This window comes from Macaca fascicularis, chromosome 5, assembly GCF_037993035.2.
Source record: "Macaca fascicularis isolate 582-1 chromosome 5, T2T-MFA8v1.1".
Lineage (NCBI taxonomy): Eukaryota > Metazoa > Chordata > Mammalia > Primates > Cercopithecidae > Macaca > Macaca fascicularis.
In genome coordinates this window covers 114030264-115171732 of record NC_088379.1, presented here as the reverse complement: position 1 = coordinate 115171732, position 1141469 = coordinate 114030264, and the positions used below count along the sequence as shown (strand labels likewise).

Genomic DNA, 1141469 nt, shown 5'->3' with positions numbered 1-1141469 from the left:
TCCTAACTCTGAACATAATTACCTACCAGCTTTTGATAACAAATAGGAGACAGGCTAGAGAAACAGTCATCTTCCATTCTATTAGAATTTTTCTGGTTCCATAGGAAGTGCATGTAACAGGCATTTTCTATTGTTACTATGCAAGTCATAAGAACTAAGCCCCAAAGAAGCACAATTTGAAAGAAATCGACTACAGGGGAAAAAGATCCATAAAAACTTTCATTAAAAATGGGAAAAAGTCCTCCTAACTGGTATAATGTTTTACAGATTTCCCAAGGGTCACTGTGAAATGACTCCACTATAAGAAAGGCTAATAAGCTTTTCCAGTTTTTCAATTAAATTAAATGTGTTTCTGCCATGTATCCTGTCTTGGGAAGAGTACCTGGGGATATGTGAAGTGGGATAAGAAGTTTAAAGAAAATCCAAAATACAATCCCTGCTCTAAAGCAAATTCCTAAGTAATAAAGACTTGAGAGGAACATATAGAAATTGCTTGTTTATTTTTAAAGAGAATGAGCTTAAACATACGATTTAATATTATAAAACAATATCCTATTAAGTTAAAAAGAACCCAGTTATAATATGGCAGTTGGCTTAATTCTATATACAAGTTATTTAAATTAGCACATATTCACTGGCTACATCATCGAAATGTTATAAGCAATATAGAGGGGTATTTATTTTTAGCAATGAAAGCATATTATTCTACCAAAAATATTTAAAACTCAGTTATAGAAAACTAGAAAAATATAGTGAAATATGCATATATACATCATTATACACAAATCAAATAATCTATAGCAATCTCAATGGTTATCAAGCTAAAATAATACATATCTGAAATGCAAAAATAGCAGAAAAACCATGAATACCTCCCAACAGGATGATACATTCATAAGAAAATGCTTGAGTACTGACCGTAGGATAGTTTCTGTCAGTTGTCTGACCTGCTGTGTGACAACACCTGTATAAACACTTTTGTGCATTATTGCAAAATTATAAACCTTGTACAGGAACCAGGCATCTTATAAGTAGAGTCCTAAAAACTCTAATAAAACATTGATTTTCATTTGTGGAAACACATTTTAGTGGTCTTTAGTAATTTACTTATTAGTAAGTAATAACATTACTAGTAAGTAATTACTTTTAAGTAATGCTCATTGGTCCAAAAATGAAAATCCACAGAACTGTGCATTGTTTACTAAAGGAAACAAAAAAAAATTTTAATTTTTGGATCTGCCCATGTCTAATCTGAAGGCAATGAATACATTAATAGCTTCTATGTCCCCTGATTATGATTACCTTCTCCACTTAAACCAAGTACACATACATACTTCCCACCCACTTGTTTTATATTAAGTACTAGTTCTTACAGTTATTATAACAATGCAGGTGGGAGGAGGATACCAATTTTCTGGTTGATACAGAGCCTGTCTCTAAATTCAGAGGCAAAAGATGAATGAATTATGTAGTATCTCCTATTTTTGTTTTTCAGGTTTCACGTGCCAAAGCTTGAGTGTTCTTAATTTTTTCTTTAAAAATTTGTTTTTTTTTTCCTTTGAGACAAGAGTCTTGCTCTGTCATCCAGGCTGGATTACAATGGTGCAACTGTAGCTCACTGCAGCCTCAAACTCCTGGGCTCAAGTAATCCTCTCACCTCAGGCTCCCAGGCAGCTTGGACTACAGGCACATACCACCACAACTGGCTAATTTTTTATTTTTATTTTTTATGGAGATGGGGTCTTGCTATGCCGCCAAGGATGGTCTCAAACTCCTGGCCTCAAGAGATCCTCCCACCTCGACCTGCCAAAGTGTTGGGATTACAAGCATGAGCCATCACACCCGGCTGAGTGTTCATTTTTTTCATAACTCGTCTTCTTTCAGTAAGTTTTAGTTTTCTCTAGATAACGTCTGCAATGTTCTTTTCAACTTTGTTGTGAGTTTTCATCTTTTCCTATGTCTTCAAAAGTATTTTAGTGAGAAGATATTTAGAAGAGGAGGGCTCACGGTTTATTTAATATAACACTTTGCTAATATGTGCATTTCCTAGCCTCACAAGTTGAATACGTAACAGTCAAATCCCCAAATAGCTATCAAATAGCATTTGCCACACACATATACACATATTAATGTATGAATACTTTTAATAATTAATATATGCATTTTAATGTATCTCTCGCCAGGTCCCTAATCAGGTAGTGAATATGAACTGAGGTATCCAAAAAGCTCTCCCAGGAAATTCTGATCTGATCCCTACCACTAACACTAAGAACCACTATCTGTTTTTAGTTAGTTGAAAAAGCAGCTCACAGAATTCCTGACAATCTTACCCCTTGATCTCACCCAACACTCCCTGCCTCACAAAGCAAATGGCCAAAAGACGGCAATGAGAATGAATTATCCACTTCCCATCAGGATTACTCTTCTCATGACTATATTTTGGTTTATGTCAGTCTCCACACACGCTAACTGAAACCTGGCTGTCTTGAGATATTATCTTCCTCCAAACCTGTCAAAGGATGGCTGTGTTTGATGCTAAACCCCGGGCAGGCATCCCTCAACTCCTCTGTAGGCATCTGGATTATTCTTCCTCCTTGCCTACCTCACGCCCTCAGCATATCCCCTTGCCACTCCTCCTTATTGCAATCATTTACAGTCCCCATGTCCCCAGGATTATTCCTGTCATTTTTGGGGGGAAAATTTTAATAATCAAATAGATGATCCATTTGAAACCCTGAGCTCTAAGTTCTCACATCCCTACCTCTAGTTATCTTTAATAACATCTCAACCACTTATTCCCCTTAGTCTTGTCGTTATCTAAACTTCCCCCAAATCTCAATTCCAAGCTTTTCATATCCTAACCACTACATCTTATCTTGCCAACTCATTCTTTCTGACATCTATACTCTTAAAAGCTCTTTAACCTCAATGGGACCTCCAAACAACTAAGCCCGCTACCCATCACTACCCATCTCTATCCAGCACCCATTTTGTGCTCTTGTAGCTTAAATGAGAGTCACTCCCTTGTATACATTCTAAATTCCCTTGCTCCTCCTCTATTCCTTGTATCCAACTGTGGTTAAACCCAACTTTCTACCAAGCAATGAATATAGCTAGAGGAAAGAGGTACAGTTATGCTTATTAGTTTCATTTTAAAGTTCGACTCACAGCCCAAGATGGGCCCTCACAATCCTACTACATACCACTGGTAAATTCAACATCTTACTCTCCTAGACTATTTTGCAAAACCTCTAACCCTCTTACCCCTTTTCAGCTGATAATTCTGCTGCTTCTTTCACAGAGAAAAGAGCAATCAGAAGGTAACTTCTGCATTCATCTACCACAAAGTTCTCCTATTTGGACAGCTCTTGTTCCAGGTATCTATGTGGCTTCAGCTCTCTGCTCAACTCTCATCTTCTTAAAAGAGCCTTTCCTGGTCACTATCAAAAACAGTATTTTCCATCTCCTTTCTGAGCTTTATTTTTCTTCATAACATTCATCATACTTACATAGAATTATATATCACACTTACAAATTATATAAAATGATTTTTGCCTCTCCCCAGTCTTCTATGTTCTCACTTTAGAGTATAAGCTTTGTGGAAGTGAGGATTTTATTTTGTGCCTGGAACAATATCTGGCAAGCACTAAATGCTTATAAAGATTATTGAATGAGTGACAAAATATTCAAAGACAAAAGATTTTTGTCTTTTATAAAGAAGAATTATACTTTTTAGGGTGAAATTGAAGTACTTAGTTGCCCTTACAGTACTATAGTTTCTCTTTTTTTTTTTGAGTTGGAGTCTGGCTCTCGCCCGGCTGGAGTACAGTGGTACAATCTCGGCTCACTGCAACCTCTGCCTCCCAGGTTCAAGTGATTCTTCTGCCTCAGCCTCCCGAATAGGTGGGACTGCAGGCAGGCACCACCATGCCTGGGTTAGTTTCTCTTAATGTTCAGATTCTCTCTTGCTGGAGGCAGCATGGTATAGGGACAAGTATGGACCTGTGGGTGGGGGGTGGGGTGGGAGTAGGTTGTGGGTAGGGAGAACATTTGGATTTTTACTATTAACATTGTCACTAATTAGTAAGTAAAGTCATTTAGGGTGAGTCATTTAACCTCTAACTTCCATCAGGGAATGTGAGAGTACTTTTTTTTTCCCAAAGAAATGAGATCCACGAAAGCACAAAACCAGTAAAAATAAACCACTACACACACAGCAAGTCTTTCTCTTTTCTTTTTTTGAAAGATTCCTTTTTTTTTTTTTTTTTTGAGACAGGGCCTCACTCTATTGCCCAGACTGAGTGTGGTGGTGTGGTCAGAGTTCACTGCAGCCTTGACCTCCTCAGCTCAGGATGTCCTCCTACCTTAGCCTCCTGAGTAGGTGGGACTACAGGTGCACACGATCCCTGGCTAATTTTTTTGTATTTTTGTAGAGACACGGTTTCCCCCATGTTGCCCAGGCTGGTCTCTAACCCCTGGGCTCAAGTCATCCGCTCACTTTGGCCCCTCAAAGTGCTAGGATTATAGGCATGAGCCACCAAGCCTGGCAAAGTCTTTTTCCTTCCAAAGTTTGTTGATGGGGACTTTCATAGTGTACAGAATAAAATTTACATCACATAATCTAATGGATCCTTAACAGTTTTTTATAGCAAAGAAGTTGACACTGAATGAAAGGTTTCTGGATCAGACGAAAATCACTTTCAAAATTCAAGATGGCAATCTTAAAGTCAATTAAATAAATGGGATAGTCACATGTGTTACTAAAATTTTCTTGCTGTAAGTGTGCAGGCAAAAACATCTAATATAAATGAGAAAGACAATTTAAGATTATACTTACTAATTAAGAGTATTTTTGAAAGTAGCACCATTTGTTTTAGAATACAAACAGAATAAGTACTTGGTAATGTCCACAGACTAATGAAAATGTATTGATTCATATGTATTACTTTTTTCTTTCTTTTTGATACGGAGTCTCACTCTGTTGCCCAGGCTGGAGTGCAGTGGCGTGATCTTGGCTCACCGCAACCTCAGCCTCCAGGTTCAACCGATTCTCCTGCTTCACTCAGGGGAGTAGCTAGGATTACAGGTGCCTGCCACCACATTTGGCTAATTTTGGTATTTTTAGCAGAGATGGGGTTTCACCATGTTGGCCAGGCAGGTTATGAACTCCTGACCTCAAGTGATCTGCACGCCTTGGCCTCCCAAAGTGCTGGGATTACAGGCATAAGCCACCATGCCTGGCCTGATTCACATATATTACTAACTGAAATGCAGTATCACTGCACTTCCCCAATTAGTAAATTCAATACATTCTGTATATAAAAAAATCCACCAATCCCCACAAAAAACCAACCAAACAAAAACCCCAAAAAACCACCAAACCATACTGTCAAGCGAAATAGTTTTAATTAGTAGGCTGATCATAAATAAATCCACATAAAAGATTTAACAGAATTACAAATAGTTTTGTGTTCCTTTGTGGACTCAATTCATAATACGCATTAGTCAACCTCATTCTCTAACTGTGACAAAAAGAGTTGTCATCCAACAATGCAGCACAGTTTAAGCAATTCATATTCTATAGTTACATTTTTACATTTTTTTTACAAATGTAACATTTATGTACATTATATATAGATTTTTTCTATAGTTCATGTACTGAAACTCTATTGTTTTTACAGGGAAAATGTTGAATTCATTTAATGAATAAGAAACATTCCTTGTTAAAAAGTAATTCATATAAACAAATAACATGGTACCACTGCCTTTTGGCATCTCTTGCCAGAGTTCGAGTCCAGAAATGTTATATTAATTATAAGAAAAAAGAATTTATCTAATTTTACATTATGACATATCATTCCACATAGCTACATAAATTTGCCAGCTTGCAATGAACAGAGCACTGTACTGCCATACTACTGGAAATGTGTAGAAACCAATTCAAAATATACTTGGTGAAACAGCATCATCGTTACCATTAATTTGAGTTGAAAAAGATCTGTCAAGTTCTTTCTTCCCCTTTACTTTTTACCAAAGCCTCAGACAGAGTGCTGTGCGTTGCATCTTGTATTAACAAATGCCTTCATTCCAAATTTCCCATGTGCTTCTCTGACAGATTATGCTTTACCTAGGTTATAGATCTTTTTCTTATTCAATTTTATTCTACTTCACTTACAAATCTGCTGTTGAACATGAAGCAAAAATTCATAGTAAGAAAATGCAGCTTCTGTCCGGTCTTCAATCAAATGCTGAAAAAATTCTGCTTTGGCAGGACTCTCATCTCTGGAAGAAAGAAAAGGGCATTTGTCTAAACCTATTTAAAAGCCCTGATTTCACCACTTTGCAATCTATCTCATAAAATTACACTTGTATCTTGTATATTTATACAAATAAAATAAAAGTGCATATTTCTAAAAAGAGTAACTGTATATTTTAAAAATTACTGGGCTGGGTATGGTAGCTCACACCTATAATCGCAGCACTTTAAGAGGCTAAGGTGGGAGGACTGCTTGAGCCTAGGAGTTCAAGACCAGACTGGGCAAAATAGAAAGAGCCCCACCACTAAAAAAAAAAAAAAAAAAAAAAAAAAATTAAAAATTGGCTGGGTGTGGTATCTCACGCCTGTAATCCCAGCACTTTGAGAGGCTGAGGCGGGTGGATGACCTGAGGTGAGGAGTTCGAGACCAGCCTGGTGAAACCCTGGTCATGGTGTTTCACCAATGGTGAAACCCTATCTCTACTAACCAACATGGTGAAACCCTGTCTCTACTAAAAATACAAAAATTAGCTGGGCGTGGTGGTGGCTGCCTGTAATCCCAGCTACTTGGGAGGTTGAGGCAGGAGAATCGCTTGAATACAGGACACAGAGGTTGCAGTAGGCTGAGATCACGCCATTGCACTCCAGCCCGGATGACAAGAGTGAAACTTCGTCTCAAAAAAATAAAAAAGAAAAATGAACAATTAGCCAGGTGTGGAGGGAAGTGCCTGCAGTCCCAGCTACTTGGGAGTCTGAGTTGGGAGGATTACTCGAGCATGGGAGGTCCAGGCTGCAGTGAACCGTGATGGTAGCAGCCCTGCACTCCAGCCTGAGTGACAGAGACTCTATCTCAAATTAAATAAAAATTAAAAATTACTAATATATGGAGATGTCAGAAAATGGAATACAGGGGATATAAATCAAGTAACAACATTTTACCACCAGAATATATTTCGATACTATTTAAAGTTTGTTTTGAAGACAAGCAATTCCACAGACTACATAGGAAAGACAACTTCACAATTAAGTTACAGAAGTACTTACTTTACTATGTGAAGGATTGGACTTAATGGTCTGCTGTCTCTAAGCCAAGTTATGAAGGATCTGGCTCTTTCCGATGAAAGTGTATCTAGCTCTGGAAGATGTGTCTGGTAAAAGAAATACAATTAGGAAACTATTTCCTTTCTCATAGACTTCAGCAGTATTAGAACAAAATCATGATTCCTACTATCACCCCCAACTGCCAGCACTCTATTTCTTGGCTTCAACAGCAGCAACTACACAAATTATTTAAACTGTTGAAAAATCTGTTTATATTTTTCTGGATAAGTCAATAAAATATGTGCAATGATACGTCACTGACATTTTAACTGACTATATTTTCTTGCTAAGTCAATAAAACATAAATGATTCGCATGTCACCAGTATTGTGTGGCGCCTTTATGCTTCTTCCAGAGGACATGTTCAAATGAAGGGGGATACCATTAAATTCCAAATTCCCTTAGCAATTATATATTATATCCTATTCTAAAATTAGCCATTCTGGGAGAATTTCACGTTTCCTTTAATTTAAAGGCAAAGAATTTTAAAGTACAGTGTGGATATGTAAATATATTTTAAAACTATATGCAAGACTATTTTAAAAGGACCTAAAAGTCTATTTTTTTATACACATACATACATAAGAAGGTAAGATTTACTTTTCTTTTTCAAAGTCAACTGTAAATTAAATAGTAAATTAACAGTAAATTAAATAATTCAAGAATGTAGTATATAACAATTAAAATAGACAAGTTTGGAATAATTATGTTTGTAATTCCTGTCAATATTTTAAAAACCATTTCCATTTTGATGCGAATTTTTTCAGCTGTTTTCTAAATTATTACTAAGTATACAAACACAGTTTTGAAAATACAAATGGGGATCATATCATGAATACTATTCACTTCAGGCTGTATCCTTCTTCTTCTTTTTCTTTTTAAGAGATGGGGTCTTGCTACGTCACCCAGACTGGAGTGCAATGGCTGTACACAAGTGCAGTCATAGTACACTACAGCTTTGAACTCCTGGGCTCAAGCAATCCTCCTGCCTCAGCCTCCTAGCCTCCCAAGTAGCTGGGACCACAGGTGCATGGCACAGTGCGCCAGACTGTATTCTTTTTAATAAATGCACAGCTATTATTTAATACTACAGCATGTGTGTATATATGCCTATTTCCATGAATACATCTACAGGATATATTCTTTGCAGAATAATTTACTGTGTCATAAAGAACATGATTTTAACAGACATTGTCAAATTGCCCTCTAAAAAGGTTACATAAGTACTATATATTCCAGTCAATAGTGCTCAACAGGGTCCATTGCCCTGTGCTGTCTACATGATTGTCTATTATCAAATTTTAAAATTTCTGACAATCTGGTAAATGAAAGAAATGCTATATTACTATTTTTTCCCTAATTATGAGTGAGATTATTGTTTCATATGACCTCTACTTTATTTTTCCTTTATGAATTTCCTGTTAAAATCCTGTACCCAGTTTTCTTTGGAGGAGGTCGAAAGGAAGGAAGTAGGTCTTCTTAAAGATTTGTAAGAGAACTTTTCATAGAGAAGTTAGCCCTTTTTCAGTCTTATGAGTTACAGATAATCTTAAGATTTTGTTGTTTGTATTTTGGCTTTATTTATTTATTGTTACCAAATAGAAATGTTTTATATTTGTGCTTTCAGATGTATTTATCTTTTGAATCACCGACTTACAAAGGCCTTGCCCATTTTAATATTATTAAAAAAAAAAAATTCGGCAGGTGCAGTGGCTCATGCCTGTAATCCTAGCACTTTGGGAGGCTAAGGCTGGGGGATCACAAGGTGAGGAGATTGAGACCATCCTTGCTAATACCGTGAAACCCCAACTCTACTAAAAATAAAAACAGCCGGGCATGGTGGCGGGCGCCTGTAGTCCCAGCTACTGGGGAGGCTGAGGCAGGAGAATGGCGTGAACCCGAGAGGCGGAGCTTGCAGTGAGCTGAGATTGCGCCACTGCACAACAGCCTGAGCGACAGAGCAAGACTCCATCTCCAAAACAAAACAAAACAAAACAAAAATTCACAAATATTTCTTCTAGTGATCTGCATGGTTTCCTTTTTTACATTTAAATGTTTCATCCATTTGAAAGTCATTTTGATATAAGGAATAAAGTAAATATCGTCTTGTTTTTTCCTTAATGACTAATCAGTGGTCCCAAGATTATTTTTCTAATATTCCATTTCCCCACAGTAATTTAAATTCAATCTTTACCACACTGTATTTTTCATTAATTAGACCTGTTTCTGAACTCTATTCTGTTCCACTGATCTGTTTACTGTGCCAGTATCATGGTACTTAAATAACTACAGCTTTAGAATAAGGTTTACTATTTTACTTAGAATTTATTTTTCATATATTTCCCCCTTTGCTGACATTATTCTCCCTTTTCGTTTCCTTATTATCCTCGTTTGTTGAGTTTCAACAATGAACTCTTGGATTATTTGTCAATTTAAAAAAAAAATCAAACAATGACAGACTGTAATAAGGATTACACTGAATTTATATTAATTTCAGGAAAAAGGATATATTTACATTATCTAACAATAAGGTAGGCCAGCTTTCCCTTTCAATTAATTAATTATACAAATCTGTTTTCAGAATCATATTTCCTTAGTATTGGTTAGCATACATTCAGTAAAATCCTACTGAAAAATTTGTGTTTAGTATAAGCAAAGTAACTTTTTTTTTTTTTTTTTTTTTTCTGAGACAGAATCTCGCTCTGTCGCCCAGGCTGGAGTGCAGTGGTGCGATCTCGGCTTACTGCAAGCTCCGCCTCCCGTGTTCAGGCCATTCTCCTGCCTCAGCTTCCCTAAGAGCTGGGACTACAGGCACCTGCCACCACGCCCGGCTTTTTTTTTTTTGTATTTTTAGTAGAGATGGGGTTTTACTGTGTTAGCCAGGATGGTCTCGATCTCCTGACCTCGTGATCTGCCTGCCTCAGCCTCCCAAAGTGCTGGGATTACAGACATGAGCCACCGCACCCAACCACTTTTTTTTTTTTTTCCCAGACGGAGTCTTGCTCTGTCGCTAAGGCTGGAGTGCAGTGGTGCAATCTCGGCTCATTGCAACCTCTGCCTCCCGGGTTCAAGTGGTTCTCCTACCTCAGCCTCCCAAGTAGCTGGGACTACTGGCACCCACCACCACACTCGGCTAATTTTTTTTGTATTTTTTAATAGAAAAGGGGTTTCACCATGTTGGCCAGGATGGTCTCGATCTCTTGACCTCGTGATCCACCCGCCTTGGCTTCCCAAAGTGCTGGGATTACAGGTGTGAGCCACCGTGTCCGGCCCAGCAAAATAATTTAAATCCAAAGTTAAAGTTGTTGGAAAACAGTTTGGCAGTTCCTCAAAGAGTTAAACATAGAGTTATCATGTGACCCAGTAATTCTAATCCTAGGGATATGCCCAAGAGAACTGAAAACATATGTTCACACAAAAACTCGTACACAAGCATTCATAGTAGCCCTATTCACAATAGCCCCAAAGTAGAAACAACTGAAATATCCATCAATGGATGAGTGGATGATCAAAATGTGGTATGTCCATACAATGGACTATTTTTCAGCCATAAAAAAGAACACACTGGTCAAGCACTGTGGCTCACACCTGTAATCCCAGCACTCTGGGAAGCCAAGGCAGGAGGACTGCTTGAGCCCAGGAGTTCAAGACCAGCCTGGGCAACACAGGGATACCCCATCTCTACAAAAAAAAGTTTTAAAATTAGCCAAGTGTGGTGGCACACTCCCGTGGTCCTGGCTACTCAGGAGGCTGAGGTAAGAGAACTTTTTATAGAGAAGTTAGCCCGTTTTCAGTCTTATGAGTTACAGATAATCTTAAGATTTTGTTGTTTGCATTTTGGCGTTATTTATTTATTTTTACCAAATAGAAATGTTTTGTATTTGTGCTTTCAGATTTATTGATCTTTTGAATCACTGACTCACACATAAAGGCCTTACCCATTTTAATTTTTTTTTTTTTCAGATGGAGTCTTGTTCTGTCGCCCAGGCTGGACTGCAGTGGCGCGATCTTGGCTCACTGCAAGCTCCGCCTCCCGAGTTCACGCCATTCTCCTGCCTCGGCCTCCCGAGTAGCTGGGACTACACGCGCCTGCCACCATGCCCGGCTAATTTTTTTGTATTTTTAGTAGAGACAGGGTTTCACCGTGTTAGCCAGGATGGTCTCTATCTCCTGCCCTTGTGATCTGCCAGCCTCAGCCTCCCAAAGTGCTGGGATTACAGGCATGAGCCACCGTGCCCGGCCTGTTTTAATACTATCAAAAACAATTTTCACAAATATTTCTCCTAGTGATCTGCATGGTTTCCTTTTTTACGTTTAAATGTTTGATCCATCTGAAAGTTATTTTGATATAAGTACTATTGATTCCTACTCAGGAGGCTGAAGTGGGAGGACCACTTAAGTCTGGGAGGTCGAGGCTGTAGTGAGCCATTATTGAGCCACTGCACTACAATCTGGGTGACAAAGCAAGACTCTGTCTAGAAAAATAAATAAATAAACAAACAAACAAACTACTAATACAAGATACAACATGAATGAATCTTAAAAACATTACAGAAACTGAAATAAGTCAAATACAAAAGGCCACGTATTACCATTTATGTAATAGATCCAGAACAGGCAAACCCAGAGATAGAAAGTAGGTTACTAGTTGCCTGGGGACAAGGATAGGGAAGAACTGGGAGATATGGGGTTCTTTTAGGGTGATAGAAATGTTTTGAAATTAAATAACGGTAATGGTTGTAAAACACTGTGTAATACCAAAAACCACTGAACTGTACATTTTTAAATGGTGAATATTACATGAATTTTACATCAATGAAAAAAAAAATGAGCAAACAAAAAGTTATAGGTGTATAAAATCTACTGACCATTTTCTGTGGTATTGATGCAAAATTAGGATATCCAAGCACATCCTCTATGAAGTTATTGTCACAGCCTTTCCCAACCCAAATGTAGAAAACCTAAAAACAAAAAGCAACAAAATATTAAAACTCCCTAATAGTCAAGAGAATTCATTTTAGCTAATGTTCTCAAACCTATCACCTCAAATAAGGTAGGAACAAACAAGAGTAAAAAGGAAATCTATAACTGTTACATTGTGCATCTGTATGTAAGAATCCAGAGTGGTTCACATCTTCTTTGATTAAATGTTAAGGCTTCCCATAAAATATATTTTACCTTTTGCAGTTATTTTCCCAATAGAAATATAATCCTTTAATCAGTATAACTGACTCACTGTATTTCCCATCCACTATTTCATTACTGTCTGTGTATTTTCACTCATGCATTTCTCCCTCTTCTGTGGCTATCCAAATCCTTCTTCTGCTCATAAGGTATCATTTTGCAGCCATCTTAACCATTCTGACAACCTTCAACAACTACCCCTGCCCAGTGATTTCTCTTGAACTCCTAATCATTAATTAGGTTTCTGACAATGGATGTAAGTTGAACTAGATAAACTCTTGAAATACTTTTAAATTCTAGACTCTAGACGGCAAAGTTCCTGAAGATAGGAATTTACCTGATTAGTTCTCTTCATCAAGTATACATAATTCATGATGGTAAATTATATTAAAATGTATTACTCTATCAGTATTATTAATACAAGTATCAACATCAGTATAAAATGAAGTCCAAATAGAAAAGTTTAAAGTAAATTGACCTCTAGTGCCAGTTACCAATTTCAGCTCCTAATCCTAATGCACCTTTCACTGCCTGCTCTGTGATAACAGCTGGACCCTAGAAGTGTTTCTTTATTTTTGGTCAGCTCAAACAGTGTTAAGCTTTGCCAGTAGAGGGTGCTTACAGAGCCACAGTCCATAAGGAAAGCACCTTCTCTTGTCAGCTTCTCTGCAGACAATTTTTGAAGAGGTGGCTGTGGTACAACCCTGTCATTAACATGTATTGCACCCTGAAAAGAAAAAGACAGAATGTGAATGAGATTACATTACTATCATCGCAGTTTGGGGGCCAATGGTCACTAACCCTTTATGAAGCACTGGAAAATAACACTTCTGAGTTTGCATGATATAAAAAATACTGATTATATGCTACCACCTTGGCTGTAGAATCAACACACTCAAATGTATTCAAATTTAAAAAGTAAAAACATGAATACATAAAATGATCAGTCACATTCCCTTCCCTTTTAAGGTGGGGTCATAATATATTACAAGTATGACTATTGGCTCTGATGCATAGCCAGCTACTTTTTAACATTTCTTTGGCAACATAACATTATGTTTGGAATTAATACTAATTCCAAAGAATACAGTTTTCACACGGGGAAGATAAAAGACATTACATATTTGCACATTAAAATTATTATTGGATACCAGATTTGGTTTACTATATAATCACAATTGCAAATGATCTGATCAAAAGCAGTCAGTATTGGCCAGGCACGGTGGCTCATGCCTGTAAACCCAGCACTTTGGGAGGCCGAGACGGGCAGATCACTTGAGGTCAGGAGTTTGAGACCACCCTGGCCAATATGGTAAAACCCTGACTCTACTAAATGTACAAAAATTAGCCAGGCGTGGTGGCATGTGCCTGTAATCCCAGCTACTTAGGAGGCTGAAGCAGGAGAACTGCTTGAACCTGGAAGGCAGGAGCTGCAGTGAGCCGAGATTGCACCACTGCACTCCAGCCTGGGCAACAGAGCAAGTTTCTGTCTTTAAAATAAAATTTAAAAAAAAGGAAAAAAAGAGAAGCGGTCAACATCTACCAAATATAAATGGAAATGTCCACTCTACAACTTAGGTTTGTAATACATATTATAACCAAACCTACAAGACAAATTACTTCCAATGTGAAACTATTTTTTAAAACTCCTTAACCACTGATGGTATCTGAGAGTCCTGCCTTCCAATCAGATCCACAGCCAGTGTCCTTCTTTAATGTATTACTAGAAGGGGGAAAAGAGTTAAAAAGAAAAACCAGTTGATAGTATATTGTCATCTTAGCTGTAGAACAACACACTCAAATATATTCAAATTGAAAAATTTCAAATGCACTAAAATGCATACCTCATCTGTCAATCTGTCTATCCTGTATAAGTTGGGATGAATCATTCTCATTAGATGAACAAGTGGCTGAGACTTTATCTGACACATGGCGTATACACGATCATCCAGCCGTGTGCTTGTACCCGTTCTAAATGCTTTCTACAAGGAAAAAGATAAATGTTTTCAAGTAAAATACAAATATGGTAGACAAATATAAAAACAAATATACACTATCAATCATGGAAAAAGCATGACCTTTAAATCAGACAGACCTGGATTCAATTCTCAGCTCTGACATTTAACAGGTATGTGATGCTGGAGCAAGTTACCTAGCTCCCTTGAGATATATTGTCATCATGAGAAAAACAGGGAAAATAATATCTCTTTAGGTTGTTGAAAGGATTAAATAAAATGATGCATTGACACCTTTTATGGTGCCAGAGACATGGAAAGATGCTTGATAAATATTAGTTCCTGTCCTTAAAGAGTCTCTTTCCAGAAGGACATATTAAGAGTGAGCTATGACTGCACCGTTATGCAAACTGCTCACACACATTAAAGAAGAGAAAATATGGTTTCACTAAAGTCATCATGTATTTGTATATCTTCATTTTCCACTGATCTTTTTCTTTTTCTTTTTTTTTTTTTTCAGTCGCCCAGGCTAGAGTGCAGTGGCGTGATCTTGGCTCACTGCAACCTCTGCCTCCTAGGTTCGAGCAATTCTCCTGCCTCAGCCTCCAGAGTAGCTGGGATTACAGGCACGTGCCACCACGCCCAGCTAATTTTTGTATTTTGGGTAGAGAAGGGGTTTGACTATGTTGGCCAGGCTGGTTGCAAACTCCTGACATCAGCTGATCCGCACACCTTGGCCTCCCAAAGTGCTGGGATTAGAGGCGTGAGCCACTATGCATGGCCCCATTGATCTTTTTCTATTCTTCAAAACCCTTTCAATGCCAAAGTGAATAATCCTCTAGTTTATTAGAAAACGACAACCTAGATTTCCTTTCTTCATATAAATATCTGAGAATTTTAAAAAACAATATTAAATATACCAATGTATAAAAAAGCTACCTGTTTGAGAAGGGCCAAAACATAGAGAGGAAACAACTTGAGGGAGCTGGGCGCCATCAATGCAGAGTGCTGTAAATTTGAGACAGTTGAGCCATATGCAGACAATGAGTCCACTACAGCATTCACTAAGGCATCTCTTGCATCTGATAGACTTGATGAAATGGACCGATCCACAGCTATAAAGCAACCAAAGTGAAAGGTATTTTAACCATTAGACTCCAATGGGCACTATAAGAGAGAAAACTGATATGCATTATTTAAGAAACAAAATTCAGCTAAGTTTTTAGGATAGAAAAATGTATTTCATCTGCTCCCTCATTTCAAGTGTTTTCTTATACATCTTTTTCTGAAATAAATGTGACAATCAGAACAAGTCTAGATTCTTTTGGACATTTTTGTTTTAATCTCTTAAGTCTAAAAACATTTAGCCAGCCTGGGCATGGTGGCTCATGCCTATAATCCAAGCACTTTGGGAGGCCAAGGTGGGAGGATCACTTGAGACCAGGAGTTCAAGACCAGATTAGGCAACATAGTGAGACCTTGTCTCTACAAAAAATAAAAAAATTAGCTGGGCACAGTGGCATGTGCCTGCAGTCCCAGCTATTTGGGAGGCTGAAGTAGGAGGATTGCTTGAGCCTGGGAGGTCAAAGCTGCAGTAACCTGTGATTGTGGCATTGCACTCCAGCATGGGCAACAGAGCAAGGCCCTGTCTAAAAACAAAACAAAACAAAAAAACCCCAAAACATGTAGCCCCTGTTGACATTAATGAAATATATATTTACCATTTACTTATGAAAAAGTCTTGGAAAGGTTTCCATTACTCAAATGCCAAGTCACATGTATCATTTTTTTCTGCTCAACCAATGTAATTTCTGCAATCTGAATTATACCTTGTGATCCTCTACAATTTTTGTAAAGCATTCCAAGCCAACGAATTTTGTGAAAGGGAAAAATAAACACAAGTTTTCATGCAGCCACTGAAGAGACAGATAATGTGAAACTTATTTTTCTACAATAATATATTCTATTAAAATAGGGATAACCTATAAAATATATGCCCAACCACTAAAATTAAAATTATATTAAAAAACAATTGGTTATGGCATAATTAATTCAAAATCCATATATAAAATTATACTTTAAAAATATGAATCCTGAGGTTTGGGGTACAAATTATCCCATCGTAACAAACCTGCATATCCCTGAATCAAAAACAAAAGTTAAAATTAAGAAAGAAATCTGATATACAAGCTTTTGATTTTAGTTAAATATTTAAGAGAATCTGATTAAATCCTTCTTCCCCCCCAGCCACCAAGACAGAGTCTCCCTTTGTTTCCCAGGCTGGAGTGCAGTGGTGCGATCTTGGCTCATTGCAACCTCTGCCTCCTGGGTTCAACAGATTCTCCTGCCTCAGCCTCCTGAGTAGCTAGGACCACATGTGTGCACCACCATACCCAGCTAATTTTTGTATTTTTAATACAGACAGGGTCTCACCCCATTGACCAGTCTGGTCTTGAACTCCTGAAGTCAAGTGATCCTACTGCTTCAGCCTCCCAAAGTGCTGGGATTACAGGCATGAGCCACTACGCCCGGACTGATTAAATGCTTCTGTTATTTAAAAAAATTTGGATCCTTTAGTAAATGCTATAATTTTTCCCAAATTAGTATTAATGACTCTCTTTCCCTAGGACTGCATGGGAAATAGCAAGGCTTGTTTCATGTCTGAGTTCATCTACAAAGCAAATTCATTGAAAACATTTAAGTGCTATGTTAATTCTCAAAAGGATTTTTTTAGACTTACATATAATTAAGTACCGTTCTGTAGTGGTTATGTGTCAAATGCGTAGCCATGTAATCTCTGCCACAATCAGGATACACAATAGTTCCATCACTCCAAAATTATCCCCTTACACTTGCCCCTTTGTAGTAAAACCCTCCCTCGGCCTCAACCCCGATTATTCACCATTTGCTAATTTTCCCTTTTCTTGAATGTCATATATATGGAATCATTTGTATGCAGCTTTTTTTTTTTTTTTTTTTTTTAGATGGAGTCTCACTCTGTCACTGAGGCAGGAGTACGGTGGCGCGACCTCGGCTCACTGCAACCTCCACCTCCTGGGTTCAAGGGATTTTCCTGCCTCAGCCTCCTCCAGCATAGCTGGATTACAGGCGTGCAGCACCACACCCAGCTAATATTTTTCTTGTATTTTTTTTTTTTTTTTTTTTTTTTGAGACAGAGTCTCGCTCTGTCGCCCAGGCTGGAGTGCAGTGGCGCGATCTCGGCTCACTGCAAGCTCCGCCTCCTGGGTTCCCGCCATTCTCCTGCCTCAGCCTCCTGAGTAGCTGGGACTACAGGCGCCCGCCACCGCGCCCGGCTAATTTTTTGTATTTTTAGTAGAGACGGGGTTTCACCGTGGTCTCGATCTCCTGACCTTGTGATCCGCCCGCCTCGGCCTCCCAAAGTGCTGGGATTACAGGCGTGAGCCACCGCGCCCGGCCATTTTTTTTTCTTGTATTTTTAGTAGAGACAGGGTGTCGCCACGCCTCCTCCAGCATAGCTGGATTACAGGCGTGCAGCACCACACCCAGCTAATATTTTTCTTGTATTTTTAGTAGAGACAGGGTGTCACCATGTTGGCCAGGCTGGTCTTGAACTCCTGACCTCAAGTGATCTGCCCACCTCGGCTTCCCAAAGTGTTGGGATTACAGGCGTGAGCCACCACACCCGGCCTATGCAGCTTTTTGAGTCCAGCTTCTTTCATTCAGCACAATGTCTCTGAGATGCATCCATGTTTGTTTAAGTACTGACAGTTCATTCCTTTTTATTGCTGAATTATATTTGATTGTATGATTGTACAGTGGTTTGTGCATACATTATTTGAAAGACATTTCAGTTTTTTACCACATTTTTAGAGATTATGAATTCTCTCAAAGATTCTGAAAGTAAGATTAAGCAAGAAATGTGAGGACAGTCCGATTCACATTGCAGTAAATAAAAATGTAAAACATATGCTTTTTAAGTAAGAGAAAACCCTAGCTTCAGTTTCTTTCTTTCTTTCTTTCTTTTTTTTTTTTTGAGATAGAGTCTCACTCTGTTGCCCAGGCTGGAGTGGAGTGACGCGGTCTTGGCTCACTGCAACTTCCGCCTCCCTGGTTCAACGAATTCTCCTGTCTCAGTCTCCTAAGAAGTTGGGATTACAGGCACCTGTCACCACGCCCGGCTAATTTTTCGTATTTTTAATAGAGACAGGGCTTCACCATGTTGGCCAGGCTGGTCTCAAACTCCTGACCTCATGATCTGCCCGCCTCGGCCTCCCAAAATATTGGGATTACAGGCGTGAGGCCACTGCCCCCAGCCAAGCTTCAGTTTTCAAGACAGAAAAATACATTTCACCTGTTCCTTCAATTTTTACTCACCCATGTTTGCCAGAAGGCAGATGGCAGCTTGTACATCCACTCCCGCATATACATCTGCTAGTGAACTTACCACTGGCAAACAAAGTGTATGTACTCTAATTCTCCGCTCACCTAAAAAAAAAGTCATTGAAAATACATTAGATCAAAAAGGAAATAAAGCAAACAAGTCGAATATTTTCTTTTTTTTTTTTTTTTGAGACAGAGTCTTGCTCTGTCTCTTAGGCTGGAGTGCAATGCTGTGATCGCAGCTCACTGCAACCTGTCTCCCGGGTTCAAGTGATTCTCCTGCCTCAGCCTCCCAAGTAGCTGGGATTACAGGTGCCCGCCACCATGCCCAGCTAATTTTTGTATTTTTAGTAGAGACGGGGTTTCACCAGTTGGCCGGGTTGGACTTGAACTCCTGACCTCAGGTGATCCACCCACCTTGGCCTACCAAAGTTCTGGGATTACAGGCGTGAACCACAGCCATGCCCGGCCACAAGTCGAATTTTTATTCAAGTTATTGTTTTGGCTAGATTATGTCACCAACAGGATTTTGAGATGTAAAAACAAAGTTTTACAATTAACATTTTTAAAAGAAAATTAAACACCCTCCAAATCTGCAGAGTATGAACATACGCTATATCACTCATTCTAAATTATATCCCAGAGTAAAATATCAGAAAACTTAACTGTCAAGTAACAAATGAAGACCTTAATTGCTAAACAGTTTTTTACTTTATGGAGCAAGAAATAATACAAAGAATGGCATAGCTGGATTTAACATGAATTGTTTTGAAACAAGATTCTAGGAATACAAGTCTTCCATAAATTAAAAAAGTGTACTATTTAAAGACTCAAAAGTGAGAGTAAAAAAAGAAAGAAAATAACAACATATGTTTGATTAATACAAATTCCATTACTTCCCACTGTGTATTCTTTCTTTTTCCCCACTCCACCAAAGGCCATGTGAAAGGAGGGGAGAATTACTGCTGCAGACTATATTTCATTTCTGTTAACATTACCTTTGCTTGATGTATATAATAGGGCTGTTTGAAAACATACTAAGGAAGTATCTGTTAAACTTTCTTCAATTGACAACTGCACTGCAAATCCAGCATCAGGATTGATGTTGGCAAGGGATAACAAATCAGTAGAACGGACAAAGAAGTTACCGTGAAAAGTGTGCATTGAAAGACCTAAAAAAGAGAAAATGATACAAAAAAATGAAGTTAACAATAATATCTTCACCTCAACCTAAAGTTACTTTTTAAAGTCAAAGATGTTTATGATTTTGAATCAAAGGATAACTGGGGAGTAAGGTTCAAGTGTAGACAGAGTTTCTAAAATATCAATTCAAAAAAACCAGTGGACATTATATAAAAGGCAGACTATACATTTCAGTTGTATTGACACCTAACCTTATTTACATTTTCTCACATGTGACTTGAAGTCAGACATAATCTGACTAAACATTGTTTAATTTGCAAAATTAAACAAATGAGGGTTTAATTTGTAAAACAAATGAGGGTTTTACAAAACAAATTTTGTAAATTAAACAAATGAGGGTTACTATATAACTCAGCCTAGGTTTAAAATAAAGGATTAAAACAAATATTCACATAAAACCAAGGAAGTGTACATTAAATGATTATGAAGGCAAAGACCCTTCATTTGACAATTCTTATTTAAGATCTTCCCTATTCCTCTAATTCTCCTTCTAAAATCATTTCTAATATACGCTTTCCCTTAGGTTCTTCTGAGTAAACCAAACATTACTTTTGTCTACTTATTCAAGTTATTTTTAAAAATTGGGCAAGGATTATTCAATAACTATTATCTATTTAAAACATGGTATGGCTAACCAGATCAAACAGTCTTCCGTAATGAACAGTCAGAGGTAGTCAATACATGGAATGTTCACTGACTTTGATACAAGTATTTAATATAAAGTGTAAGTTTTACAACTTCATACCTTTAGTACACCTTATTCTCATAACAGCTTCAAACCCAATTTTTCTTGTGAGATACCGTTTTAGGTCTTTTTGTAACTTTTCTGCTTGTGAAGGATTGTGAGTATAGTGGAATGATGGATAATAATAGATGCACCCTGCAGAATACTTGGACATGCAAGCTTTAGAGAGAAATACAAGAAGTATTAGTCACAGAAATAATATTCTACTTGTCCAACAGTAGTACAGATTCACATTATGAAGAAATCTAAGTCACGAGAAAACCTAAGACATCAAAATAGGAACATACAAATCTGAGAAAACAGTAATATTTATAAAATATATGATAAAGTTTACTGTTGAGCAGAATGGTAAGGGAATCATGCTATATAAACAAAATACTAGTGACATTTTATATTTGTATAGTGCTTTAAAATTTACTGGTAGTTTTCATAGATATTGTCTATCTAATGCACATGTCTTTCTCCCTAAAATATTGAGAATGCTTACTGAAGAGTTTAGATTTAAGTATGCATTAAAAACGTTTATTTAAACAAATGTACACATGATGACTTTCCTTACCTAGCGAAGCAAGATCAGAATACTGTGAACTTAAAAGGAACAAATCCACTGCAGTTTGCTGTCCTGAGCAATCTAATGCAAGCTTCTTATAAAAATCAGTTGCGGGGCCAAGATGTTGTACCACCTAAGTCAACAGATCATAAAGTAAGAGCTAGAAATCTTTATGCTCATGTTTTCATGTCACTTTTATAATAAAAAGGATGTCCTCTGCCTCCCTACCAAACTAAGGAGTTTTTTAAATGTCTAGGCATTTGGTGCAGATTTCCTATGATAATAACAATGATAGATAATCTTTATAAAAAACACTTATGTGCCACCACTAAGATGTTTCACACAAATTAAATAATTTTCATAACACATCTCATATGGTTTTTATTATCTACATTTTCAGATGAAGAAACTGAGGCGATAACTAATTAAGTAACTTGACCAAGATTATATAGATATAGAGGGGTGGATATTGGAATATAAACCCAAGAAATCTGGCTGCAGAATGAGTGCTGTTAACCATTATTAAATATTGTTACATAACTTAAGAGTAAAAGATTAAGGAAGGTGTTTCTTTTTGGTATAAGAAGACTTGAGCTGAGAAGGTGACACTAGAGAGAGTCTCCAAGTTCTTAATCACCATGCAATATTTCCTAACAAAATGTTTCAATCCTCTTAACTATACTGCATGATGATTATATTAGAGCTTACTCTAATATAAGGAATTAAGGATATGAAGGAATATGTAAACCAGAACAGATACTGAAACTTTAGCGTCCCACGCAGGCAGGCAGAGAATATTTTTGAAAGTTAAATGAGAAAACAAAACAAAACTCTATCAAAGGATTCAGTAAATATATAACAGCTTCCTGTGTTCAAAACACCACAGTAATTTATAACGGATTGTAATGGGTCAACGAACTAAATGCCAGCTAAACTTGTTAATGAGTTTAAAATATACAATTATTTTAAAATTAGCTTCCTTCTCAAATGCAATTTTAAAATACAATTTCTATAAAAAGTGAAATATGCTGCCTTTTTTCTCTAGCATATTGGTGAAGAATTAAAAAAGCAACACTACTTAATGGAGGTTACAGGATGAGAGTCCTTAAGAAGAGAGGTTGATTAAAAAACCCGAAAAACAAAACATTCTTTAATAACTTAAAGATTATGCCCTTTAACCCAATAATTTCACTTCTAACAATTTATCCTAAGGCAAAACTGGATATGTGGCTAAAGATTTATGACACTATTAAAACTGTTTAATTCGTACTTATAACTACTTATCATGACATGTTCTCAAATATATGTTGAGGCCAGACAGAACTTACACAAAAGAAAAATGACTACTGTAGTTCATTTATTATTTGAAATAAGGGTTTAAAAATGCCCTGACCAAATATTCACATAAAACTCAAGTAATGTCCAGCTTCATATATTCCTTTCATTATTATTATTATTATTATTTTTTTTTGAGACAGGGTCTCGCTCTGTTGCCCAGGCTGGAGTGCAGTGGCAGTGATCACAGCTCACTGCAACCTCTGCCTCCCTGGTTCAAGCGATTCTCCTGCCTCAGCCACCCAAGCAGCTGGGATTACAGGCATGCACCACTGCACCCAGATAATTTTTGTATTTTTTGGAGAGATGGGGTTTTGCAATGTTGACCAGACTGGTCTCAAACTCCTGGACTCAAGTGATCCACCCTCCTTTGCCTCCCAAAGTGCTGGGATTATAGGTGTGAGCCACTGCACCTGGCCATTATTGTTATTTAAGATGGGGTCTCGTTACATTGTTCAAGCTGGTTTAGAACTCCTAAGCTCAAATGATCCGCTAGCCTCAGCCTCTTGAGTAGCTAAGGTTACAGGCAGGTGCTACCACACCTAGCCCTTTTTTAAAAAAACAGTGCAAATACAGCTCTGGCTCACATCTGCAATCCCAGCACTTTGCGGGACTGAGGCAGCGGTATTGCTTGATCTCGGCAGTTTGAGGCCAGCCTGGGCAACACAGCAAGATGTTGTCTCTACTTTTAAAAAACAAAAGAAAAAAATTCTGAAGACAACTATTTAATAGCTGAAAAGCAATCAATTAATTGGTTATTTTCACATTTACTTTCTCTCTGACTTCACAGAATGCTCACAATATATTCTCCAATGAAAAAGGTCAGTTAACATACACACACACACACACACATATATACACACACACGTGTGATGCCCAATTATGCTCATTTGTATGTTTGTATAACTAAATGCTAGTATCGTTAGATTATTGGTGATTTATGCTTTTCTCCACTTTCCAAGTGTTATACAATGATCTGTGTTATCTTTATAATTAAAACATTTATTAGTATGAGCATGTTGAATTACAATAGATACATTTAGTAAGTTTTACCACTTACGTAATAGAAAATAACACTGGAGTCAGAAAGTCAAGTCGCACTACCATTACCATTAAATAGTTATTTAACCTTTACCTAGATACTCTACTTCCTCATCTATAAAATGAAAGGGTTATACTAAATGATTTATAAATTTCTATGACTTACAAAGTAATAAAAAGAACATACTGTGACACAAAACCAAAAAGATAATTTGAGTTTAAAAACTCTCGCCAGGCGTGGTGGTTCACGCCTGTAATACCAGCACTTTGGAAGGCTGAGGTGGGTGGATCATGAGGTCAAGAGATTGAGACCATACTGGCTAACACTGTGAAACCCCATCTCTAATAAAAATACAAAAAAATTAGCGGGTCGTGGTGGCAGGCACCTGTAGTCCCAGCTACTCCAGAGGCTGAGGCAGGAGAATGGCGTGAACCCGGGAGGCAGAGCTTGCAGTGAGCCGAGATCGCGCCACTGCACTCCAGCATGGGCGACAGAGCAAGACTCTGTTTCAAAAAACAAACACACACACACACACAAACAAAAACAAACAAAAACTCTCTGGCGGCCAGGCGCAGTGGCTCATGCCTGTAATTCCAGCACTTTGGTAGGTTGAGGCAGGCGGATCACAAGGTCAGGAGTTCGAGACCAGCCTGACGAACACAGTGAAACCCCCGTCTCTACTAAAAATACAAAAATTAGCCAGGTATGGTGGCGCACACCTGTAATCCCAGCTACTCAGGAGGCTGACGCAGGAGAATCGCTTGAACTCAGGAAGCAGAGGTTGCAGTGAGACAAGATCGTGCCACTGCACTCCAGCCTGGGCGACAGTGTGAGACCACGTTTCAAACAACAAAACAAAAAAACAAACAAAAAACCCCAACTCTCTTGCCAGTTTTTTATTATTAATGAATTAGAAAAGTAGAATAAACAAATAATTACACAATCTTGAACATGACAAAAAGCTAAATATAAAATACCTTTGTACTTGATCTCTGATTAGGATCTTCTCTGGATTGCAGAAGTCCTGCACCCAAGGAAGGTAACTGTGTCTGAAATACAGACACACGGCCACCTGTTGGAGACATTAATTTAAAGGCAGCCTGAAGTGCAGGACCAAGGGCACTGTGTGTTTCTCTTGTATTGGTGAACATATTTGGTAATGCATTCAGTAAGTCTTTTATAAGCTGAGAAAACAAAGATCAAAAATTGAATTACTGAGAAGGCAAAGGAATAATCTTCTTTTAAAACATTCCATAGTGTATCATGCGTCACTGTATTTCTGGGGACTGGAACTGAGAAGTCAATAAATATGCCATTTACATTGTCTATTATTTGTAATATTAATATATCAAGTAAATAAATGTTAAACATTTTAGTTACCAGTCACAATATATTTTTATACTTTAAGAAAATAAATCAACCTTACCTCTTTACTTTCATATAGATTCACAAGTAAACTATCCGGTGTAGGTAGAAAAACATCTATAGGGAAAACATATATTTTAATCAACAAATCGAATCAAAAGAATACATTAGAAAATCCTAAAGTTTTTATCAGGTCACACATGTAATGTGTACTATAATTTTGCTTTATTTTACTTATTTTATTTTTTTGAGATGGAGTTTCGCTCTTGTTGCCCAGGCTGGAGTGCAATGGTGCAATGGTGTGATCTCAGCTCACTGCAACCTCCACCTCCCGGTTCAAGCAATTCTCCTGTCTCAGCCTCCTGAGTAGCTGAGATTATGCGCAAGCGCCACAATGCCTGGCTAATTTTGCATTTTTAGCACAGACAGGGTTTCTCCATGTTGGTCAGGCTGGTCTTGAACTCCCGATCTCAGGTGATCCGCCCACCTCGGCCTCCCAAAGTGCTGGGATTACAGGCGTGAGCCAGCGCACCCACATAATATTGCTTTATTAAATATACACACTCTGTATATATTATACATACATGTGTATAATACATACACAGGCATAAATAACTTAGAATCAAGTATTTCCAGAAAAACAATTATTTTGAACAAATACTAAAGTGCATGACATTATCCTCACAGCATATAGCAAGATGTATATTAAAATAAAGTAGCCCCCATTTCAAAGTCCATAGTCAGAAAGGTTTTTATTTTACTGACTGCTTACCATCTATATCAGACACAATCAACATTTGAGGCTGTGATAATCCTTCTTGTAAATTGTAGAAATGAATAGTGCTATCAAAGGTCATGAATCCTATTCTTGTTCGTGAATCTCCAGGAAGCCTAAAGATAAAAATGACAATTTTAAATTCAGAGTGCTCAGTAACATATTTCATTTCAGAAAATAATGAAATAGTAATTTAAGTCCAAGGATAATTACACATATGCTTTTCTACAGAGGACAGAAAAATTATCCCTATCTAAACAAATATATATCAGAGAAGACGACCAAGGTGACAACTTACTTCCAGTTCCAATATTAGAACAATAGTATATCTTGCTTAAGCATTTTAAGGGCAGAATGAGAAATGAGTACTTTCCAAGAAAAGACTGAATATACTGCAAATCAGATTTTAATGTGTAAAATTTTACACAAAAACCACATTTATGAACACTGAAACATTTTATCTATCATTAATCTTTTAAAATGTTGTTAGAGCTGTTTTCAAAAGTCGATGCCACAGTATAAAAGAATTACCATTTCACTGCCTGTCAAGCTTTATTAATAAGATAGATGTCTCATCTTACAGAAGCACATTACTAAGTTCTACCAACTATGTTAACTTGAGTTATGTAATTTATTGTTTTAACAATGCCTTTAAAATATCTTTGGATATTATAGGATGCCAAAATAGAATATGCATCAAAGCAGGAAGCATTATCACTGCTATGGATGACTAATCAGGGTATTCAGATATAGTCTGCAAGGTGGGTCAAGAGCATTTCAGAGCACAGAATGCCACAAGTTACATGGATGTTCAGCTTACCAATATGGTCAATATTTATGATGTTTCCACACACTAATCTTCACTCCTGTGAGACTTCTAAGATCACTGAGGGGTGGGGTCATTTATTACTGGTTAGAGAAGACTACTGACCTACTCCAAGCTAAAAATAAACGAAGTTGAGCTGAAACTGCTCCAGCATCAAACTCTTCTTTCTCAAAGAAGTTTCCTTCCAGAGCCCTTTCCAAAAACATATTATACATTTGTTGCTATTCTATCACTTTCTTTTTCTTTTACTTTCCCAATGCTTCTATTTCCTGCTGTAATCAAATTGAAACATTTTAAAAACATTTTCCATTCCCAGTTTTACACTTTTGGTTTTGCAGTCTATTTAATTTACAAGTTGTCAATCATCTCTCTCAGTGTGGCTCCTATTTCATACTTTTCCATGCAAGGCTAATAGATTAAATGGATTTCTGGAGCATAGTGACGCAATAGGAGCTTACTCCATCCACTCTATGCATCAACCTGGTATTTTAGTACCTCCAAGAATGGTGTACCCTCTTGGGGGATTAAAACTTGGCATTTAAAAACAAAAACAGGCCAGGTGCAGTGGCTATAATCCCAGCACTTTGGGAGGCTGAGGTGGGTGGATCGCTTGAGCTCAGGAGTTCGAGATCAGCCTGGGCAACATGGCAAAACACAGTCTCTACCAAATATACAAAAATTAGCCGAGCGTGATGGTGTGCGCTTGTAGTCCCAGCTACTCAGGAGGCTGAAGTGGGAGGATCACTTGAGCCTGGGAGGTCAAGGCTGTGGCGAGCAGAGATCACACCACTGCACTCCAGCTTGGGGAACAGAGCAGGCCTCTGTCTCAAAAAAAAAAAAAAAAAAGACAGAAACATCAACAACAAACCAACAACAAGCCAACCAATCATCTCTGTAGAGTAGTCTTCCATTGCCACTCACTGTTAAAGCTATTTTTGAAGCAATTGTGACTAAAGTAGGGGCAAATACTTCAAGGGTTAAAACATGAAGCAACAAACACTAAAAGCAAACCTCTCAATATCTCTGAATTTTTAAAATCTTGAACATCTTAATGTCATCAGTTTCCTTTCAGGCCAAGATCAGTGATATGAAGACTATGGTGACTAGAAGTAGCATTCAACAGGGCAAGGACTCTTCAAGCTCATATGGTAGAGGAGAACCTTTTGGAACCACCAAAGTACTTGGGACAGAGTACTCACATATAACAAGCCCCACACCTCTACACATGTTGAGAACCACTGCAGTGGTGAACCACTCTCACTAACAACCTGAAGTCACATCTCTTATGGGTGTTGGAGTGAAACAGAAATGTGCAAACAACTGTATTTTCCAGAGATTTGGACAGTTCATTTTTAAAGCTAGATGAGGGGCTCCTTCATGACTAATCTTGGTAGACACAGAGGAGGGAATTAGATCCAGGTATAAGCCACATATCTTATACTCGCTATTTCCATTTCCACAATCCAGCTCATTACTAATGTGCCAAAATGCTCAGTTTCTTAGCCTGGTGTGGTGGTGGGTGCCTGTAATCCCAGCTACTTGGGAGGCTGAGGCAGGAGAATTGCTTGAATTCACAAAGCGGAGGCTGTAGTGAGCTGAGATTGCACTACTGCACTCCAGCCTGGGCAACAGAGTGAGACTCTGTCTCAAAAAAAATAAATAAAATAAAAATAAATAAACAAAATGCTCAGTTTCTGGCTTCCTAACATATTAAGCACAAAATCAGTTTCCTCCTTCCCTTTAAACCAGCTCATTCTGTCATCAGTGCAATTAAAACAAGTTCATGAAAAAAATTCCTTGCTCAGGCATAAATTACAGCCAGATTTCTCTCATCCAGATTCTTTTTTAAAAAATCCTTTTATCTTTTTAAATGTTATTTAAACTGACAGATAAAATTGTACGTATATATCATGTAAAACATGTTGTTTTGAAATATATATATATATATATATCTACACACACACTGTGGAATGGCTAAATCTAGCTAATGAATATATGCATTGCCTCACAAAGTTATTATTTTTGTAGTGAGAATACAACAATTCTAATCTCTTAGCATTTTTCCAAGAATACAATATACTGCTATTAACTACAGGCACCATGTTGTACAACAGATCTCTTGAACTTATTCCTCCTATCTTTTACACTTTGGCTAGCATCTCTCGAAACCTCCCACCCTATCCCTGGTAACAACCACTGTACTCTCTACTTTTATGAGATTTACCTTTTTAGTTCCCACAAATGACTGAGAACATGCAATGTCTGTTCTTATCTCGCTTAACATGATGACCTCCAGGTTTATCCATGGTATCATAAATGAGAAAAATTTTCTTTTTAAAGGATGGATAGTATTCCATTTGCACATATACTGGCTTCTTTATCCATCCATCTGTTGATGGATACTTAGTCTGATTATGTATCCTGGCTCTTGTGAATAATGCTACAATAAACATAGGAGTGCAGATATATCTTCCACACACTGATTTTTCTTTGGATATGTTCCAAGTAGTGGGATTGCTGGATCATACAACAATTGTTTTAAATTTTCTGAGGGACCTTTATACTGTTTTCCATAATAGCTGTACTAATTTATATTCCCCGAAGTGTAGTTGCCCTTTTCTCCACATCCTCACCAACATGTTATCTTTTGTCTTTTTGATAGTCTCATCCAGATTCCCGATACACAGGCTAACTCAAGATTTCTGGCCCCGTGTTCAGACTGGCTAAGTCAGACAGTTAGATAAGATCTAAATTCCTGACTAAATACTAGATTTTTACGATTCTATAATTCAGATACCAAGTCATAAATCATAACTCGAGTATCTAGATCCTTATTCTATGGTACATAAGTAGTACTCTTTTTAGTTGATAAATATAAACCAAACCCAATCCCACAAACTGTGAACACTTCATATTTATATCCATTTATATATATAACATACACACATGTATAGTATGAATTAAAAGTATTCTTACTTGTCTAGATTTTCTAAGAGTGACTGGCACAAAATTGTCAAATATCCAGCTTCCACTGCATTATGAGACACATCTAAAACAAACAAGTAAACTGCAGGTTGAGGAGGACGCAGCTGAAAGGAATAAAAATAAAGTAATTTATTGGGAATTTATTCTTTTTATTCTTTATATATAATTTATTCTTTTTATATATCACTATTACTACTGGATATTTACTGAATATATTAATACAAAAAATACACAAATAGGATTGCTGTTTTGTAATATGTGCTCATGAAAATGATACGCTTTTAATTTTTTTTTCTATTCAGTTGGTTGTGGACTAAGCATGACAAGGCAGTTGACACACAGCCACAGTTAAATAGATGGGTTAAATGTTTTTCTGATAAGGAGTGTTGGCTAAGCGCTCTAGATGTACATCCCTTCCCCTTTCCTAAATACAAAATTTAAACCCAACAACTTGCCATTAGTACCAGCTATTGGGTTACCTGGAGGTGACTGAATCCTAATGTTTAAGTGCTATGTGTAAAGTCAGTCCTTGTGATGGTATTGTAAATACTTTTTTTTTTTCTTGGAGACAGAGTCTCACTATGTCATCCAGGCTGGAATGCAGCGGCATGATCTTGGCTCACTGCAATCTCTGCCTCCCAGGTTTAAGCGATTCTCCTGCCTCAGCCTCCTGAGTAGCTGGGACTACAGGCACATGCCACCACGCACAGCTAATTTTTGTATTTGGTAGAGACCGGGAAGTTTCACTGTATTGGCCAGGCTGGTTGCGAACTCCTGATGTCAGCTGATCCACCCGCCTCAGCCTCCCAAAGTGCTGGGATTACAGGTGTTAGCCACCATGCCTGGCCTGTAAATACATTCTTTGAAAAGTCTTTATGGTTGATAATTGTTGAAGCTTGGTGATGGGCAAAGGATGGTTCACTATACTGTTTTCTTTGGAGTACGCTTGAAAACTGCTGTTATATAAAATTGAAATAGGCCAGGTGCAGTGGCTCATGCCTGTAATCCCAGCACTTTTGGGAAGCCAAAGTAGGTAGACTGCTTGGGCCCAGGAGTTTGAGACCAGCCTGAGCAACATGGTAAAACCCTGTCTTTAGCTTGGGTGACAGAGTGAAACTCTGTCTCAAGTAAAAATCAAATAAATAAATAAGTTAAAATAAAAGAATATATGAAATCTTTTCTGAAAAATATGCTAACTGGGCCGGGAGCGGTGGCTCACGCCTGTAATCCCAGCACTGTGGGAGGCTAAGGCGGGCAGATCATGAGGTCAGGAGATCGAGACCATCCTGGCTAACAAGGTGAAACCCCGTCCCTACTAAAAAATACAAAAAATTAGCCGGGTAGGGTGGCGGGTGCCTGTAGTCCCAGCTACTCGGGAGGCTGAGGCAGGAGAATGGCGTGAACCCGGGAGGTGGAGCTTGCAGTGAGCCAGGATCATGCCACTGCACTCCAGCCTGGGTGACAGAGCGTGACTCCATCTCAAAAATAAATAAATAAATAAATAAATAAATAAATAAACTATGCTAACCAAGGGCCATATGAATCATATGGCAAAACTTGAAAGATCATTTTTTGCTTTACCACTTCAATTAGATTAAGATTCCTAAGAACCCAGAATGGAGTGGGAAAATAATCATAAAGAAGGTAGAGCTTAAGAGTAAAAGTGATCAAGAAAGTTTATTATAGTTAATACAGAAACAAACATGAAAATGGAAGTTAGGTGGGCATATGCCAAATCAGACACAAAAGAATACAAAAATTACAAAAATAAAGATGAACCAGGTGCCAAAAATTTAATGCACATCAGTTACTCCTTTTCACTAGCAGCAGTTTAAGTTTTGCAGACAAGGATTAGAGATGCAGCTACAGAAGATACAGTTTTTTGGGTTCGTTTGTTTTTGAGACGGAATCTCGCCCTGTTGCCCAGGCTGTGTGCCATGGCGCGATCTTGGCTCACTGCAACCTTCCCCTCCCACGGTCAAGTGATTATCTTGCCTCAGCCTCCCTAGTAACTGGGATTACAGTCGTGCGCCACCACGCCCAGCTAATTTTTGTATTTTAAGTAGAGACAGGGTTTCACCATGTTGGCCAGGCTGATCTTAAATTCCTGACCTCAGGTGATCAACCAGCTCAGCCTCCCAAAGTGTTGGGATTACAGGCATAAGCCACCATGCCCAGCCAACACAGTTTTTATAAATATGTTAAAAAGAGAAGATATGATAAGATGAGCAAAACTTAGGGTCAATAATTCGTTTCTGAAGTGAAAAGAAGAATGAGATCTTAGAGTTCATATAATTAAAGAATAGATAGAATTTCCTAATTGGAACAGAAGAAAAAATTAGAGAGAAGTCCATATCCACTTATCTTGATATCTGTACTTGGCGGAAAAACTTACGTTTTGGGCAAAAACGTGCATTTCTCTGTTTTGAGAGTCTTAAATGTTAAATGGTAAAAGGGTACCTATATCCATTCCATGCAAGGAAATAAAAATGGCAACAAATCATAGATGCTAGTGCCCATCATCAGACAGACAGAACTAACATCTCTTATTCATAGAAAGCCTTCTAGGAGATCAAATAACCTTTAGAAAGATTTTCTCTTTGTTAAATATAAACTTTCAGCATTAATTTGTTTTTAAAAATTATGAGTATAAACAATTTCAAAATCTCAATAAGAATTCACTTAACAGAAAATTACAAATGATCAATATGTGTTCCACAACAAATCTTAACACTGAATAGTTACCATGTAATCCGAAGAAGCAATGAACTCCACAGTTGAATTCTGAACTTCCGGTCGTTTATGAGGCTCTCCATAAGATCGGGTAAGGGGGTTATACATAAATTCTTCAGGAACTAGATAAGAGGTCCCAGTACAAATTTAGAGACACAATTTGTAACTAAACACATATATACACACCTAAATATAAATATCTATTATCAATATTTACATGAGGTTTAGCAACAGTTCTGTGAACATTTAATGGTTCAATCCCTTAAGCCTTCCTTAAAAAATAGATCAGGGCGGTGGCTCACGCCTGTAATCCCAGCACTTTGGTAGGCCACGGCAGGCGGACCACGAGCTCAGGAGTTCGACACCAGCCTGACCAGCGTGGTGAAACCCCGTCTCTACTAAAAAAACAAAAATTAGTCAGGTATAGTGGTGTGCGCCTGTAATCCCAGCTACTCAGGAGGCTGAGGCAGGAGAATCGCTTGAACCTGGGAGGCAGAGGTTGCAGTGAGCTGAGATTGCACCACTGCACTCCAGCCTACGCGACAGAGTGAGATTCTGTCTCAGAAAAAAAAAAAAAAATCAGGGGGCCAGGCGCAGTGGCTCACACCTGCAATCCCAGCATTTTGGGAGGCCGAGGCAGGGGGCAGATCATCAGATCATCAGGTCAGGAATTCAAGACCAGCCTGGCCAATATGGTGAAACCCCATCTCTACTAAAAAATACAAAAATTATCCAGACGTGGTGGTCGACACCTGTAGTCCCAGCTACTCGGGAGGCTGAGGCAGAAGAATTGCTTGAACCCGGGAGGCGGAGCTTGCAGTGAGCCGAGATTGCGCCACTGCACTCCAACCTGGGTGACAGAGCGAGACTTCATCTCAAAAAAAAAAAAAAAAAAAAAAGATCAGGGTTGGGCGCAGTGGCTCATGTCTGTAATCCCAGCTCTTGGGAGACTGAAGCCTGAGGCGGATGGATCACATGAGCCCAGGAGTTCAGGACTAGCCTGGCCAACATAGCAGGAACCCATTTCTACTAAAAATACAAAAACTAGCCAGGAGTGGTGGTGCAAGCCTGTAGTCTCAGCTACTTGGGAGTCTGAGGCATGATTAGAACTTATAGCTTGAACCTGGAAAGCAGGGATTGCAGTGAGCCATATCACACGACTGCACTCCAGCCTAGGTGACAGAGCAAGACCCCATCTCCAAAAAAAAAAAAAAAAAAAACCTACAAAAAAAAATTAACAATAGATCAGAAGGATAAAAAAACTTATGTTCTGAAATCAGGTGAGAAAACCAGGATGCAAGTAACCTTCCTTCTTAGACTTGTATCCTAGTTATTAAATCAAATGACACGGAAAAAAATCAGACAGAGAAACAAAAATTTGAAAGCAACTCTAGTAAGGGAACCAAAGAAATAAATAAAGGGAACAAGAGACAGACACATATACATGCATGCATCTAGATACACTGGCAAAGTTCTACCTGAGTTGAATGAACCAAACAGACAAATGTAAGACAATCTTACTGTCAGGGGCAAGCATAACTAGTCTGCATAAGCTCACCTGCATGAGTGTCACTGTTTCTATTTTTTTTACTTTGTCCTCATTGTTACTCTCCTCATTGTCAATTTTCCCTTGGTTAGCCAAAATGAAGAATCCCTAGTCCTTGCCTTAGCCTATATTCCCTCTACTAAAGATTGCATGAAAATTCTTTTTAAAGCAATGAAGAGAGAAACCAGGAAATGATAAAATGTAAAAAAAATGTTGAAAAGAGGATTAAAACACATTTAAGAATCTAAAACTCACCATCATTAACTCTATAGCACAAATTGCATTTCCATCTACGTTGATCAATGAAGGATACAAAGGGGTTAATGTATGTTCGACAGGATCGGCACCTCACAATGGTATTTGATGTTATCACTGGTAATTGCTAGGAAATAAAATAAAGAAGTTGTAGCAGAAAAAGGCACCCCAAGGAAAAAGAGAATGTATACTGCTCTGTTCCATATATAGAACATAAACCTTAACTTGAACCTGGAAAGCAGAGATTGCAGTGGTTTTTGTGTGGTTTTATATGGAAGCATATTAACAAAATCCAGGGACATGCTGAGCAACACATGTAGCCATCAAGTTTTCTCCCTCTTGTCACAAATCATAACACTAAAATAAAGTCATACCAAACACTGGCCAAGAAAATAATGTAAATGAGATCTTATCAGCTGACCTTTAGAAATAACAGTGAGAGAGAAATATACCATATACAAATACCTTTGTCTTTGTTGACTGCACCTAGTACTAGACTATTAGGCACTGCTCATTAGACTGCCACAGCAATTTCTGACAGAAGCTGAGGCCAGAAGCAGTCAAACACAATGTGCCTTTTTAAAAAATTACATCTCTATGCTTAGTTTGGGAAAGGAATTTTATATTCAAGTAGAAAATTTAGAAAATATGAAAAAAGATTAAGAGATCACATATTATTCTATGTCCCTGAATTAACCTGCTATCATTTTAGTATATTTCATTCTGTTTTTTGTTCTATCTGCACATGAACATTCTGATCTTCGTATTTAATTTTTTCACATATGATTATTGTTATGCAAATAACCACATTATCTGTTGTAAAAAAAACAATCAGGAAATACAGTTAACTAAGAATGAGAAAATTAAAAATTACAGAATTCTACATCACAGAGGATGTCACTGTAAACAATTTAGTATATATGCTTCCAGAAGGTATTTGTATGATACTCATATTTACAGAAAAACTTTCACATATATATGTGTGTGTGTGTATATATATATATGAAATTAACTGTCTTGGTTTACAGATAAGGTTTTAAGAGTATTATAGGTGATTAAAAATATTTACTGAATAAATTCATGTACTTATTATATATTACAATTTTTTTATTTTCTATTCATTTTGATCTTTCCTATACTTCCTAGTAGGAAAATAAACTTCACAGGAAAGCTTTTTAACCTTTGTATCTCCAGCTTCCAACGTGAAGGTAGTCAATCAATATTTTTTGGATGAATGAGAGCAAAAGAAAACTCAGAACCAGTAAGAAGGGTAGTAAACAACAGTAGTAAAAAAAGTTTGAGAGAGAAATGCAACTTATGAAGTACAAATAAAACAGCCCTGAATAAAATTATTTTTGAAGTTTTCAAAATTTAAAAGTTTTAAAACTTTAAAGGTTTAAAAATCCCTACTGTTACAAAGTTTTTTGTTTTAATTAACAAATCTGTTTAATTTGTTAAGGAACAGACAGTTTTCCTGTCTAAGTGGACATCATTGTTGGTGTTTCCTTTGTGTTTAACGAAGAACTCCTAAAGTGTATCTACCTTCCATGGCCATTCCACCTTCCAAAACTACTAATCTTTCAAAATCCAGGTCAGACTTCATCACTTATAGAAAACTTTGGCTATTGTATCCACAGGGAATCACTTCTCATACTGTACTCACTACCTAAGTATCTCATAGAATTTGATTAATTACATGTATTAATTATCCTGCACTGTAATTATTTTTACATCTTTGTCCCCTGTTAGATAAGAACTTTTTGGAGGCAACTTCAATGACTTGATCATCTCTGTACTAACAGTGCTTAGCTTAGAGCTTGTCACAAAGTAGGTGTTCAAAAGACATTTGCCAAGTTGAATGTTATGGAAATGATTATTTCTAACTTCAAATAAAAGAAGATAAAGAAAATTCTAAGGAAATATAAAATTTAAGTACCTTGTACATAAGCATACATGTCAGTACCCATAAATAATATAAAATGTTACTTTACCGTTAGGTCTCTGAAGGGATGTAACAATAATCCTAAAGGAAGCTTAGCTTTATTCAGTAAAGCCTGTGTCTGTGGAATATTTGTCAAAGTACACCGAAATGAACTGCAAAAAACATAAACAACATGAAGGATATTAGCTATCAGAGAAAAATACACTGAAGTAGATAATTAAGAGCATTTAAGGACACAAGTGAAAATCATTTGGGCATGTTGCTATAACTGTAAGCAAGAAGGTCCTGATTAATTAGGCATGTATGTAATATATGCCAAAAGATCTAAATTAAAGAGTCAACACTTTCATGGTGGAAAAGTAGTACACATTCAGGGAAGACCAATTACTCCATTATGATTAGCCTGGAGTAGATGAATAGGAGCACATAGAAAACATGAGTGAAAAGGCCTATTTCTTTAATTATTCTGTTCCTGCTTTACTGCCCCCTTTGCACCTGTCAAACTCCCACTCTTACTACAAGACTCATGAAGGTTATCGCTCGTAACCACCCTCACCCCTAACGCCCCAAGTTAGAAGGAATGACTTCTTTCTCTGTGCTCTGAGATATGTGTATGCTTCTATGATATCAATTAGTCTGATTTACTTTAATTGGTTGTTTTTCTTGTCTGTCTTCGCCACTTGAGATCAGAGATAATTTTGTCTTTGTATCACCCTAGCCCAGTTTCTCTCATTGAGAAAGCGCTTATAACTTAGGAAGGTTTTTTTTTTTTTTTTTTTTTTTTGAGATGGAGTCTTGCTCTGTTGCCCAGGCTGGAGTGCAGTGGTGTGATCTCGGCTCACTGCAAGCTCCGCCTCCCGGGTTCACGCCATTCTCCTGCTTCAGCCTCCCAAGTAGCTGGGACTACAGGCGCCCACCACCACGCCTGGTTAATTATTTGTATTTTTAGCAGAGACAGGGTTTCACCGTGTTAGCCAGGATGGTCTCAATCTCCTGACCTTGTGATCGGCCTTCCAAAGTGCTAGGATTACAGGTGTGAGCCACTGCGCCTGGCCAAATAACTCATGAAGTTTTAAGGTCCATAAACAAAGAATGAATAAAGGAGAGGCCAAAGAAGTAAAAAGCAGAAGTACTGAAAGCCAGGCAAGAAATTTTAAGAAGAGTCATTAATATCACGTACAGATATAGAGATATCTATTTATTCCAGCCTTAGTGTTGTTCCTTGAACACAAAAAGCTTGTTCCTGCTTCAGGACCTCCACATTTGCTATTCATGCAGCTTGGAACCCTTTTATTCCCAGAGGAGTCATATGGCTTACTCTCTCACTTCACCCAGATCTCCACTCAAATGTTAAAAGTCTTTGGGTAAACCTGTCCAGACTCTTTTATTTACAAGAGTCACCCTCCACCCGTACTCCTTATTCTGATTTATTTTTCTTCACTGTAATACCCTGAACATTACATTATATATTTACTAGTTTGACTGTTCATAGAATATAAGTTCTGTGATTCCATAGAGATCAGGAACTGTGTTTTGTTTACAACTTTATCCCCAGCACATAGAAAACAGTGCTTTGCATTTAACTTACAAGGCATTTGATAAATATTTATTGAATTAATGATTTATCTTAGTATGTTGATACTATTATTATTCCTGTTTTACAGTTGACAAAACTGAGACTTTGAGAGGTTAAGTAAACTGTACAGTTTCATAGCCACTTAGGTCTGCTCAACTCTAAAGCCTGTACTCCTAATTATTTATTTTGATAAAAGAGACATTTTCTCAAAACACACATAAATGGGTAGGAAAATGTATGCCTTCCCCTTACCTATGGGTTCTCTTATACATATGCAACATACTTTCTTTTTTTTTAAATAATTTTTTATTTTTTGGAGACAGGGTCTCGCTCTGTTACCCAGACTGGAGTACAGTGGTGTGATCTCGGATCGCCGCAACTTCCACCTCTTGGGCTCAAGGGATCCTCCTACTTCAGCCTCCAGAGTAGCTGGGACCACAGGTGCATGGCACTATGCTCAGCTAATTTTTTTGTTTTTTGGTAAAGAAGGGGTTTCACTATGTTGTCCAGGCTGGTCACAAACTTCTGGGCTCAAGTGATCCACCTGCCTTAGCTTCCCAAAGTGCTGGGATTATAGATGTGAGTTACTATGCATGGCCCATACACTACATTTACCTACGTAGGGGGTGCCTAACCTTTTATACTACAAGGTCATAATTTACAAACTTATCAACCTGATAGCAACTTATATTCAGAAGGATGGGCAGCTGTTTTCAACCTATAATCCATGATGCCCTATGCTTTTAAGGAAACGATCTTGGCAGTACCTGAGGCACTGATGGTATGTGGATGGTAGAGTACAGTAGAAGAGGGGAAATTCTCAAAGCAGCTCCACTTCTTATTTTCTATATTGGAATTCTATATAATATTTTGGTTGAAAGAGTGGTTTGCAGCTTTTTTTTAAAAAGCTGGAAAACTACTGCTTTAAGAAAAGGGAAATAGGCTGGGCACGGTGGCTCACGCCTGTAATTCCAGCACTTTGGGAGGCCGAGGCAGGCGGATCTCCTGAGCTCCGGAGTTCAAGACCAGCCTGACCAACATGTCTCTACTAAAAATACAAAATTAGCTGGCTGTGGTGGCATACGCCTTTAATCCCAGGTACTCAGGAGGCTAAGGCAGGAGAATCGCTTGAACCTGGGAGGTAGAGGTTGCAGTGAGCCGAGACGGTGTTATTGCACTCCAGCCTGGGCAACAAGAGTGAAACTCCATCTCAAAAATAAAAAAAGAAAGAAAAAAAGAAAAACAAAAAAAGAAAAGGGAAATATTGGCTCTAAACAATACTAATTCTCCTAACGCAAGAAAGAAGACAATGTCGGCCAAGTGCGGTGGATCACGCCTATAATCCTAGCACTTTGGATTATAGGCGTGTCCAAAGGCCAAGGCGGGCAGGTCACCTGAAATCAGGAGTTCGAGAACAGCCTGCCCAACATGGTGAAACCCCATCTCTACTAAAAATACAAAAATTAGGCATCATGGTGCACACCTGTAATCTCAGCTACTTGGGGGCTGAGGCATGAGAATCACTTGAACCTGGGAGGCAGAGGTTGCAGTCAGCCAAGATTGGGCCACTGCACTCCAGCCTGGGTAACAGAATGAGACCCTATCAAACAAACAAACAACAACAACAACAACAAGAAAGACAATGTTGTTCTGTGAAACAGTGTTTACTTTATGAGGAGGAGAAATTCCAGGAGCGGGAGGATGTCTTCAAAAAAAAAAAAAAAAAAAAAAAAAACAGGCCGGGCGCGGTGGCTCAAGCCTGTAATCCCAGCACTTTGGGAGGCCGAGACGGGCGGATCACAAGGTCAGGAGATCGAGACCATCCTGGCTAACATGGTGAAACCCCGTCTCTACTAAAAATACAAAAAATTAGCCGGGCGAGGTGGCGGGCGCCTGTAGTCCCAGCTACTCGGGAGGCTGAGGCAGGAGAATGGCGGGAACCCGGGAGGCGGAGCTTGCAGTGAGCTGAGATCCGGCCACTGCACTCCAGCCTGGGCGACAGAGCGAGACACCATCTCAAAAAAAAAAAAAGAAAAAAAAACAAACGAAAACCAGGGGGATATCCTATTCATAGGATACAGAAGAACTAAAAGCATACAAGAACAAAGACATGAGGCACTGTGAAGTGAGTAACAGAGCTCATTCACACAAAGGTACACCAGGGCTTGGTGGCTGCCAGTGCAGTCTACCAGCTAAACTTCTCTATTAAAGGAAATCCGATCTAGATTCAGACTGGATTAGTAAGCCTGGGAGTCTACTGAGTGGGAAAAGAAAATTCTGAGATAAACCATTTATCTAAACCTGTTCTTGAGATTACGTAAGTGAGGTCTATGTTCTTTTCAAGCAAAGCCTGAAATTTTAAATATTTGTCCTTATTTAAAAGATTATTATTATTGAAAAGTGAGGAAAAAGACTTACGAAATAATAAATATAGTTAGATTTGGGTTCCTGAAACCCTTCATTCAAATAGAAATAATTTCCCTAACATTAGGTGATGGGGGAAGGGACTGGATTGAGACAGAGATGGGAACAAAAACAGATTATCTAAATCACATTTTACATCTATACAAACTAAAATAGAAAAGTCAACATTAACAAAACTTCCAACCGAAGAAATAACATACTACTTTTACTATTTTTGAAAGTCACACAATGTTTTCATCACTTAAGAAAGATTATAAAATAAATAAATACCTACTCTGGGCTACAGTTTAATTTTTTGAGGTCTGCATTCAAGTTAGGTACAGGAGCCCAAACAGGAGTCATGGGTAAAATATTCCTCTCCTGAGTGAGGTTTACAGGTCTCAGGCTTTCTGGTTGTGGAGAACTCTGAAGACTCAATCCTCCTAGACTGGAGGACAGCTGGTTTACACCAGGATACTGCTGAAAGAGCAATTCAAAACAAAAGAACAATAAAACATAAATAAATATTCTTATACTATATATACTACATATCTCAACATACAGAAAAAGCATAAAGGTAAGAAAATTTAAATCTGGCTTGGTAATAGAATGACTTAGTATGCAGTCAATCTTAAAGTACACTTGAAAAAAACTCAAAGCAAAAATACTGAATAAATTTGAATCTTATTAGCAAGGTTAACCCTCGCAATGAAATTTCAGCAACAATGCTTTTCAACATTAGCAATTTGGTTTCCCTGAATACAGTTTATACTTGAAAAACAGAATAAATGCCCCAATAGTCTCAAGGTTCCCCTCCCCCACCCCCAATTATCAAGTTTCACAATGAGTTGATACCACAGAAATGTACAATGGTGTTCAACAGGTTTTGCCTTATTTTTTTGTTTCCTATATTTTTACTATGATCATGAATTCATGGCTTTTTGTTAACTCAAACTGATGTAATGAATTATAGTCATTATTCTTATGTTCAAACTACCCAATCTTTAGCCAGTGAAAGCCCTTTCAAGATGGCCCCAGTATCCTTTTATATGAACCTAACTAGCCTTTGTTAGTTTCCCTGCTTTCTTACACAATATTTTATACTCTTTTACTTCAAACCTAGAATTGTTTGTCTAAAAAGGAATCTTGGCTCCTTTTCAGTAGAGATGATATCTAAAAACCATAATCTGGATTACAAAGGTGCTTATTACTAGTGTGCTATTATTACTTCCAGATACTTGCAATAGGTAAAGACGGAAAATATAGAGGTTAAAGTAGAAGCAAATAATGAATCCATGTTGACAGTTCCAATTCAAATTTAAGATGATGGGGTATTTACTTAAGTTCTTTGATTTTATACTGGTATCTCTGTTCTCTTTTGCTACAAATCTTGATTTCTAACGGTAACAGCATTATTTTTTCCTATAATATACATTTATAACACTATCATGTCAGATTATTAAATTTTTCATAGTTCTTTTTGTCCTTACATTATATCCCACTGAGATGTATAAAATACTAGGTTTTAAGATCAGATGAACAGTACTTTTCCTGACATTAGAATGTATCCAACTTGATAAACAGGTTTTTTTAAATTTTATTTTTTCATATTTAAGAATCATTTTTAACCTTTTTGGTTTTTGAGTAAACATGACATTTACATAATTCTAATGTCAAAAAAATTATAATAAGGTAGTAATACAGTAAGGTATTCAGATATATCTTATTTCACTCTTAGTCACCTCTGCCTATCGTTAACTATTTTTATCAGCTTATGGTTTAATCCTTCCATTGTTTCTATTTATATAAGCTAAACATACATGCTGTTTTAAATATAGCCCCTTTTTCAACTAAAAAAATGTCCTGGCAATAACTCTATGCTTATACCTTCTGCATTTCTTTTTGCAGCCACTGAGCACTCCATTATGTTAATGTGCTATAGAATTCCAGCTAATATATGGATAATGATACATTCAGAAAAATCACTATTTTAACAATCCATACTGAAATAAATGATTCAGGTAGTGGTCACTTGTAATGGAAGACCACAGATATCAACAGATGATAAAGCCACTGGGTGAAAGCTTAACGAGGAACTTCACAATTAAAGGATCAGGATGTCACCATATGAGGTACTAATCAAGCCTAGCACTGGTATAAGTTAAATAAACAGATATTATTTTGAAGTGTATATCTCCAAAATATATATTAGGACCTAAATAAACAAATAATTGAAGTAATACACCTAAATATAATCAACCATTAGATCTAACTCCCAATCCACAGAAAATGAAACAAAAATAAGTTAAATGATACCACAAAGAAGTAAACAGCTAAATTCGGAATGCGGGACATTCTACAGAACAACAGACTCAGTTATTTTACCAAATCAAAGGCATTAAAAAGAAGAGAGGTGGGGCTTGTTTTAAATTAAAACAAGAATTAAGAGACATAAGCAAATGAAATTAGTAAACTATTATTTGGGTTTTAATGTGAACAAAGTATACAAAGGCATTTTTGAAGTAGTCTGGAAAATGTGAATATAGACTGAATTTTAAATGACATTTAGAAGTTATTAATTTTGTTGGCTATGATAGTAGTATTGTGATTATGTAAGAAATGCTGTCTACCTCCCTAATTTTAAAATCCTCAGCAAGAAAAGTGGTGGTGGGGTGGGGGCAGTGTAGACCCATATGAAACAAATATAGCAAAATGTTGACAGTAACTGAAGGTGGTGCTGTTAAGGAAAAAAACTGGATAATAAAAAGGATTCTCTGAGTTTTCTGTAGAGCTGTAAAGAATCAGAAAAAAGATCACATGAATTAACAGTAGTATATAACAGAAAACCGCCCAAAAGACCCAGTTTTCTAAGAATTTAGGACATAAAATAAAGGTGGGATATTTAATGAGAGAGAGAAGACAGATTACCTAATAAGTGATAGTGAACTAAGGGTAAACCATTTTGCAGGTGAAGGGGAGAGAATGAGACTTCTTATTTACATTATGTACCAAAATAAAACCTTAGACGGATTAATGATGCAAAACCAAAATCATCAAATAACTAAAAAAAAAAAATAGCTAGAATATTTTCCTAATCTTAAGGCTGAAAAGACCTTTTAAAGGATACAAACAAAGGTAAAAACAACAAAAGAAATTATAAAATGAGGCCAGGTGCAGTGGCCCACGCCTGCAATCCCAGCACTCTGGGAGGCCGAGGTGGGCGTGTCACTTGACTTCAGGAGTTCCAGGCCAGTTTGGTCAACATATTGAAATCCCATCTCTACTAAAAATACAAAAATTAGATCGGGCGCAGTGGCTCATGCCTGTAATCCCAGCACTTTGGGAGGCTGAGGTGGGTGGATCACGAGGTCAGGAGTTCAAGACCAGCCTGGCCAACATGGTTAAACCCCGTCTCTACTAAAAATTGAAAAATTAGCTGGGCATGGTGTGGCAGGTGCCTGTAATCCCAGCTACTCGGGAGGCTGAGGCAGGAGAATTGCTTGAAACCTGAAAGCAGAGGTTGCAGTGAGCCGAGATTGTGCCACTGTACTCCAACCAGGCAACAAGAGTGAAACTCCATCTCAGGAAAAAAAAAAAAAAAAAAAAAAGAAAAGTTAGCTGGGTGTGGTGCCACATGCCTGTAGTCCCAGCTACTTGGAGTCTGAGACAGGAGAACTAGTTCAACTTGTCTTACTTCACAGCACTTGTAACTACCTGAAATAAACTATTTGTTTACTTATTTATTATCTTATTAATCCTGACCTCCCACCAACCTTCTTAAGAGCAGGAACTGTTTTGCTCACTGAGCCTCCTCTCGTATTCTCAGTGCCTAGAATAGTACTGACACAGAGTAGGAACAAACTTCTATTTAGTAGAGAGAAATTCCAAAGTCTTAAAAGAATTAAATGCTGGCCGGATGTGATGGCTCGCGCCTGTAATCCCAGCACTCTGGGAGGCCACAGCAGGTAGATCATCTGAGGTGAGGAGTTTGAGACCAGTCTGGCCAACATGGTAAAGCCCCACCTCTATTAAAAACACAAAAATTAAGCTGGACTTGGTGGCACGTGCCTATAATCCCAGTTACTCGGGAAGCTGAGGCAAGAGAATCACTTGAACCTGGGAGGCAGAGGTTGTAGTGAGCCGCGATCGTGCCACTGAACTCCAGCTTGGGACCCAGAGTGAGACTCCATTTCAAAACAAAAAACAAAAAACAATACCCATTAAATAAATGTTTTGATTCTGTAATTCCACTTAAGGAAATAGTTAAGACAAATGCACAAATGTGTGTGTGTAGTCACGTCGCTTAGTGATGAGGACATGTTCTGAGAAATGTGTCATTAGGCGATTTTGTCCTTGTGTAAACATCACAGAGTGTACGCACAAACCTAGATGGTATAGCCTACTACACACCTGGGCTATATGATATAGCCTCTTGCTCCTAGGCTACAAACCTGCACAGCACTGTTACTGTGTTGAATACTGTAGGCAACTGCACACAATGATGTTTGTATATCTAAACACAGAAACTACAGGAATAATATAGTATAAAATATACAAGATGGTACACTTGCATAGGGTACTTAGTATGAATGGAGCTTACAGGACTGGAAGTTGCTCTGAGTGAGTCAGTGAGTGGTGAGTGAAGGTGAAAGCCCAGGACACCAGTGTACTGTAGACTTTAAAAACACTGCACATTTAGGCTTTATCAAACCTATAAAAACACAGTTTTTGGCCAGGCATGGTGGCTCACGTCTGTAATCCCAGCACTTTGGGAGACCTAGGCAGGTGGATCACTTGAGGTCCAGAGTTTGAGACAAGCCTGGACGACATGGTGAAACCCAGTTTCTACTAAAAATACAGAAATTAGCCAGTTACGTGCTGGCAGGTGCCTGTAATCTTCCAGCTACTTTGGGAGGCTGAGGCACGAGAATCGTTTGAACCTGGGAGGTGGAGGTTGCAGTGAGAGCTGAGATCGTGCCACTGCACTCTAGCCTGAGTGACAGACGAGACTCTGTGGGAAAAAAAAAGTTTTTCTTTCTCCTATAATACATTAGTTTACTGTAACTTCTTTACCTCATAAACTACTTATTTTAATAGGTTGGTGCAAATATAACTGTGGGTTTTGTCATTACTTTTTTTTTTTTTTTTAAGACGGAATCTTGCTCTTGCTGCCCAGGCTGGTGTGCACTGGTGCAATTTTGGCTCACTGCAACCTCTGCCTCCCGGGTTCAAGCAATCCTCCTGCCTCAGCCTCCCTAGTAGCTGGGATTACAGGCGCCCGCCACCAAGCACAGCTAATTTTTGTATTTTTAGTAGAGACAGGGTTTCACCATGTTGGCCAGGCTGATCTCAAACTCCTGACCTCAGGAGATCCACCCGCCTCAGCCTCCCAAAGTGCTGGGATTACAGGCGTGAGCCACTGCGCCTGGCCTGTCATTACTTTCAATGGCAAGAACCACAATGGCTTTTGCACCAATCTAAATAACTTTTTGACTTTTGCAAAAACAGTGTAAAACACACATTGTACAGCTGTACAAAAAATTTTCTTCCTTTTACAGCCTTATTCTATAAGCTTTTTTCTATTTTAAACTGTTTTCTTTTTAAACTGTTTTGTTGAAAAATAAATACACAAACACATACATTTGCTTAGTCCTACACAGGATCAGGATCAATAATCACTGTCTTCTACCTCCACATCTTGTCCCACTGGAAGGTCTTAAGGTGTAAAAACATGTAAGGAGCTGTCATTTCCTGTGATAACAATGCCTTCTTCTGGATACTTCCTGGAAGACCTGTGTGAGGCTGCTTTACAGTTAACTTTTATTTTTTATAAATAGAAACAGTACACTCTAAAATAATGATAAAAAGTTTAGTATAAGTAAATACATAAACCAGTAGTCATTTATTTTTGTTATCAAGTATTATGCACTGTGCATAACTGTGCTACGACATTAGCACAGCTACGAAGTCAATAGGTGACAGGAATTTTTCAGCTCCATTATAATCTTATGGGACCACCATCATATATGTGGGTCCATCATTGACTAAAATGTCATTATGAAGCACATGACTGTATGTATGTGCATTTATGTATGATAAAGTGTGTGTGTGTGTGTATGTGTGTGTATACACATACAAGGATTTTTTTCTTTTGTCACAGGTTCTTGCTATGTTGCCCAGGTTGGTCTCAAACTCCTCAGCTCAAGTGATTCTCCTGTCTTAACTGGGATCACAGAAGCACACCAAGCTTAAAAGGATGCTGATTTTGAAACTGAGTTATGCCCCGCAAATGGGAGACTCATTATAAAACATACAAGTACCAAAATGATGAAAGATATTATAAGAAAGGTTTCTTCTTATACTGTTAAATAAATTTAAACATTTTCCAAAGTGATATTTGTATTTTTCAACTTCTTTTGTTTGTTTAAGCAAGTCATCTAGACAATCAGCTTCTTTCCTGGCTTCCCTAGCAAGGTGTAGTGAAAGAAACCTGGAAAGACAGACTCCAAGCATTGCTGTCTACAACCTGGTAGAAATATTGGTTAACATTTATTAATATTTTACCTTTTGTTTATCTGCATTTTCTCTAATTGATCTCACTAAATTTGTAATTTTAAAAAGCTATGTAGTATCTATATCTGGTTTTTCATGTATTCACTGAAAATATTTTTCTAATTTTCATTTTTGTTTTTAAGCATCAGCCTTTTTCCTGTTTTTCAACCCTATAAAACAAATTTTAAGGTGTTTTTTTTCCTTCAAAAACCAACTGTTAGGGTTTCCCACTACTTAATAAAAGTCATCTCAAATTTATCAATACAAAGAAAAGCCCTTACACAGAGCTCTTTCATTGCACTACATTAAGTACAACATTTAAAGCCATTTCAACTTTATTATGACTGTTAAGACTGTTTAAAGCTAAGCTAAGATATTCTTACCCTACCTGGAACTTCGAAATTAAATGGGCCAGGCGTGGTGGCTCACGCCTGTGATCCCAGCACTTTGGGAAGCCAAGGTGGGCAGATCACGAGGTCAGGAGATCCAGACCATCTTGGCTAACACAGCGAAACCCCGTCTCTACTAAAAATGCAAAAAACTAGCTGGGCGTGGTGGCACATGCCTGTAGTCCCAGCTACTTGGGAGGCTGAGGCAGGAGAATCGCTTGAACCTGGAAGGCGGAGGTGGCAGTGAGCCATGATCCGAGATTATGCCAATGCACTCCAGCCTGGGCGACAGAGCGAGACTCTGTCTCAAAAAAAAAAAAGGCTTCTTTTAAAAAAGTTTGATAATTTTAATCTTCGATGAAAATTTATCATCTTTTTTTAATAGATAAGAATTTAAATGTAGGTCCTAGCTGTATACCTAAATCATTACTGTTCACTGACCCTAAAACAGTAGTGTTCAAAAAATGGTTTTAAATTCGGATCAGACAAAAATAAATAGCTGCTTGTAATCTTCCTTGGAAAGATCCATATATCCATATATCTACAGTAAAAAGTCTGAGTATGACTTTTTACTGTACAAATCCTTATCAGTTAAAGAGAAAAAAAGTGCTTAATTCTGAACTGCAAGGTCTTTTGCATTCTTAGAACCAAGCGTGGTACTGGACAGGTGATTTCACTTATTTGAGTTTCTATTTCCTAACAAAATGAAAGGAAGGTGACTATTTAAAATTTAAGAAGTCAGGCCGGGCGCGGTGGCTCAAGCCTGTAATCCCAGCACTTTGGGAGGCCGAGACGGGCGGATCACGAGGTCAGGAGATCGAGACCATCCTGGCTAACACGGTGAAACCCCATCTCTAATAAAAAATACAAAAAACTAGCCGGGCGAGGTGGCGGGCGCCTGTAGTCCCAGCTACTCGGGAGGCTGAGGCAGGAGAATGGCGTGAACCCGGGAGGCGGAGCTTGCAGTGAGCTGAGATCCGGCCACTGCACTCCAGCCTGGGCGGCAGAGCGAGACTCCGTCTCAAAAAAATAAATAAATAAAATAAAAAATAAAAAAAATAAAATAAAATTTAAGAAGTCAAAATTCCAAGTGTTGACAAGAATGTGAAGCAACTGTACTCTCACATGCTGCTATTGAGGTATAAATCAGAACATCACTTTGGCAAACTGTCTAGCTTTAACTGCTAAAGTTGAAAAATGAATATCTAATGGCCCAGCAATTCCATTCCTAGATATATACACTCACTAAAAGACAGGGACAGAAATGTTCACAATAGCATCATTCATAATGGCCCCACACTGGAAAGTTACCCCAATGCCCATCAACAATAGAACAAATAAGCAAACTGGTCTATTCACATGATTGAGTACCACAGAACAATGAAAACGAATGAATTACAATCACACAATAAGCATAATGTTGAGCAAAAGAATCTAGACACAAGTACATATGGTATGCTTCCAATTATGTAAAAGAAAAGAAAGGTGGGAATGGTTCCTTTCTAACAGTCTACTTCTAAATATTTTGGCTTTATGATGCTCACTTAAGTGTGACTGATAACCCAGGTTACTTTTTAGTATATCTTTGTCCCCTTTATCCAAACTTTTCTAAAACTTGTACTAGACCCAGAATATAAAAAGGATTGTGATTATGGAATAAAATGATGTTGTATTTTTTAATTCCAGTAGAATATTTTTACTCTTATCCCAAAGTTAATTTCTTGACACTTCTAAAATAACCTCCCAAATAAAATACGAAATAAAAAATACTTCCTATACTCCTTTGTCAGGGGTCAGCAAACTTTTTCAGTGGATAGTCAGATGGTCAGTATTTTAAAGCTTTGAGAGCCACATGATCTCTTTTGCAACTACTCAACTGTACTACTGCAGCGCAAAAGCAGCCATAGACAATAACATAAAAGAATGGGCATGGCTGTATTCCAATAAAACTTTATTTACAAACAGGCAGTGGGCTCGATTTGGCCAGAGGGCCATGGTTTGCGGACTATTATCCTAAGTCATTATTTAAGACCACTTACTATTTCAAAATAATTATTTTTCTCCTTGCTCAACACTTCCAAGAATCAACCTTTTCTTTGAACCTGGTTTTCTTGTCATAAAAATTCTAAGTAAATAATATGTTGCAACCCCAAATAGGAACTTGCCTAAAAGTACAAAAGTCAAACAAGACAGACTTAAAAATTGTTTCACATGGCATAACAGAGCCATAAATAAAATCCAGCAAATGGGAGGCAGAGAAATCTGTACTAACCAACCATATTCCTCTCATGTCTCTCTCAGTTTTCTTCCTCCCTTTTTCCTCTGTACTTTAATTCTAAGGTTAAATTCCAAAAACAAATAATTTTCCTTTTTCTTTTGCCCCACCCCCACTCACGATGGCTTCCTGGTATGTCACCTAGGCTAGATTCAAACTCCTGAGCTCAAGCAATCCTTCTACTTTAGTCTTGAGTAGCTGGAACTACATGAGTGAGCCACTGCTCCTCACTGATTATCCTATTTCTCATTTTCATTCTTACTTCACCATAAAATTTCTATAAGGTTAGTCAACTGAGAACAGTTTTCTGTAAGTAGCAATACTCTTGTCATTAAAATTGTTTCCTGGCCAGGCGCGGTGGCTCACTCCTGTAATCCCAGCACTTTGGGAGGCCGAGGCAGGCGGATCACTTGAGGTCAGGAGTTCGAGCCAGCCTGGCCAAAATGGTGAAACCCCATCTCTACTAAAAATACAAAAATTAGCCGGGCATGGTGGTGGGCACCTGTAATCACAGCTACTTGGAAGGCTGAGGCAGGAGAATCGCTTGAACCTGGGAGGCAGAGGTTGTAGTGTGAGCCGAGATTGCGCCACTGTACTCCAGCCTAGGCGGTAAAGTGAGACGCCGTCTCAAAAAAAAAAAATTTGTTTCCCTGTATTTTATTTTCTTCTCAAGAAATACAGATGTGAATGAAATACTGTCAAGTATTTCACTGTATAAATATCGTATCAGTTGTTAAACTGCTAGGTTTACAAGATGGCTCCAGAAAAGGTCATGTCAGAATGGGTCCTAGCAGCAGTGATAGGAGTTAAGAAGAAATAACTTAGGCAGATAGTGAGGGTATGTGAATCCTCAGTTAAGGCTTTTCTTTTTAATGAAAAGCAGCCCCAAACCATTCTCTAAGGAAGAGCAGCCTGTAAAGTGGAGCTGCAGACATAGACAAGCAAGCTGGCGGCCTCCAAGGGTGAATGCTGGCAGGAACTAGGGGCCAGACATGTTCAAGATGGCAGCTCCATCATTCCCTTCTCTGCCAGTCACGTGTACAGTAAAGAGCAGACAAGATGGTGCTGGCCAAGGATAATTTATTTGCATAAGAAGATTAGGGTAGGGCAACCAGCCTCTCCCCCAACGCCTTATGTAAAGGTAACAACTAATTGAACCGATCTGTGAGCCCTAAGTAAATAAGACATTGCCTCCTCAAGATGGACTATAAGATTTGGTGCATCCACCTCCAGCCAGTGTTTTCCACTTGGAGGCCCCTCTTGAGAAAGCTGTTTCTCTTTCTCCTCTCTTCTGCCTATTAAACTTCCACCCATAAACTCCTCATGTGTGTCCGCGTCCTAAATTTTCTTGGCTGCAAGATGACGAACCACGGGTTTTTACCCCAGAAAATGTAGCCACTTCAGCAGTAAATAAGCATGTGAACCTATGAGCATATTTATGTGTGTGGAGGCTCTCATCAAGATGAGTTATGTGTCATAAAGTTCTTTAAATGCACGGTAGGGACCAAATCACATTTTACCTGTCATTTTCTAAGGAGAATGCCAGCTTGATAATACAAAATTTTTTTAAAAACTTAACATTTACTTAAATTTTCTGATTATAAAATTAATACTTGCAATTGCAGAGTGAAAAATAAAGATACAATGAAGAAAAATAAAATCATAGCTAATATCTTGATCTAGATTTAACCTTTTTAAAAATGTGATATTTATATTTCATTTAATCTCTTTCTACATATATACACACAAAAAAGCTGAGATCAAATTCTATGTATGTTTGATCTAGGCTGACATGTAATTCCCACCAGGAATTTGTCAGAATTAAGTTTTATAACTGTTACAATGTGTGTATACAACTGAATACATACTTGAGGATACTGCTGGAATCCAGAATATACCGGGTTACTGGGCTGTACTCCAGAAGTAAGTGGTGCTGTAGCATTCTGATAACCAGGCTGAAGTGTTGGATAGCCATAGCCAAAAGGCTTAGCCATTTTTGAAGGCTGAGGGATGACAGGAGCTGCAGCTGAAGCTGGAGCTGAAGCAGAAGCAGGATCAGGTTCAGGGGCGGGATCAGGAGCAGGACTGCTTGCTGATGAAGAAAGCATATCTAAAAAATGGAAACACATGGTGTTAACAACTGAAAATCAAGACTCCACAAAGACTGGACTCCTGATCCAGTCCATAACCCCTGACATGTCCTTTTTTCTTTTTATTCTAAGAAATTTTGAACACACGCAAAGTAGGGAGAATGATGAACCCCATATACTTATCACTAAGCTTCAATAATTATCAATATTTTGCTAATCTTGTTTTACATGTTGTCATACGACATCTTTTTTTTTTCCTTTTTACAGGAGTATTTACGAGAAAACTCTACCCCATATTTTACATAATTTCACCATCTTCTTTTTAAATAGAGATAGGGTCTCCCATGTTGCCTAGGCTAGTCTTGAACACCTGTGCTCAAGAGATTTTTCTACCTTGGCCTCCCAAAGTGCGGAGCATATAGGCGTGAGCCCCTTGAGATGATAATTCTAACAGATAAGAATATATTTGTATAATACACACACACACACACACACACACAAAGTTAATACAGTTTTAAAAAATGCTCTCAGCAGACACTAAGCACCACAAAACAAAGCAAGCAATAAAAAGGGTGCCAACTACTCTTTTCTCCAATTTTCTTTATCTAACCCTACCATCTATATAGAAACTAACTCTATGGAAGGAGTAGCATGTTTCCATAATCCTCTATAAATGTGCATTATTTGCAGTAGCAAAACTGTTAGTCAAGCATGAAAGATAGTGTCTAGAGGCTGGGCGCAGTGGCTCACTCCTGTAATCCCAGCACTGTGGGAGACTGAGATGGGTGGATCATGAGGTCAGGAGTTCGAGGCCAGCCTAGCAAATATGGCAAAACCCATCTCTACTAAAAACACAAAAATTAGCTGGGCGTGGTGGCGGGTGTCTGTAGCTCCAGCTACTCAGGAGGCTAAGGTTGCAGTGAGCTGAGATTGCGCCATTGCACTCCAGCCTGGGCCACAGGGTGAGACTCTGTATCAAAAAAAAAAAAAAAGATACTGTCTAGAATAGCGTCCTGCTCCTAGAACAATGTTTAGTATGCAATAAATGTCAAGTAAAATGTATTTAATAAATAAATGCCCTTATTTAAATTTAAAACAAAGTGGAATTAAAACAAAAAAACTGGAGAAAACTTAAATATCATATACAAAAACAATAATAACAAAAAGAAGCTCTAAAAGTTACTCTACACATAACCATTATTAACAGTTTGGCATATTGACTGTTTAGTCCTATTATGAAGTCAAATCTACAATGTGCATTCATTTTAGTTCATAAGATATCCTTCACCAGCAGCATTTGGATTCTGCAAAAATATATTCTTAGAAACTTTAACTGAATCAATCTTTTTTTTTTTTTTCCTTGAGGAATCACATCTCCTTATTGGGTCTAATTCTGAAGATACATTCCTAGACATTCTGCTATCATCTTGTGCTGACTAGGCAGGGATCAGCTTACTGGCTTTCTGGTAACCTCCCAGACTTCTTAAGAGGGTAAGACCTTCAATACGGTGTCATAATCCTTAGATCTCTTGCTTGTCTCTCCTCATGGTGATGGAAACATAAGCAGAAAGTTCTTGTAACATGACAATTTATCAGCTTAAGAAATAAAAAAAATGGGGCTGGGTGCAATGAATGGCTCATGCCTATTATCCCAACACTTTGGAAGGCCGAGGTGGAAGGACTGTTTGAAGCCAGATGTTTGATACCAGCCTGGACAACAAAGTGAGACCCCATCTCTACGAAAAGAAAAAAAAAAAAAAAAAAAAAAGCTGGATATGGTGGTGTGCACCTGTAGTCCCAACTACTTGGGAGGCCGAGGAGGGAGGATGGCTTTAGCCCAGTAGTACCAGGCTGCAGTGAACCATGATCACACCACTGCACTCCAGCCTGGGTGACAGAATGAGACCTTGTCTCAAAAAAAAAAAAAAAAGGAAAGAGAAGGAGAAGGAGGAGGAGGAGGAGAAGAGGAGGAAGGGGAGGAAGAAGAAGGAGGAGGGAGGAGGGGGAGGAGGAGGAGGAGGAGGAGGAGGAAAGAAAACTGGAGTTATAAACATGAAGGTCTAAATCTTCTCCCCTTCTTCAGGAAAGAATTCTACAGATCTATCCTAGTACCTGACATATAGTAGGCCTACAGTTCATTTAACATTACTGCTACAGATGCTCACATAGTTCTTTAATTTTGGTGCAGTGTAATAGGAAGAAAACTTGTCCAAGGTTACTGAAATACTTTCAACACATAGGATTACAAGATTAGAATTTGTTGACTGAATGAATACAAAGAAACCAAAGTCTGACTGCAGGGCCAGAATCTTTCAACTATACTACACTAGACATTTTTCGTTTCACATTAATTTAGAGTTCATGGGATACTATATGGTTGTTGATCTTTTAGTGAATTAAGCAACTCTTCTAGACTATCTTGACAAGAGATTGTTTTTGGAATGGTTTACAACTTCTTACACACACACACACACAAACAAAATTCCTAGGGGCAAAAATCCTTAACTACAAAAAGCTGAGTCATTTATTCAAGTAGTTTAAAAAAATTTTTTTTTTTTTGAGACGGAGTCTCGCTCTGTCGCCCAGGCTGGAGTGCAGTGGCGAGATCTCGGCTCACTGCAAGCTCTGCCTCCCGGGTTCACGCCATTCTGCCACCTCAAGCCTCCCGAGCAGCTGGGACTACAGGTGCCCGCCACCATGCCCAGCTAACTTTTTGTATTTTTAGTAGAGACGGGGTTTCACCATCTTAGCCAGGATGGTCTTGATCTCCTGACCTTGTGATCCGCCCACCTCGGCCTACCAAAGTGCTGGGATTACAGGTGTGAGCCACCACACCTAGCAGTATTTTTAAAATATTACAAGGTAATTCCATACTGAGCTGAAAAGATTGAAGTTTTCTACTGATTCACAGAATAGTGATAGCAAGACAGTATTTTCTTTTTTTTAAGTATAGAACATTCCCACTTCAATTAAACTTCATCCTGGATCATCAACAAAGAGATAAGAAATAAAGAGAAGGGCAAAACTGCTTTTTCTGTTAGTTTTGAAGCTTGGAATCATTAGAAAAAGAGAGACAGAGGTCAGGTACAGTTGTCAGGTTGTCAGTGATAGGAGACAGGAGAGCAAGAAAAATCACAGTGTAAGATATTAAAATGAAATGATAGTTTTTTCTTTCAATACTATCCACTCCTGTACTTGAATGTAATGGCTAAAGTGATTTCAGATATGGTTAAAAGTGATGTTCCAAAACCCACCCCCAAGTTGGGGGTAGCATCTATTTACCTACTAGAGGCAGCCAGAAGCCACTGAGGGAGCAAAGAGTCAAAGACTATATTCAGAGGCTGGTTGAAAAGAATTCAAAGACCTAAGCATGAGATTAGAAATATAAAATTTATTTAAGGAGCAGTTATTCTTTAAAAAGAAGGGGAAAGAAGAGAAAAGCTATTGACAATCTTTTAGAAAAAGAGTATGATAACAACAAAAAATAATAGCCCCAGAAACAACCTTCATAGTTGTTAGTGACAATTAATGCTATTAAGTTGCGGCTGAGAAGTGCCAGAAAAATGTTCTTTTTTTTCTTGTTAAAAATATAGCCTGCTATTTTGTGTAATACATGTTCACATTTGAAGGCAATTGATGGTCAATAACTTTTAAAATGAAGAACAAGCAAGCACAAAACAACAAATTACCTGGGTAACTGCCTCCTTCCAGGGCATCATAACTGTTGGGCATTGGAGAAGCACTGCTTGTGGTAGAAGAGCTGTCAACACCTAAAAAGAAAACCAAAACATCTACTAGGTTTAAAATGACAAAGTATCTTAAAGCAGCCTTTGGCAATTTTGAAAAAGATGTTTTTGCTGAACTAGGAAAATTCCTGATTCTAGTAAAAAAGTGAAATGATTGATGTCTAGAGACATTTTAAAAACCAATGAATTTCTGTTAAGAATAGAAGATGAGAGTGGAGAGAAAATGAAGCCGATGAGTGGGATAAAATTCAGTTAAACATGTAAGGCATCTTAGAGAAGAACAGATATTAAACTATTAAAAGTAGTCAAACATATATATAAAAATTTTAGGTTGATAGAAATGTTAATATAGTCACATCTTAAGGATTACATCTACCAAATATATTTTATCATTAATGATAAATACTAAATACATTTTATCAATCTTAGGGTATATTAAGGTAATTAAATTTTAATGACTTTTATTTATATCATAGCGCACTGTTTGAGACATTGATAAATGAGGAGTCTGTAGCTTAGGTTGCTATCTGGCATGCTACTAAGCTTTTCTGTGTCTTTTCTATAGCTGCAGAATAGAGATTAAATAATACCTGCCATATTTAATAAGGTAATATAAATGAAAGGCACACTAATTTATATAAATGTTAGACTACAAGAATTTTTATTATGTGTGCTCATTCAAAACCTGTTAAGATGAGAATTCAGTAGCAATTTATGATGAAATCTGGTCACAGGTCACATGAATAGAACAAACAATATACTTCTTCCATTCATTCAACACATATTTTGAGACCTACAATTATCCTAGGTACATATGCTAGAGTATATTATGATGAAGAAAACAAAAAATCTGCATGATCCCTCTATTATGTTACAGATCTTGCTCTGTTTCACAGTAAGACAAAATTCTGTGCTACAGAAGTTATCCTTTGCTCTTAATACCAATATTATAACTGGTATTTAAACGACATTTAGGTTAATTTTCAACTGTGATAGGAAAAGAACAGGTATGTATAATTATCTTTCATTGAATAATTTTAGATAAACATGAGAATTAGGTATACTGACTCAGGGCATAACAGCTAATGCTTTTTGTGTAGGAATATTTTCTTATTAGCAAAGAACATGATTTGGAGGCAAAGACTGCAGTTACCTCAACTCCATCATTTACTTGCTATATAACCTTGTGGCTTTTTTCTCCTGAGAATAAGTGAAGGTAACTTGCTATATAACTCTTCTGCAAAATGCTAACGATTTTTTAAATGTCCTATGTGTGGTTTTTTATGTTCTTACAAGGTCTAAATGAGACAGTGGATATGAAGACACCCATAAAATAAGTAATAGGTAGAAGACACTAATATTTACGAAGTGCCTTCTTCGTGATAAGTAGAACAATTTTGCACATATATTTTTCCTCTTAATAAATTAATGGAAAATAACGCCCTTTCCTTTTTGTTCCTTTTATTTGTGAATTTTAAACTAAAGCAGAATGCTGATATATCAGGTCAAAAGTCTCTAAATATTCATCAACAGATGAATGAATAAACAAAATATGGTATATCTATAAAATGGGATATTTAGCCATAAAAATGAAGTATAGATGCACCCTACAATGTGAATGAAACCTGAAAATTTGCCTAAGTGAAATAAATCAGACAGAAAAGATCATATATATTATATAATTCTATTTATATGACATATCCAGAATAGGTAAATCCATAGAGACAGAAAGTAGATGGTTGTTGCCAGGGGCTGGGGGGAGGGGAAAATGGGGAGTGACTGAGTGTAGGATTTTCTTTTGGGATGATGAAAATGTCTAGTACTTCACAAAGTTAGATTGAGCTAAATAGAAGTAGGGATTACACAACACTGTACATGTATTAAATGCCACTGAATTATACACTTTAAAACAGTTAATTTTATGTTATATATATTTTTACCTTAATAAAACTAAACAATTTACCATGACATTTCAATGGGGAAATAATATTCTTTTCAGCAAATGGTGCTGGAACAACCAGGCATATCCACATGCAGAAGAACAAAGCTGGACCCCTTCCTTACACCTTACACTACAACTAACTCAAAATGGATCACAGACATAAAATGTAAGTGCTAAAACTACAAAACTCTTAGAATATAGGAATAAATCTTCATGACTAAATGAATTTTAAGATATGACATCAAAGGTACAAGCAACAAAAGAAAAAAAATAACTTGGACTTCATCAAAATTAAGAACTTTGTGCTCTAAAGGTTACCATATCTTCAAGAAGTAAAAAGACAACCCACAGTATGAGTAAATATTTGCAAATCATATATCTGATAAGGGGTTAATGTTCAGAATATGTAACAAATTCTTACAACTCAACAATAAAACAACAAATAACCAAATTTAAAATGGGCAAAAGATATTTATCCAAAGAAGATAAAACAAATGACCAATAAACACATGAAAAGACACTCAACATCACTATCCATTAGGAAAATGAAAATCAAAACAACGAGATACCACTTTACATCCACTAGGATGGTTATAACCAATCCAATGAGGATTCCAATTTTTCCACATCTTTGCCAAAACTTATTACCAAAGATGTGGAGAAATCAGAATCCTCACTGGATTGTAAAATGGTGCAGTTACTTTGGAAAACAGTTTGGCAGTTTCTCAAAAGTTAAATACAGAGTTCTGACCCAGCAATTCTACTCAAGAGAAATGAAAACAGAAACCCACACAAAAACTTGTCGACAAATGTTCACAGCAGGATTATTCGTAACAGCCAAAAAGTAGAAACAACCCAAATGTCCATCAACTCATGAATGGATAAATAAAATGTGATATATTCACATATGGAATTTTTTTGGCAACAAAAAATCATAAAGTACTGACATATGCCATAATGTGGATGAACCTAGAAAATATTATGGTAAGAGAAAGATGCAAGTAACAACCACATATTATATGATCTCTACATATAAAATGTTCAAAATAGACAAATCTATAGAGACAGAGGATTAATGGTTGCCTAGAGCTTTGTGTGGCTGTGCGGGGAGGGCAGAATGGGAAGAATGCTAAAACGTATGAAGTTTCTATTTTGGGGTGAAGAAAATGTTCCGGAACTACATAGTAGTGATGATTGCTACTTTGTGAAAATGCTAAAAACTGCAGAACAGCACAACTTAAATAGGTGAATTTTATGGTATGTGAATTATTTCCCAAAACTGCTATTAAAAATATCATGGGAATTCTAAGAAAAACTTTTAAATGTATATATCAAGAAATAACCACTCTTGAAAAAAAATAAAGTCCAAAGATAAAAGATTACTTATACATCCACTTATTCCAAAGAACATACTATTACTCAATTATGCTGTTTAGCTTCTTTCATGTCAAATCAACTGCTAATATTTTAAAGATTGTTCATTTTAATAATGCTATAAGCTTTAAAGTATTAATTTTTTTATTCTATTTTGTTTACTAGTTTGAAATCTGCTAGTTCACTTTAAATTCACTTTCAGAAGAAAAAATAACCGCAAATCTCTATTTTTGAACTTGTCAAAAATAGCAAAGCAATGTTACAAACCCAAATAAATCAGTAAGATAAACAGACTCATGACATTTTGCTATTTAGATTAATGCATTCTAATTAATGCATTAATTAGAGGTCATGCCATTACTGGCAAAAAAATCAAAAAGGTATTTTTAAAAAACAGTACCTTATTGAAAACTTGTATGTTAACATTCTGAACATGCTTAAAAACAACCTTCACTAATTTCCCCACCATCTTAGTGAATAAGGTCTAAATGCCTTCACATTGTCATAAAACAAACTTCAAAAATTTGGCTTCTACTTGTCCTTTTCACCTGCATCTCTCACCTGTCCCTTTACCATCCTCCTTGTTTTACCTTATGATGCAGTTACACCCAACTTCTGACTCTTGACCCAATACTACATTTTCTTCTGTTTATGCATGATGCATGTTGGTCTGTTAGCCATAATTTCCTTTCTCCACATGACAAATTACTAATCATCCTTCAAATTTCAAATCCTTTGTCAAACTTTTCCTGTATGCCCACAGAAAATCATTTCCTCTCCTATGCAGGGGCACATTCTCAACCCTGAATTAATACACTTTTCTTTTCTCTTTTTTTCTTGAGACAGAGTCTCACTCTTGTCACTCAGGCTGGAGTGCAGTGGCGTGATCTCGGCTCATTGCAACCTCTGTCTCCCAGGTTCAAGTGATTCTCCTGCCTCAGCCTCCAAAGCAGCTGGGATTACAGGCGCCGGCCACCACGCCCGGCTAATCTTTGTATTTTTAGTAGACATGGGGTTTCACTATGTTGGCCAGGCTGGTCTCAAACTCCTGACCTCAGGTGATCCGCCCATCTCGGCCTCCCAAAGTGCTAGGATTACAGGCGTGAGCCACCATGCCCGCTTACACCTTTCAAGTTGTACTGTAATCATATGGTATCTGTTTCCCTATCATGTAAGTATTTGATGGCCATAGCTACGCTAATATATTGATCTTTGGAATCCTGATAGCAAGCAAAATACTGCTTTCAGCATACAAACTGGTTTCCACTCAATCAATAGCTTTGGTACTTGTCCCATGCTTAATGCCTAGATAGTATCGATTTGCCTCAGTCACTTCACATTGCAATTAGTGATATTAAGTATTCTGAGATCAAATGGGGGTCAAGTATGAAACGCAGTAGTTGGAAGCAATTTTCTCTCATTCTTTTACTGGCTCTACATTACAGCTTGAAAGAAGAAAAAAGGAAAGAGAAAAAGAGAGGGAGCTGAAATCTAAAGAAGTAACGAGGAGAACAGATAAGAATAGCTCAGAATCCTTGAAGCTAAGGAAGAGTATCAGAAAGCAATTAAGCCTTCAAAAAAAAAAGGCTTAAGCTGTTCTCTCTCTCTAAAAGACAAGCAATATGGGTCAACAAAGGTAATATACTTACTAGTATTGCTAAACTTTTTGAAATTAACCAGATAATCTGAGATTTCCTCATGTCCACTCCCTACCAGTTGAGGGAAAATAGACACCTGACATCTCTGAGCTACTCATTAGTAACAACAGATCTCATAATAACACCTACTCCACAGGGCTACAATTACAACTTAACAGATATCACAGGTGTAACAGATATTAGCAAGAGACTCAGGAAATGTTCTTCCTGTTCTCTTTTCCCTCAATCTCCAAACAGTGCTACAGAGTGGGAAAAAACAAAACAAGACAAATACTTCCTGATAGATTTTCCAATTGTTTTTTTTCCTCAGCTTTCAGCCAAACTTTCCTCAATACTTAACACTGCTAACACAATGCCTTCTGATTCTCCAATCTGCTGGTTGATTTTTCATCACAGTTCAATGAAATTTTTTCAAAGTTGGAGAACAATCCCACATAAACTAAACACACAAAAATCTCACAAATAAAGGGAATAAATGTCACTGAAATGCTTAAGAAGTAAAGCACTCCAAATCGCTACTTTATTAGACACTTACATGTAATCCCCACACCAATTTCAGCCACTTTCTTTTACCTCTGTACATATGAAAAAAATTATTGTAACTGGGCAGGGTTTAAAAAAATAAAATTCCTTTTAAAGCTAGACTTTCTTCCCATCCCACCACTGAGAATGTTTCTTTAATTTGCAACCAACAAAGATATTATTTTATAAAACCATGAATACAGAACACCAAGACTATAGTAAAAACATCAATAATATAGTCTTATTTTGTGAAACAGAAAAAAACACAGGAGTAAGATAACATCTAAGTTTAATACTGTAGTGACTACCGTCACGTGCCCTTTACTTCCCACCTACTCTGGCGGTTTATGTTCTCTCACTGGATAGGAAGACACCTTCTTTTTCATACTTTCCTGCAGAGAGACCTCAGTTTGAATCCCTACTCTGCCTACTGAGCAGCTGTGTGACCACAGACAAATGTTACTTGACCTGTTCAGGCTGCAGTTAATTCATCTGTAAAATACAGTTGATTATTTCTGCCTTGCAGAATTGTTGAGAAGAACAGACAAGAAAACAATTTCAATGCTGGTAACGACAGCTAATCTTTCTGAGTGTTCACCATTTGCCACACGCTGTTCTAAGCTCTTTACAAACAACATCTTCAATCCTTAAAACAACTATATGTAATTGTTAGCATCATTATCACAAAGCTAGAAAGTGACAAAGTCGGGATGTGAGTCTAGAAAAACTGACACAAAAGCTCTGTACTGCTATGACAGGCATTCAGTAAATGCTAAAAATGTTAGGTATTATTAAAATCCAAATGTCATAAAAACTCAAGAATTTTAAATTTATAATATACTCAAGAAAAATAATAAACAAGACATTAGAAAAAAGCCATAAATGCTAAAAATTTTTTTTTTCTTTGTGAGACAGAGTCTCACTCTGCCACCCAGGCTGGAGGGCAGTGGCGTGATCTTGGCTCCCTGCAACCTCTGCCTCCCAGATTCAAGCGATTCTCCTGCCTCAGCCTCCAGAGTAGTGGGGACTATGGGCGTGCGTCACCACACCTGGCTAATTTTTGTATTTTTAGTAGAGATAGAGTTTCACCATTTTGGCCACACTGGTCTCCAACTCCTGATCTCAGGTGATCTACCTGCCTCGGCCTTCCAAAGTGCTTGGATTACAAGCATGAGCCACTGCACCCAATCGCCAAATCTTTCTGATCTCTTTTTTTTTTTTTCTTTTTTGGAGAACAGAACATTTACATAGTCTCAAAGAATCTCCCCACAAATTACTTATTAATTTTAACAGGGAAAAATAGTAACTTTATGGTGGAGAAACCTGGCAGATACCACCTTATTCAAATAATAGAAGTTAACCTCATCAATATGAGAACAAATTGACACCATGTGCCTCAAATAGGATGCACTGAGAACACAACATTGCTTTAGTGATAATCCTCAGAAAAATGCATGATCTGAATTGTAATCACGAGGAAACCTCAGATAAACCCACATAAGGGAACATTTTACAAAATAACTGGTCTGTACTCTTTGAAAATGTTAAGGCAAGGAAAGAGAAAGGCTAACGAACTGTTGGAGACTGAAGAACTCTAACATGAACATGACAACTAAATTCAATGCATGATCCAGATTGGATCCTGGACCATGAAAATAGCTATAAAAGATCTACTTGAGACAACTGAGATTTGACAATGAACTGTGTTATCAGCTATTATTGCATCAATGCTCAATTTCTTGATAACTGTATTTTGGCTATGTAAGACACCTACCTTATGATTAGGAAATATAAATAAAGTATTAGCGGTAAAGTTCATGATGTCTCCAATTTACTTGCAAATGGTATAGAAAAAAATACATTGATAAAGAATTATAGGCCGGGCGCGGTGGCTCAAGCCTGTAATCCCAGCACTTTGGGAGGCCGAGACGGGCGGATCACGAGGTCAGGAGATCGAGACCATCCTGGCTGACACGGTGAAACCCCGTCTCTACTAAAAAAATAAAAAAAAAACTAGCCGGGCGAGGTGGCGGGCGCCTGTAGTCCCAGCTACTCAGGAGGCTGAGGCAGGAGAATGGCGTGAACCCGGGAGGCAGAGCTTGCAGTGAGCCGAGATCTGGCCACTGCACTCCAGCCTGGGTGGCAGAGCGTCTCCCGTCTCAAAAAAAAAAAAAAAAAAAAAAAAGAATTATAAAGCAAGTGTGGCAAAAATGGTTTATCTGGGTAAAGTGTACATGAGGGGTTCTTTTACACTTCTGTGAGTTTGAAATTTTGTTAAAATTTAAAATTACAAAAAAAATTTCAGAAACATAGATGGGTACTTACATATCTAGAGCAAGAAAAATTATTTCCCAGCACTCCCAATTTGTATCCCCTCAAGTCGCATATAATAATTTACATATTTTTAAATGCACAGGAAATAGAAATTTTTTGTTAAAATGATTGTAGAACAGATCTTCCCATTTAGAACAGGAGAATTATGGTCACATATAATTACTTGAAAGATCATCACTTATTGGTTCAGTCTTAAACTATAGGTTGAGCATCCCTAATGTGAAAATCCAAAATCTTAAAATGCTCCAAAATCCAAAATTTTATGAGGGCTGACGTGACACCACAAGTGGAAAATTCCACACCTGACCTCATACGACAAGTCGCAGGCAAAACTCTGTATCATGTACAAAATTATTAAAAATGTTGTACAAGACCGGGCCCTGTGGCTCACGCCTGTACTCCCAGCACTTTGGGAGGTAGAGGCGGGCAGATTATGAGGTCAGGAGATCAAGACCATCCTGGCTAACACAGTGAAACCCTATCTCTACTAAAAACACAAAAAATTAGCCAGGCGTGATGGCAGGCGCCTGTAGTCCCAGCTACTCGGGAGGCTGAGGCAGGAGAATGGTGTGAACCCAGGAGGCGGAGCTTGCAGGGAGCCGAGATTGCTCCACTGCACTCCAGCCTGGGCAACAGAGCAAGACTCCATCTCAAAAAAAAAAAAATATATATATATATAGTACAAGCCTGGTGAGGTAGCTCATGCCTGTAATCCCAGCACTTTGGGAGGTTGAGGTGGGTGGATTCCCTGTGTGCAGGAGTTCGAGACCAGTGTGGGCAACATGATGAAACCCCATCTCTACAAAAACTACAAACATTAACTGTGTAGGGTGACCTGTAGTCCCAGTAGTCCCAGTTACATGGGAGTTGAGACAGGAGGATGGTTTGAGCCTGGGAGGCGGAGGTTGGCGTGAGCCATGATTGTGCCACTGCACTCCAGCCTAGGGGACAGAGTGAGATTCTGTCTCAAAAATAAAAAACAAAACAAAAAACAAAAAATACATATAGTACAAAATTACCTTTAGTTTATATGCATAGGTGTATATGAAACATAAATGAATTTAGTATTTAGACTTGAGTCCCATCCTCAAGCTATCTATGTATTTGCAGCAAATATTCTGAAATCTCAAAAAATCTGAAATTTGAAACACTTCTGGCCCCAAGCATTTCAGATAAAGGATATTCAACCTGTATTAGAATTAATGGAGGAACTGAACTGCTTAATTTTTAGCAGTGTTCTACCTATCAAAGGCAGAAAAAGATATTAAACAGTTTGCAACACATAACCATATGCACAACTTCTTCAACTAGCAAGATATGTACTACTTCATGAAGCAGGAAAATAACTACAAATTCTGGGCCTTCCAAATACATGACAAGAAGAGCCAAAAGGACCTCACTAAAACACTGTCCTATTTCTCTATCCCTATTATAAAATCCGCATGGCTTATTTTGATTAGACTAAAGTAGCATGCAAAGCAGAAAATGAAGCATTATTCCTAAAATGATGCTAGAGCAATCATCAGCCAAAAGCTTCAGTCAGGATTCATTATTTTGCATGTGACATGGAAGGAAACGCATTTCTGAAAGAAGAATGCACTCTACTATCATGAAAGAGGTATTCTGATTCTATTATTTACAATATGGCAAAGATGCCTAAAGGAGGAAAAACAAAACAAACACACACCTCATTTTATGTGACACACCTTCTATAATGCAAACCTCGTAAGTTCATCATGCTAAATCTTCAAAGACTCTTTTTTAAAAGGCTAAGAAAGACTGTAGAAATAAAAAGAAAACTTGAGCAGGAAAAGATCAAGAACTGGTGTAAAGCTAAAGCAGACCTGCTTCCTCATCCTCCTCCTCCTCTTCCTCATCATCGGAAGTTGATGACAAGGGAGTTGGTGCGGAGCTAGCTTGGTTATTAACATATTCACCATACTGCATGCCTGTAAAGTGGAAAGCACAAACATAAGAGTCAAACCAACAGGAAAGATGAGAAATAAAATTTTGACATTGCATTAAAAGTGAGAAAGAATTCTGACATTCCAAAGAACATCCCAACATGCATATTAATATTAGCAAATTTATTATCAAAACTAGAACCATTAGAAAATCTCTGCAAAGCAGTTTAGTAAAAGCAGCTTTAATATGAACTGGCTTAAGTGTGAAAAGGTATCTATCATGTATTGTCCAATACAGTTAGTATTTAGGAAGCTGCAATAATATTCTCTGAAAAGTTTACTGAACTCTATACATGTTTATTTTCTTTGACCTTATGGCCCTGTGATATATTTCCTTTGGGACTGTGCATTTTCGGTGGGCAGTGATCATTATAGTGAACTGATTTTGTACAGCATACAAAACACATACTTGGTACCTTCCTTCTGCTAATGTTACCTTGATGGTAAACTCAGTTCCCATAACAGAAAAAGAATGACAGTTAAAGAAAAAAACTGTATTCGGCATAGTTCTCTGCTAACAGTAGATACTCTGGGAGTGGGGGGTCGACGGGGCAGGGGGGCTGGGAGACTTATTAACTGTGACCATACAAGTGTGAGAATTACAGAAAACTGAATTTTCTGAGACAGCCAGTCATGTCAGTGTCATCCTATTGCCTACATGTGAGTCTGAAGCAGGTGATTAAGACTGATCCTTTGTGAAATACACCAAGAGAAGGCAGATTCTGTGGAAAAGGGCATAATAAACTGATAATGGTAACTGTATACTACCTCCCTTTAAAAAAATGTAATTGGGTATTTCTATTATTTGATCTGGTAGAATCAGGACTTTAAAAATTAACATCTATACAATTTTTAACAGGGAAAATAAAATAATCTTAATAGAAAAAGAAGGCTGGGTGCAGTGGCTCACGCCTGTAATCCCAGCAGTTGGGAAGCTGAGGCGGGTGGATCATGAGGTTAAGAGATTGAGACCATCCTGGTGAAACCCCATCTCTACTAAAAATACAAAAATTAGCTGGCCGTGGTGGCGCACGCCTGTAGTCCCAGCTACTCGGGAGGCTGAGGCAGGAGAATCGCCTCTCCCGGGAGGCAGAGGTAGCAGTGAGCAGAAATTGTGCCACTGTACTCCAGCCTAGTGACAGAGCGAGACTCCATCTCAAAAAAAAAGAAAAAGAAAACACTTCATAAATAAGAATAAACATCCTTGTACGGAAAATCTCACAGCTCTACTTTGAAAAAAAAGAAAAAAGAAAGCCCAAAAACATAGTGGGGATTTTCAAGAACATTTCCTAATATTGGGGGTACAACGAAGCCCTGCCTCGCCAAAATCACATGCATGGTAGTGCTTTAACGCTTTCTTTATTTTTTTTTCAGGTGACTAGCATACTTGATTAGCATGGGTAAACAACTCTTCTCTAGAGTAAGAAAAAAGCTATTAAGAAAAAAATTTGAGTTGGTAGAAGCAAAGGTTAAACTGTAGATGAATGAAGCTTTGATCTTTCAACAATGACTAAAAAGTCATGGAAAAATCTGCTAGCTTTGCTGAAACATCTTTTAAAATTGGTAAAATAGCAGCATCACAAATTCATCTGGGAAAATAAAAATCAACGTAAAATAGGTTCAGGTAATACAAGAAACAAACTTAATACCAAAAACAAATTCAGAGTGGCACATTCTTCTGACAAAAAAAGCCCAATTAAAATAAAAATTTGAGCCAAGCACAATGGCTCATGTCTATAATTTGAGCACTTAGGGAGGCTCAGGCAGGGGTATCACTTGAAGCTGGGAGTTCAAGACCAGCCTGGGCAACATATTGAGACCCCCCATCTCTGTAAAAAGTAAAAAACAAATTAGCCAGGCAAGGCACCCTGCTCTAGGTTGGGTATAGCACATATGGACTACAACAAATGGGGAGCTACAGCCGGCAAGGGGTTGACAGCCAAGTCAACTATTCTAGGATACGTGAATGCTTCCTGAAGTGCCTCTAATTCAGATTCTCTCTAAGAGCCAAACTCTATGTATGAGATACAAAGCTCAAATATATAAGGTGGTAAAATACGACATCCTTTCCCAGAGCTCAGCCTGAAACTCACTGTAGAAATGTATGTACACTGAGTATCTACTCTACCACCACCAAATGGAAAAGAAATGTTATATCATAATTTATTCTATCTTAACCAGAGCTTCCAAGGTATAAATCTACTAAACCAAGAAACATGAAACACTTTATAGACTCTAACATGACGTAGCACTCTGTTATTCAAAGGGTCCCAATATTTTCAAAAAGACATTTAGTTTAAATTACCTACCATTAAAGTACCCTCAGGCAAACCTTTCCAGGAGAACATATCGTTGGTGCTGCTTAATATTCTTCAGTGTTCCCTAGATACAGCTATACCGGGAATAAATCAAACTAATCTTAACAGAACAAATCTCTTGTGGAGATTAGCTTTTTTAAATTCAGGAGTTCAGACTTTTGAGTAGCTGCTCTCTTTCCTGAACTGGAAACCAGGTGTACACACTAGAAGACTTTTCAAGGGTCCCCACAAAAGAATGGTTTTAAGGAAATCAATTTTCAGATGTCGATTCCCATAAATACTCTCTTTCCTCAAACTTATCCACCTAAAAAAGTGCCCGTGTTAATGACAGCCTTTCTTTTACTTTACAAAGGAAACACATGACCTTAGTTTATCCTAATTCTTACTATGACACATTGCTCTAATGTATACAAGCCTCTTATATAAAGTACACAGTAGGAAATACTGAACAGAGAAAGAGCATGACATTGTGGATAAAGATGGGGACTCTGGGTTCAACTCCAGGTTCTATCACTTACTACTGGTATGTCCTTGAGCAAGTTACTAACCTCTGTTCTTCACTTACATTATCTATAAAATGGGGTAAAACTTCAAATGGTTGTGGTAAGGATTAAATGAGTTAATATATTTCAAATGCTTAGAATGGTGCATGACACATACTAAATATGAAATAAATGTGAGCTATATCACTAACTTCAAAAACATCTTTTTGTATATATTGAATTAAAATTATTTTCAGCTGTTCTTTTTAGGACACATTGTTAGAAAAAAAAAAACCTTCCACTAACCTGACTGGCGCACTCAGTCCTACTAATTATTTTACTTATTTGTTATTTTTATTTTTATTTTTATTTTTGAGACGGAGTCTTGCTCTGTCGCCCAGGCTGGAGTGCAGTGGCATGATCTCAGCTCACTGCAACCTCTGCCTCCCCAGTTCAAGCGATTCTCCTGCCTCAGCCTCCCAAGTAGCTGGGATTACAGGCGTGTGCCACCATGCCCAGCTATTTTTTTTATATTTTTAGTAGAGACGGGGTTTCACCATGTTGGCCAGGCTGGTCTCGAACTCCTGACGTCAAATGATCCACCCACCTTCGCCTCCCAAAGTGCTGGGATTACAGGCGTGAGCCACCATGCCTGGTTGGAATTATTTTAAAAACAAATGGAGTACTTCCTAGGACTACCAAGTGTTTTTAAGACATACTAAAACTCACAGATAAAAATTCTGTGATTTCAGAGTCAATGTGACATGTGCAATAAAATATTTTACAACCTTTTCATGATAAAATATAGTCAATTCTTAATTTTTATATTTTATAAAATATTTAACACTTTCTACATCTTTTTAACAAAAAAATATTTACCAACAAGTGCATCTGTTAGTACTTAGTAGTATATGCTTTGTTATGTTTTGAGGACTGCTTCTGCCAATCAGGTTATACGGAGATATCATCCATAAAATAAATGGCCTGTATCACAGCTTGTTTTTGATAAAAACACATTTATAGGGTATGGTAGCCAGGCACAGTGGCTCACACCTGTAATCTCAGCACTTTGGGAGGCCAAGGCAGGAGAATCACTTGAGCCTGGGAGTTCAAGACCAGCCTGGGCAATGCAGTAAGACCTCATCTCTACAAATAATTTGTTAAAAAATTAGTCAGATGTGGTGGTGTGTGCCTGTGGCCTTAGCTACTCAGGAGGCTGAGGTGGGAATATCGCTTGAGCCCCAGTAGGCTCAAAGGTCAAGGCTGCAGTGAGCTGAGTCACTGCACTCCAGCCCAGGCAAGAGAACAAGACCCTGTCTCAAAATAAATAAATAAATAAACAGTATGGTAAGATATATTGGCCATGGTAGAAGAAAATTCAAAATATTTTGAATAACTGCTGATAGACTAAAACAAGTACTGAGTTTGAAGGCAAAAGGTGTGCAATGGGCCTGGGTACCTCTCCTACCAACTCTGCAGGTCTTTAGGTAAGACATGTAACCTCTCTAAACTTAAATTTCCTCACTTATAAAAGGAAGATAACATATGACATGCTTGTTCCATCTGATGAGACAATAATACAGATAGAAAAAGTTAAAGGGATTTGCAAATTACAAACTGCTATATGAAATAATAATGTTAACTATCACCTGGAAAATAAAATCTAACAAACAATAATTTCTGACATGTAACTCAGAAGGGTAAAAAGAGTAAAAGCAAAATTAAGTAAAACAGAATGATACTGCTTTAGCAGAACTCTTCCAATATAATTCTAATCTACTTTATGTGAACAATGCTTCTCAGCAATTATGTGCATGAAAATAAAAACTAAGAATGAAACTTATCTGAACATTATCATATTCTAACAATGAATCATATTCAACTCAGATACAAAGCTATAGTGGGGAGAGGAGAAAGCCCATTCATTTCACTTAAAGATGTATTTCCGATAAAAATGTACTTTACATAAATACCAAAATTCATGATGTTTACGTTGTTTTGACCAATTTTATGCCAACAGTAAAAGTTGTAGTGATTGGCCAGGCACAATGGTCACACCTGTAATCCCAGCACTTTGGGAGGCCTAGGCAAGCAGATCACTTGAGGCCAGGAGTTTGAGACCAGCCTGGTCAACATGGTGAAACCCCATCTCTACTAAAAATACAAAAATTAGCCAGGCATGTTGGCGCATGCATGTAATCCCAGCTACTCAGGAAGCTGAGACATAAAAATCACTTGCATCTGGGAGGTAGAGGTTGCAGTGACCCAAGATCATGCCACTGCACTCCAGCCTGGGTGACAGAGTGAGTCTGTTTCAAAAAAAAAAGAGAGAGAGAGAAAAAGTTGTAATGATTGATGGCTTCATTCAAAAGAAAAAATACTATTTAGAGACTTAAAGTCATAGATAATGAAACACATTTTAACATTTCAATTTATACATTATTGTCATGGAAAAGCACAATAGAGTGATAAAAGAGTTTCTAGTATAAGAATATATTTTATTATTTCATTAAGGAAAGGAGATATGCCATCAAAGAGAAAAACGAAAAATCTAAACTTTTCAAATGTTAAAGAAGGGCTATTCGTGTTTTTTGCAAAAGGATGGTAGGTATCATTCCAAAGGGTACATTTGAAAGAATAATGTAACATCTCTGTTTTAAAAGTCAGCCAGCATATACATTAAAAATTACATAACTACAAGTATTTAAATTTTTGATGAAAAAATTTAGGTATCAATCTAAAAAAGGTTCAAGTACGTAGTTTATGAAAAAAATTTTAGGGGCTACTCAAACAAAAATTTGATGTCTCCCCTAAAAACAGATAAAAAATGCTTAGTCTTGGGAGAACAACTAAGCAACGGTGTCTTTGTAGCTGGAAGAAAAAAAGCTAATCTCTTTTTAAGTATTAACCACTTTAGTAGGTTATATCAGGCCCACAGTAAACACTATGCAGATGATACACTGCACAATTCAAAGAAGCTTCATATATGCAAATGACAATTTACACTACCACATGTGGTAGCCCTGACTCAATTAGGTTGTGTAGCCCAGATGTATCCAAAGACAAAGAAGTCACTAACAGGCCATTCTCCTACTTATGAAAACGGAACAATAAAAACTACAATTCAGATGTCTCCAGTATGATATTTTCTGTTACTTAAGCAAGAAACTTACCTTAGGTAAATCAAGAGTTAGTTTGTCAACAGCCAATGACAACAAAAATTCAGCCTTATTTTATAGAAAGAATAAAAGACAGAGAGACCTGAGTTAAAAATCTTTCGCTTTGCTACTTATTAACTTGTAGTCTTGGGCAAGTTACCTAACCTCTGTCAATTTCACTTTTCTCATCTGTAAAAAAGGAAGAATATCTATGTCATAAGATTAATATTTGAATTAATGAGATATAAAATACCTGATATATTGTATGTGCTCAATAAATGGCAGTTTATTCTACTTTAAAAATATATTTTAATAGAAAAAAGAAGAAACATAATTGTCATTGTTTAGTGGGCAAACCATTTACAAAATAATATTTATAAAAAGACGGTAGGATGGTATTTACAGTAAGACGGTCAAAAAGAAAATATGATAGGGGCCGGGCGTGGTGGCTCACACCTGTAATCCCAGCACTTTGGGAGGCTAAGGCAGGCCGATCACCCTAGGTCAAAAGTTTGAGACCAGCCTGGCCAACATGGTAAAACCCCATCTCTACCAAAAATACAAAAATTAGCAGGGTGTGGTGGCGTGTGCCTGTAATCCCAGCTACCCAGGAGGCTGAGGCAGGAGAATCGCTGGAACTCAGGAGGTAGAGACTGCAGTGAGCCAAGATCGTGCCACTGCACTCCACCCCGGGCAACAGAGCAAGACTCCGCCTCCAAAAAAAAAAAAAAGAAAATATGATAGGAAGAAATAAATCAGCAGGGGCAATGTAATAGGCCAAAAAAAGCAAAACATTTAAGAAATGGAAGGCAGTCACCAATGTAGAGGAAAAACAAGACACCATTTATTTAGTCAGGGCTTTGATCTATCCTAAAAACTTTTTTGATTCATGATAAACAAAACTACTACTGCCCTTCCCTTTGAAGGCAAATACTTTTAAGAACTAAATTCAATTTCCAGTATACCCACTGGTTTGTTGAGAATCGACAGACACTCTTTGGTGCTGCAGTTCCTTTTCCTAAAAAACTAAGTAAGAAAATGTGTACTGTATCATCTGATCAATTGACAGAAAGGTCTCTGTTGATCACATAGACACTCAACAGATACAAGCAATGAGATCACCCTAGGAATTTTCATGCTTTTTTACTTTTCTCAGTTTCAGACCTATAAGAAGGTTCTTCACACTCAAGGTTAGGAGCTGTCATTACATAGTGAGTATAGTCCCTAAAATAATACAGTGGTTGCTCTGGAAATATAAACTATAGATTCTTGAAAACAGTTCAATCATCTCTGATCAAATAAAAAATGCCATATATTAACCTGAAACATCAATACTTTGGAATTTTAGCCAGACAGAAAAAAAAAAACTGCCAAAAGAAACAATGTGGGGAAGCAGGGTCAAAACAACACATTTTATTACCTTTTACTTACTTAACACATGGAGAATATTAAACAAACAATAAATCATATAGTTCTTCAATGACGCAAGAGTATGGGTTACAATTTCATTTTCACCCCCTTTCATTTGCAAAATCGTGTCAAAGCTTACTTTCTACTATCAATAACAAAAAGCACAGAAATAATCAACTAGGATATGGAGAGTCACTAAATAATAAAGTCTTGGCTACTTCATCCTAAAAGAAACTATAATAACCTTTAAAAAATAAGAAATAAATGTCCCATGACAAAGGAATGAAATAAACCATTACACATTGACACAATGAATAATAAGCCATAAAAAGAGCTATAAAGACTCAATAGATACATGAAAACTATGTGTAATAAACAGAAAAGCAAAATACAAAATGGTATGTAATTATGTAAAACATATATGAGACACTGTAAGTTAATATTCCAAAAATTGTGTTTGGATTGAGATTATAAATAACTTTTTTTCATATCTTCTATAAATTAGGATCCTACAGTTTTAACTTTTTGAAGTCAGCTATTCAAATACGTATGTGCGTCTGTGTGTGTATACGATAATAAATATCTCAAATACCTTTTTGTTGTAATAGCTCTGATGGCTGTGTAACTGAGGTCACAGGCTCAACAGGGTGATTTGCAGTGGGAGGTGTTCTTGTTGATGAGGATCCTGATAAAACGGTGGATACTACTGGGCTGGACTTGGGAGGCTGAACATTTTGCATCACAGGACAGGATAAAGAATCTGCAATTGAAGAGAAGAAACTATTTCATCCACAGAGACTTGAAGTATATTAATATATATTACTCCATATATTATATATAATGTATAAAATATAATATGTAATTATATAACATATAATATATATTACTAACAAAATACAGTTTATCTGAAGTTCTTGTAGAAACTTCAATAGTATCACATTTACCTAGTATATCCTGAAAAGAAGGTGGTACAAATGATTTTTTAAAAACTGAAAAATTACTCATCAAATGTTTTAATAAACTTTAACGACAATTTTCCTAAAATATTTCACAATCTTCCTTACCTTCTTAAAATGAACTCAACTTTTATTTACTAATGATCTCTATGAATACAAATTATTGAACAGATTATTGTACTATGCAATGGTGACTCAGGTAAGGAGAAGAGGAAGAGGTTTTTGACTCTGCAATAATGTGGTCTCTGACACTTCTAGTAATCAGTTCAGATCTCATTTTGCACTGTAAACTGCTACTTCTCATTTGCTGTTTCTAACCAGATGCCTTATTTCACATGTAACTAAGTAAGGGCCTAACCATAACACAAGGTTGAACTTCTGGAATAAAGTGCACACAACTCATCGTGGGTCTTTGTGATAGCTCAAAATACCAAATGTCTCCTAGAAGGCAAAATCGTCCCTGGTTGAGAAATACTGGGTAAGTTATTGAAGATAATCTTCAAGACTATCTAACCAAGAGATAACTGAAAAACCTATGGCAAAAGACTACTGGTGAGCAGTCATGATATGCTGAATAAATTTACATACTTATACCTGCACATATACATGTGTGTGTCTCTGTATACTGTGTGTGTATATACGTAAACAATCTTAGTTCTGGGACTGAAACAAATAGGAACATGGTGACAAAACAAAATGTGCTATATGTCCTAATAGTATAAAAACAACATAAGCACGTATGAGGAACAGGGAAAGAAGGTAGTCTAAATACGCTGATTGCTTCATCATTTTTAGTAGGAAGACAAACTATCACTGTGGAAGATTGAAAACATCATCACAATATTTTACAGTTCCTTTCATCAATATGGAGTCTATTTTACCACCCTCTGAATCAGAACAAACCCTGTGACTGGCTTTAGATCAACAGTATGGGGCAGAAATAAAAGTGTACAAGTCCCAGACCTCAAGTCTCGAGGTGACACTGCAGCTTACACCTTTCCACTCTGATATGCTGCATGGATCATCATGTAGGGAAGCTGGTATAGTCACATACAGAAAAACCTAGGCACCCCAGCGAAGAGTCTGCACCAACTGCTAAACATGTGAGTGAAGCCATCTTAGAATCTTCTAGTCCCGCAAACCTCCAGCAAAATGAATTCACATGAGTGAATTCAAGAAAAACCTGCAGAACTACCCAGCAAACCCACAGAATCAAGAAAAATAAATCATTGTTATTTTAAACCAGCAATAGATAACTGATATTATCACTAAAACTGCCAACATAAAACAGTGATTAAGAATATTTAACAGTATCCAAGTAAAAACTGAGAAAGATATAATTATCTAAAATTAGGGTCAGGCATGGTTGCTCATACCTATAATTCCAGCACTTTAGGAGGTCAAGGTGGGCAGATTGCTTGAGCCCAGGAGTTTAAGACCAGCCTGGGCAACAAGGCAAAACCCCATCTCCACTGAAAAATTGATCTGTGGTCCTCAGCTACTGGTGAGGCTGAGGTGGGAGCACAGCTTGAGCCCAGGAGGAGAAGGTTGCAGTGAGCCAAGATCATGCCACTGCACTCCAGCCTGGGTGAAAGCGGGAGATCCTGTCTCAAAAACATACAAGGAAATCGTATCAGGTGTATGTGTATGTACTATATGTATTGATACACATGTGTATATATATAAAGCATAATAAAATACCCATGAACTCAGCATCCAATTTTGAAAATAAAACATTTTCAATACCGTTGAAGCTCTAATATGCTCCTCACAGAAGGCACTCCCCTGCCGGCTCCTGAGTCATGTTTATTATCCTTTTGCTTTTGTTTTCAAATAGTTTACCACACATATAAGTATCCCAAGGCATTATTTTTGCTCATTTTGTAAACTTTATAACAGTAACATACTGCAGGTATTCTTCCGTATTTCCTGTGCTACATTCCTGGGATCAGTCATGTTAATGAGTGCAGCTCTACTTCATTTTCACTGCTGTTCAGAAGTCTGATGGAAGAATATAATTTATTTATTCATTCTGCTATTAATGGACTTTTAGGTTATTTCCAATTTTTTGTTTTCACAAACAGTACGGCTATGAATACTCATGCACTTGTCCCTGGTATAGACATGCAACTTTCCCTAGGGCAGAGCTTCTACACATAGGTGCCACAGCTCAAATATGTGGAGGTGTGCAGGAGGGATATCGAATCCCTCAGCCCTGGGGACAGCTCTGTAGGAAATGAGCCTAGAGAGCAGACTAGTCTCTTTGTCCAATAGCTCAAACAAAAATCATTTGCCATAAGAGGCATCCATCTAAAACAGGAAGTGGTGTTTCATGGCCCTCATATTCAAAGTGTAGTCTACAGACTATCAACACCTTATGTGGAAGCTTGTTAGAAAGGAGAGTCTTAGGCCAAGTCATAAAAGACCTGGAGAATTAGAACCTACATTTTAAATGAGATCCCAGGTGACACATATGTACAGGAGGCATATATGACACATATGAGAAGAACTTCTCTAGAGTATAGAGAAGAGGGATAGCTGTGTTGTGGGGTGTGGTTATTTTCAATCCACTAATGCCAAATTTTCCTAAAACACGAATGAATATACCCTCCTACCAAGAGTGTCTAAGAGTTTCCTGTTATTCCACATCCTCACCATTCCTTGGTATTGTTAGACTTTCTAGTTTTTACCCATCTGTTACTAGGTATAAGATGATATCCCATTCTAGTTTTAATTTGCTTTTCACTGTTTATTAATGAGATTATGTTTTCATTTAATCTTCTGCGCAATGCCTATTCAAGTATTTTTCTTTTGGTTGTTGGTCTTTATTAATTTCTATGTAGTACTTGTATATTCTGGGTAAACACTGTTAAGTATATACATTTTTTCCCAGTTTGCAGCTTGTGTTTTTCTTTTCTGCATGTTGTGTTTCAATAAAGAAAAGTTTTAAATTAGAAATGAGTCGAGTTTATCATGTTTATCCTTTATGGCTAGCATTATGTGCGTTGTGCTTAAAAATTCCTTCCCTACCCCAAGTTTCTAGAGTTAGTTTCCTGTATTTTCTCTGAAAAGTTTTAAAGTTCTGCCTTTTTGCATTTACACATTTACCTCACCTGCAATTAATTTTATACATGGAGACTTTATCCTTCAGATTACAGCTAAAGTATTACCTCCTTAGGGAAGACTTCCCTAGGCTTCATGACTAACAGGCTAAATGCACCTAAAGTAATGCTACCAAGTACCATATACGGTTGCTTCATGATGCTTAAATAATAATAGGAATGTTACATTCATTTGTGTTTATTTGGATATTTGCTTCTCTAAGTGAACTGCAAACTTTATGAGGATAGCATTAACTGTTTTTACTCACTATTTTATCTCCCAACACTAGAACAACTTGTGGAACATAGTTAGCTTTCACGTATTTGTTGGATGAACGGAGACAAGGCCTATCAACATTAAGGACCAGAGAAACATGCCAACCAAGAAGCTGCTCCTTTCACAAAGGGAATTTGACAAAAGAAACAACACATAAAACTGGACTATGCAAAATTCATTGTTGCTCTGTTTAGTTTCTGAGGTGTGATTTCTGAGAGGATATCACGATTCAAGAATAAATATTTTCTTCTTTTGATGATTATGGCAGTTCCTCAGTTAATTTTTTACTTTTACTCCTGGGCTCAAGTGATCCTTCTGCCTCGGCCTCCCAAAGTGCTGGGATTACAGGATGAGCCACCATGCCGGGCCTTTAGTTAGTTCTTAGTAGCTCCTTAGTTCCCTGTTAGTTGCTTAGAATTCACTTCTTCATGCATAACACACCTGAGGATTAGGTATGTAGATGGCCTCTGAAAGGAATACTCCTTTATTAATATAATCCTGTAAAAGTAAGCATTATCTTAAGTAATCGTGCAAAAAGTTCTTTAGAAACTAGGAGAGATTAAATAAATTCTCATTTAATAGTATCACTATCCACTCAAGTTGTTCAAGCTAGAAATTTTAAGTAATCTTGTATTTTTCTTTTTCCTTCATAAACTATATCAACAAATCCTTCAAGTCATCTCTGTCATCTGTCTTCTGTATAAATGAATCCAGTCCGAGTTATCCTTCACCTAATAATTGTAATAATTCCTTTCTAGCTGGTTTTCCTGTTCTAGGTTCTTCCTTCTCCAGTTATCTACTACACTGTTCACAGAAGAAAGTTCTGAAACACAAATCTGATAGTGCCACCACTTTGCTTATAAACTTTTAATGACTGCTGATTACATATACGACAAGGCGTGTGTTTTCCTTTCATTAATTCCTCTCACCTATCCAAATGCCACAGTCCAGCAGAAATTGAGGCTGATACTCTGGAGAGGGGGTAACAGCTAAAGCCAGAATCTGAAATAAGTGAACACAAAGATGAACATCTCCTCTTCTCAGCTTGTAAGGGAGAACACGTAGAAAAATTTACAAGTAGTGGGCACAAAGTTGAAAAAAGATGAAAAAAGGTTCAAGACTATCTTTAGAAAAACTGAAGGAGTAAGTATGTGAGGGAGTAAAATTACGCTATTCCCATAACTCTGTAATCACACAAGTTTCCAAAACTAAAAATAGTCTCTTGTACTGCACTACTTGTATTTTGTACGAGCGTTTTATTTTTCCAGTGCGGTTGTCTAATTTATTCCTTACTTATATTTCTATGCCCAAATAATCTTGTCCTACAAGGTATTTGCTTCTGCTTTTCCTCAAGCACATTACCAACCAGAGATGACAGATAAAATATTAACTTATCAGTGACTTTTTAACTTATCAGTGACTATATCTTAGTGTCATGTGTGTAGTGGACTTTTATTCAAGAATTATACACTGTTTCTGGGTCTTCTGACTAAGATCAACTGTGAAGAATTATATAAATGCTTATTATTTTTACTCAAGTAGCTTTTTAAATGCTTTTGTATAAAACTGAGCATCAGAAAACAGCATTAATCAGACACTACTGTTTTATAATATGCTATCAAGATGTGGTTCTTATTAAGCAATAAATATTCAAAATAATTTTAATCAAAATAATTTTTCTGGCAAAATTCTACATATTGGCAACAAGACTTATCTTGCTAATTTTTAAAAGTATGTACTTTGTAAAACAAAGAGACACTAAAGACAAATTAAGAAAATTGTTTTAAATGAATCTACAGAGTTTTGGTATTCATCTTGCTGTCAAAAATGGGCACCTTTACATCCCCAAGTCACACTCAAGCAACTTCACCTCAAACTAAAAAAGAGCTCCTGTACTTATTATTACAATTCTATACTAGGTTACTTGACTATACTAGAGATTCACCTACAGTGAGAGTTTAAAAATTTTTAAATGGCCTAATGAAATGACACCTTTTAAACACTAGCCAGAAGTGCAACCTAAGTTAACAACTAATGCAACACTCAAAACATACATACTTGGAGTGGGCTTTTTGAGACGGAGTCTCGCTCTGTCCCCCAGGCTGGAGTGCAGTGGCGCGATCTCGGCTCACTGCAAGCTCCGCCTCCCGGGTTCACGCCATTCTCCTGCCTCAGCCTCCCGAGAAGCTGGGACTACAGGCGCCCGCCACCTTGCCCAGCTAATTTTTTGTATATTTAGTAGAGACGGGGTTTCACCGTGTTTGCCAGGATGGTCTCGATCTCCTGACCTCATGATCTGCCTGCCTTAGCCTCCCAAAGTGCTGGGATTACAGGCGTGAGCCACCATGCCCAGCCCGGAGTGGACTTTTTAATAAAATAATTGAAGTTCTAGTACTGAATTATAATGTACTAATAGGCTTTTCTAAAATAAAGCAAATGAGATAATATTTAAAGGTCTCCTTTAGTCTATGTTTTGAATATTAATTCATTAGCTGCCTAAAAGTAACAGTATGTATCCATCTGTCATATTTTTGATATTCACTTAACTCAGCTTTATGCTTTTGCATCTCCAACTCTATAAAATGACTGAGGACTTTTAGTATATCTGAAAATGAAAATAGTGTAATCAAATAGTAAAGAAGGTAATCATTTTTGTCAATTATTCAAAGGTTGAATTTAACACAAAACTATGTTTAATACCTAAGATTTTCATTTTAATGTGAAAATACAATTTGAGTGTTGAAAGCAATTATGTTGCCAGACTTTCTAGAACATTAAACGCAATATTCCCATACCCTGTACCCAGCACAAGGTACTTTTACCTAGGCTCCCCAAGGCACTGCAACAAATTCGTAAGTTTCCAAGGAATATTTTAAATTGTCAAGAAAAACAGTGATTCGTGTCAAATACCTTATGAACTACTACTAAGTTACATGGGGCACTTGAAAAATATTGAAATATATCAACTGAGAAAGTCTGGGAACTTTGGCAATATTTAATTTTAAAGTAGATTTTTTAAATAACCTCTATTTTTTTTGAAACGGTGAAGCACGTTTGTCATATTAACATGAGATAATATTTAATTTGTCAACCTCTGAACTTCAATTGAAAAGTAATTTACCAATCTAAAGGCAGGAAAAAAACCCCACTTCTGAACACAAATTCTAAAATATATTCATTATGGCACTCACAGTACAGTACTAAGATTAAAAGAATGAAAATATATCCTGCCTCTCTGCCTACAGGACTCATTACAGCAGTTATTCAAACAGAGAATAGTTTTACAATTATTCTCCTTCTTTATTCAATCTTTTCTTAATGACAGGCCTTTCCCAATTACTTGTTCTGTTCATTAGCCAAGTGACCCCATATTTCCCTGACACATTTCAATATAAATTGGTTCCATCCAGGGTGCTATTCCCACCTCAGAACTAAGATAGGAATTACCTGTATTTATTTTGTCATGAAAGTCAGAAAATCCTTAAGTTGGAAGGACTTTAGGATAAGTGGATCTGCAAATGCAATGTTGAAAGAAGAGAGAGGAAAACAGAATTTTTAGAGGACAGAAAGCCCTGGTTCTGAGGGAGACAGAAAAAACTGACCTCCAGGCCAAGCTCTGTTTCTACCATTAATGACCACAGGCCAATTCAACTTGGATAACTTTCTTCATTTGTAAAACAAAAGGACTACAGTAAAATTTAGATCTGTTTCACAGCATCACTGAAGATCCAGTTAGAAATAGATTCTCAAGAGTACCCTGGAGATTCTATTCTAGCTCAGTAAATTGTAGTTGAAAATCGCAATCTGTGCAAGTGATTCTGGTAGACAGCCAGATTTCGGAACTGTGACAGACACTTTGAGTTGACTCACCCAAGTCAGTGCTAACTCCCTTTTTTCTTGTTTGCCTCTACTATGGATGCTAAAAAAAAAGGCTTAATATTCATTTTCCAGCTTTCCCTGAAGCTAGGAATGGTCTTTTAAATAGCTATGGCAAGTGATCCGTAAAATGAAGTCTGTCAATGCCACTAACCAGTCCCCTTTCCTCTCCCTTCTTCCTGCTTTTAATTCTGACTTAATGTCTATAGGTACAGAAAGTATCTCGTTTCTATAACCTACATGCTACGGGTGGCAGAGTGGAAAGAGAAAAAAGGATACCAAGAACAGCTGGATCCACTGCATCCACCTAGACTTGTGTTGTGAGGAAAATACCCCCTTTTTGTTTAAACTACTATTAGCTGCTTGTAGCTGAAAGCATTTCTAAACGACATAGCAATGAAAGAGTAGATGATCTCAAATGAACAGCTCGGGTCTGATATTAAAGTTCTAATTTTAAATAATCTAATTGTCCAGAGAAGGATATCTTTCCACAGCATCTTTGACACATGGCTATCCAGACAATGATACACAGCTAAAGATATCATTCCAAAAGTTACCACAGTTTTACCAATTTCCATTTTTTACATACATTTTCAGTTGCTTCAAGAGCAGATTCTGTTAAATTCAAGTTCGCAAACTGAATTAAAATGAATATATCCTATGGAAACACTGTACTTAAAAAGCCACACTGGGCCAGGCGCGGTAGCTCGTGAGTTCAAGACCAGCTTGGGCAAAGTGGCAAAATCCCATCTCTACAAAAATAGCTGGGTGTGGTGGCATATGCCTGGTAGTCCCAGCTACTTGTGGGGCTGAGATGGGAGGATCACTTGAGCCCAGGAGGTCGAGGCTGCTGTGAGCCAAGATCATGCCCAGCCTGGGTGATAAAGTGAGACCTTGTGTCAAAAAAAAAAAAAAAAAAGAAAGCAAGCCACGTCTTACATACATAATTTTTAAACGAATAAATTTAACAACACTTTGGTTTAGGAAGGTCAGAAGGGCTAAATACCAGGGTATTCTTCACGCATCTTCCTTTCCCTTCCCCATCTTTCAGCCCAACTTACTAATCTGAAAATGAGAAACACTGTTTATGTGCAGGAAAGATGTCTTCTGCAAAAGTCACTAACAGGGGCTAACTTGGGGAAACCAGTGCACTGCTGCAAATCATCCTCTTTTCTAAGTAAGTGGGGCTCTGGCTAGTAAAACAACTGTCCTAAGGTTGAACTAGTATAAAAGAGAAAATAGTGGCCAACATATCCTCAAAACAGACCCTTCCATTTTGCCCTGTATCTAATTCACATTAAAGACAACTATTGCAGATGTATAAAATAGATCAATAAATGCTGACTGATCATGGCAAGGAAACAAGCTAGACAAGGCAGATGGTTGGGTGGCTAACTGGGAATGGATGAGAAGAAAGGGTTCAAAGAGGTGCTGCAAAAAACCACAATAAATTGAACAAACTTCCAGTTTTTCTATCAGGTAATATCACCTTTAACCTTCATGTAAATAATAACTTAATTGGGAATGAACTGATTTTCAAACATGTTTTGGTGAACTTTTCATTCAACCTACCAGTAATTGTTGGGTTGTTGTTCGCTACAGCCAGGGATCCTGTGTGGTTTCGGATGAGATTGTCTTGAGTCGATGGAAGGCCTAGAGCTGACCACGTTAGAGTATTGTATCCTGAAAGACTTTGCTGCTGCTGGTGCTGTTGTGATGGTGGAGGTGGAAGTGGCAATGGATGGCTGATAGCTGTATTTTGACCAGAGAATGAATTATCTTTAACTGGCCTAATAGTTGGAGCACTCTGTGAGGTAAACATTTGCCCATATGTATCACCAGCAGGCAGAGAGGGATATGAAACACTAGGATATGCAGCATTAGAAACAGTTGACATAGCATAATGACCACAAGTAGAGGGAAATCCCTGAGACGCAACAGAAGAGTTGGCAGAGTACATGGCTGGACTATTGTAGTGATTCACAAAAGAGGAGTATGGTTGGGAGGCACTCGTATGCAAATGGGATGCTGATGATGCAGCACCTTGGAAAGATCCTAGAGTGGATCCCACAATATGAGGGGCAGGAGGACCCCTGCTGTACATCTGCTGTGCTCCTGGTTGCTGGTTCACTGTGTTAACAGTCACATTTTGTGTTGGTACTGTATAGAGAGCAGAGTAGTAATCACCACACTGAGTATCCAATGGCAATGAGGTCATTTTCCCAGGTCCTTGAGAGTAATGTCCTGAGGGAGCAATATAGTTTTGATGATGCAATCCATATCCAGATGGAACCTGCATTTGATTCTGGGCTGGACCTGAAAAAGAAATGCAAGTATTTACAGGTATTGGTAAACACATAACTAATTTTTTAAAATAGTCCCCATTTAAATGTTGACCCAATTAACTTTCTTTTCCATAATCTCAACTTATTACAAAAGGCATACACTGTTATAGACCCATTATGGTAGCCAGCCTCCAACATGGCCCCCAGTGATCCCCAATCCTCCTGTTATCCACACCCTTGTGTAGTCCTCCTCCCTCACAATGTACCAGAACTGGTCTGTATGAACAACAGCATACGGCAGAGGTGATGATATGTCACTTCCATGTTAGGTGAGTCTTGAGCTCTGGCTCTCTTTCTCTCAGATACCTGAGTCTGAAAGAAGACAAGCTGCCAAGTCGTGAACAGTCCTATGAAGAAGCCCATGCAAGGAGGAACTTAACTCTGGCCAACAGCCAAAGAGAAACTAAGATCTGCCAACAACCACGACTGAGCTTTCATGCAGATCCTCCAAACTCAGTAGAATCTTGAGATAACTATATAACCCAGCTAACAGCTTATCTCATGAGACACCCCGAGCCAGAACCACCTAGCTAGGCTGCTCCCAAGTTTATATTCCTGAGAAACTGTGAAATAAATAGTAGTTGTTTTAAGTTGTTAAGTTTGGGGGGTATTTTGTTATACAGCTATCAGCAAGTAATATACTCAGCCTGGAAGAAGTTTAAACTTTGAGACAGGCCGGGCGCGGTGGCTCAAGCCTGTAATCCCAGCACTTTGGGAGGCCAAGACGGGCGGATCACGAGGTCAGGAGATCGAGACCATCCTGGCGAACACGGTGAAACCCCGTCTCTACTAAAAAAATACAAAAAATTAGCCGGGCGAGGTGGCGGGCGCCTGTAGTCCCAGCTACTCGGGAGGCTGAGGCAGGAGAATGGCATAAACCCAGGGGGCAGAGCTTGCAGTGAGCTGAGATCCAGCCACTGCACTCTAGCCTGGGCAACAGAGCCAGACTCCGTCTCAAAAAAAAAAAAAAAAAAAAAAAAAACAACTTTGAGACAGGGTCTCGCTGTGATCCCAGGCTAGAGTGTGGTAGCATGGTCATGGTTCACTATAGCCTTGTTCTCCTGGGCTCAAGCAATCTTCTCACCTCAGCTGTCCGAGTAGCTGGGACCACAGGTGTGTACCATGGTGACCAGCTAATTTTTACTTATTTATTTTTTACAGAGATGGGCTCTCACTATGTTGCCCAGGCTGGTCTCCCATACACCACTGCCCAGTTAATGTTTTTAAATTTATTTTTTTGTAGAGACAGGGTCTCACTGTGTGCCCAGGCTGGTCTTAAACTCCTAGACTCAAGTGACTCTCCTCCCTTAACCTCTCAAAATGCTGGGATTATAGGCATGAGCCACTGCACAGAGCCAAAAATTTTTTCTCACTTTTTATTTTTCCTAACTATAAAAGCAACAATATACCCACTATAGAAAAAAATTCAAACAATGAAGAGTATAAGGTAAAAATCTCTGTCTAGTAGCTTATATCCTATTTCCCAGATATAGTTACAGTTAATGATTATGCATCCTTTGTATATCCATGTTATCTATGTAATGCATATGTAAGCACGTATATAATTTACTTGATTTTTTAAACACACAAAAGGATATTAGTTCTGCAACTTGCTTTTTACTTAATATATGCTGAATATCCTTCTGTATTAGCATATATAAATCCTCATTATTCTTTTAAAAATTTACATATAGTACTTCATTGTAGAGATATAACATTATTTACCAAATCTCCATTGATGAATATCTTGGGGATGAACCAATTTATATTTATGAGGTCAACATTTGTGATGAAGCTATAAGACAAATTTCTAAAAGTCAAACTGGAAGTTCAAAAGGTTTATGTTTTTAAAATTGACATTATTGGCAAATATCTCTTAAAAGGGCTATCTATTTATACCTCCCATCAATAATGCTTCAGATTGCCTCATCATCCCAACACTGACTATATTTTAATCTTTGCCAATCTGAAAAGTGAGAAACACTTTAGTTTACAGTAGTTAACTTTGAATGATGCCGAGACTCTCATTTGGGTGTCTTCCTCTGCTGTTTGCTTTTTCTATAGCATTGTGATTTCCTTAATGATTTCTAACTGTTCTCACACAGTAGAAAATTCGCCTAATGTTATGTACTATAAGTATTTCCCCCAGGTTACTGTTATGTTTTGACTTTATTCATGGTATCTTTTGCTATCGTTTCTTGATTACGTAGTAAAATTCTTTTTTTATGCTTGACAAATTTTTAAATCATACTTAGTAGTGGTTTCTTCATTTCAAGATTGTAAAACTATAAAACCATGTTTTACTCTAATGTTCTATACCTTCATTTTTATGTATCTTTGATAAGTATAGCATATATTTTATCAATACCAACAAAACATTAATCCTAATGTTAATCTTATTAATATTACTACATTAAATATATTATATTATATGCCACTCACTGTTCTAAATGCTTTACATATATTAACTTCTTTAATCTTCTAAAGTACATAGTATTATTATACCCATTTATCAATAAATGAGCCACAAAAGTTAAGATGTTTAACACAGTTACATGCTTAGGAACTAACTGGGCTAGAATTTGAATCAGGCAGTCTGGTTCAAGTTCATGCTGTTAACCAATGATCTGCTGTCCTTTGCTACAAATGGCCAATTGTCCCAACAACAAAATTCTAGTTTTAGTTCCAATTACTTTTCTTTGGGTTTTGGGCAAATCTTAATTATCTTGGAATCTAGTTTTTCTGTCTTGTGGAAGAAAAGAGATTATCTGTGCCATATCTCAAATGAAAGGATAAGTTAACAGAAAATTGACAAGATGTTTCAGCTCCACTGACACAAGTACACAAAGGAAGTACCACTATACTCCTTGCCATAATAATGTATTAAAATACTTGTTTATAAAAGAGATAAGAATAAAGTTTACATTTTCCAATTGTTTTCAATTTCTTTTAAGTAATGTAATGGAATCTTCATTTCTGTTCATGTAATATAGATACTACGGCCAGCATAAAAATAACTTACACAGTCAAGCTGTAAGGGAAAAATATCATCTACATTCCTCCTATAATTCCAAGAAGTATACAGAGAACAAAAATACTGATAACACTATTTTACTAGGTGGATAATTGACTTTTCTTTCAGATTATTTTAGATGGTAATAATCCATCTGAGAGAATTGATTTACTTAAGGAAATAAAGTCTGTTAGGAATCTTTCATTAACACGACAAAAGTAAAATGTTGTCCTCCTTTCTCCTATTTAAATATATTAAAAGATGGATTTGCTAACTTTCACTGTAGTCTCAGAAAAGTCTGCACTAGTAGAATTTATCAATGAAGAGCCAAGTCAGATTTAGAGAAATCTGTTCAAATTATCTACCCACTTAGTGATTGATTTGGCATATCCATGCTACATGATCTGAAAAGAGAAATCATCATTATGTCCTAACTATTCAAATGTCATTCTTTTAAAAATAACAGGAATGTTCTATCTGCTGAAATTTATCAGAAGTGAGTTGCCCACCAGAATAAGTCTATTTACTTTCTAGCTTATCAAAGAAAGGTACTACTCTGGGAAAACATGGGGGTGGGAATATCTAATATATCTAATTATATGTAGATGCTTACCATTCCATACTTTATATCAAGATCTAAATGTTCCCAATCTATAAAAAAGTATCTGAAAGTAATTAAAGTTAATAAAAAAGATGAATGTACATCATTTTTAACATGTATTCAGTATTTTTAAATTACTGAGATATTTTGCTTTTTTGTACTATTTCTTCAAAAACCATTATGTATTTTACACTTATAGCACTTCTCAATCTGATCAACCATATGTCAAGTACTCAACAGCCATGTATAGCTAGTGGTGACCACACTGGATGGTGAAAGTCTACAGCATATGTCTATGATTCCAGTTGTTTCTGCCTCTCATGATAATTAAATTTTCAGCCCTCAGTGTTTTTCCCCCTATTCTTTTCTCATGTACCTGTTCAATTTTTTTCCCATATTTATTTAAGCTCTATGGCTTCCAAATACTATATTCCAAGAAAGAACTATTTTACTATTTTTTCTTTTTCTTTTTCTTTTTTTGAGACGGAGTCTCGCTCTGTTACCCAGGCTGGAGTGCAGTGGCGCGATCTCAGCTCACTGCAAGCTCCACCGCCTCCCGGGTTCACGCCATTCTCCTTGCCTCAGCCTCCCGAGAAGCTGGGACTACAGGTGCCCGCCACCACGCCCGGCTAATTTTTTTGTATTTTTAGTAGAGACGGGGTTTCACCATGTTCGCCAGGATGGTCTCGATCTCCTGACCTCGTGATCCGCCCGTCTCAGCCTCCCAAAGTGCTGGGATTACAGGCATGAGCCACTGTGCCTGGCCCGAACTATTTTTTCTAAGATTAGAGCAACACTGTGCATTATGTACATATATACACATATTATGTTTAACTTATCTGAATACAAAACTCTTGTAGTAATTATTCATCTGTGATATTTATTGGGATTCAAAATGATCCTGCAGCATGTATGAAAAGACTGCTGGTATTTTAATACTTCTAAAATAGACATAAAAGTTGTGGAGGAGAAATTTATGTGGAGGAGAAAAGAAATTTGTTATGTCAAATTTCTGAAAAATAACTTCAGAAGTACTTCTCTTATCACAAATGTGATAGTCATTGTAAAAAAAAAAATACAGAAAGTGATCAAATAAAAATCATCTGTAATCTTCCTGAGATAACCTGTTAACATTCTTATGTATACAAACCCTGTATTTTCTTTTGGCATATATATGCATAATTTAGGTAAGCAAAAGTGGGATTATAATATATCTTTTAAATAATTTCTTCATTTAGCATGATTTGAATATCTTTCCATCATTATTTTTAACGTCTGAATAGTACTCCGTTACATGAATTTACCATATTTTAATCTATTTTCTATTTGCCATTTAGGTTTTCTTTTTTTTTAACATAAACTACATAATAAACAGATCTGTAGGTAAATTTTTGTGTTCATTCACTTTACTAATAATAACTTCCTACCTGTTGCAATTATTGGGTCAAGTCCCTAGTTGGCAGTTTAACTGTGCAGAAATGGGAGATGTCAGGATGCCCACCAAAAACGGAGGTAGAGACCGGAATCAAAGTGGGCCCAGAAGCTAAATCTGGCAGAGACTTCAAAGTCTTTATAAATATATTCCAAAAACGAAAAGAAAATATATTCCAAAAATTGGGGGAAAATGTTGCCAGCAAATGCAGAGACAAGGGATATCAAGAGAAATGAAAACTATTCTAAAAATATTCAAAAGAAATAAATATGCTAAATGGTCTCTACAGCATGGCAGAAGACTTAATGAACCTTGATTAAGTTGATCAACCTTGAAGACTGGTCAAGAAAATGATCTCATCTAAGAAACTTAGAGAAAAAAAAAAGACTGAAGAAAAATGAACAAAATTCGAGAGACCTATGGGACAACACAAAGCAGTCTAACACTTGTATAATCAGTAAGCGTGTAGTGGGCTAAAGAGTGGCCCCCTAAAAGATTATGTACACATCCTAATTCCTCCAATCCTGTGAAAATTATATGGAAAAGAGTGATTATTGCCTTAAATGATGAAAGACATGCTTAGGTTAAAGATCTTGAGGAGTCTCTCCTGGATTATTTGAGTGGGTCCTAAATGCAATCACATGTATCCTTATAAAATATACATACAGAAGAGAAGACATACACATAAATAGAGAGAAGTTAATGTGAAGTTGGAGCACAGAGTGATGTAGCCACAAGTGAAGGAATGCCAACAGTCAAGGACAAGTGGGAAGAGTCAATGAACGTATTACTCCCCTAGGAGCCTACAGAGGGAGCATGACCGCTGTGGTTTAAATGCTTGCTCCTCCAAAATTCATGCTGAAATTTCATCACCATTGTAATGGTATTAAGAGGCTGTGCCCTTATGAATGCATTAATGCCACTATCACAGAAGTGAGATTGGTATAAAAGGGCAAGTCTGGTCCCCTTTTCTCTGCCCCCACCTTTGCCCTTCTGCCACGTGATGTTTTCTGCCATGTTATGACACAGCAAGAAGGCCCTAACCAGATGCTGGCACCTTGCTCTTGGATTTCCCAGCCTCCAGAATTGTGAGAAGTAAATTTTTGTTCATTATAAACTAGCCGGTGTCAGGCATTCTGTCATAGTAGCACAAAATAGACTAAGAAGTAGTCCTGCCAACATCTTAATTTCAGACTTCTGGACTTCATAACTGCAGAAAAATACATTTATGTTCTTTTAAGCCACCTAGTTTATGGCCATTTGTTTCAGCAGTCCTAAGACATTAATAAAGATATAGAACAGAAATTCTCAAAGTGTAGCATACAAAACCCTAGCAGTGCCAGAAACTCTTTGGGGAAAATCCATGAGTAAAAACTATTTTCATAATAGTACTAAGATGATATTTGCCTTTTTCACTGTGTTGACAATTATACTAATGATACAAAAGCAACGATGGCTGCAATGTGAACCCTGGGGCACAAACTGAAGCAGTGGCACCAAGCAATACTAGCAGTTACTATATTCTTCACTACCATGCACTCACATATATTTTTAAGCCAGTTTCCCTTAAGAAAGTCTTAAATAAAGCAGTAAAAATTAACCTTATTACATTAAAAACAATAGTCTCTGTGAAACATAAAGCACTTTTATTGCACACTGAAATATAAATGTTATCTTCAGGAAAAGTACTTGTTTAACTTAGCTGTGAGTTCTATCATTGAACAAAACTTCAGCAAATAGAATACAACAATATATTAAAAGTAAAATACATCATGACCAAATGGGGTTCATATTAGGAATACAAGGTTGTTTGACCATTTGAAATACATTCAATGTGATTCAACATATTAACAGACTTAAGGAAACACCACATAATCATATCAATAGATACAGAAAATGCATTAGATAAAACTTGGCATCCATTCATGATAAAAACTCTCAATAAACTAGGAAGAGAAAGAAACTTTCTTAACCTGATAAGCACTATCTACTAAAAACCAATAGCAAACCATACTTAATGGTAAGGAACAGACAGACTGCTTTTATCCTAACGTTAATTACATGCAAGGCAAGATGTCCTCTCTCATCACTCCTATTCAATAATGTACAACATGTAAGCCCCTTCAGTGAGGCAAGAAAAATAAATAAATAGTAGATAGACTGGAAGGGAGTTTAAAAAAAAAAAACTGTCTTTATTTGCAGAATGACATAACTGTCTAGGTAGAAAATCCCAAAAAAATCTTCCAAAAAATGCCTGGAACTAATAAGTGAGTTTATCAAGGTCACAGAATATAAGGTCAATATATAAGAATCAATTATGTCTCTAAAGATCAGTTATAAACAAGGGGAATTAAGATTTTAAAAAACAATAGCATTTATAATAGCACAAAAAAAGAAGTACTTAGATATGTAAGTCTAATGAAATATGTTCAGAACCTATATAAAGAAAACTACAAAACACTAATGAAAGGAATCAAGGATTTAAAGAAATGGAACGACATACCGTGTTCATGGATTAGAAGACTTGATATTATGATGTAACTTATCTCAGTTTTGATCTTTAGATTCAATGCAATCATAATAAACAACACCAGCAGGCTTTTTTTTGTAGATATCAACAAGCTGATTCTAAAATTTCTATGGAAATGCAAAGTTACTAAAAACAAACAAAAACTGAAAAGGAACAAAGCTGGAAGACTCACATTACCCAATTTTAAGGTGTACTTTATAGGTTACAACAATTTAAAAAGTGTGGTATTGGTGAAAGGACAGATAGACAGAATGCAACATAGTCTAGAAACAGACCCACAAAAATACAGTCAACTGATTATTGACAAAGGTGCCAAGGCAATGCAATTGAGGAAAGATAGTTCTTTCAACAAATGGTGCTGGAATAACTAGATATTCACATGTGAAAAAAAGAAAAGAACTTCAACATATATTAAACAAAAATTAAGTCAAAATGAATCATAGACCGGGTGTGGTGGCTCATGCCTGTAATCCCAGCATTTTGGGAGGCCTAGGCGGGCAGATTACCTGAGGTCAGGAGTTAGAGACCAGCCTAGCTAACATGGTGAAACCCCAACTCTACTAAGACTACAAAATGAGCTGGACATGGTGGTGCATGCCTGAAATCCCAGCTACTCGGGAGGGCTGAGACAGGAGACTTCACTTGAACCCGGGAGGCGGAGGTTGGAGTTAGCCAAGATAGCACTACCGCACACCAGCCTGGGTGACAAAGTGAAACTCCCATCTCAAAAAATAAAATAAAAAATAAAAAGAATCCTAAATCTCATTGTAAATTAAACATTTAAGAGAAAATATAGATTTCTGAAGGGAATCGGGGATTGACAATGAATTCGTACTATAGAGGTGAAAGGGGCAGCTCCCCTTGGCCCTCTGAAGGTGTGCTGAAAACTCAACTTGCAAAAGGCAGATTAACAGGAGAAAAGACATACAAATTTATTTAATATGTAATACATGGGGGCTTTCAGAATGAGACCCAAAGATAGAGGAAATTGTCCACCTTTATGCTTAGGTTCAACCAAGTATGGACAGCCATGCAAAAGTATAATTGGATAAAAAGGCTATAATCTAATGTAAACAGACTGAATGGGGAAACCCAGGAAGGCCTATCTGTTTAGTTTCTTCTTGGCCTGAGCACACATTCTTTCCTCCTGCTTATGGGGCAGGACCCTCTCTGGAATGGGTTTTATGACCTACAGTCAAACAAGGTAGGTGAGATAATTACAGCCAGTTTTTACAGATAGGACAGAGGGAAAGTTAGAGTAATATTTTTAGGTTTTATGGCTTGCTTTGGGGAAAAAAGGTTCCAGTTTCTATGACCTGCTTTGGGGAAGAGGGAATCTGGTTTCTAAGGCTAGCCTCAGGGGAGAACAGGACTGAGAGACAGGCGGCAACAGAAAGTTAGAGAAAAACTTTTGCTTCTGAGGCCTTCATTTTGGAGTTTTGTTCTTTCTTTCTTCTCTTTCTTCCCTCTCTCTCTCTCTCTCTCTCTCTCTTCCCTTCTTTCTTGAGACAGAGTCTTGCTCTGTCACCCAAGCTGGAGTGCAGTAGGGCAATCTCAGTTCACTCCAACCTCCACCTGAGGGTTCAAGTGATTCTCCTGCCTTACTTTCCCTAGTAGCTGGGATTACAGGCACCCACCACCATACCTGGCTAATTTTTGCATGTTTAGTAGAGACCACAGGGTTTCATCATGTTGGCCAGGCTGGTTTTGAACTCCTGGGCTCAGGGAATCCTCCTGCCTCAGCCTCCCAAAGTGCTGGGATTATAGGTGAGAGCCACTGCACCCAGCCTGAGGTTTTGTTTTCTGAGCCTCAACATCACCTATGATACTCAGCAACATAAAATATTGATAAAGTTGACTTTACCAAAATGAAAAAAAAGTATGCTCTGTGAAAGGAGCTAAGGGGGATTAAAGATAGATAAGACACAGTTGGCCAGGTGTGCCTGAGGTCAGGAGTTCGAGACCAGCCTGGACAACATGGAGAAACCCTGTCTCTACTAAAAATACAAAAATTAACTGGGTGTGGTGGTGCATGCCTGTAATCCCAGCTATTCGGGAGGCTGAGGCAGAAGAATCACTTGAACCCGGGAGGCGGAGGTTGCAGTGAGCTGAGATCACGCCATTGCACTCTAGCCTGGGGGACAAGAGCAAAACTCCGTCTAAATAAAATAAAATAAAATAAAAAGACACAGTCATGAAAACGTTTAGGAAAATTAAAAGAATAACACAGAAAGAAAATGTCTGCAAATCAGACACTTAATAAAAAACTTGTACCCAGAATACACTAAGAACTCTTAAAACTCAACTAGTAAAAAAATAGACAACCCAATCAAAAATCGGTAAAAGATCTGAAAAGGTCATCACCAAAAAAGTTATAAGAATGTAAAATATACACATGAGAAGATGCTTATCATTAGTTATTAGGAAAATATAAATTAAATTACAACAAGACACTATCAAAAACATCAAATGCTGGCAAAGATGTGGTGCAAGAGAAACATTCACTCATTGTTGGAGGGAATACACACCAGTACAGCCACCCTGAAAAATAATTTTGCAATTTGTTATAAACTTAAGTATATATTTACTACGTGACCCAACAGTCCCACTCTAGTTATTTACCTAAGTGAGCTGCAAACTTGCGTCCACACAAAAGCCAGTACATGAATGTTTATGGTAGCTTTTTTTTATAACTATCCAACACTGGAAACAACCAAGATGTCTGATAACAGAGGAAGGGACAAATAATCATGGTACACACATAAACAGAATACTACTTAGCAATAACAAGGAACAGAATATGAATTTGTACAGCAGCATGGATGAATGTAGCTAAGCGAAAGGAGCCAGACCCAAAGGGCTACATATTACATGGTTCCGTTTATATGACATTCAGAAAAACAAGGATAGAGAACAGAGCAATGGCTGCCAGGGGCTGGTGAGAGGCACTGACTACAAGAACATTTTTTTTTTTCATGGTGATGGAACTGTTTCAGATGGTACTGCACTGGCATAATACATACATGATTACATGTGTTTATCTAAACCTGTAGAGCTGTATTATACAAAGAATAAAAGGAAATATACTATACGTAAATTTTCTTTAATAAATCAACCAGGATGTCAAGAAAACCTAGGCTAGAATACAGACTGTGACAGATCAGTCTAATTGTATTACAAATGTATGATAACCTAACTGAATGATGTTTAGGTAATACAGATACAGATAGACAGACACAAAAATAATTATAGATGAGTTAGCATATACATATACATACTCACATTTCCCAGCTCTGTCCACTTTCAGAGCCTGAAGCAGTGACACCACCGTAGTAATAAGCATATCCAACATCTAGTTCTTGGTTTCTAAATATCATCCTCCAATAAAAGAAACCAGAGTCCCTTGGACATAGGGTTGATTTTGGTACTGGGATAAGGCAAGTACAAGATAGAGTAACTTGTAGTGTCAGAAAGTAAGGAAGTGCCCAAACAACAAAAGGATTGGGGGAAAGGGATACAGAAGCCAACATAAAAGAGCTCCCAATGGCCACAGCTGGAATAATCTGAGCAACAAAAGTAAGTATCAATAGTATTGGCACTTTGGGAGTCAAGGTAGGAGGATTGCTTGAGGGCAGGAGTTTGAGACCAGCCTGGGCAACATAGCAAGACCCCGTCTCTTTAAAAAAAAAAAAAGAAAAAATTAGCTAGGCAGATGGCACCAGCTACTTGAGAGGATTGCTTGAGCCCAGCAGGTTAGGGCTGCGGCAAGCCATGACTGTATCACTGCACTCCAGGCTAGACAATGGAGCAAGACCCTGTCTCCTTCTCTATATACAGCATTGGATTATACCTCAAAGAATAAAGTAAACATTTTTGAGTTTATAATAACATACACAAATGATTGAATAAATTTTAAAATGGGATTAAACGGGGAAATCTCCGTTATACGAAACAGGGAAAGAGAAAATTACCATTAGAAATCCATAGTAGCTGGTGCTGTGGCAAATATCTGTAGTCCCAGCTACTGGAAAGGCTGAAGAGAGAGGATCCCTTAAACCCAGGAGTTCTGGGCTGTCATGTGTTACGCTGATTGGGTGTCTACACTAAGTATGACATCAATATGGTAATCTCCCAGGAGCAGGGAGGGGACCACCAGGTTGCCTAAGGAGGGGTGAACCGGCAGAAGTAGGAAATTAAGGATATAAAAAATCCCATGCTGATCAGCAGTGGGACTACAACTGTGAATAGCCACCGTACTCCAGCCTGAGCAAGAGGAAGACTCTGGCTCTTTAAAAAAAAAAAAAAATTGCACAGTAATAATTGAGGCAGGTGAGAGTAAGCAAAATTCATTAGTGAAATGCTAAAATGAGTGAGTAATTTTTTTTTTGAGACGAGTCTCATTCTGTCACCCAGGTTGGAATGCAGTGGCGCAATACTGGCTCTCTGAAACCTCTGCCCCCCACCCCGGGTTCAAGCTATTCTCCTGCCTCAGCCTCCCAAGTAGCTGGGATTACAGGTGCCTGCCACCACGTCCAGTTAATTTTTGTATTTTTAGTAGAGATGGGGTTTCACCATCCTGGCCAGGCTGGTCTTGAACTTCTGCCCTGGTGATCCACCCACCTTGGCCTCCCAAAGTGCTGGGATTACAGGTGTGAGCCACTGCACCCGGCTGTGAGTGAAATTTTAAGAAGAAACAGAATGGTAGACTAACTTCAAAGTATCTCCCAAGGAATATTTATTAATTACTGTGGTGATCTGAACATAAGCCCACAAATCATTTGGTACACCTCATTGCAGAAGGCAGAGTTTAATTCCCTTTTTTTCCTACATTTTTAAGAGACAGGGTCTTGCTCTGTCACCCAGTCTGGACTACAAAGGTGTGATCATAGCTCACTGTAACCTTGAAGCCCTGGACTCAAGGGAACCTCCCATCTCAGCCTCCAGAGTAGGTGGGACTACAGGCAAGTGCAACCACACCGTGGTAATAATTTTACTTTGTTTGTAGAAACAAGGTCTATGTTAGCCAGGCTGGTCTCAAACTCCTGGCCTCAAGTAATCTTCCTGCTTCAGCCTCCCAAAGTGCTGAGATTACAGGTGTAAGCCACTGCATCCAGCTTCTCTTTCTTTTGAGAGTAGGCTAGAGTTAAGTGAATCACTCCTAATAAACATACCATGAAAAGGAAAAAATAACTTTACAGAGGAAGAACCTCATAGACATCCCTCTATTATAGACTCAATGTTTATGTCCCCCCAAAACTATGCTGAGGCCCAATTTGATGGTGTTAGGAGGTGGGGCCTTTGGGAGGTAATCAGGTTTACATTAGGTCATGAAGGCAGGACCACCATGAGAGAAGGAGTGCCCTTATAAAAAGAAGAGAGAGATCTCTCTATGTGCACATACCAAGAAAAGGCCATGTGAGCACACAGTGACAAGGTGGATAGAGGGTCCTCACTAGAATATGACCATACTGACAATCTGATCTCAAACTTCCAGCCTCCAGAATTGTTGTAAAAATAAATGTCTGGGCGCAGTGGCTCATGCCTGTAATCCCAGCAACTTGGGAGGCCAAGGCAGGCAGATTGCTTGGATCCAGGAGTTTAAGACTAGCTTGGGCAACATGGTGAAACCCTGTCTCTACAAAAAAAAAAAAAAAAAAAAGAAAAAGAAAAATTAGCCAGGCATGGTGTCACATGCCTGTAGTCCCAGCTACTTGGGAGGCTGAGGTGGCAGGACTGCTTGAGCCTGGGAGGTCAAGGCTTCAGTGAACCATGATTGAGCCACTATACTCCAACCCAGGTGACAGTGAGACACTGCCTTAAAGAAAGAAAAGAAATATCTGTTGTTTAAGCCTCAGTCAATGGTGTTTCAATATAGCAGCCTGAGCTAAGACAACCCTCTTAACCAAGTCAAGTGCCCAAGGTTAACATGATCAGTAATAAAACAAGCTGGTACCATGCAAACCCTGAAATGACTCAGTAAGAAGCATACTTCACCACTGTGGTATTCTTATGAAAAACTCATACACACAATCTAATAATGAGAAAGCATCAGCAAACTCAAAGTGAGGAACTGTCTACAAAATACCTAATCAGTACTCTTTAAAAGCAAGGAAGTCATTAAAAAAAAAAAAAAAAGACAAGACTAAAAAACTGTCAGACTACAGGCTAAGGAGACATGACAAGTAAATGCAAAATGATATTCTGAATTAAATCCTGAGACAGAAAAAAAGACATTGGTGTAAAAACTGGTGAAACATCAATACAATTTGTAATTTTATTTCACCAATGTTAATTTCCTGGTTTTGATAAATGTACCAAAATTTTGGAAGATGGGCTGGGCACAGTGGCTCATACCTGTAAATCCCAGCACTTTGGGAGGCTGAGGTAGGCAGGTCAGGAGTTCAAGAACAGCCTGGCCAACATGGTGAAACACCGTCTCTACTAAAAATACAAAAACACAAAAATTAGCCAGGCATGGTGGCAAGTGCCTGTAGTCTCCGCTACTCGGGAGGCTGAGGCAGGAGAATCGCTTGAACCTGGGAGGCCGAGGTTGTAGTGAGCAGAGATCACATCACTGCACTCCAGCCTGGGCAACAGAGTGAGACTCTGTCTTAAAAAAAAAAAAAGTTTCATAAGTTATCGTTAGAGGAAGCTGACTGAAGGGTACTGCACTTTCTATACTATCTTTGCAACACTTCTGTAAGTCTAAAATTATTGCAAAATAAAGTTTTTAATATATCAGTAGAAAAAGGTGCTGGAAATGACCTATTAAATTGTATGACACACCAAACATAGCCAGAGTGATTTACCTAAAAAGCAGATCTGATATTGTTACTCCCTGTTTTGATGCCTTCTAATGGTTTCTCTTGCCACCAAAAAAAAAAAAAAAATTCAAATTATTTAACATGACCAATAAAACATACGTCCATATCCTAATCTCTGAACTTGTGAATATGTTAGATTACCTGGCAAAGGGGAATTAAGGTTGCACTTGGTATTAAGAATGTTTATCAGCTGACCTTGAAACAGATTCTTGATTACCCAGGTGAGACCAATATAATCACAAGCATCCTTAAGAGCAGAACAAGAGGGGTAGAAGAGTCAGAGGGAGATGTGACTACAGAAGAATTCTCAGAGAGATGCAATGTTGCTGGCTTTGAACATGGAGAAAGTGGGCCATGAGCCAAGGAATGTGGGCAGCATCTAGAAGCTATCTGACAAAGGCAAGAAATTAATTCTCCCTTAGATTCTCTAGAAGAGAATGCAGCCCCGTAAATGCCTTGATTTTAGCTCAGGTGGACTTCTAACCTATAGGTGATAAATTCATGTTGTTTGAAGCCACTAATTTGTGGTCATTTGTTACAGCAGTAAATAGAAAACAATGCGAAGACTCTCCATAATCTGACCCCTGCTTATCACTCCTGTTTTATCACTCACCACCTCTTCATACAATAATTTTAAAGAGGTATGCCTTAATATACTAGTACACTGCAAGTCTTCCACATGCCTCTGCCGACATTTGATCAATAAATAAAATTTAATTTTGCTACACTTAAGATACTTACTGATATGGTGAAGTCAAATAGAATGTTGAGCTGGTGGGAAAAAATACTGTTTGCCACAAAAAAGCAAAGAAGCCACAGAAGAACACCAAGTAAGATTGTATGCTTGAGTTTTGCCTCAAGAGGCCCTAAAAGAGGTTCATCAAGGCAGAAGACAGTTTTACTTTAAGCTGTCTTATAGAGGCTTCTGAAGGGGATCAAGTGAGTATGTGATACTTTTTTTGAAACTTTTATTTTAATACAAGTGTTCAAAGTGTAATTCCTTTAAGAACGCCACCAAAAATTTTAGCACTGAAGTAGCCATGAGTATGAAAAGGCTGAGAATCACTGTTCTGCACATATCCTTATCATGCTAAATTTTTTTCAAGCCATGCTTCCTCACCTCTCAATCTTCAGATAGGCTTTTCACTCTACATGGAACCTTCCAAAATACTCTCTTCTGTTTCACCTGACCAATTCTTTTTTTTTTTTTTTTTGAGACGGAGTCTCGCTCTGTCACCCAGGCTGGAGTGCAGTGGCCGGATCTCAGCTCACTGCAAGCTCCGCCTCCCGGGTTTACGCCATTCTCCGGCCTCAGCCTCCCGAGTAGCTGGGACTACAGGCGCCCGCCACCTCGCCCGGCTAGTTTTTTGTATTTCTTAATAGAGACGGGGTTTCACTGTGTTAGCCAGGATGGTCTCGATCTCCTGACCTAGTGATCTGCCCGTCTCGGCCTCCCAAAGTGCTGGGATTACAGGCTTGAGCCACCGCGCCCGGCCTCACCTGACCAATTCTTAACTTATTCTTCAGATCTCAGCTCAGCTCTTCCTCCAGGAGAACATTCTCTAATCCTACAAGTGAATGCATGCCATTACATAATATTGCTTCCACTTCACATTTATTTTGCTGCCGGCTCTGACTTCTCCTGTGTCTCTCTAATAAGAACCACTGTGATTATGTCAGGCCTACCAAGTTCCAGGAAAACCCCATCTCAAGAGCCTTAATTTAATCACAGCTGCAAAGGTTTCAGGGATTAGGACATGGACATAGCTGGTGGACCCATTATTCAGTCTACTACATCAGGTATCAATGGCAGATTTTCATACAACTATATTACGACTTGACTTTATGGAAAGCAAGTTTAGAATTCCACTGATTCCAAAATGCACCCCAATTTCAGAGGTAAAAAATGTTAAAAAAAAAAAAAAAAAAAAAAGGATTCTTAGAATAAATTAACTTGATTATTACACACACCAAATTGCCCAATACAGTGCCTTACAAATAAGCATCAAATAATCATCGAAAAACTAAACAATGGGCTGGGTGTGGTGGCTCATGCCTGTGATTGCAGCACTTTGGGAGGCTGAGGCAGGGGGACTGCTTGAGTCCAGGAGTTTGAGACCAGCCCAGGCAACATAGTGAGACTTCATCCCTACAAAAATGAAATTAAAAATTACACAGGTATGGTGGTTTGTGCCTGTAGTCCCAGATACGTGGGAGGCGGAGGTGCTAGGCTTGCTTCAGCCCAGGAGGTCGAGGCTGCATTGAGCCAAGATTGTACCACTGCACTCCAGCCTGGATGAGAGAGAGAGATCCTGTCTCAAAAAAATAAATAAAATAATAAAAATAACAGGCTGGGCACAGTGGCTCATGCCTGTAATCCCAGCACTTTGGGAGGCTGAGACAGGCAAATCACAAGGTCAGGAGATCGAGACCATACTGGCTAATATGGTGAAACGCCATCTCTACTAAAAATACAAAAAAAAAAAAAAAAAAAAAAAATTAGCTGGACATGGTGGCGGGCACCTGTTCTCCCAGCTACTCGGGAGGCTGAGTCAGGAGAATGGCATGAACCCAGGTGGTGGAGCTTGCAGTGAGCCAAGACTGTGCCACTGCACTCCAGCCTGGGCAACAGAGCAAGACTCTGTCTCAAAAGAAAAAAAAAAAAAAAGAAAGAAAGAAAGAAACAAACAAAAACAAACTAAAAAATGGTCGCATGTGCTTGTAATCCCAGCACTTTGGGAGGCTGAGGCAGTAGACTGCTTGAGTCCAGGGGTTCAAGACCAGCCTGGACAACAGACCAAAACTCCATCTCTACAAAAATTACATAAAATTAGGCAGATGTAGTGGTGCACACCTGTAGTCCCAGCTACTCAAGAGGCTGAGGTGGATCACCTGACCCCAGGAGATCAAGGTTGCAGTGAGCAGTGATCACGCCACTATACTCCAGCTTGGGTGACACAGTGAGACCCTGTGTCAAAACAACAAATAAACAAAACTAAAAAAATTCCGTTTTTATATAATCTCTGAAAGAATTTTATATTCTTAGCTTCAAGTGAACTATGTCAAATAAAAGAGGGAAACAGATGATTCTAACACATTATCTACTCACTGGTACTGAATGAAGATCTGTATCTGAATCTGAATGAATAAATAAAAGATTTTTAACAAATGGTCTATAATCTTTTCAATGGAGCTTATCAGCTGGTCAGCCTGACTGATACTATCAGGTACCAGCAAGATACAGTCTATGATTTTCTATAAGCATATGTATGCCCTCCTGAGCAAGACTAAATTATCACAAGATCTACCCCCAGTACGTATCTGTCTCGGTAGCATAATCTCCTTTCAGACACTAGATTCTCACAAAAGGAAAACTGATTATCTTCCTGCTTTAAGAAAACTTAACACGAAAACTAAAATTTATAAAACAAGTATTTCATGCAAGTCTAGTCCCTGTACCAAAAAAAAAAAACAAAAAACAAAAAAACAAAAACAAACAAACAAAAAAAACACCATAGGATCTCTTTAGGGCATATGAAATAGGATTTGGTTTGAAAAAATTCCCTAAATGACTTCCCTTTACTCCACTTTCACTTCCCTCTAATTCATTACTAACACTACCAGAGTACTTTTTAACATTCCTTACCATACAATCTTTAGTGGCTCTTGATCCAAATGAAGTCTAAACTTCTTAGGACAATTTCCAGGAACCTCCATTAACAGCCCCAACGTAATTGTAAAAACTATTCTTTTTTTTTTTTTTTTTGAGACAGAGTTTAGCGCTTGTTGCCCAGACTGGAGTGCAATGGTGCGATTGCAGTTCACTGCAACCTCCGCCTCCCGGGTTCCAACAATTCTCCTGCCTCAGCCTCTGAAGTAGCTGGGATTACAGGCACTCGCCACTACACCCAGCTAGTTTTTTATTTTTAGTAGAGATGGGTTTTTTACCATGTTGGCTAGGCTGTTCTCAAACTCCTGACCTCAGGTGATCCACCCACCTCAGCCTCCCAAAGTGCTGGGATTACAGGCATGAGCCACCATACCGGGCCCAGACTATTCTTTCATTACTCTCTCTCCCTTGTACCCCTGCACTGCTCAGAGTACGTTTTTTAAATTCGTTACCTTTGATTCATGCATTTACCTGACAATTCAAAATATGTCCGCCATTTTAGATACAGCTGAAGTTCTATCTAACTTCTTCTGTTAAGATTCTCTACTACTCTAACCAAAAAGAATTGTTTCCTCTTCAGAACTCTGGGCACCCTTCTCACAGACCTTATGAAGGAAAGAGATGTTTTATGAAGGAAAGAGATGTTCAGTGCTAACAGTCCTTTCCTCTTTTACTGAGGGGTAGAGAACTCCTGGAGTGCAGAGAACATTCACATTTGTATGCCCAGAGTATTAGCACAAAATGTTATATAAAGAGGAGCTAAATAAATATTTGCTAGAAATTGTGAATTAAATTTATAGGCCAGGCTTGGTGGCTCATGCCTGTAATCCCAGCACTTGAGCCCAGGAGTTCGAGACCATCCCAGGCAACACAGTGAGCTCTCGTCTCTAAAATAAAAGTTATACATAACTGTCAGGATTACATATGCATTGCATAAAATAAGGTTCAGGTGTTTAAGATCAAAATTGATGGTAAATGAGATAATCGCAGAGACAAAGTTCTTAAAAGAGAGGGAACAGAATTCTGTACCCAAATAATCTGAATTTGTCTCACATAAGGCAAGAATAATAATATGCAGGAAGACAGATTTGGTGGCAGAAGATTAATACTTTACCTTCAGATTGTCAGACTGCTTTCAATTTCTTAGTAAAATAAGTAAGGTCATCATTGGAAAGGGAGGCAGAGAGGGAGGATATTGAGAATTTGAGGGAAAAGGGGAAAAATGTGACACTGGGAATGGAGCAGGGAAATACCACAGGACTAACTGGTACTGAGGGCTCGCTTAAGAGATATTATCATAAAGTTAAGGAAACTTCAAGGAAAATAAAGCATCAAAATAGGATTACTCCAACATTACAAAACAGCCATTTTATAGGAAAAAAACATCTGACATAAAAAGGTTACCAGCCCTAATATAAACGTGCAAAATTGATAAATGAGTAATATAAACATACAGGAAAACACAAAAATAAAGCAAGTTACCTGAATAAGATTGTAACACTCACGATTTCCACCATACAACAATTATTGTTTAAAAAGAAAAAAATGAAGACAGAAAATAAAAACCGTATCTCTAATTCAACTACTCCTAAGATTTCCATAATAGCATGATCATTCGCCCTCCCTGACACATTTTAATATTAAAAATATTTGTTTCATGAACATTTTCCTGAACTGAATTCCAACTTTTTTTTTTCAGTCAGATCAAAGTCAGATTTCACTTTCCATTATCTGAACACAAACATCAAGGTCAGCAAAGTACAAGCTCCTCTATCTTACTAAGATAAATTCATATTAACTTCAAGTAGAATCACATCGAAGAATTTAATCACTGAATTCATTCACCACTTAATTATGAAGAAACAGGCCAATACTCAGTCAGTATGCACCCAGATATGCATTTTAACAATTATCTTTATTAAAATAGTAAAATAGCTCTGAATCAGTTGGTAATGAGTCATAGCCGTGGTCCTATTCCCCTGCTTTACCCCACCGTGCTGGCCCAAACCTCATAATCCAGCAGCTGAAGGACTAATGCCTGGCACAGCTGGAAGCTTATAGGATCCTGCTCTGGTATGAAGGATGGAATCCATTTAGCGGTCAGTATATGCAGTACTGATTACTGAATATTTTAATATACTCTCCCTGCCAATAAGGTATCACTAGCAATGCCAAAATACAGATTTTTAATGAGCATAAAAATGTGCACACTAGGCCGGGCGCGGTGGCTCAAGCCTGTAATCCCAGCACTTTGGGAGGCCGAGATGGGCGGATCACGAGGTCAGGAGATCGAGACCACCCTGGCTAACACGGTGAAACCCCGCCTCTACTAAAAAATACAAAAAACTAGCCGGGCGCGGTGGCGGGCGCCTGTAGTCCCAGCTGCTCCGGAGGCTGAGGCAGGAGAATGGCATGAACCCGGGAGGCGGAGCTTGCAGTGAGCTGAGATCCGGCCACTGCACTCCAGCCTGGGCGGCAGAGCGAGACTCCGTCTCAAAAAAAAAAAAAAAAAAAAGTGCACACTTGCACACCCACACACCCCTAAGGAAACAGGCAATTAGAAACCTTGGTGATTTCAAAAATGAGGAGTCTCAGATTGCATCTGGATATCCTAGATTATTATAACGCAAGGCTAACAGTTATAGAGCTTCCCAAGCTCTGAGAGAAATGTTTTCTTGTGTTCTTTCTCTCCTACATTCCATAAACTGCAAATATACCTGAGGATGAAGGTAACTGTTCCAGTCACTGCTGGCGGACAGAGCCTACAGACACAGGCTATGTAAACAATTAGATTACATCTCACTGCATTAAGTATAGATTATTTCTGCTACAACATCATTTATACTTATTGGATACCATGACAATGAGTGCTATGTGTGAGGCGCCAAAAGAAAACCAAGGCCACACACGGTGGCTCACGCCTGTAATCCCAGCCCTCTGGGGGGCTGAGGTGGGAGAATCACTTGAGCCTGGGCAACGTGGTGAAACTCCGTCTCTACAAAAAATACAAAAATTAGCTGGGCATAGTGGCATGCCCCTGTAGTCCTAGCTACTCAGGAGGCTGAAGTGAGAGAATCACCTTAACCCGGGGAGGTCAAGACTGCAGTGAGCTGTGATCATATCACTGCACTCCAGCCTGGGTGACAAAGTGAGGCCCTGTCTCAAAAAAAAGAAAGAAAAGAAAACCAATATTGGTTCAGAATCTACCACATGCCAGATATCTTGCTTTTCTACATATAATCTGATATGCTTCTCAAACAATTCTGTGAAGTATCACTATCATCCTTTATTTGCAAATAAACAGGGCCACGAAAGCTCACTAATTCATATGAATTCAAATTGTTGATAAGTAGTAAAGAAGCCAGGCATTGCTGGTTCCAAAGCCAGGCTTATAGCTCATTTCACAATACCCATTAATCAGAAATCCTAAGGAAAACAAGTTAAGACTTGGCTATTGGCTAGGCAAGACATGATTTTTACCACTCCCTCTCGATACTTCATCCTGCTTTTCCTCAGTTCCTGTTACAAATGACTTTTGGCACACAATTTTAGAAAACTTAAAACCCATTAAACTTACCTTTCCATAAGCAAACTAGCTAAGGTAGATGGCCTACTACCAGAAACCTTCCAAGAATACATTTGTGGACGTAAGGGATGGAGGACTGGAAAGCAGAAAAAATAAAGATAAGACTGAAATAGTGATTGAGCCTTAAATACAAAAAAGGGGAGAGGGAGCTGGTACACAGACTCCTGTCAGTGGCCAGTCTTCAAAAGCAATAATGAATAGGAAGCTAAGTTTACTTAATTGAGTGCCTATTATAAGCTGCTACTACTGGGCATATGATGAACAAAACCCATACGGTTTCTGCTACCTGAAGAATTTATAAAATGGTGTTCTGAAGAAAATGGAAGGGAGGGACTCTAATTGCTAAGCCCCTTCTAGGGCTAAGTACTTTAAAAATAGTACCTCATTTAATGTAATTCTCTCAACAACTCTGTAAGAAAGGTATCATTACACCCTGAAGCATGTTAAGTAAGTTTCTCCACAAAAATTTGGGCTGTATCAAAGCCTATAACCTTTTCACTAGTCCACACCTTCTGGACAAGTCTGAGTATGCTTAGCCTATTGAAAATAGTGGCTTCTCCAGAGCTGAATATATATAACATGATCTTTTCTAATAATGCTGACAATGAAGAGGCCTCATTTCTAGGAAAGAAAATTATTCTATTTTAATACCTTTAGTATAAAATACTTCACGGATTACAAATGAATTGGAAAGATAAAGTAACATGAAATACTAGTGATGGCAATGAATATGGTTTACAAAATTAATTACTGCTACAATCCCAGAAACCCGGGGGAAGGGGGAGTAAAAAGACACTGCAAACAACTAAAGCAATATATATAGCAATTAAAAATAAAAACTAAACCCAGATATAAGACACTTGCTTACATATGGAGTGAATACTTTAAGATCTTTTTTTTTTGAGACGAAGTCTCGCTCTTGTGCCCCAGGCTGGAGTGTGATGGCATGATCTCGGCTCACCACAACCTCCGCCTCCCGGGTTCAAGCAATTCTCCTGCTTCGGCCTCCTGAGTAGCCCGGATTACAGGCGCCTGCCACCATGCCCGGCTAATTTTTGTATTTTTAGTAGAGACGGGATTTCATCATGTTGGCCAGGCTGGTCTCGAACTCCCGACCTCAGGTGATCTGCCCGCCTCAGCCTCCCAAAGTGCTGGGATTAAAAGGCGTGAGCCACCACACCCAGCCTACTTTAAGATCTTTGAGATATCTATTAATCAGTTTAGAGCTGGGCGCGGTGACTCACGCCTGTAATCCCAGTACTTTGGGAGGCTGAGGTCAGGAGTTTCAGACCAGCCTGACCAACATGGAGAAACCCTGTCTCTACTAAAAATACAAAATTAGCCAGGCATGGTGGTGCATGCCTGCAATCCCAGCTACTTGGGAGGCTGAGGCAGGAGAATCCCTTGAACCGGGAGGCAGAGGTTGCGGTCTGCTGAGATTGCGCCATTGCACTCCAGCCTGGTCAACAAGACTGAAACTCAATCTCAAAAAAAAAAAAAAAAAAAAAATCAGCTTAGAAGGAAATTATGTATTCAGACACAGTCACTTTAATACCATAGGGGTATATTCATGAGAGGACCTGATGCTTCCGGTTAGCTATAAATGAAGACGAGAAACCTGAGACACTGATGTGCCTCTGATCAAAAGTAACTTATTTGAGATACACTAGGGAGAATTTACATCATTTCAAATGTTGCATGTGTCCTCAAAGTTTAAGGGTTTCCTGTGACTGACCCGATAGTACTGCTGTATGAATGTTTATTTACATCTTCCACAGTGAATTCTAGTAATTCCCATTACTATCTCATCTTTCTTGCATTATTGACAATTAAAGTGATAAAACTGTAGTTTCATTCTGGAAAAGGGCATATGGAAGGATTAAAATATGCTTTCATTTGAAAATAGGCACCATTTGCTTCCTAAAAGTAAAATTAAAAACCAGCAGCTTATTATTAAATCTGACTGCCCCCCACCCCCGACCTCCCAACAAGATCATTACCAGGGTATTATTTTAGTCAGTCTTCCTATGTTTGAGGACTCAGCTTTGGAAGGAATCCCAAAAGGCAAAGTAAAAGGTAAGAAATATTCAATTAATGCTTGGTATGGAAATACAAATCGTTCTAAAAATCCATACATTGCGCAATGAAAAATGAAGGCTAGAAATACAACACCAAGGAAGGAAGTTTAAGAGAAAGATTTAACAGACTCAATCAAGTCAAGCTGTATCTTCGAATAAGCGGAGGAAACACGCTAGCAGTTACACCTAGAAAACAAGTAAAAGTGATCATGAAGACTTGCTTTTCTGCCTCTCTATTCCTTACTCTTCTCAAACATCAAAGTTTCTAAAAAGACTTTTCTTAGAGTCTGTTAATAGAAAGAAATCTTTAGGCTGGGCACGGTGGCTCATGCCTGTAATCCCAGCACTTTGGAAGGTCCAGATGGAAGGATCACTTGAAGCCAGGAGTTTGAGATCAGTCTCTACAATTTTTTTTTGAAAGTTAGCTGTGTATGGTGGCACACACCTATACTCCCAGCTACTCAGGAGGCCGTGGCAGGAAGACAGATTGAGCCCAGGAGTTCAAGGGTGCAGTGAGCTATGACGGCAACACTGTACTCCAGCCTGGGTGACAGAGTGAGATTCTGTCTCTAAAACAAATAAATAAAAATTTTAAAAAAGAGACCTGGAGTTGGAATTAGGAGAAACAAAATAGACTTCATTTAATACACGTCTAATGAATACCTGTAACTTGCCTATACTGTTATAAGCTCTCATTATACGACATGAACAAGAGACAGAAAAAACTGCTACCCTCACAAAGCTTTCACAGAATTGGTAGAAAATGTACCTACTTAACCTTTCTGAATCTTCATTTCATCTGTAAAATTAGGGAACTGAACTCTTGTGTTTTTCAAACTGTGCTTAAAAACAACTGAACCTCTACTTCTATTTTAACCACAACCACTTTGCTTTTTTCTGATTTCTCTATCAGGGATCTATATACAACGCCCTTTGGAAAAACAAATCTTTAAAAAAAAAAGTTTGTGGGCCAGGCTCCGAGGCTCACGTCTGTAATCCGAGCACTTTGGGAGGCCGAGGCGGGTGGATCGCGAGGTCAGGAGATGGAGACCATCCTGGCCAACATAGTGAAACTCCATCTCAACATGGTGAAATTAGCCAGGAGTGGTGGCATGCGCCTGTAGTCCCCGCTACTCAGGAGGCTGAGGCAGGAGAATCGCTTGAACCCAGGAGGTGGAGGTTGCAGTGAGCTGAGATTGCGCCACTGCACTCCAGCCTGGTGACAGAGTGAGACTCCGTCTCAAACAAACAAAAAACCTTTGCCATTTGCTAACCACTTGCAAAAGAAAAAACAGGGCCCAGCCTAGGGGCTCACGCCTGTAATCCCAAGACCTTGGTAGGTCTAGACAGGAGGATCGCTTTAGGCCAGCAGTTTGAGAACAACCTGGGCTACATGGTGAGACTCAGTCTCTATAAAAATAAAAATAATTAGCCAAGAGTGGTGATGCATACCTGTAGTCCTAGTCACTTGGGAAGCTGAGGCAGGAGGATCACTTCAGCCCAGGAGATTGAGGCTCCACTTAGCTATGATATAGCCACTGACTATAGCCTAGGTGGCAGAGAGACACCGTCTCTAAAACAAACAATAAAAACCAAAAAACTTTTTTCACTCTACTCTCATTCCGCACAGACCACTTCCGTGACCAGATGTGTGCATTTTTGTTTTTATTTTTCCCCAGCAGATACCAACTGGGTGTCCTCCAATTCAATTCAATTCTGACCTGAAGTTAGCCTCAGATCCCTGAGTCAGATACCTACCTGAAGTTAGACTCAGATCTAACTCAGTTAAGGGTTCAGTCCCACAAGACTGCTCCCCATGTCAGATGCCTATCACAAGTATCATAAGTAGCAGGTTGCCATCTGTACTTCTGAGGAACCAGCTACAAACTGGAGCTTCTACTACCCCCTCCTTAGGTTCAATCACTTTGGTAGAAGGGCTTGTGGAACTCAGGAAAACACTTATATTGTTTATTATAAAGGATACAGATGAACAGCCAAATGAAAGAGATGTACAGGGCAAAGGATGGGGGCAGGTGTCGCCACCCTCCCAGCATCTCCACATGCTCAGCAACCCAGGTCACTAAATCTTACTAGTTTTTATAAAGCTTCATCTCCAGCCTATCCACTTCCCTTCAAAGGGGATGATGGGTGGGGACTGAAAGTCCCAACTCTGTAATCACTTGGTCTTTCTGGTGACCAGCTCCAGCCTGAGGCTGTCTAGGAGACCCATCCTAAGTCATTTCATTAGTATAAACTCAAATGTAATCAAAAGAGGCTCCTTGTGAGTAACAAGCGACACTCCTATCACTCAGGAAATTACAAGAGTTTTAGGAGCTGTTTCAGGAACCCAGGACAAAGGTCAAATGTATTTCATATTACACCACAACACTGAAGTAAGTGATCTCTGGGTACCATTCCAGTTTTGCAATTCTGTCTGTTTTATGCTCATATTTCTGACCTATTTCTTTTTCACCATGTCTGGAATTCCACAGAGCTATATTAAAAGGCTAACTACTTTATGTAGGGCTGAAAAATAAATGAGAAACCCAAGTGACTGCTTACTAGATGCTGATACCATGTAGCAAACTTTTTTTTTTTTTGAGATCAGCAAACAAAACAAAAAGAGATTTAATCTGATTTCTCTACTTATACTAATCCCTTCCACAAAAACAAAAATCCTTCTGGAGGATGAGGTGTGAGGATCACTTGAGCCCAGCAGACCAGCCTGGGCAATACAGGGAGACCTTGTCTCTACCTGACCCTAGTTCTTATACTTTACCATAACTTTCAAATTTCCTAGCATAACATTTAAGGCCTTTCTGCAACATGGCCCCTTTTAACCTGTTCCTTTCAGCTTCAATGCCTTGGCTTCCCATGCCACCGAGCACCCTCTACACCTCTTGACTCCTTTCACTTTCCAAGCCTGCCCTGCACTTTCATATTTCCAAACTTTAGTTCATGCTGTAACCTCCGCTACCGACAACCTTTCCCTCCCACCCCAACCTGTCCAGTCCCTCAAGGCTAGCCAGAACCAATTCAAACATTATCAAATACAGGGCAAGTTAGGAGAGAGGCAGGGACTCTGTCTCATCTACTACCCTAACCTTGAGTACCCAACTGGTAAGCACGCAAAAAATGTTGAAATGATTATTGCAACATTAAAGGAAAGTAGTGATTATAAACAGGAGAACTCAAGCATCATCTGTATTTGGCATCCAAACATTGATTTGTTCTTACAGATTTTAACATCCTGATTACACTTGGCTGAGTACATATCCTGGCATTCTTGAGTGTTCACAAAATTTATAAGGTTGAAATAAACATTTGCCACTTTAAAAACTGTTCACTAAGATGATAATGCATATTCAAAAAATCAAGGAAAGACACAATCCTTGAATCACTGGTAAACATGAGTCTACAATGTTCTAAAAGACTTGGGCTCTTTTACTAAATTATCGTCTTCTAGTTCCCTCATAAAGATATTTTAAAAACAAACAAAAACAAGAACTTATATTAAGGTTACAACAACAAACACTGCTCACAAATAATATTTTTACATTTGTTCAGGTGTACACCACCAATAACCCTGGTCATATCCAAAAGCGATTATAGTAAACAATGACTACTGAGAGTACAGCATGTAATATTGATAGGTAAGGCTGATCCAAAGAATATTGAGGCTAAAGTATCACTTTTGTTTATAAAAAAAATCAACCTCTGCTTCTCAGGACAAACGATACACTTCATATTTGAAAAGCATCAGTTGTAAAACTTAGATGTTGGTTAAACTAATTCATAAAGTTCAGCAGATTTTCACTAGGAAATTAGGTAAAACAGGTCAATCATTTGGAGAGTACTAATGTAGTTTGGTTCTCGTACCAACACAGGACAGAGGTATTTTTCTAAATTCAGTCAATTACTTTCCAAGGTTCTCATCTGACATATTATCAAGCCTATAAGGAGAATTCCCCCACCCTTGGCCCCATCCTCGAACATTCCAAATCTCAGCATTAGGGAATGCATATCCTAGAGACGATCATTTTGCAGCCTACTAAAAACCCACGACCTTAATATGAAAGCGGCTTTCGTGTTGCATTTGGCTGCTGCCTGTATGAAGGCCTTGCCTCAAAGCAGGGCCAACTCTGGCACGTTTTTCCATCTCTGAAAGTGGAGCTAGGAAAAACACCCAGATCTAAAGATGTTCGTTTAAATCCGTTTACACCTGCTCCCTTTCAAACACTACAAGCAAACTCCAAAAGCTCGAGCAGCAGCCGCAGCGGCAATGACAGATCTTGAGGCCGAACTGGGTCAGGGTTACAGTTACACTTACATAGCATATTTACACCCTTTTGTCTACAAACTTGAGTGCAAACTTAAGTTTCCTCAAGGCAGCGTGTTCGCTGGGCCTCAGTAACCGAAGCAATTTTCCTGAGGCAGGAAGGGCACAATCCACCCTGCTGGGTGGCTGCACCAGCCTTCCCCAGACCACGCACTCTGCGGCCTCGGCTTCTGGCCCGCTCCCGCAGCCAAGGGGTCGCTCGGGGCAACTCGCCTGCGCCCAGGCTGGGTAACTGGGTTTTACTACATGGGTTCCCAGCTTTTCAGTCGCCCCTACTCGCCCCCGGCGGTTTCGGGCCCAGGGTCGCATTACATAAACACCCCCGGCCCCAGCTTTCCCACGCCGACCCCGGCCCCACGCCAGGGGCGTCCAACCCCCGCGCGCCCCGCGCCGCGCCTTCCCTGCCCCCTACCCGCGCCCAGCGCGGACCCCGCAGCCTCCGCACCGCGCCCGCTCCCCTCCCTCGGGCCGGGCCTGGCCCCGGACTCCCTTCCCGGCCAGCCCCGCCCCGATGTGGCCGCGCAGGCCGCCCAGCCGGTGTTAGGCCCCGCGCTCCGCCCGGGCCGCCCGCCTCACCGTTCTGCTGGTGCGGCGCCGGGGCCGGGCCCGCGGGCGCTGCGGCTCCTGAGGCGGCCGCTCCGCCGAACTTGGGCGGGATCCGGGCGCTGGCGGCCGGGTGAGGGGACCCGGCGGGGGCCGACATGACGGCGCTGCTGGCGACGGCGGCTCCGCTTCGGAGAGGTGGGCGGAGGGAAGAGAAGGCGGGGCCGGAGAGGCGAGAGGAAGAGGAAGGAACGCGCCTGGCGTCACTGAGGGTGTAACCCGGCACCGCGGCTCAGGTGCTCACGCTCCTCCGCAAGCCCAGCGCTGCCGCTCGGCGGCCCCCGCGGGCGCCGGGATCCTGAGTCGCTTCGCCTTGCCCCACGCGCCCCACGCCGCGGGACTTACACCTGGGGTCGCTTCCCGCACGCGCGGACCTCGCGCCGGTGCCGCCGCAGCGCCCCCTGCAGGCCGGAGCCGAGCTGGCCCAGGCCTGAGGTTGGCCCGGGGTTCCACGGCCACAGTGCCCGCCCCGCGACTGCTGCTCCGGCCCGGCCAAGCTACCTTAGTGTTGAGGCGGGAGGCCTGGGCCTCAGTGGGTGAAGGGACCGGGTGGCCCGCTCCCACCTTGGGCAGAGGCTCGACCGACCGCGGCGAGGCTGGGCCCGGCATTACTGGGAGGCGAACTTGAGAGCTGCGGGTTAATGTACGGAGCTCAGGCAACGCCAGATCCGACTGACCCACCCACCCTTCCTCGAAGAGAAACAGTGACTTGGGTTTGGTTTTTAATTTTTGATTCCCCCACCTCCCCTTTCTTAATTCCAAAGGAAATAAAGCATTCAAGCTCCAAGTCTGTTGGGAATATATAATTCCTTGATAAAGAAAGAGGAAACATTTCTCTGATAAACACAAGAATCTCAGTAAGAATTGCATTATTGAGAACTTTTCCCACTGATAAAGTAGGGAAGAGGAAGGGGAAAATAGGGTAAGGGAATGCTGGAAGACAAACTTTATCTTCTTTTTTTTTTTTGTCAAGTGTTGGCGCATCCTGTTGGTGTTCGGAGAAGTTGTGGCTCAGCTCGCTTTATCTGCATTAGTGGAATCTTTTAAGTCTTTCTGGTCTGTCTCAGCATACTCACTGGCAGGCCCTAGACTACATTACCCAAGTCATTTTGCCGTCTTGGAATCCTGAGTATGTCATCATTGTGTATCGGAGATGAGATTGCTCGGAAACGCTGGATTCAGAATGGTATCTAGCAAGATGGTATTTCTGGAGCACTAAGTCATTTCCTGAATCATTATGCAAAGCATAAATTGCATTGTAGTCCTAGAATAATACAAAGCTTCCCTTTAGTTGTTACCGTAAATTAATAACTGGCATTTTAATGCACTACAAATAGGATTTTAGTAGTTAGATTTATACCTTTGACTTCTAGGAATTTCAACTACATTAGAGTCCATATACACAAAAGGGTCAAGCTCTTTTTTCCACAGCGTTTCCAGCTTCTCCACAGAAACCTAGCCCCACACCAGCAAAAGATCACACTCTGTGCTTCATCAAAGAGATTACACAATTACAGATTCCAGCATCTCTCAGGAGTCCTTTGAATTTGGATTAAGGTCTATAATTACGTGGGTAAGGGAATAACTAGGTAATTGGCTTTCTGCACCTGGAATGTATTCTCCTGGGTATAAGAGGCTCATTTTAATCAGAAGTATATGGGATGAAAGTGAACCCTGTCTCTTAAGGGGAGACTCCTTAAGAGGAGGATTGGAGCCCTATGTTTTAATAGATCTTCTCCACAATCTTTAATACCTAAGCTGCTTCCCCTTGTCCACTAATTTGCTGTAGAATTTTTCTAGCACGTTTATGATGGTGTTCAGGGCACACTACCCCAAAATATAACACCTTAGCATACTGAATATTTTAAGCTGATGACATTTGAGAAATGGCAGGTGTGAGGACTCTGACCTTCCCGTGAAGCAGGTCTAAGACCCTCATGTGAGAGATGCCATCCCTATACCTGGAGAAAATAAGCAATCTTTTCTGTGAAGACAGAGCCAAGAGGAATCTAAATGAGTAGGCCTTGGTAGGTTTCCCCCAGTTTACTGCCATTAGCTCACCTTTTTGTCTTACCACATTTTTCCATAAGAGTCTACTTTTCATCAAACCTAGTATAAAACGCTCAGGTTTCTTCAGGTCTTCATTTCCTTATGAAGGCTCCAATGCCATGTAAAACTTACGTTAAGTATTATACATTCATTTGCCTTTCTTTCCTTACAGGCACCCCACATGGACCTTGAGCTGTCGCTGCCATGGCACCCCTTCTAGAAGGTAGATATTTTTCCTCCCAACAAACCCTACAACCTTTATGAAAATATTTCACTCTTTTGCTTTAATTTCCATTACTGCTATAAGTGAAAAAAGGATGAAGGATTGAACGAACAGGATTGAACCATCTACTAGGCACTCTGCTTGTAACTTTAGGTATGTATTTTTTTCTATTTATTCCTAACAATAACTCCACGGGATATTTTTCTTATCCTTATTTTATCTGTGAAGAAACTAATGCTTATAGAGCTCAAATAAACTTAGTAAAAATCATAAACCAATAATTAGCAGAACCAGAGATAAAACCGAGGTTTATTTAGCTCCAGACCATTGCTTTACTATAAACTATACTGCGTTAATGTACATTTTTCTTCATAAAGCTATGCTAGTTATGATTTACTATCTTGCTGTCAAAAGATTTTCGGTTTTTCATATTTAGAATTTGTTCCAGTATACTTTATAATGGTAGATCTCAGAGTTTTTGAAATGCAGATTTATGGGCCCAAATCCTGGACCTACTGATTCAGAAGCCTTGGAGATAGGGCCCTACAGCAAGCTCTCCAGGCAATTCTGATGCTTGGGAAAGTTTGAGGACCACTGCTTTTGAATAGCAGAGTTAAGCTGAATTGATTCATTCTCTTACTTTGGAAGATGATGGTCCTTTCTTTCAGGACATCTCTTCAATCTTTTACAGACCAATGAAAGTGGTATTTTGTGGATTTGTGATCACAGTGTCACAAATGGCAATTATGATGTTTCCTGTGTCAACTCAGATTCTTTGAGGTGTAGTGTTGATACAGATGCTGAGGCTAAGTCTGTGTTCAGTGAGAAAGAGTGGGTAATTGAATTAATCTCTGCTGCATATATGCAAGTGAAATAACACGTGTGTTACTATTTGTCATCCCCAACTTATGACTCTATTCTGTGTAACAGAAGTGGGAGCCTTGGACAACTGAACACCTATCAAGAAATGTCAGCTCTTTTTTTTTTTTCTTTTTTGAGACTGTCACCCAGTCTGGAGTGCAGTGGCACCATCTTGGCTCTCTGTAACCTCCACCTCCTGGGCTCAAGAGATTCTCCTGCCTCAGCCTCCTGAGTAGCTGGGACTACAGGTATACACCATCACTCCTGGCTAGTTGTTGTATTTTTAGTAGATAATGGGGTTTTACCATGTTGGCCAGGGTAGTCTTGAACTCCTGACCTCAGGTGATCTGCCTGCCTCGGCCTCCCAAAGTGCTGGGATTACCATGCCCGGCCAAGAAATGTCAATTCTTTATTGTAGCCTGGCTTTCCATATTCCTCCACCAGGCTTTTTATTCTCTAGTTTTTAAATCACATTTGGCATTTGTAGATCACTCCTTCCCTTTTAGTGGCATTCTCTATGAGGTGTACCTCTCCTAATATGAAGAAACAATTTTCTTCTTTCTCCTCCTTTATCTGATCCATTTACAGATGTATTACATTTGTAATAGGCTAGGTATTAGGGATACAAAAATGAATAAGATATGGTCTGTTCTCAAAGGTATGCAGAAACTTTTCTATATGTTCCCATTGACTTGTATTTATATTTCTTGAATTTAAAAAAAAACTGGCTGTGGTTTTTCTTGTTTGTTTTTTGCTCTTAGTGAATCTTTGTTCTTTTCATTATGGCTTTCCAATTTGAGTTTCACTACTCATTATCATGAGAATAAATAATTTTACTGACTTTAATAATATTTGATCACTTATATTGATGTCATTTAACTCTCATTTACATTTCAGTGGTCTAAAACACAACTAAGATACTAAAAGAAAAATAAAAGATGAGATTATTAGGCAAATAATTACCGCATAGTCAACTCATGAACAATACTGCATGCGCTTACAGGAAATCTCTGTCACATAAACTATTTGGCTATTATTTCAGATACGCTGTAATTTCTGTAGTTACACACTTATCTAGCCCACGGCAGATTAGAAACTATGAATCACAAGACAAGGGAAGGAAATGCTGTTAATATAGGTAGCTTGAGAGGAGCAGTCACTATTAGTTGGCAGAATAAGCACAGGAAAAACAAAAAAATTAGAAAAATGAATTTAAAATGCATGGTAGTCTGACACAATTAGTTACATTGAACAACCCTATTTATTCCACTGGAAATATGATAAACATAGTCCACAAGTTTCTGCCATCTGAGAAATTTCTAACCTAATATACTGATGGAAATAAAGTGAATGGAACTGTCATATACCAAACACCTGCTTTATAACTTGAAAGTGCTTTGTGACATCACCATGTCTCAGGACCAAAACAGATATTCATAGCTTTGGCCCTCAATTACAAAGAAAAATTAAATTATGCTCTGTACTCTGTTTCAGAAGATTAGAGGAATATAGAACCCATTTTGGAACTTTGGAAACTCTTTTACATATGAACAGGTTAGGTTCCAAAATTTCAATTGTTCATAAGTCCCAGTACTCCCAAGTTCAGAGTAAGCCACATGTGCATTTCCAGAAAACAGAAAAGTGAGCCAGTCCTTTGCAACTTTAGAACCAAGCTTACTCTTCTCCTTTTTACTGATATAAGTTGTATATGGTGCACTCCAAACTAAGGCACGTATGAATCTCTTGATGATCATGTTAAAATGAAGATGCTTATTGGGTAGGGTTAGGATGACATGAGAATCTACATTTCTAGCAAGCTCCCAGGTGATGCGAATTCTGCTGATCCATGGACCACACTTTGAGTAGCAAGGTTCTAAAGGGCATTTTTTTGTTGAATTTACATTTGAAGTCCCTTAAGGAAGGAAATTCCCCTCCTTGATGATCCTAAAGGAACTTCTTAGCAGCTGCAGTATATTCACACCTGCTACCACTCATGTTGATGTTGTACAGATTAAAATGGGCCTAGCACCCTTGCTTTCCATAATTTTACTTTCTTAGGCCTTTAAGATACTTGAACCATCTCCTAATGGGTTAATGGGCACCCAAGTTTGACAGTGATCTTCTCATCACATAGTCAACAGTGTGTACATTTTGCCAATTACTTTTCTTCTTACTGATTATTGTTTATTATAGAAAAATGGTGAATTAGTCTGCTTTGGCCACCTTAACAAAATACCTTAAACAAGGTGGCTTAAACAACAGAAATGTTTTCCCACAATTCTGGAAGCTGAAAGTCTCAGATGAGAGTGCCAGCATGATCAGGTTCTGGTAAAGGTTCTCCTCCTGGCTTGTAGATGGCCACCTTCTCTCGCTGGTCCATACATGACACGCAGAGATGGGGAGAGAGCAAGCTGTCTGGTGTCTCTTGGTATAAGGGCACCAGTTCTATTGGACAAGGCTCTGCCTTTATGACTGCATTTAACCTTAATCACCTCCTTAAAGGCCCTCTCTTGAATACAGTTACATGGAGGGTTAGGGCTTCAACATTTGGATTTTGGGGGTATGGAATTCAGTCCATAGCAAATGGAGATTTCATACAGCATGAGTCACTCTTTGCTTTTCAGAATTGTTCCTAATTTCAACTGGGTCATACTACTTTATTGTATATTTATTATTATGAATTTTCATTTTTAAATCTCTGCTTTTTAAATCTTCACGTCACTCTTACTACCACCTTCAAAATTCTCACTTCTTTCTCACTGACATCGATGTTGGGATTAATATTTATAAAGCACAGTTTTAAAACATAAACTCATAATAGGCCCCAAATTAATAAAAAGATGACCTACATCAGGGCACCACTATACCAGGGCACACTGAATGAGTGCAATTCATTATAAGATGTACCAAGATATTAAACCTCTTCAGACGCTGGGACAGCTAAGGGGTACTCAAGTGATCCTCAGGCTAGTCTTCTTTGGCTGCAAGCATCCTTGTCTTTTACCCAACAAAAATATCCTTATTTTCTAGCTGTGTTATGACATGAAGAGGCTGGGAAGCACTGCCCTAGACTAAAATTACTGTGCACAATCTTCAGTGCCATCTGCTGGAAGGAGACAAAGTTGCTATATTATGGCTCTAGAAGGTAGATTTATATATTCATTCATTCATTTGAGATAGGGTTTCACTCTGCTGCCCAGGCTGGAATGCAGTGGCGCAATCACAGCTCACTACAGTTTCAACCTCCTAGGCTCAAGTGATCCTCAGCCTCCCAAGCAGCTGGGATTACAGGAGTGCACCACCACACTGGGCTAATTTTTAAAATTTTTTAATAGAGATGTCTCTATTGTCTCGCTGTGTTGCCCAGGCTGGTCTCTCAAGTGATCCTCCAGCCTTGGCCTCCCAGAGTGCTGGGATTACGGGTGTGAGCCACCATGCCCAGCCTAGATTTATTGTTATGTGTAAAATTAAGTTAAAAGATCATAAGGAAGTATTTATGAGTTACAAAGGATTGGTTTAAAAACTTTTTTTACTAGTTAAAAGAATAAACTTCAATTACATGAAAAATGTAAAACACAGCTGTTTCTTAAAAAATAATAATAATAATGCCAGACAAAAAATGTTGTTGGGGCAGACCCAGTGGCTCACGCCTGTAATCCCAACAGTTTTGGTGGCCAAGGTGGGAGGATCACTTAAGCCCAGGAATTTGAGACCAGCCTGGGCAACAGAGTGAGACCTTGTCTGTACAAAAAGTTAAAAAATTAGCCAGGTATGATGGCGTGTACCTGTGGTCGTAGCTACTCAGCAGGCTGAGGCAGGAGGATCACTTGAGCCTAGGAGATCGAGCCTGCAGTGAGCCATAATTGAGCCACTTGCACACTCCAGCCTGGGCAGCAGAGACTCTGTCTCTAAATAAATAAATAAATAGTTGAACATACTAATTCAGTTAAAAAGGACACACTTTTAAAAAAGAATATTGATAAGTCAGAGCACCACTATGATGGCAGAGTGTTTACAAAGTTTGTGGTATACCATATACAAAAATCAACTCAAAATGGACGAAAGACTTAAAGACCTGGAGCTATAAAGCTAATGGAAGAAAACATAGGGGAGAAGCTCCATGATATTTGTCTGGGCAAAGATTTCTTGAATATGAAAATCACGGGCAACAAAAGCAAAAATTAACAAATGAGATTGTATCAAACTAAAAACCTTTTGCACAAGAAAGGAAACAATAAAGAGACAACCTACAGATTGGGAGTAAAAACTATTTGCAAAGCATACATCTGAGAAAGGGATAATATTCAAAATATATAAGGAACTTAAACAATTCAATAGCAAGAAAACATATAACCCAATCAAAAAATGGGCAAAGAATCTAAACAGACATTTCTCAAAAGACATAAGAATGGCCAACAGATATGTGAAAAGATGCTCATCATCACTAATCATCAGGGAAATGCAAATTCAAACCACAATGAGATATCACCACATACCTGTCAGAATGGCTTTTATCAAAAAGACAAAAGATAGTGTTGGTGAAGGTGTGGAGAAAAGGGAACTCATGCACTGTTGGTAGGAATCATGGAAAACTATGGAGTTTCTACAAAAAACTAAAAGTTGAATTGCTGTGTGATCCAACGATCTCACTTCTGGGTATGTCTCCAAAGGAATGAAAATCAATATGTCCAGGAGATATCTGCATTGCTATATTCATTGTAGCACTGTTCACAATAAATAACATACGGAACCAATCTTGGTGAATCAGATAAATAGATAAAGAAAATGTGGGCCAGGGAAAGGTGGCTCACACATGTAATTCCAGCACTTTGGGAGGCTGAGGTGGGAGGATTCCTTGAGCACAGCAGTTTAAGGATGCAGTGAGCTAGGATTGCACCATTGCACTCCAGCTTGGGCAACAGAGTGAGATCCTGTCTCTTAAAAAAAACAAATACAAAAACAAAAAGAAAGAAAAAAAGAAAATGTGAAATATACACACTTCCCAGTCTGGAGTGTGGTTGTGCTATCCTAGCTGACTATAGCCTGGAACTCATGGGGTCAAGTGATCTCCCCACCTCAGCCTCCAGAGTAGCTGGGACTACAGGTGTATGCCACCTCCCCTGACTAATTTTTAAGAATATTTTTGTAGAAATGGGATCTCACTAAGTTGCCCAGGCTGGAATGGGAAGATGTTGATCCAAAAGTACAAAGTTTCAGTTAGGAGGAATAAGCTTTAGTAATCTATTGCACAGAATTATGACTATAATAAATAATAACACATTTTATATTTCAAAATTGTAAAACAGTAGATTTTAAATGTTTTCACCACACAAAAAAGTAAGTATGTGAAATAATGGATTTGTTCATTAATTTAACCATTCCAAAATGTAAACAGATATCAAAACATCATATTGTACCCCATAAATATATCCAATTATCTGTCTATTAAAAATAAATTTTTGTTAATTTTTGAATTGATACATCCTATTTGATCATATATCAAATTGAGCATACATATTTCTGGGGTATGTGTACTATTTTGATGTATGCATGCAATGTTTAGTGATCAAATCAGGGTAATTGGGATATTAATCATCTCAAACATTTATCATTTCTTTGCGTTGGGAACATTCCAAATCTTTCTTCTAGCTTCTTAAATATACAATAAATTATTTTTAACTATTTTGCACTCTGCTGTGCCATCAAACACTAGAACCTATTCCTATCAAAATGTATTTTTGTGCCCATTAAAAATACAATTAAAAAATGCTTGTGATGTAAGAAATATTAAGGAATTGGGGGATTTGGGTTAGAGAAAAGATCATGAAAAATGATAAATTTCTTAAAATATTTTATAAAGTTACCTACTGAAGATTGGTCAAGGCTGTTGCTTCAGATGGCAGAACAAGGAAACACTAGTTGAATTTTGATATATGAGATATGTTCAAGCACAGGTGGATATACTTGTGCTGGGATTTCTGGAAAAACTATTCCCACATTGGGAGGAAAATTCCACTATATGCTCCCTAAGCTTTCCCCCAACTCCAGATTCTATATCTAATCTGTGATTCTATTTGATACTTGGATCTCATGTAGTTTGATATGTTCCATAATTATAAAAACTTGTATTAATGTCCTTAAAGCTTTTAAAGCCACATCCAACTTTAACTCTGGTATAAGCACCCTTCCTGTGGGGTTCTTCCTTTTCTCTGTATTGTATCCAAGGATTGAAGTTTATTTTCTTTATTTTGTTGATTCATGATCTCGTTCAAAAAGGTTTTTCCTGCCGGGCGCAGTGGCTTACGCCTGTAATCCCAGCACTTTGGGAGGCCGAGGCGGGTGGATCACAAGGTCTAGAGATCGAGACCATCCTGTCCAACATGGTGAAACCCCGTCTCTACTAAAAATACAAAAATTAGCTGGGAGTGGTGGCACGCCTGTAGTCCCAGCTACTCGGGAAGCTGAGGCAGGAGAATTGCTTGAACCCAGGAGGCAGAAGTTGCAGTGAGCTGAGATTGTGCCACTGCACTCCAGCGTAGCAACAGAGTGAGAGTTCATCTCAAAAAAAACAAAAAACATAATGTTTTTTCCTTATAACAACTTTCTTCTTCACTGATGAAAAGTAGAAATCTAGTATAGTCCTGTAGACAGTTTCTATGTAATAGATTAAAACAAATTAAAACAGGAATTTCTCCCATAAGATTCTCTCCTTCTAAATACAACAGAGTAGAAGGGGCAGGTGTGGTGGCTCATGCCTATAATCCCAGGACTTTGGGAGGCCAAGGCAGAAGGATCATTTGAGTCCAGGAGTTTGAGATCAGCCTGGGCAGCATAGAGAGATCTCATCTCTACAAAAAATTTAGAAATTAGCCAGGCATGGTGACACAGCCTTGTAGTCCTAGCTGCTCAGGAAGCTGAGGTGGGAGGAGTGCTTGAGCCTAGGTGGTCGAGGCTGCAATGAACCAGATATGTGTGTGTGTATATATATATATATATGGCTTTATATATACATCTTTTTTTTTTTTTTTTGAGACGGAGTTTCACGCTTGTTGCCTAGGCTGGAATGCAATGGTGCAATCTCAGCTCACCGCAACCTCTGCCTCCCAGGTTCAAGCAATTCTCCTGTCTCAGCCTCCCGAGTAGCTGGGATTATAGGCACGCACCACCACGCCTGGCTAATTTTTTGTATTTTTAGTAGAGACGGGGATTCTCTACGTTGAGGCTGATCTCGAACTCTTGACCTCAGGTGATCCGCTTGCCTCGGCCTCCCAAAGTGCTGGGATTACAGGTGTGAGCCACCACGCCCAGCACATCCTTGTTATATATATGTTATATACTCTGTTTTGTATACATAAAACAAAGTAGAGAATGTTAGTCCCCAGAATTTCTCTGTAAGAAAATGTCTCATGCAAAAAACATTCAGGAGGAGAGAAATACACTTTGTAGGAGATGCCACATGCTTCTTGCCAAGAAGAGAGAGAGAACTGGGAGGCCTTTAGCTGTCCTCTATGTATGGTTGGTGCAGGGGTACAAGAAAAACTTCTCACTTTTACACCATGTGGGAAGAAGGTAGTAAACAGGAGAGAAAGAAAACTGTTACATAACAACATGGAAGGATTGGGAGATTGAAAGAGGAGAGGGAGGATTTTAGCAGCTGTCATGAGTAGGGAACTTTGGAGAGAGGAGAGAGATAGAGAAGTATTGTAGGAAGTTTTACTTTCTATTTTTCTGGGAGAGACCCTTGTGTTACACCTTTAAGGAAACTCAATAAAAATCTCGATTGTTTATTAACATCAGTCTCATTATCTTGGAATGAGAATCCCCACAGAAATGATATCACATGGCACCTGAGTTGTAAATTGTGCAAACTGCCTAGCTGTTCTTTTTCCTGAATCTAGGCGATTTATGTCATGTGAGTGTCTACTTTCCAAAACTGAAAGCTCCTCACTTGGTCTTCCACAGAACTCCAGTGGAGCTCTAAATTGTATAGCTGAAAACAGGTCATAGAATTCATACACTTTCACCATAATTCAGGGCAGGGAGGGAAAGTCACTGGTTGTGGTATCTATGAGTTTTCCCTGTTAACTGACATTTGGAAAATATGTGCTCTGAGATGCTCACACTCTAGGTTTACATAACATTTCTTCTCTCGGTGTCTGTGTTTCATGTTGTTGTTGTAATTGGCCAATAGCACTGTAGTTGCTGCCAATATATGAGTTTGTTGTAGATACAAAATATGGACATTTTGATAGTTAATGTGCACACACACACATAACACTATGCAATCAGAATTTTGTTACATGATCATTTAGCACAAATGAAAAAACTGTATACAAGTTACTATAATTAATGCCCTATAGTTTCTTTTTTCTTTTTCCTTTTTCTTCTTTTTGAAATAGAGTTTTGCTCTTATAGCCCAGGCTGGAGTGCAATGGCTTGATCTCAGCTCACCGCAACCTCCACTTCCCGGGTTCAAGTGATTCTCCTGCCTCAGCCTCAGAAATAGCTGGGATTACAGGTATGCACTATGCCCAGCTAATTTTGTATTTTTAGTAGAGTAGGGTCCAGTCCTACAGGGCCTATGGCTTTTTTCTTTGGGTGCAGAGACGAGACAGAGTAGAAAAATAAAGACACGAGACAAAGAGATAGAAGGAAACACAGCTGGGCCCAGGGGACCACTACCACCAGTGCTCAGAGTCTGGTAGTGGCCCCCAATGCCTGCAGGCGCTGCTATTTATCGTATACAAGGCAAGGGGGCAGGGTAAGGAGTGTGAGTCATCTCAAATGATTGATAAGGTCTAGCAAGTCACGTGTCCACGTGATGGGGCCTTTCCCTTTGTGACAGCCGAAACAGAGAGGGAGGACAGTATACGTCAGCATTTCTTCTGTGCACTTATCAGAAAGATCGAAGACTTTAATACTTTCACTGATTTTGTTACTGCTATCTTTTAAGAACTTAAAAGGAGGTGCCAGGTGTGCAGGCGGAACATGAAAGTGGACAAGGAGCGTGACCACTGAAGCACAGCACCACAGGGAGACGTTTAAGCCCCCGGATGACTGCAGGCAGGCCTGGTAATGTCAGGCCTCCCACAAGAGTTGGTGGAGCAGAGTGTTCTCTAACTCCCCCGGGGAAAGGGAGACTCCCTTTCCCGGTCTGCTAAGTAACGAGTGCCTTCCCAGGCACTGACGTTACCGCTAGACCAAGGAGCCCTCAAGTAGCCCTTATCCCGGCGTGACAGAGGGCTCACACTCTTGTCTTTTGGTCACTTCTCACAATGTCCCTTCAGCTCCTGACTCTATGGCCTGGTGTTTTCTAGGATATGATTATAAAACAGAAATTATGATAATAATAAAACAAAGAGCAACACTACCAACTAATGATTGATAATATTCATATATAATCATATCTATATCTTATTTTTTACTATAACTTTTTGTATTCTAATTATTTTTGTTTTAGTATACTGGAACAGTTTGTGCCTTCAGTCTCTTGCCTCGGCACCTGGGTGGCTTTCCACCCACAAGTAGAGACAGGGTTTCTCCATGTTGGTCAGGCTGGTCTCGAACTCCCGACCTTAGGTGATCTGCCCGCCTCGGCCTCTCAAAGTGCTGAGATTACAGGCATAAGCCACCATGCCCAGCCTGCTTACTTTCAAAATAAGGTAAAAGTCTGAGGAGAAAATAATAATTGTTCCCATTTTTGGAGCATTTAGCCTGTGCCAGACATTGTTCTATGTATGTTCATATATTATTTCCTCAAAAAAGTAGACACTTTAATTCCACAGATGAGAAATCTGAAGCTCAAAGAGATTGAGAATCTCCTCCACACACATGATTATCCCAATCTGGTGAGTTGAATGAGAAACAGAAGTCAAAGGGGAAGAAGGGAGGGTTGCCTGAAAGACTCCAGAATCTGGATATAAAGGTGCATTCTCCAGCAGCTGCTGATGGCCACTGACAGGATTTTCTCTTATATATCTTAGTTGGGCATGAAGAGCATGAGAGATTTCAAGCATACTGAGGAATGACACTTTCAATTGCTTCCCCAGCCAAGTACCTTCAATGGACAGATTACCCAGAATTTAAAATTTAAACAAAAAATATAATCTAATTAGATACTAAAATTACATTGTCATGCCATATCTTTCTAATAATTAAAAAAAATGGAGGTTTAAAAAAAGCATCGTGTCTGAGGCTCTAACATCCAACAGTCCTCTTCATTTTAATGATTAGTTTTGTCTGTTTTTGTTTTGAGACGGAGTCTCACTCTGTCGCCCAGGCTGGAGTGCAGTGGTGCAATCTCAGCTCCCTGCAACCTCCGCCTCCCTGGTTCAAGCAGTTCTCCTGCCTCAGCCTCCCAAAATGATTAGTTTTAAACACAGACCAGAGGCCGGGTGCAGTGGCTCATGCCTGTAATCCCAGCATTTTGGGAGGCCAAGGTGGGTGGATCACAAGGTCAGGAGTTTGAGACCAACCTGGTCAATATGGTGAAACCCCTGTGTCTACTAAAAATACAAAAATAAGCCAGGGGTGGTGGCGGGAGCCTGTAGTCCCAGCTACTCGGGAGGCTGAGGCAGAAGAATCGCTTGAACCTGGGAAGTGGAGGTTGCAGTGAGCCAGGATCTCACTGCTGCACTCCAGCCTGGGCGACAGAGAGAAACTCCGTCTTAAAAATTTAACGACGACGACGACAACAACAACAACAAAAATACCCAACAAACAAACAAATAAAAAAACAAAACAAAACAAACCAGACCAGAAAGCCCCAACCCGCTTTTCCATCTGGACACTTCCTACGTGGTCTACAATGTCGGTGGGCTTCCACCGCCATCTGGTGGACAATGTGTAGATGTGCTCTGACTTGAGGAGACTTCACTGGCATGGAGAGGAGTGTGATTAATGAGAAGAGTTTTCCGTTCATGCAATTGATTTGAAAGCAATGCATAGGAATCTAAAAACTGAATAGATAAAAGTGCTTACTTCTAGGCAATCAAAAAGGGGGACAATTTATATATGTTGACTTATTGACTAGGATGAGATGAAACCAAATAAATTAACATTTTCTTTAATGCTGCTAGAATCCTTCAACTCCTTGCTCCATAGCATGTAACACTTTTTGAACAGTCCCAGCATCATGGACCTGCTTAAGTAAAGCTGTTTATTGCAGTCGTCTCATTTGAGAGTACAGGAAGCTCTCTATCTACATCCATTTCTGTTTATCCTTATAATCAATCCCCTTGTCCTACACCTAAAATTTCAACATTAAGAATCTGCTTTCTCACTGGGGCCTGTCAGGGGTGTGGGGGGAGGGAGAGCATAAGAAAAATAGCTAATGTATGCTGGACTTAGTACCTAGATGATGGGTTGATAGGTGCAGCAAACCACCATGGCACATGTTTACCTATGTAAAAAACCTGCACATCCCATACATGTACCATGGAACTTAAAATCATAAAATAAAATAAAAAGAATCTACTTTCTGAGCTGGCTCACATCTGTAATCCCACCACTTTGGGAGGCTAAACTGGGAGGATCACTTGATCTCAGTGGTCCAAGACCAGCCTGGGCAACAGAATAAGATCCCATCTTTATTACAAAAAGAATCTACTCTGTTCTGATAACACTGTACTATTTGTTTTTATTTTAAAATTCAGGTAAAGTTTTATCTGCATTTTAACCTTAAAGTGTTAGGGTGGGACATGGCGGGGGAAAGTGCGTGGCAGAGAATAAGCATTGGTACTGCAGCTACCATGTTGTCCTAGCATTCCACCGTCGGCACATGACTGCATTGCACGTGGTGATTAGGTTGGACCACGGGACCAGTTCTGGTCAGTGAGTTATGTGTTAATATTTTAAAAATCTATATGATCCTAGGCAAGTAGTTACCATGTGACAATAAGGCAGCAGAGTAGATCTCATAATGTTCAGTAATTTGGGGGGTTAATTTCCTTTGTATCCTCTTAGTTTGTAAAACAAATGAGACATTAAGTATACACCATGCTCAATGTCATCTTCTCCTACCATAAATATAGGACAAATGGTATGAATTGTGATACAATATAATGAAGTTAATTTTCTTCATACTTCTCAGAACATAGCCACATAAATAAATGCTGTCTTTCAAAGCAATCAGCTTGGGTAGTGATATGCTTATTTTAGCGATGTGCATGATAGGGTTTGGCTCAATGTTCCCACCCAAATCTCATGTTGAATTGTAATCTCCAGTGTTGGAGAGGACCTGGTGGGAGGTGATTGGATCATGGGGGCACATTTCCACCTTGCTGTTCTCATAATAGTGAGTGAGTTCTCATGAGATCTGGTTGTTTGAAAATGTGGAGCACTTCCTCCTTCACTCTCTGTCTCTCCTGCTCTGCCATGTGAAGATATGCCTCCTTCCCCTTCACCTTCCACCATAATTGTAAGTTTCCTGAGTCCACCCCAGAAGCAGACACTAGTACAGTCCACAGAACCATGAGCCAATTAAACTTCTTTTCTTTATAAATACCAAGTCTCAGGTTTGTGTTTATAGCAGTGTGAGAATGGACTAATACAGTGCTAGTACTCGAAATAAAATCATAAGCTTCAATATTTTCTTAGTTCTGCCTGCTCATGCCTGTAATCCCAGCACTTTGAGAAGCCAAGGTGGGTGGATCACCTGAGGTCAGGAGTTCGAAACAAGCCTGGCCAACATGGCAAAACCCCGTCACTACTAAAAATACAAAAATTAGCTGGGTGTGGTGGTGGACACCTGTAATCACAGCTACGCAAGAGGCTGAGGCAGGGAGAACTGCTTGAACCCAGGAGGCAGAGGTTGCAGTGAGCTGAGATTGCACCACTGCATTCCGGCCTGGGCAACAGACTGACACTCCATCTCAAAAAAAAAAAACAAAAATAATTTTTTTTTTCTTAGTCCCAATACCTTTAAAGTTGTCTGGGCTCAATCAATAGATAAGCTACTACTAAGCAAGCTATATAAGGAGCCTCAGCCCCATTGGTGGTTGTATCTAATATGTACACAAATGACACCTAAGCCCTTTGTGTCGGCCAAAACACATCAAATCTGACTCTGCTCTACCTACATTGAATTGCCTACTACCAAATTTAGGGTCAGCCCTATAGTTGTATAGGTTCCTGGAAGACTTAGTTTCTTCCTTTTAACCTCTGACCCAGGTGGCTTGGTGTAGTGGATAACTTATTAGGATACTGTAACCAGACACAGATTTGGCTGCTCATGGCTGAAAAGCCAGACACGAGAGGCGAGGGTTGGTGGAAGGAAAAGCAGGTTTAATTGGAGAGCCAGCAAACCTTGCCATCTTAAATTGTAAAATTTATCATAGAGTTTTTAAAGGGAAATTTGGTATGGGAGACATGGGGGAGTGGTGCAGGATGTGGGGTCTGTGTGTCTTTGTTCAGATGGCTAGGTTGCATAATTCTCTCTGGAGGTCTGCTTGGCGTCATCTTTACTCCAGCCTGGTGGTGGTGGACTAATTGTTTGTGACCCCTGCTAAGTGGGAGGATGCTGCAGTTGGGACTCCACACCTAGTTTGTTTCAAAATTAGCCTCTGGAATTTCTTAAGTAGGAACATAATTAGATAAGCTTGCATTGCTGGAGGGGAGTGTCTAGAGAGGGAAGGAATGAAGAGGTAAGAGAGGAAGGAAGGAGGAAAGGGAGAAAAAGAGAATGGGTGATTAAAAAATATTTTTAAAACTGAGATCCTGGGTTCCAATTCTTCTGTCTAGTTCCACTGAATTTTCCTTCCTCCCTATTCCCATCTACTCCCTGGTTCTCATAGTTACAGCCATTCTTTCCCTACGGACCCTGCTTGGACCCTTGTTGCTTGGACTAGGAGTAGACACTTGACAAAAACAAAATTTTGATTTTTAAAAAGGTAAATAAGAGTTCCTTCGCTCTCAATTCGGGAGTGAGAATAAAATAATCCAGTCTTAGTTTGGAATCTGTCTTAAATGGAGGAGCTGTAAATTCTTGAGTTGTAGGGGTCCATCTTCAACCAGACAGAATGCTTACCAAGGCATGTCCCTCCTCCACCTTGTCATTCCATTCATTGATATCAGTGAAGAAAAGGAGGAAAAGGATGAAAGACTGAATGAAGTATCACTGTGAGTGGAGGACTTGCAGAAAGGAATGACAAAGAGTACTGCTGCCAGTGATGAAGGGCCTGATTCCAGGCCATTCCAGAGTCTTGGCTGTAGTCCTACTCCTTATAGTAAGAAACGCTCCTTCCTTTCTATTTAAACTGCAGGTTGAGTATCCCCAGTACAAAAGTTTCAAATCCGAAATGCTACACTGAGCATTTCCTTAGAGTCATGTTGATGCTCAAAAAGTTTTGGATTTTGGAGGATTTGGGATTTTCAAGTTATGAATACTCAGCCTGTAACTTGATAGAGTTTCTGTTTCCTGCAGCCAAATGAGTATAAACCAATACTCCAAGATTCTTGCATGCCTTCTGATAAAATTATTTTAAAAATATCTTCAGAGCCAGTTTATATGCCAACCACAAAATCAGTTTTACAACATTATAATTACCTTTTATGAGTTTGGTGACATTTAATACAGCAAATAATCAGTAAATGCTTACTTTGTGCAATGCACAGTGCTTGTCAATCAAAGGAATCCAAAGATTAGTACAAGCTAACAGTTTTTGTGGGACAGAAAACAATTTACAAAAATAGTAATACCTAATAAGTTCCCTGACAAAAGTACAAGTAAAAAGGCTAAGGGACAGAGAAAAGAGTGATTTATTCAGATTTTTAAAAATTATCAAATGTTGAAATACTAGCAATGTGCTGAGGAGTATATTATGATCCAGAGACAGAATGCAGAGTAGAACATAGTCTCTTACTTCAAGGATTTTATCACAAGGGTAAACACAAGGGTGTTTGGCAGCCAAAGGAGCACTAACCATGTGTTGGGGCTGGGGGCAGATTTGAGAAGGTGTCCAGAAGAGACAATGAGACAATATCTAGGCAGATATGGAAAGATAAAAGGTTAAATAAAATTAAATGAAGATGGGCTAGAAGAAAGAAATCTCAAATACAAAAGACTGATAATTTCTTTTCTTTTCTTTTCTTTTCTTTCTTTCTTTCTTTCTTTCTTTCTTTCTTTCTTTCTTTCTTTCTTTCTTTCTTTCCTTCCTTCCTTCCTTCCTTCCTTCCTTCCTTCCTTCCTTCCTTCCTTCCTTCCTTCCTTCCTTCCTTCCTTCCTTCCTTCCTTCCTTCCTTCCTTCCTTCCTTCCTTCCTTCCTTCCTTCCTTCTTTTTTTAGACTGAGTCTCGCTCTGTCGCCCAGGCTGGAGTGCAATGGAACAATCTCGGCTCACTGCAACCTCCACTTCCTGGGTTCAAGCAATTCCTCTGCCTCAGCCTCCCGAGTAGCTGAGACTACAGGCACCCACCACCACACCTGGCTAATTTTTGTATTTTTAGTAGAGACAGGGTTTCACCATATTGGTCAGGCTGGTCTCAAACTCCTGACCTTGTGATCACCTGCCTTGGCCTCCCAAAGTGCTGGGATTACAGTTATGAGCCACCACACCCAGCCAATAATTCTTTTAGCAGCATTAAATGCCCAACTCTCAGATTCCAATACTCCCCACTTTTCTGTTTTTCCTCTTACCCATTTGGCTCCTTTTCCGTCTTCTTCGCTCTAGGTTCCCTCCTCTTTCCCCTCCCCTCTCCTCTCCTGCTTGGAGTGTTTTTAACTAAGCAGTTCAAATCTTGAGACCAGAGCTGTGGTCAGTGAGTCCTGTTAACCTCCTGAGATCTGTGCCCTTCACCAAGTTCCTCTGTCACCTAGGGGTAGGCTGCTGGGTTCCCATCCTCCAGAAGTTTCCATGCCACCAGCAGGCTGAATGTTTCTGTGGCAGTCATACCTCTTCTGAGAGGCCTCTCAGCCTTAGTGGGGAAGATGCCCCTTCTAAATTTTTTATTTTTAGTTTTATTTATTTTTTGAGACAAGGTCTCACTCTGTCACCCAGTCTGGAGTGCAGTGGCGCGATCATGGCTCACTGCAGGCTCGACCTCCTGGGTTCAAGCGGTCCTCCCACCCAGTCTCCCAAAGAGCGGGGAATACAAGAGTGAGCCACTGTGCCTGGCCTGCCCCCTCTAAATTTTCACATTTTCTTCTTCGTGCATTCTCCATTGGCTTTAGAGGTAGTAGCTGCCATCTGCAGTTGCTATTTCTATACCCCTTAGAGTCTTCTTTATCTCTTTTAGTAGTTCGCCATATTTACTACTTAATAATTATTTATATTAAACTTTTCTGTTGATATAACTGGCATGTTTTTAGTCTCCTTATTCATCCCTGGTTGACATAATGAGGCAGAGAGGTGACTTGGGAATGACTCCACAAAAAAGCACAAACCAGCTGGGCACAGTGGCTTATGCCTATAATCCCAGCACTTTGGAGGCTGAGGTGGGAGGATCACTTCAGCTCAGGAGTTCAAGACCAGCCTGGGCAGCATAGTGGGACCTTGTCTCTGCCAAAAACAAAAAACAAAAATAGCCAGGCATGGTGGTACACACCCGTGGTCCCAGCTACTCAGGAGGCTGAGGTGGGAAGATCTCTTGGGCCCAGGAATTTGAGGCTGCAGTGAGCTGCGATCGTCCCACTGCACTCCAGCCTGGGTGACAGAGTGAGATCCTGTCTTAAAAAAAAGAAAAAAGAAAACCACAAACCATAATATAGAAGAACTGAATAATTTGACTTTATGAAAATTAAAGACATCTATTCTTTAAGTGATACTTTTCAGAAAATAAGCCAAGTAGGTTCAGTAGAAAATATTTGCAATATATATATCTGACAAAGACTTGTGTATGGAATACGCAAAGTATCTAAAAACTAAGAAGACTGTTAATTTGCTAGGGCTGTCATAACAAAATACCACAGTCTGGGTGGCTTAAACAACCCAGATTTATTTTCTCATGGTTCTGGAGGTTAGAAGTTCTAGATCAAGGTGTCGGCAGATTTGATTTCTTCTGAGGCCTCTCTCCTTGGCTTGCAGATAGCCCTCCATCTATCAGAAGCTTGTCTTCCCATGGTGGTGTCCTCACATGCTCTTTCCTCTGTGCATGCACATGTCTGTGTGCTAATCTCCTTATAAAGACCAACGAGAAACTTGCAGGTTGCATGATCCGAGTGTTCTCCCTATTGCCATAGTCCTACTCCTCCCACTGTAGTAACCATTGTGAATCAAGTCTCTCCTTACCCAAATCCACATTTGGTTTTATTTGCCATTTCCATCTTGCTTACCATGTGTTCAGCAGTGGCAGCCTCGTGGTAATTGAGTAAATAAATAGCCAACTACAACCTAGGAAGGTATGTATTGTGCAGGGCCTGTTGCATCATCTTCATGTAAGACGAAAATGCTGAATGCCTTATTCAAAAGAGAAAGGCAAAAGTGCCACTAACGTACTAAAATACGTTTTTCCTTTTCTTCTACAGTCTCTCTCAACTTGTTACGGTGTCTCTTTTAATTTAGTGTCATTGTAAATAAATAAAAATTAAAAGTTTTATTAGCATGAATTTACTGTTTATCATTATATTGTGCAATGTCAGTTAAATATATGTGTGGCCAGGTGTGGTGGCTCATGCCTGTAATCTCTGCACTTTGGGAGGCTGAAGTGGGAGGATTGCTTGAGCCCAGGAGTTCAAGACCAGCCTGGGCAAAAGAATGAGAGCCCTCTCTCTACAAAAAAACAAAAACAAAAAAGCTAGTTGGGCATGGTGGCACATGCCTGTGGTTCCAGCTACTTGGGAGGCTGAGGTAGGAAGATCTTTGAGCACAGGTGGTTAAGGCTATAGTGAGCCATGATCACATCACTGCACTCCAGCATGGGTAGCAGAGCAAGACCCTGTCTCTAAAAATTACATAAATAATAACCAAGCAAATAAATGCAAATATAAAAGCACTTAACCCATATGTGGAATTACCAAAATTACACAATTCATACATGCATATGCATTTTGTTTCCGAAAGAAGAGTGGAAATGCCTCACAAAATTAATTATTTTTTTCACTTCTTGATAGATGCACATTTTATGAACACTCTACTTTTAACTTGCTGAAAAATAAGGAAGGGTTGAAAGTAAAAGAACTATGAGTTCTTCCATATTTCCCTTTCCTTCTGCGTCATTTTTAGCATAGGTGGTTGGCCAATACTGGGAAGTAACATGCATAAGAAAGGATATGGTAAGCTTCCTTGATTGTTCGTGTTTCTTACAGTGCCATTCATTGTCTTCCTTTTTCATTCAAAGCAAATTCTTGTTTGAATGAAAAATGTGGCTTTTGGGGCTGTGTGCCAACTCTACAGTCATAGACCTAACATGCTTACCTTACGCTCCCTTAGAGTTTTTCATCTCCTCCACCATCACCACCATCCTCGTACAAGCTGCCGTCCTCTATCACTTGGACTACAGAAATAATTTACTGAGTAGTCTATCTGCATCCTGTAATCCATTCTACATAAATGCAGCCAGAGGGCTCTTCTCAGTGCCAAATCTGATCGTGTTATCCTCAGCTAAAAAAACCCTTTAAAGCTTTGAGATTAAAGATAAAACTCCTGTAGACGCCTGCACATTTTGCTCCTACATTTTCCCCCTAGTTTCAGTTTGTAGCAGGCTCCATATCAGTGCTCTCCATTCTTGAACACTGGCCTAGCAGCACCTTGATTAGCCCATTTATTTAGACTCTTTTCTAGAGAACTCTTCCCCACCTCCATCCAGCCCCTTGTGGAGGAAAAGGTAAATATTAAATTTGAACTCAATCGAACATAGACACAAACAATGGTCACCAAGTCCTGGAACAGGTTGCATGAGCCCCTTGAGGCATTCGTCCAGCACTGTTTCACAGAAATCTCTATTTCAGTCTAGTCCTATATGTTAGTTGTTGAAAAACAACAGACAATCGCAAAAACAAGTTGACCTTTTTGTGTTCCTTGAGTCCAGTCGCGAAGGGCCCTCGTGACTGGGCCTCATGCCAAACAACTCGTTACAAAACGAGCTATGGTCCCAGACCACACCAGAGCTTCATAAGACCTCTCCTCGTCTGTGCATGGACAAGTGTCCGACTCTGGAGCCCAGGCTGTTGCTTCCCAGTCTGGTGGTGAATCGTTCACAGTCTGGTGACTGTAAATATATATATCTTTTCCCTTCTCCTCTCCCCATTGCAATTTGCTTATTACATCCATTTGCTTATTATATCATTTGCTTATTATAGCTGCATTGCCATTTACGTGGGATAAAGGTTGTTTGCCCTTAAAGGTATTGTGTGTGTGTCTTTTCTTCTCCCCTCACGTGTTTCCAGCACAGAACACCCCCTTTTCGCCTAATGAAATTCCACTTATTCTGTAGATGAAAGTTCAAATATCCCTTCCTCAAGGAAGCCATCCCTTACCTTGCTGACAAGGCCAAATATTCTGATTATTTCTCATAGAACCATCTACTTCGCCTTGTAGCACTCATCACATTTGCACTTGTGTATTTATTTTTGTTATTTGATTATTATCCATCTTTTCTAACATGTGCATAGAAGAAAAAGAAGAAACCCCCTTCCTACATATATATTTTTTGTTTTCTTAACACTTGTTGTAGATGGTGATTGATCATTTATACAGGAGATTGCCTAAATAATGTATCTTTTGGAACAGACCTTTTTTTATTGTTCATTATTATTCTGCGCCACCTTCCATACTTGGAACTTTTCCTGATACACACTAGAAGCTTAACAATTAATCATCAAAGGAAATGATAGCCAAGTTGATTAGACTTTTCCTTCTTAATTTTAAAGAATTGCTGATTTCAGTGAGTGCCTAAGTAGCACTGGAAATAACACGTCAGGATGTCTGAACCCTTCCTTTCTCCTTTGTCTTCCAGCTTTATCTTAGTCTCTTTCAAAATCTCAATTGCAGGATGGGTATTCTCCTAGCACTTTGAGGTGGAGAGCTTAAGGATTCCCATGAATCTTTATCTGCTTATCCCTCTTCATGTCCACTCACCTATGGGCCCTTTCCTTTTCTGTCTGTCACCTACAAAGCTCATGTTCAAATCCCCACCTCTCCTCTTCTTAGGCCAGTCTCATAATGTTTCCAACATCTGGAATGGTTTAAAGGAACTCTTGCCTGGAAATAGAAGTTCTTTCCAGACCATGATATAAATTTCTAGTAAAAGCAAATGAATGAATATATAGCAAGAAACAACAATTCACAAGGAAGTTGCCCTCGAAGTGGGCTGTTGTAGTAAAAGGAGGCATTTGCCTGTTACTGAGTCCCAATAGCCTGGTCACTCTTGCCCAATAAGGAACGTTCTGTCATATTGTGCAGTTTGCCATTGCAGTGCTCAGCAGACTGAGGATTACAGTATGTGCATTGGCACTTGTTATACAGCAAGTGCAAACAGCTGGGTTTCTTGCTGTTCATCAGTGCCAAGATATTATTCCTCATAAAACTTTTTAACTGCTTTTGCAGTTAGTAACATCAGTGACTGGGAAATCAAACATTTTATCTAGTGGTTTGTTAACTTAATACTATTTTCCAGATGTTTTTTAGGGCTGTTCCTCCAATGTTGATTTGTGGTGGCATTGATATTTTCTTTCTATAGCATTTTATTATTTTTGAGCAGTGATATTTAATTTAGTTTGGGGAAATGTCTTTTCCAAACTTCTGTTTCTGATGACACACAGTTATTCTGAATCTTGTATCAATCCCACAAACTATAAGACTTGGCCTGATCATAGACATGACTAGACGAAAGAAGCTCTAGAAGAGCTGTCACACCAGACTTTCACTTTTATTGAGGTTACCAGGTACACTGAGAGATTACAGGCCCACGGCATTTTAGAGTCAGAGACATTCTTTACTCAGATCCCCTCTTTATTCACAACAAAATAACTGGAACTCATAGATGTCAAATAATTTTACCTTGGCCCACACAGCTAGCTGTTAGTAAAATCAGAACTACGACCAGGTCTCCGAGGTACAGGGGAGAGGAAGCCTTTTTTCCATGCCTCTCACCTGGAGGTGTATGTGTGAATCCACTTACCCCCTTTGGTGGCCCAGGGATTCATTCATTGGCAAAGAAGTCTCCTGACAGCGTTTTGAAGAGGCAGAACAAACTCCTGCTGCCAGTCTACAGGAGCCATCACTCTTTCCCAGTGAGCAGCTGGCATGTGGCCAGCCTTCCCTTCCTGCAGCTTGGACTGCTAAGGTATCACGTGGATGGAGCAGCTCTGTGCAAAGCCACTTTGCCAGAACTGTTTCCATGTCTCCACTCCCCAATCCATACTTCTCCCCACAAGCTCTCTCCTACCACACAAACCCACCAAGGGCCTCTTAAAGCTTTCTCCATCCACAGTGAGAGAGAGAGGGGGAGAGAATCAAGTTTGGTATGCTAGAACATACACGTGAGGCAGAAAAGTTCTGAAAGTTTGACAGCAGCTTATAAATAATTCAAGGTAGATGTTGCCGATGATAGGAAGTATATATGGGAAACACCATCATTAAAAAACGTATTCCTTGAAAAATGAAGGATGACAGCATACAGACTAAACTCCCAAAAGCTTAACAGAAATTCTCATAAAGCTGTAGGTAGGCTTACTTTATATTACACAAATTTTAAACTCTGGATCTGGGCCGAAAACCTCACCTGCTTTAGGTCTTCAAATAGACACTTAAGAGCTGTGGAATAATACAATTGACCGGGAAAACACTTTAAGATTTGGTTGTAATCTACAGACTGTCAGCTTAGGGGTAACTGGTAAAGTAATTTGTGGTCTCCTTTTGTCTGTTTTAATTGATGATATTCCTCTGCAGCAAGCCTTACAGGAGAAATCGAAACACAGCTGCTACACTGTAAGTCCACAAAGTGAAATAAGCAGTGTCCAGTGGATAACAAGAAGGCTCCCAGAATAGCTCCTCAAAAAATCTGCCTTCTTCCTTTACTACCAAGAATCCTAACTTGCAGGCTCAAAGATGATTGACGGCAGTAGTACTTGGGATTCAAAGGCACGTTGGCCCAGAAAGGAGCCCACAGCATGCTGTTGGCAATTTGACCAGGTGAGTCAACAATAGCAAAGGCCTGGAATATGAGCTTTGAAATCCGAGTGCAAAGTCACCCCTATGAGAATATACTTGATTTATCTTATTTGATTATATTGACACTTTTGCTATTTGTCATCCTTTCAGCATGCATGCACTTAGATTTGTTAGTCCCACTCTCCTGTAACATCTCCCAATCCAGAACACATTAATGATCAGTAGACGGTGGCTGTCCAGTTTGGTGTCATCTTTAAGGGGCTCCTCTCTCCACGTAGGCCAGGCAAGACTTCACTGCACATTTACAGAACAAGGACCTACTGTCTCAGATGCCTGAGTCACCAGCTCCACTGCCCTGCGTTCCGTTCTCCCACACTCTTGGCTTCCAGTGTTGTTGCCAGTGGTTTGGGTCCTCACCCTACTCTTTCAACTCAGTGCTTAATATAGCCATGTTTGGCTTTTGAATTTGCTTTTCCCCTCAACTACATTTTCATCTCTCCACCTTGGCTTGAAGTAATCACAATCTCGGGACAACAAAGTCATTCTATGCTTGACTTTGGTAAGTCCTTAGAATTTACCAAGTCACAGCCAGGCATGGTGGCTCACGCCTGTAGTCCCAGCACTTTGAGAGGCCAAGGCAGGCCGACCACAAGGTCAGGAGTTCAAGACCAGCCTGGCCAACATGATGAAACTCCGTCTCTACTAAAAATAAAAAAATTAGCCGGGCATGGTGGCGGGCACCTGTAATCCCAGCTACTCTGGAGGCTGAGGCAGGGGAATCACTTGAACCCAGGATGCGGAGCTTGCAGTGAGCTGAGATCGCACCACTGTACTCCAGCCTGAGCGACAGAGCGAGACTCCATCTCAAAAAAAAAAAAAAAAAAGAATTTACCAAGTCACTTCCTGCCCTTTATTATGGACTCACCACCAATCTGTCCCAGCAAGGCCCAGATACTGTTTAAGGAGTGATGATAGTAAGTAGCATTTAAAAAAATTTATTCAAGGAGGTTGAAATAAAGAGGTTAGACATGTAAATGGGGAGTGAAACAATGGTTAAACTCACCTGTTCAGATTATTCAGCTATACAAAAAAAGAATACATGCCTTAAGTGCTCCAAAGGAATACAATTTGATGGCATCAACATGTTGCTTTTTAAAAATGTCCTGTATTCATTTGGTATATATATTCCGTTTGCCTATTAAACTCTTAACTCCTCAAGGGCAGAGATTGGAACTTCCCTTCTTTCCCTTCTTTCCCCTGCTGAATAGACACTCAATTTTAGTTTTAATTTTTTAATTTTACAAAAATTGAGATAGTGTCTCGCTCTGTCATCCAGGTTGGAGTGCAGAGGCACCATCATAGCTCACTGCAGCCTTGACCTCCTGGGCTAAAGTGATCCTCTGTCCTAGCTCCCTGAGTAGCTAGGACTACAGTTGAGATCACCATGCCCAGCTAATTTTTAAAAAAATTTTATAGAGATGGGGTTTCACTATGTTGCCTAGGCTCGTCTTGAACTTCTCACCTCAAGTGATCCTCCTGCCTCCGTCTGCCAAAGTGCTGGGATGACAAGCGTGAGCCACCACGCCTGGCCTATAGTCCATATTTTAAAGTGACAGATTCATTAAACCAAGGCCTATCTGTCTGAAGTGTGAGTTGTTGATTTGGATACAGATGTTGCAACCCATGTAGAGGGCAATTCCTGTGGATTGTAAACATGGTAAATCATGGTGTGTGGCATTGTTTTCCCCACCTCTCCACTCAACCTCAAAACACTGACGTTTTTATTCAGGTGAAATTCCATTAAAGTAAATTTGACTTTATCAAGATAACCAATGTTGGGCTCTTCAGTCAGTAAAACTGATGTCCATACATGTGTGTACCCGTGTGCATGTGTTTATGCATGGTAGTGTGGTGGCACAAGGCTGGGGAAAAAGTAGCGACAATTATCAAAAGAAGACAACATTTAGCCTTTATGGGGGGGTCTGAGGAAGCGGGGTGGGGGGGTTGTCATTGCCAGGCCACTTACCTTTTCCTTCTTGCATTACTTAGTAGTAGCTTTGGTAGGTGGAGACCTTAACAATACATTTTCCTCTCTAGCATGCTGTTTTCACTGTCTCTACTCTAGTTCAGGTCTTCATCATCTCAGACCTGGATTATTGTTAATAGCCTACTCATTTATTTTCCTGTCTCCAGTTCTTTTAATCCATCCAAAACACCCTTGTAAGATTAACCTCCCCATAGCACAGGGCTGATTACGTCAACTGTTTAGTCATAAATGTCCAGTCACTTTCATTTATTTAAATTCCCCATTTTTCCTTAATTCAGCACCATCCACAGTCTAGCTCTAACCGAGGTTTCCTACTCATCTCCCAGTAGTATCTTCCTGTACCTTCTCTTTCTGCTAAGTGGGGGGCTCGCTGCTCCCCAACACCCTCGATGCTTCTGCCCCTAGGCTGTTCCAAAGCTGGCTGCCCTTCCCTGCAGTGTCAGGCATCTGAATCACTCTCATCTTCCAAGGCCCAACTTAAAAACTACCATGGTCCAAGGATCTTCCCTGAACAGCCCTCTGGAAGTGTTATCTGCCACCTCTGTTTTGCTGTAGTATATTGTAGTTTTATATTTCTCTACTCTTTTTTTCGTTCTTATTTATGTACCTGAACTGAGTGGTTAAGTGCTGTGGGCTAGATGGCCTAGATTTTAATCCCAGATTTGGTCATTTACATGATCTTATTTGTTAGCCTTTTTAAGTCTTGGGTTATTCATTGTTAAATTGATAATAATTATAACTACCTCATACTTTCTTTGGTGAAGATTAATATGGTATACTTACCCCAATTCTATTTTAATTAATTAATTAATTTTTTTTTTTTTTGAGATAGAGTCTCGCTCTGTCCCCAAGCTAGAGTGCAGTGGTACGATCTTGGCTCACTGCAACCTCTGCCTCCCAGGTTCAAGCAATTCTCCTGCCTCAGTCTCCTGAGCAGCTGGGACTACAGGTGCAGGCCACCAAGCCTGGCTACTTTTTGTATTTTTAGTAGAGACAGGGTTTCACCATGTTGGCCAAGATGGTCTCGATCTCCTGACTTTGTGATCTACCCACCTTGGCCTCCCAAAGTGCTGGGATTACAGGCGTGAGCCACTGTGCCCAGACTAATTAATTAATTTTTTTAAGAGACAGGGTCTAGCTCTGTCAACCAGGCTGGAGTGCAGTGGTGCATTCATAGCCCAGTGCAGCATCAAAATCTTGGGTTCAAGTGACTTTCCTGCCTCAGCTTCCCAAGTATCTAGGACTACAGGTATGTGTCACCACTTATGATTAATTTTTATTCGGTATTTTTTGTACAAATGGGGTCTTGTTATATTGCCCAGGCTAGTCTCAAACTCCTGGGCTCAAGCAATGCTCCCGCCTGGGCCTTCCAAAGTGCTGAGATGACAGGTATCACCCATCACAACCAGCCTTAACCCAGTTCTGAACACACAGTAAATGACTGAAAGTTATAAGTTATTGAGTTTGTTCTATTGTTATTGTTTTAGTATCCTTTCCAGACTCTAACTTTATTGAGTGTTAAATCTCTGTCAATGGCAGGGGTCAGCAAACTTTTTCTGTAAAAGACAAGATAGTCAGTATTTTAGGTTTTGCTGGCAAAATATCTCAGTCACATACTCTTTATTCTCTCTCTCTCCTTTTTAAACAAGCTTTTAAAATGTAAATTCTGGCCGGGCGCGGTGGCTCACACCTGTAATCCCAGCACTTTGGGAGGCCGAGGCGGGCGGATCACAAGGTCAGGAGATCGAGACCACGGTGAAACCCCGTCTCTACTAAAAATACAAAAAAAAATGAGCCGGGCGCAGTGACGGGTGCCTGTAGTCCCAGCTACTCGGGAGGCTGGGGCAGGAGAATGGAGTGAACCCAGGAGGCGGAGCTTGCAGTGAGCCAGGATCGCGCCACTGCACTCCAGCTTGGGCGACAGAGCAAGACTCCGTCTCAAAAAAAAAAAAAAAAGTAAATTCATCCCCAGCTCACAGGCTGTAGAAAACCAGGCCACATACTAGTTGCGGTTTGCCAACTCCTGCTATATAGTCCATAGTGCCTGGATCAGTGCTTTGTATGTAGACGTTAACTGAGAAATGTCTGGTTAATTCAACAAGTAATTGCATGATTGAACTCTGTGGAAGTGACTGTGTTTTTTATCTTTTGCAAATGACTCCATTTCCTCCTTTTCACCTTGCACCATTCTAAGTCCTGAATATTTCCAGTGAGTCTGATTCTATGAACAAACTGGGTGAAGCCCCTAAAGCATGCGGCTGGGGGTAAGCTGCCCCTTCTATACAATGCTTCCTCTCTGGGTTGTCAATTTGTTTCTGATCCAATCTAACCAGGGAGTTGTACTCTGAGTCAGGGAGGATAAATTATTCTGGGACAAAAAGTGGTGTGAGTCTTAAAACAATAGTAAATACTGTATTATTGCATTTAGATGGCAGCTCTTTATGTTTCTCCATGAATGTGCAAAATCCATGCTCCCATGCTGATTTTAATTGATGTCTGACAAATCCAAACTTACTGTGGCAAAAGAAAATGAGAATGTTAATATTAGCATAACTTTTCTCTTTGTTAACTGGATTTACATATCAACTCCTGGGATAGCATACATGATTATTTTTTTCTTTGTGCCTTGATTTAATCGCAACAGCAATAATTACCTCTATTAGGCATCTTTCTATAGATATGTAGGAATGTGGATGAGGATGAATGGCTTACTCTGAGAATTATTATTACTAAAAATCTAAGCATTAGTTTTGCTTCCCTTACAAAGTCTACTTTAGGATATAATTAGTATTACATAGTAAATTAGAAACACAGACTTATGTGTATCTTCACACTTATTTTAAAATACTTCTCTTTTATCTTTTCACAATAATTGTGAGGCTGAATATTATTCTTATATTAGGTAAAATCTGTAACTTCACATTTGCTCACCAGAGCAATATTAAGAGAGATAATCGTCAGCAATATCCACACAAATTGCATTCCTTAAAGCAAACCAATTTCCTACTTTGAAGGTAAGTGAAATGATTCTTCACAGAGAAGTACCAAAATGTCCACTATGTGGTGCTGCTGTACCTGAATTACACAAAAGAGGGTAAAGAAGTACATTGTACCCTGAATTATACAAAAGAGGGTAAAGAAGGACAAAGTAATAATAATCCCACCCACAAATTCATTATCATCATTGTTCAAGCAATTGTTATTGGGAAGACAAAGAAGAATATATATGATACTTAACTTATTACTATATGATGTAAAATAAGCTATTTTTTTCAACTTTGTTTCATATATGGAAAGAAAACTATCTTAGGAGAGAAGCTAATAAGTCAATGTGGGTGTTAATTTTTTGGAAAAACAATCAGAAAGAATACATAAACAGAAATTTTAGGGCATGCAAAAATTATAAATAAAGTCTGTGTGCATCTATATATACATACACACACAGAGAGAGAGACTTTAGACAATGCTATGTTTTAACAATGTTGAAAAAGTTTTGGCTAAGATAACAATTATTAATCTGGGAATTTGGTAAAAAACTTTTAGCAAGCAGAATTTTACCAAAAATTTTTCAGAAATTTTTCTGTAGAAATCAGAATTATGTAGCAAGCCAAGTCATAAAAGAAAAAGAAAACCTTAATTTTGATTTTGACTCAAAATTCAAGCCCTATTTATTTTACTTTCAGACCTATGGAGTACCAATGGTTGCCAAAATACTAAGCATAAGCTGTAAATTTTATGGACCATGCTTTCATTTACTTTTTAGGATTGAGATGTTGGAAGCTTTATAATGTTGATTATGATGATACCCAAGACTCAAGTTTAAGAAGAAAGGAGGCAATAAGATCACGCCTGCTATTAGTATAGTCATCACAGTTATTGTGCAAAGGTAATGTGAAATAATGCAGAATATTTATGTTTTAATAGTTTCCTTTTTATGCAACCTGTGGGGAATGTGAGTTATCTAAGCTGTGGACTGTGCCCCTCTTCCCTCCAAAGCAGCAAAGCCCGCGATGAGAACATTACTGCTGCTCTGGTACTTCCCTCTTATGGAACGAATTTGCAAAGTCTGTGGCAGTGATTCATAGTTCAGGAAAGACACACCTTTCAGAAGCAAAGACGAAGAAAGAAGGATATTATATGTTTAGTCTTTGCTATTTTTACCCTCTGGTTTTCAGTTAAATTGTGACTTACAATTATTTGGTTATGGTGACCCATTAATTCACCAAACAGAAGCTCCATTTGAGTCAAAGACTCCTTTTTTTCAAACTTAAAAGAAAATGAATCTGTATGTTCTTATACTTTCCCTGTAACATGTTCTGTCATTTTACTAATGCTGAACGTCTATCCAATAGACCTGGACTCATCACAAGTAAAAATTCAGAGTTTCACAGAAATGGGTAAGGAGTAATTAGTATTTTCATTAAAAATTAACAAATATAAAGTTCAAATTAGGGTTTTTCTTTCGTGGCCCGTGTATATAATATGCACTAAAAATTACTGTTGTACTTAGGAAGTATTTTTAACATTGAAGTTGACCTCAATTGTACTGAAATACTTGAACCTTCTGGTTGGGTCATACGGCAGGGACTCTGTGCCACATAAAAGTGCCTTTTATGTATTAAGTGTGCCTATATTTCTTTAGCATCTGCCTCTCTCATTGAACTACAGACACCACAAAGACTGTTTTATGTCAACAGTGTCTATACAAATAGGTGCTTAAAATTTTTTGTAGAATCAACTGGCAAATGAATAAATGATGATAAACATTGCTGAATTAAATAAATGATATATAAGCCATGGCTAAATTCAACCTTAGTAAAAAAATTTGTGAACTGTGAGCCAGTCAGACTATTCCTAAGACTGAGTGTAGAAGTCCATTGGTAGGAGAAACATTAAAGATGCTAAGGAACTTACCATCTCGGTTGTTTCCTAAACTTTCTAGATCCTTAACTCCTACTGCAGAATACAGTTTTCAGCACTTTTCTTTCTTTCTCTTTCCTTCTTTCCTTCCTTCCTTCCTTCCTTCCTTCCTTCCTTCCTTCCTTCCTTCCTTCCTTCCTTCCTTTCCTCCTTCTTTCCCTCCCTCCCTCCTTCCTTCCTTCTTTCCTTCCTTCCTTCTTTTCTCTTTCTTTCCTTCCTTCCTTCTTCCTCTTTCTTCTTTCTCCTTCCTTCCTTCCCTCCCTCCCTCCCTCCCTCTCTCTTTCTTTCTTTCTTTCTTTCTTTCTTTCTTTCTTTCTTTCTTTCTTTCTTTCTTTCTTTCTTTCTTTCTTTCTTTCTTTCTTTCCTTCCTTCCTTCCTTCCTTCCTTCCTTCCTTCCTTCCTTCCTTCCTTCCTTCCTTCCTTCCTTCCTTCTCTCTCTCTCTCTCTTTCTTCTTTTTTCTTTTCTTTTTTCTGGAGTCTTGCTCTGTCACCCAGGCTGGAGTGCAGTGGCGAGACCTTGGCTCATCGCAACCTCTGCCTCCCACGTTCAAGCAATTCTCCTGCCTCAGCCTCCTGAGTAGCTGGGATTACAGGCATGTGCCACCATGCCTGGCTAATTTTTGTATTTTTAGTAGAGATGGAGTTTCGCCATGTTGGCCAGGCTGGTCTCAAATTCCTGACCACAAGTGATTCGCCAGTCTCGGTCTCCCAGAGTTTTGGGATTACAGATGTGAGCCAACACACCTGGCCAGCATCTTGTTTCTTGACTCTGCTGTTTTATGACAATAAAACCAACACTCAGATTACAAATAACTGCATAATACTTTCTAATTTCATCTATGATCTCTAGTCACACTAGATATGCCAGGTCCGTGCCAATAAGCATTATTGTTGCCCAGGCTGGAGTGCAGTGGCATGATCACAGCTCACTGCAGCCTTGACTGCTGGGGCTCAAGCGATCCTCCTGCCTCAGCCTCTTGAGCAGCTAGGACCACAGGCACATGCCACCACACCCAGCTAGTTTTTTAAAAAATATATATTTGTAGAGATGAGGTTTTGCTATCTTGCTAAGGCTGGTATCGAACTCCTGGCCTCAAGTGGTCCTCCTGCCTTGGCCTCCCAAAGTGCTGGGATTACAGGCGTGAACCACGGGGCCCAGCCTTGTGTTTGGTTCTGTGCTAGTATTCTATATACATCATGATGATTCATTCCTTTGTGCCTTTATTAATGGTGATTTCACCACCTTGAATCCTTTTTCTTTCCTTCTTTACTTGTGTAACTACTACACATTCTTTAAGGCTCATCTCAGGCATTACTTGCTCCATAAATCCTTTCTTGAGCCACAAAGCTGGAGTCCCATAAGCTGCTAGACATAGCTCTACTGGAGAACTTAGTATATTTTGTTTTGGTACACATAAACATTACCTGTTTATACGTCCATATGCTCCATTAGATTATGAGCTCCTCAAAGTAAAGCGATCAGAAGCACATTAAAGAGAAATACCTCCTATTTCCATTATCAAATATACAGACCTACTTGTTTCAGTATCCAAATACTCTGTCGTGCTTCCAAGAGAAATGGATGGACAGCCATTGATTCAGCTAAGGCCAATTCATCTACTTGGGCACTTCCCTTGCACTTGATTTACAGTTTGTCTCGGTATAGAATTCTACTTTGGAAATAGTAGAATTTTTCTTTCAGGATTTTGAAGCCATTGCTTCATTGTCTTCTTGCTTCCAGTGTTGCTAAGAAATCGAAATCATTCCTATCATTCCTTCTTTGTTTATAAAAAGAAATCTGTATTATAGAAAATTTAAAATATGTTCAAAGAGAATTATATGATGAATATATAATATAATGAATTTCCATGTACCCATCACTCCACAATTGTCAACTTATAGCCAATTGCATTGCCTCTACAGCATATCCCCCACTTCTGACCTTTTAATTATTTTATTTTATTTATTTATTTACTTCCTTTTTTGAGGCAGGGTCTGGCTCTGTCACTCAGGCTGGAGTGTAGTGGTGCGATCATGGTTCATTGCAGCTTTGAACTCCTGGCCTCAAGGGATCCTCCCACCTCAGACTCCTGAGTAGTCGGGATTACAGTTGTGCACCACCACGCCTGGCTAATTTTCTGTAGAGATGGGGTTTCACCAGGTGGCCCATGCTGGTCTCAAACTCCTGGGCTAAAGTGATCTGCCCACCTCGGGCTGCCAAAGTGTTGGGATTATGGGTGTGAGCCACCATGCATGGCCAACTTTTAATTATTTTAAATCAAAATTCAGAATTACTCTGTTTTATTGTAAATATTCAGTGTTTGTCTCTAAAAAAGATAAAGGATCATATTTCCAATCCTTTGCATGTAATTTGTTTTATTCTCTCTGAAAGTTTAGGAGATTATTTTTCTTCTTAGAGTTTTGAAATTTTATGATATGTCCGTTGTGCCTGTTTTTCTGTGGAACTTTTCTATCTGTAATCTCATGTTCTTTGCTTCTAAGAAGTGTTCTTGAATTGTTTCATTGATGATTTCTTTGCCCCATTACTCAGATGTTGGACCTCTTAGAATGGTGCTCTAACTTTCTTTCCTTTCTGTTTTTCATCACTTTGATTTTTTGTTCCACTTTCCTGACAGATATTCTCAACTTTCTCTTCCTATCCACCTATAACAGTTTCCATTTCTGTTATTATATTTTAATGTCTTAGAGTACATTTCTAATTCTCTGAATGTTTCTTTTTTATGGCATCTTGTTTTTGTTTCATGGATGCAATATATTCTCTCTTTTTCTTTTTGATAACATATTTTTGAAGCTTCTCTCTCCTCCAAAGTTGCCTTTTTTCGTTTGCTTATTTTGGGTTCCATCTTGTTGAAAGAGGCTTTCTTCACTGGGCTTCTAATTCCTTTGCTCTCTGCTCATGATCAGTAAAGTGTGAGACTGAAAAACTGACGGGCACACTGAGCCTGTGGGAAAGACTTAACCTGGAGCTTCACCGAAGTGGAATCTGGGTGGGCCATTTGTAGAGGAACCTCTGCAGTTAGTATCCAGGTCTTGCTCTTGAGCAGGTCAGATTCTGCAGAAAAGAGGTTTACTCTTTCCCTTCTGGAGGATAAAGGTCTGGCTGCCAGCATTCTGGGAGTCGGATCGGGGAAGAAGACTCGTGCTGCCTGCATTTAGCACTAGACGTGGGATCACCAGATGCCTAGTCTCAAGATATCCCTCCTCTGTTTCCTCTAGGTTGGGGTCGGGGATTTGGGAATCTAACTGCTTCTCAAACAACTTTACCCACATCTCCTTATTTAGAAACCTGCTTTTACACTCAGTTTTAGATTTTTCCGGTGTTGCCAGTTTCTGATCATTTTGAGGACTATGGTGCAAATTATGTTGGTTTTGAACTTTCCTTGTTGCCAGCTAGGGATGTGGATTTCTCAGGAGTGTTAAATCAGTTATCACACATTGGTTAGCTTGCCAACTTCCAAAATTTTGTTGCTGCTGTATCCTTTACTATTTTCCTTACACTAGTAGGTTTAGGTATAAAACAAAACTCATTTATTATACTTCTGTGGGTTTTTAGGAAGGAGAAAAATAGGTGTCTATGTTCACATCATCTTAACTTGAAAGAGTCCCTCCTTTCCCCTTTTTTTAAACTTAAAATCCCACAATCATTGTTTAATATAAAAGTGAACCCTGTTTCCCTGTTTCTCATGGAGGGCTTATTGGTAAGATTTCTGGTGGCCAACACAGCCACCGGGGCCTCTGAATTTCTTGGATTTGCAATGAGGGGAGTCAGCTGGCAGTAGGGGCTGATCGTACTGGGTGAGGATATCTTCAATCGCCTTCTTGAAAGCCTCATCCATGTTTTTCTGGTAATAGGCTTTGGAGATCAGCTGGCAGATTTTATAAATCTAGGTTATTTGACCCATGGGCATACCAGTGAATTGGTCTTTGTCCAGAAGCAGAACAGATTCTGCTTCTGTTGCAGTGTGCTTGGCTCAGTCATTTCCAGAGTCATCCATTCACCTTGTTGAAAGTGTTGGCCCGTTTGCGGTGCACCAAGACCCACACAGACTGCAGAGGGCCCTTGGACAGCAAGGCTGCTGGTGAGGACAAGAGTGCCTACTGTGCAGCTCTGCAACCAGAAAAGGAAGGGTCCCTTTTTGAAAATAACCTTCTTCCCTTGAAATCTGGGATTCCACACTTGTCTAGTTTTTTTGTTTGTTTGTTTTGTTTTGTTTTTCTTACCTCACTGGCCATCCAATCAAAAATAATTATTTGAGAAATATTTTTTGAAGTGTTTTCTAGATGCTAGGAGCCATTTAAAATAAAGGCAAAATAGTCTGTTTTGTCTGTGATCAAAGCAGACAAGTTTCTCTCTCATGGGCCACATATTTTCTCTTTTCTTTGTTGGGTTCTTATTGTTTTTCTGGCCTCTAAATTATGTCGGGCCCCGAGGTATGGTCCCTATGTGTTTCCTTTTCTTCCTAAGTGATTTCCTTCAGTTTCATAGCTTAAAAACATCTATAAGATGATAACTCCAAATTTACATATTTACAACTCAGATCACTTTCCTGAATTCTAATCTCATATACCTCATTGTCTACTCAACATAATCACTTTACATCTGTAATGGCCTGAATGGTGGTGCCAAAGAAGATATTCTACTTTCTAATCCCCAGATCCTATGACTGCTAAGTTATTTGAAAAAAAAAAGGGGGTCTTTGCATATTTAATTAAAGATGTTGACATTAGATTATCCTGGATTATCCAGATGGAGACCAAACCCAATGACAGGTATCCTTATAAGAGATATGCAGAGGAGAAGACAGACACAGGAGAAAAGTCATTGTGAATGTGGAGGCAAAGATTGGAGTGATGTGGCTACAAGCCAAAGAATGCCAGGGAATGGTAACAGCCACCAGATGCTTTATTTAAAATGAAGATTGGCAATAATCTAAATGCCTGTCCATAGGACATTGGTTAAATAATTATAGTTCAGCCATTAAATGGAGTGCTGTGAATTGGTTAAAAAGTAAAAAAGAACAGGAAAGTTCGGTTTGTGTAAGAATGAAATCATTTCATTTTGAGTAGAAAAAAGCAAGGTGCAGAATAGTATGCTACCACATGGATTTTAAGTCTACAAATGCATAGTTGCAATTATAAACATAGACTCTTTGTAACTATACACAAGAAACTGGTAACAACGCTTGACTTTGGTGGGGGGTGGGAGGGTTTGAGGAAAGGTTTGAGAATAAATCTTTTCTCTCCTGCTGAAGTTTTAGCTCACACACTTATTTGTTCTCTTTTATGTTTCTCTCTGTACCGCCTCCCCACTTCCTCTGACTCTTGTTCCTTCTCTCCTCCCACTCCCTCCCTCTTTCTCTTCTCCTCCTCCTCCTCATTCTTCTTTTCCCCAGCATTTTAAAAAGAAGTTTATTTTATTTTTATTTTTATTATTTTTTTTTTTTGAGACGGAGTCTCGCTCTGTCGCCCAGGCTGGAGTGTAGTGGCCGGATCTCAGCTCACTGCAAGCTCCGCCTCCCGGGTTCGGGCCATTTTCCTGTCTCAGCCTCCTGAGTAGCTGGGACTACAGGCGCCCGCCACCTCGCCCGGCTAGTTTTTTGTATTTTTTAGTAGAGACGGGGTTTCACCGTGTTAGGCAGGATGGTCTCGATCTCCTGACCTAGTGATCCACCCGTCTCGGCCTCCCAAAGTGCTGGGATTACAGGCTTGAGCCACCGCGCCCGGCCAAGAAGTTTATTTTAAATACCACATTTTGGTTGTTTTCCAGGAGGAAGAATTTGAGGTTACAAAGTCCACAATATTTATAGATATTGAAGTCATTATTTTTTAAACATATTTCGCAAGTGGAAACTGGGTAAAAAGGTCTGATCTTGTTAAAAAAAATTTTTGGAAGCATATTGCCAAATTGCTCCTTAGAAGATTATACCAATTTGCATTCTCACCTGCAGTTAATGGAAATGCCCCCTTCCTTGAACTCTCATTGGCATTTGGGCTATCATTTTTTAAAATGCCAATTTGATGGGCTAAATTCATATCTCATTATTTTAATTTGCACTTTTAAATTATAATGAGTTGAATGTTTTTTCAAAGTTATATTGGTCATCTGATTTCTCTTTTTATCTTTTTTTAAAAATAAAAATTTACACAAGAAAGGCATTGATCGCATTCTCACCATGTGTGATTGAAATCACAGGGGAAATACACAAATATAGGATAACGTGGTATTAGGTAAGGAATCTAACTTTTTTTCAGAATTAACAAAATTTTAAACCAGTTATTTATTGAAAATCTACCTTTTCTCTATTGATTAAAAAAGCACTTGACTAATTTTAAATTTGTATGTATTTTGGATGTGTCACTGGATTTGGAATCTTTTTCATTGATCTGTCTAGTATCATGCCAGAATTAAGTTGTCTACATATTTTGTCTAATAGTTTAAATTCTTCTATTTATTCTTTTGTTACATAATTTTGGAGTTAAAATTTTGAATGGAATTATATTACATTTATAAATGAAATTTGGAAGATTTGAAATTTTAAAACATCAATTATTTTCATCTGAGAACAAGGTATTTTGCTCCATTTATTTAGAACTTCTTTTAAATTATCCAATAAAATTTATATTTTTCTTTATGTCAGCACTGCATATTTCTTGTTAAGTTTACTCCAAGCTATTTGGAATTTATAGCCCCTTCCCCAGTGGTTAGGTTACTTTATTGTGTTCTTTGTGTCATATTATATGACTCAGTATCACTGTAGCTCCTGGCAGTACCCCTGCTGTCAGAATAGTCGATGTGAGCTTTGAATACCAAAGGTCTGGTGGATATTATTTATTCTTCTTGTGCTTGAATGTGGCCACTTCTTATTCTTTTTACTCTTTTTGTTATGGAGAGTTTGTGTGGAGCGTTTACAGTGACCTACTGCTGGACCAAGAACCAGAATCGGTAGTAGCCTTCCTTATTTACATAAACAGTTAACAGGTTGGCTGCCAGTTTTTATAGTGCCACCCCGCAGCGCGGAGAATACACCACTTGTGCTTGTGATCTCTGTTTGCATATCTAATTTCAGGTACTTCCTTTCTCACAGGACTTGTCCCCACCCAGGGCCCCCTGAAGAACCCTAGAAAAAACTTAATTGCTTGCTTTTATTTGAACCCAGAGGCTTGCTACTATATTTGTTAAATAGCTACCTGATATTATAGGACATATAAACTGCCTTATCCTGAATCAGAACATTTCAAAAACAAAGAGAAAAACAATAGCTTTTTTCTACCGAAGCTCTTTATGCCATAAGTGGGGAGTTGATTTTGTTTGAAGGTAAAATAAAATCTTATTAAAAAATTGTTTTCGGCCGGGCGCGGTGGCTCAAGCCTGTAATCCCAGCACTTTGGGAGGCCGAGATGGGCGGATCACGAGGTCAGGAGATCGAGACCATCCTGGCTAACACGGTGAAACCCCGTCTCTACTAAGAAATACAAAAAATAGCCGGGCGAGGTGGCAGCGCCTGTAGTCCCAGCTACTCGGGAGGCTGAGGCCGGAGAATGGCGTGAACCCGGGAGGCGGAGCTTGCAGTGAGCTGAGATCCGGCCACTGCACTCCAGCCTGGGCTACAGAGCGAGACTCCGTCTCAAAAAAAAAAAAAAAAAAAAAAAAAAAAAAAAAAAAAAAATTGTTTTCCATTTTTTTCTTTTTTATTGTGGTAAAATACACATAAAATTGACCATCTTAGCCATTTTTATGTGTATAATTCAATAGTGTTAAGTATAGATACATCATTATGCAACTAATCTCCAGAATTTTTCATCTTGTAAAACACATCTCTGCCCATTAAACAATAGCTTTCTATTCCCTGTCCCCTGACAACTACCATTCTCTTTTCTATCTGTGAGTTTGACTATTGTAGGTAACTTTTTGTAAGTGAAGTCATATAGTATTTGTCTTTTTGTGACTGGCTTATTTAATTTAGCAGAATGTTCTCAAGTTTCATCTATGCTGTAGCATGCATCAGAATTTCCTTCTTCTTTTTTTTTTTTCCTGGAGTGCTGTGGCGTGATCTTGGCTCACTGAAACATCTACCTCCTGGGTTCAAGTGATTCTCCTGCCTCAGCCTCCCAAGTAGTTGGGATTACAGGCATGTGCCACCACGCCCAGCTAATTTTTGTATTTTTAGTAGAGACAGGGTTTCACCATGTTGGCCAGGCTGGTCTTGAACTCTTTACCTCAAGTGATCCATCTGCTTCAGCCTCTCAAATGTTGGGATTACAGGCAAGAGCCAGTGTGCCTGGCCAAGAGAAATCTCACCATTTCTGTGGGGTTTTGCTTGTTTGTTTTTTAGAGATAGGGTCTCACTATGTTGACCAGCCTGGTTTTGAACTCCTGGCCTCACGCAATCCTCCCATCTCAGCCTCCCAAAGTGCTGGGATTACAGGCATGAGCCACCCCACTCAGCCTCCTTCCTTTTTAGGACTGAACAATATTTCATCCTATGTGTATACCACATACATTCTTTTTTTAAATCCATTTATCTGTTGATAAACATTGAGTTGCTTCCACTTTTGGCTATTGTGAATAATGCTGCTATGAATACGGGTGTATAAATATTTCTTCAAGATCCTGTTTTCAAATACTTTCTAAGTGTTTTACTAGATGTATCTTATTTGATCCTTACTACAACTTTATAAATCAAAGTACTCTTAAGATTCCAGTTTTATTGATGTGGAAACTGAGGCGTATAGAGGGTGAGTTATTGTGATTCTAAAACTCCTGTGTTTAACACCTCTCTATACTGTTTTCCAACAGAAACTCTAGATATCTTGCACCAAGAAATGGAAAATAAAGAAGAGAAATGAGAACCAAGTTTGCACTGGCTGTCTATAAAATAAGAGGTTGGCATTAACTTTTATCATTCACTATATTCAAAGAATAATATAGTAAAAATTATATTCAGATTATATCTCTTCTGACAGAATGAATTCCAACAGACCCCAACCTTTTTGGCACCAGGGACCAGTTTCGCTGAAGACAATTTTTCCGTGGGGAGGGTGTGTGGGGCGTGGTGTTTCAGGATGAAACTGTTCCGCCTCAGATCATCAGGCATTAGTTAGATTCTTATAAGGAGCTCGCAGCGTAGATCCCCGCATGTGCAAGTTCACAATAGGGTCCGTGCTCCTGTGAGAATCTAATGCCGCCACTGATCTGACAGGAGGCGGAACTCAGGCCGTCATACTGCCCCGCCCGCTGCTCACCTCCTGCTGTGCCGCCCGGTTCCTAACAGGTCAGGTACTAGCACTGGTCCGTGGCTCGGGGGTTGGGGACCACTGAATTACAAATTTGAGCGCTTTCGAGATAATTCAGGAAAACAACTTGCTTTTGAGTTGCCTTTCAAAATAAATTTTATTCAGATGATTGCTTTGATATAAGTAATCTAGTAAGGCTATTCCGTATTTTCAAAATTAAACTCTCAATTTCCTGTTTGTGTAAATACAGCCATAATGAAATAGATAAGAAGCAAATTAAAAAGGAAAGAGAATGACTGGTCTGTGAAAACCTCATGAAACAGAGTTTCTTATTTAAACTGTTACTATCCACAATTATTGCTTTTAGGGTATTTCTTATATACTAAAATATCCTGTATAATCATTTGAAATATTATTCTAGGAAGGAAAAATGAGCCTGAACAATAGACTCTTCATTGTTAAATAGCCCCTGTGGGAAATACGGAGAACCTGGTGATGACTGTCACCGCATGGCGTGCATTCCTGTGCTATTGATGCGACTGTGTCTTAACTTGCATATATTCCACATATGCTTTTGCAGCACAAATTTCAAAATCTCATGAGAAATGTAAAAATGTGTGCTGGGGACTGTTTCTTAATGGGTTGTCTATAAAGTGAGTGTGTGTGTTGCGTATATCTTGATATTTTTTCTTTTTCACTTTTTTCAACTTAGCTGCACATTAAAATCATCCATCTTCCTTGGTCTCAAAACACGGCTGTATTTTCAGGATCAGGAAATAAACATGTTTTTGTTTCCTGCCCCCAAAATAAATTATTTGAGTTGTTTTTCTAGGCTGAATTGTATTTCACTTCCTTTTAGTTTTCTTTTACCACCAGACATTTTTTCAGTCAGTGTAAAATTTATACCCAGTAAACACATTTCTTTCAAAAATGTCAAGTCCTTTCTAAAAACAGATACTATTTAATACTTCTTCCACAAAATTATCCTCAAGATAGATGGAGAATGTTTTACCAAGTCTGATTAGTTTTGGTTGTAAAAAGATATATGTAGCCGTGGATAAATAAAGAACATATCTGAGGCAATTTAAAAATGGTCCCAACTTAAAAATAAGTAAAAGAAAACCTTGCTACTGAGAAAAATATGGAGGTTAGAGGTGAAGTTTTTATAATTGTTACTCTATACTGATCATATTTATACGATGGGGTTTTAGGGTGACAGTACTGGAATCTCATCACAGGGATGTCGATGACAATATCTTAAGTTTAATACATTGCTTTTGGTTATGTGACAGGAACTCAACTCAAATTTGTTGAGCTATGAAGGTGATTTTATTTACTCACTGATTCCAAGAAAAGGTTGAACAGGCAAAGCTGTGGCTTGGGCCTCAAGAAAAATTGGAACCAGGTTTTCAATTGCTGTCAGCACCTTGGTCTTTGTTTCTTTCTCTGCAAGTCTCCTTCCCTGTCACTGTAGACCAGATTCCTCCATGTGGCAGGAAGCATGGCCCACTGACAATTGCCCGAATCCTCCACTGCTAACCACTGTTCCAGACACTGCTGCTGCCCTAAACATGTGCCCTCGGCCCATCTCTGAGGTTACTTGCTGTTGGACAATTGTTCATCTATGGGTCCCAGGCCTCCTACCTCAAGCACCTACATCTTTCTGCCTGAGGATGTTCTCTGACTGGGGGCTGGGGGAAATGGGCTGGGTTGGTAGGACAAAAGTGGCAGGTGATTAATAGGCCCAGGAGTAACACTCAGCCACAGATGATGGGAATGTGTGCATAAATATGTTTCCTTACACTGCAGGGAGAGCATTGTGAGTTTTGTTCTATAGGCCTCTTAGAGGGTGCTCAGCAGGACTGAATATCTTTTATTATTGCTTTCTCCTTTCCCTTTCTCACTTCCACACTCTCTTACCATGCTTCCTGGGATCAGCTCCCAACTAAACTGATGGAATCCAAATCCTTGTCTCAGAGTGAGATTTTGAGACAATCCAGACAAGGACAACCACCAAAGAATAACAGGTTTGGGTTTCCTTTGTAACCCAGTGTAAAATCATGGAGAGATTGTTAGATTGGCTCATCTTAGGTCGAGTGTTTACCCACAGGCCAAGCAGCTGTAGCCATGTCTTGTAAGGACATGTCATTCACATGGTTAGAATAGGGGATAAAGTATTCTGAGTTCGAGATAAAGGGAGGAAGAGAAGGAGCAGGTTAAAAACACAGGAGGATATTATTCACAGAAGATAGGATATATTGGGATGGTGCATTGGTTGGGCATGTAGGACAATAGATATTTACCCATAAAGTAGTTAATAGCATAGTTTATAAAAAGTTTGTTCTGAGTCAATGTTTTTTGATAATTTTATTTTAAATTAATTTCGAACTTACTAAAAAGCTACAAGCATAGTCAAGGAACTCTCATACACCTATTGCCCAGATTTATCAATAATTTATGTTTTGTCTAATTTGTTTTTATAATTTTCTCTCTCTCTCTGTAAATGTATATATACATCTATACACACATATTATATATATAAAAATAACTTCATAGGTACAAATATATATTCATATGTATTTTTTCCTGAACCATTTCAGAGCATGTTATTTCATCTTATTTTATTTTATTTTAAGAGACAGGATCTCACTGTGCTGCTCAGGCTGGTCTTGAACTCCTATCCTCAAGCAGTCTTCCTGCCTTGGCCTCACAAAGTGCTGGGATTATAGCACCCAGTCTGAGAGTACATTACAGATATCATGCTGCTTTACCCCTAAATACTTCAGTGTGTATTTACTAAGCACAAGGAGTTCTTACATAATTTAAGTGCAGCAGAAAATGCTCAGGAAATTTATCATTGATTTTATGTTATTATTTAACCTACCATCCATATTTAAATTTTTTCAAATTATTAACAGTGTACTTTGTATGTTTTATATTGCTATTTTCCTGCAGTCCAGGATTCAATCCAGCAGCATATGTTCCATTTAATTATCAAGTTTCTCTATTCTCCTTTATCTGCAATAGTTTCTTTAACCTTTCTTTTAAAAAAAAAATTTTCAAATTTATTTAAATTCGGGAGGGTGGTATATGTGCAGGTTTGTCACATGGGCATGTTGTGTGACATTGAGGTTTGGGGTACAAGTGATCCCGTCACCCAGGTAGTGAGCAGAGTACCCGGTAGGTAACTTTTCTGCCGTTCCCTCTCTCCCTCTCTCCTGCCTTAGTAGTTTACCATCTTATGTCCATGTGTACCCAGTGCTTAGCTCCCACTTATAAATGAGAACATGTGGTATTAGGTTTTCTGTTTCTGTATTAATCTGCTTAGCCTCTAGTTGCATCCATGTTGTTGCAAAGGACATGATTTTGTTCTTCCTTGTGGCTGTATAATATTCCCTCATGCATATGTACTACATTTTCTTTATCCAGTCCTCCATTGATGAGCATCTAGGTTGACTCCATATCTCTTCTATTGTGAATAGTGCTGTGATGATGAACATACAAGTACACATGTCTTTTTTGGTAGAACGATTTATTTTCCTTTGTGTATATATGCAGTAATGAAATTACTGGGTTGAATGGTAGTTCTGTTTTAAGTTCTTTGAGAAATCCCTAAACTGCTTTCCATAGTGGCTGAACTAATTTACTTTCCCACCAACGGTTTGTAAGTGTTCAAAGAACATTTTGAAGTTAATTGAGGAAATCTGAATTTGTGCTGTGCATCAGATGAAATGAACATTTACCAAAAAAAGGTAAAGATAATTGCCAGAGCCACTGGGGCCAACAATGCAGGTGAACCTCCTGAAGGGGCTGATGGCCTGGCAGCCCTGCCATGACTTGAAGTTCTCCACTAGGAACAGCTCCAGGAGACCCATGGTTGCATCCTTTGCACCTCAGCTATGTTCTCTTTTTTTTGACTTTGACATTTTTGAAGAGTACAAGCCAGGTACTTTATAGAATGCCCCTTAATTATGAAGCCAATATATTTTTCACTGGTGGGTATGTGGGAAGTAGAAAGAGAGGTAGCAGTGAGCAGGGTCTCCACAGATAGCCTTGACAGTTAGTTCATTAATTTTGAAGTGGCTTCTATTCCACCTGAAATGGTTTGGCTGTGTCCCCACCCAAATCTCATCTTGAACTGTAACTCCCATAATTCCCTCATGTTGTGGGAGGGACCCAATAATGGGAGATACTTGAATCATGTGGGCAGTTTCCCCATACTGTTCTTGTGGTCGTAAATAACTCACGAGGTCGGATGGTTTTATGAGGAGAAACCCCTTGCATGGTTCTCATTCTCTTTTTTTGCCTACTGCCATCCATGTAAGATGTGACTTGCTTTTCCTTGCCTTCCACCATGATTGTGAGGTCTCCTCAACCATGTGGAACTGTAAGTCCATTAAACCTTTTTTCCTGTGTAAATTACCCAGTCTCAGGTATGTCTTTATTAGCAGTGTGAAAACAGATTAATATGGTAAATTGGTACCAGCAGAGTGGGGCACTGCTGAAAAGATACCCCAAAATGTGGAAGTGACTTTGGAACTGGGCAACAGGCAGAGGTTGGGACAGTTTGGAGGGCTAAGAAGAAGACAGGAAAATGTGGAAAAGTGTGGAACTTCCTAGAGACTTATTGAATGGCTTTGACCAAAATGTTGATAGTGATATGGACAATGAAATCCAGGCTGGGGTGGTCTCATCTGGAGATGAGGAACTTGTTGGGAACTGGAGCAAAGGTGACTCTTGTTATATTTCAGCAAAGAGACTGGCAGCATTTTGCCTCTGCCCTAGAGATTTGTGGAACTTTGAACTTGAGAGAGATGATTTAGGGTATCTGATAGAAGAAATTTCTAAGCAGCAAAGCATTCAAGAGGAGACTTGGGTGCTGTAAAACCATTCAGTTTTAAAAGAGAAACAGCATAAAAGTTCAGAAAATTTGCAGCCTGACAATGCAATAGAAAAGAAAATCCCATTTTCTGAGGAGAAATTCAAGCTGGCTGCAGATATTTGCATAAGTAACAAGGAGCCAAATTAATCCCCAAGACAATGGGGAAAATGTCTCCGGGGCATGTCAGATGTCTTCACTGCAGCCCCTCCCATTACAGGCCCAGAGATCTAGGAGGAAAAAATGGTTTTGTGGGCTGGGCCAGGGTCCCTCTGCTGTGTGCAGGCTAGGGACTTGGTGCCCTGTGTCCCAGCTGGCCCAGCTAGGACTGAAAGGGACCAAGGTGAATAACTAGGGCTGTGGTTTCAGAAGGTGCAAGCCCCCAAGCCTTGGCAGCTTCCACGTGGTATTGAGTCTGAGGGTGCACAGAAGTCAAGAATTGAGGTTTGGGAACCTCTGCCTAGATTTCAGAGGATGTATGGAAATGCCTGGATGCCCAGGCAGAAGTTTGCTGCAGGGGCAGGGCCCTCATGGAGAACCTCTGCTAGGGCAGTGTGGAAGGAAAATGTGGGGTTGGAGCCCCCACACAGAATCCCTACTGTGGCACTGCCTAGTGGAGCTGTGAGAAGAGGGCCACTGTCTTCCAGACCCTAGAATGGTAGATCCATGGACAGCTTGCATTGTGCACCTGGAAAAGCCACAGATAGTCAATGCCAGCCAGTGAAAATAGCCAGGCTATACCCTGCAAAGCCACAGGGGTGGAGCTGCCCAAGACAATGGGAACCCACCTCTTACATCAACACGACCTGTATGTGAGACATGGAGTCAAAGGAGATCATTTTGGAAGATTTTGCCCTGCTGGATTTTGGACTTGCATAGGGCCTGTAGCCCCTTTGTTTTGGCCAATTTCTCCCATTTGGGATGGCTGTATTTACCCAATGCCTGTACTCCACTTGTATCTAGGAAGTAACAAACTTGCTTTTGATTTTACAGGCTCATAGGCAGAAGGGACTTGCCTTGTCTTAGATGAGACATTGGACTGTGGACTTTTGAGTTACTGCTGAAATAAGTTAAGACTTTGGGAGACTGTTGGGAAGGCATGATTGGTTTTGAAATGTTAGGACAGAATGATATGGTTTGGCTGTGTCCCTACCAAAATCTCATCTTGAATTGTAACTCCCATAATTCCCTCATGCTGTGGGAGGGACCCAATGGGAGATAATCAAATCATGGGAGTGGTTCTTCCATACTGTTCTTGTGGTAGTGAATACGTCTCATGAGATCTGATGGTTTTATATGGAGAAACTCCTTTTGCTTGGTTCTCATTCTCTTTTTTTGCCTGCTGCCATCTATGTCTAAGATGTGACTTGCCTCTCCTTGCCTTCCACCATGATTGTAAGGCCTCCCCAGCCATGTGGAACTGTAAGTCTACCTTATATTATGTCTAGCTCTGAGTAGACTAACACATGAAAGAGAATGTTCATTGATTTAACCTAGACAATACAGTATCAATGGAACATCTGGATGTAATCAAAATATCAGTGATGACTTTTTCAAATCATTCTTTTTAAAAAAATAATACTATTCAAAGGTGGTCTATAACCAAAACTTCTATACAGTACATGGATATGTTGAATATATCATAGGTATTTACAGCTAGGTGGAACTAGAGATTATTTAGTGCATTGTACAGAACAAAAACTGTAGATATACTGAACTTAGGAAATTTGACTATGGTAGTCCACAGAAAGTCAAGAGTAGATCCCACATCCTCCTGATATTCTGATCCCTTGCCCAGTGTGCTCTTTCTATTCTTCCCCAAGTCATCAAAACTATGGTACCCTCTGAAGCTGTCATCTAGATTCCTATCTGTGATTTGGTGGTAATGCCATTTTCAGTGTAGTTGATTAATCTCATTATCAAATGAAGCTTTACCTGGAAAGTTTTTACTTTAAGGGCTACTAACAAATGACACTAAAAATTAAACAGCTCTTCTGTACCTCAAAACATTCTGCCAATAGAAAGCCCTCCATATCTCAATGAACAACTGTTTTAATACATTAATCTCTGATGTTTAGATTATTATATTTTAGTTATTATTTTTAATTAGAAAAAGAAAGGAGTCTCTACTCCTTATATTAATTTAAGAGCAATGCACTTCGAAGGAATGCAGACCCATTCCTCTCAGTCGTGACAAAACAAGGGAGAGCAGAGCTCTCTCTTTAAAAGGAAGACGTGGCCGAAAGGCCTTCTGGTGTAGTGGGAAGCACAAGTGCTTTAGAGTCACTCAAATGGAGTTTCAAATTCTGTATCAGTCAATATTTGCAGTATGGCTTGGGCACATTAAGCAACCATTCTGAACTTCAGTTTCCTTATCTGTGTAATAGGATATAGTAATAATATCAATTATTTAACTCTCTCTGGTGCTGTAAGCGCTTACCCTTCTGGATGACAGAAAATGTATTTTAAAGTCTCTGATGTGTTGTTAATGCTCAATGGACTATCTTAGCAATAATTTTCAACTGGGTAATTGTCCACGACCTGTGCTATGAGTAGGTAGTCAGAAGCATCATTATAGGGTGAGGAAGCTGATCCTCTCAGCTGGTGCTAAAAATCATTCAAGACTGTTATAAACAGTCCATACAGTTAGTTATCTTTTAAATTTGCTTTGCTCCAGGTTTGGGACTAGCAGTTAGCAAGAGTTCCCCTTTTCTCCCCGACTTTTGTGACTGGTTAGTTGCATTAAAAACAGGCCGGGCGTGGTGGCTCACGCCTGTAATCCCAGCACTTTGGGAGGCCGAGGTAGGCGGGTCACGAGGTCAGGAGATCGAGACCATCCTGGCTAACACAGTGAAACCCTGTCTCTACTAAATATTCAAAAAAATTAGCAGGCATGGTGGCGGGTGCCTGTAGTCCCAGCTACTCGGGAGGCTGAGGCAGGAGAATGGCGTGAACCCGGGAGGCGGAGCTTGCAGTGAGCCGAGATGGCACCACTGGACTCCAGCCTGGGTGACAGAGCGAGACTCCATCTCAAAAAAAAAAAAAAAAAAAAAAAAATTTCTTCACTTTTCAAAGTTGTCCTAGATTTTTTATTTTCATAGGTTTCACCAGCATAAGAATGTTTTGGGTTAGGGAGTCCTTACAACAAGACTTGTTCTGCACTCCCCTTCGGTGGCCAATGCTGTGATTATGTACCTTTTTCCTTTCTTAATTGAAAATGTGACTTAAGTGTCACATTTGGTATGTTAGTGAAACTAGACATGGTAAAGAGGCTTCTTGAAATGTAAAAACATCTTTATGTTTTTTGCTTTTGTATTAGTTTTCTCACCTCTAAAGCAAATTAATAAAATAAATTTCACAGTTTTTCATAGAAACATTTCTTCCCAGATTAAAGTCAGTAACGTTAAGTTAGGCATGAATTACAAAGCTCTGAACATGGGACCTGTAATGAAAACTGCAACTCAGCCATGTAAACACAGCTTTGCACATGTGAACCTATGATACAGACTCAGTCGCTGCCTGAATAGATTTCTCTACTTTCAAGTCCCATGGAATTGTTCCTCTCTATCCTTCTCTTCCTGTCTAAACAGAAAATATACCAATTGTATTAGCAGTTATCAGTATGAATCAGCTGCTTTTGAGCTTGATAATTTTCTTGGAAAAATGTTTTAATAGCAATTTGCCCAGCACAGGACAATCACAGAATTGCTAATTTGGGAAGAACAGGGAAGGTCACCAGTCCAACCTTCCAGTTGCAGTAGGCATTCCCTATTCAGTTTCTGATAGATGGCTAACTAGGCTCTAGCTCATTCAAAAGATAAAATAAGTCATTCTAAGGAAAAAGGTAAGTTTCTGTATGTTGGGCTTTACAATCCTTTCTACCTCATTTCAATCATCATTTTCCAGAAACAGAAAATACAAAACGAAAGCAAACTGGACGTTGTATTATAAACATGCACATGGGCACGCACAACCGCACAGATGCTTAAAATATTAATTAAAAGTCTAGTGGTGAGACTGCTGAGCCTGATAATGAGGACTGGACATTTTACAAACAGCAGTCATGTGCTAGATGCAATGGTGTCTCACAGCAAGGTGTGATTTGTGTGCTCTAGCAGGGAGCTCTCAATCATAAGCCACACGGAGGTTCAGTCTCCTGGTATCTTTATTTCAGAAAGAGCCAGCAGGTGACGGGAAAGCTGTAACAGCTGAAAATAGAACCAGATATGATAGAAAGTACAAGTAGATTTTCTGTGGCATATTGTAAGCTTTATTTCTTGGTAGTCTTATATAGTAGGAAATTTTGTTTTCTGCCTGTCTTTTTATCTCTTCCTTGGGGAGATACTTTGATGATCAGTCCTGGTCTGATATTGAGCCTTCCAGCCAAAGACTACTGCTCATGTTGGGCTGCAGTTCCTGCTGGTGCCTCATTTCACACATGGATTGGTGTGTGAGGTGGAGGAATGACCACGGAGAGCTGGGAGGGAACAGCTGTCTGTCACATAGCAAACAGGGACGGCTGCAGATCAAGGCCAAGCTGAAACACATGGCGGGCTGCAAGGCTTTCAGAGTTGCTGAAAATTGAATCCTTCCTTCTAACTCCTGACCCTATCAAATCACAATGCAGGAGTTATTCTTAAGAAATTAGAGTTCCTAATTTTTATTTTACTCCACATATTTGCTTCTGATTTTACTCATGGTAACCAAAAGAAGACTTAAAAAGCAAAGAGATTAATATTTCGAGAGGTTGAGAGCATATGTCTCTATTGAAACCTCACTTGTGCTAACCAATAGGCACTCACAGAATTCAGTTCTGTTTTCCACAGCTTGAGTCTCTCGGTGCCAACCTTTTGAATGAATGCTCTTACGCTATCTATTACCAACCATTGAGCCTACCTTATGGTTACTGTTTATTATATACCGGTGGGTCACAAAATGAAAGATTAAGGTCACTATATGTTTATTTGCTATTGGAGATGACTTTAAAAAACAAACTCAGTGGCTGCAGAAATGAAATGTTTAGTCATTCCTGAACACTGATGTGGCCAGAGCAGCCTGTTTACCAGGTTTCAGACACTGACTACTTTCAGGACTCAAGAAATTCTAGCAATTAATGCTTGTTTAGGGTTGTTCCACCTACTTAGCATGGTGACTCTACCCAGCAGCCACGGTTTATTGACAATCCTTTATGTGCCAAGCACTCTACTAGGGGCTTCGGAGAATTACAAAAGAAGAAAGCACACATTAAATTGTAAACTCCTCAAGAGCAATTCAACCAGAGAAACATAAATAAATAGATACCTGTAAATGTAAGTGACAAAATAAAAATCAGTTCTATTCCCTTGAGTGTACTTGGTGCCCTTCGTAATAGATGTGCTACTCCCACGCCATAGGCACTAGGAACAGATACTTTCAGGGGTTCAGGAAATAAAAATCTTGTTAGTGTTTTTTTCTCTCTTGTCCCCAAAATGGTAACTGGAGTGCCATAGTTTCACAGTTCCTAATTAGTAAAGTATGCAACACAGTTTTGACTGAAAAACAGCAATGTTCTCAAGTATCAGAAATGATGCTTGAATTTGGCAAAGTAGTCAGTCCCAATTATGTAGTGAACATGCTCTTTTTTGGAACTAAATGGCCAGGATAGCATGTGTGGGATTCTGAGGATAGACTTTGTGATGCCATGGATCTAAACTAGGCTTGTCAATTTAGTTAATTCACTTAAGAAACACTGATTGAATGCCAACTACCTGCTCAATTCTGTTTTAGATTTGCGAGATTTAAAAATGAATAGCAGAGAGGACTTTTTCTCAATGAGTTCATAGTATATGGGTGAAGGGGAGAAGCTTGGGTGGAGTGCAAGTAAGCAGAAAACTGTATTATCTTATGGCAATTGCTATAGTGATTTTTATTTCCTACTTTGATTTTGTAGTGGCGTTCAGAAGGTTGGCAGCTGGCTTTTGGATTAACATCTCTAGTAAAGTAAAGAAAAATCTACAGATACTTAAAAGTCATGTCAAAATTATTGACAGGTTCAGGGAAAATGCCGGCTTCAGCCCTGAGTGGCTACAGTCCCTCTTTATTAAATTCCAGTCTTCTTTAAGGAATTGGTCAACCCCTTTATTAAGCCCTCTCTTGCTTATATGTCTTGTATTGATATTTGGACCCTGTATACACAATACTATACCTCGAATTGTTTCTTCTTGCCTAGAAGCAAACTCCAAATGGTGCTGTAAACTACACACGGACATGCCATTCTTCGGAGGACCCTTAGATCCACCCCAAGAGGCGCCCTAGCTGCTGTTCCCCATTCGAGGCCCCTTTTCAGCAGGAAGCAGCCAGAAGGAGTCATCGCCCAAAACCCCCTAACAGCAGTTAGTGTGGCATCTCCACATGGGGGAATGTTGTGGGAGTTATTAAGAAATTATTTTAGGCAGATAGACAGGAAAAGGGGTCCTTGGGAAGTTTTCTTTCTTTTTTTTCTTTTTCTTTTTTTTGAGATGGAGTTTCGCTTTTGTTGCCCAGGTTGGAGTGCAATGACACAATCTTGGCTCACCACAACCTCTGCCTCCCAGGTTCAAGCGATTCTCTTCCCTCAGCCTCCCGAGTAGCTGGGATTACAGGCATGCACCACACCCGGCTAATTTTGCATTTTCAGTAGAGACGGGGTTTCTCCATGTTGGTCAGGCTGGTCTTGAACTCCCGACCTCAGGTGATCCGCCTGCCTCGGCCTCCCAAAGTGCTGGGATTACAGGCGTGAGCCACCGTGCCCCGCCCGAAGTCTTCCTTTTATTAAAGCATCTCCGCAAAACTTTCTTGTAAAGCCCCGGCTCTTATAGCCAGGACGGCAACCTTTGATATGCAAATACAAGCCATTAGAAACTGGGTCCACCCAAACATGGCGATTCCAGCGGCCTTCTTGCCGTTTGCCACATGTTTCTGGCAACATGGCCGCCCCCACGTAACCCCAGGTGTGTAGAAAGTCTTGGTGCCCTGCATTTGTATTTTAAAAGGCTTGGGTGGGAGGGCCAGCTTTTTCGCCGGCTATGTGAATGACATGCCTAGTCAAACCAATCCCCTGGGCCCTATGCAAATCTGACACCGCCTCCTGCAGCCTCTGTATATATACCTAGCTGGTATCTGTGGCAGGCGGGGTTCCCTCTCTCGGCTTTGGTCTCTGTACAGGGACGCTTCTTTCTTCTCCCTGCCTTCTTGCCCCTCCTTGCCTGTTAAATTCGCCTCTCATTAGAAAAAAAAAAAAAAAAAAAAAGAGGTTGGCAGCTATGCTGCTACTAACGTTTCTGAGGGTGGGGAGGATTTGGAGAGATGGTTCTGTGGCTGTGGATAAGTGTTGTGGGTCACAGACTTAAGGAACAAAATAGAGTGATGCTGTCTCCTGGAATTCTAAAATTCTGGGGCAGTGAATTATCAGGCATGACCATAAGGTGGAAGAGAGTCTGTAATAATCACTGTCAGTGCCTGAGCCTATTTTCTCTCTGCCTTGTCATTGTAGTTCACTATTATCGCTAACTTCTGACAACCTGATCAAGGTATTCTCTGGCAACATGGGCAGGCTGGGTAAGCCAGGAATCTAATGACCCCTTCCCAGACCTCCAGCCCCACCCATAACTGATGGGAGGAGGTGTATGTATCCCAGTTCTTTCACTTGTCTGGTAGAATAACTGAGACTTGACATGCAGAGTTCCAGAGAGCAATTAAGTTCCAGTTGCCCAGAGTGGGTAACACAGCCAGAGTGAAAACACATCTTAATTAGCTGATTTTTTCCCCCTCATGTCTCATTTCTTTATTCCTTCATTGGGATGACATCTATATCAACTGCAGCACTCAAAACTTTGTTTCAGAATCTGCTCTAAGGGAACCCCCGTCTTTGCAAACAATTGTTCACTGACATCCTGGCTGAAAACTAACTCAGCTGGTGGAAGTTTTTGGATGATCCTAGACAGCTGGTAAGGGTGGTCTTTATCAACTTCTCTTCTCAACCAACCCAGTTTTTTTCCTCTCCTGGGTCTAAATAAGATAAAGAATGTCCAAAGGTGAATGGCTGTAGATAAATATTCATGTTCTCAGCCTTACCCATAGACTCCTGCTGACCTAGGCTGATTTTCAGATTTGTTATGTGTAACTGGGTAAATTCCATAATGTGTAAGCTTGCTTTCTTGGCTATAATATAAATAGGTCTGGAGTGGGCCAGTCTATGAGTTGACTTACACGAGGCATTCATTCATTCATTCATTCATTCATTCATTCAAAAAATACTTATTGTGTGCCAAGCAGTATACTAGGCATTGTGAATGTAGCATTAAATAAGGTAGATTTAAACTCATCCTTTATTAGGCTTTGAATGCAAAGCTTACAGAGATGGCAAGAATGAAATTGTTACACGATTCTTGGGGTGTCACTTCACCAGCTGGAAACCTCTGTGGCCAGCTGTGCCTTTGCCTGAGATTTGCTCAGGCCTGCTGGGCCCACTCAGCCTGGAAGGCTGTATTTGCCTCATGTTACTGGCCTGGATCCCATGCCTGCCAAGGATGACTGGAGTGGTGAGGGGTATGTGAGGCAGCAAGTGTGGTGTCTGGCCACTGCACACAGCCAGGCATACTGGCTGTGGTGGGGCGGGTAGCTTCAGGTGCCAGCATGAGCGCTGGCTCCCTGCGAGGCTGTGGCTGGACCGGGTATCCTGCAAGCAGCTTCCATGGCTGGCACGGGGGAACATGGTGGCGCCTGGAAGGTTGGGCGAGGCTGTGGCTGGACCGGGCATCCTGCAAGCAGCTTCCATGGCTGGCATGGGGGAACACGGTGGTGCCTGGAAGGTTGGAGATGTCAGGAACTGCAGAGCCCCAAAAAGAGTGTCACAGCCCTGGCTCAGGGAGCTCCTAGGTCTGGGCTTTCTGAAGGGCTGCAGCTTTTCTCTTTTTTTGTCACCTGCAATATGGTGAGCAAGGGGCATGTTTCAGCCCTGTCTGTGTTATAGCTCTTTCATCCCTGCCATTCGGTGGGTCTCTCATTCTTGTCTTGCACCCAGGAAGAATGAGGTATGTGGACAAGTGGAGGGTGAGCAAGGTGAAGAGGAGCTTTATTGACCAATAGAACAGCTCAGAGGAGACTCACAGTGGGTAGCTCCTCTCTGTAGCGGGGTGTCCTGACTAGTGTTCAGCCCTCAGCAGAGAGGAAACCCTGGAGAGGGCAGCTCCTCTCTGCATCTGGCTATCCCAATGTCTTCTGATTCTGGGGTTTTTATGGGCTTCATCAGGGAGGAAGTGCATGTTGATTCGTCCATGGGTGGTCATGGGCAGGCCAGAAAAAGCACTATAAGTTCCCATTTCTGTCCTTGGGCTGGCAGCCTGGCCCCCAAGCTTCAGGCCTTCCCTGGCTTCACTGGGGACCCACCTCTTTTCATCCAGGAGCCTGTCTGCTTCCTGCCGCTGTTCATGGTGCCCAGGCTGTTCATGCCGAGGGGTGCCTGCAGGCCCGTGCCAAGCTGCCCTTACCCCTGACTCAGTCTGCCTCTCATGCTCATTGGTGCCCAAAGTCCAGAGTGGGCTGAGGTGGAAGGAAGCTGGCATGTCAGTGCTGCTCCAAGCGTGCACACACACTGCGGAGAGATTGTCCAGATTGTCACAGCGTCCAGGCTCAGCCTCAACTTTGCTCTGAGATTGAAGTGGGTGCTGGGAGCAGGGAGAGGCCAGGCAGCAGGAGCAGGCATTTCTGAGCCTGTGGGGGCAGGGGGTCTTCCTGGGCCCCCAACAGTGCAGAGATGCCCAGGTCTGCAGCCATGGCTTGGGTGGCTATAGCTGCATCTGGGAGGGCAGGGTTCCTGCCTGTTCCCAGACTCCAAGAGCACAGGGAGACCTTAGTCTGAAGCCATGGCTGCGAGGCTGCAGCTGTGCCTGGGGAGGGTGAAGCTCCGCCCTGCCAACACGGAAGGGGGTGGGGCTTCCACCTGTTCCCAGCTCCCACCGGTTCCATGAAGCGCACAGCCCCAGCTGTACTTCCCACACTGCAGCCAGTGTCATGACAGTGGCCATTCTAGACGGGCTGCTGCTGCCATCAAAATGGTGCCAGAAACTGGGAGGTATACAATAGTTACATTACACGGAAATACAGAAGCTATGAGAAAAGGAGAGTAGAGACCATTTGGTAGTAGAAGGAGAAGCTGAGAGAGACATATTAATAGAAGCAGAGATGAAGACTTGCAAGGTCATGGTAATGTTACAACACTAGATTTTTGGGACCCGTGAGCCTGCTGATGAGATGGCAGCAAAGTAACTGGGTTGTAAACGCTTCACTAGGTTCCAAGGATAACCCAGTTTTCAAACTCCATTCTGTGAGCTGCCTCTGCTTTAGGTCCTGTTCATCCATGTCTTTGGGATCTGAGATTCTGGTTTCTTATTTTCTGATATATTATAATTGTTATTATTTTTACAACAGAACTTCATTAGTTAAGGAACCTGTGAGTTCTTTTTCATTTTATAGCTGATTAACACAGAACTGTGAACATGAAATTTAATTCTCACTTTTAACAGATAATGAAACTGAAGCCCAATGAGGCAAAGTGATTTTCTGTTGAAGTAAAAACTCCGACTCCAAATTCACAGCATTTTAGATCTATCAGAACAAATAATAGTAACCTCACTTACTGTGAAGAGGCCCAGAAACAAGGCAATCTGTAGAATAGCCAGCATCCTAAAACTGGCATTTCATATAATTTTCAGGCCCAGAAACAAGGCGATCTGTAGAATAGCCAGCATCCTAAAACTGGCATTTCATATAGTTTTCAGAGGCTCATAAAAATCCTGTACATTTCACTAAATTTTCACTGGTCCAATTCACATTTATCAGTGCAATCCTCCAATCTTCCTTTTTGTTTTTGGTTTGTTTTGTGTTACCCCATATACATCTAAGTCAGTAGTATCAGGTTCACCTGGGAAATTGTCAGAGATGAAAATTAACAGACCCCATCCCGAACCTACTAAATCAGAAATTCAAGGTTTGGAGTTGAGCAGTTTGTTTTGATGAGCTCTCCAGGTAATTCCGATGGCATGCTAAAGTTTGAGAATCTTTGCTTTAGGCTAAGAAAATATCTGGATCCACTTATAGCAAATATTTTCCTATAGAAAAATTTTTAAAGAAGAAACAGTATGTTATCTTAAAAATTAATCCCTCTGATGCTTTTTAGGTGTAGTTTTGCTGTTTCTATTGTTGTTGTTGATGATGATGATGATGCGTGTTTGTATCTGTGTGTTTTTCAGTTCTAGGTACATGAAATCCAGTGGTGTGCTGGTAAATGTTTAATAACCAGTTCTCTGGAAAGGAGAAAGGTAAATATCCCATTTATACATTTGCTCATTTCGGTGGTGTAAATACTCTGAAAATAGCTGATTTCGAGCTATCAATATGACATTACTGAAGATGGAGCTGGGAAGAGGTGAGCATAAGTGACACTCAAAAGTCAGTACTGGCTGTACTCATTACTTTGGATTCCATAAATTTAAGCATAAAGTTAGAGATCTAGTTGTTATACTTAAATGTTAACTGAATGAATTGTGGAAGAGTAAACTAAGACTATGGGACTGGAATTTTATTTTTTGGGTAGGGAAAAATTTAGTGTGAATAAAGACTTTAACATATCAGAGTATTCTTCCTGGATTTTAGTGAGTGTCACAAAAGTAACAACAGAAAGAAAATTAAGAATGCATTTATTTAGAATATATTCTTTAAATAGCACTCTTTATTACATACTGTAACAAATCAGGCTATTTAAACACAGGCTGTTTTCAGCATAGCACTTTATGGCAATAAAACACTTTGCAAATCAATTTTATTGTTCCTCTCTGCAACCTCAGGAGGTAATAGATATGAGTTCCCTATTTTTACAGATGAAGAAAGTAAGGCACAAAGAGATCTTCAAACTTTCACATAGTGTGTTAATAGAAAAACTGGGATTACGACTTGAGCCCTGGAATTTCCCAGTCATAGTTTATTAGGTTATGTTTTCTGAAATGTGCATAATTTAATATGAGACTTTAATTGGCTTTCGTCTGCAGGGGTGGCTACGCTTTCTGTTGGTACAGTGTTGCAGACCTGAGCTACATTATGATGCTTGTTCTGTCCCTTCTTGCCAGCCTTGATCTGTCCAGAGTCTTTGCTGAGAAGGGCCCTTAGAGGGCCATGATTTCTATGGGATTCCTAAAATCATTCATCCCCCAAACCACAGCTGCTTGGATTAGAGGTGAACGCCAGACCCAGGGGTGACCGATCAATAGATTGGCCCGTGGCCTAAACATAACAGGACTACCATACTCTTCTCCAGAATTTGGGATAACAAAGAATGAGAAAATCAGTGTGGGAGCTGAAAGGTAAAAATCATGATGTAAAGATATGTTGGAAAGGGCAGGGTGAACTGTGGTTAACTAAAATCATGAGAGCAGAAATTACTAGTAAGTAGAAAGTTTGACTCAGAGAACAGATAGAATGATTAGATAAGAAAGCAAGTCGTTAGAGTAAGAAAAATAAATAAATATTCAGGAAAAATAAAATAGACATCATGAGAGACAAACCATGTAGCAACTGGGAGCTGGGGGAGACAGAGCAGTCAGTTCTTAGGGCTGCTCCTGTGACTGGCAGCTTTCCAGCTTCTATCCATGTATATATGTACAAGTTCTGCTGCACAGTCAGGAACTCTGCATTAGTGACTTCGCCCAAAGGGGGTTTGTAGTCTTCACATAACAAGAAGTCTGCAGGCAGGCAGCTCAGGGCTGCAGCAGCAGCCCCACAACATCAACAACACACCAAGCTGAGCTAGCTTTCCACTTCACCATCCTGGACAAGCAACTTTTCTCCTCATATTTGCCATCTCACAGCCTCCAGCTTCACATCTATTTCCACGAGAGAAGAAATGATGAAGAGAAATGTGTTTTCCATGTATAAGTATCCGGAATGCAAAACTTCCCCCAAAGATCCTGCTTTTTTTCTCATTACCTAAACAGTGACGTGGACTCTTCGCAAGAAAAACTTTTTTTTTTTTTTTTTTTTTTTTTTAGACAGAGTCTCAGTCTGTTGCCAGGGCTGGAGTGCAGTGGCATGATCTCGACTCATTGCAACCTCCACTTCCTGGGTTCAAGCGATTCTCCTGCCTCAGCTTCCCGAGTAGCTGGGATTACAGGCGTCTGCCATTACGCCCAGCTAATTTTTTGTATTTTTAGTAGAGACGGGGTTTCGCTATATTGGCCAGGCTGCTCTTGAACTCCTGACCTCGTGATTCACCCGCCTCGGCCTCCCAAAGTGCTGGGATTACAGGTGTGAGCCACCGCACCTGGCCAAGAAAACTTCAAGAAATATAAACCCCTTCTCCTTTTTCTGTTTTTAGTTTAGCACATTGTTGCCCAGGACAAAAATGGGAGTCCAGGGCTGGGTGCAGTGGCTCACGCCTGTAATCTCAGCACTTTGGGAGGCCAAGGCAGGTGGATCATGAGGTCAGGAGTTCAAGACCAGCCTGGCCAAGACAGTGAAACCCTGTCTCTACTAAAAATATAAAAATTAGCCAGGCATGGTGATGTGTGCCTGTAGTCACAGCTACTCAGGAGGCTGAGGCAGGAGAATTGCTTGAACTCGGGAGGCAGAGGTTGCAGTGAACTGAGATCCCACCACTGTACTCCAGCCTGGGCAACAGAGTGAGACTCCATCTCAGAAAAAAAAAAGAAAGAAAGAAAGAAAGAAAATTGGGAGTCCAGTTAGTAAGAAGAAGGGAAAGATTGGTGAAGCAACTAGCACTGCCTTCCCAGCATACTTATACCTAGACCCCCATTACTTGAGGAACTCGTGTGAATCTTGAAATAAATTAGAACCAGCTTGGAGGTAAGAGGTATGTGGTTGTTCCAGGAAAGGTAGTCTGGTCATCAGTCATCATAATTCTGCCATCTCCGACTTTGAGCAAATATAGCTAGCCCACCCAGAAGAGTGCTATCTTGTTTTAAAGTACTTGGGGGAAAAAATCCAAAACATTAACTGCTAATAGCAAATATGGATTTGTTAACAAGTTGTGCCACACTAACTTTATAAAACATTTAAAAAAATTACAGAGAGGTGGGGAAATGCTGTAGATACAGAATGTTTTGGTTTTGGCAAGGCAATTAATAAACCCTCTTGGTGTCGCTGAAAAAAGATGGAGATATTTAATTTGATGATGGTAGAATTATCTAAACAAAAAGCTAGTTACATGTATTTACCAAGCTTGATGTTGACAAATAAATTGCTAATCCAACGAGAAGTCTGTAGAGGTGAACCAAGAGAACCTGCCCTTGACTCTGTCCTGTTCAATGTTTCTGGTGGTGACTAGGAAGAAGAGAGAGTTCACTGATCCACAGTTGGAAGAATAGCTTTTAATGATGAGTGATGGAATAAAAATATATGAGCAGAATGGCCATAGGTTGAAAGACTCAGTGACACAAATACAGCAGAGAGAGGATCTGGTTTAATAACAGTTCAAGGGAGAAAAAATAAAAAGGACTCCATTCAAAGTCAACTGTGATGATGCATGGCTTGCTTGCCCCTCTCTCCCTTTATCTTACTCACTTAGCAAATCCCCAACCCAGGTGAAATCCAATCCTTACCATCCCACACCTGCATTTGAGCAGCTGCAAATGGCAGGAGAAAAACACAACCGCATGGGAAGTCCTCACTTTAGATTTATGACCAAATAGGCCCTTAATGCTGCCACTCGTAGAAACATATAAATGTTCCTGGTTGCTTTAGGACTTTTCCTCATTTTACTCTCCTAAGTGAATATTTCACACATCCTCCTCTCTCCTCAATTCCTCAGCATCTCCTCCATTATCCTCCTTCTAAGCTGATGCTCCTGCTTTCTGCTTAACTGAGAAAACTGAGGTGATCATAAGAGAAGTTGCACGGTTCCCGCATCACCACTGCGTCTGCTCACCACTCAGCATCTCCACCCACAGGTACCACTTTCTTGTCTGTGACAGAACTATCTCAAGCACATACCTTTCTTTGTGGAGGCACCTTTCTTGTCCCCACAGAGACATTGCTTGAGCAATTCTCCCCTTCCTCTCCTACATCATCAGTTGTTCCCTCTCTGTTGAATAATTCCCATTAGCATTGAAACATGCAGTTCTTACTCCTTGAATTATTTCCAGTCCTGTGTGACTCTGGGAATTATTTCTCGCTTCTTTTCTGTGTTTCTTTCCTGGGCCTTGGGGAGTTTCTTCAGTTGAAGCCCCTCTAGAGGGAACCCCTGCAGGCCTCCAGAGCTTTTTCTTTGAGCAGTCCTCTTTGCTGTGCTATTCTGCTCTGTAAATTCTTGCACTGCCTTGTTCTCCCTGAATTCTCAACTCTGTCCCTCACCTCGGGGCACTCTGTTTGGTGTCCCCCACTGCGCAATGTGGCCGGAATCTCTATGGAGTTCGCTGGGCAGTCATATGGAGCACCTCATTTGTGTCCCGGCTCTCAGGGATCACTGTCCTGTGCTGTGTGTTTTCCACTGACTGAAAATTCTTTGTTTCATGAATTTTGTCCAGTTTTTCAGGCGTTTAAGGTGGGAGGGTAAATTCAGTCTCTGGTGCCTCATCATGACTGGACACAGTCTTTTCATTCTTCTTAAGCCCACTTTGGTGAGATTTTTTTTGCATCCGGCGCGTCCTCAAAATTTCTCTTGTCTGGGTTAGCCCTGATTTTTGGTGGTTTAATCTAATGCTCAGTCCTCACTTTATTGGCCCTGCTAGCCACATTTGATACATTTGATTGTGGTTTTGTACTACCTACGTTTTCTTCATGTGGCTTTCGAGGCCCATTTCTTTAGACCCAGAATCGTACCATTGCTCGTCCCCTCCACCGCCACCACCCTGGTCTAGTCGCCGTCGTCTTTCTACTACAATATGGCAAGAATCTACCTTGCTTTCCCCTCAGCCTGAAGGAGGTGGGGAGAGGAAAGATATTCAAGTCTTTTCTCAAACTAGCATCCTGAGTGATCCATTTAAAATACAAATCAGATCATTCCCTTCCTTATTCAAATCCCTGCAAGGGCTGTAGATTTCCCTCCGATAGAAACCCACCAGCTCCGAGGGTCTGTCGCTCACCTTTCTGATTTCCTCTTACTGCTCCCCCACCCACTCACTGGGCTCCAGTCACAATGGACTCTTTTTGTTCCCATAACATGCCACGTGGGTCCCACCATAGCATCTGTGCACTGCTGAAACATTCTTTTACTTGGAGTCCCTGTAGTTAACTCCCTTGCTTCAAATCATTGCTCAGATATCACCTTCTCATTGAGGACTACCCTGATGAATTGATTTAATACAGCACCTTTCCTAACCCTCCAAGTCACCCATCCCTCTACATACTCACAGCAGGAACATGATAGATACTTGTTGAATAGAAGAATAAACAAGGGCTGGAAAGAAAAATCAAATATAATTTTAGATTCCTTTAGTAGAATCACAGTTTCCAAGCAAGAAATGTATAGTCTACTGCACTCTGGAGTAATGGTAATAGTTAAAAATTTTCAATAATTACTATGTGCTCTCTATATATCATTATCCCATTAAATATTCACAGCTATATGATAAGGTAGGTTTTCTGTTTTGTTGGTGAAGAAAATGAGACAGAAAGGTTTCATAAATTTCCCCATATGCACAGCTAAGAATTGGTAGAACCACAATTCAAACCCAGACAATTGACTCCAGAACCCAAATCTACTATTTTAAGCGACTACTTCTCTGTCACAAGAAGTTTATGCAGAACTCAGATGACCACCTCTTGGGTATAAAGGTCTTCAGGTGGAAGTTTAGACTTGCATTCTACCTGGCAGATTCTGTGATTCACATGCCCTTTACCTGGCGGCCCATTTAGATGCCAAGGGAAGTACAAGGAAGGGACATCTGAGACCAGAACTGCTCACCAGTGTGGGACAGAGAAGTAGCCCACTCCCATTCCCACCCCCTCCATTTTACAGATACCCTGGAGATGGGGGTATCATTTCTATTTCCTAAATGGGTGTGTTCCTGATAGGAATGCAGTGAGATTAAACACACAGCACGTTGTATTTTGCCTTAGTTGGAAGTAGGGCATATATTAACTGGACTCATGGAAAACTTGTCGTTGCTCAAACTGGAGGAAGTCTGATGAGATAAATCATGTAGCTTTATTTGAAAAGAACTCAAGGAAACACATCTGACTAAATGCATCAAAAGAGGGTATCTCTGGGCGGGTGCGGTGGCTCATACCTGTAATCCAAGCACTTTAGGGAGGCCTAGGCGGGCAGATCACTTGAGGTTAGGAGTTCAAGACCAACCTGGCCAACATGGTGAAACCCTGTTTCTACAAAAAATACAAAGATTAGCCAGGTGTGGTGGCCCACACCTGTAGTCGCAGCTACTCAGGAGTCTGAGGCATGAGAATAGTTTGAACCTGGGAGGCGGAGGTTGCAGTGAGCTGAGATTGCGCCACTGCACTCCAGCCTGGGTGAAAGAGCAAGACTCCACCAAAAAAAAAAAAAAAAAAAAAAAAGACATGTCTGTAGGGTGAGTGGGTAGGAAAGGACTTGAGGATGGTGGTGGTACAAGACTGGAAGCTGAGAAAAGCAAACTCCAAGTTTGCCCATTTCACACATTTTCCAGAGCCCTGGAACTGTTTTATTCCTTATTCTTGGTCTGAGTGGCTCCTTGGAAGTGGGAGGCGTCATGTCACAGCCTGCAGTCTGTTTGGACACCTGTCCGATCCCCATTCACATCCTGTCTATTCCACTTACTATCTGTGAGACTGTGAAATAGACAGTTCAGCACATCGATTAACTCCTGCCTTAAAGGGCTGTCTGTAGGATCACATGGACAAAGCCAAGGAGACATTGTTTCTCAAAAGTGTTAGCTCCCTTCCTTCTTTCAATCCAGGGAAGATAATCTTCTAAGGTCACACCACTCAAAAGGCGATTTGCCCATCAGGCACGGTGGCTCACACCTGTAATCCCAGCACTTTGGGAAGACAAGGCGGGCAGATCACTTGAGGTCAGGAGTTTGTGACCAGCCTGGCTAACATGGTGAAACCCTTTCTCTACTGAAAATACAAAAATACAAAAATTAACTGGGCGTGGTGGCAGGTGCCTGTAATCCCAGCTACTCAGGAGGCTGAGGCAGGAGAATCTCTTGAACCCAGGAGGCAGAGGTTGCAGTGAGCTGAGATTGCACCACTGCACTCCAGACTGGGTGACAGCAGAGTGAGACTCTCTCAAAAAAATAAAAAAGGCAATTTGCAGACTGTTGCTAGTCCAAGAACCGTTACTGGTTGAAGATGAGATAAGCAACTTGAGCCAAGCTGTAAACAGGCACACTACTTCTTTCATGTATAAAATCCACCAAAATGATGATGATGATGATAATAATAATAATAATTATTATTATAATTATAATAATGTCAGCTTATCTGTACGGTGTGTTTAGTGACCTAGTTGTTACATTCTGGTTGCAAGCACCTTATCTCATTGTAGACCAGTAATGAACATTCCATGAACAAGCACTTTGAGTAGCACTGTATCTAGATATGCTGTAATAAAGACTAAGGACACAGCAACTAGCTCCTGAAGACAGAACTGTCTAGGTTCAGATGCTGATTCCACTGCTTAGTAATTCTGGGCAAGTTATTTACCTCCCTGTGCCTCAGTAACCTCATCTGTAGTGTGAACATAATAATAGTGTACCTCGAGTTAATATATATGACACCTTTAGAACAGAGCCTGGCGTAAAGCATGTGCCATTAAAATGATGCCATTATTATTATTATTATGGACCTTTAAAGGGTTTGGGCTTATAGGGACTGAGGCAGTTTGCTTTCACTCTATTATAGATTGCGAACACGTTTGTGGATCTTTATTTTTTTGTGTCCTTCTCTTGCCTTCCATTCCTTCCCTTTCCCTTCTCCTTCTCTCCTTCCTTCCCCTTCCCTTCTCCTTCTCTTCTTCCTTCCTTCCTTCCTTCCTTCCTTCCTTCCTTCCTTCCTTCCTTCCTTTCTTCCTTCCTTCCTTCTTCTTCTTCCTCCTCCTCTCCTACCCCTCTCTTTCTCCTCTTGAAATAAGTGACATCATGACTTTTCTGGTATTTTACTACCACTAAGGTTATAGTGAGCCCTTGGTGAATTCACTCATCAATGTTAACATTTTGGAAACTTGGCTTGTAGTGGATTGTGACTTAAAGTATAAGTTCTAGGTATGAAGATCTCTACATCAATTTTTCAGAGGAGGGCTGGCAAGGTGGCTCATACCTGTAATCCCAGCAATTTGAGAGGCCAAGGTGGAAGGATAGCTTGAGGCCATGAGGTCAACACCAGCCTTGGCAGCAAAGTGAACCTGTCTCATAAAAAAATAAAAATAAAAAACTCAAAAAACAAAATTAGCTGCTCATGGTGGTGTGCACCTGTAGTCCCAGCTACCTGGGAAGCTGAGGCAGAAGGGTCACTTGAGCTTGAGGAGGTTGAGGCTGCGGTGAGCCAAGATTGTGCCACCACACTCCAGCATGGGTGACATAGTGAGACCTTGTCTCAAAAAATTTGTATTTTCTGAACTGTAGTGAATGAAGTGCACAACAGCACCCTGTTGATTAGAATGGTGATCTCTGTTCTGTTGATGCAGCTCATCTTGACACTTGCTCTTTCTACCCACATAAAAACCACCAGAGTCGATCTTTTGTGACTTGGTTCTAAGAATAATTGATGTCACATTTGTGAAATGATAACATAGGAATAAAAGGTTAAGCACTTCTGTTAAAAAGTATATAATACAAGGATAAGTTTAATCCTGTAGTGTTTCAGGGCAGTGAGAACACATAGCCATTTGTGCCTGTGTACATTTCTGCTAGATATTTCAACTTGCTAATTCCATACTCTATTACATTCAAGGTCAGCTTTGAATAATACCCATTTGTTTTCCCAGATAGTCAGTTTCTTAGACAATCTGTTTTTATATAGTGTCCTCTTGAAACAGCACTTCAACTACTTACTTGGTTTGGTTTGTTTTTTTCTATGTGTGTGCCACTTGGATGACACTGTTCTAAATTTTAATTCTTTCTTGTTTGCACCGAGTAAATACATGAAGAATCAGTATTGCACTGTCAGTAGAATTATTTGTAGAATAAGAGAAAACATTAACCATCTAGATGTCTTCTCTCCACATACATCCTTTTTATCTCATATAAGACAGAGACTTAATTTTGGGGAGTTTCCAAAGTATGTAGATTCTTATAATGATATCACTAGCAACGATAATAGACATCATCAAGTCATCTTCACGGTGGCTTTTTATATATTTTTAGAAAAGGTAGAATACTCACTTCATAAAATAGGTACCTTATGCTATTGACGAATGTGCATTGTAGGGTTGTGTCCAATCTTGCCCTTCACACTGATCCTTTACTGGTCTTATAGGTCTGACTCTCAAGTTTTAGAAGTAGACAGAAAGTTATTGGAATAGAGTTTACTGGTTTTTGAAATAGGCTCTGCTGGCTTCTCATCAATTTTAGCTTTTATGATGCTATAAGCATAATTACTAAGCAACTAAATAAATTTTGAGAGTCTGCTTATTGGACTCCAAAATCGTATATTTTTAGGATTTCTGGTAATATTCCCAAATTAACAGAACCTACAGTGCTTGAGAAGCAAAACAACAATTTGAATGATAAAGTAGTAGAGTGTTAGGAAAACAAACTCATTTGGAAACCAGGTCTCAATTTCTATTCACGGTCCTCAGAAAAGATTCAGATGAAGCCAAGGAACGAAGTACCAATATTCCTTTTGTGTAAACTATGCTTTTTTTCTTTTTCTTTTTTTTTTGGGACAGAGTCTTGCTCTGTCGCGCAGGCTGGAGTGCAGTGGCGCGATCTCTGCTCACTGCAAGCTCCACCTCCCGGGTTCATGCCATTCTCCTGCCTCAGCCTCCCAAGTAGCTGGGACTACAGGCACCCAGCACCACACCCAGCTAATTTTTTGTATTTTTAGTAGAGACGGGGTTTCACCGTGTTAGACAGGATGGTCTTGATCTCCTGACCTCGTGATCTGCCCACCTCGGCCACCCAAAGTGCTGGGATTACAGGCGTGAGGCACTGTGCCCGGCACTATGTTTTTTTTCTATGTGTGAAATGAAGGTAGTGCTTGCTTACTAATTGGAAAGTGCTTTGAGTCTTTCTTTTTTTTTTTTTTTTTTTGAGACGGAGTCTTGCTCTGTCACCCAGGCTGGAGTGCAGTGGCCGGATCTCAGCTCACTGCAAGCTCCGCCTCCCGGGTTCACGCCATTCTCCGGCCTCAGCCTCCCGAGTAGCTGGGACTACAGGCACCCGCCACTTCGCCCGGCTAGTTTTTTGTATTTTTTAGTAGAGACGGGGTTTCACCGTATTAGCCAGGATGGTCTCGATCTCCTGACCTCATGATCCGCCCATCTCGGCCTCCCAAAGTGCTGGGATTACAGGCTTGAGCCACCGCGCCCGGCCTTGAGTCTTTCTTATTGTAGGTATCCTAGGTGTACATATCATCCACATGGAGAACTAAGATAATTGAAGCATGATGGTAAAGATAATAATAAAGTAAACAATAAAGAAAATATTGGTTGTGTTCCCAGGGGAATAATCTGGCTTGGCTCTCCACCACAATTACACCTACAGGGCAATTGTTGAGACCTTGATTCCTTTCTCTCCTATATGTCTCCAAGCATGTTCAATCTGTCTTCCAGTCCTATGACGTCACCACATCCATTTTCTTGAATACATTCCCTTTGTTCCTCCTCACTTTTGCACCTTGGTCTAGGTCATCATTATCTCCAGCCTGGATTCATGGGCAATGGCTCCTAACTGGTCTCTCTGACTACTCCTTGCTCCATATTGAGGAAAGAGGACTCTTACAAAATGCAAATCTGATGGTGATACTGCCTTGCTTACATCCCCTCAGCCCCTTCTCGTTGTCTTCAGGGTAAAGCCCAAATTCCTTAATGCGCTTAAAGTGCCCTCCCTGACCTTGCCACTGCCCGTTCCTCCAGTATCACCATTAACCACTTTTCCCCTTCCCCTCAAGTTCTTTTTACCTTTTCAAAGCAACCACACATTTTAATGTGCTGTTTCCTCTCACAAGAACATTCTGCTCCCACTTTTCACCTGCTATACTATCTCTCAGGTCGCAAAGATGCTGCTTTATCAGTGTCAAGACCTTGGGTTGGTTAGATTCCTTGCTATAATGTTTTTTAAATGTTTGTTTTCTTTACTAGACTATAAGCTTCATGAGGAACAGGCTATGTTTGTCCTTTTAGCTTCTATGTTCTTAATATCTAATCCAGTGTCTGACACATCAGAGGTGTTCAATAAATATTTGTTAAACAAATGAGTGAAGTGATTAGCACATTGCCTGGCATAGAGTGAGCATTTAATGAATGGCAGCTATCTGCATCTACATCTATTGATTCATACATACACACACGTGGCACAGTCAACATTAAGAAAATAATCTTGTTGTATATAACAGAAGTACAATGAAGACTGTGATAGGAAGGATATAGCCTACTTGTTTATTGAAATTATTGAAAGTGTATAAATTGGCTCTCCACCCAAACTGGAAAATAACATTATAAATAAACATGTTTCAGTGCTCCTGAGACTTAAAGTTGAATGAGCTTTCTGTGCAGTAGAGGTGGTAGAAAAGTACATGCGTAGTGAAATTTTAGTAGCCCATATTATTTGAACATATGCCGAGGTTATGGTGAGCAAATGTTGAAGTTATTACTGTTTGACACGTATGTTTGGTGCTGAGTGCTCACGTTGTGCCTGGGTACGGTGTATATTTTAAAAGTAGATGTGGTGCCTTGCCAAGTGGAGCTGCACATTCTGATTTAGAAAGGGCTACCACAGGCTTAGGTTTTATATTGGAACTTCATGGCATTAAAGGTGAAGGAGACGGTGAAGTGAGAGGCATGAGGAGTGTGAAGTTAGGGGAGTAACTGAAAGGAAGGAACCTTCAGCTGCTGGCTTCCAGTTGCTCCTTCCTCTCCAAAGGAAACAGTAGCAGGCATGAGGGAAAGCAAATTAGGGAGTTAGGAAATCACAGCCTGTGACATTTGCGTCACCTTCCATGATTGAAATTTTGAGATAGGAAAGTGACTTTCCTAACTGATTTCTCATTGATAAGCTCTGTTTCAAGAATAGCTAAGCTATACTGAACCAATGAAGGTAATTGCTTTCACTTACTATTTTCTGATTTCAGTGTCGGCAGGACAAGATACATGCTCAGGAGGCTCTGTAAGTCTGCAGTGTTTTCCCTAAGGCATATCCACTTTTAAGCTCTCAAATATAGAAATGTATGTTTTATTTCTTAAAAGTTAAAATCAGAAATATCTTGAAAGATCAGCATATATACAGATTGGATAAATATCATTATTCAGCCATTCTCTCTAGCTCAATCAAAATCTGTTAAGTGGATACCATCTTTAAAGATTTCACTCTACACAGGGGAGCATGGTTGACTGGGCTCTGTTAAATATCTGTTTCCCATAACTCTGTGTAATATTAATTCTGTGTTAATGTGTGTGATATATATTCCTGTAGTCTCTCTTTTGACTCTTTTTTTTTTTTTTTTTGAGACAGAGTCTCACTCTGTCTCCCAGGCTGGAGTGCAGAGGCATGAACACAGCTCACTGTAGCCTCAACCTCCTGGGCTCAAGTGATCCTCCTACTTAGCCTTCTAAGTAACTGGGACTATAGGTGCATGTCGACACGCCCAGCTAATTTTTAAATTTTTTTGAAGAGATAAGGACTTGGGTATTGCTATGTTGCCCAGGCTGGTCTCAAAATCCTGAGCTCAAGTGATCGGCCCGCCTTGGCCTCTCAAAGTGCTAGAATTACAGGCATGAGCCACTGTGTCTGTCTTTTGGCTCTCACTGTTCTCTTTTATTTTATTCACTCCAGTGGCATGGTGCACTATCTTTTTTATATCTGGATTGAGCATTTTCAATCTGTATGAAAAAGATGTCCATTAGGAAATCCATTTATGGCTGGATATGGTGGCTCATGCCTGTAATCCCAGCACTTTGGGAGGTTGAAGTGAGTGGATTACCTGAGGTCAGGAGTTTGAGACCAGGATAGCCAACATAGCAAAACCCCCACTCTACTAAAAATAGGAAAATTAGCCGGGTGTGGTGGCAGGTGCCTGTAATCTCAGGATTACACGAGGCTGAGACAGAATAATTGCTTGAACCTGGGAGGTGGAGGTTGTAGTGAGCCGAGATCATGTCACTGAACTCCAGCCTGGGTGACAGAGCGCGACTCCACCTCAAAAAAAAAAAAAAAAAAAAAAAAAAAAAGAAATCTCTTTATGTATGAACATAATTAATAAAGTTAATATACAAAATGCCTCACTTGATGTCCCCCTTCTGATTCCTAAATAAGAGCCATGTGGCCCTAGGAAGTACAGAATTCAATTTTCTTTCTCTTTTTCTTTTGAATTCTTCATTGAAAGGATTTGAACAGGTAACTATTTTTGTAAAGCTGTTAAAAATCCCATACAAACAATATTTGCTTGCAACAAAGGCAGTCATGGAACAAGAAAAGTACTCCAAAATATGTAAAAGACTATAGCTCACCATACCCCAACCTTGGCCCAGTTGCAAACTCAAATTGCCCTGTCCTGTTTGCTGCAAAGCAGCAATGCATATTCATCCAGAGCTGGAGCCAGACTAACTCTTTTCCCCACAGTGACACTTTTCAGATCCCAAAGGAAGTTTGCTGTATGTGTTTAGTTACATTCTTTTTTGATTTTAGACACAACATTCGAGATTACATTAGACATCTTTGCAATACTTTTCTTCCAAATAAAGTTTTAAAAATATATGTCATAATCATGTCTTCCTATTAATGATCTGATGAAAAGATAGACATGCTCTTTATATATAATTTCCAAATTGAAGCAAAATCCATTAAGGATTTATATATTTTCAAAACATATTAGGAATTAATGGCATATTGACATGCGTATTATATAGCAGCATTGTCTTTCCTACCATAGAAAAAGAGCCCATACTTATATAATTATATATTAGCTTTTTATTCATGAGAAGTAGGAAATTTTTTGACATGATTTTGTATAAATTATAGCTGTGAACATCCCTTCTTTTATTATTCTTTCTGTCTTTTTTGGTTTACTGGAAAAATAAAATCCACACTCAGTGATTTGAATAAGCAAACAATTTCTAAGAATATCTGTCATGGCTGTTCATAGTACTGCACAGCTGTTATTTTATTTAAATATCACAATTTTTAAGAGACACCGTCATTGTGGGACATATGATGCATGCATGGTATATAGCTGTTCTAGAAAGAGTCAAGGCAAATCCCATTTTTATGGCTTTAGTTTTTAAATCCCAGGAAGACTTTATAGAAAGAGACTGACAAGAGGGACAGGTGGATATTGGCTCCAACTTGGTGACAAGTTTTCAACCTCAGCTGCATTCTTACGACAGGGGAGTGAAGAGCAGCTGGCAGCCTGGGAGCCTCTGTTCTACAGATGGAATTCTTGTGGTGGAGAGAAGAATGTTCTATCTGGCTCCTCATGCTTAATGAACAAAGAGCACAACTTAAGAGATTGAAGCTACTGTTTGATCTAAACAGTGGAGCCCCACTCCCCCTTCCTTGTCACATCTTTTGTATTACAGTTCTAGTGATTTATGTTTAGAAAAGAATATAAAGTTTCCCAAATTACTATTAGTTACTGATGTCTTGAACTCAATATATTCTTTTAAAGGCCATTCTTTACAATTGTGAGATTTGGGGCAAGAATATAAATAGAGGCCTACAAATCATATATCGAAATATTTCCAAGTTATAAATCAAGTGAACAAATTGTTCAGTAAGAGATGCTCTTTCTCCTAACCTGGTGTTTCCTACCAGAGCGCGGAGGCATGGGAAGAGCCAGGCCCTGTCTCCTCCATGGCTGGCTGCTTCTTACATGGCAAGGGACTTCCTGTGTATGTGTGGACACCCCAATTCGCATACCCACGTGCCAACCACACTTCCTTGCTGACAGCTGCCACTTGATCACCCTTAGGTCTAGAAACTCTGGAAGCAGGTTGAGGATTATCTGGGCAAGGAATTCTGGGGTCTTGGAATTCAGAAATGGTCCCAAAGGGTGGGGGGTGTAACCTCTGAGTGGGCACAGGAGAATACTTGCAACATGGGGAAGAGTGGGGCCCTCTACAGCATGGGGCTTAGGACAAGGGTCCATTCACCTGGGTCTAAGAATGATACTTTTCTTTTTAAACCTCAATGTATATAATATTGTTCCCTCCATAGCCAGGTAGGAAGGAGAACTTTGTGGTCAACTTCTAAGTTCTCCATTTAATTAAAAATTATTAAAGCCAGTATTATTTACCTGGTGTTTATGGTCCATCTGCTCTTAAACTGGGAATGGTTTCAGTAACCACCAGGTACAGCCTTACTGCTGCATTTAAAGTATGCAACCTGGGGGTCTGACGTGACGACCACTCTTCCCCTGCATTTCTATAGCATTTGGAAGGGTAACTGCAACTGTGGAATGACCTCCTTCTAGTTGTATTTGAAAGAACTTTGGTCTGAAAGGTAAATGGCAACCATTATTCTAATCCTATAAATAAGGTAACTTGGCAAATCTTTTCGCTTTATGGTTACTTCAAATACACAATAAACTAGGAAAGGAGCCAGCAACAGATGAAAGAGTTCTACCTGTGCTTATAAACCAGTGAAATATGAGTTGAGGTAGAACATGAAAGATCTGAATAATAGTGCCTTTTGGTCCATCTCACAGAGATTCAAATGAAAGCGCACAGGAAGGAATCCCTATTTGCATTATTCACAGTATCCCCTGTAAATTAGTGGCATGATGTAGGTGGAACCCATATAGTGTAAGTAGGAAAGCTAATGTTACATAGGTTTTTACTTTACGGTCCAAAGGGACTCAGCCAAGTGGAAAAATAGCAGAGTTATGGTGGAAACCAGTCACCTTGTTAAAACTGAATAACCAGGTGTTTAGGAAAAGAATGGTATGAGAGACTGGTTTCTTTCCTGCTGAACACAGTCATTCAGTGTGAACACAGAGAGAAGGAATCTTTGTTACAAGCGTAGAGGAAGATAAAAATGTGTGTATTTCAATGTTTGAAAACTAACCTGTGTCACAAGTCCATTTTGGGTTTCATAATATAATCAAGGAGAGCTACATTTTGAGCTATAATTATGCTATATTTCCTGGACGAATCTTATTTGGGGTGTTTCAACACATGGTCTATAGCAATTCAAACTGGAATGCATTTGTGCATAGGTGCAGGATATATTCATTTTTTCTATGTGATTTTCATTTTAAAGAAAAGTGAATTTTAGAAACTAGGGTACATGGATCATTCTCATTTCAAAATTAAAAGTTTTGGTGAGTATGTTGTGATAATGGATGAGAGAAGTTCAGGGTAATATTCTTGGCTTTAAAAAACCAGTGTTACCAAAAACAGTCATAAAATTTGACCTGAAAATATAAAGAATTATATTCATAAATACAAAATACAAAAAACTCTTCAGTGGCTTCCTATTGATTTTAAGATAAAACCCGGCGTGATCTGGCCCCTCTCTGCCTATCCAGCCTCATTTACCAGATGAGGGAAACTTCTTTCTCCCTGCTCTGCCCTGACCACGTTGACCGTCTTGTTCCGCCAGTGCCGTGCTCTTTTCTATCTCCTTCATGTCCTCTTCTTCCCTCTCTCCACTAACTGCTTCTTCTTCCAGTCTCAACTTAAATGTTATTTTCCCACGGATTTTTCTCTATTTTTACCAGACTGGCTGGGCTTTCCTGTTGAATGCTTCTATTAAACCCTGTAGTTTTCCTTCTGCACAGTAATAAAAATTAATATCAGAGAATATCCCTGGCCTTTTTCTCTCAACTTGGAAAAGTGTGCTGCTTTGTTTATTCCATTCTTACACCTCCAAGGAGGATTTGGGGATATTGTTGGGGAAGGGAGTGGAATGGGAATGGCGAAGAAACCAGGGAAGTGGAAAATGGGAAACAAACAGAAATTAAGAGACCAGTGTGGCCTCAGGATAGGGAATGAGAAGTTTTGTGGCTCTGAGGCGTCAGGCAAGTAAGAGAGGAGAGGGAATTTTTGGAAGTGTCGGTGAAGGAGAAATATTTTCTTCCCATTGTTTTTTTTTTTTTTTTTTTTGAGATGGAGTCTGGCTCTGTCGCCCAGGCTGGAGTGCAGTGGCCGGATCTCAGCTCACTGCAAGCTCCGCCTCCCGGGTTTACACCATTCTCCTGCCTCAGCCTCCGGAGTAGCTGGGACTACAGGCGCCCGCCACCTCGCCCGGCTAGTTTTTTTGTATTTTTTAGTAGAGACGGGGTTTCACCGTGTTCGCCAGGATGGTCTCGATCTCCTGACCTCGTGATCCGCCCGCCTCGGCCTCCCAAAGTGCTGGGATTACAGGCTTGAGCCACCGCGCCCGGCCTTCTTCCCATTGTTACACTGGAATTACTCGTTAGTTCTAGACTTACTGGAGTTACTTATTAGTTCCTGGAATTAGTCATTAGTTCCTGAAATAATTACTCATTATTTCTTTGAAAGAATGCTGAGACTGCATCACTTGTGTCTTGATGTAACACTTCTTGAGGTGTACCATTTTTTATAATTATGCAGTTGTTTGTGCAATTGTTTTATGCTTTTATTTTCTTCCTCTCCTCCCGAGACCACAAGGCAGGGACCATACATATGTTGTTCACAGCTAAATTCCCAGGGCATTGGACAGAATCTGGCCTTTAGTGTATTCTCAACAAGTGATGAATGAATGAATGAATGTGTCAATCCATTGTGATTAGATGTTATCAACCTGGGGCTCAGTGACAAAATTATGCTTTCCTTAATGAAAGGTCTCTAGAAGAAGATGTTTTGAGCTAATTTCCAAATTACTGTAATTAGAAATCTTTAAAATAGTTTTTGTTTGTTTTCCCTGACACATTTCTCTGATGTTAAGAAGTGTAGAGATTGACAAGTTGTGTATTGCAGCACTATTTACAATAGCAAAGACTTGGAACCAACCCAAATGTCCATCAATGATAGACTGGATAAAGAAAATATGGCACATATACACCATGGAATACTATGCAGCCATAAAAAAGAATGAGTTCATGTCCTATACAGGGACATAGATGAAGCAGGAAAACATCATTCTCAGCAGACTAACACAGGAACAGAAAACCAAACACCACATATTCTCACTCATAAGTGGGAGTTGAACAATGAGAACACATGGACACAGGGACGGGAACATCACACACCAGGATCTATCAGGAAGAGGGGGGCAAGGGGAGGGAAAGCATTAGGACAAATATGCGGGGCTTAAAACCTAGATGACAGGTTGATGGGTGCAGCAAACCACCATGGCACACGTACACCTATGTAACAAACCTGCATGTTCTGCACATGTATCCCAGAACTTAAAGTAAAAAAAAAAAAAAAAAAAGAAGTGTAGAGATTGAGTATTGACATGATTATTGTAATTGAGATGAAACGCACTAAGTACTTATGTTCTTTTCAAAGTATATTAAGATATTTGCTAAAATAATCACATCTTGGTATACATATAAGCTAAGGATTACTTTTCTACTGAAGAGAAAGACAAAACCTGGGATTATGTATTTATTGCTGCTTACTGAAAACTGACTATATGCCTAGCAATATGGTATTTGTCATACACATACTACATTTAACTACATTTAAACACATAAACAATATTTTGAGGTAGGTATTAGTTCCTGATTTTATCAATTAAAAAAACAATCAATTAAAAAAACTGATGCCTGTAATCCCAGCACTTTGGGAGGCCAAGGCAGGCAGATCACTTGAGGTCAGGAGTTCGAGACCAACATGGCCAACAAGGTGAAACCCCGTCTCTACTAAAAATACCAAAATTAGCCGGGCGTGGTAGTGTGTGCTGGTAGTCCCAGCTACTTGGGAAGCTGAGGCAGGAGAATTGCTTGAACCCAGGAGGTGGAGGTTGCAGTTTGCCAAGATTACACTACTGCATTCCAGCCTGGGTGACAGAGCGAGACTCTGCCTCAAACAAACAAACGAACAAACAAACAAAAAAGAAAACCAAGACTGATTGACTTGCCCAGGACCTCTAAATTAGGAAATAGTGGAGCTGAGATTCACACCTAGGTCTGTTGATTCCAGAGCCAATGCTGGTGAACAACAAAATTCTCTTTTTAATTTTGAGGAATACATCACCTACTTTATTAAGAGTTTTATTTAATATATAACTATAAGAGGAAATAATGAGTTCACAGTTCTGGTCTGCCTTCTCTTCTCCAGGGATCACCCCAACTCACACTGCCTCTAGTTTACACTGTCAAGTCTAGAACCTGACTCCTATCCACTACAGGGCTAGATATAGACAACTTGCATTGTTAATGTACTTCCCATGTAGTCTTATGTTAGTTGAGTAACTTGTCAGAAGTTTAAAATAAGACAAACACTTACATTCAGGAATTCCTGGTTGTCACTTCAGCCCACCAGCTAATCCTCTGGATCAACTACCTGTTGATTTTTTTTTGTTGTGGTTAACTAAAAATTCGCTTTGGCTTTTGCAATTTCAAGCTTTGTGTTATTAGCCCTCCAAGTCCATCTAGAAATTTTTCTCCCCATGGAAAGGATCACCAAATCCTCCTCTTAAAGATTCATGTAACAAAAATATAAATTGAAGCTAGCCACAAATTGGTCCTAGGAAATAAAGTACTTTGTAATTAATTAATTAATTAATTTTTTTTTTTTTTTTTGAGATGGAATCTTGCTCTGTGGCCCAGGCTGGAGTGCAGAGGCACAATCTCGGCTCACAGCAACCTCCACCTCCTGGGTTCAAGCAATTCTCCTGCCTCAGCCTCCGAGGTAGCTGGGACTACAGGGTGAGCCACCACACCTGGCTAACTTTTCTATATTTAGTAGAGAGGGGGTTTTGCCATGTTGGCCAGGCTGGTCTCAAACTCCTGACCTCAAGTGATCTACCCACCTCGGCCTCCCAAAGTGCTGGGATTACAGGTGTGAGCCACCACACTTGGCCTAGAAAGTACTTATTGTTTTATGTACACATACACGCACACGCACATGCACGCACACACATGCACAGTCAATTCTCATTATTTTTAGTAGTTTATATTCTATAAAGTTACTGCTAATTCTGGATTAGTCAATACTGAAGCTAGGGGAAATACAGGGTTATATTTCTGTGAGTCTCTAATCATAACATGTTTGTCAATTGATCAATACATAGCCTGTTTTATGTGTATTTCTGTACCTTATTTAATATACATTGTGGATTTACTAACATTGAACGCATGGCCAACAGAATTGTAATGCATGAGTGAACAAAGTTTACCTTTCATAGGTATTGCCTCTGTGAGGTGCATGACAGCCTTCTTGCGCTTACTGGACAGCACTTCAGCAGTACAGTTGGGGATGATTTTAAACAGTGAAGTCACCAACAAAAAGCACAAAAATGTAAACACTAAATAGACTGAGGAAAGGTCACTTGTTTACAGTATGAGAGTTGAAAAATGGAAAGTGTCACCTTGTTCAACTCAGTGGGGAATGTGAGCATTGGGCGACGCAAAATTTTCACTGCTCTATGAATGACCACAGAAGCCCATAAGCATTGATTGTTGGGGTTCAAATACGTTTTAGTGAGTAGACGAATTTGCAAACACAGAATGTGCGAATAATGAGGGTCAGCTGTTATATGTACTTACTGCTAGTTAATATTTGTTGAGTGCTTGCTAATGCCAGTATTTATTTTAGGTTTTAGAAATATATCAATGTAGTTAATTCTTATAAAAGCTCTATTAGGTAGGTATTGATATTTTCTCTATTTACATATTACGAGGAAAAGTTAAGTGAAGTTTTCCAACCCACAGCTGGTAAGTATCCGAGTAAGGATTGGAGCCAGGCAGAGTGGTTCCAGAGCCCACACATTTATCCATAGTGCTATGCTTCCTTGTTTTAAAAGTCTTTCTATGATTATTGTTCACATTTGGAGAATATTATCCTATCAATGATCTTTTTCAAGGGGGTGTTTTTATGGATCATTCATTTATTCACTTAATTAGAGAAATGATTTCATGTGTGCCTACTTTGTGCTGGCACTGTGAGGGTTTAGCAGTGAAGAAATACATGACTTCTGCCCTCACACAATTTCATTTAGCTTACAATTAGGTAAGATAATATACATTACATAGCTTAGGATTACAATTAGCATTATATGATTTTAAAAATACAAATTAAGAGTGAGTTAAACATGATAGAAATTGATTTTTCTTTTACATGAATGGAGTCTGGAGGTAGGTTGCTCAGGGCTGGTAGGAAAACTCCACCATCGTCAGTGACCCAGCATCAGTGACCCAGGCTGCTTCTATGTTGCTGCTCTGCCATCCGCATGCTACTTGTGGTTCACAACATCTGGTCTAAGCTCCAAGCATCCTGCCTACACTGCAGCCAACAAAAAGGAGGGAAAGGGAAGAAGAGCACTTCTCTTAAGGTGACTTGCTGTATGTTCCAGTCACCTCACTAGATCTCATTTGTCAGAACTCAGCTACCTGGCTACAACTAACTGCAGAGGAGGCTGGGGAATGTAGTCTGTTAGTTTGGTGGCTATATGCTCAACTAAAACCCAGACTTCTACTTCTGTTCCCAAGGCAAAGGGGAAGAACTGTACATGGGAGGCAATTAGCAAACCTCTACATATATGGAAACATTTTCTAAACTGCAGGGACCTTTATAAAATTAAAGATCTATTAAATAATGGGATAATGGCTGCATTTATTTGATATTACATCTATTATCTAATGGTTTTCAGTCTTCCCTTGTAGTAATTATTTTTCATTTAGGATCTAGAGTTTTCATTTGATTTCTTCAGCAACTCCAGCATCCCTGAACTTATGCTGATCTTTTTGCTGTGCTTTGGAAAAAAGAAAGCTACATGACTTCATATATATTTTAGCAAATATATTTGGGGGATGCCCAAACCTGGGAGTGAGCCAGGGACTTGTTACATGAAAATTATAATGTTTGGCATTATACATTACACAAAAATCTTTCAAAATACCTCCAAGAGGTGAATAATCTTTGGAGGATAGTTAAATAATTAATATTATAATAAAGATTTTAAAAAGAACCTGTATAAAAAAAACTGGGGAAAATGAAGACACTGTTTTGAATGGAGTTGATTCTTGCACTGTCCACATGGAAAAGGATGAAGCATTGAAATACTTTAATTATGTAAAAATCTCAGATAAAAGTCGTTTTATGTTTTCTTTTACATCTGTGTAACCTAGAAATTTCTTCAATTCTCCATTTTATCGTTTGTGCATGTATCATTCAGTATCCTTGCAGGAAGCAGATAATACAATTAAAGGGGTCAATTGAAATGAGTTTGATGGAGCGACTATTCAAAATGGCTGGGCATGGTTATGAGAAGCAACAAGAAGCAGTGACTACCTAAGGACTAGCGTCAGTGGGAAGCTGTTAGAACTGTGAGGCCTGAAGTGGCAAGTGGAGAGGAAATGACTTTACTGAAAGCTGATGAGAACTGCAGCCATGCCACAAGGCCCATCCAACATGATCTCTGACCCTACATAGAGTCACACAGTCATTGTCAAACCAGACCCTGGCACAGAGAAAGAGGGAGTTGGACAGGAAAGGATGCAGAACATATCCCCCAATTTCTCCATCCTCCAGCTTTCTCTGATCTCCTGATGGTTCCCTGTCATAGAATAGATCTATATGACAAATAAAGAATAACCAGCCACTGGGCGCGGTGGCTCACTCCTGTAATCCCAGTACTTTGGGAGGCTGAGGCGGGCGGATCACGAGGTCAAGAGATAGAGACCATCCTGGCCAACACGGTGAAACCCCATCTCTACTAAAAATACAAAAATTATCTGGGCGTGGTGGTGTGTGCCTTTAGTCCCAGCTACTTGGGAGGCTGATGCAGGAGAATTGCTTGAACCCGGGAGGTGGAGGTTGCAGTGACCCGAGATTGCGCCACTGCACTCCAACCTGGTGACAGAGCAAGACTGCGTCTCAAAAAAAAGAAAGAAAGAAAAAAAAAAGAATAACCAGCACAACTTGTAAAGGTGATTGCAGTCATTTGAACAGACCCTATCTCTCAGTCGTTATCACTGATTAAACAATGCCTGCTGACATCAGTATTATGCATTAATATTCCCAGTCTTGCTGCAGATTAGCTTTTCAAGTGAAAACTTCACACACATACTTTTTATTTCATTTTATTTTTTTGAAACGGAGTCTCACTCTGTTGCCCAGGCTGGAGTGCAGTGGGGCAACCTTGGCTCACTGCAACTTCTGCCTCCTGGGTTCAAGCCATTCTCCTGCCTCAGCTTCCCGAGTAGCTGGGACTACAGGCACACACCACCATGCCCGGCTAATTTTTGTATTTTTAGTAGAGATGGGGTTTCAACACCATGTTGACCAGGCTGGTCTCGAACTCCTGACCTCAAGTGATCTGCCTGCCTTGGCCTTCCAAAGTGCTGGGATTACAGGCGTGAGCCACTGTGCCCAACTGAGAGACACATTTGTAATTTTACAACATGTTATCTATTTTTGTTCTTTTGATTTTGACTATACCTGTCTCTGAAAATGGCCATAGTTTTAGAAAATCACGCTATATAAAGATGTTAGACATAGAACAAGCGCACCTGCACTACTTGAGTTGACTACCAGGATCCATCAGTTGGGTTTTCGCTCTGAATCCTTGTTCTATCACTTCAGTGTTAACTACGAGCTGATGGAATCAGTCATGGATGGCTTAGGGGGGGGTTCAGGAAACTCCAAAATTCTCTCTGTTCTCAAATGGTTCTTCCATCTATTTTTTGCCGTCACATTCTACCTGATGTGATATTCCTGCCATTAGATACCACTCTTCTAGACCAGAAAAATGTAGGGCCTTCTTTGTAAAAGGAAGCCCACCAGGCAAACTAGAAGGAGAGTGAGAGCCATTTACCTTTTTCTATTAGCCAAGAGGTTTTTATGTTTTATGTTTTTCAGATTACTTGGTTTTCTTTTGACATGTTCAATGAAACAAATGTTGAGGAATCTTGGACAGGCAAGATTTAATGTTTGGGACAGAGAGAACAAGCAAATAACTAGGCCAAAATGAGCTGGCAGTGCGAGTGGCCTGCAGACTTAGAGGAAGGAGGTCTGAGAAGGAGGTTTTCACATGTATTGTCAAACTTTTCTTATTTGAGCCTCATCATCAGCCAGTGGCTTACACACAAAATACAGTATTTCTTTTTTAAAAAGTTAAAGCTTATAAAACAAAACAAAAAAAAAACAAACTGAAACCCAGATAAGCTTAAGTAACTTACCAAGAAAAATGGCTCAGCAGGCCAGGCCAACAACAGGAAACCGTAGATCTTCCCCGTAATTGTCGTGTGGCTAAGGGCAGACCACTTTGCTATTCGTGGTTCATTTCCTTTTCCTCCTTGCGGTATAAAAGAGTCTTTGAGAAACACACAGTGAAAAGTTCTAGAAATTCTTTAAAAAAACACCTTGCATAAAATATTAGTAACCTGGCTTTTTAGTCCTTTGACTTAAGCCATCTAAGGCTTATTTTTCTTTCCCTCACTTAGCCTAGGCAAAAACAATGGGAAAAGCAGGAAGAGAACTGGGAGAGACTGCCATTGAGGAGAGCTGGAGCCTGGGCTGAGGGGTGGGGGTTCAGGTACAGCCTCACACTCTTCCAAGAACCTCTGCTCCTTCTGATGCCTGGATTGCATTAGTCAGTTCTCCAAAGAAACAGAACTAATAGCATATATAGAGAGATATATAAGAGGGGATTTATTATGGGAATTGGTTCGCATGATTATGGATGCTGAGAAGTCCCATGGTATGCCATCTGCAAGCTGGAGACCCAGTGGGGTAATTCAGTCTGAGTCCAAAGGCCTGAGAACCAGGGGAGCCAACAATGGAACTCCCAGTCTGAGGCCAAAGGATTGGAAACTAGAGGGTGCTGCTGTAAGTCCTGGAGTCCTTTAAGGCCCAAGAACCAGGAGCTGTGATATGCAAGGGCAGGAGAAGATAGATGTCTCAAGAACAGAGAGAAAATTTACCCTTTCTTTCTCCAACTTTCTATTCTATTTGGGCCCCGAATAGATTGGATGGTGCCCATGCCCACCCATCTTAGTGAGGACAGATTTTCTTTACTCATCTCCTGATTCAAATGCTAATCGCTTCTAGAAGCAACCTTACAGACACACTCAGAAATAATGTTTTACCAGGTATCCAGGTATCTTTAGTCCAGTCAAGTTGACACATAAAATTAACTATCACTCTGGACCGACTAGCGGGGTCATTAACCTCCCTGATTTGCCCAGGACTGAGGAGCTTCTCAGGATATGGGACTCTTAGTGCTAAAACTAGGAAACTCCTGAGCAAACCAGGACAAATTGGTGACCCTATGCCTGTATTCTCTATCTCTCTCTCTCTTTGTTTTTTCCACCAAGACAGAGTCTCGCTCTGTTGCCCAGGCTGGAAGGCAGTGGTGCAATCTCAGCCCACTGCAACCTCCACCTCCCAGGTTCAAGCAATTCTCTTGCCTCAGCCTCCTGAGTAGCTGGGATTACAGGCACGTACCACCACAGCCAGCTATTTTTTGTATTTTTAGTACAAACAGGGTTTCACCATGTTGGCCAGGCTGATCTCCAACTCCTGACCTCAAGGGATCTCCCTAACTTGTCCTCCCAAAGTGCTGGGATTACAGGTGTGAGCCACTGTGCCTTGCCTCTTTTTTTTTTTACACAAGTTAATTTTCAGTTTCCCGTCTAGCTTTAGAAATGATCAGTGTGTTTCCTCATTAAGAACCCCATGTATTTTGGTTTGCATTTAGGGGCTATAGGTACGAAAAACATTTTTTAAAAAATAATAGACTCATGCTCAATAAGGTGAGATGCTCATAGTATAAAAGCATATCAGGAACAGAATATATCCTATGAAATAGCAGACTCAACTCCAGCTGGAGCTTACACAGGGTTATAAATTCACTGAGAAGAATGGCCATGGAACTGCAAGCATTGTTGATATTGTTATTTATCTTTTCACTACCCAATACTCCTTGCTCCACAGGCATGTAAAATTAAATTCACAGAAATTAAATCCCTCCACTGATGAAAAAGGCATCAGGGTGTAAAAAGAAGATTAATCTAGCAATCAAAGACCTCGATGAATGTGCAGAGTGGCTTGGAAGTGAGCAGTAGTTAAAAACAAATGTAACAAAACATAAGATGGAATACTTTACATCACAGTTTTGGCTGAGGCTCCGAAGACTGAGAATGAATCAGTATCTGCCCAATCACCGCTGTGTCCCAAAGGAGGTGCTGGATTGCCTCTTCAGGACATGCTACATGGATGGAGAGAAGATTCCTTGGGGAGATTTGGGGTGTGGGTAACCAATCCTTCCAGCACTGGAGAAAGGAGGAGGCCTGCACAGGTTGTACACGATTCTGTTCACCTGGAAACTTGAAACATGTGCCCTGGAGTTGAGGATGTTAGTTTAATGATACTGACCTACAATTGAGAAGACAAAAAAGGCGAGCCATACCTTCACGCAAGGAGGATGCGTGAGTTTTCCTGCCAAGCAAGTGAGATCACTGGAGTATGGTATGGGGGAGTGGACTCTTGGGGCCAACTTAAAAGTCATCTGGCTGATGGGTGTGGTGGCTCACGCCTGTAATCCCACCACTTTGGGAGCCCGAGGCGGGCGGATCACGAGGTCAGGAGATCGACTCCACGGTTAAATCCCGTCTCTACTAAAAATACAAAAAATTAGCCGGGCGCGGTGGCGGGCGCCTGTAGTCCCAGGCGGGAAGCAGAGGCAGGAGAATGGTGTGAAACCGGGAGGCTAAGGTTGCAGTGAGCCGAGACAGCACCACTGCACTCCAGCCTGCGTGACAGAGCCAGACTCTGTCTCGAAAAAAAAAAAAAAAGTCATCCGGGTGAGAGGGCTGTTTGGACGGCGACGGAACCCCAGTAGAGAGAGGCTGGGGTGGACTGCCAAATGCCCGGGAGATTAGAGTTGAGGTAATTAGTGACCAGCCAGAGAAAAACGACCCCTTCCTTTAAAAAATGTAAACTTCTGAGAAAACTTTCGAAGCACTCTGCTAGGAAAAGTACCAGCTCCAATCAAGTCCCAAGCTCAGAGTGCTCCCATAATACCCGCTTCTCCCGGGGCAGGCTTTGGAAGGGTCAGGAGTGCTGACAAGGATGCTAGGAGAGGGGGTAAAGCTAGTTGGTGAGAAGGAGGGAGAGCAAAAGCTGACCCTTCACATCCCCTCTCGTCCCAGCCAATGCACAAAGCCTTCCAGGTATAAACGGGTTCAAGCTGGGACAGAGGAAAATCTCTACAGTAGATAAAAGTTGGAAATTTTAGTGATTTAATACTACTGGATGTTTTAATTATTCAAATATAACTTATTGGGATAGAAGATGATTGGAGTAATCTTGAAAATTGTGGAAAAGTTATAGGATCAGTCCAATATTTCATCCAAGGAAGAAACAAGATCTTATAATGGATTTAAAGGGACTCATGTGAGAGTGTGTGTGCGGGGTGGGGAAGAGGAAGTGCACCTATTGAGTTCAGCCTGTTTAATAACAGCTGGTATTTACAAAACGCCTACTGCATGCCTGGTACTGTTCTGTTACATGTGATAAGTCATTTAATGTTCACAGAAAATCTGTGAAACAGGCATTATAATTACCCTCATTTAACAGGTGATGAAATTGAGACTGAGAGGTCTCAATTTGGCAAAAAAATTGGCAAAAACATTTGCCAAGTCCACACACTTAATAAGTGGAGAATCTGAGGTTTAAATCTAGGGGTGTATAGCTCAGGAGTTCATACTCCTAATCACACTGTGCTTTGCTTATTGGCTGAGAAAATGGCTACATAAAGATGCTGTGGGACTCAACAGAAAAGGGATTTTTGAATGAGCAAGTTAGAACAATGGTCTAGAAGCAGCAATGGGAGGATCTAAGCACCAGCACTTTGGATCTCCAACTGGAACTTGGGTTCAAAATTATTCTGGGGCTGCAGTGAGTTTTCACCCCCAGCGAGCTCTCAGTTGACCTGGCATGGTGGGCTTCCACTTCTGAATAACAGAGAAGACATTCTCAAAGGTGGGCCCATTTAGGGTTTTTTGTTTTAAACATTACCTAATCTGTTTCATCGTTGTGGTTTTGAATTATTTTGTTTCTGCTCTGGCCCCACTATCTGGGTGACTTTCTTTCCTGAGTCAGCAAGGGGCTAATGATAAAAGCCATCATAATTATTTAATCATGATCCCCTTTTAACTCCAAAATGACACTGCGCTGAACTGAAAAGCTTTTCTGATTAAGTGTCTACTAAATACCATATTTCATTTATAATGCTCACCTTTGTATGCAAGGAAAGTAGATGTCACAGCTCCAGAATGGGCTCAAAACCATTTTATCTGATTAGTTATTCTGATAAAGACTTGATTCCCATAATAAATTGGACATAATGGAGAATACATTCATGAAAAGAGTGGGTAGATACATTTTTGCACAGAGTTTAATTTTCCAATTGTGAAAGTCAGAGAATACAAAGTAAGTTTTCATAAACTGTATTACTTTCTCATGCTTTTTACATTCCTATGATATAGTGAAAGTTATTTTATTGCATGAATGCAAAATTAATGTCAAAATAATGAGGTTGCATTGAGGCTTACAGCAGGAAAACTAAGGAACTCAAATGATTTTTTCCTATCCTGTTAATTCTGGCCATAGCACCTGAAGTGCCCCATACCCTCCTGCCAGTCAGCTGTGAGAAAAAGGTGGCTGGAAATAGTGAGGAATCAGAGAAAAAAAGGTAAGATTGTGAAGTCAAGTTAAAGTTACCTAAGAGTATCATGAGTTCCCCTCCTCTCTCACTATCACCTTTACCTTCCAACTTGGAGTTAAATGCTTAAAAGAATAAAATTTTGATAAGTTCAATAGGAAATTCAAGTTTTTCATATTAATTTTTTTATCATATTAATATTTGCATGTAGTTAAAATGCAAATGATATAAAGCCTCATATAGCAGTCTAAATTGGGTCAAAAATTTCAATTGGGTAGAATATAGGGTTGCAGTATTGTAAACTTAACATAATTGGGGTGAATCTAGTTCAGAACCCATCACCAATTTCTTCGGTTATACTGAAATTCATAATATTGTGAGGTGTATGGTCAAGGGGTTTTCCTGAAGTTCTAAATGTCATAATTAAAAGTGGAAATTTCCCTCTCACCTTTTCATACTTCCCCAGCCATAATCTGCTTCAATATTTTGAACTCTTCCTACTGGTATTGACATTTTTAGATAATAATTCAGATAATTCTAATAGACTTATAGGGATCTGCAAGAGAGGCATTTAATTTTGATTAATGGCATAATGTATAGATAGTTTGTATTTTTAGATAATATTTTGGAATAACTAAAGAGAGTTATCTGGTTGTGATATCTGAATATTATTTGCTGAACAGTTAAGTAGTATACTATAATTATGGTTTCTTTCTTGTATAATTTTTAATTAAATTTACTTATTCAGTTTTTCATATGTTTATCCTCAATTCTTTCCACACACACCATTGGATCTTTCATATATCAATTTATTTTCCAAATGCTCAAATATATCAGAATATCATCTATCTATAATGTAAATTCAAGCTTACCTTTAGTAGCAATTAATTAATATTAGATTTGCTGTACTCTGTTGTTATAACTCCTCCCGCCCCCAAACTGAATCAGAAAACAACAGGGACTAGTCAATTTTAGAGTTTTATTCCATTAAATGACTGGGAAAAGTTCATTGCTTAATGTGTATTTTAACTACCTTAGACTATTATTTTAATTTTTGAAATTAGAATAAAAATAAAATTTTACTCTTGAAAGAGACTTCATTCATTCACTTATTTATTTTTTTAACAGATGTATTCAACAGATTTTTAAAACACTTATTCAACAGCTTTTCATTTAGCAAAATGGCAGTTTCATGTGATTCAAATTAATGCTGTGAGTCTGGCACTCTGCTAGGCACTTGGTCATAACAGTTTTATTCAGTCTCTCACTTTACATAGGGGAAGGAAAAACAAAGCTGTCTATTGATAAAGATTATATTAAGAACAATAAAGGGTAATGCATTTCTAAGAGCTAAACAAAAATACGATTGTTAGTGTACGCATTAGAGGTTTACTTTCTGCAGCGTTATAGTTCCAAAGGCATTTCCTGATACTTTACTGTTCTAAATTTGAGCATGTTGCTGAAGTCCTATGTGATAGGTACTTAAGAGATGAAAAGAAAAAAAAAAAAAAACAACCTCCCTAAAGTATAAACAAATAAAAACATTATAGTGAGAGAGTCTGAAATCATGCCTATTTATTTGCATGTTAACGTGGAAAAGTCTTTAGCCTCCTGGGTAAATTCATTATCTTAATTGGCTCCTGACTAGTTAAGTCTTCAGGAGGATTAAAAAAAAAAAAAAAAAAAAAAAAAAAAAAAAAAAACTACCCTGTGGGTTAAATATATTTGCCGGAAAGTAAGAACTGGAATGAAAGCAACATCTGAATTTCACTCTGAAACCAGAAAATCTAATACAGTAGTAATGATTTAGTCATGCTGCTTTTTCCAGGAATGATCAATAAAAGAGGGGAAGTCGAGTCCTACCTTGAGCCCTGGAATTCAATAAAAAATAAAGCATAAGAGCTGAAAAAGAAATCAGAACTATATTATTTGGAAGCACAGATTGGCAAGAGAAAGTCCAAACAGAGGAGTGTGAAGAGGAATGGAAAGAAACAAAACTGTTCCATTAAAAAGGTGTTTAAGGGGCTTATTCTCCCTCAGTGTGCATGCATATAAATTCCATTAGTGTTAATAGGACCTAAATGCATGACTCAAGAGGAGAATAGAGTGACTTGTGTACATATGGTTACATGAAGTCTAGGAAAAGTCTATTAAAGACGACAAAGGGCAGTTTAGGAGTCTAATAGACTTATAGGTATCTGCAAGAGAGGCATTTAATTTTAATTAATGGCATAATGCATTTTTCTTTTACTAAGGCCAAGAAAAAAAAAAACCTCATGAAAATGACAAAGGGAAAATAATTTTAAATAAGCCCAAACTTAGCTCTCAAAATCATAGCTTAATGCTAAGGAATATATTCTTGCACTCCAGGTGGTAAAATTGATCCCTTGTGCAAGGTTTGTAATTTACATTCAAATTGGAATATTGAGTTGTACAGAGAATTCAGCTCATTATTCCCAGCTTTCACTGTGAGTGTGTGTGTGTGTGTGTGTGTGAGAGAGAGAGAGAGAGATGGGAGAGAGAGAGAGAGAGAGAGAGGTTGATTTCCATAGAAACTAAACTCTAGTCTTTGGTTATTTACAAAAGGGAGCATAATCAAGTCAGATTTTAAAAAATACATAATGGTGCACAAAGTAATAGATGGAAATCTCTTAACTGAGGGAGAAATCTGTTTCTAGGAGAATAATTTGAGATTTCTTTGCTGTAGTTAATACAGTTTCAAGTAAACAATAAAGTTATTTACCCAAAAGAGATAGAAAACTAAGGATGTCTTTCTTTATAGAGAAAATCTGGGGGTTACAAATAAAAAAAATTAAAGAATATTTATTTCATGTAAGCCATAAGAACGTTGAAACCAGGAACATTATAATCCTCCACTTTATTCTTCATAATGCTATGTGTATTAAATAGGTGCTCAAACACTTATGTAAAGAAGAATGCATGAACATGAGGGTGGATTTGAAGAAAATGCAATGTCTTACCTGAAGTGCTTTCTTTGAAGTGTCTCATCTATCCTCTGCATTTGGAAAAAGTTGAATTTAGCACTGAGAAATGCTTTAGCGGGAAATTGAATGCCTAGGCATTTATAGGATCTCTTTTCTAGTAAAAAGAACTACATTTAGGAAGAAGAACATGAGTGAATGCTCTTTTGGGTAAATTTAATAAGAAGCAGATCTTAGAGGGACTCAATATCATACACTTGCATTGCACTTTAATCTTCACTCTATGATGTTTCCAATATTACGGCACTGAAGTCATACTTCTTGCTGTGAACAAGTAATTCTCTAATATTGCTATGTTATTCCCATTCACTTTGTTTTTAGTCATTTTAAAGGGTTCTTTATATTTTAGGATCTAATACAGCATGATTTTTTTTGAAATATAAGGTGTATAAAATTTGTACATTCACCTACTAGCACCAAGGGTGTGTGTGTGTGTGTGTGTGTGTTTGTGTGTGTGTGTGGCTGTGACTATATATCTATGATTGTTACTACCAAATAGCTCCAAGTTAAGAAAAGTTAACTATGAGAAGTCTAAGGAGACTATACAGTGTGTAGTGCCATTTCTTTACTGACGATAGTGCATATCAGGTAGTACCAGAGGGGTGAATTTAAGTTTAGTGTAAATACTTATTAGCACAGGGAATGTAGGGATAGAAGGTGGGGATGGGAAGCCAAAAACTCTCAATACAGTGGGAGGCAGGTGAGCTGTATAGCATAAATGAGGAAATTTATTATGAGGAATTGTATTTATTTGCCATTACTTTTAATGGCAGAAACTGCAATTACTTTTGCACCAACCTAATAAAAGGGCTCTGCAATACCAAGTGTGGTAGGTACATTGTTGCAATCGCTTTGAAAAACTGGGTGGCAATATTTATTAAAGCTGAACATTTGCAAATCATATGAACCAGCCATCTCACTTCTAGGTACTTAAGCAACAGAAATGTTTAGATATTTGCCAAAAGACTCAGGCAAGTGTGTTATAACAACATTTCTAATAACCAAAAAACTAGACTCAACCCCAATAGTCATTAATAATAAGATGAGTAAATAAATTGTGTTATATCAAGTAAATAAATACATATGGGAACAGAAATAAATGAACTACAGCCATCTGCAAAAATATGAATGAATCTCACAAACATAGTATTGAGCAAAGAAGTCAGATAAAGACAAGTCAGTATTGTTTAATTTTATTTATGGAAAGTTAATAAAAAGCAGATCAAATTAAACTAGTAGGTCTCCAATGGGAAAAAGGAGAGGGATTGCGACTGTTTCTTAACCTGGGTACAGGTTACACGGGAGTGTTCATTTTGTGAAAAGCTATAAAGCTGTACACTTACATTTTGTACAGTGTTCTGTTTTTGTATGTGTGTTAACCTTCAATAAAAAATTTACTCTCCTTCTCAAATAAGTATAGATTTTGTAGATTCTTGAAAACTACCTATAAAGGCAGAACTTTAGGAAAACAAGGTGACGCAGAGCTTCAAATAGGAAGAAAAGTTGGGGGAAGTGTGCAGCCAATGCCTCCAATCTGAAATCACTTAGGGGGATAGAATTTGTATTTGGGTAAAACCTTAGGTCATGACAAATCACAATATAGACTGATATCCAAAAGATCTGAGGAGACTTAAGCTTGAGTCAGAATAGATACAAATAAGCATCTGGTAATTTGTCTGATAATGGATATCAAATAAGACCAAAGGCAGGGACAGGCTGGAATGCCAGAGTTTAAAAACTAAAGTTTTGAGGTAGGAGCAGTTTGTCACACAGTAGCTTGGAATTGTCTGCCAAACTCTGCTTGGGTTTAAATGACTCTTGTCCAGGAGTGAGAGTGTGGCAACTTTATATGGGTTATAATTATGTAAAAGGCTAGAGAAAAAAACTACATGATGTAACATTTTATTTATAAGTCATTTACTCATATATAGTCATGCCTTGTATGTGAAAATCTCATTTTTCAAACTATGCTGGGACTTCTACATGTAAAACATGGTGTAACAAACACACCAGCTTTTATTTACTCATTTAATTCTTAGTCTCCCATCAATGTAGGGTTATAATTAAGACTGACGAAGACCCAAAATAAAATTCTTACTGATTTATGGATTCTTTGTGCCTTAGTCCATTCAGGCTGCTATGACAAAAATACCATAGGCTGGGTGGCTTAAACAGCATTTATTTCTCACAGTTCTGAAGGCTGGGGAGTTCTAGATCAAGATGCTGGCAGATTCGGTGTCTGGTAAGGGCCTGCTTCCTAGTTCGCAGACTGCTGTCTTCTCCCTGTGTCCTCACATGGTGGAAGGGGTAAGGGAGCTCTCCGAGGTCTCTCTTATAAGAGCACTAATCTCATTCATGAGGGCTGCATCCTCATGGTGTAATCACCTCCCAAAGGCCCCAGTGTCTATCATCATCACACTGCGGGCTAGGATTTCAACATATGCATTTTGAAGAGCTACAAATATTCAATCCATAACACTATATAAAGAGAAGCAATAATAAAAGCTAACAATTATGGAGTAGTTGCTACATACCAGGCATTGTTCTCAATACTTTACATATATTATTTAATCTTCACGGCTACTTTGAAACTTAGAGGAAAAGGCACATAGTAGTAAAGGACAGAGCCGGGGTTCAAGGCCAGGTTAGTCTGACTTCAATCTTTCTGCTGTGTTATTCTGTCAACTATATTTAGCTATCAGGCTTAAAAATGCTTTGAAATCTCAATGAACATGCCTGTAGGTTTCCCTTAGTTCAGCCCTCAGCAAAAAGAGGTTACCCTTATACCCTACGAGGCCTCTTTTCAATTATGAGAGCTGGAGCATATCCACAGAGAGTAGGCAGAGGTAGATGCATAGGGCAGTGGGAGATTTTTCACTCCAGGAAAGACTAGGTGACCAGCTGTCAAAGACAATATAGTACACAGCTCTCACACACTTGAATAGTGCCCCTTTCTAGATTCTTTCTCTGTGCTGCCAGGTTTCAGCTCTTTCCACTCCTGAAAGGTAAGCTCCAGTTTCCCCTTTTGTCATTCTTGGTGCAAGCTCCAGTAGCTTAATTTATTTCCCCAGTAGTCCATAAAAATAGAGCCCAAAGTTTTCCTCTTTTTGGGAGAACAAAGAAGGGTGAGTCTTTGTGTGTGTGTGTGTGTGTGAGACGGAGTCTTGCTCTGTCACCTAGGCTGGAGTCCAATGACATGGTCTCGGCTCACTGCAAGCTCTGCCTCCCGGGTTCAAATGATTCTCCCGTCTCAGCCTCCTGAGTAGCTGGGACTACAGGCATGTGCCACAACGCCCAGCTAATTTTTGTATTTTTAGTAGAGACAGGGTTTCACCATATTGGCCATGCTGGTCTCGAACTCCTGACCTCATGATCCGCCCACCTTGGCCTCCCAAAGTGTTGGGATTACAGGCGTGAGCCACCACGCCTGGCCGAGGGGTGAGTTTTTAAACACAATTTCTTCTTCTCTACTTTTCAGGAAAGTTTAAAAATTCACGGTTGCGCAGTAGCACTAGTGGCTTCGTGGTTTGGTCCTCAGACCTGGCAGCCGCCACTGGTGGTGAGCTGCTAGGAAGCCTCTGTTGGTGAGCTTGTTGGAGCTTGAACCCATTGTCACCCCTTGACTCACTGGCAAAAAAACAAACAAACAAAAAAGTTGAAGCAGATCGCCCAGGAAAGGTCTTCGTTGGTAGACTTAGTACGGAAACAAATAAGAAAGCTCTTGAAGCAGTATTTGGCAAATATGGACGAATAGTGGAAGCACTCTTGAGGAAAGACCATGAAACCAACAAATCAAGAGGATTTGCTTTTGTCACCTCTGAAAGCCCAGCAGACGCTAAGGATGCAGCCAGAGACATGAATGGAAAGTCATTAGATGGAAAAGCGATCAAGGTGGAACAAGCCACCAAACCATCATTTGAAAGTGGTAGACGTGGACTGCCTCCACCTCCAAGAAGTAGAGGCCCTCCAAGAGGTCTTAGAGGTGGAAGAGGAGGAAGTGGAGGAACCAGGGGAACCCTCACGGGGAAGACACATGGATGACGGTGGATATTCCATGAATTTTAACATGAGTTCTTCCAGGGGACCACTCCCAGTAAAAAGAGGATCACCACTAAGAAGTGGGAGTCCTCCTCCTAAGACATCTGCACCTTCAGGACCAGTTCGCAGCAGCAGTGGAATGGGAGGAAGAGCTCCTGTGTCACGTGGAAGAGATAGTTATGGAGATCCACCTCGAAGGGAACAGCTACCCTCTGGTAGAGATGTTTATTTGTCCCCAAGAGATGATGGGTATTCTACAAAAGACAGCTATCCAAGCAGAGATTACCCAAGTTCTTGTGATACAAGAGATTATGCACCACCACCACGAGATTATACTTACTGTGATTATGGTCATTTCAGTTCACATGGTGACTATCCATCAAGAGGCTATAGCGATAGAGATGGATATAGTCGTGATTGTGACTATTCAGATTATCCAATGGAGGTTCCTACAGAGATTCACATGAAAGTTATGGTAACTCAGGGAGTGCTCCACCTACACGAGGACCCCCGCCATCTTATGGGGAAGCTGTGGCTACGATGATTACAGCAGCTCACCTGACAGATATGGTGGAAGTTGAGACAGTTATTCAAGCAGCCAAAGTGATCTCTACTCAAGTGGTGGTGATCAAGTTGGCAGACAAGAAAGAGGGCTTCACCCTTCTGTGGAAATCCTCAACGTGATTCCTACCGCAATTCAAGCTGTGGAGCACTAAGAGGTGGTGGCCATGGAGGAAGCCAATCTGATAGAGGGGGAGGCAGAAGCAGATACTAGAAACAAACAAAACTTTTGACCAAAATCCCAGTTCAAAGAAACAAACAAAAAGTGCAAACTATTCTGTCATAACTACCCAAGGACTACTTAAAGGCAAAATTGTGTTGCCTTTTTAAAATTCCCTGTTAAGTTCCCCTCCATCATTTTTATGTTCTTGTGAGGAAAAAAGTAAAACATGTTTAATTTTTTTAACCTTATTTATTTATTTATTGTACTTTAAGTTCTAGGGTACATGTGCACAACGTGCAGCTTTGTTACATAGGTATACATGTGCCATGTTGGTTTGCTGCACCCATCAACTCGTCACTTACATTAGGTATTTCTCCTAATGCTGTCCCTCCCCCAGCCCTCCACCCCCTGACAGGCCCTGGGGTGTGATGTTCCCCGCTCTGTGTCTAAGTATTCTCATTGTTCAATTCCCACCTATGAGTGAGAACATGCGGTGTTTGGTTTTCTGCCCTGGTGATAGTTTGCTCAGAATGATGGTTTCCAGCTACATCCATGTATCTGCAAAGGACACGAACTCATGCTTTTTTATGGCTGCATAGTATTCCATGGTGTACATGTGCCACATTTTCTTAATCCAGTCTATCATTGATGGACATTTGGGTTGGTTCCAAGTCTTTGCTATTGTGAATAATGCCACAACAAACATATGTGTGCATGTGTCTTTATAGTAGCATGATTTATAATCCTTTGGGTATATACCCAATAATGGGATCACTGGATCAAATGGTATTTCTAGTTCTAGATCTTTGAGGAATCGCCACACTGCCTTCCACAATAGTTGAACTAGTTTACACTCCCACCAACAGTGTAAAAGTGTTCCTATTTCTCCACATCCTCTCCAGCACCTGTTGTTTCCTGACTTTTTAGTGATCGCTATTCTAACTGGCATGAGATGGTATCTCATTGTGGTTTTGATTTGCATTTCTCTGATGACCAGTGATGATGTACATTTTTTCATGTGTCTGTTGGCTGCATAAATGTCTTCTTTTCAGAAGTGTCTGTTCATATCCTTTGCCCACTTTTTGATGGGGTTGTTTGTTTTTTTCTTGTAAATTTGTTTAAGTTCTTTGTAGATTCTGGATGTTAGCTCTTTGTCAGATGAATAGATTGCAAAAATTTTCTCCCATTCTGTAGGTTGCCTGTTCACTCTGATGGTAGTTTCTTTTGCTATGCAGAAGCTCTTTAGTTTAATTAGATCCCATTTGCCTATTTTGGCTTTTGTTGCCATCGGTTTTGGTGTTTTAGTCATGAAGTCCTTGCCCATGCCTATGTCCTGAATAGTATTGCCTAGGTTTTCTTCTAGGGTTTTTATGGTTTTAGGTCTAACATTTAAGTCTTTCATCCATCTTGAATTAATTTTTGTATAAGGTGTAAGGAAATGATTCAGTTTCAGCTTTCTACATATGGCTAGCCAGTTTTCCCAGCACCATTTATTAAATAGGGAATCCTTTCCCCATTTCTTGTTTCTGTCAGATTTGTCAAAGATCAGATGGTTGTAGATGTGTGGTGTCATTTCTGAGGCCTCTGTTCTGTTCCATTGGTCTATATCTCTGTTTTGGTACCAGTACCATGCTGTTTTGGTTACTGTAGCCTTGTAGTATAGTTTGAAGTCAGGGAGCATGATGCCTCCAGCTTTGTTCTTTTGGCTTAGGATTGTCTTGGCAATGCAGGCTCTTTTTTAGTTCCATATGAACTTTAAAGTAGTCTTTTCCAATTCTGTGAAGAAAGTCATTGCTGGCTTGACGGGGATGGTATTGAATCTATAAATTACCTTGGGCAGTATGGTCATTTTCACGATATTGATTCTTCCTATTCATGAGCATGGAATGTTCTTCAATTTGTTTGTGTCCTCTCTTATTTAGTTGAGCAGTGGTTTGTAGTTCTCCTTGAAGAGGTCCTTGACATCCCTTGTAAGTTGGATTCCTAGGTATTTTATTCTCTTTGTAGCAATTGTGAGTGGGAGTTCACTCATGATTTGGCTCTCTGTTCTTGATATATAGGAATGCTTGTGATATTTGCGCATTGATTTTGTATCCTGAGACTTTGCCAAAGTTGCTTATCAGTTTAAGGAGATTTTGGGCTGAGACGATGGGGTTTTCTAAATATACAATGATGTCATCTGCAAACAGGGACAATTTGACTTCCACTTTTCCTAATTGAATACTCTTTATTTCTTTCTCTTGCCTGATTGCCCTGGCCAGAACTTCCAACACCATGTTGAATAAGAGTGGTGAGAGAGGGCATCCCTGTCTTGTGCCAGTTTTCAAAGGGAATCCTTCCAGGTTTTGTCCATTGAGTATGATATTGGCTGTGGGTTTGTCTTAAATAGCTCTTATTATTTTGAGATACATTCCATCAATACCTAGTTTATTGAGAGTTTTTAGCATGAAGGGCTGTTGAATTTTGTTAAAGGCCTTTTCTGCATCTGTTGAGATAATCATATGATTTTTGCCATTAGTTCTGTTTATGTGATGGATTACGTTTATTGATTTGTGTATGTTGAGCCAGCCTTTCATCCCAGGGATGAAGCTGACTTGATTATGGTGGATAAGCTTTCTGATATGCTGCTGGATTTGGTTTGCCAATATTTTATTGAGAATTTTTACACTGATGTTCATCAGGGATATTGGTCTAAAATTCTCTTTTTTGTGTGTGTGTCTCTGCCAGGCTTTGGTGTCAGGATGATGCTGGCCTCATAAAATGAATTAGGGAGGATTCCCTATTTTTCTATTGATTGGTATAGTTTCAGAAGGAATGGCATCAGCTCCTTTTGTACCTCTGGTAGAATTCGGCTGTGAATCCTTCTGGTCCTGGACTTTTTTTGGTTGGTAGGCTATTAATTATTGCCTCAATTTCAGAGTCTGTTATTGGTCTATTCAGGGATTCAACTTCTTCCTGGTTTAGTCTTGGGAGGGTGTATGTGTCCAGGAATTTATCAATTTCTTCTAGATTCTTTAGTTTATTTGCATAGAGGTGTTTATAGTATTCTCTGATGGTAGTTTGTGTTACTGTGGGATCGATGGTGGTATCCCCTTTATCATTTTTTTATTGCATCTATTTGATTCTTAGCTTTTTTCTACTTTATTAGTCTTGCTCACAATCTGTCAGTTTTGTTGATCCTTTCAAAAAACCAGCTCCTGGATTCACGGATTTTTTGAAGGTTTTTTTTGTTTGTGTTTCTATCTCCTTCAGTTCTGCTCTGATCTTAGTTTTTTCTTGCCTTCTGGTAGCTTTTGAATGTGTTTGCTCTTGCTTCTCTAATTCTTTTAATTGTGATGTTAGGGTGTTGATTTTAGATCTTTTCTGCTTTCTTTTGTGGGCATTTAATGCTATAAATTTCCCTCTACACACGGCTTTAAATGTGTCCCAGAGATTCTGGCACGTTGTGTCTTTGTTCTCATTGGTTTCAAAGGACATCTTTATTTCTGCCTTCATTTCGTTATTTACCCAGTAGTTATTCAGGAGCAGATGTTCAGTTTCCATGTAATTGTGTGGTTTTGCATGAGTTTCTTAATCTTGAGTTCTAATTTGATTGCACTGTGGTCTGAGAGACAGTTTGTTGTGATTTCTGTTCTTTTACATTTTCTGAGGAGTGCATTACTTCCAACTGTATGGTCAATTTTGGAATAAGTGTGACGTAGTGCTGAGAAGAATGTGTATTCTGTTGATTTGGAGTGTAGAGTTTTGTAGATGTCTATTAGGTCTGCTTGGTGCAGAGTTGTATTCAAGTCCTGGATATCCTTATTAACCTTGTGTCTCATTGATCTGTCTAATATTGACAGCGGGGTGTTAAAATCTCCCATTATTATTGTGTGGGAATCTAAGTCTCTTTGTAGGTCTCTAAGGACTTGCTTTATGAATCTGGGTGCTCCCGTATTGGGTGCATATGTATTTAGGATAGTGAGCTCTTCTAGTTGAACTGATCCCTTTACCATTATGTCATGGCTTTCTTTGTCTCTTTTGATCTTTGTTTGTTTAAAGTCTGTTTTATCAGAGAGTAGGATTGCAAATACTGCTTTTTTTGCTTTCCATTTGCTTGGTAGATCTTCCTCCATCCCTTTTTTTTTTTGAGCCTATGCGTGTCTCTGCACGTGAGATGGGTCCCCTGAATACAGCACATTGATGGGTCTTGACTCTGTATCCAATTTGCCAGTCTGTGTCTTTTAATTGGGGCATTTAGCCCATTTACATTTAAGGTTAATATTGTTATGTGTGAATTTGATCCTGTCATTATGATGTTAGCTGGTTATTTTGCCCTTTAGTTGATGTAGTTTCTTCCTAGCATTGATGATCTTTACAATTCGGCATATTTTTACAGTGCTGGTACTGGTTGTTCCTTTCCATGTTTAGTGCTTCTTTCAGGAGCTCTTGTAAGGCAGGCCTGGTGGTGACAAAATCTTTCAGCATTTGCTTGTGTGTAAAGGATTTTATTTCTCCTTCATGTATGAAGCTTAGTTTGGCTGGATATGAAATTGTGGGTTGAAAATTCTTTCCTTTAAGAATGTTGAATATTGGCCCCCACTCTCTTCAGGCTTGTAGAGTTTTTTCTGCCGAGATATCCACTGTTAGTCTCATGGGCTTCCCTTTGTGGGTAACCCAACCTATCTCTCTGGCTGCCCTTAATATTTTTTCCTTCATTTCAACCTTGGTGATTCTGACAATTATGTGTCTTGGGGTTGTTCTTCTCGATGAGTATCTGTGTGGTGTTCTCTGTATTTCCTGAATTTGATTGTTGGCCTGCCTTGCTAGTTTGGGGAAGTTCTCCTAGATAGTGTCCTGAATAGTGTTTTCCAACTTGGTTCCATTCTCTCCATCACTTTCGGATACACCAATCAAACATAGATTTGGTCTTTTCACAGAGTCCCATATTTCTTCGAGGCTTTTTTTTTTACTCTTTTTTTTCTAAACTTCTCTTCTCACTTTATTTTATTCATTTGGTCTTCAATCACTGATACCCTTTCTTCCACTTGATCGAATTTGCTACTGAAGCTTGTGCGTGAGGCATGTAGTTCTCATGCCATGATTTTCAGCTCCATCAGGTCATTTAAGGTCCTCTCTACACCGTTTATTCTAGTTAGCCATTCGTCTTGATCTTTTTTCAAGGTTTTTAACTTCCTTGCGATGGGTTTGAACATCCTCCTTTAGCTCAGAGAAGTTTGTTATTACCGACCTTCTGAAGCCTACTTCTGTCAGTTTGTCAAAGTTATTCTCCATCCAGCTTTGTTCCGTTGCTGGCAATGAGCTGTGATTCTTTGGAGGAGAAGAGGCACTCTGGTTTTTAGAATTTTCAGCTTTTCTGCTCTGGCTTCTCCACATCTTTTTGGTTTTACCTACCTTTGGTCTTTGATGTTGGTGACCTACAGATGGGGTTTTGGTGTGGATGTCCTTTTTGTTGATGTTGATGCTATTCCTTTCTGTTTGTTAGTTTTCCTTCTAATAGTCAGATCCCTCAGCTGCAGGTCTGTTGGAGTTTGCTGGAGGTCCACTCCAGACCCTGTTTACCTGGGTATCAGCAGCAGAGGCTGCAGTATAGCAAATATTGCAGAACAGCAAATATTGCTGCCTGATCCTTCCTCTGGAAGCTTCGTCCCAGAGTGGCACCTGCCTGTACGAGGTGTCAGTAGACCCCTACTGGGATATGTCTCCCAATTAGGCTATACAGGGATCAGGGACCCACTTGAGCAGCAGGCAGTCTGTCTGTTCTCTGAGCTCAAACACCATGCCGAGAGAACCACTGCTCTCTTCAGAGCTGTCAGACAGGGACGTTTAAGATTGCAGAAGTTTCTGCTGCCTTTTGTTCAGCTATGCCCTGCCCCCAGATGTGGAGACTACAGAAATAGCTGACCTTGCTGAGCTGTGGTGGGCTCCACCTAGTTAGAGCTTCCCTGGCCACTTTGTTTATCTACTCAAGCCTCAGCAATGGCAGACGCCCCTCCCCCTGCCAGGCTGCTGCCTTGCAGGTCAATCTCAGACTGCTGCACTAGCAGTAAGCAAGGCTCTGCGGGCATAGGACCCCCCAAGCCAGGCACAGGATATAATCTCCTGCTGTGCCATTTGCTAAGACCATTGGAAAAGTGCAGTATTTGGTTGGGAGTGTCTTGTTTTTCCAGGTATAGTCTGTCATGGCTTCCCTTGGCTAGGAAAGGGAAATTCCTTGACCCCTTGTGCTTCCCAGGTGAGGCGATGCTCTGCCCTGCTTTGGCTCTCACTCCGTGGGCTGGACCCACTGTCCAACCAGACCTAATGAGATGAACCAGGTACCTCAGTTGGAAATGCAGAAATCATGTGTCTTCTGTGTTGATCACGCTGGGAGCTGCAGACTGGAGCTGTTCCTATTTGGCCATCTTGGAACAGAATCCAGAACATGTTTAATTTTATTTGATTTTATGACATTGCTTTCCAACAAGCAAATATTAAATGTGTTAAGACTTGTTGCACTAGTGTAACTTTCCAAGTAAAAGTGTCCCTAAAGGCCACTTCTGTCTGATTTTTCACAGTAAATGAGACAAACAGTTCTGAGATCTTCTACAAAGCATCTAGCCATGTAAAATGGAGACATGAATCATTCTGCCTATACAAACAAGCTAGCTATTAGAGGGTGGTTGGGGTATGCTACTCATAAGATTTCAGTGTGTCTTCCAACTGAAATCTCAATGTTCCCAGTATGAAAAACCTGAAATCAGATACCTATGTAAGGAAAGTGCTATTAACCCAGTAAACCCAAAAAAGCAAATGGATAATGCTGGCCCTTTTGCCTTTCTGACATTTCCTTAGGAATCTGCAAGAACCTCCTCTTTCCCCTCCCCCAACAAGACCATTTAAGTGTGTGTCAAGTAACTAGATAATACTAAATAAAAAGTTTGGCCAAAAGAAGAAATTCACATTTCATATAGGCTAGGAGTAAGGTAAAGCCACTCATTTTCCATGTGTTAAGTCAGTCCTCCTAATGAAACAAAACAAAAGGGGAAATATCAGTTTAGCTTCATAATAAAACAAGTTAAATATTTACATCCTGCTAATATAGTATTAATCCAAAAGATTAAGAAGAAGAGGAAAAAAAGTATAAGTACAAATGTGATAAATAGTAAACAAATAGCAAGACGACAGGTAAAAATCCAACTATATCAATAATTACGATATACATAAAGTATATAAATGTTCCAATGAAAATACAGATTTCTCTGACTGAATAAAAAAGCAAGACCCAACAACAATAACAAAATTCACATACACACACACACACACACACAATTGTACTTTAAATAAAAAGAGACAGGTTAAGAATAAAAGGATGGAAAAAGATATACTATGTAAACATTAAGAACAATAAATAGATAAAATAGCTGTATTAATATAATATAAATTAGACTTGAGAGCATGAAATATTATTAGGCATAAAGAGAATCTTTTCATAATTATAGAGAGGTGAATTCATCAGGAAAATATGATCGTAAATGTTTATGCACCCCAAAACAATGCTTCAAAGTACACAAAATAAAAAAGACCTGAAAAAAGAAGAGACCAGAACCCTCTTCAATTACATTGGAAGATTCTATGGCTCATGTCTCCATCATTGATGGGAAAAAATAGACAAATCACTAAGGATAATAGAAGACTTGAGTAACACTATCAAACCAACCACCTAATTGATGTTTTAAAACACTTCACCTAACAATAGCAGAATACAAATTTTTTAACTTCATGTGAACCATTCATCAAATTGGATGATATGGTGTCCATAAAACATGTATCAACAAATCTATTTTAAAAATGGTTCTATTTTATTTATTTATTTTTTTTAGGGAAAGGATATTGCTATGTTGCCCAGGCTGGTCTTGAACTCCTGGCCTCAGGTGATCCTCCTGCCTTGGTCTCCCAAAGTGCTGGGATTATAGGTGTGAGTCACTGCACCCAGACGATCAACAAATTTTAAAGGACAAAAATCATAGAAATGATATTCTATGACTGTTATGAAATTAAATTAGAAACAAACACAAAAAGTTAATCTGTCAAATCTGAAGTTTTGGAAATTAGACACGACAGTTCTAAATAAACTATAAGTAAAAGAAGAAATTATAAGAAATATTACAAAATAACTTGAACTAAATGAAAATAAAAACAAAACAAATTAACATTTGTGGGATACAGTAAAGCAATGCTTAGAGGGGAATGTATGGCTTTAAATGCTTTTATTAGAAAAATCTAAAATCTGTGGTGTAAACTTCACCTTTAGAAAGTAGAAAAAGGAAAAGCCAAAAAGAAACAAACAAAAATGAACACAAAATAATTATAAACAAGAATATTTTAAAGATAAGAGCAAAAGTCAATGAAAAGAAAATAGACAAATAATAGAGACAAACTACAAATATTGTGGTCAACTTGTGCCAGCATATTTACTAATTTAAATAAAATGGACAAATTCCTTTAAAGACATATATTACAGCATTTACTGAAGTCATATGAATAGCCTTTATCTATTAAATAAATTGAATTAGTTATTAAAGCCTTCTCCAGAAAAAAACGCTAGGCCCAGATGGCTTCTTATTTAAGGAGAAATATTACCAATTTCACATATACTCTTTCAGAAAAATGAGGAGAAAACATGTATCAACTTACTTTTCAAGGCCAGTATTACCTCAATACCCAAACCAGACCAAGACAGTATAGGAAATGAAAATCAAATTTAATCCCCAATACTAAATAAAAGGACCAGGAATCTAAGGTTGGTTTAACATTCAAAATCAATCAATGTAATTAATCATACAGACTAAAAATGAAAGACCATATGATCATCTTAGTAAATGTTGAAAAAGTTTTTTACAAAATCGAGCATATATTCATATTTTTTTTAAAAAGACAACTTCTCAACCAATTAGGGATAGAATGAAATTTCCTAAATCTGATCTAAGTCATTTACAGAAAACTGGAAAATAATATCATACATATTATCAGAAAGCTGAATGTTTTTTCCCTATCATCTGGAACAAGGCTAGGATGCTTACTCCTACTATTCATACTCTACTATCTATTAGAATTTCTAGTCAGTGCAACAAAGCAGGGAATAGAAGTAAAAGGCATATATACATCTATATACGCAAACAACATGATTGTGTATGCAGAAAATCCTAAGAAATCTACCAAAAACTCCTTACCAGATTAATGATTAAGTTTAATGAAGTCACTTGGTACAAGGGTAATATTAAAAAATCAATTGTTCTTCTAAATATTTTCAATGTTTAATTGGAATTGAAATGGGAAAAGCCAGATTACTTTCAATTACATAGAAAATATAAAATACTTATGGATAAATTTAACAAAATATAAGCAAGACCTATACAAAGAAAATTACAAAAATGTTGCTTTGACCTTAAAGAAGATCTAATAAATGGAGAGATACACTATGTTCATGGACTAGAGATTTCATATGGTTGAGATGTCAATTCTTTCAAAGTCAGATCCAATACAATAAGTACCAAAATCCCAATAGGTTTTTCTGTAGAAATTGACAAGTTGATTTTTAAAATTTATATGGAAAGACAAAAGAACTAGAATAGCTAAAAAGATTTTTCAAAAACAAGAATGAAGTTGGAGAGTTATACTACCTAGTTTCCAACTTACAGAGTTACAGATTTCAAGATAGTGTGGTATTGGCATTAAGATACAAATCTAGATCAATGGACCAGGATAGAGAGTCCAGAAGTTGGCCCACACATATTATTGGTTGATTTTTTACAAAGATTATTAATGCCATAAGAAGAAATGACAGTCTTTTCAACAAAGGTGCTGGAACCACTGAATATTCATATGGAAAAAAAGGACTCTTGATCCTTATTTCGTACCATACATAAAATTAATTAAAATAAATCATCGACCAAAATATTTACAAAACCAAAACTATAACATTTCTAGAGATAAATATTCATAACCTTGGGTTAAGCAGATTCCATAGAACACCGAAAGCGTAAACCATAAAGGAAAACATCGATAAATTGGATTTCATTGAATTAAAATTATTTAACAAAAGATATTGTTAAATAATTAAAAGGCAAGTTATAGACGGAGAGAAAAACACTTGAAGTACATGTCTCACAAAGGACTTAGATCCAGAACATATAAAGAACTCTTTTAAAATATTAGTTTGGTCAAAGTCTTAGTTTGGACCTCAGTGGCATGCATCCAATCCCTCCCCACTTTAAGGTGTTCACTTCCACAGCGGGCTGCCCACCCTTCAAGTCAGTTTGGACAGTGCTTGTCTTCAGTGCTAAGCTTTCCTACCTGACTCTGTTCCACTGGAATCTGCTCTGTGTACTTCCTTTAGCACACTATTATTTGCCCTTTATGGATACCTTAAATTTCTGGCCACTGTGCTTCTGGCTCCTCATTTCCTCTTTATAGAGCCAGATCTTAGAAATTCATGTTATTCTCACCTAACCCCCGCCCTATTAGATGACAACCTTACTCATCAACTAGATTTAGTTATATTTTTCCTGATTAGCCAGCTGAAAGGGACACCTCTTGATGGACCACAGCGAGAGCTTTGACTGGAGGCTCTTGACAGAGAAAACAACAGGGAGTTTACTGACAGAATCAAACAAGCTTTCACAAGGCCTACAAGAAATAGGGCTGTTATTAATAATGATCACAAATTACCAATGTCTATCCAGAAACTTGTTCCTCCTTAGAATTTCACCAGTTAGCTCAAGTTGCAGGAGCCTTCTCAACGCTAGGAATCTGGTGTGAAGGTAGAGCCAGGATCCCTGGTCCCCTACAGATGAGTTTCTATTCCTCCTGCATCTCTGAGCTGGACTACAAATTTTCCTCTAGTTCAGAATGATTAGATGATTAAATATGCCCTAAAGGCTCATGGAAGAATAGTAGAATCTGATACTCAGACTTCAACTTATACGTAATAGGACACAATCCCTAAATCCTATTCTGAAACAGAACTCTTAGGGGGGGCTTCTCCTCTAAAGCCTCTGGCAGTAAAACTGCTGGGAAGGAACTTTCATGGACTTGCTCTCCCACGGATTATGCTGCAGGGACAGGATCAACACACAGAGGTCATAAACTTAAGTGCCTACAGGAAGGATATTTCAATGACTGACAGTGGTGGTGAGTCCTTGTGGTCTAGATTTTCTATATAGAAAAATGGGGTTAACAATGTGTGTGTGTGTGTGTGTGTGTGTGTGTGTGTAGAGGGGGTGAGGGGGTTGGGGGATGAAATTGAAGGCCTAAAATTGGCTTTCTGATTACTAGAAGAAGGACTGGAAGCTTCATTTATGTAGCACTTTTCATTAGGTGGAGAAGGTGAACTGTGCAGGGTGTGAAGGCTGATGGCAGGGGACTGATGGGAAATGTGGTGACTGGAAGAAATGAGGCCCTCTCCAAGGAGGCAGCTTCCACTCGGCTCCAGCTGACGCTTGCCAGTTGGCAATGAGGACAGTTGCCAGATATACTGAGTTTTCAGAAGATGGAAATACAGATTTTTTTAAAATGGGAAATCTCTTATTTTTAAAACACGATGTGGGCCAAACCAAACACGTTTGTGGGCTGAATTCAGTCTGTGGCCTACCATTTTGAGACCTTTGATTTATAGTCCTCACAAAACATGACATTTCTGTTCCAATTTGTAATCTCGAGGCGTGTTACTTCCAGACTCAGTTCATTCTCTGCACTTCACCTTCCTCCTTCACTCCTTTATTATTTATACCTATGTCTGACTCCCCCTCAAGATTATACATTCTTTTAACGGCACAACTTACACTGTTTTCATTTTTGTATCTTCTCTGTGGTTTACTATAGTGCCTTAAAGAGGGTAACACTCAGTAAGTGCTGGTTAAAGAAGTGTTTGTTAAATAACGCATTTTCAAAGCTAATCTAAGGAAACTTGAAGCTCTACTTGGGGTCCATTCACTGAAACACAGTTTGCCAAAAACCAACTATCTGAAAGCCAATTGGGGATTTCCACTTCCAGTAACAGTCAACTATAATTCAGTCCAACCTTCTTACAAAATAAATTACAAAATATATCCAGAAAAAATATAGAAAACATCTTGTTATTAGCATGAAATACCTAAGAAAACTGGGAAGAATTGCCTTGAGAGAATAGAGTGATTGTAAGAGCAGAAATTGGTGAACTGGTAAATGTTTTATCCTGGGGGTGTTTGCCATCCTTAGGAGGTGACAGAAACAAGGGGATTGATAAATGGGGCAGGCTGGAGAACAAGACAGAGACCCTGGAGACCTACCCACCTTTCTTCCTATGTCCTTGGGGCTCTCCTTCTCCAACTTTAGATCTTTGACCTATTTGGGGAAACCGAGCAGTCCTTTGGGGTTTTCAGTGGCAGGAATAGAAGCTCAGAAACATCTGAGCTCAGAAACTGCTGTGACATATACCCTTTCCCTGGGACAGGCGGGTGGCCTGGGTTTCCTTATTCAGCTTCCTTTTCTTGTAACTCACTTGATAAGGCTAGTGCTAAGTGAAATGACTCCCGAATCTATGGTTAATGCAGCTGTGTAAAGCTATGCAAAGTGTGCTGAGCATTCGTCTGAGGCAGTACCACCCTTGTTCTCCAGGCCTGTCCTTTCCAGAGTCCCTGTTTAGACCCTCGTCCGGCAATTCTCCTCCTCACAGAGTGAAGAATCCACTGGGCCAAGGACATATGCCCACCCAGTTCCACTGCTATACTCTCTTCCCAACCCCAGCCGTGCTCAACATACTGGACAGTGGAATTCCCTATCAAATAGTGCCAAGCCCCATTTCATAGGCCTCCACCTTCTTCTTCAGACTCATCCTCCAAAGGGTGTAACTTACCATTGGGGTGTGCATCCCTTGGCCCCAGAGGGCGCTACAGAGCAGGCTGTGTGTGTTTGTGTGAAATGGGGGTAGAGAGGTGTGGACAAAGTTTGCCTATGAGGTTGAGTACCCACAAGACCCCACATGGTGTTTGATTACAGGACCCAAAACAGGTTACTGAAAAGAAGCAAACTATCAGTCATCCTGGGAGTGTTATGAACCTGGGGCTGTGTAAGGTTCTCTGCATGCGATTTGTTACTATGATAATACCAGAGTAGCCAAGTCATGATGACAAAATTGTACCTAACACCAGTCCTATTGTAAGGTTTGGATTCCCAAATCAGAGAAAGTTCTTTTTTCAGGTGCCAGTTGTGTAATAGATGCCTTTATAATAGGTGGCCTGGAAGACTTAATTAATGAGGCAATTCAAATATATAGCCTGTCTGGATCTCTGCCTATATGACTCTTTTTATATGATATATCCAGAATAGGCAAATCTGGCATTGTACCCACTGCCAGGCCCCTCCTGATGCCATGCTCCATCCAGTACCAGAGATTTCCATGCAGTACTTATTTCTAGGAATTTACTTAATCACATCTTAGATCCAGACACATTAGTGACAAGAGTAATAACACGGACACTATGTTAGCAATGAGCTAAATATACTATTATATATATTAATATACTATTAATTATAGTAAGTGGTGTCTCAAAAAGTGAGACCTCAAATATCCTTTGAGATGGTAACATGCTCCAGAAAAAGCTTTTTGCTTTTCACAAACAAGCACTTCTGTCTTTAACACTTGTTTTAGGGATGTTGGGACCTCATGCCAAACACATTGTGTTGGGAGAAAATTTTGTTTTTTAAAAATTTTTCCTCTGAAAAACTACAAACTCTAACTGCATATTATATTCTATTTCAATTTGTATGTGGCAGATATGCTGCATGGGTGAGATGCTTAATCTTGATGTCTGTTTAATGTTTTAATTCTGTTGAATACTTGGTACTGTGTCTGGAATTGGTGGGTTCTACAATCCTTTAGCTAGATACAGAGTGCTAGTCAGAAAAGTTCTCCAAGTCCCCACTAGATTAGCTAGATACAGAGTGCTGATTGGTGCCTTTACAATCCCTGAGCTAGACAAAGAGTGCAGATTGGTGCGTTTACAATCCTTTAGCTAGACACAGAGTGCTAGACAGAAGAGTTCTCCAAGTCCCCACTAGATTAGCTAGATACAGAGTACCAATTGGTGCATTTACAAACCCTGAGCTAGACACAGAGTGCTGATTGGTGCATCTACAATCCTCCAGCTAGACATAAAAGTTCTCCAAGTCCCCACCGGACTCAGGAGCCCAGCCGGCCTCACCCGGTGGAGCTTGCGCTGGGGCCACGGACCGAGCTGTCCGTCAGTCCCGCGCCGCGCGCCTGCACTCCTCAGCCCCTGGGCGGCTCATGGGACCGAGCGCTGCGGAACAGCGGGGCGGCGCTCATAGGGGAGGATCGGGCCGCGCAGGAGCCCACGGCCAGGGGGAGGCTCGGGCATGGCGGGTTGCAGGTCCTGAGCCCTGCCCCACGGGGAGGCAGCTGAGGCCCTGGGAGAATTCGAGCGCAGCGCTGGCAGGCCGGCAGTGCTGGGGGACCTGGCACACCCTCCGTAGCTGCTGGCCTGGGTGCTAAGCCCCTGATTGCCAGGCGCCTGCGGCGCCGGCCGGCCGCTCGGAGTGCAGCCGAGCCCGCGCCCACCCGGAACTCGCGCTGGCCAGTGACCGCCGCGCGCAGCCCCGGTTCCCGCCGGCGCCTCTCCCACCACACCTACCCGTAAGCAGAGGGAGCCGGCTCCGGCCTCGGCCAGCCCAGAGAGGGGATCCCCCAGTGCCGTGGCGGGCTGAAGCGCTCCTCAAGCGCTGCCAGAGTGGACATCAAGGCCGAGGAGGCGCCCAGAGCAAGGGCTGCTAGCGTGTTGTCACCTCTCAGTATAAATGGAAAGAAGTTTAATGCACAAGTTTTTAAAATTAAAATTCACATAACATATAATTAACGATGATAAAGTATGCAGCTCCGTGTCATTTAGTGTAGTCACATGCAATGTCGGGCAACCACTACCTCTCTCTAGCTTCAAAACTTGTTCATCTCCCCAGAGAAACACCCTCATACCCATTGAGTAATCACTGTCTCTTCCCTGGTCACCCGGTAAGCAAGATCTACTTTCTGACTCTCTGGATTTGCCTGTTCTGGATATATCATATAAAAAGAATCATACAATATGTGACTTTTTTTTCCCGTCTGGCTTCTTTCACTTAATGTACTGTTTTTGAGGTTCATCCAACTTATAGCATTTATAAGTATTTTGTTCTTTTTTATGTCTGAATAATTTTCCATTCATGCATATATCACAGTTTATCCATTCACCCACTGATGGACTTTTGGATTGTTTCTTCCTTTTGGTGGGACATTTGTGTCCAAGTTTCTGCATGGACATGTTTTTATTTCTCTTGAGTATATACCTAGGAGTAGTACTGCTGGATAATTGGTAATATGGTAATTCTACATTTAACTTTTTGAGGGACTGCCAAAATATAATCAAGTTTTGTACATTCTGATTATCTCTGAATTTTAAACATGTTGCATCTTTTCTCATAAATGGTTTTATTGAGATAGCATTCACCTATCCTAAAATGCACCCATTTAAGGTCTTCTATTCAATGGTTTTAGTATACTCACAGGGTTATGTAACTATGACTACAATTTAAAACTATTTTTGTAAATGACGAGTTGATGGGTGCTGACGAGTTGATGGGTGCAGCACACCAACATGGCACAAATATACATATGTAACAAACCTGCACGTTATGCACATGTACCCTAGAACTTAAAGTATAATAATAATAATAACAAAACAAAACAAAAACAAAAACAAAACCTATTTTTGTCATGTCAAAAACAAACATTGTACTCTTTAGCAGTCACCACCACCCCACCACCATTCCCCTTATCACCTCCAAGCCTCCAGGCAACCACTAATCTACTTTTTCTCTCAATAGATTTACTTTTTCTAGAAATTTTAGGTGTTTCATATAAATATAATCATGCAATATGTGGTCTTTTGTGACTGGCATCTTTCAATCATCATAATGTTTTCAAAGTCCATTCATGCTGTAGAGGTATAAAGTACTTCATTCGTCTTTATGGCTCAATAATATTCTATTGTAAGAATATGCCTGCTATGTCTTATGTATTCATTCATCAGTTAATGGCCATTGTAGTTATTTCCACTTATTGGTTATTGTAAATATTGCTGCTATAAACATACATGTGCAAGTTTTTGCATAGACATGTTTTTAATTCTAGTAGGTATATGCCTAGAAGTGGAATTGCTGGGTTATATGGTAACTATGTTTAACCTTTTGAGAAACTGCTCAAGGTGATGGTATATGGAGGTGAGGCTTTTGGGGAGGTGATGAGGTACTCTAGTTAAAAAAATCCCAGAGAGATTCCCCCACCTCTTCTACTATGTGAGGTTATAGTGAGAAAATGGTTGTCTATGAAGAACTGTTCTTTATAAGCCACTCAGTCTATGATATTTTGTTATAGCAGACCAAGACACTAACACTTGTTATTATTCATGGTTTTATTATGACCATCTTAGTGGTGTGAAGTAGTATTTCACTGCAGTTTTGATTTGCATTTCCTTGAAAGTTATTGGTGTGCGTTTTTGTATGCACTTGTTGGCCATTTGTATATCTTCTTTAGAAGAAATATCTATTCAGATCCTTTGTCTGTTCTTTAATTGGGTTATTTGCTTTTTTATTATTGAGATTTAAGAGTTCTTTGTATTTTTTAGATGCAAGTCTCTTATCAGATAGACGATTTGCAAATTTCTTTCCCATTTTGTGGGGTGTCTTTTCTCATTCTTGATGGTGATCTTGGAAAAGTTTTTAATTTTGAGGAAGCCCAATTTATTTGTTTTTTCTAATGTTGCTTGTGTTGTTGGTGACGTATCTGATGAGATTGGACACAATCAGGGTGGTATGGCCATAGATTATAGGTGTTGTGTCTAAGAAATTGTTGCCTACACCAGAGCCATAAATATTTACCCGTATGCTTTTTCTAAGAGCTTATTTTTGTTTTTGTTTTGAGACAGAGTCTTGCTCTGTCGCCCAGACTGGAGTGTAATGGCATGATCTCTGCTCACCACAACCTCCGCCTCCTGGGTTCAAGCGATTCTCCTGCCTCAGCCTTCCAAGTAACTGGGATTACAGGCGTGCGCCACCACGCCCGGCAAATTTTTTGTATTTTTAGTAGAAACGGGGGTTTTACCATGTTGGCCAGGCTGGTCTCGAACTCCTGACCTCGTGATCCGTCCGCTTCGGCCTCCCAAAGTGCTGGGATTACAGATGTGAGCCACCGCGCCTGGCCCTTCTAAGTGCTTTTTATTTTTAGCTCTCACATTTAGATCTTTGATTATTTTGGGTTAATTTTTGTATGTTTTGAAGTGGGATCCAATTTCATTCTTTAGCACATAGATATGCAGTTATCCCTGCCATATTATGTCTTTATATTATTTATATTATTTTGTCTAAAAATCTGAACACCTCCCCTACAAATAAATATCTCTGCCATATTTCCCCATTTCTGCCCATAGTATCATCATTTTTCCATAAAATGGAAACCTGGAATTACTGATCCTCTTTCCTTGAATCTTTCAGTCCTAAACTTCTCATTCTTTATCATTCCTCCTTTCATATTTTTTTTGTGTGAAATTTCAGTGTTCAGGCAGGTGATTATTTCAATCGCCTTGTGATAGTTTTTTGTTTAATTTTTTTGTTCCAAATGATTTTGTCCTGCAGCTCATCTCAGCCATTCCCCTTAAGGTCATATTCTAAATCAGTGGTTCTTAATTTGAATTAGAATTAGCTCTCAAGTAGAATTATCCAAGGACCTTTAAACTAATGCCAGTGACAGCCCCACTCCAGTCTAATTATATCAAAATCTTATGGCATATGGGATATATTTCTAACACCACACCAGGGTTGAGAAACACTGCCCTAGACGTTGCCATCACCAGTGACTTTAATCCTTTCCTTCTATCAAGGATTCTACTCTCCAGTTGCCACACCTATTTTCCCATCTCATTGCTTTGAGTGTCCTAACTCCAACAAATCTACTGGGATCTAGAATCCATTTCTTTGCACATCTTGTCATTGTCCCTCACATCCCTGGTGCCTATACTTCCCTTATGTGGTAGTTTCTTATATGAGTAGTTTCCAGGCAATCAGGCCTCCCTGCATTCATGTTTATCTTTAGTCTCCTCTTGAAATGATGTTAGCCATATTACTTGTTTTAACCACTAACATTCAGTGGAAATGACATTGTTCTATGAGAAGAAGCCCAATTACCCTGATGAAGAAATGGTGTGAAAAGACCACAGAAAAAGGCCACGTGGAGAAGCAGTGGCCCCGAGGAAACATGTAGTAGATTCAGAGAAGGCAAATTACAGTGCGAATTCATGGTTCAGACAGTCCAGGTGATTCCAATGTGCAGCAAAAGTTGAGAACTACTGATTTCTATATGGATGAATCCTAAATATCTCTACTGTCCAATGGTACTTTCTGTGAAGCTCTATAAGGTTCTCGATGATGTACTCTCCACCTTGTTATCCCTCTAAATTTATCCCTACTTCCCCTTGCTTACTGTACTCCTGCTAGGCTGCCCTTGCTTTTCCTCAGACACACCCAGTATGCACCCATTTCTGAGCCTCGGCCTGTTCCCACTTTCTGCAGTGATCTTTTTTCAGATAGTCATATAATCCATGTCTCACTCCATCATCATTTTCTGGTCTTTTCTCAATGCAGTATAATAAGTGCTGCAATTGAGTTAATTTTGCTAGTCTTGTTGAAGTGTCAACTAGCGCAGATTTATTAAAATATGTAAAGCTAAGAAAATAATAAAAAATGTTACAAATGCCAGTTGGTGAGGATGTGGAAAAAGAGAAACTGTTATCTATTGCTAGTAGGTGTATAAATTGGTACAACATTTTTGGAGTATAATTTGGCATTATCTAACAAAATTAATGATGCATATATTCTTTTTTTAAATTTTAATTTTAATTTGAAGTTCCAGGGTACATGTGCAGGATGTGCAGGTTTGTTACACAGGCAAATGTATGCCATGGTGGTTTGCTGCACCTGTCAACCCATCACCTAGGTATTAAGCCCAGCGTGCATTACCTATTTTTCCTAATGCTCTCCCTCCCCTGGCCCCACCCTCTGACAGGCCCCAGTGTGTGTTATTCCCCTCCCTGTGTCCATGTGTTCTCATTGTTCAGCTCCCACTTATAAGTGAGCACATGCAGTATTTGGTTTTCTGCTCCTGTATGAGTTTGCTGAGGATAATGGCTTCCAGCTCCAGATGATGCATATATTCTATCAACTAGGGACACAGCTGTGGTGGTTTTAAAATAAGTCTGGAAATTATGTGATAGGTGGGGCTTAATCCCCTCAGCTTGAATAGGGACTAGATTTAGTGACTCACTTCTAATGAATGAAATATGGTGGAAATGACAGTGTATGACTTCCATGAATAGGTCATAAAGGCATCATAGCTTCTTTCTTACTTTGTCTCAGATCACTTGCTGTGTGGGAGAAGCCAGCTGCCATGTCATAAGAACACCCAAGCAGACTTTTGGAGAGACCTAAGTGACAAGGAACTGAAGTCTCCTGACAACAGCCAGGGAGATACTAAGGCTTCTCACCAACAGCCATGTGAGTGATCCATTTTGAAAGATCCTTCAACTCCAATGAAGCCTTCAGATGACTACAGCCCCAGCTGACATCTTGACTGCAACTTCATGATAGGCCTTAAGGGGCACCATTCTCAAATTTCTGTTCCACAGAAAGTGTGAAATAATTAAGTTTTGTTGTTTTAAGCTGCTATGTCTTGGGATAATTTGTTACACAGCAAAAATAGCGAGAGAAACTCTCGCATATCTGTAAAAGGAGATGTGTGTGTGGAATTCTTTTTTTTTTTTTTTTTTTTTTTGAGACGGAGTCTCGCTCTGTCGCCCAAGCCAGAGTGCAGTGGCGGGATCTCAGCTCACTGCAAGCTCTGCCTCCTGGGTTCACACCATTTTCCTGCCTCAGCCTCCCGAGTAGCTGGGACTACAGGCGCCCGCCAACTCGCCCGGCTAATTTTTTGTATGTTTGGTAGAGACGGAGTTTCACCATCTTAGCCAGGATGGTCTCAATCTCCTGACCTTGTGATCCACCTGCCTTGGCCTCTGAAAGTGCTGGGATTACAGGCGTGAGCCACCGCGCCTGGCTGTGTGGAAGAATTCTTCTGGCAGCATTGCTTGGGGAGGGGGGAAGGAAACAGAGACAACTCAAAGGCCCATTAACAAGATAATGGATACATTGTGGTATAGTCATACAGTGGTATATTTACAGCAGTAAAAATGTTTAAACAGTTACAACTTAAACAGATCCCTCAAATACAATACTGAGAAAAAAAGGAGTACATTATATGAAGTTAAAAAAGCTATATAAAGCTAAATAATACATTGCCTATGAATATATATGTGGAAAAATAAATGAAGGAAAATTAATAATCATATTCAGGATATGTTATATTTGTTATCTATTGCTTCATAATAAATGGTCACCAACATGAAGTGGCTTATAACAATAAACATTTACCTCATAGTTTTTGTAGGTCAGTAATTTGGGAGCAGATTACCTAGGTATTTCTGACTCTAGTTTTCTTACGAGATTTCATTTAAAATATTGGTTGGCACTACTGTCATCTGAAGGCCTGAATGGGGCAGGAGGATCCATTTCATCCACATACTTGGTAAATTGGTGCTGGCTATTAATAGAAGGCTTCAGTTCTTCACCACACGGGCTTCCTCTTAGGCTGGTTGAAAGTCTTCATGACATGGAAACTTGCTTGTCTTAGAGAAAGCAATCCAGGGGGAAGCAAACTTTACTCCTTCTCTCCCAAAACCTCCCCAGATCTCATCACATTGCAGCATCAATTTGAAATGTATCATGTTCAGGGCTCCTTAGTGGTCCTAGTTAACCAGCTTCCCCAGGAGCAATTTCCCTTTGGTCCAATTTGTATCAAAGATGAGTCTTAGAAACTGTCTGATAGTCAAGCAGTTTATTCATTCTGGCATCATTCTTACAAGATGGATAGCAAGAGCAGACTGTAGCATGGGCCAGATACAGTTGGGAGTCAGATGACTCCCTGACCAGGAGGGTCTTCCTCTGAAGACCATTCTCAGAGTTTGGGAGATTCTTCCCCATTTTTCATACTTGTATTCATTCTGGGTCAGTTACCAGGTCCTTGTTTTTGTTTGTTTGTTTGTTTGTTTGTTTGAGACAGGGCCTCCAGCCCAGGCTGGAATGCACTGGTGAGATCACATAGCTGCAGCCTCAAACTCCTGGGCTCAAGTAATCCTCCCACTTCAAGCTTCTTGAGTAACTAGAACTACGGGCACACATCACCATGCCCAATTAATTAAAAAAATTTTTTTGTACAGACGGGATCTTGCTATAATTGCTTAGGCTCATCTTGAACTCCTGGTCTCAAGGAATCTTCCTGTGTCAGCTTCCCAAAGTGCTGGGATTATAGGCATGAGCCACCATGTCCAGTCTCAGATGTTTCTTTCAAAAAGACAGGTTAAGCTATTCTTTTAACAGTAAGCAATGTTTTAAGGTTTATGAGTTGCATTGTGTTGAGGTGATTTTATCTCCTGGAAGTCTCTGGGCCAGGGTTAGAAATCCCCAGGCCAGGCTGCATGCAGCATCATGCTGCTAAGTGACACATAGTGTTGGCTCTCTGAGAAGTTTGTGTGGGCCTTATGGCTATCATAGGCACACTACGTCTCTCACTATATCACAGGCCTTATGGCTATCATTGGCACACTATATACTGTATCTGTCATAGTATACAACAAAATCAAAGATCTCATCATCTGATCAGACCCAGGTGTGAATGAAGCTCTTCAGATGTGGTTTCTTGATTAGGAACCTCAAGTTCCTCTCCTCAAGTATAGTTACTCTGCGTATGAGGACCTGTGAACTAAAGAGACAAGTTGTGTGCCCCACATCTACCAAGCATACGATAGTGAGACTGACGTAAGATAAATGCTATAGTTACTTCTCTTTAAAAGTGGGAGAAAAAAGACCACAGGAATAACCAATCCACAGAACTTCTGAAATTCAGCTAGAATTTGGAATGTTTGAGGTTCTTTGATTAAGACTGAGGCCTCTTCCTTTCCAGGAATGATTTTTTTTGTGGCTATTGGCTCTGCATTCTGGCTCCTTTTTCCTGCTTTTAAGGTATTTTTCCTTTCTATAAAAGGTAGCTTGTGTTTGCAGCTCTACAATTTTCTCAGCCTGCTTCCTGCCTATAGAGATTTTGGGGTCCAAAGGCCTCTTTTCCTTTTTTACTGTTTCTGTTCATTTCAGTCTAAGTAGATGTTTTTGAAATTATTATTTTCTTTAAACATCTGTTGGTCTCCTATAAATATTATTGGCATTGACTCTACCTTGAGTTTCTGCTGAGCCTACTGAGGAACAGCATCCTTAAACTTTTAAGAAGCTCCATTGTTTGACTAAGTGTTCTGAGGTATTTCTAAAGTCTTAAAAGATTTTTATAACCATACTCTCAGCTTTTCTGTGAGTGTCTTGATTCGACTTTCTTCAATAGTCATTTATTAATATTAGTATCAGTTATCATCTGGAGAGGCTGAGAATTTTTAATCCCTACAATTCCTAGCTTCTTTGATTTAACTGTCATTAGCTTATCTACCTTCTTTTATATTTTACCATACACAACCAGAAGAAATCTGTTGGCATCTTCAAAACTCTAAATGGAATCTACTCAGGTAGGTCACATAGTCATTAAGTACATTTTTTATACTCTTTATGTTATTGCAGGCAACAATGTTGTAGCATCAGACTCTACATAGTACAAATCTCTTTCATTATAGTTTCCAATGACACTTCCTCACTATCCTTTAAGCTGTCATCTGAAGTCTCTGGTAAGGCAATTAGGCATTGATATGTTGTGGCTGTGTATCCCCACCCAAATCTCATCTAGAATTGTAATCCCTATGTATTAGGGAGTGACTTGATGGGAGGTGATTAGATCATGGGAGTGGTTTTCCCCATGCTGTTCTCATGACAGCGAGTGAATTGTCATGAGATCTGATGGTTTAAAAGTGTGGCATTTCCTCCTCCTCTCTCTTTCTCCTGCCACCATGTAAGATGTGTCTTGCCTTCCCCTTTGCCTTCTGCCATAATTGTAAGCTTCCTGAGGCCTCCCAAGCCACACAGAACTGTGAGTCAATTAAACCTCTTTTCTTTATAAATTACCCAGTCTCAGGTAGTTCTTTGTAGCAGTGTGAAAACTAATACAGAAAACTGGTACCAAGAGTGGGATACTGCTATAAAGATAGCCTGAAAATGTGGAAGTGACTTTGGAACTGGGTAAGAGGCAGAGGTTGGAACAACTTAGAGGGCTCAGAAAAAGAAAGATATGAGAAAGTTTGTAACTTCCTAGAGGCTTGAATGGTTTTGTCCAAAATGCTGATAGTGATATGGAAATGAAATTCAGGGTGAGGTAGTCTCAGATGGAGATGAGGAACTTATTAGGAACTAGAGCAAAGGTTGGATTTGCTATGCTTTAGCAAAGAGACTGGCAGCATTTGGCCCCTGCCCTAGAGATCTATGGAGCTATGAACTTGAGAGAGATAATTTAGGGTATCTGGCACAATAAATCTCTAGGCAGCAAAGCATTCAAGAGTTGACCTGGCTTTTTCTGAAAGTGTACAGTCATATGCATTCACAAAGAAATGATCTGAAATTGGAACTTATGCTTAAAAGGGAAGTAGAACATTAAAGTTTGGAAAATTTGTAGCCTGACCATGTAGTAGAAAGAAAAACCTGGGGAGAAATTCAAGCTGGCTGCATACATTTGCATAAGTAACAAGGAGCCAAATGTGAATAGCCAAGAAAATAGGAAAAATGTCTCCAGGGCATTTCAGGGATCTTCACAGCATCCCCTCCCATCACAGGCCTGGGGACCTAGGAAGGAAAAAATGATTTCATGGACCAGGCCAAGGGCCCTGTTGCTCTGTGCAGCCTCAGGACATGGCACCCTATATCCCAACCACTCCACCTCCAGTCACGGCTAAAGGGGGCCAAAGTACAGCTCAGGCCATTGCTTCAGAGGGTGCAAGCCCGAAGCCTTGGTGGCTTCCACATAGTGTTGGGCCTACAGGTGCACAGAAGACAGGAGTTGAGCTTTGTGAACCTCTGCCTAGATTTAAGAGGATGTATGGAAATGTCTGGATGTCCAGGCAGAAGTCTGCTGCAGGGGCAGAGCCCTCATGGAGAACCTCTACTAGGGCAATGCAGAGGGGAAATGTGGGGTTGAAGCCCCCACACTGAGTCCCCACTGGGGCACTGCCTAGTGGAGCTGTGAGAATCCTCCACACCCCAGACTGGTAGATCTATCAACAGCTTGCACTGCACATCTGGAAAAGCTGCAGGAACTGAATGCCAGCCCGTGAAAGCAGCCAAGGGGGCTGTACCCTGCAGAACCACAAGGGCAGAGCTGCCTAAGGCCTTGTGAGCCCACTTCTTGCATCAGCATGCCCTGGTTGTGAGGCATAGAGCAAAAAATTATTTTGGCACTTTAAGATTTAATGGCATCCCTGTTGGGTTTTGGACTTGCATGTGGCCTGTAACCCCTTTTTTTGGCCAATTCCTCCCATTTGGAATGGAAGTATTTACCTAATGCCTGTATCCTCATTTTATCTTGGAAGAAACTAACTTGCTTTTATTTTATGGGCTCATAGGTGAAAGGGACTTGTCTTGTCTCAGATGAGACTTTGAACTTGGACTTTTAGGCTAATGCTGGAATGAGTTAAGACACTGGGGGACTATTGGGAAGACATGATTGTGTTTTGAAATGTGAGAAGAAAATAAGATTTGGGAGGGTCCAGGGGTAGTATGATATGGTTTGGCTCTGTGTTCCCACTCAAATCTCATCTCGAACTGTAATCCCCACATATTAGGGAGGGACCTGGTGGGAGGTGACTGAATCATGGCAGCGGTTTTCCCCATGCTGTTCTCATGATAGTAAGTGAGTTATCATGAGATCTGATGGTTTTAAAGTGTGGCACTTCCTCTCTCCTGCTGCTGTGTAAGATGTGCCTTGCTCCCCCTTTGCCTTCTGCCATGATTGTAAGTTTCCTGAGGTGTCCCCAGCCACACAGAACTGTGAGTCAATTAAACCTCTTTTTTTTTTTTTTATAAATTACCCAGTCTCAGGTAGTTCTTTATAGCAGTTTTAAAGTGGACTAATACAGGCATCTACTAACACAGTTTTCTAGGCTTTCAGACTTTTTCTATTACTCTCTTCAAGGTCCTTCCATAAAGTGTTCACATGTGTTCAATTTTACAGATAGTGACAGTTTTCTGAAGTACTTGTGCAAATTTACATTACAACCAGCAGTGTGTGAGTTCCAGTTGCTCTACATTCTTGTTTAAATTTTTTATTGTTTATCTCTTTCATTTTAACCATTGTGATAGGTGAACAGTGGTATCATATGGTGTTTCAATGTGCATTTTTTCTTATAGGGTTGAGCACATTTAAGAATGTTTATTCTCCAAACAACCTCATTAAAAAGTGGGCAAAGGACATGAATAGGTACTTTTCAAAAGAAGACATCTATGTGACAACAATCATATGAAAAAAATCTCAACATCACTGATCATTAGAGAAATGCAAATCAAAACCACAATGAGATAGCATCTCACACCAGTCAGAATGGCTATTATTAAAAAGTCAAAAAATAACAGATGCTGATGTTGCAGCTTCTTTACTCCCACAGTTCAGTGAGCAGGAGGGAGTGATGCCCAGTGGCTTCTTCATTCCTGTAGTTTAGTGAGGAGGAGGGAGTGTTATGGCTCTTTCACTCCCGCAGTTTGGCAGGTTCCAGGTTCTTGTCTCATGACCAAGTGGAATGAGGTACAGAGACACTGCAAAGTGAATAAGACAGAGTAGCATTTTATTGACTGACAGAAAGAAAGTTCTCAGCAGCAAAGAGAACCTGAAAGTGGGTTGCCATCTGTGAGGCTGAGTCCAGGGTTTTTATTGGGTTAGAAATGGGGGTATATATGCTTATTGCTTAAGAGTGGGCTTGGAAAAGGCATCATTCAGAAAGAACTGAGAGAGTGTGGGTACAATGGGGATGGAAGTTCTCACTCAGGTCCATGGATTCTATCCAAAACTGGTAGCTTGGTTTTTAGGCGTTAGACTGTCATTGGCTTGAAGGTCAAGTTTCACCAGGGACTTGTCCCTGTCTGCCCAGGAATTTGTCTGTCTCCTGTCCCTATCAATTCCCCCTCTGAAGAGGTATATCTAGCTGCCATTAGGATAGGGATAATGACTACTGTACCTGCTTCATGCTGACAAGGGGTATTGTTTTGGGAAAATGGCAGTCAGATCTCTCTCAGAGGCCTATTTAAGGGTCCCTGGTATAAAGGAGGCTGTCATTCAAGGCTCCATTTGCATGACCATCTATTGTTCGATGACCTCTAGGTGAGAAGAAATAAATTTTACAAGGAGGTTAAGTATTCATGGACCAATTACGAGATTATACAAAGAGGAGCTAAAAGGGAAAAATCCACGCCAGTGCGAGAGATAACAGAAATAAGAAGTAAAATAAACTAGCCAGTTTGAAAACAACGTTGTGACCAGAGCTGTTTCACTCTTGTGAAATAAATAAAATCTTATATAGGGGAGGGCAGTTACATTTTAGAAGAGATAGCAGTTTAGGAGAGTAGATAATCTCATGGGTGTTCAGAATTAAGAGGTCCTTGGCAAATATGCTTTATGGTGAGGAACAGAACAAAGGCAAGAACAGCAAGTACAAGCAAGACTATAAAGAGGATATCCATGGAAGGTTAATTATTGACACTTATCTTTTATGATCTTCAGCTCGAGGTCTCTCTTCACATTGGTACTTTGGGTGCTGTTCTGGGTCAACAGAAGTAATTCTGTCAGTTCCTCAGGCCTTTACTTCAGTATATGAATCCAAGAATCTATTCAAGTGACCTTTACTGCTGAAAGAGTAGAAAGAAGTGCAGTCTAAGTTCCCTCCAAATCCAGGCCTAGAGAGGAAGAAAGAGAAGGAAGAGCCTTTACCAGTACTAGGTCCCCTGGGTTGAATAAAGGTGGCCCCCTAGTTCATGGGATTGGGCCTCCAAGTTGTTTCAGTTCCTGTTGGAAATGGGCCAAAGAAGTTACATGTTTAATCAAATAAGAGGTTTCTTGGTCTAGCAAGAAATCATTGGTGAGAAAAGGCTGTCCATCCATCATTTTCAAGGGACTTCAAAGGGGTGTTTTTAACACATAGTAGGGTCATAGGAAGAAGAGTAATCCAGGGGAGATGAGTCTCCTGAGACAGTTTTCTGAGGTGCCTTTTGATAATATCATTTGTCTTTTCTACCTTTCCCGAGGATTGTAGTCTGCAAGCACGATGAAGATGGTATTGTATGCCTAATGCCTTTGAGACCCCCTCGGTGATAGCTTCCTTGAATGAGGGGCCATTATCGCTCTGGAGGTACTTAGGGCATCCAAAGTGAGGAACTGTCTCATTAATTAGTACTTTTATCACCTCATTGGCTTTCTCTGTTCAACATGGAAATGCTTCTACCCAGTTAGTGAAGACATCTACTCAAATCAGGAGGTATTGGATGCCCCTTATCTTTGGCATATGGGTGAAATCTATATGCTAGTCTTTTCCTGGGTAGCCTCACACTCTTTGGGTTCTTGCAGGGAGAAGCCGTTGATTGAGGGGATTATTTTTAAGGCAAGTCTCACAAGCATTAATGAGCTGTTTGGTCATTTTTTAGCAGATTTTTACCTGAGAACAACCTTTGGGCCAATTAATAGGTTTTATCCTTTCCTAGGTGGAAGGCTTGGTGAAGAATTTTAAGAACTTTCCATTGGCTGGAAGCTGGTAGATGAAGTTTGCCAACCTCATTGTAGCCACTCTAAGGGCTAAAAGGTGTATCCCCCAAGAGGTGGCCCATTCTATTTCTGCAGGAGAATATTGAGGTTTTTATTTCTGTTACGGAGCCCTCCTATATCAGAGGGGCTTCAAGTGGATCAGAAATCTGGGGCCCTCTCATTGCCGATTTAATTGCTTGGTCTGCCAGTTTATTTCCCTCAGCTATCTCATCCATCCCCTATGGGGGCTTTTACAATGTATTACTGTCACTTCCCATGGAAGGAAAACTGAGGATAATAGTCTATTAATTTATTGACAGTATTTAATGGCAGACCCATTAGCTGTGAGGAAGTCTCTCTTTGCAGATAGTGGGATGGGCATGAAGGACTAGGAAAGCATGCTTATAATCAGTATAAATGCCAACTGCTTTCCTTCTGCTTAATTCAAGCACCCTCAAGCTCAGCTAGTTGAGAAACTGTGCCCGAAGAGAGGTGCACTCTCAGTAGTGTCATTCAGGGTGACTACTGCATACCCTGCTTCATGGATCCCTTGTTCTACAAAAGAACTTCCATCCATAAAGAGAATCCAGTCTGGGTTCTCTAAGGAGATTTCCTTGAGGTCCTCTCTGGCTGCTTAGGTTTTTCTCTGCTATCTGTTTGCAGTCATGTTCAGTCTCCTCAGGTTCCTCTGGGAGGAATGTGGCTGGGTTTAGACAGAGACAGGTTCTTTTTTTTTTTTTTTTTTTTTTTTTTGAGATGGAGTCTCGCCCTGTCACCCAGGCTGGAGTGCAGTGGCACAATCTCGGCTCACTGCAATCTCCACCTCCTGGGTTCACGCCATTGTCCTGCCTCAGCCTCATGAGTAGCTGGGACTACAGGTGCCCGCCACCACGCCTGGCTAATTTTTTGTATTTTTAGTAGAGACGGGGGTTTCACTGTGTTAGCCAGGACAGGTTCTTAACTGAACTGTAGATCCCTCCAATAGCAGAGCCTGATATTTGAGGAGGCAGTTGTCTGTTAGCTAGAGACTCCCTTTAGAAGGCAGCAGTCCTGCCACATTATGTTGTTGTTCTCCATGGTTAACTTAGTGGACTCTGGCACTAGCAAAGCTACCACTGCAACTGCCTGGAGGCAGGCTGGCCATCCTTTAGCTACCAAATCAAGCTCCTTGCTTAGGTAGCTTACAGGCTGCTGGGCTGGACCTCAGGCCTGGGTTAGAACTCCCAGGGCCATTCCCTTCCTTTTTGATACATAAAGATCAAACAACTTCCCTATGGGAAGACTAAGGGCTGGTGCCCCAAGCAAGGCTTATTTCAACTGGTCAAAGGCCCTTCTGGCCTCTGGTTCACAAATTCAGGAGGGAGTCTTAGCTGCCTGAGTTTCTTTTATTAGGTGATATAAGGGATGAGCTATCTCATCCTACCCAGGTATCCATAATCTGCAGAATCCTGTCATGCCCAAGAATCCCTTCAGTTGTTTGAGGGTTTGGGGGAAGGGAAAGCAAGAGAAAGGCTTAATCCTTTCTTCACCCAGTGCCCTGGTCCCCTCTGACAAGTCTAGACCTAAGTACTTCACTGAAGTCTGACAGAGCTGAGCCTTAGATTTTGAGACTCTGTTAGCTAGGAAATTAAGAAGAGCCTTAGTGTCTTCCTGAGAGATTTCCTCAGTTGGGGCACAAAGGGGAATGTCATTTACATTTTGTAAAACTTTAACCTGAGGATGAAAGAACCCAGAGAGATCTTTTGAGAATGCCTGCCCAAATGGGTGAGGACTATCCCAGAATCCTTGGAGTAGCACCATCCAGGTTAACTGGGTGGTCTAGTTGGAGAGACCTTGAATGCAAACAAATACTGGGAGTCGGGATATAGTGGTATGCAGAAAAATATGTCCGTTAGGTCCAGGACTGTGAGCCATAGTTCCCTCAGGTATTTGAGTTATGAAGGTATAGGGATTGGGAAACACTGGATGAATTGGAAACACAGCCATTAATGTGGCAGAAGTCCTGGACCAGTCTCCATTCCCCATTGGGTTTCTGTACTCCCAATATTGGGGCACTATAAGGGCTGTTGCAGGGTTTGAGGAGGCCCTGCATCCTCAAGTTATCAATGATGGCTTCCAGCCCTTTCCTAGCTTCTAGTTTTAGAGCATATTTTCTCTGGTTAGGGAAGGAGGTGAGATCCTTAAGGTGCATCCAGATCAGTATGGTGGTTGTGGCTCAGTCAGTTTTCCCTTGAGTTACCCAAATTTCTGGATTGATATCAGTCTCCACCAGGGAGAGGCAAGGAGTCTGTCCTGGAGCCATAGGATAGTGGTTCACATACGAGCTAAAATATCCCTGCCTCACAGAGAAGTTGGGCTTTCAGGCATGATTAAAAAGACATGAGTAAACACGACTTCACCCCAACTACAACTAAGGGGTTGGGAAAATTATCAGGTTAAAAGCTTTCCTGAGACATCCCTCATAGTCATGCTAAGGGAAGAAGGGAGGCCTGGATTGCAGAGGAGACTAGAAATGGCTGCTCTGTTATCCAGGAAGAAGTTCACCTTCCTCCCTTCGACCTCCAGAATCATTCAGGGCTCCTGGATGGTAATGGAAGTCTGAGCTGTCAGAGCCAGGGAGAGGAGCCCTGGGACCCATCAGTCCTGCTGGACCACTTGTGAGACTGGCTTTGGATCTGGTGACCTGCATCTCTGGGGACAGTCTACCCTCCAGTGGTCCCCACCATAGATTGGACAGGGTCAAGGTGGCTTCCTCATGCTGCCTGGGAAGTCCTTTTTAACATCCCTGGTTTGCCACATTTGTTGCAGTTAACAGGTACATCTTTGGGATTCTGGGGTTTGTAAGCCTGCAGGTGACCAATAGATCTCAATACCTAGTACTGATGCCATGGATGGGCTCATGGCGTTTACACCATGGATGTGAACATGACCTCTACCCACGAAGTGGGAAGACCTAATTGGCAGGGATAGGCACTGTGCTGTGCCCTAGTCTTCTGCTGTTGACTGCCTCTTGGTCCCTCAAATCTAGTTTTCTTTATAGGGCTTCAAATCGAAGCTTGGAAAATACAATGGAGTAATGCTAAGGTGAAGCTGTGGAACCAGATCCTCCTCAAACAAAGGAAAGAAAAGGAATCCTGGGAATTGGGGACCTGGTCTAATAAGATGCCTTCCAAAAGGAAAACATTGATTCCTTGCATAGAAAAGCTCCTTGTATTTGCAGAATTATGTTGACTCTTGACAGGGTGGCAAAAAACAATTTAAATGCAGAGGAGGGAAGGTACCTGGGTGAAATAGCCTCTTGTTCTGTGGTAATGAGTTTCTTCAACAGGGGAAAGAAAACTATTTTAATTGTTACATCCGTCTATTTCTAAGAATAGACAGAAGCAACATTGTTCTGGATTACACTCCTGATGACTAAGCCAGTACTCATTCTATCCAGTAATAGTATCTCTTTTGGTTGCAAAAACACCCGTAACATTATCTATAAAGGGGATAGCAGTCAGGACACTTTTGAAAGAAAGAAAATGAGATAGGAAGGACTCAAAGCCATGGCCCAGCACCTGAATGGGCTGTGGGGGATTGGAGCTGATCCAGGAGCCTTCAGGTAACACCAAGGTGTGCCTTGGCTAGATACCTTCAGTTGTCCCAGGACCTTTTTCCAATCCCATGTGATGGCTAGACTTCCATGAAAGGAAAGTGGAGTGGAACAAGGCCAACATTCCCCACACTCGAGGATGAAGGGGGACTGACAATGTCCTCCTGAGCAAGCCTGTCCTCTGAGTCTTGTAGATTGGCAGTTGCTCTATTCACCCTTAACTGTCTGACAGAGACTTGGTGTTTTATCTGTTTTCAAAAAAAATGTGAGGATGAAAACCCTCAGAAACGAAAGTAAAGGGTCACAGGTCTGATCTTACCCTTCTGAAGACCTGGATGAGCCTCCAGAAGGGTTGCAGCTTCTTTACTCCCGTAGTTCGGTGAGTGAGAGGGAGCGACTCCCAGTGGCTTCTTCACTCCTGTAGTTCAGCAAGAGGGAGAGAGTGGTGCCAAGCAACTTCTTTACTCCCATAGTTCAGTGAGTGGGAGGGAGTGTTACTGCTCTTTCACTCCTGCAGTTTGGTGAGTTCCGAGTTCTTGTCTCATGACCAAGAGGAATGAGGTACATGGACATTGGAGAGTGAGTAAGGCAGAGTTGAATTTTACTGAGTGACAGAAAGAAAGCTTTCAGCAGCAAGAGGCGACCCAAAAGTAGACTGCCATCAGTGAGGCTGAGTCCAGGGTTTTTATGGGCTTAGAATGGGGGAACATGTGCTGATTGGTTTATGGGTGGGCTTGGAAAAGACACCATTCAATTGGTTAAAAGGCATCATTCAGTAAGAACCTATATATAGAGAAAGTGGATAAGGCGGGGATGGAAGTTCTCACTCAGATCTGTGGATTCTATCCTGAATTAGTAGCTCAGTTTTCAGGCTTTAGACTGTCTGGCTTGAAGGTCGAGTTTCACCAAGGAACCATCCTGCCTGCCTAGAAATTTGTCTATCTTCTGTGGCTATCACAGCCAAGGTTGTGAAGAAAAAGGAACATTAATACACTGTTGTTGGGAGTGTAAATTAGTTCAACCATTGTGGGAGACAGTGTGGTGATTCCTCAAATACCTAAAGACAGAAATACCATTTGACCCAGTAATCCCATTACTGGGTATATAGCTACAGAAATATAAATTGTTCTATTATAAAAAACATGTGTATATTAATTGCAGCACTATTCACAATAGCAAAGACATGGAATCAACCTAAATGCCCATCAGTGATAGACTGGATAAAGAAAACATGATACAAATACACCATGGAATACTATTCAGCCATTAAAAAAAGGTGAGATCATGTCCTTTGCAGGGACATGGATGGAGTTGGATGCTTAACCTTAGTAAACTAATATGGGAACAAAAAATCAAATGCTGCCTGTTCTCACTCATAACTGGGAGCTAAATCATGAGAGTATAGGACACATAGTGGGGAACAACACACATTGAGGCCTACTAGAGGGTGAAGGGTGGGATGAAGGAGAGGATTTGGAGAAATACTAATGGATATTAGGCTTAATACCTGGGTGATGAAATAATCTTTACAGCAAACTCCTATAAGTTTACCTATGTAACAAACCTGCACATGTACGAACTTAAAAGTTAAAAATGTTTATTGGCTGTTTTTTGTTTTTCATTTGTAAAAGTGCTTATTTAAGCTTCTGCTAATTTTTTTTATTAGGTTGGTGCTTTTTTGTACTGATTTGCAAGAATTCTTATACATTCTAGATAACAGTCTTTTTTCATTTCTATATTTTGCAAATATCTTTTCTCATTCTGTATCTTGTATTTTAATCATTTTAATAAACAGAAGATCTTGATTTAATATATTCCAATTTATCAATCATTTCCTCTGTGGCTAGCTCTTTATGTGTATTATTTAGAAAACCCTGCCTTAATCCAAGGTCATGATTACATTCTCCTTTATTATATTTTAAATGCTTTATGCAAGAGATCTTCAAAAAGTTCATGGAAAAATGGAATTAAAAGGTAAAAATAAAAAATATAAACTTTATTTCTCAAATTAAGCTCCATCAAGTTCTAGGCACTTTTGTCATCAATCATCTCAACCTTTATTTAGTGCATTCCTAAAGAACTGAGGGTCTTGGGAATTTAACAATGTTAATGCAGTCTTTTTTAACATTATTACCTAAAGAAAAATGAATGTCCCTTAAAGATTTTTTTAACATTAGGAAACAAAGAGAAGTCAGAAGGAGACAAATCAGGACTGTAGAAACTCTACCCAATTTCTGGGCATCTTTCTGCTAAAGCTTTGGCTAAGTTTCTCAAAACATTCTCATAATAAGTAGATATTATAATTCTTTGACCCTCTAGAAAGTCAACAAGCAAAATGCCTTGAGCATCCCCAAAATTTGTTGCCATGACCTTTGCTTTTGACTGGGCTGCTTTTGCTTTGACTGGACCATGTCCACCTCTTGGTAGCCATTGCTTCGATTGTGCTTTGTCTTCAGGAGCATACTGGTAAAGCCATGTTTCATCCCTGTTACAGTTCTTCAAAGAAATGCTTCGGGATCTTGATCCCACTTGTTTAACATTTTCATTGAAAGCTTTACTATTGTTGGCAGTTAATCTGGGTGCAATGGTTTTGGCACTCACTGAGTGGAAAGTTTTCTCAACTTTAATTTTACAGTCAGATTGTGTAAGCCAAACCAATCGCAATGTCTATGATGTTGGCTATTGTCTCTGTTCTTAATTGTTGGTCCTTTCCAATTAGGGGATGAACACAATTATTTTTTTTCTCATGTCAACGAAACGAGTAAAACTCTGTAAAATATATGAAGAGTTTTATTCTGCACCAAATATGAGTGACTAATAGCGTGGGGCACAGTCCCAAGGAGTCCTGGGAACATGCGCCTGAGATGGTCAGGCTATAGCTTAGATTTACATACTTTAGGGAGACATAAGACATCAATCAGTACATGTAAGATGTACATTGGTTTGGTCTGAAAAGGTGAGACAACTCAAAGCAGGTGCTTCCAGGTCATAGGTGAATTCAACGATTTTCTGACTGCCAATTGGGTGAAAGAGTTGAATTACTGTCTAAAGACCTAGAATCAATAGAAAGGAATGTCTGGGCTAAGATAAGGGGTTGTGATGACCAAGGTTTCCATTATGCAGATGAAGTCTCCAGGGAATAGGCTTTAGAGAGAACAGGTTGCAAATGTTTCTTTTCAGACTTAAAAAAGTGCCAGACTCCCAGTTGATTCTCTCCTGGATCAGGAAAAATGCCTGAAAAGGGAAGGGGATTCTCTACAAAATGTAGATTTTCCCCACGAGACAACTTTGCAGGGCTATTTCAAGATATGGCAAAGAAACATATTTTGGGGTAAAATACTTTGGTTTCTAACAGCCCTTGCTATCTGTCACGTTGGTATCTTCTTGCTATAAAAAGACTGTTCTATCAGTCTTACGGTCTCATTTTAATGTTAATGCTGGTCAGCTGTGCCTGAATTTTAATGGGAGAAAGGTATAATGAGGCATGTCCGACCACCCATTCCCATCATAGCCTGAACTACTGTTTCAGGTTTACCTTAGAATGCCCTTGGCTGAGAGGAGGGGTCCATGCAATTGGATGGGGGAGCTTAGAATTTTTGGTTTACACTCACAAATACATCAATTTGTGAATGTAAACTGTGATGATAAACTGGAGCTTTATCTTCAAAATCATCTTGTCCCTTCTAAAAATGAGTTATCCATTTGCAAATTGGTGATTTCTTTGTGGACACTGTCTCCTTAAGCTTTTTGTAAAACATCAGTGATTTCACCATTGTGCCACCTAGCTTCACCATAAATTCCATAAATTTGGTATCTTTTCTTGCTTCAATTTTAGGAGAACTCCTGTTGTTCTGATGGGGACTTTTTTTCAAACTGATGTTTTATCCTTAATACCTCAAACTAGATCCTATTAAGATATGGTCTAACAAATTAGTATGAGTTTATTTTGGTGCAAAACATTTTGAAATCCATGCATAGTTTTTTCATAACATGCATCTTCCATGAACTTTTTGAAGATCCCTCATATTATCACCTTTTATATTTAGGTTTATAAACCATCTCCCTTTAAGTTTTGTGAATTCTCTGCAGAAAAATTTAATTTTTTCTGTCTGAATATATAGCAAAATTGATTGAAAAGTTCACCTTTTCCTTACCCCTCTGCAGTGTTATTTCATTTTCATTTTCAGTACCTATATATATGTGGGTCTTTATTCTACTTCTTTGGTTTAATTTCTGTCCCTGAAGCAATGCTAAACTGGCTTAATTACTATATCTTTATAATATATTTTACTATCTGATAGAACCACATTCTCTTTTCTGTTCTTTATAAAAAGTATCTTAGTTAATCATCATCTCTAAGTGAAATGAAATTGTTCTCTTTGTTTTTGAAATACACAAAATAAAAAGTTGTTTATAAGTGTTCATAGTAGTTTTATTTATACAGCAAAAAAATGGACCAAGTGAACAGATGAACAAGTCATGGTGTATTCTAACAGTGGAATATTACATCATAATAAAAATGAACAAAATATAACACTATAGACAAATCTCAAAAACATGTTGAGCAAAAGATGCTAGGCACATAAGAATATCTATGACTGGGCAGAGTGGCTCATATCTGTAATGCCAAAAATTTGAGAAGCTGAGGTGGGAGGATCACTTGAGCCCAGGAGTTTAATACCAGCCTGGGCAACATAGTGAGACCCCATCTCTAAAAAAAAAAAAATTGCTGGGCATGGTGGCATCTGCCTGTAGTTCTAACTACTACTCAGGAGGCTGAGGTGGGAGGATCACATGAACCCAGGAGTTTAAGGCTACGGTGAGCTGTGATGATGCCACTGCACTCCAGCCTGGGAGACAGAGTGAGACCCTGTGTCAAATAAAACAAAAAAACCCCAAAACACCCACCAAAAACAAATAACAAAAATATATACTGTATGCTTCTATTTATATGAAGCTCTAAAACAGGCAAAACTAACCTAAAATGATATCAAATACATTAATGGTTGCCTGTTGTAGGGACTTTTCCAAATTATCCAGTAGCTGAAATGTTGCCCTGACGCTGTTTTATACTTGTAAACTGAAATAGGACTAAAATCACGATTAGGATATACCGTTGCCCCAGAGCATAATCGTATGGATTGTTCTTGCTTTTCAGTGTCAATGGGTCAATAAACGGACACTTTTAAAGTAATAATAATAATAGCAACAACAAGAGGTAAATGTATATTGCACTTAATATCTACCAGGCATTGTAATGCCTTCACAAACCATTCCAGCAAAAGATCCTAATGGTTAAGTATTATCATTCTTCTTTTATAGATGGCCCAGAAAAATGAAGCACAGAAAAGTGAAGTAATTTACCCAATGTCCCATAGCTATTAAATGGCAGAGCTGGATAATGAATGCAGGCAGACTGGCCTTGGGTTCTGTGTTCTTAATCATGAGCTGACTCAATGATATGAACATGTTCAGTGTATGTAGCATTATAAGAAAAAGTTGATTTGGAAGTTCAATGAAAAGTTGCCTCTTGTTTGAGTTAGCAATATAATTGGTGACTTTTGGGGAAGAACCCATTAAGTGGGGCTATTACCTTGTTATTTAAGATTTGAGGAAAAAAATTACCTCCTCCTTCCAAATAAAACAAAACAAGAACAAACAGCAAACATAAAACTGACTCTGCATAGAGGATTGATATTTTGGAGGGCTTGTATTATCTAGATTATTGCATTCATACAGCTGTAAGCCCCTTGCTTAACCAGGCTTGTATAAATGGGATCAGTTCCTTGATCTGTTTGAAAAAGAATTTTTCAGCCTGTCACTAAGAGCTAAATCCTTCTTTTCTGCTCTTCTGCTCCTAAAGATATTTATAATTTGTTTATGATTTATTGAAATTTGCCTGGCTGTGGGAGAACTGCATCTTTTAAGTTTCAGTTCACTTAACTCTTTGCTGCCTTCTCCATTCCCTTTAGGAAACTTTGTCTTCTTAAAAGATGTTTCCATGAGCTCACATTCTCATCTGAAGAATATAAAATAACATGCTTAATACTGTACACAATGTATTCTCCCATTTTCTTTATTAAGGTACTGAGTGGACGCAACGGGTGGTTGTGGGTATATAAAGACGGCCACAGGCCGGGTGTGGTGGCTCACGCCTGTAATCCCAGCACTTTGGGAGGCTGAGGCAGGCGGATCCCCTGAGGTCGGGAGTCTGAGACCAGCCTGACCCACATGGAGAAACCCCGTCTCTACTAAAAATACAATATTAGCCGGGTGTGGTAGTGCATGCCTGTAATCCCAGCTACTGAGGCAGGAGAATTACTTGAACCCGGGGGGGCAGAGCTTGCAGTGAGCCGAGATCGTGCCATTGCACTCCAGCCTGGGCAACAAGAGTGAAACTCAGTGTCCAAAAAAAAAAAAAAAAAAAAAAAAAAAAAGGCCACAAATCTTTTCATACATTCGCTTCTGCTTGATAGCTTTGTTGGTGAACTTAGGTGAAAACTGTGATTATAAAAACCTTAGCCTCAAAAACCAATGATGCTAAAATATATTTTCTAATAAAACTAAATTTTTTTTTGCAATGTAGTTAATATCTAAAAAGAGCATACCACGATTATCTCAGCTATTTACTTTGGGCAGATAATCTTTCTAAATACACATAAACCATCAGAAATTTTAGTATATGTTAGTTTCTCACTTCTATGCTTTATGTCCTTTAAAGATTAGCCTCCTAGAGGTATATAGGAGTGGATTATGTCTTTTTCTTTTTAAAAAAACACTTTTACCCACTTAAAAAGCTCCTTTCTTCTGTCTCAGTTTTCCCCTTTATCTTTTCTTGCTCTTTCTCCAGGTGCTTTCTTTCTTACTTTAACTTCCTGATATGCCTCTCTGTCATTAATCTTTATTTCATTTTTTTCTGTCATGGAGATTGGTAACAATAGTACTAGCAGTGGGCCGGGTGCGGTGGCTCATGCCTGTAATCCCAGCACTTTTGGAAGCCAAGGCAGGAGGATCACTTGAGCCCCGGAGTTTGAGGACAGCCTGGACAACACAGAGAGACTCCATCTCTACAAAAAATAAAAAATTAGCCTGGTGATTACCTGTGGTCCCAGCTGCTCAGGAGGCTGAGGTGGGAGGATCATTTGAGCCCAGGTGGTCTGGGCTCAGGAGGCTGGAGTGAGCCATGATCATGCCACTGGGCTCCAGCCTGGGCAACAGAGTGAGACACACTCTCAAAAACAAAGCAGAAAACAGTAGCAATGCTGAGTCCTGGGTCAGGATTCTGGCTAGGCTAGCATTAGTAGGGAGGAGAGATGAAAGTGACTATACAGCTTGGATGATTTATTGTTTTTGAGTTGCATTAATGGGAGGCATCAAAGAAACAACTTATTTTATTCAGTTTAATATGTCTTCATAAAGGGCATCTTAATTTTATATGACATGAGAGAGGGCATATCTCTCTGATCCTTTCCCAGTGGGCATGTCAATGAAATAGAAATGTATAAACATTTGACAGACAGCGCTTTGTTACTACAGGGTCTGCTTGAGTTGTAGGGCATTATGGTGGTTCCAATATCACTTATGATGCTGTAGCAGATGAACATTGATTTCTTGTGATCGTGATGATATTGGTTTCCTTTGCTCTTGTAACAAATTATCACAAATTAGTGGTTTAAAACAACACAAACTTATTAATTATAGTTCTGATAGCCAGAGGTCTTAAAATCAAGGTGTTGGCAGGGCTGTGTTCTTTCTGTAGGATCTAGGGGAGAACTTGTTCCTTATCTTTTGCAGCTTCTGGAAGTTGCTTATATTCCTTGATTTGTGACCCCCTTCCATCTTCTATGCCAGTATTCACATCACTCTCACCTCTGCTTTTATTGTTACATTGCCTCTCACTCTGAGACCCTGCCTTCCCCTTAGAAGGACCCTTGTGCTACACTGGGCCCACCCACATAATTGAAGAAAATCTCCCCACCTCAAGATCTTTAACTGAATCATATCTGCCAATCTGTTTTTGCATGCAAGGCAGCACATTCACTGTTTTGGAGATTAGGACATGGACATGTTTGGGTGTCCATTATTCTTCCCACTGCATACCTGTCCTATAGCCCGCTGTTTGCATTTTACTATTAATAACTATTGATATTAGTCAGGCAAATTGGAGTCAGCTGGACTACAGCATTTTTAGTGCTATTTTTACTTTTTTGAAGCCTCCACATTGGAACCAAAATAACAACTGTGCTTTGATGAATATACAGAACAACATGCGTTCAAACCCTCAGAGCTTTGTTGATCCACACGTTCTCTGTGCTTAATGCAGAGAATCTACTGGGTTTTGAAATCTTAGCACTAATGGCTGGTATATTTCTGAGGTATTGTGCCCACCAAAGACATAAAGCAAATCTAATCCTTTGGATAAAGATCTCAAAGCCACAAAATTCCAACTCTATCTCTCTACTAAGATCTAATAGTGCTGAGGGCTTGCAAGAGTTGTTAATGTACCTTCTCATGGCCGATTTACACAAAGCATGCTATAAGAACATTGCATCATCCAAATTAAATGTGTAACCTACTGTAGGCATCAGTCAAGACAGAAAATGGCTTTTCTAATGAAATTTTAAGAGCGGTGTGTTGTCCAAAAGAAAAAGCTCTTTATTCCCATTGTTTCCACACTTCAGAGAAGTTGATGTGGAGAGTCTGAGAGGAAGAATGAGCAATGAGGCTGTTGAGATGGTAGACAAGGGGGTTTGTTGTGGGGGTTGAAAGATGTAAGATCTTTGACCTAAGGACAACCGGAAGTATTGAAGGACTCTAAATAGATGAGGAGAGGAGGGCAAGGGAGAAGTCAGGGCCGGCTACTGGGTATTTTGGCTTGGGGAGACTGGATGGATGGCAACTCCATTGGCTGAGATGGGAAACAGAGAAAGCAGAGTAGAGTTTGGAGGTAAGCTGCAGGTTAAAGAGTGAGACATCCAAATGGAGATGGCAAAGAGGCAACTGGCTACATGGATCTAAGGTTCAGGAGAGAGGTTTGGGCTTTCGATATGAATTTATGACTCATCAGTGTAATGATGGCCACTGGGAACTCTACTGGAGAGAGTATACAGAGAAGAGAAGATGGAATAGACAGAGGCCCAGGGAGCACCAACTTTCAGAGAAATGACAGGGAAAGCCTGCAGAGGAGACTAAGGAATAGTTAGAGGTTACGGAAAGAGTTGGTACATTAAAACATTTGTTCCCATTATTTGGGTCATTATTGGAAACATGTTTAATCACAATTAAATGTGACTTGAAATTTATCTCTTTAAAATTTACTTAAAAATTTTATTTATATTTAAAAGAGGAACAGTAATTCCTCACGTCGCAGGGTTATGAGGTTCAAAAAAGTATTTGAAAATATTTTGGAAAGTATTATACCAGTGGTTCTTAAACTTTAGTAGTATATATCAAAATCATTTGGAGGGCTTGTTAAAACACATTGCTGTTTTTTTTTTTTTTTTTTCCAGTAGTGGTAGTAGCTAGCATTTCTGATTCAGATCTGTGGTAGGAACCTAGAATTTAAATGTTGGCTAAGTTCTCAGGTGATGCTGATGTTATTGGTCTAGGACCATCCTTTCAGAACCACTGTGTAATATAAATGAATTATGGTTTTCACTTTATAGCAAAATTCATTGAGTTTTCCTCCAATGTTAGTCTCTTTCTTCCTCTAATGCTGTTATTTCCTTACCTTGCTTCATACCAAGCAATATCCGTTCACACGTGTGAAAGACCAACTAAGTGTAAGTATTTTGTTGATTACAGTCAACAACGTTACAACAAGCAACGACCTCAGGTTAGCTTGATCAAGGAGAATAGGAAAAATATATGTGTTTTTTTTTTTTTTTTTTTTTTTTTTTTTTTTTATAGGGAGATAAGAAGGAACTCTTTGAAATAAGAGGTGGGATTTCTGTTTTCCCCAAAGTCAATTAGATGTCAAATGCTACTTGTTACCAACTTTCCAAAATCCCATTAGAGACCCTGTAATTTGTTCCAGCGGGAACAGCATGAGGAGAGTCAGGTAAGAGGAAAAACTGACTTCATTCTTCATTCCTTTCCTAAATCCTGAGAAATGCGTATACTTCAACACTCCCTTTTACAATCCCGCAAACCAGGGAATCAGGAAAACACATTAGCATCCTAGTACAGACTAGGAATACAGAGCTGGGAGGAGACTCTGCCGTCAAGACAAGGAAACTGGGGGAGGGGAGAGAAAACTTCCCCTCGTTGGAGAATCTGCGGGCGGCATTGGGAAGAGAAGGGAAGTGGGGAAATGTACCTCAGACGTCCGCCAGACACTTTGCCTCCGGGCATGTGGGAAAGTGAGGGAGGAGGGAAAAACGCTGCACCAGAGCGAGACAGCAAGAGCTCCTGCGGCTGCTTTTGAGTGAAGATCGGGAGAGATAGAGCGTTCTGCTTCACATCTTCCTCCCGGAGGCCATTTCTCCATTTTTAAGTGGGATAAAGAGGGGGCGCTGGACTGAGTCAGTATAAGCCAAAGTTGCCGCCTCTTGCGCAGCAGACCCCGCTTCGGCCTCTGGCCCAGGCCAGAGAGGTGGCCTTCGGGGACGCTGAAGTTACTCTGCGCAGGGGGAGGGGTCGCCAGGCTCCTCTCCAATCACGGTGGCCGCTCCAGCTATTTGCATGCATTATGCTAATAACAGACCTCCTGCCCCGCTCCCACCCAAGCTTCCCGCCCCCCTGGGGGGTTCCCTGGGCCGGCCCGCGGGCTGGGCCAAGGTGAATACATTATGATAATAAGGCGGGTTCCTGCTTTGGCTTCGGAAGGGGGGCGCGCAGCAGCGGCAGCAGCGGGAGCCGCGGGCCGGACGCCGGGCGCCGGGAGGGGGTCGGGGGAGGGACGTCGTGCTCGGAGCGCGCGCGCACTCACACTCACACACACACACTCACACGAGCATCCCGAAGGGTATTTAAGGATCGCGCACGCGGGGTTGCGGAGATCCTTCGGGCAGCCGCGACTTCGGCTTCGCGACTAGCATTGGCTCCTTGGGTTTATTTGGTTTTCCTGTCTTCTCCCCCTTAGCCGCCCCTTTCGCGCTGCGCTCTAGCGTGCTCTCCCAGCCTTTTTGCCTTGAACTGAATGCAGGTGGGAAACAGGTCGGCGTGCTGAAAGACACCGAGTAGGTAGAAATAAGGCAAACTCACAGAGGCGCAACAGGTTCGGTCCTCCGTGGCCAGGGCGAGCCGCGGCCCCGCGCCGTGCCTCGGTAGCCGTCCCTCGGACCCTGAGCGACCGCTGTCGGGGACCTCGGAAGAGGTGTCTGTCCTCTGGGAGTCGGAAGAGCTCTCTGGGTGGGCTTCGTCTTGCTTTTTACCCCACCACCACCCGGTCCCCGGTCTGAGGGTGCTTTTCACTTCCAGCTGGGAGGAGAGAAGAAAGCGGGGATAGTGCACGCCTGCGGGTCTGGACGCTGAGCAAGGCAGGGGTCCATCTCCGCTCGCGGGCTTGACTCCACCAGCTAGTTGTGCAACCACAGGGACTGAACTTTGGAGGAATCGAGCTTTTTCTTTCCTTTTAGGATTATTTAAGGTGTAGAGGGTGGGAAGCGAAGCCGAGACGGCCGACCCCGCCACGATGCTGCTGAAGAAGCACGCAGGAAAAGGAGGGGCCCGGGAGCCCGGATCCGAGGACTCGAGCCCTGCCGAGCAGCATTGTGCCCGGACCATGTCACCGTGCGCCTTCCTGGCGGCTCTTCTGTCAGTGGTAGCCGTGGTGTCTTGCCTGTACCTGGGTGTGAAAACCAACAACCTCCAGGCGAGGATCGCCGCTCTCGAATCCGCCAAAGGGGCCCCTTCCATTCATCTGCTGCCTGATACCCTGGATCAGCTCAAGGCTATGGTGCAAGAGAAAGTGGAGCGACTTCTGGCTCAGGTGTGAGAGGCTGGGGTATTTTGCATCTTGTACAAGCGTGACTCTGTGTGCATGACTAGCCGCTACCCTTACTGTACGCAAACTTGGTGTGGCTGTGTGTGTGCGTGCGCGTGCGTGTGTTAGGCAAGGATCTATGCTCACTGTAGCATATATTTACATGTGCACATCCCTTGATATCCCCATCCCTATTTCTAATCTTCCCTCACTGTCTCTTAATGTTTGCATATTAAACATATAGGAAGTTCTAAAAGGGGGAAAGGGCATTTTACCTCTTTTTAGTTATCCTAAGTCACATGTGAGGCTTTCCCAATTGTGGAGAGAATATTTCTTGCAGAAATAGCATCTGTTAAATCTTTTACATGTTATAAGATGGTTACGGTCATAGATATTAATATACAAAAAAGGTAATCACTCTTAAATGTAAAATAATCTCATGTATAATGTAAAGTCAATAATTTCACACCTTCAATCTTTTCATATTAAAAGTTTAAACGTTTTTTTAAAAGTAGCTTTATTTTTGGTAAAGGTTGCAGTGCCGGAGTATTTACGAATGCAGAGCCCTTGGAGTTGAGAGTTGAAAGGAATCTATGTTATGTTTAAGGGCAACTTTAGACTAGAGTAAGGGGGTTTTCTGGAACCTTACCCTAGCGGGGAGCCTATTTGGCAGTTGTTGCAGCCTAGCATGATAAAGCAGTTGACCTTCATGTATAAAATATTGGCTGTTATTGGTAAGCCACAGCTTACCTAGTACTGCAACATTTTAGTGCTAGGTTTTTACATTGACTGCATATGAGGGAGAGAGTGGTGGTAGGGAAGAATGGAGAAAGATGTTACACAAGTCCAGCAATGTTGATACCCTATCAGTGGTCATTGTCTTTTTTTAGGGCTTAGGCATGGTTACTTTCTTGACTAGAGTCCAAGTACTTATGTAAATGTTAATTATGCAGGTTATGAAATGCCGGTAAATCAGGCGTATGGCCAGAGTCCCTAAAGACTCCATGTCTCTACAGTGCTACTGATGATTGTTAATAACTCTTCTTTTCCTACAGAAATCCTATGAACATATGGCTAAAATAAGAATCACAAGAGAAGCACCTTCAGAATGTAACTGCCCAGCAGGTAAAATGGAACTTCTTTAACAAGGTTTCCTCCAGAGCAGAGCATTTTAAGACAAAGGTCTTGTGTCTGTCAAGTCTACCTGTAATAATAGTAAAGAAAGAATGCAGACTGCAACTTGCTTTAATAAAATCAACATGTCTCATTCAGAAGGATGGAAAATAAAGCCCCAAATATTATTTTAAGCAGCATACCAAGGCCTGTTGTGGGAAAGCAAAGGAGATAGAGATAATCACCAAAGAAAATATAGGCAAGGTGATGTACAAAAACAAACATCTTAGATTCACAAATTGAAAAATATTCTTCAATTAAATTGTCTTAATGTCCACAGTGAAAAGGACTGTAGAACTGTTAGATTCTGAATTCCTGGCTCGCTCATATTGCGTTAGTGCAGATTTTTTTTTTTTTTGGTTTATTCCCTTTGGCATACGATTATGTTAGTAAACCACCTTCACTTCCTTTCCTGCTGTTTCTATTCTCTTAAAAAGATTCCATCTCCTATTCTATAGCTAGAGATGATGACTGAAAGAAAATCAGTTCTTTATCTTGAGCTTCCCATTACAAACTCTTGCATTCTCAATGACTTTTGAAGAAGAGGCTCTTATACTTTTACCTTTTTTTTCTGTGTAGCTTCAGGGAACTATATTAAAGACAGCATATTAGTAGAAGGACAGGGAAGAAGGACATAATGAATAAGACCCCCTGGGTAATCATTAAGTCTTCCTTCATGTACCTTTGATGGCTTGGTAGTTATCTCAGACCTGACAATTTAGAAGCCCTTGGAATATGGCCATTGGAAACATCTAGTGGATTCAACTCATATAAGTCATGGAAAACTCCCATGAGTTGAGATGTTTATTTCAGATAAACATTGTTAACACATTTGTGAATATGATAGTTTCTTTTATCATCACTCATGGAAAGTGAGTCTCTTAAAATTTCTTTAGTATTAAGGAACATGATACTTAGGTACTTATATATGAAAAGGCAAGTTCTTGTTTTTTTCATATTCTGAAACCTTTTCCCCCTCATGATAACTTGTTTTGGCACAGCTAAACAAGGCACCACATTTAGAAATTTTAAATGTCAACTCCAGGTTGTACATTATACAAATTTTACTATTTATATTCTGTTAAATTTTTGAACATAAGGGAGTTATATTTTTTAAATGAAGCCCTTTTGAGTGAGAAGACATATACGTTAGGTACCAGAAAAACAAAGAGTTAACCTTTGACAGTGTAGGTCTCATTCTTAGTTGTTTTAAGTTGGAAAATATCTCAGAAGTCAAATATTCAAGGAAGGCACTTTTCTTGTGCGGGAATTAACTCACAACCACCTCATCAGCCTGTAGGGATTATTTAAATTCCCAGGACAGTTGGTACAGAACTTCACTGATCATACCACTTAGAGTCCAGCATTTTTTCGTATACGGTATTCTTACTAGCTCTGTGAACAATAGCTAGTGCTTAATTAATATGATTCTTAATGAACTTAGTAAAATTAGAAAAATGACAACCACAGCATTGAGTTCTATTTTTTGAGAAGATATAATTGTTTCAGGATGTTTAATGTAGGCTAGCTACGAAGTCTAACTTGTAATCTAAAAGAAATATATTACATTTAAAATTTACTGTATATTATCTTGGATTATTTTGGACCATTTTTCATCTTAGCATGTTAATGTAATAATAAATGGAGATTTCCTAGGCTTTTTTGTTGGCTCCCACTAATAGCTGCTTTACCTCTTGCCACCACTAGAGCTCCACATTACATCAATTTTTACCTGGCAACTTTCGAGGTAAACATTTGAAGGTGTGCATTCTAATATGCAGAATCAAGCAGGTTTCTTGCTGACAAACTGCTATGATGGAAACACTACCTTTGGCTTGAGGAATAATCAGACATCATCAAAATAAGGACATTATGTTGAAAATAATATCCTGGGGAAAACTCGTTATTTCGAATTATGGTCTGTGAAGAATTGTTTTAGGGAATGAACGGGCTGACCAAGAGGATTAGAAAAGAGATTCAGCACTTCCACCTGGTTTGGCTCTAACCCTGGTTTGCAGTGACTAAGAGATGTCACCTAGACATCTGTTTGTAGGGCAGAGTGAGACAAGTCTGTGACCTCAGCTCAGTTCCTGTGGACAGATGCCTACCCCTTGAAGTTGACACTCTTGTTGACAGTTTCAGTCACAGAGCCAAGGACTGATAGCAAAGAAGCAATGCTGTGTTGTTTGCGTTCACTCTAATTGCTCTTGATAGAACTCAATCCCAGTGAGGTTTATTCAGGTAGGCTCTAAGGTAATCATAGAATTTATAGATATATTTTTATGCACAAGAAGGAACCTCTGTGAGGGAGAGATGAAAAAGACAGTTTTTAAAAAATGGCTTCTAATGGCAGGGGATGTACTCTCTAATTTAATTTTCACAAGGACCCTGAGTTAAGTATTAGTAATCTCATTTTACAGATGAGGAAACTGAGATTCAGAGAAGATGATTAATTTAACATAGTAAAGGCAAGGTCAGGATTCATGCCCACATCTGATAGAACCAAAAGCCCATTCTACCAAGGAATAGAGAATAAGTATAGGTTTTGAACCTGGATAATTCTGGATTGGAATCTTGGATCTGGTACTAAATAACTGTGTGACATTGGTAAAACTAATGAACTTTCCTATGTTCTAATTTCCTCATCTGCAAAACAAACAAACAAACAAACAAAAAAACAAGGAAAAAAAGACTAATAATACCTTCCTTAGGGTAAGCGTTTACCTAAATAGTCTGGCATATTAGTGGCTATCCATTAGACAATAGCAATTACTATTCTTTTTAGTATATTATATGCTACTTAGCTCTACTGTGATCTACAGAGACATAAGAAATAGGTGGGAAAACTGAGACCTGGAGATATTGTATAATTTGCTAAAAACCCAGTGGCTAACTAATGGCAGGTTTGGACTAGAACACTATACTTAATTAAATAAATATATCTGTAGATTATTCATGCAGATAACCATACTGGTCAGTATTTCTTGGTGCTATATAAATATTGGTTCTTTTTTGATATTTATATAAGTCTCCTAAATTATTCTTACAAAAATTGCAGGGAAAACTTTTGACCTTTTAGGTAAACCATGGTTGAAGTGGATAGGACCTGGGCTTAAAAGACCATGGGGATATTAAAGAATATCTTTACAGTTTTAATACCAGATGTTTACAGAAAGAAATAGCTTAATTGTGTGACTCCTTTTCATTTTTTAACAGCCTATTGCAGTAAAATTTATAATATTTACCTATTTTAAGATTTTAAAAACAGATTTATAGAGTTGGGCAGCCATCACCACAATCCCGTTTTAGATCATCTTGTCACCCTGGGAAACTTGCATTTATTTCTTTCATGCACTCAGAAAAACTCTATTTTAAAAAATATTTGGTTTAAAGAAACCCAAAATAATTTAAAAAATAATAATTTTTAAATTTCCATACAAATTGAAGCTTTATTTAACAGAATATTTGTTTTAGCAGTAGCCGAACCAGAGAAATTCAGCTGGAATCTGTGGCTTGGCCTCTGTAAAATTCAACTCTAATTGGAGAGAATAAGTTGGCTCTTTGCTATGGCTGTAGAATTTAGTTTTGGGTTCTGTTCTTGGAATCTTACATAAAGTATGCATAAACCAGGCATATCTATGAGAAGGTTTTTATGTTCCAGCTGATGAAGAACACTGGGAGCCAGGCAGCCAACCAAAAGATGTGTAGATCACAAAGCTTTCCGTATTTTACTCATCAGTAGTGTTGCCTGCCCAGGATGTTAGGTATAAGAACCTCTTTGGTATAGTGGAGGAAGAATGAGGATGCGGAATAAAGAATCCAAAGTTCTAATCCTGGCTTTGTCATTAACTTGTTATGTAATTTTGGGAAGTCATTTCCAAGAACACCTCTCACAGTTTCTATTTTCATATCTCCAAAATAGGAGTGCTGCACAAGAATGATTTTGAAGGGCATTTGTCAGTTCTTCAGGTTAAATGAAAAGGCTGCTGTATGCCAAATACTGTACTAGACATTGGGAAAATGTTGGTGTACAAGGCAGACTTGGTATCTTCCCTCATGAAGCTTACATTTTGATGAGGATGACAGACAATTCTTTAAAAATGACATGAATATACAGGTATGACAAATGCAACCAGGAAAAAGTATAGTGGGCTTTGGGGCAGATGACTAAAATCTCTTCCATTTTTGTAAACCCAAAGATTTTATTTTTCTTTTCTCTGGGGAAAATAGAGAAAAAAGTATAATTCTCTTCTAGAAGTTCACAATAGGAGAAAATCTGGTTTCTGATGAAAATAAAAGTTCTAGCAATGGATAAAAAGCTGATTTGCCTTTTAGCTCTCCAAGAATTTATGAACAGATAGAGGTGTACTGATACCTGGTATACTTACCCCATGTGAAACAAAAAAGTCACTTTTAATATGTAAAGGGTTGTTGTAGACAGGAGGAGGATGGCTTATTCTTCTACTTTTCTCCTGAAAATAGGGAGAGTTAGGTTGAATAAGGAGAGAAACTTCATGTCTGGCTTACTGAACAGTACCACTGGACCTGGCTCCTGTACATTCGTGATCATCATTCCATGTAACACAGCTAGTCATTTGCTTAGAGAATTTAACTAGACATAAAAAACATACAGTAGATAACTTCTGAGGTCTCTCTGTACACTCCAAGTCCATAAAAATGATGGTGTACAAAATAAGAATACAGGTAGGCAAGCAATTCACATAGGCAAGCAAGATTCATAAATGCAAACAATATTGCCCCTGGTGACTGACCTCGTTGTCTGTGTTCTCAGTTTTGGGTGGAAATAAATGTTAACTGTAGCTTGATGGTTGTGTACTCTTTCCCATTGTATAAGAAGAACCTTTAAATTACCTTTCTAACATAAATTTACTTTCTCACATAAAACTTGTGTTTCTTACTATACATGGTTTTTCACTTAGGCTGTATGTTTTTATCCTAACACGCTGCACAGTGAATGGAAAGAGTGCATCAAGTAAGGGAGTAATAATAGATTTTCAATTATGTAAGGTAAAGAATAGTCAGAAACAGTTTGCAGAAAGAAATCAAATTAAAATGCTATAAATTTTATTTAAATGAGAATAGCAGGCATTCCTCTCTTCTTATAAGGCCAAACAATACAATGTGATATCCGAGTGCCTTCAGGCATCCATGTTAAATTGTTTCAGTCCTAATGAGTACAACAGTTTGGATGTAACACTTTTAGTTGGTCCAGGAGTGACAGCTGGTAAAAATGCCCAGTCACCCAAAGGGCAAATGACAAATTGTCTCTTGAAGCAATGTTCTTGTTTCTTGGCTTCTCTTGTCTACAAGTTATTAGGAAGCTAATTCTTAAACTACTCGTTTCTCTTTCTTGCCTTAATAATTCTATTTTTTTCATTAGCTGGGAATTACTTAAGAAAAGGGTACAAATTCTGCATAGAGTTTCATTCATTCCAGCTCATTCAAATTATACGTAGACATAAGAAGCCTTTCAGGGCCATAATATCCTACCATGCTTCTGATTGCTTTGTAATTGTACAAAATCAACTATGTGATGTTAATGAAAATAGTATCTGAATGTCAGGCTTAGGTCTAGGGATGAGAAGGGGCATCCTCTTAACAACAGGATTAGGTAAATGGAGAGCTGATGAGGAAATACGTCAGAATCAGGACTGCTTTGCAGCCCAGGGGGGCATTTCCTGTTGCAGGGAACCTCACAAGACATTTATCCAAATAACATCAATCTATGTTATCTCTAGTGGAAACCGTCCAAAACCTATCATGAAAAAGGTTTTTATTTCATACTATCACTTTATAAACAATTACTTGGTGGTTTGAAGGAAGCTGAGAATGTGAAAACAATGTATGAGTCAATCTGGGCTGCGGCTATAGCCTAGTATGTGATGGTTAAATATAGATGCATCCCCAGCCTCCCTGGTTTGCCAATATGGGTGAAGTTCCATGTGGTGGTTTAACACACCATGATATTTAACACTGTTTCCCCGGTTTGTTTTAAAAAATTACTGTGGTGTGCCTGCATACTAAATTCTTAGACATGGATAGTTACTGCTTCATTTGGGATTTATTCAGAAATCTTGCAATTAAGAAATATTATTTTAAAATTGACTGTTTTAAATAAGTATAGAAGAGTGAGAAGCAGAAGCAAGTGGAAATCACCTACAAATTAAAATTGAGCACTTTTCATTGGCATCATGTATTCCTCCAAATGACTATTCTGTGTCATTTAAACGAAAGGAGCCCTTGAGGAAATGACACCAGATGGCAGGTACCTCCCCTTTGTGACCACTAGGAGGAGGAACTGAGCTGAATAGCAGGACTTCCTCTCTTCTGCCTCCTCCTTCCCAGTTAAATCTATAGCTGACTTCTATCTTTTGACTTCTGTTTGCAATGAAAAAGATTCATGGAGGCAGCAAGGAATTTCTTCCACCTATATTTGAAAACTCTAGTGTCCTATCAGCTTTAAGATATTTAGAATAATCTAGTAAATTTCACATTTATATTAGTCAAAATGTTCATTTAGTAGATAAACTCACAGATATGAAGTTTAAGCTACTATCCCAGCAGATAGAATAAATGAACTAAATGTAATTGAACTTACCTGTTGAGGCTTTTGTACTTACATTTTGGAATTTCTCAAAATCCAGAATCATTTGGAATCACTGTCATGCTTTTGACATAATTTCATCTAGAGTCTTCATTTCAACTTTAAGTTGCTACATAATATGAGAGTTGAAATGCATTTTTTATTTTTCTTCATATTGTATTCTTTAGTCTTATTGCTAAATTCATCTTTTTGCTATAAAGGCATATTTAGTAGACATACACCTTATTTGTCATGAATGCCAAGTCTATGTCTGTTCATTTGGATGTTAATTATTTAAATTTTAGGAACTCTAGTTTCCTGGATTATGTACACAATATTTTTATTCTTGTATTTGAAATGTGGTCAGCACATTTTAAAACACAATTTTCGCATTTAGGCTAAGTGGCTGAGTAAATTGTATGAATTGTAGCCAGCTCTAGTTTGTACATTATGGTAGTATTGAGAGTCAGAATGCGTCTAACTAAAAGTAGCTGATCAGGGAAGGGGTAAAGTCTATTGTTTTCCCTTCTTTACCAAAGAGTTCACATGTAAGGAGAGTAAAAGAGGGGAGGAAAAAGCCTCTTATATTTCCTAGTCTCTCAGAGTCATGTTTCTCTATCATCATATTTAGAAAACTTGATATTTTAGAGTTCTTATTGTTATATAATTCTGGACAATAGTTAGGGAGTCAGAGGAATTCTCCATTATAGCTTTGTATTATACCTCCATTTTTGATCTTTAAGATGCTACAGTGAAATATGTCAGGAAAATTGATCCATTTCTTACTCAGCATTCTGATGTCTTAGGTCAATGCTGGGAGCTATCAAAGGTAAGTTGTTTGTATTACCCTTCTAGGAATTATGAAACCCCAATGTGTCATCTCAGAGACTCCAGATTCCAGCCAGCATTTTAAGATAATATATGATACGATCATAAGATGAAAGTGATTTCCACAAACCACTCAAAAACCAACGCTTTTACTTTAAAGTCATGCCAGAAATGCTAGCCAGTTCTAGGGCTCCTAAGTGAACTTTGGAACACTAAAAATCATTTTTTACTGAAAGAATTAGGGCACAAGGTCAGAGCAGATGACGTTCAAATGGAAAAATGCTTCTTAAATAACTGCTTTTCTCAGGATGGTTATCAACTTGATTGGGAATCAAGTGGGTTAAATGGGTCAAGGACCAAGTGACTTTTGTGGGCAGATCCTGACACATGCTAACTGGTAGGTGGTCTCATGGTATAACTATTCTACTACCAATGTCATTTATGGGCTCACCGCATCCCCTAAACTTCCCTCCAAACCCCTGTAGAAATACTGACAGTCTCTTCCCAGATAAGCGATCTCATGGTACAGCTGTATTCCACTACCAATCTCACTCGTGAGCTCCTTGGCAGGGACTCTGGGTTGTATCTGTGTATCTCTAGGACTCATCATAAAGCTCTCTATAGAAGGTTCTCTATAAAATGGCAAGATGTTTATAACGAAGATCTGAAAATGTGGGTTGAGGCTTTTAATGTGGTGCATCACTTTCCATGCATTACTATTCTCATCCCCATGCCTTTTAAACCTTTTCTCTGAGAACTTTGTGAGCCATAACATATTAAAACTAATATAAATCTTGGAGATTAAGTAGTACAGGGATTTTATAACATTTATTTAAAAGGCTGAACCTTTTTAAAAAATGAAATTATATGAGAAACCCCAGCATATGAAATTGCACACAATGTTAGCTACACTGATTGACATCAGAGACTAGAGTGGGCAGAAGCCAATAGCCTCCATGCTCTTTCTTTCTGCTGCCCACCTCTCTCCCCGATGCTGGCCCCTGAGGCATCTCCAAAGAACCTTAGGACTCTGTAGGACACTATTAGAAAATTGTTGAAATTGCAAGCCCCAGAGGACTTACACTTGTCAACACAGAAGTGATCTTTGAAATACTGTACTAGAAGCATGACTAGAAATGATGGTAGTAAAATTATTTATTCAAATTAAAGTCTGAAAATGACTATTGTTGTAATATCATCTCTTTAATGGGTTGGAGTATTCTAGCAAGGAAGCTGATGTAATAATAGTATCACAGGAAAGCTGGGTAAATGCACTGTGTAACTGAGCATGGTACTGTTCACTAGAAAATCTACATCTCACCTCATCCTTTTTCTTAAAGTCTCTTATTTTTTAAGACTTCAAGTCACAATATTGTTCTTGTTCTTCTAATGACAATTTTCTGTTTTTTCAAATTTCTTCCCTTATGTTTTTACTTATTTTTTGATTCTAGATATTCACACAGAGCTTTATTACCAAGTTACAGCAGTTCATTCTTTTAAAATGTATTTACTTAAAGCAGTTGATTTTTTGATAAATAGTTAATATTTAGTCCACGAGGTAGTATATGAAAAATAACTCTTCCCTAAATTATATTATTTATAGAAAATATGTGTTATAAGACTTCTAAGATCTTCTAAAGATATTTCTAAGATCTCTGAGACTTTCTTACTTGATTTGATTTTTGGTTGTGTATGAAAATGATGATGTTTGCATATTGAAATTTAAGTTGATGGCACAATGAGAATACATGAATTGCACATAAATAGTAATAGGAAATATCTCTAGGAATTAACAGGATTTTAGCCAATAGTGAGATATGCAATACATTTCACATAGAAAGTATAAATCTGGCTACAATCATACTGTAATAAGTACTGCAAAAGAAAAGTTGAAAGACAATACTCTCCCTCACATTGAAATGAATGCCCACTGTCATCAGCAGCACTATTTACTGTATGAGTAGCTAGCTGTGGACAGTTGTTTGGCTAAGTGAAGCACCTTCGTCACTTGTCTGGTAGGACACAGAATGACACAGCAGTTATACAAGTTATCAAGCTTTGGTGAGCAATTTATTTTCTCTTTAATACACAGTCTCAAACTGTGGACTTCAAGGAAGACTGGAAGAGAAAATGACTTCTTTTTTAACTGGTTACTTTGTCTTCTGCAAAAAGACTATCAGTAAAGCAACAAAAATAGGAAAGTTGAACAAGTAATAAAGGCTGGAAAGACCATATAGGCCAAGCTTGTCCAACCCATGTCCCTGCAGGCTGCATGTGGCCCAGGATGGCTTTGAATGTAGTGCAACACAAGTTCGTAAACTTTCTTAAGACATTATGAGTTTTTTTGCAATTTTTTTTTCTCATTGACTATCGTTAATGTGTGGTCCAAGACAATTCTTCCAATGTGACCCAGGGAAGCCAAAAGATTGGACGCCCCTGATACATGCCAACCAAAGCTATTATAAACTACAAAAAAAGAGATTTAACTAAACTGTATTCCTTAAATTTCCTTCCCAACCCCTATAGATATACTGACAGTTTCCCAGGATTTTAAGCAGCAAGTCTGACAAGTTTGACTTAGTACTACCATACATGTTAAGCATCTGGAAGTTTTTAATTTGAAAAACCCCAAACCTCTAGCATTGAGAAATTACATCCGTAAAGAGACCAGGACTTTTATGTTCTTGCATATAATTTCCTCTGTACAAAATTATTTAATGCTCCAAGTTTTAGCTACTTCTGGGGATACTTTCCTGAATATTGGGTTGGTTCTGCAACCAAGTTCTGTATGAGGAATGCTGTATATTGGTGGTAAAATTTATGTTACCATTTTTGGTATATTTAAAAAAGGTTCATTTATTTTTATAACAAAAAATGCCTTGAATGGAGAAGTTTCAGGTATACATTCTGTATTCTGTGGGTGAGCGCATGGCGTATTAGATTCAGAATGTCTTTTTTTTTTTTCTTTTTTTTCTTTTTTTTTTTGTTGAGACAGAGTCTCGCTTTGTCGCCCAGACTGGAGTGCAGTGGCCGGATCTCAGCTCACTGCAAGCTCCGCCTCCCGGGTTCACGCCATTCTCCTGCCTCAGCCTCCCGAGTAGCTGGGACTACAGACACCCGCCACCTCGCCCGGCTAGGTTTTTGTATTTTTTAGTAGAGACGGGGTTTCACCGTGTTAGCCAGGATGGTCTCGATCTCCTGACCTTGTGATCCGCCCGTCTCGGCCTCCCAAAGTGCTGGGATTACAGGCTTGAGCCACCGCGCCCGGCCCAGAATGTCTTTTATTCTTTTAAGCTTTCATCTTTTTGAGCAGAAAACCCTTGCTTCTATCATCAATCCTCAAGAAGAAATCTCAGACAGAGGAATTTTATAATCAGTAACATGTATCCCCTGTATATATGTATCATACATCATTTTTTTCTCATCATTTTCAAGTTATTACATCCATACTTTTGTTTATTTGTAATCATATACTGCTAGCATTTTAAACATTCACACTGTTTCACATTTATAGGATGTGATGAGATTAATAATGTTAATTGGATTCCTAAAGCACCAAGAGTAAATACAGCAAACAGGCCCTCAATCAACAAGCATTGCCCTAATGTGATCCGCGGTTGGCAAGCAGAGTGGACAGAAATGTCTTTGGGAGGTAGCCATATAGCTATGAAACTACAAAAACAGAGGATGTTCTATGTCCCTACATAAGAACCCCATTCTACTCAGGGGGATCTCCTATCTTCCCTCCCCTTCTCTAGCATGGATAGAACCCCTATTTTGCCTCCATTCTGTTGATGACACTTTACCTGGATTACTGTCAGCTTCTGATTTGGAGCTTCATCACCCTTGGGTCCTAAAACCTCTAGACCTTTCCTGGGTGATAGCTATATTCATGATTCAATTTAGCAGCATAACTGAGAAAACATCAATGGCAAATATCAATATTTCTCCCACATTTCAAAAAGTAGCTGATTGTTTTCTCAAAAATTACTATTAAAATACAAATTTCAAGAAATAAAATTATGAGTTTCATACAGGTGTAAAATTAACAAGTGTTAAAGATTTTACTTAAATCATTAAAGAAGGAACTAGTAAGGTATTATAACCACTTCAAAGGAGAGTTTAAAGACATACATATTTTTAGTTCAGGAATGTTGAAATTGATGTACGAAGGGAGGCAAAACGGACTTTTTCACAGTGGGAAGTCGGTTATACTCAGATAGAGTTTGTATGTCTATAGACAAAAGTGATTTTGTGATATTGTCTACAACTTACACAGTTATAAAATAGCTCTCAAAGAATCAGAATCAGATACATAGGAAAGATGTGCTATAGACAATGCATAGTTTTCCATAGGAGCACACATTTTTCCCTATATGACTAAAGCAACTACATAGGAAACAGTTCTTTAGGTAAGCAAAAAATTTTGTGTATATATGTGTGTGTGTGTGTGTGTAATTTAGTATTCCTGGTAGTAATGATTATTTATTATTCTGTTTCCTTTCATATTCCTAACCTATGGATTTGGGAGACTAAATGGTTTCATTTCTGTTAAAATTAGTTATTTAAAAGACAGTTCCTCTGAGTTTGGGCTTTATATACTTTATCTGCTAGGCCCATGGGGGTGGTGCTAATTGTTATGCTATTGCATTACTGGTATGATTTACATCAGTGTAAAATGGAAAATTGTAACACTGACAATTTGTTTGAGTTGGACACCACTTTGGAAGACTCTGCTTCCTATATTTAGGTACCAATGAATAGTTCCACTAATGTTGAAGAAGGAGTTGCTGACCTCGTCTTTGTGTTTTGGGAAATTATGTACAGGCAGTTACATTAGCCTTTCTCCCTTTTCTGTACTTTCAGGGAACCACCCTATTAATAATAGTGCCTATTGTAAATATTTAATATAAAAAACCTGAAAAGTAAGATATACAAAGGGGTTAAAGATCATCTTTCATCATAACGGATTTTGCAGGGAACCACATTGTGATTAGAAAAGAAAATGTTTGTGAGTAAATCAATTCCATGTTCCTGTCTTATATTTTTCACTGTGTGTATTTAGCAACAGAGCAAACAGAGCATGTTATACTAACCCCATTACTGTATTTAAAATTTTGAGCTCATAAATGACATTTGTTTCGTAATCTACAAAAATGTCTAGCCTTTTACTCTAGCAAGGGGTGTAGAGGAGGAAATCCTTAGTTATTCCTGAGCCTGAATAAGGCTGAGGAAGGGGAAGGACTGAAGGACCTTTTTGAATGGAGAAACCATTCATCTGTAGACTGCATTTGCTTGATATGAGCATATGGTTGCCTCTGGGATTTTATACTGCTATTTTGGCCCTCCTGGCTTTGACTTCAGATATCTCATCTCCTAGTTTGTTTTTTTCTTGGATACTTCCAGCCAGTTCCCATCTTACTCATGCATGTGTTGTTGCTTCAGACAACGTTGTTTTTAATCCATGCTTTGAAAAATTTGTCTATTCTTGGCCCATATGTCTCCCATTGGCCTGCCTTGTTTGATCTTGCTTTACCTCTTCTACCCACATGCAGCATTCACTTTATCAGCTCCTCAAACAGCTCGGCCTTCAGCTTCCTCGGTATGTGGATGCTCTCCTCTGCTCTTGCTTGTCTCAGTTGCTGCCACCTCAGCAACTTGGATTTTGGCAGAAAAATGGCTGAAGCTAGATGATGGCCTTGCCTATACATTCTAGGAAGAAAGTATGTCAGAATGGGGGCTATGGGTGAGGGGAATCCATTGAAACTACAGGTGGATTGGTGGGTTTAGTAGGGAAATACTTATCTTCATTTAAAAGCAAGTTACATTCTGGTTGTCTCATATTACTAGGTAGAGGAGGGATTAATTATAAATATTAAACATTTTAGATATTAGTATTTAAAAATGATATATTGTGGTTGATAACTGACCTCTGGTATTACCTAACGCCAGTAGACTCAGACAAAGGTGAAAGATCATGTGTATAGCAGTCTTTAAAAATTTTTTTAATTAACTAATAAAATGTTTATTGTGACTTACCATGGGTGAGACCCTGTGCCAAATGCCTGACTGTTTAGGGAAATAAGTAGGCTGCTAAACCCTTGTGAAGAGCTAATGGTGTCAGATAAGCAGACTGAAGACTGCAATAGAATTAATAGTTACACAAGTATGGCCTGTAGCCAACCGTATACAATTTTAATGGATTTAAACCTACAATGATCAATGATAATTGGTATTTGAACTCATAATTCCAGTTTACTTTTCATAACTTCAAAAATAGTAACGTGTTATCAGAGAAATTGGTATTTGGATTTTTTTTGTGTGTGTGTATTATGATACTTTGCAGAAATGCTGCTAACACACCAATGAGATGGTTTTTCTGAAGATAAATGATCTCTGCCAGTTGTTAGGACAACTTTCACATTTTTAACCCTTCTCCAAGATGCCTTCCATGGCAGTTATTGGAGCCTTGCTGGCTCTCCTAAATGTTGGATCAGACTCCATGGTCATGTTTTCTAGCGAAGGCGGCATCTCTGGGTCTTGGTTAGACTCCCTTGGGTTGTAAGAACAGAGATGGAATTAGGTGGCCTTCAGTAACAGTGATATACAGATTTTCAACCTTCCCATTACTGATATTTTGGATTGGTTAATTCTTTATTGTTGGGGGCTGGTCTGTGCATCATAGGATGCTTAGCAGCATCCTTTGTTTCTATCCACTAGATGCCAGTTGCACTCCTTGGCTTCCATAACCAAAACTGTTTCCAGATCTTACCAAATGTCCCAGAGGAAGCAAAAATCATTCCCAGTCGAGAATCATTCTTTACTTATTCCCAGTGAATGAAAAAGGCAAGAATATATACTCTGCAGCTAGTTCTCTTAGAAGAACAGGAAATGAAGGGTAGTCAGAACAGTCAGGATATATGATCATCTTCTCACCAGGAGGCATCCATTTATAGTACCTGCTGGGGCCTAAGAATTTTTATTTCTATTTCTATTGTTTTGTCAAAGCTGTTCTTTCCTCTGCATTGTAGCTGCTTCTGTTGCCTTATGCTCAAGGTGTACCTCAAGGTTGAACTCTTTCTTCGTGTTTGATGATAGTATTGTTATTATTAAATGATCCATGCATATAACAAAAATGCAAATATTTGAATTAAAAGTGGTACACAATATACCATCTCTGTTCAGAGGTGTCTGTTGCTATAGTTTGTTGCCTGTTTTCCTAACACAAATTGATTTACATCATTCTTTTCGAAGGCTATACACTATTGTATAATTATACCACAGTTTAATAGGATGACAGATAACTTTTGAAAGTTCAGATACTATTTCCTGTTTCTAATTTTTCTGTTTCCTGAGGAAGATTACTTTGATTCCTACTTCTCTTCCACCAGCCTCAAGCTGTATATGTGGGAGCCCAGTTAATTCTTCTTGGCTAAGATATTACTGATGTGGTATGCTGCTAATAAATGCTTAAGCACTTAAAAAAAAAAAAACCCGACAAAAAACAACACAACTCTGATTTGTAGCATTTGCAAGTTTTTCGGTTGTAAATATCCTACCAGTGTTGCTTTCAAGTTAACAAAGTAACATTAGGAAGTGATATTTGAGTGTTTATTAGCTTTGCTTTTAGGGTAATTTTTAAATGGTAAGTTTATAAAATTTGTTTTAATAATCGCTGTGTTTAACAGTGGGCTTGCAAAATCCTGAAAGTTGAACCATCAGCTCTCTTGAGTCAGCATTCAGCTTCTCACACCCACTGGCACTGATAATCCCTTTTTTAGATTGTGTGAATTGCATTATTCCTGATAATGTTCTCTCCAAGGGACAATGCTGCCTTGGCTAGTATTTTAGAATCTCAGTGTTGGAGAGAGTGTGTTTGAAGGTTATCTAGACATACATTACATTTGATACTTGAATTCCCTTGATGACATTCTGGCTATAATGGTTGGTGACATAAGTCATTCAATTTATGATTATCATTTGAAATAGTACTTTCAATTTTGGACAAGTTTGTTAGAAAACTTCATCTTTTTGTTAGATTGAGATTCTTCTCTTTATATAGCATGGATCATTTGACTCTACATACCATTCTCGCTCTACATCATAAAAAACAAGTTGAGTACCTCGGTACTATGATAACTCTTCAAGTATTTAAAGTGACCTATTATATTTCCTATTGATGGTTTTATTTTTAGAATAAATTCCCTTAATTCATTCAGAGGTTCAAGCTCATCTATTTCTTTCTTAAATTTGTGCAATTGATTCTCAATGAAGCTCCAGATGTGGCCTGATGCATATGCAGGAATGGGAGAGAAAAAAACTTCCCTAGTTCTAGAAACTAGACTGCTAAGTAAGGCAGACTAAAATTATAATAACTTTCTTGCTGGTCTCATAATTCTATTGGTTGATACTGAATTTAGCACTGATGAAAATCCTTAAGTATTTTTTATATATGCTGTTAAGTCCTGTCTTCCTCACTCTTTATTGTATAGGATTTTTTTTTCCTGGGTGGGGCATAGGGGGGGCAAATTCAAGACTATGTATGTATTTTTACTAAATATTTATCTATGTTTATAAAACCTAAATCCAGCCTTATCAGAATTTGTTGGAATAATTATTCTTTCAATAAATTTCTAGCTTCCTTTGCCTTCATGTGACTTGGAAATTTGATGAAAACTGACTAATGGTGTTCTCTTCTGATTTTGTAATAAAATACTTAAGCATGAGAGAGTTCAGCACAAAGCCCCATGGTTTTCTGGTAGTTTTTCTCTTTTAGTTGCCAATAATCTATTTATGAGCACCTTTGGAATTGCTTTTTTACAATGATCCATTTACTTGTCTTCTGTGCTTTGCAGTGCTTTCGACTGTGTTCCTCAGAGAACTACTGCTCTTTCTTTTCCCTTTGTTTCTTTTCTTTTCTTTTCTTTTCTTTCTTTCTTTCTTTCTTTCTTTCTTTCTTTCTTTCTTTCTTTCTTTCTTTCTTTCTTTCTTTCTTTCTTTCTTTCTTTCTTTCTTTCTTTCTTTCTTTCTTTCTTTCTTTCTTTCTTTCTTTCTTTCTCTCTCTCTCTTTCCTTCCTTCCTTCCTTCCTTCCTTCCTTCCTTCCTTCCTTCCTTCCTTTTTCTTCCTTTCCTTCCTTTCTTCCTTTCTTTTCTTTCTTTTCTTTCTCCTTCCTTCCTTCCTTCCTTCCTTCCTTCCTTCCTTCCTTCCTTCCTTCCTTCCTTTCTTTCTTTCTTTCTTTCTTTCTTTCTTTCTTTCTTTCTTTCTTTCTTTCTTTCTTTCTTTCTTTCTTTCTTTCTTTCTGTCTCTCTATTTTTTTTTTTTTTTTTGACAGTCTCTGTCATTTAGGCCAGGCTGGAGTGCACTGGTGTGATCTTGGCTCACTGCAACCTCCACCTCCTGGGTTCAAGTATTTCTCCTACCTCAGTCTCCTGAGTAGCTGGGATTACAGGCACGTGCCACCATGCCTGGCTAATTTTTGTGTTTTTAGTAGAGATGGGGTTTTGCCATGTTGGCCAGACTGGTCTTGAACACCCGACCTCAGGTGATCTGCCCGCCTCGGCCTCCCAAAGTGCTGGGATTACAGGTGTGAGCCACAGCACCTGGTCCCATTTCCACTTTATTGTTAACAAATATTGTAAGGAAGAAGATATCAAGATCAAATAAATCAGAGATACATTAAATTAAACACATACATGCAGATTTATTTACTGTAGGTTTTGTGCCTCGTGAATCTCCAAACTGGAGCATGTAATATAGCTGGAGCATGTAATATAGAATTTCCAAACGTTTTTGGTTATAGAACACTGTTTTTTTTCGCATATAGATAAAATAATATAACTAAGAGTAAGCTGTTCTGTGGATTGATAGATGTTTTCCCCCAAGGGTATTTGGAGGGAAGTAGTTTGGAGGTTTGCAGAACTTTAGCTGAGATAGTCTAAGGTTAATAAAGAAAGTGTTTCTCAACTTGCAGAAGTAGGGCTTGATGAGTTTCTAGAAAGCAGGAAGAAACGGAAGAGAGGGGGAACAAATGTTAGTATAAATGAAGATACTCTGGGTCAGACTAAAGTCTAAAGCCAGATGGCAAACTCAAATGTCAGACAAGTAACACACTTGTGTGAAGTTTGTTAGACTAGGCTATCTTGCCAGCAGATTGGATTGTAAGACCTACCTAAAAGCATTCAAGTAATTTTTAAAAACACGTTGCCAGCTGATGGGTCTCACGCCTGTAGTCCTAGCACTTTGGGATGCCAAAGTGGGAGGATCACTTAAGCACAGGAGTTTGAGACCAGCCTGGGCAACATGGTGAGACCCTTTCTTGAAAAAAAAAAAAAAAAAAAAGAAAGAAAAATTAGCTTGGTATGGTGGCACATGCCTGTAATCCCAGCTACCTGGTGGGCTGAGCCAGGAGGATTGCTTGAGCCCAGAAGTTTGAGGCTGTACGAGCCATGGCCACGCCACTGCAGTCCAGCCTATACAGTAGAGTGAAACCCTTTTTGTTTAGTGAGGTCTAAAGCCTGAACTTCTGCTTTTCGTTCAGTGACCCAACTCAGCTATAGCAGCTATCTAATTCAAATACGCGGAGATATTTTCAGTTTTGGAGAAAAAAAGAAGTAATTTATATTTTATATAAATTTCTCCTTTTCAGCTCAATTATCCTCTCTACTTAATGCTGCTTAGTTTTTGTGTGTGACACATTTCAGAGTATATAGCTAGTTCTTATGTTCATTAAGAATATTATAGTATTTTTCTTTCCTTAAAAATATGATCTTTATCCTTTTTTTCTTCAGTGCTCTACAATGCATAGAACAATAATAATAAAGTTTAGGTAGTAACTAGTCATAATTAGGTACAATAAATATTTTCGTTTCATCAAAGCCTTTTATGTATAGCCTGAATCAAGTAACCTTTTTTTTTTTTTTTTTTTGAGACAGAGTCTCGCTCTGTCGCCCAGGCTGGAGTGCAGTGGCGCAATCTCGGCTCACTGCAAGCTCCGCCTCCCGGGTTCACGCCATTCTCCTGCCTCAGCCTCCTGAGTAGCTGGGACTACAGGCGCCCGCCACCGCGCCCGGCTAATTTTTTGTATTTTTAGTAGAAACGGGGTTTCACCGTGGTCTCGATCTCCTGACCTTGTGATCCGCCCGCCTCGGCCTCCCAAAGTGCTGGGATTACAGGCGTGAGCCACCGCGCCCGGCGAATCAAGTAACCTTAATACGACGTAGCTTAAGTGAGTGTTCTCAAGACTTCACATCTAGAACACAGCAAACTTAATATATCTGTGTGCATTGTTGATAATTACCTATAGGTGGAATTACTGATTCTAATTTTATGAACCCGTAATGTGAACAGCTAAATGGCACATTAGCCAGGGAAAGAAAATTCTGATCTCCAGGTATCCCCACCAGCATTGTGGTGAACTCTCAAAGGCAGGGTGATATAACCATAGTATAAATGATTAGCAAATGATATTGAAGAATATCTTTAGCAGTTCTTGACTCTATAAATAGTTAAATGACACCTTCTCAGAATTCCTTCCAAAATCCCTGCTCATTTTTCCACTGTACCACACATCAGTGATGTTTTATTGGGTTCAGCTTTGTCTTTTTTATTATTTTTTCTCATTTTTGTGCAACACCTTTTAGTTCTTTTCCACTTCTGCTACTGGCTCCATTTTTGTGCCTTAGAGGGGAAAACATTATAGTTATCTAAGATCAAAGGAGTATTTTTGTTAATAATAATCACTCTTGACGTTTTGTCCTGAAGATTTTGCAGGAACTTTCGTTTCTGTTGTTCTTACTCTTTGGGGAGCTGGATTTAAAACCCAGCCAGAAATCCATCAACATTTTACTGTGTTTTTTAGAGTAGCTGAAAAATTGCTTAGTATGAATGTCAGTGTTCATATTAAAAAAATGATTTCGTTGAGAGATGAACTAGCTTTAAAAACAAACTTGAAGCAAAAGTATATAATTTAACTGTGCAAATCATCATTTTTCCCATTGAGTTGGTTTTCTGCTGCCTGCAGCATGGCATAATGACATACCCCCTTAGGCTCAGCTAGGAGAATTTATGCTTATATTAAAAATAGCACATTCGACTGTGACTTAGAAAGAGCACTCACTGTTCTTGGGGGCAAGTGTTTCTAAGGAAGAAAGTTTAGTAGTATAACAAACAAAAGTGCTTATATTGCTCTAAAATGAATGTATAGTTTTAAAAAGAAAACATCCTCTTGTAGTTTTCTTTGCTTAGCATTACTCCTTATTAACTAGATGGGTATAATCTTTTAGACCAGTTTCCTTCAAAATGATTAGATTAATAACCATGGAATAAACATTTAAGAACTTAGAAGTTGCTTTTTCTGTTATTAAATATTTGTTATCAAATATGTTGCTTTGTGCATATAAAATATAGTTTTGAGTAGATTATTAGTAGTTAACACATTGTTATCCCTTTAGGTCACAAGCAGCTCATATCCAGGTACCTTCTAGAAGGGACTGTCTGATCACCTAAACATTCCTAAGGTGGTTTGAGTGGTGGAGTGCTAGTAGAAATTAAAATTTCTACTGTTTGATTAAAAAGGAGCCTAAAACATCAAAATAACTGTTATTTCCATTCCTCCCACTTAAAAAAATACCATATTTATTTGGAATTTAGTTTTTTTTTTTTTGCTATTGTAAGAAAAACATAGGAGCTGATGTGGAAATTTGTTCAAGAAAACAGTTTTTGGAGAATGACTTTAAGTCAATTTATAACAACCTTTGCACTGTATGGTTACTTGATTACATGCTGGATAATCAAGAAAAGTTAAGCAATCCCTGATCAGCTTTAGTTTAATTGTAATTTTATTCTCTGAAAACTAGTGAATGGTAACTAGTATATATATTGCTTGTAGTTAACTACACTTATTTAGAGGAGCCCTTTGCATACTGTTTTGTAAAGTGTTTTCTTGTACTCTCCCAATTAATTAATTAATTTCTTTTCTTATTTAATATTAAAGTCTAACATTTTAAGATGTGCTTTGTCTACCTACATATTTATATTTCTTATATCTATAGCTACATGTGTATGTAAACACATACATTTTGTTGAACCATTTGAATGTAAGCTGTAGATATTATGACACTTTACCATTAAGTATTTCAGCCACTTTGGGAGGCTGAGGTGGGCGGATCACGAGGTCAGGAGTTTGAGACCAGCCTGGCCAACATGGTGAAACCCCATCTCTACTAAAAATACAAAAAATTAGTCAGGTGTGGTGGTGCGTGCCTATAGTCCCAGCTACTTGGGAGGCTGAGGCAGGAGAATCGCTTGAACCCAGTAGGTGGAGGTTGCAGTGAGCGGAGATCTTGCCATTGCACTCCAGCCTGGGTGACAGAGCAAGACTCTGTCTCAGAAAAAAAAATTTCAGCATGAATTTTATAAAGATATAACCACAATACTCTAATCATACCTAAGAAAATAATTTCCTAATGTCATCTAATATTCAGTATACGTTCAGGTTTCTAGCACTGTCTCATGAATGTCTTTATAGCTAACTTTACTCCCCCAGACTAAGATCTACTCAAGATTTATGCATTGTATTTGTTAGAACGTTCTATGTTCTCAATTTATTTGTTTATGCATGGTGTTATTTCACTTGTCTGCTATTTCTTATGTACCTGTAAACTTGATAAGATTCAGGTTAAACATTTTTGGCAAGAGTATTTTATAGATTATGCTGTCTCATCTTTTGCTGCTTTAATATCTAGTAGAATTCTATTGAATGGATGTGTAATTTCTAAAATACTCTGAATTGATGGATATTTGAGGTGTTTCTTGTCTCTAAACTTCTTTTGAACATATAGTAATGCACGATGGTGATCAAGAGAAAGTAAGCCTCCACATTTAATTATGTTGTCATTTTCATTGGTCAGTCCTGTGAAGTGTTTAACATTTTAAATTTTTATGTTTGTTTCTATAGCAGACCCAGATAGACCAGTCCAGGTAGTGCAGACCAAACTTGTGGAAAAGCTCTAGGAACTCTAGTTTCCTCAGAAAACAATGTAAACCCTTTGCTAGATCTTAGACCCTGCCTCATCTTTCAGTATCCTGAGGATCATCAGATTGAGAATTCTTTATTAGAGCAGACTGTTCATGTTGGTACCCCAAATGTAGAATTTTCAGAACTGATTTGGTCTGCAGAAAACAAATGTAAGATAAGAAAGTAAAGTTCCAGGATGCTGGAGAAAGAGGAAATGTAGATACGTAGTAGAATAAAGAGCAAATGTTCACACGGTTGTTGTGGATATGGCTCATTAACAAAAAATGATTAATGCAATTGATAAAAGCTTTTCAACACGTGTGTGTGCGCCTGTGTATACATTTATCTTTTATATTGGTTTACTTTTATAAACATTTTACTTTTCAAAAACTCACAGTTTATTTCCAATTATGAGAGAGGTGTATTTTTTATTTTAATTGATTGAGACAGGGTCTTGCTCTGTCACCCAAGCTCACAGTCAGGGCTCACTATCGCCTCAAAATCCTGGACCCAAGCAATTCTCAGCTCAGCTTCTGGAGCAGCTGGGACTGAGGTGTGCGCCACCAGACCTGGCTCATCTTTTAGTTTTTTGTAGAGATGGAGTCTTATTATTTTGCCCAGGATGGTCTCAACCTCCCAAAGCACAGGGATTACTGGCGTGAGTCACTGCACCCAGCCAGAGAGGTATATTTTTAAAAAATCCTAAAATTCCCTTCTTACTGGCCAAACATGAAATCTGTGTCCTTGACTATGTGCTTTCTTTGACTTGGAAATCTTACAGGAAGCCATATCATTAATGCAGGAATTAAAACAGAATTGTGAACTTGGTCCTTGACTATGTTCTTGACTATGAAAATCTTACAGTAAGCCATATAATTAATGCAGAAATTAAAATAGAATTGTGAACCAGTTACAACAAATTAGAGGATTAATTTATTTTTTGATGTGGTCTGGGTGTCTGTGTCTCCCCCGCCCCCTGCCCAAAAGTCATACGTTAAAAATGAATCTCCAGTGTGATAGAATTAAGAGGTAGGTCTTTTGAGAGGTAAGGAGTTCATGAGGACAGAGGTCAGATAAATTGGATTAGTGCCCACATAAAAAGGTCCGTAGGGAGTTGACATGCCCCTTCCACCAAGTGTGAACACAGCTAGAAGGTGCCATTCAAGAGGAAGCGGGCCCTCCCCAGGTACTGAATCTTCTGGCACCTTTATTTTCGACTTCCCAGCCTCCAGAACTGTGGGAAATAAATGTTAGTTTTATAAGCTACCTATTTTATGGTATTTTTGTTAGAACAGTCTAAAGGACTAAGAAGCTCTTCTTAAAAAAGAATCATTTGTCAAGAGAGAGTCCTTTAAGGGAAGTGAACGTTATGCCAACTCACCAAATTCCTTATAAACAGAATTGTAACTAGAAGGTGTTCCATGGGGACAATATTTTTGTTTTAACTACATCATTAACAGAAGGCCATTTCCTGCAATTAGCCAGACCTAAGTACTCAGTGTATTGTATTGTAAATTTTCATAAGAATACATTTCATATATATTTGGTAGTGTATTTAGTTTTTCAGAATACTCAAGGAGCTGGCCAATGGACCTTCAGCTCTACAAATATAATTTTCACAGGAAAAACATATAAAACATTTCCCAAAGAATTATAGGACTAAATTCAATACAAATTAATAGTTTAAGGCATCCAACCTTTTTCTTTGATGAAACTGCCAAATATTTTTTTGTAAGATACCATTTCAACATATAAGAAATATGAATGCCAGACAAAGGATATAATCACTGAACATTTATAAAGCTACATAGCTGCATGTTCTCTGACAAGTAGATTATGTTGGATTTGAAATTATATAGATCAAGTTCTAGTTCTGTGCTGTAGAGAGGTGACCTGAGTAGATATGCTGAGTCAGGTCAAGCTCATTAAAATAATAGCACTTTCTTTTTTTTTTTTTTGAGACAGAGTCTCGCTGTGTTGCCCAGACTGGCGTGCAGTGTTGTGATCTCGGCTCACTGCAACTTCCGCCTCCCGGGTTCAAGTGATTCTTCTGCCTCAGCCTCCCGAGTAACTGGGACTACAGACATATGCCACCATGCCCGGCTGATTTTTTGTATTTTTAGTAGAGATGGGGTTTCACGGTGTTAGCCAGGATAGTCTTGATCTCCTGACCTCGTGATCCACCCGCCTTGGCCTCCCAAAGTGCTGGGATTAGAGGCATGAGCCACCGCGCCTGGCCAATAATAACACATTTTGTTTGCAGTTCTAGAAATGGGGAATTATATTAACATGGAAGTCATGGTATAACATAATAATAAAATGTATTAGTTGGGCCAGAAAACTCAAATATTGGACAGTAGAATCAAAAATGGATACATGGAAATGCTATATAATCTAAGTTCTCTGGAAGATTCCAAGGGTATTTACTATTAAGTGAAATTTTTCTGTGATTTATGTGTTGGTATTTTCAACAAAGACTCTTATTTGTTGTTTGAAGTATATGAAAATACAGGTTCTCTGGGGATGTTGTTCTGACATTTTCACATAGGACAAATCTAATTTAGTTGCTAGATACTTTCAGAAGAGAACATTTTTGAAAAATCTATTTCAAAACTGAAGAATTAGTTAAGATTTTTCCTCCCCCACTCTTCAGCTCCCACCCTAGCCCCACTCTTCTTTCTGTCTTTCAACCAGACTAATTACTTGAAGCAACTGCTTGTAATCTGTGGCTTTTAACAAAAGCTCTAAATTAGTATGAATGTATGGATAATAATGGACTTTATACACGAGTTTCTCTCTGTTTGGTTAAATACATGGTCATTGAGGAAACAGAATTTCTAAATTCTATTGAAGTTTTTAATCATCCCTTTCAGAAGCAAGGAGAGAGGGATACCAAGGAGAAGGCTAAAGGGGAATAATTAATGCAATATTAATAACAATATTGTTCCTGGAACAAAGTAAATAGTAGTTCTATTACATGATGCACAGTTTGAATCATGCATGCAGTATTTAGTTTCATTTAGAAGGAAATGGTTACAAATTAGAGCGGTTGCAGGCCGGAGCAATGAAGATGAAAGCATCTAAAATGTATCTTGTAGGAATAACAGCAGAAGAGAATGGAAACATTTACCTTGCAAAGGACAAGAACTAGAAGTGGTTGGTGGTAGTGATGTTAAGGAAAGCGTAATGGTTGTCTTCCAATGTGTGGTGGGCTATTTCTACTACAGGGCAGAACTTGGGTCCCAGGGTGGAAATGAACAGGGAGCACATTTCTGTTGAAAATAAGAGAACTTTTCCCCTCTAACAAGATTGTTTAAAAAATGGCTTTCTTTTCATGTGGTGGGCTCACCATCATTGAGAGAATTCAAGAATTCAGTATAGAGCAATTCCTGCCTAGGCCACACTGACTAACTTCTACCCTGAAACTACTCTATGACTGGACACCAGCCGCTAAAACCCTGAATGTTTCCTTCCCTAACCTCTTCTACCCTTTTGGAGATCCTGCTAAGACTTCTTCAAGGTGATGCTCTCTTCTGCTCAGTAAGTTGAATAAAACCCAGTTTTGTAAGATTTCCCCCAAAAGTATTGTACTATAAATAGTTATTAAGCACCTACTATGGCAAGTACTGTGTTAGATGTATAAAAAATAAGATTTTTTTTTTTTGAGACAGAGTCTTGGTCTGTCACCCAAGCTGGAGTGCAATGGTGTGATCTCGGCTCACTGCAACCTCTGCCTTCTGGGTTCAAGTGATTCTCCTGCCTCAGCCTCCCGAGTAGCTGGGATTACAGGCACCCACCACCATGCCTGGCTAATTTTTTGTAGTTTTAGTAGAGATGAAGTTTCACCATGTTAGCCAGGATGGTCTTGATCTCCTGACCTCAGGTGATCCACCCGCCTCAGCCTCCCAAAGTGCTGGGATTATAGGCTTGAGCCACCACGCCCGGCTAAGAAATAAGACAATCTTTATCCTTGAGGGCTTATCATCCAGTAAGAACATGTAATGACAATTAAATGTTATCAGTTCTATGACAGCAGTATATATGGAGGAGAAGAATGAGCAGGGAAGTCTATAGAAAAGATTGTCTTTGAGTTGAATGCTGAATAATGGGTAGGTGTTTGCCCAGTGGATTGAGAAGCAGGGGTGGTGGAGGGAGGCTGTGAGGAAGGAAAATGCCCACACGACTTTCTCTGAAAATGCTGTAGAAGGCCTCTTGCCATTTTGGCATCAGGGTGGTGGCTAGACAAACCCTAGGGACTGTGACAATTCAACAACCCTACCAAGTGATTGCCTTCTAAAAAAAACTTTACAGAGAGAAACCTAATATTGCACTCCAGTTTTAAGTTTGCCTGGGGTTGAATAGGAATTGTCATTTGTATGAATATTTCTTGGAGAAACAGTGAAGGAGACAAGATCAGTACAACTCTTTGAGAGAATGCTTGTTAGCATTAAAGAGCACTTGTTTCCAAATGAAGACAGAAGCCCTTAGCCATCCTCATTTCTTTTCCCCCAGGCGCCTTTGCATATTCTGTAGTTGACTACATTCACTGTTCTCCATTCTGTATGGCGAGTGGGTCACACATCTCTGTCTCACTTTATGCTGGGACACACTAATCTTTTTGTTAGGACATGGTTGGTCACCTTAGCCTAAACCCTATGAAACCTCTGGGGAAAAATAGCTAGAGATGAACTTTTTGTGACAGATAGCCATCAGTTCAAAGCCTGTTTAGTGTCAGGGTTGAAGGAAACTATAATGACTCGTGAGAAGAGGCTCACAGGGGGTCCTTTTTCAGGGCAAAAGGACAGATGGTTTTCTCTACTTGAGATCATACACAATACACAATAGACCCAGTACTTGCTTCCCAGCCATGCTACGTGCACGCGGGAACATACACTTTTTGTAGACCCAGCGGGGGGACATTTACTCATTGCTACTGTTCTTTTCAGCTGTTTTGTTGGTAGGCTCAGAGTGCCCTTTTGTAGAGTGACAAAAAGGGGTTTTAATAAAACATTGGCTTCATAAAGAGGGCCATTGTGTATACATGTACCTCTGTCTAAAAACTAATTTTATATTTTAAGTACAATGAAAGGGAAGTTCAATAACCAAAAACTCTGGGTCTCAATTATTTGAGGTAGTATATGATCAATGGTTTCACTGTGCCGACACATACTGAGAATTTTCATAGAGAGAGTTAATTATTCGCGTGTTATATAAGAAGATTCACAGTATAATATTCCTAGACAATATGTATTATAGACATATGTTTTGTACCAGGTTATTAAATAACCATTGTGCCAGTTTAGCTTGCTGAATTTTGTAATTATTTTCTAGTTATATATAAAATATCGCTTTCCAATTAATATTTTCAGGGGTCTTAAGTACTTAGTTTAATTTTAAAAAGGAAAAGAGAGCGGTGCATATTTCTATGAATTCTTAAATTATTTGTTTTAACAAAAATTAATTGGCAAGATAATTTTTAGCATTTTAAAATGTCTGCCTCTTTTCTTTAGGATGTTTTGACATATGTTCCAGATATTCAACAATGTTAATATAAAATATTAGATGAAAGACTCTTTATTAGCTATTCATTATACGGAAATAAATAATCTTTCCATAGTTGTTAACTAATGTGAGGAAATCATCTCTCTCTGTAAACCAGTCTAAAGCTAAAAAGAATAGCTGTTGATTTATTAGAATCTTATAAAATGATATATTTTTGTTTTCATCTGTTTTTGTTATGTCCATCCTTATGACTTAGAAATTTGAGATGAAAGTAATTTGTACACAGGAATTAGGGTATGTTTAATTAGGGAATTGGAAGAGTAGACTTTGAACTTTTGATTATCAATTTTTTAATCAAAAAGGTAAATAGAACATTTGATTGAAAGGAAAATAAAAGATACTTTGAAAAATTCAAAATGGTGTAACGTATATACAAAGGAATATGACACCATCCAAGGTTGATTTTCAAGTGAGTGATACTGTGTGTGCTATCAATTCTGAGGAAAGATGATTAGTAGTTCCGATTTTTGCCACCTGTACCCATTACATGAGGGAATTGGATTAAATGATTTCCAACAAGTATTCCTGCTTTAAAATTTGGCTATGAAAGGGTAGTAACAACTTGGTGTATTTAAAAGATTCCTTAATTTGTTTTCATTTTTTTTTTTTTACAGTTTATAATTGATCTCACATTAATTGTCTTATTTGATTCCAAGCAATAACTTGGACAGTAGATCTGACAGGCATTACTGTCACAATTTGCATATAAGAAAACTGAGACCCAGGGGTAAGGCTGTTTGCCCGAGGTGGAGGTGTTAGTGTCTTATTTTTCTAATTATAAGGATGGGTTTTCTGGTGATGCACAGAGTGATTATTAGCTTTACAACAGGATTGCTGTTGAACAGAGAAAGGTTGTCTTTAGTACTTTTGATAATATTGGAAACCACTGGGTCAAATATAATTGCTTTCAACCAACTAATTATATGTATTCAAAAGTAATAATCATATGAGAACATATTGTTTTGACAAGTTGGCATTTTGTCGTTTTCTAATAAGCAAGAAATATAAAGGTTATGTTACTTTTCTCTGTATTGATGATTATTTAACAGCCTAATTTACTGATGTAGTTCAGTGCCAATTTGTTCCTTCCATAGGACTGTATAAGACTCTGCATGGCACTTAGTAATTTGAGCTAAATTAAAATGTTCAATTGTTAGCATCTAGTTAAATAAACAATTGGGGATATATTTTTTACACAATTAATTTTTAATTTAAAGATCCATTATCTTTTATTGGAAGATTTCTTCTTAGTAACGAGGACAATTACTATAATCTTTGTTTTTTTAATCAATTGAGAATCTGGTAAGAATGAAGTATCTTAGTGAGCCTATGGCTATAGTGGATTACAAAGAAAGTAACACCATGCGTGGCATCTGACCTCTTTTCATCCCTTTTGTCTTTATTTCATATATCCTCTGTCCCCTTTCCCATCCTCCTTTCCCCCGTTGATTTTTCACGGGGCATATATTGGGACATTTCTAAAATGCAAATCTTATATCATGCTTAAATACCTCCATTCCTTCACCATTGCTTTTTGGATGAAGCCCAAATTGACCCTAACTTTCCTTTTCTGTCCTACTTGATATTGTACTTAATACCCAGCCATGGAGGCCTTCACTCCCTCAGACCTGCTCTATTCCTGCTGTGTGACTTTGTCTTCCCTGCCTGGAATGTTCAGCACTCTCAATGTCTGCCTGGTAAATGCCTACCTATACTTCATGACATGCTCAAATGTCAGTTCAGATGATAAGGCTCCCTGCAGATCTTCCAAGTATGGTTGGAAGCTTTATTAGGCCTTGATCCATTGCTTTTTGTAGTAATACCACTTTGCATCTCAATTATTTATTTCTGGGCCTAACTCCCATAGTACCTTGTCCATAGTACATACTTAGCTTCCATTTGGTGGAAAAGCTCTGCTTTCAAAGAACTTTATGAACAGTTGGGAAACGAATACAAACACCAATGAACACATATTACAAAGGAGATTATTTGGCTAATCTTAGCTAATACTCTCATAATTCCCTCTGTTCTATACCCATTACATGAGGGTATTGGATTAAATGATTTCCAACGTGTATTCCTGCTTTAAAATTTGGCTCTGAAAGGGCAGTAACAAGCTGGTGTATTTAAATAATCTCATGTAGCCAGTGGTAGTTCATTTATACAGTGTGGCACACATTAATGAACACTTTCATCCTACTCTATAATTTTGTTGTAATATAACTGAAAAGAGATATAACTTTGATTTTTATTTGATTTATTTTTGAGACAGGGTCTCATTGTGTTGTCCAGGCTAGAGTGCAGTGGTGATCATGGCTCACTGCAGCCTTGACCTCTTGGGCTCAGGAGACTCTCCTACCTCAGCCTCCTGAGTGGCAGGAACTACAGGCACACACCACCATGACTGGTTAATTTTGTATTTATTGTAGAGATGGGGCTTCACGTTGCCCGGGCTGGTCTTGAACTCCTGGGCTCAAGCAATCCACCTGCCTCAGCCTCTCAAAGTGCTAGGATTACAGGCGTGAGCCACCATGCCCACCTTTTATTTTTAACTTTAAAAAAATTTACAAAAATACACTGTATACCAAGTTGAATGAGAATTTACTGAAAATACCACTTAGAATAAAAACATTATTCGAATTCTGAGAGGATTTTTTTTCCTGCAAATTCTTTGAAAAAGTTTAGTGTGGGTACTATAAAATTATATACTTTTTCCTCAGGTTCTTAACCCCTATCTTAAAATTTGAAGTAAGAAGGAAATCATTGGTATGAAAAATCACTGTGGTGTTCAGGGTTGAAGTTTCTGATGTAAAGAACTCCCTGGAAAGATGCTGGTCAAATTTCTCTTCTGCATAGTTCATAGCATGTGACTGACACTCAATAATGTTTAATATAATGAATTACACAGACTTTGAAAATGTAGGCCTCCAAAGAGCAAATCCAAGATGGTAGATGGGATTTTCACATTACGGCGAAGACAGGGGTGGGTGTTGACATAGTTGGTCTTCTGGGAGTGCTTCATTACCTAAGTGAAAGAACCATATTCACCTAATTTATTTGACCAAGGGAAAGACTATTTATTCTCTTTATTAGCTGCTTATTTAAGGTCAAAGAGAAAAGAAGGCCAAAGGAAATATGTAATATAGTTTTCAGCTGGGTGAATTGGAATTTAGTACACTATAAAATTGGGCATTTTCTCTTCCAACTTCCTTTAACCAAGAACCTTATTTTATTGGCCTTCATTAAATTTACATTTTAGTTTTGCTTTTCTATGTTACTAGGAAATTTGCACCTAAGTGATTTTGTGTAACAATAATAATAAAAAAAGAAAAATAGCATTATATTCAAAACTGATGCAAAAAGAATCTTGGTTATTTTCCACTGAGGCAGCAGTAGTATAGCCAGTGGAAGGGGCTCAGCCTTTGGAACCAGATAGACCTGTCCCTAATTCTGGCTCAGCTATTTACCCACTATCCGGGCTTGGCAAATAACTAAAATCCTTCCAGTCTCAGTTTCCTCATCCATAAAATTGAAATATTAATATCTGTCAAGAATTAGAAATAATGTATAGTAGGCATTTAGTACATTGCTGGCTCAGAGGAGGGTATTCAATAAGTGAGTTTTGGTAATTATACTGGCAAGGTATTAGATAATTATGATCTTTAGATTCTAATTTTTATTGAAATAATTATATGCCATAGGTTTTCCAGGTGCCCAACACAGGACCTGACACATAGTATAGTCTCAAAAAATATTTACTGAGTAAATAAATGGGTTTAATTTTGTGCAAAAGGGGCTTGGTTGCATATACCATTAGTGTCACATGGTAAAATATGAGATCGGAGTAATTGAGGAACTCAAAAGTGGAGAAGTAACCAAGTGTGCCAGAATCCTTGAGATGTCATGAAGCAGTGCTGGACTGTATTCTCCAGGAGAAGGCTGTAGGAGAGGGACCTGCCCTTTAAGACTTTGCATCTTTATAGGGATGGGTGGAGGGATGGTAACAGTGAGGTAACCATGACCGTGGGAGCCACAGGAAGCCTCCTAGTTGAGGAAGCGGTCTCCTTAGAAAGAGGGAGCCTTTGGTCTCACAAGCTGGGAAGCTTGTTCTTCTGTTGAGCCAGCTCACACCGTTGGGGCTGGCTTTGCTGTGCCTCAAGGCATCTGGATTTGTTTCCTTTGAGCAGTGAAAGAAATATTCTTTAGAGATTACTTCTTCTGGTTTATACATTTTAGGTTATCATGATTGACATGTAATCTGTTTCATAAATGATAGTTTTAAATTTGCACATGTCTTTGGCTCTATATGTTTAATTTTAGAATATTTTGTTGTTTTTAAAAGGGTTACACAGGTTCATTGTATAGGAACAGAAAGGTGAAAGAGTTGTTACCCCACCCCTGAGCCAAACTGCTCATCTACCCAGAAGAAATCACAGTAACTGATAACTTGTCTATTTTTCTAGAGGTGTCCTATGCATGCAAGTAGCTATGTTCCATATCCTTTATAAACTTGAGCAGTGGTCGTCATTTTCTCACCTCACAGCAACAATAATTTACAGCATTAAATGGATATAAGAATCATGAAAAAATAGACATAAATGTTTATCTAATTTTAATAGTCTCCTGAAAAGAAAGCAAAGAAAAAGGAAAATGTTCAGATTATTGCAGACATTTTTCAGTCACCCAAATCTCTTTATTTTTTATTTTTTTATTATACTTTAAGTTCTAGGGTACATGTGCACAATGTGCAGGTTTATTACATATGTATACATGTGCCAGTTGGTGTGCTGCACCCATTAACTCATCATTTACATTAGGTATATCTCCTAATGCTATCCCTTCCCCCTCCTCCCACCCCAAAACAGGCCTGGTGTGTGATGTTCCCCTTCCTCAGTCACCCAAATCTCTTAATGCCTATGCCATTACCTGTGACAAAAGTAATTGTGCTTTGATAAAACAATACGCTCTTTATAATATATTGCAGATATTCACACCTCATTTTAACATGTTCAAAAGTGAGTTTTCAATCAGTAAAATGATGTACTTGCAGTGAAGATTTTATGGTTAATTTAGCTTGACATTTTAAAGTTTTGGATTTCTCCCCAAATTATTTCTCCTACAATGCACATTTTTTTTTTGTAATAATGAAGCGATCTTGACTGATGTATGTCATAACCAAGGAAAGAAGACAATATAGACTAGATCCAAACGTCAGATGGAGTCAGATTTGATTAAAGCTCTTTTAGGCTGTTTTATATAGGTCGAGTATCTTTCATCTGAGATGCTTGGGACCTGAAATATTTTAGATTTCAGACTTTTTTTTAAGTTAGAAATATTTGCATTATATACTTACAGTTGAGCATCCCTAATCTGGACAATCCAAAATCTTAAATGCTCCAGAGTGTTTCTTTTGGACATCATGTTGGTGCTCAAAAAGTTTGGAATTTTGGAGCTCTTCAGAGTTCAGATTTTTCGATTAGGGATGATTCAACATGTATGATGTTATCCATAAAGGAGATATACTATACTGACTAAAGAAGAAACTGAAGAGTTAAAATACCTTGTTTGATTATAACACCAAAAACTTACAATGGAAATGCATTTAGTTTGATGGGAGACATTGAAGATTTTCTTTTAATTGGGTTCTTTTCTAGTTTCTTTGATTTGTTTTTCTTTTTTAGATTTCTGGATCTTTACAAATACAATTGAATAGGAGAGAACATTTAATGTTTTGAATTGAAAATGTGTTTTGTTTACCATGACTTTAGAAAGCTTTTATTCAAATAACAGGTAAATACAAGATTTAACCTGATTTATTGGGCTTTCTACATTTTGCCAGTTATGGGAATGAGAATTTGCAGTATTATTTGTCACTAGTGCTCGATGAATGCGAGTTTCTGATACCATATTTATACCATTTTTCATAAACCCACAGAAAACTCAGTGGACTTTTCCTATCTGGTTTTAAGAGCTATAGGTCGGCATTTGGGTTCATTAGCCTCTCTATCAGAGAAAGGACTGCATGCTGACATCACTTGGTTGCAGTTTCTATTGCTTAAAAAAATGCACACCAGTAAAATTTGTTACATTCTTTCTGTTTTCTTTCCTTGATTTTCTGAGTGCTTATTCTCTTAATGTTGCCTGTTTTAAATTGCCATTTAGCAGGCAGATTTAGGATGATCTCAGATTCAAGTGATGCAGTTTAATCTAATTAAGACATAAAGCAGAATAACTTGGAGTGCAATAGCGAAGGCTCCCAGAGGAGTCCCAAAAAATCTAACAGCACAAAAGTCATAGGTTCAGTTTATAACTATAATTCTACTTAGTTTTTGCTTGAAGAAAATGTAATTCAAATGTACAGAAAAAGATTTGTATCCACGTTTTCATGTCACTTTTTCTATGGTTGAGAGTAATCTTTATCTTCTCTTCCTACAATGAATACTATTTTTTTTTTTTAATCGTAGTGATGGATGTAAACATTACAGACTGAGGTCATGCCGACTGGTCAGGAGGCAACCATTTATTTATGAAAGCCTGTCCTAGATTATTAGTATATCCTCCCTGACCCCCCATATCTTCATAGGGTTAGTGCCAACAACATAAACAATCCACAAAGTCTATTTTAGGGTCAATGGAGCCTTTAAAAAATTCTGTTACACTGCTTAAGGCATGAGATTGATATTGGCGTTCCTTCTTCAAATCGCTCCATTGTCATGTGAAGATATCTGAAGGTCATTCGTCTTCACCTCATCATTTCCAGAGAATAATTATAGCTTGTTCACTTCCTCAGCTGTTCATCCATAGCCTGCCAAGCAAATTAGAAAAATAATAGCTGACATTCATTATTCTGACTACCAAGCACTGTTTTAAGATCTTTTTCATGTATTATCTTAGTTAATTTTTACAATAACTTGTTATCCTAATTTAATAGACAGGATAAATGAGCCCTGAAGAAGTTAAAAAACTTTCATGTGTCATGTAACTTTTAAGTAGCAGAAGTTAGCTATGTCTTATTCAAGTTCAAGGTTTTAACTCTTTAACGGTTGCATCTGTTACTTCTCAAGAGAAGACCCTGTTTTAAAAAAGCTTTAGCACAGGAAATGTTTGGAGATAGTATTGGTAGCAGGAAGAAAAGTACCTGAGAGAAGAGAAGAGCTATGGAAAAGCACTAGGTTAATCTGAGAGGAATCCAGAGAAAGGGCTGTATGCTGACATGACTTGGTTGTAGTTTCTATTGCTTAAAAAATGTATGCCAGTAAAATTTGTTACATTCTTTCCATTTTCTTTGGTTGCTTTTGTGAGCGCTTATCCTCTTAATGTTGCCTGTTTTAAATTACCATGTAGCAGGCAGATAATGAGAGAAAGCAGATTAACAATTTGAAAGTAACATTTAGGAAGGTCTGATGTTGTGCAGCACAGGACCGCAACAGTGGCTGTTCTGGAGGAGAATCCTGACATCACTGGTATTCTCCAGTTGTGGTATCTTGAATTCTTTATATAGTTCAAATGACATAAAAACACAAACACTTCCTGCTCCTCCTTAACACACACACACACACACACACACACACACACACACACGTACTGTTATTACTGTAAGAAAACACATGCAAGAATAGGTATTTCTTGCCTTAATTATAACTTTAGTTTGATGGAAAAAATATAAGGAAAATGTTACTGTTAATTGGAAAGAGATACTAAAGAGAAAGCATAGTTGATTTATTTAAAGGAACCAGGGCTGTTTAAATTGTCCTTTGGCCTTCAGTGCAGAGTATTTATTGCCTATGTGATCATGAATTCAAAGCTGTAGCTCATGCTGAATACTGTGCAGTGTTTCAGCTCCCGAATGTTAATAGATAGGTTAATAGAATAGCAGAGTTAAGACAGATATAGCTTGTGGTTTGCCCTGAAAACTTGAGGATTTTCTAATTAAATACTGGATGATCAGTGAACTTTGCTCGGCTTACTAAATCATGAATTTTTCCATCTTAGTGACATGGCTAAAATTGGAAATGTCAAATATGTCTGAACAAGAGCATGATTCATGAACTTGGACCTGAACTTACTTTCCATTTTCTTTATATAAAAAAAGGCATTATAAATAGATTAACTAGAAATTATACTAAAAGAAGTTAACCTTTCTTTTAGCAAGACTGTGTTTCTAAGTTGGAAAACATTTCCTTCCTTCAACAAAGGTGATGTTGATCTTTATAAAATATAATGAAATTAATTAATTATTTAACATTAGAGTCAAAACCACGTGGTCCTCATTGGTGGGAATGAGTGGGAATGCTGAAGATACTTGTAAACCAGGGAGTGCCAATGATACCACATGTTGCTGGATTTCATTTGAAATTGCCTTGGGGGAATTTGATCAGTGGGCCTGATCTGTAGTTGGGCATCTCCAATTAAAAATGGCTCAGACTGAATCTATCATTCCCCATTCCGCACTGAATCTGCTCTTCGCCCAGGCTTTTCTCAGTGAATCATGCTCATTGTTGGCACTAGACACTTGAGAACTACTCTTGACTTTCCTGGCACCACCCATAATTTTTCATTCACCATGTCCTGTCTATTTTCCTCGCGATTTTCTCAAGTTTGTCCATTTCTCTCTGTTCCTTGTGTGACTCCTTTAGTTCTGCCAACCAGTATTGTTCCTTGTGTGATGGTAACAGCTACCAGTGGGTTTCCCCCACTCCATTATCGCTCTCCTCCGTGTGTTCTGCACACCATACCCAGAGTGTTCCTTCTAAAGTGAAATCCGTGCAATCCCTAATAAAACTCAACCATGCCAGCATGGCTAACAGGCTGAAGTTTTCATTATCCTGCTTAGCTGAGTCTTTCACCCTTCCCTCTCCTGGTCGCACCATTTTCTGTTGTTTTCTTTTTTCAACTTTTTGGCCTTCACCCAAGATGTTATTGGAGAGCCTTCACCCTCCTTAGCCTTTAATTCTAAGCTTAAGCTTCTCTTCCTTTTTGAAGCTTAAGTTATCTTGCTTATATGCTTTCACAGAAATCTGAATTTCATAGAATTTTGTTTGTGTCTTAAAAATAATTTGTACTTAAAATCCTTTTTTGTTACTTCTTCTTATACAGTTTTTCTGGTCCATTAGGCTCTAAGTGACATGAGTGAAACGGCTGTCTTGCTCACCATTGTATGCTGAGAGCTTCTCATGGTTTCTCGTGATGCTTGGTCCATAGAGGACATTTAACAAGTATTAATGAATGAACGTTTGAGGAGGTGTGCTGTTTTGTTTTTCCTTCTTGGTAGAGCACAGTATCTTTTATGTCATATTGCTAAATGCCTTCTCAAGGCAGTAGGAGAGAAGAATATTTAGTAAAAGTAAGTAGTAGAGAGCAGAGGGCCCAGTGTTCAGTGACAGAAAGCAAGGCAGCAATACAGTATGAAATTCCGAGGCAGAGAGGGCTTTGTTTTAAACAATGTTCAGTTTATCGTTCTGTCCATCAATTTCCTAGCAATTTCCAAGGGAACAGAGCTATAGTTTTCCATGGCAATTGATTGTAGAAACCAATAAACTTTAGGGAATTCTTTTTAATATCTAACCTAAATTTCTCTGCTTTAATATAAACTCATTTCTGATTTTTCGTCGGTGAAATCGAGAGCCCAATACACTTATATCATTGCCAAGTTTTCCGTGTTTCCCTCCACTATCCAATTTCTCCCCTTACATATAACTCTTGTTTTCTAATATTTTAATTATTTTTCTTACTAGTATTTGCAGCTTTTTGAGTATGCCACCCTCTGTCATTAACGGGGATAATAAAAATCTGTTTAGCACTGAATTCAGTGAAAGGACTACTGCTCTTTAAAGGCCCATTATTGTGTTCTTTTAAAATATATTGCCAGAAACTCCCCAACATGATATATTGTAAAAGACTTCATAATTTACAATTTAAAAATATTGCTCTTAGTTTGAAAGTTTTCTTCTTGTTGTTGTTGTTTTGAGACGGAGTCTTTCTCTGTCACCCAGGCTGGAGTGCAATGGTGCAATCTTGGCTCACTGCAACCTCAGTTTCCTGGGTTCAAGTGATTCTCCTGCCTCAGCCTCCCAAGTGGTTGGAATTACAGGCATCCACCATCACGTCCAGCTAATTTTTATGCTTTTAGTAGAGTTGGGGTTTCGCCATGTTGGTCAGGCTAGTCTGGAGCTCCTGACCTCAGGTGATCCACCCACCTCGGCCTCCCAAAGTGCTTTTTTCATCAATGCAAGAATAAGTGGTAAGGAACATGCCTTCATGGGCCAGCATCATCTTGATTTCTAACCTGTTCATTTAAGAGCATTTCCCCATCCTCCCACACATTTATTTACCTACCGTATTTTTAAATGACCCATCTCGCCCAGCCTGAAAGATTTTGATAGATAAATTGCCAGAGATTTATTTTCTCTAATAAAATACTATTGTGCTTAACTTAAAATCACCTTGTATGATTTTTGGGGATGTTAACATGTGTAACTATTTCAGTGTTTTGTCTATATTGTGACTCTTATTACAGAAATTCTAAAGAAATAAATATGCATTTTGCAAAGTGGATGAAATTTTGCTTCTGAAATTAATAACTTTTACTGATGAACTGAAAGGAATGGTTCTTTCCCACCTACAGTGGTTATAAACATATAGTATGATGCTTACCCTAAACTTTTTTGTTAATAGGTAAACTTGGTTATGACTAATGTAGGAGGATTTTTTTTTTTTTTGACAAGAGTCTTACTCTGTCGCCCAGGCTGGAGTGCAGTGGTGCGATCTCTGCTCACCGTAACCTCCGCCTCCTGGGTTCAAGCGATTCTTCTGCCTCAGCTTCTCAAGTAGCTGGGACTACAGGTGCATGCCACCATGCCCGGCTAATTTTTGTATTTTTAGTAGAGACAGGGTTTCGCCATGTTGGCCAAGCTGGTCTTGAACTCCTGACCCCAGATGATCCACCAGCCTCGGCCTCCCAAAGTGCTGAGATTACAGGTGAGTCACTGGACCTGGCCTGTAGGAGGCTTTTAGAGCTTGCATTATTTCATGCATTTAAAAATATAGTAGGTAAATAAATGTGTGGGAAGATGGGGAAATGCTCTCAAATGAACAGGTTAGAAATCAAGATGATGCTGGCCCATGAAGGCATGTTCTCTTACCACTTATTCTTGTATTGATGAAAAGTGCCCTACTTTAGGGGAATGAAAGGGAAACAACATGGAACAAGGATGTTTGAAATTATTGTATATCAAAATATTACTTGCCTATACTATTATTACCTGTGTAAGTCAATAATAATCTACTACGGGAGCATCATAACAGATACTTGCAGCGATGCTCAAGGGAACAAACGTTGCCTACTAAAGGGAAACAAAATGAATTTCTTTACATTTCTTCATTTTACAGACAGAGTCTTGCTTTGTTGCCAATGCTGGAGTGCCATGGCACAATTTTGACTCATTGCAACCTCTGCTCCCCTACACCCACCTGGTTTCAAGTGATTCTTGTGTCTCAACCTCCCAGATAACTGGGTCTACAGGCATGCTCTACCACACCTGGCTAATTTTTGTATTTTTAGTAGAGATGAGGTTTCGCGATGTTGACCAGGCTGGTTTTGAACTCCTGACCTCAAGTGACCCACTCGCCTCCCGAAGGGCTGGGATTACAGGAATAAGCTACCGTGCCTGGTATAATTTCTTTATATTTAAAAGCTTGTTTCAATTAAATACATAATTATCACTTATAATGCCTAGAGTTAAACTGTGTAATGTGAGGAATGCTCTTTTTGATTTTAAGACTAAAGATAATAAAATCTCAAGGAAATATATTTTGAAATACAATAATTTGAAGTAAGGCTGCTTAAGCAATTCTATGGCTTTTACCTCCCAGTTTTTATCAGAAATATCGCTTGTTGCTTTATTTTGAAAAATGGTAATAACAATAACAATAATTTATATCATTCTTGTAATTTACAGATTACTTTTACATATAGAAATAAATTGGGCTAGTCCTTTCATCTTGATATTTCATCTGAAACTAACTTTTGAAAATCTTTTTTCTTTTGTAATGTTGTTTTTTTTCCCTCCTGATTGCAAAATTAATATAAACTTTTTGGGAGAAAATGTAGCAAATAGAACTTATAGGAAAAATAGTCCTACTCACATATGGTGACAACCGTTAATGTTTTAGCATGTGTCCTTTTACTTTGTTTAATGTAAAATACATTTTTTCATAGTTGAGATATGCCATGTTTTATTTTACTTTTTCATTTAATATAATTTAAACATTTTTCATGTAGTTAAAAATCTTCATAAACATTTTTCTTAATATTTACATGATAAAGATATGCCATAATTTACATAATATGGCTACCTATTTCATATACCTTAATTTGTCTTGTAGTACAGCTTAAGAGAACAAACAAACAAAAACCAGTATATGGCTAGGCACGGTGGCTCACGCCTGTAATCCCAGCACTTTGGGAGGCCAAGGCAGGCAGATCTCTTGAGGTCAGGAATTTGAGACCAGCCTGGCCAACATGGTGAAACCCCCATCTCTATTAAAAATACAAAAATTAGCCAGGTGTGGTGGTATGTACCTGTAGTCTCAGCTACTCAAGAGACTGAGGCGGGAGAATGGCTTGAACCCGGGAGGCGGAGCTTGCAGTGAGGCGAGATTGTGCCACTGCACTCCAGCCTGGGTGACACAGTGAGACTCTGCCTCAAAAAAACAAACGAAAAAACCAACAAAACAAACAAACAAAAATCCTAAACAAACAGTATGCTTTCAAGATAAGACTTTGAGAGGGGGGATAAGATATATTAAAACAATAATGGTTACTTGTATGAGTAGAGATGTGTATTCCCTGTTTAAGTTCCAAAATCGTTACTCCTTCCCCCTTGTACCCAATTTAAAAAAAAATTTGACCCACTCTTTTCCCTGTTACTTTTCTATGTAGCTCTCTCCAAATAAAGAACTCAGCTTATTATGAGAATATTTCTTCTCTTGCTTGCTGTTGACCAATACCTATTGAATAAAAAGATATTTCAAAGAACTTACAATATGATATCTAGCAAAGAAAACATTGCCAAAATATTGATGTGGAAAATGGAGGCAGCTTTGAATCAGGAACTGGGTTAAACTAAGGACAGTTTTTTACCTGTTCTACTTTGTACCTGGTACAGTTGCTCCTTGACTCATAAGTGGGAATTCTAGCTCTCCAGTAAAAATTTGAGAAAGAGTTCATGCATCTCCTGTTAGTCGTAAACTAAATCACTATTTTCAAGACTCTTCCCGCAAAGCATACAATGCATGGATGATAGGGCAGCCTTTGGTTACACTGCTTGTGTCTTTTCCTTTATGTTTTTCTATTGTTTTGAAACTGGCATTGCTTTAATGGGATGCCAGAGAAAGGTATAGATGCCAGAGATAGGTATAAAAAATGGAAATAGTAGCTATCTGCCTGCACACCCATCAAAGGTTGTTTATGTGAATGCAAATACTTAGAAGCATAAACATGAATATATATTACATGTTTAAATTGATGCTTTGGGTAATTCTAACTATAATCTTTGAAGGTAGCCACAAGTCTTGGTAAGACTGTGCTGTTGAAGTTTAATGTGGCATTCCTACTGCAGCAGAACTAGGGTAATGCCTTGTGTAATGGAAATTAATCAAGCTTGCCTTTGGGCTTTATATATTAAATCAAAATAAAGATGTAGGAAAGGAAAATGCCATTAGTCACAGTGACAGAATTGTAGTTCCTGTCTACAGACTTATTCTTCCAGTCACCATGGCAATGAAACCCCATTTTTCTAGTGATTAAGAAGTACCAACAATATATTTGGAAAAAACAGGTGGTAGTTTGCAGCAACAGACATTTTAAATGAAAATGGATTCTTTTAAAGTTGAAAAGCCACTTCTTAAAGAAAAATGAGATTTAGTATCTGAAAACCTCGATTGAATTTTTTTTCCTCATTGTGAAAAGTAGTTTGGTTACCTTTTTCAACCACTCTATTGAAACTACTTGCATGTGAGAGATCAATAATCTCCGCACAGGAATCTGTACAGGCCTCCTTTATGTAAGGTGCAGTACTAAGGGACAGTGACGTTACATAGAGGTGTAATTCACAGTCCCTGCCCTCAGGGGCTTTACACAGAGAAAGCAAACATAAGGAGTTATCACTTATAAAAATATATCACATATATTTAAAAGTGATTTGTAAACTTTGACATAATATGAAAATATAGTGGGTTAAAATTTACTAACAATAAATTATTAAGTGCCACATAAAATGAAGATGAAAGTGTAAATGGAATTCAAAATTGTTAGACCATGACTTTTAGCTGGAAAAAAGATGTCTTAAAAGGGGTAGTAATTGGGCTGGATTTTTAATGATTATATTTAAGAATTTGATAATTTGAGAATGAGAGGATCCTTTAGATATAGAAAATAGCAAGAACAAATGCTTGGAATTATATTTAATGACACTAATCAGATAATTTTTAATGGGATTATAGCATAGTGGTTAAAAGCATAACTTTAAAGCCATATTACTTGTGTTTAAATCTTGGTGCCAACACTGCTATCATTATTATTGTTAATAACATTTATGTTGAGGTGTTATACAGTATTTGGCCAAAAAAGCAATAGCAATTATAATTGCATTATTTTATTATAAACTTAATAATGTAACAATGATAGTGATTACTGATATTTTAAAAGAACTTTCTGCCTGCACTGTTCCAAGTATTTTACATATTTTATTCTCAAAATAATTATGAGAGGTACATACTGTTATTTATTCCCATTTTACAGATGATATAGTGAGGTACAGATAGAATAATTAACTCACAGCAGGTCAAACAGCTAGTAAAATGGTTATAGAGCCCACAGGTTGACTAGGGCAATATTGGGATTCAGCTTTAATGTGAAAATGCATATGGGCAGTAGAAAAGACTGTAAGGATGAATACCGTATGGTTAGTGGAAAACCATTTTGATTTCTGCACAGAAGTGTAATATGGTCAAAACAGTGTTTTAGGAATATTAAGCTGGAAAATATGAAGTGTAGATGGACCAGGGCACAAACTGGAGACCACGCCAGTACATTTGTTCAGCTGTGAAATGATGAGTCTGAGATTGGGTGGGAGCAGGAAGAATGGAAAGGAAGGGCTGGAACTCAACTGGGCTCTGTTAACTGGTAAGGGAGAAGGTGGCATCATGATTTATAGGTGTCTCATTAGGTTAATGGGGATATCACTAACAGGTGGTCAGTGTGTTCTCATATTTTACCAACTTCCTAATGCTTAACATTTCCCACCATCCTTCCTTTGAAATTCTCTTTCCTTCTTCATGTTGGTGACCATTGTTAAGTTTTGGTTCTCCTCTTAATTACTTCTTCACAGTTCTTTTCTGGAGTGTACAGTCTATGACGTCTCAATCTGGGACTAATTTCTCTTTCCTTTACATGCCCACTTCATCATACACTGCATATTCTGTCCCATTACCTTTAATCTGGAGGCAGCATAACCTCATCGAGGGAGACCACGCTGGGCCTGAATTCCAACTACACCATGCTTAGTTGTGGAATAACAATGTCTTTGATATTGGTTTACTCGTTTATAGATGGAAACAGCCTGTCTAATGGAGTTACTATGAGCACTAAAGTCTATGGAAGGATAGAACACAGTAGCCCCCTGACAAGTTTCATTTGCTCCTTCTGTTCCTTTTCTTCCTATCCAAATATTTCTCTATAGTTCAAGTTGCTTTCCTGATGGGGACTCTTCCTACATTAAGAGAAGTAGTCATGATTTTCTTTTGCTTACCAGATGTTAAACTGTACGTGATCATCTTTCATAGATGAATAGCACAGTAATTGTCTTTCTGTTGTAAGCATGGAATGAGTTAATACTCTAAAAATATAAGAAAGGAACTACAAAGAGATGTAATAATAAACTGGTTTTATGTGAAATTACATTTCAGACTGTGGGTGAAAATTTATCTTCACATTGGATTCTTAAGTGCAGCATGAAGACAAGTTGTGGGAACATGATATATGAAATATAAAATCTTCCAAACTCCTTACATATCTAGAAATTTTATTTGTACAGATGTTACGAATGATATAATGATCTTTTATGTAGCAATTAGACTAGGAATTTCATTTGATTGAACAGATGCTATTGTGAAAAGTACTTATCTCAGCAAAATACTGACTCATACGGAATGATATAAACCACTTTTTTCTGTAGATAGATGAGCCTAGATAAAATTGCTAAGAGAAACTTGTCAGTGTGGTCAAGTTAGTTAAGTTCTTGTTAGGGGATTGGAAGTGACCCAGAGAAGACTTTTCCCTGATTCAGTTAACCTTCTTAGATTCCAGTTATCTCAAAGATAAAATATTAAAAATAATCACAGAATATAGACCAGAAAGAGGTTTCGGTATGATCTAGAACAACCACCTTGTTTCACAGAGGAAGAAACTCAGACATAAAGACTTAAAAGAACTTGCCAAGGCATCCTATAATGATAGTGGCGAGTCAGAGGTCAACTTAGGTCTTTTTAATACCTAGTATTTTCACTGTTTTGCCACAAAAGCTCCAGGAGTGTTAACATTATGTCAGCCAAACACTGGTCTAAAAATGAGGCTTCTGTGAAATTGGAAAAATGTGAGTAATAAGACTTGGAACTAAAACTTGTTCAATCATTATCCCTGATTACCTTTTCTACTCTTATTTTTTAAAAAATAAATTAAAAAACTGTTTGAGATCACAAAAATTCGGTTACCTCTCAAATATTCATGTGAAATGGCTGTGTTAGGAGCCTGTACCATGTTGGCACCCTGTGCACTTTCATTCTGCTGATGGACATATACCCAGTTTGAGAAGATGCCTTAAAGATCGCTTATGGCTAGGCTATTTGCAATTGTATGTATTCACCCAAGGTGAATTTGATCTGAAGAAAAATTTATTTAACTGTCCATACATTTTCTGAATGAAAAAAATCTTACCATTTAACTATTGATCAAGTTTAGTTTTGCAAAATATCAGACATATAGCACCAGAAGGCTACTTTAAAACAATATGGTAAACTCTTTTGCTCTTCTCTCTAGGTTAAATTTGTACTCACACACACACACAGACACACACACACACACACACATACAAACAATGCTTAACATGTTCATATCCACAAGTAGTTTCTCCATGTGGCTACTTTAGGAAAGGTTTCAGGTTCATGTGGGATGAGGTGAGATTAGCATTGATGAGCAGATGATGTGGGAACTAGGTATGCTCTGTTCTAAACCCTATTTGTGACTTCTGGACTGTCACTTGAAATCTTCTGTAAAATACTCATTTTACTTAACTTACTAAAGGTGCAAGAGCAGAATGGAATTGCAATGTTCTAAACTCAAAGCAAGTTTTGATGGAGCATATAACAGATGTAGTATTCATTGCGAGGTAAATATAGAGGAGACTGTCAGAAAGCATCAATATTATGAAATTACCAAGCATTTTAATGAGAGGAATTTATTTGTTGTTGCTATTTTCATTTTTCTATCAGCTTCTGACTTTTCTTCTGGCTCAGGGGAAAACCAGAAAAGGTAAAGAGGTTTTTAAAAAGAGTCTAGTGCATAATAATGCTTGTTTGAATGAATGAATGAGCAGTTTCTCATTTGGGAGATGGGGTAGTTGTGAGGAGGGAAGGGGTTTCTTTAAGGATTCTCTAGGTAGTCTGTCCGACTACAGATATTCATCCTCTTTCCCATTCAGAGACACTCTACTTAGGGGAGAGCTGTGGCTTTAGAGCAGCAGTTGAAATACATTTGGAAAACACCCAAACCACAAGCCCTGTGAGCTTTGCACCAAATTTTCAACTTCAGTGGGGTCTGGGTTTGTTTTAGCAATGTGGCATTTTTTGGGTTTTGTGATTTAAGTTTTATTTTTTAAATTAATTTGGAATATAAGATGAAGTTATCCTTGAAATATATGAGTTTAAATATTACAAAGGTACTATTTTATGGGCAAAATAATTTTTCATTATGGCTCAGCTCAGAATTTTTGATAAATTACAAAAGTCATATTCATATTGTCCCCAATGGCAGAGATCTCCCATCAAGTAAACTTTCATTGAGAAAAGGCATTTTCCCACCCAAACGGGATACTTATTTTTAATAATAGTTCAATTGCCAGCTTTCACTTAATAGAAGACAGGATTTTCCTTGCCCAGTGACTCCAATTCATCCCTGAAAGGTGAGATTTTGTTAGCCTTGTATTTGCATTAGTGCTTTTTGGAACTAAAATAATTCTGTGAAAGCACTTAGCACAGTGCCTGGTGCATGATAGAAGCTCAATAAATGCTAATTTTCTCTTTTTCCTTTTTTTTTTTTCTTTTGGAGATATATCTAGAGACATACAGAAGTCTTTTAAAAGAATATATTTACTGGTTTGAAAACCCTGTCAAAAATCTAGAAGAATCTCTTTGCTGGGCAATGTGTCTTATTTTTAAGCATATTGATCAAAACATAGTAATAGTCAAGCTTATTAAAGGAATTTCTTTAAATTCAGTTCAATTTAACTAAAATTTATTTACTATGTACTGTATGCAAGGCACTTGTGTAAACATTGTTGGAGACAGAAAGATGAGTACAACATTATTCCTATGTTTAAGGAGTTGATAATCCAGGGTTGGTGAAAATGAGGGGGCATATATTAAATATATTACACATGAACAGATATATATGTATATACACACATACTAATATATATATAAATATATGGCTATGTGTACATAGCACCCTGTTGTTGCTATTATGTGAGTGCAGACCACAGGAAACTGCTCAATAGCTTTCCCAGGCTTGTGACCTTGGGTAAGTGATTTAAACCCCCTTCAGCCTCAATGTCTTTGGCAAATGAAATGAACAATAATAATAGTAATAATGTTACTCTACCTTCCTCATAGGATTGCTTCGAGAATCAAATTGAGTACTGAGACAAAGGCAAATTTAAACTACAAATTCCCTTACAAATATTAATTATGATAGTGATTAAGACATGCAATACATAGTCTTTTCTGGCTATGGTGACATATAATGATCTATACCACAACTTGTTGGTGGGATTCATCAGGGTTTTTGCTTCGTTTCTTCTTTAAACAATTCTTTTAAAAATTTTTTACTTTTAAAAATCCTGTAAAAAGAAATACTTTATTTTTCTAACATTGTTATTATTTGGCGTTGGTCAAAAAGTGGATTTTAGAGTGATTCTAGGTGGAAAAAACACCTAGATTTTTTGAGTAAAAAGTTAGATTAAAGTAAATGTTTATGAGTTTTTAAACTAGGGTATGATAGTTAATTTTGTGTGTCAACTTGGCTGGGCTGTATGGTACTTAAATATTTGGTTAAACATTTTTCTGGATGTGTCTATTAGGATGTTTCTGGATGAGATAAACAGTTAATTCCATAGACTGAGTAAAGCAGGTGGCCTTCCCCAGTGTGGGTGGGCCCGAATAGAACGAAAAAGCAGGGTAAGGGAAAATTTGCTCTCCCTGCCCGTCTTCAAGCTAGGGCATAGGTCTTCTCCTGCCTTTCTTTTTTTTTTTTTTTTGAGACGGAGCCTTGCTCTGCCGCCCAGGCTGGATGGAGTGCAGTGGCACGATCTCGGCTCACTGCAAGCTCCGCCTCCTGGGTTCACGCCATTCTCCTGCCTCAGCCTCCCGAGTAGCTGGGACTACAGGCACCCGCCACTTAGCCCGGCTAGTTTTTGTAGTTTTTAGTAGAGATGGGATTTCACCGTGTCAGCCAGGATGATCTCGATCTCCTGACCTCGTGATCCGCCCGTCTCGGCCTCCCAAAGTGTTGGGATTACAGGCGTGAGCCACCGCGCCCGGCCTTTCCTGCCTTTCAACTCAGACTTGGACTGGGCCTTATACCTTTGGCTTTCCTGGTTCTCAGGCCTTAGGACTCAGGTTGGAATTATACTTCCAACTCTCCTGGGTCTCTACTTTGCTGGCTGAAGATCTTGGAATCTTTCAGCCTCCATAATCATCTGCACAAATTCCTTATCATAAATCTCCTTACACCATCATATTGTCTCTGTTTCTCAGGAGAATCCTGCGTAATATAGATTTTGGTACCAAGAGTGGTTCTAGAGGAACAGAACCTTTAGTTTGAGTTTTCTGAATTGGTTATGGGGTTTCTGGAATTGGCTTTCTCATTTGATTAGATTTAAAAAGCTAACTGACTCAATTTCCAGTAGGAAAGAGAAGACACAAGTAAGTTACACGAGGAAGCAGTCCAGAAACCTATGATCGCAACTCCCTCTGCCTTGCCTTCTTTCTCCTAGCCTGTGCCTATGGCCTCACAGAAAGTTTGCTATGATCAGTTGAGAGAGGAGGAAAGACCTGGGCCAGCTTTACAGATGTTTCCACAGGCACTATGTGAAAGTGGACAGCAATAACACTATAATCTTTTTCTGGGATACCCCTGAAGGACAGTGGTAAAGGTAAACTCACCTGGTGGGCAGAGTTCAAGCTGTGCACCTGGTTGTAAACTTTGCTTGGAAGGAGAAATGACCAGACATGCGATTATATACTGATTCATGGGTTGTATCCAGTGATTTCTCTGGACAGTCAGGGACTTGGAAGGAACTGATTGGAACATTGGTGACAAGGAAATTTGGAGAAGAGGTATATGGATAGACCCACCTGAGTGGGCAAAAACTATGAAGATGTTTGTGCTCTATGTAAATGCTCACCAAAGGGTGACCTCAGTAGAAGAGGATTTTAATAATCAAGTAGATAGGGTGACAGTTTTTGTGGATACCAGTGAGCCTCTTGCCCCAGCCACACCTGTTCTCACCCAGTTGGCTCATAAACTAGCCACCGTGGCAGGGATAAAGGTTTTACATGGGCTCAGCAGTGTGGACTTCCACTCACAAAAGATGATCTGGATACAGCCACTGCTGAGTGCCCATTCTGACAGCAGCAGAGACCAGCACTTAGTCCCTGATATGGCACTATTGGCCAGGGTGATCAGCCAGCTACCTGGTGGCAGGTTGATTTCATTGGACCTCGTCCATCATAGAAGGGGCAGCATTTTGTTCTTACTGGAATAGACACTGTAGATATGGATTTGCCTTCCCTATATGTAATGTTTTTGCTAAACTACCATCCATGGACTCATAGAATGTCTTATCTACCCTAGCAGCATACACACAACATTGCTTCTGATCAGAACTCACTTTACAGCTAAAGAAGTGGGGCAAAAGTCCCATGCTCGTGGAATTCATTGGCCTTACAGTGTTCCCCAACATTCTGAAGCTGCTGGCTTGAAAGACTGTGGAAAGGCCTTTTGAAGCCTCAGTTACAGTGCCACTTCAGGTGGCAGTACCTTGCAAGGCTGAGGCAAGATTCTCCAAAAGACTATATATCCTCTGAATCAGTGTTAAATATATGGTGCTATTTCTCTCATAGCCAGAATTTATGGGTCTAAGAATCAAGGGTAAAAATGGGAGTGGCACCACTCACTATTACCCTTAGTGACCAACTAGCAAAATTTTTGCTTCCTGTTCCCATGACCTTATGCTCTGCTGGTCTAGAGGTCTCAGTTCCCAAAGGAAGAATGCTTCTATCAGGAGACACAACAATGATTCCATTGAAATGAAAGTTAAGATTGCTCCCTGGCCACTGTGGATTCCTCATGCCTCTGAACCAGCAGGCAAAGAAGGGAGTTACTGTGCTGGCTGGGGTGACTGGTCCTGACTAGCAAGGGGAAATTGGACGGCTATTCTACCATGAAGATAAGGAGGAGTATGTGTGGTATATAGGGGATCTCCTAGGGTGTCTCTTAGTCTACCATGCCCTGTGATTCATGTCAATGGAAAACTAAAACAACCCAATCCAGACAGCACTGCTAACAGCCTAGATCCTTCAGGAATGAAAGTTTGAGTCACTCTATCAGGTAAGGAAACATAGTCAACGGATGTGATTGCTGGAGGCAAAGGGAATACAGAATGGGTGGTAGAAGAAGGTAGTTATCAATACCATCTATGACCACATGACCAGCTACAAAAACAAGAATTATAGTTATCCTGAGTATTTCCTCTTTATTTTGTTATGAATATGTTTTTTTGTGTGTGTGTAAATATATGTGCGTGTAAATATATGTAAATATATTAAGCAAAAATCTGTTTTCTTCCCTGATTCCCTTATTATGTAACATAAGATGTATCACTTTCATATCATAGTATTAAGTAGTATTAATTTTACATCATAGTATTAAAATTATGGGATATCAAGAAAAAGATATAAACATAACTCAAGCACTTTACATCCTCTTCTGGGGAAAGGGTTAATGTGTTTTTGGTTGTATGCAGAATTGTTGTATCATGTTAGGCAGAGTTATAATCTTGTTATTGTCTTTAATTGGAGATTAAGTATGGTTTAAGAGGATGTATATGGGTTAACAAGGGTGAACTTCTGGTGGCTAGTGTTATGTGACAACTTGACTGATCTACAGAGTGCCCAGATATTTGGTTAAATATTATTCTGGGTGTGTTTGTGAAGCTGTTTCTGGATGTGATTAACATTTACATTGGTATATTCAGTAAAGTAGATTGCCCACCCCAATATGGGAAAACCTCTTCCAAGCCACTGAAAGACCTGAATAGAACAAAAAGGTAGAATAAGGGAGAATTTGCTTTCTCTATCACCAAGCTGGGGCACAGACTTCTACCTTTGGGATCAGACTTGGACTGGAACTCACACCGTCGGCTCTCCTGGTTCTCAGGTCTTAAGACTTGAACCAAAACTACACCATTGGCTCTTTTGGTTCTCCAGCTTGCCAGCTGTAAATCTTGGGACTTGAACTTCTCATCTTCCATAATCATGTGAAGTAATTCTTTACATTCTCTCTCTCTCCCCATACGTGTGTGTGTGTGTGTGTGTGTGTGTATGTGTCTCTGTGTGTATATCTCCTATTTGTTCAATATCCGTGGAAAACTCTAATACATATGGTTAGTAAGTTTGTCTCCCCCCAGATATTTATGCCTTAAAACCCTTATGTTGTTTGGACAATACTAATTCTCTATGATATATCTTGGAGACAATTCAGAGTGAGACTATTGTTGTTTTATAGCAAATCTATCAAGCTGACATTTTTAGAAAAGTGAACAGACCCGGAAAGTTTAAATTTCTTGCCCCAGAACAAAGAGCTTATCATACCAGCATGGGGCCTAGAATCTAGGTCTTCAAACTCTTAAGCTGTTACTCTTTCCACTGTAACATGCCCCCAATACTACTGGTTGTCCGTCTCCTCCACAAAAAAAGTGGGTTTTGATTCCTACCTTTCATTTACTTAGTCAATGTAGCCCTTAAGGTCTTCAGTATCCTCCACACATTAAGATTTCTCTCTTGAAATTAGAGCATTTGAAGCAAGTGGGGGGTGAATTTGCAAAGTATAATTATATAGATTATTTATAAGTAAGTATAACTTTAAAATTATCTCAAGTACGTACAGTTACCCAACTTCCTTGCTAACAAATGTTTTGTTGATAGAGGAAAGTAGGAATGTTATTTGGCCTCTTTCAATGAATATGTAAGATTTTAGTATAATTGATGTTTTAAAAATACCTAAAAACAGTTCATCTAGAAAGCTTAAGTAGGTCATAAATATTTAATAAGTTTTTCTTTTTTTTAATTTTTGAGATGGACTCTCGCTGTGTCGCCCAGGCTGGAGTGCAGTGGCGTGATCTCTGCTCACTGCAACCTCCGCCTCCCGGGTTCACACCATTCTCCTGCCTCAGCCTCTTGGTAGCTGGGACTACAGGAGCCTGCCACCATGCCCGGCTAATTTTTTGTATTTTTAGTAGAAATGGGGTTTCACCGTGTTTGCCAGGATGGTTTCGATCTCCTGACCTTGTGATCCTCCTGCCTCGGCCTCCCAAAGTGCTGGGATTACAGGCATGAGCCACCGCCCCTGGCCAAGTTTTTCTTTTTAGTAAATCCTTTCTTTAATAGATGTAAAGGTGACATTAAAACCTATCTTAATCAAAATGTGCTACGTTCAGTATTATTGACATTGGAATTATGATTATTTACTGTATTATACTGATATATAAAAACATTTTTGTTGTTTATTTTGTCTCTCTATTTAAATTTTTAAATTGATTTTAGCTGTAGAGAATAGACGATTCCCTCCCCACCCCACCCCCAAGCATCTAACTGTGTTGGGCCAAAGTGGACAGCAGGTAGTTTATTAATTCATTAATTATGCAAAGAACTACATTATGTTCTGGGGAATATGAAGATATTAGAGATATGAGATATGAAGATCACATGAATCTTGGCTTCAAGTTACTTATTGTCTATTAGGAGATGATACATATAAGGAATTAAAATGTGGAATGTTCATCACGTTCCATAACAGAGGTCCAGATAGAGTGCTGTGAGATTTTAGAGAAAAGTCGTTACTTTTGCCTATGGAGACTCAGAGAAACCTTCCTAGAGGAGCTGGTATTTGAGTTGGGCTTTTAAAGGCTGGACTAGATTTGAAGAAAAGAAGACATTCCTGGACAGTGTCTACCATGTATGTAAGTTAGTTAAGTTGATAAAATATCTAGTCTTTATTATAATGTCTGGCACCTAGTGGATATACATTAAGTATATGCTGAATAAGTCCATGAACCACAGAGTTAATTGTATACCACTAGCTGACTGTCTTCCTTATATGAGGGAGGTCAGAAAAGCAATTGGAAAATTTTTGGCCAGGAGATGACTTGAGCAGTGCTTATCAAGGACTTTAACTGCTGTTTCCTTACATTCATCTTCCCATAGACATTAACCATCATGCTTTGTCCCTGAAAAATGGTGCAGCTGCTTGGTGGCTATTTCACCCACCCCTCACTGATCAGCTGTTCACCAGAGGGCTGGACTGATGTCTGACAAACTTGATCCCCTGCAGGGCATGAGAGGAGGAGCCTGGCAGCTGGGAGGTACTAGTGGTTTGGCTTGGCTTTACTGCATGGCATGGGTGGAGATAGATGGATGCTTATTTTCATGTCATTTATGAAGATAGGAAGATGCTGATTCTTTTTGTGGAGGTACTTCTGAAATGCTGTGTCCGTGGAGGCAAGCAGAGTGTAGAGCCGAGTACAATGCGGCTCTGGATTCCTTGTCTTCACTGCTGCTAGTCGAATGGGTGGTTGGAGCAGGGGACTTTGTCAACACAACTGCCCTGATAACCAGTGAAGATTTCAACCTTCTTCTAGAGTCAAGATATATTCTGGACACACTTGTTAGTAAAATAAATCTTTGCCATAGTTGAATATATGCATATTTATTGATGAAAAGTTTGAGAGTGTAAAAAAAGGAAATATTAATTTTCTTGAATACTTAGAATTCTGAATAAGCTAAATGAAGAATAAAAGGTTTCAAATTACTCTGGCTAAGGACTAGAGAATGATAGTTAAAATTGTAGCAATACATTTATATAGGTATGTGTAGAAGGTAAAATATTCTCATATATTATCTTGACTTGGGACAATATGAGTTTTTCAACTCTTTTAGCAATTAACTCTGTTGACTATACCTCCTTCTGCGAACTTTGTTTCCCTTGACTTTCATGACATTAAGCTCTCTTGATTCTCTTCTTTCTCGTATCTCTCTCCCATCTTGACCCGTTTCTTGCCTTTGCTGGCTAAAAGCATCCCTTGATGTTTTACTTGGATCTTGTCTCTTATGTTTCTATATTCTTCCTCTTGGTGTCATCTGTTCTGATGAATCTCAGATCTTTGCTTTGGGTTTTGATCTTCTGAGTTGAAGACACATGTTTTTAACTACCTGGTAGTTATCCCATGTAGAATGCCTTAGTTTTTCTTCCCACCTAGCATGTTCAAGACTAACTTCATTTGCTAAATATGCTCCTCCTCTATCTATCTATTTACTGTTTTTTCAGTGTTAACTTCCTCCAGGTCTTCCTTTCCTATGATTCTTACATTCATTGGTGTTAAAGCCTTTGCATTGTACCTAAGCAATATTACATGTTCCCTAATTTAGGCCCACGTGACTGTCTGTAGGCTTGTCTAATAGTTTGAACTGGTCTTAATTGCTGTTTTGCTACATAAAAGCGTTAACTGGCTTCCTTTCTTTCACTTGTCCTTACCTGACATTCAAGCCTTCCATGATGGGCTCCTTTCCACATTTTCAATCCTCCCTCCCTCCCTTCCTTTTTTTTTCAATCTCGCTGTGTCACCCAGGCTGGAGTGCAGTGGTTCCATCTCTGCTCACTGCAAACTCCACCTCCTGGGTTCAAGCCATTCTCCTGCTTCACTCAGCTTCCTGAGTAGCTTGGATTACAGGACCATGCCCGGCTAATTTTTGTATTTTTAGTAGAGACGGGGTTTTACCATGTTGGCCAGGCTGGTCTTGAATTCCTGACCTCAGGTGATCTGCCTGCCTCAGCCTCCCAAAGTGCTGGGATTACAGGTGTGAGCCACCACACTTGGCCTCAAGCTTATCTTTCTTTACTTCCTTTTCCTATGTTCCAGCAGATCTGGAATACTTTACATTTCTCACATGCACAAACATCAAGCCTTTTGTTTTTTAGGTCTTTTATTACATTCTTCCCCCTTTAAATCCCAGTTCAGATGTAAGTTTCCTATATAGAAATAATTTGTTCATCTTCTGAACCTACCTTGCATTCCAGGGCATATTTTGTGCATTTTCCACCTAAGCTTGAAGATAGGACTCATGTTTGGTTTCATCCTTGTGTCCCTTACAAACCCTAAAACAGAGGCCTCCTTAATGATTTAACAAGTTTGTACAGTAGATAAATAAATTAATGAAGAAGTTTAACACAGAGTAGGTAAGAGAGAGAGAATAGAATCATATACAGGAGAAAAATGAGCATAGTAGTGTCAATTTTGTAGAAGAATTAAATTGGAATATAATTTAATTCTAAAGTATTTATACAATTTTAAGATTTGTTGAATGCCTACTCAGATTTTTAAAAATTTATAAAGATATAGATGTACTAATTATCAGAAACTTGGTAGGAAAGTGGATATGGTAAGATATCAAATAACTTTTGAGAAAACAAGAATTCCTTGAGATTTGGTGGAGTACTCACTCATCAATTAGAATACCATTTAATGTCTTTACCCTATTTGACTATCCAAGGTCAGAATTTCATTGATGTAGATGAAAATGATGTACTCTCTAGAGCTTACTTTTACTTTAATTATTTGTTTATGGCTAGAACTAGTAGTTTTCTAGCTCTACCAATTTACTGATTTGTCATTTGCATTTAATATCTCTGCTTAATTTTATGTTAAGATATTGGCATTTGCATGTCATACCTGGAGGACAATTTGAATATTAATCATTATAATCGTCATTGTTTTAAAATGTTGCATGTGAGCAGTCTTAGGAATTTGAAGTATCTGCTATGATAGTATCTATTTTCGTGCTTAAATATTTTTTCCTACTTTAGGTATCCTTATTGCTGTTAATGTTTTCATTTTATGTATTGTTTATGCTTTTTAATTTTTTTTTTGCTTTTTAACAAAAAAGCAACTAGAGTTTCTTCTACTGAAAAACTAGTTTTTAGGCCTGGCCTCTGCATGTCTCTCCTCCCCATGGGCAAGGCACCCGGGTCTTCCATCAGCCGGCCTAACCCTGATCCTGATCACCGGGACAACTTCCTATCATGTGGCGTAAATTTGCCTGTCTTTAATCATTGAGTCGTTTTTTTGCTGCTACCTTTGGGGTGTAGTTGTATTAACTGAAGCTCTATCCTATTTCTGTTCCATGATTATTAACATAGGACTTCTATCTTTTTCTTTCAGATTTAATCCTTACTTTGTGCTGTAGTTTTTGTAAACAATCATCTGCTTTGTTTTTAGCTGATACCCTCTGTTGGTAGCTACTGCTGTACTCATGAACCCAAGGTTAAGGTAGACTTTGGTTCACAGCAGGTATTCATATAATGCTTATAGGTAATTGGATGATTAGATTCAATTCCAAGGGCTTACTGATTCTTTCCCTGCTTGTCTGGTACTCTGAAATGTTCCTGCATTTTCTTCTCGCATCACCATGCTCCACACATACCTTTTTTATTTCAAGTTTGGTTTCCATCATTGCTGACTTCTCCAGACTGGCTTTTGATAGATGCTTTGACCTCCAAAATAAACTTCCTTTCTGCACCTTCATACCAGTTAATTACCTCCTGTATACCAGTCCCAACCCAGAGGACCAAGTTCCTGGAGACCTTGCAGATTCCTATATTTGGCTATAACAAACTAGACTGTATTGGTCTATAATAAGGATGTTCATATTTTCTAGGTTTGCCTGGGAAAGTTAGGTTTTTTTTTTTTTCCTATTCTGGTGTAATTATCAATGGGGCCTCCTTTACTCTCAAAGTATCTAGGTTTAGATAATCAATTATATAATATGGTCACTGAAACCCTTCCTAAGATATGGCAGAAGCTGAACTCTTAAATTTTGTCTTAACTGTGTCAATTGTAGTGCCATATTGAGAAAGTTGGAGGTTTACTTTTAAAAATCAGATAATATTAGTTATCCAGTGTGTTAAGTGACTTTTAGTTTATGGCTCTTTGAATAGAGATTATAAAAATATAGAGATACGAAGACACAAAATATTTTTCTAGCGATCTGCATATTTATCGGGCACTATATTATCATAGTATTAAGAGTTTCTGGGGAGCAAATTTTAAAAGATTTGCTTCGTGCCCTTCATCAAATATTCTGTGAGGCAACGCACTACCCAGACACTTAATTTGAAGCCTCTGTGATTGTATGTGTTTGGTTATGTAAGCTCTTTTGAGGACTGCAGTGCAAGTGCTGCAGTTATTGAATCGCTCAAGTGAAGAATGATAATTCTGAAAATACTTCATCTTGGGTATTTTTTAAAAAAGTGATCGGATGCCTTTCATGTGCAACATAGCAGAAAATAACTAGGCCCTCGTAATTATTCTCAGGGCTGCTTTGTGAATTAAAGCTTAAATGCCTTGAATTGCAGATGCTTCAACTCCTTTTTATTCACTTTGCAAAGTTGCTTAAAATTGTTGCAAATTACTGCAATAGAAGGGGAAGAGTGGGATCTTCTAAGTACTTTTAAATGAGGCATAATCATAGGAAGGCCTACAAAGTGACACTTTTCCTGATATAGTCTGTGAATTTAAGGATATTATCTCCTGCTTTTTTTAGTATGTCAGTGGATACTAAAATATTGGAAAGCGGAAAAAGATAATTCACAGTGTAGACACTGTTTTTCTATTGCGCGTAACTTAGGGAATTCAATGCCTGTTTTTCAGCTATTTTTCATGATGAAAAAAATAAACGTGCTTTTTTTTTTCTTTCTATTTCTCTTTACTTCTTCCAGGATAGGTAAAGAGGATAGTGTTTGTGTATGACTGTGAGATCAGCAAAGGTAGGGGTTTACTGTAGTCTAGAGCTGCTTTATGTAGGTCTGAGAATCCTCTACATAGAAAAGAACCTTTATCTACTGGACCGTTTTAATCTTTGATGGTCAACTTCACTGCCTTCAGTACTTTCTTACACAAGTAATTCTACATGCTCAATAGATGCAAAAGAAATTGACTCAAAAAACATAGATTTTATAGGTATAGAAGGGACAATGAAAGAATTTATCCTCTGACCTTCCGTTAGTACCACAACTCTCTTCTACAGGAAGATGGTAATCTATGTCAGATATAAAGACTTCAGAGTGGCTATTTCATTCCAATATTAAAAACCTCACTCTCAGAGAAATTTTTCTTAGATCTAATCTACATTTTTCATATTGGAATTTAAGGCTATTTCTTTTGGTTCTGTCTTCATTGTAGATAGAGAACAGCTGGTCACTGGAATAACTGATCAAATACGTTTAGAATGTTTTTAAATCACCCATCAGTCTTCCCTTCACCAGGTGAAATAATCCTAGTTTCTTTATTCTTTCCCAATAGATACTACCTACCAACCCTTTAATCATCTTTGTGGCTCTTCTCTAGTTGAGTTAAATTCGAACCCTCCAACTTAGGTACGGATTTTAAATAATTATTTCTTTTAGAATAAAGAGTAACTATCTGGTCCTACAGAGCTCTTGGCTTAATTACAGCTGCTCCAAAGGCCCCTCTCATCTCACAAGCAAAACTGGTTCATAGACCTTTTCCTTCCAAGTTCACAGAACCATTTCTTCTTTGTGTACTAATGGCATGAAGATGCCTGGAGTCGCAAAGAGATAAAGACTCAACTTGAAGGTTATACTCTTTTTAACTCCTATTCACTCACTCATTCCACATTGAAAAATTGTATTTAGTTTATGAATAGAACTATTAGTTGAAGATTTAAATAGTTTTAATATTAAGATATGAAAGTTTTCAGAGATACTGAAATCTACCTAGAAAAAGCTTTTTAAAAATTTTATAAAAGAAATACAAGGGAGATGTCGGTCAAAGGGTATAAAGTTGCAGATATGTAGGATGACTAAGTCTGGAGATACAATATCCAGCATGAAAACCTTAGTTACTAACATTGTATTTATATTAGAAATTGCTAAAAGAGTAGATTTTAGGTATTCTTAATACATATACACACACAAGATAACTATGTGAGATGATGGATGTCTTAAGTGGCTTGACTGTGGTAATCACTTGTGTATATCAAAACATCAATCATGTTGTATACCTTAAATATATACAATAAAAGATAAAAGAAAAGAAATATATTTGCTAAGTTCGTAATGAACAATTGTTACGCCTAAGGAACTTCCCAAACTCTGGAAATAAAAGAATTAAGAAAACTTCGGTGAAATAAAAAGCCAGTCACTTCTATCTATTTTAGAAAAGCGTTGGTGTCTAAATGCAAATAATGTCAATATCAAGCCACCTTTTACACAGAATGTGAGTTTTAAGGAATAGGTAAGAATCATCCAGAATAGTAGGTGGCTTATGGTCTCCTGGGATTATACCATAAGCCTTGTCCAGTTCAAGCTCTATCTTAAGAACACTAGTGTTGGCTAGTCTCCCAGACCATAAAACAACCATTCTTAATTTGACCTTCAGCCTCATCCCCTCACCTCTTGAAAAACTTTGACAAATTGAGTGTTGGTGTGTGTGTTTATTGCAAAGAGTGAAGTGAAGTGCAGGTGGGTTAAGGACGTTCATTATTCCAAGGTTAGTATTTGCCTTTAAAAAATGGGACTAAATACTTTTGAGCAGAATAGGCTGTTAGAAAAATTGTTAGTGGAATTGACTGTTTCTTAAATACATGATGTGAAGCAGGGGAAATGTCAATGTGAAACAGCAGCTATTAGAGCGTTTGTAGAAAAAGCTGGATGGCAAGAAGATAAGTGTAGCATTCCATTTTACAAAGCCTCAGGACACTAATGTCACAGAGAATGTGACATATATGAAAGGTGAAGCCCATCAGCCATTAATATTCCAGACCCAGGGCACTTGGTCTTTGTAGTCAGCTCCCACTACAAGGTTGACACAACTCAAGGACACAAAGTGGAAAGAAGTCAAGTCTCGATATGGTGACTTTCAACCTTTTTTAAAAAAGTGCAATAGAAGGATATTTTACTTGTAATAAAAAAGACTTATGAATACATCAGGAATCTGTACAAATGAATTAAAGTCATGGAGGTAGTTGTCTGGGGGTGAGATTGGGGTTACTAGGTTCCACTAACTCTACTTCTACAACAAATTCTAAATGTTTCCTGTGTTGTAAATTAGAAACTACTTGTGTTTAATTAAGACCATCTGTAAGCTCAAAAGGACATGGGGACTAACAGAGTGCCAAGGTGAAAACTGGTGGTGTCTACCCGAGTCATTTATTCCTCAAGCAATTTTTTTTTTCTTGGCTAGACAAATGTTTCATAGATTTGACTTAGCACATGACTTGTTTCCTCCACAGGTCCCCCATTAAGTGGCTACCAGGTGATTTAATGAGGCTGTATTCAGAAACCATCTAGAAAACAGACCACCCTCCCTGGTGTATATATGACTTAGTAGAATTTTTAGCAATAGATCTTGATTATTAAAACAAGGTTTCTATTATTTTAAAGATTGCACAAAGAAGGTGAAAGTGAAGAGACAAGACACTCTAGAAAATACAAACCATATTAGATGACATTTTGGAAAGAAAGAGGTCATTTAAGGGAGAATGTTGGCAAAGCTAAAAAGGAGTAGCTTCAAAACAGAGGAAAAATTATTTGACTCTAATGGACATTACAGGTTTCTAGAATGTGAGAATTAAAAGATACCTTAGAGATTCTGTAGCCCACTCGTTTGCATTTGTAGATTAAAAAAGGAAAAACAAAACCAAACAAAAAACCTCTTACATCCAAGAAAAGGCTTCCTTTCTTTTGTTTCTGTATTCTTCTACTGATAGGCTGATGGGATGAATGCTAAGGTAATGAACAGTAGTTCAACAAATAGATGTGAGAGGCATTGTGTAGTGTTCTGGAAGAATTAATCTCTGTTCAAATTAAAAAATAATAACAAATTGGCTTTAGGAAAAGCAAATAAGTACCCTCAAAAAATTATTTGTACTCTCTATTGTTTCTGATAGGATTTATACTATCATATGGGATAAAAAGATGTACAAGTGATCACAGTAACAATTGTTGAACTTAATGAACTCCCAGACTCCTGGACAGACAACTTAAATGTACTATTTCATTTAATTCTTTCAGTGACCTATAAGGTCACTTAAGAAGATGAAGTACAGAGATATTAAATCACTAACCCAAGTGACTGCATCAGGGTTTGAACTCAGGTCTTTCTGTCAGTGGGGTCTCTTTATGACTGTGATGTTACTGTGTCGCTGATTATAAAGGCAAAATACTAACATACTGCCAGAAAGATGTAAATGGACGTGTGAATTCAATAAGTGATGAAAACCATTTGGGCCATTGGAGCACAGGGCTGGAGGTGCATCTGAGTTGGTGGTCCTGGTAATGGCTTTTGAAGGATGGAAGATTTTAGACATATATGAATGAGAACTATGTTCCTGAAAGTTTAAGGATGCCACATTACAGTTTTGCACTGCATGACAATGCTTAGAACAGTGATGAACTGCATATATGACCTTGGTCCCATCAGATTTTAATAGAGCGGAAAAACTGTCACCTAATAATGTCATAGCTGTTGTGATGTCATGGCACAATGCATTACTCACATGTTTTTGGTGATGCTGGTGTAAACAAACCTACTGCACTTCCAGTCATACAAAAGTATAGCACATAGTTATGCACAGTATATAATACTTGGTAATGATAATAAACAACTATGTTACTGGTTTATGTATTTACTGTGCTATACTATTTATCGTTATTTTAGACTGCTCTCCTATTTATTAAAAAAATTTTTAACTGTAAAATAGCCTTAGGCTATTTTACATCAGGAGGCATCCTGAAAAAAGCATTGCTATCACAGGAGATGACAACTCCGTGTGTGTCACTGTCCCTGAAGACCTTCCAATGAGACAAGATGTGGAGGTGGAAAGACAGTGATATTGATGATCCTGACCCTGAGTAGGCCTTGGCTAAAGTGTGTGTTTGTGTTTTAGTTTTTTAACAAAATGTTTTAAAAAGTAAAACCAAAAAAATGTAAAAATTGGAACTGTCTATAAAGAAAGTGTACAATGTGTTTGTGTTATAAGGTAAGATTTATTACAAGATAGTCAAAAAATTAAAAACACAATAAAGTTTGTAAAGTAAATAGCTAAGGTTAATTTACTGTTGAAGAGAAAATTTTTAAAAATAATTTTACTGTAGTCTAAGTATACTGTGTTTATAAGGTCTACAGTGGTGTACAGTAATGTCCTAGGCTTTCCCATTCACTCACCACTCACTCGCTGACTCACCCAGAGCAACTTCCAGTCCTGCAAGCTCCATTCATGGTAAGTGACTTATACAAGTACCATTTAAAAAATCTTTTATACTATATTTTTACTGTAACGTTCCTATGTTAAGGCATACAAATACCATTGTGTTACAATTGCCTACCTGCTGTACAGGTTTATAGCCTACAAGCAATAGAATATAAATAATAAATAAATATACATATATAGACACAGACATATATACACACATATATATAATATAGCTACATTATACAATATAAATATTATGATATTACTATAATATAAATATAATATTACTACAATATACCTATTGTACATAGTGTAGCTGTATTATATAGCCTAGGTGTATAGTAGGCTATACCATGTAGGTTTGTTTAAGTACACTCTATGATGCTTGCACAATGACAAAATTGCCTAATGACGCAATTCTCAGAATGTATCCCCATCATTAAACAAAAGATGACCGTATTCCTTTAGCAATGATGGGATGGATTTAAGAGTAGTTGGTTCAAAGATCGCCATCAGCAGAAACCTAGTTGACTTGAGTAGATGTCATTGCCCTTATTGGGCCTCTCCTCAGGAGTTACTGGTTAGCCTATGAATGGGTTCCCCTTGGGTTGATAACACTGCTTCCATCCAGAAAGTGGCTATCTCTACTCTCCTACCCTCACCACTCTGCATGCAGGAGCCGTTATCATCGAAAGGGATTTCCATGGCCTGCTCTGTACCAGAGAAGTGCTGGGCTTCATAAATATTGGTAATGGATGCCTGAATGGGGTGCAAGTTGGCAGACCCTCTGGAATCTGGACCAAGGATATACAGAGAATGGGCTAGGAATGGGGAAAACAAGGAGTAGTCCCAAGGAGAAGCAGAGCTGCTGTGAGAGGCAGACAGCAGCCCATTCATGGTTCTCTGACCACACACCTTCTAGTTCCAAGGTGGTCAGAGGGATCTCTGTTTGTAAATGAATGAGCACAAAACACAGGACCATTCATTTGGCAGAAAATTGAGATCAAAGCTCCAAAATGCGTGATAGTGATACCTGGTACTGCAAGGACAAAAGGAAAGTTCATTAATACTTAGTCTACAGAGCCTCACATGCAGTAAGCCCTCAAGCACTTGGTCGATGATTGAACAAAAATTGCAAGCAGAGATAACAAAACTTTGAGATAGTTGCCTGACATAACCTTTCTTTGAATTCACATATTCAGTACATGGTTGTTACTGAGATTCTCATAATGGGCCAAAACTCTGCCTAAAGTCTGTGGCAATACTTAAAAAGTATGTGTTTCTCTATTCTCTCCCTAAAGCTGCTTGGTAAAAAAACTTGATTAGGAAAAAGAAATCTAAGCCCAATAATAAAAATGTACCAAAATATTAAAAACAGAATTACCATAAGATCCAGCAATTCCACTTACGGGTATGTACCTCAAAAGAAATGAAAACAGGATCTCAAAGAGATAGTTGTATACCCACATTCACAGCAACATATTAACAATAGTCAAAATGTAGAAGCAACACAAGTATCCATTGACAGATGAATAGATAAACAAAATGTAGTATGTATATACAGTGGAATATCATATAGGCTTGAAAAGAAAAGATATTCTGACACATGCTATGACATGAATGATCCTTGAAGATATTATGTTAAGTGAAAGAAGGTAGGAACAAAAGGACAAAAACTATATTATTTTACTTAATGAGATACTTAGAGTAGTCAAATTCAGAGACAAAGTAGAATAGTGATTGCCAAGGGCTGGGATGGGGGCCTAGAAGAGGCAATTATTGTTTAACGGGCACAGAGTTTCAGTTTTGCAGGTGAAAAATGTTCTGTGGATGGGAGATAGTGATGGTTGTATAACAGTATGTGTATACTTAATGCCCCTGAACTGTACAATTAAAAATGTTAAAAGGTAGTTTTTCCATTATGCATATTTTATCACAAAAATACATAATTTTTTAAAGCAAAAAAAAAAAAAAAGATTGCCATCAAACCATTCCTTTACCAGTATACATTCTGTGCATTAATACCAGTGGAAACTTGCTAATTGTGGCTTTAAATAAGCCTTATGGCAACTCTCTTATTTATTCATGTAATTTTTATTTCTCTTTTTACTGCCCTGGTTGAAGGTTTATGCCCTTGTAAATTTTTCATTTGAAAAGTTCCATCTGGGTGAACCCTAATTTTCCCCCAAAATAGGTTGAGCTCTGAAAGATAATTTTTCTAAATACCTCATGTATGAGATGTTTTATTCATCTCCACTTATGAATGGAGACGAATTGCCCTTCCTTTCTATTTCCCTAACTGTACCATTTATTTGAGCAGTTATGCCTTAGCACTTATTTTTTGTAGTGTGAAGATCACATTAGAAATGTTTTTCTGTTTCCTCTCTGCTTTCCCATGAAGGAGAGAAAAGTACTGCTGCTGGGATCCTGGGATGATACCTAGTGTTTTTATAAAATAAGGCATACTGTAAATGCTATCTCTTGTAAATAAGTGATTCAGATCACTTGGCTTTTTAGCATGTTCAACTAACTGGTAGTATAATTTTTTAAAATTTTTAGGAATCAGATTTTAATTAAACATGCTTATGAGATATTTTGATGTATTTCCTTCATTTTCAGTGACCATTCTACATAATGTGAAACTATGTTACAATGTTCCTATAAATTTTTTTTTTGTACACTTAAACAATTTTTTTAGAGGAGCAAAAAGAGTCTACTCTAATCTGGCTATTTTCTGTATCAATTCCTATTGAGAACTAAATATAATAAAGACTCATATTCAGTATCCATAGCTTTTAACATAGTTTGTAAGTGATATTGAAATAATGTAAGTCATTGGAGAGAAAGATTGCATCAAAAATGTTCTTAAAACAAATAAGATTGTCATATTTTAAAGTGTGTAGGACAATAAATAAAAAGCCATTTCTAGAAGAAATTAGTTTTTGGAGGAGACTCAGAATGAAAATAGTTTTCTTGGATAAGGATGACTTTTAAAAATATAAACAGTATTTAGCAATCAACTAAATTTTGTGCCAGGCTTATAGATTGAACATAGTATATTCATTTCCTGAAGTACTGAATGGAAAAGTGACCATTTGTGGTTGTACTCTTAAGTTTTATGAGAGCTTTTAAGAATGAGCCAGAGGAGTTACAGGTGTTTGGGGAATGGCTTTGTGTTTCATTCAATTCAGGACTAATGTTCTCTGTCAGGTTCTGTTGCCTCTGATACCTAGCAAACCAGAAAATTCAAAATAGCTCTTATTTAGAGGAAATAAATCTTGGTTTCTTTTTTTTTTTTTTTTTTTTTTTTTGAGACGGAGTCTCGCTCTGTCGCCCAGGCTGCAGTGCAGTGTCCGGATCTCAGCTCACTGCAAGCTCCGCCTCCCGGGTTCACGCCATTCTCCTGCCTCAGCCTCCCGAGTAGCCGGGACTACAGGCACCCGCCACCTCGCCCGGCTAGTTTTTTTTTTTTTTTTTTTTGTATTTTTTAGTAGAGACGGGGTTTCACAGGGTTAGCCAGGATGGTCTCGATCTCCTGATCTCGTGATCCGCCCGTCTCGGCCTCCCAAAGTGCTGGGATTACAGGCTTGAGCCACCGCTCCCGGCCAAATCTTGGTTTCTTATATCTTCCTTTATCTGGCAAATATATTCTTGAAAAATAGTGTATAACATAAAGTTTAATAATGTTTTAAGTGCATATGGGAGCTTCTAATTTAAAGAGATATTATAAAAGTGAAGAAATCTTTTGTAAAATGAATCACTTCTCTGGAGTTATATTTTTAAAAATCTAAGTATTTGTTTCTTGGTGGTTTCTTGAGCTGTTATTATTTTACAATGGGATATAACTTTTTATCCTTAATTTTATGAATATGAATGAAATAACAACAAAATATAAGCAATGTATAAGAAATCAGTATTACGTATTAAACTCCTACAGTGTATTCAGTCCTGTGCCTAATTACTGTGGGGTGTGGAGAAGTGTAGAAGAATCTGTGTCACAGGGAGATTCCACCTGGAGCTAACTGCCCAATCTGTGCTTTTGAGAAGGTTATTCTTAGAAATAACTGCTATAAATAAATAATGAATATCTTCACCATAGAAGAAATTACACCTGAATGTAACTGCAAAATCTGTGTCACACAAGAGATTACACTTAGCCCTAATTGTACAATCTATGCCCATAGATTGAGTTTTACCTGCACCTTGCTGTTTGTTTTATGACTTTACTGGATGAATTCTTTCCTCTTTGTTATGTATTGCCACAGAAGTATTTGCTCATTGAATTTAGTGGTCGGCCAATAATTAGACTGAGATGTCCTTAAATTTCTTGAATCAGTAAGTCTCCCATTCTTAGCGAAGGGGCTGTGTGTGTGTGTATGTTTGTGTGTGGGTGTATGTTTGTTGGGGGCATACCTTCAGTGCTCCAGCAGTTTACAATTCTGTCTTAGCTTTTATGTATTGCTTGTGCATCACCTTAAGGTCAATCAGAAATGAAAGATGAACTACTCGGGAGGCTGAGGCAGGAGAATGGTGTGAACCCAGGAGGTGGAGCTTGCAGTGAGCCGAGATTGCACCACTGCACTCCAGCCTGGGCGACAAAGCAAGACTCCATCTCAAAAAAAAAAAAAAAGGAATGAGAGATGAGGATCTTCTCAGTTCTTCCCTGGATAGGCACACAGCCCTGCACGTGCAAGTGCCTATTTAGATCCTTTAGATCCCCCAGGAATATATTGGAGCTTTTCAAAGCCTGTTATGAATGTCTTATTAACCAGATTTTGCTTACAATTTTTTTGTGAGTCTCTTGTTAGCCCTAACTGGTATCACTGACTCTGGCCACTGAGATCTTAAAAAATTGCTGCTGATTGTTTTTAACAAACACTCTGGGGATAGGTATTTTCTCACTTAGCAATCTCTGAGTGGGGTCAAAAATTTATTCCTCAGAATAGAGCTTATCACAGGTCAAATTGTGACAAGTCTCTGGGATGGAGCTTTTGGGAGGAGCTCCAAACCTGTTCTGACCAAACAGTGACTGCTGAGTTTCACAGCTTCCATGGTTTTGAGGCTACTGGTATTTAAGGTTGGGAAGAAGGGGATGGGAATAGGCTAAGTTAAAATTCCACAGCCTGCTGTTCTTATAGACAGTCAACTGTTTTTCTTGAAAAAAATTCCTCAGATTGTTGTAGGCCTTTGGTTAATTTCCAGAGTTCTGGAAAATATGATTGTGACCATTTTTGCTGGTGTTCTTATTGTCTTCAGGGAGGAGTGAATTTTGGGAGGTCCTTATTTTGCCAATCTGGAAATGATTCTCTGGTGGCTTTATATTGAGGCAAGTTTTTTGTTATCTAAGATGGCTGGCAGCAGCAACTTTGACATGTTTCCTGATTCTTATCACGCAGCGGGAGGGGAGAGAGAAAGAGAGCAGGATTAGCTTTTTTCCCCCAGAAGCCCTGAGCAAACCAAATTGACATAGACCTATTCTTTTCTGAAACTAATATTAACAATTGTCAACACAGAAGAAATTGCCATAGTTGGCTTAATTTAAACATTTAGGAGTAGAGTAGATGTTGGAGAGTCTATCACACTGCTAACAGGCTTATTTCTGGAGAATAATGTTAGAAAAGGGGAAGGCACAGTCTTGAAGGAGAAAAACAGTTCAGAAAAAAGGAGAGTGGAGATGATTGTGAATTCTTGCCCAAGCCTTATCTTTAGTGCTTGGCCTTTATTTATTCAAAGAGATGTTTTGATGTGGGAAGAATATTTACTTTAGTTATACCATGGAAAAAATTAATTTGTCCACATAGGCTTCTACCATTATTTTTTCCATAATGTGATAATGCAGTGAGATTGAATAAGGCTACTTCAAGAAATAGTGTGGGGCAGTGGATTGACCATTGAGAACAAGTTTCTATGGAGTAAATAGGTAGGAAAGCAGAATATTTGAAGCTGAAAAGTATTGTGTTGCACTTCTGTTGCTCAAGTTGTGGACCTTGTTAACAGTGCAGTATTATGTTTGGAAGCAGTAGCTATGATCTGAAGACCATGAAATTATTCAGTAGATGGAAAAGGTGACAGAGTTGTACCTATCAAGCAGTATTAAGTGTGGTACATTATGTACTAATGCCCCTAGAAGCCTATAATTACCCACCACAGAACATTGCAGCATGAGTAATGGGGCTTCATGCACTATATGGTAATGTCAGAGGTCTCATTTATTAGTCATTCTTCAGAATATCTTTGTGAAGTATGTCAGTATTATTATAATCTTACCTGTCTCATGTGTGATGAATAAATTGAATCTCAGGAATGTGGATCACATTACCAAAGCTTGAACATATAGCTTATAACTGCATTTTTGAATCTGTTCTTCCAGTGCTTATTCAATGCTCAGTGAGCTTTCTCAAACAGATGAAATTAGATGTGACTTTCTCCAATAGCCACAAAAAAGAAAAAAATCCACATACTCACTATCTTTCAATATCTCTGTTTCCTGATGTTCATAAGGTAAGATAGTTTTGTACCAGTTGGATCAGAATGAATATGACAGTCGGAGTACTATGGAAAGAAACCCAAGTGTAATTAACATGTAGGGACAAAGAAAGAACAAGACAAAGAGAACATGGATTTAGCAGCCTCAAAATAAAATAATACATTTATTAAGTAGTTGATTATAAAAGTAATTATGTTTTCATTAGACAGTACATTCCTCTGTCCTGCTAAGTGAATTGGAATGCTATACAGATGATAAGCATTAAAAAGCTGTGTCTGCCTTTAAGAAATAAAAACAACCCCAGGTCCTTACATTCTTAATATGCAGGTGAAAGCCATATTTGGAAGGAAGGAAAGAAGAAGGAAGAATTCATAAGTAACCCCAAAATAGTTTTTGCTAACATTTGGTCCAATTCTAACATTTTGGACTTCCTCTTTTCCACTGAAGATAGCAGTTATCACTTTTTAATGTGGCTTTGAAATTTTAGAACAGAATCCTTGTGAAGTGCATCAAACATTCTTGAACTGTTTTCAGAACATTCTTTTCATGAAGCCATGGAACCAGCTGCTCTTCTGCTTTAGTCAGTTAGTGTTTTGTCATTGATGCTTTTAAGAATGTGGGTATAATAAAACAGCCTCTGAGACATTGATCCAGTTGTAGCTATTTTAAGGAGGCAATTATAGCAAAATGAGACACTGATTTATAATGTATTGTTCTTTCTGGTCTAGACCAAATTACATGATTTGTCACAGAGGTTACTTACATATATCTCAGAAAGAAAAATTCTATGGATGTAATTGCAGACCAATTGAATAGATATATTTTGTGTGGTAAAGGAGAATGCAGCTTACATTAGGAAATTATTACTGGCTAACATTCTTGATCAAGTCTTTCCTGGTAGCTACACAAGTGCATTTAATCGATGACACAGCTATTAGGATAATTCGGTCTAAAATCTTTCTGTTGAAGACAATGACTCTGTATGTTATAAAGGTGAATCAAAATTTCAACCACAATTTATAGGAGTGTTACTTAACATCAGTATTTTCTCATTCAATATCTAAAGTCATCTTGTAATTTTTATGGACTGAAATAGTAATATGAACTATCTTCTTTTTCAATGTGCCATATTAGAAAATCAATTCATATGATGAATTCTAAGTATATTGTGCCAAAGACTTAGAGGGAAAAATTGTCAGTATGGATTATGATATGTTCTCTTGTTCATAGTGTGGCTTTATTGACAAAGTATTGATTTTTGTACTTACGATTTAAAGGTACATTTTTCTCTTCCCGTCTGCTTACTCTGCAAATTGGTTATATTAAGAACTGGGTGACTTCTGAATTCAGCAACAATCATATTTGGATTTTTGGTAACATCTGGGCTAACCCAAGAAATTGAGATGATGACTTCAGAATTTTTTGACATTATCCAGGGCCAAAGAACTATCATATGTTGAGTAATTGTATGTAACTAAAGTTCTGTGTTAGATATTCTTTATAGTTTAAGCTGTTTTGTTTTCAAAACACTACCATTTTGTGTAAGATTTTAATTTCCTTCTTCTGCACATAAAAAAACAAGTTCAGCAAGTTTCTAACTTGTCTAAAATCACACATTTCGTAACAGAGTGCTGAGGTTTAGACCAGGTCTGCCTGAATTGCAAGGTCGCACATTTCCATTCTTCCATGTTGCCTCTCAGCAATAAAGAAACATCTTTTACAATAAACCTTAATAAACCTGTTTAGAAAATCCCATTTAGTTTGGATGGTCAGGACAGAATTTAGAGTAGCTTAAAAAAATAAAGTAAGCAGAGCTACAGTGCTGAATCAAATGGTCTTGTTTGACTTCATCCCTGACCACACACCTCATGTCATGTAAAAAGAGCCACTGCCTCCCTGCAGTTGTCTTTCCTGGATTTCTCTGTGAATTTTTGCCTTCTTTGATATATAATACACACCACAAACAAGAATGTGCTGCAGCTTGAGATTACTGTAAACTGAGCTGGTGGTCACTAATATGTAAAATGAGGAAGTTGAACTAAATAATAGCTAAATCTTAGAAATTCTACATGGTAGAATTCTAAAATGTGTAGATTAGTTTGTCATGTAACATGAAGCTTGACTATGAGTATTTAGTGGGTTTGGAATACTGGAATGTAATAATTGTTACGAGTCACAATCATATTGAGTACCTCTCACTGGCCATGAATAATTTTATTGATTAACTTTAATGTAAATAATTTTTTAAAATTAATTTATTATTATTATTATATTTTTTATTTTTTTGAGATGGAGTCTTGCTTCTGTTCCCAGGCTGGAGTGCAGTGGCGCCCTATCTCGGCTCACTGCAACCTCTGCCTTCTGGGATCAAGTGATTCTCCTGCCTCAGACTCCTGAGTACCTGGTACTACAGGCGCTTGCCACCATGCCCGGCTAATTTTAGTGTATTTAGTAGAGATGGGGTTTCACCATGTTGGCCAGGATGGTCTTGATCTCTTGACCTTGTGATTTGCCCGCCTCAGCCTCCCAAAATATTGGGATTACAGGCATGAGCCACCGTGCCCAGCCTTACATTTATTTTTTACCTCTAATCAACACCTTGCAGATTGATTTAAATTTTTATCAACATTTTTGAGTTTGTGTTTTAGGTCATAGATACCTGTTTCTTTGTCACCTACTTCCATTTCTTCTCTGTACTGCTAATTCAAATGTCTGTTTGAATGTGCTTTTTTATTATTGTAATTTTTGATTAAGCATTTTTGAAATAGAACCTTTGGATTGGCATTCTGACATTGGCATAGATGTTCCCCTTTTTTTTTTTTTTTTTTTTTTTTTGAGACGGAGTCTTGCTCTGTCGCCCAGGCTGGGGTGCAGTGGCCGGATCTCAGCTCACTGCAAGCTCCACCTCCCGGGTTTACGCCATTCTCCTGCCTCAGCCTCCTGAGTAGCTGGGACTACAGGCGCCCGCCACCTCGCCCGGCTAGTTTTTTGTATTTTTTAGTAGAGATGGGGTTTCACCGTGTTAGCCAGGATGGTCTCGATCTCCTGACCTCGTGATCCACCCGTCTCGGCCTCCCAAAGTGCTGGGATTACAGGCTTGAGCCACCGCACCCGGCCAGATGTTCCCCTTTTGACAATTTAAACAATTTTATGTGGCTGTTAACATCATTGTTAAGTTTTTAATAAAATTTTTAATAAAATACAGTGACTGTTGGTTGTCACAAGGCAAGAGTGATTTAAATAATTGAAATTGTTAAAAATAACACTGTTTATGGTACAATAATATATTTTGTTGCAGCATTACATCACTGAAAAAGGACCTTAGAAAATGCTGCTCTGTATGTATCAAATCTAAAATAGGGACTTCCCCTTGATGGTATGGCTTTATTGACCATGATGATGAGAGTATAGTTGATCCTTATTATTCATTGATTCTGTATTTGCAATTCACCTACTTTCAAAAATTTGTTTGTAACCCCTTGATATAGTTTGAATATTTGTCCCCACCTAAATCCCATGTTGAACTCTAATCCCTAATGCTGGAGGTGGGGGCTGGTGGGAGGTGTTTGGGTCATGGAGGCGGATCCCTCATGGCTTGATGGTGTCTTTGTGATAGTGAGTTTTCACGAAGTCTGGTTGTTTAAAAGTGTGTGGCACCTCCCCACCCCTTGCTCCTGTTTTGCCATGTGAAGTTCCTGCTCCTGCTTCACCTTCCACCGTGAGTAAAAGCTCCCTGAGGGAGGTCCCCCAGAAGCAGATGTCCCTACACTTCCTGTACAGCCTGCAGAACCATGAACCAGTTAAACCTCTTTTTTTTTTATAAGTTATTCTGTGTCAAATATTTCTTTATAGCAATGCAAGAACAGCCCAACATACCCCCGAAATCAATACTCATGGCACTTGCACAGCCATTGTCAGACATGTGCAGAGGGCTGAAAAATTTGAGTTGCCCAACACTCTAACAAGGGGATGTCCTGTCTTCTTGGTTCAGCTCTTATAGTGTAACCAAGTGTCATTTTCAGAATTTATTTAGTGCCACATATAAACAAGTTTTGTGATTTCTGTTGGTGGTTTTGCTGTTGAAAATGGTCCCCAAACACAGTGCTGAACTGCTGTCCAGCGTTCCTAAATGCAAGAAGGCTATAATGTGTCTTATGGAGAAATTATGTGTGTTAGGTAGGCTTTGTTCAAGCATGAGTTAAATATGCTGTTGGCAGTGAGTTCAATGTTAATGAATCAACAATACATATTAAATAAGATATCTTTAAACAAAAACGTACATGAAGCAAGGTTATATATTAAATGGTTGCTGAAAATATTGTAACCAGAAGCTTGCAGGAATCTAACCCTGTATTTCCCCTAGGAGCAATGGTTCAGAATTTGTGAATTCAGTGTTTGCGGCAATCTTATACACCATAACTTTTGCAAATAACAAGAATAAGTTTGTCATGTTGGGGTCATGTGACAAAATGCCTCTGGAATAATCAGGGAGACCTTACACATGTAGCTATTTAGAAATTCAATTTTTTTAAGGGAGAGGGGCACCCCAGAGCTTAAAACTATTTTATGTTTTTAGCAGATGCCTCTCTGGGGGTTTTCTTTAAGACATTAAAATGTCTCTTGTGAATTTTTGTTCATTCTTATTTCCAAATTTTGCTACTTCTCTAGATCTGTACTGTAAGTTACCATATGATGGTATAAAAATGAACATTTCAGTCAGTTATGCAGTTGGGCATTTAAAAATAGATTTTGTTTAAAGAATGATGTAAATAACTCTAAGATAGGCTATTTATAAACTAACAGAGATGGAAAACTTTTCCTACATCTTAGCCACCATACTATCTGGAATTCCACAGTAATACAAAAAACTTTAGTGGGTTCTGCAAATCCAGGGATGGTGGTGCTAGCATATTTGGTCTCTGGTCAAGAAAGGGATCTAGAGAGACCTATATCAAGTTTTCATATTGTAGGAAAAGCCTTGGTAAAATTCATTTTTGCTTGCTCTTACAGCCTAAGAAAGCAGTGCCTGTCATAATCCTGAGACACAACCGTGAACACCATAATCCCAAATGTTGAGATTCCAACAGATCAAAACCTCTAAGGATCTTTTGATCCTTAACATTTAAAATTTGTAACATCTAAAATTCTGAAAATAACAATTCTAAAAGGTTAAAATCCTGAGTGTTGAAATCCAAGAAGCCAAATTCTGGGGAAAGGGATTAGTGTATATCTGGCTGTGTGAAGGATAGTTACATCATGTCAGTTGCATCATGTTAGGTAGAACTATTACCTCATTATTGTCTTTATTTGGAAATTAAGTAGGGTTTAAAGTGATGTGTGTGGGTGCCAAGTAGACAAGGGGTGGACTTGTGGACTTAATTTTACTCTGACTGGATTTTAACCTGACTGGATTAAAGAGTACCTAGGAACCTGGTAGAGTATTATTTTAGGTGTGTGAGGGTGTTTCCAGAGGAGATGAGTGTGAGTCTGAGTGAACTAGATGGGGAAGATCTGCTCTCAACGTCAGTGGATACTATCTGAATGGATGGCAGGGGTCCTAGAAAGAACAAAATAAAGCAGGCAAATTGGTCTCTCTGAGAACTGAGACAGACTTTTCTTCTGCTCCTGGGGACATCAGAACTTCAGGCTTCCTGCCCTTTGGACTCCAGGATTTAACACCAGTGGTGCCTCAGGTCCCAAGGCTTTTGGCCTCGGCCTGAGAGTTATACCATTGTCTTCCCTAGTTCTGAGGTGTTCAAATGTGAACTGAGCCACCATTACTAGCATCCCAGAGTCTCTGGCTTATAGATGACCTGTCTTGGGACTTCTCAGCCATCATAATTGAATGAATCAATTCCCCTAGTAAATCCCTTCTCATGTATCTATATATGTGTCATATTGGTTCTGTCTCCGGAGAGCCCTGAGTAACACAGATTTGCTATCAGGGAAGCCGAATATCATTTTTTCTTATTATCTTCCTTATAACACAGTGGAAGAGAGCTGGAAAATTGTCCCCTTGCAGAAAGGCTGTGATAGGGTATGAGGCTACTTAATGGTGAAAGATAAAAATTTAAAAGCTAATTAATTGATGCTGTCAAAGCAGAAGATCACTAATTGCAATGGCTGAGCAATAACTAGACTTTCAAGTGGACAGCTTATAGTTACAAAATTTGTAGACTATAACCACTTTCCAAATACAAGTGCAGCAAGTGTTTAGAAGATTATAGAAAAGTGGAAATGCCAGCAAAAATTACAAGAAGTCTCCTCTGCCAAGTTATTCAATCATGTATGACAATTGCTCCTTCACGCATAGTAACAATTCATTATGCTATGTATTTCATCTTCATATCATTTTTAATACTGGAGGTGTAAATTGTGTAAATAATTTTAGATAGTTCTAATTTGTTTTATGCATTTTTTTTTTTTTTGCTGCGAAGTTGACTCCATTAAAGTGCCTTATCACAATGTTGACTCTGTGGCTAAGAATTGTGTTTGTACATAAAAACATTGAAACCACCCCAAAAGATGAAGAAATGTCCTTTTTGTGTATCTACACTTGTGAAGGATGAAATTTCTCAAGATCTTGACTCTTACTGCGTATGTAGTGGTGACCTATCATAGTTTGTGATCAATCTTGTTAAAAGACTTAGGTTATTCATCATGGTATTTCAGATAACTGCAATTATATAGCTGGGTGCCCACAATTACCAACCATAGTGATATATGTTTATGCATTTCACGTTTTGACCTATTTCTTTATGAATCTGGTTCATCTACTCACAACTGCTGTACTCATGCAACTATTGTTACCATACCTGAGTGTTTGTGCTTGCAAAAATATGTATATTATTGTTGCCTATTTTATCATATTAACATAAGGTGGCCTGTCAAGTGTTCTGCCATGTTTTTATGTTTCCCAAATAAATCCCCCTTAAACATGTAAATAAATGTCTTTAAAATATTTTTTATTTTTTTCCCCCAGAATTATGTTTTTGAGATTTTGATCTTTTAAAATTGTGATTTTAGGGATTTTAGACTTCAGGGATTTTGATGTTTCAGAGTCTCAGCATTCAGGATTCGGTCTTTTAGGATTGTGTGTCTCAGGATTATTGCCCACACCCCTAACAAAGAGGGGAAACCTGAGATGTTTTTCCTTGGGATTGATAAGAGATAAGCCTTGATTGGTATTGAACATATGTAGGGATTGAATGCTGCTTTTCATAAATCTCTGCCATTTTTCAGTGAGAAAGTTAATATGAAACATTTACTGAGAAAAATTATTTTTTTCTTTTTAAAAAATAGAAAAATAGGGTACAAGTGCAGTTTTGTCACATGGATATATTGTAGAGTGGTAAAGTCTGAGCTTTTAGTGCCACCATCACCCAAATAGTGTACACTGTACTCATTAAGTAATTTCTCATGTCTCACCCTCACTCCTACCTCGCATTCTTCTGAGCCTCCAGTGTCTTATTATTCCACACTCCATATCCATGTACACATATTATTTAGCTCCCACTTACGAGTGAAAACATGTGGTTTTTGACTTTCTGTTTCTAACTTACTTAACTTAAAGCAATGGTCTCCAGTTCCACCCATGTGAATGCAAAAGACATGATTTCATTCTTATTTTATGGCTGAATAGTATTCTGTTGTGTGTGTGTGTGTATTACAAACGCAACGGAATACTATTGTGTTCCATTACAATAGTATGTATATATTTATATACATACAAACTAGTGTGTAACAAGTATGTATACATATTTATATAAATATATTTGTATACTATTGTATTGGAATACAATAGTATTCCATTTTATATACATGTAAATATGTACACACAATGAAATTGTATGTGTGTATATATGTATATATATAAATAGATAAGTAAATTGTACACGCACATACAACAGTTTCTTTATCCAGTCATTCATTGCTGGACACAGGTTGATTTCGTATCTCTGCTTTTGTGAATAGTGCTGTGATGTACATACAAATGCAGGTCTCTTTTTGATATGATTTCTTTTCTTTGGGGTATATACCCAGTAGTAGAATTGCTGTATCACCATCTCATACCAGTTAGAATGGTGATCATTAAAAAATCAGGAAACAACAGGTGCTGGAGAGGATGTGGAGATACAGGAACACTTTTACACTGTTGGTGGGACTGTAAACTAGTTCAACCATTGTGGGAGACAGTGTGGTGATTCCTCAAGGATCTAGAACTAGAAATACCATTTGACCCAGCCATCCCATTACTGGGCATATACCCAAAGGATTATAAATCATGCTGCTATAAAGACACATGCACACATATGTTTATAGTAGCACTATTCACGATAGCAAAGACTTGGAACGAACCCAAATGTCCATCAATGATAGACTGGATTAAGAAAATGTGGCACACAAATGACATGGAATACTATGCAGCCATAAAAAGGATGAGTTCATGTCCTTTGTAGGGACATGGATGAAGCTAGAAACCCTCATTCTGAGCAAACTATCGCAAGGACAGAAAACCAAACACCGCATGTTCTCACTCATAGGTGGGAATTGAACAATGAGAACACTTGGACATGGGAAGGGGAGCATCACACACTGGGGCCTGTTGTGGGGAGGGGGTAGGGAGGAGGGATAGCATTAGGAGATATACCTAATGTAAATGACGAGTTAATGGGTGCAGCACACCAACATGGCACATGTATACATATGTAACAAACCTGCACGTTGTGCACATGTACCCTAGAACTTAAAGTATATAATAATAATAAATTTAAAAAAAGGAAAAAAAAAAGAAAAAAAAGAATTGCTGTATCAAATGGTAGTTTTATTTTTAGTTCTTTGAGAAATTTCCATACTGTTTTCCATAGAGGTGGTACTAATTTTCCCACCAAATGTGTAAGTGTTCCGTTTTCTTTGCATCCTCGTCAACATCTGTTATTTTTTGTCTTTTTAATAATAGCTATTCTGACTAGAGTAAGATGGTATCTCATTGTGGTTTTAATTTGCATTTCTCTGATGGTTGGTGATGTTGATCCATTTTTATATCTTCTTTTGAAAATTGTCTATTCGTGTCTTTTGCCCACTTTTAACGGAGTTATTTGTTCTCTTTGTTGTTTGAATTCCTTGTAGATTCTCAGTGTAAGTTTTTTGTCAGATGCATACTTTGCAAATATTTTATTTTACTGAGAAGAGTTCTTTGTGGATTATTTTTCAAAGTTGTCAGATATACCTACTGAAGTGATAATTTAATTGGAAAGTCTACTCCTCATGAGAGCTGAGTGCTCTGTTTCTTAAAGTGTGGTACCAAGCCCACCCCTATCATAATCAGCTGGGGAGTTAACATTGCAGATTCCCTAGGGACTTACTCTAGGCTGGTTAAGTCAGATTTTCTGGGAGTGTGACTCAGGTATTTGCATGCATGTATGTAGGATGTATGTATGTATTTATTTATTTTGAGACGGAATTTTGCTCTTGTTGCCCAGGCTGGAGTGCAATGGCTCAATCTCGGCTCACAGCAACTTCCGCCTCCCAGGTTCAAGCGATTCTTCTGCCTCAGCCTCCTGAGTAGCTGGAATTACAGGCACCTGCCACCACGCCTGGCTAATTTTTATATTTTTAGTAGAGATGGGATTTCTCCATGTTGGTCAGGCTGATCTCAAACTCTCGACCTCAGTTGATCCACCCACCTTGGCCTCCCAAAGTGCTGAGATTACAGGCATGAGCCACTGTGCCCGGCCAGGTATTCGTATTTCTAACAAATATCCAAGGTACACTACAGTTTGAGAATCACTGTTCTTCTGAGTTGGTAGAAACAAGAATTTCTATCATATTTTAGTCAAGTAATTTACATTATTTGACTGAAATAGATTTGATTTTTTTTTTTAAACTTTAAGGAGTACAGATGTAGCCCGAGTTAAGTAAACATAATACATGAAAATATAGACAAACTCCCGGGTGAGATTTTAAGTTAAGATGACTGATATTTAAACATATATGCCCGAACTTAGAAGGACAAATAATCTTGTTCCTTTTAATGCAGTCACTCAAAGGACCTCCTCATGTGGTTTCTCTCCAAGGCCTTAAAGGGTTCTACCCATATATTAGTGGGCAATTTCAATGACCTTTTTTTGATATTTCCTTTCAGAGTTTTTCAGAACCTTGTTGACCAAATCCCGATACCAATTTGATTACTTTTTTCTCCTCCTTCTTCTTCTTTTTAAACACAAATGATACTATTTATTATGTTTATCACTGTTATCACAAGTCCTAGCTCCGAAAAACCTGTGTTTCTAAAAATCGTGTGTACTCTTAAAAGATAAAAAAGCATTGAGGATGTTAAAAAACATTAAAAATGCCAAGACAGTAGTTCAGAGCATATTTGAAGCAATGAAGTAAATTTCAGTATAGCACTTTAAGGTGTTTACTTGGAAGAAGATGACATAAATTCTGAGATACATATTTCAAAATTGGTAGATAGGTATACTTCTTAGATACGTAATTCATAAATGTCTGGGATATCAGTATCTTACACTCAGCACTTGTCACACACTAGTTTGTGTGCTATGCCTGGTTCTAAAAGACATTATTTAGTAATAGAAATAAAGGATCTCATCATTTAACCCCTTTACTGATCCCTATTATACAAGATGTTTTGTTAAATAATCGGCTGATTATTAAGACCTAACTGGTAAATGCAGCAGATAGGGCATACTTTCCTGTACTCCAAGGAGTTCTGACTCTACTAAGAAGCTTAGAGTAATTTAGGAAGGGAATTATCTTTATCCAAATGCAGGTCATTTCCCTAACTGTTAGGGTCAAGGTGGGGGTGGGGGAGATGTCCCCACTCACTTTCTTTCAGATCTCTTTTCTGACTTGGTTTTGGGTGCTGCCAGCTGCTAGCAGCTGTCAGCAACTAATTCTGCATACCCTGAAACTTTGGGGATATTGGATTCTAAAGTCAATATTTAAGACATAGAACTATCATTAGTGCAGTTTTTTTTTTGGAAAATGTGGGATATAGTAACAATTTCCAGTGTTTTCATGTAAAAATGCATCCCAAATTTCTAAGAGCGCACTTAACAATAAGATTGAGGCCTGCCTGGTTACAATAGATGCGTTAGAATTGTAATGTTTATTTTTGGGTAAGGCCACATTGGTGACCTGATTAATAGGCTGAAATAGATTGGAAAGATATAAATACCTACAATAATAGAACATTTAAATTTTCATTTCTCTAAATGCCAGGAAATTACAAATTAAATTGTGACATGAGGAGATGGAAGCTGACAATTCCTTAAAGAAACGTTTCCTAAGAGTGTATATATCTAAAGCATCCTTCAGGAATTAATTCTTGGTCTGTTTGAGTTGGTATATATGTGATATAGCTGGAGGCGAGAGGATCAGCTTCTGTGATGCTGTTCAGGTCTCTGAATACAGAATGTTTATATACCCATAACTGCTCACACTTATTGTTAGGAAATCAATTTGATTTGGATAATTTTTAAAAAATTAATAAAACTAATCACATTTCTTTCCAGATATATACAAGACAGAGTTATTTAAACAATAAAGTGGATTTGTAGAGACTCTGTTTTGTCTGGGAGTTATTTAAAACAATGCAGTTTTTTCATTCAGCAATATAGATTTACTGAATCTTGAGCCCAAAATGGACAGCCCCCTTTGGGAATACGTCTGGTTTATAGCTGTAGAGACAACATGACTTTTTAAACTCTCTTGGGTCACTGAGGAAATAGTTGACTAGGTGTGGGAAGTAAGCATTCTAAATCCTACATTTAGCAAGTAAAAGATGATGGAATTTATGAGTTAAACATATTAAAATGTTTACGTAGTAATTATTACAGTTGATTACTAAAATTAAATAGCTTAATATTAATTCTTGAGAACATAAATTCTTATAAATACTTACTAGGGGCCTAAGAGATTATAGAGTTGAGCTTTTAGTTAAGCAAGTTTCTCTGAAAATCAGTTTTTTAAAAATATAATTGTTCAAATGTTAAGAAGTGTTAGAATTGAGGTTAAAGAATAAAAAGTTGGCTGTGGATCATGCCTGTAATCCCAGCACTTTGGGAGCCCGAGGCGGGTGGATCACAAGGTCAGGAGATCGAGACCATCCTGGCCAACATGGTGAAACTCCGGCTCTACTAAAAATACAAAAATTAGCTGGACGTGGTGGCGCATGCCTGTAATCTTAGCTACTTGGGAGGCTGAGGCAGGAGAATCACTTGAACTGGGGAGTTGGAGGTTGCGGTGAGCCCGGATTGTGCCGCTGCACTGGCAACAGAGTGAGATTCTGTCTCAAAATAAATAAATAAATAAATAAATAAAATAAGTAAAAAATAAAAAGTTATTTGGAGCATTATGCTTAAATTACAGAATATGATAAGTACAATTATAAAAAGTGACTTAATAGTTGATGTTATTTTAAAATTTTATTAGTTTCTCTGAAAGAATATGCCTATTTTGCGGAGACTTGTGACTGCTTTATTCTTTTTTGTTGTTGTTTTTGAGACGGAGTCTTGCTCTGTCACCCAGGTTAGACTGCAGTGGCGCGATCTCAGCTCACTGCCAGCTCCACCACCCAAGTTCACGCCATTCTCCTGCCTCAGTCTCCTGAGTAGCTGGGACTACAGGCGCCTGCCACCACGCCCAGCTAATTTTTTGTATTTTTAGTGGAGACAGGGTTTCACCGTGTTAGCCAGGATGGTCTCAATCTCTTGACCTCATGATCCGCCCACCTCGGCCTCCCAAAGTGCTGGGATTACAGGCATGAGCCACCGCGCCTGGCCGACTACTTTATTCTTTAACTTCCTTTCATAGGAGTTACTACAACAGCAGCATTGACCCATAATTGTGTCTTTATCAAAATTGGAGTACTTTATTTATTTATTTATTTAGGCATGAAAAGTCTTTAACATGTATAATAACACTGAAGAAGACCAACATATAGGAACATTAAGATGTAGATACTAAATAGCGAAGTCTTTTCATTTCTGATATGATCATAGGTCCCTGCATTTTATAGGTTGATCAGTGAAAGGAAGGCCAAGATAGCTAGGTTTTTAGTAACACTGGTTAAGAGCCCATAACACAGAAGGTGTAAATTGGGTCACTTAACTGTTAACAGCACTGCAGTGATTTCACAATCTGATACTCAGAAGTAGTATTGGTTAAAATAATAGAAGTGTTAAAGAGTTATTTTCTGTCTATGTCTCAATTGCCTTTTAATCCCATTTTCTTGTTATAACAGGTATGCATACATGTTTTAAGTATTAGAAATGAAGTACTTATATCATATATTTTAAGGTCAGCAAAAACATGCTAGGTTCAGATGTGTTTCTGCATACTCTTGGAAACAGTAACTGTGGTTTCATCCGTTACTATTTCAAACAAGTTTAATGACTGGATGTAATTCCTACAGGTATAGATTTTTAAAGCACAGCATGCACTTTAAGAACTCATTGGAGAAATTTGCATGAACTTTCATTCTACTCTGATTTAAAGGTTATAGGCAAATTTGAAAAATTTTGAAATCGCTTTATTTTTCAGTGAAAATTTGTTCACACAAAGAGTAATGTAGGGCTATTTTTTTTTTGCTATAGAATTTTATCAATTACTCATCCCGTATTATTTAGTACTTAATATGCATAAGATATTAATATGCATAAGATATTAAGTACTAAATAATACGGGATGAGTAATTGATAAAATTGTGCAGGGTTGGGAAACTCTTGCTTCCTGGAAATTTTTGGCTCTAAAGACTTATCCTCACATTCAGTGTCCACATTATTCAGTCTCGGTTCTACATTTCACCCATAAAATTTTCTGGAAAAATATCCACATATAACAGTAAAATAGTTGTCTACTTATATGCTTTTCAGAGGAATTATAAATGCAGAAACCTCATAAGCAAGGTGATGTTGAAAACAGTGAAATAACAATATTATAGGGAATAAATCATATTATTTTTGAGTACTAAAAGGAAAGAAAATTGTTTCCATGTGCTCTAAAGGAATTTGAATTTAGTTTCCAGAATTTGGATTTCAATGAAGTACTTTTGAACTTTTTTCTATGATTAGAATCTTAGTGACATTATCCTCATGAGGTTTGATTTGATTTTAATAGCAAAATACATTTCTATATGCTTATCGAATAATTCTACTATTAAAATACTGCTATGTGTGCAATATTAAACATATCATTACCATAGTTGATACATGATAGAATGAGTCCGGTCTTCAGATCTTCATTAAATAATGTTATTAAAATTCTCTGCATTCCATGGGGGAACCACAGGGTGTCTGGTGTAAAACCTTTTGGATAGTCTTTGTGTCTAGTTTGAATTTCTTTTGTTCATAAAATTCTGCTATGTAGAGTTATTTCTGAATATCTCATCAGTTGAGATAAACCACAAGTACCTGAAGTGAAATGGATGTCTGCGCAATCTCAAGAAATCTGCAGGTTCAGAAATATGGGATCACTGAAGAGCAAAATCAGTTAATCTTTAAAATAAAATGTAATGAACCAATAAAAGAACCACAGTTCAGATGGCTGACATCATACTAAATGTCTTCCAGAAAACAGAGATTTTTCTCATAGTGTGTTTTTTGGATGAATTTTTCCCTTATAGAATATACAAAGAGTTGATTGAGAACTCAAAGCAATTGGTGGCTCTGATATGGGTTTATTGCCTCTATTAGATTAGAAGTAAGACTATAAGTGACAGATGGTATCTTCTAGCCTGCTTTCTGATTAGAAAACAAATAATACTTATGGGTTTTCCTTCTCATTATTGAACACAGATACAAATAAAAATGACTTATTTTTCAGAAAATTGTAATAGTATAGAGATAAAAAGTGTACAACTATTTTTATTTTAACATGGATTTCTGTTTAGTAGGATAACAAAAGAAGTTTATTTTTCAGAAGTTAAATTGGCACTTTGTAATTTTATATTGTCATATAGAAGGTGATCTCAAGAAGAAACTAAAATTGTAGCTATAACTTGGCCACAGGAAGTAATAGCTTTTTCCTTCAGGCATTAGTCAACAAAGTCATAGGAGGCTGCTTGTGCTAGGATGTATAATTTCCTCTTGAGTTTATGGAAAATAATAGAGAGGAATTATGGAAAATAATGGTGTGGCTATAGGAGGGGTTAAAAAAAAAGTAACAGAACTCATGCCCAGCTTTGTTTCTTTTGTAGGGGGTGACACAGAGAGTGGGAGTGTGGTAGGCAGGGTGGGACTGAGGAGGTGAGAGCCAGAGGAAGAAGCAGGGAACCTAGGGTGGAGACAAAAAGTAAAAACTGATATTTAAACGAATTATTTGTTCTCAGTCTTTCTTTGTACCTTAAAAAAAAAAAAAAAAAAGACTCATTCTCTGTGTGACTATTGGCAGGAACTACCTCAGAATACCAGGTTCTGAGAAACAAGAAACAGTATGAAGCAGTGGAGAGTACACTGGGCTAGAAACCTAGTCATGTGTAAAGTCAGTGTCTTCCACGGCCTCAATTTTATCACCTGTAAAATAATGAGTTTATAGATTATCTGCACAGTTCCTTCTAGTTTTATTTTATTGTGATTTGGTAATTTAATAAATAAAGCCTTCTGGACTTACTGACTTGCTTTTATGCTTGCAGAATTCCAACTGAGGATCACAGAGAACCTTCCCAGGGAAAGTTTATACTAACTCATTAATATAAACTTAAATGGGTTTGCTCTAATGCCTAGAAATTTAAAAGTGGCTGATCAAATTCTCCCTATAACTAGTTTGACATCATTGAAACCTCTCATTACACATTTTAAGTCCAGAAAGCAGAAGTTTTGTGAGCCATTAAGAGTCTTGTGGAGGTATTCTAACTACCAACCTATTTTGGCAGCAAATTTTATAGAGGAGAAAGAATTATCACTTTAATCCTAAACGCAAATCTATTTTAGATTTGAGTTCAGTGTAATCTCATTAGATAAAAAACTCTCATGAGAACGGCGGCTGAAGATTTGGTTAGAGGGCTTACATATTCAGGGACATGTGATGTGTTCAAAAGGTGAATTTTATGTTTTTTGAAGTGAAGAGGATACAAATTAGTGATATATAATATTAGATGCAAACCAATAAGTGTTCAAAAGCAGTTCATTGGGTGAGAATATTTACCCAACATATTCCTGAAGTTAGGAGACTCATGTGGTTTTTGGCATAAGAGCTGAGAGAGTACATACTGCAGTATTTGAACAAGGACATGGCAGATTGACAAATTACATCAAATCTGAGATGGGTGGAGGCACATCTAAACAGAGGATGGATTGTCCTGGGTTTGGATAGAGTTTAAAACTTTCATGGGACTTCTCTTTTTAAGCTGCCATGGAGAGTAAGTTTAGTTCAAAAGCCAAAAAAAAAAAAAAAAAAAAAAGCAGCAATTGATTCTGCAGAATTTTAGTATTTAGTAACACTTTCCATTAATGGTACATTAATAAGTCATGTCTCCTAATGTACAAAGTCTTGTGAACCTTCCAAATCGTATCTTGTCAAACGTAATAAACCATATTACAGGATTCATCCGAAAGGTGAGTGTTCATTTTCACCATTACTGGCAACTGAGAAATGATTTTATTATATGACTTGTAGTACTGTCAGTATGAGTGAGCCAACTTCAGGAAAAACACATATCTCCATAAAAAAGACATGACTATAGAATAGTGCATAAAGGTGTAGCCAGATTGCCTGAGCACAAACCTGGCTCCACAACTTACTAGCTATGGGAATATAGACGGATTACATATGACTTGTATATACAGTCAGCCTCCATTTCTGTGGGTTTAGTATCCTTGGTTTCAACCAACTGTGATTTGAAAATATTCAGGGAGGAGAAAAGGATGGTTGTGTCTATACTGAACATGTACAAACTTTTTTTCCTGTTGTTATTGACTAAACTCTATAGTATAACAGCTACTTACATAGCATTTGCATTGTATTATTATAAGTAATACCTAATGTGTGTAGTTTATATGCAAAATACTACACCATTTAATATAAGGGACTCAAACATAATCTGCAAAGGACTCCGTGGATTATGATGTCCTTGGGAGGTCGTGGAACTAGTCCCCCACAATTACTGAGAAATGATTATAACTAGATATCTGGCTTGTCAGAGCCTACCTGTAACCAAGGTGAAATACTAGAGACACATTGCATTATACATTTCAAAGCTTCAGTGTTTCCACCTGCTAAATTATTAATAGGTTATTAATTGCATTTCTCTTAGAGTTATTTAGACTTAAAAGACTAATCTACAAAAGAGTTTATAAGTATGTCTAACACATAGTGTTTAAAAATGATAGCTCTGAGATTATTACTATTATTGTCTGTTTTGTATTTCAAATATATTAATGGTTAGATGGCCAAAGGAATAAACAGAATTTGCTTTAAAATAGGGTCAAAACAAAATAATTAAATATTAAATATAAAATTTAAAATACCTCCAGTAAAATTAATAGAATTATAAAAGTAACAAAATTGCATATCTGCCATCTGAAAAGTTGCAGTTTGGCATCTGAGGTAAAATATTAGCCCATTGGTAAGAGATTGAACTTTATTGTCAGATTTGTCTATTTCTTAAGTTGTTAGGCATCCCAAAGATAGTATTTGTTAGGCAAACTTGCATTAAAAATTAAGAAAAGAGGCTGGGCACAGTGGCTCATGCCTGTAATCCCAGCACTTGGAGAGGCCAAGGCGGGCGGATCACCTGAGGTCAGGAGTTCGAGACCAGCCTGACCAGAGACATGGAGTCTCTTTAGTAGAGACATGGAGAAACCCTGTCTCTACTAAAAATACAAAATTAGCTGGGTGTGGTGGTGCATGCCTGCAATCCCAGCTACTCGGGAGGCTGAAGCAGGAGAATAGCTTGAACCCGGGAGGCGGAGGTTGCAAGTGAGCCAAGATTGCACCATTGCACTCCAGCCTGGGCAACAAGAGCAAAACTCTGTCTCAAAAAAAAAAAAAAAAAAAAAAAAATTAAGAAAAGACAGATTAAGTACTAAACTAAGAAAAATAATTAGGTTTTTAAAAAGAATAATGTAACCTATTGCTCTAAGAATTTCCTTTTTAAAATTCCTAGTACATCTTTTATTTATTCATTGTTCTACAACCAGCTTTGGTTGAATATTGCAGGAAATGTTTTAGTTAGGCAAAGTTTGTCTTTCTATAATCTTCCACTCTGGTTTTTGAGACCCTTCCCTTAATATACCCTTCTTTTATTGTGCCCAGTTGTATTAGTTTTCTAGGGCTGTTGTAATAAAGTATCATAAACTGTGGCTTAAAATAATAGAAATTTATTCTCTCCCAATTCTTGAGACTTGGAAGTCGAGATGTTGGCAGGACCATGCTCCCTCTGAAGCCTCTAGAGGAGGACCCTTCCTTGCCTCTTACAGTTTATGATAGTACCGGGCATTTCTTGGCTTGTGGCAGAAGAACTCCAATCTCTGCCTGTCTTCACATGGCCGTCCTCCTTTTGAGTGTATCTGAATCTCTTTTCTTTTTATAAGGACAGCAGCCATATTGGATTAGGACCTACTCTAATCTAGTATGACGTCGTATTAATTTGATTATATCTACAAAGACCATTTCCAAATAAGGTCATATACATAGGTATTGTAGGTTAGAACTTGAGCATATCTCTTTGAAGAAACACAATTCAACCCGTAAGCATTTTTACCATGGCAGCCCACTGAGTTTCTTCTTTCCCTCCCTCCCTCCCTCCCTCCCTCCCTCCCTCCCTTCCTTCCTTCCTATCCATCCATTACATAAAATGAACATCTGCTGTGTGCCAGACATTTTCCTAGGCAATAGAAACACTGGATAAAGCAAAATAAAGTTCCTGACCTCATGTACTTATATTCTATTAGAAGTCAATAGACAAGTGACATGAAATTTATAGAACATCTCTGAGGATAATTTTTACAAAGATCAATAAAACAAGGAAAGGGGATCAAGAGATATGGGGGCAAAGGGGGATGGCATGTGGGTGAGAGGTACATTTCAGACTGGATGGTCAGTGCCAGCAAGCTGCCCTACTACCCCTATCTATCTGAACCCAATGTGTTGACTCACACATGTAATGTATTAAAAAGGTCTTTCTAAAAATAATTTTTTAAGGCAGAAGAGGGGTGCTAATATAGATTTGATTTTAGAATGTAGAAAAGATGGCTTTGAGGAGGGTCTCATGCTGTATTCATCCTCCCAATATGTGCTAAGTACTTACTGGGTGCTGGGAGCTGTGTTAGGTCAGAGGATGCAATGGTGAGCAAGAAAAGGTGGCCTCTGCCCTCGTGGGACTTTCTCTCAAATTCTGATACAATGTGGAAGACATTCTTAGATAACAAAGAACTAGATAGAACTAGCAGCTGATTGGTATATGGGGAGGAGTTAATTCAGATTTGACGTTACTTACGTCTTTCCTCCTGATTTCCAGGCAAAATAGCTGAATATAATCTAATTAGTTGTTTTAAAGACATATTCTACATACTTACATCTTAGTGACTAAAGGTCAGGTATCAAAATTATAGGGAGGTAAGAAAATTTTTGGTGTAAGTGTTGGTGGCTGACCTCCAAATAAACTATATTGTTTTCTTTGGATTTAATATGTTCTAGGATGATTTTTACAGAAATATTATGGTGGAAAATATTGTTGTGAGCTACATAGCCCAGATGTGAGTCATGAAAGCTGGTATAAACCAGATTTTATTTGATGATTTGTTTATTGACTTTTAGAATAGAGAATAAAAATAAATTATGTACTTTCATTTAAGAAAACAAATCTTCATTTTGTGAAGGACAAATCAAAATTTGCTAAGTAGCTCACCTAAAAAATGACCTAACTTGTTACCCTGATTTCCTGTAGACTGTGTGTATCTGCCAGCTATTGTTTTACTAGGATGAGTGAATCTCTGCCAAAGGATTTAAAAGCTCTTCTAGAACTAGAAAATTCCTTAGTGTACAGAAATAAGATTTGCTGAGATAAATGTTCATCAAAAGGCAATGCATCAAGCTAAGGGAAAAATCTCCAGGCACACAGGCAGATTGTACATTTAGATTTTCTTCTGTATCATGTTAAAAATTATTAAATGAATCTGTTGCTAATCTGGGCACCAGACTAAACCAGAATGAAACCTGTCAAGATCTGTCTCACTAGCGCTATGCCAGCCGTGGTGAGATCAAAGGGTAACCATGGCTTTCACGGAGCACTTCCTAAGGTCCTTTTGGCATCTTTGACTCAGACTAACATCAGCAGTTCTGATCTCTTCTGCTTGCTTGAAGCACAGGGTAGATGGTTCCTTACTTCCCTTTTGTTTTATGTTTTGTCTTGCATTGATACTTTTTTCTCCACTTGGTCCTTGTCCAACACAAACAAGTTACATATATTATATATATAAATATATATATCCAAATGGAGATGTTCAAAGTACTGTTGCAGGAAACTAAAAAATATATATTTAAGTAATTTTAAAGCAACGATTAGTGTTTCTAACGAAGTTCGTAATCTAGGACTTTCCTCAGTGTTACTGGTTACTATTGTTACTAGTGTTTCTTAGTGTTACTATACATGAACAATGTAGATTGACTTGGTGACTACTTCCAGGTTTCCATCGACTACGTATATAAAATATTAATTATAAAGTTAAGGTATAACACTGTCTATACGGCCTCTAAATGTTTTTGGTCCACTACAGTGGAGCCTCATTTTAATGCTATTGTATGAAACAACCTAATTGATTTTACGAAGTTTTCAATATGTTTTCTGTTACTTTTTTTATTCGTTTGAGGTTAAATGGTCAAAACGGAGCACGTATGAGGCTGAGGACACAGATTTAGTCCCTACGAGCCTGAAGTTTTATTCCCTTTCATAATCACATATCATACTGTCTTTAAAGCACAAATCATTAATCTCACCAATAGATGTCATTGGTTACAGGGAGAAATCAGTCAAAAGGCTGAGGATGGGTTGAGGCGAATCTATGATGACTATGGGGGCCTCTACCTTCTGATGTGTGATAGCAAGGTCACGTTCAGAGATGAAGGTGATCATGTGGGGGGCACTATTTTTACTATTTATGTGATAGCACGTCACATTATAGCTTAGATCTGTTGCATTACTCACCATAAAATGTGATGGTAGATTCTTATGTTAGATGAAGCTCATTATCTTTAATTTATTGGGGAAAGGCAATATTAAACTTACAATTTGAACAGCTAAGGTTAGGACATTGCATTGTATAATCAGCCACCCTAAAACTTGGTGGTTTCTAGCAGCAATAATCATTTAATTTGCTTACAAACCTGCAATTTGGATAGGATTTGACTTTGTTTCGTGTGGCGTCAACTGGGATAGCTCAACTGGGGCTGCAGGATCCATTTCTAAGATGACTCACTTACATAGCTGGTAAGTTGGTGCTGTTAACTGGGAGATTAAATGGGCTGTTGACCAGGGTTCTCAGTTCCTCCCCACATGGTCCTCCCCATTGGGCTGTTTGGGCTCCCTCAACAGCATGCAGCTGGTTTCCAAGAACAAGTATCACAAAAAGACAGAAAGTGAAAGCTGCCAGCATCCTAAGGCCCAGAAACTGGTTCAACATCTCTTGTGCCACATTCTGTTAGTCAATTAGTCACAGAGCCCACGATTTAAGGGGGAGTAATGTGGATCTCATCCTTTAGTGGGAGGAGTGTTACATACTTTGCAGCTGTCTATAATCTACCACATACATTTCTTATGGTGAGTATTATCTCAGTAAAAATACAGATACTCAGGCACTTCTGTCATCTTAGATTAGATTCTGCTAGTCATATTCCAGAACAATAGAAGCAAGTCAACAGATACCATGATTTAATAATTAGTATTCTAGAAATCATTCTAGCTTTTTTAGTCTTTTTCTGTTTCTAAGCACATACTGATGCATGAATCCGTTGACTTGAAGTCATCCCCACGTCTGGGCAGAAACGGGACACCCTGTCAGTGGTCTCCAAATATTATAGGTTACAGATCTCTATTATTACTTATAAAAAGCAAATATTTCTCCTATATATGTGGTAAAAAACAAGTGGGGACCTGTGTCACTAATTCTTATATGCTCTTACTGTGTAAGAAGAATACTTACTGCAGCAGAAGACAGATAATTTCTTGCCTTCATTCCTGTTACTGATTTTTTTGGAGCATGTACCATCCATGTACCACAGTACTACTATTTTATTTACTTTATACAACAATTAGAAATTTTAAAAGCCAAAGATAAAAAATTTAAGAACTTGTAATTTTATCCTCATGTGCATCTCATTTGAGGGAACTCACGGGTACTATTTTTCCCTCTTCCTTGGCTTCCCGCTTTCCTCCACAGTCATTTGTGATAGATAGTCTATAAACAGTTGGTTCTCTTCTGACATGACATATTGTCTTCATATCATGAAATGGAGTTTAATTTCCCTCTCCTTTAATCTGAGCTTGCCTTGATTTCTTAACCAATAAAGTGTGGCAGAAGTGATGTTATGCACTAACTTCTATGAAGGCTTTCAGCCTGCCAATAGGCCTTTTAGAATGCTTGCTTTTGGAGGGCTCCCTTTTGGAACTCAGCCTCTATATTGTAACAATGCCAAGCCACATAGACAGTCTGTATGTAGGTGGTTTGGTTGTCAGGTCAGCTGAACACTTAGCTGATAGCCAGCATTAGCTGCTGGCCAGGTGCGTAGCCATCTTGGATGTCCAGCCCAGGTAAGGCTTCAAATGACTTAAATCTTAGCCATCATCTGTAACCATATCAGAGAACTACCCAGATGAGACTACACAAACATAGGATAATAATGAATTATTCCTTTAAATTACTAAGTTTATAGGTGGTTTTCTATGAGCAATGAATAACCAGATCATCATTCCTCTGCATTCTGTGTAATTGGTGTTCCAATTATTAATGCCTTTCTATGAGTCAAGACTAGAGAATTATCATCTAAAATATTAAAATAACACATTGTTTTATAGATGAGGAAACTGAGACTCAGAGTTAGTCACTCCAAGGGCAATCAGGAAATAAAGGGCCGGAAATTCAAAATACAGGTCTTATGACTGTGAAAGCCCACATTCTTTCTCCTGCTATAGCATTCTTCAGGTCGAGGCATTGTGAAATAATATTAGACATTGGTCAGCATGGTTGCCTGGAATTCTGAACAGACCATAGCAGATGGAAGCTCCAGTTGGATCTTTGGGTTCCTTAGGGTTGGGAAAGAGGTTAAGCAAACAACCAGATTAGAAACATATTTGGCAGGGGCAAAGGATCTCCAGCAATGGAATGTCTCTAAAATCCTTCATAGGCACCCTGCTAATGAAGGAGCTTTTCTTTCTCTCAACATCTTTAATTTTTTTTTTATTTTTTAAGTATTTTTTCTGAATATCTTCCAGGTTCATAGAATGGGATGCCCACTGATGACAATGCCAGGTAATTTGAGTAAGAACATCTTGCTCCCCATACCTCTTCTCCCTCATTATCACTCCCCATCTCTTAATATCATTCAGAAGGCTCAGAATGAACAGCTAGCAAACAGGATGGGAGACGATCAGAAAGGAAAAGTGTCAGTGTCACTCATGCCCTTCCTAAGTGGGAGGCTTTAAAAAAAACTTTTTGTATTTTTTAATTGTTATATATATATACACACACACACACTCACACAACATATATATATGTATTAAAATATTTTCTTTTTTCTTTTCAACTTTTATGTTAGGTTCATATGCAGTGCAGGTTTGTTACATTGGTAGATGGTGTGTCATGGGGATTTGGTGTAAACATAATTTTGTCACCTATATAATAAGCATAGTACCCAATATGTACTTTTTCAGTCCTCATCCACCCTCCTCTCACCGTTCACTCTCAAGTAGGCCCCAGTGTCTGTGGTTCCCTTCTTTGTGCCCATGTGTACTCAATGTTTAGCTCCCACTTATAATTGAGAACATACGGTATTTGGTTTTCTGTTCCTGTGTTAACTCGCTTAGGATAATGGCCTCCAGCAACATCCGTGTTGCTGCAAAGGGAATAATTTATTCTTTTTTATGGCTGTGTAGGATTCCATGTTGTATATATATACCACATTTGCTTTATCCATTTCCAGGTGGGAGGCTTTATCCAGGAATAGGGGGAACAGCTGGTACATGGAGTGATGTTGGCATCACTTAATTATAGCAGGAGACTGACTTTCTGGGGGTCAGACTGAGACTGCATTTTGCAACCTAAAGAAAATATAGGCATTTTATTACCTAAGAGTTATCAAAAAGGTCACGATTGTATGATTTTTGAGCCATGGTAGGGGAAGAACTTGTCCCACTGTGTACATGCTAAAAACGGTGGGAGGCAAAATAAGATTACATTGCAATTTTGTCTGTTGGAATATGCTGGCTCAACTTGCCTGCCAGTATCTTGTAAGGTATCTTACAGGTAGACTGCATTCTGCAGTGTTTTGTAAGGTGGGCAGAAACCTAGCAGAGTGACTGTTTTAAACTTAGACCATTATCTCTTTTGGATAAGAAGTGAATTTTAAAATTTTAAGTAGAAGAGGAGAAACACTCAGAAGTTTTACACAATTTTATTAAAATTGTGAAAATTTCAATATAAAACATTACAGTTATTCAATATAAAATGGAGTTTTCCGACAACCATATTATGTGGCTTGCAATTTGTTTTGATACTAGTAGGAGCCTTTTACCTCTTAGTGATTTTTTTTTGAGGCTTATCTCCTTTATGTTGCACCCTCCCGTTTCCCTTCCCAAATTGGTTCATCACAGAACTATAATGAATAACAAGAACCATATACTGTATTTTAATATTTACTTTTTTTTTTTTTTTTGAGATGAAGTTTCGCTCTGTTGCCCAGTCTGGAGTGCAGTGGTGCTAATTTGGCTCACTGCAACCTCTGCCTCCTGGGTTCAAGCAATTCTCCTGCCTCAGCCTCTGGAGTAGCTGAGACTACAGGCACCCACCATCACACTGGGCTAATTTTTGTATTTTTAGTAGATGGGTTTTCACCATGTTGGCCAGGCTGGTCTCGAATTTCTGACCTCAAGTGATCCGCCCAGCTGAGCCTCCCAAAGTGCTGAGATTACAGGCGTGAGCCACCTCTCCCAGCTTAAGGTTTACTCTTGAGAGCAAGTGTTTCCATTGAAAACAGAAGATACAGTAGTAAAGAGTGGGGATATCATATACTCCTTTCTGTGAGATATATACATTATGTAGAAATGCTCATAGTCTGTATTACAAAGATAATAATTATTTACTGAAGGTTTTTGAAAATAAAGTGAGGGAAATTTTATTAATGTTGTTACTAGTATGTTACTAATTATGGATCTCATGAATATCCCCAAAGATACTAAAATTTACTGCTATGTGTCTGGAAAGAAATAGAGTTTATTGGTTAATCTTTCTTGTTTTATTTTACGTTTTAATGTTGCCTGTATTTTTATTAGGAGAAACCCTCATTGATTTGGATAACATTTCATCTCTGAAGGAGTTCACTGGGTTATTCAGACATATATGAACATATTAGCAACTCTCATTTTTTTCTGGCATTATCTCCTATCTAGTTGTTTGGAATAAAACTGAAATCTTTACCATTCAGCATTGTTATGTGATTAGTTTCACCTGCTTTTGGAAATAGAAATAGATACTAGCTTATTCTGAATATGTACAGAGCAGTGTTCACCTTAACCCATTGTTTTGTCGCCATTCTTTGTTGCATGTAACTCTCACCTAGGCTGTTAAATTTACTTGAAAATATTAATTGACGGCCATCTTGCTTTACCAATATATCTAGTGGAAGAGGACCTGCAAAAGAAATGCCCCTCATTCTTTGTCATGTAAATGGAAGAAATATTCAGTGAATATAATGAAAAGCACAATAATAAAACATTTCATTCAATTAACTACTGTTTATTATGTACTCCCTATTTTCTCAGCGCAGTGCTAAAAGCAGGAGGTAGATAAGTGTTAAGAAGTAGTTTGGTTTATGTGTCTGAGTGTAAATGAGAATAGAGAAAATGCAGTGGAAAATGATCCTCTTCAGGGCACTTTGTATTCTATGTAAGATGGTTCTGTCACATCCTACTGTTCTCTGTAGCTTAGTATAAAATAATTCAACTTGGTAAGATATAGGAAAGCTGTGTGGACTCATGTATATGTGTGCCTCCTCTCTAAAATGGAAACAAAATCATTTATTTGAGTTATCACTTTCTTTCGTAATGTGGTTCTTTGTAGTTTCTTCACTGAAGCTAATAATCCTTTCTATAAAACAGTATATTAAAATTTTTAAAAAATCTGAAATCACTATGTAGATAAAATTGTGAGAAAAATTCCTGCTTTTAAACTATCTGAATGAGATCTAATAATTTGTTGTTTTCATTTTATTAACTAGTATCTTCTTTCTTGGAAAAAAAATTTTCCCTGCAGGGTTCTCCACATTCTGAAGTGCAGAGTGAGGTGGAGGCTGCATCCTTAGGGTGTGGAACAGTGTCTGCTAAAAAGAGACTCCTCAGTGTATGTTTGTTGAATGGATGAGTGAATGTGGATGGAAAGAATACGATAAATGACTTCTTTATTTTTGGTGTGTTGGATTGCTTGGATTCAGAAGCATAAGAGCTACCTCGTAGATGGAACTCACTCCTTAAGTCAAAGTAGTTTTGCCCAGACTGATGCATAGTAGAAAGCGCAAGACTCATTTCAGAGTTGTTAATTATATTTTAGCTGTTCCTGTGCTGTGATTTTCATATTGCATGGTGTGTTGGAATTAGCAGAGGGTATACAGAATGAGTATATATGCGTGTCTCTTTCTATAATGCTCTGTTAAACTGCAGGACAACCTAGTTTATGATCACTAGGAAAAATGCTGATTACATTGAGCCTACTTTAGAAAGACTAGAAGAGCTCTTTCAATGATTTTGGAAAAAGTTTAAGAGTGTCTTGGCAACCATTTTCAAAGTATCACATTGAGAAGCAATTCTTTAATAGAGTATACTTTATTGCTAGCACTGTGTAGGTAGGATTGACTTATAAAACATAACTTTAAGTATTTGGTGTATTATAAATTGAATGTTTACTTTCTTTTGTTTCTGACTTTTCAGCATCCTACATATTTTTTAATGATCAATTACAGGTATGGTCATAGTCACTAAGTTGTAAATAGAAGTTGGACACATTTTGAATTATGGGGCAATGTATAGTGCTTATTTCAAAACAATAGTTAACTTGTCATTTCTGTTTTCTTTAACACTTATCTAAACAGAGAAGCAGTGTTTTCTTGCTAACATTGGCTTAAGGGAAAACCATGCACTAGAAAATTAGCATTTTGAGAAATTTCAATGAAAAGTGACATTCAACACCTGAGCTATATCTTAAGTGTTTTGTCAGTGATAGAAACCTCAGGGACAAGCCATCAGGAGTGAGAGGAGAACTGTATTGAAGACCTCAGTGATCCTCTTGCAAATCACTCCAGCTCTAATATTACCTTACATCACTGTAACTACGCTCCAGGAAGACTGCCAAGATGTTAAAACTCCCCCGCCCCCACATCACCCACAGCTAATTGATGATCTGATATGGGATGCTTTGACTCAGCTGTATCACATATACACACAGTGAGGTACAGAGGCAGCTGGCACACTCCTCATTTCTTTGTTTGGCAACTTTCTAAAACAGCATGGGGTGTGCAGAAACATTTGGCACTTCACCTAAAAGCGAAGAAATCTGTTAGTAACCCCAGCACAAGGTAAATAGGAAGTTAACCAGAGTCATTAAAGTGTTGGATATTAGGGTAAGGACTGTAATTTATGAGTCAGATCATACAATTTTGGCTTTTGAATTTACCACCGTAGTTCTTATTTCTAACTTCTCTGCTGAAGCTATGTACCTAAAGCAGATTTCTGTACGTAATGGAGGAATGCCAACTAAAAGATCTTCCTTTGGTTGAGTTGGAGACCAGACTCAGCTGACTGGTTGGGTCCTCAGAGGTCGCTGATGTATTACAGCAGACAGTAGACGTGAGGGAGTTGTCAGACTGCCACCAGGGCTTTCTTTTTCCCACTCATCCCCGCCCTGGTTCTTGCCAAATCTGCTTTGCATTTGAAGTTGACTGAAATGGGTTTCACTGTTAACCTGTCAACTGAAACCCCTGTGATTTAGAGAGCTTTTTGTTCACTTCAGTTGTTGCAAGGCATTGAAGTAAAAAATCTGGATTCTTTTAGAGCGCTGAAGATGGCCAAATAGAGCAGCATCTGGACTTACCCCTAATTAATTGAAAAGTGTTGTCAGGTGCGAGAGATGAAACTTTTGTTAGAAAGGTGGTCCTTCAGTACCAAAAGTTTGTTGTGGGTGATGACCTCTCTGGGGCTGTTCAGCAAATCCCTGGAAAACATTATAAAGAGTTAGACCATCTTGGATTTAAGGTGGATTTATTCTTCCTAAGAGCACAAAATGCTTTCGTATATAGGTTATTTCATTTATCTTCATAACATCAGCACGAAATAGTTTGTGGCAGGTATAATTATCCCATTTTTATGGAGAGAGAAGACAGGGTGCCAGGGGAAACCTTAGAGCCACAGAATGTTTACGTTTTATAGTGTTTTTCTCTCTGAATAGATAAAAGTACTTTATAAATATCGGAATCTGTCTTTAGTATATGAGAAAGCTATTTGTTGCGGGTAAGTTGTGTACAGTAGAAGGATATTAACCATTTTGTGCCATGAGGTAACGTTAGAGAAAAGCCGTAAGTTGCTGTCTATTAATCTTATATATTAAGTGTGTTTTTGGTGAATTGTAAGGATTGTAAATGAAAAAGATTTTTTCTGAAAAATGAATTAAAATAATCTTGTTCTTGGTCCCTAAAAACTGGGAATTTAGTTTGCCTGGGAGTATGAAACAGAACCAGATGTTGTTTCCCAGGGCAGAAAGCAGCCTGACGTGAGCACTTGGGTCATGGAATCTGGGGGTTAGGTCAATCTTAAAGCATTGTTATTGTATTACATCAGAGACACTGTGAAGAAAAATGATGTAAAATTATGGAAAGGGAATTGGACTCTTTGGAAAAAAGGTGTCTGGCAAATTTAGTATGTTGTCAAGAGCCCCTGAATTATATTTCAGGAAAGTGTTAGGTGAAACTTTATTAGATAGGATACAGATTTTTCTGAAGTAACGGAGAGTCTAAAAATACAATGACAATCAAGATAGAAGTTTATATCCCCTCTTGTAAGTCTGGGTAAGTGATCAGGGGTGGCCTGGAAGCTTGACAGTATCAGGAACCCAGGATCCTAATGTCTTCTGTATTTGATCTGAGGCTTTCATTTTATTGTCTAAGATGACTGTTTTTATTTTCCAATCTGTGGGGACTTCAAAACAAGCAGTGGGAAACCTGCTCTTTACTTTTGAGTGCACAAACCAGAAGTCCTATCTGTCAATCTGTCCACAATCCATTGGCCAAAATTAGTCCCATGTCCACATCCAACTTCAGAGAGGCTGGGAAATGTAGTCTTTAGCTAGGCAGCCATATTCCCAACTAAAATGTGAAGGGCTAATTACTGAAGCAAGCAAGAAAGAATGGATATTGAAAAACTAGCATTCTCCAGCACAGAAACAAATTGTGGAAAATATTTCATCTATTTTAAGATATATATCAACTCTATGATTGTTTTAGAGCTCAGTGTTATTCAGCGTGCTTTCTGGATAATATTGCAGATGAATGCATGTTCTCTAACTGATTTTCCATAATTCAGTGGAGACGCATGATGTAGCTGAACCATTAGGATAATGAATTATGTATTTCTTATAAGGGCAAAGATAAGTTCAACACTTTTTGCCACACTCCTTAATATTTTATATTGGAACAATCATACTGTGGTAACACACACACTAAGATAGTAAAGTTTTGTGGAAGCACTGACAATTTACTTATCTACTCTATATTTCAAAATCAAATTTATCAGTCACAGTAGAATCAGAACTGCCATTTAGCTGCAAGACAGAGTAATGAAAAAAATCCCACTGGGAATTTTCCCAGAGTACTAAGAATAATTTTTAGAGTCCCAGGTGTGTATTTTCCATTTTTTTGTCTTTTATTTGGTAGATATTATAACACCTTTAACAGGAAGTTTCTTTCAAATACCTTAAAAAATGTTTTCATTTACAGGACAGACAATATCAAATATCTTCCTGCTTGCTGTTGTTGAAACAAAGTAGTCATGCTGTGTCTGTAAGCAGATTGTTTCTGTAAAACAAAAGTTCCTTATGGTTTCTCTTTCTTTAAATGGCATAATTGGTCATTTAATCTTAATGTAGTATTTAAATTATTATCTGAATACACTATTGCTGGTGGTAGTTGTTTTTGTTTTGTTAATAACTGTTACTGTATTTTGGTTTTCTGGTTGTAATAAAAGAGTGTGCCTATTATATAGGCCATTTTTTCCTAATCATTCCTAAGCCATGGGTGGGGGTGGAAAGAGCTTTCTGGTTGTGGCATTTTGCTGATTCCTTCATACAATGTCTTTCAGAATTATTATCTCAAATTATAATGCAAAACTGATAACCTATATAAAAATGTCAAATTCCAAGTTGGAGTAATCCAGCCCCTTTGGGATCCTTTAGGATAAAATATTTTCCTTTGAAATTTTAAATATTATTAATACAGGTGTATAGTTTAAAAAATCATCATGATTATGGTAAAAGAGCGTTTTTCTACCCCACCTTCCCTCCACCCTCAATTTCTGTTTTATAGAAGCAACAACTTGAAATCATTTAGCTGCTGTTTCTGTTATTTACCTTCCTATTTCTAATAATAAGCTTGCAGGACTACTTTTTTATTTTAAAAAGTGTGTATTGTAAGTTTTCCATTGATAATTAGCTTTTATAGATGAAGATTTTATTCTGTTATTTCTGTAGCTGCTCCACTCAAAACACACGTGGATCTTCCCCTACCGTTTCAGTCTAGCTGTAATCATAGAACAATATGGCCCAACTGTGACAACTTTCTATTTAATCACAATAAAATATACACTGACATTTACCAAACCACAAATAATTATTTGATTTTATTATGATTAAGTAGAAATTTGTCACAGTTGGGCTGTATTGTTCTATGATTAAAATTTTCCCTTGGAATTAAACATTGCTTTACTTTTATTTATTTTCTTACTTTTCTATGCATGCTTTACTATTTATTTCACCTTAAGATACTCTGCTAAAGCTATCAAATTCATCACTATGGTAAAATCAGACAACCTGTAGGATTCTTTTTGTTTTCTTGGTGGCATCCTGCGGGAGTTCTCAGTTCTCCCTCTGGACTGGTGGTCTCTGGCCTGAGAAATTGCTTTCCTGAAGCTTCCCTCAGCATCATCCTGTGAATTCCTTTTGTTTCCCGTTCCTCCTTCCTGGGTCCCATTTCTTCTTCTTCGGGGGCGGCTCTGGGTTTGGTGGACTCCATCAGATCTTAATTACCGGGAAAGGGCAGATGAGAGGTAAAGTTTTTGAGAACTTTCATTTCCCAAAATGTCTTTGTTTGGTTGATATATCTGATTTTTAGTCTAGTTAGTAAATAATTGTACTTTGGAAATCATTCTAGTTTTAAAATTTGAAGGTATGGCTCGTCTTGTCTTCTGCTTTCCATTGTTATAGTTGAGAATTCTGATGCCATCCTGATTGTCCCTCATATGTTTCCTGTTTTCTAATTTTGTGAAGCTTCCTTTAACTATGATTTTCTGATATTTCAGTGTGATATGGTTTTGTGTGAGTCTTTATTTAGTCATGAAGGTGGGACCTGAGGCCAGGGACTTTTCCATCTACAACATCCTCTAGTTCTAGGACTTTTAGGGGAAGAAGGTATTATTTCTTTGATTTTTTTTACACCTTTTTACTGCTATTATTCATTCTCATTCTCTCTTTTCTCCTGCTTCTCTCTTTATCCCCCATGGCTGCCTCCCTAACATATCCATATATCTGTACAGATGTAGATATCTCTCTCGCCACTTATCTTATCTCTATAAGATATAGATGTCTATGTATGTACAAAAGTATTATATCTCCATATAGCTAGATATCACTATAGATACAGGTATACACACATATGTAAAATATAGATATGTATCTGTAGATAGATTGATCAGTTGATCAATAGATAATCTATTTTGTATCTTATGGCACAAAGTGGTTAATATCCTTCTACTGTACACAACTAACCCACAACAAATGTATATTTTGTAAATATTTTTCCCAGTTTGTGGCTTGTCCCTTCATTCTCTTAACAACATCTTTTGTGAATACTGACAACAAATTTACTTACTATTTTATGAAGTCCAAGTTTTTGGTTTTTTCTTTTATGGATAGTGCTTTTGGTTTTATATCTCACAATTCATGACCAAGTCCAAGATCACATGGATTTTCTCCTGTGTTATTTTCTAGGAATTATATAGTGTTGTGTTTTACATTTAGGTCAGTTATCCATTTTGAGTTAGACTTTGTGAAAGGTGTAAGGACTGTGTTTGGATTCTTTTTTTTTTTTTTTTTTTTGCATATGGATATCCAGTCATACCAGCACTATTTGTTGAAAAAATATTCTCCATTGAGTTGCCATTGCTCCTTTGTCAGTGATCAGTTGGTTCTATTTGTGTGGGCCTGTTTCTAGGCTATTTTCCTTTGGCCCATTTGTCTATTCTTTTGCCAGTACCACATTGTCTTGATAACTCTGGCTTTATAGTAAGTTTTGAAGTCGGGTAGCATCAGTCCTCTGATTTTGTTCTTCATTATTGTGTTGACTATTCTGGGTCTTTGGCCCTTTCATCTAAACTTCAGAATTAGTTTGTCAGTATTCACAAAATGACTTGCTGGCAAGTTGATTGGGATTGCACTGAACCTATAGATCAAGTTGGGAAGAACTGACTTCTTAAGGATATTGAGTTTTCTGTCCAGGAGCATGAAATATCTCTCCATTTATTTGGTTCTTTGATGTCTTTCACCAGAGTTTGGTAGCTTCTCTGACATAGACTTTGTACATATTTTATTAGATTTGTACCTTTCTTTTTAATTTGTGGTAACATAAGTGGTTTTTATTTTTAATTTCAAATTCCAATTGTTCATTGCTGGTATACAAGAAAGCAGTTGACATTGTATATTAACTTCATATCCTGGAACCTTGCCATAATTGCTTATTAGTTCCAAGAGTTTTTGTTGATTTTTCAGATTTTCTTTGTTAACAATTTTGTCATCTGTGGAAAAGACAGTTGTAAGTTTTCCTTCCTAGTCTATATGCCTCTTTCCTTGTCTTACTGTATTAGTTAGGGTTTCCAGTGATATTGAATAGAAGTGGTGAGAAGGGACATTCTTGCCTTGCCCCTGAGTTTAGAGAAAGAGCTTCTTAATTTCTCACCATTAAGTGTGATGTTAATGGTTTGTTGTTTGTAGGTGTTTTTTCTCTGGTTGAGAAAGTTACCCTCTATTCTTAGTTTGCTGTGTGTTTTTATAATGAATAGGTGTTGGATTTTGTCAAATATTGTTTCTGCATCTATTTATATGACTGTATTATTTTTCTTTCTTAGCCTGTTGATGTGTGGTGGATTTCATTAATTGATTTTTAAATGTCGAATTGGTCTTTTATACCTGGCATAAATCCCACTTGGTTGTGGTGTATAATTCTTTTAATATATTATTGGATTAGATTTTCTATTAAACTCTATTCTTTATCATAAATTACTGGACCAAGTGCATACCAACAGAAAAGATAGCTTTCTTCATATTTTCATAGCAGTCTTGTGTTAAGTTAGCACTGAACACAGATAGGATTTGGGAACTGATTGAATGTGGTTAGTGAGGAAGATAAGATTATTGAAAATGACATTGATGTATTGAGACTTGTTGAGAATGTCAGTGAAGAAAGGACAGGAGGGAAATAAATATTCCAAAATATAAGTTGACTTTTGTGGTTCTAGTGATATGGGTAGGATATATATATATATATATATATATATATGTGTGTGTGTGTGTGTGTGTGTGTGTGTGTGTGCGTGTGTGTGTGTGTGTCAAGTAACCTAATATGCAGGAAACAAATTTAGGATAGAGGGTTTTGGGAATCATATGTACATGACAGTGAGGGCTGAAGCTGTACAAGTGAATGAGATTATTGGGGAGAAATGAAAAAGAGATGAAAGATCTGAAAAAGACCTCAAGGCATACTTACACATAGAGAAATAAGAACCAACAAAGGAGACTTGGAAGATTCATGTTAGGAGAGGCCAGGTGCGGTGGCTCACGCCTTGTAATGCCAGCACTTTGGGAGGCCGAGGGGGGTGGATCACTCAGCCTGGCCAACCTGGTGAAACCCCATCTCTACTAAAAATATGAAAAATTAGCTGGGCATGGTGGTGCACACATGCAGTCCCAGCTAGGCTGAGACAGGAGAATTGCTTGAACCCAGAAGGCGGAGGTTGCAGTGAACCAAGATTGTGCCATTGCACTCCAGCCTGGGTGACAGAGAGAGACCCTGTCTCTAAAAAACCCACAAAAGATACATGTTAGGAGAGAACCAAAATGATACCATATCAGAAATAAAAGAAAGAAAAATTGAAAAGATGGAAAAAAAGCAAAGAGCTGTGGATTTGATGATTCAAAGTTCTTTAATGTAATTGCCAGAATGCATGAGGTAAAATGGAAGTGAAGCAATGATTGTAGACTATGCTTTCAGAAATGCTGGCAGTGAAAAGCAGTTAACTCCCAGGCTTGGCAAGATTCAAGGAGGTGTCTCACCAGCAGTGAGGCTTGAGCACATCTGATTGTTGTGTGAAAGGAGCAACTGGAGAAGGACTTCGATGATGGAAGATGGAAAGTGAATAATAGAAGGAAGTTACCATTTCATTTATTGCTGCCTGAAAATAAGCCAATGTGTGATTGGTTACTTAATGATTTAGCTGCCTCTTACAAAGCTTCATACTTTAATATAGAAGGTCTGTGTCAGTTAGTTTAAGCTAGGTTACTCTGTGATAACCCATAGTCCCGAAATCTCAGCAGTTCAAAATAACTAAGGTGTATTTCTTGCTGACAGTCTGTGTATATTATGTAATAGGTCAGCTGGTGCTTTTGCTGCAGTTTATTCTTAACTCTAGTACCCATGCTAATAGAGCAGGCTTTTTCTTGAGCATTTCCAGTCACTCTGGCAGAGGACAAGAGTCATGGTAAATTACACACTACCTTTTAATGCTTCCAATCCCAAGTGACTTTTAGTTACTCTAACACATTTCGTTGACCAGATGAAGTCCCATGACCATGCTGGCTTCTAAGGGCTAGGGAAATACAATCCTAACCCAGGCTAGGAAGGGGAGCTAACCAGAGTGTTTGTAAATATCTCTAATGGCAACTATAAATATATACTTATTTGGATTACTGTATTCATGTATTGTTATAAAAATCTTTGTATTCATTTCTATAAAAAGTTAGTCATTAGTTTTTTCTTCTGGGAAATAATCCCATATCTTAACTTTGCTTCTCAGGGGCAAATAAGATTAAATATATCTCATTTTTATTTACAGTGCCATTTTCAGAAATGTAATTCCAGTTTTGACTGGGCACGGTGGCTCATGCCTATAATCTCAACATTTTGAAAGGCCGAGGCGGGCAGATGGCTTGAGCCCAGAGTTTGAGACCAACTTGTGCAACATGGTAAAATCCCACCTCTAGAAAAAGAAAAACAAAAGAGATGTAATTCCAATTCTGTACTGGAAGTACATATCATGGTGGAAAGACATGACAGGGATCCATTAGATTTGGCCAATTATCACTTTAAAATTAAAGTCAGAAATAATGAAATGTGTTAAGTAAAATTATAAAACATTTTTCTTTGAATCAGTTGACTAAAGATCCTTTGCATTCTTTAAAAATTCTGGATAATTCTTATAAAAAAAAGTCAAGCGCTTTTAGGAGGGAAATAGAAAGTGAAGAAAAGATCTGAACTTGGCTACACCCATCAAATCTCAAACTAACAGTTTATCTCGTTCTACCTGCGCACTCCCATGTTAAAACATTCCCTGCTGTCCCAACAGGGTCTTATTTAGATTCAGTAACCAATTGCAATTTGTAAATGCTGTACAGGGAAGTGTTTAGTGTTCAGAGAAAGAGCTGTGCTGTATTATCCTGGCTTCAAGCACAAGATTAATCTCATGAATCTGACAGATTATTCACAAATGTACATATTAGAAGTCTTCCCTTCCCAGGCATTTGTAGCATTATTAAGGATTTAAATTGTAAACCATTTTAAGTTTGGGTATGACAGAAGTAGCAATTTTATGGATTTTGAAATATTTTTCTCATCACAGCTGAAACAGATTTTTCATTAACACTTTTGCTGTGTCTGTTCAGAAGGGAGGCTCTAGAGCTAGCGTAGAATGCAATCAGGGTGTTACTGCTGTTGTGTGACTTCCATTTCCTTGATGTCCTCTGCAGACTTTTCAAGAGGCTTTCTCTAGGATTTGATTGTTCAATGACTTTTACTTGGTTATCAGTGAATTTAAGAGAGTAAAAGGAGTCTTTCTCTACAATATTAATAAAGTTTCTTTGGAACACTTAAAAAGAGTTGAAATCAGATGTTGAGAAGCCTGCCAGAGAGAGAAAATGGAATGTGTTTTGAACATTAGTTTCTCTTGATTAATGCATAGTATTAATAGCTACATATCAGTTTGTGTGTGTGTGTGTTTGTGTGTGTGTGTGTGTGTGTATGAATATGCAGAGTCTGATGCGGTTATTAAGGTGACTTTACTGTTTAAGGAGCTAAGAAAAGATGAGTTATTTCTAAAGAGGGACCTCCTGTCCTGTCTTGTGTTGGGTTAACAAGTCCACGAAAGAAGGAATCATTGGCCAGAGCCACACACTCATTTTTGAGACGACTGGGGTAAGATACAATAAAAAACGTTCAAAGTAAAAGCAAACAATTGATATAAAAGTACAAGAAAAATTATTTTTAAGACATGAACAATCAAAAATATCTTGCTGTTATAAAGAAGCAGAGTTTGTTTGATATGTCTTTTTATGAATGACAAAATGCGTTGAATGAATGTAATATTGACAACATAGTAAAGTTTCATTTATATTATTCATCTCAGTTTACACTAGTATGCATTCCACTGGTACTTGTTAGTTACTTAATTTTATTGAATATAACATGTTTTGATAGGATGAATAACTTATCTGTTGAATCAGTCACCTTCAATCTGTAGTAGTCAGGTATACATGCATATTGTCAAGTATTGAGTCTTACAAATTATAAGTTGATTTCAGAGACTCCGGATTAAGGTGTTGCCTGATATGTTAAGTGAAATAAGGGTTTAGAAACAGCCTGTATAATGTTAGTGCTATGAAAATAAGTTACAGGCTTTTAAATTTATATGATTCCCAATGAGAGCACGCAAATTTTTAATGTGAAATTTTAAGAAGATTGTCCTATGACTCTATTTATTTATTAATTTAATTTATTTATTTATGCTTGAGACAGGGTGTTTCTCTGTTGCCCAGGCTGAAGGCAGTGGTGTGATCATAGCTCACTGCACCTTCAGCCTCATGGGCTCAAATGATCCTCCTGCCTCAGCCTTCTGAGTAGCTGGGATTAGAGGCATGCAGCACCACACCTGGCTAATTCTTTTTATTTTTTATTTTTAGTGGAGATGAGGCCTCACTATGTTCCTCAGGCAGGTCTCAAGCTCCTGAGCTCAAGTGATCTTCCCACCTCAGCCTCCCAAAATGCTGGGATTATTGGTGTGAGCCACTGTGCCTGGCCCTGTCCTGTGACTTTACATATTTACTGTTGAACATATGGTTTGATAATTATATGTTTGTGGAATATATACTTGGTAAACAGATTCTAAGTGGACCATGAGTAACAAGAAAGAGCAATACTATTTGTCTGAAAGTCTTTGAATTTTGACATTACTTGATAATTGTGTTAAAGACTAGCCTCTCTAAAGTAATTCTGACACCTTTCAGTATTTTCACATTGATAATTAACATGTCTCTGCAGGTGATTGATTTTTCTGTGTTGCTCAGGAGCACTGTAGCTTTCTTGTTAAATCCACTACAGAGGTAGTGTGAGAGTGTAATGTATGTACGGTAAAGTACAGTCTCTGTTCTTACTTCTGTACACACAGAATAATGTTTTGAAATGACTTCTCTTTACCCTGAGCTGCACTAAGTTTTAGCTGGACAAATGAAAAATAAAACCTTTCTTTGAAAAGATTTGAAGTGGAGAATGCTGTCAGATTGTTGTATGGAATTCTGGTAGACATATGGTTGAGGATACATGATTTATGTCTGTGCTTACAGCTATATTAGAGTAAATGCATTTAACATATACTCTATATAAACGTATATGTTTACAAACATTTATATATACATATATACACATATATACACACAGTCACATATATACATATGTTACAATACATATATTTTTATAGTTATTCTTTCATACACTACAAACTATGTGAGAAACTTTCTCCTTTTTTACCAAACTTTAAATAAGCATCCAAACTGTGTACAAATCTGTAAATGTTACTTTGGACTTAAAGAGGAAAGGAAGGCTGTCTGATTGTATTTCCTTTCAACACTGCAGTGGTGATTGCCTGAGGTCTCGTCTCCCTGTAATGGATGTACATTATCTTTATTTGGCTCATCCCAGCCACTTGTGTATAGTGCACAGAGATCTTTGCATTAGGCATGGAGCATGAGTCCAAGACCACTACACTAGAAAAGTACAACATTTACTCTTTGGTCAATTACCTTCTTTGCTTCTGTTGCTATTTCAGGGGCAGGACAAAGGGTAACACAGGGCTCTGTAAATATGAAATTAGAAAGAATAGTTGGAAGTCCCTATACTGGGAGCCAAGTATACTTACCACATTCACTTCCATCATAGAATACAGGAAAATGAAAAACATATGGGTTGACTTGTTGAGTTAATTTTTGTTCTGTACTCTATTCTTGTTACGGATTCGTTTCCAGAATCAAACATTTTGACTGCTTCTTGGTGGATGCATGTGGGTTTGAAAATATCACAGCATGTGGGACACAGTAAAACATGAATTTTGTTTTCTTTGGCTTCTGTATGTCATGATCTGTTCAATATGACAGTCTGGGAAAGAGTACATTTTAGTAAGGTCTTAGGGCTGAGTTGTGGACTTTACTTCGGTGAGTCTAGTAATGAGAAGTTGACTCATGTTCAACTTGGTTCTCCCATTTGTACAATTCATATTTTTGGGTTTTATAGTTTCTTACATTTTTGAAATTAGAACTTCTAATTATATGTCCAGGCTCATCCTACTATGATGTTTTACAACATGTGAAGTGCCTATTCATGTCTGTTAAATGAACAGAACACTAAGATCTATTAAGATAAGTCTATATAAAGTTGTATCCAGTCAGTTGTTGCTATAATAATGCAACATAACAAGCAACCACAGTATTTCAATGAAATAAAAACCGTTTATGAAGCTCATGTGTCTGTGGGTCAGCTGGAGGTCAGCAGATCTAGATTGGGCTCATCTACGGCAACTGGCTGGGGCTGCTCTGCTCCATGTGCTTCTCCTTATCCTCCTGGTACCAGTGGACTAGGCCTCGCCATGCTAGAAATGTAAGAAGGCAAGCCAGTTACACATGTGCACATCAATTTTTTTTGTCTATTTAAATATTAATTTTTTATTTTTAATTTTTGTGGGTACCTAGAAGGTGTATTTATTTATGGGGTACATGAGATGTTTTGATACAGGCATGCAATATGAAATAAGCACATCATAAATAATGGGGTATCTATCCCCTCAAGCATTTATCCATTGAGTTGCAAACAATCCAATTACATCTTTATTTTAAAATGTACAGTTCTTATTATTGACTGTAGCCACCCTGTTGTGCTATCAAAACACATCAATGTTTTGATGGGAGGGTGTCACATTATACTTACATGTTAGCATGTCACATGGATCAATCTGAAGTCAAGGAGCAGAGAAATATTCTTTCTCTTTACTAGGAGGAATTGCAAAGTCACATGGTGTAAAGTGCATGGATACTGGTAGTGGTGAAGAACTGGGGCCATTAATATAATCTACCACGAGGTTATAGCTTATTTTCATATTCTTCCTTTTGATGAGAACAAAGCATATATCTAGAATGGACTGATGGAATCAAAGAAGCAGTTTACAGAGTTACCCACCCCAATCTATTGCCTGATTTGGTATATAATTTCCTAATTATGTATCTTTCTCCTCCGCTCACTCCTTCTATATACTCCATGGGGTAAGGATGACATCTGCTTTATTCATCAGGGTATACCAAGGTCTAGAATAGTTCTCAGCATGGAAGCTCAGTAAATATTTTTGCAATGAATTAGTGAACTTTATCTAACACTAGGCTTCTCTCAAAATCAATTGAGATAACAGGCTAATAGATTTGTAAAGTTTTTCTGGGCACTTAGATATACATGACACCATGATGAACACTGTGTGGAATATGACATTGTAAAAGGAGTAACCGCTGACCTGAAAAGGAGGAGATAAAATATGCCTGCAAATATTCATTTTTTACATTAGCCTTTGCCACCACAATCTTCTCTTCACAGTTCATGAAAATGTCGAATAGGATAAGGATCGCTGGGTTTATTGTTATCAAATCCATTCCTTCTTGCCCAGATGTTTGAGATCTTGTCATTAAGGAGTCTGAGTTAGACCTACCAAAAATGCTTTAACAAGTTTGTATGCTCATGTTAGTGCTTAAAACAAATTGCTTGTTTCCCACAGTCTAATTTTTAAATAAAGAGAATAGTATTAGTCAAAGACCTTGCTCATCAATTAATACCTTTATCCCTTAACTCTTTCTTCTCTCCCTTTTCAGTGGTTTGTTCCTCTCGATACCATAAAGGCTCAAGTTGATTATGCAGTATCCTAAGATTTTGGTCTATGACTTTCTGTTGGGACTATAGCAGGGCTGGTTCTACAAGTTCTGAGTAAGAACCTGGTAGAAGACGTCTTTTCCTGATTTTTGTCCATGTTGTGTATTTAGTGACTCTTGGACCTCATCTGTGTTACTCAGGAGCAGCAGGGGACCCCTTCTCAGCATCCTGTCACCCCAAAGGCAATGAAATATCAGGGGTCTCTGACTGAAGTTGGTGCAGCAGGAGAACAGAGTAAAAGAAGAGGTGGTGATGAAATCACCTCTGTATTTTTTTTTAAAATTTATTTATTATTATTGTACTTTAAGTTGTAGGGTACATGTGCATAACGTGCAGGTTTGTTACATATGTATACTTGTGCCATGTTGGTGTGCTGCACCCATCAACTCATCATTTACATCAGGTATGACTCCCAATGCAATCCCTCCCCCCTCCCCCCTCCCCATGATAGGCCCCTGTGTGTGATGTTCCCCTTCCTGAGTCCAAGTGATCTCATTGTTCAGTTCCCACCTATGAGTGAGAACATGCAGTGTTTGGTTTTCTGTTCTTGTGATAGTTTGCTAAGAATGATGGTTTCCAGCTGCATCCATGTCCCTACAAAGGATGCAAACTCATCCTTTTTGATGGCTGCATAGTATTCCATGGTGTATATGTGCCACATTTTCTTAATCCAGTCTGTCACTGATGGACATTTGGGTTGATTCCAAGTCTTTGCTATAGTGAATAGTGCTGCAATAAACATACGTGTGCATGTGTCTTTATAGCAGCATAATTTATAATCCTTTGGGTATATACCCAGTAATGGGATGGCTGGGTCATATGGTACATCTAGTTCTAGATCCTTGAGGAATCGCCATACTGTTTTCCATAATGGTTGAACTAGTTTACAATCCCACCAACAGTGTAAAAGTGTTCCTATTTCTCCACATCCTCTCCAGCACCTGTTGTTTCCTGACTTTTTAATGATCGCCATTCTAACTGGTGTGAGATGGTATCTCATTGTGGTTTTGATTTGCATTTCTCTGATGGCCAGTGATGATGAGCATTTTTTCATGTGTCTGTTGGCTGTATGAATGTCTTCTTTTGAGAAATGTCTGTTCATATCCTTTGCCTACTTTTTGATGGGGTTGTTTGTTTTTTTCTTGTAAATTTGTTTGAGTTCTTTGTAGGTTCTGGATATTAGCCCTTTGTCAGATGAGTAGATTGCAAAAATTTTCTCCCATTCTGTAGGTTGCCTGTTCACTCTGATGGTAGTTTCTTTTGCTGTGCAGAAGCTCTTTAATTTAATGAGATCCCATTTGTCAATTTTGGCTTTTGCTGCCGTTGCTTTTGGTGTTTTAGACATGAAGTCTTTGCCCATGCCTATGTCCTGAATGGTACTACCTAGGTTTTCCTCTAGGATTTTTATGGTATTAGGTCTAACATTTAAGTCTCTAATCCATCTTGAATTAATTTTCGTATAAGGAGTAAGGAAAGGATCCAGTTTCAGCTTTCTACTTATGGCTAGCCAATTTTCCCAGCACCATTTATTAAATAGGGAATCCTTTCCCCATTTCTTGTTTCTCTCAGGTTTGTCAAAGATCAGATGGCTGTAGATGTGTGGTATTATTTCTGAGGACTCTGTTCTGTTCCATTGGTCTATATCTCTGTTTTGGTACCAGTACCATGCTGTTTTGGTTACTGTAGCCTTGTAGTATAGTTTGAAGTCAGGTAGCGTGATGCCTCCAGCTTTGTTCTTTTGAATTAGGATTGTCTTGGAGATGCGGGCTCTTTTTTGGTTCCATATGAACTTTAAAGCAGTTTTTTCCAATTCTGTGAAGAAACTCATTGGTAGCTTGATGGGGATGGCATTGAATCTATAAATTACCTTGGGCAGTATGGCCATTTTCACGATATTGATTCTTCCTATCCATGAGCATGGTATGTTCTTCCATTTGTTTGTGTCCTCTTTTATTTCACTGAGCAGTGGTTTGTAGTTCTCCTTGAAGAGGTCCTTTACATCCCTTGTAAGTTGGATTCCTAGGTATTTTATTCTCTTTGAAGCAATTGTGAATGGAAGTTCATTCCTGATTTGGCTCTCTGTTTGTCTGTTACTGGTGTATAAGAATGCTTGTGATTTTTGCACATGAATTTTGTATCCTGAGACTTTGCTGAAGTTGCTTATCACCTTAAGGAGATTTTGGGCTGAGACAATGGGGTTTTCTAAATATACAATCATGTCATCTGCAAACAGGGACAGTTTGACTTCTTCTTTTCCTAACTGAATACCCTTGATTTCTTTGTCTTGCCTAATTGCCCTAGCCAGAACTTCCAACACTATGTTGAATAGGAGTGGTGAGAGAGGGCATCCCTGTCTTGTGCCAGTTTTCAAAGGGAATTTTTCCAGTTTTTGCCCATTCAGTATGATATTGGCTGTGGGTTTGTCATAAATAGCTGTTATTATTTTGAGGTACGTTCCATCAATACTGAATTTATTGAGCGTTTTTAGCATGAAGGGCTGTTGAATTTTGTCAAAAGCCTTTTCTGCATCTATTGAGATAATCATGTGGTTCTTGTCTTTGGTTCTGTTTATATGCTGGATTATGTTTATTGATTTGCGAATGTTGAACCAGCCTTGCATCCCAGGGATGAAGCCCACTTGATCATGGTGGATAAGCTTTTTGATGTGTTGCTGAATCCGGTTTGCCAGTATTTTATTGAGGATTTTTGCATCGATGTTCATCAGGGATATTGGTCTAAAATTCTCTTTTTTTGTTGTGTCTCTGCCAGGCTTTGGTATCAGGATGATGTTGGCCTCATAAAATAAGTTAGGGAGGATTCCCTCTTTTTCTATTGATTGGAATAGTTTCAGAAGGAATGGTACCAACTCCTCCTTGTACCTCTGGTAGAATTCAGCTGTGAATCCATCTGGTCCTGGACTTTTTTTGGTTGGTAGGCTATTAATTATTGCCTCAATTTCAGAGCCTGCTATTGGTCTATTCAGGGATTCAACTTCTTCCTGGTTTAGTCTTGGAAGAGTGTAAGTGTCAAGGAAATTATCCATTTCTTCTAGATTTTCCAGTTTATTTGCGTAGATGTGTTTATAGTATTCTCTGATGGTAGTTTGTATTTCTGTGGGGTCAGTGGTGATATCCCCTTTATCATTTTTAATTGCGTCGATTTGATTCTTCTCTCTTTTCTTCTTTATTAGTCTTGCTAGTGGTCTGTCAATTTTGTTGATCTTTTCAAAAAACCAACTCCTGGATTCACTGATTTTTTGGAGAGTTTTTTGTGTCTCTATCTCCTTCAGTTCTGCTCTGATCTTAGTTATATTTCTTGCCTTCTGCTAGCTTTCGAATGTGTTTGCTCTTGCTTCTCTAGTTCTTTTAATTGCGATGTTAGAGTGTCAATTTTAGATCTTTCCTGCTTTCTTTTGTGGGCATTTAGTGCTATAAATTTCCCTCTACACACTGCTTTAAATGTGTCCCAGAGATTCTGGTATGTTGTATCTTTGTTCTCATTGGTTTCAAAGAACATCTTTATTTCTGCCTTCATTTCATTATGTACCCAGTAGTCATTCAGGAGCAGGTTGTTCAGTTTCCATGTAGTTGAGCGGTTTTGATTGAGTTTCTTAGTCCTGAGTTCTAGTTTGATTGCACTGTGGTCTGAGAGACAGTTTGTTATAATTTCTGTTCTTGTACATTTGCTGAGGAGTGCTTTACTTCCAATTACATGGTCGATTTTGGAGTAAGTACGATGTGGTGCTGAGAAGAATGTATATTCTGTTGATTTGGGGTGGAGAGTTCTATAGATGTCTATTAGGTCTGCTTGCTGCAGAGATGAGTTCAATTCCTGGATATCCTTGTTAACTTTCTGTCTCGTTGATCTGTCTAATGTTGACAGTGGAGTGTTGAAGTCTCCCATTATTATTGTATGGGAGTCTAAGTCTCTTTGTAAGTGTCTAAGGACTTGCTTTATGAATCTGGGTGCTCCTGTATTGGGTGCATATATATTTAGGATAGTTAGCTCTTCCTGTTGAATTGATCCCTTTACCATTATGTAATGGCCTTCTTTGTCTCTTTTGATCTTTGATGGTTTAAAGTCTGTTTTATCAGAGACTAGTATTGCAACCCCTGCTTTTTTTTGTTCTCCATTTGCTTGGTAAATCTTCCTCCATCCCTTTATTTTGAGCCTATGTATGTCTCTGCATGTGAGATGGGTCTCCTGAATACAGCAGACTGATGGGTCTTGACTCTTTATCCAATTTGCCAGTCTGTGTCTTTTAATTGGAGTATTTAGTCCATTTACATTTAAGGTTAAGATTGTTATGTGTGAACTTGATCCTGCCATTATGATATTAACTGGTTATTTTGCTCGTTAGTTGATGCAGTTTCTTCCTAGCCTCGATGGTCTTTACATTTTGGCATGTTTTTGCAATGGCTGGTACCGGTTGTTCCTTTCCATGTTTAGTGCTTCCTTCAGGGTCTCTTGTAAGGCAGGCCTAGTGGTGACAAAATCTCTAAGCATTTGCTTATCTGTAAAGGATTTTATTTCCCCTTCACTTATGAAACTTAGTTTGGCTGGATATGAAATTCTGGGTTTAAAATTCTTTTCTTTAAGAATGTTGAATATTGGCCCCCACTCTCTTCTGGCTTGTAGAGTTTCTGCCGAGAGATCTGCTGTTAGTCTGATGGGCTTCCCTTTGTGGGTAACCCGACCTTTCTCTCTGGCTGCTCTTAAGATTTTTTCCTTCATTTCAACTTTGGTGAATCTGGCAATTATGTGTCTTGGAGTTGCTCTTCTCGAGGAGTATCTTTGTGGCGTTCTCTGTATTTCCTGGATTTGAATGTTGGCCTGCCCTACTAGGTTGGGGAAGTTCTTCTGGATGATATCCTGTAGAGTGTTTTCCAACTTGGTTCCATTTTCCCCCTCACTTTCAGGCACCCCAATCAGACGTAGATTTGGTCTTTTTACATATCCCATACTTCTTGCAGGCTTTGTTCATTTCTTTTTGTTCCTTTTTCTTTTGGTTTCTCTTCTCGCTTCATTTCATTCATTTGATCCTCAATCGCTGATACTCTTTCTTCCAGTTGATCGAGTCGGTTACTGAAGCTTGTGCATTTGTCACGTATTTCTCGTGTCATGGTTTTCATCTCTTTCATTTCGTTTATGACCTTCTCTGCATTAATTACTCTAGCCATCAATTCTTCCACTTTTTTTTCAAGATTTTTAGTTTCTTTGCGCTGGGTACGTAATTCCTCCTTTAGCTCTGAGAAATTTGATGGGCTGAAGCCTTCTTCTCTCATCTCGTCAAAGTCATTCTCCGTCCAGCTTTGATCCGTTGCTGGCGATGAGCTGCGCTCCTTTGCCGGGGGGAGATGCGCTCTCATTTTTTGAATTTCCAGCTTTTCTGCCCTGCTTTTTCCCCATCTTTGTGGTTTTATCTGCCTCTGGTCTTTGATGATGGTGATGTACTGATGGGGTTTTGGTGTAGGTGTCCTTCCTGTTTGATAGTTTTCCTTCTAACAGTCAGGACCCTCAGCTGTAGGTCTGTTGGAGATTGCTTGAGGTCCACTCCAGACCCTGTTTGCCTGGGTATCAGCAGCAGAGGCTGCAGAAGATAGAATATTTCTGAACAGCGAGTGTACCTGTCTGATTCTTGCTTTGGAAGCTTCCTCTCAGGGGTGTACTCCACCCTGTGAGGTGTGGGGTGTCAGACTGCCCCTAGTGGGGGATGTCTCCCAGTTAGGCCACTCAGGGGTCAGGGACCCACTTGAGCAGGGAGTCTGTCCCTTCTCAGATCTCAACCTCCGTGTTGGGAGATCCACCGCTCTCTTCAAAGCTGTCAGACAGAGTCGTTTGCGTCTGCAGAGGTTTCGGCTGTGTTTGTTATTGCCCTGTCCCCAGAGGTGGAGTCTACAGAGACAGGCAGGTTTCCTTGAGCTGCTGTGAGCTCCACCCAGTTCGAGCTTCCCAGCAGCTTTGTTTACCTACTTAAGCCTCAGCAATGGCGGGCGCCCCTCCCCCAGCCTCGCTGCTGCCTTGCGGGTAGATCACAGACTGCTGTGCTAGCAATGAGGGAGGCTCCGTGGGTGTGGGACCCTCCCGGCCAGGTGTGGGATATGATCTCCTGGTGTGCCTGTTTGCTTAAAGCGCAGTATTGGGGTGGGAGTTACCCGATTTTCCAGGTGTTGTGTGTCTCAGTTCCCCTGGCTAGGAAAAGGGATTCCCTTCCCCCTTGCGCTTCCCAGGTGAGGCAATGCCTCGCCCTGCTTCAGCTCTCGCTGGTCGGGCTGCAGCAGCTGACCAGCACCGATCGTCCGGCACTCCCCAGTGAGATGAACCCAGTACCTCAGTTGAAAATGCAGAAATCACCGGTCTTCTGTGTCGCTCGCGCTGGGAGTTGGAGACTGGAGCTGTTCCTATTCGGCCATCTTGCTCCGCCCTCCCACCTCTGTATTTTGCTGTGGTGAAACCACATGGTTTCTGTGGTCATTGACCACTCCTTTCTCAGTCTCTGTCTCTTCATTTGCCTGCAAGCTTTAGGTGTTCCTCCAAGTGTGTCTTCACATTTTTATTCTTATTCCTCATTATCTTCTTGAACAACCTTGCCTATTCCTATAGACAAGGATTTCCTCATCTTCAACCGCTATCAAGAAGACCACAAAATTTAGCTCATTCCTGAAGTATTGCCACATTAACAATTACTTAATTTACATTTTTACATGGATTGGATGTCTTGTCAGAACTCCAACTTAAAATTTTTCAAATTGAAATTTTTTTTTTTTTCCCTTAAACCAGCTTCTTCTAGTTGGCTGAATTGCCACTGTTTATAACATTTCCTGGTTGCTTGAATTTAAGTCTTGTTAACTTTTACTCTTTCTAATTTTTCTCTGTCTGGTTGTAGCTGGTTGCTCTGAATTAATCCTTTTCTAAATCGCTTACATCTGTCCATTCCTGCATTACAGAATCTCCTTTCCTACTTTTACTAGTTTGCAAGGGCTGCCTTAACAAAGTATTACATAACAATATAGAAATGTATTTTCTCACCATTCTGGAGGTTAGAAGTCCAAGATCAGGATGTCAGCAGGGTTGGTTTCTTCTGATATCTTTTTCATTGCCTTGTGGATGGCCATGCTCTCTCTATGTCTTCACATGGACCTCTCTCTGTATGTGTCTGTGTCCAGCTCCCTTTTCTTTTCTTTCTTTTTTTTTTTGAGACCGAGTCTCGCTCTGTCGCCCAGGCTGGAGTGCAGTGGCACGATCTTGGCTCACTGCAAGCTCTGTCTCCTGCCATTCTCCTGCCTCAGCCTCCTGAGTAGCTGAGACTACAGGTGCGTGCCACCATGCCCGACTAATTTTTTTTTTTTTTTTTTGGGACAGAGTCTCGCTCTGTTGCCCAGGCTGGAGTGCAGTGGTGCGATCTTGGCTCACTGCAACCTCCGCCGCTCCAGGTTTAAGCAATTCTCTGCCTTAGCCTCTGGAGTAGCTGGGATTACAGGCACGTGCCACCACGCCTGGCTAATTTTTTTGTATTTTTAGTATTTTTAGTAGAGATGGGGTTTCACCATCTTGGCCAGGCTGGTCTTGAACTCCTGACCTTGTGATCCACCCGCCTCGGCCTCCCAAAGTGCTGGAATTACAGGCATGAGCCACCGCGCCTGGCCACCCAGCTAATTTTTTGTATTTTCAGTAGAGACGGGGTTTTGCTGTGTTAGCCAGGATGGTCTCAATCTCCTGACGTCATGATCCGCCCTCCTTGATCTCCCAAAGTGCTGGGATTACAGGCATGAGCCACTGCGCCCGGCCCACCTTCCCTTTTCTTATAAGGACACCACTCCAGTTAGATTAAAACCCACCCTCATGACATCACTTTAACTTAATTACCTTTTTAAAGACTCTGTCTTTAAAAACAGTGACATTTTGAGGTCCTGAGGGTTAGAACTTCAATATACGAGTTGGGGAGGGGCACAGCTCAGCGTGTAACACTGCCTGTTCCCTGTGATCACTGTAGTCAGTTCATCACTTTTATCTAGACTGTTGCAGACCCCCACCCCCAATTCTCTGCCTTTTTTCTTTCACCACTTTGCTGTACACCATTACTGGATTAATCTCTTTAATGCCAAGATCTTTTTTCCTTAGTGACACCTTAATCACTCTTAGCTTAACATACATGGTCATCCATTACCAGGTTGCCTCTGCCTTTCCAGGATTGGCTGCCACTGCTCCTCCACATACCCTGTATTCTAGACAAATGGAATCACTGTTGTATCCCAAGCAGATTCTGTATTTCCCTTGGCTGTTGCTCTCTATTTCTAATGCTACCTGCCCTTCAAGACTCAGCTCAAATGGCTATTTAACCTAGGAAGATCTCTCTGACACTTCTTGTTGGAATTAATTTCCCTGTGACCACTATTCCTGTTGCACTTAATTTCATTTCTTTTAGAGAAGTTGCCACATTCTCCTTTGATTACAGTAATTTAGATGGCTCTTATCTCTGGCACCAGTGTGTAAAATCTCTCCTAGCATAGAGATTGAATCTTGTGTTTCTCCGCAGTGCTTTCATACACTTGGTACAATAGAAACTCACATGTATGGGGTACTTAGATACCTCTTCTGTGCTACCTTAGGGATTCAATAATTTGTGACATAAATTTTAAAAAACAGAGTATTGCTGTATATATAAGTGCTTCTCACAGTTCTTATCACTATCAGCATTCAATAAAGGATTTCAACTATAATCATTGTTTTGGGGGCAATAAATATTAGGTCTATTAACCTAAAATGTATGGAGACTCTTAAGGCCGAATGCACTCCTTACGGAAAACAGGAGAGTCCTCAAAGCTGACAGTGGCTGGCCGAGGTGAAAGGCTTTCAGGGAACGTGGCTGGAAACAGTGGGCTGCTAAGCCCTCAATCTTTTGAGCAGCTGCCGAGCTCCCTGTGTTTCATGTGTCCCTCTTTTGTGGGTGACAAGTACCAAATCTCTATGGCACACAAGGGAATGAAAATGAGAGTTTGGGGTTCCTGGTCTCAGCTGCTTGAATTTGTCACCCTGGTCAAATAGCACGAATTCCCTCCTGTCTCATGTATTGTCCTTCTTGATTTCCCACAAGAACGTGTTTTTCCCAACCTGACAGGCAAATACATAATTTATTTCATCACTAAATTTACTGTGAAGCTAATTGTTTTCCTAATATGTGAAACCAATGTAAACAAAACCAAGAAGCATGGTTTGTGGCTTATTTAAAATCCTGCTTTCCGTGTACTACTCTAGCAAGCTGTTTGCTTCGGAATAGTGATCTGGTATGTATTAGCAACCTTGCAGGAAAATGCTGAAGCAATTTGCCATCTTCCCTTAAAAGTAACATGACTATAGACCAGAAGGGTGATAGGCTTTATGCCACAGATCTAAAATAATTTCAGACCTCGTAAATTAAAGCCATTCTCAAAGTCTTATTTTAGATGATCATTTTCCCTCCTTATGTGAAACAGCAGATGAAAAGATGCCACTCTGCAGCTCTGAATGTCAGCTTTGATGAGTGTCCCCAAGTTTGTTAGTTAGCTTTAAAATCCGCGGGCTTATATAAAGAGGAGATATGGATTATGATGTAATAATGAAATTGCAAGCTTTAGAATTTTTAGCCTCTTCTATGTAACTGATCAGTTCTTATTGCATCCATCCACTCCATATTTTCTTCAAGAAGAAATTAAATCAGTGATTAAGCAGTTTCAGGCCTGTAAAAACTTCATTACATAAAACTGTTCCATTTTATCCATTCATACTGACTTTCTCTTAGACACTGACCAACTTACTGTCTTATTTTACAACCTCAATCTCTCACCTGCTCCTGCCAAAGTTGGATTGTTTATGTTCCAGAAAGAGTCTGATGATCCCCACAATGGGATTGCATAGGAGTGTGGATCTATGTTTGCCACCGATGTATCTTTCCTCCCTTCCACCTTCTCCTTCCCTGCCTTCTTACCTCCTTCCTTCCTCAATCTGAATGTTTTGTAAATATTTTCCTTATTCTTGTGATTAAAATATTTGTCAATATGTTTCTGGGCATTGGTCTCTTTCCATAAATTTTGCTTAAAATGTGATGAGCCTATCACATTTGTATATCCATGATTTTTTTTTTCAATCTAAGGAAGTTCTTCTTTGATTATGTCTTCTATTATTTTCATTCCAATTACTTTGGAATAAATACCAAAATAATAGACTGGCTCTGCATTCTTTGGTCCACAAACATGTTATCTTGTCTCATTTATTTTTCATCTGCTTGCTTGCTTCTGCATTTTAAGAGAACATCTCATACTTTTCTTTCATATCACTGACTATATTTTCTTAAACATATATTTTACTCTTTATTGCCTCTGCCCATTTATTTCTCTCTCTGCTTTGTTAGTTTTTTTAAAACATAAAATTGTAAATTAACATTTAGAAAAATACCACAAATGAAAGGAAAGGCAAAGGACAAATATTTGGTGGGGAAAAAAATCCCACCAATAGTAAAAGTCATTAAACTTAATGTAAAAAATGTAAACTTAATGTAAAAAAAAAAAGAGTAAAAAAGCTCTTTCAATTAAAAAAGAATATCAATGCCTTAAGAGGCAAAAATGGCAGAGAGAATTACAAGCTATTCAGAGAAGACAAAAAAATAGGCAAATACAGGAAAAGTGCTTGACCTAATTAGTACAGTTTTTAAGTCAACATAATACTTTGAAATATGGAGCATTAAGATAAAAAGTAGATACAGTGCTGAGGTGGACTTTGTGAAATGGATAGTCACAAATATTGCTGATAAGAGCACAAACAAACTTCAACAAACTTTCTTGAAACCCACTTTTTTTTTTTTTTTTTTTTGAGACGGAGTCTCGCTCTGTCGCCCAGGCTGGAGTGCAGTGCTGTGGTGGTGCGATCTCAGCTCACTTCAAGCTCTGCCTCCTGGGTTCATGCCATTCTCCGGCCTCAGCCTCCCGAGTAGCTGGGATTACAGGTGCATGCAAGCATGCTGAGCTAATTTTTGTATTTTTAGTAGAGATGGGCTTTTACCATGTTGGCCAGGCTGGTCTTGAACTCCTGACCTCAAGTGATCCACCGCCTCGGGCTCCCAAAGTGGTGGGATTACAGGCGAGAGCCACCATGCCCAGCCCGAAAAATCTTAAATAGGAGAAAATTCATTGACACCTCAATCTTATTTGTGGGAATATATCTTAAAGAAATAATCAAAGATGTTATGAAAATTGTAAGCACAAAGGTGCCCAGTATTATTTAAAATTGGAAAATATAAAAACCTAAATACCTAATAGTAAGAGAATTATACATGATAGAATATGCACTATGAAATATTATCCATCTTTTTAAAAATCCTGTTTTAAAAGAAAATGTAATGGCTTGAAGAAAACATTCATTTTAGTGTTAACTGAAAAAATAATTTAAAAAACCTGTATGATCTTCATTAACTAAACTACCTTCCCTGCCCCTGCCGCCACCACCGACACACAGAGAATCTTCATATATTTAACATTATTACTATTTACTTTGTCCCATGGTGTTTTAATCATACTCTGTTCTCTTCTTCTGGATTCCCTTTTCATGAAAGGCCTGCTGTCTTGCATTTTATGGAGGATTTCCATGGCAGATAATGTTTAGATGTTTCCTCATTCTTCTGATTGACAGTCTCCTTACTTTGTTTGTAGGATTCTTTTCCTTTTACACATTTGATTTTTCTTTACTCAGTCTTGAGATAAGTGATAGAACTATAGATGATGATTGCCAGTGGCTTGCCGTTGTCCCCATTCTTGGGACCCTTAGGTACGATTCCATTCTCAAAGCTACAGTTTCCTGAAGTTTGACACATGTATCTTTTAGCTCAGTTTTTCACATCTGATAGGCTTTTATCCAGTGTAGCTTAGTTGGATTGAAATGGTATCTTCTCTTGTGTTTGATTCCCCCACCCCACGTTTCTCTGATACTCTGAACATATGAAATCATGAAAAACTGCAAGGTGAAGTGTATTGCTTTCCGAAAGCTTCCTGGGTCCACTCTCAGTTACAGGATCCAAAGCACCATCACGTGTTCCCAGCCTTCTCTTCCTAAATTTTTTGTCCAATTGTTTCCTTCTAGCTCGGTCTCCTTGGAAGGAGAGTTAGTGAGGAAAGAACTGGATAGGGCATGAGGAGCATCCAGGAGAGGGGTGGCTGCCCAGTTGGATATTTGTTGTAGCCCCTGTATGTATGAATCAAAAAGAGATGGTAAGGGAGGAACGTCAAAACATCGGGTCTCCAGTCCCACTTTAGAGTTGACATTGCAATTATGATCTCTTATTGTGTTTTTCGATTAGTTTCATTGGCCTTGTAATTAGTGGGAAATTCTTCCATGTTCTTGTCACGGGTCTGTCTCCCTTACTCTCACTTTTCATTATTGTGACTTATCTCTTTTTGGAGGGTGCCTTCATAGGTGTTTTTTCAAGACGTTGGAAAAGCTGGTTTGCTTTAGGAGCTGCTTAACAATATGTAATTTTAAGTAGGAAGAATGAGGAAAGGTTTTTTTTTTTTTTTCTCCCTTAAACCATTTTTCTTTAGTTGATGCCCTTGCATTGCTATAGTATGAGAGAAGTCATCACATCCTTGTACCTTGGGCAAGGGGAAAGCTGATTTTAACAAAATTACCACATTTCTCCATTGCAGCCTGCATATGACACTACAATCAAATGAAGCCACTAATCACAGAGGACTGAGAAAAAAAATAATTTTTCAAAACTGTGTATTAGCTTCATTTTGAAGCTGCAATATGCTCCATAAGTATGAATTAATAATACCAAGTTCTGTAGCTTTTATAGTGTGCCAGCTACTGTTTTTAGCATTTTGCATTTATTAACTTATTTAATTCCCCCGCCAACCCTAGGAGGCAAGTATTTGTTTTGAAATCTTACAAATGAGGAAACTGAAGCAGAGGGCAGTCAAATAACTTGCCATAGGTTCTATAGGTGGTAAGTGTCAGCTGGGATTTGCAATCAGGCAGTGTAGCTCCATTATCTATGTTTTTAATTATGCTAGACTAGCAAAGGCCAAATGACTGAACATCCATCTTAAAATGCTTGATAAAGGTATTTCTGAATCTACTTAATTTAAATAAAAGTAAAGAAACCTGGAGAAGTCTTTGAGAAGAAGAAAAGGTGGAAAAGTTAATTATATGTGTGTGTGTAGAGAGCAAGAGAATACACACACACAAAACACATAACTCTGTGTCACTATTAAAAAAAAAAGGTAGCATCACATAACAATAATTTCTATAGATTCTCCTTTCTTCTTTCAAGTATTAATATTTTGAAAATAATTTAAATCATTTGCCTTCTTTTATAGAGAAATAATGATTACCCCAAATCATACCCCTAAAGGTTGTTCCCTGTAACAATGATCAGATTGCATTAGCTCGTTATTTATGTTCTCATACCACTTTCCATAGACCATCAATAGTTTGAATTTGTGAGCTAGATGAACAGTTTGTAGTCCAGTTTTCGGTCACAGAAGAGAGCAAAGCATTTGCTGATGTTGAATGCATGACCTTGGACCTCCTCAGAAACATTCTCTAATCAAATGAACTCCTGGGAGCAGATTATTTACATCTGGAAGGCAAACATTATGAAAATGTTTATTCTTCTCACGTTTGTTTAGAGGGACTCAGAATTATCCCCAGGTGGGGAAATCTACATTTTGTTGTCTCTTTTTGTAGTGATCCTGTCCCATTTGTCAGACTGTGTAATGGTCCCCTTCTGGAGGGGACCACTTGAAAGGCAATCGCAGAAGGGCTTCCAATGTCTTCAGTGACCTTTATGGATTTTCAAGAATTCCTGAAACTGCTAGAACATTCTTAGATTTTTCGAGACGCTTTAAAAAAAGTTGTGTTGGGATGCTTTTATAGGCAGCATACAATAATGTAATTGATGAGGTCACAAGCAAAATTAACTCTAAAGCTAGAGATCTCTTTTCTGAAAAATTACTATCATTTATATAATTTTTCTTCTAATTTGTTTACATTAAAAATCCAGAGAATACAAATATCTGAGAAAAAGAGAAAATGGAAAAAAATATGCAAAAAAAGATGAGAAAGAAAGATTAGAAAAAGTTTTGTTTTCATGCAGATGCAGATGGGATAATAGAGTGTTAGAACTGAGATTTCTCAATTTACCAAGAAGACAGTCAACCGAGAATTGGAGTGGTTTCTCTAAAGCACAGCAGTCAGCAAGTGGTCCACGGGAAGGAGATTTCCATGTGCTTCTCTTTCATCTCATTTATTCCCAACTGGAAGGTTGGAAGAATGACGAAAGGTCCTGGCAAGAGAGATGCTCATTGCCATTCTTTTCTCATATATTTGGTAGGTTTTAGCAAATGATAGAAAGATTTTAAATTAGTTTGCCCAGGCTGCCACAACAAAATACTTATTTATGTATTATGACTGGGTGGCTTAAAACAACAGAAATTTATTTTCTCACAGTTCTGGAGGCTGGAAGTCCTCCAGATCTAGGTCCTGTGGGGTCTCTGAGGAGGCCTCTCTTTCTGGCTTACAGATGTCTGGCTTCTTGCTGTGTGCTCTGGTGATGGGGAGAGGGAGAGAGAGGAGGAAAGGCAGAGAGGGAGAGGGAGGAGGAAGTGGGACAGGGAAAGGGAGAGGGAGAGAGAATGCACTCTTATAAGGACACTAATCCTGTTAGATCAGGGCCACACCCTTATGACCTCATTTAACCATAATTACTGCCTTAGAAGCCCTATCTCCAAATGCAGCCACACTGGGGGTTAGGGCTTTAGCATTTGAATGGGGAGGGCACCAATATTCCATCCTTAACAGACCTGTAGTACCTTCTAATTTTAAAGAGGATTGACAGTGCTATAGAAATTCTTTCCAAAAAATAGACAAGAGGTTTTGAAAAGCAGAATAAATTTAGCTTAGGAATCAGACAGATCTGAATTTCAACCTGTGGCTCATCTACTGACTACCCATTGAGAAGTTATTTACTCTTCCTGAGTCTTAGTTTTCTCCTTTGTACCACGGAGACAGTAATGCTTCAGCTATTGCCTAAGAGCACTGAACACAATATTGTTTATAAGGATAAGTGCTCAATGTATGAAAATGATTATTATTATTATCCCAGAGATTAGGTGTATCCCAAGGACTCAATTTACCTAATCCAGGTAAAACTATCATAAACAAGTATTTCCTCATCCTTGACTGCCTTATGAATAATTTTAGGGGTAGTAAAGCTATGATTATGAAATACATAATTAGGGAAAAAGCAAAGCTAGCCATACCTTTTTTAAGCCTTCAAAACTGCCTTTCTTCAACCCTGACAATATTCTTGACTGCTCACAACACTTTCTTCTTTTCTATACATCTTTGAATTTCAAAACAACATACCAGTTTTATGCTGGTGAAGCTTTTCCACCGACTCATCTTGTTCTGGGGGCCCTAGAGGCCAGAATCAGGTTCAAGAGATGCGATTCCCCAGGAGAAAGATTTAATCTCTACTAAAGCAGGAACTTTGCAATAGTTTGAGCTGTTGAATAAGGAATGAGTTTCCTCACAAGGTGGTGAGTTCCTCATCTCTGAATGGGAGCCACTTGGCAGGAATATTGTGGTAGCATTTCAAGTAATGGACAGGAAACTGCTATATGTGACCTCGGAGAGCTCTTCTGCCCTGAAATTTTGTGATTCCAGAATGTCACTTTCAGGAAGTCTCTCACTTTAGAAAAGGATGTACAAATGGAAATTACCTCAGTGTCTGGCTTAGGACCTGGAAAACAGAACTCTGATTAACTTGTTCAGGCAGCCCTGGAACTTGAAGTTCTTTCAGACTGTGCTTTAAATCCTAGGGCTACTGACCATGACTTTGGAGCTAAATATAGTCTAAAAGTACCATTGTGTATCCGAAGCTAGGAACCAGTGCAGCCGACTTGCTTCTTACCTTGGTGTCTAACACTTCATTAGGCCCTGGACATGATCCTTTTGTTAGATGCCAGCACAAGCATTTCATTACAGATTCAGGAAATGATGAAGAGATAAATGTTAGAAAGAATGTTTCCAAGGAAGATATTAATGGAGTGTTAATGCATCTCACTCTCTTCCCAGAGCAGAATCCTCTAGAGGGATTTTAGATTTATGGGAATGAGAGTTAATCTATGCCAACAGAATCTTTACCTTCATTTAGCAACAAAGTAAATATGAATGTTAATTAAAGTGCCTGGTTTAGCACTTCCTTGTAAGCAAAATTTCTTGAAAACTGCTATCTGGAACAAAGCCATATCCTTGCTCAGTCATGGAACCCTAGAGCCAAGGAAACTAATGTATGCTTTTCCTACCTCTGAAGTGGAAGACAATAACAACATTATATTCTCCAAGCTGAAAAATTTTAGACAACAGCGTTTTCTTCGTGAAGTGGCCTTCAAAGAGAGTTGTGAAAGGACCTTTGAAAGGGTTTCTGGAGCCCAGTCTTTTTTTTTTTTTTTTGAAGCTGCTGTGTGTTTTAAAGGTATTAGTAATATAGGCTTCATAAATATTTTAAGTTTAAACATCAATTTATTCTTTACCTTTCGACTTGCACACTGGAAATCATGATGCTATTATCAATATTTTAGCTATTATTAAAAGCCAGCCAGGGAAATGCACATATGGGCATATGTGTTGTGCCTCCCTCATAAAGTTTGCCTTTAGGTTTAGCATTTACTTCTAATGACAAAGAATGCTTTACAGTTAGTATCATTTTTTTTTCACATTAATAGTTTCTAATGTTTTCAAGATGCCCCAGAAATCTGAAATACCTCGTTATAGTTCTTGATCTATACAAAGATAAAATACTACACTTGCTACGTCTACAAATCATTTTAAAAATTACCTTCTAGATTTGAAATCACTTAGAGTATGGGAAGAAGAAAGAAAAAGCACAGATAAGTCAGACAAGCTTGTAAAATGAAATAAAAGTCTTTGCATTTTTCTCATAAATCACAAAAATGCTTGTTGTTTGCTCCTGAGGCTTGAGGTGTGGTAATCTATTAAATTGTTATCTGTTCATCATTTGGTATGGGTCCAAACTTTTTGTCATCAGTTTTTCTCTGTTTTCATTGTCTTCTCTTTTTTCTTTTTTGTAGATTTTTGGCAGGTGGGTATGGGAGCAAAGCATCAGAGTCTTTGATATTACATCATCAGGATGCTGGTTGGGTTAATTTAATTTAAAACTTCCTTTAATATGTTTGTGGGCACGGGTGGGGTGGGAGGCTTCTCTCTCTGACACTGTATTACTGAGGTTAATGTCATATATGGCTAATACATTATAGTTCTGAGGGTTACATTTAACTAAAGTAACGAGGCTAATCCTAGTTTAAAATATTTCTGATGCCTAGGTATAAAGATTGCAAGAATAATGAGCAATGAAGTGGGAACAAAAAGGATTTTGATAAAGCGAAGCTGATTCTTTTGTGTGTGTGTGTGCTATGACCTCTATTGTTCTCAGAAAAGCAGCTTGAAGCTTGAAAGGTGAATAGGAAATCTTTTTTCCCCTTATATTATAGCATCAAAAGTTCTCAGGCTGCAAGTGTAATTTATCCTAACACCTGCTGGGGTAGACACCAGGACTCTATATGTGCCTCTAATTCTAATGGTCTTGTGGTGTGACCTCAGTCACTTACCCATAAAGTGAGGGAATGTTAAATGTCTGTCATTGCAGTTTTGTTTAATAGGAAGATTATATAAATTTTATGTAGTGAATGAATTTTGTTTTCAGCTCTTACCTGGGCATTCGTGGCTCTTTAGTACTCTTTTGGAACAGATGTGAGATGTCAAGAGTACCTATTCACCAGAAGATTGCCCAAATCTTTACCATGTTTACTAAATGTTATACTTTTAAACACATATTTTAAAATGAAGGATATCTTATTCAAATACTATTATGTAGCTGAGGGGATCAATATAATCATACTATAGTTTACCCTTTGCCTTCCTTAGTGATGAACAGACTCTTTTGCACATGCTTCCTGCTCTGTTCTTTACACAGTTAAAACTAATAACAAACAGCCATGAAAATGGTACAGCATTGGTGGCAATATAAATTATGGCATTATGGAAAACAGCCATGGTGGAAAACAGTGTGGAGTTTCCTCAAAAAATTAAGTTGAACTACCACATGATTCAGCAATCCCACTGCTGAGTGCACCACAAAGGAAAGAAAATCATACCTCGTAAAGATATCTGCATTTCCATGTTCATCTCAGCATTACTTGCAATAGCCAAGATACGGAATCAACTTAAGTGTCTGTCAATGGATGAATAGATAAGGAAAATGTGGCCTATATACACAATGAGATTCTATTCAGCCTTTAAAAAGAGGGAAATTCAGTATTTGTGGCAATATAAATGAACCTGAAGAACATTATGTTAAGTGAAATAACACAGGCACAGAAAGACAAATACCTTGTGATCTCACTTACATGTCAAATCTAAAAAAGTTGAACTCATAGAAACAGAGAGAAGGATGGTAGTTATCAAGGGCTAGGGGCAGGAGGGGATTGGGGAGATGTTGGTCAAAGGGTATACGATTTCAGTTAGATGGGAGGAAAAGTTCAAGGGATATATTGTACAACATGGTGACTATAGTTAATAACAATGTATTATATACCTGAAAATTGCTGAGAGTAGATTTTAAGTGTTTTCCTCACAGAAAAATAAGTATGTGAGGTAATACGTATGTTAATTACTAGCTCAATTTAGCCATTCCATAGTGTATTCACATTTCAAAACATCATTTGTACATCAAAACATTTGTATAATTTTTATTTGTCAATTTGAAAAATGTAAAAAGTAATACAGTATATTCTGTTTGGAAATTTAGCTATTGTTCTTTACTTTCAAAAGATACATAGCAATATTTTAAAATATGTATAATAATATAATCTGATATTTTTACATAGAAATTAAATCTGTATTAATTCATCTGTATTTCATATGGGCAAATGATGTTTTACTGAAATATTAGATTTAATTTCAGGGTAAAAGCAAATAGTTGCCATTTAGAATAGGGAGTTCTATGGATGGAACTCTGGTCCATGAAGTCCCTGAAGTTCAGTGTAAAAGATACGTGTAGGTGAATTTTCAGGGGAGATGATCCATAGCTTTTTCAGATCCTCAAAGGAGTCTTCTCCACCCCACCCCAATCACATACATATAATATTCAAGAACCAGAGGATTAACATAAAGTAGAATGGGCTGTCAGAAACTTGGCGGGCTTGGGCAAAGCTTTAAAAATGTGTTTTTAGGAGTGCTGTGATTTAATAACACTGAAGCTTCGTGAGAAAGTGCTTCCTGATGGACAGAGCCCACTTTGCTCAATGCAGACCTCCAGAAATGTCTTCATGGAAACTTGCATTGCATAGATGGTATTAGTGTTAGGAATTATGACATTATATATTTGATTCTACCTCTCCTTCTGAAAAAAGATGTATCTCTAGAAATGTCACAAACATGTATCAAATCATGTTTTAATATTATGTTTTACAAATGCTAAATAGTCAATGAATATTTAATCTTTTCATTGAAAATATGAGTAACTTGCAAAAGCTGCTTTTATTTTCTAAAGTTGCAGCCCTTTCTGACATTGTTTCAGTGTAATCTTCCTTCAAGCCTCAAAACTATAGGTTTGAAGCTTGTTTTATAAACTTCTTAATAGAAATCTTCTTAATATAAGTTTTTGGTTTTTAAAAAATATATTTGAATTCTGAAAGCCCCGTATATAATCATCATCATTATCACCACCATCACCATCTGTAACAGGTGCTATTCTAAGTGCTTTTTATCCATTAATTCATTTAATTACTACAGCAATCCTATGCAGTAGAACAACTTTTAGCCCCATTTTACAGACTAGAAAACAGAAGCAAAGAGAGGTTAAGTAACTTGTGCAACTCTCTCTCTATAATAATATTTAAATGAATAAATACATAAATGAATGAACTTTACTATCCTTTAGAGTTTCAAAATAACTAGTTGTCAGAGCTGGAGAAATAAAAACCTGAATTTTTATGCATTTAACTCGTTATCTGCAGTTCAGAGTCAAAATTATTTCAGTAATCAGCTTTGTATTTTGAGGCTACTTTGGCAGTGTTGCCAGAGGTCTTATGTTATGGTCATTTATGTGTATTTACTAATTAACTTGACCTCTACAAGCAGTTTATTTACATTTTAATCTTCCTAAATTTCTTCTTCTCCAAATAAACTCTGAGAGCAAGATAATAAACACATGCACCAAAATGAAGGCTTCACTCTAACCAGACGTATTTCCATTTTAACATATTTATGCTTCTAACAACATTTATATATACTAAAAGCAGAGCGTTAACATTTTACCCAAACCACATGGTGCTTACTGCACTGAGGCATCTATTTGACAAACGTCCTAGAACACAATAATTAAAATATGCAAATCTCTTCATAATAGGCTGATTTTACAGTCTTTGCTCATGGAAAATCCCTATTGATTTCAGATGTGAAGCATTTTGTCATTAAGTTTTAATTGTTGATTAAATAACAAGAAACATACACAGAACTCTCTAAACCTCTATTTAAAAATAAAGCAACATTTTGATGAACCCTTCTAGTAAGTTTCCAAGTTTCCAAACTGTACAGAAGACCACATTAAGAAAAATACAGCTTCAAGAAGTTCAAGTTTGGTTTTGTGGAAGATCTGAAAAAAGACAGGTTTATAACACAAAGTTATAAGTGTTACATCAATAAGACAGGTGTTTAAGTGTTTTGTAACTGGTTATTTCAAATGATAAGATTTTTAAAACAAATTGAGATAGATGATTATATATTCACATGGGAATTACCTTTCTCTGTCCTAACATGCAAGGTTTCTAACAGGGGGTTTGGTTTCTGAAATCCAAAAAAATTGAATGAGGAGCAAGTGTTTAGGATCACGAATGCATATTAGAAGTCTCAGATGACCACGGCGTAACAGGATGGGATGGACATGCATAGTTGAACGGTACAGGGCTTTGAAATCAGCAGCTCTGGTGGGAGCTGCCCAAACAGCTGTTGTGTCAGGTGCAGTGGGGGGAGGTGAGGGCAGTTAAGGCAGGTTGCAGGGAAGGCTGGGACTCAATAGTGGGTGTGCTTCTCTTGCCAGCTTGGAGGCATCTCAGAGATGTTGATTTAATAGAGAGGAACACAGGTGGTGACTGTCACCTTGAAGCTCCTCCTGTCATTGCTGTGCCTCCAGACTAGGAAGTTGAGGATAAGATTTCCTGAATTCATGTCCCTGGTGGCAGATGAAACTTGGAAAAACATTTTAGGACAACTTTTTTTTTTTTTTTTCATTTTAAAAATGCTAGTCTAACATTTGCTTTAATGAGTATATTCCTTAGTGTTACTTGTTTGAATGATTAATATTCTACAGTCCTATTGAGGCTTTATGTCACAAAGGCACTTTTATATACACTGTTCCATTTGGTTAGAGTCTCAAAATTCATGTGAAGCAGATTGGCTAGGTGATGTGAAATCCATTTTTTTCTTTTCTTTTCTTTTTTTTTTTTTTTTGAGATGGAGTCTCGCTCTGTCGCCCAGACTGGAGTGCAGTGGCACAATCTCGGCTCACTGCAAGCTCCGCCTCCCAGGTTCACGCCATTCTCCTGCCTCAGCCTCCTGAGTAGCTGGGACTACAGGCGCCCGCCACCACGCCCGGCTAATTTTTTTTTTTTTTTATATTTTTAGTAGAGACGGGGTTTCACTGTGTTAGCCAGGATGGTCTCGATTTCCTGACCTTGTGATCCGCCCGCCTCGGCCTCCCAAAGTGTTGGGATTACAGGCGTGAGCTACCGTGCCTGGCTGAAATCCATTTTTCAGATGAGAAAACTGAGGCTTAGAGAGAGCAGATAGTTTACCCTCAGCCTCATTGAAGCTAACAAATTCAAGGTCAAATGTATACCTGCATCATTTGGCTCCACATTTAGTTCAAGTGCTCTTTCTGTACCAGGCTCCCACTAGATGGAAAAATCTGGTTATTATTATTTTTCTCTTAACTCTCCAATGTTTCGGCTAAAAGGACAATGTTTTGAAAAAGTATGGGCCCATACTTAAATCCTTACCCAACATAGTTGAAAACGTTTTCAGCATTTTGATTCTTTAGGAGAAACATATTTGGCAATTCCCTCTTTTAAGGAATGCTTCAGATGTTTGTTATACCTTATTTGAATGATCAGCATGAGGATGTATATAGGAGGGGCCATAAACTGCCAGAAAAGGAAAAATAAACTTATTTAAACTTATTTAAGTAGATAAGTGAATTAGGGCAAGAAATTAAAGTCAATTCCCCAGACATGGTATCAGTTTGTACTTAAACCTATTATAATGGATGAAAATAGATATTCTACTCATGTTTAATTCTCTTATTCATTTAGAAGTATTGCATTTGAAACACTTTACCTTCACTGTCTTCCCTCATAAGATTAACATGTCTCTCTGCTGTTTTGCAATATTTATATGGTTAACTTTGCTAATAGGCAGTTTGCAGTCAACTGATGTTTGCTATAGAGGCACCCCTCAACGCAAATTTACCTGGAACTGTAATTACACAATGAATCACATTACCTGGCAATTTATGCTTTCGTTTTAAATTATTCAAAAATGTTTTTGTTGGGAGCACTGGCACATCCTCATTAGCATGGAGCTGGTCAGCCAGGCTGCATCAATCATGCAGGGAGAATTCGTGTCCTGCCAGGCTTGTCACCTCCTGTTAACTCACAAGATAAACTTGGCCTGGAGCTCATCTTGGCTGGGAAGAGTAGAGGCTGTATTGATAGCAGATGGTGCCCACTGTATTTAGTCTAAAAGTTCAGCATCAAAATGGAGGAATGGGGTCTGGGATGGGGGTTGGTTCAAGGAGGAGACCTGTCAGAATAAAAGTTTTGTAGCTCACTTTGGTCCCCGGAGTAACACAAGATATTCCATTTTAATGTTTTTAAGTAGAGCTTTTTACCAACATTCCCCAAATGCAGTGATGGGTGGGTGGTTCTGTAGGCTGTTGTTCAGGTTTTGTTTACACTACGTTTTAACTCTCAACTTACTCTTCCTCGGTCCCCCTCACTCTACAGATAAAGAAATTGAGACTCTGAGAGGAGGGTGTCCAATGATGCAACTAGGCAACGACAGATGGGGCTTCTGATCTAGGCCAATACAGACTCCACTATGTTCCGTCTTTTTTGTCTTCAGAGATGAGAATATTATTTTCCAATTTAGAAACTACATTTTGTGTGTTTGCATATTCCTTCCTGCCATTCATTCCTAGACCAGGAAATCCCTCTCAGGTACCCCACCTATATTAGATTCCTAGGGCTTCTGTAACAAATTACTGCAAACTTGGTGCCTTAACACAAATTCAACGTATCCTTTCACAATTCTGGAGGCCAGCAGTCTACAGTCGAGGTGTCAGCAGCACCACGTTCCCTCTGAACTCTGGGGGAGAATCTGGCCTTGGGTTTTCCAGCTTCTTGTAGCTCCAGGTGATCCTTGATCTCGTGGAGCTCCTGCCTCTGCCTCTCTCTTCATGTGGCCTTCTCCCCTATGTTCCTCCTCTTCTGTCTGTGTCTTTTCCTTGTATTTTAAAGAAACTTGTCATTGAATTTGGAGCACCTGGTTAATCCAGAATGATCTCATCTTGAGATCTTTCACTTAATTACGTCTGCAAAGACCCTTTTTTTAATGAAGTCATACTCACAGGTAGTGGGGACTAGGGCTTGGACATATCTTTTTGGGGACCACAGTTCTACCCAATATACCACCCTTAGGTTATCTTAACTCACTCAACACTCTATTCTTTTTCTTGGAGCTTTCTCATTTTCGCTGTTTCTTTTCACCCTAACCTGTATTTGCTGACCCTTTCTAGTTTTTGGGAGAAGCATCAATTATCAGTGTTTTCCCTGGATTCTATCCTCCACTCTTTTAAGCCAAGTCTCCTCTCTACCTTTTTTTTTTTTTTTTTTTTTTTTGAGACAGAGTCTTGCTCTGTTGCCAGGCTGGAGTGCGGTGGCACAATCTTGGCTCACTCCTATCCCTGCCTCCCAGGTTCAAGCAATTCCCTTGCCTCAGCCTCCCGAGTAGCTGGGACTACAGGTATGCACCACCACGCCTGGCTAATTTTTTCTATTTTAGTAGAGACAGAGTTTCACCATGTTGGCCAGGATGGTTTTGATCTCCTGACATCGTGATCTGTCCACCTCAGCCTCCCAAACTGCCCTCTCTAGCTTTTATGTGAGCTCCTTGAGGACAGGGATTGTATAGTTTATCTTTGTGGCATCGATGGGTGGCCCTGGTAGGTGTCCAATAAATGTGTGCTGAATAGATGAATGACTGTATGGCAATTAGAACTTTTTGAACATTTATAGTCTACTATACAATTCTTTAATGCAGTTGTATCAAACAACATTCTTCACTATAAGTTAAGGTTTAACTCTTACTGGAAAAGACATTTGGTAGGTCATAAAGTATAAGCTAAAAATAATTTTAAATGAACTAGAAAATACCAATACCATAGGCCTTATAAAGATGTAGGAAAAAACTTACTAGTTACGACTAGACATCTGTATGTCTTCATTAGACAGGACTTGACCTGTGTTTTCAACTCTACTATGGCATTTTGTGTGGTTTAGACGTACTATTGGATGGCTAAAAGTTCAATAGATATTGAAATATTTTATTCCCTGAACAATTAAAACTATTCCTAAAAATTAAATTTTTGGGAAAGATGAATAAATAAAATCTCATGTTTTATGAATATTTGAGTAAATGGACTTAATGTACCAGTAGAGAAACATTTAATCATGAAAACGATGAGGGGGAAAAGTAACATGTTTTTAAGACATTATCACAATTGTGTTTTATATGAAGAACTCTTACTGGAATGCTGGGAATGCTGTGTAGTTCCCCAATATTGTGGTTCAGTGGAACAAGATTCCTCAGAACCTATGCTAATGTACACTACTTAAAGTTGGTTAATAATGATTACTTTGTGGAATATTCATTGAGTGGTATAGATTCACTTTCAGGGCCCCCATGTTCAAATCAAAATATATTAGCTGCATAAAAACCCAGGTTTGAGTTTGGCACAAACTATTTGCTTTGTAATGCTAGAAACTCAATGTGATTTTTTATGACCTTGGCCATGAGTCGAAGCCCCTAGAAACTTCCATATCCTTTTCTGGCAGTAGAGCTAAACACTCAACTGAAATGATGGTCTATAACAGAGGTCCCCAACCTTTTTGACACCAGGGACCAGTTTCATGAAAGACAACTTTTACACAGATGGGAGTGGGTGAGAGATGGTTTGGGGATGAAACTATTCCACCTCAGATCACCAGGGGTTAGTTAGGTTCTTATAAGGAGTGCACAACCTAGATCCCTCACAAGCGCAGTTCACAATAGGGTTCATGTTTCTATGAGAATCTAATGCCACTGCTGATCTGACAGAAGACAGGGCTCAGGTGGTAATGCTCACTCACCTGCTGCTCACTTCCTGCTGCGAGGTCCAGTTCCTAACAGGCCATGGACCAGTAGTGGTCTTCAGCCTTGGCTTTGAGGACCCCTAGTCTATAAGAACAAAAGGTGAGTGTTTAATTTTGCATTCAATAGCCAATAAAGTTGCTGTTTTAATTGCCTCCCTTTTACCCCACTGATGAAGGAGAGATTCCTGCCCTAGAGTTCTGGGGATGGTGGAATACACAATACTCAACATGGACAGGTGATATTGACAGCAGTTTCCTAGTCATTTATTCTCATGGCTGGGGGAGGAGGGCTCCACATGCCCTGTAGTGCCACAGACGGGTTGTACCCAGGAGCAGTGTCAATGAGCAAAGGCTGTAAGAGGTGGGCTTTGTAGTGTCAAGAGGGTGGAGTACCCCCTGGTTCCTATGGGAGGTTGTGATTGGCTTGCTTGAAAAACTCTGTGGATTGGTGGGGAACTGAAATCTGCTGCTCAGGAATAAGCAGGAGCTGTGTCTGGTCCCTGTGATAAAAAGGGATGTTTAGCTAGGGGACTTTGTCTGTCAGGACAGAATGGGGAGGCGGAGCTGCAGTTTGGCCATTTGAGGCCCTCCCGGTTTCATCACATGTCAAGGCAACATTTAAAATAGGGCTTTATTTTAGTCCTTACACCACAGTTGCTACTTGTATTCACAGACTTTTAGTGTTTTTAGGTATAAAGCTGAATTCATTTCTCATAAATGTCAAAGATTCTGAAGGTGATACCTTTTTACTTGTAGTCTATGGACAGAATTTAGAAAGCAATCTTAAGGTTATAGTTTCCATGGGCTAGCACCTGTCTCAGTATTTAGCTTTTAATACTCATAAAATTAAAAAATATAGCCATATGGATTGAGCATCCCAAATCCAAAAATCCAAAATCCTAAGTGCTCTAAAATCCAAAATGTTTCAAGTGCTGACATGATGATGCTCAAAGGAAATACTCATTGGAGTATTGCAGATTTTGGAGTTTTGAATTTGGGATGCTCAACTGGTAAATATAATGCAAATATTCTCAAATCCAAAAAAAACAAATCCAAATCCTCACTTGTGGTCTCAAGCGTTTTGGATAAGATAATACTCAACCTGTACTGAATATATAAGAATTATATCTGACAATAATTATGTTTTTGAGTTTATGGATGATTTATTTTAAACCGAATGTAATTATTGACATATAACCAACTGAGTTCTTATTCTGTGAAAATTTCTGTAATTAAATTTCTTTTACACTAGTATTATTGCCAGTTCAGATTTGCCATTTGGTGGCTCATAGAAAAGCAATACTCATAGAGAAGCTCGTAGAAAAGTAATCAATTTCATAGTAAAAAAAGAGTATTACTTTGCATATTCTCATATACTGTAAAATTGTATGCTTCTTTAATGCAATGCAATTTAATACACTCAAAATAAGATTTCCCATAATATATCAGTCAGGAATCTAACTGAAGGACATTTAATTAATCAAGAAATATCTTGGATATCAGAATTCCTTGGCCTGTGATCCAAGCACTTTGGGAGGCTGAGGCTGGGGGATTGTTTGAGCCCAGGTGTTTGAGACCAGCCTGGATAATATAGTGAGACCTCATCTCTACTATATATATATTTTTTTAATTAGCTGGATGTGGTGGTGTGTGCCTGTAGTCCTCGCTATTCAGGGGGCTGAAAGAGAATGATCACTTGAGCCCAGGAGTTGGAGGTTGCAGTGAGTTATGATTGCACCGCTGCACTCCAACCTGCATGACAGAGTGAGGCCCTGTCTCACACACACACACAAACCTCGCACCTTAAAGTATGGTTTCTATAATGTCCAATTTTAAGAAGTACCCTGGCAACTTCTAATGGTACTTTTCTAAAGATCAAACTTCTTTACATTGCAAGCTACTAGATAGAATGTCATCAATCCTAAGATGTTTGAAATGCTTAAAGATGACATTTTAAATAGTATTTGTATAATATCTCATGTTTGTTGACCAGCCAGTCATGTTACTGCATACACCTTGATGCACCTTCTATTATGTGGATTTAATTTGTTTTCACATTAAACTTAGATACAGTGACGGCTTGACAGAATGAGGAGTGGCTGTTTTAAAGGTACACGGAACATTGTATTGCCACTCTCAGACTTAAGAGACTTTAGAATGCTGTTTATTCAACCGAATTGCATTAGAGAAACTTTCAAACTTAGGCCTCTGAGAGGGATTCCAGATTTTAGCATCCTAACAGGACGAAAGAGAGTTCAGTTATTACAGAACTGAAATGGTTTGTGGCAAAGTGGTATAATCAAGATGGATTATAATCAAGATGGATTATGGTACTACAGGCAGGACACTTAGACCCACAGGAGGCAAGAAGGATCGGATTGTGGTCAGGACGTGGACTTGTAGAGAGGCTTAAATCAATTAAATTCATCTTCAGGTCCCAACTTAGACATTACTGCCTCAGGGATACCTTTTCTGCCTCCCACTCCCACCACCTTGGGATTCTCTTCTTGAGAAATACCTTATTCTTCCACGATTATATCTTATCACATTTTTTGTATCTGCTTGGTTAAATATCTGTTTCTCCTGCTTGGCAGTGCATTTTGTAAGGACAAAGACTATAACTGCATTATTTATTTTTCTTATCCCCATCCCTTAGCACAGTGCCTGGTGCAATAAATATTTTGGAACAGTGGATGGAGGGAGAAGCAAAAAGAGGCTTAAGTAGAAGGAAATGTTCTTAGTGAGCTCAGCAAGCAAATTGCTCCTGCCTCATCTCAGACTTCCAGTGCTGATGGTTCAGGTGGCCCTGCAGGACGTATACCCCTTAAAATGCCTGGAATGATTATATCAGATCCTAACCCCTTGAAGGGGAAACACTTTATTAAATTTTCTCATTAGGCCTTATTCCCTGGGATATCTCTGTCTCTGTGTCAACACAGAGACCCATATCCTCTGTGGAGACTGGTCTTTAAACAAAGGCGTGGACTTCACATCACTGATACCTTAGGGAGCACAGTCAGGGGACTAGAGGGCTCATGTGAGAGGTGTCCTGGATATTCATCATCTGTAGGAAACAGATTATCTTATTTGCATGCATTTCAAGGTATGTAGCCGTCATTTGTTCTACAAATATATGTTGAACACCAATTACATGTCAGGAGTTACATCAAAGTAGTGGCTATTCAAAGATGAATAAAATACAGCACTTACCTTGGAAGAGCTCAGAGAAAGACAAATAACTATGATAGAGGAGTTTTTAATATTTCTCATCTTATTTTCACTTTTTATTTCACACCATTCACTTTCTATTTTGATAAGAGAAAATGTGTCTTAGCCTGAGTTGCTGTAACAAAATGCCATAATCTGGATGGTTTAAGCAACAAACACTTATTTCTCAGAGTTAAAGAGCTAGCTAGTTCTTTGGCCTCTTCTTATAAGGGCACTATTCCCATTCATGTGAATTCCACCCTCATGACCTAAATACCTCCCAAAGGCCCCATCTTCAAATACTATCAGACTGGGATTAGGCTTTCAACATGTGGATTTGGGAATATGGGGAGGTGAGTCAGAAGTATTGCATTGTCTGTTTTACTCAATCTTTGTCAGTCAATGAAGTGAGGCAAGAAATGAGAACTTTGGGGTAAGAGTCCCAGCACTCTTAGTTGGCAAGACTCTGGCTGGAGCCTCTGGGATGCCTCCTTCTGCTCCTTTTTAGTCATCCGGTTCTGTCCATGTGACCTTCCACTGGATAGAAGGGCTAGGATACAATGGGTAATAGGTCTTGGTGGTAGGGTTCACATTCATTCATTCCATCAGTAGTAATGTACCGGGCAGCAGGGGACCAGAGATACAGAAGTGAAAAAGATAAAAAACAGTTCTTTCCCTCATGCAGCTTGCATCCTCTGGGAAGTGCCTGTACACATTTGCAGTTGATAGAGGAACTGGAAAGCAACAGACAGTACCCACAGGAACTACCACTGTGTGAAATGGTCATAGAAGCACAATGTGGGTCAGTTAGGTCTACATGTCACACCTGGACAACGGGATTGAGGGAGAATATGTTCTGATTCATTGTTTAAAAACTTTGGATGACACTTAAGCTATTTCTGCAAAGGATTGTTTACAAGTAAATATACCACTATGTGTTATTCATTTTAAGGAATCTTACTGAGTTCAAGTAAGAAAATGAATTTATTTCTCCTTCTATTCCTTCCCCTCCACCTGCCCATCTCATGATCTCCTTACCCAGCCATGCATTTGGGGGCATACCATGGACATGTGTACTCTGAATTGAGTTAGAATAAGTTCAGATTTTCTTTGCTACCCAGGAGTCAGGTTTTTTGTTTATTTGTTTTTGTTTTTTGTTTTTCAATCAGAAGATCATTTAGGCATTCATAGACAGTAAGAGTTCACACTGAATATTGGTGTTCAAACTCCTGAAACGATGTGTGAATTGTACGGCCTGCACCGAACAGGAGTAAATCCAGTTTGCTATTTGAATAAACAGAAGAGGTGAAAGCTGCTTATCATAAAATGTTTTTAGAAGGACCTGGTATGGATTTCCTGTTTCAAGAATTATACTTTTTTAGCATATAAATAAAATTGTATCAGTAATTGTCATCTTCCCTATTAGGGAATTATCTCTTCTCCTTAGTAAATAAATTATCAGAAAAATAAACGTAGAATACTGTTTAATTTTCTCCTTGCTTGCATTTTCCCTATAGAAAATATTGATTCAGTAAAATTTATGGAACATGTCCTCAAGTCAGAATAGTTCTATGACATATTTTTATATGAACCAATATTCATAGCTAGAAACACTAAACCTTTTAATATTTATTTTCTTGACTTGTACAATTAATATGAATGTTTATTCATTTATTATATATTATACATTTTCACATAAATATATGAAATAATACAGTTTTCAATAAGTATGGAATTTTAAATATTGAATTTTGTAACTCTGGGGGCTAATTAGACAATACCAGTATAATAATATGTTGCAAAGATGCAGGCTGTATAATAAGACAATTTTAAATATTTTCATTTATTTCTTTTGCTCTTTTCCCTTTTGAAGGAAAAATATATATTCCTGTGACTTTAGGTAAACTTTTAAATATAAATCCAAGTAAATTAGTTGAAGAAGAGGTATGGTATAATTCACCATATTATAATGGAAATTAGTTGTTTTATAGATTCATTTGGACTATTTTGTCAAACTAAAATTTCTACAGCTGCAATAGAGGCTGATCATTTTAGCCTAAATGCTTCAATTCAGTCTGAATATGTCTTAAGAAAAATCATTTATCTAGTTGTCATTGAGCACTTATATAAAGCATTTGACAGGTGATAGAGATATAGATATATGCAAACACGCAAGGATAATCAAGACATGGTCTTTGCCATCAGAGATTATGTAAGCTACAGCAAGTGAAGGAAAAGGGAATACAGACAAATATGAGTCATATCATAAGGCACACAAGTAAGTGTCAACACTGATGAGCAAATTACCATGACAACTTTGTTAACCATTCCTGGCTACGTTAGAGAAGCTAGATTAGGGAGTTTGCCAGGCAGAGAATGGAAGAGTAGATAATTTTAAGCAAAGTAAATTGTATATACAGAAGGATTTAGCAAGGAGCACATATGGGCAGAAAGGACGTATTGCATATGTGGCAGGACACACTGAGTGAATGAAGTGGAACGGTAGCTGAGGCTAGAGAGGTAGTTTGGGGATGTATTTATATAAGGACACTTCTACCAAGTTAAATAATTAAAATGTATGCCGTTGAGTGTGGGGTGCATGGAGAAGCTTTTAGACAAGAGGATATTATCAGGTTTTTAACAAGAATTATCTGCATGGTGTGGAGGAGGGAGATGTTGTGGAGAGTAGCCTAGAGGCACACACAGTAGTACAGGTGAGAGATGCCCAGAGAGAGGCTAAGCTGCTCCATATGTGGATGCAGAATGGCAAATATGGATGTTCCAATGAATTCACATCAAGAGATACAAAAAGATCCTAAGAAATTTGGTTTAAAAACATCTTATTCTCTCTAGGGTAAATCTTAGGATTTATATGCCTATGATACTTTCTGAATCCCATTCTGAAGTAGTTTGAGTCACAGCTTGGTTTAGTTTTGTCTGGTTCCAGGTTAAACTTTTGGCATAGCCCTGAAAGGACATCTCTGCAAGGACACTTTAATACGATATATAGTAGCTCCTGAGAGTCATATATGTCAATTGAAACTGGAACTCCATCGGTATATTTTGAGTTTAGAAAAGAATATACTATAAATAATAATAGAAATTTGTGAATCTTCTATGACTGAGTGTTCTAAGGATTGTTTATGTGTTTGTTTCTGTGTAAAATGCATACAATAAAATTAGTTGGAATAATTATATTTCCTATTTTAAGTCAAAGGAAGAATCATAAGTTATGGTGAAACTCTAAAGCAAGAGAAAGTCGTTGAATTTACAAAGTGTACTAGCTAATACCCCCACTCTTTTGCTGGTAGTTGTTTTTGATCTCCATATTTATTCAGTAATATTTCTTCAGTCCATGATGGTGAGTATGCTCTAATAAATTCACTTAAACTTATCAGGATTTTAAAGCCAGAATAGAAAGCAAGAATGTAGGATTTCCGTGGAGTAAGAGTTCAGAGGGATGTACTAAAATTTCACATAACTTTGAAAACAATCCTAGCCAAGGAATTGCCATGGCTCCATTTAATTTTTCATGAAGATGCAGAACCTTGTTCAGAAGAAACAATGAGCCATTGTGAGAGATATGGATTCTCAAGTTTTAGTTCATCATTCTTTCTTAGGAGCCTCATAAATGGCAACTTAAAAAACCAACTAGTTAAGGTTATCCATGCCCTTTCTACCCAAATTGACTGGGTTGCAGAATTAAGGAAATACATGAATGGAGGCCAAGATAAACAGTTTTGATAAAATTGTTTCTCTAGTTCCATGAAATCATTAATTGGCCGACCTCCCTTCATTGATCTGAAATTACAGATAAGTTTTTTGTGTCACTCTAGATTGTCTTCTGTTATTTGTCCCCAAAACATTGGTACCTCTCCATTTTTTTCCTTTTACTTGTTCAATGCTAGTCTTTTCTTCTAGACTGTAAGAGACTCATTCATCTTGTCAGTGGGGTATATCCAGAGCTTAACACAGCGTTCAGCCCCAAGTTAATGTACGTGAAGTAACTCAAAAGCAAGGGAGAGTGAAGTAAGCAGGGGGAGTGGGGAAGAAGAGAAGCTGATTTTAGAAAAATGGAGAACTGGGTGAAATCTTATCACTTCAATTACAGTTACAAATGTAATTATCCTAAGGTTGTTCCTAAAATGATAGAAATGTCATAATGATACATTTTAAGAATAATGCCTGACACAATAAGTATTTATTTTTCCTAGATGTTCTCAAACTTATGTTCATTCATTCAGGAGGCCATAGAAAAAAAAGCTTTATTTCTTCATTTTGTATTACACACATGGAATTAGAGACCAAAATACAGAGGAGTTATAGGGCATAACTCAGAAAGAACTTGGCTTTACTCTTGATGTGTCCCTTGCCTCACTTTGCAGCCATATATTGCCTAGGATTTGCACACATGTTATCCTGAATGGGACTCCTGAGAGAGAAAGATGAGTTTTATAAAATGTACTTCTGGTTCAACTTCAAGGATTATTTAAACCTACTTAAGATGTTACACAAATTCCTATAGGATTTTTGTTTAATACCCTCACGAACATTTGTCTAACAGGGCACCGTTCTCATTTTCATTTCATTTTGTAAGATTCAAGAAAAGCAAATTTGTTAAACAAAGACCTCATTGATCATATTCATTTTCTAGAAACTTTATTAAAATTAACTCCCCAACTTCAAAGGCACGGTATTTACATGAATCTTTCCCACTACCTATAAGTACTTTCCTCTTGCAGATTTTCCAGTCACTAACTAGAATGAAAGAAACTCTCATAGAAATACCAAATTCAGTAGAAATGTCTATTACTCAGCAATTACAAAAAGGAATTTCATGCTTCTTGAAAAACCCATTAGTCACAAGCTCTAATTTGTATATTAGATTCACACTCAATGAATGCATTATTTGGCATTATTTTCCAGAGAGAAACACAATGGCACAGTGCAACATTTAGAACCCTCCTAAGGCTTGTGTGCTCACAGTGCCAGGAAGTCTTTTCATTGTAAATATGTGTTGTTGTTAGCTATGACTTTACACAGATCAGTGCAGTACAAATCCCATTTCACAAATACTTTAATGTTTAGGCCTTAGGAAGACAGAGCACCTGTTCCAACTCCAAATACAGTAGAGTCACAGTAGATGGCTTGTTTTTGTTTGGGAGGCAAAAGTAATAGGGAAAATTAGAATTCTATGCACCAGATTTGTTGGAAAACTGATTCAGTTGAATTCTCAGCCAAAATAAAAGCAGGAAAACAACACTTATTTGATTGAGGACATAAAAGAAGGAAAAGTGACAGAATAATAGATTGGCAGAAAGAAGCTGTATCCCAGCTGTATTTACAGGAAAAGCTTTAAGGATGTTTAAGCATAAGTGGTGATGGAAGGAAAGAGATTGAGACAATTGATCTACTAGACATGCCAAATGAAATACGTTTGTTATTCAGTAGGAAATCTGGAATATGCCATGGAATACTTTTAGCTCATCTTATAAGTTGCAACTAAAAATACACACACTTTCACCCACTCATAGACAACTTACACTGATTTGAATCCTTCTGATTCGAAATTCAGGCACTACAGTATGTATATGACTTTTAAGTTGAAAAATTGAACTAATTTTATTCTTAGTGCAAGTTATTTTAAAAAGGAAAAATGGAAATCTCAACTAAAAAAGTCATTTTTTTAAAGCAAGATCTTAAAGAATTGGAATTTTTAAATGTTGTATTTCCAGATGTTTTTGATGCTAAAGATGTATCAGCTCAATAAACATTTATATTGAACAACTGTTTACGTACAAGCTTTCTTCTAGTTAGAGACTGTGCTTAATGCAATTTTAAAATTACACTTAATTTACTTAAAAAGTTCTTAATATTATGGAGATAGCATACACTTAACGTGAACTATACTTTTTCTCACTAGTATACACCATCATGACTACTAATTCTTTATTATCTTTTTTGAGACAGTCTTATTCTGTCACTCAGGCTGGAGTGCAGTGGCATGATCATGGCTCACTGCAGCCTCAGTCTCCCAGGCTCAAGTGATCCTCCTGCTTCAGCCTCCCAAGTAGCTGGGATTACAGGTGTGCCCCACCATACACAGCAAATTTTTAAATTTTTTTGTAGAGACGGGGTTCAGTATGTTGCCCAGGCTGGTCTGAAACTCGTGGTCTCCAGTGAGCCTCCTGACTCGGCCTCCCAAAGTGCTGGGATTACAGGCATGAGCCACCATAGCTGGCCCTTCATTATTTTTTAAACGATGGACAGTGTCCAAAATTCCCTTTAAAGATCTTTGTATATGTATGCTTTAATTTTACCTATTTCCTTTTTTTTTTTTTTGGAAATTATTAGAGATGACCCTGATAACTGATTTTAGGTCTTTGCTGTTAGCTAAGAAGTTTTTTTCTTAGCCTACATGCATGAGGACTTTGTGACCACTGTCTGTATTCTGCCTGAAAGCTATAAAACTTAAAAAAAATTTAAATTGCCCTTTCCTGCTTATGACCTAAATTTGAGTTAATATATATGCTTGAATTCTTATTTCTGATAACTCAGAGAATACGCAGTCTAGTTCTATGTGCAAAGGATGTTACATGACTATTATCATATGTTGTTTTTCTATTTGGAAGTAACAGTTTTTGTTGCAAACGTTTGGAAGACATCTCGGAATTCAGGTATGGAGTCTAAAACCACAGAATGAAGTAGAGCTCAGTGGTTTCGGAAACATATTTCTGCGAGACATCCAACCAGACTTAGTAATAAGCAAATTATTGAAAAGCAAGAAAGTGGTGGTGTTTCTAACTAGATATAATTGTGATTATTGAGATAGACTGGGCTGGAAATTTCATATTGCTAATTAATATCATAAAGCAAATTGTTGTGGAAATGCTTAAAATATTTAAAAGAACAAAAAGCATCCTCATGTAACATAGAAGAACCATTTGATAAAATGAATTCACATAATTTTATTTGGTACTATCCATTTATAAAGCATGCACCCTAGAGGACTTTTGAACAGATTAACACATGAGATAAATGATTCTTATTATTTAAATGATTAAATGAATGTTGCTAACCTAGTTTGAATTACAGACTTGCACCAGTTGGAGTAACCAACAATGTTTACACCAACAATTTCCTCAAATCCTGTCTATTAACATTAAAAAACAAAACCAACCAACCAACAGACAAACAAATGTCTTTCTTGGTTAGGTCAAACTCCAATCTCCAACGTGGGAGATGGAAGTCTGGGGGTAGAGGAGATGTCTCTGCTCTGTATTCTTTTAGGGATCCAGGATTCTTTCACTGTTTGACTATGCTAAATTCCTTTCAGGGCTGTGTCTTCCTCTCTTATCAAGCAGTGAATAGGAAAAGGAAAAAATCATAGAGGATTTGCATACTAGGTTTCTTGCACAAGCCAGGCCTACTTCTGCCTACATTCCATTGTGTGCCCAAGAGAAAAAGCAAGCGGAGTTTGGTGAATACATAGCATTCTCTTCTGTAAGCATTTCTTAAAAAGAAAAAAAAAAAAACCTTTGTAATTCATAATTTTCACTAATTAAAACTGAGCCCTACCACTCGTTAATTTATATCACTCAGGTTTTACTACTTGGATTAAGTAATTACTTAGCAGAAGTGTTGAAGCAATTTACAATTCTGTGATCATCAACATAGACCAATTTCACATTGGCTGAAGGCTGAAGGATCAGGAAATCCTTATGAATTATTTATTTTACTTTTGTAAATAAAAATGACTCTTTGGTGCATTGCAACAGATCAGAACCAGAAACCAGCAGGATTTGATGAGCAGAGACACAGGTGGCTTCTCATAATGAACCTGATATGAGGAATTGGGAGTAGTTCAAGAGCTGAGCTGACTTCCAGGTGTTCTTGTTCCCAAAGTCAGACTTCAGTTACCTGCCAAAGAAGTAAAACCTCATTCATCAGAAAACACCTTTAGCCATTTATGCTGTTTAGGCTTCCAAAATCTGCCACGCAGCCTGTGCAGCAGGAGTTCCTGCTGGGGGGAAATGGTTGATCTTCTGCAATTAGTCTGCTTCCATTTCCCTGTTGCTTCTTTTCTCTGTGTTGCTAGCCTACCTCTCTTTTGTCCTCAGTTCCTTCATACCTCACCTTGCATATTCTCTAGTCGTATAGGCCAAAAAACTCTGGTCAGTTTTTACATGGCTGCAGCAAAGGCCATTGTATCTGGTGGAAACAATTTTGGGCAGATGAACTGGCAATGTAAAGCCTGTGCCACACACTTAGTAACACTGTACACATCTCTAAACCTTGCTGGATTTGACCACATAGATTGAAAATCAGCACACTGAGTACTTGGGCTGAGTTTCATTTAGTAGGTAGGATAGCTTTTGTCTTTGCCTGGGATGCCCAGAAAACATGGCCTGAGTCAGAAGCTTAACATCCTGGCACTTTACTGGGGAGTGCAAACCTAGGGAAGCAGAAGTGAGTGGGAAACGGAGCAGAGCAGGGGAGGTGAAAGGTAGGTGAACAAATATAAGGAGGTGAACTTCACCAGGCTGCAGCTTCACAAGAAGCGCCCCAAAGATGGCTCAGTCTCACAGCACATCATCAGAGAGGACATAGGAACTAATGCATGTCAGAACATTGCCTCAAGGGGAGAAAGAGAGAACGACTTATCCATTGGCTCCCTTTTTAAGAAATTGGATAAAATTCACATTAGTTAAAATGAATTCACTCCCTGGAGAGGAGGTCATTAACTCTTCTCCATGTTCAGGCAGCTGCTGGGATGCCAGTTCCCCACATGTTCAGTGAGGCTGGTCTCTGTCAGACAGTGCCTCTCAGGCCACATCTGTAGCATAGCAGGTAAATCAGCTGTTACAGTCTAGTAAACTTTGACTGTTTCCATCTAATTCATGTTAGTCACACTCATTCTTATTTCTATAGCTCCCATACTATCCACCTCATTTTAAAGTGCTCTAATTGACTCTAGACATTCCTCCTGGCAACCCAAACTCAGTGCATGGAACTTGCATTGTAATTAAGGAGACCAAGAAAAGCCAAGTAGGTAAATAAAAATGATTTTAGGGAGTCACAACTGCTATGTAGGAAGCAAAACAAGCTGATGGACAGTAGTTGCAGGTGTCTTGAGAATCCATACAGCCTGGCACTTGGATGATTTCACCACTTCTTTTCCCTTTTCTGCATTAGACTGCTGACCTTAACAAATTAATTTCTGAGCACTCTCCAGTATGATCTGCCTGCTCCAGTCACTTAACAGCTACTTGCAGTTCTCTGACTTTGATTTTCTAATTTCTATTTTTGGGCCTTTGCATGTACCAAAAATGCCCTATACCTCTTTCTAGCCAGTCTTTCGCCTCTTCTTCCTTCAAAATTTGATGCAAAACCTTCTACAGGAAGCCTTTCCTGATATATTTCTCCTGCTATATCTTCAATTGCCTGCATTTATGTCAACTGTACCATATTATGCTAATTTGAATTGAATTCTATATTATCTTAAAAATGTCCTCATGTTCTTTTCTATAGTCTTGATTCTACATTACTTTCCTGGCCCCATAAGCAGAGCATTGGATATGATGTTGGAATGACTGACAGAGACCACACAGGAAGTTCAGGGTGCTGCAGAATGATTCACTAGATGTTACCTGTTGCCTGAGGTTTGGAATGAACTACTTCTTCATACCTTACTCGAGTAAACACACGGTCCCTGGTGAAGTCACTAACTGGTCCGGGAATCTCAGGCACTTCTCATCTTATTTCTCACCTATAAGAAAGTTTTACAAATGAACTCCAAAGTCTTTTCCATCTGCAGTATAATTTTAAAGTATTAATATAGGAACTGGAATGTTACCTGTTTCTGTTTTTCTGAATTGTTTAAGAAAATACAATATAAATTCCAGAGTTTAAACATGGAAAAACAAACACTTTGTTATATAAAGCCAAGAAGATATTTGGCTTCCACAATTCAGAGTGCAGCAGAAAGAGTACAGGGCTGGATATCAATGTAAATTCCCTTGTCTCTCTCCTAACAATTCAGATTCATCATCAGGGGTTCAGAAAGCTTATATTTAAACAATCAATCCAGGTAATTATAGGAACAATATTATGTTACTTGATGTAGATATTTAGGGATAAGAAAGAAAGAACTGATTTACTAGATTATAAAGCAAATCAATAAGATGAACCAATTCAGGTTTCTATCAACTAGAACAACCTTGGCACTATTGGCATTTCAGACCAGATAATTCTTTGTTTTGTGTGGCTGTCCCATACACTATAGAATATTTAGCAGTATCCTTGACTTTTACCCAGTAGATGCCTGTCACACCTTCTAGTTGCAAGAATCAATGTATCCAGGGATTGTCAAATATCTCCTGGGTGCAAAATTTCCCCTGGTTCTAGTTCCCCAACTAGATCATGGTGTAGTTGAAATTCATATAAAATAGTTGAGGCCATGTGTGTAATCCCCGCATTTTGAGAGGTGAAGGTGGGAGGATCACTTGAGGCCAGGAGTTCACAATTAACCTGGACAACATAGTGAGAGCCCTGTCTCAAAAGAGAATTAGAAAAATACTTATAATATGTAAATTATTATAAATTTTCCTATATGGATTATATAAGAGGTACAGAGTCTAACAAAATTCAAAATTTAAAAATAAAATACTGTACTGTTGTAATGAAAGGAAATAAGCCAATTACATAATAAGTAGGTTGGTAAAGGGATTTTAGGATATGCTCATTTAAAAACTTTATTTTTTGAGTTAAAAAAAAGAGTGAATCCTAATGAGAATTTTTAGTTCTTTCCTCACTTACAGGTCAGACCAGCAGGTCACTGGCCATCCCTTGGGGTCAGTGCGTGGGTCATACAGCTCTTCCTGCTGACCTCAGGCTCACTGACTGTTTGAGGGGCCAACAATAGGCCAGTCTTGTAGTAATTAGTGCAAATATGCTAAACTGTGCACATGGACAGAGCCTGTTCCCAAGGCGTCTTGTAGGTAGTAGTGGCTTATCCATGACAGGTTGAAGCGGGGCGAACTTAGGTATAAAAATATAAAATAAGTAGAAATCTCCTCTGCTTTTCTTTACCTTCATTTAAAAACAAAAACTTGCAATAATATTTATTACTTGGGGTTAAGTATGGCCAATTTCCAAGGCAATTTTACTTTCTGTTAATAGTTTGCTCTATTTATAAACATAAGTTAACATTTTTGTTTGATTTTATTTTGCTAATTCAGACATTAAAAATGAACAAAAGAGATATTCTTTTCCTCAACATTACACATATGTTCAACTTTAAGGAGTGATTGTGTTTTTTCTCAGACCTTTATTTACTCATGGATATATCTTGACTCTCAGTTAAGAAAAGCAATACAAATTTCTATGATAGAATATAAATTAGAAAAAACAATGTAAATTTTGGCCCTGGTGTTTAAACTTCGGTCATAGCTTTATTACCCTATTCCCTTCCAAGCATGGTATCTTTTATAGTTTTTCTATTTACCTATTATAAGAGAAACTGGTTTTGTCACAATTATAAACTTTTGTTATTTTACACTCTGACCTCTTTGAAAGTACATGATTTTAAATATTGATTTTGTGTCATTTGTTCTGTGGTAATCAGTTTTATTTCCTACCTCACTAGCATTCTTTGTTTGGATTGCCTCTATATTATATGTAGATTGTTCTATTTGTTTATCATGCTGACAAGCTTGCTTGCTTTCACATTTTTGATCCTCTCTGCTAGCTCATGAATATTTCTTCTGTTCCTGTGGATTTCACTCTTCTGCCTCCAAAATGCTAGAAATGGTGTAATATTGATAATACTTTCTAAATCCACTATTTTAGCTACATAGTGAGAACCCTGTCTTGTGAGTTTAGAATACCTCAAATTGGAGCCTTTTCCTTACAGTTTTCTTCATGATTAATGTTCTTCATAGCTCTTTCTTTTTACTTTTCTTCATTCTATATTGTGAACCATACTTCATACTATCAAATTACTCAACTGCTGGCCATTGTAGTTATTTGGAAGAAATCCTGAGGGAGCCAGTGCTGGAGAGGCAAAGATCTAGCAAAGGATGGTGGGACAGGGGTGGTGCTAGAAAGCGTGGGGTGCGGAGGATTCCCTGTCATGTGTATTCTTGTGCGTGTCTCTAGTAGTGAAGAGAAGTGACAACTGCCCATGTACATTATCTTTCTATTTCATTAAAAAATTGTCACCAGACTCACCACTATAAGCATAGCGAACATTAGGTTAGCTCATAACCCAGTTACCCACTTAAGTAATGTATTCAATTATCTGAGACAGTAATTTTAGATTTAATTAAAGCCTTGTACTGGAGCATATTTTTAAAGGTATTCTTGCCATTTTCTTTTTTCCATCTAGAATGCATGTTATATTTTCTTTTATTTTGTTTCCTGTTTCTTTTCTTCTTCTCTACTTTGAAGCATTATAAAAAATTTTTTAGCATGTTTAGTAAAAAGAGAATTTTACTTGATATATACTAACATTGGAAGTCTGTTTTTATGGATTGCTCTACTTACTACAGAGTGGCTTTTAGTCATAAAAAAATACGTACTACGTAAATACATAATAAAATGCAATATAATCATGAGAATGTCATTGGCAAGCAAAGCCTTTATTAATCAGGGAAACAATATTAGAGTGTTATAAGAGACTCTTGTGTTAACATTGGATGCTTAAGGGAGAGCAAGGTAACTATGGACAGGTGTTACAAGGAAAGTGTTCAACGTATAACCATTTCTTCCTTCTGATTTTTTGAAGCAGGTGACTGTTTAAAATATAGTGTTAAAACTTTATAACTTAGGGTATTTTCTTTAAAATTCTCAAGTTTGTTCCCTGCAAAACCTTCTGTAAACCACTGAGGCACAGTACCATGTACATAGCTCTCTAGATCCATGAATCACATTTAATTCCAGTAATTGCCCATGATCTCTGTCCCTTTTATGGATAGTCTTGAGGGCAGGGCCACGACTTAGTCTTCTTTTTATCTCTGGAGCCCAGATTTGCTCCTAGAATATTGTAGATACTTAGTAGGTTTTTTATAAGTGGATTAACATCTTGTCTTTTATGTTTATTTCCACCTTGCTTTACTACCGTTATGCCTGCATATTTAACATGTTCTGAATAAAAGAATATACTACATAGGAGAATACAGGTTTTTAATAGTATTTCCTAGAAGGGTTTTAGTTGGGGAGAGTTGGAGGCATTGTTGGGAAAATGTTTAATCTGGTTTTTTTTTTTTTTTTTTTTTTTATCTTTAAAACATCGGCATTCACAGGAAGACACACAGATTGGTAAACATTTTAACAAAGGTATTCCTTCACAACCCTAAAGCATTTTGCATTTTGATAAACTAAAATGTAAAATTTTCTTTTTTTGTTTTTTAATTTAAATTGTCATAACTCTCCATAGGCTGGATATTGCAAAGCATTTAAAGTAGAATATATGCATAAAAAATTCAAAGAACCATTTTTACAGAAATACACAGGGAAAAGTGGTCTTATAGGGGCACAATTTATTTTTTTTCTTTAGTTTAACAGGTGGTTTGTCAACATTCATGTAATTTTATATAGAAGTATTCAGAGGCTTTAGTGCTGGCTCCACATCTAGAGCTCTAGATGGTGGCATGCCAGTTATGCCCGTGCCTTTGATCCTGCGTGTGCTTTAGCGCCAGGAATGGCACAGTGCCCCACACTGTGCTCTGCAGCAGTGGCTGTATGGACACGTGCTAGGTGCCAATGGCCTAGTGTCTCGTTTCAGCGACTGCTCCCCTGGGCATAAGCAGGGAGCTATACTTGCAAAAGATGTATTTTTTATATATAGATGGTTGTCTGTTACCAATAACCTATCAAAATCCTTGTAAGACAGGATTGGTGATTTATAAATAAATATGAAATAAAACTGTGCCAACCTTTAAATTTTACTTTAGCAAGAGTATTAACATGCTTTTGAATGTTAAGAGAGGTGATTATCATTCTCTTTAGGAGAAATGATTACCATGTTTCTTTATGTACACATTGAACATGTTGTCTTCTAGGTTCGCTTGAGGAATTATGAAATAGTACAGGTGAATATATTGGAAAAACCCTACAGGAAGCACCTAAAGTTATTCTGTTGACTAAATTATGGAACAACTTGCCTCTGCACTGTACTGAGGAGGTCATCTACCAGGAAATTTCCTATGCTGAGTTAATTGAAAATGGTTAAGATCTTACTGGAGTATGCTCTTTGGATTTTAGTTGTCTTAACTCGAGTTTTTCAATGAGACGTAATCTTGAAGAGATGAGATTTTAAAAAATCCCAGTAATTTTTGTTGAGTCAAAATTCATTTTGTGAACTTTTATTTCAATTTCTTCATTAATTGAGAATATCCAAAATACACAGTTCTTCTCTTCCTTCAGTCACTGTGTCCTTCCTGGGAATGCCTTGTAAGTTGTTCAATTTCAGGAGCTACATGGGAGGCAATTGACTATCAGTTAAAAATTTGAATGTAGGCGTATGACCTTGCCCTAGGTCTTGTGCACTTCTTTGCTGTGATACTTTTGCTTTTGTCAAGCTTAGGTTGAAAATGAAAGAGGTGCTTTAGATACTATAGATAGAATACACCTGCAAATTCACATAAATCTGGAAAAGTGGCTCTTGAGTTTTGTTGGGTCACAGACATCTTTGAGAATCTAATGAAAGGTATAGTACCTATACACAGAAAAATGTACATTTGCAAAACCTTAACTGATTAAACGACTCACTGGAGTGCAAATAAGAACCTTTAATCTACAGTTCACTGAAAACAAAAACTGGATGGAATAGAGTGCATTTTTGCTTTGTTTCATGCTATTTTCTTGTATCCGTGTGATTTATAGTTGAAATCCTAAATTATCCCTTTTTTCCCATACTCTTTCACCCTTATATCTTCAAACAGGCCTTAGTTTTTGTATCTCAGCATATGAGTTTGCTTTGTAGTTGATGTAGCAAAAGCAATATAGTGTAGACTTGGGGCAATTCCAAAAGGAATCAGCGGTGATGGCAAATTGAGACAGGAAGCCAAATTTAAAATCACTAACAGATGAATACCTTTCATAGTTTGCTGTTTGACCACTAAGAATTAAACATTCTTAACTAGCTAATTTTGCTAGAATATGGCATATAGCTTGTTATGTTACTCCTCTGTTTTCACAAAGTACACCATCAGACTTTGGGGGAAAAAAATCAAGCCGGCTTTCAGTATTTGAGGCATCCTCATTTTAGTTCAGGGAAGCCTGCTTCAAAAGCTGGGTCTAAAAGGTCTTTAGCTTTTATCTAGAAAAGACAACGTGCTTGAGAAAGTTCCTTTAGTTTTTTGTTTCAGTTGACATTGACACACTGGGTCAGACTTGTCCCAAAGCACCATGTCTAAATGGCTTCCTTTATGTGGTTCTAATTGGGATTCTTTCTCAGGAGGTCAAATTAGAGCTCCTGCAGTTGGAGCTACAGCACCGGCAGTTGACAGCATCAGCTCGGTTCTGCCTCTTGAGACATGTAAGACAGCCACTTAGAGTTTGTTCCTACAGACCTTTGACAAATGGCCCTACTCTGACTGTGTACCTAATAGACAGTTTTTGTTTTTCTTATGGATCTGTGCCAAAACCAGGGTTTTTCCTTAAGCACCTTACTTCTGCTTTGTTCTCTTTGCTTTGCCTTTTGTTTGCTATGATTCAGTTTGTCCAAAAGCTTTGGCTAATTTTCTTGTTTATGAATCATACCTGGCGTACTTACATAATGGTGCCTGGTTTAACCAGTTTCATTCTATGTGAGTGAACAAAACAGAACTTTGGACATCTGAATTGCTCTGTTGGTCCATGGATGAAGATAATGCATGATAGATTAGTCTGTGATAATTTATTTTGAACATCATAGCAATAAAAATTAGTTGATTAGCTGTGACAGGATATGATCTAAGATTCATTCATTCATTGATTACTTTCTGTGTAGCGAGACCTCTGAAGAGATATGTTTAGTGCGTTACTTTTAACCTTATCTCTCTAGCATTTTGTTATACAGGCTTTCTAGGATACCATTTTGGGTAGCTTTGAAACAGGGAGCTTTTATAAAGATTTTAAATTGCCTCATACATCTGAGTTTAGTTACTGGAATTTAAGTACCTTACAGTGTCCTTTAAAAACCCTGTTGTTTTAAAGCCTGAGAAGTAATTTATGACTGTGAAAATAGGAGTGATAAATTGGAGACCAAAATATGTATTGCTTTTTCCCAACAGCCTGGGGGATAACAGAGGAGGTCAGACAACTTAAGTCTGTTTCTCTTTCTTGGGTCTGTAGTGTTCTTGTAGAAGAAGGAGAGGAATTGTTTCTGAATAGTAGAAGCAATAGTGCCAAATGACTTATCCTTAAGTGCTGTAAAGTTTGGTTAGCTCTATGCTGCCTTAACCAGAGTTGCTTAAAAAGGGAATATTTAATCTTATGAATATACTTAACACTATTAACATCATCCCTGCCTTGCTTTGAAATACTTTTAAGTGATATCAGAGCTTCCTTTGTAGTCAGAAAGATCCAAATATATGGGAGGGGAAAATGGGAAGGAGGGAAGCTAGGGAGGGTATAATATGATCATTTTCCCCCTTGCTATAATAGCTAAAGATATATTTGCCAAGCCCTTCTCCCTTGTCTACTAAGGAAAGAAGATGACGTATCTTAATGATAGAAAGGATTGCTTTGGATTGAAATCTCAAGAGTAGGGAAGTTAAATTAAAAGAAGAGAAAGACTTTCTTTTGTATTAATTGCTTCAGTTGACACGCATGGGATTTTAATTCCTTGGGGAAAATGCTTTCTCGTTTTCCACCAAGGATTTCAATTTCTTATTTGCATAAGCTTATTGATGATGATTGTGAATGTTTTCTGACTCACTCATGTTAGGCAGTGTCTTCATATTCTTGCTGATGAGGCAGCTGCCTCAGGAGAGGAACAACTGTCCTGCCAATGTCTTCAAGTCTGTATGTGCCCCACAGACATGACCCAATAGTCACACCATGCAGTCCCTAACTTTTTCAGACCCACCTACCTCGGCAAACCACTCTTCCCTTGAACTTTGGAAATAACTCGTTTGTTTTTGTGCTTGTGTGTGTTTGTGTGTGAGAAAGAGAGATTTTAAGACAGCTCCTGAGTGGCAGAGGACTTCAAGAAATGACCTTAGATAACACTGTACATAAATTGTAGAAGACAGATGGTTGTTTTTGTCTGTTCTGAATTCTTAAAGATTCTAATACATAGAAATTCCATCATCTCCCTGGGTAGCTTTTAATTGCTACTCATTATTTAGAATATAAAATATATTTAACCTAGATTTGACTTATTATAAAGGTGAAAGTCATAAAATATGTTTAACCTAGATTTGACTTACCATAAAGATGATAATCATAAAGGATATTTAGCCTCCATTTGATTTACTATAAAAGCAATAGTCAAAAATCCCTGAATTATTTCTAATTTGCAAATAGATTGTTTTTTAATTTTCTTGCTACTACTTTAAATTTTCATTTGCTTAAGTATATTGGTTTCTAATTGCTCAGGGGCAAGGGCCATGTGTTGGTAGTACAGTCCGGCAGGCCCCCCTCAAACTGTGTGTGCTGCTCAGCAAGCTGCTTAGTCCTGGAGCTTCAGCTTCCTCATCTGAAAAGGGGCATAACACTGACCTTATGGGATTGTAGTACACAGCAATTGAACTAAAGTATATATGGTGTTTGGTACACATTAAGACACTTAATAAAAAGTCTTCTTAATAAAAAGTCTTATTTTTTTTTAAGTTCCCTAGAACTCATAACCATGATGAACATAGAAAAGTCAGTGTTAGTTGAGTAATCACTGGTTGATAAAAATAATTAAATATGTATAAATTCTACTGAACCAGTATAAACTCCCTTTTCTAGTATATTCAAATATTACATATCTTCGCAAAAATCATTCAAGGTGTATGTTGTTGGTGACTACTAAGTTTCATTGAGAAGTTGAGTGGTAAAATATGTGGCTCTTCTTTGGAGGCATCAGCATTATAATGAAAAGGAATAGAGCCCTGTTGCGAAATATTTCCCTTTGGTTTAGCACCTAGTTGTGCAGGTGCTGTTACTCTTCTTTTTCTTTCCTTTTTGGTTATTAAAAAAGCACATACAGAGTATTTTTTTTTTTTTTTTTTTTTTTTTGAGATGGAGCTTCGCTCTTGTTGCCCAGGCTGGAGTGCAATGGTGCGATCTTGGCTCACCACAACCTCCGCCTCCCGGGTTCAAGTGATTCTCCTGCTTCAGCCTCCCGAGTAGCTGAGATTACAGGCATGTCCCACCATGCCCAGCTAATTTTGTATTTTTGGTAGAGATGGGGTTTCTCCATGCTGTTCAGGCTGGTGTCGAAAGCCCGGCCTCAGGTGATCCGCCCACTTTGGCCTCCCAAAGTGCTGGGATTACAGGTGTGAGCCACTGCGCCCGGTCCAGAGTACTTCTTTTTTAGCATTTAAAAGTACTTTAAATCTTTAAAATTGCGGTATAATATATTAATACATGATATAATATATAACATATATCTCTTTAACCACTTAAATGTGTAGTTTTGCGGTACATTCAGGTTGTCATGCAACCATCACCATCATCCATCTCCAGAATTTTTGTGTCTTCCCCAACTGAATCTCTACCCATTAAACCCCATTTTCCACCTCTCTCCACTCCCCCGATTCCTTTCCCTGCCTCTGGCAACCACCATTCTATTTTCTGTCTCTATGAAGTTTACTACTGTAGGTACTTCATATAAGTAAAATCATACAATATTTGTCTTTTTGTGATTGGCTTATGTTACTTAGCAGTATGTCTTTAAGTTTCGTTTATGTTGTAGCATGTGTCAGAAATTCCTTTTTTTAAGGCCAAATTACATTCCATTGTACTTATATACTGCGTTTTGTTTTTCTATTGATTCATCCTTGGGTGCTTAGGTTGCTTTTACCTTTTGGCTTTTGTGAATAATGCTATTTGTTTTGTTTTTTAAATACCATAATTAGGTACCATTTAAAGTAAACATTTGCTTCGCTATATGACAATTAAATGTATAATACCACTAATGTGGAAATACTGGTATTTTTAATGTTATCAGAGGAGAATAAGTTTTAGGGAAAAATGTGCAGAATAGCTCTATTACTTTACAGTGTAGGATACCTTCTTTCTCTTAGGTGCTATTTCCGAATTTTGCTTAGCCAGCTACAATTAAATATATGCTAATGAATTTGTGTAATGTAAACCCATCAGAATTCAAGTATAATTTTTGAACTCCACTTATTGTATTCTGCTAAGTTAAATTTTGTCCCATTGATATTTTATCACAATAAATATTAAGGATTATTTGTCTTCTTTGGGGCTCATTATTGAGTTTTTTTTTTTTTTTTTCCCAGTAATACAGACACTTGAAAGTAAGAGTCTCTCTTCCCCTTTTAGTGTAAGGTAAATGCCACTTTTTTTTTTTATTAAAAAGTCATGCTTTCTATTGAAAATTACCTGTTCATATAGAGAATTTGAAGAATTGAAGTTGTACTTCTAAACACATACATTTCATCTAGGAACATCATTAGGAAATATTGGACTAGATCTAATCAAGCATCCAATTAAGTAGAAGTTTATCAATCAGCTTAAAACTCTAAGCACAGATGATTCATTGTAATGGATACCTTTTTATGGAAGCTAAGTTAGCTTTATTAACTGGTTAGTAACAATTTCTTTATTCTTGGCATATAGTGCCAGATGCAATCAGATCAGATAAAAGTTGGTCATATATTCAGATAAACTTTAGAAACATGGAAGACTCTATTTTTAGAGTCAAAGGAGATTAGCCAGCTTTGGAGGAATTGAAAAGTCAGAAAGTGGTAGTTTGTATATACCAACAGTGTGAAATTTTACTTTCAATATTTCTAGGATTCCTTGGGACAGCTTGGAGGGATTCCTATAACCAGTTGATACAAAGTAAAGAATTTTTAATGCTGCTGCTGAACTTTAAATTTTGTTTTTCAGGAAAATCAAGAATTTCTTTTTTTTTAAAATGAGGTTACTGGCATTATATATGCCTTACGTAGATCATTTTTCTCCCAAGGAATTTTAATAAAACACTAATGCGGAAAATTGAATAGACATAAGGCTCTGTGCTTATTTTGTGGTTAATGCGATTACATCACTATGGGAGAGTTAAGAGAAAGCTAAGTCTAGTGTGTCTTAGAAGAGATACCAAATGGTCAGCTATCTCAGGAGGTTCTCCAGTTAGGAAGACATCATACATTGGAACGTTTGCTAATTTGTAGGTAACTTGCAGCAGGATAGAAACGGTCTCTATTAGCATCCATACGTTTTTTTGAGGGGAAATTCATATAAGATAAAATTAATCATTTTAAAGCATGCAATTCAGGTGTATTTTATACATCCACAATGTATATACTGTTTTTTACTATGTGATAAATACTATTAATATCTGTGGCATTTTTAGAATTTACTTTTACGCAATTGAAGACCTTTTAAAAACATCTCAAATTTCTCTTTTTGCAGGTTATAACTAATTAATTTTCAACAAACCAAAATAAAAGTCCAGTAAACAGAAATGTAAACAGACACAGTAATAATTATTTACACCTGCATTAACAAGTTTGGAAATACTAAGTTAAAAAATGAATTGAGAACATAATCTATTTTTTAAAAGTTTAAATGAAGGAATGTAATTCAAGAGTAAACAGATTCTTTAAAATGAAATTCAATGATAATTTGGTGTACACATCGTCTTGACATCTAAAATTATTGTCCTGATGGCAAAATTGTAAAAAATATAAGTGTGTATTTAATATTTTCCAGCACTGAAATTTGTCATTAGACATAAACATCCCAATGTCAAGTTTAATTCTCATAGAAAAAGTTGTTTTTCCCACTTTAATTCTACATACAGTTTTCCTATCTTATATTCTGCTGATTATATTAATGATAATTATTTTTGAAACACACTGTTAAAATAAATTAGATAGCTGCAAGAAACTTTTCGCCACATCTTGATATTTTGCCTTTTTACCTCCAGACTGAAATAAAAGTTCTTGCTACGGAACATCCCTGGGGTTTATCCAATGTATAAATTCCCATTTTCTTGACAGTCTAGAAATTATGACCCCAGTTTTCACTCATCTCAGAAGTACCCTTAGGAGGCATTACCTGATTAACTAGACAGGAGAGAACTGCCAACAACCTTAGAAGCTTAAGAAACCTAATAGATTCTCCTTTTAAAAATCACAGTGGGGCTCGACAGCTTTTAGAGAAATCATAGAAAAAGAGATCAGAATGTGATCACTCATAGTATTTGATGGCCTATTTGATTTGTTTTCTGTGTCTCAAACTAATAGCAACCAGTCTGTTCGCAGTAGCTTAGATAAGTTAGAGACAATACAGTTTATCACATGTTCACATACACACACATGCTGACATACAAACGCACACATACACACACACACAACTACACATACATACTAACACATACACGTACACACATACCTACACACACACATACATACACATACACATACACATACACACACATACACACACCCACATATACACACATGCACACACATATACATACAGGTACACACACATACACATACACACACACACACATACATACACACACGCATGCACACAAAATTATTTCCAAAAAACTACCAATCCAGAAAATTTAATTAGGTTTGAACCTAGAAATGGCCTCTGGATCATTTATATATGTCTACATTATCATTCATCTAATCCTGTAGAACAACTAGCTATTTATGCTTCACATCATTTTTCACATATATATATATATATGCATATTTTAAACACCAATTTAAAACATTCCAATTGTTTAAGAAAGAAGCTGCAAATAAAATACAAGTAGCACTGTGCCAGATATTTCACTATAATCACAACTCAGCATCCATAGAGATGTCTGATTTGTTGTGATTTGTAGACTCTTACATGTCGCAACCTCTCACCTCAGTGACATAACATATATTATCCTTATGGCTATAGCCAATGCCATAAATTTTTAGATTGTAAATTCTCATGGGCAGAGGTTATATTTTATTAATATTGTTTAAAATCACCTCAGTACACAGCACTGTTATGTATTTGAGTAGGCTCAATCAATATTCACTGATGCCAACCAGCCTGGGCAGCACAGTGAGACCCCCATCTTAAAAAAATTCATTGTTGAACATTGATGAATAGTGTAGTTTTTATATATTTCAATATTTAATTGCTGAAGTTGAATGTTATTAAATGATTTAATATTTTTCAACTTTTCTTTAATCATGACAAATGATCCAATAGGAAACCGTTTCTGAAATGGCTCATGATCATTGTCCATTGGCAATCATAAATTCATTGCCAAAGTGATTTGACTCCACAAATGTTTATAGAGTACTTACTTCTAATACGTTGGAAAGTAAGGCTACAGAAATCAGCATACAGCTCATAATTTACCGGTGTATGCAAAAGTTGAGATTAGGGATATCTGGAAGAGAAGTGTATGATAATGCAATTGAAGGATGTTGTGATAATAAGCTTGTGGAAGAGCAATTTACTTGTGTGTTTTTGAAGAAAGACTTCAAAGGGAAGGAGAAGTGAAGATGTGTGAAAATATGCAAAATAGAGAGAGGAGGAAGACAAGAAGGGAAGTGGGTGGGAAGAAGATTCCAAAAACAGTGAGAAGCATTAGCCAAGCCAAGGAGAAGGAACATTTGGGGAAAGGTGAGAAGGCTGGGCAGCTACACTGTAAGATCTGGATGGAGGAGGGGCAGCAGGGGAAAATGGCCAGAGGTTAAAGTCAGAGTGGGAAAGGCCATGGAAACACGCTGAAGGGTGGCGATAAGGAGCCACCAGAGCATGAAAAGCAAGAGAGTGACAGGGTCAAAATTGTAAATGAGAAATAGAATTATTGCAACAGTATGGAGGATGGATTGGAATCGAGCAAGACTAGTGGCAGTGAGATAGGTGATCAGTTCCTGGAATAGAGCAGGGCAGTGTGAAGGGAGACCAGGAAACAGACTCTGGAGACTAAACGTGGTGACAGATGAGCAGGCAGCCACGGAAGTGTTTCCAGTTTCTAATTTGGGTACCTGGTGGGATGGTAGAATGAATATTTGTTTTTGATAAATTGACGTGAGGTTCCTTTGTAAAGGTAAGAACAGGCAATATATTCTTTTTGCGTGTTAGGTAACCCTTGGAATTCATTGCAAACTATGTATAAGTAGAATTGACATCTGTTCCTATTTTTAAAATATATCATTTTTTATCGATTTTTTATATCTGAAAAGTTGTGTGGCAAGTGTTTAAGAATTAAATAGTCACTAAGATTTGCTCAAGTTCTAGATGCTATGACTATAAATTTCTGTTGATCTAATTATTTGAACTGAAACATTCCCGTAGAACAAAAAGAGACAATAGTAATGAAATTCTAGTCCTTTATACTTATTGATACGTTCTCTCTATAGTATTTATTTTCACTTTAATTTGCACTCCCTGGGCCTTTTTAAAACTGTGTAGAAAGTGAGGGAACCCCGCCCTAACAACCAGTCTAAAAGGGACTATTCTCTCCTGGACTCTTAGCTTAGTGATCCTGACCTTCTGCTATCTCCTATGGTAAAAGCAGTATCTTCTCTCAACTGGCTGACCTTACAAGCACTCCATTCATACAGGCAATACATTCTCATTTAAAAATATTTAAGTAGAAATACTCTAATACTTTTTTTTGTTTGAGACAGAGTCTCTCTGGGTCACCCAGGCTGGAGTGCAGTGGCACAATCTCAGCTCACTGCAAACTCCATCTCCTGGGTTCAAGCAATTCTTGTGCCTCAGCCTCCTGAGTAGCCAGGACTACAGGTGTGTGCCACCACATCCAGCTAATTTTTGTATTTTGACTAGAGACAGGGTTTCACCACATTGGCCAGGCTGGTCTCGAACTCCTGACCTCAAGCGATCTGCCCTCCTTGGCCTCCCAAAGTGCTGGGATTACAGACGTGAGCCACCATGCCCAGCTCTAATACATTTTCTTTTTATTATTATTATTTTTAATTATACCTTAAGTTCTAGGGTACATGTGCACAACGTGCAAGTTTGTTACATATGTATACATGTGCCATGTTGGTGTGCTGCACCCATTAACTCATCATTTACATTAGGTATATCTCCAAATGCTATCCCTCTCCCCTCCCCCTACCCCACGACAGGCCCTGGTGTGTGATGTTCCCCTTCCTGTGTCCAAGTGTTCTCATTGTTCAATTCCCACCTAAGAGTGAGAACATGCAGTATTTGGTTTTTGGTCCTTGTGATAGTTTGCTGAGAATGATGGTTTCCAGCTGCATCCATGTCCCTACAAAGGATATGAACTCTTCCTTTTTTTATGGCTGCATATTATTCCATGGTGTATATGTGCCACATTTTCTTAATCCAGTCCATTATTGATGGACATTTGGGTTGTTTCCAAGTCTTTGCTGTTGTGAATAGTGCCACAATAAACATATGTGTGCATGTGTCTTTATAGCAGCATGACTTATAATCCTTTGGGTATATACCCAGTAATGGGATTCCTGGGTCAAATGGTATTTCTAGTTCTAGATCCTTGAGGAATGGCCACACTGTCTTCCACAATGGTTGAACTAGTTTACAGTCCTACCAACAGTATGAAAGTGTTCCTTTTTCTCCACATCCTTTCCAGCACCTTTTGTTTCCTGACTTTTTAATGATCACCATTCTAACTGGTGTGAGATGGTATCTCATTGTGGTTTTGAATGCATTTCTCAGATGGCCAGTGATGATGAATATTTTTTCATGTGTCTGTTGGCTGCATAAATGTCTTCTTTTGAGAAGTGTCTGTTCATATCCTTTGCCCACTTTTTGATGGGGTTGTTTTTTTTTTTCTTATAAAATTGTTTGAGTTCTTTGTAGATTCTGGATATTAGCCCTTTGTCAGATGAGTAGATTGCAAAAATTTTCTCCCATTCTGTAGGTTGCCTGTTCACTCTGATGGTAGTTTCTTTTGCTGTGCAGAAGCTCTTCAGTTTAATTAGATCTCATTTGTCCATTTTGGCTTTTGTTGCCATTGCTTTTGGTGCTTTAGACATGAAGTCCTTGCCCATGCCTATGTCCTGAATGGTATTACCTAGGTTTTCTTCTAGGATTTTTATGGTTTAGATCTAACATTTAAGTCTTTAATCCATCTTGAATTAATTTTTGTGTAAGGTGTAAGGAAGGGATCCAGTTTCAGCTTTCTCCATATGGCTAGCCAGTTTTCCCAGCACCATTTATTAAATAGGGAATCCTTTCCCCATTGCTTGTTTGTGTCAGGTTTGTCAAAGATCAAATGGTTGTAGATGTGTGGTATTATTTCTGAGGGCTCTGTTCTGTTCCATTGGTCTGTGTCTCTGTTTTGGTACCAGTACCATGCTGTTTTGGTTACTGTAGCCTTGTAGTATAGTTTGAAGTCAGGTAGTGTGATGCCTCCAGCTTTGTTCTTTTGGCTTAGGATTGTCTTGGCAACGCAGGCTCTTTTTTGGTTCCATATGAACTTTAAAGTTGTCTTTTCCAATTCTGTGAAGAAAGTCATTGGTAGCTTGATGGGGATGGTGTTGAATTGATAAATTACCTTGGGCAGTATGGCCATTTTCACTATACTGAGTCTTCCTATCCATGAGTATGGGATGTTCTTCCATTTTATTTCGTTGTCCTCTTCTATTTCCTTGAGCAGTGGTTTGTCATTCTCCTTGAAGAGGTCCTTCACATCCCTTGTAAGTTCGATTCCTAGGTATTTTATTCTCTTTGAAGCAACTGTGAATGGGAGTTTACTCATGATTTGGCTCTCTGTCTATTATTGGTGTATAAGAATGCTTGTGATTTTTGCACATTGATTTTGTATCCTGAGGCTTTGCTGACGTTGCTTATCAGCTTAAGGAGATTTTGGACTGAGACAGTCAGGTTTTCTAAATATACAATCATGTCATCTGCAAGAAGGGACAATTTGACTTCCTCTTTTCCTAATTGAATACCGTTTATTTCTTTCTCCTGCCCGATTGCCCTGGCCAGAACTTCAAACACTATGTTGAGTAGGAGTGGTCAGAGAGGGCATCCCTGTCTTGTGCCAGTTTTCAAAGGGAATGCTTCCAGTTTTTGCCCATTCAGTATGATATTGGCTGTGGGTTTGTCATAAATAGCTCTTATGATTTTGAGATACGTTCCATCAGTACCTCTAATACATTTTCAATGGATTATCAGTATAGACCCAGAATAAAATGAATTTTTAAAAAACCTGTTTAATAATACTTTTTGAAAGTAAATATTTGACAGGCAGTTCCTTCTTAACTGATTCTCCTGTTCTAGGGTTCAGAAGAGTGAACGATTCCCTTAGGGTTGTCCACGTGAGCAAAGTGAAGCCTCCTTTTTTAGTGCCAGTGGGTGGTTGATGGGGAAGCCCAGAGACTCTTTCTTGTTTCCTTGGGTTAGAAGGGAGGAACTGATTTCACTGATTTTGTGTTAATCTGTAAATGTGTTTGCAATTTAGAAGCATACATTTAAATTGTGTTAATCATTGGGAATTTTAAATTGAATAACAAGCTGAGAAGCAAACTCAGGTTACAATTAGGGAAATACAGGTGAGAAATGCAAATGTTGCCAATGGTCTTTAACTGCTGGCGATTTTACCCTTTCTCTTGCCACAGCCTGCTGTCATGGAGAATACTTTGATCCTCTCTAGGTCCACGCAGTTTTGTGTTTTTTGAGTTTTACACAGTTTTGGTGGTCCTTGTTCCACTTTGTGTCAGGTAGCTATTAAATGTTTTTTTCCAGTGTGTGTACACACACACATATACAGATTGGGTCCGAAGATGTTTGCAGAATCCAAGAACACACTGACGCAACATTCTTAAGCCCAGTAGTTATCCAAGTGTAAAATTTGGAGGTCATTAATTGAAATAAATAATGGGAAATGAGGAAAGGAAACTTCATATTCTGCAAGAGTGTAAACCTCCTTCTCTGTCTTTAAGGGAAATTGCTGCTGGGGGACATGGAATGCATCACGGCTGCCTCTTGACAGGTTCACCTTAGAGAGACACAAATTAAATCCTTTCAGTTGCTGTTTTGAAGCTAAAAGTGTTTGACCATTTCAGCCCCTGAATGGTGTTTAAAGAATAAAGAGAAAAGAGCAGGAAGTTCTAATTGGCAAATTACTCCTTGTTATTTAGTTTGGCTTCCAAGTTGGAAATTCCAATAATGAAGAGCTTTGTGGGACTTGCCCTAAAGCAGAACCAGGGGGCTTTTTGTTCAATTACTGTTTAATGTGAAGATATTCAAGAAACATATTGTAACATTTAAGCCATCACTTTCTATTAAACATTGTCATATAATGATTTTTAAATCTTTCTTCATGGATGCTTTTATGATTCTGAACCATCTAAGTGAAGTGTAAATTGCAAATAAGATGTAAATAGACTTTTCTTATTACACAGTAATTATGAGGGGTGTTAGTACTTAATGAGAGCTTCTCAAAATGTTAGAAAATACATTTTTACTTAACAGTTACTTCTTAATCATAGTTATTCTAATTCTGATTTAAAAAAAAACCTCAAAAGCTTTTAAAAATCATTCCAAACTGAATTTACAGCAAGATGAATATTTCTTTTGATACTAGTATTTGAAAATGTTAATGAAGAATTTATTTGATTGTTTATATTGTTACAGAAGAGCTTTTTCACATTAAGTTTGATTTACACATTTAAATTAGAAAGAAATAGGCTTCAATTTGCACAATTACCCTACACATTAATTAATATTACTGTAGCATGGAGATAATATAAAATATTTGAATATTTGGAGATATATCCAAGTAGTAAAGAAGAGTATTTTATACTTTCGCTCTTTTTAAAAAAATTTTTATTTTATTTTATTTTTTGAGACAGACTTTAGCTCTTGTTGCCCAGGCTGGAGTACGATGGCGTGATCTTGGCTCACTGCAACCTCTGCCTCCCAGGTTCAAGTGATTCTTCTGCCTCAGCCTCCTGAGTAGCTGGGATTAGAGGCACCTACCACCACGCCTGGTTAAATTTTTGTATTTTTAGTAGAGACAGAGTTTCACCATGTTGTCCAGGCTGGTTTCAAACTCCTGACCTCAGGTGATTCACCCACTTCGGCCTCTCAAAGTGTTGGGATTACAGGCGTGAGCTGTTGCGCCCCGCTTGTACTTTCTCTCTTAATGGTAACACTGAACTTTACTATTTGACCTTGTCAAAAATTATAAAAGGAATGAAATAAAGAATTACAGTTTTGCTCAATGAAAGGCAATTTTAAGGATGAATGATTACAGTATGTGTAAGTTTTCATTGAACTTCTCAGAACGTAGCTATGTCATTTAGATAAAAGCTGAGGTTTCAGTTGAAAAATTCTGCTTACTTTCATTTCATAGAGTCACTGGATTTTATAGGAGTTAAAGATCTTTCCTGTCTTGATTATTAGAACTTTCCATAGTCACTTAACAGTTTGTTTCTTGGCTAAAGGATTTTATGACATCAATATTACTTGAAACAATTGTGCAGTTGAAATGACTGTGAATTAATTACTAGTTTCCTTTTTACAAATAAATGTCTCACATAGGAACAATTTGTATAATGCTTTTGGAAATGCTAATGGCTCCTAAGGTCCTAATCTTACCTTGTTTCTGAGTAGTTACACAATTGTGTCTCCCTGAGTGGGCCATGGACTTAGACATTACTGTGAAATGCTACACAGAGGTGTTAAGTTGGTAAATGGAATAGTTTTCTGATGAGATGTGAGTCTGAAGTTCTTCCCCAAATATGTTTGGCTTCACTGAACAAGAAGAATGAAATTTCTTGGGCAGGGCATCTCTGAAAGAAAGGCAGTAGCCCCAGTCAGGGGCTTGTAGATAAAACTCCCATCTCCCTTGGACAGAACACCTGGGGGAGGGAGCGGCTGTGGGCTCAACTTTAGCAGACTTAGAGGTTCCTCCCTGCTGACTCTAAAGAGAACAGCAGATCTCCCGGCACAGCGCTGAAGCTCTGCTAAGGGACAGACTGCCTCCTCAAGTAGGTCCCTGACACCCATGCCTCCTGACTGGGAGACATCTCCTAGCAGGGGTCAACAGAGAAATCATACAGGAGAGCTCCAACTGGCATCTGGCAGATGCCCTCTGGGACGAGGCTTCCAGAGGAAGGAACAGGCAGCAATGTTTGCTGTTCTGCAGCCTCCGCTGGTGATACCAGGGCAAACAGGGTCTAGAGTGGACCTCCAGCAAACTCTAGCAGACCTGCAGCAGAGGGGCCTGACTGTTAGAAGGAAAACTAAGGAACAGAAAAAAAACCATCAACATCAACAAAAAGGACATCCCCTCAAAAACCCCATCCAAAGGTCACCCACATGAAAGACCAAAGGTAGATAAATCCACAAAGATGTGGAAAAACCAGCTCAAAAAGGCTGAAAATTCCAAAAACCAGAACACCTCTTCTCCTTCAAAGGATCACAACTCCTGCCAGCAAGGGAACAAAACTAGACAGAGAATGAGTTTGATGAATTGACAGAAGTAGGCTTCAGAAGGTGGGTAATAGTAAACTCCTCCGAGCTAAAGGAGCATGCTGTAACCCAATGCAAGGAAGCTAAGAACCTTGAAGAAAGGTTAGAGGAATTGCTAACTGGAATAACCAGTTTAGAGAAGAACATAAATGACCTGATGGAGCTGAAAAACACAGCACAAGAACTTTGTGAAGCATACACAAGTATCAATAGCTGAATCAATCAAGTGAAAGAAAGTATATCAGAGATTGAAGATCAACTTAATGAAATAAAGCATGAAGACAAGATTAGAGAAAAAAGAATGAAAAGGAGTGAACAAAGCCTCCAAAAATATGGGACTATGTGAAAAGACCAAACCTATGTTTGATTGGTGTACCTGAAAGTGATGAGGAGAATGGAATCAAGTTGGAAAACACTCTTCAGGATATTATCCAGGAGAACTTCCCCAACCTAGCAAGACAGGCCAACATTCAAATTCAAGAAATACAGAGAACACCACAAAGACACTCCTCAAGAAGAGCAACTCCAAGACACATAATCATCAGATTCACCAAGGTTAAAATGAAGGAAAAAATGTTAAGGGCAGCCAGAAAGAAAGGTCAGGTTACCCACAAAGGGAAGCCCATCAGACTAACAGCAGATCTCTCTGCAGAAACCCTACAAGCCAGAAGAGAGTGGAGGCCAATATTCAACATTCTTAAAGAAAAGAATTTTCAACCCAGAATTTCATATCCAGCTAAACTAAGTTTCATAAGCAAAGGAGAGATAAATTCCTTGACAGACAAGCAAATGCTGAGAGATTTTGACACCACCAGGCTTGCCTTACAAGAGCTCCTGAAGTAAGCACTAAATGTGGAAAGGAAAAACCAGTACCAGCCACTGCAAAAACATGCCAAATTGTAAAGACCATCGACACTATGAAGAAACTGCATCAACTAATGGGCAAAATAACCAGCTAGCATCATAATGACAGGATCAGATTCACACGTAACAATATTAACCTTAAATGTAAATGGGCTATATGCCCGAGTTAAAAGACACAGACTGGCAAATTGGATAAAGAGTTAAGACCCATTGGTGTGCTGTTTTCAGGAGACCCATGTCACATGCAAAGACACACATAGGCTCAAAATAAAGGGATGGATGAAGATTTACCAAGAAAATGGAAAGCAAAAAAAAAGCAGGGGTTGCAATCCTAGTCTCTGATAAAACAGACTTTAAGCCAACAAAGATCAAAAAAAGACAAAGAAGGCCATTACATAATGGTAAAGGGATCAATGCAACATGAAGAGCTAACCTAAATATATATGCAACCAATACAAGAGCACCCAGAGCCATAAAGCAAGTTCTTAGAGACCTACAAAGAGACTTAGACTCCCACACAATAATAGTGGGAGACTTTAACACTCCACTGTCAATATTAGATCAACGAGACAGAAAATTAACAAGGATATTCAGGACTTGAACACAGCTCTGCACCAAGCAGACCTAATAGATATCTACAGAACTCTCCACCCCAAATCAACAGAATATACATTTTTCTCAGTACCACATCACACTTATTCTAAAATTGACCACGTAATTGGAAGTAAAACACTCCTCAGCAAATGCAAAAGAAGGGATATCATAACAGTGTCTCAGACTGCAATCAAATTAGAACTCAGGATGAAGAGACTCACTCAAAACTGCACAACTACATGGAAACTGAACAACCTGCTCCTGAATGACTACTGGGTAGATAACAAAATTGAGGCAGAAATAAATAAGTTCTTTGAAACCAATGAGAACAAAGACACAATGTACCAGAATCTCTGAGACACAGCGAAAGCAGTGTTTAGAGGGAAACTGATAGCACTAAATGCCCACAGGAGAAAGCGGGAAAGATCTAAAATTGATGCCCTGACATCACAATGAAAAGAACTAGAGAAGCAAGAGCAAACAAATTCAAAAGCTAGCAGAAGACAAGAAATTACTAAGATCGGAGCAGAACTGAAGGAGTTAGAGACACGGAAAACTCTTCAAAAAATCAATGAATCCAGGAGCTGGTTTTTTGAAAAGATTAATAGAGACCACTAGCCAGACTACTAGAGAAGAAAAGCAGAAGAATGAAACAGATACAATAAAAAATGATAAAGGGGATATCATCACAGATCCCACAGAAATGCAAACAACCATCAGAGAATACTATAAACACCTCTATGCAAATAAACTAGAAAATCCAGGAGAAATGGATAAATTCCTGGACACATATACCCTCCCAAGGCTGAACCAGGAAGAAGTCAAATCCCTGAATAGACCAACAACAAGTTCTGAAATTGAAGCAGTAATTAATAGCCTACCAACCAAAAAAAACCCAGGACCAGATAGATTCATAGCCAAATTCTCCCAGAGATACAAAGAGGAGCTGGTACCATTCCTTCTTTAACTATTCCAAACAACAGAAAAAGAAGGAATCCTCCCTAACTCATTTTATGATGCCAGCATCATCCTGATCCCCAAACCTGGCAGAGACACAACAAAAAAAGAAAATTTCTGGCCAATATCCCTGATGAACGTCAGTGCGAAAATCTTCAATAAAATACTGGCAAACCAAACCCAGCAGCACATCAAAAAGGTTATCCACCACGATCAAGTTGGCTTCATCTCTGGGATGCAAGGCTGGTTCAGCATATGCAAATCAATAAACATAATTCATCACATGAACAGAACCAATGACAAAAACCACATAATTATCTCAATAGATGTAGAAAAGGCTTTCAATAAAAATCAACACCCCTTCATGCTAAAAACGCTGAATAAACTAGGTATTGATGGAATGTATCTCAAAATAATAAGAACTATTTATGAGAAACCCACAGCCAATATCATACTGAATGGGCAAAAGCTGGAAGCATTCACTTTGAAAACTGGCAGAAGATAAGGATGCCCTCTCTCGCCACTCCTATTCAACATAGTATTGGAAGTTCTGGCCAGGGCAATCAGGCAAGAGAAAGAAATAAAGGGTATTCCCATAGGAGGAGAGGAAGTCAGATTGTCTCTGTTTGCAGATGACCTGATTGCATATTTAGAAAACCCCATCATCTCAGCCCTAAATCTCCTTAAGCTGATAAGCAACATCAGCAAAGTCTCAGGATACAAAATCAATGTGCAGAAATCACAAGCATTCCTATACACCAATAATAGACAAACAGAGAGCCAAATCATGAGTGAACTCCCATTCACAATTGCTAGAAAGAGAATAAAATACCTATAAATACAACTTATAAGGGATGTGAAGGACCTCTTCAAGGAGAACTACAAACCACTGCTCAAGGGAATAAGAGAGGACACAAACAAATGGAAACATTCCATGCTTATGGATAGGAAGAATCAATATTGTGAAAATGGCCACACTGCCTAAAGTGATTTATAGATTCAGTGCCATCCCCATCAAGCTACCATTGACTTTCTTCACATAATTAGAAAAAAAACAACTTTAAGTTTCATATGGAACCAAAAATGAGCCTGTATAGCCAAGACAATCCTAAGCAAAAAAGACAAAGCTGGAGGCATCACGTTACCTGACTTCAAACTATACTGCAAGGCTGCAGTAACCAAAAGAGCATGGTACTGGTACCAAAACAGATACATAGACCAATGTAACAGAACAGAGGCCTTAGAAATAATGCCACACATCTACAACCATCTGATCTTTGACAAACCTTACAAAAACAAGTAATGGGGAAAAGATTCCCTATTTAACAAATGGTGTTGGGAAAACTGGCTAGCCATATGCAGAAAACTGAAGCTGGACTTATTCCTTACACCTCATACAAAAATTAACTCAAGATGGATGAAAGACTTAAACGTAAAAACCATAAAAACCCTAGAAGAAAACCTAGGCAATAGCATTCAGGATATAGGCATGGGCAAAGACTGCATGACTAAAACACCAAAAACAATGGCAACAAAAGCCAAAATGTTCAAATGGGATCTAATTAAACTAAAGAGCTTCTGCACAGCAAAAGAAGTTATCATCAGAGTGAACAGACAACGTACAGAATGGAAGAAAATTTTTGCATTCTATCCATCTGACAAAGGGCTAATATCCAGAATCTACAAGGAACTTAAACAAATTTACAAGAAAAAAGCAACCCGATCACAATGTGGGCAAAGGATATGAACAGACACTTCTCAAAAGAAGACATTTATGCGGCCAACAGACATATGAAAAAAAGTTCATCATCACTTGTCATTAGAGAAATGCAAATGAAAACCACAATGAGATACCATCTCATGCTAGTTAGAAAGGGCTGGGTGCGGTGGCTCACACGTGTAATCCCAGCACTTTGGGAGGCTGAGGTGGGCAGATCACAAGGTCAGGAGATCAAGACCATCCTGGCTAACACAGTGAAACCCTATCTCTACTAAAAATACGAAAAATTAGCCAAGCGTGGTGGTGGGTGCCTGTAGTCCCAGGTACTCAGGAGGCTGAGGCAGGAGAATGGCATGAATCCAGGATGCGGAGCTTGCATGAGCTGAGATCACGCCACTGCACTCCAGCCTGGGCCACAGAGAGAGACTCTGTCTCAAACAAAACAAAACAAAAAACAAAACAAAACAAAGCAAAACAAAACAAAACGTCAGGAAATGACAGATGCTGGAGAGGATGTGGAGAAATAGGAATGCTTTTATACTGTTGGTGTGAGTGTAAATTAGTTCAACCATTGTGGAAGATAGTGTGGTGATTCCTCAAGCATCTAGAACCAGAAATACCATTTGACTTAGCAATCCCATTACTGGGTATATATCCAAAGGATTATAAATTATTCTGTTATAAAGACACATGCACATGGCCGGGCACGGTGGCTCAAGCCTGTAATCCCAGCACTTTGGGAGGCCGAGACGGGCGGATCACGAGGTCAGGAGATCGAGACCATCCTGGCTAACACGGTGAAACCCCGTCTCTACTAAAAAAAAAATACAAAAAACTAGCCGGGCGAGGTGGCGGGCGCTTGTAGTCCCAGCTACTCCTGAGGCTGAGGCAGGAGAATGGAGTAAACCCAGGAGGCAGAGCTTGCAGCGAGCTGAGATCTGGCCACTGCACTCCAGCCTGGGCGACAGAGGAAGACTCTGTCTCAAAAAAAAAAAAAAAAAAAGACACATGCACACTTATGTTTATTGTGGCACTATTCACAATAGCAAAGACTTGGAACCAACCCAAATGCCCATCAATGATAGACTGGATAAAGAAAATGTGGCACATATTCACCATGGAATAATATGCAGCCATAAAAAAGGATGAGTTCATGTCCTTAGCAGGGACATGGATGAAGCTGGAAACCATCACTCTCAGCAAACTAACACAGGAACAGAAAACCAAACACCACATGTTGTCATTCATACGTGGGAGTTGAACACAGGGAGGGGAACATCACACACCAGGGCCTGTTGGGGGGAGGGAGGCAAAGGGAGGGATAGCAGTGGGAGAAATACCTAATGTTGATGACGGGTTGATGGGTGCAGCAAACCACCATGGTACGTGTATACCTATGTAGCAAACCTGCACATTTTGCACATGTATCTCAGAACTTAAAGTATATATATATATATTTAAAAAAGAATGAAATTTCTGTTTTCTCCCTACTTTCTTAATTTCTCTAAATTAGAGCATGTATTTGAAAGGGGTGATAATAACCAAACATGCTTCAACTTCATGGCTTCTTCTTTGAGATGCATTAGGATACCTTACTCATTGGTTAATAAGTTCAGATTCCTTTAACCTGATGAGGTATTATACCAACCACTCCACAGATGTTTTCTGAGCTCTTACTAAATTTGGGTCCTTGTACTCAGTCAAAATTGTGATTTGAGAGATGATGGGAATAAATAGGAAGTAAATATATGATTTGTATAGCAGCTTATATTGTTTTCCATAATCTAATGAGATATATACTTAGCTTTGCTTTTATTAGGATAATCTTAGTACAGTTTGGGGGTAGATGGGAAGGACACCAGACTCTAGGTGGGGAAATGATTAAGGGGTTGTTGCCAGTGGTCCAGGTTGGAGATGATAGAGGCCTTAATTAAGGCAGTGGTCCAGTGGATCTTAAGTGGAGAGGGGAGCATCTACAATGTTTCAAAAGTTAATTTGATTGTTGACTGATTAATTTGAGGAGTGAGGTACAAGTTTTATACAGGATATTGAACTTTAGAACTAGAATTTTGTAGCAGAAAGTATTGTTTGCTTAAGTTTTTATTTTCATTGATAGTTCCAGATTTTTATTTCAAGCTTACTTTGACAGTTTTACTCAATGTCTAAAATTGCAAATAGGAACATTTCATCTTTATTCCTGCTTAAAACTCTTCAGCAAATTCTCATTCTTTTAGGTTAATGCTCAACCCAATACTTTAACATGGTATATTAGCAATCTATTGCTGTATTAACAGATTACCCCAAAGCTCAGTGACTGGAAACAACTCACATTTGTTACCTCACAGTTTCTGTGGGTCAGGTATCTAGGAATGGGTGTTCTGACTCCGGGTCTCTCACAAAGCTTCTATCAAGGTGTCAGCCAGTGCTGCAGTCATCTCAAGGGAAAATCTGCTTCGAAGCTTACCCATGTCGGCTCAAAGAACATGTGGGCCTCTTCAAAGGAAGATGTGGCAGTTGGCTTCCCCTAGAGTGAGAGATCCATGGAAGAGTGAGGGCACCTGAGACAGAAGCCCTATATCTTGGAAGTGACATCCTAACAATTTTGCTATATACTGTGTGTTAGAGGTGGGGCTGTGATCCACATGCAAGGGCTGATGACTGCACCAGCTGGGGGTCACTGAGGCCTTCTCAGGGGCTGCCCGCCACACATGGCTTACATCATCTACACCCTAACTACCCATCTCTCCAGTTGGTGCCTTGCCAGTTTTCCATTCACACCAGACTCCAGACAAACAAACCTTTTCAGTTCCTCAAATGCTTCATGCAATGGGACATTCTTCCTTCTCCTCTTCATTTGACTGACTCACATGTGTACTAAAGACTTCAGTTTGAGTATTACTTCCTCAGGATGCATTTCCTGACTAATCTCTCCCAATTTTCCACATTTGAGTAGGAGCTCTTGCTCTTTCTTCAATTATAGCATATATTGGACTTTAAGATTATGATTATGATTATGATTATTTTTATTATTATTTTGAGACAGAGTTTTGCTCTTTTTACCCAGGCTGGAGTGCAATGTCTCAATCTTGGCTCACTGCAACCTCTGCCTCCTGGGCTTAAGCGATTCTCGTGCCTTAGCCTCCTGAGTAGCTGGGACTACAGGCGCATGCCACCACACCTGGCTAATTTTTTTGTATTTTTAGTAGAGATGGGGTTTCACCATGTTGGCCAGGCTGGTCTCGAACTCCTGACCTCAGGTGATCCACCCGCCTTGGCTTCCCAAAGTGTTGGGATTACAGGCGTGAGCCACCGCACCTGTCCTATTATTATTTTTAATTGTGTGCCCTTTATGCTAACTGTAAGCTGTATCCCTGCCACCGGGGCTTTCTGCCTGGTACGATACTAAGCACATAGTAATATTTGTTGAATGAATGGATAAATGAATACCAAGATGCTTATGCCATATATGTGAGACCATGTGCTTGTTGATTACATTAACTGTGTCTCACACTCTAAGCTGTGTACAGTCTGTACAGTGAATGTGACCAACAAGCTTATGCTCTCTCTATATGGGTCTATCAGAGAGCTACCACATATGAGTTCCTCTCAACACATTTTATTGAGTCAGGTCTGAAGTCTGTGGCTTTGGGAAAAAAACAAACCCAGATTTCTGTTTTATATAACTTCATTCTATTTTTTATTCTCATGTTTTATGACTTTATGACTTAATAAGTAGATGTGTGTTGCAGATTGAATTTGGAGTTTAGAGAATAAGATTAAGAAAAAAAGAAAGAGCTCCATTTAAGTGAAACTTCAATTGTTTGGGAGAAACCAGTCCCTGTTTTGACTTAAGCTGTCCTCACTTGTGTTGAAAGTTGATAGCACATTCAGAAGGATCAAGGGAATTTGGTTTGAGTATAGTATATTTGCTTCTAATCTAGGTGGAGTTTAGTTTCCTACTCACTCTTTAGTTTGATCTAACCTGTCTTCTGCCTCCCTATTTTCATGGAACATCTGACAAAGCTCAGTAAGACCAGCTTACTACCAAAAGCAAGAGGGTCCAAGTCCTGATCTTATTGGACTTTTCTACCCCAGTTCACTCTTGATCACCACCTTTTTTCCAAAACTCTCTCTACTTGGGTGTTTCTGGATGGCATTCTCTTTGTTGTTGTTGTTGTTGTTCTTCTTCTTCTTTTTTTTTTTTTGACAGAAAAGTTTACTTTTTGGGAATTTCTTTTCTGTTATCTTCTTGAGTTCCTCTTTGCCCACTCCCTCAGGAGAACTCTCCAGGTTCTGTTTTGACCCTCTGTTTCTTCTTGATCTATAAGCAATTTCCTTACTTGCATTTTATCCATCATCTATATTCTGATGACTTTAAATCTCTAGCTCAGAATTTTTCTCCAAGTCTGACTTGTATTTCTAATTCCTGTTGACCTTTCCACGTAGTTGTTTGCAGGCATCTCAGACTTCAAACTTGCTCCTTCTCTGCGCCTTCCTCCCAATCTCGGTTAATGGCTTCACCATCCGTCTAGTTCATACAATAATCGTGGATTCCTGTTTCCCCATCACTCACTCCTTTGTGTGATTATCTAATAACCAAGTCCGGGTGATTTTCTTCTTAGTTTTTTCTTCCCCAGACACCTGAGGGCTATGCCATGCTTATAGGTATCATAAAGGGTTACAATGTTAGTGACTCTCATTGGAAATGGGGAATGCGCTTCTTTGCCAAAATCTTTAGAGGGAGTGGAGGGGCCCTGGGTAGATTGAAACAGGGTCCCACATGGTACCAATAGACTCCAGAGATTGAGAATTGCCATCCTAAGTATTGTGTAAATCAGATGCTCCTTTCCTTGCAGATGCTACTGTATTAGTTCAAGCCCTTATCAGTTCTCTCCTTGACTCCTAGAACACCATTCCACCTTATGTCTAATCTGTCTTCTACATTGTTGCCAGAGCAATTATGTAATATAAAAACCTATCATCTCCTACTTAAGACTCTTAAAGATTCCTCATTACCTATAAGAAAAAAAAAAAAAGCAAAAACCAACTGCTACAATCTGGTCCCTGTCTTCCTTTCTAACTCTGCCTTTCATTTAATCTATAGCCATGTGGAACTTGTCATTTTTGAAGACACCTTTTTTTTCTCATCTTCATGCTTCCCTCTGTCTGAGGTGTTTTCTTTGATTCTTATCTGGCTGTTTTTCATCATTTAATACTAATTTCTTTCAAGAAACATTTCCTGACTGCCATCCCTCTCCCTGTAGTTCTTCTAGGATGTGTTCAATGTGTTTACATAGAATTTTGTGAAAATCTCAGTCAGTATACTTGACATATTTCAGTTTTATTATCTATTCTTTTCTATCTCTCCTAATAGACTGAGAGTTTTTTGAGGTTATGGATCATATTTTATTCATCTTTATTTCCAATATTTAGTAGAGTGTTTCTATATGTTCATAAATGTCAGAGAAAAAGGTGAATTAATAGACTTAAGCAGTTATCCATTCCTTTACTTTGAAAATATTTGTTGAGTGCCTACTTTGTGCCAGTCACCATTCTGCACACAGAGTGTTGCAGTAATAATTGAAGGCCATACATTTCTGCTGCTATATATCTTACATTCTACTGCTAATACATATTAACATAATAACTGTTGATATTTACAAGAATATTTTCATACGGCAAGGAGACTTTCCTAACAAACATTGAGCAAATTTGTCCCTTTCTTGGTGAACAACTGAATCTCTGCTTGTTGTTTTCTTAATTTGTACTGTGGATTTTTTTTTCCTTCAATGTCTTCATAGGCAGGTACTTATTAGGTAGAGTTTTGGGGAAAATAACCCAACAATGACCCTATAGGTCATAATGGTAAATATTAGACAATGCCAGATAATAATGAAATATACTATTACAATAAGATCTAGTGTTTTCATAAAATGTTACTTCTATTACTTGGGTCATAGCAGTAAACCAAATGTATTCTTTCTTCAATACTTAACAGAAACTAAAATTGTTAAATATGTTTCCTTATAGCTATTTCATTCTAAATGATATGTCAAGGAAGAAAAGAATTATATTCTATCTGAAAACCAGTGTACAATAGACCTAGTAACAGACCCATAACTGCATTCTAATGTAGTAGATGATGTTCTAATTAATATTATAAATTAATTCTATGTTGAAAGTTTTTTCTCTAAACAAGAATGAATATAGTTATTTTCAGGAGGAAAAAGTCAGGTCCACAAATTAAATATTTCATTATGAAAAATGTAAATGAATACATAGGTCTCGTACACCCATTTTTGTGCCACATTATATCACCATGAATTAATCCTCACAGCTCTAATACTGCTATTCAGTATTTGCAAGTAGAAAAATCAAAGCAGAACATATTTCCACAAAGTAATATGGAAATCTAGAAGGTTTATAGAATTGTATTATTAGAAGTGGCTTTGAAAATTATTCTTTCCAATCTTTTATCCCCTGAAAATAAAAAATCTATGTCATTACTTATTACTTTCTTACCTTCAGAGAAGGATAATGCATAATGCAGAAAACACATTCCAATATGTCAAAGCTCATATTATAATTTAATTTGTTTTCTTAATAGCTAATCAAAATTTCTCCTTTTACTTAAATTGATTCTATGATTATTTAGTTAATGTCATAGAATTCATTTAAAATGTAGTTTACAGAATCAAATTACGAAATAGTCTTTTGAAATTTTTAAATTAAAATTCTTTTATATATTGTCAGGATTAAAGTCAATAAAAGCAAATCTGAGATAAGGCCCTTATTTTATGTCTCTCAATAATAGCTGATATGTTAGTATTGGGTTCAAGGAAAGTAAGTTCTAGAAAGGGTGTAGGAAGCAGCCTCTTTGAAAACTTTTCTTAAGAATCTGGGAGTGAAATTATAATAAACAAAAAATAAAAACAAATCATATAAATATATTTGTGTGTGTGTATGTATATGTGTATTATGTATATTGTAAAGGTCTAGACTATAGACTATTTAACGTCTAATGGCTTTCCCTCTCTGAGGCTTTGTTGGATGGGCACCGACCATTCCCTCTTTGTGACACTCTTACTGATGCATTTGTGACTGTCTCTGCCCAATTCTTTTTGCTTTTACTAATCTAATATTTTTCATTTTAAAACCTCATTGGCACTTCTCAGCACCATGACTCTCTAAGTCTAGTTAGGATGAAGTTACTGAGGGGCCCTTATCTCTAGCAGAGAATGGTCCTCCTTTCTGTTTGAGTCCCTGGTAGTATGAAGAGAGAGCTGAGGATCACTCAGCCTCCCCACATCCATTAGATGATATCAGTGATGAATGTGCTGACACCGTCCAGCAACAGCGCATGCTTCTCCTTCTTGGCACTGCGGGGTTTCTCACAATGCAGTGCCACTGTTCAGGGGCACCATCTGGGTTCCTGGTGAATGGAGAGGTGAGGAGGACTTGCGCCTATGATGGGCTGGCCTCAGTATGTGCTGCCCTGCCTTTTTGTGAGTGTCACACTCCTCCTCTCCTGAATATAGGTTGCATCTGGATAATGAGATATGAGAGGGAAGATTTTACTGCTCTGGATGGTGATATCTTGATCACACAGCTTTCATCTCCCTATACCCCGATCATGAACTCCCCCTCACCTTTTTTTCCTTGTATATTCCCACTGAATAGCTATAAAATATGTGGTATTAAATAACAAAATGCATACCCTACCAAAGATGATCTGATTGAGTAAGGCAGTGAGTACAGCAGTATGTTTAAAACAACATTCAGAATTATCTGGCATTCCATCATCTTTTATATTTCAGCCACATCAGTATAGAGGGCAATACCGTCCAATGGAAATACAATGTGAACCACATACGTAATTTTAAATTTTCTAATAGTCACACTTTTAAAAGTAAAAAGAAATCAGTAAAATTAAATTTAATAGTACTTTAATAGTAAATTAAATACATTAAATTTAATAGTACTTTTATTAAGCTAGTGTTTCCAAAATATTATCTTTTCAATAAGCAACCAACAAAAACATTACTGCTGAGATTTTAAAATTATTTTTATCTTCTCTTTAGAGTTCTTTGTCATATAAGGCTAATCATGATTGTCTAACCATATCTTATTGCCAAATTATTTGCAATTAGCCAAAAGAGTGTTTGAAATATTAAGTTTCATTCACTATCATTATGCTGAACCTTGATGGTATAAAACTATCATGATTAGCAAGATATTTAAAATTATTTTTCATTTCTTATATCATTCCTTTAAATTTTCTGTTTTTGGTATATGAATTATAAACAAATGATTTAATAATATGCAATATAAATAAATATGTATTTTTAATGCAGGTTCAATATTGAAAGGGTTACATGATCAAAAATGTTTAATGACCAGTGGCATATAGGATAAAGTACAAATATTTCAGATTAGTTTTTCAGGTCCCTCTTTCTTGCCAGATATTGACCCTATTGAAACTACCAATGCTTTTGCTCATGCTTCCTCTAAATCAAGGCCATCAACTAAAAGCCAGATTTTTTTCTCTTTGTTTGCTTGGACCCGACATACTTATTTACTTCTCATTTCTATGATTTTGTTCAAGTTTATTTTCTAGTTTGCTTCTCTCCTTTCCCTTTTTACTGATAAAAATATTCATCTTTGATGATTCAGAACAATTTCTATCACCTGGAAATCATCCTTGATCACACCATTCTGTATTCCTGTCTTTCTAACTGAATTCTTATGTTATTTTTTTTCAGTGCCATTCTTTGGGACATCTATTTATGTACTACCTTCTATTACTATTTATAATTTTTTAATGTGTAGGCATTTACAACTAAATTTTGAGTATTTTGAAAGTATTTTGTGTGAGCATTTACTGTCTGTTATAAGGTAGAGCACTATGTAATATTGTGCATATAAACACTAGTGGAAGCAGAAATTTAAACTTTCCTGTCGTTTTGACTTTAATCATCGTCATAAGTATGGCCTATTTTAATCTCCACAGTCTAGAGGGATTTTACTGATTAATGTATGTATGTGTATGTATGTATATTCTGTGGAAAGATGGATTTAATAAATTATTAATTGCTTTGTTAAGCCAAGGAATTTTCATCTGTTATCCTACCTCAAAAGTTCACAATTCTTTTATTCTTAAACAACTTTGCAAGAGAGAGAGACAACTTAGAGACTTTCCTTCAAGGGCTTATTAAACTTGGCCAAATCTATATAATCTATAACTTCGTAGTTTACTATGACAGTCCAGCAGGAATGAAAATATGGTATGGCTGCCACATTGATTGCCAAAAAGATAACATTTAACATCTGTCGAGGGAATAGAACAAATTTTACAAATCAAAGACTAGCCTGGCCCAGGATTCAGTTTTATCACACCATATAGTCATCACTTAATTCATATTTTGCCTATGTTGTTCATAAATTGTCCACTCTAAACATTTTTGTGGTATCTCTTTATTTTTATTACTTTTGAGGAAAATTATATTACTTTATAATATAATTAGATTTGAGCACAATGATTGGGATTCAAGTGAAAAACTACAGAAAAATTATAGAAATTATTTGACAAAGGGCCAGGAGTGGTGGCTCATGCCTGTAATCCCAGTACTTTGGGACGCTTAGGTGGGTGGATCACTGAGGTCAGGAGTTCGAGACCAGCCTGACCAACATTGAGAAACCTCTTCTCTACTAAAAATACAAAATTAGCCAGGCATGGTGGTGCAGGCCTGTAATCCCAGCTACTGGGGAGGCTGAGGCAAGAGAATTGCTTGAACCTGGGAGGTGGAGGTTGCAGTGAGCTGAGATCACGCCATTGCACTCCAGCCTGGGCAACAAGAGTGAAACTCCGTCTCAAAAAAAGAAAAGAAAAAAAATTATTTGATAAAGTAAGGTCAACTAAGTAAAAGCATGAATTATTCACTGATTCTCAAGCCTGGTTGTACATCAGAATCACCTGAAGAGCTTTCATAAAATGCACATATCCAGGCTCTCCTTAGACATGTTACATCAGACTTTCCAGCCTGGGAATCTGTGTTTTAAAATCTCCTTTGTTTAGAAATTCCTGACTTTTTCTGTTCCCTGGTTCACGTATTGTTATAACACAACATACTTCATACCATAGCTTGAGTTCTACAAGTAAGACTGGTCAGTGGTCAGACAAGCCAGAAGGAACCTTAGATACCAGCTTCTCTCATTTGCTTATCTAATGCTCTTATCCAAAGGAGACTTTGGTGATTAAATAGCAGAAAATTCCCTGAAGTCACCATTGCAAGGTTTCTTCCAGTACACCATGGGCCCCTGTTTTAGTCTTACATTAGTGTCAAGTCACTGTCCTACTCTGGGATACACAGAAAAGGAAGGTGTTTATTTGCAGGGCACCAAACAAGGACAATCTGGGCAGCTCATGCTTGAGACTTGAGCTCCCTGATGTCTTGCAGGTAAGAGTTTTTAAAGGCAGGAGTAAATTTCAGGAAAGAAGTTATAGAGAAGAGTCATAAATCAATACATAGAGGCTATACATTGGTTTAACCTAAAAAGGAGGAAGAGCTCGAAGCAGGGACCCACAGGTCATAGGTGGATTGTAAGATTTTCTGATTTGTGATAGGTTCAGGAAGCAAAGCTTTGTCTAAAAATTTGAGATCGGCAGAAAAGAATGTTAGCTCTGGCTCATGAGCATCACCTCCTCTAGGCTCCTCTGGAAGAAATTTTGAATAAGGAATGGTGGCCAGAGTTTAGTCCTCAGCTTCCTCTTATCTAAGGTATATGTGCCAGCAGATCTGTTTGGTGGGGGTTTGGGTTTCCGAAAAACAACTCAGGGACATATACTGTTTTAGTTTTTACAAAGGAACCAAACATCTCCTGACTCTAACTTCCTTGGTTATTGTTTTAGGCTACTATTGTAGCAGGATGAGCCATGGACAAAACCCCACAGACACAGAGATGGTGAAGGAAGTAGCTTTTAATCAGCTGGAAGCATCGGCAGACTAGCGTCTCAAAATCCGAGCTTGTTGATTGCACAATTTCTGTCCCTTTTAAGGGCTCACAACACTAAAGATTTTACATGACAGGATCGTAATTGATTGAGCAATCTAGGGGATATGTGACAAGGGCTGCATGCACCAGTAATCAGAGTGAGACGGAACAGAACAAGAAGTTTCATAATGTCCTTCCATACAATGTCTGGAATCTATGGATAACATCGGTTGCTAGGTCATGGGTTGAATTTTAACTATCAGGCTAAGGTCAGGCAGGCCCAGCCTGGTTTTGGGTCTGGTGCCTGGCGCCGGGCTGCCTACCTTTGGTTTTACTTCCTTTTTTTTTTTTTCTCAAATCAAGTAATGAGCATAAAACAATATAGAACAATATGGGGGAGTCTCCTTCTCTTTTCTCTCATTTCCCCCCTTTGAGACTCTCACTCATTTTATTAGAAGGAGTTCTCACTTTCATTTTCACTATTTATGTCTTCCTGTGCAACAGATTGATAGTGATTCATGTAATATACTTGTGCTGAAGCATTCTGGTGAACTCAGGTAGTGATGAAGCTTTTTATCATTTGAAGAAGTACAGGTAGCAAACAAGGGAGTAGTAAACAGGTTCCTATTACTATTACAACTCCTATTATACTGGCCTGGCATTCGCCCTCCTTACGACTTTCTCGGGGGCTTGTTGCATCTCTATTTACAAATACTTGATTAGCTATCTCCAGTAATTGCGAGGTATTCATCACTGCAAAACCAGCCTGTTTTTGCAATTTCCTCCGGATATCTTCCATGCTTTGACTAACTAAGGCCACGTTAATCATACACTGATTTTCGGGACTATCCGGATCGAAAGGAGTGTACATATGATAGGCCTCACTCTTTCACTATTACCTTCTTGCTTATCAAGCTGCTTATTTACTTCTCAAGGCCAGCTAGGTGCTTGGAATTTCCCTTGAAGGAACTCAAGGTTTTCCTTTATTTCTATTCTTGGGAGACTGCAGGGCCTTAAAAAGATAGTCCCTGTTCTGCCTCAATTTCAAAGAATAACTGTCATTTCTCATTAGTTTTGACAATTTAGGTTCTATTTAAGTTTATTTTATGCAAGATTTAAAAATCACTTAAGCTGAATGATACATAAACTGTGAGCGGTGCTGTACCTCTCCTTTTGTCTACTCATGAAGTGGCGTCCTTGGCTGGGGTAAATACCCGAGGTTTGTTGTCTCACAGCCAGGAAATCAGGTATGCAGACACACAAGAAGTGGGTTTAGGAGCGGAGATTTAATAAGCAAAAGAAAAGAAAGAGAAAGAAGAATAACACTCTCCTGTGAGAGAGAGGGGCCCCCGAGTGGGACGTCCCCCAGCCGCAGAGTGCACAGGGTTTTATAGATAGGCTTGACAAGGCGGTGTCTGATTTATATAGGGTCCAAAGATTAGTTGAACAAGGTGTGACGTTTACACAACCTGAAACCTGGCACTCCACCCTAATCTTGTTATGCAAATTGAGTCTTTGCCTGGCCTTCCCCTTGTTGTCTGCTCCAGATTGCACATGTAATTGTCAAGGAGAAGGGAAGATGGAGCCACCGTTTTGAACATGCCTGGTCCCCAGGTAGCTCTTGTCCTATTGGCACAACTGCTGGCATTCACCCGTGCAAGCTTCTAGCTTGCCTTGCTATGTCTGCACCTTAATTACACAGGCTGCCCTTTGTTAGAAAAGAAAATGATTGGCGGCTGCTTTTCATTGAAAGGAAAACCTTATCAAGGCCCTCCTTACCCTCACTATCTGCCTAAATCATTTCTTTTTAACTCCTATATCACTCATATGTCTGGGAATTGTGATTAGGTTTGTAGTATATGCAGGACCAATTTTTTTCCCCTTTAAAAATGGGTATAAATTTAAGGATACAAAAGTGCAGTTTTGTTTCATGGACATATTGCATAATGGTGAAATCTGGGCTTTTAGTATACTCATCACCTGAATAGTGTACATTGCATCCATTACATAATTTCTCATTCCTCAGCCCCTCCCACCCTCCCACCCTTCCGAGGCTCCAGTGAGTATTATTCCACCTTGTGTGTCCATATATACACTTTATTTAGTTCCCACTTATCAGTGAGAGCATGTGGATTTTGACTTTGTGATTCTGAGTTGTTTCACTTAAGATAATGGCTTCCGTTTGCAATCATGTTGTTGCAAAAGACATGATTTAATTTTTTTTTTTTTTATGGCCAAATAGTATTCTACTGTGGAGGCTGAATAGTATTCTGTTGTGGATATATATATCGCAATTTCTTTATCCACTCATCCATTGACGGACATTTAGATTGATTCCATGACTTTGCTGTTATGAATAGTGCTGCTGTGAACATTCAAATGCAGGTATTACAGGGCCAGTATTATATATACTGTTCCACATTCAAATGATAATTATGACCATCACATCACCATCACATTCAGTAATATTTCTTTACTAATTAGATACATATTGTACACAGATACAGAATATAAAGACAATATCTCAAATGAAAGAAGCTAATGTTTACTGCCTATTAAGTACCAACTAATTTTTAGCCCGTTTAGCCCCTCGAGGTTGGTTTTTCTTCTCTTTTTTTCTCTTTTACTAATGTGGAAACTAAAGCTCAGAAAGTAACTTGTTTGGCCAGATGTGGTAGCTCACACTTGTAATCCTAACACTTTGGGAGGCCGAGGTGGGAAGATTGCTTGATCCCAGGAGTTCGAGACCAGCCTGGGCAACATAGACCCTGTATCTATTTAAAAATAAAAATAAAAATAAAAATAGATTAAATAAATAAATAAAAGAAAGTAACTTGTCTGAGGGCACCCAACTAATAACCACTAGAGCTGTGTTTATGTGCGTCACATGTATGAAACAAAAATCAGTGATTTTTCTACTTTGGCATACTGTTGCATACTGTTGCAACTAGAAGTTGATAATTAATCTCTTCCTTAAGTATTGGAAAGAATAATGGATCAAATTATGACCAAGCAGTGTTGAGGTTCTATTATGCCTTGTAAATGTTTAATTAAAGTAGCACACACTAAGGAATGAAGGTGTGGTCCTCATACTCAAATGTATCATAGCACTTTGGAATATTTTATTGCCAAGAAATAATACACTGTGCCAGTGTAATGTTCTGTCAGATTATGAATCATTCTTTTCTTTAAACTTTTTAAAACTAACGTCCTTGAGCCATATGATTATGAGTAATTCTTATTCACTATTCTGAAGCTTTTATCTCTTTCCCCATTTCTGTTATTGTTCCCATCTGTTATTGTTCTTTCACTGAATGAAAAACCAAAAATTGGGAAAATAAGAATGTAAAAGGGAAGTGAAGAAGTGAAGAGAGAAGTTTCTTGAGAGGTAGCATCTCAAAGCTCTTCAAAATGAAAAGTTATCAGGTTATCTAATATAAGACAAAGTTGGGGGAAACAAAAATTGGGAAAATAAGACTGTAAAAGGGAAGAGAAGAAGTGAAGAGAGAAGTTTCTTAAGAGGTAGTATCTCAAAGCTTTTCAAAATGAAAGTTATCAGGTTATCTAATATTTGGAATAAATACAATAGACATTGTGTAAGCCTGTAGTATCTGTTACAATCTGGCTTCTTTTGTCCTTAAAATAAGAAGAGCTGTTATAACTTTAGAACATTATTTAAATGTGCGATGTTTTGAGTTTATATTATATCCTAATATCATTGTGCTTTGTTTTTACTGTCAGTATATGACGTAGTGATATGGTAATGAAATTTTCCCAAATTCTTGATCTCAAGTCAAAGCAGACCGGGTTTGGAAGCTTTGTTCTACATTCTTATCTTTAGAGTTGGATTTAGGTTTGATTCACATTGTTTGCAAATACATTCTTATTCCTTGAAAGTCTCCATTGAAAAGAAGTTATATACAAAATGAAGTAAATTAACCTCTGATGACTCAGTTTGTCTTTTTAGAAAAAATGTCAACATTTATCAAGAAAGTATGTTTTTCATTTGCATGCTTTACTTTTCTTTTTTACCACGAGGATTATTAAAAAAACATTCGGGATTTTAAAAAAACCTCTTTCCATTTCAAGTAGCAAAATAATAAAATTTTCTTACCTACATGTTTTCTTCCTATAAAAATTATTACGGCACAGCAAAGCACATAGGAAATAATTACAGAGCTTGGTGAACTCATAAAAAGCTTTGTGGCTTAGTAATATGAATTGGAGTTATTATGTGTATCTCTTCCCACCTTTTTGTTTCCTTCAAAAGAACAACGGTAACTATTAGTAGATAGTATTTTTTAAGGTCCCCAAATATTGCTTATTTAATAATTTTACAAGAAAAATGGCAATGTTTGTGTTTACTTGATGTTGGAATCATGTTACGCATTCTTTCTGTGTTTGTATCTGATCAGCTCCCTGGGGCTTCCACTGTGGGGAAACTGTTAGCTCTTTTCTCAGGAGTTGTGCCAGTATCCAGTTTACTCTTCAGTATCTATAGGCCACTGATTCCATGTGGAATGAAAATTGATTCCATGAAAATTGATCACCATTGCAACAATAATGATGTTAAAATACCTGTTCCATCAACTGCTAGTTCTTCTCAGCCAGTGACCACAGGCACACAAACCTTAGGAATAATTTTATAGAGAAATGAAGCAAAGAAATGTTGACAGTTTGTATTCTAGAAATACTAGGTTTAAGAAGATGCATTAACATTGCCTATTTTAGTCTCACTTTTTGAAGACTCCTTCAGAGCTGCTTCAGTGTGAGCATGAAAATATACCCATTGAAAGAAATCGGGTGTTCGGTACCCTGCCAGCTGTATTTAGCACATGGTTCCTGTAATTTAGAAGTGTTACTTCCTGAGAAGGCTATTTTCCCTGTCACTAGAGATAAATTTACATATTGAAGAAACTACCTAGGTTGCAGTAACTGCCTTCCAAAAAGTCCTTTTCATCATTTGTGAAGTAATACTGTCAGGATTAGTTCTTTAAGGGATAGCCATCTACTACCTGCCTTCTCTCCACATACACATTGTAGTAATAGATAGAGTTTAACTGTATACGTCCCTTTGATAACTCAGTTTCCTGTCTGTAGACGTAGATTCTATCAGAAATAGAGTCTTTTTAGGTGGAGTAAAATCTTAAGACACTTCTGCCTACCTTTGTTGTTGTTATTCTAGGCGAAAAGTTTTGGGGGGTGGTGTTGCTTTGTTTTCTGTTTTTAAATTCTATAATATTAAAGCAACTATGTCAAATATATTATTTCAAACTTTCAGGACATTTGGTCAGTATCAAACACAGTTAAATATATTCATTGGCAAATTCCTAGTTTAAGTTAAGGGGGAGATAATATATACACATATTTTTTATATCTTGCTATATATTGTTCTACCCAAAGGAAAAAGGTAAATGTGTGATTTTTTAAAGAATGAATTAGTAGAACTGCATTATTTGGCTATATAATTCTCTGTTTTACTCATTTGATTTTGGGTAGAAATCCTTTCTAGGAATTAGGACAATTTAAGGTGAGAGATGGAGCATTTTGCATTTATTGTTGCACATCTGCTGTAGAGGGTAAACTTAATTATTTAATTAAGTTTAATTAAATACACACATTTATTTTAAAGCCATGATAACCATTCTCTACTAGCAATGAAAGATTAGAAGCTGGAAAAAAAAATTTTAATTCTTCAGTCTTTGTGAGTTGATGTTTTTTATGTGACATTCTTTTGTTTTTAGACTAGAAAAATAAAATTAAAAGTTTGTGTATTAGTAAGGAGAGGTTGTAGCCAGAATGGAAAATTTCACAAAATCATATATTTGAAACTTTTATTTTAGAAAGTGATTATAGCTAATAATGTCTAGCCTTCTCTGAGTAATTCGCCCACATAATTGCATAGGATAACTTAAAATTACATTTTAGGACGTTAATTAAAACCTTGAATTTAAGTCAGAATAAACTGCTGAAAAATACGTGGCAGAGGAAAGCTGAATAACCATCTTACTGCATAAAATTAAAGAGGTATAGGGAGCAGGGATTGTCAAAAATACCATTTGCATAAAGTAAAATGCTGATTTTGCAAATTTTAGTCAATGTCACTGCCTGAAACAGAATAGTAAAATAATAGAAAGTAGAGTATTTCCTTGTGTATTTCTAGTTTTACATTTTGTGAAAATTTTTTGTGTGAATGAAACATATTCTGAACTTTTAATGCAAAGTCATTAGTGAAAAGTTTGGGACTGGGCAAAATAGGTTGAAGTAGCATGTAGATTTTATGTATCTGTTCCTCAACTTGTATAAACTTACCTTGTTTGTTTCCATTTGTGTGTCAGAGGCACACAAATCAGGATCAGGAGATACAGGGGTTTCAAGATGAAGGAGAAATTCTGTAGATGTCTGTTAGGTCCGCTTGTCGCAGAGCTGAGTTCAATTCCTGGATATCCTTGTTAACTTTCTGCCTCGTTGATCTGTCTAATGTTGACAGTGGGGTGTTAAAGTCTCCCACTATTATTGTGTGGGAGTCTAAGTCTCCTTGTATGTCTCTAAGGACTTGCTTTATGAATCTGGGTGCTCCTGTATTGGGTGCATATATATTTAGGATAGTTAGCTCTTCTTGTTGAATTAATCCCTTTACCATTATGTAATGGCCTTCTTTGTCTCTTTTGATCTTTGATAGTTTAAAGTCTGTTTTATCAGAGACTAGAATTGCAACCCCTGCCTTTTTTTTTTGTTTTCCATTTGCTTGGTAGATCTTCTGGGTTGTAGAGTTTCTGCTGAGAGATTAGCTGTTAGTCTGATGGGCTTCCCTTTGTGGGTAACACAATCTTTCTGTCTGGCTGCTCTTAACATTTTTTCCTTCATTTCAACCTTGGTGACTCTGACAATTATGTCTTGGAGTTGCTCTTCTTGAGGAGTATCTTTGTGGCGTTCTCTGTATTTCCTGAATTTGAATGTTGGCCTGCCTTGCTAGGTTGGGGAAGTTCTCCTGGATAATATCCTGAATAGTGTTTTCCAACTTGGTTCCATTCTCCCCATCACTTTCAGGTATACCAATCAGACGTAGATTTGTTCTTTTCACATAGTCCCATATTTATTGGAGGCTTTGTTGATTTCTTTTTATTCTTTTTTCTCTAAACTTCTCTTCTCGCTTCATTTCATTCATTTGATCTTCCATCTCTGATATCCTTTCATCCAGTTGATCAAAACAGCTAAAGCTTGTGCATTCATCACATAGTCCTCATGCCATGGTTTTCAGCTCCATCAGGTCCTTTAAGGACTTCTCTGCATTGGTTATTCTAGTTAGCCATTCGTCTAATCTTTCTCAAGGTTTTTAACTTCTTTGCCATGGGTTCGAACTTCCTCCTTTAGCTTGGAGAAGTTTATCTGAAGCCTTCATCTCTCAACTCGTCAAAGTAATTCTTCATCTAGCTTTGTTCTGTTGCTGGTGAGGAGCTGCATTCCTTTGGAGGGGGAGAGGCGCTCTGATTTTTAGAATTTTCAGCTTTTCTGCTGTTTTTTCCCCGTCTTTGTGGTTTTATCTACCTTTGGTCTTTGATTATGATGATGTATAGATGGGGTTTTGGTGTGGATGTCCTTTCTGTTTGTTAGTGTTTTCCTTCTAACAGTCAGGACCCTCAGCTGTAGGTCTGTTGGAGTTTGCTGGAGGTCCACTCCAGACCCTGTTTGGCTGGGTATCAACAACGGAGGCTGCAGAACAGCGAATATTGCTGAACAGCAAATGTTGCTGCCTGATCATTCTTCTGGAAGTTTTGTCTCAGAGGGGTACCTGGCTGTGTGAAGGGTTAGTCTGCCCGTACTGGGGGGTGCCTCCCAGTTAGGCTACTTGGGGGTCAGCGACCCACTTGAGGAGGCAGTCTGTCCATTCTCAGATGTCAAGCTGCGTGTTGGGAGAACCACTACTCTCTTCAAAGCTGTCAGACAGGGACATTTCAGTCTGCAGAGGTTTCTGCTGCCTTTTGTTCGGCTATGCCCTGCCCCCAGAGGTGGAGTCTACAGAGGCAGGCAGGCCTCCTTGAACTGCGGTGGGCTCCACCCAGTTTGAGCTTCCTGGCTGCTTTGTTTACCTACTCTAGCCTCAGCAATGGCGGGTGCCCCCCAACCCCCAGCCTTGCTGCTGCCTTGCAGTTTAATCTCAGACTGCTGTGCTAGCAATGAGTGAGGCTCTGTGGGCATGGAACCCTCTGAGCCAGGTGTGAGATATAATCTTCTGGTGTGCTGTTCGCTAAGGCCATTGGAAAAGCGCAGTATCAGGGTGGGAGTGACCTGATTTTCCAGGTGCCATCTGTCATTGCTTTGCTTGGCTAGGAAAGGGAATTCCCTGACCTCTTGTGCTTCCCAGGTGAGGCAATGCCTCACACTGCTTTGGCTCATGCTTGGTGCACTGCACCCACTGTCCTCCACCCACTGTCTGACAAGCCCCAGTGAGATGAACCTGGCACCTCAGTTAGAAATGCAGAAATCACCCGTCTTCTGCGTGGCTTACGCTAGGAGCTGTAGACTGGGGCTCTTCTTATTCAGCCATCTTTGAAGGAGAAATTTTAAAGAGGGAGGATTAATCCATGATGGCTGTAGAACCAAGGCCTATGTCCAAGAGCAGCATCTAGCCTCATTGAGCACTTTAGAATAATTGCAAATATATCATGAATCTTTATATAAATGTGGAAATAATTTCATTTTTCAATTCCAGTATTATCAATAGAATATTATTTCTTTGTAATTGTGAAATGCCTTACTTCTTAATCTTTGGTTCAAATATAAACATATTACTCCATACATATTTTCTTAGGGAGAAGTTCAGTTTACTTTATGATTTGTATTTCCATGTAGTTATTAATTTACCTAAACTCTATTTTTGCCAGAACTTAATCATATCAACTTACATTTATTTATCCCTTTAGCTCACATTATTAATATGGGCTAGGCTTAATATACATCAGATTGTGAAAATAATTAAAATAAGGTTTCATTTAGAGGGACATATTTAATAGAATGATATGATTTTGTTTTGGTAAGCGAAGGTTTATAGATTATATTTAAAGAAAAAACAACCTGTTTTTTTTTTTTTAGGCAGTTGCTCTAGTATCACTGGCATTGGATCCTTATTTTTATGGCTGCTGTTCATTTACTGGGGAGGGAAGACATCCTTATTAAAGTTCTTGTTGTCAGAGAAAATTTGATAAACATGTCACAACTCAGCTATTTATGTGAATATTCTGCCCTACACTTGAAAGGTATCAAATAGATATCTTTGGGAAGAAATTTCAAATCCCTTAAATAGTGGGATTAATTTGCAGGATATTTGATTCTTCTTGTATAGCTTTTGTGGGTCTGCACATTTGAGCTTCTTTTATTAAATAAGCAAACTGCAGATAACTAGGTATGTCATCTGGCATGATTACTGGTGAACAGCACATTCCTCCTCAAGTCTTGGTTGTCTTTACACTTGTTTGCTCTATGGTCATTCCTTGGCATTGGCTTATTTCTGAGGACTGTCAAAGTGTGTGAATAACTCAGTAAGTATATTTCTCTAATTTCGTGGTTCACATATTTTCCTGGAAAGTTATTGCTTAATAGACTTACTGTCAAATATACTTTTGGATATATCTAAAAACTATGCTTACGTGTCTCTTTCTGTCCTTGACAACATTCACAGCTCCAAATGTCCTTCCATTAGAATTATGACTTCTTTCCCTTAGAAAGTTCACTGGGAATTCATCACAGTCCCATAATCAAAGTTGCTATAAGGTATAACTTACATGTTACAACATATAAGTAATGTCTTCCTTTCCTAATTCCTATAGCACTTTCTTTGTGGGCATCTTGGTCATAACTCACATTCTATCTACTTTTGCTGCCAAATTTATGGCAGATTTCCCTTCCTCTGCCCTCGATTCCCCTCATTTCCTTCCTTCCTTCTAATAAACTTAAATTTTTAGAGTAGTTTTAGGTTTATAGCAAAACTGAATGGAAAGCACAGAGAGTTCCCATGTATCTGCCCCCTCTTCACCTTCCTGTGCTATCAACATCCCAGGCCATTGTGGTACCTTCGTTACAATCAATAAGCCTACTCTGACCCATTGTTATCACCCAGGGCCCATAGTTTACATTAGGGTTCCCTCTTGGCACTGGACATTCTGTGGGTTTGAGCAAATGTATAGTGACAGGTAGCCAACATTGCAGTATCATATAGAACAGTTTCACCATCCTAAAATCCTCTGTGCTCAGACTGTTCATCCCTCCCTCTCCTCTAACCCTTGGCAGCCACTAATCTTTTTGCCATCTCCATAGTTTTGCCTTTTTCAGAATATCATATAGCTGGAATCATATAATATGTAGCCTTTCCAGATTGGTTTCATTCACTCATTAGTATGCATCTAAGTTTCCTCCATCTCTGTTCATGGCTTGATAGCTCATCTCTTTTTAGCACTGAATGATATTCCATTGTCTGGATGTATCACAGTTTATCCATTCACCTATTGAAGGACATCTTTATTATTTACAAGTTTTGACAATTATGAATAATGCTGTTTTAAACATCTGAGTGAAGATTTTTGTGTGGATATAAGTTTTTAGTTCCTCTGGGTAAATATCAGGGAGCACTATTGTTGAATCATGTGGTAAAAGTATGTTTCATTTTGTAAGAAAATGCCAAAATTTCTTCTAAAGTGGCTGTATCATTTGGCATTCCCACAAGCAATGAATGAGAGTTCCTTCTGCTCCACATCTTTGCAATTTGTTGTTGTCAGGGTTTTAGATTTTGGTCATTCTAATAGGTGTGTAGTAGTATCTTATTGTTGTTTTAATTTGCAATTCCCTAATGACATATGTCATTGAAATTTTCTTAGGTTTACTTGTCGTTTGTATATTTTCTTTGGTGAGCTACCTATTTAGATCTTCGGTCTGCTTTTTAATTAGGTTGTTAGTTTTCTTATAGTTGAGTTTTAGGAGTTCTTTGTATCTTTGAGATAATCACCCTTTATCAGATGCCTCTTGCAAATATTTTCTCCCAGTCTGTCTTTTTCTCTTTACATTGTTTTTCACAGAGTAGATTTTAATTTTAATGAGGTCCAGTTATTTTTTCATGGTTTGTCACTTTGGGGTCTTATCTAAAATGTCATCACAAAACCCAAGTTTATCTATGATTTCTCCTGTATTATCTATCATATAGGAGTTTTTATACTTTTGTTAGTCCTTCAGATTTGTTCTTCAGTATTGAGTTAGCTATTCTGGATCTTTTGCCTCTCTATGTAAACTTTAGAATCAGTTTGTTGACATCCACAAAGTAACTCTCTGGGATTTTGATTGGGATTGCATTGAATCTATAGATTAAGATGGGAAAAATTGATGTCTTGACAATATTGAGTATTCCTGTCCATGAATATGGAATGTCTATTTATTTAGTTATTTCTTTGATGTCTTTCATCATAATTTTGTAGTTTTCCTCCTATAGATCTTTCACTTTTTTTTAGATTTATACCTAATTATTTTATTGTTTTGAGTGCTAATGTAAATGATAATTGTTTTTGAATTTTTTGTTTTTTTCTTTCGTTGAGATAGAGTCTCACTCTGATGCCCATGCTGGAGTGCACTGGCACAATCATAGCTCACTGCAGCTTCCACCCCCTGGCCCAATTGATCCTTCCACTTCAGCCTCTTAAGTAGCTGAGACAATGGGTGCATGCCATCACACCAAGCTAATTTTTGTTTTTTTTGTAAAGATGAAGTTTTGCCATGTTGCCCAGGCTGGTCTCAAACTCCTGGGCTCAAGCAGTCCGCTCGCCTTGGCCTCCCAAAATGCTGGGATTATAGGTGTGAGCAACCACACCTGGCCTGGTAATGTGTTTTCAATTTCAAATTCCTCCTATTTATTGTTGGTATATAAAAAAGCAATTGAGTTTGTATATTAACCTTTTATCCTGAAATCTTGTTATAATTGCTTATTAAATTCAAGAGAGTTGTTTTTTTATTTTTTCCAATTTTCTACATAGATAATCATGTCATCTACAAAAAAAAGGGGCAGTTTTATTTTTTCCTTCCTAATCTGTATACCTTTTAATTTCCTCTTCTTGTCTTATTACATTAGCTAGACTTCCAATACGATGTTGAAAAGCAGTGGTGAGAAGAGACATCTTGCCTTGTTCCTGATCTAAATGGGAAAGCTTTGAGTTTTGTTTTTTTTTTTTTTGAGAGGGAGTCTCGCTCTGTCGCCCAGCCCAGGCTGGAGTGCAGTGGCCGGATCTCAGCTCACTGCAAGCTCCGCCTCCCGGGTTCATGCCATTCTCCTGCCTCAGCCTCCCGAGTAGCTGGGACTACAGGCGCCCACAACCGCGCCCGGCTAATTTTTTGTATTTTTCGTAGAGACGGGGTTTCACCGTGGTCTCGATCTCCTGACCTTGTGATCCGCCCGCCTCGGCCTCCCAAAGTGCTGGGATTACAGGCGTGAGCCACCGCGCCCGGCCGAGTTTCTCACTCTTAAGTATGATGTTTGCTGTAGGTTTTTGTCAATGTTCTTTATCTGGTAGAGGCTCCTCTCTATTAGTTTGCTGAGAGTTTTTATCATTAATGGGTGTTAGATTTTGTCACATTTTTTTCTGAATCTATAGATGCAGACCATGTGATTTTTCGTTTTTAGGCTTATGCTGTGATGGATTGCCTTAATGAATTTTTAAATATGGAGCCAGCCTTGCATACTGGAGATAAATTCCACTTGGTTTTGGCGTATCATTATTTTTATACATTGTTGAATTTTATTTGCTAGTATTTTGTTGAAGATGTTTGCATCTGTATTTATGAGAGATATTGATTGATAGGTTTTCTTTTCTTCTAATGTCTTTAACTGGTTTTGGTGTTAGGATAATGCTGGCCTTATAGAATAAGTCAGGAAGTACTTCCTCCGTTTCTATCTTCTTGTAGAGCTTTTTAGAGAATTGATATACTTTCTTTTTTTAAATGTTTGGTAGAATTCACTGAATCTATCTTGGTTTGGTGCTGTTTTGGAAGAGTGTTAATTATTAATTCATTAATAGGCCTACTCAGATCTGTGTAAGTGAGTTTGGGCAGATGGTGTGTTTCAAGGAGTTGGTCTATTCAATCTATGGGCATAGAGCTGTTCATAGAATTCTTTTGTTATCCTTTTAATGTCCATGGGATCTGTAGTGATGTTCCTACTCTCATATCCTTTATTGGTAATTTGTGTGTTCTCTAGAGGTTTATCAATTTTATTGATTTTTTCCAAAGAACCAGTTTTGAGTTTTGCTGATTTTCTCTATTAATTTCTTATTCCTTTACTTTCTGCTCTAATTTTTATTATTTCTTTTATTCTGCTTATTCTGGATTTAATTTGTTCTTTTTTTAGTTTCCTAATGTGGAAGCTTAGATTACTAATTTTAGATATTTCTTCTTTTCTAATACATGTATCCAATGCTATAAATTTTCCTCTAAGCACTGCTTTCACTATATCCCACAAATTTTGGTAAGGTCTATTTTTATTTTCATTTAGTTCAAAATATTTTAATAGTTCTCTTGAGATTTCTTCTTTGACCTATGTGTTATTTAGAAGTATATTGTTTAATCTCTAAGTATTTTGGGATGTTTTAGCTATCTTTCTGTTTTTGATTTCTGGTTTCGTTCCACTGTTATCTGCCAGCAAACATTTTATAGTTTCTATTCTTTTAAGTTTGTTAAGGCATGTTTTAGCCCAAAAATGTGGGGTATCTTGGTGAAAGTTCCATGTGAAATTGAGAAGAATGTGTAGTCTGCTGTTGGTTGATGAAGTAGTCTATATATGTCAGTTATATCCAGTTGATTGATGGTTCTGTTGAGTTCATTGATTTTCTGCATGGTGGATCTGTCCATTTCTGACAGAGGGGTGTAAGTGCCCAACTGTAGTAATGGATTAATCTATTTCTCCTTGCAATTATATCAGTTTTTGGCTTTCATAATTTGATGCCCTTTTCTTAGGCATATACACATTAAGGCTTTTTTGTCTTCTTGAAATGTTAACCCCTTTATTATTATGTAAAACCCTCTTTATTCCTGGTAACTTTTCTTTCTCTGAAGGCTGCTTTGTCTGAGATTGATATAGTTACTCCAGCTTTCTTTTGATTAGTGTTCCCATGGTACATCTTTCTCAATACCTTTATTTTTACTTTATTTACTTACATTTTTAATTGACAATTATTATATGTATTTATGAGGTACAACATGATGTTGTGTTATATGTGTATGTCATAGAAAGAGTAAATCAGGCTAATTAACATACCCATCACTTCACTGTGTTATTTTTTGTGTGGTGCGAATGTTTAAAATGCATTATTTTAGCAATTTTGAAATATTCAATACATTATTATTAACCGGGGTCACTATGCAGTGTAATAGATCACTAAAACTCATTCCTCAAGTCTAACTGAAACTTTGTACCCTTTGATCAACATCTCCCCTTTCTCTATTAATACTTTTAGTCTATATGTCTTTATATTTTAAATGGATTTCTTGGAGACAAAATATATTAATTATTGTTTTTTATTTACTCTGATAATTTCTGTATCTTAATTGCTGTATTTCGACCACTGATGTTTAAAGTGATTATGCCGTATTTGGTACTGTTTTCTGTTTGTTGTCCTTGTTCTTTTGTTCCTATTTTATATTCTGCATTTTTTTCTGCCTTTTTGGTTTTAATTGAGTATTTTATATCATTCCATTTTCCTCCTTTTTTTAGCACATCAGTTATACTTCTTTTTTATTTTTATCTTTTTAAAAACACTGGTTTTAAGTAGTTACTCCAGAGTTTGCAATACACTTTGCAAGTAATGTAAGTCCACTTTGTAAATACACTGTACCACTTCACAGATAGTGCAAATAATTTATAATATCAAAATATTTCTAATATTCCTAATGTCTCTCTTCCATCTCTTGTATCATTGCTGTCATTCCTCTTATGCATAAGTATATATAAGCGTATATATAATATACATGAGCACACATAACTGAATACATCGTTGCTATTATTTTGAATAAAGTGGCATTTGTTAGACCAACTAAGAATAAGGGAAATAACAGTTTTCATTTTCCTTTCACTTAGTCATTCTCTGATGCACTTTCATTATGTAGATCTGAGTTTCTAACCTAATAATTTTTCTCCTGTCTGAAGAACTTCTAACATTTCTTGCAAGGTGGTTCAACTGGCAGCAAATTCTCTCAAGTTTTGTTTGAGAAAGTTTTGATTTCTTCCTTATTTATAAAGAATAATTTCACAGAGTACAGAATTTATTTTGATGGTCCTTTTCCTCTCAACACTTTAAATGTTTCTACTTTCTTCTTGTTTACATGGGTTCTGAGAAGAAATTGGATGTAATTCTTGTTCTATTTAGATTGTTCCTCAATAGGTAAGTTGTTTTTTTCCCCTCTGGTCTCTTTCAAGATTTTTGTTTATAACTGATTTCTGAAGTTTGAATATGATATGTATGCCTAGGCATAGTTTGGGGGCATTTATCCTGCTTGGTATTCATGTGTTGCTTGGGATCTGACATTTATTTTGGAAAATTCTCAGTCATCATTGTTACAAATATTACTTCTGTTTTTTTCTTCTCTTTCTTCTCCTTCTGATATTCCTATTACACACGTTACACTTCCTAGTTTTCTCACAGTTCTTAAATATTTTGTTTTTTTCTTTTCTGTTACTTTTCTCTTTAGTTTTCAGTTTTGAAAGTTTCCATTGTCACATTCTCAAGTTCAGAGATTCTTTTCCTCAGCCATGTCCAGTCTACTAATGAGTCCATCAAGGCATTCTTCATTTGTGTTACAGTGTTTTCAATCCCTAGCACTCCTTTTTAAATGCTTTTTTAGAATTTCTGTCTCTTTGCTTACATTAATCATCTCTCCTTGCATATTATATTCTTTTACCATTAAAGCCCTTAGCATATTAATTACAGTTAAAAAAAAACCCTGGTTTGATAATTCCAACATTCTTACCATATCTGACTCTGGTTCTGATGCTTGTTCAGTCTCGGAAACCATGTTTTGCTTTTTAGTATGCCTTGTAATCACTTTTGAGAGGCGGGCATGATATACTGGATAAAAGGAACTGTGGTAAAAAGGCCTTTAATAATGTGGTAAGGTGTGGGGAGAGGAGGAGAGCTCTATAGTTCTATGAGTAGGTCTCAGGTTTTGGTAAGCTGTACCCTTAAGCTGTGAACCTCAGCAGTGCTTATTTCCCCTTTCCCTGAAGTAGGATAACATAGTTAGAGGAAGATTTTCCTAATCTTCAGGTAGATTAGGCTCTGATAAAACCACAACAGGCTACGCTCTGTGAAAATAGATTCTCCTGATGGAGGCCTTGTTGACAAGAATAAAATGCTGTTGTTATTTCAAAATGGTTTATTTCCCCTCCTTCACCTGAAAACTCGATGTTCACTGCCTTTTTCTCCAGTATTCACTGTGAGCCCCTGGCAGAGCTCCTAGAGGTAAAACTCACGAAAATGTGGGGGCCCTGTGACTGTGTTCCTCTGGAGTTTTTGATTCTCATTGTTGTCCCTGCTGAATCTCCAGCAGTTCATCAACTACAGTTCGGGTTTTCCTATCCTGGCACTGGTTTCTGCTGAGTTCCAGTAAGTTTTGATTCTCGGTATCTGCCTGTCTGTCTCTCCAATTTTTGGAGCTGTGATCTGTCCTGTTCCCTCACTTCTCTGATAGATTTAAGAAGATCAGCATCTTATCTGTTATGTATGTAACCCAGGGGTCACCTTTAGGATACATGGTAGGTGTAGGGGTTGTTTCATGTGCACTATTGAGATGTCATCTTGGCGGCAGCTTCTCTCTGTCTCGTGCTCCTTTTATATATCTCAGTGCTGCTTGGACTCCTTTTCACATTGATACTTTGGGAACTAGTATTCGTTAACTATTGCTTTCTTGATGCATCTATCTGTACCCAGGCCTCTGGAGAGCGGGGTATTAGAAAAGCTACAGTTCTTTTTTATTGCCTAATATTTTAGTCTTCTCCTGAAGGTACCTCCTTAACATCTCCACACAACTTCCTGTGGTTTTAAACATGTTTGCCCAAGGAATGGGGATGATTGGTGGATGTTAAAACATAGAAGAAGAAAGATACAAAACTGATGTTGTGACCGTCCCCTTAGTTCAAATGAAAGGAGCTAAAAATATTTAAGCCCTACCCTTTCCATTGTGTAGCTTTGTTCCCTGACTTAACGTCGGCCCTTCAACTTTTGACAGAGCTCTTCAAAAACCTACATTTTGACTCTTTACCTGCTCCCACCAAATTTTACCCTATAGGATTTGGTCTCCCTAGAATTCATATTCTTTTCAACACAAGAAAGTCTTTGAGGTGCATTAATCCTATAGCAGTTCCCACTGCCTGTAGTGTCACCTAAAATAATATCTGGAAGTAGAGAAGAGAAAAATAAAAGTATTCGTTTTCTTTGTGTTTAGGCAAATCCCCTAAGTATCAGGTGTGGGGTTATTTTTTTTCAGCTGCTGTTTATGTTAATTATAACTACTATTACAAGAATGTTATACCTTATTTTGACTCTTATTTAACATGTGAATTTGATTTGGGGCCAAAAGCATTTTAATGTATTTTGTTTCTGTTTTACAAGTATTTCACTGAATGCCTATGTTCATAAATTTTTAATAACATCCTGCTTCCTACTGTTCTAGCAATTAGTGGTGCAGTCATCTAATTTGACTGTAGTTTGATTTTGCTTGAACAAATACTTTACTGAAGCTGTTCTTTACTATGCTGGTAATTTTCTTGTGCCTTAAATAGATAGCCACTCCTTCTTTTGGAAGACCAAAAGTTGGGTGGTCCTGATTATGTAGTACTACCACAATTTAAGTGTAACAGTAATTTTGGCATCCACATTGCCATTTTTAGTTGCTGCCAGTATTGTACATGCCCTTCATAAGGAAAAGACCCCATTCTCAAGGGTTGGCAACATCTTACTCTGGTACCTGCCAAAAATGAAATTCCTGTATGTCACATTGATTTTCTTGGTAAGTGTGTTGGGTCCTACGCTCCAGCCTTCCTGAAGTATTTATAATCCCCAGGATGCACCGGGCTTTCTTATGTCTTCATGACTTTCACATGCAGCATGCAGCTCCCTGGTCCTACATGGCACATTCCACCTCTCAACTCCATTCTACATCACTTTCTGCACCTGGATGATTCCTGATGTTTCAAAGCTCAGCTCTGATGTCAGATCCTTTGAGAAGGCTCTTTGTGATTCTGTCATCTCCCTCAAGTCTGGATTGAATGTTCACCTACATTCGTACTTACTCATAGTCATCTGTCTTTGCAAGTATACAGTTTTGTAAACCCCTATCCTAAATTGTAATCCTGTTGATCTCAGGAACTATGCCGTTTATGTTGATATTGCCAGCACATAATTAAAGGTTAGTTGTCATTTAATGAACTGATGGAATATTACTTGTAAATAATTAATTGAGTGTTAATTCTAGATTTTCTGTTGTTCTTGGATGATGTATGCAGAGTTTATCCTTATACAGAACTACTCATAAATCCTATAGGAAGGATGTTTCACTTCTTAATATCTTTGTATCTTGTTCTAGAACTATTATCATCGTGGTTGTTTTTATTTTTTGATGATAATGGACATTGGCAATTATTGGTCATCTTATTACATGCAAGACCTTCAGCTAGGTGCTTAATATATTTTCTCATTTAGTGCTTTTGGTGATTCTTTAAGATTTGTTTCTTTATCTTCATTATATAATTGAGGAACTGGACACTTGGGGATGCTAAGTTACTTAGTCAATTTCATATCTGCTCAGTGGCAGAGCTAGGATTTGTATTCTAAGTCTATTACTTAGAGCTCATGCTTTTTGTACTACATATGTTGCCTTTCTTCAGCTGCGTATGGAAATGCTTATGAAAATATGTAGTGCTCATGAAGTGCTTATGAAGGGTTACCATAAGGACAGTCTCTTTTATGGAAATAGCATCACTGGAGTGATTCATAGAATGGTTAGTTCAGTCAGCAAGCTTTCTTTATTGCCCAGTTTACCATAAACAGCTATTTAGTTTTAAATGTATTTGATGTTAAATGTATCCAGTAACATTTTAACATTAACAACAGAATTAATATTTTCAAAAACTATATTGATATAAAAATAAAGTCTCCTGGATACATGAGAATTACAGCAAATGTAATAATATTTAAACTAAAAACAAAATTACATTTGAGATCACACACACACAAAATCCATATATGTTAAGCCATCAAGACAGAATTTTGTGTTAAAAATTCTCTTGTGTTATTAGAGGATCACTTTGGAATTCCCTAAAAATGTGGTATTGCAGCTCTGCACAATGTCCAGGATACAGGGTCTGGTTTGCACATTGGTGACAAATCTCTTCCCAGAGCTGCAAAACAATTTGTTTCTGTCATCAGGGGGTTAAAGAACCAGTTTTCTTCCTGTGCTGTTAAGAGACATTTTTTTCCCAAAGAGATCAGGGAAATACATCAGAAGAAGAGATTATTCACATTTGCCCCAGTGCTACTAAAACAGTTGTTTGTTTTTCTTCTCTCCGGTGTAGGAGCCTTTCCTATTCTCCACTTATCAAAGAAATTGAAGAACTAAACCTATGTACTGCCACCGCTGCTGATTCAGTTCTTTGGTTTTCTGCCCTTATCAATCAGAGTTAAACTTGACTGTGCAGGGGTCTTTAGTTGAAAGCTCAGCTGAATTTGGTGGTCCTTCTGAAAGTCTTTATGGATGTTTGCCAATTTTGTAAAACTACTACAGGGTTCAACAGACTTTTTCGTTCTTGGCAAGGTTTCACCTCTGAGAGATCTGGGGTAAGAACAGAAAGAATGCTGCACAGAGAAATAGAAAAACCTTTGTGGAAATGTGATGAAGTAGTTTATATTATATACTTGTTCACTTTTCTCTGCTCTGTAATTATACGAATTTTTCAGGTTGTCTTAAACATAAAATTTACTTTCTTTGGGACTAGTGTCATTTTTCTTTCTTTTTTGAGGATAAGTTTCCTTAATAAGGAAATATGTGCATATTAGTTTTACTTGAACATTTAATATAAACTGAGGACATATATTGAAAAAATAAAAAATGAAATCTGCTTTTTAATAAATACCATGGTAGAATAGAAACATTTTTTTCTAATATTTTATAAAATCATATATTTTAAAAAGCAAATAAGCATAATTCTTAACCAAAGAGGAATTTGGGGTAAAGAAAATTTTCATTCCATAATCCACCATATTTATTACGGTCAGACAAGCATTAGCTTGGGAAGAACACATGTGCCTTTATTTACTTTAAGAAAAATAGACTGTGCTCACTGTCTTTCATTCCATCTGCTTCCCAGGAGAAGAAGTAAATCACCTCAGAATGTTGGGTGGTTGAGTGGGGGAGGAATCTTAGGCCCCATTTAAATATCCTGTAGATCTCCTATAACAACAGAGTTTATTAACCATGTTTATTGATAGGAAAATGAAAATATAGCAAGGGAATTTAATTAATACTACTAAATCAATTCAGTCATTCATTTACTGTTTTTTTTTTAATTCCCTCAATAAACATTTACTTAATACAAATAAAAACAAGAAGATAAAGCAACCAAGACTAAGAAAAACAGGCAAACAAAAACTAGGAGTAGCTAGGAACAATAACTTAGATTAAATGTGAGATTCTTCAAATGTATTGGTACATGAATTTCTTTAGTCTTAAGGGCTTATTCACTGGAAAAAAATGCTATTGAACTAGCATTTTATTTCCCTTCAATCATTATGTATTAAGCATCTACTATATTCCTGACATTGTCTGGTATTGTGGATATAACATAAATACTACAGTCTTCCTTTAAAGAGCCTATAGCCTAATGGGAGAGAAAAGTAAACACATATTAATTACAGGATGAAAGCCGCGTAATGGAAATTTATCCAAAGCCTAAAAATTAATGACTCTGGGAAGGGTAGGGGAGGCTTCACAGAGAAGTATACTGTTTGAGCTGAGACTTAAAAGCTGAGATGAATTTTACCAGAAGGTCCAGCCATTATCCACTGTCTGAGGCCAAATCTAGACCAGAAGCACTGGGCTGTGTCCAAGGAATCCTTGAGAGAACTTCCAGAGGAAGGATTCCGAAGGCAAGACAGTGAGGGCATATTATTGGTTTATTTGCACTGGGCCAGATAAACAAACAGGTTGTGACATAAGACGTGAGATGATGGGTTGTGAGTGGAAGACTTTGTAAAGCAAATAATCCACCATAGATACAGGACTACATATAAGGGGAAGCCAGGAGGATATATTGGCACTTCCAGTCTAGAGGAGGCTAAGAACAACTGAGGAATGACTGTGGGATAGGGTCAGGCCAGGGCACGTTTTCCTGGACTGGATTCTGGCCCTCACGGTTGTTGTAAAGCTGTCAATTCCTGCTGGATACAGAGAAATGGAAGAGAAGACCTTTCCTACAGAAAGAACAGTCATTGCAAAAACACCACATAGTAAATCAAAGAAACACAATTTATGGCAGAATAAAGACTCCATGTGCAGGGAGGAGGTAGAGAAAAATCTGGAACAGTGGCCAGAGAAAGATTTTGAAGGGCCTCATGTGCCACACGGGGTTTTAAATTGATCCTGTAGACAATGAAAAATGCTTGAAGGGTAAATGTTGTCAGCTTTGAATTTTACATCACTCTGGAACTGCTTTGGAGGAAAATTTCAGAAAGTTGGAATTGAAATCATGGAGCCTGAGTAGGATGCTATTGCAATAGTGCCGACAAAAATAGATGAAGAACCAGACTAAGATGGTGGTAGACATGGAAAGAGGAAAGGGAAATGTATATTCTCCAGAGCTGATGGGCTTTGGATACTTATTCATTGTGTGGGGTGACGCAGAAGTCAAGGAGAAACTCCGATTTCTGGGTAGACAATTGTACCATAACTCTTGACTGAAATTAGAGAATGAAGAGGAGCAGGAAAAGTTTTAGCAGGAAAAATGGGGAGGAGAGAAGGAACAATGTGAACATTTCATTTCTTACATTTGAGGGGTCTGGAGATTTTGCTCACGTGAAATTGGTAATATTGACCTGGAGATCAGGAGTGATATAAGACCTAAAACTACAGATTTGGGAATCATTCATATTTAATTGGAGCCATAGAAGTAGGTAAGCCCCTGCAAGAAAAACAGCTAACAGAGAAGAGGGTAAAGGACATGAGCTTTGAGAAACACTAACATTCCAGGGACAGTGAGAGGAAACAGGGTCTATACATAACAGAATGGCATTATGGGAAGCAAAAGGAAAGTTTCAAGGAGATGCTAAAAACATAAACACTCCAGAGAATAAATGAGGCTTCCTGGGTGAATACCAGCTGAAGATCAACTCTGGGTACAGATCACAAATCACTGATTTGGTACCTTTTTGGGATCATGTGGTTGTCTCAAGCCCAGTGATTCAAAACTATTAATATAAGAAGAAACTATATTTGCTCTTGATGCTAATTTTTGAACGTCCCTTCTGTACTAGATGTAGACTGAAACCATACAGAATGAAACACAAAGAATCCCAGACCTCTAGGCTCTGAATATAGAGGCATGAAAACACAAATTCTTACAATCCTGGTGTTCGTATTTTTGTGAGAAAAGAAACGTGGTGAAGGAATGGCCACACTTCCGTTTATAAGATGGAAATAAGGGATTTAAAGGAAGTGGATGATGACCTGTGAGATAATAAGAAAGCTGATACGTGTGTCTATCTTCTCTGTGAGGGTTGGAGCGTCAGTGAGGATGCCATCACTGATCATCTCTGTTTCCATGTCTAATACATCTTCAACACTGGTTCTGGAACTGCTCAGATGTGGATGTAGACATTAGGGAGCAAGATAACCAGTCCTGCATTTTTGTGATTAGCAGTCCAAAAACAGTGCTAGATATGGGGTTAAGAGCATTTCAGATGGGTAAACTGGACATATACATCCTCAGACACAGAGCACCTCGTGACAACCATGAACCGTGAAAGGGAGCCACTGAAGCAGAGGAAAGCAGGGAGAGTTCACATTTCATTAGTTGTTTTAGGTAACAGCTTGTTAGTATAAAGATGAGTTTATGCCGGGCGCAGTGGCTCCTGCCACCTGTAATCCCAGCACTTTTGGAGGCTGTGGCGGGCAGATCACTTGAGGCCAGGAGTTTGAGACCAGCCTGGCCAACATGGCAAAAACCCATCTGTACTAAAAATACAAAGATGGTGGTAGACATGGAAAGAGGAAAGGGAAATGTATATTCTCCAGAAATGATGGGCTTTGGAAACTTATTTGTTGTGTGGGGTGACACAGAAGTCAAGGAGAAACTCCAATTTCTGGGTAGACAATTGTACCATAACTCTTGACACAGCCAGGTGTGGTGGTGCACATCTGTAATCGCAGCTACTTGGAAGGCTGAGGCACTGGAATAGCTTGAACCCAGGAGGAGGAGGTTGTAGTGAGGAGAGATTGTGCCACTGCAATCCAGCCTGGTTGATAGAGCAAGTCTTTGTCAAAAAAAAAAAAAAAAAAAAAAAAGAAAAGAAAGAAGGAAAAAAAAGATGAATTTATTGGCATCTTCATTTTTTGAAAGGAATAATTATTTGCCAGTTTTTGAAAGTGTATATAAAGTATTTTGGAGTTTTCTTTCTTTCTTTACCTGATTGTACAGGCATACCTGTACAATGGACTCAGTTACAGACCACCACAATAAAGCAGATATTTCAATAAAGCAGATATCACAATAAAGCAAGTCACAGAAATGTTTTGGTTTCCAAGTGCATGCAAAAATTATTTTTACACTATATTATAGTCTAAGAAGTATCCAATAGCATGTCTAAAAATGTACATAAATATTGCTAAAAAAGTACAAAATACTTTATTGCTAAAAAAATTTAAAAAACCATAATGAGTACCATTTAAATTTATTTTTTAAAAAAATCACCTTAATGATGGATTGGAGGAAGAGAGAGGGGTTATTAATAAGGTAACAGAAAGATCTAAAATTAAAGCTAACGATTTTTGGTGAACAAAAAATAAGTGGTGAGTAACGATAGGTTATTAGCAAAAATGGAGGAGTAAAAAGAAGTGATGCTCACTGGTGTCTCTGAGTGCTCTGTAACAGGGTATTTGGTGCTCGGTTCTTCATGACTGGGTTACCAAGCATCCCGAATAGCATGCGTGCATCATTGAGTTGTAGACCAAGGACTTTCTGCTGATCTTTGCCTTAAAGGAAACAATGTGGTGTAACTGGAGGGATAAGAAATACTGAAGATGTGGATGTAATGCTGACCTTTACACTTGTGACGATCAGTAGCTACTCCCCTCTTCCACCCTGAATGATGATTAATTCATGCAAACATTTAAAAGAAAAGCTCTCCTCGGAAATAATTTGTCCCTGGAATTTATGGCACACACTCAACCTCTTGTATTTTTTTGTAATATTTCAAGGTATGGCTATACTAGGAATAAATATTTGGGCTTTTTAATACTATATGTGTATATACAAATGCTCCTCTAATTTATGTATGTGTATGTTTTGTAGATTAGACTGTGCATTGAAGCAAATATAACCTAAACACAGTATTTGATTTCTCTATCCACAGACAAAAGTTGTCATTTTTAACCTAAAATGTAAAATTTTTACAAATGTTTTCTACCAGATGCTATAAATATCTATCTATATTCTTACTTAAGATGTAGGTATTATAAAAATTGGCCATGTACATCAATAGGTTTTTAAGGTATGTAGAAAGTTTACACTGATAGTTTTCAGATGAAAAGAAAAAGAATTGGAGGAGTTGATCACATGGAATTAGAAGTTAAATGGAATTTTTAAAATGCTGTTGCACATTCATGCCATCCTCTGTTCAGTGGTAAGCTGTGTATACATGAGGTGCCCACAGTGAGGAAAAGAACAAAAAGCTTGGATTTATTTTTCAGTATTTTTTATTTGTTTTGGTAGTCACATTGGTGGTCCTCTTTTGTGTAAAGGCTATCAGTTCTGGTATTTGTTAGTATGACTTTACAGGTGTCAGTAATATTCTAGATGCTGTTTACCTTTTAAATAAAGGCTGGCATCTCTCTTTAATTTCTCGGTCTATTTTAGGTAAAATCACGTGATGAAAGGGGAGCAATACTTGCTCCTCATCTCTTCTTTTTTCCGTTGGACTTTTCTTCTTCTCACCTCTAGCATTTCCAACTTTCACTCGTCAATGATGAAAAACATGTTATTATCTTACTAAAGTGGTTAGTTTCCTTTTCTCAGCAAAAATGGATGAAAAATGTTTTATCACAGCTCAAAAAATCTATAATACATATTACTCCTGAATTGTTACACTGAGGTATGTAAACTTCAAAATATGTAGTCATCTTTGAGGTTGAAATAGGAAAAATAAAATCTGTAAATACAGACTTTGTGGAAAATAACTCCTGAAGACTATCGTTGAAGTCCATTTAGAAACCTAGAATATAATTTTTCCTAGAAAATAATTTTCCCTTAGGTATTTTGTAGAGACAGGGTAAAAAAGCTGTTCTCAGTAACTACCTAATTTTCTTTAATATTACTTTTTGTCTAAATTGCTTCATTGGAACTTATGGTGGATACTGAATTTATCATTATGATTTACACTAAACTCAGTTTTAAAAATTTTTCGAAGCACTTATTAAATTTTAAATGGACCAGTCGTGTGGCTCATGCCTGTAATCCCAACACTTTGGGAGGCCGAGGAGGAAGAGTTGCTTGAGCCCAGGAGTTCAAGACTAGCTTAGGCAACATAGTGAGCCCCCATCTCTACAAGAAATAGAAAAAATTTAGCAAAGCGAGGTAGCCTGCACCTGTAGTCCCAGCTACTCTGGAAGCTGAGGTGGGAGGATCACTTGAGCCTGGGAAGTCAAGGCTGCAGGGAACCATGATTGTGCCACTGCACTTCATGCTGGGCAACAGAGTGAGACCCTGCCCACTCCCACCCCCCACAAAAATTTTTTTTAAATGGATATTGAGAATTACACATGCATATAGTCTCAAAGTGATTGGTAGGGCTGAAATTCTGCTCCATTTTGGCAAGAACTTTTCATTCCTGTTTTTATAGCTAATATTCTCTGCCCAGTGTTAGAAAGATACAGGCACAAGTTCTCCTAGCTATACTTTTCCAGAATAACACTCCTCACATTGAGTTTTTTTTGGTTTCTCAGATAGCTGAATACCTCTTCCAGTGTCATGAATAATTCTATAAGGTAGCTGTGGATGAGCATAACAGTCTCAATCACAAATCTGTCTTGTAAAGTATACAATATGAGAATTTCCCAGGTTTTTTATTTTGGGTGGGGAGAAGGGGGCAAACTTTAAGGTAAAAACTCATTGAACTATCAAAGTAAATACAAATGCCAATGTATTGATTTTAAGTCAGTATAGTGTGTGGGAAAGTTGACAATTTAGGAGGAGTTGGAACAGAAATTTCACTGTTCATCACTCCCAAATTTTAAGAAATGATGCCTGTGGCTGGTGTCATAGGTCACTGTCACAATCATCTACTGTAGACAATTGTGGGATAGGAGTAGGGAGGCAAAAAGAGAAAGATAATTTGTGTAACTCATCAGTATGTTTAGAATTTATGTTTATTATAAAGAGACCAACAATGTTCTTTTTCCTGTGTTATCATCCTGATTATGTGAACGAGATCCCTCATACTGAAAATGTAGAAAGCACAGTATTCATTCACTAAATGTAATAGAGGATGGTGTCTGACATCCTTAATAATAAGATATTCTTGAGTAAAATTGATAATTAAGATTGTCATAGAGTAAAGTAGTTTTGACAGAAAACTTTACAGCTTCTAGAAACTAACCATATTCAATAAATGGAAATAAAATTGATAGGTTTCATAAAAGAAGTTGAAGTGTATTTAAAAGGAAAAGCTGCTGCTTGGTACATTAAAGTTTGCAGAAGAGGATGTGGGGTTTCATTTAATATCTTTACCTTCTGTTTCCTTGGGAGAACCATCCTTAAGGGCAAGTGCCAGAGCTCTTCCTAGGGTCATTTTACATTCTTTAAAACCAGGAAAATGGCATGTTTCCAAGTGGTGAAGCCTTATTTATCCACCTTTTCATAGCTCTCCATTTTCTTTCTGTTATTTCCATTACATATCATGAAATTATCACCAATAAGATTATTTAATGAACTTATTCCAATTTCTTTGTCATTTAGTTTAAATGCAATGAGAGAGCAGAATTCAGTTTTTAGAATTTTGTTTGTTTGTTTGAGATGGAGCCTCTCACTGTGTATCCCAGGCTGGAGTGCAGTGGCACAATCTCGGCTCACTGCAACCTCCGCCTCCTGGGTTCAAGTGATTCTCCTGCCTCAGCCTCCTAAGTAGCTAGGATTACAGGTATGTGCCACCACGCCCAGCTAATTTTTGTATTTTTAGTAGAGATAAAGTTTCACCATGTTGGCCAGATTGGTCTCGAACTCCTGACCTCAAGTGATCCACCTGCCTCGGCCTCCCAAAGTGCTGGCATTATAGGTGTGAGCTGCTGTGCCCAGCCTAGAATATTTTTATTATAGAAAATTATAAAAACAAATGTAATAGTATTGAGAATAGCTTCACAAAATAATTTATCCCCAACCAGCCTCCGCAGTGATCAGCATATGGCCCCTATTCCTACCCACTTCCCTCTATCACCAGGATTATCTTGAAGAAAATCCAAGGTAGAATATCATTTCATATGCAGGCATTTCAATATTTGTCTGTAAGAATTAGGACTTTATTTACCATAACCACAATACTATTACTGCACCTAATAAATAGCAATTTTTATTAAATCAATAGCATTATTGCATCTAATAAATAGCAATTTCTTATTATCACTAGATATCCAGTGTTTTCTTCTTTCTGATTGTGTTATTAATATTTAGCAGTTATTTTATTTGAATTAGAATTCAAGCATCATCTTACAGCTGGTTGAGATGTTTAAGTTTCCTTTAATTTATAGGTTGCCTCTCTTTTTTTTTTTTTTTTGCTGTTTTTGAAGAAATTAGGTAATTTATCGTGTAGTTTCCCAGATTCCAGATTTTGTTGTTGCATTCCTAAAGGTGTCTTTTAATGTGTTCCTCTGTTCCTTGTATTTCCTTTTAATTGGTAGTTAGAGTTAGAACTTAGGCAAAACTAAGTTCATGTTTTGGCAAACCCATGTCATAATGGGAATTTTGAGCTTGTGTTAGGAGATACATCATGTCTGATTTTTGCTCTCTCTTGCTCTCCTTTATCTGGCTTTAATAAACATTGATTGGAACTCTGAATTCATTACAGATTGCAAAAAAAAAAAAAAAAAAAAAGAATGATTTCCTATTTATTTATTTATTTATTTTGAGGTAGGGTCTTCCTCTGTCACCCAGGCTGGAGTGTAGTGGCACAGTCACAGCTCACTGTAACCTCAAACTCTTGGGCCCAAGGGATTCTCCCACGTCAGCATCCCAAGTAGCTAGGACTATGGCCATGTGCCAACATAACCAGCTAATTTTTCATTTTTTAAATGAGACAGGGTCTCGCTATGTTGCTAGGGCTTGTTTCAGACTCCTGGCCTCAAGCAATCCTCCCACCTCGGCTTCCCAAAGTGTTGCAACTACAAGCATGAGCTACTGAACCTGGCTAAAAAGAGTGATTTTCTAATTCTAGTATTCCTTTTGCATTTGTAGTTGGAATATTTCTATAATAAATTTTCTGTTAAAATGTCTGAAATCATTGTCTGTTGAGTTATGTTGAGCCATAGTTTCTATAGAAAAGAAATGATTCCCACTTAAGTCTTTATCCGTATTCAAAATAATGAAGTCATTTTCTAGCATCTTCCAAAAATGACCAATGTGTATACTTTTGAAACATTAAAAACTCATGGATTCAATGTGTCAACACTTTGTGTTATTAACCTTATTCGTGATCAAATTGCACCATCTTTTATCCAAGTTGGCTCTGAGCCCTTTGACAGAACACTAGTGGTTGTGATAGCTTCCATAATAAGATGCTGCAGGTTCAGTTTGTTCATCTTCCATTGTAAACATGAGTTCAGACACTTCTCCAAAGAATCTTAATTTCTTTCAGTGAGAAATGGTATTTTAATACCACAATTCTGGGTATTTTTGTGTTTTTTGAAGAAAAAACTTACTTTGAAACTTGTTCGACAATTTAAGAGAAAGTACATACTTGGTTATATGGGCAAATAAAAAATTGGTGACTTATAAGCATGACCCCATGGCTTTAGGTATGATCCTAAAAGTAGGTGGGAAATGAATTTTTATTTTAATGATGGAATAATTGACTAACACAGATAGTGCACAATAAGGGGTGAGGCAGAAAACAAAAGTATTTAGTAATACTACCAAAAGGAGCATAGATTGCAGAGTCTCACTGAATTTGTCTAGAGAGTTAACATTTAGCAAGATTTGATTTGTGAAATTATTATTTTAGAAATGTAATTTGGTGCAAAGAAAAAGAATAATGAACTTTCTATGAAAACATTGAATTTTTATTATGGTCTCTTATTTGTTTTGCATAGTGATGTATGAGTTTATTTGAAGTTAATGAAATAAGATCTCTTTGTAGCATCAGCTAAGGACAAGAATGTGTGTTTCAGAACATCAATGTGTTGTTGTGACTCTTAAAGGTTTCTGTGTTAAGAGATCTTTCGTTTCTTGAAGGGTAGTGCAATTACCAAACTAATGAGATACTTATAGTACTTACATGATTTATAAATACACAGCAAGATAGAAGATTTAAATTTAAACATAATAATAATTGCATTAAATGTAAATAGTCTACACACCCCCAATTAAAAGTCAGAGATTTTTCAGATTGGATAAAGAGCAACTCTATGCTATCTGCCAGAAACTGACTGTAAGCATAAAGTAAGCTGAAGTGGCTATATTAATATCAAAGTAGATTTTATAACAAGGAAGATTATGAAAAATACATAGGGATACTTTATAATGACAAATGGGTCATTTCATCAAGGGGACATAACAATCCTAAATGTATATGTAACTAATAACAGAGCTTATAAGTATATGAAGCAAACATTAACAGAACTGACAAGAGAAAATAGAAAAATCCCACGATTTTAGTCAGAGATCTCAACATCCTTTTCTCAGAAATTGATAGAATAAATAGAAAATTAGTTATGAAATAGAATACCTGAAAAACATTATTAACCAACTTGATTTAATTGACATTTGTAGAACATTCCACCTAACAACAGAACAGTCTGTTTAAGTGCACATGGAACATTCACCAGCAAGACTGTATTTCTGGACCATTAAAAAAGTCTCAATAAATTTAAGAGGATTGAAACCATATAGGAAATATCTGACGATAATGAAAGTAATTCAGAAATCAATAGCAAAAAGATATCTGAAAATTATAAAACCACCTATAAATTACACAAAGGTTAAGGGAAAAACTCACAAGAGTAATTAAATATATCTTTATCTACCTGTATAAAATTTACAGTTTTACACATTGTATTTTACTTGTAAAATACATGTGCATGCATAAAAAGTTGAGTTTCAAACATATTTGAGTTTCTGTGAAGTTAGTAGAATTAGAATAATTGAAAGCAATTGATTTCTATAAGGTGAACATGATAATGTTTATGCTCTGTATGTAAAAAAAGTGCTCTTCATAAAGATTTTATATCCTAAGGGAAACAAAATATCACAGAAACATACATGTGATGTATTTCATATTAAACTTTTATAAAATTGATAATCTGGATAATGTGTAATGGGCTATTTATTTATGGAATGGGGTTCATTGAACTCTTGGTTGTGAGTTTTCATGGGGGACAGGGAAGATCATTTCATCCGTAGCTCAGTAAGTTCAGGGTGTGTGAAAGGCGGGCCCAAGAGAAGCATTGAAAGGGTGTTTGCTTTCTGAGACAGCCAGATGTCAGCCTGAAGAGTGGGCTTTGTCTACTTCCATGCTGAGTAGAGAGCGTTTCATGAAGGAGATAATAAACACATGGAATAAATTACTGGGAAAAGCAATTGGAGGAGCATAGATGAGTTCAAGAGACACCTACACTTGTTTCTGGAGAAAAGGAATTGGTGAATATTATGGGAAAGCAGGAGGATTGGATTAGCTTCTGCAAACACAGTAGTGATACTGAGATTTTTTTTCTTACATACATTTTGTACGTTTTTGCATATTTTGAAATCTCGATTTTAAGAACTATTCCCCTCTTCTCCCAAATTACCCTGATCTTTTAACAATTCTTTTGCAACTTTATCTTCCACAAGGTCAGATAGGCTTAGGTTTGGGATACCAGGGGCATTTTACTGAGCTTATTTAGCAAGCTTTACTGCTACTGACTGCCGCTTTTCTCCACTGTCCTCACTCTTTCCTCACCTGCAGTCACGGAGGGCTCAGCCTTACCTGTGCATTCCTCCCCGGCTTCTACCTCTCTCATCACTGTCATGGTGAAATCACACAGTGTTTGGTGAAACACATTGAGTCTTGTGGTTCTTCATCACTGTCATGGTGAAATCACACAGTGTTTGGTGAAACACGTTGAGTCTTGTGGTTCTTCTTTACTCCCTTGGAATTCTATTTTGAAGTATTTTTAAATTGACCAAGACAATTCTGTGACATCAACAATAATACTGTCATCACACTATAAAGGGGAAGTTTTGAGTTGTGTCCTATTCCTGTTATTTTCCAGTTCGATCTAAGGCCCCTTTGAAGTAGCCACTTAAAATTTTCCTATGATGGCTCTAGAATTCTTAGACCAGAAATAGCTAGCTAGTAAACTTTTATTAAATTGGTCAGAGAAAACCAACCTGAGTGTGGGTGAGGTCATCTTTTCAGAACCATCACTGCCTGAACGTCTACCTGTCAGTTCTGAAGTCTGATTATGAAGCAGTTGGAATTGGGAGTATTTCACTGTCTCTGGGATTGCGGTGTATAGCATACCTCCTTCTCCAGTGTCATATTCCCAACCATGAACTCTGTAAAACAAATATTTCCAGGTTATTTTTATGGAAATTCATAATTAACAGTACTTACTAGAGGTTAACATTTTTCTCTGGAGAAGATAAGCTTGGTGTTAAAGGTGTTAAAGAAGAGATTTTTATTCTTTACGTATAGAAATGCTATAGGGAAAATATGTATAACTTTTGTGGTCAAAAATTTAGATAATATGAATAAGATTAAAAAACAAACAAGTAAATGAAAAATGAATTCTCCTAATTTCAATCACCCACAGACAGCAGGAGACCCACCTACTATTAACTTGTGGGTGTATGTTTTCAGCCTTTTTTTTTTTTTTAAACAAAAATGGGCTTATATTTTATCCAGTTTATATAGTTTTTGTCATTGGTTTTGATTTTATTTAAAAGTATTTTGAAAATGTTTTTAATATCTAATTGACATTCTACCTTTATGATTTTTAATGAGGGCTACCATTCTTTGATAATTTACTTAATGATCCTTCATTGCTGAAAATGACTGCATGTTTTACAGTGAACAAACCCTTGAGTGCCTCCGTGCTTATTTCCTTAAGTTAAATTACTAGAAGTAGTGTACCAAATAATATGCTTAAATTACTAAACTGCCCTTCAGAAAAATTGCACTATTTCCACTCCTACAGCAGTGTATGGATGTGCCCGATTTCTTGTGAATTTGTCATTCTTTTCAGTAGACTTAATATTTTTAGAGTAGTTTTGGGCTTACAGAAGAATTGAGAGGAGGGTAGAGATTTCCCACATGCTGTCCCCACACATGATGCTATTATTTTTAATCTGCCAATTTGGAGATGAAAAAATAATATCGCTGCTGTTTTAATTTGATTGAAAGATGGCTTTCCAAATATTGGCAGTTCAAATAGTTTTAAAAATATGTCTATTGGCCTTTTTTGTGTGTTTCTGTGTTTTGTTTTTTTTTCTTTCAAATTAACTATTTTTGCCTTCATGTTTTCATCGGAATTTTTTATACATTAGTTATGCATATGTATTTATTTTTTCTCCTATTTACCTTTCAGACTAATTTATGGTGTTTTAGGATATGTAAAAGACTTGACTTTCATGTATTCAAATGTATTATTTATTTTTCTTTTTTTTTAACTCTGGAAGAACCTATTTTTAAAAGACTTCTCATCTTGTTTTATGTCTAATATTCAATTATTGGTTCTAGAAGTTCCATAATTTCTTGGATTTTTTTTTCTATTTATTTTTGACATTACATATGAATATTTCATTTGTAATATAGGCAAAGGATCACTTTCATGGAAGTTAAAGAGAACTTTTGGTAAGAATGGAATATTGTATTTTTGTATTAAAAAAGTTTTTATATTAAAAAAGTTTTTTTTATATTAAAAAAGTTGTATGTCATTAAAATATACTGCCTCTTGTCTAGATATGCAAAAATTTCGATTGGAAATCTGTGCAATGGTGGCTTTTCCAAGTCAGTTTAAGAAAACTTTTATGTCGGTGTAGATTTCTCATTTCTTATTTGTTATTACATCTACCTTTTCCCAAGCAAGACAATCATTCATCTGATTATTTGCTTACAAAATTCTGCAAAAGGTTCGGGTTGGTAGTTTTGATTTTGCTAATTTTTCCTATCACACACAAAACTTCTTAAAGGAAAGCATCTTATTAACAATATTTAGATCATTAGACAATAGTATAAAATAATAGTAGAGCTAACCTTCACTGTGCATTTGCTGTGTGTCCCACATGCCCTGAATGCTTTACATAGATAACCTCCTGTGAAGTAGCTATTTTGTAGATAAGGAGACTGAGCTTTTACAGATTGATATCCAAGCTCATAAACTGCTAAGTACTGGAGCCAGAAATGAATTAAGGCAGTCTGATTTCAAAATCCATACTTTTAATTATTACCCAATATAACTGCTACTTTATTTCACTCTGTTGTCTAATCTTTCAAAGTTTGCAATTAACGGTTGTTGTAGAGGAAACATCCTGTGCTTAAAGTAGGTCGGGGAATAGGAGTCATTTTGTACTTTATCTTCTTGATGAATTATATTCTTGCTATCAGGTAAAATTATTCGACCTAGACAGTACATGAGTAAAGAATACTAATGTGAATAAAGAAGATTGATGAAGGCTTCAGTGATCTAAGATGAAAATTTTGTTTTGTTTCTGAGCATAAGAAGATTTAATTATCATCCAGAGAGTGAAAATGATGCATAATATTGACAATAATTGAATTATACTTAAACTGTATCTATGACACAGGCAGATATTTACTGTAATATGAGCACTTGCTTTATCTTATCCAAAGTCTTACATCTACATGGATTATGGGTCTCCTCGATTAAAGCAGGTGCTGGTATCATGAACAGAAAGAACCACTTGTCCAGAGGTGAGGATTCTTGGGTCCCCAGTTTCCTATATTTCAGAACACTTCTAAGTAACCATCGCTTACATGTCCCATTACCCAAAGCCTTCCCTTGGCCCACAGACACTTTGGCAAGACAGTATGGGTCTTAGAAACTGGGTGTCAGCTTAAACAATTTAGCACTTCTGTGTCTGCCTAAAGAAAAGTAGCATACTGTAAAATGAGAAAGTAGATGATATTGATGAAGGGTCGTACAAGTGTTGTCTGGAGCAACAAAAAGGCTTCATGTAATGTGCATTCACAGAATAATAACAATAGTCTCCTGAAGCAGAGGCCTTTATGAAATTGATATACCATCTATCCCTAGAGAATGTCATTGCTCCATCATTTAAATGGTTTTAATTTGCATCTTAAAAAATGAAATTTGGGCCAGGTGCCAGTGGCTCATGCCTGCAATCCCAGCACTTTCAGAGGCCGAGGTGGGCGGATCACGAGGTAAAGAGATTGAGACCATCCTGGCCAACGCTGTGAAACCCCATGGTGGCACATGCCTGTGGTCTGAGCTACTCGGGAGGCTGAGGCAGGAGAATCACCTGAACCCAGGAGGCAGAGGTTGCAGTGAGCCAAGGTCACGCCACTGCACTCTAGCCTGGGTGACAGTGCGAGACTCTGTCTCAAAAAAAAAAAAAAATTATGTTTACCTAAGATAACATAATTTTATTTATTTATATATTTATTTTTGAGATAAGGTCTTGCTTTTTTCACCCAGGCTGGAGTGCCATGGTGCCATCCTCCCACCTCACCCTCCCAGGTAGCTGGGACTACAGGTGCGTGTGACCAAGCCTGGCTAATTTTCGTGGTGTTTTTTTGTTTTCTTTGTTTTTTGTTTTTTGTTTTTTTGAGATAGGGTTTCTCCATGTTGCCCAGGCTCGTCTCAAACTCCTGGGCTCTAGTGATCCTCCTGCCTTGGCCCCCCAAAGTGCTGTGATTACAGGCACAGGCCGCTGTACTCGGCCAGATAACGTAATTTTAATTAGCATGACTCACTTGTAAGTGTTAAACGAAAATTATGAGAGGACATTGTTTTGAACTGAGCTCTTGCACTTGGCCCAAACAGACCAGACCAAACCAAAATGGAGTCAGTCATGCTAAATGCCACATAATCAAACTGAAACTTTAAAGAAGCAGATAGATTCTAAACGGGCCAATTTTTCCTGCAAACAGGGGATTTCAATCTACTTGAGCCAGCATAACACGAAGTTCCTTCTGCTTTTAACCCTTACAAAGAAAGTAACCTAAAGTAACCTGATGTTAACTAGTCAACTTTTTTCCTGTTGTTCTGTTTCCTTGTTGCTACCTTTTACCGCTCATTATTATACCATTGCCCAGTGGGAGCTCTCATTCTATTTTGTAGAATGGAGGATGCCCCGATTCATGAATCATGAATTAAAGCCAATTAAATCTGTAACTAAATTTGTCATGGTATTGTCTTTCGACATCAGCAACTGGTGCCATAATCAGGGAGGGGGAATAGCTATTTGTCAAGAACTGCAGCTGAGTGCCGTTCTATGACAGGCCTGTTTTTTGGTTGATTTATTATACAAAATTAAAAATAGAAGAAATTGAACTTATGAAAAGTTTTTATTAAGCTAACGCTTTGACAAATGGCATTTTAAATCTATATAACTTTTAATAATAATATAATTACGAGTTACTTAATGATGGGGATATGTTCTGAGAAACACATCCTTAGGCAATTTTGTCCTTGTGTGGACATGACAGAGTGGATTTACACACACTTAGTGGTATAGCCTACTGTATACCTAGGCTGTGTGGCATAGCCTGTTGCTTCTAGGGTACAAACCTGTACAGCGTGTTACTGTACTGAATATTCTAGGCAATTGTAACACAGTGGTCGGTATTTGTGTATCTAAACATAGAAAAGCTTGTTGTGCTATGACATTACATAGGCTACATCACTAGGCAATAAGAATTTTTCAGCTCCATTATAATCATATGAGACCACCATCATAAATGCAGTCCATCATTGACCAAAGTGTCATTATGTGGTGCATGACAGTAATCATATTACTAAAGAAAGTCCCTTAGTAGTGAACTGTAGAAGAAAAGTTTTATTATCTACTGAAAAAATGATAATAGGGCAAAGTTTGTTTACATTCAATACATTATTTTGCTATGCATGAAGAAAACATGCATTAAATGGTTAAGTGATAATGACAATATTCATTTGGCTATCATGTCACCAACCCATTGTTTTCTATAGCTGTCTAACCCTTCATCCTGATTCCAGACACTTTCGCTCCACTTCAGTTTCCTAACCCTTTACTCAGTTAGTGAATTCATCTTCAACTTGTGCACAAATTCCAGTCTTTGAGTGTGCAAAGACCAAATTTCTATTCTTGGTAAAAAATTTCTCTTGCTACTCTTATGTGATGAATTTTGTGCTGTGGACATGCCCTTTAGGGGTTGCCAGGCATCATATGACAGCTGATCCCCTCTCTCACTTTTCCACGTAAGAGCCTCTAGTAAGTAAGAAGATCAAGTTGTTAATCCAACTAGGCCTTGTTTTACAAATACCCTTGTCTCCTACTCCATTACTCTTTATTTTACTGCTATCTAATTGAAAATAATTCTTCAAAGGGTTTTCAGAAGGGCAGCTGATTTTCAGAACTGGTTGCAGAAGGTTTACTTTAACTTTCCCAGGGGACAAATGAGTTGTGCATGCATTGTCTCTGCATGATCTCTTGGTGTGAAACCTTTGGGCCCTGACATATTGGCTGCGTGTGGGCTGCACACCAGTAACGTGCACTTAAGCAGGCAAGTCAAAAGAGAACCACAGTCCCCATTCATTTCTGGCACTTTGGTTCTGCATCATTATGCCCTCTTCCCAATGAAAAATAATGGAATGAGTTTCCCAAAGCATGTCTGAACACCAAATTTTTACTATTCCTAGGTTTTTAAAAAAAACAGTATATTTTGATAAGAGAATCACATTTATTATCTACTTTGTTCTAACAGAGGCTGAGTACTTACAAGCTGAGCGTCTTTGGTGTTCTGACAGACAACATGGAATGAATTCTTATTGCATCCTAGAGTCATTTATTAGTTGGTAGCAAGATAATGATATGTCAATTTACTGTCATTGAAAGAGTTAGCATCTGAGGAATTTCTGAAATTTTAACTCATTACTTTAAATATTGAAGTAACTGATTTTGTTACATGTGCTTGAAATTTTCAGTGTATTGCAACATTATTCAGTGAACACAGTTTATTTGGGATGATGTTTTACCACATTAGCAACTGATGGTGGTTGGTTATATGGGAGTAGAATAAAGTGAATTGTATTCTTTGAAAGGTTGTAATAATTAGAGAAGGGAGAAATGTAGACCAATTATTCAAATGCATGATTAGTATATATTTAAACTGATCTTTTCTTGTCTAATCATTAGAAGGCTTTGCTTTACTTTTTGTAGTTTTGGAAGAATCTGTTTTCAAGTATAGTCTTTGTAATTCATCAGATGACTTAAAGATAGACTTATTTTGATTTTTGGGGAGAGCATTTGTAAACTAATCATCAACAATCTACATTTCCACTGATGATTGTCTGAAATTCTGAAGTTTTCAGACATGTGGAATAGTGTATTACCAAAATGTAGTATCTTAATGCTGCGTGATTTAAATGATTTGATTAAGTTGATAGTCAGCTACCAAACATGAGAACCTTATGTCAAGGACTAGGTATGAATGTGAATTAAGCTAAGTCCAAAAGAAAGTTGTAGTTATAAGAAGGGAGTAGAAGATTCCTAAGTTAGCAAATATAAAAACCACACATTCTCTTTGAGGAATCATTTTTAATTTTTTTTTAAGAAAGGAAAGTTAAAAAGTATTATGGTACACAGTGAACTTGAATGTTCAAGAGGATTGCAGTGATATATTTAATGGTTCTCTTCTGATGGGGCTAAGTGTCTGCAAAGCAAATGTAATGGAAAGGAGGAAAATTAAATTCAAGGGTTTGCCTTGTGAAATCTTAGTTCTTCTGGCAGGATCTGAATGAATATTTGTTTGACTAGTCAACTCTAAATACTTTTATCCGTCATGTGCCTGTGGTTTGGATGGGTTTCCTTTTGTATTTTTATGCAACTGACAATGGAGAAAGGAAGAACCAACTCTCTTTCACTGGAAGGATATTTCATGTATGTAGAAAGGTTTTACAAAACCTTGGGAGACAAACTTATCATTTATTCACTCATTCATTTATTGTTTCCTTCATTCAGTACATATTTATTGAAGCTCTGTTGTTTTTTAGGCACTGTGCTGTATTTGACTAGTCATATAATATTAATAAACAGGGCTTGTGAAATTATAATGTCTTTGATTTGGTATGGATATTTTCCAACTAAAGTTCTAAATGGTTAAAAACTTTTTTTTTTGCAGTGAGAAATACTAAGTTGCTATAAATTTAGAAAAAGGAAAAGGCTTTTGATGATAAATTTGAAGTTAACAAAATGTTGTCATCCAAATTGCATTGAGAATTAGTGCAAAACATGCTTTTAAAAATGTTAATTTCATGTTTGGCCTCATATATTATTTTACAGGATTGCTGTTAGTTCTGAAAATTTTTCTTAGTCCTTGAACTATAGTATTTTACTTTAAAATCCATATTTTGGCTGTGTGTATTTTTTTTTTTTCTGTTAAGAGATATGGTCTCGCTTTGTCACCCAGGCTGGAATGCAGTGGTATGATTACAGCTCATTGCAGCCAGCCTCAAACTGCTGGGCTCAGGCAATACTCTCACCTCAGCCTCCCAGGTAGCTGGGACTACAGACATGCACCACCAGAGTCAGCTAATTTAAAAAGGGTTTTTTTTTGTTTTTGTTTTTGTTTTTTTTTCATAGAGATGGAGTCTTACTGTATTGCTTAGGCTGGTCTCAAACTCCTGGCCTCAAGTGACCCTTTCACTTCAGCCTCCCAAATTGCTGAGATGATAGGCGTGAGCCACTGCACCCAGCCTGTATGCATTTTTTAAGAGGAAGGATTAAATTAGTTGAGATATCAAATGGTTTTTAGTTGCATTCTGTAAGAGGGTTAGGAACTTCATCTTAGACTAAATAGGGGGGCAAAGAGAATGTGATTTTTAGTTTTAGTTTGTATTTTCCAAAGCCTTATTAAAGTCATGTCTCATAGTTCCCTTTTATCATTTGAACTGCACATGTGCTTGGAAGATCTTGGGGTTTAAGACTTCTTGTTTTGTTCTGGCCTGGAGTAGGAAATCTGACCAATGTTCAGCATAATCTTTCCCAGTGAGGATAAAAAAAAGTGACTGTAATTTTACTTGATTTTGTAAAGCAGTTGGCAGAGGTAAATGTTTTTTTTTCTTTTTTTTTTCTGGCAGTAGTACATTTAACCTTCAGTCTTCACAATCTCCTATGAATATAGGTTATTTTTACCCCAATTCTATAGGAAAGGAGCCTGAGGTTCACACAGATTGAGTGAGTTGCTTGAGGTCCGAGACTCAAGTTGGATCTTCTCATGCCAAGTTACATGCTCTTTTTCACTCCGTTACAGCAAACTGTAAGAAATCTTAGAAAGTAAGGTAAATATGCATATAGGGACACTAGACAATGTCTTGTAGACATTGTGCCTTCACAGTTACCAAAATCACTTTTTTAAGTTGGCAGTAAGAGGGACAAGTTTAAGCAGTTTTGTCAAATCCATAATTTAGTACAGGTACCTTAGAATTCAAGATAACTTCTAAGAGAGTAAGAAGGTAAGGGAGTGGACCTTGAGGGTTGCCCCAGAGGAATTTTATTCTTTGTGGAAAGTGATGGCTGTGTGTGATGTGGGTGGCGTGGTGTGTGCACGCATGTGTGCATCTCGCTCTGTTACCCGGGCTGGAATGCAGTGGCGCGACCATAGCTCACTGCAGCCAGCCTCAGACTCCTGGGCTCAAGCAATCCTCTCACCTCAGCCTCCCAGGTAGCTGGGACTACCTGAGACTGCACACCACCACACCCAGCTAATTTTTTTAAAAAAGAATTTTTGTAGAGACAGAGTATTGCTATATTGCCCAGGCTGGTCTCGAATTCCTGGCCTCAAGCAATCCTTCGACCTCAGCCTCCCAAAGTGCTGAGATTACAGATTACTCAACTTCTTTTTAGGCTTTGTGCCTCTGTCTCAGATCTCCCTGTGGACTTGTGGTAGTGGCCCTTGTCTTATGGTCACTTTCCCTGGGTCGCAGATAGCTTTCTTTATTGCATTAGGGTGCTATAAATCTCTCATGATCCCAAACGGAGTTTTAACCAGTCACCTCAAGGTGAAAAGCTCAGTATCACATTACTGTTTCCTTGGGCTGTCATCCATTGCTCCTGACCAACATGTCATAAATGTTTTAAGAGTCTGCGTCTTTCGGCTTTTGGCTTGCTGCTAATCTGAGGCATACATCGCTGGCTCACATCTCAATGAATCTTGGAAAACTGCTCCTGCACTTGTGTGTTTATGCAGAGCAGCCAGACCCTTCAAAATAAGTGGTGATGTGTCCTGGCCTATTTCAGATTAAAATGGATTCCCTCTGAGTCTGGTGTTAAGGATTGCAGTATTGTACAGGGCTTTTTTTTTTTTTTTTTTTTTTTTCCATCTAAAGAGTTATTAGTCAGATATCTGAGCCACTATTTTACTAGTAAGCAGAAAGGAAAGAACTGTCTTGGAAATGTTTTAGCTGACTTCTAAAAGAACTCTCAGGAAGTGATATATGCTCTTGAGAACTCTATTGCTGTGCATGGTGAACTATGTGTTAGGTGTTGTGGGTTTGTATAAAAGTATAGGCTAGACAGGCAGACACGCACACACACACAGACAATTTGGATGAAAATAACGGTTTAAATAACAACATAGGACATCTCAGAAAGAAATGCATGATTACTGAGTATTAAATTATCTAGATAATTGCTGTAGTGGTTTTGAGTGTAAAGGAAATTCTTTGGACTGAGAAAGACTTGGTAAAATGAGTTTGAGTTGCATCTGAAATAGTAATGGGACTTAGAGAGACGAAAAGGGGAGAAGAGGGTATTCATGAGCACAAACACAGAGAGAAAAAGCAAACACCTTTTGGAGGTATAGGGAGAGACCAGTCTAACTGTAGTTAAGGAGTTACAGAAGGAGAATCAAAGCAACAAATTAGAAATGAAGGTTGTAGTCAGAGTATTGAAGCCTTTAGATGTCAGTCTGTTGACTAGACTTTATTCTGAAGCATTTCAAAAACTGCTTCCTTGAACTGCCTTTTCAGCCACTTATATGATTCTTTTTCTTCCAGGAGATGTTGCCAAATTTGTGTTTTGCCTTTCACAGTTGGGGAAAAAAGAAGGAAGCCAGGAAATTTAATGTCTATTCCTGTACATAAATATATAAGCTGTCCTGAGGAGAGGTCTTCCCTCAAAACATTTCATTTGAAAATTTTCCCTTTGTTCAACCCAGGCTATAAATGTTAGCAGCTTTGATTTAACTTTGATGATGCACACTCATCCCTTGAAGATGTCAGTCACTAATGCTGAGTCCAATAGACTGTTTCCTAAGTAGCTACATCACACTGGGCTGCTCACTGTAGTTCTCAATGATGTTAATTCAGAAAATAAACTTTCAAATGGAATTTTAAACTGATAATATTCCACTTGGCATTCTGACCAAGAAGTAAGTGGGTGACTAAGTAGTAAAGAAGGTTTTTGCTTTTTTAAAAAATAGCACTCATTTATAAGTATATTATCTTTATAAGACATTTAGACACAGCATAACTACATTTCAGCACTTGCAAGCAGTATATTTAGTTCTAGTTGCTATAAGTTCTAAAACTGTATATTTTAATTTTAAATTCTGAAAGCACTTGCATAGTTTCCTAACAGCCTCTTGACTTTTTGATAAATGCAACAGAATGACTGATGACAGATACTCTCCTCTATGTTTAATTAAGATGAAAAGTCATTTACCAAAGTGAAAAAATTTTCATGTGAAGGTAAGAGGTAGAAGAAAAATAAAGAAAACCTACTAACAAGGAAATCATAGGGGACAAAAATTCAGATTAAACATTCATGAATAAATTAGCAAAGGTTTGCTAAATAGAAACATCTTACAAGTTTCTATTACATGTAAGTATTACATATTTCTATTACATTTTACATGTTTATATTATATATGCACTATATTCTTAATTAGAAGTGTTTTACATTTATTTTTTTTCATTTTTATTTATTTATTTATTTTTAATTAATTATTATTATTATACTTTAAGTTCTAGGGTACATGTGCATAATGTGCAGGTTTCTTACATATGTATACTTGTGCCATGTTGGTGTGCTGCACCCATCAACTCGTCATTTACATCAGGTATAACTCCCAATGCAATCCCTCCCCCCTCCCCCCTCCCCATGATAGGCCCCGGTGTGTGATGTTCCCCTTCCCGAGTCCAAGTGATCTCATTGTTCAGTTCCCACCTATGAGTGAGAACATGCAGTGTTTGGTTTTCTGTTCTTGTGATAGTTTGCTAAGAATCATGGTTTCCAGCTGCATCCATGTCCCTACAAAGGACACAAACTCATCCTTTTTTATGGATGCGTAGTATTCCATGGTGTATATGTGCCACATTTTCTTAATCCAGTCTGTCACTGATGGACATTTGGGTTGATTCCAAGTCTTTGCTATTGTGAATAGTGCTGCAATAAACATACATGTGCATGTGTCTTTATAGCAGCATGATTTATAATCCTTTGGGTATATACCCAGTAACGGGATGGCTGGGTCATATGGTACATCTAGTTCTAGATCCTTGAGGAATCACCATACTGTTTTCCATAATGGTTGAACTAGTTTACATTCCCACCAACAGTGTAAAAGTGTTCCTATTTCTCCACATCCTCTCCAGCACCTGTTGTTTCCTGACTTTTTAATGATTGCCATTCTGACTGGTGTGAGATGGTATCTCATTGTGGTTTTGATTTGCATTTCTCTGATGGCTAGTGATGATGAGCATTTTTTCATGTGTCTGTTGGCTGTATGAATGTCTTCTTTTGAGAAATGTCTGTTCATATCCTTTGCCCACTTTTTGATGGGATTGTTTGTTTTTTTCTTGTAAATTTGTTTGAGTTCTTTGTAGGTTCTGGATATTAGCCCTTTGTCAGATGAGTAGATTGCAAAAATTTTCTCCCATTCTGTAGGTTGCCTGTTCACTCTGATGGTAGTTTCTTTTGCTGTGCAGAAGCTCTTTAGTTTAATGAGATCCCATTTGTCAATTTTGGCTTTTGCTGCCGTTGCTTTTGGTGTTTTAGACATGAAGTCTTTGCCCATGCCTATGTCCTGAATGGTACTACCTAGGTTTTCTTCTAGGGTTTTTATGGTATTAGGTCTAACATTTAAGTCTCTAATCCATCTTGAATTAATTTTCGTATAAGGAGTAAGGAAAGGATCCAGTTTCAGCTTTCTACTTATGGCTAGCCAATTTTCCCAGCACCATTTATTAAATAGGGAATCCTTTCCCCATTTCTTGTTTCTCTCAGGTTTGTCAAAGATCAGATGGCTGTAGATGTGTGGTATTATTTCTGAGGACTCTGTTCTGTTCCATTGGTCTATATCTCTGTTTTGGTACCAGTACCATGCTGTTTTGGTTACTGTAGCCTTGTAGTATAGTTTGAAGTCAGGTAGCGTGATGCCTCCAGCTTTGTTCTTTTGACTTAGGATTGTCTTGGCAATGCGGGCTCTTTTTTGGTTCCATATGAACTTTAGAGCAGTTTATATATACTGAATTTGGTAAACTCAGACTTCCTGCAGAATTATAATACTTCATATTTATGTGACTTTAATTGAATTTTTGAAAAAAAAACAAAAAAACCTATGCAGCACTTATACTTCTAAAATACAGCTGGGCGTGGTGACTCACACCTGTAATCCCAGTACTTTTGGAAACTGAGGCAGGCAGATTGCTTGAGTGCAGAGTTCAAGACCAATCTGGGCAACATGGCAAAACCCCGTCTCTACTACAAATATAAAAATTAGCCGGGCATGGTGGTGCATGCATATAGTCCCAGCTACTTGGGAGGCTTAACTGGAGAATCACTTGAGTTCAGCAGGCAGAGGTTTCAGTGAGCCGAGATCATGCCATTGCAGTCCAGCCAGAGTGACAGAGCAAGACCTTGTCTCAAAAAAAAATTAAAAAAAAAAAATATATTCAAGTGAAATAATAGATGTAACTGTCCTATATGCTTCAAGTAGATCTGATCTCGTAATTTGTAATCATTCAAACCGGAACTGAAATGATGTTGACCTTTGTGGTTTTTATGAAAAAAAACCAGAGTAAATAAAATGAGTACAGGTTTTATATAAGAAATTACTGTCAAGCACTTTTTAATTATCCACTTAGCAGAAGAGAAGCTATTATTTATTAAATGCAGGAGCTGCTATATGCCTTCTTCACGTCCTGTGAGGTAGGTATTCTAGTAAAGGAATGAAAGATGAGAGATTGAACTGACCTGCCCAAAATGAATTAATGTAATTTCATTGGAAATAACCTGATTGTTTTGCCAGGATGATTAAATGGTCCTTTCTCTGTAAGGTAATGAGGTTATATCTCTATTTTGATTGTTCCGTGTCATCTTTTTCCCACAATGTGATGGCTTTTCCACTTCGTGTCTTCTTTCGTTTAATATTTCCTTGAATTACTCTTTCCAAATGTCCCACTGTGCTTGTCCAGCCCTCCTCTTCATGTGCTGGTCATGGGCAGGTGAAGCTCCTTTTTCACTTCTCTCTGAAAATTTTTTTAATAAAAGAGTGAACAAGTCAGGCAAAGATGCCATTTTTGTTTCTGCTTCTTTCTCTCTGCTGTATGTGGTTGATTTCTGAGAAGAGGGTACCACAGTATTAAAACTGGAATTCTCCCAGAGGAAAACTGCTTGAAAGAGTTCTCTGTAATCACTGTCTTCATTCTCCGGCTCAGCTGGATTCTATCCCCATTATCCATTCTCTTGTCCAAATCACTAGTAATCTGATGTTGCCAACTTCAATGGTTACATGTAGCCCCACAGAGAAGAGTATATCTTCTATTCAAATGTAAATCCCCTGAAAGGAGGGAAACTGTCTCAGTTACTGCTATAAATTCAGTGCCTGGAACACTACCTGGTTCTTAACAAATATTGCTAATTGTGTAGTTATCATTCATTCATTCATCAGTTTTGAATGTCTACTTCACAGGCACTGTGTTAAGCTTCATGGGAGCAAGTTGAATGGGATAAGTTCCTGTTTCTAGACATTTATAGATTTATGGTGGAGGCAGACACATCAACCATTTTAGTACAGTATGACTCATGAATTATAATGTCACCCCATAAATTTATACAATTATAAGTTGTCAATTTACAATTAAAAATAAAATTACCTATTTGAAAACAAAACAAAAGATCTCAGAACCACTGATCTGAGCCTCAGTTCAGTTTTGCCACAGGTGGCCTCAGAACCTTAAACCATGCCCCATACCTGCTCCTCATTGTGGAGCCACAATTACTCTAATTTTTTACAGATTCAGACTCATAAAGCTGAGAAAATTAAAGTTGTTTTTGACACTCAACACAGCCTCTAAACTGTATCAACTTCTTCTCAAGTGCTAGACAAGATTGATAAAATTAAAACTTACAAATCATCTGTCAATAAGAGCAGCATAAAATATACTATGTGTGTTGATTAATTCTGAAATCTTATTTCAGATTTTAATATATATATTAAATATACATATTTAAAATGTATTTTCAATAAAAAAGGAAACTTAGAGTCCATTCATTACCACAGATGCTTCAGAGTATTAAATAACTCCTGTACTAACTTTTTGGATGCCAGTCAAGTTGTGTGTTGTTTTTAAAATATAATGATATGAATAGTGTATAGAATGAGGTTTAAATAATAATCACAGAACAATGTATATCTCAGTCCACTGCAGCTATTTGACCCAATTTCTAACTATTATGGGAATTCTAATTATTCAAGAAAAAATACAGGTGAGATTTTATATGCAAAAAGCAATAAACTTTTGAAGAATATATTTCCTAATGTAAGTATTTGAATGTCTATATTTAATAACAGAGTTTATTAAAATAAAGGAAGCAAAGTAAAAGTAGTATGACTTTCACAGCATATAGTAAACAGATCAGTCAGTAGTATATTAAATGTTTCTAATAAACCTGAAGTGTAGTTCAATAGAGTAGAGGACCACTGAATATGCAAGAAGGGTCATCAATGTATTTCTTGATGTGTGCATGTAACTTTAGAAAGACCACTTCTATTTTCAGGCAAGTGTGGCACATGGATCACTTCAGAGAAGGCACCTGCATTTCAAGGCATGAGTTAGGCAGTGGCATTTCTATGTCTGGTGTCATTTAGGTATGGTGCAGTGGGGATGGGTAGTGCAGTTAAATTTCTGTGTTTTAGGTGCAGACTCCTCTATTGTTTTGTTCAGTTAAAAAGTTTTATGCAATCTTAAGGTTTCTTGTCTATGCTGCTTCCCTCAAAGAGAAGCTTTTGGTTTTTATTTTTTTTAATTTATTATTTATTTATTTATTTATTTATTTATTTTTTACTGAAAGAAAGAATAATGCCACAGCATGGATGCTAACGGTCACATTGTTGAGGGCTGGGGTCCAGCCATGGCTCTTGGATTACTTCAATGTTGCTTCTCTCCTAGCTGCTTGGAACATTTTGCCATTTTGCCCACACACTGGGTGGTTGATAGGCCTGTCCATATTCAGCCCTTTATACTCATACTTGCATTCTGAGTAGGAGGGATCCCACACAGACTAGGTGACAGCAAGTGTCCCATTGTTCACTGTCTTTTGACTCTTTTCTTGTCACCCTCAACCTCCACGGGGCCATATGAGACAGCACTCCATGTCAGCAGTCCTATCAGTGAACGTATCTGTGGTACTTTGATAATGCTATGGGCACTAGCATGTGATGTTCAACTAACTCCTGTAAAGGTGTGTAAGGGGAGCCCGCTACATTGCAAAACAGCTTTCCTAGGCCCCTCTGAGTAAAAACAGACTCTTCCAAGAAGAGTTAGCCAGAGTTTTTATTTGAATAGCCAGGCATGAGTGATGGATAATTATTAATAGTCAAAGAGCAATTCCCAACAGTCAAGCATAAACAGGGAATAACACTGATTTCTTATTTAGATGCATTAAGAGTCCTACTTACTTATTATAGTGACAGAACCAGGAAGGCTGATTAAAGAATAGACTATAGAGCTTTTCTACTTATTTTTGAATATATTAAATGTCATGTGGTTCAAATTCTACTATAAAGATCTCATCACAAAACGTATCTCAAAGCAAAAATAGGAGATGATAAATTATCTGGAAAATAATCATTTAAGGGAGGATTTTCCTCACTGTTCTCCCAACTTCATCATCATTACTAGACAAATTGGCATCTCTTCCTTCAATTTATGGATGTTAAGAATAAAACATGCAACATATGTTTTAATTTACCAAGTAAGATTCCTTTTCTCTGTTGGTACCAGAATGTTTTTGAGCTGAACACTCAGCATCCTTTGGCCAGTGTGTTAATTATGCTTTATTCATAGTGAAAGGTTTAAATTTGTTATGCTGCAACTGTTCAGCCCTTGACAAATGACTCTGATAGGTGACACTCCTTTTTAAGTAAATAAAGAACAGCAGGAACTGAATTTCTTCTAAAAAAAAAAAATGTGTAGTACTGGGAGCTTCTTTGGCAAGTTACCATTCATCCTCTTACTTTAAGTCTAAAAAGTCATGTGCTTTCCAACGGAGCTAATAATATTTCAGAGGGGGAGTGTCCTCCTGGGGCTTCCTTAGTAGCTTCCACTCCCATTCCTCCTTTGGCTGGTTCTACTCTTTGGATTTAGTGAACTTTATAGTAACTTCTACCTCATCCTTATAAAATATACTGGATGTTAGTTTCAGGGTAAAAGATTCTTACAGGCTATCATTTATTCTTTTAACAAATATTTATTGAGCACTTTTATGGGCTAGGCAGTGTTCTTGGTGCTAGCAGTGCTAAGATAAACATCTTCACTTGGAGTATGCACAAAGATTTAGTATGTCGGTTTTGCTGAGATGCCAAATCCCTAAAGGGAGGAGAAGTAAATAGGTTGGAAAAGTGGTAGATATGGTAGATATTGCAGGGAACATTGAATGCTAGACAAAAGTTTTTGCGTTCTATCCCTTTATGGCTTTTTGTGCAATGGAAATAAATAACTAGATATGTCCTTAAAGAAGCTTAACATAAGAGCAGTATGTTTAATGCATTGGAGAGGGGAAAGACTAGAAACTAGTTCACTTGAAATTTTGTAGTTGTCCAGGTGAATGAAATTGACCTACATTGAGATGGAGTCAGTGGAATCAGAAGAACGAACGAGTGCAAGATATATTGCAGAATAGAAAAGAGAGAAAGGGAGTAAACTTTTAAATAAAATCAGAACCTGAGAGACAAGGAATATGCTATACTTCATCTGAAGGGAACATGCATTCTGTTTCAAAATGTTGAATTTGCAGAGTCTGAAGGTTCTGGGGACATGGAAGACAATTACAAATGCAGACTGGCCTCTTGTATGGGGCTCAGCTGACTCTTTAGATGCAGGACTCAGTCAGGTAGAGGTAACGGAGCCCTGATTTCAATGGATGAGAGAGTAGATAAAGAAGACAGTGGCACAAAACCTTGGAGAACAGGTACACTGATGTCACAAAGCACATGAGAACCAGGATCATTTGGTGTCACAGAAACCAAAAGGAGGAGAAGTGCCAAATTCTGCTGTGACATCTAGACACGGAGGCTGATAAAAGAAAAAGGTCATTGAATTTGAAAAGTTATTGGTGACTTTTGAGAGGGCTCTATTGGAATTGTAGGGATAAAAATTAAAATGCAGGAAAGAATAAGGCATTTGTTAAAATGTAACTTAGGTTGCCATTTGAAAAAAACAAAAACAAAGGAGCACGAGACAGTATACTGCAGAAAACAAAATAAAATGAAATGCCACAACCTGAAAACTAACCAGGCAGCTCTCAGATGTGAAAACTACTGATTTATGCAAAATGAGAGATTGGTTTTGCATTCTAAATGAATCATCCTGGGCCCACAGAATACAATGTAATATGGGCTTCAACATAGGGCGTAAAAACCTGGTGTGTGGTTCTTGCTATAGCGTTGCTTGTATAATAACATACAAGAATAAATTCTCGGGGAATTCAATGTAATATAATTCAATGTAATATAATTCAGTGTAACACTACAGGCTCCCCTGTAGTGTTAGAGATTAAGTATGTGATATGAAAATAAACATACTTCAGTCATCTGGGTTACCAGAAATGATCCTATCTTGTGAATTTGCGGTGAGCAGTGTGTTCTTTCTACTGTATGTTGCTGATTTTTTTTTTCATTTTGAGAGCTAACTTATAAGCAGCTTCCTTCATTACAGTTTTAGTTTTTAAATTTCAACTCTGTGAGGATAGTATTAATACTGTGGCCTTAATTAAGGCAAGGCATACCTATAACTTACTCATTTTTGTCTTTCAACACGTTAGTTAGGGAAGTCCCTTTCAAATTCTGTACTGTTTACCTAGAAATCCAAGGGAATATGTGTCCTTTGCCCTCAAGGAACTTCCAGTCCTACAGTCAAAACAGATGGAACAAATTAATACAGTCATCTGTTTTATTCTCTCAGACAGATGTATATGATTGGAAAGGGACTCAAAATGAGGAAGCTCTAAGTTCTGCTTCAGGACAAGGTCCTCAGGAAAAAGCTTTGTAGAGTTTGTGACACAAAATGAGTCTTGTGTAGTGGATTGTTCTCTTTTCTTGAAACAAAACAAAATGCCACATGTTGTCTTTTTCTTTTAATTTAAATTGTTGTTGTATTGTATGATAGATAAGAATACAGGAGAGAGAGAGAGATAAAAATATGAAAGGCAAACTGACATGAAAAACTAGGGAGATAAAAGCTATTCCTTTTTTGTTCTCTTTATATCTTTCTTTGTGGAAGATTATTACAGAAACTTGCCTACTCTCTGTAGTTTTATATGTATAAAATATTGTATTTAGTGTAAAAGTTATTGGTGTGTCTGTAATTTGGTCATACTAAATAGCAGTTAAAGAAGAAATAAAGCAGTCTGGAATGTATGGAGTAATAAAATTGTTATGCTTCCCTTTAGAAATTTTTTTTTCATTTTTTTTTAGGCTTTCCTTTTTTAGCCTTTCACAATATCACTTTTTGATGTTTAGAAACAACTAAACAAACTAATTTACATCAGTAAATCACATTGATGACTATTATGGAGTTAAAAATATCAGACATTTTTAAACCAGACATAGGCAAATACTTAGATTTGTTTCTCAGAAGGTCCTGAAATAGATGAATGCTTCTTTGTTTGGAAGTCCTATTAAATTTTCATTACAATATCAGATTTTTAAAGCTGCTTGTGCCCTTTACAAAGTCTTATTTTAGAAATGGCTGTATCAAACTTATTTTATATGCTACAGTTTTCATAAATATCCTTCTCATCATATTATATTTCTCATCTAATAATTTTTAATGAGGCTCTTTTTAGGAAAAGAGGGCATTATTTTGTTCAAAATATCAGTTTCTGTTAACTCTTGGGTATTAGGCTTAGTACCTGGGTGATGAAATAATCTGTACAACAAACCCCCATGCCAGTAGTTTACCTATATAACAAACTTGCAAATGTACCCATGAACCTAAAATAAAAGTTTTTTAAAAAAGAAAAAAAGTGAAAAGGCAACCCACAGAATAGGGAAAAATATTTGCAAATCATATATCCCACAAGGCACGTGTATGTAGAATATAAAAAGAACTCTTACAACTCAGAAATAAAAAGACAAACCAATTTAAAAATGGCCAAAAGATCTGAATAGACATTTCTCTAAAGAACATAAACAAATGGCCCATAAGCATATAAAAAGATGCTCAATTTCATCAGTAATCAGGAAAATGCAAATGAAAACCCCAATGAAATCCTACCTCACATGCACTAGGACGGCTCCAATAAAAAAGCCAGATGGTAACAAATGTTGGTGAGGACATAGAACCGTCACGCATGCTGATGGGAATGTAAATGGTACAGCCTCTTTGGAAAACAGTCTGGCAGTGTCTCAAATAGTTAAAGATCGAGTTTACTAAATGACCAGTAATTCCACTTTGGTCTGTACCTAAGAGAAATGAAAACATATGTCTATGCAAAAACTTGTACAGAAATGTTCATAGCAGCATTATTTTTTAACAGCTAACCAGTATAAACAGCTCAGATGTCCATCAGCTGATGAATGGATGAAGAAAATTTGTATTTCCATACAATGGAATAGTACTCAGCTATAAAATTGAATGTAGTACTGGTACATGCTACAACATGGATGAATCTTGAAACATTATGCTAGTCGCACAGGACCACATAGTATATGATTCTATTTATATGAAATGTACAGAAAAGACAAATCTGTAGAGATAGAAAAGAGATTAGTGGGCCAGGTGCGGTGGCTCACAGCTGTATCCCAGCACTTTTGGGAGGCCGAGATGGGTGGATTATGTAAGGTCAGGAGTTCAAGATCAGCCTGGCTAACATGGTGAAACCCCATCTCTACTAAAAATACAAAAATTAGCTGGGCGTGTAATCCCAGCTACTCAAGAGGGTGAGGCAGGAGAATTGCTTGATCCGGGGAGATGGAGGTTGCAGTGAGCCGAGATTGTGCCACTGCACTCCATCCTGGCTGACAGAGTGAAAAAAAGAAAATAGATTAGTGCTTGCCTGTTTTGAGAAGATAAAAGTGTTCTGAAACTTACTGTGGTGATGGTCGCATGTATCTATGAATATACTAATTATCATTCAGTTGTGCACTCTAAATGGATAAACTGTATGGTATGTGAATTACATAGAAATAAAGCTATTACCAAAAAACACACCAAAATATCAGTTTCTGAAAAAATAGTATAGTCAGTTCAGTTTTGGTTCATTACTAATGTTTATTAAATATTACAACTGTAAGAAATGAAAGCAAGTAGAATTAATATTCTATCTAATCTAAAGAGATTTTCTTAAATTTTTGTATATCCCTTGCCCTTTTTTTCTGAATAGATGATCTAGAGCCTGTTTTTTGATATGAGACAAAAAACTGTAGTAGGTGATAGAGTATTGAAAGCTGAGCCGTAATGGTATATTAGATTGGAAGGACCTTGTACATTGTTCCGGTCAAGCATAAAACATACATTAATCAATTCATATGTGTGAGGCAGAGGAGATGTACAGTAAATTACGATGGTAACTTGGGGGAAATATTGACCATGCATGAAATGCTTCTGAATTCTCCCAGTAACCCTACTCACCAGCAATGTGACCTTGAGCAGGTTATTTAATCTCTGAAACTTTTTCTTACCTGTTCAATGTGGATACTACTACTCTGCTCAGAACTTTTATAAGGCTCAAATTAGATAAGTATATTATGCATCTAGCACAATGCTTGGCATATCATATGAGCTCAGTAATTTGAGTTGATTGCAACAACTGAAGTAGGAGATAGCTGAAAATAAAACAGTTTCATTGAGGGTGGAAAGGAAGGAATATATCTAGGAAATATTCATAAAATTTAGGTGGTAAAATCTAATTATGTACAGTTGTGAAAGAATAGTAATAAATAGGATGCCGTTTAAGTCTGATATATCTAAATAACATAAAAAACGGAGGGTTCCCGTGTAATACTCATTAGAACTCTGGGTTCAACATCTTTTGATAGTTACATAAAAATATCACTGCGCATCATTGTTCTTAAGGTAATTAGTGAATTATGTGTTTTAAAATTAGTCCTATATGTTGGGTTATTTAGGTGAGAAAAATAGAAGAGTTTTTGGAAAAGAACTTGTCAAATTTTGCAGTAGAACACCTTTGGGTAAGGGTATCACAGACTTACAGTGTCCTACAGGTGATTTATCCCTTGCTTCTTATGTATAAATTTAATATTTTTTTCTATTAGGATTAACTCTCTTAGGTAAATATTGTATTACTGCATTTATTATTATTATAGTTTTAAAATCCATAGAGAAACAGTTTAGTATAATGGTTAAGACCTAAGACTCTAGAGCCAGACTTCCTAGCTCTACTACTTAATAATTAGTTAAGAAATTATTTAACTTCACTATGCCTCAGTTTTCTTACCTATAAAATGGGAATAACAGTGGTACTTATCATATAAAGTTGAGGTAAGGATTACAGGAGTGATTAATATCTATAATAGCACAGTACCTGGCACATGCCTCATGCTACGTATGTGTTAGTTGTTAATGGTGATGTGGTGGTGGTAATGATAATGACAGCACAATTTGGTGATGACAGTTTGCAAACAGAAGCTGGTACAGCCCAGTTCCTTGAGTAAAGCACTCAACTGATATTAGTATAAACACCTCTGTACTGACTGGAAAGAAAGCCATTGACCCACTTCCTATTTCTATTACTTTTGTAATCTGAGTTTAAATTACGTATCAATGGTTCCTATTCCATATTGCCCCTGTAGTCTCTAATTGTTTCAGTAGATATGATGAAATTCTCAAAACAGCACCAGTTTTAACTCACTTCTAAGAGTTTTAACTCATTTCTAAGACTTTTCAGGAAGACTGGAAACCTGTGACACAAAAGTGTGCTTGTCAGCTCCAGAATGCTGGAAAACTACTCTAAATCGATAGAATATTTTTTCTTAAGTTTTGCAGTGAAGAGTCTCAATTTTCTCAGCTGCTGTCTCCTATAAGCCAGAATTAACTCCTTTTATTGTGTGCACTTTTTAGCTATCTGAGCTTGAATTTATTCTAGCTCGTATCATAGGTGTTTGCATATCTCTCTGTACATACTGAAATCCTCACAAGGGTAAGGGCGATGTGTTATTTTTCAGCTTTTCATGTCAGGACTTAGAACAATGCCTAACCCATAAAATGACAACATTTTTTGTTGTTGAATAAATGAATGTATGAGTCAATTCAGAAGGATTGCTCAAATGACTATAAAAAAATTTTCAGTTATACTAAACACTATGCTACACAGTTAAAGTGGATTGATTAATGGTAAATAGTGGAGAATATTCTTCAATAGAACAATGAGAGCATTCAGCTGTCCAGCTGGAAATCTATCTGGACACTGAAAACAAATGGAAATCTTGGGTAGAAAAAAAAATCCACCTAATAGATTGCCGAAGCTTTACTTTAGTTCAGTCTGAATCTTGCGATTATTATGAAACTGTATTTCAGAATGATCTGTCTTATTTAACACCATTCTTTCATTCACCTCCTGAAAAAGCACAGTAACCTAGATCATCAATCTGTTTCCAGGAGCATCAGCAGAAATTGCAAGATTCTTTTGACCACAAGACTCTGTAGGCTTGCCAGTGAAAACATGGATTTTTTTTTTCCTTGCCTTTTGCACTTGGCATTCCATGTAGTAAGCAGAAACAAAAATCTGGATTCAAAATCTCTGTAGGCTGCTCTTTCCCCAGAACTCACATTCAGAAATGCATCTTTGGAAGCCAGTGTGCTGTAGCTGCTAATCATAGCAGGCAGGTGTTCAGGATTACAAGGGCAGGTAGGAAGTCTGCCCATGCTGCGGATTTGTGGGCACTTTACAGTGTTGGTACTTCTGTCACAACATAGTCCGTGCTAGACTTCTGCCTTGCAATTCATCTAGTTTTTCCCCTATGGATTTTAACATTTCACCTAGAAATAACTTTCCTACATATTATAAGCCCTATTTAAACATTTGGGTGGGCTTTTGTGTAAATAGTGTCTTTTTTTCCAGATTCCATTTTAATAAATGTGAATTCTTAATCTGATGCCAGAAAGAACTGTGAAAAGCAGCTTTATGATAAATATTGTTTAAATGTGCTTTTCTAAACTTTTATTTTTGAGAAAAGCCTGCATGACAGTTTTGATGATGCAAATGCTGTGCCATTTATTTTATTTAGTTTAAAGAAAAATGCATATTCGAGAATATCTGGCAATTTATGATAAATAGATAACCTCAAAAATTACATACAGTACTGCTGAAATTCACATGGTTAACTTAATTACACTGTGGTAAATACTCAGAGGGAGCATCATGAGTGTCAGAGGTTACTTTTAAATAGTACCAAAATCCCTGACTCTAATTTAAAAAGCAAAGCAAAACAAAAACCTTCAACACATTCTAGGAAATGAGTTATGGGTGATGTTATTCCAGTGTTGTTTTGAGTTTAGGAAGGTATAGGAAAATTATCAGAAAATGAGAATTTAATAGAGAAACCCAGACACTGCAAAAATCTTCTTAAAAGACAAACAAGTCAAGAGGCTATCTGGACAGAGCTGGGTAATGGGTGACATCGTAAGATCAACCGAGAAAAGATAAGAAAACGCCCCTACTGCTACGACCAGACCACTTGCATCCTCTCTTCCCCCCAGAATTATCCTTTATGGGTGATGGCGAAAGAACTGAATACCTATATCTCAAACTACTCGAAATGTGAACATTTCAGTCATCCAAAAAGCAGCAAGTAGGGAGACTACCCTTGTCAGAGTTATAAATGACCTCCTCACATTGCAGATTTTACTTTCTCCTGCACTAAGATCCTTCCGCACTTGATCTTAGCACAGATTTCAACACCATCTATTATGGCATAGCTTGAAAATGCTTGAGGGTGTTTGCCTTTCTGTCTGTTTCCGTTTTAAAATGGTTTCATTCTTACCCTTCAGATGGTTGACATCATGTATCAATGGCTGCCCATTGCTCTGGGGCTAAAATGTTTGAAGCTGGTATTCATTGGGCTTCTAATACAGATTCAGCTATTTAAATTTTTTAGGCTGCCTTTAGGCCTAGTGCCTGCTAGACAGAATAGTGGCTGTCAGTGTTAGCTGAAGAAAATAATGTTGTAAGGCCGGGCGCGGTGGCTCAAGCCTGTAATCCCAGCACTTTGGGAGGCGGAGACCGGCGGATCACGAGGTCAGGAGATCGAGAGACTATCCCGGCTAACACGGTGAAACCCCGTCTCTACTAAAAAATACAAAAAAAAAAAGCCGGGCGAGGTGGCGGGCGCCTGTAGTCCCAGCTACTCGGGAGGCTGAGGCAGGAGAATGGCGTAAACCCGGGAGGCGGAGCTTGCAGTGAGCTGAGATCCGGCCACTGCACTCCAGCCTGGGTGACAGAGCAAGACTCCGTCTCAAAAAAAAAAAAAAAAAAAAAAAAAAGAAAATAATGTTTAAAATAATGCTGCCACTTTCGTTCCTTAGCAGGAGTGGGGGAAGAGGCAGTAGGTGGAAGGCTAGTTTTGTTTTTATTGACATTATGGAAATAGAGATCTGAAAGAAATTCCACAAGCTGATAGTTCATCCCATGTTCCCTAGAGCAGTGCTTGGCCTTGTGCTTAAGTATTGCAGTATAGGTATGGATTCCACAGTCTCTCATTTTCTGCTGTTTCCGTTCTAAAAGTTTATTGTTTTAAAAAATTTTCCTTTATATGACTTTAATGCATCCTGATTTGGTTTTCCATTTTCATTTAGACCATGGTGGTCACTTATCAAAACCTTTACTTACTGTTTGGTACTGTGCCAATTAGCTCATCTGATAATTTGCTTTAAACACAGCAAGAGCAATCATTGCAGGACCCTTTACTGCAGAGGTCCCCAGTCCCTTCAGAGTTCGGGTATCAGTCCATGGCCTGTTAGAAACTAGGCCTCACAGCAAAGGAGGGGAGCAGCAGGCAGGCAAGCCAGTGAAGCTTCATCTGTATTTGTAGCCACTCCCCATCGCTTGCATTACTGCCTGAGTGCCACCTCCTGTCAAATCAGCAATGGCATTAGGTTCTCATAGGAGCGTGAATCCTATTGCAAACTGTGCATGTGAGGGATTTAGGTTTCGTGTCCTTATGAGAATCTAATGCCTGATGATCTGTCACTGTTTCCCATCACCCCCAGATGGGACTGTCTAGTTGCAGGAAAACAAACTCAGGGCTCCCACTGATTCTACATTATGGTGAGTTGTATAATTATTTCATTATATATCACCATGTAATAATAATAGAAATAAAGTGCACAATAAATGTAATGCCCTTGAATCATCCCCAAACCACCCCTAACCACTGGGTCCATGGAAAAATTCTCTTCCACAAAACCAGTCTCTGGTACCAAAAAGGTTGGGACCACTGCTCTACTGTACTTATTAGTGTAGCAGATATTCTTATTAGGAATGATATGCAAAATGTTCTTCATTGTTGTCTCAGGAATCAGCAGAACACCAGGGTTAGCACATAAAAAGCACTCGATAAGTGATAAATTGATGAATATATTAGTAAGCTACTAGGGTTAATAAAAGTTGAAAGTGGGACAAAGAGCAAATTCCCTCTTAAACAGAGAGATCATTTTACTGTGAAGCACAAAGCAGATATTGCTGATATAGTTTAAAACACCTAAAAAATCATATTAATGTGACCCTTAAGAATTCTGATGAATGTAGATACATAGTTGTTCCTTGGTGTCAGTGGCAAACTGGTTCCAGGACCTCCCATGGATACCAAAATCCATGGATGCTCAAGTCTCTGATACAAAATGGAGTAATATTTGCATATAAGCTATGCATATCCTCCCTTACACATTACATCATCTCTGGATTACTTATAATACCAAATACAACATAAGTGTTATGTAAATAATTGTTATACTGTAGTGTTTAGGGAATAATGATAAGAAAGAAAAGTCTGCACATGTTCACTACAGATGCAACTCTTTTCCCAAATATTTTCTATCTGTCATTGGTTGAATCTGCGATACAGAATGCATGGATACTGAGGGTTGACTGAATTTATTGTTAATGCTTAAACATTTGAAATTTGCATTGTCAGTTAGAATTCTCAGGAAATACTCGATGTTTTGGTATTTATATGGGCTTTTAAGTGCATACATAAGATCATATCGATTGTTAATTTGGCTAAGTCTGTGTGGACTGTATGGTGGGTAAAATATACAAAGGAAGTGAAAGACATAAAATTCTTAATATATTTTCATTACATATTGTGTTAACTTTTTTCCTTTGGGGCTACATTTTTTTTCAATGTTAATAGATGTCTTTGGGGAAAGAAAGTATAATTTAAAAGTGTGTACTCTCCCACAATTTTATGAGAAGATCTAATAGGTAAAAAATAAGGTTTTAATATACTTTGATATTTCATCTATTTTGTCATTCTATTTTATTCATATCATATAATATCAATTCTTATGATCATTTCCCCCTTCAAACATGATTCTAGTCATGTCTTGTCTTTAATTCCAAGTATATAGAATAACTTAAAATTCTTCTCTGTTCGTATGTACATCTAGCTCTATTAATAAAACACTCCCAATTTTAAAGTATACGTATTTAGATAACTAATTTAGTAATTATTTTATTATAATAGGAAAAAAGTGCCTACAAATCACTTGAAAATTATTTAAAAGAACAAAATAATGGGGCTAACAGTGGTATTCTGTTCTGGTGTTAAAACTTCCACCATAGATTCTAGCAACTCAGTGAATGCTGGTGTTTCCTGGATTTTGAATTGGTACTTAACTGTCATATTCTCATCATAAAACTGTGAGATGATGCCATCGGGGCAATATTGTCTACTTTTAGAGGACTTGTGTTACTGAGAAAGTTAATAACCTATTTTGGTGAAATGACCTTTTTTTGTTGTTTTGCTTCTTTGTTAGGGATACATGCAATACAGAGCTCACCTCATTTTAGCATTATGTTTCAGGGGACCTATTTTGTGTACAAATGTGTGAATTTATGTTACCAATTCTTCTTAAGTCATGCACATACTTCTTACAGTCTTACTAAGAAACTTAATGTTTTACCGGGGTCTGAGTGATATCAATGGCATTCTAGTAACTAAAAATTTGTTGAAACAAGCTCTGTTTTCTTAAGTGAAACATCTATGATTTTCTTAGCTATATGGTTCCATTGAATGCCTGAATGGTGGCATTATTGTAAATGTGTAAATCATTTAATCGTATTCTCATAACTAATGAGAATAATACACAGAACTCCCTTTGGATAGTATGTTAATTTCATTACTTAAACTAAGTCACATCATCAGGAATCCAACTGCCTTTAGATTAAATTTGATATTGTTTAAGTAGCTTGGGAGAACTCTTTGGATTTTACACATTAGCTAACCCTGTTTAGCATTTCATATAATTTGGCATGACTATGTTGTACATTTATTTCATATTCTATGACAATGGGAATTTTCAAGAGTAGTTGCTTATTCTTTCTTCAAAGCAAAGAAAGCCAATAATACTCTGAGGGGTAGGACTAGAATTGTTTATTTTTTCTGGTGCCACTTTTATTTATTTCTCAACTAGTCCAAACAGCTACATAAATATTGAGTCTGCCTATGTCAGGGGTCCCCAATCCTTGGGCCACTGACTGGTCCTGTTCCTTGGCCTGTTAGCAGCCGGGCTGCACAACAGAAGGCAAGCAGTAGGTGAGTAAGCATTACCACCTGAGCCCCACCTCCTGTCACATCAGTGGTGGCATTAGATTCTTATGGGAGCGGGAACCCTACTGTGGAACTGCGCATGTGAGGGATCTAGGTTGCGTACTCCTTATGAGAATCTAATGCCTGATGATCTGAGGTGGAACAGTTTGATCCCAAAACCACAGCCACCCACCCTTGTCTAAAAATCGTCTTCCATGAAACTGGTCCCTGGTGCCAAAAATGTTGGGGACCACTGGTCTAAATAATCTACATCTTTTTGTGAGTTGAATGATTAGGGTCTGGGCAAAAGGACATTGTTTTTGTTTTCTATTTATTAATCTATTATTTTCAGTTGTGGCATTGTATCATGGAAATGACATTGAGAAATTAGTAGAATCCAACTAGTGAAATGACAGAAAAGTAGTAGGCAGAAATAGTGAAATTAGTAGAATTTGGCAAAATAATAGAGACCTGAAGATATGATCTATGAGAAGATATTAAATGCAGTGCTTTAAGCCTCTAGGGAAAGCAGCCAGGAACGATACGATAGCATCTCAAAGTATGTAAATTATTCCTACAATGAGTAGAGGAACATTGATTATCAGTAGACCACACAAGCAGATGAAGCTACAATATTCCAAAGGATACATTTTGTTGTGGTTCAGAGATAAACCTTAAATATCTAGCAATCAATAATGAAATGCTATATTATGAAGCCAAAATTCCAGGGGGCACTTATTAAAGAAGATCTGCAGCAATTGTGTTATTATTTTTGAGTAAATACACACCAGGTGGAGGAGCCAGCTCAAAGGATGAACATGAGTTTTGTGCTTTTGGAATCTCTGGTCTAATGGGTCTCTGCATTCTCATGATGCCCATCATGGAGGTTATTTCTAGAGTTATTTCCAAATCCTAGAGTGATTTTAAAGGAAGATTAGCAGCCGAAGTTACATTCAGGAGTTGAAAGGTGTTTGAAGTGCTCATTTATTCTGAGGTGAGAGGCCAAGGTCTTGGTTTCTCTCCCTCCACCACTCCTCCCCTCCTCCCCTCCTGAGAACCACCAAACACCCATGCACATGTGCCCCCCGACACACACACACATATAATCAGTATCAGAGGTTCTCTGAAATAGGCCAGATTGTGTGTATAACAGTATAGTGATCCCATCTGGAAACTGAGGGAATAATGGTAAATCTGTCCTCAGAGAAAAGCCTCGACCAGATAAAACTTGATTTCAGGGACCAGCCCAGAACACAGTGCAGGAATGGAATAAGCCATTAAATCCTACACTGTGCTGCAGAATCAGGGCAACTCATGTTGGAGGTTGGAATGGGGTGGTGGGGAGCAGTATAAAGTTTTATGTGGGCCCCCTGTAGAGTTATGCACTGATTTAACACATCTGGGCAAGGAATAGCTTGGCAGCTGTAGTGCTGATTGCAAAATTTATGATTGAGTAGTAAGACGTCTTGGTGAGAGTGGGGATGCGTAGTGGTCATGGTGTTGTCATCTCAGAGCCTTCAAAAGGTTTCAGAAAGAAAACAGAAATCTACAAGCTAAGAATGTAGGTGAGTCTGTGTTACAGAACTCAGAAAGGACAGAAGTGATGAAATCACTATTAGCCACCAGATTTGGAAGACCCATATTGATTCTATAATTACGGGGAGAACAGAATTCTAAAATCTGGGGTCCCTGTGCTATGACTGGGTTACGTTTTACATAAGAAAGAAAACATCAATGATGATAATAACCACAATACCAAATTTCAAAATAACGCAGAGATTTCTCATTGTTTGACTCTCTCAAAACTCATCCATACAAAATACATAAACTGAGTTTATGAAAGAGGAAATGTAACTATTAAATAAAAAATGTTCAGCCTAATTAGGAAAGAGGAAAATGTGAGTTAAATTAAGGTAACACCGTTCATCTGTTAACAGAAATTTGAAAATTAATGACATTATCCAGTGGTGACATAGGTATGGAGACTCAAAGTATTATATATTTCAATACATAATAGTCATTATGAATTAGTATATATATTTTGGGAAGCAATTAGGCAGTATGTGTCAATTTCCACAAAATGGATTTTCGACTCCTGTTAGCCCAGGAGTTGTATTTCTGATACTTCATCCCAAGGAAACAATCCCTATTATGAAAAAAAACAAAAAAACAAAAAACCGTATCTGCATGAAAATGGTCTTCATGTTAAGAGTAGCCAAAATGTGTGGGCAACCAAAATGTTCAACAGTAAAATCAGGATCATGGATTATGTAATTATTCTAAAATGAAACATCAACTTAACCAAATATGATTAAAGATTGTGAATATGAAGATTGACATAACATGGAAAAGACTTATGATGTGGGATTAAGTAGAAAAATAAGATTTAAAAATGTTATGCACATGAAATAAACTTATCAAATACATGCTCATAAAAGTACAGTGGCGCCAAACAATGGTTGTGTCAGCAAAGTGAGAGGGTTTGTTTTTTTGTTTTTTGAGATAGAGTCTTGCTCTATCTCCCAGGCTGGAGTGCAATGACATGATCTCGACTCTCTGCAACCTCCACCTCCCGGGTTCATGCCATTCTCCTGCCTCAGCTTCCCAAGTAGCTGGGACTACAGGAGCCTGCCACCATGCCCAGCAAATTTTTTTGTATTTTTAGTAGAGACGGGGTTTCACCATGTTGGCCAGGCTGGTTTCGATCTCCTGACCTTGTGATCTGCCCAGCTTGGCCTCCCAAAGTGCTGGGATTACAGGTGAGAGGGTTTAAAAAAAAAAAAAAAATATATATATATATAAAATTTTCTTAATTTCTGAAATGTCCTGTTATATAGTTATCTTGCTTTTATTTTCAAAAATTGTATATTTTAATATTTAGCTATTTAAGGTAAGTAGCATATGCTTATTTCATATATGAATAAATAAAGTGAGTTTTCAAATGTTTAGACGCCAGCAGCTTCCACATTTCCTGGACAATTCCAGTTCTCATGATTTTCTCCAGGAAAAGAAAATAGCGCCATAGAGGGATATGAAGATTTCATTTACAGAGAGCCCAAAAAGTGTTCTTGTCTTGGCCTGCACTAAACGTCCCAATTCTTTATTATTCCACCTTCCTTTTAGATGTAGTCACAAATGTTTGCCATTCAGCTTTCGACTTCAGCATACTTAGACTGCTGGGATTGGCCTAAATGATCATGGTCCCCGATGCTCTACATTTAAGCAGTAGTTAAAAGTTGACGTGAAATTCCACATACTTTAAAGCTAATTAGGGGCTGGGCATGGTGGCTTTCACCCAGCACTTTGGGAGACTGAGGTGAGAGGATTGCTTGAGGCCACGAGTTTGAGACCAACATGGGCAGCGTAGCAAGACACCTTGTCTACTAAAAATAAAAATAAATCAGCTGGGTGTGGTGGTGCATGCCTGCTGTCCCAACTACTGGGGAGGCTCAGGCGAGAGAATTCATTGAGCCAGGGAGGTCGAGGCTGCGGTAAGCCATGATCATGCCACTATACTCCAGCTTGGGTGACAGAATGAAATCCTGTCTCTTAAAAAAAAATTTAAAAAAGAAAACTAATTAGGTATTGTTAGTTTTAAATTGCCTTTTTGGCAAGTCTGCAAGAGTTTTCTGCTAAGCCCAAAAATATTTTAATAGTTTAAAATATTTGTATTTTGTAGAGTGGTTAAATTATAAAGTGAAGAAATTCATCTTTCTTGAGGGCTTAATATGTGTCATAGCCTCTGCTATTCATATCTCACCTCATTCTTCATCATGATTATTTCCTCTTATAGGGCTTGACTATGTCTTTCATAGGACTAATCTCAGCATGTAAATATGTGATATATTTCTTGGTTTCCTTATCTCCTGTCTCCTCTGTTTGTATGTAAGCTCCATTGTAAAGACTCCGTGCATCTTTTCTCTGTTTTAACTATACCACCGAACCCAGAGCCAGGCAATAGTAAGGTCTCTAATTATTTTTGAATAAGTAAATACTTCATGAGGTCATATTTATTATTTCCATTTTATAGATGAGAAAACTGAGAGCCACACCCGTTGTCACATTTAGAGAATAACATATTTAGTGGTGATAGGATTATAATACAGACCTGTAAGCACCAAAACCTATTATCTTTTCATTTGGCCATGCTGCTGGTTTTATATTTTAAACTACTATATAGGATTATCAGATTTATCATAGGAGATTCAGAAGTAAACTTCCTTTGACAAACTGACAATTTTAAAAATCCTGAGTTTGTTTGCTTTCCCTCCCATTTTGCTCTTTCTCTTCTCTCCTTTTCCCTACCTCCCTCCTCTTCCCTGCCTCCCTCCCTCCCTCACTCCCTCCCTCCCTTCCTTCCTTCCTTTTTTCCTTCCTTCTTCTGTCCCTCCCTTTCAGTCTGGCTGTCAAAAATTGTAAATCTGTTGCGTGTGCACCAGGTCCTTAGACTAAATATCCTGCTTACTCATTACTCATGTTTCTTTGTTGCTTTTATCTTTCCATTCAACTGTAATAATCCAATGTTGTGTTGAGTTTGGGGAGCCTTTAATATGTCATTAGGAAGACTTTGATAAAAGAAAAGGGCAGGTGGCCCACCTGTGAAAAAGCAATAATACAGGGGATTAGTTTCCCAAGTCCAGCATGGGGCTTACTGCACTGGCCAGCTTCCAAGCTACTGAAGATATGCACAGCTGGCCTTGGAGGAACCACCGAAAGCAATGGCACGCACCCCAGTAGACTTCTGGTTATTGTGTAATGAGAACTGAACTTAGAAGACAAACTTGGTTTTCGATTATTGTTGCATCTGTGACGTTCCTTTGGTGAATCATAATACCCAGTATGGAATCGTAATACCCAGTACGCATTACCCAATGAAGGCACTGTCTCACTGACTTCGGTTCTGAGATCTGACCCTCACAATTTCCCAACACATACTTTAATTGTGTTGAATTCTATTGAGAAAACTGTTCATTTCTCTAATCCCTTTTCTTCTATCTTTTCCTCCTATTCCATTTTGCTTCTTTTCCTCCTTAAATCATTACCATAGTCTTGGCCTGAAAAAAATCAGCATAAGCCAAAGGCAGTCTCTTGAGGGAGATATTACTTTCATGTGTGGCCTAAACTTAGTACATAAACTACTCCCTGGAAAAGAAAACAAAAACTGTTCACCAGGAGATGGAGAGTATATTCTTCTGTAAAGAAATTTTTCCACTGTGCTTCCTGATATCCTAAATGTTCCCCAACACGATGAAACAAAATTTAGGTTCCTGTCTGGCACCAAAATATTGTCCAATGGAAATATTTTTAAAAACACTCTGTGACTGTAATTTTTAAACGCAGTGAAGACAAAACTACTTTCAGTGTTATTTTTTTCCCGTAGACATCAAAGAGTTTCACTGTGTTTAGATTAAAAGTGCTGGGGTAGGGGACCCCGGTGCTCAATGGAGTCTTAACCATTATATATGTTCAAAAAGTATGGGTATTTGAAGAATATAAGTTCTTGAGATTATTTCTATAGTGAGTCAGATGAAAGTATTTTTTCTTAATGTTGATATTTTTATATCCATAGGATGTTCCTTTATAAAGTTTATTATGCTTCCAGAGGACAGTGGCAGGTGTAAGACACGAAGCACAACTAACTCAAAAAGAGTTCCTTCTTGGGACTGTTAGTTCACCATTGCTATCTTCATATGTGAAAGCCAAAAAAAAAACCTTGAAGACCACATGTGTCTATATGAAAAGCCTTATAAGAAGTTGCAAATATTGTGTAAGAATGAGAATAATTTTATCTGAAAGTATTATATGATCAAGGTGACATGGTGAAATTTGATTTTGGGGCTGGATGTAGTCGCTCACACCTGTAATCTCAGCATTTTGGGAGGATTGTTTGAGGCCAGGATCACTAGAGAGTAGCCTGGGCAACATAGTGAGACTCCATCTTTACTAAAAGATAACAATAAAAAAATTAGCCAGGTGTGGTGTCATGCACCTGTAATCCTAGCTACATGGGTGAGTGAGGCAGGAGGATCCATTTAACCCAGGATTTTGAGGCTGCAGTGAGCTATGATCGTGCCATGGCATTCCAGCCTGGGAGTGCTGGAGACAGAGCAAGATCCTGTCTCAAAAAAAGGAAGAAAGGAATTTGATTATTTTAGAAGTCATTCATCCATAGGTTCACCAAGGATCTATTTATACTCTACCATCCTAGGCACTAGAGTTCAAGATGAATTAGACTGGTTCTCTGTTTTTTAGTGCTTGAGAATAGTAGATGAATGCTAACTTATAAAGAAAGAACTGCAATACAACATGATATGTGCTGTATTGATGATGGAGATAGGCAGGGTAGTATTCAAAGTATTTATCAATTTGCCTTTCAGCAAATAATAATGGATGCTAGTCTCAATGCTGGAACCAAGTTTGGGAGACCTCCTGCTGGGCCAGGGGTTTTCTTCCTTGAGTACCCATTTTGTGTGGCATTCCAGGGGCTCTGGGGAAGGGGCTAGGATGGTCAGGTATTAGGAAAAGAGGCACTTGGGGTGAGTGGTGCTTCTAAAACTGACCAACAGCCAGTGTGATAGTGCTGATGTGTACCAGCTGCAAATCAGCTCTGGATTTGGGGTGATCATTTCATTCATTTAAATATGAATGTCCAGATATTTCCATCACTATTATTCTAGATTGCTGTCTATTTTAGCTTCACTGAGTACATTTCTGCAGCTGTCACTAAGCTTTGCTTTAAATGATGTATGCACCGCCCCAGGGCAGGTGGGGCATGTAAGGAAGACTTTGATGGGGCTCTGCTCAGCTCCAGGTTATGGATTTAAATGACCGATAGCATGTGTGGGTTCACCAAAGACATTACTACTACAAAAGGGTAGTTATGTGCTACCTTTAATCTGACCATATTGCATTTCATCATTGGTTGCTGCAGTGAAATAAAAAACCTTGCCATACAGTGAATACTTTAATCTGTCATCACAAGGAAGGTCTTGTCAATTGTGGCTCAAAATCTAGGCCTAATGACCAAAGATAGTCATAGGACTGGCATAGTCTTTAAATAAAAACAGAGTTGTTCAGTAGGTTCTCTTTGCAAGACTTCCTCTAAATTAATATTAGATATTTTTGGTTGTTTCATCCAATGGAATAAAAATAAGGGATAGCATTAAGGGAGAAAAAATTTATTTCTTAAACACACATGCATGCACCTGCGTGCGCGCGCGCACACACACACACACAGAGCACCAAAAAGGTATTTGCAAGCCATTTGGTGGTGTTTGGATTGCTGCATCAACATTTTCTAGCACAACAAACACAACATGTTTCTGTCAGGTAACTAAAGAAAACAGTTCCCTACATTCTTCTGGAATGTACAACTGATCTGGCCAGATTATAATTGACATGGCTGGACAAGGACTGGCTATTGATTTATCACAATTTGTGATGCAACTGAATGGGAGTGTTCCTACTTCTAAACAGTCCTCCCTCTCCCTCACAAGAAAGACAGAGTGTGTAGCCAGATCAAACAACTGTGCTTCATGATTGCGTGTACTTGGGCAGAATGATTAGGACTCCAGAGGGATTTGTGTGCCTGCATCATGCCCTGGGCACTTCCCCTCCTCAATCCCTTTGGAATTTCTCAGCTGTAGCCATCAGTCCAGTCCGAGGGGCTAGATGAGCCCGAAAGGAGCAGAGCACATTGCTCTCATTCATTACCACTCGTGAGTTCTTGCCACAGTTCTGGAAAGCCAATAGAATTCTGCAGGCTGACTGCCCTCCTTAGCGGTGCGTTGGATACACCATGCTCTACTTCTACCCTGTACCTCCTCAAGGTGGTGCTTCCTATGATACTCACATAATGATCTGCATGCCTATTGGAAGTGAAATCAATTGACTTGGCTGGCATTCTTGTATTTACTTTGGTGGACCTAGGGTTAGGGCTTTTGTAGGTACTGGAGACCAGGTGTGGTCATTTAGTTAGAAAAAAAAAATGATTTTCTTTTGCTTCTCATAGAATCATATTGTTGGAAGGAAACATGGAGCTCCAGTACAGTCCTTTCATGTTATAGATAAGAAGTCTAATATTCTGTAGAACTTAATGACAATGCATGGGAGGTCTCTGGCTCTCTAGCCACTGTTCCTGCTGTCTTCCTAGTTCAGGAATGATTCAAATCAATATTCAACTGACGGAAATTCTGAATTAAATCACTGTATTTGAGTGAAAATATCAGAGTGGATTTTACAGATTTTAAGGGAATCAATAGAAAGATACAAACAACCTTAGTAGGTTTGGCCTCCGTTTGTTGATTTGTTGGTAAGTATTCTGTAATGTTAACATCAACTTATTATCCATTTACTTGTAGAACTTTGTAATTACTTCTACAAAACTAACCTTGCATACTGTGGATGCCCAAATACAAGAACAAATGTTTTCCAATTTTTGGGGCAAATCTTCAAGTGTAAAGGTCTGTGCGTATCGTGTTAAAAGAAGAAAGGTAGACTCCACAGAGGATCTAATTCATATAAATATGCCAATATTCTGAAACTGTTTCCAAGGCCTAAGCTTGACATCTGACTATCATGTTAATGGCAGAGGGATCTTTTGTTTAATCTATCCGATATATGTAAACAGTACCACCAATTTTCTATTCTATAAGGCTCAAATCCTTGGAGACCGTCTTTGAGTTTCAGCCTGTTGTATTCAGCTCCTAAATCCAATTAATCCTCCAACTTTGACTCTTTTTGTCAAGTATTACTTTCAGTTTCTGTTTTTTGTCCCCATTTGTCACTAGTCCCTTTATCACTGTACCTTAGCTTCTGTAAGAGACTCATAATTGTGTTCTCTAATTCCTGCCAGGTTAGTCCTCGCAAAACACCATTTTCTTCATGTCATTATCTTACTACTCAATCTATATTTGATTCCTGTTATGTATTGGAGAATTTCTTAACTTTTTCTCCTGCCACTTGAGGACTTTAATAATCTGGACTGGACTTACTTATCCAATCTTATTTCAAACAAAAATTCCAGTGAATGTTGTCTCATGGTGAGCGGCAGTGCATGTGGCTAGCTGTGTTTATGCCGTATTATTATTATTAGAGACAAGGTCCCACTGTGTTGCCCAGGCTGGTCTCGAACTGGGTTCGAGCGATCCTTCCGCCTCCACTTCCCAAGGTATTGGGATTACAGATGTGAACCACTGCACTGGAGCTGTGCCTCATTTTTTTTTTTTAAATCTTTCCTTATCCTCTTTTATCCATTTTTTTTTTTTTTTGAGACAGAGTCTTACTCTGTTGCCCAGGCTGGAGTGCAGTGGTGTGATCTTGGCTCACTGCAACTTCTGCCTCCCAGGTTCAAGCAATTCTCCTGCCTCAGCCTCCTGAGTAGCTGGGATTATAGGCACGTGCCACCAAGCCTGGCTAATTTTTGTATTTTTAGTAGAGACGGAGTTTTATCTTGTTGGCCAGGCTGGTCTCAAACTCCTGACCTCAGGTGATCCACATGCCTTGGCCTCCCAAAGTGCTGGGATTATAGGCATGAGCCACCACACCCAGCCTTTTATCGACTTTTTAAAGTTAAATTAAAATTTCTCTTTTCCGACAACCTTTTCTCAACTCTCTTCTCTGAGCAACTGTGGCATAATCAATGCCATTTGCAGTGTAATACTGTATTGTATATTGGCTGACAGTGTTCTTTATTTTTATTTTGTTTTTGTTTTAGGCCTTGCATCTCTCACAAATTCATGAGACCTTTTCAGAAGGAAACCGAACATACTCATAAAGTGTTGATGGCATAGGCACTCATGGCTGTTTTTGACTTAAAATATTTTAATAGTCAAGAACTGTTTTAGTTGCGTCCATTTTTATCTCAGCATAAAATATTCAGAGAACAATCTAATTCAATCAGGTGTCTTGGGGATTTATGTTATTTATAGTAATCCTTTTTCATGTTGTATATTAACAACTAACTTCAAAGCTTACCAGTAGAATTCAAGAATTTCTTAATAATAATTGTTTAATGAAGAGGCTGAATATGAGGAATGATTAAACCTGATTAAGTCATGCATATTCATAAATATGCATGTGGATGGAATATAGGTTGTGTCAAAGTGGATTAAGATCCTAATTTCCTCATTTTTGTTCTTAAATATAGATATGAGTATCACTACTAGTGAAAATTTATTCTGTTGAATATATTTTACACAAAGCTTTGTGTACAAAATTTATTTTACTTATATTGTACAATTGTCTTATTCAAGACATCTTTTGTGTCATTTTACTAAGGTGCATAAAATAGACTTCATAGTATCCATTCTATTTGTGATTATTACAATTCTTCTATATTTACTACAGTTAATTTTTTCCTTCAAGGTTTTTCCTCTCATGTTACTTGATATCATAATAAAATGCCATATTTTAAAACTGTCCTATTTTATGAAAAGCCCTTATGATAGTCAAGTTGCAAAATAAAAGAACTCAAATTCTACTTTGAAATTACCTTCTCCCTCATAACCTAAAGTTGTAACCCTTGAGCTTTCACCTCTGATAGTTAGCTCCTGAGCTCTTGATCTACTTGATCAAGGACCTTTCATAAGTCTTTTAAGTTGATTGGCACTTGTAGGTAGACCTCTGACACTCATCCAAACCTCAGCATGCTTTGAAGCTTCCCATCTTCATTAGTACGAAAGACGCCAGATGGAAAGCCAATAAAATTTTGGTGTATGTTTTCTTTATTACCTAAGGGCAAAAGAGTGTCTGTATATCAAGGCTTTTGATATTTTAAAAAATTCTGTGTTAGTTACTATGCAACATAGGAAAGAAACTCAGCCTCAGAAGTTAAAATCATGTCTTGGATTGGCCCATCTGTAGTTTCATTGGAAAAGTTTTACTTGCCATGTGATAGATATAGCAGCATTAAAGTGCTAGAATTATTATGAAATCATATGGGGAAACATTTTATTCATAGAAATCTACTCATGATGTTTTTGTATGCTAGGGAATTTGCCTGTCAGTATGAATCTGAAATTTAACTGTAGGGAAATAACTGTGTTTATTCTGAAGGAGGCAATGAAACTCAGTAGGGGAGGCTAGGAGATTTTAAGTATCTTTTTAAATGGTTAAATGGGATTTGATTTTCTGGTGAAGATCACCTATGTTAGCATTTTCTATGGGAGGCCAACTGTAATCCTAACCTACACTGCACTGTGTTCTCAGTTAGTTTAGCAAGATAATTTGGCATTTTGTAGAGCACTTTTTACATGCATGACATTTCCAAATACATCATAGCATTGAACAAATTAATTCCTTAAATAGACAAAATAGCAGCTCCTCCTTAAACTATAGTTTGAAGTATGAAATCTATTCCTATTCCTATTTAGGTAACTGGAGTAAAATTTTAAAAATGTTGTGCTTTTACTTAACGACTCTATTAAAATTGAACTGTATTAACCTGGTAGTGATAGTGAAGAAGGCAGAATTTCTATCCCAACAAGAATCAATTCATGGGTATGCTGGAAAAAATACTAGAGGAGAAAAATGGGCCAAATACATGGCAAAGGAGAAAGGATTGTCAGTCCTCAATTATGTCTTTTAGAAATTAAATTTAAGTAAGGAGAGCACAAGAGTGATGAAAGACCAAGGATTAGGCAAGACAGACTCTTTTAGGTAGTATGGAGACTTGGGTTGGATTTGTTAGATAGGAGAAAACCTTGTGTGTTGGACCAATGTGTAAGTACTTCCTCCCTTATGTAGCGTGAAAACTTATTGATCTGGAGAATTGCATGATGAAAATAGGTTAAAATGATTACCCTAGTAGTTTATGCAGGTGGATTTGAGACAGACCAGTAAGCAGTAAGCATTTAGAGTTGAAAAGTATGGGCCCAAACTATAGCATCAGCATTGGGAATGAAAACAAAGGGACAGTCAAGAGTTGTTTCAAGGAAAAATATTGATGAAACACTAAATTTCCCAAGAATGCGAGGGAAGGACTAAAAAATTACCTTGATATTTTAAGCTTGGGTGAATGAAAAATTGTGTCATGACAGCCCAAATTCTGAAAGCCATGAACTCATTTTGCCAAGAAGGTAATGGTTTTTTTTGTTTTTGTTTTTTTGGAATATTTAGTCTAAGTTGGTACTGAGCACCCAACGTGTGGAAGGTACCATCTGCAAAGGACTTCCTAGACAAATGAAAAACATTCAGAGATGTGAAAAGTCATTACAATTGGTAACATCTAAAGAATGTTTACTCTGTGCCAGACGTGTATGCAAATGGACCAACTGCTAACATGTTCACAAAAACGAAATAGATGCTATGATTTACCTCATCTGCCAGAGTTCATGTCCATTATCATTACGCTATGTGATACTGTTAGGGTCTGACATGGCAAGGGGGCAATGAAGGGGGGTTAAGGGGGCCATGGAAGGATTGTAAGAAGAGACAGGTCACTTTGGGAACCTTGTGAGGGCTGGATTGTAGGCTGAAGAGGATTAGAGGTTGCTCTTTCCTCCCCGATTATCTAATTCATCAAAGTCAAGTCCCCTAACCTAAATATCTCCTAAGTAGCACTTGCCTTTATGGGCACAGATGCTGTGTCTCCACAGCTGCTATGTGCTCAGTACCTCACAAGTAAAATATCTCACTTGACAATCAGAACAAGTCTGAGATAGGTATTATTGACATTTTGTAGATGAAGACAAGAGTTCTAAGAGGTTAGTTTGTCCAAAGTCACATAGCTAAATTGTTGAAGAGACAGGTTCAAACACAGGCGCTTATGGCTGATTTCAGAAGTTGTGCTCTGCCATTTGTTTTGTTTTGTTTTGTTTTTAACTAGCAGAAATACTACTTTAAAAAGGGTCATCTATTTAACATTTAATTATGTGCCAAGTACTGAGAATACAATAATGAATAAGACAGGCAATATCCCTCCTTTCTAAAAGATCAATATTTTTCTTATTTCTGTCACTTTAAATACTTATATATAACAGACTGGGCAAAAACTGCTGTGCATGCTGTAAGAGCATATTAACTGAGCTTAAATATAAATAGGTGTTAATCACATTCCCTTAGGCTAGCCATGAGTGTTCTCAGTGTATGAAGAGAGAACACTGTCTTTTTAACTTTGTAAAATAGAAGTTTATTAACTGTTGGCCAGTGATTTCTCATGATTATTTTTCCTTTAAAATGAAAAGCTAAAAATAAGCCTATAAACAAAGATTTTAAATAAAGGGCTTCAGAAATACTCATGAACGTATTTTTTCTAAGTTGACTTAAATCTCCTATTTTCTTTTGGGCAGTTGTGTGTTTTTGTATCAGAAAATACAGTGATCTATAGTGTGTTTAATAAGTGACCAAATTGTTAGTTTCAGCATTTGTAATCAACGTGTCAGGCTGTCTTGATATACATCCCTAATCCACTGTTTACTACCTATGTGCTGTTGAGCAAATCTTTTAACCTCTCTATATCGTCACTTTCCAAAATTGTATTGAGATCACACAACTAGTAAAAATAAATGAGACCAAGCATGTACAGTGCTTAGCCCAGTGCAAGGTGTGTGATGGCACTCATAAATGTTAGTCATCATCATTGTCCCTTGTATTATTTCCTAGTATTTTGTGCTTTTCCCCCACATGATACAGGGGCTCACTAGGTTCTCTGGCTTCCACAGACAGATCTTACTCTATCATTCCTGCACTGATTGTTTTAGTATGCCCGTGCCTTCATGCTTATTTCACTGGGTCCAGACTTCCATGTTACCCTCTCTCTCTGAACTACTCCTACTCTTACTCGAATGGCTTTGTCTTGCCTTTCTGTTTTTTCATTTTCCATCACTCATTTGGAGTGTTAAACCAGTTCTGTATTATTATTCTATGAGTCTTTTTACTACTAGGTGGAAATTTTGGCATCATGCTAAATGATTAATTTAGCACCCGCTTAAATATCTGGGCTATTTACATATGCGTAATGGTGTGTGTGGTGCTGCTGTGTTTAGTTCATCCATCGGAAATTTGGCAAAAGCTTGTGGTGTCACAAAGCCATTAATAAAAACAAATCCTAGTTTCTATTAGCCCACTTTTTAAATTTTCCATGAAGATTATTTCAATCTTTGATAAATAAAAATTAACATAATTTTATTTATTGAATATTTGAAAAACTACATTGAACTGTTGATCTTATTTTTTTGTGTTAGTTTAACATTTTTGTTTATCTTTAAAAGAGGTATCTACCACTCTCAATTCCATTAGAAACATGTAATCTGCAAAGCTAATTTAAAATATTTTTCTGAAAGCTTGGAAACTGTTTTTCATGTTAATATATTACATTGTATAGATAATAGTCACTCTTGTTACATAGCATGTAATCTCACAAAGAATCATATCTTTCCTATTTCCCAACCCCTACTCTCTGACATTTTGCAGCCCCCATCCCCACAAGTAGAAATAAAAAAAGCTGTCATGATAAATCCCCTGTAGGATCCTGGGGTAAAACATTCTAGTGCCATAATAATGAAACACTTTATGTGTGGGAAAAGAATGATAGAAATAACAACTGTGCCACATCAGACCTCATTAAAGTCAATGAACTGCAACATCAGGCTGTTTGTAGTCTTGAACAGTTTCTATGGAATATTCTACTATATTTATTATCTAGATATTAAAAACAGCAACAAAGATAACCCCTCATTTTCTGGAATTCCATTTCTGGAAACAAAGCATTGATATAAAGCCCAGAAAACATTGCACTCAGTTTGGAAATCCATTTCTTTTATGGTTTAAGTGCAGTAGTATTTTCCAGTATGTCCTTGTGAGAGTCTCCGGTTATCTCATGAATGTGATCAGTTTTTCCTACTTATGAAATTAATAAATATCAACGAATTCTCAGTTAAACTTGACATACTTCATTTAATCCTGGCACCACAAAGAACTAAACTTACACTGCGATAACTGGGAATAAGTTTTAGAAGGTAATTTTGGTTTATTGACCTCTCTCCACAGGAGTAGAAACTCAACCAATTTAAAAATAACTCTAATGATCACATAATGTTGAGAATTAGATTTACCACAATTCTGATGTAATCTATTTGTATTTATTTAAAATATCTTAATGGCAATTGTGAAAATTTTCACTTTATTTCAAATTGAGGCCAGGCACAGTGGCTCATGCCTGTAATCCCAGCACTTCTGGAGGCAGAGGCAGGTGGATCACATGAATTCAGGAGTTTGAGACCAGCCTGGCCAACATGACAAAACCCCATCTCTACTAAAAATATGAAAAAAAAAAAAAAAATTAACTAGGCGTAGTGGTCCCAGCTACTCGTGAGGCTGAGGCAGGAGAATCATTTGAACTCAGGAGGTGGAGGTTGCAGTGAGCCAAGATCACACCACTGCACTCAAGCCTGGGTGACAGAGTAAGACTCTGTCTCAATAAGTAAATAAATAAAATTGAAAAAAATATAGAAACAAATAAGAGTCCTGCTCTCAGTGCATTTCACGAGAAAGATAACATGCTTTTCCAGAAGGGCATACCTTGCTGCTTAATAACTCTCTTAGGCCAGGCACGATGGCTCACACTTTTAATTCTAACTCTTTGGGAATCCAAGGCAGGAGGATAGCTTGAGGCCAGGAGTTTGAGACCAGTCTGGGCAACAGAGTGAGACCTTGTCTCTACAAAAAAATAAAAGACTTAGCTGGTCGTGCTGGTGTGTGCCCACAGCCCAAGCTGTTCAGGAGACTGAGACAGGAGAATTGCTTGAGCCCAGGAGTTTGAGGTTACAGTGAGCTATTATCACCACTGCACTCTAAGTAGCGATGTTCAACACCACTTACACTGTCACCAGCCTCAGTGACAGAGTAAGACTGTGTCAAACAAAAAATTTTCCACATGAGAAGTATATTCTGGAATAACTCGCCCATTTTCTTCTAAAGCACTGACTACTACACCAAGGAATATTACATTTTACATTTAAACCAGTACACACATACATATCCTCTCAGTTGGTTTTAGGTGGTCTAATGTATATACTGATAATGCACCCACATTTATTAGCCACTTGAAGAGAGTTTTTTTTTTAAATCTTTTTGTACCTCCCATGGGCTTTATTGTGTTTTAACTTCATTCAGTGAACATAGTTTCTGCATATTCTTTATGTTTTATAATTTTATGTGGAACTATCATGAATCCCTTGGTATAAAAGCTTGAAAATAAGCATATTTATGAAAGGACTATTCATAAAATGAAATATTTGTTATTTTTATTTGATTTAAAAAATATCCTCTAGGAATTTCGCAAAACAAACCTAATTACTTTAGGGGAACAGTATATTACAAATATTCATAACTTTATTAAAATTATGTTGCTCTGATTAGGTTATACAAATAAAAATTTGGCAACTTAATTTTTGTTGTTTCTAACTAAAATACTGTAAAAATCTTACTAGCAAAGAATTAATTTAAATACGTTTATTACTTTAATAATGTGTAAGGAAATAGTCCCTCAAACATTTGTTAGTATATCTTTTGTATTGTTAAAAATAAGGGAGAGAGACTTTTCCAAAGTTTCAACTCATTATCTTTAAAATGATTACTGTATATCTGAATAATACTCTGTAGTGAGAGTTATGGAACTTGGCTATTGCAAGCTGAAATTATTTCCTATTATTTATTATGATTAACTTCGTTTATAAACTGACATTCCACAGAAATTAAAACTTGAGGAAATTTGAAACAAAAATACACACATAAAAGATATTTAAAACAAACAACCCTGTATTATGTATAGTAGAGTACATGCTGATTGAGAAAATCTTGGGAAATAAATCTCCTGAATAAAAAAAAGTCATTCCTTCTAAAAAATTAATGTATTAGGTTGGTGCAAAAGTAATTGTGGTTTTTGCCATAAGAGTATGAAATAACGTTGGTGTGCATCAAATAGCTCATAGGCGGTGCTCCTTTAAAGTTTTCTGAGTGGTCAGCCTCATGCCTGCTGCTGGAGATACAAGGATGAACAAGAGAATTTCTCCCTTCATGAGCTTACAGTCTAGTGGAAGGCTGTCACAAGGATTAATAATACATCTGTCTAAGTAGCGATGTTCGAAAAATACAAGGTGGGCCATTGATAAAGTACTTTGGAAAGTTCGGGCTGGCTGTGGCCAGCTGTGTCTGTGGAATGTGAATTCGAAACTGACAGGCAGCGTGATGAGCTACTTTATTAAAATTATGTTTCTCTGATTAGGTTATAAAAAATAAAAATTTGGCAACAATTTTTGTTGTTTCTAACTAAAATACAGTAAAAATCTTACCAGCAAACAATTAATTTAAATACATTTATTAGTTTCATAATGTGTAAGAAAATAGTCCCTCAAACATTTACTGGTTTGGAATCAGGAAGCTGGGATCTGCTGTGTGGGACTGTGGGCAGGTTTTTCACCTCTGTTAGGCTCAGTTTTACATTTGCAGAAATGTGAATCATTTATAAACTTGTTTTAGCCATGGAGGTTTTACTTTAAATGGTTGCAATTCAGTATGGCAATTTGGAGCTGCTCTGATGGTCCAGGTTCTAAGCAGAGCATGAAAACCTTTGGCTCATATGACCTCGTGGGTCTGTTGTAGTACAGACATTTTATGAGTATGGAGAGAATAAATTTTAGTTAGTGTTCTACTTCTACCAGGCATTGCCATTTAAGCCTTTTACTTCTAATTGTGGAATGAAAGGCTTTGGTCCATCTTGAAGGAATTTCAGGCATTAAGCAAGCAAACAGGTGGGAGGACTTTGGGGAGAGCTCTGAAATTAATCTGTGCCTGCTTGTAAGGTTAATCCAGAGGACCTGAAGGTAAACCTGGTTTAGTCTCTGAACGTAGCTGGAGGATGGGGGAGGTTGGTTGAGAAAGGATGATCCGCTGTCTCCTCTGCCCAGACAGGTTCCTCCCTCCCAAGAGCCAGCTGCAGCTGTTGGCGACCTGTTCAGGGGTCCTTTGGGGTGGAGGAGCATCTTGGGTTTGCACACATTTGTCCTCCAGACTTCCCTACCCCAGCGTGCGTCCATCAAGAGGGCTGCTCCATCTGCAAAGAGCTTCATCCTCACTCTGTCCCTCCCAGACCACAAGTTCAGTTTCCTGTCCTTTCCTTTGCCGTAACATCTCCATTTTCTGCCTCGAAAACTCTGAATAAGAGTATTTTTTTGGAATATTTTCTACTGTTTGAGGTATTTTATGATTTTTTTAATCTAATGTACTTAAAGTTCCCTGTGCTTCTGGGGATGAAGCTTCTAAGTTTCAGCTTTTTATTAGAATGTGTCAAAATCTTACTATTTTAGCAATCTTACTATGTTTAAAAACGTTACTATTCTTATTGATGAATATGACGGTAATATAGCACGGAAATGGTTTATAAGCTTCAACACATGAATGAAAAATGAAAGAAACACTTGTTTAGTATAATGTAATAGCAGTTTACAGTTTCATCCTCACAATAATCATACAGATGGGGCAGAATGAGTATTATTTACCAGATAGCAGATTAAAATCAAAGAGATTAGTTGAAAGTCAGCTCAATTCACACAGCAGTGAAAAATCCATAGGTTTTTAACTCTGTGCTCCATGTTGTCTTTAGTATACTAAATTGCCTCTTTGAATAGTATAATTATAAGGTGATATTAATCTCTTGCAATCTTGTTCACACACATAGTCAACTTTTATAAAATTATCAAGTAGAATCACAATGGACTAAAAAGAAAATATAAATAAAGTAAAAGAGGGAGCTGATATTTATTGAACACCTAGTGTGTGTCTTTATATTCATTAATTACCTCCTCCATTCAGTCAGGAATTTATCGTCCAATGGACCTGTGTCAGTGGCGATGACCGCTAAGCCATTCTTGTAATGAGCTAGCCATCTTCTCCCTATTCTCAGGTGTTTATGACAACACACACCTAAGCACAATCACCCAGGGCGTGAGCCTTCCCTTTGCTTTTTATCCACATGATACCTGCTCTCCAAAAGCAGATCCAGCCAGAAATGTGTGTTGAAATAGAAAACAAGAGGTCAAAACACCTAACCAATGATGAATTCTGAAACTTTTCTCTAAATACTTCCTGTGTGTTTGTTGTAAGTGTTTATAAAAGGTAAAAATATTTTCAAAGAGAAATAACATCACTGTGAAAAAATCTCTTACTGGAGTGCCAAGAAAGATTACGTTTAAACTCAGCCTTGAAATATTATACGCTTAGGAGTGGAGAAGAGTGAACAGATCCAGGTAATATGGGTAGAATTGACAGGTTTTGGTAATTCATCTGATGAGCCAGGGAAGAGTATTCCAGCTACTTCCAGTAACCACCCACCCTCACGATCATATGAGGGCCCATAGAGTGGCTTATGTTTCCTTCTAGGTACATATCTAACTTTAGAGAAGAGCCTTATCAAGGGGGTACATCATTAGTGAGGAACTGGAATGGTTTAGGAAGCTTTCCTTTGTTAATTGATGAACTGGGTCTGTCTGAACTTGGGTTTATAGTCACTGGTTTTTAAATAATTACCATGATGGCAAATTTTTACTAATTCTATCTCAGGCTGACAGTTTGCATCTATTTTTGAAAGTTAGCAAGAACTCTTTCTGAAGCATGAATAGTACCAATTGTCCTGAATTTTCTAACACTGAAGAGCAATCTGGTTTTGTCATCTCTCTTTGTTTTCTGTAATTCATTCTTCATTGAATGAATTTTCTGCTTGTAAGTTTTCACTTCCTCTGTTGCTGATAGCTTCTGTTTTTTCTCTTCCCATTCATATTCTTGAGCCAGTTTCTTTTGCAGAGTCATGTCTTTCTGCTGATAGAATTTACTGAGAATTTCTGTTGCAAAGATCTGGCCAAGTTTAGTGAATGAGAACCATGTTCCAACTTCTGTATGTGTTCATACAGCTCATGCCTGGCTGACAATTCATTACTCAGTTTGGAATGGAAATGGCCGCTATCTTTTGTGACAATTGTTAACATCAGTTTTGTCTGATTTCTCTTTTCTGATTTGTTATCTTCTCAGTCTGTTCTGCCAGCTATCCATTGCCAAATTCGTCTCATCCATTTCATTTTTATTATTCTTTTTGTCTTTAAATTCAGAAGCAAGATCAAATTATTTGATCTGCACAGTAGACTTCTTCAAACATCAGATTATTCTCTTTGTAAGTAAGATCTTCACCTAGACTTTTCTGAGAGTTTTGTATAATTTATTAGTTCACCAAGCTCAGTATAATGCTCCCTGCAGTTTTCTGATTCCGATAATAATTATAACCTGCTTTTCTTAAATCCAGTATTTTCTTTGTAAATTCATTAGTTTATATTCCATCTTCTCATAACTTAGTTTAAATTCATTTTCTCTGTCAAATATTATGACATTCTTTGTAAAACCCTACCATATTCAATAGATATCTGTCTTGCCAAATGCCATTTCAGTTTGCTTGCATCCTGTTCTTCAATTCTCAATATGACAAGCAGATTTACCACAGCATTTGATTCATTTCTTTAAACCTTCTGATTGAATATTTAATTCAGATATGTTCAGAAATATTCGTATTTTGGTTTTTGATTTCTTCAAAAGATGTGAGTGCTTCTTTAATCATTTTTTTCATAATCTTCTCTCTGTTAAATAAAATAAAAATTTATTCAAGTTATTTCTTAAACATTTGTGCAATCTATTGTTTTTATTTGATGAAATCTACTGTTGAAAGACACATTCTTCAGGGGGAAAATGGCAAAGAAGCTAATTCCCAATAAATAAGTAATAATTAGAGGCCTCTAAGACATGTTGTAAAAATCAGGGCTGGGCCTTTCTGGCACCTTTGTTGTAGGTGAGACAACAGTCAGTCAAAGTACTTTCCATTATAATTTCCCTCTGGTATTTCCTAACATTTTTTTTTTGTCTTTGAATATTCCTAAGTTTCTCCTTCCACATAGTTAGGGTGAACTATTTTTACATGCCACTTGAAATATAAGTTAAATCATAGGACTACTATATTCAGTTTTGGAAAATTCTCATCTGTCATCTCTTCCACAATGGCTTCTAATGGTCCTACCATGTGAACCACAGACATTTTAAGTATATAGTGGTTGCTAGAGAGTTTTTAGTTTAAGTGATGTTGTACTAGAAAAAGTATAATTCTTAGTCTTAAGGAAGTTTTATATATCAGATTATGTCTCTATGTGTAGTGTGTGTGTGTGTGTGTGTGTTTGAGACTTACTCTGTGTAAGGGATTGGGAGGAAACTAACTGCCCCACTGATGTTTTTATTTCTCATGATAGTGTTTCCATGTGGGAGCCGGTAGCTCAGGATCACATTGAAAGTCTCCTGGATACTAAGGCCTGTGCTGCTTGTGTCTTGAACTTTCTAAAGTTTGGAAGTCATCAGTCCTACTTAGCAGCTCATTCTTTAAAATCAGGCAGTTCTGTATTTTCCTTGGCCTTCTTCTCCTGGCAAATATTATAAGACCTCAATTCTCATTGTGGGCTAATTATTCTCTTCTATTTGCCTGAACCATAATTCAGTGCAAGGCTACTCCTGACCAAGGAAATGAGGACAGAAATTATATAATTGAGAATAATGGCTTGAAAGCCATGAACGTCTAGAATCTTGTGCTAAGTCTGATACATACTAGCTTGGTGGTCTTTACCGGTAACTCACCGGGGAAAAAAAAAAAAAGAAGTTTTATTTCTCTGCTTTTAAAATGGGATCATCATAAAGGCTAACTATTTATTGAATGACAATAATGACCTTGCCCTTGTAGAAAAATCAGATCTATAATTACTACCTAAATACTGCCCTATTAAAAAGGTTGTGATTTTATTCAGGTGGTTGTTGATCGGTGAAATTCCAATATATTCACACTTAATGAGATATAAATATTTGTAAGGATTATCTTCCATTACTAATGTATACATTTAACTAACTGCCAACTAAACATTTTCAGAATATTATGATGGACCTGACTGAAAAGAAACTATAAATCATTTGGACTTAGTACTTTTAAATTATTAATCAGTACTTTAATTATTCATATACTGAAAAGAAATATTCCTTAGAAACATAAAACTCAACACTAACAATTTTCTTAGCAAACTCTTTCTTTACTGATCATATTAAAGCAGGATGAACAAAAATTCCGAATCATTGGTGTTAAGTAACCCTAGATGATCATGTATCTAGAGTAGCTTTTATAATTAAATGAACCTTAAGAGTTTTGCTGAAACACGAAAGACAGTACTGACCTTTACAAATAGCTGGTCTCTTTCTTGAAATTGGTAGATAAAAACAATGAGAAAATATATATAAATTATTTACTAGACATTTTGGTGGAACCAGGAAAAAAAGTTAAACTACACTCAAAACATTATCCTTTGTATTTCAGGCCCTCCAGGGAAACGAGGTAAGAGAGGCCGAAGAGGAGAATCTGGTAAGTCTCTCTTTCAGCTGCTCTATGTCACTCATGTTCTGGTTAAGTTCCGGCATCTGTTCTTCCTAATTAATGATAATATTGTCTTGTTGGAGGTTGTATGTGTGCATTTAAATCTTCTCTGCTAGACCTAGTTTTTGTTTTTTTTTTTTTTTAATCTTTTTATTTCTATCAAACTGCAGAAAGGGGAAGTTTGCAAAGTATTGTTAATTGCAGTTTAGTAACAATTGGTACCCATTTGGGGCTTATTTACTGGGTCAAGTTAAGTCTGTCCTTTCTGTGTACAATGGAGGGTTTCTCAGCTGCACACAGTGTGATAGCATCAGCCACGTTTCCATCTATGTAGGTGGTCAGTAAATGTAGGTCCTTTGCAAAAACATCTGCCTTGGGACAATAGGGCACGTGTCTTAGAAAGCTGTGTTGCTATTTTATCCAGTTGGCACAATTTTGTCATGCTTTTACTCCCATTGTTTTCAAAATTTGAGAATGTGTTATCCTTCTTGTACAACCATGGAATTTTATTAATGACAGGAGCCTTAGTAATCAATCCAGAATTTCCATTTTGTAGCTGAGGAAATGGAGGCCCATAGCAGTCAGGTGATTTGGCCAAGGCAGAACTTGAAACAGAACCAATTGTCCCGATTCCTACTTCAGGACATTCTTGCTTTCAGGTCAAATCCCTGTATGTAAAACAAATCTCCAATGTAAAACAGAAAAGTGAAGTAAAATTTCTTTTGAAACTGAGGTGATCTGTATAAATGAGTTCACTTACTGTTTTTCTTTTTTTTTGGAAAGTGACCACATAAAGTCTTATGAGGCCATTAATTCTTCCATGCAAGATAAAGTAATTTAAGATTTGACTCTAGCATGCCGTAAATTATTTTTCAGTATTTTCTCTAAATATTTATCAATATTAAAAATAATCAATTACTAAGTATTGAAACAGAAACATTAACCTATCAAGAAGAGCTGATAGCAGATTGATGTGTGGGTTTTTTTCTTGCCTCATGTCCTCTTCCATTTTAAGAAAGATGTAAAAGTAAAAAGTGTTTATGAAAATTTATTAATTTGAGCAGTGTAGTTGCTTATTTTTTTTTAAAGAGTGTTATCAAAAGCTACCTTTAAAGCTCATTGAATCTAAATAATTGGAAACTTGTGTAGGTATTGCTTCATAAAGTATAAAGTTTTCTAATAAAGGATACTTTGTAAATTTGTTTTGAGGAAAAAGAAATGATAAAACATTAGTGGAATCAGATAATCATAGAAATGATCTTTGATTGTTGTCAAAAGAAAGAGGATTGTGGGGAAAAAGTGAAAAATGTATGCTTATACAAAGTTTCTTAGAAAATAAAAGCCAATTTCCAACTTCCTAGCTACTTAGAACTGGTATTTTAATTGAGCATAATGGTATGTGAAATATTTAAAATTGTCTCAGACTTTGCCTGTTTTGATGGTTTTAAAGAAATTTATATAAACATGAGGAACTAGACTTTTATATATTTATAATAGTGTCGAATAAAAAATTCTAAGGACAAATAATAGGTACATTTCTCATTTGGCTGTTTTATCAAACTCAAGAAGTTATATATCAATTCCCTATAACTGGTCTATTATAAATTACCAAATATTCTCATAATTCATACTTATCTAAACTTTTATAAATTAGTCTTTACTTAAGATATATGAACCTCTCAGTAATTCATAGACAGGCTTTAGGCAATCTAAAAATCACTTGAAATTTTATGTAAAATTTTGTGTACAATTATAAATTTTTCTGAAATGGTCTCAGAGGTTCCATGGCCTAAAAACGGTTAAGAATCAGTGAATTTTTAAAAACTTCCATGTCTGTTATATCATGCTGATTATGCTCATATCTTTTGTTTGATCTTAATATTTTGCATATTCACTAACTCATCTCTCTCCCTCTTCTTCTCTCTCTACCTGCTCCCCCAATAGGTCCTCCTGTAAGTACGTTTGCTGCACTTTGGCTTGTTTGCATTTATCAGGATCACGTATGTTAAAACTTTGTTAAAACACCAAAATATAGCCTATATGTCTATTAGAAAAATGTTACTGACCTTTTAAGAGTATACTTAAAGTTTGGAAAATTATTTTTTAAATACACAGTTTTGTGATCATGTGATATGTTAGAATGCAGTGTATGTCCATTTAAATTTGTTTTAAATTTTTTTATTTCCATAGGTTATTGGGGAACAGGTGGTATTTGGTTACATGAGTAAGTTCTTTAGCAGTGATTTGTGAGATTTTGGTGCACCCATCACCTGAGCAGTATACACTTTACCCTATTTGTGGTCGTTTATCCCTCACCCCCTTCCCACCTTTTCCCCTGAGTTCCCAAAGTCCATTGTGTCATTCTTATGCCTTTGCATCCTCATAGCTTAGCTCCCACTTATGAGTGAGAACATACGATGAAAAACATTTATTTCTGATATGATCACACACCAATACCCTCATGAGATTTTTGGATAACTTATGAAGCTTCTGATTTTAAATGCTTTTCCTGGAATTCTGAGGTTTCTTTTGCAAGCAAATCTCCAAGCTATTTCACACTTCTTTTTTCATCTGTTTAAACTTGTATCTGAAATATTTGCATTTGCCAGTCTACCAAATGTAGATGGCAACATGATCATGGAAATGATACCCCCAGTGAGCTTGGACCAGTCCTCCCTCCTTAGGCAACACTTCTTTTGAAGTCTGTTGGAGTTTTGCCTGCATAAAGAACATGAGATGGAGCCCTTGGAGAGTTTCACTTTCTTTTTTCTTTCCTTGAGTAGGTCATAGCTGCAGCATTCCAGTCTGCTTTGCACTCACAGGAACAGATTATCTTGTCAGCTCTGAGCTAGATGTGTTTTTGAGTAATATGCTGGATAACTGTATCTGACCCCAGTGTTTATACGGTGCACTGTGCATTTACGGTAGCAATGATCATTGGCCTTGAGATATTTTCTCATCCTGGATAGCCAGTTTGCTCCAGGGTTTGCAGACTCCACATTGGCAACTTATCTAACAGGCCAGCGTGGTCCAGGGAGAGGGGCTTAGCGTATACTCGTTTACTTTATTCAGAGGAAACATTGGCTTCCAAATATCTTTTGCAGTCTTCCTGCCACGTTCAAGGATGGAACATTAATCATCTTAGAAATGACTTTGCTTCTGTAACTGACTTTCAGCTCTTGCTTAATGCTAGGCAGATGGCATGCCCTAGGTCTAAGAGTCTTTACTTTTTGGCTTCATACTTAAGTCTCTTCATGTTAAATAAATAACAAACCACTACTACCCAGAGGAAACTCCTGAGGTTATGGCTGGAGTAGAGTGTTCAAGGCTTCTTTTTGTGGCATCCACATTAGCTATGCCAAGAGGTAGTTAAATCTCATTTCTGCCTTATGAATTCTTCAGAATTCTAGTACTTCCTCTTTGATTCCTCGAAAATTCAAGCAACCATATAGTTGTCGCTTTCTTGAGGCCGTTAGTCCAAATTTTCTACCTAAAGATGTCAATTGTTCCTCCTTTTCTTATTATATATAAATAATTAGCATTAAGCCCCTTATGTAAGGCAAGCAGTATTCTAGGCACGTTGCATGTATAATATCATTTTGTTCTCACACCAACCCTCTGATGTTACCATTCCTATTGTTCAGTGAGGAAACAGGCTCATAGAGGTTAATTACCAAAGGTTGCACAGCTAAAGGATTTGCAAAGTTGAAATTCAATTAGATATGTCTGATTTCAGATCGATTCAGCTTACCACTTTATTCCATTCCTTATGAATTATAGTTGTGTTATAACATGGATCATTGTTACATGGGTTTGTCAGGCCATGGGTGAAATAATATTCTTTCATTAAAATAATCACATATAATATAAAATTATGGCCAAAAATGCAAAATGGCTAATCTATAAAACATGTATTGATACTGTCCCACCTTGACTACATTTTAAAGAAGTTAAAATATGTTTGGCAAACAGCATCAAATCCAATAAATAAAGTATAATCATGAGTTTCCATACTGACTGGAAGATAATTCAAGTTGCTTATATTTGATAAGATGAAAAAACATTGATTGTACAAAAGAGAAAAAACATTGATTATGCTATCTTTACCAATAAAATAGAAGCCTACCATAGTACTTAGGACCCAATATCATGGGCTTCCTTGTGGGTAAAATACATTACGATGAAATCCTCTTGAGTCTCCAATTCCTAAATCTCCACATATAATATCTAAAAAGTATCTGCCTTCCATCACATTTTGCTTTAGAATAGGTGGCTTTATAACAAATTTCTGGCATGTTTTTATATCGGAGTAAATATTAATGAACAATGGGATTATTGCAATTAGATAACTTTATCAGCAATATGTTTATTTAGAGACAATACCCAATTACTGACAATTTGAATTTCTAGGAACTATTCCTATTTTTACATCACCTTAATTTAATGTACAGTTAACCCTTGAACAGTGTGAGGGTGAGGGGCACCAACCCTCTGCTCAGTGAGAAATCCACAGATAACTTTTGACTCCCCAGAACTTTACTACCAATGTTGTAAAGTTGATAGAAAACCTTACCGATAACACAAACAGTTAATTAATATACATTTTGTATTTTGTATGTATTACATACTGCATTCTTACAATAAGCTGGAGAAAAGATGTTATTTAGAAAATCACAATGAAGAGAAAAATACATTTACTATTCATTAAGTAGAAGTGGATCATCACAAAACTCTTCATCCTCACCATGTTCACATTGAATAGTCTGAGGAGGAGAAGGACCAAAAGGGGTTTGTCTTGTTATCAGCAGAGAAGGAAAACTGGCATATAAGTGGACCAATGTGGTTCAAACCCATGCTGTTTAAAGTCAACTGTTTATTTTTTCCTTTCACTTCTTTTGCCTGAACTAAAATCTGACACTTTCCGTAATTTTATTTTTAGAGAAATGTATTGTCCTACTTTATATATTTTAAAACATTATTCAACTATCTCCACAAGTAAGCTATCGAGGGATATATTGTCATATTAATCACAGTTGCCCTAGCCTCCATTCTGCACTCTAAATATAAAGCACAAAATTGGTCTGAGAAGTTAGTCTTGCTTCTGGTGAGCAATCCTTGGCACAAAATCTACGTCAAGTAAATTTCTCAAACTTCTTTCTGGCCTGCAGTTCCCATGGTGCTGTGGCTTCATGTGTACAGACAGATTAGAAAGTGTAACCTGGGGTCTTGATGTGTATTTTGCTGTCATTCACTTTCACTTCATTATGGAATGTGCTCCAACAGTGCAAGAGACATTTGGGCACTAATTCAGACAAACAAACAAATGAACGAACAAATAAAAAATTAGATGGCCCAGGGGATAATGGCAGATCTCCCTGTAAGATTAAAAGAAACAAAAAAGTATTAATGATAACATTTAATTTAGCAACCATATATTTACAACTTTACTTAGAATGTTTTGGAAAACTTGGATACATTCCACTAGAATTATGTGTGGATATGTAACTATGTGTTTCTTTTGTCAGTTTTTGTAGTCTTGCATATTGAGATCATTTATAATTTAAACTTGAAATACAACTTGAACTAGATCCCGTGTATCAATTTACTCTCTAGGAAGCTTTCAGGTTATTACTCAGCCTTATCTATTTTGATACACACACACACACACACACACAGACACACACAATCAGAGGAGTCTGCTAAAAATGGCTGCAACAGAGCAATTTTGTGTTAATGTATGTAATTTGTTTTTAAGTGAACATCAGATACTTTTTTCTATTTTCTTTCTCATAAAGGTAACACATACTGGAATATTGTTCTAATGGACTCTATGCATGTGCTTTGAGCATCTAGCTCAGATATCACAACTGTATTTGCTAGAATGATTTGTCAGTCCATTGTATTATATGACTGTCAAATGGTACCTTCTGTTTTGGATCATTTAAAAATAAGTTTCTACTTTAATAGGAGGCAGAGAGAGTTTGATCAAAATTTACAAAATGACTTTAGGGTTTTTAAATGGAGCAAATTTTACACATAGTTTTGATCTTTTTCAGAGTCAATAGTGGGTACAGTCTCTCTGTCTCTTTGTCCCAAAAAGAAGTGTTATTCTAAAATTCACAGGTCACAGAATCAAGCAAGTCCTGTAACTATAGCCAGAAAAGAGCCAGGAGACCTTTTTTTAACTGGCTGTTTTATTTGTATCAGTCTATCAAGCCCTACAATGATGCTTGACTGACAGGGATATGATGTTATTGTTGGTCGTGTAGAACCCTCTGAGGTGTGAAATATGACTCTGTTGTGCAGCCTGCTCTGTCCTGTCCACCTTTAACAATTGTCAACTCGGTTTGAACCCTAGAATCTTGTTGACAGATGAATGAAGCAGACTTGGCCAAGTTAAGCTTACAATGCTATTTCTGCCAATGTGGTAGATGAATTAGGACAAGAAATCTCAGTAGAACTTTTAGATAAAAACCTCTGATACCTTTACTGCATATTGAAAAAATGATAAGATTTTTAAGTCAAATTATGTCTTTTCCTGATATACTAATAACTACAATTTATAGCAGCTACCTACCATGTGTCACTTTACATACCAGTTCTCAGACCACCCTGTGACCTAGGAGTTACTATACCTATTTTACAGAGGAGAAAGCTGAGGATTGGACCAGTCAAATCATATACCCAAGGGTGCATGCACATCTAGCAGGAGGCAGAACTGAAATATGAACCCAGGTCTGTTCCTCTTCAAAGTCCCCCATATTTCTATAAGATGTTTTTCAGGCAAGTAAGGTTTAAGTGATACCACCTTCTTTGTAAGCATCTTCTTTGTTGTATCTTATCCTATCCTCATCCTGTATGGTTCATATTAAGCTCTTAGTTATTTGTAGATCTTACATCTTATGCCTGCTCTTTTAAATTGCCAGTTACTCAAAACAAACTCGTAAATCATCTCATTATCATTTAACAGAAGCAAATCATGTGGAGGTATGAGCTTTGCCTCTTTGAGTTAAGAAAACTAGGTATAAAATTTTCTTGAAGTTTTTTAGCAAATATTCCTTTAATTACTCCTTTGTTATATTCCTACTTAATTATTATAATATTTAAACATTTATATTTGGACTCAAAGAGTGTGCTTTTCAATGTGCAGTAACTGTTATTTTTTCCTATAATAACAGGGTGTTATGATTATTGATGGAGGGAACAAACTGTTATCTTGTAGGAGGCAGTATGGGTGTAAAATACCAGCATAGCCAGATCAATTCAGTCATTATAACAGTCACCATAACAAACCAAAGAAGCAAAACCGAGAGAATTAATTTGCCCTGAAAGGCTGTTTGGGGGTAGAGTTTTAATAGAATGATCTCAGGCTGTCACTTGTCAAATGAACAACTCAGGTTGTTCATTTTGAGACCCTGCACACTGATTTGTCTTCTAGGCCAGAAAGCAGAAAAAGAAAAAAAATATAACTATGAATGTGTACATAGAAGAGTTTCTCTAGTGTCTTTTCCTGTCTTCTGTATTGAGTGGTTTGGGCTTCCGTGTTTGTAGAGGGCACTGTGTCTAGTGGCAGTCTGTTTTAATGCTTCCTCTGCTATTGTTTCTGTAGATGTAGTGCCAGGTTAAGCAGAATTTTGGAATTCTGGAAGTGACAACATTAAGGGGCAAAGAGCTGCAAACTGAGCTTAAGTAAGGCTGTTAAAGTAAAAAAAAATTAAAAATAAAATTTTAAAAAGGAACAAGGAAGAAGAAATAGACATACAAAAATATTGACAATTTTTTTCAACATTATTTTTTTCTTATAGTCTATTTCTGAATACCATCTGTTTTAGAATAACTTTAGCTGTTGTAACAGACGGACCTTAAGATGTTAGTGGCTTACCACAGTAAAAATTCATTTTTTATGCATAGTGATGGGCAAGGCTCCTTGCAGGAGCCCAGACTGCTGGAGACTCTGCCATCTTTAACACGTGTGTTCCAAGGCTATCTTGGGCATGGATGCACCGCCATAGATAAGGAAAGAGCGGTGGGTCAGATGGGAGGATTCTTTTGATCATTATTGGAAGTTTAGGATTTTATGATTTATATCTCTTCTGACCACATTCCTTTGGCAAGAGTCAAGTCACATGTTCATACCTAACTGCAAGAGAGGGAGAGAAATGTAGCTGTGGGCTCAGAAGGAAAAGTAAACAAATTTGGTGAACAGCCAGTCTCCACAGACCTGAGTCTCCACAGCCCGACTGGAAATAATTCCTGAAGAAATAAAAAGAACCAGAAATCATCACTTGGGAATAATGTGGTCTCAGTCTTGTAACATTTTAGAGAAGAACATTCATTAAAACTATTATCACTAGAAACCTAGAACAGAAAAAAAATTAAAGGAACAGAATTTAAAAAAAAAGTGTGACGTAAAAGTTAAAGGGTGGTCTGTAAAAAGAGAAAGGTATTCATGGCAGGTCATGAGACCCAGGCCTTCCAGATTACTTCATAATCTCATTGATAATGAGGACTTTTTATCTTTCAGCATTTCTCAAATCTGTAAGCACTTGTATTCATTGTTACGGCCTTCTCTTTCCTTGTACCGTTTCTCTTGCCATGGAGTGGCTTAGATCTATAACAGCATTGGGTCCAGGGTAACCTCCTCAACTAGGCACAATTCTGGTTATCTGTCTGGTTTCATATTCCCAATTGTTTCAGGATAAAGTTTAATTTCAAGCAATACTTCTGTGAAAAAAAAGTGACTAACACTTTTAGAGTCAGTTTCATGAGGCTTGAAGAGTGAGCCACTGCCATTCTTATGGTAGGAAACGGTAACATTTTAAAAGTGAGAGTTTAGGACTGAATCCTTTCTCTCTCCAGGATACTTGATAGGTAAAATTAACTTTGCTTCTTTTCAAATTAAAAAATAAAAACCAAAACAGACAGTACAAGGCAGTCAAAATTTCTAAAAGGAAAATTTAAAAGGAATGCCTCAGTTTTAAAGTCTTTGCTGTTAGCTGATGATTGGACACCTGTGTACCTTTCTAATGTGCAGAGTCCGAACAAATAGGGTGTCATGTCACTGCTTCCTGTTTTGCTTTCTTATGACCAAATACTTAGTCATGTTGCTGAATTCCTAGGGCTGTCTGCCTAATGCAGACCTGTAAATATCTTATGGGACTAATTAGGGAAGTGATTATATGACTCTTGCAGGTTTGTGAGGCAATAACTAGCTATATTCAAGAAAGTCACTTGAAAATAAAGCGCTGTTACAAAGCAGCTTAAACACATTTTGAATGTTAATATTTTGAACAAGGTCAAATGAGTGAATGATTATTGTTTCCTCATGAATGGCTAAACATTTAATAATCTTTGGCAGCATGTGATCAGAGAAGGGCTCAATGTTCCCATTCTTCCAAACTAGCTATGTGAAATGCTGTGATTCCTCTTATACAAAGGGTGGCTTCTGTGTAATTCTAATTATGTGGACACCATGAAGCTGGCCTACATTTGGTCTAAGTTAACTAAGTGCTGTGTTTGGTCTTAACTGGGTCATGGACTATAATGTGGAAAGAATCCCCTTCTTTAGTCATTAAATAAGTTTTTGTTTCTGTTTTGGTGGAATTAAAAAGACATCAGGATGTGGAATCTAAAGTGTTCCAGGTTACCTAGATGTTCTTAAGTTTTTAAAAATTGATGATATTTTTATTACACTTTTTGAAACAAGTTCTCATGCATCCTTAAGATTTGCATAGGGTTAAATGAAATAAAACATGCATCTTTTGTTACTTGCTAATATCTTTGGCCTCAAAGATATACACACACACAAGCAAATATGGACACATATCTCTAGTTCTTATTTCTGCATACTTTTGAAAGAAGGTATTTCTGTATGGTCAAGGAGAGATAAAAGGATGGAATATAGAATTTAGAGACAGGGGAGACTTTAAAGGATTGTTAATAATTAGTTCATGGAGTTATTTAAAAGATAATGCATATTCTCACACTGATTCATTCATCAAACTAATACTGAGTGCTTAATACGTACCACACCCTCTGCTATATGATGAGGATAAATGGCAAATAAGACATGGCTTTTGCCTTCAAGGACCTTATCATCTAGAGAGGAACAAAACAAAACAAAAACATAGCAATCTTGTGAGAGAAGTATGCTCGGGATATGCCAAGGTGCAGTGGGAAGAGAGTAGAGAATACAATCCAGATTTAGATGTGGAGAGGATCAGGAATGCCTGTGGATCTGAGATCAGTGAAGGACTTGTCAGGGTGAAAAATCAAAGTAGTGTGTATTTTCCAAGAGGTTAGCATTTTCAAAGCCTTTGGAACCCAAGAAAAAAAAAACTGGCATTTTTTGAAGTGGTGTATGAAATAAAGCTGAAATGTAAAGTTCAAGAAAGAGATTAGGAAGTAACTAGTAAAATCAGAGATTGGAGCAGGATGAGGCTATGGAGAACTTTGCATGCCATTCCAAGTGGTTACCCTAAAAGTATGCAGTCTTAGAAGGGCTAAAGGAGCAGGGTGGCAAGGTCAGAGGAACATTTGAGAAGGCCATTCTGCTAAAGGACAAGGAGGAGGACAAATGGGAAGAGAGAGATGATTAGGGTATTGTTGCAGCTAATCGGGGGGACATAAAACGATCTGGAAAGAATGGTAGCAGGGGAGATGTAGAGACTGGGGAAGATTTAGGTGGCATTAATGAGGTAGGAATGAAAGATGTGTGATGATGTAGGAATGAAGAGGAGATAGAAGTGGAGGTGGCTCTCAGTCCTCATTCTGGCAAATCATAGTGAGGCCACTGAGATGGAGAATACAGACAGAAAAGCAGACTTGGGTAGGGGTTGATGGTGAGGGCTTTCTCTGAGAAACTGTTTCATGAAAGAACTATAAGGTTGCTGCAGTAGACACGAGCAGTCACCCAGAGGAAGAAGGGAAGGATGAATCTCCAGTAGGGATAGAGGGGGACACTGCAGGAACAGCAACTCAAGAAAAGAAGCCTGTTATGGGAAGCAAAGATTTCTGGTTTGAACATTTGAGTTTGAGCTATTGGTAAGACAGCTAAGTGGAGATATTTATTGACTTTGAGAGCCACCAAACTCTTCTCATTGTGTCCAAAAGTGCTCATTTGCTCAGGACTTTATTGTCTGTATACTGTATTGCTGGAATGATTGGAATGCACATGTTCCTGCAAAATGGCAAATAAGATAAAGACTAAAAAGAATCCAATGGGTTTACCAATAGAAACAGCCTTGATGATTGTATCACTTGGGGTGCTCCAGAGAAACAGAACCACAGGGCACCTATAGAGGTATGGGGATTTATTTTATGGAAGTGGCTCATGCCGTTGTAGGAACTGGTAAGTCTGAAATCTGTAGGGCAGACCTGAAGGCTGGAACTGAGGCAAGATTTCTATGTTAAATCTTGAGATAGAATTCTTTCTTCTCCGGGAAACTTCAGTTTTTGTTCTTAAGGCCTTCAAATGATTAAATGAAGCCCTCCCACATTATTGAGGGAAATCTGCTTTACTTAGTGAACTGATGGTAAACATTAGTCATATCCACAGCAACATCTAGACTAGTATTTGTCCAAACAACTGGGCATCGCAGCCTAGCCAACTTGACACATCAAATTAACCATCACAGTAAGGTTGTAAACAGACACCTCTTCAAGTTCTTTTTCAGATCCTTACTGAACATGCACAGATGTACCCTCACACTTGTCTTTCATGGCTTTCTTCTCCTCTCTCCGTAATTCCTTCCTCCTCCTTCTTTTGTCCATTTCCTTGATTCAGCTTTCATATTCCATGTGCATAACCTTGTAACTTGGCAGTGTTATGTAGATATGCATGCCTGATTTGATAAGCTTTCCTGACTAATAATAATACAATACATTTAATTGAAAGTAAGTCATCAAAAGCCCGTTCAGATAGGTCATTTGATGCTATGACCCCATGAAGAAGGCAGGACTGATAAAATTGTGCTATTTTACTTTATAACTGTCAGCAAGGGCTCAGAGAAGGAGAGTGACAGACTTAGGGCACACATGGCTCAGAAGTGACATGTGGGCCAGCTCTAAGCTGTGGAAGTCTTACATTTTATTTTTCTGTAGCAAATAAATACAGACCCACACACTTTTAGAGAAAAGTTACAAAAGAGTCTCTCTGCTACTGACACATGCGAGGATGAAATATTCCTGGAAAACTGGCATTCGGAACCTATGTAAAAGACATTGATTGGTGCCAGCATTTCTGCTGCCCAGCAGAGGGGCTGGTGAAGGATTGCTGGTAGCAGAGGGGCTGGTGAAGGATTGCTGGTAGCACTAGTCAGGAGTGTTTTGAGAGCCAGCCAGAGTAGGCTGCGCTGCAGACCATGCCAGACAGCCTCACTGTGTGCTCCCCTCATCCTGGCTTTGGATCCATCATACCTCACTGTGTTCTATGGAGGAAGAGGAGAGTGGAGATAGAAGAGCTAAAGAATCCATACAAAGTGGCCAAGTCACCACTTCCATTAATAAATGAAATCCACATTTTTGCAGCTAACCCATGAGAAAGAAGGAGAGTATTTGGCAGGCAGAGTAGAAACCCAATCTGGAAACTACAAATTTAAAAACAATTATTTTATATTTTATATCACAAGCTTCCTTTTGGAGGCCTTTGTTAGCTCCGTCTATGTTATGATGTTCTTCTGGGAGAAAAAAATGGAAGCATTCTAAGAGCTTTGTGCTGCCCAGAGCACAAGGATTTTATAGGACACATGAAAGCGTACTTCAGTCCTGTACTGCAGACATAGTCTTTTATTCTGATATATAATTCCATTCAACTGTAGTAGACACACATACTTTGTCTCTTGATTTGCAGTTTGGGGAACAATTTCAACTTGCTCCCTTCCAGACAGCATTATTAACAACCAATTGGCATACAGTTCAGGCTTTTTCACAGGTGAGAGTGAAAATTGAAAGAGTGGATTAGAGAGTTCTCTGCAGGCATGCTGGATAATTTATCACCCTTCTGTGGTAATGGCTGAATATATATCTTTCACCATATGTAGCCTTCCATTTAGACTTCTAATCAATGGTGAAGAATAACAACTGGTTTTTAAAAACCATCCCTTGGAGTGGAACTAATCAGCTTGTGGTTTCCTTTCAGGTAGTCTGACCATTATTCAATATGCCCTGTGTATATCCTTGGATAGGAAATGACCTAAACTTCCACTTCCAGTTATGTGGATTATTTATCCTGATGCCCTCTCCACATCCACCCAACCCTCTACTTTGCATATGAAAGTTAAGCCTCTAATCATTGAATCTTCATGTCTGGAAAGCTGATCTGGAGTTGCCATTACATACAAACTTACTTTATACATTATATGGCATGAGTTGAAAAGAAAATGTTATAGAATTCTTGTATTGTTTGCTAGTTTGAAAGTCGCGTGAAAGATGAGAATTTATTCCTTTGTCTCACTAGATCCCCTGTGTTTTATTTGTTAAGAAGGTTATTTTCCTATAGGCATTAGCTCATTTGTTTAGAGGAAAAAAAAATCCTTTTTAAATCTTTAGTTTGGGCCGGGCGAGGTAGCTCACGCCTGTAATACCAGCACTTTGGGAGGTCGAGGTGGGCGAGTCATGAAGTCAGGAGATCAAGACCATCCTGGCTAGCACGGTGAAACCCTGTCTCTACTAAAAATACAAAAAATTAGCCGGGCGTGGTGGTGGGCGCCTGTAGTCCCAGCTGCTCGGGAGGCTGAGGCAGGAGAATGGCATGAACCTGGGAGGCGGAGCTTGCAGTGATCTGAGATCACGCCACTGCACTCCAGCCTGGGCGACAGAGCGAGACTCCGTCTCAAAAAAATAAAATAAAATAAACATAAAAAATAAAAATAAAAATCAAATAACATAAAAATCTTCAGTTTGGTGATATTAGTAGAGTTTAGGAGAAGAGAGTTTGAAGAGCATAAACAAACTGATGGCAATTTTAGATCTTTGGAACATTTTAAACAAAATGAAACATTGCTTGACCTTGTAACAAGTATCGTAATTTATAAGAAATTCACTACAAAAATTGTATATTTCCTATAATATGAAGTTTCCTATGTGTAGATTTTAATCAAAACCACAAGGCAAATGAATTTGGATTGGGAAACCTCTTCCTATTCATCATTGAGAAAGAGAAGCTTTTATTTTGTCATTAAAAAGTATCCTTAAAAAGTAGGAAATTTCTTTCATCCCTGTTCATTTCTAGAACTTCCAATACTATCTAGAAATTCCAATAACTAAAGTACCCTGGTCATTTCTAGGTTTCTGTTCTGTTAAAAGTAAATTTAAATAGAAAGTTTTTATTCTTATAAATTATTATTGGAAATTGATCTGTCTCCTCTCTCTTTATACTACCTGGAGCCCAAACTATTGCTCTAAAGTACTGTGATTATGAGGATGTAACATACTTTAATACTTCCAATGATTTATAATACACTTATTATTTTGTCAGTAAATTAGACTCCATGGACAATATAAGCATTCATTTTAGGAAGAGTTTGGTAACAGTTAATCGATGGTTTACATTAGAAGATTTCTTGCTTAGGGACTGGAAGTCAGCATCATTTCAGATGTGCCTTTGTTGGCTGATAGTAGCCATGGCAGGTAGCATACTACTAAAATCAATATGATAAATCTCTTGAAAAAGGATACTTATTCTGTTATTCTGTTACTATATGTTCTCACCTTGTCTCACCCTACGCTGGATATGCTTTTAAATCCTTTAGGATACTAAAAATGGTATCCTACATTACAGGCCTTCAAACTTCTTACTTTTAAACTATAACCAAAATTAGCTAAATGTTGTTTGACTTTATCTATCAAGGCATCATATGAATCCCAGTAATATGAATATGTGTCCTTATATAAGATTTCAGCTCCGTGTCTAAACATCCAAATACAGAGCCCCATAGTGGAGTGTTACATTTTAATATTTGGTATTTATAAGCTTTTAATTTCAACAAATTTCAAAGTGATGCATATATAGAAATTGACCAAGATTATTGACTTGTCTTGTTGGAACTGTCTTGTAGCTCAAACTTTTCTGCTAACTAGATAAAAAGAATCTTTCAGAAAGATATTTTCCTGAAATTTTTATCTTCAAACCATGAAAAGTTTCAGAGTACATAAAACTTATAGAATTGATAAGAGTTAATGGGAAAGTTAGAGATTGGATCCAAGCTAGGTCTTCATTTTTTAAGTTAATGAATTGAAAGTGAAGCCCAAATAGGTATTTGAAGAGGGATCTTGTCACATGGACAGAACCACTCTGCAGTGATGAAAGTGGACACAATGAATTATGGTATACTGTATGTTGTTGTATCTAAATTAATTCATTTCTAAGGGAATATCTTTTTTAATGCTCCATATATTTAAAAGTTCAATTCATCAAAGTCATCATGCCATATCTGTTAAAAAGATTCATTTCTTGCTGAACTATAGCCAACAAATTTTCCAGAAATGACATTTTTCATAGTTTATTGTGTCCTCATTATGAAGGCAAAAACCACATCAAATGTGTTTCTTGAGTGACACTCAAGATGAATGAGAATGTGCATTCTGTTTCTGTATGTGGAGCTTTCAGTTTCTTAAGTATAATGAGAACTTTTAGGTAAAGATGTTTTTCAAGTTTCAATACTACTACATTTTTGTTATTTAAATATTTGAGTGGTTAAGGAATAGAATAGCACTACCAAGGGAATCTATTTTCTATTCTTTAAGTACTATAATATTATTCTTTAATTACTTGAGTTAAACCTCAAAACTTTGTTAATCTTTAATTGCTTGTGTTTCACCTTAATTTAAATGTCCATAGAATTGAGAGGAAGTTTGGGAATCTGTTTTTTAATTAAAATATTTAAATAATTTGCCATTATTTGTTAACTTTGATTTTATTATTCCTTTTGGATTATTATTGTTAATGTTTGTGCAAGTATAAGAATAAAAATTTATTATGTAATGATGTAAGATTAATGATGTTTGGTGTAAAAGATATTACTGTCAAAATAAATTAGCTTTTTTTTTTCCTGCAAAGATTAGAGGAAAAGTTGATTTTATAGCATTAATAAATGGGCTAATATTCTTCATTATTCTTTACCTGCTATGTGTTCTTCATGAAAGGGAGATGTTAAAGACAATTTAGAAACCTGGAAATTTTCTACACCAAAAATTAGGCAGGTTAAAATTCCATTCCCCAGATCCACAAAAGCAAAGAGGTTCCCAATGTTTTGTTTCCTTTCAAAATGTGAAAAATCTGAGCCATAGTTTGGTTGTATTACTTGACCTTTCTCATCTGATGGGGACTGCCTTTCACTGTTCCTGCTATCACAACATGACTGTGCAAACAAGGGGGCCAGATTTCACTGTGCTGTGGATTGTTCACGTGGAGCACGATACATAGGAGCTAAAGGAGCCCGGAACTGTTGTGCGCCTGCCCTCTGACATTGCTGAAAAATGCTCCCATGCCTAATGGCACAACCAGGTCCCTTGACTACCTCTGTGAATAAGGATAGTGCTACATAACTCTCATGTCCTGGTTCATGCTTCATACACCTATACATTCTTTGTGTGTATGTGAATCTGTACATGTGTTGTGTGTGAACTGAACTGAAACTTTTCCCTGAGCTTTCCTTTCAATGAGGAAAAATAAATGACTGAGGTTTGCAATTTGTCAAAAGCTTTGAAAAGATTGCTTTAGCAGACTTTATTTCTAAAGGTTCCTACTGCCTTTCCATCCTTTATGGAGGACCTGGTGGGATAGCCTAATTTACTTCGTGCACCAATTATTAATACAAATGTCTACCTTGGCCTACTTCCTTTCATTTATACAATTTCAGGGATGGCTAGTCAGCCATGCTCCAGGCGGGACGTAGACCCATTCATGCATGGGGCAAGTGCTTTATTGTCTCCCCAGTAGACTCAGAGCATGCTGTGGCTACAGCCTATGGAACACTTTCTTTCATCCCTCTGCAGTTATTTAGAATCGTTCAGAAAGAACCTGCCGAGCCTCATCAATAGAGGTAATTTAGCCAGTGGCTCTAAAAATGCTAAGCTACATTCCTGTCTCAATGGAGAACATTTATGCTGTAAAAGAAAAGAAATGTATTCAGATACTCTTGATTATAACATTACAGTATCTGACTTAATCTCAGCATCGCTAATTGTATAATGTTATCTGTTAAAATAAATTAAGGCGATTGATTTCTCGTTACAAAACATTTTATTGCAGTGAGCAGAGAGGACTTTAGTTTCCACAACTTGAGGCTCTGTCAAAAGATTTTTCAATTGCTTGGCAAGTATGAGAATAAAGAATGGGAATCTTAAAGTGCACTAACCTTTTTGTGTTTCTTGTGACCATAAGTTCCCCTGTTGAAGAGTTTAGGACTTATTTTCCTTGTTTCTCTCGCATCACTGCAGTGCCTGGCTTAATAAAGGTGGGCTGAATCAAAATTCATATAAGAATGAATTTTTAAAAAATCAAATGTTTATGGCATGCCTTCCACTGTGGAAGGACTATGTGGTGTAACATCATGGTTAAAAACCTAGGCTCAGGAATCTGGCAGACCCGAATGTATGTCTCAGTATTTCCACTTACTAGTGGTGTGATCTTAGACAAGTCACTCAACATTTCCTGGTCTCGGTTTCCACAGCTGTAAAATGGGGCTAATAATGGTACCTACTGATGTCTGCAAAACCAACATCACAGTACCTGACATATTGTAACAACACTATAAGTGTTAGCTGTTCAAGGAGCATGCAGTTTAATAGAAGACACAGGCTATCAATACCTGTATTTTAAGGCAGAATGTAATGTTATAAAAGAATTGAGACAATGATCTGTGTATATTTAGAAGAAATAAAGTTCCCATCTGCTATAGGAAAGCAGACAAAGCTTTGGGAAGAGGTGAAAGCCTCAGAGCATGGAAGTGAATGAGCGGGAGGACGCACCAGGTGGTGGGTACAGCAGGAACAAGAGTGTGCCAGGAGTCAGGAGCTTATAGCAGTTGGAGGGAGGTCATGGGGCTAAGGGCCTCTACAGATGCTGGAGCCAAGGGTTTTGACTGCCAGGTCTAACTATGCCTTGATTTGGTCAAAATGAGATGTCATTTTCTTTGATGGAGTAAAAGTAAAGCTTTAAAATGTGATCAGTACATCTCGCTGGAACTGCTTGAGTGCTCCAAGTGCCATTGCTCTCCCTCTGGTATTTCAGCAGCACTCGGTTTACCCAGCTCTTGTCATCCTTAAGGTTTTGTGACCTGGTGGGTGAAGTTTATTTGGTCTCGCTACAGAAAATGTAGGAATGGTGATTTCCGTCAATTCTTTTTTTAAAGTATGGTAACACGTCCGGGCACGGTGGCTCACGCTTGTAATCCCAGCACTTTGGGAGGCCGAGGTGGGCGGATCACGAGGTCAGGAGATGGAAACCATCCTGGCTAACAGGGTGAAATCCGCATCTCTACTGAAAATACAAAAACAAAATTAGCCGGGCGTGGTGGCGGGTGCCTGTAGTCCCAGCTACTCGGGAGGCTGGGGCAGGAGAATGGCGTGAACCCAAGAGGCGGAGCTTGCAGTGAGGCGACATCGCGCCACTGGCACTCCAGCCTGGGCGACAGGTATTGTAACACTTTAATATATGCATATAGTTACTGAAAGTTGCTTGGCATAAGAAAACAGGTCTGCTTAGTAGTTATCCTGATACACGCTGCATAAAATGGAGTTTTGGCCAGGTACAGTGGCTCATCCCTATAGTCCCAATACTTTGGGAGGCTGAGGCAGGTGGATCACTTGAGCCCAGTTCAAGACCAGCCTCAGCAATATGGCAAAACTCTGTCTCTACAAACAAATACAAAACATTAGCCAGGCATGTGAACCCAGCTACTTGGGAGGCTGAGGTGGGAGAATCGCTTGAGCCAAGGAGATGGAGGTTACGGTGAGCTGTGATGGCGCCACTGCACTCCAGCTTGGGTGACAGAGCGAGACGCAAAGCAACAACAACAACAACGACAAAATGAAGTTTTACCCTTTTAAAAAATTTTAACAGGCATTGCACTATGGTACACATGGAAGCCTGACTTTAATATGTCCATGTCAATGTGAAGAAGAATGACTACACAGGCCTCTGACCTACCTCAAAGCTCCCATACAGACCAGAGAGTCTACATGAATCTTGGCTGAGTCTTTGCAACATTGATAATTCACTACATTAGCCACTTATTCAAGGGTCTTTCTCAGACATAATCCTCTTTTGTCTTCACAACTATTGAGTTTGTGCTGTGGGTCCTTGATGGTTCCCTTCCTCTTAGACCTGTCACCCAAAGCACAGCTCATTCCTTGCCCCTGCCTGTCTTCTCTGGAGATGCACTACAGGCTATTCCACTTGAACTCTGTGGCCAGTGCTGAGCCAAAGTGTGCCCAGTGGTGGAGCGTAGGATGGGAATGATGGGGTAGCTGCCTCTCTCATAGTTCAGGTGTGGGGATTCATGAATTCTAAAGACCAGAGGGGCAGGGAATCTGGCAGCAGCTTCTTCCTTCTGTTGCTATTTCTTTCATAGCCTATCTTGTTGCTTTCTGGGAAATAATGACCCAGGCACCACCTCTCTGGAGGGATGTGATACTCTGACCTGCCTTCTGCTGCTTGTGTCTCAATTGACCTGTTCATGAGGCTTGGCCATCTATTTTCATCCTGAGGAAGTAAAGAATAGAGCATCCGAACTCTGAGGAGCAGGAGGTATGGAGAAAGGGTGCATTAATGTCCGTAGCAGGTATCAGCTGTGCAAGGAAAATATTGAAAGCAGGGAGTAGATGTAGGTTCTTTATCTATGAGGTGCCTGGATGCCTCTGATTTCCTGTTTTCAGAGTAAATTCTGTAATAGCTCATCATGAATAATATATAAAGACAATAATGTCTAAGAATTGTAAGGAAATTAAGAATATTGTAGGCAGGAAATTACAAATTTGTATGAGTACTCTGTATTTCTGAGTTTTTGAGTTCTTATTGAATAAATATAGACAATATTATCTATATTATTTTTACATAGTAGTTCCTTCTTGTCCAAGGGGATATGTTCCAAGACCCTCAGTGGATGCCTCAAACTGCAGATAGCACCAAATCCTATATATACTATGTTTCTTCCTATAAATATGTATACACACATACCACACATACACCTATATAAAGTCTAACTTATAAATTAGCCAAAGTAAGAGATTAACAACAACAATAATAAAATAGAACAATTGTAACTATATACTACCATAAAAGTTATATAAATGTGGTCTCTCAGCATATTTTATTGTGCTGTACTCACCCTTCCTGTGATCATGTGAGATGACAGAATGCCTACATGGTGAGAGGAAGTGAGGTGAATGGTGTAGGCATTGTTGACATAGCATTAGGCTACTATTGACCTTCTGCAGGTGGTGTATACAGCATAGTTACATTAGACAAAGAGGTGATTCATGTATTGGGCGGGATGGAGTGGGATGGCATGAGATTTCATCCCGCTACTCAGAATGGTGTGCAATTTAAAACTTAGGAATTGCCTCCCTCCTGTATCATTGATTTTTCCTCTCTTCTGGATAATTTCATTAGCATAGAATTATTCCATAATATCTTTTGTCCTTAAAACGAAACTTCCTTGACCCCATATGTTTCCCAGATGCTGTTCCATTTCTTTATGGCTCCCACTCCCTTTTACAATGCGACTCTGGAAAGAGTTGGCCACACTCATCAAATATTGTTTCCCCACTCTCTCTAATCTAACATGGCCTCCATCGCTACCACTGTACTGAAAACATTCTTCTTAAGTACACTAGTTACCTTTAATATGACAAATTTAGTGGTCAGAATTCAGTTCCAACTTTGCTGGACCACATTCAACACAGTGAATTGGTCTCTTCTTGAAATACTTTCCTTGTTTATCTCCTAGCTAGTCCTTTCTTTCTTTCTTTCTTTCTTTCTTTCTTTCTTTCTTTCTTTCTTTCTTGCTTTCTTGCTTTCTTGCTTTCTTGCTTTCTTGCTTTCTCTCTTTCTCGCTTTCTCTCTTTTCTTTCTTTTTTGATAGAGTCTTGCTCTGTTGCCAGGCTGGAGAGCTGTGGTACAATCTCGGCCCCCTGCAACCTCTGCCTCCTGGGTTCAAGTGATTCTCCTGCCTCAGCCTCCCAAGTAGCTGGAACTACAGGCGCGCGCCTCCATGCCCAGCTAATTTTTGTATTTTTAGTAGAGATGGGGTTTCACCCTGTTGGCCAGGATGGTCTCGATCACTTGACCTTGTGATCCGCCCACTTTGCCTCCCAAAGTGCTGGAATTACAGACATGAGCCACCAGGCCTGGCCCCTTTTTCTTCTTCATGGTTTCTACATGTTGGAATGGGCAGGGCATGGTGGCTCATGCTTGTAATCCCAGCACACTGGGAGGCCAAGACAGGAGGATTGCTTGAGCCCAGGAGTTCTAGACCAGCCTGGGAAGCATAGCAAGAACCTGTCTCTACAAAAAAATAGAAAATTAGCTGAGTGTGGTGGTACGTGGCTGTAGTCCTAGCTACTGGGGAGACTGAACTGGGAGGAGTGTGAGACTGCAGTGAGCTCTGATCGCACCACTGCACTCTGGTCTGGGTGACAAAGTGAGACCCTGTCTCAATAAACGAATGAATGAATGAATAAATGAATTTTGAAATGCCTGATGGCTCAGAACTTAGACCTTTTTTCTTCCTTATTTACATTGCCTCATTAGGCGATCTCATATAATCTCATGGCTTTAACTATTATCTATATGTCAAAGTCTCCCAAATGTATATCTCCAGTCTGAACTCTCTGAATTTTGGACTTGTATATCCAACTATCTATTCAATGTTTGCACGCGGATATCTCCTAGAAATCTCAAACTTAACATGTTCAAAATCAAATGCTGGAATTCCACCCTTACTCTCCAAAGCTGCTCCTCTTCTAAATCTTCCACACATCACTAAAGAGCAGTTCCACTGCTCTAATTGCTCTGGTCAACCTTTCGAGTCATTTTTCACTCCTCTTTTTTCTCACACCCCACTTTCAATCTATCTGCAAGTCTTACACCAGAAACTGACCACTTTTTACCTCGTTGGTTATTATTACCCTGGCCCATCCCATCCTTTATCTTTCACTTAGAATGTTACAAAAGCCCCCAACATCTCTCCTTGTGTATACCCCTGCCTTTCTACTGCCTTTTCCCCATAATAGACATGATCTTTTTCAAATATAATTCAGATTGTGCCCTTTCTCTGTGCAGAACCTCCTCGCCATGGCTTTCTATTTCATCCAGATTAAAAGCCAAGTTCTTACCATGACCTGCAAAGTCCTGTCTGATCTGCTCCCTCCCTCTCTGTAACTTTCCTCCTTACTCTTTTTCCTCACTCACTCTAGTCCAGACACACTGTCAGTTGCTGGACACACTAAGCATATCTCCGTCTTACAGAGCATTACCACTTGCTGTTTGTTTTTCCTCCTTTTTTCCGTTCAAGGCCTCCCATGACCACCCTGTAAAATAGCACCCTCCCATTGAGTTGTTCTCTAGCCTCCTTATCCTCATGTGCTTTCCTGCTGAGTCCTTATCGCTGCCACATTATTCATAAACATTCTCTTAAAGCCTGCTTCCCCCACAAAAGTGATAGCGGGGCTTTGTTTCAGCTACCATATTTACTATATTCCTAGTACCTGAAGAATGCCTGCACACTGTAGGTGCTCAACAAATATTATGCAAATGAATAAATAATCAATTTTATTCCTCTCACACCTGCCCCATCCCTAGCAGACTTCTATTTCAGAGTCCTCTGAGATTTAAGGAATGGAATACGTCCATTTTCTGCCTCTGTACAGCAAATTGATCTGTATTTATTCTCACTTTCTTTCTTCTCATCTTATACAAGATGGTGTATTTTTCCCCACATTCTTCTCTGACTCCACTTCCTTTTGTGTTCTGTTGCATGCTGATACTGCTCTGCAAGCCATTTCTTTTCTCTATGTCCTGTCCATTTGTAAACATTTTCAAGTACCTCCCACCTTATCACAAAAACAAGCAAGAAAACTTTTCCTTAACCCTATATGCCTTTTAGCTACGCTCCTATTTCCTTTCTTCTCTTCATGCACAGTTACTAAAAAGAGGTGTCTACTCAGGCTAGCAAATCGTCGGCACACATGTTTTCCATTATTGCTATCTGTAGACATTCCCTATCAATCCCACACCCTTTTCCAAAGTCTATAACTGGCCTCCAAACTTTCTAAACATGTTATTCCAGGCAGTTGTTAATAACCAGAGTTGACACTTCATATGACACCTGCTTGCCATCTATGGAGCTTATTCTTGTCTTAATTTGCTCACCTCACTGCTCAATCAATTACAATACAAATTCCAACTTTCTACTTGTTAAATGCAATGGACTCTCCTTGTTTTAATCAATTTCCCTTCTTGAAATTCTCTCCAATCTTGATTTCTGTAACTCTAATTTGTTGCCATTGTTTTTAGGTTTTTTTCATCCTCAGTTTCCATTTTGGAACACTTTTCCTCTCCCGCTCCTGAAATGTTTACATGACATTACCCTTAGTCAGGGGTTCTGAACCCAAGTGAATTATTTCCTAGAGAATCCACTAACTTAAGAGTCTGTGTGTGTGTGTGTGTGCAGTGTTTTATATGTGGATATTTCTAACTACTGCATCTATAGCTTTTATCCAGTTCCTAAGAGGGCTAAGAATCACTGCTACTTTCTTTCTCTGGGTAATCTCACCCAAGCCCATGGGCAACCAGCATGACACAAGTGAGAGCTCAAAAGGGTCCAAGTCAAATAAACCCATGTTCATAGTTTGAACTTCCCTTTTAGAAGCTGTTTGACTAAGGAAACGTTACTTAACCTTTCTGAAACTTGGTTTGTTCAACTGCAAAATGGTGGAAATGACCCCTAATTTGCAGGGTTATTGTAACAAAGAGAGATGTCATTTGTAAAGCTCTTCGTGTTGTGTAGTGGTCAGTAGGTGGTAGCTATTACGATTCAGCCACAAACATCTGGGTCTTTCAAGAACATAAGCTTGTCAGCTTGCAGAGCCTCTCCTCCCTCATTTTAAAACAGGCTTCATTTTTAGGATTCTGCCTTAGTGAAGCAGTGAGGATGATGTGACTCATGCATTATAAATTAATTGACTCTCTGGGTGTTAGAAATCTGCTAGCATGCATTTATTAATGCAAAACATCTAGGACAGCTGCAGAGAGCACTGTCAAGTCCATCTTTGTGCACAATATTTGGAAAATCAGAATTGGGCACATATAAATTTAATCAGACTGAAAGATGTTTATAAATTGGCTTCCAGTATTTATCTGGAGCAATCAAAATAGCACACATTAAGAATGTTATTAAACATAGCAGAAACCAAATTACTCAATATATACAGTGTAATAAAAATTGGTAGGGCAGTAAAAATTGCCTGGGTATATGTTTTTAAAGCAATGGAAGCTGAGCAGGTCTCTTTTCAGAAGTATTCCGTATTTGTTTATTGTATCCTACTAAACATGTCTGTAAAACTGATCATTTACTTACACCTTGATTGCCAATCCTAATTCCATACCGGCTGGTGAAAAGGCTTGGAGAAGCATGATATTTTAGACACTTGACAAACATTTATAGTCAAAAGTGTAAGTTATCTATACAACTCCGTAAAATAATGCAGTTAAATTACAACCCAGATATTTTGGTTTGCAAAACAGCAAAGGATCCAAGGAACTCTGTGCCTAGCAGGGATCCCCAGTTGATGTGGAGCCATGACCTCTTCTCGTTGGTATTTAACTGTATAACTCTTATAACTCTCCTGCCCCTTTCTCTACTCCTACTTCCAAGTGATATGTGGCATACAGAAAGGTACATTTAAAACCCTTACTTACTGAATTTTTGAGAGCATATCTTAAGCATTTTGCAACATTCTTCCAAGTAATTAAAAACACCCTGATTGGGAGAAAGTTAGAAACTGGAATTCAAAATCATTGACCTAGATCTTTGAGTAAATGACTAATATGGAAAAAAATTAACAAATTATGAGTTTAAAAGTTTTCTGCAGTTAATTAGTTATCATGTGACAATATATGGAAGCTAGTAAAATTTAGAGAAGCATTAAAAACTAAAATAATAAAAATGTTTACTTATAATCCTGTCATCCATAGGTAACCATTATTTTTGTACATGTTTTCTTTCTTCCTCTCTCCCTCTTCATCTCTTCTTTTCTTTTCCTTCTCTTTCTTTTTTTAGATTGATTTCTAACTATATATCTGAATAAATATGTATATATGCAAAAATTATATCCTAGAAAATATATAACCTGTATTTTGTATACTACAATGTAAATAAACATAATATATAAATATATATGAACTTAATAATTGGAATAACACTGTATTTTTGTGTTATAAAGAAATAATCAGAAATATAGTCAGATATTTACAGATGCTTCTCAATTTATGATGGGGTTATGTCCCAATAAACCCAGAGTAAGTTGAAAATGTTGTAAGTAGAAAATGCATTTAATACACCTAACCTACTGCCCATCATAGTTTAGCCTAGCCTACTTTAAATGTTCTCAGAACACTTACATTAGCCTACAGTAGGGTAAAATCATCTAATGCAAAGCCTATTTTATAATAAAGTGTTGGCTATCTCATGTAATTTATTGAATACCATACTGAAAGTGAAAAACAGGATGGTTGTATGGGTACTCACCATGAAGTAACATACACAGAAGAATGCCCGCTGGTGAAGAATGTTTGAAGCATTGAACTAAAAATAATTGCTGTATGATGGAGATGCTGCACCAACAGGGTTATCAATCTCTCTCTCTTCTGAAAGGCTTGAGAATAGCAGGTAGAAGGGCATTGACACTTGTTGATGGTTTAGCAGGCACAGTGTTCTTCCAGAAGATAGCAAGTTTTGACTGTATGATTTGTTTCTTCTTTTCATCATATATTTCTCTTTATCGCAAACAAGAGCATCCTGTATCTGCCATCAGTGCTTGTGAATCTCCTGTAATTGACATCTGTTCCTCTGACTTCCAAAAGCCATTGCTAATAGTAGTAGCAAATATTTCTGCCAGTTTCTTTGCTGTGAACTTTCTTGGTGCCTTGGACATCACTTCTGTTTTCTCTGCCTCAACTTCTTTACTTCTTTCTTCCTCCAATTCAGTCAGCTCCTTGTTGGAAAGTTCTTCAGCCTCGATGCCAACAAGCTCATAAATTTTCTCTTTATCAATGTCCAATTCTAGTGATTTCCTAAGCACTAGTATATTGTTACTCTTTCATCAACAGCAGAATCTTTGTTAAAGCCTTTGAATGTGTTCACATATGTCTTCATAACTTTCTTCCAAATGCCGTTCATGCATTGCCGTGTGACTTCTTCCCTTGTTGCGGCCATGTTCTGGATAGAATTTAGAATGCAGCCAGATTTAGTCGCTCCAACAGCCTGCGCAAACGTCTGGCGTATCAATGTGCTTTGAACGCAGCTCTTGTGCCTTGGTGCATGGGTTGAATGAAAGCATTTGTGTTCAGCAGCAGATTCACAACATTTACATCAAGATGCATGTCACCGATATTCTGTGGAAGCCCTGGAGCATTGTCTAAGATTAGAAGAATCTTGAATGGAATGTTATTTTTCCTACAATATTCTCTTGCCTATGGAATAAAACAGTTCAAAAACCAGTCATCAAACAATGCTGATATCCAGGCTTTTTCTTTATGGTGTACAGTTGCTCACATTCTTGAATGCTCTTGGGTTCTCTGAGTGGTAGATTAGGAAAGGCTTTAATTTGAACCCTGCAACACTTCTACCCCAGAGCAACATTTCCACCTCAAATTAAAGCCTTTCCTATAACACCCCAAAGCAGTGTTACACAGCCTTTGAATGCCTTAGACCCTGACATTGGACTCTTGGTGAATGTATATATGCTCTGGCGTATACTTGCAGAATAAGCTCATTTCATTGACTTTAAATATTTGTGCTGGTAAACACTTGTCATCCACACTTACCCTATGCAGCTCTTCCCAAAAGCTTTGGTACCTTCAATATCGGCACTTGCTGTCTCACCACAGATCTTCATATTATGAAAATTATGATGCATTTCGAAGTGTTGGAACTGGCCATGTCTTGCTATAAACATTTGTATATATGTAGGATCACTGGTATACTTTTTGACCTTACAGAACAGACTTCTTACCCTAGCCTGAATCATCGGTAGGCTAAGTAGTATGCACCTCTGTATCTGGTTTTCCATCCACATGACAAGTAATTTTTCCATATTATCAATCAGCCCAGCTCTTTTCTTTGTGATGATAGTGGATTTAACCAATGCTGATGATTTCACTGCCTCACTGATTCACATCTTATCCTTTAAGGTGGTTGATATCATGGATCATGAAAGTCCGAACTCTCTTGCAATGGCCATTACTGGCTTGCGCCTTCATACTGGGCAGTTATCTTGAGTTTCATCTCAAGAGTAATTGCCTTCCTCTTCTTCTCACCAGAAACAGGAGATGGATGAGTGTTTTGCAGACATGATAGGACACAAAAACACAGAACACAATATCCAAAACATGCCAGCAACGCAGCACACAGTAGAGTATTGGTTGTTTACCTATGTGACTGAGTGGCTGACTGGGAGCTGTGGCATGCTGCTGCTGCCCAACATAAAGAGAGTATTGCACCAGGTATCGCTAACCTGGGAAAACAGCAAAATTCAAAAACTTCTACTGAATGCGTATTGTGACTGCACCATTGTGAAGTCAAAAAGTTGTAAACTGGACCATCATAAGGTGAGGACCATCTGTATATAGAAAGGCATAAACGTTATTTATAATAGTAAAAATCTGAATAAACCTCAGTGGAATATTAGGTATCCAATAAAATTTAATAATGCAAATTAATGAATGAGTCATTTTCTTTTTTATGTTCTGTATGTAAAATTTTTATAACAAAAATGCATGTGATAAAATTTTTTACTTATGTTCCACATATGAACATGTTAGTCATAAGAGAGAAAAAATAAATATGGTATTGTGTTAGAAAATATAATATTTTAAAATTAATGTGGCAACTTGTTGACCTGTTTAAACATGAGTAGATTTTTAAATACAATTATATATTTATGAAAAGCAAATATCATGGAAGAAATCTTCCAAGTTTTGAATCTTTTCTTTTTATATTGAACCCCCCATAATAATCTCCATGCTCATTCTTACTCTCTGTCTCTTTCAAATTTTTAAAAAAGAAATATCCATCAGGTTTTAGATGAGCCACTTATTTTCCTCTGGAGTAGAATATGGCTTTTGCTTTCCAGCGTTAAAACCGTTGAGAATTGTTTTCCAAAAGAAAACCTTAAATTGAAAGATTATTGTCTAAGTAATATTATTTGACTGCAGCTAACTTGCAGAATTATTAATATCTATGCTGTAGGATAGCACAACAGGCAATATAAATTATGAATAATGTTTATCTCAGTCAAGTGTATAAGAATCCTTGGAAGCAAGAGCAGCTTGTAGACATTGGGAGATTATGCAGTCTTTGCAAAGCCACTTTAAAATTAATATACATAATCCATAATGCTTTATGTTTTCAATTGCTTCTCTCTCTAGTATATCATTTACATATTAATTAGTTTTAAAAATTAGTTCATGCTTTATCTAAATTTGAATGAAATGAAGTGTTAGAATCAGATATATAAACTATTTTAAACCTCCATGCAACACTTACAGAGCATAATTTACAAAGTAGTTTGATATAATATTTTCATATTAATTGGATATGGAGACCAAATCAAACTAGAAAGTAATTTTTCTTCAAGATGGAACTCTCTTTTGTATTGGTAGGTGTATACATAGGCTCCTCTGGCCTTTGGCTGCCTCAGTTTTCTTTATTATCTGAATAAAATTCCACTGAGTGTGCATTATATGGTTTGGCTCTGTGTCCCCACCCAAACCTCATCTCCAGTTGTAATCCCCATAATCCTCACATGGCAAGGGAGGGACCAGGTGGGAGGTAACTGCATTATGGGGGCAGTTTCCCTTGTGCTGTTCTCATGATAGTGAATGAGTTCTCATGAGATTCAATGGTTTTATGAGGCAGTTTTCCCTGCTCTTGCTCACTCTCTCTTGCCTGCCACCATGTACGACGTGCCAGCTTCCCCTTCTACCTTGATTGTAAGTTTTCTGAGGCCTCCCAAGCTATGTGGAACTGTGAGCTAATTAAACCTTTTTTCTTTATAAATTACCCAGTCTTGGTATATTGGGGTCTGGGACAGAACTAATAGGATATATATATATGAGTTTATTAAATATTAACTTACATGATCACAAGGTCACACTGTCTGCAAGCTGAGGAGCAAGGACAGCCAGTCTCAGTCCCCAAACTGAAGAACGTGGAGTCTGATTTTTGAGGGCAGGAAGCATCCAGTGCGGGAGACTAGGCCGATTTCTCCTTTTCATGTTTTTCTACCTGCTTTTTGTTCACTGGAAGCTAATTAGCTTGTGTTCACCAGATTAAGGGTGGATCTGCCTTCCCCAGCCCACTGACTCAAATGTTACTTTCTTTTGGCAACACCCACACAGACACAGCCAGGATGAGTACTTTGTATCCCTCAATCCAGTCAAGTTGACACTCAGAATTAACCATCACACTTGGGTATGTCTTTATAGCAGTGTAAAAATGGACTAATACAGTAAGACTTCCTTTTCAACATTGATGCATTTATTCTGCAGTGAACAGAAGCCAAGAGAATACTTTCTGGAACATTAGATTGAGAACTTACATTTTGAAAATATACCACTGTAATGTAAGGAGAGTAAGCATTCTACTGGTTCTTTAAAAATATTATTGTCTACCCTCTTTGGGCTAGTCAAAATAGGCTCACATTTCAGCAGTTCAACAATTGTTTCAGATGCACCTTATAGCTTGGGGTCTGAGATATTGGAGAAGAAAATGCAAACACATTCACAGAGTTGAGGATGGGCAAGATCCCTACTCCCTGGTGCTGCAAGTGTAGAATACATCTGTTCCACTAACTGGCACAGACTGTAGGTCAAACTGCAACTCTTGTAAGGCTAAGGGTCCCATTGAGAGGACAGGACCAGGCACAGTGGCTCACGCCTGTAGTCCCAGCACTTTGGGAGGCCAAGGTGGGTGGATTACCTGAGATCAGGAGTTTGAGACCAGCCTGACCAACATGGTGAAACCCCGTCTCTACTAAATACAAAAAATTAGCTGGGAGTGGTGGTGTGCACCTGTAATCCCAGCTACTTGGGAGGCTGAGGCAGGAGAATTGCTGGAACATGGGAGGTGGAGTTTGCAGTAAGCTGAGATTGCACCATTACACTCCAGCCTGGGCAACAAGAGCAAAACTCCATCTCAAAATAAAAGAAAGAGGATGGGATGAGGGACCAGGAGAGGGTTCCATGACAGGACTCCTATTGGCCCTCAAGACCTCCTGCCACCAGAACAATCCTGCAGCTACTCAGAGTCTTTTTGAGGTGGTTCTAAAGCTTTATCTGGATGCCTACTACAGGTCTTATTTTACAGGTGCTTTTCCTTTCACCTGAAAAGAAAAATAAACTTGACATCTCAGTGTGTAAATTTGAGAATTTTAAAGATAATGAAATTATAGTAATCATTTCAAATGATTGTTTTAGATGGCAAGGAATCTAACAATTCAAATCAACATCCAAATATGAGTGTACTAAAATAAAAGTAGTAGTCAAGCTTGGGTTTCTTAATGATGAGTTTCTGAGTTATTGAGACAATTTCTTTCTAATTATCTTGAAACAGAGGTAGTACCTTTTAGAGTTGCATGAACAATACTAATATTTCCTCGAGTTTTTGTAGATGGACGTTTTGAATTTAAAATCGATCACAGTAAAGATGTATGTGGATCTGTTATCCTAATCAATATTTCAAAATAATAGTGTACTTTAAAACTACAACCTTTCTGTGCCTATCTGTGAGTGTGTTAAATGGGAGAGCAGCATTTGTCCTGTCTGAAAAGGAAAGACACAGATTTATGATGTATAAAAAAAGTATCATGTAGTGAAACTAATTGCCTCAGTCAGAGATCCAAATGAGTTTGTCAATTCAGAGAATTGTGTTAGCACTTACTAGCAACTATAATTGTGACAATGTTACAGGATCCTTTGGGTGTCACTTTTCCAGCTGGAAACCTTTGTGGCCAGTGGCGCCTTTGCTTGAGTTTTGTTCAGACCCACTGGGCTCATTCTGCCCACTTGGCCTGGCAGGCTGTGCTTGGCTTGTGCTACCGGCCTGGGTCCTATACATGCCAAGGGTGAGCCAGATGCCAGATGGTGAAGGGTGTGTGAATGAGTGCAGGGTGCGGCCACTGCACACAGCCAAGGTGCACTGGCTGCTGCAGTGGGGCGGGCAGCTCCAGGCGCTGTCACAGGTGCCAGCTCCATGCAAACCTGTGGCTGGATAAGACGCACTGCAAGTGGCTTCTGCTGCAGGCACCCATGTCTGGGCAAGGGGAATGTGGTGGCACCCAGAAACTTGGAGACACCAGAAACCACAAAGCCCCGAAGAGGGAGTCACAGCCCTGGCTCAGGGAGGCCCTAGGTCTGGGCTCCCTGAAGGGCCACAGCTCTTCTTTTTTACTGATGCTCGCAGCATGGCGAGTGAGGGGCAGGTGTTTAAGCTCTGTTTGTGTTACAGCTCTTTCAGTCTTGCCATTTGGTGGGTCTTGAGTTCTTTTCCTACATTCAGGAAGAATGAGGTACATGGACAACTGGAGGATGAGCAGGACGGAAAGGAGACTTATTAAGCAACAGAACAGCTCTCAGGAGACCCAAAGTGGGTAGCTCCTTTCTGCAGGCAGGTCATCCTGATGAGTGTCCAGCTCTCAGCAGAGAGGAGACCCAGAGTGGTGGCCCCTTTCTGCAGGTGGTAGTCCCCATGTCCGTGTGAGTCTGTCTGAGTCTGGGGTTTTTATGGGCTTCAGAAGGAAGAAAGTGAGTGCTGATTTATCCATGGGCAGCCATGGGCAGGCCTGGACCCAGAACTGGCAGTCTGGTCCCCAGGCTTCAGGCCTTTCCTGGCTTGAAGGAGGGGTTTCACCAGGGACCCACCCCTTTCTGCCTAGGAACCTGTCTGCCTCCCACCATCATCAACATGTCTTCCATGGCACCTTGGCTGTTCATGCCAAGGGGCACCTGCAGGCCTGCACTGCGCTACCCTTAGCCCCACTGGCCTCCATTCTGTTCTCATTGGCACTTAAAGTCTGGAGGTGGCTGAGGCATTGGGGGGCTGCTATATCAGCACCGCCCTGATTATGCAGACACCCAGCTTGGTTGTGACAGTGTCTGGGCTCAGCCACAACTTTGCTCCACCCTGGAGCCGGCACTGGAAGTGGGGAGAGGCCAGAGAGTGGGAGCAGGCACTTCTAAGTCTACAGGGGCAGGAGGGGCTTCCCAGGCTCCCTAAATGCAGGGAATGCCAGGGTCTGGAGCCATGGCTGGGCAGCTGCAGCTGCCCCCAGAACTGCAGGGCACCCGTCCCACCAACTCAGTAGGGGGCAGGGATCCTGCCTGTTCCTGCCCCCGCTGGCTTCATGGAGCACACAGTCCTGGCTGCATCTCCTCTGCTGCAGCCAGCATCTTCTCAGCAGCCACTCCAGATGGGCCGCTGCTGCCATCAACAACAGTCCAAAAAAGAATAGTTAATATTGCTCTTTAGTTGCCTAAAGTAATGCATACTCCTGTGACAGGTCATCTCATTTATCATGTTCCATTGTGGCTTACTTGCCTCGCCAAACTTTCAACCTCCTTTGAATACTTTCCTGTAAAACATCAGCTACTGGCTGATTGTTTTCCACTTTGCTGTTCTTATGACCAGTTTTTAAGATCAGCTCCTCCTGCTGTTTCTTCTTTTTCCTGCTGGTACCTAAGCTGCCCTGAGAGCATTGCATTTAACTGTTGATGTACAGTGAGTCAGTGACCCGGAGCACTCAGTATTCTCCACTTTCTCATGTATGTTCCTAACTTCAGTATGTCTGTGACTTAACTGTTTCACTTGGCATGGCTTTTGCGTTTAATAGATTCAGGTTTTTATTTATGAAGCATTTTGGTGATTTGCTTGGGAAAAACGATCTTTTCAGGAATTCTATTTTTAAAAAGGCAACTTACAGTAGTTATAAATTATAAATCGTAATTTATAACTACTCATTCAGGGTGTCCTTTAGAAAAAGTTAACCTTCCCAGTTAATTATCAATAGTGGTCACTACCTTTAAATTACAATTAACTAGAAAAATACTCAGTAGTGAATGAAAATATTTGTATTAATAAAACTACTCAGAAGCAGCTTAAGGAAATTCTGAGATGTTTCTTTTTGATTAGTCTGGGCAAAGTCTTTATCACCACATGCTGTCAGTCACTACGAAGTTTCTGAGACACTCTCCTGCTCTCCCTCTATTCCACGGCTCCTGCTCAGAGCAGATACCATTACCATATCCCCAGAAACCTCTCCTCTGATCATGGCCCTGGTTTTGCCAGATGGCTCTATTATGATGACTGCAAGACTTGCGCTGTCAGATTGTCTTTTTGCAGGTAGGTGCCTGCTAGTGAATAGATTGTTACATCCTAGTGAGTGAGAGGACCTGGTGTAGGCAGTCCTGGAATCTCCTAGAAGAGTGGTAAGGCCTGTGTTGTGTATTCCAAGTTTTAGATCAGAGTTACTGAATTCGTTACATTGTATGCTTTGTTTCTGTGGGAAGCTTCTCTATCAACCACTTCCTCTTTTCTCTCCTTTTTTCTGTTCCCTCCCCCAACACACACGCCATACACCCCTGAAATTCATATTATACATTAGAGTAATCTGAGTTCCTTTAGTACTATAAACTTTCCAATGCCTATATAGATGTCAGTTTTTAGTAGTAAACAGTTATTTATGGCTGTTTGTTCTATCACTAACATAAAATCCATAATGCAATATATATTTTATATAATAGCATATAAGTGTATGCACGCATCGTGCCACATCATTTGGTCAGTGTAATGGCAGGAATGCGACATATTAAAGATGGACAGGAAAAGTCTGTCACTTGTAGAACAACCACAGGAGTCTGAAAATATCACAACTATACTAAACAAATTTTCGTTTGAAGAAATTCTTCCTGGTTTTACAGAATCCTGCATTTTAACTTTCACATAACACATATAAGAGATGTAATATATTCTGGGATTCTATAAAATATTCATGTTCATGTTTTTTTTTTTTTTTTTTGAGACAAAGTATCACTCTATAACCCAGGCTGGAGTACAGTGGCACAATCTCAGCAAACTACAACCTCTGCCCCCCGGGCTTGAGTGATTCTCTCACCTCAGCCTCCCGAGTAGGTGGAATTACAGGTGCGTGCTAACACGCCCAGCTAATTTTTGTATTTTTAGTAGAGACAGGGTTTCACCATGTTTTCCAGGCTCGTCTCAAACCCCCGACCTCAAGTGACCCGCCCACCTCGGCATCCCAAAGTGCTGTGATTACAGGCATGAGCCACCACGCCCAGCCACATGTTCACATTTCTGAGTTTGCATTAGTTCAAAACATCAGAAAGACCAAAAGCTTAGAGCTGAGGGGAGTTGGTGGGGGGCGGGGCAGGGGAAGAGTGCACAAGAGTGACCACATGTTTGTAATTTCACCCAGTACATGGATCTGGAAAGATCCATAGTTACATGTAAGTGGTTCTTGGGAGAAAACCTTTGTAGCCAGCCTAGGCAACATGGCAAGAACTCAAAAAAAATTTTTTTTTTTTTTGCAAAGTTAGCCGGGCATTGACAGTGGCATGTGCCTGTAGTCCCAGGTACTTGGGAGGCTGAGGTCAAAAGATCACTTGAGCCTGGGAGGTCAAGACCACAGTAAGCTGTGATTGTGCCACTGCACTCCAGTGTGGGCAACAGAGTGAGACCTTACAACAAACGAACCAACAAAAAACCTTCATAGTGTCTCCACAGAAATCTTCTCTATGTTTAGTGCTGATTTTAGAGCTATTATCCTCAAGAAGCTTTGCTGAACTGGCTTCTGTATATGTATCAGTTGCAGGTAGGAGTGCCTACTGGTCCTAGGTATGCTTCTGGAAGCAAAGATTCATGCTGTGGCAGCCCTGGAGTGGTTGGGAAGTTTAGAGTGTTACCGGCTTGAAGAATGCTCTTGTACCATAGTTGATCTGAACAAGTCTGTATATAACTGTCAGCTTAAACTTCTAGGCTGAAAGGCAGAATGACCTGGTAGAAAATGCATAAATTGTGAAATCAGATTTGGATTTAAACTCTGGCTTTTCTATAAGTTTGTATAAGTTGTAACCTTTAGCTTATTTCTCTGAGCCTCAGTTTCTCCATCTGAAAAATTCAGGGCAGTTATGAGGAATAATTGGAATAGTATATCCAAAAGTGCCTGGCACTTGGTAAGGAATTAATAAATGTTATTCTCTTTCTCTCTCTTTCCACTGCTGGAAAGTAGAGGATTGGGGTGAGTAACATCTGCATTGACTTGGTTTGGCTCCCCTTCCTAGTTTGACCTGCCAACTACATTTTCAGGCAAAGTTCTTGGAAATCATCTGTTCTATCCCCAGTGAGTTAGAGAACAAGTACCTAAGGAAATTGCAAGCCTGGAGAGAGGCTAAGAGAGACAGTTCCCGGGCCTTCTCTGGGAGCTGTATTAGCTCCACACTTTCCTGTGTGATACTTGTGCCACACAGCTAAGACAATGAGACTGCACATTATTTATTTACTTTTTAAGATTTCTTAACTCAGTGTGAACATTTTTTTCAATCTCATCTAATACAAAATCCAGTTGGAGGTTATAAGAAGTTGATATGTAATCCATACTTTTATTCACAGGTGATTGATCTTTAGCTAGAAGCATTTACAGTTATACTGCTTTGAAATTTTTGATCAGCTTAAACAAGAAAATGACATTTAAAATAAATTAGATTGGACAGAGGTCACATAATCTATTGACTGTGTGAAGAGTTAGGATGCGTGATCCAAAGGCATCTCATATCCTTTTAAAATGTCCTTAGGCTCAGTTATGCAAAGTAAAAGATAAAGGTTTATTTTTTAAATTAACTTAAAATGTTATTGAAATAATGAGAAATTAAAAGACTTGATGAGCTCTAACACTAAAGTATCTGCATTTATTTTTTTAAAATGTAACTCTGTCATGTTTGAATATGTAGCTCGCAGTCTGTGCTTTGAATAGCTCATAGTTTGGGCTCATAGCCTGTCCTGGAAGACTCTTCCTTTAAGTAACCCCTTCATCACGATAATACTAGGTATGGTATTCCTTTCACCTTCTCTTTTTCCAATTAAATTTTAGAGCACGCTAAAACCCTGGAGTCATTCTGGAGTTAAATAGACTATAATATCAGATTTTAGATAAATAGCATAAAGTAAAACTAGTAGGATGTGATATGAGTTTTTTAAAGCCACAAGTGAAATTTATCAGTAGTTAGGGTATTATCTTCAGAAATATTTGTAAATATTTCCAGAACTAGTTTCAGTTTTGGTAGTGAAAATATTCACTTAGGATACAATTTTGTAATTGTTTTTCTTTTTCTTCTTCTTTTTAATTTCAGGGTCAGCGTGGGCCTCAGGTAAGATAATTCTTTTCTGGCAAATAATTATTTTCCATTTAGAATTTTTCCAGTGTGGAGGTCTTTCTGCAAATCTTTCAAAAGATATAAAAAAGCTATGAACTGGTAATCACGACACCACACAGTAGACCAAATATTTCCCAGGAGTAAACCCTTGGGGCCTCTTCAGGGTTGTGTGAGCCACATCAGCTGTTGGGCCAGATGGCAGATTTAACAATGTACTATCATATAAAGCAAAACTCTTAACTGATCTGAAACAGTGCCACAGGACTTTAATGTAAGACAGCACGACATAAAAGTCGAGTCTGAACTGGCTTGCATTATGTACTGATTAATCGTGTACTAATAATGTTGTGAATCCCTGCAGACTCTGATTATTTATACTGTGATCCTACCAGCTACTTTTGATTCATTACAGACAGATATTGAATTTTTAATTTAGAAACAACTGCCAAAGACATGATTTATAATTAAGCATGAATGCAGTCAACAGAAAATCTTACTGAGCCCTAAATCATATTGAAGAAAATAAGCAAATTTTAGGAAGAGAAGGAATGTGGTATGAAGATGGAAATACAAAAGAAGAAGTGAGTTTTCAGAAATGAAAAGCCAGTACAAAAAACTCAAACAACAAATTCAGTATCAATACTAATTATAATCCGTAGGATTCTATAGAGAAGAAAATGCAGTTATTAATGTTTTACTTTTAATACTCCAGTGCCTATAAATAATATAATTCCTTACTGAACTCATCTCCATCGCTTTCCCCTTGATGTACTGAATGCTATTTCTGCCTTAGATTGTTTCACAAATAAGCCATTTTCATGATAGCTTTGTAGTAAACATCATGAATTATCTATTGTGTGCTCCACCTCATACCAGATCACAAGAATATTATTTATGGTTTGTATGATCTCTATATATAGATGTCTAATGAAACAAAAAATTCCACATACTTCAGTAAACAAGTTCTTTTCACACCAAGCTTATGAGAAAGTTTGACTTTTAATTAATTTGTATTGATATCTGAAAATACCTATATTCTCATCATTTGTGATTTTCACTCTTGTATTCCATGTTGGTTCAAGGTAATTATTAATGGAATAAAACCCATAGGAGAAAGTTATAGCTTGTTTACTAAATTTGAAATAACCATATTATAATGGAATGAAGACAAGTAAAAGATGTTTTGCATGGTTTCTTTTGTTTTTGGGGGGTTTTTGTTTTGCCTTTTTTTTTTTTTTCTCTGAGACGGAGTCTTGCTCTGTTACCCAGGCTGGAGTGCAATGGTGCAATCTTGGCTCACTGCAACTTCCGCCTTCTGGGTTCAAGTGATTCTCCTGCCTCAGCCACCCAAGTAGCTGGGATTACAGGCACCTGCCACCACACCCTGCTAATTTTTGTATTTTTAGTGGAGATGGGGTTTCACCATGTTGGCCAGGCTGGTCTTGAACTCCTGACCTCGGGTGATCTACCCGCCTTGGCCTGCCTCCCAAAGTGCTGAGATTACAGGCATGAGCCACTGTATTCAGCTTGCATGTTTTCTTTTATTTGATGCTTACAACAGCCTTGGAAAGTATTATTAACCTACGTGTGTGTGTGTGTGTGTATGTGTGTGTGTGTGCACGCGCGTGTGTGTATAAACATACAGAAACAGAAGAAATAAATTACTCACATTAATAACACCATGAACTGGGAGCTAAACTGAAGTCTATATCTAAAACCCTCATACTTTGTAGTGCTCAGCCCTTGAGAGAAGGTGGTGAGACAGCCGATGATAAAAGAAGTTGAAGAGTTGATTTTGAGAGATTGTAATCTTTAACATACTTTAATTATTAATAGGATCTCTGTCTTAGCTATACCTTCTTTCCTGCATCCCAAAGCAGTTCTTAAGAAATTGAGCATAAATAATTTATTTGAGACATGATCCTAGAAAGCATCATGAGAGAGTGGAGAAATGACATAGGGAAGGCAACAACACCAAAAAATGGGTGCCTCAATTTGCAGGTTACTGCTGTGGACAATTGGGGCTCAATCCTGCTGAGGAATCTTGAGAGACTGTGTAGAGCATGTTGCAGAATCATCCCAGAGAGGGACAAGGAAGTTGATGGATTTATCCACTAATTTCCCTGCCTTTACTGTTGAGGGTCGCAGCTGGGTGCTGGCTTTTCAGCACTCCTGGCCTGCTGTGAAAGCAATTTAGGAAGCCATAGCGACGTATGGGACCTGTATTCTAGCACTGTCTTAGAGCAGGTAGTGGTGGACAGGCACCTACATGTGCCACAACATCCAAGTGTACGTGTCTTATAGACAAGACAGAGTAGAAAATTCAGATATGAATAGAAAGACTTGGGAAATTAAATATAAAGGCAGCATTAAATGCATAGTAATTAATAAGATACTAAAGAGAGTAACTGTAAAAAGAAAAACAGTCATCGTAAATCTTGAGTATACAGCCACAGTTAATAAACAGAAGAAAGATCATAAACCAACATTGGAAACCAAGAATGGACAGGACCAGAAAAACCGTGGATGATGGTGGCTGAGAATGAACATATATCATGACACTTCAGAACACCTTCACATAAGGTCCTGTATTTACTATGGCTCTGCAGAAACATAGTCTGCCTAACTGCCTATGCTGGAAAATGTTGAAAATTTGCAAGGAGGTTGGAACCAGCATTTTCAAATGGTCCCATTCGAAACCTGCTCTGGTTTCCTTTGTTTTGGCTACCAGTTTGCCTTTAGTGGATGTGAAATCTCATGATCATTTAGTTTAAAATGTCTTCCTCACATCACAGTAAAAGGAAGTCAATAAATTGAGGAAAGGTATTTATTGACTTTTCCCTCATATGAGGGAAAACATGAAGCCAAGACATACCCTCACATAATCTTTCCACAGCTCAAAAAAGAAGTGAAGAGTTGTTGTTGTGTACCCAAGGAAAAGCCTGGCCTACCTCTTACGCCTACATCATCATAATATTTTTCCAAAGAAACTTCCATTGTTAGATTTAAAATTAAATAACTCTTCATGAAGTTTTGCATTTGGTGCTTGATAGTCATTAGCTTTTCTCTGATACTCTTTAAATTATAGATGAATTTTGTATAGGCTCTTATCCATCTGTATATTTTGTTTTCCCTATTACCTATTGTAATGTGTTACTTTCCTAACCCCTGCTCTGCTCTTGGGAAATTTTCTTTTACAAAAAACGTGGACCTTAAACTGACTTTTAAAAAATTACTCTTCAGCAAAATTAGTTTTATTTATTATTTTTTTAACTTTTATTTTAAGTTCAGGGTTACATATGCAGGATGTGCAGGTTTGTTACACAGGTAAACGTGTGCCATGGTGGTTTACAGCACAGATCATCTGATCACCCAGGTATTAAGCCCAGAATCCATTAGCTATTCTTCCCAATGCTGTTTCTTCTCCAAGCCCCCACAGGTGTCCAATGTGTGTTGCTCCCAAGCCCCTACAGGTGCCCAATATATGTTGCTCCCGACAATGAGTCCATGTGTTCTCATCAATCAGTTGCCACTTATTAATGAGAACATGTGATGTTTGATTTTCTGTTCCTTAAATAGGCTTTCAACCACAAAACAAATTTTATCTATCATAAATATGAGCACTTAGAAATGATATATGTAGTAGATTTGATTATAAATATCTGCAGCAGAGTTTTTGTATTTTATAGTTATATCTTACATTAACACCTTACTGTAAGCCTACTTTTTCTTTGAGTAAATTTATATAAACTGTACATTAAATCTGTTTAGCATAGATCTATAAGGTAAATACATACAGTGTGTTAATGAGCAATATGCATTTTAAACCCAAATTAGAGGGTGAACGCGATGGCTTACACCTGTAATCCCAACACTTTGGGAGGCTGAGGGAGGCGGATCACTTGAGGTCAGGTGTTTGAGACCAGCCTGGTCAAAATGGTAAAACCCCATCTCTCCTAAAAATACACACACAAAAATTAGCTGGGTGTGGTGGTGCACACCTGTAATCCTAGCTACTAGGGAGGCTGAGGCAGGAGAACCGCTTGAACCTGAGATGGAGGTTGCAGTGAGCCAAGATAACTCCACTGCACTCCAGCCTGGGAAACAGAGTGAGACTCAAAAAAAAAAAATTAGAAAGTTGTTATGGGTTTTTAAGTTGTTGAAAGCTTTCGTTTATTTGATCAAATTTTTCTTAAAATTTCCATGTTCTGTTTACTTGGCTCACTGAAAATTATCCTTTTCACATACAGTATATGTCTAGTAACAGGAACTTGAAATTTTGTCTTTTCTTTTTTCCTCTTCTTTTTGTTGACTCAAAATGATACCTACTTTTTTCTTAAAATGTCAACCCTTTTGATTTCTTTGATTTTATAAGATTTCTCACCTAAAATGTCAAAACTTTTTTGTTATTTATGTATAATTCAGTATAACTGGCCTGATAATTCTGTTCCTTTCCAGCTCTGGGTCTCCCTAGCACATGCTATTAGCTGTGGGAAAATGGAAGGGTATGGACATTGCCTAAACTTCTTCTTTTACTCTCCGTCTTCTTTTGCAACTAGTTAAGGAAAACAGCTTGTCATCTGTGCAAGGTTTCTACAAACAAATTCTTCCTTAGCCAACCCTTAAATCCACATTTCCCACCCCTGCTTGAGTCATGGCCATGCCATTCAGACTTTTCTTAGCCAGCCTACTGCCACTGAAAATCTACACTTCTGACTTTCAATGGATTTTTCATTAAGACCCTATTACTAATAATGGTCTGTTTCTATTGTACAATGGGGATTTCTTTTAGGTACTTTTAAGAATAGGCTTTTGTGGATTAGGCTGGGAAAAGAAACCATATTCATATTGTGATTCCTATGGTAAGATATAATTAGGTTTCCAAACAAAATACTTCCTCCAAAAAAGGGTTGTAAATGTTTAAGTTGGGGGATTGATATGGTTTAGACCTGTGCTCCCACTCAAATCTCATGTGAATTGTAATTCCCAATGTTGGAGGTATGGCCTGATGGGAGGTGATTGAATCATAGTGAGGGGTGACAATGTGGTAGCCATCCTTGCTCACTCTTGGCACCTCTTCGGCCTGGACGTCCACTCTGGCCACACTTGAGGAACCCTTCAGCCTACCACTGCACTGTGGGAGCCCCTCTCTGGACTGGCCGAGGCCAGAGCCGGCTCCTTCTGCTTGCAGGGAGGTGTGGAGGGAGAGGCGCGGGTGGGAACCGGGGCTGCTGCGCGGCACTTAAGGGCCAGTATGAGTTCTAGGTGGGCGTGGGCTCCAGGGACCCCACACTCAGAGCGGCCGACTAGCGCCGCTGGCCTGGGCAGTGAGGGGTTTGGCACCCGGTCCAGCAGCTGCAGAGGTCACGCCAGGTCCCCCAGCACTGCGGCCCCCCCACACTGCTCTGGAATTCTTGCTGAGCCTCAGCCATCTCCCCCTGCGGTGGGCTCCCAAACAGCCTGAGCCTCCCCAATGGGCACTGTCCCCTGCTCCAGGGCGCCCTGTCCCACTAACCACCCAAGGACTGAGGAGTCCAGGTGCACCAGTCTGGTGGGCAGCTCCACCAGTGGCCTTGGCTTGGGAGGGATCCACTAGGCGAAGCCAGCTGGGCTCCTGAGTCAGGTGGGAACTTGGAGAACTTTTGTGTCTAGCTAGAGGATTATAAAGGAACCAATCAGCACTCTGTGTCTAGCTTAAGGTTTGTATATGCACCAATCAGCACTCTGTGTCTAGCTCAAGGTTTGTAAATGCACCAATCAGTTCTCTGTCTCTGGCTAATCTAGTGGGGACTTGGAGAACTTTTATGTCTAGTTAGAAGATTGTAAATGCACCAATTAGCACTCTGTGTCTAGATCAAGGTTTGTAAATGCACCAATCAGTTCTCTGTCTCTGGCTAATCTAGTGGGGACTTGGAGAACTTTTATGTCTAGTTAGAAGATTGTAAATGCACCAATCAGCACTCTGTGTCTAGATCAAGGTTTGTAAACACACCAATCAGTGCTCTGTGTCTAGCTAATCTAGTGGGAACTTGGAGAACTTTTATGTCTAGGTAGAGGATTGTAAATGCACCAATCAGCACTCTGTGTCTAGCTCAAGGTTTGTAAATGCACCAATCAGCACTCTGTATCTAGCTCAGGGATTGTAAATGCGCCAATCATCACCCTGTCAAAACGGACCAATCAGCTCTCTGTAAAATGGACCAATCAGGAGGATGTGGGTGGGGCCAGATAAGGGAATAAAAGCAGGCTGCCTGAGCCAGTAGTGGCATCCCACTGGGGTCCTCTTGACACTGTGGAAGCTTTGTTCTTTCGCTCTTTGCAATAAATGCTGCTGCTTGCTCTTTGGGTCTGCACTGCCTTTATGAGCTGTAACACTCACTGCGAAGGTCTGCAGCTTCACTCCTGAAGCCAGCGAGACCACAAACCCACCAGAAGGAAGAAACTGCAGACACATCTGGACGTCAGAAGGAACAAACTCCGGACATACCATCTTTAAGAACTGTAACACTCACTGCGAGGGTCTGTGGCTTCATTCTTGAAGTCAGTGAGACCAAGAACCCACCAATTCCAGACACAATAGGGGTGAATCTTTCATGAATGGTTTAGCACCACATCCTTGGTGCTGTCCTTCTGATAGAGTTCTCATAAGATCTAGTTGTTTAAAAATATACGTAATACCTCCCTTCCCTCTCTCTCTTGCTGCTGCTTTGACTTTGTGAAGTGCTGGCTCCCCCTTTGCCTTATGCCGTGATTGGCAAGGAAGCTTCCTGAAGCCTCCCCCAGAAGCAGAAGTTGCTATGCTTCCTGTGCAGCTTGCAGAATCGTGAGCCAATTGAGCCTCTTTTCTTTGTAAATTACTTAGTCTCAGGTATTTCTTTACAGCAATGCAAGAATGGACTAATATAGAGATTGTGCATCCTTTAAAGTTTATTAAAAGATTTGAACAGAATTGTAATTAACAACTTGTTATTCACGTGCAAGTGTTTATGTCAGGGAGAATTGTCTTGCATAGGTTGAACATTCTCTTTGTTAAGCTGTTCTTGCATTGCTATAAAGAAATACATGAAACTGGTAATTTATAAACAAAAGAGATTTAACTGACTCATGGTAGTGCAGGCTTTACAGGAAGCGTGGTGCTGGCATCTGCTCAGCTTCTAGGGAAGTCTTAGGAAGCTTGCAATCATAGTGGAAGGCAAAGGCGGAGCAGGCACATCACATGGCAAAAACAGGAGAGAGAGAGAGAGAAGGTGCCACACACTTCAACACCCAGATCTTGTGAGAATTTGCTGTCTCGAGGACAGCACCAAGTGGATGCTAAATCATTAATGATAAATCCACCCCAATGATCCAGTCACCTCCCACCAGGCTCTACCTCCAACTCTGGGGATTACATTTCAACAAGAGATTTGGGTGGGGGCAAATATCCAAACTCTATCGTTCCCACATCATCGTATTCATAGTATTTATATTAAACAGTGCAAACTCCTCCTTAGAGAGTAAAAAAAAAAAAAAAAAAAATTCAAATCTACTTGTATATCACATGTTATTTTGTAAAGCCTTCCAGATTAATAAGGTTTTATTTTGCTGACTGATGGTAAAAAGGGAAAGTGTCTTTTATTCAGTGAGTGGTTCTGATCATCTTCCTAAAGCTGAAGACAGCATAGATTGTTGAGAATTGCTGGGACTAGAAAGCTAAATGGCAGCAAATTCTTTTACAGTCATAGTATGAAATTAAATAAGAAAGGAGACCTCAGGGAAGAGAGGTGAGTCTGCATTTACCTAAATGAGTGAGAAAATGGTTCTTGACAAGGGAAATGAGATGGTGAAAGGGTATTAGAATTAAAAAAGCAATCCTCACAGCTGTGGTTAAGATGGAAAAAGGGCCAGGGAAATGAAGAGAGAGGATATTGCTGTGAATCTCCTGAATCAAGGGAAATAAAACTCTTGGAGAGGAAAAGAGGGGGAATAAAGTGAATAATATCACAGCAACCTGGAAAAATAACAAGCAACAACAGAGGGTAAAGGCAGAAAGAAGACAGAGAAATGAAAGAAAAGGCAGATGAGCATTGGTATTTCATTTTGTTTTTGTTTTTATGAGATGGAGCCTCGCTCTGCCTCCCAGGCTGGAGTACAATGGCCCGATCTCGGCTCACTGCAAGCTCCGCCTCCCAGGTTCAAGCTATTGTCATGTGTCAGCCTCCCCAGTAGCTGGGACCACAGGCGCCTGCCACCACGCCCGGCTAATTTTTGAATTTTTGGTAGAGACGGGGTTTCACCGTGTTAGTCAGATTGGTCTCGAACTCCTGACCTCAGGTGATCCACCCACCTCAGCCTCCCAAAGTGCTAGGATTACAGGCATGAGCTACCACGCCCGGCCTTTTATATTTCAAACTAGAAGTAATGAGAGTTTTTGAGAGTAAGGCTAAGTTTATTAAAATGAAATTTACCCTGATATTTGTTCATTAATTCACATTAACATAATTCAATTAACTACTCAACAAGTACTAGCCCCTATATTCAAAGCACAATGTGCAAGGCACAATAAGGCAGTGTAATTGTGGTAGATAAACAGACCCAGTCTGTGTTCTTGTGATAGTTCTGGTTTTTTTAATTTTAAAAATTGTATAAATTAGTTTAAGTTCTTTGTAAATTCTGGATATTAAACCTTTGTCAGATGGATAGATTGCAAAAATTTTCTCCCATTCTGTAGGTTGCCTGTTTACTCTGATGATAGTTTCTTTTGCTGTGCAGAAGCTCTTTAGTTTAATTAGGTCCCATTTGTCAATTTTGGATTTTGTTGCAATTGCTTTTGGAGCCATCATTCTCAGCAAACTAACACAGGAACAGAAAAGCAAACACCACATGTTCTCACTCATAAGTGGGAGTTGAGCAATGAGAACACATGGACACAGCGAGCGGAACATCACACACCACAACCTGTCAGGGGTGGGGGACAAGGAGAGGGAGAGCATTAGGACGAATACCTAATGCACACGGGGCTTAAAACCTAGATGATGGGTTGATAGGTGCAGCAAACCACTATGGCAGATGGATACCTATGTAACAAACCTGCCCGTTCTGCGCATGTATCCCAGAACTTAAAGTAAAACAAAAAAAAATTGTATCTATATTTTTATTTAAAACTACTTAGTAGACAAAGACTGAATATACTCAAGATGTACAATGTGATGATTTCACATACATATATATTGTGCAATATTATAATTTTTCACCACCCATGTTGTACATTCAATCTTCAGAACTTGTTCATCTTGTAATTGAAAATTTGTGCCCTTTTACCAACATTTCCCCATTTCTGCCACCCTCCAGCCTTTGTTCTATGCTTCTATGAGTTTGACCTCTTTAGATTTCACATTTAAATGAAATTATGAAATTATAAAATATTTATATTTCGGTGTCTGGTTTATTTCCCTTAGCACAATGTCATCCAGGTTTATCCATGTTGTTGCAAATGGCGGATAGTCTTTTTTGTGGCTAAATAATATTCCATTGTGTATGTATACCACAGTTTCTTTACCTGTTCATCAGCTAATAGACATTTAGGTTGATTCCATATCTTGACTATTGTGAGAAATGCTGCAGTGAACACGTGCATGCAGATTTCTCTTCAACATACTGATTTCACTTCCTTCAGATATATACCCAGCTGTGGGATTGCTACGTCCTATGGTAGTTCTATTTTAATTTTTTGAGAAACTTCTATACAATTCTCCATGATGGTTGTACTAAATGATATTCCCACCAACAGTGTACGAGGATTCCCTTTTCTCCACATCCTTACCAGCACTTGTTATCTTTTGTCTTTTTTTACAGTAGCCATTCTGACAGGTGTGAGGTGATATCTCACTGTGGTTTGATTTTCATTTCCTTGGTGAATAGTGATGCTGAACACCTTTTCATATCCCTGTTGGCCCTAGGTATATCTTCTTTGGAAAAATGTCACATCTCTTGTGATAATACTTTTAATGTTATCAATAATAGTCTATAAAGTGTCAAAATTCTCAAATGTTGCAGACCCATCCCTTCCAAGGATGACTTTAACCCCACCTGCAAGTCCTGCTCTGCATCTGCACATCTGGGTAATCTCCAGGTTCAATGGAGACCTTAAACATGGGGCATTTAAATAGGCCCTTTTCCAATATGCAGGTAACTCAGGGTCAATACTGTTATTCTAAGAATGGTCCTAGAGTCATGCCTTAGTTCTCAGACAATTAAGTTTCTGCCCAGATTCTAAAACCCTTGCTCTGGAACTAAGTCATTTCCTGGATCCCCATCTCTGCATTCCCTTTCTACCTTGTACTCTTCATCCCAGTTCTCCTTTCCCATTCCTCACTACTGCCAGGTATTCAAGTCACAGTACTAATACTTCGTGCAGCTTTGCCAGTGGCAGGCTGAACAGTTTAAACTCTGTAGCTCACTGCCTACCTGACAGGATCTCACATGCCTGTTTCTTTTAACCCTGGTTTCCCCATTGCCATTCTGCCCACTGTGAAGATATGCCTGTTGTCTGGCCACTCATTGCTGCAGGGAGGCAAGTCAGGAAAGTGAGTAGTTAGCTTTTTATCTGTATCTGTAGTGCAGGCATTTAGGATTGAGTGTACTATCAACCAGCAGCATCCTAATACAATTATATATCATAGTTCTGATTATGTCACTCTTCTGACCTCAAAACCTTGAGTCTTAATATGTTTTTCATTTAGAATACAATAGAATCTAGATTCTTGCTTGACATTCAAATCCTCTTACCTGGCCTGTTTTCTAGCCTAATCTCCCATTAATTTTTCATTAATGCCCTTTCTAGACTATGCTTCCCCCAAAACAAATCAAACCATTTACTTCTTTTCTCTTCAAATCTTTCTTTTTGCCTTTTCTTATAGTAGCCTTTCCTCCTAACCACTGGACACACTCAGTTTCCACACATCCAAATAGGATACCCCTTCATATCTGAATGCTGCTTCTTCTATTAACAAGTCTTTACTCTCCCTTAACTAAATGTAATTTCTCCCTTTTTCTGAATCCTGACAATATTCTTTCTCTCTCTCTTTATATATATATATATATATATATATATATTTTCTTTTTTTAGACAGAGTCTCACTCTGTTGCCCAGGCTGGAGTGCAGTGGCACAATATCGGCTCACTGCAAACTTTGCCTCCTGGGTTGAAATGTTTCTCCTGCCTCAGCCTCCCAAGTAGCTGGGATTACAGGCTTGTGCCATCATGCCCAGCTAATTTTTGTATTTTTAGTAGAGAAGGGGTTTCACCATGTTGGCCAGGCTGGTCTCAACCTCCTGACCTCAAGTGTCCTCCTGCCTCAGCCTCCCAAAGTGCTGGGATTACAGGCATGAGCCACCAAGCCTGGCACTGTGTAACTTTTTATATAACACTTTACAATTAAAATAGAGGGGCATGGACCTTGATCAGACAGGTTACATAATTCAAATCCCAACACCTGCAAGCTATCTATCTTTGGCAAGTTACTCAATCAGGCTAGTCTCATTTTCCTCATCTGTGCAGCAGAGATAATTATGTCTTATCTCAACAGTGTGAGGATTAAAATAAGATAATATATGTAAGATGTCTAATGTGGTGCCTAGTTCATAGCAATCACTCAGTGAATATTAATTTCCTTCCTCCGGTTTCCTCTTTAAATTGTGTTATAATTATTCATGAACATTTTTTTCTTTTATCTCTTTTTTTTTGCAGAGTTTTTTTTATTATTATTATTCTACTTTAAGTTCTAGGGTACATGTGCACAATGTTCAGGTTTGTTACACACGTATACATGTGCCATGTTGGTTTGATATACCCATCAACTTGTCATTTATGTTAGGTATTTCTCCTAATGCTATCCGTCCCTCAGACCCCGACCCCTCAACAGGCCCTGGTGTATGATGTCCCCTGCCCTGTGTCCATGTGTTCTCATTGTTCAACTCCCACCTATGAGTGAGAACATGCAGTGTTTGGTTTTCTGTCCTTGTGATAGTTTGCTCAGAATGATGGTTTCCAGCTGCATCCATGTGCCTGCAAAGGACATGAACTCATCCTTTTTTATGGCGGCATAGTATTCCATGGTGTATATGTGGCACATTGTCTTTACCCAGTCTATCATTGATGGACATTTGGGTTGGGTCCAAGTCTTTGGTGTTGTGAATAGTGTCACAATAAACATATGTGTGCATGTGTCTTTATAGTAACATGACTTATAATCCTTTGGGTGTATACCCAGTAATGGGATGGCTGGGTCAAATGGTATTTCTAGTTCTAGATCCTTGAGGAATCGCCACACTGTCTTCCACAATGGTTGAACTAATTTACACTCCCACCAACAGTGTAAAAGTGTTCCTATTTCTCCACATCCTCTCCAGAATCTGTTGTTTCCTGACTTTTTAATGATTGCCATTCTAACTGGTGTGAGATGGTATCTCATTGTGGTTTTGATTTGCATTTCTCTGATGACCAGTGATGATGAGCATTTTTTCATATGTCTGTTGGCTGCATAAATGTCTTCTTTTGAGAATTGTCTGTTCATATCCTTGCCCACTTTTTGATGGGGTTGTTTCTTTCTTGTAAGTTTGTGTAAATTTTTTGTAGATTCTGGATATTAGCCCTTTGTTAGATGGATAGATTGCAAAGATTTTCTCCCATTCTTTAGGTTACCTGTTCACTCAGATGATAGTTTCTTTTCCTGTGCAGAAGCTCTTTAGTTGAATTAGATCCCATTTGTGAATTTTGGCTTTTGTTGCCAATGCTTTTTGTGTTTTAGTCATGAAGTTTTTGCCTATGACTATGTCCTGAATGGTATTGCCTAGGTTTTCTTCTAGCGTTTTTATGGTGTTAGGTCTTACATTTAAGTCTTTAATCCATCTCGAGTTAATTTTTGTATATGGTTAAAGAAGGGATCCAGTTTCAGCTTTCTCCATATGGCTAGCCAGTTTTCCCAGCACCATTTATTAAATAGGGAATCCTTTCCCCATTGCTTGTGTGTGTCAGGTTTGTCAAAGATCAGATGGTTGTAGATGTGTGGTAATATTTCCGAGGGCTCTATTCTGTTCTATTGGTCTATATCTCTGTTTTGGTACCACTACCATGCTGTTTTGGTTACTGTAGCCTTGTAGTATAGTTTGAAGTCAGGTAGCATGATGCCCCCAGCTTTGTTCTTTTGGCTTAGGATTGTCTTGGCAATGCAGGCTCTTTTTTGGTTCCATATGAACTTTAAAGTAGTTTTTTCCAATTCTGTGAAGAAAGTTATTGGTAGCCTGATGGAGATAGCATTGAATCTATAAATTACCTTGGGCAGGATGGCCATTTTCACGATATTGATTCTTCCTATCCATGAGCATGGAATGTTTTTCCATTTGTTTGTGTTATCTTTTATTTCATTGAACAGTGGTTTGTAGTTCTCCTTGAAGAGGTCCTTCACATCCCTTGTAAGTTGGATTCCTAGGTATTTTATCCTCTTTGTAGCAATTGTGAATGGGAGTTCACTCATGATTTGGCTCTCTGCTTGTCTATTATTGGTGTATAGGAATGCTTGTGATTTTTGCACATTAATTTTGTATCCTGAGACTTTGCTGAAGTTGCTTATCAGCTTAAAGAGATTTTGGGCTGAGACAATGGGGTTTTCTAAATATACAATCATGTCATCTGCAAACAGAAATAATTTGACTTCCTCTTTTCTTAATTCAGTACCCTTTATTTCTTTCTCTTGCCTGATTGCCCTGGACAGTACTTCCAATATTATGTTGAATGGGAGTGGTGAGAGAGGGCATTCCTGTCTTGTGCCAGTTTTCAGAGGGAATGCTTCCAGTTTTTGCCAATTCAGTATGATATTGCCTGTGGGTTTGTCATAAATATCTCTTATTATTTTGAGATACATCCCATCAATACCTAGTTTATTGAGAGTTTTTAGCATGAAGGGCTTTTCCGCATCTATTGAGATAATCGTGTAGTTTTCTGCATGTGTTTTCTGCATCTATTGAGATAATCATGTAATTTTTGTCATTGATTCTGTGTATTTGGTGGATTACATTTATTGATTTGTGTATGTTGAATAAGCCTTGCATCCCAGGGATGAAGCTGACTTGATTATCCCTGATGGTGGATAAGCTTTTTGATATGCTGGTAAATTCGGTTTGCCAGTATTTTATTGAAGACCTTTGCATCGATGTTCATCAGGTATATTGGCCTAAAATTCTCTTTTTTTGTTGTATCTCTACCACGTTTTGGTATCAGGATGATGTTAGCCTCATAAAATGAGTTAGGATTCCCTCTTTTTCTATTGATTGAAATAGTTTCAGATGGAATGGCACCAGCTCCTCTTTGTACCTCTGGTAGAATTCGGCTGTGAATCTGTCTGGTCCTGGCCTTTTTTTAGTTGGTAGGCTATTAATTATTGCCTCAATTTCAGAACCTGTTATTGGTCTATTCAGAGATTCAACATTTTCCTGTTTTAGTCTTGGGAGGGTGTGTTTGTCCAGGAATTTATCCATGTCTACTAGATTTTCTAGTTTATTTGCATAGAGGTGTTTACAGGATTCTCTGATGGTAGTTTGTATTTCTGTGAGATTGGTGGTGATATCCCCTTTATCATTTTTTATTGCATCTATTTGATTCGTCTCTCTTTTCTTCTTTATTATTCTTGCTAGTGGTCTATCTATTTTGTTGCTCTTTTAAAAAAAACAGCTCCTGGATTCATTGATTTTTTTTGAAGGGTTTTTTGTTTCTCTCCTTCAGTTCTGCTCTGATCTTAGTTATTTCTTGCCTTCTGGTAGCTTTTGAATTTGTTTGCTCTTGCTTCTCTAGTTCTTTTAATTGTGATGTTAGGGTGTCGATTTTAGATCTTTCCTGCTTTCTCTTGTGGACATTTAATGCTGTAAATTTCCCTCTACACACTGCTTTAAATGTGTATCAGAGATTCTGATACATTGTGTCTTTGTTCTCATTGGTTTCAAGGATCTTTATTTCTGCCTTCATTTCATTGTTTACCCAGTAGTCATTCAGGAGCAGGTTGTTCAGTTTCCATGTAGTTCTGCGGTTTTGAGTGAGTTTCTTAGTCCTGAGTTTTAATTTGATTGCACTGTGGTCTGAGAGACAGTTTGTTGTGATTTCTGTTGTTTTACATTTGCTAAGTAGTGTTTTAATACCAATTATGTGGTTAATTTTAGAATAAGTGCAGTGTGGTACTGAGAAGAATGTATATTCTGTTGATTTGGGGTGGAGAGTTCTGTAGATGTCTATTAGGGCTGCTTGAACTGGAGCTGAGATCAGATCCTGAATATCCTTGTTAACTTTAGGTCTCATCGATCTGTCTAATGTTGACAGTGCGGTGTTAAAGTCTCCCATTACTATTGTGTGGGAGTCTAAGTCTCTTTGTAGGTCTATAAGGACATGTGTTATGAATCTGGGTTCTCTTGTATTGGGTGCATATATGTTTAGGAAGTTAGCTCTTCTTGTTGCATTAATCCCTTTACCATTATGTAATGGCCTTCTTTGTCTCTTTTGATCTTTGATGGTTTAAAGTCTGTTTTATCAGAGACTAGGATTGCAACTCCTGCTTTTTTTTGTTTTCCATTTGCTTGGTAGATCTTCCTCCATCCCTTTATTTTGAGCCTATATGTGTGTCTGCATGTGAGATGGGTCTCCTGAATACAGCAAACTGATGGGTCTTGACTCTTTATCCAATTTGCCAGTCTGTGTCTTTTAATTGGGCCATTTATTCCATTTACATTTAAGGTTAATATTGTTATGTGTGAACTTGATCCTGTCATTATGATATTAGCTGGTTATTTTGCTCATTAGTTGATGCAGTTTCTTCCTAGCATCGATGGTCTTTACGTTTTGGCATGTTTCTAGTGGCTGGTACCAGTTGTTCCTTTCCATGTTTGGTGCTTCCTTCAGGATCTCTTGTTGGGCAGGCCTGGTGGTGACAAAATCTCTAAGCATTTGCTTGTCTGTAAAGGATTTTATTTCTCCTTCACTTATGAAACTTAGTTTGGCTGGATATGAAATTCTGGGTTGAAAATTCTTTTCTTTAAGAACATTGAATATTGGCCCCCACTCTCTTCTGGCTTGTAGAGTTTCTGCCGAGAGATCTGCTGTTAGTCTGATGGGCTTCCCTCTGTGTGTAACCCGACCTTTCTCTCTGGCTGCCCTTAAGATTTTTTTCCTTCATTTCAACTTTGGTGAATCTGATAATTATGTGTCTTGGAGTTGCTCTTCTCGAGGAGTATCTTTGTGGTGTTCTTTGTATTTCTTGAATTTGAATGTTGGCCCGCCTTACTAGGTTGGGAAAGTTCTCCTGGATGATATCCTGCAGAGTGTTTTCCAACTTGGTTCCATTTTCCCTGTCACTTTCAGGCACACCAATCAGACGTAGATTTGGTCTTTTCACATAGTCCCATATTTCTTAGCGGCTTTGTTCATTTCTTTTTACTCTTTTTTTTTTTTTTTAAATTTATTTATTATTATTATACTTTAAGTTGTAGGGTACATGTGCATAACGTGCAGGTTTGTTACATATGTATACTTGTGCCATGTTGGTGTGCTGCACCCATCAACTCGTCATTTACATCAGGTATAACTCCCAATGGAATCCCTCCCCCCTCCCCCCTCCCCATGACAGGCCCCTGTGTGTGATGTTCCCCTTCCTGAGTCCAAGTGATCTCATTGTTCAGTTCCCACCTATGAGTGAGAACATGCGGTGTTTGGTTTTCTGTTCTTGTGATAGATTGCTAAGAATGATGGTTTCCAGCTGCATCCATGTCCCTACAAAGGACACAAACTCATCCTTTTTGATGGCTGCATAGTATTCCATGGTGTATATGTGCCACATTTTCTTAATCCAATCTGTCACTGATGGACATTTGGGTTGATTCCAAGTCTTTGCTATTGTGAATAGTGCTGCAATAAACATACGAGTGCATGTGTCTTTATAGCAGCATAATTTATAATCCTTTGGGTATATACCCAGTAATGGGATGGCTGGGTCATATGGTACATCTAGTTCTAGATCCTTGAGGAATCGCCATACTGTTTTCCATAATGGTTGAACTAGTTTACAATCCCACCAACAGTGTAAAAGTGTTCCTATTTCTCCACATCCTCTCCAGCACCTGTTGTTTCCTGACTTTTTAATGATCGCCATTGTAACTGGTGTGAGATGGTATCTCATTGTGGTTTTGATTTGCATTTCTCTGATGGCCAGTGATGATGAGCATTTTTTTCATGTGTCTGTTGGCTGTATGAATGTCTTCTTTTGAGAAATGTCTGTTCATATCCTTTGCCCACTTTTTGATGGGGTTGTTTGTTTTTTTCTTGTAAATTTGTTTGAGTTCTTTGTAGGTTCTGGATATTAGCCCTTTGTCAGATGAGTAGATTGCAAAAATTTTCTCCCATTCTGTAGGTTGCCTGTTCAGATTCCCTCTTTTTCTATTGATTGGAATAGTTTCAGAAGGAATGGTACCAACTCCTCCTTGTACCTCTGGTAGAATTCAGCTGTGAATCCATCTGGTCCTGGACTTTTTTTGGTTGGTAGGCTATTAATTATTGCCTCAATTTCAGAGCCTGCTATTGGTCTATTCAGGGATTCAACTTCTTCCTGGTTTAGTCTTGGAAGAGTGCAAGTGTCCAGGAAATTATCCATTCCTTCTAGATTTTCCAGTTTATTTGCGTAGAGGTGTTTATAGTATTCTCTGATAGTAGTTTGTATTTCTGTGGGGTCGGTGGTGATATCCCCTTTATCATTTTTAATTGCATCGATTTGATTCTTCTCTCTTTTCTTCTTTATTAGTCTTGCTAGTGGTCTGTCAATTTTGTTGATCTTTTCAAAAAACCAACTCCTGGATTCATTGATTTTTTGGAGAGTTTTTTGTGTCTCTATCTCCTTCAGTTCTGCTCTGATCTTAGTTATTTCTTGCCTTCTGCTAGCTTTCGAATGTGTTTGCTCTTGCTTCTCTAGTTCTTTTAATTGCGATGTTAGAGTGTCAATTTTAGATCTTTCCTGCTTTCTCTTGTGGGCATTTAGTGCTATAAATTTCCCTCTACACACTGCTTTAAATGTGTCCCAGAGATTCTGGTATGTTGTATCTTTGTTCTCATTGGTTTCAAAGAACATCTTTATTTCTGCCTTCATTTCGTTATGTACCCAGTAGTCATTCAGGAGCAGGTTGTTCAGTTTCCATGTAGTTGAGCGGTTTTGATTGAGTTTCTTAGTCCTGAGTTCTAGTTTGATTGCACTGTGGTCTGAGAGACAGTTTGTTATAATTTCTGTTCTTGTACATTTGCTGAGGAGTGCTTTACTTCCAATTACGTGGTCGATTTTGGAGTAAGTACGATGTGGTGCTGAGAAGAATGTATATTCTGTTGATTTGGGGTGGAGAGTTCTATAGATGTCTATTAGGTCTGCTTGCTGCAGAGATGAGTTCAATTCCTGGATATCCTTGTTAACTTTCTGTCTCGTTGATCTGTCTAATGTTGACAGTGGAGTGTTGAATTCTCCCATTATTATTGTATGGGAGTCTAAGTCTCTTTGTAAGTCTCTAAGGACTTGCTTTATGAATCTGGGTGCTCCTGTATTGGGTGCATATATATTTAGGATAGTTAGCTCTTCCTGTTGAATTGATCCCTTTACCATTATGTAATGGCCTTCTTTGTCTCTTTTGATCTTTGATGGTTTAAAGTCTGTTTTATCAGAGACTAGTATTGCAACCCCCGCTTTTTTTTTGTTTTCCATTTGCTTGGTAGATCTTCCTCCATCCCTTTATTTTGAGCCTATGTATGTCTCTGCGTGTGAGATGGGTCTCCTGAATACAGCAAACTGATGGGTCTTGACTCTTTATCCAGTTTGCCAGTCTGTGTCTTTTAATTGGAGCATTTAGTCCATTTACATTTAAGGTTAATATTGTTATGTGTGAACCTGATCCTGCCATTATGATATTAACTGGTTATTTTGCTCGTTAGTTGATGCAGTTTCTTCCTAGCCTCGATGGTCTTTACATTTTGGCATGTTTTTGCAATGGCTGGTACCGGTTGTTCCTTTCCATGTTTAGTGCTTCCTTCAGGGTCTCTTGTAAGGCAGGCCTAGTGGTGACAAAATCTCTAAGCATTTGCTTATCTGTAAAGGATTTTATTTCTCCTTCACTTATGAAACTTAGTTTGGCTGGATATGAAATTCTGGGTTGAAAATTCTTTTCTTTAAGAATGTTGAATATTGGCCCCCACTCTCTTCTGGCTTGGAGAGTTTCTGCTGACATATCTGCTGTTAGTCTGATGGGCTTCCCTTTGTGGGTAACCCGACCTTTCTCTCTGGCTGCCCTTAAGATTTTTTCCTTCATTTCAACTTTGGTGAATCTGGCAATTATGTGTCTTGGAGTTGCTCTTCTCGAGGAGTATCTTTGTGGCGTTCTCTGTATTTCCTGGATTTGAATGTTGGCCTGCCCTACTAGGTTGGGGAAGTTCTCCTGGATGATATCCTGAAGAGTGTTTTCCAACTTGGTTCCATTTTCCCCCTCACTTTCAGGCACCCCAATCAGACGTAGATTTGGTCTTTTTACATAATCCCATACTTCTTGCAGGCTTTGTTCATTTCTTTTTCTTCTTTTTTCTTTTGGTTTCTCTTCTCGCTTCATTTCATTCATTTGATCCTCAATCGCAGATACTCTTTCTTTCAGTTGATCGAGTTGGTTACTGAAGCTTGTGCATTTGTCACGTATTTCTCGTGTCATGGTTTTCATCTCTTTCATTTCGTTTATGACCTTCTCTGCATTAATTACTCTAGCCATCAATTCTTCCACTTTTTTTTCAAGATTTTTAGTTTCTTTGCGCTGGGTACATAATTCCTCCTTTAGCTCTGAGAAATTTGATGGACTGAAGCCTTCTTCTCTCATCTCGTCAAAGTCATTCTCCGTCCAGCTTTGATCCGTTGCTGGCGATGAGCTGCGCTCCTTTGCCGGGGGAGATGCCCTCTTATTTTTTGAATTTCCAGCTTTTCTGCCCTGCTTTTTCCCCATCTTTGTGGTTTTATCTGCCTCTGGTCTTTGATGATGGTGATGTACTGATGGGGTTTTGGTGTAGGTGTCCTTCCTGTTTGATAGTTTTCCTTCTAACAGTCAGGACCCTCAGCTGTAGGTCTGTTGGAGATTGCTTGAGGTCCACTCCAGACCCTGTTTGCCTGGGTATCAGCAGCAGAGGCTGCAGAAGATAGAATATTTCTGAACAGCGAGTGTACCTGTCTGAATCTTGCTTTGGAAGCTTCCTCTCAGGGGTGTACTCCACCCTGTGAGGTGTGGGGTGTCAGACTGCCCCTAGTGGGGGATGTCTCCCAGTTAGGCTACTCAGGGGTCAGGGACCCACTTGAGCAGGGAGTCTGTCCCTTCTCAGATCTCAACCTCCGTGTTGGAAGATCCACTGCTCTCTTCAAAGCTGTCAGACAGAGTCATTTGCGTCTGCAGAGGTTTCGGCTGTGTTTGTTATTGCCCTGTCCCCAGAGGTGGAGTCTACAGAGACAGGCAGGTTTCCTTGAGCTGCTGTGAGCTCCACCCAGTTCGAGCTTCCCAGCAGCTTTGTTTACCTACTTAAGCCTCAGCAATGGCGGGCGCCCTTCCCCCAGCCTCGCTGCTGCCCTGCCCCTAGATCACAGACTGCTGTGCTAGCAATGAGGGAGGCTCCATGGGTGTGGGACCCTCCCGGCCAGGTGTGGGATATGATCTCCTGGTGTGCCTGTTTGCTTAAAGCGCAGTATTGGGGTGGGAGTTACCCGATTTTCCAGGTGTTGTGTGTCTCAGTTCCCCTGGCTAGGAAAAGGGATTCCCTTCCCCCTTGCGCTTCCCAGGTGAGGCAATGCCTCGCCCTGCTTCAGCTCTTGCTGGTCGGGCTGCAGCAGCTGACCAGCACCGATCGTCCGGCACTCCCCAGTGAGATGAACCCAGTACCTCAGTTGAAAATGCAGAAATCACCGGTCTTCTGTGTCGCTCGCACTGGGAGTTGGAGACTGGAGCTGTTCCTATTCGGCCATCTTGCTCCGCCCCTCTCTTTTTACTCTTTTTTCTCTACACTTCTCTTCTCGCTTCATTTCATTCATTTGGTCTTCAATCACTGATACTCTTTCTTCCAGTTGATCGAGTCAGTTACTGAAGCTTGTGCATTTGTCACATAGCTCTCATGTCATGGTTTTCATCTCTATCAGTTCGTTTATGGTCTTCTCTGCATTGATTATTCTAGTTATCCATTCTTCCATTCTTTTTTCAAGGTTTTTAGTTTCTTTGCACTGGGTATGCAGTTCCTCCTTTAGCTCTGAGAAATTTGATCGACTGAAGCCTTCTTCTCTCAACTCGTCAAAGTCATTCTCCGTCCAGCTTTGTTCCGTTGCTGGCAATGAGCTGCATTCCTTTGAAGGGGGAGATGCACTCTGATTTTTTTGAATTTCCAGCTTTTCTGCACTGCTTTTTCCCCATCTTTGTGGTTTTATCTGCCTTTGGTCTTTGATGATGGTGACGAACTGATGGGGTTTTGGTGTGGGTGTCCTTTCTGTTTATTAGTTTTCCTTCTAACAGTCAGGACCCTCAGCTGTAGGTCTGTTGGAGTTTGCTTAAGGTCCACTCCAGACCCTGTTTGCCTGGGTATCAGCAATGGAGGCTGCAGAAGATAGAATATTGCTGAACAGCGAGTGTTCCTGTCTGATTCTTGCTCTGGAAGCTTCATCTCAGAGGTGTACCCAGCCGTGTGAAGTGTGAGGTGTCAGTCTGCACCTAGTGGGGGATGTCTCCCAGTTAGGCTACTCAGGGGTCAGGGACCCACTTGAGCAGGCAGTCTGTCTGTTCTCAGATCTCAACCTCCATGCTGGGAGAACCACTGCTGTCTTCAAAGCCTTCAGACAAGGACATTTACATCTGCAGAGGTTTCTGCTGCTTTTTGTTTAGCTATGCCCTGTCCGCAGATGTGGAGTCTACAGAGGCAGGCAGACCTCCTTGAGCTGCGGTGGGCTCCACCCAATTAGAGCTTCCTGGAGCCCTTGTTTACCTACTTAAGCCTCAGCAATGGTGGGCACCCCTCCCCCAGCCTCACTGCCACCTTGCAGTTAGATCTCAGACTGCTGTGCTAGCAATGAGGGAGGCTTCGTGGGTGTGGGACCCTCCGGGCCAGATGTGGGATATAATCTCCTGGTGTGCCATTTGCTAAGACCCTTGGTAAAGCGCAGTATTAGGGTTGGAGTTACCCAATTTTCCAGGTGTTGTGTGTCTCAGTTTCTCTTGGCTAGGAAAAGGAATTCCCTTCCCCCTTGTGCTTCCTAGGTGAGGAAATGCCTCGCCCTGCTTCAGCTCTCGCTTGTCAGGCTGCACCCACTGACCAGCACTGACTGTCTGACACACCCCAGTGAGATGAATCCAGTACCTCAGTTGAAAATGCAGAAATCACCTGTCTTCTTTGTCGCTCATGCTGGGAGCCGGAGGCTGGAGCTGTTCCTATTCAGCTATCTTGGGCGCCCCCCTCCCGGAACATCTCTGAGGTTCTTAAGGCCTGAGACTTTACTGAACATTTAACAGTTTCAATTAAGTTGCTTCCACATGGCTTGGAGTATGGATACCTTTGTTTCCTTCATTATAGTAGTTTATTTATATTGATATTTAATCTGTGGTGAAAATAAACAGTACTAACCCAGGGCCATACTTATGATATGCTATTTCATTTTGTAACTATTTGTGGGGTCCGAGGCTTGGCTTTCTTGGGACTGTCATAGAAAGTAGTTCACGGTGGTTGTGTACAACCCCATATTGCTTAGATATCAATATTCTTCCACTAATAAAGACTTTGATAAAAATTGTAGAAACTAGTCATATTTTAAAAGTTTCTCAGGATTCTATCCTGTATTCTTTACCAAGATATATTGACCATGACTTTGGCCCAAATAACCCCATCAGTATCTTCAACAGAGGATAGTGAAATAGTGGGACCACTGTGAGATATGGTTATAGCATAGGACCCTCTATGTAAAATAAGCATTTATGTGCACACGGTGTGTATAATTTTCTTTAAAGAGAGCAAAGAGTTTTAGTTCAAAATGTTCTTCAGTGAAATAAGATTAATTCACTTTGAAATATTTCAAACTTTAAACATTTTATTTATAAATTTTGTGATGTATATTATTTCTGTAGATATAACTTCACACATATATTTTTATGGATTCTTTTGTTTGAAATCTTTTTTTTTTTTTTTGAGACGGAGTTTTGCTCTTGTTGCTCAGGCTGGAGTGCAATGGCGTGATCTCAGCTCACTGCAACCTCCGCCTCCCGGGTTCAAGCGATTCTCCTGTCTCAGCCTTCTGAGTAGCTGGGATTACAGCCCCACCACTACACCTGGCTAGTTTTTGGTATTTTTAGTAGACACAGGTTTCACCATGTTGTCCAGGCTGGTCTCAAACTCCTGACCCCAAGTGATCCATCCGCCTTGGCCTCCCAGAGTGCTGGGATTATAGACCACTGCGCCCGGCCTATTTGGCAATTTTTATATCCTAACCAAAATTCTTGGTAGGCTAATTTTATTTTCTCTCTGAACATCTTCAGACATTTCAACTGACACCATATTTTAAATATATACTTAATTTTTGGATAGTAAGAGATTAAAATGAGGAATGCTATATGATAGTAGTTAGAAAAAGAGTTCCAGAAACATTTTGTTCTGTTTTCTTTCTTTTGGGTAGGGCATGCTTAAATCTTGTTAGCACAGTGAGTGTAAAAGAGTCTAATCTTTCAGCAAGTTAATGTTAGCCTGTACACTTTAAGGTTTGTTTTTTGTCTCTCCAAATGATCAGTATATGCAGTGCTAATTATTGGAACTCTTAAATCAGGCAGAATTGATCATAGTAATTCAAAATTAGTAAATTTTATTTTAATAAAAATATGCAGAATTGAAGACAAGTCAAAGCTGATGTATCCATAATTGATATAGTCAAGTCAATATCAATTATCATTTTGCTTAGAAGAGTTACAGCATGCCTTCCTTGAAACCTCTTACCTGGCAACTTAAGCTATGGAGCTATTTGAAAAAAAATAAACATAGTAGAATTTTTCATTTGCAAAGGAAACATTACTCCTTGCAATAAGCTCAGCACCACCATTGACATTTGTGCACACTGTGCACTGCACAAAGCAGCTCAGCCAAGGGGCAGGCACAGTTTGAAATCCAGCTTCTGCTCCACTTGCCTAACTAGGAGTCTGGCAGGGAGCTTCATCTGGATTGAAGCCTCCTCTAACTGATCCAGTCCCAATTTGGGCCAGCAGGACCCTGAATAAAGTGCATGCGGTTTACTCAGAAGAAAACTACCAAGTCTTTGTGGTGAACATAATGATCTGAGATGAAAATAGCACATCCAGGAGCAGAAGTAGAGTGGTCAGTAGGCAGAGTCCTGGAGAGAGACCACAGTGGGATAGAGTGGACAAGTAGTAGCTGACACTGTGGAAATAAAGGGGATCCCCAGAGAGCGTGTAGAGGGGAAGAAAAGACAGAAATGAGGATAGGGTTAATTATGAATTGCAGAAGAGGGAAAGGTCCAGGGAAGGAAACTGAGAAAGCCTCATCAGTCGAAGACCTGCAGAAGAGTGTTGCCAGTGAAGCTAAGGGAGGAATGCGGAATGTGAAATGTTGTTACTGGGTTTGCAAGTAGAAAGTTATTCAGTAACTTCGGTAGCCTGGTGGTTTTCAGTGCAGCATTTGCCATTGTTTAAGGAGTGACTCGGTATTGAAAATGTGGGGAGAGTGAAAACAGAATACTCTTTCTGAGACTTTGAAGTCACAGGGAGGAGGGAAACAGGAGCCAAAGATGTCTGCCTGTGTTTGAAATGTGAGAAAAACATTTCATTGAATACTGTTCATTTCCTCTCCAGGAGACTGTGCAAAGTTTTTATTCTTCTATTAACTCTTCTTACCTAGTGTCATGAGTCAACACATGAGAAATTGTAGTCACCCCAAAAGGCACAATTTCTAGTTGAACTCTACCCTCATAAGCACTCATTGGAAGCATGTTGAGTACACAGATATCTGTGTCTTTTTTATTGCTATCAGGCTATTTAGCAAATACTAATTTTGGTCCTGATGTCTTGTTAAAGGCCTTTGTTGCAGAAAATATGCTAATGTATTTATTGGATATTTACCATGTATAAGGCACAAAGCTACACATTTGAGAGGAAGGGAGTGAAAGTAATATTTACAGAAAACCCTACATTCTTTTAATTACTTTCTACAACTTGCATATGAGGTAATTATTCTTTGCTCTAGGTTACAGATGTGGAAACTGAGGTTCAGAGAGGTTAAGTCATCTGCCATAGGTCATGTGGTAGTATATATTAAAGCTTCCAAAGTCAGTGTTTGTTATGTTTCCCCATGTACCTCTTTTCCTACCCTCAAGGACCCTAGTATTTTATTAAGAAACAAATCTTATTCCCAGCAGGGTGAGTTAAGTTTTGAGTGACACAAGTGTTTTAGGAGTTCAGAAATAGGGAAAGGACATATTCAAAGGGTAGTCTGGTAATGCTTTGGGAAGCGAGGTCATGGATATAAGTCATCAATGATGGCTAAAGAGATTGTGAGCTTCTGGGAGAGGTGGAGATGGGACTGTACTGCAAGAACAAAATTTTCTTCCAGAAACTCAAAATTCTATTTTTTTTTTCCAAGTAGCTTCATAGCTCAGGCTTCCTGGTAAGAGGTTTAAGAAAGGTATCCATGGCCTGGTGCAGTGGCTCACGCCTGTAATCCCAGCACTTTGGGACGTGGAAGCAGGTGGATCACAAGGTCAGGAATTCAAGATCAGCCTGGCCAAGATAGTGAAATCCCATCTCTACTGAAAATACAAAAAATTATCCAGGTGTGGTGGTGGGCATCTGTAATCCCAGCTACTCGGGAGGTTAAGGCAGAGAATTGTCTGAACCCAGGAGGCAGATGTTGCAGTGAGCCAAGATCACGCCACTGCACTCTAGCCTAGGCGATAGAGCGAGACTCCATCTCAAAAAAAAAAAAAGAAAAAGAAAAGAAAAGAAAAGAAAGGTATGCTTTAACTATTCCAAGCAAAATGACAATTGATAATGTTTATTCAGGAGAAGGAAGAAGGACGTAAGTAAAGATAGAGAGAAGGTCATTCTGAGAATAGATGATATTGAAGACAGGCTGGAGAAGAGGCTCCTTGTAGAGAACTGGGGAAGATAAGGCAGAAAAGGAAAATTAGGAGCAGGTTATAGAAGGCTTTGGTCACAGGTAGAAGCTAATGCTTTATTTGGCATGAATTGGAAGAGCATTTTAAAATAAATTTTTAAATTATTTAACTACTATGGGAATGTTCAAAGATTCTCAAAAGGAGGAGAAAATAGTATCATAGACCTATCACCCAGCTTCAAGAAACATCAGTTGCTAATCTTACTTTTATGAATCCCTTTCCTCTCATTTATTTTGTTTTGTTTAGTTTTTGCTGGAAGCGAAGCTTAGATATTATGTCGTTATGTTTACAAATACTGAAATATGAATCTCTAACTGACAGAGGCTTTGGAAAACATAACCACCATTTTATCATCAACCCTAATAAAATTAACAATGATTTCTTCATATCAATACCCAGTCCGTATTTACATTTCACCAATAGTCTAAAAAATGTCTTTTTACAGATGTTTTGCTAGAACCAAGACCCAAAGCCTGCACTTGGCATTTAATTATTAAAACTCTTCAGTCTTTCTTATTCTATAGTGGTCTTCCTTCCCCTTATTGTTCCATGAAATCAGTTTTTCTAGGACATTTACTCTATATTTAGAGTGTCCCACATTCTGGATTTGTCTAATTATTTCTTTTGGTATTATTTAACTTGTTCCCCTATGTTCTCTATTTTATTTAAACTACGGGTTACATTCAGAAGATTGAGTAGGTTTGGCTGAATTTTTAGGAAAATCTGTAATAAATGTATAGTATAATTCTTAGTTCATTATATCAAGAAGTACATGGTTGATCAGGAGGTCAAGGTATGTTGACCTGATACCCAGCAACCTTTCACCAAATACATCTATTGAAGATTGTTGTCTATGGCAACTTTTTCATTGTAGATTACAAAATGGGCCCCTAAAATTCTTTCGGTTGAGGAATAATATGCTCAGCAATGTGATTTAGAAAAATTAACCTGACAAAAGTATGTAGGATGGAGTAGAAGAGGTAAGGCCAACAGAGGCTTGTAGATTATTCCAGTTATCCAGGAACAAGGGTGCAAGAAACATGAAAAGATGGCCATAGATTCAAGGGATTTTGTGGAAAATGAAATCTATAGGACTTGGCAATAGATTAAGTTAAGTGAATCAAATATAATACTAAGCTTTTAGACTTGGAGGAGCAGTACTGTGTTTAACAAAAATAGGAAAGTCAAGAATCATGAGTGGCTTGCAACAAAAATTGAGAAATTTGGTTTGAGAATGTTGAATTTGAGCTGATGATGGTATATGTTGGCTAATACATCTGGTGATCAGTTGAGAATACAGGATTGCAGCCTGGAAAAGAATTTAGAATATAAGTCAGATAATAGTTATAGCCTTAAGGGTATATATTTCATAGCTGATGAGGGAACAGTAAAAAACAAAAAAGGTTTAGACACAGATTTGGGCAATCTGAATATTTACAGGTTTTGTCAACCCCATCTTCCCAAAACTCCAGTCTATTTGGTTTTAGTTTAGCCAGAGATAACTCCTGTCTCGTGCCTGGAAGACTGGTTCAGCAGTTTTCCTTCCCATAGTTCAACTTTCTTCTTCCTAATGGAAAGAAATGTCCCCAAGATCAGTATGTATTTCAACTCATGTTTATTTTTCCCAAAACAGACTGTAAAAATATGACGTCTATTCTGCTACCTCCCTCTCTGTCCTCTAATTCAACTTCCTTTCTATGACCTATCTATTGTTTAGGGAGACAGTGAGGAAGAAGATAAGACACTAAAATGAGGGAGTAATGGGCAAAGTCAGCTTTGCTTCCCCTTGTCTTTAGGAGAGGGCGAAAGAACATGTTTGAAGGGCATAGAGAAGAATCCAAGGGAATGGGAATGATTGAAGAGACAAGTGAGAAAAAGAATAACTAGGGCAAGGTTGGGGAGCAGGCACAGAAGTGGGTAGGTACAGTTTTACCTTCACTCCACAGACAGAAGGATGAAGGTACAGAAGACTCTGAAGATGGGGAGTGTTGTAGTAGAAGCTTGTATTAAAAGCCTTTGATCATCTTAGGCATCGACTGAAAAGGAGGGAGATCCAATATACATTGGAAGAATGAGAATGGTAGACAAGCCCTGAGAGTCAGACTCTCCTAGCCTCATCTGAGAGTCATTTTTTAATTCCTTCTGAGTATCTCTTTAGACTCCACAGAACATCCTACCCTTATCCTGTGTTGTGCTCAGCGGCCCTTCATAAAACCTATATTGCTCTATATACTACTGCAAATGAAGCAAAGAATCGAACTGACCAGCAAACAATGTTTCTTAAGTAGCCCGGGTAAAATTATGTTGGGACGATATATTAGGAAACATGCTGAAATTGATGATTGTAGATTAAACCCAAGGTATAAACATGAGCATATCTCTGAATACATTTGAATCGTTTTGAGGACAGTAAGAGCATTGTAGGATAGATTGCACCATTAGCTGTAAAATCACAGGGTTACTAGGGCATTAAAAGAGCAAGTTGATACTTTCTTTCGACAAAAGGAATGTTTAGGATTCCAAGTCTTTCACCATGGAGTTCATTTTATTTGACCTCTAAAAATAAGTTTAAAAAAAAATCAAAGTTAAACAAAGAAGTTTTAGCAATTTCTTAAAACATTTAAGGTAAGGAATGATGCTAGGAAGAAGGGCCCCCTTGGTTTTGATTGGCAGGAGCGGTAATTTGACTGTATTTAATTTGCATTGTGTTAGAAAAGAAAACCAGAGAGAGCGTCCCTGATTCCTGCTGTTTTATAAGCCTTTAACTCCATTGAGCTACATCAGTCTTACTTTTGAGAGTCCTTTTTTAATGTTTGGTTTTTCTAAATTTTCTTTCGTGCTAGACCCACTAATTGCTTCCTTATGGCAGCTGCTTATGATTTAAGACTGATCATGGGCACATATAGTCCCTTGTTCAGGGCTCAGATGGACATCACAAAAAACCTTATAGTTAGGATCTTACTGTGGAAAATGCCCAGAAAATAATAGCCATAAAAATTTGTTTTCTAGTAAGTGAGGCTGGTTTTGATATTTTAAAAGTTTCTGTTTATACCCACCCCCTCTGCTTGGTCTCTTTTAATATTCAGTGCACACTGAAAGGTGTAAAGTCTGAAGCTATAAATCTGTTTATAGCTATAATTCCCTTCCCTGGCTTAGCAGAGTTTGACACTATAATAAACACGGTTCTTCTGCAGCAACATTGAATCTGGTTCTTCTATAATTCTTTATATGTTGCTGCTTTGAACACTGAGAGTTTTATTGCATTCTTTTCTTTCTGGGCCTTTCAATTCAGCAAGAACTGGTTGGGCACCTACTCTATGCTAAGGGTGACTAGGCGGTTTTAGGGTCTGATGTTTAGTCTATTTTATTCATAAAAGTAATGTGGTTAAAACTACGATGAAGTTTATTTGTTTTGTTTGGTAATAGCTCTTGAATGATAGAGGTAGACTATATTAGACCTTCATATTCTCAAAATATTTTCAACCATCCCCCAGGACATTTCCCAAGGCATTTTCTTTTGGTTTAGGAAATCGATTGTGTTTCTTTTTTGTTTTGTTTTATTTTGTGTGTGTGTGTGTGTTTTTTTTTTGAGACAGAGTCTCGCTCTGTTGCCCAGGCTGAAGTGCAGTGGCACGATCTCAGCTCACTGCAACCTCCACCTCTCCGGTTCAAGCGATTCTCCTGCCTCAGCCCCCTGAGTAGCTGGTATTACAGGCGCCCGCCACCACGCCCGGCTAATTTTTGTATTTTTAGTAGAGATGGGGTTTCACCATGTTGGTCAAGCTGGTCTTGAACTCCTGACCTCATGATCCGCCTGCCTCAGCCTCCCAAAGTGCTGCGTGAGCCACCATGCCTAGCCAGGAAATCTATTGTATTTCTTTATCCTCAAGTCAAGTATCTGGAAAAGAAATTTTATTTTATGTTTATGATAATTAAAATATTAAAAATATGGAGTCTGTACTTGATAATTACTATTATACTATGGGTAGGACAGGCATTTTATAAGTTGCTTCATGTATAATATTTTATTTTAGCCAAACAGTGGGCATTATTTTCCCCATTTTACAGATTAAGAAATTGAGGAACAAAGAGATTAATTAACCATTTAAAGATCACACAGGTGATTACAGCCAGGATTTCAGTCTGCATCTGTTTGACTCCAAAACTCAAGCTCTTAACTACCAAGATACTTTATTTCATGTACTGCATTTTAAAGTAGCTCTCAAATTATACTTTCACTTTTTTAAACTTTTTACTGAAGCATTTAAAAAGATATTAAACGCAAGTATCCACACACACAATTTATCTATACTTACTATAGGGGAACTCCTATGATTTTACATCAGTTTTTTCAGAAAACTTTTTTTAACTTTAAAATTTTCACATTTGTAGTTGAAGCTATTTGCAAAGTTGAAAGTCTATAAAACAATGTAGTGGTTTGAAGAAGAAATGTCTCTAAAAAATATATGCCAGTAAAACAGAAAACTATGTATGAATTTAAGGTGAAAGTAAATACTCGGAAGAACACATGTTCACATTCTAGTTGGGGGTAAACCTGTACTACATAAAACACTTTTTTCAGAAGTAGAGTGGATGTATCCTCACCCAAATACCTAGAATCCCTATTTTTCAAGTAAAACACTAGATTTTCAATTGTTAATACTATTTGCAATGTGATTTTCTGCAGTTTTGGATACCTGCTAAGAAACTGTGGTACCAAATTCAGTTTCCTTATAAGTGTGGGGTTTGCATATGTGTGTCATTGGCACTATGAGCCAAGTTCATCATGCAATTTAGGGAGTAGACAGTAGAATTGAAGCTTCTATCCTAGTTGTACAAGAGAAAAACTGGATATTCCGCTTCCTTCCTTCCTGAGAGATTGTGAACATTGATAACGTTTGCTTGTGCCTGAGCACATCAGAGAGAAGACCCACGTCAGGCGTGCGGTGACCATTGAGGTTGTGCTGTGCTGCTAGAGAACAGCTTGTACAGCAGACTATCTTCTTTATCTTTAAAAGACTAGGAAACTTGTGGAGTTTAAAATAGAGTAATTCCATATTCAGTTTACAGTTGAAAAAGTAGAGGAAAGAAAATGTGATAAAGGTGTCCTGTATTCAGAAGTTAACATGGAAGAATGGTGGCTTCTGAAGGGAGGCAGTTATGACTACCTCTGTGCTGCTTCTGCTCAACGGTGATGATAGAGAATGTTTTCTCTCTCCTCAGCTATTTCCAATTAGGCCAGCCGAAGCTGCCAACACTGTGGATTTGAAATATAACCCTAAAACCAGATTTAAGCTCTATATGATTCACTTAGCTGTGGAACTGCTGTGTTTATCTGGGTTGAACCAGCTTAGGCCAATGTTTGTCTGCAAATGCACTAAATTGTGAACCTTGAAATGAGTAGGACTTGTTAAAACATGTTGACACCTGTTAGTGGCCCCCGTGTCCAATCAGTTAACTAGTCTTGTTGACTTTTACCTGAGAAATGTCTCCTGAATCTAGAACTTTCCCTGTGCCTCCACTAGCACAACCTTAATTCAAAGCTTTACCATCTCTCTCTTGGACCAAGGCAAACACTTCCTAAGAATCCCGAACACCCCATGTTCTCAGAGTTCCACAAAACAGAGCACACTGCGTCTCCGCACTCCTTGTTACGTTGATGATAGAATCCAGCCCAAACACCCAAGTGTGGTTAACCAGCCTTTGAAATCTCTTTCCTGCTATTTTCTATCTCCACTCTCCACATGTTCCACCCTGAACTCCTTTCTCTGACAACGTGGTATTTTCTCACAACTGGGCATGTGCATCCCTTCTCCCCGGCCTGCTTCGCTCCTCCTCCCTCCATCCCCTTGTTTCCTGGATACCTTTCAAGAGCCAGTTCCAATAGCATATTTTCAACTCCAGCTCTCCGTCCTCTTTCTGCTCTGAACTCCCACAACACAGTATTTAGTCCACTGATTGTGATTATATTTACATGTCCCTCCTCCAGACTCAGCGTACACCGCCTGGCTGATAGTGAGCCAGAAATGCTTAGAGAATGAAGCTTGCTTGTCCTCATTTCTATAGCAGTGAATAGATGAATCAGAAGAGATTTCGTTATATTTCATGAATAAAAATAAACTTATCTATACTTTCCTGGGATAAAAGTCATAACCCCGTTCTTATTCCAGGAGCTCGGGCTGCCAAGAATTCCCAATGTTTGCTCCTTTTCCACTTTTTTCTACCTCAAGCACAATTTAATTTTGTTTTCATGATTGTCATCTTTTAAAAACTATTCCCGCCTTGATTTTTTCTGGTTCAAAGCAAGTATAATTTATACTTCCAGTAAATAAAGGACCATGATTGGGTTACTACGGGCCTGTGAATATATCTCTCTTTTCCAGCTGTATTTCCATTGCTGTTATGTAGATTGAAATTCAATATTTTCCTGAAAGTCATTCATTGTGCCTCTCTTTGTTTTCAGTTTGGTTTTATCATTTAATTGAAATAGACAATAGAGGATAGAAAAAAAGCTAAAACCTTGGTTACTTAAACAGAAGTAGGTTTGAGGAGACTTAAATTGGTATAGGCCAAAACCCACATTAAAGACTTTTTACAAATAGAAGGGTGGTTCCTGCAGATTCTGAATGTAAAGCCATTTGAACAGGGGCTAATTTGAAGTTTGCCATGGAAATTTATAAATCCTTTGGTAGGAAGTTAATAACATTCCAACAATGCCCTAAAATAAACGTTCTAATTACTAACAACAATAATAAATAAAAACTTTATTAGCACCCTTAAGTACTTATTTCTGCAATTAACTTTAGGATTCATTACACACAAGTAATTCAAAAGATCATTTCAAATATTCCTACTTATTTATTAAAGTGGGGCTTATAAAAGACCTGACTATTGGATTCTAGACCAAACCAGGACAAGAGTCCCCAAAAGGGCCTTCTATAGAGCTGTGACTCACTATTCACTTCCCTATGACTGCTGATTTTACCATCTTTCCTTTCCATTGACCCTAACCTTGTTGGAGCAACAAAGTTTTATCATCGAATAGTTACCAACCAGCCATTGGTACTGTCACCTGAACAATAAATATGTCTACTAAATATTAGATTGTTGAGCTTGGTTTAGTTGGAAACAGCAATGTGCCGTTGAAAAATAATTTGTAATTCAAATAGCCATTAATTTTTATTGCTGCCTATCCTTTAGTTAATACTAGTTAGCTTTTTTAATGCTAAAGATAGAAAAAAATCATTAATACCCCAATTTTAATTTTAAAGGCTAATGATCAAATAAACCTTTCTTTCATTTGTAATTTTTTGACCTAGAAAAAAAGTATGGCTTCTAAATTTTGGAAATATTATACTATCTGTGTTTACTAAGGTAGCCCACTTTGTTCTGCAAATTCAACCCATATTTTCAGTGAAGAGGGTCCAATTCAGAAAGAAGAGTGGGATTTCAGTCAGAGCAGAAGAAAACACCTGCTGTTAATCCCAAGTGCACAAGTGGGGGCTGGAGCGTCCGAAGCAGCCCCTGCAGCTGTGTGTGGAGGTTGACCTCGGCTTTGCTTCTGTCCTAAGCTGGCAGGTGCCAGGACGCCATACTGTCTGCTCAGAAACACCCTCTTTTGAGGCAGCAATATTTATTGCTCAATTGTGGGTGCAAATTTTCATGTGTTCATGAATTAAGCATCCTTGCTCAGGGTAAGCTGGCTAAAGAGCTCTAGTTGACACGTGGATTTGGCATGAGTAATTGGACTTTGAGGAAAAGGGTTGTCTCTGTTCCTGTCAAATAACTTCACAAAATCTTTGTCCTTAAAGATGCTGTGTAACCTAACAAGGTGCCTTTAGAGGACTGGTACAATGGGAGATGTGGCCTCTGAAATCTCACTGGCAAAAGCAAACAAAAGTTTAAAGAGAAACCTGGGAAGGGGGTGGATATGGAGGCTGGGGAGATGTCCATAGTAACAGTTGACCTTGATGTACCTGAATTTTCTGGAGGTCATTTATTCTTAATGCTAGTATGTGGAAACTGTTTGCCTTAGACACTAGGCTATTTAGCTTTTCCAGGACAGGGACCATGTCTTTCCAAATCAACCTTTCCCAACATATGTGTCCCACCAGTGCTTACAATGTTGCCACACTGTATAGACATTCAACAAATGTGTGTAAAAATCAAAATAAAGTTAACTAACATGCTACTTAAATCAAGACTAGAACCTCGATTGTATTTTTTAAATTTGGTGATATCCTCTCATTATTCTTTTCTTTGGCTTTCATCTGCCCCACCGCAAATAAAATGCTACTTGTATAACCTTAGTAAGCATTTTGCATTTGTTAAAAATAATTGAATAAAGTCCTTAAACTTAATTTTCCAGAGATGAACACACAGACCGTACTCACTAATTACTACTTGATTCACGGAAAACAATAAAAATGTTAAAAATTTATTGCAAACAAAATTGTTTCTCTTTCCTCTTTTAAATGGCAAAATGATTTTGGGGGTAAGAGATAAAAAGGTTTTATAAAGTTGATTCCATTATCTTAGTCCCTTCTCCCCCTCCTCACTCCTCCTCAATTCTCCTTTCTCTCATTTTGAACTTGAGACGTTGCGACCAGTGTCTGTGACACTATGGAAAATGCAGTGGGAGGCATTTTAGATGGCCCTTGTTGAAGGCAGGCACCAGATAGGTATCCTTCTTTCTGAGACTCTAGTTCCAGAGCTGTGTTCCAATACTTTGTGTCAAAACCTCTGCATTCAAAGTCACACATACTGGGTTAAAGTCCTGGCTAACTCACAAGAAGCCTAACATTGATAGTCTTTGAGTTTCATTTTTGGTGTCTGTAAAAGGATTTTCATAATACTTTCCTCATTGGATTGTGGAAAAGATTAAATGCAATAACAGGTGCAAAAGTTTTTTATCAATGGTAAAAGATACAAAGCATAGGACATGGTGTAGTTATTAGTAATTTTATGATAATTTCACAGCTGTTACCAGAAGGGCCACACTGAGAATGAGAATTTGGTGCAGTTCTTCTGTAGCTGGTACTTAGCAGAAGGAAATGTTTTGGAAGGTGGAGCATTGCTACATTCCCACCTGCAGTGACATAGAGTCTCCACTGGCACCTAGGATGGGGTACTTTGCTAGAACCTGGGCCCATTTCCTGTCCAGCCTTGTCCTTTTTCCTCAGCCCTGCTGAAAATGGAGGTGAGAGAAGGTGACTCTGAAATGCTCCAGCTCCTCAGGTGGGCTGAAACCAAAACATGACTTTATCTTTAAGAGCTAGAAAAGATAACATAATCAGTGCCTCTAGCATTAGTATTTCTGTTCAAAGGTAAAGAAGATCTCAGTGAGGCCCAGGAATAGACAGCTGCCCAACAAAATAGAAATTCCTGTAAAAAGCCACATATATAGCATCACTTATGACAAAAGTAATACTGTACTATAATGGGGAAAAGGTACATTTTCAAGAAATGGTGTTTGGTTAATTTGATATCCACATTTTAAAAAAACATCTTGACTTTTACCTAACATCATACACAAAATCAGTTCTTAATAAATTCAGATTTAAATATGAAAGATAAAATAATGAAGCTTTTAGCTTTTAAACTAAACATAGCCCTCTTTATGACATTGAAGTAGGCAAAGATTTCTTAAGTGGAATATAAAAAGGGACAACTATAAAGGATAAAAAATGTTAAATTGAGTTTTATTAAAATTAAGAACTCAGAGGTATTCATCAAAAACACCTCTAAGAGAATGTAAAGGCAGTAAACAAAGTGGGAAGATATATTTGCGGTAAATATATCTGACAAAAGACTCATTCAAAATATATAAATAACTCTACATCTACCTACATACATATGTACAATGTATAATATATAATAGATAAAGAACTCTAGCAAATCAACAGGACGATTCAGGAGGCCAAGGACAAAAGGTATGAAGAGACACTATGAAAAAGGATGCAAAATGGTCAATAAGTGTATTAAAAGGGAGTTCAATTTACTGATCACTGGGTAAATACATACTAAAACATGAAGCGAAATTACTACATCACCACCAGAATGCCTAAAATGAAAAAGATAAAAAATATCAAGTATTGGTAATATGGGGCAACTGAAATTCTGTACATCACTGACGGGGCTTAAATGGTAAGAATCACTTTGAAAAACCATTTGGTAGCATCTTCTAAAACTGAACATATGTATAGTCTATAACCTAAACAGTTCCTTTTCTAGATATACACCCAGCAGAAATGAATATAATTTTTCACAAAAGATGTGAATTACTATGTAGCACCTTGTTTTTTTTTTTTTTTTTTTTTTTTTTGAGACAGTCTTGCTCTGTCGCCCAGGCTGGAATGCAGTGGCATAATCTCGGCTCACCTCAACCTCCACCTCCCGGGTTCAAGCGATTCTCCTGCCTCAGCCTCCGAAGTAGCTGGGATCACAGGCATGCGCCACCACACCCAGCTAATTTTTGTATTTTTAGTAGAGATGAGGTTTCAACCATGTTGGCCAGGCTGGTCTTGAACTCCTGACGTCAGGTGATCCACTTGATTTGGCCTCCTCAAGTGCTAGGATTACAGGCATGAGCCACTGCACCTGGCCATAGCAATATTTTTATAATAGCCAAGACCTAGAAATTCCTGGAAACAAATGGCTGCCAACAGTAGAATGAATAAGTAAATGATGATATATTCACACAGTGGAGTATTATAAAGCAGTAAGAACAATCTACCACTACACACAAAATTATGGATGAATTTCACACTAATTAAGCAAAAGAGGCCAGACTCTGTGATTTTATGTACATAAAGTACAAAAACAGGCAAGCTAATCTATATTGTCAGGGGTCAGAATAGTGGTTACTGTTGGTGGAGGGTAGTGACAAGGAAATGTCCCAACAGGAGCTTCTAACTTGTAAGTAATGTTCGGTTTCTTTAACTGGGTTCTACTTGCATATATGTGTTGAGTTCGTGAAAATTTATTCAGCATATTATGTACTTATGACATGATATGTACAGGTATATATGAACAAACATATATGGTTATATGTTTCACATTCTAATATGATCATAGTTTAGAAACCAAAATTTCTTGTGAAACCTCATTGACAGCTATCTCTGTATTCTTTGAATGAATCTTTTGACTAACCTGACTGATCTATTCAGTTTACAATATCTTTTTAAAATTAAAATATTTTTCTCTTTTTTTTTTTCAGGGCCCTCCTGGTCCAAAAGGTGATAAGGTAAGAAAATGCATACCAGAAATAAAGTTAGTGGAGATCCATATTGGCATGACCTATACTGTGTTATATTTTGATCTTTTTAATGAGCATCATGTATGTATTTTGGCTAAAACTGTTATCTCACCTTTCTATTCTACAGGGAGAACAAGGTGATCAGGGACCTCGGGTAAGTTGTGCTCTACCTATCCTGGGCAGAAGATTAGTTTCTAACTCCAAATTTATTGAATGGAAGTACCCCAGCTTCATAATTGCCTTTGTGCCACATGGTTCAGTAATGGCTGGCAAAAATACCATACCACTTGTAAGTGAAAAAAACTAACAATTTGGATGTATTCTGTTGCATTATCTTTACTTGATGCCTATAAGTAGAAAATTCTACAATAGTTAGACATACTGACAAAGGGCCAGAATCACATCTAAGAGTCAATAGCAGCCACCTTGCCAGTGACTGTTGAGTCCTTCAGATTTGCATGAATTGTTTCGCAACATAGAGGCCATATGGATTTCTATTGAATTTGGCCTTTTGCTGCAGTTAAACTTTACGTGCTATTGCATAAATGTTTTTTTTTTTTTTGCAGATAAAATTATCAATGCATTTTACATATTTGTTCTTTGCCATAAGTTTGCATAATACTTGTTTGAATTTCTAGCTTTTGTAGATTTTTAAGCACATAAAAGGTGTAATACAATTTAGCACTGCAGGGAGGAGGGAGCATTCTTTTAAGCTTCTCAGATGTGACCCTTTTAGCCATTATAACACAATGGTGAATGCTTTGTTGTTACCTTGGTAGTGCCAAGTCCTCTACTTCACATCTGTGCCTTATTACCCAAATGTTCAGACATACTGTTTCAATGATGTAGTGGCTCCATTCAACATACCTCTCAATTTTCTCATGTCACTATGCACAAAAGCAAGTATTTCGTTGAATAGAGTAATTTTTTACAGTGGAAAGGCTTATTTAAAACTTTCAGGTTGAAAACAGAAACTATGTAGGTCTTTCTGTAAAATTCACTGTGCTTGGTTGCTTATTAAATGCATTTTTACTGCATAGAGATATTTTTGCAAAAGATGCAGTTGATGCAAACTTGAAAGGTTTGTAGTTGCATTATCTCCTCATGTTTCTTAAGCTAGATAACAGTTATGCTCTGATTTGTTATACTTTCCCTTTTGTTCTTCAGCCACTTCTTCATATAGGAATACTGGTTATGCTTCACAGCATTTTGTTTCTCATGGCAGTTACTCTGGCTGATGACTAGCTTCACGCCAAAAGCTCATTTTAGGAGATTAAACACCACGTTATCCACTGTCATGGATGTGAAGAAAATAAGACTCTTATAACCTTAAGTGATTAGAATACAGCCATTTGCTCCGTATGTGGTGATTATTTCACATGACATGTCTCTTCATATCAAGTATCATTTCTTTCTACACGCAATATCAAAATCACTCAACTTCCCCTTTCCAGGTAAGAGGGAAACTGTTTCCATTCTGAGAAATCTTCTTTTGGCAAAGGAAGTGAAGGGTGGTTCACAACTTAGCTGTCATCAGTATGCATGCAGTCCTCATTTTCAAAAAGGTGTGTTGGCTTTCATCGTTACAAAGAGTGATGATTGATTATAAAGCTAGGCCAAATTTTCAGGATGAAACCTGAAACCATCTGAAGTTCACCTGGTTTCATGTTGCATTACAAACTAAGACTTGGACCAGGTTCCTTGAAAGTTTGGCCAAAGTTCATGAACTACTTCGACAAACCCAGACTGCCTTTCATACAGATTTCAGCCAGTTTTCACACTGAATGGGGCCAAGTTTCACTCAATTCAGAGCTCATGTAGCATTTCAGGTGGAAAGTGGCAAAAAGTGATCTCATTTTCCTCTGTATTTTGCTTTGTATTGAAGGAATTTGGATTGAATTCCTAATACAGGATGAATCTTCATGGGTACAAATCTAAATGTCCTGGAAGGTAGAGGCGAAAGAGAATGAAAACCCACTGACTCACCTGTCTTTTCTCAGATTCCAAGCAGGTCTCATTCAGTGCTCTTAGAATTTTATAAACATTACTATCTAGTAAGATAGTATTAACTACATATTAGGAAATTGATCATATCAAGATAGTAAGATGAAGGTAAGAGTTGGAAACATCTCCAATTTTAATGAAAATTAATTTTACCCACATTCTCTGTTTAGGCACAGTATTCTTGCTGATAATGACCAAAGGCTCTCTTTTTTTAAATCTAGAGTTTGTATTCCAATACCCTGTCCATTTTCATCCTGTTGCAGATTTTGAATTACGCTTTTTACCATTTGTTTCCAATAGTTTATTTCTTCCCACAATTAACAATATGAACTCCAAACTCCATCATGTCAGCTCTTTGTCAGGTGAATTTCCATTATGAGACCTTTATCATTTTCTTGAATATTTGGAAGTTTTTTCTCTTTGACTCCCCAAGTATCCAGTGGGAATAAATTAAGCCATAAGAGGTAAATCAAAGCAGGAAAAACTTGAAGATCATATGGAAATTAAGAATGTGAGACTATTTTTAAGTACTTGGACATATATTCAGCAGTATATATTGAGCAGCTACCATCTTTAAGATACTGGGCTTAATACTATAGACACAATAAATGTGTCCACTTATCTCTCTTTTCTACTAACTACCAAATTCGACTTACTTTCATATTCTTGATTACTTCAGTGGCTTTCCAATTAATCTTTCTATTTCCACTCTTAACCCTGTATAATCCATTTTCTACACAGCAGGCAGAGAGATCACTTGACTTGTAAATTAGATCATGTTACTCCTGTGTAAAACTTTAGAATGAAATCCAACCTGCTGTGCTTAGCTCTTGCCCATTCCCACCAGCTCATCTCACACTAGTCTCCCTTCCACCTATGACACTTGACCAAACTGTCCTCCACTGCACTTTCACCCAACTCAACAGCTTTGCATTTGCCTGGTCTTCTTGTGGTCTTCTTGTGATTGGGTTCTTCTTATTCTTGAAACTTCATATCAAATATCACCTCCTCTGAGAGAACTTCTTTAACTACTCAATCTAAAGCAGAGATTATTCTATCTTGTTTATGTATTTACTTGCTCATTATCTATAAAATATGCCCCCCTCCCTCCTTAGATCCTATATTCCGTAAAAACAAGGTTCTTCTCTATCTTGTTCATACCACCTTCACATAGAATAGTGAATATCCAATAAACATTTGTTGAATATATGAATAAAATACTGTTATATCATTATGGCCCTCAAGAAGCTGATAATTTCATGGGTACCTGAGTAAGAAAACTGTGTGGTTATATGTTATCTGCCTCAAATAGATATACCAAGAGGTGCTAGAAAAGTGAAAATTATTTCATTTTAAATGAGTGCTGGCAACTGTGGAAGAGGTGACACTTGAGCTAGAATTTGATAAATGGGTAATCTTTAGAGGATACGTTGAAGAGCAAGACATTGCATATTCCAGGAAGAGGAAATAGTATAAACAATATGATCCAAGTAGAAAATGGCAGGATTTAGTTAAGGAACAATAATATTCCATTTGTGTTTTAAAAAAATGTGGTATACACAATGGAATACTATTTAACCTTAAAAAGAAGGGAAGCTTTTCGTTTGCAACAGCATGGATGAACCTGAAGGACGTTATGTTAAGTGAAATAAGGCTGGCACAGAAAGATACATAACCACATGATCTCACTTACATGTGGAATTTTTAAAAGTTGAATACATAGAAGTAGAGCATTTAATGCTGGTGACCCATGCAGGATTTAGTTAAGGAACAATAATATTCCATTTGTGTTTTAAAAAAATGTGGTATACACAATGGAATACTATTTAACCTTAAAAAGAAGGGAAGCTTTTCGTTTGCAACAGCATGGATGAACCTGAAGGACGTTATGTTAAGTGAAATAAGGCTGGCACAGAAAGATACATAACCACATGATCTCACTTACATGTGGAATTTTTAAAAGTTGAATACATAGAAGTAGAGCATTTAATGCTGGTGACCCATGGCTGGTGGGGAGGGGTTTTGGGAGATGTTGGTCAAAGGATACAAACTTCCAGTTGCATAAGAGGAATAGAGTTCTACTGTACAGCAATGTGACCACAGTTAATAACAATATATTGTATTCTTGAAATTTGCTGAGAGTACATTGTGTTCTCACCAAAAAAGATAAGGATATGAGGTAATACAAATGTTAATTAGCCTGAAATAGCCATCACAGCCATCCCATGATGCATACATATTTCAAAACAATATATATATCACAAATATATGTATATATAATTTGTATTTGTCAATTAAAAGTAAGTTTTAAAAAGGACCCTAAAAAATAATATTCCATTTACCAATAAATAGGTTAAGTAAAATATTGTGTCATATAGACTGAAAATTTTGGATTGAAGTTGTATTATGGAGCATTTTGAATGTCTAGTGTGGTAGGCATTAGAGAGCCATTGAGAATTTTGAGTAATCTGTGCTTATCTTCTTTTGAGACTATCTGTGCTGATTACCAAATGTTCCTTATAAAAATATTTTTGAGGTCAGACACAGTGGCTCACACCTGTAATCCCAGCACTTTGGAAGGCTGAGGTGGGCGGATCACCGGAGGTCAGGAGTTCAAGACCAGCCTGACCATCATAGTGAAACCCCATCTCTACTAAAAATACAAAGAGTAGCCAGGCATGGTGGTGAGTGCCAGCTGCTTGGGAGGCTGAGGCAGGAGAATCACTTGAACCTGGCAGGCAGAGGTTGCAGTGAGCCAAGATAGCACCATTGCACTCCAGCCTGGGCAACAGAGCAACAGACAGAGACTCGGGCTCAAAATAATAATTATTAAATACATATATATGTTATATATATATATATATATACACACACACACACACATATATATGTATATATATATTTGGTGGTAGTATCTGCTATAGAATACAATTGGAAGAGACTGAAAGCAGGGTGACCAAGTAGACCATGAAACTATGTCACTCATTTAGGACAAGGTCATAAGAATCTAGGCTGTACTGACAATGTCCAGTCCTCAGTGGAGAGGTAAGTGAAAAGGATGAGTTGACTTAGCGTGGAACGTCAGGTATTGTTGGAGGCAAGGACATATGCTGAGTAAAAAGGTCAGTGTCAGAGTGAGAATTTCAGCAGGGGATTAGGGAGAGAGGTAGAGTGGGAGGTCGTAAGTTGATGAACCAAGAAAGAGATTCCAAAGTGGTCACCAAAATATGGACAAAAGTTCGAATTTCACCGTGAAAGCTAGGATATGAGTTTATTTTTCTCACATAAAAAGAAGTCTGGAGAAGGCAGTTGATAGTGTTATTTATATAATTAAATGGTGTTACTATTGATTCAATGATGTTACTAAGTCTGTGACTCTCTTGGCCTTGTCTCATGATTGCAGGAAGGCTGCTTCAAGTCCAACCATTGCATCTAGGTATATATCAGCAGGAAGGATAAAGAGAGAAGAGTCTGAATCAAGAAAGCAACGTTTTCTCTATGAACTTCTTAGTAGACTTCTGGTCATGTCTCATTGGCTAGGTTGTGTCACACGGTCATCCAAAAGCTGGAAGGGACAAGGGGAATAGGGCTGAAAGGGAAGTTAGGTCATCCAGTCAATAAGGTTTACCACAAGTGCCAAGCAAACACCTGAGTAGACAAAGAGGGAAATCAGGGCTGACACTGAGAGAGAAGCATTTGGTGAGAGAGAAGTCTTGAGGCAGAGAGTGAAAGATGGATCCCGTCCCTATTCAATTTACACGGAGGACCTGTGACCCTGGGTGGAGTTGTAGTCAGGTTAAAGTTTTTTTAAAAAGCAGTCAGGAAGTGAAATGGAAAGATGCTGAGGTGAAAATTTAAGACAAATCTTGAAGCTAATTGGATGTAGGGGATGCAGTTGAAAAAGAAGATAAAAATAGGGCTAACATTTCTGGCTTGATGCTTGATAAAATAGGTCAGAAGAAAGTTGGGAGGATAAGTGAAAAGATGGGTTTTAATTATGTTGAATTTATGATCTTGATGAGATATTTCATTGGAATAGTGTAACAAACAGAAACATGAGATTAGAATTCTGAGGCAGTGCCATAACTGGAGGTAACTGTTACATAGATGAACTATCACAGAGGGAGAATTGAAATCCTAGAATTTGAAAAATGGTAGGCAAAGAGTAAGAAGAGTACTGCCCTAGAATAGAACCTTTAAAAATACTCACACGTAAGGAGTGGGATGAGGAAGGAAGGAGTGTCAGCAAAAGAGAGAGCATTTGAAGGTAGAGAAGTAGGACATTGCAATGTGTGAACACTACAGACAAAACTACTTAAAAAAAAAAGAGTGGCCAGTGTAATGTTCAGATGAGGTGTTTTAAAAAGCTTTTGAATTTGCTGTTTTGGAGTCATGTACTATTAAACGAATACATTTTGTTAAGTAGTGAGAGCGGAAGTCAGATTGCAAGACGTTAAAAGGTAAATGTTGACCATCTTTGAATACAGTTGATGGCATATGATCTAATGCAGGAGAAAGTGGGCTAACTTTTCAGCATTAACTTTCTTTCAGTATACATTGAACCAATTTCAGGCCTACAGTTTTAGGTATAATATAACAACCACAAATACCATTTGGTTTTATTCTACGAAGCACTGAGTGTTACATTTCCACAAATGAATGCATCCTGACATAAGAATTGCACTTCCCGCCTTGATTCTTGGGGAGATGTCATTGCAGATTTGCCACTAATCTTTAATTCATTCTTCTAAACACAGTATTTCATTAGGCCTTTAGGCTTAGGGTCAGGATGGTGCTTTATTTGTGCTGTCAGTCACCACATATAGATAAATTAATAGATAATTGATTCTCTTTATTTCGTCCTCATAGCTTTGTATTGCAAAGTTTTGAGGCTATGACTTTACCAAGCTTGTATTTAAGTACAGATTGCACGACCTGCTGAAAGGAAGTTGTCAGGGATTCCTAGGTTGAATAAGGAAGTTGGACTAGGAAATAAGAGCTCACATAGTAATTATAATCGCTGATAGCTTAGTCTTACAACTTGTTGGATACTTTTCTAGGTAAGTTGCACACATCATCTCTAAGCCTTCCTATAGCGCAGAGAGAGAGATTATCGGGGGATGGGGGGACAGGAAAAGTAGATGCAGTCGAGTAAAATGATTATCCACATGGGCTGAAGACAGGCTGGACAGGGATCAAATTCTAACTCTACCACTATCTCTATGATTATGATCAGGAATAAAGTAATATACGAAAAATCTGTAATAAGCTCTCAACAAACCGTACCTCCTTTTTCTTCCCATATTTCGTATGAGGAATATGGGGTAAAGTAACTTGCCAAAGTTGACACAATTTGTAAATGGTACAAATGGGATTCAAACCTGGCTTTCTCAGCTTCTAGTTTGTGCTGTTTTCAGTGAACAAGACTGCTTCCCTATCAATAAGGTAGTTGTTATAAAGTCATCAACATTAATGTGAAATAATAGGGGTTACAGAAATATCTGTTTGAAATAATAATAATAAGGATACTTTTATTGAGTTCCTAAAATATGCCAATCACTCTATGATGTCACACCTTATTTCAACAACCCTATGAAACACTTACTTTTATTATTCTCATTTAATGGATGTGGAAACCAAGACTTCGAAAATGTAAATATTTTGTCCAAAATAATAATCACTCACTGACAGAACCAGAATTTGAACCTAGATATTTACAGATTACATTTTCCATGTGTTCTCTCATTTATCCTCTAAAGTAATGCTGTAAGGTAGTAGAACATGTATTAATATAACCTTTCTTTCTATTTCTTTCTTTTTCTTTCTCTTTCTTTCTTTTTCTTTCTCTCTCTTTCTTTCTTTCTCTTTCTCTCTTTCCTTTTTCCTCCCTTCCTTTCCCTTCCCTTCCTTCCTTTTCTTCCTTTTTTTTCTTTTCTTTTCTTGTCTTTTCTTTTCTCTTTTCTTTTCTTTCTTTTCTTTTAAGACAGGGTCTTACTCTGTTGCCCAGACTGGAATGCAGTACCACAATCATGGCTCACTGCAGCCTCAACCTCCCAAGGCTCAGGTGATGCTCCTGCCTCAGTCCCCCAATAGCTGGGACTACAGGCACACACTACCATGCCCAGCTATTTTATTATTATTATTATTATTATTATTATTATTATTATTATTTTTAGTAGAGACAGGGTTTCATCATGTTGCCCAGGCTGGTCTTGAACTCCTGGACTCAAGTCATCTGCCTACCTCAGCCACCCTGAGTGCTGGGATTACAGGTGCAAGCCACTGCACATGGCCAACTTTATTATTATTATTATTATTTCTGATGAGGATTGAACTCAAGCAGATTAAATGGCTTGTTCAAGTTCTTTCACATACATTTACCAAAGACAGTGTTGGGACTCAGTGCCAATTTGAAATCCTGCTGTCTTTCCACAATATCAAGCTGCCTCCAGATGGCTGCAAGGAACCCTTTCAACTTGAAAATCCCAGGCCTCTGTGAATAAGATTGAAAAAGCTGGGGAACACAGCATAAATAGGTGGATATTTTTTCTTTGCAATTACGATAGACTCAGTGTATGCAGGCCATGCACTGTCAACCCAACAGAAAAAAATGAATGGATGAATGCCATATAGTAATACTCCCCAAAACATAAATGAATGAATGATTGCCACATAGTAATACCCTAGAACCTGTATTATCACTGAGTAATACCTTAGAACTCACTATATGGAGCAAAGAGAGGCAGGGCAATGTTGACCCCCCTCTAAGGATTGTAAGAACACCCAATTGCCTCATTATAATATGGATTTTGCTTCTCAACTCAATAGCACCTATTTGAAAATTGTAAATATTATCACATCAGTCTTAAAAAATTTTTAAAAAGAAAATTGCATATCAAGATCTTGCTTATACTTGCTATTAGTAATTGTTTCTCCAGGATAACCAGATGGATGAAATTTGTTTTCTGCTCTTCATAATGCTGAGTTTGCATAACCTATAAGCTATGTTGTTGATTCCACTTTTATTCTAAGTCTCTCTTTGCAAAAAAAAAAAAAAAAAAAAAATGAACTTCATTTTTTTATCAGTAACAGAATCGCAATGTCAACTGTAAAAGTCTCAAGACTTTTAATGCTTCTCCTGTTGTCATCTACACCCACTACTGCTACCGCTGTCTCTCTTCATCATTAAAGAGGGCTTTTTGTTTGCCCAGTTCATAAGGGCCTCTGCCCTCATCATGAACCATAGCCCTGGAATCACAGTGACACCCAGGGCTTTGATGATAATGGCTCATATTTCTTTTCTCTGTCTTAGTGACTTAAAAACATAGCCTTAAAAATAATCAAAGCTGTTTTAATATTTAATAATGACTTTTTAAAATGGAATACTATGTTATTCTGAAATTGTGGCAAATTTATCAAACTTAGGCAATAAAATGAACAAACATCATGAAGTTATCTTTTGATTATATATTAATCTTCTAATCAGTTGGTTACCATCACCTTGCCAAATAACACAGAGTCCTGATAAATAGGAGCTTTAGTGGTTATTGGTCTCGACATCATCAGCCAACAGCTGGTTTTAAATGAGTCCTAAGCTCTCACAGTTTCAGTAAGCCACCCAGGAGCTCTGCTTAACTATTTTCATAAAATTCCTTTCTCCTCCTAGTGTATTCGAGTAAATTTTCATAACAGCTGGGACTATGCAAAAGTGATAGCATCTTAAAAACATCTTTGGCAAGACAGATTAAGTTCCAGAAAAGGAAAGCATTTAGAAGTTTATTTTATTATCTTAACCTTTGTTGACTTGAATGATTAAACAGATTTTTTGGCTCTGCTAAAGCATTTAGGCCTGGATATTAATTTGATGTTCTTATTTGTTTAACTCTTGCCTTTCTCTGTAGCCTTAATGAATATACTACTCATTGGGTGCTGAATGTATTGCCTGAGAAAAGGGAATGGATATAACACAATGGAAAGAAATAAATTATGTGAAAATTATTTTAACACTTTCCAGATTCAGAAGCTGGCATGGAAACAGTGAGATCATTAAGATTTGCAAATGTTGTTATTATATTTTCTAATTAGAGTTCTCTTTTGAGTGTTCTCTGTCATACTTTGAAACACTGAAAAGTTGTTGCATTGAATTGAACCCAGGAATATTTGTAACTTTGTCCTAATATGGGTCAATTTAGAAAATAACTTTTTTTTTACAAACAATGGTAGATGTGTTGACAATATTTCCTTGGAATTCAGTGTTTTGAATTTTATCTCAGAGTTAGTGGTTGAATGGCTGGGCTCATCAAATATGAAAAAAAAAGAGAGATTTGGAAAGGATGAGCAATAATGGGTCTACCCATATTATGTCACTTTAAATCTTGTATATATGTCTTTAATGTAAAAGATTATGTAAGTAAATCTATCTCTACGGAATAAATATAGTAATTCAGTTGAGTCAACTTTTATACAAAATATATGAAAGTAAGAAGGAACATTGTGCAAGATGCTTATATATATAAAATAGTATAGTAGTGAAATGCCTGAGATGTGAGCCTTTAACTGAAAATTCTGTTAATGACCACAGAGATATTAAAATCAAAACCAAAGCAAAATCCAATCCTAAGTACATCCTCTGACAAGAAATTCTGGAAAATGATGCCAACCAGTTTAAATAACCATTGGATTTCCTTTTTGTCTTTTGAGTACAGTGACCATCATATGTAAATAATTATTTGATTATTTACATTATTTTAATTAATTTTATTGTTTACTATTTATTATTTATTATTTTATTAATTTAATTTAATTATTTACATTGTTTAATTATGATATGGAAGAAATTATTTACATATGATATATAAATAATTATTTCCATTTTATGGAGTAAAGAGATTTCATTTGTCCACACTTTTGTGCTCATTGTTTATGTAAACTGCAATATTCTTCTCACTTTTTCACGTTACATATATCTCTGGATGTATGCCTTATCTTTTCAAGCTTAGGGGCACTATTTCACATTTTTCTTGAAATAAGTAGAGTGACATATTTTAATTGAAAGAGAATATATTTGTGTATGATATTTAATATTATTCCATTTATATTTCTTTTGTTTGGATTTTTATAAGTGCTGCTTTTTATAAAATATTGGTTAAATAATTTAAAGACTTCCTTGATAAGTAATATATTGATAATCCTCTCTCAAACATGAAACTATACAGAAGGTTTTATTCTTTGTCTTATATTTAAGCAAGCTTATTTTTTACCTGAATCCAAATAAAATTTTAGATTTATTTATCCATGTAATGTAGAGCTATGAGTTGCACTAATGCCTACAATGGAGGCATATGCTAAAAATGTGAAAGTTGATTTGGGGTTGGTGACTTTCAATATTATGTAGAGAATGTAAGCCTTTTAGTAAATATACTAAAACCTGTATTTGAAATGTTAAAAAAAAAAATCCAATTTATACTTTAGCTGGTAATACCTATGAATAATGAACGTATTGTGGATAGAAAATACAGCAATTTATAAACAATTTACACTAACAAAATTGAACATTATTACCACCATTATTTTTGTATCACTCCCAAATGTAGAATTATAGTTGCAACTGGAAATATTTGAAGTGGATTAAACAAATAGAAGTCAAGAAAGTATAAAACAGCAGATTTTAATGGTGCGTCACGATTTACAGAAGGGACTGGAGGGCAGGATTATATTTTTGATTCTTCCCTTCAGAATGGGTGGAATAATGGCTTATGCATTGACAGATCATGTTCAGGGAGAACAGTTCCTATAGGTCTGAACAAGATGGGTCTCTGGAAAGTCATTTAATGCCAGACAGCCGCATCCTTTCATAAGCATACCTGCACTAATGTGTCCAGCAGTCCCCTGCAGCAGACACAGCCTGTAAATCACAATTGGCAAACAAGACTGGCTTTGTAGGAAAAGGATGTCAGTTGCAAGGCCCTACTTCAAATGTAATTCTACAGTGACTTTGGGGGATGAGGAAGCTTTGCTTTTCATCTCTTAGAAGCCAGTTAAACTTTGCTTGAAAAATGTTGATATTCAGAGAAAACTTTATTGATCACTAGTGGGTTTTATTAGCACAAATGGATTACTTAACACACACATAGAGAGACAAATAGTAATCATAATAATAATAATAACAACACTATTGGTTTTACAGTTTCACATACCAAGAACTTCCAGGCATTCTTATGATGCTTTATAAGCTTGTGAATTTAGCATGAATCTGATTGACAAAAGAGTCAGTGATGGAAAGGTAGTATCAAAAACCTCCAGTGTAGCATTCCAAACCATCAAATAACTGGTTACATAGGATACTCTTTTCAGTACAGGTATGTTAGTCAGCTTCAGGCCTAAAGTAATTCCTTATAATTAAGAATTAAGGGCCGGGCACGGTGGCTCACGCCTGTAATCCCAGCACTTTGGGAGGCTGAGGCGGGTGGATCATGAGGTCAGGAGATCAAGACCATCCTGGCCAACATGGTGAAATACTATCTCTACTAAAAATACAAAAACTAGCCGGGCGTAGCACTTGTAGTCCCAGCTACTTGGGAGCCTGAGGCAAGAGAATTGCTTGAACTCGGGAGGTGGAGGTTGCAGTGAGTCGAGATCCCGCCACTGCACTTCAGCCTGGGTGACAGAGCGAGACTCCGTCTCAAAAAAAAAAAAAAAAAAAGAATTAGGGTAGAGAAATGGTGGTGGGAAAACAAAAGGAGAGAAAAATTGCCATGGCAGAGTGAGAGTGCTGTCCTGGCTTGAAGCCTGTGGGATGCAATGGGAAATGGCAGGAACCAACTGTAACATTAGGAAGGACAAGAGAACAACAGGTGGTAATTCCTGTCTCATTTGCCATGTCTTCGAAAGAACGTGTCAGCCTGAATATTCTGTTTATTGGCAGGGGAAGAAAAATCTAAGGGAGATACAATCAAAATTTTAATTAAGAATACATTCAATTGTTTTCAAAAATATTTTTATACCTTTGGCCTTTCATCAGACTTATTATTTTTAGAGGCTGAGTTTAATTTACTTAGCTAGACTATTTAAATTGTGGCCCAATCTTGAAATTTCATGCCAAAATCTTGACCTTGTCATCATTGAGAGGAAGCCACCACTTTGTGATATTTCCGGGACTGCTAAAGGGAAATTCTTCCACTGGTGAGGTAGGAAGTACAGAATGAAGGAAGTGACTGAGGGAGTGATGCCCAAGCACAAAACGGAACAGAACAGAACAGAACAGAACAGAACAGAACAGAACAGAACAGAACAGGAGAACCTTCTGAGATGTGCCTTAGTTTGAAGTTGCATATGCTGTAATCATATGCGACTAAAAACTAAGTGGCAAATCTTGTGAAAGACAATCAAAATAATACATTTTGGATTGTCTTTTGCAAGATTTATGAATTACTTCTTATATTAAGAATTATCAAACACTTGCCTTTTATAGCCAGTGGTTTAAAATATTGTACTGTATTTCATTCCATATGCTAGTGTGAATGCATTTCAGTTCTCACTGACAGGAATTAGTCTATATCTAGGTATATTTTATATACACATATCTGTGTGTGAATACTTACTCATAATTACACTCACCAATAATGTCTTTATGAAGCAGAATTGTCCATAAATACAGATTCTCCGCATATACAAGATCTAAACATGCACAAATGTGAACCTATTCCTGTTTGTACTCTAATTCCTATTAAGAAAAGATAGGTAAATGTTCAAAGAAATCTATGAAGCTTTTTAGATTAACTTGCTATATCTTCCTTAGCTTTTTGCACAAAAATTGTTAAGCTCCTCATCTTCTAATTAATTGTTTTTTTAAAAGTATTTTTCTATTCAGTATAGCATTTCAGGGTTAAAGAGAATGTAAATTAACCATAATTTAGTGCTAGAGGTTTCTTCTTACATACCTTAACATGCAAGGAAATCATTTTTAGTATTTCTTTGCAAAGTGAGATGGAAGCAAGCACAGTGGAAGTTCTTGATACTTGCATCAAAGACTGGCTCTGACACGTTTTCAAGGTAATCTTGAGAAACAAATATTTACCTTGACTTCAGTTTTAGAGGAAACTTGGAGATTAATTCAGGAGACAGATGACTTTTCTTAGATATAGCTTTTCTTTCTATTTTGTAGTGGTTGAAGAAGATGGTTCTAGAATGCCAGCACCAAAGCTTCCTTTTAGGAATGCAGACTTTTACATATAAAATGTAGTCCTTGAATTTAACAGAAGTTATAGCAGCACTTTGTAATTTTTCAGCCTTGATTCTTCCCTATCCTCAGTTCATTTTTATCCTACTGAACTGTGCTTTGAGAACATAGCATTGGAAAGATTTTAAACCACTGGCATAGTTTTATCTCATGTTTTGGACATGAAAAATTACTGTATTTTGTCTTTGTTAACATGGCTTATATGCATGATATGGTAGAAAGCCACTAGCTACAATTTAACCATTTTTGTTAATGTTCTTACATTTCTTTGGTGGTACATCTTTGTTGTTTAAAAAATGTGTAATATAGTTGACAATCAGTATAATTTTGATGATGAAAAGAATAGTAAGGAATATGCTGTCTTTGAACAATCTCTTTTTCTTTCTCTGCCAAATAGATAACTACTATGTTTACGTTAAGAGCTTTACCCCACTACACACGTTATTTCATTTTCTGGCATAGATAAACATTATTTCTAGGTTGACAAAGTGAATTTTCTAAAAGATCTTCTATATTAGGAAACTCTGGAATACAACATTATAAAGCCATTCTATTTTTGTTGCCTTTTTTGTTCAGTACAACATCACTTTTCAGTCTTGCAACCTTTTGTTTAGTAGTCATTTGCAATTATTCAAAAATTTTATGAAAGGAAATGAATTTTGAGGAGTTTCAGGAAGAAGGGAATATCTGGAGATCTATTAGACTTTTTGGATTTGTTCAGAAAGCTAATGTAGAGATTTACAACTTCACCTTTCATTTTATATTTTTAGGCAGAAAAGTCAAACAAAATTGAATTGGAGAAAGCTTGCTATGTCACCAGTACTATGCTGAATGTTAATACTGTAACTCTATACTGGTCTGTGGTATTACTTCCACTTTGGAGCCATGTACTTCTAATAAAATGTGTCAGAGAAGAATGCAAAGTTTGAGTCATTGTATCTACCCAGAATTTTATATTGTAACTGTTACAACAAGTCACAATTTTTAGAATGTGTCAAATGTAATGGCATGTGCCAACAGGGTTGTAGTTTGAGAAACTGTCACAACTAATATGGAATTTCTTTTTAGGGTAGAGATTAACACCTTTGGTTGTAGTAGGGAAAAGGAATTCAGTGTCTTTATTTTTTTCCTGTTATTGGAATGTGTTCACTATTTGGTGCAATCTCCCTTCTATATTTTAAATTAGTAATTCACAAAGGAGCAGATTAGAGGCTGCAGACTGGTAGCCTGTGAACCAGATTTTGGTAGTAGATACATTTCATTTTTCTTTCCCAGATTATTTGCTAATACTGGGTGATTTCATATAAATCTTTTTTTAATTTATTTTTTATTATTATTATACTTTAAGTTCTAGGGTACATGTGCATAACGTGCAGGTTTGTTACATATGTATACTTGTGCCATGTTGCTGTGCTGCACCCATCAACTCGTCAGCACCCATCAACTCGTCATTTACATCAGTATAACTCCCATTGCAATCCCTCCCCTCTCCCCCCTCCCCATGACAGGCCCCGGTGTGTGACGTTCCCCTTCCCGAGTCCAAGTGATCTCATTGTTCAGTTCCCACCTATGAGTGAGAACATGCGGTGTTTGGTTTTCTGTTCTTGTGATAGATTGCTAAGAATGATGGTTTCCAGCTGCATCCATGTCCCTACAAAGGACACAAACTCATCCTTTTTTATAGCTGCATAGTATTCCATGGTGTATATGTGCCACATTTTCTTAATCCAGTCTGTCACTGATGGACATTTGGGTTGATTCCAAGTCTTTGCTATTGTGAATAGTGCCGCAATAAACATACGTGTGCATGTGTCTTTATAGCAGCATGATTTATAATCCTTTGGGTATATACCTAGTAATGGGATGACTGGGTCAAATGGTACATCTAGTTCTAGATCCTTGAGGAATCACCATACTGTTTTCCATAATGGTTGAACTAGTTTACAATCCCACCAACAGTGTGAAAGTGTTCCTATTTCTCCACATCCTCTCCAGCACCTGTTGTTTCCTGACTTTTTAATGATCGCCATTCTAACTGGTGTGAGATGGTATCTCATTGTGGTTTTGATTTGCATTTCTCTGATAGCCAGTGATGATGAGCATTTTTTCATGTGTCTGTTGGCTGTATGAATGTCTTCTTTTGAGAAATGTCTGTTCATATCCTTTGCCCACTTTTTGATGGGGTTGTTTGTTTTTTTCTTGTAAATTTGTTTGAGTTCTTTGTAGGTTCTGGATATTAGCCCTTGTCAGACGAGTAGATTGCAAACATTTTCTCCCATTCTGTAGGTTGCCTGTTCACTCTGATGGTAGTTTCTTTTGCTGTGCAGAAGCTCTTTAGTTTAATGAGATCCCATTTGTCAATTTTGGCTTTTGCTGCCGTTGCTTTTGGTGTTTTAGACATGAAGTCTTTGCCCATGCCTATGTCCTGAATGGTACTACCTAGGTTTTCTTCTGGGGTTTTTATGGTATTAGGTCTAACATTTAAGTCTCTAATCCATCTTGAATTAATTTTCGTATAAGGAGTAAGGAAAGGATCCAGTTTCAGCTTTCTACTTATGGCTAGCCAATTTTCCCAGCACCATTTATTAAATAGGGAATCCTTTCCCCATTTCTTGTTTCTCTCAGGTTTGTCAAAGATCAGATGGCTGTAGATGTGTGGTATTATTTCTGAGGACTCTGTTCTGTTCCATTGGTCTATATCTCTGTTTTGGTACCAGTACCATGCTGTTTTGGTTACTGTAGCCTTGTAGTATAGTTTGAAGTCAGGTAGCGTGATGCCTCCAGCTTTGTTCTTTTGACTTATTTAAAGTTTTCTCTTGAGAAATGTAAAAAGCTGGCACCATTGAGTTTACCTTCCTTTATAAGGAAGGTTGGCTGAAGGTGAATGGAGTCTGTCTGCTTTAGGTAGGCCACGCATTTTGGATTATCCCCGGTGACACCCAACCTGTTCCATTTACTTACATATGTGTGCAGTTTCTGTTGGCATTGAAGTTTGCAATACCTGGATTAGATATTAGGATGATTTTGCTTTTGATGTTATGATGACAAACTCCATCAAAATATACAAACACATAGATCACAAAACAATTAATTATGAATCATTTACTTTCTATAAAAAGAGGCTATAATAGTTCCTTTAACATAATTTACATATGGTTTGTTTTAAAATTATATAGAATTATTTTTATACTTGTGGTTTTCAGTTTATGGTACTGTAGAATTTTTATTAGTATACCAGTCTGCTCAAAGATTAAAATTAGTATAGTTCAAACTTGGTAGTTTTGCATCAAGAGTCCAACAGAATTTATGTTATCTGCAAGATTTTTTGTTTAAAATATAAATTATAGAATAACAGAACTTTTAGAAAGTTAGCACAGTTGTAGACAGAATAACTGTCTTTAAGTAACATGTAAATAATGTGAAAAAGATGAATTTTAGTCTTTTAATTGCGTATGTTTAAAATTAGAAACACGGGAGACTTTGAGGGGGAGAATTTCAGAATCACTCCTTTAACGAAAAATGGGACTCTAAATTTCAGAATTTCCTAGAGGTTTTTTTTTTTAAAAAAAATGTTGGTTTATCACCTAAGATGATCTCGCTTAGATATCTTATATAGGTCATAGCCAAAATTCATAGATATTTAGAATCATATTGTATTTAGTTGCATATGTTTTCGTTGTTGGACCCAAATAATTTCATTTATAATACTAGTCCATATACTTCTGTAAACACCCATGTTTTAAGTTATTATATGTACTTTCTGGATTTTGTTTGCGCAGTTGGGTTAATGGAACATTTTCCCTTGTAAGTATTTCTAACAAAATTGCCCTGTTGAGGCATCAATGAAGAACAAGATCATGAATTTTTTGGAGTTGCCCCTTATGGTTGTATTGACAAATCTTAAGATGAAGAACTAATTTGGGTCAGTATTATTCAATTCTTTTTTCTTTGTGTCCACTTTGATATAAAAATAAATTGAAAGTTAATTTATCTGACTGCAATAAATATAGAATTTAATGAGATGGTCCGAAGGTTAAAAAATAAAAAAGATAACATAAATAGAATCCTATATGGTAGATTGTATTTCCTTTTATTGGAAAGAGTTGAATGCATCTGAATTTTTTTTTCTTATAGTGTTTTAAACTATTGGGTAATATAGGAGGTCACATTTTGCTTTTTATTAGAATTAAAAATGGTTTGGCAATACCAGAAAGACTTTCTAGATAAATGATCGTTGTCCTATTTTAAAAGAGTGATGAGGAGGGGGAAGATAATATAGATAAGAGAAATTCATTTGCTGCCTCATCAGACTTTTTCTTTTAACAGTAAAATAAACCCATGTCACCCATTTAGGCAATTGGCCCTGCCAGCTAATTGCCTAGAAACTTCTATAGGGTGTCCTAAGCTGAGTTTTATTCAAACATCTTCAGTGACAAGGAACTCACTCTTTTAAAAAGCAGACTATTCTAATCATAGATAGTTCTAACATTGCAAATTAATTCAGTCATTCATTCAACAAATATTTATTGTTCCTTCTTTTGAATCAATGTCTACCATTCTCTACTTCCTATACATTTAGTTTCAGTCCTGTCTTCTGAACTAATTATTCTTAAACATGACTGTCCTTCAGTGGTTTATAGAAACACTGAAGCTCATGGGTGAAATGAACCTTAAAGCTCTTCCATTATTGGTTATATTCTTTGGCAGTGATGGCCCAGCTGAAACTGAATACACTCTGTGGTGGTGGTGGTTCTACTCTGTGCTCTTCCTTCAGTTTTCAGCCTGTTTAAAATACCTCTCATGTCCCATCTCATCTTCTCCTGCTCCAACCCCATCTTCTTCATCCATTCTTCATGTGAACAGTTTTTGCCCTCTTACTGTCATGGTTCTCTATACATGTTCCTATGTCCTCCTTAAAGGATAATGTGTAGAAAGCAAACACATTTATCCAGGCACACCTGGATAAATGTGTTTGGGATAAAACCTACCTCTGTATGTGTCTGTTTATGTTAATACAGTCTGGAATTAGATGAGCTTGAAACAACATTGGCAGCCATATCATATATTAATGTATAAATTTATCAACTTAAATTCTAAAATTTTTTTTTACTGTTATTCTTAGGTCCTCAATTGTGTATTTACATAACTAGTTTATTGGATTCACACACCGTTACTTTCTTTTATCCATGTTATTAGTATACCACTCTCATCATTCCATCCTGTTGAGGTCCCCTCTGGATTCTGATTTGCAATCCAACAATCATTATACCTCTTCTTCTCTCCTACTTCCTGGATATTTGAGATATAGATGTAGAAATATTCATGTAGAGACAAAAATCATTCCCACACCCAAAGTTTGAGAAGACTGATTCATTAATACATATATCGAGGCTGGGCACAGTGGCTCATGCCTGTAATCCCAGCACTTTGGGAGGCCAAAGCAGGTGGATCACCTGAGGTCAGGAGTTTGAGACCAGACTGGCCAACATGGTGAAACCCCATCTCTACTAAAAATATAAAAATTTGCTGGGTGCGGTGGCACTCACCTGTAATCCCAGGTACTCAGGAGGCTGAGGCAGGAGAATCGCTTGAACCTGGGAGGCGGAGGTTGCAGTGAGCCAAGATTGCACCATTGCACTGCAGCCTGCGAGAAGAGAGCAAAATTCTGTCTCAAAAAAACAAAACAAAAAAATGTATATTGAATGGATCAGTCAGGAGGTCCTGAACTGTGTGACTGGTTAAGCATTATTATCTGTGTAGATTGTTCAACCAGTTATAAATCCATTCTTTTCATTGATTTTCAGTTCAGATTTCTCCATATAGAATCTAAGGATAATACAGGAAACCTTGGCATACCACTTGCTGAAATCCAGTTACATATGTGCATCTACCTACTAATAACCCTTTTTAACAAAGGAAATAAAGTTAGTATTCTGTTATAAATTTTCACCAACAATCCTTTTAATAATATATTCTCATCTTTACTTAGGTCATTATACATTTTAGCAATCTGTCTATACTTCACAGAGCTACCTTTTTCTCTCTTCTATTGCTTCTTACACTTTTCACAGTTCCCGAAAAAGTGATGTGAATGGTTGAGTAATTTTTTTGGCAAATGCTCAGTATTTTGAAAGCTATTTATTCGGGCTAAAACACATTTATATTTGCAAAGTTTTCGTTAGTAATCTCTTCACTTTCCTTGGCATTTAATACACCAGTATTTGTGGCAATGTTTAATTCAAACAACTATATTTTTTTCTGTTTGACAGAGAATTAGAAGCTAAATAGGAACTGGTTGCTATTGCTTTCTTGTATCAACTATTCACATTTTATTCTCAGTTGACTGAAAAAAATAGATCTATTATTTTATTATGCTTCTCTGTCTGAATCTAACAGAATATGCTCTTTTTGTTGCCCTTAGAAATTCCTCCCAGTCTTTATGGAGCCTAAGTGCTCCTGACACAGATCATAATGTTCCATGCTACTCTTCTGTGTTAATCCTTGGATTGACTTTCACTTCCTTTTTTATTTCCTTCCTTATTTGTAATTAAGATATTCATAAAGAAGGAAATCCTACAAAGAATAGGAGAGGGGAAGGGAAGTCCACTCTGCAATTTGTGAATTATTAGGCCCTTAGTAATTCACAAATTGGGTAATTATGCCTTGTACAAAAGTTGACTCGCGTTTCCCTTGAAAAATCTGTTTTTTTCTTAGTCAAATTTGTTTTGTGCCACTTTTCCAACATTAACTTCCCCAACATTTCGCAAGTCAGGAAACATGGACAATTTCACAGTTAAAGTTTATGAAGCTTAATCTCAACTCTTTATAATGTTACGAAGCTTCATCCCAGAGCTATAAAATAGTAACTTCTTCTTCCTCTCTTTCATGTTTCTTACTTGCTAAAATCCCATATCACCCAAGGAGAATGATTGACATTCCCTTATGTGAAAATAAGCAATTCAATTTCAATAATGACATGACAGACATACATCTTGTAATTTTTTTAACCACATATGTGAGTCATAAAACTTGTAGCTAATGAGGTGGTAGAACTGGTCACTTATCTGGGTATCCCAGATGCCACCTGGTTTTTAAAACATAAACTTTGTTCCTGTGGGTACTGAAATCGAAGACCCATTAAAAAAAAAAAAAAAGATTTATAACATACGTCTGTATTTTGTAAATTGGGCTATTGCTTTTAGATATTTTAAAACATCAGAGAAAGTTTTTTCCTTGGTCTGGATTAGTTATGCATTCAAACCGAGAGCATTGTCATTCCCTTTTTTTCTCTTTTATTTAATAGCAAATAATGCATATATATCATTTAAAATTTACTAAGTTGAAAGACCACGTTACACTTTGAATTAATTCATGTAACCATAAAAAGAGAAAATCTTTTTTCTATTATATATGGACAATTTTCTTTGATAAATGGAATATTAAGTACATTTAAATAAAGAAAGAATTGTTCCTATTCAAAATTGTACCTAAGGCATATTTTGAGCCCTCATTTTCAGTAACAAAGACAATCTAATCTTTACTCTTGACATTTTTGTCTGCCTTATTATTATCTAAATTTGGAAGCATAAAAGTACTTGAAATTTGGAAGTATAAAAGAGTTTTGAGGTTAAATATGAATATTATCAGTGTAGCTATTTCAAGTAAATTATATGTGCAAATAAATATCACTTTTAAGAATTAAATAAACATGATGGCATGTGATACACTACTTAATATGAAAAATGTACTGCATTTCATTAAATAACATTATCAACCACTAGGAAATTAAAACCAAAAAGTAGAAAGTTTATTTTATGATTTTTCAATATTTATGTCATTCTAAACTTTAGATTTAATTTCATAGAAGTCAGGAAATTTGGTTTTGACAATCCCAGAGAAACCATAATTCTCATGTAGATTACAACAGCCTCTTTCATTAACAGCAAATCATGGGACTCCTCCCAGATGAATTAATCACTATGGGATGTAGGTACGTCCTTTTCAAAAAGGAATTATACCTTGTTCTGTTATTATTCCTGCTAGAGATAGTGTATAACAATCGTATTTTGACATTTCTATGATTTAAGAATCAGTGCTGTGAATTACAATCTGTAATTGATACAATAAGAACCAGTAACCCTTTCTTCAAATGCTAATGCAACAAAATAAAGTTCTATCGGTTGGGCTAAGTGTGCTGTGAGGCAAAGTCCTACAGTTGTTTTGTTTGTATTTCACCATTCAAAAACAGTAAATCAGAGATCTTTAACTGGTGATCTGTGAGACAAATCCTACTATCAAATGTATTTTCATTTGGAATATAAAATGTGTAAACAAAATTTCAATTGTTAGCAAACATTAAAATCTGAAGCATTTATTTTTTTCTTAAAAAAAGACTTTCATTTCTGGTTTCTCATGAAGCAGGTGAAGATGTAGCCACACTAGGTCTGCTTTCATCTGTGGCAAAAATCAAGGGATTAGTTATTGTTTCCTTTCAGCCCCAGCTTCACTCTTCTATTCAGCGAAGTCTCCCCACTTCCTTTTGTCTTCAACCTGCTTCTTTATTTACATTATCTGCCAATTCTTATAGTCATTTGAATTTACTCCATATGTACAAGTGACATCAAATACAAAAATAATTACAGAATGTTCAAATATGTCCTAAATTGCAATAAATATTTTAGCCTCTTTGGGAAACATGCAGAGTTCAGGGATGCCCTCAAGCAACAGACTCTATTTTACTGTTGTATAATTGAGCAGACCCTGAGAAAACACTACAAAATTAGGATTTGAACTAAAGGAGGATGTTGGAGAACAGGACCAGATGAACTAGTAGAGAAAGGTACCTAGAAGAGTACCACTGCAAGTAACGTTACTCTCTGCTCTACTGTTCCAAGCACTCCATTATCTTTTTGAAGAGTTCAGTTATCCCAGAGGGCTGTCAGGCATTTACTGTGGGCTAAACCTTATTTAGGGTGGATGTTGAACTTCAGAGGTATACAAGGAAGTACAGGATGATTTTCCATCCATTATAGCCATCTACTTCTTCCATGAGTAGAAAAGAGGCTACATTCAGGGTGCATGCCCAAGGAATTTTAGAGTCAACTCAGTCTAGTATCAAACAAGGATGTTTAGCAAATGCTCATTAAATGAGAATACTAAATAGAGTATCCAGAGAATGGCAGGACACTTATGCTTTCTCTCCCAGCATGAAACATCCAGAAAAAAAAAGTTGAGGTTTTCTTACAGACTACTGGAGAAATGCCTGTTTTCCCTTTAGTGTCAGGTGCCCTGTCAGCTACTGATCTTCTTTCCTGATCCATGCTGTGCCTCCTCTCCCAGATGTAGACTGTTTCCTTTCAGAAAATGGATGGGATATACTCAAGTTGAGATGAGTCCTTGACCTGGCAACCTCAACTGAAGAGCAGCCTAGGTTTTATAGAAATGTAGTTCCAAAATATTATTGTATTGCATGCTATTTTTATACTGCACCATCTTGGAAGAGTTTTTGAGAATTAAAAAACTATATAATCTGAGCTCCATAATTCAAAATTTGTATTTCAAAGGCATATTGCATGAAATTCAGATAGGGCTGAATTCAAGCCTGCTTTTGCACCATTTTTGTTTTCACAGGGAGGTTTAAGTAGATTTTTATGCAGTGTTTGACAATCAAATTGACGTTCTAAACAGGACTGCTGGAGAATTTTTTTTCATTTCATAAAAGGACAAAATTTTCACGGTTATTTTTTGCTTATTTGAAAAACAGGTGCTAATTATAAATGTCCTTATTTATTCATTAAGGCAATTAATTAAAAGATGTATACCAGACAATTGATCATAGTAGTTCTTATTAATATATAACACTGAAATCATAAAAGTAGATTTATTTTTAATTACTACAAACTGGTATAAATTATAATATGTAATGCAAATTGCCATATATTGAGACAGGGCATTTTTTAGACTTGTCTATAATTAATACATTTTATTGTTCAAACCCACATTCATTTCCTTAAATTCAAAACTTATCACTCTTTCTATAATCTTCAGTTCTGCTGAAGAGCTCTTTGTCATTAATTTTGAACTAGGCTCACAATCCCTTCTTAAAACTCTTGTTAGTTAAGCGTGTTTCAGAACTTAGGGTTTTTAGTAATTAGAAAGTTAATTTAGTTCATGCTGTGCATATTGTCTGAAACCCTTAGGGGCCTGAGACACCCTGTAATCAAACCATCAAATTCTACAGTGAAACATATGCATATTCACACTTAGAAGGATTATTAATGACCATAAATAGCCTTTCATCTGTTCAAGTAAGTTTTTTCCATCACATAAGTTTCCTGAAAACAGGAAAAACTTTAAAACTTAAGAAAAAATATTTTGGCTGGGCGCGGTAGCTCACGCCTGTAATCCCAACACTTTAAGAAGCCAAGGTGTGTGGATCACCTGAGATCAGGAGTTTGAGACCAGCCTGGCCAACATTGTGAAATCCCATCTTTACTAAAAATACAAAAATTAGCTGGGCATGGTGGTGGGTGCCTGTAGTGCCAGCTATTCAGGAGGCTGAGGCAGGAGAATCACTTGAACCTGGGAGGCAGAGTTTGCAGTGAGCTGAGATTGCATCACCGTACTCCAGCCTCTGCAACAGAGTGAGACACCATCAGAGAGACAGAGACAGAGAGAGAGAGAGAGAGGTAGGAAGGAGAAAAAAAATTTAAAAAAGAAAAAATATTTATCTTCGGGGACTTTGGATTTTGGAACTGCAGATGAAGGATCATGAACCATATCTGGGTTTTTAATCTGTTCTCTAACTGTGTCAGAATTGTCTTCCTCGTACTCACATGGCATGGCACCTTCGTTGTATAAAAACCTTCATGGCTTTCCACTACTTCACTCTTGAAGCTTCTTTTAAGACCTCCCACATCTGTGCCCTATTAATTTTTCCAGGCATTTATCTAAAATGTGTGTGCTTCACCACAGCCAAACTCACCTTATCAGAATTTCCTGAGTGTACCTTCTCCTTTGTTCACTGTGCTACAGACTGGAATACCTTCCTCCAGAGGCCTCCAGTCCACACTTCACTGCAATACCAGGATCCTAATCATCTTCACATGTCTTAATTTCTACCTTTATGGGAGTCTTACTCCAGTCCTCAGACAGAATAAGCTTAAGTACTGCCTGCTCCTCTAACCAGAGCACTAATTTAACACATTTTCCATGTGGATTGACATTCATATGACAATTCCCTCTCCCCCATTAGATTTGAACCCCTGCAGCTTCTTTCACTGTACTTGGCATATAGCATGTATTCCAGAGAACTTTGTCACACGAAGGAATGCATGTTTTAGTTCATCCCTCTTGTTCTCATCAATCTGACCTCCCACAGGAATCCTTACAACCCTTTGCCATTGCCCTTGTCTTGACCTTGCCCAAATTGAAGAACAGAGTCTACATCTCCAGGGAGAGTTCCTAAAATAGAACCTAATCTCTATATACCAAGTGTTGATTCAGTATGTCTTTAGAAAAGGAAAATATATTTTCTATTTTTTTCCAGTGTTCATCTAGGCGGAAGTATCAGGAAGGAAAAGTATCGTTGCCCTTTGAGAGTGGCTAGCCACAAGGGTCTCCTAGTGTGTCACGACTGCACCTATGGGGCATGGGAATCTTTCTGCTACTTCTGTGCGGTACTTCAGGCGGGGGAATCCTTTGCAAGCCTGCTCACACATGTCTATCTGACATGCCACATGGCCATTTCTTTGTGGTGTTGCTTTCCTGGAAGTGCTGCTGGGAAGCAGAGCTTAGGTCCCTCTGTGCTCTCGGAGACTACAGATCTCTTTCCTCACTTCTAGTTTGGGGGAGTGTCTTTCTAGGTATTTTTCATTTCTGGAAATGTTGGTAGACAAGTTACGTCTTGCACTCTGCCTCCTTATGCCTCCTCTGAGGCCCTAAGCAAAGGGTCATCTAAGAGCTTGATGAAGGAGTGGGGAGGAAATGAAAAAATACAAGAGAAAAAGAGCATGGATAAATGTTAGCAAAAGAGATCCCAGCCATGTTTGAAGTTGCTTGTTTCATGTCTACCTGCCTTCATACATTCTAAGCTCCATAAGGCCTGGTATAAGGTCTATCTTGTTTACGGCTCTAATCCCAATGTCCAAATATTGCCTTGGTCATTGTGCAATTGTGTTAAATTCTTATTGAATAAATGAATAAGTGAAAATGAAATTCAGAGACTATGAAAAATTTATGGAAGATATGGGGCTGGACACGGTGGCTCATGCCTGTAATCCCAGCACTTTGGGAGGCCAAGGTGGGCGGATCATGTGGTCGAGAGATTGAGACCATCCTGGTCAACATGGTAAAACCCTTCTCTACTAAAAATGCAAAAAAAATTAGCTGGGCGTGTGGTGCTGCATGCCTGTAGTCCCACCTACTTGGGAGGCTGAGGCAGGAGAATCACTTGAACCCAGGAGGCGGAGATTGCAATGAGCCGAGATTGTGCCACTGCACTCCAGCCTGGGTGACAGAGTAAGACTCAGTCTCAAAAAAATAAAAAAAAGAAAAATTTATGGAAAATATGCTGGTTAAGATGGTTGACACTGGAGCAGGTGGCCAGGGGGTGACTCGTGGCTCTGCCACTTACAGATGGGTGGGCGAGACCCCTCACCTCTTCGTGTCTCAAATTCCTCATCTGTCAAGTAGTTGGTGTGAGGATTAAAAAAGTTAATATTTATAAAACTCTTAGAAGAATACCTCACGCAAAGGAAGTATCATATAAGCCTTAACCACTATTAATACCATCATCACCATTGTCATTATTTATTATTTTAATTATTATTAAGAAACCCTAAGACCGGACTGCTCTCTTGATGTTTATTTGTAGAGAATAGCTCTGATCCAGTTCTAGCAGAGTATATATAAATAAAATCAATACAGTTTTATTTTTGTATATCTTCCCAGACTTCAAGGCTGCTTTATTTTTCTTCCCTGTATCCTGTGTCTATACTTCTCTGGTTCACTCAGATCAGGAAAAACCTTCTTCAGGAATTCTACCTCTTTTCATGGGGTCTCATCTTCTATTGGCCTTTCTTAGCTGTATGTCATTAGGGAACACTTTACAACAAGCCCTGGAATCCCCTAATAGATTATATACAACAAGTAGAGCCTTCGGCACTATATGAGTAGTTTAGGCACTTTTCTTAATACTTTGCACTTGCCAGTGTTGAAGTTTATCTGCTGTCTTCTTATTCATAGATCTTTTGCAGGCTGTCTTCACTTACTTAGCATTTTAGTAGCTACAGTATTTAATGACATTTGTCAATACAGAGATTGCATTGTTTTGTTTTTCTTCCAAATGACTTGTAAAATTACGCTTATCATCGACGTATAAAAAGATAATTCCTGGACTGGCTAGGGTTAATATTTATGATAAAACATAGTAGAATGGAATTTAGAGTATCTATAAAAAAATAGTAACTTCTTGAACAAGTTGAAAATATTATATTCAAATAACTTGTAAAATTTACACTTACCATTTACAGACAAAAAAAGATAATTCCTGGAGTGACTAGGGTTAAAATTTATGAGAAAATGTAGTAGAATAGAATTTAGAGTATCAATAAAATAGAAAAATAGTAATTTTTTGAGCCAGTTGAAAATATTATATTCAACTACAGAAGGCTAATTCTTCCCATAATTAATACTACCATGAGGCAATCTTTTACCATCAGTTATAACTTCTGATTTCCACAGGCTCCAATTATTATACTGCATGATTGTTCAAAAATTCCTTTAGCTGTTTAGCTTTATATAGTTGATTTTTCTTTTCAGACAGATAAATTATACCATCTACTGCAATATGGAATGATCTAGTTGCAGATTTCCTTCTCTTAAATTCTTTTCTTTCTTAATTTAGCCTTCTAACAGTTTCTGCTAAACTGAAGCAATTCTTTTACCTAAATATTTTTGTATCCTATTATAGTGTTTCCCCATCTGGTCTCTCTTAGCTAGAAATTATTTTATCAACTTTGAGGAGTATTTATCTCTATTTATGCTGCACACATGCCCACTGTAATGGTCGTGTTGTAATGCATGATGTATTTTGGGCAAACAGAATCATGATAGTATTTACATTATGGAGAAACTTGGAGATTTCATTTCTCAGCATAATGCATATTTTTTATTTAATATGACTTGCTATTGGGACCCTTTGACTCTTTGTAAGTAAAATAATTATCTTTTCATCCATAGCCCTGCAACCTCAGGTACACTCCCTTGTGCTGATCAATGATCAGCCATTGTCAGTGACACTGACCATTGTTAACCTGTTCTTGTTATGAGTCATTTATGTGATTTAGGCAGCATTATTGATGATGCAATAAACAGCAAAGTAAAGTATGTGCATCTATCATTTTGAGTCATTTGCCTGACTAGAACTTTTGTGAGGAGAATTACCATTCCTCCTGCTTCTATAGCCACTCCTTTTCATCTTCTTTGTGGTTGCCTCTTCCTCTGCTCATCCCTTAAACCTAAGTCTTTTGAAGGGTTCTTTCCTAGGACTGCCCTCTCTACAACCTCCCGAGGTGACTTCGCATATCCCTATGGCTCATAATTCTCACCTGTCTTTCTTTCTTTTTTATTTATTTAATTTTTTATTTTATTTATTTATTTTTTGAGACGGAGTTTCGCTGTTGTTGCCCAGGCTGGAGTGCAATGACGTGATCTCGGCTCACTACAACCTCTGCCTCCTGGGTTCAAATGATTCTCCTGCCTCAGCCTCCCAAGTAGCTGAGATTACAGACACCTGCCACCATGCCCAGCTAATTTTTGTATTTTTAGTAGAGACGGGGTTTCACCATGTTGGCCAGGTTGGTCTCGAACTCCTCATGATCTGCCTGCCTCAGCCTCCCAAAGTGCTGGGATTATAGGCATGAGTCACCGTGCCTAGTCATTTCTTACCTTTCTTCTGTTCTATATGCATGTCCAACTGCTGCCCCTTGGCTGTCCACAGACATCTCAAATTCAGCAAACCTGTAGCTGAATTCATCACTCATAACTACCTGCCTATCCCAGAAAGCCTTTTCTTTGTGTTCCCTCTACTATCCTTCCATTGTCCAAGCTAGAGACCTAGGACCATTCTCTACTCCTCATTTACCCTTATATTCTCAGCCAAGTTACAAGTCCTACAAATTCGACTTCCTTAATAACAATTCAAACAATTGATTTGTCCTTCCTCTAGTTCTAAGACACAATCTCACAGCTAGACTATTGTCATACCTTCCTAAATGGTCTATCTTTAGTTTTACTCTTCCTGTACCAACCTCCAGCCTCTACTTCACCTGGCTTGGGAGGTCTTCCATGGCTCCTGAAACATGTGTCTAGTGCACATTTTATTTTCTTTGTAGCCCCCCCACTTCTCCACCATAATACTTGTCACTCTGTATGACAACTGCCAGCTTATTTCTATTTCTCCACTAGATGGTAAACCCTGTGAGCATGGGATCTTGCTCACCATTCAATCCCCAGAGTGTGGCATAGTGAATGTTGCGCAGAAGGTGCTCAACAGACGCTTTCTAAATATTGTTGAATGTTAGTCAATTTTTAAGCTTTCTAATATTTCAACTGTAAAGCAGGTAGAAGAAAATTATAAACACATAAATTGCATAATGACAAAGTTTAGAATCAGAAGACCTGGATTGAATTTCTGGCTCTATCATTGCCTTACTGAATACGTTTGAGAAAGCACAAAATTTTCTCACTATTTATAATCTTATAATACTCATTATTACTGAGTACACAATAAAAATGACAGTAACACCTTGAATGTATGGCCTCTAAGTAGTTAGAAGCGTTTCTTATGAATTATTTATTTGTTCAATATCCCTTTGGGGTAGGCTTGCATTGTTTCTTCTAGTTGGTAATGAAGGGGGAGATATAGCCTTTCCTGTCATGATGTCAAAATACTGGTTGTGAGATGGTTGCCTACTTCACAGAATGTCATGAAGACTCATGAAGCTGTCTGAGGCTTTATGCTCTCAGGAGGGAAAAAAATGAGTTATATATGGTAGTTTTACAGCTCTTATTCATCTGATTTCTTAATAATTCAAAGTATTTGGGGTGAAAATGTGTACAAATTATTTCAGGCCGGGTACAGTGGCTCACGCCTGTAATCCCAGCACTTTGGGAGGCTGAGGTGGGCAGATCACTTGAGGTCAGGAGTTCGAGACGAGCCTGGCCAACATGGTGAAACCCCATCTCTACTAAAAATACAAAAAAATAGCTGGGCATGGTGGTGCATGCCTGTAGTCCCAGCTACTAGGGGGGCTGAGGCAGGAGAATTGCTTGAACCCGGGAGGCAGAGGTTGCAGTGAGCCGAGATCGCACCACTACACTCAAGTCTGGGCGACAGAGTCAGACCCCATCTCAAAAAATAACAACAATAACAAAAATTATTTCAATATTCAGTATTCAATATTCAATATTCCTGGATTTTTTTCTCCATATTTTTCTGGAGACACATTTGTTTTTCCACACCCACTCAAACCGTCTGTGTACCAGGCAAACTTTCTGAGATGCAAAACCAAGTAAAGTATGTCCATTTTATTTGTTTCGAAAGGATATGACTAATGATACTGTGGGAAAAAATGGTATAGTTAATAAAAATTGTATCCTCTGTATGAGCGGCTAGAGAAGCCTAGCAGGTGTGGCCACACAAAGCCATAAGGTGTCAACACTTGTACTGAGGATAGGTGTCAACACCTGTACTTTAGAAACCAACCCTCCAAAGAACTCACACAAGAAGCAGAGTCAGTGTCTACCTAGAATCTGGAGGCAGCCCCTGTGAAATGGGATTTTTTTACCACCATCAAATGGTGAAAATTTTTAAAACGTGTCCAATTTTGAATGCTATAACCCTATAATATATCAATGTTTGTTTTACATAATAATGTTTAAATGTATTTGCCATTAATTGAATAGACTTTTTTAGGAGGATGGACCATATTTGTTATTGCTTTGAAACACTCTGTAGGACACCAGCATATACTCTCAGGGTTACTTTTACCCCAGTTTGAAACGCACAGGGTCCTAGGACATTGCAGCCCAAATCATGGGATTTTTGTTAGCATTTAAGAGAATCCGTCCACATGTCCCCTTTTTACTTTGCTACACGTAAACTCCTGAAAAATTATTTTGCCTGGCATGCTAATGAAATCTTTAAAATGTAGCTCTAAACACCTAATTGGTAGCATTTTCACAGTCAAGATGATTAAGGATTATAAATTAGCTTCCTCAAATAGAGATTATTCTGTTTGAGGAAAAAGATCTTTCTGAGGTGAGAATTGCCTATCCACTTCTCTCTTTAGATCTCATTAAAATTGGAACCCAAACTAAGGAGTTATACAACTTGAGACTTTGTGTGTGTGTGTGTGAGCATTTTGAAAATATGATCAAATAGAAAGCTGGTCATGCTCAGACATGAGTACAAGAAGTGACTTATTTATACATTCAAATTTCAAAATATTTGTAAGGCCTACCATGTGTGCTGCTAAAAGGTTTTTAATTTAAAATTATTTTGTTAGATAATCCTGTTTCAAGTGACATTATGATTTATCGCCACTAATCAAGATTCTGATCCCTCATAGACTTCTTGTTTGTATCTGTTTTTGTTCTTTGTTACATAAATATGAGCTTTATATATAAAATTCTGACTGTGTAATATAGGGCTAATGAGTCACAGATGGAAAGATGCTGGCACATTACCATCTAATAACATTTTAAACTCATATTCCATAGTAAAACAAAAGCAAATTGTATACATCTGTTTTCCAACTTGTAGCATTTCTGAATTTATGCAGAATGTATATTTAAAGGACTTGTATTTAGAGAGAAGAAAAAGAGGACATAGGTCACCTCAAAACTACGGAGCTACTTAATAGCCTTATCAGAACGGACTTGGCAAAAGATAAGATTTTCTCTGTTTTGCTTCCTGAGAAGTTGTAGTCCTGAAGACTGAGAATCAAAGGCATTAGAGCTGAAGAAGTGTCTTCAGACTACAAACTAATTTTTCTGCCTTTCTTAAAATGAAAAACATATCTCTAATGTGAGGCATGTGGGGGGTGAAATATTCACAAAACTAATAAAACTAAAAATGTAGAAATTTCCTGGGCTTTCCTAAAAATATCTGCAAGATAAATTTGGGTGGGAAGAGAGAGAGCCCAGGCCATGTATTGCTGTGGTTGTTGTTTATTTTATTTGTATGGTAAACTGGTAAACATGTTCTCTCTCTGTGTGTGTGTGTGTGTGTGTGTGTGTGTGTGTGTGTGTGTGTGTGTGTTTTGGAAAAAAAAGGAATAAAAGGCTTTAGTTTCACATGTTCTTAGAAAAGAAATAGAACAAAGGCAAAATTTCTCTCTCAGACTTAACCAATTGATGACGCCTGTGAGGAGGAGTTAGTACAAGTTATTGAAGAACGAGTCTCTAAAACATCTCTCCGTGTTCTCAAGGAATTCAAAACTGCTTTTCTGCATTAAGGGGTTGTGTGAACTGTCAAGTTCTTTCGGAAAAGTTATGTGACAGAAGTGATTACTGCAGAGTGTGACCATAAATCCCCCTGACATGAAATACACATGTTATAAGAGACAGATTTTCATCCACCACCTCTGCGTGAATTCCTGAAACAGGAGAGTTCTGAGATTCATCATATGATTGGAGAGAGAAATTTTGATATGTGGGTGGCAAGACTGTATTTTGTGAGGTGTACTGTGTTTATTCTGGGGAATGAGTATGATCTGATGGCAAAATTTTGTTCCCCGTTGTTGTCCAAAAAAGAATTAATACATGTATTGTATATCCTGAGCTGTAAACAGAATGTCAATGGAGGGAAATTACAGTGTGGTTTTCATAACAGTGTCTATAGTTATCTCCATTTTGTACTAACATTTTGTAATTAAGATGTTGTAATTTTGTAAGATTCCAGAAATGCTCCATGTAGCAAACTCTTTACACCGTGTAGACACAGATCCCGTTGTACCTGCCCCAGGCTCAATGACCATGAGCTCTCAGTTTCCCCATTTCATGCTTTAGGAAATTATTGGTTTGACTAGGCATGATGGTTTATGCCTGTAATCCCAGCACTTTGGGAGGCCGAGGCGGTCAGATCACTTGAGGGCAGGAGTTTGAGACCAGCCTGGCCAACATGGTGAAACCCAGTCTCTACTACAAATACAAAAATTAGCTGGACATGGTGGCACATGCCTGTAATCCCAGCTACTGGGCAGGCTGAGACAGAGAATCACTTGAACCCTGGGGACAGAGGTTTCAGTGAGCTGAGATTGTGCCAGTGCACTCCAGCCTAGGTGACAGAGCAAGACTCCGTCTCAAAAAAAAAAAAAGGAAAAAAAAAGTCTGGACATGGTGACTCACGCCTGTAATCCCAGCACTGTGGGAGGCCGAGGTGGGTGGATCACTTGAGGTCAGGAGTTGGAGACCAGCCTGGCCAACATGGTGAAACCCCGTCTCTACTAAAAATACAAAACTTCACTGCGCGTGGTGGCGCACGCCTGTGATCCCAGCACTAGGGAGGCTGAGGCAGGAGAATTGCTTGAACTTGGGAGGTGGAGGTTGCAGTGAGCCTAGATCAGGCCACTGCACTCCAGCCTGAGCAACAGAGTGAGACTTCATCTGAAAAAAAAAAAAAAAAAAAAAAAAAAAAAAAGTTTATTTTGGGGCCTCATGTGTCTAATTTTGTTTATGGTGTGTCAGACGAGGCAAGACTTAGAACCAGGGAAGGCAGGCGCTAGGTATGTGCTTGTTTTGTTTGTCCCCCAGTGAAATGTCTGTGTGACGTTTTATGTTGTGTTGTTTTGGTGCTGTGCTACATCCATAGGGCCTGCCAGGCTTCCCCACAGTTGCTGCCCTGCACAGTAATCAGATCCTCACCGTCAAGGTTTGTGGTTGTTACTCATGCCTGTGTAGTCAGAAATGCAATCAGCATAAGCGTGAGCAGGAACCATTCAATTGGCTTACCGAGCCCGTTGGCTTCCTCTCATCATATATGTCAAGTTACTGGGCACTTGGGACCCCACTTGTATCATTGAGGTCAAATGTCTTTTAAGAGGGTATATCCTGAGCATACTTGAGAGGAGGATATTGACGTCAAACAGGTACTGTGAAGAGAGGTGGGCATAGCGATCTAAAACCATGCCATGCCTTGATGGCTTAATTTGTATGCATTCTAATGCTCTGTAATATTTTTCCAGTCAATTAAATAATCCTAAGTACTCTCTCTGGACTTCGGGTGTCAATAAAATGGCAGTCAAGTTCACGTCACATTATGCTGGTTGACAAGTCTGATGGAAATGGAACTGGCATTTTGTCTCTAGACTTTCTGCTCAGAGTGAAGAATGCAGGGGTGCACCTGCTTACCTGCTTCTGGGAATAAACTACATTAAAAAGATCCAACGTCCACAGTGAAATGATGAAGCACAAAAAATGTTCATTACCACTGAAGATCTGGTCTCAGCATCGCATTTCAGGATATTTCTTTCGAGAAGAATCAGTGGGTCTAACGTTAGACATAAGTGCCAGTTCTATTTTGTTTAATAATCATTATAAGTCTAATGTGTATATCTTTATTTCTTTCTTGGGGCCTTCTGATGTCTATTCTTCAACTCTCTCATCTCTGAACTTCAACCTTTGACCTCACCTGACTGATCAGATGGTGTTTCCTAAAATCAATCATGGGTTTCTCTCTGCTGATCAGCAGCTCATTAAACGCCGCCTGATTAAGGTAGTGCTTATTCTTGCTGAAGTCTGATTTCTTCTTTACATTGGTTATTGCTCTGTATACCTATTGCTTTACCGTTTATCTCTGATGGGTGGGGTGTGGGCGGTGGGTGGGTATTTATTTGGAAATATCCTCAAACAAAATTACATTTAGTCAGCTGCTTTTGTTTGAAATGTTAGATACAAGTACCAAAAAAGATACTAAAAGCCTATCTAATTTTTTCTTAATTAAAAAATTTTAAATTGTAGCTACTAACAGATCCAGTTTCTAAGCTCTCTAGCTTTGGTAATTTATAAATTATTATGCAATATGATGGGAGCCTCATATGCTTAATTTTATAGGGTATGAAAAAGTAAACACATTTGTCTAACTTTAAAGGCAGCCATTTTATTAAATGAGGTGAATACAACTGATGCAGTGTTATGGATAAAGTAATTCACACATTTTATACCAGCTCTGACTGTAGTGGTAACATATACACTATTTCAAAGAATGGAAGTGCTGGTTCCTGAGCTGCTTTGATTTTAATAGCATCTACTCAGTCACCCAGCGTGAATATTTATTTGCTCCCTGCTGGGAGGCAAATTGCCTACAGGCTTTATATTTGTGGTTGTTCTGGTTCTTTTCATAGTGTAAATGTGGATCAGATAATGCAAATTTAAGGTGCTGAAAAGAAGACCTGAGTCTTTATCTTTCATGGTTATTGCTGGTCTGTTCCTTTCTCCATCACAGGGTGACCAAGGACAGGCAGGGCCTCCAGGACCCCCCGGCCCTCCAGGCCCAAGAGGGCCACCTGGGGACACAGGGAAAGATGGCCCCCGTGGAATGCCAGGAGTACCTGTGAGTCACTTTTTAGATCACTTATTCTCACACGTTTTGTTTCGTGTTAAGGGCTGAGAACTAGGGTGGAGCAGGGTGGTGAGGGGCATCAGGTCAGGGGGTCAAGTGAGTGGAGTGGGTTGAGGGAAACGGGATGATGAGTGGAGTGGGTTGAGGGAAGTGAGATGATGGGAAAGTCCCCAAGCAGCATAGGGCGCTCCCAGCTGCATTCCTCTTTGCCACTTAATCCACTGGGGATCCAAGCAAACCACAAGAGACACCTGGAGGCAGCCACTAAACTGTTTTTGAGGGAAGCCTCAAGAAGTCTGTGATTGGAGTTGCCCAATCCCAGGTGTAACCTGACTGCCATAGTGTGCACCGGGGCCTTTAGTTTAAATGGGAGATTAGTCTGAAAAACTAAGTAGGAGGCTAATAACATTTTCCAAAGGTTCAATAGCAGACCAATAAAGTCCTATACTATTTATGGAAAGTAGAGGAAGTAAAATGTTCTAATATTTATTCCCTTATAAATAACTTGAACCCCCAAAATTGCTAATAACCGTAAAATGAATGGTTAAAACATCGGTGGGTATGGTTTAAATATCATTTGTCTTTTGTATGTAAGGCTTATTCATATAAATAATTTAAAAGTAATCTCAATACTTGGCTACAGAGATTGGTCAAGTGTCAATGATATAGTAGTAAAACATAGAAGATAAATGGTTTGGTTTCAGAGGCAACCCAGCAATTAAAAGAAATATATGGAAAAGGTCAAAAATTTTAGATTTATTTTATGACTTTAGGACTAGAAATTAAGGTTTATTACTGGATTAAATTATTTATTAAGTGTATTTATTTAACAAATTATTTTCATAGTATTTTTGTGGTACATAATAATAATGAAAATATTTATCCACAAAGCAGAAAATTTTGAAAATAAAACCAAAAAAGTAAATAATTACAATACTCATTAATGTTTTGGTATATTTTCTTTCATTTTTATATGCATATATTTATGCATTTTTAGAAATAATGACTCTTTATAAGAATATAGCATACTTTAAAACTTCTGAGACAGCCTCATAAGCCTGTGTCCTTTTCTGAAAGCTGCTGTGAATTTGTTGATATAAAATGTGGAATTGTCTTTCAACATATGATTTGCTAGTTGTTAGGACTGCTTTCACTCAACCTCCAAAGACAGTGGTTGAATTTTGTAGCTGTCTTCTAATGCCTTGCTTTTTCTCATGATGATATTCCAAAAGGCAGAGAGATCCACAGCTTTAGGGATATTTAAAGCTCTCCCATTGATTGCTGGTTGCCACAGAAATACAATGGGTGTCTCTTCAAAAAGTAGTTAAAACCATTTTGATGGTACATTAGTCAGATCATTGAGCATTATATACTATACTCAAATTCAAGATATAAATTACTTTTAAAAAATTTAAAGGTATGACAAACCACATAATCCAAAATTATATCATTCTTTAAACAAATATAGTTTATTCATGTAAGTAAGAAATGGAGCTTTCTACACATAGGACAAATTAACTTGTTTTAAAATTTTCAAAAATATAACTTGAACTATATATGGTCTCAGAGTTTATTTATATGTACTATGATGACTGCTAGAGAAAGATTTCTTTTTCTTTTTTTTTGAGATAGAGTCTCGCTCTGTCATCCAGGTTGGAGTGCAGTGGCGTGATCTCAGCTCACTGCAACCTCTGCCTCCCGGGTTCAAGTGATTCTCCTGCCTCAGCCTCTTGAGTAGCTGGGACTACAGGTGCCTGCCACCACGCCCGGCTAATTTTTTTGTATTTTTAGTAGAGACGGGGTTTCACCATGTTAGCCAGGATGATCTCGATTTCCTGACCACAGGTGATCCGCCCACCTCGGCCTCCCAAAGTACAAAAAGATTTTTTTGTGTGCAATGAGGTCTTTGCTGTGTTGCCCAAGCTGTAGTGCAGTGGCTATTCACAGATGCCATCATAGCACACTATAGCTTCAAAGACCTGGACTCAAGCAGTCCTCCTGCCTCAGCCTCCCAAATAGTTGAGATTACAGGCATGTGTCATCATACCTTGCTAGAAGAAGACTATAAAAATAAACTGTGAAATATTGATTTTGAAAGACCAGCAATATCTATATTCATTGGCATTTTAAGACAAAAAATATTTTTAGCCAATGACTGTCATTATGACAATAAAATATGATAATTCTATATCAATCTGAATATAAGAAAATGATAATGTCATGATATAGTGTAATTTTCTGTATCAAATTTAATAAAACATGTTACTTCAGCCATCATTAATCCAGGAAGACCAAAGTTTAACATCAGTCTCTGCTCATTTTATTAAACACCTGTACTAAGAGCAATTGTCTCTCTGTCCTATGTGTGAAAGTTCTGAGTTCTCATAAAGACACCATGTCCTTATCTTTATGTCATCCTAAAGAAGACATGATAATCTAGACTAATTTTATTAAACCCTAAATTTGTAAAGTTTATTTGTAGAAGGGAAATTAGCTCTCTTTTAATGTGCTACATTCCTCTATTTAACCTGAAGAAATATACTTGACATTTACATGCCCCAGTCAAAGAAAAAAAATGATTGAAGGGTTTTTTAAAAATACTTACAGCATTACTAAAATTATCACTATTCTTTTTTAAGGGTGAACCAGGAAAACCAGGAGAACAAGGCTTGATGGCAAGTATCTCAATTTATCTTTTTCTATACTAAGCCAGGTTGTTTAAAACTATGGTCAAGATTATGTGTGACAAATATATCTGTCATATGACAGACTATAATAAAAAAGTGAAAATTAGTAAAAGTTAAAAGTAATATGGCCTATCTACTACATGCTAAGGGTCATAAGACTACATATCTACATTGCTGATGCAGGAGAAAAAGAAAGAGATTCCAGGTGTGGGGAGCGACAGAGATGCTGCAGGCCAAAGGAGAGAATTAATTAAGTGACTCTGCTGTAAGAGAGATTAAATTTAGGGGCATGCCTCTTAGCTTAAATAGAAATGGAAATCCCATTTTCAAAGGGATCAGGTCTGACTAAATGAATTCGCACAGGAAACTTTGCACAGCGATTCAGAGTTTTTCTACCGTTGAACATCTCTATCCAGAGAAAAATTGCTGTGCCTTTTGGTTCTCTGTCATTTAAAAACAAACAAACAAACAAACAAACAAACAAAAAAGGTCCTGAAATGATTCCACATGGACTTACTCATAGACACACAGGTCCCAGTTCCCCATGATTTGTTTATCTTTTGCTGGTAGAAAAGATGTTTGGTTCGGAATTCCTTCAACCTACCTCTTCCTGTCCCCTCCTCTCTGTCTCCTGAACTGCCTCTCTAATCTGTTACGATGTGAACACTGTTGGGAAGCACAGGGTAATTCTCTAATAACCCAAATGCCAGAAGAGGGCTCACACTCATCCTGGATACTGAAGGAGTGGGCCCAGAGAGTGCCGGGTTGCCAACAGGTGACCACAATCAGCTTGACACTGTCCATCCTGCATAATGTTAGGCTGGGCACGGGGGTTCATACCTGGAAACTTAGCACTTTGGGAGGCCAGGGAGGGGAGGATCACTTGAGCCCAGGAGTTTGAGACCAGCCTGGGCAACACAGTGAGACCCTGTTTCTAAATATATATATATATTTTAAAAACAGGTAGGTCCTAGTGAAACTAACGCATAGAGTCAGGAATCAGCAAGGCTTCTTTGGGCTTGAGATGCATTTGCAGCTCTCCTGGGAAGTCAGCTGTAGGTACAGCTGCCTTTGCAGGATCCCTGGTGAAATGAAAGCATCCCGGGTCCAGATCTCATCCACTGCCTGGAAATTCTGTTCCTGACCTGTAATATCAAGAAACAATTTTATTTTACATTTATTTTTTTTTGAGATGGAGTCTTGCTCTGTCACCCAGACGAGTGTGGTGGCGTGATCTCGGCTCACTGCAACCTCCGCGTCCCGGATTCAAGTGATTCTCCTGCCTCAGCTTCCTGAGCAGCTGGGACTACAGGCATGTGCACGCCTGGCTAATTTTTGTATTTTTAGTAGAGATGGGGTTTCACCATGTTGGCCAGGATGGTCTTGATCTCCTGACCTTGTGATCCACCTGTCTCGGACTCCCAAAGTGCTGGGATTACAGGCGTGAGCCACCGTGCCGATACAGATAATTTTTGGTGATATAATGGTTTTTGTTTAAAAAAGAAAAAAGTGGAAGGAACGGAAAAGAGTCTATAAGTAAAACTTAAAACCTTTGTCATCAGTGGTAACTGCATACAAGTGCAGCGTTAGCTCTCAGTGGTATGGAGTTATAGAGTATGAGGAATTCTGGGAGAACTACAATATAAATTTTGAAATTAATTTAAGCAATTGAAAGTACATGTACTTTTTGTCCTGGAAAATGGTGAAAACACATTCTTCCCATATATTCTTATATCAAAAGCTATGTGGGCTTCTCAGGAGCCTTTGTTTGTCTCCAGGTGTGCACAGACTACTCAGATTTTTATCGCTGGCATTGGCTTTTTTCCCTGATAGCTAATACAGCATCCTAATGTACAATATTCTGAAATAAAATGGATATATTTTTTAAAATTATCATCTTCCACTCAAGGAATTCTCTCTTACATATTACATATGCTCTCCAGGATATACTGTGTGAATAACAATATAATCTCATTTGCTTACCATTTCCAGTTTGACATAGTTAAATACAAATGTTTGACCTGATCCTAAATCACTTGCATTATTATCTTAGCATGCTCCAGTTCCCATTTCATATCAAAACTTTCTCAGGTGAAACAGTCCTGGGCTTTTTTTTTCTACAAACTTTTCTTGACTCTTTAAACTCTTATAATTTAGTGCATGTTCTTATTTTTTAAATGCATTTAAGAAACCTACTGGAAATGACAGATGTTTCAAGGATATGTAGATTAAGTGATCTAAATGGCATTTAAAAATTACTGTTTTTAAAGATGTAAGATTCCTTTCAAAGAGAAAACTTCTTTAATGTATATAAAGAAAAGTGACAAATTATAGTGTATATCCCAGTGAATTTTCACCAAGTGAACAAACTATATACAAACCAGATCAAGAATGAGGACATTATCTTAAACCCTTCTTTACCCCCAGTTGCCACCCCAGAGGTAACCTCCACCCTGACTTCTGTCACTATACATTAGTTTTGCCTACATTTGAATTTTATAGTAATCGAATCCTACAGTATGTACACTTTTGTGTCTGGCTTCTTTCATTCAACATTGTATTTGTGAGATCATCTACCTCTGTTTTAATGGCTTTCACAGCTTGTTTAAAAAAATAGGAGGAAGAACCATATTTCCTTGACTACCCCGGTACTTGACTACATCATTCTGATAGCAGTAAATGAATGAATGTCCGTCTGACCTTGGGCAAGTCACTTAACCTCTCAATTTCTCATCTGTGAAGAAAGGATAATAATACTCTCTCTGACCGCCTTAAAAGGTTGCCAAAGACAATGCAATAAATTAGGGGAAAGCACTTTAAAACATATAATGAAGAACTATATGAGTATGTTATTATTATTATCACTCAGTTGTTCTCTCTAGAGTAAATTACAGGTGAGTGTGGATTTATATACCAGATGTATTCCTGTAAAGTTTTGTATAAATTAGATTTTCTTGAATCAACATATTTTGAATGTTCCAGGGAATTTTGCTGTTTAAAGAAATCCTATTCAGAATCTTTCTGCAAATCAGTGTAATCCTCTAATTCTTCTCCTCAGCAAACTGAATTTCTACTTTTTATGTTTGTTTAAGATGAATATTTCTCCAATCTAAAAATCTATCTTTTTAAAAAGAAATCATGATTTATTAACTTGAACAGCACCTGTATATTTTAACTCATACCAAAAAGAGAAGAGGATACTAGAAATATAACTGCAGTTTCCATGAGGTGGAAATTTTTCTTTTTTCTCTCTCTCTTTTATTATTATTTTTATTATACTTTCAGTTCTAGGGTACATGTGCACAATGTGCAGCTTTGATCCATAGGTACACATGTGCATGTTGTTTTGCTGCACCCATCAACTCATCATTTACGTTAGATATTTCTCATAATGCTATCCCTCCCCCAGCCCCCATCCCCTGACAGGCCCGGGTGTGTGATGTTCCCCCGCCCTGTGTCCAAGTGATCTCATTATTCAATTCCCACCTATGAGTGAGAGCATGCAGTGTTTGGTTTTCTGTCCTTGTGATAGTTTGCTCAGAATGATGGTTTCCAGCTTCATCCATGTCCCTGCAAAGGACATGAACTCATCCTTTTTTATGGCTGCATAATATTCCATGGTGTATATGTGCCACATTTTCTTAATCCAGTCCATTATTGATAGACATTTGGATTGGTTCCAAGTCTTTGCTATTGTGAATAGTGCTGCCATAAACATATGTGTGCATGTGTCTTTATAGTAGTATGATTTACAATCCTTTGGGTATATACCCAGTAATGGGATGGGTGGGTCAAATGGTAATTCTAGTTCTAGATCCTTGAGGAATCGTGAGGAGGAAATTTTTCTTAGAAACTTAGAAATTTTCTTTCACACACTGTGGGGGTGGGCGGGGGGGGGGGGACCTGAAATCTGCTAGGGAGAAAAGTACATTGTATCAGTAGTTCTGGTTTTAGAACTACTTAGTGGTATATGACTATAGTCTGTGATCCTTTTTACTGATCTATAAAATGTAGGTAATAATTCCTATTCTACCTGTCTCACTGGGTTATGGTGAGAAGCAAGTGAAATGATAATATGAAATGTTTTATGAACCACAAAGAGTTCCATAAATGAGAAGTATTACTATTAAAACAAATGTCTGGTGATATAACTTGGCATACAGAAAGGCTGCCGTAAGAAATGTAAGGGCTAAGAACAGTTGAATAATAGCTACCAATTAAATTACAACATGTCAAATACTGCAATTAAGAGTGTAATTTATTGCTTGTGTCCTGTTTGTAGTTGTTGTTTTAGCCGTCCCACATATACCGTATCTTCTTACATTATTAATTTTTCATAACATTCCCCTTCTCACCCACTTATTAAGACAAACAAAAGATAATAAATACCACTACTCTCATCTTTTTCACATTATGTAAACCCCACTACATTTGTTGGTTTGTGTCATGGAGGAGTGCTTGCTTACATAAGGGTCTTAAGAGGCGCTAGAGAATTGTTATAAATTTAAAATGTCTGTGATGATGAAATGAAGAAGCTAGAAACAATCTAAAATTAGCTCTTGAAAAACTTTATGAGTGTATCAGGTAGGGAATTAGTTTTCATAATCTAAGATATATAGTTTATATTGCAGAAGTAGTCATCTGATGATTAACAGCATCTATGATAGAATAAAAAAGGAAAACCTGCAGCTCATGCAGTCCACATTTATTTAATCCTGCCCTGCATCTATTCTGTAAACATGACCTTCGGGTTTCCAGGAAGTTCAGGATGAGCTTTTAAAACCCAGATCTTGCACTTAAATAAATTTGACTCCATCTAAATAAGGAGAGAGCTGCTGTATCTTATAAAACTAGACCCAAGAATGAAACAAAGGAATGACCATAATTGGAAGTGATCAAGTTCTGAATCCTAGCACAAATGATCTTTATCTTTCAGTTCTTCAGAAATTTAAATCGTTGTTAAAATAGTATTTTAAAAGGTATCTTTCCTTTCGATCTTCTTGCTGTTTCTTTCTTTGACAGATGCAGAAATTTTCAAAAGCATGAAAGATAGATGGTATTGAAAAAGATATACCAAATAGCTCCAGTTTCATGTATATTATTTTTCTCCCAAATTGTCTATATCCAAGGTTTCAGAGACCAAATCACTTTCCTGTTCTGAAACTCTTTATTCCTTTCTTCTCCTCCCCTAAATATATATAAACTCCATAACATACTCATTTACCTTCTACTGAATTATAAGAATACTTAAAATGTTCCTCATTGGGCCCTGGTGGTATCTGAGAGTTCAAAACTCAGAAATATTTGCTGTTGTAGTGCCGTAAAGTGAAATTTGGACTTTTTTGTCCGAACAGTTTACAGATACTTTTAGTTTATTTTAATTTTACCTGTAAACACATTTAATACGTTTGGGTCAAGTGAATATAATGTTTTTAAAATATTAATTAATAACATAAGCATGAGAATGTTTCAGTTGCATTTAAAATAAAATGGAAATAACCAGTATGTAAAGGTTTACTTTAAATGTGTTCAATTTATAATGTATTGCTATCCCACGGATTTGCTAAAACTCATGGCTTTCCTTCACTGTGCTTTGATCTGCCTGCTATCTTGATCAACAGATGGCAGACACTAAAGACAACAGCAGACTTCCCGATTTGGATCTGGCAGAGGAAACAAGACTCCCAAACCTTCAAATCACAAATAACAAAAATGACTGAAATCATCTAATTGTAGTTAGTTATTAGACAAAATTTTGACAACAAAACCTTATTTGGTAAAACTGCATGTCCTTCAGTTGTGCACGCTGCCTGCTGAGATGCCTTAGCAACCATTCTAATGCTTTATCAGCCTCCCTTAATCTGATTGTCCATGAAGTACATATAAATGGCACACCTGCAGGGCTCTTCCCACCTCCTTGGCACTTTTGCCCAGAGCCTGTAGTGTGTTTTTCAAATGGACCAGAGAAAGCAGACAAGTGATGCCTTCTATTTCTGGTGCTGCCCTGCCACCCCTTCCAGGGAGTCCTGCCGTAGAATCAACACAGTGGAGCTGTGTCTCCCCAGCCTTGGGGGACCTGCTCTGTGTTGATTCCTCTGTGCACAGACTTTTCTCTAGAGGTGTCTAAAGGTCGCTTAGTGAGGTGATAGGAAGGAACGTTTGACTTTCCTTTGAAGCTGGTTCTGTCTCCTGGAAACAAAACGTCATCTTGGGGAATATTTTCAACAATGATTTAGAAGCATGATTATGTAGCAGAAAGACAGTCTCAACAGCTGAGTAGATGCCTCTGTCTGTATTCCTCTCTCATTACTTCATTTTGTTTTCCTTAATGACCTCTAGGCTGTGAATCAGCTCTAATATTAACTATTTTTTACAGTGGCTCAAACTCAAGGTCTAATAAGTTCTATCATTTGGGCAAATTAAGGTATCTAGGCCTTAGATTCCTCATCTGTAAGGAATGGTGAAACTAAACGGTATGAGTTCCCTTCCAACTCTAAAGTCCTGTCATCCTGCTCTGTTTCTATTATGAATGCACAGATGCATATTATATGTATCTATTATATATGTTCTGTAAATAATTAAAAGCAATGAACAGTCATATACTAAGCTTTTAATAGAAGAAAGTCTTAAAAATTGTCTCCTTCCTCAAAACCATAATCAACTTCTCTAGTTGTCACTGCTTTTAACTTTAGAATTCAGCTTATTGTAGCTCTACTGAAGCAAAGTAAGTGATTCTTGTATGAGAATATTAACTAAGTTATAATTGATCTGTCTCATCAAATTCTCATATTTCATCATTAGATAAAGAAGAAATTTTTAAAAATAGAGTTAAGTCTGTTTGAATGTGCTTCACCTTTGCTGACTTAGGGCAAATGTACAAGTTTTAGGGCAAGGGGAAAAATGGGAGTCCTTATACAAAGTGTCTAAATATTTAAGTTATAAACCAACCTAATGAAACTGTTCAGTAAAATATGTTCTATCCTCCAACCTTTACAGATATATTCTCATGATGACTTGGAAAGTTCAAATCCAGAATTCTTGCCCTCCTTGGAGTTCAAAGCCACAGTGTGGTGGCACGAGGAGGGCTGTAACTAGCCCTAGCCCTATCCTTGGCCTGCTTCCCTTCTCTCCCACACCTTCCTCCATTCTTCAACTTGATAAGACTCAGGCTCTAACTTTATAAAGGGTTCTTGAATGCTCACAGGACCAAATTTCATCGATCCCCCTCAAAATACCCACCTCTTCGCCTTCTCTTCCAATTTGTTATGGTGCACACCAGTGGTATGGTTCACATTCAGAAGAACAGGCCTGGGAAGAGGCAACACAGAGTCTTTGAAGTGAGCTCAAGTCACTGGGGCAGAGAATTCCAGAGTCCTTAGTACCTGAAGGTCAGGTGGCTGGGGGGCTGGTAGGGCTGAGAGTGGAGGGTATGTGTACGGGTAAGCATGTTCTCTTAGACCCATGGATTCCTAACCCCCTGGGAAGCACAACCAGAAAAGGGCCCTTTAAAGCATGGGCTCAAGACAAAAGCCTCCTTGCCAGATCGAAGGGAAGTTCAGGATCCATGTGTCTGAGTGGAGCCTTAAAAAAGAAATAGACTTCTGCTTGGTCACCTCCTTTGAGGAAACCTCACACACATGCATACACTTTCACACTCCCCCAAGCTAAGTTAGAAGCTGTCTTCTCCCCTCCTTCACAGCATTTATCACATCATATAATAGTTTTTGGTACTTAATGTGTTTAATAAACAGAATGACTGAATGATGTGAGTTAATCAATTAATAAATCAGGCTCTAGTACAAATAAATGAGCTTTATGTTTTTCTCCCAATAGATGTCATGTCATTATGCCCCAAGGGTAGGATTGGGCAGGATAAATCCAACAGAATTACATAAAATTGCTCTTCTTTTTCTTCTTTTGTTTTGTTTTGTTTTGTTTTAGAGACAGGTTCTTGCTCTGTCACCTGGCCTGCAGTGCAGTGGCATGATCACAGTTCACCTCAGCCTCCAACTCCCGGGTTCAAGGAATCCTCCTGCCTCAGCCTCTCAAGTTGCTAGGACTAAGGCATGCACCACCATACCCGGATTTTTTTATTTTTATGTTTTATGGAGATGAAGGCTTGCTGTATTGCCCAGGCTTCAAGCAATCCTCTTGCCTAGGCCTCCCAAAGTGCTGGGATTACAGGTGTGAGCCACCACGCCCGGCCTGCATCTTTTTATATTTATATATGTGTTATAGATTATTTGGAGTATATATGTGCTTATAAATATGCATGTTATAACTAAAAGAATGATTTTCATGAGGACAATGGAAAAGTAATTGCATTAATTTCTAGTCACACCAGCCGGGTGCGGTGGCTCACGTCTGCAATCCCAACACTTTGGGAGACCGAGGTGGGTGAATTACCTGAGGTCAGGAGTTTGAGACCAGCCTGGCCAACATGGTGAAACCCCATCTCTACTAAAAATACAAAAAATTAGCTGGGCATGGTGGTAGGTGCCTGTAATCCCAGCTACTCTGGAGGCTGAGGCAGGAGACTCACTTGAACCTGGGAGGTGAAGGTTGCAGTGAGCCAAAGTTGCACCATTGCACTCCAGCCTAGGTGACAGAGCAAGACTCGGTCTCAAAAAAAAAAAAAAAAAAAAAGCCCCAAATTCTAGTCACACCATATGGCTATTTATTAAGTAGCATATAAAAGGTTTAGAAGAAATCTTAGAAATAATTTAGCTTAGCATTTCACAGAATAACATCAGAGTGAAAAAGAAACTGCCAAGGTTACAAAATAATTAGTGGCAGAACCAGGCTAGAATCCAATTCACTGATTTCAGTCTTGGGTGTTCTGTTGTCTAGATCTGCACTGTTCAATGCAGTCAGCATTAGCTACATATGGCTATTTAAATTTAAAGTTGGCCAGGCTCTTTGGGAGCTAGCACTTTGGGAGGCCCAAGTGGGTGGATCACTTGAGCTCAGGAGTTTGAGACCAGCCTGGGCAACACGGTGAAAACCCGTTTCTACAAAACAAATAAACAAAAACAAAAATTAGGCTTGATGGTTCATGCCTGTAGTCCCAGCTACTTGTGGGGCTGAGACGGTAGGATCACTTGAGGCTGGAAGGTGGAGGTGGAGGTTGCAGCAAGTCGAGATCAGGCCACTGCACTCCAGCCTGGGTGATAAAGTGAGTCCCTGTAGAAAATAAAAAATAAATAAATAAATAAATAAAATTTAAAATTCAGTGTCTAAATATTGTACTGGCCACATTTCAAGTGCTCAGTAGCCATATGTGATTGGTGGCTATCCTATTGGTTTGACCAATATAGAATGTTTCTATCATTATAGAAAGTTCTGTTATTAATAGACAGTCCAGATCCATCTAGGTAGAAAACAGATCTGAATAGGATATGACTATATATTATAATCTTAAATTTAAGAACTTTTTCTGTGGATCATGAGTTATTTAAATTCTAGCAGCCAGTGTATCTCAGCATTGTTGATTTAAAATAGGAAAAGCACTTACACTGCTCAATGGAAATATTTTTTACTGAGTGTAGTGTAGGGTGATAGGCTTTTGTGAACCATAAATTTGTTTCCTTTATAGTACTCAAGGGAAGTATGTTTAATCACAGAGGGCAGAGAAGCCTGTTAATTTTTTCTTTCTTTTCGGATCATTTCCATTTTGGGTTTAGCAATAAGAAGCAGTTTATTAAATATTTTGAAGAGATGGAGTGAGCTAATTTTAGTGTGGATATCTGGCAAGAGGTAATATAGAGTCTCTGTTTTGGAATCTGATCAAAAATAGATTTTTATATACCTAGATTTATCTTTAATCTATGGTATTTAATGCTCAATATTTAGTCTTGGGTTCTGGTTTTGTCAAGTGGTGAGAAAAATGTATTACTTCTTTAATTTCCTGAGCTTTAAGAGACCTCCCTTAAAGAGGTCATAGCCTCATGATTTTGAGAAACACCAATAAATGAATCATCCTGGTTTAATATTTTCCTCAAAAATTCAGCACATGAGATAGAGAAGTCAAAAAGAATTTGCTCTTTTAAAAAATAACTACCGCATGTAGAACTTTTTTTCATCAAATGCTTATGAATACATATAATGACATGTCATCTTCCTAACAGGCTCTGGGTTGTAGAGGAACTTTTTCAAATAATAGGAATTATGGGGTGATATTACTGAAACAAAAATCTCTGATAGTTAAACAGAACAACTGCCTCAAAACTGGGAACTCTTTCAGTGATAGAGTTATGATAGTATGAGTGTTGAAATAATGGTGGAAAGCCAGTAAACAGAATTTAATAATTTTTAAATTCATTCCATTCATTGTTTCCATTTAGTCAATAATTATTTATGTGTTAGGCACTAATCTAGGTGCTGATGATATGAAATATATGGCCTGAGGAAGTTGCTACCTAGTCAAATGGATTTTTAAAATAGGTAAATAGGTTAAAATACAGCTGTTGAAATGTGCTAAAGAAACACAAAGGGTAAAAACAAGCTTCGTCTGGGTGCGCTGGAGAAGGCTCACGAAGGAAGTGAGTTATGACCGCTGGGCCTTGAAGAATGATTAAGAACTTCACATGAAGACTGATTGGAGAAGGATATGGACTTCTTGGGAAAATATAAATGATGAAGTGTGACTGAAGACAGGATCTAAGAAAGACCTGAAACAAGAGATGAGGCTCTCCCTTTTCAGCACTGTCTTGCTCTGCTCTTGTTTATGCTGTGTTCCTTCATACCCACTTCAACTAAATCACGGGCTTTTACATTGAAAACATTGCAGTGCACTCTCTTATATTCTAAACATTTCCCAACAGTTTCTAGTTGGCATTTCTACACACTTAAGCTATGAAATCCGAATCTTGTAAAACATCACTTGAATTACACTCCAGACATATATATAATAGTGGCTAGAGTTTATGTTTCTTAACCTTCCCACATCAAACACCCAAGCAGAACATGGCATTTTATATACATGCATCTTAAATGATCCCTTCTTAAGTAAGACAAATTTCCTCTTACTCTTTATAAACCAAGTTTATGTATTTTGTGATCTCATGATGCATTACACCAGGTTAATATCTTTCAAAAAATTGTAATTAAAATCTGTTGTACCAAACCCTTGAGAAAGTCTGGTACTAATGTTTTATGACTCCATCAGTTAGATTATACGTGTTATCATTCTTCCCTTTGGAACTAGACTTTTAAAAGTATTTTCTTCATTTTGCCTAACTTTTATTAAATCATGGAAAAATTCTTAACTCGAAAAGGAAATAATTTTAAATGGCTTAATAGTTTTGGGCTTTTATCCTCCCTTTCACAGATGGACCACCTCTTTTTTTGTTCCCTGTGTTTTTTATTACAGAAGCTGGTTGTATATTCTCGTGTCCAGAAATGACCAGCAGCTCTCAGAGCTTCAGATTTTACTGTTAGTCATCAGGGACAGAACAGGAACTGTGTCCGCCCCCTACATCATTTCCTAATAGCAGGCAACCAGAACTTGCCTTAAAACATGTCCCAAGAGGCATCCTAAAGCACATCATTTAGGAACTCAGCATCCTGTTTAAGTAATTAATACCTCAATCAAATTTGTGCTAACATCAGTAGTGTCAGAAAAATTCATTAATTTTTTTCCATCCCGTGATGTATCTTTTTGTGTTTTTTTTTTTTTGTTCACAAACTGGAAAGTACAGCCAATGCATAATGGTCACAGCATCATTCTTTTCTTAACAGCCTAGTTTGAAGATTTACTTGGGTTGATAATTCTATCTACTGTTTGCATAATTGTTTTCTGAAGTGCATTGGAGACCGTAGGCCTACATACACATACACAACACTCTCAATTGTTAATGATACCATATAATTTGGATGATTTTGTCTTTGCTGTATTCATATGGAAGTCATGACCTAAATTCCTCTACTCACGCTTGCAATTAGAGGTAATCTGGAGGCTATTAGAATAGACCAGCAATGTTAGAATGAGTCAGGTGAACAAAAAGAGTGAAAAATCCTGCCATTCCTATCTTGAAACACTATTGTCTAAAGTTTAAGAAAAAACAAAACAAAACGTGATTTGCTTTATGTATCCATTTATTCATTTCTTTAATTTTTATCCTACTCAAAGTAAACATCATTGTGCTTACAAGTACCTACAAGGCCATACACATACAATTGTTCTTTCCTGTTCATATCCCCATCTCCCGCTACTCACTGATAGCCTCCTTGGTGTTCTTTGAACACACTTAGCATGTGCCCAACTCTTGGTCTTTGCATTTGCTCTTCCCTTGCCTGGAATATTCTTCCCCCTTCTATATACATGGCTCTTTGCCTGACCTCTTTATCACTGAGAGCTTCACTAAATGACCCCCCCCCCACCCTGCACACACACACACACACACACACACACACACACAATTTAAACTATTCCATCTACTTCTCACAATCCATATCCCCCTCTTTGCTTTAGCACTTACCACCTGACACAATTTTATATTTTATTTGTTTACTGTCTTACTACATTCACTAGTATATGAAGTCCAGTGGTATGCATTTTTATCTTATTTTGTTTTGAGTGCTCACTGAGTGGTCATTTTGTTTTGCCTTATTTTGTAGGCAAAATAGCACCCAGTAGGCTCTTAAAAACTATTATGTGAATGAATAAATGAATTAACCTCAAAATGATTCACTGAGCAATCACTATGTGCCAGCTACTGTGCATGATAAAGGTAATTTAGAGTGAATAAAGAAGTAACCAGACAATTATGATTATTGTTGGTAAATTCTACGAAAACATCATAGGGGTACTTTGGAGAACAAAAGAAGGCACCTAACCCCAAGGGTGAGGGCTCTGAGCTCTGATATTTGGAATGGATGCAGGAGAGGACAGGAGAGAAGAAAGCCCTTTATAGGAACAGACAGAGGTGTAGAACTATGGAAGCCTGGCTTATGCAGAAAACTGCAACTACTGCCAAATCTCAGACTCTTCTAAAAGGCTATGAAAAGCCATTGAAAGATATTTAAGTATGGGAAAGGTATGAACCCATTAGGGGAAGCTCACACAGGCAGCAGTGTGCAGAAAGGATTGGAGGAGACCAAAAGCAGGGTGGTCATTAGGTGAACATTACGTTAGCTAAGGGAACGAGAAATGGGTTTAACAGGAATGTAGCAATGTGACTGGAGAAGAGGGCTGGACCATAGAGATATTCTTAAGTATCTGATGGACTGAAGTAGGAGTAAAACTTTACTCTGAGGCCCGAGTAACATGATTTTGGTAAGCAAGTCACCAACATGAGGTCTATCAGGTTTCTTTAAGTTTCTCACCATATGCTGAATACTGTACATAAATGTTTAGATATGGAATCTAGCAGGGGAGAGGAAAAATTGGAAAGAAAATCAAGTATACTTTATAATTTCTTACTGTGTTTACAAGTTTTTATCTGAACTTTATTTTGCATAACTTTCCATGGTGTTTTCTGAAAGATTATTAAAACTGGTATAAAGATTTATATGCAGATTAGTGCCATTACTCCATGTTTAGAATTTTTCAGTGACTCTTTGAGTTTTTGTCTTTTTGATAAAGTTATACTCATGATGCAGAATTCTTCAATAAAAAGTTTTTACAATTTATATCACCCAGAACCTGTATTTAAATAGGTGTATTTTAAGGTTCTAATTATAGTTGACGTTTCTGGAGTTTAAAGAAATGTAGCTTAGTATGTTGAGATTCTGTATGTTACAGTTTTTAATCTTGACATACATGCAAAAAAATTATTTTGAAAAAATCAAACTAGATGTTTTCATCTTAACTGGTTATATACAAAGTATATGCGAATATAAATAAAGAAGGACTGCCTCATCGATTAATAAAGATGAACCAAAAAGATTATGACTCTAGGTTGGAAATCTACTTGATCCAAACTTACTAAATCATGAGGATAACAATAATGGAATTGTTTTAGAAATCTTGAATCACTAGAACAATTGACTTTAATTTTGGGAATAGTCAGCATTTGTTTGACGAGTGAATAATGAATTTATGGCATTATTCATCCAAGTTGTTGTGCAGGATGAAAATATAAACAAGTGTAAGGAAGATTAGATAGGCTAGGTGTAGTAGCTTACACTTGTAATCCCAACACTTTGGGATGCCAAGGTGAGAGGATCGTTTGAGGTCAGGAGTTCGAGACTAGTCTGGGCAATATAGCAAGACCCTGTCTCTACAAAACATTAAAAACTTAGCCAGACATAGTGACATGTGCTTGTAGTCCCAGCTACTTGGGAGGCTGAGGCAGGAGGATTGCTTGAGCCCAGGAGTTTGAGGCTGCAGTGAGCTATGATCAAGCCACTGCGCTCCAGCCTGGGCAACAGAGTGAGACCCCGTCTCAAAAGGAAAAACAAAAATAAAAAAAAAAGATTTGATAAATTAATGAATGTTTCTATGGTATTTGCCCATTACTTTATAAACTTCCCTTTGTACCAAAAACTGCAAGACTAATCAAATGTAATCATCTTAACCAACTGGTAGCAACATACCCTAATTTGAAAATCAATTTTTGGGAAGGGAAACTTGGATTTGTAAGCTTAACTTTAATTACCACAGTGTTATAGATATATAATGGTATTATTAATCTAAGGGTACTCAAAACAAATGTATGTAAGTAAAATCTTGCTCAGTAAAAATAACTAGTATTTCTGGATGTGTGCATGCATGCACACGTGTCTGTGTGTGGTGTGTGTGTGTGTCTGTCTGTCTGTACTTAAGTGTCCTATATTTTATTCTGCCTTAATCCCAGGTCACCCCCTAGTAATGGATGATACTCTTGTTAGATCTCTACCATTTTTCCTGCCAGAGAGAGAAAAGAAGTATATGCACATTTCTAGTAACTGTGAATATATTCTTGGCAGCATAGTTATGAAAATTCTGTAAGACATGTATTCCCAATTTAAAATTAATGTTAAATCTTAAAAACTGCTTTTATTTTTAGAGGTTACCAGAAGCAGCAGTAGTTTCCTAACAGTGAAGGAAAATATTGTCTTTGTAGCCATCCTTAGATTTTCATTAAATATTGTGTTAAAATATACAACTTATTTAATTTTATGAATTTCAGAGTTATGATTAGTCATTCTAAATCTCTGATTTTATGTGATTATGCAACAGAGACCAAATTAGAAAATATCAGATATGTTATTCTCTAATTAAAATACTTGATATAGAATTCACTCTTATTTTCATTTGAAATATCCCCTTCCGGGGTTATATATCAATGTGATGAAAGAGACAATTTTAGTGAACATTTTTTTTCAAGTGGCAGTTAGGTTTACAGTGGGAAACAAGCCTTTGTGAATTGAACATACACATTCTCAGTCTAAATACTGAATTAATGTACTCCTTGTTCTATGATTTCCTTTCTAACGTCAACATTTTAAGAAGTAAAGTACTCTAGAGACACTGGAGAAAATGGAATGATAGACAATGATAAAACCCAAGTCCTTTCTTGATTCTCAGATCTCCTATCACCACAACCTCCAAATTCTGCCCTTACTTGGTATGATAACATGAACATTTACTTCCCAAACAATTTACCCAAGTGAGGAAATGATTAAATATGTTTATATGCTAAGGGGAAGAACTAGTGAAGAAGTGGAGCCTCTGATACAGATGCAGGGGTAACTGATTGCAAAAGATCCCTGAGGACAGAGACAAGGATGGATTCCAGAGTATACCAGATGAATTTGCCTTGTATAGGAGGAGGGGCTCTTCTTCCCCTGATACAGGAAAGAGGTACACATACATTTGGTTTGATGAGAGACAAGATGTCGAGGGAATTTACATTTGATAGTCTCTATTTTCTCTGCAAAATCTAAAACAGGGAGAATTTTAAATAGAGGGAGTGAGATAAGTAGAGAGAATGTCTGACCACACAGATAAAGCAAATAATAAGCTCGTTAAACAGTTGGTTGGTTGAGTAAATTAAATAGAAATATATAAAGGCAATATTGCACAGTGTACTTTCAATAACCTAAAGCTGATTATATGAGGAAATTGTTAGTCTTCCTGTGAGGATTGCAAAATAACATGGGGAACAGATTCTCTGAATGTTCCTAAACATTATATATTTTTAATAAAAAGGAGGCATGAACAGATCTTCCTCTAACAACCACCCTAGTGTTTTATTTAGTGTTATAGAGTAGGCATGCAACATGCTGATTAACTGAAATGTCACACACTGAAAATAAGCTGGCCGTTAGTTAAATGTCATGGAATAAAGAGCTTTTAACATGAAATGATGCGTGTCTATAACTTTGCTGAAACATACTAAAAAATATTTTTGAAAGAACTGGAAGAAAATGCTTAATAGTTATATTTTAAAATAGATACAAATAGAAATATAGCTATATCTCTTTGAGTTATTTTCCACTGTCTCAAAGCCATGCCTTGCTCTAAATAAAGCCAAGAGAATCCCAACACTGACTTTGTGGTTGAAAAACTGCTAAATCTCAAAACTGCTGCATTTCCATGCTGTATAAATATTCTCATTCATCTCACTAAATCTCCTCCACCCAGTATTTTAGTCCAAGAAACAACTGACAGCATCTTTTGTTCCCTTTTCTAGTATATACTCGGTATCATAGTTGACACTGGCCTCCCCTAGTTTGTAAACAAGTTTTTGTGCAGGTTAGTTGACTATATTTCCTAAGAGGAAGAATAGAGAAAAAAACCCAAAAAAACAAAAAAAACATGTTTCTTTGTAATGGCATTCAATTATTTCCTTTGCAAATCTGCTTACTGAAGATTTGCAGGCGCAGAAGTCATCTAATGTGTCCATTTGCTGAAAAACTACATTGCATTTTAACTGCTTCTAAGGACTATATTTTCAGCCTTTTAAATGAGATTAATGTGATACATTTATAGGTATTTTTTTAAAAAACAACATGTGCTGGAACAGCAAAGATTATTTTTTAATAGCGAGGACAAATCAGAATCCTGCTGTATGTGCTTAATGTTTTTCACAAGAATATTAGAAGAAAAGATCCATGTGGTACTTCAAACTGAAATTTTTCTTTCCTTTTTTTTCCTGATATATGAAATGTCAACATAGTTCAGTAGAGCAAAGAGAATCTTAGAGAACAGGACAGTTGAAATTGGTCATCTAAGCTTAAGTGGCTGTAATATTATGTTAATTGAATTATTTTTCTTTTTTAGGGTCCTCTAGGGCCTCCAGGACAAAAGGTAGAGTATAAACAACAATACTGTGAAAGTAATTATGCTCTCATGACCTAATGGCAAGCAGGAGAGGTGAATGAAATTAGCTACTGTAAGCCATGCTGAAGCAGTTAGTCTGGTTTGTGCATTCTGCTTTCTAAAAATACAGTCATATAATGTGAGCATTAGATGTCTAATTGACTCCATTATAAAAAATTCAATAAATCCAGAGCAGACTCTTTTTAAGTTGTCTGCTGAACTTGTCCGTTATTGAATTTTTAATTCAAATACTGGTAAAACATTATGACAAAATTTAAAATGTGAAAGATAATTTGATATTGCAAAATGAATGCATGGCCTTCCTCAATTATGTGATTGCCAAACGGCCAGGGAACTGAGCCGGAAAAAAGGATATTACTGGGTTCACTATATTCAAGTGGCCTATTGGTGTCCTTCTTGCTGAGGTAACGTGAAAAGTGACTTCCTGATAGTCATTTCATTGTTATCCACAATCATCAGAATTGACCATTAAATTCTGATGGAGAGGCCAGATGCAGTGGCTCACACCTGTAATCCCAACACTTTGAGAAGCTGAGGCGGTTGGATCACTTGAGGTTAAGAGTTAGAGACTAGCTTGGCTAACATGGTGAAACCCCTTCTCTACTAAAAATACAAAAATAGCTGGGTGTGGTGGCACACGCCTGTAGTCCCAGCTACTCAAGAGGCTGAGACAGGAGAATCGCTTGAACCTGGGCGGCAGAGGCTGCAGTGAGCCGAGATTGTGCCACTACACTCCAGCCTGGGTTAGACAGAGCAAAACTTGGTCTCAAAAACAAATTTTTTTTTCAAATTCTGATGGAGAAGATCTAGGGTTTCCAAAATTACACCTATCCTATAGTAGTAAATATCTTAATAGCAAATAGATGGCATTTTGCCAACAAAATATCACTAAATCCTCATTCCCCCATCCTCATACCCCTCAATCGGGGAGGGGGGTATTTAACCCGCGGAAAACTAAAGAAAACAATTGTATTATAACAGGTGGAAAAGTGATTATTCTTTATCTTTGGAATCCATCAAAGATAGAGACTTTTTATCCCCCAAGCACTGGGCATGTGGCATCTGTTGAAACATAATCCTACAAACCAAGTAAAAGTCCATGGGTTGCGAGACAACTTGTGCATAGGAACACTTTGTCCTTTGCAATAATGTCTCTATTAAGCATGGTGTGAAATTGTAAAGCTACTCTAATCCACATACGACCAGGATAAAATTACTGCTTCAGGCTTCGGGAAGTCCTTTAATGACCCATTCAATATAATCACTGAACGCAGTAAGGAACTTGCCATCTCAATTTGTTTTCGTTACAATTACTGTTTTTTCAGTAGACTACTTTTCAGGGGAGTTTTTGGTCTATAATTGCTATTTAAAAAAAAAATATTTTCCCCGTTATTATTAAAGAAATGTAATATCATACATCTACTAAGAAAAATCTGTTTTCCAGTTTTAGACAAAGAATAAGCACATTGTATTTAAAATGGTTTCTCCAGAGCCTAAATGGAAGGTGTAATGGAGGGAAATGACATCACTGTTTGAAAATATTTGCTAATGTTTCTGTATCCAGTTAAATGTCATAGATTTTTCTCAGGTAATAATTAGCTTTCTTATTCTCCAGCTCACCCATCTATGTCCAATCATTCATACTCACGCCACTATGCATGTGCACACACATGCCCACACGTGCTCACACACACACCCCTTAACTTTTTTGTAAAGAAGTTGTGTTGTTCCTGGTCAGTGTATAACATTTTTTACACCTTTTTGAGTCACTCTGGAAGACATATTCACATTCATGTGGCTTAAACTTACTCCTTGAAAGTCTGGGAGAAAAATGCTTAAAATACAACAAATTTGAGTTTACGACATGGGTCCCTTATTTAACTGCAGAATAAATGGTTGTTATTTTAATTACCTTTTGTTTTATGGTATTTTAACTCATTAAATGCAAGTGTTACTGCTACTGGTAGGCGTTTTCCAGATGGAACTAAGCCTATTTATTCTTAAAAACATGAAAATTTAGAGCCATGTGGCCCTCTGATAGGTATGATCAATTTATCATGTAAATTTCTTTAAAACATATTAAAGTTAAGTGGATACTTAGAAGCAAGTTTTAATTTTAACTCTGTCGTTTCTGGGGAAGCTTGAGGAATCTGCTTACATTATATATTTGAACATAGTGGATAAGGTCTGAAAAATAAAACTTCCTAGAAATGTTTTAGCAAGGCTTACATAACTAATACAATATAAATTTAGAATTGAAATATTTTGTGTATGATATCAACTGAATTTAATCATGTGTCTCTTTAGGGTTCTATTGGAGCACCTGGAATTCCAGGGATGAATGGGCAAAAGGTGAGTTCTATAAAATATTGTATTTAAAAAATAACTTGGTGACCATTGAAATCACAAAATTATTCTAGTTCATAATGTTAGTAATAAGCTTATATGCTTATAAAAACACTACATATACTTTTGAAATACAGGAAGATTGTGCTACAAATGACCAAATTAGTTTAATTTTTAAAGATGCATTAAAGAGTCAGGAATTCTTTGAAAATTTTCCATTTCAAGTATTTTGGATGTGTTACTGTTCAGTAAATTATGTATGTGATGCAACTATATCTTTCTCATAAATAGATATGGAATTGGAAAAATTTATGTTTAACATTGATTGTGATAAACAAAATGCACTTTTTATTCTGGTCGTGGTAAAACTAATATGTATTAATAATTGGCTAACAAAAGTTATTCTCATAGAAGGAACTAGTAAAACTTTCTGAATCCAGAAGGAAGCTCTTTTCACTGTTAAGCAAAAGTAGAAATTAAATAGGTTTGTCCTGCTTTGGTATTACATACACTTTTATTGTACTGTTAATAATGAGGGGAAAAAGTAAAGTGAAAGAAACAACAATACACTCTACATACACATGTCTATGTGTTGTATACATTTACTCCTGCAACATACTTACTAGGTGGACAAAGCATAGCTCCTCAACATCCCTGACTGGCTCTTTAGCCTGGAACCTTCACAGAAACCAGGAAAGCCATTGTGATCGCTGACAAAGCCCATTGCTGAGCCAGTCCGTCAGGAGCCAGGGAGCTGAGCGAGGGACTTTTCTGTCTTCCTCAGAGTTCTTGGCCTGGCCCTTTTATACCCTGTGACCCATTATCTTGCCTTCCCAGAGTATTTTAAATCCACGTACTCTGGACCAAATTCTGAAATCATACGTAACTCAACCCTTTCAGATGCAATAAATACTCCTTGTGATGTTTTCCATCACGTCCATCTTTTCTTTCTGTCAATAAGACATAAACAACCACAACTTTAAACCTAGTAAGTTGCTAAGAGCATGAGTCTACCACTCAGAGGCTGTGTGAATTTTGGCAAAGTCCTTGGAATTCTCTGGCCTCAGTTTCTCATCGGTAAAGGGAGACAATGGCGGTGCCTACCTAATAGAGTCAATGAGAGTTAAGGGAGTAAATAGATGTAAAGTCTTTAGACTGTATTTGATATTACCATTAAACTTTTCCTTCACTTCAGTTCAGTGGAGTTCTGAAAATTCAGTTAATCTATGTTTTTAAGAGGCTCTCTGTTCCCAGAAGTATTCAATTCCCACATGAAATTAATGTTCTCAGCCAAGGCTTATGTTGTCCTTTAGTCCATAAACGAAACACCGCACACTCACCAGTAGTTAACCATCCATGTCACAGCTACGTTTTCCACTTAGTAAAATGCATATCCATTTGCTTCACAAATCCTGGCAAAGACAGAAGATTTAGAATATTGCAGATCATGGAGGGAAACCTAAGCAAAAATTTAAAAGTGTATTCATTCTCAGATGGATCTGAAAATTATATAACTCAAGATAACATTTAGAAAGAACAAAATACAGATATGGCATAAATATTGTTTTTGACATTGGTGAAAAACAAAACTTGTATGCCTAAGGTTAATAATGTTTTCCTTTTTCTTCTTTGTTTCTTTTCATTTTTCAACTTTGAGACAATCATGAAAATTTATAGAAACTTTTAACGTGAAACAAAACAACTTTAAAACTGTCACATATACCTTTTGAAGACTGCATATTCTTTATTTTTGCAAAGGAAATATGCAATTTCCTTAGCAAGAGAAAGGAATGTGACATTTTCTTGTCCTAGTCACCAAGTTTAAATTATATTTCAAGGAAATAGACAGTTAATATTTGCAGTTTTATGTCTTGTTATACATCTTTGTGGCATTTTAAAAGTGTTTTCTGTAAAACCCAGGGAAATGAAATGATTTCACACTTTTATGAAGGCATCAGCAAAATGTAATTTAAATTTGTTTTCCCTCCTTCAGAGAACTAAACCTAAAGCTTTGTGTATGGAATTTCTGTTAGGTCTAGTCATTACTTAACATTTGTAATATTTGCTGTATCATTTTTAGGAAAAGAAAGTGTAAAAAACACGAGCCTCCTTCACTGAAACAGCAGGTCACTTAGTAAAAACAAAACTGGCAATAGAGTAATAATTTTACGTACTTAGAGCATATGAGCATATGAAATGAACTCTAGAATTTGTTTTTAAACAATTTTTTTGAACTCTAGACTTTGTTTTTCTGGAGTCTTGAACTCTAGAATTTGTTTTTCTAAGAAAGGAGCTTACAATGACATAATTTTTTTTTAGTAAGAGCACCTCAATATCCTTAAATTGTCTTGAGAAAACATTTTCTTCTCCAATACAATTTTGCTTTTTCCAAAAGAGTACTTTTGATACTTAGAAAAGTTTTCAGACAGTGGTTAGGAGAGGATATAATTTCTAAGCCATCAGAAATATGGCAAATAATATCCAGCTACTTGGGGGCACTGAGGCAGAAGGATTGCTTGAGTCCGGCCTGGGCACCGTAGTGAGATCCTATCTCTTAAAAAGAAAAAAGTAAGAAATATGGCCAAAACACTCAAAAAACAAAACAAAACAAAACAAAAAACCCTGGGGAATAAAAAATTCTCTTCTTATGTTTGAAAAAAAGAAAGAAAAGTATACTTTTTTAAGAAAACACTGGCCAGGCGTAGTGTCTCATGCCTATAATCCCAGCATTTTTAGAGGCTAAGGCAGGAGGATTGCCTAAGCTCAGGAGCTGGAGACCAACCTGGGCAACATGGTGAAACCCTGTCTCTATTTGAAAAAAAAGAAAGTGAGAGAGAAAGAAAAAAAGAAGACAAAAATGCTCTGTTTCCCATAGAACATTGTCCATCCATTCAGGATGGCAAAATAGGTGAAGGCCTTAGCACATAAACTTGGCATGACATTTTTCCTACACATTATATTTTACATTTTGATCACCTTGATTGCTAATCTAAATATTTATTTTTATAGTGGTTTTTCATTAAGAGAAAGGACTTGCTTAAGCAGTGGCATGGTATTAGACTCCAATCTTGCCCCTTCTGGCATCACAACCTATGAAGGGCTACAGAGCATCCTTCTGTGAAATGTAGGAGGCAGTGTGGTACAGAGAAAAGGGCATGGTCTCTGCATCTGAGAGAGAATGTCATCATTTGGGCCAGTCACTTAACCTTTCTAAGGTTCCAGTGTACACTATAGAGACAGACCTTGTAGTATTAATTAGGCAACATATTCCTCCAGTAGTATTCTCATGCCTTAAGAATTTCAGCAGGCTGGACACAGTGGCTTATGCTTATAATCCCAACACTTTGGGAGGCCAAGGTGGGAGGATCGCTTGAGCCAAGGAGTTCAGGGTTACAGTGAGCCGTGATCGTGCCACTGCACTCCAGCGTGGGCAACATAGTGAGACCCTGTCTCAAAAAAAAAAAAAAAAAAGTGTCAGCAAATGAGCCCTAGACTTACATTCAAGCAGGGAGGAAAAGCCAGTTGAATTCCTCACAGAGAGGAAATGAATATGCAGAATTATACGTAGAGGTAGAATGTGTTCTCTGTACCCTGGCTGTCTCCCTGACCCTAAGGACTAAGGGCCCCAGCTCTTAAGGACTGGGTGGTTGGAATGTCACTGCTATAGATACAAGACACGTTTCACATTATTATGAAAGTACAGTCACCAGCGGGCTGATGTAGGATCCCTGTCCTTGTGTCAGAACACTCTGTACTCTTTCACCTCTTGTGTAGCCTTTGAAGGACTCCTTTTCTCTCCGCATTCAAAGGGGCTTCATTTGTAAAATGAGAGCAGAAGCTGTACCAATTTATCCCTAAGTTTCTCAGAGATACTATGAGTACACAAAAAGTCCCCCATCCCCCATGTCTTGTTTCCAATGCAGCTAGCTTTCAGCATCCTCTGTTCCCAATTCTGAAAGCTGATGTTTTCGTAATTTGGACTTGTTTCCACCAACCAAGCAGTTAGGGCAGATCTAATGCAAATCCTACCCAAAAATATAAAATGTTATCTATTTCTTCTTTGGCTAATTATATTGAACACAAAAATAATGTAATTCTCCTGAAGATCTTGTTGGTTTAAACATATAACTAACATTTTATTTATCCTCCATAATGTATTCTTTCCCCTACCGTGTGTGTGCATGAGTGCATGCACACAAACACACACACACATATAATACATGAAGTGATGTATATTTGAATATTGATCAGTTAGTTCCTACTTCAAATACTCTGGAGAAATGTGAGCTATTTAAAATAATTTTATGGTCGAAACGTGTTTTTAAAGTGAAGAATTATTTGGCAAAATAGATTGCTGTCTACAATTTTTGTTTACATACTTATGTCAGTTTTTAAAAATCTGAACTGTTAAAAGGTGTTATTAAAACTCTGTATTTTTCTACTTTTTCCTGATTTACATCTTTCTTAGCATCCATAAGAACAGATAATCACTAAGACAGTTTATTTGAAGAGCAATTAGTGCCCAACACTGTGCAAATGCCGTGAAAGAGGAGCTGGAGGCCGGGCGCGGTGGCTCATGCCTGTAATCCCAACACTTTGGGAGGCCGAGACAGGTGGATCACCTGAGGTCGGGAGTTCGAGACCAGCCTGACCAACATAGAGAAACCCCGTCTCTACTAAAAATGCAAAATTAGCGGGGCATGGTGGTGCATGCCTGTAATCCCAGCTACTTGGGAGGCTGAGGCAGGAGAATCACTTGAACCCTGGAGGTGGAGGTTGCAGTAAGCCAAGATTGCGCCGTTGCACTCTAGCCTGGGCAACAAGAGCAAAACTCCATCTTAAAAAAAAAAAAAAAAAAAGAGCTCGAGACAGATGAAGTCCATACAAAGTCCTATTTTTACTCCTCTTAATTCACATCCTTGTCTCTTGATTACTACAAAAATAATGTTGAAGATTTTCAGGATTAAAATGAAATTTTTTATGTCTATGTAAGCTAGAATTTTTCTGAGGCCTGCAGAGTCATAGGGATTGTTTCCAAACCAAGAGATAAATATCAGATGATCTTGATTCATGCAATTTTAAGTGCTTTCTAGAGTTTATTGTTAGTTTTAAAACTTCAAATATAACATAAATTTAAAAATTGATATTAATGTATCACCTATGAATCCATCACAAATAGCTATGTGATTTTTAAGTAACATTAAATTTTAATTAGTTTACAGTTATGACATTTGAAATTTCTTTTTATCTCTTATACCTGGGTCACACAGTTCTTCACTGACATTAATCTTTACAGCATACTTTTAATGGCATTTTTATTGTAAGTATATTTAGAGAACAGATAAACTGAAGCTCTTAGACTTTCAAAGCTTAAGCCATTGATTCAAGTCTATGCAGTGGACAATACAATAAATCCGATATTTTTTATTCCCCGTTCACTTACTATAAACACTAAACACAGGTTTTTTTGTTATTTATTTATATATTTATTGCTACCTACATTCCTGAAGGTTTTCAACATGTAGGGCTGTTTTTGTTTTCTAGTTAATTAGCTTAAAATTTTCCTTTAGCAGAATTTACCCAATAATTTATTATGCAATATATTTGTGACTTTCTAATGCTAAACTTTAAGAAAAGATATTGAGACTAAATTAAGTGATTGATTGATGATTCCAGATTAGTTAATAGTTCAAGGAAAGTATCTTACAACAATTCAATCTTTTTTGTGTTAAAAGTGAGAATTATATTTTTTAATTTTTCAGTTTTTTAACATTAATAATTGTATATATTAGAATTCCAAGAGTACATGACCATGAATGCTTTCTTCTTAAAGAAGCACCATCATTTCCTGTTACAGATATTTCATAAAGTCAAGTCACTTCATCCATTCCTGAGAATGATTTATATATTCTCAGCCATTTTTATACAAAAACCTACTCTACTCTTAAAGACTTTTTTCACTCAATTTTACTTGTTAAGCAGAACACAAGATATTTCTTTTCTTCATGTAATTATTTTTGGGTTTCTTTAGGAGAAAAGAAAAAGTTAGTTGAAGGAGGTTTTTTCCTGCTGGCTTGAAATAAAACTATTATAGTAAGATTTTCTTTAAAACCACTTTCCTCCTGACGTTTTTAGGCATGTTACTATAAAGTTTGATACCAGTTACTATTCTAGCAAATGAAAATATTGGGAGAAGGAAGAGTAAGCAGTTGAAGGATTGGGATTGCTGAGAGAAAGGGGTAGCTGAGGAAGTAAAGCTTCTCACTCGCTGCTGCAAAACAGAAAAACAGCGAAGCAAATGTTTATGAATGAATTATGACATCATGAAATCCACTCTTTTCTATTTTAATGTAAAAGACACTGCATTTTATAGAAGAAATCACAAAAATACCGACATATTACATCTGATTAAATTGTATCCATAATTGGGAAAAGCTTTTTAAAGAAATTTCCCTTAAATGTACTCTTTGAGTCACTTATTAATTTCCTCGATCATTCATTTAACAAATATTTATTTAACCCTTACTAAGTGTGAGGCACCAACTGAACACTGAGTTTACAGCTGTCTCTGCCTCATGGAATTTCTAGGCTAATGGGTAGTAGGGGGATTAAATGAATAATTATATGAAAACTCTATAGATATTTAAATTAGAATATTGTGAAGTATTATAACAGAAAAGCACAGGGCTCCCTGGCCCGGTGCAAAGGACTAAGAGCGAGCACTTCCCCGATCAGAGACTTTCAGTGAGGCTCGCAGTATAAATGGGAGTTGGCAAAAGAAGAAGAGCTTTCACCATGTTGCAATATTTACAATTTAAACTATAGATAACCTTGGTCTTAGAATTCTGTTCCTAAAACACCGTATTGTTGATATTATTGATCACTATAGGGTTTTTGTATTCATCATGGACAGCTTTTCCTTAAAATTTCTGACTACTAAAATACTAAGTCAATATAAACCACACACCCTGTTTTTGTATCATTAGGTCTAATCTCTGATACTCTGGATTTTGAGATATGTGTTAAAAATAAGACTGTAATGTTATAATTTATTGTCAAAAATCATAACAGGTGAAATCTACCCAGTACCATTTATTTGATGCCAGGCCACATGGCCAAGGGGTAGCCATGATCCAACTGTGAGACAGCATTGGTGGGATTCGTTTATGAGAAACTGAATTCCTTTCAGGATCCTCTTCTCTGTCTTCTCTGCCTAGTTCAGAGAACAGAAGCAGTATATCATATTTACTAAAATGTATCCAGTGTTTATTACCTGCTGGGCAGCGTCCTAAGTGTTACAGGCATCTTAGCTCATTTCGTCCTCATAGCAATTCTGTGAAATAGGCACTATGATTATCTCCATTTTCTTAATGAGGAAACTGAGGTGCAGAAAGAGTAAAAGAAGCCCAAGGTCATCCAAGTGTTAGTGGCAGAGTAGAACTTAAGAGCCAGGCATTCTGCTTCCACTGCACGGTAGTGGTTAAGAGTGTGGATTTTTAAATTCAGAAAATCCTAGCTTTGCTGCTCGGTGTTTGTATGACCTTGGACAAATTGCTTACCTTCTCTGAGCCTTAGTTGCCTCATTTTTCAAATAGGAATTATAATGTTCACCTCTAAGTTTAATCAGAAAAGATAAAGGAAGTAATACTTATAACTGTCTATTAAAAGACTGTTAAATAACAGTAGATTGTTTTCCTCTTTGAATTGGAGGCATTAATGCCTCCATGATTCAGAAACCTCTAGGTGTCCAAATGAGTATCAGTAAGAAGTATTATCTCATTCTCTTCATTGACCTTTAGAATTTTTCCACTTGGACATAAACATTTAAAATTTCCATTAATAATTAAACACATTCTCTTTCCAAGAGAAAGAATAATTTATCATTCAAACTATACACAGTATCTTTAAGAACTATACTTTAGGAAATAAAGAATTAGCTGGGTTTTAAAACTTTCAAATTGGATATATTTTCAAGGACACATTATGTTACAAGTCATGGAAACCTAAGAGAACCAGGTGAAAAAATAAAGGTATTTCCTTAAGTCATATGAGCTTGAAAGTCCAGCGCTAATGCAGTCTTCAGCTTGGCTTTGTTAAACCGACAACTAAACTTCATCACTAAGAACCCAGGTTCCTTCATCTCTTGGCCCTTCTTCCATGTTCCTGCTGTCAACCTAGTTCCCGCTTTCCTCTCAGTTGTAAGGTGGCTGCCAATCACTCCTGGCGCTGCATTCTTTCATATCTACATTCAGAGCGTGAAAGAGTGTCTTTCCCAAAATATACAGCAACTCTGTTGAGCTCCTTTCTGACTGGAGACACGTGGGTAGAGGTCTTTTCCTCAACCTCTTGCCAGGGGAATGTCAGATGAGGATTGGCCACTACTGCTGAAACTTCTTTTCTCGTGATCCCAGTCCAGTGGAAAGTTGTAATAAACACGAATTGTCTAATTTAGAAGAGATTCTTGTAACAGAAGGGAGCTGAAAAACTGCTGTATCTGACTTTTCCCAGCCCTAAGAAGCTCACTTCATATGACTCCCTTCATCCATTTTGATATTTCATATTCCTATCTCGTAAGCTTTTATTCTTAATCTTTTTCCCCCGTAAGAGTACATTGAGGATAATATTTTTATATTCAAAACGGAGAACCCTCTGTGGCATCATGCTCTCTGGCTGGTTTGGGCTCACTTTTGCATCTTTCATGTTATTTTAAAAGGGGATGCTGGGTAGTGCTTCCCTTGGATGCAGGCGAGCAGTGCCCCTCTTCTAAGCCTCCTTTGTCCATCTTGTGGTATCACCCTCCTTATAAGTGAGGAGTTCATAGGGCCAAGGAGACTTGCCTGCCCATAGTCTTGTCTTCCCACTTCCAGATCATGTCTCAGGTACCTGGAAGCCAAGAGTTCCTGCCTCATCTGTCTTGAGTCCATTGTCAGTACTGGGCCCTCCCCAGATCTGTATTCTAGAGTGGACCATCCTGCCGGCATGTGCACCCCTAAGCCTATGGGTGGCTGTGGAGCACTGTTGATGAGGAGCTGTGGGCAGGGCTTGGAGGCTGTGGTGTTCACATGTAATCCCCAAGGCACTTCATAGAGAGAACTAGGGCTGGAGAGACAAAGAGGATGACCATGCATACTCCTACTTAGACCTTCAGATTTTGTGAGTGTCCTCAAGGCAAATAATTCCTCTCATTTATGTAAATTTCACCCAGATAAAGTCAATTTAGTATCTTTCATGACCCCACCCCATCCCCCCCGGAAACTTCTATCTCTCTGCATTACATTTCCTTTGTTCAAATTGTATTGTATATATTTCTGTCTACATGAACAGTATGAAAATCTAAAATTAAAAGTGTTAACGAGAAGACTTATTTCTGAAACACCTCATACTGTTAGATTATTGATACAACTATCATGTTTTCTTATTTATCATTTTTAGACATTTGTAATTTTTGGGGGTTTTTTTTTTTTTTTTGAGACAGAGTCTAGCTCTGTCACCCAAACTGGAGTGCAGTGGCGTGATCTCAACTCACTCACTGCAAGTTCCGCCTCCCGGGTTCACACCATTCTCCTGCCTCAGCCTCCTGAGTAGCTGGGACTACAGGCAACCACCATCTCGCCCAGCTAATTTTTTTTATTTTTATTTTTAGTAGAGATGGGGTTTCACCGTGTTAGCCAGGATAGTCTCGATCTCCTGACCTCGTGATCCACCCGCCTTGGCCTCCCAAAGTGCTGGGATTACAGGCATGAGCCACCGCGCCCGGCCAACATTTGTAATTTTTCAAAAGGCATAAGGAAGGTTTGGTCACCAGGTTAAATTTAGTTATTAAACAGTTTAAGACCCATTTCAGCAAATTACCCAAAAAAGGGTATTTGTATTAAGTTCCTGGCTGATATACTTGTCTGCTTTTCTACTATTTAGTATTCACATTACCAGTGTGGACAAAGAGATTGAAACTGCCTTTGCAAAATTATAACTAAGGAAATTATGACAGTGAAAGATATCAGACTTAACCATCTGCATCTTGCTTTTAACCTCTAAACTGTCCTTGTCCATTCCTGGGCATAGGTTGAACTAGTCTTGGATTTTACTTATGGTTTAAATAATAGCCCTTCCCAAAAGCTAAACTGTTCTTGTAAAATGAATGAAAGGCCACCAGCCACCGAGTAAGGATGAGAGGGGCTGGAATTCTAAATATTACCAGCCGTTATTCCAGAGGTCATAAGATTTGCAAGTTACGTCACTATTGTGAACCTAAGATTGGCCTGTTGAGATGTCTTTTCAGGTTTTTGCATTTCTAACCGGATGGCCCCACCTCCACCTGACAACAGGTTCTGTGGCCCCCACCCAGGAACTGACTTAGCATAAGAGAACAGCTTCCATTCCCTATGATATCATCTCTGAGCCAACCAATCAGCGCTTCCAATTCACTGGCCCCTACCCACCAAATTATCCTTAAAAGCTCTGAGCTCCGAGTTTTGGGGGAGACTGATTTTAGCAATAATAAAACTGTGGTCTCCTGCACAGCCACCTCTGTGTGAATTACTCTTTCTCCATTGCAATTCCCTTGTCTTGATAAATTGGCTCTGTCTGGGCAGCCGGCAAGATGAGCCCGTTGGGCAGTTACACGATTCTAATTTTAGGGAGGAAGTTTGCTGTTTAGATAACCCAGTAGGGATGCCAGTTCTCTGACGCATAAGCAAACCTAATTGTCCAGGCTAGGGGTTTTCTCTTTTTACTTTTGCGTGTTACGCAGCTTCCTGTGCTTCCAGGAATGAAAAGGAAAAAGAATCAGGGATTGGGGATGCAAGTAGGAGCTAAAGACTGCAGAACTGCTACACACAGAGAGAAGCCGATTTCCTAAGATGGTCTAGGAGGGAGGGAAGAAGGAGAACAGTGAGGTGGAAGAGGGAGAGAGGAGAAGCCAGTAAGATGAAGACAGACTCAGCTCCGTGATGACGCCTTCCTGAAAGACCAAATGGTGAATCTTGAATTCACGAAATTCCTGCAGAGAGGAATTCTTGAGGAAACTGGTGAAGAATTGACTGAACCACGTGAATTGGTGTGGGGCAAAGCAGAGACATGTATAGATGCAAGGCTTGAGCAGGGGACTGGAAAAAGCAAGTCTTAGACTTGAGCCAAATTTAGTCAGATCTCTAAGAAATAAAGAATGACCGGGTAACGTCTTTAGTCCAACAACAACAACAAGAGCAGCAACAGCAACAACTAGTAACAGTAATAAATCTTACTCCTTTAGAGTTGGAAGAAAGCAAATATTTGACTCAGCCCCACACACTTTACAAGAGAAAAACAGCCCGAATGGAAGCATAAGCAATTTGTTCTTTGTCATAGAACTGGAAGTTCAGTACATCTAACACCAATGTACTGAACAGCTATTATGTGGAACAGCGGGTATTATGGTATTAGGCTGGTACTAGTGTCCTAAAGCCACTTTACTATTTTATGTGAAAATTAAACAGAAAAGAAACATGATAAAATTGAATAATATTTTTAGACACAAGCTGCTTGAATAGAAGAAACACAAGATGAGGAATCAGAAGACCTGGGTTTTAATCTCACATCTACCTCTTTGTGGCTCTTTGTCTCTGGAAAAGTTACTTCCTCTCTCTGAATGTTTCTTCCTCTGTTAAGAATGACTGGCTTGGCTCCTTTCACTAAAATATTTCACTGTTTTGTGAGTGCTCCTGCTTAGGGAAAAGCAGATGTTAGTGAGTTCATGGAGTAAATGATGACACTTGCGTAAATTCTGAGAGGGTCTTTGGGGAACTTTAGATGACATGAAAATTTATAGAACCAGCATCGTCCCAGCTACTTCTCGCCCCTCACCTGAGGCACTGGGGGTGAAGGAAGAAGCAGACGGAAGAGATGAGCAGTACATGGAAATGTCGACAATGCCCCAGGCTCTGGACCCACAGGCTGAATTGCTGGAGCCTTTAGTCCTCTAGGTAAACACTCTTCCCCCAACAGAGTCCTGGAGGGATTTTCTTGGAAGACATTGACGTTCTCATTGCTGTCACCCTGCCCTTCACAGACTCCTCTTCTAACTCACACTCACCTCACTTCACTCTACCCCATGCTGGGCCTGTGTCCTTCAATCCTAGCGATTCAGACTGACCTGGGCACAACTTGGAGGTGCGCCACTGCAGAGTTAACATTTCTCCCATCTTTTCCTTGCTCCCTTCTCTTTTCCCATGGCGGCTGCCTTGCAGGTGCCTGAGACAGAGCCATCTCTTGCCGTGACAGTTATACTATTTTCCAAACTCCCAGTTGGGCAGCCTTGCTGTCTCGTTTCCTACCTGGCCTATTCAGTGCTTCACATCTTCATGTAGGCTTAATGCATTTGGTTCTCCTGTATTCATTCATTCCTCTAACACTGATGTACCGAACAGCTATTATGTGTGAGTGGTTTTAATAGGTGCTGTGAAAGAGTAATGAGCTAAATAGACCAAGTCCTCTGCTCAAGGAGCTCATAGTCTAGTGGTGATGGGGGTATGGGAGTGGAAAATAGAGTTGTCAGATAAAATATAAGATGCCCTATTAAATTTGAATTTCACATAACAACTGAGAATTTCTAATATGACTATGTCCCATTTAATATTTGGAATATATTTAGCTAAAATATGATTCATTATTTATCTGAAATTTAAATTTAACTCCGTCTCCTATATTTTTGTTTGCCAAACCTTAAAGTCCTAATGGCGGGAGACCAAAAAGAAACACAAAGTTGTATCTTAGGTCGCAGTTGGTATAATAGAGAAAGGCACAGGCATATACCTTTACAGGGAGTGGTGATGTGGTTAGGGGAGTGGGGGAAACTCAGGGGTAACCCCTGTAGTAAGGGGATGCTTGATTCAAAGCCAAAGGAGGTGAGAGAGCAATCCTATGGCTATCTGAGGAAAAAACATAGGAGGTCCATTAGAGAACGCCCAGGTGCAAAGGCCCTGGGCAGGCGGCTACTTTCCACACTGGAGCAAGGTGGGGATGGGGTTCAGTGTGGCTGGAGTATGTGAGGGGGCAGCAGAAGGGAGGTCAGAGGAGCAGTAGGAGTCAGATCATGTGGGGCTAGGGCCATTATAAGGATGTCGGCTCTTATTTTGAATGAGATGGGACAGGCTTGCAGAGAACTGAGTGAAGGAGCTCTATGCCTGACTTGCTTTTAAGAGAATGTTGGAAGCTGGTGGGTGGGAAAGAACTCCTTTAGTTGGTCCCTAGAGTCAGCCTCTAACCACTAGCTTACCATACAGACAGTACAGAGACTGGCTGTGCCATGTTACACACAAGAACTTGATCTCCTGGACCCTCCAAAAGCCACTCTGGCCTGAGCTAGAGCTTGCTTCTAGTCTCTCCACCCGCCACATACTGCTCCAGCTTGGCAGAGTTCTCTGGTGCATTTTAACTGCATATGCAATGGAGTGGAGTCTCCATTTTGAAGTCTTGCTGTATGTTGACTTGCTTTAATACTGATAGTACTCCTTCCTTGCTTTTAAAGGCTTTTGGTTCATGATGTCTTCTAATAATTAAATACTTTTATAGTTTAAACCAATGCTTGAGAGAAGCAGAAATATAATGCAAGCCTCAAATACAAACTGCATATGCAATTTTTAAGTTGATCACATTGGAAAAAGGTAAAAAGAAGTAGTATTAATTTTAATAATATAGTTTTTAAACTCAGTGTCTATTCAAAATTATCATTTTAACATGATATGAATTAATATTTCAAGAATAATAATATTCACATTTTTAGTGAGATATTTTACACTTTTTGCCCTACTAAATCTTTAAAATTGTATTCTGCACTTATATCCATTTCCATTAGGACTAGCCACATTTCCACTGCTCCATAGCTGCCTGTGGTTAGTGGTACCAATTGGACAACACAGGTTTAAACTCTGCTCATTTTCCAGGTATAACGTATAGGTCCATTCCATTCTCATTCCAATTTCCAGAAAGGAAATCTATCGTGATTCAAGTGATGATGAGCAATATTACTGCTAGATGACACACTTCCTTTGAGCACTCAGTATTTGTAAGAAAACCGCATTTCTTTTTATCCTTAACTATTCATTCAAGTAGCCCTTGAATGACAGTTCCTGAAATAATTGTAATGGCCGTGAGTAATGTTTTACATTAGAGTTCCAAAAGAGTTGGATTTTTTTTTTTTTTTTTTTTGAAAAATGAAAGCAGCAAGCCATCCTTCTTAAAAGTCAGTCCAACTTGTTTTCAGCCTAAAATGGAAATGGCCGTTTGGGAATGGTCATACTGGGAATAGCCTTTAAATTTAAAGTATAGTAGACAAAACTCCATTAATCTACCTGTGGTTAAGATGTTAGCTGCCGTTTTTCTTTATTACCATCTATGGAATACCCTCTGTTTTAAGTATGAAATGTGTTCAGAAATAGATGGATAGATTGTGCAACAAACATGAGACCAGCTCCCCCCACCCACATACACACACACACAACCTGGTTCCCATTTTTTTTGTTTGTACCTTTCTGATATATTTTTCTGTATATGTACATGTTCACTATTATGTAATAGTGTAACATCATGATAACTTTATTTAGAGGATTCATGATAATCATTTTTGTCCTGATATATTGAAAGATATTAATACAAGATGTATGCTTTATCCCTCAGTAAGACTTCTCATTGATTTCTATTTATTATGTTTCTTACTTCATGAAGTGCAAGAAAACTTTCCCCCAAAAATGTTTCATGAACTCAATTAGATGCCCCCTAATGTGTATATGTATATGTGTATATGTATACATATATGTATATATTTCCCCCACTCAAAAATAAGCTCTTTGGGCACAGGCACTTGTCATGTCTATTTCATCTTTATGTCTCAGGAAACACTCAGTCCAGAGTAGAACATATAGTAAATTTTCACTGTTAGTTGAATAATCAGCACCTACAGACTCCTGTAGCTTGGCTATGAAACTCATACTTGTACAGTGGTTTATCTTTTATATTCTTTGCACAGAACCTGGGAAACTAAGTGTGGACAATAACAGAATGCTCTGTAGTCCTTTAATCTAACTTGGATTATGTGTTGCTTGATATAACTATTATAAAGGTAAAATGCTATCAGTCATTTTTTCCTCTAGCTTTATTCACTTTTCAGCTGTAACATTTTGTGAATACCTACTTAAATTATGAACCCATCAGAAAATATTTAAGCTTACAAGTAAAAAATTTAAAACTGAAAAACAGTAAGCTCTCATTTGTGCATATTAAAATGGCCACAAAAATAATTAAAATTGTGATATTCAATGCTGTTGTGAAAAACCATTGTTGTAAAACGTTTTGAAAAAGTAATACAGAGTGGATGCCTATAAAAGCAATGCCTATGAAAAACTTTTTAAAGTGCCTATAAAAGCAAATAAAACTCAGAACTCTTTTAGAAAGCAATTTAGAAATATGCAGTTAGTGCCATAAAATGTTTCCATTGACTAATAAAACAAATTTAGATAATTTATCATAATTAAATTATTTGACAGAAAAATATGAGTATATTTACAAAGGTGTTTATTTTAGTTTATATTTAATAGTAAAAATTGGAAGAACACGAGTATTCAACAATGTGGGACTGATTAAACAAATGATCACACCTGACTTTGATAGATGATTAAACTATTCACAAGACAGTGTTCACAAATACTGTGTGAAAACAAATGTGCGTATAAAGGTTTAAAAAATCAGAACATCAAGCTATGCAATATGTTTACAATTGCTTGAAAATATGTAACCGTAAATAACAAAGACCAGAAGGAGACGGGACAAAATGAAAACAATTATTACAGACCGATGGGGATTACAGGTACCATTTTTTGCTGCCTTTTATGTTAAAGATTAACAACATAAAAAATCAAAGAAAAAAAGGAGATCAAGCTTTAGTCCCTCAATGTTCATATATTAAGGACAATGTTATGCAGATACCTCAGCAACATTTCTCTTCCTTGCTTCAAAATCTCAGCATGAATTTTTGTCCTGTTCCAGAGGCTTAACCAGTTTTTTAAAAAATAACTCTGCTACAATGGTTATTCTTTGAAAGTCTAAACAAAGTTTGCCTTGTTTCCTGGCGGCATCTCTTATTTGCATTAAACCATGAGTTATGATATTAGTGCTTCCTGTTCTGGATTCTTTGAAGCAAGCAGACTCCATAGGTCTTTTTCTGGTTGCACAGTAAATGATACTCCTTTTTCAGGATGTATTCTGTTTCCAAGTTCTTATCCTTTGTTATGTACAAATGGCATATCAAAATTTCCCCGTAATGACCATCATTATTCTAAGTCAACATTTTTTCCCATTTTACCAAGGAAAGTGCAAGAGTTACAATTACAGTGTGACTTTATATAGGAAGCAGAATTTTTTTCCAGGAGGTTAAGACTTTAGCAATTTTAATAATCCACTATAATAGTAAAATACTTTTCGCTATTCTGGAAAGACACCACAAGCTTCACATTGCTTAGTTTATCTGGTAGATATTAAAAAATCATCTCTATGTAGGTTATATTTAATTCAGGTTTCTATATATTCTGACAGTCATTTATAAGTGGGACTATAAACCAAATAATAATTAAGATAGAAATACTCATCATCTACTCTCTCCCAATTCCTAGATATATTCATTCACTTATCAGTGTAACATGGTGTTAAGAGCATAACTTCTTAAACCAGAGCATAACTTCTTAAGCCATGAAAGTTCAAGTCCTGACTATAGTTATGTAAATCTGGACAAATTACTTAACTTTTCTGTGCCTTAGTTTCTTTGCCTGTAAAATAGAGATAAAAATAGTACCTACCTCATGGAAATTTGTGAGAATTGAGTCAATGACTATAAAGATCCTGGCACTTAAGAAATGTTACTATTATTATTAACATACATGTATTTGAAGCTGAGAACACAAATGTAAAAGTGACAGAATTCCTGCCCTCCAGGTGACTTAGAAAACATTCTCAAAAATCAATTAAGTTTGCAGTGAACCTAAAACTGCTCTAACAATAAAGTCTATTTTTAAAAAATCAACTAAGGAGCAACTTTACTGGCCTTAATGGAAAGAAGAAGGTTGTCCAGTAATTGGGGCACACAGTGAAGGGCTTTCAGAATGTTTTAAAATGAGAACAGAGTTCTAATTGCTGTAAGTTTGAGCCACATGGAAGCATAAAGGGCCAAAGTATCTTTTCCTTGTTTCTGGGCACTTCAGGGAGCTTTGCCTCTTTGGAAAACAATTGCTGGTTCAGAGTCTTGAAAGACTGGTAAACATCATCATCTTTCTGAAATAGGAAATTTTTTCTAGCCTAATAGCCATCATCTTTTGTCCAAAAGCGTATCGCTTGATATGACAATGAGATCCATAAGTCTGAATGTTTTATTCTTCTTCTTTTTATAATAAAATTGGAAAGAAAAACCAAAGCTATTTTTAGTGTTTACTTTCGTGTCAATGTGTCTAAATGAATTAAGTAGGTGTTCAAAGATGTGTATGTTCTTCAAGATTTAGGTTTGTAAATGTTCATTTAAGTCTAATGTGAAAACAGAATGATTTATTCTTTCTTTTTCTGAGCTGATGAATCACTTAAAAGTTTTTTGCCAAGAGAGTCTTGTATTTTCAGATGTCTTTTACTCATTCAGAAAATATTTATTTGATGTTCACAATGTACCCAGCAACATGCTAGATATTAATTTCCACTGGTAAGTTGCCTCAGTTTTCTTAATGATGATAAGACTGAACAAAGGAAATTAATCCCGTTATATCCTTGCTCCATTACGTGCAGCATTTTGGACCATGGAAGCTAACTTGAATTTAAACTAATAGTCACTTATTCTTTATCTGTTTCTAGAGAATTATTAGATGGCTGTCTCCTCTAATGATCCATGTAATGTATTGATTTTGTCTATTTTACTTAGTAGTATCTATTTTTCTATTTTGAGGGTGAGCCCGGGTTGCCTGGAGCAGTAGGACAGAATGGAATACCAGGACCAAAGGTTAGTACAAATAAAGTCAAGCAGAATCATTTGACACATGAATTGTCAGGAAATTGTAAGCTATTATTTAATACAATTTTTAACAATCTCACCGGTTGTACTTAAATGAGTATTTTGTGAATAGTATAGTATGCTACAGTATAGAACTTTGTTAGTAATGAATTAATTACATTTGTGATTCTCATTAGTATTAAATGCAGAAAAATAAATGGGATGTGATTGTCTAACATCTTTATTCTGAGATACTTAAATAACATGAGTAGGCCTATGTTTCAATCTGACTGTTGTCATTTTACCACTTAATGGGTACATAAAAACATAGGTCATGTCCATATTGCCTAAAATTTTGATATTTACATATGCTTTACTAAAGATGACATTCACTATGGCTTTTCCCCAAGATTTGGCCACCTCCAACTCTTACACAACATAACCAGTTAATCAGATGAAGGCAGATTAAAGATGTTTAAAATTTAAAAATGGATGTAGTCTGAATTACTAAATAGGGGAAAAATGTAATGAAGATTTTTTATTCCAAGTTTTCTTTGTTTCTTAAAAAAAATTGAATCAGTTAAATATAAAAAGATTGGTGACAATTTAGTTTAAATCAAGCAGGCAGCCAAATCCCAAATCCTTTGATGAGCGAACATCCCTTGAAGTACAAAACTAATGTCTAATCCCATCAGCTGTGCTGGTATGTATTCCTACCCACAGATGCCTGTCAGCTGATTTTACAGATCATTTGCTATTGACAGGCGCCTAGGACAGACCTTAAATTTATAGACCTGTCCTTTGTCCTGCAGGAGAGGAAAGAAAATATTCCTTTTGGGACTCTAGCTGTTTTCCTGTCTTCTTCTCTCTCTTTCTCCATGCTAAAACGTCAGACAATAGGAGTTAATGCTTAATGTATGTTCACAGTGCTATTCTGGTGTTGCCTAGCGACCGTCAGGATGGGTGTTGAGCAGTGAAGGTGACCAGAAATGCAGAAAGCCAAAGGGTCAGATTGAGTTCCAGAGAAAAGAGTCTTGCTTCCAAACTGACTTCTGCAGTGGGTTATAAATTAAAAAAAAAAAAAAAAAAAGATAATTGCTTTATTTCATCTTTTTTCCAAAGCAGTCTGATCTTATGGCAACATTCACTCAGGCTTTTCATAGGAAACTACATCATAATGTATATGATTTACTTTAGGACTCCTACTCTGCTGCTCCAACCTCTGTTCTTTGCTGGGTAAAGTGAAAATGAGATTCTCTTCAGGGCACCATTTTGCATTTTAGTCCTCATGCCATCCAGGTCATCATTTTGAGTAAGGACATCATTCCTAAACTCACTTCAATTCTGCCCCATTCTAGTGTCTTTCCTGAAGGTGCCTCCTAAAATATACCTGATCTGGAACATGCTGGTTACCAGAAGCTAAAGAGAGTTTATGATATTGTAAGGGGTTCAATATTAGGACTGTTTATGATCATGTTAGGGCAAGACAGATTGGGTAACTACCCTGGCAACCTAGAACCTTGAAATGATCTACAAACCAGGAAATGCTTTGAATAAAAGGATTTTCAGAAAAACATGCTAGTCCACCTTACTAACTCTGAGTTTTAGCAGAATGAAAATTGTACGCTAAGAAGCCTCTCAAGATACTGAATTGCCACACCATCATTCTCCTTAGTGCTCCAAAAGCCAGTTTCTGGATGATAATCTTCAAATACATTTCTTAGTGCTATAAAAGCAAAAAATTAAGATTACATTTGATAATTGATATTCATGCTCACATTCTCCAGGAAACTCATTTTATCATTTGTTTTCATATAGCAACTACATGTAGCCAAAATAGAAAGTGTCATGCATAACTTACCTAGTAAGTTCAATATCTTTTTTGTTTAATAAGGATCATAAAATTAGATGTTTTATGATGTGATGTCACCCAATCTCTGTCCTTTTGCTCAGGGAGAACCTGGAGAACAAGGTGAAAAGGTAAGAATGATTCTGCCTGTATTCCTCTCTCCCTACTCCCCACCAGCAGCATACCAAAGAAGTACCCAAACTAAACTGTATGCGTGAATGGATGGATGGGTGGGTAGATTAATAGGTAGGTAGGTAGGTAGATAGATATAGATATATAGATATAGATACAATGACCCCTGTGTTTTTTCAAACTGTTAATTAGTGGAAGGAGGAAATAGTGTGATTCTTATGTATAGACAAAAATTTGGGTTTAAAAAAACTTTTAAAAAATAAAGAGAAAGGTGCCGATGTACCTTCAGAACAAATATTTTAAAATGAAGAGAAAGGGAGCAAATTTAAGCATTCTGTATCAGGCTTTTAGATGGGTTTCAAAAATCCTTAGGCCTGCGAAATCTGGTCTGCCTACTATGCTACTTGCTAATGCCGTTCTAATACTTTTCCAAGCACCCGCATCTCTCTCTACTGCTTCTGATGTCACTAGGTTAAAGGGATACAGATGTTTACCTGCAGCAATTATCTGAAGGTTGCCCACAAAGAATTCCCATAAAAACCAAAAAGAGAAATAGGAAAAGCAGAGTGTTAAATTATCCTAGACTCTTTTCCTTACTTGGGCCTGTCCTGATTATTTTTAGGCTCTGATTGCATGTTATGATACTTATTTTCCTGGTTCTCATGCTACTTATTTTAATAGTGTTTGAAAAATATGCTGAGTAGGAAACTACCAAGTTACTGCATCATGCTCTTCGTAAGTGATATGGTCTTTCTGACAAATGAGTTTTATAACCTCTAATCTCAAAAGAAGTTTATCTAAAGATCAAGAAAAATTCTTGATTACAACTGTATTTTTCAACATTGTAAAGAAAACAAAAACATTAGTGGAGGGGTAGCAAAATATGTGGGTGGAAAGGGCAGTTTCCTGAGGGGGCAGTTCAGTTAAACCCTTCGCTTTGCAATTACTCTGAGCCAGTTTCCCTACTAAGAAGGTTTGTTTGTTTGTTTTGTTTTTTAATAGAGGGATTTTTGTGCAATTTTATAAAAAGCATGCAAATCAACTGCCTATCAAAGGTCCCTCATAACACATTACTAGGGCATTTATTTAGCATCCAATCAGTTCATGGTAATTAATTTGAAATTAATTAGTCACTGGGTGACTCTTTTGTATAGAATTTAGGAGGGAAAAAGAGCAGTATCAGCACCGTACCAGGCATTCATTAGAGAAAGTGTCCCAGGCTCTCGTGGCCTGCCGCAGTGTATTCATCACCATAAACAAATGCCCAAGCAGACTGACTTCATGCTTATTTGAAAGAATAAAGCAAAATACAGAGAAAAAGTGAAAGTCTCCCTTCCCAACTTCCTTTCTCCCCTCTCCCAAGAAAGTTATGATCAATAGTTTCTGTCCTATTTTGAGAAACTTTTTAAGTAATAGAAAAGTGACTGCATTCCAGCTGTGGAATATGTGAATAGTAATGCATTGGTATCATTAATAGCTTATGATGTGCCAGATACTGTCCTAGTTGCTTTCAACACAGTGTAGCACTTATTTCTTATAACTGTGTAAATTATCCTTTCCCTTACATTGCACAGGAGAAACCTGATGCAAAGAGAATCTCATTTGCCCCGTAGGTGCTGGAACTGGGCTGTCTCCCTGGCTCCAAAGTCCATAACATTTCCACATAACATATTGTAAGACTTATATTGAAGAATTCAGAATTGAAGGAAGAAAGCATGGATAATAAACGAATGCTTTATTTCCCTAATGCATTGCTCTGTAGGCAAAAAAGAGATGTCAGTGAAGGAACAGGCATGGGAAGTCTCAAAAATAACAACAAAAAAGCATAAACTATGATTTTTAAAATTTTTCTAGTAAAGCATAAAACATTCATTTCACAAATGCAAACCATGTAGGCCCAGATAAATAAATATTCAGTCCACAGATTTTGAGGGCCCTGTCATGTACTTTGAGGCCCTGGAGATTTGAGATATGCTTGAAGACAGGGCAGGATTTATACAGATGGAAAGGGAAAGAGAGGCGAGGGATCCAGGTGACAGAAATAGTATGAAGAAGGACTCAGAGGTGGTAAGGCCCATGGCATATTCAGGGAACTGTCAGAAGAAAACCTTTGTTTGAGTGGAGCTTTGAGGAGAGACAGAATTAAGGAGGCTTTAGGTGCCCAAATAAGGCATTGGAAGATAGATAAGCAAGTGTCTTCTGTTAATACTGTGGAATAGTTTAAAACTGTTCAGCCATGTTAGTTGTAGTAAAATTTCTTTTATTGATATCAGACAACTGGTCAAGTATAAATACGTTAGCTCTATAGAGCATTTGCAACAGATTTTAATATCTAGTGTTCATGAAAGAAAGCTTAAAATAATGAAAAATACTCTTTGCTTAATGTCACCAATGTATTTTACATGTGTCACTTGTTTCCCCTCCTCAGGGAGACGCTGGAGAGAACGGCCCCAAAGGTGACACAGGCGAAAAGGTACAGTTTTGTAAGATATGAAAGGGTACATATATCAGCAAGAAATTTTATTTCAAGTTATACGAAGATGGGAGATTTTTAGAGAGATGAGTGAGAGTTGCTAAATATGAAAAGGTCAGAGATCGTTCTCCAAGATTAGAAAACATTTAAGTATTTGATTTATAAAAGGTGATTACTCCACAAGCTCCTATCCACAAATTAAAACATTTTCAAAGTAAAATGATATATCAAAAATTATAGAAAATGTGTAGCTAAGTTTTCAGCAATATGGCTTTCAAGGAATTAAAACACTTATTCATGTGTAAATGGGATGCTCCCTTATACTCAGGGATATGAAAATAGAGACCTAAAGTGATGCAGTTTGTACCAGTTTCAGGAGAGAACATGTCAGAGGATTGGAATGAGATGTAAAAGTTTGATTGTAAGGCATAAGAATGATATAATGGATTTTGGGGCCTTGGGGAAAGTGTGGGAGGGGGCTGAGAATAAAAGACTACACATTGGGTGTTGTGTACACTGCTTGGGTGATGGGTGCACCAAAATCTCGGAACTCGCCACTGAAGAACTTATCCATGTAACCAGACACCCCCTGTTCCCCCCAAAACCCATTGAAATAATAATTTTAAAAAGAATAGGAAAAGAAAAGTTTGATTATAAGTTAATGTCACTTGATTAGACCCTCTAATGCAGTCTTGAAAATTTACCTCAATTCAAATTCCACTAAATCTGGATATTTTGTCAGGCTTCGTATTCTGTCCTGGGCAAAGGGTCTTTTAAAGCTTTACTAGCATTTATACTGCAGTAGCTTTGGGGCTTGTCTCCTACCTCCTCTCTTCTTATTTTTCCTCAGTCTATCATTACAGCTTTTGCTTGGATTCATACTTTATAGATACTCTGACATAGGAAGGTTGTTATACTTCACTTGTGCTATGTTTTCAGGATTAAGAAGATCTTTTAAGAAATTGAAAATCGATTAAAGTCAGATGGGTTTTAATTTAAATCAGGCTAAGTAATTGAGTGATGAAGATGTATTTATTTAACCTTACAGCTGAGACTTTGGAAATTATTCCACTTTGAAAATTATTACAGTACAGATGGATAATGGTTAGTCATAAAAACATAGCCACAAAATAAAAAGAAATTTATCTTTTTCCTTCTCATAAATATTAATATAAATATGACATGTGTGGTAGGAATGAATTAATGTCACCAAGTAGCAATTGTATTTATATTCAAAGAGTCTAGAAATTAGAGTGGGCTCTCAGTTTCTTATAGATCTGTGTTTCTCAGCCTCAGCACTATTGACATTTAGGGCCAGATAATTCTCTGCTATGGGGCCCTCAGATGTTTAGCATCATTTTTGGCCTCTACCCACAAGATCCTATAGCACCTCTGAGTTGTGACAATCAAACATGTCTCCAGGCATTGTCAAATGTTACCTGGGGGACAAAGCCACCCACCCACAGTTGAGTATCACTGCTATAGGCCCATTTTATTTATCTGCCAACTTTAAGTATCGTGCTGCAATCAAATATGGCATGAATCTGTTTAATACAAATGAGACCAATGATATACCCTGATTACTCTCAAAGTCAAAATTTGAAACCCTAAATATATAAACCTGGTGTTACATCTAACTTGCTTGTTTTTGCTTAAAAGCAGAAGTCAGTAAAGTGCCAGACCATAAATATTTTAGATTTTGTGGGCCATGTGGTCTCTGTCACAGCTACTCAACTCTGTTGTTATGGCATGAAAGCAACCATAGACAACACATAAACAAGTGAGTAGGCTGTGTTCCAATAAAACTTTATTTCTGGACACTGAAATTTTAATTTCATGTAATTTTCATGTGTCATGAAATATTATTGTTATTTTGATTCTTAAAAACCACTTTTAGCTCCTGGGTCTTGCAGGTGGCCAACTGAATTTGGCCATAGTTACCAACCTCCACTTAAAAGAAAGGAAATATTCTACACAGAGGGCAAGTGAAAAAAATTTTTTCAAGTGAAAAAAATTTATACTACATCTGAACTATGCCTATGTGGATTTATGTAGAGAATTTTATGCTTAAAAGATGTCTTTTTAAAGTTTCATTTTTGGAATGTAGGACAAAAATTGTTTCTTTAATCATATTGTAAAATTAAATTTTTTGCAATTTAATTTTACAATGGTAAAACAGCTTTTTTCTTTGAAAAGACCAAGGTCATCTCAAAGGAATACCGTTCTTATTTTATATATTAATGCAAATCATTTCCCATACTGACTCACACATAATAAACTCTCAATAAATATTAGCTTTTCTTCCCACATGGAAATTGAAATCAACTAGATTGTTTTTCTTTTTTTATCAAAAAGTTTTATTAGTCAGCTGAAATTAAGTATAAGAAATGCTTCAGTTAAAATGGAAATCATTTCTATAAACCTTCAATGGGTCTAAACAGGGGATTGTAAATAGGAATCTGTAATGTGTATAATATGTAATCCGACCTGTAGCATTTATCCCAAGAATGCTGTAATTGCAATAAAATTTTTGATGTGTTTTTTAAACATTTCCTCCTTCTGTCACATAATTTGTTTCCAGCATGTTGGAAACACTCTTCTCATGGCCTTTGTGTACAGTATGTGAAACTCATTCATCGTTTACCAAGTTTGAGATGTAAAAATTTTTAAAAATCCTTCTTTTCTGCCATTGATGTAGTAAATTACGTCATTGATTGACTTTAATAGGATTTTTTTTTTTCCTTTTGATTCAGCTCAGCGCCTTTGGATGGTAAAGTAATCTAAACCTTTCCAGACTGGTCATCTGGAAATACTGTGGAACTATAAAAACCACTAGACTGGGTTTTCTTTGTGGCCAGCAACTTCAGCACACTCTGGCCAACAATCATGGTACACCCTAGGTTTAAGAGCATAAACCTGCCAAAGACGGAGTTCAGCCATGTGTAGAGTTACCGTCGAAGGATTATGTCCCACTCTTTGGAGTGTTAACCCCACCAACAAATGTAGAAATTGATTTCTTATCTATTTTCCCCTGTGCGAAATGGGGTGTTTGTGCTGCACACTAAATGGTTTGGCCACATCACTCTACTCTTCACAATTCTGTCTGTTGATTCAAAAGCTCTGCCTTCGCTTTCTTAGCATTGCCTGTTTTTTTTTCTTTGCTCCCCTCTCCCCCATTTCCATGTCTATGTGTATTTACACTTGTCTTCATCTTCATACTTCATATCTACATAGCAAAGATGCATGTATGAAGTATGAAGTATGAAAATGCATCTTTGACTTGCATCCTCTGAGCCTTTTCAGAAGCCACATCGTCTTTAGAGCCAACCAAACTGTCTTCTTTTCATAAAAGGCCTATCCCAGTGGGCACTCCTGCACCAATCAGTGCCGGGCCTTCCCTAATTAGCACACATCATTTCCATAATTTAGAATACTGTTGCTGTCTGTCCTCCTCCCCCGACTCCTCATCATCACTTCTCTACTTTCTAATCTTACTTATTCTTCAGTGCACTATAAACTTAATTTATAAGTCATTTCCCTGGAGCAGCCTTCAGTCTCCTCTGGACTAGGTAGGTCACCTGCTATATGCTCCACAGCACTCCTTATAATTCCTTTGATAGCCATGCATTTGCGTATCGCGTCTTCTGTGCATGCATAGTGACACAGAATTTTCCAAACATGACAGTCTCTTCCTACACCAGATTTCAAAAAAAAAAAAAAAAGGAAAGAAAGAAAAAAAATAAATTATCATTCATACTTTCCATCAACAATATTTTTGCACTACATATATTAGAAAATGATCATTGTAATGCAGGACAAGGACAGGGATTGTAACTGCATTGCTTACTGTTATCTCCCAGCTCTCAGCATCTATTAATAGACATGTCTGGCACACAATTAGTGCTTGATAAGTATTTGTTGAATGAATTAACGAATGATAAAAATAAGTCACTACATTCACTTCATATATCCACATGTGCCTTATTAACACACACATATAATTATCTACTGAGTGTTGTTTTGAAAATAATCACAAACAAAAATGGAAACTATGCTTGAATGAAACATAGTAAAGTCAAATTCATTTATCTAAAATATCTTCTTATAGTATTTCCTCATCTATAACTTACCCTGTAGAAATGTTTATTTCTAAGCCAACTGACTTACGAAGCTAAGAGTGTACTTAAGACATAGTTGGGGTTTTTCCCCCTACTTTAATCCAGTATTCATTTTCACTTTGTGGGGAAGGAGGATTATAAACACACACTATTTTATTTCCACTACTTGCAGCATTATCCTTTAAAATGCTTAACTTATGACTGTCTTCCAGCAGTCATGTTACCACTTAAAAGTTGTAAAAATTCCTTGAGATTTCACAGTTCTAAGTCTTTAAAAAAGAAAAAAAAAATCACTCTTAGTTGTCCATCAAACGGAACTGCTCAGATTTCCACAAATATATTGCCCTTTCAAGAAACTGTCTTTTTCCTTCCATCCACTTTTTATGAGAACTAAATCTAGTCTTTACTCACATTAGGGATTATCTGGATGCTTTTCATTAAGATATTGAATTAAACTACAATTAATACAAGCAGCTTCCTTGTATTTACAAGTTTACTGTCCTGTTGTCAAGATGAAATAAGCCAACAATTCTTTTCTATTCCAAAAAAATAAAAAACATGGCAGTAGAATTTAGGAAGCCCCAAATTCATTCAGCTAGCTGCTTTGATATCCTTGTTTATTAAATGGAAATAATAATATCTGCCCCCTTTATTTCATGAGAGTTTTGTGAGGTTTAAATGAGACAAAGTAGGAACTTTGTAGAGTCAAAATTGCTTTTGTGAATTCAAAGATACTATTGTATAAAATATTACAAACCTGATTCCTTGATGGCTTTCACTGATACTGATGGCTTTCAGATTTAATTTAGTAGAAATAAATATTCTTTTTATTGGACATATTTATGTTGCTTCCCATTTGGAACTCAATTGGATATTAATGATTGGCAAGAGAAATTAGTCTCATTCTACAGTAAGACGGTATTAGGGTCCTCTTCTTTATGTTTAGTTACATTTTAATTTTCAACAGGAGGGATAGCAATTATAGATGTCAAAGAAACTCACATAACTATCGGTTTACTTAACATGCTAATTTGCTATTTCCTTCTCTTTCCTAAGCTTTTTTTTCCCTTCCTAAAGAATTTTACTTTTTGATCCCTGACAACTAACCTGTTTAAAAATTCTTTTTGAGATTTGTTCATTCATTCACCATATATGTATTGAGCATATCCTATGGGCCAGGGCACTGAATAAAAATAGATCCAAAATCTGCTCACATTCAACTAACTGTCTAACAGAGAGATAGACAATGAATAGGCAGGAAACATGAATAGTCAATTAGAAAGTAAGCTGCAGTGGACATGAACAGACCACGATGCTACGGAGTAAGATGTGTGCATGAGGGGCATGCGTCTGATGTGTCTAGGCTGGTTGGTGAAGGGGTCTTTGAGACAAAGCCACTTAGGCCAAGAATTGAAGAGAGAAAGTGCCAGCCATGGACAGAGGGGAGAGAAATTGAGGGAGCTGGGCAAGTGGCTCGTGTACAGAGGCCTGAGGCCTTATGTCTGTCTCTAAAAGAGATTGATGAGGAGCTTCTGGAATCTAGAACAAGGAAATGGGCCCCCGGAGCTCCTTGAGCATTTGTACAGATGAGACAGCTGAGGAAATCCCAATATGTGCCTCCCTCCTGTGGCTGTTTCTATTTTCTTGACAGTCTCAAATGACCTTTTCTTTTTCTTCTAGCGTATTCATGAGACAGAGAGGGCTAGAAGGAACTTGAAATTCTAGGCCCTTTGCTGACCTCATTTCAGAAATAAGCAACATTCGCAGCTACCCTCCATATCATTTTCCCCATTAGTTCCTATCTGCTTATTTATAACACGTTTGCTTTAGAGAAGCATTCACACTCCACGAAATCTGGCTGGAATACAGTGCCTTTTAAAAAACAGATTCTGTCTCAAGACTTTCTCTCAGAGCTCACATGTGTCCCCCTCACCCACAAGTCATCCATCATCCTGTAACTTCCTGGTGCCTAAGTTACAATGAAATAAGTTTAAAGCTGGAAAAAACATGCCTGTTGTAACTGTGACAGTGCTTCATGAGGAAAACAAACTGATCTGCTGCGTGGCTTTTTCTAACTCGACATCATTAACCTCTGACTTCATCTGTTGAACCTTGACTTGCTGAAGAGCAAAAGGGTCAGGGAACTCCCAGTAAATGATAGCTGATGGCATTAATAAATTCCAGGAATAGAGAAAGCCAAAAGTTCCATATCCCTAAATTGTAATTTATTGCTTCACAATGTATTTTTAGCACTGTATCCAGGGAAGAAATTCATATTTATGTTTATTTCACAGAATGTAATCCTTATGTATCTGCATGCGAAGTAAACTCATGTTTTTAGGAAGTGCATTGTTTATCTTGGAAATGTTGACATCTTAACAGCTGAGATATTGGTACAAAGTCTTATGGAGCATAGTTAGGCCCATTAGTCATGAGGTACCCTTTAAGTACCTGTGTTGGTAATGGCTCTCTGGGTGCTTGTGATGTTTCCTATTCCCATAACTTGTGGCATAATCTCTCCTGGGTTTCATTTTAGGGTGACCCTGGATCATCTGCTGCAGGAATTAAGGTAACTATAACCTTGCAAGTGTTTGTTGTACTCCAGGATTTACAGTTCTGATTTTTATAGGCCTCTACTTTCTCTCCCTTTTTAGCAACTTAGGTGGTTATCTCTCTGTTCCTATTCTCCTGCAATAATTGGACTTCCAAAAGCAATAGGGAATATCTGTGGGAAATTTGATGGAGGTTTAAATAAGAAGTCTTGCATTCTCTTCCCTTTCTGATTGGTTTTTATGGAAATGTGATTTATATGTGATCTATAGGTATATTTACAGCAAAAAAAAAAAAAATTAAATCAGTATGTCTAATGAGATGTAGAGTCGCAGGATAAAGGAAATAAAAGACATGTGGTTGCAGAAGGGGACTAGGCCATCCCTGTGACGGTGCCTAGAGGCCTAAAGGTTTTAGAAAATTCTTGTAAGACCATCTTTTTCATCTTCGGTTTTCTTTGGCCAGGGAGAACCTGGAGAATCTGGTCGTCCAGGGCAAAAGGTAATATCTCTATCTCTAGTGTGTTCTTACTGTCTCATATTCACCATTTTATATCCACCATCCACTGTGTAATATGAAAACAATTATTACAAAATGATGTGGTTTTCATGTTTTGCATTACAGAGTGTTATTGGTTATTTTGCATTTTAAAAGTTATTGATGATGACCATAGCACAATGTGCAAACAAACTTTATACATGTAAAAGGATGCTTTATGAAATAAAGTCTACATATACTTAGCTGTTTGAAACTAACAAAGATCAGGTGGGTTGGAATGCCAACAATTTATCTTGCATGTCTAATGGTAATCTGCATGTTTCTATATTTTTTAAAATAACTTTTTAATGGAAAAAAGTCTATAACTGGCTGTGTTGCTTTGATGTTTCTATCTAACTATCATTAAACTGTCTCAATAGTGATGAACAATTCTTTATGAATTATATTCCTTTTCCTATCATTGCAAACGCTTCCATACTGATAATTTTTTATGTGACTTATATCTACTTGTGCCATGAGTGTTGTTAAACACACTAAATTTGTTAATGAACTAAATTTTAATTAGAGGCACTAGCCATACCATTTTATAGATACATTAGTTTTTGGTTTTTGCATTTGTACGTCATTTTAGCAATAAATTAGAGGACATGCAGTGAATCTGTTTAGATTCATACTTTCATTTGAGTCTGAAACAGGAAACACATGCTAGCAGTTTATTATCTGAGCATTTGGATATCGATGCCTATACAGTCAGATTTTAGACCACAGATGTAGCTAGCAAGTAAATGTGGATTCTATATTAGGGTAAATCTTAAAGATCATGACTCTGCCTTTGTCTAGCAGTAGCTGATGTTGTAGATAAACATATGAATAGAAAAATAAAATTTACCTCATTAGCAGAAAAGGGAAGAGAGAATAAATCCCTTCTTGTATTTTGGAACCTTAAGATATAGTAAAATAATATTTCCACCTTCTTGAAGTCATGGAGAGGATAATTACTTCATTTTAAACACTTAGGATGAACATAATTTTTGAGGAGGCCTTTCACATTCTTTTAACATTTCTCTAATTTAAAAACAGATTTTTCTCTTAAAACTAAGAGTCTAAGCAATGACTCATTAGGCCCAGTTTTAAGTAAAGTTGAGACTCTTTCAAAGAACCTAGCAGAACTCTGCAAATTTTACTATTTATTTTCTAAGATTTCCTATCAGTTCTTTATTTGAGAAATTTGGAATTAGCGATACAGAGATCCATGGTCTGCTTTGGTTTGAAAAAGCAACTGTTCTTCTCAGACAATCTAATTTTAGGTCCTTTAGTTTTTCAAATTTAAAGTCTAAGTTTTTACTGCTCTCCAAATCCCTGATTTGCTAAAAAGTCTGTAAGACAGTTGTGTCTCTAAAAAATAAACCAAAACAAACCTGCTATAATCTTGTATAGTTTTCACTGTTTTCAGAGGGGAATATTCAAATAGATTTTCAATTACTTAATAAAATGTTGCCTTATCATAATGATTACTTAGAAATACAGTTTAGATTCATTCTGGAAGTTTATAGATTTACACATGGGAACACTGGATTTCCTTTGCATTGCATTAAAAACCAGTTTTAAACTATATTGAGAGAAGGGGCAGAATCCTGAAAAGCTTACAGTTCTCCTGAATGAATATGTGCCCTAAAGTAAGCATCATCTTTTTCATTAATATTTAGGCCAGATTCTACCCTTTGACACAATCCCACTTTCCCACAATATTATGACTTCCTTTGTCTAATATCGGGATTTGGCAATACTTAGCCCAATGTTGATTTAAAAGTAAAGTATGTCCATGCTTGCTGCTGATGTAGATTAGAGAAATAAACTGAACTGAGTACCGAATTGCTTCAAGAGATCTTCCACGGCATTTTCCTCTCCATTGCAGAACAATGCTGGGGGTTCATTGGCACTTAGGCTCCTGTGTCAGAGACACCCCAGAAAAGTACAGAATATTGTGACACAGCAAAAAACTCATCAGTTAGCTTTCCACTGTGTAGTCTTTTTCAGCATGACAGTTTGAGATCTAGAGTTATGTTCATAATGTAGGAATAATTCATTGGATTTTCTTTCTTTTATAGCCTCAAGAGTTTACTATGTGATTGATGTGTGAGTTGGAGTGTATATATGTGCTTGTAGAGTGATTGTGTAGATTTATAAAATAAGTATTGTGTTTCATCACCTAATTCTTTCCTTCCTAATTTTCCCACATCTTTTTAAAATAAATATTTTAATTTTAAAGGAGTAAAATTACTTGATCTCCTATCAGAAGGGCCCCTCACAGTTAAACTCTCTAGAAATATATAGAGCACTCTAGCAGGGACATGAGGTGAAGGCTGAGTCCTGATTTTGAGGTTCTCCTGTAATGGAGAGTGAAAGGTGAAAGGAAGGGGAAAAAAGCAAAAGTCTAAACCTGAAGGTTAAGCTTTACACAGATATGTTACACTTTTGATTTATTTTGATATCCCCTTTGAATGGGATAATGAACCAAATCCTAATTATGACCAAGATCTGACCCCAAATTTTGGGCTGTGCATCCCCAAATTGAGTTCTTGAGAGAAGCCCCTGAGCCAAGGAATAGGCAAGAATGGAGAAGTTAACTGAAAAGCTATTGCCTAGTTCAGGAGTGTCCAATCTTTTGTCTTCCCTGGTTCACATTGGAAGAAGAACTGTCTAGGGCCACACATAAAATACATTAACACTAACAACAGCTGATGAACTAAAAAAAAAAAATCACACAAAAAATCTCATAACGCTTTAAGAAAGTTTATGAATTTGTGTTGGGCCACATTCAAAGCCATCCTGGGCTGCATGTGGCCTGTGGGCTGTGGGTTGGACACACTTATCCTAGTTAGAAGATAACCTTTTATGGTATAAAGACAGAGGATTTATATAGGAAAAAAATGTCTTCCTAAAAATGTTAGGCGGTGTTCCACAAAGGGTAACATTACATGTATTATAATCTTTCATCATATCAACTAATAAACATAAACTTGGAAAGGTCAAATTATGAAATATGAAAACTAAGAGAAATAAGAATTTCTAAAGTATCTGTTCACTAAAAAATATATTTATTACTTAATACACATACATAGTACACATATGATGTAGAGAAAAGTTAAATGCTCAATCTCTGTAAGTAGTCAATCTACATTATAAAATATTCCATAATGTCTTACACATCTTTTTCTTGATTAAATATATGGGTGTGTGTCTATGTATGCATGCATGTTTAAATAATATCTTTCTTTAAAGTAGTCATTCAATCCTTTCATTTGGTGGGAGGGAAAGATATGACAAGAACACCTGTTGGACAATAATGTTACAACCTACATATTTCCACAAATGTTTCAGATGGAATGTCTTCAAAAATGAGTTTTGGGGGACTTTTCTGAAACCATACAAAGCTATAGATTTGCCATCAATATGTTTACTTCTATTAGTTGTATATTCTATTGCAATTTACTGTTTTCAAGGGCCTTATACTTTTTTAATATAAAAGAATTTTCAGCAAAAAATATATACAAACTCTTTTCACTGGATCCTCTTAAACTCATTGATGGAAAGGTAAAAGAGAAAGCAAAAGAAGATCAAATATATAATGTTATATCTGTGTGAAATTTAACTACTTGGACATTCTTTGAATGGAATAACAAGTTCTTAATAATCAGCCTTTCTCCTCTGGCTTAATCTCATTTTAGTCTTATTGTTCATAATGCAAACCTTCATTTATATAGTTTCAGACAGAATCATTTTTCTTTTGCATTCCTGAAGTAACTTTGACCTAAATCATCAAGAAAACCATTGTCCTTTTTTGGTCTAATCACACAGCTTAACAAGCAGTCTCAGACATCACTTTGTGATAATACTAGAACAAACTATGCTGTTTCATAATTTGAAAGTAATAATACTTTCTGGTTGGACTTAGTGGATGTACTTTGAAATGCGGATTGTTAAAGCATTTAGATGAAAGGAAATGCTTTATTTTGTCACTTAACTGTTAATTTAATGCTCCTCTGTCTTTTAGTTGTCATCCCACTAACTGGCCATCATGAAATAGTATCACCCTTTTGCCTTCAAATGTTATTTCCACAAAAAAATAGTCACTTCAATCCAACAGAGGGGACTTTCATTTTCTCCTGAGATTCCTTTATACTTCTTTAGTAGAATTCAGGAGATTTTCTAAGCAATGGAACCTCTTGTTATCATTCTTTGGGCTTAAAATAATGTAGACAACTCTGTGAAAATGAGAAGGTTAAGCTTGACTCCAACATGCTCACCCAAAATGTACTACTTAATCTCAAACCTGTATTCAGCAACAGCTGCATAGTACCATTAGCCCTAAGCTGCTAAGCAGGGTTGCTCAGACTCAACAATTGTCAGAAATACAGACTGGAGTTAGGTTTAATCTTAAGTATTCATTTTTCTTCTCATCGTTCAGGAATGAAAAGGAAAGCTTACTATACTTTTTAAGTGAGCAAGACTTTTAATGAATATTGTTTTGATGTGACCATCTGTTCATACAGCCAACTCTTGATTATCTAAGGTGAGGGAATACTGCGATAGGATGCATTGTTGAAATGCACACATTATCTTCATTTGGGCAAATAGATTGAGCCTCCCCAACAAATCATTTAATGAAGAAATAATGAAATATGGGAGTTTCTTCTCTTTTGACTCCTCTTTCTCGCCATCTGACAGTGATACCAATGTGCAGTGAACTCAAAGGAAGAGAGAAAATCCCAAAAAATTTGTGAAGTGGTCAACCCATTTCTAAATCAAGAGTTGACTGAATTGTATAATCTCACAAAACTTTTTGAAAGTAGACGGTTTTTTAATTTATCTTCGCAGAAAGTGTTGAGCTAGGAACATTTGCCATGTTTTTCTCCAGATATTGTGACTGAGTGAAGATCATTCTATAATGCTATATGATTTTCCTATGTAGGGTGAACCAGGGCTTCCTGGGCTTCCTGGACTTCCGGGGATAAAGGTAAATACTGCACGGACAGTCTTGGCTTCACAGAACTGTAATTATGAGATTCACCCAAATTGGAAAAAAATAGGGAAAAATGAAAAATTAAAAAAAAATGCTGTTCTCTAAGTACTCTCCAGCCATCTCAACTAACTAAATTTTTAAATTAAAAATTAAGCACAGATACCTCAAGTTTGCCATGGCGAAATGGATTGTTTATTTCTCCATTTAACTTACTATTGCCCCTTAAATAAATGTAAATGTCACTTCATTTGAAGTCACAGGAATTCTTTAAAGTCTAAAATGTCTCTTTACCTTCACATTTTAATTTTATTCTTAAGACTCTATCAGATTTTGATCAGAATTAGAGTCTTAACATCCCCATAAATCTAACATTTAGGCAGCTGTTTTTGTGATTCACTCATTATAATAATCCCTTTAAAACATTTATCTTCTACTTCCTCTCAATAATTATCACTGCAAAGTACAAATCATATTACTAAAATATTTTGACCCAACACATACACTGTCCCCATAAACTTTCTAAATATCTTTTGAAATAATTGTTTAAAGTTTAGTTTGAAAACATTTGTTTTAAATGGGTGTAAACCACTTAAAAATGTTAAAAGCATTTTTAAAAAGTGCTTGAAATTGTTTACATGGTAACTGACAAGGCTTAAAGTTCTACTGCCTCAGATATAGTTGCTCCTTTAAAATCAGCTTCTTATTTTAAAACTTTTAAGATATATTCTAGAACTACTTAATAGGGGTTAACATAATGCAAATACATTTTCCTTTTGTTGTTCTCATCTTACAAAGTTTTGAATCAATCTCTGTTGTACATTAGTCCATTCTAAAGTTAGTATTCCTAGACTAGGCATGGTGGCACATGTAATCCCAACACTTTGGGAGGCCGAGGCGGGCGGATTACTTGGGTCGGGAGTTTGAAATCAGCCTGGCCGACATGGTAAAATGCTGTCTTTCTGAAAAATACAAAAAAAATTAGCCAGGTGTGATCTTAGCTACTCAGGAGGCTGAGGCAGGAGGATCTCTTGAACCCAGGAGGTGCAGCTTGCAGTGAGCTGAGATCACGCACTGCACTCCAGCCTGGGCAACAGAGTGGGATTCCATCTCTAAAAAAGGAAAATAAAGTTAGCATGCCTACTTCTAGTGTGAGAGTTGTGTATAGTGTTTTATGAAGGTTCTGCTTTGAGTGTGAGTTATGTGAAATAATATGATTTTAGGATAGATATATTATTGAGTTCCCAGAGGTCATATGATATATATAATATTTTATGAGTATATTTGGTATAATTGATAGACATGAAAGCTATGTCTTCTTGGTTGGCATTCAGCAATTTTAGTTCTATCTTTTTGTTTGATGTTTCTAGATTAGTATCATAAAAGTTCAGATATGTCCTTTTAATAGATTTTTAGTCTTTGGATTCTTTGGTGAAAAAGTAACACTCTATGACAGCAGTTTACTAAAGAGTTGAAGTCACTTCCTTATCATTTGATATTTAGCAAAAATAACTTCACAAATTAATAGGTGGTTTCATATTATAGAGTTAAATTATGGCATTCCGTAGTAACATACACACACACACACACACACACACACACACACAAAGATGGCTTTTTACAAATAGGAAAGTCATAAAAATTGTAAAACTATTTGTTTAAAGTGATAAGAAAGTGATACTCAGCATTAATCAAAAATAACCTTGTAGCATTATAAATAAAGGGGAAGGCATTTAAAAGGAGGGGCATTAGGAAGGGCTGAAGCAGTTTGTAGGTGATCGGGTTATCAGCTTCTCTCACAGGAACCTCTGTACTTTGAAATCCAGTTGTCCCTTCTCCTGAGCTTGAAGCACTTTCTTGGAGAGAGAGAGTACTTGAGAATGTGAAATTCATTATTTCCCTCCGAAGGAAAAAAAAAAAAAAGCAATTTTGATTATACTATTTATCATCTTACTTTAGTCTTATATCCTCCATCACAAAAATATCCCACTGGATCCTCGGAATTTGCCTAGTCATCTGTGGACTAGTCAGAATGTTTTGAGCTTTTTGAAGTTGAGAGGGGTGTTAAACGATTTGCCACCTCTAGCAAACGCTTTTATTCCTCGGGTCATAGGAAATGGCCAGATGGAGTTTGTCGAGGCCAGGTAGCTCTGATATTTTCTTTTGTTTTTCTCTCATTGACTGCTGACTATAGTGAAAAGAAGCTATTAATTGACAAAAACTCTTTTCATCAATCACTAGAGATACTCATCTACATAATTACCAAGTACTGTTGGGTAACTATCTGGTATTTGATTTAAATCTTAGGCTCTGTTTTTGGTTAATAAGCTTTGTCTTCTCTAATCAGGATGTGGGAGATACGCTTTCCTTATAATGTAGTCAGTGCTCACTATAAATTAGTAATTTTGAAAAGGAGACAATTTAAAGATACATCACAACTATTGGTCATTGGATATTTATAAATGTAGAGTTAAAGGCTTATAATTTTATGACATAGTTTTCTTAACTTAAAATGTTCTTTTTTCCTTTAATTTACATTTCTTCTATTAGGTAGCCACCACAGGACAGTTAACTATGATTTCATAGTTTGAACGAGTAACAGGATTTAAAAGATGAAACCACCATGTATGGATATAGAATGTGTGGTAGCAAGCACTTTACTCATAATCTTCCTAGACCTGTGTGTTTGTTTATGCTTTGGAAATACTTCCTGTTGCTATTCATCTCCTTCTTATCTGTTGGTGCTACAGAGAGCATGTGAATGCCATCCGTTATTTCCAAGACTTTGAGGAAACCAGCCATGACATACCAGGGAAGCTTTGATTCACCACCTGTTGCTCTCGGGGAATGGTGGGAAACTTAATGAGCATCCACATGCCTTCCACAGCTCTCAGGAAATGAGCAAAGTGCCTAAATACAGACAGCAGACTCATCTATCTATCACCTCAGGGTCCCACTCAGAGAAAAGGGCTAATACCTTAGGCATACATAGTAAAAGTCACTAAGAACAGGCATAACTTAATTTCGAGCTACCCTTAAGCTTCCTGCAGAAGTATCCAAAAGTCCTCTTACCATATGGAAGATATTTGGAATTCCTATTTCGTGCATTCATGGTTCATATAGTGTCACGATGTTCAACTGGGAAAATTAAATTATATACAATGTACCATGCAGACATTGATCTTCTGGAATAAGATTTGAGCCCAGAAAATTAGTTTCTGAAACAAGCCTTCACATATTTTTAATGAGTAAAATTATTGTAACCAGCTTTTCTGGTACTACATAAAAGAGTAAGATTCTAAGTTCCTATTTTCTCCTTGCTCTCTACACTTATTTTGAAAAACGTAAGTACATTACTTACCCCCTTTTTATGGTTATGTTACCCTAGCAGTAAGCAGGATAGAGCAGACTTCAGAACAGACCACCGATGTGCAGATCCTTGTCCACCCCTTGCCAATAACATAATGTGGGCCAACTTCTATCATCTCTCTGTACTTCAGTTTCCTCATAAAATGGGACTCATGGACCATAACTCAGAGGGTTGTTGTGAAAATTAAATGCACTAATACATGTAAAGTTCTTAAAATATTGCCAAGCATGTAGTATGCTGTAGCAGTTTGGGTTATTGTTATCTCTTTCTTTCAGGGCAGCTCAAAATATTGGAAACATTGGTTACACACATGTTCTATACAGTCTTTCCTCATGTAATTTTAACCTATAGGATATAAAGCCATGTATATTCTGTAGGTTAGTAAATGTAAATTCTGAAAACTCCTTTGCAGTCACCAGTGGATGTTACTTTAAGAGAAGTCAGGATCACCTGCTTTTTCTCCAAACATGACATCACACTATACACCTTTCCTATAACCCAAATGTATCCCAGGAACAAAGGATGAAGAACCACAGTGTTGTGGGCATAGGACATGGCACTTTCAATGTTCTCCTTCCTGGTTCTCTTCACAGGAAAAGTAAAAGCAAACCTTGACTTGTAATGATGGAAATTCTCCAGGCCCCAGTCAATGTTATCTAACCCAAGACATTTTTCAGAAATATAGATCTTCAGGCTGGGCGCAATGGCTCACGCCTGTAATCCCAACACTTTGGGAGGCCGAGGCGGGTGGATCACCTGAGGTCAGGAGTTCGAGACCAGCCTGACCAACAAGTTGAAACCCCATCTCTAGTAAAAATACAAAAATTAGCCGGTCGTGGTGGCAGGTACCTGTGGTCCCAGCTACTCAGGAGGCTGAGACAAGAGAATTGCTTGAGCCCAGGAGGCACAGGTTGCAGTGAGCCGAGATTGTGCCACTGCACTCCAGCCTGGGCAACAGAGCAAGACTCCATCTCAAATAATAATAATAATAATAAATAAATATAGATTTTCAGCACTTGCTTTTCCTTCTTTCAACGTGTACCACCAGGCCAGGCACAGTGGCTCACGCCCATAATCCCAGCACTTAGGAGGCCGAGGTGGGTGGATCAGTTAAGGTCAGGAGTTCGAGACCAGCCTAGCCAACATGGTGAAACCCCATCTCTACCAAAAATACAAAAATTAGCCAAGTGTTGTAGCACATGCCTGTAGTCCCAGTTACTTGGGAGGCTGAGGCAGGAGAATCACTTGAACCTGGGAGGTGGAGGCTGCAGTGAGCCAGGATCGTGCCACTGCACTCCTGCCTGGGCAACAGAGCAAAACTCCATCTCAAAAAGAAAGAAAAAAAAAACGTATACCACCAGTTTATTTCACCATATTCAGAAAGCAAAAAAGGTGGGGGGGCAGGAGGGAATGTGGAGCAAGGGAGATGTAATGCCGTAAAAATTATATGAAATCATTTTATTGGCAAATACATTTTCACAGTACTAGCATGCTTCAAAGCTTGATATTTTTGTTCTGGCTTCCACGTTAGTGAAAATTTGACATTAAGATCAAGAACTTGGGGACTAGGAGGGTATGAGACAGTAACTAACTCTTTATATCCCAGCATATGAAATAATTCTTGCCACTAAATTATATGAAGACTAGCTTTTACAGGTGGCAGAAGCATTTACTCTGGCATTCTTAGGATTAAGTACAGTGCTCGGTAATCTAATAGAAGCTTATCTTCTAAATCCACCAGAGATGAGGTTCCTTCTTCAAAAACATCAAATCACATTTTAAAAATAGCAGAGAAAAACTTCTGGAAGCAACATAGGATGTGAAATGAATTCCTAAAAGAGAAAAAGAAAATGGAGTACTGGTTAAATGAATAACATTGTGTTATCGTTACATATAATTATTTCCTGCCTGCACAAAGTTCACCTGAAAAGTTGAATAATTGGAGAGTCCAATTTGGAAACTCAAATAACCAGAAATCAGAGATTTTTAGCAGCCAGAATGAAGCCGCAAATAAATACAAGGAATATGCTTTCATGATGTAATCCGGTTAAGAAAAAAAAATCACAAAGGTATGTTTTCTGGATTTTAAATAAACCTGCTATTATAGTTCATTTTAATCAGTGCCACCAAGATGTTTTAATTTACACTAAAATTTGATACTTAAGGGAAATAAATGTTTTGGGGGCAGACTCTACTTTCTCATTCTTTTTCCCCTCAATAATTTTACATATCAATCATTACCAAAACTGGCTGCCTGATGGTTCTTATTATAACAAATGTTCTTACTGTAATCCTCAAAAGCAGGTATCATGCTGCCTTGAATTCTAATTAACCTTTAAGCAAGAAGAATATTGTATGGCTAATGCATTCAGTGTCAAGACACGTTAATCAAAATTGTTGGTGATGCTTTTAGCACCCAGGCAGATCAGCACATATTTTTCAAGTCCTGCTATACTATTTATTGGGCAATGAAAACTGGATCTTCTCGGGGGTAATAAATATCATGGAAAAAAGTACTTGCTTTAACCTGGTATACTAGAAGGTTTTTTTTAGAGGGGTTAAAAAGTGATTTTTTTTACTCCTTTAATTGACAATGACTTATAAAAATAAAACAAATGGTAAAATGAAAAACCAGAGATTTTTCTATGGGCAACAGCTAATCAGTCAGGACATTCTGGCCACCATTCCATTTAGCAGACGGTAAATTCTGGAAGTTTATAGGGAAACACCTGATGAGTCATTTCTGTACGAAGGAAGCTGTCCCCTCCTTTCTTACATTGACTAATAATCCCATCTAAGTATTTGTTGATTCTTCTCATCATTATGTAACTTTGGCAAAAGAGTGTTAAGTGAACTGTCCCAATAACCATTTTAGAAGATAAAATAAGGTCACCTGAAATACTTTTTTGCTACATAGTAAATGTGGGTTTGAAGAACAGTCAGTCATGATTTTATTATTGAATCCTAAGACTTAATGAGACCTTTGGTAGTCATTGTTAGATTTCAGAAATGTCATGTTCCTAAGGAATTTTCCAGCTTTGCCTTGCCTTTCTGTAAAATAGAAGGCCAATATTTGTTTGTTTCCCTTGTGGTTGCTAGAGATGGTAGTTGTTCGTATGGTTTTATTTATTTGTTAGTTTTTTTGCCTTTTGGCCAGAAGACAGTATTTAAGCTGCTATCTCATTAGACTATTTGAATTTTTAAAAAGTAATAGCAAAGGAGTTGAGGAGAAGGGGCATCAGTCAAAAATCTTACCTTAAAGGTATCTATCTTATATAGAATGAATAGGACCTACTTTCCTATAGCTAAATCTTTTGTAGTTTACGTCATTTCTGTGTGTACATATAGCCAGTTCATGGACACAAGAGGAAAGGAGAGAGAGAGAGGTTTAATGCTCATACCCTAATCGACTATGGAACTTTTTGTTCCTTGCAAAAATAGGATCCTTTTTCAAATATAGTGCACGTTAGGTACTGTGGCTGATAGTCACTGAGCTTATACTACAAGATTGAAGTTATGACTGCCTAAATGGAAAGATCAGTGTGAGACAATGAAGCCCTCCACAGTTGGTCATATGAAGATCCACCTCTGATTTCAGCTAAAGTTATTCTCCACAGACTTGCTTCTGTATCATTATGTGCCCTGGCTGTTTAAATCTTTTGTTCAAATTAGCAACCTGTGTCAGATTTTCAGCTTGCGGCTGCTCCCAGCAGTTTACTGTCAGGCCTACATTGTGTTTTATCCTGAATTAATAGCATTTCTTCTTTCCTAACTGAACCCCAGGTTGTTGCCAAAACCACAGCTATTCTATTATTCATCTTTTCTACCGGGTCAACAAAGGGAAATGTGCTGTAGTCTTAGCTTTGAGACCTGGTTTTTTAACTCATTGATGGTGAGCTATTAATTAATGTTAAGAATAACCAAAGGATAAAATGCATGAAACAATTCAGGAAGAAATCAGATGCAATATCCAGGAGAAGACTAGAAAATTAGACCAAATTTGTCTTCATTTTGGAATTTGAAGCTGCATTAGTCCTATGCTATAATAACACTAACAGGGCTGAGATATCCATATTGCGGACATCCCATTCAGTCACTGGTTAGCATGTGGCTTGGGGAACAGAATAGGATGCCAGCTATTACGTGTTAGTAATTACAATTTTGGATTGCCCTAAGCGTTCTGATAAATAATGTTATATATATTTTATCCCCAGGTTTTGATTAAATCATAGTTCTATACTTATTTTAAGGGTTAGATAATACATCGTTTAGATTGTTCTGTTTGTTCCAAGAGTAGATCTAGTTGGAGATTTCCAGGACACATAAAAACAAAACAAAACAATACAGAAAACAACAAAAACAAAGAGAACAGATTAAATCTGGATTTAATTTTTATGGTAATGGAGAAAGGAGGAGAACATTTTAAAACGCCTGTTCCTCTCCATTATTTCTCCTCTTGTCTTCCTCTCTCTCTCTCCTTCCCTCCCTCCCTGAATTCCTCACTACTCCTTCTCCTCATCCTTGTCTTCCTTCTTTTTACTATTCCCTCTCACCTTAGTTAGGCACTAACTTTATATATATATATATATATATAAAATATATATATATATAAAATATATATATAATATACACACACACATATATACTTTAAGTTCTAGGGTACATGTGCACACCGTGCAGGTTTGATACATAGGTATACATGTGCCATGTTGGTTTGCTGCACCCATCAACTCACCATTTACATTAGGTATTTCTCCTAATGCTATCCCTCCCCCAGCCCTCCACCCCCCGACAGGTCCCAGTGTGTGATGTTTTCCGCCCTGTGTCCAAGTGATCTCATTGTTCAACTCCCACCTATGAGTGAGAACATGCACTGTTTGGTTTTCTGTCCTTGTGATAGTTTGCTCAGAATGATGGTTTCCAGCTTCATCCATGTCCTTGCAAAGGATGTGAACTCATCCTTTTTTATGGCTGCATAGTATTCCATGGTGTATATGTGCCTCATTTTCTTAATCTAGTCTATCTTTGATGGGCATTTGGGTTGGTTCCAAGTCTTTGCTATTGTGAATAGTGCCACAACAAACCTACGTGTGCATGTGCCTTTATAGTAACATGATTTATAATCCTTTGGGTGTATACCCAGTAATGGGATTGCTGGGTCAAATGGTATTTCTAGTTCTAGATCCTTGAGGAATTGCCACACTGTCTTCCACAATGGTCAAACCAAGTTACACTCCCATCAACAGCGTAAAAGTGTTCCTATTTCTCCACATCCTTTTCAGCGTCTGTTGTTTCCTGACTTTTTAATGATTGCCATTCTAACTGGTGTGAGATGGTATCTCGTTGTGATTTTGATTGGCATTTCTCTGATGACTGGTGATGATGAGCATTTTTTCATGTGTCTGTTGGCTGCATAGACGTCTTCTTTTGAGAAGTGTCTGTTCATATCCTTTGCCCACTTTTTGATGGGGTTGTTTGCTTTTTTCTTGTAAATTTGTTTGAGTTCTTTGTAGATTCTGGATATTAGCCCTTTGTCAGATGGGTGGATTGCAAAAATTTTCTCCCATTCTATAGGTTGCATGTTCACTCTGATGGTAGTTTGCTTTGCTATGCAGAAGCTCTTTAGTTTAATTAGATCCCGTTTGTCTATTTTGCCTTTTGTTGCCATTGCTTTTGGTGTTTTAGTCATGAAGTCCTTGCCTATGAGTTAGGCACTAACTTTGCAAGCAGCAATGGTCTCAGATCTGTCTCTTGGTTGCCTTCACACATTCCCTTCCACACACTGTCTATCCTCAGCACCAATGTGAGGAATCCCAGTTGACTTTGTCATCTTGTTCTCACTGATAACAAAAGTAAAAACCTAACATGCTGTCTAACTTGAGATAGTGAGTGAACAGATGGAGATGGAGAATGTGGAATATCTATGAAATGAGAGAAGAAATATGTATAATACCTGAGGAAAAAAACAGATTAAAGTAACTCTGAAATAACTGGTGCTCTACCCAACTTATTCTTATGCTATTCATTGGCATCCTGATAAATGCAACAAGCCAGAGGTTTAAGTCTTTGTCTTTTCCCTATTTTTCTTAGACATTTTTGTTATTTTCTTTAAAATGCATTGACAGAACATTAACTTTAAATACTTTCAGAAAATGTCCTACTTTATTGTTTTTACTTCAATGGTAGAGCTATTTTACTTGTAGTCTGCCTGTTTAAATCCACATTTCCCTGATAATGGGAGTAGGACATGCCCTTTTCAAAGGATCTCTGCTTTATGTTCTCATGTTATTTCTAAAATGGTCCATTTTGAAATTATGATTTGGATTTTCTAATTTAGGTAATTGCCCAGTAAAAAAGAAAAATGAAAAAAAAAAACCCTCTGGATTTATTTTTTTCCTTCATTAAAAGTAATGTAAGTACTTAATTCTATTATAGTTCCAGTTTGCTCCCTCACTTTGTCTACTCAGACAAATACGTGTGGATTATTTTCAATTTACTACTCTCCTATGTCCCATTGATTAAGGGAGATTAAATATGTAAAACAGCTGTGATAATTATTATACATTCCAACATAAAGTTATTTCTCCTGTTTGTTGCCCTGAAAACTGATGTAAGCTCGTTTTTGTGAAGTCTGATTGACTCCAAAGATGATTTCCCAAAAGTCCTTTGCCTTTGAATCGTACTTCAGCTGCTTCCTCCTGCCTTCTTCCCCAACCTGGTCTCTTTCCTCTACCCTGGTTAACAAAAATTGTGACTAATTGGGACTATAGTGTAGTAGTCATTTGCTTATTTTTTTATTACAAGAAAATATTTCTATAAACTTTGATCGTCATTGCCTTTCGCCTAGACATTTTAGGAGATTCTAGAACCTTTAAACCGCATATCAATTCTTTTCAAAAAGATGGGGTTTTTTTTGTTTTTTTTTTTTTTAAGATTACATTCATTTAGGGAAATTGATAGGTAGGAACATTTTCTTCTGTCCCTCTTTGAAGGAAGAAAACTCATTCTTCGTAAACTTGTCATTTCTCTATCTTACACAGTTCTGATGTGTTTTAAACATCTTTTGGTTTTGCAATCTCAACTGCTCTGGCAGATGGATATTGTCTCATAAACTAATGACATATTCAACTGAGAAAAGTTAGGGTTTCTTCTTGAAAGAAGTTGAAGTACTATTGAGTATAACCCTAGGCAGGTTAAAAGGTGACAAGAAGGCACCTTGTGTATTACCAATTAGGTTGCAGAGATGTTGTAACACTACTACTGCTGCTGCTGCTGCTGCTACTGCCCCTGCTGCTGCTGCCGCTGCTGCTGCTGCTGCTGCTGCTACTACTACTACTACTACTACTACTACTACTACTACTACTACTACTAGACAGCTAACGTTTGTAAGCCTGTAAGATAAGGGAAACAATAATAACAAGCATTTATTGCACGCTGACTTCATTCTAGGGAGAGGCTAAGTGCTTTGCTTGCAGTTTTGCATGGTAAGTCTTAACTAAGCCATACCTTAACAAAGCCAGAATCCTCTATTAAGACTCCAGCTTGAAAAGTCAGTCTTTAATAAAATTCTGCATTTTTGTTCTAGCAGTTCTTGAACTTTTTGGTCTCAGAATCCCTTTACATTCTTAAAAATTAGAATTGAAAGAGCTTTTGTTTGTGTAGTATATGTATAGTGTTATTTCTGCATTAGAAATTAAAGCTGCCTGGGGGCAGTGGCTCACACCTGTAATCCCAGTGCTTTGGGAGGCAAAGGCAGGAGGATTGCTTGAGGCCAAGAGTTCGAGATCAGCCTGGGCAACATAGCGAGACCTAGTCTCTACAAAAAAATTTAAAAATTAGCCAGGCGTGGTGGTGCACAGCTATAGTCCAAGCTACTCAGGAGGCTGAGGTGGGAGGATCCTTTGAGCCCAGGGGATAAGCCTGCAGTGAGCCATGATCATACCACTGAACTTCAGACTGGGCACAGAGTGAGACCCTGTCTCAAAAATGAAAACAAAAGAAAAAAAAGAAGTTAAAACTGAAAAAGTTCTAAAAATCCATTACATGTTAATCAAATAGCATGTTTTATGAAATATAACTGGTTTTTAAGACAAGATTTTTAAAAAGAGCAAGAAGAATGACATTTTGAGAGATATATGCATGTGTGTATATATGTGTGTGTGTGTGTATATATGTATATGTGTGTGTGTATGTGTGTGTATATTTATATATAGCAAATCTGATGCCTGACTTAATAGAAGGCAACTGGATTCTCATATCTGCTTATGCATTCAATCTGTTGTTTTGATTGAAGTATATGAAGAAAAACTGGCCTCATGCAGATACGTAATTGGACAGGGGAAGGTTAGCCTATTCAAATAATTGTTGGTATTTTTCTTTGCTACTATCCTAAACCCCACAAGTAGTTTCTTAAAGGTTAGGTGCAATGTGGAATCTGGAACCATATAATAAACCTTTCTTTTTTGTTTTGTTTGTTTGAGATAGAGTCTCCCTCTGTTGCCTGAACTGGAGTGCAGTGGCGCAATCTCAGCTCACTGTAGCCTCTGCCTCCCGGGTTCAAGTGGTTCTCCCGCCTCAGCTTCCCGAGTAGCTGGAATTACAGGTGCAGGCCACCGTGCCCGGCTAGTTTTTGTATTTTTAGTAGAGACAGGGTTTCACCATGTTGGCCAGGCTAGTCTCAATCTCCTGACCTCAAGTGATCCACCCGCCTCGGCCTCCCAAAGTGCTGGGATTACAAACATGAGCCACCACGTCTGGCCTATTGAACTTTTCATACTCCGTGCACTCATGAAGGAATGAAAGTAAAAAGGCAAATAATGTCTTTGTGTTATTGTATAGTTTGACCTTAAAGACTTTCTGAAAAGATCCAGAAATCTCCAGAGGTCCCCAGAGCACACTTTGAGAACCTCTGGTATAAGCTTAGGGAAGTAACAAATAGCCCAACTAGCTGAAGACCATGAGTCAACATATCCATGCCTTATTTACTGCAACAACTGTTTTTGAAGTCTAAGAGAGAAAAAAGAGACTAATAATTAACTCCTGCCCATCCAGCCAAGATATAGAGAAAATGGAGATAATGTTTCTAAAGGGATGCAGACCTCTGGAAGTAAATAGATGAAAACTGTGATCCTAAAATTAAGTATGTGGTTTTCTCCTTGAATAAATTGAAATAAGAAGTGTGTCAGAATGTACAGATACGGTAGATGCTTTCTTAAAGTGGCATGATCAGGTATAACGTATCATACTCAAAGCCTTTAAAATTAGCCAGTCAATATTAATTGTGCTAAAATCATTGAGATTGTCAAATGCAGTGCTAATTTTGTATCTAGAAATAAATTTTCCCCTGAATTTTTTGTTTAAAAGAACTATCAATGCTTTTAGCTAGCACATTAAAAAAAAAGAACTTTCTATACACTTACTAAAGGAAACAACATATCTTCTATTTTTTAAAAAAGGAAGAAAAAAACACTTTTACCTGGCAGCTGAGATCGCAAAGCCTTATTTTTTGTTTGTGAACTATGCACCTGCATGCTTCATCTGTTTATAAACTAAACACTAACCTGTATAAGAAATATGTTTTTGCAACATTTACTCTTTTTGCTTCTCTTTTATTTGTATACTTTAATGGTGCATCTATTTGTTTTGCTAAAGAGTGAAATCATTTTATTTTCACTTGAATGTATACAAGAATTCCTGTCTTCCTATAAACTTTCAACATATTAACTTGCATTACATTCCCCCGACAGTAAGTTGTTACCAATGATACACGTTGACTTTAACACAGCATTTATCTTGGGAAGGGAGAGGACATATTTATTTGTATATATCATTTTGTTAGGGGAAATATTTTACATGTAAACAAATGTATTCCTTGGAATGTTTTTGTTTGACTTTAGTTAAACTCTTTCACTAGAAGTAGAATAATCGCCACTGATTTCTCTGAATATAGTTCAGATTTTCATTTTAGACCGTTAAGAGATCCACCCAAAATTATATTTTCAGATTCTTCTTTCTAATAGGTGTAAGGTATGGGACAGGTAGACTAGAGAGTTATGGAAAATGTGCAAACAATAAACCTAAAGCATTAGTTCCCCACTCCTGCCTTTTTTTTTTCTTAGATCAGTCTCATGAGCACCAGGGCTAGAGATAAATATATATGAGTTATGTATCAATATATGTCTGGTGGTGGTGGTATCCTTGGGTATACCCAAGGTTTTTTATAGCATATTTTAAAAATTGACTTGTGTGGAAAATATTTGATGACATTCTAGCCTGTCTTTTTGTTTTGTTTCTTTGAGACAGGGTCTTCTCTGTCAACCATGTTGGAGTGCAGTGGCACCATCACATCTCACTGCAGCCTCAACCTCCCTGGCTCAAACGATCCTCCCGCCTCAGTCTTCTAAGTAGCTGAGACTACAGGCTCGCACAATCCCACCCGGCTAATTTTTCATATTTTTTGTAGAGCTGGGGGGTCTCCCTATGTTGCCCAGGCTGGTCTCGAACTCCTGGACTCAAGTGATCCACCCACCTCAGCCTCCCAAAGTACTGGGATTACAGGTGTGAGCCACTGCACCCAGCCTGACATTTTATCATGTCTTATAAAACATTTTATCTATACATTCCTGCTCAGTTCCATGTATCATGAAACAAAGGTTGAAATACTTCTGCCTTATAAAGAAATCAAATATATTTTAAAATATTAACAACTACTCCAGAAATCATCCAAGAGGGTGAACAAACAGGAACTGAGAACAAAGCCATTATGGCTTTTGCTTTAAAATTTTCTTATAGATTTTGGGTAAACTCTTATATTTGACCTCAAATAGTTAAAAAAGAAAATAAAACTTTACGGATAGTCAAGATAATGTGAATGCTTATCTCAAGTATTTTCCAACACGAAATATATAGTGTATTTTCCAACACCAGTTCTCTACCTCTCTGATTCTCTGACACCAACTGGGTGTCCTACAATTCGATCCTGTTCTGGCACTAACTCCCCAGGTTGGTATCAAACAGATTTAAGGGCTGAGTCTTATAAGAGTGACCTCATTTTGGTCACCAGGCACAGGTATTGAGCCCCCAGGTTACCTGTACTATAAATTCAGGGGTTTGCACATCCCGCCCCCAACCCCCCGACTCAGGATTGATATTTGCTATGGCAACTCACAGAAATCAGGAAGGTGCTATATACTATTATAGTTAATAAAAATGAACAGCCAAATGAAGAAGTACATAGGGCGAGGTCCAAAAGAGGCCAGAGCACAAGAGCCTCTGTCTCCATGGAGTTGATATATTCTACCCTCCCAGTGCATGGATGCGCTCACTGACTTGGAAGTTCTCTAGTCCCTGTTGTTTAGGGCCTTTTATGGAAGTTCCATTACATAGGCCTAATTGATTAAATCATTGGCCATTGGTGGTTGGACTCATCTCCAGACCCTGTCCCCTCCCCAGAGGCTGGGAGGTAGGGCAGAAAGTTCCCACACTCTTATACCGTTGGTCCCTCTGGCAACCAGTTCCTATCCTGAAGCTGTCTAGGGTGTCGATGAGAGTCACCTCAGTGACATAGACTCAGGGATGGTTGAAAGGAACTGGTTTGAATAACAAAAGATGCTCCTTCTCTATCCTATCGCTCAGAAAATTCAATTTTAGGAGGTTAGTGCCAGGAATCACGGACCAAGATGAAATATATTTTTGTTTTACTGCTGGGTTTCTTCTAGGTGGTGGAGACAAGGTTTTGGAGGTATGGCAAGGAGAGATAGTTTTCTTTTCATGTTGAACACTCCTGAATCTCTTCCCTAACAACATTCATTGCATCAGTTATCTATTGCTGCCTACCATAATACCCTTAAAATGTTAGTGGCTTAAAACGACAAACATTAACTGTCTTATAGTTTGTGAGGGACAGGAATTCAAGCACAGCATAACTAGGTGCTTCTGGCTCAGTCTCCCATGAGATTGCTGTGTAGCTGGCAGCCAGGCCTGTGGTCTCATCTGAGGACTCTAAAAGGGTGAGGCACTTGCTCCCAAGTTCACACAGGTGGTTGGGCAGTCCTCAGTCCTCACAACATGTGATCCAATTAAGAGAGAACAAGAAAGGGCCCCCAAAATGGAAGCCACAGACTTTTCACAACTTAGGTTCAGAAGTGATACCCCATCACTTCTGCCATATTCTGTTCATTAGATGTGAGTCAGTAAATCCAGTCTCAAGAGGAGAGGATTACACAAGGGGATGAACAACAGGAGGTAAGATTATTGAGGCCCATTTTAGAGGCTACCGACCATATATACCCAAACATAATGCATCTTGTTTTGGTAAGTGGTAAGAAACACTGGACAACAGATGAGGAAGGAAATTATAAGGACATTTATCTGATTACTTAGTCACTTTTACTTTCTAAAACTTCTCCAAAGTTTTGCCCAAAGTGTCTTCACTGATTAAAACCAGTTTTGATTAATTTTATAGTCAGTACCTGGATCTTGGCAAGAAAGCTGTGTACAATCAAGGAAGTAAAATCTCAGTAGAAGAAAATGAGTTTAGCTGTTTGTTTGTTTATTTATTTATTTATTTATTTATTGTCAAATTGTTAATGATCTCATATGCCCATGTTTTTAAAGGGAGAACCAGGTTTCATTGGTCCTCAAGGAGAACCAGGCTTACCAGGTTTACCAGGAACAAAAGTAAGTGGGCCTCTTTCTTTTTCTTCCTTTCCTTCCTTCTTTCCTTCCTTCCTTCTTTCTTTTTTTTCTCTTTCTTTCTTTCTTCTTTCTTCTTTCCTTCTTTCTTCTTTCTCTCTCTGTCTTCCTTCGTTCCTTCTTTCCTTCCTATCTTCCTTCCTTTCTTCTTTCTTTCCTTTCTTCCTTTCTCCCTTTCCTTCCTCCCTTCCTTCCTTCCTTCCCTTCGCTTCCCTTCCCTTCCCCTTCCTTTCCTTCCTTCCCTTTTCCTTCCTTCCTTCCTTCTTACCTTCCTTTCTTCCTTCATGCCCTCCCCCTCTCTCTCTTTCTTTCCTTCCTTCCTTCTTTCTTTCTTCCTTTCTTTCTCTCTCTTTCCTTCTCTCTTTATTTTCTTTCTTTCTTTTTCTTTCTTTTATTTTCTTTCTTTCTTTTCTTCCTCCCTCCCTCCTTCTTTCCTGCTTGATTTCTTCTTTCTGAAATTTTTATCATATATTTTTAGTCTACTATGTTGAAAGAAATGTGGGATAACTTCATAATTTAGGTTGCCAGATATTTTTGCCTAATAGAGAATGAAAGCAGCTTAACCTACCTATTACTAACACTTCTAATGGGACCACTGTGTTTAATATTGAGTAGTGGAAAGTTAATTCTAGAAAGCCTTAGGCAAGACAACAGGATGGTGGAATATTTTAATTGTTCCACTTGTCCCCCAAATTGCTCCTAAACTGATAGGATGCTATTAGCCTCCTGGCCATATGGAAAAGTAGAGGAATTCTGAGGAGGAGAGATAGAACTCATTAACTGCTGCTCCTCATCACCATTTTCAGGGTATACTTGTAAATCAAAGGTTATTACAATTCCCATTACTCCCCAGATTTCAAAGGCAAGTACTGATGTCATATAGATTCCTAAGTGCCTCATCCCAAAAGGATCTACTCTGAATAATGTCTGCAAAAATATTCTATAATGAAAACCATCTCATGATCTTCTGCTTGGCAACCCTAGAGAGGGCTCTAAAAGCAAAATCTGTGTGCTGCCATGTAAAAAAAAAAAAAAATGCTGCTATGAATACAGTCAGACCCAGAGTTCTCTTTTAATCTACCCTGAAAGACATAAAAAGTATAGCTCTGATGATGGAACTTTATTCATGACAGACTCATGAATCAAAGAAGGGGCAAAATTACATCAAACTACATTCTTTTATTTTTAAACCACAGCAGTCTTTGCCTCAATGTGTATTGCATTCAACAGAAATAAGCCAGGGATGATTTCCAAGAGTTGCAGAAATATGTTCATGGTCTGTTCTGACAGAAGGGTCCTCATTTCTTCTGGTCAAGTGAAAATAACTCTAAACCTAGTAAATGGAAACTATGTGTGTCCTAGGGGGGACTGAAACTCCATCGGATTATGCAAAATTGTTTTCTTAAGAAATTTCTTCACATAATGAGCTGTCAGGCTTATTAACAAAATATGAGGAATGCCTGTTTTAGCCTGAGCAGATTCACACAAGAAATGTCTTTCTGGAATAAAAAGAGAGAGTGAGAGCAAGAAAATAATGAGCGTTCCCTGTTAATACAAGAACTGTTGTATTTATTCAGGCTTGCAGCCTCAGAGCCAGGGGAGGAAAGAAGGCAGCCTCGCAGATGGGCGTGATACACAAAGAAAGGGAGGCCTGGTCAATCAAGGAGAAAGCCAGGCGTGAACTGGATCTAAAAGCGTGTGTGGCATTTTGTGTGCTGTACAAGGGAAAATAGAAAAAACACAAGCAGTAGAGAGTGGAGTTCATTCCTAAATATCTTTTCTTTAGTTACCTGATTTTAAGCTATTCTGCAGTTTCAGAAAAAGTTCCAGACATAGAGGCATAAAATCAACATTAATTACTGTTATGAAGAACCTAGCATGATTTTATAGACCAGGTACTCATATAACAGATACTACTCTGAACCCCAAATAAAAGTAAAGAATGTACTGTACCTATTTTGTATTTCCTCTGAGGGGATATGGATAGGAAATTCATTTTACTAACATTACTTTGAGGTTAATTGTCAGCTGAATTACCTACCTTAAATCAGCTATTAAAACAGCAACATGCACGTGCACATGTATACACACATGAATATTATTTAAATATCTAATTCGTGTTGAATCCACATATGCTAAGTATAAATGTTATGGTTGGTTCAGTATGATAATGGGAAAGTCATGATTATTTTAAAAATCTCTTTTAGCTGAACACCACTCTTCTACTTGTGTAGACAATCTGGATTTGTATCACTAAATTCAGATTTAAAAAGTAGCTAAGACTATGTTTCTTATTCCCAACACAGTGAAAAGAGATTATAATCAAGGAAGATGTGTAATGGCATCAAAAAATGCTGCATCTTTTGTACCTACATTAGTACCTGAGAGGGACCTAGATCAGGCTAAGAAAATGGGGGGAGGAGCCTGGGAATGGTACCTTGCGCCTGTAATCCCAGCACTTTGGGAGGCTGAGGCAGGCAGATTGCTCGAGTCCAGGAGTTTGAGACCAGCCTAGGCAATGTGACGAGACCCCATCTCCACTAAAAATACAAAAATTATCTGGGTATGGTGGCGCATGCCTGTAGTCCCAGCTACTTAGGAGGCTGAGGTAGAAGGATCACCTGAGCCCAGGAGGCAGAGGTTGCAGTGAGCCAAGATCACACCACTGCACCCCATTCTGAGTGACAGAGTGAGACCCTGCCTAAAAAAAAAAAAAAAGAAAAGAAAAGAAATGGGGCTATAGTCAGAATATTTTAGAATACTTTCACTAATACCGTTTATTCATTAATTTGCCAATGTTTTTACCAAATATTTTTCTACATTTAAGCATGGGAAGTAAATGCAACAGCAACAGTTTCTATTCTCCTGAAGCTTACATTGCAGTGTGGGTGAGGAACAGATGGAAGGAGGGAAAGAAGTAAACAAATAAATAATATGATTTCAGAGAGTGATAGGGAACTAATAAGGGATGTAACAAAAAGTGATTCTAGGTGGGTGTGGTGGTGCACACCTGTCATCCTACCTACTCAGGAGGCTGAGGCCAGAGGACTACTTGAGGCCAGGAGTTTGAGGCTGTAGTGTGCTATGATAGTGCCTGTGAATAGCCACTGTACTCCAGCCTAGGCAACATAGCAAGATCCCCTCTCTAAAAATATATAAATGTTAAAAAGTAAAGATGTATAGACTTCATTCTTGTGGCAAACTACAGATAAATGATTTTTAAGGGGTTTTCATAGTGGACTGTTTTAGAATTTTTCTGTAATTCTTAAAGTAAAATATTAAAAGAAACACCAAATACTTTACAGTTTTTTAATAATTTTCATATACCAATAGAAGCTCCTTAGTCTCACTCAACAGGGTAATGGGGTGGGGGATGACAAAAAGCAAAAAGTCCTTTCGTTTCTGGGCCATTGTGTCTATCTCCTGTATCTAGAGAAGTCCCTTATCTTTCTCTCAACCTCTCCATTTTCACAACCTCTTCAGTTGCTGTTGAGAAGCCGACTGAGTCTTTAACTCTTGCCTCCTGTCTTTCTTAACCCTTGACTAACCTATCCTGCCTCCCCTACAAAACCACAAAAGCTTCCCAAAGTGGGCATGATACAGATAAGGATCTTGGAATTTAAAGCCCTACATGACCCACCACAGATCCAATTCTATTTTCTTATCTTTTCCAAGATGAAGTATTTCCTTCAGTGAGGAGAGCACCTCTTTCATCCATAAATGTGTCATCAACAGTCTGAATTCTAAATGTTTGATGATTGAAATTCTGCCCCTTATGCAAGAAGCCAGACACTCTTTACTCTGTATTTAGGGAGTATTAAAAGGTACCATCTTCCTGGAGGGCAATTTAGCAAGTTTTTAAAAATACTCATACTTTTTGACCTAGCAATTTTCTAACTAGGAATTTATCCTGAGAAAATGATCAAAGATGTGCAAAGATGTACATTTAAAACATTTATGCAAAAATTGAAGTTTGAGTACAATCAGTTTTACCCACTTTAAAAGCTTTGTGACTTCGAACAAGTTACTTAACCTCTCCAAACTTTGGCTTCCTCATCTGTAGAATATGGATGATAAAACTTTTCTCATCTATCCTGAGGATTAAATAGGATAATGCATGTAAAGTGTTTTGTGCAGTTCCTGCACTCATCCATGCTACAGTCATCAACAGCAACAATTATGAAATAAACCCTACTCATACTTCAGGACACAATTCAAGTCTCACCTCCAGGGATCCAATCCACAATAACAGAAATGAATGGGGATTCCCCTTCTGTCATATATGGCCTTATATTACTCCTTAATCCTGAACTATTTTGGTTTTTTGCGGCTCTTGTCTGCCTAACTACATCACTAGGTCCTTGAGGACAGTAGCCATATTTATACTTCACAGAGATATGAATATATTTAAAAAACTGTAAAACCAGTGTGGCTAGCATCATTCTGAACACTTTTACATTCATAAACTATGAGATGAGTACTATTAACTTTGTCCATTTTACAGAGGAAACTGAGGTATACAGAACCTAACTAACTTACCCTAGAACGCAGAATTGATAAATAGCAGAGCCAGGAGTAAAACCTAAGATGCTGGATTACAGAGCCAGGAACTTAACCACTTTGCCATGCTTCTTGCCAGCAGTGCTTAAAAAGTGACTACAGAATGAAAATGGATATTCGTTCCTATTTTGAGGTATAATGATGGTCTTTATCAATTCCATTTAAAGGTCTTTCTATTTATCAACATAGCTATTTGACAGGCATTTACCAAACCATTTCCTTATCCATAAAATGGGGATGATAATACAAACATTGGATAATTGCATATTAGTCAAGGTTCTCCAGAGAGACAGAACCAATAGGATATATCCAGGGAGATAGATAGATGAGTGGGGATTTATTAGGGTAATTGGCTCATGCAATTGTGGAGGCTGAGTCCCAGAACAGGCTATCTGTAGGCTGGAGGAGACCCTGGGTTGACAGTAGCATGGCTCAGTCCAAGTTGGAAAGCCTCAGGTCCAGGGAGGCAGATGGTGTAACTTTCAGTCTGAGGCTGAAGGCATGAGAGCCTGAGGGGCACTGGTGCAAGTCCCAAAATCCAGAGACAAGAACCTGGAGTTCTGATGTCCCAGGACTGAGAGGAAGAGCTCTCAGCTCCGGAAGAGAGAGTTTGCCTTTCCTCTTCTATCCGGGCCCCCAGCAGATTTAATGGTGCTGCCCCACATCGAAAGTAGATCTTCCTCACTCAGTCAATAGACTCACCCACCAGTCTCCTCCATTAACACCTTCACAGACACACCCAGAAGCAATGCTTTATTATCTTGCTATGTGTCCCTTAATCCAGTCAAGTTGACACCTAAAATTAACCATCACAAATTGTTTTGATTATAAAATGAGATAATTCATGTAAAGAGATTAATAAAATGCTGGGTACTGGGTAAATCAGTGAAAACTCTCTGCTTTATTTGGTTTCATTCAACTCATTTATTAATCTACAGGGACCAGCCTGGGTTAGGGGAATGGCCACTTACCTGTTTTGCAATTTGTGACAGGGTGAACGGGGGGAAGCAGGACCTCCTGGAAGAGGTGAGCGAGGGGAACCCGGAGCCCCTGGACCAAAGGTCAGTTATTCTTACATTGGAAAATAACCATTCTCTGGCTTGATTTGACAAAAAACTAAAACATTCTCAACAGGTATTAAAACAACCCAAATCACAAATAGTTTGTTGAAATGCGCACCAACTGGTTCTTTTCAAAAGAGATTTTACAATTCATCTCACCCTGTTTACTCTGTTCAGTGAGCAAACTGATAGCATATCCAAATGTAAAAGAAGTGCTGTCATATTAACACATTATCACTCAATGTATATTAAAACTTACTGAGAAAAAAATCCCTGTTGATAAGTGCTGTGTTAGTTTCTATGGTAACTTAATGGAGCGTAACACCTTGAAAATATTAGAGCTAAGGACTTATTTGACTGTTTAACCTTATTCATTTAAACTTTCTACAAACTAGTATGGTCACACTTTATTTTAATAGCCCATCCTGGAGACACAGGAAACGATTTACTCTTTGATGAAAAGGAAATTGATGCAGGCCAACACTGTTGAGACTAATGAGAATTGTTCACAGAACTCTTCTCATCCACTGATGGGAGGGCAGCCTTCAGAATAATGGAATGAACTGATGATATAGTGATGATAATTATGTTTAGTATTATAATAACCAACATTCTGTAGAGCCATATATTGAGGCAGTTAAAATAAAGTGTTTCCATTTTTCTTCGTTATTCTGAGTGACTGCTAATTTCTTTTCTTCTGTTCTTATCTCCTCTATAATTTTATCTTTTTCATACTCTTATTCTCCTGTAATAGGGGAAACAAGGTGAATCAGGAAGTAGAGGCCCAAAGGGGTCAAAGGTCAGTAACCAGATAACCATTTAAATATAACATGAGGCCTTCAAGATCTGTGCTTTTTACCTTTGCCACAGAGGCATGTTTTTCATGTTTTAGATTAAACTCTTTCACACAGTGGAATTGCAATATTTACTGCAAAATGGATTGCAGTAGCTCTATGATGATATCTCAAAACAATACATTTATTTCATCTTGCTTGTTTTTGCATAGTCTTGTGCTTCAGAAAATTCCTTAAGAAAAGTTGTATTTCCTATTTCATAGGAATAGCTTCTTTGAAAAAAATTAAGAACTTTCCTTAAATTATGTGTTGTATAATCTAATTTTTCATTTCCTGGCTATCTTTGTGATAAATGCTCAAATTATACTCTGTTTTTTAATTGACTGCCTTCATTGCATTAAAATTTTACTGCCAATTGAAATTCTCCTCTATATCATACTCTTTATACTATCTGCAATAACATATATAGTGTCAGCAGAATCATGTTATTTAAAATGCTGTTAGCTACTAACATGGAAAAAAATGTGTGCAAGATGAAGAAAATAGAGAGCAAAGATTATTAATGCTTCATTCATAGCAAATTTATTATGATCAATGTTATTAGCATACTGTGGATGGGAAGAATTATAATCCTTTTTCCTGCTTATCTTTATTCATCCTTACCCAGTTTATGGGAATCTGTAGAAAGACGTATAAAAATGCTTTGAAGTCTATACAGAAAAAGAACCCTATCAATTTAAGGCTGTTTTAAAGAACCTTTAAATCTACATAGGTTCAAATCTCTTCTCCAAAGTTTCAGTTTACATTTCTAAGAATTTTGAGGGCTTAGACTATTCCTCCTGCTCTACAATTGAGGTAATGCCACCATCAATGAAACTTCAGATAAATTTCATATTGCACTGAAAAAAGAGCGTTGGGTTTGCCCTGCCTCTGACCTTCAGCCCTGCCAACCTGTTCCAGCTGGCTGCTGTCCACTTCAGCACTGTCTGAGTGTTAAAATGCCTATACCTACAGATGAACTTTTCCTTAGATTCCCATCATCCGAGGGAGGCCTAGCCTGTGACCTTCCTTTCCTAATTCTCCCTAGAATGAGCTCTCTACTCCTTTCCTGTCCCAATTATCTATACTTTTCTTCTCAGAGGAAAAACAACACAATTGTTGGCTCTTTTTCCCTTTGCCCCAAATCTCTTCATAAAAAGGAAGAACATGGCTCAATCTGCAAGGTAAAAGCTTGCTTTGGGTGCCATAGAAACCACTTGCTTTGCCTTTGCAGATCCTACCTAGTGAGACAGTTACCATATATATTGTTGTTTCAAGATACTCTATTACCTGAAAAGGGAGTTTTTTTAAAAAAGAAATTTTAGTTCTTTTCAAGCTGTATCTTAAAAAAAGCATTTGCATTTTGGTGGTGGTTGCTGTTATTTTTCACTTCAGAGGTTCATATTAAAGGTGCTTCTGTATGGTATAAATACATTCTTAGATGAGAGATTTCTAGACTCTCCCACTTCTAATTAAGTTTTTTCTCTTTCCAATGGGAAAAGGGGGATCGTGGAGACAAAGGGGACTCTGGAGCTCAGGGACCAAGGGTGAGTGTTCCTCTCATCCATCTAAACTTTTGCTTCCTACAATCCCAGATTTGAATTCATGTCTGCATGGCTATTCATATGACATCTGTATTAATAATACTCATAACAGTATTGGAGGTAGACTACTGTAATTATTCCTGAAACGCCCCTACCTCCTTTATTTTCCTCACCAGAAGCAGTGATTGTAGGGATTCCAACACATAAACTAAGTTTCTTTGAGAAGGTCTAAAGAACTCCCCCTGTCTACTTTCCGTCTGTTTCCATCCAGCTAATAGAATTTTCCACTTTTCAATTAACTCAATTATAAAGAAAGCAATAACCCATATGTTCAGCGTCCTTTTTAAAAAACATCAGGGAATTATGACATGACTAATGGAAGTTAAGTAGCAGATCTAGTAAGTAGGGTAGAAGTCTTAAAAATATACATGTATTCTATTGTTTGTTCCCTATTTGGTTTAATGTGGCATTCATTCCTGATGGGAAAGCCAACATTTTTCTACAGAACAATGTTCTATCTTTTTAAAGAATGAGGGCCAGGTGCAGTGGCTCACACCTGTAATCCTAGCACTTTGGGATACCAACGCTGGTGGATCACCTGAGGTCAGGAGTTCAAGGCCAGCCTGCCCAACATGGTGAAACCCCGTCTCTACTAAAAATAGAAAAATTAGCTGGGCATGGTGGTGCGTGCCTGTAATCCCAGCTACATGGGAGGCTGAGGCAGGAGAATTGCTTGAACCCAGGAGGCAGAGGTTGCAGTGAGCCGAGATCACGCTACTGCATTCCAGCCTGGGCAACAGAGCGAGACTCCATCTCAAAAAAAGAATGAGGAAGCAATATATGAAGTATGGATGAGGAACAAAAGGTTAGAGAATGCTTTAATAAATGTGAATAAAGCAAATAAAATTGTACAGGTCACATCAGGGTAGCCTATATTGTAATTTTCAGAAAATAGTTTCAAAAATTAAATTGTTTTTTAATCAGATTTCATATCTTGGACCTACCAAAAACAGGATATAAGAAGTGGTTTTCCTCCTTTGAAATAAGGATACATTTTGAACATAATTATTTATATATTCTAAAGTACAGTTGGGCCTTAGTAGGGAAATGATGGTCAGAGAGACCTGTGAATTGTGTTTCTGTTTCTGCCATAGTCCACCCTACATGCTAAGCTAATACCCATGATTTTCCCTTGATTGGTTTTGTCATAGGGTCCACCTGGTCAAAAAGGGGATCAAGGAGCCACTGAGATCATAGACTACAACGGCAACCTCCACGAAGCCTTACAGGCAAGTGACTGTTCCCTGCCCTGACATACACTGAGAAGGATGCTGAGGAGCACCCATGTAATGTGTGCAAATATGAGCTTCCACACCCTCTATCCTCAGAGGACTCCACTGCTCAAGGCACCCCTTCTCCCTGTTCTCAAGAACCCATCCCCTTCTCTCTGCCCCAGTTTATCTTCTTTATTTTGTAGCATTTTTCCATCCTTTCTTTCCTTTCCCTTCCACCTTCAGATATAGTTAAGCCTTATGAGGGATAAACCTTGTGTTAGTTTGGCCAAGTTTTGCCTCCTTGCTTGCAGAGGGAGCGTGGCAAGGCAATCAAGAGCTCTGTGCCTCTGGGGCTGGAGCTGCTTGCATTCAAACCTCAGCTCTCTTGCTTACTAAATGTGTGACCTAGGGTAAGTTATTTCACTTCTCTGTGCCTCAGTTTCCCTGTCTACAGAATGAGGATGGTAGCAGTATCTGCCTCATAGCGTTATTGAGAAGACCAAATGGCACAATATATATTATACTGTTAGTACAGGAGTAAGCACATAGTAAGCTCTCTATAAGTATTTCTTATTATTGCTACCATATAATTCTTTTCATCTCATTAAGTAAGCAATCGACTATGTGGCTTGTCTCTATCACCTTTGCTTCCTATTCATTCTTTTCATGTTTAGACTCCTGCATTCTAGCCTTTATCATCATTCTGTTGCCGCTTCTCTTACAAAGGTCAACGATAACCTCTACGTCAAGTCCACTGGACTCATCACCCCTGACCTTTTTGTGATATTGATATCAAACCACCTTCCTTTTGAAACTTTTTTTGTGTCTCTCTGACCTTCCACTTTCATTCCATTTTTTCCATTTTTCTTCTCTGGCGTATCACCTGTAATTTCTCTGTCTATTCCCTAGTATCCTCAAATCTCTGATCTTTTCTTGGTACAGCCACTCCCTCTGTGTTCTTCCACATTATGGCTCTCAATTCTTTCATCTCCAGATATAATCTGTGTATGCTCCCAGCTGTCCAAGAATATTTTCATTATGGATGTATGAATGCTTTATCAACTTCCACCAATACACACAATTATACTGGTTACCTTTCCCACCTACCTAATGAGTCCCTTTTTTAAGTAACCGGTTTCTGTTAGTGATACCGTGAATCTGGATTTTGGGGGAATAGAAAGTTTAGAGCAATTTTTAAACTATTCTTAGTCCTTTACTTATTCTATCTCACCAAGGGGCTTCTATTCCCTTTTTCAAAGTATCTCTTGAGATTGCCTGTTCTTTCCATTCCCAACTGAGTCCACATCCTGTTTACTTCATGCCTAATACAGCAACAACTCCCTGACCAATGACTCTTTCCCTAGTACCTCCTTGTCCTTCTAATTCATCTTGTGTATCACTCCAAGATTAATTTTTATAAACGATCATGGCTTTGATGCTTCTAATTTGCTGAGAAACCTAATGACCCCCTTCTGCCTACTCTATCAAGCCAAAGCTTCTCCATCTTAAGCCTCTATAGTCATGCCCTTCCTGTGGAGAACTTTTCATTTCTCCACAGCAAGTCTCCCCTGGAATAATCATTTTTATCATATCCATACAAATCTCCCCCTTTTTGCCTGTGTTCATCCCACTCTTCTTTCCTTTCTTTCCCATATAAATTCTACACATCAATCCACTGCTGCCACTCAAATGAGTTCTTCCTCTTAATCCTTTAAAACATTAGTAGTGGGGTTCTGGTGGTTTACCATTGAAAATCAAACTCCATAGTTGATTTTAGTCTTACCTCTTATGAGATTGTAAGCTTAGTGATAGAAAAACATTTTATGCTTATATTGTCTAGATATGTAAATATTAAATAAACGGTTATTGGTTGAATAAGTATACTTAACTCATGTACAAGCCATTTCTTTGCTTGTAAGCCAAATTAGTTGTTTTAAATATTTCTCTGCCACTTTGTACCTGTTTGATTTTTCCATCTTTATGATTTTACTAACACAATCTAATTATGACAGATCTGTACCTCTTAATAGGTTCTTTGCTACAACTATCATTTTTAACTAGTAGAGTACTAAGTCTTTTTTTTTTTTAATCTATCTTCAGCTCAGCCTATTTTTTGGCCTTTTCATTCTTTTTCTTCTGGTAAAATACAAAGAGAAGCATGTTTACTGCTTGGAGAAGTGTTGCTTGGACAGTATCTTTAGTCAAGAGCTTGAATTAGTGTTCCTCTGTGTAACTGGATTCAACGTAATCAGTGGCCTCTGGGCTACTGTCAAGTTCTAGAACTAGTTTTCTAAATTGTTCCCTTTTCCCCACAAGTTGATAACTATTTAAGGAAAGAAAGGGAGACAGAGAACACAAAGTTTTGGTGTGCCTACTGTGTTTTCAAAGTTCTTATAAAATATAGGGACTTTTTAAAAACTTAGCTTATTAGCAATGTTGTAAATTGCCCTTGAACTACTTCCAATGGCCCCATAATTCTTGCTACCACCTTTAAGGGGTATCTACTTTTTTATCCTCCAAGAACTGCTCCAATATAATTGGGCATTTTTCTGCAACACTGTGATCAAGTTCTCAAAGCATTCTTTGCATGAACTGGGCCTGGCATGAGGCAAGCTATCCTTAGTCTAAAGTGGAAATCTCTATTTTGATCTCCCCTCTATTAGCTCAGTCATTTAGGGGAAATTGCTTAATGTATCTATACTTCATTGATCTTATCTGCAAAATGAGGATGTTATTGGAATAAATGTTTTTCTGTAAGTCCACAAAACCTAATACTATTCTTAGGGTGATTTCTCAGAGCTTCTGAGCACTTTCTACTGATATGCCTAAAAGCATTGTACTTTTTAAAAAATGTGACACCTATATCTCGATATGAAAAGATACCTCTGTTTCTTTTTCTCATCTTTAATTCTATATGACTACAAAACAATCAATATCCCTCACTAGTTCATGCTTATGTCTCAACCTAAAGGTTTATTCTTCTTATGGGGTTGGTTGTTAGGCAACTATTTGCCTTGCTTATAGTTATCTTTTCACATCAAAACTATTGGTTTTCCTAACATAGTGCTCTAGTGAATTGAGTCCCTCATAAAATTAATACATTAGATTGAGAAGAGATAGTAGACATTTATTCTTCTAATTCTCTAACTAGTGATGGATATTTACACTTTTGCAGGTATGTCATTATTACCCCTTTTAAAGCAATCTGCTACAAATACTCTAGGATAATCAGATAAGTAGAAGTATATTACAGTTATAATCATACCATATTAGAAATATAAAATTTGACTGTTGCCTCTATTGAAGATTGTGATTTACATAAACATTGCCATAAGCTATTTATTTTTATTTAAGGTGGTTAAATTTCCACAAATTAGCAGTAAAACCTCTGTTTCCTAACTGACTCTTTAAAAAAATTCTCATTGCCATCTAAACCAAACCTGTTCTCTAGTATGAATCATGGGCGAGTTTAAGCTTTCACCATTATGAGAAATGAAAGAAAATAACCTTTAATTCTAAAGAGATTCAGATAAACATTTCAGGGAATAAATCACAAAGCAGGCTGCTGGGCTTTACCCAATTTGCAGTTTCTGTAGTTCATGCCTCCCATCTCACATCGTGTCTCACTAGCGAATGGCATGTCTTTCTCCATCACCACCAAAAATTCTGGTTTTCAATTCATTATTTGAGTTCAGGACAGAATCCTGCTGAGTTTATATAGCTTTAACTTAAATTTGCCACATATCAGAAATGCACAGTGAGCCACATCGTTAGGACTTCTCTGTGTGTCTGCATACTGGTGCTTCCAGATGGTGGTCAAGACTATGTATTTGTGAAGTTAGCTCAGCTTATTGTCATTTGTTTTTCTATTAGCTGGATGGAACACTATACAATTTTAAAGTTTCACAAACATAGTTATTTAACAAAATCATTTAAACTCCATCTGTTAGGTCAGTTACCATTAATAATAATCTTTTATTTTGCAGCTCATTATTAAACATGTTGTTATCCTTAAATATAAAAAATACAAACTACCATTATGTTCAGGTAAAAAATGAATTAATATATGGCACATGTTGGAAAACCTCAGAGAGCTCAAATTTGAAGCTCCCTTTCCTTTTTAGGGCTTTATGATCCTGTTTTCTAGTTAAAAAGTAACATGTAGGGAGGGAGCGGTGGCTCACGCCTATAATCCCAGCACTTTGGGAGGCTGAGGCGGGCCGATTACGAGGTCAGGAGATGGAGACCATCCTGGCTAATACGGTGAAACCCCGTCTCTACTAAAAATACAAAAAATTAGTCAGGCGTGGTAGCGGGTGCCTGTAGTCCCAGCTACTCGGGTGTCCGAGGCAGGAGAATGGCGTGAACCTGGGAAGTGGAGCTTGCAGTGAGCCGAGATCGTGCCACTGCACTCCAGCCTAGGTGACAGAGCGAGACTCCGTGTCAAAAAAAAAAAAAAAAAAAAGTAACATGTCATTGGAAGGCAATGATAAAGAAATTATTTCTACTCCTTAATTTTCTAATAGCCTTGTTTAATGACTTATCTGCACTGTAGGAACAACACCAACAAAAAAGTAGCTTTCTCATAACTACAAATCCAGTTCTTGTTCTAGGTGAATCCCTGAAGAATAAACTGAATGGAATTATGTTACACGGATGTGATGGAAAATTCTGGGACCTTACTTTTTCCTTATAACCTTGCCCCCAGGGACATTTTACCTTTTTGTGGACATTTTACCTTTTACAACAATTTAAAAAAAAAAAAAAAAACAGTAACAACAGCTCAAATCAGAAATTGGAGTGGAATAGTGGAAAACACAAGGATGGCGTTCAGCGGATATCTACAAGTTTAAATGTAATTGAATAATGTTTCTCTATGACCAGATTCCGTAAAGGAAACGTTCTCCCCTCTGTGAGTTCATAAAGTGGTTATCAACCCCATAGAACTCTCAGCACAGAACTTAGACCAGAAAATGTTAATTCAAAAATATGATTCATGGATCAGGAATTATGTTTTAGAGATTAAGACTTTTGAGACAGTGTATTTTGTTACAGTTCTCTAGCACTTTAAGAAGTTAGATTAATTCTTTCGGTATATACCCCAGTAATGGGATTTCTGGGTGAAACGGTATTTCTAGTTCTAGATCCTTGAGGAATTGCCACACTGTCTTCCACAATGGTTGAACTAAATTACAGTCCCACCAACAGTGTAAAAGTGTTCCTATTTCTCCACATCCTTTTCAGCATCTGTTGTTTCCTGACTTTTTAATGATTGTAATTCTAACTGGCATGAGATGGTATCTCATTGTGGTTTTGATTTTCATTTCTCTAATGACCAGTGATGATGAGCTTTTTTTCATATGTTTGTTGGCCACATAAATGTCTTCTTTTGAAAAATGTCTGTTCATATCCTTTGCCCACCTTTTGATGGGGTTGTTTTTTTTCTTGTAAATTTAAGTTCTTTGTAGATTCTGGGTATTAGCCCTTTGTCAGATGAATAGATTGCAAAAACTTTCTCCCATTCTGTAGGTTTCCTGTTCATTCTGATGATAGTGTCTTTTGCTGTGCAGAAGCTCTTTAGTTTAATTAGATCCCATTTATCCATTTTGGCTCTTGTTGCCATTGCTTTTGGTGTTTTAGTCATGAAGTCTTTGCCCTTGCCTATGTCCTGAATAGTATTGCCTAGGTTTTCTTCTAGGGTTTGTACAGTTTTAGGTCTTACATTTAAATCTTTAATCCATCTTGAGTTAATTTTTGTATAAGGTGTAAGGAAGGGGTCCAGTTTCAGTTTTCTGCATATGGCTAGCCAGTTTTCCCAACACCATTTATTAAATAGGGAATCCTTTCCCCATTGCTTGTTTTGTCAGGTTTGTCAAAGATCAGATGGCTGTAGATGTGTGGTGATATTTCTGAGGCCTCTGTTCTGTTCCACTGGTCTAGATATCTGTTTTGGTACCAGTCTACTTATGTTTTGGTACCAGCACACGTATGTTTATTGCAGCACTATTCACAATAGCAAAGACTTGGAACCAACCCAAATACCCATCAATGATAGACTGGATAAAGAAAAAGTGGCACATATACACCATGGAATACTATGCAGCCATAAAAAAGAATGAGTTCATGTCCTTTGCAGGAATGTGGATGAACCTGGAAACCATCATTCTCAGCAAACTAACCCAGGAACAGAAAACCAAACACTGCATGTTCTTACTCATAAGTGGGAGCTGAACAATGAGAACATATGAGCACAGGGAGGGGAACATCACACACTGGGGCATGTCAGGGAATGGGGGCCAAGGGGAGGGATAGCATTAGGAGAAATACCTAATGTAGATGATGAGTTGATGGGTGCAGCAAACCACGATGACGCATGTATACCTATGTAACAAATGTGCATGTTCTGCACATGTATCCCAGAACTTAAGTATAATAAATCAAGCAATCAATTTTAAAAACTCATTTGTTTTTCTGATTAAGTTCACAAAAAAATGGAATGCCAAAAAAAAAAGAAATTAGATTAATTCCATGTCGACTAATATCTTTAGTCATGGAACACACACACACACACACACACACACACACACACACACACACACACAGTTAGTTTTAATGCAACAAATGGGCTGCAGACTAAAAGAGAAAAATATACAGTTGGGTATTTCTGTTTTTCATAATGAAGTGCTCTCTAGAATAGAGCTTTTATCAATAGCAAAATTTCTCAGTTCACAATTATACTGACAAGCCTCTAGCATATACAACTTTACTGCATAATTTTTTCAATCAGGTGAATTAAAATTTTGACATTCTTTTTCTTCAGCTATAGGTTTTTAAAATAGGATTCTAAAAATAATTTTTAAAAAATCTCTACAACTATACTGTATTGAAGATAGGAAAATATGTTCTCAGTATCTTGTCAACTCCTTATAAGATCACAGTAGCCAAAACATATTCAAAAAGTTGATTATTTCACAAATGTATTACTGTACTTTGGCACACAAAATAGATAACTCTGTCTTTGTCAATACATTTTCCCAACAGAGGATTACCACCTTAACTGTCACGGTAACTCCTATTGCATGCTTTCTGTGGTTTGTGGTTTTGTATTTGGTATTGATGCATGCCAGTCAAAATGGTACTAATGTAGCTATTGTTTTTATCTGATACTTAATTTTATGTTTTCTTGTATTAATAATCTTTTACATTTGCTCCAGTTGAATCACTTTGTCTGCTTAGTGAAAAGGTCAAGAAAAAAAGTGATTGCTAATTTTCTTAAAAGTCTCTGACCTTATCTAAACAATATAGCTTTATTCTGTAGGGTCTGGGAAATCAAAGTCTTTGGGGTGGAGGGGCAAGGAGCGTATGTAGAAACAAAGCTAATATTCATAGGCTAATTCATCCCAATAGGATAAGTGTGGAGCATGGCAGCAATTTTACATTGCCTTACCGAATCTACCCAAAAGACCTTCCATCTTATCTTTACCTCAAATGTGTTCATATATTAGTATATAAATAGGTGGGTTTTTCTAATTATGTAACTAGTAAAAATTTTTCCTCATTGCAAATTTATATTTGGGGATATCTGATTACGATAGAAATAAGGGAAGTGTATAGTGTGCCTATTAAGGCATGAATTTTGATACATATAATTACTACTTTTAAAAACTGTGCTTTTTCTTGATTTAGGGTCCTCCTGGGCCTCCTGGACCTCAAGGACTACAAGGGCCAAAGGTTATTCTTTATTTACTTGTTTCCATTTATCACATACAGTGCAGACAATCCCACATTAAGTATATGCATCTTTGAAAATCAGTCTTGCAAAATGCTGAAGAAACTGAGATCGGCAATATTGTTTTAGAGAGTGAAGAAAGGAAATTGAGGTCTGGACTAAAGGAAGATAGAAATTAGAAAAGAATTAGGGAAAATAGGAAAAGAAGAGAGAGAAATTTAATTTAGGGGAAGACATTGAGAAAAAGAATATTAAACAAGGGAAAACAGTTCCACAGAAATTATAAATGTAAGAAACACTAAATGTGGTGTATGAAAAAAAGAAAATATTTAATTAAAGGAGGGTTGGAGAAAATTTAATTTGACACCAAGAAAGATCCTTGCTTCTAATGCTTTTCTAATAAAAAGAGTAAGGGAAGTTTTAGTATGGTGCATTCACAAATCAAAACTTTAGGGATCATTTTTCATAATGCAGTCTTTATTATTTACTTTCAGACATTTTGCCATTTAAATCTTATCTAATGAAACATACCAACTAAAAATAGTAGAAGGCTAGAATTGCTTGCTTATATCTAAACTTTGTTGATGGCTGTATCCCTCCAAACTGAAGCTTAGTCATTCAACCATGTTTGATCAATTAACACATGGCGAGTGATTCTGGCTTTTCAGAACTGAGCTACATGTGTTGAAATATGACTTTCGTCATTGGATTCTTGTAGGAGATTCAAGTTATTTCAAAATTCATCTTTTGTTTACGCTTCTTAGGGCAGTTTATTTGCTAAGTCTATCATAACACACACGCACACATATCAGCTTTCATACTCTCTCAAGATACTTACAAACAGAAATCTAGTATATAGAAAATTTATTTTTCTATTATATAAAGGAATATAAATTACAATATTACTGAGCTCCTTGCCTATATATTTAGAACATAGATCCTAATTTCAAATAGATTTCATGTGTAACATTAATATAAGGTGTGGGATTTTTAACTTTCTATTTCTCCAGCACATTCTTGTCCCTAAGAGACATAACACAAAAAATTATACATAATCTTTATTCTTGGTGAGCAACACTGCCTGGACCCCCATTCAGTAATATCTTGGTGAACTGGACTAGATATCCTAGAAGGAAATCTGCAATTTCTTTTTTCCTTTGTGTAGAACCAACCAAGGGTCTAAGTTCATTATTTCACCTCCTCACTTGACTAAGACTCCAGAACCAAAATTGTCCCCAAAGCTAAATACGTATCTTATTTCCCACAAACCTCAAAAGTTTCTAGGACTTTTCTCAACAGTCCAAAGGCCTAGAGAAGCCCCAAAGGTACACATTCTTTGACCCAAAGAGGCAAAAAGGACCTCCTAGATTAAAAAAAAAAAAAAAAAAAGCTGTATCACTAAAACCTGTATTCCCCTGGTTTTTACAATCCAGTTGCTATTCATGTCTTAATTCAGTTATTCAGTAAGTAATTTTTGAGCCTCCACTCTATGGTAAGGACTAATATCTAGTAAGGATACTAGAAAGAAATTCCAATAAAGGGCTTATGGCCTAGGGAGGGAGATAGGCAAGTAAAGGTACAATTGTTAATAGAGTGAGTGCATAGAAGGTCCCTCTAAGTCTTAAGAGCCAAGAGCGGCTTTGAGTTGAAACTGAAAGACAGGAAGAAGTTGCCCAGATGAATATCTAGACAAGCAATATGAAGGAGGGTTGAGTCATTCTCGCTTACCTCCTACCCTTGCCATCCTTCCCAGTATGCTATCATCCCTCCCCCACCCACCCCACAATGGTCTTATAATTGAGATCTTGTGTTAGCTGATATAGTCCTGTATGTGTTTCATGATCTGTCCTTGAGAAGGTTGGGATAATTGGGGTGGAATGTAGCTATGACCAAGCGACAGCAAAATGTAGCTTGAGTCAAGTATAGAACCGCTTCTAATCTTGGAACTCAGACTGAATGGGAACTTACTCAATTAGCATTTCTCCTTCATTTATCACACAAGAATTGTTTGATTCCCTACACATCAAATAACTCTTACAAACCCCATTTGAGAGGTGAAGGATAAATGAATAACTCATGAATTATGTTCTCCTTTTAAACACTTGTGAGTCATATTTTAAAGGGAAAAGCCTAGCAAAGCCATCATTATTGGACCCACAGTGCTGACAAGTATTCAGACTCTGAATGAAACTAGGGCTTAGCCAGGTGCATCCAACCTCAGCAGACTTGTTTGTGGCAAAATAAACTTTGCTGCTACCACAAAGAGCAGGAAATCTGAAATAAGAAAAGGCCCTTCCCCCACTGCTGTTCTTGCTTCATTTGTTTATAACCACAAGATCATACCTTCCTTAAACACTGGAAAGCTCAAATTTCATGCTGTACCTCATAGCTCTTAAAGTTTTTACCAGGGAAAGGAGCTCTAGCCATTTCAATATTGTCGTTTATAGTATCACCAAACAGGCCTTTCTAGAAAATATAGGCTCCGGTCAGCTCTGTTGGAAATCTGTCTGTGAGGCAGGCCTCTCACACTCAGAAGAGCTGTTTTTACAAAGTTTCCACAGTGTGGGATTCAGGGATATTTGTAATGGGATCCACATAAATGACTCATTGATACAAAATAATGCTTACTTTTCAAGGAATTTATTTAGTCACTTTTCAAAACTGAAAGGTGACTAAACATTCACTGTTCGATTAACTTTCTGGCATATTGTATAAATTTGCTTTTAATGGAACATCTTCAGTTTGAAAAGGCAAACAAAAATCTCTATATTTTGAGTTTGTCAAAAATCTTTATAAATCATAACATGAATAGTAAATATTAGTTCATTCATGGCACAGTGAAAGAAATTGAATTGATTCAAAAGTAATTTTATGTAGATTAAGATATCTGATTTATGATATCCTTCAGTGAGGCTTTTCTGGAAATTGCACACTCACAATCATGAATTTGTAACTAACTGTTTGAACTGTGCCAATTAAAATATTGTTGCAAATTCATGAGGCTTTGCATTTTATTTTTTTAGGTTAACTGTTATGTTTTCCTTTTTACTGAAATTGGAAAGTAAGAGAAATCATACAGAGGTTGTATGAAGAAAAAAGTTAACTAACTGAGGCAGATAGGTTGTTGTTATAGGATATGGTCAGCTATCAAGTTATGTCTATCAGTTTTCTTTGACCACTCTGTTTTAACCTGCATCTCACATGGAGAAAAAATAAAAACACTAAAAGCATTGGATCTTAGCTACATATAAATACTATACATAATCTTGAAGAAAGATTATTACTTCCCTTAGTTTAGATATGTGCTATAACAGAATATTCTCGGGTTATGATGCATTTGCTGAAAGTCAAATTGTACTGTTAACCAACTAGCATTGTTTTTTTATGTAGTGCAGTATGTTAACAATGAGAATGGAAGCAAGTCATCTATTTTTACCTTAACAGGGAGAGCAAGGATCTCCAGGAATCCCAGGAATGGATGGAGAGCAGGTAATTTTCATGGATATATACTATTATTCAAAGCATCATTCTTGATTACTACTTTTATTGTAGGTTTGAAGCCAAAATGTCATGAACATTGATATTTGATACCTTCTTTCTTTTAACCCTTTGTTCTAGAGACTTCATTGACTCTAAAAAGCAATTAGTTTGAAATTAGACCTTAGTTTTCTTTGCAGAAATATCTAAGCCATATGATACTTTAGTCTGGTTCTTAATACCTTATATCAACCTACCAGTGACTCCCCTGCAAATTTTTAGTAGACTTGTAAAATCATTACAAAGTTAGTAAAACCAGCCTAATTTTTGTCAGTTAATACAAATATGTCAAGATTCAAATCAGTGACGATAGCTTCCACAAAACTAAATCTTGCCTATATGCCTTATTTAGACAACGTTTTCCTTTCCCAAATAAAGATGACACCTAATCCCTAGATCCTTAGAAAATACAGAAACAGGCCGGGAAGTTGTAGCTTGGCAGAGTATGGTAGTATATCTCTGAGGGTTCCCCCTAAAACAGAAGTCGGCAAGCTTGGTTAATAAAAGTCCAGATAGTAAATGCTTTAGGCTTTACAGGCCACATGCACTCTGTGCTGAACTTTCCTTTTTATTTATTTATTTTTGGTTAACACCTCAACATTTTTTTTTTTTTAATTCACTCTGTACAAAAACAATCCCTGGGATGGATTTGGCCTGTGAGCCATGGTTTGGCGACCCCTGCCCTAAAAGAATCTGAGCTGGAGAACATGGACAGTATTCAGAATTTGGAATGGAATCAAAAGGGTTCATTTCAAGATCTTTAGTGTTTTCTTAGTTTCCATTATTTACCCGAGAAATGGCTAAAATCAGGAAAATCATAAGAAATCAAAAGGATTCTTAATACAGCTAGTGAACATGTACTTCTTAGAAGAAAGTATTAGATAGGAAAATTAGGTTTAGGAGATGTTATTTTTAATATCAGAGTTATATGTTGAAACAATAATAATGCCATATTAAGTGAACATGTGATAAAAAAAAAAAAAACATAGATACCTTAGATGATTTGCTATATCATAGATCACTTAGAATTTTAAAGTCTGTCTATGTTACTTCTCTGACCATTGGTCATTATAAGTAATTAATTTGACATGCATAATGATATACAATGTGACTCCTACAGATATAGCAGCTAGCTTTTTTTTTTTTCTATAGGCTTTGCAAGGTCTTCTTCTGTCACTAAGTTGCCGTCTGGCTGCTCTCTGTTAGTAGATCCCTAAAAATAATCCAGGTGTTTTTAATCAGTAAGATCCATCTATTCATTCAGGCATCTACTCACCCAGTGGGTAATTCTGAACTAGGTACTATTAAATAGGTACAGTTAACAAGAAAAGTTCCTTTCCATAAATAATTTTTATCCATAAATAGTTTTTAATAAAGAAAAGATAAACAGGTTTGTGCAGCCTAGAAGCCCCTTACCATAATAACTATGATCATCTCTACTGAAGAATGAGCCATCAGTATATCGAAGTGAGTTTCCTAGGATGAAAATGCTTAAAAATATAAATTAATGTCAGTACTAATATTATAAAATTCAGGCCAGGCATGGTGGCTCATGCCTGTAATCTCAGCACTTTGGGAGGCCACGGTGGGCAGATCACCTGAGGTCAGGAGTTTGAGACCAGCCTGGCCAACATGGTGAAACCTCGTCTCTACTAAAAGTACAAAAATTAGCTGGGCATAGTGGTGCATACCTGTAGTCCCAGCTACTTGGAAGGCTGAAGCAGGAGAATGGCTTGAACCTGAGAGCCAGAGGTTGCAGTGAGCCAAGATCACGCCATTGCAGTCCAGCCTGGGTGACAGAGTGAGACTCTGACTCAAAAAAAAAAAAAAAAAAAATTACAAAATTCAGATTTGTTAACATTCAAAATCCATATTTATTTCCTCACTGTAAAGGAGAATAAAAATAACATTCTGGCTCACCTCATAGAGACATCATGAGAACAAAATAAGAACACTGTGAAGAGGTTGTCATACTTTTAAGCATTGATTGAGCATTAGTGTGCGGTAAATGATCCAATGATTTACCAGTCTGTAGACTGGACCATTGCAAACTGATGGTGACTGGAACTTCTGCCTGCAGTTAGGAGGGAGGGGAGTATAGTGGATAGAGATGAGAGAAATTTTTCTGGACATTTGTTATTATATAAAACTAGGTCCCGGTTCAGAATACATCCTGTATTGTTGAGAATGAAATCTATTAAGTTGTTTTCAGGTGTGGTGAGATAGAATTAGCTGCCAGGTAAAAATATAAAATCAGGAGAAATTATGTGAAAACCTAAGTTCATGTTTTTCATACTTAAATGGTCTAATAGAACTTAATCTATTTCATTATAGGGAGAAATAGTACTGATTGCATATAGAAGGGTGCTGTAAGAAATAACTCGACCTAAAAACAAAAATCAGAATCATCTCAACATTGAACCCAGCTACTAATGAAATTGATCCGGAATTCTATTTTCCCTAGGATGTAATTATCAGAGGTCAGTATGCTGCTTACATGCCAACTCTATCTATCATTTTTAGGGACTCAAAGGCTCAAAGGGAGACATGGGGGACCCAGGTATGACAGGCGAAAAAGGAGGAATTGGACTTCCTGGATTACCGGTATGTTTATAGTTTTCGTTTGTTTATACTTTTTATGTTATGTTCTTATTAAGGTAAATTAAACAATCAGGAAAGAGTTATATCATTAGCTGCAATCTCATCTAGTGGTTCATCTAATATTTTTATTTTGAAATATTTGAGGGGTATTATTGGTTAATTACTCTAGGGAACTCAAATTGTAAAGCTTGTAACCAAATGAATTATAAAGTAAGCCTTCATGTTTTCCTGAATTGTTTTCCCCAGAAGATAATAAAATAAACATAGTTGGCCACTTTAATTTAGTATGCATAAGATGATATTAACTGGTTATTAGGAAATAAACCATAATAAAGAAATGAGCCAAAAAATACAGGACAATTAAAAAACAAATTTCTCTGGAAAGTGTCCTCTGTGTGTATGATACTATGGGATGGTGTTTTGTGGTTTTCCCCATAATTCTAACCCAGAATTTGGAGGAGAAAAATGTAAAAATTGTTTTAAAAAATGTAGTAAACTACACTGCCTTAGACTTTTTTATAAAACAAGGAAGTATATAAATGTCAATAAAAACTAAGTTAAAAGACTTACCTTTGCTGTTTAAATTGCACACCACCATAAAAGATATAACATTTATAACTCAATATATTTAACACCGTAGGACTTTAACCAATCAAGCTCAAGCCAGTTTGTATTTACTTTATATTTTATTTTACATATCACCCATAATCCTAGAGATTTTAGTAAAGTTGCTATTTTAAGCTAGAATGCAAGGAGATAAATCCTTCTTTTATGTAGCAAGTGCATAATATTATAAAATGTCAAGAGAACAATGGGATTGGGGAGAAAATTCAGTTGTCTCTTACACTGGAAATAACTTTATCTGCTTAACTCTGCTACTGGTTGTTTGTAGGGAGCCAATGGAATGAAAGGAGAAAAAGGAGATTCTGGAATGCCAGGTCCACAGGGTCCTTCTGTAAGTCCATGGTGGCTGAACTTCCATGGTTCCTGAGCCTCCTCACACGCTGACCTGTTACTTACCTATACCACCTCTGCCAGATGACTGAATAACAGTAGACAGACCTCAAACTTCTTGGTTTGTCAAACTGTAGAAGAAACATCCGTCAGCCTTGCACAGTGAGAGACAAAGTATATCAGAGGTCTGAGGTAGAAGCAGGTTTTCAGAGGACTGTCTAATCCTGAGGGAAAAAAAATCAATGGTTTTCTCATAACAATGGATAGATCTTTGTGAATATAGAACATACTTGTTTGTTTTCTCCAGAGTCCTGCTTATGCTTAGTGAAATATTTGAGTTTGATAGTAGTGACATTATAGCGTTTCTTGGTAATCAGTTGCTTCCTTTTCTTTTAACATACTTTTGATTTATTCTGGCTTTTGTAGAACTTTTTTTTTTGGAGTATTTTTTTAATTCTCACAAGGGAATTTCTAAATCTAGAGAATCAAACACATCACTTATTCCAGTATCTTTCTTCCTCTGCAACTACTAATGGCCTTAGCAGAACCCCAGCACAAGATTCAAGTTGAACTGCCTTATCTAAATGAAGTAACCAAAAACATTTTTATTTTTTGGACATACAGATCATAGGCCCACCAGGCCCACCAGGTCCCCATGGCCCACCTGGCCCCATGGTAAGTTTCCCTTCTTTCTAAAATGTAATTGCTTATTTATGAGCATGCTACTAGAGAGAACATGAACACATCCCTCTAAACAGTCAGCTTGTATTTTGTACTACTCTCTGTGGAATGGATGGAAAATACCAGGTGCTTTGAGATATATTAACTTTACAGTGTTGTCATTCACTCTCCCAAACACATATGTTGGGAAGAGATAAGAGTAGTTTCGTGATAGAGGTGAGGAAAGACAGACAGATATAGCAAGCTCTACTACAGCCTTACAGCGTGAACACTGGCAAATCATTTTATCCAGCCGCTGCTCTAATACCAGCAGAATAAGATTTAGAATGAGCTGGACACAATGGCTCATGCCTGTAATCCCAACACTTTGGGAGGCCGAGGTGGGCAGATCATTTGAGGTCAGGAGTTACCAGCCTGGGCAACATGGCAAAACCCCATCTCTACAAAAAATACAAAAGTTAACTGGCCATGGTGGCACATGCCTGTAGTCCCAGCTACTCAGGAGGCTGAGTTGGGAGGATTGCCTGAGCCCAGGGAGGCCGAGGTTGCAGTGAGTTGTGATCGTGCCCTTGCACTTCAGCCTGGGAGACAGTGAGACCCTATCTCAAAAATAATAATCATAGTAATAGTAGTAGTAGTAATAGCCATTAAAGAATGATTCTGACAAAGTTTGAGGTTTGAACTCTTTAATGAAATGTTCAGTAGGAACATTTACGTATAAGGTATCAAAACATCATATCGTATCCATAAATATAGTTATGTGTCAATTTTAAAAAAGGATATTTGTAAAATAGTATGATAAAAATTGAAGCTTACTTCCTCAGATAACATATATTGGTAGATCTTTTCCTTCTTACTTTTATGATACTTTGATTGATTCATTGAGCCAGGGCCAGTGTTAACTGCAGGTGTCTTGCAGTGGCCAATGGTGACAGTGACCCTGCCCTGAAGGAACTGATGTCCAGTGAGGAAGGCAGCCATTAAGCAAGTATAATTCTTTAAATGTCAAACCAATGACAGTTGTGTTAAGGTTAGAATGTCAAAGGCAGAGTGCTTCAAATGCTTTTGACTGGAGCAGAATCAGAGCAAGTCAAGCAGGCTAGAAGGTCACATGTGTCTCTCAGGTGTAAATTAATCAAAAGACTTCAGTATTACAGAATAAGTAAATTATGGTCACTCTTTCCTCCCATTGCTTAAGAAAGAGCATTATTGGAATGATCTAAGCCACAGAGCATAGCCAGTCATCCCTTTCTGACTAGCTCCATTTCTGTTTTACACCATAAACAATTATTATTGACTTCTTCTCCTTCTCCTTCTCCTTCTTCTTCTTCTTCCTTCTCCTTCTTCTTCTTCCTTCTCCTTCCTCCCTACCTCCCTTTCTCGCTCTTTCTTTCTTTCTCCTTTTTTTTTTTTTTTTTTTTTTTTGAGACAAGGTCTCACTCTGTGGCCCAGGCTGGAGTACAGTGGCACGATCATGGCTCACTGCAACCTCTATCTCCTGGGCTCAGGTGATCGTCCCACATCAGCCTCCTGAGTAGCTGGGACTACGGCACATGTCACCAACCACGCCCAGTTAATTTTTGTATTTTTTGAATAGATGAAGTTTCACCACATTGCCCAAGCTGCTCTTGAACTGCTGGACTCAAGTGATGCACCCGCCTTGGCCTCCCAAAGTGCTAGGATTACAGGTGTGAGCCACCTCACCCAGTGTGACCTTATTTTCTTAAAACTAGATGGTTCATTAAGAATTAAGCAAATGGCATACTTTTGGCTTTTTTTTTTAATACCTCCTCTACTATAAGATAGAAAGTTAAATTAGAAAATGCTACAGCCTGTTCATATCATAAAATTAATTAGTTTAGAGGAATTTTAAGCCATTATTAAAATGAGATAAGAATACCTGATAAAGTAACAGCCATTTCCTGAAAATGCTTACCTGACACTTATCGAAAAGGAAAATATTATTCTAATGTGGACATATGTAACAAATATATAGGCATTGCTTAATATAAATTTTTCCTGAAGTTTTATAATTTTACTGATGGATATTTAAATACTCCTTTCTCCAAATAGTTTGTTTAAATCTCTTGAAATGTTTACAGCAATCCACAGTAACCTTAGTTAATTTAAGTTGACTAGTCTGTATATTTAGATTTTCTACAAAATGCGTGTTTTATAATCCTGAGTCATGCATGCATTATGACTTTCTTCCACCGATAAACAATTATTACAAGAACTTTGAAGAATTTGTTTTTGTAAAAATAAATGCAATCTAAATAATAATGCTTAGCTTTCCTACATAACAATTTTTTCTTTAATCTTAAATGATGCTCCAGAATCCCAAACTTGGGTGTCATCTCCTCACTTCCTGTCTTCTTTAGATTATTCAACACCTTGGGTCTGGAAGAGTTAATGGAAAACCTCTCCTCTTCCCTGTCACTTAAAATCTGGGGCTTCTCTTTGGCAAATTTCTCTTCAAAGTCATATTTTTATTTCATTTGAACTCATGAAGCATCTCGCTTATTCTACTCAGACTTTTTAATGGTAATTTGAAAAAATTACCATTTTTTCAAAAAAAGAAAGAAGAGAAAGAAAGAAAGAAAAAGAAAGAAAGAAGAAGAGAGAAAGGGAGGGAGGGAGGAAGGAGAAGGAAGAAGAAGAAGGAGAAGGAGAAGAAGTCAATAATAATTGTTTATGGTATAAAATAGAAATGGAGCTAGTCAGAAAGGGATGACTGGCTATGCTCTGTGGCTTAGATCATTCCAATAATGCTCTTTCTTGAGCAATGGGAGGAAAGAGTGACCATAATTTACTTCTTCAGAATACTGTTTTTTCCTACTTCTTTCTTCCATGTAACCCTGGCGGATTTCTCCCTCCTCAAAGGTATTAGCAGACAGAATTGCTATTAATGAATTTCCTATTACAGAGCAATCCAAGAACTGGCAGGAACTTTTGGTAGGTAATAAATAATATCCACTAGCCTGCCTCTAGCTATAGCTCAAACAAGAAGATTCTTGTCTTACATCTCTTTTGTTATGTGATATAATATTCACTCCTGCTGGGAAACAGAGAATCAATTCTTAATTAAAAGCTCTGTTTTCCATTTTCAGGGACCTCATGGACTTCCTGGACCAAAGGTAATCCAACAAATCCCTTGATTATTTGATTTCTGCTTCCTTGATAATCATGGAGAAGCATGACAGAAGCATGTCTGTCCTGTCTTATTTGCCAAGTAATGTTGATAATCTTTGAGCCTTTAAGCATCCAGATGTTTAAATCTCATAACACAAAATGACTTATAACAAATTTAAGTGATCACCTGGAGATAAATTATTCCTCATTTTGCCTTTTTCCTGGTTACTATGTAAGCTTCTCAAATTATGAATCATAATGTACTCAAGTCAACCATTTAGAAGTGAATCTGATGAGATTCTCAGACTAGTCTAGATGCTTTTTTTAATGGTGTCTCTAGCTGTATATTTGGATGTTAGTAATTGATATTTCTTGCTTGCCATGTAGTCATACCACATCTAAATGCTTTGCCTCTCCAGCATCTTAATTTTGTATTTGCCCAGAGGTCATTGGTCTAGAAGTGGGTGGGGTATTTCAGGTGTGCTATACTGGGAAGAAGATCACAGCACTTACATGCATTCTATACTTTTGGGTTAAAAAGAGAACATGGGAGAAAAGCTCCTCTTTGTCAGAATTAGTGTAGCTTGCATGATGAAGATGGTCTCCACCTGTCCTTTGCCTTAGTCTAGACCAAGAGGACATCCCAGCATATTAAAATAAGCCCTGAAAGACAAGCTCCCCCTTTCAGGGAACATGTGTGATAAAGACTTATGTTCTAATCTCAATCTTGCCAGGCTGTATCACTTTGAGCAGATTATGGACCCTCTCTGATCCTTTATTTACTCAACTGGGTAACTCACCTTACAGTGCTGTGATAACTTAATGAGGTATGATTATAAAACACTTAGCAAAATATCTGGTGCAGCTGTTGATAAATATCAAAAGACAGCTGTTATTGTTGCTATGTGATACTTGGTTCTGAACAGAAAAATTCTATAACTCATCCTCAAGCCTGCTTGAAAGAAGGTTCATGAACTCCTGAGAGTGCCTCAGTAGTGAGCTGGTGCAACTAACAGGTAGGGGCTGGGAAGACACATAAAGGCAATGTTGGCACTAGGCGTCACAAAGCCCAGAGGCAGGCCACTGTCTCCTCGGGGGACGCTGGCTCTCTTTAGCCCACGCAGCTCTAGGGATGGTGGCAGGTATTGGTCTGACTCAGAAAATCTGGGTTTCCTTTTCCCAGTCAGGCAGGTGACACCCAGGAATGGGAGAAGTTCACGCCTCTTTATTCTTCTTAGACTACCTTACCTTCCAATAAGGCCAGTGAGTTAACAGTATCTCAGAAGCATCAATTAGACTTTGGGGTGAGAGTACTATCTGGGGGAGTCAGAAAACAGGAGCACCATCTATCAGCTTTGTGATCTTAGTAGTTGTTTAATCTCTCTCAGCCTTTTTCCCCATCTGGACAAAATCAATGCTTCCTACTCTTGGATTTTTGTTTGTTTGTTTGTTTGTTTGTTTGAGATGGCATTTCGCTCTTTTTCCCAGGCTGGAGAGCAATGGTGCAGTCTCGGCTCACTGCAACCTCTGCCTCCTGGGTTCAGGTGATTCTCCTACCTCAGCCTCCCAAGTAGCTGGGATTACAGGCACCCACCACCATGCCCGACTAATTTTTGTATTTTTCGTAGAGACGAGGTTTCACCATGTTGGCCACGCTGGTCTTGAACTCCTGACCCCAGGTGATCCGCCTGCCTTGGCCTCCTACAGTGCTGGGATTATAAGCTTGAGCCACCGCGCCCAGCCCTACTCTTGGATTTTTTTTTTTTTTTTTTGAGACGGAGTCTCGCTCTGCCGCCCAGGCTGGAGTACAGTGGCCGGATCTCAGCCCACTGCAAGCTCCGCCTCCCGGGTTTACGCCATTCTCCTGCCTCAGCCTCCCGAGTAGCTGGGACTACAGGCGCCCGCCACCTCGCCCGGCTAGTTTTTTGTATTTTTTAGTAGAGACGGGGTTTCACCGTGTTAGCCAGGATGGTCTCGATCTCCTGACCTCGTGATCCGCCCGTCTCTGCCTCCCAAAGTGCTGGGATTACAGGCTTGAGCCACCGCGCCCGGCCTACTCTTGGATTTTAAGATGCCAACAAAAACCAGCCTGGTCATAATGACTAAGGATAATGTCACCAAGATATTTAATTTCATAAGTGATTCAGATATGCCATCACAGTTGGATTAGGAGATGCCCAAGAAGCTTTTGATTTCTAGAATGCAACAATTTATTTTGTCCATACAACTTCAATTCTTACTTAAATCATAAGTTTCAGATATTAAAAGTTGAAAAGACCTCATCGATATCTATGCAAGTTCCCTGATTTCATAGATGATAAACTACAGGCCCAAACAGTTTAGGTTATTTGCCCCAAATTACACAGCTAGTTCATGACACATCTGGGACTAGAACTTAGGTCCAGACTTGAAATTTGGTCTTTCTGTCACTGGATTTAACCCCAAGTACCTCAAGACCACTTGCTGAAAGTACACACACATGCAAAGCCACAGATCTCAAATTAGTCACTGACTATTGAGCCTTGGCCTTAATATCGTGTCCTCAATCAGTAGAATTCCCAGGATACTATCTTACCGACAACCGGCACATTTGGACTTCCTAGAGTGGCTGTGCAGCAAACATCCTATCTTCAAAATCCTGGATTTTTTTATGCCATGCCAATGTGTTTATCATTTTGCGACCCCCTTTGAAAGTTCAAATACATAACATGATTCCATGCATGAATCTAGCTCAGTGTTTCCCAGAATTTCCTGATAAGAATCACCTGGGAGGCTTATTTTTTTTTTTTTTTTTTTTTTGAGACGGAGTCTCGCTCTGTCGCCCAGGCTGGAGTGCAGTGGCCGGATCTCAGCTCACTGCAAGCTCCGCTGGGAGGCTTATTAAAGATACCCATTTCTGTGCTACCATGGACTGGGTGGGGCCCTGAACTCTTTATGTTTAACAAGCGCTACACTGACTTACATCATTAGGCAAGTTGAGTAAATATTACCCAGGTTAAAAACCCAGCAAGACTCTATAGGGCATTTGTGTCTGAAATCATCTCTCATTCACAAGTCCTTCAAGATTTTCTTGGCAAATTAATGTCTACACATAAAAGTCAAAAATTATACAGGTCAGAACTTGATATCTAACATGTTGTTACTGATGGAAAATAGGTGTACTGTATTTCTTGGTTTTTAAAAATAGAGTCAATAATTTACCATTTACCGTGGCTTTTATAATGTCACCCTGAGTTAAATTCATACTTTCTTTATTCTAACATTGGGCAGATGGATAGTTAGTAAAACTACATTTAAGTTCTTTGATCTTCATATTTTCTCCTGGGATTGGTGATTTGTTGATTAGTCCATGTAGGGATCTGACTTGGCAAGGGCAGTGAATGAGGACTTGCTAAATGGCATTACTTCAAACATCAGCTGCTACATTTTTAGTTCATTCCGTTGGACAACATGCTTAAAGGCTTAAAATATCTGTCTATAACCCTGTCCTGCATATTCCAGTTTTCCATTCCAGCAGAGTGGGTTTTTTTTTTCTTCTACTGAATCTTCTTCAGCATCCTCCACTCGATTGTCTTTGAATTATTTGATCATAAAAATGTGGTATAACATGAATTTCCTTGAGATAGAACTGAAAAATTTAGGAAATCAACCATACATATTTTTATTGTAAGGAGCACACTTTCCTGGGAATTTTGATTTCTAGAATATTAATTGTTGATGTCAGTTTAGTAACTAATTTTAACTTTAAAAATTAATATTTGGTGCAAGACAAATCTAGCCTGACTCTGCTGTTTCCTAAAACTGGAATCTGCAACTATTTCAGAGACTGGCTCTCTTCTCTCACAGTTTAAACACCCATAATAGCAACCAAAATTGGCATTTGCTTTTGCATTTAGGGTGAACCAGGGTTAAATGGTGTTAAAGGATTGAAGGGTGAACCAGGTCAAAAGGGTGACAGAGGACCCCTTGGTCTTCCAGTAAGTAAAGAAAACTTTCCATTTTAGTGCAAATCTCAGATTTTTCTTTCTACCCTACGTGATAACTCTAGTTTACTCAGCAGCTCGTACTGTTGAGGTTTCTGTAATTAGGAAACACATTATGTTCGAGGAGAGCTCAGCTCAGTTTTGTGTCTCTGATGCCTGCTTTTCTGTAAGAGGAAGACCCGCAACAAACAATGCTATAAATGTCCTGTCATTCTTCAATTACATACATGCCAACCTTCCTCTTTTAGGGCTGACAATTCTTCTCCCATTATCCCCTTCTTTTAAAAGTGTTGTGCTCATTATTTCATAGTTTCTCCCAAACACTTTTTATAGTCTAGTGCAGTTTAAAATGCCTCCTCAATTGTTTTTTCTCCTTGGATACCAAAAACTGTAGCCCTCAGTTGGTGGCAGGTATGGAATTGGCCATTGTTGATAGCGTGAGGTCAATGCTGTGGCTCCTTACATTAATCAATCATATCATGTTCTACGTGTTTTATGTTGTTCGTATTGAAAATTCCCTGTTATGAGGTTCTTGTGGCAATAGTGAGTAGTATAAAAGAAGTATTTTGCAGTTGTTTAGAGATTTTTATTTTTCATGAAGAAGGAATCTCCCCCTGGCTCTTCGTTTTCTTTATGTCAGCCTTCTTTCCACAACAACTAAACGGAGATTTTTAAAAAATTGTTATTACGAGGCTTTAATTTCAAGCCTTTAATATGCTACCTATTAGGTGAATACAGATACAAATCAACAAAGAACAATACAGATTACATGAGTAAAATATGACATAAAATCAGTAGCAGAATATAGTTTATACACAATTTGAAATGTGGGAGGAAAAAAAGCTGATGACCACTTATTTCATTTTTGCCATGGGTATTATACTTTATGCCAGTTGATAGCAAGTGCCTTACATACATCCCACATATAGTAGATGGTCATTAGGTATTTATTTATTGAATGACTGACGTAAACCTTGTATTAAAATATAGGTTTATTTAATTTATTTATTTTTGAGACAGAGGCTCTCTCTGTCACCCAGGCTGGAGTGCAGTGGTGCCATCTCGGCTCACCACAACTTCCATCTCCCGGGTTCAAGCAATTCTTGTGCCTCAGCCTCCCGAGTAGCTGGGATTACAAGTGCGCACCACCATGCCCAGCTAAGTTTTCTATTTTTAGTAGAGATGGGGTTTCACCACGTTGGACACGCTGGTCTCAAACTCCTGACCTCAGGTGATCCACCCGCCTCAGCCTCACAAAGTGCTGGTATTACAGGTATGAGCCACCAGCCCAGCCTAGAATATAGGTTTAATCAATTAATCACACCAATTAGATCAATGGACTACAGGCATAAAACCTCTATAATTTATGTGAGTCATTAATTCAGCATTCTAGGTAGATATAATAGTATCAGTGTAAAATTATTACAATTTCACCATTTATTTTCTTTTTTCTCTTTTTGAGACAGCGTCTCACTCTGTCACCAGGCTAGAGTCTAATGGTACAATCATAGCTCACTGCAGCTTCAAAGTCCTGGGCTCAAGCGATTTATTTTTTTAAATATTTTACAGAGATTGGGTCTCGCAATGTTTCCCACGCTGATCTCTAACTCATGGCCTCAAACAGTCTTTCCTCCTCAGCCTCTAAAAGCTGTGGGATTATAGATGTGAGCCACTATGCCTGGCCTACATTTATTTTCTTTTTTTTTTTTTTTTTTTTTTTTTTTTTTTTTTTTTTTGAGACGGAGTCTCGCGCTGTCACCCAGGCTGGAGTGCAGTGGCCGGATCTCAGCTCACTGCAAGCTCCGCCTCCCGGGTTCACGCCATTCTCCTGCCTCCGCCTCCCGAGTAGCTGGGACTACAGGCGTCCGCCACCTCGGCCGGCTAGTTTTTTGTATTTTTTAGTAGAGACGGGGTTTCACCGTGTTAACCAGGATGGTCTCGATCTCCTGACCTCGTGATCCGCCCGTCTCGGCCTCCCAAAGTGCTGGGATTACAGGCTTGAGCCACCGCGCCCGGCCCATTTATTTTCAAATGTTATAATAATGGTAACTGAAGAAAGTATCAAAAGGCAAAAGAAAGTTTAGATTTTCTATTTTATTTAAACTTTCAATCTGATTTATTTAAAGTCTGCCCTAATTTAAAATTTAGGGCTATTGATAATTTTTATGGAACATTTAGCTAACAGCTGTACCTATGCTAACCTTAAACAAACAAACAACAATATACATTTTTATTGTAATTATTGCTAACAAAAGACATATGTAAGGCTGGGCACAGTGGCTCATGCCTGTAATCCCAGCACTTTGGGTGGCCGAGGCGGGTGGATCACCAGGTCAGGAGATCAAGACCATCCTGGCTAACAAACCCTGTCTCGACTAAAAATAAAAAAATTAGCCGGGTGTGGTGGCAGGCGCCTGTAGTCCCAGCTACTTGGGAGGCTGAGGCAGGAGAATGGCATAAACCTGGGAGGTGGAGGTTGCAGTGAGCTGAGATCACACCACTGCACTCCAGCCTAGGCGACAGTGCGAGACTCCATCTCAAAAAAAAAAAAAAAAAAAAAGATGTACGTAGGCCAGGCACGGTGGCTCACACCTGTAATCCCAGCACTTTGGGAGATCAGGAGTTTGAGACTAGCCAGTGATCTCCCAAAGTGCAGGTGATCAGTGGACATCAGGAGTTTGAGACCAGCCTGGCCAACATGATGAAACCCTGTCTCTACTAAAAACACAAAAATTAGCTGGGTGTGATGGCGCATGCCTGTAATCCCAGCTATTCGGGAGGCTGAGGCAGGAGAATCGCTTGAACCTGGGAGATGGAGGTTGCAGTGAGCCAAGATTGTGCCATTGCACTTCAGTCTGGGCAACAAGGGTGAAACTCCATCTCAAAAAAAAAAAAAAAAAAAAAAAAAGTATGTATTTTGCAGTTATAGTATGGCTCATAATAGGATTATACAGAAGAAATTTTAAAATAAAAACTCAAAATACCCAACATGTATATAGAGTTTTCATCTGGAATCGATTTTTTTTTTCCATTTTGTATTATTAACTGCATCTGAAGCATAAAATTGGGAAATAGTTCTGCGATCTTGACAAGAGAATTTTTAGGGCCAGTGCATTTTCTTTCTTAAATACTCCTTGATCTAACCAATATTTTTAAAGGACTATAAATAAATACTAGCGCTTTGAAACACAAAAGCCGTATCAAAGAAATAATTGTGCTTATTCTTGAAACAAACATTGAAAATGCCATTTTTTAATCATACACTATTTATGTGTAGCCTAGAGTTCAAAGTGAAGAAAAGCGTGCATTGTCTGAGAACATTAAATTTTTAAAGTTATTTCCCCAGTCGGGCTTTGATGTAAAGATTATTTGAAGGAATCGAGAAACAATTTAGTTTGGAAGTTATTTTTTGCTTGGTCGCACGAACTGTTTTCTGGCTTTTTCCCTTTCCTAGAAGTCCCTCTAGTGGAAGGTAGTGTGAACAGTAGGAACAAATGAGAAAACAATGAGTAATTATTGTTGATGTAAAATCCACCAAGAGTCATCCTAACATGTGAAAACCCTGCATTTGTTATTCATAAACACTATTTTAACAAGTATAACCAGAGCTCTTTTTTTCTCTCTGAAATGCTAAATTTGATTGATTATTATAATGAGCCCTTTTTTTAGCCCATTCTTTTCTCTTCAGAACCTAAAGAAATATATGGTGAACAGCATAGTCTTTAGAAAATGAATTTCATAGGGAAATTAGATAGAAGCCTGCGACTGTTATGAGTAACTACTTTGTAGCCCAGTTTATACACTTCATTAGCTTGATTTCTAAATAAGAATTTGTCAAATAGAAATGTCATTAAAATGCCATCATCTGTGGGGTGTTTGTCATGTGGTTTTTTTTTTTTTTTAACTAACAATTTGTAGCAATGTGATATTCATCCCAGAACCCTGTAACTGCGTATTATGTTGTTTGAAGTGTTACATTTGTTCATCGGTACCTCATACTAATCTCTGTTCTTGTCATTCGTGTTACACCCACCAACCCTGCTACCAACCAAATCACACAGGGAGCATCTGGCTTAGACGGAAAGCCAGGATCCCGGGTGAGTCAGTCCCTTGTCTTGTTCTGACATGTTTTGTGGCTGTGAATCGTGCACTTCAGGACAGACCCCTTTGCTCCATGTCCTCCCATCAAATGATGAGGGTGTACTTAGAGCTGTCGTAAAAGGGGAAGGTGGACAAAGATGGCCGCAAAGAGGGGAAAGGTGGACAGAGGACGGTTGCAACTCTGTCTGGAGAACAGCTAAACTGCCAGAATGTCTTTCTGAAGCTTGTGTTCAAGTCTGGATAATTTGCTAGGTGGGAAGAATGACCAGACTAATGGGCTTCATTATCTTAGAATCCCGGACGAATTTTTCCAGAACCAGTAGACAGACATCCCCTACAATTCCATGAGAGCGGCCCTCTGAAAAGATTAAAATAATGTGAAATTATTGTAACTTGCTTTTCCTTTTAGACTTATGCCCATCAAATGTAACTTCTTCCTTGGCACTAACTTTCAATTTCTGTTCATAGAAATGACTTGTCTGTCTTCTGTCATTTTGTCTTTTTTTCTTTGGTTCTTAACAGCTCCAGCTCTTAAATTTCAGCCACAAATACTCAGTATTTAGAAGTCTTCTGAACGTGAACTTTGAAATCAGGCAGTAAGAAAAATATCAGTTAAGCTGATGAGAATTCGGCAACATTAGAATGAATTTTAAACTCTGAATTCTTTCTTATCACAAGGCTCTAACAGAATAAACCAGAATAGTAGAACAGAAATGGGAATACTAAAGAAAAATCATGCTGAAATAGTTCCTACATTTGCAAATATTATAATCCATTTTGTGTGAATCTAAACATAGTCATCCTGGAAATGAGCAAGTATACTCGAAGTCCTGGCTACAGTTTTAAGAATCTAAAAGAAATTCCCATCTTTTCAATTCTAAAAACTTATTTCAGGCAGTCATGATTTTCACTGGACCTCAGCGTTCTTATATTCATTCAAATATCACCTCTTCTCCCGCAGAAATCCTAATCCTGAACTAACCAGGGGTACAAAAGGGAATTCTATATTTAAGTTCATCTTGGCTGCCTGGTTTGTGAGTTGTAAGCCTAGTGACTAGCCACTGCCGCAGAATCTATAAGAATGATTCCTTTCCTGTAAGCGCCTGCTGCCCCCAAGAGAGCTGCAGAAAGTTTGGATTGAACAGTTACACACTGTTTTCATTTGCTTCATAATTTTCTTCTACTTGTGTAACTGTTCAAGCCTCTTAAATAGCTGAAAACAAGAGTTCAGAGCTTGCCCGGCTAAGGGTGGCAGTGACTGTAGAGAAGGGCTTGAGGAAAAGGTGACAGGAAGGAAAAACAATTACATTTTTCTTCTTAGGATTATGGGGCAAAGTGAAGATGCTCTATTTATTTATTTATTTATTATTTTTTGACACCGAGTCTCGCCCTGTTGCCCAGGCTGGAGTGCAGTGGCACGATCTTGGCTCACTACAATCTCAGCCTCCTGAGTAGGGGAATACAGGTGCCCACCACCATGCCCAGTTAATTTTTGTGTTTTTAATAGAGACGAGGTTTCACCATGTTGGCCAGGCTGGCTGGCCTCAAACTCCTGACCTCAGATGATCCACCCACCTCAGCCTCCCAAAGTGCTGGGATTACAGGCTTGAGCTACTGCACCCGGCCAATGATGCTTTATTTAGTCAGAGGAAAAAGATATAATTAAATATGATATGCAGCTTTTTGTGTGTACCTTTCATTGAAACATGCAGTTATATAATTCATCCTTTTTGCATGAGTTTCTTGAAAACCGCTGGCCTGAAATAATCAAGCATGAAGCACTTTGAAAGGAGATGAGTTGTCTTACTGGTATTCTTAGGCACCATTCACCTAGGAAAAATTCAGGATAAATTATAACTGCTATTCCTGCAGCCCTTGTGATATATCTCATATTATCTTTTTTTTTTTTTAGGGAACAGATGGTCCTATGGGACCCCATGGCCCTGCAGGTCCCAAAGGAGAAAGAGTAAGTTGTTGCTGAGGTTATGAAGCTTGTACTAAAGAAAACACAGAGCATGGCTTTTCCATATTAGTTGAAGTGTTCATTTTTCAGAAGAAATAAAGGGCTATCTAATATTAAATAAAAAGAGATACCATTCTAAGTTCTATTCAGAGTCCTAATATTGAGAGAAGAAAACCACAGAGCATAAAATAGAACATGGCTGCCTTAATAAAAACAACACATACATTTACATAGCTAAAATAAATAGCTCAGATGATTCTTCCTTCACCCATAAGGAAGATATTTTCATTTGGCCTTCATCCAGAAAGTTGAAGTCAATGGAGCTAAAATTTCCAGGAGTACGTATTCTGGTTGATAATCTTTTATATAAAGCTACTGTACTCATTCAGAGTAGCTTATAACTTTTTTCCAAAGGAAATAATGAAACCTAAGTATTCTTTTCTGCACAGTTACACATGCTCCCCCTTTTTTAAAGCTAAAGGATAGGCTGTTTTTCTTTAACCATAAGGAAATAATTTCAGTGCATTATAAAACAAAAACCTTTCACTAACCTCTCTATTGCTAGGCCACGTTTCCATATCTTTTGGGGAAAAAAAAAGACATTCAGAATGGAAGATAAATGGTCATCTACTTGAAACTTTCTTCTCTCTTCTCCCTCTCATGCTTGCGCTCTCTCGCGCTCTCTCTCTCTTTCTCTTTTTCTCCCACTATTTCTTTTCCTCACCTTGGAAATCTTAGAAGTATTTTTGTGTGTCTGAGTGAAATTATGTCATCAATTTCCCTACCATCCAGGACAGGATATAAAGAAAGTATTTTAATAGTGAGGGCTTCAAAATGTTGGAATGATTCACTGTGCAAGTTTGTGGTCTTTTAAAAACTAGATAGATTTCATCAGTCTGGGATAATTTGCTTTAAAAAAAGAGGGCCAGTAGTCATTTCTTTAACATACCTTCCAACTCTATAATTCTGTGTTCTGTAGAGTGATCTCATTCATTTGGGAAATATTTACCAAATGCTACGATGTGCAAAGCATGGTATCACTGCTAGTGTGAGATGGAAACACTCTCCTCCCACTTAGGCAAAGCCTATTTTGCTCATTTGCTTCAGTACATTGAATAATAAATACCATTATAATTGATTAATTATCTCCCGTCTTTTATTAATATTTTTATTAATATTTATTAATATATACTGAATGCTGCAAAAAAAAAAGCAGCTATTCTTCTTGACCTAGAAGAGTTTACAATCTAATTGCAGAGAAAGAAAAATGCATGCAGGAAATAACCAGAGAATGAGGCCAAAATAATACAAATAGTACAAGCTGTACAGTGATGAAGATTGGCTTTATCCAAGAATGCTTGTAGAAAGAGATGAGTTCTAAGGGAACGTATAATCTGAATGTGCAATTGTCATATTTCTAAGATCAAACCAATGACTTCTGAAGATCATCTTAATTAAAAATATTTAAAAGCTAAAAGCCTCAACGCTGCTGACGCATATTGGCTTTCAAGCATTGTATGAAGAAACCCAGCCCATGTACTAAAAATGGAGCAGCAAATCTCAGGCAGTCTTTTGGCAGAATGCCCTGGGGCTCAAGAGGGTTTACCATGTGGTAAATCAGCTGCTACTTCCGATAGCTCCACAATGTCACAAGAGTATCAGGTCTCAGTGCTGGAGCAGAATTAACCAGAAGAGCAAATGAAATTGCTAAGAATTTGAAGGCATAGTTTCAGTCAAATGGTGTGCAGTGTAAAGTGTTACTCTTGTATTTACTCAGGATGTTAACTATCTTAACTGGATCATATATCAGTACTCTCCAAGTGCCCCTCACTGGAAGTGCTGAACTGGAGTGTGATTCTCAGAGTTAATTGATGGAGGCGCCATCTGGATTCTCTCGAAAAAGTTTCAAATTTTAAAGAAGTCAGAATCAGCAAAGGGAGGTGTTCTAGGATAACGCCTCAGTGTTGACGTGCAAATTAAAGAACCCAAATGAAATTAGAACAACCTAAAAGAAACCATGCATTTGACAGGCAATGTTATTCAAACATTTTCAAGTGTATGACTGACAGCATTAATATTCCACTCTGCAAGCACCTGATCCTCCCTACCTTAGCTGATTTCTTCATTTGGCTTTGGAACCCTATAAAGTATATTAAGCTTGAGAGGTTGAAAAATACTTTTGGAATTGCTTAATCCAGGAAAAGGAGTTGTACATTCAAATCCCTGTGTTAATATTTCGTTCCTAAAAGCTTTCAAGCTGGAATCATTAGAATGCTTTTTGGCTCTAAGTGACAGAACCCAAATTCAAAATGGCTTACACAATAAAGAAATACATTATTTTATATAAGAAAATATTCAAAGGAGGACTCTAGGTTTTGCTTGGGAGCCCTTTTCCACATGTTGGCTTTGTCTTCTGACCATAGACAAGCTGGGCACAGTGGTCCAAGCATCCTCTCTAGTGAGACACCAGCAGAGAACGGAGAGACTACCCCCATGTCTCTTCCTGAGCAGAGAGGAAGCTTCCCCAGCGCTTCCTGGCTGATGCCCCTGACACCTCATTTGCCAGCACTGGGTCAGCTGTCCACTTCTGAGGCAGTAACTGGCAAGAGAAATGGAATTGTCATTAATAGCTTGAAGTAATTATTGGGGGTGGGCTGTTCTAGAAGAGGAGTTTCACAGACACCTGTTTTAGTGACAGCTTTATTCAAATAAGCCATAGTATATTTGTTTGAAGAATAAGACAAAGCCAAGATTCTCAGCGGAGAAGGGAATGGTTATATCAAAATAATCTATGGAGATTTTTCCAATTAGACCCATTCTAATCTGTGGAGTTGTTTCAGTTATTTCAAACTAGACACAGTCCAGTTTATGTGGATCTTTCCTTAAAACCCTCACCTCCCACTACACGTGCGTGCATGCGCACATACACACACACACACACACACACACACAGATAGATTAGATAGATGATAGATAGATAGATAGATAGATAGATAGACAGACAGACAGACAAACAGACACAGACTTACACACACACATCTTACTAGTTACTTTGTTTGGTTGTTTTTTTTTGAGATAGAGTGTTACCTTGGTCCTCAGGCTGGTCTCAAACTCCTGGCCTCAAATGATCCTCCTGCCTTGAACTCCCAAAATGCTGGTATTACAGGCATAAGCCACTGCACCCATCCCTTGCTCCATTCTTAAAGGGATTGTTTTTGATATTTCACTATTAAGTCCTATGCTGTAGATATTTTTTATAGGTGTCTCTTAACAAGTTAAGAAAATTCCCTTCTTAAAAAAATGTTTAATGTTTCATTTAAAATCTGGCCACTGTGCTGAGTGCAATTGCTTCTGCTTTAGTAATAACCATAAAGTAATAATGAGTAAAAAGTTTAAGCTTTTATCATATTTATTTTCAGTAATCTCACCTGTACCATATTGCCTGTAGGTGACAGTGTTAATTAGTTCCACTGACCCCTCAAATTTAGATAAAGAAAATGCCAACAGGGACCTGAAATTTGCTCACATGGGAATCTGGAGAAACACAGGCATATCAGGTAGCTCTGCAGGCACTGTTATCAGGTGAACCTGGTGTTTTGCCAAGAAAAAAGATTTGCTAACCTTTAAACTCCTTCAGGGGTATGATAAAAGGAGATAAGATTTTCTGTTTGGCTACTTATATAAAATCACCATTACTCCTGAAGTTTTCATACTAAATACTGACAAATACTTCAATTTGGAGATGGCAGCAGCAGAAAACACCATTTGAAATACAGAACATCCCTTTCTTTAACATCACAATTATTCTATTCACAAGATTACCTCCAATAATACTTATTCTTTATAAGCATTCAAGAATATCATGTAAGATGGGGAAAGCTATTCTATTTAAATAGGCACTTGGAGAGAAAGTGAGGAAGATAACATATACCTACTTTATCTAGCATTCAGAGGGGTTGAAAGTTTTTAAACCCTTTTTTTTCAAGCCAGGCATGGTGGCTCACCTCTGTAATCCCAGCACTTTGGGAGGCTCAGGTGAGTGGATCACCTGAAGTCAGGACTCCCAAACCAGCCTGGCCAACATGGTGAAACCCCATCTCTGCTAAAAATACAAAAATTGGCCAGGCGTGGTGACAGGCGCCTGTAATCCCGGCTACTCGGGAGGCTGAGGCAGGAGAATTGCTTGAACCCGGGATGTGGAGGTTGCAGTGAGCCGAGATTGTGCCACTATACTCTAGCCTGGGCAACAGAGCAAGACTGTGTCTCAGAATAAAAAATAAATAAAAAAAATACATAAATCCTCTTTTTCAGAAAGGAAGCAAACTGTGTCCATGATTATATAGATTTGCTTTGACTCATTCATTCAACAAACAGTTCCTGATGTGCCTAACACTATTCTAAGCTATGAGGATGCTATAGGGAACAACAAAGCTAGAGGCCCCAGAACCTTCATGTGTGTATTCTAGTGAGGGTAGCAGAGAATAAGCAGGTCACGAGCTTTATGCATCTTCTGGTGTCTAAGGGCTGTGAAATAAAATACAGCTGGTGGTAGGAAGTGGGCAATCAAGGAAGGGTTTCCCTGAATAATTGTTTTTTGATAGAAGAAAAGACATTTCAGGCCAGGCACTGTGGTTCAAGCCTGTAATCCCAACACTTTGGGAGTCCAAGGTGGGAGGATTGCTTGAGGCCCCAGAGTTCAAGACCAGCCTGGACAACATAGTAAGACCTCCATCACTACAAATAATTTAAAAACTACCTGGGCATAGTGGTGCTTGCCTGTAGTCCCAGCTACTCAGGAGGTCGAGGTGGGAGGATCGCTTAGGCCCAGTAGTTTAAGGTTTCAGTGAGCCGTGATCATACCACTACACTCCAGCCTGAATGAAAGAGGGAGACCCTGTCTCAAAAAAGAATGGCACTTTATTCTTACGTTTAAAGGTGCCAACAAAATAATTAGTAACAAATAAATGCTTCACACTAATGCCAAAGAAACCCAAGTATGGCATCTGAGATATACAAATGCTTTTGCACAGCTGGCCAGCGGCAATCTTGTGCTGCCCCTCTTTCAAAGGTGATTTAGCAAAAGATGCTACTGTAGATTACTTTCCAAATATCACTGGCAGTGACTCTGTAAGAGCCTAAATCTTTGAGATTTTCATAGAATGGTCCTTGAAATAGAGGCTTTAGACATAGGGCATGAGAGGGAGTGTGTGAATGGGGGTGTGTGTGTATGATTTGAACTTTCTACTTTTCATTTTAGGGTGAAAAAGGAGCTATGGGAGAGCCTGGACCAAGAGGGCCCTATGGGCTGCCTGTGAGTTCCCGGTCACATGCACATCCCCACCTTCCGCATGCATAGATGACCAGTCACTGACACGGTTAACCCTTCCCTTGTGGCAGACTAATGTTAGAGAAGAAACAGCAATCCACTCATTACCTATAAATCCAGTAATTCCATGTGCTTCACAAATAGGTCATATTCAGTATCTCGCCCTCTTATCATGTACAGACACATATCCAGGCACTTCACGAGATTGACAAGATCAGAGTCTGTCTCTAGAATAAACTGTTAACCCAAGAACAGGATCCTGTCAGAAGATGCCCTCCCTACGTCATCTGACTGGACACTCATAACTGGTACTTCCTTGGAAGGTCACTGGATCCAAAAATGGCTGTGGAAGCTTCATTGAAAACAGCCTTCTTCAGACTTTATCTGTTCCTATAGACTATTTACTAAAATGACTCTTGCTAGTAAAAAGTATTCCCCAAATTACATTGATATTTATGACGACTTGATGTTTCTGACTTTCTAAATTACTGTGATGACAAATGATCTTCAGAACATAGAACATTGATAACGTTCTGTCTTCTGAAAATTATTATTATTATTATTATTATTATTATTATTTGAGATGGAGTCTTGCTCTTTTGCCCAGGCTGGAGTGCAGTGGCGTGATCTTGGCTCACTGCGACCTCCACATCCCAGGTTCAAGCGATTCTCCTGCCTCAGCCTCCCGAGTAGCTGGGATTACAGATGTGTGCCACCACGCCCAGCTAATTTTTGTATTTTTAGTAGAGATGGGGTTTCACTATGTTGGCCAGGCTGGTCTCAAACTCTTGACCTCAAGTGATCCGCCCTTCTCGGCCTCTCAAAGTGCTCGATTTATAGGCATGAGACACTGTGCCTGGCCTGAAAATTCTTAATTACACAGAATTCATATTGAGACCTCTGATTTGCCTTAAAAATATCATCTTGGGAATGATTATAATTGATTCATTAAGATAGGGTAGGATGACAGTAGAAGCGTATGTTGCATTAAGGGTTTTAACCTTTCCATATCTCCCACATGCTTTTTATGAATTGAAATAACAAACATAGTCCATGATTACCTCAGTGCTAAATAATAAAAAAAAAAGATGCTGATTTTGAAATAGGTTTCAAAATCTAATTGATGGAATCAAAGTAGCCTTTTGTGAACTTTGGATGGATCCATACTATGACACAATAGGGTCATCACCATGATAATCTGCACCATGGGAGTGAATTTATCATTCTTGCCTAAGTCTTACGACTTTTAAAAAAAATATTTGGGGATTATTCATTTACAAAGCTTACTTAAAAACAGCTTTTCAGTTGCAATCTTCACACCCTTCGTACATGGTGTGCACATCTAGCCAAATTAAAACTGTATTTCTACATTCTTTACTCATTTGTGAGCTAACTACTAAGTTATCGAATTAAAGTAGCATTGATTCATATCCTCTATTAGTGCTGGTATGTTTTTAATTCAACTAAACAGTATTTTTGCTTTTAACTTAACTCCTGGACTGGTAACTTAGATACCAAGGTTTAAACACCAGCAGAATATTAGTCTATTTAACCCAATATATCATATAAAATTTTCATGACCCTTAACTTTAACACTAACAGTCACTAATCAACTAAACAGTATTTTTGCTTTCAGTGTAACTCCTGGACTGATAACTTAGCTACCAAGCCTTAAACACCAGCAGAATATTAGTCTATTTAACCCAATATATCATATAAAATTTTCATGACACTTAACTGCAACACTAACAGTCACTAATCCAAATGAGAATCTTTTTCACATTTCTGAAGTAGTTATTCTAGTACTAGTGTTGCATGTTCAGACAGCCTTAAATAAATCTATAATCTATTCATAAAACTTAGAAACACTAATGTAGCTACTATGGTTCTTTGGCAGGGGAAAGATGGAGAGCCTGGTCTTGATGTAAGTAATAAGTACAATAAACATCATCCTATTATAATAGATGTTGATGGTCTCCATCATCAATAACAAAAAGAATACTTATTTTCTGTGCATATAGGTATGCATAGAACATATATTGCTGTGCATGTAAACAGCAATATACAGTAGTGTTTGCATGAGATAAAACAGAAAAGCAAAAAAACACAATTATCTTGTATAAAATTAATAACTAGTAGTGGATAGTGGCACTTCAAAATACTTTCCCAAGTTGAGGATACTCTTAACATCAGTATGACCTATTTATGAAAAATATGCATAAAATAAACATACTTCTCACATGCTATCCTTACAGAATGATATGTTTTTTTTCTCAAAGCAGTTAGGCAGTATTTTTTTCCTTTAGCATTTAGTCCTTATATATCTTATGCTAATATGTTTCTGTGAAAATAGAGAATGTCAAAAGCAAATGCCTCTAGACACAATCACTGCTCATCCTGTATTACATGAATAATGAGAATACCAAAAGTAATACAAATACTAGTTACTGTTTATGAGCACCTGTTATGGGCAGGCATCATTCTGGTACTTTGTAGTGCATCACCACGTTTAACATTCACAACAGCTGTTGGGTGGATATCATTAACCCCATTTTACAGTCAAGGGACTAAAGTACAGAGAGGTAAGTGATTTGCCCAAATCTGCACAAATCAGTGAACTTCCAAGAATTCAAACTAGTATCCTGATATTCTTTCTACTCTCTACGTCTTAAAAGAAAAAGCAAGCAACCTGTTGTGTATAGATAATTGAGACATTAGAAAACTTACATTTCTAAGCACTGCTTTATTATCTCACCAGTCTTAAGACTGGTGAGCCATTTTGTGTTATATTTAAGTTCAGAAATGTAAAATCCTAAAATATTTGTTTCTAGATGATTTTGCCACTATTACACCAATAGATCTTTTTGGTTTGCTTTTTATCTTACAGGGCTTCCCTGGTCCACGGGGTGAGAAGGGCGATCTAGGAGAAAAGGGAGAAAAGGTAACCTCTCCATCCCAGCATATACCTTGTTTGATTCTTCTCCTGCTGTCTGCTTTGCTGTTCAGCTTGTGTGATTCCATTTGACACTTAATCTTTTTCCATCCTGTGCTCCAAAAACATACTGATGCCTGATTTAAGGAATCAGGTCTTCAGAGAGGAATGAAGAAGGCTGTGCTGCCAGAGTAAGGGCGCTGCCTGGCATAGAAGAAAAAATTATTATCCCCAGATATTCAAGCTACAGTTTTTCAACCACCTGATACCAATTTATTGAAAAGTAAAGGATTTTTGAAAAAAATTATTTTAAAAAGTAAAATTAAATGGCACAAATCTGCAATGGTATTTGGCAGAGCTCATTGAACCCTGCAAAGCCAGCATCTCACTTGTCTTCACTACTTCCCAGTAGAGAAATGGAGATATGTTTTGTACCTTGATATTTTTTATTTGAAAATGGAGGAGAAGCAGTGTGACTGATACACTACAGTAAGTTCACTACGCAGGACTAGGACTTGCCACTTTCAGGTTCAGAGCAACAGGGATTTTTAAAACGGAGATATTGGTGTATTTTATGAGGTTGATTTTGAAGTTCTATCTCTGAACCAGCAGCTCCATGGTCTTTAGGAGCCAATATCAGGCAATATGGTTTTGTGACTTGAAAAGAAAAGTTTGGATTATGGATTTTAAAAGCCATTTTTTCCTTTCTTCTCCTTTGTTCTTTTCTCCTCCCCCTTCCCTCCTTTCCTTTTCTCTGTTTCTTTTCTCTCCTACCCTCCCTCCCTCCATCCTTCTCTCTCTCTCTCTCTTCCCCCACCACTCCTTTCTCAGTATTTTGCTTGGGTCTTTCACCTGGTAATAGATCTAAGGAGAATTTTTTACATTGGACACAACAAAAGAAGCCATCAAAAACTCAATCCCTCAATAGAATAGTGAAAATCTTAAAGTGGCTGAAACTATATTTCACAGTACAAATTTAAACCTGTTATATTTCTCAGGTTAATTTATGTCCCTGCTCTCTTTAACCCTATCAAGTCTCTTGGACAGTGACCTTCATAGCTGTTGACAAGCAAGGCTAAATGAGAGTTGTCAAAGAAAGAAGATTATTAAGCTTGTGGTGTAAGTTTTAGGCCTTAAGCATTGCTTAGACTCTCCCCCCACCCGTTGGTAAGACAGCCCGCGTAAGTGGTTATCTGAAAGCCCCGTCATCATCACCAGTATCATCACATTTACTGAGCATTATGTGCTTTCCCAAGGGCTTTACATATGATAAGTCTTTTAATCCTCATAACAACCCCTGAAGTTGGCATTATTTTCCCCACTTCACAAACAAGAAAACTGAGGTATAAAAAATTCTTTTATTCTGAATTATAAATTCTGACTATAAAATATATATGTTTTGAGATAAATTGTGCATATAAGCTTTCAGCCCAAGATGAGTGTGTTTTAAAGATGATATGTGGCTGGGTGCAGTGGTTCATGCCTATAATCCCAGTGCTTTGAGAGTCCAAGGTAGGAGAACTGCTTAAGGCATAGAGTTTAACACTAGCCTGGGCAACCCATCTCTAGTGAGACTCCCAGCTCTGCTAAAAAATAAAAAAAATACGGTGGGGCATGGTGGTGTGTACCTGTAGTCCCAGCTACTCCAGAAGCTGAGGTGGGAAGATCACTTGAACTCAAGAGTTTGAGGCTGTAGTGAGCTATGCTCACACCACTGTACTTTAGCCTGGGTGACAGAACAAAACTCTGGCTCTAAAAAAACTCAAAAACATATATATATATATATATATATGCATTTTATATTTACCTAATGGGTTATATGAGTCTAAAATCTTAATCACGCAAAAACATATTACTGCCGGGCGCGGTGGCTCACTCCTGTAATCCCAACGCTTTAGGAGGCTGAGACGGGTGGATCACTTGAGGTCAGGAGTTTGAGACCAGCCTGGCTAACATGACGAAACCCTGTCTCTACTAAAAATACAAAAATTAGCTGGGGGTGGTGGTGGGTGCCTATAATCCCAGCTAGTTGGGAGGCTGAGGCAGGAGAATCGCTTGAACCCTGGAGGCGGAGGTTGCAGTGAGCCAAGATCACACCATTGCACTCCAGCCTGGGCAACAAGAATGAGACCCTGTCTCAAAAAAAAAAAAAAAAAAAAAAAAAAATACCATTAGGAGGATACTCATGTTTACGAGAAAGAAATTACCAGCATTACAGCATAGGAAAGCATAAAAGCTAGAAACTTGATCCTCAGAATAATGTTAATCACCCATACAAAATATTTCCATGTTCAGCTGCCATGATTAGAAGTTTTAAATTTACAAAAATTGATTCTAAATGAGAATAATTCATGTATATAATTATTTGACATGGGAAATAAAAGTTATCAAGAACTCTCATGTACTCATACCCACAATGGCATGGTTTTGTATTGCATGGGGAATCAGTACATATTACAAAACAATGCTGACTAATAATAACATTGGCACATTATTCTTCATACTGTAGTGTTTCTTTTCCGTAAAGCTTGAGGCTCACTAAAATATTACTGAAAAATGATTCCTATAGTCTGGCACAGTAACATTCATATGACAACATTTTTCTGTTGAGTGGTTAATCTGAGTTGATTTGCCAATCAAATAATGAATTGAATTCCAAAGTAATAATACCCAACACACCGGTCTCAGACACACCTATGTGAAGAAGAGTCCACTGCCCTCTGGGAGAGAAGAGCTCACCCAAATGAGTTTACATCAGTTTTATCTCATGGTACTGAAGTGATTTATTAAGGAAGGATGTTGATCCATCTTGAGTGAGTGACCAACTTACTTCTGAATGTTCCTCCCATCTTACTTCCTATCACAACTGCTCTCATTTCACCCTGGCTTCTGGGGTCATCATTGTCTTTGATCATGATCAACTAAGCCACAGAGAATGTCTCTTTGCCCCATATTCAAGAAATCCAAGTGTTTTTGATTCTGAGCCTTCTGATGCAATCTTTTTGGCACACAGGAGATAAGTGAAGAGCTTTTGCTCATGCTGTCAGAATGAATGTATTAATTTGAATGCACATCTCATATATTTCTGTTATGTGTATCTCTTTTCACCTTTCAATATTCATGTTGCTTTGCTTCAGAGATTATTCAGTTTTATTGTAACTCCCATCCTGATTGCAGAATGAATACATTTTTTTAAGTATGTATTGTATAGCATTTTGAATTCTGCACGGCACTAACTCCCTGTCTATAAATATGCAGAGATATTGATGTTAATATAAAACAGCTGAGGTGCATTCCTTCCTTCTCCTCCTTTTGCCTCCTTTCCTTAATTCCTCTGGCCCTATGATCCATGCAGATTTCCCACAACCTTTACCTTGATTCCTAAATACTAATTTCCATATCTACATTCCCACTATGTAATTATCCTGCCTACCTCATTTTACTGAGTCCAAGCTGCTTTTCCTCTCCTGAACAGATTTTTTTTTTTTTTTTTGGCTTTTGTCACATTATGAGTAAGCTGGAAACTCATTTACCATTGTAAATACATGGCATGAGATCAGTAAGAGAGTGAATTAAAGAAGATCCCTAGGTTTATAAATAAGTCGATTTCTCCAGTTGGCATTGCTGCAAACTATTAGCACTTTTAACATTTGTTACCTGACTTAATAAGGAAAGTATTTGCTTTTAGTTTCTTTTAAATGTTTTGCTGTAACAAAAGGATATAAAAAATATTAAAAGAAATAGCATATTTTAAGACATTGAATATTTTTGAATGAGAGTTACACAAGTAATATCAATCATAAAGTTGGATACATTTCAAAGAACTAGACACTGTTAACATTCTTTCCTTTTCCTCTGGTTCAATGCAGCTTTCATCTGTTACAGGATTAGAAAAAAGAAAGGTGACAGGTATTGAAAATTGAGTGAAGTATCCATTATTTCCCTGAACTTCATTTGCCACTGGCTGGCTTCAATGCTTTTGGTACCTGTCATCCTCACAGGATCTGTGACTCAGACACCTAATTCATGACTGTGACATTGTGGTCTAAGTTAGCACTTCTGATGTATCAGCTTTTAAGCCTCCTTCTGTCTTGTTGAGTATCTTAAATAAAATCCCACATGCCCCTGCGCAGAATCCATTGTCACTCTGAAAGTATTAGCTTTTATAATATCATGCCTTACCTAAATCAGAAAACAGTGGTAAATGCCCTTCCAGAATTTTCTTACCTAAACCATCTTTTGAATTACCATTATTTCCCCCCAAATAAAATTTGTCTTTTATTTAAACCCTTGTATCCACAGGGGGAAAAGGGAAAGAAAGGCAAAAAGGGCCCTAAAGGGGAGAAAGGAGAACAGGGTGCTCCTGGATTAGATGCACCCTGCCCGTTGGTATGTCTGACTCCTGGAACTGTCTCCAGATGTTTGTGTGAGGGGATCAGATGGGAGAAGAGCAAGCTGGAGGGATCCGTAACAGGAGGGTTTCTGATTGGGGTCATTTAACACAGACTTCAAGATACCCAGAAACATTTATCACAGTTATCCTGATATGTTCCACATCTCATCTCTGGCCACTAGCTCTGCCTGGTTTCTTAACCCCCAAATATCACGGCACAACTGGAACCTGAATGTAAGATCCGAAAGGAACCGGCACTATTCCATACCCCTCCAAAGAGAGGCCACTGTTTTCAAACAAGCCCCTGTTGTAGGAATATGTCTCCCTCCATTTTACTTTGTCCAACTTCACTGGATGTTACTTTTCCCTTCAGAGTTGCTCCTCTCCCAGCCTTTTGTTGTTGTAGTTACTTGTTTCGCAGAATTTGTGCTTAAGTGATTTCTTGTGTTAGTAACATTATCAGTTAATCTTTACAAACAGGGATTCCGTGGCGTTAAGGGGGAAAAAGGGGAGCCAGGCCAGCCTGGCCTGGATGGGCTGGATGCCCCTTGCCAATTGGTACAGTATTTCTCTTTCCTACCACCCTGCATGCAGTTCCTTTATTACATGTTCATCTCTATCAGTGTAAAGTGGTGCATTCTGGGCAAGCTTTACATGATAAACACACTACATGCATGTGCATGAACAGGCTCCTTCTGCCACTCTGCAGAGTCAGAGGGCAAGCACGCGTTTCTATCAATGAATGCAAATTAATCTCCTGATGTTGTTCTCACAACTGACATGACCACCTTTTTTGTGTTCTTTGGAATATTAATTTTTTCCATAAGTATTTAAAGATTACAGTAAAATTATATGAAAATATTTGATGCAAAGACACTGCTGGACCATAGCTTTTGGTTTTCCACCTAAGTTTGACTTTTTTTCTTTTTCTCTAAAACAAATAAAGGTATTTCTGCCTTTTTCGCTATATTTCTATCAGGCTGTAAATAAGGCCCAACCTACGGAATTCAGCTTCTGTTGTCAAGTGTTAACCAATTCAAGAGAATGCTTTAAGAGACCACAGAGAAGAGGACCAAACTTCTCTGAGCTTCTAAAGATGATAAGAGTCTGCAGCCCCAACCCTCTTCTTTGTCACATAACCTTTTCAATTTAATGGTCTCTCCTTTTGAAACTCACTTTCCTAAAGTAGACCAAACTCCCTTATCTCCATTGGCATGAACTCAAAATCCTCCTGATACTAAAATCTAAAATTCTGCTGGTTGAACCTTCTCCTTGTACCAATCTGGCATTACCAGTTTTTCCCAAATATTTTATGAAGCTTTTCAAAAGTGTTCTTTTTTTTTACATTTAAAATGAAAGTATATTCATATTTTCTGAGGTATAAATAAAAAATTTTTATGTTTGCATTGATGGTTATACTGGCCTGCATGTTCTTATATTATTCTTCAGGTATAAGCATGATTCTTTAAAGATAAATTTATATTTCTCTTTAAGATATTGTATTTATATTTTTAAAAATTAAGCAGTCAGTGATTATAGTTAGAAAATCTCAATATGAAGTTCCTAGTTCTTTGTTTGCTTGGTATTGATGATAAATCATATTTTATGATCATTTTGTCGGGGGAAAAGTAGAAGCATGCCCTCTTGATGTACCAACTCTTCCTGCCTTATTTGTATCATTTGTATCTGAAGAATGCATACACTTTAAAATACATTTTGCCACACTTAGGAACCTCTTATTTTATTCAGAATTTGTTAACTTGTGAATAATTTAAATAGAGAAATCGATGAATGTTCTAGATAATATTTTATCATAAAAATATAGATAGGCTGCTTGTCTTCTAATTCAATTGAGTATGTTCTACTGTATTTACTTTCAATATAGAAAAGTGAAAAATACTGGCATGTGAAGAGCTACAAACTTCGGATAGAAATGGTTTATCATTGATTATTCATCATTATCATGAATTCAGCCATAGTCTAATAGTGACCAGGAAGATAAGTTATTTCGGTTTACTTAATAGAGATACCAGCGAGACCTGTTTTAATGAAATTGAGTATAGATTTATTATCTAAAAATATAGATATGAATAGAGCACTATGCTTTGTAAATTGCTTTTTCAAAATTAGGCATAACATTTTCTATACTTTATGTGTTTTCAAAATGTGTACTCACTCTGGAAAACATTTGAATTTTCTTTATTTTACCTAACACTGGGTAATATATTGGGAGTTGCTAATTAGTAAAAGATGCCCATGACCAAAGCCACTAATGGGTAGAAATTTATTTTTAAGCCTCTGAGCATGTGAATTATGAAGTTTAATCACTCTTATGGAGCCTGAGGAATTCTTTTTCTTCTCTTTAAAACAGGGGCCAGATGGCTTACCCATGCCTGGCTGTTGGCAAAAGGTAGGCTTTACTGAATAATTTCTCAAAAGAAGCACTCTCCCTTTCTCTTAACCTGGACTAGCCTTTTCCATTCCGAACAGACCTTTGGATGTGACATTGCGAAGAGTTGTTTGGATATTAAAAAGCAAAAGATTTCATCTCCAGAATATCTTTTGATCAGTATATTTACTGCTGATTTCTTCCTAAACTGATCAGCTAACGCAATACTTAGCAAACATTGCAATTTGGAACCTTCCCTATCTAATCCTTTCTTTGGAATGGAAAGGGGCAGTGCACCCTGATAACGTTTTACTTGTCTCTCAAAATCTTTGTCTTCCTAATGTTTAAACCTATTCTCAATTGTGATTCTTCTTCTATTTATACTTACTTACACAGACGAACATGCTAATACATGGTAGAACCCTGTCAATATAGTCACAGAGCTGAGAAAGCAGAAAAACATAAGCATCATTTGTTTAATGATGTCTTGAGTTATGTAGGAGAAACTGAATTAAATTTAAGTGGTGTCCTTTATGAATCAGTTTATTCTAGCCTCTTCATATGACTGCCCATAGTCACTGTGTGTGTATTCAGTGAGGAATGGAGTTTATTTTTTATAGAGAACCTTCTATGTGCAAAGGCTGTATGATAAGCCTTTTCATATAGAGAATATCATTTCATTTAATCCATACAATGACCCCATAAAGTCTTATTACCCTCAGTGATGCAGATGAAGAAACAAATTCAGAGAGGTCAAGGACCTTCCAAGAGCACAGAACTAGTGTGTAACACAACTAGGAGAGGGAGAGAGAAACAATAGAAAGCAACAGTGAAACTGTAAGCAAGGAAGAGATCATCCGAATGAGCTGTGCTATTCAGAGAATACCAAACCTTTATGCAATAATGGTGAAGATCTAATTATAAAGGCTGTGCACATGCTACTAAAGGATAAAAGCATTCCAAGCATGTAAAAATGGGCTGAGAAAATGCACAAGATGCTTCAATCATTTTGAAATTTTTTTCTCCAGCACCTTGTGGCTTCTTCAGTAATTTTGGACAGGCATGCTTCATTAGCAACATTACAGCAAAACTATGTAGCAATGCAGAAAGATGGGAAACCTGACTCTCTTAGTTGCATCTTACCTTAGCAACTCCATGGTGAGAAAATCCTGAATAACTCACTCTCTTTCTTAATCAGTTTCACCTACTTGACCAGAGAAAGTAAAACCTCTCTCAGTAGCGTCATTTATTTAGTAGCTTCCCATACTCCGCTTTCAGCCTGTCAGATAATTAGCTTGATCACATACAGGGTCAAGTGGGTCTCATGAAAATGGACCTATCATCATATTCTTCTTCACCTGAGAAAACTATCCGTCCCCTATCATAACCCCCGTTCACAGAATTTTTAATACCATCTTGAGCTGGAATTACCACTTACTCTCTAACCTTTGCCCTGTAATCTAATAGTGTAATGATTTTTTAAACCAACCATTAGCACACTTCACATAGCGGAGATGCAGTAGGCTTGCTTTATCCAGCCTTCTGACACCACTCAGAACTTGGGTTCACAATCGTTCTTAGCCACCTCTGAATCGCTGCCTTTTTAAAGGGGTTTATTATACCCTTAAATGGCAACAAAGAACTCATCATCTTTTTGGTTCATGAAATGGCCAAAGCTGGTAGTAATATGAATACTAATAGAAAATCAGAAATTTTCCTTTTAAATACATATTTTTCCACAGAATAGACACTACATGCTACAGAAGATTAAAGATCTTATGAATCTAGCATCTTATATAAAGAATAAGAATTATGAAACTTTAGTATTGTTTACCACATCCACCCAACACAGACAAATGCAAATCATTCTGATCAACCTCTCCCACCCATCCCCAGAAAGGAAAGAAACAATTAGAAAATGAAAACGTTCTCAAATTTCTTATGTGGTCAACTTAGCTGTGATATAAAATAGTCAAATAAAAATTACTTTTAAAATTATATTTTTAAAATAAGGTCAGCGGATTGCTTTTAGTGAGTCCTATTTTGGGTGTTATCACCCTTTTGAACACTGCTGTGTTTATTAGGCTGTAGGGCACAGTGGCAAATGTTTACTTGACTTAAAATTCAAATTGTGGCAGTCATATAAATCACTGATTACCACCTCCTCTTGGTTATGCTCCTCTCAATGATTTATACATGCAAAACTATTTCATCTTTGTTTAAATTAGTTTTCTTTCTAGATATAGTTCTGTTTTCTAAATTTACCAACACAGGAAGAGTTAAGAGAGATAAGTGAGGGTTTGGAAACAGGAGTGCTTCCTATAGACACATTTTTTGGCATTGGCATGACAGGCAAGAATATTGAGTGAACTCCATCTCTGAAGATTAGAAAGCAGCCTCCAAAGCACACCTAGTAGAGCATCTATTTTCCTTGAATAGAGAAAAACAAATGTTGATAAATAAACTTAAAGATGACTCCATGCATTGTGGAGGGTGAATGAAGAGACCTCTGTTATTCTCCTTGTCTGTACATTCTACTTACTGATTTTTCTTTGAGTAAATGTCAAGGATGTCTCTCAGATTTGCTTTGTAAGTGTATATCTCAAAGACCTCTGTTCCTCAGACCTCTGACTTAATGCAGTTCTAGGAAAACCTTAGTAATTATGACTGCTATGAGAGAGAGGTGAGAAACCAGAAATCTGTGGTGCCTTAGGTTACAATGGAACCTGTAATACAGATTGAAGGCCTGAGAGCAGGCAGGTCTACCTTGCATAACATTCACAGTGGGCAAGGCTTGCAAAAGGAAGGAGGAACCAAGAACTGAAGAATAGAGGATTAGAGTCAGGTGTTGGTGAAGTAAACAACATTATCGAGGTCAGTCCTCAGCCCTTTCCACGGTTGTATTGTAATGCTTGCAGAAGATTATGTAGCTTACAAATACAGAATTAAATTTAATTGTCATACATATGTGATAAACATCCTAATTTTCTGCTTTCCCAGAACAGTTACTGAGCAAAACACTTACCCTAAAATTCTCAGTGGCAAAGGAAAAATGTGGAATGAACCTCAGATGGAAATTGCCGTGACATCTTGGAGTTTAGAAAGTAATATATAGCACACATATCAGATAATCAATTGGCTCATTGGTAGCCAGTCAGTTGGCTTATAGACTCTATTCAAGGTTCTACCAGTTTTCTTAAAATAAATATTATTTAAAATTTTAATTCAAGACTACTAATTCCATGTATTTATCTTTTTGTTGTCTTTTTCTGCAGTGATGAATCTAACCTTTCAAGCATGAAGTTGTGTATATAATGGTCCTCTTTTAATATTTATAGTTGAAAACTGAATTGCAGATTTTACAAGTCTGAGATATGTTTACATAGGGCTGCTTCTTCCTGCTGGCAATAGTATACATGTCCATTTTTACTCCACTTACATCTGAAATTGGGCAATTTGTGAAATCAGTGAGAAACCTGCAAAAAATATAGATCAGTATCTCTTTATCTTATGTGAAGATACGTATTTATATGGACAAATCAGTGGTAGATAATGATTGATTGTACTAGCTATTTTCCTTCTTCGGGCTTGCTAATTGCATGGACAAAAAGTGCCATGAAATAGTTTACATGAAATGGTGACCAAATATGGGCTCAAAGCTATGAAAATGTACTATACTGACTGATTTGAGAGTTGATTATCACATTCCTATTCACCTTTCGTGTTGGCGTTGACTCATACCTACACTACCCATTGAAATTGACTAAAAAAGCATGACTGTGTGCCAAACCTGCTTGCTGTGCAACTTCAGATGCTAGCATGCTGATCACAAGTCCTTTGATTACATCTGAGCTTTTATTCCTTTTGTCATCTCAAGGGGGTTACACCATGGCTTATTGCCAAAAAGAGATAAGGTGGTGGAGAGCACACACACACAATTTGTCTTGTATTTTGAGGGAGTTGCAGTCCTGACTGCAGATCTTCAGCTTCCAGTATTGTGGGCTCACGTGGCCACTTTGGTTGAAATACGAAGGGGTTGAGCCTGTTGCTGCCGCCAGTTTTCCTTGGGCTGCCCTTGGCAGTGAAGACACGGGAAGAGGACCGATTCAGCCTCCAGCACTGTCTCTCGTGTGACCAAGTAGGAAAGAGGTTTACAAATGCAAACATGCAGAACCAGACTTAAAAAATATATATAAATAAACTGAATTTCAGCAAGTGTTAATATGGGTGCTTTTAAAAATGACAGAGGCACAGCGCTTCTTTTGGAATAGGAGATTCTTGGAATGGGAGCCCTTGTCCCTGAGGAAACAGGGATGTGCATCCCACCAAAACTTGGGTTACTGAAGAAATAACATGTTCTGAGAAGGGATCAGCCAAAATCACCTTTCCTGATGATGTAGGAGAGCTTACTGGGACATCTGTGCCAAAGTTGTTGTGAGAGCTTTCCTTCCTCCAAAGATCCAACCCATGTCAAACATTTCCTACAAAGTTTGAGAAACAGAAAGGTATTTTTCATTCTTTTTAATGCTTTTTCCTTTTTCTTTCTTTAGTCCCAGGAATATTGAAAAAATATTCATTTCAGTTTTTGTCACATATGTTTTGAACAATTTTTTTAAGAAGACTTCAAATCATAATAATTTGGCTCCGATGGTCAAAATGACCTTTTACTAACTTCTCTCTTGTTTTGGATAATTGGATAGAGTATAAAATAAGCTCCACTTTCAGTCTAATCATTGTAAAGCATGAAAGTTACACATTTTTAAGTATGTTTTGACTTTCTTTACATGATGAATGTAACGTACATGGAGATTATCAGTTAATATAGAGCCAAGATTTTGTCACATTTGATAATATTAATTTCTGTTTTTATAGTTTTAAGTTTTGTCTATATTTAGATTTCTTTCTTTTTAACATTTCTAAATGTTTGTCTTATCCTCATATCCACAGACCAAATCTAAGATCTCAGAAAGCTGTGAAATATAGTTGCCATAAAGAGAGTATTTTTCATCTACTTGCTCAAACTTTACCTAAACGTATTAGACGGAACATTTCTTTGCACAGTGAAGAGTTGGTAGCATGTTTTGAAATGGCTTATTCTAAGTGGAAGTGTTACATTAAAAGAAACATTATCAATGAGGAGTAGGCACCCTTTCAGCCCATTAGAGAATTTAATTTCTCTCCTGTCTCGATGCCGTCTTCTGGGAAGATTTCTAGTTTCACGCGTAGGTGTCACCACCAGAAGGGAAATTAACTCATCACTGGCTTATAGTTAAGATATAACCATAAGACAAGAAACCTAAAATCCTCATGATCTCATTTATGTTATGTAACCAAATGACGGTCATACAAAATGGCATCTTCTTTTTTTTTTCTATTAAATTTTTAAAGTTGAAAGATGTTTAAACTATTAGATCAGTCTAATTGGTAACATCTCTGGTAACATTCCACACCCCTAAGCCAGTTTAGCATTTTGAAAATAATGGAGGGCATTTTCTAACAATTTCTTGTATGGCATGGTGTTAGGATAAGGTATTGCTCAATGTCTGACACAATTTGTCTTAAATGGTTTGGAAAAATGAACTGAAGTGGGTGGAACGACATTCTCTTCAGGAAAACAAACTACAGTGTCCAGTGGCTGTATTTTTTCCCTTCTATCTTTTTTTCTGCTTCTCTAGTAGAAAGAGGTGGATTGAGATGAATCACTATTTAAAACTTGCACAGCTTCAGGAGATGATACCTCAACATCAAAAGAAAAACACTTTATGTACAAAAAATTTGTTTTGAAATACAGCCCTTCAAAGAATACTGTTCTGTCCTGTGTGTATATTGAGTTTTTTCTCTATAACTGATTTCACAACATCGACTTATTTCATGATTAAATGAGGTTATAAACTTCCATTACATTTATTTCTTTGGGAAAAACAAAGGGATGATGATACTCCTCCTTGTTCAGTGGAATTGCTAGGTCTTAACCATAATGGATAATCTTTAACTTTCGGTTACTCCAATGTTTTCAAGCATCCGTTTTGTCATCAATATAGAGAATTCTTAAATAATTTCTAAATGAATGAAAGAATTGTGTTTGTTGATATGTGTTGATAGATAATATACTTTCCTTAAAGATTTCTTTAATGTATGTTATTGGATAGAGGGTTGAGAAAATATACATGAAAGACACATTGGAAATAAGGCAAGGTCAGTTTCTATTTCTGATAAAACATTAAAAGATGGCAAATTGATATGTGTTTTAGATTTAAAATTGTTTTTCATGTATGTTGGTTGGTGCTAATGTATTTCCTTTTTCTCTATGGACAATGCACCTACTATGGATAATTTTATTTCCCTGTTTAATAGCATTCCTAAATCATTAGTGTGTGATTTTATTTTTAAAGTTCATGAATTTGCTATAATTATGGTCCAATGACCAGGCTTTCTTAATGTAAAACAAAACAGTGTACCTATAGATGGATGATGTGTGTTTACTCGGATCATAGATCCTCCTCTTTCATAGTCATTTCATACATCATATGCCTTTATCTACTTTCATGTGTCTCATCTTTTTCATTCACTCATCTTTTAGTTTATATGATTTGATGAAACATGACAAAACTAGCATTAGAGAAGTCTGCACACACCTTATAGAGTACTTAGTGCACAAATATACCTAATTTTTTCTTTCAGTTTTTGTTTTTCATTAGTAAAAGCAGTCTTGGAGGACTTTTTTTTCTCATGTGATTTTATAGAGGACATTAGAATATCTTTAATTCCTACTAGAAGAAAGGTCTTGTTTTTAAATTTACATTCTGTGCATACGATGTTCTGATGGGACAGCAAGAACTTACACATCAAGTAGTTTATACTACATGTCCTTTGTCTATCTATCTATATAGACAGATATATATGCTAGTTTAGAAAACTGTCAAATCAGCATGTCAGTACCAATGGAAAAATTGTCTTTGATATGTTGTATTTTTATCACTTAGGAAATGTGCTTAATTTCCAAGGTTTATTTTTTTTTAATGTTACTATCAAAGCATGAACACTTAACATAATTTGTTATCCTTTCTTTCCCCACTATATATTGTCTTACCCAGAATTGAGCTATACTTTGGTGGTATTTTAACATCTTCTAATAAGTGATCATAAGCAACATACAGATGCTAATATTTGAAATCTTGTTTTTTCTTATTTCCTAATAATCAAATTATATTAATATTTCGCACTTCAAAAAAATAGGATTTTCTAATTTGTAAAAACAAAAGCTCCTGCTATCTCTTGGAAGTTAAGTCCTTAGGAACCCTATCTTTCTAAAAATAAGTAAGAACAATCTGACTATTATTGTGATTCTGGCTATTAAAATCATACATCCCTAGTGGAATTAACAAGCTTGACCAATTATGATTATGCTAAATTGTTTTAGACTAGAAGGACTGTCAGTCCCTACTTCTTCCCATTTTTATTGGGATATCTATGTTGGCTAGATTTGTTGCCAACATAAAGTTGACACAGCAGGACACTCCTCTAACTTAAATTTTTAGTGGAGTTTGGTTTTTGCTAACCCCATACTAATAACCACTTTAATGACTTTTTTCATTTCAAAATATTTAAATGTATAAAATTGCCTGTGCTGCTTATTGAAAGAACTGTCCTTTTGGGAATAGGAAGATTTTTTTCAGCCTAAACAGTTATGCGTGATTTATTAACAACTTAACAAAGAAAGTACCACATTTCTCAAAATGTAGTTGATATTCTCACCTATCTCAGAAATATTAATGAATTGGATTCACAAAAGAATGTCTTACATACTGTTGACATTTATGTGAGTATTCTTTATACTGTTGTAAATGTTTCATTCAACTTAATAACATTTTTAAAAGATGTATGTATCTGATTTTTCTTTAGAAAATATTATATTTTTATTTGTATTTTTTACATTTTAAAGTTCATCTCTATGTGCAGCTATTTTTATATTGCCAAAAACTCACATAAATACAAAATAAGTGAAATATGCAAAAAAAATATTTTGGCAAGCATTACACTGCATATTTTTTTAAATGTTTGTGGGCCAGTCTCATATAATTGATTATTCTAAGAATGTGTTGTGTCTTATCACTGTAAATATGGCACAAACCTGTTTATCTTAGTAGTGTAAATAATTGAAAGATTGAATTCTCCCTGTTCAATTTTTACTTTAATTTCATTGTACTTTCTCCAGCTGACATTACTGTATCAAAAGATGCATAAGATTTTTGATTTGCGGTTTGGAGATAATTGCATTGTGTTCAGTTTCCAATTTGTTTTTATTTGCTTTTTAAATTTGTTTTCAGGGTTCCTAGTTTGTGAGAAGTTGATCTTCAGAATTATTTTTACACTATTTATGACTTATTTTCATAATGTAAAAAGTGTGTAATTATTACAATATTAATCCAAACAATGATAATGAATTGTATTGTTATAAAGCTTTATTGATGTTCATGAAAACCTTGGCCTCTTTTCTTTGATTTAAACATTATTCATAAAGAATTTTATTCTACTCTTCTACAATATTGTAACCCCATCATTTAACCTGGTGCACATACCTAGCTATAGGGATTTTCTAAAACTAGAACTTTCTGGTTTTTGATTTTGTTTTTGTTTTTTGAGATGGAGTCTCGCTATGTCACCCAGGCTGGAGTGCAGTGGACCGATCTCGGCTCACTTCAAGCTCTGCCTCCTGAGTTCAAGCGATTCTCCTGCCTCAGCCTCCTGAGTAGCTGGGACTACACATGCCCACCGCCATACCTGGCTAATTTTTGTATTTTTAGTAGAGACGAGGTTTCACCATGTTGGTCAGGCTGGTCCCAAACTCCTGACCTCATGATCCACCTGCCTCAGCCTCCCAAAGTCCTAGGATTACAGGCGTGCGCCACCGCACCCGGCCTCCCCTCCTAATTTTCCTCCACTATTTCCCGTCTTGGTGAATTAAGTTACCTTACATTTAGTTGCCTCTTACCAACCTCCCATCAAATTGGTCATCAGTATATGATTAGATTGTAGCGCATAAGAGTCACTTAATAAGTATTTAATGGGCTGGGTGCGGTGGCTCACGTCTATAATCCCAGCACTTTGGGAGGCTGAGGCGGGTGGATCACGAGGTCAGGAGATCAAGACCATCCTGGACAACATGGTGAAACCCGTCTCTACCGAAAATACAAAAAATTAGCCGGGCATGGTGGCAGGCACCTGTAATCCCAGCTACTCAAGAGGCTGAGGCAGAAGAATTGCTTGAACCAGGGAGGTGGAGGTTGCAGTGAGCCCAGATTGTGCGCTGTACTCCAGCCTAGGGGATAGAGCAAGACTCACTCTCAAAAAATAAAAAAAATTTATATATATATATATAGTATTTAATGAATAAATGCCTCCAAAGATACCAATTATTTACAAGTCCCAAATAAAAGACTACTTCCCAATGCTCACCTTTTATTTTTGCTTTTGTAATTGAAAGATAAAATTGTGTGTATTTATTGTGCAAAATACGATGTTTTGAAGTGTATATACACTGTGGAATGGCTAGATCTAGCGCTCATCTTTGTTGACCTTGCCAGCAGCATCAGATGCAGTTGACCACTGCCACCCTCTTCAGTGCTCATTTTAGTTCTCAAGTCTTTATGTTCTTGTCATTTAATCCTACTTTTCTGTCTTATTTTCCTTTGCCAGCTCTTCCTTCTCTACCTGATCATTAAATGATGATTCTCAGGGCTCCGACTTTCATTCTCTCTTCTGCTTTTGCTCTTCTCAGCCATGCATTCCGTCTCTCCAGAAGAGCTCATTCACTCTCACAAAGACCACATTTGTGTCTTCATCAGACTTCCTTCTGACTTTCAGACCAACTGATAAAGGCATGTCCACCTGGATGTCCCATAGGTGCTTATCATCTTCCGCTTCACCCCTGGTTTTCTTACAGACTTCCATATCATAATGAATGGTGCCACCTTCCCCACCTGCCATCCAGGCAAACAAGGTGGAGGCCTCAGAATCATTTTGGACACTACACACCTCCATCACCCACCCATCCCCTCACACGCACAGCATCTAATTCATCACCAAGTTCCTCCAATTCTGCCTCCTAAATCTCTGTCAGATCTACCCCTTCTCTCCATCCCCATCCCACGGCCTCAGTTTAGACTTTCCTCATTTCTCTCTTAAACTTTTGGAGAAACCTTCTAACCTCTCTGCAACTATTAACTATCTCATACCCTCTATCACTCTGAGAATGATGATTCAAAGAAAGCAAATATGGCTTTCTTTATAAATTCATCCTTTTATTTCATTTCCCGTAAGATTTAAGACAAAAGAACATTTATAAAGAACACTATTGCCAGGCACAGTGGCTTACTCCTGTAATTCCAGCAATTTGGGAGGCTGAGGCAGGCAGGTTGCTTGAGCCCAGAAATTTGAGACCAGCCCAAGCAACATGGCAAAACCCTGTCTCTACAAAAAAAAGTGCAAAAAGAAATTATGCAGTCATTCTTGTACACACCTGTTGTCCCAGCTACTTGGGAGGCTGAGGCAGGACAATCACTTGAGCCTGGGTGATCAAGGCTGTAGTGAGCCAAGATGGCGCCACTGCACTCCAACCTGGGTGACAGAGGGATACCCTGTTTCACAAAAACAAACAAAAAAACCTTTTAAAATACATAAATTAGTTTAAAAATAAGAACCTGGAAAAACATATGTAAACATAGTTCAAGACCACAAGGAAAGTTATAATGAAAAGAAAGAAAATATAAAACTCCATAGTATCATTCAATGAAACAACCAGCATGGCTCTGAGCTTCCTGGTGTTCATAGCAAAAGAAAAATCAGTAACACACTTGTATCATCCATAAGGTGACAAGGCACAGGTTCCTCAAAATAACCAAAGCTAATTGAAAATATATATACATATGTTTAAAGTATATATACTTTATAATTTGATTTCTATAAATATATATTAAATATAAATATATATATATATTTTTAGATGGAGTCTCACTCTGTTGCCCAGGCTAGAGTGCAGTGGTGTGATCTCGGCTCACTGCAACCTCTACCTCCTGGGTTCAAGCAATTCTCCTGCCTCTGCCTCCCGAGTAGCTGGCATTACAGGTGTGTGCCTCCATGCCTGACTGATTTTTTGTATTTTTAGTAGAGACAGGGTTTCACCATGTTGGTCAGGCTGGTCTTGAACTCCTGACATCAAGTGATCCGCCCACTTCAGCTTCCCAAAGTGCTGGGATTATAGGCCCGAGCCACCACACCTGGCCTGAATTTTTTTTTTTTTTTTTTTTTTTGAGACGAAGTCTTGCTCTGTTCCCAGACTGGAGCGTTCGGTGGTATGATCTCGACCCACTGCAACCTCCGACTCCCTGGTTGAAGCGATTCTTCTGCCTCAGCCTCCCAAGTAGCTGGGATTACAGGCACACACCATCATGCCTAGCTAATTTTTAGTAGAGACAGGGTTTCACCATGTTGGCCAAGATGGTCTCCATCTTCTGACCTCATGATCCGCCCGCCTCACCCTCCCAAAGTTCTGGGATTACAGGCCTGAGCCATCACACCCGGACTGAAAATATTTTTTATGTGAGATATCTTATAAAGAACACTTCTACAATAACTACATCAGCAGATTTTGATAGTGTTTCTCAATGTAAGCCAAGCACGTGTATGTCTTAGCTTATTTTTCTGTTGCCAGAAAGGAGTACTTAAGGCTTGGTAATTTATAAAGAAAAGAGGTTTATTTGTTTCAGGGTTCTGTAGGCTGTACAAGAAACATGGCATCAGCATCTGCATCTGGTGAGAACTTCAAGCTACTTCCCCTGATGGTGAATGGGGAGCCAGTGAACAGAGACCACATGCAGAAAGCAGAAGCAAGAGAGCAGGGGAAGGTGCCAGGCTCTTTTTAACACCAGCACTTGGGCAAACTGTCAGAGAAACTAATAAAATGAGAGCTCATGGCACCAAGCCATTCATGAGGGATCCATCCCCATGACCAAAACACCTCCCAGTAGGCCCCACCTCCAACAGTGGGGATCAAATTTCAACATGAGACTTGGCATGAACATACCATGTCCAAACCATAGCAATGTGCCAAAACCAGCTTCCCTAAACACAGTTCTACAGGGAAATTTAATCATGCTATTCCTTTGCTTAAAATCTGCCAGTAGTCTCCCATCCTCATGCAGATACCTCAGTGTAGAATCCGAGGCCCATTGTGAGCCAACCATGACTAAATTTATAACCTCATGCCTCGCTGGCCAGCAACCCTCACCCAACGTTCTCCCATGTCAAACTATTTGAGGATCCCTTTGGTTGCTCCCTAGCCCTGAAATAGTCTCCATCCTCATCCCTGCCATTCATTTGAAGAATACTTGCTCTTCTTCCAAGACTCAACATATGCATCAACTTACTAAACATCCCTTCCTGCCAAGCTGAGATGCTCTTTCTCTACTCCAATAATTTCTTGTACTTGGCACTGCCAAAACACTTATCAGATGGCTAATAACTGTAGTTTGTCTGTCCCCCCCACCATATGGTAAAACTGAGCAGGAACCCAACTCAGTGAGTTCTCAATATTTTTTAGTAAATAAACGATTATTTCTCTTGGAAGAAAAAAAGAAAAGAAATAACAAAAGCTTCAAGAACAACAAAACTCACTAGGACTTCTGAATTTTATTAATGTGCATGATGGGCAAAACAATCCACAGAGCTTGTCTGTAGCATGCTAGCTACTTCTCAAACTAAGGGAAGATGTGTTGCGATCTTTTACTAAAGATATGTTTTATATAAAGTATGGTGTGATATCACCTGCTTGGTGGTAGATGGAATATCACCTAATAAGTGATCGGGGGGAATTTAAAGAAAGTAGAAAGGTTTGAATTAGTCCATGGAGAACAAGAGTAAAGAGCAGGAGGCCTACAATGATTGATCTGTGGTTTAAAGCAAGTCAGTGAAACTGAGGACCACGATTTTGTTCCGATCCCTCAGCACCTTTGTACAGTACACATGTTGTTATCTATTTAAATATCAAATGTTTGCCTTCTAAATCTCTCAATTTGTATTTGTTGACTTTTCATTGTCTCTTCATGTTAGGAAGTTAGATCTAGTCTGGAAGTTCTCAAACTTCAGCATTTATTAGAATCACCTGGAGAACTTGCAAAAACAGATAACTGGGTCCCACCCCCTAAATTTCTGATTCAAGAGATCTGGTATGGGACTTGAGAATTTCTATTTCTAACAAGCTCCTAGGTGGTGATAGTGCACTTGTTCCAAGGTCCACACTTTCAGAAACACTGCTAGTCTAGTCTATTTTAATAAAATATAAATGACATTAATTCAGGGGTGGTGACCATCCTTTTATTGTGAACCTCTTCTATGAATTTTCTCTCATCAGTGCCTTAACTAAAATTCTGAGGTCATTCCTTTGCAACTCCTTCAAGTGGAGGCTGCTGATTTTCCCACAATCCTCCCACCTAGATGGGAAGAAAGTTGGGCATCCACATTGCTCCTTATTGCCAGTTCCACACAATTAATTCTTCATCCATGTTTAGAAGGCCCCACTTCTTTGAGTCGTGTGATAACTGGTTACTAGTAACCCTCTGCCCTTCTTTGCAGCCATCTTCTGTCATTACCTTTATTAATTGAAGCCTTTAGCACATGGTTCACAGTCCTATTTTTCTCTATGTTATCATTTGAGGTAACTTACATGTCAACATGGGTAATATAACCAACACCTTATTCCATTATCTTCTCAGACCTCATTTCTAATGACTCTTTGCACCCTCCAATTCTGCAACTCACTCCCCTGACACACTAATTTGTGTCAATCCCTGAAACTGCTCCGACTCTGGAATAATGCATTCAAACATCCCACTCTGAGGACTCTACTGTCCTGGCAGGGTTTCCTTCCCAGTGACTCCCACTGTAACTGTTCTTGCACCTAACAACCACTTCCATTCCCTATATCTCTCAGCCCTCCTTACCATGCCCGACACATCTCCATTTCCTCTGCTCTCCAACTTAGGTTGCACAGAACAAATTTTCACCTACACTAATGCCAACAAACTTCCTTACCCCATTGTTCCATGTGCCCACTTGCCAAAAGCCAAATATGTAATAGCCCATCTGTCCACCTTCTCTGCATCTTTACCTGGTGTAGTCCACTCAATGCTATGGGAGAAGATCACTCAGTAGTCCAGATTGGTTCACCATAAATTCAGTCTCCAAATTCACCTGTGCATTCAACAACTACCAATAACCAATATTCTGTCTGTGTTTCCCTAATCATGGTGGTAATTCAAACTTTTTCTACTCTCCCTTAATTTCTTCCCTTTTCATTCTCAGTAGATGATCTTGCATTCACAAAAGAAAATAAATCCACAGAGAGACTCTCTCATACCCCTCCAGCTGACTGAAAGTGGCCCACCTCTACACCCTTGATTCCTTCCTTCCCTTCTATCACATTTGAAAATGATGTCACTCTCCCTTCTTACAGCTAACCTCTGCCACAAATGCTCTACATCCACCCCAGGCTTCCCAGGAACCTTGTCCTGTTGTTTCAACTTGTCCTTCCCTTTGACTAAACACATTTAAGAATATTCAGGTATCTTCCATTTTTATAAAGGTCTTTCCTCAACCTCATGCACTCCTTTAGCTGCTGGCCTTTCTTTTTGCTGCTTTCCCTTAAAGACTGACTTCTAGGAAGTTGATTATGTACTCACTATACCCACTTCCTCACATTCCATTCACTCCTCAATCCATTAGTAAGCCCTCCCCCACCACACAGTGAAACTACTCTCTCCCCTAGTGAGCTCCTAAAGCCTTAGGAATTAAGTTACCATCAAGATGCCACTCTCTCCAAGCTCCAATCTTGATTGCAGCTGCATACTTCTGGATGTGCAACAGGCACCTCAAACTCAACACATGCAGAACTGATCTTGCCCACTGCCCCGCTGCCACATTCCTCCTCCTCTGCCCCACACAGTATCACTATGGGAATAGTATCACCACTCACACAATTGATGAAACCAAAACTTACCTGTCACATCTGACCCTACCTCCTCATCATCCCCAGTCACTCTTCATGACCAGCAGATTCTACTGATTCAATATAAACTACCACCGCCATCTTCACAGCATTGCATGGCCACAACCTAAGGCCAAGTAACTTGTGTCATGTGTGAATTACTGTAACTGCAGGTCTTACAGTGGTTGGTCCTGCCCTACACAGTAGCCAGAATTATCTTTCCCTGCTTGAAACTCTTTAACTTGAAGCACTGTTTCTCTCAGGATAAATCTCAAATTGCTTGCCGTTTACAAGGCCCTTCTCTATTCCGTCCGTATCCACTCCTCTAGCCTTACCTCTCGCCATTCTTTTCCCTGTCATTTATCTAGACAACCTGCACTTACTTTTCAGTTATTCAACCAGGCTCTTCTCTGTCATTTCCAGACTTTCTCTCTGCCACTGTTTCATCCTGTACCTAAAAACCCACTTTACCTCCCTAACTTCTACTTACTCTTAAAGTGTCAGCTTAGTTGAACTTGTCTCAGAGGCTAAAAAAAAGAAAAAACAGGCCAGGCGCAGTGGCTCATGCATGTAATCCCAGCACATTGGGAGGCTGAGGCGGGTGGAGGACCTAAGGTCAGGAGTTCAAGACCAGCCTGGCCAACATGGTGAAACCCCACCTGTACGAAAAGTTCAAAAATTAGCTGGGTGTGGTGGCACATGCCTGTAATCCCAGCTACTCGGGAGGCTGAGGCAGGAGAATCACTTGAACCCAGGAGGTGGAGATCTCAAAAATGAGTGAGACTGTCTCGGAAAAAAAAAAAAAAAGAAAAAGTAAAAGTAGCCGGGCGCGGTGGCTCAAGCCTGTAATCCCAGCACTTTGGGAGGCCGAGACGGGCGGATCACGAGGTCAGGAGATCGAGACCATCCTGGCTAATATGGTGAAACCCCGTCTCTACTAAAAATACAAAAAACTAGCCGGGCGAGGTGGTGGGCGCCTGTAGTCCCAGCTACTCGGGAGGCTGAGGCAGGAGAATGGCGTAAACCCGGGAGGCGGAGCTTGCAGTGAGCTGAGATCCGGCCACTGCACTCCAGCCTGGGCGACAAAGCGAGACTCCGTCTCAAAAAAAAAAAAAAAAGAAAAAGTAAAAGTAAAAGAAAAAAAAAAATCTCAGTTCAGTCATTACTACCTCTGGGGAAGCTTCTCTGGATTTTCCAGTGTTGGTTGCGTAACTCTCCCCATGCTCCCTTTGCCTCTTGTACTTCATTGATCATAGCACTTTTGACATGCCATGGCTCCATAAAGAGAGAGCTCTGTGTTGTTTGCCCTTATGTCTTTAATGTCCAGCATGTAGTTGGCACTCAAATCCATACTAATTAAAGTAATATATTTATGAAAGCAATTAACCAAAGGAAAAAAAGAACAAGTCATCCAGGGATAATATTGGGTGTGTGAATATGCAATGCAACAGTGAGCATGTAATTCATGTTAAAATCTGCATGACTTTTCTACTGATTCAGAATTGATAACAAAGAATCCCTTGACTGGGCGCAGTGGCTCACACGTGTAATCCCAGCACTTTGGAAGGATCACAAGGTCAGGAGTTCGAGACTAGCCTGGCTAATATGGTGAAGCCCCATCTCTACTAAAAATACAAAAATTAGCCAGCCGTGGTAGCGGGTGTCTGTAGTCCCAGCTACTCAGGAGGCTGAGGCAGGAGAATCATTTGAACCCAGGAGGTGGAGGTTACAGTGAGCCAAGACCACACCACTGCACTCCAGCCTGGGTGACAGAGCGAGGCTCCGTCTCAAAAACAAACAAACAAAAGGATCCCTCCAAACAAGGGACACAAGTCTATGTGCATTTTCCCTTCTATTCTCTGTAGTATCAACATTAAAATGTGATAGCAGAAAAGACTTGGTGGGGGGGCTGTTCTTTACTTCTTCTAAACCAAGTTGTGTCCTCCAGAAAACAATTATCCAATAAAATAGTGATAAGTATTCCACAAATAAGATAATTAAACATAAGAATATGAACTGGGACTGGGTGCGGTGGCTCACATCTGTAATCCAGGCACTTTGGGAGGCCAAGGCAGGCGGATCACCTGAGGTCAGGAGTTCGAGACCAGCCTGGCCAACATGGTGAAACTCCATCTCTAGTAAAAATACAAAACTAGCCAGGTGTGGTGGTGCGTGCCTGTAATCCCAGCTACTCGGGGAGGCTGAGGCAGGAGAATCACGTGAACCAAGGAGGCAGAGGTTGCAGTGAGCTGAGGTCACTCTATTGCACTCCAGCCTGGACAAAAAAAAAAGAGCAAAACTTGGTTTCAAATACAAAAAAAAAAAAAAAAAAAAGAGAATATGAACCGGAATGTCTGTTAAAGAGATAAAGGATATGTCTTTCATAGACGCAATTTGGGAAATGCCGTCCGGCAGCAGTGTTCGCTCCAATTCAGTCAAAACTTGCCATATCTGAGGTATGCATGGCCTTGTTACTCAATTGGCATTCCTATCACAGGAGTTGTTCCAAAGAGTGACTATTCAGAGCTGTATTTGCTGGTAACTCCTCACTCTTTGGCACTCCTTTCCATTCTTTTAATCTCCACTGTACTCCACCCTCAATCCCTTCTCATATCTCCACCCTAAAATGCCCCAGGTTTCACATCTTAGCTTGAATTGAAGCCTGCTTTCAGCATCCACCAAATCCATCATTCAAGGACAATGACAAGTTCTGAAAGTAATAAAGTCCCATTTGGAAAATGTTTTTCAGTAGAGTACATAAAAGGCAGTCAAGCAGATATAAGCTTTTCCAAATTATGAGTTTATACTTACAAATTAAAAGGAAGGTTGGAATACAGAAACAATGAAAGAAAAAAAATGAGTCATATTTACAATGAGCAAATATATCAAGTCACTGGCTGAGAAGACAGGAGTTCTGAAATGGTCAAACAGTGGTGGAAATAGTTGTTGACTTCATCCATGGTTGAGATGTTTAGTAAATGGACAAGGTATCAAATATCTTAGCCATTTTGGCATTGAATAATTATGGAGTTTCCTATACTGTTCTTCTACCTTCAGAAAATGAAAACAAACGTAAAAGCAAGAGATAATGAAAAAATTGGGTAAAGATGTTCGACTTGGCCAGGTGCAGTGGCTCACGCCTGAAATCCCAGCACTTTGGGCGGCCAAGGCAGGTAGATCACCTGAGGTCAGGAGTTCGAGACCAGCCTGGCTAACATAATGAAACCTCGTAGCTACCAAAAAAAACCCCAAAAACAAACAAAAAAAAATTAGCTGGGTGTGGTGGCTGGCGCCTGTAATCCCTGCTACTTGGGAGGCTGAGGCAGGAGAATCCCTTGAACCCGGGAGGCAGAGCTTTCAGTGAGCCAAGATCACCCCATTGCACTCCAGCCTGGGCAGGCAACAGCAGCAAAACTCCCATCTCAAGAAAAAAAATATATATATATATCAGACTAGAGAACCTACCCTTAGACAGTTTTAGCTACATATTTTACACTATTTGCTATTTTAAATTTACTGCCCACAACTTACTGTCTATAATTTACTGCCACAATCAGCTCTCACTTTCTTCTTTAATTCATCTAGCAATTTTTGATACTGCTTTGAGAACTCACCAACAATAAAGTTATTCTTTCTACTTTTAGGGCTAAAATATTTATGAATTTTTAAAGACTACTCTCCTCACTGACTTTTCCAAAAATGTAAGAAAGAAGGACAAAGCCTAATTATGCTATTTTGGGTACAAAAAGAGGATAAGAAATGTATAACATAAGAAAGGGGAAATTAAGATATAATATTTGATAAAATTTAATAGGTATTCTCTGATTTTAAAATATGAAATAGAATGAAGTTTTCTTAACCTGACATAGGAATGAACATATTAAAAACCTATAGCAAACATATTTCTTATTAGCAAAAAGTTATAAACATTCCTTTTAAAATGAAAAACAAGAATAGAACATTGAATACTACTATTAAGAGAAGCAATAATAATAGTCTAATTATACTAGTAATTATTAATAGTATATGTAATAGAAGCAACAATGCAATTAGAATATGCAATTAGCCAGTGCAAATAATGCAATTAGCCAATGCAAGTAGAAAAGAAAAATAGGCGGGGCATGGTAGCTCACGCCTGTAATCCTAGCACTTTGGGAGGCTCAGGCGGGTGGATCACAAGGTGAGGAGGTCGAAACCAGCCTGACAAACATGGTGAAACACTGTCTCTACTAAAAATGCAAAAATTAGCCGGCATGGTGGCATGCACCTGTAATCCCAGCTACTCAGGAGGCTAAGGCAGAATAATTGCTTGAACCCAGGAAGCGGAGGTTGCAGTGAGCAGAGATCAGACCACTGAACTCCAGCCTGGGCGACGAGCAAGATTCTGTCTCAAAAAAAAAGAAAAAAGAAAAGAAAAAGAAAATAAAAAGGTTGAAAAGAAAGAAAACTGCCTGTATTAATTCTATGGCTGCTGTAACAAATAACAAAAATTCGGGGGCTTAAAATAACACAAATGCGTTATCTTACAGTTCTGTAGTTCAGAAGTCCAAAATGGATCTCATAGTGCTAAAATTAAGGTGTTGGCAGGGTTGCACTCCTTTCTGGAAGCTCTAGGGAAGAATCATTATCCTTGCCTTTTACAGCTTCTAGTGGCTTCTTGCGTTTCTTGGCTCATAACCCCCTTCCTTATTCCTCAAAGACAGTAACATTAGGCCAAGTCCTTCAGATGCTGCAGTCACTCTGGGTCTCTCTCTTCTCTTCTCTTCTCTCTCTCTTTTTCTCTCTCTCTCTCTCACTTTTTAGAACCCTTGTGATTACATTGGACCCACCTGGATAACCCAACATACTCGCCCTATTTTAAGGTCAGCTGATAGCAAGCAACCTTAATTCTATCTGCAACCCTAATTTCTCCTTGGCTTACAGCATAACATATTCACAGGTTCCGGGGATTAGGACATGGATATCTTTAAGGTATCATTATTCCGCCTACCACACTGCCACCGCTCACAGGTTGTGTATATAGATAAACCTAAAGAAACTGTAAACCATCAGATTTTGTGATATTGTCATCTTCTAAAAATTGTAAGTGGTTAGCATAGCATTGCTGTTTTTATAAAAATAAAGATACTTAGCATAAACATGGGCTGCAGGTAAAAAATAAAAATAAAATAAAGATGCCATTGGCATCTCATACCTTTCACATGTTCCTCTAGTAAGAATACGTAAAACACTTCCTTTCTTTTTTTTTCTTTTTTGAGACGGAGTTTCATTCTTGCTGCTCAGGCTGGAGTGCAATGGCGCCATCTCAACTCGCTGCAACTTCCACCTCCCAGGTTCTAGCAATTCTCCTGCCTCAGCCTCTCAAGCAGCTGGGATCACAGGCACGTGCCACCATAACCGGCTAATTTTTGGTATTTAGTAGAGACAGGGTTTCACCATGTTGGTCAGGCTGGTCTTGAACTCCTGACTTCAGGTGATCCACCCGCCTCAGCCTCCCAAAATCCTGGGATTACAGGCGTGAGCCACTGCGCCCCACCAAAACACTTCTTCTTATGGTAATACTTAACAAATGTTTATTGACTTCAATTTATCTTCAAAATATTATGGTGTGTGATTTTTGCTACTTGTATTGATCTCAGTTGGCAGCCTGTTTTTGGCTTTGTTTTGTTTTCTTTTAGTCTGAGGATTTCCTGAGAGAGCATGTGACAGGACACTGCACTTAATCCTCATACCCCTGGAAAGAAAATATAATTCTCTTTCACAAATAAAGCCGAGACTCAGAGAAGTTGGATCACCAGCCCAAGATTATTAAGTAAATAAGTGACTGAGAAAAGATTTTAATGCAGGACAAATGTTACAGCTCTTTCCACCCCGCCACTATGCCTTGTTACCAGATGACTCTAACACTTTCTCCAGTTCTGAGATGACATGATTCCATATGTGGCTGGTGAAAATAAACAACTATAAATACCACTTTATATTTCCATACCACTTAGTGTTTTTAAATCATTTCCTATCAGTTCTATCTGATTCTTCCAATAACTATAAAAGATTAATAGCATTAATATTTTCACTTGGAAAAAATAATCCAAAGAGAATGAGTGACTTAGCCAGTGTGATACAACTATTAACAGCAGAGCCTGGAACCAGAGCCTCCTAACTCTTATAACTTTGTTCTTTCACCGGGACATGAAGCATGAAAGCCCAAAAAAGCAAACAGTGCTCCAAAAGCCTTTCTAACATGTATTTTCCATGAGAAGTTTTTGGGCAAGAAAAAAATCTACTCTAAATTTTCGTCATTTTCTTCTTTTTCCTTTTTTTTTTTAATATTAGGAAAAAGTTATTTCTAGAATGTTCTCAATTGATGTTTGCAAAGTCTTTTTTGGCATCCAAAACACAAATAGATTAGTGTTGAAGAACTCAGTTACTAGAGCCAATTAGCCTTTTTTTTTTTTTTTTTTTTTTTTTTTTTGAGATAGAGTCTCACTCTGTCTCCCAGGCTGGAGGGCAGTGGTGTGATCTCAGCTCACTGCAACCTCTGCCTCTTGGGTTCAAGCGATTCTCATGCCTCAGCCTCCCACATAGCTGGGATTACAGGCATGTGCCACTAAGCCTGGCTAATTTTTGTATTGTTAGTAGAGACGGGGTTTTGCCATGTTGGCCAGGCTGGTCTTGAACTCCTGACCTCAGGTGATCCACCTGCCTTGGCGTCCCAAAGTGCTGGAATTACAGGCATGAGCCACATGCCTGGTCCAATTAGCCTATATTTGAATCCCTGTTCAACCACTTACTAAAGCACGTTATCTGATCTCTGTGGGCCTTGGTTTCCTAATTTGTAAAATGGAAAAGATAAAATTACTCATCTCAAAGTGGTAAGTTAATACACATATTTAGTGAGTTAATACACATACATGCTTAGGTCAGACTCTGACCCAGTCAATTCTCAATGAACCATTAGCTACTTTTCTCTTCAGAACAGAAGCCTTGTATATCTATCAGATCAGTAGAAAGTTTGCAGTGATTAAGAAATTCTGCTCTATGTTCAGAATGTGAGACATTTGTTCTTAAAAGCTAAATGCTTTTTCTTGCATTTTAATGACTACTTAGTGTACCAAAAGTACCTATACACTATATATACTGGCTTAAGGACTAATTTTTATACAAAAAGTAATGAGAAAAAAGGGTAGTTTTCTTCAGATAAACTAAAAAATAATGAATGTCACCACCCCTTAAGACACTTAGCAAGTTTCCTTGTGTAAAAATGATAAACTATTCATAGGAAAAAGATATGGGACTCTCAGGACTGAACAATTTGTGAGAAAGTCATCAAAAGACAGCTATATTAAGAATAGTTGAAATAGGGGCATTTTGCTACATTCTTGCTCCTATTGTTTTCACAGCCTAGTTAAACTGCTGGACAAGCTGGAATTCCAAGTGTCTTGCTCAAACAGTTGTGCATGCCAGAACACTTATATAACCCTGAACTTTTGTATTCCAAGCCTGGCATCATGCAGCGTATTGTAATATTAACACAAAGAGATTATTAACACCTAGCTTAGGGTAATGGGCTTCTTATGAACTAGTCTCTTCCTATTCAACTAGAATAGTGCAGAATTTTATCGACATGCAATAAAGATTGACTCATAAGAATGTCGCTACATCACTCTTTTGTCATATAACTTTTTAGCAATTCAGTGTGTGTTTGAGCTCTTTTAAAGATATTTTCATTTTGACTAAAACATTATTAAAGCATTATTATATAAAATATAGCACAGCAAGAAGTCAATAAGTAACTATTATGATGCTTCCTCCACAGAGGTGATGCCTCTAACACACATGTGCATAGATTGTTTTTCTAACACTAGTGATATTTGCAATGAACCAAGAAAATGCTCTTGTTCGAGGTCCTTCAAGGCCAGTGGCATGAATTTAAGTGATCCACCAACATGTCCAAAACTAACTGGTTCCTTGGCTCTATATAATGGAGGCACTAGGTGACCAAACTCTGATCAATCAGTTCCGTTTAACAGTCTCAGAGGGCTACAGCTAAGCTCTTTGCAAATAAGACACGAATTCATGAGCACCACAAGTATAGAGGTAATAGTAATAGATGTCACTGACTGACTTAGTGCTTACCACATACTATTATGCTGAGCCATCATATATCTTATTTCATCCTTATAACCACACCGTGAACTAGGCATATTACTACTCTCATTTTACACATCAGAAAACTAAAACTCAGAAAGATAAGTAATTCACCCAGGCTCACACAGCTAGAAAGCAGCAGAGACAGAATTTGAAACTAAGCACCACACTCTCATCTACAAAGCTAAAATGAAGAGCCTTACAGCCAATGCAAAGTTAGAGATATGCCCAGAGTACACTGTGGCACAAAGGAGGAACATTTGACCAAAGCAACTCCATTTCTCACTGTACAATTCAAGAATGCTAAAAAAAAAAAAAAAAAAAAAAAAAAAAAAAAAAAAAAAAAATTGTTACTGGACTTAGGATAGGAGGTCACAAGTCCATGCAGGAATCCAAAGATCTCCCAAATGTCTGTTTCCAACATCTGGAACTGGTCCATAGGGGATCTGGAAGGTGAAGTCTTCCCTCTTCTCTAAGACCCAAACAAAAATTAGAAATCATGATACTGGCTAAAAATGTTTTCTGTCCCCTCCATCAAACACATTAAATCCCATAATAAATTGGGTTACTATCTGTTGAGATTTTCACTTCAAAAGCTAGCCATTGTTAAACACACCCTTCCTTCAATATAATAAACAGTAATCTATTTCTTTGTTAGAGTAAATCTGACAGCAGTAGGACGCCAATTATCATGGTTAACCTAATAAAAACTTCAGGTATAACTCTGGACCCAGACATCAAATACAAATATATATGTAAACATTATATATATGTAAATATATGAAAATATGTGTTTTTTTTACTTTTGTGTCTTAGAACAGTAGGAAATAGCACAAAATACATTAGAAAACACGGTAAGAACAAAGCCTATTGTATAGAAGCAGCTGGCTGAAAGTAATGCTCATGCCTGAAATCCCAGGACCTTGGGAGGCCAAGGTGAGAGGATTGCTTGAACTCAGGAGTTTGAGACCAGACTGGGCAACATAGTAGACCCCATCTCTACCAAAAACGTAAAAATTAGCCAGGCGTAGTAGCTCGTGCCTGTAGTCCCAACTACTCGGGAGGCTGAGGTGGGAGGATCACTTGAGCCCAGGGGGTTGAGGCTGTTGTAAGCTGTGATCATGCCACTGCACTCCAGCCTCATCAACAGAGCAGCAAGACTCTGTCTCAAAATAAATTAATAATAAAAAAAAAGACTGCTGATCCATATTCTGAAATATATAAGGATAAAATAGGATAAAATTAAGACAGAAAAAATAACCTTATTGTGAGATTAAGGTGCTATGTTGTTATATATACTATACTCTGAAAATATTCAACCATTTACACTAACATCACTTGTGAGAGATGTGAATCAGATAATGAAAAGGGATGCATAAGAGAAAACTAATAATCAGAATAAATATTGTTAATACTCTGAGTTAGAGCGTTAGAGCGTTTTGTGGTGAAATAACCTTCACATTCTCCTCAATTAACCAGCCCTTTCACAGTAAGGGAGGAGATAGGAATCAGAACACATACATAACTGCATGTATCATGTAAAATTGGTAATTATAATAAAAACTTCCATTTAATGGTACTCCATGGTTCAGAGTACTTCTATGTACTCTCCTAAAAGTAATTATATTTTGAATTCATACTGTATATGTCCTCTAAAGTGCTGAGGGTACCTTTACATATACAATTTAAGCAAGCAAAACTTACCCAGGGAAAGGCATAGTGTCAGTGAAATGCAAGTAGGAATTATTTGCAGTGTATTCCAGGACACCAGTGAATTCAACATTCAGACTTTCAGAAAATCAAAACCTGATTTAAAGAGAAATGGGAACGTGGTGGGCAAGTAAAAGATATGGATGTTGGGATATATGCAGGAAACCAAAAAATAAACATATATTCAGAAAAGTGGCATTTTGGTCAAGCATGGTGGTTCACACCCGTAATCCCAGCACTTTGGGAAGTTGATGCAGATGGATCCCTTGAGGCCAGGAGTTTGAGAACAGCCTGGCCAACATGGCAAAACCCCATCTCTATTAAAAATACAAGAAAAAAAATTACCTGGGTGTGGTAGCACACGCCTGTAATCCTGGCTACTCGGGAGGCTGAGGCACGAGAATCGCTTGGACCTGGGAGGTGAAGGTTGCAGTGAGCCAAGATCATGCCACTGCACTCCAGCCTGGGTGACAGGGTGAGACTCTGTCTTAAAACAAACAAACAAACAAAAGCCTGGCATTTTGATTATCTGAAAGGGTTCTTAGTTTCTGGGAGCCTCAAGTGTTCATTGACTGGTATTAAATAGATGGCCTTATCCCTGTGTATTCACATTGTCTTCTCTCTCTAACTGTCAGTTTCTGTGACAAAATTTCCCCTTTTTGTAAGGACTCAATCATATTAGATTAGGGCCCATCCTAATGACCTCATCTTAACTTGATCATCGGCAAAGATCCTATTTTCCAAATCAAGTCATATGCACAAGTACCGGGGGTTAGAACTTCAACATCTTTTGAGGGGACACTTTAAACTCATTAAAGGAGGATACAATTGGCCGAGCCCAGTGGCTCACACCTGTAATCCCAGCACTTTGGGAGGCCAAGGTGGGCAGATCATGAGGTCAGGAGTTTGAGACCAGCCTGGCCAATATGGTGAAGCCCCGTCTCTAGTAAAAATACAAAAATTAGCCGGGCATGGTGGCAGGCACCTGTAATCCCAGCTACTCAGGAGGCTGAGACAGGAGAATTGCTTGAACCCAGGAGGCAGAGGTTGCAGTGAGCCGAGATCAAGCAACTGTACTCCAGCCTGGGTGACACAGCAAGACTTCATCTCAAAAAAAAAAAAGAGAAAAATAGTAATTTCCAAAGACACAGATTTCTTACATTTTATTTTATTTTTGACCCATAATTTTGCATACTTATGGGACACGGTGTGATCTTTAAATACAGGTATGCATTGTGAAATGATCAAATCAGGGTAACTGGCTTACCTTCGCTTCAAACATTTATCATTTCTTTGTCATAAGAACATTCAAAACTTCTCATTATTTTGAAATATTCACTATTGTCAAATATAGTCAAAAATAGGACACCAGACCTTATTTCTTCAAACTAGCTGCAATCGTATACCCGTTCACTAACCTCTCCTCATTTCCCCATCCTCCCTATCTACCCGACCCCACCGTGACCCTCTGGTAACCACTATTCTACTATATTTCTAGGAGATCAGCTTTTAAAAATTCCTCCAAGAAGGGGCAGCTGGCACATGGCGACACCAAGAGAGTGAAAGCCCCCAGACTCTTTGAGGGTCTCAGCCACGAAGTGATCGTGTCCGCAGCATGTGGGCGGAACCACACCTTGGCCTTGACAGAAACCGGCTCTGTGTTTGCCTTTGGGGAGAACAAGATGGGGCAGCTGGTCCTTGGCAACCAGACAGACCCTGTCCACAGCCCCGCGCAGATAATGTACAATGGCCAGCCAATTACCAAAACAGCCTGTGGGGCTGGATTTAGTACGATAATAGACTGCAAAGGAAACCTCTGTTCCTTTTGGGTGCCCTGAATATGGTCAGCTGAGACACAACTCAGATGGGAAGTTCATTGCCTGGCCACAGCAGATAGAATACGACTGCAAACTGGTGCCCTGGCAAGTGGCCATCTTCATCGAGAAGACCAAAAATGAACAGATGCCGCCTGTACCAAACGTGGTTGTGCAAGACGTGGCCTGTGGCGCTAACAACACACTGGTTCTGGACTCCCAGAAGCAAGTCTTCTCCTGGGGCTCCGGTGGCTATGGCAGTTTGGGCCATGCAGAGCAGAAGGATGAGATGGTCCCCTGCCTGGTGAAGCTGTTTGACTTTTCTGGATGTGGGGCGTCCCAGATCTATGCTGGTTACACCTGCTCCTTTGCCATCAGTGAAGTGGGTGGTCTGTTTCTCTGGGGGGCCACCAACACCTCCCATGAATCTACCGTGTACCCAAAAGCAGTGCAGGACCTCTGTGGCTAGAGAACCCAGAGCCTGGCTTGTGGGAAGAGCAGCATCACTGTGGCCGCCAATGAGAGTACCATCAGCTGGGGCCTGTTGCCCACCTTCGAGGAACAGGGCTACAGGGACCACAAGCCCAAGTCTTCCACTGCAGCCCAGGAGGTGAAGACTCTGGATAGCATTTTCTCAGAGCAGGTCGCCAAGCGCTACTCACACTTCTTGGTGATAGCAAGAGACAAACGCGAGACCGAGAAAGAGAAGATCAAGAAACTGCCAGAATAAAACTCCCCAACCCTCTGATACTCCCAGAGACTCCTCCAACTCCACACTTCTCGCAGCAGATGTCATTTCCATGAACACTGGGAAGTGAAGTCAAACTAGGAATTTTAAAAAGCAAAAGTTGCTGGGCGCAGTGGCTCAGGCCTGTAATCCCAGCACTTTGGGAGGCTGAGGCAGGCAGATCACCTGAGGTCAGGAGTTCAAGACCAGCCTGGCCAATGTAATGAAACCCTGTCTCTACTAAAAACACAAAAAATTAGCCAGGCATGGTGCCTTGCACCTGTAATCCCACCTACTCGGGAGGCTGAGGCAAGAGAATCACTTGAACCCAGGAGGCAGAGGTTGCATTGATCTGAGATCGCACCACTGCACTCCAGCCTGGGTGACAAGAGCAAAACTCCATCTCAAAAAAAAGCAGAATTTGACCAAAGATGCATTTTTGTTTAGGCTCCCTGAGGTTCCGTTTTACAAGCCATCCAACATTAACTACCTTTTTTTCTGTATGCTTTCCAAAGTATGCTTTTTCCTCTTAATGTTGAATTAAAGTATTTGCTCATAGTTGACTTACTATTCCTACAAAAGAGGCAGAAACTTTGAGCCATCTAGGTTTTTTTTAAGTTTTTTCTTTCTTCCTCTCCTAAATACACTCCCCAAAACACCCCTTTCCAGTTATAATTAGCATCGTGATCCAAGCGGATGCTACATGGAAGAGGAATCGCCATTTACTCAGAAAAAATGCCCCTTACAGGAACTGGCAGCAGCCAGCTAGGCAAAGTTGGTCCCCGCCGGCTGGCCTCCATCCAAAATCACACTCGCGGGCTTCAGAAGCATCCGTGACACTCCTTTCCCTCTTTTTCTTGCACATCAGCAGAGGCCGGTGTCAGTTCTGATTGAGGCCAGTATCGGTTCTCTTTCTCCCCCTTGCTGCCTATAGCCCACAGCCTTCTGGCTGCGCCATTATAGAATCTGCCGTGTCCCTCCTGGTAGGGGTGTTGGGGGTCTCTGTTTAGCATTTATACCTACTTTGGCTGTAAAAGAAGTCCAAATGAAAATCAGGTGATGGTGGAACCATGGGACTTGGGGGTGGGGCAGAGGTGGGAACATTTGTATCAGTTGAGTTAGCTTCGTGGCTCCCTGTGGAGCCAGGGCTGAGCCTTGTCACACACACTCACCAGTTAGAGATTGATCAGCCAGCAGTCAAGTGCATTCTCTGGTCCTTGCAAGAAGGATCAGTCCTGTCCATACCAGCCTTGTGCAAGACGTGCTTTGGTCCCCTTTTCTCTCCCGCCTGGATCCTGCCTCTCACGGGCCATCCTGTTGCTGAGACTCAGGGTACCTTTCTGCTGACCCAGCTCCCTCTAGTCTTGGCTCTGGTACCAAATAGTCGGGATTACCGAAGAGTCCCCTTTGTCGCGTGTCAGCACGGATGCTGTGACTGCCAACCACGTCCCCATCAAGTGCTCATGCCCGAGCTTGCCGCCCTGTGCGCTGTGCTGGGTGACTAACGAGGTGCCTTTCCTGGAACCCTCCTCTCACCTGGACCCAAGACAGGTGACAGCTCTGGCTGGGGCTTTTGGTTTCCAGAGGGTCTAGACTGGTTTGGGTGCTTTAAAATAGATATTTAGTTCAGTGGTGCTAATGGGGGAGATGGGAATAGAACTTAAGTGTGAAACTTGGGTGGATGGGGGTTAAATATTGGTCTCTTCAAGCTTTGTTTGTTTGTTTGTTTTTCTTTTGTTGTTGTTACCACTTATCACTGTCTCTATGTTAAAATGCCAAAAACGATCTAGTTGTTGCTTTTTTCCCAAGTTTCCACCCCAGTCGCTCCTTACCATGACTCCTGCTGGTGGAGGGTAGGTAGCAGTGTCTGTCCTGGCAGTCCAAAGGCCCTGTCGGAGGAGACTGGCCTGCATCTCTCTAAGACCTAGTCTGACACCATGCTTATCTCTTGTTCTGTGTTCAATCAGTAGTCCAGGGGAGCTCTTCCGCCACTTCAGAGCTTTGTTAAACTAACCTAATTTGTCCAAATCACCCCCAAACCACCACCTCTGACTCAAGTTTCCATGCAACTGCCCAATCTGTTTCTCTGGACAGGTCTCTTTCCTGGAACACAGGCCAAGCATGTGTTGCTCCTCGCATCCTTGAGGTCTCTCCTTTGAGTCGTGGTTACCGAGAGGGTTGAGGAAGCAGCACCCGAGGTCCCAGCCTTTGCAGGAGCCGCCTTGGGCAGAGCTGGGCTTAGATCTTCTGGTGGCCTCATGTAAACCCGACAGCCAGGCTCTTCTAGAACCCTTGCCAGGGACTGGAGCAGGAAACGGACCTTCGAAGTGAAGACTGCCATGTCTGACACCTCCTTTTGGCTTAGACTGAAAAATGAATTTCCTAATGGGTTAAATCCCTTAAAACAAGGAGTTGCGGGGAAGGACGTCATGCACTCCTAGAGAAAGGTACTCAGTTGCCCGGCTGGGAAGGTGCTTTGCACTGACCCCGTGGGCATCTGACTGGTCTTCCAGCTCAGGAAAAAGAATTTGAAAGAGGCTTAGAGTGAAGGGGAATCAAAGAGGAGGTTGTGATTTGGTCGAAGGTGCCTTGTTTAGCGCTGCAATTATTTCGTGTGTGTGTGTGTGTGCGTGTGTGTGTGTGTGTGTGTATAAATATATATAAATTTCTTGGAGTGAACATTTTAAACAATTTTTTTTTTTGAGACATAGTCTCACTCTGTTGCCCAGGCTGTAGTACAGTGGTGCGATCTCCACTCACTGCAACCTCCACCTGCCTGGTTCAAGTGATTCTCCTGTTTCAGCCTCTTGAGTAGCTGAGATTACAGGCTCCTGCCACCATGCCTGGCTAACATTTGTATTTTTAGTAGAGACGGGGTTTCTCCATGTTGGCCAGGCTGGTCTCGGCTTCCCAAAGTGCTGGGATTACAGGCGTGAGCCACCATGCCTGCTTTCACCCATTTTTTAAAATTATATTATTGGTTTTCTTGGTATTGAACTGTCTGAGTTTCTTACATAGACATTAACCACTGGTCAGATGCAGTTATTTATTGTTTCTTTTGCTGTGCAGCTTTTCAGTTTTGTATACTTCTATTTGTTTATTTTTGCTTTTATTGCCTATAAGTTTGAACTGTTATCCAAAAAAATCTTTGCCCAGAGCAGTGTTATAAAGCATTTCCCCAGGGTTTGCTTCTAGTAGTTTCATAGTTTCAGTACTTATATTTAAATCCTTTAATTTTTTTTTTTTTTTTTTTTTTTTTTGAGAGACAGTCTCATCGCCCAGGCTGGAGTGCAATGGCATGAACACGGTTCACTGAAGCCTCGATCTCTAGGGCTCAAGCAATCCTCCCAACTCAGTCTCCCAAGTAGCTGGAACTACAGGCACGTGCCACCATGCCTGGCTAATTTTTTTTTAATTTTTCATAGAAAAGCGGTCTTGCTCTGTTACTCAGGCTGGTCTCGAACTCCTGGCCTCAAGCAATCTCCCCACCAAAGCCTGCCAAACTGCTGGGATTATAAGGGTGAGCCACCATGCCTGGCCTACATTTATATTTAATCCATTTTGACCTGATTTTTGCATATGCTGAGAAATGGGGGTCTCTTCAATAAACGGTGGTAGAAAAATTGGACATTCACATGCACCATTTATTGAAGAGACTGCCTTTATTGAAGACACTAACTTTATTGTCGAGACTACCACCATTTATTGAAAAGACTGCCTTTTCCCCAATGTGTGTTTGTGATGTCTTCATTGGAAATCAGTTGGCTATAACTGTGTGAATTTATTTCTTTGTCCTCTATTCTGTTCCATTGGTGATGTGTCTACTTTTATGCCAATACCATGCTGTTTTGGTTATTACTATAGCTTTGTAATGTATTTTGAAGTCAGTTTTAAAAACAAAGATGGTTTTTTATTTCTGTATTTATTTATTTATTTTGAGACAGAGTCTCACTCTGTTGCCCAGGCTGGAGTGCAGTGGTGTGATCTTGGCTCACTAAAACCTCTGCCTCCCGGGTTCAAGCTGTTCTCCTTCCTCAGTCTCCTGAGTAGCTGGGACTACAGGCACGCACCACCATGCCCAGCTAATTTTTATATTTTTAGTAGAGATGGGGTTTCACCATGTAGGCCAGGCTGGTCTCGAACTCCCGACCTCAAGTGATCTGCCCGCCTCAGCCTCCCAAAGTGCTGGGATTACAGGCATGAGCCACTGTGCCCAGCATGCACAGTTTTTAAATTACAAAAATGCCAATGTGTAAACCCCGTTAGATTCCACAGCCCACTCATGTAGCTTTACTCCCTAGAGAGTAATATATAACAATGTATTTTCTTCTCCAAGATTTCTCACATGTTAATTTTTTAATGCCAAAGAAAAGATTACATAAAAAATAAAAACAATGCAAAAGAGCATGTAATTTTAGTATTTTTCACTATTTAATAATTCCATTAAATGTTAATTTTTTCATAAAGTTATATTATAACTTTGTTTCATGAAGTTATAATTTCATTGTAAATTAAAAACCCTTACATTGGTGGTGTTATGCAATGAACTAAAAAAGTTATCTCTCTGAATATTTAGAGTCTCATTAATAATTAACAAGAGCGCTGGGTTTACTATTAGTGAGTAACTGGTTTACAAAAAGGATCAAGACACGTTTATGTAAAACCAAATAGTGTATTCAATGCATGGAGAAAATGGAGTGGACTTTACTCCTGCATCAATAAAGATGTCCAATCCCTCATTTAATTCAAGATTTTTAAATTACTTCTTCTTCTAATGGTGAAATTTAAAATGTTTGTAATTTGTCTATTTTTCTTTAACTTTATCCCTATCCTTTCTGCATTAACAGCAAATCCCACAGTGAGAAAAATTACAATTTGAGTTTTTAAAGGGTTTTCTACCTCATTCATATCTGACCTCCCATACACTATGCCTAATTGATAACATTTATTTCAATCTAGTGCGGAATTCTGAGGGATAAAGGTATATTTATGCACATATCACCGATAGAGGGCAGACCCTGAATGCCAAGGAAAGTTATGTATCCTTCAATGCCCTTGAGCCCAGTTTCCTTATAAGCTCACACATAATAAAGAATTGCAGCTGCAAGTCTTTCCACTTAAGTCAGTGACCCCAAATCTAATGCACTTATTTGAAATATGTTTTCTCTACACATACATCTTATCTTTCAAATAATTTTCTGTTTTTAAGAAAATGTATCAAAAAGCAAGTAAATAAGCAAACAAATGTTTCTACAAGTCCCAGATCCAAATAATGCAAGAATTAGAATAAGACTTCACATATACAACTAGCAGATTTTTCCCGTAAATCCAAGGAAAGATGTGTATTAATAAAATCCAAAGGCCAGGCATGGTGACTCATGCCTATAATCCCAGCACTTTGGGAGGCCGAGGCAGGCGGATCTCCTGAGGTCAGGAGTTCAAGACCATCCTGACCAACCGGGTGAAACCCCATCTCCACTAAAAACACAAAAATTAGCCAGGCATGGTGGCCCATGCCCGTAGTCCCAACTGCTTGGGAGGCTGAGGCAGCAGAATTGCTTGAACCTGGGGGAGAGAGGCTTCAGAAAGCCAAGATCCCGCCACTGCACTCCAGCCTGGGAGAGAGCACGAGACTCTACCTCAAAAACAAAACAAAACAACAACAACAAAAAAATCCTGAAATCTAGGTGCTAACTATGGAAAGATTTATATTTCAACTAAAATAATAAACTATAAACAAATATATTTGCCCCAGGAAGACTCATCTAATGAAAACTGGGTTTAATGAAAACAGTCTTTGCAGGAGCTGCCCTGGGCAGAGCTGGACTTAGATCTTCCAATGGCCTTATGTAAGGGACTTGCCTGAGTATTAATGAATTCTTGACTTTTAAAATTTAAACTTAGAAATTTAATTAAAATTTAAAATTAAATGAATTTTTTAGGTTCTTTAAAAAAAATAGTAACATTGTATTTTATAAAGTCACCTTTATCAAATTGAGAGCAAGTTCTAACAAATACAAATGTAAAATTACTGGCCCAGGCACTGTGGCTCACATCTGTAATCCCAGCACTTTGGGAGGCCAAGTCGAGCAGATCACCTGAGGTTGTGAGTTCGAGACCATCCTGACCAACATGGAGAAACCCTGTCTCTACTAAAAATACAAAATTAGCTGGGTGTGGTGGCACATGCCTGTAATCTCAGCTACTCGGGAGGCTGATGCAGGAGAATCACTTGAACCCAGGAGGCAGAGGTTATAGTGAGCTGAGATTGCACCACCGCACTCCAGCCTGGGCAAGAGAGTGAGACTCTGTCTCAAAAAAAAAAAAAAAAAGAGAGAGAGAAAAGAAAACAAGGTTTTTGCCTTCAAGGTATGTGCAACCTATATGGCAATATAAAATCAATGCATTGGTATGTTCCAGTAGCATAAAATAAATTCTACACTAGTGTCACAAAGAAAGTGTTATGGGGAAAACTGAAAAGAAACATTAAATAGTTCTTGAACTAATGGTTCTGAAAGTGAAGAGAAAGTGCTTTTATATCATCTACATGATTTTTAAGCCCTGAATCAGGGTTTTCTTAGTGAGTAAGTACATTCCAACTAGGGTTTAACAAAGGTTCAGTTACAATTGAAAATGAATTTGTTTCTGCACAAATTCATTTTCAGTGGTAGATTTTAAATATAGATTAAATGGTAGATTTTACTATTTTTCAATGGTAGATCTTTAATATATAAAAATCTTTTGACCAGTCATGGTGGTTCACGCCTGTAATCCCAGCACTTTGGGAGGCCAAGGTGGCTGGATAACCTGAGGCTGGGGGTTCGAGACTAGCCTGACCAACATGGAGAAACCCTGTCTCTACTAAAAAAAAAAAAAAAAAAATTAGCCGGGCGTGGTGGCACATGCCTGTCACCCCAGCTACTCAGGAGGCTAAGGCAGGAGAATCGCTTGAACCTGGGAGGCGGAGGTTACAGTGAGCCGAGATCGTGCCATTGCACTCCTGCCTGAGCAACAAGAGTGAAACTCTGTCTCAAAAATACATACATACATACGTACATACATACATACATACATACATAAATACCTTTTATATATTACCAATGGACAGGCAGAGCTGTGACCTGTCTGGGAGTGGACTGGAGTCCTAGGGCTGTCCCCTAAAACCAGTGGTGGCTTTGGGCCATGGTGACCCTCAAAATGAGAGGAATTCAAAAGGAGGGGTTCCCAGAAAACGATGTATCTAATAGTTCTGCTGGAACACATAGGACAATCAGTCGTTTTTATTCCATGACAGAATGTAGTTAAGACTATGGAAAATAGCTTGTGATTTCTCCTTCAGCCTCTGCTAATCACTGTGTTTACTGAGGTACAAAAAAAGAAAGTAGTTCAAGGATCAAGAAAAAAGCACATTTGGAAATAAAGGAGAATGTATTTTCATTTATTTTTGAGCATGAAAGAATCTGTAGAGCCAGGTACAGTGGCTCATGCCTGTAATCCCAGCACTTTGGGAGACCAGGGCAGGAGGGTCACTTGAGCCCAGGAATATGAAACCTGCCTTGGCAACAAAGTGAGACCCCCATCTCTGCAAAAAAATTGTAAAACTTAGCCAGGTGTGGTGGCATGCACCTGTAGCCCCAGCTACTCAGGAGGCTGAGGGGGGAGGATCGCTTGAGCCCAGAGGTCGAGGCTGCAGTGAGCTATGATCGTGTCACTACACTCCAGCCTGGGCAACAAAGTGAGACCTTGTCTCAAATAAAAATTTTAAAATGTACGAAGGATCTATAAATATAATGCCGATATGCCCCCTCTACTCTCTCCAAAGTTATCCAAAAAGCACATGGTTTGTGTAACTCCACATAAGAATCTCCCCAAAATTCTATCTTCCTTCTTCAAATTACATATCATGGCAAATAATTAGCAACATTTGACTAATATACATTTTATAATCTTCCTTCTATATAATATCTTGCCCAAATGCTGCCACCACTGTAAATGGAAAAGAATCATATGCCTAAGATCTTCAGCATTATGAGGACTCAAAGAACTAAAAACACGCTCTAGGTAAGCCTTGAGGTCACGCCTACTAATAAAATAAGTGCATTTACTACTGTTAGCATTATTATCAACATATCACACAGTAACTTATCTTATGCACATTCCCCAACTTAAAAATCATTCCATGTAAAATGTCATGTGAATCTTACCCAATCTGTGAAAACAAGCTCAGGAAAGTGAATTGCCTTGCTGCCAATCCCCCATAGGAAGTGAGGAATAGGGACTAGAATCCAAGCTTCCTGGCTCCAGCTCCAGGCAGAAAGAGTTTCAGAGGTCTCAAGAAAGCTAAAGCTGTCAATAATGAGTTACTATTAGGAGGTTCAGAACCATTTTAATTCAAGATTACAGCAAAGTGCAGGGTGATGCACCTTCAGGGATAAGGAATAAAATCAACCACTAGCCCTACATGCGTCCTGGTAATTCAGCACTACTAGGTTTATTATCTTCCTGAAACTGGAGGTGGGAAACTGGTTTGGGTCAGAAATAATTCACTAAAATAGCCTAGCACATTAACAGTAAGAACCAACATATTTACCGCTCATCAGGATTATTAATTTATTTACCCTCCCTCCTTGCAGAGCCAGCTACCCTATTTTACCCAAGGAAACCAAAAAAAGAGAAAAACTAAGTGATTTGACCAAAGGTCACACAAGTAAGCTCTGAGTCAGGACTTGAACCCAAGCCCTCTAACCCTAAAGTCACCAAGTCACACCAAGCTATTCTATATCTCAGCAGAGCTCCTCACAATTAGAGCACTAGATAGTTCTGCTCCACCATGACAAAGGGCAGGCAGGAAAGCTTCTTTCTTTTCCAGAACTTCTTTCTAAAAAACTCTTTGCCAGGCACGGTGGCTCATGCCTGTAATCCCAGTACTTCGGGAGGCTGAAGCAGGTGGATCACCTGAGGCCAGGAGTTCAAAGTCAGCCTAGCCAATGTGGTGAGACCCCATCTGTACTAAAAATGCAGAAATTAGCTGGGCGAGGTGGTGCATTTCTCAGCAGGCTGAGGCAGGAGAATCACTTGAACCCGGTAGGCGGAGGTTCCAATGAGCCAAGATTGTGCCACTGCACTCCTGCCTGGGTGACAGAGTGAGGCTTGTCAAAAACAAAACAAAACAAAACACAACAAAAAAAAAACCCTCTTTATTTATCCCAGTACTTTGGCAGGTCAAGGTGGGAGGACTGCTTGAGCCTGGGAGATTGAGACTAACCTGGGCAACATGGCAAAACCCTGTCTCTACAAAAATTACCTGGGTGTGGTGGCATGCGCCTGTAGTCGTAGCTACTTGAGAGGCTGAGTTAGAAGGATTGCTTGAGCCTGGGAGGTTGAGGCTACAGTGAGCCAAGACTACACCACTGCACTCCAACCTGGGTGAAAGAGTGAGACTCTGACTCAAAAAAAAAAATCCTCTTTATTTAGTATGACATTCAAAATCCTGGCATATGGGTGTATGCTTCAAATACCACGGAAAGTTGCTATCAACCCGAAGCAATAATAGGAAAACAGACTGAAGTGTGAGGAAAACTGAGTAGCTTGAAAAGGCAGAGTGTGCTGTCCACAGGGAGAGGATGCACACTGGCAGGTCGAAGATTCTGCATTAGAGGACAAATGACAAGCAGATTGTTGAAGTGTAAACAAAATCATGGAGTATATTTCTTAGAACTGACAGTACTTTTTTTTTCCAAATAAAATATATGTATGTATCAACAACATTTTAAACTTATTTGGTCAGAAGTCTTTATCTTTAAAAAGTGCAGAGGTGTTTTTTAAGCTTCTATGAACCTTCATAACTGATATAAGTGATCAGTTGATTCTCTTTTAGTTAATTCCTCTGGGAAAAAGAGGTGTGGGGCGCATGGGAATTCACAGCTCTTACATTTCAATCGAATGAAAGTGCAAAATCATTAATCAATGTCTTGCCAAACCAGACATTTTACATACATAATAATAACAATAATAGCCGCCATTTACTAAGTACTTGCTGTAATACCAGACATGATTGAAACTGCCTTTGCAAAGATTATGATAATAAAGTCCAGCATGGCTGACTCCATCTTGCTTCTAGCCCCACAAGCTGGCTGCCCTCACTCAGTCCTGGACATAGGGCAAGCTAACCATGGGAAGAATTTAGTTTCTAGTTTAACTTTGAAGCAAGGATGATAACAGTCCCTCCCCAAAACTAACCCCCTCCTTGCCCAGGAACTGAAACCACCTTTGTAAAACTAGTGAAAGCTCCCAAGATTAGGATTACGGGAGGGGCCTGAGTTCTGCTAAAATGTAGGCGTAGCGTGCCTTGCTATAATCCTTTACTGTGTTGGAGGTCACAAGATCTGAGACTTCCCCAACTGTTCCTATAGATAACATCATTACTGTACAACGTAAGATTGATATTTTGAGATGCTTTTTCAGACTCTTGCCTTCTGGCTACTGATCGACTCCACCCAAAGCCATGACTCAGGATTCAACCAGTCCTGTGGACCCCACCCAGAGGAGTACTCTGTTTTTTTCCACACCCCTATGATTGCATCCCCAACCAAACAACAGCACCCATTCCCTAATGTCTCCATGCCCACCAAACTATTCCTGAAAAACCCTAACCTCTGAGCCTTCATGGAAGTGGATTTGAATAATAAATCCCATCTTCCTGTTCGGCTGCCTTGCAATAATTAAATTATTTCTTCACTGCAATAACATGTCTCAGTGAATTGGGTTTATCTGTGCAATGGGCAAGAAGAACTTGTCTGGCAATTACACTAAAGTGCTTTACTGTATTATCTCATTTGACATTCCCAACAACACAGAAGGTAGATGCACTGATTTGCCCCATTTTCCTTTTTTTTTTTTTTTTTTTTTTTTGAGACACAGTCTCACTCTGTTGCCCAGACTGAACTGCGGTAATGTGCTCTCTGCTCATTGTAACCTCCGCCTCCCGGGTTCGAGCAGTTCTCCTGCCTCAGCCTCCCAAAGTGGCTGGGATTACAGGTGTAAGCCACCACACCGGCCAATTTTTGTATTTTTAGTAGACACGGGATTTCTCCGTGTCTCAAACTCCTGACCTCAAGTGATTGGCCCACTTTGGCCTCCCAAAGTGCTAGGATTACAGGCGTGAGCCACCGGGCCCAGCTGCCCCATTTTTTATAACAGAAAATTGAATAACTTATCCAAAGTCACATGGCTAGCAGATGGTAGAGCCAGGATTTGAATCAAACACTTTGGAGTGAAGACCTGAATTTTTAACCTGTATATGAGATGTCATTTAATTCAAGCCTCTTCACCATCCTGTGTCCTGTGAGATTTTTTTTTATGGCTGAAAAAAAAAAGTGGTTCAAATGGGTTAAGCAATAGAAAGAGAGATCGGTTGCAAATTCAGGTTAGCCTGTCTCCAAAACTCCTCTTCCCTCTACCAGTTTCCCTAAAAAGAAAAGCGGTACCAAGGATGAATACAAGAGACAGGCCTGGGAAACTCCACCGATGGAGCCCAAACGTCATCTTGCCCCCTCAAAATCCAGGAAATAGTGTCTATAAACCCCCTTCTGCATTTTGGGAGAAGTCCCACACAGGATCCTGAAGACCATGGTTCCCAGGCATGGCCAAGGTTACTGTTTTCTCTTCACCATCTCTGCCTTACTTTCCCATGCCTGCAAAACCCTAGTTTTCACTCTTGCTGGGGACACAGGCATGGAATTCAGCCCTGTTCTCACGATTTCCACAAAACAGTCACATGGTAAATACAGTGTGTGTGTATGATATGCTTGCCTAAGGCTTGGTGGCATGAAGGGTCTACATGACTATATCAAATCAAGCAAATCAGAATGGAATAATGGAAAGATTCCTTGACCTTTCCTTCTCTGCAGGCTCATCTCATCTCTCTCTTCTTCCCACTGGTCTCTCCTCCTCGAGCCCTCCATCTCCAGAGCAAGAATGCTCTTCCTCTTTTCCAGGGGGAGCAATTCAGTCACTCACTCTGCCCATTTAAGACCCTGCCCCCAGGCTTACAATTTCATATCCAGAAGCCTTAGGCATTTTGCTTTCCACAGTAACTCTCTTTCCCAAAGGAAGCATGATTCTGGTTTTTACAGTACTGATTTTCTCCTAGCTATAAATCATACCACATATCTTTATAATCAGGAAAACTGAAGGAGTGGTGTTTAAAGGTTCAAGACTACAAATATTAAATGCCATGAAAACCTCAGTATACTTAGCTTTTTTAAAAGTTTACATTGGGAGGCCAAGGCGGGCAGATCACAAGGTCAGGAGTTCGAGATCAGCCTGGCCACCATGGTGAAACCCTGTCTCTACTAAAAATACAAAAAAGAAAAACAAAAACAAAACCAAAAATTAGCCAGGTGTGGTGATGCATGCCTGTAATCCCAGCTACTTGGGAGGCTGAGGCAGGAGAATTGCTTGAACCTAGGAAGCGGCGGTTGCAGTGAGCCAAGATCATGCCATTGCACTCTTGCTTGGGTGACAGAGCAAGACTCTGTCTTGGTGGGGAAAAAAAAAAAAATGTTTATAAGGTCCAGGCATAGTGGCTCCCATCTGTAATCTCAGCAATTTGGGAGGCTGAGTCGGGTGAATTACTTGAGCACAGAAGTTAGAGATGAGCCTGGACAACATGGCAAAACCCTGTCTCTACAAAAAATACAAAAATTATTTAGCCTGGCATGGTGGCACACGCCTGTGGTCCCAGCTACTCAGGAGGCTGAAGTGTGAGGATCACCTTAGCCCAGGGAGGTCAAAGCTGCAGTGAGTTGTGATTATGCCACTGCACTCCAGCCTGGGAGACAGAGTGAGACCCTATCTCAAAAATAAATAAATAAGTAAAAATTTCAAACAAAAAGTTTATAATACTTAATTTATAATGTTAAATTAGATACCCACTTTACTTCCATTTTTAAAAGTTGAACACACATACTGTACAACTTGTGCTGCTTCTGGTCTGCTTCCATGTCCTTGCAGTCTCAGGGACAAGCCAGGAAGAAAGGGCTCTCACTGGGCAAGAACTTGGCAGCCACATGGCTCCTAAGGCCTGCCAGTTCCCAGAGAAGCTGTTTCTTGGAAAGCTGCCTGGAGGCGTGGGTACCCCATGTGCCATGTCTGATATTGCAGTGTCACCCATTATTTCTGTACCTACTTACCTAGAGACTTATTGACATTTCTGGACTTCTTCCACATAAACGGGAACTATAATATGTCCGCTGAATGCTGCTGCATAGATGGCTTTTTAAAAAGATTGTTCCATTTTTCCATTTCACTATGATTTTCAAACATAGACTTTCTCCAGCTGTTTGGGTGAAGGAGAAAGGACAAGATGGAGGAAGGTGAACAAGAAGGCATAATCCATGTTGCTTCCGGGTTCTTCCTCACCAACTTTCCCACGCACGGGAAAATGCAGCCCACCCCAGGAAGATGCAGATCAACCGAGCATGCGCCAGGTGATGTCAATCCAAAGAGATCAAAACTTACCCGGCCACGCCTACGGAGATGCCCCTATCATGCCCTTATCCCGTCCACTGACCTCCCCCTTCCAGTACCAATGCATAAAAGTCCGCTGCCGGCAGGAGTTGGCGTGACTTCTTCGGCCCCTGCATTTGTGGACCAGAGAACATCACCCGAGAGCGCCGGCACGACTTCCCTGGCCCCCCACACCTGAGGACCAGAGAACCTCGCCCGAGAGTGTGTGCATATTTGCAATAAAAGACTGCCACTTTCTTATGTACTTTGGCCTCGTGTTTAATTACTTACCTCTCCTAAATTAAGTTACATTAAATTAAATTAAAACAGTTGGTGCCGAAACCCGACCCAGGAGGAGACCCTTCCTCAACATCCCCTAAGGGTCTAACGAACCTCCTCCACAGGGAACCGGCTCCCAACCCAACCAGCCATGAACACCAAACAAGTGTTCCAGCTTTCCACTGGTGCCGCTCTGAGAATTTCTTCTTCGGTGAGTACTCCCCTTTGTTAACCATCTCCGTCCGTTTCCATGTCCCTGGCCTAGAGTCGTACGTACGCCCAAGGACGTAGCCACCCTGTGGCGCAGTGAGGTCTTCAACTCGGAGACGTCCATCTTGAAGTTCCTCAATTCTCCGTTAGTGGCTCCAGGACCCCCCGGTCTCCAGCAGCATCAAAGGACGCTTTGCCACTGCATGAGGTCGGTTTCCATTTCTGGTGGTTAAACAATGGGAACCTCACAATCGAAAATCCCTACGAACACCCCTTCAAGGTGTCTCCTCCAAAACTTGGAAGCCTTACATTTAGCTCAAGATTTAAAACGAAAGCGGCTAATTTTCCTCTCCACTGTGGCATGCCAAAAACCCAGGAGGAGACCCCTCCTCAAGGCCCCCTAAGGTCCGAGGAGCCTCCTCCTTCCACGCCGCGGACGGACCAGGACCTAGACATCGCTTTCCACACCTCCAAGTCTCCTAGGGATGAGTATCTCTTGCCTCCCTCTCATACTCCTTGGCCAGAAGTCCTGCGCAGGCCCAAGGTTTTTTGGTCACCAGGTGACCCACAGGAGAGTTCCCAAAGGTAGAGACGTCTGCCCAAAGGAACTCCATTCCAGTCCGTGTGAGACCCATCCAGGACAGAGACGTCCACCTGGAGGTAATCTCCATTCCGGCTCCAGGAGCCTCCCGGTCTCTAGTGGCTCCAAAGGACGCTTTGTAGCCAGGTAGAGTTTGGTTTCCGCCTACAGGCGAGAGAAAGGCAATGGGAAACCCCCAATCCAAAATACCTAGAGATACTCCTTTAGGGTGTCTTCTAACTAATCTCAAAACTTTACAATTAGAGCAAGATCTTAAACGAAAGCGACTGATTTTACTCTCCACTGTGGCATGGCCACAATATAAATTAGACAACCAGTCTCAATGGCCGCCTGAAGGCACCTTAGACCATAACATTTTAATTAGATCTCTCTAATTTCTGCCAGAGGCTTGGAAAGTGGTCAGAAATTATCTATGTCCAAGGCTTTTAGGACTTGCGCTCCCGCCCAGACCTGTGCGCCCAGTGTTCAATGGCCCAGGTCTTGTTAGTTAAAACCCAGCCCTCAGCCCCCACACCACAAGCAGAGGAAGATTCTACTTCCATCTCAGACGAGGCCGATGGTGGGGCACCTCCCTCCCGACCTTCCAACCCCCCTCCCTATGCTCCTCCCATAGCCCCTCCCTCAGCCACTCCTCTTACCTCTCCCATTTCCGCCCACACTCGCTCCAAGACCACCATAGCGGCCCCCACTAGTCAGCCCTCTACCAGTCAGCCTGCCCCAACCCCCTCTACCGGTCAGCCGGTCTCAACCCCCTCTACTGGTCAGCCGGTCTCAACCTACCCGACTAGTCAGTCTGTTTCAACCTCCCCTGTTAGTTTGTTGGCCTGCCTCCGAGAGGTCGCCGGAGCCAAAGGACTAGTTAGAGTCCATGTCCCTTTTTCCTTGGCAGACCTTTCCAAGATTGAAAAACGGCTCGGCGACTTCTCTGCTAACCCCACCCTATATTCCAAGGAGTTTCGATACCTAAGTCAGGCATATGATCTAACCTGGCATGACTTACAGGTCATTTTGTCCTCCTCCCTTAACCCAGAGGAAAGAGAGTGTATTCTTGCAGCCGCCAGGCAACATGCAGATCAATGGCATTTAACTGATGCCACCGTACCATTAGGAGAGATGGCTGTCCCGTCCATAGAACCACATTGGGATTACCAGCCACAGCAGCCCGGCCGCCATAGGAGAGACATTATGGTTCAATGTCTCTTGGCCGGTATTCAGGCAGCTTCTAACAAAGTGGTCAATTTTGATAAACTAAAGGAAATCATCCAGCACCCAGATGAGAACCTGGCTTCCTTCCTAAATCACCTTACAGAGGCACTAGGCCAATTTACTCGGCTAGACCCCACCTCCCCAGCTGGAGCAGCTGTCCTAGACTCCTATTTTATCTCCCAGTCAGCCTCAGATATTCGAAAAAAGCTAAAAAAGGTTGAAGATGGGCCTCAAACCCCCATACAGGACTTAGTAAAATTGGCCTTTAAAGTTTTTAACTCCAGAGAAGAAGCAGCTGAGGCCGCAGAGCTAGACAAGGAGAAAAGAAGGGCTGTGCTTCAGGCGCAAGCTCTAGTGGCTGCCCTCCAACCAGCATTGCCCACTCTGCCAGCAGGGAAGACACAGGGCAAGTCTCCCAAGGGCTCCTGCTATAAATGCGGAGACCCAGGACACTAGGCAAACCAGTGTCCCCAGGCCAAGCTGGCCACTCCGTCTCGTCCATGCCTTAAGTGTGGCACAATTGGGCATTAGGCAAAACAGTGTCCAAATCCTCGCCTACCTACCACGCCATGCCCAACCTGCCAACAGGAAGGACATTGGAAGTCTGATTGCCCCGCCAGCAGGGCAGGCATTGCGCCTCAACATGGTGCCTCGCCTCAAAGGCCGGAAGGCTCCTTCCAGCTCCTACACCTGGACGACGACTGACGGTGCCCACACTTGGAGACCCCTGTCACCCTCGCCGAGCCTAGGGTAACTCTACAGGTAGCGGGTAAGCCAATTTCTTTTCTCATCAATACGGAGGCTACCTATTCTGTTTTGTCAACCTATGGAGGTCCTAGCCAGCCAGCCACCATCTCAGTAGTTAGGGTAGATGGTAAACCGTCTAACCCTCGCCAGACCCCAATGTTAAATTACTGCCTGGACTATGCATGCTTTGCCCACTCTTTCCTCATCATACCCTCTTGTCCCACCCCCTCTTGGGATGAGACATCTTAACCTAACTCAAAACATCTATTCCCCTTCCCTTTCTCCAGGTGACCAGGTTCTACTCAAGGATCAACACCCTCCTCAAATTTTCCCGCTTCCTCACCATTCTTCATCTTAACTTAACTGACTTTTCCCTCATAAACCCAATAGACACCCTCCTTCCCAACCCATACCCCAACCAGTAGGTTTCCCAACTTTTTACTCTCATAGAAGACCTAGCTTGGCAGGGTGCCCTTTGTGATTTCCTAATTCCCATACTAATCCTCTGCCTTGCCTTATATTTTGCTCCCATTTTAATAAAATTTCTCCGAGCCAGGGTCCAAGAGATCACCCAAGTGACCTTCAACCAAATGCTTCTGCATCCCTTCACCCAACTGCCAACCTCAGACCCTAACTACGCCCCCTAACAGCAGGAAGCAGCCAGCCAGACAACGGCACCCCAAATTCTTATAATCAATAAGAGGTTGGACTGTTTGGGTGAAGGAGAAAGGACAAGATGGAGGAAGGTGAACAAGAAGGCATAATCCATGTTGCTTCCGGGTTCTTCCTCACCAACTTTCCTGCGCACGGGAAAATGCAGCCCACCCCGGGAAGATGCAGATCAACCGAGCATGCGCCAGGTGATGTCAATCCAAAGAGATCAAAACTTACCCGGCCACGCCTACGGAGACGCCCCTATCACGCCCTTATCCCACCCACTGACCTCCCCCTTCCAGTACCAATGCATAAAAGTCTGCTGCCAGCAGGAGTCGGCGTGACTTCTTCGGCCCCCGCATTTGTGGACCGGAGAACATCACCCGAGAGCGCTGGCGCGACTTCCCTGGCCCCCCACACCTGAGGACCAGAGAACCTCACCCGAGAGTGTGTGCATATTTGCAATAAAAGACTGCCACTTTCTTATGTACTTTGGCCTCATGTTTAATTATTTAGCTCTCCTAAATTAAATTAAATTAAATTAAACAAAACACCAGGAAAATCAGCTGATGCTGTCATTCTCCTATGCGCAAGGAGCTTTGTCTTAACTCTATGTTAGCAGAGACTATCTTGGTACTGCAAAGAAGAGAATAAACACAAAATTTTGAAGACAAGAATTTTGAGAAGAGGGTAAATAACAATGGCACATCAGGTGGCCCTCAAAGCAGTCAGTCAGAATGGAAGGGGCACGGATTTTAGAGTAAAACAGAAACAGACAGGAAACTTGTCCTGGTTCTACCCCAAAGCAGCTCTGTGGCCTTGGGCAAATCGTACAACCTTCTGAGTCTCAGTTTTCTTCTGTGAAAATGGAGATAATATCTACCCTGCTGATATGAAGATAGGAGAGATGTAAATCCAAGTAGCCAGCATATACCAACCACATGGTGGGAAGAGGCAAGAATTTGTAGCTGTGATTGTTATCCACTAATTACTAAAATCGACGTCTATTTTTTAAGTATTTATTGAGAATCTATTGTGTACCAGACCCTGGACTAGATGCTAGGGTAAGTGGAATAAGGTCAGATACAGTCCCTAGCTTATAGAACTTTGACTCTAGGGAGAAAAAAATAGGCCTTAAGGATATAATGATGGCTGCTCTGCCCATGGAGCAGCCATTATTTTATTCCTTTACTTTCCTAATAAACTTGTTTAAAATATATATATATATATATAATGACACATCTAATTTTTTAAGTAATTAATTCAAACAGTTTACTTCAAACACAATGCCATTCTGAGCTTTTTCTGAGAGGTGGCAGCAGAGTAGACATGACTGAAGAGCACATGCTCATTTTTCATTGCTAGGTGTTTTGCCATCATTCTCCTGAATGGTACAGAAGTCAAGCTGTCTTTTCTCCTCCCGATTCTTCATCTTCACGCTTTTTTTGAGGAATGTTGAACATACTGGTACAAAAGAGCCTTGCTACTTCTTCCTCAATCTCTATCAAGTGTTTACTTTGGAAAACAATCCAAGGCACATATGTACAGAAAGTAAAAGGACTCAAAGTGTTTCCAGTCTTTCTGTGTATCTGACATTTTCTCCTTTCCACAGCACATGTGATGCTTATCAAACATGCCCAAGCCCAGCACAACAATACAGCACTTCTGTGCCAAGTATTTCTGTGCTGCTTCTAACTTACTTAAAATGAATTTCATCTTTCTCTCTTACTAGGCCCATTGACTGGTTTATTATAAAGGATATCACAAAGGACGCCAGGCGTGGTGGCTCACACCTGTAATCCAGAACTTTGGGAGGCCGAGATGGGTGGATCATTTGAGGTCAGGAGTTCAAGACCAGCCTGGCCAACATGGTGAAACCTTGTCTCTACTAACAATACAAAAAATACAGGCACGTGACTGTAATCTCAACTACTCGAGAGGCTGAGGCACAAGAATCGCTTGAACCTGGGAAGTAGGGGTTGCAGTGAGCTGAGATCACACCACTGTGCTCAAGCCTAGGTGACAGAGTGAGACCCTGTCTCAGAAAAAAAAAAAAAAAAAAAAAAAAGGATATTACAAAGGATACAGATGTAGAGATGCATAAGGAGAGGTATGAGGGAAGGGACGTGGAGCTTCCATGCACTACCTGGGGCACCATCCTTCAGGAACCTCCATATGTTCAGCTGCTGGGAAGCTCCCGCATGGTGGCGGGCATCTGTAATCCCAGCTACTTGGGAGGCTGAGGCAGGAGAATCACCTGAACCCAGGAGGCGGTGGTTGCAGTGACCCAAGACTGTGCCATTGCACTCCTGCCTGGGCAACAAGAGCAAAACTCCATCAAAAAAAAAAAGAAGGAAAGAAAAAGAAAAACGAATTGGGGGCTTATAAACCATCTTAAGAAAAGAAGGGAGAGGAAGAGAGGAAGAGCACTTATGAAAAAAACAAATGGATGGTCTGGGTGCTGTGGCTCATGCCTATAATCTCAGCACTTTGGGAGGCCAAGGCAGGCAGATCATCTGAGCTCAGGAATTCAAGACCAGCCTGGCCAACATGGTGAAACCCCCATCTCTACTAAAAATACAAAAAATCAGCCAGTCATGGTGGCAGGTGCCTGTAACGCCAGCTACTTGGGAGGCTGAGGCAGAAGAATCGCTTGAACCCAGGAGGCAGGGGTTGCAGTGAGCTGAGATCACGCCATTGCACTCCAGCCTGGGTAACAAGAGTGAAACTCTATCTCAAAACAAAACAAAAAACAAAAACAAAAAAAGAAAAAACAAATGACATTTAGGAAGAATAAATGGGTCCTTAGGAAAATACTTGGGAGATAAGATAGTTTTGTGGCAATGTCTGCTTAGGTGATCTCTTATCCTGAAGCTGGCTTCTTGGGCTCTGGTGACAAGAGTCAATCTTCCCTCTTTGTGAAACTCCTAGGGAGGGAACTTAAGATGACTGAGTTCCTTCGGGAGACTCTGCTTTTAGGTAGATAAGGGAGTTGAGAAAACAAGCCTCTCTGTCATCTGTTGATTCTCAAATACCTTCAGCTCAAATTAACTTTTATTCCACAGTGGCATATTCTGCTCCACTTCACCACTGGAGATAAACTCATGAGAAATAAACTGAAGCCATATTCTAGATCCCTGTCTCCATCTGGAGCACCATGAAGTGGAAGTACCAGTCATCAGCTTCTTGAGTTTTGTATGTGGCTCCTAGGTTGGCTAGAGGTTTCAGTGAGAACTAAGATGAGACTGGGGTATCTAAAATATAACCTTACTCCCCCTCTCCAGAAGTCTCCCCTCACCACACACAAACACAAGTCTGGAAGACTCCTCTGGACTTAGTTTGGAAGGGAATTTCAGGATGAAGGGAGTAGAGAAAAAGGTTTATGCAATTTTAAAATTTAATTAATTTATTTAGAGAAAATAAAGATGGAATCTCACTATGTTGCCTAGGCTGGTCTCGAACTCCTGGGCTCAACTGATCTTCCCACCTCAGCCTCCCAAAATGCTGGGATTAGAGGTGTGAGCCATTGTACCCAGCCAGTTTACACAATCTTGATGTGCCATTGGTACACAGTAGAGGCACACATTCACACATATTGCTTTGTTTTGTTTGAGACACAGTCTCACTCTATCACCCAGGCTGGAGTTGAGTAGTGCAGTCTCAGCTCACTGCCTCCACCTCTTGGGTTCAAGTGATTCTCCTGCCTCAGCCTCCCAAGTAGCTGCTACAGGTTCATGCCACCTCACCAGGCTAATTTTTGCATTTTTAGTAGAGACGGTGTTTCACCATGTTGGCCAGGCTGGTCTCAAAATCCACCCACCTTGGCCTCCCAAGGTGCTGGGATTATAGGTGTGAGCCACTGCACCCAGCCCACGCATATTGTTGTTCAAATGGCTTCTTTGAAGTGGTTTTGAACTCCCAGAGATAGACACCTGTTTTAACCTGTCAGCCTCCTTCTAATCTGAACTAGGAGCTGTGTGCCCAGTTATATGCACATGTTGACAGCAATGTAGAGTTCTCAGGTGAAGTTCAGACATGTGAACTATATTGCTCATGCAAAGTTCTGTTTGGGATCAAAGATGCCCTCTTTGGATGTCATGTGTCAGGTCAGAAAAGCACCACACTCAGCATTTGTCCTAGACGATGTATGATTTTCAGAAAATGCAAATCCCTGTGAAGGGTAGGGTAGATTAGGGCATGACAGGGTAACAGGAAAGAGTGAAAACGTTCAAATGCCCATGTTCCATCTTGAGTAATGTCTAATAAGCTGAATAATCTCTGTTATTGGGAACGTATAGTTCACCCACCCATTTTTGCAGGGTTTTTACCAACAAGAAAATTAAAACTTGCCATTCAGACTCTTCTCATTGGACTATTGAATGGAATTCTTATTTTTCCAAGCTTGTGTGGGCTGTACCTCCCCATTTCAGTCATGCACAAATATGGTTTGTTTGACCAAGCCTTGGTTGTTGAGAAATCTATGACCTTCGGATCAGGACTCACTTAATAGAGTGAGCCAATCAATAAGGTCAGAACCAAAACTGAGAGAACATCAACTTCTTTTTTCCTTTTGTTTTTTGTTTTTTTGTTTTTTTTGGTTTTTTTGACAGAATCTTGCTCTGTCACCTAAGCTGGAGCTGGAGTGGCACTGCAGTGCCTACACCTCCCAAGTTCAAGTGATTCTCTTGCCTCAGCCTCCCGAGTGGCTGGGACTACAGGCACACGCCACCACAGCCGGCTAATTTTTTGCATTTTTAGTGGAGATGGGGTTTCACCGTGTTGGCCAGGCTAGTCTTGAACTCCTGACCTCAATAGATCTGCCCACTTCTGCCTCCCAAAGTGCTGGGATTGCAGGTGTGAGCCACCATGCCTGGCCCAAGTGTCAACTTCTGGAGAGAAAATGCACTACAGTATACATTCCTACCATATAATTATACATTTGAGAAGTACATGAGAAAATATACCCCCAAATACCTTGGGATTTGTTTTTTGATAAAGCTTTGTATAGTGTGGTTGTCTGTCGACTTTTATCCGTCCTTATTTTGATCCATTATGTGTCAGTTCTTTAAAGACTGTCCTTGGTACTTAGTCAATATTATATATTCTATTGTGAAAAAAGTTAAATAATGGGGAAATTATCTTTTATGTAGCAATGGCTTGCTTTCCCTTAAAAGGTAATGAATCTAAAAAGCCTTCTCCTAAATAAATGCTTAAAACATAAGTTAGCCTCTTCGGAAAGAGTGAAGAGAAAAGAAGAGGGCTCAGGACTCTACTTTTATAAAGACAAAATCATGATCTCATTCAAGCCCTACTTGTAATGCTTTGAGTTGGAGGGTTTCTTCTTTTTATGAGACAGGGTCTCACTGTGTCACCCAGGCTAGAGTGCAGTGACACAATCTTAGCTCACTGCAGAGTCTTTCTCCTAGGCTCAAGGGATCCTCCCACCTCAGCCTGCCAAGTAACTGGGATTACAGGTACATGCCACCATCTCTGGCTCATTTTTACATTTTTTGTACAGACAGAATTTCACCAGGTTGCCCGGGCTGGTCTCAAACTCCTGAGCTCAAGTGATCCACCTGCCTCGGCCTCCCAAAGCGTTGGGATTACAGCTGTGTACCTCCCCACTAGCCAGAGAGCTCAGTTTTCAATACAAAGAAATTTGGCCTCAGAAAGGTTAAGAAGCCCAGCTGGTTTATGGAAGAACCAGATCTAGAACCCAAGACTCTTAATCCAGGGTTTCTTAAGGCACTGGGAATATTAACAACAAGAATCCATAAGGTTTTGTGAAGGAAGCATGACTATGACTTCACCAGGTCAGGGTGGTTTGAGAGTAGATATATAGTTGGCAAAATCTTTCAGGCACAGAACTAGACCAAGATTACATAATTGGGATTTCTTGTGAGTCTCCAAAGTGCTTCCAGCTTTTCATTTATAAAACATGGAACTCTTTTTTTTTTTTTTTTTTTTTGAGATGGAGTCTCACTCTGTAGCCCAGGCTGGAGTGCAGTGGCATGATCTCAACCCACTGCAACCTCTGCCTCCCGGGTTCAAGCGATTCTCCCCACCTCAGCCTCCCAAGTAACTGGGATTAAAGGTGCCCGCCACCATGCTGGCTAATTTTTGTATTTTTTTAGTAGAGACGAGATTTTGCTATGTTGGCCAGGCTGGTCTGGAACTCCAGACCTCAGGTGATCTGCCCAGTTTGGGATTAATCCCAAAGCGTTGGGATTACAGGCGTGAGTCACCACGGCTTAAAACCTAGAATTAACACAGTGTTTCTCACAGGACTCCATTTCTCTTTCTACCTTAGGCAATCCAATTCTACTCCTCCTGCAGTGCATGAATATATATTAACTTTTTTCAAGAGACAGATCAGTTGCAAATATTTATCAAATGTGTTGATAGATACAAATTAGGCTTTCCCTACTGCCCTTTCAAAAGAGAGAGAATAAAATGACCTATCCTTAACCCAATGACGAAGTGTTTGTGTGAACTTGAATAAACCTTCACCTTTCCTGTGCCTCATCGTTCTTATCTACAGAGCAGAGAAGTTAAACCAGATGACTTCTAGTTAAAATAATGTATGATTTAATGATACAGTTAATTAAGATTCTACCTGTGCACATGTTTAGCTTCAGATATGATCAGTGTGAGAAGACCATCTTGAGGGAAGTCAAGAAATCTAAGAATGAGTCCCGTTTTCAGCATCCAGCGGATGTGTAATCATTAGAACAAGGAATAACCTCACTTTCCCTGTTTATTAACACTCGTGGTCATCTCTCAGGGTTATTTTGAAGACTGAACAAGATAAGTCATGTGAATGTGTTTTGTAAGTTGTATAGTTAGAAGAATTAGAAGTGTAATTATTGTTAAAGGAGATATTTGAAACACTGCCTACATCATTACCGCCAATGGAGATAACAGTCTGAGTCCGGGTTATTTCTCGTTAGGACGCGTCCTTGTGCTGAGTAAATGGTAGGTTACCTTATCCGACTGCGCAGTGAGTCTTGATCCGGGAAACGCCTAACTCCTCAATTTTTACCAGAAAATAAAAGACTACACTAAAAAGAAACAGAAAGAACGTGGGAAGGAGGGAATTCGCAGGCAGAGGAGGAGGAAAAGCAAAGGAGGCAAAGTTAGGAGAATGAAAGGAGAATTAGAGGAATGATAGGGGCGGGCAGGGCCGAGCCGCCCGGGCAGGACAGGGTGGTGGCGAATGAGCTGCTAGCCCGGCGACCTGCCCGCGGCCCCGGCGGGGGAGGAGGAGGGACTTGGCGGAGGTCAACGCCAGAGCCAGACTTAAAAGGGAGATAATCCTAGCTAGTTGATGACACCAGTGACTTCCGACGCCCCGGGCAAGAGAACGCCACGAGGGATAACCGGAGGAAGGCCGGGGCCGCCAAGGCAGTCCCAGGCTAGCGAAGGAGGTGCGCAGACCGGACAGACGCCCTGCACCCCGCCACCATGTGCGAGCTGTACAGCAAGCGGTACACTCTGGCGCTGAGGAAGAAGCACATCGGGTAAGGGCACCCTGGCCCAGAAGAAAGTGCAGAGAGGGGGCAATAACGAGTGCAGAGGTTGGAGAGATGAAGCCGGGTAGGGAACCAGCGATGCCACCGCCGCCCTCCGTGCCCGCCGCCCCTGTGCACACGCCCTGCGCGCCTCCACCTGCAGGGGCCGCGCGGGCTCCCAGAAACGCTCCTGGAGCCCGGAACACTGGGCTCCCTGCCCGCTCGAAAGTCCCCGGCTCGCTCTGCAGCCTGCGGACTAGCGGGGGCTGCCGGCCGGCTAGAGGGGTTGGTGGATGACAGCCAATAGCCCTAGCAGACACCATTCCAGGGATGGGAGGTGGGTGGGAGAAAGATAGCGCTCCGCCACCCCCATCCAACTCGAAGGTTTTTGGAAACTGTGAACTCAGAAATGTTTTCATGATGGCTCTGCAAACAAACTAATTCTGACAATTTTTACTTAAAGTGAGTTTTTTCTTTTTGCATGCTTGGTTAAGCGGTGAAGTGTTAACCTAGCCAATGGAAAACTTGAAACCACTTTCTGTTAGAAAAGCAGAGATTTTATTTGGATCCCTCTTACCCAACTTGGTCTCCCAAGCTGTGTTCTCCCCAGTCTGCTTGTCTTGCCCCTGTCACAGACGACTTGGTAATCTGATGGTGAGCATATAAGACCGACGGGGCTCTGGCCCTCGTTGGGTGTCATATTAGTGTGACCTCTGTCAAATTACTTTAATTGTCTCTTCTATGAAAGTAAGAATAACATTCTACTTCACAGGAGCAAGCAGATGAGATTAATATGTTAGTGTTTTGTGGGTGGTTTTTAAAAAGATACGTGTAAATATAAATGATGATTCATGATCCCGAACACTGTAAAGTCAACCGTCTGCAATATTCACTTGAAATGAAAGACTGCAGCGGGGCCAGTGGGCATGAGAGAGCGCTTGAGGTTACAAGGAGGAAAACAATCCGCATCCTCTTCGGAGGAATGCTGGACAGTTTCTCAGACTGAAGCTCCTCACCCAACTGGAGGGGTTTCTAGATGGTGGTTTGGAAGACTAGTCCCGTCTCAGCCGCCAAGTGGGGTCAAAATAGTCCAGTTCTTCCCCCATTAATCAATCACTACCCTACTTTTTCTAATCACTCACTCTGTTAGTTTTCAATCTTACATAGTTAGATTCCAGTGAATGCCTAATAGTTTCTGACATGAGCAGAACAAATTTTCTAAAAGCACGAGTGTAGCCATGGGCTGACTGGAAGAAGGAGAATTTTACCTCAAGTCTGACGGGCAAGGTGGAAAACGTGTTAAAAAGGCAATGTGAAGTCTGCAGCTTTCAGCCCACAACCTTAACAAAGATTTTTTTTTTGGATTTTAACTTTTAGGTGTAAACAGCTGAGTTTGAACCAATAAGAAATTCTTATAAAATATTATTTTCATTTCAGCTGATGATGCTGAAAAAGCATCAATATATAACACACCCTTATGCAATTTTAAAATTTGAGGTTACCTACTGCTCATAATAATCAAAATTCCTTCTAAACAGTTACATATCAATTTAGTATATTTCTACTACTAAAACTACCTCCAATGCGTGTGAGGGCTTTTTTGTGTGTATGCAAAATCACCAAAATAAATAAATATATTTAACTTTAGTTCTTAAATATTCATAAAGCCAAGATTAGAAGGCTTTATGAAATTTCTGTGTGATAAAATGTATACTCCAGACATTCATCCAAATAAAAGTATGGATGACTTTATTATGCTCAAAAAACATATTAAGTGGTTAGAAGCATAATTGAATTTCATTAGTTAATAATGGAAAATCCATTTGATACAGGACAAGTACCACTCAAAATACATGAAAATGAAAATGATCTATAAAACTTCGTAGTATTTAACTCTAGGTTATTTGTATTTAGTTTTCAGTGCTATTCATGTCTTTATACATTAGATTGAAGGGGAAATAGAGATGTCTACCTTGGGCGATGGCACAACACAGCCTACTTGCAAATTCTGATTTTCTCATTTACTGTCTGTGGAACCTTAAGCCAGTTTCTTAATTTCTCTGTGCCTTGGTCTCCTCACCTGTGAGAGTGAGAATGATAATAACCTCTATTGCATAGGATTGTTGGCAGAATTAAATAATATTTACAAAATATGTAACAGTTTCTGACACATTAAGCCCCCCAAAAAAACTTGTCTTTTTTTTTTTTCTGATAGAACAAAATTTCTCAAAGGAAAAGTAGTTATTGGTTTGTGTGATTAGAACCATCAGAGAGCGGATTCATGTGCCTCTAATAAACTGTCAAATCATGGCACATTTAACATAACAAGCATAAGGAATGTGAACAATGTCATGAATGGGGGATTAACATAAAAGTTTCCAGGTTTACATGAGATGAAAAGAAATGTATGTCATCCAGGTTGTGCTTTCCCTTTCCTTTATGTAATTGTACTTTTCCACAGATGGTGACCTTCATTGAGAAGGAAAAATACTGAGAGTAGTCCTACCAGACCAAAGTGTTTTCTTTGATTATTTCTAGGCCCTCATGCAAAGTTTTCTTTGCGTCAGATCCCATCAAAATAGTGAGAGCCCGGAGGCAGTACATGTTTGATGAGAACGGTGAACAGTACTTGGACTGCATCAACAATGTTGCCCATGGTAAATGTCCTGTCCTTGCAGTGCTTTGAAGGAAATGTTCATGGAGTAAAACTGACTTGGAACACTTAATATTTGTCTAGGGAATTGCAGTGGCTGCAGTTCCTGTGCTGAGTGGGCCAGTAGTCTTAGCGGGGAAAATCTCAGTAAAATATGGAAGAGAAAGGAACTCAACTTTTGTTTGTTTGTTTGTTTGCTTCATCATTCCTCTTATTCCCAGGCACTTAGAATTCTAACTTACTTGTTGGGCTTTTGTTTCATAAACTTTAGTGGGACACTGTCACCCAGAAGTGGTCAAAGCTGCCTTGAAACAGATGGAACTGCTAAATACAAATTCTCGATTCCTCCACGACAACATTGTTGAGTATGCCAAGCGCCTTTCAGCCACTTTGCCGGAGAAACTCTCTGTTTGTTATTTTACAAATTCAGGGTATGTTTCATGGTTTCCCACCCCTCCCCATTCCCACTAAGCTTTGTCTACTCTTTCACACAAATCTTTCCTTTTGATTCATGGTGGAGCTTGTCTAAAAAGGTCTGCTGAGTTTCTTGCCATTCACTAAGTGATCACACATTAGGGACCTGGCCTTTCTGGTTCTCCCACTTTATTCCAAGACTCTGAATCAAACTGGTCAAATGATGCTCACCTCCTCAGGCAGTGCAATAAGTAGCTAAAGGATCAATAGGCCAAGATATTCTTTCAATGAGTGTATGAGGAACTTTAGCCAAGAAATAACTCTACTAAACAAGCTATAACTTTTTAAAGATTTTTGATTGTTGAAAATTAAGCATATTTCCCCAACACAAACACAAGAAAAGAAAGAAGGCCTGCCTGTAAAAAGTGGCTCGCACCTGTAATCCCCGCAGTTTGGGAGGCTGAGGAGGGCAGACCACGAGGCCAGGAGATTTAGACCATCCTAGTTAACACAGTGAAACCCTGTCTCTACTAAAAGTACAAAAAATTAGCCAGGCGAGGTGGTGGGTGCCCGTGGTCCCAGCTACTCGGGAGGCTGAGGCAGGAGAATGGCATGAACCCGGGAGGGGGAACTTGCAGTGAGCCAAGACCATGCCACTGCACTCCAGCCTGGGCAACAGAGTCAGACTCCGTCTCAAAAAAAAAAAAAAAAAAAGAAAAAGAAAAAGGAAAGAAAGAAAGAAAGGAAGAAGAGGGAAACTCAAATAGATACATTTCAAGTTTCATTTATTTATTTATTTAGTTATTTTTTTGAGATGGAGTTTCGCTCTTTTTCCCCAGGCTGAAGTGTAATGGCACTATCTCAGCTCATTGCAACCTCCACCTCCCGAGTTCAAGCGATTCTCCTGCCACAGCCTCCTGAGTAGCTGGGATTACAGGTATGCGCCACCGCGCCCAGCTAATTTTGTATTTTAGTAGAAATGGAGTTTCTCCATGTTAGTCAGGCTGGTCTCAAACTCCTGACCTCAGGTGATCCGCCTGCCTCAGCCTCCCAAAGTGCGGGGATTACAGGCATGAGCAACCGCGCCCAGCCAGAAGGAGCACCACTGCATGAGGCTACCAGCAGCACCTCAGGGTCAGTGTGTGGTCCCTGGGGCCAGCACCAACGCCCACAGGCTGGCCATCCCCACGCAGGCCCCTTGGGCCGCCTCAACTTTTTAACTTAGTTTTTTTGTTTTGTTTTGTTTGTTTTTTAGTGACAGGGACTCATTATGTTGCCCAGGCTGCTCTTGAACTCCTGGACTCAAGCAATCTGCCCACCTCAGCCTTCCAAAGTGCAGGGATTACAGATGTGAGCCACCGTGCCTGGCCCCTACTTTTAAATTCTGTAAATTCAAATCATTGTATATCCATTCTATAGACTATTATGCAGATATCTAGAAGTATGTTTTTGCAAATGCATGCCTAAATATGTGCTTGAAATGCAATATTATATTAGGGGAAGCTATATAAATGTATAGTAGAAACTCCTATTTTAAAAATGAAATATGGTTGGGGGTGGTGGCTCATGCCTGTAATCCCAGCACTTTGGGAGGCCAAGGCGGGTGGATCACGAGGTCAAGAGATCAAGACCATCCTGGCCAACATGGTGAAACCCTGTCTGTACTAAAAATACAAAAATTAGCTTGGCGTGGTGGTGCACACCTGTAGTCCCAGCTACTTGGGAGGCTGAGGCAGGAGAATTGCTTGAACCAGGGAGTCAGGTTGCAGTAAACCAAGATCATGCCACTGCACTCCAGCCTTGCAACAGCATGAGACTCCGTCAAAAAAAAAAAAAAAGAAAAAGAAAAAAGAAAAGAAAAGAAAAGAAAGAAATATATATGAAAATTAACTATTAGACATTTTGTGAATATTTGATTATATGACTCTCTGTGATTCACTTTGCATTAAGATATTTTAAAACCAAATTTATATCCAGCGTGGTGGGTCACACCACTACACTTGGCTCAGCTTCCCAAAGTGTTGGGGTTATAGGGTGAGCCACTATGCCTGGCCTAATTTTTGTGTTTTTTGTGGAGATGGGGTTTCACCATGTTGCCCAGGCTGGTCTCAAACTCGTGGGCTCAAGCAATCTGCCCGCCTCAGCCTCCCAAAGTGCTAGGATTACAGACATGAGCCACTGCACCCATCCAAGACTAATATTCTTTTTTTTTAATTTAAAAAAATATTTCATTATTTTCAGAGACAGGGTCTCGCTAGGTTGGTCAGGTTGATCTTGAACTCCTGACCTCAAGAAATCTTCCTGCCTTGGCCTACCAAAGTGCTAAGATTACAGGCATGAGCCACCACTACCATGCCTGGCCAACAAAATATTCTTAAAGTAAAAAAGTCTTCAGTCTGAATCCTGCTCTACCTCACATTAGCTATGAGACCTTATTCTGATTACTTTACCTCTCTGAGGCTGTTTTATCCTTAAAAAGGAGATGGTAGTACTTGTAATGTTGTTACAAGAATAAATACAAGCAAAATCCTCAGCATGATGTTTAGCAGATAGTAAACATTCCACTTATTATTATTTTCTTCCTGTGTTTGGTAGTATATTTAGATTATATGAAATACATAGGAAAAAATTTGATACTCATTTTATAGAGAAGGAAGCTAGTCAAATATTGGGTAAATACGACATAGGTTGGCAGCCAACCTAATGGGCCCTCAGTCTCCCATTCCTCCTGTGGAGATCAGGTTTAATGAAGGCTTCTTCACATCCTCAGTCACTATGTGGCTGAACTAAAGTCTGAAATGGGCAGCATATCCTTAATGTTTATTGGGTTTCTTCTATATGTCTCATTCTTTATTGAAAACATCTAGGGAAACTTACATTAGAAGGGTAAAGTGGGTGGGCAAGATAGAGGAAGGAGAGGATTTCAACTTATTATTTTGTAAGTTTCTGAATAAATGTAATCTTACAACTTTGGTAATTAACATCCTAAATGTTTTTTGTTGTTGTTGTTGTTGTTGTTGTTGTTCTGGAGATGGAGTCTCACTCTGTTACCCAGGTTGGAGTGCAGTGGGGCGATCTCCACTCACTGCAACCTCCACCTCCCAGGTTCAAGCAATTCTCCTGCCTCGGCCTCCCAAGTAGCTGAGACTATAGGCCCACGCTGCCATGCCTGGCTAATTTTTTGTATTTTAGTAGACACGGGGTTTCACCGTGTTGCCTAGTCTGGTCTCTAACTTCTGAGCTCAGGCAATCGGCCCTCCTTGGCCTCCCAAAGCGCTAGGATTACAGGTGTGAGCTACCGTGCCTGGCACATCCTAAATGTTTTAAAAAGAGATTGTGTCAGTGTCCTCTCTCTCTGTTATCTTAATAGATCCGAAGCCAACGACTTAGCCTTACGCCTGGCTCGGCAGTTCAGAGGCCACCAGGATGTGATCACTCTTGACCAGTAAGTGTTGGACACAAGGTTTCTAAGCAAGAAGATTCTTCAGAGACAAAATCGTATTGATCCTATCCATACTAGTACCATAAACACACGTGAAGGAGGACAGATATATGGAGCAATGTTTTTTAAAATTATGTACTAAGCTATCAAGGCCGGCTTAAATCCAGAGGAATACTTAATTCCTTCTAAGTACCAGGAAGTGGGAGAGGCTCTCTTGGGTACTGTGGGGGATGTAGCTTCATGGAGTTTGCATGAATCATGGATTACTTTTCACACATTATTTTTTGAACCACTAGTAACATGTAAGTAATAAAATTGCTTTCCAAATAAGAATACAATTAATTTCCAAAAAATTCAAGCACTCACTTCACTATTACGATTATTCGTGGTCACTAATTTTAAAGATAACAATTTAAAGCAAATTTTAAAGAAAACCAGCAGCCAGGTAAAATTTAAAACTTTTTCATTAGCCTGTAATTATTAACAGTCACTATCTAATCTTAGCTCTCAAACATGAATTTATTACATTTTAAATAAGAAATCTGGCAACTTCCATCTTTCTTAGACTTTTTTTTTTTTTTTTTTTGAGACGGAGTCTTGCTGTGTCGCCCAGGCTGGAGTGCAGTGACGCGATCTCCACTCACTGCAACCTCCGCCTCCTGGGTTCAAGCAATTCTCCTGCCTCAGCCTCTGGAGTTAGCTGGTATTACAGGCGCCTTCCGCCATGCCCAACTAACTTTTCTGTATTTTTAGTAAAGACAGGGTTTCACCATGTTGGCCAGGCTGGTTTTGAGCTCCTGACCTTAAGTTATCCGCCCTCCTCAGCCCCACAAAGTGCTATGATTACAGGCGTGAGCCACCAAGCCCAGCCTAGGGATATTTTTTCTTTTAAATTTTTGTCTACTCCTCCACCCCACTCACTGACTTCAGATGTAGAGGGTGAAGTTAAATATGCACCTCATTTCATGCCCTTCCCAATTGCTTTTGGGAACTTATTAATAAACTATTTGCCAAGGCTGATGTCCAGAATGGTATTTCCTAGGGTTTCTTCTAGGATTTTTACAGTTTTAAGTCTCAAATTTAAGTCTTTAATCCATGTTGAGTTAATTTTTGTATATTGTAAAAGGCAGGAGTCCAGTTTCATTCTTTTGCATATGGCTAGCCTCAATCTTAGTTCTTAAAAAGGCCTCCTTTTCCTTATCAAGTAGTATTTGCCTAATATTTGCAAGTGGACATGCTTTAGAAATCATCCCAAACAGAAACAGATGCCCATTCTATGAGATGAAGTTGTTTTTAAATTTACTAGAATGTAACACACATTCTTTTAACACATTTAAAGAATACATACATGTAAAGTATTGCATGAGGATATAGAAAACAATTTTTCACATTTAGACAATCTGATTTAGCAATATAATCCAAATACATCAGTTTTTCCCAACTAAAAAGAAATTGTCAATGAGGACACATGCTTGGCTTTCTGTGGGTTTTATTACATGTAAAGGAAGAATTGGACACATTAAGGGCCAGTCTTGCCATGAAAAATTAGATCCCATATAGTCAAATCTGGCACCAATGTTGAGATTCTCCCTGGATGGATACATATGGATGAAATGCAACACTGGTTTTCGTATATTTGAAAACATCTCTCTTGGAATTATTTTGGTTATTTTTTTTTTCTCTTTTCAGTGCTTACCATGGTCACCTATCATCCTTAATTGAGATTAGCCCATATAAGTTTCAGAAAGGAAAAGATGTCAAAAAAGAATTTGTACATGTGGTAAGTGTCTTAGAATCCTAAATCAGAATGTTAGTACTGGAGGAATGCTTAATGATAATCCAGCACAATGCTTTCATCTAAATGAACCATGAAAGAGAAACTAAAATCAAGAGCAGTTATGTGGCTTGCTAAGGTCAAAGGGCTAAATAATGACAGAATGTTATTTAAAATCTGTTTATCTATTTAAAATATATCGATGAGTATTACAATAGGCAAATTAGTTTAGTAGTTGTTCAGAGCTATCATTTTATTTTTCTTGCTCCTTAATCTTCAGTTACATTTTCTGTCACAAATGCCAACTCAAAATTCAGAGTTGAACTAAGTGTGTATTTAAATTGCTCTTGGCCGGGCACAGTGGCTCACGCCTGTAATTCCAACACTTTGGGAGACCGAGGCGGGCAGATCACTTGAGATCAGGAATTAAAGACCAGCCTGGACAACATAGTGAAATCCTGTCTCTACTTTAAAACAGTACAAAAATTAGCCAGGTGTGGTGGCAGGCGCCTGTAGTCCCAGCAACTTGGGAGGCTGAGGCAGGAGAATCCCTTGAACCCGGGAGGTGGAGGTTGCAGTGATCTGAGATCATGTCACTGCACTCTCCAACCCAGGTGACACAGCGAGACTCCATCTCAAAAAAAAAAAAAAAAAGGAAAAAAATAAAAAATTACATTGCTCTGTAGAATAATGCTAAATTATTATATAGCTTTATTAAGTAAAATAAAGAAACCAACCAAGGTGTTGAAAAAGTAAAGTTTATTTGGTATGTTTGTCTTAACTGAGGATCAGCATAATTTCCTTTTTTCTTTTTTTTTTTTTTTTTTTTTTTGAGACAGAGTCTCACTTTGCTACCCAGGCTGGAGTGCAGTGGCATGATCTTGGCTCACTGAAACCTTCGCCTACCATGTTCAAGTGATTCTTTAGCCTCAGCCTCCAGAGCAGCTGGGATTACAGGCATACTCTACCAAGCCCTGCTAATTTTTGTATTTTTTGTAGAGACAGCGTTTCATCGTGTAGGCCAGGCTGATCTCAAACTCCTGACCTTAAGAGACTGGCACACCTCAGCCTCCCAAAGATTACAGACGTGAGCCACCGCGCCTGGCCAATTTCTTGAGAATCATCAATACTTTCTTTCAAGATTTTAAGATCTGGAGTGAGTGCTAACACACTCTAGTTTTCTGAATGATTACGATTTGTAATATAGTTGATCAGTGTTGGCTCATTTTAAATACTGGCTAGTTAATACAGTTTCCTTTCACTGACATTTTAAAATAGTATCATCACACTTGTTGATTTGAATTTTCTATTTATGTGAGGAGGGATATAGTCTTGATTTATAGCAGTCTGGAAGCAAATCCAAGCTTCTGTTCACAATTCGAAGATGTCAGTTCTTCACAGAATTTAGAAATGTTAAGGAAAAAAAAGAACAAAAAAACCTAAAGTATCTTAAGTTCACATGATCACCATTCTAACATGTTCTTGTGGGGAAATGCCTTTTTGTTTTGTTTTATTTTGTTTTGTTGTTTTTGAGATGGAGTCTTGCTCTGTTGCCCAGGCTGGAGTACAGTGGCGCAGTCTCGGCTCACTGCAAGCACTGCCTCCCGGATTCACGCCATTCTGCTGCCTCGGTCTCTTGAGTAGCTGGGACTACAGGTGCCCATCACCACGCCTGGCTAATTTTTGTATTTTTAGTAGAGAGGGGGTTTCACCTTATTAACAAGGATGGTCTCGATCTCCTGACCTCGTGATCCACCCGCCTTAGCCTCCCAAAGTGCTGGGATTACAGGCGTGAGCCACTGCACCCGGCTGGGAAATGCCTTTTTTTTAAGGTTTGTCGAAAGGGCAAATTACAAGCAACTGCATTATTTGACGTTTTCAGGCACCAACTCCAGATACTTACAGAGGAAAATATAGAGAAGACCATGCAGACCCAGCCAGTGCTTATGCAGATGAAGTGAAGAAAATCATTGAAGATGCTCATAATAGTGGAAGGAAGGTTTGTATTTATAGCTTTGGAAACATCTCAACATCTTTTATAAAAGGGATTGGAACTGTTGGGATTCAACGAAGAGATGGAAAAGGATTATATCTAATGTCCCTTTCTGTTCTTCTCTAGTTATTTTTTCACTTGATTCAAACTTCAAAAAGTGCGTTATTACAATCATACCTCTAAGACTGTCTACTTTTATTTATCCTGGAAATACAACCACTATCTGGTTCCAGAACTGGTGGCCTAATTCTGACCTTTTCAGTGGTATGCAGGGTCTAGTCTAGAGGGGTAGGGGTCATTATATGGTGAAGGGAAGAGAAGAGACAAAGTAGCCCTGGGACCTCAGGATCAATGCAGACTTCCAGACCCACAAGGGAGCCTTGGTGCTTCCCTTGAACTTCAACCTTCTTGAAGCCATGGAGCCTGGAGCTGGTTTGCACCTGGGTAAGCCAAGGCAGAAAATGTTCTTCCGAACTGGGCCTGGACTTCTAAGACAGAAACAAAATCCTTGAGAGCAGGAAAAAAGTATTTTCATTTTCTCAGTCTTCACCCTACTGTCTTCAGCTTAATACTCAATTCTCAGCCCATCTGTAGGTTACTTATGTGGATTTTAATGCAACTTGACAATATTTTGCCTTAAAATTAGCTTATGGCATAGACTTGGCTATTTTAAAAAACCTTAACTGAAATAAAAATGAGGCCTTTTCTTTTTCTAATTAACTCAGATATTTCTGTCTTCATTACTGGAGAGCCATTCACATTTCTTAACTGCTGCTGCTTCTTTTTTTTTTTTTTTTTTTTTTGGCTAACCCGTTTGTTTTTCATATCTTCTTATGTGAAACATCTGTGCAGGTAGACATAAAGCTCTATGTGTTGTGGGGAGCTTCAGACTCTTGCTTTTCAAATGTGGTCTGTACCTGTTTAAACAAATGGCAAACAACACTTTTAGGAAAAAATTTACATTAACAAGATCTTACAGACTCTTTGCTGCTAAAAGAGGGTTTGAATAATTTTTCGAAAACTTAGCATTCAACATTTATTGGATTATTGCTATCATATTAGCAGTGCTGAAAGCAATGAACAAATATAAGATCAGTGCTTCAGAATATTAGATGTGCTTGCAAAGTCCTGGAATGGTACAGCAAAAATCTTGAGTCCAACAGCCTTATTTTATAGCTAAGAAACTAAATATCTAAAAAGTGAAGGATTTAACCCAAGGTCTTACAATTACTAAGGGGTAATCTGAACTAGAACCGGAGTTCTCTTGATTTCTCATCTCACATTCTTTGTGCTTTCCCTTCAACATTATCTATTTCCTATTTCTCTTTTCTTAGTCTCTAGAATGATTCATCTGTAGTTCCTATTGTTAACTGCTTACTGTTGAGTTAAGCGTGGTTTAGGGCAAAACCTAGAAATACAGCACAGTAACTATAATGTGTGGCCACAAACCACCCTCCCATTTCCATGGTGCAAATTCCAGCCTCAGGCAGCCTTACTTCACCAAGCTTAAGAAACAGGCATCACAACAATGCCCTTGGAACCTAGGTAACTTTTTACAGGTTCATAACCAAAGACTAATAAAAATATCAGTCTTACTCAGTTCATCCTAATGAAACTGCTGCATGTAGTGATAGAGAAATGGAAGTTGCCCTCTCATCTCCTCTATTTTTCAGGGTAGCTGTATTTTCAGGGTACCTAGATTTTCAGAAGTTAATGCTTTAAATCAATTGCTTTTCCAGCATAGACACCCTTTCTTTTTTCTTTAATCAAATGGCCAATTTGCCACTTGCTACAGGTCTATTCCTAGCTATTTTTTTAAAAAAACCTGCTCTATAAGATATCCTCTTTTTGGGGGGGTTGTAGGGGGACCTAATGGACTTTGACCCCATCTTCTCTTGTATAGATTGCTGCCTTTATTGCTGAATCCATGCAGAGTTGTGGCGGACAAATAATTCCTCCAGCAGGCTACTTCCAGAAAGTGGCAAAGTATGTACTTGACTTGGGCCTCCTTGGTCAAACTGAGAACACTGTGACAATTCTGTAGGGCCATACTAGTTGCTAAGATATTAAAATAATTCCTGATTAGCTGGTAAATAGCCACACCTGAGCGCCTGCCATCCCAGGACTCCTGGATGCTCTCTCAGCCTTCCCCAAGATCCAGCATGTACAAGGTTAACACATGGTCCAACAACGGGAGTTCAGAACTCTGCTCCAGCCCCCAGCCTGCATCCTCTCTGATTGACTAGTACCAAATCTGTATTAGTCAGGGTTCACTAGAGGGACTGAACTAATCATATATATATAATCATACACACACACACATATACACACACACACACGGGGGTATTAAGTATTAACTTACTTGATCACAAGGTCCCACAATAGGCTGTCTGCAAGCTGAGGAGAAAGGATAGCCAGTTCAAGCCCCAAAAGTGAAGAACCTGGAGTACAATGTTTGAGGGCAGGAAGCATCCAGCATGGGAGAAAGATGTAGGCTGGGAGGCTGGGCCAGTCTCTCATTTTCACATTTTTCTGCCTGCTTTATATTTGCTGGCAGCTGAATAGATTGTGCCCACCAGATAAAGGGCGAGTCTGCCTTTCACAGTCCACTGACTCAAATGTTAATCTCTTTTGGCAACACCCTCACAGACACAGCCAGGATCAATACTTTGTGTCCTTCAATCCAATCAAGTTGACACTCAGTATTAACCATCACACAAGCCTTCCCAATTGGTAAATATTTGAAGACTAACCCTGTTACCAACTACTTGTTTGATTCTTTCTCTTCCCACTTAACATACTGTAATAAGACTGGGTGCTGTGGCTCATGCCTATAATCTTAGCACTTTGGGAGGCCAAGGCAGGAGGATCACCTGAGGCCAGGACTTCAATACCCTTCAATAACAGGGCAATATAGCAAGACTCCCTCTCTACAAAACTTTTTTAAAAATATTATCTGGGCGTAGTGGCCCATTCCTGTAGTTCCAGCTACTCGGCAGAGCAGGCTGAGGTGGGAGGATGGCTTGAGCCCAAGGGTTTGAGGTTACAGGGAGTTTGATCTCACCACTGCACTCCAGCCTGGGCAACAGAATGAGACCCCATCTCTCTTAAAATTTTTTTAAAAATACTGCAATATAGCTTACTTTAAGCAGCACAAACCCAACTGGTATGGAATATATCTAATTTAAAAATTATGTGATTATATTGTAAAATCAATGACATTTATGTGGGGTTTAGAGTACTGAAATGTTTTTTAACAAAAATTAATTCTTCAGGTTAACAACATTTTTTTTTTTTTTTTGTCTACAATAATTTGCATCTTTGTGGTTGGGTTTGGGGATCTCAGTGACCTGAATGCATTAGACTGCTGCTTTGCTTTTCAGATATGTGCACGGCGCAGGGGGTGTGTTTATAGCTGATGAAGTTCAGGTGGGCTTGGGCCGAGTTGGGAAACATTTCTGGAGCTTCCAAATGGATGGTGAAGACTTTGTTCCAGACATCGTCACAATGGGAAAACCTATGGGCAACGGCCATCCAGTGGCATGCGTGGTAACAACCAAAGAAATTGCAGAAGCCTTCAGCAGCTCTGGGATGGAATATTTTAATACGGTACATTTTGGTCTCCAACTTTAATGCTAAGAAGGAAAAACAATGCATGTTCTTATATTTTTTGACAATGTAGTGAAGAATAAAGCTCAGTATTGTCGGCTAACCACCCAGAACTCTGGCCAAAGATTTTCTTATTTTAATAAAACATGTAAATTTTACTTTAAGTTCCGCGATACATGTGTAGAATGTGCAGGTTTGTTACATAGGTATACATGTGCCATGGTGGTTTGCTGCACCTATCAACCCGTCATCTAGGTTTTAAGCCCCACGTGCATTAGGTATGGCCAAACTTTTTTTTTTTTGAGACGGAGTCTCGCGCTCTGTCACCCAGGCTGGAGTGCAGTGGCGCGATCTCGGCTCACTGCAAGCTCCGCCTCCCAGGTTCACGCCATTCTCCTGCCTCAGCCTCTGAGTAGCTGGGACTACAGGCGCCCGCCACCACGCCCGGCTAGTTTTTTGTATTTTTAGTAGAGACGGGGTTTCACCATGTTAGCCAGGATGGTCTCGATCTCCTGACCTCGTGATCCACCCGCCTCGGCCTCCCAAAGTGCTGGGATTACAGGCTTGAGCCACCGCGCCTGGCCAAGGCCAAACTTTTATCTAACCGGATTTCATTCTATCTGGCAAAATGCTTCTTGTATTTCTGCTTGTATATCTTTACCTGTCCTAAAACAGTCTTATTAATTTTTCCAATGATAGATGATTGCCTTGCTAAATTCCACAGGTTATGATATTTTCATTTCTTTGTTTCATATCATACTTAAATTTCCAAAACACTTCTAAAGTATTTTGGTGACTCAGTACTATGAATGTTATATGGCTGTCATAAGAGATACTGAATTTTTATCTTTGGGATATTATATTTCTTTGCTTTATCCCCATAAGCTTTAAGCTTGGAAAAATTATTGTAGTTTGTTCAGTATATATAATAGGACTTGTTATATCTAAAAGTAAGATTCAAATCTGAGGACATAGATTATTCGGAGAACATGTCATTGCTTAGCTATTTTTACTCAGCTCTTCAAGGGCAGAAACCCCTATTTCCCTCACTGGGCAACACTATGAAATCCTAAACTCCCAACATAATGTCTGGTTTTTGTTTGGATGAGCAAATAAATTCCCTGGTAGTCCTTCATACCAGTTATGCAGCTTGGAGAGTATAATTTAGAATGAATTTTCACTCAATCCTGAATAAATAGAATCATGCTCTATTCTAAATATGAGATGCTAATATTATAAGAGAACATTTTATTAAAATTATATCTTCACTTATGTATGTATGAGCCAAATTCTTATGGATGAGGGAATACCACCAATTCAACTGGTACATTTTCTCATTTGTTGTCTTTTTTTTTTTTTTTTCACAGTATGGAGGAAATCCAGTATCTTGTGCTGTTGGTTTGGCTGTCCTGGATATAATTGAAAATGAAGACCTTCAAAGAAATGCCATGAGAGTAGGGAATTATCTTACTGAGTTACTGAAAAAACAGAAGGCTAAACATACTTTGATAGGCGATATTAGGTATGTTCATTATGAAGTTGTCACGTAGTTACTCATTTTTTTCAAAATAATAATAGTTTGTAAGCTAGGCAACATGGCGAAACCCCATCTCTATTAAAACTACAAAAAATTAGCCAGGTGTGGTGGCGCACACCTGTAGTCCCAGCTACTCGAGAGGCTGAGGCATGAGAATCGCTTGAGCCTGGGAGGTGGAGGTTGCAGTTAGCCGAGATTGTGCCACTGCATTCCAGCCTGGGTCATAGTGTGAAATCCTGTCTCTAATAATAATAATAGCTTATATTTTATCTTGTAAGTTTGCAATAAAGTACATAAAACTAAATCTATAAAACACCAAAAAACAGAGATAGCAAAAATTATTCTTATTCCAGAATCCAGATATCACCACTGTTAACATTTGGGTAGGGCCGGATGTGGTGGTTCACATCTGTAATCCCAGCACCTTGGGAGGCAGAGGCAGGAAGATTGCTTGAGCCCAGGAGTTTGAGACCAGCCTGGGCAACATAACAAGACCTTGTTTCTATAATAAATAAACCAACAACAACAAAAAACATTTCGGTACATGTCTTTCCTGACTTTTATACTTTTTAAATAAAGTTAGGATAATGTCAGCACCCAAAAGATGAAAAGAAGGAACTAAATGTAGCTCTAAATAATTTACTGAAAATTATTTAAAATGCTATTCTGAAAAGCTGGATATTTTTCATATATATATGAAATATTGACATATACATATATGTTAACATTTATCATCATTAACATCCTGAGAAACTAAATAGCATGAAAGGGTTATTTTTAAGCCATTTTCTTTTATAATTGAGAAAAGAAAACTGGATGACAAAAACTAATTTATTTCCAAAGTAGAAACAACTGTGAACATAGATTGGTATCTTGGATTAGTTAGAATTAAACTTGGAAATTAAATGGAAGTTTGGGGATAGTGTTAACTTTTTGTGACAATGGATCGTTGGACAGATTGTGTGTCAAGTTTTTCTTTACCTCTCGCAGGGGCGTTGGCCTTTTTATTGGAATCGATTTAGTGAAGGACCATCTGAAAAGGACCCCTGCCACAGCTGAAGCTCAGCACATCATCTACAAGTAATTCACCCCCACACCCACCTGTTTGGTATCTTGGCTGCAGGATGCCTACCCACTTGAAAGCTTGCTTGACTTCCTCCCATCCCTCTGAAAAAGGAAAGTTTAAAATACATCCTATTTATAACGTGGGATTCTTAAATGCAGAATACTTAAACTGCTCTATGTTCACGTCATTCTTCAGTAATTGTAGTTATCCTTTGCACGCACTCACATGCATTTCCTACACAAATTAGGATGAAAGAAAAACGTGTGCTTCTCAGTGCCGATGGACCTCATAGAAATGTACTTAAAATAAAACCACCTATGTGCTTCACTGAAGAAGATGCAAAGTTCATGGTGGACCAACTTGATGGGGTTCTAACAGGTGGGTCCATGGATCTTTAAGATGTCTTCTTGTTGCCTCTCCCAAACCCACCGGCCTAGTCATAATGACCATATGCATCTTGTTATTCATGATGGAAGTGAGGCAGGGCAGAAATAAATGTGTAACTTTCCATTTAGGACTAGAAAAAGATAACCAAAAAGTAACCACATGGACTCTTAAATTGAAATTTTCAGTTTGTACTCATATAACTCCAAATATAAGTTTTTGCTGAAGGAACATACTGTTTTGTCATTTATTTTTACTTTAGACTAGCTAGCATATTTAAAAGTGCATGTCTGCATTGTGCCATGCACCACAAATACTACAGTGTAGAGTATTTCAGCATTGTGCCATTAATACATGAAACATTTCTGATAAAAAAAATTATATAGGCTAGAGTGTGACAGTTCTTTGCTATATGCTGAATCGTTTAACTTTGCAAGGTTTTTTTTATTTTTTAATTTTTTTTGAGACTGAGTCTCACTCTATCGTCCAGGCTGGAGTGTAGTGTTGTGATCTCAGCTCACTGCAGCCTCCGCCTCCCAGGTTTCAGTGATTCTTCTGCCTCAGCCTCCTGGGTATCTGGGATTACAGGCACCCGCCACCATGCCTGGCTAATTTCTGTATTTTTAGTAGAGATGGGGTTTTACTGTGTTGGCCAGGTTGGTATCGAACTCCTGACCTCAGGCGATCCACCCGCCTCGACTTCCCAAAGTGCTAGGATTACAGATGTAAGTCACCGCATCCAGCCTAACTTTGCATTTTTAACTTTTATTTTTTAATTTTTATCTATTTATTTTCTGAGACAGAGTCTTGCTCTGTCACCCAGGCTGGAGTGCAGTGGTGGGATCTTGGCTCACTGCAACCTCTGCCTCCCAGCTTCAAGCAGTTCTCCTCCCTTAGCCACCTGAGTAGCTGGGACTACAGGAGCGTGCTACCATGCCCATTGTCTATCATAAAAATGTATCTTTTGTTTATATTTTCTATATTATGCAACTAGGTTAATTTATTTCTTTGTTATGAACATACATTGGATTAGAAAGTAAATTAGTACTGTAAAACCATGTTGAATAGCATAAAGCATGATACAAATGATAGGTATTGTTGTTTTTGCTTTAGTTATATTTTCACAATTCAGGGTGGCATGGCAGCACATGCCTATAAGATCCCCGAGGCCAAAGTAGGCAGATCGCTTGAGTTGAGATCAGGATCACTCAGGAGCTGGAGACCAGCCTGGGCAACATGGTGAAAGGTTGTCTCTATTAAAAAAAAAAAAATTAGCTGGACATTGTGGTGCATGCGCCTGTAGCCCCAGCTACTTGGGACTTGGCTGAGGTGAGAGTATCACTTGAGCTGCAAGGTGGAAGTTGCAGTGAGCTGCACCACTACACTTCAGCCTGGGTGACAGAGTAAGACCCTGTCTCTCAAAAAAAAAAAAAAAAAAAAAAAAAAGATTCAACTTCTTTACTCAGCTTTTAGAGTAAAACTGAGAAGATAGGAATCCATATAGCATACAAAATAGATAGTGAATAGTGAATGTTTGGAAACTTGAGAGTCCACCAAAGTTATTAAAAATACGGTCACTGTCTTTGGACTCAGAGTGCATGCTCACATCCAGACCTGGCAAGCATTCCTCACAAGCAGGTGTGTCCTTTGATCCCATAGGGCAGGGTACAAGACAGAGTGTGGCTTGGGACAATCTGTCACTCTACATCTGCATCAACTCAGAGCTTGAGTATTCTTAATAGTGGACCAGAAGAACTTCCTTTGAATAAAGTGAATGACAAATAGGTAAAATGGGCTTAGTGCCACCTATAAATGATAATGGTAAAATACTACAAAAAAAATCTTAAAGTGATTTTAACAGTGACTTTTTTTTTTCTTTGTCTTTTCCTTTTCTTTTTTTTTTTTTTTTTTTTTTTGAGATAGAGTCTTGCTCTGTCGCCCAGGCTGGAGTGCGGTGGCGTGATGTCAGCTCACTGCAACCTCTGCCTCCCGGATTCAGGTGATTCTTCTGCCTCAGCCTCCCAAGTAGCTGGGACTATAGGCGCATGCCACCAAGTCTGGGTTATTTTTGTATTTTTAGTAGAGATGGGGTTTCACCATATTGGCCAGGCTGATCTCAAACTCCTGACCTTGTGATCCGCCTGCCTCGGCCTCCCAAAGTGCTGGGATGACAGGCATGAGCCACCGCGCCCAGCCCATTTTTTTAGCACATAACATTTCCTTCTATTCTTCATTAAAGGTATTGCTAAGATACCAAAGAGACTTTTTTCTTAGGTTTTTATGTTATTTTATGTTATGTCTTCTCCATAATACCTTCCTTGATTTAGTTTTAGAAGAAGCCACGGGAACCAAAAGTGAAAGTGTGACCTCTGAGAATATTCCATGCAAAACAAAGGTAAGAGTCGACTACTTTATTTTTAGAGGGAAAGTTTAAAATTTGGGGAATGTTTAAAAAGGGAATACAAATTTTCAAAAAATTGTGCAATGACCATTAGAACAATACCAGCCTGTATTAGGTTGGCTTATTGTTGCAATTTTGAGTGCACAATTAAATTTCCACAGCAAGTGTCACATCATTTGACAGGACTAAAGCCAAAGAACCATCCTTACAGGATCATTCCCATACCAAAAACAGCCTCGTGGGCCTGCAAAGATGGCCTACAAAATATAGAGGGAGGATTCAACCCGCCTAAGTTCCTTCCTGTTTTTCCTGAGGGCTGCCTGAGACTGCCTCCGATTCTCAAACACTGCCTTTACAATCAGCAGAAGCATTAGCAGGGAGGTTCTGAAGTGCCAGAGTTCGGTTCTAAAATGAACTAAAGTGTAAGCTTCGAATGGCAGTGGGGCCTGGGAACTGTCTGGCACTGCCTGGCCTAGTTTCTGCATTTGATGTGCTTCCAGGAGAGAGCCTTGCCATTCTCTGCTGAGCTGCCGAGGGTGTGAGAAAGAGCACCCTGGACTGGGAAACAGAAAGGCAAAAACTTGAGAGGCTTTGTTGCATAATTTGTTATTTGTTTATGAGTTAGATGCATAAAGGAACACCCAGTGCCTCAAGCCTGCCTGCACATCCAGTGGAGTCAGCAAAGTCTTTTTTCATGATTAAAATCATCAGGCTGTTTGAAGGAGAGCGAGTGATTTGCTAACAGCATGGCTTCTGTCTCGTCTAACAACACAAACCAATTAAAGGAATCAATTATTCTTTGATGTCAAGAATAGTTTATCAAGTCTAAGACAGAATTGCAGCTGTAACTGCTGGTTCCCCAAGCATTAAAAAGAGTCCTGCAAAAAAACAAAACGAAACAAAAGTGTTCAGCACCAGAAATCCCACTTTAGGGTTAGCAAAGTTGGCACACATTTTATGAAAAGTTGACTCGCAGTCCCAGATTTTCTGTTGACATCACATTTTAAATGTCTATTGAAGACACTGAGGAGAGGGTTAGAAAGGAGCAAGCAGTGTTGTTTTGTTTGGTTTCCCTGTGTCCTTTGTTTGTGTGTGGGCTTGTTAAGTCAGTCCTGTGGAGGCTGGTTGGGATTAGAGGTGGATGCCCACTGGAGCTTTGTGTGCCTGTCTTGCAGATGCTGAAAGAAGCCCACGTAGAACTGCTTAGGGACAGCACCACTGACTCCAGAGAAAATCCCAGCAGAAAGAGAAATGGAATGTGCGCAGATACACATTCACTGCTCAGTAAGAGGCTCAAGACGTGAACGATTTGCATTTTAAAGCAAGATGCGATGTCCAGAGTTATAGAGAATGAGTAGATGTGTCTTATCAGTTAATAGCTCTATTGTACCTCTAAAGGTGGAATTGTCAGTTTAGATTCGTAAACAAAAAGGTAAATGAGTAATCAGAATAACCTAAGTGATAATCAAACCGTGTCAGGATTATTAGTTCAGACTCTAGCCTGTTAATTTTCTTACTTGAGATTTCTGAAGCTACCTGATTTATTCTATTAAACGTAAGCTTGCAAACTCAAAATACATTGGCAGGTTTACCTCTCATGTTTTAATGTTTCAAATTAGAGAGCAAAGTGTAACAGGCTCCTTCACTTTTGAGACTTAGTGCCTTAAAATATGTATTCTATAAGGATTTCATATATAAAAGTATATTTATTGACTGTAATAAAATAAAATATGATATAAACAAAAAAATACCAGAAAAGTGTTTACCTACCCTTTGCAGGGAATATTAAGGGTTGGGATGGTAAAAGCAAAGTCATTCAGAAAAAAGTCATAAACAGCAAATATTAAAAAGGGATAGAATAATTCAGACCTCTAGCAAGGAACTTGGTTAATCACCATCCTGTGGGGATTGAGAAGGGAACAAGGAGTATACACAGAAACACACGCATAAAGATGTTTCTGGAACAGCAGCCATAGCTGAAGCAGGGCATTCAGAGTCAGGAGACTTCTGCTTTTTCTACTCATGGATTGTATCATTTACCTGTCAGGTAAGAAATTATCTTTTGAGGCAGGGTAGTTGCCCAGGCAACTAAAATGAACTGAAATGTAAGCTTCGGATGGCAGTGGGGCCTGGGAACTGTCTGGCACTGCCTGGCCTAGTTTCTGCATTTGATGTGCTTCCAGCAGAAGGCCTTGCCATTCTCTCCTGAGCTGCTGAGGGTGTGAGAAAGAGCACCCTGCAGTACAGTGGCACTATCATGGCTCACTGCAGCCTCGACATCCCAGGCTGAAGCAATCCTCCCACCTCAGCCTCCTGAGTAGCTGGGATTGCAGGTGCACACCACTGCACCTGGCTGATTTTTGTATTTTCTGTGGAGACAGGTTTCACCATGCTGCCCAGGAGGCTGGTCTTGAACTCCTGGGCTCAGGCAATTCGTCCACTTCAGCCTCCTAGTGCTGGGATTACAGGCGTGAGCCACTGCATCCAGCCAAGAAATCTTCCTCTTATCATCAAGTTTATCATCACTTATGCACACCCCCCGCATGCACTCTAGCAGGAGCACGTGAGTGCGCGCGTGCGCACACACACACACACACACACACACACAAACACACACACACACACAATCTCTAGCCCAGCACTGGCAAAAGGAAGTTGGAGGAAAGTAGGACATTGAGGATCTCTTAGTTACATGATGCTGCCATGAGAGGTTCATTCGGAGGCTAATAGACTGAACTGGATGACATTTGAATTTCAGGGTTAATATTTCCCATTCTCTCCCTATTGCCTTTCTAATAATTATTAAACTTTGATTTATTTTTATTTTATTTTTGAAACAGAGTCTTGCTCTGTTGCCCAGGCTGGAGTGCAGTGGCAAGATCTCGGCTCACTGCAACCTCTGCCTCCCAGGTTCAAGGGATTCTCCTGCCTCAGCCTCCCAAGTAGCTGGAATTACAGGGACACACCACCATGCCTGGCTAACTTTGGTATTTTTAGTAGAGATGGGGTTTCACCATGTTGGCCAGGCTGGTCTCAAACTCTTGACCTCACGTGATCCACCCACCTCGGCCTCCCAAAGTGCTGGGATTACAGGCGTGAGCCACAGCGCCCGGCCTGTGTTTTTTTATTCCATAAAGAAAAGATAATAATTTTGTTACAGCTGTTTAAAGATAGCTAAGCGTGAGGTTGAGAGGAAAATTAATTGTAAAAAGCTTCCTTCCTGAATTCATCATAAAAATGCAGGGTCTTATTGTTAAACACTTTTTGCTCCTAAAACTACACTTGTGACTCTGGACCCTGGTTGGATAATGCTGAGGTTGGTTGCCAGGAGCTGGCGAGGAGGAGGTGGGAGAGAGATCCCTGTGGTTTGCTTTTAGGGGGCAAGAGCATTTCGAGAATAATCAGATCTTTCACAGATTGACACTCCTGTGAGCATATTTTGTCAGCATGCTCAGAGAGTGCCCGACCACTTTTGACTCCTTATGTCTAGGGAGCAGCAGGAGCCCCTGTGTTGGCAGGGTTAATTGACCGTGATCAGCAGGTTGTTATTACATTCTTACTGGAGTTGCTATTACGTTCAAGAGAGGGGGAGGAAGCAGAAAGTCTCATACCTGTGTTGTGAGTTCTCCAAGTAGAAAATAATTGAAAACTAAGGGTTTACTTTTGGACATACTCCACTCTTCTTTATTACCTATAATTTAGGTTTTATAACCAGGAAGGAAGATATAGAAATAAATGACTCCTTCCTGAATACAACAGACGTACCACTTGTGAGTGAGGTTTCAGGTAGCTGCCTCGTTTCCATGGTGTCAAAATCAAGGCTGTGTCAGTGTGGTCCTCTTGGACCCCAGACACTGCAAATAATCCCAGGGCCACAACTGGACTCATTATGTCCCTTGTCCACGATTGAAATTCCACTCACCCTCAGCTAACACTTCCGCCCATCTGGACATGCACCAATCGTCATTCCTAAGGAGTCTGAGCCGCTGGTGACCATGCCCTTCTTGGACCAGGGCTGCTGTATTTGTCCATTCAGAGCTACAATTAGACAAGGGGCACCAAGGACACCAAAGTGTGTCCTCTGGGTTCCACACATATCCTTCCTGCCCCTACTGTGGAAAGCAGCCCTACCTACCTGCTGATCACGGTCAATTAACCCTGCCAACACAGGGCCTCCTGCTGCTCCCTAGACATAGGGAGTCAATAGTGCTCAGGTGTCAGTCATAGTTTAACAATACCCTTGCTTTTTCCCTTGGCCAAAGTGCACCCCCTTACGGGACCAGGGCCTCCAACCTCCCCAAAGTTGCTGGGATGGAGAGAATAAAATTCTCCAGGGAGTCACTGAAGGTAAGTGGGGCCACTGCCTGATTTTGCCTCTTGGCAGGATCATATTGGAGACACAGTGACATGGAAATCTCTGACTCAGTGCAGCTACTGCATCCTGAAGGATGGCACCCCATGCTTGCAGACAATTGCCCCTGAGCTGGTGCCTCACCTGCACCTCCAGCAGTATACTCCAATTCTACCAACCTGGCTGCCTCTGGAGGGTGTGAGTGTAATACAACTGGTCAGTCTCATGGGCACGGGCCCACTCCTGCACATCTTCATTGTAGTGTGGCTCTGCTCTTTGGATGATCTGATTTATGGGATTCTGTGCCTGGGCATCGGGCACTCTATTCCTGTGGGAACAAATCTCTGGCTCCTCCAGGATGAAAAGGGCTCAATAAAGTCAACTTGCCGCCAAGTGGCTGGTTGGTTTCCTCAAGGAATAGTGTCATATTGGAGGCTCAGTGTTGTTCTCTGCTGTGAGTAGATTAGCTATGCCAGGGGCCAATAGTTAAATCTGTTTTGGTAAGTGGGAATGCATGCTGTTGACCCATGCATGGCCTCCATCTCTGCCACTGTGTACACTTTGTTCATGAGTCCATTGTGCCTGTTGTGGGGTGGCTGGTGACAAAAACTGGCTAATGTCAACCAGTCAAGTAATTTTGCCTACTCAGTTGTTCAGTCCCTCTTCCGGGGTGGACACTTCTTAGTGGATATTACATGTAATACAAAATACCAAGTGGTATTTACTCCCTATACCCATTTATATGCCTCTATCCCATATCTCCTTTGTCTCAGGTATTCTAGTACATTCAGACTCCTGGCTAGCTAGCCAGGCCATTCACCACTGCTCATAACTCCATATATATATGCACCTTACTCCTCCTTCCACACAAGGTGGATGACCAAGTGTGCCACTCAAAGTGCTGCCAGTGGGAAGATTTTTCATTGCTGCTCTTTCAAGGCCACCACTGAGTGTGGCTAGAAAGCAGCCAGCATCTATTTTACAAAATGGCAGGATTCTGAATCTTCATAGGGTTTACCTCCCGCCCTCCCCAGCGTGCTTGTTTTACCCAGGCCTCCAGTGTACTGGTTCATACCGAGAAGCACCTCTTACTCCTCCTGCTGAGTCAGCATGGTGTCATCAACATAATGGATCACTGTGATACTCTGCAAGATGCTCAGATGGTTTGAATCTGTTCAGATTAAGTTATGACAGAGGGCAGGAGAATTAGCATAGCTCTAAGACAAAAGTGTAAAGAATATTGTCCGTTCCATAGGAATGCAAATTATTTCTGATTTTCTTTTATGATTAGCTTAAAAATAAGTATATTCCCCCCATTTAACAGCCAAATATATCATGTAGGTGAGGTCTTACTAATTTGCCCTGGCAACAATACTATGCCTGGCACTGCAGCTGTAATTGGGGCTACTGTGTGGCTGAGTTTGCAATAATATGCAGTCATTCTCCATAATTGTCATCTAGTCTCTATGCCCTACTGGCTAATGGAGAGATGTTATGAGGAATAGAAACCACCACCCCTGCATCCTTTAGATTTTTAAGAGTGGCACTAGTCTCCCCCATCAACTCCCTAGAATGTGATGTTGTCTTTGATTTATTACCTTGGTTGGTGGGGGAACAGGAATGTGGAGTGGTAGCTTCAGGTGCCCCAACCTTGCCTACCTAACCATGACAGCTCTTATTCCACAGGCCAAGGACCTGGGGATTACTCCAACTGCCAAGTACAGATGATCCTCAACTTATGATGGTGTGACCTCCCGATAAACACATTGTAAGCCGAAAATATTCTAAGTCAAAAATGTACTTAATACACCTAACCTACTGAACATCATAGCTTAGTTCAGCCTCCCTTAAACATACTAGGAACACTTCCGTTAGCCTGCAACTAGGCACAGTCATCAGGCAGCACAGCACACTGTAGATCTCACTTGTTTATCCTTGTGATGCCCGGGCTGTCTGGGAGCTGTGGCTCGTTGCCACTGCCCAGCATCACGAGAGAGTATCCAATGATGTAGCACTAGCCCAGGAAAAGATCAAAATTCAAAATTTAAAGTACAATTTGTACTGAATGAGTACCGCTTTCACACCACTGTAAAGTGAAAGAATTCCAAGCGAACAATGGTATGTTAGGGCATGTCTGTACGTCCATCCCAATCATGTATTCAGGAGCTACGGAAATGACACAGGTGGTCTTGACTAGTGAAGCCTTGAGAGGCAGTGAATTTTCCTGCCCACATCCTTCAACAAGGCACGCATTCACTTGAATAAGATGATAAGGCTTTCTTTGGGGCAGTACAGGCAAGCACATAAGTAGGCGTTAAACAGGGCACTTTGTGAAGAGGGTGGAGGGATATTTTTCAGGGAGAGTAAGAAAAAAATATTCTCAATATCCAAGATAAGACGTCAAGCTGAAGTAGATGCAAGGAAAATCCGGGATCCTCTCCAAGATTTCTGAAATAAAGAATCTATGCCTTGATTGGTCTACATTTGGTTAGTTTTATTCAGAGGTACTTGATATATTATGGTGCCATTGCAAATGGTATCCTTTTAAAAATTCCATTTTCTGACTGTTCTTGGTATTTAGTAAGTGATTTTATTTTATTTTATTTTGTTTTATATATTTATTTATTTTGAGACAGATTTTCACTCTTGTTGCCTAGGCTGGAGTGCAGTGGCGTGATCTTGGCTTACTGTAATCTCTGCCTCCCGGGTTCAAGTGATTTTCCTGCCTCATCCTCCCCAGTAGCTGAGATTATAGGCACATGCCACCATGCCAGGCTAATTTTTATATCTTTAGTAGAGACAGGGTTTCACCGTGTTGGTCAGACTGTGAATGATAAATTTTATCAAAGGATATGTGTATCTATTTAAAGGATGATATGATTTCTTCTTTCTTGTGAACATGTGGTGATTATATTGATTTTCTCTTTCTTCTTTTTAAAGCATGTTATCTTTTACTGACCATCGATGCTTTCAGTACTCTTTGAGGACTTCCTTTTCATTGTGCATTCTCTAAAAGTCACTTTACATTATCACTTTATTTTAATTGTTAATCTCCTTCACATCAGTAGCCATTTTATGTTTTGTTATTTAAATTTTTCCTTCTCCAGGAAAATTCTTATAAATTTTTTCCTATATATTTTTCTCCAAGTTTTTATTCTAAAAAATTTCAAAGCTTTGGTGAAGTTTCACATTGTATCCTTCACCTGAATTCACCAATTGTTCATATTTTGCCCCACTTGCTTTACTATCTACGTACACACACACACACACACACACACACACAGTTTAGGTTTTGGCTCAGCCATTGGAGCCATTTGAGATTTGGTTTTGGCTGAGCTATTTGAGATTTAGTTGCAGACTAAATCTGATTCATTAGGCTGTGGGAAGGAACATGAGTTTTCATTTCTAATAAGCTCACAAGTGGTGCCCATGCTGCTAATCTGAAGACCATGCTTTGAGAACCACTAATATATAAACAAGGATAAATGATAAGACAAAGATGTATGCCAGATAATAGAAGCCCTAAAGAGAAATTAAAATAATATTTAAGTCCAGGCATGGTGGTTCATGCCTGTAATCCCAGTTCTTTGGGAGGTCAAGGCGGTTGGATCACCTGAGGTCAGGAGTCTGAGACTAGCCTGGCCAACATGGTGAAACTTTGTCTCTACTAACAAAAATTAGCCAGGTATGGTGGCACATGCCTGTAATCCCTGCTACTTGGGAGGCTGAGGCAGAAGAATTGTTTGAACCCAGGAGGCAGAGGTTACAGTGAGCTGAGATCACACCACTGCACTCCAGTCTGGGCAACAGAGTGAGACTGTCTGAAAAAAAAAAAAAAGGAAAATAATAATTTAAAAAGTTTAAAAAAATAAAGGAGATAAATTTTCAAAACTAAAGGGGGGGAAAGAATAAAAGACCTCAGAATGGAAGGCTTCATAGAGGACTAAACATGGGTAACAAGATAAAAATCCACTCCTAGAATAAGAAGAAAAAAATTCTAAAATCTACTGTACAGAAAAATAGATCACCTACCAAAATTAAAATTAGAGTAACACCAAATTTTTTCAACAGCAACATGAGAAGCAAGACACATGAGATAATATTTTCAAATTTTGAAAGAAATGCAGTTAGAATTTTATATCAAGCCAAACTAACATTCAAATATGAAGGCATCATAAACATTTTCTCAGGCATACATGAACTTTAGCTGGTTTGTGCATACAAAAATCCACTTTGAAGACAGTATTAGATGAAATGTTTAAATATCAGGAAAGAGATGTATAAGATGCCCCAAGAGACATGAAGTGAAGAGGATTAAATTCCTTGGAAAAGTTTGACCTTGTCATAAAAACTAGCTAAGGTAAATGCAAAACTAGAACTATTTATAACAATAAAGTAAGTAAAATTATATATTTCCCTTTAGGTTTCAAGAGCTGCCTACTCTGTGCTCATCTCATTATCTGAGCAACTCTCCTCCAAATCCTGTCAGGTAGTGGGGACAAATGGCACCTCCTCCCTCCAAAAGAAAATATTCATATGCCTTTTGACAAAAATATACTTTCCAAGATGGGTGCTTGCTTAATATGTAATCAACCTGTAAATTCATGTTTCCCTATAGGCCTATTTCTCCTGGGAAAGTTACTTAAATCTTTAACCAATAACTTCAACCTGGACAGTCCTACCTCAGGAGTTTAGAAGTGGCCTACACTTATTCAGACAAGTTCTAGCAAAAATCTAACCAAACAATTTCTTGAAGGGGAATAACTTCTTCAGTTGCAGATAAATTCCTTATCTGGTCCCTCTTCACAGGACTCACACAGCAACATGCAGTACAAACCTTAACTTCCTAACAGAAGGAAAATGACTTTTGTCTAACTTCAAGGTTATAAAGGTAAAGACGTATTTTTGGTAAGGAATGTTATAAAGAGATTTTGAATATAAAACAAGATCTTGTATGATAAATTATTGTCCTAAAGTAAAATGACTGGTTGTTAAAAAAAAAAGAGGGATGTTTACAAGTTAGAAAGTCCAGGCATGTCATAGATGGTCTGTGTAAGTCATGAACAAATTTATGAAATAAATGTTGTATAGTTTAAAGGTTATTAGGCCTATTAAATGCTTCATAAACTGCTACTATGACTCTTACCTGTACAACTCGCCTTCTTTAAAGTTAGGTAAGGCCAAAGGACACACAGAGTTGGCCATTGCACCTAGCTATGCTGGTAAGACTCAAACATTATCTGCATTTCTGTCTGGTGTTCTAGGCTCCACACTTAGTACACAATTAGAATTACTTACTTACCAAAAGTAAAAGTTGGTAAGGGTTAGCAGTGTAAAATGTACTTGAGACTACTGGAAAAATAGTTTTACGTGCAAGGTGTATAAGGAAAGTAGAATGTGTTTTGGTAAAAGATTATATAAGAAGGCATGGCTGGGCGTGGTGGCTCACACCTGTAATCCCAGCACTTTGGGAGGCCGAGGCAGGTGGATCACAATGTCAGGAGTTCAAGACCAGCCTGAACAACATGTTGAAACCCCATCTCTACTAAAACTACAAAAAAAAAAAAAAAGAAAAAAACCTAGCCAGGAATGGTGGCACACGCCTTTAGTCCCGTAGTCCCAGCTACTTGGGAGGCTGAGGCAGGAGAATTGCTTGAACCCAGGAGGCAGAGGCTGCAGTGAGCTGACATCATGCCACTGCACTCCTGCCTGGGTGACAGAACAAGTCTTGAAAGAAAAAAAGGAAAGTATACTTTACTCAAGTGCTGAAAACTACAAATAGCTTTTTAAAAAGTGTTATTAACTCTGGAAAACAAAACAAAAAGAATGAGTGATGTTTTAAACAAAAAAATTATTTCAGTCCTCCATCAGTTCAGTCCTATGTAATTAATTCTTATTCTGTCTGACATTAATTTAGCAGTTTTATGAGTCCAGTTTTTCCCCCAATGGAGTTATTGAAATTCCTACCCAGTTCAATTGCATGATCTCAAGGTCATAAACAAAGATCTGTATTTCAGATTACCTAGCATAGTCTTTTTATCCTTTCCCTTAACCTCCTTGAAGACACAAGACTTTATTATTTGCAAAGAGCTTTTAGAAAAATATCAGAATAAAGCAATTTACTGTGTATACCAAGACATATCAGATTTTTAAGAATCTCATATAATTTTGAGACATATTAATATCCATACAAATGTAACTCAGAGTTAAATATCATTTCTTATTTGATTTCAATGCTTCCTATGTGATTTTAACATAACAAATAAGCCTAATATGTCTGTCTTAGATATCCGGGGGCCCTTTTTTGAATGTCCAAAAGCCAGTTCAAGGTAAAAAAAAAACAAAAACAAAAAAAAACAGGCTTAATTTAGAACATGAAATTTTGATTTGGGAAGTTTGTCAAATACCTAAGGTTTACTTTGTTATCAAAACAAGAAAGGTTGAAAACACTTAATCATAGGTCACAAGGATCATAGGTCAGTATAAAATAATAGTCATTAATTTAGCTAAAATGATAATTTAAAGATTTCAAAAAGCAAAAATTTTTCTCTTTGACAGAGAGGAGACTCTATTTTTCAAACAATCAAAACATCTGATATAGACAACATGAGACCAACAAAGTCTGTCTCTGTCTCTTTCTTTTTATGAAGTTTACTCAGAAGGCAAACAAAATTTTTTTACTATCTCTTATTAATACCAAATGAAAATATTGTTTAAAAGAGAAAACCAAATTCTACCCTTCTATCAGTGTATTAATATTAAACATAATTTTAATAAAACCTTATAAGCAGATCTATCTAATCTCAATCATGTTTGACCACAAAGAAGATTTTCATGAATCTTTTATAACCTCTCACAATTTTTCCCATTCTATTTCTTTCCCCAACTTTCTATATTCATTCAGTTTTATCTGTCATTCTTACTTTATTTCTGGAATTTAATTGTTTACCTTGTAAACAACCTCTAAACTAGACAAAATTACTTTTTATTTAACAAAACTCCATTTTCATGATTTTCTCATAACCTTCCTTTCCAAAACACATCCTACTTTCCTTGATCTCAAGGTCATAAGCAAAGGTCTGGATTTCAGATTACTTAGCAGAGTCTTTTTATCCTTTCCCTTAACCTCCTTGAAGACACAAGACTTTAATATTTTCATATATAATTATTTTTAATTAGAATTATATTATATATTATATTTTAATATAGAATTATATTTTAATATTTGTATATAGAATTATTTTTCTTATATCTAGTAGTTTTAATTACATACATTACCTACAATTTTAAACCCGAGTAACTTTAATTCACAGTAACAACCTATGAAGTAAGCAGTTTTTAATTATCAGTCATATACCAATAATTTATGAATATAGTCCAGGTGCAGTGGCTCACACCCGTAATCCCAGCACTTTGAGAGGTCAAGGTGGGCAGATCGCTTGAGCATAGGAGCTTAAGACCAGCCTGGGCAACAAGACAAAACTGTCTCTATTTTTAAAAAAATAAAGAAAAAGTCTCCAAAAATGGGGTGTATAGTGCCTTTTTTGTGTTCTTCAAGGGGTCTCAAGGCTGCTAGAAATTTCTTCTAGATTTCTCTGTGTGCCATCAAAGATGGCAAAAGGAAGGAGGAGAAGAAGTGGAAGGAAATGGAAGAATAAGCTTTAGAGGAAACAATCTGTGGAGATTTTAAGCTTTGTAAAAGGCCAATAAAGCTTTACATTTTTCTAAGCAAAAATCATGCTAAAAAGAAAGAGAGAAAACAGACACAAAACATTAAAAGAGCTTTCAGTCAACTGAAAAAATTTCAGAAACAGGATGCAAAAGAGTAAGCCTGAGTATCAGCTTTTAGTTAAGTTGACTTTTGACTATAAAGCTCTTAAGAAATATAAACATATTTTTTCAAATCTCTTATCAGATTTCCGCCAGGAAAAACAGCCATCCTGGCTTGAGCTTTGTTTTGTTAAACCAAAAGTACCTTCTCAAGTCATTCACAAAACCAGTAAGCCTTCACCAAAGTTACGGCTTAAATAAGGATGCATGAGACATCTCCGAAGTGGTTCAAAGTAATCCTCCCAAGATCCAGAACTACCCCCAAAGACAACAACAACAAAAAAACCTTCACTACTTGCAAGGAAAGTATAACCTACAATTCTGTCAGCCACATTCTCTAGGGTCTCAGCTTCTCAGCTAACCATCTACACACAAAGACTCGAAAGCCCGGTGTGCCCCACAGACAGAAGAAGACAGGAAATCAAAAGCTGTTCATGGAAGGGAAAAGCATCAGTAACAAATGGTTATTCTGAAACGTCAAGAGTCACACAAATAATTTGCAGTGGTGTACTTACTCCAATAGCAACTCAGTCCAATAAGCTACTTGATAGAGAGCCCAGTAGGTAATTTTCCAGGTTTAGAGTAAGTTTTTACCATATAAGCTAGGGGTGTTATATGGAGAGTACATAGAAGAGTCACTCCCCACAATCCCCAAAAATTCATTTCAGGAATAGGTTAAGATAGCAAAAAACTCTTGTTGCCATAGGTGGTTGAGGGTGGCATTTGGGCTTATGTTGTCCTGGTATCCCACAGATTTGGGAGATGGGGACAGTCACTAGTCACAAACCCCTTAGTCTGTGATGCCAGGTAGCCCCTCCTGGTATTGGACTTTTCCAGGACTAACCAGATAAAGAATGTTAAAATGAAAAAAGTCTCTATGGATGGGACTCCTTAAAACAAACTCCCCTGAGAGCTTGACATGTTTGGAACAAAGAGTGTGCTGCTTAAATCTTGTGTTTCGAGTTCCCAGCCATTTTCTGACTAGCTACCAGATAAGAACTGAAAATCACATCCCATGGATGGCAGAGACCAAGAGAAAGTGCTCCCACTTAGTCACAAGCTAAGCTATCAAGGACGTCAAACAGGATGAGAGGGGAACCTTATCCAGTTTTTACTTCAGGCACCTACAGCAAAGTTTGTCTAAATAGACATTTGTTTCATCAGAACCAAAAAACTGACCAATCGGCAGGACCAGTTCAAACAAAGGGCTTATAGGAGTTTGGGGCCCATTTTCTACCCTGTGGTACCTCTCTTTATGATACAAAAACACAGAAAGCCAAAGACAAAGGGAAAGTCTACTTCTGGGAGGAAAATGATTAGACAATTGTGAATATTCATACCAAATGTACACCAGAGTTTATACCCCCAAGACTAGTCACACAAGTCCTTTTCTCTCACAAATAAAGATTTTGGAGAAGAAAAGGGGACAAACGGTGATTTTACCATCTGCTTGACCAGATTCCACAGAAAGAGAGGCCAGGAGCTTGGCTGGTAAGAACTTCTTAACCTTCTGCTGGCTTGTCAGGTCCTGAGTTCCCTTGACTATGGTTTCCAGAAGAACAGAGTGGTTTTGGTGTTCTGCTCATAGTTATTGTCAAGGTACTAGCTTTTGATTTAGGTGTTGCTTTCTCAGATATTTATTGCATTAATTAAAATATCTAATTAAAAAACTGAATAAAACAAAAGACTATGCATGAACCTATGAGGAGGATATAATGTGACCAACAATTTTGATGAATTCAATTCCGTGCACATATACAAATAAATCTTTTTAATGGAAGAAAAGATGGAAAGCTAGATGAAAGGAAGAAATCACTAACATTGGGGAACTTGAAACAGAAATTGTTTAACACTTAGACTAGTACTTTATGCATAGTTGGTTGGTTGGGTTTCTATTTCCTCACCTCTCTTAGTTCTTTGCCCCTGCATGCCATTTCAAAAGGCTGAGTATCAACCTTCATTAAAAATCTGTAGAACACATGAACTACCCAATTTTCTGACCCATTTTTAAGACTGCCCAACCTCCAAACTAAGAATGTGGCAGAGAGAGTTTACTCTTGTTTTACATCCAGAAGCAAGATAAAAATAAATAAATAAACCTTTTCATCATAGCAGTTAAAAGGAGTGTTCTCAAATTTTGGTGCTAAATGAATTACCAGGGAACTTTTTTCATGTGCAGATTTCTGAGGCCTACCCTTAGAAATTCATTTTCAAGTATCTGGATTTTGAACAATCATTCCAGATAATTCTGATAGTGGCAATTTGAGGACATATTTTGAGAAATACTGGGCTAAAGACTTGAAACAAGAGAGGTGTTTGAAACAAGAAAACTCCCATTGGGGTAGTGACTCAGTAATGGAACAATTAAGAGTTCCAACTATTAACCAATTTTATTGTGGGCAGAGTAAACCTTGTAAGTTATGAGTTCATTAGGAAAATGATTCTCTTCTTTTTTATCAGTTTATTCTGTGTCTTTTAAGGATTTATATTAGTCCTTCGGAGATGGGAATGAGTGTGTGTGCATTATATGTATGTGTGTGCATTTCTTTTCCAACACATACCTCCTGGACACAGAAAAATGAACAAGTAGTTCTGCAAACTCACTCAGGCAGGGAGTCTGTGAAAAGGATTGAACTTGCACAGACCGACAGCCACCCAGCGTGGGCCTTCTGGAATGATATTCCAAAGCTCACTGTACACTGTACTGCAACCAAGTCAGTTACTCATAGTTGAATCTGTTTTTTTTTTTTTTTTTCATTCAAATAGAATGTTGCAAAGTGACCCTCAAGGTGGAGAGGAAAAACTAGCATTTGGATTTCAGATATTATTAAACCACTGCTAAATTTGTTTTTTCTAAATTAAATAAACCCAGTTATTTCAGGTTTTTTCCACCCAACCCCCGATCTCTCATCTTTGGCTAAAGGCTTTCTTCATAGAAACCAGTTTACCAAGCATTGATCTTTTTTAAGTTCAGGTTTATCAAAGTATAAAATTATACACAGTAAATCTGCCCTTTAAAGGCGTACAGATTGATAACAATATATTTCATATTTGACTATATATATATGAAAATCAGGACACAACCAGACCACCTTCTTTCCGGTCTATGGTCAATGTGTGATTCTAGGAAATACAGTTATCAGAAGAATTATAGGTTAAATTAAACAGCTGCAAGGGAGAGGCAAGGAGAATATTTGAGTCTTCTGTATATCCAAGTTGTGCTTGTAGAGTTTATATACTGTGTTATTCAGCTCAGGCTGCCATAACAAAATACCACAGGCTGGGAGACTTCACCAGCAAAAGTTTATTTTCTCACAGTTCTGGAGGCTGGAAGTTCAAGACTGGGGTGCCAATATGGTCACGTTCTGCTGAGGGCTGTCTTCCTGACTGTCTTCTCACCCTGTCCTCACATGGCCAAGAGAGACAGCAAGCTCTCTGGTGTCTCTTCTTCTAAGAGCACTAATCTCATCATGAGGGCCCTACCTTCATGAATTCATTTAGACCAAATTATCTTTGAAACCCCTTGTCCCCAAATACCATTACATTAGGGGTTAGGGCACAACATATAAATTTTGGGAGACACAATTCAGCCCCTAGCATACTCATTCTCATAGCATTCTCATAGAGTGTATTTCAGGGTCAGAGCTCCAGACTTAGACTTGGGTAGGAATAAAGAATCTCAACTTCTACAGAAGCACTGATTCTCCTGTTGTCAAGTCCTAATGGGGAAATGTGAGGGTCAACTGTTTCTGTGGGCAACACAAGAGCTGGGTGTTTTCTTATGCCTGTTCAGGTCAAAGGATGTCAGGATGAGACTCTAGATTGCTACTCCTCAGTGTCATCACTTGTGTCTCAAGAGTTGAAGTTCTGGCTTTCAAGGAAATCAGTGTCTTCCCCAGCTCTTTTTTTTTTTTTTTTATGAGATGGAGTCTCACTGTCTCCCAAGCTGGAGTGCAGTGGCGCGATCTTGGCTCACTGCAACCTCTGCCTCCTGGTTTGGTTTCAGGTGATTCTCCCACCTCAGCCTCTAAAGTAGCTGGAATTACAGAAGCTCACCACCACACCTGGCTTTTATATATATATATATATATATATATATATTTTTTTTTTTTTTTTTTTTTGAGACGGAGTTTCACTCTGTCACCCAGGCTGGAGTGCAGTGGCCCGATCTTGGCTCACTGCAGCCTCTGCTTCCCAGGTTCTGGCAATTCTCCTGCCTCAGCCTCCCAGGTAGCTGGGATTATAGGCAGGTGCCACCATGCCTGGCTAAATTTTGTATTTTTAGTAGAGATGGGGTTTTACCATGTTGGCCAGGCTGGTATCAAACTCCTGACCTCAGGTGATCTGCCCACCTCAGCCTCCCAAAGTGCTGGAATTACCCGTAGGTGTGAGTCACCCATGCCCAGCCTTTTCCCAGCTCTTGAAGTACATAATCAGATGCCTGACAACTTGAGTTTAATTTAATCCTCTTCATCCTAACCAATGAGGTCCTGATAAGTCTGATTTTAAAAAAGAGTCAAGATAATGAATTTTCTCTGATATTTAAAGTTTTAAAAATAAAACTCAGAAAAGTCAAGTTGACTCTGAAGGATTAGAATGAAGTCTAAAGCTTCTGCAGTTGGTTATTTACATAAGGTTTGCTTTTACATGAAAATGTGAAAAGTTATTGTTGCCAAGAACTGCTTTGGAAATCATCAAACAAAAGAATTAATTTGTGTATTCAGTAGGAAAATCTGTGAAGAATACAAAATTCTAACTGAACCCTCAAACTGGGTCACTTTGTACAAAAAATGATAATTATACAAATAAGACATCTATAGCTTTGAAAATGAAACTGAAGAGTTTCTCCAAAATCCTCTAACATGATGAGATCCAACTATAAAGACAATCTGAATAAATAAACTTTGCACCAAAAATGCATAAAATCCTTTCATTGCAATTGTTTCCATGTGTCTTTTTGAAAGCCTTGCAAGTAAAGTCCAAGACTGATATAAAACAGTCTTTTTTTTAAAAAAATGGCATGTTTGCATTAGATATTCCTGCATTAGTGTTGTATCTGATCTGGCTTGATTCTGGGTGTTATAATTTGGGAGTGCAGATTGACATGGCCCCTAAAGAGGAAGTTGCTGCCAGTTGAAGGAAAGAGAAGCAGAGTATCCTCTAAGTTACCAGATGATTAGGACTGGCAGTGAGATTTCAAAATAAAAGATAGAAAAATGTTCTTATCTCCATCCCCATAATTAAGTAAAGAAAGTCTTGACTTTCCCTAATGAGTAGCCATGTGGTTTTAAGTAATGCCTTAGTTTGGGTTTTTCTAAAAGCAGACCCTATGACAAAGACCTGGAAGCAGATAGCTTGCACTGGAGATAATCCCAGGAAGCAGAAATGAGGAAGTGGGGAACTGACCGGGATGGGAGAAAAGCAGTCATAAGGGAATCACCATCTTGGGCGAACAGGGCTGTCTAACAAGTTTTGTGGGACACATTTTAGCATTTTCCCACTGCAGGAGGGGAAACGTGGAACATTTTTCCACTCACTTACTCCCTCATCGGTTGAGGGTTGCCCTAGGGATATTAATGCCCGCACTGTTCTGGGTTGCATCTGCTTGCATTGAAGCAAACTCCCAAAGCCCACAGATGTTATTCTGGTGAACTCAGTAGTCCAAGGGACTGTGTCAACAGTGTTTGATGCAATGAGGCCCACTGGAATTTTTCTGAGGGCCCTGTCTAAACATACAAACAGAATTTTGAAAAGAATCAAATACATACATATATTTATATACATGTATATGTATATGTATATGTATATGTATATGTATATGTATATGTATAGAGAGAGGGTCTCGCCCTGTTGCCCGGGCTGGAGTGCAATAGCACGATCTCAGCTCACTGCAACATCCACCACCCAAGTTCAAGTGATTCGCTTCAGCCCCCCAAGTAGCTGGGATTACAAGTGTGTTCCACCACACCCAGCTAATTTTTGTATTTTTACTAGAGACGGGGTTTCGCCATGTTGGCCAGGCTGGTCTCAAACCCCTGACCTCAAGAGAACCACATGCCTCAGCCTCCCAAAGTGCTGGGATTATAGGCATGAGCCACTGTGCCTGGCCAAAAGATATATTTTTGAAGAAGCTGAGCCCTCATCTTTGAGTGCAACTGATGCCATTGGCATAACCACCCTGCTTAGATCAAGTCCTGAGACCCAACCAAATCCCTTCAACTTTTCCAGGACATGAGCCTTTGCAGAGTCCTCAACAGCCAATTTATGCTCCAACAAACATCACTAATGCTATCACTAACAGGAGGCATCAGGCTTCTGCCCTGGGACCAGACAAGGAAAACGGGAGGGTGTGTGCACCTGTGTCACAAGCGCCATCTGCAGTCTGTTCCTTGGCCCTGCAAAGGAGCATCTACTGTAAAATGAAGCCTAAGCTTCAGGGACCCTCTTCCACAGACCCTTTCCAAGGCCTTAAATGGTTCACTGCCAATAGGTTCACTTGGTCATTTGTTTCTATAAAATTAGCAAATCAGACATTTGTATTTTTCTTCAAGAGGGCCAGAGACTGCATAAGTTTTAGGACCCACACAACCTAGATTTGCACCTACATCCCCGGTTGTATAATTTGGGACTACATCATGACAATATCCAAACTTTGATTTAATTATTTTTCCTTTTCGATTGCCTAATCTTGATTTTTATCCTCCCTGTTCTTTCTCAATCTTTCCTGCTCTCTCGGGCTCTTTCTATTATTTGCTAGGTCTTCATAGAAGCAGAAACAAAGAAAGGGTGGTAGTGAGGACCACGTTTGTGCCCCAGACTAAAGAACAAAAGGGTCAGAATAAAATGGCAATAGACAAAGTCCTGGGTCTACAAGGTGAGAGGCCAAAGTACCTTATTTTCTCTCATTTTTATGTCTTTTTAAAAAGTTATTTGAGGTCATTAATTAAAGGTTAAATACTCCCCATGATTTAGAATTTTTGTATATCTTTCTAAAAATATTACCAAGCTGGGCTTGCTCTTGCTATATTTGTGTCCCTAAGTAAAAGGGTTACGTTCAAGCTGAGAGTATCCGATACCCCGGCTCTCCAGCCCCAGCCTGTGACTGCAATGTGGACATGTGTAGTAAATGTCAACCCTGAGGAACCATTTTAAAGCCCATCTACACTACGCTAGAGGAGGAAAGGAGAGACGGTATGGTTCACGAGAGACCTGAAGACAAGATGAGGTGACAAAGCACGATCATCCATGCCTTCGGCAATTCCTTTTTGGATTTTTCCCATGTTCCTGCCTAGCAGCGTTGGCTTCTACCAGAACAGAGGTAAAGAGCACAATGACAGCCCTCCCTTTTACAAGAATTCTTGTGATTACACTAGATCCAGCTGGATAATCCGGAGTAATCTCCCTGTCTTGAGATCCTTAACTTGGTCACATCTGCAAAATCCCTTTTCACTACAAAAAATGTAGTGAAAACATTGGATAAGAAGATAAAAAAAAATTTTTTGCAATATAAGGCAACATTCACAGTTTCAGGGATTCTAATGAGAACATCTCCCAGGACCATTATTCAGCCGGTCACAGTGGTAGCTTCCAAGTGAGAGACAAGTCAAATGAAGCCACAAAATACAAGGGAATAGCTTAGAAGTAGGGAGCTCTAGGATGGAAAAATATAACATTTGATTTTATTTTCCCATATGCAGAATAAGAAGCTTGTTACAAATGAGCAGACCATCAATGAATATACTCAGGTGGTAGGAATTAGTATTGTGAATGCTCTAGTTTTTTCTCTTCTTATCCAATGTTTTCACTACATTTTCTGTTTGCTTTAATTATGTAAGTGCTGTAAATCCAGGGTTGCAGTGCCCCACAGAGTCCTGCAAAACATAACAACGCTCTCTTTCATGAGGCTTTGATTACAATCTCAAAGTTGGCAAATGCGGCAGTGAAAGCACGTTGATGTATAGATATTCAGGGAATATATCTTAACTATTTCTCTTTGAGGCCCTTGAGAGCAGGAGGTCCTCTGATTCGTATTTTTATCTCCCACAGAGTGATACACATTCTACAGTAGACATTTGTTGTCGGGTGACCCAAGTACACCTTCCTCCTTTCCACATCCTAACTACTAGATCTTCAACTGAATGTCAACCCACACATACACACACACATGCACACATTGCTGAAGCAAGTCAGCACGTTCCATTCCTTGGGCCACAGTCTACAGATCATTGGCCTAACCAGGTCCAGGCCAAGTGAGTGATGAAACAGAAGAGCTCTTATGTTATGAGGGTGTGAATTTGGAACTTCTATAAACACTTAGCCAGCAAAAGGATAAACGTGATACCTCCATATAGAGAAGCACATCACTGAAACACTGAAAAAAATCAACCCTAAAGCCTGCCCTTCCTCTGGACTTTCCAGTTAAATGGGCTAATTCATCTTTTTATTCGTTAAACTAGTTTGAAATAGGCTTTCTGCTTTTGCAAGCGAACATTTCATAACAGGGACATATTTATTCCTTGCTGAATCAATGTAAGTGAATAAATGAATAACAAGTAAAACTCCTTCATTATCACATTCTTCATAACACTACTCAGAACATTCTTTGGACTGATATTTTTAGTGTTGATCTCATCAAAATATCTGCTTTTTTCCTGAGTTTTGGTAGAAATCAGGAATATATAGTAATGTAAATTTAGAATTATGTATGTCAAATAGAGATATGACAGAAGTGATTTTCTGTATAGAGGGTTTGAGTGGCAGCAAGCCCAGTCAGATTGCTGAGAAGTTCCTGGTCCTGGAGGAGTTTTGCAAGGTGAGCACCTTGATTTCCTTAGTTTATATGAGTTTGGGGAATTGTTTCAGGGCACTGATGGAGACTAGGAGGATGTCAAGGCTGCTCCTTGATGCTGTTCCTGGATCAAAGATTGCTCCTCACATCTTTTCCAAAAATTATTTAGTGTAATTAAATATCAAATAAGGAAATGGAAAATTCAATTGCAGCACTGAAAAGGGACTCAGTCCCCAGGTCACTTTACAGTTGTTAATAAGGCAGCTAAAGGAAGGAGAATGTAAAAGGTAGCGGCTGCCCACCACTTCCCTAGCTCCTCCTCACTTCACATATTCCATTTAATCGACTGCATTTCCATGAACACCGTGAAAGGCAGAGGACTGAGCATTTTTGACCCTCCAAAATCATAGGATAGGCCTAAGCCGCCTGCATGGTGACCTAAGAAAGCCCTTACAAAATTGCCTCCCTGCAGCATTTAAACTTCTCCAGACTCTTATCTGTCCTGCTATTCTGCCTGATTTGTCAATTTGTCTTACTCTACTGACTCTTAGAAGAAAGTGCAAAACACAGCCTTTTAGAGATTTAAAATTTCTGCTGACTTTTCATATATGCTAACTGCTGCTACTGCTATCTTAAATATTTTAATTAAATGTAACTATTTTATTCCTGGGTCCTCACTGCATTTTTTTTTCATCAAAAGCACCCTTTTATAACTATAAATATATCTAAGCATAGTGAACAATATCTTTCCTGCGCAGTTCATGTAACATATGTGTAAATCGCATTTTCACTATCCCATAGCAATAATATAGAATACAATTGGCAAAATGCATGCAGAAGCTCACTAACAATAGACCCTACACTTCTGATTTTTCACTGCTTGCAACTGGTAAATTCTTTCCTAATGGTGTTGGTAGAACTAGGCAGGTCTCTGAGAGAAAAATGAAGATAGATCTTTAGCCCACAATTTACTCTGGGTTAAATCCCCTGAAGTAAATGATTTACATTAAAAAAAAAAAAACTAGAAAAAAATTATAGAAGAATTTTTAAAAATATAATCCTGAAGTGCAGAAAGTCTTTATAAACAAGTTGCACAATTCAGAAACCAAGAAAAGAAAAGACTGAGGAATCTGCCACATAAAAATCCATTTGTAACAGCTCTTAAAAATTTAAAAAACTATTTGGAAATGTATGTGTGGAGATTTATTAGCAAACTGTAGCTAGAGCAATGTAATTTTCATATTAAATATTCTATGTAAATGTGTGCGTACATATGGGGGTGTGTGGAATAGTAGGGTCCTCAGACAGGAAAACTGTCTTCCTCAAGTCACACTCCAGTCTAAGTCCTCACACATTGTAAAATGTCTGATCTCCTCCTCCTTCCATTCTTGTCTCCACCTAGAGGCTGGAGAGAGGGGCAGCGGCGGAGTAGAAACGACTCCCGGGCTGCCTATTAAGGAGGGGGTGGAACCTAGTTGAAAGCTGCTTGCCTGGAGAATCTCCAGCGTCATCAGGCCCATTTGTAGCCACAACAAAACTGCCACCTCCAGGTATCTGAGCCCTCGGACAAGGGTCTTCATCTGAAGCTCTCCTTCATCTGATAGGGTTGTTTGAGAAAATGGAGAGAAGAAAAGGGTGTGGAAATAGGAAGTACTATATAGGTACGATGTTATTATTATTCTTGACAACAATAACAATGACAGAGGGCTTGCAAACTGCACATATGTCCACCCATTCATGCCAGGGTGGATTCTCTGGCTGTCCTGGGGTCCAGGGATTCTGGGGGAAAAGAACTGGGACACAGCAGTGGTTAACTTTCTGATCTAGAAGGTCAACAAGTGGTTGGTTGTATTTGCTCAAAGAATTCCCCTGGGATGACAGAAGTGATCATTAATGGTGGGAGGAGCCTGGGGTGGCGCCCAGAGCCATGAGTGGGTGGAGTCATGGAGGAGAGCGGCGGGGTGCAGTATCCCGCCCACTTCTCGGCATCTCTGACTGAGTAGAGCAATTGCTGGGGAGCTGCGCTGGAGTGCGAGCAGCTCCAGGCTTGAAGCAACTTAGACTTGACCAGTGTGTGAAAACAATCTGATATACACTAGCGCATAAGGGTGGATAATGGGCAGGTCTGGGAGGAACTGAGAGAGAGGTTAACTGAGGAAATACTCACTTTTTTTTTTTTTTTTTTTCCGGCCAGTGTTTTCTTTTTTCTTTTTCTTCTTTTTTTAAGTCCTGGGGTACATGTGCAGATCGTGCAGTTTTGTTACATAGGTATACACGTGCCCTGGTGGTTTGCTGCACCCATCAACCTGTCACCTACATTAGATATTTCTCCTAATGTTCTCCCTCCCCTAGCCCCCCACCCCCCGACAGGCCCCTGTGTGTGATGTTCCCCTCCCTGTGTCCATGTGTTCTCATTGTTCAACTCCCACTTACCAGTGAGAACATGCGGTGTTTGGTTTTCTGATCTTGTTTGCTGAGAATGATGGTTTCCAGCTTCATCCATGTCCCCACAAAGGACATGAACTCATCCTTTTTTATGGCTGCGTAGTATTCCATGGTGTATATGTGCCACATTTTCTTAATCCAGTCTATCATTGATGGACATTTGGGTTGGTTCCAAGTCTTTACTATAGTGAATAGTGCCGCAATAGACATACATGTGCATGTATCTTTATCGTAGAATGACTTATAATCCTTTGGGTATATGCCCAGTAATGGGATTGCTGGGTCAAACGATATGGAAATAGTTATTCACTTTCTACTTGTTCCTATTAGCTAGCATTGAGTTCATAGTTAAAGCAAATGAACCATCTACTGTCGTTTGGTAGGGAGATAACACAAGTAGCAAGTGGAGGAGAAAACTAACTACCAAGTACAGTCCATCCAGCTCTAACCATTGCCTGCCTCCTGCAGGATGTCTGCAAGCTCTGACCATCTGCCTGCCTAGTGCAGGATGTCTGCAGTCACTCCTCTGTGTGGAGGTTGAAAGAGACAGAGGAATTCAAACAGGGCTTCCTGACCTGCCTCCTGAGCCACCTATTATACATAGTCTTCTTGATCTGGTCCCAATTTCCAGAAGGAAAATAATTTAGGCCAATTTGAAAAGGAAAGGAGTCTTGGGTAAAATATGGCGGCTCTTCTGTAAAGGTATACTCCAGTAACCAGAAATGACTGGTTGTTGAGCTCTAGAAAATTTCACAGAATGACCAGGCACAGTGGCTCACGCCTGTAATCCCCACACTTCGGGAGGCTGAGGCAGGCAGATCATGAGGTCAGGAGTTCGAAACCAGCCTGACCAACATGGTGAAACCCTGTCTCTACTAAAAATACAAAAAAAAATTTAGCCAGGCCTGGTGGTGCATGCCTGGAATCCCAGCTACTCAGAGGCTGAGGAAGGAGAATCGCTTGAACCTGGGAGGTGGAGGTTGTGGTGAGCCAAGATCTTGCCATTGCACTCCAGCCTGGGCAACAAGAGCAAAACTCCAACTCAAAAAAAAAAAAAAAAAAAGGAAAAGAAAAAGAAAATTCCCTAGAAGGAGAAAAGGAGAAGCACTGAGTTTATAAATGCTCAAATTGAAGCTGTAATTGATCACAAAAAAAAGTGTTTGATTCCAACCCCTTCTTATTATATAGAAAGAAATAGAGACTTAGGGAGATGAAGTGATGTTCCCAAGGTTGTACAGTGCCCCTCCAAAGTAGACAGTTTTTGGCCAGTCTGCCACATCTGCAAGCAAATAACCTCCCCGCACCTTCTGTGGGAATTTTCCTCAACACAAGTAGATCCCTAAGAGCCGTGTTTGTGCCCTGTGCTCTTGGCCCACTTGCTATAACTGATTGGGCCAGTATACCCAGCTGTGTCAATCATTTGATCTGCCTCAGTAATTGAACTATCTATGATTAAGACTATGTGGCTAGAAATACAATTTGTAAATTCAAGAAATATCAATGTAAATATGTTAGACAACCATATTCCCCTGCCTTGTATCTGTGTACAAGGGAACAGAGAAACTGGGCAGCATAGTGAAGTAGCTGTGCAGAAATCACAGAAAAACATGGAGAGAGTGAGCCCCAGGCCTTCTCATTCCCCTTTCCAGTCCCTCACTTAGCCCAACTACATTCCTGCTCTTGAGTTCCATGGTGCCCCTTTTCCTCCCTCCCCCTGCCCCTTTCCCCCCTTATATTAATTCAAGTAACTTGCTTCTATTACTTGCAACCAAAGGATACTAATTAATACCTTCCACAGTAAGTGCGAGTAGATAGTAGTGCTGGGATAACTCTTTCTGCTTGCGCTCTACACTATCAAGCAGGGAGCCGGCCTGATCCTCTCTTCTGCTGTTGACTGCTGAGGAAACACTGACACAGAGAGACGTGGAGAGCTGCTTTACTAGTCTAGAAGGATAAAGCATGGAAGGGACATTACTAAGAATACTAGGATGCCCACTTGGGGATGCATATAAAAAGCTGGCCACAAGGGCCTAGGCCACAGCTCAGCTTGTCTGATGATCTGGATTACTGCCCTCAAACACTTCTTTGGACAGCCTAGCAGTGACTTTTTCCATTTCTCTATCTGCAATCCCATCACGACTACTTGCTGTCATGGTCTTTGTGTGTTCTTGGATCATGTCGTTATGGCCCTTCTGCAAACCTAGCTAATCTGGGTCCCCTCCCAGGAAACAAGCCTAATGCAGTTCTTCTGCTGTCCCTTCTATCTCATAGACTCAGGACTGTGAACCTGGCATTGTCCAGCAGGAAATAAAATCAAAAGACAAATCGTGTGTGGGGACCGAAGATCCCTGTATGAAGAAGTGACAAGCTCCAGAACCTTGTGACTCATGCCGGTGTTCATCCCTACTCAGCTTCAGCTGTAAGGGAGCAGAATTAGATCCATTTCACCTGATTTTTCACACAGGAGATGCTGTTTTGGGGCATTAGTCATGCATATGTGAAGAGGATGGTGTTTGTTTTTAAGAAATAGCATTACTTCCATGGCTGTTCCAAGATTTTTTAATCCAGTCTCTCTTTCCCTCTTTTCTTTCACAAATACAAATGCAGCATCAAGAAATCCACTGGACAGGGATATTTGGCCCTCTGTTAAAACATATCATAGTCAAAAGAGCATGGACTTTGAAACCAATCAATTATAGACTTAACTCTAATTCTGCTTTTGTGGCTTAAAAAATCCTTCCAAACCCTGAAGTCATGAAGACATATTCCAATATATTTTCTTTTTTTTTTTTTTTTTTTTTTTTTTTGAGATGGAGTCTCACTCTGTCTCCCAGGCTAGAGTGCAGTGGTGCGATCTCGGCTCACTGCAAGCTCCACCTCCTGGGTTCACGCCATTCTCCTGACTCAGCCTCCCGAGTAGCTGAGACTACAGGCGCCCGCCACCAAGCCGGGCTAATTTTTTTGTATTTTTATTAGAGACGGGGTTTCACCGTGTTAGGCAGGATGGTTTCGATCTCCTGACCTCGTGATCCACCTGCCTCGGCCTCCCAAAGTGCTGGGATTACAGGCATGAGCCACCGCGCCCGGCATTCCAATATATTTTCTAAAAGCTTTATAGCCTTTAACATTTCAGTATTTGATCGTTCTAGCATTGACTTTTGTATTTGGGGATTTTCCTCCATATGGCTACCCAATGGTACCAACAACGTTTATCAAAAAGACCACCTTTTCTACACTAGCCTGCAATGTCACCTTGTTACATATCAAGTATCTACATGAATATGAGTTTGATTCAGGCTCTTTTCTGTCCCATTGGTCTATGTGTCTATTCTTGGGGCAACACCACTCTGTCTTACTCAGTATGGCTTGTAGGTTTTTCTATTTGGTAGAACAGGTTTTCCTGCTTTATTATTTTGCTTCTAGACTGCCTCACCAATTCTTGGTCTTTCACGTTTCTGTATGTATTTTACAATCAACTTGTAAAAATAATTATTGGGATTTTTATTGTGATTGTTGAGTCTATAAATCAATTTCAGGAGAATTGACATATTTACAGTATGATTCCATTTATATAAAGTTAAACACCAGTGGTTCTTAGTGGTTGATAAGTTTTAAATATAGAAAGGAATTAATTACCACACAAGTCAGTAGAGTGGTTACCTGTAGGGAGATGTACAGATCATCATTTGGGAAGGATACATAAAGAGTTTTGTTTTATTTCTTGATTATAGTTTTATGTCTGCTTCATAATTATTTATTAAAATATGTATGTTTTTTGTTTAATTTTTGTGTGTATATTTCATAATGAAATACTTTTAAAATTTCAACTCCACCTCTTAGCTAGTTGTTACATTAGTCCTTGTTCCATTAGTGTCTTTCTCTCCTCAGCTTTCCCATTTGTCAAATGGAGCTAATACCTGCATCACAAATTTGTCTCCTAATATAATACAGTAGTCCCCCCTTATCTGCCCTTGCACTTTCTACAGTCAACTGACGTTCGAAAGTTGGTGAATACAGCAAAATTATGTAAATATATGTAAAACAGCAAGAGGGTAACCGCCCCGTAATTCAATTACCTCCCACTGGGTCCCTCCCATGACGTGTGGGGATTATGGGAACTACAATTCAAGATGAAATTTGTGTGAGGACACAGCCAAGCCATATCACTGCGATTACAGACATTCACCACCATGCCCGGCTAATTTTTGTACTTTTAGTAGAGACAGGGTTTCACTATGTTGATCAGGCTGATCTCAAACTCCTGGCATCATGTGATCCACTCGCCTCAGCCTCCCAACGTGCTGGGATTATAGGCATGAGCCACTGAGCCCAGCCATTATATTTTGAGACAGAAAGAGAGAGAGAGAGGCCATAGTCACATAACTTTTATTATAGTATATTTGGTATTTTTTTTTTGAAGTGGAAACAAGTTTATTAAGAAAGTAAACGAATAAAAGAATGATTACTCCACAGGCAGAGCAGCCCTTTATTACAGTATATTGTTTAATTGTTTTATTTTATTGTTAATTATTGCTGCTAATCTTTTACTGTGCCTAGTTTATAGATTAAACGTTATCATAGGTATGTATACAGAGAAAAAAGCATAATATACATACATAGGATATACATACATAGGATTCCATATATCCACAATTTCAGGCATCCATTAGGGGTCTCAGAACGTAACCCCCTGGGTAAGAGTAGACTACCGTGTTACAAATAGCATATAGTACAACACTTAGCACATGATAAATAATTTTTTTAACGCTTATTTCATTCCCCCTCCCCAAAAATCTCTAATAAGATTAGAGCCAGAGATGAGAGGACAACTTCTACACGGGTTACATATTCAGGAGTGCCCTATATGCTGTCCTGGACTTACATTCTGTCCTGCACAAAAGCAATGTTGACTGGACAGTGAGGTTACCTCTTGCTCTTTCTGAAAGTCATGACGTCTATCAGTTTTATCACCTTAGGTGTAGGGCAAAGTGAAACTCATTCAATAATGCTTATCTCTAAACAAGCCTTCTGCCAGAGTCGCAAATTGGCAGAGGGTTTTTTCCCCACCCCTTTTACTCTGTCCTTGAGTCTAGAGAAAGTGAACCTGTAGCCTTTGATCCCTATTGGTAAGCACTGCCAGATTATAACAAATGGTGGTAGAATTTTTTTTTTTTAAGAATTCATCCTGAATTGAGATCTCTTTAAAATAATGTCATAAAGCACCTATGACATATAAGTTTTATATATATGTCCTTTGCAGATCTCATGAGTTAGGGACCAAGATTGGTCCCTTAATAATAAAAACTAAAACAGTAATTGTTAAGATATCTCGAGTGGTTATTAAATGTGCCAAGCATTTTGCTAAGTATTTTAGGGTATTATTGTGTTTAACCCTCACATGATAACAAGTATTATTTTTCTTCCTCATCTGACAAATAAGTCATCTGGACCTTAGAGGAAGTATAACTTACTCAGTGTCCCACAACTAGTAAACTGGAAACTTAGGAGATCGAGACTAGCCTGAGCAACATACTGAGGCTCCATCTCTACAAAAAATAAAACACACACACATATTTACTCAATATCTAAATTTGTGTAAGGACAAGTTATGGATTGAAATGGTAGATATACACACACACTCATGTATACAATCCAGTTCACATGCCATGTGTTCTATTTCTACAATGAATGTCACAATAATAGTACATTCCCCAATATGTGTCATTTATCTACAGCTGATGGTCACATATCAGATAACTGATTCATCTGGTTAGATAAATGGTGAAAAAAACAGAGAGAGAGGATTGGCAAATGACCATGATGTTATTGATTAATGAGTTATCATTTATCATGGTAAAAATGAGATCATGGAGGAGGAAGAGTACACACCTTATAACCCCAGTTACATTTTATAGTCAAATTGTTCCACCATCTGAAGGAAATAAAATTACCAACTGCACACAAAATTAGCTGCTGGTTGGCCTTAGAGAAATTATCTGTGTAGTCACAAGTGATGCCTGACCCTAGACCATTAAGATCCTCAGCTACAAAATCTGAAGCTAGAACAAAGAGTGGTTTGAGTCTCTTTTTTAGCCAGAAATGTAGCACATAAACTCAGGAACTCTGAGGAAACCATATACCCCATGCCTAGAGGAACACAGAAATCTGCTCACCAGAGAAAGAGCAGTAAAACAGTTGTACAAAAAGAAGCAGAAAAGCAGGGTTAGGAGAAAGAACTCCGAGAGTTTGGGGGTTTTTCATTCCAGTGGCCCTGGAATCTCCATCCCATCCTATCATCCTTTTCACTTGTATCCGTGGTGGTTGTGTGTGTGTGTGTGTGTGTGTTTCATTTTTTGTAGAGATGGAGCCTGACTATGTTGCTCAGGCTGGTCTTGATCTCCTAAGCTCAAGCCATCCTCCCACCTAGGCCTCCCAAAGTGTTAGGATTACAGGCATGAGCTACCACACCCAGCCAGTTGGTTGGTTTTTGTCTTACACTAGTTTGAATGTAAACAGGAAGTTAAAAAGAAAATTCCACACTTTTTCCACAGCAGAGCTTAGAGAATATTTATTTGCCAAGCCTTCCAGCAGAGCCCCTAGCTTTCCTTCATGTCTGTCTTCACTGGGGCTTCTCACCCCTACTCCAAGCTTCCCTGTCAAGCTCCTCATGTGCGCTTTGAAGGTCGTTTAACAACACACCTTACCAACATCGTCATTTAGCCCTACTTCCAGACTTATCATATGGTGTCCATTTATTTATTTATTTATTTATTTATTTATTTATTTATTTATTTATTTTTGAGATGGAGTCTCGCTTTGTCGCCCACGCTGGAGTGCAGTGGCCGGATCTCAGCTCACTGCAAGCTCCGCCTCCCGGATTTACGCCATTCTCCTGCCTCAGCCTCCCGAGTAGCTGGGACTACAGGCGCCCACCACCTCACCCGGCTAGTTTTTTTTTTTTTTTCTGTATTTTTTAGTAGAGACAGGGTTTCACCATGTTAGCCAGGATGGTCTCTATCTCCTGACCTCGTGATCCGCCCGTCTCGGCCTCCCAAAGTTCTGCCATTATAGGCTTGAGCCACCGTGCCCGGCCTGGTGTCCATTTTTAACAACAAACAAGATGGACACCAGAACCTGTCCCTTTTAAAAACAATCAAAAAAGTACAATTCTCTAATTGGTTAGAGGTGGCCATGACATAACCCTAGGCTATTTTCCAAAACAGAATTAGAGGCCCAAGCCTGCTATTGGACAGAAAGAAAAGACAGAAAATGAAGGGAATGTAGACAGATGCATGTTGGAATCACCAGGGGAATTTTTAAAAATCATGATGCCATAGTCTCACCCCCAGACAGATTCTGATAGAATTAATCTGGGAACCCAGCATCAGAATTTTTAAAACACCGCAACTCCTGAGGTGATTCTAATGAGCAGCCAAGACTGAGAACCACTGATATAGAGGGGAGTTGGACAGGTTTTAGGAAAAAAGAAAGGTGATGACAATTACATTGTCTAAACTTCTTACCCTCCACAGCATCTAGTTTCAAGTAATGACTCTCTGTGGAGCACATGCTGTATGCCAGAAACTATGCTTTACATTTCTCCTCTCCATCCCTCAGAGGGACCCTGGAGGTTTTTCAGCTAAGGAAGCTGAAACTCAGGGAGGTCAAGTAACTCCACTAAGGACAAACAACTTCTAAGTTGCAGTTTGTATCTTTCCTGATTCACTGGTTATTCTCTGACTTCTGTGTGCATGAGAATTACCAGGGGTGTGAGTTAACAATGCATTTCTTGGTCCTATCACGCTGGGAGTACATTCAGTAAGTTTAGAGGGGTTCAAGAGTCTTCCTCCCCAGCACCTCAGGTTAATCTGATGCAGGTAGTTTATAGACTACTTTTTGAGAAAATGTTTCCTGACTCCACTGTTTCCTCTAGCACAGTGCCCCAAATATAGTAGATACTAAAGAAAAAGGAGGAAGAGGGCCAGGTGTGGTGGCTCACACCTGCAATCCTAGCACTTTGGGAGGCCACGGCAGGCAGATTACCTGAGTTCAGGAGTTCAAGACCAGCCCGGCCAACATGAGGAAATCCCACCTCTACTAAAAATACAAAAAATTAGCTGGGCATGATGGGGCACACCTGTAGTCCCAGCTACTTGGGAGGTTGAGGCAAAAGAAAAGGAGGAAGAGGAGAAGGGAGAGGAGGTCGGTGATAGACTTAGGACTTGGCTACAGGAATAACTGAGACAGCTGTGACACAATAGTTAAAAATATTAAAGGGTACACTTCACATATCTGTGGGGCTTATTTGTCAGTCTTTCTTTTCATTTGATGTCAAAGATGTAAAATGAGGAATCCTGAAGGTCTGGTGCTTAGAGGCAAAGAAGGGGTAAAGCCAGCAGTTGGAAGCAGATGAGGTGGATATGTCCTTCTGCAGAGCCATCAGGGTGGATTAGATAATAGCAACAACACATCCAGTTCCAAAAACAGGTCTCTTGACCACAAAGGTGCTTTCTTGTCCACATACCTATTCTATGTAGCTTGGCTTTAACACTCATGAATAAAAACATCCATTAACACACATAGGATCTCAGAGGGTGAAGCCTACAATTCCAGTGGGCATTTTAGTTCTTCATAGTAAATAGTACCATCTAGCCAGAAGAATCTCACACTTAAAGAAAAGATCATAGGCAAAGTGGCAAAAACAAACTAGATTTGGAGATTAAATAAGTCTTCCTGCATAAGCAGGAGAGAATCACTCCAAGTTAGATGCCATTGCCTCCAAAATTTCCATATTGAAAAAAATAATAATTTCCAAGCTCCAGTGGCACACAATATTTCATCCAACCACATTTGTGGCCAGTAAAGAAATCTGGAAAGCCCCTCAGAGTCTGTTCTCTGCCAAGGGCAGAATTATAATGTTGACAAAGGGCCAAGCCACATCTCTTTCTGCTTCTCCCTTCTCCGCAGTTCTCTACCATCACCATAAATTACCTGTCAAACTGAGTAAAAACAGCTGAGCAGGGACCCAGAGATATAACTTCAGCGAACATTTCCCCTTACAACGAAACATGTGGACACAACTGGTCTATCATGGACTTTCAATGTGTGTTTGTTGAATGAATGAACAAACTAATGAATGAATAAGTGAAAGAATGCATTAACCGTGAGACAGCCTGGAAATCAATGTTAACAATGTTATATAGCGGGAGAAAAAGACAAATGCTTGGCATTGACTCAGAAATACTGTAGTAGTTGCTCAATAAATGACTGTTAAATGACAAGGGGTAAGCACCGTATGAGACACTGACACATAAGAAGCATATTTATTCAAAATCCCAGGGCAATGTTCCACAATTTGCCTACTACTAAAAAGTATCTGGTGTTCTTATTAAAAATACAAATTTTCAAACTCTATTTCTGCAGATCTGTGGCAAAGTCTGAAAATCTATATTTGCAAAATACGTAAGTACCCTAGGGCCATAGCGATAGGGTAGTTTGCTATTTTTCTTCAATCTAGTAGAGTTTGACCAATGTATTCATTCATTAAACAAACATTTGTTGAGTTTTTACTCTATACTAGGCACAGAGTTAGGCACCAGGCATACAGTATGACAAAAATAAATAAATAAATAAGGTTCTCTTCCTTCTAGTACTTATCCTGGGGGAGATTTGAAAGTCATTAGTAGGAATAAGATAACACTCATCAGCCTTTGAAACCAACACAAACAAAAACCACCTGTATAAAGTTCCTGGTCTGGTGAATGAGAAAGGGTAGAGGATACACACAAACACACACACACACCTCTCTAAAAAGGATTAAAATTCAAAGTTTAGTCAGGTGCTAGAATTTGTACCCACTGCTTCTTTTCTTATCATTCCCCATACCTTGGGTGGTGTGGCCTAAGAAGGGAAGCATTCAGGGTCACTTCAGTGACAAGAGGTGACAATGGGGCCAGGGCTAATGCTCCCCCATGACTTCCAGAACAGGAATGTGTCTCTCCCTGGGACCTATGGGACTTGACTTAGAAGAGGTTCCAGAAAATAAATGTTATAATTACTGCAACAGATGAGTGAAGCTTTCATTGCAAGCTGAAGAGCATTTGTTGTGAATGTCTCCTTAGGGAGGTGATTGTGGGCCTGGGGCCCTGGTGTTTCCATCTTTATCTCCAGCAGAAAGTAGGCAGGGCTAAGTGCAAAAAAGCACCAGTTTTGGAGTTAGGGAGAACTGGAATCCCAACTTCTCTACTTATTTATTAAGTTAGTCAAGGTAACTCCTTGAGCCTCAGTTTTCTTGTCCCTCGGGGTTACTGGGGTCATTAAATGACAAAATACATAAAAAGTGCTTAGCAGAATTACTGGACCATAATAAGCAATTCACAAATCTTTGCTATTATTTTCATAGGTGTGCAAAAAAGGGTAGCAAGGATCTCTATTTACCTATATCTGTGCATATTAATTTTGTAGCTGTCATCTTGACAAGTTTCCTACTTATAGAAGCTTGGAGTTTTCATACTTGCCTTCCAGATTTTCTGTATATGAGATATTCATGAATTGGGGAAGGTTATGAAAGTCAAAAAATAAAATAAAATAAAATAAAATAAAATAAAATAAAGATATTCATGAAAAACTTTCCTTATTCAAAGATGTAAAGGTGAGGACCTAGTGGGTTTAACACCATCAGCCTCCCAATTGACTGGGATTACAGGCACTGGACACCACGCTAATTTTTGTATTTTTAGTAGATATGGGGTTTTACCATGTTGGTCAGGCTGGTCTCAAACTCCGGAACTCAGGAGATCCACCCACCTTGGCCTCCCACAGTGCTGGGATTACAGGCGTGAGCCACCATGCTTGGCCGAGATGATCAGTTTTTCCATTACCTTTCCCCTCACAAAACATACTCCAGTTCAAGAACACATGATTTATATAGTCAGTTCAGCTTTCCCAGACTTCAAAATGTCAGAACTTTTTCCTTTTCATTCCCCTATATACCTCACATAAGATTCTCCTGTTTGGCCTCATGCTCATTCCTTTCTTTAATTTTAGCAGCTTTAGAATTCCTGTTTTTGTTTAGAGTATTCATTTTTTTCTCAAACTTCTTGTCCTCTGCACAGGAATGAGTCCTTAATTCTCTGACACCTATGATTGGAGACAGTTTAAAGAGTTCGAAGGGAAAGTGCTCGCTAGATTTTTTTCTTCTCTTCCCTCTCATCATTTCTTCTAACGTGACTTTTTGTTCTTAAAATCTATGATACGGGTTAAAAATGGCTGGTTCATCTTAAGGTGATTGATAGAGTAATTCATTCATATACCCCCAAACTGATGACTCTCATGGGATTCAACACAGGATTTACTTATATTTGAGCTATGTCTACAGTTTTCTTCAAATCTCCCTGTCTCCATTTCCCCACTATGGAGAATGGAAATCTCGTCAAATTCCTGCCGACCTCACGAGGGTATTATAAAGGTTAATGAGGCAATTTCCCAGCAGTTTTTTGAGAGCCGAGAGTTTATGAATTTTATTATTGCAAGATTATTGAGGCTTTCAGTGCTTATGAAATAGCAGACATTCCCCTCAAACTATTAGTTAAGAGTCCTTACTTTCAATTTTTCATGTTTTGGTAAACTCAGCTTCTTTCATCTTTAGAGTTTTGTTAAGTATTTTGTTAATATTTTGATGAGATGGAATTCCGAAAGTATTATATAAATTAGAATATATAAATACAAATATTTATATGCATTTATGTGTGTGTAAATACTTGTGTACCACATCAGTGATTTTACATATAATACTAAAAACGTTTTCCAGATAAAAGTTTCTCAACGAATAAATATTAAAGGTTTGAGAAAGGAACACTTAACTCTCACTAAACCGTCCACCTGAATTCCATCCAAGACATCCCAACAGTTGTCGTCCTATCTCTGCTTACATCTCTCCGTTGACAATGTGTTCCATTCTGTTAACTTCCTATCATGCAGAGATTCCCTCCTTTTGCTAGGAAAGGGCTGTGTCGTGTTGTCTCCTCTCCCCTGAAATGTCCAACTCTTCCTCCATCCTCACTAAGTGAACAGTCTGCTTCCTCCTCTGCTGAGGAAACTGAAGCCATCAGAAGAGAGCTTCCACAGTCTCCAGCACAATATATTCTGCTTTCTCTCCTCTTTCTATGGCTGAAAAAACTTTCTGTGCTCCTAGCTAAGGCCATCCTCTCTCATCTACTTTGGGACGTCGCACCAGCATTCTCCTCGCTGTCACTTGCGTCTTCCATTTTTCTTTCTCTACTCAATTACTCCTATCAGCATACAAATGCATTGTTAATTTGCTCATCTAAAAATAACTTTTTAAATCTCACTTGTCCCACCAGCTAATATTCATTTCTCTTCATCCCTTTTCAGTAAAAGTCCTTATAAGTACTGCATATACCCACTGATCTGATCTCTCTCCTTGCATTCCATCACAAACACATCATTCAAGTTTCCGCCTCCACTGCTCCCCTGAAACTACTCTTTTTAAGGTCACCAGTGAACCTTGCATTGCTAAACCTGATGATTTCCCAGTCCTCACCTTACCTGACCTAGCAGGGTCACTCTTTCCTGCTTAAATAAATACCTTTTTGCTTGCCTTCCAGGACTTCACATTTGCCTTGTTTTCTTCTGACTTTTCTAGCTGCTCATTCTCAATCTCCCTTGTTTGTTCAGCTTCAAAACATATCACTTCTAGCCTCACTGTAACTGTCCCTTCCCTTGTCTAAGCTCCTGTAATCTATTGCAATTAGCCTCATAATTGATCTCTCAGCTACTGCTCTTACTGCTTTAACAGTAGCCAATTGATGCTGTTAAAATATAAGTCAAGGCCAGGCACGGTGGCTCATGCCTGTAATCCCAGCACTTCGGGAGGCCAAGGCAGGTGGATCCCCGGAGGTCAGGAGTTTGAGACCATCCTGGTCAACATGGTGAAACCCCATCTCTACTGAAAATACTAAATTAGCCAGGTGTGGTGGCACATGCCTGTAGTCTTAGCTACTTAGGAGGCTGAGACAGGAGAATCACTTGAACCTGGGAGGTGGAGGCTGCAGTGAGCCGAGATCACACCACTGCACTCCAGCCTGGGCAAGACAGAGCAAGACTCCATCTCAAAAAATATATATATATGTGAATATATATATTATATATATTCATATTATATATCAAGCTGAGTTATTCTTCTGTTCAAAACACTCCAGTGGCATCCCATCTCATTTGAAGTAAAAGGCGAGTCATTATCATGTCCCACCAGGCCCAATGTGATGTGACCCTGTGTTATCTTTCCAACCTCTTCTCTCCTGCTACTCTCCCCTTATTCACTCAACTCCACCACACCAGCTTGCTCAACGATCCTTGACTCACCAGGTCCACTTCAACCTCAGGACCTTGGTACTTGCTCCTTTTTCTACCCTTCCCCAAAGGACCACATGATGGGCTCTCTCACTTTTTTCATTTCCTTACTCAAGAGTTACCTTCTCAATAAGGCCCTCACTGGCCACTATATCAAACACCATGAACCTTCCCACTCCCTGAGCTCCTATTGCCCTTCTCTACCTTTTTCTTCTTTATCAATTCTCATATCTACCCATAGTTTACTCATTTGTTTATTATCTGACTTCCACACAAGAATATAATCTCCATGAAGACAAGAATGTTGTTGATTTATTTACTGTTTCATCCTGTGCCTAGAATTATGTCTGGAAAACAATAATCACTCATTATAAATATTCGCTAAATAAATGAATGAATAAAGTAAATAAATAAAACCATTTATTAAATCTAGCATATTGTTAAGAAGAAAAAATCCAAATATTGACATCAAAACACCTAATCCATAGATGGATTAGGCCATCTATGTGCCCTGTAGGCTCTGGTGTTACTGAAGCTGAATAGGCTGAATGACCTTCACCCCAATTCCACAGCACCACTTGCTGGCGACATGCTTCCCTGCAGTAGCTTGGTACGTACCCAGAGAACACTGGGTCTTTCCCAGGAGTTTACCAATCTCATCACTGTTAACTAATCAACAGAGGCAAATAGGATTTTGTCCTTTTTCAATATTCAACTAGGTTATCAGGTCTCAATCTTATTAGCTTTTGCCTCCTAGTCTTGTTCCCAAATCCAACTGGTGATGATTTCGATTCAGACTTAATTAAACTCCTAGGGAACTGGCTGCATTATAATTTTCTGCCTCTCTGATTTGGCTCTCAGTGTCAGCCTGAGCATAAACATTTAAGTAAGATATCATTCATCAGTCAACAAACATTTATAGAGCTATCAGTTTACAGGCATTGTATAATGGATGCAAAAATAAATAAGGCCCAGTCCTTGCCTTTGAGGAGATCAAAGTCTAGAAGACGAAGGAGACTTGTAGACGAACTCAGTACATTAGAAGCTCAGTGTTAGACAAAGCATTATGGAAACACTGAGCAGAGAGCAATTAAGTCGCAGAAGTGAGTTTTGAAGGATGGCAAGATGCTTTCTGAAAAGGTAAAGTGCATTGTAGTCAAGATAACTGCACAAGATTCAACCCACCCTCAATGTCTTCGGCTTTGCACAATACCACATGAGTCACTTTCTGCTTGTCTTGAGGTTGAACAGTGTTCCAGAGCTCCAGTTTAAAATAACTTGAATTTTTACAAAATTGTATATATTTCATATTCATGGCATTTGATCCATCCCCAGGAATTCCCCTCTCTGGAGATCATCAGTCTGGATAAAGTAATCCAAGGTGCCTACTTGGTACATTTTTCACTGTGAACTCACAGACTATTAGAGCTGTGAGTTTGGAGACCAACTTTGTCCAAACTTGACCCTCTTCACTGCTGAGAAAGCCAAGGCCCTGAGAAGGTGACAGCCTCCCCAAGTGTGCATGGTGATTTAGTCACCTCATTTCTCAACAGAACCTAATCTAAAGAGGTATCAATTCATGCAACACCTCTCCAGCATCTGAGCCTGTTTTACTTCTCTCCAGACTTGAAATAGGCAACATTGCTCTGTTCTACTGCCCTCTCCGCTCTTGGCAATTTGATTGCCAAGTGTCTATGTAGCCAGCAGAAGTCAGTGTCAGGAGTCTGGCCTAACAACTTTCCCACATCTTATCACAATCCTAGAGTCACCCCAAGCTTTGCTTTTAAAAAGGTCCCAGTGTGTCTGGAAGGTCTGTGAGTCAAACTTCATACCTAGTTCTTTGTCGGGTGTTAAAGCCTATCACATCTCAGCATTGCAGACTTTTTCAGATTCTCCAGGGTGTTCCTCACTGACTCAGATTCTCCAGAGCTTGCCTAGATATAGAACAAGAAAAGGAATGATATGTTCCCTGCTCAGTACTTATCTTCCCTACCTGTCTGTAGCTTTGTAAAGTAAATGTATGTAGCCCAGCATCATCTAATGTGAATGTTTGGCTCTTTCAGTTTCCATGCTCAAGTTGCCTCAGTTAATGAGGACTTATTTAAAGTACCAAAGGGAAATAAGAACAGGAAGCCCTCTTAGCAGTCAAATCATTGGGCTGTGCAGTCACTTAGAATACCATGGTAGACTGGTAGTCCACCAGTCTGAGTCTGGGCTATCCAGTCATCTCTGCTCTGTTACGTCCCCTATTCCCCTCCCCTCTGCCTACTTTTTCATCTTTTATTAATGCTTGGTCTACCTCTTCTGCTGCCACCAGTCACCATTTAAAAATATATGATTAAATCATTTTTCACAGTCTAATGCATTTCACTTCTGTTAGTCTTGATATAGGCCACTAGTCGGTCTCTGTCTCACTGCCTTGGCCTCAGGAAGCATCTGTGGATGGGGTGAGATCAAGGCCGCCAAGCCATAGCACATGGAGATCTGGACATAAAGAACTACCTGTAATCAATCATCTCAGAAGGGAGCAGGGTAAATGCAGGCCAAATGGCATGCCTAACCCAAATGGCCTGTTCTGTACACACAGTTTCAAACTCTGTGGTTCCTTTGAACTCTTCCCTGAAAAACAGCATCCGTGAGAAATGTCATGTAGAGAGGAAAGTATAAGAGCTATACATGTGCACAAAGTAGGCAAAATTCCTTATCTTTTTCTGTTTCATCTTCTTAAAACTTGGGCTTAAAATACCCAACTTATAGAACTGTTTGAAGGACTTAAAAGTGCTGCACACAAGGCCACACACAGCAATATGAATGTTCATTCCCTCCTCTAAAGCATACAATGATGCATGTCGAGCGTTTAAACAAGGTCTGTTCCTCCCTAGCTAAGCCATGGTCTGCCTACTCCTTTGGATCCAGGCGAGGGAGAGCAATAGTAACACCTCATGTTTGCTGACAGCTTTACCTATGTTAACTCCTTTATATATAAGACCTCTTTATATATAGAACTCCTTTATATATGATATATGTGTGTATATATGTATATATTGATATATGTGTGTATTATATATGATATATGTGTGTATATATGTATATGATATATGTGTGTATATATGTATATATGCATATATATGTGAATTATATACCCTGATTCATTTATATATAAAATATGTGTGTGTGTATATGTATATGCATATATATAGGTGAAAATAAATATATAATGTCTGGGAGACAACTGTTATAAAGGAAAATGAGGGTAAGGATATAGTGATATATATGTATATATATTTTTTATATATACACATATATATGTATGTATAAAATCTTGAATGTAATCTTCGAGAGTTTAAGGACCTATGGTTGTTCCACTGCTGTATTGCCAGGGCCTGCAAGTATACTTGACAATTAGCAGCATCCTTTAAATACTTGTTGAATAAATAAATGACCTATGATCCAGGTATTATGATTACCCTTTATTTCAGGAAAGGAAATTTAGCACTTGAGTAGTCAAGCAAATAGCCCAATTCACATAGCAAATAGGTGATGGAGGCCAAATTAAAACCCAGACTGACCCTGGAATCCCCATGCTTCACCATTGTCCTCCATGGCCTCTTGGCATACGGCACTGCCCAGGTGCTCTGAGAAGAAAGCCTTTCTTTCACTCTGCTTATTTGAATCAGAAGCAGACCTAGTTCTAAAAAACAGAAACAATTGTTATATTTTTGAACTAATGCTATTTATGATCCCCAGCAGCACAATTTTTACCCCCTTCCCCACCAGAAAGGGAAGCAGCATGGCAATCACTGTATCCAAAAACATACCTGGTCAGGGGCCATTGTTAGTTCCAGAGAAGCAAACCACATGGAACCTCAACAAAAGTGATGAAATACCAGCATCTCAGAAAGTTAAAGTGAATGATCCTTCACAGGGGTTGCCCAATGGTGCTGTAATCTGAACTATTGCACAAATAAAGGCCTTTTGACAGCTGATTTGTGTTTTTCCAATAGATGAACCATCAGTCCTTCACAAACAATAAAGAACATGTCCCACATTGACGTGTCCTGAGTGAGGAGTGTCAGGGTCACTTCATTTGCAACCTGTTGAAACTGTCACATCAAGATTGTCACAGAGGAAAAACTTTCAGCTATGTCTAAGGCAACAAAAAACCTTCAAAAACAGAAGTGGCTGGCTAAAGTTAGGTAGTAATACTTTTTCCTCACAAGTACACGTGTCAAGAGAAGAATAATAATATAATTTAAATGGAATAGGAATTATAGTATTTGAGCTAGAAAATACTGAGCTAGAGGATTTTCCCTTTCATAACAATTTATGAAATGTGACTGATATTTATGGAATATTGTAATTTTGGCCTAATAGCTATATTCTAAGAAATATAATTATTCTAAAATACACATTTCTTTACAGATAAATACATTTCTTATCATCTGGGATTTACTTCAAATCAACCTGAGTTGGGAGGGGGGGAATGAGGATATACATTGATTAAACAAGACTGGCCATACATTGATAACAAGTGAAGTTAGGTAATGGGTAAGGAGAGGTTTATTATACTATTAACTTTGCTTTTACTTATGTTTAAAATTTCCACAATAAAAGTAAAAAGATAAGCAAATAATACAAACAACCTTTAAACAAGACTTACTTAACCCGTACAATGTGCACACTGTGCTCTGTACAATGGGTTGTGCAAAACCAGGTTCTTTCCTCAAGGAGCTTAACAGCCTCATAAAGGAAAGACAGCAAGCATGAACTCACCCAACAAACTGAAATCCAAAGTGAGTGCCAGTACGCTGAGAGAGAGAGAGAGAAAATCCAAGGGGCTCAAGTTCCAGTTGCCTGGTTAGGCTGTGCTAATTGAAACAGCTCTTTCATTAAGAGTTGCAATGCTGTTCCTACCTAACTTACAGTGCCCATGATACTAGTCGTATAGAATAAACATCTGTCATCTTGCATGTTGTCAGATATGGAGGAAAAGAAGAGAAATTAATTGTCTTCTTGACCAGGATATAGCTATACTCAAGTATACTATTTTAAATAAGATACAAATACTTGGCTCGGAAAAAAGCTGGGGGTTGTAATGACAGACATAATAAGTGTAGTAGGGATAGTCTCAGATAGAGATTTTATAAGAATTACATAAACTACCTGAGACTGAAAAAGAGTTTAAAATGTTGGGACAAAGTTGGGTTATTTGCAGAAACTCAACAGATTCTATCAGACTCCAAAACAGATGTACTGGGATGCTTCATAACCATATATTATTGACTGTTGCTAAAGGTTAATGCCATTACCTGGATTTTTAAAACAGTTTGCATGGCAGTGAATATAGCAAGAAAATGAAAAATAAACATATATGTAGGTACAGCCATTTGATATAAATCTGAACTCATTTCAGTAAATGAAATGGCAAAAGACATGGCACTATGTAAGAAGCTGAACTAATTCGTTTCACATATCAAAAAATAATACTAAATGTTAAAGTATATAATGAAACTGTGCACACAATATCAGTAAAGTAATACATAGCATTAAAAGCGATCCACTTAATTATGCCAACCTTGAAATACCTTACCAACTAAGTATATGTTGAGAAAGGCAATCCACCATGGGCCCTGAGCATCCTCACACCTTCTTGCTGGGTATGTAAAGCATGCAAGGCCATGACTGATCTTTACCCAGACCATTGCTCAGGGTTGTGCTTACAGCAAGCAACCTTGAGAAATAAGATAATGTCTCCCTCCAGACAGAGAGCAGGTTTGCTTACTGTAAAAGCAGCATATTCCCCAAGCTTAGTGCTCCCAGGCTGCCACATGAACCAGCTATGTGCAAGCATCAACATAGGCCTTTCTCCATGGTCCCTGTGGGACTTGAATTGTGTTGGAAAACCAATGCCGACATAAAACTCATTTTACTTGCTCCATTGTGAGTAATAAAGTCCTTTCTCTCTGACCCAGAAGTCTCATGTCCTCTGCCAGTATCCATGAAAGAATAATAGGCTAGCTTATTAACTTGCAAACAGAATAAAATTCCAGATCCTGACACTGCATTAGCTTTGGAAAAACGTAATCAGATTATAAAATACACCAAAGCACGAACTGTAACACAAGTCAGCAGTTCTAGCAATTTACTAAATGTTCATTGGCTCAAGTGGCATAGATGGCAGACAAATTAGTTGAGAATTTATTTTACTTGTAACATCTCACATGATCTAAACATTTTAGATGAAGAAGTCGTTTCCTAACAAGGTGTGGGGCATGTGACTGGTTTTTATGTAGCTTAAATGTATGTACAGTCCTGACCTCTATTGTCAATTATTTGTTAAGTATTCATTAATCAACTACATGTCAAATGTGGTAGCTCATGTCTGAAAATGACTCAAACGTGATTACTTCTTACATTGGTTAGTGAATTAGCCAAAGATGCCCCAAAGATGGCTGAACAGAGACAGCTAACATGAAGTTTTGGAGAAGTTTTACTGACAGATCGTCAGGTGGGCCTCAGGGGCTCCAACTGATAAAGTTACCTCTATGGTTCTTGAAGTTCCTCGGCTAGGCCGGGCGCGGTGGCTCAAGCCTGTAATCCCAGCACTTTGGGAGGCCGAGGCGGGCGGATCACGAGGTCAGGAGATCGAGACCATCCTGGCTAACACAATGAAACCCCGTCTCCACTAAAAATACAAAAAAATTAGCCGGGCGTGGTGGCGGCGCCTGTAGTCCCAGCTACTCGGGAGGCTGAGGCAGGAGAATGGCGGGAACCCGGGAGGCGGAGCTTGCAGTGAGCCGAGATCGCGCCACTGCACTCCAGCCTGGGCGACAGAGCGAGACTCGGCCTCAAAAAAAAAAAAAAAAAAAAAAAGTTCCTCGGCTTTACAAGATCAGAAATGCAGTTTTGTGTGCACTTTGAATTATTCAGTCTCAAGAACATGACCATATTTACAAGATTTAATTTGTAAATTCCAATCCCAATGTATTGCATGAGTGTCTAACATGGTGTTTGTCACAACCAAAGCCCTGTCTGAGGTAGCCTTGTGACCACACACCTCTAGGTATAACTGCCTGGATCAGAGGTGGGCTTCCAATGTGTGGCTAACCAAAGCATGAGGCCTGGCTTGGAAAGATAAACTGGATGAATTATAATTATCAGTAGAATGAGTCTGCTGCAAATGAAGCTGAAGCTGAAAATATACATACAGACTACAAAAAAAATCAGGGGACTTAATGTGTAGAGATTAATTTAGGGATATAAAGAGTTAAGATTAGTTCAAGTTGGCTGGGCAAGGTGGCTCACGCCTGTAATGCCAGCACTTTGGGAGGCTGAGGAGGGTGGATCATGAGATCAAGAAATCGAGACCATCCTGGCCAGCATGGTGAAGCCCCGTCTCTACTAAAAATACAAAATTTAGCTGAGCGTGGTGACGTGCCACCTGTAGTCCCAGCTACTCAGAAGGTTGAGGCAGGAGAATTGCTTGAATCTGGGAGGTGGAGGTTGCAGTCAGCCAAGATTGCACCACTGCACGCCAGCCTGGCAACAGAGCGAGACTCCATCTCAAAAAAAAAGAAAGAAAAAAAAAAAAGAGGAATAAACTATGAATAAGAAAGTTATTAGGGAAGATACTTGGCAGAAAAAAATTAACCCCAAGTGTCCTGGGATGCTTATAGCAAATCAGCCAATTCTTATATTTTCCTGAAGGGTTACATGGAGTCATTCATTGAATATTTATTGAGCATGTATTATGTCCAGGCACTGATCTATGTCTTGCCTTCATGTAACTTATATTATAATCTAAATAAATAAAATAAACAAGTCAATTATATAGTATGATAGACAGCACTAAGTGCTATGGAAAAAAATTAGAAAGGTAGAAGTTGTAATTTGTAAACAGAGGAGGAAGGGAAAGCTTCATTGAGAAATGACCTTTGAACAAAGGCTTGAAGGAAATGGGGGAATGAGCCATCTGGATAGAGAGGAAAGGCCCTGAGGCAGGGTGTGATTGGCGTGTCTGAGGAACAGTAAGGAAGGCAGTGTGGACAGAATGAACTGGAGGACTAGGAGATGAGATCAAAGGATGGAGAGGGGGAAGAGGCGATGTACAGGGCCTTTGGGGCCACTGTTAGGAGTTGAGCTTTTATCATGAAGATTTTATCTGAAAGATTTTAATAAGAGGAGTAAAACTTTAGCCAATCAAATCAGGAAGCGGCTTTGGTGAGTAGAGCCAAAACAGTGGGAAATGGGTGAACCTAAAATGTCTCTTAAAGAAGAGTTTGAGGCATGTCTTTCCTTTACTGAAATAATCTTGCCAAAGGCTCCTTCTAATCTGGACAGTGCAGGAGAAACCTTGGTTTGGAGGATTTTCTTTTCATGGTCTGGCCTGATCCTCCCGCTTTTATCTCCTGTCTATCTGCAGACCCACCACAGCACAAGTGAACAGGTCTCCTGGGATCCAACATAGCTCGCCTTGATTGGAGTTGGGTGTTCCCAAACGTTCAGTTCCACATTATGATTGCTCGGCTTATAATCCAAAATAACTAATCACCTCTATTATAGGAAACTTTTACCAGTTTAATAAAGGGGTTTTTGTTTCTCATTTTTCTAAGTTTATAGTATAGCTCACCTCATTACTGAAGCCATTAACCCCCTATACAAGTAAATTTCCTTGATTTATCCTTTCTCATACCTGAATTTAGTAAAATGAAATATAAAAGCTGCATTATAAAAGGAAACATATGTACATATAATCTTGCACATACAGTTTGGGTAGAATTAAACTAACGTGCTTCCAAAGGGAAGCTATATGAAAAAATACTTTTCTAAATTTCAAATAAATGAGGCCATGTTAAATATCTATAATTAGTAATAGATGAAACAATGAACATATCCTTTGTAAACTTTAAAGCATTCTCCAAAAGTTATTTCTACTTAAGTCCCCAAATATATATCAAGATATATATAAGATATATGTAATATATAATATTATATATTGTTTGGGCATGGTAGCTCACAGTTGTAATCCCAGCACTTTGGGAGGCTGAGGTGGGCAGATCACTTGAGGTCAGGAGTTCAAGACCAGCCTGGCCAACATGGTGAAACCCCATCTCTACTAAAAACACAAAAATTAGCCGGGCATGGTGGTGCGTGCCTGTAGTCCCAGATACTCGGGAGGCTGAGGCACGAGAATCACTTGAACCTGGGAGAAGGAGGTTGCAGTGAGCCAATATCACACCACTGCACTCCAGCCTGGGTGACAGAGTGAGACTCCGTCTCAATAATAGTAATAATAATAATAATAATAATATGTACTAACCATTGTTCATATTGCTCAGATGCAAAGACAAGTGAGACTAAACTGATAAAACTTCTAAGTGCTACAACAAGTGGGTATGAATATATAGCTAGAGGGATGATGCAGAAAATTTTGTAAAGTAAATAAGAAACAGAATCAGACCCTGAACTTAGGCACTTTCCAATCTAGTTGACTCTTTTTAAAAAAATATTAAAAGATTATTATTCCTTTGAGGCCAAATAAGGACACGTTCCTAGAAGACTCCATTGTGGTTAGGAGCAGAGGTTCTGGATCTCGACTGCAGGTTTGCCACCTAGGACCTGTGCACTCTTTGGCAAGTGACTTAATCTCTCTGAACCTATTTTCTCATCTATGAAATGGCCTTAATTGTACTATCTCATAGCATTTTATGAGGATGCAGTGAGTTAATATGAAAAATGCCTGGAACAATATCTGGCACACAGTATGCTCTTAATAAATATTAGCTATTTTTATTACCCGTATTTCCTTGAACAACAAAGCTTTTCACAAACAATAGCTTCTCAAGGAGAAGAATTAGGGGTTAAAAGGGTTAAAAGTTCTGGAAAATGAATCAGCATTTTTCTCTTCCTTGTTTATCCCTGTCTATTTAGCAACACTGATCAACAGCTCAGAGGAAAAGGTCCAGAATGAACTTGAATGACAAGGAAAATCTTCCCTAGGCAATATCCTTATTAAAGTTTCACTTTAGTAACAACCAGGTTTTCACTGAGGCAGGTCGGTTGGGATGGGGTGGGTAGAAAAGGAAAAAGTAGGCCAGGCTTGGTGGCTGACGCCTGTAATCCCAGCACTTTGGGAGGCCGAGGCCGAGGCTGGCGGATCACCTGAGGTCGGTAGTTCGAGACCAGCCTGGCCAACATGGTGAAACCATGTCTCTACTAAAAATGCAAAAATTAGCCAGGTGTGGTGGCGGGCACCTGTAGTCCCAGCTACTCGGGAGGCTGAGGAGGAGAATTGCTTAAACTGGGGAGGCAGAAGTTGCAGTGAGCCGAGATCGCACCACTGCACTCCAGCTGGGCAACAAGTGAGACTCCATCTCAAAAAAAAAGAAAAGAAAAAATAGTTCTGCCTCGACATGCGAGACCCGAAAGACCCGGAGATACAGATTCCTTTTCTGGGCCACTTGTCTGCACTTCTGAAAATGCTGACTAGGTGTGGCACACAGGCAGTGGGACACCAAACCACATGGTCCAGACAGATGATGAGCGTGCTGTGATTACCTGCACAGTTTATTCAACCTCCTGGTAGCTCCGTGAAAAGGCATGTACGCCAAGGGGGAATGTGCCTTTTCCAAAGGGACACATGTCTGGGTTTACTAAGTGGAAGAACTAGTAGTTTGTCCTGGTTTCTCTCTGAGAGGTTATCTAAGAGTCTGATGAATCTTATTTGATTATTCAAGCAGTTTTAAGTGGTATTGCCAGCTTAAGTTCAGCCCCTGTCTTAGGACATCTATAGCTTAGAAATGTTAAAGTACAACATAACTACTACCCTACAATTGAGTGTGGCCTTTTATAAAATAATAACCAATATTGGACAACTATTAGAGAGCTTTGAGAGAGGCAAAGAGAAATAAAATTTCAGAAACCTCTGAATTTTTCTACTCCCTGTTTTGAAGCATCACTTAATTGGTATCTAGGGAAAAAAAGATGGTATCTATTTATAGATAAAAGATAATAATAATCAAAAATGTATGTATAATTTGAAAATGTTATCAAACTTCTCATGACTTCTGTACCCTATTTATGATCACAATTGCTTTTAAAAATACATTTTCCAGCTACTGAGCTCCTGGGCAGTATTTGGAGACCACAGAAAATGAGACATATCAGCTTCTTCACAAGTCCTGGACTGCTAAGGTCACTTAACCCCAGGCCTCAAATCGTGGCAGCTAGCACTGGGAAACATCTCAGCAATCACCTAATCCAGTTTTCTACAGGGAGAAGTTCCTTCTTAATAAAATGGTAGCGCTCCTTTGAAAACTTCACCACATGTAAAAATAATTTGAGATAGGCCTAAGAACATTATTATATAAATCTGAAGCAGCAGCAGGATTATGCTTAGGCCAAATGCCTGGCACATTTGGTAGACACTCAATAAATGCTTCCTACGACTAATAAATGATGACTGAGCCAGCGAGTAAACTTAAGTACTATTCAGATATCAAGAGCCCCATCTGCTGGTCAAAGAGAATTCACCTGTAGCCCTGCAGATAGTGATAAGAAAACTCATAAGTCAGAAAATTAGAAAATATTGAAAGGGGCCAGGCGCGGTAGCTCACGCCTGTAATCCCAGCACTTTGGGAGGCCGAGACGGGTGGATCACAAGGTCAGGAGTTCGAGGCCAGCCAGGCCAAGATGGTGAAACCCCGTCTCTACTAAAAATACAAAAATTAGCCAGGCACGGTGGCAGGTGCCTGTAATCCCAGCTACTCGGGAGGCTGAGGCAGGAGAATCGCTTGAACCAGGGAGGCAGAGCTTGCAGTGAGCCAAGAATGTGCTACTGCATTCTAGCCTGGGCGACAGAGCAAGACTCCATCTCAAAAAATATATATATATATTAAAAGGAATATCAAATAGGAAAGGGGTATTAGGGATAATCTGCTCAACTTACTTACTTTACAAATGAAGACACTTTTTACGACACTGACAAATTCCCAACCGGAAGTGGAAAAAGTCAAATACTGTGGTTTATCAAAATCATGGTTCATACAGAGTAAGTCTGAAAAACATTGACCGTCATACAATGAGTATGAAATCTTGTGAGGTGAAAATAATCTACTTATTGAAGATGCTTTCTGGTTTAAAATTGCTTCCTGCTCTTGATTATGAGAGTTTGGACTTGTCGTTAAACTAATGTCCAAATGGAGTTTCCACCATTGCTAGCTATTTCTTGGTTGAAGTATCTCTGTTAATGTCCTTTATCCTTAATGTGTGAGTCACAATACTCCACCATGAGGATACAAGATCACCTATTTAAAGTATAATGGCAGGCACATAGTAGGAATCCCAAAATTGGAGAAAATGAAAGGGTGGCTGTGGGTGTTGCTATTATTAATACTGTGGACTAAAAATAACTTTCCTACATGCCTCACACCGGGATTGTCAGGAGAATTGAGATAATGTATGTAAAAATTCTTTGTAAACTGAAAAAGTATAACAAAACTAGAAGTTATTGTGCTTAGACACAGAGAGATAGTGATGTACCAAAGATTATAATTTTAATCATCAATTTAACAAGAAAATTTTTTTTTTTTTAAAAAAAGAATAAGGCTGTGCACGGTGGCTCACACCTGTAATCCCAGCACTTTGGGAGGCTGATGTGGGCAGATCACCTGAGGTCAGGAGTTTGGGACCAGCCTGGGCCAACATGGCAAAACCCCGTTTCTACTAAAATTACAAAAATTAGCCGGGCCTGGTGGTATGTGCCTGTAATCCTAGTCACTTGGGAGGCTGAGGCATGAGAATCACTTGAACCCGGAGGTGGACGTTGCAGTAAGCCGAGATCACGCCACTGCACTCCAGCCGGGGTAACAGAGCGAGACTCTATCTCAAAGAAAAAAAAAAAGAATAAGTAAGTAACATTTCTTGGATAAGCTATGTTTTAAAAACACAAGTTTTCATTTGCTGCCTGGAAAGTTTGTTCTGGGTTCTGTTTCCTCTAAACTCAGCTTAGAAACTGAACAAACCTTAGTTCATCTGTCTCTTCTTGTATTTCATAATATACAGTAGAAGACAATTGACTTGGCACTTTCTATTTTCTCCCCAGCTGGATCCATGAGTTCATTAGGTGCCCTTTCTATGCCCTCCCACCACCACTGCCTCACATGGTTAGAGCATTAGCAAACTTCGCCTTTACACAACAAAAGTCCCTTCTCTTCAGCCTCCAAGGTCATTGACCTTACTGTCTTGAAGCATCAACAGCTCCCCTTTCATTGTCTTCTCCAGGCCTTTCTGGCTTGTATTTTTCATCTCTTCAAAACCCTGGAAGTTTCAATCCACTGTCTGGTCCTAAAGACACACATTCATCCCAGTTATTGATTGCTGATTAAAAGCAAGTTGAACCTTTAGTGGCTGGAAACAGTTTATTCCTATCTCCCAAGGTCCTGCAGGCTGACTGGACTCAGCTGAGTAGTTCTCCCTTGGGGTACCTCACATAGCTGCAGTCAGAGGGCAGGTGGACTAATGTCCATGAAGGCTCCTTTGCAGGACTGGCAGTTGATTGTAGCAGCCAGCTCTGAGCTCAGCTGATGTTGACAGTATTGGCCACATGTGGTTTTTCCATGTGGTTTGGGGTGCTCACGATCCTGCAGCTGGGTTCCAAGAGGGTGCATCCCAAGAGCCAGCATTCTCAGAGGCAGGAAGCAGAAGCTGCCAAGCGGTTTCAAAACTATGCCCAGCACTGGCAGTCACTTTGGCCATCTTTAACCAGGCAAAGCGGTGACAAGGCTGGCCACATTCCATGAACAAGAGAAATTATCTTCTTCTCTTAATAAGGAGTAGCAAGGTCACTTTGTATAAAACATATGAGTTAAGAGCTACTGCTGCAGTCACTTTTGGAAATGACAATCTGCCATTTATAGATGTTTTAAAAAATTTCTATCAACTCAAAAATAATGAGAAAGAAGGTGAAATAAACTTTGAGAAGTTAGACAAATAAAGTGAGAAGAGATATAGAAAAATCCAAATATATAATACAGACAGTCCCTGACTTACAATAGTTAAATTTAGGATTTTTCAACTTTATGACAGTGTGAAAGTGATACACATTCAGTAGAAATCATGCTTCTAGTACCCATACGACCATTCTGTTTTTCATTTTCAGTACCATTTTCAATAAATTACTTGAGATATTCAACACTTTATTATAAAATAAACTTTGTGTTAGATGATTTTTCCTAACTAGGGGCTATGTAAGTGTTCTGAGCATGTTTAAGGTAGACTAGGTTAAACTATGATGTGCAATAGATTAAGTATATTAAATGCATTTTTAACTTTCCATATTTCCAACTAGTGATGGGTTTATCTGGACGTGACTCCACCGTAAATTGAGAAGCCTCTGTAATCATAATTCCTGAAAGTAGTACTGAACTCACTCATTAAAAGACAAGATTGACAGAATAAAACAAAAATAAACAAATCTATATGATATTCATAAGCAATACCCCTAAAATATAAGAACGAAAAAAAAGTTTCAAAGAAAGTTATAGAAAACAATACATGGCAAAACAACATCTGCAAACAGTTGAGTTAGCTATACGAACATGAGAGTCCATCAACTTTGAGACAAAAAATTAGTATGATATGAAGAGGGTCACTACACAATGATGAAAACCTGAATTCACCAGAAAGATATGACAATCGGATTTTGTAAAACTGATAATATGTTTAAAAATTATAACCATGGTAGAAGATACAACAAACTTTATTATTATTATTATTATTATTATTATTATTATTATTATTGTTTTGAGATGGAGTCTCACTCTGTTGCCCAGGTTGGAGTGTAGTGGCAAGATCTTGGCTCACTGCAACCTCCACCTCACAAGTTCAAGCAATTCTCCTGCCTCAGTCTCCTGAGAAGCTGGGACTACAGGCACACACCACCATGCTCGGCTAATTTTTGTATTGTTAGTAGAGACAGGGTTTCACCATGTTGGCCAGGCTGGTCTCGAACTCCTGACCACAGGTGATCCACCCACCTCAGCCTCCCACAGTACTGGGATTACAGGCGTGAGTCACCACGCCTGGCCCACAACTTTAAATTATTGATGTGTTAAACAATAGCTCAAAAGCAAGCAAAACAAAATGATATTTAAGTATTCATAAATATGTGTTAACACTATTCTTTAAAAAGCAAAGAAGTGCTTTTATATGCATTGAAATACAAAGATAAAAAAGTAAAGGTGATAAACACAAATTCAGGGCAGTAGATGCCTCTAGAAGGAAGGGAGGGAAGTGGATAAGGATAGAATACAAATATAGTATTAAGAGTATTGGCAATATTTTAATTCTTACATTGGGTTATAGGATCACAGGACTTTATGCATTTTATTATGTTTTATAATGCATAACTGTTTCATATATGTTTGAGTATATTAAATATTATAAAGTAAAATGTATATAAAAGCAGGCCATGGGCTGTGGCTCATGCCTATAATCCCACACTTTGGGAGGCTGAGATGAGAGGATTGCTTGAGCCCAGAAGTTCAAGAACAGCCTGAGCAATATAGTGAGACCTCATCTCTACAAAACAAAACAAACAAACAAAAATTTAAAAACTAGCCAGGTAAAACAAAACAAAACAAAACAAAAAACTACCCAGGTGTGGTGGCACATGACTTTAGTCCCAGCTACTCGGGAGGCTGAGGCAGAAGGATTGCTTGAGCTCGGAGGTCAAGGCTGCGGTGAGCCAAGATTGTGCCATTGCACTCCAGCCTGAGAGACAGAGCAAGACTCGGTCTCATAAAAAAGAAAAGAAAAATGACAAGAAGTCAAGCTTTATAGGGGAAACAAAGGAATGTAAAATGACAAACTATAACTTAATTGAATTAACAGTCGGAGTCCTTTTCCATAATCCATTGCTTTAAAAAATTTTTTCCTCTGTCATTTTTTTTTCAACCTGATAGGGGTTCTTAAGCTGTGTCTCTGGATGATGTACCTTAGGACATTCATGAGCTCCCTGAAATAACAGGGAAAACTCTGTGTGTGTGAGCGTGTGTGTGTGTGTGTGTGTGTGTGTGTGTGGTAGAGGGGTAACAGGGAAATAATAGCACCCACCTCTCAGTGTTATGATACAGCTGAAAGGAGCTAATATATGTAAAGAATTTGGCACCATTCCTGATACAGAATGTACCTGTTTTATTTCTCTTTTTATTGTAACTTTAATCAAATCTTCAATTCATGCATGACTCAAAAGATTAAGCATCACTCTTAGAAGAAGCAACTCCTTCCCTTGACTCTGTGTATTTGGATCTCATTTATCCATTGTAAATAAGCAAAATGATCATGAGCTCACTTTTTCCACTGCAACATACAGGCATATAAAGAGTTAGATTCTGGAGACAAGTAAGTAAAAAGCTTACACCTTCAAAGAAAAACTAGCTTTAAAATGTTTCCTATTGAAATATGTCTTACAAACATACATAAAGTGCACAAATCCTAAGTGTACAACTCAGTGAGTTTTCCCAAAGGGTACATGCTCATCTAAGTAATATCCGAATGGAGAAACAACATTACCAGCAACCCCCTTTACATCCCTTTCTGGTCACTACCCCCACCTCTCAAAGTAACCATTATCCATAGGAAAGACTGACTTTTAATAATGAATTAGAGTGTAGGATGAGTGTAGGATAATTGTATGATGACCCCGTTGAAAGTACAAGGGTTTTAGAGCTAGACAGACTTCAGTTCAATCCCAGCTGGTCCCTATTACAAGGAGACAATAATATCTACTAGCATGGATTCTTGTCAGTGCTGGAAGTCATATGTATAAAGTACCCAGCATGGTACCTTCCTTTGTTGACTTAGCTCTTTCTTGTTATGATATTAAAAGATCTGGGAGGTGGGTGGGGTCCTTGTTAGAGTTAAATGAGATGATAGATGTGAGGCCACTTTTGAAAGTTGAAATGTGCTATTATACAAGTGTAAAGTGTATGTGAAGAGATACAGTACAGCAGTTGCCATGGGGGGTTAAACTTGTTAGCTATTTTCCTATCATCTCAGTTAAAATAGTGCAGACAGTGCTGGGGACTCTGATTTATAGCTGTTCCTACCTATTAACCTGGTTAGACCTTGAGTGCTCTGTGTGCTCACACTCCACTGTAAAGAGAAACCTTTTTTTCTGAGATGGAGCAATTGCCAACATAAGCACTTAATGACATGTGCAAAGGTTCATCCGCGACAGGAGGCATCTAAAGAAATGGACTTTATGAAGAGGAGGTGCCATCTATTACCCAAAGGCAGCTCCTTGGCCTTCAGTCGAGCGGTGGCATCATGCTGCTTTGAAACTATTTCCACCCTGCAATAGATACAACATAAATCATAAAAACACTGTTTTCAATGAACATAGAAATAAAAGCAGACATTCCATGATGCAACTATATTTATCACACTTGCCAATGTATGCACATTTATACCACTTCCATCCCCAGAGGAGAATGTACAATTATGCATTGAAAAAACTATGGGATGTGAGGGGGAAAATAACTACAGATAAGTGGAGAAGTAACATTTGTGGAGCACCTCATATGTTCCGGAGGTTGTGCATTATCTCATTTAATTATCAGAACATCCCTATGGGGAAGGTATTGTTATCTTCATTTTACCAAGAGGAAAGTGAGGCTCGGATAATATTTAACTTGCTAAAGGTGAAACAGCTGGTAACTGGCAAAGGTGGCATATAAATCCAAATCCAAATCTAATTGGTTAATAGATTAGGAGAAGTATTTAGCCACCAAAATGGCTATACTGGTCTAAGCATAAGCTTTCCAAGAGCAGTACATATTCTTTTGGGGACTTTATTTTCAAATTAACAAGGACAACCTAGAGTGCAGTTAGACAAGAGTGATCATAAAGGAACCAGACCTCATGTTTCTGAGCCTGAAAAACTAGAAATGGCTAACCTGAGAAAAATGGAGGCACACGACAGGCTTTTAATATTCGAAACGCTGTCTGTCATTATGGTGTGTGGCTAAGTATGTTCTGTATAGACACAGGGTGGAACCAAAACCAATGAACTAAAACAAAAAAATAGCTTTCTAAAAGACAAAGTGATCTCAAGATGGAATGGGCTGCCTTGAGAGGTAAGGAAGTTCCCATCACTGGTAATGCCAACAGTAGTTAGAGCACACCTCATTTTGGCTAATAAAATTAGAATTAGAATTTTCTTGTATATCTTACAACAAATTATCTGAACTAAATTCCATAAACTTGATAACAAGTGGACTTCGGGTAATCTTGTAAAGAGGTAGCTAGACCACTGGGTGCAGCAGGACTGAGGGATGGGCAAAGAGGAAGGAAGAAGTAGTTTATAGTCAAGGGTGTGCCCTATTAAAAACTTGACTTTTTAGGCCAGGCATGTGGCTCACGCCTGTAATCCCAGCACTTTGGGAGGCCAAGGTGAGCGGATCACGAGATCAGGAGATCGAGGTCATCCTGGCTAACACGGTGAAACCCCATCTCTACTGAAAAAAAAAATACAAAAGATTAGCTGGACATGGTGGCAGGCACCTGTAGTCCCAGTTACTGAGACAGGAGAATGGCGTGAACCGGGGAGACGGAGCTTGCAGTGAGCTGAGATCGCGCCACTGCACTCCAGCCTGGGTGACAGAGCAAGATTCCGCCTCAAAAACAAAACAAACAAACAAAAAATAAAATAAAATAAAATAAAATAATAAAATAAAATAAACAAAAAACTTGACATTTTAAAAACAGCTTTAAGATATAATTGACATTTTTTTTTTAAGCTACACATATTTGGGCCAGGCCTGGTAAGCCACGACCTGTAATCCCAGCACTTCGGGAGGTTGAGGTGGGAGGATCACTTGAGGCTAGGAGGCCCAGTCCAGCCTGGGCAACATAGGGAGACCTCATCTCTACTAAAAAATGCAAAAAATCAGCCAGGTGTAGTGGTGCGCACCTGTAGTCCCAGCTACTCGGGAGGCTGAGGTGGGAGGATCACTTGAGCCCAGAAGATGGAGGCTGCAGTGACAGCCGTGAACACACCACTGCACCCCAGCTTGGGCAACAGAGTGAGACCCTGTCTTAAATAAATAAATAAGTAAATAACTAAATAAATAAACTACATGTATTTAAGATGTGCAATCTTGTAAGTTTGACCTTTGTTCTGGAAACCATGCCACAATCAAGATAAAGAACATATAATGTGGAATCTAGAAAAGTTGAACAGTAAAATGGTGGTTACTAGAGGTTGGAGAGTGGGGGGAATTGGGGAGATGTTGGTCAAAGAGCACAAAATTTCAGTTAGGCAGGAGGAATAAGTTCAAGAGATCTATTCAACATCGTGGTGAATATAGTTAATAATGACATATTGTATACTTGAAAATTGCTGAGAGAGTAGATTTTAAGTGTTTTCACCAAAACAAAAGGTAAATATGTGAGGTAATTCACACATTAATTAACTTGCATAGCCATTCTACAATGTGTGTGTGTGTGTGTGTGTGTGTGTATATAATGCACATCATGTTGTACACTGTAGATACATACAATATACAATTTTTATTTGTCAATTAATTAAATTTGAAAATACAAACTTAAAAATACTGTAAAACATGTTGTATAGATTAATCTTGAATATGACTGATTTATTTTCTTCAAGTCAGACATTTTAAAAGGCCAAAATTATGAAACATTAAACAGAAAAATATTACCTTCACTTCCTTGCTAGGTATGTCCTTGGTGATGTAGCGCTGGGCTCACAAAAGAGCACTTGCAACACCATTTTTAATAAATTCAGGAAAAGATGCCATCTGGCATCCTATTTTTAAAATCTATACTCAGTGATGAATATATATGCGAAGTTATAGCTGGTCTTCACTTGAAATGGTACTTCATAGACACGTTCCTTAACTTTACTTATGATAACTAAATTGATGGAGTACTATACTTTATAAATAGAGCCCAGAGTTTTGCTCTTTGATAAGCTGTGTCAAGACAAGATCATTTTTTATCTCCCTAGAGTTCCCTTGGCTGTTTTCAAGTCCCACAGACTGGTAGACTATGTGAATTAAAAAGAATTTTTGTCATCTAGAAAGCCAGCTGAGGGGCACTGATCAGCCCAGTAATGTTTTCAGTGCCTCCTCACAGACAGAACCAACTTCTCTTGGTTAAAAGGCAGCTGGGTCTGTGTCCACTCAGGAGAGGATCCTAGTACTATACTTGTAACCTTTAGTCAAGTTAATGAAAAGCTTGGCATATGGAGGGATAATCTTTGGCATATGTCTGCAATATCCCCTGAATTTTAAAAGTTTAAAATAATTTTATTAAGATATATCTTGGAGTCCATCATTTTGGTTCAGTTTTTCCGGTTACTACATGATCTTTCAAAATAGTTTCAAATCTCTTATTTCAGGAAAAATAATTTGTAAGTATAATTTAAGTATTATAATTCCTTCTTTCCTTCCTTCCTTCCTTCCTTCCTTCCTTCCTTCCTTCCTTCCTTCCTTCCTTCCTTCCTTCCTTCCTTCCTTCCTTCCTTCCTTCCCTCCCTCCCTCCCTCCCTCCCTCCCTTCCTTCCATCTTTTTCTTTGCATTTTTAGCCACTGGAAGGGATTGAGGCCCTGGTAATGCCCTGAGGCATCCTGTTCAATTGATCTTAACGAGCGTCTTCCCATTCTCTTCATCCATGGGTATCTGATGGTATCCATTCTTTACATCCAATTTTTAATACTATTGATTTCCTTCATAAACTACCAAGGTAGCCTACTTTTTTTTTTTTAAAAAAGTAAAATATAATGAAAATATCCATCACCCAAAAAAGTTTCCTTATGACCTTTTGTCACTCCTCCCTCTCATACCTCCCACTCTGCTCCCCAGATCCCACCCCACAACCATATACAACTAGATACAAGTCATTTGTCAGATAAATATTTTGAAAGTATCTTCCAACAGGCTAAGGCTTGCCTTTTAATTCTCTTAATAGTATCTTTTGAAAAGCAAAAGTTTTTAATTTTGATCCAGTCTAGTTGATTGATGTTCTTTTCATTTATAGCTTATGCTTTTGTGTATCATATTTAAAAATCTTTGCCAAGCCCAAGGTCACTACATTTTTCATCCATGTTTTCTTCTAGAAGTATTATGATTCAGGCTTTTATATTAAAGTCTGTGATCCATGTAATTCATGAAGTTTTGTATATGGTGAGGTAAGGGTTGAAGCTTTTTTTTTTCTTTTTTTGCATATGGTTATCCAATTGCCCCAGCACCATTTGTTAAAAAGGCTATTCCTCCCGGGGGCGGTGACTCACACCTGTAATCCCAGCACTTTGGGAGGCCAAGGTGGGAGGGTAACCTGAGGTCAGGAGTTCAAGACCAGCCTGGCCAACATGGCAAAACCCCATCTCTATTAAAAATACAAAAATTAGCTGGGCATGGTAGTGGGCGCCTGTAATCCCAGCTACTCAGAAGGCTGAGGCAGGAGAATCACTTGAACCCAGGAGGTAGAGGTTGCGGTGAGCTGAGATCATGCCACTGCACGCCAGCCTGGGCAACAGAGAGAGACTCTGTCTAAAAAAAAAACTATTTGTTCCTCACTTGGAACTTCTACCAAGTCGATGGGTCATATATGTGTGCATCAATTTTTGGACTCTCTTCTGTTTTATTGACCTATTTGTCTATCCTCATGTAGATTAACTTTTTTCAGTCATTTCAAATGTATTACAACTTCTTTAAGGCCGATCTTATGGACTATCATGGTAAACATATGATGTGCACTTTAAAAAAAAGAATGTGCACACACATTGTTGGGTGTAGAGTTTTGAAAATGTAAGTTGAATCAAGGTGGTTGATAGTGTGATTCAGGTCTTCTAGGTTCCTGTTAATTACTTGTCTCGTTGTTCTATCAATTTCTAAATAGAAAATGTAAAAATATTCAACTCTGAAACTGCTTCACTCTCCAATTTTGTCCATTTTTCTTTGCATATGGTGAAGGTCTGTTATTAGGTGCATACAAATCTATTATTGTAATGTCTTGTTGCTAAATTCACTCTTTTGACATTATGAAATTGAAATACACATTTTTTTCTCTGGGGATACTTTTTGTTTTGAAATACATTTTAGTAGACATTAGTATAGTCAGTACAACCTTCTAGTGCTACTGTTTGCATAGTATATCTCCTTTCCCATTTATTTTGAGCTGTGTCTTTATATGAAAAGTAAGTCTCTCATAAACAGCATACAATTATGTATATGTGTGTTCATCCATCCCAACAATCTTAACCTTTCAATTAAAGTGTTTAGTTCCGTAACATTTAATACAATTACGGGTATGGTTGTTTGAGCCCACCATTTTATTGTTTTCTATTTGTCTCTTCTGTTTTTCGTTTCTGTTCCTCCTTTCCTGCCTGTTCTCAATTTTGCATTATGTGAGGCTGGGCACAGTGGCTCATATTTGTAATTCCATCACTTTGGGAGGCCAAGGCAGGCATATCACTTGAGGTCAGGAGTTCGAGACCAGCCTGGCCAACATGGCAAAACCTAGTCTCTACTAAAAATACAAAAATTAGATGGACATGGTGGTGTGCACCTGTAATCCCAGTTACTCAGGAAGCTGAGGCATGAGAATCATCTGATCCCAGGAGACAAAGGTTGCAGTGAGCTGAGATCACGCCAGTGTACTCCAGCCTGGATGACAGAGTGAGACTCTGTCTCAAAAAAATACATATTATATATATAATATATATTATATATTATGTACTATAATACAACCTTGCAACTGTAGGCCCATATCCCATCTCTAATCATTATGCTATCATGTTTATTATAGCTATGTACATTATAAACCCTACAAGATACAGTTGTTATTCTTAGTATAAAGTTGTATGTATTAAAAAGAAATTAGGAAAAAAATTTAAAAGCCTTTTGCATTGATCCAAAAATCCACCATTTGACACCCTCCATTGTTTTATAAGGATCTAAATCTCCATTTGCATTATTTCCTTTCAGTCTGAAAAGCTTTTTTCTTTTAGTGCAGGTCTTTGGACAAATTTTTTGTTTTCTTTCATCTGAAAATTGTATTTCATCTTCAGTCTTAAAGAAAATTTTCATTGGTTATAGAATTCTGGGTTAAGCAACTTCCCCACCCTCACCTCTACCTCCAAGCCCCCACATACAAAGCACTTTAAATATGTTGTGCCAGTCTATTTTGTGCTCCATAGTTTCTGGTGAGAGGTCAAACGCTGTTCTCCAATATATAAAATAAATATTGTTTTTATCTTGCTGCTTTCAAGATTTACTATTTATCTCTGGCTTTCCACAGTCTGACTACGAGATCTGTCTTGGCATGAATTTCTTAATGTTTATTCTGGTTTGTGTTTATTGAACATCTTTTATCTGTAAATTTCTAACTTTCGTCAAATTTGAGAAATTTTCAGCCACTGTTTCTTCAACTTTTTTTTCCAACATATGCTCTTTCCTCTCACTTTATGGGATCCCAGTTATGTTACACCATTTGATACTACCTAAAGGTTCCAGAAGCTCTGTTCTTTAATTTTTTTTCTGTGTTCTTCATCTTGGATAATTTCTACTGATTTATTTTCTTTTTTTTTTTTTTTTTTTTTTTTTTTTTTTTTTTTGAGACGGAGTCTCGCTCTGTCGCCCAGGCTGGAGTGCAGTGGCACGATCTCGGCTCACTGCAAGCTCCGCCTCCCGGGTTCACGCCATTCTCCGGCCTCAGCCTCCCGAGTAGCTGGGACTACAGGCGCCCACAACAGCGCCCGGCTAATTTTTTTTATTTTTAGTAGAGACGGGGTTTCACCGTGGTCTCGATCTTCTGACCTTGTGATCCGCCCGCCTCGGCCTCCCAAAGTGCTGGGATTACAGGCGTGAGCCACCGCGCCCGGCCTGATTTATTTTCAAATTCATTTGCTCGTTCCTTTGTCATCTCCACTTAGCTAAGTCCATCCAGTGAATTTTTGCCTCAGAGATTTTATTTTTCAGTTCTAGAGTTTTCTTTTTTTTCACCTCTGGGAGCACAGAACATAGGTTTTTCAGTTAACTCTTTAATATGTGTATTTCTCTGCTGAGATTTCTTTTTTATTCCCATTGTTTAGCATATTTCACTTTACTATGTTGAGTACCGTTACATTATCTGTTTAAAAATCCTTGTCTGTCAGCCCGGGCAATATGGCAAAACCCCATCTCTACTAAAAATACAAAAACTTAGTTGGGCATGGTAGTGCGACCATGTAGTCCCAGATACTCTGGAGGCTGAGGTGGGAAGTTGAGGCTTCAGTGAGCCATGATTATGCCACTGCACCCCAGTCTGGGTGACAGAGTGAGATCCTGTCTCACAAAAATAAAATAAAATAATTTTAAAAACCAAAAAATAAAAACCTGATCTGTTAATTCCAGTACCTTGTTCATCTCAGGGTCTATTTCAGTTGGTTTTCTTTTCTCTTAAGAATGGATTCCCTTTTGGCTGGGCATGGTGGTTAACGCCTATAATCCTAGCACTTTGGGAGGCCAAGGCGGGTGGATTGCCTGAGCTCAGGAGTTCGAGATCAGCCTGGGCAACATGGTGAAATCCCATCTGTACTAAAATCATAAAAATTAGCTGGGCGTGGCATCAGGCACCTGAAATCTTAGCTACTTGGAAGGCTGAGGCAGGAGAACCGTTAGAACGTGGGAGGTGGGGGTTGCAGTGAGCTGAGATCATGCCATTGCACTCCAGTCTGGGCGATAGAACAAGACTCTGTCTCCAAAAAATAATAATAATGATGTGCTCCATTTTCTTTTATTTTATATGGTAATTTTGGATTTGTTCTAGACATTACTAATGCTCATTTGTTAAAGTTATTTTTTATGACAGACGTTTTGCTTTAGCAGGAATTATCTATGTTGGACTTGAATGGAAACTTTGTTTCTTCGGTGACAGTTCGTCTTAATTTGCATCTTTACTCTCTGAGCTGCTTTGAATCTATTTTGTGCATGTGTGGTTCAGAGATCAGTCAGAATGTGGTTAGATAAAATTTAAACATCTCCTTTCAGGAGTCCCCCACTCTCTTCAGCAGCCATAGTTACCCTGGTCACTAGTATTTCTTCTTATTCACACATTATGCTAATTGCAGTAGGCCAAGAAAATTTACTTCATTTAGCTCCTGTCCTCCCTTCTTCCCTGTTTGTACTCCTCAGCAGAATCTTCTCACTCTTCAGAGCTTTGAGAAGTTGCTTTTTGTATTACATTCCAATTTTATAGTTGTTTACTATAAGGAAGTCATTGAATAGGTCTTACTCTGTTATACGCAAACGTCAGAAGTCTTTCCAGTCATTTTTTAATGCACACATTTACTTTCTTTCCTTTTCTTTTCTTTTTTGAGACAAGGTCTCCCTCTGTTACCCAGGCTGGAGTGCAGTGGCACAATCTTGGCTCACTGCAACCTCCACCTCCTGGTTCCAGATGATTCTCCTGCCTCAGCCTCCCTAATAGCTGGGATTACAGGTGCACACTACCACACCCAGCTAATTTTTGTATTTTTAGTAGGCTGGTCTCAAACACCTGACCTCAAGTGATCCACCCGCCTCGGCCTCCCAAAGTGCTGGGATTACAGGTAGGGGCCACTGCACCTGGCCTTACTTTTTTTCTTTAACAAAAATGGAATCTCACCCAATTTTTTTTCATTGAATGTATCATGAATAGTTACTACTTTATTAAATATTCCTCTATAAAATAATTAATGGTGATATAATATTCTATTCAATATGGTTTATCTATTCCCCTATCACTGATCATTTGGTATGCTTTCATTTTTGCTATTTTTAAGAAACATTATAGTGAACACCCTTGTACGTACATCTTCATGCATATCCCTGGTTATCTCAGGGGAGATAAATTCTTACAAATGGAAATCGCTAGGACAAAAGGCATACATATTTTCAAGACTTAATACATTGTCATTGTCTTCTAAAGAGATTATACCAATTTGCACTCAGTATGTGAGTAAACACTAAATATATTTTCATGTGTTTTGTCTTTTAAGAATTACTTGCTTATGCCCTTTATGCATTTCATTTTGAAGAAGCACTAATTGTTTCAAATACTCTCTCTCTACTCTATAAAAGTATAACTTTCTTAGGATTCGCTCTCTAGAATGACAGAGAATGAACTGCATGACAGTCTTTATGATACCTGAAGACAGTTAATGAATACCTCTCCAGTAAATTAATACCAACCACTTTTCTCTGGTTTGGTTTCAAAATCCCCAGTGCAAGCCAACGTGGTTTCAAGAATAGCCTCGTTATTCTAGCCACCCACTTCCCTTTACAATTGTATTCTAGAGCAGGGATAGGCTTTTTTTTTTTTTTTTTTTTTTTGATATGGGTCTTAAGCTAAGAATTGTTTTTATATTTTAAAAATCAAAAGAATATTTCATGAAATATAAAATTCAAATTTCAGCCGGGCACAGTGTGTCATGCCTGTAATCCCAACACTTGGGAGGCCAAGGTGGGCGAATCGCTTGAGGTCGGGACTCTGAGACCAGCCTGGACAAGGTGAAACCCCGTCTCTACTAAAAAAAAAAAAAATTAGCCAGGAGTGGTGGTGCACACCTGTAGTCCCAGCTTTTCAGGAGGCTGAGGTGGGAAGATTGCTTGAACTCAGGAAGCAAAGGTTGCAGTGAGCCAGTAAGATCATGCCACTGCACTCCAGCCTGGGTGACAGAATGAGACTCTGTCTCATTAAAAATAATAATAAAAATAAATAAAAATCAAATGTTATTATCCATCCATAAAGTTTTATTGGAACACAGCTACACTCATTTGCTTATGTATCCTCTGGCCTCTTCTGTTTTATATTACTACAGCAGAGTTGAGTAGTTGGGACAGAGACTGTATTGCCCACAAAGCCTAACACTTACTATCTGGCCCTACTTAGAAAATGCTTGCTAACCCCTAGTCTAAAGCAGTGGTTCTTAAAATGTGGTCCTTGGATCAGCAGCATCAGTACCACCTGGGAACTTCTCAGAAATGCAGATTCTCAGACCTCATCCAGACCTGCTGAATCAGAAACAGTTACTTCACACTTAACAATTCAAATAAACATTAACAAATATAGTATAATCTTTCTAAGCAAAATATATAGGTTTTCTCCATTTTAATTCTATAAACAGCATTTCTTTTTTCTTTTTTTTTTTTTCAGACAGAGTCCACTCTGTCACCCAGGCTGGAGTATAGTGGTGTGATCTCTGCTCACTGCAACCTCCACCTCCCGGGTTCAAGTGATTCTTCTACCTCAGCTTCCCGAGTAGCTGGGATTACGGGCACGTGCCACCACACCGGCTAAATTTTGTATTTTCAGTAGACAGGGTTTCATCATATTGTCTAGGTTGGTCTCAAACTCCTGACCTCAAGTGATCCGCCCACCTCCCTCTGTCTCCCAAAGTGCTGGGATTATAGGTGTGATCCACCATGCCAGGCCAGTATTTCTTTTTTTTTGTTTTCTTTTGAGATGCAGTCTCACTCTGTTGTCCAGGTTGGAGTGCAGTGGCGCGATCTCAGCTCATTGCAACTCCTCCTCCTGGGTTCCAGCAATTCTCCTGCCTCAGCCTCCCAAGTACCTGGGACTACAGGCGTATGCTGCCACGCTTGGCTAATTTTTTGTATTTTAGTAAAGACGGGGCTTCACCGTGTTGCTCAGGCTGGTCTCGAACTCCTAAGCTCAGGCAATCCACCCGCCTCAGCCTCCCAAAGTGCTAGGATTATAGGCTGAGCCACTGCGCCTGGACCAGTATTTCTTTATCATAGGTTTTCTATATAAATTTGTAGGGCCCAGTAATCTGTGTGTTAATAAACTCTCTACTCTGTTTGAGACCCATTGGTCTACACTAGTGCTGTCCAACAGAAATAAGCAAGCCACATATGTTAATTTTAAACTTTTCCAGTAGCTACATTTAAAAAGATAAAAAGATGAAATTAATTTTGATATTTAACTAAATATACACAAAAATTTCAACTTGTAATCTACATAAAGAGATATTTTACTTTTTGATATGAAGTCTTTAAAATCCAACATGCATTTCATACTTACAGCACATCTCAATTCAGACTAGCTCCCTTTCCAATACTCAATAGCCATATGTAGCCAGCAGCTACTCTATTAGACAGATACCACATAATGCAATTATATTTGCTACTTGAGATGGTAGCACTGTTTACTTTACATTTAGTTAATTCTATTATTGGAATCATTCCAATTTGAATTACTTAAAATTCTAATAATTTGGCTGGGTGTGGTGGCTCATGCCTATAATCCCAGCACTTTGGGAGGCCAAGGCGGGTGGATCACTTGAGGTCAGAAGTTCGAGACCAGCCTGGCCAATGTGGTGAAACCCCATCTCTACTAAAAATACAAAAATTAGCAGGGCGTGATGTCATGTGCCTGTAACCCCAGCTACTTGGGAGGCTGAGGCAGGAGAATCACTTGAACCTGGGAGGTGGAGGTTGCAGTGAGCTGAGGTCGTGCCACTGAATTCCAGCCTGGGTGGCAAGTGAGACTCCATCTAAAAAAAAAAAAAAAATTCTAATGATTTTAAAATGATACCTTTTTCAATTAATACATTAGATAAAAGGATGGCTCTAGTGTTCTGTAGCACAATAGGGTGACTATAGTGAATAATTTATCATATATTTCAAAGTAACTAAAAGGGTGGAATTGGAAGGTTCCTAATGCAAAGAAATGATAAATACATGAGGTAATGGATACCCCAGTTACCCTGGTTTGATCATTACGCATTGTATGCTTGTATCAAAATATCACATGGACCCCGTAAATATGTACAATCATTATGTATCCATGATATTAAAAAAAACAAAAAACAAAAAACAAAGACATACATGGTGTATGAAGAAAGCATCTTAGCAAATTTACCGGTGTTACAAGAAATAAAAAATATGGTGAAAAGCAAGTACTATCATCCCTTGGTGCATATTAATGCTTCCACTGTTCAGACCTTGAAGCACAAGCCAACAACCTAACCCAACTCTTTGAATGTATTTTCCAACAAGTAAGAACACTCTAGGTAAATACATCAACCAAACTGGTCAACTAGTCTTTTCTCTGGCACTTTTGGACTTTGAGTCTGTTACGGAATCAAGGAAATTTCCTCTGTGGTGGCTGAAGGCGTCAAGCATAATAATCAAGATAGGTTAGCAGTCACGATTCTCACCACTCTGAACTGGAAGTGACCAGTTTTATAGGGAGGAAAGCATTACACAGACCCATACAATATATCAGAAATGAACAAGAGTCCTTCCAGTACATTCCCCATTCTAGTACTCCCTGCTGCATGCTTGTCTTTAGTATCATGATTCTCCAGTATCCTAACATATTATCCTCTTTAAGATAGCTTGAGTTTCTCTTCCTTGCAATTAAGTCTTAGTATGTAAGAAAAATGAGTAAAAGATTTGGACAAACGTGTATCAGTGCTCGAAACTTTTAAGCAGACTAGTAACTCATTGTTCCAACAACAAACTACAGCCTTCCCTTACCTCAAATCTGGGTTTAGGTGTTGCTCCCACAACAAAGAGAATTTGCGCCTATTTGTGTGTATTCAGCAGACTGTAAGTACCTGGACAGATGCTGTATTTTTCTTGCTCATTCAGATGTAATCCAGCATCTGGCACATGACTTCCTTTGAATAAATAAATGTATATTTCTTATTACTATGTTCAAAGACTGATCTTCTGCACCAGAAAATAGCAGCACATAATGGAAACAACTGCTCTGCTATTCAGAGCAACATTCAAGCAAAAAGAATATTTTTCTTCCAACTTTACCTTTCAGAAATGTACCCTTTACTGAGCACCTAAGTTACTTCTAACTTTGCAATTCAAGTAAAGAATCACAGTATAATCATTCTAAGCAAATTATATAAGATTTCATTTTAATTCTATAAATAGGATGTTTTCTTTATAAATTTTTGGCAGAGATGTGCTGCTCAGATCTCCCCTCAAGAAAGGACTCGCTACCCAGCTGTGGCTAGCTGATAGCCCCCAGTTACTGGCTGTGTCAGTAACTCAGAAAGTCTACCTCAACTTTCTAGCCAGGTGAGGTGATCCCCAGCCAATGACCTAACAATGCGGTGGGACCGTAGTCTACCCATTTCTGCCCAACATATCACTCTAACAGGGAGTCTCTGCTCCGGAGCTCCCACTGGGCTGACAGCAGCTTTGTCAACTCTGCATCACTGTCTAACAGTTTCCCATAATTCTGCACCCTTCCTTCTCCTTTTGCTGGAGTTATGCTCTACTAAAACATTTTGCACTTCTAGCTACACTTTAGTAGCCTCTCCCTGGGGTATCTTTCCTGTGACAAAATCAAAGATTTATTTATTTCCAATTTAGTCTGTAAATTTACTCTCTCACCTATTTAACCTCTTTCATGTTAATAATGCTTGGCAGGCTTCCCCTCAGACTGTGACATTTTGGTTTCATGTCCCCAAAACATTTTAAACCTAGTACAATGATTGTTTCTTCACATAATCATTGTACTTTTACCAGCAACACACTTTACACATTGATTTAAAAGTTTATATTATTGATTATATTTTAAAGTATAATTATTTTAAATATATTTCACTTTATTTGGTAAATATACATTTATTATTCCCTGAAAAGCCTTAAGAGCTTTGAAACAGAAAGAAACAACAGCACCATCTTATGGTACTTAAATAGGAACTGTTCACTACTCAATCAATATGACAAAAAGCAGACTTTTAAAGCCATAATCACCTATGAGTTACTTCCTGTCCACCTAGTTCGAACAAGGTTTTAAAATACAGCAAATGACCAAAAAAAAAAAAAAAAGTTATTACTATTGAATCAAGCCTTTTAAGCTGATAAGTACCTAAGTACATACAGGTACTGTTTTCCTCTCTCAAGGCTTTGGAATATGGCAACCCTTTTTCTCCATCTCTCTCATTATTCTCTATAATACAGACCTTCACTTGCCTTGCTTTTTTCCCCTTTGTTGAATTTATTAGTATCTGACAGTTTAAAACATTTTAAGTATACTGACTGATTTCCCCACAAGAATGTAAGCTCTATGAGGGCACAGTCTATTCATTTTACTCACCATGACATTCTCAGTGCTGCCTAGCATGAAAGAGGTACTCAGAACTTTTTGAATAAGTAAGTCTTTTTTTACTTAAAGAATTGTTATAATTAAATCAGCCTTGGAATAAGCAGGAAAAAAGCTCACTTGAGAGAAAATTTCACTATAAACTTAAAGATCTTAGGAAAGAATGAATTGAGTCATCAGAGAAGTGAAGCCCATGGCCAGCCAGAAAGAACTGAAAGGCCTGCATAAAGGAAATTAAGACCAGATTGGTCCAGAGATGTTTTTACGTGTGCTCATCCAGCACATTCACATTGACAACTCTGACACTGACACAGATATGCAGCCTGTGCTTGAATATTTACAAGGATATAAAGATGCTAACTCTCAAGGCATCCTGCCAATCATATTTTGAAATCTTAGGCTACCAAAGTAGCTACAGAAAGTCATAAGATGGGAACGAATGATTAATAGACCAAAAACTTAACACTGTCAGTTAAAAAACAAACATGAAAGGTATTAATTAGAAAAAGTATTTATTTCTGCTCCTTTCATTCCTCTTATTGTTCAGGAAACAGTCTTACATACATATCTGAAATAATCTACCATCACACACTCTAGTTAAAGGCAAAGCACCACAGGTAAAGCTGATCAGCTGTCCACAGTTCTCAGCTTATGGAATCTTGCTTCTGGATTTTATGTTAATTTCTGAAAATCAGAAATGTCATCTCCAAAAAATGTTAAGGGGGTTGTAAAAAACAATCACTTTATTTGATATTATAGTTGTAGATATGGAGTATATTTTCTTTAAGAAATGAAAAACTAAAAAGAAAATGCCACTCAACATTGTTGGTATAGCAATAGGTCAGCAGGAAAAAAAAAAATACTGTGATAAACTTGTCTCTTTAATATCAAGAAGAAATTCTAGTGCAAGCTTCAATACGCTTCCTGTTTTTTCACTAGATATTTCTTTTACTGCTGCTCTTCATTCTTTTCCACATGTCATACTGGAGGATTGGTACAGCCTTTAAAACTTCATTGACAGGAGCAAATCCAGTATCCACTGATTTCTTCTCAAAGGCACTCTAACCCATCAGATAGCCCCTGCAGAAATACAATTATCAGCACAAAAAGTGAAAAGAATTGTTTTTATATTATTATTATACTATTTCAAAATGCCAAAACAAATTCTATGATATAAAATAACAATCCAAAAATATAACTCCATGTTCTTCATTATGGTCCTTACTTCATATCTTGCCCCCCTCACCCCAATATCCAAATAAATTACTGAGCCTCAGTTCTACTATCCTTCCCTCTTTTTCTTTTTTTTTTTTTTTGAGACGGAGTTTTGCTCTTGTTGCCCAGGCTGGAGTGCAATGGTGTGATCTCAGCTCACTGCAACCTCCGCTTCCCAGGTTCAAGTGGTTCTCCTGCCTCAGCCTCCCAAGTAGCTGGGATTACAGGCGCACGCCACCACGCCTGGCTAACTTTTGTATTTTTTATAGAGATGGGGTTTCACCATGTTGGTCAGGTTGGTCTGGAACTCCTGACTTCAGGTGATCTGCCTGCCTTGGCCTTCCAAAGTGCTGGGATTACAGGGATTACAGGCGTGAAGCCCGGCAAAGTTTTTTGTTTTTTTGTTTTTTTTGAGATGGAGTTTTGCTCTTGTTGCCCAGGCTGGAGTGCAATGGCACAATCTCAGCTCACTGCAACCCCAGCTTCCCGGGTTCAAGCAATTCTCCTGCCTCAGCCTCCCAAGTAGCTGTGATTACAGGCGCCCGCCACCACACCCAGCTAACTTTTTCTATTTTTAGTAGAGACGGGGTTTCACTGTCTTGGCCAGGCTAGTCTCAAACGTCCACGCTTAGGTAATCCATCCACCTCGGCCTCCCAAAGTGCTGGGATTACAGGTGTGAGCCACTGCGCCTGGCCCTTCCCTCTTAAAGTTACAAAGCAATGTGCTAAACAACACAGAATAAGAAAAGGAAGTAAAGAAAAGAAAATGATATCTAAAAGTTAAAGTTAAGAGTCAGAATCAATCTATTTTGGGCTCTCAGAAGTGCGACAAAAATCAAACTGTTTTTTATGGAAATAAATTGGTTTGGATTTCTAAAAACTCTAGTATTACCAGAAGAGAAGTGGGAAAATCAGAAGCTATTTAGAACTGGGAGGTGAGCCTTTGAGACTTCAAAAAAGTGTGTACAAACATCTGCCCCTGAACCTCTAATACTTTAGGAAAAGTCTGGATAACAGTTAGGAGCTTTAGCTGTACCTGCTGGTAAGGTCAAACTTCATGCTGGTCAAACAGGAGATCCTTTTATTAAATGTGCAAGTTAGGCCCTGAAATCCCCTTTAAATTAAAGCATTAAATCTGGTGTCATAAAAGTTCCAAACCTTTCCTTTGGCAATAAACCCTTAAAGTCTATTATTAATTAAGAATCTACAGGATCAGGAAAAAAAATGGAAAAATTATGTACAAGTATCCACATTAAGAAAGGGTTTACTGGGCCGGGCATGGTAGCTCACACCTGTAATCCCAGCACTTTGGGAAGCTGAAGCAGGTGGAGCACCAGGTCAGGAGTTTGAAACCAGCCTGGTCAACATGGCAAAACCCCACCTCTACTAAAACTACAAAAATTAGCTGGGCGTGCTGGCAGACGCCTGTAATCCCAGCTACTTGGGAGGCTGAGGCAGGAGAATTGCTTGAACCCAGGAGGTGGAGGTTGCAGTGAGCCAAGATTGCGCCACTGCACTCCAGCCTGGGCGAAGAGAGTGAAACTCCATCTCACACACACACACACACACACACACAAAAAAAAAAAAAAAAAAAAAGCGGGGGTGGTTTACAACACCCTACACTCACTGACAGCTTCAGAACACCTCTCCTTTTGACCCTGCTTCTACCACTCACTGCGTGAGCCTGGCAAACCTCACTCAGTTTCCTCATCTGTAAAATGGAGTTACCTCAAAGAGTTTTAAGGATTATAACAGAATCTACTCATACAGTACTTGCTACTCATAGTTATATGCACTTGACAAATGTTAGCTGCTATTTTTAGAGTCCCAAGTTTCTTCACTGGTAACGTAGGATTTATAAACTACTTGATAATACTTAGGTCTCCTCCAGTGCTTGGCACACAGCAAACACTCAAGAATGTGACTTTCCTCCTTTTCAGCTACTGAACTCACTTGACTCCCTGTATGACTTAGACTTATGTTCAGCTAATGCAATCAACCTAGAACTCATACACTCTTTTCTTTCTGCTATATCAGCCTGGCCAATCCACACTCTGAATAAAGAGAACTTTCATCTAACACAACCACCTTTACAACCCAATACTTCTCACCTCCTCCCAAATCCAAAACTGAACAAAAATTTAAAAATAAAAAGGTTTGGCTGGGCACAGTGGCTCACGCCTGTAATCCCAGCACTTTGGGAGGCCAAGGTGAGTGGATCACGAGATTAAGAGATTGAGACCATCCTGGCCAACATGGTGAAACCCCGTTTCTACTAAAAGTACAAAAATTAGCTGGGTGTGGTGGTGCATGCCTATAGTCCCAGTTACTCAGGACGCTGAGGCAGGAGAATTGCTTGAACCCGGGAGGTGGAGGTTGCAGTGAGCCGAGATCGTGCCACTGCACTCCAGCCTGGCAACAGAGCCAGACTTTGTCCCCCGCAAAAAAAAAAAAAAAAAAAGAAAGGAAGAAAAAAAGAAAAAAAAATTAAAAATTAAAAGGTTCTTTGGATATATACATTGACTTTAAAGACCTTACATAAATTTGCTACTATAATGCCTGATGTGTCACAAAAAGGATACTTTAAAACATAAGCTTCACAAGAAAAAAAAAAAAAAGGTTCAAGCAAGCAGCCACTAATATTTACACTCTATAGTAGAAGTTACCCAACAGCTAGCTTACACTATGAAACAAGGGTACTAAGGACTCATTAGGAGTAACTTCTCATCATTTGCATATACCTATATACGAATATATACTTTGTACTCTATCTCTTAATACAGCTATATATTATGGTATCCTTCCTTGTAACCAGTGGGTGACCTATGCTTGTCAACCTATATTTAGATAGAAAAGAATATTTAAATAGACATGTCCTGTTCAAAGTTGCCAAACTTAAAACAGTTTTAACTTAAGGACAATTTTGGAGATACTAAGAAATATTATAATGCTATAAAGATACCATGTTAGAAAAAAGAAAAGAAGAACAAATACATTACTATACTTCTTGGTAGGAAATAAAAATAAAATTGTTGAAATACACTAACTATAATATATACTCAAACATTTAGCCCCCTCTCAGGACCCAGAAATTTCATAATCTTATATTCAGGCCTGTGAGAATTTTACATAAGTAAAACTGTAGAGAAATACAATAAAAAGTAAATCAAGTACTCAAAAACCAACTAGAGACAGGAGAAGTCACCATGAAGGCCCTTCTATTTAATCTTTAAGGCTATGATTTCAATAATCACTTAGTGCCTCTGTATATTAAGGCAAGCACTGTGCTAGGTTAGCACTAACAGAAATTTCTCAAAACACTACCACATTCATTATTGCATTTAACCCTTGCAACAATCTTAAAAAGGTGTGTGAAACAAGGATTAGTCTCATTTTACAGTTGAAGAGTGTGACAGCAATTAAGTGCTTTGCTCAAAATCACAAGACCAGAAAAGAACAGAATCGGCATTAAAACACAAGTCTCCTCATGCCTTGTCTACTACCTACTCCAATGTTCCTAGAAATGGAAACCTCACTTTCTTCTTTTAGAAACAGTAATGGTTTATTCAGGCCGGGCACGGTGGCTCACGCCTGTAATCCTACCACTCTGGGAGGCCAAGGCAGGCGGATCATGAGGTCAGGAGATCGAGACCATCCTGGCTAACACAGTGAAACCCCGTCTCTACTAAAAATACAAAAAATGAGCTGGACGTGGTGGCGGGCGTCTGTAGTCCCAGCTACCAGGGAGGTTGAGGCAGGAAAATGGCGTGAACCCGGGAGGCAGAGTTTGCAGTGAGCCAAGATCGCGCCACTGCACTCCAGCCTGGGCAACAGAGCGAGACTCCATCTCAAAACAAAAGAAAACAAAAACAGTAATGGTTTATTCATTTATTTTTGAAACTGTGGCCATCATCTAACTTGAGACATAGAATTTTTAGGACTCTATCTTTAGAATGAAACCACTGACATTGATTAACACTTACATTATGCTTCAGAGCACACCTTCTCATTTAATCTTGACGACTGTAACTCCCCAAGGTATATTATTATACTTCATTTAACAGGTTTGGAACCTGAGGCCAAGAGAGTTCACAGAACTAATCCAAAGTCTCAGAGCTATTAACTGGCAGGCCGAAACTGGACTCCAAATTCCTCACACTCTCTACTACACACTGTCCTCAGCAGCTGTACAAATGTTTTGTTTCTTTAGAATGAATTACCTCCCTTATTTGCTAAAAATGAACTTTGGATATAAGCTTTTTAGCCACTGAAACAATCCAGCTGCCAGTTTCTCTACAGTCTTAATTCTCTAAAATACAGCTCCAAATCTGGAAGGAAATGAAAGAGACTCTCAAACATCTGAAAGTATGGTTACAAAGCCAAGCCATTAAGCTCTCCTTCAGCCAGGACTGATTTAAAAGGCAATTAATAGCTAGGCTATCTATTCCCTCAAGTCATAGAATAACCAGCAAACTGAAAAGAAGAAGAGAGAAAGGATGAAATTACAATAGGTATATACTGATCGCCACGAGAAGTGACAGGTCAGTGAAATCAACAAAACTGAATAGTAGTACTATGCATAACAGAAAGGTAAAATGACCCTCAGTGGAGAAGGTTAAATTATGCTTAATCTCACAGTGTCCAGCAAATAATAGTTATCAAATAATAAATATTTGCCACATACAAATGTGAGTGTTAACATGTAATACAACAAACACTTTAGAAAGAGGTCTGTCAAAAACGAATACAATGTTTTAGTATTTATGTATTTTCAATTACATGGAATCACATACATGCATCATATCATTCTCTAAATGATGTTAGTTTAAATATTATTACATTCATATTTTTTACTCCTTTCTCCCTTTAAGAGAACTTGTTTTCTGAACTGATCTCATGATCGCAGGATTTATCCAGAAGCTCCTTAGCTTTTCTTCTCAAGCTTAATAAACACTAGGTGAAACTGCTAAAAAGCCATTTTTGCCAGCTGAAATAAGGCAGGTCTTTTGTCCTCAATTATATGATAGACTCTATTTCAACTAGTTTTATACAGCTTTATAACAAATTTGCCTGAATGTAGGAACCCATCCCTCCATCTCCAATTGAACACCTTGCCTGATTTTAGGGCATTACCATGCCACCACAGGCCACCTTTTATTTTTATTTTTTTTTAAGATTCTGCTTTTGGTGGCTCACACCTGTAATTCCAGCACTTTGGGAGGCCAAGGCAGGCAGATCACTTGAGGTCAGGAGTTCGAGACCAGCCTGGCCAACATGGCGAAACCTCGTCTCTACCAAAAATACAAAAATTAGCCTGGCGTGGTGGGGCATGCCTGTAATCCCAGCTACTTGGGAGGCTGAGGCAGGAGAATCGCTTGAACCTGGGAGGCAGAGGTAGTAGTAAGTCGAGACCACGCCATAAGAGTGGAGGCTAAAGACAATCTAATGAAGATTCATTATTTTTCAGAAGAACCAAGTTCAAACTTATACCAGTCTTCTACTCGGTAACCGAACATCATTTTCTTTGAGTCTATGTATATTTAAAATGCAGCAAACATACGGATGCATACATACATGATTTAACATACGTTACCTCATAAATTATATTAGAACATTTTCATTTTTGCAATGAAAACTACTCCTTTGAGACTGTACTAATAAAAATATTAGGGACTACGGTTTAATTTTTTCCTTTTAAATGTACTGCTATGTGTGCAAAGTTAATAAACAGTCATTCTTTTTTTTTTTCTTTTTTTTGAGATGGAGTCCCACTCTGTCACCCAGCCTGGAATGCAGTGGCACAATCTAGACTCACTGCAACCTCTGCCTCCTGGGTTCAAGCAATTTTCGTGCCTCAGCTTCCCAAATAGCTGGAATTACAGGCGTGTACCACCACACCCAGCTAATTTTTTTATTTTTTAGTAGAGACTGGGTTTCACCATGTTGGCCAGGTTGGTCTTGAATCCTAACCTCAAGTGATCTGCACACCTCGGCCTCCCAAAATGCTGGGATCACAGGCCAGAGCCACTGCACCTGGCCAACAGTCATTTATTTTATTAGCATCCACGTTTCTTAAAAGTCAAAACATCAAATAAAACATGTTTTAATTAGTAAAATTATATCAATGGGGGAACATCAGGTCTCAAAAAAGCATAAATCAGAAAACAGAACCAGTAATACTGTTTCAGTGCTACTGTTTTCTCCTTTTCAAAGGCATCTCTTGCTAAAAGTAACATCTTTGTAAAAAAGAATTCCACCCTGGAGGTTATCATGGTACACCTTATGATACAGCCATCCTTATCTCAGATGCCAGAAACTTAGTTGATTTGGAAAAACCAGTGGCTATTGGTGTTTTTTTGACATCTTTTTTATTGCTGTGGTTTTTCCACTCACTACTATCAAACTGTTAGGTCATCATAGATAATTTGCGTGAAAGAAGAAAGATACACCCTTTCCTTGCTGGGATAGTAACCACACCCTGTTGTGTGTAATACAGGACAATAGTCCTTGCTCATCATCTCCTATGGGGCCTGCAAATATTCTGGGAAAGGTAGTATCATTACTTCCATGTCTTACATAAAACTGTCCATTATCTCTCCCCACTCCATACCCAAGATACCAGGCATTAGGAGCTGCAAATGAGAAATGATATCACAAAGGGAGCCATAAATTCATCTTAAAAATTCAAATATTAGATTTAGTTGCATAACAAGATACAGAAAGTAGCAATTTTCTGTTTGGACCACTGTCCTGTTTTGATTAGATCTAAACATAATCCACAACTGAAACCCAGAAAGTATACCCTTTTTCCCTAGCCTGAAGTTTGGATTTAGTCAACAGTGTTACACACTAGCCTATAGAATGTGGATAGGAAGACCAATGTTCACATAAATGATTGCAAAAGTAAGATGAAAGAAATCCCGAGTATTAAACGCTTGTCAAAGCTTTTCTGTCAGTAGGAGATAGCTCTATCATCCTGAAAGTCAAATGCCAGAGCTAAAAGATAAACACCTATTTTCTTAATAGACTCATTCCTAGGAAGAGGACCTAAAACTATAAAGAAGGAAAACACTACGTAGAATGAAAACAGTAGGTAGAATGAGAACAAATCTGTTTCTATAAGCAAAACCAGGACACTTTCTCTGTTCTGACACATGCCTCCAAAGGTTTCTTTTGTTTAGGTTGTTAATTTTCTGTTTTTTTGAGACAGAGTCTCGCTCTGTTGCCCAGGCTGGAGTGCAGTGGCACGATCTCGGCTCACTGCAAGCTCCGCCTCCTGGGTTCCCGCCATTCTCCTGCCTCAGCCTCCCGAGTAGCTGGGATTACAGGCACCTGCCACCACGCCCAGCTAGTTTTTTGTATTTTTAGTAGAGACAGGGTTTCACCGTTTTAGCCAGGATGATCTTGATCTCCTGACCTCGTGATCCACCCGCCTCGGCCTCCCAAAGTGCTGGAATTACAGGCATGAGCCTTTCAATAACCTCTTTATACTATCTGGGAGTCTCCTCTTTTCTTGCTCTGCTAATGAAAACTTCAGTCTTTTCTATACCAGTATACCTTACCAGGCTATGGTGACTTACTGCTATTAGGAGCAAAAAACAAAGAATAAAAAGAAGAAGCTGGAGTACCTTAGTCTTCATACAACTTAGCCAATGGCCAGAAATGCCTTCCCCAAATGAAAATAAGAGCTGCTGGATGGGCGCAGTGGCTCACGCCTATAATCCCAGCACTGTGAGAGGCTGAGGCAGGTGGATTATGAGGTCAAGCATTCCAGAATAGCCTGGCCAACATAGTGAAACCTTGTCTCTACTAAAAATACAAAAAAATTAGCCAGGCGTGGTGGCGGGCGCCTGTAATCCCAGCTACTTGGGAGGCTGAGGCAGGAGAATCACTTGAATCTGGGAGGTGGAGGTTGCAGTGAGCCGAGATTGCACCACTGCACTCCAGCCTGGGCAACAATGCTAGACTCCGTCTCAAAAAAAAAAAAAGGAGCTGCTGCCAGAGGAAACTGAGGCAGCTGGATGGCCACACAGATATTCAGCTGACAAAGACCTTCATGCTGTCCCTCCCATCCCACCAGGACTAAAATGGGAACACGATGATTGTGGGATAAGTACTTTTGCCCATTCTACCCCAGGGATGTTACAGACAATGGACAGGTTAAGTCACAGAACAAGTGAATTTGTAAAATTCAAACACACTAAGAAATCAATATAGTTGACACTTGATGTTTAACACAGTTCCAAAAAAATAAAATACTAAGAGCTAATCTTTGCGGTATGCTTGCCAAATTTCCTGTCATTACTGTAGTTACTAATGCATCCATAGATTAAATCAGTATATATGGAAATGTGATATTTGTTCACATTTCAAATAATCATAAACAGAATTATGAAAGATGCCATTAACCATTTTATTTTTCTTCTAAAGATATTGAAAAGTTTTCTGAATCAAAATAATCTTTAAATACACATTAAACACACACACACGCAAATATATAAACATCCTTTTCCTATCTTTTTGAAGGGCAATAATTCTCCTTTCCCATTCACAGCATAATTTCTTCCCACCAATATTCAAAGAACAGTAACAATGAGTGATTTGAAGCTATTCCCTACCATTAATACTAATGGAATCCTGTGTTACAGATTAGCCAAAAGGCATTTTAAAGAAATAATAATAGCAGGGCGCGGTGGCTCATGCCTATAATCCCAGCACTTTGGGAGGCAGGAGGATCACCTGAGGTCAGGACTTCAAGACCAGCCTGGTCAATGTGAAACCCCATCTCTACTGAAAATACAAAAAATAGCTGGGTGCTATGGTGCGTGCCTGTAATTCCGGCTACTCAGAAGCCTGAGGCAGGAGAATCGCTTGAACCCGGGAGGCAGAGGTTGCAGTGAGCCAAGATCGTGCCATTGCATTTCCAGCCTAGGCAACAAGAGTGAAACTCAGTCTCAAAAAAAAAAAAGAAAGAAACAATGACTATCTTCAGTCATTGATGCCAGGACAAAGTAACTAAATTTTCTCATGAACATTCATGGGGATAACAACTAAGAAGATCTATTAGTTTCAATTTTTATTAACTATAGCTATAACCTGACCAAGTCACAAATATATTTGGTTTCTGGATTTTTCACCCATGTAAATGAAAGTTAAATTAAATCTCCTATGACTTTACGTTTTCCAGGTAATCATTTTACCACTTTGCAACATAAGTTGCTGATTACACAAATAACTTACGGCAGTTTCATTCTCATGAATACTCTAGCCATGAAAAAACTCAGTAGGACACAGACGAATCCAATGAACAGAAGAAGAAATCTATTGAGTTTTGGGATATTTGGTGCATTCGATCGGTCCAGGATTATGAAACCTAAACCTCCCATTGTAAATAAGAAGCTGGATGCAAGTCCTTCCATAATATATTGTCCATTTACTCTGGAAAAGAAAAGAATGACCATAGGAAGATAATAAATAGAAATGTTTCCCTAAGTTGAAATTCCTATCTCCGTTTTGTGCTAAAACATTTTTGTGCTGTATTTCTTATTCTTACCCTTACAACTATTTCACTATACCTCTGGATATTCATCTGTCCATTCAACAAATATTTATTGAGTCTATTAGGTAGTAAGCACTGTTTTAGGTTCTGGGAGATACAACAATGAATAAAACAGACAAAAATTTTTGTCTTCATGGAACTCACATTCAAAAAAAGTTATAACACCTCAATTAACACAACCATTTATGTAAAATGCTCATATTTTATGTATATGAATGCTTTACCCAGAACTTCAGCTTAGCTTTTTTTTTTTTTTTGAGACAGAGCCTTGCTTTGCTGCCCAGTCTGCAGTGCAGTGGCGCGATCTCGGCTCACTGCATCCTCCACCTCCCAGATTCAAGCAATTCTCCTACCTCGGCCTCCTGAGTCGCTGGGACTACAGGTGAGTGCCATCACGCCTGGTTAATTTTTTGTATTTTTAGTGAAGATGGGGTTTCACCGGGTTAGCCAGGATAGTCTCAATCTCCTGACCTCGTGATCCGCCCACCTCGGCCTCCCAAAGTGCTGGGATTACAGGCGTGAGCCACGCACCCAGTCTAAGTTAGCTTTTTTAAAAGAAGTTATGCTATTTAAATTTCTACTATCAATTTCAAACTAATTTTGAATTGGTGAGATGTGTTTCTTGAAGTTTTATGTTAATAATAAACGTCCTGTTTCAAATGGAAATATTTTAAAAAGAAAGTGTTCTTAAATAAGGCTCCATGAGCCCCGTAAGAACTTCAGTGAGCTACAAACCCCTATAATTATATGTAAAAGTGTGTGTGTGTGTGTGTGTGTGCGTGTGTGATTTTTCCAAGGATACAGAGCTTTTATCAAATTCTCATAGTTCAGGGACCTCAAAAAGAAAATTTCTCGTTAAAGGGATGATTTACACATAGGCATATGTAAAGAGGGTTTTTTTTTTTTTGGTCCATTGTTTTCATTGAAAACACAATATATGCATCACGTTCAAAATTCAAACAGCGTGAAAGAGGGCACTATAAAAAACCTCTCTACCATCAACCTGTCATTAACTCCCATCCACAGAGAATAACAATAAATCTTTCCAGAAATATTCTATGCATAAATAGCATTACTGCAAATAGAAACATATAGCCATGTTTAGGTAGACATTTATTAAGTAAATTTTAGAAAGCAATATAAACACTGTTTAGGTGAACAAAACCACACTGGAATGGGGTTTCACTGCTGGAACAGAACCCTCAAGTCTCAAAAATATTTTTGTTATTTAATGGTATAGACCAGGGTATAGTCCAAAAATATTTTCTTAAATACCCATATAGTAAATATCTTAGGCTTGCAGGCTATATGGTTTGTGTCATACTTATTCAACTCAGCCACTGTAGCTTGAAAACAGCCCATAGATCATATACAAACACATGGGCATGTTTACCTCCAATAAAACTTTTTTTGGGGGAAAAAAAAAGCAGCTATAGTTCGCTGACCCCTAGAACAATCTACAAATATAGTTTAAACTGACACCCCACTGTAAATTCGTGATACATCAATCATTATGAAATACCTTATTTCTTAATAAATAATATACTCTTGTTGTTGACTCACTTTCTGCCATTTCAGAATTCAGCATTTTTAAACAGCGGTTGTCTAAATATAGATGGATCCCAAAGGTTGCAGGCATACCCCAGCAACCTTTCCCACCACCAAATCATTCAAAAAGGTATCTTTTACCTGTAGGCCAAGAAAGCTACTGGCCTCTGATGCCCATGTTCATCAGTCATAGAGCCAACACTTGGAGGTTCAACAATAACATCATAAATTATTCCTATAAGAAAGACAGCAGAACAGATTAGATTATATTCCTAATTTTTGAAAACAGGATTTTAGCTTTCATTGTTTCTTAAGGTTCATTTACTTTTTTTTTTTTTTTTTCTTTTTTTTGAGACAGAGTCTCGCTCTGTCGCCCAGGCTGAGAGTACAGTGGCGCCATCTTGGCTTACTGCAAACTCCGCCACCCAGGTTGAACCAATTCTCCTGCCTCAGCCTCCCGAGTAGCTGGGGCTACAGGCACCCACGACCACACCCAGCTAATTTTTGTATTTTTAGTAGAGATGGGGTTTCACCATATTGGTCAGGCTGGTCTTGAACTCCTGACCTCAGGTGATCCACCTCCCTCAGTCTCCCCAGTCTCCCAAAGTGCTGGGATTACAGGTGTGAGCCACTGCACCCGGCCAAGGTTCATTTAAATATGAATGTTTTGATTGTATTATTAGAACCAAATGTGGCCCAACTAATCTAAGGTTCTGAAAAATCATTCAGACATTCAACTCAATGTTTTAGAATTACTTCGAAAACAATATGATATCTAAATGAAGTACAAATTTCATAAAGGAAATTCATCCAGTAACAGTTGCTAATACTCAGGAATGACTTTAGTATAAAGGAGATTTAAAATTAAAGGCTCTACTTCAGTTCACAAAAATTGTCTCAGATATACTTAGATTTGTTTCTATAAGTTGAAAAATAACTAGAGAAATTGCTTAAATGTAAAACAAGGGGCCATTTTAAAACCACGCCATCAGGCAGAATGGCAATACTAGAGATTCATAATCATTAACACTAATGTCCACCATTATGTCATAATGTCATTGTGATCATTAACATTAATGTTCATCAACACTAATAGTTTTCTCAGTCTCCCACTGTCAACATCTACTCTATCTTCTCCACTGTTCTCAAACATCTTCATCTCCAGCTTTTTTAAAGCATAACAAGCCTATCTCCCTTATCCTAGCCTGACAAAACAATCCTATAGGAATTCCCTTGTCTTCTCCCCACCAAATCTACAAATACCTGGTACCTGCATCCATCCTCACCCTCTCCTCTCCAGCTACATAGAGGAAGATTCCTACCTCCTATTATGTGGGATCTCTTCTGCAATTATCAGGAGTCCATTCCCACTTGTAATCTCAGGGACTTTATTCCTTTGGGTATCTCTCCTCTCTCCTGTATTTTCAAGCTCTCCTTCCCTATATCAATCCTCCTTGACTTCAGATCCTCCTAGCTAACATCCTATTTCTATCTTTGTGTTTTGAAAGGGAGTCAGACCTTCTTCTGGAAAGACTTAGGCAAACTTGCCATCTCCCCTTTCTTACTTACCCTTCATTCTTCAACTCAATCCAATCTCGCTTCTGCAACCATTGATACTGTTCTTTCTAAGGTCACCAATGATCTCCATGTTGTCAAATTCAATGGACACTTTTCAGTTCTCATCTTAGGAGACTTCTCAGAAGCACTCAATCCAGTTTACTAAACCAATTTATTGAAAAATACCTCTTCTTATGGCTTTTGTGATACTTCTCTTCATGGTTTCTTGCCACCTCTCTATTGGACCTCTTCTTTTATAAAACCACTAAATGTTGGAGACCCTCAGGGATTGGTCCACTGTCCTCTTCTACTTTTCTTCAAAATGAACTCCCAGGGCTTTCAATTTCATGTGCTAAAGACTCTCAGTGTGATGTGCCAAGGCCTCTCAAATAATGCCAGTACCACTAGAATTACATGTAAGCTCCTCAAGAACAGGGACTTTGCCTATGCTCTTCAATGTCTCATGGGAGTTCCAGAAATGTCTGTTAGTTTACCAACTTCAACACAGGCCTCTTTTTTCAGGTCTAGACTTCCATCTGTACATTTGACATATCCAACTAATTTTACCCCAGAAAAACCTCTGGTGCACCATTTTCCACCAAAAACTTTGTTTTTTCAATCTCAGGAAATGATACTTCCATCTATTCAGATGCTCAAACCAGAAACCTTTAAGATTCCTTCCCACTTCATTCTTCCCCTACACCCAGTAAATTCAAGACCTACTGAATCTACTTCCAACATATCTTTCATTATATTATCCTAATCTCCACTACTATAAACCTTGTATAGTCTATGTCAACTACAAAGGCCACCTAATTGGTCTCTTGGTCTCACATTTGCCCTACTTTTCCCTCTGCCTAGCATATCCTTTCCCCAAACTCTTCAGATTTTGGCTTACATATCATTTCCTAAGGAATCACATCCAATCCAATCCAATCCAGATGATGCTTCCAACTCCCTTTATTTTCTCAAAAACCTCTTGTTCTTTTCTTTCACCGTATTTGTAACCATTTTTTTGTTCGTTTTTATTTTTTGAGACAGGATCGGGTCTTGCTCTGTCACCCTGGTTGGAGTGCAGTGGTGCCATCACAGCTTACTGCAGCCTCAGCTTCCCAGGCTCAGGCAATCCTCCCACTTCAAACTCCTGCACTGTAGTCCCAGCTACTAAGCTTGGCTAATTTTGGGGTTTGTTTTTTGTTTCTGAAACAGGGCCTTGCTCTGTCGCCCAGGCTGGAGTGCAGTGGCACAATCTTGGCTCACTGCAACCTTCATCTCCCAGTTACAAGAAATTCTCCTGCCTCAGCCTCACAAGTAGCTGGGACTACAGGCGTGTAACATCACGCCTGGCTAATTTTTTGTATTTTTAGTAGAGACAGGGTTTCACCATGTTGCCCAGGCTGGCCTCGAACTCCTGGGCTCAAATGATCCAACCGGCTCAGGCTCCCAAAATGTTGGATTATAGGCATGAGCCACTGCACCTGGCCTGTTTTTGTGACCATTTTTAATGGACAAAAAAATTATGTGACATTTAACATGTCTCAACTATGACATTATAAGCTTCAGGAGGTCAGGGTCCTTATGTTTTGTTCTATTATCTCCAGTACCTAGTGCCTGGAAGTTAACAGGGACTCAATATCTATTTGCTGACTATTTGTCAGCAACAAATAGTTTATTTGTAAAGGTGCACTCAGTTTTTAGAAGAGACTTCTTCCCTTCCAATGGCAAAACCAATTCATCATACCTGATACCTCACAGACCTGGCCACTAAAAGGCATCCTTTCCACTTTCCCCCAATGGTTGGGACAGAGATCTCCCCATTACAATAATCAACAGGGAAAAAAAGAGGGCCACAAAGAAAACTGAGGCTTCTCAAAAAGAATCCGACTCCAAGGGAAGTAAGGGTTACAGGAAAGAAACTAGCATATTCATTATCATTATTGAATAATGATTTTTTTTTTTTTTTGGTCCAATGACCTTCGTGAACTGCAAAAATATGGAATGCTTCACGAATTTGCGAGTCATTCTTGCACAGGGGCCATGGTAATCTTCTCCCTATCATTCCAATTTTAGTAATGTGCTGCCGAAGCGAGCACTCAATAATAACATTGAATTACTCTATATTATTTATTTTTAAAAGTCTATTATTTTTAAAAGCCACATGCATTTTAAATTTTGTTTATTCAGTAGAGTAGCTATTAACTAGATGAGCAAATGTTAATGGTTAATGTTAATGCAATGCTAGATAGTATCTTGTTACCACAAAACTATTTAAATGTAACTCAAATATTTAAATGTAATTTATTTAAAGGAACATAAGTTAGTTCTCGCTACTCTAGATTGGGGAAAGGGGGTAAATTCAAAGGTGCCTTCTAGAACTCAAGCTCTCTCAGTTTGAATCCCCCCATTCAGTGCCAACTATTCTCACAAAACATCTATGAAAGTAACAATATATGGCCACTCCCTTAAAAGTAGAACTACTTTTGCTGTCCCAAATCCGTAGCTTTAATTTTATAATTTCCAGGTTAAGTACACCACTTCCCAAAATCTAATTTTATAATTTCCAAGTTAAGTACACCACTTCCCCAAATCTAAATGTACACAGTAGCACAGTTCTAAGTAAATCTTGGAACTGTGGCCTGAAAGGGTAGTGGCTCTGAAAAGACCAGCCGGATTGCCAACTCACCAGTACATAAGGCAACGCCCCTTTGCAATTTTCTATTTGAAAAGGACAGAATAAGATGACAGATAATTCAGAAGCGTTTAATAGTAATGTTGTTTATCTTATTTTTTTAATTCTCAACTTCTGCCCACTGAAACACAGTATAGTCTGCAAATCTCATCTCCGATCCCAAATATTTATCAAACCTGTGATTTCGGAAAATTCCATTCATATTTATTATAGGTCATGCAAAAGGCAACACAGGACGGTAGGTATGAACCAACAAAACTAAAGATTGTCAAGTCTCTTCCAAGATTCCAGGACAAAGACAAGTTTAAAAGTCCCACAAGCTCTTGACCAACCATGGGAGCGGAGTTGGCCAAACTAGACTTTCCCAGGACCTTTATCAAACAACGAACCATGGAAGCGGAGTTGGCCAAACTAGACTTTCTCGGGACCTTTATCAAACAACATATGGTAAGCAATAAAAAAGCAACAATTTGGCCTTGAAAAATATATTTGACTCGGATCCCTGGGATGGGGGGTGCTAGCAGAGGTAAGGCAATGGGAGTGAGAACACGAATTCTCTCAAGACAGGGCGTCAGGGCGAATAAACTTGGACGTTAACACTCCGGACCCCAGAACTCCCCTCCACCCTCAGAAAGGATCCAGAGCAGAGCGATGCTTCCCCCGGGGCTGAGAGTCAGCGGAACAGATGCGCCTCACGGGGCGGGTCAGTTCTCTGCGCCTCAGCCGACAGCCCGAGTTACCTCCGGTAATGAGGAAGTAAGACACCACCACCAGAGCATACACAGTCATGGCCGACGGCATGTGCAACCAGGGCGGCTTCTTCAGCTTCAGGTTGGGACATTCGAGCACTAAGAACGGGACACGGTACAAGGTCTCCATGTTGGTGGCAGCAAGGGCCGTTCTCGGCCTCAAGCCCCACGCGCCACCCGGAAACAGGCCCGCCCTCCCTAACAACTGCGCGTGCGCGCGGAAAGGACCCGCAGATCCGTAAAGCTCGGAGGTGGTTATTATATTCATAGAAGAAAATAAGAAACTAAATAAAACAAATAAATAATGTGAGTAAAATGTTGTAAATTATTTAATCTAGTTAAACTTAAATTGTGATAATGCCCTCTACATTTTTCTAATGAATATATAGGTGACTTGTGTACCTTCAAGGACCTATGGGACTTCTAACGTGGCCAAACCAGAGAAGCGGAGGCCAACGAATCTAGCTGAGCCCCGCCCACTCGCAGACGCAGGGAATTTGAAAGTTGATCGGACAGGGGCGCTCCCGGTTCCCAGAGCGGGAGGATGAATGGGAATTTTGGATGGAAATGCATTTTATATAAGCGGTTTTTTCAAGGGATAGGAAAAGCCGGAGGCTGCTGAGCTTTTACTCCCCGATGTAGTCGTGGTAATAATAAGAATTAATAATAACTGCTAAAGTAGTATGTTATCAATTTTTTTTTAAATTCACCTTGAGTCACGAATGTCAACAGGACATCTCTACAGGGATGCCTTAATGCTGATAGCTTGGCATGACCACAATACTATTTTGAATAACTCAGCCTCTCAACTTTGCTCCTCCCTTGGTCATCTGTATGTCGGTAAAAGGTAAAATCACTCTGGCCAAAAATTTTAAAGTCGTCTGGATTTCTCTCCTTACTAACTGACCTTTTGCATTCAAAATATTGGTAGTTCTCTTTGGCTGTACTACCGAAATATCTCCAATTCATCTGCCCCTCACCATTCCACCACTACTACCACCCTAGTGTGAGCCACCGCCATCTCTGGTCTGGGCAACAATCAATCCAAATAGATGAAAATATATGATGGAGAATTAGTCATTAGGGATGGACTAGAAGGTCTACAACGTTTTTTGTTTAATGTTTTGCTTTTCTTTTTTATATAATCTTTTAAGACTCTACCAATATTAACTTCCTTTTGGAGCAAGAGTTAAGAGTCACTGATTACATAAGTCCAGAGCATACTGACACATTATAGAGCCAATGTTTTTATATTTTTTTATTTGCTTGTTACTAAGCCTGTGGTATTTTTTTTTAACAGGATGCCATGTATTGGTTCTGCACTTCTAATTAGCTAACAACTCAATTGTTAAGAAATTGAAGACCATATGAAAATACTATCAAAACATTGTAGGATCCAATTCTAAGTACAGATCAGGCTTGCTGCCCTTACGGTTCATTAGTTAGAGTCTCCCCCAGAGTCTTATTACCTATGTCTTAATGCAGTCACACGAATCTTAGGTTATGTAAAGGCCAATGATAACACCAATAATAAATGCATTTACACCAGAACCAGCGTTTATATGTAGGAAGTTTCTCTGGGCACTGTAAAGCAGAATGTTTCTGAAATTCCCACAGTTTTATAAGTAAGGAACACTTTGGAACAATTAAAATATTTTGCTTTGGTATGAAGAAAAAAATAAAAATAAAATATTTTGCTTTGGAAAAACTTCGGGATTAAAGGTTTTTTAATTGCCTTTATAACTTAAAAAGGAATCTAACATTAATTAACCGCTGCTTGGCAAGTACTATGTTAAGTGATTTACATTTGTGCTTATATACTCTTCATGACAATTCTGTTAGGTAAATACTAGTATAACTGCTTTACATATGACAAAACTGACTCCTGGGAATGGAAATAAACTAAAAAAGTATAGTATAGTCTGTGACTGGATGAGACCTAAAAGGCAATTGCTGTAGAAGTAAAATAGATTTAAGAGGTTTAAGATGGTATATGTTTATATACTTATCCTTCTTCCTGTATATATTAGGGACATGTAATTTCTCCATACATTGTGGAAAACATAAAAATTAATATATAATTTTAAAATAAAAAATTAGCTAATAAATATTATTTTATTATTGTTTTATTTATTTATTTACTTATTTTATTATGTAATATTATGTATTATTATATCATAAATAATAAAATTGCCAAGTCAGAATACACTGCATTCATCTATATGTTGAATTATTACTGTCACTTTCCAAAAAGTAAGTTTGCTCCAGGAACCAATTCATTATTATTTTTTAACCTCTTAAGCTTTGAAATATTTTTCAACATGAGTTTGTAAAATTCTATAAGCCACACATAAAAGAGACCTTTCATGAGTAAGATATGCGTATCTGTTATCATCCATGTCCTAACCCACAATTCCTACAGAAAAATGTTCTATTTAAACATAACATAAACTCTGTAACTGAAAACCAAAGAAATAATGAATATAACAGTGGGCATTACAGCATGCCGTTAAACAAACATTTAATCTAATCAGTAGTTGTCTATTTTACAGATGAAGAAGGACAAATGTTGAGAGAAACACAGTTTACAATATACAGAAGAGCTGTCATCTTAAGCTACACATAAAAGCAAATGTTAATCATTCTTACTGTGCACAAGCAAATATATATTCAAAGAAAAAAGCATAAAGGTGATATCTACCAAGCTTTCTGTGTTCATTGCAGAATATTTTAATAAAAAGCCTTGAAGTCAGAAATGGTTCCGCCAGTCAAAAGAGAGGGAGAGCTCCACAAATAAGTTTTTAACTAAATTCTAAACAAACCAGAATTACAAAGGCTACAAATATTATTGATTTCTGTTTATTTAAATATATGTTGGAGAGGAAATTAGTAGCTTTGTTTTATGTAGGATAATAATACTAATATTAACCTGGATTTTTATTTATGAAGACATTTTGCAGTTTGGTTGACAGTCTCTTGAATTATGTTCTTTCCCGCTAGGTTCTGTATAAGCATGAGTATGAAACACTATTATGTCTCATGATCTAAATAAAAACTCTTTCTAATGCAATATTGTGGGGTTTGGTGTTATTGTAGTTATTTTACATTTTGAAGGTTGTTTTTAAAATTATATGCAAGTAATGGCTGGGCATGGTGGCTCATGCCTATAATCCCAGCACTTTGGGAGGACTCCTTACCTGAGGTCAGGAGTTCGAACCCAGCCTCACCAACATGATGAAACCCCATCTCTACCAAAGAATACAAAATTAGCCAGGCATGGTGGTGTATACCTATAATCCCAGCTACTTGCAAGGCTGAGGGAGGAGAATGGCTTGAACCCAAGAGGCAGAGGTTGCAGTGAGCCGAGATCACACCATTGCACTCCAACCTGGGCAACAAGAGAGAAATTCCATCTCATAAAAATAAATAAATAATGAAAATAAGAAATAAAATTCTGCAAGTAAAACATAGGTACATGCCCAATGTAAAATAATTAATTTATTCAAATATTAGAGACACATATGGAACAAGTTTCCCATTATCACTACTCTAATTTTACTTCTCCTTCCAGAGGTAGTGAGATCACTGAGTTCTGGAATGTACAATTGGGATAAATGTACTCAGCATATGGAAGAATCACCATATTGGTTTCCTGACCCATATAGTGAGGGCGTTTATGGTAGGAAAGTCTAAGCGTAACCAGTAGAACTGCTTTTACCTACAGAAACAATAAATCTAAAGTGACTGCAGTGACTGATGTGCTATCAAAGACTTGAAAGATGCTGAGTGGTGATTTCTGCCACATTTCACTCAGTTAACTTGGCCCTTGCAAAAGAAAGATGGACCTTGGAGAACAACAGTGGATTATTGTAAATTTAATCATTCGGTTACTCCAATTGCAGCTGCTATTCCACTTGTGGTTTTGTCACTGGAGCACATCAACACATCTCGTGGCACCTGTTAGCTGTTCTGGCAAACGCTGTTTCTACTTATACCTATGGTAAAGATCATCATCAGAAGTTTGCTTTCAACTGGCAGAGTCAGCAACACAGCTCTATTTCAGAATTATATCAATTCTCCAGCTCTGTCATAATCTGATTTGCAGGAACCTTGATTGCCTTCTCATTCACAGAATATCACACTATGACATTGCATTGATAATATGCTAATTAGACATAGTGATCTAAGTAGCAACTACACTAGATATATTGGTAGGACAAATGCATGTCAGAGGATGGAAAATAAGCACAATAAAATGTCAGGGTCTCCTCAGGGAAATGTCTAGGGGTTAAGTGATCTGTAACACATAAAATATCTCTTTTAAAATAAAGGATATTTGCTGCACAATGCTCAATGGATGAACCACTTAGAGTTTGGGAGGCAACGTATACTTCATTTGGTCATACTATTTTGAGGTATTTGCTGAGCAATCCAATAAGCTGCTAGTTTTGACTGGATCCTGAATAAGCAAAGGTTCTTCAATAGCAAACTGCTCTGCCACTTGGGCCATACAACTCAGTAGATCCAATATTACTTGTAATGTCTGTGGTAGATAGGCATGCTTTATGAAGCTTTTGACAAGCCACTACAGCACAAAGCCTTAGAGCTTTGGCACAAACCTATGTCATCCTCTACCAAGAAATAATCTCCATTGACAAATGACTCCAGGCTTGCCACTGAGCCTTAGTAGAGACTAAACTATTGATCATGGGCAACAAGCTACCATGAAACTTGAACTACCCATCATTTGACAATTTGGCATTGTCTAATCTATCATCCAATAAATGTGGGTGTCTACAGCAACATTCCATCATCAAATGAAAACGTTGTGTATGAGATCAAGCGCAACTAGATCTTGAAGGTACAACTAAATTGTACAAAAAATAGTTCCAAATGCACATGGCCCACATTCCTGCCATATTGTCTCTTTTCTTAACCTATATCTATGGCATTATACCTTCAGGCAACCTATGACCAGTTGACTGAAGAAGAAGAAAAGCCTGATTTACAGATGGTTCCACACAATGTGCTGGCACTCTCTGAAAGTAGATGGCTTTGCACAACAGCCTCACTTTGAAGGGTAGGCCTGAAGGAAAGTCGTGAGGAAAAATCTTCCCATTGGGTAGAACTTTAGTAGTGTACCTGGTTGTTCATTTTGCCGGGAAGGAGGAACAGCAAGAGTTGTAGATCTATAGTGATTCGTGGGCAGTTCAATCATTTAGTTAGATGTTTGAAAAATGGGAAGGAACACAATAGGAAAATTACTGAGGTGGTCTAGGGGAGAGGCATGTGGATAGACCTTCCTGTAGGGGTACAAAATGTAAAGATATTTGTGCTTTATGTGAGTGCTTACCAAAGAGCAATCTCTGCCTAGGAAGATGTTTATAATCAGGTGGACAAGATGGCCCATTCTGTGGACATCAGTCAGCCTCTTTCCATATCCATTTGTGACCTTGCCCGAAGGATCTACAGACAAAGTGGCCATGGCAGGAGGGACTGAAGCTGTGCACAGCCTTTCATTCGCTAAGGCTGATCTGGCTAGAACCACTGCTGAGTGCCCAGCCTGCCACAGGAGAAACCAACAATGAGCCCACAATATGGCACTATTCTACATGAGGATGAGCCAGACCTGGTGGCAAGTTAATTATATAGGACCATGTCCAGTAGGCATTTGGTTTTTACTGAAGTAAACACACTAGAACAAAGTTCCTTCCTTACCCACAATGCTGCTACCAAAATCACTATTCTGTAGGCCTAGGGAATGCCATAGTCATCACCATGGTTCACTATACACCATTGCTTCTGGCCAAGGAACTCATTTAACAGCAAATGAATTGTGGCCATTGGCTCATGTTCATGAAACTTACTAGTCTTAGTATGAGAAATGGTGGAATGGTCTTTTGAAAACTCAGTTAAGGTGGCAACCCCTTTGGGAGTAAGTCCATGTCTTCTAAGATGCATATATGCAGTAAATCAGTAAGCAGCATATTTCTCCCACAGTTAGAATTCACAAGTCCAGAAATCATGTGTAGGGAATGGGTATTGCTCCTCTCGCCTTTACTCAACTTAGGGCTCTACTGATCTAGAAGTATTAGTACCAAAGAAGAATACTTCCACCAAGGAACGCGTTAATGGTTCCATTAATTTGAGAGTTGAGACTGTCAGCTAGCCACTTCACAAATCCTCGTTCCAATGAATCAAAAAACAAATAAAAGAATACTTTATGGGCTAGGCAGATTTATCTTGACAATCAAGAGGAAATTAGACTGTCATCACAAAATGGTAGTAAGGAGGAGTAAGCCTGGAATGCAGTAGATCCCCTGAGATGCCTTAGTAATCCCATATCCTGTGATAAATTTCAATGGAAAATTACAGCAACCCAATAGAGGCAGGACTGTTAGTGGCTTAGACCTTTCAAGGATTAAGGTTTAGGTCACTCCAACAGGCAAGAAACCACAACCAGCTGAGATTTTTGCTGAGGGCAAACACAATATGAAATGGGTAGTGGAAGAATGTAGTTATAAATATTAGCTATGACCATGTAAGCAGTTATAGGAATAAGCACTGTAATAGTTAGGAGTATTTTATTTTGATACAAATGTTTTTGTATATATTACCCAATTTTTTTCAGGCTCCCATTCTCGAACCAAATGTAATATACAATTTGTTGATAATATTTAAGCTCTCAGTATTTAAGTCACTGGGTATCAAACAGAGAATATGAATCATCTAGAAGAGAGATGATTATCACCCCAAAATGGATAAAGGGAGTTTGTTTCTTCTTTTGGGGAGACAGCATATTTCAATTGTATGAGGGATAGTTACATTATGTTAGGTGGAAGCATAATGTTGTTATTGCTCTCATTTAAAAATTAAGCAGGCCAGGCGCAGTGGCTCATGCCAGTAATCCCAGCAATTTGGGATGCCAAGGTGGGCAGATCATTTGAGGTCAGGAGTTCAAGCCTGACCAACATGGAGAAACCCTATCTCTACTTAAAACACAAAATTAGCTGGGTGTAGCCAGGTGTGGTGGTGCATGGCTGTAATCCCAGCTACTTGGGAGGCTGAGGCAGGAGAATCGCTTGAACCCGGGAGTTGGAGGTTGTGGTGAGCTGAGATCACGCCATCGCACTCCAGCCTGGGCAACAAGAGCGAAACTCTGTTTCAAAAAAAAAAAATTAAACTAGGCCAGGTGTGGTGGCTCACACCTGTAATCCCAGCACTTTGGGAGGCTGAGGTGGGCAGATTATTTGAGGTCAGGAGTTCAAGACCAGCCTGGCCAACATGGTGAAATCCTAAAAATACAAAAATTAGCTGGGCGTGGTGGCACACACCTGTAATCCTAGCTACTCGGGAGGCTGAGACAGGAGAACTGCTTGAACCCAGGAGATAGAGGTTGCAGTGAGCCAAAATCGTGCCACTGCACTCCAGCCTAGGCAACAGAGTGAGCTCCTTCTTAAAAAAAAAAAGAAAAGAAAAGAAAAATTGAGCCAAATATGGTTCTGAAAGGTTTATATAGATATTTAGTTGATAAAGAATCATCTGTGGTGGATTTGTATTGTGTTAACCTAGCTAAGCTGAACTATATCTCCCAGAATCCCTTCATTGCTGAGCTCTAAATTAGTATGGGCCATAAAAGACATCATTATTTTTAAGAAACATATTGTTTAACTAGTGAAGTAACTTTCCAACTGATCTTCAGTTATTTCTGTAATATTAAAAATACCCAATTAAAAATAGTGGATTAATTAAAAAAATTGTAAAGCATTCATACAGTGGAATATTATACAGCCATTAAAAAGCACACTGTAGAAGTTTATTTTCTGGAATGGACAGATGTCCAAAATAGCCTTTTTTTTTTCTGAGACAGAGTCTTACTCTGTCACTCAGGGTAGAGTGCAGTGGTGCAGTCATGGCTTACTGCATTCTTGACCTCCTGGGCTCAAGCAATCCTCCTGCCTCAGCCTCCCAAGTAGCTGGGACTACAGGCACGCACCACCTTACCTGGCTAATTTTTGTGTTTTTTTGTAGAGATAGGGTTTCACCATGGTGCTCAGGCTGGTCTCAAACTCCTGGGCTCAAGAGATCCACCCACCTTGACCTCCCAAAGTGCTGGGATTACAGGCATGAGCCACCATGCCTGGCCTCCACAACAGGTTTAGAATGAAGAAAATCAGACCACAAAATGTTTGTAGACTATTGGCTCATTTGTTATTGTATGCATTTTCCACTGGAAAAAAGTCTGAAGGAACACAAAGATGACTGTGTCTATGTGATGTGATTATAGATTATTTTTCCCTTCTTTGAAACTACTTGTATTTCCTAATTTTTCTGTAATAAGCATATATTACTTTTGTAATTAAAATAAACTTTTATAATAGTACTTTGTAAGAACACAAAGTACTTTCTGGTCTTACACCAGCACATCTGTCTCTCTACCCAGGTGTTCACTGCTGTATTCTATAAGTGATGCATAATAATGCTTCTCATATCTGCTTACATTCAAGTAGGAGTGATTAGATGTTTATTACTATATACCATTACACAGTGAATTGTAATATCAGAAACTCAGGGTCTCAAATTCAGAGACAAAATCTTTTTCACCATGGAATTCCTACCACCTCTCACAGTGCTGGCACATAGTTGGAGTCATTAAATAAGTTGAATGAATTAATAAATGAACCCTTGATTCTTCCGTTTCCTTTGATCCTTCAAGGTGTCATCTTAGCAACTGCACTTCTTTAATGTTTATTTAGTTTGTTCCTTCCTCTCTACCTCCACCACCACTTATTAATTCAGATCCACCTGATGTCCTGCTTCTATTTCTCTCCACATTGCAGCTAGGGTGCATTGTTTAGGAAACTGAACAAATCTCACTATGCCAACCAAGATGCTGTCTTTACTGCTAGCTAGAGAGAAGTAAGTAGCTAAACGGGAAGTAAAATTTGGTTATTTTTATTCATTACTGCCTTCTTTGCTATGTTACAACTTTCCATATTTTAATACTTGTTTTGTGGAAATTTTGGATGTACTCTGAAAGCATCTGCCTAATCTCACACACTTCCCTCCATTTCCTTGCCAAGATGGGAATCAATGACAGCAGGCAGGGCCGAGCACAGTGGCTCATGCCTGTAATCTCAGCACACTGGGTGGCTGAGGCCGGTGGATCACCTGAGGTCGAGAGTTCGAGACCAGCCTGGCCAACATGGCAAAACTCTCACTAAAAATGCAAAATTAGCTGAGCATCGTGGTAGGCATCTGTAATCCAAGCTACTTGGGAGGCTGAGGCACAAGAATCAGTTGAACCTGGGAGGTGGAGGCTGCCGTAAACCGAGATTTTGCCACTGTATTCCAGCCTAGGCAACAGAGAGAGACTTCGTCTCAAAATCAAACAAACAAAAAAAGACAGTAGGCAGTAGTGCTGGTGATGACAACGTTCACCATTCATTCATTCATTCATCAAGCATTTATGGAGCATGTAGCAGAAACAAGCTGTCCTAAATGCTGTCAGTGCCAAGATAACCAGTGCATAACTCTTATCCCCAAGAAACTGTTATCCTAGACTGAGGAGAATGCACGCTATGGCAGAACTGCCTGAGAAGCACATGCCTATCGGAGGTTTGGGCCAACTGGACTTGGAGAGACCTGAGGAAATAGTGATTAATTCTCACAGGTAGGCAGGGTGCGGTGGCTCACGCCTGTAATCACAGCATTTTGAGAGGCCGAGGAGCGTGGATCACTTGAGGTCAGGAATAGCAGGTCAGGAGCAGCCTGGCCAACAAGGTGACACCTGCCTCTACTAAAAATACAAAAATTAGCTGGGTGAGGTGGCACATGCCTGTAATCCCAGTTACTCAGAGGCTGTGGCAGGAGAATTGCTTGAACCCAGGAGGCGGAGGTTGCAGTGAGCTGAGATCACACCATTGCACTCCAGCCTGGGTGACACAGCAAGACTCCGTCTAAAAAAAAAAAAAATTCTCAAACAGATAAGGAAAAGGCAGGCGTACAGAAGTGCTCACATTTGAGCTGCAGCATTGATAGAAGAGCTGGATTCCTGGGTTGGGAAAAGGCTTTCAGGCATGTGGGCAAGGCTGAGCAAAGGCAGAGAGATGGGAAAGCCCCAAAGAAGGTGATAACAGAGTGATGGTGATGATGGAGGAATAAAAGTGGAGATGCAACCTAAAAAAGAAGAAGCCTGAATAGAGAGGGTCTTTCAATGTCATGATGCTTTTAGATTTCATTATTTAGACATAAAGAAGTATTGAAGGATTTTAAAACTTGAAATGATTAGTATTGTGTCTGGAAGAATAGATGAGGTGACAGAAAGACCTGAGGCACAGAAACATTTTAGGACCTTAGTGTGGAAGTCCAGATGAGAGATAGCGAGGGGCTGAGACAGACTGGGAGTGAGGAGAGCAGGGAGGGTGGTGGTAAAGCAAACGCTATAAAAGATATATAGTATATATATAGTGTGTGTGTGTGTGTGTGTGTGTATGTGTGTGTGTGAGCTGGAGTCTCACTCTGTCACCAGGCTGGATTACAGTGGCTTGATCTTGGCTCACTGCAACCTCTGACTCCCTGGTTCAAGCGATTCTCCTGCTTTAGCCTCTCAAGCAGCTGGGATTACAGGCACCTGCCACCACGCCCAGCTAATATTTTTTAGTAGAGACGGGTTTTCACCATGTTGGCCAGGATGTCCTCGATCTCCTGACCTCATGATCCGCCTGCCTTGGCCTCCCAAAGTGCTGGGATTACAGGCGTGAGCCACCGCACCCCACCATAAGATCTTTCTGTGCAGATAGAAATATGAGAATTTGATTAAAAATAAATGTAGGGCTTGAACACTCTGGAAAGAGAGGGCTCTGATGAAAGTGAATTGTGTAACAATGGCTCCAGGCAACACTACAGCTGTGTCCAAGAGCTGGACCAGAGAAGGCTTTTCCTGGAACCAGAGGAGAATGGGAAAATGGCCAGGGTCAAGCAGTAATTCCATGGATAGCAAGAGGCAAGGTCAGAACAGAGCTTCTGCACCCCAGGGACTCGGATTATACATGCACCCCTCCCATCACCCTCAACCCATCCCAGCCTCACGGAGGGACGTGCAAGGAGTGGGAGACAGAGGTTCTGCCACCTGCCTGATAAGAACGATTATTCTAGAAGGACCCTCCAGGAGGGACCTTGGCAGAGTCAGGAAGATGGTCGCTGGAGCATGGGAAAGAGGTTTAGGGTTGGAGATCCAGGAAGCAGCAGCATGTAGATGATAATGGAAGTCATCACAGTGGAAGAACGTGACTACACATGAGGTGGAACTGGTAAGGGTTGTTATTGGGAGGGTCACAGACCTCCTTGCAGAGCTGAAAAAAGCTATGAACTCCTTCCTAGAAAAATGCACGCACACACACACACACACACACACACCAAATGTAGTGTATAATTATAGGAAATTCACAGAGTAAAGTTAAAAGAATGAGAGAGAAGAAAGCTGAAGATGGATGCCTAGGGAATCACCCCCATGATTAGGAGGATACTACAAAGTAAATACAGCAAGATCAAAGGAACAGAAGAGCCAAGGGAGCGGTAGCAAAGAAGCCTTGGAAAGGGAAGTTTCCAGCATGTCAGATAGAGTGAAACTGAAAGAAGACATTTAGCTTGACAATTAGACATTGGTGACTTTTGGCCAGTAAGTACAATATATTGTCAAGTACACAGTATTATAATGACTTGAGTTTCTGAGCACAGTGCCTGGGACATGGTATCATGATAAATGCTTGTAAATATTAGATGAATTAATTCATTAATTTCAGTAGCATGTTGGCAGGAGAAGCCAGATTGCAGAGGGCAGAAGTAGTGATAGGGATTTCAAAAATAATAGTAGTGAATGATTTATGGCACTCAACACAGCTGTGTATGAAAAAAAGAAGACAGCTGAAGTGGTAATGACAGAGGTTTTTATGGATGATGAGACTTGGGCATGTTTGTATAAGACGAGAGAATAAAACTGTGGAGAGGAAGGGACCAAAGATGTCAGAGGGAGGGGAAGGAGTTAAGTAACTGAATAGAATCAGGGTCATGGCAAGAGAGTGTGGGATAGAGTTCAACAGCAGTAAAATTTACCCTGGAAAAGATGCATGCCATCTGCTAAAGAAAAGAGAGCAGAAAGAAGAGTAGAGGCATAAGGCAACCAACACTTAGTATCTACTATGCACAGGAGTTGTATTAGGTTGTCTTACTTAATCCATCCAATAATTCTTTGGAGTAGGCATTATTAATTTCATTTTTTAGATAAGAAAACTGAGGCTCATAGAAATTGGGCAACATGCTCAAGTTGACACAGCCAGAAATTGATAGAGCTCCGGTTTGCCAATTTCAAAGCCCATGCTTTTACAGACATTAAAGTTTTGAGGTGCCAAAGATGAAAAGGGAGTTACAGAAGTTCATAACTGATAGTTTCTACATTTACAGGTATTAGAAGGCTGCTGGGAGTAAGACTGAGTGTTGCATTAGGAAGAGAGGTAGAGTTGGGACAGCCACTGTGAAGAATAAATTGTTTTGCAACATTAGGGACCCAGATTTAAAAAAAAACACCCACACATGCACATAAATATTAAAACGTGTTAAAGAAAAATAACTGTAGATCTACACGTTTTTTACCTCACTTGCAAAGCTGTTGCAATTCAACTAAATAACAACAGCGTTTTTCTAACAGCTGCCCACATGTAATTCCTTTCTGTGGCCACAGTAGGGCAGGAGTTCTCTTTTATAAGAACCATAGTCCTGCATAATTTTATCCTCAACCAAGTGTATTTTTGATACTTTGAGATTTACAAACTATATTCACAAGCATAATTAAAAGGCAAACTTATTTTAAAGAAACTTGCCTCAATGCTGTGATCAAGTAAACGCAATTAAACATTACATAAATGGGAAAAGCTGCATCCCACAGCATTTGAGCATATCTTTAAAATGCAAATGATTTACTTCTTTAATGATGAAAGAAAAAATCTTGTGAAAGCATCATTTTCAGATGAATAAAATATCAAACCCATGGTATTTTTTATATCTAGTTGCCTTACAAATATTTTACACATAGGCTTGTAAACTAAAAAAGAAAAAAAAAAGTGTATTTGGCACGTTTTGGTAATTGAATCTTAAAAATAAATAATTTCTAGCTAAGCTTTCAAAAGTATACTTACTAGATTTCATTTTTCAATTCAGAAATTTAAAGAGAATTAATAACAAAAATGGTCTACACCACCATTATACAGATGATTCCTCTTTTTAAAAAATAAGATGACATGTTTGGAGTTATAAATTCAAAGAGTACAAATAATTTTAAAAATGCAAAGCAAATGTCACCTTCCCCTTATCATCTTCTCCCCTGCCCTATTGCTTCTCCCTGAAAGTAACCACTGTTAGATTCTTGCGATTGAAGAACATTTTCCCAAGGAATGTTTTACCCTAAGATTAGGAAGGCATTTAAAACAACAGGCTTTAATCACTTCAAAATAATTTGAACCAGAAGCCAGGTTGCAATTTGGTTGCACATGTGAAATGTGGCGATGGCCTCAGAACCAAAACTCCAAGTAAAGGGCCAGCTATTCCCCCACCATTCCCACTGACACCTTTCAGAGAGAATGGGAAATCAAAGTGCCTGCTCACCTCCAGAAATGATCTTTCCAGAGGTAAAACATTTGGGGTATGCTTAAGCAGCAGCTGTTCCTGCTGTCTGCCAGAAGCCCAGAAAAAAGACTCTATCTCCTGGGCTGTCAATATGGTCCTTTCTTACACACTGAGATCAATTTAACAAAACAAAACAAAACAAAAATATTCTAGCTTAGAAATGACAAGGAATTTAGCCATACACATTGAAAAGTGTGTTTTACATATATCCTGAATAAAGTATCTAACTTTTAAAGAATGTGGTAAAATATTTCCATATGTACATTATATCAAAGTACTTTCCCCAAGTTCAGTTGAAAGGAAATACCCAGAGCATTAGGCCCATCAGAAATGATGTCTCCAGTTGTGGTTTTCAGATGCCCTGCCATGCATTTGCCCAGAAGTAATCAAAGACAGCTTGATACTATCAGCCCGTCTGTGTGTGTGTGGGTGTGTGTGTAATTTCTTACAAAGAGGGAAAAAAAATCATTTTGGGTAAAACATGATACAGGAGGGTATCAGTTGGCTTTCTGGTTTATTTTCAATATTATCACTGCTCTTCAATCGTTCAAAATGAGAAGACTTCATCCTGGCCATCTTGACATACTTTCCGTGTTTCTCTGTAAGTAGGTAAGAAGACAGCTCTTGTACTGCAAGCAGGAAAGAGGCTTACTGAGCATCTCTACCATGAACCACGTGCTCTGTGACATGGACAACACCAGGTATTTCAGCAACCCTCAGAACCTCTGAAATTATGATTACTTATCTTCATTTTTACAGGTGAGGTGACTAAGATGGAAAGAAGGTAAGAAAATTGCTTAGTCACCTGACTGGTTAATAGTAGACCTATGATTTAAACCCATGTTTGTCTAACACCCAATTATACACAGTTTGTACCACATCGTTGTGAAAGGACAGTTCAAGATCCATCTGGGTGAAAATCAGCTAGGAAATCTGTTACCATGAAAATTCTTGGTCTGATTTGCAGAAGTTCTGATTGGGAACATCTTTGATGGAGCTCAGGTATCTGAATTTTAACAAGTTTCCCAGAAGAATCCCTAGTGAATCTAAAGTGTGAGACCATTGACAATATTGTTAAGTTCAGATTTTTGAAACAGAAAAGGAAATTTCAGAAGACAAACCTCATGGGAGCTTCTGATGCCAATTTCTGAAGACATGGCAATCCCAAGTGTTTTCTTCACTGCTGATCCTGTCCTTTGCATTACCTCTTAGCTTTGTGTTACATTGAGTAGAGTGATCCTTGACTCTAAACAGACTGAGTTACCAGCTTCCTCTGCTTGAAATTCCTTCAGAAGAAGTCAGTCTTTCAACCCACCATCAGCAATTACAAAACTAAAAATATAAACACTCCTTAAGGAGGGAACACGTTGACTCACATGAAACGAGCATGTGCGTGGGTTTGGGTGTCTTGGGCAGGGGTTCCAGGATTATGTCCAGAAGGGGAGCACACATTTAGGGTTAGCATGCCCATTGGTCCACTGAATTATTTGCTTTTGGGGTGGGATATTGGCAGGAGAAAGCCAGAGCAACACCCTCTAAAGCACGGGACCCAGAGGAGAGGCCCCTTGTCTGAGGGCTGCACTGGTCCTAGAGATGAATGGTAAGGACCCAGACAACCTGGTGCCTGGAGAACTCCCTAACCTCATTTCTGTTGCGCTTTCCCTCAGCTTCAGGACTTCCTCCTGCCTCCAGACTATTCTCTGCTGGAAAGCTCTTTCCCACATATCCTCATGGCCACTCTCCTCACTGCCTTCAGGTCTTTGCTTCAATGTCCCCTTCTTAGGGAAGCCTCTCCTCACCAGTGTATTCAAACTGCAACCATCTACTTCCGCCCTGCATTCTATCCCTTTTACCTGCTTTTTATTTTGTATAGCATTTATTGTTCATATCACGTTTTTTACTTACTTACCTACTGACATATTACTTATTCCTTCATTCATTTATTGTCTGTCAGCCCTCACTGGAAGGTAACCTCCAGTAAGGCGGGGATTTTTGTCTATTTTGTTCATCTTAGTGCCTACATTAGCACTTTGTACAGTCAACGAATTGTAAATAAAACTTGACTGATTGTGAAGAAATTTTAAAAATCAGGGGCTTGGTGTCTTTCCCATCTTACATATAAGGGAAATGTTAGGCATTGGAGCAGGATATCCTGGCTGTCACTAGGGGACGACGTAAACTCAGAGATAATGTTGAATGGGGTGAGGGAGAATGATGACGATTTTCATTTAGCGACCCTATCCTCTTTCATCTCCCCCACATGGTCAAAAAAATGAATTTTCCTGAGGGAATCCCTTGAGAATGTCACAGAGAGCATGGTTGAAGAAGCAGCAATCAACACCTTATTTTATCCATGGGATAAAGGAGTGGTAAGACTCCATGACTCTCTCTTTTGCTTGTTCTCTCTTAAAAACAGAATTGTAGGGCCGGGCGCGGTGGCTCACGCCTGTAATCCCAGCAATTTGGGAGGCCAAGGTGGGTGGATCACCTGAGGTCAGGAGTTCGAGACCAGCCTGACCAACATGCGAAACCCGTCTCTACTAAAAATACAAAAATTAGCTGGGCGTGGTGGTGGGCGCCTGTAATCCCAACTACTAGGGAGGGTGAGGCAGGAGAATCACTTGAACCCGGGAGGTGGAGGTTGCAGTGAGCTGAGATTATACCATTGCACTCCAGCCTGGGTGACAGAGCTAGACTTTGTCTCAAAAAAACAAAAAAAAAACAAAAAAAAGAGAAAATTGTGGGAATTACCAATCAGGAAAATATTTCAACATAAACATATATTAGCTTAAAATTCTATGAAGGAAATGGAATGGTAATGTATGTCAAAAAGGCTGGGCACAGTGGCTCACGCCTGTAATCCCAGCACTTTGGGAGGCTGAGGCGGGCGGATCACGAGGTCAGGAGATCGAGACCATCCTGGCTAACACGGTGAAAACCTGTCTCTACTAAAAATATAAAAAATTAGCCAGGTGCGGTGGCGGGCGCCTGTAGTCCCAGCTACTCAGGAGGCAGGAGAATGGTGTGAACCCAGAAGCGGAGCTTGCAGTGAGCTGAGATCGCGCCACTGCACTCCAGCCTGGGCGACAGAGCAAGACTCCACCTAAAAATATATATATATGTCAAAAAGAAAAAGGGGTGACACAGTGGCTTACATCTATAATTCCATCGCTTTGGGAGGTCGAGGCAGGAGAATCACTTTGAGGCCAGGAGTTTGAGACCAGCCTAGGCAATGTAGCAAGACTCCATCTTTTTTTTTTTTAAAAAAACAAAAACCATTTTACAAATTAGCCAGGTGTGGTGGTACATGCCTGTAGTCCCAGCTGCTTGGAAGGCTGAAGCAGAGGATTGTTTGAGCCCAAAAGTTTGATGTTGCAGTGAATTAGGATGGCACCAGTGAACTCCAGCCCAGTGAACAGAGCAAGACCCTGTCTCTAAAAAAAAAAAACAAAACAAAATGGAAGAAAAAAGAAAAAGAAAGAATATAAAACTTCCAAATGTCAGAAAAGCTTATTCCTGTCTTTTTGAAAATGGCTACTATACCATAAAAAAGAACAAGATCATGTCCTTTGCAGGAACATGGATAGAGCTGGAGGCCATTATCCTTAGCAAACTAATGCAGGAACAGAAAACCAAATTCTGCATGTTCTCACTTATAAGTGGGAGCTAAATGATGAGAACACATGGACACACAGAGGGGAACAACACACAGGGTGGAGGGTGGGAGGACGGAGAGGATCAGGAAAAATAACTAATGGGTACTAGGCTTAATACCTGCGTGATAAAATAATCTATACAACAAATTCCCATGACATAAGTTTACCTATATAACAAACCTGCACATATACCACTGAACTTAAAATAAAAGTTAAAAATAAATAAATATATATAAAAACTCAAAAAATGGCTACTATGGACCTTTTGATACGCTTAAAAATTGATAAAACAGTTCTCTTTAAAAGTATTACAATTTTCACTCTGTTGGAAATTATATCCATTGCAAGGATTTACATTTTGAGTGAAAACTTTTAGATAACAATCTGAAAATGTGCAAGAGTCTACATAACTTTCCAAAATGTTAAGGGGTACTCAAGTAAAAAGAAATATTTAAAGATCATTGCACTGTACCATTGTTTTAGTGGTATGCTACTATGTAACAAATCACCTCAAAATTGAATGGGATTTATAAAGCAGCCATTTTATTTTTTCCTACCATTCATTGGGCTGATTAGACTTAACAAGGCAGTTTTCTGCTGGTCTCACTTAAGGTCTCTCATGCAATCACAATCAGATGGCAGCTGTGGCTAGAAGCAGTCATCTAAAGCAGGGTCCCAAACTATGAGCTAAGGACCAAATCTGACCTGACATTAGTTTTTGTAAACAGAACTTTATTGGAACATAGCCATGACCATTTGTTTATGTATTGTCTAGGGCTACTGACACTCTACAATGGCAGAATTGAGTAGTTGTGACAGAGAGACCATATGGCCTGTGACATCTTTATATGACTTACACTAAGATGCAATAAACATGTTAATTTTCTTCAAGACCATTTGTTCTTTAGACAAGTCAAGCTGTAAGCTTATTTTCAACCCTAGAATGAGAGAAAGCTGAGAGAGTAAAGCCTTTAGGCTATTTGCACATGCCAAGGAATATAGAAGCTGAATGAGTATCAAGGGAATTTGGTCAACAAATTTGATCCTTTTCCTCCTTAATGGTAGGTGGTTGGTGCCTAAATTATCTAGGGGATTGCATAATTTAAATATCCCCTAATGCAGAGGAGGATTTATTTGCTCCTAACTAAAACAGTTTAGGAAAGCTTTTCTTTTGCTGGTCTCCCTTAGGATGGAAAAGTAGCCCTGGGGCCACACAGGTATACTAAAAGCTATGTGCTGACAGGGATGTTCCTTCTTAGTGGTTAACGATTAGTTCACACATTTCAGGTTTATTGGCCTCTAAATATTGAGAGTGAATTGGATTGCCTGTATTTTTTCATACAAGCTATTTCTTGACTTAAGGCATTTGCACATGTTGGTTTCTATGTCTGGAGTGTTCTCCCTTTCTGTCACCCAGCCAACACCTACTTATCTTTGTTGTGAGCTTAAACATCATTTTCTCAGAAAAAGCCTCCCTTAACTCCCCCATGAGGTTCCCTTTCCATATTGTTTCACAGCACTGTGGACTTTCTTTTTGTGACTATAATCCTAGTGTGTGCAACAACAAATGTGTTTATGTTCCCCATTTAACATTGTCTCTCCTGTGTGCCATGAGGCAAGAGAAGAGTCTCATCTGCTTTGTTGATTATTGTATTAACACTTACCCAGCGGCACAGTTTCTGGTACAGTGTAGTTTCTAATAAATATTTGTAGAGTGAATGAATGAAAGCCAAAGCAATTATAAAAGAATGTAAATGTTTGGCAAAAACACTTACATAATCCTTTAGGTTAAGAAACATTTAAGATTTATTAAAAATTATTGAATAGCTAATATTTTGGAAACCCAAAAAGCATCTTTTCATTCAGAATTATTGCAGATCTTATCCTTTAATTTAGAAAATGTTAGGGACTGAATGTTTGTGTCCCCCTCAAAATTTGTATGTTGGAATCCTAACTCCCAATGGGATGGTGAGGCTTTGGGGAGGTATTATAATTAGATTTTGAGGATGGAGCCCTGATGACGAGATGAGGGTCCTTCTAAGAAAAGACACGAGATAGGTGATCACTCCACCACGTGTGGATACAGCAAAGAGATGGCCATCTGCAAACCAGGAAGAGACATGGAATCTGCCAGTGCCTTGATCTTGGACTTAGCTTCCAGAACAGTGAGAACTAAATGTTCAAGCCACTCGGTCTGTGTGGTAGTTTGTTACAGTAGCGTCAACTGAGACAGAAATGAAATTCATAAAGACAGTGTTAACTTCTCTTTTTTTTTTGAGACGGAGTCTTGCTCTGTAGCCCAGGTTGGAATGCAGTGGCACAATCTCGGCTCACTGCAAGCTCCACCTCCCAGGTTCACGCCATTCTTCTGCCTCAGCCTCCAGGTAGCTGGGACTACAGGCGCCCGCCACCATGCCCAGCTAATTTTTTGTATTTTTAGTAGAGACAGGGTTTCACCGTGTTAGCCAGGATGGTCTCCATCTCCTGACATCGTGATCCGCCCACCTCGGCCTCCCAAAGTGCTAGGATTACAGGCGTGAGCCACCACGCCCAGCTAATTTTTTGTATTTTTAGTGGAGACAGGGTTTCACCGTGTTAGCCAGGATGGTCTCCATCTCCTGACCTCGTGATCCGCCCACCTCGGCCTCCCAAAGTGCTAGGATTACAGGCGTGAGCCACCGTGTCCAGCCAGATAGTGTTAGCTTTTCTACACCTGGTTTAGAATACTGTTTACCACATCTAGTTTTTAAGAAGATGAAACTTTCCCCTTTGCAAGATTTTTAATTCCTTTCCCTTCCATTCATGCGGAGAACTGGTCACACAGAGAACTGGATTCAATCAAAGGCTTGTTTTGGATTTTATAAAATCAAACCCCAAACTCTTTACAGAATCACAGTATTAATAAGTACTTACAACAAAAATTTGTAAAGTACAAGTCATTATCAAACATGTACCAGATATATATCAGAGCTCCTGGTACCAAGAGCATACTATATTAGTTGTGATCACAGAATATAACTTGAGTAATATCTAGGGATGTGCTGGTAGTATTTAACCTCCAGCTCTCTGGGGGAAAACAGGATTTTGTAGCATTTGCTGAGGTGTTAATACTCTCACCGTAACAACCTCAAGGTGCCAACCAGATGTCATTGGATGCAAAGCTGGAAAGAGATGCCCACAACTGGCTCTCGCAAGCTGAGGTGAGGTAGCTCCAACACACCAACTTGTACTATTGGACCTAATAATGGCAGAATAATTATTACCAGCAATAAATAACCTACTTTAGAGAAAAATCGTAACATTCAGAACTGCTTCACAATCTTATTCTGTGAGGATTATGTGATTTTAGTTGGTTTGAAGATGCATAGTTTACAGTGAAAGTTGGACATAGCCCTGACTATCAAAACTCTGGAAGCCCAAGCTCTTAATCATTAGGGTAAAGATTATAGGATGTTGTTAAGTTACTAGAACAAACTTGATTTGCTTATTTAAACATTTGGAGATTTAATGTTTTTAAGGGTAAAAGAACCCTTTCAACCTTGTAACAGAATCTATAAGCAATTCAATGGAAGGAGAAATATTAGACTTTAAAAAGACCACTGACTACATTCACATGTCTTTTTAGGAACCTATCAAGAATACTTTGTCACACACCTAGAACTGGATTCAGTAAGAACTTCATTTTGCTTTTTACAAAAATGAAAACCCAGAAGTTACAGAATCCATCTGGGTCACTTGGACAGAGTCGTTACTATGTTAACACCAATCAATGCTCTTTGTCTTCTAAATACTGAACTTCAACACCAGCTTGTGAATTTTAAGAAATAATTCAGTGTAAGTGAAATAATCAGATATATAAGAATGCTCATGTTTTAAAATAGAGAAAAATTGGAAATAGCCCAAATGTTCAAAATAAAGGGAATGTCTAAATTATAGCATGTGAATTTGATACTGCATGCAGCTACTAAAATATTCTTTGAAAAGAAATATAATCACAGGGGTTATGTGGGAGGAAAAAAAGAGTTGAAAGTTTATATATGCAGTGGGCTTCCAGTTTTTACTTAAAATATCTATTTTATTCCTGGAAAACAAGATGGGAAGAAAAACATCCAACTATCACAAATGACTGAGTAGTGGCTGGGTGTGGTGGCTTGAGCCTGTAATCCCAACACTTTAGCAGGCCGAGGCAGGCGGATCTCCTGAGGTCAGGAGTTCGAGACCCGCCTGGCCAACATGGCGAAACCCTGTCTCTACTAAAAATACAAAAATTAGCCAGATGTGGTGGCAGGTGCCTGTAGTCCCAGCTACTCGGGAGGCTGAGGTAGAATGGCTTGAACCCGGGAGGGAGAGGTTGCAGTGAGCTGAGATCGCATCAATGCACTCCAGCCTGGGTGACAGAGTGAGACTCTGTCTCCAAAAAAATAATACAAAGACTAAATAGTGAACTTGAGATTTTTTTATCATTCTATTTTTCCAAACGTTCCAAAAAGTCTACAAAGATGTTTGTAATTAAAACAATTTAACATACAAGGAATTCTTTGAAAAGAATGTACACCTCAATTCCTTCACTTCCTTATGTTTCTCAAAGTTCACCCATTTCGTATTTTGCTGAAACTTGATAGCTCCCACCAGCTAGAGCCTGTGTGTTCAGTCATGTTGTTGTACTTAACTTGCAGCAGCAAGGAGAGGGAGAAGCCTCCCTCCACCAGCAAGAACTCAGGCTGGGGTGGCAAATTGGCTTTCCCCTCCACAGCAATTTTTCAGAAATTACATCTCAAACCTTTCAAAAACTAGACTGGCCTAAAGAGCAGCCAATTAATTGAATTTAAGTTTTAAGGCACATTATTGAAAGTGCCACTTTTTAGATTGTTACATCAAACACAATAAAACATGATCACAAAACTGCTTGGTGCAGTATATATAAGCCTAAATCATGAGGAAGTGATGTAAATCTGCCTTAGAATTCAAGCTTTTCAATTCTATCCCCATTTTATAATATTTTCAATATTGTGATTAAGTATTATACAAGATAATTAATTCTACTATGCTGGTTGCTTAACAATCTTTGGGATTGGCAGGTGTTTGGGGAAAGCTAATGGATCTCAATCGTTTGAGACTATGAATGCTGACAACAGGAATCCCAGCTATCATTGATTCTGCTGGCATTTATCAGGGTGCCCGATCATTAGACTTACTCACCAACACAGCTGCAAAAATCCTACCAACAGTACAAATGGCTCTGGGTTTTCTATAACCTCTGTCTCTTCTCTCATCAGTAAAATGGGAATAAAGGTGTTGCAGTTGCTGGCAGGACTAACACAGATTTGGTGGAGTCAGGCACACAGCCAATCAGGTGTACTGTGGTTAAAATGAAATTCTTAAAAGTGAGTTCAAGCGCCAGCTTTGCCACTTACTAGTTCTGTGACTCCTCTCTTCTTCTGCAAAATGCTAATTAAAAATTTTATATACCAAGAACAAGTTAGCTGGCAGTGGGGTAAAGGTGTTATGAGGTCCTATTTTTCTTGCCTTTTACCTTAAGAGGTATTCTTATTTTTTTCTTATTTTTTAGGCAGGGTCTTGGCGAGCTGCCCAGGGTGGTCTCCAACTCCTGGCCTCAAGTTATCCTCCCACCTCAGCATCCCAAGTGTTGGGAATGGGACTACAGGCGCGAGACACTGAGTCTGGTCTAAGAAAAGCATGTTCTTTTTGGTTTTTTGTTTTTTTGAGACCGAGTCTCGCTCTGTTGCACAGGCGAGTGCAGTGGAGCGATCTCGGCTCACTGCAACCTCCGCCTCCCAGATTCAAGCAATTCTCTTGCCTCAACCTCCCGAGTAGCTGGGATTACAGATGTGTACCACCATGCCCAGCTAATTTTTTGTATTTTTAGTACAGACGGGTTTCACCATGCTAGCCAGCATGGTCTCGATCTCCTGACCTCATGATCCGCCTGCCTTGGCCTCCTGAAGTACTGGGATTACAGGCGTGAGCCATGGCGTCCAGCCAGAAAAGCGTTATTTATAAGAGGTAACTCTCCTCTGCTAAGTAGTTACATCATGCCAGTTAGTAGATACATTTTCCTCAACTGAGGAAAATAGTCAAAATTTACTGTACTCCCCAGGTACTTCAGCTTCTGCATTCCCTGATGGTTCAAGGTCTCTGCTCTCTACTCAGAGATTGGAATAAGCTTGTTATGGCTTTAAGAGATGGTCCTGGCCGTGTGCAGGGGCTCATGCCTGCAATCTCCGCACTTTGGGAGGCCGAGGAGGGCAGATCACTCGAGGTCAGTTCAAGATGAGCCTGGCCAATATGGCAAAACCCCACCTGTACTAAAAATACAAAAACTAGCTGGGTGTGGTGGTGGGTACCTGTAAACCTCTGGAGGCTGAGGCAGAATTGCTTGAACCCAGGAGGTGGAGGTTGCAGTGAGCCGAGATCGAGTCTGGGCAAGAGCGAGGCTCCACTTAAAAAAAAAAAAAAAAGTTGCCAGCCAACAAGTTGGGCAGAGTGGCTCATGCCTGTAATCCTGGCACTTTGGGAGGCCAAGGCAGGCAGATTGCTTGAGCCCAGTAGTTTTGAGACCAGCCTAGGAACACAGTAAAACTGTTTCTAAAAAAAACCAAAGATGAGCCAGGCATGGTGGTGCCCACCTGCAGTCCCAGCTACTTGGGAGGCTGGGGCAGAGAATCACTGGAGCCCGGGAGGTGGAGGTTGCAGCAAGTCACGATTGCACACCAGGCTGGGCAGCAGGAGTGAAACGTTGTCTGAGCTGGCAAAAACACTACATAGTTCCCAAGAAAAATGAGGTCTGAATTTTAATATTCTGGTCTGGATAGTAAATCCAATGTAGATCAGAAACTATACCCTTGACCCAAGGTTTTATATACAGTAGCTCACTCATTTGTTAAATAAGGAGTTTTGAGCTCTCCAAGATACCATTTTTGAACTGAAGTGACCTAAAAGAACAGAGGGTTTAAAAACAATCTTAAAAAGGTTCCATTCCAAGGAACTAGAATACCCAGGTTTCTATCCTGTGAAACTTGCTGATGTAAAGGAGATACTATAATAAGGATCAAAAGGATATTAAAGGTTCAAATAGAAGGGTCATTCCTCCCAAACCACCCCTAAGTCTTAGCCCACAAAGGGAAGGACATTATGCTCCAATGCAGCGGTAGAGCTGTCACCAAAAAAATTCTAGCAATCAGTGACCACCAATTGTTTCTTCAGAAAAAGTAACCCACTGGCTGGGTGTGGTGGCTCGCACCTTATTACCAACACTTTGGGAGGCCAAGGTGAGTGGATCACCTGAAGTCGGGAGTTTGAGACCAGCGTGACCAACATGGAGAAACCTCGTCTCTACTAAAAAATACAAAATTAGCTGGGCATGGTGGCGCATGCCTGTAATCCCAGCTACTTGGGAGGCTGAGGCAGGAGAATCACTTGAACCCAGAAGGCAGCAGCTGTGGTGAGCCGAGATCGTGCCACTGTACTCCAGCCTACGCAACAAGAGAAACTCCGTCTCAAAAAAACCAAACCAAACCAAACCAAACCAAACAAACAAACAAAAAAAAAAGAAAAAGTAATCTAAAAATTACAGGGTCTCCAAATACCATACAGAAGCAAAATTTGTATACTAACACATTATAACAGAAAAAGAAAAAAATCATACATACAGCAAGTCTTTTCATTTTTATTACTCAAAAAAGTTTCATTTTTTTATTTAGCTTTTTGACTCTGTGCTTGTGCCTTCAACACTTTCACAACGATTTTCTGCTCCTCGATAAGGAAAGCACGCTTGATCCTAGAAAGGAAAATACCAAATTAATCGTTTCTTTAAAATGAACTTCATTTTTTATTTAGCATAGAGAAGGCAAACATGGTAAAACAACTAAGCAAAGCAATCAGGGAACCCAGGAAACTACAGGAAGCCCACAAATACAGAGTAAAACTTAAAAGCTAAAATTCATTTAAAGCAGGATAATCCTTCAATTTCATGCCAGTAGTTATCTGTTCTTCTCAGTCAAGATAAACTATAAAGTCATCCCCACAGGAGACCACTTATGAGAGTTCTAATTTATTGTTAGGATCCAGGAATAGTGGTATTTCTTGATTTGCAAAAGTCTTAGACTATTTTAACCATATTTTTGAAAATTCCCAGTAAAAAACAACACAGAAGGGGCTATGTGCTAAAAATTAAATTAAAAGGTAAAGGGATATTAGCAAGAGACACCTCACCAAAAGCTAGGATTTTAGAGCCTGTTTACGGCCAATTCCACCATACACTAGCTGCACACTGGACAAGTTACCTTCTCTATATTAAGGTACAAAATAGTTTCACACCTATTTAACAGGCAGTTTATGAAGATTAAATTTGGAAAGATTTTTCTCGTCTTTGAACCTCCATCTGGGAGTGCATTTTACGGATCACTATCATTACAGTGTTGTACAGGACCTAGCAAAAAGCAGGTCTTCCTAGCATTTGTTCAATCAGTTACCAAGAGAGGTAAAGCACTCCTCTTGCTTCAACTTAAACCTTCCCCCACCCCATTTCCCATTGGTAACCCTGGTTATCAAATAACCTAGCCTCAAAACTCTGGGTTTTCTAATTTCTTCAAATCTCCCCCAAGTGATCCTATCAGAGACACATACAACTGATGTCACTTAAAAATTCCCTTAACTTACCTAAAGCACAGACCACATGCAGACCTGCTCAGCATCACAGCTAACAATGCTAACTTCTAGGCTATCCTGTAAACCTAAGTTCAAATCTTCAGGAGATAAGGCCTGAGAATTTGTATTTTTAATAAATTTTTAATAAATGTGCCCATCTGATTTTGTGTTCAGCAAAGTTTTAGAACCAAAGGCTGGGGGAAAAAAGCCAAACTTCCTCAGCTTAAAACTCATGACTTAAATCCAATGTACATTTCCATTTTCACCCACAATGTGCCAGATCAGTCTGTACTTTCCTTGCCTGGAATGACCTTTCTGCACTCCAGGCTGGGCTACAGAGCGATACTCTGTCTCTAAATAAATAAATAAAGCTAATCTACCTTTTATTCTGCAAAATCCCTCATAATCTGGCTTTTCTTTTCTTTTTTTTGAGACAGAGTTTCGCTCTTGTTGCCCAGGCTGGAGTGCAATGGCGCAATCTCAGCTCACCACAACCTGTGCCTCCCAGCTTCCAGCAATTCTCCTGCCTCAGCCTGAGTAGCTGGGATCACAGGCATGCGCCATTACGCCTTTTCGTATTTTTAGTAGAGAGGAGGTTTCTCCATGTTGGTCAGGCTGGTCTCAAACTCGCAATCTCAGGTGATCTGCCTGCCTCCACCTCCCAAACTGTTGGGATTACAGGCGTAAACCACTGCACCTGGCCATAATCTGGCTTTTCTATCTTTGTTGTCCATCATCTCCTGAAACCCTATGCTCCAGGCACATGAGAACACACAGCTCTTCTGTTCCTACACTTTTAACACCTTCCACACTCCATCTATGTTTGTCCAAACCACTAAGAGACTTTCTTACCCACCTCCTGAACAAAACCAAGTTCCTTTTAATCTCCACATCTAGCATAAATATGTCCCCAAATTGTTACTCTGAATATCATTTCTTGCTTTGTGCAGCATCAATTATCCATAGTGAAGGAAGGATTCTCAAGAATGCAACTGGTTTAAAATGAGTTGTTTCACCATTGTACTGATTAGCATACAGTGTAACACACACACACAAGAATCTGCTAAAGAAAGCCCATTTAAGCATTTAACTTACCTGTCACGAACACATTTAGCACACATGGAACCACCATAGGCCCTGCTGACATGTTTCTTTGTTTTGGACAATCTCATAAGAACTTTAGGTCTTACAGCACGAACCTTCATAAGAAAAACATTAAGATTATTTTGTGATGCTTTAACAGAAATTTCCCTAAATTTTGTTAAGTGTTAAGGGCAAGTTTAAAGTAGGTTACAAAGGGAAATAGTATACTGATTTATCTGAAAGGCATTTCACCGCATTTCTCAGATTGGTTTAAAAAGTCTACGTTCTTGGCAGATTTGGCTCATGGATGATTAGTAATTCTCAACCCTCTTAGTGGTAACCTCTCCTTGATTCATTCCATCATGAAGGGATGAAAGCTCAACAAGTTCAAGACTTGTTAGGCTGCTCAAAGTAAAAGGTACACTTACCCCTCGAAGTCTGCCTGGGCACACACCACATGCAGATTTTGGTGCTTTCCCAACCTTCTTGGTATAAAGGTAAACAATTCTATTACCAGGGGTTCGGGACCTAGAAAGTGAAACAGTCAATAGGTTAGCATTTTGTAGAGTAAATGATAATATATACTTAAAATTTTTAGAAATACTTACAGCCTAGTTTTGTTAGAGGCTGTATTGTAGGAAAGCCTACGTCGGTATGTCAAACGTTGGACCATTCTGAGTGCCTAAATTAAGAACAGAGTAACATCAAGTCTTTCCATTGTAATAGTAGATAAAATCTCAAAACAGCATTATGTGGTCTATTTCATTCACGTACAAATCCTTGTATGTAACACCCTTAAATTAAGATGTATTATTTATGGAACATTTCCACCTTTCAAAACTACTTGTATTTAAAGGTGACTGATAAACAAGAGGCCAAGAATGTTAGCTTTCCTGATGGTAATCAAATGTGGTACTTCCTTAACATTGTGATGACCAGGCTCCTTACTCAGAGTCTGATTTTGTTTGGAGTGGTGTCCAGAAAAGGGCTACGAGACCAGTTGGAGAAACACTGCTTTCAACAAAGAGCACAAGAAGTGAGCTCTGAAGTCCAATCCTTAACTATGCCATTTATTGGGAATACACAGGGCAAGGAGCTAGCCTCCTTCTCTCTAAAATGGGAATTCTGCCTACTTTATACAGCTGTCATTAGGATTAAACGACGTGAGCTATCCCTCCCAACACAATGCCTGGCACATGTATCAGGGTTCAATGTCTTACCCTAAAGCACCACCTGCGTAAAGGCATACCCTTTAATACTAATTTTGGTATTACACAAGTTTCCTTGGGTTATGACACCTGCTTTCTTCCCACTTCTGGCAACTTGATGTTATTTAGCAAAGCGGTTATACAGATATGCATATGAGCAACTTCGTTAAGTGAACTACCCAAAGTAAAACATAATCAACATTTGAACTAATTGTCTTCCCATTCCGCACCTTGTAACCACTTCATAACATTATTTTGTTATTTAAAAGAGCCTGCATTTGTTGTCACAAGCCTCTCACTATAAAATTAAACTCAAACAGAACTACCAGACACCAAAACTTGACACGTAAAGTCAGTGCGAGTGATTTATGAAGCCACTATTCTGTTTGCATCTCCAAAAGCAAGACAGAAACTTCTTTCTAACACATTTTTCTCTTCCTAGACATGGGCCTTGGAAACAGAAGCCAAATAGCGAAACCACCACCCGAACTTGCCGGTCCCCGCCCTCCCAAAGACTAAGGACGTGTACTGGCGTGCTGTGGAAACGTGGGTGCAAAATCTGAAAACGTTCGGCGATTTCCCAGTCTCAGACCGCCAAACCACAACTCGTTTGTCTCCAAACGCTGCACTTGGAAAGGAGCAAACTCCCGGGTGGTGAGCTCTGGCTACTCGCGGCTTTGGAGGGGCCACCAAGAACAAGGGATTTCCGAAGATCAAAGAAAGGAACTTCCTCACCACCAACCTCCCTGTTGTGCCCCTTACCCCTACGCCACCTCAAATGAATGCTCCTGAGAGCGCTAGGCTTCCTCAGCTCCTCGGATGGCAGCCGATTGTGAATGAAATAAAGACAGGGAAAAATAGAACAACAGCCATACCTGCAGACAACGTCCCCGGAAGAGGAAGAAAAATGCCTTTGCGAGTTCAAAGGTCAAATAGAATTGCGCAGGACAGGAAGTTGCGTCAGAACCAGCGGCACGGCGGAGAGTGCGTATCCGTGTTGTACGGAAGCCGACGCACCTCTCCGACGTGGGCGGAGATGCAGGGAACCGCCACGTTGTACGGCAAGCAACTTGCCGCCCCACTGTGGGCGGGGATGCAAACTGGCTGTCTCTATCAAGGCCACGCAGAAATCTATTGGGAATCGCTGTAGAAACAAACGCAAATGACAAGCCGCAAAGGGCAGAGGTGGGACAAAGTCAACTTCCTTCGTTTTCATGGAAGCTCCATGTTTAATCTAAAGGGCTCCAGCTCTGTCGTTAGACCTGTGTTTAAATCCCAACTCTTGACATTTATGGTTAAGGGACCTTCGAGGACCTTCCCTTCTTTAACCTTCCCTTCTCTTTCCTTGTCATTTATTCAGAGCACAAGCTTTACAAACAAATTGGGATTTTAATCCAGTGTCTGCTAATTATTAGCTGTGTTACTTTGAGCAAGCCCTTAAATCTCTAAAAGGAAGATATTAGGAACTACCCTGCCGTGTTATGTCATGATCAAAGGCATTATGAAGTTAAAGTACTTAGCACAGGGCCTTATAGAGAGGAAGTGCTCAGTAAATGATTGCTAATCTTATGATTATGTACAAAGAGCTACTTGAGGCTTTTCATGGGTGGTAAAGTTTAACCTTTAAAACAGTACGTAAAATTTTACATTAAGTGCACGTGTGTATTTTTCTGAGAGGTGGGTCCCTGGCTTTCATCACCCTGTCAAAGGGATTCATGACCTCTAAAAAAGTAAAGAACTCTTTGCCTGGGCTCTAAGGGAGAATGCTAAAAGGGACCTTTAAGTTTTTAGTCTTAGATTAGGCTCCCTGGAAACACACCTCAGAGAGACTTGAGTGTTGGTTTATGGGGAGCCCTCTTAGAATGCACCTCCAGGAAGCTGAGAAAGGTGGGGTCAGGTGATTCACAACGTAGTTGCAACTGAGGCCTCAGCTGTTCCAACAGGGAGCTCTGGAATTAGGATAAACATAGTTGTCCCAAACAAGCTAGGAAGCTCTGCCTTTGTGCTCCCACATCAGCCAGTTCTTGGCATGCTGCTCCCTGAGCATGGGTGAAGCGCTTTCCTGAAGCTGAAGGTAACGTCCAGTGAGGAAGAGAGCTGTGAGGCAGCTGCATTGCCCCAGAAGAGAGGATTTGGGTAGAATATCCCAGTACCCACTCAAATTTCCTTCTAGGATTTCTAATCTATCTGGCAAATCAAGAAAGCAGGCAAGTGACTGAGGGCATGTAGTCTGTCTTGAACTGTGAGGCCTATTAATTCTATCAAGCCTCACATCACTGCCATCTTTGTCACAACACCAGATGGAAGGCTCTGGTTATATCCTTCCCTCTGCTCACTCTCAAATAGCTGCTTCTCCCCTGACCTTGTCATCAACTGCTTCCCTCTTTTCCAGTCCTTTGATTTTTGTCTTCTGAAATCTTTTTCGTCTCTGTGCCAGGCATTGAGATGGAAGCTTGCATAGAGAGACAAATGTGGTTTTTGAATAAATGCACAAATGAATATATTTACTTGCAATATGTTCTCTATATTTCAAGAGAGACTTTGCAGAGCAGAAGAGAACAGGAGATGGGAGCCCTTGCCACATTATATTGTTTACATCTCTGTCCGTGCCTTCGCCCACCCCAGTAGATAAGAATAGTGGTCTCATTATTGTAGTTTTCCCTTAAGATACTTAATCCAGTTCCATAATACTATTTTTCCCTCTCTTTAAATTTGTAATTGCATTTTTTCTTGATCAGTCTTGAGAGAGATACGGCGATCTTATTAAAAACTTCAAAGACAGCCAGGTACAGTGGCTCATGCCTGTTAATCCTAGCAGTTCGGGAGGCTGGTACAGAAGGATCGCCTGAGACCTGGAGTTAAAGATCAGCCTGGGCAACATAGCGAGATGCCCATCTCTGCAATTTTTTTTTTTTTTTTTTTAGTTAGCCAGGTGTTGTAGCACATGCCTTTAGTCCCACCTACTCAGGAGGCTGAGGCTGGAGGATCACTTAAGCCTAGAAGTTTGAGGCTGCAGTGAACCATGATTGTGCCACCATACCCCAGCCTGGGCAACAGAATGAGATCCTGTCTCAATAATAATAATAATAATAGATGTATGAAACTTTGGTATATGACAAAGGTAATAGATTGGTGGGGAATTTGTGACTATTCAGTAAATGAAGTTGGGAAAAATGGTTATACATATGAAAAGAAAAAAATTGTATCCTTAAGTCACTCTACACAGAAAAAAAAAAACCTTAAATGAGTCAATAATAAGGCTTTAATTTATTAGGAAATATAGGTGAATATCTTATAGACCTTGGAGTAGAAAAGGATTTTTAAAATACGACACAAAAAGCACAAACTCAGAAAAGACCAATAAATCTGACCACATTACAATTAATAGCTTTTATCCAAAAACCCTTAAATAAGCAAATGTTAAACCTCAAAGATTCCCAGTCCAAGCCAAAAAAAGTATGATAGGTTCACCTTATTTTAATTTCACAAAAATTTGTAAAATATGTAGTAAGTGCACACAGAAATTAATGAACAGAGAACAAAGAGAGATTAAAAAAACAAATGAGATTATTTAGGCCGGGTGTGGTGGCTCACACCTGTAATCTCAGCACTGTGGGAGGCCAAGGCAGGTGGATAACTTGAGGCAAGGAGTTCAAGACCAGCCTGGCCAACATGGAGAAACCTTGTCTCTACTAAAAATACAATAATAAGCTGGGCGTGGTGGCAGGCGCCTGTAATCTCAGATACTCAGGAGGCTAAGGCACGAGAATCACTTGTGCCTGGGAGGTGGAGGTTGCAGGGAGCCAAGATTGCACCACTGCATTTCCGCTGAAGTTTCCCAGCCTGGGCAACATAGAGAGACTCTGTCTCTAAAAAAAATATTTAAGGGATTTTGTACATGTGATTATGATTACTGATCTGTAGACTAAAAATGAAGCCAAAATTAGAAGGAGAATGAAGGAATGTGTTGCAAGACACCAACAGCTTTTGTTATGCTAAAAATAGAATTCATTATTGGCAGTTGTTTTTTCTTTCTTTCAGTACTTTGAATATATAATTATATTGGATTTTTTTTTTACTTCCATAATCTATTGAGAAGTCAGAAATTATTATTATTATTATTTTTTGCTTCTTTAAAGAGAATTTGTCTTTTTTCTCTGGTAGTCCTCTAAAACATTTTCTCTTTAGATTTAATTTCTAGTAGTTTTAGTATGATATGCTTAGGTTTGCTCTTCTTTTTATTCTGTGGGTTGATAGGGATGTTTAAGTCTATGTCTTGATCTCTTTCATGAGGTTTAGAAAATTCTCACTCATTTATTTGTTCAAATATTGTTTCTGCCCCATTCCCCACTCTCTTTCTGGGACTGCAGTTGCATACTGTATCCATATCACTGTATCTCAAGATATTTTTCCTGGTAATCAGTTGCTGCATAACAAACCATTGCAAACTTAGTGGCATAAAATAACCATTTTAGTATGCTCATGGATTACATGGATCAGGAATTTCTACATGGTATAATGAGAATAATTTGCCTTTACTATGTAATGATTGGAGCCTCAACTCGGGGGTAACTTGAACAGCTAAGGTGTGCATGGGTTCTCTAGAGAAACAGAACCCATAGGATATACATTTATTTATTTATTATAGGAATTGGCTCATGTGATTATGAAGGCTGAGGGGCCCTGCAATCTGCCATCTGCAAGCTGGAAAACCAGGACAGTTGGTGGTATAAGCCCTAGTCTGAGTCCAGAGTCCCAAAAGCCAGGGGTGCTGATGTTCAAGAACAGAGAAGATGAATGTCCCAGCTTAAGCAGAGAGAAACTTCACTCTCCTCCACATGTTTTTCTATTCAGACCCTCAACAAATTAGATGATACTCACCAACATTGTTAAGGCAATCTTCTTTACTTAGTATACTGATTCCAATGCTAATCTCTTCTGGAACCACCTTCACAGACACACAGAAATAATGTTACCAGCTCTCTGGGCATCTTTTAGCCCAGTCAAGCTGACACATGAAATTAATCATCAGGCTGGGCATGGTGGCTCACACCTGTAATCCCAGTGGCTTTGGGAGGCCAAGGTGGACAGATTGCTGGTGTTCAGGAGTGTGAGACCAGCCTGGGCAACATGGCAAAACCCCATCTCTACCAAAAATACAAAAAGTTAGCCAGGTATGGTGGTGCACACCTGTGGTCTCAGCTACTCAGGAGGCTGAGAGGATCACTTAAGCCTGGGAGGCAGAGGTTGCAGTAAGCTGAGATGGCACCACTGCACTCCAACCTGAGTGACAGAGTGAGACCCCATCTGAAAAAAAAAAAAAAAAGAAATTAATCATCACAGGGTGGGGGTAGAGGGTGGAATTATCTGAATTATTTTTAGTTTAATGCCTGGATTGGGCTGCTTCAAAGGCTGGGCTCTCATGTGGAACTGTCAACCAGAGCAACTACATATAGCCTTTCTATAAAGCTTAGAATTCTCACAAACAGCAATTTGGTTCTGGGAGGGAGGTTCTCAAGAGAAAGCATCTAGAAAAAAAGCATTCTAAGAGAAACAACAGAAGATGCATGGCCTTGGAAGTCACATAGCTTCACTTCAGTCATACTCTATTGGTTAATGGTGTCACAAACCTAAGAAGATTTGAAGGCAGTAGACATATATCCTCATTCTTGATGGAAAGATTATCAGTGATTTTAAGATTATATTTTAAAACCATCATAGTTTCTTTCCCTCTCTTTAATATTTAAACCTTTTTGTTCTTACATGCCTCATTCTGTTTTCTTCTGACCTGTCTTCCAGTCCAGCAATGTCTAATGTGCTATTAAAACCATCGATCAAGTTTGTAATTTCAGTTATTACATTTTTCTATTGTAAACTTTCAATTTCTCTGTTTATATTTCCTATTCTAGGCTGAAATTTTCAGTCTTGACTTTTTTCCTTGAATCTTTAAACACATTTAGTGTAGTTATTTCAATGTTTCATTATCTGAATTTTCTTAGGATCTCTTTCTACTGTCTGATGTTTCTTTTGGTTTTATGAAAAATTGATTTTAGGTCCTAGATATTTACTCATTTTCTAAGACCACATTGTTTTAATTCAAGATGCTTTGTATAATATGATTTAATATCTAGTAAGACTGATCCCTCCCAATGTTGTTCTACTTTTTCAGAGTTTTATTGACAATTCTTACTGATTATTACATACACATTTTAGCATCAACTTGTTTAACTCCAGACAAAAGTTGACATTTTTATGTGTTAATTTTGTATATTAACTTCAGGAGATTTGACATCTTTATGATCCTGAGTCATCCTATCTAAGAACATGGAATATCTACTTGCCATGTCCTTAAAGTTTTATCCCTAAAAGCTCTGTACATTTCTTACTAAGTTTATCTCTAGGTATTTTATCTGTTTTGTTGCTAACGTAAGTGGTATACTCTTTGCCACTACTCCATTTAATTGTTTTCTTTTAAATTGAAGGCTATGGATTTTTGTCTTTTCGTGTATGCCCTGCTACCTTACTGAATTATCTTATGATTGGTATTAACTTTTTATTGATTTTATTTTTTCAGATATTACCTCTTCCTTTCTAATTCTTACACCTGTTGTTCAATCCCATTGGCTAATATCTCAAATGCAATACTAAATAGAAATAGTAGTCTAGATTAATGGCATTTTTGTCTTATTCCCAAATGTAGGAAAGCATCCATGTTTCTCCACTATGACATATGTTAATAAGAAAATAGCCACTGATCGGAGCTTGCAGTGAGCTGAGATCCGGCCACTGCACCCCAGCCTGGGCGGCAGAGCAAGACTCCGTCTCAAAAAAAAAAAAGAGAAAAAAAAGAAAATAGCAACTGATTACCATTTCTTTTTTTAAGCCATGTCAGGAATGGATATTAATTTATGAGTTGCCTTCTCACTATCTATTAAGATGAGAGTTTAAATTTTCTCCTGCCAGTTGTATTAAAGTATAGCATATACACTTATGTACAGTACATAATGCTTGAGAATGATAATAAATGACTATGTTACTGGTTTATGTATTGACTATACTATCCTTTTCTCATTATTTTATTTATTATTATTATTTTTTTGAGACGGAGTCTCACTCTGTCACCCAGGTTGGAGTGCAGTGGTGTGATCTTGGCTCACTGCAACCTCCGCCTCCTGGTTCAAGCTATTTTCCTGCTTTTAATCTCTTTACTTGATCTCTTAAAAAATGCCTTTATTAATCCTGTGTTTATTTGTGAATAGGCCAATTATAGTCATGTGTGGCTTAATGACAGAGATACATTCTGAGAAATGTGTTGTTTCATCTTTGTGTGAACATCATGGAGTGTACTTACACAAACCTAGATGGTAGAGTCTACTGCACACCTAGGCTTTATAGTATAGCCTTCTGCTTCTAGGCTACAAACCTGTACAGTATGTTACTGCAGTGAATAGTGTAGGCAATTGTAACACAATGGTAAGTATTTGTGTATGTATGCATATCTAAACATAGAAAAGGTAGAAGAAAAATATGGTATAAAAGATAAACAATGGTACACCTGTGTAGGGCACTGACTATGAATGGAGCTTGCAGGACTGGAAGTTGCTCTGGGTGAGTCAGCGAGTGAGTGGTGAGTGAATGGGAAAGCCTAGGACATTACTATACAATATGGTAAACTTTATAAACACTACACACTTTATATATACTATATATATTTATAGTGTATATATATAGTGTATATATAAATATGTAGCATATATAAATATACAAATGTATATACTGTATATAATATATAATAAATATATAAATATTTAGTGTATATTTACACTATATAAAAGTATATATAGTATATCTATATGCTAGATATATTTTATATACACTAAATTTATAAAAAATTTTCTTTCTTCAATAATAAACTAACCTTAATAAGCTTACTGTTACTTTTTTACTTTATAAAGTTTAAAACAAATTTTTAACTTTTTGGTTTTTTGGTAATAACACTTAGCTTCAAACACAAACACATTGTACAGCTGTACAAAAATACTTTCTGTCCTTGTATCATTACTCTATGAGCTTCATTCTCTTTTTAAATTTTTTTTAAGCCCTTTTGTTAGAAACGGGGACACACACACATTAGTCTAGACCTACACAGCGTCAAGATAATCAATATCACTGTCTTCCTCTGCCACATCTTGTCCCATCTTGTCTTCACGGGCAATAACATGCATGGAGCTGTCATCTGCTATTATAATAGTGCCTTCTTCTGGAATGCCTCCTGAAGGACTGCCTGAGGCTGTTTTACAGTTAAGTTTTTTTATTTTTTATTTTTGGTAAGCAGGAGCAGTACACTCTAAAATAATGAGGCCAGGCATGGTGGCTCACACCTGTAATCCCAGGTACTTGGGAGGCTGAGGCAGGAGAATGGCTTGAACCGGGAGGTGGAGGTTGCAGTGAGCCAAGATCACACCACTGCACTCCAACCTGGGTGCCAGAGTGAGACTCCGTCTCAAAAAAATAATAATAAATAAAATAATGAGAAAAGTGTAGTATGGTCAATACATAAACCAGTAACATAGTCGTTTATTATCATTACCAAGTATTATGTACTGTACCTAAGTGTATATGCTATACTTTTATACAGCTGGCAGGATGGTAAGTTTTTTTACACCAGCATTACTACAAACATGTGAGTAACATGTTATACTATGATGGTTGTGATGGCCACCACATCATTAGGTGATAGGAAAGTTACAGCTCCATTACAATCTTATGGAACCACTGCCTTATGTATGCAGACTGTCATTGACCAAAATGTCATTATGCAACACAAGACTGTATAGAAGTTACATTACATTTTGTGTATTAAAAGGATTAACTGGTTCAGTGTAAACATTTAAAATATGTCATGGCTTGCTTGAGCTGTAATTTAGCAACAACTTTTGCTACAAAGAGTTAAAATATCAAAGCCACTCTAAATAACCACTGTAAATTTTAGAAATAGGAATTTGAAACAAATTAGATTTTTCTAATAGAAATGTTCTGAGCCTAAAGCCCTAAAGGGGAGTAAGGAAACCAATTAACTTTAATTTAAATAATCATGTCTTAAGTAGCAAATGAGCCAAGTTCTATTGTTAAAGAACAACTGTACTAAATCCCCGAAAGGTTGGATTCAAAATGGCATAAATGCAGTGGTTTCACATCTTACTAATGAATTAAGTTTCTACTGGTCATTGTAACCTCTGCTTGTTGTCTTAGTGGACATTGTTACTAGAGTAGAGGAAGGGAATGATTGAGATTAAGGGTAGAATAATTATGTGCAATTCCCGTTTATGTTGCTATTGTTAGTAACTTTTTAAAAGCAACCAATGAAACAGCTAATAATTCTATTCCTGGGAAAAATTAAGAAAATCTGAGCAACGCTTATTTTCTTCTTCTAAATCTTGTATATGTAGTATATGATTTTCTATTTGTACTTGCTATTTAAAAACAATGTATTTATAATGACTGAGGTCACCATGCTGTTTTATATACAAACATGCCCAGTATTTATAACCACAATGACTGAATTTCTGCCAATGTCTATAAGCGTTAAAGCAACCATCAAAAATGTATTAATAAGGCATATATTATTAATAAGGTGTAATACAGTAGGTACTAAACTCATGCCTGGAGTTTTATTCTGGATGAGATAATGTAGTAGAGTAGGAAGAGAATGAGTTTGGCAAGCAGTTTGAAGCCAGATGGCGGAAAGTTTTAAATGCTCTGCTTAAAGGCTTAAATTGTTTCTCTTGTGCCTTCTCTTTTGATTTCTTTCTCCTCACGTGCTGCCTTTGTGACCTTCAGAAAGCAAGTTAACCTCACTGAGACTGTCTCTTTATCTGTAACATGGAAGTGGGAATCCCATATTGTGGGTGTGCTGGGGGAATTAACAGAGATAAAGCACGTGGCTGAGGCTGGCACACCATGGCCGCTCAATAGATAATTGGTCTTAGTATTGTTTTCTAGAAATGAAATGCTGCCTTCTGTTCTTCCTTATTAACCAGTTTTGCACGTCACTGTTACATCTTATACCTTACTAATGTTTGGTGGGTTCTTAGGAGAACCTTTTTATTTCCTTGTGGTATTTTGGGGAACTCTAGAAAAACCACTATAGAATTTATCAAAATGGAAAAATAGCATGGATTGACAAAAAAGGGCAAAAGGAGTTAAAAGGATTAGTGTGTCAACTCCTTGACTTTCTGGAGATCCTTTTTTTTTTAAATTATTTTTATTTTTCCAAAACGTAGCCACTGCCTTTGTGTCTTGTTCCATGACCTGTGTCTTGTTCCAATTATTTATGCAAATGAAGATAACTGTTTTCCTATGAAAGCTTGGTGAAAGGATGCTATAGAAAAATCCAGTGCATTTTCATTATTGCTTGCTCAACAGCAATACTCTTTTGTAGCAAGAAGAAAATAATTTTGCAAAATGCTCCCCCACCCCCACATGAAAAGTAAAAAGTACATAATATCATGTTTGTGTTGAAACTTTTTCTTCCAAAATGTCATAACCCCATACGAAAGAGAATTAAAATCCTGTTATTTTAATTTACATCTAGCCACAAGATAAGTAAAGTTATCATTGAAATTCTAATTAAATGGGATGATTGACTAAGGTAGCACATCAAAGAAGAGAAGTGAATATGATAAGTCGAAGACTTATTAATTAGTCTGCGTGGAAGAAATTCCAGGGATGTCAAGCTGAGCCTGCTGCAAGGAGAAAAAAAGCAGACAAGAAAACGTTCGTTTCTTTGAAGTTAGGAACTGAGATAGTGATGGAGGTAATTGCGTCTGACTGGATCCAGTAATGAAGAGCTGTAAATCAGACCGCAGAATCGAAAGGAAGATTCAAGTAACGAATGTGGCTGCCTCCCCCTGCTGTGAAGAAACAGAATGCAGAGCGCACTAATTGACCCAGCCTATTTCCCAGTAGTTCTCTGTTATTATTTATTAATTTTTAATTTCTGAATTATTTACGTCCTGGGAAATTATTCTTGACAGCCTGTTAGGCGTGCCAAAGTTAATGGAGGATGAAAGGACTGGTACCAGAATTAGCAAGGATGTAGTCACAGGCTACTGGATTTAATGATTTTGGAAAGAAAAATTGATTTCACACAGCGTGTCACTTTATACTACTTTAGGGATACACCAGCTATTTGATTAATTGAGGAATAACCAATTCAAAGTATATTTGAAGTGTAAATGAGTCACAGTGCTCAGCTGTTTACTTTTCTCTCTTTCTGAGAGATCTGAATTTTCTTCAAGCTGATGATTAAAAGCCGACGAAGACACACTTGCATGCTTTGAATGCGCACCTGTTTGATTCGTATTAAACTCAGAAGGGAGGAAAACCCTGAAGTACATGAGAAGATAGTTTCACTTATTTTTTTCTCCACTCTAATCGCTTTATGTGATTTCTTTCCTCCAGCATATAGCACAGCAGTAGTTGCAATCTGCATCCCTTAAGAACGAGGCTCAAGAAAGTTTCTCATTTGCTTTATGACCTGTGAGCCCAATCAGAAAGAAGCAGTGCTTGCTAGTGAATAGAAGAACCAAGTAGAAAAGATGTATTAACAGAAAACAATGACTTTAGTGAATAAGGGAAGAGGATTAATCTATTAGGAAAATGAGGCAGAAATATGCCATCGCCATCCAGGCTAAAAGCCCTGTGTCATTTCTGTCTTCTCCCTTTGCAGGCTCCCTCATTAGCCACCCTCTTTGTTCAGCTATCTTTGGCCTAGTCCTCTAACTGGTTTTCTTAGGTCAAGTCTTCCTCTTCCATTATATTCTATCTCGGTGGTTCTCAAATTTTAATGTGCAAACGAATTGCTTGGGGCTCTTGCTACTGTACAGGTTTAGATTCTGTGGGTCTGGGATGGGGGCCTGACATTCTGCATTTCTAGTAGGCTCCCAGGTAAAGCCCATGCTTCTGGTCCCTGACCACTCTCTGAGCAGCAAGGTTCTACAAAACTCTGACAGGCACATTTTCTTTAAAACACTGATTTTAACCATGTAACTCTCTCATTCAGACACTTTAAGTGATTTTCAGTGCCTACAGTTACATAAAGATTCCTTAGCGTGGCATTCAAGGTCTTCCTAATATGACCACAACCTGCCCTTGTAGGCACATCCTATACTTTCCCATCTCCAGGCTTTTCGTTTTGTTTTTTCTTCTTCGTGAAACACCTTTGTCTTTGGAAATTCTACCAGTGCCTCAAGGCGTATTTCAAATTCCACATCCTCGATGTTGGCCCACTCAATAAGACATGAGCTGTCCTTCAAACTCTTCCTCTCATACCTTTTTACTTTTTTTTTTTTTTAACTGGTCTCTTGAGAAAGGACAGATGTTTTACCTCTTTCTTGCTATGTGGTATCTTCAGTCTCATATAATTGCTATTAATATTGCAATTTCTCCCTGTTCACATACAAAATTGTGAGTTATGTAAGAGTAGGGACTGTTCCTTGTCTTTGTATTTTCCCCAAGTGCAGGTGCAGAGCATAGAGTATGTATCTCACAAATATTTCAGTTAAACTGAGCTATGTAAGAACATTCTCTCCATGGTCATTCCTACTCTTGCAAATTTGCAGCATCTCTGAAATCCTTCAGAATAGCTCACAGATCCTGATTTTTTGCTAATTTATTCATTCATCAACATACCCATTTAGTCATAAGCATTTGAGGGTTCTTTTTGTGTCAGTGCAGTGCGAGGGACTGGAAATATTGAAGTAAAACAACAGTCTTTCACTCCTAAGCTCCAATGATCCCCCCTCCCCACATTTATGTCCTGCTCCCCAACTTCTATATGTACTAATGTCAACCCCCAAATATAAATTATATAAGTAATAATTCTGGCTGGGCACGGTGGCTCACACCTGTAATCCCAGCACTTTGGGAGGCCGAGGCAGGTGGATCACTTGAGGTCAGGAGTTCAAGAACAGCCTGGCCAACATGGTGAAACCCCATCTCTACTAAAAATGCAAAAATCAGCCGGGCATGGTGGCAGGCACCTGTAATCCCAGCTGCTTGGGAGACTGAGGCACAAGAATCGCCTGAACCCAGAAGGCAGAGGCTGCAGTGAGCTGGAATCACGCCACTGCACTCCAGCCTGGGTGACAGAGTGAGACTCTATATATTAAAAAAATAAAAATAAATTATATAAGCAATAATTCATATGTATTTTTAAAAACCGAAATTCTTCCTGAAAATTCTTGTAACTGTTGTAGGCTCAAGCACCATTCCCTCAGAATATGGACTTCCACGAATCCTGCGAGACTTTCTGCTGAATCTGGACCTTACATTCATTTTCCTCTCGAAAGGATTTAAAAACCCTTAAAGCCTTGGCCATTCACTACACTACATTTCTCACCTCACCCCCACCCCCCAACACCCATTTTTCAGCCTTACATCGGTTCTCAAACTGTTGCTTCTACCTGATCTAATCTCTCTGAGGGGAGGGCACTTCAACATACTTAGAAAACTTACCCCTTCATTTCTTCTGTCCTCTTATTCTGTCTGTTCTATTTGTGTTTCGTGCCCCTTACCCTACTCTGATTTCCAGCCTTAATCCCTATACCGTACCAAATGCAGAGGGAAAAAACATTTTTTAAAAACTTCTAATTTTGTATCTTTCATAAAGATTCAGTCAAGAATAAACCACAACGAGCACATGTGACACAAAGTGTGTGACAGGGAAATGTCCAGGAGTCTAATTGTCTAAACTAATTAAAAGAGACCAAAAAATTATATCATGATTCTTTAGTTGCAGGCAACAGAAGCCAACTCTGGGTAACAAGCAAAAAGGGAAGGAGAAGGATGCAAGGGCTGCTCAGAGAATAGATAATATTATAAATATTAATAACAATAATATGAGACTGAAGATACCACATAGTAAGAAAGAGGTAAAACATTTGTCCTTTCTCAAGAAACCAGTTACAAAAAAAAAAAAAATAAATAAAGTAAAACAGGTATGAGAGGAAGAGTTTGAAGGAGAACTCATGTCTTACTGAGTAAGAGAAGGTTAGAATAGCCAACCTTGATTCTGGTTCTCCTTGAATCCTGGCTGTTCAGCTTTTCCTCCACTGATTTTTACCAGTGAAAGCCAAGGAACTCTAACTGATACAAGAGACAGTTGCAATAGCAGGTGCTCAGTAGAGGTTTGCTCATCATCTATGTGGTTTATCAGATATGAGCAGGTGAGTTTTTACTCTTTCACAGCTCTAGAAGATTTACTAAGAAAAACATCCTTAAAGAAAAGGCAGTCAAAGAAAGTTCTAATGGCAATATTTATTAATACTACTTAAAAGGCCAAACTCTGTAGCTGCTGAGATAAAGCAAAGCGAAAGTAAAGAAACTTTTGTTGGGATATTTTAGGCTGATATATTTATATCACCATACGAATGAGTGATTCAACCTACTAGTTATTAAGGAATATTACAAAGCAAAAGCAATGTGGTTCTGGTGTAAGGATAGACAAATGGAACAGAGGGAGAGTTCAGAAATAGATCTGTATGCATATGGGTATTTGATATACAATAAATGTGGTAAAAACTGGAAAAGAATGCCTTGTTTAGAATGTAGTATTGGGAAAACTGGCTCACATCTGGAGAAAAAGCTGGACTTTTACATTACACTATACAAAGATGGACTCTAAATGAATTAAAGACCTAAATGAGACAGGTAAGTATTCAGAATCAGTAGAAGAAAATAAAGAATTATCTTTGTGAAGTTTATTAAACCATTGAAGTACAAACAATAAGTGAAAAATTGATGATTTAGCTACATTAATGTAAGGCATTTTGTTCAGCAAAGGATACCAAAAACAAAGTTAATAGACAAGGAGAAGATAGTTGCAACATCCAAAACAAAGGATAATATTTACATCAGTGCTGTCCACTAGAAATAAAATGTGAGTCACATATATAATTTAAAATTTTTAGTCACATTAAAAAGTAAAACCATTCTGGCCAGGCATCGTGGCTCACGCCTGTAATCCCAACACTTTAGGAGGGTGAGGTGGGTGGATTGCTTGAGCTCGGTTCAAGACCAGCCTGGGCAACATGGTGAAACCCTGTCTCTACAAAAAATAAAAATAAAAATTAGGCATGGTGGCTCACACCTGTAGTCCCAGCTACTTGGGGGGCTGAGGCTGGAGGATCACTTAAGCCCAGGAGGCAGAGATTGCAGTGAGCTGAGATTGCACCACTGTACTCCAGCCTTGGCAACAGAGTGAGAACCTGTCTCAAACAGAAAAAAAAGAAATGGATAAAGTCATTGTTGCTGATTTTTATTATGAAGAGTTTCAATTTCAACATAAATTGTTGTTCCTGTCTGGCTAAATCACAAATAAGCTCTTCCTTTCTTTTGGAGTTTAAAATTTAGCTTGTTCATATGTAGCGTGATATCTGTGAGAAAACATAAATCATATTATCATTTTGTCTTTGATTATTGAATATTCCTTCCAATTCAGGAACGTGTTAAATTGGAGTTAAAAGTATTTTCTAAAAATTCTTCCACAACTCTACCAGTGAGCACAGGCAGAGAACACAAGATTACGAAAATCATCGTCTTCTATTTCTTTCAAAAGTTCCATAACTTGGCAATGATTTATAGCATTAGTGTATAGATACTAAATAACATTTATTTATTTATTTATTTATTTATTTATTTATTGAGATGGAGTCTCACTCTGTAGCCCAAGCTGGAGTGCAGTGGCGCGATCTCAGCTCACTGCAACCTCCGCCCCTCCAGGTTTAAGCAATTCTCTACCTCAGCCTCCGGAGTAGCTGGAATTACAGGTGCACGCCACCATGCCTGGCTAATTTTTTGTATTTTTAGTAGAGACAGGGTTTCACCATCTTGGCCAGGCTGGTTTTGAACTCCCAACCTCATGATCCACCCGCCTCAGCCTCCCAAAGTGCTGGGATTACAGTGTGAGCCACCACACCCGGCTATTTATTTATTTATTTTGAGACAGTCTTGTTGTGTCACCCAGATGGGAGTGAAGTGATGCAATCTCGGCTCACTGCAACCTCTGCTTCCCGGGCTCAAGCGATTCTCCTGCCTCAGCCTTCCTAGTAGCTAGGATTACAGGTGCCCACCACCATACCTGGCTATTTTTTTGTATTTTTAGTAGAGACCGGGTTTCACCATGTTGGCCAGGCTAATCTCGAACACCTGACTTCAGGTGATCTGCCTGCCTTGGCCTCCCAAAGTGCTGGGATTACAGGTGTGAGGCACCACGCCTGGCCCTAAATGACTTTAAAGTAATTGTACTCCATAACACTTTTCATACAGTGTGCTTTAAAAAACTAAGCACAGAGATTTTCAGTACATATCACACAGTGAAACAAAGCAATAAATAAAAATCTCTTGTCTTCCCATACCAACAAATCTGGATTTTTACCTAACATAGATGGGCCACCATCTGTCATTACAGGCACAAATTCTTCTTTGATGGTTATAAAAGATGAAAAACTACTCCAGAAATTTACATGTTTTTAATTCCAATTTAATAAAACTTCATAATTTTGGAAGTCCTTTGAGACACAAATATACCCAAAGTATTAATAGACATTGTCTTTTTTTTGAGATGGATTCTCACTTTGTAGCCCAGACTGGAGTGCAGTGGTGTGATCTTAGCTCACTGTAACCTCCACCTCCCAGGTTTAAGTGATTCTCCTGCCTCAGCCTCCTGAGTAGTTGGGTTTCCAGGTGCCCGCCACCATGCCTGGATAATTTTTTTTTTTTTTTTTTTAAGTAGAGGTGGGGTTTCACCATGGTAGCCAGGCTGGTCTTGAACTCATGACCTAAGGTAATCCACCTGCCTTGGCCTCCCAAAGTGCTGGGAATACAGACGTGAGCCACCATGCCCAGCCGACATTGTCTCTTATATCACATCATCTGAAAAGTACTTGTAATTTTTTGAATTGTTAATCAATTGATCTTTGATACTGTATTGTTAGAAAGTTCTTGTAATCTGTGAGCCATTGTTTAATGGCTTAGTTGAAGGTCTTTCACTTTTTGTAAAATATCTTTTTTAGTCTTTTTCTCATAATTTTCTAGCAAAATTTCCACAACTAAAATAATTTGTTTTACTGTCTGACTAAAAATAACTTTCATTTTTCATCCCTCCCTTTCCCCTCCCTTCCTCCCTCCCTCCTTCCCTCCCTCCCTCCCTCCCTTCCTTCCTTCCTTCCCTCCTTTCTTCCTTCCTTCCTTTTCTGTTTCCTTCCTTCCCTCCCTCCTTTCTTTCTGTAAGAATCCAACACATTGTTTAGCTGGCTAAAATTACAAGCTCAGGGGCCAGGTGTGGTGGCTCATGCCTGTAATCCCAGCATTTTGGGAGGCTGAGGTGGGTGGATCACCTGAGGTCAGGAGTTTGAGACCAGCCTGACCAACGTGGCAAAATTCCATCTCTACCAAAAAATATAAAAAAATTAACCAGGCATAGTGGCGTGCACCTGTAGTTCCAGCTACTCGGGAGGCTGAGGAATGAGAATCGCTTGAACCTGGTAGGCAGAGGTTGCAGTGAGCCAGGATCGTGCCACTGCACTCCAGCCTGGGCAACACAGCAAGACTTTGTCTTAAAAACATAAATAAAATAAAATAAAATAATAATCTCAGATCCTGTTAAGAACCATAAAGGATTTTTTGGTCATATATTCAACTCCTATTTTGAACTACAATTTTGATTCTTTTTTGACTTCCAAGAGGAAATGTCTTATCAAATTCATTATGTATTTACTTAAAATGTCTCTCAATATTGTCTAATTTATTGCTTAAAATATTTTTTACACACAAATAGCTTTTTTCATTTTGCTGTGTTACAGCAAATTGCAGTTTCCATTCATCGTAGAATTCGTGACATGCTTTCTTTAAGTCCTTTTCTTTTAATAGCCCAGTTGTAGTACTAGTTTCTGTATCTCCATTTTATTCTGCATTAGTGATATGCATTCATTTTATATTTAAATTTGGTTCATTTTTAAGCTATAAAAATGATTTTATTATAGTTACAATACTAGGTTTAAATTTAATTTCTTCTCAGACAAAGGAAGCTAAGAGAATTACCAGTCAACCTACCTTTAAAGAATGACTAAGGATATTCTTCAAAGGAAATAACAGCAGGCATGGAACTTTAGAAAGAAAGAAAGAACAATGGAATGAGAAAAAATAGGGTAACTGTAATAGAATATTTTTTATCTCCTGAGTTTTAAAAATTATGTTTAATGGTTTAAATTTGTTTCCTATTGCTGCTTTAACAAGTAACTGCAAAACACAAGGGCTTAAACAATACAAATGTATTATCTTACAGTTCTAGAGATCAGAAGCACAAAATGAGTCTCACTAGGCTAAAATCAAGGTGTCAGCAGGGCTGCATTCCTTCTGGAGACTCGGGGAGAGTGCATTTCCTTGTGTTTCCCATTTTCTAGAGGACATCTGCTTTTATTGGCTCATGGCACCTTTTTTACATCTTCAAAGACAGCAATGTTGGTTGAGTCCATCTCACACTCACACTGCTACCCCTCTGGTTTTCTTTTTTGTCTTTCTCTCCCACACTTATGTCTGTCTGTCTGTCTGTCTGTATATTTGTGTGAGATGGAGTCTTGCTATATTGCCCAGACTGGCCTGGAACTCCTTGGCTCAAGCAATCCTCTCACCTCATCCTCCCCAGTAGCTGGGACTCTGGGCATAGGACTGGCTGCTCTTCCACTTTTATGAATCCTTATGACTATATCGGGCTCCCCTTGATAGTATAGAATAATCTATTTTAAAGTCAGCTGATTAGCAGCCTTAATTCCATCTGCTACCTTACTTCCCCTTTGCCACATAACCTATTAACTGTTTTGGGAGATTAGGATGTGGACATCTTTGAGGGTGGGCATTATTCTGCCCATCACAGGATTAAAAAAGTATAATACCAATTGGATGTGGTATTCAATGTATGTGGAGGAAATACTTAAGACATTATGTTTAAGAGATGGGGAGGGATACATCGCTAGGGTATTATGTTGAATAAAAAAAGCCACGTATAGGTTGTATACCATATGATTTCATTTTTCTAACATTTTGAAATGACGAAGTTTTAGGAATGGATATATATTGCCAGGATAAACGGCTGCCAGAGGGTGGGGGTGGGGGAAGGTAGGAGGATGTGGTTATGAGAACAACACAGAGGATCTTTGTGTTTTGGAACTGTTGAATATCTTGATTGTAGTAGTGGGTACATGACTTACACAGGTGATAACATTGTATAAAACAATATATAAACACATAATAAAAATAAAATAAAGACAAAAACAAAACAATATATAAACACACACAGACACACAAATGAATACTAGTAAAATTAAGACATCTGAATGTAATCAATAGATTGCATCAATTTCAATATCCTGCCTTTTATGATTATTTGATAATTTCTGAAGGGATGGGAAGTAATGGATTTAATTTGTACATTATTCCAAGTTTCTCTGCAGACTGCAGGATATTTTAGGATATTAGTCATCTTGTTAGTCTAGAATCTTAAAAAGTGGTTGACAGAGGTGGGAGGGAGGTGGATGTGGGTGTAAAAGGCATCAGGTGGACTCCCTGTCATGTTGGAACTGTTCAGCATCTTGACTGTGGTGGTGGATACACAAACCTGCACAGAAGATAAAAATATATGGAACTTGGCCGAGCGCGGTGGCTCACGCCTATAATCCCAACACTTTGAGAAGCTGAGGCGGGTGGATCACCTGAGGTCAGGAGATCGAGACCAGCCTGGCAAACATGGTGAAACCTGTCTCTACTAAAAATACAAAAATTAGCCAGGTGTGGTGGCAGGAGCCTGTAATCCCAGCTACTCGAGAGGCTGAGGCAGGGGAATGGCTTGAACCTGGGAGGCGGAGGTTGCAGTGACCCGAGATTGTGCCACAGCACTATAGCCTGGGCAATGGAGGGAGACTCTGTCTCAAAAAAAAAAACAAAAAGAAAATGTATGTATATATACACACACACACACATACACACACATATGTGTGTGTGTGTGTACATATGTATATGGAACTTAATATATGTATATGTGTATGGAACTTAATACATCACACACATGCAAATGATTCCAACAGGGGAAATCTGAATATGATATGTGGGTTGTATCAATGTCAGTATCCTAGTTTTACTGTTATGATACAGTTTTGTAAAGTTTTACCATTGAGGAAAACTGGAATCAGCATATAAAGAATCTATCTCTATTATTTCTTACAACTGCATGTGAATCTACAATTAGCTGAATAAACATTTCAATTTAAAAAAGTGAGAGAGTGAAGGGACCTAATGGAAATAAGGTTTCTACACTCAAAGTGGTAAAATGTCAACGCTGTTAGACTGTGATAAATTTTGCAAGTGTATTGTAATACCTAGGGAAACCATTAAGAAAACTATTCAAAGAAATATACTCAAACAACTATAAAGTCAAAATGTAATTCTAAAACATTTTCAAGTGACCCACAGAAGGGTGAGAAAGAGGAAACAGAGGAATGAAAAACAGAGGGAACAAACAGTAAACAATTAATAAAATAGCCAACTTAAGCCCAGCATACCAATCATTACTTTGAATATAACTAATCTAAATATGCTAATTAAAAGGCAGAGATTGGCAGTGTGGATAAATTTAATTATCAAAGATGTTTTAAGTAGGTATCACTATGACTCTTGCTGTTTGCATAAAATATTCAAATAAACACATTACAGTGTTACATAGTTCATAGAAAAAAATCATTCAAACCAAATCAGTCCATTGACACTGGCTATATTGGTGATGTTTTTATGTATAATACATAAGAAATAATACATAAGAATATGTTATGTATAATACGTAAGAAATAGTACATAAGAATATTTTTATGTATAGTACATAAGAAATTATGTATAATATATATAATGTATAAGAAAAATGTGCACTATAATAAAACAATAACAATATCTTAATATAACAGTTAAAGTAAAATGTACATTTACCAAAATGCTGCTTCCGTTTTAAATTTAAATTAAATGGAATGAAATGAAAAATTCATTTCTGGCCGCATTTCAAGTGCTCAATAGTCACAGACCCAGCGTAGACATAGAAATCCCATATAACAAAAACAACCCAAAATTTAAAAAAATTGAAAATGTGTAAAGCATGTTAATAGGTAATTCAGTGACAAAGACATTCACTAGTAATCTGAAAGTTAATTAAAATTCTACGTGGGTTCTGAAAGCTTTTACCCTTAAGTAATACATATCAGTTCAATTCACATTTCCTCCACCAAAGCAGCTTCTTCGTCACACTTATCATCAAGGATAAAGTAAGTAGCTAGGAAGTGCCGTCCTACTCTGTGCTGAGCAAAACGTCTGGAAGTATTTGGAGAATAGCATTATTATCTACATAAGCCACATATGAATTTTTTTGTTATATTTGTTTTTGTTTTTTTTTTTTGAGACAGAGTCTCACTCTGTCGCCTGGGCTGGAGTGCAGTGGTGGGATCTCGGCTCACTGCAAGCTCCACCTCCCGGGTTCACACCATTCTCCTGCCTCAGCCTCCCGAGCAGCTGGGACTACAGGCGCCTGCCACCACGCTTGGCTAATTTTTTTTTTTTGTATTTTTAGTAGAGACAGGGTTTCACTGTGTTAGCCAGGATGGTCTCGATCTCTTGACCTCATGATCCACCTGCCTCAACCTCCCAAAGTGCTGGGATTACAGGCGTGAGCCACCGTGCCCAACCTGTTATATTTTATATTTGTGAAGTGGAGAACTGAAAGCAATCTAGCTGTCTCTTACCAGGTGGATGGCCTTTTTTTTTTTTTTTTTTTTTTAGATGGAGTTTTCCTCTTATTACCCAGGCTGGAGTGTAATGGTGCGATCTCAGCTAACCGCAACCTCTGCCTCCCGGGTTCAAGCGATTCTCCTGCCTCAGCCTCCCGAGTAGCTGGGATTACAGGAATGCATCACCACACCCGGCTAATTTTGTATTTTTAGTAGAGACAGGGTTTCTCCATGTTGGACAGGCTGGTCTCGAACTCCCGAACCCAGGTGATCCGCCCGCCTCGTCCTCCCAAAGTGCTGGGATTGCAGGCATAAGCCACCGCACCTGGCTGGCACTTTTAATTTATGTTAATTATTGCTACCATTCATTGAGAGCTTAATTTGTGACTCACTGTCCTAAGATTTTGCATTTAAATGTTTTAATTTTTTGAGATGGAGATTCACTCTTGTTGCCCAGGCTGGAGTGCAATGGTGCAATCTCGGCTCATTGCAACCTCCGCCTCCCGGGTTCAAGCATCGGCCTCCCAAAGTGCTGGGATTACAGGTGTGAGCCACCGCACCTGGCCAAGATTTTGCATTTATTAATCGCATTTAATCACCCTATATATCCATGAGGTAGATATAGTGCTAATTTTCCTTGTATTACATTAAGGAGTAACTTGCCGAGGATCACTCCTCTGTTAAGTGGCAGAGCTGGAACTTGAACTCACTATTTCTGACTTTGTAACCCATGCCCTTTTATCCTTTAGGCTGTACTGCCTGTTTTGATCAGTTTGCCCTGTTCATGGTTATGCATGCCGATGGAGACTGCTTTTGAAGCTGCTTTATTGAAGGAGCAGGAGAAGAGTAAGAACGTTGGAGAGGACTAAGAAGACAGGAAAGAAAGAAAAGCAAAAGTAAGATAGAGGTCAGTGAGAAATGAGTGACAAAATGGGTTTTGGTTACCTCACAGGTTTTTTAAATTTCACAGGGCCCTACGCTGTCCTCCAGATTTCTTGCTGGTGGCTCTCCTTGTCTGAACACAACCACAGGGCACGTGAATCTGTGATACAATCCATAATGGTCGACTTCCCATGACACAGATTAGAGTGCAGAAAAAACTCCAGCATGTTTTCTTCTTTCTTAATTCTTTTCTTCCATTAATGTTGGTGGGAGCATATCCTTACTAGCTTCTTGAGAAAGAGTACACTGGAATTAAGTTTTTGAGACCCTGATTGTCTGAAATTTTTTTTTTCTTTTGTTGTTGTTTTTGTTGTTTTAAGACAGAGCCAAGGGCTGGGCGCGGTGGCTCATGCCTATAACCCCAGCACTTTGGGAGGCCGAGGCGGGTGGATCACCTGAGATCAGGAGTTCAAGACCAGCTTGATCAACATGGAGAAACCCCATCTTTACTAAAAAAATACAAAATTAGCCGAGCATGGTGGCACATGCCTATAATCCCAGCTACTCGGGAGGCTGAGGCAGGAGAATTGCTTGAACCCGGGAAGTGGAGGTTGCTGTTAGCCGAGATGGCACCATTGCACTCCAGCCTGGGCAACAAGAGTGAAACTCTGTCTCCAAAAAAAAAAAAAAAAAAAAAAAAACCCGAGCCAAGCTGGGTGCAGTGGCTCACATCTGTAATCCCAGCATTTTGGGAGGCCAAGGCAGGTGGATCACTTGAGGTCATGAGTTCAAGACCAGCCTGGCCAGCATGGTGAAACCCTGTCTCTACTAAAATACAAAAATTAGCTGAACATGGTGGTGCGCACCTGTAATCCCACCTACTCAGGAGGCCGAGGTGAGAGAATCACTTGAACCTGGGAGGCAGAGGTTGCAGTGAACCTAGATCACGCTACTGCACTCCAGCCTGCGTGACAGAACGAAACACGCCTGTAATCCCAGCACTTTGGGAGGCCAAGGCGGGTGGATCACCTGAGGTCAGGAGTTCAAGACCAGCATGGCCAACATGGTGAAACATCGTCTCTACTAAAAATACAAATTTTAGCTGGGCATGGTATGGCACGCACCTGTAATCCCAGGTACTCAGGAGGATTAGGCGGGAGAATCACTCAAATCCGGAAGGCAGAGGTTACAGTAAGCCGAGATCCCGCCACTGCACTCCAGCCTGGGCGACAGAGCAAGACTCCAACTCAAAAAACAAACAGCAACAACTAAAAAAAAACAAGACGGAGTCTCGCTCTGTCGCCCAGACGGGAATGCAGTGGCAGGATCTTGGCTCACTGCAACCTCCGCCCTCCAGGTTTGAGTGATTCTCCCACCTCAGCCTCCCAAGTAGCTGGGATTACAAGAGTGTGCCACCATGCCCATCTAATTTTTGTATTTTTAGTAGAGATGGGGTTTCACTATGTTTTGGCCGAGCTGGTCGTGAACTCCTGGCCTCAGGTGATCCTCCCGCTTTGGCCTCCCAAAGTGCTAGGATTACAGGCGCGAGCCACAGTGGTTGGCCTGAAAATGTTTTTCTTCTTCCCTCCTGTGTATTTGACAATTTGGCTGAATCTAGAATTGCAGTAGGAATGCTTTAACTCAAGAATTTTTGTTGTTGTTTTTGTAAAGACAGTGTTATAATTGGCAAACAGATTCTTACTGTCCACTGCACAGACAAAATCAATTCACTGAGACCACAGCATTGCAGTAGAGTTTAATTGACATGAGTCTGGCCCATGCAGGAGAAATAGAGTGATCACTCAAATCAGCTACCCTGAAGGCTTGAAGGTATGGTTTTTATGGTCAATTTGGTGGGTAGGGGTGTAGGGAATGGGTGCTGCTGATTTGTTGGGGATGAAATCATAGGAGTGTGGAGAATGGTCCTTGTATGCTGAGTCAGCTTCTGGGTGAGGACACAGTATTAGTTGAGACCTGAGTCATGAGTATGGGTGGGGTCAGTCTGAAAAATATTGCAAAAAATAATATAATACTTTTAGGTTTTACAATAATGATGTTATCTCGAAGAGCAATTGGAGAAGTCACAAATCTTGTGACCTCTGGGCATATGATCCCTGAGCAGTAAGGGATTATAGAAACTACTCCTATGTTTCAGCAGAGTTCAGGTCCCTCCCATAATCCTAACCTTGTAGTTTTACATAAGTTTTACAAAGGTGGTTTTCAGTCCCTGAGCAAGGAAGGGCTTAGTTTTTATTTATTTATTTAGAGACAGAGTTTCGCTCTTGTTGCCCAGGCTAGAGTGCAATGGTGACATCTCGGCTTGCTGCAATCTCCACCTCCTGGTTCAAGCAATGCTCCTGCCTCAGCCTCCCAAGTAGCTAAGATTACAGGCACCCGCCATTACACCTGGCTATTTTTTTGTATTTTTAGTAGAGATGAGGTCTCACCATGTTGGTCAGGCTAGTCTCAAACTTCTGACCTCAGGTGATCCACCTGCCCCGACTTCCCAAAATGTTGGGATTACAGGTGTAAGCCACTGCGCCCGGCCGGAAGGGCTTAGTTTTAGGAAGGGACTATTATCATCCTTGTTTTAAAGTTAAAATACAAACTAAATTTCTCCCAAAGTTAGCTTGGACTACACCTGGGAATGACCAAGGACAGCTTGAAGGTTGGAAGCAAAATGGAGTCAACCAAGGTGGATTTCTGTTACTGTTATAATTTAGCAAAGACATTTTCAGGGTCTTGCTCTATTGCCCAGGCTGAAGTACAGTGGCACAATGATAGCTCACTTAAACTCTTGGGCTCAAGTGATCTTCCTACATTTGTGTTTCAAAGTGCTGGGATTACAGGTGAGCCACTGCGCCTGGACTCAAAAATTTTGAAGGTCGGCCAGGCATGGTGGCTCACACCTGTAATCCCAGCACTTCGGGAGGCCAAGGCGGGTGGATCATGAGGTCAGGAGATCAAGACCAGCCTGGCCAACATGGTGAAACCCTGTCTCTACTAAAAATACAAAAATTAGCCAGGCATGGTGGTGGGCACCTGTAATCCCAGCTACTCGGGAGACTTGAGGCCGGAGAATCGCTTGAACCTGGGAGGTGGAGATTGCAGTGAGCCGAGATCATGCCATTGCACTCCAGCCTAGGGAAGAGTGAGACTCCGTCTCAAAAAACAAAAAAAAATTTTTTTTTTTTCAAGGTCTTTCTCTTGTCTTATTGTAGTTGAGAAATGTGAAGGCATTCTGATTCCTAGTCTTTTCTAAGTAGTCTATTTTTCTCTCTGCAAGTTTATAGGATCTCTGTCCTCAGTGTTCTGAAATTTCAGTGATGTTTCTTGATGTAGCTCTACTAGAATCTATTTTGCAGGAGCACTTGGCCCTTTTCATCTAGCAATTCATGTCTTCAGTTATGAAAAATTTTTGTTAAATTATTTTACTAATGATTTTTCTGCTTCATTTTCTTCTTGCTCTCTTCCTGGAATCTTTATTACTCATATGTGAGAACTTCAGGTGTGCTCCCTTTATTTTTCTTGTATCTTCTCTTCTATTTTCCTTCCGTCGTTTTGCTGTTTTCTTAACACTTTCTTGAACTTTATCTTCAACTCTTCTGTTGAATTTTTCTTTTCGGCTATTAGCTGCTCTTTTTATTCTCTGAATTTTCTTTTGACATAGCATCATTTTCTATTTTCACAAAGGAAATATTTTCTCTTGGTATTTTTTTTTTTTTAAGACAGTGTCTTGCTCTGTTGCCCAGTCTGTAGTGCAGTGTCACAATCTTGGCTCACTGCAACCTCTGCCTCCTGGGTTCATGCGATTCTCCTGCCTCGGCCTCCCAAGTAGCTCGGACTACAGGCATATGCCACCATGCCCAGGATGATTCTATTTTTAGTAGAGATGGGGTTTCGCCATGTTGGCCAGGTTGATCTTGAGTTCCTGACCTTAGGTGATGTGCCCACCTTGGCCTCCCAAAGTGCTGAAATCACAGGCGGGAGCACTGCACCCGGCCTCTCTGAGGTTATTAAGAATAGCTTTGTTTGGGCTGGGCACGGTGGCTCACACCTGTAATCCCAGCACTTTGGGAGGCCAAGATGGGTGGATTACCTGAGGTCAGGAGTTCAAGACCAGCCTGGTCAACATGGTGAAACCCTGTCTCTACCAAAAATACAAAATTAGTTGGATGTGGTGGCGCATGCCTGTAATCCCAGTTACTCGGGAGGCTGAGGCAGGAGAATTGCTTGAACCCGAGAGGTGGAGGTTGTGGTGAGCCGAGATTGTACCATCGCACTCCAGCCTGGGCAAGAAGAGTGAAACTCTGTCTCAGAAAAAAAAGAATGGTTTTGTTTGGCCAGGCACGGTGGCTCACTTTGGTTGCTGAGGTGGGTGGATTGCTTGAGCTCAGAAGTTCGACACTAGCCTGGGCAACATGATGAGACCCCCATCTCCACTAAAAATACAAAAGTTGGAGGTCGGGGGAAAGGAGACAGAGAGCATTAGACAAATACCTAATGCACGCAGGGCTTAGAACCTGGATTACAGGTTGATAGGTGGAGGAAACCACCATGGCACATGTATACCTATGTAACAAGTCTTCACATTCATTACATGTATCCCAGAACTTAAAGTAAAATTAAAAAAAAAAAATACAAAAATTAGCTGGTGGCCGGGCACAGTGGCTCACGCCTGATATCCCAGCACTTTGGGAGGCCAAGGCGGGCAGATCACTTGAGGTCAGGAGTTCGAGACCAGCCTGGCCAACATGGTAAAACCCCGTCTCTACTAAAAATAAATAAATAAAAATTAGCTGAGTGTGGTGGCACGCGCCTGTAATCCCAGTTACTTGGGAGGGTGAGTCAGGAGAATTGCTTGAGCCTGGGAGGCAGAGGTTGCAGTGAGCTGAGGTCAAGCCACTACACTCCAGCCTGGGTGACAGAGCAAGACTCTACCTCAAATAAATAAATATATAAATTAATTAAATTAAATTAAAAAAAAATTAGCTGGGCATGTTGGTGCATGCCTGTGGTCCTGGCTTAGGTGAGAGAATTTCTTGAGCCCAGGAGATCGAAGCTGTGGTGAACCAAGATAGAGCCACTGCACTCCAGTCTGGGCAACAGAATGAGACCTTGTCTCAAAAAAAAAAAAAGAATAGCTTTGTTGGAGTTTCCCCCCACCACCACCCGCCACCGTATAGTCTCTGTTTCCTTCGAGTTGCTTTCTTTTGTTTATTGGTTTGGTTTTTATCTTCCATATCTTGTCATCCTTTCTTTATGATTAAGAACAAGGGATTTAAATCATAATTGGTTGCTCTGGGTGCTTCTGTGGAGCTTGTTTACTTTGGATGTCACTGTCAAGTGATCTGGATAGGCTCTTTGTACTTCCAATGTCAATATTTAAAAAATCTTTCCTCCTGGCAGGGCATGGTGGCTCATGCCTGTAATACCAGCACTTTGGGAGGCCCAGGTGGGCAGATCACTTGAGGCCAGGAGTTCGAGACCAGCCTGGCCAACATGACGAAACCCCGTATCTACTAAAAATACAAAAATTAGCTGGGTGTCATGGTGCATGCCTGTAATCCCAGCTACTCGGGAGGCTGAGGCAGAGAATTGCTGGAACCTGGGAGCCAGAGGCTTCAGTAAACAGAGATTGTGCCACTGCACTCCAGCCTGGGAAACAGAGCAAGACTCCATCTCAAAACACACACACACACACACACACACACACACACACAAAACCAAAAAACAAAAAAAACCAAAAAAACAAAAAAACTTTCCTCCTACGTTGACATTTTTAGCAGAAAACATTCTTCCAGTCTCCTTACTAAAGGGAAATGACCAGGCTTCTGGCATTCTGGAAGCCAAGTGGAGGAAGCAGTGAAAGGTTTTAGCATTCCATATGCATTCAGTCATGCAATCTCTCTGTGTTTGGTATGATGATACATCTTTAATTGTATCTCGTGTCCTGCATTTCCAAGGCCTTCTGCTGTGCTTACTCCTCAGAATAAATTAGGTGAGGAAAGGGCAATGTGAGTGAAGATATAGAGATTTAACCCAATGGAACAGCTTTCACTCAATGTTTATTTTAGCCTCTTCATTATTTTGGCCTCCCCTCTACACCAGTGGTAGGGGTATATGGCACTGCCAGTTGTCAATCTGCTTTTCAGATTTCAAAATTTTCTTTATTCCTTCCTTCCTTCCTTCCTTCCTTCCTTCCTTCCTTCCTTCCTTCCTTCCTTCCTTCCTTCCTTCCTTCCTTCCTCCCTGCCTCCCTCCCTCCCTTCCTTCTTTCTCTCTTCTTCCTTTCTTCCTTTCCTTCCCTTCCTTCCCTTCCTTGCTTTCCTTCCTTTTCTTTCTTTCTTTCTTCTTCTTCTTCTTCTTTTTTTTTTTTTTTTTCTGGAGTCTCACTCTGTCACCTAGGCTGGAGTGCAGTGGTGCGATCTTAACTCACTGCAACCTCCGCCTCCTGGGTTCAAGTGATTCTGCTGCCTCAGCCTTGCAAGCAGCTGGGATTACAGGCACCCACCACCATGCCTGGCTAATTTATGTATTTTTAGTAGAGACGGGGTTTCACCATTTTGGCCAGCTCCTGATCTCAAGTGATCTGCCCACCTCCGCCTCCCTAAGTGCTAGGATTAGAGGCATGAGCCACTGTGCCCAGCCTTTTTTTTTTTTTTTCCAGTTTTTTTCTTTGTTTTTTAGTTTCTTCTTTTTTGTTTTTGTATTCTTTTTCATGTGAGTTGTGCCTTTTCAAGAAAATCACTTTAACCAAGTTTTAGTGGAATTTTGTAGAGGAGCAAATTTAGATGTGTGGTTTAGTCTACCATCTTAACCCAGAAAACCATTTAGATCTACTTTTGCTCCTTTTAAAATGAATGAAGCCGAAGTTTCAGGATACTGAGATAAAGACCAAAGCGTTCTTCTGTCTTCTTTACTTTCTCTCCATGACAATGTGAAACCATATTTAGATCAAACAAGTGCTCATTTAAGCCCTGTGCTTTTGAGAAAAATAGTTTTGAAAGTTTGAGCAATCTGAGCAAACTTGGCCCTTGGAGCTGCCCCAAAGGAGTTTTCTACAAACCATGACCAAACTTTGTGGACACAGAGGCTGGTTGCTTAAAGAACAGACCTCTTCTAGGTTAGAAATGATAGGTTCCACTGAAAGCAAATTTAAACAACACTATTTCATTTGAGGGAATCTCAATATCTAGGTTTTTCTCTAATATATACATTAAACAACACACAAGCTTAATTTTTCATGTGTTACTTATTACACAATTACAGGTGTTACTGAAATATGGATAAATTATATTTTAGGAAATGTTGATTGAGGACTAACTATGAAGTACAATAAACAGAAAGTCAGAAATACTACCATTCATTTCCTATTTAAAAATGAGAAAAATAAATTATTAATTGTATTGTAAGAGTTATGGATACTTCAGGACTATAAACTGGGAATTTTGCCAAGTGTCTCTCAGACCAACCTTAATTAACACTCATTCACCATTCATTCATTTATTCATTCATTCACTCAAACATGTTTCTTGATCCCCCGTATATGCAAGGCTCTGAACTAGTTACTGGACCTCTACCTGTGAACAAGGCAGACCCTGCCTTCTTGGAACTTGTGCTCTGGTAGAATGGAGAAGCATGAAACAAGTAATTGCCACATGATTTACTGTCGTAAGAATATAAGAGAGGGGTCCTTACCTTAATCTCAGGTGTAATGTTTGAGCTGAGATCTGAGAGAGGAGTAGAAGATATTAGGCAAAAAGCAGGCATAGGCTAGGGGACCTGGAAATCTACCAGACCTAAGTCACAGAACAGTCAGTGTAAATACCCAGAGACGTTCCTTGAGACATAGACAGGCACAGACACAGAGAACAAGAGGACTGGGCAGGAAGCAAAGTTCACATCATGATTAGCCGTAATGCTTCCTCAGGAAGACAAGAACTCCTCACGGCAGAAACACAGGGCAGAGAAATTTACCTGCCCAACAGTTTGAACGGTCATCCTGCTTCAACATGACAAAACAAGCCAACGAAAATATTTTACTCAGGACAAGTTTTCAAAAAGTATAAATGCATTTTTTAATGGTTTGGACTTTTATTTGAATATAAAATACAGTCTCTTACTGGTGAATAAGAACAGGATCTATTAAGAGTACCCAAATACCATCTATTATGTTATTTGCTAAGGTATTTATACCACTCCCTCAACCCAGTGTTTTTGTTTTGTTTTGTTTTAATCACAATTCAGTGTTAAAAAGATAAAGCTTTTTAAACATTCACTGTTGCTCAAAAGCTGAGTGCATGTGCTGTCCCAGATCATGAGGTTAGTGGTGCTTATTTCAATATTAAATAAAAGGATTCATTTTCATTGAAGCAAGCAGGGAATTAAGCTTACAACTTCAATTACCAATAATTAATTCCCCACACTGCAAGCCATGCAGTTTGCATTTAAACTCCCAATGCCCCAAGGATAAGAAAAATCTATTTTGATCGCTTTTTATTTTCATCATTTAAAGCGTACATCTTATTTCAATTAGGCACATACATTTCCAGATTATGAGAGAGAACAAATATCCCTTCTAAAAAAAACCCAGGGAATTGTGGGGAGTGGGGGACGGAGGACTTTTAAGCATGACAAAGACATTTCTGAGATATTTTCTTTCTCTTGCTTTTATCGAAAGAGCACCTAATATTGTTGAGAATTAGCTCCCTCATATCCATGAAGCTATTATTTACAGGCAGATGAATAATTTCCCTAAATTCATTTTTTCTTATGCTTTAAGCTATTCTTTGCTGGCTTTTCATTATTTAAGAGAAAGGAAGCAATTGAGCACATGATTTAAAATGAGACAAAATTAAGTCCTGCTCCAAAGCCAACCCCACCAACTCTGGAAGCAGGCATAAGGATGAGAAGCACTCTTCAGAGAGAGAGGCTTGACCTAGCGGTGGGTAAGGGAGACTGAGCTCAACAGGATCTTCCACATTCTTTTGACAAATTCTGAGCAACAGAAAGGAACCACCAGGGTGTCACCAAAGCAAAGACACAATCAGAGTTGGAGTTCTTAGAGATAAAAAGAGATGCTGGGAATTAGGTTTCATCAGAAAGAGGCAGACCTGTGTGGCATCCAGAAAATAAGTTCTAAGAAGACTCTTCTTTCAAGTTTTAAAGACATTAGGTTTCTTTCAGTCTGTAAGTGCTAACTTTGCCCCAAATAAATCTCATAATTCAGAATACAATTGACCATGTTACAGTAAAATCTCATTTAAGTGGAACTTAATTAAATGAAACCATAAATTAACTAGAATTAGCTTCTACACTTGACTTTCAGGAAAAATAGGGGAATAACTAAAAAAATGCACTATCAGTCATTTAATAAAAAGTAATACTTACGAAGGCAAGTTCTAAGGTCAGTACATCTTCATCCTAGTCTTCAATCCACAGCTGTACAATGTCCAGACATATCCAGAATCTTGATCTTAGTACCCTACAAGATCTTTAATACAGGAAATAATATACTTTGGTTTTTGTTTGTTTTTTATTTATTTATTTTTGAGACGGAGTTTCCCTCTGTTTCCCAGGCTGGAATGCAGTGGTGTGATCTCAGCTAACTGCAGCCTCTGCCTTTTGGGTTCAAGTAACTCTTGTGCCTCCTGAGTAGCTGGGATTACAGGCCTGTGCCCCGGCTAATTTTTGTATTTTTAGTAGAAATGGGGTTTCACCATGTTGGCCAGGCTGGTCTCAAACTCCTAGCTTCACGTGATCCACCCGCTTCAGCCTCCCAAAAGTGCTGGGATTACAGGCATGATGCACCACACCCAGTCAAAATATTTTTAAAGATTCTATTAAAAAGATTTGAGGGCTGGGTGTGGTGGCTCATGCCTGTAATCCCAGCCCTTTGGGAGGCCGAGGGGGGTGGATCACTTGAAGCCAGGAGTTCAAGACTAGCCTGGCCAACATGGTGAAACCCCATCTCTACTAAAAATACAAAATTAGCTGGGCGTGGTGGCGTGCACCTATAATCCCAGCTGCTTGGGAGGCTGAGGCAGGAGAATTGCTTGAACTGGGGAGGCGGAGGTTGCAGTGAGCCAAGATCGTGCCGCTGCACTCCAGTCTGGGTGACAGAACAAGAATCTGTCTCATTAAAAAAAAAAAAAAAAAAAAAAAAAGGATAGAGGTTCTGGCTAAGTGAATCTTAATGATTACAAATTTTAATACCTGTTCAACCGGTTATTCAAGCATTCTGATTAACTTTTTCCAACATTACATAAAAACTTTTACATTAAAAGAGAGCCACCTGCCTAATGAAATTCAACCAAAAGTTTCCAAATGCTAAGAGAAAAGGGAAGCCTTTGCTGATATTAGTATACAAAACAGAAACAAAAACAGATTTTATGTCCTGAAGGCCAAGAGCCATATCTACTAAAATCATTTATTTAAGAAGCCTGGCCACTGGCTCTGCATCTGTATGCTTGATGTGTTGTTGCTAGCATAGGCAAATATTTCCATCCCAGGAAATCAAATCTAAATAGTATAATAAGCAATGTCTTTTCACAAGACAGACTTTAAAGAAATCATTTCTTATTTTAATGCAAAGTTTTTGTTAATGAATCACTCTAACAGAAAAGTCAGGAAATTTATTTTGCTGGGGAATTAAAAGTGACAATATGACATTCATTTCTTGGTTTCTGTCTTTAAATCTTTCAAGATTATGCCTTTAGCAATAAAGGTAAGTAAGTCCTGCATTTAGACACTTTATTACTCCTGTCCCATCCCATCTATAAGACACACCTTCTCTCGTCATTGAAGGCTTTGGCTCCTGTTAATGGTTTACTGAAGTTTTTAGCACAGACAAGCAAATTCTACTCAGGAACTTTATTGTGGTACCATACAAATGTACATTTCCAATCACAATGGGTATTATTAGCCCAAAATATCCCTGATGGACCACACAGCTCTAAGATTCAGTCTCTTGTCATAGATAGCCAAGGGGGAACAAAGAGAACAGAGAAGCCTCAAATTGGCTTGGAAAGATAGGCCAACCCCAGGAGGTCTGGGACAAGAAGCAGCTGAATGCCTGACCGGTTTCCCATGACATAGCTGTTCCTGCCTGGGAAGAGGGCAGGGAACACTGGTACCCACTTTATAAGATTCTGTAAATGACAAACTCCTGAAGGCAACAGCCTACCACCAGCTAAAAACATCTGTGGGAACTGAAAACAGACTATATTGGAATGCCAATGAGATCTGCATTGCTTTCCGTTTGGAACCGGAGGCTGTCCCCAAGGTTCAATAGTCAGCCAAAGCATGGAGATGTGTTATTTTTCACAAGGAAAAGAGACACCGTTTATGGCTGTTGTCTGTCACTCAGGCATGTTTGAGTTGTTTTTCCACTAGAGATGATGGTCTCATACTCCCCTGCTGTATGCGCTGTGTTACCAGACTAAGGTTTTTGAGGTGACTACCTAGTTAGGGTACAAATTTTGGTAATGCAAGAGGGAGAATGTTGATTGCTTTTTGAGGAAATAAACCTCTGTTTGGGCCCTGAATAGTGTCAAGCTCAATTGAACTAACTCTATTTAGCATTGTCTTCATTTGTTTCAAAGAGATTTGAAAATGAAAACAAGTTTGATTATGAAATAAAAAAATACACTAGATATTCACTTGTTTTCAAAAAAGTAAAAATTTTACAAACTTTTTTTGTTTTCTTTTCATCATCACAATTTCCTAAGCTGCTGGCATTCCTGGGTAGGTTGACAGAATAAATCAGATAGCCGGTCCATCCGATTCCCTGTTGAGGGAATTTTGTTTAAATTAGTGGTGTTTGAAATTCAGCATTTCTTAAAACGGTTTACAGGTTTCTTCTTCTTCTTCTTCTTTTTTTTTTTGAGACGGAGTTTCGCTCTTGTTGTCCAGGCTGGAGTGCGATGGCGCGATCTTGGCTCACCACAACCTCTACCTCCCAGGTTCAAGCAATTCTCCTGCCTCAGCCTCCTAACTAGCTGTGATTACAGGCATGCACCACCACACCTAGCTAGTTTTTTATTTTTAGTAGAGACGGGGTTTCTCCATGTTGAGGCTGGTCTTGAACCCCTGACCTCAGGTGATCTGCCCACCTCGGCCTCCCAAAGTGCTGGGATTACAGGTGTGAGCCACCATGCCTGGCCTTACAGATTTCTTCTTAATATGTCTTCTCTATCCTATCACGTTTTCTTTGTTACTCTTTGTTGGACCCAATTATTCTCTTGCAGTCCAGTGAATGAACACTATGAAATGAAAGTTTAGAGAGGTCAAGTGACTTGTCCATGGTCACACAGCTAGTTAATGACATAACTGAGGCTTGAATTTATATTGCTTATTTGTTAGTTCAGGCAGGATTATTTTCTGTTACCAAGCTACTTCTGAGACTATAAATAGTTGTGGTAGTTAAGATGGATTTTTTTTTCTCCTTAATGAATTTCAAAAATGAAGAAATATCTCTTTTATCTTTTTCTCCAGGATCTTCAGTACAAGGGTAAGCTCTATTAATGTGCTTAGCATAATAGATGATAGGTTTTCTTGGCTTTATATCTGCCCTTATACCTCCATTGTCATTAACAACAGCCCCTCCCAAAGTGTTAAAAGTAGTCTCTTAAATTTGCAACAAATATGATTAAAGGATTGAAAAGTAATGCTTATGAAGGAGAACAAGGGATGATCTAGTGGTCTTCAAGGATTCAGAAAGTCATGGGAAGGTTAATGTATTCCTCTCTATTTTCAAAAAGGAGAACTTTCAAGTAAATGGTTTCTAATTATAGCTGCAATAAAATCAGATTTTATTTTAAAATATTACTTGTGTCCACCTATAGGAATAGAGGAAATTATGTTTAAGAAAGAACACCACAGGAATGATTTCTTCCATGTTGGAGTGAATGTTGGTATGCATTGATAAAACAGTTCATACATTTTACCTCAAAAATACTGCACCACAGCTGGGCGCGGTGACTCACTCCTGTAATCCCAGCACTTTGGGAGGCTGAGGTGGGAGGATCATGAGGTCAGGAGTTCAGGACCAGCCTGACCAACATGGTGAAACACCATCTCTACTGAAAATACAAAAGTTAGCTGGCTGTGGTGGCATGCGCCTGTTATCCCAGCTACTCAGGAGGCTGAGGCAGGCAAGTCACTTAAACCCAGGAGGCGGAGGTTGCAGTGAGCCAAGATGGTGCCATTGCATGCCAGCCTGGACAACAGAGCGAGACTCTATCTAACAACAACAACAAAAAACCCAACAACAACAACAACAACAACAACAAAACCCCAAAAACTGCACCTCTCCCAATACCCATGGTTTGGTATTGTATGGTTTTTACACTGTGAAAGGGGGAATGCATGGTTTTTACATTGTGAAAGGGGGAAATTTCAGAACCAAGTAGGGCAGGAAAAGGCAGACTCATTTGAAAACTAAATTTAGAACTGTCCTCTGTAGAAGAATATCTTGATGCTTTGTTGTATAATCCAGTGACTTTAGCCCTTTATTTTTAATTTGACAAGAGTCATAGGTCATATAACATCAACTCTTATTGCATAGAAGTCCAAAGAAATAAAGTGACTTAAAATTTCTTGAGATCATAAAACTAGCTAATAACCAAACACAGGCTTGAACTCAGACCTCTTGTTTGCTTACTCCAAAACTCTTCTCACTTTACCGTGCAGAGTATATTAATCATTCCAGTTTCTAAGATAGATGTTATTCCGCTCTGCAGCAGGCCAAACAGTGGCCCCCCAAAATGTCTATACCCTAATCCCTGGAACCTGTGAATATGTTTCATTACATGGCAAAGAGGAATTAGGGTTGCAGATGAATTAAGTTTGCTAATCAGCTGATTTTAAAATAGGGAGACTATCCTGGATTATCGGGTGGGTCCAGTGAAATCACAGGGGCCTTTTTTTTTTTTTTTTTTTGAGACAGAGTCTCGCTTTGTCCCCCAGACTAGATAGAGTGCAGTGGCATGATCTCGGCTCACTGCAAACTCTTCCTCCCAGGTTCATGCCATTCTCCTGCCTCAGCCTCCCGAGTAGCTGGGACTATAGGTGCCCACCACCACACCCAGCTAATTGTTTATATCTTTTGTAGAGACGGGGTTTCACTGGGTTAGTCAGGATGGTCTCAATCTCCTGACCTCGTGATCCACCCACCTGGGCCTCCCAAAGTGCTGGCATTACAGGCGTGAGCCACTGCGCCCGGCCAATCACAGGGGTCTTGACATGTGAGAGAAGGAGGTAGAAGATTTGGCATCAGAGTGATGTAAGAAATCTTGACTGGCTGTTGCTGGCTTTGACAATGGCATGGCAGTAGTAGCAAAGGAATGTGGGCAACCTCTAGAAGCCAGAAAGGCAAGAAAATGGATTTTCCCTGAAAGGTCCCAGAAAGGAAGTGCCCTGCCAACACCTTGGTATTAGCCCAGTGAGACCCACTTTAGACTTCTCATCTCCAGTACTGGAAGAGAATATATTTGTGTTGTTTAAGCCACTGGATTTATGGTACTGCATGAACCAATATTATGGAAATATGTTACAGCAACAATAAATAACCAATACACTTTCAAAAAAGTATTTTAAAAAACCACATGATAACAAAACTCAATAATACATCCTACTGTTTTATTTCCCTAATAGGCCATTTTTTTTCCATAGGTTTTTAAGGGAACAGCTGATATTCAGTTACATGAGTAAATTCTTTAGTGGTGATTTATGAGATTTTGGTGCACCCATCACCTGAGCAGTAAACACTGAACCCAATTTGTAGCCTTTTATCCCTTACCCCACTTCCCACCCTTTCCCTGAAAGTCCCCAAAGTCCATTGCATCATTCTTATGCCTTTGCATCCTCATAGCTTAGCTCCCACTTATGAGTGAGAACATATGATGTTTGATTTTATTCCTGAGTTACTTCACTTAGAATAATAGTTTCCAATCCCATCCAGGTTGCTATGAATGCCATTAACTCATTCCTTTTTATGGCTGAGTAGTATTCCATCTTATTTATATACCACATTTTCTTTATCCACTCATGGATTGATGGGCACCTGATAGCCATTTTAAGGACTTTACATTATATTTTTATTTATTTATTTATTTATGTTTTTTGGAGACAGGGTCTGGCTCTGTCACCCAGGCTGGAGTGCAGTGGCATGATCACGGCTCACTGCAACCTCCACCTCAGCCTCCTAAGTAGTTGGGACTACAGGCATACACCACCACACCTGGCTAATTTTTGTATCTTTGTAGAGACGTGGTGTCTCCATGTTGCCCAAGATGGTCTTGAACTCCTGAGCTCAAGCAATCCACCCACCTCAGCCTTCAAGAATGCTGGGATTAGAGGCATGAGCCACCATGCTTGGCCTATCTACTATTTTTAAAAGGAGCTATTATTCCTTTGAGGTCTGATCTTTACCAAGTTGTAGCAAATAACAACAAATATCCAAGGAGAAAACCTAGTATGTATCAAGAACTAGTCTAGATGTTAGATACATAAAACTCATTTAGCCCTTGTCAGAATGTTATGAGGTGGGCTCTATTATCATCCTAACTTTATGGAGAAGACAACCAAGGCACAGAGAAGTCATACAGCTTACCCAGGCTCACAAAGCTGAAAAGTTCCAGAACTGGGATTGAACCCAGACAGTCTGGCTCTAGAGTCTGAACACTGCTGCGCTCTTCTGCTTCTCTCAAATGGTAGTGGCCAAATACATAGCATCTTTACCAAGCATAGACAGAGATGATCTTGCCTTTTACCCAGGAGATAACCAAAATTGCTTATGGAAATATATATTTTTTCTAATTCACAGGTTTTCCTTTGAAATATTTTTAGCCTTTTCCTGTAAGCTTCTCATGCTGCTACTTAAACTTTTCTCTCTCCCTAGCACTGAGACTGTTTTCATATGTAAATCACCAACAGTTTTATAATCTTGCAGATATTTATTATTCAAGAGCTGATCAACATGTCTGTGGCTTTCCAGCTCAGTTGTCTCTACATTTTTGTGTCTTGCCCACTGCAGATCCCATGAACCCATCTACCAGTCAACATGTAGTGAAGGACAGAGAAGGTGAAAATAAAATCTGCAGACTTAGTTACTTGTTAATAACAGCTCTGACAAAAGAGGAGGTGTGTCTGTGGTTGCCTACCATTGATTTTTTTTCCATTTTATTTTTAAATGAAATGTACGCTCTTTGTAGTGCTATGATTTTTATATTTAGACAGTTCTTTTAAGTCCCATTTCTAACATAGGTTTATTAATTTGATTCATTCATGCTAAACCACACTCTCCAATATCACAGACAATCAAGAACTGACTTTAGTCATTTTTTTTTTCAGTTTCTAGACACAGAAAACCAAAACAAATAGTTAAAATCAATTTGTTCTTCTTCAAGGTTTGCTTCCCGTTTTAAATTTGCTTCCCTTTATGCTATAGCCCAGCAATGGAAATAGATTAGTAGTGGCTGATGGATCAGCAGAGACTGTCCAAAGTATTTTTGAAAAGGATTTTGTGGAAAAATATAGACTCTATGGGAAAGTTTGGTGACCTATTCACTGATGTAGATGTTTATTAGTAGACATAGACATATGTTTTGGAGGTGAGCTGGGTATTGCAACTGCCACATACTTGCCATCCCTGCTGTAGCAAGTCAAGCACTACCTCACCGTCAGTCCCCACTGAGCACCTGTGCAGAGGAATTCAGGTATGGGTGGCACCATATGTTTCAACATTACCATGTTTTTGAGTCTTCAGAGTTTTCAGGAACAAATAATGGAAACCATATATAACCACATAGAAGACATTATGTGAGTCTCTAAAATATAGCCAAAATAGATTGAATTAGGATAAAATTAAATACAGAGAGTTTTGGGCTTCAAATAACATTTTACCAACTCGAAGGATTGTTAGATAATGCAGAAAGTCATTGGGAGCTGGTTTAACCTTTCTTTTTTAAGATAACAGTAGCTGGTTGAGCTCTTTTTATTTGTACAGCCCTCTGTGAAGTGACTTTAAACAATTTATTTAACCCTCATCCAAACCTGGGAGGTGGATTTTTTTTTTTTTTTTTTTTTTTTTGAGACAGAGTCTGGCTCTGTCGCCCAGGCTGGAGTGCAGTAGCGCAGAGGTGGGTATTTTTAACTCCCAGTTTGCAGAAGAGAAACTGAGGCCAGTGAGGTTAAGTAACTTTCATTTGGGTTTGTGGAAATGCAGGCAGGATGTCAACTGAAGACTGCCTGAAACAGGTCTCAGAGGAGTCTCTCAGGAAGGCCTCAGTGGAAGGTTGCCTTCCAAACAGGAAAGGGGCTGGATAGATGCCTTGTGAACGTCACCTTCAGCCCAGAGAGGAAATTTAACCCATTTTATATTATCCCCATTCGAAAGAGGAAGAGCCATTAAAATAGAAATGTTTGAAGTCACTGAGGGATTAGACAGAGCCAGATCTCTGAAACATCTACCTCCCAGGATTGCATGAAGTGGAGCAACCAGGCTCTCTCAGTTCCTTTTATCTCTCTTTCTAGGTCAGTCCCTGCAGGGTTTCAATCCTATCAGTTACTCTTCTCTACATCGCCTATCAATTATTTGCTGTTTTGCTCTAGGGTTGTGATATTTAAAAGAAGATACAAGTCAAGCTGTGAGATTTTGCCTGAGTTTTCTGGGTACTTGCCTCAATTTTATGCTGAATTTCTACTTCGGAGACCAATTACACAATGGATGGATAGTCTTTTGCATTAGAGTTCCTTGTAGGACATTTGGAAAGCTTGGTAATTAACAATGGTTCATAAAATCAAACCTCTGCCAGAAACTTAAACTGAATGAAATATCAATCCAGAGACTATTGGAGGTTCTGTTGAGGCATTGTCTGGGTTTAAGTGTTCAAAAATTCATAGCTGAAAAAAAAACAAACAAAACAAAAACTCATAGCTTCAGCTTCAAATTGGTTCATGCAGTCAGTACGCCTTTGAAAACACTGGTTTGAGTCACACAGGCCAGGAAGAAAAGAACAAAAAAAAAATGGGTTATGTTTAATATGATTCACTCAAGCTTTCAGGATTAAAGTTAAGTTAAAGTTACTGTGTCTGCCATTTTTGATAGCCAAGTGAGTGGAAAAGAAAAGCGCTTTCAGAGATTCGGATAATTGGATGGGAAAAACTGAATCTATGTGCCTTGAAGAGGCACCTGAGACACAGATGATTAAACACGTGACATAGATGGTTACTGATTTCTAAATACCTTTTAGTTAGAATAGTACCATTATTTTATAGACTTTACATTTATTATTCCACCTAAAAACCAGATGACAATATCTCTAGTTATAAGAACAACTGTGAGATTATATTCTTTGTTCAAGTCCCTGCTGAGGCTATAGAGATTTTTGTGGAAAGATTGCTATGTGTCCACCAAAACCCGTTTTCTTACTCCCTGGGTAGACAGACTACATTTCCCAGCCTCCATTGTACTTAGTTGTGACCATGTAACTGAATTCTGGACACTGGAATGTGGGTAGAAGTGATGTACAATACTTCTGAGCCCAGTTACCATTCTTCCCCTAACCCCCAACAAACCCAAAAGACTCTTGTAATGTTCTTCATACACTCTCTGATGTCCATCCCCTGGCTATAAGATCCAACAGAAGAGTCTGAGACCCCAGTTATTTTGAAGTCATAAGATGGAATGACCACATTGGACATTGTGTCAGAGAGAGAAATAAACTTCTATTGTGTTAAGCCATTTTAGACCTTAGGATTTGTTATAGCAGCCAGCATTACTTACCCTAACTAATAAAAAAATGGTTTTTGCAATCAAGGTAAAAGATGGTGTTGTTATTAGCAGGCCTAAATGCATAAAGCTCTCATTTTTGCAAGTTCAATTGGATTTGAATTGAGATATCAAAATTGATGTTCTTATTGCTATAGCATACAATAGCCAAAAAATAACTAGCTGGTATCCCGTCAGCTGTTCATTGTGCTATTTTATCATGTTCAACAACTGGTTTGTCTGATATTTAAGTTAAATTAACAGATATTTAAATTCAAGAGACTATTTGGTAACATAAATTTTCAAGTGCCTCACTTCTTATGTTAGGCATATGAGAAATTTATTTTTTAAATCTGTTTTCTTTTTTATTTTTGAGATGAAGTCTTGCTCTGTCACCCAGGCTGGAGTGCAGTGGTGCAATCTCAGCTCACTGCAACCTCTGCTTCCCTGGTTCAAGCCATTCTCCTGCCTCAGCCTCCTGAGTAGCTGGGATTACAGGCACTGACCACCACAACTGGCTAATTTTTGTATTTTTAGTAGAGATGGGGTTTCACCATGTTGGCCAGGCTGATCTCAAACTCCTGACCTCAGGTGATCTCCCTGCCTTGGCCTCTCAAAGTGCTGGGATTACAGAGTGAGCCACTGAGTTCAGCATCTGTTTTCAACTATAGTAAAATTAATAGAATTTATCTTTTTGAACCTTTAGCTTATGTGAAGGCATTTAAATATTCAAGGTAAAGGAACGATATATAATTTATCCTCAGATTATCTCAATGAGCCTTTCACCAATTTTGTTTATTTATTTATTGAGATGGAGTCTTGCTCCTGTCACCCAGGCTGGAGTGCAATGGCCCTATCTCAGCTCACTGCAACCTCTGTCTCCTGAGTTCAAGCAATTCTTCTGCCTCAACCTCCCAAGTAGCTGGGATTACTGGCGTATGCCACCATAATTGGCTATTTTTTGTATTTTTAGTAGAGATGGGGTTTCACTATGTTGGCCAGGCTGGTCTTGAACTCCTGACCTCAGGTGATTTGCCCACCTCGTCCTCCCAAAGTGCTGGGATTACAGGCATGAGCCACTGTGCTCGGCCAATTTTATTTATGTACTTAGGTTTTTTTTCCAGAGAAATGAGCAAGTGAGTCTAGACTCTTTTAAGAAAAAAATGATAGGGAATATGTTGCAAAATAGTGAATTTTAAAATTATAATATTCATCATAAGATTATTCTGTGAAAAAAAGTAGTAACAGAATGAGGTTTCCACCCCCCCGCCCGAGACAGAGTCTCTGTCTGTTACCCAAGCTGGAGTGCAGTGGTGTGATCTCAGCTCACTTCAACCTCCGCCTCCCAGATTCAAGCGATTCTCCTGCCTCAGTCTCCTGAGTAGCTGGGATTACAGGCACGCACCACCACACCCAGCTAGTTTTTGTATTTTTAGTAGAGGTGGGGTTTCTCCATGTTGGCCAGGCTAATCTCGAACTCCTGACCTCAGGTGATCTGCCCACCTCGGCATCCCAAATTGCTAGGATTACAGGCTTAAGCCACTGTGGCTGGCCCAGAATGAGAATTTTATGAATGAATGTGCTTTCTAATTTTATAATATGAGAAAAATGGAGCTTTGAAAAACAAACCTCATTGGTAGAATTCAGATGACTTTTGGAACACAAACTGAAAGCTACTTATTAAATAAGGGTAATTTGTTCAGAGTCCACACCATAAAATGGCTTCAAACGTTTTTAAAGTAGGTCATTTGAGTACTCTAAAATGTCTGGTATGTGGTAACCTTTTTAAGCAAGTTCATATGAGAGTTAGAGTGTATCCCAAAAGCATCCTTGGGATTTCTGACCATATCAAAGCAAATGGAACTGCATTATCAAGGAGCTCTAATGAGACAGTTTGTTTAATTGAAATGCTTTAAATTACTATGTAGTACAGCATGAAAAAATCATTATTTTCATTAGCTGAACTATTTCTGTTAGCCCCAAACTAAAGTTTCTAATACTGAAGCATGATACATGCATTGCAAAACCAGTAGGTCACGAGGAGGAATTTAAATGAAAGAATTCATCTAAAATATCAACATTTTGCCTTAAACATTACACATAGGCTTCAATATCCTATCACTGACTCTCCCAAGCCAGAGGAAGTATTAACTAGAAATAGGCCCCATCTATACAAATAAAAAACTAATAATTGTAGCATCACCATTTAGTTACTTTGTCTTACTAGGCAACACAGCTCTCCTGTCAACACATGGGCATAGTGGGTTTCTTAAGACACAGTCCACTTAAGAGTTTTCCTTTGACTTTTTTTTTTTTTTTTTTTTTTTTGAGACGGAGTCTTGCTTTTATCACCCAGGCTGGAGTACAATGGCGCGATCTTGGCACACTGCAACCTCTGCCTCCCGGTTCAAGTGATTCTGCTGCCCCAGCCTCCTGAGTAGCTGAGATTACAGTGGCTGCCACCACGCCGGCTAATTTTTTGTATTTTTAGTAGCGACAGAGTTTCACCATGTTGGTCAGGCTGGTCTCAAACTCCTGACCTCAGGTGATCCAACAGCCTTGGCCTCCCAAAGTGCTGGGATTATAGGCGTCAGCCACCTCACCTGGACCCTTGGACTATTTTATTATGAAAGATAAATTTGTTTTATTTTGTTTTGTTTTTTTCTTAAGATGAAGTCACCCAGACTTTGTCACCCAGGCTGGAGTGCAGTGGTGCAGTCTTGGCTCACTGCAACCTCCTCCTCCCGGGCTCAAGCAATTCTCCTGCCTCAGCCTCCCGAGTAGCTGGAATTACAGGCATGCACCACACACACCCGGCTAATTTTTGTATTTTTATTAGAGACGGGGTTTTGCCATATTGGCCGGGCTGGTCTTGAACTCCTGACCTCAAGTGACCCACCCTCCTTGGCCTCCCAAAGTGTTGGGATTACAGGTGTGAGCCCCCGTACCTGGCCATAAATTTGTTTTGACTTAAGAAGAACCCACCTATAGTAAAGAGGAGAATATTCATATAGCATTTGCCTTGATCATCTTTCTATGGAGAAAAACTGGCTAAAGTGAAATTCCAGAAGTAAATTTCCCATTCAGTTAAAATATGATCTATCTCAACAGGAACCACTTTTGTTTTAAAGAAGCAAGAAAACGTGGACCAAGAATTGTGCCCCTCACTCGTCTGATCTTCCGTAGCATAAGTTAGATCAAGAAGGCTTCCTGGGAATGGGTAGGATGTGAAAGAAGATGCAGAACAGAGAGGGCCTGAATCTCCTTGGTAGGCAAACCTAATGTCACTTAAGGGTACAGTTTCCATTAATAGTAGATTAGCTCAATCTTAAGAAGAAAAAGAATAAGGTTCAACTTGGATGACTGTGAAGTGATTTAAGATAGTTTTTTTTTTTTTTTTCGAGACAGTCTCGCTCTGTCACCCAGGCTGGAGTACAGTGGCACAATCTTGGCTCACTGCAACCTCTACATGCCTGGTTCAAGCCATTCTCCTGCCTCAGCCTCCAGAGTAGCTGGGACTACAGACATGCACTACTGTGACCGGCTAATTTTTGTATTTTTAGTAGAGACAAGTTTTCACCATGTTGCCCAGGCTGGTGTCAAACTCCTGTCCTCAAGTGATCCATCTGCCTTGGCCTCCCAAAGTGCTGGGATTACAGGCGTGAGCCACCACACCTGGCCTAAGATGGGTATTTAAAATGTTGACTATTAGCAATAGAAAATAATCTTTGCTTTTTGAATCACAAGGAGGTTTGAATTATTTGCTTTTGTTTTGTGCAAAGAAATAATTATAATGAGAAAATTTCCTTTTTCATGGGTTAGGTATATGGAGGCAGTAAATCTTGAAGATTTCTTCTCTTATTTTTCTGTAATTTTTGTGTCATGTAAATTTTGCTGGTCTCTTGTGATTCATGATTAAATGGGTTAGATGCCATTCCACTAATAATCATTACCAATAATGAAGTTCAAGGGTTTTTCCAGTTTCATACAAGGAGTAGTTATGGACAAGGAGGACTGGATCCAGGAACTTTGCTTCATTAGTTTTCTTACACCTCTGACATATTTTGTACTCTCTCTCTCTGTCTCTGTCTCTTTCTCTATATATAAAATATTAAGGGTTCTCTTTTAGGGACCCTGGAAGAACTCCTCCCAGATAAAAAGCATTACTGTATTAATAGATTATGTAAACTTTTTTTCTGAGGTGTCATAAAGTAGAAAGTTGAATATTCCAGTTTTTTTTTTTTTTTAAAGGAAACTTGAATGTTTTGATCATTAGTCCCTTGCATCTCATTCTTGTTTGGAGTTTTGTTTTCCCATTCCTGATCCAGTCTGATGTTCTTTGTCTGCAATTCAATCTCTATTGCTTTAATCATTTTGGATTGTACCAGTGCCTTCTCAGTAATAAAAGAAATGGGGAGCCAGGCTTGGCATGGGACAAGTCTCTTCAGCTGCAGTAAGATGTTACATATGAGTTGTCTACCCACAAAAGGGCCCACTGTCAGATTAAATTAATGAGCTGCATGTTTTAATCATTAAGGTAATAGCAATATGTGGATTATTTGCCTAAGTTTTAATCATTTCTGTTTTTACCAACTAGGTCATCAAATGCTTTCTTTAAATAATTCTTCCTATTTCATAGCAGAGAATAGCTTCTATGTGGGGCAGAAATAAATGCTTCAGAGTCCTAAAACACTGAACAGCTCCAAGGTTTGGTAAAATTTATATTTATGGCTTTGTCCGTCAACACAGAAATTTGGAGACTGGCCATGGTCACCATTAGCAAATGGAACCAGCATGAGTTCCAATTTGCAAAGAGTTGAAGTAGAATAGGGGAATTTTAGGTCTCAGCAGCTGAGGTGGAAATGAATTATTTTGTGGACCATGGGCAGCACTGAGACCGGGTGAGTTGAAAGAGATACTGCTGACTATGCCTGCAGGGGATCTGATGGCTTTGCCTCCACTGGAAATTCCTTTGTACAAACTTTCAGCTCACAGTCTGGTATCTGCATGGCAAATGTTGGCAAGAAGATTTGCTGTTCTCAGGAGAGTCCATAGTAAGCAGATCAAGACACAACTTCTACAGCTAAGCCATGCTTCAGAAAAGGAGGGATGAGTTTTAACACCATTTGCATTTCTTCTTAGATATTTAGGCTATACTCAAGTGAAACCTAGAGCATAGGTTCAAAAAGAGAAAAATCCAACTTATTACTTACATTGTTGGGGTAATGCCAAGCACACAGCTCAACTGATTTTTCACTGAATTTGCTAAATTAAAAAAATCATTTTATGAACTCTGTGATAGTACTGTCCAATGTGTTACCACAGCATTTGTTCATAGCTCAAACATAGCTCTTCCTATATGTGTTATAGTGAATTATACCATTTAGCTATGAGCTTCCGGAGGTCAGGGACAGTAACATATTAATCTGTGTGTCCTCAGGTCTTTATACAGAGTTGATGATCGTAGAACATAATTGACAGTGTAGGGATCAATGGAGAGTTTCTGCTTTCCTTTCTGGAAACTGTGGTGTGGTGGGAAACCAAATGATATAGGGGATGGGTTTAGAAATATAGAATTACAGATGAGAAGGGCTCTCAGAGATCACGTAGTTCTACACTTTCATTTTACGGATGAAGAAAGTGAGGTCCAGAGAGTTTAATGACTTTTCAAGGTCAAATAGTTGGTGGCAGAGCCAGGATGGAGGCGACATTGGAACTAGCATTTACCAGAAGCTGCTATAGACTGGGCATTGTGCTTGACCTGTGCTGTCTGATTCATCCATTCTTCTGTCCTTTTTTTTTTTTTTTTTTTTTTGAGACGGAGTCTTGCTCTGTAACCCAGGCTGGAGTGCAGTGGTGCCATCTCAGCCCACTGCAACCTCCACCTTCAAGCAATTCTCTTGTTTCAGCCTCCCAAGTAGCTAGGATTACAGGTGCCTACCACCACACCTGGCTAATTTTCGTATTTTTAGTAGAGATGGGCTTTCACCTGTTGGCCCAGGCTGGTCTCGAACTCCTTGATTTCAAGTGATCCACCTGCTTTGGCCTCCCAAAGTACTGGGATTACAAGAGTGAGCCACGGCACCCAGCCTCTTCTATTCTTTTTTACTTAAAATTTATCAATTTTTCATGTGTTTGGAAAAGGACTAACATTATTTATTTTGAGACTAAATCATTTGGTAAAAATATTAAAGTAAATATTGTATTTAAATATTTGCTTTGTCCTTGTTTCTAGTATAGATCTAATATTTTGTCCAGGTGAGAAAAACAAAAGACAATCTGGCAGCTCCGTGTGGAGTATATTTCCCATACGGGCAGCCTAAAGATGATTCTTGCTGAGAGTTGAGACAAAGATATTTTACCATAATTTTGCTCTGAGTTCTAACATTGCCCAGATACAGATGCCTAAAAATGTGCCCAAAAAAGTTGAGGTCCCAGCTAGTCGGGAGGTTGAGGCAGGAGAATCGCTTGAACCTGGGAGGTGGAGGTTATAGTGAGCCGAGATCGCGCCACTGCACTCCAGCCTGGAGATAGAGCGAGACCTGTCTCAACACACATACACACACACACACGCACACGCACACGCACACACACACACACACACACACAATTTAGACACACGAACCCGTGCTTTTGATGAAAGAGGAGTCAGATTTTCCCAAAGACTGAATTCACCGTGAATCTATTTGAAGAAATACCCACCTCATAGATTTCCTGGCTGTAGGGGATGTTGGTATAATTTTTACCGCAATTGAGTTTACTGTCAATAGAGGGCGCCAAAGGATGGAAAAGTAAAATTATTGATGACTGGTTCATTTCTCCAACTCAATTCGCTAGTACTTTTTTTTTCTTTTAAATAAACCTTTGAAAAGTCATCTTTCCATCGTTTTTTGTTTATTTGTTTTGAGACAGAGCCTCGCTCTGTCACCTAGGCTGGAGTGCAGTGGCGTGATCTTGGCTCACCGAAACCTCCACCACCTGGGTGCAAGTGATTCTCCTGCCTCAGCTTCCCAAATAGCTGGGATTACAGGTGTGTGCCACCACGCCCAGCTAATTTTTGTATTTTTAGTAGACATGGGGTTTCACCATGTTGCTCAGGCTGGTCTTGAACTCCTGACCTCAAGTGATCTGCCCAACTCAGCCTTCCACAGTGTTGGGATTACAGGCATGAACCACCGCGCCTGGCCATCTTTCCATCTTGAAAAGGGAGAATCAGTACCTCTGTCCACATGTGTAATGTCATTTCTGCCCATCCAGGCAAAGCCAAGCTGAACAGAGTACAGCCTGAAACTGGGCTTTGGTGTATGGATGGTCTATGAAGTTGAGAAAAAGTTTCTACTCCTGCTTTTTTTTTTTTTTTAAACCAGAAGATATGGTCCATATTTCCACAGATAGGACTCTGTCCAACAGCTTTATGTGCACTAGTCCTTTAATTGTGAGCAATTCACATTCCAATTCCTGCCATATGGTAGGCACATTGTTAGTTTCTGGGGAAACCAGGTACTAAAACAGAACCACCTGCATGCAGCCTGCAGTATAGTGGGCAAGAGAGACATTAATGAAACAGTCACACAGGCATACCATCAAAAATTATCTTGACAAAGTGGTGTTTGAGTTGAAATCTGAAAACTGAATAGGTGCTAACTAGGCTAAGTAGGGAGGGTGGAGGAAAAATATTCCAGTCGCAGAGAACAACAGGGTCCACACATCTGAGCCAGGAGTGAACATGGGCACTCCAGGAGTGGAAAACCAGAGTGACTAGAGCCTGAGAAATGAGAGTGGGTGGCTGAGACTGGATGGGGGGCAGAGTCATATCATACAGGGACTTGGTGGCATGGAGTTTGGATTTTGTCATCTGTGCCAGGCAAAGTTCTTGATAACTGGTGATACGCATAGATTTATGTTTTTCAAAAAGATTTCTCTAGCTATTTTGTGGAGAATGGTTTAGAAGAGGGTGTGATCATGAGGAGGCTACTGCCACAATCAGATGGGAGAGTGGGAGAATGTGATAGCTTGGACCATGATGGTGATCATGAACATGAAGAGACATGAATAAAGAGGGAGATAAAATTGGCGGAACTTCGTTGTGGATCAAACACAGTGGTGAGGGAGAGGGTGGATGACCTCTAGGTTTCTGGCTTGCAAAGTACACATAGGTTAGAGTTTTTAAACTTGGAAAATACAGCTGGTGGTGTTTAGGAAATGTTGTCATTACTGGTGTGAGGTGGAAATCAGGAACGTAAACACTCGACCGTAGCTCACTGGGCAACCCAAGTTCTGGCTGTTGGTCTTTGCATCAAATCTCTAAACTTCTGTCATTAAGTGGATGTTTCAAGCAGAGCTAGGAATGAGCAACAGCATTGTAATGTGATATTTAAATACGTAGCCTATACCAACGTGTACATATGTATATACATAGAAAAATTCTGGAATATAATTAAACCATTAACTGTCATGTTTGAGGAGTGAGAGGGAGTTCCAATTTGAAGTCCAGATGTTACTGTGTTGTTTGAAAAAAACTAAAGTAAGGCTTAATTGGTCTTCTAATTAGCAAAACTCATAAAATCACTGTCATTTCCAATAAAAAGCTTTTCAGTTGAGAAATTCGAAGCCCTTGTGGAGCCCCAGTAATCTCTCACCTCCATTACATTTCTCTACAGGAATTTAGAGAGTCTTTCCATTTTGGGACCTTCTAGCTCCAGAGAGCATAGATTTCTCTCACTGCAGCTCATTAGAGATGCTCAGAAAATCAACTTGAGGACAAGCTACAGAGGCCCTCCCAGCACCCTTTGATCTTTTGAGTAGCAAATGTGTCATTTGTAGCATGATGGTCCAGTTCTTATGTGAGGCTAAAATAGAGCCACTCCAAGATGCTTTTGAGACTCCCTGAACTCCTACTAACTACCAGCCTTTCTCCCAACTGATGTATCAGTTCTGCCTTCTCCCCCAGGACATCATTTCCACTTGCTTGGTAAATAATTAGCCTGGCTGCCTTTGGCTATAGCAAGGATTATAAATATTTTAAGCACTGCAAGTGATTGAAACTGTTTCTATTTGATTTTGTCTATTCCTTCGATGCTTTGGATAAAAACTTAACTCTAAGTAGGAAACATCTTTGGGAAGAACAGTGCTCTAGGTACGAGGGGATGACGTGTTGTATAGGCTGCTGAGGTCATCGGGCATTCAGAAGCATGCTATAAGCCAGTAGTTTGAACCTGTCCAGTTTTAGCTCACACTAGTCAATGTTTCTCACATTAGAGAGATAAAAGACCCCATGTCCTAAGAACATTTCTATGCTTATGGGATTTTTAAAAAAATAGACCCTGGATTTTTTTTTTTTTTGAGACAGAGTCTTGGTCTGTTGCCCAAGCTATAGCGCAGTGGCACAGTCTCAGCTCACTGCGACTTCCGCCTCCTGGGTTCAAGCGATTCTCCTGCCTCAGACTCCTGAGTGGCAGCCTCTCCTGCACCACCATGCCTAGCTAATTTTTTGTATTTTTAGTAGAGACGGAGTTTCACCGTGTTGGCCAGGTTGGTCTCGAAATCCTGATCTTGTGCCCACCTCAGCCTCCCAAAGCGCTGGGATTACAGATGTGAGCCACCGCGCCTGGTCATAGACCCTATTGTTTGGAGCAGTTTTAGGTTCACAGCAAAACAGAATGGAAAGTTCTTACATGCCCTCTGCCCCCACACATGCATAGCTTCTCCCAACGTCCTGCACTATAGAGGTACATTTGTTACCTCAGTGAACCTACATTGACATATCGGTATCACCCAAAGTTCATAATTTCTATTAACTTTCACTCTTGGTGTACATTCTATGGGTTTTGAAATGTGTAATGACATGTATCCATCATTGTAGTATCACAGAGAATAGTTTTACTGCCTTAAAAATTCTCCATGCTCCTCCTATTCATCTCTCTCTCCCTCTACCCACTGGAAACCACTGCTATTTTTACTGTCTTCATAGTTTTGCCTTTGCAGAATGTCATATAGTTGGAATCCTTATAGAAATTTAAAAATAATTTCTCTTACAGTAAGTTATAAAACATAAAAGTTCCCATTCATATAATCAATTCTAATCTTTACAGTGAATTCTTTGTGATTACTACGGAAACCCAATGTCTTAATTAGACCATGTCTGTATCTTACTGGAGGCTCAGGGACAACCTGGTGAGAGCCACCGCCCCATGCAAGGCAGGCAGGGAAGTTGGGGTAGAGAAGATACTCCTACGTTGGATAGGGGATCTATCCAGAGATCTGCAGAGTATTTGTTCTCAGCTCTTTCATTGTGACTTGTGATGGAAATAGTAGCAAGTGCCTATTGATCCAAAAAATAACATACTACGATGGTGTACAAAGTAAATACTGTCCATGCTTTAATCCCCCAGAAATGACCTGCTAACAGTTAATGTATATTCTTCCATATTACAGATGGGTTCATACTACACTTATTATTTTGCAACATGCTGATTTTATTGAAGAGTGTATCATGGTCCGTTTTCCATGTCAATTCCTGAAAATCTCATCTTTTTAAAGATATATAAAAATCTATTTAATCCTCTATGGATAGTAACTGATTATTTTCAAATATTTGCTGTGAAACACCAGCAATAAAGATTCTCATGCCTCTCTGCACATTTGATTATTTCCTTAAGATAAATTCCTAGAAGTGAAATTTTCAGATCAAAAGATAAGCATGTTTAAAAGATTTTTTAGTTTGTTGTGTTTAAAATTTTTGTACATGTTGCCAAATTATACTCTTACCAAAAGCATATGGGAATACACTTTTCTACATCCAAGTTAAGAGAAATATTAATCTTTCATCTTTGCCAATTTGTTAGGTTAAAAAAAGGTTTTAGTTTTAACTTTTTTATTCAGATATTAATGACGTTTAATTTTTATTTCAGTGCTGGATTATATGAGTGTATTTAGATTGTGTGAGCTATATTATTTGTGATATACACACTTTATTGGGATAAGTATTATATATTGGCCTTTGCGCAGGAGTGGGGGAATTTCTTTCTTTTTTGAGACAGGTTTTCACTATGCCACTCAGGCTGGAGCACAGTGATGCGATCCTAGCTCACTGCAGCCTGAACCTCCCAGGCTCAAGCAACACTCCCACCTCAACCTCCTGACTAGTAGCTGGGACCACAGGCAGGCACCACCATGCTTGGTTCGTTTTTAAATTTTTGGTGGAAAAAGACTCTCCCTAGGTTACCCAGACTGGTTCTGAACTCCTGAGCTCAAGAAATCTTCCTGCTTCAGCCTCCCAAAGTGCTGGGATTACAGGTGCGAGCCACTGCACCCAGCCAAGGTTTCTTGTGTATCTGTTAGGCTACTTAGGGTTGCAAATAACAGAAAAGCCCAAATCAAATATGTATAGATATATTTGCATTCTCTCATATAGCATGAATTCTCTAACTAGGGTGTGCAGGGTTGATGAATTCTGCAGATCAGTGCATCCTCAGTCATTCTCAGTGCTTTGGCTTAGCTCCACTCATGCATGCCAGATGGCTGCAGCAACTGCATGTCTCACGGGGAAATGCTGCAATATCCAGTGGGAGGAGAGAGACCATTTCTTTCTACCTATCTTTATCCCATATCTGATGAAAAGTTTTTCTCAGATACTTCCCTCCTCTTCCTAAGGTTTGCTTTCATATCTAATTGGTCAAAATTCTGTCATGCCTCTATACTTCCACTAGTCAATGGCAAGAGGAATGAGAACACCATGACTGATCCAAACAGATAAAGATTCTCCCTCTGCGGCTGCAGCAAGGCCCACCTCCCCTGCAGTCCATTCCTGGGTGGAGGAAATCAGCAGTGTTTGCTGGAGATGGAGTATGTATAGGAAAGCAATGGGAGATCAGATGGGAGAGGCAGAGGGGAGAGGATTGGGACAGACCTGGGTTGCCAGTGCAGATGGACTTGAAGGGAGATAGCGCAGACTGAGAGAGCTGTTAGCAAGCCACTTTATAGTCTACCGAAGATAGTGAAACTCAGTATTCATTGAGGCCCCTCTCAGTGTCAGATAATGTGCTGGGTGCTTATGGATACAGTGAGGACGAAAGCAGACTTTATAGACATTGCAACCAGCATCTTAACTCAATGACATTATGATTCCATTGCATTGAGAGGCATAAAAATGATATTAATAGTAGCTAATAGGCCAGGCGCAGTGGCTCACACCTGTAATCTCAGCATTTTGGGAGGCTGAGGCTGGTAGATCACGAGGTCAGGAGTTCAAGACTAACCTCGCCAACATGGTGAAACCCCGTCTCTTCTAAAAATACAAAAATTAGCTGGGCATGGTGGCACACGCCTGTAATCCCAGCTACTTGGGAGGCTGAGGTAGGAGAATTGCTTGAACCCAGGAGGCGGAGGTTGCAGTGAGCCGAGATCCTGCCAATACACTCCAGCCTGGGCGACAGAGCCAGACTCCGTCTCGGGGAGCGGGGGGGTGGGGGGTGGGGGGTGGGAAAGGCTAATAGTTACTGAGAGTTTCCTGCAGCTGGGCATTGTTTTAAGTACTTTAATGCTTTAATGAATTAACTCATTTGGTGCTCACAGTAACTTTAGGAACTAGGCATTATCACTCCTATCTTAAAGGTGAGCAGACTGAATCAGAGAGGTGAATTATAATCAATTACCCTAGGTCAAAGGGCCAATACATAGGGGAGACAGGAATTGAGCCCAGGCAGTGGGACTTTTGAGTTCATGTTCCTAAGTGATCTACTGTGTTGCACATGAAACCCACACATCAGCAGCTAGAATGTTAGTAATATGAACGGTGGACTCAAGTGGAAGCAGTATAAATAGAAAAGGGGGTAGCTGTGATTATATTCCTATCTGACAATTACTGAGTGCTTACCATCTGACAGCAATTGTGTTAAATGCTATTTATGTATAATCTCACTTAATTCTCACAAGTCTGTAAAATAAGTACCCTGTTCCACCTGTGAGGAAACTGTGGCTTGGAGATGTTAAGTCATTTACCAAAGGTCAAAATTGTATTTGAATCTGGGTCTTTAAGACTCCAAAGCCTATGGAATTGGTTAATTCCACTATATTAGTATGAAAGTTATTTTCCAAACAGAAGACAAGGAATTCTGAAAAAGAGCACTAAAGGATGTAAAGGTGTCCTTATGTTCTTTTTTAATTGAAGAACTTCAAGACAAATTTTAAATGTTCTATTGCACTCTGGCTGGTCTGAGCCGGCCTTCACATCGGCCATGGTACACTGATCAGACATGATACGTTTTTTTTTTTTTGAGATGAAGTCTCACTCTGTTGCCCAGGCTGGAGTGCAGTGTTATAATCTCGGCTCACTGCAACCTCTACTTCCCGGATTCAAGTGATTCTAGTGCCTCAGCCTCCCGAGTAGCTAGGATTACAGGCGCCCACCACCATGCCCGGCTAATTTTTGTATTTTTAGTAGAGACGAGGTTTCATCATGTTGGCCAGGCTGGTCTCCAACTCCTGACCTCAGGTGATCTGCCTGCCTTGGCCTACCAAAGTGTTGGGATTACAGTCATGAGCCACTGCATCTGGCCAGATATGATACTTTAGGATATCTCAAATTATTTTTTCCCAAGGAAACTAAACCCAGAATTCAGAAACCCCTTTCCAAACATTTTTTCCATTAAAAAAGTTATGTATGTTAACATTTTATCATGCATTTAGTCTTTCCGCAATACATATGTGTACATAATAGGCATCTTGTATTTACTAATTTTTTTAGATGAATGCGTATCAATTTTAATTTGTATAACCAACCAGCCATTCCATTGCTGACTATTCTCACAAACCAAGAGCTCCACCTCACCCCACCCCCATTCAACTACGGTCTGCTTGTGGAGGGAGGCTTGCTGTTCTGCAGAGTTAGGGAGCACAATTACCTTGAGTAAGCCTGTCCAACCCACAGCCCGTGGCCCACACGTGGCCCAGGGTGGCTTCGAATGCCACCCAACACAAATTTGCAAACTTTCTTAAAACATCGAGAGTTTTTTTTTTTTAAAGCTCACCAGCTATCATTAGTATTAGTGTATTTTATGTGTGGCCCAAGACAATCTTCTTCCAGTGTGGCCTGGGGAAGCTAAAAGATTGGACACCCACGACCTAGAGGGTTTTTGTCTTTTCTTTTTTGGTTTCCAGGGAGGTTCTCTCAAGCCCTCGTCCAGATGTTAGCATGGCACAGGTGGCATTGGAGTCCCAGCTTTTCAAATCTTCTTTCCTTTACTAGAATAACTGGGTGGAGCAAAGGAAATTCTTACAAGGTATTATGGTTTCTTTCTCTTCTAAGCTGAGTTGAGTCCAGACAACATCATCAGTGACCAAAGTCACTGCCATCTGTCATTTGTGAGAGCCCCAAACAAGTGGTGTCCCTCTGCTCCCAGTGAACAGGTAACTTGCATCTCAAAAACCAACACCTCCCATCTGAAACTTATTGGCAGACTCAAAAGAGAATCCAAAAATGAAATCAGTCACAGAGATAGAACACACTGCTTTTTCTTGGAGCTGGTATCTCCTGGGTTCAGGCTTGTGGCATATGGGTTGAACAATTCAATCAAGTTTCCTGATGGTATAGGCCAACTGAACATACTTTTCTAAAGCACAGTCTTCTACCAAAAATGGAAAGAAAAAATAAAGCCCAAACCAAACACACCCAAATCAGCTCACTTCTCTGGCGTGCCATATAAAACATTAATAAAATTGCCTGCCGTGAAGATATTTGAATTTAAATTGTTGTCAGGTCTAAGTAGGGTTAGCTGCTTAACAGATAATCAGCATTCTAACAAAGTACAAACACTATATACAAAGGACTAACACTATAATTAGTAAACACAGGTGGAACAACTTCTTGCTTCCTCTTCCTTAGATATATAGAGATTACCGGGGGAATAAGAATGACAGGATGGAAAAAAAATAGAAAACATGTAAGGAAATAACTTTATAAATAGTCAGAATACAGTATAGTTTTGCATCAGAATGACAAAAATAAATGCACATCTCTTTAAATATTATTTTATTTTGCAATATTTTATACACATGTAAGTATATAGGTATATAAAGTTTTATTCATCACTTTATGTTAGGCTTTACATAGCATTGCCTCTCATATGCACTTCAAATAACAATATACAATTCATTTCAAATATAAACCACGAGTTCCATTATAATAATATTAAAGAAAGAGTAAACAATTTAGGTGGGTCAGGGACATGGGAAGACTATATTTGAAGAGTAGTCTGATGTATCCCTGGGGAGGCTGAACAGGTAGAGATTTAGAGGGAATATTTGTCCTGCACTCAACCAGTGCACTCAACTCAACAAAAATGTCTTATATACATACATTTTTCTCTGGAGCTTTGAGCATCAAATAAAGGGAGTGTAAGTAGGAGAAAATTCATGAGCTCTGACATCAGACAGCCCTGGATTTAACACCTGGCTCTGCTACTTACTAGCTGTATGACTTTAGGCAAGTTACTTAAACTCATTGAACTTCAGTTTCCTCATCTATAAAATGAGAGTTGTTAACACCTTCCTGGCAAGCTATTGTCAGGATCAAATAAGATAATGGTATAGGCCATAAAGAATGCTTCACTTCTGGGCACAGTGGCTCATGCCTGGAATCCTAGCACTTTGGGAGGCTGAGGTGGGCAGATCACTTGAGGTCAGGAGTTTGAGACCAGCCTGGCCAACATGGTGAAATCCTGTGTCTACTAAAAATACAAAAAAAAATTAGCCAGGTGAGGTGGCGTGCGCCTGTAATTCCAGCTACTTGGGAGGCTGAGGCAGGAGAATCACTTGAACACAGGAGGTGGAAGTTGCAGTGAACTGAGATCATGCCATTGCATTCCAGCCTAGGCTACAGCGTGACACTTCATCTCAAAACAAACAAACAAGCAAACAACAGAAAGGAATGCTTCACCAATGCTGTTTCATTTCGTCTCGCTTGTCTGTAGGTGTAGGAATCGGTGTTATTCAGGTTACCAAATAGGTTTCTCAGACAGAGACAAGACAGCTTTAGCAGACTGGAATCCAGTCTTTTCTATCTTGCCCTCTTTTTTCTCTCTTTTCTCTTCCTTTTTATTTTTCGTTGTAATAATAGTATGATTACATGGCCCTAATGGAAGATCTGATTCACTTTCAATGTTCTTTTTCACTAACCCAAGAGTAAAACCTACAGTTTTCACTTCTGGTAAAGAAACATTTTCTTAATTGTTAAGGAAAATTTATAATTCAGCCACACAAAGCTTAATTTTTCTACCTCAGAGAGAGCATATGAAGGATAAAAGAACACTAAGGACGCTTGCTTTGAGGTTATTTAGGGTCAGTTAGAAATTGTGCTTTTCTGTTTTTAAGTCTATATCCTATTCTATCTCAAAGTGATTGAGATTCATATAACAATTCTGTTGGTCTGGATTGGGATAATTCACTCCTATCTCATTGCTTCAATGTTGTACCATCATGGGCTCCTGAGTGTACATGAGTTTGTCAATGTCTGGATGAGCCTATTTGTTTTATACTTTTTATAGTGCCGGCTACACATTGGGGCATCTAGGAAGCAGTCAGTAAATTCTGAATGAGCAAATGATGCATGAATACTTTTAGAATAGTATTTCTTCAGTTTTTGAAACTTATGCTATCTTTTTTTAAATTTTTATTTATTATTATTATTATTATTTTTGAGATAGAGTCTTGCTCTGTGGCCCATGGTGGAATGCAGTGGTATGATCTTGGCTCACTGCAACCTCCACTTCCCAGGTTCAAGCGATTCTCCTGCCTCAGCCTGCCCAGTAGCTGGGATTACAGGCATGCACCACCATGCCCAGCTAAATTTTATATTTTTAGTAGAAATGGGGTTTCAGGCCGGGCAAGGTGGCTCACACCAGTAATCCTAGCACTTTGGGAGGCTGAGGCGGGCAGATTGGCTGAGCTCAGGAGTTCAAGACTAGCCTGGACAACATGGGAAAACCTTGTCTCTATCAAAAATGCAAAAATTAGCCCATTGTCGTGGTGTAATCCCAGATACTGGGGAGGCTGAGGCAGGAGGATAGCTTGAACCTGGGAGGCAGAGGTCAAAGTGAGCTGAGATCCTGCCACTACACTCCAGCCTGGGCAACAGAACAAGACTCTGTCTCCAAAAAAATAAATAAATAAAATAAAATGAAAAAAAAATACCAGGGTTTCACCATGTTGGCCAGGCTGGTCTCAAACTCCTGACCTCAAGTGATCCACCTGCCTCAGCCTCCCAAAATGCTGGGATTCCAAGCATGAGCCACCACGCCTGGCTGAAAATTATGCTATCTTTTGATCAACAGCTCCCATTCCCCAAATGTGATACTCTTCTACAGGGTACCCTTCCAATGATAATGAATTGTATTCTCCAACAGTTAAAATTTTCTAGACCCTCCCACCCTAATTACACACTGAAAAAATACTATTGGATATACTCTCTCCCACCCAAGGTTCTGCTGTTTATCCCATTTCCAAGAGTATCTGCACCATTTTAGATCAGAGGCCCCAGAAAGACAGGGACATTCCTATTTAAACATCTGTCACGCATAGACATATTAGGTACCAAATAAGTGCTTTTGATAATGACACCAAGTGACAGCTTTGGGAAAGCCGTAGTGCCCTACCATCACCGATTACATTCAGCCATTCAAAACTGGATTGAAACCCAGACCTCCCAAGAAGAGTCCCCATAGCCTAGTCTGAGATGGAATGCATGGCATTCTTCAACCTCTCTTCCTTAAGTATCTGTCCAGATTATGCCCTTTCGTGTGTTTTTGAAGTAAAAAAGAAAATCATATCCTCTCCTAAAACTTTTCCTGACTCAGGCATTTAATATTATTAATGAAGACTGAATGGCTGGAGTTTAATTATTTTAATGCTTCCAGCTCAAACTATAGAAGTCTAGGAACCAAATGTTTGGCTCATCGTAGCTAAAAGCCTGCCTATACTTTTCATGTGCATGACTATAAAATGAAAAACAAGGAAAGTGGCTTGTAATTGTATAGCAACGAAACACATGGTTTTCCCCTTTCCTTTGGGATGAAAATGCCTTCCTGTAGAAACTAAGGTTATGCCCCTACTTCTGAAGCCCAAGGAGGGACACTTTGATGTGAAAGAGGATCCTGGCCAAGTAACGGATGCAGAAACCAGTGTGGGAATAGGAGGAGCCTCCAGAAACAGGAAAAGGCATTGTCCCAGGGAGGGGTTATTTCATCCCACTCTGTCGTCATTCGGGCTGTCTGGTTTATTTCCTCCCCCAGGTTGGTGTGAGTTGGAAGGACAGTCCTTTGTTAATGAGGTCAAGAACAAGACTGACCATTTTGTGAGGTGGTTAGGGCTGAACTTTCAGATTTCAGATTTTGTAAGAAGTGCCGAGAAAAAAAATTAATCTGGGCTTCATCTAAGCAACACCAAGGCAACTGGTTAGGAAGTGAGAAGTCCAATCAAATAACATCAAACACCTTGGTTTTTCTAAGGAAATATTTCCACTGGCCAACAGCTTAGGCTTTATGCAGACATAAGACTGAAATCCTGCCTGCAGCCAGGTTCCCTCAATAAAACTCGCTAAAATAAAAAAGATTTTATTTTAAGAGTTTCATATTACAAATGAATAGCTGCTGGTCGAAGCACTGATAAACACAAAGCAATGTATAGAGCTGGGAAAATCCCTGGGCTTGTTTTCTGGGACAGCATCAGCAATGCCCCCATGTGGGTTCCATCTTTCTTGGGGACTTTCTCAGCACACAGTGTGTGTGCCCTGCAGCTCCTTGTGGGAATACTGATGCACGGGTCCTGGCAGAATCTTCAGCCAAACCTCTGTCAGCTGGGAGCAGCAGTATGGGAAAGAGTGGCCAAGGCTGGTTCCATCTGGCACAGGCCCGAGGCCTCTGGCCACATTATTTTCATTGTACTTAGCACTGAATGCTTCATAGTGCTTGAGAAGGCTTTGTCTTTATTAGTTTTCACAACAGTCCATGTTGTAGGATATCTTTAATATTAGATTTCCCATTTTAGAGTTCAAGAAGCTGCTGATCAGAAGGCTTAAGGGACTTGTCCATCATCACCTGGAAAATGAGTATTTGACCCAGGATTAGATTGCATAAATATGCCTGGGTCTCTAATAGCTGCATAGTCCACATAGAGCATTGCCATTTTCTCTCAGAACCTAAGGGAATACTTTTCTCATCTCGTAGGAACCCCTCTCTTCCCAGGGCCCAGGGTAGCCCCTGCCAGTCTTACCTCAGGACATGAACTTGGTCTGAACTGCTGGAGGCACTCTTTTTTTTTTTTTTTTTGAGACGGAGTCTCACTCTGTCGCCCAGGCTGGAGTGCAGTGGCGTGATCTTGGCTCACTGCAAGCTCCGCCTCCCGGGTTCAGGCCATTCTCCTGCCTCAGCCTCCCGAGTACCGAGTAGCTGGGACTACAGGGGCCCGTGGAGGCACTCTCTTTACTGAGGTTGGGCTCAGCTCGGCTCTTCATTCTATGTCACACAAAAAGACCCATGAGGGTTTGAGATGAGCTTGTTTTTTATTTTATTTATTTATTTATTTTTCTAATCTGCAATACTAGTACATAAAAACAAAACCTTAGGGAGCATAAACTGAATAAGCCAAAGCTAACCTTATAAAGCAATTCAATCTGATATGGCAAAATATGAGTCATCTTCCATGTACAAGACCCAAGGATGAATGAAAACAGTCCTGACACTCCAGGAGTTCACAGCCTTCTGAGGTAGACAAATGCACACACACTCGTTTGCACTACAGGGTTCACTGCATAATTGTTACGCAAGAACTAGAAACTACATGTTAAGTGGGCCCAGAAGAGGAAGGAGACACTGATTCTGACCAGGGATGTTTGGAAGCTGTCTCTGAGGAGATGGGAGGGGCCCTTGACAAGTCAGACTTGCAAAAGCAGAAACAGAGGTCCCGAGTAGTGTGATTCGCCCAAGCTCAGAATGCATTTCTTCATCCATCATACCAAATAGCTTCAGAATCATTATCTGAATGTTACGAGGGAGATATGGTGTATTGTAAAATTGAGATGATTTTTATTCTCAGCTCTATTTTGCTAAAAAAATATTCCAGGAATAGGGCAATGGCAGAAGTGACCCATTTTTCTCATTTTGCATAAATTTGTATTTAAATTCTCACTATTAGGGACTTTCATAATAATAAGATTTATCCAGAGCCTTGCATTAGTGTTAAAGAAAGACGTTCATTCAGAGGAAAATTTTCAAAAAGATCAACATGCATTGAAATCCATTTATGTTTTCTATGTTTCTAATTGGCGTTTCTTAAAATATTTGCTAATTGCTAAATTATTTTAGCCAAGATTAAATCCCCTGGTTTTTCTACTTATTTGAGTTAGTACCAAGTGAATAGATAAGGCGAAATCTATTTCCTCCATGGAAGGAGATTAAGAGGTTATAAACATAGAATTAGACCTAACTACAGTATTAAGCAGGAGAAACTGGTCATAATGTATCACAATGAGTTTTTTCCATGTTCAAAAATAGCATACTTGTCAAAGCACCGGGGCATTACACTGAGAGATGCTTCATAAATACTTTCTATTAATATCTCCCCTTTAAAAGTAGGTTTCCGAGAAATGTCTAATACAAAAACTTTGTTCTGCTTAGACAGATGTTCTCAAGTGTTCTTTGTTTTAAGGTATCTACTTGTGTGGAAATTTCTGCTTAAAACCAGTACTTTGAAGATGGATGTGGTGGGTCATACCTGTAATCCCAGCACTTTGGGAGGCTGAGGCGGGCAGATCACTTGAGGTCAGGAGTTCGAGACCAGTCTGGCCGACATGGTGAAAACCCCATGCTACTAAAATACAAAAAAATGAGCTGGATGTGGTGGTGTGCACCTGTGGTCCCAGCTACTTGAGAGGCTGAGGCAGGAGAATCCCTTGAACCCAGAGGGCAGAGGTTGCAGTGAGCCAAGATTACACCACTGTACTCCAGCTTGGGCAACAGAGTGAGACTCAAAAAAAAAAAAAAAAAAAATCCAAAAAACAAAAACACCAGTACTTTGAGATAAGATATTGGGTACATGTGAATCTGACAGAGAGACTGTATATTTAATTTTGTCCAAAAATCTTAAGTCATCTGATTATACGTAGTATTGTATACAGTGTTTTTCCGCTGAGAGCCGTACAACCCCAAGGTTGATGAATTCAGGCCGAGCTCCGTGGCTCATTCCTATAATCCCACCACTTTGGGAGGCCGAGGTGGGAGGATCACTTGAGCCCAGGAGTTCAAGACCAGCCTGGGCAAGATAGTAGGACCCTGTCTCAAAAAAAAAAATAAATAAAGTTAATGAATTCAGTCATTTGATTAATCATTATTGAATACATATGATGCACCAGGTATTGTACTACATGCTAGTGCTTGCTTTAAAGAAGCCTACAGTTTATAGAGTAGACAAACAAACACTAAACATACAAACAACACTCATTGAATGTGATGAAAACTCTATTTTCTTGAATAGAAATGGCACAGGTTATAAAATGCACCATTTAAAAAAAGTCACTTAGAAAAACTGTGGCCAATTAAACTATGACACAGTTTTGATGATAAGATTCATCCCAACTTCAGCAATGTTAAAATATGAAAAAAAGTATATATCAGAATCAGCGAAATGCAGTACTCTCAAGGAAAAACAGGACTGTGTTAGACTATCACAGGGAGATCTTTACATAGGGATGGCCTCCACTCTGAGATACATTTTAGCTCGTACCTTAAGAATAAGAAGTTGGTCCTACTTCAGCCCAAGAGGAACGTTCCAGGCAGCAGGAAGAGCCTCAGGTCACAGAGGCATGTTTGAGGTGACTAAATTATATTTCACAGTTTTGGTAGCAGTTGTCTTGGGGCTTCTTCCAAACCACCACTGTTTTATTATAGAATTCTAAACCATTGAGGCATCTCCCTTTCCACATGGTCCTCTGCAGCTGTTGTAGCTTTCCTGCTGTTGTTGTGTGTTCTGCTTTCAGGCTGCTCATCGGCCCATCTCCTCTCATGACTGCTGCTCTGGGGACCACCTCTCTGCTCTCCACTGCTACCACTCTAGCCTGTGGCCTGCTCCTGGTTGAAGAAGCCATCAATCAAAATGAATACCACTCTGGAAATCTTGGGTGGCTTGACCTGATATTTTCGCATAGTGGCCACAGATATTTTAGGCCCCCAAGAGGTAGTCTTACTCTTTCAATTTTACTGGCTCCACTGTTTGAGGAACTTGGAACAATTTCCCCAGGGACTGGTCTGGAGGTACTGTTGAATAACACCACATTGTTTTTCTTCCTCCCCACTAAGGGCCCGTTGATGTCTCAAGACCAGACATAAACCTTTTGGTGTTTAACTCACTCAGAATAAGAGCCCTGCTTTCCCTCAGCACTCTTGCCCTTCGAGGGTGGGGCCACATGTTTTCTTCCTTTATTACTGGGGACATTTGATCCTGGTTTTCGTTATTTGTCATTCCCAGGAGAATTTAGTACCCTGTGTCTTGGTAAATTGTAAGACCACTGTGGATTTTGGAGTTGAGACTCATTTCCCTATCCCTCCCTTCAAGAGAACAAAGAAAGAGAGAGAACACCCAAACCCTTCATCGTTGCTCACTCACCTGTCCAGAGCCTATGGAACAGTCATTGGGGCAGCTGTCATGAGCTGTCCACACAGCTTTTCTGAGATATTGACAGTCTCATTAGGAAGTGCTTATAACTCCCTGCAATGGTTTGAATGTGTCCTCCAAAGTTTATGTGTTGGAAACTTAATACAACAATGTTGTCAGGTGGGGCCTTTAATAGGTGATTAGATCACAAGGGCTCTGTCCTCATGAATGGATTAAGGTTATTGAGAGAGTGGGACTGTTATGCAAGCAAGTTTAGCCTCCTTCCTGTGCACTGTCTCTTTTTCTCTCTGAAAAAGAATGGAAGTTATTAGATGCTTTTTTTTTTTTCAAAAAGAACCCTGGCTCCTCATACGATCTCTATGAATTTCTTCACATCCTGTTCTAACTCCTCACATTCCATTCCTCCTTCATCTTATGTAACCTTACTATAGTTTTCATTTTCACCAAGATTTATAGTGACTAGTCAAAATGATTTCATAAAGGATGTTAGCCATCGTGACCAGTTGGCATGTGGTTAACCACTCTTCCACTCTTAACACACCCTTGGCTTCCCTGACACCATGTTCTTTACATTTTTTCCCATACCATTGGGTTTTATTTCACTCCTTTTGGGTTTTCTTTCTTTGCTCAACTCCTAAGTTTTTGAGTATTCTATAGGCTTGATTTTGATTTCTCTGTTTGTTTTGTCTTTATCCTCATTCTAGGCACTCTCATAACCACCAAAATTATGACAATTTCCAAATTTATTTCACTAGCCCCACTAAGATCCAAACTTACATATCTAACCTCCTCCTTGATATGAAATTTGATAGCTAATAATCATTTGAAACCAAAATTCTTGATTCCCCTCTCAAATCTGTTCTTGTCTTTATCATTTCAGTAAATGACAGCTACTTAGTTGTTCAAGCTAAAAACCTAGAAGTCCTTATTGATTCTTTCCTTTCTGTCACCCCTGTGTCCATCCATCAGCAAATCTAGTCAACTCACCCTCCAAAATGGATCTCAAATCTGATTATCTCTTTTATTCTCTACCTTTACTCTCTTAGTCCAAATAACTGGCTGCAGTAACTATCTAACTGGCCTCCATGCTTCTATGTTTGCTCCGCCTTACAACCCATCCTCTACATAGCATTCAGGGTGATTTTTTCAGAAAAATGTCACTCAGGGCATGTCTATTCTCTGTCATTTAAATTAAACAAAATTCAGCTTCTTCGCTTTGTGTAATTTGGTCTCATCACACAAGCTTTATCCATTTGAGATTTTGTTTATTTGTTACCAGGTCCAAAGATAGATCCTTTTATTTTTTAAATGCAGATATACCTTTTCAAATAGATCCTTTCACTTTCGACTAAACCCCAGTTTTGCTGGCAAAAGGACACTGCTTTTCCTTTTTAGGAACTGGTTGTGGGCAGGTTTAAGGGACTGATAGGATGACCAGATGTGTAGTGGAGAACCCCAGTGTCATTGCACAAATGCCAGCCTTCCCCATGTTCATGGCTGAGCCTAGTTAAAACTGTAGGGGAATTAAAGTTTTCTTCAGCGCACCAGCCATTTTTTTTGGGGGGGGGGGGTAATTATTGGTGGGAATGCCGTATCACTATCACCTGCCTCTCCTGCACTTATTTGCAAAGTTTATAGTGCTTTCTTCTAGGCTTCCATAAAAATTTGTTCTCATAATTTCTATGTGTGAAATGTAAACCCAAAAGTATCCCGAGACAGGTCTCAATCAATTTAGAAAGTTTATTTTGCCAAGGCTAAGGACACACCCAAGACACAGCCTCAGGAGGTCCTGACAACATGTGCCCAAGGTGGCAGTGTACAGCTTGCTTTTATACATTTTAGGGAGACATAATAATACATCAATCAATACATGTAAGATTTACAGCAGTTCAATCTAGAAAGGCAGGACAACTCGAAGAGGGGACCTCCAGGTCATAGGTAGATTTAAAAATTTTCTGATTGGCAATTGGTTGAAAGAATTATTATCAGTAGAAAACAATGTCTGGGTTGTGATAAGTCCAAGGTTTTATCATGCAGATGAAGCCTCCAGGTAGCAAGTGTCAAAGAGAATAGATTGCAAATGTTTCTTATCAGATTCAGAGTTTGTGTTGATGTTAAATGCTGGTCAGCTTTTCCTGAATTCCAAAAGGGAGGAGGGTATAATGAGGCATGTCCAATCTGCCATTCCCATCATGGCCTGAACCAGTCTTTCAGGTTACCTTAGGAGTGCCCTGGCCAAGAGGAGGGTGTCCATTCAGATGGTTGGGGGGGTCATAGAATTTTATTTTTGGTTTACAGAAATCATCTGTAAAAATGTATTAAAAACAACAAAACAAACATTTTGCATTTGTTTTTAAAAGATAGCCATGCCTTGTGGCTCATACTTGTAATCCCAACACTTAGGGAGGCCAAGGTGGGAGGAACACTTGAGGACAGGAGTTCAAGACCAGTCTGGGCAAAATACCGATATCTCATCTCCAAAAATAACAACAACAACAACAACAACAACAACAAAAATTAGCCAGGTATGGTAGCATGCACCTGTAGTCCCACCTCCTCAGGAGGCTGAGGTGGGAAGATCTCTTGAGCCTAGGAGTTTAAGGTTATAGTGAGCTATGATGGCACCACTGCACTCCAGCCTGGATGACAGACAAGAAAGAAAGAACAAAAGAAAGGATGAACAAAAGAAAGAAGGGGGAAGGAAGAAAGGAAGGAAGGAAGGAAGGAAGGAAGGAAGGAAGGAAGGAAAGAAGGAAGGAAGGAAGGAAGGAAGGAAGGAAGGAAGGAAGGAAGGAAGGAAGGAACGAAGGAAGGAGCTCATTTGACAAAGACTCCCTTATTGAGCAAATGTAGTCAGGCTCCTCTGAGCCCTCCTTTTGACTAGACTTTATCTTTGGCCCAATCTTTGGCTTTCCCAGTCTAGTTTTAGCATTGGATACTGCTTAGCCAGTTTATAGAGAATCCCACCACCTTTGATATCTAACCAAGCTCTCCTCCATACCCTTGATGTCTAATCAAGTTCCTCTCCCCCAATGTCCTTGATACTTAACCAAGTCCCTCTTTAGTATGTTTCTATCCAGTGACTCCCTCATCATGCCCCTTGGATATATTCCCACTTATTCCTGTTGTATTTATTTATTGGTTGATTTTTGAGGTAGGGTCTCACTCTTGTCACATAGGTTGGTATCCCTGTTGTATTTAGAATTGAATTCAATCTCTCTCCTTTATTGCAATTGAAAGGACACAATGAAAGGACACAAAGATACAAAAATGCGTACCCTCCCTTCCCCCCCGATGTTGCTAAACTCTTTGTTCTGCTTTCTAATCTCTGCACGTACCAGAGGTTTCGTAAGTTCTGTAAGTACATGTTTTTCTTTCTGAGGCCAGGTCACAAGGAATGTTTAAGTAAGATAGCCAGGTCACAAGGTGTGTTTAAGCAAGATAGCCATAAACTGGTTGTGCAACCTGACGCAATATAATTAACTGCCTTTGTGTAAAACTGCTCTTCCGCCTCAAGGGTTGTACTGAAATATCAGAAATGGCGGGAACCAATCATAGTTTGCCAAATCGCTCTGTTCAAACTCCAGCCAATCATACCTCTAATTTGTATAATGATTCTATGCCTACTTTCCTTAGACTATATAACATTGTTCGGAGCTCAGTGGGGGAGCTCTCCTGCCCGTCTCGTTTCACGAGCGAGGGAGAGTTCCAGGTTCGAACCTGTAATAAAGATCCTTGCTGCTTAGCTTTGACTCTGGACTCTGGTGGTCTTCTTCGGGGAATAAACGGTCTGGGCATAACACAATAGTCTTGAGTAAAGTCTTCCTTGCTATTTTTAACAAGTGTCTAGTGCAAAATTTCTCTTCAATGTATTGATTCTAAGCACCTCTTTTTAACTTTTAAATTATCATTAATACTCCCCCAATTCCCCACAGTATAGATCTTCTCTTCTCACTAAGTTCTGACACATTAATTATTTAAGCAAGTTTATTATTATTTTTAAAATCATAGACATCTATCTATTCCTTGATCTCTGTTCTTTAGAGCTGCTTCACAGTTGTAATCCTGATATCTCTTTCGCATTGCATTTTGGGGATTCTTTTTGCCTTTTTCTTATGTAGGATTCCCCTATTTAGTTCCCCCGTCATCTTCTTTTTAATTTTTTAAACAAATTTTTGGGGTACACGTGAAATTTTGTTACATGTGTGTAACGCACAGTGATTAAGTCGGGGTATTTAGGTTGTCTATCACCTGAGTACAACACATTTTTTTGTTAACTATAGTCACCCTACTCTGCTATCAAACATTGCTTTTATCTCTTCTATCTAACTGCATGTTTGTACCCTTTAACCTATTTCTTTTCATTCTTTCTCCATTCCCCAATTGCCTTTCCCAATCTCCATTACCTCTTTCCACTCTACCTCCAGGTGATCAAGTTTTTTAGCTTCCACATGTAAGTAAGTACCTACAATATTTATTTTTTTATGCCTGGCTTATTTCACTTAATATGATGACCTTTCATGTTGCTGCAAATGATATGATTTCATTCTTTTTTATGGCCAAATGGTATTTCATTGTTTATATTTACCACATTTTCTTTACCCATTCATCCATTGATGGGTATTTAGGTTTGTTTCATATATTTGCTATTGTGAATAGTGCTGCAATAAAAATGCAAATGCTTTGTATCCCTTTATCCCTTTGGTCTATTGGTTTCGTTTGGATAGGTACTTGGTAGTGGGGCTGCTGGATTGAATTCTGTTTTTAGTTTTTTGAGAAATCTCCATACTGTTTTTCTTAGTGGCTGCACCAGTTTACATTCCCAAGAACAGAGTAACAAGTTCCCTTTTCTCCACATCCTCATCAACATGCATTATTTTTTTGTCTTTTTATAATAGCCATTCTGACTGGGGTGAGATGATGTCTCATTGTGGTTTTGATTTGCATTTGTCTAATGGATTAGTGATGTTGAGCATTTTGAGCATTTTTTCATATACCTGTCGGTCATTTGTATGTTGTCTTTTGAGAAATATCTATTCATGTGCTTTCCCCCACTTTTTTTTTGAGACTGAGTCTCACTCTGTCACCATGCTGGAGTGCAGCAGCATGATCTCAGATCACTGCAATCTCTGCCTCTCTGGTTCAAGCGATTATCCTGCCTCAGCCTCCCAAGTAGCTGGGACTACAGGTGCACACCACCATGCCCAGCTAGTTTTTGTATTTTTAGTAGAGATGGGATTTCACTGTGTTGGCCAGGATGGTCTCGATCTCTTGACCTCATGATCTGCCTACCTTGGCCTCCCAAGGTGCTGCGATTACAGGTGTAAGCCACCGCACCCAGCCTCCCCCACTTTTTAATGGAATTATTTGTTGCCTTTTTTTCCTGTTGAGTTGTTTGAGTTCCTTGTGTATTCTGCATATTAGTCCCCTGTTGGATGAAGTTTGCAAATGTTTTCTTCAATGCAACAGGGTGTCTCTTCACTTTGTTAATTATTTCTCTTTTGTGCAGAAGCTTTTTTTTTTTTTTTTGCTTAATTAAGTCCCATTTGTCTACTTTTATTTCTGTTATCTATGCTTTTGAAGTCTTAGTCATATATTCTTGGCCTAGACCAATGCCCAGGAGAGTTTTCCCTAGGTTTTCTTCTAGTATTTTTATAGTTTTAGAGCTTGTGTTTAAGTCTTTACTCAACTTCAAGTTGATTTTTGTATATGATGAGAAATAGGGGTCTAGTTTCATTCTTCAGAATGTGGCTATCCTATTTTTCCGGCACCATTTATTTAAGAGATTGTCCTTTCTCCGATATGAGTTCTTGGTGTCTTTGTCAAACATCAGTTGACTGTAAATATGTGACCTTATTTTTGGGTTCTCTGTTCTGTTCCATTGGTCTATATGCCTATTTTTATACCAGTATGATGCGTTTAGGGTATTATAGCCTTGTGGTATATTTTGAAGTCAGACAATATGATGCTTCCAACTTTGTTCATTTTGCTCAGGATTGCTTTGGCTCTTGGGTTTTTTTTGATTCCACATGCATTTTAGGGTTATTTTTTCTAGTTCTGTGAAAAATAATTGACGTTTTCATTAAAATTGCATTGAATCTGTAGATTGCTTTAGTCCATATGGCCATTTTAACAATTTTAATTCTGATCCATGAGCTTGAGATGTTTTTCCATTTGTTTGTATTATCTTTAATTTCTTTCATCAGTGTTTTGTAGTTTTCCTTGTAGAGATCTTTTACCTCTTTGGTTAAATATATTCCTAGGTTTTTGTTTCTTTGTATGTTTTTTGTAGCTATTGTAAATGGGAATGCCTTCTTGATTTCTTTCTTGGCTAGATCGTTATTGATTTATAGAAATACCACTGATTTTCGGGCATTGATTTTGCATCCTGCAGCTTTACTGAATTCATTAGCCAAATCTAAGAGGTGTGTGTGTGTGTGTGTGTGTGTGTAGTCTAGGTTTTTCTAGGTATATCATATCAATAGCAAAGAAGGACAATTTAACTTCCGGTTTTCCATTTTGGATGCTGTTTATTTTTTTCACTTGTCTGATTGCTCTGGCTAGGACTTCTGGCATTGTGTTGAATAGGAGTGGTGAAAGTGAGCATCCTTGTCTTGTTCTAATTCTTAGAGGAAAAGCTTCAACTTTTCCACATTCAGTATGATGTTAGTCGTGGGTTTGTTGCATATGGCCTTTCTTATTTTGTGGTATGTTCCTTTTATACATAGTTTCTTGAGAGGTTTTTTTTAAATCATGCAGCCATGTTGAATTGTATCAAATGATTTTTCTGAGCTATTGAGATGATTATGTGGTTTTTGTACTTCATTCTTTTGACATAATATATCATGTTTACTGACTTGCATATGTTGAACCTTTCTTGTATCCCTGGTATAAATCTCACTTGATCATGGTATATTATCTTTCGTTTTTTATTTGTTTGTTTGTTTGAGACAGGATCTCCTTATGTTGCACAGGCTGGAGTGCAGTGGTGTGATCTTAGTTTATTGCAGCCTCAACCTCCTGGGCTCCAGCAATCCTCCCACATCAGCCTCCTGAATAGCTGGGACTACAGGTGGATGCCAGCACACCTGACTAATTTTTGTATTTTTTGTAGAGATGGGGTCTCACTATGTTGCCCTGACTGGTCTTGAACTCCTGGGCTCAAGTAATCCTACCACCTCACCTTGGCCTCTGAAAGTGCTGGGGTTACAAATGTGATAATCCCATAGCAAATCCAACAGCACATCAAAAAGATAATACACTCTGCCAGGCCCAGGGGTATTATCTTTTTGATGTGCTATTGGATTTGGTTTGCTAGTATTTTGTTGAGGATTTTTGTGTCTATGTTCATCAGAGATACTGGCCTGTAGTTTTCTTTTTTGTTGTCTCCTTGTGGTTTTGATATTAGGGTGATGCTGACCTCATAGATAAGTTAGGAAGAATTCCCTCCTCTCTGATTTTTTGAAATAACTTCAAGAAGATTCATATTAGTGCTTTGTACATTTGGTAGAATTCAGCCGTGAATCTATCTGGTCCTGGACTTTTTGTTGTTGTTGCCTTACTCATTCAATCTTACCACCTGTTATTGATTTGTTGAGGTGATCTATTTCTTCATGATTCAATCTGGGTAGGTTGCATGTTTTCAGGAATTTATCTATATCTTTAGGTTTCCAGTTTGTCAATTTATAATTATTCATCATAGTCTATGATGATCTTTTGTATTTCTATGATGTCAGTTGTAATGTTTCCCTTTTCATTTCTGATTTTGTTTATTTGGATCTTCTTTCTTCTTGGTTAGTCTAGCTAGTGGTTTATCAATATTGTTTATCTTTTTGAAGAACCAACATTTCATTTTGTTGATCTTTAGTATTTTTTTAAGTCTCTATTTCATTTAGTTCTGTTCCAATCTTTATTATTTCTTTTCTTCTGTTAATTTTTGATTTAATTTGTTCTTGCTTTTCTAATTCCTCAAGGTGCATTATTAGAATGCTCATTTGTAATTTTTCTGCTTTTTTGGTGTAAGCATTTATTCCTATAAACTTCCCTGTTAGCACTGCTTTTGCTGTATTCCACAGGTTTTGGTATATTTTATTTTCATTTTTTTCAAGAAATTTTTTGATTTCTGTTTTAATTTCCTCATTGGCTCCATGGTCATTCAAAAACATGTTGTTTAATGTCCTTGTATTTGTCTAGTTTTGCGAGTTTCTCTTAGTATTGATTTTTAACTTTATTCTATTGTGATCTGAGAAAATACTTGATATGAATTTGATTTTTAAAAATTTTCTGATACTTGTTTTGTGGCCTAACATATAGTCTGTCTTGGAAAGTGTTCCATGTGCTAATGAGCAGAATGTGTATTTGGCAGTTGTTGGATAGAATGTTCTGTAAATGACTAAATAAAACCTACTTTAAATTCGATTTTTTTGGTGTCAATTTTCTGTCTAGATGAGCTGTGTAATGCTGAGAGTGGGGTGTTGGGAAATCCCCCACTATTACTGTACTACAGTCTATCTCTCTCTTTAGATATAGGAATATTTGCTTTATGAATCTGGATGTTCCAGCCTTGGGTGCATATATGATTAGAATTGTTGTATTCTCTTGCTGGATTGACTTTTCATCAATATATAATTATCATCTTTGTCCTTTCTTTTCTTTAACTCTTCTTGATTTAAAGTCTGTTTTATCGGATATAGCTACTCCTACTCACTTTTGGTTTCCATTTGCATGGAATGTCTTTTTTCATCCCTTTGCTTTCAGTCTATATGTCTTTACTAGTAAGATGAATTCCTCAAAAGCAGCATATAGCTGAATCATTTAAAAAATATCAATTCAACCATTCTGTATCTTTTATTTTTATTTTTTATTTATTTTTTATTTATTTTTTTTGAGACGGAGTCTCGCTCTGTCGCCCGGGCTGGAGTGCAGTGGCGCGATCTTGGCTCACTGCAAGCTCCACCTCCCGGGTTCACGCCATTCTTCCGCCTCAGCCTCCGAGTAGCTGGGACTACAGGCGCCCGCCATCACGCCCGGCTAGTTTTTTGTATTTTTAGTAGAGACGGGGTTTCACCATGTTAGCCAGGATGGTCTCGATCTCCTGACCTCGTGATCCACCCGCCTCGGCCTCCCAAAGTGCTGGGATTACAGGCTTGAGCCACCGTGCCCGGCCAACAATTCTGTATCTTTTAATTGGATAATTTGATCCATTTACATTCAAGGTTACTATTGATATGTGAGGCTTTGTTCCTGTCATGCTACTAATTGTTTTCTGGTTTTCAACGTATTCTTTGTTAATTTTTTTCCTGTTATTGTCTGTCATTGTAGTTTGGTGGGTTTCTGTCATGGTACCATCTGAGTCCTTTCCTCCATTGTGTGATTGTTTTACCAATGAGTTTTACAGTTTGATGTGTATTCATGATGGCAAATGACATTCTTTTGCTTCCAGGTTTAGGATGACCTTGGGCATTTTTGTAGAGTTGGTCTAGTGGTAATGAATTCCCTCACCATTTGCTTGTCTAGGAAAGACTATTTCTTCTTCATTTATAAAGGGTAGTTTTGCTGGATCTAATATTCTTGGCTAGCAGGTTTTTTTTTTTTTTTTTTTTTTTTTTTAGCACTTTGAATGTATCATCCCATTCTCTTCTGGCCTTTAAGGTTTCTGGTGAGAAATCCACTGTTGCTCTGATGGAGTTTCCTTTAAAGTAACTAGATACATTTGCTGTTTTTAGGATTTGCTCTTTATCCTTAACATTAGACAGTCTGACTATAATGTGCTGTGGAGAAGAATTTTTTGTATTGTGTCATCCTGGGATTGCTGAATTTCCTGTATCTGAATGTCTAAACCTCTTGCTAGACTTGGGGAGTTGTCATCTTTTATTTTGTTAAATAGATTTTCTAATTCTTTCATTTTTTTATTTGCCCTTGGGGATATCAACAATTTGTAGATTTGGTCTCTTTACATGTCCCAAACATCACAAAGGCTTTACTCCTTGTTATTGTTTTCTTTATTTTTATCTGACTGAATTATTTCAAAAGACCCATCTTCAGTTTCTGATATTCTTCCTTCTGCTCGATCTAGTCAATTGATGAAGTTTTTAAATGTATTTTGTATTTCATTCAATGAATTATTTACTTCCAGAATTTCTGTTTGGTTCTTTTTAAAATGTCTATGTCTTTAGTACATTTCTGATTCATATTCTGAACTGTTTATCTGACTTCTCCAAGAATTCTCTTGTATCTCACTGAACTTCTTTAAAATCAGTATTTTGAATTCTTTATCTGGAATTTTATAAATTTATTTATTTTTGAGATGTCATTCTGTTGCCCAGGCTGGGGTGCAGTGGTGTGATCTTGGCTCACTGCAACCTCTACCTCCCAGATTCAAGCAATTCTTCCCGCCTCCGCCTCCCAAGTAGCTGGGATTACAGGCGCCTGACACCATGCCCAGCAATTTTTTTTTTTTTAATTTTTAGTAGAGATGGGATTTCACCATGTTGGCCAGGCTGATCTCGAACTTCTGGTCTCATGTGATCCACTCACCTTGGCCTACCAAAGTGTTGGGATTACAGGCATGAGCCCTGAGCCCAGCCTATAAATTTCTTTTTGATTGGGATATGTTGCAGGAGAATAATTTTGCTCCTTATGAGGTTTCATTTTTCCTTGCTTTTTTATGTTGATATTTGTGTATCTGGTGTAACTGTTGCTTCTTCCAATTTTTTGAAATTGCTTTCTTAGGGAAGGACTTTCTCCTGAAGGTGTATATAATGTTGTTGGTTGGGTAGGGCATTTTGGCTTTTCTTTTTGGAGCATGCAGTATTGTAATTTCTGTATGACTTCTTTGGCTATAAACAGTATCAATGGTATCTGTGATTTACTCAGTGGCTTAAGATGTGGTTATTATTTGAGACCGTGGTGAAGTTTTGCTGGGGAGTAGGATGCCATGGACCAGTCACCAGGTCTCAGTGGTGGCAGCAGTGAGCTTAGCATGCCTGTTCTTTGGCTTCAAGGCAGCTTGTGCTGTCACCAGTGTTATTGGGTTCAGGAGGGTAGTTGGGGGAGGAGACTAGGATAGAAGACTTGTACTCATGCCCCCAGTAATACATTCAAGTGCTGACTGTGGGGGTGATCCCCAGGCTACCAGGGTAATACTCAAATGTGGGCAGCAGTTGCTGTACTGTAGGTTTGCCTACAGGGAAGGTGGGGCCTCTTTCAGCTGGAGCAGTATAGGCAGGTAGCTGGAGAATGCAGTTTACTCATACCTTAGTCCCATAGAAGCCTGCAGGAGCAGAGGTGAGATTTGTCCTCGAAGCACATAAAAGTGCCTGTGCTTCCCCTCTCCCTCCTTCCTTGGCTTGGTGGTACAGGGACAGGGTCATCCCCAGCCCTAAGTCATTATGCCGACCTTTGGAGGATAGATTCTCTGAATGGCACCAGCTATGGGCTTGCTACTGGGGAGGGCAGGGTCCTTCTCAGCTGAAGCAGCATAGGCAGGTAGCTGTGGGTAGATTGCTTATCATGCCTTGGTCCCACTGCAGCCTACACAAGCAGCAATGGGATTTGTCCTAGGGGTGCATGGGAGCACCCAGCCTCCCTTTCTCCTTTGCCTGGTGGTGGCAGTGGCACCATTAGCCCTGGCCCTAGAGCAGGATGCAGACCTTTAGAGGCTAGACTCTCAGAATGGCACCAACCATGGGCCTGCCACTGGGGAGGGTAGGGCCCCTCTCAGCCGGAGCAGTGCAGAGAGGAAGCTATGAGGAGTGCAGTTTGCCTTGGCCCCGCAGCAGCCCACAGCAGCCATGGTGGGATTTGTCCTTAAGGTGCATGGAGGTGCCTGGCCTCCCCTCTCCCTCCTTGGTTTGGTGGTGCCAGTGACAGTAGCAGTTCTAGGGCAGTATGTGGTCCTTTTGGGGTTTAGCTCTCAGGATGGCACCAAGCTGCAGCTGTGCAGAGTTCAGATGCCTGTGGGACTCTGTGAGTTCATTCTCTGGAGCAATGCCTCTTGTTCAATCTCTAGTCAGATCTCTGTTAGTTTTTAGGCCCACATAGATCAAGGCATCCTCCCATAGCTAATAGCTTAAAAAACTAGTGGGAGAGTTGAACCCTGCGAGGACTAGAGGAGGAGTCTCTCTTTTATTCTTTTCCTAGGAGCTTCTCCCTGCTCTCAGCCAATCCTGGCTGAGGAAGTGGCCTTGCTTCCCTCTTCTTACTTGCTTTTGGTGCTTCCCTTCACATCTCTGTTAAATCCCAGTGTTCTTAGATGAGCTTTTTAAAGTGTGAGTATTACTTGTTATTTTGGTTCACGTCTGTGGAGGAGGTGTATACTAGCTGCATCTGGTCAGCCATCTTTTTCTGTTTTCCTCTTTCTTGGCCATTTTAGTAGAGTGCATCTTCTGGGAGCTTCCTGAGAAGGGATATATGATGTGGCAAATTATTTGACATTCTTCCCATTGAGAGGGGTATATATTTCCCTTTCTCTTGAATTTGGACTGACTTGTGACTGCTTTGACTAATACAGTACGACAGAAATGGCACCATGTCAATTCTAGTCTCAGCCTTTAAGAGGACTCACAATTTCTGTCTTGTCTTGGAACCATGTAAAAAGTCCAATTAATCTGAAGTAGTCCAGCTGTGAGAAAGCCCAAACTAAACATGTGAAAAGCTATGTGGAAAGAGAGAAATGCCCAGCAACCCCCAAGCTGTTCAACTCACCCATCTGAGATAATAGACGTTGAAAAATAGAGACAATCTGTCTCCTCTGTGCTCCATCCAAATTCTTGGAATTGAAAGATATAGCTGCTTCAAGTCACTAAGTTTTGAGATCTTTTTTATGAAGCCACATAAAGCTGCAACATATAGGAAATAATTTGAGACCTTGAATGTCTTGAAATGTCTTCTATTTATCACTTATTTAATAGTTTGTACGGATATAGAATTCTTGATTATTAGAATTTTTCTTCAGAACGTTGAAGGTATTGTTCTGTCATCTTCCAGCTTCAAGTGTTGCTGATAAGACATCTGATACCATTCTGATCCATATATCTTTGTATGTGATCCAAGCTTTTGTTTTGTTTTGTTTTCCTCTATGGAAGTTTTAGGTTTACCTCTTTGACCCCAGTGTTGTGAAATGTCAATCACGATATGTTTTGTTGTAGGTCTTAGGTTAAACTTCCTCTATCAATATAGGGGAAAAAACCAAATAAATTGTTTTTACCTACTATACTCTCAACCCTCAACACAATAGATGTGTTAGTTTTTTCCTGCACTGACTAATTCTCTGACACCAACTGAATGTTCTACAGTTCAATTCAATTCTGACACTAACAGGAATTAGCTAAGATCCCATAGGTTAGGAGTTCAGTCCCACAAGCCTGCTTCCCCACTTCAGATATCAGTTGCAAGTAGTTCCTCAAGTTACCCACAACTTCTGTCCAATTTGGCTAAAGATCAGAGGTTCCCATAACCTCCTCCTTCAGTTTGATCCTTTGCTAGAATGGCTCATAGAACTCAGGGAAACACTTTACTTACTATTGCTGATTTATTCTAAGAGGATACAACTCAGGAACAACCGGATGGAAGAGATGCATAGGGCAAAATATAGAGGAAGAGGTGCAGAGCTTCCATGCCCTTTCTGGGTTCACCACCCTCTACATGTTCAGCAACGTGGAAGCTCTCCAAACCTTGTCCCTTTGGAGTTTTATAAAGGCTTCACTATGTTGACATGATTGATTAAATCATTGACCACTGGTGATTAACTCAACCTTCAGCTCCTCTTATCACTTGATTGGTTCCGCTGGCAACTATCCCCTATCTTGAGGTTTTCTAAGAGTCCCCAGCCATTAGTTCCCTCAGCGGAATACAAAAAGGCACATATTACTTCAGAGATTCTGAGGGTTTTCTAAGCTATGTGATAGAAAATGAGGCAGTGATCAAGTATATGTTTCTCATTATAATATCACACTCTAGTTCCTCCATCTACATCCTAGTGTTCAAAATTGTGTTGTTCTACCCCTCTATTACTATCATTCTCTTGTAAACTAATTCCTTATTAAGCCATCTAGTATAATATTAATAGGATTAGGGAAACAGTGGTTATAATTGTGTGTGCAGGTGACCTGTATTTCTGTTTTGTATGCTGTATTATTTAGAATTATTTGTTTCACATTGTCTCCCCTATGAAATTGTAAACTCCATGATTAGGGACCATTCTCTTTTTCACTACTGTATCCTCATCTCCTAGCACAGTGCCTGGCATGTAGTTGTTATTTAATAAACATCTCTTAAATAAATGAATAAAGAAATGCCCAAGGCAGGAGGCCGGAAAGATGGCAGGGACAGACACTTCAAAATAAAACATCGTAATATCCCTCATCATTTTGTCTAGACCAGTGATTCTTAAAGGAGGGTGACTTTACCAGCCAGAAGACATTGGTAATGCCTGAGGACATTTTTGATTACCAAAATTAGAAGGTGGGACAGTTTGCTATTGACATCTAGTGAGCAGTGTCCAGGGATTCTGCTAAACATCCTACAATGCGCAGCACAACTCCCTACAACAAAGAATTATACAGTCTAAATGTCAGTAGTGCTGAGGCTGAGAAACCCTGGTCTAGACCAAGCACTAATATATAGCTAATATTTATAATTTGGTATTTCTTAAATACATGGCCCATTTTCAAAATACCACAAACATGGGTCAAACCTTCTACCTTTATGCCTTTTTGGGTGTATGGGCTCAGTGGAGAAGTACCAGGTTTGAATATCCTGTGGCTCAACCCCTTTACAGTAGTTGATTTTACATATTCCCTGCCCCCCTGCTTTTTTGAAAGCTAGGATTAGTGGACAAGGAAAAGAGTAGAAAAGAAATACACAGAGTCCCTACTTAATTCATTAATTTTCTTCCTACCTTCAGTGGTAAGTAGATTTAATGGTGTCTTACATTGTTTCTCAGCTGTTCCCCTATCTTCTCAGAGAAAAGTGCCTACCAGGCTATTCACAATAACGAAACAGGGTAATCATAGCACTCTAAGACTGGAAGGGGCCTCGTTTTAAGATAAAGTCATTATGCCTCATGTAGCTAGCTGAATATAGAACTAGAATAAAAATTTGGGTTTGTACTACAAGGTAGCTGTATTCTGTTGTAGCATGTTCTTTGAATTAAAAACAACAGCAGCCACAAAACTCCGTTGACTACACAAATCTACCTTCAACAACACAGTGAATAAAATGCTTACCCTATTCTACTTTCATAAAAACTGAAATCACCTGGGGCGACCATTCCATGTTATCCAACCATACCAAATGCTACACCACAGACAGTTGATTATGACCTTGCAGACAAAGCATGGATTTGTAGTTATATGTTGTGACATGCAGCATATTTGGGAATCTTGCATAAACTATGTTTTGATGACAGCTATGTTTGCAGAATGAATTCATTCAGGCTAAACTCAGCGGTTAGTCATGGTTAGTTATTTAATGCTTTACCACTCCCCAACTCCACCTCTCTCTTCCAAATTCATCATTTAAGTCCAGACAAAGTCGGCACAACATGGATGTTGTGCCTTCTCCTCTGCAGTTCTAGTTTCCCTAATGACTTGTTATAAATTCAAAGCTAACCATTTTGCTTTTGTTACTCTCTCTCTAGAAGCTGGATAATAATATGGCCTCCTTCATCATTTTCTTCTCCCAGAGTTTTTTTTTTTTTTTTTTTTAGATGAAGTGGAGTATAGTGGCACGATCTCAGCTCGCTGCAACCTCTGCTTCCCGGGTTCAAATGATTCTCCTGCCTCAGCCTCCTGTGTTGCTGGGATTACAGCTGTGTGCCACCGCACCTGGATAATTTTTTGTATTTTTAGTAGAGACGGGGTTTTGCCGTATTGGTCAGGCTGGTCTTGAACTTCTGACCTTAGGTGATCTGCCTGCCTTGGCCTCCCAAAGTGCTGGAATTACAGACATGAGCCACTGCGCCTGGCCTTCTCCCAGAATTTCTGAAAGCCAGTAACACAAAGGTTCTTTGACATCTTCAGATAAATGAAAGCCCTGAACCAAATCCATGGAGTCTCTGACTACTTCTTCCTTCACAGCTCTGTATGATGAGCGTTCAGTCATTCCTTTCTTTCTCACCTGGCCTAAAGGTGTCCTCTGCCTCCAGGCTCTGCAGTACTTCTTTAAGCCTGAATATTTAATCACACGTCTGGGCTGGATTTTTAAGAGGTCACTCAACCTTCCCATTGGGCCACAGACTGGAGTGGATAATCCGCCATCATCTGTGACCACGGAATAGCTTTTAAGCTCTTTTCATCGCCAAGAGGGAGCCTGGATACTGGCTGCTTTTCTATCAGTCCCCCACTGAGCACTTCCTCCTTCCTCATTTATGTTCATTTTCTTGTATCATTTATGCACGTTACTTCTCTCCACTAAATGTAGTTCCTTGAGGACAGGACTCTATCCATAGAATTGCCATGACAGCCAGCTCTATGGTTTGGCCCTAATGGGTTTAAATAGTATTTGTGCTAGAGTGATAGGGGAAGTTATATCAGATGTGCTCTATGCCCTGGTTCTTATTTCCCTATTTACCTTATTTATCTGGTGATTTCCTATTTATGTAGCTAGACCAGGGGGCATTCATTTCTTCAGGGGTTTTCAATGATGGGATCAGAAAGGAAAAAATGCAAATTCTTGCAAAATAAATTTAACATCAACATCTTTGTCCTAAATATTAAGATGGGAAAAATTTTCAAGGATAAGCAAGTAGGTAGAATCATTTTTTCTCCTTCCTCCCCACTTTCCCTACCAGGTCAAGATCCCAGCAACTAAAGATAGAGAAAGAGTGTGGGAGGATCAAAACAATTTAGGAAATTAGTCTGGCCAGGAGCAGTGGCTCATGCTTGTTATCCCAGCATTTTGGAAGGCCAAAAACGAGAGGCTCACTCGAGGCCAGGAGTTCAAGACCAGCCTGGGTAACATAGTGAGACCCTGTTTCGATAAAAAAAAATTTTTTTTTTTAATAAGCCAGGCATGATCATGTGAGCCTGTAGTCTCAGATCTTCAGGAGGCTGAGTGAGGAAGATTGCTTGACCCCAGGAGTCTGAGGTTACAGTGAGCTATGATTGCGCTACCGCACTCCAGCCTGGGCAACAAGGTGAGACCCTGTTTGTAAAATGAAAAAGAAAAGAAAGAAATTAGTCTGTCTGTGGACCTTGTCTCCTGCCCCAACCCCAGAGAGCTTTAGGATATCTCTGATCTGAGTTTACCTGGTCTTTCTGATCTCTTCTGGAACTCATCTATGACTCAGAGAAAGAGGGTAGAGATAGCATTGAGGGTGGAAGGAGCACAGTGAGTGCCTGTGACAGTTCAAGGTTCTTTGGGGAGCCCAGAGGACTATAGATGACTGATCTTCTGGTTCCATAAGAAAGTCCGAGAAAATAGGGACAGAAGGAGAGGGGAGAAAGGAGAGAGAGTGGGGGAGAGGGGAAGATTAAAGGAGAGAGAGAGAGAACCCACTACCCAGCAAACACATAGAAGGAAAAGGTAAAAGAAATAGAGAAAAAGGAGAGAGAGGAAAAGGAAAAAGGGAGGGAAAGAAATGGATTACTTTCTCTACCTGGCTTGAGTTGAGACTTTCTACAAACTAGGAAAGGGTCGTCTGAGAGATATGTAGTAAGTAGACCAAAACTGTTTCGTAGACCTGAAACAATTGGTTGCCAGCAATATCATATCAGTTAACCTAATACCACAGGCAGGGCTGCATGGTAACTTTCAGGAGCAGTAGGCACTTCCTCCTTAGAAAAAAAGTAAAAAGTATATGATTAGGTTAGAATAAAGGTGAATATATTAACATTACATATTAAAACACGTTCTTTGACCTAAAACTTTATTTTTTCCTTCTGATTTCTAAATAAATAAAAATCTGTTCATGGGCCCTAAATATATTGTGAGTCTCTAGTCACTGTGCCCTTTGTGCCTGCTGGGGATCTTGGCCCTGGCAACAGGATGAACATGGGCCACTGGAGCCTGGAATTCTGCCACTGAGAGATTCCCTGGAAGCATGGCTTTCTTTTCTCTCCTGGGTTCCATGGATTCTCTCCTTCTCCCCAGGTATGGTGTGCTAGTCCCTCTTGCATTCCTATAAAGACTACCTGAGGCTGGGTAATTCATAAAGAAAAGGGGTTTAATTCACTCACGGTTTGGCAGGCTGTACAGGAAGCATAGCAGCAACATTGGCTTGGCTTCTGATGAGTGCCTCAGGAAGCTCACAATCATGATGGAAGGTGAAAAGGGAAGCCAGCATATCACATGGTGAGAGCAGGAGCAAGGGACAGAAGGGAGAGGTAGTAGACTTTTTTTTTTTTTTTTTTTTTGAGACAGGGTTCCACTCTGTGACCCAAGCTGCAATGCAGTGGTGCAATCACGGTTCACTGCAGCCTTAACCTCCTGGACCCAAGCAATCCTCCCACCTCAGCCTCCCAAGTAACTGGGACCACAGGTAGGTGCCACCATGCCCAACCAATTTCTTTTTATTTTTTGTAGAGACAGGATCTCACAATGTTGACCAGCTGGTCTCAAACTCTTGGACTCAAGTGATCCTCCTGCCTTGGCCTCCGAAAGTGCTGGGATTACAGGTGTGAGCCATTGCACTTGGCCTCCAGACTCTTTTAAACAACCAGATCTCACGTGAACTAACTGAGCAAGAACTCACTCATCACCAAGGGGATGGCACTAAGTCATTCATGAGGGATGTACCCCCATGATTCAATACCTTCTACTAGGCTCCACCTCCAACATTGGAGGTCATGTTTCAACATGAAATTTGGAGGGGACAAGTATCCAAACCATATCATATAAGTTTCTCCTGCATTGACCTTTATACAGGTAAATAAATGCCTCTAATCTCGAACCCCAATCGGAAAGTCCCTCATGTCATTAGTAAGGATAATTCCATTTCAACTGGAAACTAATTGTAAATGCAGGGCTTTCGTGCTGCTATGTGTATTAGCTTGACAATCCAGTTGACAGCTGCTCACTCTAATATTGCAAAAAACAAGCAAAACCTCAAAGCATCACTCTCACCATATGGATACAGAGCTCCTGACCACCATGCACATTGTGGCTAGTGACCAGGGAAGGGAACTAAAAGCTCGTCTTCATTGTTGGGTTCATTCACATATTGGCAAGCTTGCAGAACTCCCACCCATTTCCTTCTCCACTAATTGCCCTACTAAGACTGCAGCAGAAAACACAATGGATCCTGCTCTGAAAACCACAGGGGCTCATAGGAGTGAGTGACATTTTATTTCTCTGCCCTTCAGGAATTAGCCTCCTTACTGTCAGACCAGCCGCAGAACTTTCTCCCACTTATCCCTTAGATGTCAACCACCCACACTTCAAATGACCCTGGAGACTGATGTGACTGGGATGATTTGACTGCATGTAGGTCAGAGCTGCCTCCAGGCAACTTGTGGGGCCAAGGCTTTGTGGCTAAAAGGAAGTGAGCATTAACACATCGCTTAGAACAGCAAAGAGCATCATCTGAAGATCATCATCTGAAAGATCATCATCAAAAGAGCTGTGAATATCACTGATCTGATAATTGGGTATTTTTGGTACCCCCCCCCCCCCACACACACACACACACAGCCCTGCTTTTGTGGGAACTGCACTTAAATTGATGTGGGTGGAGGTTTTACTGAACTGAGTAATTCTTAATCTTTGGAGTATAACACCTAGTCTCCTAATTCCTGTCCTGAACAGCATGCCTAATACAGTATTTTAAAATTAGAGATAATTAAATTTGATTTTGTTTCAATAATTATTTTGACAGTTTTAATATACCTTTTGGGATTGTTTGTACCATTGCAGTCTTTTTCAAATCCAAGACAAATGAATTTTTCTAGCTATTTATCCTATCTTTGAGTTAAGAACATAGGTCCTTGCATTTCAGTTTAATAGGTGATCCTTTAAAAGTTGTTTATTTATTTAGAAACAGGGTCTTACTGTGTTGCTGGCTGGTCTTGAACTTCTAGGGTCAAGTGATCCTCCCACCTCAGCCTCCCAAGTATCTTGGATTACAGGTGTGAGCCACTGCACCTGGCTCTAATAGTTGATTTTTGAAATCATATGGAAAATTTCAAGTTAATAAAAATTTTTAATTAAAAAGTATGTGCACAATTCACAGATGACCAGTCTTTTGGAATTATTATAGAATATTTTTGACAATAAAACTATGCTGAACTCAATCTTTTAATGATTATGAAGATATTTTCTGATTGTAAAATTATGAAAGTTAATGTTCATTGTGATATTGATGTGAGTCTAGGTCAATGTGGAGTTCTGGAGACAGAATAATACCTAAAGTAGATCTGTTTTTCACTTTGGGAACTGATTATAACACCTAGAAATTATGTATATATTATTTAATCAAATGAGATAATGTATATCAATAAACCAAGCATTGGGGCTTGGCACATAGTATTTTTCAGTCAATAAGAGAAGAGTTTGAATATTAAATTATTTACGCACTGGGGAGTAACTTCCTAGATCTATTTCTCTATGTGCTTCCTCTCTGTCAATCTCACTCATTCAAATACTTATTAAGCATATACTACTAATGATATGTTGCATCGATTATATGTCAGACACATAGTCACATTTTATTAACTCTAAAATTGTGATCAGTTTTAACATTGCAGGTGGCTTACAAATACTGTCAGTTAGAAGCAGTCGTAATGTACTAGTTGGCTGTTCTTTTTGATGGCACAACTGGATAACTGAGCCCCTTCGTGTTTCTGTCAACCGACCTTTATGTTTGAGGAAGACATATGAATCAGGGCCATTGTTTGAAATCTAACCTTTGGCAAAAATCAATAAGGAACTAGCCCTCAAACTTGCCTAATAGTGGGTGTCAGCAGCTTGGATGAAAACTCCCAGGGATAATAGTGGAGTACTCTTTTAAGAAATAGTGAGCATCAACACTCTCGATGGCACAGAAGATGGATACTGTGGGAAAGTCAGGGACACTGACCACTCAGTTTGGAAGGTAATTCAGCAAATTTAGACTCACACATATAAAGAAGTTTAGAAAATTGAACCAATTACTTTTGCTTATATTTTTCTTTTTATGCATGTGTAAGAGATAAGATAAATATCTGTGACTAAATATGTCTCTTATACCAAATAAAAAAATATATCCAAGAAGAAATTATAATGTCATTGTTTCATTAAGCATTATGTCATGCTTTTTGGAGGCATTTCCACCCTTTCTTACCTTTCTTAATGGTATATAAAATTGCAGTGCATTTCACCATCAGTGGTTCATTGGATTCGATGAAGTCTAAGTAACTGCTGGACCCTGTGTTAGGCTTTTTAGTTACAATTAATTAAGCAAATATTTATTTATTTATTTATTTTAATTGAGACGGAATCTTGCTCTGTCGCCTGGGGTGGAGTGCAATGGCACCATCCTGGCTCACTGCAACTTCCGCCTCCCAGGTTAAAGTGATTCTTCTGCCTCAGCCTCCCAAGTAGCTGGAATTACAGGCACTTGCCATCATGCCTAGCTAATTTTTGTGTTTTTGTAAAGATGGGATTTTATCATGTTGGCCAGTCTGGTCTTGAACTCCTGACCTCAGGTGATCTGCCTGCTTTGGCCTCCCAAAGTACTGGGATTACAGGCGTGAGCCACTGTGCCCGGCAGCAAATATTTATTGAATGCCTACTGTGTGCCCCAAACTGTTCTAGGTGCTATAAATGGGCCAGACAAGCCGTCAGGGAAGTTGCCCTGGCTGGGAAGACAGACATCAAACAATATAATTCCAGAGCTGGATAAATACTAGGGAGAAAAAAAAAATGCGTGATGTATTATAATGGATATTGCCATAGAGTTAAACACTGGGATTTAAGACACAATTTCTGTTCACAAGGCATGTTTGATCTAGGGTCAAAGATAGATGGACATTTTTTAAGTGGTGGGTAAAATGCCATGAACTCCTGAAAAGTGCAAAGGAGGTAATAGTTAAACTGCCCTGAAAAGCTAGTAAGGTTTAGCCAGCTGAAGAGCATGGGAAGGGCATTCCAAGCAGAAGGACCGTCATGTTTAAAGGCCAAGAAAGAAGAGGGAGACTGGTGAGTTCCTTCAATAGCAAGTAGTCAGATGGCAGAGTCTACAGTGTGAGGGGCAAAGGATAGGCCTAGAAAGGTAGGCAAGGCTTGGAAGATCTTGAATGTTATTGTGAGTCTTTTGGTCTTTATACCGAGAGCAATGGAGAGATACTCCAGGATTTCATGCAGAGTATAAGCATGATAGGATTTGCATTTTAGGAAGATCACCCTTGCTGGAGTATGGAGAGTGGATTAATCTTCTTCCCTCCCCTTCTGCAAGCAAAGATTACAGTTGCAATCATTCAAAAATGAGAAGATGGTAGCCATGTTAAATTCCCCAATTTTCCCAACTTGATTGGATTGTTGTCCTGTTTGTATGGGGTCTTTATAAGAAAATGTCGACTTCAGTAACCTCTGATCTCTGCCCAAGGTGAGCCCAGTTGCAGACACTACAATCACTTTTAAATGAAGTCCTGTCAAGTTACTTGCTTAGAAAAACAGATTAATAAACCCACCGATCTAGTGAACAACCTGTCAATAAAAATGCTGCCCCAATTACATGATAAAGTCAAAAATCAAAGCGTACTGTTGCCCTCCAAAGCTTCTGTGGGACTGAAGAATTTCCATCTGAGATTTATCAAAGGGTCTCAAAAGGCAAAGAATGGTTTAGATGAAACTCAATTGATTTTATATTTCTGCCAGAACTCTGAGCTTTGTACAGGTCACAGCTTGTTAGTTATTACAAAAATCATAATTTTATCAGAGATTCCTTTTACGGTTTAGAAGGAAGAATGCCCCAGCAAGTGCTAGACTGATAAATGCTGGTCATGTGTCTGTTTAAGCAGATGTAAATGAAAATGCCAAAAGGCTCAAATTCAAAGGATTCAGTACCTGAGAAATGTCCCTTTATGGAATTCCCTCTTTGGAAATGTACTTGGCAAAAAGGTTTCTTAAGCAGGCTGGGAAGCCACAGCTTCAGTACAGTGTGCGCCTCTCCCAGCCAGCTTGACCACCATTTCTTCTTGGAGCCCATAAAGGGCTACAATGCCCAGAAGCTCACTTGGAGAGATGTGCTGTTTACTGAGCTACCCTGGAAGGCTCCAGATCACAGAGCGTTGACATGTGTTCCTCAGTTGCTTATGCCATTTTGAAAGTACTTGAATTTCATAAGCAAACTCTTGTTGCAAGGAAATAACAATGGGCCAGATTAGTCACCTCCAGACATTTTATCCTGTGTACTTTTGTATTTCTGTACGTGCACAGGGCTTAGTCCTGCAGGGAACCATTTAAAGAATGTAGATAATACCTATCAGTGTTGAGTCACCCTGTCAAGAGAGTAATGTACAACTGTGCATCCTTGTAAGTTATTTATTATACTCCGAGGCTTGATGAAATACAGTTTCCTTGATGAAGAGATAAAAAGGAGCAACATAAAAGCAAGGTAAAAGAAGAACACTTCATTAAAACTGAATCTACCTTCTGGTCTTAACTTTTTTTGGTTGATTTTTTTTAAATTAGTAAAGTATTACTAAAATTTATCACACAAAAATTTACTTTGTAGAGCATCTTTCCAAAAAACAAATAGAACATGCTCATGCCAGAAGGAATAAGGTTGAAAAGGGACAGAAATACATGGAGACAGAGAAAAGCAGAGAGATTCAGAAACAAAACTAAAGCAAAGATGAGAAAGAAAGAGAGAGTTAGAGAGGGAGAGTGGTTGAGAGTTAAAGAGAGATAAACTAAAGAAATTGAGTTCTGTAGAACCGGAATCTTCAAAGCACATTTAAACAAACTAATTCCCTAGAGAATGGAAGTAAACAACTCTGAAAAAGCACCAGTTTTCTCTGTTGAAATTAGTGAGAGGAGTTCTGTCCAGTTGAACAGAAAGGACTGAGCCCAACTCCATTTCACTCCCAAAAGAGGGTTATAAAATGAGGTTATAGAGAAAAGGACAAGTCAACAAGAACAACGGATTCTAACTTGAGCAAACCAGCACTCTCACCTAAACATTAGGGGTCGAAGCAAAGGTTTTGTAAGGTGCTTTGTGGTTCTAGAATTCTATGTCTCTCAGGGTGGGTAGGGTGACCGCTCAGAAGTACAGTGGTGGGCTCAGGTCCAAGAGAGGGTGGAGAAGGAAGGAAGTTGGTGTTTTATTCCATGTTGAAGTTTAATTCAAATTCTAGCTTGTTTATCCTCTTTCTTCCCACTGCTCCTTTAGAACAGAACCTCAGGACTAAATAACTCTCATAAAAATAGCTGATTTTCAGGACAATATTGGGGTTTAGTTAAATAAGCAATGCAAGAAGTCAATGCTTTTAAAGTACCACTTAATACTGTGACTGTTTAAAAGGACTTAAGTTTGAGCTATATAAATAACATGAATACAGTTTCTTTGTAAAAATTGAAAATATTATATGTAAGGCTAAACTCCTCTTTCACCACTACTTTTTTTTTTTTTTTTTTTTGGTAGGGTCTTGCTCTGTTGCCCAGGCACAATCTTGGCTCAGGGCAACCTCCACCTCCTGGGTTTGAGTGATTCTCAGGCCTCAGCTTCCTGATTAGCTGGGATTACAGGTGCACGTCACCATGCCAAACTAATTTTTTTTGGTATTTTTAGTAGGGATGGGGTTTCACCATGTTGGCCTGGCTGGTTTTAAACTCCTGGCCTCGAGTGATTCGCCCACCTCATTCTCCCAAAGTGCTGGGATTACAGGCATAAGCCACCGCGCCTGGCTTTCACCATTATTCTTAATCTCAAATCATCCCAGTCTCTCCCAATCAGTTTATTACATTTTCTTAACAGACCTTTTTCTAGGTAGAAACTACATAGTGTTGTTTCATGTTTGTAAGTATGTCTGTTAATATGAACAATTTATTTTTTTAAAATATGCCTTAGCACTATTCACAATAGCAAAGACTTGGAATCAACCCAAATGTCCATCAGTGACAGACTGGATTAAGAAAATGTGGCACATATACACCATGGAATACTATGCAGCCATAAAAAAGGATGAGTTTGTGTCCTTTGTAGGGACATGGATGCAGCTGGAAACCATCATTCTTAGCAAACTATCGCAAGAACAGAAAACCAAACACCACATGTTCTCAGTCATAGGTGGGAACTGAACAATGAGATCACTTGGACTTGGGAAGGGGAACATCACACACCGGGGCCTATTATGGGGTAGGGGGAGGGGGGAGGGATGGCATTGGGAGTTATACCTGATGTAAATGACGAGTTGATGGGTGCTGACGAGTTGATGGGTGCAACACACCAACATGGCACAAGTATACATATGTAACAAACCTGCACGTTATGCACATGTACCCTAGAACTTAAAGTATAAAAAAAAAATGCCTTAGAGATGGATCCTTATCAGCATGTAAGTAAGTTCCATCTCATTCCTTCGAACTGCTTTTTTAGTGTTCTGTGGCTTAGATGGATCACAGCTTATTTAGTCATTCCTCTGTGATCTACAAGTGGTTTCCAAGTTGTTGTTTGTTTTTTTGCTACTGTAAATAAATGCTGCATCCTTGTATATGCTTCCTTGTATACCCTATGCAATTGCTTCTCTAAGGTAGAAATAATTTGGTTTTTATAGCTTTTGGGTCTCCAGGTCTTATGAAGGCAGCTTGAATTTAGCTACATGCCACAGAAAATTTGAAAAATGGCCCCAAATTGGAGAGAAGAGTCACTTTTTAATCTTAGCAAAACAATAACCCATTTCACAGGTTCATAAAATGACTACTGTATTTGTTTTCCTGTCTAGGTGAGACTATTGATTAAGGATGCTACATATGGCATCACACAGAAAAATACTATTTTAGTGCTCGTCTTGGCAACATATATACTAGAAAAATACTATTTTAATATTCTTTCTTTTGTTGCTTGCATGTTAAAAATGTGTTTCAGGAATAAAAAATAATTTTATATTTATATGAAAACATGTATAAAGCAAGACTGTCAACATACTGCAAAAAGCCACTCTGTAAGAGTAATGTATTTTCTTTTACTAAATGAACACTTCATCAATAACATGAAATGGGCAAGAATGAAAAGGGAATGATGTCAAAATTGAAAAGCAGCTGAGAAGCTCACATCATCATTTTTGACATGTAATGTCTATACTGGCAGCTTTAGGATCAATCCAGTCACAAATCCTTTGAGCAGCTGTTTGTATGCCTTCGACTAATGAAGCTCTTTGAGTGCTCTGTTATTAATGTCATAAAGGGGGAGAGGGGATAAAGAAAGAGACAGTGGACCAAAGAAGAGACATTCTAAAAAGAGACTCCCTTTCCCCAGCCACTTGTGGAAATCCATTTCAGGTCAACTGGGACCAATTGTGAGTTCTGGCCTTGGGCAAAATTCCTATTTGCGGTCAATAAATTAATGGGTGACACCTTGAAATGGGTTAGCTTTAACTGAATCAATGTCTGATGTGGCAATCTATCCTCAGGCCAAATTCCCACTGAAGTTCATAGGTTGGGGCTCACTGAAGAAATGGATTTGTATCCTTGAACGTTTTTTTTTTTTAATCACTTCTTTAAAAAGCAGCATTCAGGCGCTGTTTTTACTTTTCTGTCCTTGCCCATCCTCTCTTTAATTGGCATGGAAGAACTCCCAATATTAATTGATTTCATTTGTACAGAAGTCTACAATGTACAGAGTTCTTTGCCTGGGTGATTTTAGTTGAATCTGTTTCTTCTAAAAAAGTTGTCCATAAGGCCAAAGAGGTAACCGTTCCTTTACAGTAGCTCCTTTTGAAACCTCTAGGCAGCAGGAAACAGAGAAGGGCTGCTCTGTTGGTTCAGCTGGCTTTTACAGCTGAAGATAACATGAACCACAAATCTGTCGAGGTTCATGTTTTCTTGGAGGGGGAGGAGAATTCAGGGAGCAAAATAAAGAGAAGTTGAAGTTTAATGTTTCATAACTGTGTGCTCTTTTCCAGGTTTTATTCCTGTAATATTCTCTGTGTGTGGCCAGGCCCTTCATAACACAGTGCTATTGAAGAAGAAGGAGAAGGAAAAGGAAAAGGGAGGAAAGGGTGGAGGTAGGGATAAAACTAGTCTTTGGCGGGGGGCAAAAAGACCACTGCTTTTAAGTAACAACTGTGACCTTAACTGGAACTAATCAAGGCCTCATGGAATTGAGTTAGCCATTCAATTCTGAAAATAGGATAGGGGGTAAGCGTGTGGATGGAATTTGTAGTTAAGCCAGAAAAGGGAAATGACCCACTTAGAATCTTCTCTGGAAAAAGTGGGTTCCTGAGGCATCAAAAAGTTGATGGGCTGAGAGCTTTCCTTTCCCTGAGGGTATACGTGGGTAATGTCTGCTAGGAAAAAAAAAAATTGAGGGACAAAGATGGTGGAAACATTGGAACATAATCCTTTTTTCTATTTTGGAATCTGTTTGTGGGATTAAAAATTGAGAGAAATATTTAAAATCTCTGGAAGAAAAGCAAGCATTGGCAAGTCTACATTACGTATGCAATGCTATTCCTGCCACCAGATGGGGAGGCTAACAAGCTTAGCAGCTGAGGAGAAGCATATTTTACTCAAGTTGGCCAAGCTGTTTCCTGCCCTTGGAGCAAAAACCAGTACAGCCAGTGCACCCTGATGATATTTGTTTTCTGCGAATATCAGAACCTTTTAAATAACAAGCACATTATTCTTTTGAAGGCTCTGAAAGCATGAATGGAGAAATAGAACAACACCATTGTATCTCTTCCCTTGAGAACACCCTTTTCTCTAGAACTATACAACATTGCTGGAGTTTCTGAATGTAAATTTAGAAAATGACCATTTTTCTTTTCTTTTCTTTTTTTTTCCGCCCAAACTGGACTCAAATTCCTGAACCCAAGTAATCATCCCACCCCAGTCTCCTGACAGCTGGGATTACAGGAGACTGCCACTGCACCTGGCTGGCAATTGTTTTTTCATCTCTCACGAGTGGGAAAACACAGCCAAAACACATAGTAGTGATGAAGTCCCATAGCCTTGAACAGAGGCAATAAAAATAAGGCCAGTTATGGTTTCTGAGCTGAGCTGGGGTCTCTCAAAGCTGAGCAGAGTGTGCTGGGCAGGGCGGAGGAAGAGCGGGGGCGGTAGTGGTACCTGTGATGGAGAGGCTCCACAGTGGTGTTTGACAGTTCATGTCATTGATGAATAGTTCTCAGGTGCATAAGCCTAGAGCTATAACAGAAAGGACCTTAGATTTCATATAATCCAATTCCTTTATTGTACAGAATGACTTGCAAGGGTTAGTGGCAGAGTCAAGCCTAGATTTTGGGGCTCTTGTCTTCCAGGTTGGTATTTTCCATTGCTTTGAGTTGGGCATTTTACCAGACAGGTTAAAATACACAGTCTCTGTCTTCTAGTAGCTTACAATTTAAAATGTCTGTTTCCCAGAAAAAAAAGGAGTAGTTTAGGGAAAGAATGAACACTAAGAGGACCAAAAATGATACTTGGTTCCAAGCTCGTGTCACTGCGTGACCATAACAAATCCTCTGATCTTGTCTGTGCTTGCGAAGGAAGCTGAGGGAAAGCGGGGTCTGGGGAGCAGCTTCATTCACCTTTTTAATAGTTATTGGTTCTGCACGAAACCAACGAAGGCTCTTTACTGTGCCATGAGGGATATATGAGTGGACAAATGTGAGGTTAAATTTCTCATTTGAAAGTGTGATAATGGAATAATAATATTAACTGTTTCTCTAACAAAGGTCAATGTGCATTCTCACAGTGACACAAAATACCCTGGCTCTGTACTTCTTCCTTTACAAACAGGCCCATGTCAGCTTCCTGGCTGACTTCTGGTAAATCATCCTAAAACGATTCCTGGCATTCACCTCATAGAGGGTTAAAACTTCCTCTGCACAAACCAAGGGCTACGCACAGAGGAGAGAGGCTACAAAGGAGGATATTGTTGCTTATTTTATACCAACTGGGAGAAGAGAATACTGAAAGGAGAAAATGCTATGGTATAATTTTTAAAATCCAGATTCATAAGAAAAATGTTATGGAGCTTATTTTATTTTATTTTTTAACTACATTTTTTTTCCTCTCTGTGTTCCTCCCAGCCTAAACCATCCCCAAAAATGTCCTTATTTGGGTGAGAAAGACTCTTAATGCTATGGAATTCTGTGTGGAAACCCAGAAACAGAAGGTTGACCAAAGGCAGCACACGGAGTGGTTAGTGGTATTGATCCCTTGCCTTCTCACCCTTGACCCTGGAAGGGCTTAGTGGCAAAAGGAGAGTTTCCTGCAGGGCTGCGTTCATCCTTCCTGTTAGCAGAACTGGAGGAAGAATACAATGTACTAAAAAGCAGCCCCACCCTCATTCCTCTGCCCTGTCTACTTCTTTGAGAGAAATGAAAGAAGGAAAATATCCATATCCACCAACAACCCTGAGGATCCCTGACAAATGGCCCTAAGGTATATCACACCACATTCTTGGAAACCAGGAAGAAACCAGGCAACAGGGTTGGGTTTAGCTCATTTAATTGGGTTTAGCTGTAATTACTGTGTGGAAAACTGCAGCATTTTCCTTACCATAGATTGGATCTTCACCCCTCATGAATACTGTGCTGGTCAGTACTACATCTTGCAATCTTTGGCTGGTGTAATTTTCAAAGGTGGAATATATGTAATGAGGAATTAATGTCTGTTGAAAATACATCGAGAATGAGCTGCTGGAAACTTGTATGCTGTTACATTAGAATATGCAGACAAGCTGATATAGTGCATGTTGGAACAGCCCAGAATGAGACAATATTAAAAATATTTATTTTGGGACCTGAGGTAGGTGTTGAAATGTATATGAAGGGCATGCAGCCTCACCCAATTGTCTTTCTGTGCATTGCTGTGTGGTTTAAAGGGTCAAGCACCTCTTGAGAGTTGATGCGCTTTATTTACTAAAAGTAAAAATATCTTTGGTCCCATTTTTCTTTCCTTTTGGGGGTAAAAAATAATTTGTTAGTTGTCCAGATAGCCAGGCTGAAGAAAAAATGGCTTTTCCCCACCTTTTTAACCTGCTTTGGTGACATAGTAACCAAATAACCAAGTGGTTCATATACACTCAAAATATTGAATCACAGTCTCTAGGGGCAGGGCCGGATCATCAGAACTTTTCTAAAGTTCCCCACATCACTCTGTTGTGTCATCAGGATTGAGAAACCACTTGTCTGAAGTCTCACCAGTTTAACTGACATTAGTAAGGAGAAAACTTAGTCCAAAAGGGAACGCTAGGAAAAGGAAACATGTAAGTCAGCTATGAAATATGAACGTGTTGCTTCAGGAATTGCTTCATCGAATTAAGGGCATGAAAAGAACTTTGAGAGTTCAATTATTTCATTCATGTGCATCCGGATAGAAACATACTCCAGGAATTGATATTCTGTTTTTAACAGCTTTCAGTGCTACTTATCCAAGTATCTTTTTGTAATCCGTTCCCAAATACTGCAATGGATGGAAAAGCAAGCAAGAAAGTAGACCAAGAGTACAAAACATTATAGAAGGAACTTACTTTTACACATAATAAAAATGGAAGTAAAATTAGTTACTTTAGGATTAGTTAAATTGGGACAAGTTAAATTAGGATTGAGATTATGCATCATGGGTAAATTTTCATATATGCATATTACAAATAAACCTGATTTTGCAAGACCAATTTATGACTATTCTTAGAGCTTCCTACCAGAATATTTCTTCTTAATTCCAGAGAGGGTGTTTTTAGCTGTTTCTCTGATCTCTTATAAAGGTACTGGCCTGGCTAGATTTATATGTAATTTTCAGGTCATAATAGCAATAACCTATAACTTACTGATATTTGAAAGCTGTAATTATTGGAAGAGAAAATTATAGGTGAACCTTTCATCTTCATTGAGATACAAGGGGAAAGGAAAGCTTCATAAAAGAAAAGACCAAAAAAAAGTCATATAAATGTTAAGGTTGAAAATATAAGATCTGTTTTCTTAGTTAAAGGAATTTGGCCACATATAATAGTAAGAAGGTTTTTTGTTGTTATTTTGATTTTCAGAACTAAATAGGCAACCAGTTGGGCTGAGCTCCATATCTGATGGTCTCACCTCTTTGTTTCCTTGAGGGCAATTTCCTTTTGTCTTGTCTCACTGTACCCAAGAGGTCAGTGGAGATCCTTAAGGAAGGTGTGATTGGCCATGGTGAGAGACCTCAAGGTGGGATTCCATTCAGTTGATAGCAGGCCCTCACTGTTTGTATGAAGCAAAGTTCAAAGAGCTGAGCACAAGGAAGGAAAGCAGTTGCTGAACAATGATGAACAGGATCCAATAGGAGACACAAAATCAAGAAGCAGGGAGCAGTTACTTAGCCCACTATATTAAATAGTCAGACTTTCCCAGCTCAGCCCAAACTTCCCAGGGTCCTCTTAGGATTTTCATGAACCCTAGGATGCTTTTGTCTTTGTGTGTACCTTCCTTCATTGAAACAATACTAAAAATTATATTTTATGACTGTGTTGATATAAAGACAAATAATTAATATTGTATGTTAAAATACAGTTTTTAACCTAGAATTTTTTCCTCTGATTTTTAAAAGAAGCTAAACATTTTTGTGGGCTCCTAAAAGCATGGCTCAGACCTTTGGCACTATGCCAGCTGCCTAAAGGGTAAGTCAACCCTAACTGGAGTGGGTTAAGTGAGGAGAGGACTAGCAGACTTAATAGGAATAATAGCAGTGGGACAGATCACATAGGGCCCTCTAGGTCATAGTACAATGAAAAGGATGTCGGAGTTTATTTTCATAAGTGAGATGGGACATTTTTAAGGGTTGTAAACAGAGAAGTAATATGACGTGAAACATTTTAAAGGCATAGTTCCTTTTGTAGAGAATATGCTATAGGAGGTAAGGAAGAAAATCATAGAGACCAGTCAGGAGACCATTCTGATAATCCAGGGAAGAGATGATGTGGCTTGTCCTAAGGTGATGGTAGAGGTGATAAGAAGTGGACAGGTTCTAAATAGATGTTAAAGGTAAAGGCAAAAAGGATTTGCTGATGGATTGGATGTTGAATGTGATAGGGACAATTCAAAGGTGACCTCAAGGCTTTTGCTTGAACAACTGGAAGAGTGAAGTTATTTATTGAGATGGGGAAAAATTGCAAGCAAAGCACATTTAGGGAGGAAAACTGAGAGCTCAGTTTTGGACATGTTAAGTTTTATATGTTTATTAGACATACAAGAGGAGATAGATATCTGGAGTTTAAAAATGTTTAGACTGAGGTAGAAATTTGGAAGCATCAGCTTACAGGTGATATTTAAAGTCAAGAAGAGAGGATGATATCAGAGAGATAGTACTATGTAGATTCAATAGAGAAGAGATTAAAGGACTGAAATCTCAGGTATTCCCATATTTAGAAGTTGGGAACATGAAGAGGAACCAGCAAAAGAAGCTTTGTAGAAGTGGCTAATTTTTGCCAAGAAAGTGCGGTGTCCTGGAGACCAAGTAAAGAAGCACTCAGGTCTGCATGAACAGTTGCTTTCAATCTTGGACCATCTCTGGCTGCTTAACACCACAAGAAATTATGGTGCACCCACATACTTCCTTCCTGATGGGGGAGGAAGCTAAGTGCCTACTGCCAAAAATGGAATGGAAAATTAATCTAACAACCGTTTCCCCCCTCTATATGACCAAAAAAATTTAATCTCATATGGTTCAGTTAAGGCGCAAATACCACTAAAAGAGTAAAACATGCCCAAGAAATAAGTTCTTTCTCCTGGCAGGAGAGTCCTTTCTGTAGACAGAACCTCTCTTCTGGTCACATCTGAAAAGGCATATTCTTCCATAGAGCTCCAACATGATTTTAGATGTACAAAAGGAAACAATGGGAAGCATGTACAAATGGCAGTCTGAGGAAGGAACCCAACAGTGAATTCTGTCATGGACGTGGACATGGTGAACATGTAGATATGATGATGGAGAAGCTTAGAAAAAGGAAAAGCATGGCTTAAACCTAAGAGAGAAGAAAAAAGATGCAGTCATAAAAAACCCCAAACATTCACTGATACAAACTGAATGTTGATGTCCTCTCCCACCTGAAATTCATATATTGAACTTCTAATCCCTGGTGTGATGGTACAGTAATTCCCTCTTTTCCGTAGAGGATATGTTCCAAGACCTCCAGTGCATGCCTGAAACTGTGCATAGAACCAAACCCTATATATACTATATTTTTTCCTATACATACATACCTAAGATAAAGTTTAATTTATAAATTAGGCATAGCAAGAGATTAACAACAATAACTAATAACACAATAGAACAATTATAACAATATACAGTGGACCTTTGAACGATTCAGGGTTAAGGACCACTGATTCCCCCCTCCCACCTGTGCAGTTTTGACCTCACTTAACTACTAATAACTTACTGTTGACCAGAAGCCTTACCGATAACATAAACAGTCAATTAACAGATATTTTGTATGTTACTTGTATTACATACTGTATTCTTACAATGAGGTAAGCCAGAGACAAGAAAATGCTATTAAGAAAAATCATAAAGAAGCGAAGATACATTTACTATTTATTAAGTGGCAGTGATCATCATAAAGCTCTTTATCCCTGTCATCTTCACATTTAGTAGAGTGAGGAGGAGGAGGAGGAAGAGGAAGGTTTGGCTTGCTGTCTCAGGGGTGGCAGAGGTGGAATATGTGGAGAAGGTGGCAGGGGAGGCAGGTACATTTGGTATAACTTTACAAAAAAACATTATAATTTGTATATGACATTTTTGCTGTTACAGTTCTTGAAAAATGTTTCTGGTGATACCAATCCTTCTTCCATCATTTGCTTTAGTTTCAGTGCTTGTATAAAGTGATCCATGTTATAAAAGAAGTCAAAAGCAATCTTGAATAATTGGAACCCTCCTGCCAGCTTGTCTAATGTCAACTTGTTTTCTGACACTGCTTCTTCTACATCTTCCTCACGGTCTGGCAGTGGTTCAGGAGCACTCATCTCCATCAAGTTGTCTTCTGTTTATTCCTCTGGTGTGGTGTCCATTAGAGCTTGAATTCATCCAAAACCTGTATCCTAAAACCTTTCACCTTCTACCTTTTTTTTTTTTTTTTTTGCCATATCCACAATCTCTTTCATAATTTCCTTGATTGACCCTGTCATAAATTGTACAAATCTCAACACCATTTCTCCAGTAGGAATTAATTTTTTTCATGCTTAAACTCATTTATGCCTAATGTTCCATTATTGGAACTATTTATATCCTATTACTCAAGGTCATCACCAAGGTCTGATTGCAAAAATTCAAAGAATTGCAGCCTCGGTCATAAATGCGTTAATGGCTTTCATAGTTTTCTCTATAGCAACGATGGCATCTTCAATGGTGTAATCCTTTTGGACTTTCATGATGTGCTTTCTATCGGGGTTCTCTTCCATGGCATTGACTATCCTTTCCCTACAGTAATGTGTAATGATCTTTAAAGGTCCTTATGACCCCCTGCTCTAGATGCTGAATTAGACACATTGTGCCTGGGGGCAAGTAGACCATTTTAGCAAACTTGGTGTTGAACCAAAGAAGAACCCATGGTCTACTTGCCCCCAAGCACAACCATGGGTTCTTCTTTGGCCTGGGGCATTGCCCAATAGCAAACATTAAAAGGTTACTGGCAAGGTACTTCCTGACTTCAGAGACAAAGCATTGATGGAACCAATCCAGAAAAAGTGTTCTCATTGTCCAGGCCTTCTTGTTGTACACCAAAAGACTAGCAGCTGATATTTATGTTTTCCCTTCAAAGCTCACAGTTTTAGCGACTTTATAGATAAGGGCATCCCTGATCATAAAATGGACTGCATTTTCACAAAATAGTAAAGTCAGCCTATCCTTCCTGCTTTAAATCCCAGTGCTTGCTTGTCCTTCCTATTAATAAATTTCCTTTGTGGCTTTTTTTTTTTTTTTTTTTTTTTTTCAGAATAGGGCATTTTTGTCTACATTAAAGACCTGTTCAGGCAGATACCCTTTCTCCGTAATGATTTCCTTCACGGTGTTTGAGAACTCTTCTTCTGCCTTTTGGTTGGCAGAAGCTGCTCTTCCCGTTATCTTCACAGCTTTTGTTGTTGTTATTGTTGTTGGTATTTAGATATGGAGTCTCTCTGTGTTGCTTAGGCTGGCCCAGAACTCCTAAGCTCAAGAGATCCTCCAGCCACAGCCTTCTGAGTAGGTCGGACTACAAGTGCATTTCATAGCACCTTACCTGGACATTTTTAAAGCCAAACCTCTTTCTAAAATTATCAAACCATCCTTTGCTGGTGTTAAACTTTCCAGTTTTAGATCCTTCATCTTCCTTTTTCTTTAAGATGTCACATGATAACTTTGTTTTTCTCAGATTATATTAGAGTCTGTAGATATGCCTTTTTATAGCAATCATGAACCCACATAAAAGCTGCATTTTCAATATGAGATAAAAAGATTTTTGCAGAAATGCAATGTTTTTGTGCCTGCTGGAATAGCTGCAGCTATTGCTTCACACATTTTCCTTCCTTCCTTCCTTCCTTCCTTCCTTCCTTCCTTCCTTCCTTCCTTCCTTCCTTCCTTCCTTCCTTCCTTCCTTTCTTTCTTTCTTTCTTTCTTTCTTTCTTTCTTTCTTTCTTTCTTTCTTTCTTTCTTTCTTTCTTTCTTTCTTTCTTTCTTTCTTTCTTTCTTTCTTTCTTTCTTTCTCACAATGGTCCTTACACTGCGTTCATTTATCTTGAAATGGTGGGCAACTGCAACTCCTGACCTCAATCTGCAGTACATATCAAGCAATCAACTTTTTCTTGTCATGTTGTAGCTTTTCTCTGCCTCTTGGAAGCACTTCCAGCATCACTAGTGGCACTTTGTATGGGTCCCATGGTGTTATGCAAGGTTTATGATATTGCACTACACACAGTGGAAAATACACGAGAACCACAAGAGATCACTTTTTACTGTGATGTGCAGTTTACTGGAGAGATGAACTGTTCACATGGAGATGATTAGCATCACAAGGTATTTTAAGCAGATATTTGTAACACTTGTGTTCATCACAATAGCAACAGCAGATAGCTATAAAATTATTACAGTTGTATGATATTACTACAGTTAATTTTATACAGTTATGATTTATGCTTATTTATATTTCTTTTGACTGTAAATGGTGCCATATACAGTACTCTGTTTGTGTGTTTTGATAAATTTTAACTTTTCATAACAGATTTTTGTATATTTTATGGTAGTAAATGAGAAAACAGACTACTACCTACATATATTTTATGCATTCATGACATACCTATGTTTTTCTTAATTTTTAAAAATACTTGTAGGCTATGCAGTTTGCAAATTTTTTCAAATAGTCTCAAATCTTAAAACATTTTTTCAATATACTTATTGAAAAAGGTTTGCATATAGGTGGACCTGTGCAGTTCAAAGCTGTGTTGCTCAAGGGTCAACTCTACCATAAGAAAAGTTATGCAAATGTTTATTTCTGGAATTTTTCATTTAATATTCTTGGACTGCAATTGACTGAAGGTAACTGAAACCTCAGAAAGTAAAACTGCAGACAAATGCGGGAATACTGTATTTGGAGGTGGGGATTTGGGGCGGTAACTAGATCACCAGGGTGGAGTCCACGTGATGGGTTTAGTACCCTTATAAGAAAAAATTCGAGAGAGACAATCTCTCTCTCTGCCATATAAGGAATCAGCAAGAAGATGGCTGTCAACAAATCAGGAAGAGGACTCTCACTAGATATCAAATCTGCCCATATTTTGAGAAGTGTGAGAATTAAATCTTGGTTGTTTAATTCACCCAGTCTTTGGTATTTTGTTATAGCATCCCAAATTAAGATATTTGCTTTGCTCCAAATAAAGCCTTGCACAAAAATCAAAAGTTACACTTAAACATGATTGTCATGGATTTAGTCAGACATTGACCATAAACACAGTGTCAGCACCCAAGGCTGCCATTATAGTATCTCAGAAGACTTTGAGAGGATGGTAGAAGAAAGTCTTGGGTCACATTTATATAGGGATATAGCTTTAATTTTTTAAAAAAGGTGTGGGAGAAGGAAACTAGTTGCCATTATTCATGGAGGGATGGAAGGGGATGTCTGAAGTTTGTAAGCAATTGAGAAATAAAATCTTTTTAAAAGTCCCTGCTTTCCTGACTCTAAAAATATAAATACTGTTTATATTTTTATAATAAATGCTATTTATATTTATTAACCTCATTCTGTTCAATGGGGTTAAAAGTATAAAGAAACAAAGCCAGAAATAATAAGTTTATGACTTTAAAAATTACATGCACATCTCCCTCTATATGTCAGTATGAGGTAATATAATCACATGAAACTTTGAAAAACAAAGAAAAGACCAAAAAATCATCCCACATCAAACTACCCAACACAACTACTATTATGGTCTATTTCTTTCTAATCTTTTTTTCTAGGCAAATTTTAAAAACTGTAGTTATAATTATAAGATAAATTAATGTTCATATCTTACTTTTTCCAGAGATCATTAAGACATAATTTTTAAAAGTGGATAATTGCCTTTCTAAACTGGAAATTTCTTACAGCAGGATCTTACCTACCTTTGGGCAACAACTCTTTTATAGCTTCAAAATTATTTTCTATAATCAACTGCCCTATAGCAAGTTTCCTTTTTTTCCCCTAACAACCTAAATCCCACTTTTGTAAAGATGTTTATACATCGTTTATTTGCGCCCATTCCCAACTGCAAAGTGATTGTAGCCAGTTCTGGTGGTCCATTCTTCCTGTGAGGGATGAGTATGAGCATATAATTCAATTCTATTTAATGAAGTGTAAGAGGAAATATGGGGAGACTTTGTTATTAGTAAAAGAGTCATGAAGAAGAGACAGTCTTCCACTGGACACTGTCAAATCTGTTTGATAAAAAAACTTTGGAACTCTGGAAGTCATCTTGCAACCAGGAAGAGAGCGAGCCAAGGAAAAAGCAGATATGCTGGGGTTGGTGGAAAAAAAAGATGAAAGGAACCTAAATACTAATTTAGGTGTTTATGCTCTACTTAACATCCTACTTAACTGTTTGTTATTGCTTAAATTGCTAAGTTAAAGTCTTCTGTTTCTTGAAGCCAAAGGCATCTGCATTAATACTGTGCCACTGGCCTGAAGCTCGATCCTCTCCTCATTAGGAATTGAGGCCATCACTTGGGTTGCTCAGAGAGAAGGACCCCCAAAGTGGTTACCCTTAGCTCCTGATGTTGTTGAAGAGTTTGGACTGTTGTAATGACTACTTATTTTTCTCTGATCTGTGCTTTTCTCCGTTCCCTTAATTTCATAAACAAAGCTTAAAGTGTCTCTAGGATCTGGTATTAAGTGTTGCAAAGCTTACGTTTGATATTAATTCATTTACATTTGAGCTCTTCCTCTGGTCTTGTATTAGACATTGCAAGTATAAATAAAAATGAATTATAATATCAGTCCTCAGGTTGTTGAATCAATATGTATTGATTGCCAGTCATGTGTTAGATGCTGTTATCCTAGAGCCCAGAGTCTGATGGGAAAAGACAAACATTCCCTCCATACCTAAACTTAATATAATGTACTATGTGTTCCAACTGTGGCATAAATAAAATATTATAGGAATCAAAATGGAAAGGTGACTCATTGCCAAACAGTCAGGAAAAATTATACTAACTAAAGGCAAGAATGTTTGGCTATGATGTGCCCGCGTACAGAAATAATATTTGAATTGGGTACTGCAGCATGAGTAAAAGTTTTTCTGGTGTGAAAGTGGAGCAAGAAAAGCTGTCTTTGACAAAGAGTGTAATATGAATAAACATGTAGAGTTATGTTTAAAAAAACACAGAGAACTTCAGGAGGGCAGGAGATATGTGTGAGAAGAGTTAGAGATGAGCCTACAGAGATTGATGTGTGATTGCAAACAACCTGGTGGGTCAGGCTAAGAACTTGAGGTTTTATCTTGCATGTAAGTGAACTTGCACACCAGGGGAACATGGAACATGGCACTAAATATGCAACTGCAGCCATCCAATTTAAGTCTTGTGGCTTATTATTGTGAATTTTGCAATCCTACTCCATAATATGTTTGACATAATAGGCAATATATTTTTCTAAATCTTCAAGTAAAATTGATGGTTAAGGAAGATGTTGCCTTTTTTTTCTATGTATTAGTCCTCCAGCATACTGTCACAATCTTAGAGAGTACGTACCACAGATTGAGATGCACTCTGCAGGCAATGGGAAGCTAAGAATTATTTTTAAGAAGCACTTAAGGAACAGGAATGGTGTACCCCACCATCTCCTGAAGGTATCAGTAGCAGATGAACAAGATAGAGAGAGAAGTGACAGGTGACATGTGTGTGGAGAGAAAGCACAAAATGAGACTTGGCGAGAAGTGGGATTTAAGATAAAGTGAATGTTGGTTTGTCTTCCCAGCTTCTATTTCCCCTCCTTCCAGCAACAACCTGGCTTTAATATGTGTATCCACTCTTCAGTGTTCCACTTTCGGCTCATATGGTCTGCGTAGCGCTGTGCATTGAGCCCTAGCAATGGAGAGCTTGACTCTGCTCTGAGCCAATCAGCAAGTGGCATTTTCCTGACCACAGAGATGGATTAAAGAGCAGTCATGTGACCTAAGTGGGTTCAATCAGACAAATCTCAGAATTTATGCTAACAATGCTGGGAAAAAGATATTTGTTCTTTTCTACTGAATTAGAAGCCAGAAAGATTCAGCCCTAGAAGCTGTTGGAAGCTTTCTTCTGATTATTTGGACCCTGAAGCAGGAGCAAGAAACAGAGAAAGAAATACGAATCCTGGCTCAATTTGGACACCTCAGTTATATAAGCAAGTAAATCTTTGTTTAAACCAGTTTGATTTGTATTCTCTGTCACTTGCAACCAATAGAATCCTAACAGAGAGAGGAAAAGAAAAGAACTCTGTTCTATTTCTGTGTTATATTTGATGAAGATATGTTATGGGTCAAGTTCTGTGGAAAACTTAGAGATATGAAGAACTTTGTATATTTTTTAGGCTTCACTGTTCCTTGCCCAAAAGTAATCAAGTTTTCAGCAATACTGATAATACACACAAAAAGAAAAAAGCTAAGTTATTAAAATTAGATATGTAAGAAGATATGCTTTTCAGAGGCTATGTTGGGAATCTCCTTTACATACACACACACACACACACACACACACACACCCCTTAATTTGCATGGAGAATTTTTGCATAACAGTGATTTGGTGGAAAGCCAAATGAGAAACAAGATCATATCTAAGGTTATTCCTCTCTGGCAAATCCACTGATATACTTTGAAGCAACTTGCTTTAAAAATCCACTTTCTCTACACCAAAACCACAACTGAATACTGAAAGTAAAAAATAAAAATTGCACATTAAGTAATAGTTTCTAAACTCTAAAACTGTTCTGACGTGGGCTGAATCTGTTCTAGAGATAATCTGGCACTTATATTGCTTGAGCAAGCTAGAGCTACTGTCAAGGTCATTGCCTCTACTTCTTCGTCGTGTGCCTCTCCTGACTCAGCCCCATCCTGGGTTGCCTATTGCAGTGATTTGGCACCCCATATAGAGACCTACTGACCCAATAAACAATGATCAAATCTTTGGTTCAGACATTTCAAGTCAGAAATATATTTGCAGCCCTGATAGTAGCTGACACATCAGATTTCCGTTTAACTATTAAAAGACTAAGCCGAAAAGTTCAGAAAACTTCTCTCCTCATGAGTGTTCCAAATGCAGTGTAGTGTGGTCAGTAGTAAGCAATTAACAAAGAAACAGACCTTATTTTTAGGGTTCTCTTGGATAAAATTTTCTCCAAAAGATGCTCCAAAAAACAGGCATTGCTCTGTAAAACATTTAAAAATGATTGGTTTTGGATGATAACTTTGATAGCTGTGTAGCAGATGGACTAGTAAGGGCACTGTTGCTGCAATAGCCCAGATAATACTTGAAGAGCACAGAGGTCATGGGTACAGATAAATGAGCCTTATGGAGGAATCTTGTTAGTTGAACAAATACATGAAGGAACAAATAAATTACCCTGTGTAACCAGTTCTTACCCTGCCCTCCAACGCTTTCCATAGTAACATTTAACTCCTACCAAGCCAGATACCACTTCTTCGGACTAGACTATATTTGTTTGTTATACGATTTTATTATTCGCTGCACTCTTCCTTTATCGTACTCATTAAACTACTCAATGTCTGTTATTCTTAATAGACCATAAGCTCCATGAGAGCTGGAATCATGCCTGTCTTGTTTGCTGCTGCACTTAGTACATTTGTGGAATGAATGATGCTACATAAATATTATTTAGTATTCTTATCCTTGTTTTGCATATAAGGAGACCAAGTCCTCTGGAAGCTCAGCGACTTGTAGAAGTTAATAAGGTGCATCTCAGAATATGTTAAATACATTGAAAACTCCAAGGTAGACTGTAATGAGAAATGCTTTAGAAGTTAATTTTTAATTTCTTCGGTCATTTTCATTATTTTGGGGCCATATACTATAATTTCAACAATTTTAAAGATATATTGAATGCAAGAAATCAGAACACACATACACTTACACGTACACACACCTGCCTGTGCACTCCACTTTTTTGTAAGTGTTCTGTATATTTCAATCTTTGTTAGTGCCTCAGAGCATTGAGTTAAAAATGGGAAGGCCTAATCGGGTATAAACCTGGTGTAGCTGGTAGGCAAAAAATTATGGTCGAATGAAAAATAAAAGCCAAAATAAAAACTTCACACTCTCAAACAAACAAGAATCATAGAAATGATAATAGCTAACTTTTGTTAATTGCTTGGGATATGTTCAAAACTCTGCTAAAAGCATGCCATTCTCTCTCATTCAAGCCTCACAGCAAAGGCATGTGGTAGACGTGATTAATATTCTTACTTTATACAGAAGTAGACTACCTTGGAGAGGTTAATAATATTCCCAGAGTCACACAGAAAGTGAGTTATAAAACTCAGAACCAAATGTGTATCTGTCTGATACCCAAGCCTATCTTAGAGAGAAAACAAAACACTGGGTGCTGCATCACAGTTAAGGCCCCTTAGAAGAACATTTTATACTAGTGATGAAAAACTTTAGCCTCTAGAAATTTGACAATTTCCATATGCATTAGACTAGGTTTTAATATTGTTGCTCTAAAGCACTTTTTAGAGCACGTTCTAAAGCACGTTCCAGGATACATGTACAGAACGTGCAGGTTTGTTACATAGGTAAATGTGTACCATGGTGGTTTGCTGCACCTATCAACCCATCACCAAGGTATTAAGCCATGCATGCGTTAGCTATTTGTCCTGATACTCTCCCTCCCCTTGCTCCCTGTGACAGGCCCTGATGTGTGTTGTTCCCCTCTCTGTGTCCATATTTGCTAATTGTTCAGCTCCCACTTATGAGTGAGAACCAAACAGAAAATCTTTGGTTTTCTGTTTCTGTGTTAGTTTGCTGAGGATGATGGTTTCCATCTTCATCCATGTCCCTGCAAAGGACATGATCTCATTCCTTTTTATTGCTGCATAGTATTGCATGGTGTATATGTACCACATTTTTTTAAATCCAGTCTACATTGATGAGCATTTGGGTTGGTTCCATGTCTTTGTTATTGTGAATAGTGCTGCAATAAACATACATGTGCATGTATCTCATAAGAGAATGATTTATATTCCTTTGGGTATATACCCAGTAATGGGATTGCTGGATCAAATGGTATTTCTGGTTCTAGATCCTTGAGAAATCACCACACTGTCTTCTAAAATGGTTGAACTAATTTACCTTCCCACCAACAGTGTAAAAATATTCCTATTTCTCCACAGCCTTGCCAGCATCTGTTGTTTCTTGACTTTTTAATAATCACCATTCTGAGAGGCATGAGATGGTATCTCATTGTGGTTTTGATTTGCATTTCTTTAATTATCAGTGATGTTGAGCTTTATTTCATATGTTTGTTGGTCACATAAATGTCTCCTTTTGAGAAATAACTGTTCATAACCTTCGCCCACTTTTTGATGAGGTTGTTTGCTTTTTTCTTGTGAATTTGTTTAAGGTTCTTGTAAATTCTAAATATTAGACCTTTGTAAGATGGGCAGATTGCAAAAATTTTCTCCCATTCTGTAGGTTGCCTGTTGACTCTGATGATAGTTTCTTTGGCTGTGCAGAAACTCTTTAGTTTAATTAGATATCATTTGTCAATTTTAGCTTTTGTTGCAATTGCTTTTGGTATTTTAGTCATGAAGTCTTTGCCCATGCCTATGTCCTGAATGGTATTGCCTAGGTTTTCTTCTAGGGTTTTTATGGTTTTGGGTTTTACATTTAAGTCTTTAATCCATCTTGAGTTAATTTTTGTATAAGGTGTAAGGAAGGGGTCCAGTTTCAGATGTATGCATATGGTTAGCCAGTTTTCCCAGCACCATTTATTAAATAGGGAATCCTTTCCCCATTTCTTATTTTTTTCAGGTTTGTTGAAGATCAGATGGTTGTAGATGTGGTGTTATTTCTGAGGTCTCTGTTCTGTTTCATTGGTCTATATGTCTGTTTTGGTACCACTACCATGCTCTTTTGCTTCCTGTAGCCTTGTTGTATAGTTTGAAGTCAGGTAGCGTGATGCCTCTAGCTTTGTTTTTTTTGTTTTTTTTTGTTTTTTTTTTGCTTAGGATTGATTTGACTATCAAACTACATAAAATTTCATATGAATTTTAAAGTAGTTTTTTTCTAATTCTGGGAAGAATGTCAATGGTAGTTTGATGGGAATAGCATTGAATGTATAAATAACTTTGGGCAGTATGGCCATTTTCATGATATTGATTCTTCCTATCCATGAGGATGGAATGTCTTTCCATTTGTTTGTGCCCTCTCTGATATCCTTGAGCAGTGGTTTGTAGTTCCCCTTGAAGAGGCCCTTCATGTCCCTTGCTAGCTGAATTCCTAGGTATTTTATTCTCTTTGTAGCAATTGTGAAGGGAGTTCATTCATAATTTGGTTCTTTGCTTGTCTATTGTTGGTGTATAGGAATGCTTGTGATTTTTGCACATTGATTTTGTGCACTGAGATTTTGCTGAATTTTGCTTATTAGTTTGAGAAGCTTTTGGGCTGAGATAATGGGATTTTTAAAATATAGGATCATGTCATCTGCAAACAGAGTCAATTTGACTTTCTCTCTTCCTATTTGAATACACTTTATTTCTTTTTCTTGCTTTATTGCCCTGGCCAGAACTTCCAATACTTCCTTGTTGAATAGGAGTGGTGAGAGAGGGCATTCTTGTCATGTGCCGGTTTTCAAAGGGAGTGCTTCCAGTTTTTGCCCATTCAGTATGATATTGGCTGTGGGTTTGTCATAAATAGCTCTTATTATTTTGAGATATGTTCCATCAATCCTTAGTTTATTAAGAGTTTTTAACAAAGGGATGCTGAATTTTATTGAAGGCCTTTCTGCATCTATTGAGATTAATCAAGTGGTTTTTGTCATTGGTTCTGTTTATGTGATGGATTATGTTTATTGATTTTCATATGTTGAACCAGCCTTGCATCCCAGGGATGAAGTCAACCAGTTCATGGTGGATAAACTTTTTGACGTAAAGTACCTTGTTTAAAAACGTTTTTTCCTGATATTTGGAAACATGACCAAACAAGTCTTTAAATCCATCATATTTTGTGGCTGCAAAGTTGGCTTAAAATGAATGTATTTCTTCTTCACTAGACAAGGAATCATTTTACTGTATTCTCTCTCAACCTATCCCCAAAGCATGTCCTATCAAAGAAGCTAGATTTTTGGTACAAGTGTGGTCTGGTGGTCTCCATTCCTGGCTGTGCATCAGCACCACTGGGGGAGTTTATTTGATTTTTTTTGACTACTGTTAATATTTAAAGCAAAACAATTCATAAGTGAAGCAAAACAACAACAAGACAAGCACTGTGTTAAATATGTTACATTAACCTTCTCAATCCTTCCAGTAACTTTATGATATTAGTGAACTGCAGTGCAAAGAAATTGTTAGTTCCCAAAGTCACACAGTTTTAAGTGGTCCAAGCTGTTAAACGCCGGGATACACTATTGCCTTTAATTGACAGTATCAAAACCATTTCCAAAATAAACTTAACTGGATCCCTGCACATTAACTAATATTCTTTTCGTTTATTCCTTCAGAAGGCCAAGCTCATCCCTTAGGTGGTAATTCCACATTTCCTTTTGTAGAAGCTACATTTTTTTCCCATTGTTTCTAAAATTTGTCTAAAATGAAAGAACTTCTGCTAGAGGAAACACAAAAGTACCCTTCATTGGTTGCTATAGAAAATTATAAAATTTTCATTTAAAGAGGCATTCAAAGAGCATGCAGATTAAAAAGTAGAAAAATATTTCAGAAGTGTCAGGTAGTTAGTACACACATTCTGTTAACCTGGATTTTGTGATGCTTATAGTATTTGCCACTTTTGTAAAATTATTCTTAAATAGTCACTTTCTTACCTAATGGTACTTTTAAGTTCTGTTTCTTAAAGAGCTCTCCAAGTGGTATAAGCATCAGCTCCCACAGAATGGGATATGCCCCTGGGGAGCTAACCTATGAGTAGAGCAACATATAGCTATTACCATCTTCTAGAGTCCACCTGTTATTCTAGAACTGGATTAGAATGTCATGGATAATAAAAAGTAACTATCTTGTTAGTTTATATCAGCTGCTAAATTGTTGGATTAAAAGGAGTCTGTGACTGAGTAGAAAGTTAAGAATGTCCAGTTAGTTCTCATTTATCCCTGCTTGGTTTCAAAAAGGAAGCAATCCATAAACTAGTCAGGAAATGAAATTAACATAACTGTACTGTTGGGAGTATTTAACGGAGTATCTGCCTTATGTTGTTGTACCAGTTGAGTTGGGCCTTTTCTAAATTTTCTATGTGATCATATATTTTGGCAAATGTCCCTTAACTACTAGTATACCCAAATCGACTGCATTTAACTTATTGAACAGGTGACCCCAGCAGGGGTAGTGGTCTGTAGCCTGTTAGGAACCGGGCCGCACAGCAGGAGGTGAGTGGGGCAAGCGAGCATTACTGCCTAAGCTCCGCCTCTTGTCAGATCAGCAGTGGCATTAGATTGTCATAGGAGAGCAAACCCCATTGTGAACTGCACATGCGAGGGATCTAGGTTGCATGTTCCTTATGAGAATCTAATTAATAATTAATGCCTGATGATCTGAGGTGAAAAAGTAACATCCCAAAACCATTCTCTGCCCCACCTTCCCCTACCCCGATGTATGTGGCAAAAGTGTCTTTCACGAAACTGGTTCCTGGTGCCAAAAAGGTTGGGGACTGCTGTATTTGAAAGTGGCTTATTCAGCCATTTCAATTTTCTTGAAGACATCTGCTAGTTCAGAATAAAGTGGAATAAGACAGGCAAGTGTTGTCACAAATTTCATTCATTACATGTACACTTTAGTCATAGATCAGCCACAGCAGTTTTCACTTCTTCTACTAAATTTAGTTATATGATTGCCTACCAGTAAGTTTAAAACAAGTAAAAAATGAAGACATGTGGTGCATGCATAGGGTGCTACAGGAAGGTAGAATTACTTTGGATATAAGAAGGAAGAAAAGCAATGAAAAGAAGAGACAAGAACTTAACTAGAAAAGGAGCTTTTAGCATGAGGGCAAACAGTTCCATGTATTATAATTGTTCCTGAGGACTTGCATAGTAAATGATGTTCATAATAAACAGCTCTTGGTCATGCATAAAAGTTTGATTTTCCTTGGTATTCCTTTGAAAATAATATTAAACATTGTGGTGCTTAAAATTTTGATTATCTAAAAAATTATTTTTATATATCAGTTTATCTTAAAATAATGTAGTTTGAAAGATAATAAACTGTAATAAAGAGCCACGCTAGAACAGCATTCTACTTTATCCAACTTTGGAATGCTGTTTGTGAGATTTTTCCAGGTGTTACTTGCTTTGATGATATTACAATTATTTGCATTCCCTGCCCACTCATCAAGGACAAGTTAATGAGTCAAATATCTTAGGTTAAAGACAATATAAGATTAAATAACAAGATTAAATATTTGTTGTTTATAATTCAAAATGCGCATATATGTAACCCACGCACAATAAAGAGTGAGTAACTATGTGCCACCTGTGACGATGGATGTAAAACCTTCCTCCCTATATTCAGGACCACATGAGCTCTTGTTTCTGAAGTCGCATTGTAATCCCCCAGTAGATGGCGCTGAACAAGCAGGGAGGACTGGACCGGGAGCCTTTCCGATCCCCCGCCCCCATCCTGACTCTCACCTCTCCGCTCTGCTCGGTGCTTGATGTTCTGAGAGCGATTGTTCAGGAATGTCTAACGATAACTAAACCTCTTTCAAACATTACACAAACACAAGCCGAGGTGGGTCAACATCATTAGCGGACTTCTCCTTTGTCTGTTATTAAAAGGAGTGAAGCCCAGTAGCCTAAAATGCAAGCTGGTGAGTTTCCAGTTATCTTTTCAGTAACAAGGCACCTTTTGAAAAACATGGATTATCTGTTTGAGGTGGAAGAGAGTAAAGCGGGAGGCACAGGATAGAAGAACATTCAAAAAGCGTGTGTGAGTAGGGATAGAGGGGAGAAATCTGAATTATCCTTTGACAGCCCGGTTCAAGACTCAGACACAAGCCCCCTAGAGTCAGATGTTCTTGTGTTTGAACCTGCATATTTATAGAGTCAAAAAGAAAGGAGAAGTTATTTATGCAAAGCTGAAATATCATACACTTAAATGGATAGCTCCTTGTAACAATAAGTGACTCATATGTCAAGACAAGTAATCAATTTTTCATTCTGATTAAGACCTTTCAACTTAACGCAGGGAGAATGCTCCTGGCTGCCTTAAATACATCCTGTTAAAACAGAAGTCTGCACTTAATCGCTCCTTTTTAGAACATGAGTCTGATTTCAGGCCAGGCAAAAACATGGGGGGAAACACTTTAGGAATAAAGTAAGCTTTGTTTCCACTTTTGCGCTGGAAAAAAACCCAAAAAGCATTTGATTAATGTTAATACTTAGGTGTTCGTTTTAGAGAAACTTGGGGGATCTAGTGAACTGAAACTAGCTCCTAACCTTATAAATCTTAAAGAACTTCAAGTTGAAGGAATTTACCTTAAAATAATGCTATCAAAAAAGGAAGTTAAGCATTATTACTTTTCTGTTAGTATTATTGCCAAACCAACTAGAGCAGAATTTCTTGACCAAGACTATGAATCTACAATAGTTCTTTCTGTAATCGACCAAGACTGGCATAACGCTTCCTTCATTGCTTCCTCCAGGGAGAAAAACCTGTGTAGAAGTGTGTATTGTACTAGTTTCTATGTGCCAGGAAACGTAGGGGATGTGGACAGTGGAGTATGTTTGGGGAGGCAAAGGAGAAATTAGGATGTATATAATATCAGAAGTAGGGATAAAATTGCAATCATAGGCAGTTGCAGCTATGGGTCTACAGACATATGCAGGAAGCGAGAAACGGCTGGGCAAGAGGGAATTTGCAGCCAGGAACAATAGAAATGGGCATGGATGTGCCCGTGTGTTTCTCAGCAGCCCTGTTTTGAAGGGGAGCTTTGTTTTAGGATGGAGGTTGAGAAGAGTGAAAACAGACTGGGGAGGAGGGTGGAGACACACCAAAATTCACGCCCCTAGCAAAGGTCAAAGGACCCAGAAAGTTATTCTGGTGCCTTTTCACCAAGTGCCACGCTGTGTTACCACCAGCAAGGCATCAAAGCTGCAGCCCGTGTGCAGATCCCAGGCAGCTGGGCTATGTGATTGCTGACTGCCAGCACTGAGGCACCTCTCTGGGTGCCCACCTAGTGGGAAGATCCTCACAACAACATGGTTGCCTGTGGCTACTGGGCTCTCACCTGGAAAAGGAAAACCGTGCAGCACCCTCATAAATGGCGCCAAGTTGCTGGGGCAGTTCACCACAGGAGATGGCCTTGGTGAGGTAATGATGAGGAGTGGTGAGACCCAGTGTCACAGCATGTTAGGTATTTATTGTTGCACAAAAATTACCTAAAACTTAGCAATCTAAAACAATAAACCTGTATTATCTCATCAGTCTCTGTACATCGAAAATCTGGGATTGACTTAGTTGGGTGGTTTTGGCTCAGGATTTCTCATGAAGTTGCAGATATTGGTCACGGCTGCAGGCATCTAAAGGTCTGACTGAGGTCAGATGATCCTTTTCCAAGGTGTTTCACTTACATGCCCGGCTGGTTCCTCCTGGCTGTCGGCAGGAGGCCTCAATTTCTTACCCAGTGGGCCTTTCCACTGGGCTGCTTGAGTGCCTTCATGACGTGGTAGATGGCTTCTCCCAGGACAGAGAAGAGAGAGTGCAAGAAGGAAGCCACATGGTTTTTATGACTTAGTCTTGGAAGTCATATACTGTCACTTCTGCCACATTCTGTTAGTTAGAAGCCAGTCATTGAGACCTTTCCACACAGAAGAGGAAGGGAATTAAACTCCATTTTTCAAAGGAAGAATTATCAAACAATTTTTGAATGCATTTAAATGTCACTACAAACAGAGAGGATGCCCATTAGAGGATGACCAAATGGATATATTCCAGAGGGCTAGGGCAGATATCTGTCTTCCACAGACCCTGGAAGAGTTGTATATTGTCTCAGTTGGGAGATTTAAAAAGAAATGTCAGCACAAGAGTCCCAGTCCAGACTAATAGGATAAGAATCTTTCTGAGGGTGGAGTCTGGGAATCTGTATCTTTAAAGCTTCCTGTACAATTTTGCATACAGGGAAGTTTGAGAGCCCCTGATCTAGAACAGTGCTGTCCAGTGGAAATAGAGTATAAGCTGAATATGTGATTTAAAATTCTCTAGTGGCCATATTAAAAGAGTAAAGAGAAACAGGTGAAGCTAATTGTAACATCTACTTCCATTAATATGGCCAAAATATTATCATTTTAACATGTAATCAATGTAAAAATGATTAGTGAGATATTTAACTTATTTTTTCACACTAAGTGTTGGAAATCCAGTATGTATTTTACACTTACAGCACGTTTCGACTTGGTCTAGCCACACAGATCTAGTAGCAATTGGATTTATTGATTAGTGCTGGTCTAGAATAGAGGGCCATGATCATGGGAAGCTGGACTATTTTGTTCACTGCTTTGTGCAGATCCTGGGACATGGTGTGTTTCAAGAAGTATTTGTTGAATAGATTAATAATGTGCTGATAGGAAATTAAAGGTCAATTATAAAGTACATATCCTTTTCATATAGAGATTTCCTAAGATTCCCATAATTTTCTGGACTTTTCCAAAAAGGATTGAGCTATGATATACAATGCTAAAGCTCTTCACAAGAAAACTTTCTGGTGCTTTGTTATATCTTGATCTCCATTCAATCCGAAAAAAAATCTAAATAATTTTATCCTCTGTGTATTTGATCTGACTACTACAAGTCTACATATATTTTATTATTTATTTATTTATTTAATTTCAATTGATTTTTAGAACAGGTGGTGTTTGGTTACATGAATAAGTTCTTTTTTTTTTTTTGAGACGGAGTCTCGCTCTGTCGCCCGGGCTGGAGTGCAGTGGCCAGATCTCAGTTCACTGCAAGCTCCGCCTCTCGGGTTCATGCCTTCACGCCATTCTCCTGCCTCAGCCTCCCGAGTAGCTGGGACTATGGGCACCCGCCAACTCACCCGGCTAGTTTTTTGTATTTTTTAGTAGAGACGGGGTTTCACTCTGTTAGCCAGGATGGTCTCGATCTCCTGACCTCGTTCGTGATCCACCCGTCTCAGCCTCCCAAAGTGCTGGGATTACAGGCTTAAGCTACCACGCCCGGCCCATGAATAAGTTCTTTAGCAGTGATTTCTGAGATTTTGGTACACCCATCACCCGAGCAGAGTACACTGTACCCAATCTGTAGTCTTTTATCCATCACCCCACTCCCATGCCTTCCTCTGAGCCCCCAAAGTCCATTGTATCATTCTTATGCCTTTGCATCCTCATACCTTAGCTCCCACTTATGAATGAGAACATACAATGTTTAGTTTTCCATTCCTGAGTTACTTTGCTTAGAATAATGTCTCCAATTCCATCCAGGTTGTTGCAAATGCCATTATTTCATTCCTTTTTATGGCTGAGTAGTATTCCATGGTATATATACACCACATTTTGTTTTAACTGTAAAAATGGTGTGTTTATTGCAGAAAGTTTAGAAATTACAAGGAAAAGCACAAACAAGAAAATTAAAATTAACATTCTTGAGTATATAATTTGTTCTTTTGTCTACATATATATTTTAAAAAGATTGAACTCATATTGTATGTACCACTTATAATCTTTTTTTCATTTAACAGTATAATAAGTAATTTGCCATATCTTTTTTTTTCTTTCTTTTTGTTATACTTTAAGTTCCAGGGTACATGTGCAGAATGCGCAGTTCTGTGACATAGGTATACATGTGCAATGGTGATTTGCTGCACCCATCGACCCATCACCTACATTAGATATTTCTTGTAATGCTATCCCTCCCCTAGTGCCCTACCCCCTGACAGGCCCCGGTGTTTGATGTTCCCCTCCCTGTGTCCATGTGTTCTCATTGTTCAACTCCCAATTATGAGTGAGAACATGCGATGTTTGGTTTTCTGTCCTTGTGATAGTTTGCTGAGTGGTTTCCAGCTTCATCCATGTCCCTGCAAAGGACAGGAACTCATCCATTTTATGGCTGCATAGTATTCCATGGTGAATATGTGCCACATTTTCTTTATCCAGTCTATCATTGATGGACATTTGGGTTGGTTCCAAGTCTTTGTTATTGTGAATAGTACTGCAATAAACATATGGGTGCATGTGTCTTTATAGTAGAATAATTTATAATCATATACCCATTAATGGGATTGCTAGGTCAAATGGTATTTCTAGTTCTAGATCCTTGAGGAATTGCCACACTGTCTTCCACAATGGTTGAACTAATTTACACTCCCACCAACGTGTAAAAGCATTCCTATTTCTCCACATCCTCTCCAGCATCTGTTGTTTCCTGACTTTTTAATGATTGCCATTCTAACTGGCATGAGATGGTATCTCATTGTGGTTTTGATTTGCATTTGTCTGATGACCAGTGATGATGAGCATTTTTTCATATGTTTGTTGGCTGCATAAATGTCTTTTTTTGAGAAGTGTCTGTTCATATCCTTTGCCCACTTTTTGATGGCTTTTTTTTTTTATTCTTGTAATTTTGTTTAAGTTCTTTGTAGATTCTGGATATTAGCCCTTTGTCAGATGGATAGATTGCAAAAATTTTCTCCCATTCTGTAGTTTGCCTGTTGACTCTGATGATAGTTTCTTTTGCTGTGCAGAAGCTCTTTAGTTTAATTAGATCCCATTTGTCATTTTTGGCTTTTGTTGCCATTGCTTTTGCTGTTTTAGGAGTTTTTGCCCATGCCTATGTCCTAAATGGTATTGCCTAGGTTTTCTTCTAGGATTTTTACGGTTTTAGGTCTTGCATTTAAGTCTTTAATCCATCTTGAGTTGATTTTTCTATAAGATATAAGGAAGAAGTACAGTTTCAGTTTTCTTCATATGGCTATCCAGTTTTCCCAACACCATTTATTGAATAGGGAATCTTTTCCCCATTGCTTGTTTGTGTTAGGTTGTATCAGGTTTGTCAAAGATCAGATGGTTGTAGATGTGTGGTGTTATTTCTGAGGCCTCCGTTCTGTTCTATTGGTCTATATATCTGTTTTGGTAACAGTACCATGCTGTTTTGGTTGCTGTAGCTTTGTAGTATAGTTTGAAGTCAGGTAGTGTGATGCCTCCAGCTCTGTTCTTTTTGCTTAGAATTGTCTTGGCTATGCAGGCTCTTTTTTGGTTCCATATGAAGTTTAAAGTAGTTTTTTTCCAATTCTGTGAAGAAAGTCAGTGGTAGCTTGATGGGGATAGCATTGAATCTATAAATAACTTTGGGCAGTATGGCCATTTACACGATATTGATTTTTCCTATCCATGAGCATGGAATGTTTTTCCATTTGTTTGTGCCTTCTCTTATTTCCTTGAACAGTGGTTTGTAGTTCTCCTTGAAGAGGTCCTTTACATCCCTTGTAAGTTGTATTCCTAGGTATTTTAATCTCTTTGTAGCAATTGTGAATGGGAGTTCATTCATGATTTGGTTCTCTGTCTGTTACTGATGTATAGGAATGCTTGTAATTTTTGCACATTGATTTTGTATCCTGAGACTTTTCTGAAGTTGCTTATCAGCTTAAGGAGATTTTGAGCTGAGATGATGGGGTTTTTTAAATATACAATCATGTCATCTGCAAACAGAGACAATTTGACTTCCTCTCTTCCTATCTTAATACCCTTTATTTTCTTCTCTTGCCTGATTGCCCTGGCCAAAACTTGCAATACTATGTTGAATAGGAGTGGTGAGAGAGGGCATCCTTGTCTTATGCCAGTTTTCAAACAGAATGCTTCCAGCTTTTGCCTATTCAGTATGATAGTGGCTGTGGGTTTGTCATAAATAGCTCTTATTATTTTGAGATACGTTCCATTGATACCTAGTTTATTGAGAGGTTTTAGCATGAAGGGGTGTTGAATTTTGTTGAAGGCATTTTCTGCATTTATTGAGATAATCATGTGGTTTTTGTCATTGGTTCTGTTTATGTGATGGATTACGTTTATTGATTTTGTATGTTGAACCAGCCTTGCATCCCAGGGATGAAGCCAACCTGATCATGGTAGATAAGCTTTTTGATATGCTGCAGGATTTGATTTGCCAGTATTTTATTGAGGATTTTTGCATCGATGTTCATCAGAGATATTGGCCTGAAAATTTCTTCTTTTGTTGTGTTTCTGCCAGGTTTTGGTATCAGGATGATGCTGGCCTCATAAAATGAGTTAGGGAGGAGTCCCTCTTTTTCTATTGTTTGGAATAGTTTCAGAAGAAATGGTACCAGCTCCTCTTTGTACCTCTTGTGGAATTCTGCTGTAAATCCGCGTGGTCCAGGGCTTTTTTTGGTTGGTAAGCTATTAATTACTGCCTCAATTTCAGAATTTGTTATTGGTCTATTCAGGGATTTGACTTCTTCCTGGTTTAGTCTTGGGAGAGTGTATGTGTCCAAGAATTTATCAATTTCTTCTAGATTTTAAGTTTATTTGTGTAGAGGTGTTTATAGTATTCTCTGACGGTCGTTTGTATTTCCGTGGGATCGGTGGTGAAATCCCCTATATCATTTTTTATTGCATCTATTTGATTCTGCTGTCTCTTCTTCTTTATTAATCTGGCTAGAGGTCAATCTATTTTGTTGATCTTTAAAAAAAAAAAAAAAAAAAAAAAAAAAAAAAAACCAGCTCCTGGCTTCACTGATTTTTTGAAGCGTTTTTCGTGTCACTATCTCCTTCAGTTCTGGTCTGATCTTAGTTATTTCTTGTCTTCTGCTAGCTTTTGAATTTGTTTGTTGTTGCTTCTCTAGTTCTTCTAATTTTGATGTTAGGGTGTCAATTTTAGATCTTTCCTGGTTTCTCTTGTGGGCATTTAGTGCTATAAATTTCCCTCTATACACTGCTTTAAATGGGTCTCAGAGATTCTGGTACGTTGTGTCTTTATTCTCATTGGTTTCAAAGAACATCTTTATTTCTGCCTTTATTTTGTTATTTTTCCAGTAGTCATTCAGGAGCAGGCTGTAATTGTGCAGTTTTGAGGGAGTTTCTTAATCCTGAGTTCTAATTTGATTGCACTGTGGTCTGAGAGACTGTTATGATTTCCGTTCTTTTGCATTTTCTGAGGAGTGTTTTATTTCCACTTATGTGGTCAATTTTTGAATAAGTGTGATGAGATGCTGAGGATTATATTCTGTTGATTTGGGGTGGAGAGTCCTGTAGATGTTTATTAGGTCTGCTTGGTCCAGAGCTGAGTTCAAGTCCTGAATATCATTGTTAATTTTCTGTCTTGTTGACCTGTCTAATATTGACAGTGGGGCATTAAAGTCTCCCACTATTATTGTGTGAGAGTCTAAGTCTCTTTATAGGTCTCTAAGAACTTGCTTTATGAATCTGGGTGCTCCTATATTGGGTGCATATATATTTAGAATAGTTAGGTCTTCTTGCTGCATTGATCCCTTTACCATTATGTAATGCCCTTCTTTGTCTCTTTTGGTCTTTGTTGGTTTAAAGTCTGTTTTATCAGAGACTAGGATTGCAACTCCCACTTTTTTTTTTTTTTTTTTTTTTTTTTGCTTTCCATTTTCTTGGTAAATATTCCTCCATCCCTTTATTTTGAGCCTATGTGTGTCTTTGCACGTGAGATGGGTCTCCTGAATACAGCACACTGATGGGCCGTGACTCTTCATTCAATTTGCCAGTCTGTGTCTTTTAATTGTAGCCTTTAGTCTGTTTACATTTCAGGTTAATATTGTTATGTGTGAATTTGATCCTGTCATTATGATGCTAGCTGGTTGTTCTGCCCGTTAATTGATGCAGTTTCTTCATAGTGTCAATGTTCTTTACAATTTGGTATGCTTTTGCAGTGGCTGGTACCAGTTGTTCCTTTCCATATTTAGTGCTTCCTTCAGGAGCTCTTGTAAGGCAGGCCTGGTGGTGACAAAATTTCTCAGCATTTGCTTGTCCATAAAGGATTTTATTTCTCCTTCACTTATGAAGCTTAGTTTGGCTGGATGTGAAATTCTGGTTGAAAATTCTTTTCCTTAAGAATGTTGAATATTGACCCCCAATCTCTTCTGGCTTGTAGGGTTTCTGCTGAGAGATCCACTGTTAGTCTTATGGGCTTCCCTTTGTGGGTAACCCGACCTTTCTCTCTGGATGCCCTTAACATTTTTTCTTCATTTCAACTTGGTGAATCTGACAATTATGTGCCTTGGGGTTGCTCTTCTCGAGGAGTATCTTTGTGGTGATCTCTGTATTTCCTGAATTTGAATGTTGGCCTGTCTTGCTAGGTTGGGGGAGTTCTCCTGGATAGTATCCTGAAGAATGTTTTCCAACTTCGTTCCATTCTCCGCATCACTTTCAGGTACACCAATCAAATATAGATTTGGTCTTTTCACATAGTCCCATATTTCTTGGAGTCTTTGTTTGTTCCTGTTTATTTTTTTCTCTAATCTTGTCTTCTAGCTTTATTTCATTAAGTTGATCTCCTATCACTGATATCCTTTCTTACACTTGATCGATTTGGTTTTTGATACTTGTGTATGCTTCACGAAGTTCTCTTGCTATGGTTTTCAGTTCCATCAAGTAATTTATGTTTTTCTCTAAACTGGTTATTCTAGTTAGCAATTCATCTAACCTTTTTTCCCCAACATTCTTAGCTTCCTTGCATTGGGTTAGAATATGCTCTTTCAGCTCGGAGGAGTTTGTTATTACCCACCTTCTGAAACCTACTTCTGACAATTCATCAAACTCATTCTCCATCTAGTTTTGTTCCCTTGCTGGCAAGGAGTTGTGATCCTTTGGAGGAGAAGAGGTGTTCTGGTTTTTGGAATTTTCAGCCTTTTTGCCCTGGTTTCTCCCCATCTTTGTGGATTTATCTACCTTTGGTCCTTGATGTTGTTGACCTTTGGATGGGGTCTTTGAGTGGACGTACTATTCCTTTCTGTTTGTTAGTTTTCCTTCTAACAGTCATGCCTCTCTGCTGCAGGTCTCCTGGATTTTCCTTGATGTACACTCCTGACCCTGTTTGCCTGGGTATCACCAGTGTAGGCTGCACAACAGCAAAGATTGTTGCCTGTCCTTTCCTCTGGAAGCTTCGTCTCAGAGGAGCACCTGCCAGATGCCAGCCAGAGCTCTCCTGTATGAGGTGTCTGCCCCTACTGGGAGATGTCGCCCAGTCAGGATACATGGGGGTCAAGTACCCACTTGAAGAGGCAGTCTGACCCTTAGCAGAGCTTGAACACGTGCTGGGAGGTCTGCCGCTCTCTTCAGAGCCGTCAGCAGGGACAATTAAGTCTGCTGAAGCTGCGCCCACAACTGTCCCTTCCCCCATGTGCTCTGTCCCAGGTAGATGGGGGTTTTATCTATAAGTCCCTGACTGGGTCTGCTGCCTTTTTTTAAGGGATGCCCTGCCCAGAGAGGAGAAATCTGGCAGTCTGGCCACAGCAGCCTTGCTGAGCTGCAGTTCGAACTTCCCAGTGGCTTTGTTTACACTGTGAGTGTAAAATCACCGACTCAAGCCTCAGCAATGGTGGACCTCCCTCCCCCCACCAAGCTGGAGAGTCCCAGGTCCATCTCAGACTGCTGCTGTGCTAGCAGTGAGAATTTCAAGCCAGTGGATCTTAGTTTGCTGGGCTTTGTGGGGGTGGGACCCGCTGAGCAAGACCACTTGTCTCCCTGGCTTCAACACCCCTTTTGAGGGGAGTGAACGGTTCTGTCTCGCTGGCGTTCCAGGCACCACTGGGGTATGGAAAACAAAAACAAAAACAAACCTCCTGCAGCTAGTTCAGTGTCTGCCCAAACGGCCCCCCAGTTTTGTGCTTGAAACCCAGGGCCCTGGTGGGGTAGGCACCACAGGGAATCTCCTAGTCTGCTGGTTTTGAAGACCATGGAACAAGCGCAGTATCTGGGCTGGAGTGCCAGGTTCCTCATGGCACAGTCCCTCACAGCTTCCCTGGGCTAGGGGAGGGAATTCCCTTACCCCTCGTGCTTCTCAGGTGAGGCAATGCCCCACCCTGCTTTGGGTTACCCTCCGTGGGCTGCACCCACTGTCCAACCAGTCCCAGTGAGATGAACCGGGTACCTCAGTTGGAAATGCAGATATCACCCACCTTCTGCGTTGATCTCAATGGGAGCTGTAGACTAGAGTTGTTCCTATTCAGCCATCTTGATCAGGATCTACCTCATTTTCTTCATCCACTCATTGATTGATGGGCATTTGGGGGTTCCATATTTTTGCAATCGTGAATTGTGCTGCTATAAACATGCATGTGCAAGTATTCTTTTTGTATAATGATTTCTTTTCCTTTGGGTAGATACCCAGGAGTGGGGTTGCTGGATCAAATGGTAGATCTACTGTTAGTACTTTAAGGAATCTCTACACTGTTTTCCATAGTAACCACTATGGTTGCACTAGTATACATTCCTACCAACAGTGTAAAAGTGTTCCCTTTTCACCACATCCATGTCCACATCTATTATTTTTTGATTATGACCATTCTTGCAAGAGTAGGGTGGTATTGCATTTTGGTTTGGATTTGCATTTCCCTGATAAGTAATGATACAAGCATTTGTTTATGTGTTTGTTGGCCATTTGTACATGTTCTTTTGAGTATTGTCTATTCAAGTCCTTAGCCCACTTTTTGATGGGATTGTTTGTTTTTTTCTTGCTGATTTGTTTAAGCTCCTTGTAGATTCTGGATATTAGTCCTTTGTTGGATGTACAGATTTTGAAGATTTTCTCCCACTCTGTGTGTTGTCTCTTAACTCTACTGATTATTTCTTTTTCTGTGCAGAAGCTTTTTCATTTAATTAAGTCCCATCTATTTATATTTGCTTTTGTTGCATTTGCTTTTAGGTTCTTGGTCATGAAGTCTTTGCCTAAGCCAATGTCTAGAAGGGGTTTTCCAATGTTATCTTCTAGAATTTTTATAGTTTCAGGTGTTAGATTTAAGTCTTTGATCCATGTTGAGTTGATTTTTGTATTAGGTGAGAGATGAGGATTCAGTTTCATTCTCCTTCACGTGGCTTGGCAATTATCCCAGCACCATTTGTTGAACAGGGTGTCCTTTCCCCACTTTATGTTTTTGTTTGCTTTGTCAAAGATCAGTTGGCTGTATTTGACTTTATTTTTGGGTTCTCTATTCTGTTCCATTGGTCTACATGCCAATTTTTATACCAGTACCGTGGCATTTTGGTGACTATGGGCTTATTGTATAGTTTGAAATCAGGTAGTGTGATGCCTCCAGATTTGTTCTTCTGCTTAGTCTTCTTTGGCTATGTGGGCTCTTTTCTGGTTCCATATGAATTTTAGGATTGTTTTTTCTAGTTCTGTGAAGAATGATGGTGGAATCTGATGGGAATTGCATTACATTTGTAGATTGCTTTTGGTAGTATGGTCATTTTTACAATATTGATTCTACTCATCCATGAGCATGGAATAGGTTTCTATTAGTGTTGTCTATGATTTCTTTCAGTAGTGTTTTCTAGTTTTCCTTGTAGAGGTCTTTTACCTCCTTGGTTAGGGATATTCCTAAATATTTTATTTTATTTTTATTTTTTGCAGCTATTTGTAAAAGGGGATAGAGTTCTTGATTTGATTCTCAGCTTGGTGGCTATTGGTGTATAGCAGAGCTACTGATTTGTGTACATTAATTTTGTATCCTGAAACTTTGCTGAATTCATATACCAGTTCTAGGGGCTTTTAAAATGAGTCTTTAGAGTTTTCTATGTATATGATCATGCCACCAGCAAACAGTGACAGTTTCATGTCTCTTTTTTTTTTTTTGAGACAGAGTCTCACTCTGTCACCCAGGCTGGAGTGCAGTGGCACAATCTCAGCTAACTGCAACCTCCGCCTCCTGGGTTTAAGTGATTCTCCTGCCTCAGCCTCCTGATTAGCTGGGATTACAGGAATGCACCACCATGCCCAACTAATTTTTTGTATTTTTAGTACAGACAGGGTTTCACCATGCTGGCCAGGCTTGTCTCAAACTCCTGACCTTGTGATCTGCCTGCCTTGGCCACCCAAAGTGCTGGGATTACAGGTGTGAGCCAACATGTCTGGCCCTTGACTTCCTCTTTAACAATTTGGATGCCTTTTATTTCTTTCTCTTGTCTGACTGCTCTGGCTAGGACTTCCAGGACTATGTTGACTAGGAGTGGTGAAAGTGGGCATCCTTGTCTAGTTCCAGTTCTCTGGGGGAATGCTTTCGAGTTTTCCCCATTCAGTATGATGTTGGCTGTGGGTTTCTCATACATGGCTTTTGTTACCTTAAGTTATGTCCCTTCTATGCTGATTGTACTGAGGGTTTTAATAATAAAGGGATGCTGGATTTTGTGAAATGCTTTTTCTGCATCTATTGAGAGATCATGTGACTTTTGTTTTTAATTCTGTTTATGTGGCATATCACATTTGACTTGCAGATGTTAAACCATCCCTGCATCCCTGGTTACTTTAAAGTTCAAAACATAGCCCGCATCTGTCCCTGTGCCCAACACCCCTACACTGCCTCCTTGACTCTACTCCACAGATCCTGGTCACTCCTGGTTCATCGGATTTCTGGACTTTTGTTGTCTGTAGTGGGAGGGAATCATGAAACTCCTATTCAGCCATATGGCAAGAAGCCAAATCCCTTTCTCATCTTCTTTAGCATCTATCTATTTCATGAACAGAGTTCAGCACACTGAAATAAGCTCTTGGATAACTCTTTTGGGATATTTTGCTTTTCAGGATTAAAAAGAGTGTCTTGAAATTACAAAAAGGCTGAAAACTGTGATGACACAAGAGAAAAAATAGAACTCAACTTCAACAGACCATATATTTTAAAGATAATAACCAGAAGCTGGAGAAAATATACTTCTAAGTTATAAATCTAGAGGCCTGTTTTTGCTCAAAATTATAAATATGATGCTTGAAAGAAATAAATATGAGCAAAAACTTTAGAAAATCTGTTTAGAAAACCTATGCGTGTAAAAGGCAGTATTCCAAATTCAAACTCTTCCAGTTACTTTTTCCAATTCTCATATATATACAAAAACGTTTTTAAAAGTGGGAAATTACTTGCTATTCTGCATTACTTTTTTTTCTCTTAACAGCATATTGTGACTGTATTTTCATAACTCCACACAGTCATTTACCTCATCATTTTTGGTTGAATGCATAAAATTTCATGGGAGTATGTAGTATTGTTCTCATTATAAATGCTACATTAAACATACCTGGACAATGAAACAAAACAAAACAAAACAAAATAGGAGAGGGTTGCTTAGCCTCAAGTGAACAGCCCTGAGTATATAAACAGTGAAGAAGAGCTAGAACAAAATTCATGAATTTTACTATTCCACGAGTGGGGGTGTTTAATATAACATATGACACTATCCACTGTGGAGCTTATACTTTCTGGATATCTTAAACTATTTCTAGGGGCCAGGAATTCCATTGGTGAGCAGTTAGAATACTTTGCCAAAAGCTGACTAACAAAGACACTGGAAGTTCTCTGTCAAAGTCATCAGCCAAGTAAAATGACTGATTCCAAACAGAGAAGCAATCAAGAATGCATGTAGCAAACAGCACGGCTAGTTTACTCTCCCATGTGAGATTGATTCTTCAGGCACTGCTGTCTGGGCTGAGTTGGAATGGGCCAATAAATGGTGGAATGATAGGTAAGGTGAGTCAATACAGCTCCTACTCACTTCAGCAAAAAAAAAAAAAAAAAATGTAACTCCATGTACTGGGTCTATAATAAAGAGATAGTAGTTCTATGTTGGCAGCTTTTCAGGAAGTACAGCATACTCCCAATCTTGTAGATTTTAAGTTACAATGACCTCAGAGCAAGTATTTCTTAGTGACGTGACACTGGGCAAGTCACTTAAACTCTCAAATTCAGTTCTGTCATTTGAAAAATAAGAACCATAGTAGGTAGATCTTAGAGCTAGGGTAAGAATAAAACTCTTTCGTAATCCATGCAAAGAGCTTAGGACAGGATTGGGCACATAGAAAACACCCAATACTTGGTAACTGCTGTTATTATCTGGAGGAGCTCCAGGAAGGAAGAACATGTGAAATCTACATAGCGTGTGACACAAGATAATATATTCACTGATACATCAAAGTTAACGAATGTACCTGTGGGAGGAAAAATTGGCCCATGATTCGGTGGGAATAAATTCCCACTAAAACAATGTTCAGCTTCAAAAACATGAAAAAAGACTAAAGCAGACATCAGATAGGGCACTGAAAGTTGTTGCTCGAAGACAATAGTTTACCTCCCACATGGATTCCATTCAGTTTGTTAAGTGCTAAAAGTCAGATCACTGTCAGGTACTGTACCTTATTTTCTGTCCCCAAGGGCATGGTAACCAACCAGAGCACCCGGCCACACGTCAATGATCCATGTTGTAATGGCAGCTCTGACAATGCACATTCGTGGCGTCTCTCCAGGGATGAACCAAGCTTTGTCATTTCCTGTTTAGTTTCGCAGCCTGGTGATTATTTATGGGGTAGCAGGAGGTTTTTCTTTTATTTTTTTTTTAGGTTGAGCAACCAAACCAATTGTGGGTTTTGAGGTTTCATTCTCTAAATAACAGTAAAATTAATAGTTTGGTTAATCCAAGTTAATACCACTGAGGGGAACGTCACTACACTTGGCATTGAGGGGATGTCAAAAATACAACTCCCCAAAATATCCTGGAACTCTCCATAGGGTTCTGATGTCACTGGTTTCACTGTTTGTTGGCAGCCATTTCCTGCAGTCTCTCCTGCCAGGAGTGTCTATACCTGGTTGTTGACTTGTTTCTGGCCTGCCATTCCTCCCCAGTTGAGTACCTTCTCATCACCCTTGTGAGTTTTCCTAGTTCCCTTTTGGCTACAATCCCTGAGATCAGGCTTTTCTCTGCAAGGCCTATAAGACTGATTTAAGGCTGCAGAAAACAGAGAATTCCCCATTGTTCTTGGTCCAGTGTGATGCATAGGCCAGCCCCAATTCCCATCTTTCTGAAGAAAGTCCAGGAGAATTTGCTATTTGGTGTCTAGAATCAACTTCCTGTTAAGTGTTCGTAGCTAAAGAAGGTCTTTCTGCTTTAGTCCAAGGCAGGGAAAAGTGGTGTCTTAAACGTCCATTGCCTTCTCACATCCACTCAACACTAACTTTAGGCAACCAGCTCACATGGAGCTAGCTGCATGCACACCTGAGTTTCTGGACAAGAAGACAGACCACATGCATATATTCTTATTTATGTATTTATTCAATGTTTATCCCCATCCCAAATTGTATTTCTGTGGGGCTCAAAATGAGCAAGAGGAAGAAAAAGAGCAACATGAACAAATGGTTTGGAAAAATTTAGGAACACTTAGAAAAAATGTATTTAAAGGCAGGGACCATGCCAATTTCATTCATCTTTAAATCCTGAATTCAGATATAGTGGCACTGTATTCTTGGCATCCATTCCCAGTTCTTCTTTTTCAACAGTACTCATTTTCCATTTGTAGATTATGTGGTTCCAGGGATGACACACCTGGCCTGGGCTAAGCCAATTATTGTATTCCTTCTTCTGGTCCTAGTATTGGCTCAAAAGCGTGTGTGTGACCCAAAGTTGTCCAATTGCAATAAATCTCAGAATATTGCTAGGAATTATGAGGCAAATAAACTCTTTTTGGGAGCTGTTTGTAGCTATTTTGGGATGAGAAGGGGATGATGCAGAAACCATAGAAAGCAGACCAGAGAAACAGAGGCAAAGAAACAGGTTCCAAGTTAGACATGTTGAGCCACTGGATGACACCCAGCCAGAAGAAGCCAGCCCCATCTCTGCACTTTTCAGTTACATGACCCCAAACATTTTCTTTATCTTCAAGCTGTTTTGAGTCATGTTTATTTTTATATGCCACCGAAAGCATCCTCACTAGTATATTGTAATGGTGCCTGCCACATAGTAGGTACTCAATAAATATTTGTAAAATCAGTAAGCTATTGAACAATCACACCACACTGAAACTTTAATAAAGAATGAAAATATCTTTGTTATTTCTCTACTTCAACAATCATTAAAACTAGGAAAATTAGGATATCAGAATTAGAGGAAGTCATCAATTTATATGAAGTGTTCTAGTAGTAGGTTTGAATATGTCTATACAGCCTTTTCCGGATGAAAACACTGGTAACCTTTTAACCCAGAAGTATGTAACATAATGGAGATAAATACCCTGACCATCCTATCAAAAGTTACAGCCTCTGCTGCAACACTCTCTAATACCTTCCTTTCCTTTTTCATGCATAACAAGCATTACCATCTAACACATCAGCTATTTTCTTTTACTTATTTTACTCATGTATGCATAAGTGTAAGCTCCAGGCATTGGGGATTTTCATCTCTTTTATTAAGTGCTGTATCCTCAACACGTAGAACAGCGCCTAACATGTAACAAGCACTTGTAAATAATTGCCAGGTGAATGAATGAATGATCACCTTCCTTAACAATCAGCAGTAAAGGCAGATGGCACACAAACCGTCATTTAGAATAATACAGGGTCTTCTCTTTCAGATTAGCTAAGGGAGTTTACTGAGGACCCAAAGACATCCTAGATCTGAGCTTTTGGAACCCTTATTTCACTAAAGATTGGATGGGAAACATCCATTTCATTTTGTTCAAAACCAGAGAGAGACACAGTTGGTCGAGATATCTCTGTGTCCTCTCATCCATATTGTTGTCATTCTCATCTGTGACAGGCTCTGATTTGAGGCTCCTTGGAGCCAATTTCAGTGAATCTTTAAAAAAAATAGTTTCCAGGCTAGTAAATCAAACACAGGTGAGGCCAGAATAACAACAGTTGCATTTTGCTCCAGGAGTAGACAGTGCCTTTAATTCAGCTGCCGTTTTTCAAAGTAATCAAGCATTGTAGCAAAATTTAAGGAAAGGTTGTCGCTCTCAGGAAATATTTTTATCAGAATCATATAAAATACTTTGGGTCCAAGTGTATAATTTGTCAAATACATTTATATCACAAGTGTAGTCACAATAGCCTTCTAAAAAATCCTTTGATTTTTCCAAACCAAACAAGGAGACACATTTCAAAGCATTACAGGAATTCACTGTAGGCTGCATTTTGTTCTGGACATTTCTAAGCTTTTCCAAAATTAGTGGCGTTCTTGTTTCTATAGAAACTAATGCACTTTAAAGGGAAAAGTAGAAGAAAACTTACGGCCAAAAGTGAACAAAATGAGAAAGCCTTGTGAAAGAAATCAAATACCTGAGGGAAGAGTTGTCAAAGAGTTTTCCTGTAATTGAAGGAACTTTTGACTGGAAAAAAATATCTTCAAGGAGTAGCTCATGAAGTTGTCTTACATTAATAGTTATGAATTATTTTTTTCCTTGATCTTTATATGCTGGATCATGCTGGAAACTGGGTAGGATCAGGTGAAATGGAAAAGATGATCCATTAATTAAACAGTGATAAGCATTTACTTAAAAAAAAACTGACATAAAGTTGTATGTATTTATCATGCACAACGTGATGTTTTGAAGTACATATATATAGCTGGGCTCAGTGGCTCATGCCTGTAATCTCAGCACTTTAGGAGGATGAGATGGGAGGATCACTTGAGGGCAGGAGTTCAAGACCAGCCTGGTTAACATAGTGAGACCCTTGTCTCTACAGAAAGAAAAAAAGGAAGCATATATACATTGTGAAATGGTTAAACAAATGAATTATCTCACATAGTTATCACTTTTGTGGTGAGAACACTTAACACTCACTATCACTAGCATTTTTCAAGAATAAAATACGTCGTCGTTAACTATAGTCACCATGCTGTACAATAGATTTTCTGAGCTTATTCACCCTTTCTTTTCTTTTCCTTTTTCTTTTTTTTTTTTGTCAGGGTCTGGCTCTGTCCCCTAGGCTGGAGTACAGTGGCTCAATCACAGCTTGCTGTAAAATCCTCTTGTGCTAAAATGATCCTCCCACCTCAGCCTCTTGAGTAGCTAAGACTACAGGCATGCAGCACCATGTCTGGCTAGTTTTGTTTTACATTCTTTTTTTTGGTAGAGAGAGGGTTTTGCCATGTTGCTCAGACTCATCTTGAATTCCTGGGTTCAAGTGATCTGCTTGCCTCAGCCTCCCAAAGTGTTACAGGCATGACCCACCACATCCAGTCTTATTCACCCTTTCTTACTGTAAGTATCTATTCTTTGACCATCATCTCCCCAAACCCACTTCCCTCTAACCATCGCAGCCTCTGGTAACCATCATTCTACCCTCTACTTCTACGAGATCAAGTTTTTAGACTTCACATATGGGTGAGAACGGGCAGTATTTGTATTTCTGTGCTTGGTTTATTTCACTTAATTATGTCTTCCAGGTCCGTCCATGTTGTTGCAAAGGACAGGATTTCCTTCTTTTTATGGTTGAATACTGTTCATATATACCACGCTTTCTTTATTCTTTCGTCTGTTGATAGATCTATCTTGGCTGTTGTTAACGGTGTTGCAGTAAATGTGAGAGTGCAGATATCTTGATTTGACATACTGATTTCATTTCCATTGGATATATGATTGGTAGTGGGATTACTGAATCATATGGTAGCTCTATTTTTAGTTTTTTTGTGGAACTTCCATACCATTTTCCATAATGATTGCACATTCTCACCCACAGTGTGTAAGGATTTCCTTTTCTTCACATCCTCTCCAACACTTGTCTTTTGTCTTTTGTCTTTTGAATTCATCTGTTCAGATTTTCTATCTCTTCATAACTCTTCTATCTCTTGATAGGTTGCGTGTGTCCAGGAATGTATTCATTTCTTCTAAGTTACTCAATTCATTGGCATATAATTGTTTATAATAGTCTCTTATGATGCTTTATATTTTGTGATCAGTTTTAGTGTCTCCTTTTTCATCTCTGATTTTATTTACTTGAATTTTCTCTCTTTTTTTCTTAGTCTAGCTAAAGATTTGTCAATTCTGTCTGTCTTCTCAAAAAACAAACCTTCATTTTGTTGATCTTTTCTATTGATTTTCAAGGCTCTATTTCATTTATTTTTGCTCTGATCTTTATTATTTATTTTCTTCTACTAATTTTGAGTTTAGTTTATTCTTATTTTTCTATTTCCTTAAGCTGCAACATAAGGTGGTCTGGTATTTTTTTTTTTTTAAGTAGGTGTTTAATGCTATAAGCTTCCCTCCTTGTACTGCTTTTGCTGTATCCCACAGGTTTTGGTATAATGCGTTTCCATTTTCATTTGTCTCAAGAAAATTTTTAATTTCCCTTTAAATTTTTTAATTGATCCCCTGTTATTCAGGAGCATATTGTTTAATTTTTATATATTTGTGTGAATTTTCCAAATTTTCTTCTGTTACTGATTGCTAGTTTTATGCCATTGTGATCAGAAAAAAAGTATTTGATATGATTTCAATCTTCTTAAATTGTTAGGATTTGTTTTGTGACCTAACATATGATTTGTTCTGGGGACTGGTCCATGTGTAATTGGGAATAGTGTGTATTCCACAGCTGCTGGGTGGAATCTTCTGTGTCCTAATATGTCTGTTAGGTCTATTTGGTTAGAGTATGGTTTAAGTCTGATGTTTCCCTGTTGATTTTGTCTGGATGACACATCCATTGCTGAAAGTGGGGTGTTAAAGTCTCCTACTATCATTGTATTGCAATCTATCTCTCCCTGCAGATTGATTAATATTTGCATTATATATTTAGGTGCTCAGATGTTGGGTACATATATATTTATAATCCTTATATCCTCTTGCTTAATTAACCTCTTTATAATTATATAATTGCCTTCTTTCTACAGTTTTCGACATAAAGTCTATTTTACCTAATATAAGTATAGCCACTCCTACTCTCGTTTTGGTTTTCATTCGCATGGAATTTGTTTTTCCATTTCTGCATTTTCAGTGTATATGGGTCCTTCCAGGTGAAGTGAATCTATTGTAGGAAGCATATAGTTAGGTGTTGTTTTATAATCCATTCAGTCATTCTGTTTTTTGATTGAATAATTTAATTCATTTACATTCAAGGTAATTATTGGTAGGTAAGGATTTACTATTGGCATTCTGTTAACTGTTTTTCAGTTGTTTGATCGATCCCTTTTTTCTTCCTCTCTTACTATCTTTCTTTGTGATTAAGTGATTTTCTTTAGTAGTATATTTTTTATTTCTTATTTTTTGTGTGTATGTATTATAGGTTTTTGTTTTGTGGTTACCATGAGGCTTACAAAAAAATTCTTACAGTTATAACAGGTTATTTTAAGCTGATAACAATAACTTTGTTTATTTAAGCTGATAACAACAACTTTGTTTATTATTAAAACTTTTACATCACTCTCCCTGATACATTTTGGATGTCATGTTACAATTTACATCTTTCAATATTGTACATTCCTTAACAAATTATTTGAGTAATTAATATTTTTAATAGTTTTGTCTTATAATCTTGATACTGCAGATATAATTGATTTACATATTCCTATTACAATACTAGAGTATTATAAATTAGACTGTGCTTTTGTTAGTGAGTTTTATACTTCCACGTGTTTTAATGTTACTCATTAGCATTCTTTTCTCTCAGATTGAAGAACTCCCTTTAGCATTTCTTGTACAACAGGTCTGGTGGTAATGAACTCCCTCAGCTTTTTTTTTTTTGTCTGCAAAAGCCTTTATCTCTCCTTCATTCCTAAAAGACAGCTTTGCTGGGTACAGCATTCTTGGTTGGCAGTTGTTTTCCTTTAGTACTTTGACTATATCATCCCATTTCTTTTGGCCTATAGGATTTTTGCTAAGAAATCTGCTATTAGGTGTATTGGAACTCCCTTATGTATTAGTTCCTTCTTTTCTCTTGCTGTCTTAAAGATTCTGTCTTTGATATTTGATAATTTTATTATAATATGTTTTGGGGCAGTGTTATTTGGATTGAAATTGTTTGGTGGCCCTTGAGTTTCCTACATCTAGAGATTTCTTTCTTTCTTCAGGTTTAAAAAGTTTTCTGCTCTTTCTTTAAATGAGATTTCTACCTCTTTGTCTTCTCTACTTCCTCTTGAACTCCAGTGACTCTAATATTTGCTCTTTTTTATGTTGTCCTATTAGTCCTATAAGCTTTCTTTATTCCTTTTCATTCTTTTCTCTTTTTTCTCCCTAACTGTGTAGTTTCAAATAACTTTCAGTTCACAAATTCTTTTTTCTGCTTGATCAGTTCTGTTGTTGATGCTTTTTATTGCATTTTTCATTTGTTTATTGCATTTTTCATCTTCAAGATTGATTTTTTAGATTATTAATCTCTCTGTTATAGTTCTTAGCCTTTTATTCTTTTCCTCCTTTCATTGAAATGTTTCTATTTATTATCTTGAAGTTTGCTGTGCTTCCTTAAAAAAGCTACTTTGAATTCTTTTTCAGGTAGTTCATACATCTCTGTTTCTTTAGGGTTGGTCATTGGTACTTTATTTTGTTCGTTTAATGACATCAGGTTTCTCTGATTGTTCCTGATTCTTGGGGTTGTGTGTCAATGTCTGTGCATTAAAGAAGTGGGTGTATATTCGTCTTTTTAGTCTGGCTTTGTCTAGGAATGCCCTTCAACAATAAGTTTGTCCAGAGATACTAGGCAGGTCATATGGCCTGGTCCCTAAGCCTGTGACCACTGCAGCTGTTTCAGCACTAGGGGACACACTAAGTCCAGCACCTTCATGGTTGGCACAGTGCTAGGCTGGAATTCTGTGGCCACTGAGGCTGGTGCAGCATTCAGTCTACTTGAAGATCCTGCCACTGAGGCCGGTTCACTCTTCTGCTTTGTCTGAAACTCATGGCTGCTATAGCTGACTGACAGTGATTCAGGCCAGAAATTGAGTCAGTTTTGCATAGGCCACAGGTTCCCTGTTAACACAGAGTAAGTCAGGAAGTTCAGTCCATGGGTACTGGCCTGGATTCACTGGATTCAGGGGCCATGGGAGTCTGTCTGGTGGTGGGTTTTACTGTGGTGGGCCCAGTGTTGGAGACCAGGGCAAAGTTTTACACTCAGTTTCCTCACTTTCCCCTAAGTGAATAGTACCTCTCTCCTCAGTGTGCTGCTCAGGATTGGGGGAAGGGTGACATGGGACCGTAATGTAAAACGGTCCATCCTACTCTTTTTAATGTTTAATGTGTCTTTTAACATTATCCCATAATCAACTACTGTTATCTCTCACCTGTTTTTCTTAGCTCTTGCTAAGGTATGTTTGTGCACACATAGTTGTTCAAATTGATGTTTCTGTTGGGGATGGTTGATGGAGAGTCCTATTCTGTGATATTGCTTTGTTGTCTTCCATGATAAGTATTGAATTGTGTGGTATTGTGTCCGGAATTGGTGGGTTCTTGGTCTCGCTGACTTCAAGAATGAAGCCACAGACCCTTGCGGTGAGTGCTATAGTTCTTAAAGATGGTAGTAGGGATTTTGTTCCTTCAGATGTTCAGATGTGTCCGCAGTTTCTTCCTTCTGGTGGGTTCGTGGTCTCGTTGACTTCAGGAGTGAAGCTGCAGATCTTTGCAGTGAGTGTTACAGCTCTTAAAGGCAGCACGTCTGGAGTTGTTCCTTCCTTCTGGTGGGTTTGGACCCACTGGGAGGTAGCTGAGGCCTGGCGAGAATTCGAGAGTGGTGCATGCGGGCTGGCAGTGCTGGGGGACCCAGCAAACGTCTGCAGCTGCTGACCCGGGTACTAAGCCCCTCACTGCCCTGGGCCGGTGGTGCTGGCCGGCCTCTCTGAGTGTGGGACCCGCCGAGCGTGCTCCCGTGCCCGCCAGAACTCGCGCTGGCTGGAATGGGCGCGGCCCCGGTCCCCCCGCCTCTCCCTGCACACCTCCCCAGCAAGGAGAGGAAGCCAGCTCCAGCCTCGGCCAGCCCAGAGAGGGGCTCCCACAGTTCAGTCGTGGGCTGAAGAGCTCCTCAAGCACCACCAGAGTGGATGCCAAGGCCGAGGAGGTGCTGAGAGTGAGGGCTGCTAGCACATTGTCACCTCTCAGTATGATTTCTTGTGGCTGCTAAAAGGCAAGGAAAACAATAAACTCAGAAGGTGAGTACTGATGTTATGTTCTAAGATGATAGGCATTATCTGGGAATGGCACATAAATACATTGCAGTAAATAACTTAGCAAGATCAGGTATCAATTTAGCAAGATCAATGTTAATTTAATTTATTTGTTCACAATCAAGAAGAAATTCTCAAAAGAACTTACCATGAAATTTATTCTGCATATGTGAGCTTGAGTGTGTATACACACACACACACACACACACACACACACACATATCCATGCATGTGAAAAATGTGGATAAAGAAAATATCAGCAGGGAAACTATGCAGTATCAGGATCTAACTACCAACAGGGATTTTATGGCATTTCAATTAGCTCAAGGGAATTTTAGTGAAATGTAGGTATATGGAACAGGATGGACAGGAGCAGACAGAGAATAGGCATGACTGCAAAATCATGTCATCTATCATTATCTGCCTAACACACATGTACATTTCTTGCAATATTAAAGCTGAATCTATATTTCACAGTCTCCACCCAGGAGACTTCTCAGTTGAGTGAGGCTGAGGGAATGATATTTCACAGCATACAAAAACCTTGGGTTCATATTGGCAGAAGGAATTGACCTAAAAGATATTTGTTATGTTTTTACCTAGAACCAGTACTTCAGAATAGGGTATATACTTGTAGGCTGACACATATTTGCACAACTAAATAAACATCTGCATTTTGGATGACTGACTTAACTTGGTAGAAACAACAAACCACCAAATCAATTTAAATATAAGAGTGAGAGAAAAGTAAAAGAAAAGAAGGTTAGAAGAATAATTTTATATCTTATGAAGATGTTAGCATTATAAAATTTTTACCTAGATACACTTCATATTCTAAAGGCAGTGATGTAGGAAGTATGCAGATAGACAGAAGTCAAGGTTGAATTAGTCAAGTTAGGCTAAAACAAGTTAGGCAAAAGTCAAGGTTGAATTAACCAAGTTAGGCTGTGATAACAAATTAATTCCCAAATCTCAGGGCTTGATGCAGTGAAAGATTTTTCTAAATCACACAAAGTCCAATGCCTATTGTCAGAGACTCTCCTCCTCCCAAAGACTCAGGAATCTAGGTTCTTGCCACTTCAGGATTCTGCTGTCTTCACAAGTGGCTTCCAAGTTGTTAGATGAGAGAAAGATGAGAAGGCTATGATGGTTACTTTTTTTTTTTCTTTGAGACAAAGTTTTGCTCTTGTTGCTCAAGCTGGAGTGCAATGGTGTGGTCTCAGCTCACTGCAACCTCTGCCTCCTGGGTTCAAGTGATTCTCCTGCCTCAGCCTCCCGAGTAGCTGGGATTACAGGTGTGCACCACCACACCTGGCTAATTTGTTGTATTTTTAGTAGAAACAGGTTTCACCGTAGTGGTCAGGATGGTCTTGAACTCCTGACCTCATGCAATCCGCCTTCCTTGGCCTTCCAAAGTGCTGGGATTACAGGCATGAGCGACCATGCCAAGTGGATGGTTACTTTTATGTGTCAGCTTGACTGGTCTAAGCAATGACTAGACAGCTGGTAAAACATTATTTCCAGGTGTATCTGTGAGAGTGTTTCCAGAAAAGACTAACATTTGAATTGGTGAACTGAGTAAAGAAGATGGCCCTCCCCAATGTATGTGTGGGCATTTTCTAATCTACTCAGGACCTGAATAAAACAAAAAGGCAGAGGAAAAGTGAATTTGCTCTTTCTCTATTTGAGCTGGGACAGCCATCTTCTCCTGCCTCAGGACATTCTGGCTCTTGGGCATTCAGAGCAGTACTTACACCAGTCCAGCACCAGCCACCTCCACCCTCCCCAGGCCTTTGGACTCAGATTAAGACTTACATCATTATTTCCCCAGATATCTATATCTGTATCTATCTTCAGATATCTACATCTATCTATATATCTATCTATCAATCATCTATCTGTCTGTCTGTCTATCTATCTATCTATCTATCTATCTATCTATCTATATTTTCTATTGGTTCTCTCTCTCTGGAGGACCCTGACTACTCAAAAGCACTCTGGCTTTTAAGTACCTTAGTCTGAATGTTACATTTGTTATTTCTCTTCACAATCATATTGCCCCAATTCAACTCTGGGGGAGTCTGGGAAATGGAGAGAAGCATATGCATGTTCAACAAACATTAACTGACTTAGCAACTGACACTGAAAGAAATGACAGATAATGGGTGAATAAAGGAAACCACAAATAAGTGAATGAGAAATGTAATGGTGGGAGGGCAATAATGACCCCCAAAATCCAGCCTCTCTCTCATGGCATTAATGGATGATCTAGGGTTGATTTTAATCTTCATTTATAAACAGTGCTTTTCCTTTTTCATGTTTCTTAATTACAAAGTAATACACAAGGACATTTAGGGGAAAAGAATAAAAAGGAAAATAAAAATTATATGTATAATTCCACTCCCTGATATAATTATAACATGTTTTTCTCACTTTTTAGATTTTATGTGTCTGAACTAGATATTTTGATGCGCCTTACCTATGAAGTCTGTAGTAAAAACTCTTTTAACTATTACTTCCTCAGAAATCCTCAAGGAATCCAGACTAGTAGGAGTTTGGGATGTGTGGAGGTCTAAGTCTATAAAGACCATGCAATACACAACATTGCTGGAGTGTGCTAGGGCAGGATGGGGCCATTAAATGCAGTTAATAACTTATACCACAGAAACAGAGGGCCATCTGCTAATGCACAGGATAAAGGTGGAAACTACAGGCACTTCAGAGAAACATAGGATAAGAAAAAAAAGTGAGCTGGGAAGACCTAGGATGTCCAAGACTGAGATAGAGCTCAGCAGAAATAACTAGACTACTCTCAATTCTAACAATGAGAGACCTGTGAGTATATTTCAGAAGGCCACGAGGTCTTCTGTACATTTCAGAAAGGTTACCACAAGGTCTTCCAGAGAGGGTTTGCTCTGAAGCTAAATGGACTGACATGTCAACCAGACAACATATTCTTTTTCCAGGAAACAAAACATAGCCTTGGATGAAAGACTAAAAATTTTAACAAGAATAAAGACAGGATAGTGAATAAAAAGGACTGGGCTTTGCGATGGGGGAGGGACAAAAATTGGGAGAGAGAAACAGGGAGAGAGAGGGAGACACTGTCTAATGTTTGCTGAGTGGAACCAAATGCTTTAAACCTGTGCCAGGCTAATTGAATAATGTGAAGCTTTGCGCTTATGACTCACGTGATCTCTGTGTCACCTGTGCTTTGAGATTCTCTTTCATTGTTGTATACACAGTTCATACACATGAACTGATTATGTCTTCTGCAGTGTGGAAAGGACATGGCTGGAGGAAAGAATGAGACAGAGACCAGAACTCCCAGGAGCACCCTGTTTAAAGGAAACAATCCTGATATTCCCCAGGTGAGGTAAAAATAAATTTAAAAAAATAGAGAAACACGGAGAGAAGGGCAGTGCTTTCTACTTGGAGACTGTTTCTGCAGTCTTCCTCTCACATCCCCTTCTTGTTGAGAGGCTCACCCTGTTCTGAGGAAATGGTCTGATCCAGCTTTGGAAAGACAGACTTGGATCCTTTAAGTCTGCTGCGATGAGTCATGGGCAGGACCTACATTATTCCAAAGCAGCAGAGAGAAAGGCTGTGCTAGTCTCTGCTACCACCGTGACACTTTGGACAGTCTCCAAACCCTTGGTACATCTCTCCAACTCTCAAAAGAAAACAGCCAATTGGAATATCCTTCCTCAGGAATGACAATTTTTTATCAAAAACCTGGGCATGATGAAAAATTAAATAAATATATTGTCAGTTCAGACTTAAGGCAGGTTGAAGATCCCACAAAAAGGAGGAATGGAAGTGAGTGGGGAAACTGTTGCCCATGGGAACCAACAAGTAACTAAAGGGGAAAAGTTGAGGCATGATCAGAAACTCCAGTATTTAGACATTAAATACAGTCATGTGCTGCATAACAACATTTTGGTCAACAACAGATTGCATATATGATGATGATCCTATAAGATTATAATGGAGCTGAAAAATTCCTACCACCTAGTGACGTTGTAGCTGTCATAACATCATAGCACAATTGATACAGTTTGGATTTGTGTCCCCACCCAAATCTCATGTCGAATTTTAATCTCCAGTGTTGGAGGAGGGGCCTGGTGGGAGGTGATTGAGTCATGGGAGCGGATTTCCCCTTGCTCTTCTCGTGATAGTAAGTGAGTTCTCACAAAATCTTGTTGTTTAAAAGTGTGTAGCACTTCCCTATTCTCTCCCCTGCTCCGGCCATGTGAAGACATGCCTGCTTCCCCTTTTCCTTCTGCCATGATTGAAAGTTTCCTGAGGCCTCCCCGGCTATGCTACCTGTACAGCCTGTGGAACCGTGAACCAATTAAACCTATTTTCTTTATAAATTACCCAGTCTCAGGTGTTTATAGCAGTGCGAGAATGGACCAATACAACAATGCATTACCTTTTCTAAGTTTAGATACACAAATACCTTGTGTTACAATTGCCTGAAGTGGTCAGTATGAATATATTCTGTACAGGTTTGTAGTCCGGGGCAATAGACTACACCATATAGCCTAGGTGTATAGTAGGCTATTCCATCTAGGTTTATGTGTATGCACTATGATGTTTACATAATGACGAAATCACCTAGCAATGCATTTTTCAGAATATACGGCCGTCATTAAGCAATGCAGGACCGTACTCTCAGTTCACACCATAACACTGTAGAGAAGCATTCCCTATAAAGTTGAAACAATTCTAATAATATTAGCAATAGAGAGCTGGCATTAAATCTATAGCATATCAAGTGCAATCACTGAGAAAACTGAGGACAAAACAAGATGTGATTTTCTCTAGGTCACATCATTATTGAAAATGTGACCCAACACGTGAAATAATATGCAAATGACCCATCAATATGCTGTTGTGGGACCCCTGCCAGCCCTCAACTGAAAACAAATCATCCTTCTCCCATCTAATAAACACAAGTAGAGCCTGCTAAACACAAATAAAATTACAACCACCAAAAAAACGTATCGCCACAAAACAAAACAACAAACTCCTATAGCCATAAAAGTTCACTTTATAAAAAGTGGTGTTATGGCATAGACATTTGGCAAAACTTGTGACAGGGAGAGGATTTGCATCTCCAGACTCTGAATCCATCTGAATGTTAGCACTTGTGACCACTCCCATATATTAACATTGATTTGCTGTCCAGTCTCTACTCCCCCAGGGACACAGACCTGGATAGAGCCTACAGTGGACCTAAAACACAATGGCGAGGAGACCTCCTGATTCCTCCCCCTACTGTGTCCTCACTATGTGCCAGGTGCTTGACACCCATTATCCTACTTAATTTTGCAGAAGCCTTGTAAGTTACCTCATCTACCTTACAGATGAAGTAACTGAGGCTCAGAAACATTGAGTAGCTCTCACATTCACATAGCTAGTGAATGCTTAAGTTGACACTTAAGCCTAAATCATGTTCTTTTCACAATGCATCTCTCCAGGTCTTGGTTTTGCTCAGAGCTACAAAGTCCAGGCCACATCCAGGATTCAACTCAGCTGCTCACATGCCCAGGTCACCCGCATGAGTGAGATCTTAAGGCCCATCTGTGAGAATCACTTCACTACATCCTAGTGGCTTCTTTCTCCTGATAAAAGCAAGAGAGGGTGTCACTGGTGGTGGATCTCCAAGCGTGGTGATAGCTCTCTTTAAATAAGTGACCGTGTTTATTTGAAAACAGCACTGGCCTCATGATGCAGTTGATTCAGAGACTTGGCCTGCCATTCAATAGCCCAGCTGTCATCACATCAGCACTGACCACCATCCAGTACCTCTCCTATGGGTCTCTTTGCCTCTTAGGCACTGTCCCTGGCCCCAAGCAGCACAACCCTGGCAGCAGGGCAAGGGTATGGAGAGAGAACACCTGAAAAAAGAGAGGCCAAGTTGGCTGCAAGAGAGCCTCCCTATTTCTTTCTGACTTCAAAGAGATATTACATGCAGTGGTTAAAAACCTCAGGGATTAGAGTCTCTTGCCTGTTCTGACACGTCCTATTCATGTTTTTTGTGAAGGAGGTGGCCCGACACATGGCACCCAACACTAGACAGATGAAATCAACAGCTGTTTGTTAGTCACATATACTCACTGCCTCGGGGAGGTGAACACTCCACAGAATACAGGATTACACAAGGGTTTTTCCTGGGAGCAGAGTGAACCAGAAGGGGCTGTGGGAGGCAGGCTCTATAGTAACAAGAGGGTGAAATGCACCTTGGTTCCTGTGGAAGGATGAGATTGGCTTGTTTCAGTAGTTTCAAAAGCTGGCAGGGAGGTAAAAGACATTAGGTTGAGGACCAGGTGGGGTTCAGCTGGTCCAACTAAGAGGGGAGCTAGCCAGGGGGGAAGCCTCTCCTGCTGAGTCCTGTGGGGGTCGGGGGCAGGCAGGGAGACAGGCATATGTGGTGAGAACAGGGAAATTTCATGGTTATGCTTCTGGGGCCCAGTGAGGCTCAAAGATGTTCAGGCAGCGCTTGAAATTTCAAGCCTTACAATACATTGCCCAAGGTTGAACATTTCTGCTCCACTATGTTCTGGCTGTATGACCTTGGTCAAGTTACCTCCAAGCTTGCTCTCCTATGCAAAATGCTGTATAGTACTAACCTCATGGAGCCACTGTGAGAATAAGTATAAGGTGCTTTATGTGCCTGGCATCTAAGTGCTGAGTAGATGTTAGCTATTGTCATCATCATCATCATCATCATCATCATCATCACTGGAGAAAGTAACTATTGTGTATGATTTCCTTCAATTTTTCTCTTGGTTGAGCAGGTATTTGAGCAAGATCTTGCTTTTAGGTTTTGGATCATGTAGTGGCCTCATCAGTCACATGGAAAATGCAAACATGACTGTGTTCACATCAACTGCCTTGACTTTACTTGGTAGCAAATACTTTCCAGCATTACGAAACAGATGCGAAAGAGGTCAGTAAGTGGCTTAAAAGGTGAGAGGGAGAAACAATTCTAGCCAAGGCCTTTCTTTTTGGCTGAAGATTTAGACTACTTATAAGTTCTTTCCTTTTTCTGTCTAAAAAAAAAATCTTTATTTTGATCAAAAATGGAAACAAAGGGATTAAAAGAATCAGAAGAGTGATTTGTAATTGGTCTCCAGGCTGCACTTCTGTTTCCATTTGTAAAGAGCAAGCTAGTGAATAAAACTTCATGGAAGGACTTCATTAGCAGTAGCTTTCCTCCTGCAGCCTGGGATTAGAAAAATACTTTAACCTTGATACATTCGTTTTATGATCACAATGCCCTTCATCTATCTGTCTATTTTCCTCTTTTCATATTGCCCTGATCCTGGTAGAAGCTTTCAAAATTAACGGAGAATCGTTCCATGTTTTTTGTTTCTTTCTCTTTCTGTTTATCGCTCCCTTTCTCTCTCTCTCTTTCTCTTTATCTTCCCCAAATGTACCCACCAATCTTTAAGACAGAAAAACAAACCCTTAAGTCTATTAGTGTTGCAATGTTGTTTACATGTATTCTAGAAGTCTGCTAAAAGGACGTAAGCATTGCCCTCAATGAAAAGTCAATGCATATATTAACAGCATTGATTTCCAAAAAGAAATTTATTGAAATTAATAGATATCCAGGAAAAGCACCAAAGAGCATGTATTTTTCTACATGTCACCCTCTTGTTACTACAGAACCTGCCTCCCACAACCCCTTCTGGTTCACTCTGCTCCTAGGCATAACCCTTGTGTGGTCCTGTATTGTACGTAGTGTTCAAAACCTGGTAGGGAGGTAAAGCACATTAGGTTGAGGACCAGGTGGGGTCCTGCTGGTCCAACTAATAGGGGAACTAGCCAGGTGGGAAACCATGAACTCATCTGCAAAGAACAAAGGAAACTGGGGATGTGTATATGAGAAAAATATGCATGACACATTGTATCAGTGTGGTGATTATGAAAAAGATACATAACCTTGTTTTTAAGAATTGATTTGAAATTGGTGTCTGTGGGTGCCACTGATGTGCATCAGTCTCTGAGGTTCAAGTGTGCAATTGACTTGTATGTTTGTTAATGTGAGATCTTTATTCAGAGTTAAACGTTAATTATAAAACACTTGACTACAGTATCTCAAAGACATAACCACCTTTCTTGTTTGATAGGTGGGAAACCTATCCATTGTACACCAATTTAGTATAATTATGGAGTTTTATTTTACTTTTTTCTTTATCCAGCAACATTTTTGACTTATTTTAGATTAAAGTGTATGTCTCGTTAATTATGGCATTTAGTTCTCAGCTTGTAATTGGTATCTGGTGCTTCTAACTCCTAGTGCTCTTACTGTCGCTGTTTCAAGAGAGCCTGATGAATTTGCTTGAAGTAAACGAAAATGGAAAGTACCGACTTTCTGAAATAATTTGAGTTATTTCTTGTGGCTCCCGCAATTTAAGATTGCTCCAGCATAGGGGGTGGGAGTGGTGAAAGGTAGGTGGTACATCTGATTATCTTCCAATCAGAGGGACTGAGATAGGGGCTCTATATTACTAGCAGAGCTGTGTGCCAAAATGTAATCAAATAGGAAACTGGGTGCCAATGGTAATTTTTTGAAATGTGCTTTTATGACATCCTCCACAAAGATGAAAGCAGTGTTCCCTAAAACAAACAAACAGCACCGGACTTGGGCTAAAGCTCTGATATGAAATTTATTTATGTTTCACCAACCCCAACTTGAAAGTAATTGTACATGATTTGAAACTTTTAATTGTTCTTGTTGTTTCTCCCTGCAAATAAGGAAATCCTGGCTTTCTGCAAAAAACTCTAGATCCTGGCTATTGGTTCCTTTTCAAGGTTCTGCCACACTAATTGCTTTCTGTTTGATTCTGTGCCCTTCTGAAATTGAAGGTTGCCTCAAGGCAGGGATAGTAGCTGCGGGATGACTTGTGGGTTTGGGGACTGGAGTAACCCACAGCTGTGGCTGCAAGCCAGTCTCATTATCCCACAGCTCCACTGGGCCATCCAGGGGGCCCGCTTTACTGCTTCAGATCTGTGCCTATGACTAGAAGGGTTAGAATCTCAAGGCTTTTTCTTTGCATTATTTATCATTTCTGACTGATAACAGCACTACTTTCTTCTAGGAACCAAACACTGGTTGTTATGGTTTTGTTTTAATGTGGTGCTTGGCATTGTATTTCACTGCTCTTCAACCACAGTTATAAAAACTAAGAATAGATTAAATGACATGTATTTCACAGGAAATAGACATTTCATTTCTTTTCAGCAATCCTGTGACTTTATTGCTTTTACACTGACATATTGCTAATATTACCATGCAGTTGCTTCTATTAAGTCTGTCTACACTGATATGATGAAAGTTGAAGTGACTTTATTGGTATCTGTGAACAGGCATATGTTCAATGAAGTCAAAGACAATTTCATCAGTTGTGTAACCCAATGGTTTTGTAAATGGAATTTCAAAACCATGAAATCAAAATATTGTATTAATAAAATGAATTGCTTAGTTATCTAGAAAAGTTGACTCCATGGGCTTTATAAACATCCCTCTGGATGAAAACTTTACAGAGAGTGATAGTTAACAGAGAAGGCTATGATCCAGACTGCCTAGGTTTAAATGCGAGCTCTATCACTGTTGCTCACCAGTGAGGAAGCTCGACTGATTAACGTCTCTGTGCTTCAGTTTCTCATATATCACCTCAGGGTTATAATGTTACCTGGGTCATAAGGTTGTTAACACATGCCTAGTGCTTAGAACAGCACCGGGCAGCTGGCGGTGGTTTAGTAAATATCAACTGCCATTATTTTCCTAAAATGTGCTAGGCACTTCTTTTTATTTTGTTCATTAAACATGATTTAGACTTTCCTTGCATACTCTGGGTCATCATTAGGGACTTCAGTGATTCCAGGGGGACTCCCTGGAGGGGCTCTGAGGGGATCTACCTGCTCTCGGGGTGGTGCGGTTATATCCTAGAGCCATTAGTCACCCACCCACCACCTTGTGGGCCAACCAGAATATTTTCTTTTTTTTTCCCTCACATCTCTCTCTGTTTTCTACCTCACTGCTTTTTTCTCCCCCAATTAAAATACAACTTCCCACACTACCCTTTCATCATAGTCATCCTGCTTATAATGACCCAAGTCAGTCTTTCCCCCAACCCTCTGGCATTCAGTAAGCTCTCCGAGTCCAGGACCACACACCCGTCCTGTCCTGTGCTCTTCCTCAGGGCTCTGATGCACAGTGTGTATTCTACTTATGGGCACGTGCTTCAGTGGCCCACTCCCTAGGTTCAGATTCTGGTTTTAGTTTGCTGACCTGTGTGATCATGAGAAGATTACCCAAAATCTCAAGTTTAAAGCTTTAGTGACTTGATTAATTAAAAAGTTGATAACAGTACTGACTTCTCAGGATTGTTGCAGGTATCAGATGAAGCAAGTCAAGTGAAACAGCTAGAATATAAGTGCCCAATAAAAGTTAGCAGTTATAATTGTGACTAAGCTGAGAAAGCAATCCATAATCTTCGTCTATGTACCTCTTGTATGCTTTGTTGTAGTGTTGGTGAGAAATGTACGAAACTCTAACATGATCAACAGAGTAGGAGTTTTTGGTGTAATGTTGTGACATTGCAAATAGGACAAAGCAGGGAGTTGAAATAACTATTCTGCTAATTCAAATTAAAACTAAATACCATCTTTTGGCCAGGCGTGGTGGCTCATGTCTGTAATCCCAGCACTTTGAAAAGGTCAAGATGGGTGGATCATGAGGTCAGGAGATTGAGACCATGCTGGTCAATATGGTGAAACCCTGTCACTACTAAAAATACAAAAATTAGCTGGGTGTGGTGGTGGGTGCCTATAATCCCAGCTACTCAGGAGGCTGAGGCAGGAGAATTGCTTGAACCCAGGAGGCAGAACTTGCAGTGAGCCAAGATCATGCCACTGCACTCCAGCCTGGGTGACAGAGTGAGACTCCATCTCAAAAAACAAACAAACAAACAAAAACCTAAATATCATCTTTTGACTCTTAAAGCAGCATGTTTCATTTTCTAAAAGGCACCTGCTATCTCATTTTATCTATGCATTAAACTTCAGCTGGACCTGAATTACCTGAACTTTTTGTCCACATGGCCCAAATTCACTAGATAATTGCAGGTATGGACTTAAGCACCATTCTGTCTGTAAATTTAAATAAAACTACTCCTTGTATTTTCTCTGCTTAATGGTACAATCTAAGCAAATCGAGTTTTTGTCTCCAGGCCACCTGGCTCATGGCGATACTACCACACAGGTTATGGGGCAGAGGGTCACAGGCCCCAGGTCTAGAGCAAACCTCAGGGACCATCTAGTTCAATCACATTATTCTACAAATGAGGATGAGGAAGCCTAAAAAGGTTAAGCCACTTGTGTAAGGCCATACAGCTAATAACTAGTCAAGGAACCAGAAGAAGGCCTCCTATCATCCATTAGTTGCTGAGCTAAGACTTGTGAAAGTACAAGTGCTCAGATTTATCCATAAGGTTTTCACTACACTATCTACTTTGATTATAGGTTTTAATAAAAATTATCTTTATTGAAAGAACACTGAATCAGGAGTGAGGAAGCCTGGCTTGGCTGACTCTATCTGTTATAATATTGGGAACCAAAACCAGTCATTCTCTAGTCTTCGTCTAGAAAAAAGGAGAACATGATGCTTTGCTCTGCCACCTTCTCAGGGTTGCTATAGCTACCAAATGAACTGATGAAGGAGAAAGTACTTTAAAGTCCAAGCAGACACTTGGGAGAGCAGGGCTTTGGAATATTGGTCATGAACCCCAACTCTGCCATATATCATCTGTGGAACTTTGGTCAACGCAATTCATAAATGGGAATAAAGCGGATCTTACTATTATTAAATCCACTTAAAGACTGAATAAAATGTCAGGCATATAAAGTGTCTGCCACAAAGTTGACACTCAAGAAATGGTAGCTATTACTAAATAATTAAAACAGTGTACAAAACAGTGGATTGTTGTCTGTTTTTTATTTTAGGGATGTGTGACCACATCCTGTTCAGTGCTGTTCCCCATATTATTAGATTTCACCTTCTGTGAATTTTTATATATCTTCAACAGCGAGAACGAAATCAGTCAATAATAGAAATGAAATCAGTCAACAATAGAGATGCATGACGCATTCATGCTGAACTGAACTGAGTACACCTAGAGTACGTTTCGACTTACAAAATGGCTCGTTAGAAACCTTCACTGTAGAATTTACAATGGGAAGAAAAGGCTGTTTTGAAAATCAGTTCTGAACTTATTCAGGTTGTTCTCAAAACAATGAACTCTTCCACTTCATCCAAATTCAAAATCTAATAAATACAGTGTATGGGGAGATCAGGCCCAAATCACAGACCAAGGGGGTCCCTGCACTTCTAAATGGCCTTGGCCTGATTGCTCTCTTCATATACAATATGTGCATATGTATAAACGTCATGAAAAGCCACATGGAGATCACCAAAAAGGCCTCTGTGGCAAGTGTGCACACTCCGAGGCTGATTGGGAGAATGGAAACTCCATGTGCAGATATTTTCCCACACCGGAACCATAGGCACCCTATGGCTCTTTTGGCTTACTCCAATTTTATTCTTCCACTTGTGAGGAAGAAGAGGGATTGAAAAATTAGGCTGATGCATGGTAATACATATAAATTCATAAAGTCCTTCATTACAAAGTAAAACCGCAGGGTGGGAGTGATCAAAATAAATTGTATTGTCATAAAGCAATTAGGAGAAAATTAGGCAATCATAAGGTGATAAAAGCCTATTAGTTAAAGGGCCTGAAAAACACAGCGGGTTGTAAAAAATTAAATTCTCACACACAGAATAAATGCAAATACATGCAATTGTCTCTCCATGGCAAAGAGTCAAATTACTGATGTGTTTGAAGAGTTAAAATAAAAGCCCTGAAAAATGTGAAGTGCAATTTTATTTCTCATCAGTGCTCAGATTTGAGATTCTAAGTTCTTAGCTTTTCTTTCCATCACAATAAGCCTTACAAAACAATTCTGTTATTTGAAAATAAGGAGATACACCCTTTACAATGAAATGTAATAGTATGTAATGAATTTCACATTGATTTCTACTTTTTAACTTATTGAGACCATTCTAGAATTATAGTCTTCAGATGTCAAAAGAATTTTATTTCCAATGCCATTATTGGAAATTAAGAGACTGAAACATAGGGACATTAAAGCCAAGTCTGCATTTGTCTAAAGAGTTAGTTGATGGGAGTAGATCTGATTCTCTAGAGTAAATCACTTCTGCTCTTTTTCCCAATCCACAGCCCTTTCCATTCAGCTATCCTGCTTTTCTTCTATAACGTTAGTGCTTGAAAGAGTTGGGCTATATCAGCTGCTGGGAAACTTTTTATGTAAAGAGACAAATAATAATATTTTTGGTTTCATCAGTCGTAGGGTCTTTCTTGCAGTTACTCAGTTCTGCTGTTATAGTGCAAAAGCAGCCACAGACAATACATAAATGAATGAGCATAGCTGCATCCCAGTGAACTTTCCTTTCAAAAACAGACTCTGGGTCAAAACTGGCCTGCTGGCAGTAGTTTACCAACACCGGTTCTGTATCTTTTTTTTTTTCCCCAGAAATAAGTAAGAAGATTTTAAAATAAGGTAAACCAAAATTTCCAGGTATCATAAAGGTATTTGTAATGGGAAGATTGACCAGTTCCCTTACTCAAATGTGTTGTTTTTCCTGAGCATTATTCTGAGGCTATCCTCATTGAGCCCAGTTCTTGGCATTACAAACAGAAGAAGCTCCTATCTCAGATTAATCTTACCCTTTTCTTCCTCCATTTCAGTAGGTGGTAACACAATGCAGACTGGTGCCAGCCAGTACACAATGACCCTGAAGTTATCCCAGGACAGTCCTCTCTCTCTTTGTCCAAAATGGCTGATCTGTGGTTAAGGTAGGACTCTAGCTATTTTTCTGCAGCTGGAAAACCAATTGTCCCAACACTTCAAATAATCTCTTTTTGGCACTGATTAGGAATGCCTTATTTATCACATATGAAATTTCTCTATGTACATAAGTCTGTTTCTAGATTTGCACTTCTGTTTCATGAATGTACCTGTCCATTTCTCTATGAATACATCTTTACTATATTGTATCTCTCTACCAGGAAAATCTCTATTTAGGTTTTCTTTTGGATTTCTTTAACAAAAAGTCTACAGTTTTCTTCATATGTCTTGTACATTTTTGTAATAGCTTTTACATAAGCTTCATTTCACTGATTTCTAAAAGAGCAGACAGTAATACATGTAGCTGAAGACTGTGACTGAAAGTATAGTACACTGAACTGTAAACAATTGCCAACTGAGAGCCTGAGAGTGTGGTATAGTTTCTATATCCTTCTGGTACTAGAAGTGACTGACAAGTGTGCAACAAACAAACAAAACAAAAAAGAAATACAGACTGGACAAGACCAGGAAGAAGAAGAAAAAAAGCCAGACAATTTTACAAAGGACCTGGCCTCAGTCCAGGAGAGTCTTGGTGAAATGTCTTATCAACACCCTCTGGAGGAGGTGTCAGAAGCTGTCCCTGGGAACAAGGATTCCAGGAAGAGCTGGGCAGGCAGCACCCTCCTGTGAGGTTGCACAAGCTTTGGGGTTTCAGTTAGATGAAACTGATCTTTCTATGTTTTCTTTCTTCCAGATCTCCATTCTTCCCATTCTGACTAACTGGCCTCCATTCTCGTCATGCACTCGAGTTTATTTAGCCCAGTGTGCCTTATTTTAGTTACTTGTTCTCATTCTTACATTCACTTCTGAGCCTGTGTTTATTTGAACTGGCATGATGTTCATTTACTACATGGTTCTAGTCTCTTGGCTTCTCTTGCTTTGCTATGAGAATGACCTCTACTTGGGCCATTTTTGACTCTTGGTTTTCCATTCTTGGGCAATCCCTCTGCTACTCTGGTCACCATCTATTCTCCTGGAACATCTCTCTCCTCAGAGGCTGCTGGCCTCCTGGGTGTGACTAAAAGCCAACCCAGTGCCTCTATTTTCCCCACAACTCATTCTAGATCACACTGGTAGCTAATTTAAATTATTCCCTGTGTATATGTATGTCTGTGTGTGTGTGTGTGTGTCAGTGTGTCCACATTTTACAAAGTGGTATCAAATGCATGCCATAGAGTTGGGTCGCTCCTCAACTAATCCTTTTATTTATTTTATAAAGTCCTGTGTTAAATGAAGTGTTGCAGATATTGAGGAAGAAGTATCTATACCAGATGGATTCAACCAACATATGGAATCACTCTCTTAGTGAGCACACTGGACAAATCAGGTGAGCGGTGCTCCTTAGACTAAGGCAGATGTTATGTGAATGGGTTATTGTTGGTGCTGCCACCCTCTATGACAGTTAACATATTATTTGATGCATATTCTCATGTACATGCACTTTTATTGCATAAAGACACATCTATACAAAACATTGGCTATATGGCCAATAGCCGTAGTTACGTCACCAGAAGAGTTACAGCTTGAATTCACACTCATACGGAGGTCTCCAACCATGGTCTTAGAATTACCTGGCAAACTTTTAAAAGATAGAGATGCTCGGCCAGGCGCGGTGGCTGATGCCTGTAATCCCAGCACTTTGGGAGGCCGAGGCAGGTGAATCACTAGGTCAGGAGTTCTAGACCAGCCTGGCCAAGATGGTGAAACCGTGTCTCTACTAAAAAATACAAAAAAATTAGCCAGGTGTGGTGTTGGGCACTTGTAATCCCAGCTACTCGGGGGGCTGAGGCAGAGAATTGCTTGAACCCGGGAGGCGGAGGTTGCAGTGAGCCGAGACCACGCCACTGCATTCCAGCCTGCGCGACAGAGCGAGACTCTGTCTCGAAGAAAAAAAAAAAAATTTGAGATGCTCAGGCCATACTCCAGACCAATAAAAGCAGAGTTCCTAAGAGTGGGGCCCAGACATTCACATTTTAAAAAAATTTCCCAGGTGATTCCAATATGCAGCCAACGTTGTAAACCACTGTTTTAGCAGAACTTGAGGAGGCACCAACTTTTTTTGCTGTACATCCTAGTGTCACCAAATCTGCTGTCTCTTAAACTTACAGAAGACTTATGGGAGCTCACTCTCTAATTTAGGTCAGGCAATCTAACTTAGTATTCAACTTGGATTTGTTTTTGTCCTTTCTCTGCTGCATTAATCCTCTGAACTCAGAAAGCAATGTATCAGAGAGAATTATTTATAATTTTTAAAAGGGCCACATCAATACTCAGATCCCATGGGTTTGTCTCCACAGGGACACAGCTGTGGTATTTTTGAAGAGCCTGGTAGGAATTTCTACAGAATGAAAAGTCCACTGAGTATTATTAGACTTGAAGCAAGTCCACAGCGGAACAGTATTATTGAAACAATATTGTATCTGTCAGTCTTTTCAGATGCAGCAAGAGGACTCACTGCAGCTAGTATAAGCAGAAAATGAATTTATTAAGGGTTAGCTTGCAGCTAGGAGGAGTGCCCAAACCATGGGATTGCTTCTATAAAGACTCTGCAGCTGCCATTGGAGGACTAGATAGGGCAGTTCACACTGAGGACTTGGAACTAGACTCCTAGAAGTTCTGTTAGCACCTATGCCTCCCTGCAACAGATGCCTCCATCATTAGCTTTGCCAAGTGATGTCCTTTCTCAAGGCACACTTTTCTAAGTGGAAATCTCACCAGTGTGCACAATGCACATTGTGCAAGATTGTGCCCAGCTGCAAGAATTGCTGGAAAGCAGTACTTTTATCTCTTTTTTTTCTAATTTTTATTTTTTAAATTCTGCTCCCACTGGGATGCAAATAGTACTTTGTTTTAATACTGGGGAAGCAAAACAGAGATTAGAGATTATGAGAAATTCCTAAACATGGAAAGGATGTTTAAAAGGTTTAGAATGGCCTCAAAGAATGACAAACACCCTTTTGTGTTCTTTCACTTTTCTTCCTAGAGGTACCCTGTGTGCACACACTCCTACTAAAAGTTTCCTGGAAAAGAACTGATATCATTCATGTCTATATGAATTTAAGACCCTGGCACTATCTCTTTCTAGAACATTTGCATGTTGTCTCATCTCTGATTGTATTAGCCCTTTCTTGCATTGCTATAAAGAAATAGCTGAGGCTGGGTAATGTTTTATAAAGAGGTTTAATTGGCTCACAGTTCTGTAGGCTATACAGGAAGCATGGTGTCATCTGCTTGGCTTCTAGTGAGGCCTCAGGGGGCTTTTGCTCATGGCAGAAGGCAAAGTGGGAGCAGGAGTGTCACATGGCATGAGCAGAAGCAAGCGGAAGGGGGAGGTGCCAGGCTCTTTAAACAACTGGTTGTTACATGAACTACCAGAGTGAAAACCCACTCATTATCAAGGGGATGGCACCAAGCCATTCATGAAGGATCTGCCCCAATGACCCAACACCTCCTACGAGGCCCTCCGCCAACATTAGGGATTACATTTCAACATCAGATTTGGAGGTGACAAATATCCAAACCATGTCACTCATAATGGAGTAGAAGAAAGGCTTTATTCTTTCCCCCTCAAAAAAAATTAATCCTGGAAGAGTTCCCTGCAACCCCACTGTATTAATCCATTCTCATGCCGCTATGAAGAAATAACCAAGACTGGATAATATATAAAGGAAAGAGATTTAATTGACTCACAGTTCCACAGAGCTGGGGAGGCCTCAGAAAACTTACAATCATGGCAGAAGGGGAAGCAAATACATCCTTCACACGGCGGCAGCAAGGAGAAGTGCAAAGCCAAGTGGGGGAAAGTCCCTTATGAAACCATCAGATGTCGTGAGAATTCATGATCATGAGAACAGCATGGAGATAACCACCCCCATGATTCAATTATCTCCCACTGGGTCCCTCCCATGACGCATGGGGATTATGGGAACTACAGTTCAAGATGAGATTTGGGTGACGACACAGCCAAACCATATCACTCACCTACTCTGATTTACACACAATGTGTCCCTGAAGTCCAGAGTTGAACTTCACAATCAAGAAAGTTTAAAGAGTACTTGAAGCAAATCTGGAAAGAACTACACTGAAATACTAATAGAAAATTAAAGCTATGAGGAAATGCTGGTAAGAGAATGCTGAGAAAATATGAAAAAAATGAAAATACAATATGGAGAAGATGATACTCTTTCTGTCAGGGACAGAACAAAGGGAATTTTTTCAAAATTATAGAATAACAAAAGGAGTTTATTTAGACCAAAAGAACAGCTCCCTACGGGGTTGTCCTCAGGACCCTCAGCAACTCCCTTGGCTTTTCAGTAGAGGAAATTCTCATCTAAGGCAGATGGTTTCCAGGAGGACTTGCCTGGAGGCAATAAAATGACCCAAATAATCTCTTCAAGTTTTAAAGGTTTGATGCTGTGAAAAAGCTTATTCTTAGTCCTGCAGTAGAAACCAAACTACTGTCTTCAAGTACATTGCTTAAGTTTGTGGAACCAAATGAAGCGTCTGAGTATAATGGAATGTGTGAGTGGATACACATCTGAGAGCCTGCCTGCGCGGTGATCTAGTCTTAGCCTCTCCTCATAGCACAAGCAGTTTGCTTCCATCTTGTTCCCCCTGCCTTCCTACCCAGAGTGGCCCCTTGCTTTCTGAAAAGGAGCAAAAAGTCTAAAACACAGACTTCAAAGTCAAAGGGAATTCTATTTTAACATTATCATTTCATTAAACTGTTACCAATCGTGAAAGGTCATCAGTAAAGAACAAACAAGATAAGCATTGGTCTGGACGTCCTCCATAAAGGCTGAGGAAGGAGTGACTTCAGAGAAAAGCACAACATAATTAAATCGATGCGGATACTGCATTTTCAATTCTGTCTGTGCAGAGGAGGGAGCCATTTTCTATCACATTTGGTTGGTGTTGGTCCAGTTTCACTGCGCGAGAAAAACTACTTGTGGGAACACTTACCGTGTTATCAAGCTACGTGAAGATGTTACTGTTTCTTTTTTTTCCTTATTTTTTAATACAACTTTTATTATTATTATTTTGCAGCAGTTTTAGGTTCACAGCAAAACTGAGTGGAAAGTGCAGAGATTTCCCTTACATCCTCTCTGCTGACACACGTATAGCATTCTCCATTATCAATATCCCCCACAAAAGTGGTGTATATATGACAATTGATAAATTAACATTGACACATCATAAACACCCAAAGTCCAGAGTTTACATTAGGGTTTTTTCTTGGTGTTGTACATTCTGTGAGTTTTGACAGAGGTTTAACCACATGTGTCCACCAATATAGTATCATACAGAGTATTTTCACTGCTCTAGAAATCCTCTGTGCTCTGCTTATTTGTCACCACCCCCTTATATTCTGGTAACCACTGATCTTTTTATATTCTCAATAGTAAAAAAAAAAAAAAAAAAAAAAAATTAGGGTGGCTCATGCCTGTAATCCCAACACTTTGGGAGGCCGAGGTGGGCAGGTCACCTAAAGTGAGGAGTTGGAGACCAGCCTGGTCAACATGGTGAAACGCTGTCTCTACTAAAAATACAAAAATTAGCCAGGTGTGGTCCTGGCTGCCTGTAATTCCAGCTACCTGGGAAGCTGAGGCGCAAGAATCACTTGAACCCGGGAGGTGGAGGTTGCAGTGAGCCAAGATCACACCACTGCACTACAGCCTGGGCAACAGAGCGAGACTCCATCTCAAAAAAAAAAAAAAAAGTTATCAGTCCTTCAACTTTGTTTTTTTCTAAGATGTCATATAGTTGGAATCACATAGTATGTAGTTTCACACTGGCTTCTTTCACTTACCAGACTGGCTTCTTTCACTTAGTAATGTGGATTTAAGTTTACTCCATGATTTTTCATGGCTTGATAGTGTAATTGTTTTTAGCACTGAATAATATTTCATTGTTTGAATGTACATAGATTATCTATTCACCTACTAAAGAAAATTTTGGTGCTTCCAAATTTTGTCAATTATGAATAATGTTGCTCTAAACATCTGCATACAGGTTTTTTTTGGATATAGGTTTTCAACTCCTTTGGGTAAATACCAAGAAACACAATTGCTGGATTATATGGTAAGAGTTTTCTAAGAAACTGCCAAACTGTGTCCCAAAGAGGTTATACCACTTTACATTCCCACAAGCAATGAATGAGAGTTTCTATTGCTCCACATCCTTGTCAGTATTTGGTATTGTCAGTGTTCTGCATTTAACCATTCTGGTGTGTAGTAGTGGTGTCAGGCTGTTGTTTTAATTTGTATTTCCCTGATGACACATGATATGGAATATCTTTTCATTTGCTTATTTCCATCTGCAAACCTTCTTTTATGAGGTGTCTGTTAAGGTCTCTGGCCCATTTTTAATTGAGTTGTTTGTTTTCCTATAGTTGATTTTTAAAAATGTTCTTTGTATATTTTGGATAACAGTCTTTTATCAGATGTGTCTTTTGCAAATATTTTTCTCCCAGTCTGTCGTTTGTCTTTTCGTCATATTAACATTGTCTTTCACAGAGCAGACATTTTTAATTTTAATGAAGCTAGAGTTTATCATTTTTGGGGGGATAGTGCCTTTGATGTTGTATTAAAAAGGCTACCTTCATATCCAAAGTCATTTGGGTTTTCTCTTATCTTCTAGGAATTTGGCAGTTTTGCATTTCACACTTAGGTCTATGGTCTATTTTGAGTTAATTTTTATGAAGGGTATAAGGTTTATATCTAGACTTATTTTTTTACAAGTGGAAGTCCAGTTGTTACAGCACTATTTGTTGAAAAGGCTATATTTGTTCCATCTTGTTGCCTTTGTTCCTTTGTCAAAGATCAGTTGACTATATTTATATGGATTTATTTATGCACTGTCTATTGTGTTTCATTATTTTTCTATTCTTTTGCCAATATCACACTGTCTTGATTACTGTAGCTTTATATGATGCCTTGAATTGGGGAAAGTCAGTCCTTTAGCTTTGTTTTTCAATATTGTATTGGCTATTGCGGGTCTTTTGCCTCTCCATATAAACTTTAAAATCCCACAAATAATTTGCTGGAATTTTGATTGGGATTGTATTGAATCTATAGATCAAGTTGGGAAGAATTGACATCTTAACAATATTGAGTCTTCCTATTCATGAACATTAAAAATCTCTCCATTTACTTCCTCTTTGATTTCATTCATCAGAGTTTTGTAGTTTTCTTTATATAGATATTCTACATATGTTGTTGGGTTTATACCTAAGTATTTAATTTCCAGCTACTAATATAAATAGTAAATGGTATTACGGTTTTGTTTTGTTTTTTTTTTTTTTTTTTTTTTTTTTTGAGACAGAATCTCGCTCTGTAGCCCAGACTGGAGTGCAGTGGCACAATCATGGCTCACTGCAGCCTTGATCACCTAGGCTCAAGCAATCCTTTCATTTCAGCCTCCTGAGTAGTTGGGACCACAGGCATGCAACACCATGCCTGGCTGATTTTTGTGTTTTTTTTGTAGAAATGGAGTTTGCCACATTGCTCAGGCTGGTCTTGAACTCCTGATCTCAAGTGATCCACTTCCCTTGACCTCCCAAAATGCTGAAATTACAGGCCTGAGCCAACACACCCACCATGTTTTTCATTTCAAATCTCACTTGTTCATTGCTGGTAGATAAGAAAGCAATTGACTTCTGCATAATAACATTGTATCCTGCAACCTTGTTATAACTTCATATTAGATTCAGGAGTTTTTCTGTTGCTGTTTATTCTTTTGGATTTTCTACATAAATGATCATGTCATCTGCAAACAAAGACAGTTTTATTTTTTCCTTCCCAATTTGTATATAGTTTTTATTTCCTTTTTGTGACTTATTGCGTTAGCTAAGACTTCCAGTACCACATTGAAAACAAGTGGTAAGAAGGGACATCTTGTTCCTGGTTTTAGGGGGAAAGCTTTGAGTTTCTCATCATTAATTATGATGTGAGTTTTAGGGTTTTTTTGTGGCTACTCTGTATCAAGTTGAAGTTCCCTTCTATTTCTGGTTTAGCGAATTTTTATTATGAATGGGTGTTGGATTTTGTCAAATGCTTTTTCTGCATCTGTTGATAATCATGTGATTTTTCTTTTTTAACCTATTGATATAATGGATTACCTTAACTGATTTTTGAATATGGAACCAGTCTCGCATACCTGGGATAAGTCCCAGTTGTCATGATATATAATTCTGCTCACACATTGTTGGATTCAATTTGCTAATATTTTGTTGAAGATTGTTGCACCTATGTTCATGAGAGATATTGGTTTGTAGCTTTCTTTTCTTGTAATGTCTTTATCTGGTTTCAATATTAGGACAATGCTAGCCTCATAGAATAAGTTAGGAGGTGTTCTTTCTACTTTTATTTTCTGAAAGGGATTGTAGAGAATTAGAATGGTTCCTTTGTTAAATGTTTGTTCTAATTCACCAGTGAACCAATCTGGGTCTGTGCTTTCTGCTTTCAAAGGTTATTAATTATTAAATTTCTTTAACAGAGATTGGACTACTCCCATTGTCTATGTATTATTGTGTGAATTTTGACAGATTTACGTTTTTCAAGAAGTTGGTCTGTTTCATCTAGGTTATCAAATTTGTGGGCATACAGTTGCTCATACTACCCTTTGTTATCCTTTTAATGTCAATACTCTCTACAGTCCCCTCTTTCATTTCTGATGTTAGTAATTTGTGTCTTCTCTGCCATTTTCTTCATTAGCCTGGCTAAAAGTTTATTGATTTTACTGTCTTTTCAAAGAACCACTTTTGGTTTAAATGATTTTCTCTATTGATTTCTTGTTTTCAATTTAATTGATTTCCACTCTGATTTTTATTATCTTATTTATTCTGCTCACTTTGGGTTTAATTTGCTCTTCTTTTTCTAGTTTCCTAAGGTAAAAATGTAGATTACTGATTTTAGATTATTTCTTCTTTTCCAATATATGCATTAAATGCTATCATTTTCCCTCTAAGCACTATTTTTGCTATAGCACACAAATTTTAATATGATGAATTTTCATTTTCACTTAGTTTAAAATATTTTAAAATCTCTCTTGAGATTTCTTCTTTGGCTTATATGTTATTTAGAATTGTATTATTTAATTTCCACATATTTTGACATTTTCCAGTTATATTTCTGTTGTTGATTTCTAGTTGAATCTCACTTGTGGTCTTGAGAGCAGACACTGTATGATTTCTATTAAGTGTGTTAAGGTGCGTATTATGGCCCAGAATGTGATCTATTTTGGTGACTATTCCATGTGAGTTTGAGAACAATGTGTATGCAGCTGTGGTTAGCTGTAGTCGCCTATAGATGTCAATTATGCTGCTGTCTCTTAAACTTCCAAGTTCCATTCTGTTCCTGAATGTATATATTTTGCTATTGGGAGTCTGTCATAGATGTCACAGCAGCAGGCAAAGTGTGAAACAGGGAGCCTAAACAAATATTTTAAAAGATATGCTTATTTCTACTCAAACTCTTGAGGAATGAATGAATGGAAACAAAAATAGCTTGATAGACATTGACATCCAGCACTTATTTGTTTACCAGACACTATAAACCTACCATCTCAATTTCATCTTCAAAAAAACAAAAATGCTCATGAAGTACCTACTATTGAGGAAAGAGAGGCTCAGAAATGTTAGGGAATTTGTTCATAGCTAAAAACAGGATTTGCTCATAATCTTTCCATTGGGCTACACTGTAACTTTTGGCAGATTTTATTGCAATCAGCAGAAGCTGTTGAGTGATATAATGAACACTATCAGTGTTCTGCCATATCTCGTTGCCCTTCCCATTTTAGCGTATGCTGCCCAGCTTGTAACTGTCAGCTCCAGCAAATTCTTTGCCCGAAGACTTTCTCTGGCTAATTGAAGCCCATTCTGCTTCTGCAGCAGTACAAAAGTATCCACACATGAGTGCTCTATGTCCACCCAACCAGTTGTCAACCATTGACTGAGAGATGCTGGTACAGAAATATCCTAGTTCCTTCATTCTTCAGGTAGGATAACTTTATGATGTGTGTTCTATACTGGCTCCAAGTGAGTTCTCTAGCAAGAATATGCTTCAGTTATCCACAATGGTAAGTAACTTGCTTGATAACAAACCTTTTATTGGCTGCTTCCTTCCCTTTCTCAACTCCTCACCTTCCTATCAGTGTTTACTAGCATTGCCATTGAAATAAACCACTTGTATTGGATCCTTGTCTCAGAAACCACAGGAACTCAAACTAAGACTGTTGTGCTTATACCTTGCTACTGATAAATTAAAAATTGAGGCCAGGTGCAGTGGCTCATGCCTGTAATCCTGGCATTTTGGGAGGTTGAGATGGGTGGATAGCTTGAGCCCAGGAGTTTGAGACCACCCTGGACAAAATGGTGATACTTCATTTCTACAATAAACACAAAATTAGCTGGGCATGGTGGTATGTGCCTGGAATCCCAGATACTCAGGAGGCTGAGGTGGGAGGATCACTTGAGCCTGTAGGGCAGAGGTTGCAGTGAGCTGAGATTGTGCCACTGCACTCCAGCCTAGGTGACAGAGTGACATCCTGTCTCAATTTAAAAAAAAATGAGGCTGAGGTAAGTATGATGGTTTGATTGAAAAATGGCTCCGATTTTATACCCCTCTCTATATCCATACCCTTTATAATGTGAGTTTGCAGCTCCTCCCACCAAGAGACAGAGTATATTTTTCCATTCCTTATATCTATGTTGGCTTTGAAATTTGCACTGGCCAACATAATGAGGTGGAAGTGACAATGTGCCAGTTTTGAGCCTAGGCTTCATGAGGCTTGGTGAGCTTCTGAACATGCTTGCTCTCTCATGCTTGCTCTTGCTTTCACTCTCTCAGAGGTCTTATACCTGCATAAAGACAAGTCTAGGCTAGTTTCCTGGAGGCTAAAAGCACATATGGAACCCAACTCCTCAGAGGCTCTAGCCATCTGAGACCAGCCAGCCCTTAGCTGACTCATAAGCCGACCACAGATACATGAGTAAATCCAGCTATTCTCAGCCAAGTACAGCCCAGATCAGCAAAACAACATAGCAAACCCAGAGACTTTGGGCAAAAATAAATGTTTATCCTGTAAGCCACCACTCTTTGCTATGCAGCACTTTTGTGGCAATTAGACAACTGATGCAGGTGCTGTGAGCTCTGCTGATTTGTGTTCTTTCCACTTCCTTCCTTTTGCCATAGCCTCTTTATACTCTCTGCTAGTGTTTGTAAATATATTCATGTTTCTTCTGATCACTGATTAAGCTGAAACTGCTAAACAATGTGTAGTAGGCTCTGCCATTGCCTGAAGTTTCAGAATCTTTAGATTAGATTGCCTAAAGACTTTCCCTGGCTAATTGAAGCCCATTCTGCTTCTGCAGCAGTACAAAAGTATCCACACATGAGTGCTCTACGTCCACCCAACCAGTTGTCAACCATTGACTGGGAGGAGCTGGTACAGAAATATCCTAGCTCCTTCATTCTTCAGGTAGGATAACTCTAAGACATGTGTAACCTAAAGTTTCAGAAAGTCTTTTTAGACCTCTCCTTCAGTTACTCTGCATATTGCATGTTGAGTAGTTAGTATATTTTTTATTAGAAATGATTATACTATAAGGAATTGTCTAAAGAGAGAGCAGAGGGCTGAGGGAACACAGGGACCTCAGAGAACATAATGGGAAAAGACAATTCTCTCCAGAAAAAACATTTTGAAACAGCAAAGAGAAGATGAGAAACAAGATCATGACTCCATTTCTTCATTCTGCAAATTGTTCAGCTTCTAAAGTGTTCAATGCTGAAGATTCTAGGGTGTATAAAAAGATGGTCCCTGCCTTCGAAGAACTAAGATTCTAGTAGAGGATTGTGCTCAGAACAACAACAAAAAAATTAAGCAATTCTCTATGCTCTGGAAGTTTGAGAGAATGTTTAGTAAATGCGTGTTTCTTATTTGGGGATGATGTTAGACAATGAGAAAGTTCGCACGTGGCCTGAGGCTTCCTGGAGGGCAATAGGAAGATCAAAAGCGCAAGGACCGGCAGGGTAAGGTCAGTACTAGTGGGAGGGAGGGCTTGACAGAGAAGGAGCTGAGAGGGAATTCACAACCACTACCATGCTTCAGTGCATGAAGTGGAGTCCTGAGGATCTGGGAGGCTGGAGATGGCAAGGTACATCCCGAGGGCTCCCATGCCTGCTCAGGAAGAGAAATAAAGCTTCTGTGGTTGCTAAGGGAAGTAGGTTTTATAGTCACTCAGTAGTTCACAGATTTACACAGAGTCTACATACTTAATGGCAATGAATGTGTCATTGGCATTTGTGTTAATTAAACTTTTTAATAAAACTTTGGGTTAAGAGTGCTTATCTCATGTTTCAGACATTCCCAGGAGTGCTTAGAAAGTGGCTCGAAGTAGGAAAAATATGCCATTTGGCAATATTCCATGAAACTAATTACCATAAAGAAGTCACGAAAATTTGCACAGAAGGGCTTGCTGCAAAAATTTGAATCAATTCAGAAGATAATTTACCGAGTTTTGCCAGATTGTCATTATATCCAGTCCCTCACCTCCCACATAGAAGCTTGTAAAATATTACATCACTTTGCCTCCTTGAATTTCAACTATCTGAATTTGTCCCTTAAAATCCGACTTTTTAGAACCCCACAGAGATCTGTATACTAACACTATGATATAGCACAGTGTGTTTTTCTTTGCTTTTTAGAACAGACTCATTGACATGAAATACATCATCAAAGTTCCCAATTTAGATCAAGTTCTCCATGGTCATCCTCTGAGACACAGAAAATGGTATCATGTCAGCCACTTGAATGCCAGCTCCTTGAGGGCAATGATTTTACCAGTTCAGTTCAGCTCAATTGTATTCCCAGTGCCTGATGTATTTGTTCAATAAGTGGATAAAAGGATTAAACACCATCTCATGCCCAAGACTAACAAAGCCAGTTAAAAACAAAAACAAGAACAAAAGTGAGCACTTCTTCTCTGGAGAAATGAAAAAATAAAGCATTTCTCAATAATATATGAATTAGGGGTGTCTATAAAGAAATTATATCTATGTGGCCCCGGGGTATAAAGGGGCCTTAGAATAGGTCAGGGTAAATGTCTTAGGTCTCATAATTTGAAAGTCACTGGGCAGCTCTCTATAACTCTTGTCTCAATCGTGTTCTGACTATCTGCCCCTATTCAAAAGTACCATATGTGGCCCATGATGGTAAAGAGAGAGAGATGGTCCCCTTTCTCTGGTATATCTGAGCCAAGGGGAGTTTGAATAACAGAGGACTGGTAGGTAGTGTTTTGAGAAAGAAAGTACTGGTCACAAAAAAGATGACGAGGCCGGGCGTGGTGGCTCACGCCTGTAATCCCAACACTTTGAGAGACCTAGGTCAGCGGATCATTTGAGGTCAGGAGCTTGAGACCAGCCTGGACAACATGATGAAACTCCATCTCTACTAAAAACACAAAAATTAGCCAGGCATGGTGGTGGGTGCCTGTAATCCCAGCTTCTCAGGAGGGTAAGGTGGGAGAATCGCTTCAACCCAGGAGGTGGAGGTTACAGTGCAGTGGATGGCGCCACTGCACTCCAGCCTGGGCGACGGAGGAAGACTGCATCTCAACAACAACAACAACAACAACAACAACAACACCAAACAAAAACCATGATGGGTCCCTCCCTGCTTTCTCCTTTTTGTGGTCTTCTGTCTTGATTCTTTGGTTTTATAAAATACCTTTTCTTAAAAGAATGACATTATTTTTGTTGTTCTTCAGATTTAATTTGGTTCTAGGTGTCTGTGAAAGATTTGTGACTTGCAGCTTTGCAAGTCACACCTGGTAAAGCATTCAGTGAGGTCCTCCCCATTACCAAGCCTGTGACTCCAGTCTTCACCATCATCAGCCCTGCATTGGCATGCGGAGGAAAGTGATTCTGGGTAAATGATTTCTGTCGCTGAAATCCTATGATCACAATGTTCTCAGTTTCTTCCACGGAAGACAAAGACATAGCTCGGGTATTTGATAAACATCAAAAGCATTTGGGTTAATCTTAACTTTGTCAGCATGGGCTTTCTTTGAGACCTGTAAGAAATACTTTAATTGAAAACCGAGGGATGGATTGAGGCTCTTGTGTAGTACTCTGGAGGTACTCATGCTTTGCTGGCATAAGGAATGGAATTAGTGGTTGTCAGTAAATGTCACCCTTTGTCTGGGGTTACCAGTCCTAGATGAGAGTCTCAGAGTTGGAAGGGACCCTAACAATTTTAGGGTCTAACCATTCATTTTGTACTTGTGAAACAGGCAAAGTTCCCTTGGACCCCTCGCAGGGTGTGCTATGGAGGTGTGACTCGCTTCTTCAATGCCCCGCTGCTCAACACCCCTTGTAGGAGCAGGCAGACAGTCTGGTCTTGGGGAGCATGAACTCTGACCCCACAGCAGCATCTAGGGGTGAATGTTCATAGCTCCTGAAGCCCCAGTGGGCATGTTACAGTGTGCTCTTTTAGCTTTGCCATCTGTAGGTGGCTTGTGCCATTCAGCTCAAGTAGAACCTCTGCCTTATCGCAAAGACAAAGGGCTTTCTGTATCCTGGGATTCTTGTCTTGGTGTACTGGAAAAACTGGATCACACGTGGGCTTGGAGAATGAGTGCACGGCTTTATTGAATGATGGCAGTAGCTCTCAGCAGATGGATGGGGAACCAGAAGGGGTATGGAGTGGGAAAGTGGTTTTCCCCTGGAGTTAGGCCACTCCTTAGCTGGACTCTCCTCCAACTGCCCCAGACAAATTCCCCTTGGTGTCCACATTGTTCTGCTGGTCGATGACCTGATGGCGTCTGCTGGTGCCTGTTGGTGTGCACTCCCACTCCTCTGCTCCTCTCTGTCTGTGTGCTCTTCTGCCAGTGTGTTCCTCTGGAAGTCCAGCTGCTTGTGTGTATACCCATTAGGGTCTTGGGTTTTATAGGCACAGAATGGGGGGCCTGGTCGGCCAGGTTGGTCTTGGAAAATGCAACATTTGGACACAAAAACAAGAGTGCTTGTCCTCACGTAGGTCCATGGGAACAGGCCCAAGGGTGGAACCCTCACCGGGGACCCCACCTTTCTCCTCCCAGAACTTCCCAGTCCCCTTTCCCATATCACTTGCATCTCCACAATGACATATTTGCCTATCTGTGCCTCTGCTCCTCAAGACATTCCATCCCATACAACAGAGATTGCAAACTGGCAGTCCACAGAAGAGTTTCATTTGGCATGCCTAGAATTTCAATGTTTTAAAAAATTATTTGTTGACATTTAAAAGTTGGGAGAGTCCTCATAGATTCTCAGAACTCTGGCTTCTCCTGAAAAGCAATTAACGACATTGGTGCAACAATAGCCTGGAGCACAGTAACCGTTCCCCACTTACATAAAGCATATGCTCTCCAGCTCACCCCAGTTTCCAGCCAGACTGCTTTCCATTCGTTTATGTTGTTTCTGTAAGCCTTTGAGTATCTGACTTCTGTCCGAGAACCCCTGTTCACTGTCTTGACATTGTGAAAGACCAACCCTAGTCCGTATGAGTGTCCATGATTTTTTTTAAAAAGGAGAACACATGTTAATTTCTCCAGTTACAGTCTTCCTGCTATGGTTCATGTTTTCTTCACTCTTCTCATTTGTGTAAAGACACAAACCTATTGATACTTTAGTTAATTTTAATGTTGGAATCAAACATTATTTGGGCTCTCACAGGGTCTACTGTTTTTTAATAGGTTCTGTAGTTGGGGTAGGGATAAGTGAAGAATATGATCTCTATATTGAAGGAGTTAATAGCGCATTTAGGCAAAGTGAAAGGATGGTTGAAAATAGATAGTTGAGGGAGATTAATATGAATGAAGTAATAAATAGATCAGGACAAATGCTATAACCCAGCTGTGGGAATCCCACCTGCAGAGAGGTTCACTTATTTGGCATTGGCTAGCTGGTTCTGCCTGTGTTGAGAGAACAACTGAGTGCTTTCCCAACATCCTGTGCTGTTAGACCCGACTTAAAAGAAGCGAGTATCTTGTCCATATGGGAGGTGAATCTGGTATCTTTGTCTGATATCAGACTCAGTTCTTTTAATGTCATCAAAGCAAATTTCTTAAAGGTCCTCTGCTTTTTCTGGACTCACTTATTGTTGTGTGTTGTGCTAAGCTCAAATCATAGGAAAGCTAACATTGACTTTACATTCATATTCAAAATAGAGCGTTCAAAAAATAGCATTACAGTTGCTTTTGGGTGGTCTAAATGCCTCTTCAAACTTGGAAAGCCCACCCAGCTGTTAGGAGAGGGAATTTCTTACTTCTAAATGATCAGATTTCTCTTTACACATTAATAACAGAACTTCATTCAACAATTCCTCTCAGAAAATGTAAACTTTTAAAATATAAGTATACACACACACACTTGCACACACACATACAGACACAAAGAGAGAGAAACAAATAGGGAAACTGTAAATGTAGAAAACATTACCTTAAAACCATTTGACATAGACATTGTCTATTCTTGTCGTAAGCAAATAGCAGTGAATCTACACTTGACCATCTTCTTGAGCTTCTCCATGAAGTGAAAGAAGCTGATCCTCTCCATTGGGTCTCACTGGCTCCCCAGCTGTTTAACATCAACAGATACTGGCATGAAGCACCACATTGACTGGACAAATCTATTATTAGTTGGGAAAAGGGGAATTGTTTCAAGTAAAATAAAATATAATCCAAATCTTTAACCCAATCCAAGCTCTATTCCATTTTTGGAAGTCTGATCTATATAGTTAACATTTTAAACTGTGGCTTTTTCAAACTCTAACCTTCTTAAAGGGTGACTTAGGACTGGCCACAAATCATATAACACAAAAGCATTTTCCCTGATGCTATTTCTAGCCTGGTTGGAAACGGAAAGCTTTAGAAATCTACCGAGACTACCTAATTTTGTTAGATTTTTAGCTCAATATTGAGGCCTGTGGGTTTGGATAAAGGTCAGAGAAGTCTGTGGTAATATCTCAAGACACACATTTTCATATAAGATAATATGAGGCAAAGAGAAAGTGGGAGTGTAAATGAATGTTTTTAAATGGCGATTCAGTATTTTATAAGTTCAAATGGTTTTAGTAGTCATCCAAATTAAAATTGCAATTGAAATGGAAACAATTTAATTTATCTTAAACATGCTAGATGGTAAGTGAAGTTACTGAACTACAATCAGTGTGGTCAATGCATAAGTACTTAGGTCCACTCTCACTGTGGTCATTGAAAGAATTCCGAAGAATGAAGATTAGGAGAGCACCACGAGACAGTAACTCATGGAAGAGAGGCTTGGGAAATTTACCTATAAATCATTGAATTAATCCTTGAATTGTTGTAGGCTTCTACAGGAAGCAGAGAGAAGTGAAGCCAAAGTAAGAAAGACCAAGACCTAGAGACAGGACTCAACGTGATAATACTCAGACAGAGCTTTCACTGGTAAAATAAAAATGCTTTGTGTTGAGCATGGTTGCCCTTCCCTTTACAAAGTTGATTTCCTTCTAAGAACTTAAAAATAAATGAAATTTTGGTAAAGTGATTCCTACTGGAGGAACAAATGAAAGAATCTTTTTTTTAAATTAATTAATTAATTATTTGAGACAGGGTCTCACTCTGGTTGCCCAGGTTGGAGTATGGTGCCCAATCTCAGCTCATTGCAGCCTCAACTTCCTGGACTCTGGTGATCCTCACACATCAGCCTCCTGAGTAGCTGGGACTACAGATGGGTACCACCATGCCCAGCTAATTTTTTTATTTTTGTTTTTTTTTTTTTTTGTAGAGATGGGGTTTTGCCATGTTGTCCAGGTTGGTCTCGAATTCCTGGACTCAAGAAATCTGCCAGCCTCCACTTCCCAAAGTGTTGGGATTACAGGCATGAGCCACTGGGCCTGGCCAAAAGGATCTTTTATGGTTATTTTACAGAGGTTCCTTCATAACACAGGTAATCAATTGCTAATTTGGTTATTTTGTAAGTTTGGAATTTTTTATGATGAAATTTTTTTTAAAGAGGGCACAACTGTTGTTTATGTATCCAAGTGAGACACTTGAAGGGCAAAGGTTATGTCTTGGTTAATTTATTATTGTTTATTATTATTAATTTATTGTTGTTTTGAAGATATTTCTACTCTATAAAACTCAGTAAAGAGCTGCTCGCCATTCATTTGGCATCATAGCTATTGTAAAAATAAGTTTATCTTGGATTTTTAAGACTTTCCTTTGTGAAATATGGCCTCAAGATAAGAGGACATGCACTTAGATTAGTCTTTCCTCTAATCGCCAAGTCACAGGGAGAAGGGCAGTGCAAGGAGGATATTCTTTGACCTGAATAGAGAACATTAAAGGGCAGGGAGGAGCTGGCAAGGCATTGATATGATTAACAAACATGTTTTAAAAACTTGTTGTGATCGACAAATTCTGCCTTTCTAGGAGACGTGTGAAACCCACTGCTCTAAGCATTTCCTTTGGAATTGCACCACAGGGCTTTTTATTTGCCTTCAGCCACAGCTATTGACTCAAGAAGATGGTGGGAACTGTTGTCTTTCCTGTTGCAAAGCTCATTTGGCTGCTGAGGCAGAGCCATCCTTCAGGACTGGACACCTGAAGATGGGTGTAGGGAAAAGGAAACTGGAGAGTGGAGACAGGAAGGCATTTGAGATGTCAGTTTCCCTGAGGCCAGGCACTTTAGGATTAAGGAGCAGGTCCCAATTTATTTCCCCCAAAACTATGCCATGGCCACCTCATCCATCCCAAATAAAGTCCAATGGGTGCTTCCACGTGAGTGACTCAAACCACTTGTTTGGTTCAACTAACCCTCCATTGTATAACAGGCAGAGTAGGAGGGAGAAATCACAGGAGAGAAGAGGAGGATGGAGATCCTTTATTCAGAAATATTTATTTTTCTTATTCAGCTTTCTTGTTTGTAATGCACTGACAGTATTATTAATGACAAATGATATTGGAAGAGTAAATAAAAATATTGTTTGCCCTGGGTCACTTGAGCTCAGGAGTTTCAGACCAGCCCGGACAACATGGTGAAGCCCCATCTCTACCAAAAATACAAAAATATTAGCCAGGTTTGGTGGTGTGCACCTGTAGCCCCAGCTACTCAGGAGGCTGATATGGAAGTATCACTTGAGCCCGGGAGGTGGAGGTTGCACTGAGCCAAGATTGCGCTCCTGTACTCCAGTATGGGTGACAGAGTGAGACCCTTTCTCAAAAAATTAAAAAAAAAATGTTTTCCCAAAATCCCACAGAGGCTCTGGTCCACAGACAAGACATAATATACTGGTGTGAATCTGGACTTCACTCATGGTGCCAGTGTTAATCCCAGGCTATAGTGGGCAGGGGCAGCTCTAGAGGATGGTGGAAAGGCATGATCACTTTCAAATGCACCAATTCCAACAGCCACATGATGATCCTATGTCCACCTTGGCCATTCTTACTGTATCTACTGTGCTAGTTATTAAGCTATTACCTCTCAGCTTTAAACCCATCCTTCTATACTCCATGCTGGGACTCAGGAAACTACATTTTTCCTTTGTCAACTGGTTCTCTGTTAGATTCTACCAATAAAGAGTAATAAAGGAAGGCTGAAAGGCAGAAAGGGGAAGCATGGTGGAGCACTTGGTTCCCATCTCTAGCTTGTACTTGCACTCCCAGAACCAGTCTCAGTTTCAATGTGGTTTCATATTGCTATGGTTTCAATGTGTCCCCCAAAGTTCACATGGGCTGGAAATTTGATTCTTGATGCAGTCGTGTTGAGAGGTGGGATCTTTAAGGGGTGATTAGGCCATGAGGGCTGTGCTCTCATAAATTAATTAATGTCATTATTGCCAGAATGGGTTAGTTATTGTGGGAATGAGTTCCTGATAAAAGGATGACTTTGGCCCACTTCCTTTCTGGCAAATGTGCTCTCTTGCCCTTTCGCCTCCTGCCATGGGATGACATAGCAAGACGGCTCTTGCCAGATGTGAGACCCTAAACCTTGGACTTCCCAGCCTTCATAACTATAAGAAATAAATATGTTTTCTTTATAAATGTACCCAGTCTGTGGTATTCTATTATAGCAACACAAAACAGACTAAGATAGTCTCCCACCACTCCCATCAGAGACATCAGCACCAGCCCAGCAGTGCTCCTTCTCAGAGGTATGAGTCCTAGCTCCATGTGGTTAGCCCTTCAAGTTTCTAGGTTATGATAACACCAACATCTTCCCTCAGTTTTTCTAACCTTAGAGGTGGTGGATAATTTTCACACTTAATATTGCTGCATTATTTTTGACTCTTTTATTCTCAAGCACCTATTCTCTATTTCCTCACATTTTACTATAAAGTTTAGAGCACTATACACGTGGTGCTACAAATTGCATTTTTTCATGTCACAGTACATCTTATAGAGATGTGTGCATAGAGTTCTTCACAATTTTTTATATTAACTGATAGTATTCCTTTAGGCTGAAGTACCATAATTTATTTAACTAGTCCCCTATTGGTGGACATTGGACTTACTTCAATATTTTTCCAATTGAGAAAAACTGTCTTAATGAATGACATAGCAGGATTCAGAATTATATACACCATACACCATTTTGCATATGTGCAAATGTCTCAGTTCATTTTGTGTGCTGTAACAGAATACCCAAGACTAGGTAATTAATAAAGAACAGGAATTATTTCTCACAGTTCTGAAGGCAGGGAAGTACAAGGTCAAGGCACCAGCATCTGGTGAGGACCTTCTTTCCACGTCCTCAAATGGTAGAAGGCAGAGGGCAAGAGAGAAATAACTCCCTCTGCCAAACACCTTTATAAGGGCACCTAATTCCATTCACAGGGGTGGCACCTTCATGGCCTGGTCACCTCTTAAAGGCGTCATCTCTTAACACTATCACATTGGCAACACCGAACTTTTGGAGGGGATTCATTAAAATCATAGCAGCAAGTTTATCTGTCAGACAAATTTTCCAAAGTGACTTTGCCTGGATCTAACAGTATAAAAAAAACTGCCCCCCATAGTGACTATACCAATTTACCCTCATACTAACAATGTATGAGAGTGTTTGCTTCCCTCAGCTTCACGGAAAAAGTGTTGTAAACCACTTACTGGAGTCAATAAAGTGAGTCTTTCATTGAGGATCTGAAGTCATGTCCTTGGTAGTTAAAAGGCACTCTCTCTCTTTTATAGACCTTAAAAATCCGGAACACTACTTGGCTGATCCATACATGCTTCTTTTTTCAGGTAGACAGTTCAAGGTTCCTTAAGAGGACGCCATAATTTTTCCTAGGCCTGTCTTCTTTGCTATCTCAGCACAAAATGAAACCTGGAGTGAGGAAGCCTAGGAATCAAAATTCTAGCTTTGCAGTCAAAAGCCTGAGGGTGTTGCTAGATGTCAGTTTGACTTCCCTGTTGTCCTTACTTTTAGATTCCATTCCAATGTTATCCTTTAATCGTTTTATTTCAGGGAATTTGATTTTATTTCCCAGGCAGTGGAAGTTTGCAGAAAGGTTTCATCAGGGGAATGAATAGGGAAAATGGACTGATGGTGGAGGGGATTAAGCCCAGGGGGTGGAAGTCCAGGTGATTCATGATGGAAGACCCATGACGGCAGTGTGGCAGCAATGGTGGTGGGTGGCACAGAGACTCAAGATATGGAGAGATGAAGCCCAGATGATAGGAGGGAAGGAAGTAGGAGATCTGAAGAGGAAAAGAGAAGTTGTAGATGAATCTAAGATTTTTAGCTTGATCTACTTGATAAATTAGGAATAGAAAAAAAAAAAAAAGGGAAGGGGGAGGCAGAAGAAAAGTATTAAATTTATATTTAATTTTTTTGGCTACTCTTTCTCTATTTTTTTTTTCTGTTTTTGTTTTTTGCCTATCTTCATTTTCCCTTCATATTCTCTACTTTTTTGTTATGAAAATTTTAAAACATGCAAGAATGTTGAAGGAAAGTACATTCAACATTCCCACACTTACCCCCTAAATTAAAAATTATTAATGCTTTGCTGTATTTGAGTTATACAGTTATACACACATGCAGATATTTATTTTTGCAGAACGTTTGAAAGTAAGTTGCAGGTAACACAAAAGTTCATCCCTAAATGCTTCAGCGTGCGTCTCCGAAAGATAAGGAAATCCTCCTCCAAAAACACAATACCATAAACACATTTAAGAAAATTCACATTATTTCTCTAATATTAGCTAATTTAAAGCTTGTGTTAAAATTTTCTACATTATACCCAAAATATCTTTTATAGCTGGTTGTTTCAAAACAAGATTCAATCAAATTTTATGCATTGCATTTGACTGTTATCTCTTTTAGTTCTTTTATCTCAGAATAGTCTCTATTTTAAAAAATGATATTGACTCTTACTGTCTTTTTGAAGAGACCAGGCCAATTGACCTATAGAGGTTGCACAATCTGGATTTGCCTTTAACTTCTTACTCTATTGCTTGTGTTTTATACAAACAGTAAGTTAGGTCTAAAAGACTTGATTACATTCAGGTTATACATTATTGGCAAGAATAACTTACAGGTATTGCCACATACTTTCTATTTATCCCCTCAGCAGGTATCAAATGGCAGATTGCCCACAATTAGTGATAGCACATTTGATCACTTGGTTAAGGTAGTGGCCATCACTTATTTTCATTTTGAAGATACATTTTCCTCTTTGCAATTATCAAGTTGTTTGTGGGGTGGTATTTTGACACCTTGCAAATATTCTATCTCTCCTTATAACTTATATTTTGGAACACTGACCTATGGAACACCAGGCAAAATTGTCCAACAAGCAACTGGTAGACCTTAGGGAGTTGAGTTTCAGCAATAGGACTTGAAGTCACTGGTATCTGGATGATGGTTAAAGCCAGTGAAGAGGGTGGGCCATCTAGAAAGAGTATATAGAGAAGAGAAGAGAACTGGGGATGGGCAGAGGAAGCAAGCAGAGCCAGTAGAAGAGACCTAGGGGAAAATAATCCTGAACAAGAATAGGAACATGTAGGACCGGGACATGAAAGTTTCAAGTAGGGGTAGGAAGAGGAAACAATATTCAACCCTGCAGAGAGTCTTATAAGATGAAGTCAGAAGGACGTCATGGAGGAGGGAAACCATCAGAAGATTCTTAGTAGAATGGTGAGGACAGAATCTGCTTGGCAATGACGGCAGGCTGACTGTAGGGGCAAAGAGAGGAAGAAGAGCATCTTCAGAAATAAGGTAATGTGGTTATGAAAAAGATTTTATTTTGCTTGCTTGTTCATTTGAGGGATGCAGTGTATTTGATCCTATTTGAGGACAAATGGAAAAGAACCAGTGGAGAGGGAGAGGACTAAGACTGTAAGAGGATGATTTATAGATCATGGTGTTGGAGGAGAGGGCAAAGGAATGTGAATAAGGACACAGGGGTTTCACCTTGCAAAAGGATTGTCCCTTTCATGATAGAGCAACCTCAGTAAGAATGAGGTTTGACAAGGATGATTATGTTGGAGGAAAGTTGAAGGAATTCTCACCTGATGACCTTGATTTCTTCAGTGAGGTAGGAGATTATCTCATGTAAGCAGGTGTGGGGAATCAGGGTCTTGAATCCCAAACCTTGAAGAGAATAGAGAGTTTTGGACAGCTGTTGAGAAGCCAATGCATGCCCATGTGATAGCAAGGAAAGGAATATGAAGAGCTCACCAAAACTATGAATGAAGGGTCTGTTCCTTACACATCTGTAGCTCATTAAGTAGATCATAGCTTCCTAAAGGGTCCTCATTTGTTTTCCATTTGCCTCTGCTATTGGTTTAAAATATGGTGTCAGTCAGTGCCTGGCCCTCCGCATTCCCACCGTGTCTGACAACCAACCACTCCTCAGATGGGCCGCCCTCCTGCCCCTCATCCAAGCCCAGCGAGATGCTTGAGAAGTCACACTCACAGAGACTCACAGAGACCCACTGTGGCATGTCAGAACCCACAGAAAATGTTCCTCCTGTGCATTATTTATGACTTTCCTGCATTTATATAATATCCAGCTTCCTGAAAGTAATTTGTTTTGGATTGTGTAGTGCTGGGCAGTACATCAAAGGTATGCTAAACAGTGGTAATAAAACATTGAGGTTTATGGTCACTGAGGTATTAAATATCGCTCATAAATTACAGGGTGAGTATTTTAAATGAGCTATGGCTCAGAGAACAGTAGGCGCCCCATCTCTACACATATTAATTGCTACTGCCTGGCTTATTAATTATCAATAGTTTCAGAGGCTTTGTTTTTGTCATTTTCTGAAGGAACCATTCTATGCCCTTTCTGTGGTTCTGTGAGTGTTCATGTGAATGATGTGTTGTGTGCGTAAGCTGGCATTAGGCATAACAAAAATGTGAGGATACTTTAGAATATTGTAGTGTCTGATAGCCTTGCATTTAAAAATCAAATATTACCCCTGTTTTAACCACTGGCACTCTGGTTGCTTTTTCCTAACAAGGCACCCTGCTTACTGCTTTGGACTTCAAGTGGCAAAGTCAGGAGGAGAGTACAGATCCGTTTCATTTCAGTTCTGATCAACTTTTGGTTGTAAGGCTGTATCCCATTGATTCCCACCTTTTTCTGCCAAATTGCCCTGTTGACCTTTGATTAAATTTTACAGGCTCTTTTTCAGTTTGAAAACTCCAATATCCTTTTTTTCTATACCTGCCTTTAGCATTGTTTTATCATCATCATATCTGAGTTCCTACTTTCTCTCCTCCACAAGTCTCTGCATATTTCTTCTCAGGTGAGTTATTCTTGGGTTTAATTATCCAATGTAGAAGTTACCCAGGAGTCCCAGAGGACACCCAAGCCCCATACTTGGAAAGGAGCTGGTGTTTTAGTAAAGTTGAATGGCTTACAATGCATCCCTTGGAAACTTCATTTAAAACAGACATTCCAGACACATAAAGTCAACCTGAAGGTATGGAGCCTTGAGGCATTCTCCCCAGCTTTGTGTATTGGGGAACCAGAGCTATAACAGGCAGTTGAGAGGTTTAAGAAGTAGGTGGCTGAGTGTGTAAATCAGATGAGATGCTTGTTGTCAGATGGCCTTGACCTTGCTGTCAACACACATTTTTTTTTGCTGGAGGTACGTCTGTGGGGCTACCTTTGTCTGGCAAAGCCATTCTATACATTTTTAGTTTGATTTCAATCAGATGAGTATACGAATCTCAGAGAGGAAAGATGGGTGGATTTGGACAATTTCTTAGTCCTACAGGTTAGAACTAGTCTGTCCAATATAGTTATGCATGTGGCTAGTGGAACTTAAAATGTGGCGAGTAAGACTGAAAAACTGAATTTGTAATTTTATTTAATTTTAATTAACTTAAAAGTTTAAAATTACAATTTAAAATTTAAATTTACAAACTAATACCTCAGTTATTAGGAAACTTCTAAGTATGTTTGAAATAAGTTGAGTATGTAAATCTGAATTTGCAACTGCAAATTGTATGAGATCTAAATACAGATCAAGTAATTCTAGCAAAAATTTAACAGCCAAATAAAGATGCACTCTACGTGTAAGATGCACATCAAATTTTAATGATTTAGTACAAAAAAGATTTTAAATATCTCAATTTCGATGAATTACATATTGAATATTTTTAATATATTTAGTTAATATCTGTTACTACCTATTAATTTCATCTGTTCATTAAAAAATGTGGTTAATAGAAAAATTTAAATTACATATGTGGCTCACATTCTGTTTCAATTGGACAGCTCTGTGTTACTATAAAGCAAATTCTTGGAGCGGTGTGGGACTTGGGCCCATTTCTACTGAATTCTATGTAAATTTCTACTGTAGCAAGTGTTTGGCACCAGTGAGGCAAAAGTTTCAAGAAAGTGCTGAAATACTAACTTGAGAGAAACTGCCAAGACTAGAAATTCAGCCTCTACATGCAGATTAAGAGTTTGAATTTTTCTCTGATTACCACTAGTTGCCTTCTTTTGAGTATTTTAAAACTTCATACAGGTAACATTTTTACTGTATGCTTCCATAGGACCTTTTTTTTTTTTTGTCCTGAACGTTATGCTTTTCTGAGAGTTATCCACAATGATCCAGAGTGATATCTGTAGCTCTAGTGAATTCAGCTTCACTGCTGTATAGTGTGTAGTATTTCATTACATGAACACACCATAGTTTATTCACTGGCCTCCTTTTGATGAACATTTAGATTGTGTCCATCACTTAGATTGTTTCTCCCCATTACAGACAAATGGTGCTAGGAAAGTCCATATGCACATGTGCAAGAGTTTCTGTAGAGTTTAAGTCCAGAAGCGAAATGTTGACCTTTAGTGGATACATACCTTCAACTCTACTAGACAGCGTTAAATTGCCTCCAGGAGTTGTATTAACGTGCATTCTAACAGTGTCGCTTTACTTTTCTCTCCACATGTGATAATCTCTAAATAAAAATCTTTGGCAACCTAAGTGTGAAATGGTGTGTCTTTACTGTTTAATTTGCATTTCTTTGGGCATCTTTTTTATATTTATTGGCTATTTAGGTTTATTTTGTGACATTCCTGTTCATAACTATTGCCATTTTTCTATTGGGTAACTGGCTTTTTCTTCTGAAGAACTCTTCCACCGGTCATCTGGAAACGGATAAGTAGGTAATAATGCTGGGCTGCACAAGAGCTCAGCATTGCCCCTTTTTCAGGATTTGTGTTTTCTTTTGTCTAAAAGTTTGTCTTTTATGTTTGTCATCTGAGATCAGAAAAGGACCCCTGTCTTTCCAATTCCCTGACAACTTCTGCATTTTTTGATAACTACAAGGAATGGAGTGAGAAGAGTCAGGCAGGATGTTAAAGCCATGAGCTATGAGTAGCAGAAGAAGGGAAGAAACAAAGCAATCTTGATGTCTTCACCATGGTCAGTGGCCATTGTTATTTGTTCTTCCTATGTTAAGAATAAAAACTGCTGTTCACAGCTGGCGGGCACAGTGGCCCATGCCTGTAATCTCAGCACTTTGGGAGGCCAAGGCAGGTGGATCATACCTGAGGTCAGAAATTCGAGACTAGCCTGGCCAACATGGTGAAACCACATCTCTACTAAAAATACAAAAATTAGCCGGGCATGGTAGTGGGCGCCTGTAATCCCAGCTACTTGGGAGGCTGAGGCAGAAGAATCTCTTCAACCCAGGAGGCAGAGCAACGTTGTAGTGAGCCGAGATTACACCACTGCACTTCAGCCTGGGCAATAGAGTGAGACTCTGTCTCAAAAACAACAACCACCACCACCACCAAAACTGCTGTTCACAGGACTACCACAAAACTACTACAAAAACTACCACATTTAGCATATGCAAATATTAAGACGGTTCTACTGAGAATGTATTTAAATGAAATAATTTGAAGTTTCCAAAATTACCTAGTTTAAAAGTAGTAATAAAAACTAGTTTGAAGACAGCAAAAATGTTTTAAAAGGCATCTTTTGAATCTATTGCTAAATATCAATTTGAACTCATAAGACTGCAGTTTTTAAGCTGACAATGAGATCCCTTATTTCAGCTGACACAAAGATCTCTTGGTAATTCTAGCTTGTGTCTTCATAGATACTTGGGAAGCAGCCTGTGAAAGCCTTTCTGTGGCCTGTAACAGCTTTTGTTACTTGGGACACTTAGTATCATAAGTATAGATATGGTAATTAAATGTTAATAATGATACCTGGTATTTATATAGCACCTTTCATCCAAGGACCTCAAAGAACCAAGCAAACATTAACTTGTTAATTCTCATAAGAGCCATGAGGCAAGAGTTTTTATATCCATTTTACTGATGAAGAAACTGAGGCACAGAGAACTTAAGTAACTTAACTTACTCAATGTCATATAGGACATTAAAATTTTACTGAGAACAGGTTCAGTTCTGATATTATCTGTTCAAAATTGTCTAAAAAATTATCTTCATTTTCAAAGATTTGTGGGATTTTTTTCCTCCCCTTCTCTATTTTCACCTAGTGAACTGTGTTAAATAAACAAGTATGAAAAGGGGTTATGCTTAATAGTAAATTTCCAGAGGACAGAACAATGGCATATAATTTTGAAGACATATTTATTGAACAAAAGAATAAATACATGTGGCAGAAGAGGGCAAAAAGATTATATAAACTGTATCTGGTTTCTGATTTAAGAAAGGAAAAAAAAAACCTAAAATCATTCCCTAAAAGAAGTTGCCTGCCATTTGTTTAAAATTAACTAAGAAAACTCTGCCATCTAAGCTATCAATAAGCTCCACTATAATAAGAAGAACCAGACATTTTTGTTTCTGCTTGACTAGTCCCAGGGACCTTCATTAGTCTACTTGCAGCCTATTCTATGAAGCTCTAAATTTCTTTTTATATTAAACTCACATCTGACCTCACTGGTCTTAGTTCTGGCTTCTGGCGTGATACAGGACAAGGCCAAGCTCTCTCCAGTATTACAGATCTTCACACCTTTGGACCCAGATCTTTCTTCGCCCTTATGCCTTTTCCCTGGAACAACCAGAGTTTCTGCAACTGTAACTCTTATGTTGCTGTTTCTGGGTACACCCCATCATGTTCACCCGTATCTAACACACTGCAGTTGATCAAGGTCTCTCTTTAAAATGTAGTACCCAGCATTAAACATAATATTCCAGATGTGGTTTGAGATTGGAGAACAGCTGCTCCCACTAACCACACCAGAGTTCTTCCTTTATTTCAAAACTGTGGTTTAATCTTCCTGCAGACTTCTTCAGGCAACAAAACAAAACAAAAAAAGCAAAAATAACCCAATTTACATTGTCATTTCTTTAAGATTTATTTTTCATTATTTGAATAATTTCTATTTCCTAATTCTCTTTTTCTAATGCATTCTAAATTTCATAGAAGTGAACATCATGATCAAATAACATTTTAAAGCTGATTTAAAATGATGAGCCTCAATTCAAATAAATTTCTTTTTCTTTTTTTTTTTTTTTTTGAGACAGAGTCTTGCTGTGTCTCCCAGGCTGGAGTGCAGTGGCACTATCTCCGCTCACTGCAACCTCCACCTCCAGGGTTCAAGTGATCCTCCTGCCACAGCCTCCTAAGAAGCTGGGACTACAGGCGTGTGCCACTGCACCCAGCTAAGTTTTTGTATTTTTAATAGAGATGGGGTTTTACCATGTTGCCCAGGCTGGTCTCAAATTCCTGGGTTCAAGTAATCTTCTGGTCTTGGCCTCCAAAGTGTTGGTATAAATCACCATGACAGCCTTTTTTTTTCTTAATCTGCTGTTAGGTTAACTTTGGCACATATGCCTAGACATGTGAGTGCACATTTAATATTTGTAATGCAAGTTATATGCTAAATATTTATGTTTGTTGTTTATTTTTAGAACAAAATAGTGTGTGTGCGTGTGTGTGTATGTGTGTGTGTATCTGACTACCAAAGAAATAAAGTTTAGCACAGAGGTTAGTAGCTTAAGTTCTTTTTTTAAGAGATGGGTTCTCACTATGTTGCCCAGGCTGAACTTGAACTCTTAGGCTCAAGGGATCCTCTTGCCTAACCTTCCAAATAGCTAGGACTACAAGTGTGCACCACCACACCCAGCCAATAACCTAAGTTTTGAATCAGATATACATGGGTTTGAATTCTGGACCCACCACTTATGAGTTTGGGCAAATTTATTTAAATTCTTTCAACTTCATGTGGAAAGTGAGGATGGCTGAGCATGGTGGCTCAAACCTATAATCCCAGCACTTCCGGAGACAGAGGCAGGAGGATCACTTGAGCCCAGGAGTCCCAGACATGCCTGGGCAACATAGCGAGATCCCATTCTCCACAAAAAGGAAAAAAAGATTTTTTTAAAAAGTGTAAAGTGAAGATAATAATAGGACCTCTCTTATGGGGCTATTGTGAAGATATTATGTAATAATGAACTTTTTTTTTCTTTTTTTTTTGAGACGGAGTCTCCCTGTGTCACCCAGGCTAGAGTGCAGTGGCGGTATCTCAGCTCACTGCAAACTTTGCCTCCCGGGTTCACGCCATTCTCCTGCCTCAGCCTCCTGCGTAGCTGGGACTACAGGCGCCCACCACCGCGCCCGGCTAATTTTTTGTGTTTTTAGTAGAGACGGGGTTTCACCGTGGTCTCGATCTCCTGACCTTGTGATCCGCTCGCCTCGGCGTCCCAAAATACTGGGATTACAGGCGTGAGCCACCGTGCCTGGCGAATAACGAACATTAAAAACTTATCACTGAACTTGGCCTAGAGAAAACAATTAACAAATATAAGCTATTTTTATTGTGGAAATTTTTAGCACATACAGAAAGACAAAAGAAAATAAAAGTTATCTGTAATCTCCAGCTTAATCCAGAAATAACTACTATTGGTATTTAAAATATATTCTTTTTCGTACATTGTAATTACCTCTGAGTAAAAGGGGTATTTGCAGAGCAAAGAAGATTGTGAAAACAGTGAAATTTCTGATACATCATGAAAAGCACTAAAACAACAATATCAATAGTTTAATAGACTTAGCCTAGGACTACAAGAATTATGCATATACACGTTTTAGGTCGTTATCATTAGAATTTGCCTGAGAATAGTACATAATGGATCAGATGCAGCATTCCATCTTTCACAAAAGTAAATCAGAAATGGACATCACTGATGCAGGGACATGGTGAAAGAAAGCCTCTTGGATAACCCGCTGTGTCCAGGACAGGTATATGTAGATGCCAAGATGAAAGAGCATCAGGGAAAGTGTGGTTTTCAGAACCTTCTGTGATTTAACATGAGCAAATTAGGGATTTATCGAGTTTGGCAAAAATACCAAAGTAGTACTTTGAAACTAGGAATCTCATCAGGCAATTTATATTCCAGCAGTAGTTTATTAAAATTTACTTACTCAGTGATTTACAGGACTCATCTAACTGTAATCAATGTGAACCTGCATTAAGTAAGTTTGTTTGTTTCACTAGGAGCTGTCACATTTTCTTCCTACAATGTGGCCTCTACCCTGGGAAAAAGGAACTATGGTTTCCAACGCAGTTTTATTTTTGGCTTCTCTGTTGCGCCTGACATGTGTGAGAGTATTATTAGACATAGAAAGACACTTGTTCACCAGGATGTGCATGGAGCCTCCAGTTTTATTTCACAATCCCTTCTTTACATAGCCTCCTGCAACTGCTAATAATATCCGGCTATTACCCAGCAGGGCTGGACTTTGGTCGAAGTGGGCAGACACCGAAGTTCAGCACGATACCCTGAGGCACCCTTTACCATCCCTTTCCCAAACCCCTGAGCCACACCATTCCTGTGTAATAAAACTTCTAAACCAGGCACTGAAGCCAAGGCAGGGGCACTGACTTCACTGACTCCAGCCAAGCCCTTGCCCTCCTCAGCCACAGGTTGGGCCAACTGTGTGAAGGTGGAGCACCTGCCGGACAGTCCTGGAAGCTGCAGAGACTCTGCTGGGTAGTAGGTGGGGAGGGGAGCAGGAGCTTCAGACACCACCATGTTTTATGGCACCATGATATCAGCGCAGAGGCAGATGGCCATGGAGTCTGTTTGAAGAGAAGCCTCTGACAACGTCGGAGAGGGTGCATGCTGCGTGAGTCACACCAGCAGGTGTGTGATTATCGAGGTGATGTAGGGGGCCTGGAATGTGACTTAAAAGGCCATCATGAGACATTATTCATAAACATATTAACTGCTTCAAGTAACATGGCACTAAAAGGTGAGGGCAGCCCAATTCAGATGAAATCTCTGCTCTCTGAATGATCAAATACAAGTGGTAAGTAAGCAGAATCAGTAAGTGAAGTGGGGGCACCACCTCTCTCTGGAAGAAGCCACACATTCCTCACTCTCTGTACTTCTCTCCTTCCTCATTTCCCCAACATAATCCCTGTGACTATTATAAACAGCCTTCCTATATTTGATATCCATTTAGTGTTCAAGATGATCTTTTCTTTTCCTGCCACCCTAACCTAAGATGTAAAGCTTTCCTTTTTCGTGAACTACCGTTTGACTTTGGACTAGAGGACAAGGGGTCTAGTATTGCCCCCTATTTGTTCCTGCCTTTCAGGATGTAAAAGGATGTGTTTACAATCCGTTCTGCAGATGTGGAGACCTTCTCCAGCCTGCGCAGTAATCAACAGCAGTTGTTTTCAGCTTTATGACGCTGACTGCAATCCCAAGAGAGGGGTGTGCAGTGACTGTCTTCAAGGATGGTGTCCATTCACCACTACAGCTGATGATGCCTGAACCTTGATCTTTGGCCTAGACCAGGCTCTTCTGCACTCTGCAGGCCTGTTTCTATCTGCCAACCCAACAGCCTTACCCGAGTGCTCCTCAGGTACCTCAAAGAACATTTTATTATCATCACAATCACTTCAGCAAAGACAGACTCAGGAGGTTACCCTGACCAATGGTTATGAGTAGGATGATTACCCATTCCAATTCATCACATTATGTACATTTCACCTGCTGTTTTCCTGCCTATGGAGTCGGGATAATTTACAGCTTGAAACCTGCTTTACCTTATTCCTACTTGACTGTTTTTCCTTTTACCAGTACTAACATCTTCAATAATAATCATCATCAACTACATTTGCCCGTACTTCTTACTTTTCTAAGTGTTTTTAGATATTGCATATTATCCCTCTATTATTATTTCATAACTTTATAGTTGATCTATTTGGAGCAAATGCAGCACACTATTAAAGAGTATCAAATACCTTTTAAGATTATAGTTTGCTGTCTCCATACAAGACATTAGGTGTTGTCTCCATGCATTAGTTCAAACTTCAGCTAATACCTGATTTGAGAGAAAATTTTTTCCAAACATATTCTTTACTTAACTAATGGCTTTTTTGTCCTGATTAGGAGAAAGGAGGAAGAAACTAACATTTATCAAGGTGTCATGCTTGGAAGTTACTTTTTCATATCTAATCTAATTGAGTCCTCCATTGATCCTAACAGATAGCTCTTATGTCCGTATTATAGATGAGAACATGGCGATATCGCCCAGGGTCACAGAATTAATATGTGAGAGATCCAGAATTTAACCTCAGTTCTGTTTGTCTCAAAATATTCCAATAACAAGTCTGAATTTCTGGTATACCATGTGAAACATCTGAGATCTCCAAGCCAGAGGTATTCAGCATTTCAACTTATTTGAAAAACATCAAATAAATGATATATAACCAAGTCATGAAGACAGATTCCAGAGGTTAGAACTAATCTTGTAACAATTTGTAAGCTTACTTATTCACTAGGGACATTTGACTTTCAATTCTCTCACAAAGGATAACTTAGAAGCAAATCTGAAATTACCGAAGTAATGACGGGGTTAATAGAGTGTTTTTTTTATTATTACATAATTTAAATACTTCAGCTTATGTCCTCTATGTGATTAACCTACATTGATTGATTGATTGATTGACTGAGACAGGGTCTCACTCTGTCACCCAGGCATGATCTTGGCTCACTGCAGCCTCAACCTCGCATGCTCAAGTGATCCTTCTGCCTCAGCCTCCCTAGTAACTGGGACTATAGGTGTGCACTACTATGCCCATCTTCTTTTTTTTTTTTTTTTTTTTTAATTAAGTAAAGACAAGGTCTTTGTATGTTGCCCAGGCTGGTCTTGAACTCCTGACCCCAAGCAATCCTGCCTCGGTCTCCCAGAGTGCTAGGCATGAGCCACAGAGTCCAGCCCATATTTCTATTCTGTTTTTGAATTCAAGTTCCTGAGAGTTTTATTAGCTAATTAATTTCCACTGCCAGACAATAGCAATCTGTCTGCAGATGAGGTAAGTGGACAAATGTCCGGTAGACACGAATTGCCATATTGTCTCCTTTATCCTGTGCCACACTGGAAATGGACAGAAACTCAAATCTACCCAGTATGCATTTCAGATGAAAAATTGAGCCAGAAGTTAAATTCAAGCTGTAAAGGATCACTGCAAACAGTCCTTGACCCATATCTATGTGATATCTGTGGTTTGTAATCTCAGGAGGATCATTAGAACTTTCTGTACCTCAGTTTCCACATGTAAAGGGTAGAGCTAGATAACTACTACACATCCTTATATTTCAAAGTTCCATGATTCTATAATTCACAGCAAGGTCAGAGTAAGTTCCACTCTTGTTTCTCTGTATAACTCCTGTTTAGGACTGCCCAACCCCTTCCTTCTTCTGTTGGTAACAGCACCTGCCCCCACTCTTGTTTTGGCAAACTGCTCTTCTTTCCCCACCACCCTAACAACCACTATGCACGTGTCATTCTGGTAAGGCAGCCACTCTGACTATTCCATTTACTTGGCCACAGGGACAAGCCAGTGGTGAGCATGTAGCCCAAGTAGGGCTGGATCTGGGGTTTTTCATCCAGAAGGTGGCAGGGATGTTTATCTTCTTCCTTTGGAACTCTAGCCATAAGGATGTGTCCTCATGTTACCCAAAATGAGCAAGAGCTGTTAAGCGGGAAGCCTGGCCTGAGGCAGAGGCCAAGATGAGAGGAGGGAAGGAGCAGATGGATTCCTGACGGTGTTCACGTTCCTGGATCCGGATGATGCTGAAGTGAGCTCTGTGGTTGCCTTTCTGTGATGTGAGTAAAACATCTCTTTGCTTAAGTCCTTTTTGTTTGGAGTCTCTGTCACAACCAAAAGTTGTAACCGATATAGTTGTCCTAACCAATGTAATTCTCCACCTTCCTCTAAACTGCTAATATTCTGTATTTCAATTCAGTCAATTTAACAAAAAATAGTTTTTATGATTCCAGCAGTTTAAAAAGTCACCAGATCCTCAGGCCTTTTGCTTTTGAGATAGTACAATCAAACGATAGACTTACATCAGTGCTATAAAACATGGTGATTTCAACTTCCGAGAACTGAGTTTTAAGAGATGGATACGTTAAATCATGAACCAAATACACTTCTTCTACAAGAGTGTCTCAGACCTTCTTCAGTGTCTTGATTTTCCAAAAGACAAATTAAGCAAGAAGAAAATATCAGATGAGTTACTAAGTGTATAGAACTTCTAGAGTGAAATCCAGGGATTGGGAATGTCCTCTGTCATGTAGGATTTGACACTAGGATCTACTACTAGTGGTGATAGACCCTTTTACTGGTGTCATTTGCAAGCGAGCAGGAAGAGGAGGGAGCAACAGTGGTTGACAGCTCTGGAAGCCTTGATCTGGCGTCATGGAGATTTTCTGGCCAACCCTGGAGAGATTCCTGAGTAGCGCGTTCTGAGTGAAGGCACAGATACAGCCCAGAGCTCCCTATTGTGGGGAAACTCGGGGTGCATGTTTTGGGGGAGTAGTTCAGCAAGTAGAGAAAACATATAGATTGGGACATTTTGTTTAATGGCAAGGGAAGAAAATCCCATACAAAAACTTCAATCTACGGCTGAAAATGTAGGCTGGGAAGAGAGGTCTTTCTGTCTCACTAGTAAGAACAACTCTAGAAAACCCAAAGGAAACCGCCAAGCCCGTGTTTGGTGCATGGCAGAACTTATGAAAGACACAAAAGCCAGTGAGTGGCTGAAGGCACTGACCAACTCCTCAGATGGGGAGAGATGGCTCCTGGGAAAGAAAACCAACTACAGCTGCTCTCCACCACAGACATGCAAAGATAAACAAGATTGTTTTCCATTTTAAGTGCAACTTATTTGCTTTAAATATAGGTACACCTGAATCCAAACTGCAAGATGACACGTATAAATCCCATTCCTTCTTCTCTTACCATTTCCACAGTAAGAACAGTTTGTAGCCTCATAGTTGGGATTTGATTTACACAAATATAATTATCACTGCAGCACACTAGTATTTTGAGAATGAAAGCTTTAATGCTGCCATACAAAGGACTGCGTGGTAAGTTATTCTAAGCACCACAATTTTGGTCACTGTAAATTCAACTCTGACAGGTTTATAGGATTGAGCACTCCATATAAATTATTTGTACCTCATTCTTTTCATATAAATTATTTGTACCTCATTCTTTTCCGCATTGCCTCAAGCATTTGGACACTTTTCTAAAGTCATATTTTGTTGCCAAATGGTACCACTGAAATGATCTGGCCTAACCTTGTCTTTTGAAGACCAAGATACAAAGTCTCAAACAGATGACATGACTTGCTCAGGGTCATACAGGCTTTTTTTTTTTTTTTTTTTTTTTTTTTTTTTTGAGATGGAGTCTCACTCTGTCACCTGGGCTGGAGTGCAGTGGTGTGATCTCAGCTCACTGTAACCTCCACCTCCTGGGTTCAAGTGATTCTCCTGCCTCAGCCTCCTGAATAGCTGGGACTACAGCTGTGCGCCACCACGCTTGGCTAATTTTTATATTTTTAGTAGCAATGGGGTTTCACTATGTTGGCCAGGCTGGTCTTGAACTCCTGACCTCAGGTGATTCACCTGCCTCAGCCTCCCAGCAATCAGGCTATTAATGGCAGAGCCAGTGCTAGAAGCTATGTCTCTAAAATGTCAGCTTCTGACTCAAACTCCTGCTCCATGAGCTCCAACGCAGAAAATGGTCACTGTGAGAGGGGTTTTCAAGAGGAGGTGAAAAGGACAAGCACACCAACCCAAATTGACCAGAACAGATTTGAGTGAGCAGGTCAAAATTGTGGCAAGAAAAAAACAAATAATTATTTGAGTGAAAATTACCAGGGATTCAATGAAATATTGAAAAGTTAAGTTATTAAAATTACCTTTAAGGCTTTGATGATAACCAGCATTTGCCTAATACCTTTCATCTGTAAGTTTTCAAAATATTGTAAAATTAGTATGATTAACTCAGTTTTACAGATGGGAAAACTGAGGGACTGGGTGGAATAAAAACTTGCCCAAGTTTATATAGAGAAGGAAGAATGGAACCTAGCTTACGATCTTGCTGTAAATCACAGAACCATGGTGGTCTGAAATGAAAGGGTCTTGATGACTATCTGGTTCTACCCTCTGAGTGTAGAAACTGCGGTGCAGAAAGGTCTAATGACCGGTCCAAGGTCACAAAGCTAGTCAGTAAGTGAGCTGCAATAACATTCATGCTCCCTGAATCCCACTACTGGGTTTTCTTCCCTTGTTCATATGGCCTGAATATACAGTCATCCCTTGGTATTGGTGGGGGATTGGTTCCAGGACCTCCTGCCAATACTCAAAACTGCAGATGCTCAAGCCCCTCATAGAAAATGGCACAGTATTTGCATATAACCTACATACCTCCTCCTAGAGGTATGTAAATCATCTCTAGATTACTTATAATACCTAATACGATACAAACGTTCTATAAATAGTTGTTACACTGTATTTTTTTTAACTTCTGTTGCTTTTTATTGGTGTATTGTTAATTTTTATTGCTTTTGTTCCCCCCATATATTTTCAATCCACAGTTGGTTGAATCCAGATGCAGATCCAGGGACTGGGAGGGCTGATGGAGGGCTGACTGTGTTTCTGCTCAGGCAGATGTGAAGTGAGCCCTAAAAGAACTTCCCACTGGCCAAGGTACTTTCTAACTGCACAATCATGCTTCTTCCCACATTCCCCCTAGGGATAATCAGCTCTAAGAGGGCTGACTATCCATCCTTCCTCTGAGGCTTGAAGACCCAGTATGAGATCCAGGTTGAGGATAAGGAAGGGCGGCTTAAGGAAGTCCACCCAGCAGTCCTTGTTTCAACTGGAGAGTGGCATCTCCCAGACTCCTCAGCTGTATCTGCTGCTGCAGAGGCTGCCAGTCATCAAACTGAAGGTCTGGTAGTTGCTGAAATGGTCTGGCAGCATTTGATGGCTACTGACTGGACTTACTGGTTTCATTAAAGTGTCTTAATGGTGCCTTCTTCAACTTGAAAATGCTTGTGATTCTTCCTCCTACAGGCCACCCCTAAGCAAAGAACAACCTCCTATTTTTTCCTTTACATATTATTTTGGCAACCACAAGAGATGGCAATCCTGCTATAGTTGAAAATGTGCTCCACATCAAAGCCACACTTTCTTTTCAGCAGAATCACAAAGCTTTTTATTTCCAGCCCTCCTGAATACTCCACACACCACCAATGTTTACATTTTTGTCCAGCCTACACGTCTTTTCCTGCTTAAGAACCATATGCCCTATCACTTTAGTCATGTGGCTAACACACCCTGCTTCCTTCCTTTTCCTCCGGCTCTTCTGGCCTCTGACTCAGTTACACCCATCCTGGCTGGTAGGGAACTTTTTTTTAACATATCAATTCTTGCCAGTGCCCTCTGATGTGATTCTCTTGTGCAGGATAGAAAAGGTTCCAAGAGTCCCCAGTGTTCCTCACTACTGATCCCTTCATCCTAAGTATTTTACTAAATGTTCTCTGATGGTGACCACTGTAGGGTTTGTTTCATCTGAAGTCTACTTGTACTGTTCTTATCCTTAGTAAACAGGAGGCAGTAAATAGTGATGTTTGGGTTGGCAAAAAAGGTACAAATTTAACAAGGTTGCAATCTATATCTTGCCTCAAAGTGAAAATAGAAACCCCATTCTACCCAATTACATTAGGTGGGAAAAATGCAACAGTCATATTGGGGGCAGTAAAGCCATTAAGAGTCTTATTCTTGAATCCTGTTAAAGAACGGGGAAGTGAATTTTCCAGAGAATTCCTCGTTCTTTCACAGGGCAGCTCTTTAAAAGATCAAGTCAGGCCATCTTCTTAGGTTGTGATTAGACTTGGTAATTCAGTCACTCAACAAAATATTTTTTGACTGACTACGAGGTTTAGGGAACCATGTTACATTCTGGAGATACAGGAGTGAGCAGAACACATGCAATGCCTACCACCGTGGAGATGACAGTTTAGTAGAAGACTACGCATTGGCTGCCTACCTTGCTCAACTAGGTTAAGTCAGTCTGTTGACATGCTAAAAAGTTAAATATCCGTGGAGTACAGGGTATTATATAAGGATATAGATGATTTGGTGTTGAGATATTTTGTAATAAGTCCTGCTAAATCTGGAAGCTGCAATAAAGTCCTGCCGGGGGTCAGCAGCCTCCCCAGCAGCAGGCACTACTGCATAGTAGGGCAGAGACAGTCACCAAGTCAGCCTTTTGGGGGCTCTCTGGGCACAGGGTGGGCTAGAGGACACATTTCACCTACTTACAAGGCATGGAACATTCCAAGTGGGCCCACACTCTGTGCTATGTACATAATCTCGTTGAATACTCACAATTACCCTGGAAGCAGGTTTTGTTGTTTCTGCTTTATAGAGAAACTGAAAGTCAGGAAGGAAAGTTACTTGTTCAAGATCAATAGCTAATGTCATGTCTGAACTCAGATCTGTTGACTCCAAAGTTCTTGCTTTCAGGGGATCATGACACACTCTCTCTTAAACCAGATAAATTAAGATCTGCAATGTAATATCTTAAAACTGAAAACCTGCCAAAGTCATCATTTGTGTAATAGAGAAGACGTACTTTCAGAAAGAAGTTGTTTGACTGTTAGATCCATAAGGATGGGGTTCGGCAGTAAAATATTTTCCCTCTACCTCACCCTTTCTTTTCTTATCTCAGAGTTTTAAACTACAGAAGTACCCTTTGATTTTACACACACACACACACACACACACACACACACACACACCCCTACATCAGTTTCAAAAGACGTATTTCACATCTGGATCTACTATTTCATTTTTTGCCCCAGTCCAGACCACAATAAAAACACCAACACAAAAACATGAGTAAAGGGAAATATTGTAGGAGCATTCACATGGGAATTGTTATTTAGAAATCATGTCCCTGAGCTCCACTTGTTCTGCCTCTCTGATCCAGTCCCCAATTCTCCAGACAATGTAATAGTTTGTCATACCCTAAAGGAAAACAAGAAAGCCAAAAACTACTTCAAAGCACAGAAAGTCCTCACTAACTTAAAAGAAATGATCAAGCAATTTAATATGGAAATGAGTCAAACTTATTTTAAAAAACAAACATAATTTGAGTCCTATTGAATGAAGCAAAAGAAATAATTAAGTTTTTTTTGAAGCAGATTATTTTGGAAGGAAATCAGGCTTTTGTAAGAATTCCTATGCTTGTTGAGTGTGGTCAGGTGGTTGCAACATGGGTATGGAAATGTAGAATTCATGACCGCCTTCTCCAAATCGTGAACGTCTGATGTACTATAATCCTTCAGAAAACTTGTTTACAAACTCTGTGCTGTTGTTTGGCTGTCTATAACATCAGTATGACTTTTACAATATCATTTTTAACTAATGACTCGCATAAGATTGTAGGAACTTACGACGCAAGTGGAATCGTCCTGCCATGATATAGTCTGACAGGCAGAAGGCCACCGTGTGATCAAAAGAGTGGTCAGGAGACATCAGTGAAAAAGAGGTCTATGTTTACATCAGTGTCTGTGGGCACTTAATGTATAATGGGTCACGAATGGACACGGAGCCCAGACAACCATGAGGGCACAAGGTCAGTTTTTGGAAGGAGCTAAGGAGGGAGATGTGTATTTATAGAGTCTGAGCTGTATGCTGAGCTGTGGGAAAATCCAAAGCCTGGGTTGGAAAGGTGAGGTGGCTATAAAAATGGAGAATGAGGTGAGAAATGAGACAGAACCCAAGATTAACAGCAGGGGCAATGGATGGAGAGGGTTTAGAAAAGGATTCCTTTCTCCATACTAATGAAGACAATGTTGCATAATTATTAATTTATAAGTATCCATTATATGCTAGAGTCAGCATTAAACATGCATATGATATACTCATTTTGTATATTTATTTATTTTTGAGACAGGGTCTCACTCTGTCATCCAGTCTGGAGTGCAGTCGCATGATTCTAGTTCACTGTAGTCTTGACCTCCTGGGTTCAAGTGATCCTCCCACCTCAGTCTCCTGAGAAGCTAAGACTGCAGGCACATGTCACCATGCCTGGCTAGTTTTTTTATTTTATTTTTTTACAGAGATGATGTCTTACTATGTTGCCCAAGCTGGTCTTGAACTCCTGGCCTCAAGCAATTCCCTTGCCTTGGAATCCAATAACACTGGAATTGTAGGCATGAGCCACCACACTCAGCCTGATATACTCATTTTTGAGCAAAGGACTTCTAAGCCATGGCTTGTTAATCTAACACCGATGATAGTGTCTCAGGCAGAAGCCACAGCCCAGAAGACTTCCCAGCATGGGAAAGCATAGGAGACCAGCTGGCATCAGGCACATTCCACAGAAATACTGAGAAACTTATGAAGAACAAACAGACCCGGCAGTAGCAAGAGGAAAATACCTGGCCTGAGTAGCACTAAATATGTCCCAATTAAACAGAACTACTATCCCAACTAAGTAACTGTCATGACCATTAATAAATTCAAAACGTGTGTTGCACGATGACCTGATTCAGTACCGTTACTGATTTAGTGCACTGTAGTGATTATTAATAATCCTCAGCTACTGCATGCTTCTCTGAGTGCTCTGGGAATTAACATTTGCATGGATCCTTGAATGAAGATGATACTGGAAGTGAAACTCAAAAGAGAATCACTTGGGTGGTCAAAATAGGTCCTGATGAAACTGCTGATACAGATGCCTGAGCATTTCATGGAATTCTGGGCCATTTCCTCTCCCTGGTCATCTCATGTCTTGTGATCTAACCAGCTCTTAGGGGTTCCTTGGTCAAGCACTCTGGCCCTGCTTCCTTCTTTCACTCGGCTGGCAACTCTCACATAGACTTCAATGGCGAAAAGCTGTCAACAGTTCATAAAAGGATCAAACACCTTAAGATGTTATATACAAGTTCCAGTGATGTTTTCAAATATACTTCCTTTCCTAGTTCCTCACAGATAACCTTTTGGCATCCAGTGAAGTAACGTGGAGGGCAGATACCCAGTTCTGATTTGGGGAAAATTTTTCCACCCACTAGTTGTCATCATACATGGTTTGATTCAACACATTTCATCAATGGAACCTTGTGATGTTCCTGTTAGCAACTTTTTTTTTTTTTTTCTCCTGGGGAATAGGGGTCAAGGAAAGGCCTTTCAAAGGAGGCCAACTGTAAAGAGCTGGACTTACTTTCATGTCTGCCATCACAGCTTTTAACCATTGCTCCCCAAAGAGAAGCAAAAGAAAACACAGCTTTCCATGAGGCCTGTTCCTTTCATGCCAGCCTAGTTCCAAGGAAAAAGATATTCCAAATCAAGTAGAGGTTTCAGATTTTTTTTTTTTTTAATTTCCAACTCTGAGTCTAAATATTGGTAAAGAGAATGCTTAAAGAGGACTTAAAAGATAAAGAACAAAGTATTTTGCTAACATCATATCCCTGGCTAGTGGGATTGCTTTGGAGTGTGTGTGTGTGTGTGTGTGTGTTTTGATTTCTGGGACAGGAGGCAATGAATGGATAAACTAGCAAGGAAAAAGTGAGACTGAGCCATTAACTCATTGGTAAGAAAATCACAATCTCTGGTAATCTATGAGAAACATTTCCTAAGGACCTTTTTTGAGACCTTGCAGCTGTTCTCAGTTGAAGTTTCTCATGTGAACCACAAAACAGACAATGATTTAAGTGACTATTTTCTCATTTCTCCCTAGGATGGCACAGAGCTAGTACCATCCTGGAATATGCATAGAAAAGAAGGTAATTCACTGTGTACAGTGGATTTCTTACAACAATTAGGGCTTAGTTCTATCCCTGAAATGGTTGAGGAAAACCATTAGAAAAACACCACACCTAAGATACAAACCTAGAGACAGACCAAATACAAATTGCCTTTCCAAGAAGCACAAATGATTAAAGTGGTTTAAAAATAAATGAATGCACATACTTGAAATTTAACTTTCATGTAGTCACAAAGTTTAGGGAAAATTCTTTCTGATAAATCTAAAAGTTCCAAAAGTCTTTTAAACCTTTCGATGATGGGGCTAAAAAAAAAAAAGGAAACGAAATTCCTTCACTTTGGAGTCAAATGACCAAACACAGGCACACTTCCCATAATATTAACTCTGTAGCAATGCATTAACTTTTCCTTCTTTCCAACAAAAACATTTTGTTGTTGGATGATGTGCATCAGGGGCCTACTAAATGTTTCAGTTACAGCTGCGTGCAGTGGCTCACATCTGTAATCCTAGCCCTTTGGGAGGCTGATGGGGGAGAATCACTTGAGGCCACGAATTCAAGACCAGCCTGGCCAACATGGTGAGACCCCCATCTCTACAATTTTTTTTTGATTAGCTGGACAGGATTGTGCATTCCTGTAGTCCCAGGTACTCCGGAGGCAGATGCAGAAGGATCACTTGGGCCCAGGAGTTCAAGGCTGCAGTGATCCATGATTGTGCCACTGCACTCCATCCAGAATGGCAGAGCAAGACTGTCTCCACAAAAAAAAAAAAAAAAGTTTTTAGCTGTAAATTAGACAATGTCTGTTGTCAAGGCTCTCATAATCATTGCAGGGAGTAGGACAAGCATACAAGATGGCCCTGGGAGCAAGAGACAGAGATAGATGAGAGAAAGATTAAGGAAATAGAATCTTTACGAGTTAGTAATCAACTCTATGTGTAGATTGAAGGAAGGAGCTGATTTGGGTGGTTGGCTTTTCCAGGCCTTAAATGGAACATACGTGAGGTAAAATTGATTTGTTGTGGCTGTCATTATTGTGGTTGCTATTACCATGTGTGGTGGGAGAGATGGTGACAGCCAGCTTAGTGCTAGAAGAATTTGAGATTCAGCTAAGGCCCTCAAATGAAAGTATACTGCAAATAGTTGGACACAGCTCTGAGTTTCGGGAGAGAGGTCTCACTGGAGATGCAGATCTGAGAATTACTAAAGATTGTGAAATATGCCCAGCTCATTCATGGAAGATGTGTTTACTGAGGAGAGGAAAGGTCTTTATTTTTGAAAACTTGAGAAAGAAAGCTATATTTTCAGTTGCACATTCAAAAGATGATTTAAAAGCAGCCATCAGCGAAATCCATAGTATTAACTTTGATCTGAGCAAATCTTTGCATGCTTGCTGCTTTAGGGACTGAATTCAATAGCTTTGACACTGTTTTCTTGGATGCAACTCCTTTTTCCCCTTTCAAATGCTATAATTCTCCAGTTTTTCCCTAAGCACTTGACTTCCCTGAGAGAGACCCTAAAACCATCTGTGCTTCAATATGTCCTCTTTGGAAATCCGTTTGATTATGCTGCCCATTGCAGGAGGAGATTAAATAGGAAGATTAGCTAATAGGTTTTAATATAATTAGTATCCAAGTAGCCAAAATTTTGCCAGACTCTTGACAGCTTAAAAATATCTACATCTACTCTTGTGACAAAAGAGACAACTATGATAATATAAAATTTTAAACACTGACTTCTGTCTATAAGCCATTACATAAAAAACGTTCCCATGACAAATATTGAAACATTGTATATGCATAGCAAATATTGAAACATTGTATACATCGCAAAATACTAAGAAAGTAATGTAATCTGAAAAGTAAAATTTAGCATACAGTGAAAATGAGAGATTACATATAGTTACTTTCACCTAGGTAAGTGAATAAAGTTATCAAATATTAGTGATAATATTCCAAATCATATGTAGTAATTAATTGGTGTAAAAATCAATGAGTATTATAGATTAAAATAGATTTTTTTCTAAATGAAACAAAGTAATTAGCTCCCATATCTTCATAAATATACTCCCCCTCAGAAAGGGTTCCTTACTATGTAGATTCAAATCCTTGCTCCATACCATAACCTTGGGCAAATTATTTGACTTTTCTAAGTCTCAACTTTCTCATTTTACAAATGAGAAATACCATTAGAACTTTTGTTTAAGGCTAGTGTAAGGAATAAATGAGAGAACAGAGTCTGGTACATATGTTCAATAAATATTGAAGTGATGATGACTGAAAGTGGTTTTGAATTGAGATGTGACTCAAAACCACACCTTATGAAAACAGGACATTAAGCAGTATTATAAAATATGAGACTTTTACAATATGATACTGATGGAGAATCAGAGCTGCTGCTTACGGCTGTGCAGTCTGCGCACTGAACAATTCCAGGGCTCCATTTACAGATATGGTGATATGCACAGAGCCTGCAGTATTTATGCAATGCAATGGTCCTGGCTAGAGCAAGAAATTAACTCACATGGAAAAGAACTTTTCTTCCCTCTCTGAATTCACAAAGATTTTTTTTTTTCTCATTTAATCTTAGAATTCTTAACCTCTATATACAGTTCTTCACCTCTGCTCCTTTACCTAAATCATTGATTCCAAATAAATATCTCTGTGGGCCAGGAGTTGAAAAAGTATTGTGTGAACTAAGCTTGCTATAATCAAAAGAAAGAAGAGGCATTACCCACAGGTATTCATATTCAAATGGTTTTGAAACACTGCATAGACCAAATAAAACACATTTGTATGCCTTAGCACACTAATCAACTTTGTGGCCTTGAGTCATGTAATTTCAGTTTTTTTAATCTAGAAAAATGAAAGGTAGGATCATTTTCTTACAGTGACTCAAGAATGACGATCACAGAAACTCAGAGATTCAGCTCTTGTTCAGTCTTCTCTTCTATCCCCAGAAATTATTGTCTCCTGAATCAGCTAAAGATGGTGGTCTGAAAAACAGCCTGTTTCTGCAGAAGCAGCTCAATTCCCCTCCTCCCACTGCTCTGTTGCATGGTCTCTATTTATTTGAGTATTGCTTTTTAAAATTACTTAAGGGAATAACTGTTTGTTGTAAATTATAGCATTGAAAAATATAGAAAAACAGAAAAGAGAAAATTTACCTATCATCATATCTCTGAGTATATACACATACATATTTGGTTTTTCCTCTGGTACACATTCACATATTAGTTATATGGAATTGGGATCATTCTATGTATGCTCTTTTAAAATATACCTATGTTGTTTTTAAGATTTAAATCAATATATCTTTTTAGAATAGTTTACAGAAAAGTTGCAAGTATAGTACAGAGTTGCCATATACCCAATACCGTTTTTTCTATTGTTTACATCTTGCATTACTGTGGAACTTTTATTACAACCAATGAACCAGCATGGATACATTGTTATTAACTAAACTACACACTTTATTCAGATTTCACAAATTTTCCCCTAATGTCCTTTTTTCTGTCTCAAGATTCCAATCAGGATACCACATTACATTTAATAATCATGTCTCTAATTCTCCTCTTGGCTGTGACAGTTTCTCAGATTTTTCTTGATTTTTATGAACTTACTATCAAAGGGGTGCTGGTTAAATATGTTGTAGAATGCTCCTGGGTTTGGATTTGTCTGACATTTTTTCAAGGTTTTGTAAACATTGTGAGTTTTTGGAAGGGAGTACATAGAGGTGAAGTTCCATTTTCATCACATTGTATCAGGAGTATGTGTATCAACATGACTTATCACTGATGATGGTAACTTTCATCACCTGGTTGAGTAGCATTTACCAGCTTTTTCATTATAAAGTAACTTTTTCCACCTTTTCATATTCTACTCTTTGGGAGCAAGCTGCTAAGCACAACCCATTTAAGTGGTGTGGAGTTAAGCTATATCACCTTGAGGGAGGAGAATCTACATAAACTACTGGGAATTTTTCTGTTTAGGAGATCTGTCTCTTTTTAATTTATGTGTTCAGTCATTTACTTATATCAGTATGGACCCATGCTATTTATTTTAAACTTTGGATTATAATTCTATGTTATGTTACTATTTTATTAGGTTGGCACAAAATTAATTGCAGGTTTGCACTTAAAAGTAATAGCAAAAACCGCAATTACTTTTGCACAACCCCCAACTTACCATTTATTTTGTTGTTCAAATTGTTTGGCTATTAGAAGCTCTTTCAGGCTGACTCCTGGGCCCCTCTCACATGCCTTCATCCTTTCACTTTTTGAGCACTTCCTAAATTCCTGGCACAACAAAACTTGTTCCAGGCTCAACTTGTATATTCTCTGTCCCAGCTCTACAATATGTCATTTTTCCAGGGAGTCATGGTTCCTTTTATTGGAGAAGAGTATTAGAAACCAAGGTCTGAGCAATTGGTGTGTTTATTCCTATCACGATGTCATCATTTCTAGGCCTTTTCAGCAGAAAGATCTAGGAAAACTATGTATGTGTACCAAACCATGTATTGCATATATCTATGATTTCTTCTGTGCCTATTCTTCTGAATCTGTATTAAGATAAACATGAGTTCATACTGGTGTCTCCAACTCTAATCTATTACCACATGGTTCATTCTAACCTAGCTTATCTGTTACATCCCTCTTCAATCATAAGAAATCTGGTTCCAACCAGCTGCTATCCACTTATGTATTTGTTCAGTCCCGTAAACATGTTCAGCAGTTTCAGAACTGTTAAACTGTTAAACTGTTATCCTCAGGAGAAACAAATTTACCAACTAGAAAACAGTGCTTATGTTCAATCTTCAGTTAAAACACCATTTTCATATGAACTGGGCATGGTGGCTCACACCCATAATCCCAGCATTTTGGGAGACAAAGGAGGGGGGATCACTTGAGGCCAGGAGTTCAAGACCAGCCTGGGCAACATGGCAAAACCCTGTCTCTACAAACATACATAAATTAACCAGGCATGGTGTCATGTGCCTGTAGTCCCAGCTACTCAGGAGGCTGAGGTGGGAGGATCACCTGAATCCAGGGAGGTTAAGGCTGCAGTAAGCCAAGATCACACCACTGCACTCCAGCCTGGGTGACAGAGTGAGGCTCTGCCTCAGAAAACAAAAACAAACAAAAACAACAACAACGACCAAAAAACCCCACTGATACGGTTTGTCTCTGTGTCCCAACAAATCTCATGTCTAATTGTAATCTCCACATGCTGGGGGAGGGACCTGGTGGGAGGTGATTGAATCATGGGGGTGAACTTCCCCCTTTTTCTCCTAATAGTGGGTTCTCAAGAGATCTGGTTGTTTGAAAGGTGTGTGGCATTTCCCCACTTGCTCTCTCTCTCCTGCTCCACCATGGTAAGACACGCTTGCTTTCCCTTCACCTTCTGCCATGTTTGTAAGTTTCCTGAGGCCTCCTAGCCATGCTTCCTGTTAAGCCTGCAGAACTGTGGTCAATTAAACCTCATTACTTCATAAATTACCCAGTCTCAGGTAGTTCTTTTTGGCAGTGTGAAAACAGACTAGTACACCCACCATTTTCCAAAGTCACTTAGGTGAGCATCTTATTCTCCCCAAACCCTTCAGTGAGGTTATGTCATATATTTGTAATACAATTATGTTCTTTTGTCAGAGTCTACAGTTTATCCTGAGATCTGTTGACCTCTTGGTCAATTTTTTATTTGCATACATTAAGGTTCATTCTTTGTGCTGCAAAGTTCTCTGTGTTTTGACAAATACATAGAATCATGTATCTGCCACCACAGTACCGCAGATTAGTTCCATCACATTTTAAAGAGGCCCAATGCTTCCCCTAGTCAAATACCTCTTTCCCCCTAAATTCTTGGCACCACTGACATATTTTCCATCCCTATCACTTTGATGTTTTCCAGAATACCATATAGTTTGAATTGTATTGTCCATGTAGCCTTCTTGCTCTGGCTTCTTTCACTTGTAAAATGCATTTGTGACTCATCTATGTAGGTTAGTGAAATGATGGCTAATAAATACTACTCATTGCTGAATAGTATTTTATTGTATGGATATACCACAGTTTGTTTATCCATTCACCTACTGAAGGAAATCTTGATTAATTCCAGTTTTGAGTAATTATGAATAAAACTGCTATAAACATTTGCATGCAGGTTTTGTGTGAACATAAGATTTTAAAAGAGTTAGGTAATGCCTAAGATAATGATTGCTGGGTCATATGGTAATCCTATGTCTAACTCTATAAGAAATTTCTTCCAAACTGTCTTCCTAAGTGGTATACCATTTTGCATTCCCACTAGCAATGAATGAGAGCTCTGCATTCTTCACCAGCATTTGAAGTTGCATTTTTTTTTATTTTAGCCATTCTAATAGATGTGTAGTGGTATCTCATAATTGTTTTGATTACATTTCCCTAGTGACAAATGATATTCAGCACCTTTTCATATGCTTATTTGCCATCTGTATATCTTTTTAAGTGTAGTGTCTTTTCAGATCTTTTGCCCATTTTTAATTCGGTTATTTGTTTTCTTATCATTGAGTTTTTGAGTTCTTTATACCTTCTAGATAAAGTTCTTGTCAGAAATATTACTTGAAACTATTTTCTCCCAGTGTGTGGCTTGTCCTTTCATTCCCATAGTAGTGTCTTTCATGGAGTAAGAGTTTTAAATTTTGATTAAGTCCAATTTACCTATTTTTTCTTGCCAATTATGCTTTTGGTGTTGTAGCTAAAAACTCTTTGCTTAACCCAAGATTACACAAATTTTCTCCCATGTTTTAATCTTTTTCAGAAGTTTTATGGTTTTACATTTAACCTTTAGGTCTGATAAATTTTGAGTTAATTTTTGTATAATGTGTGAGGTATACATTGAGATTCATTGTGCTGTGCATGAATCCCTAATTGTTCCAGTACTATTTGTTGAAAAGACTATCATTTCTCTATTGAATTGTCTTTGCACCTTTGTAAAAATAGGTTAACTATATTTATGTGGATCAACTATTTCTGGGCTCTCAACACTTTTCACTGATGTATGTGTCTATGCTTTTCCTATTTCCACATTGTCTTGATTACTGAAGCATTACAGTAAGTCTTGGAATTCAGTAATAGGAGTCCTCCAACTTTGTTATTTTTTTCAGAATTGTTTTTCAGAACTAGAATCCTAGTTCTTTGCTTTTCTGTGGGTGGGTGGGGGGGCTATATTAAAAATCACACTTTTGATACCCACAAAAAACTGCTGGAATTTTTATTTTAAATCTGTAGGCCAAATTGGGGGAAATTGGCATCTTAACAATCTTTGAGTATGACATAGAACTCCATTTATGTAGGTCTTCATTGATTTCTTTCATTACAGTTTTGTAATTTCAACATACGGATCTTATACATATTTTAATAGACTCATATCTAACAACTTTTGCTGCTATTTTAAACGGTATATATATTTTTGCTTTTATTATTATTTTTAATTGACATAATAATTGTACATATCATGGGGAACAGTGTGATATTCCAATACGTGTATAAAATATGTAATGCTTAAATCAGTACAATTAGAATATCAATCACCTCAAACATTTATCATTACTTGTATTGGGGACATTCAAAATCTGTTCCTTTAACCATTTGAACATATGCAACAGATTGTTGTTAATTATAGCCACCCTATCATGCTATAGAACACTAGACCTTATCCTTCTAACTAGCATTACTTTTGTAATCCCCTCCTTCCTTTACCATTAACCAATCCTCTCCTTCCTCTACCATTCCTGATCTCTAGTAACTGTTCTCTACTTCTACAAGATAATTTTGTTAGCTTCCACATATAAGTGAGAGTATACAATATATTATCTTTCTGTGTGTGGTGTATTTCACTTAATATAATGTCCTCCAAGCTCATCCATGTTGCCACAAATGACAGAACTTCGTTCTTTTTATGGCTAAATAGTATTCAATTGTCTACATGTACCACATTTTTTTATTCATTCATCTGATGATGGACACTTAGGTTGAGTCCATATCTTAGCTATTGTTAATAATGGGGCAGTAAACATGAAAAAGTAGACATCTCTTTAACATACTTCATATTTCTTTGGATATATACCCAGTGGTGGGATTGCTGGATCATATGTTAGCTCTACTTTTAGTTTTTTAAGGAACCTCCATACTGTTTTCCATAATGGTTGTACTAGTTTACATTCCCACCAATAGTGCATAAGAGTTACCTTTTCTCCACATCCACCCCAGCATTTGTTACTTTTTATCTTTTTAATAAAAGCCATTCTAACTGTGGTAAGATAGTATCTCTTTGTGGCTTTGATTTGCATTTCCCTGATGATTAATGATTTGAGCATTTTTAATGTACCTGTTGGCCATTTGTATCTCTTCTTACAAGAGATGTCTATTCAGCTCATTTGCCCATTTTTTAATGAATTATGATTATTATTTTGCTGTTGACTTTCTTGAGTTCCTTATATATTCTGTGTGTGGTGGATTTAATCCCTTTTCAGATGGATAGTTTGCAAATATCTTCTCCCATTCTGCAGGTTGTCTCATCACTCTGTCAACTGCTTTCTTTGCTGCACAGAAGCTTTTTAGTTTGAAATAATCCCACTTACCTATTTTTGCTTTTGTTCCATGTACTTTTAAGGTCTTCTCCATAAAGTCTTTGCGCAGACCAATGTCCTTAAGTGTTTACCCTATATTTTCTCCTACTAGTTTTATAGTTTTGAGTCTTATGTATAAATCTTTAATCCATTTTGAGTTGATGGTTTTATATGGTAAGAGATAGGGTTCTACTTTCTGCATATGGCTATCCAGTTTTCCCAGCACCATTTATCGAAGAAACTGTTCCTTCCACCAATGAATGCTCTTAGCGCCTTTATTTACAGTTAGTTGCAGGGTGGGGAGTGCTGAGGAAAGAAACTGGGATGTGAGAGCCATAGAGTTTGCAGCTATGATCCTTCCACTGGAGACATTCACCTGACTGCTGAAGATTGAAGAGAAGCCGAAACAGGAGGAGGAGTTGCTGTACTATATTCAAGACAGCCTGGAGAAGAGTGACCAGCTCACCAAGAACATGATGTCTATCCTGTCATCATATGACAGTCACCATATAAAGCTGGAGAATTCCATCATTCCAGTGCACAAGCAGACAGATAATCTGCAGCGTCTGCAAGACAATTTCGAGAAGACGCTATCCATCCTGGACCACATCATCAGCTCCTACCATGTTACCAGTGATACTTAACAGATCTTCAGAGAGGGCCCCACAGGTAGGCCAGAAGAGTGTCTGGGAAGCATGGCTAAGATTCAGAAGGCTGTGGAGTATTTCTAGGACAATAGCCCAAACAGCCCAGAACTCAACAAAGTGAAGCTGCTGCTTGAGCAGGGGAAGGAGTCACTAGAGTCCGAGCTCTGCAGCCTGATGACCAGGCACAATAAGATTGTCTCCCCTGTGCTCATCCTGGATCTGATCAGTGGTGATGATGATTTGGAGGGACAGGAGGTTATGTCCCTGGAGCACCTGCCCAAGAGTATGCTCCAGGATGTAATCCACATCTCCTGCTGGCTGGTGGAAGACAGCTGCAACCAAGATTTTATGAATGTCTACTACTAAATTTGCTCCATCCAGCTGGATCACTTCATCAAGGCCTGGAGAAGTATTTCTGGAAGAAGAGTTCTTTTTCTGAAATTCCCTACTCTCCTTCTATCCCCAACAAGAGGAAAAACACACCCGCCAAAAAAGCCAGTCAAGTGGCCAGGGACAATTCATAAGGCTCAATACCTTCTGAAAACAGTATTCCCAGCATGGTCTAGTTGGGGAAAAGGGATGCCCCAACTTCCTTCCTTTGGAAGGTCACCAGCATAATTTCAAAGTTAAGTACCTGTCCAAGGCCTTGAATGACAAGCATAGGCTGCTGGTCAGGAAAGATGGTGGATATGGAGACTGATACCTACATCCACTGTGTCAGTACCTTTGTCGAGCTGGCCTAGAGTGAGTACCAGTTGCTGGCTGACATAATCACTGAGCACCATAGGAAGAAGACCTGTGACTCTGATACGGGATGTGCTGGATGGGCTGATACTTGAAGGGGAGAATGTTGTCTCCCCCTCGGACACCATCATTCGACACGACTTCTCCATGGTGCTTACTGTCTCCTCCATCCCGCATCACCTAAGCACAGCAAACCTGAGTTTGACCAGGTGCTCTAGGGCATGGCCGCCATCAGCAAGAACAAATCACCTGGCCTCATCATCTCCCTAGAGGCTATTTGAGCCAAAGCACTGGAGGACTTTGTGGACAACATCAAAAATGACCTTGACAATGAATGCAACGTGCCCAAGGATGGCACCATGCTCACAAGCAACATCATCCTCTTCCTGCAGCAGCTTCTGGACTTCCAGGAGATGGTGGGTGATATGCTGGCTTCCCAAGAGGCCAGTTCTTCAGCCACAGCCATGGTTCAAAGTTCAGCAAGTGACTGCTAAGCATCTGTATCTGTGAAATTCTGGGCAGCCTGCAGTTGAACTTGCTGAGCAAGTCCAAGGTGTATGAGGACCCAGATCTGAGCACCATCTTCCTGCATAACAACTACAACTACATCCTCAAGTCCCTGAAGTCTGAGCGACCCAGCTGGTGGCTGTGACTCAGAAGATTGCTGAGTACCCCCACTGGGAGCACATTGAGCAGTAGATCGACTTACCAGTGCAGTTGGCTAAAGGTGACTGAATATTTCACAGAGAACAATATACTTATGTTCCAACCAGGAGTCAAACTCTAGAATAAGGAGCAGCAGATGATCAAAGAGTGTTTCAAGGGCTTCAATGATGGCCTTGAAGAACTGTGCAAGATCCAAAAGGCCTGGGCTATTTCAAACACAGAGAAGGACAGGATTTGCTAAACCCCAAAAAACATTGTCAAGGAAACCTGTAGGGCCTCTCTGCACAAGTTCAGCAGCATGCCCTTCACCAAGAACCTGGAGAAGTACCTGTACGCATGGAGCAGATGGCTGACATGACCAATTGCCTTTTCAACACCTCTGCCTGAGTCTTCTGCTAGCCCTGCCTGGTTCTGCCAGACTAGCCAGGTCATTGGACAGATAAACCCGTGTTAACTTGCCTCTGGGCTGGGTGAGTTTGAAGTCCTTTGAGAGAGGCTTGTCTTCACTGCCCCATCCAGGAGCCTCCTCCCTGAGCCCTCTAGTCCTGGTTTCTGCTTTTTCCCTGTAGCCCACGTTTCCAACAAAACCAGCATTCTCCCAGAAAGCTGGATTCCTTCTCGTCTTGGGTTTTGTGATGCTGATAGCTTTCGAAATAGGAGAGGAGAGAAAGAAGACAGAGGCCTGTGCCCACAGCTGCCTCATATGTGCCAAAAGCAGGAGGGCAGAACAGCACTACCTCTGTCCTCAGTCAAAAGTGGGTACTAGAACTTCCTTTTCAGCCCAAAATGTGGGTAGGTCTCAGAGGAGTAGTCAGAAGACCTGGGGAAAAGCAATCAGGTTCTCCTGGATTTTGTGCAGAAAACACATTCCCCATTGCCCACAGACCTGAGATCTGGGGCTGCTCCATTTCCCAGGAGTCCCCTAGGTGACTGGGAGCAGGACTGCCTGCCTGCTCGCCATTCCCTCTGGGTTCCAGTACACTGCAGGAGGCATTCAGAAAAGGAGCCCTGACCCACCCTCTGTGGCCTGCTTCCCAGGCCTCAGTCTCCCACTTCCCAGCATTAGTGCCTCCTGGCCCAGGACCAAACAGCAGCGGTTGCAGAAGGCTGCATACCTATGGACTGGGAGACTGGTGGACAGTGGAGAGAAATTCAGGAGCAGAGTGGGGTGAAAAGCAAGGTCCCACCTACTTAAGATCAGAAAAAATAGCAGAGTTCAATGAAGACAGACCCTTGAGGTGTACTTGCACTTGGGAATGGGTTTATTTCAAGCTCTTTGCTTATATGCTAATGGAGGGAGAGCTTGGGGTGGTTCAGGGTCTTCCGGGGATCGAGAGAGATCTAACTTTCCTCCTCAGCTCTCCAGAGACCCTGTCTTGGCTCTACCCCCGGTCATGGGAAACCAAAACTGCATCCTAAAGTCTGCAGCCCAGGCCCAACGCTGTCATAGCCTGGGCTGCTTGCCATGGGGTGCAGCCTCTCTAGGATCTGAGTTGGACTTGCACGCTGTCCACATTCAGATTCCTGTGAAGTTGAATTGGCTGCACAGCACCCAGGCCACATACATGAGAAAGAAGTCACAGTCAACAGTCTCAGTCCAGCTTCTCTTTGACCCCTTTATTCTTCTGGGTGCTTCCATGAAGCAAAGATGCAGAGAAAGGAGTTGTTTTTCAGGCCCTCCCCCAAGCCAACCCAACATGAGCAGAAGGATGAAACCCAGGGGTCATCAGCCTGTATCTCTCCCTTCTGGAAAGTCTCAATTAATTAACATTTGGGTCTGGCCCATTGCGGGTCATCTTCAGTGGAAAAAACACCATCTTAGGGAGGCTCTGCAAGGCAATATGTTATCTTGGAGAGTTGAGGTCACCTGGGCCTTTAGGGAGGCCAATCTTGCTCCCTGATGCAGACCTGCCTCTAACAAGAAAGGATATGGTGGAGCCCAGGGACAGGAGAGCCAGCAGGGTTGGTGCAAGGAGCCATGACCACCTAGCAATTCCTGCACCCTTACCCAGCCCTAGGCAGGCAACCTGCCAGTTCTTTTCTGTTTAGACCTGCACTTAGGCCTCATTCCTTACCCCTCACTCCCAGGAAGGTGCCTCAACCTTCACTCACTTTCAGGATTAGACCCTAGATTCTCATAATCTTGCTTTTCCTCTCTCAGGACTAGGCTGGGGTTGCTCGTAGCCCCAGAGTTGCCCCAGGCCAGCAGCCCAACCAGCAGCACAATCTCTGTGGCACTGAGGAAGAGCAGCAGCAGCAGGACGCTGAAGTAGTAAACTGGAGGTGGGAGGGCAGGTGGGATGGTTAGGGGCCAGGTCCTGTGCCTCTGATGTCCTGGGAGTTGAGCAGAAACACCCTGGTGTGGATGACAGCAGGTGGGAGAAAACAGGCAGGCCAGGTAAGGAAGTAGAACTTACTGAGGAGCAGGTTGCAGGAGGAGCTGGGCAGGGCCTGCACCAGGGAGGAGTGTAAGAGAGGTAGCCCAGCAGCAGTGTCACCTTGGAAGCAATGCCCTTGATTGTCTGAAGGGGCAGCAGCCCCCTGCACGTGACAGCCAATATAAGTGCCCCTTAGGTGCCAATAGAGCTATGATGGACTTCAGTGCTGTGTTCTTCAGGCTCAACTGGAAGGGGAAAATTTAGGACTCTCCAGGGGGAGATGAGGAGTGGGCAGCAGGGGTATGGGTTCATGCCTCTGGCTCTGTATCCCTCACCTTCCTACCTCCATTAGCCCTCCTGTCAGCCTCTTCCTGACTTGACTCGCTGTCACCTGGAAGCAGGGCACCAGCTGCTAGGGTGGAAATCATGAACTACATACTCCCTCTTGACACTCACGGTCTCATTCACCACGTGGGCCTGGAACTCCAGCTCCATCGCTGAGAAGGGTGGGGGTGAGAACAATGAATAGGAACAGGAGATCCCTGTCCCCAAATCTCCAGGGAGTGGGGCCAAAAGCAATCTGGAGCCCAGGGGTGATGGAGACTTCTGATGGCTTCTCGGGGACAGACTTGAGGACAAAACTGGTCTATAGGAGGGCTTCCCAAATCTTATTTTGCAAAATTTCTAATTGTCTGAAGGTCTTTATCAGATTCATAGATGAATTTTAATTGTAAAGAAATCAATGAACTTCCCACCAAAAAAGAAAAAGAACATCAGTTGGCTGAAAATAAGTGGACTTATTTCTGGGGTCTGTATTTTGTTCCATTGGCCTATATGTCTGTTTTTATGCCAGTAACATATTGTTTTGGTTACTATAGCTTTGTAGTTTGATAGTGTGATTCCTTCAGCCTTGTTTTTGTTTTTGTTATTGTTGTTTTTGCTCAAGATTGCTTTGGTTATTCAGGGTCTTTTCTGGTTCCATATGAATTTTAGGAATACTTTTTCTGTTTCTGTGAAAAATGTTATTGGTATTTTCATAGATGATTGCATTGAATTTGTAGATTGCTTTGGTGGTATGGTCATTTTCACAATATGAATTCTTCTGATCTATGAACATGGGATGGCTTTCTTTTTTTGTGTGTCTTCAACGTTTTTCAGCATTGTTTTATAGTTTTCTCTATAGAGATCTTTCACCTTTTTGGTTAAACATATTCCTAGGTATTTTATTTATTTATTTATTTTTATAGCTATTGTAAGTGAGGCTCTTGTCTTGTTTGTTTTTCAGATAGTTTATTGTTGGTGTATAGAAACTCTATTGATTTTTTTACTTGATTTTGTATCCTGCAACTTTGCTGAATTTGTTTATCGGTCCTAAGCAATTTTTTTTGGTGGAACTTAGGGTTTTCTATATATGAGATCATGTCATCTGTGAACAGGGATAATTTAACTTCTTTTTTTTTTTTCCCAATTTGGATACCTTTTGTTTCTTTGGCTTAATTGCTCTGGCTATGGCTTCCAGTACTCTGTTGAATACAAATGGTGAAAGTGGGCTTCCTTGTCTTGTTCAGGTCTCGGAGGAAAAGCTTTCAACTTTTCCCCCATTCAGTATGATGTTGACTATAAGTTTGTCATATATA

The 1141469-nt window shown here is 38.7% G+C and overlaps 5 protein-coding genes, 6 long non-coding RNA genes, 1 other non-coding gene and 3 pseudogenes across 25 annotated transcripts; 6 read left to right on the top strand and 9 right to left on the bottom strand.

Annotated features, from left to right (window-relative positions):
- Window positions 1–5389: 5389 nt before the first annotated feature.
- SEC24B (SEC24 homolog B, COPII coat complex component) lies at window positions 5390–111727 on the bottom strand. 7 transcript variants are annotated; one of them, XM_005555656.4, is made up of 24 exons: window positions 111557–111727; window positions 82135–82878; window positions 72945–73112; window positions 64865–64969; window positions 55134–55214; window positions 51223–51464; window positions 40434–40618; window positions 36209–36311; window positions 34218–34344; window positions 32429–32538; window positions 29675–29787; window positions 25870–25988; window positions 25159–25214; window positions 24710–24916; window positions 21365–21488; window positions 20806–20964; window positions 19856–20029; window positions 18852–18962; window positions 15435–15610; window positions 14385–14522; window positions 13163–13267; window positions 12225–12317; window positions 7301–7404; window positions 5390–6282 (listed from the first exon to the last, which is right to left on the bottom strand). In XM_005555656.4, the coding sequence occupies exons 1-24, from the start codon at window positions 111681–111683 to the stop codon at window positions 6168–6170; spliced, it is 3786 nt and encodes a 1261-aa protein (XP_005555713.2). In that variant the 5' UTR covers window positions 111684–111727; the 3' UTR covers window positions 5390–6167. The 7 variants fall into 7 exon arrangements, with proteins under 7 accessions (XP_005555713.2, XP_015306237.2, XP_015306239.2 ...); XM_015450751.3 differs by having other exon boundaries at window positions 40434–40615; XM_015450753.3 differs by lacking the exon at window positions 64865–64969.
- Window positions 98262–100181, bottom strand: LOC135970974 (uncharacterized). Its single transcript, XR_010586951.2, has 2 exons — window positions 98808–100181; window positions 98262–98493 (listed from the first exon to the last, which is right to left on the bottom strand). It is a non-coding gene; the product is annotated as an uncharacterized lncRNA (long non-coding RNA).
- Window positions 111728–112556: 829 nt separating the features above from the next.
- LOC141410331 (uncharacterized) lies at window positions 112557–115444 on the top strand. The gene is made up of 4 exons (XR_012435008.1): window positions 112557–112769; window positions 113805–113855; window positions 113940–114008; window positions 114786–115444. It is a non-coding gene; the product is annotated as an uncharacterized lncRNA (long non-coding RNA).
- An 89088-nt stretch (window positions 115445–204532) lies between these two features.
- Window positions 204533–205594, top strand: LOC102147049 (RNA-binding motif protein, X chromosome-like; annotated as a pseudogene).
- A 25351-nt stretch (window positions 205595–230945) lies between these two features.
- On the bottom strand, window positions 230946–247520 carry LOC123573608 (uncharacterized). The gene is made up of 5 exons (XR_010586946.2): window positions 247337–247520; window positions 237338–237436; window positions 232390–232534; window positions 231868–232006; window positions 230946–231448 (listed from the first exon to the last, which is right to left on the bottom strand). It is a non-coding gene; the product is annotated as an uncharacterized lncRNA (long non-coding RNA).
- Window positions 247521–248014: 494 nt separating this feature from the next.
- COL25A1 (collagen type XXV alpha 1 chain) lies at window positions 248015–754255 on the top strand. Of its 2 annotated transcripts, XM_065545315.2 has the most exons (37): window positions 248015–248950; window positions 250000–250069; window positions 514266–514310; window positions 516267–516274; window positions 550966–550983; window positions 588429–588455; window positions 588595–588621; window positions 623417–623488; window positions 624218–624325; window positions 626974–627009; window positions 644231–644257; window positions 646598–646642; window positions 664587–664640; window positions 666585–666611; window positions 669041–669085; window positions 675740–675772; window positions 676219–676254; window positions 681224–681268; window positions 697257–697319; window positions 702887–702955; window positions 703710–703754; window positions 705291–705335; window positions 706544–706621; window positions 713648–713671; window positions 714293–714337; window positions 717780–717824; window positions 720396–720476; window positions 721366–721428; window positions 722052–722102; window positions 725219–725245; window positions 735237–735290; window positions 740545–740598; window positions 742511–742537; window positions 743501–743554; window positions 748419–748496; window positions 750310–750348; window positions 754205–754255. In XM_065545315.2, the coding sequence occupies exons 1-37, from the start codon at window positions 248654–248656 to the stop codon at window positions 754238–754240; spliced, it is 1998 nt and encodes a 665-aa protein (XP_065401387.1). In that variant the 5' UTR covers window positions 248015–248653; the 3' UTR covers window positions 754241–754255. The 2 variants fall into 2 exon arrangements, with proteins under 2 accessions (XP_065401387.1, XP_045248676.2); XM_045392741.3 differs by lacking the exons at window positions 623417–623488; window positions 703710–703754; window positions 713648–713671; ... (2 more) ...; window positions 750310–750348; window positions 754205–754255 and adding exons at window positions 622586–622645; window positions 729137–729217; window positions 733285–733320 and having other exon boundaries at window positions 743501–743638.
- On the bottom strand, window positions 721141–802190 carry LOC123573609 (uncharacterized). Its single transcript, XR_012435001.1, has 5 exons — window positions 801957–802190; window positions 760847–760964; window positions 743580–743749; window positions 735018–735154; window positions 721141–721651 (listed from the first exon to the last, which is right to left on the bottom strand). It is a non-coding gene; the product is annotated as an uncharacterized lncRNA (long non-coding RNA).
- On the top strand, window positions 775246–777859 carry LOC102136998 (protein RCC2 pseudogene; annotated as a pseudogene).
- A 111-nt stretch (window positions 802191–802301) lies between the features above and the next one.
- Window positions 802302–823504, top strand: ETNPPL (ethanolamine-phosphate phospho-lyase). Of its 4 annotated transcripts, none has more exons than XM_005555646.5 (13): window positions 802302–802492; window positions 805022–805140; window positions 805408–805567; window positions 808921–808995; window positions 810682–810772; window positions 812649–812765; window positions 814663–814745; window positions 816143–816368; window positions 817736–817890; window positions 818896–818985; window positions 819219–819349; window positions 821683–821750; window positions 822932–823504. In XM_005555646.5, the coding sequence occupies exons 1-13, from the start codon at window positions 802437–802439 to the stop codon at window positions 823058–823060; spliced, it is 1500 nt and encodes a 499-aa protein (XP_005555703.3). In that variant the 5' UTR covers window positions 802302–802436; the 3' UTR covers window positions 823061–823504. The 4 variants fall into 4 exon arrangements, with proteins under 4 accessions (XP_005555703.3, XP_073896373.1, XP_073896374.1 ...); XM_074040272.1 differs by having other exon boundaries at window positions 802302–802568; XM_074040273.1 differs by lacking the exon at window positions 814663–814745.
- Window positions 823505–858950: 35446 nt separating this feature from the next.
- On the bottom strand, window positions 858951–862421 carry LOC102143147 (uncharacterized). The gene is made up of 4 exons (XR_277305.5): window positions 862360–862421; window positions 862111–862232; window positions 860374–860475; window positions 858951–859673 (listed from the first exon to the last, which is right to left on the bottom strand). It is a non-coding gene; the product is annotated as an uncharacterized lncRNA (long non-coding RNA).
- A 27756-nt stretch (window positions 862422–890177) lies between these two features.
- Window positions 890178–907184, bottom strand: OSTC (oligosaccharyltransferase complex non-catalytic subunit). 2 transcript variants are annotated; one of them, XM_005555644.4, is made up of 4 exons: window positions 906991–907184; window positions 902146–902239; window positions 900138–900335; window positions 890178–890762 (listed from the first exon to the last, which is right to left on the bottom strand). In XM_005555644.4, the coding sequence occupies exons 1-4, from the start codon at window positions 907127–907129 to the stop codon at window positions 890744–890746; spliced, it is 450 nt and encodes a 149-aa protein (XP_005555701.1). In that variant the 5' UTR covers window positions 907130–907184; the 3' UTR covers window positions 890178–890743. The 2 variants fall into 2 exon arrangements, with proteins under 2 accessions (XP_005555701.1, XP_005555702.1); XM_005555645.4 differs by lacking the exon at window positions 900138–900335.
- On the bottom strand, window positions 905549–905653 carry LOC123573711 (U6 spliceosomal RNA). The gene has a single exon (XR_006698453.1). It is a non-coding gene; the product is annotated as a U6 spliceosomal RNA (small nuclear RNA).
- Window positions 907185–931134: 23950 nt separating the features above from the next.
- On the bottom strand, window positions 931135–936196 carry RPL34 (ribosomal protein L34). Of its 3 annotated transcripts, none has more exons than XM_015450732.4 (5): window positions 936056–936196; window positions 934694–934767; window positions 934514–934613; window positions 934098–934201; window positions 931135–932133 (listed from the first exon to the last, which is right to left on the bottom strand). In XM_015450732.4, exons 2-5 carry the CDS (start codon window positions 934756–934758, stop codon window positions 932049–932051), a joined length of 354 nt encoding a protein of 117 aa, XP_015306218.1. In that variant the 5' UTR covers window positions 934759–934767; window positions 936056–936196; the 3' UTR covers window positions 931135–932048. The 3 variants fall into 3 exon arrangements, with proteins under 3 accessions (XP_015306218.1, XP_005555700.1, XP_005555699.1); XM_005555643.5 differs by having other exon boundaries at window positions 936067–936196; XM_005555642.4 differs by having other exon boundaries at window positions 936169–936196.
- A 59164-nt stretch (window positions 936197–995360) lies between these two features.
- On the bottom strand, window positions 995361–998628 carry LOC135970809 (uncharacterized). Its single transcript, XR_010586657.1, has 2 exons — window positions 998543–998628; window positions 995361–995859 (listed from the first exon to the last, which is right to left on the bottom strand). It is a non-coding gene; the product is annotated as an uncharacterized lncRNA (long non-coding RNA).
- Window positions 998629–1135789: 137161 nt separating this feature from the next.
- Window positions 1135790–1137841, top strand: LOC102141190 (exocyst complex component 7-like; annotated as a pseudogene).
- The last annotated feature ends 3628 nt before the right edge of the window (window positions 1137842–1141469 follow it).

What these genes read in the sequence shown, in the direction of transcription:
- RPL34 (XM_015450732.4), bottom strand. Translation starts at nt 934,758, where the DNA reads ATGGTCCAACGTTTGACATACCGACGTAGGCTTTCCTACAATACAGCC. An exon ending in GCCTCTAACAAAACTAGGCT is followed by an intron (nt 934,614 to 934,693) that starts GTAAGTATTTCT and finishes TTCACTTTCTAG; the next exon opens with GTCCCGAACCCCTGGTAATA. An exon ending in GCTAAATGTGTTCGTGACAG is followed by an intron (nt 932,134 to 934,097) that starts GTAAGTTAAATG and finishes TTTCCTTTCTAG; the next exon opens with GATCAAGCGTGCTTTCCTTA.
- SEC24B (XM_005555656.4), bottom strand. Translation starts at nt 111,683, where the DNA reads ATGTCGGCCCCCGCCGGGTCCCCTCACCCGGCCGCCAGCGCCCGGATC. An exon ending in GGAAGGAGGCAGTTACCCAG is followed by an intron (nt 51,465 to 55,133) that starts GTAATTTGTTGT and finishes TCCATTTTTTAG; the next exon opens with ATATGCTTTCTTCATCAGCA. An exon ending in CCAATCCTTCACATAGTAAA is followed by an intron (nt 6,283 to 7,300) that starts GTAAGTACTTCT and finishes TCTTTCTTCCAG; the next exon opens with AGATGAGAGTCCTGCCAAAG.
- OSTC (XM_005555644.4), bottom strand. Translation starts at nt 907,129, where the DNA reads ATGGAGACCTTGTACCGTGTCCCGTTCTTAGTGCTCGAATGTCCCAAC. An exon ending in TTACTTCCTCATTACCGGAG is followed by an intron (nt 902,240 to 906,990) that starts GTAACTCGGGCT and finishes TCTTTCTTATAG; the next exon opens with GAATAATTTATGATGTTATT. An exon ending in GTAGCTTTCTTGGCCTACAG is followed by an intron (nt 900,336 to 902,145) that starts GTAAAAGATACC and finishes TTTCTTTTCCAG; the next exon opens with AGTAAATGGACAATATATTA.
- COL25A1 (XM_065545315.2), top strand. Translation starts at nt 248,654, where the DNA reads ATGCTGCTGAAGAAGCACGCAGGAAAAGGAGGGGCCCGGGAGCCCGGA. An exon ending in AAGGTGATCAGGGACCTCGG is followed by an intron (nt 588,622 to 623,416) that starts GTAAGTTGTGCT and finishes CTGACTGATCAG; the next exon opens with ATGGTGTTTCCTAAAATCAA. An exon ending in ATGGACTTCCTGGACCAAAG is followed by an intron (nt 725,246 to 735,236) that starts GTAATCCAACAA and finishes TTTTTTTTTTAG; the next exon opens with GGAACAGATGGTCCTATGGG.
- ETNPPL (XM_005555646.5), top strand. Translation starts at nt 802,437, where the DNA reads ATGTGCGAGCTGTACAGCAAGCGGTACACTCTGGCGCTGAGGAAGAAG. An exon ending in CTGAGGAAGAAGCACATCGG is followed by an intron (nt 802,493 to 805,021) that starts GTAAGGGCACCC and finishes GATTATTTCTAG; the next exon opens with GCCCTCATGCAAAGTTTTCT. An exon ending in TACTTCCAGAAAGTGGCAAA is followed by an intron (nt 814,746 to 816,142) that starts GTATGTACTTGA and finishes TTTGCTTTTCAG; the next exon opens with ATATGTGCACGGCGCAGGGG.